The following is a 1,048,817-nucleotide window of genomic DNA, read 5'->3' on the forward strand; positions in this document are numbered from 1 at the left end:
ATCTTGGAAGGGGTTATGTGGGATTTAAGCAGCACATGGGCCACGTGCTGGCCCCTCCTCATGGGGCGGAATTTCAACCCAGGTGAGGTCAGATTTTTCTTTTTTTCCCCTTTGAGTGCAGTGGCACTTTCCCATCTATATTAATCACAGCAGGGCTCTGCTGCAATCACCAGTGCTGTGTGTGGGGAACTCTTGGGCCCTGGACTTCTGAACAAGCACTTGCATTTATAAATAAACCAAAGAATAATGAGCTGGGAGAGATTGTCTAGCACTGTGCCGGCTCTGCGTGCCCGCTCTTGTTTGTAGCCTGTATTAATGAGAAGAAGCCACTGGTGCTACAGGCAGTGTGAATTCTGAACTGTCTGGTAGCTGCTCAGCTGTCAGCCAGGATCAAAGCCAGGGGGTGCAAAAGGGAATGGAAGATTCAGATTTCCCTCCCTCTCCCCCCCGCTCATTCCAGCTTGAGGTAGACAGTTGAATAAGTAGCTACAGCCTCCATTGTAGAAGAGGATTGAGAGTAAGGATCCAGACAATTTTAGCTCGAGTCGAAGCACTTCTTTAAACCAACAATGCAATAGTGGAGCTGACTGGGAATTTGTCGACAAAACTTTTGTTGGAAAATGCCAATTAGTTGAAACCGAAACTTCCTGGGAGGGGGCCAATTTCGACAAATTTTGCACTTCGAACAGAATTTGATTTATTTTCTGAAGGGATGTGGATGTAATGAGCAGGGTGTGGTTCACAATTCAGCCTACTGCTATTCTTGAGACGGAGCCGGGGGTCACCAACGCCAAATGAACTTGGAGAAGATTTTATGGGTTCCACTCGGGTAGTCACAATGGCGTGGAATTAGAACAGAAATAAGATTCTGGAAGTAGGACCTTCAATTATTGTAGAAAACGGGCCCGATTCTGGAAAACGCTCCCTCTATATTTGCACCGATGGAGAGTTTTGGGCCCTTTATTGACGCCACTGTTGCCCTGACAGGTGAAGTGACTTTGTCAGAGGAGCCACGTGCCGGCTGTGGCCTGACTGCCCTGAGCTGAAAACACTGTGCGGTTGAACATCGCCCCTTGTATTCAAGCCTGATTCAGGAAACGCACACGTGGGTAATGTTGAGCACATGCTTAAATGGCTTCAATGTGACTTAAAAATATTAAGTGTTAGTAGTAGTATGGTAGTGCCGAGGAGCCCAGTCATGACTCCACTGTGTTAGGTGCTGTACAAACCGAACAAAAACACAGTCCCTGCCCCAAAGCTAGGCTCTGCTTTCTAAACTGGACCCTGGAGTTAAGCCCGGGTTTAAGTAAGTGCTTTCCTTGCCTGGAGCTACTTTCTTAAACTGGGTACTTTGGTCCTTTCCTCACCTACAGCCCATCTTGTCCTTGAGAAGATTTCCTCCCACCCTTCACAGAGCTTTTATCTTTAAACTCCCCCCCCTCCCCACAGGGGAGGCATCAGGAAATCAGACGTTATAAATATTAAGTTTTGGCTGCCGTCACAGAACAAACCTTATCAGGCCGCACACCCGCTGCTGCTACCATTCCACAGGTCCCTGCAGACTAAAGATTATAGATGTTTTAATCATACTTTGTATTAACTGGAGGCGAGATTGAAGTACGGGCAGAGAGGGGCATAAATCACTCCTGCTATTATTTGATTTTTATCGGGTGGGGGGAGGCTGTTCTAGCACAAAAGGCACCTTTATGAAAACCGCTTCAATCAAACTCCCCCCTCCTGCCCTGCTCCGGGAGTTGTGTTTGTGTGTCAATGTACTTACTGCCTTTGCTTTATTTTCCTAAACTCCCATTCATTTAAAGGCAATAAATATCAAAGCCTCCCAGGCTCCAGATAAGGGAGGGAGCAGTTCACCACAGTTGGATGAGCTTTTTCTATCTTGCTAGTTAAAATCCAAGTGACCGGGGGAAGTGGTGGGGGGGGTTGAATCTGCTTGGTTGGGTTTTTTGGTGGTTGGTTTTAAGATATTTATCATTTTTAATTAAGAACCACAGATAGAAATGTGCAAATACCAGCTGGAGCCATGGTGCCGGTTGAATTGTTTGCTAGATACACTGGCGAGGAAGGTAGGGGGAAATAAATCCATGCCCTGATCACATTCAAAACTGGGGGCCTGCCGAAGGTTTTGGTGCATTGGGAAGAGGGTCAGGGGGGTGGGGTTCTACTATTCTGATTAGCAACAGTTTCCCGACTGGGAAAAGCAGATGTGGCCCTGTTCCAAAACAGAGACGTTGGTGCTGGACCCATGTTGGTCCATCCAGAGACAAGTTAGCCGGCGACGAATGTAGTGGCACCACTCCCAGTGACTAGATGCATAGGTTACACACCTTTTGATAATACATAGTCCTGCCACGAGCGCAGGGGATTGGACTAGATGACCTCTCAAGGTCCCTTCCAGTCCTATGATTCTATGACTAGTGATTGTACATGCCTGACATTCAGAAATCAGGGTTTGTAAATAAGCAGTCAGCTACAGTGCCCAAGCGTAGCCCCGTGTTCTAAGTGCTCTATAAATAAGACCAGGAGAGAGCTGGATTGTAATTCATCAGCTGCCAATGGCTTACGACTTTTTCAGCACTGCCATCCCCGTGTTTTTGCCACTATGTCAAAAATGTACGTGAAGGCGAGGTTCCTGCCCGAAGTAATTTACAACCTAAACCAGACAAATTGGGAATATGGGACCCCCCTTTTCCAGCACTGTTATCCATATTCATGAACGGGAATCTGATGGACTTGAAGATTCACTGCGGTTAATAAGGCAGGTGTCCAGTTTGTGTGTAATTCACAAAGGGAGCCTTGGGTCTGTTTAAAAAAACAAAATCCAAACTTGCTTTTCTGCAGTGTTCCTGTAGACCCCTCGGCGGGGCAAACCTTGCAGCAGTGAAACATGCAAACTCTCTCAAGTGCTGAAGGAGGTCCCAGATTCCCCTGAGATTGACGGGGAAAGTGTGGATCAGTCCCGAATCTTCAAGTGGGACGGCTGGGTGTTTGCTGCCCACTGTGAAAGCCCACTTCACAGTAGACTGTTATTCACATCGTTAAAAATCTCCGCCAACATTAGCAGTAATTGGCATGTTCGTTGGCAACCTCTACTGCTGCTTAGCATATGTGCAACGTGCCTCAGGGGGCACATGGCCAGGATATTCATCACTGAATTTGGTCCACTGGTTGGTTCGTTAGCTTCCCCGGCCTGGGGAGTGCGAGATGAATGCTGATCTGTGCCCCCTAGTGTCTGCTGAGGCCAGAGATTGAAGTGACATACGCTGTACTCTCTGCCCTCTTGTGCTTAGGGCTGCTCCTTTCCATCACCCTGAGGCATGTGGTTGGTTGGGGCCATGGGGAAAAACCCCCAGTGTCACTATCCATGCTGAACGTGTCTCGTCTGCTGAGCCAACACCTTCCACAAGCATTAATTCCCCAGACATATAAAGCAATCTTTCCCTCTCTCACACACACACACGTAATAAACCCAACCAATTGGGCCACCAGTCACACCCAGTGGAATCCCATTTAAAGTGTGCACGGTGCGGACGCGAGCGTCTCGGACCCTCACAGCAAACGTCCCCCAATTGAGTTAAAATGGGAAGACTCCTTTTCTCCGCTGGCCGTTTTGTTTGATAAACGAACCGAGCAAACCTTATCACAGGGAGCAGGCTGCCGTTCTGCTAATGCAGCTTCACTTGGGCTACAGATAATTGATGCTTTAATAACATGGCATGTGAACCATGACAGCGGAGCTGAAGTGCTTATGCTGGGAGGAGCATAAATCACGGGCAGTTTTGTTTAATTTTTGTCAAATGTTGAGGCTGGTGGCGAGGGGGATTTCTGCACTGCAATTGAGAGGAATGAGCGTCAGGCTCCAAGCTAGTAAGCGATTGAGTGATCACCCCTCCTGTTGCCCAAATCAAGCAACAGGCTGCTAGGAGCGGCTTGTTTCCAGCTGTCATGTAACAAAAGCAAAATCAGCTCTGTCTTCTAATGCCAGGTCTCCCCGACAAACTTACAGCGGTCTGACTACGTCGCTCAGGGGTGTGAAAAATCCCTGGTGTAGACAGCGCTCTGTCGACAGGAGAGCTGCTCCCATTGACAGAGCTGCTGCCTCTCGGGGAGGTGGATTAACAACACTGGTGGGGGGAGAACGCAACAGCAGTGCAGTATGTGTAGCCAAGCCCTGAACGTTTAGGAAGAAGGATGAAGGTGTTATCGCAGCAAAGTGGCACCACAGCACTAGGTGCCATCCCCGTGCTGCACTGGCCCCCGTGAGCCAGCCCCTATAGTGTACAGGGAGGGAAGCGTTAACCATTTATGTTCAGCAGATCTCTCTGCTTAGGGGTATTTGCTACGCACCCAATGGGCAGCATGTGCCGCTGCAGGCGAATGTGTAGGCTAGCAAATAAATATTACTCCTACTAAATCCAATAAACCTAGACAGTGACTGAAGTCACCAAAAGCAGCACCCCCTGTTGAACAGCACAAAGCTACAGCAGACAACGTTTGAGGACAGTTCAGTTCTGGTTCCTCAAAGCCCTTATGTATGTGCTTAACCCTAAGTATGTGCCGAGGGGCTGGCGACATGCTTTGCTGAATTGGAGATGAGCTCTGGAGGCCTGATGGCTCATGCTGGAAACGCTTCTTCAACAGCAAAAATTCAGGTACGTGGAACTGCAAATATGCCACCATTTTTCACCAAACTCTTCTAGTGGCTTCCTGTTGAACGTGTACCTTGTGATTTGTGCAATGTGGTAGAGGCTGAATTGAACACTTGGGCCACAGAGCTCCCTCAGTCTGGGTCTGCACTGTTGAGTCCCATTGCTGCAAATGACATGCATAGGGCTTTGGTCCTAAGAGCCCAGACGCCTGGTGTGTCCTGGAGAGGACAAAACGCTTGCTACCTGCATTGGCCCTGATTCTGTACAGAGAGCCATGTGGGTACATGGGGCCAACCGTGTGCTTCCCTGTTTGATATGGGGGCCAGAGAGTGCAGCGCTGCCCTTTGAGAAAATTTTGCCCTTAATGTTTCCTGTATAAGATTTGGTATTGCAAACAATTGTTCTCCCTCGAGTTCATCCCGTGCCGGCCTCTTTAGCTCCTAATCTACTTGCCTGTGGCAAACCCGTGCTTTTGGAAGTAATCCGTGTTAACTGTTGTGGAGAATGAGAAAGAAAAAAACCCAGAAGACGTATCATGGGGAAAAGTGTCTGGGTTTACTCTTAACATGTTTCCATTTGTGCAGTATGGGGCAGAGAAATATATGATGATTAGTTTGCAGGGAACATTCTGATGCTTGGAGGGAGGGGGGAATAACCCACCATACGTTGGCAAGATATTGCTATAGGATGGCTGTGCTGTGTTATTCACTGTGGGTCTTACTGTGCAGCTCTCTAACCGATCAGTTACGTTCCAACCCAGCTGTGGGAATTGCAGTGTGATTACTTTTTGGTGTATTTTACTATTTATACTCTGGAGATGAGATCATGGTTAGTTTTTGGCAAATAAACATGCCATCGAGCCTGTCCTCCCCCAACCACTATTTAGTGGTTTCTTTCTGTGTTGTACCAGTCGGTTGCAGGTGGCACAGGGAGAACCCAGGGGAGATCTCAGCGATCCTGTGGCAGAGTAGGCGATTTGAACCATCTTTCAGTGTATCCCTGCCTAATTTCAAAGTGCTGGCCTTGTTGGCAGGGGGCAGTTACAGCCAAGTCCTGCTTCTTTGTGTTACTGCACATTTCCTTAGCAATCAGTGATGAGGCAAGTGAGGGGAACGAAACAGCTTTATTAACACATGCTGAGAGCGGGCCCCAGCCGTACATTTCTGAATGTAGGTCCCTGACCAGCCTAGGTCCCTCTTGAAACCTGGTCCTGTCTCTCCAGTTCCACTCCTCATAGTGCTGTTGACTAACCGGGAAGATACTTGTCTAAAGGTTATAGAAACATCGATGGGTGAGATTTTACTTTCTTCTCTCAGCCGTTTCCAGTTAAGTGTTTTGACTCACCGCAAAGCCAAAGGCCTTAACAACGATTAGCATAAGTTGCTACAAGAGTAAATCATGATCCTTCTTACAATCAGAGGGCACATCTTTGTGTGAAAATTGAAAGTGGGGAGCAAGGAGACGAGCAAAGTGGCTGTGTTGTCAGCAGCTTATTGTGTGGGTCTAAAGAAAAGCAAAGGCCATGTTACAGGCTGGCAGAGATCAGTTACATAAATGTGTGCAGGAACAGCTCAGCAAAGTGTGGTGCTGTGGGCAAGGTAGATGCTGTTCCATGGATGAGCCGCGGATGCAATGGGTCAATGAACATATGCGAGTCCTGCTGGCAGAAACAGATCATGGCGCTGAACCAAAGCTGGTCTGACTGTACCCATCTCAATGTGCCGTCCAATCCATCTCCAGCTACCTTCTGCCACCAGACGTGGTCGGTCTCAAAGAGGAGCTGGTGAGCAGGAGAAGTTGCTCACAGCAGCATGTTTGTCCTGCATGACAGAATGAGGCTTTTTAGATGGATTAATTAGCAGTTACTGCCACTAGAGGTCAGTAAAGACTAAGCATCAAGCTGGCCGCCCTGAGGCCAGTCCATCACAAGGAAGGCGTGAAGAGCGGCAAGGTGGTAGTTGTGAGAAAGGCTTATGTTGTGTTGGGTTCCCGGAGTAAATCGTTAAAAAGGTGAGGACAGAGGCAGTGTTGTTACCCATCAATATGGCCAACGCAATACAATTGTGCGGAAGCACTTGCTTACTAAGGAATGATGTCAGTGACATTTGATTTACTGTTTCTCCGAAATAACCGTTCGTTTCAGTTTGAAGGTTAAACAGCCAGACCACGCACGTCTGTTGAGAGAATGGGCCTGGAGTGGGCGCTGATAAATAGTCGTCATCTCACAGTGACCTTGGATCCTGGACTTTATTTTTTAAAGTCATTTGCAAATGGATTCAAATGAGGCCTCAGCCCCCTAATGCTTTCTTGGTGCTATAGAATTCGCAGAACCAGAACCTTTAATAGGTTAAATAATGAATCTTACAAATGGAGGAAGTGTTACCACATGAGAGGGCTACATAGCCAGAGGACAAATCAGCAAAGAGCGTGGTAGTTAAAGGGACAGGTTCAAGGTTGATGCACCTAAGAAACTGACCTACCATGAGGCAGTTGTATCCTATTAAAATATTTACCTTCAGGATTGCAGGCAGGCATTTCTTCCAGCCAGCTGAATCAGACATCGCTACTGCAGCCTGGGGAGGTGGAATTAAGAAAATCACAAGCGACCAGTAACGTCCCCCTGCTCTTTGGCTACTGCTGTAGCTCACGGTGTCAGCATGCAATGAGAATAAAATGCTTTTAACTGATGGTGCAGGCTTTTCTGCAAACAGCTGCCCTCCTGCAGCACCAGCATTGTGTTTATGGGCTGCGAAGCAGCAGCTTGTCATGCAGCACGGGCTCTTCTGTTCTAGCTGAGCTTTGTGTAGCAGATTTCAATTACAAAGCCCATTTGAGGTCGTTATTTGACTTTTGCTGCTGCTGTGTTTCTGGGAGGCCATGCACAAAATAAAATGACCAAGCCCCCTTGAGTGCTGGCACTTCCCCAGGTATCACACATGGGATTTTCTACCTCACTAGGCTTAAAGCTGGTCCCAAAGATGCCTCACTTTGGCCCTGATTCAGAGCAGCACTTAAGCACGTGCGGAAGTCTCACTGGGGTTAAGAGGGTGTAACCACATGCCTGATGCTAGACATGTGCTTAAGTGCTTTCCCTACTGTGGAAATGGACTTTGCAAAACATTTATCCAGCAATGTCTGAATAAAATAGCAACAGTGCAAAAAAATTTAACCCCAAATGAACGTTTGTCCTCAGCTGTATCCTTAACCCAAGAAACAATTTCATTTCAGATAACTTTAGAGCATGGCAAAGCCTACAGGGGTCACCAGAGAGAATACACCAAGGATCAGGTCCGAGAGATCATGGTGTAGAAAAATCAATATAAGTAGCTGAGTCACTGGTGCCTTGGCAAAGAGGTGAAGGACTGATTGGGCATTAGGCACTTTTCATTCCGATAGCTGCTCCCTCCAGCTCATAGGGAGGTATTGGAAATCTTGTACCTATTGGACAATCTTGCCTTTGTCCATGTTGAATCTACTCTGGATAAACAGGTACATCATCTGCCATTGCAGGGGCGGCCCTGCCTCTTCTTTGTCAGTGGCACATCATACTTCAAGTTCCTGAGGGTTGTAATACTTTGGTCTAATTCTGATTGTTGGGACTGGAGGTGGCTGGATGATATTAGTGGCCTCTGACATACAGGAGTTCAGACTGGATGATGTGGAGATCCCTTCTGGCCTTGAACTCTGACATTGAGTCTCCAACAATGTCAATCCAGCAGCAGTAAACTCTAAATTCACAGGAACATCCCCACTCAGTAAGTCGGGATCTAAATAAGATTCCAGGGATGTCAGTCTGTGTGTCACTTTGGATTCTAAAACATCTGTACCGTGAGTGTGAAGTGATGGAAGCAGCTACAAGCATGGCTGAGGTGGTGGTTCAGAATATTGCCAGGTTGAATCATGTTGGGTTCTGTGGTCTGTAACCTTCCAAATGTTACATTTCCAGCCATTTTGACTTTACGAATTACATCCGTGCGATCTGCAGCTACAGTAAGGCCTGTATCTGTGCCAGGCCAAGAGTCCTGGACCACTGTGATATCAGAGGTAGCTCAACCAATCACCAGCCTTAATCTACTGTTAATTTGCATGCAACCATTTCATTGGTCGTATGAGGGAGACTGCATGGATGGGGGATTACTTTGCCCAACTGCCAATGCACAAATCTCCCAGCACAACCCCTCTGATAAAAATCAACACCATCCTTTGCACAACAAGAGAACCAGCAAACACAATTACCCCAAACACACACACACTCTCACCACAGCGCAGACGCCTCCTTCATCACCTGCGCAAATCCACACAACTCCCCCAGCACAACACAACCACCCACAAATATCACTCTGAAGCCTAGAATACCTGTTGAGTCAGTGTGAAGCAATGGAAGCAGCTACAGGGAGTCCCAGAGCTCTTTTGTTTAGACTACAAGCAGGTCTCGGATTCGCAGTCTGTTACCATCCAGTTTTTAAGTTCTCAGCCATTTGGGGCTTTTTTTACACACACGACTTTGAGAACGACACTCATGCAACAGCCCGGGCTATGACCTACTAATTAATATAATCCTACTGCCAGTCGCTGGTTGAGAATGAAGGGTCCCTCCTGGACTCTGTGGTCGGTGGGTAGAATCATGGTGTTGGGACAGTGACTCAGGTAGTTTGGGCTGCTAGCTGAATCCGTACACATCTTTACCTACAGAAGCAGGGCGATAGATTAGCCAGCGTGGAGACACTGGCCTGTGTTATACAGGGGGTAAGACTAGAAGATCTAATGGTCCCTTCTGGACTTGCAATCTTTTAACCTTAAAAATCCATGAATGTATGATAATGGGTGCATTAGAAATACTCCTGGAGAGAAAGACTAAGGTGAGAAAGGGGAGCACCTCACTAAATGTTTAGCCCAGCCAACCAGGATTAATAACCCCTTTCTCACTCATAGAATCATAGAATGTCAGGGTTGGAAGAGACCTCAGGAGGTCATCTGGTCCAACCGCCTGCTCAAAGCAGGACCAATCCCCAACTAAATCAACTCCTATCTGACTGAATGCATTCTCCCAGCTGGCACTGAAGGGTTGCTACTGTATCAGAAGAAAATATATAAGCCTCCTATCTGGTCTATTTTAGGTGTTTCTAATGTATCCATCACTGTAGTATCTAGACACTATCTTGCTTCTCTTTAATCACTGCTTGTGGTAGAGTTATTAGAGTAAAATTAAAATAACTGCACAATAAAACTCCAAATTAAGTTAAAACTATGGTAAATTTGCCTTAACTGTAGTAAGATGATAGTGCAGCCGTGAGGGTTCTGTACTGCACTGAATTATGGTGATAAAATGTGTTGATCCACAGAATAGTTTTATGTAAGATCCTGCATAGTATCCATAATTTTACTACCGTTCAGCTAGTCTGATTTTAAAAAAAAGTTCCTTCAAATTGATAACATTTTTTGTACAGACTGTTCAGTTTTTATAATTTCTAAATTCAATATGGTGAAACGTTCCACTTTAGATAACAGGTGATGGGTCTGTCTAGTGACAGCTGCATTCCAAGGATTCTTAGGCATCATTGTAGCAAGGCATATGCCCACCATCATCGCAGAGTGGGAAATCTCTCTGGCTGAGGGTTTTCTGTTGTCTAGTCCATTGGAAAACGGGGTTTCAGAAGTGGGTGTCTAAAATTAGGCTCCTAAGTCCATATTTAGACACTTAAATAAGTGGCCTTATTTTCAGAAATGCTGGCCACCCAGCAACTCCCAATGGCTAGTGCTAGGAGTAACAGAGGTGGGGTCTGTGCAATCTAATGGGTAGAGCTGGAGACCATGTGTTTGACTGCAGGAGGCTTGAATCCTAGTTCCTTGTCTTAGCCACTAGATCACATGGCCCCCTCACCGCTGGACTCTCCCAGTAGGTTTGATTGTTCCTCACACTAGTGCTGCATTCGATTGATGCTGCTGTTTCCTCTTGCAAAAGGAGAAAATATTATTTTTCTCCCTCGATCCTGAAGTCTCCTTTTGTCTGTGATGCATTCCTCCTGCAAATTAAAGCAAGGGACGGCAGGGAGCAGGGGGAGGTGGGAATGGAGGGTAACAGGTGGCACTGTCTTGTTTACAAAATTATTTCCCCAGGTAATCAGTGCCTGAATCCTGGGTATAGATCAGTGGTTCTTAACCTGGGGTGCAAGATGCCCTTTCTGGGGGTGTGAGACATGCCAGATTTTTTAGAAGGTAAATCATCGAAAACACAAATTAAGCACAGGCCTATAAGTACAACTACTTTGTTTCATCAAACCTATGTATTTATTAACATTGTACATTTTTTAACGATTACTGTAATATACAAACAAAAAATATATCTAGGTTTAAAGAACTGACCTACTTTAATGAATTTTGATCAGGGGTGCGAGAACATATTTTGAGAACCAAAGGGGTGCAGGCTGCAGTAAAGGTTAAGAACCACTGGTATAGATGGTTTATTGTCATGCTTGAAATGTGGACCAAGGAAAGCTCTCAAGATCCTGCCACATCAAACATCACATGAACTTGAACATGCTGGTGCCATGGGACGAGCATCTCCTTTGTTTTTTGAATTCTTTGGATGTTTGCTGGAGGGAGAGGTACAAAGTACCTTTTAACAGCCAACAGCTGGCTGAAATCGTCTTCAGCGCTGACCTTGCCGGCTACCAGGTGGCTGGGGGGATGGTAAACAAGAAAGCGTGCAGATCCAGTTGGGTGTCCTTTAGAAAGCCTTTCGGCTCTCCTCTTGTGCAGAGCCTTCTTTCACTCCTTGCTTCTTTGTACTGGAGATGGCATTGCCATGACAGGTTATGGGTAGTCCCCACTGGCACATACATTCCCCTTCCAGTGCCACATAATTTGCACAATGGCATGAGTGTGCAGCCACTGCCTCCTACAGACACCAAGACGTTGCTTAGGACTTTTTGCCATGACAGTGCTCCACCAACATTAAACAAGTATGCCTCACAGGGGAAGGTGATATTAGTTGCGTTGTGCAGCTGGGGAAACTGAGGCAGAGAGGGCTAATGTTTCCAACACTGCACAGTCAATTGAAAACAGAACTTGCAAGGTCCTGTCTCCTGGCCTGGTGCTCAGCTCCTTTATCAGGATGTCTTCCAGGGAACCAACATAGGCCAATGCAGCGCAAGTATCACTATAGCTTACATGATAGCAGGCCAGGAAAGGTTGGTTTGCCTAGCGGGATGTGCGTTTTAATTGCTCATTCTCTTTCCTTCTTTATCTGATTGGATTGTGAATTATGTTGTGTTTTGCATTTGTAATTAGAGGGTATAACAGATGGCAAAGGCTTCATTGGAAGTGACGTAGCCGTTAAAATAACTTGTGCTCTTCACTGACAGTTCACAAGAAAAGACCTTTTGCTCCATGGAAACACTGAAAGAAAGTCACTACAGCAGGGTCCCACTCTATTACTTATTCCAAAAGACTTCCAATCAGATCCTCAGCTGATGCAAATCAGCATAGCTACACAGAAATCAGCATTAACTCCGAATTATACTCCCTGTGGATCTGGCCCTCCACCTACGACTTTAGAACGGAGAAGCTAATCAATTTCCTTACAGGCATAAATCTCCACTTTTTTCTGTTTACAATCAGTAATCCCGTATTTACATATAATATCGCCAGTCCCTCATATACTAGCTAGGCTTCTTCTTTGCTAGTTTGAAAGGGATCAGTCTGGGAATATTAAATCAGTAAATATTTTATGCTATACATCATCTAACAAACTGAGATGGATACAAATTGCAGGATCCTGCATTTGTGATGAGAACCAAGTGAATTTTTTGACACTAATAGTTTATTTGCTAACAAACCCTATTGGGTTGACAGAAGCTATTGGTAAATTTGAGTCTAATTTGGGGAAAATATTTTTTAGAAACAGTTGATGTGTTTTCTTCTAACATTTTTTAAATGAAACTTTTCACCTTTTTGTTTTGAAATGACATTTTGTTTCAGAATTTAGCTAACAAACAAAACAAAACAAAGACAAAAAACATCCAAATTCAAAACAAAGTGAAAAAATAAAACAAAGAAAATTCACTTGGGTTGAACAAAATAGTTTGTTTGACCCAAAACAAAATTTTTGTTGTCATTGTTTCGGTGACAAAATCCAAAAAACTCCATGGTGGGTTGACTCTCAATTAATTTTTTTCAGATTGGCCATCAAACCAAGAAACCTAGTTGCGAGATTTCTGTGACAGGGTAAGTCATATTTGGCATTACCTCCTCATGGCATCTTTGCCACATACTTACCACTATTAATATTTATTTGTATCACAGTAGTGCCTAGAGATTCCAGTTAAGATCAGGTCCCCTTTGTGCTAGGTGCTGTACATACACATAGTAGTGGACAGACCCTGCCTGAAGTGCTTACATCCTGAATAGATAAGACAGAGGAAGATTATCATTCTTGTAGTGCCTATGGGGAACTGAGATGCAGAGAGATTGAGATTCGCCCCAGGTCATACAGATCTGGGAACTGAATTCAGATCTTCTAAATTTTAGTCTAGTGTCTTAGCCACAAGACCAGCTTTCTTCCAGCTTACCTGACAGCTCCAAGGTGGGCGATGTGAGGCCTAATTAATGTTTATAAAGTGATCTGGGGGCATTGGATAAAAGGTGCTATATAAGAGCTACTGTATCACATCAATGTTATTCCCTAAGGGTGAAATCCTGACCCCGTTGGAGTCTTTGGCCAACTTGAGTGGGGCCAGGAGTTCACCCCAGTTATATAGCCTAGGTGGGGTGTGCCATGCTCCAAATTCTGCACTTCCCCTGCGATGGAGCCTCCTCAGATCCATGCCTCCCACCTAGTGCCTTGCTGCCGTCTATCTTATATCCGGGCCGCCACACGATGAAGCTAGCCATTAACAGCCAGGCTGTGTCACACCAGTTCAATAAAGCATTAAATGACTTGGCTTGTCTTTTCATCAGTGAGGCACTTGCACTTCCATTCAGCCACCTCCAGACTGGTTGATGTTTCTCAATGAGAATGTAGAAAGAGAATTTCAGCTCTATAACAGAACGAGATTCTGTTAGACATCCCACTAAGAAACTTGCCTACGTATATTTTAGATCTGGATTAATTTCTTCTTTCGCAAACCAGGGCCTTTTTGTTAGCAGCCACGTATGCCGAACAATCCTGTCCTGGCAGGGAGCTCATTAATGTCTGTGGCTCTGCAGTGTAGTTTTGACTGGACTGATCGGTAGCATTTCCCACATAGCATTGTGTGTCGGAGCGAATGATTGTAGCGACAGGCCCGACTATTCTTGGGGCATCATTTTCTAAAACTCGGCTTTATCTTTATTACTAGGTGTACAAGTGTAACCGTCAAGCTAGCGCTGAGATGAGGCAAAAGGTCTCTGCTTGGTCCTGGCCGCAGGCTGGCCGTGTTAGCCTGAAACACCTCAGCCTGTTAGTAAGTGTTACTCCTGCTAGGAAAGGATTAAAAGGGTGCTGGTGACCTCAGTGCCAGGTGGCTTGTTACTCCTGGATACCTGAGAGGCGGGAGCTTGCTGGGGAAGGAAGATGTAAGTTGCAGGCTGAGTGATGGAGGACGGCATAGATAGCTTGTGTGACACTGCCTCTGTTTTCCATCTCTAAAATGGGGATAATAGCATTGCCTTTGGCCGTTTTCCCTGATCTGCTTGTGTAAGCAATTTGGGCTGAGGCTGCCGCTTACTGTGGGCTAGATGGCAAAGAAGTTCTTGCCCAGATTGGGAAGCACAAATTGAAGTGTGTCTAACTACTCACCAGTGTCACTACGGCACTCACAATCTGGCCTGGTGCATGTGTACTTTGTATAAGGGGCCTCTGAGCTCCCTTGGTGCCTCTGGGTGCTACCGTATTGCAAAGCATCTGTAATGTGCAGCCTTGTTGGAGGAACTCGGGGAGCAGCCAGCCTCCAGGAGAAGGTTTGGGCTGAACTTTGTTTTCCCGTTTTTGTTTCCTGGGCTAGCAAAGGGAGTGGGTGAGTTTGGGCTCCACGCAGGGAGCGCACTGTATTTGCAGAGCAGGCTGAGGAAGACACTTGCTCACAGGCTTCATGGACGAGACCCTCAGCTGGTCTGAATCATCGCAGTGCCACTGAGCTCAGTAGATCTCTGCCAGTTCACACCAGCTGAGAACCTGATCCCTTGGGTTTAGCTGCTCAACCTCGCGCAACTGGGATTTTGTAGAACTGTTTCCATCAGGTTTTTAAAGGAACAGGTTCTCCTTTGGGACATGTGCACCCTATTCAGGGAATGTGAGCGAACAATCTTCAAAGAGAGAGAATTGTCCATTTCTAGCCCTGGAGAGTCAGAACGTAAACCTGTCACTGAAGCAGGACTGAATACTCCTCCCCCTTTGTACTTAGATACTTGTAATTGTTTGCAGAGGAGAAAAGTCCTCATTTCAGGCAAGAAGGAAACATTCCTATGGCAGCTTGATTTTTTTTTTTTTTAATAAATGGAGGCTGTTCAAAAAAGTTTGGAATGTTAGAAATAGTCTGCTGTTCACATTTACTTTACATGTTCGTACAGCGCCTCGCACAAAGGGGCCTCGATCCTAACTGGGACACTATTATGATGTAATTGTAATAATTATTAGTTGTTATAAATTAATAAAGAATGTTATTGCAATAATTCGAAATCCTGGAGGAGGTGGCTTAGCGGGCGAGAGGGATGAAAAAAACAACTTGTCACATGCCTATGTGTTTTGTGGTATGTGTATGGGTGTACAGATGCCCATACAAATATTTTAAAAACACTTTGCCAAATCAAAGTGATATATTTTTATCAATAAGCCTCTCAAACCAAATACAAAGCCCATTTTTTTAAAAAGCTCCGAGAAGGCCTTCCACAATATCAGTGTCAAACAAAATCAATACGCTGAGCTTGCCCTTGGTGAGGACTTGGGTTGCCTGCTGTGCTTCCTTGCTGCAGAGCTCCCTGCTGACTTCGCTTCTCCACGCTGATCGGCGCTTTTGGGCCTGTAGTTTTGTTTAACAGCTCACAAGGTTTGGCTCTCGACAACACAAGCTTGAATTATTTAGCGGCACAGAAACAAAGGTGGACGCGTACAATACAGAAACAAAAGAGGGTAACGTTGAAGTTCAAGGGAGGCCAAGTTGAAAAATGCATTGATGCAGGAGGGTATCTAGGTGAGCAACCCATGTTGTCTGTGAAACAAAGGAAAGAAAACAAGACTTGTTTGTAATGCTAACTTCTCTGTATGAGTGGATTCTATTCCCAAGGGGGCTCAATGTGTATGGATAGGCACAGTGCAGGCTGCTACTCCATTATACTGGGGATACATAGTCGTATGGGCATTTCCTAGCCGTGCTTGCTCAAAGAAAGGTATCTTTTCATTTCCTGGTGTTTAACCTTTGGTACCAGTTAGAATGGGGTCCTGGCTGCACTTCATTCTAATCTGAGCCAAGTCAAAAGCTCAGAGGTTTAACTCTACAACAGCACGCGTTGCAGCACAGTCACCCATCGGTGAGCATCATGGAGTGAGTTCCTCTTGGGCTCTTTCCTACTGGGGACTGATGTATTAGACAAATGCAACAATCATACGAGCCGAGTATGAAGGAAACACTTAGAAGAAGGCTCCATACAGCTACCCAAAGCCACTCAATCGTAAGCAAACTCACACCAGTCATTTTTTATTTTATGGGGGGAAATCCTGTACTCGGAACTGGTGCTACATTTTTGTAACTTTGTAAAACCATCCTGCCTTCAGTTGCTAGACATAGTAGAGAACAAAACTTAAAGGAGCAGAGTGGAAAGAGTATCCAAGATAATGGTTTTTCATTGTCACCCAGTTTGCTAAGAACCTGATCCAAATAGTCCATGGGATTCTTTTCATTGACTTCAGATAGGCTTTTGATCAAGTCCTATTTGCTAGTTTGAAAAATCCTGGCTGCCTCCTTTTGCCTCATCTGTAAAATGGGGATGATATTTGACCTCCATTGTAAGGCGCTTTGAGATCTACTGGTAAACAATGCTATACAAAAGTTAGGTATTGTTGTTACATGCATAAGGTTTGATGTGATGCCGACAGTCCTGTCCATAGCATTCTTTAGGCGTCTCTCTTCCTAACGAATTTGGAATATCTTCAGAGTGTGGCTAAAACAAATGACGAAGATGACGAAGTCCTAAGTACTTGCACAGGATGGTCAGAACTCAGTCGGTTTTGGTGTTCACCTGGAAGAAATGAAAGCCTACATTACACAGCAGGTGAGAGGCTTTGCTATTTAAGTGCTCAGATATAAACATTACATACTGGCCCAACTTCTCCCTTGCGGTGTGGCATGGTTACTTTGCCCCCACCTCACTCATGCTGAGTGGCCCTACGCCCAGGGGTATCAGTGGAGAGAAGGTATCCACACGCCACTCCCTGCTGCTAAACTAGGGGGTATAGGCTGAGGAAAGAGGTGGTGGCCAGGGCTTCCTTATCCCCCTCCAGTCCCTGGCTACTGTATTGGCCCGTGGGGACATTATTAGCCAGTGTCATTTAGAGTAACCTCTGCCAAGCCATGCTGCCACTGCCAGTGCTACCACGGCTAAACTGCTTTGTATGCCTGTGCTAGCGCTCGTCAAGCTATCACAAGTATGTGTAGCAAGCGGGGGAATTACACCCCCCGCTTGCTACACATACTTAGCCTAAGTGCAGCCATAGCCTAAGGAAGTCTGGACTTTCCCCTCCTACTCTCTTGTGGAAGCAGTGTTAAGCTGTACAGCAATTTCGTTAAATAGCTGCATTCGCCCATTGGTATTTTGTACACATTCGTTGAATATCGTTCTTCTTTAATATTGCACCTATCAGACATTTTTCACATGTAGACTGCTACTAAAAAGAATTAAAACCTATATTTACACACACACACACACAATCCTTTTGGACAACAAATAACCAGGCAGGGATAGACAGTAGTAATTCACTCATTTTCCCCTGACATTTATAAATGGCTCAAGTTTTCCTCTTATGGTTTATGATGTTATCATGGTCCTGTCTAAACTACTACCTCAAAATACATTCTTCAGGGTTATTTTCTCCATAAAACACTGACAATAATAATTTCTCCTGTAAAACCTTCAGCTCCTGCTTGCACTGTAATTTGAGAACTGCCAAGCCATCCACGTAAATGTGATGGCTAGCAAATTGCAGGCTCGCAGATATTTACTATCCCTGCTTACGACCACCAGGTCACGTTATGCCATTGTGATGACTTATTCACTGAGTTGGCGAATGCAGACTCAGATCACCGACAAGGTTGATAGGCCACCAAGAGGCAGATTTAATGGATCACGTCCTTTCAGCTGCCTAGACAGTTGTCCCAGGCCAGTAGATCCTGCTACTAAACACAGTTCCAGTGACATGGAACAGAGATGGATTAACAAAAGCAGAAGCAACATTTACACACATGCAGCCTTAGCTAATCTAATCCAAACTATCATTCTGTGTACTTAGATGGCCCTCGCCATCAAAGTATCTGAGCACGTCACTTCAAGGCAATATGCTGTGCCCAAAATTTCCAGCCAAACTGCTTTTCTGTCTGCTGCTTCTTCCAGGCACTGCTGTGTCTCTTTGTCCTCACCTCAGGCATGCTAGGAATCCCTTGGGGCAAGAGTGGCTCTCTGTTATTCCTGTTATCTGGGTGCTCATCAGAACCGACATCCCACAGCTGTAGGTTCTCCTGGAATTCTCTGGCTAGAGAGCACTCAGACTCCCACCCATCGCATATGGAAAGACCACTATCTGTAGACAGACAATATGTTTGACAAGGTATCACCAATATGGAAGTAACCGGCCCAGGTCCTTGTTAAGGGTGAGACACAGTAAATGTAGGCGCTGTGCCCATTTACATCAACAACAAATTTCACCCCCTAGCATTCTTGCATCCCTGTTTTTGCCACAGCAATATATGAATTTCTGGTTAAGCCTTCTCTCTCCATCTTAGGAGTCTCTCACCCACCAATATCTGTACCATTGCTGGGACTCACTGGATGGCCCTATTGCAAGTCGTGTTACAAGTTTTGGATAAGCAGCAAGCTCTTGGAAAAATACTTATTGTTAAATGTGAGGCCAGCTGCATTCGATGTGGAAGATCTCACCAGATAAAGTTTGTCCTGCTGGAATCTCTCAGCTAAGCACCATTCTAAGGGGATGTCTGCAATCAGGAGGAATGATTGCAGCACATATAAGCACACCCGAGCTAGCTTGCTAAAAATAGCAGTTTAGCACTGTGGCATAGGTGGCCACACGGGCCAGTTGGCTAAGTGCGATCCCATCGCATCCGAGACCATTGGGATGTACTTGGGTGCTTAGCCCATCTGCCACAGCTACATTGCTATTTGTAGTGAGGTAGCTTGATCAGAGCTAGCTAGGGTATGTCTGCACATGCTGCAATCACCTGTCCCGAGTGCGGTGTAAACATACCCTTAGACGTAGCTAGTGCCTACGGGTTTATATGTATCCAAACACAAGTATTGCATGGTGCCAAAACATGACAGCATCCTCTCTGTTGCACGGGACGGCCTCATAGTCCACACAGTGCTCTAGATTGTATGACTCAAACCGGTAACACCCAAAATATTTATTACTACCAGAGCACCTCGGTGCATTAGTCAGAGACCAAGCTCTCACTGTGCCAGGAGCTGTACAAACACATCCCAAAAGGCAGTCCCTGCCCCAAAGGGTTTACACTCTAGGTATAAAGCAAGAGACAAACAGAGAGGCAGGAAACAAGGGGACCGGATTGGTCAGCATGATCGGAAGTGGGCTCAGCCCACCAGTGGCCTAATTCTCAAGTTCTAGGTAGGCATCAGAGCAAAGGAGAGTTTTGAATGAGGACAGTGAGGCGTGTGTGAGGGCAGTATGGGAGGAAGGGCGGTGGTGGGGTTTTCAGCGTTGCACGGTCTTAGACTGGAAAATACTGCAAGTACAGTGGGCAATTTCACTGTAGATTGGGTGATGACGAAGTGTTCGGTTTTTAAAGACCCCCCCCTCACTGTAGCTGAGGCCAGGCAGTAGCCTGTGCTATGTTGATTCAGTGTGGTGAGAGTAAACTGTCAATAAACAGAGTAAGTGAAATCCTGGTCCCATTGATGACAATGGGAGTTTTGTCATTGCCTCCAGTGGGATCAGGAATTCCCCCAGTGTGTGTATTTGCTGTCTCTTTCACCCCTGCAGTCAGGCTCTGTTAGTCACATAGACCACACTCACTGAGAGCCATCTCCTCTTGGCAGAGCCAAGGGCTGGGGATGAGATAAGCGGCAATTAAGCGGATTTGTCTGGATTACAATGTGGAAAGGGTAGCTAGGGTTTTCTGCAGCTTGCACTCATCATCTGGCCTGCTCTACTGAACCTTCCCAGGGAGAGTGTTTTGACCAAAGTGGGTTTTTTTAAGCTCTGTGCAATGCACATACAGACTCTGCTGTCTGAAAAACTGGGAATGGTGGGAAAGTTCTCTGACTTTTCATGTGTCCTGATTTGCAGTGCGCACTCTGCTGGGCACTTTGTTCCTGGAAATGCATTGAGCCCAGCAGAGAGCTGGTGTCTTTTTTCAAATGAAAATTATGGTTGTGCCCACCATTAGAAAAAAACGCCCACTCATTCACAATGATTAGTATGCGTGACAATTTGGGGAATCTCTCTACACAGCTTATGAGATCTGTGTGAGCTTGTGAACTCACTGTATGCGTCTTTCTCAGACCCTGAGCTCTATTTTGAATGTGCAGGTGAGTTGCCTTTGCTTGCCTCTATGTTGGACTGAAATGCCAAGGCACAGTGATGCAGGGCTGGCGATAGGAGGGTCCTTGACTTGGGATGGCCCTGTATTCAAATACAAACATCCGCAACAATAGGCAGGCTCCCACTCAGAACTGGTCTGTCAAGAGAGGGGTTGCCAGGCAATGAAGTTACCTGGTCTGTGATCACCTGTTGAGGCTGATCAGGCAGTCACCTGACAGAGGGGCTGGAAGGTTATAAAGGTCTATTTGGGGCCTTTGGCCATTTTCACCAGCTCAAGATGAGGGAAGCTGTGGCAGGAGCCTGATGACACAGAGGAGATCCCTGCCTACCTGAACACAGATGTGATCCCCTAAGGACTCCTGAGGGAAGGGTGAGCTAGAGGGAGGGGCCTTCCATTCAGAACATTTGCTGTGTTCTGTGTGATCTGTGCTCTCTGGATATTTTTTGTGCTTAAGTAAAGAACAACGGTGCGTTAGAATCCAGTGTAAAGTGTTTCTGTGTGTTATGTGCTACACTTATGTGCCCTTTTGAGTGGAGTTCTGGGACAGGGTGTGTTTAAACTACGGGGAGAGTGTGAGGAGTCCATGCTGGGTCCAGGGGTTGGGCAGAGGACCAAGGGATCTAATCTCTCAGAAGGGGGGCTAGATTGATGACCTGCACCTCAAGCGTGTGCCTAGGGACTCCAAAACAAGGACAGTGCCTGGGCTCATCCAGACTCCTGAGGCTTAAAACACTCGAGATCCAGCATCTGGATCCCCTCACAGCAGTCTGATGCCTGGCCAAGAGAGGGTTGCTCAACTAGACCTTTGACAATACAGAATTCAGGGGTTGCTCAGAGTTCCTAAATGTCCTCCAGTTTTAAGGGCCTCCCTCTCTTCTCACATACACTAGTGTAAGTTAGGAGAAATTCCACTGATGTCAGTGGGTCTGGTTCTCCACTGCCTCCTGGTGTAGTCAGGTATAAAACCTTGCAAGGTATAAAACCCTTCTAAATCAGTATGATAACATTCTCCACTCTATTTGTGTCAGTGCTAGTGAGCACGTGAGATGCAAGGCAGTGGAGAATCAGGCCCCATGGAGTTCCAGCAGCATAAAAATGGTGTGCCCCATCTGTCTGTAGTCTGTTATTGTGAGTTGGTTTAGAAAATACAACTACTGCTTGTGTAGGATCTACAATGTTTTGTTTTCTGCAGAGCCAGCACAGGGGCACAAGTTAATTAATAATGAACCCTTTACCCTAGAGTTACGCTAACAGCGCTGTTGATGATAATGATGCAGACAATTAAAAACGAGCAGAAAGAGCTCCGTGTTAGTTTTGCGTTTTTAAAAACACACCCAGTGGGGTGGAGTGGAGGGGAACCAATGCCTGGCTAGTCTCAGGGGAGGGAAAAACTGTATGGGAAAGATTTAATTTTGGGGGCTGTAAACAAATGAGAGTAAAAATAATTTTAAAATGTTCTTGGCGTTATCCTTTAAAAAGTTGCTTATATTGGCTCTACCGACGATTTACATTTTAAGGGCACAGCTCCAGCCATAATCCCTCTGTACTTTGTATGAAATCCTCTCACCAGAGCCATGGGGTGGAGAGGAGCCACGCAGAAGTAATAACATGGGATGAATGAGGAGTCTTCAGAGCAGGAGGAGCTTGTAGTTAAAGGACTAGAATGGGACTCCGGAGTCCTGGCTGTGCCACAGTCAGCCTGGTTGATTTTGGGGACATCTTCACTGCAGACTGAATTTCACATTGTCACTCCTGGCCTCCAGTGAGAGGCTTGCTGCTTTTGTTTAACTGGGTGTCAGCTCCCCACCACTGGCTTGTCAGCCACCCAAACACTCTTCTCTGGGCTCTGCTAGCCCTCCCATAAGCACCCCTGTGCCCGAGCCCCTTATCCACTGAACAGTCACAGAAATACCAGGTCTGCTGTCCCCAAAGAAACAGTGTCTGAATGATTCAGCTCAGGATCAGTACCTTGTATAATACAGCACTGAGATATATTTATAGTGAAAACAACAATAAATTTATTATCAAAGATTTGGGATTCAAGAGAAAGTGAGAGAAGATAATGGAATCAACAGGGTTACACCTAAACTGAAATCATGACACTAGAGACTAAATGTAACAAGCTAACCTTCTGGCTATGGCAGTGGTTCTCAAAGCTGGTCCACTGCTTGTTCAGGGCGGCCAGCACATCCCTTGGCCTCCACCGCTTCCTGCAGCCCCTATTGGCCTGAAGCAGCGAATCATGGCCAGTGGGAGCCACAATTGGCCAAACCTGCGGACACGGCAGGTAAACAAACCGGCTCGGCCCACCAGGTGCTTTCCCTGAACAAGTGGCGGACAGGCTTTGAGAACCACTGGTCTATGGGACTAGATTTCACCCGAAATGGCCATTGAAGCATTTTCAACCAAGCCTGCTTGAGATCCTGTTTTCATGAATGTAAATGTACTGCCCAGTTGCTTGCTAGGTGCAGGGCCTTCTATTTATAGCCTCTAACTTGTACCCCCTGTACGGCCAGTTAGCCTGAGTTTAGAGCACCACCAAACTCAATAGATTCCAAGGTCAGAAGGAACCATTATGATCATCTAGTCTGATCTCCTGTTAACACAGGCCAGAGAGCTTCCCCAACATAATTCCTACAGCAGATCTTTTAGAAAAACATCCTATCTTGATTTAAAAAGTGTCAGTGATGGAGAATCCACCACCATCCTTGGTAAACTGTTCCAATGGTTAATTACCTTCACTGTTCAGAATGTGTCCCTTATTTCCGATCTGAGTTTGGCTAGCTTCAACTTCCAGCCATTTGCCTGTGTCCGACCTTTCCTTCCTAGATTGAATAGAATACTTCTTTTCTCTCACTCTTTGTCAGGCTTCTCTGTTTAGATTGCCTGCTTTTTAGGGCATTCTGGGTACGTCTACACTGCAGAAAAATGCCTCACGGCAAAGGGTCTTAAAGCCTAGGTCAACTGACTTGGGCTTGTGCTATGGAGCTAAAAATAGCAGTATAGACGTTCCTGTTCGGGAGGGAGCCAAGGCTCTGAGACCCATCCCCATCCCTGGGTTTCAGAGCCAGGCTCCAGCCCCAGTGGGAATATCTACCTTGCTATTTTGAGCCCCATAGCCTGAGCACCAGTCTGTTGAGTTGGGCTCTGAGCTTCACTGCCGTGGTGTTGTGTTTTTGCAGTATAGACGTACCCTCTAACACACACATGTAGAGTGCCTAGCACAAAGGAGTCCCAGTCTTGGCTGAGATCTAGTGGAACCACCATAATATGCATAATAGCTAGGAATGATATTCAGAGACTGAAAATGGGGATTTCAAACACCCTGCCCGCCACATGATGTTAATAACCCTAGTGGAGTTCTGACAATGGGCAATTTTGTGTGTGCAAGTTTTATTTCAGTGAGTCACAAGGCAAAAAGAAAAAGAAATCAGGTGTGTTAGTTCTAGAAATGCGCTTGCTGAACATTGACAAGGAATTGATCGCAATCCCGAAACAATGCAACAAATTGCTACAGTTGGGTCATACAGCATGAACTTGTAGGATCTATCAAAATGAATCAGAAAGGTGCAATTTTTGCTCACTTACCACAAATACAGATGCTATTATCTTTACATAAACCTCGGGTCAGGTGGAAAAATATTCTCCTTGGTTAGGTGAAGTAACTGAGGCACATTAACTGTCTCAGATGAGAAGATTCTAGGTGGGTGAATGGATACATGTACAATGAGCTAATGCAAAGGTCAGGAAGCAAACATTAGAAGTCCAGGACATTGGCTGGAGTAACCCCCTGGAGGGCATATCATCCCAGACCCCATGAAATTAGGCTGGCATAGCCTGAAAACTGTAATTCTGCTGCTATGGCTCATAAAACCATCGGACACTGGCTTCATGTTACTCACACCAAGACATGGAAATGACCAAAAGGCCCAGCTTTCAGACTGAAGAAAATTGACTCGCCATCATCTCTTACAAATGGATGCAGGTAGGAACATGTGTCTATGGAACACCATGAGGGGAGCCATTACATCCTCCTGGACGCCATCTGCAACCCAGTTTTCTAGCTGTACTTTGGACAACTGTGGCACATGAGGAATAGGACACAGCGAATTGAAGATTTTTCCATGCAGGCAACTGCTGCTGTTCCCATGCATGGCTGGCTGGCTGGCTGGCATATCGCACACCGATGATATGTGTGTCCCATTTGTTTTTTTGTTTCATTAACGTGCAGGCCAGAAAACTCTGCAGTCTCTTCCACTTTCCTCTGGGAGCTAAACGCCTGATGACAGTAAACCAGATTCGACAAAGGGTTCAGCAAAGGATCCCCCTGCCACCTGCTCTAAGGTGGGGTAAGTGGGTATACAGCACCCTGTGCAGTGAACTCAATGTCCAGGTAAATCACATAGTCGGGTTGCCAAACCTCCAGGATTGTCCTGGAGTCTCTAGGAATGAAAGATTAAAGATTTTGTCATGTGATGAAACCTCCAGGAATACATCCAACCCTATCCCATAGGGATGCATGGGGTATTCTCACTCCCCTTTACATCTCTGTGGAGAGACACTGTCCAAATTGAACTAAGCCTAAATGAACTGAAGTGACAATATTTTGGAAAACAGAGCAAATGACTTTAAAATGGTGGATTACTTCAGGTAGAAGAAAGCGGCAGGTAAGAGAGGACTGATGGTCCAGCGGTTAAGGAACATACCTGAGACTTGGGAAACTTATCTTCAGTTCCTCGCCGTGCCTCTGACTTCCTGCTTTGCTTCAGTTCCCCATCTGTAAAATGTGACTGATAATTGAGGCATTTCCTGAGACACGTGTAACGCTGACAGACCCTGGTTGTTGGTGGGTGGGATCGAACCTGGGTAGGATGACCAGATGTCCCAGTTTTACAAGACAGTCCTGATTTTTGGGTCTTTTTCTTATATAGGCTCCTATTACCCCTCCACCCCGTCCCGATTTTTCACACTTGCTGTCTGGTCACCCTAAACCTAGGACCTCTGGAGCTTAGTGAGTGAGCCAAAAGCCAACTGGCTGTTAGCTAAGGCTGGAGTGCAGACTCATTTAACTCTCTCTCTCTCTAAGTCGTCTTGGTGCCACTCAATGGGACAGAACAGCACACCCGGGAGGTGTGGGGGTTACACATGCAGAGGCATAGTTTGACGTCTATATTTGGGGGCGGGTCAGCTCCAGCTAGGCCAATGGGGCTGTGCAGGTGGGGCAGGTGGGGGAAATTCCACACATGCCTAAGTCTTGCAGTTTGGGGGGGCAATGAAATACCTTAGAGTTGCATTTTGACCCCCTAGTTTCTGTCCCTAAGTGGCCCAAACGGCCACCGTACCCTCTGAATAACCAACTGCATTTTCGGAGACATAACATCCACGTTTTATTGTACCTTATTCAGTGATAATTCGAGAGTAACTGCTTGCGTGGTAATAACCATTTAGAAAGTAACAATTTGTGCAAGGTCCCAAGAGAAATGTTAGAAGAGGGATTTTATCACTGACTTCCTATAGTGCAAATCACTTGGTAACTCTCCTCTCCAATGCAATTCAGTGATACATTCTGTGACTAAGAGCTGGCAGGCCCTGTTGGAGGAGGAGATGAACAGGGACATTCGCACTGTACTATGAATAAGAATATTATCCCTCTGCCCTCAGACTCACTTACACACGCACAAAATATGTTTCTAATACTTCCCTCCCACTTCAATATCGACAACATCTAAGCAGCCAGCTGTCTGTATAATACCGAATGGGTCTCTGGCCATCCGGTTCTCTTCCCTTCCATTAGTAAATGAAAAGTCTGATCAAAGTATTTCATGTCATTCCCTTTTCCATTCTCCACAAAGCTGCTTAGCTAATTGAGGAAATAGCTGTTTGGAATCCAAAGCTGCTTGTATTTCTGCAGCCTATTTGGAGCCGAAAAACAGTCTTTAGAGATAAAGGGACAGATCCTCCAATGGGGTGTGACTGTTTTGCGCCATTCCGTTGGTGCGCCATTGGTAACTGGCCCAGGGGAGATCTCCCCAGTGCAATGCAACAGAACCAGTGTAGAGGCTTTCCTGCTATTTTCCCCTCCCTTGGCAGCTGCAGTGGGTACTGGGGGCAAATATATGGTGCTTTATTACTAGTAGTAAAGGGTTACTGTGCCAAAGATGGAATCTACCCACCTAAAATTTACCTGCAAGGGTATTTTTAATGCTATCTGCCTGTCATCAAATCACATAGGGCAATGTCAGAAGAAAGAGAGACTTCCCATTTTAAAGGACAAGAGTTACCAGATAGTAAAGTGTGACTGTGTCAAATCCTGAAAACACATCTGTTCATGCAGAGACTTTCTAGCCCAGGGTTCAGTCTTGGGACCAATCTTATTTAACATTTTTATTACAGCCCTTGGCACAAAAAGTGGGAGTGCACCAATAAACTTGGCAGATTACACAAAGTTGGGAGGTATTGCCAATATGGAGGAGGACCAGAATATCATACATGAAGATCTGGATGACCTTGTAAACTGGAGTAATAGAAATGGGATGAATTTAATAGTGCAAGGACATGCATTTAGGGACTAACAACAAGAATTTTTGCTATAAGCTGGGGACTTATCAGTTGGAAGCGATAGGGGAGGAGAAAGACCCAAGTGTATTGGTTGAGCACAGGATGACTATGAGCCACCAATGTGATGCAGCTGTGAGTAAGGCGAATGCAGTCCTAGGATGCACCGGGTGAGATATTTCCAGTAGAGACAGGAACGTGTTAGTACCATTATACAAAGCACTGGGGATGCAGTTACCTTTCTCTATATCTGCATCTGTCTGATATTCTCAGTGTCGAATACAACACAGTGTTTATCATCTAGCCATGCAAATGTAGTTTGGAAAGAGGAATGTATTTAGGGTTAGCAGAATTCAATTTTTATTTTTTGATAATTTTGAAGGTTAGTATCAATGTTTTAAAGCATTTTTTCTATTTTTTATTTCAGTTTTCACAGTTGTGCAAAATTATGTTTTTTTATTTTTATCAACTGAAATTTTCACACCTGTGGGAAATTTTATGGTGGGGAGGTCAATCACTAATTATTTAATGACAGTAGATGTTGTGATTCAAAAAGTCAAAGCGCTGTAACTGCTAACACACAAATGGTCATCATCACATGTCAAAATATACAAAGAAAATACCCTTAAATCAAACTAATAAAACCTCAAGCAGCATTTTTTGATTTGATTTGATAAATTTTGATTATTATAGATGGAAATATTTTTTATCAGTTTGTGTACAAGGAAATTGACATTTATTGCCATTTACTGATAAAAATTCTAATCCTTCCACATGCAAATATATTGTAATTATGTGTGGTTAGGTATGGTTATTAGTTACACAAATTTAAGCCCCTTTAAATGCCATGATGCATGTGTTTTTCAGGAGCACATCTAGACTGTACAGTGCAAACCTCAAGCCAACTTCTGGCCGATGTGGGATAATGGCATAACCATCACCAAATGCGCACAAGCATCCATATTGCACAAGCAATGTTAATGTGCCCTTGGATTCCTCCTGACACCGGCCTTCCCATTACAAGCAGGTCCTGTTAGCTGAATGGGTGGGCTGTAGTAGTGGCCATTTTCTGGTCAGGAACTATTCATGCCTTTATGGGAGCCCCGTGGCAGCCAGGAACTGGCACGAAGCCCCAGCAACCGTGGACCAAGCTGCATGTGGAACAGGCACTTTGAACTGTAACCATTTAGGCTTCTGTACCAAGGGTACCTACCACCTGACCTTTCCCTTTCCTGACTGCTCTGGTAAAATACCTTTTCCCTCAGCTGTGTGTCTGAGTGGTTAGCGGGACTCACCAGGGCTGGTGCCGCCAAGGCCTAGCTGCTGAAGTGCCTTCAGTGCTTGCCGCCAACTCATGGTATCCTTGGCATGCTATTGGCATCCTATGGGTTTGGGGCAGCCATAATTATGTCGCTGGATTCTGTCTTCCAGCGATCGCACAGTAAATTACTGAGGGGCTGCGAGTACAGTTAGCTGCCTCACAGTATAAGCAGCTGCTTCTTGGAGTCTGAAAGCTGGGAACTGCTCTGGTGTCTCTCAAGATATTGCTTGCCTGCATATGTCACATATCATGTTCTGATTAGTTTTAATCTAAATTTTAATTAAATTTCCTAAACTCTTGTCGCCTTTTATTAGAACATTTTCACTCTTAATAGATTTTAACAGGCTCTGTCAAATCAAGCCCATACCTTTTCATAGACATATGCACATGTGGGTCAAATTCCTCCCTGGTGTAACACATCTGGGCAGGATCGTCAGGTGATGTAAGTCAGCCACAGCTGCGGAGCTAGCCCACTGTCCTCATTTGTGTTATCCCAAGGAATAATTTGGCCCATTTTCTTAAATTGAGCTTAATCCTCAGACTGACTAATTTTATATCTGTGCATTACCTGAGAGGTGCAAAACGGGGTTATTTCCCTTAGTAGGATTCATCGCAGCATTTCCTTTTGCGAGGGGAGGCGTATTTCTGTGTTTTGCTGTGAATGGAACTGAGAACTCAAAGCAAACGCTCACTCAAGGCAGCTGAATTTCCCTTGGTTCTGAATCACCATGACTATGTCCCAGCCTAACCTTGCCGACTTTTGGGCTGTCTGGAGGCATCAGGGCTGCACGTACCCTCCTGCACACTGATGGAAGCTTTTGGTGTTAGCCAGGGCAGAATAAAGCGCTCACTGTTATATGAGTATAGGGTTTGTGATTGGACAGCCCAAATAATTCTGTAATTCAGTTCATTATGAGAAGAGCTGACAGCTGTGTAATGGCCTGTGAATGCAGCCGTGGTTGTGCCGTTATCATACTGGGCATGTCAAGGTGTAATTAGGATTAATAGCTCTCTGTCTCCTTGTCTGGAGGTAAAAAATGATCTTTTCACAGCATGGAAATTCTTGGCATGACATTCTTATCTCACCCTTATCACAATATTTGCCCTCTGAATATTGCTGTGTTTAAAGTTTTGCTCATTGTTGGCCTTATGCTTGAAGTTCAAGCCACCTATAGTGAAGGTTATTAAAGAAGTGGTTTCAGACACCCCTGATGGCCTGGTGGTGCTCTCATTCTCAGGTGGCGTCATGTGAATCATTGTCTTGGCCGATTGTACACTTCGCCTGACTGATGAAAATTCAGGAGTCAGAGTTTTCAACTAGCAGAAATTCTTTTCAAAAAGTGCCTGGCACAGCCCAATTCAACCTTTGAACTGGTCCGTGCTTTGTTGAAACAAACCATTATGTGACAGACACGGAGCCCTGGGGAAAAAAAAAGAAACAAATACATTTTCCCAGGTGCTCCAGCAATCTTTTGGTGTTGTGTTATTCAGTAATGTGCTTAGCATAAGCTGCAGTCAGTTGAAGTTAGTGACAGTTTTGTCGGAGTAAAGAATGCAGGAATTTAGTTCCTGGGGACCAGTTAACTAGTTTAAGGGTCATTTTGGGCACACCCCATTTCTGAAGCACTCCCTCGCTTGACGAGAAGAGAAATGGCGACGGAACATGTCATTATGAGTGGAAGCTGGAAAAATTACACATTTTTGTTGCAAGAAAATATCATTTGCAGCTCACTTTCTGCTCTTAACATTTATCTTTATCACTGTTTTTTTTATAGAAGATGTATTTTGCAATAAAAATAAAATTAAAAAGAAAAAACCCATTACATTAATAACTATATATCCTATGCAAGTCCCAGTACAGTGTTATTTTCACAAGCTAATTGTATCATCTGCATTATACAGCAAAATGCCAACTGCCTTACATTCAGTAGATGACTATGATATTTAGATTTTGGAATAATTTTGAAAGAAACAGATCTACAAATATGGGGGGCATAGGACCTTAACATATGAAAATTAGTCTTCATGTTTACAGTGCTGTAGTAATAAGGCAGGCGTAAAAGTTTACATTCTTCAATCATTTTTAAGATAATTGTCATGTCGTAGAATTTCATTTCCTGTTTCTGTCGGTATTAACAATGGAGTCAGCATGCCACTTTCTGTTCTTATTTTTGTCTTGGGAATTTCAATTGCTGAGCTTGTAGCTACTGTTGACATGAAAATTAATTTAGGACATTTCATTTTCTCTTCTTTTTTAACAATCTTGGGGCATGAGTCTTCTCTCATTGTCAGTGGTGTAAATCAGGAGTAACTCCATCCAAAGTCTGAGTGGATGGAGAATCAGGTCCTTTGTCCTGAGCATCAGGAGAGAGCTCAACATCTGAACACCCACTAGAGCCTTTTGAAAGATAGCAATAAACTAGATTCTCTTGACCTTTTGAATATGATGTAATTTTATCACATTTTCATTCTGCCTCCACTTCATGTGGTGTGGAGCTATATAATTCAAACCCCGACGTGATTTGCCAGTGGTGTTACTGAACACTGTGAAAGGTCAGGGTACAGAATGCATACAACCTGTTCCTTGTAAGGAAAACTGTAATTAACAGGATAGTATTGTGCAACACGAATCTGCTCTCCAACGATTACAATGACTAGAATGGAAAATGTTACAAACGTGACTTATTCCCTCTACAAGCCTTAACAGTCTAACATCAATGTTAGCCTTACATATTGCAAGGAAAGTAACGATTGAACAAATAATCACTGTTGGTTGTGGAGGTTTATAAGAGGGGAAGAGAGATCCTGCCATTTGATTAACTACCTGCTGGCCACCAGCACAATGAAAGCAAAGGATTGCAAAAGCTGGGCCTGCTTAGTTAGAGGTTGTCATAAATATAAAGGGAAGGGTAACAACCTTTATGTATGCAGTAATATAAAATCCCGCTTGGCCAGAGATACAGAATCACTTACCTGTAAGGGGTTAATCAGTTTAATTAACCTAGTTGGCACCTGACCAGAAGGACCAATGGGGAAAGAAGATACTTTCAAATCTCGGGGGAGGGGGGGGCAAGGTTTTGTTTGTGCTCTCTGTGTGTTCCCTCTTGAGACAGAGAGAGAGACCAAGCAGGTAATCAGCTTCTACTGAAATGACTCATATAAAATTACAGAAATTGTAAGTAATAGCAAGGAAATGCATTAGCTTATCTTTTGTTTTAGCTTGTGTATTTTCCCTATGCCAAGAGGGAGGTTTATTCCTGTTTTGTAACTTTGAAGTTGAGCCTAGATGGGAATCCTCTGTGTTTTAAATCTTTTTATTAACCTGTGAACTTACCTTCCATCCTGCTTTTACAGAGGTGCTTCTTTTATTTTTTTTTATAATAAAGTTCTTCTTTTAAGAACCTGATTGGTTTTTAGTGTCCTAAAAACCCAAGGATCTGGTCTGTGCTCAACTATTTGGTTGGTATATTATTCTCAAGTCTCTCCAGGAAAGGGGTGAAGGGGTTTGGGGGGATATTTTGGGGGGGTATAGGGCTCCAAGTGGCCCCTCCCTAAATGTTTGTTTAAATCACTTGGTGGTGGCAGCAATACCGTCCAAGGACAGGGAAAAGAATTTGTGCCTTGGGGAAGTTTTTAACCTAAACTGGTGGAGTGTAAGCTTAGGGAGTCTTTCATGGGGGTGCCCACATCTGAACCCCAGAGTTCAGAGTGGGGAGAGAACCCTGACAGAAGACATGCTCTCTTTCTGCACAAGCTCATATAGACTCTGCATCAAACTCTTTTAGCGTATGTCTACACTGCACTCATGAGATGCCCTTGCACCACGTGTAGACATAGCTGAGCTAGCTTTGTTCTACCTCAAATAACAATAGCAGTGGAGGCTCAGCAGCGTGGATGACAGCTGTGGCCATGGCATATCCAAGGTCCTGGGACGGCAGCACTAGTCCATGCAGCTGCCTATGTTGCTGCAGCCTCACTGCTCTGTGTATGGTGCATGGGGGTCACCATTGTCATACTAACATTCTGTTTGAAAGGGTCCAGGAACCAGCAAGACAGTATGCTAGTCCACTGGGCATTAGGGAGCCAATCCAGCGAGTCAATTGATTTGAAGTCATACATAGACTCGTATACTACCTATACTTTGCTGGATCTGGGCCTACCAGCGTAATCCTCAGAGTGGTGGCTAGCCTGCCTTCCTTTCATCAGTTATCCTGAATGGCTATTGTAGCCCAAAACCTGTCTTCCCCCATGACACCCTGCCCATGTGGCGCAAAGTCATTTCTTCAAAGCCTAATATTTTTGCTTATGAAAATGATTATATTTCATTAACTATCGTCTGAGAAAACAAATGTTTTACCCTTTGTCCCACATGCTTGGCTCTGTGCACAGTGTAATGATTTAATGCTATTTCGCTATGCAAAAATTTTTTTAAAAAAAGGACGAACTCACGGCTAATGTAATACGTCTGGTTCCGTGCAACATTTGTTCAACGCTCTGTCATTCCATTTGGAAGCAATTCTTTAGGATATTCACTCTAGCTTCCTTTATTGATTTAAAGTATCAGCAAACAGGGGCTCAGAAGTATGGTCGTAATAGATTAGGGAGCTTTTTATCTCGAGGTCGCTGGTTCCAATTTGTCCCTGTCAGTAGTGGTTGAAGCATATTGCCATCTGGTGGCCTCTGCAAGAGGAGTTGGTCATCTCATGTACAAATGTCTCCAACACCAGAATTGCCCTTACAGTTAGCACTCTGGGTGACACTCATAGCAGTGAGGCCAAAGAGGGAGTGGGTCATGGAGATGGGTTTTCCTTTTTCTTATGGTGGTGATCCCACTGAGTCAGGTGTGAGCCCTGTTGGAGTGGCGGGGGGAGAACCTCTCTGCAAATGGAAGGTGGAGGGACACTGAGGGGAAGGATTGAGGTTTGGCTGGGGGGACAGAGGAGCAGTTGGGTTCTAGGCTGGGAAGGAAGGTCCGAGGGGTTCCAGACACTCTGTCTCCCACTCCCTGCTCCGTGACCCAATCCTTGGACCCGTGGAGGCCACTCAAGCCCCTCTGGTTCCTGCTCTTGCCTCTGACTGTCTCCCTCCTGGCATGCAAGAATTTACATGGGGGCGGAGCATCCCATATTTCCATTGCAGGGGGGACTAGTCTGATTCCCCGCCCCACACCCCAGTTCCACCACCTTGAGGCATAGTGCTGAGCAGTAAGCTTGCACTGGTGATGTTTATGCTGTATCTGCTTTATAACACAGGGCTTCATATTACACACAGACCTCACAGCCATGAGTGAGCTCAAACCTTGCAGCTTTTCAGTGCTGAAAACACAGGCCTTTACTATTTGAGCTAAAAGCATAACCCTTTAGCTGTGTGCAAATAGTCGGCTGGCCTGGAGTCATGAACATATATGCCAGGCCCGTGTATTCCATTAAGGCTTCCAGGCGGATGCCCTTCTCAAGCAATAAATGTCACTCCAAAAAACAACAAATGCCAGCGAGACTTTTTAATATTCCTCTCCGGCCCCCATGACCTCAATAATTGTTCTACCACTTCCTCCCCAATGGGTTCATTTTTCAAATGGTGACAGCGGAGGACTGGACCGGGTGTTAGAGCAGTACCTCAGCCAGACCCTGCTGCCGCTGGGACATCCGCCTCTTGTGGAAAGGTCAGGCTTGCAAAATTACCTTCAGTAACGATCCCACTTGAAAGTGCATCCCCGTCCATCGATACACGTGAAAAATAATAATGCACTTTGGCAAAGGTGCTTTTATCTCAGCTAGAAATTGCAAAGCTTTTTTCAAGACAGCAATTTGACTGGCCTCCAGCCTTTCACCGCGCCGCATGGCACAAGGTCAGCTGGTGACTACTGTACAGTCACTCTCCTTTGCCTTGATATTGACTGCTAAGTTGATTCTTTGACAGGAGACGGGGCTGCTACTGGAGCTATTATAGCAATGGGGAGGTTGTCATATTATGCTGCTGAGCTTCAAATACTGTTTTTATGCTTTTGACTTGCTGCTGTTTCTACTTATAATCGTGTGTGTGTGTGTGTGTGTGTGTGCGCGTGCGTGTGCGGCTTGGCTCAACACTGATTTAGATTTAATCCATCATCCAGTTGGAACAAGAATCCTCTGTAGGGTTTAGAATTTGCTCAGGCATTTATCTATCTATTGGCAGCCCGTACTCATTGGGGCTTGAGGCCTTCATTGTTTTATTTTATGTTTTATCTCGGAGGTCAGCTGATCAGATTCCAGGCCTGGGGCTATAACTAAGACCAGACCCCCTCCCTCTACAGCTCTGGAAGGCCCCAGATACAGCCAAACTGGGCTCTGAGGAGACCACCACCACAACAAAGCCCAGTTCTCACCTCCGGCCTTGTGCACTGAGGTTTGGGCCACAGAAAGGACCCTCAGAACAGGAGCAGGGCTACAGAAGCAGCAGAAACAGCTCCAGGCTGAATGGAGCAACTGCGTTGCCACTACCAAGCCTGGAGAGAGGATTCCTTTCCCATATAGTCCCGGCCCCCAGCCAACCCAAGCTACTTGGACCTAGTGTGTGTGCCGGGGGAATTGAGCTCCAAGTGTCTGAGCTCTTTGTGATGCTTACATGGGCTGCTGTCATCTTATGTTGAACAAGTCACTATGATGAGCATTGCCACAAAGTGGTGTATCAAAAGGGATTCCATCGATCAGGACATAGCATGAAGGCTGTACCCCTGGCATGGTAAATTTGAGAGAACATAAGTTAGACATGGGAAAAATAAAGGAATGGACTATGTAGAAAAAATAATTTATTTAGTGGCAATCCAACTAAACTTAAAATCACAGAAGTTAGAGGTGGGATCGCACAAAAACCTCCTGGTCATCAGCTACTTTATGGAACTCATCCACATGGGTTTCCCAGTCAGCAAGGACTGAACGTAGGCTCTTCTGCTTCAAAAACACAGGGACTTTCTATTTCTATTTCATCTGAAGGAGCCTTTCCACCAGAGTTTGGTGTATCTCCATTAACGAGAGGAGTATTGGGGCATACAGTCTCTGTGGGCCACTCAAGAGTGACAAAAGGTAATCAGCCTCTTGGGAGCAGGCCTGACTTTCCAGCCAGTAGGGAGGTGTGGTACTGCCAATACTGTCCATTATGAACACAAATCAAATTTCATAGGCAGCTCCTCCTTCTGGCCAGAGCAGCACTGAAATAGACCTTGAAAGCTTTGCCCAACTTAGTTTCAAATGAAGCATATAATGGGGCATCTCTCATTTCCCATAGGACGCTGTTCCACTGAATAGAATAAATCTCATTGTTCGGAAGCCATTCCTGATCAACTTTTCTTTGCTCATTTTTATCACATTGGTTCCAGAAATGCCTCCTTAAATGTAATTACTAGTTCCATTTAATTTTTTTTGTTATTACCTACACTGTAGAGCAACTGGGAAGAGTGCTGCTATTGAGGTTTTAATTGTGTCCATTTTTAGTGTGATGTACCAACTCCAAGCCCACCTGGTGTCATGTAACAATCGGGATGCAGCATCACATCATAATACAATTGAACAGTGACTCATTTCAGCTAGAATGCACCCAGAAGCCTGGACATTGATTGCAGAATACTGAGTTCAAAGGTCCTCTCTTTGGTCTTGTTTATGCTGGTGCGTTTCAGCAGTAACTCCAGTGGAGACAAAAGAAGTCCTGGGAGATAGTCCCACAGTGCAATGAACATCTCAGTGACCCTGGAATAAAGCTGTTAGCATATGCTAATAAACTAGCAGGAATAAAATAAAATAGCACTAAAATAATAAGGAAGTAGCAGAAGAGATATTTAATGGCCAGGGAAGAAAAGAGCTGATGTTCCTCTTCGCTGAACAGTTAATGCAATGTCTACCATACAGAAAGGGAATCAGCCCAGTAGAGCTAATTGATTTTACAGCATGGTTGGGATTATTAATAACTGTGGACGTTAGGACGTTATTTTCTTCTCTGGGCTATTTTGTTGGGGTTTTTTTGTTTGTTTGTTTTTTTGCCATTGTCATGGTAGCTACAGCAACTGACTGGTGTCCTAGGACCAGCATACTCAAGGGCCATATTTATTTTTATTGGATTTACTCATTTCATTGGCTTCCTTTATATGGGGCCACATCCTTGATCCTTCATCAATAAAGAGACTTTGTTCAGCAGTTCGCCATAGGGGACAAGGGGATGGAATCCTCCTCCCACAGATGCACGACTTAAGCAGGCTCAGGGCTGCAGTAAGTAGCATCATGTTGTGGAATGAGGGATTTTGGCCAGTAGATCCATCTAGTTGCAGCCCACTCTCCACCCGTCTCTTGGACCACCTGGCCAAGCCCCCTTCCATATTGCCATGGGGCTTGTTGCTGCAAAGTAGTTCTCCATGATCTGCAGAGTCCCCCCGTCCAGGCTCCCTGCACCTTGTCGGTCCATTCTTTTGCAAAGGCCCCATTTAGGGCCTGGTATGCCAATGGAAATTTGTGGGTGGATGAAAGGTTTGGATAAAATAAGAATTGACCTGAACCTTCATCCAACTCTCACTCTGAATCCAGATGTTTGAGGTTTACAAACTTTTCTTTGCATGCCTCTGTAATTCCTGATTTCAGCAGGGATAAAAGCAGAACGACAGTAATACCGGCGAGAAAAGGGCTATTAACATCACAGTTCTGGGCTTGTCAATACTGGGCTGGAAACCACATAATATTTCCAGCCTAGTTTTTGGGGCCTATCTGATTTGGAGAAGTTGGGAAAAGCGTTTGGCTTCCAAGCCAGGGTAATCAGGCTTTGAATCATTTGATCATTGCCAGTGAAGACTGTTGTATCCATTTGTTTGATGTGAGTACTAGGTACATTGGAAGCAGGCTACACTGTGATTAACTTCCATGTAGAGCTGTTAATAGATTTAAATCCAAATCTATGTGTTCTTTCAGGCTATTCTCTATAGCTTTGCGCTCGCTTAATGCAGCTGAACAATGAGTTAAAAACCTCATGCAAACCATAACCTTGAAGTACTGTACGTTAGGAATGATAAATTTCAATTTTCACACCCAGTCTAAAGATGTTCCTCAACTTAATTAAAATGAATTATTTTTGCAGAGATTAGATATCTGCTGGAGGGAGTGGGGGGTGGAAATTTCCTTGGTATCAGCATAAGGCTTTCTGATACAGGCTTTTCCCGGGCTGCTGAGGCTTATTCATGGAAAACAATAAAGTTTTGAATCAAGGTCTTAAATCTTGCTATCATGTCTAAAATGTCTAATAAAATCTCCTTTAAGCGCTCTGCATGTAAAGCCAATGCTTGTTCTTGGAAAAGTAGCTTTCTCATCTCCCCCGAAGTTGAAGAAGCTCATATCTAAAGGGCAATCCTACTGCGAAATTACACCTGGCTTGTAATTTTGGATGGAGAAACTCTAAAAATCCTAACAAAGGACTTGAAACTAATTTAATCATCCTTTGCATGGAGACAAGCGGGCTGACATGTGATAAGCAGTGATGGGAAGCTGTTGGCCCATTATACTCTGATTCAACCAACTGGCTGCTGGTGCCATCCGCAACAGATTGGTGTAAGCTGACACTAAATTCATCATGGGTCTGACCGTGGGGCTCAGGGAGCAGGGTGCGTGTGTGTACAAAACAGAATAGCCCCTGCGGAAAGCACCACTGAGAAGCTGAACCTGACACCTGTGGGTTTTGTGTGTGTTGTGTATACCCGAGAGAAAAACTGGCTTAATTGCAAAGCCATTTAGATGATGATTGTAACTGGAGACAATGTGGCATGTTTAAAAAAAAAACCCAACACAGAATGGGCGTTTGATTTCTGAGCACTTGGAAATACTGCCCTGCAAAAACCCCAACACAGCATGGGTGCTGCGTTGGGTGATTGATTTCTGAGAGCTTGGAAATACTGCCCTGCAACTCAGTATCAATATAGAGAACCAGATAGATCCTGGGCTTTGAAACCTTCCTCCTCCTGTGGGTTTCAGAGCCCAGGTTCCAGCCTGAACGGGAATGTCTATACCGCTATTTTTAGCCCCATAGCATGAACCTGATCTAGCTGATCTGGGCTCTGAAACTCGCTACTGTTTCCCCCTCCCCCACCACCACCAGTGTAGACAAAAGACTCCCCAGTTGCCATCCCAGAAGAAGCAAGCACTGACATCTTGTGATGGCTGTGTCAGAGGTGATCTCCATTTGAATGTTCCAACATCCTTGTCAGGATTATATCAGAGAACTTTCCAGGACATTGAAAGTTGACAAATCTCCATGCAATCAGCTCTTTTTCTCCTTGCATTGATCTATGCATTGCCCATTTTTTAGATCAGGAGAAACTACTGAATTCTTCAGATGATTAATTGTAGGCTAAACATCCAAGCTTCTGTCCAGAAACTTATCACCTCTACTTACTCTACTCTACCTTGAACACTGAGGCAAACTCTACAAGAGATCCAGAGAAAGGTGGATAAACAATATTATAGCCCAATCCCCAGCCTCATAACATTGACCACGTTGCATTTGCCCCTCACTGGTCCAGGTGGAAGTATATTGCTGTATCTTTACATGTTTGGGTTCTTGTTTCCTTGGGAGATACAAGTCAGGAGGCCCATGCTAAGTTGCTCAGTGAGTTGATTATGTGTCCTAAGAGTTCCTTTTCACTGATCTTGAGGGCTACAATCCTGCAAGATACTATCAGCTTTCAATTTCCAATGAAGTCTACAGGCATTGAAAGGACTCAGCACCCCACAGGATTGGGCCCCAATAATATGTATACATGAAGTGCCCAAAGCCCATTGAAGTCAATTGGCGTATTTCCAATGACCTTAAAGGGTTTTGAATCAGGCCCTGAATGCACAAAAGGTACACAAAAAACAAAGCAAGGAGGAGGAGGAACAGAAGTTTGTTGTTCTGAGACGGTTTAAAGGTACAGTAGTGGAGCTGACCCAGTGGTCCAACTGTAAGCAAGACACCCAACGTAGGTCGTGGCTTTCCCAGTTTTGGAGGCGATTGGACATATTTGTGGCAATTAATGTATATAACCATGCTGAGGATAACCTCAGAAAAAGTAAGAGAAGCAAATAAGAAAAGCCATTACTTTTTTCACCATTTTTTCAAGTAGTCTATGTAGGTTCTTATTCCACACACATCTCCACTTCCAGTAGTGCAGTAAGCAGCGTGCGTATCATCTGTTATGTTTGTGCCTAGATAGCATGTCCTTCAGGATGTGCCTTTTTCACCTCGTTATATCTTGTGCAAAGAAGCTACAGATCTCGTTCCTTGTTGCAGCTCACCTAAGGAATATCGCCATGGGAACACTAAGGATTATTGCATCTATTTTGCATGATCTGTGACAACTCTCCCTGACTGCTACAATGGCCTTTTTTTCTCCTTTGCAAACTTATCTTTCTTCCTTTGTTTTCAAAAACAAAAATGAACTTGCTGTTCATCTTCAATTTTCTTTCCATGCTCTGATGCAATGAATAATTAGACCTGAATCACATTGGAGGAGTTACAACAATGTGATATTTCTACAGCTAAATCTGCATAAATACAATATCTTGGAAAAATAACAAGATGCTGGAAGGCAAATGAATTATCCCATTGGGACATTCATTATGCGTTATCTAAATCTCTCCGTTTTCTTTGTCTGCTTTCATTTGGAGCAGTTATTTCATTTTATGTTTTGGTGACATTTTCAGCCCTTTTGTCAGCGACTGGAACATAAATGATATATTTAAAGGAACTTAAAGTCCATCCTGAAACCTTTTACAAATATCATGAGAATATTAAGATGCTTTAAAAATTAAGTGAAAATGCACTTTGCAGACCTTCCTTGGTGGCTACGTAGCATTACTTTTCATCCTGCCGACTAAAACTGTCATGTCTCATTTTCCTTTGCTGCTTTTCATGAGCTTGTTTTTGTTGGTATTTTTTCTCTTCTCAGGAATATGCCTCTACTTATCAGAATAAATATCTATTGTCGAGGCTCAGATTCATTCACCCCCCTCTCCCTCACAAATTAAGTCACCCTTTCCAGATGAGATATTGGAAAAAAAATAGCAGTATTGTACAGTTGCTCTAAATTCTATGGATAGGAGATGAATTTTCAGTCAGCATTTTCTGAGCTGTGCCAGTATCAAAGTAGCAAAATTTGTGCACAAAGACTACAGAAAAAGTCACATCTTGTCATCATTAAAAGATTCAAGGATCTGACCTCAATGGATTTTGGACCAGATTCACATTGTGAAACAACACATGATAGGTATTAGCTACATTGCTTAATGAACCACTGAAAGGTGCTCAAATACTACAGTATAAGAACCTACATGGAATAGAATAATAAGGGATGCACGTAACGACGAATTATGACTATTTAAATTGCAAGGGAAAACCCATTCAAGATAACTTTTATAACATTAATGATGGGATTGGAAGTGAAGTTATGGTCTGGATTGATATTTGAATCTGCACTACTCCAAAATTGACAAGTATTCAGATTTGATATTCCATTGCTAGCCCATTGTAAAGAAAATAATGATATAACAGACACAGTGTCATATCTTGTATGGTGGTTAGACACCGAGGTGAGAGGTGATTGACTGACTGATATGAATGTCCAGGAAGTTTGAAGAGGGGTTTGAAGTCATTGGTTCCAGTTTGGAGCCATGAGAATTGCTGTATGCAAATTAATTTACATCAACGGCATGAGTGGCTGAGTTACTTTCGCAATTTCAGCAGCCAATCATAAGCTATCTCTGAACTAACCAAGATCAATGACAAACAGGGACAGAGCCGAGCCACAAAGTTTGTGTGCTAGTCCCAAATGTCACAGTGAAGTTAAATACTGTAGCACGGTATATACCCATTTTGTAATAGTAGCCATGGGATTCTGAGCCACATCTTACTGTAAGGATACAATTAGATGCCGACAAATTGATGCCAATGTGTCAGCTTGATCCTGTTCCTATTCAAGTCAATAGGAATTTTGCCATTGGCTTTAATGACAGCAGCTATGCAGTGTACATGACCAGGTTCACGTTTTTTTAAAGTGGGACATGGCTTTCTGTGCTACCTGTGGACCAGTAGGTAGCTCTTTTTTGCTGTTACTTAAAATTACCATGAGATAGTTTGTCACGTCTGTATCAAAAGAGGAAACATCTTGATGTTGACCTCAGCGTCTCCGAGTTTAGAAGCCACCTGTGCCACGGTAGCGAAATGAAAGACTCTCAGGTCTGTGATGTGGTGTGAGAGCCATTCACATGGCAGGCAATGCATCACTGGGTGACCTTGTCAGTTACTTGCCTCTCTCATACTCATTTTGCTTTAACCGATCTTGATCTTTGATTAACTTTTGAAAGAGACGTTCATTTTCCAGCTAACTAACTTTGGTTGGGATCTTGCCTTTATGCATGATGCTCTACAATGCCCTGTACAAAATGCTTTGTATTTGTGCGGCTACATCTTTCCCCAGCACAATTTGGGCAAAGCAGAAAAACATGTTTGCAATCTTCACAATTTTGTAAAATCTTTTGTGGTCAAGGTGAATTACAAGGATTTTTTGAGGCATCGCTTCAAGAATACACACTGTTTGAAGGAGACAAATAAGTAGTTACCCTCTTCTCTTCAGGGGAACCTAATCGGAGGTACTGTTTACAAAAAGCCCATTGTCTTTTCACCGCAGAACAAGGACAGGATTCTCTGTGGTGATTTAATACTCATGACAGTTCAGCGTAATGATTTATGGCCATCTTGAGGTTGCAAACAGGCAATACCCAAGTTATTACTTTTAATTTGCTGCCTCTTTAAAAAAAAAAATGTAACCACAAGGCTAACTCCTGAAGTCCTTACTTAGCTTTAACTTAATGTTTACTCAGTAAAAACTCCCAGCAAAGTCAGTTGAGTAAAGATCTCAGGACTTAGCCTATACTGCAGTGGGGCAATTTATGCTACAGCTGCCCCACAGACATTTTTAGAACTGCAGCTGGAGTGGATCCGACTGATTCAAATGACCTGGTTCCGCTGGTGAGTGAATACTGGCACTGCATACAATGATCCGTGAATATTGAGAGCTCCCAGCGAGCTGCTGGTGCTCAGCACCTCTGAAAAACATGCCAGCAATGGTTCAGTGTGATGCTTATTTTGACAAATATCCAAATGTCCCGTGTCTTCAACACTGGGCTATAAAATTCCATGAGAAACATCCCTCCCATGAGATTGCCAGTGCTTCCTGCTCATAGACTCATAGAAATGTAGGTCTGGAACGGTCTTGGAGAGGTCATCTGGTGTAGCCCCCTGCACTGAGGTAGGACCATTAAACCTAGAGCACCCCCGAACAAGCATTTTTTATCCAACTTGTTCTTTAAAACCTCCAACTTGTAACCAGAAGGAAGCCCCTGGGTTGGAGGGGTTGCTGGATTGCTTCTGCTACAACCCATGTTACGGTGAACTCTGGTAAGCTTATTAGCAGCCATGTAAGTTCTTTTAAATGATTTTTTATATATTTTCTCTATAGTGCTTTTTACCTTAAGATGAAAGTAAACTTGCCTAGGAATTGCTGTGTGGTACTGTAGCTATTATACCTGTTAACTATCTCTAAAGAGAAAGCAAGCAGGTTCCCCTTGGGCAGCCTGTCTCTGCTGGGGATAACACAGTGTAGGCAGGGAACTGCGCAGCCTGGAAATATCCCAGACAGACCGGACAGGGACTACCCAGGAGAGGCAACAGCTGGGGAGCTGGAAGCCCGAGAGCAAGCATGCCCTGGCTGCACCACTTGCTAGAAATATGGCTATAAGGTTGCCCTGAACTGTGACAGACAGGAGTCTGCAGCCTCCCTTATACACCCCATTCCAGAGCTCAACTCTCCTTATAGGAAAGTTTTTCCTCATATCTAACCTAACTCTCCCCAGCTGCAGATAAAGCTTATCCTATTTTCACTGGATTATGGAGACCAATTAATCACCGTCCTCTTTATAACAACCCTTGACATATTTGAAGACTGTTACCACGCCCCCCTCCCAGTCTTCTTAAGACTAAACCTGTGTAATTGTTTAAACTTTTCTTCATAGGTCGGGTTTTCTAAACCTTGTATCGTTGTTGTCTGCAGTTCTGTCAGACTAGCCTCTCTCATAATATTTGGGCATCTGCTTGTCTTCGGGGAAACAGAAAGTACAGAGGTGGGTGACAACAAACAAGAGAAATGGGCATGGGGTGTGGGAAATAACCAACATTTGCAGAACCTCAACTCATGTTCAACTTGCTTTGGTTTGAGCTTTGGATGGCGGTTTCTGTCATTTTCTCTTTTGCTCATTTAGTGTTGTCATGATAACATTCCTGAACCAGGGAGAGTAGGAACATTTTCAACCCATTTAAACCTTTACACTAAAATGCAATTTCAGGTATTTTAATTTGATTTTCTTAGGGGCACTGGGCTGAGCGCCAGCGAGAGACAGAATCAACCAAGCTGATTTCCAGAGGAAGATCATGGCTGCACAAGTCAATGGGAAAACATCTGAACTCTACAGACGATTGATTATGGGGTGTGTGTGAACTTAACAAAAGCATATGACAAAGGAATTCCTGTCCTATTTGGACAGATGTAGATGGCTGGAATTGAATACCTGACTGGAATTATCACACGATTTTATGAAGACTGCAAGTGTTTTGTAAAAGCCAAGGGAAAATTGTTGGAGTGACTCTGTGTCAAAATAAGTCTTTGTCGGAGATATACTCTGTCTCACTGCTTATTTAACATCGCTCCAGAAGCTATAGAGAATTTGAATATGATAAGGTTGTCCTTTAACCAGCATTTTGAAAGAGCAAGTCTTCCAATGATGTAACCATTATTTATTAATCCAAAGCCCCAAAAAGAAAGGAAAATGAGAGAGATGGAAATTAGATAGCAGAAAAATCTGATCACATGTATGCAACTCAGTAAAGACGCAGACTCTGATTCTGGGTTCACACTGGTCATTCACGAGTAGCTCTGCTGAGGGCAATGGAGTTATAATAGGATCAAAAGCAGACCTGCCATTGCTAGACCTTCAAAGTGATATGAGAAGTAGATGGACCCGAGTTTATGGAATCCCTATTTTAACTATAGAAATGGGTGAGAGGGGAGGTAATACTGTATGACAATGCAATAGAGTAAAATGAAGCAACTCCATAATTAGGCATTTTAAAGACTGGTGAAAACAGAACTGCCGTAAGAATTATGAAAGCAAGAGATTCTAATATATGAGTCTCTGGAAGCCTGAGAAATGGGTGAATAAGAAAGAAAGGAATTAATAGGGAAAGACAAAAAAGCACTCGTTAGTGGATGTTGTAAGGCTAATCAGAGACAGCTTTCAGCTCTTCGTATCAAGTCACTCAAATAGGGACAGCACAAGGCCCAAAGCAAGGCAAAGAAAGACACAAATGAAATTTGTAGGGACTGAATCCACAAGAAGCGACACTGACAAAACCATATGTGAGTTGGCTCATTGACTGCAGTGGGGATTGGGCCCTGTGCTATGGGAAGGGATCAGATACTCAGCCCTGTTAAGCTGTTTTGTACTGCTTCCATGGTGCAAACCAGCTTTAAAGCTGGCTTAATTGGCCAGTGGAAGATTCTCCTTGCACTGGAATATCTTCTCAGTGGGTGGAGTCAGTGTAGTGGCTATATGCTATTCCCCCTGCAGCTCCCCAGCAAGTAGAGTGTGACTGAGACAATGTGGCTGTGACCAGAGCACTCCCACGCTATCACGCCAAGCCTGCTGGGACACTCTGGGGATGAGCCGCCTGGTTATTTTTGTTTAAAGCTTCAAGCCATCTTTGGCCTATCCACCCCCACAGCTGTGCTTACCATACCTCAGCAGCAGCTAAGAATCTACTAATCAGCCAGGCGCAGCACTGCTAGGTTCCCAGCTAACTATGATGGGCCAGATCCGTCCACTGATTTCAGCAAAGTTTCACCAGAGAGAAATTTGGCCCAACAAACATGAGATTATTGGAGGTTTGTAATATTGACGAGGGAGAGAAATGACAGGCCAAACCTGAAAGGCTACCCAGAATACACAGACTCTGTTAGTGGGATGCTCAGTTGTAAGCTCAGTTAAACAGAACTAACTAAAAAGTTGTGCGTTTTTTTTTGCAAGTAACGATTTATTTTTATGAAACAATTTTATTCAGGTTTCAGGGACTGTATCACAGTAAATAAGGCACCAAGATAAATGAGACAGCACAATTAACACATGCCATGATTCAGGCCTGCAAGCTTTTATCTAGTCATATGGAATCTTTATTCACAACGGTAAAGCTCTTACACTGCAGCGGTTCAGGGAAGCCACTTTAACTGGGTAGAGCACAGGCAGTCTGCATTGTTCCAATCTGCCAGTTGAAAAACAACGCCGAGCTGAATCGTTGTTTTTATCAACTTATACTGTAGAGGTCGAAATCTTGAGGCGGGCGGAGGACCTGAAATCCTTGGGAGTTTGTCACAGAACGAGAGCTGCAGGCTCCAAAGGATTCGTGCAGTTCCTGTGTGATGGATCAGGTAATAACATGCAAGAGTTTCTGTCAGCAGGGACTTGAAGGTTTCTCCGGCTGCATATGGTACCATGTGAGCATTCAGTCAGTGCCCCAGATTATCCGGCTGAGCACCATCAACGGCAAAAGCAAAGCTGAACGGGACAGTTGCCTCTTCCACAACAAACAGTCTGATAGCAGACAGGGTGATGGGAAAATGGATGTTGTTGCTTCTTAGGGATTCCGTTGTCATTAGACTTTGGCACAACATGGGATGCGTCTGCTTCTCAGGGACTCATGCAAATGTTTTTTTCAGGTCTGCTCTTGGAGGAGTCACAAGCCCTGACTTTCTCTTTGGGCACCAGGTTCAAATGAACCCCACATCTCAATCACAACCAGGGTTGTGGGTTCTCTGACTCATGTGAGTAAGCCCTGCTTTGCTCTCCTTCTTCCCTTTGCCTGCAGTGCTGAATGGTGCCTGCAGCACAGTGCCTTTGTTCTTAGAGAAGTCCACCAACATTAAGAACGAGGAGTACTTGTGGCACCTTAGAGACTAACAAGTGTATTTAAGGTGCCACAAGGACTCCTCGTTCTTTTTGCTGATACAGACTAACATGGCTACCACTCTGAAACCTGTAACTAACAACATTGTCATCATCAGGAGGGCCAGACTGCCCCATCACAGGAAAAACCTTTGTGAGAGGAGTGTCCCTAACCCCCAAGCAGACATGTCCTCCCTATCGTTCTGTCAGGGGCACAGAATTCGCCACCAAAACCCTGTGCAACCAGCTGCAGCTCACCTGACCTGCCAGACCCACCTGGGCTCTTCATGTACCCTAGCGGATCACAGAGAGAGGTAGGGGAATCATTCATTTGTGTGGAATAATGGTGTTTTCTCACCCCAGGTTCTCTTCTTCCATACACCAGTTTCTCCCCGCACCCAGGAGGGGAGGTGGACAATGCTAAAGCAGCAGCTGACCTTTCACTCCCTGTGGACAGGAACCAGAGGGGCATGCATGGATCTAAGGGTATGATCATGTCCATAATAACGAGCAATTCTAATAATAAAGCACCTGGTGCCCGAGGTATGGGAGGGTGATGCACCGACCCATAATTTAGTCCTTAGTGGCTACGCATTGTAATAATCATGGTGAAATGTATTTGCAAATGTAACATGGAACTCTAATGCGATTAACAGGCACACATTTCATGCTGGTTATAACATCTTTATGCTCCTGTGCACTCATATGCCATTTTTCACACATCCACCAATGGGGAAATCAGTTTGCCTTCATAGGAAGTGAGCTACAGATACATCACTTTGGAGACCAGCTAATGAGCTCCTGGGCACGGAGTGAGGTTTCCACCATTGTCAAAGGTGGCAGGATGTAAATAAAAGACATTATCATATGACGCTGCAGTGCCAGCTCCTGAAGCCCAGAGAAATGTTCCCGTCAGTTGAAAGACAAATGGGCGAAAACACAGACCTGACTCAATCGTTTCAATCAAGGTGCCGCAGGAGTCACTGATGGATTAGCTAAAGCACAGCTTTTAAGTAAGAAAAATTCTGTGGCAATCACCAGAAGCCCTCAGTTGCATCGGAAATCGCTGAGGCAGATAACTGGTATTACACAGCCATCCAGTAAGCAGAAGCTTTTTCTATTTACACTCAAATATAATTAGTTAGTTTCTGTGTAGTAACACAAATGGCTTTGTACAGTGAGCTGTGCTGTCAATTGATTCCGCTTTTAGTTTTGTCAACGATTATTCTTCAGCCTGCATTTCAGTTTAGGCCACTTAGAGGAATGTTATTATTACTTGTATCACTGTAGCACCTAGTCATAGATCCAGGACCCCAGAGCGCAAGGTGCTGTACATACACAGAACAAAAAGACAGTCTCTGCTGCAAAAAGTTTACAAGCTATGGAATACTGCCAGTGATTCTGCGTCTCATGGCATAGCAGCCTCTCTGTTTAAAAAACAATGTTGGAGCATAACCGTTCATGAGGTGAAGTGACTGAGAGAAAAAGAAACATTGTATTTGTTTTAAATCAGTCGTGCCTGATTAATACTCTCTACCTAGGGATTGATCCTGGTGCCATGAACTCAGTGGCAGAATTCCCACTGTCTTGAACAGATGTAAGGCGAGGCCAGTTGGAATCACAATGCCAGATTCTGATCAATGTACAACTGTTTAGTGGCACTTTCCTACACCACTGGCTTCATTGGCGTCAATGGGATGACCTGGGGCAGAAGGTGCTATTTAATGTGCGTAATCTATAGACTCATTTTGTCAGCTAGTGCACCGTGTTGCAAACGCACGTATTTTCCCTGTTGTGTATTTGTTTGTGTTTTAGTCTAAACACGGCTGCCCAGAGGATTCAGGGGGCCTGGGGCAAAGCAATTTTGGGGGCCCCGTTCCATAAAAAAAGTTGCAATACTATATTCTCGTGTGGGGCCCTGCGGGGCCTGGGGCAAATTGCCCCCCCTCCCCACCTCCCACCCCCCGGGCAGCCCTGAGTCTAAATGAGCCAAGCAATGGGTTGCCACCATTTTCTCTGGGAATCTCCACCATGGTCTAATAAATCATCCTGTCTAGCTACTTAGCCTACATTTTCTCTGTCCTAATTTCAGCTCATTGCTCCTTTTATTGCGCTAATTAATTTTTCTCCCTCTTTGGCGCTTACATCCTTTGGATTAGTTTTAGCCTGCCTTTCCGGTCATCCATAAGCAAATCTAAAACAGCTTAAACTATTAAATCTGACCTTTGCCATTCAAAAAACAATCTAACACCTTGTGTGTGGGCTGGACCCATATGCTGAAGTGTCTGACACATGAAGGGCAGCGTGCCTCTTAAAAGAGCAAAAGGCCACTCGTGTGGAAATTTAACAAGCTCTGTCTGTGCCAATGGAAGAAACACGTTTCTAGAGGACATTTTCCTAACCCTGAATAGGACTTAACCTCTCTTTGCCATCGCTTTATCTCCTTTGTTTTTAAGTACCCGTTACATTGGTGTTTTTATTTTATATTGACTGTGTATGTAGGGTGACCAGACAGCAAGTGTGAAAAGTCGGGACAGGGGGTGGGGGGCAATAGGAGCCTATATAAGAAAAGGACCCAAAAATCGGGACTGTCCCTATAAAATCGAGACATCTGGTCACCCTAGGTATACGTGAGTTTGGGCACCATTGCGCTATATCCAACGATTAGCCGCAGCAGGTCACAGGTTGCTGGTCCCTTCCCTTGTTGTTTCCAGTTGCTAAAGTGCCCTCACAAAAACTTTTCTGCTAGTTCTTTGTCATGTGAGCAATTGCTGTGGTTGCCGCAGGGATGTTCTGGAACCATGGCTAGGGCGCCAGAGCTGTCAGAGCATTCTTTTTTAAATAAAAAATCATAGAGCAATCAGGGCAGGTTTAGTAAAAGTTAGGGGTTTACTACATTTCCTCTGACTGCTCCCTGATTTTTGAAAAAAAAAATGCCTTCCATCTTGCCCCCGCACCAACTATGGCAGCAGCAGCACCTGCCCCATACCAACCCTAATCCCGGCCCTGTGTGGACGGGAGGCCTGGCAGTGGGGCTGCCCCATGCTCAGCCCGCAGCAGTGGCTCCTGTGTCCCACAGGGTTGGGCCCGGTGCCCTGCTCCAGGGGTTGGACGTGGGGGTCGCAGCACCACTCAGATTTGGTCTGCCAGATCTTCTGTCATGACAGAGTCACGTGAACCAAACCCAAGGGGTGCTGTGACTTGGTACTCAGGCTGCAATGCTCAGAGCTGGGCCCAGCACCCCTTCTCCCCACCCTGAGACAGGAGCTGCCTCTGTGGGATGAGTCACAGACAGGGGCAGCTCTAGCTTTTTTGCCACCCCAAGCCCGACAGGCAGGCTGCCTTCGGCGGCACGCCCGCAGTAAGTCTGCTGGTCCTGTGGATTCAGCGGTGTGCCTGTGGGAGGTCCCCAGACCTGTAGATTCGGTGGCACGCCTGTGGGAGGTCCCCGGTCCTGTGGATTCGGCGGCGTGCCTGCGGGAGGTCTGCCGGTCCTGTGGATTCGGCGGTGCACCTGTGGGAGGTCTGCCGGTCCTGTGGATTTGGCGGTGCGCCTGTGGGAGGTCCCCAGTCCCGCGGATTCGGCGTACCTGCCGCCAAATTGCTGCCAAAGCCGCGGGACCGGCGGATCTCCCGCAGGCAAGCCGCCGAAGGCGGCCTGACTGCCACCCTCACAGGGACCAGCAGGCTGCCCCCCGCGGCTTGCCACCCCAGGCACGCACTTGGTGCGCTGGTACCTGGAGCTGCCGCTGGTCAGACATAGAAAAAACAATTGTGGACAAATGGGAAAATCATGCTCTCTGTGACTTTTTTCACACTATGGCAAACCTGGAGCCTAACCATGACCATAAATGGAGAGGTGGGTCCTCAAGACAGCTGTTGTATTAAGAGGTGGGCCACACTGTTTGAAAACCTCTAATATAGTGTGTAGAAAAGAGCAAATCCCAAACCCGTTATACAGCCTGTGTAGCTGGGCTAGGCAGTGCATGCTGCTCTGTGGAGGACATGGAGCTAAAAAAAATCCTCCTGACCCTACTTCTTGGGAGTAGGACGGTAAAGTAGCCATGAGGCTGCAGATGCCTCCTCAGTTACGTGCCCCTGGGCGCAAGGGACAAAAATAACAGAGGATTCTTGTAGCAACACCAGCTCAAACCCCTTGCCTGTCTCCTGCATGTGAACATACTGGTTGCCACAGCGAAGCAAATGTCTGCCCCATATGGAGAATGTGCACCTGCCAAACCCTCCTCAGCTCCACTGCTTGGAGGTCTTTGATACTTGCAGGGGATGGGAGCAGGAGCTGTCTGCTATGCAGAAGAGTATATGTGAAGCATGCCCAGTGCAAATGAGTCCCTTGCCAAGGAGCAATCCCATGCGCTGAATGCAGCATGAAATGTGAATGCAGGGAATGCTTCCTGAGGGAGTTGCGGGGTGGGGGAGGAAAAGGGGAGACAAAGGATAGGCTGAGAGACAAGGTTTATTTGCCCTCTCAGCCTGGAAACAATGCTGGACTGTAGGATTCCCAGTTACCCCTATCAAGCTGCATTGCTTCTACAGTGCAGGGGCAAGGGATGAAATCATGCAGAGCGTGCATTCCCACAGAGGAAAGTTGAGTGATAGCACTGACTGTATCTGAGAGGTAAAGGGAAAAAATGTATCTTGACTTATGCTGTATCTTTCTGTCTGGAAATTTAGCTTTGAAAGCAACCTGTACCTATGATCTATTGAAGCCTCTCCCCCTATAATTCTACTGTGACCTTTTCTCCATCCTTTCAGGAAGGCTTTCAAGATGAGACTGAAAAGTTACTAGCAGCTGTTTTTTCCCTGCTATGCAGTCAGAAAGAGCTCCCTGTAGGTGAGCTGCTTTACAAAAGGTTTCAATCCCACACCCCCAAAAAACAAAAACAAAACAAGTGAAGTCATCATGGGCAAAGGACTTTGGACTGACACTACTCTAGTGGCCAGACAGGGGGGAGGGACCCTTCAAAGCAGTTTGCACCAATGAAATGAGAAAACAATGCTGTAGCGTGGGGAAGATACGAACCCCACCTGGGATTATGCTCACAGGTGTCACTTTTCAGGGCAAGGGCCAAACAGCCAGAGGGCAAAGAAGTCATTAAAAACAACCCAGAGGTTTGGCCAAAGTAAGAACTTACTTAGAGCTCCACCAGAGATGAAAATTGATCAGAACCCGGGTTTTAGTTGTGATGTGGGAAAGTTTGGTTAATGTTTGTGGGGGTGGTTTTAAGAACATTTTTTTCAGGTGCCAGTGCCCTCAGCCCATGCTGGTTTTGGGCAGGACTAGAAATGCCTTGGGAGAGGCTGGTTTCTTATGTTAGTTCTGCCTATTGATGAAAACTCAAAGTGGTAAAAGTCTCTTGAGACTACCTGAGCTCATGAGATTTTTCCAAACCGGATACGTTTTGTTCAACTTTGATAAACACCCTCTGAAATGTTGAGGTTCGTTCATCGTTAATTGAAACACCGGGACTGTGTCCTAATTACCCTTCAGTCTCCTAGATCCAGACAAAACACTTACCAAGTCGAAGCAGCTTCTCCAGTAGCTCAGCAAACAGAAAAACCACTATACATGAGCAAGTCCGTTCGATATATTTCAAAAGAGGTTACGGTCGCACATACAAGTCAGTTAATCACAATTCCCGTCCTTAAGAAAGAGGCCGCCATGAAACCCACTGAGGCATGAAATACGGTATTACTACTAGCTTGGTACGAGAAGCCTGATGCATGTTATTTAACATGAGTTGAGCCTTTTAACACAATTCTTCACTTACGCTGAATGCAATCAGGTTTAAACCACTGACCATGGCTGCAGCACGCTGATTGATGTCAGAGCTACTGACTCAACATTAAGACACAGCAGAGTGGGGGGGGTTTTTTGGACTAAACATAACTTGTTTCCCTCCCCCCGCCTTTGAGCTCTCATACACAAATTTTAAAGGTCATTTCAAAGGCAGTGAAAATAGAGTGCATGGCCATAAAAAAGAATGTTACCCCCACCCCCTTATGATGACTATGAGGCATTTTCTAAATGTGCTCAGTTTGATAGTTACAGCCCAAATCTTTTATGTGCCTCTAAGCCAGTTTCCAAGCTTCGGTGATGATACAGTCACCGGTATAGGAAATTTGGCTTCTAAATGTTTTCTTTAGTCTTTGGGGGGAAAAAGTCTTCAAGCAGTTTTAAAAGTGTCGATCCTCTCAGTACACAGTGCAGGCACTAACCAATAAAATTATTCACCTTGAAGAAACCATCTGCTGTCATTAAGGACACTGCCACGTTTTTTTCACTTTGAACGGTCCCCTGTGATGCTCTAAATGGCGTTAAAATACTGTGGTTCCCATTATCTTTATGCTAGGTTCACTTTGTACAGGAAAAACATGACAACAACAAAATAGGCAGGGATTTCACTGTGTCTGTTTGTGCGTGTGTGTATGTGTGTGTGCACATGCATAAATAAAGTTATTTAATTATTCTTTGCAGAAAATTTCCATCTTCAGAACACTGGTTTTTAAAATGATTTCTGCTGCTCCATGAGGGTGGTTTGACTTGGTGAGCTGTGACTGTTCAAGTAAGTTGGCTTGACTGATCACAAAGGGTTGCGTTGTAGGATCGGGGCTCTTGATGAGCATTGCTGGTGTGTGCGACAGCTGTGCTTAGCTGATGTGCTGTATTGCTAGGTGGCATGTGGCTACGTTCTGTGGAGGTTCTGCTTAGTCAGCGTGCTTGCAGAGAAGCCTCACTGTTATGCGGAACTGCAGGGAAGAAAGGTTGGCGTTAATCCCTGGCCATCGATCTCCTTTTGCCTAAGCTACTTGATCACTGAGGACAGAACAGTTCCCAATGAAACTGCACTTTTCACTCTGAATATTTGTCCCCTTCCTCTTTGCCTTGAGCCAGTCCTTTATAAAAATACGAGGCTTGACAACGGTGCAACACACTTTTGTACAGCGAGAGCTCCATCGTGGGTGAAGGGAAATGGTCTCTTGTTCCTCAGCTGAGACTATGCCAGTAGTACCATTCGAATGCCATCCAAAACTCACCTTCACCATGAGCAGCAGTGCAAGTAGGCCGGTATGCTCCGGTACACCATACCGGCAAGATATTTATAGCCGGTACGGCATACTGGAAAGACACAGGAGGAGCCGGTGGTCCCACACCTCCTCTTTGGCGTGGCTGTACCACTCCCAGCCCCGCCCTCTGCTCTTCCACAGAACTGCCTCCCCTCCAGTTCCATCTGTGCAGTAGCAGCCCTGCTGGAGGACAGGACTGGGGAGGCAGGTCTGGGAGAACTAGAGTCACCGGAGGAGCTGCTGGCGTGGGGCTGCCCAGCAGCTTTGCATTCTGCTCCTTTCCCAAAGTCTCCAATGCAGCAGGAGGAGGACAGAGCACCTCACCCCACAGGTAACGTTGGTGGATCATAGGGGGAGTGTGGAGGCCCTGGGCTGGGGCAGGGAGGAGTCACATGGGGAGGTCACGTGCTCCCCCATAGCTGGTGGCTCCTCCCTGCACCAGTAAGAAATGGATTTTATTTGACTCACTGACCAGGAGCCGCAGGAGAAGCCGAGACAAGCTGTTTCAGCTCCCACTAACTATACCTGGGATAATAGCTGATCTTTTTTTTTTACTGTCTCCTCCTCTATTGTGCCTTTTTGGGGGGGGGGTTCTTTTACTGCCCTTAAAAAAAAATCATCTCCTTGGCTCCTTTGTGAGAAAGGACATAGGACTGCAGCTTAAGAGATAAATGATGGGAAATGTTCCAGGAATGTATGTTTCAGGGTCACTTTTTGCTATCAAATCATCTCACAGGAAGTATGACAGGCCTGTGTATCCAGCTCAGTGATGAATACTCAGACACATCTGAAATCTAGGGCACTGTCACCTTGCCAGCACTCTGCACGTACAGGGCCAGAATCTGGAAGCACTGGCTGTGTGAAGGAAGAATTTGAATAAGGAACATCTTAGTTCATTTACTCAGTTCTCCCCCTTCTCTGCCATAGAGATCAAGGATAAAAGGGAAAAAATAAGAGGCTGGGGGAAAAAAGGGGGAGCAAAGGTTGAACATTGTTTTTTTAATGGGTTGACCCAAGTAATGGAGCCTTATTTTTTAAACCCATGGTTTTAAAATATTGTGGGTTTTTTTTGAAATACTTAGGTTCTTTCTGAGAGACAAGTAGTGTTTATTTCATGGAATCCATTCAGAAGAGCTGGGCCCTTTCTTAAAATAAGTCACATCGAACTAGGGTGACCAGATGTCCCGATTTTATAGGGACAGTCCCGATTTTTGGGTCTTTTTCTTATATAGGCTCCTATTACCCCCCCACCCCCGTCCTGATTTTTCACACTTGCTGTCTGGTCACCGTACATCGAACTGGTATTTGTCACGAGGGGGTTTATAGTATGATGTTCAGGGGATACAGCGGAACGGGGTGCAAGAAAAAGTGAACACAAAGGGAACCGAATAGGAGGAGCCTCCTTGTAAGTGAATCCATGCAAATCAAACTTCAGACCATTTTCTGAAGTGTGGCAGAAAAAGTTGCAGATGGGCCAATCCACTTCTGCAGACTAACAGGGCCCCAACACCCCATTGGGGTGTGACTGCTTTGCACTGCACTATCAGCAGCTTTTGGGCTTAAAGAAATTGGTTACAAATAATAATTTCTCACCCTAGATATTGTTGCAGGCAGATTATAGGAAGTCTTGAAAGGCAGCTGCACTGGTCTCGAGCTTGAGACCTCAGGTGTTATTACTCACAAGCTAGATGCCCTTCCAGCTTGGGCTTAACCCTTCTCCTGCAGATCAGGTCTTGCTTCCAGGTGTTTTTCAGTGTCTCTTTGGGTGGGGAGGCAGAGGAGAACCACGATAATGTCACTCCCCTGCCTTATATAGCGCTTGTGAATGGCGGGAACCCTTTGTCTCCCTATGGCAGAACACTGGCATTCCAAGGGGGTGGATCCAGTACCAGGTGACTCGGATCCCTGTCTCTGGAGGGTTGTGGCAGCCATTACTCGTAGGCTATCTGGAGCATCCACAGGAAGACTAAGCGCTTTCACAGTCGATTGTCTTTGCTAATGGGCCATTAGTCCTGTCTGGCTTTTCCACTGTTGTATCTGAAGAGCTAGTAGGGGGTGACACCCAAAGTAACACATTTGAAATACAGATACATAGTCAATATTCCTAACTTCAGATACAGAAATGATACAGGCATACAAATGGGCTAATCACATTCAGTGAATCATAACCTTTCTAATGATATCTTACTTGAGCCATCTTGCATAAAGTATATCTCAGTTATGTCATATCCATATCATAAGCATATTTTCATAAGGAATATGGAGTGAAATGTCTCAGAACCATTTTAAAATAGCACTTCAGTACCAAATGTGACCATGTAAGGTTTTTGAAGACGGATACCACCTGCCTTCCATTTCAACCATTTCTTAATCTGTTTACCTGGGATTTGTTTTTAAATCACTATGGGCAGTAGGAATGTCCTTTAAGGAAAGTCACAAATATTTTGGATTGGGCATTTGCCAGCCAGAGCCAACTTTGCATCCAGTCCTTTGCACCCAATACAGTCAACTACATACAGTAGGTGGTTCAAGTGGTGAAGGAGAGAGGAAGCCAAAGGCAAGTTAGAAAGGAAGCAGAGGGCCATCAGCCATCTGTCCAGACTGGTGAGATCAGGTGGTGCTGGTCTGGCGACAGCATGCCATGCCAGTCAACGCTTGCACTGCCTTAGGGGCAAAGACACCAAGAGAAGAGAGAAGTGCTGGAAGGACAAAGTGAAAAAGAATCTAGAGGCTGCAGAGTGAAAAATAATCCTGGAGTCTGCAGCAGGGGAAGAAAGAGGGGCAGAATCAGGCCTGGGTTGGAGAGAGATCTGAGGCCAGATAGAGTGAGGGAGCCAGTGCTAGTGAGTTAACAATTTAGGCATATGTTCCCTGGCATTTATGGCTTGAGCATAGCTGGCAGTGAGTCCTCCAGGTGCTCAGCATCCCACAAGTCAAAATTCACAAAGCCGCCACCTTATCTTCTCTGACATCCTGCCTTAAAACCCACCTCTGCTTTGACACCTACATATCACTCCTGTTTGGCAGTTGGTGAGCTGAGACTTCTACTTTCTGTCTCTGTTTGCTTTATTCTTACCTCAGTTTCCCAACTCGCCCTGACCCCTCCAATTCAGTTTGTCTTGTTCACCGGTTGTGTCCAGTCTGACACTGGGACAGGGCCTGTCTCCTTCGTTACATGCCTCTACAGCAACTACATTGCTTTGATTGGGATTCCCAAGTGCCACTGTAATGCTACTAATAATAGTAACAACAATACAACTGCACTGAGCAAAGCCACTGAGATGCAACGTTTGGACTGAATGGTAGAAAGGGAAGAGGGTTAAAAAAGCAAAGATCAAATTATGATAGCATTAGGAGCAGATCAAACTGTGGCGGGTGTCCTGCAGTGAGAGAGATTTATCAGTGAGAGGTATTTATTATGTAAATGTAGAACTACATTATTTCATTAACAATATATTATGTTTTGATTAATTTATCTTGGAAAAAATGTGAATTTGTTTCAAAGTTCTGAAAGGCTTTTCAATGCATCTAAAGACTTGTTGGAAATGTTCCAAAAGTGCTTTGGATTTCCTTCCAGCCAAAGTTATTAATTTTTTTTCCCCCACTACAAAAGCCCTCAAGCTTAATTTTATGAAGTGAGTGAGGAGCCGCTCCTGCTAATAACGCTTGTTTTGATTAATATTAATCACCCATTCTGAAACAGATGAAATGAAAAAAAAAAGTCCTTATTAAAATACAACACAAATCAATGTAAATGTGAGACGTGGAGCGAGATGAAGGAAGGTTACCTTTTTTATCAGCGAATGCTACAGGGAAAAGAAGCAAAGAAGAGAGACGCCATAGAAGTTAACAGAGGACAGAACATGTGCACGGACTATAAGTTTCAGGAGCAAACCGAACAAGAGTACTGAATTAAAAGCAATTGCATTGTGGGAGCTGTGATGTCATAAGAAGATGCCAATAATGAAGCTGTAAATGAGCTCACTCTAGTGTCATTATTGTTCTATGTATTTATAAGGTGTCCAACCCTGTAGTTTCTGGGTACACTTTCCACCAATTAGATTAGACCCAAGAATAATTGCAGCTATGCTTTTCTATCCATGGGGTTAGTGGTCCTGGCTGAGCTTCCTTCCAGAGACCAAATATGGCAGCTAGTAGTTGCTAGAATTAAACAGAGAATTTCAGAGCCTACTGCCGGTGGAAAGGCTGGACAAAGATGTGTCTGACTCCGAATACAGCTGGACTGTGGCTCAAATCTTTTCCCATCAAGATCACATTCCAGAGGCGAGGGTCCATACAGAGAATATCCTGCTCCTGTAGGAATGCTGAGCAAAGTGTTCTTCTGACAACATTTGTCATGGTGGAAGCAGTCTCTGAGGATTTGTCAAAATTAGAGATCAGGGTTTGCTAATACTTGCCCAGCTATGATCTTTCCCCTAGTGTCATGTGGAAATAGGTAAAACCTTTCATCCCAATTTAGCTGGTGGAAACAACTTTAGAAGGGCCTGTACACAATCATAACTATGGAGTTTTCCACAGAAGTTGCTGGGACTCAGTTTGCATTCGCACGGTCCTCAAAAGCCTGAGAGCAGTGGTTATATCCACGGACTTCCCATGGTCCGCAGAGGTCGTGCTTGTGAGCCACAAAGCCACCAGGACAGACAGAAAATACTCCAAGGTAGGTTGGGAGCTTACATGATCCATAAGAAAATTCCTCTCTTATAAAACAGTCTACCTCAGAAGCGATCCAGAAATCACTGTTTAAAGATTTGACGGTTCTCCATTTCTAGCTAATGGGAAGTGATGTTGATCAGTGCAATAACAATCATTATTGTGAGTGCCCGTGGAGTATTTTTAGCTGTGGAGATGACACGAGAAGAAGAAGTTTTTACTTTACGGTGGTAGTAGAAGAAAATGTAAAGCAGATGCTGCATGCAGTAGCTCAAGGATATATGCTGAAGCAAACACAACATTATTGTCTGAATAAATGACTTTGAAACCCTCACACACACCATATAACCCCTAGAGCTGTGTTGGAGATAAGTATGGAAGACAAGCCTGAAGTCCTTCAATAGCATTTAAACTCATCCGACGCTGGCTTATGCTGCAGTAGCTATAAAGGCTGCATGTTCTGCAAAGAAAGAGTGGTTGAACGGCTTGAAAACAGTCCCCTATCCCACAGTTATACATACATTAGGCTAGTCTTTTCCTAAATCCTGGGCCTGAGAAAGAGACCATTTGCAGTGGAGAGAAATTGTATGGCTCAAGTGACTGGTATTGGGATACGACAGATGCCTTTCACCTCAGGGGCCATAGAGATGCACCTGCTTACACCATGAGTTTGGTCAGAAGTGATCAATGGCTCACTTGTGAGCCTGGCTGTGTGCCTGCACAAGGGAGTTAGGGGCAACAGAGCATGCCCGGGGTGGAAGAAGAACAGCTGCTGCCAGGCATCTATCCCCTCTTCCCCCACCCACACAAGTGGGTGGTGACTGCTGGGTAGAGGGCCCTGAGGCTTAGCTTCATCCCCGCAATGTGCTTACCTGTGCATTGCCACCAGTGCAGAAGGCGAAGCAGCTTGTGACTCTCAGGGGTCCTGCCTTGCTCCTGGGCTGGTCACTGGGCTCTGAGGCTGCAATTTAGCTCACAGGGCCTGGAAGTTGTTATCGTCAGCTGGCTGTTCAAAGGCATCGTGACACGAGTAGAACTGAGTGAATTATTCATGGCAAATTATTTACTCAATGAATTTATCCGCTCGCTCTTCTCACGGAATGCCCGTGAACAAAATAATATGTCCCCAGATTGATTTTTTCATTTGAAGTTACTTGACAAACTTTTGCAAGGTTTCTTTTTAAAAAGCAAACAAAACAAAACAAACAAAGCTACTGAATCCTCAGTCCCACAGGAAAGCTGCACATCCACGTTAAAAGATGAGCCCAGGAGCTTAAATTCCTAACTTTGCTAGACACTAAAAATCATGGACTGAATAGAGACACTGGATTAATGGCTTATTTCAACAACCTGTAACCCACTGCCCCCTGACCCCAGCTTTTTGTCTCCTTTCCCCCTATGACTGGAGACGTGTTAACTGGCCACTTCACCTTGAAATGTCCCTTGAAATATGTGTTAACTACCTATGCTGAACAGTCTGTTCCACCTTGTATTTAGCTGTGACTCTCTGAGTACATCTCCCAGCCCCGAGGAAGAGCTCTGTGAAATTCAAAGGCTTGTCTCCAGTAAAAGATATTACCTCCCCCATCTTGTCTCTCTCAGGCCTGGTCTACACTAGGAAATTCGGTTGGTATAACTACATCACAGAGGTATGAAAAATCCACCACCATAAGCGACATGGTTATACTGACCTAATCCCCGGTGTGGCCAGCACTCGGTCGACGGGTGAATTCTCCCATCGACCTAGCTACTGCCTCTCGAGGAGGTGTACTACCTACGGCAGTGGGAGAGCCTCTCGCCGCAGCATAGGTAGTGTCTTCACTGAAGCGCTCTGGCTGCGCCACTGCAGCGTTTTAAGTGTAGACCAGCCCTGACCGTAAGCGTGGAGTAACGCCATGGAAGTCTCATCTGTTTACCTTGTAAGCTCACTCAGTCACAGATTGTTTTTTTTCCTATGTGTATGTACAGAACCTAGCACAATGGAGCCACAGTCCTGACTGGGAACCTGTGGGCTACTGTAATAACAATCATTAATAATAAGTGCTGAGTTGAATCAAGGTCAGAGTGCTCCGCACCTTGCAGGCCTGAGCCCTCAATCTCTAGGTATCTTTTTTGAGGGGTAAATTCATTTAACCCTGTCCCCCCCCACCCACACAAATCATAACAACCCGCCCCCAAATGTTATAGTACAAATCTAAATATGCCAAAGAACCTTGGGGGAGAGGAGAAAAACACTATTATTAGTCCAACTAGAGGATAAGGGTTTGCAAACCAAGGAATAATTTCATTCTTATATCCCCATGCCGGTTAAATCTTTCCACGCAGTCTGAAAAATAATTAAATAAAAACCCAAGCAAAAAAAAAAAAAGGCCAAACGTGATCTAACCAGCAATATAAGCAGCTCAAGGTTCAGGTGATATCAGCTTTGTGCTTGTGGTTTCCAATGTTGCCAGCAGCCTTTTGTGGGGTTATTTCCCTAGGTCTCATTACAGCCCATTCATTATTGTTCATGTATTATAGATTTCATGTTACAGTCAGGAAAAAAACCAAACCCACTCCTGGCAACCTCCATTACATTCTGCAGTTAATTTGTTTTCTCACAGAGTGCTTGTATTTACTATGAGTGATAATCATACATATGCATGAGACCTTAAGTGAGGGAGAATGTGCTTAGGAGCTAATACAACAGGAGTTTTGCCTAGAAGAGATGTCAAAATCCGTTCACTTTTGTTATATCTGAGTAATTTAATTTCTTCTACACTGTTATTAGGGCAAGTACGAAGTAACGTTCTTTGGCATAATTGAAGCAAATCCCAGCAAGACGAGAGGCTAACAAAACCTTGCGGTCTTGCCGTGTCAAATTCTTACCTACAGGACAGGGTAGGCAAGTACATTTTTCTTGTGTTGAATTAAATTATCCTGTTGAGCTTATTAACCTGTTATGAGCCATGACGTGTGTGTATTTACTGCTGGGTCTTTTAATGTTTTTGGTTTACTTCAATCCCTGCTCCCCTCCACCCAAACACCCACCCACACACACTCCCCTGTATCCGTTTTGACCTGTCACACCTCTTTCCTAGTCAGTCCTAAGCCACCAGACCATAGACAATTGGCTTCTGCCTTCAACATTCAGGAACGGATTATAACAGGGGTTCTCAAACTGGGGGTCGGGACCCCTCTGGGGGTTGTGAGGTTATTACATGGGGGGTTGCGAGCTGTCAACCTCCACCCCAAATCCTGCTTTGCCGCCAGCATTTATAGCGGTGTTAAATATATAAAAAAGTGTTTTTAATTTATAAGGGGCGTCGCACTCAGAGGCTTGCTATGTGAAAGGGATCACCAGTAAAAAAGTTTGAGAGCCACTGGATTATAGCATAGCCAAGGAATCCTGGAATTGACAAAGGGGTGAACTGTGGGAGTTCGGAGGATTTTTACCTGTCCTCCCACAATCCAAGGGGGCAGAACCGTTGACCCAAAAAGCATTGCAGTTTGCAGCCATGCCAGGAACCATGAGATACAACCCAGAAGTCACTGCAACTAATACAACTGAGTGTAGCACCCATGTAGGTGTCGGGCACGACAGCAAAGCTGCAGAGCATGGCTGAGCACTGCAAGCTAACTTATTAACGATAGGGTTAGTCAGTTTAAGTCTGCACAATAGATGTAAGCACTGCAGAAAACGTGATTTTTAAATCACTCGTGACTGCAGCTGTGCCCATCTTTTACAATGTAACATCCAAACAATATAAAGGTCAGCTAGCTGCAGGTTAAAACTCAGGCCATCAATAACAGTATTTGCAAAACTTTTTTGCCCCCCTATAATCTTTCAGTGAAGCTTAGATTTCAACTTTTTGACGACTCGGGAGAGGTGCAAATTTGTCCAGGCGGGTTTTGTAGCTTTGTAATGAAAATAGCACCAGGTGGGCACAGAGTAGGATTTCTGAAAGGAACAAACCCTTGCAGAGCTCATGACCACACAGAAGGCATGGAGCATAACATGACTCACTTATTTCATTCCGAGTTTTTGCTCTGCCATATTGGTCTAAATGGAAACCTGTGAACAGGAACTGACAAAAAATTAGTCAAACAGTATGTGAAGCAAGAGAGGCAAGTTTCCTATGTCTGAGAGGTGCACTTTGGTCATGAGAAATGGCTTGTGGCTTATCTGTACCACTTTGGTCTTGAAATGTCACAAGGCACAGCTTTCTCCTGAGACTTCCAGTTCTTCATAGTTTTGGCAGACTGAGAAATAGCCAGAACTTACGCAATATATAAAAGGAATCTTGGCATTTTATGGGATTGCTTACAAGTCAGTGAAGCATGTCGCACACCTACTCCTTAGGGGCAGCATGTCACCTAGGCTGTATCACAAGCTCTTAGGGGTGTGATACCTTGAAATGCTACTTTCAGACATCAGGTAAGTGACCAGCCAACACCTACCAACGTACATGAAATGTGCCAACATACCACACTAACCACTGCTTTCTTTATAGCCTACTTGCTTGGTAAGACTGAACATGATTTAGATAATGTGTATGTGTGTGGGGGGTGGCATCTCGGTTCATTTTGTCGTCCCCAGTTGCAAGCCATGTGCCTGGAAGTGGAGAATCCCATTTGCCTCTCATGAGATGTCAAACTGCTTGGCTCCCTTCCACAACCTTTGGGCAGGAAGGAATTAACCCTGGAAATAAATACTGCACTCAGATACCAAACCAATGGCATTATCTGGGCCAGGACAAAATCTCAGTTCATGCCAGGGATGCTTTGGGTGCTTATACAGGAGGTCACATTGCAATACACAACCCCAGAGATATTCTAATGTATCAAGTTCCCAAAACTTGATTACATAGGATAGGTTTATTCTGTATATTTAAGAGCCCAAACTGGCTCTGGTCCCAGTCTCTTGAGGGTCAGATTTTTAAAAGTCTTTAGGCACCTATTGGGATATTCAAAAGCATCTAGGCACCTAATGCACATTAGGATCCTAGTGAATTCAAATACCTTTACAAAGCTGGCCCTTTGTCCTTGAGCAATGATTGCTGATGATTGGGCAAAGTGTGAGCTTGGAGTGGTAAGATACAGTCTCTGATGCATTGTCTAGTGTGTGTCTCGATCACTGTGCTGGTCAGGGCTCCTCTGCTGGGTTGGGGCTTCTCCTTCAGCCTTGTTGCAGCTGCCCTGCTCCCTACACTGATCCCTCAGCCTTGGGTTCAGTTGTGACTGGGCTGGCTCCAGCCTCCTCCTCCGGATATTGCCACTACTGCTCTTGCCTCACCCTCTTTTCAACCCTGCCCGTCAGCGGACTGTCCAAGAGCCAATCAGGTGCTTTGCAACCAATCCTCTGACCCACTTGGGCAGGGTTGAGACCTCCCACTGTAGTGGCATCCCACACCTCCAACTTGTAACTGTGAGGGCGATCCACCATTGGAACAAACTTCCAAGGGACTCCTCCCCTCCTGCTGTCTTCCAAGCATGACTGGCTGCCTTTCTGGAAGACATACCTTATCGAAGCACAAATGAGTGGATTCAGTGCAGGGGTAAGTGGGTGAAATTTAATGGCCTGTACAGAAGATCAGACTAGATGATCTAATGATCCTGTCTGGCCTTCAGTGCTATAAATCTATGAAACAGGAGGTGGCCTGGCAGCAGGAAATTTAGGATGGGATTTCCTCCAAGTGCCCTAACCAACCAGGGTTCTGGGGACTTTGCTCTTCTCTGCCCATCCCCTAATCAGTTAGGGCCCAGGGAGATAGGGCTGGTTAGTCACACTGCTGCCATATGCATATAGCATTGGGGCTCCACACAAATGAGCCAACACAAGAATTATAAGAATTTTAGTCTTTGTTTGATTCTTACCACTATAGGAAAATATTGTCTGGCATAATGCATGGTGGTGAGAGGAGACCTAACCTACATTCCCAGCTCTGCTTGTGATGCCGCTGGACTCTGCTACACCTGACTCTGTTGGTAACAGTGGCAAGTCACTTCCATCCCTTTTCTACCTCAGTTTCTCCATTTGTAAAATGGGGGTAAATAATGGTTAACTACCTTTGTAAAGTGCTTTGAGGTCATCATACAAAGAGAATTGTGTAGGTGGAAAATATTATAAAGTATCAAATACAACAACATTCTATTTATCAGAAAGAAAAAAATATGTATATCAAATTATAGGACTTATGCAATATATGACATCTCGTTGTACTGTTTAGCCTGGGGAAGTCATTACATACAGTAGTTCCAGACAGCAAATCTTGCAATTCATCCAAGCAGAGCTTGCCGGAAGGAAGAATATTCCATAAAGCAAGTTCAGGGAAACCGCAGCTTGGAAATCTGCTTATGTTGGCCATGCACAAATGAGTCTTTCCCTTATGTGGTATTTAAATGCAATCCAATCTGTGGGTTCCTGAATCAGTGAAAGAATAACAATTCATTATTGGAACATACTGTAAATTTCTGTTCTCTAAGAGGAACTAAAATGACTACAAAACACAGAAGAAAAAAGGAGGGAGGTTTCCTAAGTGAATCAGCCAGAACTACAGCATTCTTGCATGAGCTGTATGTCTCTTTTATAAAATTCTGCCATTCTTTTATTTTTTTAATTGCTTCCCTCAAACACTATTGCAGCATATTTGAATGACAGGGCTGTTTAATTGTGTCTGACAGTAATAACACTTTCTAAAGGAAAGTAGTAAATAACTTTGCCTTTTTTTGCTGCAATTTAAAAAATCAGCGTGTGAATTTAGTTCTTATGAAAAATGCTGCATTGGCAGGTCGAGAGTGTGAAGGTCTCTTTATCGACAGAAGAGTAGCTCATGGGCAGCAACCGCAACTATGTGGCTATCTTACATAACCCTACCTATGAGCCTCCACCCTAACCTGGATGAACCATCTGTAGGGATCATTAGAGGATAGGTCAAATTTCCATGACCATTAAACTCTTTGGCCTCGCGATAGAGACCGCGAGCAAAGTTGCCAATCACTGCCAGCTGTGTTGGTAGTTTCGCTGCTAATAAAGGCATTTATGTACAAGATACTTGACTAAGACAGTCAGCCCATTTCACATATTCCAGAGGACAGCCAGGGGATGTTAACTGATGGTGACAGCCATCTGGGCTCATCACTAGAATCTTGCTTTGAAATATGTTACTTGGTACGTTAAAAAAAGACACAACCTGCCCACTCTGATGTGTCCATCAATCAATGGCCAAACACTCTGGGACAAACGAGCATACATGCGCACAACTCCACTGAAGTGAGTTGCAATAGCTTACATCAGGGCTGGACCTGGCCTTTTTGGTGGCCTTAACTCTAGTGTAATCACCGTATGAAACCAAACACCCATCAGTACAAAGAGTGTTATTTCACCAAACTTGAGCTTATGATACTGATATGACACACTACTAGTAATAACAAAATTGTGAGCCATCATGTTGCAATAAATACCCCTAGCAGCACCACACCCCTAATCCTGGTGCAGTGCGGCGGGAAAGCCCTGGGAAGTGTGTGTGTGGGGGGATAACTGGAGAGCAGGCCTGTTGTGCACTCTCCCTGCAGGGGCAGCTCCTGTTCTGAGGGCCGCCTGGTTCCCTGCTTCAGGCATTCCAGCCTGGTGCATGGGATCGCAGCGCCACTCAGGGGTTTGGCCCAGTGGGGCCAAATTTGAGTGAGGGGTGTTGTGACCTGGCACAGGGGGTTGCAGCAACCGCTCATGGCTGGCAGCCTTAGTTTCACGATTTCTGTGGGTGCAGCTAAGGCCACCCCTGAGCGAATGCTGGTTCCAACGGAGCCTGAGCAATGAAAGGCAACAGCATAGCAATGAGAAAAACAAGCCCTCTAGCTCTCCCAGCCCCTGTTCCATTCAATGAAGGCACAGTTAGATTATTCCAAGAATGACTGAAACATTCACACATTTATTTCCTCCTGCTCCCCGGGAGGTGGCGGGTGCTGTTCTGTTGGAGTGTGGCTGCAGAAACAGCTGGAGGATTTTCACAGCAGCCTTAGCAACACCAGGGAGGGAATGGGAGAGCAGTGGATGCCTTCAAGAGTTAACAGCAGACTTAATTAAAAATTCAATTTGCTGCATGCTATGCCCTGCATGCCGGAGAAGTAGGAAGTGCTCATTGAGGCGCAAGCAATTTCACATCCAGGCTTTCTCTGGTGTTAAGTTGATCAGACACTCAGACATTTCAGCTCAGTGTGTGGAACTTTTTGTCATTACGCTTCTACGGTGCCCAAGCTGAGTTTTCCTTTGCCTGTGGGATCAAAGATGTTTTAAAATCAGTTATAAGCTAACTTGCACTTTTTTTTTTATCAGCCAAAGCGCTTCTGATTTCTTTTGTAGGTGAACCGGGATACATGTCAGAATTCAGCAGGTAGCTGCTTTGTTTAGCCAGAGAGAGTGTATTAGATCTGTGAGCCTGGCATTGTGCAGGGCAAATCCCAGAAAACTACTGAAGCAACACACGGTAAATTGAAGACACGGGATGAAAAAAATTGAAGTGATACTTGAAATTACTTAAATAGTGCTTCATGGCTTGGGTGAAATGCTCTTGTTAGATCATATAGTGGGGGGAAAGATAGACATTTTCCATGCCATCTTGAAGGTTAAAGAAAGATGCTGCTGATAGGGGCACAGGGGCTGATAGAAAGACAGTTAAATTACCTGAAGCATTCTTCTGTTGCCATAGCAGCCTTTGTGATGCCTATAAGAACAAACTCGTCTAGAGAAGCTTAACACAGTTCCCACTGGCTCAGCCAGAAGGTGATTTCTCCATCACCTGACTGGCAGAGAGACACGTCAAGAGCCCCACTTTGAGTTTTGCCAGCAGTAGCCTGCAAGACTGTGAGGGCAGAAGCTATAAGAACATAAGAACGACCATACTGGGTCAGACCAAAGGTCCATCAAGCCCAGTATCCTGTCTTCCGACAGTGGCCAATGGCAGGTGCCCCAGAGGGAATGAACAGAACAGGTGATCATCAAGTGATGATCTCGCCCATTCCCTGGTAAACAGAGGCTAGGGACACCATTCCTGCCTATCCTGGCTAATAGCCATTGATGGACCTATCTTCCATGAATCTATCTAGCTCCCTTTTGAACCCCATTATAGTATTGGCCTTCACAACACCCTCTGGCAAGCAGTTCCAGAGGTTGACAGTGTGTTGTGTGAAAAAATACTTTATTGTGTTTGTTTTAAACCTTCTACCTATTAATTTAATTTGGTGGGCCCTAGTTCTTGTATTATGAGAAGGAGTAAATAACACTTCCTTATTTACCTTCTCTACACCACTCATGATTTTATAGACCTCAATCATATCCCCCCTTAGTTGCCTCTTTTCCAAGCTGAAAAGTCCCAGTCTTATTAATCTCTTCTCACATGGAAGCCATTCCATACCCCTAATAATTTTTGTGAACCTTTTCTGAACCTTTTCCAATTCCAATATATCTTTTTTGAGATGGGGCGACCACATCTGCAAGCAGTATTCAAGATGTGGGCGTACCATGGATTTATATAGAGGCAATATGATATTTTCTGTCTTATTATCTATCCCTTTCTTGATGATTCCCAACATTCTGTTAACTTCTTTGATTGCTGCTGCACATTGAGTGGATGATTTCAGAGAACTATCCACAATGACTCCAAGATCTCTCTCTTGAGTGGTAACAGCTAATTTAGACCCCATCATTGTATACGTATATGTTTTCCAATGTGCAATTTTGCATTTATCAACATTAAATTTCATCTGCCATTTGTTTGCCCAGTCACCCAGTTTTGTGAGATCCTTTTGTAGCTCTTTGCAGTCTGCCTGGGACTTAGCTATCTTGAGTAGTTTTGTAGCATCTGCAAATTTTGCCACCTCACTGTTTACCCCTTTTTCCGGATTGTTTATGAATATGTTGAATAGGACTGGGCCCAGTACAGATCCCTGAGGGACACCACTATTTACCTCTCTCCATTCTGAAAACTGACCATTTACCTTTAATTTCCTATCTTTTAACCAGTAACCAATGCTATAATAATAGGAGATATACCAATCTCCTAGAACTGGAAGGGACCAAAGGTCATTGAGTCCAGCCCCCTGCCTTCACTAGCAGGACCAATTTTTGCCCTAGATCCCTAAATGGCCCCCTCAATGATTGAACTCACAAAACCCCGGGTTTAGTAGGCCAATGCTCAAACCACTGAGCTATCCCTCCCCACAGTGCTATGTCCTTGCTATGTGTTTGCATGGTGCCTAGCCCAGTCAGGTTCCAGCCTCTAGGCATTATCTGTTATTAGGGTTACCAGATGTCCTGATTTTATAGGGACAGTCCCGATTTTGGGGGCTTTTTCTTATATAGGCTCCTATTACCCCCCACCCCCATCCCGATTTTTTACACTTGCTATCTGGTCACCCTATCTGTTATGCAGGAGGAGAGACTAGCTGATCATGATGTTCCCTTCTGCCTTTAAAAATCTCGAAATCTACTGCAATAGAGAGAGTAATCATACGCTCTTTGTATTTATGGTGTGTCTGGTTTCATATGGTGATGACACTCGAGGGCACCCACTAATCACAGGGCTACTGCCTTCCCTCTGCACTCCCTTGACCACAGTAATGGAAAAGGGGGGGAAGATGGGTAAAGAGCCTTTCCCCTGGCAGACACAGGAACTGTCAGGAGAAAATAGAGAGAAACTAACTGCTTCAGGATCAAAGTATTGACTAGTACCAAAGAGAGAAGTTAATAGATATTGACTGTCTCCAGCTATGCATAGGTCACGTACTACAGGAAGATGCTACATATTCCCTCAAAGACAGAATAAGACAAATGTCTTGCCACAATGGGCAAACTTTCAAATGCCCTGTATTGAACCAAGATGTCTCCTGCCCTCAGAAACTGTGTTCTTTTGTCATTCATTGAATTTTTATATACATGAGTTGCTGTAATCTGGTGATTACACTACTTGCCATGGAGGGTATTCAGCATCTCGCAGGAGGTGAGTGGCCCCTTGCCAGGATGGGCCTGAAATGTCTCAAACAATCCTATAATTTATGTTAATTAAAGCATAATGATAATCTATTGTTTATCTGAGGACACTGACTGAGGAACAGGCCTTTCCTACTAGGGTATACACTCAGCTGCCATGTAATTAAGTCATAGTTACATAGGCAATGAACAAATGTGTAATGAGATTCAGATAACACATTAAGGTGATAAGGAAAGATCAGGCATTTAATTGGCATTGAACAAATTAGCTGCAGCAAGTTAGGTATCAATGGACACATTTCCTACAATGTCAATTATTATTCTGAATGTTAATTGGAACCTAATCAATTGTTTTTGCAGAACTCAAATATACACCAATATCAATAATTGTAATAATTTTATAATGCCCACATATGAAGGCACTTAATGTACAGAAAAAGATATGATATCCCTGCTCCTGAGAACTTAAATTGGCATGGGCTGAGTGAAAGCAGAGGGAAAAAAATGTACATGCTACTGTTAGGGATGCAGTGGGGATCAGTTGATAAGGACTCAGGAGATCTACCTCCGCCCCAAGTCTGTTGGGTGACATTAGACAACTCATTTTGCTGCTCCGTGCCTCAGTTTCTCCAGCTGTCAATGGAGATAATGATACTCTCTTTGTCAGAAGCTTTGGAATGTGCTGATGAAAAGTTCTATATAATGGTTACATTTGTCCTTCGAGTTTGGTGCAATCCCATATTGTTAGTAATGGCTCAATTTCTAACTTGGTTCTCAATGTTTGCGAATTGAACAACTCTGAATATGCTACCTGAGAAAAGCAGTAGCAGATTCTGACTACTGTAATACCAGACCAGTAATGTAGAAAAAAGCTAATTGTACAAAGTTCTAGACTATTTAATCACCACATGCAATGCCGATAACGCATAAATTCAAATTCATGAATTTAAGGCGGAACAAAGTACTGAGTGATCTGATCAAGACACAAATAGAGTTTGAATATAATTTATGAATTCAATAAAGGAGACACATCAGCGTTAACGTCTGTCACAATTCATAAGGTGAGAATAAAAGCCCGGAGACCAAAGACTTATTGCACCTTTAGATATACCATCTCCCAGGGCTCAGAGTCAGAATAAAAAAGATTGGGTTGGTAGCGACTTCAGTTTGGCAAGCTCTGGAAATATGCTACCTTCAAAGGCAGCAATATCCCAAGGTGAATCCATTATGTATATAGAGAATACAGGCTGTGTACTGTAGGCAGTGTAAAGATGTTGGAAGCGTGAGCTTGAGGATTGTTGCTTTGGAGTTATGCAGGGCATTACAAATGACTACCAATAAAACCCCTATGCCCACCACACCGCCAGGTCGTCTGTATATATTATCTAATTCACTGCCTTCCACCATCTTCCAGTATTCTTAAACCTTCTCCAAGACAGCAGCTGGGGAAAACCCAACCTTCTCCTTCCTGGTTTCGCCTGATTAACACGTATTAGATACTTTTAGAGCATTCTCGTCTTCTTTTTTTAACTCAGTACCAGTTGCCATTAATTTGCATGTTAGGATTGTCACTTTCTTATAGGATCTGTCTAGCTTTCCTTTGACAACAAGAAACTTTGGCACAGGCTTTCAGCCTTATCTTTTAGAATGCTTAATGAAAAACATCAGTTAGGTACAGACTGCGAATTAGAGGAAACTGAACAGTCCTTACAAGCTGCCTTCAGTATTTTGCACAATATCACAAGGCTTTTTATGTCAATAATTAATACAAAAATAAATACTAATACTATTGCTTCCTACATCTGTAGCCATAAGGCACTCTAAAAGCAACAGCAAAGTTACTTTAATAGGCATTCATATTGTTTCTTTATTTTTGTATATTGCACAATCACATATCCCTGATTCCGTAGCACGTCGTATCTTTCTTTAGAGAAAAAGGCATTTGAACCGATTTTCTTCATCCTATTATGGTACATACCTGAAAGTGACTCTCGGTAGAGAAAAGCTTAGCACATCTCCTGGTGGCTCAAACCTGGTGACCTCTAAGCTTATAGAACAGCTACTCATAACATTCAGATCCCGTTGAGTTCATCAGCACGATGGCATGCTCTAAATCTGGTCCGAGTCTATTGCCAGCCATGGAATGGACTAGACTTTTAGTGATGCCTTGAGCAAACATTAGTATGTAGATGTCCTGCCACCGATTTGATGTCCAACAATTAGCTATCGATACAAAAGGGCAGGCACAATTATTTGCAGGTGCAAATTTGCTCGTAGATTAAAAGCTGGCCCATTTTGTTTAACTATGTATCTGGATTCTAGGCAAACATGACACTAGTAACCTGTGAGGATTCAGACCTAAGATTAAGTGATGGACCTGAGTGAGGGAATTCAGGTTCAGATGACAAGCTGAATTTCTGCAGTAGGGAGGCACTGATTCACATTTCTAATTCAGGGCTATTGAAGCAGTAGTATATGAACTTCCCTGACATTCAAGGAGGTTTGGATCTGATGTCCCAGGATAGGCCCATCTCTTATATTAAATGGAGGTAATTGTGGCAGATGTTTCCCTCCTACCGCGTGTACCAGCAGGAAAACAATTATGATGTGCAGTGGAATAATGGGCCAACAGTTACAAATAACCTGTTGCAAATAAAAAGCCACGTATTTTACAGCAAAGACACCAGACTAAGGAAAACTGCAGCCAAAATGTCAGGTCCACATAGCATGTAGTTCAGCTTCCAGAACCCCAGCAATCTCATGCAGAGGCCATTAAAAACCCACTAGTTGCACTGTGATTATTAGAGTACCATGATTAGGGCCCTACCAAATTCATGGCCGTGAAAAACGCGTCAGGGACCATGAAATCTGGTCTCTCCCCTGTGACGTCTGGTCATTTGTGTGTTTTTACCCTATACTATACAGATTTCATGGAGGAGGCCAGCAATTCTCAAATTGGGGGTCCTGGCCCAAAAGGGAGTTGCAGGAGGGGGTCACAAGGTTATTTTAGGGGGGGTTGTGGTATTGCCACTCTTACTTCTGCACTGCTTCCTTCAGAGCTGGGCAGCCGGGGAGCGGCAGCTGTTGGCACAGCATCAGCACAGAAGTAGGGGCAGAAGGACCGCACCCCCCTCTACAATAACCTTGTGACTCCCTCCAAACTCCTTTTTGGGTCAGGATCCCTACAATTACAGTACCATGAAAATTCAGATTTAAATAGCTGAAATCATGGAATGTATGATTTTAAAAATCCTATGACCGTGAAATTGACCAAAATGGCCCATGAATTTGGTAGGGCCCTAACAATACTAGCAAAAGGAGGTGCCTGAAGTTAACGCTGAATACCCTCCGGACAATGTGGACTTCAGTGAGATAATGATGGTGCTCAGTAATTTTGAAAATCAAGCCAGATTTATTAAGAGCCTAACTATGAATTTAAGAGCCTAATTTTTGACACCCTTTCCTTAAAATCTTGGTCTGTAAACATAGCTATTCTCTTATTCATTGGAAACCTTTCACAGACAGGTTCTCCGCAAGACAAGCCGCATAGCCAAGCCTGCAAAAGTTTGTCCCTGATTTTGATTTTAAAGCATTAGTTACCAACAACTTAGCTAATAACTCATTGCTCATGCAAATTCATTCTGCGGAGAGAAACAAGTCTTGATGATTATAAAATGCTGCAATCACAGCATTGCTTCCGGCCAGCTGAGTGGAAATTCATCAAGCATTTGATATTTAAAACGGCTTCGGTGATGAATGTGTGCCTCCGTTTATGACTGTACACCAAGACGGGAGGAAAATGGACTACAAGAAAATGACTACATGATTGGAATCCCAACTGAAATCACGGGCGGTAAAGACAGGGACATAGAATTTCACTCGGAGCTGGCTTACTGCATGGGGGAAACAGCAACCTGTCCATTGTAATTTTGCAAGGAACTATTTCAAAATTAAAAACGAGCTCATGAAAAATGGAAGTTGCACTTTATGTCACGGTTTGGGGCAGTGTACAGTGGTAGGTGTCTCTCCTGTCCTTTGGTACACATGCTGTTATTATTATGAACAGTGTTATGTGTGCCCAGAGTATAGCAAGAGGATAAGGGACTCTTCTGAGGCTCTCATACAGCCTACTGCTGCCTATATCTGTTCTGTGTAAGACATTAAAGTAAGAAATAAAAAGGGAAATTCATTCAGCAATAACTAGCCACGGTCACATGACACTAATTGTTTTCATGGAGTCATGCAGAGTTAACATTGTGGGAAATGCTGTGTAATAAGCTCCACATCACTATTAATTCCATTGGTATTCAGTGTAATGGTATTCATCATTATGTCATGAATTTGGTAATGACAGTGGAAGGAATATTGTAAACCATAGGCGTTTTAGTGTAACTTTTAATTTATTCAAGCCTGATGCTGCCAGGGGGCAAATGGGACATATCCTCCCCTCATATGAACTTCAAATCATTGCTAGACAAGCCAAAATCTGTAAGGGCTATCCAATATTAAACAGTGGAACAGAAGCAGACTGGAGAGTCATCATTGTTGATATAAATTATAAACCACAGCAAAATGCTGACACAGGAGCCAAATTATAGTTTTTTGAACTCTTAAAATCCAAGATTTTCCAGGGGTCTAAATAGCCCCTGGACGGTTGTTTATTTTTTGTATATTGTGACAGCCAAAATACCCATTTGTTCCCTCCAACAATGGACCCCGGCCCGGCAGTGATTGAAAGTGGGCCAATCGTATGTTGGACTGTGAATTCCTCTTTTGCATGTTGGCAGCAAGTGGCTGACTTGTTATAAAACCTTGGCCAAGTCACTTAGGCCCAGACACACAGTCATTCAGGCTCCTAACTTCCACTTAAATCAACTCAATTAATTCCCATTCGAAATAAAGACCTTTGTGGATCTGGGCCTTACGCAAAATGCTTCAATTGGAGCTGGGAGTGCTGGGCACCGTGGGACACTTCTCTAGGAGAGTAAAACATGGAATTAGGTAGCTAACTTTGGGCACCTCACTTAGCTGTATTGGCTTTGACCTGTCACTGTGGCTTGTTTACCTATGTATAAATTGGACATAATAATGAATATCCAGCTCACAGAGGTTCTGAGAGGCTTAATTAGAATTCGTAAAAGCTGTGAGATCCTAGGATGAAAAGTGCTACATAAGTATCATCAGAAGTGACATCTCAGCATTGGCCAATTGTGTGCTGACTGAGGCTGCGGTAACAGTCCCAGAATTATTTTTCCTGGCACTTGTAGAAAAGACTTTTATGGACAGAAATATTTACTGTACTTAAAAAAAACCTGTAACCTCCCCACCTCCATCTATAAATCCACAGCTCTTTTTTCCATAAATCAATGCAGCTAACTGAATTTTGTCAGGCTATATGATTTTCCAAAATGCGGAGCAGAGAGAGAGAAACTAACCATATAGCTGTAGGATGGAGGAAGAGATGCCTAGATGCAGAGTCATTGGATGACTTTTCCAAGCTGCTTGGAATTACAAGTTTGAGTCCCAGCATCAGAGTCGCATCAGCTCATCATTTTCCTAGGGTAGCTAAAACATAAACGTGGGGTTTTCAAAAGTACTCTGTTCCCATTGAAGTGTATGGGTGTTTTACTATTGCCATCAGTCTTGCCATTGACGTCAACGGGAGCAGACCCAGGTCAGCACTGTGTGCTTTTGAAAAACCTCCCCCAACGTTTCATGATGGGACACTTTGTGGGAGGCTGTCAAATGGAACTATAGACACTGATGTTCTTCTGCTCGGTGAGGACTTTAAAGATCCCAAACCAGATTCACTTTAGACTGCTTTGTAGGCCTGCTGTCTATCACCACACAGCGAAGACTATAAACTAGTCTAGCTTGGACTGTTGGAAGCTTTCCAAAGCTGGACCTGGCCTTAGAGCAGAGAGAGTGGACAGAGCTCTGGAGGAAAAAAGAGAAGGAAGAAGATCCTGGGACATAAGTATCTTGAACTTTTTGTGGCCACACTGATATTCCAATAAACTTGTAATAGTCATTTATTGGTGGATAAGAGCTTAGAAGAAGGGTGCTGAGTTCCCTTATATCATGCCATAAGAAAATTACAAAGCAGCTCTCTGTTTTTGCATTAAAATTAGGAATTGAATCTCTCCAGCTTCATGTACTTTTCTCCCACGAGATAGCCAAAAGAATTACGTTTCAATTGACTTTCCAGACCTTGGTTTTCAGAGGAAGCTTTTTGAAATTGGGACATCTGACAATTTGAAATTCAAATGGATTTCCATCAATATGTTTACTATTGCGAGGCAAGCCTCCTTGTCCCCTGGGTGTTTAATGCCGCAGTAAGTAATTGGTCCTTTCATCTCTTGTATGTGTGGAAGGAAGAGTATGTGGCTCATACAGTGAATTGTCAATATAAAGGATCCCTGCAGTGGTTTTAAATATCCCAGCTCTAAACTCCATTAAATCCCATTAAAAAGGCTGCTCTGCATACACCCCCACTATCCTTTGAAGGTTTTTTCCCCCTTTTGATTCTCAAGGGTATCCTTAAAAGTATTCATAAAATCTAGATGCACAGACAAAAGGGAGGCAAGCATGAGGAATAAGAGCTGCTAGAGATCTGAACTCTAGCCAACAGGTCACAAAAAACGTATTGCCCTTTTATCCATTAGACTTGAAATAAAAACTAACATTGAAAGTGCCCATGTCTGGAGATTCATATGCTTCAGAGATCAAATTACAAGAATGGTCTGGTTTTGTGCAGCATTGTTCATACGAAAATGCCTCCCGGCTTATAGGTTACCATTAAAATACAAGGGCAGTACTGAGCAGGAACTGGATTTTTTTTTGGTTTGTGAGAAATTCCATCATTTTGAAAATATTTCCACTCTGAAATGGAATGAAAAACAACAAAAACCACCCCAAATTTCCAGTGAACCAAAATTCTGAAAAAAAAATATTCATTTTAGGTTGATCAAAATGTTTAATTAACATCTAGATGTTTTGTTCCAAGTTCAACTTTTTAAAACTGTCTACACTATATATTATAGGACATTATATAACATTTACAAAATGAAATGAAGTGTTTCAAAACGGAAATGCTCCATTCAGTTTTTTTCTAAATGAAATTTTTGTCCAGCTCAGCACATGCCCTTGAAATATTTTGCTTTTGACAAATCAGCATTTTCCAATAAAAAAAGTATCAGAAAAAAAATCCCACCAGCTTTAACTCTCTGTTAAATTAAACACAAGCTGTGGGCATTGAGCCAAATCTGCTCACCTTACGCGCTAGCATAGTTTTACTGAAGGTAAGTTGTCCCATAGTGAAGTAAGGTAGAAACTAAGGATAATAATAGCACTGTACATTTTCATAGCAACTTCCATTTGAGGGTGTCCAGGCACCTCATCATTGGAACACAATTCTGAGGTACGTCAATGCCTCATTTTACAGGGCACAGAGAAGTTAATTTTGCTGTTCAAGGTCCCTGAGCAAGTGGCACCAGAGCCAGCCAGAGACTCAAATCTCTGACTCAGTCCTGTGCTGTCCGAGTAAGGGCATTGGTTCCTTGGAGGGCTGTGTGCCTTTGCATAAAACAAGAACTCACTTGAATCTTTGCCCAAGGCTGAGACTTGAAGAAGGTCCGTTAACCTTTCATATTTTTCTTTATATTTGTCTGTAGCTTTCTGGTTTAGGCTACAGACAAAGCTCAAGCCACAATATTTGGATCCCGATTTCAACCATGAAAGAGTTTAATAAGTTTGGGGAGGGTTCCATTTGCTATGAAGAGTGGGAATCTTTTATACATTTGGCTTCTGCTTCAGATTTTGACAAGCTGTTTCTGTAATATATACAGCCCAGCTAGAACTGCAAATTACCAGAAAGCTCGTTTTCTTGAGAAGTCCAGCCCAAAGAAGCTTGGATAAGCTTTTGAGTGTCCAAAACAATGAATATAAAGGCCAGGTTTCAGGGGAATGATTGAGAATAAAGAAGCCATGGAATCACCTTAAAAACCTTGTAAAACAGGCTATCTAGGAGTATTTCACAGAAAGAAATAGGGTCACTTACAAGCGAGGGTAATCTTTAAAATGATTTCCACTCTGGATCTCATGCACAAGTGTTCTTGCATGCCTTTAACACTCCCAGCTGGATTTATTTTTATTATTTCCTATAATTTAGAGAACACTAGTCTCAAACTCTGGGCGTTACCATGAGACAACTCCACTGCACAGATAAAAGGAGGTAGCCTGAGAGTTAACATTGTGGCCTTTCACTGTTATTTTTAGCCCTGGCATTTCTGTAAAGCATGATATAGCGAGGAAAAATCTTCTTTCCCCATCTCCCAAAGCTTGCCTTTCCACCTGCAGGATGGGTTGTTTAGTATCAGTTCACTGATCTGCAATATGGATCACATGAGACAAGGATCTGGCCACTTGTGGCTGTTATTAAAGGCTAGAGAATTTCCTTTAGACATTTATTTCAACTGCAGATTGTTCTTTGTGGGGGTTTTTGCATTTGGCATGGAATGGAGCGTGCTATTTGTGTGGGCATCAATATCTGGAGTTAACTGGGCAGAGAGGTCTATTATTTCTGATCTAGGCCATATGAGATCAGAGAGATAAATTAGAGAGAAAGAAAGACTTTGTAGATCCACCTCAGAATTCTACACTGCTGCTACACTATTATTTTTATTTATGTCTCCATTTCATTTAATTAAACTGGGCTCGCAAGCTGTGAATACATAAGTCAGCAATAATAAATACAGCTCTCTTGCATTCTTCATAGGAAAGATCCCCCAAATCCTTTGTAAACTACACGGTATGTAGAGAGGACTCCTTTTTACCTGCCAGTGAAACACAGCCACCTCTGAGGCTGTATGCAGCAAACATGTAGCAACTCTTCAATAGTGCAAAGCAGATTAGGCTAGAAAGGGACGAAGAATACCACGTACAATTAAAACTGCAAGGGAATTAGGCAAACATGATGTATTTACCCATACTAGAATTTGGCCGGGATGCTGAGGCCCACACCCCAACTCTTGCAAAAAGATCCACATCCCACAAATGGCAAGGACCTGCGTTTTACTCACCGTCTGAAATACCTGGGTCCCTTTTGGCAATGTTGGGATATTGGGCCGGTATTGACTCAGGCTGAGGGAGATTGCTGCCTACCGAACCAGCAGTATCACTTCCTGCAATACCATGGGTTTACTCTAGGGGATGCCCAGTCAAGAGTTGAGGAGGCTTCATCTTCAAAGTTTGCAAAGTCTGAGCTAATCACAGCCCAAAGGTGGCCGGGGTGAAAGAGAGACGTCTCATGTCAGCTTTACTCCCCATGTTCTCCTACCTCTAATAGGAACAACTGTAAATAGGCAGACTTCAAGTCACTAGATATATTGAAATCTTAAGGCATTGTTTAGCTGGAGGACACCTTTCCCTTGCGATAAGAAATAAATAATTAAAATGTATTGTTTGGCTTCCTTTGGGATGTGTATGAGAGCCAGAATTTAGATCACCGAGTCCTACTGGGGTTTGCTGATTGTTACTTTTATTCCCATCAGTTATGCCATTCATTCAGTTTACCTTTCTCTATTGTGAGCAGTTAATTAGCTCCTCACAGGTTCTTTCCATTTCCCATTTTGAATCTCCATCTGGATTTTTATTTTGCTTCTTCTCCGGTCCCCTGCTGCTCTAAGCAAAGGTTAGGCGAGCCTGTTAATCACTGTTAAAACTGACAGCAGTGCTGTTATGTGTGTGTGAGCTCTTGTGTGGCTGATGGGTGGCCGTTACTTGCCATGGACTTTTGACAGTGCAAGCTGTAGTGTGCTGATAATGGGAGACTTCCCCCCCTTTTGAAATGGGTGGCATGGGAGGCAGAATGCATGGAACACAAGCCCTGGAGAGGCATGTCGCTTTGTCACAGTCCTGTAAGCACCTCTCATAGACAGGTGGTGTAATTCTCCTAGCCCACAACCTACCAGGCCCAAGAGAAACTCAGAACTAGTCCTAGCTTTCCAGAGGAAGGGGAGGATGAGCTTCGGCTGGCTTGAGTCCACCTCCTCCCACAGTGATTTAGACACAATGGAGGAAATTTCCAAAGGCACAAATGACATTTAGGTGCCTAACTCCCATACACAGTAACTTTCCAGCTGCCAGCTATGTGCACTGGATCATTCACTGGTCAGCATATGATATCATGACATGACTTGAAAAGTTAACAGGTGGAAGGGCACCTTGTGACCAACGTGCCTTATCTGTTATCCTGGTTTCCGCTTGCTGGTTCCTTCGCCACAGCAGTTCTCTCTTCCTCTCAGGTCACAGCATGATCTGACTTGAGTGCTCAAGATTCCGGAGAAAAGGAGTGACATGCTTCTCATGGGTTCGAATTCTGCTCTCCTATTGCTACTCTTCTGTTCTGCTCTGACTCACTGCCAGCTTTGTGTCTGGCCGGACACTGGGATCCCACTGAACATGGACACTGAGCCTGGATCTCTTTGCCCACAGGCTTATCTTAGTGTTCACTCCCTGATTCCACTAATGGATGGCAAGGCTGTGCTGGCCAAGCCCTATTGCCATGTGGGGATCCTTTAGGATGTGCAGATGGGCAGTGCCCCCTCTACTGATGGAAAGAAGGCTTCCAAGTTCCTCCTCTCTCTCTCTCCAGTATCTGTGCCACAAAGGGACAGAAGGAAATGGTGCATCTTCTCTTCTTCCCCATATGTGGTGGTTGGGAAGAAGGAGGATGTTAGATTCATCTTGCCTTCTACTTCCCAGCTGTTCGTTGTGCTGGTGAACTTATTGGGAGGTAGGTCCCTTCCTTGGCCATAGAGGGAGCATTGCTCTGAAGCACACCGCAGAGCTGTTAATGTTATGCTAGCTAAGCATTTATTCTGGGCTCAGCACCATGGCATCTGGTGGCCTATGCTCAGATTCCACCCCCACTCTCCCATCTAGGAGGAAATGCATGCGGTCAGGATGGTTCAAAAATCACTGGCCTGCCTCCTCATTCTGATCTAACACTGAACAGCTCATAGAAAGAACACATGGAAAGGACGTTGCTTTCTCCCTTGAATGTGTCACAAAGAGTCAGTTCACCTCAGCCTTTCGATGGCAACCTAGTCACATTTGCTATTACTGCAATTTAGCATCAACGATTACACTGTACGTGGCTCAGCATGAAAATGTTTCCTAGTAGGATAAGGAGAGGAAAAGTAATTAATAGATAAGAGTGTTCCAGGTGAAAGCTGATTTGCTTTCTGATCACAAAGCATCACAGATTAAAAACCAGAACTGAACAATTCATAGGCAACAGCAGGGGCGGCTCTAGATATTTTGCCACCCCAAGCACGGCGGCATGCCGCGGGGGGTGCTCTGCCGGTCGCCGGTCCCGCGGCTCCGGTGGACCTCCCGCGGCATGCCGCCCCAAACACGTACTTGGCATGCTGGGGCCTGGAGCCGCCCCTGGGCAACAGATACTGCTGGGGAAGTGGGCCACTTTTTCTTTCATATGCATTTGACAGATCAAGGGGACTATATCAAACTTGTCTGTAACCAGGATTCTTGTCTAATTGCGACCCGCTTCGCCCTAGTCCAATATGGCCACTAATGGCTGCCTTTGCTTCATTAAAATGAGTGAGACCTGGAATTTACTAGTCTGATTAGAATCTCTGAGCATGCAATCACTGCTATTTGCATTCAACCAGATGTTTGTTCCCCCTTGATAGAGGAACATCAAGATTATTTAAAAAGCACAAAACAAGGGCACTGCCATTTCACTAATTAAGCCCACCCTTCTGCTCAAAAATTGATGAATAATGACTGAACTTGGCTCATAATCCTTTTCTCTTCTATTATTTACTCTTTTTGAACAGTGATTTATGGCAAGGTAGTGCTTTCATTATTCTTGTTAATTACCTCTGTTCTCCACTTCAGCTTGTAAAATGTAATTGCTTGAAACATAAATCTAGTCTTGCTACTTATGTTCACATATCATTAATAGTCTTCAGCCCGTTTTTATAAAATCTTTATAAAACATCATTATAAATGTGCCATTAAGTGCTGTGTTGTGTTAAGGAGGGACTCATCCTTTTCGGAGGACTACTTGGGTTTGTATATTAAACTTCTGCTTTGGTTTAACATAATCTTTTGATGGGAAATACACTATCTGGGCCCCGGAAGCATGCCAGGCCATTCATGTGCCCTCTTCAGATGTCATGCTAAGATGTCACTAGCATATCTGCAACAGTGAACTAGTAAATTATTTTCTTTTCAAATAGTAATTTGTTTAAACTGAACAATTATCACTAAGGAAAATTTCAGTAAACAAACACAGCAGACGACTCACTTGAATGATGATCCGTTTCCTTTCTATGTATAAATAATCTCAAACTAAACCATTTCCATGCTCATTGCCCCTGTTATTTCAGATGGAAAGAGATGCTTATCACAGGGGATATGCACCCTTCTGGCCTTTTATTTCCCCTGGAATTTTTTAGCACTGGCTATGATTATATGTAAAAAAAAATCTATTAGAGGGGGAAAGAAAATGTATTATGTCTGGCTGGTTGTAGACATGCTATTAGCTCAGCATTTGTCAGGCTTCTGGTAATGAACAGGTTGATAGCCTGTACTTCATCAGGCCAACAAAATACTTGGTTGTATGAACAGCAATGCTATTGAAACTGTGCCTGTGCCTGGTGACAGAGAAATATGTGTATTATTTCTTTGCACAAATCTTCATTCTTCTACAGTTCATCATACTATGTTATTATCGAAGGGCATGTTCTGAAATACTTGCCCAGTTAATGCAGGTCCTTCAGCCAGCAAGGGTTATCAAGCTTATTTCCATTAGCTCTACCATTCTCCACATTCTAGGAAGGCTGGGCTATAAAATTTTACAATTGCATTTACAATTGCTAATTACTGTAGATGTAATTTACTAGCTGAATGCAATTTCTTGAGCCCTATACATGAGGTATCCTATTTACTCTGAGCCTGAGTTTAATTTGCAGTGGTGTAACTCCAGTTTCTCACCAAGGTGTGAGATCAGAATCAGGCTTTTGAGGCAGTGCAGTTTTTTACTGATAGAACTTTGGTGACCAAGAGCTTTGGGTTCAGAAGAACCTTGGTAACATGTGGGGGTGTGAAAGTTGTAAACCAAGGGCCAGCTCACCCAGCCAGGATGTCAGATAATGGTCCCAGCTATGGCAACATTTCAGGCTCTTTCTTCAGAGATGGGTTCCTTTCTCAGCACCAGAACAGTCCAAAAGAAATTAACCAGATAAAAGAGTTGCTTGTTGGCCATTTATCTAAAGGCCAGGTGGCCTGCAGGCTATCACCTGATCTCTAGACTCAGACCCATTACTTGGGAGGCAGCCAGTTAGTCACTGATGGGGCTCCCTTAAAGGACCATCTCACCCTGTGCCAACTGTATAACAAGCATCAGTGGTCTAGGTGAAAGAAGTTTCTCTCTCTTCAGTTCCTACGGGGAGGATGTCCACATTAGAAATCCACCCATGCTCAAGAGTTCTCTGCTGGCAAGGTCATCAGAAAGCTTAACAATTTGATGGTTGTTTCCCTCAGATGCCACAAAGTGACCAACCCCTCCAGGTGAGGGTTGAGCCACATTTGTGGGACAGTATGGAGATGCTTATGTTCCACATCCCATGCTGTATCTGTTCTTTAGAGAGAGGTCCATCTCCACTCAGGAGCGGTGCCAGGGTTTCTGGCGCCCTAGGCAGAATTGGGGGCGGCATTTGGTGCGCACCCCATGGGGTGCGCGGGAGCTTCCGGTTCCACTCCCATCGTGCTGCCGAAGAAGGACCCTCCGCCAAAAGGCCGCAGGCTACAGCGGCAGTCATTGAGCTGCTCAATTGCCTGCTGCTGTTTTCCGCGGCACGTCGGCAGAAGGTCCTTCTTCAGCGGCGCAATGGGAGCAGAACCGGAAGTTCCCATGCACCCCATGGGGAGCGCACAAAATGCCGCCCCCCAAATCCTGGCGCCCTAGGCGACCGCCTAGGGTCGCCTAATAGAAGCGCCGGCCCTGTTTCCACTGTTGTCATTGTGACACCTTTCATCACCAGACTCTGCCTGTTGGTATGCATACTTCCACCTTTTCATGTTCTCTGTATGTATAAATATCCCCTGTCTGTGTGTTCCATTCTATGCATCCGAAGAAGTGAGCTGCAGCTCACGAAAGCTCATGCTAAAATAAATTTGTTAGTCTTTAAGGTGCCACAAGTACTCCTGGTTTTTTTTCATCACCATAAAGTTTCTCCAGGAGAACAGTAGGGAAAGGCATCCCATGGATTACAGTATTGGCAGTCCTCTGCAAATACAATTGTACTGTAATGGGATGATGGCAGGAAAAAATGGGGAGGAAATTGCAGAATAAGAGCCCCGAATTGATAGGGTTCAGAATAGGATTATCAAATTTGGGTATAACTGAAAAAAATAAATCAATTGAATGAACAAAACCATTCTGAGAAACTGTACAAATGACGTAATGGTAAATTTTTCTTGGAGCAACTGTGTTACCATCCCTCTCTCAATAGTGCTTGTATCGTTTTTTCCCACACTATGACAGGATTTATCTCATTCCCCCAGCTCCAAGTGCTATGTGCTAGCACTAGGATCAATCTGAAATATAGACAGCAGATGCAAGTGAACATCAGTTAAGGCTAAATTATTACAGAATTCCTATGGGTGAACATTTACAGTATCCACATTTGTGCCTAATGTTGTCCCCAGCAAATTATTTTAGTGAACTCTTATTAATAATGTACTGCTTACTGTACAAATAAAAATGTTCATCATTAAACCTACCTTCTTCTTTAAAAAGACCAAAACATACAAAAAGAAACAAGGCACTGTTAAAAAGAGTAACAGTATCAGAGTATCATCTTTGCTACTGTTGCTACATCAATATGTTAATTTACAGATTATTATGCAAACACTAAGGAAGGCGAGGAATTGCACAAAGGAGGTATAAGTTAAAAATAATGGGATACAATTCCAAAAAGGAAAATGTGAGCATGACCCAGAAAAACTTCCACCACCAAGACTGAGCTCTATTATGGTGGGTAAGTATCCCTTGAGATATTTAAAACTATATTGGACAAAATATTAGAAATTATATTGTAGTAACAATCCTGCACCCGTAGGGCAATGACCTAGACTACTCATAGAATTATCTCTGTCTTTCATTATTCTATGCAGAGATGGATATGAACCAAAACCCCAGGTATGAACATCCCTGAACTCAGGCTCATCGTTAATTCCGAATGTATCGCACACCATTAAATGCATTTTTCTTTTCTTAAAGTTTTGTCTTATGCGACAGTTTTTTCAAGTTTTACAATCTACCGGCTTGAAGCTCCCTAACACAATTGTAGCTCCAGCTCAGTTGGTGGTTCCCAAAACTAGTTTTCTAACGAAAATGTATTTTCCATTCACTGGTTCCATGTGCTTCCCTAGCGAGAATGGTATATGCTTAGCTACACTCAGGATATAATACATGCAAACCAAAAGAAGGTAAAGTAAAGGATTTAAGGTGTCATATCAAATTCTATCACTGGACAGTCTAGGCAAGAATCTGCTCATATTTTCTTCTCCTTAAGAGCATTCTGAAGACTTCATCTTTTTTTAAAAAAAGGATCTTTGAGGCATTTGATTTTTTAAATACATAAATGACTGAACTGGTCAAAGTCTAATTATGTCTGAGAGGCTACAGTTGACACATACAGGGGATTTAATTATGTATTCTGCAGCCCTGTCTGTCAGCTGCAATACCTTTTGTTAGCACAAGTTTGATTTCCATAGAAGATGGTGTGATGTACTCAATTTGCTGTCGCAAGGATAACTATTCTATGTGCATTTGAATGACTACTGGAAACTAGAACAAGATTTACATTCCCCATTTTTATGTCCAGATAAGTTAATTTGCAGTCAAGATTTCAAAAGGGGACTATGGATACGAGGCTGAAAACTACAAAAGGTTTTAAATATACAATCAAAAGGAAAGTAAGACTATGTGACATTGCCTCATAAGGATGCACTTTACTACATCTTTACTTAAGTTATTATGAAGAGTTTGCTTTCATTGCTGAGCGAGTGGTAGCGAATTTGCACCGAGGTACAAGTATGATACTACAGTTAAAGATTTTGCAGCCTTGTGTTAAAAATGTCCCCATTTTCTGAAGCAGGCATAAGTTTTCCTCTAGACTTATATCGATAGAATCAAGGCATACTGCTATTTTCCTTTGGGCCAGATCAATCCAGTGAATACCTGAAGGCCCTAAAATATGTCCTATCCTTGTATAGAAACCCTGGAGGCTCGAGGATTAGCTATGGAACTCTGAGCCACAAGAACTTGGTTCAGTTCCTGGCTCGGCCTCTAACTCACAGTGTGATGCTGCAGCAAGTCACTTAAGGCCGGATTCTTAAAAGATATTTAGGCACCTAAAGATGTAGATAGGTACCTAGTAGGATTTACAAAAGCACCCAGGTGCCTAACTCCCACTGATTTCTATCTGAATCTTCAAATGCCTAAATACCTTTAAAAGTCTGACCCTTAATCTCTCTAACCTCAGTTCCACAGTGCTTTGTAATCCTGTGGTGAAAAGTCCTATACAGTAAGTGCAAATTATATTGGTAACCTTTTTGCCTTAATGTGCTCCTAAAGTGGTATGTCCAAAGCAGCTCAGAGATCAAACTCAGAGCTCCCATCACTCTACAATATCTTTCCGCCACAAAAAGCCACATTTCCGTGGATGGTCTGCCTTTTGTCCTCCCTTCAGTTTCCTCTCTTTATTTCCCCTTCCTCCTCCAGCACCAGCTGTCAATGCTATGAACAGCTAACACACATCTGCAGCTCCTCCTCTAAGCCTGCCAGCACTAAGGCAGTTAATGAACATATATCAACCTGCCCCTCTCTTGGGGATCAGACTGCCTGGCTATCTCCTCTCATTGCTTCTGTGTCCCCATGTGCCAGTAACTGGCACTATTCCAGAGCAACACCCCTTCATTTGGGGCACATTAGGCTCCAAAATGTCTGAACATGCGAAGTGTCTGCCGGTAGGCAAATATGGCCCGCCAACCTGCCCATCACTGGTTCTTTCGCCAGTCGAATTATGTCCTATGATCTACAATCAAAATTATGATCAGGAGCAAAGATTTGGTGACCTCCAGAATATTAGAACCCCCCACCAAACACACACACACACACATACACACACATCTACTACAGTTGAGAAAGAGATTTGGATGCTGGGGTATGTAGATGGAATAACTGAAATAGCAGTTTTCATCATTTCCAACGTACATAAGGCTATATCAGAAAATAATGGATCAGGTATCCCCCAGGGCTGAGTCTTTGGGGCATGGCTTACAGAGTATGTCTACTTTGAAATAAAAGACCTGCAGTATGGCTCTGGCTGGCCTGGACTAGCTGACTCGTTGGGCTGCTGGGCTAAAAATTGCTGTGTAGATGTCTGGGCTTGGGCCAGAGTCCAAGCTCTGAAACCTGGAAAGCAGAGAACGTCTCCGAGCCCTGGTTCCAGCCTGAGCCCGAATGTCTCCACTGCTATTTATAGCCCCGCAGCCTAAGCTCGAGTCAAATGACCTAGGTGCTGATCCTCAGCGCTTGCAGCTTTTTTATTGCAGTGTAGATGTACCCACAGAGAACCGGAGAAAAAAGAGGAACCAGGGCTGACAGGAGATTGCCTCACCTACTCCAGTACCCTTCCCTGTCAAAATGAGCCACATGCCATGTGACACCTAGAGAGGCTGCCCGCACACCTCATTCGAGGCCACCAATGGCTCCTGCGTGCGGCATTCCAAACCCATCCAGCAGCGGAATTTAATCATCTTAAAGGGACACTATCAAATTTAAATCTAGTCAGTTTCACAAGATGAGTTAAAGGTAGTTCCAGCTACTAAACTTGTCCCCTGAATCTCTGTGATGGGTGGATAAACCCCGCTCTAGGGAGACAAGAACAACTCTAGGCCTGGGAAGCCCCACCTTGACAGGCCTGATAGGCCTGCTCCCTTTGGAGGAGGGGCTTACACGGGAGGCACTGGAGCACTGCTGGGATCGTTGGCGGATGGGGAAGACGGGCTGTTATTACTCACTTTTATTGAGGGGCTACACCAGGACGAGGACCGCCACACAAAACGAGGACTCCCCAGGCTGCAGAGTCCCACGGGTTGGGCTGCCAGGGACAACCACAAGCCATGATGCACCTTGGGGAGGGACAGAGTGATAGGAAGAGACCAAGGGGAGAGTGTTGGTTGGATCGCAGGTAGCAAATGCTGTCCTTTGGTGCGCAAGAGGGTTGGAACCCAGTGGAGCGGGAGGACCTGGGTTCCCCTATCTCTAGCCACTAGGCAGAGCTGCTGTGGCAGATTCTAATCACTTAGCAGGGCTGCTGCGGCAGATTAACCACTAGGCAGGGGTCCTCCCGACCACAATCTCCCTGCAAGTTCCTGTGATTTTACAATCATATTTTGTTACTTTTTGACAGGGCTGTGTCTCCCCTGGCAAAGCCCACACAAACACTAGGGGGCACTCACTACAGGGGAATGAGTGAAATGGGTAACACATAAAGTGCTGTCAAATACATGAAGGGAACAAGCAGAAGAGGAAAATAATATTGTGAGGTTTTTCAATGGGGCTTTCATAATTCATCTCATTTAAATGGGAAAAAAAACCCTTGCACACTTTACCACCCCCTGCCACATTTCAGTTGGTGAATGACACCATCACAGTTTCAGCAAGATATACCTTGTTCATCAATAAATGCATCTGGCAGTCTAACCTGTCATTATGGTGCTGAATACAGTACATTTTTGAAGAGCTCCATTTATTTATCAGCTTTTTTATTCAACAGTATTAACCAGGACCCTGCGTTCCCCAATTATGTTGAAAATTGTTATAATCTGTTGAGTTTTAGCTGAAAAGCTTTTATTTAAAACCTCCTTGTAATTTTCTATAAATGTTAGTCACAAACAGCATTGCTGCATCATAGACATATAACAGTTTGTGATTAATATGAAGAGAGATTTGTATGAACATATTCACTTCTTCAATGATCTCTGGGCCTGGCATCCTGTAAGTCCTGATAAATTGAATGAGCTTACTTAGCATGATGTTTAGTAGGAAGTAGCTAGAACTTGTAAACCCTTCCTGACAAGGGGAGAAAGAATCCAAACCCAGATCAGAATTTTGGAAATGGCTCCTATCCTTATAAAAGATCTCATCAGCGTTCCTTAGCCAAACATCCCTGAAATCCCCTCTAATATTTAATTGAAATCCAGTTCCTATGGGGTTTCCAGGTCCTAACATTCAAAATGGTTTGTGTTTGAACTAAGCCAGTTCCCCTCATGTTCAAAACTTATTGAAACCCTACAGGCAAGGTTTACATTGGATTGTTTCATGCCTGCTTGCATGGGTTTACACTGGTTTACTGATTCTCGGCGACTGGATGTTGGCCTACATGTGCTCAATACATAAGGGGACTTTTAAAGTATTGAGCTGCAATAACTAACATCTGATTAACAATGTCCAGGACCCTCCTTTAGCAGAAGTGTAGTGGTAAAAAAAGAAATGGGTAAACTAACCTAAACTCCATATTCCCCAAATAAGAAGTGGGCAAATTCAATTGACCTACATTTACCCTCAATTACGCTAATGCTTTTTATTGTCATATTGTCATTACTTACTGGCCCTGATGTGGCTGCCGGGCTGCTCAAAGTAATCCTTGCCTACAGCTTTAGAGTTCAATTGAGGAATACGTGCTCTATTCAGTCTAGGGCACTGGAACAACTGTCCCTGCATCGAGCTTCCACCTGGAAGAACCATTCCATTAACTTAACAACTTTGAATGGCGCATAGACCTGAAAGGAAAATACATTTATTTTCACTGATTTATTTTCTCATTTCTGAGTGGAGCAGTGTCCTAGGTGTCCCCATGGTAGACTCTTCAGTAGCTCTAATTTAAGTATAGCAGAGTCATGCAGAGGCAGCTCTAATTTGGGATCATATAGACACCCAGGCCTTGAGGGAAGAATGTGGAGGAAACTTCAGGAGGTGAACCTCATAGAGCTTTCGTCTCCACCTATCGCAGGAGTGTGCCATTTGGCACAGGATAGAGCAAGACGCTTAGAGAACACTGCGGGAGTTGAGAGCTGCCTGCTCAGTAGTTGATTCATTTTGCAGCTACACTGGGACCCCCATTACCTTTCACGTACATGAAAAGTCCCTCCCCCACCAAATACACAAATCAAGCAGAGAAAATCTCCAAGTGGCTCCATAAAACACCTTTCAGCTGACACCATGGAAGGCTTTTGACCAATACAGAAAGCCAAAATCTGTAGTTTTACTTCCATAAAATTAACAAATAGCCTCCAGAATGCAAAAGAAATATTGAAAACATGCGAAGTTTAAACCACTGCCTGGTATTAAATACTTGTAAAAGCCTTTTTCTCTGATTAATTCCCTTACATTTATCTGCTCCATACATTTTGGAAATACAGTGAAAATTGCTTATTTCTAATAAAATGTAGCAACTGTACCCGGAGGAAAAATTACCGTGTTATGAAATATTTCCCCCCTCTACTGCAGTCAATTTAGTTTTCATTTAAAATTCAATAAGTGCATCATATTTAGAATCTTCCAAGACGGCTGTAATGACTTTGAACAAAAAGTATGCCATAAACAAGGAGGATTAGAAAGCTATTATCCAGGTAATTCCCCTCCCTTCCCCTTGCCCCAACAAATTTTTCTCTCACACAGATGCAGAAAATGGATACAACAGTTACTATGAATATAATTTGGAAATAAATGGAATGAGAGGTGGTTTGTTCCTCACACATTTTTGGTAATAAAAGTATATTACTTTCCCTATCTATTTGATGTTTCCTTCAGCCTTTGGTCCTACCCATTATTGCTTCTTTGGTGAAAGATAAAATAGATTGCTTCTCCTGTGAAATGCAACACAACTGAAGAAAAAATACAACATAGCATTGACTAATATAGTACTGCATATTCACTGACAATTTTAGATGCTAGTTTAGAAGTTCAGATACCATGATGGACCTCAGATGCGGTGATGGAGCATGCTATGAATACTCAGATATGCAGCAGTCTTCCCAGGCAAAGCAAGTCTGCTACACTGGAGAAAGTAGGAACGTAGGAATTGCTATATGGGATCAGATTCAAGGTCCAGCTAGACCAATGTCCTATCTCTAACAGAGGCCAGTACCAGATACTTCAGAGGAAGGTACAAGATCCTTACAGCTGGATGTGGGATGATCTGAAACATAGAAACTAGAAATGTAGAGCTGGAAGGGACCTCAGGAGGTCATCTAGTCCATCCCTCTGCACTGAGGCAGGAACAAGCATACCTACCTCAACAGGTGTTTGTCTAACCTGTTCTTAAAAACCTCCAGAGATGGGACTCAGCCTGGTCTCTAATAGCTAGAGGATGGTTTAAACCTTGAGGAACAAGCCTTAATACACCATCTTCCATGCTTGGGAGGAAAGATGGTCAAGTGGATTGTGCCCAGGGCTAGGAGCCAGGCACTCAGTTTAGTCTTTGACTCTGATAACTGAGTTGCTGTGTGGCCATGAGTTTCCTCATCAGCAAAATGGAGGCAATTCTCACTATCTATGCCAGATTAATTAGCTAATGTTTGGGTAGCATTTTGTAAATATTACTGCTGGGCATTGTTTCTCAGGGGTATCTAGCTATGTAACTTATGCCACTGTTTTCTGTATCCTGCATGTTCACATTTCTAAGCATTTGTTCATTCTTCTTACTCTAAAATAAAAATAATTATAACTGCAATATGTGAATGGTCTAGCTGATGGGACTCCGTTAATCAGTGATGGTTTTTCTTTAGAATAGCTGAGGTTCCTGTTGGATAAGCAGGAAAGCAGAGATCTGCTTACTGATGTGCCAAGAGTATAAACCACCCTGTTTCGTGGAAAGGTCTCCATAGTCAGGAAATAACTGACTTGGAATAACTGTGCCTGATTCGTCACTGCTTGCACCTTGTGCCATCACACACCTGTGCAAAGTGCTTACAAAATATTACTACTAGTATAAAAGAGCAGAGCATTCAGATATCATAGTGCTAGGTTCCCACTTTGCACAGATATAAACACAAGGCGAAAGGCAGTGGAGGATCAGGCCTGTGCTCTCCGCATGCAGAGACAGTTAGGTGCTGAGGTTTGGACTATGGACAGAACTAGCCCCCATTGTGGGGGAACGCTTAACTCAGTTGAAGAGTGGCTAAAATCAATCTGGCTTAATTAGTTAAGAAATCAAATGAAGCCAGGTCAATTTTACACACTCGTGAAGCGATTTAAGGTGGGGCCACACAAGGGGACTGTACTAATTTAACTAATTTAATTTCACAACTGATTTAGTTACACTGGTACAATTTGTGCATAAATCAGCCCTCAGCTATAACAGCCAGTGGTGTAAAAACCAGCAATGCCGTTTCTCCTCTTGCTTATTGTTTTTTATACCAGCACAACGCCTTTGGCTTTAATGAAATGATGCCTGGTTTACACAGGTGCAAGTGAGTAGAGAATCAGGACCTGGTTTTTTAGAGGTCCTGAGCACCTACAATTGCCACTGACATACACTAGAGTGGTTGTGACCGAGGATTTCTGAGACCAGGCACCTAGAGAGCACAGAAAGCTGCAGTGAGAGCTGCATACCCAAACACCCTCAAACAAAGGGCATGGTCTGTAACCATTCCTTGTAATTCTTTGAGGGGCGTTACTATCTATTGTGTTGCTGACTGTCACTGTTCAGTCCTGTGTCTCATTCATTTTTTGATTTGGGCTCTAGACATGAGTTTTCAATATCTTTCTGTGAAAAATAGACGCGAGCCCTAAGGTCCAGGCATTCTTAGGTTTGATACCGGGTATCCGACGTGGAAGCATTTCCCACAAGCTTATTATAGATGTCAGCTGCATACCCTACAATAGCTGAAAATACCTGCAGATTTCAGCAGATGGCCGCATTGTTGGGATGAAGAATTCGGAAAGATGTATCAGAATTTTGAGCTCACAGAGGATTTGTTAAGATGGAATCAGAAAACGTCTGCCAAGTGTTCTGTGTACCTAAACCACATACATATAATGCACTATCTCATAGAATAGGGAGCTTTGACAGACTTAGTTGAATTTGAATTCCTTGCCTTTTGGTGAGATATACCAGTCTAATTTGCAGCTGTGTGACAGAAGCCCATATGAACAGACAGAGCTGTAGTGTTCAATGTCTACTTAGCTATCCTGGAGAGCGTTCAGAGGGGTAAGAATAGGCAGTATGTAATTGACATTTGCACATCCTCATTTCAATCCAGATTGCAGAGATAGGACTGAAGCCTGATGAAACAGAGCCTAGCCGTTTTCAGTGCATCCTCCTGTCTTTTCAGAACTTGTCATGGGAATTATTAATATATGGTATTTTGAAAGACACCAAATTATGAATATTTTCCTCCTTCCAGGAATTCATCGCACTTAGTGTGATATGAAGTCAAGGGTGTGTGTTGCTAAAGTCCAGTTCTGTGCTGCTTGAAGCCCCCGTCAGATTTATCGGTGACTGTAACGAATGAAGAGGGTTGACCAGTGAATTATTGCTTTTGAATGAAAGGGTACTTTAAAGAAACCTCTGCCTCTCTGATTGTACTGCCGTACAAGATGATTCAGGATTTGGCAGACCAATAGTCCGGCTAGTTCTGTATCCTGATCTCTGCAGTGGCCTAGGCCGGATGCTTAAGAGAAAGGCAAACCTCTCCCCTTCAAGCACAGCCATGACAAGTCTGGTCAGTGGTACTGCAGAGAAACCTGGGAGTGAGAAATTCCCTTTGACTCAGGTGGCAATCGGTTGATGCTCTGAAGCATTAATTCTGATCACACAAATCCACAGATAGTATTACAGATTAGAAGTAGGCACCAGCCACAAAGTTCAGATATAGATGTATATGTGCACAAAGATAAGGGATGTTCTGAGCATGGGTTTATAAAATTGTCCAGTTCCTTTAGTAAATCCACAGGTAAGTCCCAGGTTGGAAAGCCCCTTCTTCCTGGTTCCCCAATCTCCAAAATAGATTCTAGCTCACATTCCCAGCGAGGCTCCTTGTGTAACATTAATGTTTGTGTTGTGTTGTGTTAGAATCAAACGAAGACAAAGAAATTATAGAGGAAGAAGCCTGACTTTGTGGGGGTTAAATATTTCACATGCATTACATTTTCTACAAACTAGGTCCGATCTAGGTAACTCCCTTCTGGAGAAAGCGACAAAGAGTCCTGTGGCACCTTATAGACTAACAGAAGTATTGGAGCATGAGCTTTTGTGGGTGAATCCCCACTTCTGGAGAAGACTCCACAGAGGAAGAAAACACCATGAGGTTGCTAGGGCAGAGCCTCTGACAAATTCTTCCCTGGGGGCAGAAGGGCTTTGTGCTGTGAAAGAAGCAGCGACTCTAGCCCCCCAACCACACAGCTCATGGATCTGCTAGATGCATATGGCTGAGGGCAAAGGGGGCCTTTCCCTCTATATTACCTCCAGGGGCCCTTGCTGCTTTCCCCAGCTCGCTGGCAGTGCAGTCCAAATGGAGCCAGGCTCCCAGGAGTTTTGCAACCTGATGTTGCCTGGGCATCTCATTTAAAGGTGTGTGTGTGTGTGTGTGTGGAGAGAGTTCATGGTGCACAGGGGAGGTTCCATGTTGTCTTAGGAGCAGAGAGTATGCAGCCCCCTTCGCAATGTCAGTCCCGGAGCATCCCTTTCCCGCTTGCAAATCCCCAGCCTTGCAGGGCGAGGGGTGACTGGCCCACAGAGGGTACCCTCTGCCACAACGCGGTGACTGGGCTGGAGTCAGGATTCAGATTCAGAATTTCCTCTCTCAGTAACATGAAGCAGGCATAACTGGTATTGAATACGTGGAGGAGCTGGATTTGGATGCAAAGCTAATCAACAGCCTGTTGTGTAACAAGGTGCAACTGTTGCACATGTTCGCCAGTATAAGTGGACAACACCAAAGGTGAGCATTTACTAGCAGCTGTCACACACTGATACCTAACATAGCACCTTATTTTCCTATGTTGGGAAGAGGAGATAACTGCAGTCGCCCAGAATCTGTGGTGTCCTGGCTGCTAGTAAATATTGACCATAGATTGGTGACCTTCTGCAGCCCTGCCAATGCTCCACTATCTGGGGTAGTTCCTCATTACTTCTCTGGCAAAGGCAAGAAAGAAGAGGATGGCAGGATTCTGTTTTGCCTCTGTGTCTTGTGGATGCTTGATGTGAAAGAACTCTCTTAAAACCTGAGCACACCAGGCTGCATCTACAGGCAGTTAATATTATGAGATAAAAGGAGGCTGTACAGTTAGATTAATCAAACCCCCTTCGGCTTGACAAAGCCTAATTATCCTTTGATCCACATTAATGACTTCAGAAAGCACACTTCACCTGGTGGGAGTACTCAACAGGGAGCGGTTTAAAGTAAAAGGAAAACCCCTCTCCCCACCTCACAGAAACCCAGTTTGCTTACATCAGTCGAATCAATTGTTTTAGACAGAACTGCTGGTCTCCCACAGGTACAGTGGGCCGTATCGGAGGATAGAATGTGCATTTTTATCAGCATCAAAAGCCATTGTTTAACAAATGGCAAAATCCTTCTCAGGGTGACTTTAAAAGCCCATCACTATCACATCACATGAAAGAGCATATCACTTTTTAGTAGAACAACCTGGCTTGAATTCACATGAACACAGAAACACGGCGCTCATGGCTTTCCCTAGTTTTGTTAGCATACTGCTCGTGCCCTGACTTAAAATGACTCAAGAGATGGCTTTACCAGCCATGTCTGGGAACACTCATGCTGACAACAATCACGCAATATTTTTTAACAAAGGGACCTGGCTAAAATAATGAATTACCAGCATTACCTGAGCACAACATACAATTACAAAAAGAAATTAGACACTGGAAAATATGAGGCATGGGTTTGTGGAACTGGTAATGTATTATTTTGCCATTTTCAATGGTGCTTTTTGGTCACACAATGTGCGTGAAGAGAGAAAGGGGGATAAGCCGTGCAAACAGGACAGTGCAATACAATCAAGTAATTTCCAGCAATTCTTCTCTAATTGATCATTTGTTGGGCTATCCGATTTTCCACCATTTAAAGAGATGATGTTACTTTCTTTAACAAGGAATTTTAAGCCCAGGGTTCCATGGCTTAAAATTATTTAAACTTCATATATAATAGTATAACATGAAAAAAATTGGAGTAGATTTTCAGATGGACTGCCGCCTGCTCCTTCTTCATTTTTGGGAGGATGCAGTCTACAGATGCATTTTGCACCCTCACGTGACTTGCAGGTCCAATTCTGAGTATTTGCACCTGCAAAAAGGTAACAAAGACTGCCTGCCCTGCATCTTTCATTAAGACAATTTAAATAAAAACAAACCTCTTCTCTACGTTCGCTCCTCTTCTCTAAGTTCATTCCAGAGCGAAAGACACAATCGCCACAGCAGCTGTGGAGTTTGTTTCTGGCTTTCACTCTGTTACATTTACCATTAATTTAGACACTTTAATTCGAGTAGACAAAAGTACGGTGAGAATAAAAACAATAAGCTCACTAAAGAATTTTTTAGATAAATTTGTTTTATTCTGTTTTTATAAAGTCTGTGGGGATCTTAGTTGAGCTTTCTTCAGAACGTTGGTAATATAGTCTAAGAAAGAATATATCTTTCACTTAAAGAAGGGACTTCTGTTTAAATCCCAACACCACTAATATAACTTGTGCAGTTATAGATGATGCCAAGTAGACATCTCTCCAAATTTTGAAGAGGCAACGCAATTTACTTTTGTGCATTAAAAAAAAAAAGCTTTATATATGTGAGAACAGCAGCAGAACAGATATCTAACTTTAAACATGAAAAGAAATCTGTTTTGTGGGCATTTGGGTAAGAAATGGCAATGAATCCACATGCTATTTATTGAGAGGGGACATGATAAGAATCTTCAAATGTGTAGGGGCTGTTATAAAGAAGACGATGATCAATTCTTCTCCATGTCCACTGGAGGTAGGACAAGAAGTAATCAGCTTAACCGCCATGAGGGAGAGGTAGGTTAGACATTAGGAAACAATTTTTTCCAACTATAAGGATAGTTAAACCCTGGAATAGGCTTCCAAGGAAGGCTTTGAAATCCCCAGCACTGGAAGTTTTTAAGAACAGGTTTGACAAACAGCTGTCAGTGATGGTCTATGTGGTGTAGTTGTAGCTGTGTCCATCCCAGGATATTAGGGGGGAGGTAATATCTTTTACTGGACCCACTTCTGTTGGAGAGAGAGACAAATGTTTGCACCTGAATAGGAGCTCTGTGTGGTTCAAAAGCTTGTCTCACTCACCCACAGAGATGGTTCTGCCGCAGTGCGGGCAGATGTTCTACGTGATCTCTTGAAATTCCTTCCAGGCCTACATATCTACGATTCTCCAATTGCTCTTCAGATCATGGTGAAGTTCTCCAAAATTTCCGCTTTAGGTGCTTTGGGGTATTTGCTCCCTCAGTAGAGGGGCAGCTAGCACTTATGGGATCCACTGAATGAAGAATAGACATCTTTACTTTTAATTCTTATCATTTCTGAATTTTAATTACACAAATAATATTACATATCTACCAAACTAAACTGTTTGACACTCTCTAGACAAGTAGATTGCCAGAAACCCTAACTCAGCTCCTGGGGGATAGGCTTCTCTATAAATCAATTTGCACTGCGATATCTGGAGTCACAATCCTTCTGAAACAGGGAATAGTGGAACTATCAGCAGAGAAGTAGCAGCTACAGAGAGAGATGGTAGAAATTCCGCTACTTGGTGGATGAGGGAGTTGTCTCTTCTTGACAACCCCTTCATTGTAGCCGCAGGACTGATGCCGTTTCATTCTTGGTCTCCTAACTCTACCTTATGTATAGTGGAGTTGCATTTTGTGAGATGGGTGCGCGCATGTGTAAGCTGTCGGGACCTGGCTTTGTAAATTTGCATTTAAATGAGTGAGGATCAGTCTTGTGTGGTATCTTAGTTTGGCAAGAAATCAGCTTTTCCGCTTGATTCACCAGGAGGAGCAGGGCTTCCCAGAAACATTTCTGCAGACTACCCCCTAGGGAGGCTAGAAACTGCAGGAAGAAACAGCTACATCAACTTGTTGGCCAGCAGAGTTCATGGAACAATAGGAAAATGTATGTGTGCACGTGGTGACTAAATCTGATTTACTGTTTGATTCAGATATATTTGTGCCACATTCCTGTCAACTTGATGGCTAATCCTTATCTCTAGTAGGAGCCAGCCCACAGCTTTGTATCTGAAATAAACAATCGCCCCCATGCATCTCCTTAGTGTCCAGCCCACCTACTAAGACACTGGGATCTGGCTCCTAGCATTAGTGCACTAGTTAGCAATTGTCCACAACTAATACTTTAACAGCTCCAGACTATTTTAACCACAGATGATTAGACAGAAAGAGAGAAAAATCATAGCATGAAAGACAGGTGAATGCAACCACATCTGGACAAAGAGAGTGGCATGCATTACTAACTGAAACCTCAGAGTAGACTCTGAGAACCTCTCTCTCTTACTGTCATCTCCTGGTCTTGTTCCCTGTTGAAAGCACTGCTCTAGAGATATAGTCACATTCAGCTTTTGAAGTTATCATTCCGATCATCTGGGAAGCATCTCATCTCCCCAGGTACTGCGGGGCCAGATATGGTATCAGTCCTCAATGGAGCCTTGCTGATCTACCCCAGCTGATGAATTCGCCCTATTATGTTTGCTTTGCATGAACATTTCTTCTCATATGGAAACAAAGTCAGTGATGTTTTTTCCAGGTCCAGGCATTCTAATCAACAGGCAACTAACTCCCTCTGTAAGAGCAGCCATTTTAAACCTATCCCTTCCAGTACAGATCTCTCAAAAAAGAAGTGTTGGTTCTCTACCCCTCAAGATCTTTAACACGGTCATTAATTATCCTTCCAGCTCACATAACAAAAATAAAACCATCACCTCATGCTGACACTGAGCAAATTCTAATTAACATACTAATTGAGCAAGCCTTCCCAACTGATCCCAAAACCTCAGCAGTAAAATGTTATTTAGATAAAGGATATAAGATAAAAAATAGTTATATGAAAATCTTGGGTAGAATTAAAAAGCAGGTAAGTTGGATCACAATTTCTATAGGGCAACTTTTGCCTTCATGAAACAGAGCCTTGCACGGACAGAATTAAAATTCTCCACCTGACAGTCTGTTGCAGTGTTGCAGATCGTAAGATTACAAAAGAAAAATACCCATGCAAGGCTCAGAGCAAAAACATTTTCAAGATAATATATGAATGTAAGAAAGAAAGATGATCAAATAGGGGAAAGTGACATATTCAGAATAACAATGAAGTTTTTAAATAGATTAGTACAACTTTTGTAATCTCTCTCTAAATAAAGCTCTTATTATCTGACACCAAATATCCAAGTTGTTTCGCAAGCCCAGTAATGCTAGCCGCTCAGGTTCTTTGTATTCATGAGCAACTTCAAGATGGATAGTTCAATTCCTAATGGAATCAGTCCACTGGGGCTAGTATTCTGCTTATCTAGCGAGAGGTTCAATATAATCAAATTTTTGCACATTTGCTCTCTTCACAAAGCAGGACTCAATAATAATTTAAAGCCCCTGTTAAGCTAAAGTGAAAATATTGACAGATGCCATAAAAGTCATCGTTCTAAAGTTGTCTGTCATGTGCACCTAGCAGATGAAGGGAGAGCTTTGTTAATTAGAATTACTCATTTTTGCTGCTTATTAAACAAATGCTTCAAAGTCTCTCTATCTTTCGGTATCACTTGTACTCTCAGTGTATTTTTCTTTTGCCTTGACTGTTTTTTTAACACTGGCTTGGGCCGGTTTTACTGACACTCCCCCTATCTCAAATACAGTCCTTTACTACTGCTGCAGCACGTTCACCAGTCAGGCAGACTGTGGCATACTAGCTCTGTAAATCAGTCTGCCCACAAATGTCATCCCGCCAGCCAGCCTGCCGTCCTCCAAGCTCAGTGTTCTAGCAGGAAGTTCTACTTAAATAAAAGAGGGGGACGGGATCTACAAACACATCTGGCATCAGTTCCCACCATTGTGAAACATGTGCCGTGTCAGCAGAGCTGCAAATGCACCTCCATGTGCAAAAGAGATGAAGGAAGCAGTAAGTGGCACCTGCAGCAGCAGTAGATCAAAAACAATGAGCACAGCTGAGTGCCACTGAGCTCTGGGTGGCGTGGGCCTGTTTTTATCATGGCACATCCAGGCAAACTTCATCTTGCCTCTGTAAGGCATTTGGCAAATAAAGAATCTGCAGGTATCGTGGAGTCGTGTTTACTTTATCGGCCACTGAAATGTTGTCTGTGGCTTCAGACATTGTATCATAAGCACAATAAAGGCTTCGCTCCTGCTCTCATGGTGCTGGTTCAAGCCCTAAATGCCTTGGGTAACACAGTACTGCTAGAGTGCCCTCAAAATCAGGCAATACTTAGATGTATAGAATAACAAGAGGAGCCTGTCGGTCTAGGTGCGTGTGATACATGGTTTAAAACATAACCAATGAACACCGAAGAAACAGCAGTCCCATAACATATGACGCTAAAGAGCCAAACAGCACAAAAATAAATCAAGTCCCTCACTTTCCCTAACCTTGCCCCAAACAGTATTTGCTTCCTCTGCAGCCTGTTTAAAAAGATGTACCTTGCAAAGCACCCTGAAGGTCAGGCAGATATATAATATAGTAATATATTCCCACACATAATGGATGTTAAAATGGAGCTACGGCTGAGTAATTTAGGGTAAATTACTTCACAGGGATGTTGTAATTGTCTCAAACTCAAGTGTTATAAATCCAGGATATTCACAGTCAAGGTTAAATTTAAAAGAAATCCAAACATACCGCAGTGTGGAAATGCCCAGTTAAGGCACCCAAATAACCTTAACTCGGCTCTGATCTTTTCAAAGTGCCCATATATTAATAACTCACTGAAATGTCAATGTCATTCTTAGGCTACATTTAAATTTATTTTAAGGATTATGAGTCATTTTATCGCACTATTCTTCTTAACTGAAAATTTCTCCTTCAGCCGAAACCTTAACTGGATATAGATGCATCCGATGAAGTGGGCTGTAGCCCACGAAAGCTTATGCTCAAATAAATCTGTTAGTCTCTAAGGTGCCACAAGTACCCCTGTTCTTAACTGGATAGTGAGACCATGCAAAACAATACATATGATTTTTAGTGTTTGTAAAATCAGATTAGATTGAACTGATCTTTAAAGACACCACAGGGTTAAAGGGGTGGCAGCTTCCCATAGAGGGGGTGAGGGATTAGCTCCACCCCCCAAGAGGGAACTGGCTCCCCATCGAGAGGGCGGCCCCAGGGGGGGAGGGGTTAGCTCTGCCCCCAGTAGGGCCCTGCCGCTACATGAAAGGTTGGGTGGGCTTAGTCTCACCCTCAAAAAGACCCATGGGAGCGGCTTAGCCCCATGCCTGCCTATGGCCGACATCCAGCATGAAAAATATCAGCCCAAACGCTTAAAACTTGGCAAAATTATAAGCACCTGAACACAGGATCGCATAATGGAAAGAGTCAATCAACCGTAACTAAAAGCAGCACTATGAATCCTAGTTGGCCCTTGCCCTTGGACAAGTATGTTGCAGGGATGGTAGGTTGGGCAAAGAGTTTTCCTCCTTATTTTGGATCCTGTGCCTGGATCAGCTGCACCCCTCTGTGTGCCCCAGCCATTCAAATCATCCCAAGTGGGGCAGGGAGGATACAGAACCATGGACATCTCCCCAAGCACATGCGCACACACAGATCAACCCATGGAACTGGGTGAGGTGAAGGAGCATGCTGCACTGTGCATACAACCCCTGAACCCCAGAGAGCTGGGGAAAGGATTCTGCCTCCCTGAGTAAAAGCAACACGTGTCTAGAAAAGCCTCTGGATGGCCCATGGATCGGAATTGCGACATATTGGCTTAACTTTTAGTGTATGTCCAGTTCTTGTGGAGAATCCTTTTCTCCACAATCCTGACATAAGGATAATTATTCTTGAACACACAGTATTTCTTTATAATGCCATTAAAAAGCAGCTATTTAATGGGCACGTCATTGGTGAATGAAAGTTCTGCCAACTGGAGGAATCTTGGCTGGTATTTACAAATAATAATAATAATTCTTATCCCTGGGTGAATTCCAACCTATCCTTGTGGATTAAATTTACATGCAAGCCACCTCACAGATATGTCACATCCTGGTTCTTCAGTGAGACAGGAGTAAGGACACTAACAGCCTAGTTCTTTCCTTTAAAATTTCAACTTTCTGGGCCATTTACACTCAGGTCCCTTGGCACTGCTCTGGCACATTGTGTAAGGGAGAATCGGGCCCTCTATCCCAGTTGCAACATTGTGCTGCACAAGATCACACGTTACATTTGTAAAAATCCACAACTGAGAAACGTTTCCATTCAAGATGAAAGTTGACGTTTTCTTGGGGTTCGCATGTTCTCTGCATTGGTTCAGTCCCATCAGAGATTTGAGAGAAGGGATCTTGTTGTTGGCAAAATGTTAGCAGGTCAGATCTCTGCTACCAAAGCCTGTTGTTCTAACTGGACACACTTGGGGCTCTCCTGGGATCTCGGCTCTCATCTAGCAGTCTCTGTTTTAAACCTGCTCTCAGTTAGCAGAGTTACCCTGGGACGCCACTTGGTGAGAGGGCAAAATGCCATCTGACAGCTGGACATGGGCTAGACACACCAGAGAACTTGCCTGTGGATCGCTTTCAAGGAGGTGGAGGCCAGATTCCCATCTAGAAATGTCATAATGGCCATTTGGAGAGGGCCCATGAAATTGGTCTCTGATTCTGAAGCTATCCCCAAGCCACCATGATGGCTGGTAGTGGCCTTGTCTAATTGATACATGCTGGAGCCCAGCTATTATGCACCTCTCACACATATATTTGTAGTCCTCAGATTTATGACAGACGGTTCAAAAAGGCGATTTGCAGAATCCCTTCAAAGAAGTAGTTTATCCTTTACCTCAGACTCTGAAGCAAATACTTTTATCTCTGCAGCATCCTTCTGAGCTGGTGACAAGCCATACGCACTCATTGGCTTGCCTCTCATTATTTCTCTTTCCTGAGTTAGGTCCAAATGTCCTTGCAGCACGAGCTGTCCTGTAGGGAAGTAATGTCAATTTAATGGCACGGGTTTTGGTCCACGCTGAGTATTGGTGGCTCCGTGCCACTATTTGCCTAATGAATTTTGCAAACACATTTCATTACCAGGAATTCTTTTTAAATTGCATTTTGCTACTCAAACTGTATTGGAAGTGTATCATGCCATCATTCTGCAAAGGAGCCAACTCTAGTAAATGACTGAGACCACAAGCCAGACAGCTTCTGAATCCTTTAAAAGACTAATAACCATGTGTTATTGTTTCTCCCCCTCCCTCCCAGTTTCAAGTGAACTTTGTCTATAAAAGCACCTCTGCAGGAATACAAATGGGTGGCCCCTGATTGGACTGTAGGCAGCCTGATGGGCATTCTGGACAGACTGACTGGAGATTAAGGCAGACATGGGCAGCAGGTACCCAAGGCTTCACGTGAGCTTGTGGTTTGAAAGGGACATTGTAAATAGCTTTCTGTAGCCAGGTTTCACATCCTTTTAGGTCCCCTGTCCTGTGCTGTGTGAAAGAGAGAGATGATTATTTCTGTTTGGGCATTACTAATAACTCAGACAGGCCTACCCAGGGCACTTGTAGACCTCTCCATAACTAGGGTCAGAGTGTGGGGCTTAAGAAGTGGTGCGAGGCGACAGAACCCTCTAGGAGATGAGTAAGAGGAAGTGTCCCACTTTCAGAAGTTACCTGTGTGCTCCTTGTGCTAGGCCCTCAACTTTCCAACTTTTGTATGGAACGGGAGCCAGAAGACACTCTGATCAAAGATTTCAAGCTTCTGATCTGAAATGGGTCTCCCAATGATTACAGAACTTCTGGGGCAGGAGGAGCCTGATCCGCAACGGTTGCTTCAGCTGAAAATCTATGGGCCTAGGCATTTTCTGCGTGTGCATGAGAACAAGGGTGGATGGTGTTTTCTTTTGAAGATATGAATTTCGCCACAGAGTTTTTCTATTAGCTCCAAACTGTCTAGTTTCTCAAACCTTTGCAGGCGTATTCATGGCATGTGTGGTTGTCTACTGCCCTAGTAACCAAGTCAGCCAATGAGAAGTGATTTCATTCCTTTACCAAACCAATTATTCAGAAGCCAGGAAGAGTCACATTTGAGCAACTAACTTTGAGCAAGATCCAAGCACATTGTCCTTCCCCTCAGCATGCTTTGAGAGGGCATGGTTCTTGCCCAGTGACATCCTCCTGCTCGCTCACAGATATGGAGCTGGGAAGCACGGCGGACAGACAGCAATGGCATGCCTATAACAGCAGTTCTCTCAGAGAAGCTCAGAGTCCAGGGTATGTTGGTAATTTTTTCTGTGGTATAGTTACTACATGGCAATCCTTGTTGTGGTGGAATGGAGAGATTTTTCAGGATCAGGAGATATATACTCAAACAAACATGTGTGAACTTCATCCAGTAAGAATACGAATAAGCAGCAAGCTGCCTAAGCCAGGGTGATGAGAAAAGAGCTGGCAATTGGACTAAGGGGAGAGACAGGATGACTGAAGGGCTGTCTCTTGTTACACCTCTATGGCCCTGAAGAATTAGCAATCAGTAAATAAAATGCCCCTTGCTGCTTTACCCTGAAAAACAAACCCTTGCTTCAATGAAATCAGACAAACTAGGAATGCACTTCGGAGTTCATTACAGAAATCACCGCCCTCCCGCCCCCCCCCCCCCCCCCAGTGCGTAGACAATCAGCTGCTCAGTGCATTTTCAAATAAGCAATTTCTTTTTTGACGTTCTATAATTTTTGGCATAAAAATAGATTGTGCAAACATATGCGGTGTGTGTGACACCCAGAAAATGACGGCGTAATGCTTTTTAACATGGCGTTTCATTGGGGGAAAGTGTCGTCACTCCATATCCCGGGGGAAGATTGCTGGAGAAGCTCTCAGTACTTCCTCTCTATGCGGTAACTCATTTTATTAAGCTGAGTTGTTGTTTTCCTAACTTGCCTCCAGACTTTTAATTACTGTTGCTTCAAACACAAATGCTGGAGGAATTAAAAACAAACAAACAAACACGCATTCCTGATTTGCAGTTGGAGGAAAGAAACAGCCCATATAATACTATGCTAACCGATCACTAGACTTTAAACTAGAATAAGTTCAGTGAAAAAGCTCTTCTACAAACTTGGAGAGTCTGAAGAAAGTTTACTGCTCTGTGATTTTATGGGGCTCAATCATGCTTTGTAGTTTTTTCATTATTATAATGGAAAACAAGAAGGAAAGCTGGAAAAAGACACACAGCCGGGTATACCTTGCAGAATACATGAGATTAAAGAAGCCTTTTCCATAGGGGGAGAAGCTTTTACCAGATGATATTTTGATAAAGAACAAATGATTGAAGATCTAGAAGGGGTTTTGGTAAGGCTAATGCAAATATCAAAGCATCATCCACATTATATTTTCGAGCAATGGGGGCTATTTAACAGCTTTTTGGGACACTGGAGGCATTAGGCTGTTTGTTTTTAAATGCTCAGTAAATGTCTTTTTACAGAACTGCAATCATAAATATTCATAGTGTCCAGAGAACGCTATTTATGAATGAAAATGAAAGCTAGGTTTGCAGCTTTCTTGTGCGGTTTTTGCCTGTCTATGCTATCACTTTCGACCAAGCTTTTAAGCAATTAGTGACATGGCTGGCTCTAACTGTGGGTGAAATTCTGGCTTGTGGGGGGAGTTTTGCCATTGGCTTAACTGGGGCCAAGATTTCACCCTGTGCATCCACGCACAGTATGGTTAACACTGTAGTAGGTAACCATGTGGCATAGTCTGGTACATGATTGCTTTCCTGTACCCAAGTCTCAGTACTGTTATGTTACTATATAGATAGGCCTGGATAGCTGAGTTGGCCTGTCTTCTTTTCTTCCGACTCTGGCTGTGGCAGGACATCAAGAGCACATTGCCGCACATGTTGCTGGTTCCACTATCCCCAGCTGAGTCAGTATGGGACAGATGCCCAGTTTTTCCCAGGATACGCTGCTACATGCACAATAAGGCATCATGGGCTTGATCATGCGAGTTTTTTCCATTGTCTTTAAAATAGGCTTTCAATCAGGTCCCAGAATAGGGAAACTCAGATGACACGTGGCTCAGTTGTGAAAAGAAAAGAACTGCAGTGTGTAGACCTAAGTCAGTCCTATCCGTTGTGCCCAGGTCAGACAAATAGTGGCATGAGCTGGTTCCTAAACCACAACTGTACTCATGTCTAGATAGTGTTTGACTGCATGTCATCCTCCTCCTCAAAACTCCCTACTCCCTACTCAAAACTCCCCTTTGCGGTGATATTTACAAAAACTTGATGATGGTTATACCACTGGTGGGCTAAGACCAGGGCCTGTCATGCTGACAAATACTGTCTCATTGTTTCCTTGTATTTCCCAGACTCTCTGTCTGTATCCATCCGTTGTCGCTTGTCTGATATGTAGCTTGTCAGCTCTTCAGGACAGGGACTGCCTTTTCATTCTGCCTTTGTACAGCGCCTGGCACAGTAGGGACCTAGTCCACAAGTGGGGCTCTTAGCGCTACAGTAATACAAATAAATAATTGTAATAATTTGGAATTGGAACACCTTTATACCGTGATAGTCTTAACAGGAAAAACGAATTCTCTAAAATGCAGTGTTTTCCACAAGACAATTGATGTAGTGCCTGACCCTGCAACCTTATTTATTCAAATAATCATTAATCAAACAAGCAGTCCCATTAAAGTCATTGGGAAGTCATTGAGGCTCCTCGTGTGAGTAAGGATTACTCGCTACAGTAAAGTTTACAGGACTGGGTCCCCTTTATAGACCAAGATCTGGGGCTCTTGTACTCAGGCAAACATTAAGGTGCTCAAGTAGCAAGCCCTGTACCTCTCTCACCCTGTATCTACGTACAGACACAGAAGAAGGGAATTGGATTTGAACTCAGAAATATCAGCTCCAGCAACAATTCTTGTAGCCCTGCAAACAGAAAGAATTGTTAGACCGTAGGGAAGCAGCACTCCAGTAGAGGGCAGTGGTACCCCTGTCAAATAGAATAGAATTTGATTTCATATTCCAGAATCCCTTTACAAGGCAATGAGTTGCTGCAGACACTGATGTGACCCTGTAGGCAAATGAGTCGGCTGTTTTACTCACAGAAATAATCTACACATCCTTGGGCATCCCAGGGTACTATGAATCAGCCAGGGCATTGTTGGTCAAGACTCAAGGTTACCCCTTAGCATTGCTGAATACTGCGACGGATTATTTTACTGAAATCCAGAGGGCAGCCTTTTTAAAAAAAAACCCAAACTTGAAAATGAATTGTTTGTACTTTACTCTGAAGTTGTTAAGCTGCAGAACTCTAGTATAGTTAATGGATCAAATCCTAGAGTCCCCACTTCCTTTTTCCTTGGGCCTTGCTTAGGCAAAATGCCTATTGATTTCTGTGGAGCCTGGCCCGAGTAAGGAGTGAGAATAAAGAAGGATTTCAGGTTTTGGCCCAATAATATTATTGTTAATAGTAAATCATTTTCAGCTCCACTCACGTGCCAGGCACTGAATGAATGGTTCTGTATACTGTCTGCAGCAACCAATGGTTTTTCTTGTACTCTCTAAACTTATTTAAAGGGTTTGGGATGTCATTAACTCTTGCAGAAGAAACACTGATTTCCAAACCCAGGACTTGGCAGGTTTGTAACGGGAGAGATGAATTATTTTGTTAGAGCTGGCAATGGGCCCGAGTGGTGAATTCAGATACAAAAGACAGGTCTGAACCTCTGCATTGCTTGGGTAGTGCAGTGTCAATGGGTGTGGCTGCATCCCACAGGGTCTCTATTTCAGGGAAAGGTGAATTGATTTAGATATGGCCCTATACACAAAGCTCTTCTTCAGGTCTGGTCAGAGCGTCACCGCTAAATACAAAGTGGAACAGATTATTTAATTAACATGTATTTCAAGGACCATTCAAGGTCCCTTTTATGGGCCACTTCACTTTGAATGCTCCCTTGAAATACGTGTTAACTAAACAATCTGTTCCACCTTGTTTTGAGCTCTGATGCTCTGAGTACATTTACCAGATCTGAACAAGAGCTTTTTTTCAAAAGCATGTCTCTCTCACCAGCAGAAGTTGGTCCCACAAAATATATTACCTCATCCACTTTGTCTCTCTAATATCTGGGGACCAACACGGCCATAACAACACTGCATGCATCAGTATAATCCCCTATGCTTCCCTATACTGTGGGGCACAAAGGCGAGTAAACCCACAGACCAATGGTGGCAGCAGCATGGATAGGATAGGCAGCTAGATGGGTGGTCCACCCCACACGCTTTTCAAAAGAACAGACTATGGAGAAGACCACAGCATGGCCAAAGACAGAGCATCTGAAGGAGTTGTACCTAGGGTGACCAGAGAGCAAGTGTGAAAAAATCGGGATGGGGATGGGGGATAATAGGACCCTATATAAGAAAAACACCCAAAAATCGGGACTGTCCCTATAAAATTGGGACATCTGGTCACCCTAGTTGTACCAAGAGGCATGTTCCTCTGGGAGATGTATGGAACCTACACAGAAAAAGCTGCATAAAGTTAATGCTATTGTTCCTCGAGCAGCATTAACACCTGCTGTGAACTCTGAAACCCCCTTTTTTGCGGGGGGTGGTGGTGGTCCAGAGCACAGCTGAGTGTGCCATACAGGCTGCTCAGGTAGAGATGAGGAGTGGAACACTGATGGAAAATAATTGCTTGTGGTTGTTTGAGGGGGTTTGGGACTTAGTTTCTTGCTGATTCCAGGCCTCTGCGTCAAATGAAGCTAAATCAATTTTAGCTTCTCTTAAGCCAATTTTGGAGTAGCCACACAAGGGATTTGTAGTCTGATTTACAACTCAGTTTGGATAAATTGGTGAAATTGTGAGGGCAGCCCTAAATTACCATCTCCCGCCCAGAAATAGATATGTCCTTAGGAGGATCAGGCATTTTGTGGGAAGTTTGCACAACCAATGCACCCTCCTGTATGTCTGGAAAAATAGAGGGCCATAAGCCTCGAAGCTATCAGAGTCTGACACTTTTCACCAGGACTAAGTTCACTTCCAAGAAGAAGAAATCCCCACACTCAAATCTGTCTGCTTGATAAGGCTTTAACGAGACTGTGGAACATACTGATTCTGAAGTAGCTGCCGTGCTTGTCTTTGCGCATTAAAAGCATTGACACCTTTTTTCTTTTGAAAAATTCCTTCCTGGGCAATTTAATCCGTGACTCAGGGGCTCACGTCATGGTGCCTTTTAAAAAACAATGTTCTTCAGGAGGCTGAATTTAACATCAGGAATTTTTAGTTGCCAACTTTTTGCCAGTGAGCATTTTTTGCTGTCTGAGGAGTCTCACGCCTTTTTTTTAAAAAACAAAACAACAAACATTTTAGACTGTCCTTCTACATTAAATCTCTGGACCAAATCCTCAACTGGCACAAATTGAAATCAACAGAATTACTCTAGTTTAAACCAGCCAAAGATCTGGCTTTATGTATCTCCTTTTGGGGTTGACCTGTTATTTCTGCACAGAATTAAGCTACTGGTGGAATGTATCCGATCAGCAAGCTTTTGAAGATGCACTGAAGGGTAAGCGGAAAGGTGGCATTAAGGCTATGTCAGTGGAAATGTTTTTTTTCAAGGAATGAAATATGCAGATTTTTGAAGAGAAAATTGATCAACGGAAATGTATGCATAATAAAAATGTGTACATGCTTCATCTAAAATTCCTTTTCTCCAAAGGTTCATCAAATAATTGCTTAATCTTAAACAGATGCGTGCACAATAAAAGCTGCTGGTGCTGGGGCCAAAATGAATTAACATTTCTTTGGGAACTGGATCATAAACCAATAGTCCCAAAATATTTAGCGTGCTCCAATTCTACAAGAAAGCTGGACTAAAGCAGTGTGACTTTAAGGAGAATAGACTATATTTACATGAAGATGATGGTCTCTGAGCCTCCACTTGCTAATCTGAAGAGTGCCCTCCATCATCCAATAGCAAGAGCTGGCACGAATCGACAGTGTACCAAGTATCAGAGGGGTAGCCGTGTTAGTCTGGATCTGTAAAAGCAGCAAAGAGTCCTGTGGCACCTTATAGACTAACAGACGTTTTGGAGCATGAGCTTCCATGGGTGAATGTTTACAGTGGGTCATATTCAGCCCACTCACCTCTCCATTCCACAAATCAGAGGACCCTCGGGCACTAATTCATTCCTGCTGTCAGCTGCAGGATAGCACCACCCAATGAAGGGATTGGGAGGACCAAAGCTGTCTGCTGCAGACCTGTGCTCTTGGGCTTCCCTTTGTGCTGCCATGGAGGCAGAGTTTGAAGGCAGGCCAAAGGGAAGAGTGGTAAGGCAGGAGCGGGGGTTCCATCCTTCCATGTGGAAGGGAAGCGTAGGGCTGCTGGAGCAAAGCCTAGGGGCAGATTCCTTCCATCTCATCCTCAGGTATCCCCTCAGCACACGGGCTCTTTGAGCTTTGTATTGGGGACAGGATTTGGCCCCAAACATTTCATTTCTTAAAGTTCTTGGCCTACCGAGTAATTTCCTTGCACAACGTATATTATGGTGTCACCTGTGCTGAAATGGGAACGGCAGGCACCAGAATACACTGAAATGCTGCCCTGGGTCACTCTTGCTTCTGTAGCCTATGACCTCTCCAGCCTCACTGCAATGCTGCTGTGTAACATCTCACGGCAACACTCAGCAAATCGCAATATATATTCTATGTGTCCTATTGGTACAATAGATATGGAGGGAGATTTTTCTCTGTTGCAGGCCAATCCCATTCATGTCAGTGGAAAGGCTCAGTGGATCAGACCTTAGGTGTATGGACTGAAAATTAACAAAGCACCAGCTTGGAAGTTTTGAACAAATGCTAACATTTGCTCTATTCCGAGAGAGTCACTGAAGTTTAGACCTGATTCTGGGTGAAGGTTTGAGGGATGTTCTTAATTCACCCTGGATAAATATCCGTTCCCTTGCATTATCATGATTCTTGTTTCCATTAGCAAATGTTTAAGGCTGTTAGGCTGTATATGTGACTGAAAGTAGCCCCCAGAAAGTTGAGTGAGTTCAAAACAATGCATGAAACACCAGGCGACCTCTTGGTGAGATGGCTTAGTGGCTCATATTGTTTTGTAATTATGCATGCTGAGATTTCTACTTCAAGGAATAACACCAGTTTCTCTTGTGGTGGGAGACAAGACTGAATGAAAGCCACTCCCTTTATTCTGGCAGCTGAATTCCAACAACGATAAGCAATTGCTTTGTTTGTAATGTAAACAAACAGCAGTAGCTGCACTGATTGCTTGAGCTGTTGCTGATTTTTAGAGATGGTAACCCAACCCTTAGTATTCTGCACACATTTCAGTTGCAGAAATAACTCACTACAATCTTTGTCAATCTTGGCTTGACCAGGTCCAGGAGAAAATATTTCCACTTATTAGAGGGGAAAAGATGCCGGGAAAATACAGGGAAAAGATGACTTGTAAGGGAAATGGCCTGGGTAAGACACATTGTGTTTGCGGGGCTAATCTGAATGTATGTTTATTTGGATAGCTGTTGTTTTCTTTTAGCATTGCTCTTCTTTCTTTGCTGAGCCCTCTTTCCATTTTATAGTTCCCAAACAGAGGGACTGGAAGTCATAGTCGGAGGAAGAAGCCAAGCACGTGAAGTTGCCTGAATTGTGCAGCATTCCACTCCAGAGATGGGGTTGTGTGATCTCATGTCTGATTTGGAACAAGGTCACTGTTCCGCACAGCTGCATGTGGGAATCTAACGGCTGCAGCATTCCACGCTGGAAATTGGCTACACTTGAGCAGTGGGTGAAGTGAAGTCACCCCTATGAATATTTACAGTGGTTTCCACTCCGAGGGACCAATCTGCAAGGAAACAGAATGAAAGCCCCAGGCTGCCAATACTTTGCAAAATGCAAATTGCAACTCTAGTTACACTGAAGCTGTTCAGTGAAAGTGACATCACAAGGAGGCAAATGATGTCCCCTTCTCTATAGGATTGCCTGCAGTGGAGCTGATGGGGTTCCAGAGTGCACGGGGTTGGGCTGGCAGGGGCAGATTTGGGGAGCCCACACAGGGCACTGGCACCCCTTGCTCACTGCAAAAGCCAGTTCTACAAAGACGACCTCATGCCCAGAGAGATCTGGAGCATAGCATGAGTAGTAGGAGCTAAGGATAGGGCTGCTGTGTTGCTCTCCTGTCCATTGCCTCTTGCAGAACAGGGCCAGAGCAACAGCCACATCCCAGGACTGCAGCAGCCATCACGATGTGCATCCTGGGTTACATTTTCCACCCTCCTGCAGATCCTCTTCCCCAGTTTGGCGTAGAGGATGAATATGGCCCTGTCATAGAGCTCCCTGGCATTTTACAATTGCACAATCTGCTTTGAGGCTTTGTGAAAGGAGCTATAGAAATCAGCTACAATGGTGGCATTGCATGATGAATCCTCTCTCTTCTGTGTTTCACCCTCATTTCTCAGTTCCTTTCTCTCACAGAACACTTCCTACTTTCCATGCCGAACTCCCTCTGTCTTTCCTTCTCTTCTTATTCATCCTGCCCTTTCTCGTAAGTATTTGCATTTATTTCTGCTCCTTTCCCTGGGTTGACCTACTCTGCTCTTCCCTGGTGCTTCAGAAAGCAGTCCCGTGTCCCAGCCCTAGCGAGTAAATTTCATCCAGCTCAAGTGAAGAGTTGCTGGATGCTGAAGTACCAATTCTGTGCAATCTTAGCAGAGGTGGAGGCAGTCAGTTAGAAAGGCTGGAAGAGAGCAGAACTTACCAGAGGACAGAACAAAGCTGCGGAATCAGAGTCTGCAGTGTTATCATGTCTACAATTTTCAAGTGCCCTTGTGTGTAACTGCAGTCAGAATGGAGGTACCTTGAGAATCCTGTAACGGTCAATGGCAGGCCAGGGTCTAGCAGCTCATGCGGTTGCTGTCTGGCTTTGTGATAAGGCTTCAGTTTCCAGCACTAGCTTCATTTAAGCTTTCTAAGCAGGTGCCGTGTCCCCAAACCCCTGTACTTACACATAGCAAGGCCAGATTCTGAGCTGGTATAAATTGGCATAGCTACATTAAAATCAATGGAGCCGTAGTGAGCTGGAGCCAGTGTCACCAATAGATATGTCTGCCTGTGGGATTTTAGGAGTTAAAACAAGCATGAATTTGGCCAATTACAACTAAACTACGCTCCCATTCATTATTGCCTCTTTATAATATTTCCAATTTCTCTGTTTATTGAAAACCAGTGCTTCCAAAATACTGAATGATGGTATTTATTTCATTGACACCATTCCTAAATAACTGTCAAGCCAGTAGAATCCTGTGTTTAACAAGCTCTCGAGCACACCCCGTCCTTCCCAAATGATTTTCCATTTTGGGCAAATTTCGGTTCAGGAAAGCTGGCTCTCGGTATCTAGTTTTGTTGAGCTCAGTGCCGCGTAGGGATCAAGAATGAAGAGCTTTCAGCTGCATTCAGTTGTCAAACAGCTTTTTGGAGTATGAACAGATGCAAACAGTATGTATTTCAGTGTGATTAATACAGAGAAGGCAGATTAATGATGCGCAGATTAATGATGCACAGCTAAGCACAGGATTTTGAATTAAATGCCATTTTTATGGGCTCGACTAAGGTGTGCTTTATTGTAGACTGACACTCACCAGCACAGATAAACTTCGGCATCTGTCAGCATTTTCCAATCTAAATAAGCCCCGTTTTTCTGGGGGGAAGGGTTATAACTCAACTGGAAACAGTCACTCCTTATATTTTGGCAGACAAGGCCTTGGCCAAGGAGAGCAACATTTGTTCTGCTAAATTTGGTACCAATTGGTTTGACCTTTCTTAAATGAAAGACGGGGGGGGAAAAGTCAGAGTTATTGTGACTTCAAGTGGTTTATCGGGCTGGTTTAGCTTCAGATATTAAATTTTGCAGCTGATGAGTCCAGATCATGGATGAGATGTTGTGTTTTAAAAAGGAAGATACTGAGTGTTCAGAAGCAGCCACTTCAGTAGTACAATAATTTCCTTCTTAATCCATCCCCGGCAAAGGACCTTTAATGGTAGAGATAGGCCTGAGCTGCAAAGTCTGGATCTGGAGTTGAACTCCCTCAAAGTTTAAGGGTTTGTAGGTATGGAGATTTGGTTTTGGATTGATTCTCTATTTGAAGAGATACATACGTGGTGCAAGTCTGAGGATTAAGTTCGGAGAATTCCTTTTGCAGTCACAATAGGGAAATCCTGGAAGCAATGCAGGAAATATAAAGTTTAGAAATAGGTGTGGTAACTGGGACCTTGTAGAACTTGATGACTATAAATGAAAGAAATGGAATTAATCTGTGAGGAGAATGAAACAAAGGAAAAGAACAAGAATCCCAGTCATGGAATAAACAAGAAAAAGCATTTTTTTCTTTTGAAGGGTTTTTGTTGTTGTTGAAGATTTGGAGGGGAATGTCTGTATAACACAAAGAGAAAGAAAGAGAGGCAGTGTCTATATGTATGAGGAAAAAGGGACTGTGAAAATATCTGCAGTCAGCTGGAACTACATTTCCATCACCAGAAGACAGCCGAGTTTCATCCAACCATCTCTTTTAGAGCACAGGAGAAGACTACGTATAATTACCTTAGCTCTGGAATGGCAACTTCTGTTGACTGTGTGACTTGCACCTACATGGAATCTTGTGAGTGGTTTTGATGAATAACATCAGCTGGAACTATTAGACTCCTCAGAACTGCAGGCCCAATCTTACCAACTTTGCAAGTTTTGCCTGTTTAAGGACTGCAGCAGGATCACATCCAGAGACCAGGGTAAAAAGCAGCTGCTTTAGGGACATCAACAGCGCATCCTCATTACCTACATCACCATGTTGTAACAAAAGGACACTTCCATGTTTATATATTATTGAAAAGAAGGTAGAGCATCTAAAGACTATTTTTACCATTCATAAAATAAATTATCCTGTTTAATTTACAAGAGCTAATCCCTGGAATATATATATATATATATTTGAAAGCACAGTGGGTTGAATTGTGTGGAGCTCTTCTGAAAATCTGGCTCAGCCCCCCTGAAAATACGGCCCCTATTGTGCAGATTTAAACCTGAGTTCAGAGTCTATTTACGGCTGGGAAGGGAATGTCCTAACACACTCCACCTGAAGGGTGGCTTTGATGGGTGACCCCATGCCATGACTTTATTGCATGTTATTTGTTAGGCAGTGAAACAAATGAAGGGATTCTGCAGGGGTTGGCCCTGTGTCCGTGTGGTTCTCCTTGCAGGATTTTGGCTTAAGAACCCAAACTGCAGACAGTCAGGTACTGTATGTCCCTCATGAAATCTAGAGGCTCAAATTTTGTTCAACTATCCTATGTGGATTCTCTTCTTGTAAGGCCTTCAGTGCCCCATGGGGAAACCTAAATCCCACTTTCTCCTCCATACTGATATTGACTAGTACTTTACAACAAAATAGTCCCAATGAATGACACTCCCGGTGGTTGAAGGACCAATTCAGCCTGATGAAGGGTGTTGCAGTGGTACCACTAATGGGGGTGGGGAGCAAACCAGTCTCTTTTGGTGTTTGCTGTGGTTATTGCCACAGCTAGGAGCTTTCTGTGGTTGTAGCTGAGCTCCAGCTGTTTCCCTTGAAGTCTACAGAAGTCCAGCCATATTTGGTAGACCTGCCGCTGGATTTAGAACCCAATCCTGCTCCTGTTGAAGTCAATGGGCTTTTGTTATCCATCATCTTCAGTGCGAGCAGGATCAGACCACCAGGCACCTACTACTTCTAACTTTGGGATACTTGCCAGCCCAGCCTAAGAAGGGATATTCTGACACCTTCTTCTGGCTTCCATGGTGTTACTTGCTGAGGAGGAAGTGCAAAACCTCTCAATACAACGGCACCAGCCTTGGCCTACAGAATCTCTGCCAGCCCAGACATTGCCAACTGTACTGAACTATGGATTGAAGAATACACTGTTGGTTTCAGTGGGGCTGGAAGGGGTGTAAGTCAGGATCATGGTGATCTTAGGATGGATCCTGAGTAGCACCCACAAGCCATATTTTGCTCTCAGTGGGTTGTCAATCTGGAGTAGCTCCATTGACTTCACCAGAGTTACTGCGGATTGACACTGGTGCAGCTAGCACAGATTTTGGCCCTGAATCTTCAAAAGAGGTTGATTCCACTGTACTGCCAAAAACTTCCACTCAGAGACACTTTTCCTCCTCTTCCACTGACATCACTGGAGCGAAGACAATTTACACCAGCTAAAGATTTGGCTGCGAAAGTTGCCAGTGCTTTAGAAAGTGATTCCACATCTGTCCCCTGCAATGTACACCACCCCAAGAGGACAAGCTCTTGAATTCCATTATTTGCAAGCATACTGTTATCTCTGCTTTAGATATCAGACTTACCCTTTAGAGAAAAGATTAATTTAATGAGGTCATAGTCATACTGATTTAGCCATTTAGATAAAAAGTAAAAATTTATGTTTTCCAATGTATTTTATTTTTATGCAGTACTTTCAAGATTAATTCCAGCCAGGATACTGTGTGAAGATGGCACGGCTCCTCTGGATTCCTGGGTCAGTTTTAATTTTCTTCTTACTTAGCAGAATGATAAGACTTCATACTTTGCCTGGGTCTTTTTTACAAGGATCACAAAGTACTTTGCAAATATTAAATAATTAAACCTCTCAGCTGTCTTTCTAGGGTGCTAAGTATGTTAACCATTTAACAGATGGACAAACTGAGGCCCACAGGCACCCATTCAGCAAAACAGTTAAGCATATATGTAACTTTAAGCACACAAGTAGCCAGAAAGAAGGCATTATCCTCTGCCCAAAGGAGTTTGCAAACTAAATCAGACATGATGAAACGAGGGGGAAACAAAACTGCACTGTGGGAGCGGGGAAGGGAAGAGAGATAACATCAGTAGGATCATACACCTACTCATCCAGGCATAGGAGACAGCATGAGTGACAAAACTGCAGGCGCTAGAGAAACAAGAGGAGGTCCTGAGTTCTGATTCTGCCACTGACAAGTTCTTTTGTCTTTCTGTTCTGGGTGGAATGCTATGTCCTATCTTCTGCAGGGGGTCAATCGAGATGATCATACTGGTCTCTTATTGCCTTAAAGTCTTTGAATCTATGATGCAGCAAGGGGGCTGAGGCTGTGATTTTTCTAATGGTTAATTGCATGGGTTAGTTGATCTCTTTCTCTCTTATGTGCTATCCCTTGAGTCTCTAGACTCCCCCCCCCCCCCCTTTGTTTTGAACAAATCTTTAACAGCAGGAGCCTGGATGAGGTAACTGTTTGAGTCTGCCGCATTGCCCCAATGAGGACTCCCCTCCCTATTTAGTTTCCTGCAGGCATGCCACACTGTCACCAGGCCTGTCAAAGGTAAGCTGCTTGAGGTGCTGTCACCAAGCTAAGGCACAACGTTGCAGCTCTCCGCTCGCATTGACTAATTACAGCTTGCTCCTGAGATTTCCGCTGTGATTGTCTTTTCAGGTGCATCAGAACCAGCGCCAGGGTAATCACAATCTCCCCCTTTTAAATAAATAAAACAGGCGTCCCCGAACAAAGAAACCAAGTCATTTGGCCACAGCATCTTTTCATCCCTGCTCAGAAGGGAGCAGGCTACGTTTGCTTTACAGACAATTGTTTATTTATTATGTAAACACACAGGGTTGGGAGAAGGGGAAGTGTCACAAGTGGCTGCATTTTCATTTAGTCACTCTTCAATAAATAATGACAGAGCTCTGGCAGGGGTTGGCACTGAGGCTGTGCGGCTTTTCTCCTGCCAGGGTGCCTTAATATATTTCTGGCTGGCAGAGACGAGTCATCTTTGGAGATTGGACCAAGCCTCTTGGCCCTGAAAGGTTAATTCAGTCCTGTATTAAAAAGGTAGCACAATGATTTCAGGCCTTGATGTTTCCACGTTATATTCTGATTTCCAAAGCTCTGTGCTGGTGTGTTCACTGAAGTTATGTCCTACTACAGGAGTAGAAAAGGGACAATGAAAGCAGTAACTCCTGAGCCTGATCCATAGCTGACTGGTTTGTAAAAATTTTGGCAGGGGCCAAGAGTCCAGGGGAGAAGCCCCCAGTGGGAGTCTACAGGGCTGCGCCCCCTATACTTGGAAGTAAGAGAATAATAGCTGGCCTGCCCTTGCCATAGCTGGCACATGGGGCTGCAGTGCCATTCAAGTTTGGCGCGGCCACCTCTCCGTCATGCTGAGGGAGAGGCAGCTGGTCCACAGTCAAGTGGCATTGTAACTCTGTGTACCAGGTCAAAATGCCACTCAAATTTGGGGTGCCTGGGCCCCCTCGTCTGGTTGTGCCACTGGCTCAACCATTGGTGAGGCTGGGCCCACGTTCCAGAATATTGGTTGGACCTGAATCTCATGGGCCTCTATAACCTGACACCTAGAGCCTAATCCAAATCCTATGGGAGCCAATAGAAAGACTCCTATTGACATTAGTGGACTTTGCGGGCCAATCAGCAAAGCAGTTACACACATACTTAACTTTAGGCACGTGCTTCCATCTCACTGAAGTAAATGGTACTTTACCACCTCTGTAAAGGTAAGTACTTTGCAGAACAGGGACAGACTCTGCTGAATCGAGGTCTTGGGGACTCATGAGCTACTTTTGTTTTTCCTCACAAAAATTGCACCGCTAAACTGCTCAGAGTGCAGATGCAATGTGCAAAGGTGACTTAGATTAGTCAGGTGATGTGCTGCTGCACAGGTTCCGGGCTTCAGCCCAGAGGTGACTGTACTTCAGAGGCAGGCAGAGTGATTCAAAACATCTCTATTATCTCATTGGGATTCAACTGGATGAAAGCTGCTGGGTAACTGTGACATCAGTTCCATTCCAGTGAGTTCAGGGTTTATTTTATTGGCTTCTGCATGTGAATCTGGTGAATATTTCTGTTTCACCACAAAACAGTCCTGTCTGGTGTTAAGGTGGATTTGAGACCTAAAAAAAGACCAAGGGAGCAGGATGCTACACAGCATGGACTGGTTCTGGGAAGTTATCCACCTCACAGTTCATGCCAGCGATATCTACCTACTTATTTCCAAAACACTGGTGTACAATACACACTATTGTTTGCTTGCATGTTTTTCCAGGTTCCTTGCAGTACATAATAGATCATAGCTGTATGTGTAGGTCCTGGAGTGTCATATGATTTATCAGCCCTTATGAACTGTTCCTCGAACTGCCTGACACTGTAGCAAAGAGATTCACCTTGAATTTTGCTGAATATTCCCCCCAGATCAAAGACCTTCTAAAAACAACTTCCCATCACATGCAATATGATGCTAAACAGTGGGGACTGAGCTAAATCTGGTGATTCTTCTCCGCTGCTCCAAATCAGCCAGCGAGCTGCTCCTGGGGATTCCGGGCAAAGGCCTCTGCCCTCCTCTACAAGGGAAATTTTATGGGCTTGTTTTTAACTCAGTGAGCATCTGCTTACTTGACTCAGCTACAAACAGAAAAGATCTAGTATTACTTTAGATTTAGCCCTAACTTTAAGCCCCAGTACCAGCTAGAGATGTCCTAAGTGATTTCCCCCAAAGTGTTCACAATGTGCAACTAGATTTCAAGTTAAAACAAGTGCAAGGCCCATTTGCATCTCCACCAGTAGTAGCAATGGTGAGAGCGCTGGTGCAGATAGGGCACTCGCATTTCTACCGTGATCATGATGGTGTCTAGATCTGCTCAGGTGATTTGGCCCAGTGAGCTCTCAGTGATTCTTTAGCAAACTTTTTTTATTGACCTTTGAATTAGAAATACAAACATATCTAGCCATGATTAAAACAACCTTGCCTAAAGCCCTGATCTAACGCCAACAGAAGTCAATGGAAAGACTCCCATTGGCTTCAGGGTTTTTTGAATCAGAACCCAAATACACAAGAAAAAATTAAAAACAAATATTAAAGAAGTCAGCATGAGCTATTAGCATTTAAAGTGTGGTTCACCTCTGAAAAAGGAGTCTGTAAAAATGCCACTCCAAGTTTAATTCCCAGCCCTGCAATCTGAAGCTGGGATCTGAAAGTCAAGCTGGGTTCTTTCCTGTATACCACTCACTAGTAGGTAGTATTTTGTAGGGCTAATTACGCCTTCAGTGACCTCTGTGGAATTCCACTGCCTTCTGTGGGTTTGCATAGATGTGACTGACTGGAATTTAGCAAACAGTTTTGTTGAAGATGCCCCAGAAGAATGGAAGCCAGTCCCCCCTGACACATATATACAGGTCCTACCATGTTAACAGGCGAAAAAGCAGCGAAAGGTTATAATTGCCACAAAAATAAGCAGCTATCGCTCTGAATACATAAAGTGCAGATTTCTTCAGAAGAAGATGCCTGTTTCCCACAGTCATTTTTCAGGGTAGAATTACACTTTGATGAGCATAATATGTATATGTCAAAGTAAGAGCAGCCCCTTAAGTGTATAAAGTGATCCGTGTGTCGCCATCAGCCTCAAAAGAACAAGCCACCTTGCCATCTAAAAGTCAATCTAGAAGGACAGTTCCTTTCCCACCTCACCACTGTTCCTATTTTTAGAGTCCAAGTTCCTCCCTGCCAACATTTTAAGGGGAGTTTCCCTGTCTGTAAAACACGGATAACAGACTCATTCCCTTTATAATGGACTTTTGCCTCAGATGAAAGCAGCTATTTAGCATCATTATTATGTAATTAGTGTAATTGCTATTGGCATTGGAAATGCACAATTATGAAACTAAAGTTACAGAGAGTGATTTATATCCTAAAGCAGTGCAAAACATTAGACTTGAGCCACAAAAGGATTTGAGTTCAACCTTGATGCAGCTCCAACCCACTGAAGTCTATGAGTCTATGACAATTTACCCGCACTGTGGCTCTGCCCCAGTGTTTACTTGCTCTCCAAATCCTCCCCTCATCTAAAACAGGTTCTTCTTAGCTTTAAATAAAGGAGAAATGTAAGGCTTTTAACTCCTTTTTGCTAGAGGATTATGATGACAATCTTTGGAGGACTTGGAATGTGAGAACACAGCAGGCTGAAAGCTGAGATGTGTGTCTCTCAGCTCCGGGTGAGAAAGGATGAGATGTTGGGTATTTGTGTCAGATTGTCCATTAAAGTAATTTAAGAAGCCTTTGCTGCCAAGAAGCTGGATTTGGGTGAGTTTGCTGATAGTTCTTGTGGAAACCAAAATCTAAAACAATCTCAGACAGTGAAGAGCATTTTCAAAGGTAGATGACTAAAATTATAACCTTGGGTTGGAATAGTCTAAAAGGTCTCAAATTCAAATAGCCCATTCTGAGCAATTTAATCAAACTGACTTTGATAAGTTTCCAGCTAGCAGGTCCTTTCCACTACATTGCTAACAACCCTTTCTCCAATAAATCAGGACATTTATTCCCCACATCATCCATCATCTATTTGTAACTCACACGGTTTAAATATTTTAGCAAGGGCTTTAAAAATGTTTTCTCTTTAAAAATTTAGGCAAGGAATAAATATGTCAATTTTCAATTTCTTACGCTTCAGTGATGCCAGGGAACTGATCTTAATGAGAACATTTTATGCTCTGATCTCACCACTGATATTACACTTTCACATTGTTGTCAGAGGGCTTAGCATTGGATTGAGTCAGCTTCAGTGCTTCTAGGTCAGTGGTTTTCAACCTTTATTTGTGGACCCCTACAAAATTTCGAATGGAGGTGCAGACCCCTTTGGAAATCTTTGACATAGTCTACGGACCGCCAGCATCCACGGACCACAGGTTGAAAACCACTGTCCTAGAGCATAGCTACTTTAAAACATCTGTAAATGAATAAAGTGTGTTTGATGAAAATCTATCACAGGCTAGTCATCTGCGTTAGCTGACTGTGAAATTTTCATGAGAACTGTCTTAGACTTTAATAAAAGCTAGCTTTAAAGGAACATATTCAGGACACAGGGGTTGGCTTATGCAGATAGATTAAAAGAGTATATTAGGCTATGTCTACACTTAAAAGGCCACAGCAGCACAGCTGCTGCAGCACTTCAGTGTAGACACAGGAGGGGTTCTCTCATCACTGTAGTTAATCCACCTCCCTGTGAGGCAGTAACTAGGCTGACTGAAGAATCTTTCCGTCGACCTATCACTGTCTATGGTGGGGGCTAGGTCCGCTTAACTACGGCTCTCAGGGGTGTGGATTTTTCACACCCCTGAGAGACTTAGCTATGAAAATGTAACTTTTCAGGGTAGACCATCCCTGAGTGGAGGATCAGGCCCGTTGAATCCTTTCCCTCTATTTCCTGAGCTGTATTCTTGGTAGTTCAGGATCACTGGTTCCTTAGTGCTCCTGGAAAAGTGGCAGTTAAATCTGAAGGATCCTGAGGTAAATGACAAAAAATGAATTAAAGTCCTTGAGTAAAGATTGCCAATTTTTCTCCATAACCACCAAACTAACCAACATGATGGGCACAACCTCAAGCTTCCTCAAGAGATACCGTATCCAATGGGAAGTTTTGCTTTGTTTTCCCTTCTGTCTCACCCGTCCATTGAAACAGATCACAAAATTAAACAATCAACGGCTAGTTTTGAGGACGTGATGCCTGCTGTCTCAAGACTAGTTTGATAACATTACACAGCCCTAGAGTGGAAAAGCATTCCACAGGATAAGCTTCCACATTGCACATCTGAGCCATCTTGTTACCTCAAGCTTCCATGCACAGATTAGCCATATCAAACAGTTTGCTCCGTCACAGAGCAGGCAATGGACAAGTAATTTATGAACCTGTCGGGTTAAATAGGACCTGCTAGAAATGAAAAATGACATTCCTAATAAAATGAAATTACTGTAGTTCCAGCCATACAGTCAGGAACATGGTATAAAGGAATGCTTCCTGCACTTAATTTCCAACAAAATCACAGGTATTAATTAACTTGACTCTTCAGAAAGACAGTTCCTTTGACATTTGAAGCACTTGCAGGTTTTACTGAGGCTTGCAGCCATCTGGTTTGGGAAAACTTAGTCTGGCCTCATTGAACTGATTAAACAGCCACACTGTGCAGCACTTAAACACTGAGCTTTCTTGACCGGAAGGTGGAATATCTGCACTTTTCCTTCAGCCGACATTCTTAAAGACTATGCTAATGGAACAACCCATGGAGTGATACAATATGAAATCAGACAGGCACATTGACTGTCAAACACTAACGCCCGCAGGAAGGGGGTTTAGCTTGAAGAGATAGAAATGAGTACAGGATACACTAGGTCAAGAGGTGACGACGTGCTTGCCCTTCCCATATTGCTAGGTGGGAAGGGGGTTCTGGCCAGATGGGAGGTGTGTCCTGGTTGGGAGAAGGAGGTGCTAGTATGGAAAAGATTGAGATCCATTGCCATATGGGAAACGGACTGGATAGCCTCTAAACCTTTGCCCTAAATTCATATAAAGCCACAAGCCTCTTTTGTGGTTTGAAGGTTGTTGCTAATAAGGCTGGTCAAAAATTGTGTCAAGACCCAACCCCCTATGAGGGTAAACTGGGTTTCCTACTAAAACAAAATTTCCATGAAAAGTGTATGCTTTCTTCATTGTTTTTATTTATTTATTTATTTTATTTATTTATTGTTGGAAAAGAACCTGTAAACTGAAAGTTTGGGGCCAAAAATGATAATTTTTGGTGGTTTTTTAAAATGAAAAAGACAAAATTTTCCACAGTACATTTTTTTTCGACCAGCTCTAGTGGTTAATTATTTTATTTTCACTGCCTTCCTGGTTCTGACGGGGTACAGAAGAAATAGTACTAAACCACCCCAAGAGAGACTATCAGTATTTCAGCTCCTCCAAGAAGTCCTGAAAATCAGTTGAAAGAGTCTGATGTTGTTTGAGATGCTTTTAATCAGTTGCCTTTTCATCTGTGATACAGTTTAGATTCTGTAAATTAACCTGTTCTGCAGTGCTGCCATGCAATGTTAAACAACTGTCATGTTCCACCCCCTAAGTGGCTGCATTACAGAGAGGGGGGTGCACTTCCTGCTTACAGAGTTTGCAAAGTCTTTTCAGATTATTTGGGATGAAAAGTGCTGTATAATTATAATCATACTTACCACTCAACACAGTACTTTATGTCTTCAAAACTCTGTTTAAACCTTAAATGATTCATCCTACCAACATTCCTGTAAAATGGACAAATATCACTATCTCCATTTCAGAGATGAGGACACTGAGGTACAAAGGGTTGACGTACCTAATCCAGCACCATTAAGTCAATGGGAATCTTTCCATTGACTTCAATGGGCACTGGATCAGACCCTAAATGATTTGTTCAAGACCATACAGAAATTGTAGGATCTGATCAGGCAACACGGTGTCCCTGGGAAGATAGAAGAGCTCTATAACAGAACGGAAAGCTGGATTTGAGTCAATGGTAGATACATGATATGGTTTTCTACCTCCACAGGAGGTTAGCAAGGCTGTGTTCTGTCACCCTTGCTGTTCAATAGCAGCATTGATTGGTTGATTGATAAGTTGGAGGAGGCAGCTGTTGATGGTATTGAACTGAACACCATTCTGCTTTGAGGTCTCAAATACATCAATGACATTGTCTGGTTAGCTCAGTTTGGTGAATTGCTGAAGCTGATAGTTGATCTGGTCTGGCAAGAAGCAGCACACATTGGTCTGGTTATTAATCCAGTAGAATTAAGTCCCTGATTGCTATGGTCAAGTGGCCTCCAGCTGCAGATTACAGTCAGATCAGTATTAACCTGTCTGACAGGACATTGAGCACATGTCCGATAGCTGGACAGTGTCATAAACAGTGCTGGGGGATGCTCAGAAGAGGTGGATGCTTGTATAGCAGCAGCTGCTGCTACATTTCAGGCTGTTCAGTGGGTTCTAGATTGCTGTGACATCAACCTTGCTGCAAAGCTGCAGATCTATGATCCTCGTTTATACTAGCTCTATTGTATGGAAGTATAACGTGAGTGCCGAAGAGCACTGGACAGACGCTTTTCCATTCCTTCATCAGCTGCCTCACATCGAGTGGCAGGACAAGATCAGAAGTGAGGACATTCAAAGCCGAACTGGTTTGGTTTCATTTGCTCTCTCTGCAGGGACATGTTATTACAATGGAAGACCAACAAATTCCAAAGCATGTGTACCAAGGAATGCTGCTACATGGCTGGTGATTGCATGGGCGCCAAAAAGTGTGATATGATTCCTCATGATGGACAGAAAACCATGTTTCTCCCAAACATGTTATTTAGTATATTGTGATTGTAAAAAAGCAGTATGAACATTCCATTATTGCCTAAGTGACTGGGCCTTTGATCTTAGTCGGGTGATACATCCCTTCCCAACTCTCCACCCAGGAATTCTAGTATCCCACAACACACATATTGGCGTCCACTACTTTCACCAGCTGCTGCATATCTACTCACATCTTTGATTTTCTTTTCTTGAGCTGGGTAAATGTCTTTATGAGTATGGCCCTGAGCGTTCTTGGATGGGCAGGCAGGATTTAGAGTCTAAAGTGTAGTGTTCTCACAAGTCATTTGAATGCGGCCTTGACAAATGTTCTATGAGCTGATGGTAGTGGAATCTCTCTTGTTGGACACAGTAAATATCAGCTGACTGGGTACCATCGGGCTGTATGTGTACCCCAATGCTTTGCCTCTGGAGCTGTTATTTATGACCTTTCCTCTATACTTACAAGTGTCCAGTTGTTAATGGGTTCTGACAATCCCGTCATATGTTTCTAGATAAATATACAGCAGTAATTAACTGGGAATTACAATCTGATTTGAAAGATACTTCTGGTTTGCCTCTGCATTAAAAGGACTTGATTGTCACTACACGCGCAACCAGGCTTGGGTTATGCGTGCAGCACACCAGGGGAGTTTTACAGCAATCCCTCATCAGTAAAATTATATTCATTAGCCCGCAGTTTTGAAATGTAACTGGTAAACCAACTTTATCTGCTGTCAGTGAGGTGATAGTTGATAACAGCTTTTTAATTAGATGAGACTCTTGAACAGCATCTGTGCAGATAACAATGACTGTGTGCATTATCTGTATTTCACAGAGATAGATCCTTTGATACTGAGGGCAAGTCTACACTACAAAATTAAGTTGACCTAAGTTACTTCAATGTACAGCCACCACAGTAATTAAATCACTTTTACACGTCCACACTATGCTTCTTGTGTTAGCAGTTCACATCCTCACCAGGAGCGCTTGCACCGATTTAACTGTGTGGGGCATTGTGGGACGGCTTCTGAGAGGCAGGATGTCTAACATGTCAACGTAAGCAACAGTGTCACATCTTGGATGGAGGATATTTCTGTTTGTGCCTCTTCAGGTGTGAAAACAGTCCCTCTACTAGTCCTTTTACACTGATACAGAGCCCTGTTCTTCCTGCCATACTCACATAAAGTAGTAACGGAAGCTACAAGCAATCCCACTGATTTCGGTCACATGGAGTAAGTTACCGCGAGGGCTGCCATTCTGGCTGAACGATCGGCCTCCAGCGCTAAAGAGCCAGGCTCTCGAGCTGTGAACTGAAACAGACTCACATCTTGCATAGATAGGACACAGAGGAGGACATGTAACACACACTCACTAGTGGATTACATGACTGCTCAGTGGGAATGAGAGCGACAAAACTTGGAACATAGTGTTAGCCCTTTATGGCCTGAACAGTTAGCCAATATTCAGGACTTTGAGGGTGGTTTCCAGTAGGATAAGAAATTGATGATAGACTCAGGGTTGTTTTTTTTTAAATCAAATCCGCTTATTTTACACAAAGTCCTGTTGCCCCTGGACACAGTGGAATCAAACAGGAGGTTGTTTCCCTGCGCACAATTCCAAGCCTGCCTTTCCAACCAGCACTCTGGCCAAAAAGTTCTCTCTTGCTTTTCTCTCAGGGTCACTCCACCATAAACTGCATCTGGCTGGAGGGCCTGGTGGCAACGTGGTGGGCCAACTCCTACAAAATATCACAACGTTGCAACTTTCAGAGTAAGGCAACTATAGACTTTAGACCTTGTGGATATCCCTTGGTTGGAGTAAGGCTAAGGGACATCACCCTGATAGAGACGGACCCTTGCTGAGGTGTTAGGTAGTCAGCAGCAGCTCTAATCTGTTTCTCTGTGGCAAAAGGTAGAACAATTGAGGCACTGAACAGCTGGACTCAGTCTGGCCTTCAGAATCTGGCTCAAGGCCTAAAGGAGGGATGGTTGGTCTAGAGAAGTCTCCACTCCTCCATACTCTTGTCAAAGGTCTTGGTGTGATGGTTTCAGGATTCCGTAAGGGGCTTAAGGAATCTGAGGCCTTGTCTACACTAGGGGGTTAAGTCGATGTAAATTACTCAACTTAAGTTTACATCAGTGCAGTTTACATCGACTTAATGTAGTGCCTCCACTGCGCTATGTCGGCGAGAGACGCTCTCTGGTGGACATAGCGCTCTCCCATCAATTTATCATGTCTTCACCAGACTCGCTAAATCAACTCCGCTGCATCGATCACAGCAGTGCCGATTTAGCCCGTAGTGAAGACAAGCCCTGAGGCAGCTTCCCTGGCATCCAAGCAACCTATTCTGGGGTGGCCTGCATGCCTCTTTAGAAAGACCCTAGAAAAGGTGGGCCAAAAAAATCCATGCCCCAACCCAATGTATCCTGGCTGAAATGAAATAAAGTGACTCACAATAAATGGATTCATCAGGCACCCGGTTAGACCTCTTACGTATTTACCATGATCCAGTTTGGATTGACGGTTGCCAAGACACTACCAGCACTTTTCTTTTTCTCTCCTGCCTGCTTCTGACGGACACACACACCCCTCCACCAAGTAATCCTGAGGCTTTCTGTTTGCCATCTGTCCCCTGGGTGGTGTTTGCCTGTTATTTTGGCTATCACTAAATAAAAGGGCATTGAACAGTGTTTAGCATGACGTCCATCAGCTTCAACAAGGTCTGTGACTGCCCATAGATCAAAGACATACTTCCTGGGAGCCATCAAATCTCCAGCATAACATTAGTGTCTTTTATTCAGGGACTTCAAAGCACATGGCAAACAGGAAAGACTAGATTCTGATATCTTTTCTCATGCTGAATAGCCCCTTGATTCCACAGGTGATCCCATGACTCCAGTGAGTAACTATTCCCCATTAAGAGTAGGGGGCTTCACAAACCGTCCCTAATGAATTAAGCTTCTCAGCACTTCTGTGAGGTAGGTAAGTAGTATTACAACCCTTCTGCACATGAGTAATGATAGTGAGGCTGTGCCACCCACCAGGACACAGCAAGTTAGTAACAGAATCAGGAATCAGATCCTGGTCTCCCAGCCTCTTGTTTCAGCCACTAGATGACAGGGCCTCCCTATCCTGCTATTATTAAATGCAAGATTGTTGTCATTTTTCACATACACACTACAAGGCGTAAAGTTAAAACAATTAACAGTAGTGGTGATTAATTAACATTACTGCTAATTAGCCTACATTACAGCTAGAGTGCCTTCCAAGGAAGGGATGGGGTCGAGCAGAAAATAACCATAAACACCAAAGACATTTTTGAATGGAGAGGAAAAATGAATCAGGGACAAAGGAAGCAACGTCTGATCCATAAACTAATTTAGCCTAATAATAAAGGAATGCCCTGGAGCGGGGGTGGGGAGATGAGCTGTCTTATGAGTCCCCCACAGCTTTTCTCTCTTATTCTCTTTACCGTAGCTCTGTGCTCAGCCAGAGGCTTGTCACTTCCTCCTGAGCTCACTGATGCCACTCCCGAGCCAGCTGCAGTGGATCAATATGAATTCCCCCAGGCGTTGTCTGTTGTCTCTACAGGATTTCCCAGCTTGGGAAGCCAGAGACAGTCCAGGACCTGAAGTCAGATCCCAGTATAGCAGCACAGCTGCTGGGAGAGCTGGAGCTCCTGCATTCCAAGTATTATCTACTTGCAAACCATTCTGGTAGCTCTTTCACTAGCCGCAATGCATTAGGGTTACTCGGGACTTCTCAAGTTCTTTGTTGCAGCTGCTCCCTCCAAGGAACAAATGAATGACCTATGGGCCCGGGCCATAGCTGGAGCACATGGGGAAGGGCTGGGCTGGTTGTGTGTGATCTGCAACAGGGAAAAAGGGAGGAATTATGTCTGAGATTCCCTGTGGGGCAGGGGAGCTCATGCAGGCCTGGCTTGAATTAACCCTCAGGTAAAACAAACTGCTCTAGGAAGTTATTTTTAGAAGCCTCCATGAGGGAATCACCCTTAGGGAACAAAGTGTCCAAAGAAAAGCATCTCTATGGGCATAGTCTATATAGCAGCCGAGAAGGGGATTTCCGAATCCTTGTCAGGTGAGATGAGGTTCCAGTGCCGGCACATTTCAGAGCTGATTGTTGTATCTGTGTCTGGGCTATAAAGTAGGCATCTACTGGAGAATTCATGGGATGGAATTGAATAATAGTCCATACAGCCTGACAAAGGCAGGCTTTAGTGAAACAGCCACTCCCAGTGACTTCGCAGCTATGCACTGCGCCCTACTTTGAGGTTTGACGGGTGAAGAGGACTTTAATATAGGGCTTTGGTCCTATTTGACCACTGCAGTAGGGTTTTTTCGGGGCCAGGGGGGCAGGGAATTGTTCCTAAGCACTGATGTGGAGAACGGCACAAAGGAGGCCCTTTGTAGTGCACAGCAAGAAGTGTACTGGTCCTGCAAAGCCCAGGAACCATGCCACATATTCTTGAGTGACACATTTGGGCATCTATTTTATTAATTATTTACTTGATATATCAACACGGAGCGCTCCCATAACAACTGAAAGTCTTGGCATGTTTATGCCAGCGAACTCATGCATATGCATGATTGATGAATATGGATTTTTTTTGTATTCTCCCTCCCAGCCCAGTTATCAGTCTAGCCTTTGCCATCTCCCCCCACATCATCAAATCTTTCAGTTCCTCTCTCTCACAGGCTCCTCTTTCCCCCCTCCAGCTTCACATTTTCCCGTTTCTCTCCCTTAGCTGAGCTGTCTGCCCGAGGCAGTACCTTTCCACCTAAGCTCTATTACGGGTTCCTCTTTTGCCTCATCTGCCTGGGGTGTGTACTAGGAAGTGGGACACCCAGAATCCTGCTCCCTTCTTAGTCTGCTGCGGTGGCCTGGCTACCATCCTTCTGCTCTTGCCTGCAGCCTCTTTCTCCCGGTTCTGCCTGCAGAGCCTGCTATGTTCTGCTCAGCAGCCACTGCTGCTGAATGGCTTTCTGATAAAAGGAGGCCCTTGGACCAAACACAGAGCCAGATCCTCGGCAGGCTTGCTCCGCTAAGCTCCTGAGATGCTGTCTGGAAAGCAGCTGCTTGGAAGCCCAGGAGGCAGCGCCCAAAATCAGGAGTCCCTGGGAAGCAGGAGATTTATTATGGCTGTTCCCGCACCTGGAGTTTTAGACAGGCACATGCTCATTAGGCACTAAAATAAATACATCTACATGGAGCCAGGGAATGGATATTTCTTTTCCTTCGCCATTTAATGCCCAGATCTCAAGCTTGCCTTTAACCATCCCCCTCTGCAGCTCCACACGCTATAGGACAGAGAGATGACGCGCTTCTGGCACGTAGGCTCAGAAGAACGCTTATTTCCTCCCAGAGTGACTAAGGGCAGCATTCCTGTGTCACCGCAGTCGCCTCTGTCACACTCCACTAGCTGGGGTGAACTTGGTGCATGAAGAGCAATCGCCCCCTCCCGCCTCTCCAGTCTGAATGGTGATGTTTTGGAAATGGAATACAACACTGACGCTCTTGTTGCAAAGCTCAGGAACTAGAACCAGCAGTTACCATGTGCGCACATAGGGTGAAATGCCCCCCAAGCAAACGGACAACACAAGGCCTATGCACCATTTAAGCCTTGTTTTGAGGCCTTCTTCACAGGGGTGAACGTCACTCAGTCTGAGGAAAAAACAGAGGCATCTGGCTGTTGCTTGGGTGTCACTGATTGCTCAAGAGAGTCGAATAGATGCAGCAAAGGAGGCTCTTTTGCAAGATTTCCAAAAGGATATTATTAGCTATCAACCCTAAATACCTCTTACATTAATTAGCCCCTTTGAGCAGGGGGGCAGGACATCCTTTGGGAGGTTACTGGTATTGCATGGCCCATTTTTTCCTTTAGAGCTTTTAGAGCAGATGGAAAAATGCCAGCGTTGCCCGTAATTTGCTGCCTCTTTCTCACCTCTAGAACTGCAAAGAGACTGGATAAAGTAGGCCTAAATTTACTAGGGACCTAGAGCTTGATTCACGGCTGTGTGACTGCAGATTTACACTGCTGAGTAATGCAGTGGTGAATCAGGATCCCTAATAAGCAAAGTTGAGTTAAAAGACTTTATTAACATGCTTTTCCTGCCCTAAGATGCTTTTCAGGAAGCACATCCTTAAGTCTCCTCCGGAGGCTGGTAAATTTCTCTACCTCCCACATGGCTATTCACAGAAGCCATCCTCTCACTGCTATCAACTTCCTTTGAAATACTATAATACTCCCCTGCCGACTTAACATGGTATTTTATGAGAAAAGATCTCACCAGGGTACAAAATAATTGCAGGGCAAAAGGTTGCAACTGAATCTAGCAAATGTCTGTTTGAGAACAGGCAGTTATTTTACATACTACATCGTGGTAATTTAAATGACCTGGTGTCAAGTGTAGCTCTTAGGGTCCCTCTGCTACAAGCAATAAACTTCCAGACATTTTAATGCCATTCAATTGTCAAACAAGGTAGTATCACAGTGCTCTGGATTGCCCATGGAAAGCTTAATTCTTTCTTCCTTGGCATTACACTTCCATTGCCATGAATGTTTGTATTATTTTAGGTGGTGTTATATTATGTCAACAGAGCCCAGCACCAACATGGCCCTTTTGAATTCAATTATCCTCATGCTATATACATCATTGAAAGGAGGTCTTTAACGTCTGGGTTGCAAAGGGCTGATGTGTGGACACAAAGGACTTTAGAGTTGTCATGCTGCACCTACTGCCACTTGGTACTTCACAGGATCAGAGGGCATAAAATTCAGACCTCCTCCTTCCTCCAAATGCACAGGGGTTAAAGGAGAATTTTTATGAACTATTAGCACTATGGGACTTATGACACACAGCTGAGCAGATCTGATTCCATCCAGTAGAGGGCAGAGGTACACATATGCACCTGGAACTTACTACACTATCAGACAGTCTGGTTAAATGGCTGTATTCCAAACATCTTAAAACTATGCCCAACCTTCCTCTTCTCCAACAAGTTCCAAAGGAAGCAAAAACACAAGAAAGAAAATGTTTTTAAGGAGCTTTGGCCTGCCAGACACTCATTCATACCTTTAGATTTGGAGAGACAGGTGTAATGTTCGCATTATATGAATTTGCAGTCACTGTATTTGAAGAACAGGACCTCATTGTGGTAGGTGCTGTATATACACATTGTAACAGACAGTCCGTGTCCTAGAGAGCTTACAATTTACCTAGACGAGAGAAATATTATTTTCTTCCATTTTACAGCTGGGAAACTGAGGTACAGGGAGATTAAATAACTTGCTCAAGGTCACACAGGGAGTCTGTAGCAGAGATGAGAAATGAACCCAGGACTCCTGAGTACCAATCTAGTGCCTTAGCTACCAGACCATCCTTCTTCCAACATCCTAGCCTACATGTACCCTTTATAGCAATGTCTGCTGGGACATCCCCACCAACTAACACCTATAAATTTTCCAGCAAGTTTAAGTTCACCCTTTTTAAAAAAACAAACAAAGAATGAAATAGGCAAACTGCTCTGGTAAAAAACCAAAGAGAACCTTCCCCCAGCCCAACCACTTTTGAAACATTAAAAAGTTTTGTTTCCTTATTGAAAGTTATATTCCATTGGTGCATCTCTCCGCCATTCCTACTTCCACTCAGAAGTGGAAATGCTCCTGAGAGCCAAGCTTTCTGTGAAAGGCCTAATCTGATTTCTTGGAGTTTACTGAAAGCATCTTTACATTGGGGTAGTTGTGTGACCTTTGACCCTCTGGACTGTGCAGATCCTGTAATGCCAGCTAAATCTGAGCTCGAGAGGCTAGCTACTAGGTTTGTTATTTGTACAATGTATTGATTCAGGAAAAGCACAGCTCAGCTTACTGACCTTAGACCCCCTCCCTTTTTGATTCACCAATAGTAGACTTCAGAAAATTGCTTCTCCAATAGTAGACATGCAGAGCTGCTTTTAAACCCATCTGTTCAGTGCCATATACAAGCCAATAACCTCAGAGACTGACCCCTGGTCAGAAAAACAAACGTGCTTCCTTTTGCTGTAGGAGACCATCCTTAATGTAGAGAAGCTTTATGAAACATATTTGAGTATGTTTCCACAACAGAGGATTTCATGGCTAAGCTCCAGTTCTGGAAACCCTCTCTCACTTTACTCTCCCATGTCCTGATATGTAACACTGCATTTCTTTCCCCAAAACTGCACAGTGCTTGTTTCAATAATAATCTGCAAGGGATGCCCGAAGGCGACTAATGGGAGGGATCTGGAGTGGGTTACTGAAAAAACTCGGCAAAGCTTGGAGACTGAAGAGAACACAGAACCAGAAGATACTTCTGAAATTTCTTTCATCCCACCTGATCAATTTTACCTTAGCTAAAATGCAAACACGATGGTAAAGCCCAAAAGTTCTGCTGTGCTACTATTTTCATTTGAAATGTCCCTTTAGAAAAGCAGCAAATAAAAGAAAATAAGAAACTCATGTTTCAGCACAGGGAAAACATGTGCTGTTCAAAATCAAGCCACTAATAAAACCTATTATTGTATACGTGTGTGGGTACACAATCAAGAGCAGTTCTGTTGCAAAATAACAATGTAGCTATTTCAGAGCTTACTTCCATGAAGCTCTAAACCTTGTTCTCCTTTCAGTAGGGCTGAATTCCGGTACTGTACACCAATGACCTTGATCTCAATCCAAGCAGTTGCTGCTTACCACCTTCCACTGCGTATACTCGTTTGTTAGATCTACCCTGGGCATTTTAAAAAGCGCTGCAGTCATTAATGAACAGAATTTAAATCTGCTGTAATCTAGCCACATAAATCAGGGCACTTGTTATTGCTCCTCTTTTCCCTGCCCCCGCCTCAATTATTCCACTAACTTCAAAGTATGGTTATTACTCTGTACGTAGAACATTGTAAAGTGACACCTACCTCTTGCTTGAGTCAGTCTCCAATTAACTGAGCAGAGGTTAACGGGGTGCAGGGGAGGTAGCAAAAAGCTGACTTTAAAAGTAGCATTAAAGATAAAATTCCCGACTTGGGTAGCTAGTGAAAGCACCATCTATTCAAACAAGCAAGTAGAATATAGATTCACAGATTCCGAGGCTAGAAGAGACCATTGTGATCATCTGGTCAGACCTCTTATATAACACCAGCCATAGACCTTCCCCAAAATAACTCCTGTTTGAATAAAGCAGATCTTTTAGGGGAAAAATAAATCCAGTATTGATTTTAAAATGGCCAGCAATGGAGAATCCACCACAATCCTTGGTATGTTGTTCCAATGGTCAATTACCTTCATTGTAAAAAAAATGTACATCTTTTTTCCAGTCTGAATATGTTTAGCTTCAACTTCCAGCCATTGGATCTTGCTATGCCTTTGTCTACTAAACTGAAGAGCCCATTATCAAATATTTGTTCCCTACTTAGGTACTTCTAGCCTGTGATCAAGTCACAGATTGATTAGACTCAAGGAGCTCAGATTCCTAAATGTTTATGAATTCATTCCTGACTGACAAGTTCTAGTCTCTTTCTCCACACTTAGGAAGTGTTAAGAAATAGACTTTTCCATTACTTATACAGCTCTCACAATCTATATTATATGGTGTTTCTATTTATACTGTAGATATATTACTACTTCCATAGTGCTCACAGTTTGCTTGGCACTTTACAAACAAGCATGAAGGCAGGGTCCATATTCCAAAGCTGAATAAAGCCATCTATCCATCCTGTCATTTTTCCAGACAAAAACATAATTAAGATTGTTAGAGTGTATAAAGAACTCAAAAGGAACTATGTCTCTGATGCTGTAGGAATTGTTTTGGGGGAGGTTATGGCCCGTGTTATACAGGAGGTCAGACTAGATGATCACACTGGTCCTTTTGGCCTTGGAATCTATGAAATGAACTTTAGGAGTTTTACCAAAACAAACAGTAAAAAGCGAGGAGACTAAAAGTCAAGACACAACTTTAACATTTTCACTTTTTTTTTAAGTTGCCTCAAATGAACATAACTCTGCTTCCACTAGGCTGTATTTTTAGGAATATAATGACGTTTGTTATTTATGGCAGTGCCCAATGGCCCTGATCAGAGCCTCACGTTGCATAATAGTGCGCAAACACTGATGAAGAAATAGTCCTTGAAAGACAAGTGAACTCTAGTATCTTCAGCTTGTACTTTTGTGCTTCATCTATCCTAGTGCCAGTGCCATGCCAGTTTTGAATCCCAACACGTACTCAAAAAGCCTCCCGCTGTAGCTACAATCGTTGGAAGAGCTAGGGCTGAAATCCTGGCTCTCTTGAAGGCAATGGTAAAACTCCCATCAACTTCAATGGGGTCAGGATTTCATCCCTTTTCAGAAACTACTTCCTTAAGAGCTCGGGGTATCCCGGATGCACATTTGAAACCTGTCCAAATTAGCACCTTATTTTGCACCAGTTTGTATAATTTGGAAATGTAAATTCTGATTTAGTCTTCAGAGTAGTGTAGAATGTGTTTCACCTCAGGTCTATGCACGGGATTTGACAAGGGATGGAATGTTGGGGGTTATTCAAAGGTTCTTTACAGCTTCCGGAAGTGCTCAGATTACAAGCCACTTTCAATGGGAATAACCTAAGCTACAAAGAATTAATAACTTGATGTAGGGATTTCCCCCCCACACCCTCAATTGCCCACCAACTTTGTTCATTTTAGTTGCTTATTATTTGGTATGAGGGCAGAGGTGAAGTTAATGGATCTATTAAACAAAGACTGAGTTTAAATATTTCACAAAGTTACCGAGATCTCTTGGAGTAGTTGATGATTTTGTACAAAAGGAAAGAAATGAATCAACATGCCGTCATTTTTCAGGACATTCAACTACATATGGGTGATTAACCATTGAATCAAGCTACCAAGGGAAATGGTGGATTCTCTCGCTCCCTGTCTTCAGGTCAAGACTGGATGCCTTTCTGGAAGATATGCTTTAACCAAACAAGCTATTAGGCTCAATACAGCAGTAACGTGGGGAAAGCCTATGGCCTGTGTTAACTGGACAGCCTAATGATCCCTTCTGGCCTTGAAGTCTATGAATATGTGTGTAGAGTTCAAGTACTAATAGGAAGATATTTTAGTACTAGAATCAGCAGAGGTGACGTGTGGGGGGCATGTGGGGTTACGTGCTCCCCCAAATTTCTTGGGACGCTTCTCGCTGGGATGCCAAGCGGTGAGGAGGCAGCCAGTCCCCGTGGTGGCGGTACTCACTGTGTGTCCATACAGCATGGGGAGGGAGGGAGGAAGTAGCAGGGTGGCTGGCTGAGCTCCCCCCATCCTGCTACATGGGGCTGCTTCTCCTTCCCTGCTGCTGGGGTCCCAGCGCTTCCTGCTGCCTGATTTGCAGACCGCACACTGCGGTGAGTCAAGGGGTGGAGGCAAAGGCAATATGTGGGGTGGTCACATGCCCCCCCCAACCTTTCAATGGTGGCCCCCCACTATCCACAGTTACATGTTGCCTCTGCTAGAGTATCTCCCCCCACACAAAGCGTACAGACTTCTGTCTGAATTTCAAATCACAATGAGTATTTTTATTAATTTTTTAACATTTATATTGCACCAGCACAGGAAAACCACAACCAGGCTGGGGCCTGCCACAGGGCCCGGCTCTGCAGGCGCTCCCTGTCTATTTCCTTTCACCAGGTTCCCAGAAATATTCCACAAGGCACAAAGGCTTTCTGGCCCGTAACTGTCCTCCTTGGGGCCTGCATTTATTAACAAAACAATCCGCAAAGAAAATAAACCACTCCCAGTCCTGTCCCAGGCCTTGCTTTCTTTATCCCACTCTCCAGCTCCAAGAAATCAGCAGGGAACCTCCCCTATGCTACTGTCTTGGGCCTCCCCTGATTTCTCTAGGTGTGACTCCCAGGCTGCTTCCCTGGACTCATTCCCCTCTGAGCTACCTTTCCACCTTCCAAGCTTTGAAATACAGCTAGGGTGATCAAACAGCAAGTGTGAAAAACCGGGACAGGGGGTGGGGGGTAATAGGAGCCTATATTAGAAAAAGACCCCAAAATCAGGACTGTCCCTATAAGTCAGGACATCTGGTCACCCTAAATACTGCACACACTTCCAGGCTGCTTCTCCTGAAGCCCCTAGCTTCTTTCAGAGCCTGCCTTAGGAGCCAAGCTTGCTCCCTGTGGTTCCTGCCCTCCAAACTGAGTTCTCTGCCCTTTTACAAGGCCCAAGTGTTTCAGGTTGTCAAATGACCTCAATTAATCCTGCCTCCTCTGCGTTAAGATGCCAGGTTGGCTAGCCTGGGCCTCCTGGCCCTTAAAGGGGTAGGCTGCCTGTTACAGGCCCCAGTGTGTGAGGCACTGCACCGATAGAAGAAAATGTACCATTTCTACCTAACTCTCAAACTTTTCCAGGAATTTTCCTTAAATTTGGCAGAAAAATTCAACTCTGGCTGGGCGGGAAACATGCCGATTTGTAGACAAATAGAAGGTTTATTGACAAAGTCCCCAAGGGCTAATAATTAGGCTTCAAACAGAACACTGGTTGCGACTTGCAATGTTAAATATTGGCAGGAAGCGCTACAATGTAGGTCCATAATTGCAGAATTCATATTATTTCATGCAAGGTAACTTGACAATATTCCTCCTTGGTCTGTGTTTACTTTTGCTCTGTCCGCTCCTTATGGAAATAAAACAAAGAATCAGGACTTGTAATAAAGCCTGAGGGTATGTTCCTTTGTATCGTGAATTTTATAAGAGAGAAAAGTAATCATAATTTCAAAGCTGCGGCTACAAAAGGCTACAGAGGACGGCAAATTGTCAGAGCATTCTCAATTATTTTTGTTCACTGCTTCCAAGCCTCCTATAATGCTGGCTGTCGTAAGTCAAGCTCAGAGACTGTTCACGTCCTGTAAGCCATGTTTTCCAACCTTATCAAATGGCTTTGTTTCAAAGAAACTTGTTTGTGAGATGCAGCTCACTCGAAGAAAATATTTATTGGTCTTTTTAGGGATGGGCACCCTAAAGGATTTCTGCAGCTCTGGAGTATGGAAAGCAGGAGCGGGGATTTTCCTTCTGGAGAACATGCTTCTTTCGGATGGGTGTGTGTCACATAGAAGTTTCTTTCTGCTTTTGCTGACTACACAGAATTGAGAGGAGGGGATGGTACTCATGGGGGAGGGATGGAGCTTGGAGCGGAGGAATTTCTCACAGGTATTTGTTAGACAGAAGGAGGAAGTTTTTCCAACGTATACTGCCGTTACTTCTAGTAATCCTCAGAGAGAAGCCGGAACCACGAAATTCAGAAACAGAATCAGATCCAAATCTAAACTTCTTCGAAGTTAAGGCCATCTGGATCCAGTGTGAGTCCACCTCTAATAAATAATAAACCTCTAGAACCAGTTTAGTGCTGGAGATAGGAGATCTAAATACTCAGCCTTTCCTCCCCAGTTATGAGCTGTGGACAGTTTCACTCTTTATCCCTGAAGAGAAAGTTCTGTTACTGTGAGTTACACAGGGATAGTCACTGGGAGAAAATGCTTGGGGCAAGTTCTTTAGTTCTGGACTGGCTCTAGAATAGCTTTGCTTGGACTTTGAAAAGTTCGTCCAGTGGTAACATGGGGGTTGAAATAGCAGTGAGCTATTTAGTATATTACTGCTGGTTCTCCTGGGTACAGTGGCAGCATGTGGATATACTGCTTTAAGAGGGCATCTGAGTTACATAGCTGTGCCAATATGGATCTCCATCACTTTGCTGTGGCCCACTTTTAAAAATCACAAATACAGCAAGCAGCGTTGGCATAGATGCTATGTCAAGTTTGTTTTCTGGGACTGCAGCCAGGCTGAGTGATTGGTTTTCTATTTGACCTTGAAGAAGTCACTCGCCCTTTGAGTAACTCAGCTGGAGAACTAGGTTAAAGGAGGAACCTTAATGAGAACCAGATGCTGCATAGGAACTGCGCTTTCATGAGTTAATAAATTACAAAACCCAGAAATGCCAGCAGCAGAGGTGGTATCAAACTCCTATCACTCAGAGTTTGGTTAATATTTCAGAATCTTATTTCAGCATCTACTGAGCTAGTGGGAGTCTGATCAACTTTCATCTCTGATGAGTTCCTCTTTTCATTACTCCGGAGTCCCAGATCACCACTGCTTTGTTTTGCATCAGATCAATAACCTCAGGGCCTGATTCTCCTCTGCTTAGCCCCGGGGGTAGTCACTTATGCAAATAGCACCTTTCTGACTGAGTTGTATTTTACATCCACTTTGCATAGGGTATAAGTGCAATTAGGCTTTGTCTGAAACAACAAATAGGTCTGTGGCGCTCATTCCTTTCCCTCTTGGATGCTTCTTCAAAAGAGTAAAATATGAAACAGTGGTGGTTTGCAAGTCCCTACCACCTCCAACCTCTGTGTCACTCTGGGGGGAGATTTTCAAAGCCACACAACTCCCATGACTTTCAATAGGAGTTAGGTGCCTACCTGACCTGTGTGTCCTTGAAAGTGTCCCCCTGTACTGTGCAGCAATTGGGTAAAATGTCATTAAATAGCTCGAGAGCCCTCTAATGGCCCTCATTGTCTTCTAGGTATCAGAAGCCACCGGACCCCCTGTGCCAGTGTAGCAGTGTATATACGTAGCATGTTATATGGGGTTAGTAACACAGTGATTACATGAATCCCACTGTGCCTATCTGGTTCTGTATTTTGTATAAAGAGCAAAAGACAAGACTCTTCCCCCCTTTCATTCTGAAAAGTCACAAGAACCCCCTGAATAGTTCTGAAAATAATCAAAAGGTATTTCAGAGTGTATTTTGCTCTTCACATCCTATGCATCCACCCACTTCTCCCTTTGTGTGTGATGCATTTTTTTGGATGGCACAGGCAGGAACCTTTGTCTCTCCCTCCCTCGGCCTCTGACACAATCAATACCACTCTACATCCACACCTGAGAGATTCACCTGTAAATTGCTTGCAGAAGCAAGATCATATGGCAGTAATCCCAGTGTGAATGGTGCCAGATGTTTTGGCAGCTCTGGGCAAGTGTGAATTTTTAAAACAAGTTTCAAAGACATCATCAAGGATGAGAACCCCCCAAATTTCACTCCCCACATGAAGCAAATGGGTCTTTTAAATTATCTCAGGGAAAAAATAGCGCCTTGTCAATGGAATACCAGGCCAGATCTTCAACTTGTGTAAATCAGCATCACTCCACTGACATCAATGGAGTCCTGCTGCTGCTTTGCACCAGCTATGAATCTGGTCTATTGTCTTTTAAATTTTCCCTGATAAGGAAATGCGCTCAGCTCATCAACAACGGAGCTGCCCATCATTCTGTGTGGATGACCAGTGGATATTGAAAGTGGGGTGCACCTTGTTCACTGGCATATATGTAACATGTATGCTTGCCCAATCAGCTTATGAGCCAGGCTAGTACTGAAACATACCAGAACCCTGTGTTAGATCACACTGTACACTAGACTCTTGTGTTTCAGATTCTGCTAGCTCACACGACCAGCAGACAGAATGCAGCAGATGGCATGGTGTGCTCATGTCCGTCCGTGTCACATGCGCTGCTGAAACAAAGCTGCTAGGTCTCATTTCAGACTTAACAACCTCAATGAGGTTCCTTAAATTATCTATTCCTCAGATCAAGCCTGGTAGTGGGGGAAAAAGTTCTATAATAGAGCAAATAGTATGTTTGCAAGTTTCGAAGGGCTCATTCACCAGGGAAGGGAATGCTTTGCTTCAGCATTAATGGTTATGGCTAGTCAATTGTCAAGCACTAACCAGCTGTCCTGATTAAATCACTCCTGCTTTCCAGTCACATACAGTGCTATGGACAATAAGAAATGCCATCTCCTGGGCCAGTTAATACTAACACAAGATGTTGTAGATTGCTTCATTTTTATTTTGCTCAGGAATCGACGTTCTTGTTGTCTGGATCAACCCTAATGAAACACCTGCTAGGTTTTAATTAAAATAAAATGGAATGCAGTTGCCTGAACAGGTGGAAGGAGAAGATGATATACCATTCAGCTCGACTCTCTCCGTGTGTTTAGAGACTTGGTAAATTCCCAACTAACGCATCCATAAAACAGCAATGAGTGTATCAAGAACATTTCGATCATGCACACGAGCCTGGTTAAAGATGCAGCTACTGAGTTGGGAAACTGTGAAATGTTAATACCCAAGCAGCCTCACGTTATCGCCAGTTCATGACTGGTGTAATGGATTTTTTCTTCTGATGTACTGAACAGTGACGTTTTCCAGTTGCGATAAAAACTGTCAAAAATCACTTCCAATAAAATGAGATAAAATGTTAGTCCGACAGCAAAACAGCACACAGGGTTTGATGAGTCTGAATAATCAAAATGCTGGAAGAGTCCTGGTTAAGGTTGTCAGCCCTTCCTTAATTTACCCTTGCCCATAGACCATCCCCATCATTGTGAAGTCACAAGCTCACCCATCGTTTAGACCTATGCGTAGCCTGACAAAACAGGGAGAGTTGGGACCGGCTCGTCTGGCTTGACTGAATTTCTTAGGGCTAGATGTTCCACCCACATGCAGTGGAGAGGTGGGGCTGCAGGAAACTGGTTGTGGTTCCATCATCCTATGTTTCCTGGCCCTGGCTTGAGGTTGCTCAGTGACCTTACACCAGGGGAAGACTGGGGCAGCTAGCACAGGATCCAGCTTCAGAGCCTCTCCCCAGCTTTCTCTCCAGCTCCATAGGAATTGTGTGCTGGCCACTTTCAGACAGTGTAACTCCTTAGCCATGCTAAGTGGATTTAGTGGCCTGATAATTTGCCCCTTTGTGGTTTTTGCTTTAAATCAGACCTGTCATGTTAACATTGGGTTTTTATATGCTCATGCCCTTTTCTCCGTTTCATCCCGCTTGTAAATGTTCATCCTGTATTGCTTTGGTGGGTAGTTTCAGAAGAAGATGCAAAATCCAAACGCTCTCATTTCCCAAAGGACAAAAAAACCCCTCATTGTGAACTTTTCAAACTGCCTATGAGTTATTACAGAAGCTCTTACAGCCTATTATATTAATTAATAGATGGAGACTGTTTATTACATGGGTTATTTATCTTTAATAGCCTTTTCAGGTGGATACATTTCTGCACTATAAAATACTTATGAAAGAGGGTTCCTGTGTATAAACATCAGCCACTTTCTGAAAGGCAAGGTACTTGGCCTTTTTAATTTTTGCTTTCGATATTCAAAGGCCTTGAAGGACTAATGGCCTGCAAAGTTTCAGTTTCAAATCGAAGTATGGAAAGAGCACAAACCATGCTGCATTCCAATGAGTTCTTCCTTCAGAAAAACTCTAAGGATCACAGTTATGTGCAGTAATCTACAGCAGCTGGAGTCAGAAGTTTTGACCTTTCCACCACCTTGTGGTCTCGTTTCCATATTCTTTAGCCAGTAGGTTGATTACTGGTTATTTGCTGGAAAAAAACCCAAACCCAACTATCTGAAGAACTGGACTCTGGGGAAACCTTTGTAGTCTGTGTTTGGATTTTGAACATGAAAAAATAATGAAATATCACAGCCATTTTAAAGGACAGTGCTGTAATAGGATGAATGGAACTGAAGAAAAGAGATTAGGTTTCAGAAGGGACATATTTTGGAGTCACACTGGAGTTTCAGCTTATAAACTCAAGCGTATGGTAAAGGGAGGGTGGGCAGAAGCCCTCTGCAAATGGAGGGTGGAAGCATAGGTGGGGGAGTGAGGGGAAGTGCTGAGATTTGAGTTGGGGGAGGCAGCTGGCTCCAGCTTGGGAAGGAGGGTCCAGGTAGGGGTTTCTGCCTGCTCCCAGGCCTATTCCAGCCTCCCTGGGTCCCGCTCCCCGCTCTCCGTCCTGTCCTCAGGGTGGGAAGTGACCTAGGTAGTCTATTGAAACTGTCCGTCCTACTGTGGAGGTCTAATACTATAGGTGGACTTAGAAATGTGGGAAAGGGAGGTGACTATAAAACAAGAGGCTGAGACCCGCATCGGATCTCACTTATGATTAGTCTTGGAAGGATCAGATCTTTAACAGTAAGTGTTGATTTCACTGTACTCACGCAAACCAATGAAAAAAGATTTGCATTGACAATAATCAACTTTTATGGAGAGGCAAAGTAAGAAAAAATACTGTTTGAGAATTTATGAGAGTAAAAATCCAGGGATTTAGTCTTTTCAGATAGGGTTGTTACAAATGAATAGTGAAAACAGGTCTGAGCTGTTGATTTAAGGATATTTACATTGTATATTTTGACTTGTGATGGTGACATTTTGCCTTTTAACAGTTTATCAAGCTTTAACTTCTTCAATTGCAACATCTGCTGTCATTAAATAACTGCCTGACACCCCCCACCATAATCTCCCAACACTGTGAAAATTTAAGTTGATAAAAAGTGGGGAAAAAGCTTAAAAAAATACTGATATTATCCATCAAAATTATAAACACATAAAAGTCAAATTCTGCCAAGCTTACTTATACTGTTTACACTGTGGGATGTAACACTGTGGGAGGAGGAGGAGGACAGAAACCCGAGTCTATCCAAAGCAGCCAACACTATGGGAGCATTTGGATTTTATTACATTAGCACTGAAGTGCATGGGACGATTCAGTCTCCAAGACCCGGTCGTTTAGCTTTTGTTTAGGGACAGGAATAGTGATTGCCAAGTTGTATCAGACCAATGGTCCAGCTTATCTAGTCTGGTCTCTCACAGAGTGGCCAGACTAGTTGCTGCTAAGAAAGGTGCAAGAAACTCCATAGTGGATAGTTATATAATAGCCTAGTGCTAAGGGAAGTTTCTTCCTAACCCAATTAGTTAATGTCCCGAAGCATGAGAATTTATATCCTAGCTAATGTAACTGGATGTTCTCATAATTCAAATAAATGTCTAATCGTCTCTTGAGGGTGAAATATTGGACTTGTGGTTTCATTGCTGTCATGGATAATGTTTTGGAAGGATGAAAGGGTTATATGTTTGCACATTGCATTATCCCAAGGTTTGCAGGCTGTTAGCTGATAGAAAGAGTGCAGACACTACAGCTCTTAACACAAGAATAGGTTCCTCTATAGGTCAGCTGAGCATCTCTTTTTCTCTGAGATCCACACACAGCATATTTATAGCATCTGCAACCAGTTGCGTCTGGCTCCTTTGCCATCTGAACAATGTCAGGCCAATAACATTCCAAGTATTTTCCCAAAAAGATGAGTGTGCTCATTCAAACACCCTGCCCTAGTTGCATCTACACGTAGGGGTTTGCAAGGAACCAAGGAGCACCACTGTTTCCTGTGATAGAATCTCAAATACCACCAAGAATGGGTTAAAATAAAACCTAAATGTTTTCACACATGGAAAGGAGGCACGTTCTGCTGCAGACCTGTCTATGCTCAAAAGAGTAAGCAACAATGTGTAGCATAAGCTATGGAAACAGACTGCCTTATCCTGCACAGTTGAACAAAATCAAGAGCTTTGGATAGTTCCAAAAAGCTTATCCAAAGCTGCATGTCTGGTTTTTCAGATTTGCCCATGACTGAGGGGGAAGGGAAGCAAAACAAACAAAACAAAACAAAACAATGGACCAAACATTTTCCTCTTCTCCGACTTCTGTGGGCTTTCACAGAGTAACAGAGGTTGAAATTTTACTCTGTAATTTTACTATTTTCCTAATTTGTGAGATGGATTTTTGTAATTCAAACCCAAAGTGTTATTCTATAACATTCTAGTTCAGTCAAGGGTATGCTAGTAACCTCAGGGCTTGATTTGGGGGGGAGTGGGGCCGGAATAAAGGAGCGGTACTTTCTCCAGCTGTGCCTACAAGCCAGTCTCAATGAAAATCTCATAATTGGGTCTCTGAGTTAACATTCTAATGGTACGATTCGCACCCCTTGGAGCTACTGTCTGAGACTCTCAGCAGATATGGCAAACATCATTCATTTCACATTTTCTTTGCAATCATGACACAGACTTACTGTTTTTCTTTTATAAATAAAAATGGAAATTCTGGAGGACAATATGGCAGCCCGAACTGGCCCAATTCAAGACCAGACTGTGTCTGTATAAGAGATGCTTTACTTCTGATGTTATAGTTATGAGTAAAAATAGGTCAGGCCCTTATCATAGGGATGAAAACCTATTAATTTTTTACAGATTTCCTGCTGTACATTTATTCCACTATATTATACAATCAGTTTCCTGAGCATCCCTAACCCATGTTCTGACTTAGGAGAAAAAGGGATGGGGGCAGCGTGTACTGTATGAAACTTGTTATCTGTAATAAAAAGGTATCCACTTCCTGGTGGAGAAAAGGATTTTTGTGGACAGTGAAAGCTTTGGCTTGGGCGTAATTAAATCAACATCTGTTGAGGGGGAAAATCTTCTGTTTGTAGACCGGTAATGGGTTTTCTAGCTGGGGGAGATTGCTGCTTTCTAGAGATCAGAGAGTAAACTTAACTAGCAAAATTAAAGTGGGTTTGGCTATTTTGGCAGAGAAGACACCATTCCTTTCTCTCTCACACTTGAATTCTCTTCTCTTAGCCACGTTCATGACTGTAATGAAATGAGCCCCCAAAGTACATTGCTAGAAACTTATCAGACAAGTTTATAAGTATTCATCTTAAATATCATATTGCCTGGGACCTGGGGGCATCTCGTCCTATTTATAAACCAGCTCAATCCAAAAGAAATCCTGCAATATTTTTGGCCATGCTCCTCTCCCAGTCATATTATTCCCATCTTCCCAAAGATGCTTACTGACATGGAAGCTGGAAAACAGTGATCAAGCACAGCTTCTCTTTTCCCTGGCGAACTTCGTCTGAACTTTACTTACATCATCACCTCACACCTGCAAAAGAAAAACCCTTTCAACATTTGCAGTTCCCCAACCTCAACACTTCATTTAGATAAATCAGAACGGATTGCCCTACTTTTCACATCTTGGTAATTGTCCATTAATAAATTGTACTCCTGCCCAGCATTATCCTTCAGCCAGCCAAGGGACATGGCTGGCAGCAGTGAGAGGCAATCCAAAATTATTCCCAGGAGGGTGATGAGAAGCGAGTGGCGTTTGCCCTTGGCAGATATCAGTGGTAATGGTAAATGGCAATGTGTTGGCTCGCTTCTGCCTCAGTGGCACAGACAGTATGATGAACTGAACAAGCTCCTGAGCCCCGAAGTCCTGATCCGGTATTCAGACACCCCAAAGTCCAGCTCTGTTCACATCTGGGATTTGGTTTGGCCTGCTGTAGAATAGGGACAGTAGTATCGTCTCTTTGATGACTGGTTAACTGAGATTAGGATTTAAGTTAACCTGTGCGGCAACATTAGATGGTGCATGCTGTAGATGGAGGTAGATGGTCACAGAGATATAAAGCCCTCCCTTACTCCCATGCTCTTCCCTGCTCAGGACTGCAAACCTGGGGAACAGTCGTGATTATTCACTCAAAACTCCACCCTGGGAGCAAGCAGGCAGAGAGGTGCAGGGAACAGGAATGGCTGTGATTCCCCCAAGCCCACCCCAGGCCTGCCACTCACTAGCCAAGGAAGCTGGCTAAACACACAGGAAATAAGTTTCTCTGGAGGTCAAAGGTTATATCTCAGTGTTACTCCTTTGGGGTGAAAGGAGGTGCCTGGCTTACCTCATTCATTGTTCCCTGGGTGACAGCAGTGCAGTCCTGGGGTGTGCAGTATATCCCTCTGGCTTCCCTCTTAGCAGTGCCGCCCCCTTCCCAGGCAGGAGTGGGTAGCAAAACTGTCCAAACAAAAAAAAGGAAAATAGTTCCATGGTGCACAAGGGGCTCCCCCAGAGGAAGAGAATGAGTCTTTCAGCTCCTCCCACCCTCCTGCATGGCCAACGGCCAAGAGTTACTCCAGAGAGTTGTAACAACAGAACCACACCAGCCCATCGGCTTTCCTCAGAGGGCATGGGCTGGCGGTGCTCCCAAACCATTCCTCAGCAAGTAACCCAGTGCCCTGGTCTGGGAGCGCTAATGCTGCTGGTCTCTGAGTGCCACCCTACCTGGGCCCAGTTCCTCCCTTTTGAGGGCCCGTCCCCATGGCCTGACAAGCCACAAGGGAGCAGCAGGTCAGGGCTGATTGTGACCACAGGAGTTCTTTAACCCCTTCCTGAGCGGTGGGGGAGGGGAGAGCAGGGGAGGAGCAAGACTCTCTGAGCTGTGCTGGGAAAAAAAAAAAGTGCGTCCTTAACTTGGGTTGGCTAATCCGCATTAGCTAACTCCTGTTGAAATAGCAGTGAAGACACAGTAACTCCACATTTACCTCAGCTCAGCAGCTCGAGTTCAACGCCAGGCTCCCCCGTTGGCTCTAACCCGAGCTGCTAACCTCAGTTGCTGTGTCTTCACTGCTATTGTAACCTGAGTTAGCACATGTGGGCTTGCCTGACCCAAGTTAAAAGACATATCTTGAGTCACAGTTTGTTCTCTGGTCTGCTTCTGGGATGGTGCAGCTGTGTCCTGCCCCTTACATAGCTAGATGGTAAAGTTACAATCTAGCCCTCTGCATGCCAGACAGTTAGAGAGAAGTACTGTGTCTAGAGTCCTTGTTTGACAATCCCCATTATACTAATTACAATTCAGTCCTGTCCCTTCTGTACCAGGAAGGACACCAGAGGGGGTAGCTCGGGAATTTGGAAGTTGATCCCTGTTCACATTCCCTACCCACTGCCACCCCAATTCTGGGCATGTTCAGAGCTGGGGGTTCCATTCATAAAGTTTGAATACACAATTACACACCCTGCTGCTCTTCCAGATGAAACTGATGACAATCAATAGCAGAAACTAGCATTTAGAATGAAGCGCTCAGTGAACTGCAGACAGCGGTTGTTGTTTTTTATTCTAATGTGGCCAAAGTTGGTTTGCGTGTGTGGCTGGGGAATTTAAATGAAGTTTTAATGGTAGATGCACTTACTTAATGATGTAGCTATGATGGTTTTTTAACATTGCTCATACAGTAAACTTCATGGTGTTGCTTCAAAGGACTGCAGTAATTGCCCATTAACATTCGTATTCAGATTTCAGCCTGAAGAAAACGCTTAATGGGCAAGTTTTGAACCAGAAAGAGGGCCTATGATGCAAACACTGACAATCCTTAACTATAGCACGCATGCAGGGCAGAATTGTGAAATAAAGCCAGGATGTTAAAAAAAAAAAGCGGGGGGGGGCGGGGGTGAGTTAATTCAGCAAACAAAAAGCAATAAACTGGGCGAAATGAGAGAAATAGGAAATGGCATCTGTGAAATAAACACATTGCATAAAACTACAGGTACACGTTGACTTGGTGAAGGCCTAGCAGCTTTGAATGTGCACATAACATCATACAGGGGCGAATCCTAGGAGGCTCAAGAGGCCCTCATCGCGGGATGCTCAGCACCTGCCATGATATGGCCCATTATAGAAATACTGTATTAGTAATTGTTCTTATTATAATAGTTATAATTAGATTTATACATAAATTATAGAATTATTTATATTGATCATGTATTTTTATAATATAAAAGCCTTTGATACAGTGGACAGAACAGTTTTATGGACATTGCAGCAGAAATTTGTGAATAACATTCGGCGCTTCTATGAAAGTAAAGTAATAAACAACAGCAAATTGACTAACCCATATGAGAGGTTTCAGAGGTAGCCGTGTTAGTCGGTGTCAGCAAAAACAACGAGGAGTCCTTGTGGCACCTTGGAGACTAACAAATGTATTTGGGCATAAGCTTTCATAGCCCACGAGAGCTTATGCCCAAATAAATCTGTTAGTCTCTAAGGTGCCACAAGGACTCCTCATTGTTTTAACCCATTTGAGGTTACTACGGGTGTCAGACAAGGATGTCTTATGTCACCCATAATCTTTTTACTGGTAGTGGATTGGGTAATGAAAATGACCACCGACCAACCAAGGGGCATACAGTAGACTTTAACACAGGAAATCTTAGACTCAAAGGCATGGTGGTTTTCTCTGCTGTTTCAATAGGGAAGGAGAGTCTGTAAACAGAGCCACAGCCTTTCTGAACACATACAAGGGTACTCAAAGATCCATTCTCAATGCTCACTTCTTTTGATCTCTGCAGTAATTTGTGTAACTTTGCTCCTCAGCCTTAAAGGGTCATTGCTGCCTTTTGTTCATGCTCACCCCAATCTGAATGGCAGACAGCAAATGTGAAAAATCGGAATGGGGGTGGGGGGTAATAGGAGCCTATATAAGAAAAAGACCCAAAAAACGGGAGTGTCCCTATAAAATCAGGACATCTGGTCACCCTAATGACACCTCTTGAAAGAGGTGGCCTTTTCCTTCCATAGGACTATACTGATATGATTATGTGAATCCAGTGGCGCTCCAGACTGGTCGGATGTAATTGCCCAGCTGATTTAATTTTTCCTGACATTTTTCAAGATTTTTCCCCAAAGCATTTCCTATTGTTTTTCTTTAATACTGGTACCCAGAGAAGAGCTGAAGTGCCGATAAAAAATTAAAGTATCTGGAGCTCCCCAAGATAATCTTCCTAAGTCACGAAACATTCCCAGCAGAATTACTCTACTGACTTTTGCACAGAGGGTTAACAAGCGATGCGCGGGGAGCGTATTCGAATGTATTCTTTTAAACTAACAGTCAGACTAAACATAACAACAACAAAAAAGCAGAAAGGACAAGCAGTAGAAAAAAAGACTATGGAAAATAGTAAATCTCCTGCACACACACAGGCTGTTCTGCCACAGCCTGCTGTGTTTATACTCCTCTCTTTCCCCTGCTAGTGTATGTTACAGTATCCAAATTACGTGGCTTAGCGCCAAGCGTCAGTGGGACTGGAGCAGTTGCACTAAATACATTGTGCAATCTATAGCTGACACAACAGTTTGCACATTCCCCATGGTGTTCTCAGACACTCCATTTATGTAACAAGGGAGACATAGCCCTGCTTACCATTCGTGTTTACTTTTCCTAACTGTATTTGCCTTAAATGAGTCTTGGCAAGGCGGCCGTGGGATCAAAGAGTAATTAAGAGACAGGATTCAGGAAGCAGGTTTATGATTTATTAAACACCGCCCAGGCCTCTTCAGTTGGCTGCTCAAATGTCACTATCCAGAACATTTGACTCCCTGGGTCAATCCAGGTGCCATCACGGGGCTTTCAGAAGAAGAATGATCATTTTCATTTGAAAATGCTAAGTGGTGGTGGATAACAATACCCAATACCCAACTGTGATCAGACATCATTTCCAGCTCCCACTCATTAGCACTAGGTCTCAACTAGAGATCTCCTGCAGATTACTGTCATACTTCACTTCAAAAGTAATTTAGGAAAATGCTTCCAGTTCTGTGAGAGTCATTGCTTCTGTTTAGCCATACGTCGCAGTTTTATCAGGGGCAGCCTTCATTGAATCTGCAGTATCCAAACCCACTGTTGAAAGTCAGGCCTGGTATATGCTAGGAAATTAGGTCAGTATAACTATGTTGTTCAGGGGGTGTGAAAAATCCACACCCCTGAGCTCTGCAGTTAAACTGACCTAACCCCTGGTCTAGCTGGCACTAGGTCCATGGAAGAATTCTCTTGTTGCCCTAGGGGAGGTGGACAACCTACGCTAATGGGAGAACTCCCTCCCATTGGCGTAGGTAGAGTCTTCACTGAGGCACTACAGCAGCAGTGTCACCGCTGCAGCGTTTTAAGACAAGCCCTCAGGTTCAACAAACAGCTTTCATCAAGACTAGGCAAGGGGAAGAAGCTAGTCAAGCAAACCCATAGCTGAGACCGGATACCCTCCAGCCATGTGCCACAACCCAGCTACCCTGCCTTAATGAACCCTTTCAAAGACCTGAGTATATGCCCTTTGAGATTACAACTTTAGGGTTTATCTACATGTGAAAGTTTTATCAGTTATACATGTATAGTTAAACTGATATTGTTACACCAATATAACTCCCCTTATGGATGCTCTATAACTATATCAGTTTAAATTCGATCTTAGTTTACACCGATATAACTTTCCCATGTAGACAAGCCCTTAGGTTGTGTCCTATCACAGTATCGTGGGAACTGCCCCCAGGCATCTCAGGGTAGAATTGAATTCAGGATGTCCCAAAAGCATATTGGCACTGTAAGCAATGAATTAGGTCGCTGGGAGTGAGAAGATGGGTTTGAGGTTAGAGCACAGAATAGAGTCAGTTAAGGGTCAAAGTCCCATTTTTGACACAGACTTCTCATGGGACCTTATGCAAATAACTTAGGTCAACATTTTAAAGCTTGGGTGTCTAACACTAGGCCCAATTTTCAGAGATGTAGAGCACACACCAGTCTTACTTAAAATCTCTGGAAGACAAATCAGGCAGGCAAGTCAGGCAGGCAAACCAGGACTCTTATGTAGGCGTCTTGATGTGGATTTCGGCGCTTCAGTGCACCTACATTTTCAGATGTTGGCCCTTTACCTGTGTGCTTCAATTTCCCCATCTATAAAATGGGGATGGAGATAGTTTTCTATCTCATAGTGACACAGTGGGGTTCAATTCCTTAAATGCTTGCGAAATCTCTGTCAGGTCTTTGGAGGGAAGGCACTGTATAATACCGGTAAGTGCAAAACATTATTTCAGTGCAGTGACTGTGTAACAGTCGCACCATTAGGTTCTCTGCAATAGCTCATCCACTTTGCTATAGATCCTGTTTTACTGAGCGAGGAAATGTTGGCCAAGTGACTGTGTTATGTCATACTCTATTTGGGGAGCTATAAAACTCTGGGATCTTTTACTAGCACAGAAACGGCCCTCAATAGGCATGAATCCCTACATGGAATGGGTCAGGATGACAACGAAGCTGCTTTCCAGACGTGCCTGTGTAAATATTTCATGTGCTAAGAGTTTGGCCATTAATCTTTGCCAGCGAGGCCTTCATACACTTGTGCAGAAAGTTGTTGTTGTCCCTGGCCATTAGCTATGGACTCCAAGAAGTGCTGTTGTGGTGTAAGGGCCCGATTCAGGATTTACCGAAGTCACTGGAAAGATTTTGATTGACTTTTATTGGTGTTGGGACAGGCTCTTGCTGATAAATCTGCTCCTTCCGTACAGACAGAGCTGTCTAATTTTTTGAAGATTACTCATGAGAATAGCAATAATCACCTAGCATCAATAGTTCACAATACCACAATGGGTACAACCAGTACTCAACTCCTTTTTTAAAAAAGCCATTTGTGCCATTTAGTTCTTACAAAGGGAAAATTGGTTCTTTTCTGGCAGTGAAAGAAACATGAAAGAAAAATATTTTAGAGTCCTATAATCAAAAATACAAAATGCATCCTTTGAGGAGAGCTAGAGAGGAGACAGAGTTTTTCAAGCAATGAATATAACCACAAGTTCAAAATTCAAGCAGCTGCAGAAGATCAATGCAAGGCCTGAATGCTTCTCTTGACACTTTTCCTTTCCTGAATGACTCATATAAATTAGTTTTTTAGCTTCTTGGAGTGCTCTGCTTCAGGAAAGATTTACAAGTGTCTGGATCCACAATTCCAGCCACTCTCGGGCAGATAATATACTTTCCCATCTTGGGAAGAATTATGTAGAAAGCAAATTAAAAAATGCAAGATCGTATCAATCCAAGAGTGTGGGGCTAAAATATTGTTGTCTCGTGTCATAAATGCACAACATGGCAAATTCAGATAAAAACTCTCACTCTAGGCAACTTGAAAAAGCAGCAGCTTAGTAAAAAGTCATGGGCCTGTCTGATCCTTCGATCTGACTGAGCTGGGCTTAGCACGGGAGCAAGGTCCCAATTCAGCAAAATGCTTAAGCACAGGCTTAAATCTCACTGACTCCAAAAGGACACAAGCATATGTCTCAGCGTTCTGCTGAATCGAGGCCAAAGGGACGGGAACAAAGGTAGCTTTAGGTCACCTTTATGGTCCCCGAACCTAGGGCCGGCCAGGGGCTAGTTTGGCTCTCGAGCACATTCTAACAGGTGGTTTTAATATGTGCTCGGAAGCAACAGACCCAAGGGCTCTGGCGCAGTGCACATGATGCCTTCTATTTTCTTGGCACCAAGTCATTCACCCCTCCACAATTCCTCTGCACCACGCCCAAGTAACGGGAGCTGGTGCAGGAGGAGTTCCATATGGGAAGGAGGGGAGGAAGAAATTGTCCGCTCAAACCATGGAGCAGTGAAGGAGCCATTCCGTAGCCCCTGCTACTGCTACCCAATCCCCTTGCACAGGGGGCAGTGGTGGATCAATCCACAGTGGGGTGATTCTCATACTCTGTTCAATTAAAAAGAATGAGACTTTTCTCTTCTTGCCTCTGTCCACAGATCCCAGCAGTTTAAGAAACCCAGTCAAAGATGAGACTGACACATTTGTTCATCTAGGGGGGGCCATTAACTTTTTATGCTCACCCAGGTACACTTCATCTAGAGCCACGCTAGAACATTTTCATAATGACGGCCAGCAGCACCTGCTCCTTACTGATTTAAAATTAAATTTGTTCTCTTACTTCTGTCAATTCCCCCAGACAAGGCTATCCTGGGCTTGCTTGGCTATCCTGTGTTCAGCCACTCAATACAACCTGGGGATTTCATTTTCTACAATGCTGGGATTTTTCTTTTTAAATCATGATTAAAAAGTTCCTCTTGTGCAATTGGACATGTCATTAATTATTCTCCTCTGCTTTTACAGTAATCGTTAATTATAAATGCATATTTTGTTACTTCAGGCAAATTCATGATTAGCTTTTAAAAACAAACAAACAAACCCAGACACCACCGCCACCACAAACAGTGCTAGTCAATAGTGAAATTATGAGAAGTGTAATCTACTCTTCTAGCCTAATGAGCTGATGAGTAAATCACTGTCAACCCATTGGACTGAGGTATTGATTGTGGCTTTCCACAGAGCTGATGCACTGAATATGCACCTTTTGCTGAGAAGGGAAATCAGTAGGGGAATCTTCCTCTGAAAACAAGCTATAGAGTTGTTGGCTGTTTTTGAATGATATGTCCCATGCACTGAATCAGTTTTACCTCTAAAAGTTCACAGAATCTTATCTGCTTTATACTCGGGTGGTTTTTTCCCCCCCCTCTGACCATATTGATAAGGTTCATATTTGTGTCTTCACTTTTACAGCTGTGGAATAATCACATGTTGATGTTCCACCTTGCCCATTGTGTCTCACCTCCCAAAGGTGAATATCCCCTGCAGTTCCCTGGGATGGAAGATGCTGTGAAGGAAGGACATAGTTTGTTATTAATCTGAAAGAGATGACTGAGATTATGACAACTCCTCCACATGCCCATGGAAGAATTTTCTCAAAGGCTTGATACTCGCCTTCTCACACATACAAAGCACAATAACCAGATAGTCCTCACCATCATGTAACCACATGGGCTACCTATTCCATCCAGGAGCCAATTCAAAATAGCGCTCCTTTTTTTCTGAAAACCCTCCAGGAGCCTGTTCCAGTGCGTTTCATGGTATATGCCTCTCTCCGCTTTCCTCATCTTTTTTCATTCAGTGCCGGATTCCTCTCCGCCCTTACAATAGTACGACTCTTGGAGCAAGGCTCTTCTCTTCTGCAGTTTACGGCCTTTGGAGCAGCCTTCGTCTGTCTCTGTGGCTCATCAGTTCTCATTTCAAATCTCACTCTGAAAACTTAACTTTCCTCCTTTGCCTATATGTGTAATTTTGTCTGTTCCTCTATTATCGTCCATTATTTAATGCTGAGGGGCCAAGTTTTACAAGACTTCCCCTAGCCTCTGTTTTAGCACCCACATTTTAATCCTGCAAACATTTGCAGGAGCAGAGATCACCATCAGATGTCTTGCTGCCTGATTGTACTGGCAGAGTAGGTAATGAGATGCGACGATGTTAACATTTGCGCCTACAATAAATTACACCCTGCAAAATTGAAAATGCCAAAATATAGGCCCATTTCAAAGTATGACCCAGTAGCTGTATTACTTACAGTACCTCTGCAAACCGTTTTGGGACACAGTTTGCATGAGAGAGAATGAAAAGAGCTAGCTGAGAATTTTCTGCTGGAAAATCCCATTTTGTCAAAGTGAATTGTCTTGTGGAAACATCAGTTTTGATTAAATTTAGTTTCAGGAAGAGAAAAGTATTTTGATAAGGCATTTCCATTTTGACATTTTCAAAATGAAATGTTTCGATATTTTGTTTCAAAATGATTTTTCATTTTCAAGTCTTTAACTTCATTTTTTTCCCCTTAAAAATATCAAAATTGAAATAAAACACTTTGATTTTATAGTCATGAAATATTTGGGTTAATGACAAATTTCTGTCAGTGTTTTTTCAAAGGACATCTTGAAAGTTGTGTGTTCTTTTCATTCAGGAATGGGGGAAAAATTCAAAGTCACAACACCCTCTCCCGGTGACAAGAAATCTAGCTAGTATTTCATGTTTGAAGAACCTGCAAACAATTGTTGGAACACCTTGTAACTGCAGAACTGAACTAGAAACCTCAAACAGATGGCACTGAGCTGGTACTTGAAAGACCAGACTAAATACAGTGCCTGAAACAACACAGAAGGGTTGCTGTTCTCCTTCATTGCAGAGTCTATACACTCAAACCATAAGCCTGGTCTTACACTTCTACAGTGCCTCTCATCACAAGGATCTCAGAGCACTGAATAATCACCATGTTGCTTCTGATATGGATTCAGCAAGGTAAGCATTACGCGGGATCAAAGCTTTTCAGATTGGAAAATATTTTCCAATATCATTTTCCAGAAAACCAGGTTTGGTTGAAATCTACATTTTCTGCAGGAAAAGATTGATTTGGGTGGAATTTTCAATCATGGAAATTGAAGCTATGGGTCAACAAACTACAGGAAAACATTTTGATTTAGGAACATTGGAGACTTTTGTCTTGATCAAAAACACCCAAATAAAATGTTTCAACATTTCTAAATTAAATAATTTTGAACTTTTCAGCCTGCAAAAACTTCAATCTTTTGTCCTAATTTGGAACAAGATAAAATGTAAAAATGTTAGACTTTTCCTTGGAGAATGGAAATCCTGTTTTCTGATCAGCTCTGAGCAGCTCTATTAAGGGGGGAGGGATAGCTCAGTGGTTTGAGCACTGGCCTACTAAACCCAGGATTGTGAGTTTAATCCTTGAGGGGACCACCCAGGGATCTGGGGCAAAATCAGTACTTGGTCCTGCTAGTGAAGGCAGGGGGCTGGACTCAATGACCCTTCAGGGTCCCTTCCAGTTCTAGAAGATAGGTATATCTCCATTAAATTTTTAAAAAGCATGTGCCTAATTTTTAATACATGACAAATACCATTGGCTTCAATAAGACTACTTAAATGATCAAATACCATGCTGAATCAGGGCCTATCGTCTGAAAGTTATGCATTCATAGGAGTAACCTACTACTTATAAATGTGGCTGTCTCTTTAGCCTTCAAAAAAAAAAATTAGACATAGACCCCCTGTCCCATTCTCTAAAACTGCCAGAGTCAGTTTGTCACTGGGAAAATCTTTTGCGCAAATATGACATTTGTCTCCATTAAGACACGGTGGAAGAAGTTCTAAAAAATGATGAAGGAGCTATGAGGAGCTCTTCACGTTAAGCAAACAAAAGCAAAACAAGAGGGCTTGATGTATAATTCAGCAAACTGGGAACAACAAAAAAAGATATTTGAGACACAACATAAGGGAGCACATTATGTAGAGAATAAGTTATCAAACAGGGGACCTTGAAGCAAAGAGCACTTATTTGTTCCAATGAAAAAGTGATCAAATTCTATTCTACACAAGTAGAATATGGAGGGAGAGGATGCTAACTTTTCTCAGACATGTTCATGTTTGTATCCTTTTTTTAAATAATTGTGCTGCCATAATTTCCCCTCTCTTGCCCCCAACCATTAAATCTCAAGTCCCATAGGCTAATATACAATTGAAGTTACTTGGGCAGGAGATGCTGTTACTAAGTAGTTTGGCAAAAACAAAACAGGCAGATGAAAATGAGGACGCTGGAAAAGTGAAAGACATCTATAAATGAACCTTGGAGGACAAAGAATACACTGAAAACCATAATATATGATCTCATGATATTTGATATGGGTGACTGGGTCAGAAAAGAAAAATAATCTTTGTTTCTCAGAAATAGTGTATTTATTTACGGTGTGTGTGTGTGTGTGTGTGTATTTGAGTGTATATAATAATCTACTTCTCAGAAATAGTTGATTTCAGACTAGGAGCTAGTCCTACCATTCAAGGTCATGGGTCAGATAAGAAGCTTCATGATAAATCTGAGACCTTATCTGCACTCAGATCCCATGGAAATGGGCACATTATAGAGACTTGATATGTAGATTAAATAGATAGCTCCAGACATGAGAGACATGATCTTTAACAGCTAATATTCTAAAAGGAGCATGCCCATGTTTTGTCGAACAATAAGCAGATTCTATTATAAAATGTTATAGAGAATGGAAGAACAAGGGGAAAATGCACTTCATAGGCTCATTTATCTTCACTAGAGTCTCACTTTGTGTTTTGGTTTGAATTCAAGTGCACTGTACGCAGAATGACTTTTCCTCCAAACTTTATTTATCATCTAATAAAAAATCCAATTTTTTCTTTTAATCTGTTTTTGGAAGCACACTGCTGTATGCACTGTTGTTGTAACTGTGTTCGCCCCAGGATATTAGACAGACAACATGGGAGAGGTAATATCTTTTACTGGACCAACTTCTGTTGGGGAGAGAGACATGCTCTCGAGCCTACACAGAGCTCATCTTCAGGTCACAGAGCTCTGTGTAAGTTCGAAGGCTTGTCTCTCTCCGCAGTTGAAGTTGGTCCAATAAAAGATGTATCCCACTGATCTTGTCTCTTTGGAAACACAGACATTTCTGATTAGCATAATAGCACAACAGGTGCTATACCTTGTAATGAAACTGTATGAACACCTACAAAGATGATGGATAGACAGAATCAGACTCACTTACACTGCTCAGAACATACACTGACATTTTTCAATTTTCCTATCCAGCTCCTTGGAAATAATGAGCTTCAAGACTAAGACCTCACAAGTACAGAACTCATCGGCTGTTGCCATTACAGAGATAGCATTACAAATTCAGTTTAACTTACTGTATATAAGCAGCTAAATCTTGGAGAAATGTTTATTGTTAGTTGTGGTGCAATTCTTTTAGAAGCTGGGCATATCGGGCACTGTTCAGCAGTTTACTTAAGCCTGTGCCTAACTTCATACACGACTTCAAATGGGACTACTCACAGTTAGGTGTGTGTTAAGGCAGTTGCTTAATTGGGGCCTTTGTTTCTCTGAGTCATTTTTAGATACAGCTGCTGCCCAAAGAATATCTCAACACAAGGAAATAAACAATATGACATGAAAACAGGAACGGTTTTGTAGTTGATGCTGAGATGGCTGTCTGAATTCTGGATGAAATCCTGGATCTACTAAAGTCACTGGAAGTTTTGCCGTCGACTTCTGTAGGGCCAGGATTTCACCCTCTCTTTGTTTTGACTTATTGATGCACGTGGCTGCATATAGTTAAATTCATGATCCAACAGGGAATTTTGAGTCCAGACTGACAAGGTGCATATTTACTTCTTAAATTCTTGTTTGATTTCTGAAAAAAACAGGTGATGGTGATGAAAAACAAAGTTGTTCAAAAACAGAATCTTGCTCAAACTCAGAATTTGTTTTCCCCACATTTGCTAGCAAGGGTCACCTTGTGAGCAGGGCAGAACCTGGATGGAGCTGCTGCAAACTCTAATCAATAGCACTAGACAGAAAGATGAAAAAGAGGTGATATACAGCTCTCCCAGCTACCTTGGGACACAGGGCTGATGGACAAGTAAGAGCTATAATAATAGTCTACGATCACACAAGGATAATCTTCCTGTCAAACAGAATGTCAGTAATGCATCAGAATATTAATCAAGGAAATCTTTTCTGGTCTTCCTGGAAGTGATTTGTTTTCACACTATTTGTATGGAGGATAGCAGGGCAGTCCCAGAGGATGGTGCTGAGCTGTCAGAAATCCGGAGGCACCAATTTTTTTCTGCAGTTAGGATCCAAGATGAATTGGCATTTGCTTCTGAAGGCCCATTGCTAGTAACCTCAATCCTGCATTTTTAATTTAGATACGCAGGTGGGAGCAAACGAACAGGATGTAGGTACACATGCAACATGTCAAAGCCGCTGGTTGGGAAGGCACATTTCTTTGATTCCTTACAACACAAGGGCCATCCAGTGAAGCTGAATGGTGGCAGATTCAGAGCTGGTAAAAGGCAATCTGATATCATGCAACACATAATTAGACAGTGGAACTCACTGCCACAGGACATTGCTGAGGCCGTGAACCTTACCAAATTCAAAGAGAGATAGCAAGAGTTATAACTGTTAATGCGAATGAAAATTTGGGAAGGGATACTAAACCTCATGCCTCAGGGTTTAAGTCAATTTCTAACAATTAGGAGTTAGGATGAGACCTTCATGGAGTCACACTATCTCATTTCTGTCTACTCTGGGGTTTCATGCACTGTCCTCTGAAGCATCTTTTCTGGCCACCACCTTTTCTGGCCATCCAGCATGATGCTGGAATAGTCGGACCATGGATCTCATACCCTCCCATGTCCCTAAGTAATTCCCATAGATCCCTTGTTTCACCGTGTTATTATTTATGAAGTGTTCTCAGCTACTGCTTCAATGGGCAAAATGAGGTGGATGCTGGAAACTGTCTCTTCCTCCTTGCATGCCCCTGAGGAGCAATCAGGCACAATCAAGGTCTTTGCATTACCACAGGTATCTGATGGACCAGCAGGGCCCACTCTCTTCAACAGATTCCAGCGTGTTCTTCCTCCTGCTCCTGAGTGGAATCAGTTCTGTTGGCCAGTGCTGCAGTGGGTCTGGGAACAGGCTCTCCCTCTCCCCACACCAATAGGCAGGCCAGTACCTTTAGCACCAACCAGAAGCAGTCTCAGCTGCTGACATGGAATAGCAGTTGTGCCTCTTCACGGACACAGGCTCCTAGGGCCTTTTCCCCTCTCTATCTGGGCTGACCATGATCTAAGACTGAGTGCCTGTTATAGAGATCACTGTGGCTTTCTTAGTTCCAGAACTAGCTGGTAATTTTGACAGACAGACACACAAACTATCATGATTATCAATTCAATTAACTGGTAACAGGCAAGCCCATCATTGTTCATCACTCAGTGACAGCAGCACACGCTTTTATTCTGCACTGATACAAAACAGAGTGGGGAGAGAGAGAGAAAGAACACAAATCCCACAAGCCTCTTGATCAAACTGCACTTCTGTCTGCTTCCCCAGCATCACACCACTGCTAATCAGGCAAATGGGCTGAGGAGAGTGGGCCGCAGGCAGCTAGCAGCAGTCTCTATGCTTGATGTAGGACATGACTAGGAAGAGTGTGCAGAAAAGGTCATTTCCCATAAATCTTAGCTCTGCAAAATCAAAGGGCCAATTTACCTCAAAGTGGTGATTGGATTTAAAACGTTCATTTAGACGGTGGTAGCACTTAGGGGATGCAACCAGACTGGGGCTCCGTTTACGAACACGTAGTAAAGGAGAGGCGCTGAGCCAAAGAGCTTACAGTCTAAATAGAGAAGACATAACGGGAGAGGGGGGAGAGATAAAAATGAGCTGGTGGATGGGACAGAGGGGTAAAAAAACCCCAACCCAACAGGATGCTTTAGCATAGGCTGGCCACGTCCACAATTTGGAGCCAATCATCAGCAGTAATTGTAGCAACCACAATTTAATCTTTCTGAGCTACAGCCTGGGTGCCTGGCAACAGCAGTTTATGGACCATACCAAAAAATCCTCAGACAGGTGAGGAAATATAATGTGGGAAAAATAACGCAGACAACTTCATTTATGAGTCATAGGAACAATAGGAACAAAGTCAAGCAAATGGCTGAAGTAAACATTTTGTTTACATCGCCATTCTTGTCCCCTCCCCATCTCCCATTTCCTATATTTTCCTCTCTTGATCTTAGCAACTGTTTTTATTTATGGCAGTTATTTCAGTGTGGTGGGTTTTTTTGAAGGGGATGGGGGAATGCGTCATCTAGATGAGGTGCAAATCAAGTTCTTGATCAACTGGGGCCACTAGAGATGCAGTGGTGCTCCGGCCGCAAAAGGGGATCTAGCTCTGGTTTCCTGGTCTGTTCAGGGTTAGCAGCATTTTGCTTACCTAAAATCTGCAGCCTCAATTCCGTATGACATTTTTTGTCACTTCCAGTCCTGTTGGTAGTGCATCCATTAAGCCACTGCTGGGTTCCACCCTGGCGATGGCTGCATTTCAGTGATGGGTCCAAGGATCCTTGGAGCCAATGCACTTTCAAAACCCTTTGGAATTCTTCAAGATGAATCCTGAGAAGTAATTGAAATCAATGGGAGCAGAGGGGTCCTCACTGCCTCTTAAGGAAGTACCCAGCACCAGGAAGGACTAGAGTGTAAAAATAGCAGGGACTATGGAGCGCATCAGGGGCCCAGGTAATGCACTGCTGCTGCTGGGTTTGCTGAACTAGGCCCATGCATGGGATCCATACCTCATGACTGGTTGCATCACGTGGACAGTATCACATCAGAAACCTAACATTCAGCATCTGTATCTTCTCTTTTACTGTTAACATTTAATCACAATTTAAATCTAAACGAGACCAGCCTCTAATGATCTAATAATTTTATTTTAATGGGAGTGGAGAGCCCCTGGGGCTCTTTTTTTAAAACCATAAAATATCTTTATTGATTAGGTACTCTCCTTTGTCATCACAGCAACAGAATCCTCTGAGAAGAGCTTAACAAGGAGGTGGGAGTCCCTCACATGTGAATTCAAGGCAATTATTCTCATCAAATTCATTCATTAACCAAAAAAAGAGATGATGTGCCTAGAAGAACAGCAAATGTGTGGGCTCATCATAACAGCTCTACTCTGAGGTTTATGCTACTAGTATCATCTTACATTTATACGGCACCTTTCACACGAGAGAGGTGTCCTCTACCGAATAATCAGCATCACCTCTGATGGCATCTGCATGTTTCTTGGAAGGTCTTGCATCCAAAGGCTTGCTTTGCTTAGTGCTGGAGATTTGGTAAGATCGGAGCACAAGGTGGTAGGATTGCAAATGGTGGCGTTAAAGCTCCCTGAAATAAAATTCTCATCAGCTTTTTAGTACTTGTTTGTTTGAATGAAGCACGCATGAACTTTTCTCTGGAATGCAAGTGGCCTCTATTTCATGCAGTAATATGAATCATTGGTACTTTTTATGTCTGTGAAAGTCACTTTAATCCTTCTTGTTCCACATAAGACTATCCAAAGCACCCATGTGCAACAATAAACAGCGTGCACCCCCATCTCATACTAAAATAGGTCCTCTTTTTATTAGAGCACTAAGAGACTCTTGAGTTCTTCCACAGATGAGAGCAAATTGCTTTGTTAAAAACAAAACTTTTGCCCTGATGGTCTCAGTTGAGGTTTTGTAGCTGCATGCAGTTTCTAATGAATGTTGTGGAAGGAAAGTATGATTTGAATAACATGACAGAGAATGGACTAGTATTACTAGTTTCTTGCATTCTCTCGGTATCTCCTGTGTCCATTTTATTTAACTCATGTCAAAGTAGTAAACCTTTTTCCTCTAGTACAATTTCCCCTTATGCCACTTTATCCATCTGCAGCTTAATGGCTGTGTAACGTGAGTCCAGAAAGAATAATGCTGCATTTTAATTATGAGCACACCTAGCCTCAGTTATTTTGAATCTTTTATTATAAAAAGTGCAAAACCTGGATTTTTAACTGTTTGTGGATTAATCTAACGTTAACATTTGATTAATCAGAAGGTTTTACTACTTTTCATGGAAAAATGCATACAGACAGTCCTAAAGACTATGGGCATGTCTACACCGCAATAAAACACCTGCAGCTGGCCGTGTCCGCTGATTCAGGCTTGTGGGGCTCAGGCTGAGGGTCTATAAAATTATGGTGTAGAAGTTTGGGCTTGGGCTGGGGCCTGGGCTCTGAGGCCCTTCCACCATGTGGGGTCCCAGAAACTGGGCTCCAGCCCAAGCCTGAACGTCTACATTGTGGTTTTATAGCCCAAGCCCTGGGTGCCTGAGTCAGCTGACATGGGCCAGCCACGAGTGTTTTACTGCAGTGTAGACATACCCATTAAGCCTTTTGAACCTCAAACATATTCAGAGTGGGCAGTGGCAATGCAAACTTCTCAGCCCACCTCTGCCAATTGTTCTCAGTCCTAACCTCTCTATCAGTAACAGTGAAGTTTAATCCTCGTGGCCTATTCAGTATTTGGCATCTCTGAAAAATGAAGCTTCCTAAGAAAACACAAGACACTACTGTTGTGCTTAAAGGACACTGATGATTGGTTGGGGACTCATTTCTCCCTATAACAAAAGGAAATGTTGAGCAGGCTTCAACGTTTGCTGCTCTTTGGGGATGTGTTGTTGTCCTCCTTCCTCTTGAAATAAATTTTGAAAAGAGGACAGGTGAACTCTTTCTACAACTCCCTCTGTAGGCAATAAAGAATCTGATGGAATCATTGCACATCTGTGAATGAGATGACTAATCAAAATGCACCATCACCACTATGGCTGCTATTAAAATACCTCTTGGATTGTTTGTGATAACTTACTTTTTACTTTATTTTGCTATTCACACAGCGTCAAAAGTTTGTTCTGTCTTTTGTGGGTATTACACTGAGCGAAGAATTTTTATTTTGAGTGTTTGTCCCTAACCCATGCTCTGTAGAACAAAGGGATGGTTAGAACCAGGTTCACTTTCTCCATCGGTTATTGGTCACAGGAGGTGATGGCTAGAGCTGGGTTTTGTGACAAAAAGAGTTTTCATTGGAAAATATCAATTCGTCAAAACCAAAAATGTTTGTGGGAAAGAGGTCGCTTTTGATGAATCTCTCAATTGGAAAAAAGTTTGAAACAAAGTTTCAAAATTGTCAAAACATCACTTTTTGACTATTTCAAAATCCAAAATTTTAATAAGGTTAAAATCGAAATAAAATGTTTCAAAATTAGTATTGAAATGAAATGTTTTCATTGACCCAATCCATTTCCATCACCCCCACCCTGGATTTTCAGTTAGTGACAATTTTTGAGATTTTTTGACTTTTCATCCCAATTTGGGACAGGAAATTTTTTTGAAATTTTGAAAATCCTCATTGGATGGGGAAACCATTTCCCACCCAGTTCTAGTCAGTGCATTACTCGATCCAGTTATTCTATTAAGCAGAAGATATCAAGGTTGTGCTTTTCATTATTTCTAAGAGACTTGTTTGGATTCAGTGGTGAGCATGGGATGGATGGATGGATGGATAGCCAGAAACACAACGAAAATTTGTTTCACTGCTATTCTGGAGAACTTTGCAAATATTACGGAGGGCTCATAAAAAAATGGTGCCAGAAAAGGAACAGCAGCAGCAGCAGATCCTAGATTAATAACTGAGGTATCTGCATCATCCAGGTGACCTATCTTCAGCAATCAGCAGGATTTGGCTGATTTGGGGGGATATTTCCCATATAGCCATAAAATACTCTTTAAAAAAAAATCAAAACTTAAGCATAACATGATACTCTTGTGCCTCTGCTGAATAAAATTGAAGGCACAATGTGTTTTGCCAAGACATTGTACCAGCTGTATTTAATACAAGTCTAAAGACTTTCAGACTCTCAGAATTGAGGTCAAGTCTATTAACACTGTAACTGAGGACTTAATTACAGCAAATACCGGCTGCCAAAGGAAAGTGGAACTGAATGCTTGGCGTGGAAATGCTCTATACCCTTTCTTGTATCAGCATAAGCATTCCCAGGTGTAGTCAGACTAGCAGTATAAGCCCATATGGTGGAGCCTGGGTCTCACATGCTTTCACACATTAAATGGAATAGGATTTGACCCAACACAGTGCAGGACAAGAGGATGAGGGCTTCATAGAATCATATAAATAGAGATGGAAAAGCCCAATTGGCTCAGTTACTGCATCCCCATATTTACGTAGGTTGATACTCTATGAGTGTTTGTTTTTTCCCCCTCAAACATTTTTGACATGTATTGGTTTGATTTCTTATTTCACACTCTCACCTCAGAAAGGAGAACATCCCTGGTGGACGTTGGTTGACTCAGTTTTCATGAATCCCCTGGCTGTGGGGCTGTTCAAGGGAGCATGAAGAGGCTGATTGCATTTCTCTTCTTGTCCTTTGGTTACTTCATGTCAAGTTCAGTCTCATGCAATATTTCTGCCAAGCAACAAGATTAAAAAAAAACCCACAAGGAACTGTCCAGATGATGCCTTGTGTGTCAGTGATCTACTTAATATCATTTAGTGCGGAAAAGAGGCAAACACTGAGTGTTACGGTAATTGGACCAATGGTTTCCCCTCTATATTAGAGAATGAAGAAAAAGAACATCTGTCTTTTGGCTGCAGCCAAAAAATCAAAGGTCAGCAGCATTAATCCATTCAAATAATGAGAACTCTGTAGGGCTCCAAAGTGCCAGCATGACTTCCCAAATCTATCGCCTCCTAATGAATCTATCTCAATATTTCTTTCCTAACCATCTACATAACAAATGAATAGAGGAAAAGGAGATTTATGCCAGTTACTCCCTTGCACTGCAAAATTCATCTTTATCAGTTCCTCTCTATGGCTTGGGTACAGCTTGGTAAAGGTTGCTAGTAGGAAGTTCTTTGTGTTTTCAAAGAGATATTAACGCAATAATAGTCCATCTCTTACTTTCTTTGAATAGCTTTGCCAAGGCATTTTTTCTTTTCCATTAAGCCAGTTGAAAGAACAAAATGTTGAATTTAGGCAGGATGCAGAGTTTCTCTAGCTCAGAGTTCCAGTTATTCTTCTTACAGACTGGACCCCTGTCTCAGTCTGGACTCACCCCTGTCTTTCCCTTCAGGTTGGTTCCTTTGTCCCTTAATTGGAATTATGAGCTACAGAAACTCTGCATCCTGCCTAAATTCAACATTTAGGGTGAGAAATTACATTTTGTAACCGGTTTCTTTGGTGAATCAAACTTAGTTTGTGTGTTTTGTTTTATTTGCTTAGTCATCTACTTTGTTCGGTTTGCTAGCTCTTTAGCCACTTAAAATCTACTCTTCCTAGTTAATACGTTTGTTTTGTTTTATTAAACCCAGTCTCTGTAATTTATAAGTGGGGGTGGGGTGGGGCAGGAAGTTGTGCATATCTTCCTCCACATTGAGGGACCGGGCAAATTTAATAGCTTACGTTGTATGGGTTTCTCTACAGCGCAAGACAATATACCTTTGGGTCTGCACTCCAAGGGAGGTGGCCATGTCCCTTAAGCGGAGTCACCCCAGAGCTGATCTCAGTGTCTGTGTCTTTCTGCAGCGGGGTGGGGACCTGCCAGTCTGTGGGCTAGAGGAGGCTTAAGAGCCTGGCTCAGCAAGCCAGGTTAAAGGGCCTGCAGGCTGGCAGAACAGGCGGGCTCAGGGGCATCTCAGCACATCAGGTGGCATCTTGAAGGAGGTCAACCTGTCACCGTGTAGTTCCATTCAAATCAATGGGAAGATTAGGAATGACTCACTTAATGCAAGATTCCTGGAGTTTATTATTGTCTCAGAACAGTCTAGGGGGAATTAAAAAAGGTGTTAAGGGAGTCACTGGGCACATCTACGTAGCACCCACCCCTTCCCTGTGCAGCAGTGAGTCTCGGAGCCCAGGTCCACTGACATGAGCTCGCACTACAGGGCTAAAAATAGCTAGTAGATATTCCTGTTTGGGCTGGAGCCTGGGGTGTGAAACCCAGTGACGGGGGAAGGTCTCAGAGCCTGGATTCCAGCTCAGTGGGAATGTCAACACTGCTACTTTCAGCCCTGTAGTGCGAGCCCAAGTCAGTTGATCTAGGCTCTGAGACACATTGCCAGGGTGTTTTTTATTCTTCAGCATAGATGTATCCTACAAGGCCACAAGAAGCATGCTCTCTCCACCTTGGGGGTGGCCTACCATTACAGTGATAAATCACGCCTTTGTACCTGGCTTGTCAGCTACAGGATAAAGGAGGGGCTTCTTTATTAGGAACAATCCACTCTGATTAGGATTTTAAAGGAATGGCTCATTTAAAAGCATTACTTTTTATGGAATGGAATGTTTGAATCACAATGGCTTATTTTGACTGTATCTGCCTGCATGCATCGATATCTAATGTTGTGCTAGTAGCAGGCCCGTCCGTTATCTTAGAAAGGCAATTTTGCCTTCCAATGGGGGAATAAAGCTCTAATAAATATTTATGGAGCAACATAATTTACCCAACATGGGCATCATTAGGCCATACTCAACTTGCTCTTACTGTAACTAAGCAAAACATTTCCTAAAACAATTACAAAATTATTTTTCTAGATCTACAGGCACTTAAAGCAAAAACAATTTTTAGAAGTGAAAAATGATGATTATTTCTGCAAGTTTTTATTTCTCTCCATCAAAGAAGAGAACGAAGGGACCTGATTCTGTTGGTGTAAATCAGGAGTAACTGCACTGGCATGAATGAAATCTACCCTGTATAAGTGAGAGATGAATCAGGCTAAATAAGAATCCATTAGTGGAGAACAAAAGCTTTTAGCTTGTCTTTGACACAAGAAATACAATTAATTATTTTGCATTTTAGTAACAAAGTGGCGTCACTAGGTCTAGGCGCGACCTCTCACTCTCACTTTTCTATTACTTCCAGTCAGGGCTCTGGAGAAGAAAGAAATCAAATGAGGCCAGACCCAACACTTTGCTCCAAACTCCACCAAAATGTTGATACTTGAAAAACATTTAAATAGCTCTTTCCTGCCATCATTTTTCGTGCCACTCCTATGCTGCATAAGGAGAAGATACAGAATTGCCAAAAAAAAGGCAAGTAAAGCTGCTCTCATGGTATTTGTGGTAGATGTTGAGAATGGGCTTTACAAAGAGGGTTAAGGATCATTATCTTCATTTTACAGATGGGCAAACTGAGGCACAGAGGGGTGAAGGGCTGATTTTTAAAAGGGATTTAGGTGCCTAACGCTACAGTTTGGCTGCTAAGTCCACCATGTTGGCACCACTGACATTTTCAAAGGCATAGCTCAGGCACTGCTTAACCCTCCTCGGTGCCTAAGTCCCCAATGGCACCTAAGTTTCTGCCTGTTGGCATTTTCAAAGCCGTCTAATTTCTGTAGTCCCCCCAGCTCAAGCCAAAGCCCTGTAGGCCCCAAAGTGGGATTTTTAGACTAGGTGGGGGAACGCCCGTCTTGCCAGCAGAGCCTGACCCTGTAGGCATGCTCTGAGCAGGCCCAACATCTGTCAGACCCTGCAGCAGGAAGACAGATGTAGGCCAACAATAACTGGGGGCATCCTAGCACCTTCACAAAAGACAGCTGCAGGCACAGGAAACGTAGGGCAAGCGTGCGCGAGGTATCGAGCATTGAGCAGGAGAGAAAGTGAGGCAGGCGGTTTTGGCTGCTGGGACCTGGGCTAATGAGGCACCTAAGTCAGGTCAGCCGACTAACTCCAGGAGAGGGTACATAGCTGAGGATCCAGAGTACAGGGCGGCACCTCTCTCTGACCCATCAGTCATGCACACCAGGTCAAGGGCGCCCCCTGAACACACAACGCCCAGCCCCTCCGGGGCTTCCAGCCCAATGTTTCCCCTCCAACAAAACTCCCTCCTGGAGCGAGAAAACAAAATAGAGTCACCCACCGAGACCCATCACTGGGCCGTAGGCAAACCCCCTCGTGTCCAGTCCCCATCACCCTGTTCCCGTCCGACTCTCTTGTCTGGGCACTCACCGCAGCTCCCCTTACTTGTAGCAGGCCTTGAGGCTGTTGCTGATCAAGTCCTGCGGGCAGAGCAGAGGGAACGTGGGCTGCGGGAAGCAGGGCAGGCCAATCAGGCCTAGGCCAATCCAGCCCCTGGGTGCAGGAACCGGCCCTACAGCAGTGGCAAGGAGGAGCTGCAGTGGTTGCCCCACTGCCCACTCAGCCTAATGTACCTCTGGCTGCAGGTGCCATTGTACCAAATCAGCCATTTAGTCCCTCTCTCTGCCCCTCTCCTCAGCATTTCCATCCTGGCTAGCTTAGGCAGCTCCCTGTTTAGCTTCCTGCGCTTTTGAGAAACCCTTTCTTGTGAACTTAACTATTCCCACAACTCTATAGGGAGCTTAAATGTCATGGAGCCCCCCTAACTCAAGGCTGAACATTCCACTAAGTGGCAGGTCGCCGAGGGTTAGGCACTGCTCTGCTCACGCAAGCACTGGCTAAATCCCATTCAAAACCTAGCCCAGAGAGAATTGCCTGTTGTCACACAGAAGGTTAGTGGCAGGGCTGGGATAGCAGCCTGGTCCCCAACTCCCAGTTCAGAGCCTTAGCCACTGAATCACACTATAGGCATTACCAGGTATCCCCTAGGAGTTTCTTGTGAGATTTACAGCACAATTTTGCAGAACAAAGAGCTTTGGGGTGTGGGTAAGGCTGGTATAGCAGAATCATCTGGCGTTTTGGGAGCTGATCCAAAACGCCACACCTTTCGAGGTTTAATCTTTGCTAGAAATGAGATCCCTGCAGAGCACTGAAAGTGGAGACAATCTGAAAGAGAAAGGTCCTGTTTCCATGTTATATATCTGAAGTAATTGTGCTGAAATGGCTTGTACTGTACACTCCCATCACTTCTTACATTTGCTTTGTGTATTAGAGATGTTAAAAGAAAATCTTAATGTGGCAATTCAGAGAATGTGCAGTTTAAAAACGGTCAGGGGAAATAACAAAAACAGTGAAAATACGGCAAAGGGACTATTTGTCTCCCGCAAATGAACAGGTGGAGAAACTTAACCAGGATTACAAAACAGACAATGAGCAAACAAAGAACATATGGTCCAGAGCCACCACAGTACCATCTGGTCTCCATTTGCAATGGAAATGGCATAGTTGGGAATAAATCCAGCCTTAGGTCAGTGACTGGCCAGCTATCCTTACTAAATAAGTAACGTTGCTATTTGAAACAATTCATTATAGGAAGAAACCATCCTTGCTCACTTAAAAAAAAGAAATGTTTGCATTTCAGGTTGGCTGCTCTCTACTAATAGTTTCTTCTCTGTTCCCAGCTGAACTTTGTGTCAGTTTTAACATACTTCGGAAGCTTCCCACAATGCAGATCCAGCAGTCCAAAACCAGGGGAATATTGCTATGTTCTGCAGGATGAGTTTAGGGATGTCAGTCTAGTCCTTAGTGGACATTCATGCACATCACAAAAACAGCACGCAGTTCATCATGTTGCTGTGTAACTGCTCAAGTCTTGGAACAGCAAGGCTACTTCTGATTCACAGGGGCAAAATGATAAGAGCGCTAGGTAGGGAAATTTGTGCATCATCTGCCTGCACTATCCAGGACTTGGCTTTAATAAGTGCTATCAAGATACTACCTCACCCACCTGGTCTCTCTAGAAAACACACTGTACTCACTGGCAGAAAAATAAAGCCAGCTTTAACTCATGTTTGGATCTAAGCAACTAATTTACCCAGTTATTTTCGGAGTCTTCAAGTGGGAACAGCAGGTAGATTTTCATGGCAGTGAGATGCCCAACTCTTAGGCCCCTAGTTACCATTTGTACCTATAGACATCAACCCTAGCATGCCTCTGAAGTGCTCTCATTTACTTAACATCTCAGTGTAGATAGTTCCTGTGGTTGTAAAATTTTCTTTGTTGTCTTTAATATCCCAGAAGAGTATTATTTAGACAGTCACTGGGATAAATGTTCCTGTTTAAATCCTATGCCAAAGGTTATGCTGGTACCCAGAGTCAATGTAAGTTCAGCATTGGTGAACTGTTTCATTAGTGAGGGAGTCTCATATTTTCATTGGAGCTGGATAGAATTGTCATGTCACATTCTCTCTTGCAAATACTCAATGGCTCTAATTAAATATATCTTTGTGTTCTTGTGGCTGATCTTTGCACTGCTGTCAGTGCACTGGTACTCTAGCAAATGCATTGTTTAACTTACGCCAGGGCTTGCCAGAACTGAGCCCTGGCACCTCCTGGCTTGGCAGTTCAGAGCCCCGGCACCTCTGGGCTTGGCAGTTCAGTTCTGAATATAAAAAAAATTGCTTGAGCCCTGGTACCTCTTTCATTACAAATTAAGCACCGAGCAAATGCACCATTTCTATGGAAAGCATTATTATGGAGTAATGAGCATTGAGATAGCAGCTATGGACTTCTATGCAATGCAGTGGGACGTGAAGAGGATCCCCCATTCAGAAAAGAACCTTAGCTTTTTTTTACTTCCCATGAAGCATAAGACGATATAGGCAGGTTGTAGCCTGTTGAATACTGACCCCTCTGGAATCCAGGTTGTCCCTTTGCTTTACTAGTTACAATTGAGAGCGTGATATAAAATGGCCCAACTCCTCTGTGGAGAGAGAGCACTGGTGTCAACCTGCAGCAACTCTCAGCCAAAACCTCTGCTTTCTGGGAGCCATTTTTTCTTTGTTTTCTACGGTCACACGGTTACTTAGGGCAACAGAGATCATTCAGTAAGTTGCCGGGCTAGCTGCAATTATTCTTATTTAAATCAGAAGCATTAAAATTTGCCTTCTGGCAAGAGTCATCACCAATAGTTTCAGCTCACCTCGGACATCTAACAGTCAAGGATTTTACTGAGAAATCGTTGCACAACTCTTTTTGCTGCAACCCCCCCCCCCATCTCTTCACCTCAGCTTCACTTCACACCTGCCCTGTCCCTCTCAACTCCCTCCTTTCAATGCCTCCTCTCGCTTCACTTTTATTTCCATCTAAGTTTATCCCCTCCTAACTAAACCCCCACAAAAAACAGGGAACTAACATGACGTTTACTGCCATCCTATTGCTCACTCTGCTTGTGCGTACGACCCCTCTCCCCCACCCAGTTTCTGTCTTTAGAGCGCTTTGAGGCAGAGACCATCTATACGCTGTCTGTGTGAGGTACCTCACCATGAGGCTTCACGCCTGGCTGGTCCTTAGGCACTACCGTAAGTAACATACTACTGCTACTAAGATAAAAATAAGACTCCCTTTCCTGCCATGAACCTTCACCCTTTTACAACCCATTAGTAGCAAGGTAAAGAGCTACCAGCTTTGTTATACGCCCTGGGAATGAAGGCATACGCTAAGGTCTAAGGGCCTGATTGATTGCTGCATTACTCCTGCTTGATACCAGTGTAACTCTATTGAAATCAATGGAATGACACTTGCATTGACTCAGCTGCGAAGTGTCCTGCATTGACATGCAGCAGGCCTCTTATAATTAATAATTATTTGTATTACAGTAGCAACTAGAAGCTCCAGATATGATTGGGGCCCCATTGCGGTAGGAATTGGCCTGAAGGTCTTACCATCTAAATAGACAAGAGGGAAAAAAAGGGTGGGAGGGGAAACAGAGGCAATGTGGCAGACCCAAAGTCACACAGGTCAGTGGTAGAGACAGAAACAGAATCCAGGTCTCCTACCTCCCAGTCCAGTGCCCTATTCACTGCATCATGCTGCTTACTATAAGATTATGGGTGGACTGTTCAATTGTTCCAAGGACGTGGAGAGCTTTGTTTGGTCTGAATATGGATGAGCTGTGTCTTTTCCGGTTCACGACAAAGCAATATTAGCTGTACGATACAATGAGTCACATTATCACCTGATTAAACTCAGTGTTGCTTCACTTACTTCACTGGCGTTACACCGGTTTACATCAGCTGAGGATCTAGCATGCCGCGCTGGCACAAATGACTTATGCTGACATGTTTGGTTAATAGTTTGAGATGACAACTAGCTGAGTTATATTAACTGAATAATTTATTTTGTGAATTACACAATATTTTCTCATAAATTATTCAACTCATCTTTTCCCCTTATTGAGTTAGGTTAATGCTTCACAAATATTTGTGAATATACATTTAATGAAACTTTGAAAATATTAGCAAATAATTTTTCCCTCCCACCATTTGCCCCGCTCTTTGTGATACTTCTAAGGAAGATATTATAAATAGAGTTCTAGAAGAATGTGCATTATTATTATTTATTTATATTACCATTAATAAGAATTACAAGCATGTATCTACAGGAGATTATACCTCTTAATTTAATTGTCAAGAATTCTGTTCAGCAGAGCTCTGAACAACAGAGAACAATCCCTTCCGATATCCCAAGCAATATGTCATTAGCATGGTATATTGCTTTCCATCAAGAGCTCTCTAGAGCAGGTTTAAAATGGATAAAAATCCCGCCAGCATGCAGAGTTAGAGAAATTAAACTTCTCCAGGAATGGGACCCAACAGAGATTTTGGAAAGTATGGTTGCAATTGGAATGAGAATGATCTTGGAAATAAGGCCCTGAACTGGGAGTCTGGAAAGCTGAGTTCCATTCATGATTATGCAACAGACTTCCTGTGTGATGCTGGGCAAGACCCTTAGCGAAACATCTGCCTGTCAGATGTGCCCAGTTGTATGAGTAACCATTTCTGATCTGTCCTTGGATCAAGCCACATGCCAACTGCTTTGTGCAGAATGCTCTAAGTGGCATTAGAACATCCGTGCTCAGCCTGAGAGTCCTGGCTAGATCTTGTCAGATAGGAAGAAAGTCCCCGGATATGGAAAAAGGGCCCCAGTATGGAAAAGGTTGAGAGAACCACTGCATTAGAAAGCCCATGACCCAATTAAAGAACTTCAAGACTTGTACTTCAATGGTTGCCTTTATTTCTTTCATACTGAAGCTCTTTTTTAATCTCACACTACAATTTTCCAGCAGTTTTACATGAGCCTATTAAGAGGCCTCATTCCCTAGCAGGATGTTCAATGCCACCAAAGAGTATGTGTCTCTAAATCATCCCCACTAAGAATTTACACTCATCCAAGGCTCACCACCAACAGAAGCAGCTGTTAACAGCTCTATCGTCATGCATGATCACGAAGCATTGGAAATTCTGATGATTGGCTTAAGGATATTTGTAAGCATGGCTTTACCCCCGTTTCAGGACTCTGTCTTCTAATTATCACCTTGCAAGAATCCTTTAAGCAGTTTATTAAAAGGGAGCTGTTAAAAAAAATCTATACTGGAGTCTGAAGTTCTTTTTAGTCTGAGGGCAATATTCCTTAATGCTTGGTACTCTCTGAAGCCTGGGTAATGCTCCTAAATATGTCCTCAACCTGGAACTGCAACCTATCATCAGACCATACATGACTTCCTTAGGCTTAGAATCAGGACAGTAGATGACAGAAAACAGAGTGTCAAGTATCAGAGGGGTAGCCGTGTTAGTCTGGATCTGTAAAAGCAGCAAAGAGTCCCGTGGCACCTTATAGACTAACAGACGTTTTGGAGCATGAGCGTTCGTGGGAGCTTTTCTTTGCTGCTTTTACAGAAAACAGTGTTGATCCTTCGCAGTTTAAAAGAAAATTGTTCTGGAAGAGCCACTCATGGTCCTGCTTTAGTTGAGAACACTTTTTCTGGAGCATTTAATGTGCAGTCAATGAGATGTATCACTACAACGCTAGAACTCGGCTCTGTTGCTCACATAGTACATAGGTATCTTAGTCAGAACTTGGTTTGAAATGAAAGTCATTAACAATGCTTGTTCCCAAAGATTTATTTCAATCAGTATTTTTTCCAGCTGAGTATATCCACATGCTTCCCCTACTACTAGTTACTGTAGTTACAAAGTATGTAAAACATTGCACTGTAAGTGCACTCAAAAAGTTCCTTCTGGTTTTAGAGGTTATACATGTTTCAGGGATACTCTAGGACTGGAAGAAACTTTTAAAACTGTGGTCACTATATACATTTAAGATGGTGTTGAGTTAGACACCCAACCACCATTGATTGTCAATGGAAGTTAGGTATCAAACTCTCATAGGCACCTTTGAAAACCCCAATTATCATTTGAAATGTGAAACCTTGCAAAATGTGTGTCAGTTAAGAGGTGCTCTTTTCGAGGGTCAGGGAAGAGCTGTCACTACCGCGAGCAAATGAAAAAAGCAGCATGATCCAAGTTCTTCAGAATCTTTGGGATCTCTCACTGAAGTTGTTCCTCAGGCCACTACCAACAGGTGCGCAGGAAGGTGGTCACTACATAGCAGGAGAAAACCAGTCTTTGAAAGTTGTGAGAGGTGGGAGATGGCGGTGGAGAGAGTGGGATACTAGAGATGGAAGGGGAACTAAGAAAAGAAAGAATGAAAAGAGAAAAGGGAAGCAACAGGGAAAGGTGGGGTCAGCTGCCACTGCTCTTTCATCTCCTTTCCCCTCCCTCCCTCTCATCTTTCCCCTTCCCTGTTTCCAAACCCATCTCCTCTTTCCCACCAGGTTGTTTTTGCTTCCTTTCCCATTTCTTCCTGTCAATAGCCAGGCCTCTTGGACCTATTTTGTATGTTAAACCGTTGGCAAGTATTGCTTGGATTGGCTCTGCCGTTAAGTCAGAACAAGTTGTAAAGCAAGGTAGTGTGTGGTGTAGAGGTGTAGTGTGTGGAAGATACCAATATTCTTACAGCTTTCTGAAGAGCTGGACTTCATATTAAAACCACAAATGCCACCCAGCAGCCTCAGACTAAACCCAACAAACCAAGGAGATTATAGCCCTCAGGAGACTAAACTAGCATGTGCCACAAGCACAGAATAGGAAGGACTCAGGTGCACCAATCCCCAAGGCCTGCAATGGCAGGGTATTGATTGAGCGAGCTATATCCCAGATGATAACTTCTCAAGCAATTAATATTAGTCATTCTTATAAACACTCATTTGCTGCACATTGTCAGGCTTCATTATTCAAAGACGATACCACAAACCATGATCCCTTCTCCATGCAGACTTCCAGTTTTGTCTCATCTGTGTCAAAAGTCGTCTTCGGTGATTAGTGTTCCTTACCCAATCTTCCTGTCTCAACCAGTTACAAGTTTTGCAGTGCCTGAAGGATCTTGTGCCATGGGTCTCTCGTGGTCGGAACACTTCTAAAAGGCCTCAGCAAGAAGGGATTTTGCCATGCCTCAGGTGAATGAGTACGCGCTGCAGTCCGTGACTGATTGCTTTTCAGCAGCCTGAGAAGTACAAATGTAGAACAGTATGCCCATGTCTGCATGCGTGCACACAGGTGAGCCTCATTGCTATGATAAAATAGATCTTTCTTTTAAACTAAAATGTCATAGTTTTGGCTCAGATCTTCTACAAGAGAAGGGCACTAAGGACCAGCAGGTCTTTCCCAGGGACGCGGAAGGAGAGGCAGCTGTGGTTGTATGTGGCACAGTCCCTTCTGCTTGGGGCCCTGTGGAAGTCCCTCTACTGAGGCTGTACAGAGAACTGGCTCCATGATGTGTTAGGAGTGAAATGGGGTGAAAGTGGAGACCAGCCAGTCTCTGTGGCACCGTGTTTAGCTTATCCCATTGGGAGTGACTCCTGGTTGAAATAGTACGTAGAATTTCACTACGCTATTGTGCTGCCAGAGAGATTCAACCAATAGGTTTTAACCTGGGAGGGGGAGATCCGGTTTACCGTTATCTGGTGAATTATATATGGATCCAGAGAATAACTTTTCAGAGAATGAGGCATGTGTTTGGTTTCTGGTCTGAGGAATCCTCTTGGATTTGCCTGTTGAAGAAGAGGCAGATCGGATCAGTTTGTACCTGGTCCTCTTGCTTTATAACAGCCATTTTCTAGGGGTAGAATTTCCTGTCTGTTTTGAGTTCATTGTTCCTGATGGTGGTTTTGGAGATGTTCCATAATAAGGTAATTCTGTGGTTTACAAGTAAAATGTTATCTAGGCAAAACATTTTTCTACACATGTCTAGTATTATCCATGACAACACACAAACCTTACGCTCCATTGGTCAGGTTTGTGTTAAACGTAGATGTAATTTTCATGTTACCATTCCAGGAGCACTTAAATTTCAGTGATGCCCATTACACATGGAGCTGTGTCCTGTCTGGGCATTACAATCACACTGATGCCAATTAAGAACAAGATGATATCACGGTATCTCAAATCCCACAGCGCGGTAGCTCACATTTTAAATGGGGACTGTCAAGGAGAGCGTTAGAAGAAAAAAGAAGCAGGTTGACCCAGAGGCCGATATGAGTACGGGCCTCTTTATTGCGATACCCAATTGTCCAGTAAGCACTGAATTAGTTACAGCACATTCTTTTTGTTCGTTAGTATGTACACACCTACATCCGTTACAACACCCAAAACCCCTTATTAAGTACTAAAAACGCCCATTTTGTTAGTAAACCCACCCTATCTATTGTGCACAGCATTACACATATTACACAGGCATTTTTCCTTGAAAATATATTTCTTTGCAACAATTTGTTGCCACAAATCTCTCTGGTCAGCAAGTCTCAGAGGAGGGAGGAAGGGGCCATGAGCAATTCTCAGGGGAGGTAGGAAGAGGCCATGAGTCAGGGCTTGTTTATGTAGCTAGGAAAAGAAGGGAGAGGAGATTACACTGCTTTACCCAAAAGGTATCCTTTAGATCTGCACATTTCTTATGCAGCTGCAACACTTATCAATTCTTACAAGCAAAAGGGAAGGGCAAAATATGTCAACGTATTTCTTAAACAAAGAACTATAGCCTTCTTATGCCTCTGTCCCCTAATGCCATGTCAGCACATTAGCAGCTTCCCAGGTCTCTACTTAACTCATACATATCCCAACAGAGAGGTTCAAGAATGTGACCAACCAACCTCAGGGCAGACTGTTACAAACTTCGATTTCACCAACCAAGCATCAAGTGTGAACTCTTCAAGCACTACAACAGCCTTAACATGGAGTCACAGACAGTCCCCTTGGGTACTCCGGTCTATCTTGCCACATAGGCAAGCTTGTCTTTGAGATAGATGGTCCCTTACACCTTAAATCACAATAATATTCAGGTATCAGAAGGGTAGCCATGTTAGTCTGGATCTGTAAAAAGCGACAAAGAGTCCTGTGGCACCTTATAGACTAACAGAAGTATTGGAGCATAAGCTTTTGTGGGTGAATACCCACTTCGTCAGACGCATGTGGTGGAAATTTCCAGAGGCTTATGCTCCAATACTTCTGTTAGTCTATAAGGTGCCACAGGACTCTGTCGCTTTTTAATAATATTCAAGTTACTTCCAATCCCAAAGGACTAGTCACTTACCCCAGGTCAACTCCACTTTAGATTTTACACTAAATGCTGGCAGCCAATCCTATAATAAGCTAACTAAAGATTTACTAGCAAAGAAAAAGAAATGAGAGTTATCTGCAAGGTTAAAGCAGTTTAATATATACACACACACAAATGAGTTACAGTCTCAGGTTTCAAAAGGTAATAGATGCTTCTGTAATAAGTAAGCTCTGTATGTGCTTCAGGGCTAAGCCAGGCCAATCACTGGGGATCTTTGCTTATGCTTAGTAATCCTTGCCTCTCAGAGTTCAAGCAGGAAAAAGATACAGTTTCTTCTTGTCGGGGATTTTTATTCCCTTCCCCCAGAGTTCAAGATGATGGGACGAGTTTGTGTGCACGTCTCTTCTTCATAGGTAGGTGGAGGAAGAAATCAACGAAGTCTTTTGTCCTCTCATGTTTCACAATGGTTTGTCTGGTGTCTATGGGCTTCTTTTGTTGGAAGGAGATAACACTTGTGGCAAACTAGTCTTTCACACTTGGTAATGTTTCTCTCTTGACTGTGAGGATTTACAGTTACAGAGCAGATACATAAATATTACCTTATAACATGGGATAGACATTATAAGTGAGATTAATGCCTGCAGCAATTTATCAGCATTTCATAATGTCTAAACACTAAACACATTCTTACAAATTTAACATCTATTTTGAGGTGAGCCAGACTGGTTTCCAGCAGGTTAGTGTTCAGTTGTGGCCTAGAGGCCTTGGCATGAGCTGGCATCTGGTCTGCCAGAGTCACAGAGCCCAAGGTACATTTATTTCTCTTCTCCCCTTTTAATTAATCTCTGCTCTCATTAGAACTAGATTAATAGTTAGCTTTCCTTCAAGGTCTGCACGTTTGATCTTAATTATAATGTGATCAATAAATGACCTTTGGCTCCATGCAACCATCTTTGTCAATATTTCCTGTTCTGTAATCAATACACATATTTGTTAAGCCTTCTTGGACTCTTTCTGATGCGCTAAACAATGTAATTAACAGGTTGCTCATTGACAGTCAAACTTCTAGCAGCACTATCCCCAGAGCATCCCGATTTTCTCTGTGAAGATTTTTCTACAGCTTGAGAAATTCCTCTAAGGAGGAAGGAATTTCATTACCTGAAATGTTTGTGACTTTCATACACTCAAAAATGATTCCAAGAAGGAAAGTTTCTAGGTAATATATTTTCTATTCTTATTTATCTTGTTAAATATGCACAGTGATACATCACTACTTTAGGTCATTCAGTATCTCCCATTAAATATACAGAAGTTGTGCAATATGACCAAGTTTTAATGTGCCGCAGAAACCTGTTTTGCTTCCCAAAGCTTGATGCAAAGTGAAAAATACCCATGTTAAGGGTGAGATAGAAGGAAGCTTCCTTTGAACATAGGTATTTCTAAAGTGTGGTTCAGTCTGAACAGTGACTATATCAAAACAGCTCATTTATATTCTTACAGGAAGTGTAAGAGACAGCACTGCAGTCCCTGAAAATTTCCAATTCGTCATTATTTTTCTTCATATTTATACTTTGCTCCTTGTCTTAATTGTATTCAAATGAAATGAATCGTGTGCAGCTTTTCATCTTCCAATTTCTGTATTCTGCTTTTAGAACAATTTTACTTTGCCCCATTTCTTTAAAATTTAATTTCACTTCTAATTACCTCGCTCTCTTTTTCCATTTGATTTTCATTACGTTTTGTTTTACACAGAAAGATTAACTCCTCTTTATGAATTCTACTTTCTCTGTGTTGTTCCTCTCATCACCTTATAGATAAATTATAGTTCATACATATTAACCCCCATTCTGCAATGCTATTGCACAAACATTTCCTAGTTTGCTCATCCTATGAACGAGTTCATTCTCTTTGTGCTCAGATACGTCTGTGTTTAATTTCCATTTCATTTAAACTGAAGTGATTCAGAATTCTGTATCTCAGAGAATTAAATAGTAGCATGGGCCAAATTCAGTCCTGGTGTAAGTAGGGGAAACTCTATGGAAACCAGTTTGCAGAATCAAGCTGCTTTTTCAGGATAAAGTCAGAGAACATTAATTCAGGCTTTATAACAAGAATGATATTGAAACAAATTGAAATCAGGTTCAGTGTAGCCTGAAGACTGATATGTTCCTTGTAAACAGATCTGGCCTGAACTCCAAGGGCTAAATTTTGCTCTCCGATGAGTGTGCGCAATTCCCATGGACTTGCAGGGTATGTGCCCACATCGGAGGGCAGGATTAGACCCCTGGGATGTATTTATGGTTGTTCTAGTGATTGTCTCTGGGGCATCTTCAAGATTTGTTTCCCTCTTGTGTATTATATTTTAGTGCAAAGCAACAGCCTAGTGATATATTGTTGTGCTGTGAGACTGTCACTTTCCAAGACAAGAAATAAACTTTGTGCTGTTTGTATGATCACACCATTAAATCCAGTCACAGTGGCTGGTGCTGCTTCTACAGACAATTCCAGGGCCAGACTGTGGCCTAACATGGCCATGCAGCCCACGCTGCGGTTAGCAATGTGGAGAGGACAGCCTCACCAAGACACTACATCCAATGCCACGCCTGCAGGCAAGGAATAGGCAGGAACAAGGTGGAATCTTGTGTCGACCACCAAAACTTTAGCCAATGCAGCTGCGCCTGCACCGTCGGATCAGAATAGGGCTGGCACCGTGTATGTTCTGCTACTCACCACCCCAAAGATCAAGCACGAATGGGAGACTAGTTGTGAGTGTGTCAATGTGCGTCCCTCAGTCTGCTCCTGGGAAAATGCAGCTACCTACCACCCCATGCACAGGACTTGTGGCAAAGCCACAACCAACACCTACGACCAAGAGAATTGACAGACATGCCATATTTATAGTGATACCATTAGCTAAATCGGGCAATTTAGTAGATGAATTATATTAAACCAAAACTACAGTCAGAGACACTGGAGAAGTTCTCTCAGCCTGGACCCAATTAATAAAACATTAAAAGACGTTTATTAAAAAGATCTATTTGTTACATTCACATATCCGGCCTTAGTTAAGTTGTCGCTTTGTTCTGATCACTTCTTGGCTTATTATTTATTTTAAATTATAGATGTATGAACCTCCCGCTACTTGTGCTGCCCATTCAAGCTGCTGGAGAAAAGTCTGTGCCCATCCCCAACCTCTTTATTGCCATTGTTAAACCAGGAAAACCTGACTATAAATTGACCTAATGTCTCCTCGTTAAAAATAATTCCACCCTGTTTTATATTTACCACAAGTAGCATCGTTTAATTAGCCAGTGGCATGTATTCCTTTTCATTTAGGTGCGTTGCACCTCTAGTGTGCTGCAAGTGATGTGATCCAGCAAGGCATTTTACAGCAAATGGGGGTAAATGGCCTCAGCGTTTGTAAACCAGTTATCAACATCAGGTGCTTTTATCGAAATTACAGGGTGAAGTGTTGATTACAACTCCAATTCAGACCAACTCTAAATCCCAATACAGTGTAAATGGAACACCTCATGCCAGGCCATGGAATAATGCATTTGCCTGTCTGGCGTCAAGGTTCACCCTCATTAGAACTTGTTTTCTGAGGTTAGTGGCAATAATTCAGCTCCATAAAAATGACTCTGGCAACAGTAATTTTCTACTCTCTGTTTCAGCTCATCTTTACCTGTAATTATAGCTTCATCATAGTCCTTGAGGGAGAACATCTGTTTTCACAGATCATGCTAATGTTGGACTTAATACAACTGTCTTTAGCATTCCCTGAAACACATTTGGCAGATTCTAAACATGTCTTATGTTAGATCATTTTTAATGCTATGAAGTTTTCTTTTTACCCTTTCCATCCAAATCCCATGCATCAATTCCTTTAGTTAACTGACAAGGAAATATTGCCCTGCTTCCATTGCCTGGAAACAAAGCTACAGCATGATATCATCATCATTACTGTGTTATCATTACTCTCAATTACTCTTCAAGCTACCGCTACAAACAGTACGTGATAGCATCAACTGAGCAAAGTAAAGCATCTGGCAATTATGAAAGGGATATGAGGGGTCAGAACAAGCCTGTCTTTCTCAGTCTGAGATTCTCCAGTCTGCTGTTTTTGAAAGTGGCCATGATGAAGGCTGGGACAAATAAAAAGAGAAAGTGTAGTCGGAATTCAGGGGGTAGATTGTATAAGTTTGCTTATCTCGCTTCCAATTAACGCCTGCTAGTGAAGGAGGAGATGTGGTCAAAATGTACCTCCCTGTTCCAGCCCTGGGGGGATTCATCCAGGGGAAGACAGACAGCATTTCCATTCTAACCTGTCTTTAGATTTCAAGTTTCTGTCACCACTGGGCTCTCCATAAGTGCGCTCACTGGCTGAGATTGTAGCAAGGATTTTCTTAATTCACAGTTCCCCACACTGCTCTGGTGATGCCCCTTCCCAAGCCAGCTTCATACACCCTTTGAGAGACAATGGCTTTTGCCAGGCCTTCCAGCAAGGTTGCATCACAACCTCCACCTATTGTGGGTCACATCTATGGTGTGAACCAGGGAAACTTCCCCGGTTCACACTTGTATGCAGTGTACGGGCCACTTCACCTCGAATGGTCCCTTGAAATGTGTTAAATCATTATGCTAAACAATCTGTCCCACTTTGTATTTAGCTGTCACACGCTGAGTAAGTTTCCCAGACCTGAAGAAGAGCTCTGTGTAAGCTCCAAAGCTTGTCTCTCTCACAAACAGAAATTGGCCCAATAAAAAAATATGACCCCACCCACCTTGTCTCTGAGGTTCACGCTGGCAGAATTTGACTTGCAGGAGGTAGCTCCATGTATAGTCCTGTTGCCTAGTTTTTTAGTGGTTATTGATTATTATTGATTTCCAATTGATTCTAGTTGAAAGAGCGGAGGGATTGTACAGTTCTAGTCCCAGAATCAGGCACAACAAAATCAAGGTGATCAAGTTCAGTACCTGGTTGGGAACCCCGGTGTGCACAACAAAGACACACTGAAGGCAGAGAAAAGCTTTAACCACTTTTATTAGCACAGTTAGTAAAGGCAGAAAAGCTCTGAACCACATAAACATATAGCAATAATACAGAGTTAGGGTCATCTCTTGTACCATTCCTTGCCTATACTCATACTCCCCTTCCTTGGGGATCTGGTGGTAAGAGACAAAAGTTCAGCCCTGTCCCTGCCACGCCAGACAAGTCTGATGGTCCAGATCTAGATCAACTGACCCCACTCACATGGTGCTTCAGCCTATTTTAGGGGCTGTCATGATTATTCATTCAAATGCTCAGTCCCCCTAGTCCTCATCTAGCTCTCTCACCCTAATAATGTTGGGGTACATTTAGCCTACAGGTTAGTATATTCATGATTTTAGCTTATTACCATATACATCAATTCGTTGCCAATGCAAATTCGCAGTTAAGCATTTGCCATCATTTTATCCTAAAATAGCCAAGCCTAGTATCAGTTCAATGTTCTTGAGGTTACCTGGTATGAATTTCCCCTCTTTAAATGCTCCTTTTCCAATTCCCCAAAACTCAGGGTGACTGTCAGGCTAGCTATCCAGGCCAAAGTTCATAGGTCTCAAAGCCTTATGCCAACAGCTTAAGCTTATGACTCAGGTACGATACAGGCCTGTAGGTTCCTTGCATTACTGCTGAGTAAAACCGAATGCTAAAGCTAGCACTATGGGCTACAGTTCTTTGGTGAATTTAGCACTTGTGAAAGGTTCCAGGCTGATAGCTAGAAAGACTGAAGTCCTCTATCTACTGAAAGGGTTCAGCTTGGCTAATAGTGGTACAAACTTCCATCATCCTACCCTCAGCAAATGCTGAAGAGACCTACTCTGGAGGTGAGTTGGTACAGAGTCCATTTACACAGCCATTCTCCTGAGAGTGCCAGCAAGGGTGGCATCAGTTTTGATGGTGGTTTGCGTAACACTAAGTTAGTGCACACAAACCACTGAGCAGGCATCAGACAAGTGCAGCATGTTGTTAGTGACTGCCATATCTAAACTGGATTTGAACAGGTGACCTAGAAGCGTGTGTGAAGATCTAATGTAAAGAGTTGCACAAATGAAGCCATTTTCATTGCACAAAAAGTTGTATTGCTTCTACAAAATCCAGAAACTTGTTCTACCTAGAATCATAGAACATTAGGGTTGGAAGAGACGTCAGGAGGTCATTTAGTCCAATTCCCTGCTCAAAGCAGGACCAATTCCAACTAAATCATCCCAGCCAGGGCTTTGCCAAGCCGGGCCTCAAAAACCTCTAAGGATGGATATTCCACCACGTCCCTAGATAACCCATTCCAGTGCTTCTGGAGCACCATCTTCTGGCACCTTATCTATTAACTACTTACTTGTATTTGGAACATTTCTCATTTACTGAGCACTTCTGTAACAGTGTAAGGTTACCGGGCCCTTAATATATCTATTCCTGCAATCTTGTCTTTAGCTGACTCTGCCCATCAACGATACCTTACAGTCCTTCCATTCTCTTATGAAACTTTCCCTCCAGCTGTATTCTGGATACATCAGTGTCCTTGACAGTAGAGACTCTACAACATATCCCACTATTATCCCCCATTCAGACCCATCAGTTGTACACATACATGAGGAAAATAAGACAGTAACACTGAGACTTCATTCATTTTTAGGCTCTGATAACTCATTTAGAGATGAGAGTGATTTCATGTCAAATCTGATTTTAAAAATGACTGAACACCTCTGGTAATTTTCTTACAAATGAATGCCTTATGGGCACATTTTCAGTGAGATGAGCTAGGAGCGACACACTCAGACTTTCTACTAACAATCTGCACCCCCATCCGAGCCCTTTGCCCTTTCCATGTTAACACAAGTTCGGAAGCAGTGAAAGGACTCTGGATTTAGACCCAGCCTTTCTTCGCTATTCTTCCCTCTTGTCTTTGTCTCTCTGGAGAGGCCACTGGCGGAAATGGAGAGTTGCCTCATTCTCTTTCTCTCCTTACTTTCTTCTCTCTCCCCATCAGAAAACCCATTGTCCACTATTGTTACATCTACAATTAAAATACACAAAATCTCTGTATTGCAGAGGGACTGATCTTTCCAGCTGATACAGCTGTGTTGCAGTCTTGTCCTGCCCCCCTTCTCCCCCCCATTTTTTTGAAGGCATAAGAGTACTACAAGAAATGGAAGCAAATGATAAAATAAGAAAAAGAAGGTCACACTAGCGATCATCAAACACAGAGAAAAGTAACAATCCCTAAAGTCAAATAATCACATTATCGACAGGAACTATTTTAAAGAACATATAGAGAACAAGAGCTCGATAAATACTCTCTCATTAGTGAAAATTCAAAGAGTGACAGCATAGTGAGGACGGGGGCAGGGACGGACGGGGAGGGGGGGTCCTACTTGCAAATGAAACTCATGATTTGGAACGTAGAGAAAGCTGGGACTGAGAGATGCAGCTCAGGCACATCTATTATACTAACCAGGTGCCAGACATTCTCTCTACAGGAGCCTGCACAAAGACAGACTCCCCCCGCCCCCGCCCTTGCATACAATTGTCTAGTATTTTCAAGTAAAAGCTTTAATTGTTAGAATGTGGCAAGGGTAACAATGGGATGATTTGCACATCTGATGTTTCTTAAACAGGCAACAAGCCTTGCAATCCAATTAGCTGCCTTTGATGGTAACCTTAATTTCTAACCTTGGGTAAAACTGTTTCAAATAGGCTACCTCATGCTCTGAGCTCTAACTGCGGGTAACTTTTATTGGTCACTGTCGGAAATGCGAGCAACCACCTCAAAGTGCTAAGGGGAAAAGCTTTTGAAAGTTACGTTTAGTAAAGATGTGGTAGAAAAAGGCAGGACGGCCAAACACTCAAATTCCAAGCTTCAGTGTGACTAGCCCTGGTACCTCTCTCTTGGTTAGTTGGTGAACAGTTACGTGAAAGGGGTTTTTATTTGGGGGATGGCTGTATTGACTTGTGATCAAAGGTTCATGTGAGAGCAAGAGAAGTATGATTCGTTATTTGCTATTCTCCTGGCTAAGAAGTTTCAATCATCCAAACAAGGAGCAGAAAAAATACTGCATGATCTAAGAGACCAGTCATAGAAGATTAGGGTTGGAAGAGACCTCAGGAGGTCATCTAGTCCAACCTCCTACTCAAAGCAGGACCAACCCCAACATGCAGTCATGAACCTCAGCCAACAAGTTTGCCAACATCCCATAGGCTGAAACAGTTTTGTCCAAACCTCTCAGTAAGTGGTTACAGATTACGAGCATATTCACAAACAGAAAAACAGAAATGAACTGTTCATAAAAACAAAGGAGTAGCAGGTCTGGAATGAACATATTTGCAAGAAATAATTCTACCGTCTCAAATTAAATACAGTATCACAAATGAAATTAGCCTAGAGCATCTTGTCATAGAGATGCACTTTGGGAAGAAAAACAATTCATACACTTAGGACGTATCAAGTTCAATGAGCCCATTGCTATGGGAGGGCTTGAGAATATAATCTATGGTACCAGCACACATGGGGTACATTCTGTTTCCTACTGACTGGTAAAACTTATTGATTTCCATAGGAACCGAATTGCGGTCCTTATCTTGACTTTAGGGCAGTCAAACTAGTCTTAGACTGTGGAACAGCCACTCTCCTAATACTCTAGGGTAAGGAATGGGATGGGTGAACTGGACCAGGTGGTAGGAAAGCATCCAAAAATCTCTGCGCTTTCTTGGGATACTTAAGTAAAAGATTCTTTGAGCATGTTACATACCAGTGGACTCACACTGCCCAATTCCTTTTTTGAACAGCCTCTCTCACAGGAGTGTCTGTATAAGCAGGGAATGAAGGGGGAAAGCGAGAGGCACACAGACCCAGCGAAAGTCATGGAGAGAACACACCTTTGGTCTGACCCAGTATGGCTGTTCTTATGACATAGTTACTTTTCAGAAGCACCCAAATTAAATTCTATTTTATTTATTTGAAGGAGCTGGAGATTCAGAGGGCCTAATTCCCCTCTCACACCAAAGTCAGTCAAGAGCAACTCCACTTGAGTAGGTAGCATTATAAAATTGGTGTAAGTAACAGTAGAATCAGGAGCTGACTACTTATTTCTACCTCAACTGAAAATGTTTCCTTACAAACTCTAATTGTAATTACATCCAGAGACATTTCCTTTTAAATTCACACACACAGCATCACGACTAATGGTATCAGACTCCTAGAATATACCACAGTGCAGTGAATTCCCCAGTTTCCCTGGGTTTGCCTAGCTCAGCCCTAGAATTATGGCTTCTCATACTACTGCTGGCTTTAGAGATTGCTTCTGAATCAGGTAAAGCTACAGGAGCATCAAAGCTGTTTTGTCTTTGGTCCCTCATGCTAATCTGCAAAGCTCTCTCAAAGCCTTTTTAAGCAAGCTAGTCAGGGGTGCCCTGGTTTGTTGGATGAGTTATTCCTACATAGTCTTTAGTCCATGAGACCTTTTGCTATGGAGAGATAATGGGTAATTTGCAGCATAGGACTAGATTCTACTGAAGTGGATATGATCCTCTCCCATCCTACATTGCTCTTCTTTAACGTAGGTGATATGATAACCAGCTCATAACCCTCACCATTACTACAAGCCCTCCCATATTGGTATTACAATGCACTATTTTAACTAGTCAAGTTAGCCAGTTACCAGACGACTAAGGCATAGCTACAGAAAGGTTCTCTCAAAAAGAGCTGGCCAGCCCAAAGTTTCTTCACCATGAGAAATTCCCCATATCTCTTTCCTTCCCTAGCACAGAGCTCCTGGGCAAAATGAAAACAGAGCAGAAAAAAAAAATCCCCTTCCCAGAGCATTTCAACAGACTTTCTAATCAGCAACCTCCTGCTACTAACAACCCTGAAAGCAACACAGCAGTAGCAAGATGAACCTCCCACTCCTTCCTTATATAAGGCTCAGTGCACCTGTTTCCCAAATGCTAATTGAAGATAATTAGCCATCAGTTATCACCAGTTACATTTTCACCTGTTCCACTTGCAAATCCCCAGTATTTGTAGCTTCTCCAATTATCATGTTCTGATCAGAAGAGAGTAGAGGAGCTGCCATTTGGCTAAGGAGTTAACCCTTATCTTGCCAACCTTCCCTAGTTTCATGATATATACTACTATCATTGGAAATTACATTCCTTTAAATCAATCAAGCTCAAGCTTTATATTTACAGATTTAGGGCAGCTGGTTCCTGATATGGGGGACACACAACCATGGGCTAAGATTTTTAAATGTGACTAGTGACTTTGGGTACCTTATTTTTTGGGTGACTAACTTAAGATCCTTTATAGGGGCCTGATTTCCAAAAAGTGCTCAGCATCTAGCCTTTCAAAGCCAGGCTTCCTTAAAATGTCTCCGGTTAGGCATGCACAAATCACTAGTCATAGTTGATAATCTTTGTCATGGAACTTTCAAATTCCAGCTGGAGACCTGAGTGCTGATTGGGCAGTGCTGGAGTGGACCAGGAAGGAGAGAATACAGGTGCAATTACTCTGAAACTGTGATGGTTCTGAGCCACAGAACCTTTAGATTTGTTTGCTTCCTCTGCAAAGTATTCTGGGCCCAGTGGCTTTATCTGGCTTTTTCAGAAAACCTCCTTCCCTTCAAAAATAAAGAAGGAAAATAAAAAAGACAAAGTTTTGATTAACTTATGACCTCCGTGACAAAAATGCATCCAGTTCTGAAGTAATTGAAAAGTAGCATAATTATTATAAAGTTAATTATGTGTAAGTGAATAATGAACTGCAATCATTTACTCACTGAAGAAATATAAGCCCATCAATTTGTATTAGAATGGTTAAGCAATTTAATTCAATTTTGGAATTACTGTTGGGTTTAAAGACAAATAACAAATAAGGCTAGGCTCATTTTATTTATCCACTAGCTGTTAACTATGTGACTTACTGAGATTGGCAGTTTAATTAAACTGGGCCCTGGTGGGAATCTATCTCCTATTGATAAATGTAACAAAAGTGCACACAATATTCCCGTTGCAGGAGTTCACTCCCTATTACACTGGTTATTGCCTTTCAAGGAATATGTTTATATTGGAAAGTGAGATAGCCTACAGGCAAACCTCATTTTACAAGCGTCTTGAGACACTCACAAAACTTTCATAAGGTCGTGATTTTGTAAAATCAGGGGGAAAATAAAATTGCCTTCTCTTCAGCTGGGGGACACAAGGGCATTTTGTACAACACGGAGTGATGCAAAATCAGGGGCTATCTGGAATGGGTGGAGCAGGGGACTAGCACTCAGGATCCTGGGTTCTAATCCTAGTCCCGACTCACTGTGTGAGCTCATGCAAGATGAAGGCTCTGACTGAGAAAACCATTTAAGTGCATGTTTAAGCTGAAGTCAGAGCACAACAGCTAACCTTACATGTGTTCGGGATGGAGCACGCCCTTGGAAACGCCCTTTAAAAATGTCCACTGCCACTATCTTGCCCTCTTTCAAATCCTCGCTTAAAACTCTCCTCACTGTGTGAAGCACTTGACAATGGCCAGGAAGGAAGGTGAGCTGTGACCCCTGATTATCACCCCGCTCATAACTGGCTCACTGTTGTAGGAAGGACAAGGTGTTTGTTGGCTTCACCGGTTGCCTCTGCTCACACGCTTTGCAAGCCCTCTGGGACAGTGACTGTCTTTTTGTGCTATTGCTGTACAGTGCTTAGCACAATGGGACCTCAGTCCTTGAGTGGGGCCTCTGGTCAATCCGGCAGCACAAATAAGAAACAAATTAATAATAACAATAATTAATAAGCAGTCCCTACACAAGGGAAAGCGCCAGGGGAGTTTCTTATGACATCCAAAGCCGGGTATAATAATAATATTTGCCAGCAAATTACAATTTCTCTCTCCATTTGCTTTAGTTTTACTGATCTCTGTTATAATTTCCCTTGGACGCGTCCGGTTTAACATGCAGCACAGACCTTCCACGTCAGTGGACCGGCATTTTTAATTATAGCCGTATCACTGAATCTAACGGCAATAAGGTTCCCATAAATGTTCAGAATCGAAACTTCATTGCGCTTTGCAAAGTATAACCATCATTTCGCTGAAATGTGAGAATGCCTTTTATTCCCCCTCCTCTATTTCCCAGCAAGCATCCCAGGAGGACGATGAGTTTTAAATTAGCTTGTGCATGAAGAGATTGTGTTCCCCTTGAGTCTTTGTATTATGATAATGCATAGATAAAGGTAAGTTTTATTAATTGGAGCTGTATCCAGAGTGGTTACTATAGAGCAGGGGATGGGGGAACAGGGAGCCGCTCTATCATACGCTGATTCAAGGATCCAAAATTTGAAGCACAACACCCTTCTCCGTGAACCTGCCCTCTTCACCCGCACACTGATTTAATGTGAATTGTTCCAGGCAGCACTAATTCCAACAACTCATTCCAATTTATTGTCTAAAAAAAAAATCAATACTGCAAACTCTCCTCTGTACTTGTCTTAAAAATTGCTCTCAGGCAAGACTGGAATGCATTACTGTAGCCTTTGCATAAAAGTACTTCGGAGTCAAGCTCTGTGCTTTCCTAACAGCACAGAGCAGGGCGGTGATAGATTTTTCAGCTTTTCCTTGTTTCTCTAAAATTAAACCACATTTCACTGCTTCTTAGTTGGCCTCCTTTCATATCTTCTGTTCTCGCTATTATTGTTTTTCATTATCTTCTGCCCTGCCCCCCCCTTTCAATATTCAATAGAGGTGCAGGGATATTTCTTCCATCAGTAGTGCCAGCTTTCTTCTTCGAGTCTCACTTTGGAGGCTTGTCTACATGGAGACACTCAGGAAAATGAACCAGAATTAACTTTCAAAGTGGATCAGTTAAATCACATGAAACCCTTGTGTAGAATCTCTTGGGCTTGTCCACATTTGAAACTTTACCCCTGCAGTGCTACAAATATGTTGTCATAGTGCTTCAGTGTAGACATTTACGACAGTGATGGGGCAGGTGGGTGGGTTCTCCTGTTGGTGTAGTTAATCCATCTCTACAAGGGAGCAGCAGCAGTCGACTCACTGGAGTGCAGGCGTCGCGGTGAGTAGATCTAAGTACGTTGACTTCAGCTACGTTATTCACGTAGCTGAAGTAGCGTAACTTCGATCGATTCCCTCCCCCCAGTGTAGACCAGGCCATAGATTCAAAGGCCAGAAGGAACCATTATGCTCTGAGCTCCTGTATTATACAGGCCGTAGAACTTCCCCAGAATAATCCCTATAGCAGGGGTCAGCAACCTTTCAGAAGTGCTGTGCCAAGTCTTCATTTATTCACTCTAATTTAAGGTTTTGCGTGCCAGTCATACACGTTAACATTTTTAGAAGGTCTCTTTCTACAAGTCTGTAATATATAACTAAACTATTGTTGTATGTAAAGTAAATAAGGTTTTTAAAATGTTTAAGAAGCTTTATTTAAAATTAAATTAAAATGCAGAGCCCCCCGGACCGGTGGCCAGGACCCAGGCAGTGTGAGTGCCACTGAAAATCAGCTCGCGTGCTGCCTTCGGCACACGTGCCATAGGTTGCCTACCCCTGCTCTATAGTATATCTCTTAGAAAAACATCCAATCTTGATTTTAAAAATTGTGTTTGAGGCCACCAGGACCCTTGGTAAATTGTTCCAATCGTTAATTACTTTCATAGCTAAAAGTTTTTGCCTTATTTCCAGTCTGAATTTGTCTAGTTTCAACTTGCAGCCATTGGACCATGTTATACTTTTCTCTGCTAGATTGAACAGCCCGTTATTAAATATTTGATCCTCCTATACGTACTTATAGACTGTAATCAAGTCATCCCTTAATTAAATAGATTGAATCCACCACAACTCCCAAATCTTTTCCAGACTTGGTGCTTCCCAGGATAGAGTCCCCCATCCTGGAAGTATAGCCTACATTCTTTGTTCCTGGATGTTTGCCTATACATTTAGCCATATTAAAAAGCACATTGTTTTCTTGTGCCCAGATTACCATGCAATCCAGCTCACTCTGAATCAGTGACCTGTTCTCTTGATCATTTACCATTCCCCCAACATTTGCGTCATCTGCAAATTTTATCAGTGAAGATTTTTATGCTTTCTTACATGTCATTGATAAAAGTGTTAAATAGCATAGGGCCAAGAACCAGTCCCTGTGGGACCCCAGACCTACTTGCCAACGATTCCCCAGATACAGTTGCATTTTGAGACTTATGAGCTAGTCAGTTTTCAATCACTTTAATGTGTGCCGTGTTCATTTTATATTGTTCTAATTTTTTAATTAAAATGTTTTGTGGTACCAGGTCAAATGCCTTACAAAAGTCTAAGTATATTACATCAACACTACTACCTTTATCAACCAAACTCTGTAATCTCATTAAAAAAATCCAGTTTGTTTGACAGAATCTGTTTTCCATAAAGGCATGTTGAGTTGCATAATTACATTACCTGCCTTTAATTCTTTATGAATCAAGTCCCTTATCAGCTGCTCTATTATCTTGCCCAAGATCGATATGAGGCTGACAGGCCTATAATTACCTAGGTCACCCCATTTACCCTTTTCAAAAGTTGCCACAACATTAGCTTTCTTCCAATCTTCTGGCACTTTCCCAGTGCTCCTAGACTTATTTGGATGAAAGAGACATTGCTGAGGCATGTGCATCACCAGGGGATAGGGTGACCAGATGTCCCAATTTTATAGGGACAGTCCCGATTTTTGGGGTCTTTTTCTTATATAGGGTCCTATTGCCCCCCACCCCCATCCCAATTTTTCACACTTGCTGTCTGGTCACCTTACCAGGGGAACATCACAGGGTAATTCTCACTATTACTAGATGGGTCAACATTTTATAACATGTAACTACATGCTGTGTGGAGAGGCCCTTTAAAGCTTCCTGGGGTCAGGTGGTAGGGGGAATTTTGTACCCATGAAAGTCCTGATCCAAAGCCCATTAAGATCAGACTCCCAATGAGTGAACTTATTATGGTTTGCTTGGAAGGGAAACGTTAAAGGAACGGGGAGAGGAGAGGAAATACCAGCTTCTTCAACTCGGGTGCTGATCCCACCTGCCTTGCAGCTTGTGTAGTCTGTGACACCAATGCAGCATGTTAGTTAGCAGTCTTCTATTGTCCCCTGCAGCTGAAAGCAGGCGCACCTGTTCCTCTGTGCTTTTGTAATCTTAATCAGCCAGTCGTCTGTTTTCCCAAGGCTTCAGGATAAGGCCTTTTGGGGCACCTCTGCTCAGGCAGATAAAAGTCCAGGTGCCAAATTATTTCTAGAGTTTCCCTTATCAGCCTCACCATGTAATTAAGTTTGTAGGCCCCCCAAGATAAAAGGAAAGAAAGAAAGGAAGAGTGGTGGCTATCATTCCTTATGTTGTTTGCTCAGTGAGCCAGCAAACACAGGCTTTGAAGATGATTTGTAGGATCTGCTAAGCTGCCAATTTGTTAGTGGGAATTTCAGGGTGAAAGGGCTCCTCGTTCATAGCATTAGCAATTGGTGGATGAATTGCTAGGCATATGGAGGGACATATGGGGCCCAATTCTGCTCACAGCTGCTCCTGTTAAATGAGAGGCCTATGTGAACACATGGGGACAGAATTTGGCCTACAGATGCTGAATGCTAAACAGGGCTCAGTGTTTCTCCCTCCACATGCTGGCAAAGGAGAGGAAAATGGACTTGACTGGGGTGAGAGGAAGCAGTGGCTCTCTTCAGCCATACTATGGGGTGGGGGTAGGGGCTTCCCCGCACAGACAAAGGGGCAGAGCTGGCTGGAAAATGACTATTCCAGATCATGTCATCTTCCCAGGTTTCAGGATCTGTTTTTGTTCCACATTGGAGTTCACCCTCCCCCAGAGACTGAGATCCTTCTGTGCTCTCTCAGCTTAAGAATTGTCTCATACAAGACAAAGGGCATAATACAGGAACAGAGAGGAGAATAAACCTCTGAGGATTTACCACTTGGCAATTGAGGAGTGTAAGTGGAGTGGGGAGGGGAGAGCACATCATTGCTTTATTGTGAAATAAAAGCAAGCCCCTGCCACTCCTAAAACCACCACCCTTCCGCCATGTTCTGGGTGCCCCTAAGGCTGGCCCTCAGCAACAGAATGCTGAGGGGACACTGTTCTTAGCATTGCGCAAAACCTACTGAAAGGAGACTACTGCTTCTCAGAGCTTTCAACTGTGCAAAGTTGGGGGTTGGATCAGCCCTCACCTCCTTTCAATGTATTAGGGCAGCATAAATAAGACAGGAGTCTTAGAAAGAGACATCAGACTCTGACACAGGTGTGGGCTGCTAGGTGAGCTTGACAGCAGCAGGTGCTAAATCAGGGATGGCTGTCACATTCCTAGCTGTTTCTGGGAGAGGCGTCACTTTCCTATAGCACACTTGGATGCATCCATCTTAGGTACTTATAGACACCAGAATCATAGGATCTGAGCTCCTGGGTAGTAAGGGCGTGATGTTATGCCCATTTCATAGACAGGGAACTGAGGCCCAGAAAGATGAAGTAATGTGACCAACTCAACGGAACTCTGCTGATTTGCCCGAGCCGGATATCTGGATCTAAGAATTTAATGTGTACTAGCATATTACTGGAAATAAATGACACATTTAAAAATGGTTGGCAGGGCTGGCCTGACTTCATGAACCTCAGTACAGAAGTACGAGCTGGTAGCCCTTCTAGCTACCTCCTTTCATCAATAGAATGCAATAAACAAAATTCTACTTCCTAATCTGACAGCTAAGGAGAAATTGTCTTAGAGAGTTTAATTACTTTAAAAAAAAAAAACCACCAATGCAGTTGGTTGCCATGGCAATACATTCTAGCTAGATGGAATAGCATTGGCAATACTGAGGAAAGTGTCTGTCTGTTAATGAAAGACAATGATCAGCTATAAATGCATCCTGGTGTTTAAAGCTACAAATATAATTGCTAATATGATAGTCCAGGACTGCCTTGCTGTTATGAGAATCTCAGTGTCTTGCTTACAGGACTAACTGCACCTCAAACACCTCCTGGCCTCTCAAAGCTCTTTTCGCTCTAGGTCTCAGGCCTTGAGCCATCACAGCTTTCTTAGGGTGAAAACATACATTTCTCCTACTGTCAGACAGATGCTGAGCCGCAATACAGCAGTGATCACCTTAGCAGGTCTGCCCTGCGCTCAGACCCTGCAGGGCAATGACTGAGGTAGTTAGTGACCGAGTAGCTTCCTTAAAGGAAAACATAATTTATTTAGAACAAAAGACTTCCAGAGAAAACACAATAAAGCAAACTAGATGCAAACTAGGTCTTCCCTAAGGCTTTCCCTTGCCTGGATCTGGGAGGCTCAATTCCTTCAGACTCACCCATAGAGCCTGTCTGTTCCAGTCATCTGCCTGGACAGCTGCTCACAAGTGACCTCCTCCCTCCCTGTCTCCTTCTTCTGAGAGAGGTTGGTATAAATTAGGGGAGTCAATGAAGCCTATTGAAGTCAATGGATCTAAGTAACAGTATGAGACTGATTCAGAAAAACACTTCAGGATATGCTGAAAACCACCTTCATTCAATACAGGGCTTAATCATGTGCTTAAAGTTAAGTATATGCTTAAATCCCATTGACTTCATTGTGCTGTCCTAAATAAGGGTGTTTTCCTGAATAATAAATATTAAGACAAACTCAATTAGCGTACAGCTAATCTTCAACACTTTGGCATATGTTGGTATTCTTGTAAATTCTTGGTTAGCAGTTGATCTCTCTCTCTCACACACACACACACACACTTCAGTCATCACCAGGAATATGTGGCAAAGCTTTGCTTGCTTGATTTTAGTGTCATTAAATTAACTGCAGTAATTGATTATTTTTTTCCTGGAAAATATATTCTGCATTTCGCAATGAATTGTCTCTTGGCAACACCAAACACAGTCTTGTCTACATTATGTCTCCCCAGCATTTTTGGGGGGCACAATTGTTATATGTCCCATTGAATACCACAAAAACAACCAAGAAACCCATGACCTTCTTTAACTAAAATAGAGCAACTTATGCCCAAAAAAGGGTAGGGTGGAACAAAAGTCTACGAGAACTCTGAATTATTCCAGACAGAGCTTCAGAGTTTATAATATTATGAATTCGCTAATTAAAATGTAGCTGCATCATGAACTCCAGACCTTTGGAGAGAAAGGAAAGACTAACACAGGATGGAAATAAGAAATCAGTTCACCCCCAATAACACCTATGCAACTTAATTAAGACAAAAATGTAAAAAAAGAACTATGCAAAATGAGAGCTTCTTCTCATTTATACTATTGCAAAATGGTTTGAAATAAAACGATACCTTTCTTTGAGTGCAATGGAACTGGGGTTGTTTTTAAGCAGCTAGATTATATCTTTTTTCATGGCACGATGGGAAAGCACAATGTTTCAAGCATTCGACCTCACAACAAGATATAAAATTACACGAAATTAACATTACAATTGAAAAATACATTTGGAAACCTTCTCTCTCGTCCTTTTGCAAGATTTGATTCTGACAATTCAGCTGGACCCTCTGAGTGTTTGTTCAAGGTGAGATCAAGCAATGAACATGGATTCAGTGCAGCTCAAGACACCCAAAGATAACGACATGGGCTAATGTTTGTTTCCTGACTTCTGACAGAAGGAACATACTTTCAGTGAATATATGGAATAGATTTCCCTCTGAGTACACATGGAAATATATAAAACAATATTACTACTTAGTTTTTATTTAGGGTTTGTCCCTAGATCTCAAATTGCTTTACAAATTAATAAGCCCTGTGACTGCACAGTGGGTTTAAACACAAATCTGTCACTGCTCGGTTTATTTTCTACAGTTAGGGCTTTAAGGTGTTGAAATAATTGGAGCAGTTTTATTGTATCATGTCAGGGTATAAAATCTGGACTGTGTGTCCTGATCTGTGGGAAATGGGTGGGTTCTGGCAGACAGAAATGTATGGTTTAAGAATAAGTAGCTGGCCTGTGTTCTTTGAAAAATCTATAATTGCAATGATTTTGTTGGTGGAAATCATGAGGGCTCTTCTAAAGGAAAAAAAAATAGTTTGCTTGCAGCTAGAACCTGGGATTTGGAGGTTTGAATCTTGCCTTTGCTCTGTCAATACATTTCAAGATGGCATTATAAGGTCCTGTCTGCAGGTGGGGATTTTGCAGCTTTGCTTGCAAACTAGCAGGAAGGCAAAAATAAACATTTGCAAGGCTCCACGGCTGACAGTTTTTAGGACTTGACTCTGTGGAGCCTGGCGGGAGAGAATGTAAGATATTATTCTGTCCTGCAGGTAAGGATTTGGAAAGCTTCCCCTCTATCAAATTAAAAAGCAAATCAGCACAGTATATAAAGCACCCCTACATGAGGGATTTGCTACGGAAGGTATTACTCTTCTTTTTGTGACAGACTGTTCAAAATAAACCTCATTGGATTGTGCCTTATGAAGACTAGTAAAGAGCTTGTCAGCCTGGCAAAAAGCACAGGAAACTGAAATGGATATTGAATTGTTCCTTCAGTTCAAAAGACGAGCAGATAGTCATGCAATATTTATCACTGAAGGGCATGGGAAGCAATCAATGATGCTCTCTCACGTGGACCATATTTTATGGGACTCAAACGTGCACTTTGGATCAGATTCACCCTTCCGCAGAAAGCCAACACAAGCTCTATCCACCATCTATGTCCCATTGTGAAAGCATCAAGGGGCGTATAGGCTTGGGCTGGTCCTGCAGCACAGGGATGAATTTCACCCCATAGGAGTTAACTGCACCTAAGAGAGAGCAGAATTCTGCCCTTTACATTGCATACAAGTGGCTCCTTGTCACAGACTGGGCCATGGATGGTCAGGCCTTGTGGTCAGGGATGGTCAGAGCTGGAGTCAGGAACCAGGAGGGCTGGAACAAGGTGGAGGCGGGGCTAGAGCATGGCTGGGGACATGGCAGGAGCAGAGGTAGGGCGGGGCTGGAACAAAGCAGGAGCCAGGTTGGATCAGGGATGGGAGCAAGGCAGACCCAGGAGCGATCGCAGCTTCTGTGCACTGAGCCGCCACTGGTGAAGTGCTACTGCTTGGCTCAGCCAGTGAGGAAATCTGGCCAATTAGGGGTTCCAGCTACAGTCAGCTGCTCCCAGACCTGGCTGCAGGTCCCTCATTCCTGACACTGATCACCATGGAAAAGAAGACAGTACTTGATGGCAAGTGCAGGAAAACCAGACCATGCCGTATGAGTTAGAAAGATGGCTCTGTCCTGGATGCAGTATTAGGCTACCCTCTTTATTATGATTATTTCTATCATCATAGTGCCTAGGAACACAGTCATAGCCCAGGACTCCAGTATGCTAGGAATTGCACAAACACAGAACAAAAACCAGTCCTCCCCCAGCAGCTCTCTCTTTTCTCTGTCCCCCTCTTCTCTCTCAAATCCCACCATGCTTGCTCCGGGCTCTCCTAAAACTCCCACTGGTTTCAGGGGTTTGCTTGATTAAAATCCTCTAGGAAGAGGAGTCAAAAATGCAGAGAACGTAGCTATTATTATTAATGGCCCAGGAATCCTGAAACAGCCGGTAAGATATGGATTTAGCCCTCTACTTTCTCTTCAACTACTTTTGGCAAAAAAACAAAAGAAAGTGAAGATAAATGATAATTGACGAGAATAATAATTCATTAATGAGGAAGACATGCCATCAGCAGCTCATTTTTCTGGAAAGCACATGCTTACAGCCGGCTGCAGGAAAGAAGAAATATACCCAACCAGCATGCAGGAAATGGGGGAAAAAAGAAAAAGAGGGAAAAAAAAGATTAACAATGAGATTCAGAGCTGAGCAAAACCTTCGGGTTTCCCTTTGCGAAACTAGCAACATTTGGTGCAATGTCATGATCGTGCTTTCAGCAGTGCCTTCAGTTCAGTTTTATGCAATTGCTTTGTGGAATCAGCAAACAATGTATTTTTTTAAAGCAACCGTTTTATGAATTTCTCTGTGGTTTTCATGACATTTACCATTTTTGCCAGCAAACCCTGCCATGTGCTCATGGAAAAAACATGTAAACCTGCACAAAGGGAAAAGGGACTTTTTCTTCTATTTTCTCATTGCCTGCACAAAACACCCAACTACCATTTGCAAGTGTTAGTTCACTTTTCTTAGAGCTGCTAGAAGAAGAAGGGGCAGTTACTTCAGTGCACCACTGGTTTTTGAAAGGTGGCTAGAGTATTAACATATGCTAGTGCTATCATGGTGCATGGAGCACTGGATGACACTAATTATAGCTTGATCCCAGAGGCCTAACTTATGTACAATTCAGGTAAACTTTGGCCTCTCCACGTGGTGAAGCCTGTGTACTTACACAGAATCCCATTAATTTCACCTGTGAGAGTGCATGGGTCTGTCGGCACGGGGCAGCTTGTAGGACTGCAGCCTTTGTTGGGAATTCCATAGGTTGAAAGGCCTTTATAATGATATGCACCATATATGTAATGTAAGAGATAGCTGAACTGACTTGGAAAAGGAAGCTCATTGCTCAGGACTCTTCATTCATCTATAGAACTGCGTTCAAACTGATTTTTTAAAGGTTCTTAACTATTCACATCTAAGCTGGGCTCAGTTGTCTAATGCTTTTCTTTCCTGCTAGATGCCGTAAAAACCCTCATGAAAACCCCCCACCAAGTGCTGTTGTTGTATTGCCTTGAAATGTGCCACTCTGGTTTCTTACTTTCTTGGATGTCTTTGTGTTTCTCTTTCAATTTACTGCTGCCGATAAAAATGCGTGTATGTATTCGCACACACACATACACACTTTTTAAAAAAGGCCTTGATTTGCTGTAGCTTTGGAGTAAAATCAGCTATTCATCTCATTCTAAGGGCTAGGAATCAGAAGGACTCTGCATCCTTATATTGTAATGGAATAATGATCCTTTGCATAGCTCAGTGGAAGAAGCTGCCATAAAAAAGGGGTGGGTGGGATGGGAGAAATCAGGAAAGAAAGGAGAATGTGCTTTCAGATCCTCAGGAGCTTTTTGCAATCAAATCACAGGCTGACTTGAAGCTTGCTTTCCCCTTGTCATGAGAAGGGAATGATTGAAGTTTTAAATCTGAAAATGATGCTATTATTCCATTATTTAATCCAGCAATGAAAAGCTCCTTTGATATGTGGATACTTCATTTACTTCAGTTTGGAGAACATTATGGACTGATGTTGTAATGAGAAGCCTATATTGAAATGGAGGTAGATTAGTGCTCTTTGGTTTGTTCTTGTCACTAAAATGTGGACAGCTAACACTACACATTTGTGTGGCTGCTGGAATCTCTCAGCACTTTTTTACTCTTCCATAAACAGCTAAGAAAGGCTAAAAGCTAAAAGAAACTAGGAATGTCGTGCCGTCTACTCTGATGGAAAGCAAAGTCTTGAAGAGAATATACTCATAGGGAAAAAGGATGCTAGGTCATTCTTCCCCGAAACTCCAATACTTCAACAACACTGATGAAATCCTATATCAGCAGTGGCGTACTTGCTGCCAATGCATGTGTCGCAAGATACAACTTTGCCTTCAGCAGGCTAGCTTTGAAAATTTGCCATTTTTGAAAAACTGCACAGTACCGGATGCATGAAGTAGCTGTCGTAGCCATGAAAGGATGTCGGTGTAGGTGCAGAGGCCAAAAGTCATCCTCCATGTTGGAAAGTGGGGCTCTGGTCTGCAGGGAGCTGAAGGTTGCCCGCAACACTGGCTTTGCTTGCTGCTGTGTTAGAGGCAGATAATATTCAAATAAAACCAAGGTGAGCATTGAATAAAAGCTCTGGCTCCGTGCACAGGGAGTAGTTAGAATTAGAGAGAATACTAGCGATACTGTTTGATTTCATCCATATTGAGCCCATCAGTGTTGATGAGTGATGATGCTTCAGATGAGGTCCTATTGATTTGGATGAATATCCATGTTATATTACATCGTATAGCAATATTTGTTGTCTAAAAGATACAGTTGAACCACAGATGTTCTTTGGCCATCCAATCAGAACAGAAACAAAATCATGTGACTAATTTTGATGCTCTCATATAAGCTTTGGATACTGTGTAAATCCTCTCTAGACTGCCAGTTATTAGCTTGTAATATTCACCTGTAGAATATTTTTGAATACTAAATTTTGTTTGGCGGGGGAGGGGGAAGTTCAGATTCATGAATGCTTCGGGAGGCAATATCTGTCCCAATAGTTAGTATTTGTTTAACAGTACTCCGCTAATTCTAATGTTGAAAATGATACTTACCAGATATGGACTTTTGTTGGCTTTGAAGTTGAGGGAATTCAGTTAATGTGATCATAATGGGTCATGGAATCGCACATACTAATACCAATGCTAAATTTAATCCATTCAAGTCACAAATATCACCATGGAAGTAGATTCATCTAATTTAGAATTTTGAGGGTGTAAGTGACATGTACGTGGCACATCGAGGCTCATGCTTCACCCCTAGTGGATAAAAAGGAGTAATTTCGCTCACCACTTGGGTGGGAATCTGTTCAGCTGAACAAAAGTGGGAAAATTAGACTCCGGAAGTCCTTGGGTACAAATCACAGCTTGAGCCATTGGCTTTTAGTGATAGTCTGGTGATCTTTTTGTTCCTAAGGCAGCAGTTCTCAAACTTTAGGAACCTGAGGACCCCCATTTTGATTTAAAATTTTACCACAGACCCCCAAGCTCCCCTGCTCAGCCCGAGGCCCAGGCCCCAATCCACCCCATTTCCTCGAGGCCCCACCCCATCGCTTCCTGCCCCCACTCTACTCCGTCCCTCCTCTTTCCCACTTTTTTCTGCTCCTTCCCCCAAGTGCCCCCCCTCTTCCTTCTCCCTCCCAGCTCCTCCTGCACACCGGGGAATATCTGTTCCCTGGCATACAGGAGGTGCTGGGAGGGAGAGGGAGGAGCTGATCAGTGGGGTCTGCAGACCCCCTGGAGTATCCTTGTGGACTCCCAAGGGCCCGAGGACCCCAGTTTCAGAAACACTGTTCTAGGGGGAAGAGACCAGTATGGTTCACTCCAATAACAAAACACATACCTGCCTCCACTCTTTCTCCAAGCTATGTGTTGCTGTAAACAAGTTTCTATGGAAAACTACATAGAGAGAGAGCACCAAATTCATTGCACCTGGGACAGCTCAGTCATTTAACCAAGCTCATCTCTGGACATTCCAGTCATGGCTGAGCTTCAGGCTGCAGTCTCAGAGGAGAAAAAGCGATTACTAATGCAAACAAATCAATATCTAGATGCAACATGGCACCTAAAGTGTATTTATAAACAAGAAGGCATTATTAAAACATAAAGAGCTCCAGGGTTCTGAGGTGGAATATGCATTTAGATTTGATTATTAAACTCTCTGCCATTATCATGCCCTCATCAACAGAACTTTTCGATTTAGTATCACAAATTCAACCCCCCAGACCAATGGGGTTAACATTTATTTTCAACAAATGGGCAAGACTTGCTGGTAGAAAAGCGAGTAGAGTCAGAACGAATTTCATTTGCACACACACATCCTGTCTGGGGTTTAACCTCTGGCTTCCACATGTGAAAAATGTTAGCTAATGAGATCTGCTTCAGGATTAGACAGGGCAGGAGAAAGGAGTAGTTTAGCTTGTTAATGCAGCAGGAATAAATATGACAAGAATCTGAACTGAATTTCGGTGCCCTTCTTGTAGGAGCTCTAGTGGCCCTTCTGAAAAGGCGGCTCAGCTTCCTAGATATTAAGCATCAACCGTATTTAATTAAGATTATATAAGACCTAACTACAATAACCACAACAGCAGATTCACTACTATTATGAGGCTCCTTCCTACTCAGCTGGTGCCTTAAAACAAGATCTGTTTGATCTCATCTCTGATGAGCACTGATGTAAGGTATAGGCAGATGATAGCTCAAGTTGTCAGAGATGCTAGTACTGTGGGTAAGACAAAATTAAGCAAATCTCAAGCTATTTAAATAACATGGGATCAGAACTCCTGCTCCAGTATGGAAAAAAAACAACCCTCCTTTACATAAATTGTGGACGCAGCTGGAATTGCTGGATTTATTTCTTTGCAGTTCTCTCACCTGCTGATGTGATTCGAGGGTCAAATCAATCCATCTTGAAACACTCTCTAGAGTTGTTTTTCACCCATTCATATTAGCACGACTCAGTCTGTGGGTATAATATGCTAGACAGGGCCTGATGAAATACGTTACCCATGAACATGTTTTCAAAGCTTCTGCACCCAAAGGGGGGGGGGGTCTTGTTTTATCATTACCCAAGCTTGTTAAGCTGGGGGGGGGGAAAGGTGGGAGGGAGTCTGTTACATTTAAGTTCTATCCTATTCAGCTTCCTATGATTAACTGCAATAGAAATGAATGAAAAAGAATAGGAGAACTATTATGATTTAGGACAACATTAAGGAGGAACCTTCACACTGTGGGAAATGGATGTTGACATAGAGAGCTTGACTGTCTATTTCAGCCTTTCACTTTTCTGTGGTCACAAAAATATTGTTCTCCCTCAGAGCCCAGCTTCTTCTCTGGGATCCTATTGCTTTCAGTGGAGCTGCACCAGAACTTAATTTGCACACCCGCCCCCCACCACAGTGTTTGTGACATCACACTTTGTTGCTATGGAAATAACCAATGTGTCCCGGTTCAGTATTATGACATCTCCACAGGATCAAATAAGAGATGATCAGCTGAGAAGGAAGCTCCTACTTAAAGAAAGCTCTCTGTTTGTTTATTAGGGGAAGAGAAACTGGTGATATGTGAATGGGTTACTGTCTGACAGATCTGATGGTAGGAAAGAGGAAAGACACCTTTTAGGGTTTGACTTTAATGATATTTGCTGTTTAGTTTTTCACTCCATGAGACTGCAAAGTGTTGAAGTGAGGATTTACTCAGAGCAGTGACTTTATTAAAAAAACAGTACCTGCTTATTCAGCAGTTCCTCGGGCCCGATTTTCTGTCACTGTGGCCATTGTGCAGTCACTTACTTTAGTGGAAAGTAACTGTGAAATGCTACGAAATTAGAAGAGAAGCCTAATTCGTAACCACTTTGCACGGGTGTAAAGGAACACACAAGGTGCAGAGCAGTGCAGAATCTCATAAACCATAGAAATTTAGGATTCGCAGGGACCTCAAGAGGTCATCTGATGCACCCTCACCCCTGCGCTGAGGCAGGACCAAGTACAGTTGAACCATCCCTGACAAGTGTTTGTCCAACCTGTTCTTAAAAACCTCCAGTGATGGGGATTCCAACAATCTCCCTTGGAAGCTTGTTCCAGAACGTAACTAACCTTAGAGTTGGAATGTTTTTCCCTAATATCTAATCTAAATTTCCCTTTCTGCAGATTACGTTGATTGCTTCTTGTCTTAACTTCAATGGACAGGGAGAACAATTGATCACCGTCCTCTTTATAACAACCCTTAACGTATCTGAAGTCTCAAGTCCCTCATGAATATTCAGAATCATATCTGCTGACTTTGGAAGCAAAGGTAAGTTCTTAGGCCCAGATCTTCAAATTATTTAGGTGCCTAACTCCCATTGATTTTGAGGATTTGGGCCTTACTGTTTTCACTCCTGTTAACAGAGCCATCAGTGCCGAAAGTCGGCTGCAGGCGCTATTCCATTGGGTGTATCATCAACCGAATTGCTTGCTAAGTTCCCATCAACTGCTCCTGTGCAAACTTGTTGAAGATAATGGAGTTTCACAGGTGTCACGGGAGTGTCGTTGAAAGACAGTGGGGTGGCACAGGTGAAAATGAAGGCCAGCTGGACTATTCTTACTGGTGATGATATATGAGAAAGCAGCAACTCCGCGAGAGTCTCAATTGCCAGGCAGAATCTGCTGGGGCTAGCAGTTAAACCAGAGAGCAGCTGTTTGTTTATCAACAGAGCACACTTGATGGAGAATTCAAGAGAGACAATAAATATGGGTCCCCCAAGGTTGTTTTTACAGTTATTTCTCAGAGTAGAACCCCTAGTTTTTGGGTTCCCAATTTCAGACACCCTGGGCCTGATTTGTAGTGCCGTTGAGCACCCCGAGCTTCCTCTAACTTCAGTGGAGTGCTCAACATTTCTGGGAGTCAGGCTAAGACATCTCAGTTGTGCATTCAGGTATTGAGCCACCTCTGCTGAAACATTTAGACAAATGGCCAGATTTTTTAAAAATATCTCGTGGCCGAAAGTTACAGAGAGGCATTTTTAAAAGCTCCTAGCACCTCAGCCCTTTTGATTTCCATTGACTTTCAATGGCTCCTAAGGGCCTAAGTCACTTTTGAAAATAGGACTGAGCTGTCTAAGTCACTTAGGCCCAGCCCCACAAAGATATTTAACTGTCTAACTCCTATCGATTTCAATGGGAGCTAGGTGCCTAAATACCTTGAGGTTCTGGGCTGTAGGGAACAATGCCAAATACCTTTAAAAATCTGGCCCTAAGTGTGAGTTCATATAGGACAATCGATGGCAGAGCTCACAATAGACCTTTGATCTCCTGAGACCCAGTTCAGTGGCTTAGGAACAAGTGTCCCTACTTCCTGAAGCTGTGCAAGCTTCCCCAAATTGCTCTGCCCACACTCCTGCTAACCTGTGTAACTTCCTGACATTTCAGGTCTCCACCTCTCTTGAATGGCCATCTAGCTGCACAACATTGTGCAATGCTTTTGTGAACTGGGAAATAGTCAACTAGTCAAATAGCCCTTGCTGATGACTGCTCTGGGCTTTGACTCCAAATTTGCTGAGGTGAAGACCTCAAAGCCCACTGCCTTGCTTTCCTTGAACAAAAATATCCCCAATTATTGCATCCTGAACAAATGGTAGAAAGCTGCAGCCTGCAAACTTCTCACAACTGGAATTACCTTTAGCACAGTGAGATGAAGTCATTAGTTATTTATTCTCTGGCAATGTAGGTGGATAATTAAAGCATAATTTGAGGTTTTCTAGGTATGACAGCTTGTTCTGATAGCTGCCCCTGGTACTGATTAAATCTCTGCCTCAGATCTCACATCAGAGTCTCATGTGAGAAAATGCCAGGCTCTGCCAATATTAGGATACTATCTCTCAGTTTGAAATCATTGCAGATTATTTTATGGGGGGAAAAAAACCCTGAAAACTTGTCTCTTTTTCTGTTTTGATGAAACTTGAGCCTTCACATCTAACGCACATGTGAGAACATCAACCATCAAGTAGGGAAAAGATGGGATATTATAAATAAGGCATAATAGCATTAAGAGCTGGGGAGTGTAGTGTCTCCAGTGAGGCAACCATGCATATTTATTAGAATAAAAGGGAAAGTAAATTGCATTAAAACTGTGGTAGCCCGTACACAGAGGACAGGCATGGATGCACTGCTATGCTGAGTCCAACTGGTGGTCAATCCAGTCCAGTATCCTGTTTCCAATCACGGTCAGTACCTGGTGATTCAGAAGATGGCGTGAGAATGGCAATAATGGCCTACTAGACTATTCTAGAACTGAAGCCCAGATTTACATTGCCAGTACTTTGGTGGTAGACTCCAGTCTGCCAGGGAGAGGTTATGACAGTACAAGCCTCCTGGAACCTACCATCCATCCCTTTGAACTAAGAAATGGAGAAAAGACAACTGAGGGTGGACCTGATCATCTTCAAACATGTGACGGGCCATTATAAAGAGGATGGTGATTACTTCTTCTCCACGTCCAGTGATGGAAGGACAAGAAATAATTGGTTTAATCTGCAGCAAGGGAGATTTAGGTTAGATATTAGGAAGAACTTTCTAACTGTAAGAGTAGGGAAGTACTGGAACAGGCTTCCCAGGGAGATTGTGGAATCCCGGTCATTGGAAGATTTTAAGTACAGGTTGGACAAAGACCTGTCAGGGATAGTCTAGGTATATTTGGTCCTACCTCATTGAAGGAGGATGGACCTCTTGAGTCTCTTCCAGCCCTACATTTCTGCAATACTCTGATTCACCAAGGGGCCAGCAAGAAGCGATGGTTGTCCCAAAGATGCTGGCCATGAACAGGGTATGACTAGAATGGAAACCTCCTATAAAGTCTTGGTGGCGGCTAGTGCCTCCTCTCCCAGGTGGAACCATTGCTGAATGGTAGCTGAAATGCCACTTGCCTTCCTCCTAGGATGGCTTCTGACATCTCTGCATCTTTAGGAAATGTCCATTGCACATCCATGGTAGCTTGAGGCTGATTTTTAGAGGTGCAGAGCTCCTGCAGCTCCCCTGGACTACCACTGGAGATTTGGTTGCTCAGCCTGGACCATCCCTGTTTTGCAGCATCCCCCAGAATGCCAGTGAAACAGAAGGGTAGCAGCAGAGGTCAGGCTAATGAGATATTGATTTTACAGATGGTGGTGGCAGCAGGGTTCCTTGTTTCCACCTGCGGCTCTGAGATACAGTTACTCGTTGTAAGCAAGATCGGCAGATTTTCTCCTTTGTGCTTGGAAAGGTCACAGCTCTCTGAAGTATGCAAGCCTTATTGTCGTTTCCTTCCTCCGTCGATTCACTAAATGCCAGTTCTCTCAATTGCCTTGAGCAAGAAATTAACACCAAACAGCATAAAATGGACCGTAATCTCTGATGCACAGGTGGGGTTTGTGCATAGATTTTTTAAAGAGGGTTCTTTTCCCATAAAATACTTGAGTCATTGCCGCTTCTCTTCCTAGGTTGCTTCCTCTTTTGTTTTTGTTTCCTTAATGTCATTACTTTGTTAGACCAGAGCACAATGGGCTGATGGCAATTGCCCAGGAGTAACAGAGCAGACTTTGGCCTGGGGAGCACCCAGAATTCCACACCCTTGCTGCTCGCCAAGGTCTCACAACCCTTCCAGAGTATGCAATGCTGTACTATTTCTATTTTGATAGGTCTTGTGGGCTCTAACGGAGACTGCAATCCCATTGTGCCAGGCACCATGAAGACACATAGAGAAAGGTAGTCCCTGCCCCAGAGAGCTTACAATATAGTCGGAGAAGACCGAGAAAGGGACTATTTTACACATAGGCACCTAAATACCTTTGAGGATCTGGGCTTTAATCTCGCTGTACCTGACACCCGACTCCCATTGAAATCAATGAGAGCCAAGCACCTAAGTGCCTTTGAGAATCAGGACCTAAGTGACTTGCCAAAGGTCACATAGGAGATCTGCAGCAGAGACATCACTAGAAACTACATTTTCTGAGTTCCAGTTCAGCCCTTTAATCCCCAAACCATCCAGTGTGAACAAATATCAGATTCTTCCCAGCAGCCCTCCCAGAATTACCCTCCCCAGCACAATAACTGCCTCTGATTATCTTAAGGAACACCCCTCACTCTGACTCTGGGGTTCAACCTTTGTTGCCTCTCAAGTGTTAGCCAGTAAAGTACAGGTTCATTTGCTAATACATGAATCATTATTGCTCTGAGCTGGCATTTTTACGAGCGCGTTTCCAAATGTAGCTGATTGCTGTTAGAAATAATTTCGCTTCACACTTGGCAACCAGGCAAACTTAAGCCAATATGCTCTGCCTGGCACTGGGAGAGGGCGCTGCGAGAATTTAATTACTAACTGCAAGTCCCTGTGCATCTGGTGGATTTAAAAGTGTACAATTCCATTTTTTCCCCTCCAAGATAATAGCTGCAGTAGTTTAACTCCAGCGTATTAAGATTTTATCTAACATTTATGATAAAATTGTTTCAAAGCAGATACCCTACAGAGAGCAGAGTTCTGTATGACCCCTTCACAAACTGGTTATGGTGTGACACTTCTGCGGAGAACTCTCGGTTGTGTGGCATCTCTCCACTCCCTGTCCTTAGCATATGGGAGCCTTGTCTGTTCCGGCTATGGGTCAGCTCCCTGAAACCACCACTCTCTCTGTACAGGTCAGCGATAGGCATACACCAACCCAAGTCCTCCAGGCATCCCTGGGAATTCCTTAGCCCCTGTTCCACTGAACACTTTCAGAACTCTAGATCTGCTATTCCTAAAGGAATAGGCCACACCAGCTTGTAAGATTCAACTCAGGACCATCACTCTGCTTGAGACAAAGCACTTAGAGATTATATATGTAGTGAAGCAAGAATATGTGTATCATCAAAGCACAGAGATTCAAGTGATAGTGCATAAAAATACTGGAAACAGATGGTTACATATAAAACACAATCATAACACATTTTCTAGAGACTAAACTAACCAGGCATTCCCCTAGCTCCTACAAGATCGCTTACCCCAAGTTCTTGCCTCAGCAGTTTTAACCAGTTTGGTTGAGACCCCATCTCATAAGATCAAGCCCACTGGAAGCTTGTCCTCACAAACTGAAGGAACATCTGGGGGTTCAGCTGTACCTCAAATATAGTTTCAAAAGTTCATTAGATAAACTGGATACCTGCTGCCGGGATTTTTTCCTCCCGCACCTGCAATCTATTGTTTAGCTTTGTGCTCAGACAGTAAATGGGTGTTCATTGTGAATGTATACAACACTCAATTTGTATCTGATCAGCCAGAGCGATCTCTATCCCCCGCCCCCTGTCTGCCAGCAGGACGTGGATCACCTTTGGATGACCTGTCATAACTCACAGAGCTAGAGAACATGATTTTTAGTATATATACACACACAACTCCTCACATACATCTCACAATGGTTATGATGACCTGTGTGACTCAGACTTTCATTAGAGACCTTACATGACATTCTTTTGGTGAACCAGGAGACCCCTGTACCCTATGTACTCCTGCGCCTTCTGACAGTTGGTGTCAACAGGTCCTTGGGTGATAGTAAATATCATCCACGCCAGGAAGATCTCTCTCGCTCTGCTCTGCTGCAACACTAGGTTGGACAGCTGAGATTTGAGTTACTTAGTTGCTTGACTATTATGAAACTTTTGGCAAAATCGTCATTCAAAGTTAGGGAGTGCAAACAAACAGTCTCAAATGCAGATTTCTGGGAGTAGGGTGGCAGAACCACCACGTTATTCACGTTATTTTTAAGGTCATCTCCCAAATTAATATTGCAAAGGAGACACCGGGGGTGAAATTCAGCAGCATGGTCTGGAAACCTACATGCCTGCTATAGGATGGTTTGTTCTCTTCCTTTAATTCCAATGATAATCTGCTTTCCTTGTGTGTCTTTATCTGGTGCAATTCAGATCAGAAGGCTGGATACAAAGACGGCGATTTGAATTTATTGCAGAGGAGATAAGTGCTGTGGATGGTGAAAAGCGGGACTGGAAATCTGGAGTAATGATGCCAGAAATAGAATCATAAAAACTGATTTAGCACCCACATCCTGAGAAGCATCTGCTGACTTCCCTCTCATTATGAAATTGAATCTGCTACTGAAAAACCATTCTCCCTAGATAGTGCATCTCTGCGGAGGCTGATTTGAAGGAATTTGATAACGCACTATTCAAAAGAAAACCGCACCATCAATAGAGAAATCCACCAAAATAAATATTCTCAGCAAACATGGACTGGCTTTTTTAGGAGGCCAGAGAAAGTGGCCATTATACATAGGCACAGGCCTGAGTGGCACGCTCTCAGCTCTGGTGTCTGGAGTCACCTGCTCTTGCATCTCTACCAAACCGTACATTATACGCTGGAAAATTGTACCTGCTCTGCGCCAAATCCAGCAAACCAAATCCACTTTTATATGACCAGGTGACTAACAACGGAGAATGATGGTCTTTTGGTTAAGCCACTCACCTGGGACTCAGGAGACCTGTGTTTAACTCCTGGCTCTATCACCAACTTCCTCTGTGACCCTGAGCATGTCACTTAGTCTTTCTGTGCCTCACTTTCCCACCCAGAATGGGGGCAGAATATCTCACAAACCTGCTATGGGGATAAATTCACTATTGTCAGCATGGTGAGGGAGGTCATATGGGTTTAGAATCATCTGCAGACACTGCAGCAGGCTTCTGAGAGCTTGTCTTTCGTTCCTCTTACATTGGTTTAGTTTGTATTGTGCAGGAGGTCGGGTTTCAACAATAAAATGATTGTTATTACTGCCTAGATACTGTACCTGGCACTTCAGTAGTTCTTTGACTCCTGAGCTTGCAAAACACCTAGGATCCCCATTTTCCCGGTGCTTGTGACGTTTCAAGTTTTCTTAACGTTTGCTGTTCATTGTGAGCCTAAGACGCACACCCAGCTGCAGAGCAAGTGTGCAGTCTGCAGACCTTTCATAAACAAACTTACTAGGAGCCTGGGAGGTTGCTTGCTTCCTTAAGCCAGAAATAGTGTGTCACAGCTTTGTGGACAAATTCTCTGCTGGTTTAAGTGGGTGAAACTCAGTGAGAATTGCTGGAGCTCTGCACCCACACACCAGCAAAAACTCTGGTCCTAGCTTCTCAAAGCATTTCAAAGAGAGAGGCAAGTGGGTCCAGGGGGGGTCCCATTATCTGCCTCTTCTCAGCTCTGTAGGTTTTTGCTCCAAATATCCCACATAGCAAGGTTAACACCCTGAAAGCTGCCAATCCCTTCCAGTGAAAAGATGAGCCCCCTCAGGTCCCATTGAAGACATAAATTCCAGGGGAGCTGAGCTTGCTGATCATTGTGTGCGACTGGTCCCTTAAATACCAGATGCAGAAGTTATACAGCATCCTTTGGCACTGATAGTCTTGTCTGTTTTGAAGATGCTCAATAAATGGAGCATGGCTGGCTGGCAGGCAAGGATGATCTAGATCAATGCAATTGGCTCTTATTTGTCACAAGCACTAAAATTAACTGTGTTGAGAAAAATTAAGTTAGGCCTTGGCTACACCCAGAGGTGGCACCAATTCATCTAAAATTGGTGATTGTGTAGATACAATTTGTATAATTATACATGTAACCATTATATATATAGTACAGTCCATATTATATAATTGGCATATTTATATTTAGCCAGGCTCTCTAGGAAACACTGCTCCTCCAACCCCTTTTTTGATTCGGTGAGTCTATACTTTCTCCCCATCTGCCCGGCAGATTGCAACGAATAGTTTAGTATGAGAAGTGTGCTGGTTCCTTTAAAGTTTAAAGGGAAGGCTTTATTAGTGAAGCTTCTCTCTCTCTCTCCCTGCACCTGTCTTTGCCTGAAGCAAGCAGACAGGGTAGGAGAGAGCGGAGATCTAGTGCTTAGGGTCTGTGGGTAGGAGTAGTCATCAGCTCAAAGTACCAGTGGGTTGTTATAAAAATTAAATAGATGTCTTAGTGAGACCAGACTGCATGGCAGCTGGTCTGGAATGCTGAAAGCCCTGGGCCTGAAATGAATGAAGCAAAATACTTTGGTGTTAAGGTCTCTGCGCTGCAAACTCATGAAGCCTGGAGGGAGGAGAAAATAAACCTCCCTCCGGCCTTACAAGATTTCAGAGTGGTATGTGGAAGACTGTGGGCCTGATTCTCAGTTCCTTTACAATGGTCTGGTGGCATAAAGGACCTTCACCTGGGTGGAAGCAGCCCCTAAGAATGGCCATGAAAAATGTGTCACGGACCATGAAATCCAGTCTCCCCCCATGAAATCTGGTCTTTTGTGTGTTTTACCCCCATACTATACAGATTTCACGGGAAAACCAGCGTTTCTCAAATTGGGGGGTCCTGACCCAAAAGGGAGTTGCAAGGGGATCCCAAGTTATTTTAGGGGGGGGGTCGTATTGCCATCCTTACTTCTGGGCTGACTTCAGAGCTGGGCAGCCAGAGAGCAGCAGCTGTTGGGTGGGCACCCAGCTCTGAAGGCAGCACCCCGCCAATAGTAGCACAGAAATATGCATGGCAATAACATTCCATGCCACCCTTCCTTCTGCGTTGCTGCCTTCAGAGCTGGGTGGCCAGATAATGGTGGCTGCTGAGGGCCCTGCTCTGCAGGCAGCAGTGCAGAAGTAAGGGTGGCAATACCATACCAGGCAAGCCTTACTTCAGAGCTGTGCTCCAGCCAGCAGCCGCCGCTTTCCAGGTACCCAGCTCTGAAGGCAGCACTGCCACTAGCAGCAGCGCAGAAGTAAGGGGAGCAGTACCGCAACCCCCACCACATTAACCTTGCGACCACCCCCGCAACACCCTGAAATTTCAGATTTAAATAGTTGAAATCCTGAAATTTACGATTTTTAAAATCCTATAACTGTGCAATTGACCAAAATGGACGGTGAATTTGGTAGGGCCCTTATTATGGTAAGGAGGTCCATGCTTGAAGCTTTTCCCTGACAGAGCAGGCATTGAAAAGATGGGGGCATTGGCAGGTAAAGGACTTTATATAAACCAAAGTTCAGCTAAAGTTGCTTGTACTCAACACAAATGGAATTAGGAGGAGGAGTGATAATGAAACTAAGTTCCATTCCCACCTCCCCTATGGAGGTTAATTCCAGCATTCTTTCCCCCGTAACTCCCCCCCTCATACTCCCACTGCTAGGACCCCAAAATAATTTCAAATCGCCAAACTAAAATGTATCTTTCCTGATATAAAGACTAATACCAACAAAGCCCATGCTGCTTATATTGTCACTTTCCTTTTTTCAGTAAGATAAGGATCACTGTGAGGATCGACTGCTCCAATAGACTTTTCTCTGACAGATAATGGATTGGTATAATGAGTATTTATTGCTTAATGAATGCCATTTTACGTCAGTGACCTTACTTTCGCAAAGAAGCACTGTAGATTGCAATATGATCTTTGTTAATTAGAAATGCTCCCCTTTCCAACACAGACGCTTTCATAAAGTGCAGGTCATTCACACTATTAACCTGTCTGAAAATGAATCATCTTACACAGTTATTTTAAAGAAATACAAGGAAATATTAAGCGGAGATGGCCTAGAATGAAAGAATGAAAGAAAGAATATGGCTAATTACTAAAGCTGGGCTAATAATAAACAATTTGTAAAACTTTTGCAATAAAAGTGCTACGTTTGGCTTGCTGATTCCTAGACGCCTTTCATTTGTTATTCTCTGTGTGGAATATTGTGGTAGATTCATGAACATGTTTGCAAATCCTGAAAGTTTCACTACTTTTAGCACAAATATTTATTCACAATGGAAAATGCTTCATTCATTAGTCTCTTGTTTTCAAATTTCCACTTATCCAATCAGGATCCAAAACCAATACCAGCTGACACAGGTGACCAATCATAGGACATGAATAGTAAATAGACAAAGCAAATAATTCACGAACAACCCTGAAAATCATTATCTAAACTATGTGGTGTGTATTTACCAATGATAAACACACACAATAACTGATTTGTGAATGATTAATTGACTAAAGGAATAAGAAATGCTACATTCATATTATTCACCTGACCAGCTATGATAATTACTGTGATATAATGAATATCAGATTCAGAATTACTTGTAAGAACCTAGTTCTGCTTGATATAATTTGGAAGCTACTCATGGCAAAGAAGCTACTGGGTTTCTTGTACAAGAAAAATTTTGTTTGCTCCTGAAAGATGCCAGACTGGTGGGAAATTGAGTCCACAAATAGCACAGGTAGCAACACAGCGAGCCTTCTCCACTGTCTCATTAATGTGGATTTACAAAGAATTGCTGTCTACCAAAAAAGTCAATATCTGACACAAAGGAAAAGAGGAGACACTTCACTGTTGAGTCCAGATGATAAAAATAAAAGCTAAATAAATGAGCTGGGTCTGATCCCACAGTCCATGCTCCAGCAAAACTACTCATTCTGGATGCAAGAGTTTTCCCTGAGCCAGGGTGGTAGAGAGAGGCCCTTTTGCAGGGGTACTGTTTCCTGCACATGTAGGGAAATGATTGCCATATGCTATCTGATTCTTTCCAGCTGCTCTATGATCTTAACTCGGTCAGCTCATCACATCACATACTGTACTACAAACTTTGGGTGTTCATGAATGTTATAGAAACTGCCTAGCTTGGATCCAGAATCAATACAGTAAATGCAGGCTGTGTGTTTCATATTGATAAGTAATACAAAAACTTGCCTGTTATCATGATGCTCATTACCTGTTTCATTATACAGCATGGGGCTCAATTCTCCTCTGCTGTGCAGTCTGCGCAGTGGTATTTACAAAGCACTCAGTGCCCTCTATGCATGGACTTTGCACAGGTGTAAATGACTTCCTGAAGTGCTGCTTATTTATCACAACAAGCCAGGTCTCAGCTGATCTAAATTGGTTTCGCTCCATTGGGCTCATCTCCATTGACTCCAGTGGAACTATGTCAGTTTAAACCACCTGAGACTCTGGCCCAGAGCCTCTATGTATTTTGCCTTATAAGATGTAAGATCAATCCTTCACTTACTTCTCAGTTCTCTGCACTAACTGGGCAATAAAAGTAGTAAATAATTTTCTGTTTCACTGGCTTTCTGGGTTTCATTTACAACGATAACATAAGCAATGACAGAAGAATTGTGTTGCCATGCATTTGCATTACACCAATATGTTGTTTCTACCCAGATCTTTTAGGAAGAGAGCACTTTCAGCAACAGCTTCCCATACTGTTTTGTTGTTCAATTGCGTATCTCCCCTCAGTTCAATGCTTCCAGGAATGCTGATTACACTGTAAGAAATCCCTGATATGGAATTTTTTTTGTAACCTGTATTTTGACCACTGAAGCAGTTGTTAGTCCCAGAATGACTTGCGAGAACTTTAGCTGATATTTCTGCATGGATTGGTCACTGCATGTGCTGGACTCTTACATCTCTGCACTGGAATTGAAACGCCAAGACCAGACTTCCCCGTGATCTAATGGACACAGTGCAATCTTGAACTGCAGAATTATAAGGCTAGAATTGGCCTTTCACTTTAAAGGGCCAGATCCCCAGCTGGTGTAAATGGTGTAGCTCCTTTGACTTCAGCTGAAGATGTCACGCGAGGTATCAGTGCATACTACCAAAATGGGCTAATTAGCCTTTATAACATTTAATCTACATTTTATAATGAAGCATATCTTTTTCTTGCTGACTTTCCATTTTATTAGAAGATTTCAAAAGTTACAGTAATCAAGACTGCAACTCATGTCATTAGTAAAATGCATCGTGGTTATTAATTCTTCAGGTGCAAGTACAAATGGGCTTAGCATGACAAAAGGATGAAAAATGATTTGCAATTGCAACTTGCCTTGCAGCTGGCCCTGTTAGCGTCTTCTTTTTTAAATCAGATTGATTAGAAATAGTTCAACGCCTAGGTAATGCTCAGTGTTGGGCAGCAGCAAACTGTAGCCCTGTGAAAAAATAATAGACGCCTCTGCAAGTCCTGGCTTGAAGTAATATCTTGGTACAGAAATTCCATTCTTATCAGATTGACGTGCACTGCTTGAGCTGGATATTTATGATAAGTAAACGTTGTCTTGATTTATTAGAACAAGCCAAGAGCACTCTGTCTAAAATGTTGTATTAACACTTCTGTAACGAAGTTGTTAAACTCTGTCAAACCATACATGAAACCAGCAATTACATTCTAGACGTGGCATTGTGTAAACCCACCAATAATCAGGTGGTAGAACCTCAGCCAAAGCTGCCTGTGGACATAAAAGTTCAAGTGGTTTTATAAGGCCAAACCGTTATTTTAACAATCACCAGTTTTAAATGTCAGCTAAGATTCAAGAGGCGGCGAATACATTTCCCTTTTTAGAATATTCCTAGGTGATATAAACATAAGTGAACTTTACACTGTGTTCACTGAGAATTCTTAGTCCTATATGTACAATGTTTACTCCTTGAGTTTCTTTCAATTCATGAGCCATGCAGACTCCATTTCCAGATGGACATGAGGATGTTCCAAGAACATTTCATGGTTGTTTTTTGCTTAACACACAAGGGGCTATAAATGCATGATTCATGCACTCCATTAGATCATGGTGCCATTGAATATAATTTCCAGTAATTATGGCTCTTACCTTATTCCCACGGATGTCAATGGGAAATATGCTACTAACATCAAGGATGCAGGATCAGGACTTACAACAAGGCGATAAGTATATTCTGAACTCTTATTCATGAAGAAGCAATAGAATAGTTAGCACCTGTACAATTCAGGACTAATGCCAGAGAGGGCATAATATGGAGACCAGTGTGATGGTCTGAGGTTCTAAAAACGGGAGAAGACAACCCTCCTCCCCATCCCTCCATCCCACGAGCCATCCAGAATGCTAATTAATTCCTGTAGTTTGAATGATCCTGTCCTCTCCATACCCAGACTCCAGGAGGGGAGTTACTGTATAGCATTCAGCAGGAAGGAAGGAAGCAGGAAGTAGCAGTTAGCCAAAATGGCATGAGCCACATGGCCCTTCTTCATTGCTAGAAACTTGATCAAGGAAATTCTGACCATTGCTCTTCCTCTCAAGAGCCCCTGCACAAAGTGCAGGTACTTGTATCTTTTAACTCTGTATATTATATCCAATATTCCTGCTACAATCCTACTTCTGTTGAAATCCATAATCCATACAACCCTATTCAATGGGAGCAGAAGTAGGCAGGCTGCTTAGTATGGCTGTAAATAAGTCATTTCAGATGAATGCCATATATTGAAGGAATTACAAACTGTGTAATTAATCTAAGGAATTGGTGGGAGGTCAGTGTTATGTCACTGAATCTATTAGTCGAGGCTCTAGTATTTAAAATTTCAGCTGTCATGTGTCAGAAGGATTATGCCCTTGCTATACAGTGAGAGGAGATTCCATCTATGGGAACAATATGCAGCGAAGCATCTTTATAAATGAATGGGCCAGTGGGAAAAGGACAATGGTACCAAACAATAGGCAGTAGCAGACAACGATTCCCTGATTTTCGGAGGTGCTGAGCTCAGGAGCATCCACTGAAGTTCAGGATGCTGCCAGGGCTCAGCATTTCTACAAATCAGGCCCTGAATATCTTTTCATATCCCCTGCCTGTGGCTGTGCACACAACAGGATGTTGCATGCATGTAGCAGCATGAAGAGCCTCCTGCTGCACCACTGAAGGTGGGTGACAGCAGTGAAGCTGGAGCTGGCCTTAGATTTTAAGCTCTTTGAGGAAGGGATGATCCTGGTAAAGACGTATAGACACAGCTGTTGATACAAAAATGGATAATAATTTGGTTATGATCCTTAATAATCTTGTCGTTCTTGGTTGATTTCTACATCTGGGACATGAAACATAAGAACCGTACTGTGAATCACGCGTCAGCACAGCGATATAGCATCCCAGGGCCTGATCCTGAAAGATTCCATTGACTAATGGCACTAAGGGTAGGTCCATACTTACCGCGCGGGTCGATGCGGTGAGTTTGACTTCTCGGAGTTCGCGTCTAATCAAGACGTGATAGTTCGAACTCCCCATAAGCTCCGGTCGACTCCGGAACTCCACCACCGCGAACGGCGGTGGTGGAGTCGACCTTGGAGTTTGACCCCGCCGCGTCTGGACGGGTAAGTCAGTCGAACTAAGGTAGTTCGACTTCAGCTACGCTATTCGTGTAGCTGAAGTTGCGTACCTTAGTTCGACACCCCTCCCCCCCCCCGTAGTGTAGACCAGGCCTGAGAGTGGTTCATCTGCAGGCACGATGGGGCCTCTGCTAAGCAAGTTTGGGTTACGATGGCTTTCGAGGCCCAGTGCAAAGTCCATCTGGCATCTTTTCAGTCAGGGGTTTCCTGTAGCTGATACCCAGCCCTGAAAGGAGCAGAGGATCTTTGCTTCCTATTGAGGGGGGCTCAACACCCGTCCTCATGGAGTGAAGAACACTTTTGGGTGATGGATAGTGGTGACTGTTGGTGTGGATTAGTCCTTTAGTGCTGCTAGTGGACAGACTAGGGAAGCATGTGTGTCTGTTTTGCTTCTGAATTTGATAGACAATCCAGATAATATGGTGACAGGTGCCAAGCAAGTCTCTAAATAAATCCATCAATAGATAAAACAACTATTGCCATTTAGAAACTATGCTCTAGATGTTTGAAAGTAATGATGCTGGCACCAAATGGCTTAATTGACTGATGTAGGTGATAGTCGGGGCCTGTAGTGTAGCAGAGATCATGGGAAAGATTTTCCTTGACTCTAAATAACTCAGCAACAGAAGCTGTGTTGGGGCTTTACAACATGAGACCCTGCACCACACACCTAAGCTGCTAGCTAGAGGAGAATCAGCCCTGATTCTCCAGCCACATTCCCATCAGGCTGCAGTATAGACTGAGTCCCTAAATGGCTTTTTTTCAGGTCCATGCTTGGAAACTTCTCCATCCCCCGGCTTCATGGATCATCTACGGAGGCCACCAAGAGCTATGAAACCTGGGGGTGGAGAGTGTGTATGTATCAGGAAGGCAGATGTTAGAGTTCAAATGTCCTGGGTCCACAGAAGTGCAGAGACCTGTTCATATGTAGAGAGGCAGCTGGTTGAGCTCCCTGAGTGTTGCTTTCCACAGGAACCTGGAAAATCTGGATCTGGTTCATAGTGTCTCTGAGTGGGGCTTTGGAACCAGACCATGCAATCTTTCAGGAAGTGGATCTCAAGGACAATCCTTTCTGTTCATTAACATGTGTAGGTCTCTATAGTAATGAGGAGGTCTCTTTGCTCCTGTGAAACTCTTTGCTGGGAACTGCAGATCTGCCTTGGCTTCTCAGCCTCAGGGTCACCAAGCTGGAATGCAACATTCCCTTTTTGATGTCAGGTTAAGAATCCTGCATTCCCTCAAGTAGCTCTAGGAGATGTGTGTTCTTTCCTTGTATTCCTTCCAGGCCTGCAAGGGCTCAGGCAGGCTTGCTGTCCCACCCGAAACCCATAATTATGTGAGGATTCATGATCCCTCACAAGAGAAAAGAGTAGAAATAGTAAGTGCAATATGTAGGTAGGTGACAGTTAAGGTCAAGGTTACACTTGAATAGTTACATGGGAGTCTTTTCCTCAGCGTCAAACCACCCTCCCACAAACCATTACTGGGCATTTGTGAACTGGAAAGGCTGCTCGTTACAATGGCGGTGAGTGGGAATCAGTGTGCCTCTGTTACCCAGTAACTTACCTGTCGAATGATAACTTTCCTTTCCTTTGTCTTGTTTGTCCAGGCCAAATATTTCAAGGCATAAACTGCAGTCAGGGTTTGGGTAAATGACACAGAACAAGGCCTCCACACAACTTTACGCTGTATCAGGGGAGAAGATGAACTTTCATTCTTACAGAATAGAGGGCATTTTTCAAACTTATGTAGAAATCCTGTGCCAATCCCTGCACACACTACTTAAGACCTACTGTACAATATAGGGCTAGAGGATTTAAGTGGTGAGCTTCTGTGGATCTCCTGTACCGAATCTCACCCATAGTCTATGTATACTATTAAACTGTATATATTAATTAATACATAACCCCATCCACGTGACCCAGGAGTAAAGATCAGTGGTTTGTCAACAGAACCTCCAAGAGGAATAGCTTTATATCACATAGTCACATATTCAGCTCCAGAAATAAAATAAGGACAAATCATATTGATGAGCTCTCCACATTCCAACAAAGAGTTGACAGGAGCCGATGAAATGTACATGTTTACTTTTAATGTTTTATTTAGTATAATGCCCTGGATAGAAATTAACTTTCTTTGCTTCTATTTCATGTTGCTCCACTTGCCTTGAAATGGGAACTGCAAGCTCTTTGATAAACAGATCATCTAATTCACTCTACCATGGTGTCTGAAATTACCTATGACTCCTTAGTGAATTCTAACAGATATTCCCTTCCCCTCTTACCACTTTACACTGTGACTGACTCCTGTGCTGCAAAAAGCTATGCACCACGGGCCTGATCTAAAGCTCACTGAAGCCAATAGGAGTCTTTCCATTGACTTCAATGACCGTTGGATAATATCCCGTCCTTGTTCTAGCCCTTTGCACACGGACCCTGATGGGTCATGCAGTGAAGTGCAGGCCTACAAAGATGCCATCACTGCTAAGGATTATATAGGTCAACAAGAGTAAAACGTATCAATGGCACATTAATAGAAATGTTAGTTTTTATGTTTTCTGGTTCTTTCTTGTTCTAATCTTGGACAACTTTAGGGTTTATTCTTGTCTCTTTTCTCAAGTGATAAAGTGACATGGTTATGGCAAGAAACGTGCCCTTGTGATCACTGACATTCTGCAGGCCTATGGGATGTGTAGCAGGGGTGCAAGATCTTTAAAAATAAGAGCCTAACGTCAAGCTCCGAAGTGCGGATTAGTCACCTAAATAAGTCACCTAATTTTCTCAAGCGATGAGTATCCAGCAGCTCCCCCCGGTTTCAATGCAGAGCCTCGTGGGTGCAGTGTTATGCCTTACATTGTAACTGCAGTCAGAGGGTAGGCTCTCGATGGCTGTTCTATACATCCAAACTATAGTACATGCATTGTCCCTAAGGAGTTACATAAGGAAGTGCTGTATTGTGTTTCTTTTCTACTGGCAAGACCTAGAGGTGACAATAAAATGGACCGTGTTGATGTTTTAACTATTCAGAATTTACATGAGGACCCCCAGGATGCTGCTTTCGAGCAGGCTGAGGGTGCAAAACCACTTGTAAACATGTGTAGAACTGGCTCTTCCTATAAATACCGACGCTCAGGCAACCACCCTTGACATTTACAATATAGCATATTTTGCAGTGTTATTTATTCACAGTTTTTAGCTGTTTAGTACAATGAATCAGACATGCTGAAAAGATGGGATTTCCAAGTCCACTTGTATAGGAAGTACAGTAGAAAAGGCACATGATTATTCATCATAGGAGTTGTGCACCAGTCAATAACTTAAAGCTAAAAAGCTCTCCATCAGAGGATTATTTTTAATGAGGCAGTAGAGGAAACTCCCCTTTGAACTCATCACAGACACAGCTGTCTTTTAATTACTCTGGAAGAGTGGGAATGAGCCCACTTCTCTGTTCGGTTTGACCATCCCAAGATTTCCAGGGCATCCACTCATCTGAGGGAGAGTCAGGCAGGATGCTTATTTGCCTGTTTGTTAACCAGTGCCTAATAGTCCATGGCCCTGGGTAGTCAACTCCTTTTCATAGCAGTCTACTTTAACACAAATGCCTTGAAGGGGATCGCACACCGAGCAATGGACGATGGCTTCTCAGCCCCAGTAGTCAATGTCGACCATGTTTTATCCAGTTTCTAATCATCCATTTTTGCCCCGAGCACCTTTGTACCACAAGTCTGAGCCCAAAATTGGCATCCTTTGACATTTCCACTTCTAGACACCGTCCAGTGTTTCTGCTGATGATTGGACCATTCTGAATTGAAGAAAGAAAAACATTAGCACTGAGGATTTGTCCCACGCTACCCAATGGCTGAATTTTGCGTTACAGTCTTTCCAGTATTCAGGTATTTGAGTGAGGAATGAGCCTGCATTTGCGGTTGGTTGCTGACAGAGTTGTGCTAGAACCGAGATTTCTAAAGCAGAACAACTTAGCTGTGCTAAGGCTTCTTGGGATGAATCTCTGCTAAGAAAGGTGGGACGGGACTGTCTGTAAATATGCAGCATGATCACTTTCTACTGGGAAAAGTTTAGGGCCTAGTAAGTGGATTCATACAAGGCAAATCCTGCTCTGCCTGAAGTCTCCGGGAGTAGGTTTGGGTCCATACACAGACCTGGGGTGATGGCATAGGTGCATATGGCAGCTGTAACCAGTTGGAGACAGTGCAGGAGTCACAAAAGTCTATCCCTTGCTGTTTCAAAAGCCTCTCTGACAGTTGGCCACATGTTCCATTTGTAGATCAGTTCAGAGAAGCTGAAGACATCCTTAACTGAGCTCTGATGTCTTCACAGGGACATTGTAACTTTGAGAATCTTACGCAAAATGATTTTTTTCTCCCTGTCAATCCGTCAGCACAAAACAAAGAGGTCATAAAAGCTGGGGAGGCAGTGGGGTCTAGTGGATTTGGCACTGGAGTAACAGTCAGGATGCTTGGATTCTATTCCCAGTTCTGCGGCAAACTGGCTGCATGACCGTGGGCAAACCACTTCACCTTTGCCTCTTTTCGCCCTCCCGCTTTGAGTCTGTCATGTCTATTTGAGACCGTAAGCTGTCTGTGGCAGGGCCTGTCTCTGGTCTCTGCATTTGCACAGTGCCCAGCGCAAGGGGGAGCTCTGCTGATGGCATGACATAGCCCAGGGGATGCTGGCTTTCTTGGCTGAAGTTCTCTTACAGTAAGGACTCTACGCTTTGCCAGTATGCATTTGAAACGGTAACACCCTATGCCATTGTTTTTCTCTTAAACGGAGAATTTTAAAACAAGCCTTTGACTCCAAGGGCACATCTATGTTGCAGCCAAGCGTGCAATTTGTGGCTCAGTTAGACGTACCAACGCTAGCTGAACGCTAGCTAGCTCGCCAAAACAGAAATGGGGTAATGCAGGTTTGAGCATGGGCTGAACAATCCTTCCTGACCCACCTGGGCATGTACTTCTATTTTAATGAGATAGCTGGAGTATAGGAAGTGTGGGTCCTTCAACGCAAGCTGCCATTCCCACCCCCGGCTGCAATGTAAATGTATCCTCAGTGGAGGGGTAAGTGGAAGGGTTAAGTCTCATTTGTAGCTTGAGAGAAAAGTGTGTGTGTGTGTGTGTGTGTGTAAAAAAGAGTTGATGCAACCTCAATATCTTTCCACTGGTCTGGTGTCTTCTATTGTGAGCTCTGAGCTCTCTCCCTTTTCCTGAACTTTCCGAGGAACCTGCAGATATATAATCTGTGCGAATAATGTGCTTTGTTTTTGATTAGCAGCAAACAACTGCATGGATTCCCCATTACCTAGAGCAGACGCTCCTGTCTAATTCATAGGACCACAAACATCTCTGAAAGCTCTCTTCCATACCTGTGTAAAATCCCAGAGTCTTTGTGCTGGTCTCAGGACATCTTCACATTTCTTCAGAGTAGGGGTCCTGCCTTTCCCATCATCAATGAGACATTTGGAGTCAGGCAGAAAGGCCGTGGAGCCCAGAGGCCCTAACTGCAGGAGCCCTTCAGAACTATAGCGGACAAGCTGGAGAAAAGAAGGAAGAGAAAGACAACATACAGGTTAAGCCATATCAGCACCACTAGAGAATTCCAGTACCAACGGCTGGAGAATTATGCTCACCCACCACATTTTCGACTGTGGTTGCTTGTTTTGGGTGCCCTACTTTGGACAACTAGGGCCTGAGTTAAGGTGTGCCAACTTCAGAGGGAGCTGAGGCTGGACTAACTTACACCAGGGGATGGTTAGAATATAGGGAGCACCCAGATGGCTTAAGGCCACTCTGGCCCCACCATCCATTTCTGCCCCAAGCACAGGAATGGAGCAACTGAGAACAGGGCCCAGTAGCTCCATTGTGTTGTCCCTTGTGGCTGGAGTGCTCTATTCCAGCACATACTTTTTATGCAGAGAGAGAGAGTAAAACATATGTTACCACCATGGCATTGCTCATAAGACATATAGTTCTTCCTCCTTCTCCCCACCCTCCCAAAAGAAAAAAAAAACAACGTTGCAAAAGGGCAATCAAGAAAATGAAGTAATCAATATGTAAATCATAACCACTCTCGAATCCACTCGGTGGGAATTGATTTAACAAGGACACAATGGCAATTTGCCATGCAGTTTGTTCTTAAGAGCTCTGTCAGAGCCTATTGATAGCAACCACTCTAATTAGTTTTTGTAAATAAACATTATGGAAAAAAATCCATCAGCACAACTTGTACATCAGGTATCCAAAAATAAGAGAGGAGGAAAACAGTCAATTCATGAAAGAAATAGCAGATCTGCTAACGTATGCTTCAAGTCTGGACAACAATGAGCTAGACTTGGCTGAAATTTAGTGGTGTGGTAAATGCTATTGACTATAATTCAAGGGTTTAGTAAATGACATCTCTTATTTTTGAACTTTTTTAATAAAGAAAAAAGTTTAAGCAGCCTGCATGCAAACACTAATGGCTTAACACACACAACACATGATACACTCGTTAATATTTCCTGTAGAAGTGTAATGACCTTCAGAATTTACCCTTTCTTCAATATATATATATATATGTGTGTATGTGTGTATAAAATGACTATTTCACTTGTTTGAAGCAATTGTCCATAAAAGGGCCCAGTCCAGGATAAATAATGTGCAGCGGGAGATGTGAAAAATGGATCTTTTGGAGCTGTCAGTATGTGGAAGCAAGGATTCATTTTATTACATTAGGGCCTGGTTGGGGGAAAATATTAAAAAATCAAGAGGAGGGCCATTGCTGCTCATGACTAAGGGTTGCTTGTACATCACGCAGTACCAACATATCCATGATGATAATAGGTTCTCATTGCATTTCATAAACTGAATACGATAATAATTAATAGTACTTTCCACATAGTTATAAAACGGCCTTTCATCAGAAGACTCCAAAGCACTTTTAAAACATCTTAAATTTCATAACAACCTTCCCCCCTGCCCACTCAGGTGGAGAAATGTTTTGTCCATTTTACAACCGGATAAATTGAGCCACAGAGAGGTTAAGTGATTTGCCTTACTTGAAATGGGGAAGTATTTTTAGTCTCCTTTTATAGATTGGTCAGGTAACATGTTCACGATCACGAGTCACAGAGGTCAGGAACATGTTCAAGATTACACAGCAAGTCGAAGGTGAGCCAGGAATGGAACCCAGGAGTCCTAACTCCCAGTCCCTCTTTCCTAACCACTATCAAATGCTCTTTCTCATCTATAAACTGTTTTGAATTTTTTAGTTAAATAGTAAGGGCATATTCTGCCCTTCTCAGTTACATCAATGTAATTCTAGGATAACTTTGTTGTGTCAAATTCCGATCAATCGCTTGTTTAAATCCGGGATAACTCCACTGTTGTCTCGATTTACATGTAAATGAGATCAAATTTTGGTCCCTGGGCTCTCGATTTAACCATGAGCAGAATTCAGCTCTAAGGATATTGCTAACTGGTGGCTCACATTTAGTATGAGGCAGAGAGCAAAATCTTCAGCCATTGGAGAAATGCAATTATCACCCAGAAATTCACTGCCTGTCTGGTCTTATTGCTGTTATGAGACTGAAAATACTTAAAAAGGAATGGAAGGAAGGTTGCGAACCCTTGGCATTTACTGGATATTACCGACCAGGGCAAGTGATGATATCATTAAGGGCCAATCAAAAGGCTCTAATTAAAACCTAGCTTTCTAAAGATATTTCCTCATTCTTATTAGCCTCAGCAAGCACATACTGTGAATAATCATATCTTCCCAGTGGCAAAAGAGCTTTGTCTGCTCACTTTTAAACCAGAGGTCCTTTGACAGAGCATGTGTTCAATGTTACCACCTGCCACTTTTGTTCAGTGCAATCATGTGGAGCAAGGAGTTAGGCTGGAGACTGCATCAGAGAAAGCAGTAGAATAGCCTCATGAGGATTTCTCTTGTGGATGAGTAAATGACATCAGTCAGTGCACTGTCTGTACATGGTAAATCAAGGTATATAAGACACCTTTTCTTGCCTTTTTGGGGAAGTGTTTAAAGCAGGCAAACTAGTTCGACATCTGAATGGTCTATCAGCTCACACAAGTGAACTTCTTTTCCTTCTGTACAAGGGTAAAATCTGTTGGGTTTTTCAACGTTCTACATATTTCACACTTCCAACTCACCGGGAAGGATGAGCAGAGAGTGAGAACGAGATGCAGTTGTGGCTGTGAACGGCAGACGCAGCAATATGGTTGGCAATATTGTAGTTTTTATGTATCTGCCCCTCCCCCGCACAACTCTAAATCAAAATATTCACCGGTTAATTTGCCCTAGCTAGACAACTAAGTCCAGTGCTGATAATCAGCTACATCATCTATAGTCCAGGGTCAATTTCCCCTGTGTGTCAGAGCACTCTGTGGTTTAAATGACAAGAATTTGCCACTGCAAGCCCTAAAATAAACAGCTTTTCTGTGATAAGATATTTCATTTCCTCTGGAATACCTACAGCCTAGAATTGTGTGTGCTGAACATCACAAGAACCAGCATGTTCTGATGTTGTTATATTTATAGGGCAGACCCATCAAATACAGATAATCTGCTAAGTAATGGTATTTCTGCTTAGGTTTCATATAGGAAATATATATATATTCCATCACGGTAGCAGGTGCTTCTGTAGACTGACTGTATCTTTCACCCTATATATATATATATAGGGTGAAAGATACAGTCAGTCTACAGAAGCACCTGCTACCGTGATGGAGTGAAGGCTACAGCCAGAGAACAGATCAATGCTCTCCGTTATCTCAGTAGATGAAAATGGTCCCATTTGTGCCACTGTTGGAAAGGGCATGTCAAGGGTTTGGTCATCAAGGATTCATATTTTCATTTGAGTCACATTGGTCGTGAAGACTTCAGTCCACCATGCAAGACCTTAACACAATAATAAGAAGCACAGTTCTTAGCATCCACTCCTGTAGGGATTAGAGTTAAAAACTGATGCCCACAATCAGATGGTTGATAAAATGTAATAGCCCTCCAATTACTCCAAACTTGCATATGGCTAACAGATCCTAAAACACCCCAAGAATTAGTCATCAGTGCTAAAGTACTTTCATATTAAAGTAAGCGGCTTAATACCGTAGATCGGAAAAAAGGGGCAAAGACAATGCTTCAACTCCCCTGTGGCCTTCCTTAACAATATAAATAAGATCTGGAGCTTTGATGCCAAATTGTTGGCGTCTTATTGGATTTTGTCAGCTATTGTAAGTCAGACAGAGAAATCTCTCTGTAGAATCTGAATGGATGCAATAGAAAATGTTAGTTCTTTCTCTGACTAACATTATACTTTCTATCAAGGACAGAGAGGATGCAGAGTGGAGTTTAGAGAGCTAACTTCAACCCTGGTGATCATTCGCTGAGGTCACTTTAACTATACCAAGGATGAAATTAGTCCACACTGTCCTACCTGACTGTGTGGGATTCATTTTTCTCTTCTTCATTTGTATTGTGGTGGCACTTTGAGGCCCCAACAGAGATCAGGTCTGATTGTGCTAGGTACTGTACATACATATAATGAAGAAACAGTCCCTGCCATCAAGAGATTATAATCTAAACAAACAAGATAGAGTAAAGGTGGGGGAAAGGAAGTACTATTATCCCCATTGTATACTGGGGATCTTAGGCACAGAGGTTACCCAGGGAATGAGACCACATACTGAACACAAACCTCGTGAATTCCAGAGCCTGGCCTCATACTAATATTTTATAGAATGTTTCTTTTTTTTTTAATCACCTAACACACATTCATAAGGCTGTGTTAATTTATTTAGAGAAAAGCTGAAGGCTGAGCTGAAGCAGCAAGATATATACTGCACCTGTTGAATTACAAGTTCTATTCCGAGGGTTCAACCTTTGTGGGATATTCTTCCACTTTGACCCCTGCTGCCCAACCAGAAGAGCATCTGTACAGTCTCACTGCGGCACGGGTTGTAACATGTTGGGCCAAATTCTTCCCTGGTGTAACTCAACTAAAGTCAATGGCATTTAACCCTTTCATTTCTCTCTATAAAAACAAGTATAATGACGTCTCGATGCAGAGTATATCCCTGCTCATTTTACATGTTCATCTTCCGTAGTCCAGAATGAAAACAAAAATATGTTTTTGAGACTGGCATGAGGCTGAACCTTAGCCGAGCTTTTCCTTTTTATCAGAGAAGAACTAAGTGACCCATAAGTGAAACTGAAGCCAAGTGTTCTATTAAATACCTCAAGATAAAATCCTCTGATTATCTGTTGTACGTGTGACATTAGAGGATTTTTTCTTTCCACTATTCAGGAACCAGAGTGGAATGAGAACACCACCAGAGGTTATTTATCAAAGCAACCATCTCCAGTTTAAAAATAGCAAGCAGTGCTATCTCTGGAAGGTGTCACCCTTCTTACTTTCTGATAAGTAAAAGCTAGTTTTTAATTCAAGGTTGGAAGCTTAGAGTGTCTGCCCCACCTAATTTTCATTCCACAGAGACAAAGTGTGAAGATCTCCACATGCTCAGCTAACTGCTTTGGGAATTACCACACTGACGGACTTCGGCAGTTTTTTAAATTAAACTTTTTTTTTTAAACTTCCAATGCTGTTTTGTCTTCCTGGGTTAATTTTAAAGCAGGCTACCTCATCTGTAAACCTGTACTGTAAACAAGAGAGAAAGTCACCTTGGAGTCGGAAACTTCCAGCCTACCCGTGAGCATAAAGAAATGACGAATAAATATATAGATTTGTTCAGAACCAAACCAACATGCAGGTGTCAAGAAGACAAGCAATCACACTTTCATCCATCCACGGTTCCGAACAACTGACCACACCATCCAGTATGCAACTCCAGGACACCAGAGCACTGTCAAGTAAATTGTTAAATATCTTTCCTCAAGCAACAGTTTAAGCGAGGCCTTTCATCTACTCCTTTCCCCTCTGTTTCTGTTGCTACAGTGCTGCAGGAATCCAAATGTTGAGCTCTCCTCTTTCTGCTTGATCTATATGCCAAGAGAGTTCTCATTTCCCCATTGGCAGCGACTCATCTCTGTACCAGTGGGAGAGTGTGTATGCATGGCGGGGGGGAGGAAAGGGAGTTGCTGTAGGTTGTTCATCAACATTTTTATGTCCCTGGCTGCCATTTTTCCTCTTATTAAATCCCCTTCCTCTTTCACACACTGTATAATAATCAGGGCCACCTCACAGCATTCGAGATAGACACTGAATTCCTTTGAGACTGTGCCACCACTCGCAGATAGTGGATGCAGGATTGTATATAAACTCTGCACTATGCAGCGCTCCCAGCCCAAGTTAGGCAGGAATAGGAGAGCCTGGAAATGATTCTCCTACAAGACAGCTATCTTCCACTGACTGCCTCATCTTCTCGTTCAGAAGCGATTCTATAATAATGGTTCATTAGACAGCAATGCAAACCGATGAGCATTAGAGATGGGGGTGCAAGATGGCAAACTTGCAGACCCGTCTTAGCAGTTCAAGATTCCTGTCATGCTTATTCCTTCCCTAAAAACTCTTTGTAGTGAGGCGGCCTGGCTCCCGACGGCCCCTGAGAGAGAGGAACCAGAACAGCCACCTCAGTGGGCGGAGCCACCTCAGTGGGCGGAGCCACCGCCGCCTGTTCCCGCCCCCCGGAAGTCAAGGGGCGGGACAGGAAGTATAAAAGCCCGGCCTCAACACTCAGTTGGAGCCCAGCGGCCGGAGAGGACGGACGATCCTGTTCAGGCTCCTGCCGGACCGAGCCTGCCCAGAGCCAGGTACCCTGACGCAGACGGACTGAGCCTCCCTCGAGCCAGGTACCCTGACGCGGACGGACCGAGCCTCCCTTGAGCAAGGTACCCGGACGTGGACCGACCAAGCCTCCCTCGAGCCAGGTACCCCGAGGTGGACTGGCCGAGCCTGCCCCGAGCCCGGTACCCCGAGGAGCTGCCCGAGCGTTCCCGTGACCCGAGTCCGGAGGAGCAGCCCGACCTAGAGAGCCCTCAGCACGACGAGGAGCCCATGGTGTGGGACCCCGCTGCAGAGCCCAGCGAGGAGCAGGTACCCATGGAGGGGGAGATGGAGTGTAGCCCGGGGGTAGCTGACCCCTGTCCGGCTGAGGGCACTGACGTGCCCATGTCAGTGTGTTGCGGCCAGGATCCCCACTGACTGCAGTGGATCCACGCCGCTGTTAGGGCCCCGGGCTGGGACACAGTGGAGTGGGTGGGCCTGTGTCCCCCCTGCCACCCCACTCACGGGTGGCAGACTCCCCCTCCTACCAGCGGTCAGGCAGAGAAGCCTGCACTTACCTGCTGTGGCTCAGTGCCTAACACAAGGACCTGAGCCCCGGTATTGTTGTGACTGCTCGGCTCCTGCTACAAGGACCTGAGCCTTGAACTATAGTTTATTGCCCCACCCTGGGGCTTACTGACTATTGTTGCTCAGCTCCTGCTACAAGGACCTGAGCCTTGGACTATTGTTTATTGCCCCACCCTGGGGCTTACTGACTATTGTTGCTCAGCTCCTGATGCAAGGACCTGAGCCCTGAACTGTTATTGCTACTCAGCTCCTGATACAAGGACCTGAGCCCTGAACTATTATTGTTGCTCAGCTCCTGCTGTAAGGAGCTGAGCCTAGAACTGCTGTGTTTGGTGCCCCGCCCTGATTGAGGGCCTGGGCTTAGCTTGTTAACTTTCTTGCTGCTCAGCCTGCAGTGGGATCTGAGCTCCCTGGATTCTTGTGTGCTGCCCCGCCCTGAGCTAGGGCTTGGGGCTTACTGACTTTGTAACTGCTCAGCTCCGGCTGCCAGGACCGGAGCTTAGAACTGGTTCGCTGGCCCGCCCTGAATGAGGGTCGTGGCTTATTGACTTTGTGGGTGCTCAGCCTGCGGAAAGGGTCTGAGCCTAGACCTAGTGTCTGCTGTCCCGCCCTGACTGAGGGCTGGGACTCATTGCATTAACCGTGTGCCTTCTGTTCCGCCCCTGCTTGAGGGGCAGAACCCCAAAACCTTCAGAACCCGGAGACTGATTGGGACCGTGTAGTGAGGCGGCCTGGCTCCCGACGGCCCCTGAGAGGGCACGGCCCAAACCTCGGACTATTACACTCTTAAACCCTATGCCACATTTTGCATGTTCTTCAGTCATCTCTTGTCCAGCAATAACTCACTCTAGTTTAACTACAGGTGTGTCTTTAAATAGATTTGGTTAAACCAGTGCAAAACGCTGTGTCCACACGCTTCACTTGCTTTAAACCTGGCTTTTATTGATTTAGCTTGAGTCAATTCCTTGACAAGCTAAGCTAGTGGTAAGTCAGCGGTGACTGCTGTCAAATGTGTCCGCACAGGAGTTAAATCTATTTTTAGTTAAACTGGTGCAACTTATGCAGGAAGATAAGACCTTAGCTAGTGAAAAAATACACACACCAAGAGAAGTTTTGTAAACGGTGAGGATTAAAGAGTTAAAGGTGGAATGGTTGGGGTGTCTTTGGCTAGCTGTATGGTGAAGGCTATGGTTCTAGGATATGCAACACAGAAAGAGTCAAAAGGCCAGGTAGTGGAAAAGGAGGATAGAATGAATAATACAATCATAGCTGCTGATTCAGCATGTGCTTAATTTTAAGCATGCAATTCCTCACTGGCTTCAATGGGACTTCTCACATACTTACAGTTAAGCACATGCTCAAGTACCTGGCAGAATCAGGGCCACGAAATCTAACCGATCATGGGATGAGTACTGAGCTGCCTTCATGGCACTGAGAGGCACAAAGCAGAGGTGATAATCCAGCTGGTGAAAACAAGTGCCAGGTCTAGACGGGATATAGTCTCACATGCAGTAGGAGCACGAAAACAACCTAACCCAATACAATACAGACATCTTATGTCTAGTACATGAGACTTAAAATGAAAGGAATTCAAAGCTAAATATGACAGGCAACTATATTTATCCATGCTGATTACAGAGGGGTTTTAAAAATGATTTAACCTAGCAAAATGCTAGCTGTCAACAACTTTCATACTATCTACTTGAATATCCTTGACTAGGGTTTGCGCAGCTGCAGTCCTCACACTGAATTAATTTTGTAAATTGTGGTGAGCTGATATAACTTTTCCAGCTGTGTAATCATTAATTAACTTGGCTGCATGTGAGTGACTCCAATCCGTGCTTATCTGCAAAATGCTCAACTTAGATAACACGGCACCTCTCCATACAGCTTGGCATTTCTTACAGAATGTAACTAAACTGGAAAAAAAAAAAAAAGGAAATGGATAATAGTATTGGATGATCCGGTAGATTAACTCCTCCACTTTTCTGATTTACTTCCCCTAAATATAATTCTCAGGCACTGGAAAAAGGTACTTTGAAAGAGCGGTGCCATGGTGCTACCAGAAGAGGTGTGCAAACAGAAGAGGGAGGTAGTGTGGTATGGTAGAGAAGGTGTTGGACTGGGAGTAAGGAGAACTGGGACTGGTTCCGGGCTCTGCTGGCATGAAGGACAAGTCATTTCACTTTTCTGCGCGTCTGTTTCCCCTCCTGTCCTTTGTCTTGTCTATTCAGATTGCAAGCTTTTTGGAGCAGTGACTGTCTCTTCCTATTGTTTGTACAGTTCTGACCCCGCCATTCCCCAGTGCTACTGTAATATTAACAACAACAGAGTTTCAACCTTTCTCTCAAAATATAACTGCAGTAGGTATTGAGTATCTGAATGCAAGAGGTTTTAGACAGAAAACATCCGCAGCCTGATGTACTGAACAGAACCATCAGTAGCAAATTTTGGACAGGGCTATGAAACAATTCTTGTCCTGCCTCCAGCCCTAAGGGATTTAGGGGAGGGGTTAGTGTTACAGTCCAATGTTAACTGAATCCTTTTATAAAAGTGTGAATGAGGGGTAGGGTAGGGGAGTCTTTAGGTCTCCCTCAGTCTCCAGTTGCATACGAAGCATACGATGCTCTTGCTAAGGACTGGGCAGTGAAAGGGCTCGTAGGGACACTTCCTGAGCCTGCAGATTTGGGGGGCTGCCAGGCTTCCAGCTGGTCAAGGGAGTTTGTGTGCATTCTGGCATATTGACACCTATTAACTAATCAATAAACAAAATACTCCTATGACGCAGGTAAGTAAATATGATCCCCATTTTACACATCAAACACAGAGATGAAGTGGTTTGATTAAGTAAGAGCTGGTGTCAGAACTAGGATTAACCCCATGTGCTTAGTCTATGAGATGACAATACTTCTCCCACTATGGAGCTGCTCCTCCTTGTGCTCGGGATCACAACAGCTGTTCAGCAGATAAGCCAGCCCAGCTGCCAGCAGCTATCTGGGAGGGCACCCTCAGCAGCATTCCAGGCAGTACTGTCCATCAACCAGCTATGTGGAAACCAAATATCAATGCCATTTTGGTTCAAAAATATTCAGATCCATGCACCTCTTTCTCCCCGATGCTAATAAATGCCTGGTCCCTGCTTCCTCAGAACCCTTCCAAACAAACTTCTTGCTCACTTTCCCTCGCTATTGGGCTCCAGGGCTTTTCAGGACTTAATTGATCTTTGCCATGTTGGCTGTCTCTGCAAGATCAAGAATTCTGGGGCTCCCATGCTCACACCCGAGAGAAGCATAGTTTATTACCTTCTTTTGAGACATCAGTTCTCGTGAGAAAGAACGAGTCTGGTCCATCATACACTGAGCACTATAGCTGCATGATGGAGGCGCTAATTCAGTGGGAAGAATTCTCAACCCTCAGAAGAGAATCCATATCATTTACTGGGCAGTGCCATGTGATCCTGAAAGGCAAGGGGGACTTGTTACGTCCCACATGAAATGAACTAAGCGCCTGCTGGAAAGGCATGGGAGAACCTGGTCTCTGCTAGACATTAACTGAAGCTTAAGACCTATGCAGCTTGATAGCCAGTCAGTAGACGCTGGGGAAATGATTACTCTGCTTTTCATGGCTGTTGTTCAACCTTAGCAACTTTCTAAACCACAACTGATGCATCCCATCCCCGTTTCTTTCGAGAGTGAAGTGTATTGTATCAAATGAGAGAGTCAGGGTGACCCACTTCGAGGCTGAACCTGCAAAATAAATTACAGTCAGGACCATTTACCTCACTATCTCCATCACTACCGGCACTAGGCAGCGTATTAGAGATTGAAAAGAGACCTTCTACGAGGACTTTAAACTGGGACCTTCTGGGTAAAATAAAATTGTGCTAGAGACTGAACTCTTTGTATGAGCCATGGCAGCCTCTCACTGAAACGGACTCTTCCTGGAAATCTCATTTGCATCTAATTAAGAAATTCTATTTTGTTATCTTAACCAAAGGCTACTCCATCTAAATTTACTCTAAAGTGTCAGTCAAGTGTCCCATAATGAGACCACCAAGGGTGGATGCTTTGGCAGTGTGAATTGAGCATCTATCCACTTTGCTGTAACAAGGAATGACCTGTCACTGGCTTGCAATTAACCACAATAGGCAATATTTATATTTTTTAAAATCTTGTTATGCTTCCATGGTAATGTACAAGCTAAGATTCCAAGCCAATAATATGTATGGCTGAACTTCAGTTAATTGTTTAGTTGGGGATAAGGTCAGACTTTATTTATGCATGAATGACTGTTCATTAATGGAGGTCTGATTTAGACGGTGCTTCAACAGAAACTAAAATGACATCACAGAAAAAACCAAAGTCCTGGATTTAAATAATAACTATGTTCATTAAAAAAAGTAAAGTAACAGCAATACAAGTATGGGATGAAGAGATTTCCTTTTAAAACCTCAAAACATTTGTAAGGAAAAAAATTATATACATTGGACCCAATTCAGGAAATAAACCTTGATTAGGAAAGCACTGAAGCATACAAATTAAAAATAATGTTCATAACAATCTTAATTTAAAATGTGCTTAAACACCACTTACATCAACTTTAAGCACGCGCTTCACTCCATCCCTATTCAGCAATGCACATAAGCATCCGCTTAAAGTTAAGCTCATGCTTAAGTGCTTTCTTGAATAGGGCCTTACTGATCTACTCTAAAGCTCAATTAAGTCAATAGGACTACTCCTGTGAGCAAGTGATAACCAACATGTGTAAGGGTTGTACACTCTAACCTGAATTAGCTAAAGTTAGTATTTTGCAAAGGGTCTCTGAGTTATAAGAACAAATTAACAAGGTTCTACTATTTTCTTTGACATCTTCAGAACATAGATTCACATAGTAAATTATGTAGTTCTTTGATTACTAAGTGAGAACAAAATGGCTGGATTTTGTTCAATTAAATTCTTATGGTGTAGCCAGAGATTTTCATTTAGGATTTAGAGAAAATTTTGTGATATAATTATTATAGGTCAACATATTTGTGAAAATATCCCCTATACACTGGAAAAGCATGTGCCTAATACCCTTCTCTCTTTGTTTGGCTAATATTGTACCGGGATCAGTGCTGTTCAACATATTAATAAATGATCTGGAAAGAGAGGTCAACATTGAGGTAGCAATGTCTGCAGACAATACAAAATTACTCAAGATAAGTCCAAAACTGACTGCAAAGAGTTATAAAGGGATCTCACAAAACTGGGTGACTGGGTTACAAAACGGCAGATGAGATTTAATGTTGATAAATGTAATGCATGTTGGAAAACATAATCCCAACTACACATACGAAATGATAGGGTCTAAATTAGCTGTTATTACTCAAGAAAGAGATCTTGGAGTCACTGTGGATAGTTCTCCAAAGACATCTCCAAAGACAATGTGCAGTGACAGTCAAAAAAGCTAAAAATGTTAGGAACCATTAGGAAAGGGATAGATAATAAGACAGAAAATATCATAATGCCACTATATAAAACCATAGTACGCTCACACCTTGAATACCACATGCAATGATGGTCGCCCCATCTCAAAAAAGATAAATCAGAATTAGAAAAAGTACAGAGAAGGGCAACAAAAATGATTAGAGGTATAGAACAGCTTCCATATGAGGACAGAGTAAAAAGACTGGAACTGTTCAGCTTGTAAAATAGATGACTAAAAGGGGATATGATAGAGGTCTACAAAATCATGAATGCTGTGGAGAAAGTGAATAGGGAAGTGTTATTTACCCCTTCACTTAACACAAGACCAGGGGTCACCCAACGAAATTAATAGGCAACAGTTTAAAACAACTGAAGGAAGTAATCCTACATACAACGCACAGTCAACCTGTGGGATTTGTTGCCAGGGGATGCTGTGAAGGCCAAAAGTATATCTGGGTTCAAAAAAGAATTAGATACATTCATGGAGGATCGGTTCATCAATGGCTATTAGCTAAGATGATCAGGATGCAACCCATGCTCTGGGTGTCCCTAACTGCCTCTAACTGCCAGAAGCTGGGACTAGGTAACAGGGGATGTATCACTCGATAATTGTCCTGTTCTGTTCATTCCCTATGAAGTATCTGTCACCAATCACTGTCAGAAGACTGGATACTAGGCTAGATGGACCATTGGTCTGACCCAGTATGGCCGTTCTTATGTTCAAATGTTTATGTACTATTGTGAGATTGTACAGACCTTCTTTAGCAGGAACACACAATTAATACAATCTCTGGAAGGTATGAGGCAGTTCAAAGATCCTTCTGGAACAATGTGTGTGAAGTGGATTTCCTTATGAAATATCTTGAGGTGAGGGAAATGCAAATTCTCCCTCTCCAAACTAACTTTTGGAAGATACGCCTTGGGGAGATATGCTTATACTAGTTCAAACAGGATTCTCCAAAGAGTAACAGACAAAGAAAAGATTTTTGGATAAAAAGCCTGAGTTTAGGCTGACTCGGGGTCTTCTTTCTGACCCAGCAAATGGACATGTCCCCTGGTCTATGGAGGACCCCAAACCTTAGGAGAGGACTGGAAGGAGGCCTCATAAGATTACTGAGGCCTCATAAGATTGTGTGCTTTTTCTGAGCTGAAGCTCTGATGAACTTGTGACCTCAAGGAAGGCCCTAGGGAAAAGTGTTGAAAGATTGCTGTTGCCAGAACCCCTGAGAGAGTGGGGATGAACTCTGGTAAGCTTATTAGCATGCGTGTAGCTTCGTTCATTGTTTTTAATGTTTTTTCTGTGTTGTGCTTTTCCCCATAGGAATAAAGTAGGCTTGCCTAGAAAACTCTGTGGTAACTTATAACTGTAGGAATCACTCAGTTTCTAGTCTCTAAGGAGAAAGGAAGCAGGTCTGTTTAGGCAGACTCTCTTTGCTGGGAAATATACAGTGAAGGCAAGGAACTGTGCAGCCTTGGAAATACCCTGGTCAGAAAAGAGAGATGTGGGTCTCCATCCAAGAGAGGCATCAGCTGGACAGCTGGAAGCCTGGGAACACGTGCCCTCGCTGAACCACTGAGGGGATCTAGAGGTGCAGTGGCCCTGAACTGTGATGTTACAGGAATAGTGTAAAGTACAGCATAGTATAAAGTCTAGGCTAGACTAATAAAAAAATGTTTTTAAAGGACTCTCTGGGTCTCCTCACTCCCTAGATAGTTATGCTATGGATCTTTGCAATTGCAACACGATCCGTTTTTGATGATACACCAAATGCCCAATGACCACTGAGATTTATATCTATGGCAAACTTATACCACCCAAACCAGCTAGGGTTGCCACTGGATCTGGGAGAAGAATGGGGGAAAATGTTTTAAACATATTTTTGTCAAAGAAGGTCACGTCATTACAAACATTTGTGAATTATTCACCCAGCTTCTAATGAAAAGACATAACCTAAAATTATTCCATTCAAAAATATGATCTAGTGGTAAAGTCACTTACCTGAGATTCAGGATATCTGGGTTGAATTCCCAGCTCTGCCACAGACTCACTGTGCGACCTCTGAAAAGTCATTTAATCTGTCTGCGCCTCAGTTCCCCATGGGGATACTACTACTTCCTTTGTCTACCTTGGCTATTTGCATTGTAAACTATCCTGGGCATGGATATAGCTCACTATACGATTTTACAGCTAGCACAATGAAGTTCTGACTGAGGCCTCTAGGCATTATTGTAATGCAAATAATTAACAAACCACCACTGCCACAATTAATTGACTGAACTATTTAACTGGCTTGGACAGTTACCTGCATGATCCTTTTGAAGGACATATTCACACCAATGAGCGATACCGAGTTGGCATAGGAATGGAGGGAAAAAGCGCCGGGTTGCGATCCTGCTAGAATACTAGAGTATCACAGATGACCTGACACGTGATCAGGGGGATAGCTGAATTATACCCACCCAAGTGGGAAGCATGCCCAAAAAGCTTTTGAACTCATCCTGCAATGTTAATGCAGGCAAAATTCCCAGGGCTGTATTGTTTAATCAGGCTCCAGCTTTCATAGGAGAAGGAATGACAATTTTGTAAAGTGAAAAATAGTTTTCAGCCATGAAAAGAGCTTTCTGACTAAAGCTTGTTTCTTTGTGAAACTTGTTGGCATAGGAATAGCTGAAATGTTTTGACTGCTCATAAAAACGGCAAAACCATACATTCCATTAGCTTTACTTGATGTATGAAACGTGTCACACAGTTTGATTGTCTTCTTCTCCAGGGGAAAAAACCGATTTTAACAATCAACTGGGATTTTTGTGTGTGGGTGTGACATTTATTTACTACTCATTGCTAATCAAACCAAGGACCCAATCCTGCAAGCAAGTGCATGCTTAATTTAACCACTTGGGGCCTGATTCAAAGTCCACTGAAGTCAACTGAAAGTTTCCCAGTGACTTCAGGGGGGGTTGGATCAGGCCCCTGAGCGATCTTATTCAACGGGACTAATCATGCGCATAAAGTTAAACACACGCATAAGCACTTGCAAGATTCAGATCCAAATGAAACTTTTTGGTAACAACTACTTTATACATACAAGCTCCCCCTGCTACACACAAACCGGCACCCGTTTAACTAAAGGTAGGTTTTAAAAAATGATTTAGTTGAGCTGGTGCAAAGAGCTGGGTGGAAAATTTTATTATGGTTTAAACCAGGCTTATTTTGATGTAGTTTAAATCAATTACAAGCAGGTTTAAGCTAGCCTGAAATAAGATACACAAACCAAAATAAGACTGTCCGCACCAGGGTTTATATCAGTTTCACTAAACATGTGATGTATGTGCGGACAAGGCCTCAAAACCCTGCATGGACATTCTTAAACAAATTTAAAACTGGCTTACATCAATTTAGCTTGTCTGATGCAAGGATTTGCTCCAATTACTCTAAGAAATTGCTCCAAGTCCATTTTTAAACCACTTTTAATTAACCCAATGCGTGTTCTGTGTATAGACGTGGCTTTGCTCTTTCAGCTTTCATTTGATCAATGCTGCCCCGGAAAAAAGATCCTCAGTTACTCAAAGGATAAACTAGTAGGGACCAAAAGCCCAAATTTTGCCAATATCCATCAAATCACTTTTTGTTTCCTTTGAAAGTTTCTTTGTTTCGGTCTAAGGCTTTCCACCACTTAATGGTAACAAGAATTTTAGTTAATTTACCTGGGAGGACATTCCATGGCAGGGATAGAGGATCGCTTTGTCATCATCTTCTGCTCCCTGGTCTAAACAGTAGCCACTAGCTTTGCTGTTACGTACCTACAACGAGAGCAGAAAAACCAATTGCTTTAGGCACCGCTATCCATAATACAAGCCCAGTTGATTGAAACTTTGTTGCTTTCCAATTATCAAAGCAAACACGACGTGAAGATGTTCAACATTTCTTTGCGGAAGGAAAACACTCTCATTCACCAGCACTGACACTCCATTAATCCTTTCCTAGGACACTTGCAGAGACTTTGATAGTGAATTTCCTATATGACTAAACCCAGCTGCATTATCAAAATGTGCTACAACTGGGGTCGGCAACCTTTCAGAAGTGGTGTGCCGAGTGAGTCTTCATTTACTCACTCTAATTTAAGGTTTTGTGTGCCAGTAATACATTTTAATGTTTCTAGAAGGTCTCTTTCTCTAAGTCTGTAATATAACACTAAACTATTGTTCTATGTAAAGTAAATAAGTTTTTAAAAATGTTTAAGAAGCTTCATTTAAAATTAAATTAAAATGCAGAGCCCCTGGACCAGTGGCCAGGACCTGGGCAGTGTGAGTGCCACTGAAAATCAGCTTGTGTGCCGCCTTCGGCACACGTGCCATAGGTTGCCTACCTCCGTGCTACAATCTTGCCAAACTATCAACTTGGACCAGATCTGTATTTTCAAGTAATTGCACAAAGATCATAAACCACTAAAATACACTGTAAGAGCCACAGGCCAAATCTTGCTCCAAGTTATGCTTGTGTAAATCTAGATTAATTATGTTGACTTCAGTAGATTTACACTGGAGTAAATAAGGGGAGAATTTAGTTCTCTATGCTGAAAACACGACTAACTACACCGGGGTGTTTCTGATAGTAGAGCACTTGATATGTTATTGCAGGGTGTATATAAAGCAAAAGTATATATAATGAACCTTAGTTGAAGTAGGAACATATATAGTAAAGTATGGGAGTAATGTATTGTGTCTGGTGTATTGTCACGAGACAACACAACAATAATAAATAGTACTGGGAGAATTTCTAAAGATTCAAAGGTTAGGTGGAGGTCATCAACTAAACCAGAAGTTCAGACACTTTCCCAGACTATATGGGCTTTATCAGTTTGAAAAACCATGGTGAAAATCTGGTGGGATTTCAGGTGTTTCTTCCTTCCTAGTCAGGCTAGAAATATCACACAATCAGTTTCTCTTATATTTTGGAACTGCCTGGAACCAGGGAGTGCAGATGAACATGAATATGTGACAAACACCTATTCTGATTTTACAAAGGAGTCACCATCAACAGGTCAGGTTTAGTTCAGAGGGTGAGCAAATTTTCAGGCAACCATATGTTCTACAAATGACTGTGTAATTACTGCATAGGTATAATAAAACATCACACATAAAATATCAGAAACTCAATAAATACTGATTACTACATATACAACATGAAACATAACAAGCAATTTGGTAAGGGAATTAAGATATACCAACAGTTAACCTTCAGTAGGATTATTTTATGACTACGGTACTATACAGGCTAAAGAAGATGAAGACAGCTTTATGACTGGGCCTTAAAGATTGTGAATTGCGTCAATAAGAAATATATTTTTACTGTTGTGTCCATCTACTCAATACATTTATCTTCCCTAAACTCACTAAAGTCCAGAGATTACAGTGACCTCTCTTTGTCTAAGAAAATAACCAGAAGGGAAGATTTTTAATAACAAGTCATCACTTGCATCCGAAGAAGTGGGTGTTCACCCACGAAAGCTCATGCTGCAAAACGTCTGTTAGTCTATAAGGTGCCACAGGATTCTTTGCTGCTTTTACAAGTCATCCTTAGTGTCACTTCCAGTACATTTCAACACAGACACAAGACTCCAGAGGAACTATACCAATTTATATCTGCTAAATATCTGGCTTTGACTCTTTATCTCGATACATTTTAATAACTACTTACCAGCAAGCTTACTTGACCAGCAAGCTTCCTGTTTAACTCAAGGACCTTCTATCTGATCACTCAAGGGAAACAGACTTCGTTATAGTGAATGACTTGCTGAAAACCTGGTGTAATAGGTATCACTTGATAGTGCCAATACACTTCTCAGTTAACAACCTTCTTGGACCTGACGGTTACTAACAGCTTAGGTTGAATTTGCTAAATGTCTTTTCTCATTTAGTGCCAGGGACTGTTATATTAAGATGCAAAGTGATATTACCCAATAAAACGTGCACTTTGCATCAATATCTAAAGTGAATGACCTATTTATATATGAGCTCAATCAAATGGCACAGGAAAGAAGAATGACCATATGAAAACTCATTGCCTTAGGATTTGAATTTACCTTCAGGAGGCAATTTCAGATTTTTTTTATAAATTGCATGACAGTGAAGTTCTTAGAACTTTGCATAATTTCAAGGCATATCAGTCTTTTTTTTAAATAGGAGATTATGCTATTACAGGGGTCGGCAACTTCTGGCACACGGCTCGCCAGGGTAAGCACCCTGGTGGGCCGGGCCAGTTTGTTTATCTGCTGCATTGGCAGGTTCGGCTGATCATGGCTCCCATTGGCTGCAGTTCACCGTCCCAGGCCAATGGGGGTGGTGGGAAGCACCACAGGTCGAGGGATGTGCTGGCCGCTGCTTCCCGCCTCCCCCATTGGCCTGGGACGGTGAACTGCGGCCAATGGGAGCCACGATTGGCCGAACCTGCCAACGCGGCAGATAAACAAACTGGCCCGGCCCGCCAGGGTGCTTACCCTGGCGAGCCGTGTGCCAGAGGTTGCCGACCCCTGTGCTATTACCTATTTATATATTTATTAAAACAAACCACAACGAAAGCCCTACAGGTGATCCTGAGCCACAGATGCACATCCAAGCGTTCCTAATTATCAAGGAGTTTTGGATCTTGGTTTTTGGATTGGCCACTGTAAATCAAAGAAGTCAGCCACAAAGTATGCGCATGGATCAAAGCCTCTCTGAAGTTCTGATGTGTCTAGAGCCAGGAGTTTTGTTTGGGCTGATCTTTAAATATATCCATTGTGACAGACCCAGACCAGTGGGGTACAGGAGTCTGGTAGAGGGCAAATATACTGGTCACTGGATGAGTAGTTTTCTGTTCCCTAAGTGAGCAGAGCAGAGGCTGCACTAGAGTAATCAGGAACCTGCTAGAACCAATTAAGGCAGACAGGCAGATTAGATCCCCTGCAGCCAATCAAGGCAGGCTAATCAGGGTACCTGGGTTTAAAAAGGAGCTCACTTCAGTTTGTGGTGTGCGTGTGAGGAGCTGGGAGCAAGAGGCACAAGGAGCTGAGAGTGGGGGGGGGTGTGCTGCTGGAGGACTAAGGAGCACAAGCGTTATCAGACACCAGGAGGAAGGTCCTGTGGTGAGGCTAAAGAAGGTGTTGGGAGGAGGCCATGGGGAAGTAGCCCAGGGAGTTGTAGCTGTCATGCAGCTGTTACAGGAGGCACTATAGACAGCTGCGATCCACAGGGCCCTGGGCTGGAACCCAGAGTAGAGGGCGGGCCCGGGTTCCCCCCAAACCTCCCAACTCCTGATCAGACACAGGAGGAGCTGATCCAGACTGTGGGGAAGATCACTGAGGTGAGCAAATCTGCCAATAAGCGCGGGACCCACCAAGGTAGAGGAGGAACTTTGTCACACTGTCTATAAAAATTAGGTTAGATTTTGCAAGATCTTATTCAGCACTAGTCTGTGGGTGACAGTGGGAAGAGGAGGAAAAGCAGAAGCTAATTGCAAACTAACAGTGACATTTTTATCTACTTTGAGTCTCATGTGTTGAGCATAAGACACACCCAACCGTAGCCTCCACTCATGCTCTCACAAGGGTCTCAGTTTTCCTCCAGCCAGCAGGATTTTCAAAACGTAATGGCAAAGTCAATGTATTCCATCGCAAGATGTTAATGTGGTCCAAAGAGAGATCCCTTTCTTAGAGGATCCAGTGCCCACGCCACCCACACTTGCTCCAATTAACTTAGGGTACGTCTACACTACAGGACTATTCCGAATTTGCATAAACCGGTTTTGTAAAACAGATTTTATAAAATCGAGTGCGCGCGGCCACACTAAACACATTAATTCGGTGGTGTGCGTCCGCGGTCCGAGGCTAGCGTCGGATTCTGGAGCGTTGCACTGTGGGTAGCTATTCCCTAGCTATCCCATAGTTCCCGCAGCCTCCCCCGCCCCTTGGAACTTCCGGGTTGAGATCCCAGTGCCTGATGGGGCAAAAATCATTGTCGCGGGTGGTTCTGGGTAAATGTCGTTAGTCACTCCTTCCTCTGGGAAAGCAACGGCAGACAAGCATTTCGTGCCTTTTTCCCCTGGATTGCCCTGGCAGATGCCATAGCATGGCAATCATGGAGCTTGTTTTGCCTTTTGTGACTCTCACCGTATGTGTACTAGATGCCGCTCACAGAGGCGATTCAGCAGCGCTACACAGAAGCATGCTTTTGCTTTTGCATGACAGCAGAGATGGTTACCAGTCATACTGCACCATCCAAACCCTTCCATAAATTGGAACTGGTGAGGATGATTATGGCTACCAGTCCTGTTGTACCATTTGCTGCTGTCATAAGTGCCCCTGGCTGCTCTTAGCCAGGGGCGCAAAAGCCAAAATTGGGAATGACTCCCTGAGTCAATCCCTCCTTTTTGGTATCTAAAAATAGAATCAGTCCTGCCTAGAATATAGGCAAGTGTACTAGATAACCACTGTATCATAGAACCAGAGAGCACAGCTGCTCTGTGTCAGATCCTGCAGAAACTATGATCTGTATGCTATTCACAGGGGGTGCTCCTGTAACAACCCCACCTGTTGATTCCGTTCTTCCCCCAGCCTTTCTGGGCTACCGTGGCATTGTCCCCCCACTTGTGTGATGAAGTAATAAAGAATGCAGGAATAAAAGACATGGTGACTTGTTAGTGAGAAATGAGTGGAAGGCAGCCTCCAGCTGCTATGATAGTCCAGACAGGACATTAAGCAGTGTGTAGGAGAGAAGCCCAGCATCCCTCTGCTAGTCCAGGGGCAACTGAATCTGTTCTTTACACATGAAGGGTGGGGGCTGATGGAGCTCAGCCCCCTGTTGCTATGATGACGATGGTTACCAGCCATACTGCACCATCCACCATCCACCAGAAAAAATTAGGGCCAGGCGCCCACGGATGCTAATCAGCATGGTTACTGCCCCATGTGCCAATAGGCTGATGACGAGGACGGTTACCAGTCCTTTTGTACCATCAGCCACCCATGGCAGGGGGGGAGTGAGGATGTTGGTGTTGACGGCTGCAGCATCGTGTCTATCTGCAGCATTCAGTAAAGATAGGGTGACATGTAAAAGAGTCAGAGGATTGTTTTCCCTTTCGCTTCTGGGGTGGGTGTGGGGTGAGTAGATTGCCAAGCTATGCCCTGACCCACCGCGGACACTGTGTTTGACCCTAGAAGCATTTGGAGCTCAGCCAAGAATGCAAATACTTTTCGGAGGCTGCAGGAACTGTGGGATAGCTTCAGTCCTCCAGTCCATGAGTCCATTTGATTCTTTGGCTTTCCGTTACGCTTGTCACGCTGCAGTGCGCTGAGTCCCTGCTATGGCGTCTGTCTGGAGATTTTTAAAAAGGATTCTGAATTTCATCTTCTGTAACGGAGCGCTGATAGAACGGATTTGCCTGCCCTTACAGCGATCACATCCGCATGGTCCGTGCTGGAGCTCTTTCTTTATTTTGATTTCGGACTGCATCGCCACCCGTGCTGATCGGAGCTCCACGCTGGGCAAACAGGAAATATTCAAAAGTTCGCGGGGCTTTTCCTGTCTACCTGACCACTGCATCCGAGTTCAGATTGCGGTCCAGAGCGGTCACTGCTGCACTGTGGGATAGCTCCCGGAGGCCAATACCGTCGATCAGCGTCCACACTAACCCTAATCCGATATGTTAATACCGATACTAGCGTTACTCCTCTCATTAGGGAGGAGTACAGAAACCGGTTTAAAGAGCCATTAAAATCGATATATGGTGCCTCCTAGTGTGGACGGTTGTGGCGTTAAATCGGTTTTACGCTCCTAAAACCGGTTTAAACGCCTAGTGTAGACCAGGCTTTAGATTAACTGGCTCGGTTGCCTTGATCGCAGACTTTTTGGTTTTGTTGTTTATGAGGGGCTCATTTGGGACAAATTGCCTTGGATTTACATTATCGAGGCTGCTGAATACCAAAAGAAAAACCAGGAAGGTGCGTCTCATTGTTCATGACAGTGATTTAATCTGATGCACTCCAATGGGAAGGGTAACATTGCTTATAGCCTACACTTTATAGATTGGATTAAAGAGGTATGGGAAAGTTTGTGTTCCTGCTGTCAAGGCGATTTTAAATTGTACTGTGTCATCTGATGCCCACTAACTCAGATGAAAGGAAAGCGCTAAAGCAGTTATGATGTATTTTCAAAGTCATACAGCACCTCTCCATAAGTGATTGTATTGTTGTAAACCCTCATTTCAGGATAGACGTTCTCCAGGTACCACTTAAAACTCCGGCACTGCAGTCGCTGTCGTAGAGCTAATCTTTCTGAAACATCTCCGAAGTCAACTCCTGGGTTCTGCAAAGCAGGAATACAGCAGAGAAATCCCATCATATCGACTTTACAGTTGTTTTCTTTACTTGAAACCAACCTGGAGTTTATTTTGTTTGCAAGCTACATTTCCCCCTTTCCTTATTGTACAGCTGGCCTGGACAACAGACAATAAATATCAATGGAAAAAAAAAGAAAAATGAACAAAGAAACAAACACAAAACAAAGTAAAAATAACATTTAAAAAAACTGAGATTATTGGCACATAGAGCTGTGCTAAATGTTTGCAATGAAACTTTAATGTAATTGCCCTGGTTACAGATTTTGTTACAAACTCAGGGCCTAATTCTTATTTAAGAGTACGTCTACATTGCAGCTGAGAGTGTGAAATGCAGCTTGTGTAGACATACCCATGCTAACTCGCTGAAAATAGCAATGAAGATGTGGCAGTCCATGCCACCGCATTCTCACTTCTATATTAAAGCTAACCTGGGTACATCTACATGAGCTGCAAATCACACTCCTGGCAGCCGTGCAGACGCACCCTATGGGTACGTCTTCACTGCAATGTAAGCCCAGGGTTAGTAGAATCTGAGTTAGCAGACCCTGGGTTTGTTAAGCTAGGGTTTGAGTATCTACACTCATTTGTAACCACAGGTTAGGAATTGCAGAACCCTGGGTCCCAACGTGTGGCTCCAGCATCTACATTGCATTATGCAGGTCTGAGTGTGGTGGACTCCCAGAGCGTGAGTCCAGTGGTGCTGCAGCCACACTGTAAAGCAACAGGGCTTGAACCCTGGGTCCCAGTTTGACTCAGGCTCGGACCCTCCACCCCCCTGGCGTTCTGGGACCCTGGTTCCAAGCCCTAGGTTAGTGCAATTTGTGTATAGAAGAAAGGAGTGTTAGGCTTGAGCTTGAGTTCAAATCCTGGGCTTACACTGCAATGTAGACATAACCTAAATCAGTGGTTCTCAACCTGCGGCCTGCAGGCTGCTTGTGGCCCAATCAGCACAAAGCTGCGGCCCATGTGACATCCTCAGGTCCATACAGGTAGTATTGGATGAGGCCCACAGTCTTAAATAGGTTGAGAACCACTGCCCTAAATTATACCAGTTTTACACTGGTATAAATCCAGTAACTGATTTCTACAGAGTTAAATCAGTGGGATGGGATTAGGAATAAGCCCCCTCAAAATTCAGATCAGGCCTGGTGAAAGGTTCATAACATTTCACTAAACTTTTGAGTAGGCCTTTCTCCAGTTTCATATGAATCAGAGTTGATTTGTGGCGTTTTGACGTAATACGTGATGAAACTCAGCACCTGTGATGGAACTTTGCTTTGAGATTTTGCATACCTTTGAACACAACATTTAAAAAAAATATTTGGGTTGAAGCATCAACTCATGTGATCCAAAAAACAGAGCCAGATCTTCAGTTAGTGTAAATCAGCATAGCTCCATTGACAGCAAGCAGGTCTTCAACAGAGCTGCTCTGACTTACACCACCCAAGGATCTGTCCCAATGTTTGGATGAACCCGTGAACTGAAGCCGAGGAGTTTTGCATTGCTCTAATTGTATGCACCTTATATATTTCCTTCAAAAAGATCCCTATGTGCTTTACAGACACTATTGAATACTGGCTTACAATTCAGCAGCATATCTTAGCTTGAGCTTTATTAGAATCTCCACTAGACAGTTAGTTTTCTGGAGAGAATACAACTTTAGTAATGAACAGCCTTGTCTATTTGTCTCATAAAGAGTTTGCTGGGTGTACTGCTGCTTGCTGATGCAAAGTTCTGTACATGGCATCCATTCAAAGGAATGTGAAGACGAATCATGTATTATTTCTGGCTACACTGAAGGAGAGTATCTTTCATATGTAGTTGATATTGCACATCATTCAGCGTGAAGAAGGTTAATTGCTAGACATAGGATTTCTGGATCACTAAAGTTGGTAGGGAAAGGATTACAAGAAAGGGTATAACCAAATCTTTGGTGCACTGACACACTGTTTTCTTGACTTGTTAAAGAAGTTTGCGGGTTCATAGGAGCATTGTTTTGCTTTTGTGTATCAATCAACAATCCTCTAGCCAGAATGCAAGCCATTCATAGACTCTCAGTGGCTTGAAACAGCAATCAAGTACAGAAAGGATGGTGTGAATTACAATGGGATGCCGTAGGCTGAAAGGGTAGGTGTTAGCAATGCTACTATCTATTTTATTGGCAAAGAGCACTCACTATTCTACAATTAGGCGACCCATCATCTCATTCACTATGTCATTTCAATTGAAAGCGAAGCTTAGTATGACAAGCAGACATGCTTTGCAGCTCCCTGTACCTTTGTGTCTGTTCTACGTAAGCTATGGTCATATAGTGTATAGATTATTGGCTGGCGGTGTTAGTACAACACACTCAATGCTTAATATGGAGATGAATAGGGTAGATGGTTCTTGTTGATTGAGCGGGGAGGTTTTTACTCCTCTAACACCCATATGATCTAGTCCTATAGCTAATGGGAGCACAGTACGTTTTATTTCTCTGTTTAATGCCCCAGTGCAATAGAGCTATGAAACAGCAGCATCCTAACTTTTTTCAAGAACTAATGGGGTTATTTTTACGATCTATATTTTATCAATCATTTTCTTTAATGGAAAGTAAGTTTTAATGTACCATGCTTCTTGCTGGTTTTATGTCTTCCAATATAGATGTGTCTTTTTTTTCAAAGCACTGCTTTATGGTTTCAGTGCAGAAAGCTGCATCAAAAGGTAATCCCTGAGAAATTTAAGAAAATCATATTTTGGCATAAATGTTTATTTAAATGTCTTTTTTTCCCTCTCAGCATTCATTTGTGGAAACCATCAAGCAAACAAATTTAGCAGTTCCTTTTTTCTCTTCCCATCAGAAATCTAAGAGCCCTTTCAAAGGGATGCAAACCTGGCCACAGTGGGTTTAAGGGAAAATGTTTATTGATGCACATTTTTACGTCATTCCCATGCCAAGATTAGGACCCTGTTGTGCTAGGTGTAGGGTGACCAGATGTCCTGATTTTATAGGGACAGTCCCAATTTTGGGGGATTTTTCTTATATAGGCACCTATTACCCTCCATCCCCGTCCTGATTTTTTACACTTGCTATCTGGTCTCCCTAGCTAGGTGCTACATATACACATAGCAAGAGATAGAACGTGCCTACACTATCGTGACCAGACACCAGACTACAAAGCTAGACCATTTGGGCCTGATTCTCCCATCCATTACACCCGTTTTACGCTGGTGAGCTCCACTGAATCACCCCAGCATAAACTGGTGTAAACGGAGTGGAGAATCAGGCTCAGTGTGTTTATTTGTATCACACACCAGGACATTTGTAGACATTTCAGGGTGCTTCTCTGCATAATATCTGAGTATCTTAAAGATGAATGACCTCATAAATGAATGACTTCCTCCCAGGAATCAAATAAGCCCTGTTCACTGTGGTAGGATTAGGTCATAAAGGTGGGTCACTGCTCGTCAATGTGCAACTGAACTTATTCTGGGGAAACAAATTAAGACGGCTGAGTTCTTTTGAATATTTGCTGCTATGAAAGTGCTCTTCCTCCCACCCTCGATCAATAGGTGATGGATTTAGTAGTATCACCCAGCACAGACAGAGGTAACTTAGATCAGATATCCATCAGTTCTCCGCCTTCATTTACTCAGGTTATAGCGTGTTCTCCACTTACCGTCATTGGGATGTTCCATGCCATGTAAACATGTGACTTGAAGTCATCCATCCAGACCTCAGCAGCCCGCAGGGCATTGCGCTTTGCATAGTAATCGATGTCATTGTTGTAAGGTTTCTTTGTGCGCTCAATGTGGGCAACTCTCGAGCAAGGTAACACTTCCATGCTTCCTCCGCACTGCCAGACCTGGGAGAGAGTTGGAGGATAAAATCAACCATGGAACAAGAACTTTTTCCTGGAAAACAGGCTGATATGACTGTCTATGGCAAGGTATTGTACAGCGGGGGATACGTCAGCCTCTGATGACTTGAGATAGAGTCACTGCTCTTTGAGCCCTTAGGCAAAGCAGCAATTGCACGAGAAACCCTAACACCTGGATGTCAGGGACTGGATCCAGGTGGTGTAAACTGACACCGGTCCACTGAAGTTAGCTGAGGATCTAACTGTGGCTGTCATATTCCATTTCATGGGCTATGTGCTTGTGGGCTTATTTCCTGCACCAAATTTGCATATAAACTAATTAATTGCTAACAGCTCAGCTATGCCCATTTCTGAAAGAAGCCATGCGATGCCTGTGCAGTGGGCATGGAACATATCAGATGGGGCATTCAGCACTGGGGCCTGGAGGTGCTTGAAGATTGCCTCTCAGTTAGGAAAGGAATTATGTGTATGAGAAATGTAAACAGAAAGCAAGTGGCACAGCTCATTTAACGTCCCACTGTACAGATCACATGCTTTGATTTTGAAAGTCAGGATATTCTTCCTTTTTAAAATTTGCCCAAGAACAATCCTGCCCAACTCCCTGGGTATGTAAGGCTACCATGGCCACACGGTGCCTTTTAGGTTCTAGCTTGAGCAGAGCTAGCCCATGTATGTCTGCCTGTGCCAGAAATTACATCACGCAGCTGCTGTATAGACATACCCTTGGACTACAAGCCTGCACAAGGGAGTGAGGGTGAGACCTGCTCCCACACCACTTCTTGGACTGCATAGACTTTAGGTTTCCTTGTGTAAGTGAGCAGGTGCTCCAGCACATGGGCAAGAGAACTGGGGAATGGACAGAGCAATGACTCCAACTCCCTGGACAGTGCAATACACAAAGCGTCATAATCTGCTGCTAGTATAAACCAGCGGTAAATTCCCTCTGTCTCCTGACCAAGCTAGGGGGAAGCAGAGAGGGAGCTGTGTCAGAGGTGTCTCTCTAGTCACAGTGCCTCTAGTCCCAGAGGCCTCCCACAGTGCCTCTCAAGCAAGGCGGCACACCGCGGTCCCACGGCTCCGGCAGACCTCCCGCAGACGTGCCTGTGGAGGGTCCGCTTGGTCCCGCGGCTCTGGTGGACCTCCCGCTGGCGTGCCACCGGAGCCGCGGGACCAGCAGACCCTCCGCAGGCACGCCTGCGGGAGGTCCACCGGAGCCGCCTGCCGCCCTCCCGGCAACCGGCAGAGCGCCCCCTGCGGCACGCTGCCCCAAGCACGCGCTTGGCATGCTGGGGCCTGGAGCTGCCCCTGCCAGCGTTACCCCAGTGCTGCTGCAGCCTATGCAGCTCAGTCCAGCCCTAAGGAAACAAAAGAGATCTTAAAATATAAGCAAGAGTCCATAGCTTTCATATTGCTGAGAATAGCAGCTCATTTTCCATGCAAGTTGGACTCCATGAAAAGACAAGGGATTTGTACCCTACACATATTTAGAAAGAAGACAAATGACTTGGAGAATGGCAGATAAAATCCTGTTTCTTGACTCTTTTTTTTTTAAATACTTTGTTAGTTAATATTTATTTATTGCCCTCCTAGTTGTTGACTAGTAAATCACTGGCCACAGAAATTTGCATTTGATAAATGAAACACACTGAAAAACACACTGCTCATAAATTTGGACTGACATACGCCTAGAACTTCCACTGTGAACGGAAAGTTTCTGCCCCCACCAAAAAAGGGGAAATGCGCAATACTCTTCAGTGTATTGTTATTTGTCCTACCTGGCTTGGGATTCAGCCATGTAATAGACTGTACATTTTTTCTTGCTATGGTTAATGACCTTGTAATTTTTATTTATATATTTTGATACCAAGGATAAATACATTATGGCAGATTTATTTCCCTCTAACAGTGATGCTTAGGCAAAACGGAGAAACTAAAAGGTGCTGAAGCACGGCATTAAGAGAAACTGTTTAGCTCATCTATAAATTCAACACAAGTAGTTATTTCCTGGTGATGAATTCTCCCCAGATGAAATCCACAGGGGACCCGGACACCTCGCTTTGAAGAAAACAGCACCAGAAAAATATTGCCTCAGGGTACAGAATGCTTGCCCTGTCAAACATGCTGTCTGTTGCTTACAAGACAGTGCAAATTTGCACGATTAACCCATCTGCAAGCACTCAGCTTGCTTTACATTGCATTCCTGTCTCCTCTCTTCTGCCAGCCTCTAAACAGGAACGAGATATCTGTTGAAGATGAGGCACAAGAATCCTTTGTGAGCTGTGATCAACGATGCCAGAAAGTGGAACATTTCAGCGTATGAAACAGCCAAGATGGTTCTGAGATAATGCCATTCAGAGTCTCTGGTCAATTCTCTCTGGAGGGGTACACCCCTTAAAATGTCTTAGAGTACGAGGAATATCCCATATTCATGCCCACATCTTATAAGACTTGGCACTTACACAGCAGTTCTCACACAGAGCTCTCAAAGTGCCTTATTCAGGTGAGTAAGCATCAATATCCTCATTTCACAGATGGGGAAACAGAGATGCAGAGAGTTTAAGGTCCACACTATCCAGACTGGTCACTAATTCTGGATATTTCCATTTTTGGGTGCCCATTTTAAACACATGTAGGACCTGGTTTTCATAGGTGAAGAGAACCCACAGTACCAAGTGATGTTTCTAGCACCAGGAGCCTAGGTATGCTCTTTGCTCATTTAATGGGAAATGCCAAAGGGAGTATCTTCTTCAAGACTACTGACCACAAGACCCAACCTGGCTCTTTTTTCCCCTAATGTGATTTAACATGGCCCAGATGAGGCACAATGCTCTTTGCTGTTAAAAAAAAAAAAACCAGACAGACAAAAACAACAGGAAAGTATTCTGAAATGAGCCAGAATGGTTCACACATTGAGAGCTGCCCAGCTGTAGCACTGGAACAAGCAGGACAGGGAAGGTACAAGAGAGATGGGAACAAACTAAGGCATTTAGCCAACCATTTGTTCTTGTAACAATGCCTCGGATTGCCCCATACGTGAGAAACAGCTGTGTCTTTTATTCTGTTCTATAGAAGTTCTTGTACAGGCTCATCATTGTCATATCTACCAGCAGGGGAACCTCAGACTTTCCAGGTTGTTCTGTGGAGATGAGAGTGAGAGTGTTGTTATTCCACAGGAGGAGAGACAAGAGGCTCAGCCTTCTCAAGTCTGCCTGTCTCCAGAGATCTGCCAGAGGCCAGGGCCCACCAGACTAGTTCTGGGACTCTTGCCTCATCTGCCCGGCAGCATGTCTCCATCATCAGTCACCCTTCCCCTCTCACCGCCATAATAAATAAGTCCAGGAGGACACAGGCTGCATTTGGGCCTCGTGAGTATCACCTGGTGTGATGTTTTAAGACTTGATCAAGTAATTCCAAGAGGCGGTCAATTTATTTCCTAAGTGCAGTTGATTTGCAGTTTGAATATTGATCTTTAGGCAGCCATAAACGAAACTGAGCAAATTTTCTATTTGCAACTTAGACATATTAAGTAGTAAGAAGAACAAGTACTCACATCAGTGCCAAATTACTGTCTGAGTGAAACTGTGCTTTATGCTGAAAAACTTAATGGTGCTAATGACAAACTATACCTGTACATCTGAGATAGGCTGGGGTATAGGAAAATATTTACTGTACACTCACTGTAGTTAATTAACCCAGACATCATATGGCAGACACCAAAGAGATTTCAGAATTCAGACTTTGTTTCCATTTACTAAGCAAAACTCAAGCAATGTTGTGATTTCCTTGATCCTTAATTTATTTCTATGTATCAATGAAGTACTATGTAATCAAAATAAAGTACATAATGGGCAACTTGGAAAGGATATAAACCCTCATGCTTCATGGCATAAGGCAAACTTTAACTCTTGAAGGTTAGGAAGGAACTTGCTCTTAGGACAGGTTTTTCTATAATTGCTTGTTGCAGGGCTTCTTAAACCTTCCTCTGAAGCAGCTGGTAGTAGCTAGAGTTGGCCAAAAAAGGTCAATTATTATTATTATTAATTATTATTATTATTTTCATGACATCTCAAACACATTTCTTTTATTTTTCAAAATTTCCAGAGAAAATTCTTAAAATGTGTCAATAAAAAAAATGAAACTACAAAATGTTTGGTTTTCAAAAACCCTTTTTGATTTAAAAAATTGGTTTTAGACAAAAATTTCAGTTTTTGAAAGCCAAAACTTTTGACCGAAACCAAAATATTTTTGTTTTCTGTTTCTCATGGAAACATTGGAAAATGTTGTCTAAGCCAAAAAAACTGTCCATTTTGGTTCAAAAGCCATTTTTTTGTAAAAAAAAAAAATAGTTTGAAAAAAAAAATGTGACCAAATCTGCTATTGGCCAGTGCTGAAGAGAGGATGCTGAGCTAGATACATGTCCAATCCAGTATTCCTGTATTCCTATAGTGCCTAAAAAGGATAATGTCTAGATGCTCTCAAACACTGCAGCTCAGAGCTATTTCCAATACTGCCATGCCCTGCTGGGTGAGTGTTAATGTTCAAAAACATCCCAGGATTTAGAATGCAACTAAATAATTTGCAACCAAGGTGGTCTCAGTTTTGAAGAAACGTTTACAAAATTACAGGATTGCTCTATAGGGGCCTAATTCTCTTTAAATTGAAATTTGTCCTATGTTATTGTCAGCCATTTAGCCCTTGGAGACTCACTTTCTGAAAATATTTGTGCATTGCGTAGTATGTGGAATGATTTGTTTTACCTCAGAAAACTAGAGTGGAATCCAAATGCTTTATGACCACCCTTATGTGTGTGTTTAAAAGCACTAAGGGAAAGGAGTTCACTTGCATTTCAAAAGCAACTGAGGTTGGAGATTATTCCTACACCCACGCTCCAACAAGTGCTCTCAGGATATGGTTTTGTACTGCCAACACGGCTATACAGGAGTCATCAGTTTGGCAGGCGTGGTTATAGTAGAAGAGCCAGTCTGCCCTTGGATGTATATTTGCAACTTCTACTGACTTTCTGCAAGGCCCAGCAGGTCTCAACCCCAGATTTGCAGAGCTGCTAGGCAGGAAACACCTCAACACTGCTGTAACCAGCTCATGTTCCACTACCCCTGTCCCACTGTGGACACAGAAAGTCCCACTTCAAGGGGTCTGACAGGCAGTAGCCTCATTGGCTCCCTACTCTATATAACCCAAGGGGCATTTGAGGACATGTCCAGGCAACAGTGTAAGTCTCCTGCCACGACCATTCCTGATTTCTGCTCTTGAACTCGGTTTTGACAGAGGTTTAATTTGGACCTTGCCTCCTGACCCAGATCCTGAAACCTGACTCAGACTCTGAGCCCTGGTATTGTCCCCAGCCTGGAACTTGACTATGAACTTCTCCTCTATTCTTGGCCTCATGTTTCACCCTTGGTTCTGGCTGTCCTTGCCAGGATGCTGGCACTTTCATACGAGTTGTACCTGCACAGCCAGGGCTATAGTTGGCAGTACGAAAACCCAGTCTAGAAAGAAAGACTATAATAATAAAAAATAGAAATCTGTATCCTGCTTTGAAGTTCTGCAGCTCAGATGTGTCACTGTTCAGGAAGAAATTAAAATAAAAAGAAAACCCCTCCATTAATAAAACCTTTCACCCATGGCAACTGCAGAGGAAGAAGTATCCAGAACGCTTGGCATTAGAGCTGGTGTTCAACTTGGTGATGGATTTGCTTCCAAGTAATCACCCTTCACTGAGGATTTACGTTGCTTCTACAGAAGCACAGACATTTATTGGAAGCCGAGGCACAAATTTATTAAAACAAAGCTCCAACTGTTTTTGTTTCACCCAACCCATCAGGCTGAAAGTTTAAGGTTTCTCCAAGCACTTCACACCTAGAACCAAGCGGGAGATTCCTTTAAAAACAGAGGATTTAATTACACGCTGGTACTGCTGATTCTGCTGCTAGCAGCGGTCATTGTACTAAAGAAAGCACTCTATAGGCATTTGGGACACTGTCCTATGGGAACCTCAGCATGTGGGCCACACATTCAGTTGCATTTACTGAGATGATTTATGCCAGATTTACACTAGGGTCAAATATCAGTACACCGTACTGGGACTAATTAACCTCGGCGTCATATTGCGGATGCCAAAGAGACTTCGGCATGAAACAAGGTCAGGCCTTTTATGCATAGTAATTTCCAACCTGCTTTAAGACTAGTTTAACAAATACTGATTTAACTTTTCAACCTTCTTCCCGTTCGCTGAATTCCTCTCCCAGTGAGCATGGGAATTTCACATGAGCCCTGAGGAACGGATTTGATTTTCCATCTAATCTTTGTAGATATTAAAGATTCCTTGGTACTTTTGGTAAATCCTGATGTCGTTAGCCATAATTTTCCTTACACTCCATGGCTACATTGTACTGTGCTTATTATATACAGCGCCATCATAAAGATATTAGTATAGAAAATCCCAAGCAGTCACGTCAGCAAGCAGTGATGCTAGCAGTGCCTGGACAGAAACAGCCGTTCTATTCTGTCCCTTTCGGAATGCTGACCTAGATGTTTCACTGGTGGACTGCACACCAGTTTCACAGGCCCATGGATCCACCTCCTTGTGATTTCAGCCCATCAGCCCCAGGCTACTTACATGCATTGCCTTCCTGCCCACACACCTTGTGAATGTTTCCCCCACTCCCTTTAATTCCTAGTGAAAGAAGGTTTCTTTAACTCCCAGGGAGACTCAGACAAACTAAAACAGACCAAATATAAGATCATCCGAGACTTGCCGTTTCCCATTCATTTCAACTGTTACAAGTCTACATCCCGCCCTGAGGTGTGCCTGCTTGAGATAGTACAATTAAGAGCCCTTCCAGGCTCACTGCTAGCAGCTATTTCCAGCTTCTCCTGTGCCAGGGGATCCAGCGCACTGGAGGGGATTGCTTTTTAAAAGGGATAATGATTGTCCCAGTCACTATTTCTTTCATGCAGTAGGTAAGGGACTGGAGGAAGCCAGCTTTGCACTGCACACCCTGCAGCAGGTTCCTTCATCTCAGTCTAACCCTACTGATGATGACAATAATACTTTGCACTTTTATAGCTATTTCCATCTGAGTCAGCACTTCACTAAGGTGGATGATCAGCGTCTCTGAAAACTAGGCGTTTAAGCCATAATCTGCTAGAATTGGACTCGTTGATATTTAATTCAAATGGTTCTGAACTCCACTTAAACAATGCATACCACAGACAATAATGTAGGGAGCCTTTCACTGAATGCCAGACTTTCACTTTTCTACATGGCACATGAAACCAACAGATCAGATAGTGGAGTTTTTAGTAGTGCTCAGATATCACACGTTTTATGATATCCCAGCATGGGAATTCTTAAAAGCCAGTGATCTGAGTTTTACTTACATTTTCAAAGTAAAGCCTCTCAGAGATCTAATGTTTTCTACCTGTGATGTTCTGAATTCAATTTATCAAAGCCATTTCAAAAGAAATTCAGGAAGGCAATGGAAACATCACTCGCTAGGCACCAGAAGGAACCTATTTAACCATCAGCAGCACAACACAGCAGACAATAAATTGGCCCAGCCTTGCAAACAAGTGGAGGATGCTGAAAATCAAGTTAGTATTGCTCTGGAAGAATGTAATGTTTCCACTAACCTTATTCAGGCTCTAAAGGTGGTGGAATCTCTTCTTCGTAATGATTAAGATGACCTGGAAAATAGGAGCCAGCACTCTAGTCTATACTTTCTTGGTGTTTGTCAGCAGTGGACATCCCCTGGGCTGCAGCCCCTGCAACCCATCCAAGGAGGTCACCGACTATTGTTAGAGGTGCTAGTGGCATCAATCTATCTTATATGGCCCCTCTTACAGTCATGTCTGAGCACCTGTTCCCATTCTCTCTCCCTCTCTGGTCCCCCACGGAAGCAGGTCACTTGCAACTGTTCCTCTAGTCCCCAGAAACAACAGTTGCCTCCAAACCCCTGCACCAATTCCTGTGGAGCATCATGGGACCTGACACTTCCTTTAAAGCAGAGATGGAACAAGAATAGAGTGGGACTATTGTTAGTCTTTGGGGCTCATGGAGACCAGGAGGTCCTCTCAGAATGACTAATTGGGGGGTCCATGGTATGAAAGTCACAATGAGCTCTGCCTGGAAGAAGCTGGTAACACCTGAAGGCTAGGAAGGTAGGGACATAGTAGCCATGCAATCATGGGGTGCAGTTACAGCTCGCGTGGACATGCCTGAGCTAGCTTTAATCTAGCTGACTCGGTACCAGAGGCGCACGGGCTATAGAACTCCACCTGGAACCAGAGGTATTATTTCAGGCTGCCAGCCCGCGCTGAACCCTGGGATGCCATGGATTCATTGCTCTGGTAACCGAGCTAGCCAGGTTAAAACTAACTTGGGTCTGGTCTACACAAGCTGCGATCACACCCTATGACTGCAGTGTAGATGTACCCACAAGTAACTATTACCTTCCCATCAGATCCATTTGGGCCTTGTCCAACTCCCTTTAAAATGTTGTCTAAAATAAAAACCCAAGCACACAGCAAACCATATGCAACTGAAACAAAAGCCACAGGAATATTCCTAATCAGGACAAGGCAAAGTTTCACTGTTTGCAAAAGAAGAAGAAATCTTCAGGGTGGAAACATGCAGAAGAACCATATGACTCAACTCTGACTCTCGAATGACATGGGATGTGAAAGACTAACACAACGGGAATTCTCCCAAGGAAAGTGAAAACACGCCAGCACCGGCTCCTATTGCCATCCAAATGCAGAACAATTCTGATTTCCACTGTTCCCCAGTTCTTTAAGGATGTAGCCCAGCTATTGGTCATACTAGAAACATATTTTTAACAGGCATTAACATTGATGTTTACAGTAGGATTATATTTCTTGGTTTGTCAGTTACTTTCTAGGACCATAGGACTGGAAAGGACCTTTTGGGTCATCGAGTCTGGTCCCCAGCAATCACAGGCAACCCCACCAGATTATCCTGTTCATAGACTTGTCAAACTCCATCTTAGAATTTACACCCATTTGTCCTTGTGCTAACACTGTCCTTTAGCTTAAATAGCTCTTCTCCCTCCCTGGTGTTTATCCCTCTGATGTATTTAGAGAGAGCAATCACATCCTCGCTCAGATTTGGTGCTGCTAAATGGAACAAGCCAAATTCTTTTAATCTCCTCTCATAAATTAGGATCTCCAGTCCCCTGATCATCCTAGTAGCCTTTCTACCAAGGATTTAGGACTAACAATGTTTGCTGGTGTTAGAGGATGCCATAAAGTTAATTCGATGTAAATATTTCTTTTTCTCTTTGAACCTACTCATAGAATTAGACTTAAAAAAAGAGAGAAAGGGACAGCTAATATTCTGCAATGTAGTGCAGTATGGTATATGTCTGCTTTGGTCACTGGGATTATAACATACCGTGGCAATTATTTAATTGCAGTCGCCCTAAAACTGGTTGATTTTAATAGATTCTTTTCCTCCCTTTGCTGTCAGTCCTGACTTCAGCATTCTGTATTTAATTAGGTATGTTAGAAAAGGGCCCTCTTGCCTTTCATTTGTTCATATATGAAGCTATTTGTATTAAGGAAGCTTTTATAATAAAATATATTATGTGATCAGATTAATCGTATGATCTCATTTAAGTTCACACTTTTATGATTGTCTCTAATACCAACCATAATTATGGTTTAAAAAATGCCTCTTGAAAAAGCCTGTGCTATTTACACAGTGCACTCAAGAGGTAAAGATCTTTCCATATTGGCAAAACAGTTACATGGAAAAGATCACATTTACCTGCAGAAAATCATACTCAATTGAAAGAAGGAAAGAGACACTTCTCTGGGTCTAGAGATTCTAGCTAAGATTACAGGGCACAATTATTGCTGGTGCCTGAAAATGTGATATGATCCCAAAAAAGGACTGGAAAAACAACTTGAATTATCATCTGTATTTTGACTGACAAAGATTACACATGCACCCCTTCTAAGAGTACCTTGCTAAGAGAACTTTATATGTGTTTTATGAAATGGGGTATTTCCCTGGTCAGGGTGGTTACAAAGCTGTGTATCTATAAACATGTAGACCACGCCATTGTTATTTCCCTGTAAAATATTAGCCACGGAGAATATGCAGAAGCATTTCTCTGCCTCTTTTTACAGGAAGCCAATTTTATGTGATTGTCTTCCATTTCGAGTTCCTGCAGCTTTGCACTGTTTTTCTGGCATGGAGAATTTGTGCAGCTTAATTTGACCTTTACAATCTAGATCAGATGAGTAGGGCAGATTCAGTATTTTAAAACTCTTAATAGATGCCAGCACCTATTTTTTTTTCTCCTGCACACACCCCAAACAATTAATTCTTGGCAACAGGCTGAGTGTTCTGAACACAAAAGTAAGGGCTTTACCTGTATTTTGTTTTACACCCTCTCACAGAATCTTCTAACATGGGGCCTGATTCAAGGGTTATAGCTCATGCCGTTAGCAACCCACTGCTGGTAAGAGATGGAATGCTTCTTTCTTTAAATAAGCCTAGAATTCATTGCATATACTAGAATTTCCTTAAGCATTTGTTAGAGTTCTATTGGATTGGACCTGTTTGTAACCAAACTAATGTATCCTTAGGACCTTTCTCCAGAAAATATTTATTGCTGCATTGGTCCTTGAGAAAGAATCAATGAGGTAGATAATGGAATCACAATGGTAGTCTAATAAAAGGGGTCACACATTTTCTAACTTCTCCACTGGCTCTTCACCAGGAATTTTATGGGATGTCCTTCATATACTCATTCAGAGTTAGAGCAGGATCTCATAGTAACTAAAGATCCAGACATCATGGTATTGAGGAGGAGAAGGACTTCTGTTAACCCTCTTACAGAAGAAGAATATGTAAGTATGCTGAAATCGAAATATTTCCTGGAGAAACTTGCACTCAGCAATCGTCATCATACTGCAAAGCTAAGTTTTATAAGTGGAGAGATAAATCAGGTAAATTAATAGTCTGGCTGCTATGGGAGGGAGAAGATAAGGCATAAAATGACATTAAAAATGACCCATATACTTTAACTGCTAATCCAATCTCCATAAACTCATATTTTGCACAATTTTACAAAGGACATGATATCTTTGACCAGAGCAGTCTAGGGATGAAATTGATGTTTTATGAGTGGACTAGAATCCCTTCTGTAAAGAAAACCCCAGCCTCTTTCAGAAGGTGTGTGTGTGTAAAAATCATGAAATCTTCATGAAATGAGTATAGAATAATATTGCACAAACTAATCACATAAGATGCTAAGAACACATCCAAACCAAGATGGTTCATTAATTATTAGTAGCTTAGAGGGTAGCTCATGTATTACTGTAGTGGTAACTGGATATAAAGAATACCTTCTTTTATGAGGTCACTTCCTAATGAGCTGCTGAGGTTGTTTTGTGCTGGGACAGAACATAGCAGGCAGTGAGGAGGAGGTTGAAGTGGTGGTCAGGGCAACTGAGAACCATATTCAAAGACCGACTGCCGTCTGTTAGGAATATCAGAAGAGATTAAGCAGATCTATCATTGCCAATAGAAATTGGACCCTCTCTTTGCCGGAGGCATGGAAACATCAGGAGAAAGCCTGTAGCCCCTTCCCAACCTTGCAGCTGTAGGACGCAAGTGGCTCAAATGAACAACTGATCCTTGGGAACTCTACCACCTACCCCCATTGGATTAAGGTTTCCTAGATCCCTGTTCTACCTTTATGTGGTGAGTCAGTTCTGGGGAACAATAGCGGGGCCAAGCAGTGAGGTCTCCAAGTACCTGGCTGACATAAGGCCATGCACCTGCTGGGTTCTGCAGCTGTAGTGTTGAGGAAGATTTTGGGTACCTGGCGGACATCCTGGCACCATGTCCCATTAAAGAGGGAAGATGACCAGGCAGTCACCCCAAGAAGGCAATTAGGGGACCCTTCCAAATGATACCTAAAATGCAAGCAATAGGTGCAATCGGCGCATGGGCATAGAGAGAAAAGGATGGGTCTCCCAAGGGTGAGTTTTCAGTCTTCAAAGACTTGCTGTTCTTAGGGAATGAATACCAGCTACCAGCCCTGAAATGCTGTGGCAGAGTATAAACAGCTCCCACCATGCGTGGGTCACACAGTCAGCAACTCTTAGAGGCTTTTTTTTTTTGGCAAGGCCTTTTGGAAATTTGGGAAGAAAAATCTAGCACGGTAGAGTGGAAGTCTACACACGTGTAAAAATGAGCCCCATTTTGAGATACACCCTTAATAATTTGGTCTGGAAGTTCCTAATATCTCCCTCCTCCTAGCTGTACTGACGCCTGGAGAAAATTTCACTTACTCACTGCAGATGTCCTCATTCCGTCTAAACCAACTGTTGCTGGTTCTGATAATTCCCAAAGTTTTTCTCTTGCACACTATAAATGCGATTATCTCATATTTAAATGAGTAATTATGCTGACCAGTGTTACTTGTAACATAATCTTTGAGAACACATTTGCTGAGGATCATTTTACCTTTGCTATTAGTATAACTTTTTTCCAAATCAATAGAATCCCTGTCATTCATTTCTGCACATCTGCTGGCACATCATCTGTTGGTACATATGGCACATTGTATTGTAGCTGCTAAAATTCAATAAATGGACACTTAAAAAAAAACTCACATAGGGTCTGTGAAATGGCATTAAAGATCAACCAGTCATCCCTAGCTCCCTACTTCCCAATCAGATTATTGCTTTAGGTTGTTTCTTCTTGCTGATCCCAAAAGACCCCAGAGAAAATTTTCCTCTAAATTCAAGTCTCAGCAAGGGATAAAGATACGTACGTTAAGCTTAAACCAGAAAATCAACAGCTGAGCTCCTGCTGAATTTAAGTACTCAGGAAATAGCTGTTCTGTTATAGTCTAAGCTTTACTAACCTGCAGCTGAACCAACGGTGATGCTGACTAGTCAATCCGCAAGCTTTGTATGCAATGCGGAACAACCATTCAATCTGCCACAATCCTGTACAAATTGGCATCTGCTAAAAAGAGACCCAGAACTGGATCAGTAGTAGATTGAGCAGGATATGATGCAGGTGTTGTGAGCCCACAACAAGAGTAGCTGGGCTACTGCAAAGCAGACTGGAGATGCCTTCTCTGAGCTGCATAAGGAAGACTATGCAGAGCAGAGCCATGCTATAACTGGCTCTATCAGTCAGTGGTATTCCTAATGCATCCAAGCATGGCAGTGACTAGGCATTAACATTATTATTCCCTCATTTTCACAACTGCTAAATTCTCTCTTTAAAGACCAAAACAGATTAAAAAAAAAGACACCTATAGAATCTTTTTATTTACCACATTTGTGATTTCTGTCTACAGTGTCATTAATTTAAATAGAGATCAGCATGTTCCTCAGCCATTAACCAATCCAGCGTTGGCTGAACAGACCTTTTAAAGAGATGCTCAATCTGGCAAATCTGCTGATATTGGAAATGTGATGGCCTGAAACTTTGATTTCCAAAAGATAACCAATGTTGAACCACTGGGGTCTTTGGCTCCCTCTAGTGGTTACACCATTAAGACTCTGCTACTGGCTCCAATAATGGAACTGGTCTGTCAGCTCAGACAGTAGGGAAGGGGGCTCATACTTTTAGATCAAGAGGTCTGGTCCCATGTTCAGTCTGTGCAGATGACCTGGCCTGAGACACTGAGTTTTTCAGCTTTCTGTATGAAACCCACTTTTCCTCAATGGAAGTGCCGGCTACAGTGACAACAGCCAAATTTGGTTCAGTCCCGTCATGTGGCTGGTTTAAATATACTTTATACATTGATCTAAAGTAGACTTAAAACTGAATGTGATCATATTTAAACTGCACTTGGGTCAAGGAGGTGATGTTTGGCTGTGGATTGGGTTTAGGCTCTGGTTTGGGATTTGAGGCCAAAAAAGGGTTGGATTTTGGGTTTGGATCTAAAGGTGCAGAAAGCGTTTGAGCTCAAATCTCTCTTGAGGGATTTCTACCATTTTAGGTTCTCAGGTGAACTGTGGGATTTCACCTTCACAGGAGCCAGAAAATAGTCTCCTTCTGGACACAGCTCCTCTTGGAACCAGAATCAGAGGTCTGATTCGGAGCCAGTTATTTGAATTTGAATTATATTAGAAAGCATTCAGACTCCGGCTTCTGGTTTGGTCTGTTTTGAACACCAATATGTGTTTTGCACCCAGAAATAAAAGAGAGATAAGTGTCTTATGCTACAAGCTCAAGTCAGAGCCAGACATGTGGCTGCTGAATTCTATACCAATAGTTTGATTTGACTTTTCAAAATGGATTTAAAAATATTATTTGGAGAGCTTGGTCTGTGCAATAAACTATTTACATACTTTCCAAAAGAACAGGCAGTACCATATAATTTAAAGGTTGACAGTTAGTCGAATAGACAGCGTCAGCACATTGGCCTAGGACTAGCTAGCACCCCTATCATCATCTCACTGCAGCAGCTATTCCAGCTGGCCAGGTCGCAAAGAAAGGGGCAAGGAAATTTTCCAATAAGTGAGTTTTCAACTCTCTCCTGTAATAATATTAGCTCTTGGCTTAACTCTTTTGTTAGAGGGACAATATTTACTTCATATTCAACCTCCTGTAAGAAGTCTGTAAAAGCAACAAAGTCATGACTTGCATCCGAAGAAGTGGGCATTCACCCACGAAAGCTCATGCTGCAAAACGTCTGTTAGTCTATAAGGTGCCACAGGATTCTTTGTTGCTTTTACAGATCCAGACTAACACGGCTACCCCTCTGATACTTGATGTAAGAAGACTGACAGCTGATAAAATGCTTCCTGCCACTTTTTCCTCGATGTTGGCTACAGCTGAAACCAGAGGGAGGAAAAATGAGAGTGGAATATATTGATGCCTCCATTAGAGTCAAGTCATTCTTGAAACAAAAATTCAAAAAACAAAAATAGGCTGTCTAATGAAGTGAACTCTAAGGGTCCATTCAAAGGACCCAACGTGGAGTTGTCATCATTTGTTTTGTATTTCCCACAACAAGCCGTAAATGATCTTTGCATATTGTCTGCACTAAGTCCTGAAGGGTTTTTAATTTCATTTTATTATAAAGAAAAAAGCTTTTATGCTGCTAACGATTCATTCAGCGAGAGCCATTTCCAGTGTGGAGCCAAGGGATTTGCTATATGCTCATTAGATCCTGCTTTGTTCCAAAACACTCTTTTACAATGCAAATTTTAGCATGCTGATCTGCTTACAATAATACAGCCAAACAAAGGCTATTAAAGTAAAAGCATTCTATACTACAGAAATGCTACAAACTCAGATTAATTACTAATATTTTAGGTTATGAAAACATCTGGAGTCTCAGCTTGAATTCAGCCCCTGAACACGGTTACTAGAAGTCACTGTATTTCAGTATTTATAAAGGGTATAAAAATAATGCTGCTGGAAAGTCACTCAGTTGAGTTCCTGGTTGACTTAAGTCCACATCATAAAGCTATCATCCATTAGGCATGTTTTAGCATGAGTCTCCCTGATAGGATCTTCCCAAGGCATGAGTTAAAGGAACATATTCTGTGCATCATATCACTCAATAGATATGACTAATAGCAAGAGCTATAGTGCCATTACAAATGAGCTAGGGACATATGAAGTCCTAATACCTAATATGCCCAATACAGATAATAGCTAGCACTAATTGCACAGCCACAAGAGCCCTGTGAACTCATCCCCAAATAACCCTAGAAAAGAACAGACGGTCTCGTCCTGCCTTACAATGGTGTCCACTCCTTGCATCTTTACGAACAGAATTCAAATTGGGGGAGGAAGGCAGGAAACCCTCTGAAAACTGAAGGCATGAAGTACAGTTAATCAGCTATCAGTGTAGAGCAGTAAAATAAAAGAGCTCGCCCAACAGAGGCTGCAATAACTCATTCCAGCAGAGAGCTAACCCTTCCCGAATTATCTCGGCAGGGAGAACAAGCACATGTGTAGAGCTAAAACAACACAAACTCTGCCTAGACTGGGTGAGTGCCTATGATTTTAATAAGCACCTTGTTCTTCCTCAACTAATACAGGTTCAGTCAATCAAAATGAAATCCTATTGCAGCCACGTAGGGGCCCACACTCCCCAACCGATCTATTAATTTCAGCAGAGTTGTGTCCATTTACATCAGCGAAGGAGACCACCATTACGGATGCATTCCCCTGGATGTTGACTGGGGAGACGTGGAGACCATACATTGCTGAGGTGAGTGAGCTGGTGAGGAGGAAGTGAAAACTAACCCAAACTTTCAAGCCAACCTTGAAGCAAACCTCTGAGGTCTGAAACAATGTGAATAATTTACACACATACCCCCGCCCTCCGCCCATGGCCCCATCCTCCCACACCTGTTATTTCTCACATGTACCAGAAGTTCAAAGCTGCAGGTGGAACTGAAAAAGGAGTGTGACAAAAGGCCACAAGAATCTGTTCTCAATGATTTCTGTCCTGACTAGAAGTATCTTCCGGCAAGATTTCTAGCCTGGTGACGGCGCATGTCTGGAGTGATTACTAGACAGCTTGGACGATGCTCCACAGGACAAAGCCAGAGGCAGAGTGATTTTAGTGAATGAGAAATGCCACAATGCCCTCAACTTTCACTGTCCTTACTTTGGCTAAAGGCAGGAGACTAAGCAATTGCTTAGGTCCCTAAAGCAGCTCAAGGGGGCCCCATATTAATTATTAGTATGTGTTGGGGAGGACAGAGGGGGCAAAAATATTCCTGCTTTGGGCCCCCAGTGGGCTAGCACTGGCCTAAATACTGCTATTAAAAGTTTTGATAAAGAGCATTATTAATCTGGCTAGGACCTGATTGACAGCCAGAGAGAAACCACTTTTTGCATCTAATGTGCTAAAGCTAAAGAGGAAATTACAGTCTGTTTGACGGATGGGGTGAGGGATGGGGGTAGAGAAGAAACACAGGGTAAGGGACAAAAACGACTGCACATTGTTTTGGTGATCAACTCCCTAAAGCGTCTCCAATCTGAAGTCTGTAAACTAGTTTGTCACATTTGTGCAGATCCCAGAATAGTCTATTTTTTACTTTGCTCGCTGATTTGCTGCCTCTCCAGGGAAATTTAAACTGAGCTGGGCTGCTGGACAAAGGATCATGTTGTTTCTTATCATCTAACTTCTCCAGTGCAGAGTATCCCCAGCTGCAGAAACTTAGGTAAGGCCTGATTTAACGCGCAGGCTGGTTTTTTAGTTCTATTGTGAAAAACAAACAAATGAAAAAATTATCAATTGTGACACAGAAAAGAGTTTACATTATGTGGTATTTATTCCCTAGGCTAAATACATTCCACATTCCATTCAGCATATGAATGTGAAACCAGTTCTCAGGTGAAAATTAGACAATAGCTTTTTGCATATGGCAGTATTTCCCTCTCCCCTCCCCCACGAACCAAAAATACCCTCCCGATTGAACATTTGTAATTATTCACCTCTACTTATTGGGAGAATAAGCACTGCCTCATGATCCTACCCTTGAATATTTACCATGTACTCATTTTACATTTACTGGACCAAATTTATCCCTGGTATAACTCCATTTTCTCTCTCTCTCTCTCTCTCTCTCTCTCTCACACACACACACACACACACACACACACACACACACACACACACAAGCTTCTAAACCTTTTAGTGACTTCTTTAATTAGAGACAGGGATAAACTGGTTTGAACCTTTCATTTTTAATTCATTATTCCTAGGCTGAGAATTTATAAGCCAAGTTTCTTCCCGAAACGGATTTTGAAGACCCTCCTAGTAGAAACGGACCTGAACAAACTTGCTATATTGGAAAGTCCCTCAACTTTGAATTTTAATTTTGCAGTTTAGACCCATCTCTATTAGTTATCCCTAAAAAAAGGGTCATTGCAGCTGAAAGGCCTTCACCTTACCATAAAAGAACAAAATAATAAATAGTTACAATATCTCTCATAGGACTGACTCTCTGGGATGCCTGCATCTCTTCCTGGGGGCTAATCATTGGGCACATGTGGGAGGCCAATTCTCCACACTGCTTTAACTTACCAGACCCCTGTTTTTAGCCACACACAAGGCCTGAAGTTTAAGGAGGGTACTGGGGGAAGGGATTGGGAGACAGGACTCCTAGGGTATGTCTACACTAAACACTGAGCTCAGGTTCTGACTCAGGTTTGAGCCGAAGCCATGCTTCTGTTCACACACAAATCAGTCTGGCCTGCATCAGCAAGCACTCAGGACCCAGATCTCGGGACCCTGCCAAGAGGTGGGCCATAGCCCGAGTCCTGCTGTGACTTGGGTCCAAGCCAGGGGCGGCTCTAGCCATCTCGCCGCCCCAAGCACAGCGGCACGCCGTGGGGGACGCTCTGCCGGTCGCGTGGCTCCAGTGGACCTCCCAAGGCGTGCCTGCGGATGCTCCACCGAAGCTGCGGGACCAGCGGACCCTCTGCAGGCACGCCTGCGGGAGGTCCACCGGAGCCACCTGCCACCCTCCCAGCGACCGGCAGAGTGCCCCCCGCGGCATGCCGCCCCAAGCACGCGCTTGGCGTGCTGGGGCCTGGAGCCGCCCCTGGTCCAAGCCCTGTCATTTTGCAGTGTGGATGCAGCTCAAACCGCAGACCCAATCAGAAGGTCTGCACAGTGCAGTACAGACACATCAACATGACCATGAGGCTTGGGTCCAGCAACTTTAAACCCAGATTTGCAATGAAGAATGGAGCTCAGGTGCAGGCTTAGAAACATCAAGTCCATGAGCCAGTCCCCAATCAAGCCCAGTCCCCAATGCAGAGTAGACATACTCCTAGAAACTATTCCCAGCTCTTAATTGCTATGTGACATTAAGCAGCCAATTAAACCTCTCTGTGTCTCAATTCACCCACCCATAAAATGGGTATAAGCAACACTTCCCTATCTCACTGAGGTCCTATTCGTAAAGTGCTTTCAGATCTTCAGAAGAAAGGTGCTATATAGTATGGGCCAATTTCTTCGTCTGTTGGTGTAAATGGGCTGTTTCATTGACTTCAATGGAGTTTCACTCACTAACACCAGCAGAGAATTTAGCCCTGGATATTCAAAGTACTACTATTAATTAAAAAGACTTACTTGGCAAGCCATACAAATCAAAACCCACAAACAATGCTTTGTGTGGCCTTTATTGTCTTATGACCACAGAACGCCAGTGTCCATTTTCTAAATCTCAGTCACAATACATCAGTATCAATACAGGATTGAATTCTGGAGGATGTCAGATGTGACTAGAATAGTACTGTCGTTGGAATAAATTGCCTATAGTGTTTACTTAATGAACTATGGCATCTTATGTTCCTGGATAGTTGCTATAGTTTTACTCCAGTAAGTAGAGTTCAACCATAGCTTGATAAAAAATTGTATTAGCCTGGTAGTTTTTGTTATTTTGGAGAATAATGGAAGTCATTAAATGGTAATTCAGCTCATTAGAATCTGAATTTCAAACCTCCAGTAGATAATGTGCAGAGAGGATGAAGTAACACATCTGCTGGGTTTTATTTCTACTGGATCACAACTGCTCTTCTTTTACAGACCTCGGGTTTGTTTATTTATTTGTGTGTGCACTTTTTTTTAAATCTCCTCCGCTGTCAAAGAAACAATCAAAAGGCTTTTTTGGGGCAGCGTGGCTGGGGCGGGGGATAGTGGGAGGGATCTAAAGCCAGTTCACTATTAAAAAGGAAGTATTTTCCCGCAAAATGGATGTATAGTAAAAAAAACCCACAATTACCGGGGCTGCATTCCTTTGCCTATCATCTGTACAAGAATGTGAGAAAATATAGCTCTACATCATTTTTATGAAGGCACTTTTCTGGACTTTCAGTTCATTTAATTTTGCCTTGCAGCATCCTTGCTGTGAGTAACATGGAATACAATCCGCTTCTCTGTCCTGGTGCTTCTAAATAATCCCTTTCCATCTTCCATTACACCCGGCCTGTCACATGCAGGGTAATACCTCTACAGAGATTAAATAAGACAGAAGCAATAACCATAGCTCATGCCCTAGGGGATTTTTTCACTAGCTCTACCTACAAGATGTCCACTGTATCAAACGCCTGCCTTATAGCACTTGTGTCAACGTTTACATGCTTTTCTGCTATCGCCACTTGCACTTTCAAAGGAATTCCAACCCGTGTCATCTGCTTTGCCAGGGGACGGTAATTACTATTACCTTTTTCCTTTCTCACCTGTGAATGCCATCTACTGCCAACTAACTCCGGTCATCAGCTTTCGCAATGCAACTGAACTACGATGAGCAATCCCCTTAGTGCATGAAGTTGCACTTTAAAAGATTCAGGCATCCTTTACATTCTTGGAAGCAGGTTCCATGGGACAGATGTCTCATTGCCGAGAATCAGAATGACCTGAAAAAGTGTTTATTGTCCAGGGCCTGTTAAAGAATGAATTTCCCTTATACAATGTTGTTTGCAGTGTTGTTGTAACCAGGTTGGTCCCAAGATAGGAGAGAGACATAACAGGGGAGGTAATATCTTTTATTGGACCAACATCTGTTGGTGAAAGAGACAAGCTACAGGGAGCTCTTCTTCAGATCGGGGAAAGGTACTCAGTGTCACAGCTAAATACAAGGTGGAACAGATAAGGAGTTAACACATTTTGCAAGAGACCATTTAAGGTGAAGTGGGCAGTTAACACCTCTGCAGTCCTAGGACTCAGGAGAGTTAGTGGGTTACAGGTTGTTGTAATGAGCCATAAATGTAGGACTGAGTCCAGGATTTTTGGTGTCTAGCAGAGTTATGAATTCAAGGTCCATATAACGTTACTATTACTATTGTTAGTGACACTGCAGTAGCATCAAGAGGCTTCAGCCAAGATTTGGGCCCCATTGTGCAAGGCACCATACATAAACGTAATATACAACAGTCCCTGCCATGGAGATCTTGCAATCTAGATACACAAGATAGTGGGAGAAAGGAGCATTATCCCCATTTTGTAGATGGGGAACTGAGGCACAGGCTGACTAAATGATTCACTCAAGGATACAAAGAATGTCTGTGTCAGAACCTGGAACTGAACCCAGATTTCCCAAATTCCAGGCCAGTGCCTGCACAAAATGGATCTCTATTTGGCTTAGAGCTGGGCAGAGAATGTCAATTCTATTTTGTGGAGGATTTTGAGAATTTGAAATTTGTTTTCTAAGAACTTTCCATGAAACAAAAATAATAATAATAATTTGTTTTGAAAAATCAAGGTCATGTATTGTGTCTATGAAGTATTTTTGGAATTAAGCAACACTAGCGGAGTGTCTCAGAAGAAAGGGGCCCATTTGCAGTCAGCAAGGTCTTTTCCACAAGGGATAATGTGCATAACAAGAAACTAAAATCAGCTAACATAACTAGGAAAGCTCCCTGGCTTGGGGTTCGACCCAAGCATTTGCCATTTGGCTAGCACCTACCTTGCTGCTTCTCTGGTTCCCTAAATACCTATGACACCTCGGTGTGGAGTCTGACCTGCCCAAAGCCATATTCCTTCCATCTGTCTCCTAAGCAGCCATTCTTACAGTGCTTCTCCTGAACACCTGTGCAAGGGGTTTGGATATTGAGCTGAGGTTAACATCATCTTCACCAGGGACCTGTATGCAGCATTCCAAGACAACAGTGGCTTAATACTACTACTACTACTAATCTAAGATAGCGCAGTAGAACAAAAATCCTGATGTTTGTTAATTTTAGCTGCTTCCCTAACGCTAGGGGGGTGTTACCTACAGCCAATTGCTTGCTGCAGATAGAACAGAACTTAGTGTGCTTGGGAACAGCAGTATATTAATGGTTTTATGTTCAATAAACTTGATGTTTAGGCGGGAAGCAATTGCAACTCCTAGGCAGAAAACACAGCTACAAATGAGCACGACAGATGATCACAACATTTACCCCTTACCATCTCAGAAGGAAGTTAGTAGTAAATATTCCAGAAGCTCCTTTTTCCCTCAAAATGAAACTGGAACCTTATTTTTAAGCTATTACTTAAAAAAATGTAAGAACACATTGCTCTATCTATAAAACTTGACAAAAGAAATAGTCAATGTCCTTCTGGAGAGATCTACAGGCGCTATAGGTAGCTGGGTGGATAGAGAGATCACTCAGAAATGTGCAAACAGTGAAGCTGCTGATAGTATTATGCCAAGAAATAATCTCAGAGCACATATTAGAGAAAGTCCAGGTAAGGGAACAATTCCCATTGTCTCTCCAAGCACCATAAAAAGGGCATCTCCCAAGCCCAACTGCTACCAGTATGCACCAATCACAGGGACTCAAAGTACTAAAACATGGCTCTATATAAGGCCACTTTTATAGTCTCATGTTGACTCCATATCTAATTTGCTCAGTTTACAAGTAAAAGGATGGTTTCCCAACTGTCAGCACCTCCCACTCAACTTGGGACTTGAGAGTTAACCTGGGTTCTGTCTGTCTTGTGCATCATTGCCATTAATAAGGGTTCTGCAGGCCAAATTTGTAGATTTATATAGATTTCAAGGACTATTATGATAATCTAGTCTGACTTCCCGCATAGGATTTCACCCAGTGATTCCTGCATCCAGCCCATAACTTCTGACTGTCCTAGAGCATACCTATTAGAAAGACACCCTGTCTTGATTTAAAGCTTTCAAGTGAGGGAAAATCCACCACACCACACCACACCACACCCTGGGCAAGTTGTTGTAAAGGATAATTACCTTTAAACTTGAACCTTTTTTCAATCTAGCTTCAAGTTCCAGCCATGAGATCCTGTTATGCCTTTATCTGCTAGATTGAAGAGCCCTCTGCTATCAGAAATTCTCATCGTGTAGGCTCTTATGAATTGTTATCAAGTTACTTCTTCCCCTTATTGGTGTTGAAGAAGTGTAGTGAGGGTATAACTGGGACCTGAAATTGAAATTTAGGCCCAAAATCCAGGAATGCATTTAAATGCATGCTTAACTTTAAACATTTGTGCAATTCCACTGACTTCAGTGGGACCACTCACAGGATTAAAGTTAAGTACACGCTTAAGTGCTTTGTTGGATTTGACATTTAGTTAACAATTTGGCTGCTGATGCCCGAGCCAGGTTGGAATCCAGCTCACTCTCATTTACCGGGGCTTTGCAGTACTACCAGGAGTAAAGTAGTAGTACAAATACTTTATTCTAATTCAAATGAGCAAGTATGCTTCTGAATACATGCAAGCATGTATGTTGAGGAACCGGATGTCTTTCTTACCTATGCTTTTTTAATAGCACAACTTATTCTATTAGCAGTTATTGCCTCAGGCTGTATTTACAATGTGGGCTCATTTTCCTATGTCTGATGACTTTGCTGCCTCTAATTTTCTGTGATGCCCGTGAATAGCCACTGAAATCTTTATAGCTACTGTAGTCTGGAATGTAATGTTTTAAACCAATATAATATCCAATCAACCAATTTAATACCCAGTTCATGCAGTGGCACAGCACAAAACAGCCCTCTTGGTAATGGCAGGCCAAAAACCACCTATTAGTTGTGGGGGAGGATAAGTTCCATTTTCAGCAAGTATTGGCCTAGGGTATCTGACAGAGCTGCTGAAATCTCAGTGGCTTTCCAGACACCAGCAGTGTCTTGAATTCCTCCACTCCCATTTCTCGCTAGTTATTGGACAGCCTAGCAACAGCTACCATATTTGTTGCCCGGTGGAATTCAGAAGAGAATATCTAGGCCATCGAACACTGGATTTAACCCAATGAGGTGCCCCACTATGGATAATAGAAGTCTCTCAAGTAAAACTTTGTAAGTCATTGAGTTGAACAGCATGGGAAGAACTGCTAGCATCAGCAGAGCTGCCTGAGGGTCAGACCTGGAATGGTCTGGTGCCTTGGTTTGAATAAGCACCTGAAGACACAGACTGCGCTTCCGGCTAACAGTCACATCATGAATAGCACCAACGCGGTCTCTTATGTTATTTCAGCACTTCCATTTCCAGCCATGACTGTTGCCAGGACATGCAGATACGTGACAATGGAAGCCATTTTTAAAAGAACTTGCTGGAACATAGACTCAGGTGATATGGCTAGATGAGACAATTGTGATTATCTAGTGTGACTTCCAGTACTGACAGCATTTCCTTGAATTAATTCCTATTTGCATTGCAGCATATCTTTTAGGAAAACATCCAGTCTTGATTTTAAAATGTCCAGTGATGGAAAATCCACCCCAATCCTTGCTCAGTTGTTCCAGTGGTTAATTACCCTCGCTGTTAACATCAGAAAGTTCCTTTTTAGCTTCAGTCCAAGTTTCAGGAAAATGCCTGCGCTGAATCTCATTTGAACTGAGCTCTGGTGCCCATCCCTAATTGCAAGCTTGCATTTTCCAAACAAATAAGTCTTGTAATATTTACCTCTCGTGCCTTAAAATCCCATCACACACCATTCATAAATTCTACTAATCCCCAAATAACGCCATACCCTGGAGCCGAGGCTAAGCGTTTTATACAAGATCATGACCTCCCCTCTAGCTAAGACACTTCTTTCCATCTACCCACCCCAGTCAAGTGATGGTAATAGACTTCAGCCAGAAAGGTAAGGAGGAAAAGCTGCATATGCGAATAGGAGAGGATATTACAATGGCAGCAATGACTTATGAGGGTTATTTCTCATGTCTGAAAGCCTAATAACTCATGAGTGCCCAGCCATAAGTGAGTTATGGGAGTCTTTTGTGAAAGTAAAATTTTCCATTATGCACCTATTCTGATGCACTGAAACACTTTCTCTCGCCATAAAATGAAGGGGAATATTTCTGAGCAAATCCCAGTGCCACAAAGGGTAACAGGCTTCTTTGCCTTGGTGGGCAAATGTCCACGCTTAACTTGCCATGTTGAAGGCTGTGAATAGCCATTTACTCTCTCTCTTTCTGATGTTTTGTGGCAAACATGCTCTGGAAAACATTGTCTGGGACACAGCTTATGCTTCTGTCTCTCATGCTTTTAATACATTAAAGGGCTCACTTGTGCTTTTGGCTAAGCTGTTGTAAAACTGAAACAAAGCCATTGGCTTGAATGAAGTTAATTCAGAAATACACAGAAGTAACGGAGCAGAATTTGGCCCCCCAAACCAGTTTCTATGTGTTGTAAGTTAGCGTTCCTTTTCTCTCTCCTTTCCTCTCGCTATTCCTTGAACAATGGGAGCCAAAGACTGTCCTCATATTCACCCAGGCAACCACCTTGATTTCAGTGGGGTTGGACAGATATATAGACTCATAGACTTTAAGGTCAGAAGGGGCCATTATAATCATCTAGTCTGACCTCCTGCACAATTCAGGCCACAGAATCTCACCCACCCACTCCTGTAACAAACCCCTAACCTATGTCTGAGTTACTGAAGTCCTCAAATTGTGGTTTGAAGACGTCAAGCTGCAGAGAATCCTCCAGCAAGTGACCCGTGCCCCATGCTGCAGAGGAAGGCGAAAAACCTCCACGGCCTCTGCCAATCTGCCCTGGAGGAAAATTCCTTCCTGACCCCAAATATGGTGATCAGTTAAACCCTGAGCATGTCTCCGGACTCCATTCAGGGGCTTTCTTTCATATCACCTTCTGGTTAGGTGTGACAAATCCAAAATGTCTCCCACTAGCCCCCGGGGCTGCCAAAAGGACTCTAACTTCCACATATTCTCTTCCTGACAGTCCTAGAGGATATTTGCTACTCTGCTCCCCCCACAGTCTCATTTTGGGTTCTCCTCTACTTTAATAAATAAACCCAATGCTTCTGAAGTTACTTAGTTTAATTCTGTATATCTATGATCAGAACTGGACTCATTAACCAGCAGTGTTTTAGGCTTATTCTCCACATGCACACATACAGACCTGTTGGTCTCTACATCAACAGGCATATTATTCAGACTCCATTAAGGCCCTGTTAGAATACTTTGGACTCTCTCATCATTTATGTGGTATGATTCACATTTTTAAAGTTCTTCTCAAATAAAATACTGTAAAATGCATGTATAGAGTATTTGCTTCATATGCAGAGAATGTAATACAAGTACTACTAGTAATAGTGTAGGGACTGATCACACACTAGCAAGGGAATAGGCCTATTAGGTCTTCTCCAGTTTTTATTCTTATGGCTTGTTGGAAACCTACTTGACACCTTCAAGCTTGTGATGAAACATCAATCTCATAGGCAGACTGGCCAAGAGCTAACAAGCTCTACGTGTATTTGCATTTTCAGATACTAGCATAAGAGACAACTAATTTTAAGTAACAAATACCAGTGTATAGCTGAAAATTTGAAATGTGCCTAAACTCCCAACCTCTCATCAACTTGTCCCGCAAAAGCAAATATCCCAGACATATTGACACAAGATGCATATCTTATCAGATTTGAACTAAACCAATAGGGAAGATGGAGGTCCTCTTTTTGAGCTGTGCTCAGAAGTAGTGAAGAATGGCAGCTGCAAGGAGCTTGTGGTGTTTTCTTGATCCTCAACTCTCCAGCCCCAGCAGAAATTAAAGTATCAGGAGGCGGCTCTATGCTATAGCAGGTCTTTTCCATGCCTCACCACTGAAATGCTCTGATGTGCTCCCTCCCTTTCCTTATATGAGAAGGAGGTGGAGCAGGAGATGATGAAGCCTACTCCACCAGCTTTCTGACAGCAGAGAATTCCCCAATGCAAGCAGAATTTGCCTCTATCTCTGCTCATTTTGCACCACATAAGTAAATTAAATCCCCAATAAACCGAGGTAAGCAATGCAAAGTGACCTGAGCAGACTGGGCAGTCCAGGCTCATTATAACCGTACAGTGACAAGCTCTGATCCTCCAATTAGATCTGTGCGGGACAACCATTACACCTGTGCCATTGGTCCACTGACTGTAATGGAACAGTGTGTGAACACAAGGATCTGCCCGCATGGATTCAATGGCAAGACTGGGGAGAGTGTGGGCATTTTTATAAGCCTTGATTCAGAAAACCATCCCTATTCAACAAAGCACTTAAACACAAGCTTAACTTTAACCACATGCTTAAGCCCTATTGACTTTAATGGGGCTTAAGCATGTGCTTGAAGCTAAACGTGCTTAAGGGCTTTGCTGAATAGGGATGGTTTTCTGAATCAAGGCTTTGCTGAATAGGAATGGATTTAAGCATGTCCTTAAATTGCGGGCATAGCATCTTTACTGCAGTCACTGGATAATTGGATCCTTTATTTTGTTTGATCAAAAAAATCTCTGGAACCAAATAATAGCTATTGAGAACAACAGAACTTCCACCCTTTATTTTGATAAGTTCTGATTGTTATGGGCAGGTACTACACAGTTAATACAAGTATTACCTCTTCAAAACTGCCATTTAATCAATGAGGAAGGACAAATACTGAATGAGACACAAGACAGAATAACAAAGAAGAGTCAAAGATAAACCATGTGATAAAGGTGCTTGTTAATAAATGCTTCTGTCCAGAATAATTTTGGAGCTAAGCCAAGGAAGCCCAAGTTAGTAAAATCTGCTCTAATAGCAAAAAGAAAAAAAAAATATAGCTTGTGTCATTTCTATGATATTTCACAATTGCTACAAGCTACTATACAAGAAGCAGTTTTAAAAAAAATGTACAATTGTTTTGCATTCAGAATAAATTCAGTTGCTCAGCAAGAGGAATGACATTAAGGTGGAAACATAAAAAAATAAATAAAACGGAGAGCAGCTCTCAGATATGCATGCCTTCGACTGTGTCGAAACCACTGCAAACATTAATATCAAACCATGACTGCCTCTAATAGACACGGCGACAGCAGTCAAAATAAATGGTGTCTTCTAAAGCATGGAGCTTAAAAACACATCTCAAGATGATGAAGGGACCTTATAAAACTCAGGTATTGATTTCATGGGCATTAAACTATACCTAATATACATATATACATCGGGAGGAAGAGTGGATAAGGCACTGGAGCAGGACTCGAGATGCATGGGTTCAATTCTTGGCTCTGCCATTGTGTTCTGAGTGACCTTGGATAAGTCACTTCCCTCCCTGTGCCTCTGCTTTTCCATTTCTAAAAGGGAATAATGATACTGACCTCTTCTGTAAAGAGATCTAAAGATGAAAAAGGATATATAAGAGCTAGATATTATTATAACAGCCAAGACTTTCCAAAATAAATAGTGATTTGGAGAGCCTCAATTTTTGAGTGCCCAGCTTGGAACACCTTAAAGAGGCCTGATTTTCAGAGGGTGGGTGCTCAGCACTTTCTGAAAATCAGGCTCATTTAATGTCTCAGCCTGGGCACTCAAAATCACTACTTATGTTGGAAAAACTTTTGCCATGTTATACGTATATATAGAATACCAAAGTATATTGTTCAATTAGCAGTGCAGTTGGTCATATTTGCACTATTGCAAATATACCCACTTCATACAAATATCAGCTTCGCCGTGTAATTTATTGTCATCGCTGTCCTCTACTGTATGGGAGGTCAGATCCACTTTCACAGCCATGGGGGAGGGGTGCATGTAATTAAAGACTATTCTCCCTTAGCTTATGTGGTAGGGTCCAGAGGTTCCGGAACAGAAGATCTTGAGTTGTATCTCTGCAGACACCAATGATATGGTTACTGTTCCCAGCAATTTGAATCAAAACAAATATTGGGACAAATTTGTGCCGGATTTCAATGAACTTACACCAAGGATGATTTGGAAATTATTTTTTTAAGCCTACAATCAACTGGGACTGCAATTTCAACTGCTTCTCTACAGCAAGTGTTGCCGCATCTGTGATCATCATCATTTCTATACAAGGGGTAAAGAAGAGGTGAGGCCCTGCTGTACCCCCAGCGGTGCAGGACAATCAACGAACATCCCTCATGCAAACCTCGTGCAAATGAATGACCCTCTCACCTTGCACTGGGAAGTGTGGGCAGGGATCATGACATCATGGAGCACAATTCCTCCCTGCGCTTTCCCTGGGGCTCCCCTGCTGAGGCCTTTGTTTGAGAAAGCAACCAATTCTCTGTAGCTGGGGCCTCACTTACTCTTCCCTTCTGTACAACCCTGGGACAGGTCTAGAGCATGGTGAACGCCAGCTACTGGAGCGTCCCTGGGGGAACATTACCAGCTGAGATAGGTTACAGCAGCCCTTAGGGCTGCTCTAACTTACACTGGGGCTGGGTCACCACCCAGCATAGAAACGGGAAGCCATAACAATCTTCCTGATGCCCCCACCATGCTGCACCAAGGGTTTGCAGCAGAGAATCTGCCCATGGAGCTGGAAATGCTGGAAGTGCCTAGAGGGTCCATTAACTTGTGATGAACAGAAAGCTCTAAAGAAAGAGACTGCATCTATGAGTGTTAAGCATCTGCTTCTGGAGAGCAAGAAAAAGGAAAAACACCTTGGTTTTAAAATGATTAAATCCCTTCTAAGAACAATAAGCTGTTTTTGCCAAAAATGTGGACCTGCATCTTTCATCGGTTAGTGATGACTCTTTAAGTTGGGGATCAAAGGGTACTGAGGATGGAATGCCTATGTCAGTGCAGCATTTCTCATCTTCTGAAAACCTCATTGTGCTTTTAACAAAGGATAAATTCAGTGTGACATTCACTTTTCTGTGAAACAAATGCCTGCTGAGTGGAATTATCAGTTGCAGAGTAGACAGCATTGGACTTCTTGCCAATTGCTTTCTCCATGGAGTAACTGTATCAAGAAGAGGAGGTTACATGGCTCGATCATGTCAGGAGAATGGGAGGAGACCGTATCCCCAAGAGCATTTTGTACAGCGAGATTTGGGATGGCTCTAGAAACCAGGGTTGCTCTTTATGGGGGGTACCACAATGTGTGCAAAAATGTAGAAAGCTGGGAGGAGCGCACAGAATCCTGTCCAATCTGGAGGGAATATCTGGCACTGGATGCAGTTCAACACCAATGTAGGAAACTGGGAGGAGTGCGCAGAATCCTGTCCAATCTGGAGGGAATATCTGGCACTGGATGCAGTTCAACATGAAGCGGCTTTGTCCTGAGGATGGAAGCAAAGCAAGAAAGAAGAAAGCAGCATGCTGTAGTCTTGGACTCTAACTCAGACAACACATGGATCTGTAAAATTGGTGGCAAGCTCTGTTGCTTGGGCTTGTTAGTGACTTGGCTTCCTCTGCTGGCTTTCGTCTATCAATTGTATATGGATGTTTCCCAATCTACCACTCTACCATTATTTGTATTTCAGTAGCACCTAGGAGCGTGGTTGGGGAGCAGGACCGTGCTAAGTATTGTACAAACACAGAAGAAAGAGGTGTCAGACGTCTTCCCTTTCATCCAGTATCATATCTCACTGTAATAACAGGAAATTACCATGTGAGCATAAACGTCACTAACTGAGGCCAGTATATAGTCTCCCGGCTCTACCCACTGCAGAATGAAGAAAACTATAGTAGTTTAACAGAAATCATGCCTGAAAAGCCCAGGTGTGAGGCAAAACCTTAATACTCTGCCATAACTTCCAGCGCTGAAAGATTCCTGTGTAGAAGACGGGCAAATTCCACAAAGAGAGGACATGGAAATGTGAAAGAAATTGGGGAAAACACAAAGTACTGCGCATAGTACCCTGGAAAACAGCCTAATATACAAGAGAAAACACAGAGCAAGTTACCGCTGATTAGAGACAAATGCTAACAAATCTAACGGACAGGATTTTGCATGAATGAAACCAAACCACGTCCTTCTTCACCCATCTCTAGTAAAACAAGAATGCTGTAAGAAACATCCAGCTGTTGCACAGAGAAATCCTTCTGGGAATGAATGCCACTGGTACTAATTGGCTTGTCAGTGTCCTCATTACCATTTTGTGGTTTCGATTTCTGAAGATCTGAGACTGAAACTGTAGTGTTCGCATTTTTCGGATAAATGTTTCAAACCAAAGGGCCAGTTTCTGCAATCCTGACTCTTGGTGGTGATCACAAGCAACCCCAACGGAGCTCCTTAAGTAAGGAAGTACTACTCAGCTTTATCTGTTCAACTCCTTGTAGGATAGTCACATTGTCATTACTGTTTTTGGTACCACAACACAGGAAGCTCTACCCATAGGAACACTAACCCTAGCTCTAAGTGCCCTAGCCATAGGAACCCTAACCCTAGGGTAGGGTGCCCTACCTATAGGAACCCTAACCCTAGCTCCAAGTGGCCTACGCATAGGAACCCTAAGCATAGCTCCAAGTGCCCTACCCTTAGCGGCAGCCTTGGAATTTGAAGAATGGAAATGTTGTCAGTCAGTGTTTGTTGTTCCCTCTCAAGCAATTCCTTTCTATTCTTCGCTTGGTCACGATCCTGCTGCCGTACCCTTCACTGTCAATGGAAGACTGTATTGAGCAGTGTGCTTCCCTACTATTTTCTCTTATGCTGCCTCCTGGTGTGTTTATTTATAAAGAAAGTGCACCGCTTTTCCAATGCAGCATTATCTTATCTTTTTTTATTTTAAGTCCTTATTTTGAAAGCAAAGTTTCTAGTTCAGCGGGACACTTAACAGTGTGCCTAAAGGAATCCCTATTCAGGAAAGCACTTAAGCATGTGTTTCATGTCAACCACATGCTTAAATCCTATTGACATCAAGGGGACTTAAGCATATACATTAAGTTAAGCACATTCCTAAGGGCTTTGCTGAATTGTGGCCTAAATTACAACTGAAAGGTTTGGTGCTGAGAATTTTGAATTAGTTATTTTTGTTTTACAGTCTCTTTTCTCTCCCAAACGTGGTGATATCTGCCTGCTTCGTAGTCCCTGATATGAATACATCAGCTAAGTTACTGTCACAGTGGAATTCAAACATTCAAAATTCATCAGTCAGGCCCCCAGAAGCTTGAGACTTAAAAATATCACAAGATTTGTCAGCATAACATAACAATAAAAAGAAGATCACAGATTTGGGATTCTTTCTCTCTGCTTTCAGAGAATGTGCACGGGGAACATTTTCAGATGTTCTTTGCCACCACGAAGCTAGAAACTTACTTTAACCCATCCCCCAAACAAACGATCAAATACACACACACAAACAAAACAAACCCCACAAAGCTCAGCTTCTCATGAAATGACTAGACTCCATGAGCCGGAGGTCTAAGAAAAACTTCAAATATAGTGAGACTCGTGATAAATTTGGGAGAGTTACCAATATGGAGGATGTTGCCAGGAGAATCTCAGCACTGAAGAACTGTCAATCGAAAGGCACGAGTGGGCACAATGCTGAAAAAATACAAAGGCTTGCTTCTCCTCTCAAGGCAGTTCGCTACCATCATAACTTCATTGAGCTCAGTGGAATTACTCCTGCTTTACACCACAGCAAGTTAGAGGAGAATCAGACTCCAGGCCTTCCCTCTGTCGGATACTGAGCCTTACTACATTTTGCCTTTTGCAGGCTAGCAAGCTCATGAATCATAGAGTTATGCTAGAGTTGGATGAGAGCCAGGCCAAATCTGTCAGGGCTTCTCTTATCACTCTCAGGAGGCCAAGAGAACCTGAAAATCAGGTGATGAGGCTGAATGGTCACATGCTAAAAGACAATGTATGCTAGAGATTGCTCACCTACAGGAAACAGAACTGACAGCCTTGAGAACAAGCTCAGTCTGAAGAACAGTCATTTAGGAAAGGTTTCAATGGGCATGGAGATGGATGAGTTACAAGGTCTTGTTCTCTGAAGAAGCTGGGAACTCTGAATTTCAAGGGTGCAGAGTGTCTATAGCTCCTTTCTCACAACAGCCGGGGCACACCAGCCTTCTGAAATCAGGCTATTCATGCTCATCGATACATACTTGGAGCAGAGGATGCTGATCTGGCACCCACAGACCGTCAGCCTTGCTCCTCTGAAAAGAGACATGTACAGTACAATAGCAGCCACAGCTTTCAACACTGAGACACAATCATGGGGCATGGGCATTTTTAATGTGCATCAAAGACAACACATCACTCATATGTAGCAGAATACAAAGCTTGACCTAATGTGGAATTCCTGGCAGATATAAACTGGCATAGTTCTTGCCTCAGTGGAGCTACACTGATCTGTGCCAGCTGAGAATCTGGTCCCATTCTCTTGAAAAAGTATAACATTTTTTATAACCTGACCTTTAAGATTTCAAATCTCAGATATAAAAAGTGAGATAGCATCAAGTTAATGTGGGACAGATACATAAAAGTCTAAAGTGACTGATGTGTAGTATCTCATATTGAGGGATAGTTGAGACATACATAACAGAAACCCCAGATTGCCACACAAAGTCATGCAGTAACACCATTCAGTAAAATGGAGTTAGCTTGAGATGTCACACTAAATCTCATGATAAATGTGTTGATAACTTAGCACTTGGTTGTGTCCCACCACTGTAAATCAGAGGTCATTTTTCAACGTTTGAGGATGTTATTCTTCCCAGTTCACATCTGGGTCTTCTTCAGCATCATAGGGTTCCTGGCTTTTAAGGCAGGAATAACACTGACAGTCTAGCACTTTCTGTTGGTTCTCATGCTAGACAGAACCTTGTCTCTAGAGACCAGATTCACATATTTCTTACTCTGACGGTTATTGGAAAGTTTTTAACAAAGACTGAGATTGCCAAAACCCATAAAGAAGAACCAGAACCAATGGCTCAGGAGGACTTAATAGGAGACTTCATGAACCATATTTTCTAAGAAATCAACATGTAAAACCTGGATGCACATGCACATCTTGGGGTTGCACATGTTCACATAAGGATCTCACAAGTGCCTTGCTACTATGATTTTACTTTTTAAAGACATAAGGTAAGAGAGGGAGGCAGCCTAGTCTAGGTGCTCAGACACTGGACTGGGAGTGAGGAGACCACAGTTCTATTCCCAGGTTCTCTGCACCTCTCGTTTCCCTCCTACTCCCTGTATGTCTTGTCTGCTTAGACAAAAAGGGCCTAGGGGCAGGACTCCTCTCTTACAATGTGATTGTACAGCACCTAGCATCATGGGGCAACAATCTGAATAGCACAATTTAGGTACTACTGCAATATATATAAAAAAATCTGATCCATTAGTGCGCATGTTATATCACATTATCTATTGGTTGTATCTATTCTTTGTCCAAGTTTGAACAGAATCCTAAAATTTTAAGCATCATCACCCTCTATCACATTCACTGATAATGAAATGTCCCAAGATGTCTCCATGATGACTGGGACACACACACATATCAGTGCATGGCCCACAAGAGCAGAACATTCACCCAGGCAAGATCTCAGTGATGTAAGACACTGAGTATGAATCCCGGAAGAAAACCCAGTTATCTTTGTACCTGATCATTTGTCCCTTCTTGTTTCTTTTCTGTCTCTCAGCCAGTTTTCAGTAGTCAATACCAGAACTTTACATCTCAATCCAGGATTACTTAGCTTCTTCACAGCCTCTTCTGAAGGGCTGTGTGAAATTCTAGCAACACTTTGAAACCGAGCACCCACAGGAAAGTGAGGAAGATGATTTTTTTTTTCCGGGGTTGACATGAGTAAATGGTTTGCTGCGACCTGTTTGAAAGGCTGAAGTGAAGCATAACAACAATTTACACTGCTCACAAAAGAAATCTAAACTTTGAGTTTGTAAAAAGACAAAAAATGGAATACAGTTTCATAAAGTTCTTTCAAAGAATCTTGTCACTGTAAGCAGGTGCCAGAATTCCATCTTTCTCACTATGCCAGTGTATTGAACCTCATCCAGTATTTGTCAAAGGAATTCTGTGAATCTCACTGGAACACTTCTCACTGTTGCCTGTAAACTATCAACGGGCCTAAACTTCAGATCATCCCACTAACCATGCTGGCCATCTGACTGAAGTTAGAGACTGGAACACCTGCTAGTTAGGAAGGTTTTTAAAAGCTACTTATGGCTCACTCTAGAAAAACTAACTATGAACTAACATGCCCACAATGTTATGGCTTCTGAACCTAAGCACCTTATTAAAAAGCAAAGTCAGAGATCTATTTAATAAGCTTACCACCTGTGTAGCTGTCTTCTCCTATTTGTATATGATGAAGCAGTATGAGACACTTGGGATTAGCAGCTCTGCTCACACATTCATAGTATTCCTATTCCCCCCCCTATGTAAGAAGGAATTGGCTGGACACTGTGGCCCTTTCTTAGACAAAACTCCTACAGAGAGCTTATTGCACCAGCCAATGATGAAGGGGACCTGCAGGGAAGCCCAGTTCCACCAAGGGAGGAAGAGGAAGGGGAGCTCCATTTCTGCAATGCTTTCCCTTGCTTTAATCCCATGATTTCAGTTGCACTGTATGAGTGTAACTTTGGGACATCTGGGGACCGATCATTAATACTATGCAATTTACCATCCAGTTCTCTTTGTGAGGAGTAAAGAAATAAACAGAATCTTGGACCTTCAATACTCACTGTAACCCATGGGTCTTCAACCTGGCCTCTGTTCCTGATATTTTGCCTTTCTTGCTGCCTATCACACCAGCTGGGAGAGAAAAGAGCTGTGATGCCTAGTTAACTGAGGCATACAATAAACACTTATGACTGCTAACCAATCATGAGCTTGTTTATTACTTTGATTTACATGAATCTTTGCAATAGGGCCATACCACTTGTCTTACTTGACTGTTTTGTCCATGAGATCAGTAGTTTCCCTTGGAGACAACTGTATGTCATATTATTCTAGAACTAATAGACTTTAATGATCTGTGTTCACAACCTAGGGTACCATAGAAATATATGAACGAGGCTGCAAAGAGAGGAGACAAAACAGATATTTTGGTGTCCTACTGGCTCCTGAAGACTATCTTGCAGTAGAGGAAAGCTGAGTAAAACAAAAGATTTGGTGACTGACACTTGAACACATGCTGTGTTTTCAAACTGATGCCATTTCACAAGCAAACAAATAAAAATGTTAAATAGAAAATATTCTCCTTCCTCCTATCAAATCAGTTAGCACCATACCTAAATGACTAGTTAAAATATGCTAATTAGATTGTTTCTGGCTGGAAATCAGTGGTTAAAATGATAGTGGGAACCTACCGAGGGCCGGAGAAAAATCTTTTTGTAACAGCCTAATGGAAGGAATATAGAATGTGCTGCAGCTCAACTGAGACCAACAATTAACTTTCAACTGCAATCTGAGGTTTATGAAATGTTCATTTTTGATATTACAAATAATTAACATCTTGGATCACCAAGCATGATACAGTGGTCTGAAATGGGGAGAGGGGAGGGGATTTACTTCCTGATTTTGGCTGTGCCAGGAAACAGAAGTACTGAAACATGACCAGGCGGTTAGCAAGGTCTCTACAGAGCAAGAAGTGCAGCATGCTACATGCAATGGCAGGTGTGACATGTACGGTGAATTCAACCAACAGGTAAAAAAAGTTATAAGGACAATTCCTCAGTAACCACTAATCAGTGCTCACGTCCTTACATTTCCCATTACATAGCAATTCCAGATTTTAGATTAAATTCTGGTATTGCTGGGTTTAGCTATAAAAACTGATGCAAATTCATGCTGCAAGGTAGCTTTAGGGGTCTGATCCTGCCAAGTGCTGGACTCCCATTGTCAAGAAGTACTGAGAACCTACATGAATTAGACCCTTAACCTGCACCCATAGCAAAGCTAACAGCAATTCCCACACAGACTATTCCGCAGGAATAAACAGAGAGGTTTTGTTATTTGCATCGTGTAGGATGCAAACACAAGGGAAAGTTTGGTGGGATCTACTGAAGCCAAAACAAATCACAGACAACAGAAAATGGGGGAATACCAAGACCTGTGAGAAAGATTGGCCAAAACATGCAAGCAGGGAGAGTCCGCGTTCAAGTAACTGATAGAGCCAGGTTGTGGTCTAGCATCTCACTGTTGGCCTGGTTCAAAGCTCACAGCCCCTGAAAAGACTCCCCTTAATTTCAGTGGGCTTCTTGCTGCTTCAAAACATCCCTTGGTGGCAACTGTTGTGAAGGGTGTGCAACTCCCATAAATAATCCATACCCAGCAGGCAGCTGCAGCCTTTGGGCAGCATCCTGTAACGAATTCAGACATCAGCCACAATCACAATATAAATCCTACATGCTTACAGGAAGCCAGGATTAGAACCAACCACCTTCATTTCCCAAAAACACAGCAGCAGTGGCCTGTACCACTTGAGCTAAAGGAGAAGTTCTTCATCTTGTAGTTATAGTACACTAGATACCCTATTCTCTCTTTGGCAAAGCCACCGGAGGACAACCTCTCTCACTCACTCACACACACCTGTTAGCACATTACAAGTGGTTTTTCCCTGGGTTCTGCAGGGAACTTGAATCAGCTGAGATAGCCTCTGGGCAGAGAAGTTTTATGGCCAACAACGGGCACCTAGAATTTGACCCTTTGTGTTTCCTTTAATAATTTTTTTTATGCTCCAAACCTCAGGCAAACGTAAGAAAAGCAATAAAACTTAAATGTGATTCGTTCTTCCCAATTAATTAATTGATCCCCTCAGAAACCATTTAGTAAATTATTTGGATGATGAATAGAGCTTTGAAAAGGTTTTGCAGTTACTAATAGCATCATTTCATCTTCCTGTTCCACAGCCGGTTTTATTAATAGAATCTTTTCATAGATCAGGTTTGAGCTTGTGAGGAAAACACCCAGCCAGAAACAATATACATAAACTTTTTTTTAAACTCTAAACCCTTTAAAGGTACAGACTATCTTAGGAAACCATCAGGACATTGGTTAAAACAAAAGGAGATGGGAGTTTGACATTCTTTAATATAAAATCTATATGGGTTAGTACGTTCCACACAGCACTAGAGTTTTTAATAAGGACAAATTCATCTGCTTCATTTCTTATTGAACTTTATCAAGTCTAATGGGCACCACTGATTCATTTTCACTTAATTGGCTCCAAGACGTTACCCTCGCCTTGGCTGAGCTGCTGCCATTCATACAATCAGAGAAAGGTAAATTGGCTCTAAAACCAGAGAATTACTCCTTTAATTAGGTTGAATTGATCAGAAAGTCTATAAGGGACACTTTCAATAACTACAACTCAGACACCATCCAGTGTATCTAACCTGCTTAGAGTCTGTGAGTGACAAACTACCAAGCCTCTGTTAACCATGGAGGAATTGTCCTACAGTACTCACTAGTATGAGAAAAGCTTATGATATGCTCCATTGATTCTGTCTTTCCAAGATGTTAGCAAACACATCACAGCAGTAATCATGAATAGTTGGAATGTGTTATTGTTATGAGCTGAACCATCTCAAAGTAACAAAGGGCGTGAGGGTGGGATGTTAAATGGATTTCCAATATCAACCAAGCAGCCCAAAGCTCAGAGCCAACATTCTGTCATTCTGTTGTTTCATAATGTCTTGTTTACGGACTTCATTACTTCACCAGCTTTGTAAACCACTCATTCCAGAACTCCCAATGGTATCTACAACCTATCATCACTTGCTGTCAGCTGTTTTATATTACGTACGTTAGTGAGACTCCCCCTGGAAAAAATGCACAATAAAAACTGTTATTTTTCCTGGAGAAATCAAAATTTCTGCTGAAATAGGCTTCTAAATGTACAATTACTAGTAAGAAGGCACTTACATTTCCCAGTACTGACAAAATAGGACACCAAAAGCTATTAAATACATAGATGTTGCTAATAAACATATACATACGGGGTGGGATTTTCAAAATCACCTCAATGTCTTAGCAACATAAGTCCCATTTGCTTTCAGTGAGACTTCTGCTCTTAAGTGACTTAAGTGAGTTTGAAAATTCCCCCTTCTGGACATCCAAGCTATCCCAGCTGACAGCTTTCAAGCAGAGTCTATGGTAGTGTAGTTAGATGATAAGCAGCCATTTGGATGGTACTAAAATATATTTAAATGAGTTTCCTGCTACTTTATTCATTCTGTGTCCTGTTGAAAAACAGTCCTTAGTTAGACTATAGCTACTCCTGCCTGCAAAATCCCATAAAACAATCCTGCTTATATGCAAAACATCTGTACCCTGTACTCATGGAAGCAATAAATCAATATTATGCACGTTTGCACACCAGTGTTTATCAATGTTGGTTAATGCACCTGTACTTTCTGGAGAATTCATTAGCAGAATGACACAGTCATGCAGCACGGCTATAAATTAGAGTTCTGCCTGAAGGAATGCTATTGATTCTGTATGGCACGCCTGGGTTTGCATGCTTGCCAGTTAGTTTAATCATAATAGTATAACCTACATCAAAGAGCGTCTTAAGACTTAGTTGAGTTGGCAGCCTACAGCTGCCTTTTTGGCCGTGTGTTCAACCTTCACAGTGCACTGGTGAAAATCAACTAGACAGGCTGCTCAGATTTAGTTAAGCACAAGATCCTTAGGGGTTCACTTTGTACTCTGGTGTCTTTAACAGTTAATTATAACAATAGTGCAGAGCCAATCTTGCGAAGTCTTATGCTCAATGCGAGGGCATTTCTCTGTTTGGATGCTTCGATTTCTGCATGTAACACGATAACATTTGAAAGACGTGTCCGAGTAATTTCAAAATGTCAGGGAATGTTCCAGGTATCAGTGGGAAGAATCCAATTGATTTTGGCAAAAAGCAGAAAACCAAATGGTAGGAATGGAGTACACCTGGAACCCTGGCATCTTGGTGAGCAGAACTAGTGGCTTCAACTAGTGCCTCTGTGATTGTTTATAGATCAAAGAATCAGTTGATGGCAGCCCATTAACATGTTGCAGCATAACAATACTGCTCATTTTAGCTCTATGCCTCTGCCCATCCTCCCAGGACAGTTCTGAAATGACACACTGAAAGGAAAGGAGGAAGGAGAATAAGGGCAAGTCTACACTACAAAATTAAGTCAACCTAAATTACATTGATATATAGCCACTACGGTAATTAATTTGCTTTTGCATGTCTACATGACAGCCTGGGGCATTGTGGGGCGGCTTTTGAAAGGCAGCAAGAGTTGATGTAAGCAACGCAATGTCTACACTGACACTGCATTGACCTAACTACATTGACCTAAGCACTACACCTTTCATGGAGGCGTAGTGGGCGAGTGACATGGTGGGAGCTACATTTTAGCGTAGATGCTTACAGAGTTTGATTGACATGAGCTGCCCTTAATGCAACCTAACTCTGTAGTGTAGACAAGGCCTAAGAATGGTGGGGAAAAGAGGGAATAGGAAGGGCATGGGGGAAAGGGGGGACACAGAGCTCGTGCCATGAGGGGAGAATGCTGGACCCTGGCATGGGGGTGAATAAGGGACTTACATGGAACCCCAGGCAGGATGGGTAGAATGGGTGACCCTGGTATGGGGGAGAAGGAGCCCAATATTTGCATCAGGGAAACCAATGATCATGATTAATTAGTGTGAGGGAAATATTTCAGACTGTCTGGTGGGGATCTAGCTATATGATATGCAAGTCCCATTAATGTTAATGGGAATTTAACAGCTAAATTCCCCATGGATCACTTAGAAAAAATTACCCCTTTAGGTTAAAGGAGATTTCATTAATTATGTTCTCATGATGCTCTGATTAGAGGTACCATAGCAATTTAAGTCTTCAGTGTCATGTAGGAATCTAATCTGTGTCCTATTGTTTTTTTATGTTTCTTTTTACTGCACTCATGTTACCCCTCTCGAATGTAACCTCAGACTAGGGTACAGTTAATATAAGGCACATTAAGGGAAACAAATTTTTGTAAGTGATCCATGGAGATTTATCTGTTAAATTCCCATTAACGTTAATGGGAATTGCCTGGCTAAACTGCCATCAACAACCCAGAAATCTTATCCCAATAGCAATTGATGATGCACCTTAATTTTGGTGCCAACATAATGCAGAGCACACAAGGTCGTGTATATCTGAAATCTGCGCTGCAATTATGAATATTGTAAGGGCCACATAAATGCAAAGTTTGCCATTGTCAACAACAGTCAATCATGCATTACGATCAGAAACAGATATAATTTTACAATTGCTCGTGAATGTCTCATGAGTTCAGCTGTGGAATAATTAAAAAAGTCAGGGTTTTTAAATGAACATTAGCTTGTTCTCTGGGAGTGCTGTAAAATTATGGGACCAGGATTTTCAGAAGGGGTTAGTGATTTTGGGTGCCTACATTTTTGGGTGGCCAATTTGAGATACCTTAAAGAGGCTTGACTCCCAAAAAGTGCTGAGCTCCTACCCTCTGGAAAATCAAGCCTCTTTAGCGTGTCCGAAGTTGGGTCATTTTGAAATGGGTCAAATGACTTTTGAAAATCTTGGCATCGGAGACATCATGGCACATGGCAGCCCGAGACACCCATGGACCTTAGGTTTCCCCACTGACTGAATTTGTGAAGCTCAAGTTCAAACAATCAGGCTAGGGACAGTCAATCTCACCCACACCTCAGTGGCTCTTCCTGGCTGAGTCGGGAATCACTGCTGGAGTTCGCTTTGGCTTGTTATCTGCCCTGCTGACTAGAGGAAGGGGCAAGGCAATAGCAGCAGAGGAGAGAAAACAGGCATGGACCAAATGATAGTTACTTAGAACGAACAGGCGTCCTCAAGCCTTGAATTGGTTGAATGAATCACAGAGAATAAATTATTTAGCTTCTCTTTCAGATGGCCAATAACTCAGGAATGCACTACGATTTCCATGAGTTCCTGCACTGTTGATGATTGTTCTACTAGTTTGTGTAAACAAATGCCTGCCGTAGGAGTTCTGGCAAACAGAACTTTTACTAATCATTACCCAGTCTGCGACTGGCCACCCGAGTCACATGGAATTCCTTCTTTCCTTCGTTGTCTGAAACTTCCCACACAAGAGACTACAGGATAATGAATGGCAAATAGTGAAGAATTAACACACGGATTTGTGCGTGAACACACTCAGCCGCAAGCAAAACATCAGTAATTGTATAGCTACCAGCCGTTCCTGAAACATCTGCATGCTTTGACATCTCTTTGTGTGAATGCTCATAAAAGGCTTGAACCTACAGCATCAGCCATACAACACGCTCCTTAACTCAGTCTTTGAAGCATTTGATTGGCTCCAGTTGTTATAATTATAAAATAAGTGATTAACTAGTTGTTTTAAAGTGTGCCTACTACAGAAGCATATCATGCCAGCAACATTTCCTATACACCCTTATATTTGGTTTATTTAACAGAACCATTTGAGAAAATGTGGATGTTGCAGGAGAGGGTGCATTACCAGGTGAATGGCACACATGACTCCTGTTAACATGAAGAGGACTTGTGCATGTATTTTCTACAGCCCTTTGAGGCAAATGTTTAGCTATATCTCACACATTCATAGATTTTAAGGCCAGGAGGGACCATTATGATCATCTAGTCTGACCTCCTGTATAACACAGGCCAGAGAACTTCCCCCATAATAATTCCTAGAGCAGATATTCTAGAAAAACATCCAGTCTTTAAAAATGGTCATTTAAAAATGGTCAGTGATGGAGAATCCACCACAACACTGGGTAAATTGCTCCAATGATTAATTCCTCTAACTGTTAAAAATATATGCCTTATTTCCAGCCATAATTTCTCTTGCTTCAACTTCCAGCCATTTGATTGTGTTATACCTTTCTCCAGAGGTGAAAGTAAGCCGGTACGGGCCGGTACACAGCCAACATTAAAGCGCTGCCATGGCAGTGTTTAAGGACCATACCGGCAGGGCCACTGACGGTGGGGGCAAAAGGGACAGCTGCCCCGGGGCCCGGAGATTCAAAAGGGCCCAAGGCTCCCGGCTGCCGCCACTGCTACCACGGCAGCTGCCGGAGCCCCGGGCCCTTTATATCGCCACTGGGGCCCTGGACGCGGGCCAGGAAGTGCTGAAGGGCTGGCTGGGGGAGTCTGGCCTCAGCCCCATCCCTTCTGCCTGAGGTCCCACCTCTTCTGGGGGTCCAGAACCACCCCCCCCACCTTGCCCAGGAGCTCGGCTACCCTGCGTACCGGTAAATCCTTTAAGTTACTTTCACCCCTGCCTTTTTCTGCTAGATTGAAGAGCCCATTATTAAATATTTGTTCCCCACATACTCAGAGACTAATTAAGTAACCCCTAAACTTTCTTTTTTGTTAAGCTAAATAGATTGAGCTCCCTGAGTCTATCATTCAAAGGTATGTTTTTAATCCTTTAATCATTCTCCTGGCTCTTTTCTGAACCCTCTTGAATTTGTCAACATCCTTGAATCGTGGGCACAGAACTGGACACAGTATTCCAGCAGAAATTGTTTCTGGTTCAGATTCCCCCTTTTACAATATCTGACTTTTTAAAGATTAAAAATAGCTATTTGGCAGATTCTAAACATAAGATGTGCAGGGTATTTAACAAAACAGCCTTTTAAAAAAGCATCTTTGACCAGCTCTGCCTCTGTCCATTTACACTCTTCTGCCCCAGGCCATCAATCATCAGTACAGGCTGCCTACAGGTACAAGAAGAAAAATGCAAGGCTAGCCGATGATATTACTTCCATCCAAATAATCTGTTTACAAATCAGGCAGTGTGACTCTTAGAAGTTGTGACTGGAATGATTTTGTGATGAGCTTGCTTAACTCTGTTTTGCTCTCTTTAGAGATTTGGCCAAACAGTGCAAGGTTGAAGATGAAAAGGAACCGGAGAAACAGAATACAGATGAATCTATTCAAGCTGTTAAGAAACTTCTGCAGCACAGAAGTGACCAGGCCCATGATAAAATTGCAGGTTCTGTAATTTAATGCTGTTTTGCTTTGTGGAAACATGCAAAGCTGGTTTTCTGAAGGACCTAATCAACTCTGAGGCAGGGGAGCATCTCAGCATCAGTCAAAAAGGTATGAGAAGGGAAAAAGCGGCAGAACAAACAGAATGTGGCAGACAGATGGGAGAGCACAAAAGAGAGAGAGAATGGGGATTGAAGAGAAAGTAGACAGAGTGTGGAGTGAAGATAAGAGGACACAGAGAGCACAGTAGTAGGAAACAGTAGAAAGAGGAGTCCCTGTAGCACCTTAAAGACCAACAAATTTATTTGGGCATAAGCACCTGCTCCTGTATTTTCCACTCCATGCATCTGATGAAGTGGGTTCTAGCCCACCTTGATTGATTACTCTTGTTATAGTTAGTATGGCAACACCCATTTTTTCATGTTCTCGGTGTATATATATCTTCCTACTGTATTTTCCACTGCATGCATCTGATGAAGTGGGTTTTAGCCCACGAAAGCTTATGCCCAAATAAATTTGTTAGTCTCTAAGGTGCCACAAGGACTCCTCATTCTTTTTGCTGACACAGACTAACACGGCTACCCCTCTGAAACCAGCAGAAAGAGAGAGAAGGGAGATAAGATAGCAGATCAAGCCTAAGCCCAGAGCTGGTCCAGTTATTTAGATTCTGGCGACTTCCACCTGTACTTGCAGATTCTCATCAGAGACCTCCCCAGATGCTTCCAAAGCCCTCTCTCCTCCTGGCCTCCCCATCCAGCTTTATCTTGCTTCCTTCTCTCAGGTCCCTCCTGTAGATCACCATCACTGCTCCCCCACCCTCAAATTCACAGGCTGCACCTCAGATCGCCAAATACTCAAACATCCTTTTCCCTACCCAGTGGCAGTGTTTGTCCCATGGAGGACTGCTGCAGTGTTCAATTCTGGGGCCCCTACCTAGGATTGGGAGGAAGACGGGGACAGTGGAGGAGCTGGGAGAGCCTCCGGGGGGTGACTCCCCCCCAGAGCCTTTCCTATCTCTGCGCGGGGAACTGATAACAGTCTTCAAATATGCTAAGGGCTGTTATAAAGAGGACGGTGATCAACTGTTCTCCATGTCCACTGAATGTAGACAAGAAGTAATGGGCTTAATCTGCAACAAGGGAGATTTAGGTTAGATATTAGGAAAAAACTTCCTAACTATAAGAGTAGTTAAGCTCTGGAACAGGCTCCCAAGGGATGTTGTGGATTCCCCATCACTGGAGGTTTTTAAGAACAGGTTGGACACACACCTGTCAGGGATGGTCTAGGTTCACTTAGTGCTGCCTCAGGCTAGACTTGAAGACCTCCTGAGGTACCTTCTAGCCCTCCATTTCTATATTTCTATAATTCATAGATTACAAGCCCATAAGGGACCATTGTGATCATCGAACCTGACCTCCTTCATAACCCAGGCCTCTTTAGGACTTCCTTGTATTAATTTCTGTTTTAACTACAGACATCTTTTAGAAAAACATCCAGTTTCAATTAAAAAATTGCCAGTGATGGAGAATTCACCACAACCGTTGATAAGTTGTTCCTATGGTTAATTACCCCCAGCAATAAAAATGTATACCTTCCCACAAACTGCTAACTAGTTCTCGCCTTCCCATCTTCCGAGGCCTACCCCTCCCAAAGATGACTCCTCAAGCCTCTGCTGAGTGTACACTGTGAGATCCATTTGTGTGCATCGCTGGAGGCTGTTTCTGTTCTTGTGAACTCTGGTGTGCAAGGCTGCATGTTGCATAGCATTCAGTGGCACAAGGAAGAAATGAGCATGGAGGCTTTAGGGCCCAGCAGAGTTGAGGTTTAACCACAACGATTAAGAGGCAAGGGGTTCAAATGGAAAGAGGACAAGCCTAGTCAAAGAGCAGTGCAGGTGCATAGAGGGACACTGGCAGGGAGTTCAAGGCATGCTGGTCAGTCAGAGAGAAGAAAAGGTCTAAAGGCCTACCAGGCAGGCGTGGAAGAAAAGATGAACCAGAGCCATGGAATTAGGATCTAAATTTTAAGCCCTCCAAGGAGAAAGCAGAGAAACCAAGTCTATGCTTGGGTCAGGTACCAACTTTCACCCACTCCACCTCACAACTGGATGCTTCTTTTCCTCTGCCTTTCGTGCATGGGCATTGAAAGTATAATAAGCCCCACCTACAGCCACTCCTTAACTGCGCCTGGTTTGGTTCCATACCTCGGCAGAGCTAAGAGACAACGTGTTGTGGAACTTTGGTTACTTGGGGATGGGTGGGGCACTGTCAGGGTGCCTGGAGATAGAGTGACCCCTGGGTAACAGTTCAAATCTGATATCCGCACACACACATATCCACCTGCAACGTTTGGGGATATCTGGATCTGGGATTTTGGTTTGGGGCCCATTGCTAAAGAAAATGAAATGGATGGAGTGGGAGAGTGAATCTTCACTTCACTTTCTATTACAAGGCTTGGGGGAACCACTATCAATAATAAAAGGAAAGGGCACAACCAGGAGAGAAATGCTCTTCTATTAAAGAGTTAAAGCTAAGTCTGTTCACATGCTAAGGGGAAATCAGTGCATGAAGCCACCACAGGGAAGGAGGTAGAAACATCATAGAAATTAGAAGATTGAAGAGAGGAGTTCAGGAGGTCAGCGGAGACCTTTCTTAATGTAGTAAGAAGTGCCATACGACATCAGATTTACCAGAGGTGGTTTGAAAGCAAGTGCTATTCAGATCCATATTAAATTAAATCAATGGCTGCTTTGGCTCCATGCTCAAAGCTGAATTCCAACACCCACTGAGAGTAGGTCTAAAGGTCTCCCAGGCTGCAATTTGTTTTGTGTACTCCATTTGGTTGTGTGCCACAATTTAAGCAGGTCAACATGCCGTGTGTTGAAAGATTTACCATATCTTCTCTAATAAGCTCATGGATCCAACTTTGTTATTCAGCATTGTTCTGTTTTGCTAATTATAGCAATTTACTTCATTACATCTAAGGAGTGGGTTGAAATACCTCTTTAAGTAGTTCACAGTGCTGGAAAAGAGCTCTCTTTAGCTTTTCTTCATAAAAAGAAAAGCATTGACTCTAGATAGCCACAGTGCTCTCTCTTTTTCTTTCTCTCAGTTGCTTCATACTTTCTTCTGTTGTCTACACCTTTACACATTGCTAACATGTAAAGTTATAAAGAAGGATTCCACAGGTCTTTTTCTCCTTTCCTTATCTGCTTCCTTCGACATGCAACGGTTGGTGCCCAGAGAGTTATTCAGTCTGTGTAAGTCCGTGCAACATGTTAATAAGTTACAAGGAGTTGTTGTCTCTTCACATGGTAGTTACAACTGATGTTGAAATGACAGGAAGTATTGCTTCAAGAATTAAGGATAGCATGTTGTCCATATTAATTCAAATAGGTAGAAGAGGGGATTTTAAACCCAGATTCTTGTACTGTATTTGCATATTATTACCATTGCCATAAGTGCCTGAAAAGACACCGGATCTGCATTAATGGACAAAAAAAAGAGTAAATGCTATTATCTTTAGTAATCACTTAGTTTTGCTTCTAACTGAGGATGACTGAGTGAAACCTCAGACAGTGAATGCAGAAATGTACACAGCTACTGCTGAAAGTGGACTGCAAGACAGCCGTTTCTGAATTTGGCTTCCTAAAATTCACTTCTCTTTACTGGTCCTTTGATGTTGTGGTGCTGTAGGGGATTGGTGGGTATTAATTCCAAGTACTTTGGAAATCATTTTGCCTGCAACCTAATCTATATAAAGTGCAAGCAGATACTGTCTGATGGCAATAGTCAGATTAATGATAAATGAAAACTCTAATCTGAAACAAACCCCATGCAGAGTAAACCACAATATAATGGACACAGAGAGGATTGTAATGTTTGTATTGGCCCGCTCTTATAAAATAAGGACTACAAATCAATCTATCTTTTTATCTCCATCCCCCAATATCTACTTATGATTCTCTCCTTGCATTCCCCAAAAATCCAGATCCTCTCAAAATTATTTACATTTCTTGCAGTGTTTCTCTTGTTGACTATTAGTTTGTCCCATAGTCCAGCCACCCAGATTGTAAAACCCAGATTTCTTCTGTCCTCCAATCCATAATCTCTAGCATTTGTTTATTCCCTCAAATAGTTCATTTGCATCACTCCACTCCTGTCCCCCATGACTAGGATGACCGGATGTCCCGATTTTATAGGGACAGTCCCGATTTTTGGGTCTTTTTCTTATATAGGTTCCTATTACCCCCACACCCCGTCTCGATTTTTCACATTTGCTGTCTGGTCACCCTACCCATGACCTTGCATCCAACTTCTCTTTGAAATTCTCCTTCATTCATTTTCTTTCTCTCCCCCTTTTACAGGTCAAATTGAGATACTCTTCTTTTCATAATTCACACGCTTCATACCCCAAGGGAGGCAACACAAGGTGTTGTGTTCATAATGGATCGAATAATCAGCCTCTTGAGCAGGGGTGGCCAACATGTGGCTCCGGAGCCACGTGTGGCTCTTCAGAAGTTAATATGTGGCTCTTTGTATAGGCACCAACTCCGGGGCTGGAGCTACAGGCGCCAACTTTCCAATGAGCCGGGGGGGTTCTCATTGCTCAACTCCTGGCTCTGCCCCAGGCCCTGCCCCCACTCTACCCCTTCCCACTCCCTCCCCTGAGCCTGACATGCCTTCACTCCTCCCCCTCCCCACCCCGAGCCTCCTGCAGACCATGGAACAGCTGATCAGGAGGTGTGGGGAGGGAGGGGGAGGTGCTGATCGGCGGGGCTGCCGGTGGGTGGGAGGTGCTGGGAGCGGGGGTGGAGGAGAGCTGATGGGGGGCTGCTGACGTATTACTGTGGCTCTTTGGCAATGTACATTGGTAAATTCTGGCTCCTTCTCAGGCTCAGGTTGGCCACCCCTGCTCTTGGGCCTCACTGGGAGGAGGAGTGAGTTCAAATGATATTAGAATAATACAGTCAGATAAGAAAATCAATCAACTGTGTGTAAGGTGCTGGGCATCCAATGTTCCAGTGGCTTTCAAAGAGAGTTAAGAGGCACTAAGCACCATGCAATGCTCTGACAAGCAAGAGATGGACGAAGTTCCCCTCTCTTCCCTCCCCCAATGTGTGTGGCTTCAGCTCCAAATCTGGCAGCTCTGGTTTATCTTTAACAAAGACAATGGATGTGTTCAAACACGCAAGCATTTGTGCTCAGACATCACGTAATTATACCTCTAAGCAGGAGCAGCTAGGCATGAAATTACCTGATTTGCTCTGCGAATGCCCATTTCCATCTCCTGGTTTGCGGACACTGCAGATGCCAAGACATATTCTGCTTTGGGAATCTGGACCCCAATTGTCATTTCCAATTGATTACTCAGAATAGATTTGATGAGAATGACTAGCTGAAATAGATACTGTATGTATCTCTTATAAAACTGTCACCTGACAATATAAAGATGTTTAATAATTGATATTTAATATGATTGCAATTAATTGAATTAGTTACTGCATGTGACATTGTAAGGAATGCTTATTGAGGACTAGCACTATGTAATACAAATGCACGTATTAGTAATGACTACATTGTATGGGAAGACACATTACATATGGGAAGTTACATTACAAGACAGATAATACACAGCTAGAGGAAAGGAAAGTGGTTTGTAAACTGAGATGGTTTCATGTGTGAACGTTACTTTAGGCCAGTGTTTCTCAACCCTTCCAAGCTGGCAACCTCTTATCTGAAGTAAAAAAAATTTCACAACTGCCTTAATTTTAATTTTATTCACTATAAAAGTAAGAGTAAAAAATGTATCAATGATAAGCAAATACAGAGTGTGTGTGTGTGTGTGTGTGTGTGTGTGTGTGTTGAGAGTTTAACAGAAAATATTTCGCCCTGCCGGGTAAGGACATGCAGGACGTGGTGGAGTGACATTTTCATTGCTTTAGATTGAAATAAAGTTTTCAACATATCATGACCCCCTGTTGAGAAACGCTGCTTTAGAAGGTACCAGTTCAGTCAATGTTTGAGTTCACTCAGAAATGTGGAACGTTCGATGTGGAGACGGACTAGTGGGGAGAGTGCAGGGAAGGTAGCCAAAACTTGGTGATAAATGAAATTAACACCTACCTGAACTTTAACACATGGCTTTCACCACCACAGTATTGTATTTATATGGCAGAAAATAAAGCCTGTGGCTAACCCTGAAGCTTTAAAGGTTTACCCTGATGGGTTTAATGTTCACAAGATCTGAAAACAAGCGACATTATGAGTGAAAAAAATGAGGCACACTTTTCCAGGCAGGAGAAAGAAATCCTTAATAATCTGAGCAGTCAGTGTAGCCTCTCTGACCCATACGTATAAATCACTCCGGATTTCATTTGGCATGGGTTCAAGGAGCCATAAGTTGTAGAGTTATCTAGTTATTTTAACAACTTCTTAGTGTGATTCATAAGCTTAGCACAATGCTTCCCTGGGCCCTCAAAATATAATCTTCATCATCCTACAGACTGCTTTGTAAACATTTTCTCCATAATACCAGTAATCAGAAAAGTACATATTTTTAGGCTTGGAGTCACCTGCATACTTTGGTTAATCTTTCACAGAATTCTCAGTATCCTCCTTATTATTTAATTTACTTCATAGACATTAATTCTGGGATACTTCTTCTTACCTTCAACTAGAATCCCAGTTTAATTTAGAATATCATGGTTGGAAGGGACCGCCATGTAGTCCAACCCCTTGCTCAAAGCAGGACCAATCCCCAGATAGTTTTTTACCCCAGTTTCCCTAAATGGCCCCCTCTAGGATTGAACTCACAACCTGGGGTTTAGCAGGCCAATGCTCAAACCACTGAGCTATCCCTCCTCTCACTTCTCTTTTGGCATCCTGGACATCCTGACTGCAAACACACAGCCCACCTTAATTGATTACTCTTGTTATAATTAGTATGGCAACACCCATTTTTTTCATGTTCTCTGTGTATATATATCTTCCTACTGTATTTTCCACTCCATGCATCCGATGAAGTGGGTTTTAGCCCACAAAAGCTTATGCCCAAATAAATTTGTTAGTCTCTAAGGTGCCACAAGGACTCCTTGTTGTTTTTGCTGATACAGACTAACACGGCTACCCCTCTGAAACCTATAATCTTGTCTGTTCATCTGGTTAATTCCTCCCAGTTGGCCTTTTTTCTTTGCCAGCCATCTCTCTCCAGCCTCCTCTGTCTGTTTTGACCTCAGATTACATTACTCTATTATGGTGCATTTCAGCATAAATAAAAAATGCCTTTCTATAGCATTGAAATCTCTCACAAGATCACAGTCTTATTCCCTAGTGTACAATTAAAGTCCATCAATTTATTAGGGACACACAGACTGTCATTCTTAAATCTTTGGCTGTACTGTTGATTATGTATATGAATAGTGTCACCCATATAGTAAGCTGTTGATTAAATATTTACTGACTAAAATGATCGTAAGCTGAACAAATATTCACAATGAAAATTGAAAACTCTCCTAATTTAAGGTTTCTGCATTTTAAATTAAAAACATGGTCTAATCCTTCAAACTCCTGCCCACCACATTTTTGTCATTTGTTTTGCTTTAAAATAGGGTATTTCACTCAAATATGGTCCTATTGCTGAAAAAACCCAACCCTCTATAGGTTTGGAATTGTGATTTTTGAAAACAATACAGTGACATTGCAAAACGTGGCATATTGCAAAACTGCAGGGCTGAGAAATGGCCCAGAGGGAAATTGTGAACACTACTTCATGACATTTCACAAAAATATATTTGCAGTCTTCAGATAGCCCTAAAATATAATTTTTACAGAAAAAGAATATACAAGAATTATCTGAGTAACAATACATCATGTGGGAATTATACTAAATGCTTATAATGAAGAGATAGCCACCTTACTTAAAGATCTTCTTGGAGTATTGTGATATTGTAATATTTAGATTTTAGAGGATTTGGACTCAGAATCTAAGACTGTTTGAAACCTGGATATGGTTTTGATGGGGAGAACTAGAAAATAAGATGGCAATATGGGGAAAAAATCTCTCTCATTCTTTCCAGGTGCTCATTTAACCATCATCTGAACACAGTAATTATTTATGAAGCAATGATTTGCCCTGCTAGTGCTAATACTATGCATAGGGGGGAATTGAAGGAGATTAGCTGTACAATTCAGATAGCCATAGAAGACAGCTACACACTATAAATTATGCTGTGCAGGACAATCAGTGCTGGTTTCACTGTAAAATGTCCCTTCACAGCAATATCTGACTTGCAAAGTAATCGTCACTCGGAGCACGTGGTCTCATATAAGCAGTAAGATAAGATGCAAAGTGCTCCTTCCAAAGCTCAACTTCAGCCTTTTTCATACAGAAACTAAGCAGCCATGATCACTCTTCTGAACACTGCGATCTCAGAGTACGCTGTTCTCATATAGCCCTTTGGCAAGGGTAGTATAAATTCCCTTGCACTTCATAACACATGGCAAGCCACACCCAGTCAATACTTGTGAACAAGACACGCCCATCTTGGCACGGAATTGCAAATGAACAAAAGGAGTCCTCCCTTTTTTCCAACCATCACTCCTGACGGACAGAATCAAAATTCACCTCTCATTTAATATTAACGTCTGTGCAGAGCACTGTACCCCGCAATATCTCCCGTGCCCTTCTTTAACATTTACTGTTCAAACTCAGTAGTCTATATAATTTACGGCACCTGTCAAGGCTAAGTTATTCATAGGATCTGGCAGTAATCAAAAAGACTGAGATCAATGCTCCAGCAAACCCTGACATTTACTCATATTTTAAAGTCCCATTTGACCTTGAACTGCAGCTAACTGGAGCTGAACTTGTCAGCTGCTCTGTGAGGCTCAGTAGGTCTGGCATGTCATGTACCTCTGGGCCAAAGGCACAATGTCAGTGAAACCAGCACACAGCCCGCTGAAATAAAAAGGATGAACCACAGATGGAAGGGTGGGGAGAGGGGAGAAATGGCATTTGAAATGGTGACGGGCACTCTGATTGGTTATCCTCTTGCAAGAGACAGTCTGACAGTTGCCCCACTTCTTTGCACTATGCCAGGTACCAGCTCAGATATAAACCCACCAGGAAGCTAGAAGGTGCTTTTCTGTACACTAATAAAAGCACATGTATAACAGAGAAGAGAGGACGGCAAGAGAAACAACCTGGACAAAGGGACAGAATTTCTTCGGCTAAGATCCTCCAAAGACACCGATGGGATTTGGATAACCAATCCCCATTAGAAATTAATGGGAACTGGCTATCCAAATCCCCAAGGAATTTTTAAATCCCAGCCCAAAATGTGTTTACAAGTTATTGGGCTTGATGCAGGCAATAATGGTTGAAATTATGGCCTGTGTCTGACTGGAGGATTCTTAGAATCCAAGGCCAGAAGAGACTATTGTGTTAATCTATGCTCACCTGGGTAACACAGGCCACAGAACTCCCCCAAAATAATTCCCAGAGCAGATCCTGTAGAAAAACATCCAATCTTAAATTATAATTAAATAGATCCTTGGTAAATTGTTCCCATGATCAAAAGTGTTACCTTCTGGCTCCATGAAAGATGAACTTCTGGGACCAGTGGGACAGCAGGGAAACTACGACTACATTAATGAAGTTAAAGAGGTCATGGGGACAAAGTGAGAATGAATTAATCCGACTGCTCTACAGAAGGATGCGTGAACAGGATAGTAAATTGTTGGGGAAGGACGTCACCACAGCCCTTCACTAGGTGTATCGATGGGACCTGGGTGGACTGAACCTGTATGCTGCCACCACATCTCATACACATTGAAGAGGGGAGTCGCCACATTGGTTTTGTACAGTCCAGTAGGGAGGGAACATTGGAGATGAGCCAATGGAGGGGATCCAGTGGGCCGACATCTCCCTTTTCTCCAAGAAGCACAGAGTGGTAGTAACTGCTGTTTCAGCGTATACGATAGAATGGGCTGGGCAGCACAATACAAAAGTCAGCCAGAGGAATTAACACAGAAAACTGGGCTCTTAATAGAATTCCAAAAGTTTTTAAAATGTGTTTGCCATGCTCCCGATTCAGGAAACCATCCTTATTACGGACAGCACTTACGCACATGCTTAAATCCCACTGAAGTCATGCGTGTAAGTGCTTTCCTAAGTGAATCTGGCCCTAAAGCTGTGTGGGAAATGAAACTACAGTCCTTGCAATATGGGCAAACTGTGCATCCTGGCATAGGCATTTGACTGAAGCCCTGAATTCACAGAAGTCTGTAAATTGGGCAATTGGTGGGAAACCGCCCACCCCCTACCATGAAGATAATAGAAGTCACTGTTAGACGGTTCTAGTCATGGCTTTGTCACTGACTTGCTTTATTCCCTTGGGAAAGCCACTTAACAGCCCTACCTCGGTTTCTCCCATGGTTAAATGGAGATACACTTATTTATCTGCTTCTCCAGAGCGTCATGGGGAATTAATGGCCATACCATGCTTTGAAGGTATAAAATTGTTTGCTTTTCTGTTACCAATAAGATATTCAGGTAAATGGCATTATATTAGAGCTGCAGAGCCAAATCTAAATAGGTTTTTAGGTACAAAAAATGCAGCTTTGATTTTACTGAGGCATACCAATGTATCATTTTATTATAGCTCAAACACTTTAATATACATGATACGGTTGCACCTAACCCAGCATTCACAGATGTGTTTTGACTCATTTCTGAGTTCTTGTTGGCTACGGCTCTCACGCTATAAGCACAAATACCATATGTGGTACTAAATATGATTTTCAGTCAGATATGCATTTTCCAAGCCTAAATTAGAAATGGAGATAACAGACTTGCCAGATTTTGTTTTAAACAGCAAACACCTTCCTATTATCTTGGAAAAAAGTTACAACAGGAAAGCAAACAGGCCTTTATACTAATACTTTTGTGTGCGTCATGTTTTTAGCAATCCAAAGTACGTGGCTCATTATAGGGAATATACAATGGTTTGATGTGTGTAAAGTTTTTTTTTTTCCTGCCTGAGTTCTGTCTGGTTGCATTACTCACAAGTAGGGAAGCCACATGTGTTCTGAAGGTCATGCCAAACAAATGGCAGTAAAAGCTTTATACTGCACTATATCACCATGTACCTTGCCTAGAACACGTTACAGAACAAATATATTAGGAATGTTTTGGAAAGTTGTTAAACGTTTTATCGGGATTATTATTATTATTGTTTCCTGCCTGTAAAGCGGAGTGGTTTAGTTCCCAGAAGTTGACCTTTGTAGGGCACAAACTGAGCCTCCAAGAGGGGCAGCAAGGGGGAGAGAAGAAACAAGCAAACGATGCAAGAGAAACCTCGTGGCGTTCCCTGGCCCCTGCGCAGTTATTACCACATAACAATGCAACTGGACTCCATGTTACTGGCGTAATACATACACCCCAGGCTCACTGGAGACTGAAGTGCATGTTGTAAATATCTATGTATCATTATAAACATGTCTACAAAGGACAGGAATATATTTGGTTGCACTTGTTCACCCTTTACTAAGTTATCCCAACCAAACACCCACAGCTCGTGCTGCTGGGAAAGGGCAGTGTGAAGAATGGAAGACTGGGGGGGAGTGTGGAGGAGTATGATGGGATGTGCCTCTGGCAGAAGGAGCAGAGGGTTGGTGGCTTAATTTTTCACTGCCTTGCTTTTGTGGTTTTGAGTCAGGGGTCAAGTATGAGTGTAGCAACCGCAGCCCTTTCACAAAGGAGATTTTTAATACACTCCCACAGAGGGGTATTTTCTGCTTGTTGCTATAAAACAAACATTAAAAAAAAAAGACATGACTTTTCATCCTCAGCCGAAACGGGCTTTGTCCTCAGGAGATGATACCCTCAGTGTGGAAAATAGCACAGTTGGACTTTAAAAACACCCTCACACTCATGTTCACTGCAGCCGTTTGTGAAATGAAATCGTCAGTCCCCATAATGTATATGAGCTGGATGCAGCTGGAGCCACCACTGAGCTGGTACACTAAACTGAATGCAGCAGATCTGAAATTCATGTCTACATCCCATGAAGAAACCTGGTCTCTTATTCACAGCATATACATAGTCTGTTTCTCCCCTATGCGTACCTTTAATCTTCAGATTCCATTGCAGAACATAGCACAGGCACATATCCTAAGAAGCCAGCCTTCCCTCCACCTCGATTTCTCTACCTCACCCAGCCCACTCTCCAAGTTCCCCTCTACTTCCTGTTCCTGCCAATTATATAGCTTCCCCTCATTGAGCTAATCACCTTATTAGCACAACCATTGCCCCCAAATGTCAACAATCCCCACCAATTCAGGCTAACTGATTCCAGTTTAGCCCATGATTTTCTCTATTATGCAATTCCCTACGTGCAGGGCCAGTGCTACCATTAAGGCGAACTAGGCGGTTGCCTAGGGCACCAAGATTTGGGGGTGCCAAAAAGCAGTGCCCCCAATTTTTTTTTTACAGCGTTCCTCCCTGAGCGCGCGGTCAGCTGTTTTGTGCCGCAAGCCTGGGAGGAGAATTAGAGCGGGAGGGCGTGCTCGGAGAGGAGGCGGAGCAGAGGTGAGCTGGGGTGGGGAGCTGCCGCATGGCTCCCCGGGGGGGGGCGCTTCAGGGCAGGGGGGAGCTGCCACTGGGGGGCCTCAGGGCGGAGGGGAGGGGCGGGGAGCTGCTGCAGGGCGGGGGGGTGGGGTCGCAAGGACGCGAAACGTCTTTGCACCGGCCCTGCCTATGTGACCAACGGCTACAGTTAGCATTCTGTCACAGACCACAAATTCCCAACCAGCTCTTATGAAGTGACTGGCCCAGGCTCTCCCAAAAGGCCAGTGGCAGAACCAGGAACAGACCCCAGGTTTCCTGTGTCCACCTTCAATGCTTAAACCACTAGGCCACACTGCTTCCCTTCTTACCATTAGGCCATGCTGCTTCTCTGATGAATTTAGGCCAACCAACAATAATTTGCAAAGAAGTTAATAAATTAATTAAAAATCTCATTGGTGGCTAATATTTCTGGTACTTTAATATTTTGGTGCAGAAAAAATATTTTGGAAAAGGACTTTTTATTCCCAGAGATAAATGGCTTATTCCTCCAAGGGATTATATGCAGCATGGCTAATGGCATAGTTTTTGTATAATAAAGAGTGAAATCCAGAAAGCTTTTTTCAAGTGCACAGGTGTACAGTGTCAGAAGAAGTCACACTTTCCCTCATCCCTCTTCAGCTCAGGGCCACCCGAGGGGGGGGGGGAGGGGGGGCGATTTGCCCAGGGCCTCGCAGGGGCCCCCATGAGAATATAGTATTCTATAGTATTGCAACTTTTTTTTAATCGAAGGGGCCCCCCAAAATTGCTTTGCCCCAGCACCCCTGAATCTTCTGGGCAGCCCTGCTTCAGCTTGGAGGTAGTGTACAGGATAGGTCCGCACATCCTGTTTTGCTGTGTTCAGAGAACTTAATAACAAGGATGATTATTAGTCAGATTTTGACATTTCCTCACCTGATTGCAAAACCTGACTTTAAAGAAAAAAACCCAAATGATCCCAGGCAACCCTGAAGACAGAATAAATAAAAAGCACATAAGAAATACAGACCTGTTCCCCTCAGACTCACAACACAACAGTGCTCCAACTTGCCAGCACTTATTAATTACTCAGGCCTACACATGAACCTGAGGTGTGAAAATCTGAACCTTCCTACAGTTTCAGTGGCTTTGGGTCCAGAGTATCAGATTCTCAGGTGGTGTAAACTGATACACTAAAATCAATCACCAGCCAAGGTTACAGGCCAGACCTACAGAAGAGTTCATAGTAGAGCTGGTCAAAATTTGGAATTTCCTTTGAGCAGGAAACACCGAATTTTCTTTTAAAACAAACTGTTCCATTTCAGAACAAAAAGTAGAAATTCTGACATTGCCAATGAAAGAGAAATTGCAAAATTATTGGTTTGAAAAAATGGAGACCTTTTCATTTTGAGACGTTTGAAAGGAAATTCTGCCAAACCAGGCTGACAGAGAACCAGGAGCCTACAGATGTTCGGGACCCCAAAAGTTTGGAGCTAGGCCTTCCCAGACTGCAAGTCTCCTGGGACAGCTGGCTCCCAGGGCTGCCCAACTTCCAGGGCAGCTGGCTCCCCTCGAGAAGTTGGTGAGCTGAAAGACAATCACCCAGATATCTGAGGGAAACTGATTGAAACTGACGTGTTCCTGTGGAACATTTCAATTTTCATGAATCAGCATTTTGTAATGGAAAAACCTCCCACTGGAAAGTTTCCAACTAGCCTATCTGGACTCAGCTCTAGTTCATACCCAGAGTTTTGGTTCAATCACTAGTCAAGTGAAAACTATTTCAATCACAGAACAATTAACACACCCACCTTCCTCCCAGTTTTCCTGTCCCTCAGATTCAGTTCAGACTTGTCATTGTGGATTAAATTAAAGTTGCATGGAGGAGGATGAGAAGGAAGCAGCAAAGACTTATGAAGGGAATATTTTCCTTCCTCAGCTCCTTTGCTGTAGTTCTTTTTCTGAAATTTCCAGACTTGTGTTTTTATAATGTTCCGGTACATGAAAGAATTTGCAACAAACTCCATGGTGCATGACGTGATGTGGAAGCCAAATAGCCAGATGCTGCTTTCTAAGCTATTTACAATATTCCCCCTTTAGAGAGTGTTTTTAACATTATTCACAAGTTCCAGTACTGCCGTTTGCTGGCAATTTAATGCATAAAGTTTGTCACTAGGCTCTCTGATGAAAACATTGCTCCCCATTCAAAGTTACAGTTATCTTCAATTTAGTAAGAACCATCACAATCCAGCCCAGATAGATCAGACAGGTAGGTACGTGGATCCCACCCACAGAAACTAGAATGTGGAACTCATCTGGAGTTCATTTAAGACAGTGGTTCTCAAACTTTTGTACTGGTGACCCCTTTCACATAGCAAGCCTATGAGTGCGGCCCCCCCACCTCATATAAATTAAAAACACTTTTTAATATATTTAACATCATTATAAATGCTGGAGGCAAAGCGAGGTTTGGGGTGGAGGCTGACAGCTCGCGACCCCCCATATAATAACCTCACGACCCCCTGAGGGGTCCCGACCCCCAGTTTGAGAATCCCCAATTTAAGAGTTATATAAACTGTCCTTAAGTAAAGTGTTGAGTACTCTCTCTGAGTGGAGATAGCTCAAGAGGTATCTTCCATCTTCCAGGCTTTGCAATGTTTTATTTTAGTCTCTTTCAGGTGTTGGAATATCACACCAAAGAAAAACCCTTGGTTTCAAACATGGTTGATGTCAGGCATTTGAATCCTGGCATGGGAAGCTGGCCATCAGGTTGGAACGCAATCTGTCCTTTTCAGCGGCTTTTTCATGGTTTCTTCATTTGCTGACAACACTGAATCTCCTTGGCTTAGGGCAGCGATGCAAGAGTGACAGCTGCTGAGAGGAGAAGGTTGAGTCTACACAGCCAGAAGGAGATTGTTGAATTTGTTGAAGGGCTGCAGTTTCCACATTCCAGAACAGAAGCTTGCGAACATTGCCCTCCATAATGCTTTGCTGGATTGGACAATTTAAACTTTTGGGGATGGGGGCGAGTACGATTCATTTAATTAGTTTTCCAACACACTTTTGGCATAGAGTCATGACCAGAGTTATTTAGCATGAGACAAAACGCCAGGGAAATCTTCTCTACTTATGGCTGTTTGTCTCCGTTGTTTAACAACAACATTCTATGTAGCAAACATGCTGTCACTTCATCTGCACATTGGGCAAAATTCTCAGCTGGTGTAAATCTATGCAGCTCCACTGATGTCAATGGAGCTCTGCACATTTAGACCAGCTGCCAATCTGGCTCACTGTACGTATACGTGACCATGTAATTAAAGGCTGTGTCATAATTCATACGCACCGGGGGGGCAATTAAGGTTGCACGGCCAATGTTCATACTGGCATTTCATGACTTTTGAATGCTTGACTTTGCAACCTTATCATTATTTTCAAGTAGCTTTTTGTTGTAATTTACTAGGTTTTGAAAAAGCCAAACTGAAACCTCTCCTCCCCCTAGAAATCCCATCACGTGTTCCTTATTGGCACCCGCATCGCTCCTCAGCAGGTTGGAACTTTTAGATTCACAGCACAGACCTCAGCCATTTATGCAAATAGGGTACCTTATAGCAATAGTAGCTTGTTCTCCACTAGAAGGAAATTTGGCACACATTTGCCAGTAGGTTTCACAGCTATTTGCTGACAGTAGGGAAAGATTGAGACTAAGGAATCCTGGTTCCCTACCGCTCTGCATTCCAATTAGGTTCCTTCCCCCTTCTCCTCCACCACATTACAACGGCCCCAGCTGGGAAGCACTGAGAGCACAGGATAGAGACCATCTCCCTGTCTTGATTCTTGTGCCCAAAGCCACAGTGGCCCCTGTGGGAGGAGCAATTAGAAGCAACGTCCTGCTTAGCCTCTGCAACCCTAGGCAGGGGAATGCTCAGTGCACATAGAATCTTTAGAGAATTTAGCTGCCTAACTGAACCAGTCTCTACTGAGCATGTGCAAACTGAAGTTTTCTGAGGTGCATAACTCGGGCAGATTTTCATGGGACAGGCAAAAGGCATGCTCTTGAATCCAGGGCCACCCCACTACCAAATCTGAAGTTCCTGCTCCAAAAAAGCATGGAGATGACAGAGCTTCTCAGCAAAACAACTAAGAATTTTTAATAAAGGCAAAACAATGTATTTTCCCTTAATCTCATTCTGATACATGCCTGAACTATTCTAGCTGAAGCCTTCCAAAAAATTCAGCCTGAAGCAGACATCTGGCCTGGAAAATCTCATCCTGAACAGTTACATTTGGGGAATTTACTAGCACATGGAAACAGCCTTTTAATGGAACGTGTCAGGCAACCTTATAGCCAATGCTACCAGTGTGGCCTATATTTTGTTCTTCATGGCGCATTACTTCACAGAGCAGTGATCCTGCACCGAGCTCTGGCTGGGTGGGAGCCCCATTGAAATCAATAGGACTCAGCTCAGACGGTTCAGGCAGGATCAGGCCTGAGGCTCTGACGCATCACTTTAGCATCACAGGGTGGTTCAGAATTTAAAGTGATAAGTCACTCTGTAGATTTCATATCAGTGTATGTAATAAGCTAGGCCCTGAACTAAAAACACGGACCTTCGGACAATATCATGGCAGATGTGTGTGCAGCAATGCATTACATACCTCCGTTTTAGTCTCTGGGCGAGACCTTAATAAATCCGTGTCTTGATCCCTGCCCCCAAATCTAAATATACAACCAAGCATCGCTGGTCACTCAAGAGAACTGCATCATCAGTACAGTCTTGTTCTGTTTGCAGCTGGATGAATGTGTCATGGTGATACAAAAGGACGTGCCAGTTTGAATGGTAATTCGATAGGGCTTGCCTACTTCTGCAACTGCTTTAGGTCTGTTCTATTGCCTTTGTCTTAATCAGACATCAGACACTGCTTATATCCATTACATAATACATAAAGAGAGAGCTATTAACACAGAAACACAGGTTTTTGCCATACCAGATCGTATCATTGGTCTACCAACTCTAGGAACCTCACTCTGGTAATGACCTATACTAGATGCTTCTGATGAAACTCCTTCAGGATGCAAACAGCCAAATAACTAATGCTGTACATGGAGAAAATAAATATATTCTCTTAACCCTGGCAGCCCCCAGCTTATGCCCTTTATCATCCATAATTATAGACCATTTGCTGTTATTGGTCATAACATTAACCAGCCATGGTATTTGAAAATGTAATGGCCATCTCATCAGTACTCCCCAGGAATATTACAGTAACTCCTCACTTAAAGTCATCCCGGTTAACGTTGTTTCATTGTTACGTTGCTGATCAATTAGGGAACATGCTCGTTTAAAGTTGTGCAATGCTCCCTTCTAACGTCGTTTGGCAGCCGCCTGCTTTGTCCACTGCTTGCAGGAAGAGCAGCCTGTTGCAGCTAGCTGGTGGGGGCTTGGAACCAGGATGGACCAGCAGCCCCCCTATCAGCTCCCCACTCCCTTAAGTTCCCTGTGCGGCAGCCTCCCAGCAGGGTAGCAATTGCAGCTGTCCCTCCCCCCACTGCCATGTGCTGCTCCTGCCCTCTGCCTTGGAGCTGCTCCCCGAGACTCCTGCTTGCTGTGCGGGGGAGAGGGGAGGAAGAGAGGGGCTAATGTCAGGGTGTCCCCCTCCCCCATGCTCCTGCACCCCGCTTACCCTGTCTTCCATAGAACAGGGGGAACACACGACAGGGCTCAGGACAGAGGGAGCTTGCTGGCAGCAGCAGCTGCAGTCTCAGCAAGCTAATCTAATTAACAAGGTAGTGTACTTAAAGGGGAAATGTGCATCTCTCTCTCTCACACACACAGTGTGTCTCTGTGTCTCTGTCTGTGATGCTCTCTCTCCTCCTTCCATTCCTGCTGCCCTGCAGACTGTAAGAGTTAAACTTTGAGGGCTCAGCCATTTGCTGGTTCATCATTTAGCAGTAAGGCATTCCCTGGAAAATATCCCACCCTCTGACTCCTCCACCTCAACCAAGCTTCACAATCATCATCACTGTGTACCAGTATTAAATTGTTTGTTTAAAACTGTGTGTGTGTGTGTGTGTGTGTGTATGTGTGTGTGTGTGTGTGTGTAATATAGCCTTTTGTCTGGTGAAAAAAATTTCCCTGGAACCTAATCCCCTCATTTACATTATTCTTATGGGGAAATTGGATTCACTTAACATCGTTTCATTTAAAGTCGCATTTTTCAGGAACATAACTACAACATTAACTGTAGTTGCATGAAAACAAGCACACATCCTGTACCTGCTAAAGAGTTCAATGAAATCTTTTGATGTAAGTAGCATTCCCATTGAAAATATGTCCTACAGGATTTAGGCCCCAATTCAAAAACACTAATGCACCTGCTTAACTGTGGTGCACATGTGTTCACCGGGATTACTCGTGTGTATAATACCAGGTTCATTTCTGCAGGATCAGCCCCTTAAGGTGAAGTGGAAATTAGTGAGTTGTTTCTTTTCTCTCCTCCCATGTCAAGAAGGTTCAGCAGATCTCCTTAAAAGAACACACGTGCCACGGCTTAACGTCAATTTTTTCTCCATGCAATTAATGCCCAGCCCCCACTGTGCACTGGCTCACAGGGCAGGACTAATAAGCAGAGGCAAGCATGGTGCCGCCGATGTAGAAGTGGGCAACCTCTTACTGCCCCAGAAAACCACACCAGAGCTCTTTTTGAGGGCATGCAGCTCCTAATAGGCACATCAGAGACCTAGGCTTCTCAGTTCCCCTAAATTACACTGCATTCTTGGAATCGTATGACTGGACGGGACCTCAAGAGATCATCTAGTCCAATCCACTGAACTCATGGCAGGACTAAGTATCATCTAGACCAGGGGTCTCAAACTCAAATAACCACGAGGGCCACATGAGGACTGGTACATTGGCCTGAGGGCTGCATTACTGACACCTCCCCTCCGCCGCCCTCGGCCCCGCCCCCACTCCACCCCTTCCCACCCCTTCCCTGCCCCCATTCCAACCCCTTCCCTGAAATCTCCATTGATGGAGATTCCAAAACCCCGCTAGGCAATTTATTCCAGTGCTTAAAACCCCTGACAGTTAGGAAGTTTTTCCTAATGTCCAACCTAACCTCCCTTGCTGCAATTTAAGCCCACTGCTTCTTGTCCTATCTTCAGAGGTTAAGAAGAACAATTTTTCTCTCTCCTCGTTGTAACAACCTTTATGTACTTAACAACAGTTATCATGTCCCTTCTCAGTCTTCTCTTTTCCAGACTAAACAAACCCTATTTTTTCAATCTTCCCTCATAACTCATGTTTTCTAGACCTTCAATCATTTTTCTTGCTCTTCTCTGGACTTTCTCCAATTTGTCTGTATCTTTCCTGAAATGTGGTGCCCAGAACTGGACAAAATACTCCAGTTGAGGCCTAATCAGTGCAGAGTAGAGCGGAAGAATTACTTCTCGTGTCTTGCTTACAACTCTCCTGCTAATACACCCCAGAAGAACGTTTGCTTTTTTTGCAACAGTGTCACACTCTTGACTCATATTTAGCTTCTTGTTTCTGTCTGCTCAAGGCAGGGCAAGCCGAGGAATTCATGCTCTTGCCCTCTCCCCTATTGTCAGCTCCCAGCTGGGAGGTCAGGCAAGTATAAAAGCCTTAGTTACTTTGATTTGGGTTGCCTCCATCTTTGGGTGCACATTTTGAGACACCTTCTAGGGGTGGGTGTTCAGTATTTTCTAAACATCAGCTCCCTTTTTGGACATCTCAGATTGAAAAAGTTGGTAGCCAGTTTTGAAGATCTTGGGCACAGTATCTAAAAATCTATCTCCCAGTAATGGACCCTCCTTGATTAACACCAGAGTGCTACATATATATTAAAAGAGAGAGAGAGAGAAGAAAGAAGAAGAAAGAAGAAGAATCTGGCTGATTTAGGCTATAATCTAAAAAGACGGGAAGATCTGCCTCCAGCTGTCAACTTGACAATATATTATTGTTGTTGTTTTAATGGTGGTAACAGAGAATTTCTTTGAAACTATGGCATCCTTTACGATAAACACTCAGACTGCTCCCATCCTCCCTTGCTATATATGAGTATAAAATAGAAAGAGCAACAACTCATCCTCCTTATCAGTGGAGCCCCGGAGTAAGAGACAAGATCTTTACTGTGATGATTAACGGTTCTGTTATAAAAAGATGGATCATAAACTCCTTGTATTAGGTCAAATCATAAACTGGGCTTTTAAAGTTTATGTGATCCCTTTCTAAACAATCAAGGGTATGTGTAGCTCCCACTTATAAGGGAACTTATATGAGGCTTGTAAACCACTCAGTTCCTTAATGAGTTGGTAAGTCAATCTATTAGTCTGTTAGAACTATTTCTCTTCCCTAAACCATCGAAGGATCCCCTGGATAGTTTAATAATTTGGGACTATTACACCAAAGAGACTCCCATCTTCTTCTTCATAATTATTCCAAATGCATGTTTGAACAAGGGATGTGCACATCTCAGATCCCAGTGGGCCATTCAAGGCCAGATCATGCCTGAAATGCGTTGTACTGTACTGGGCTGACAAAGACTGGCACTGACCTGAGTGTGCGGACAGATTGTGACTCCTGGAGACAGGGTTGATAGCTCTGCACTGTACCATTCACAATCCCTGTCTCCATCATCCTCCCCTTCCTGTGCATCCAGCTAGCTCTGCTGCCTGGGGCAGAGGGCAGTTGGAGCCATGGCCCCATTTTCTCTTCATCCCTCCCCCATTCCTTAAGGGTGGCTAGAATCTCAGAGTGCTAGGAAGGAGAGCAGTACAGGGATTGTGGTTGTGCCTAGCTTTGTGCTGAGGACATGGGGTGGGGTTGGGGTAAGGCTCTCTCCTCCTAAATAAGAGACAGCTATAATCTGATCTAATATTATACATATATGGGCCAAATTCTGCTTTTAGGTGCTCATGGATCACTCCCATCAACTTCAGTGGCAGTCCCGTGAGCACACTAAGAGACAGAATTCAGCTTTAAATTTATTAGCTTTATGGTAAACATTGTACACCTGAAAAATAGGCTGTAGGAGAGGAGATTCTATAGCTGAACTACACAAATTTCCCCTTTGCTACATTTCACAGAACCATGCCATTCTGCTATTTCCAACCCTGCAAACATATGCTGGCTTCCCTGCAGACTCAACAGACTCTCCCGGCTCCAGCGCACCTCTGGGAAAAATCACAGGGATTTTTTACAAAGATGCTAGAGTGGATGTTGGTTAATTCCAGGCTTCCATATAGCTAGGGCAGGTGTGAAATTTACATAACCTCCATCAGCTGGCCAGGAGCATTACATATTATGCACCGGTAACTTAAAACGGAAAATCTCTTATGTTAACTATTTAATTGTCCCGGCCTACCAACTATTGATCAGGGAAAACCCATTAGCGAAATACCCAAGAAGATAATATTTGTAATAAATTATATATTTAAGGAGGATTAGTTGGATTACCATACAGTATCCTCACCAAATCAGGCTCATTAGTTGCACTGGCTTTTCCAATTTCACTTTATTAAAATAATTTAAATGAAGGTTCATTAGATGTAATATAATCTAGCTGGAGCGCTCCACAAATAATCCCTTTGCTTTTAGCGTGAACACAGCATTTGAAGATGTTTAAAGGATTGTTTTTTTTAAATTGATGCCCATTGTTTTTAACAGAACGTCTCCTTCCCCTCCCCCCTCAGTTTTCTATTTTTTCTCTCCGCTCCTTTATTTGTTCATTGTTTCTTCCTCTTTTTCGCTTCTGTCCCATCTCTCTGCTCCTTCTCTTGTCCCATATCCAAAAGTCTCTGTTAAACTGAACACAAACTCCAGTGTGGGGGTAGATTCTCCTCTTCCATTGTGCGGGTGCATGGAACAGGAGAAGCAGCCACCCCTTCCTACCTCTGCACAGACTGCGTAATTCAGAGGGCGATATGGAGTCAGTATGGCCAGATCTGACAGTATTTGGTGTTATTCTTAAAGCACCAGCTCGCATGTGATTTTGCACTAATCTCAGCTTTTTTTTTTTTTTTAAAGAAGGAAAATTTCTAGCCCTCATGGGGTCATGGAGAAAAACTTCAAAACATCAAAACCTTGGCCTAAATGACTGCCCAGGGTCAGACACGTGGGCAGCAGAAACAGGCACGGGACTCCAGATTTCATAATCCTATTAGAACCCTTTCCTCTATTTACTGGGAGTTCTCATCACACACTGCAAGTTCTTCTCATACAAGGAAGAACGACAATTTTCAGATTCCTTCCCAGGCTTATTCATCAGTTCCTATAGAGCGTTGCCAAGATGTTCAATTTATTCTTTAAGCAGCCATGTGGAAAAAGTTTCAAGCAGCTCAAAGCCCTGCTGAGTGAGAAAGGAAAACTGGGGAGCTCACACAGCCCTGATAATTTCCTGATCCTCTTACATCTCCTAAGGAAAACAGAATGAATTGTGGTAGTAGCCGATCTGCCCCAAACCTGCATTCAGCACCTCATCCAACTATGGGTACCCTACTCCGACAGTCCCATTATAAACTCCATTGCTGGAATAACAATTATGTGCAAACATACACCTCTCCCAGTGACCATCTCTCCTAGTCTGTCGGGTGAAGGTTTGCATTTATTTTATATAAATGAGCTGGCTGAACTAATTTGAGGGTTAATGTTCCAGCAGGAGCAGAATGCATGCTTTAATGAGCACACTCCATGCACTGGGGGCGTGCTAGTGTGAGAGAAAGGGGAAGTAATTAAGCACTCCGCTTTATAATGAGGAGACTCTTGTTCTAGCGACATTAAGTGGCCTAGTTTTCAGAAGTGCTGACCTCTGACAGGTCCTTTGGACTTGTGGGTGTGCAGCACCCTTGAACATCACGGCAAAGGATCACAATGTACTGAAGCTGCAATATGCCGGACAGCTCTGGCTTAATGCAGACAGACACTGTCCTTAACTAAGGGGTCCACATTTTGCAGTATATCTTTACCATTTCTTGCTGCTTCTGTGGTGCTGCTTTATGTGAGCATATTCTCCAATAAGGACCAGATCTCCTTAGCCCAGAAGGCAGCCCAAGTAACTGGGCTAAGAGCTGGGGAGATGCATGAAGGGAAATGAAGACTAAGCCATTGAGCCCTGAGGCTGCAGTGGTCTCTGTGGTAGCATCATGCTACTCCTTGGCTGGGGGAATGAGCAGAGAAGACAACAGGAGATTCCTCAAAGCACTGGATGCTACAGTCTCATCCCTAGTGCATGGGCAGATGGAGAGGTCCTGTACAGCTGAGCTCTCTGCGAGGCAGCGAGGTGGGCATGCGCCATTGTGCAACAGGGAACCATCCCTAAAGCCTATACAGTGGAATCACTCCTCCTTGTACAGTGGAGCCACCCTGAATTCACTCCTGGGGGAGCCTTCGTGGCGATGGGGATAAGCCACAATTTCCCCTTAAGTCCTTATTTTGCAAAGAATGCCTCTGGAGAGTTCAGAGATACATGGACCTTCTAGACAAAGAGGAATGGATCCCAGAACTAAAAAATTAACAATGGCTTAGATACAAGTGATCCTGACACTATCACATTGATAATGTGCAAACAGAATAAAGTCCAGACCAGTGATATAATGAAGAAGACAGGTCACTGATACAGGGCAATCTGGATTGCTTGGCAAACTGGGTACAAACAATATGCATTTAAACAGAGCTAAATGTAAATACATACTTCCAGGAACAAAGAACGTAGGCCACAGGACTCTATCCTGCGAAGCAGTGACTCTGAAAAAAATGTGTGGTTCATGGTGGATAATCTGTTGAACAGGAGCTCCTAGCAGTGACCAAAAGGGTTAATATGATTCTCGGATGCATAAACAGAGGAATCTCTAGTAGGAGTAGAGAGGGTAGTTTACCACTGTATTTGGAACTGATGTGGCCATTGCTGGAATACTCTGTCCAGTTCTGGCGTTCACTATTCAAGAAGGATGTTGATACATTGAAAAGGGTTCAGAGAAGAGACATGAGAATGATTAAAGGATTAGAAAAAATGCTTTATAATGATCGACTCAAGAAGCTCAATCTATTTAGCTTAACAAAGAGAAGATTAAAAGCCGACTTGATTACAGTCTGTAAGTCCCTACATGGGGAAATTTTTTTTGATAATGGACTCTTCAGTCTAGCAGAGAGAGGTATAACACAACAACATGGCTGGAAGTTGAAGCTAGACAAATTCAGGCTGGAAATAAGAGTTACATTTTTAACAGTGAGAGTAATTAACTATTGGAACAATTTACCCAGGGTCTAGTGGATTCTCCATCACTGGCAGTTTTTCAGTAAAGACAAGATGTTTTTCCAAATGATTTGCTCCAGGAATTATTTTGGGGGAGTTCTATGGCCTGTGTTGTACAGGAGGTCAGGCTAGATTATCACAATGGTTTGGCCTTAAAGTCTATGAATTTTTAGCGGATTGCGATCCCGCATACTATATAGAGAGTATACTCCCATTTATCCAAACCCCTATTAGCTGAACCCTTTGTCTTGTCCCCCAACATGAGATACATGCTGCAAAGGGCATATGTCTCATGCTGGGGGTGAAGGAAGGGACTTGGATAATGCAGGGAGGTTGGATAATGGAGTGGAGACCCCCAGCCAGGACTGAGAGGAGGAGGAGGAGTCTCCAGCTGCTGCTGAATGGTTCCTTTGGCAGTGCAGGGAGCCCTCTGCAGTTCGGCTGTCATGGTACGGAGTGAGCATGGCCATGACAGAGGAGCTGCAGAGGGCTCCCGGTGCTGCTGCAGGGCCGAGGACACGTGGTGGCTCCTGCAGGTGTAAGGTGCAGAAATGGGGGTGGGGAGGCTGCAGTCCTGGAAGGGCAGAGCAGTGACCCCAAGCCAGGACTGTGAGGAGGAGGAGGAAGGCGAGCCCCCGGCCACGGGGAAGACCACCCTGCTGCTGAATGAGTCCTGCCCTCTCCAATATCTGAATGCAATCTCTGTCCCCCATGCTATTTGGATAATTGGGAGCATTTTTGTTGTGTGCGCACATGCACACACGCAGGTCTGATATAAATGCTACAATGAGCAAATGGAGTAAATTAGCTTAACTCGGGGGGGATAAAAATAATTAAAAATAATAAACAGATTTAAAAAAAATAAATTGGAGGGTTTTTTATTCAAATTAAATAAAGGGGTTTTTAATATAAACTTATTTAAAATTAAAGTTGAAATTATGGCAATCCATGCTAAGGCCTAAAACCTGACTATAATGTATTAAACCAGTTTCAATTTATTAATAAAATATTAAGCAGTACATGCTTGTAGCAAAGTTTCTTTAAAATTCAAACTACTGAACTGAGGGAAGTTACTGGCCAAGCACCTGGAACCAGAGCTGTTGAAGTGCTAAACCAGCTTTTGACAGCAGTAGCCTCTTCTGAATGTTCAGAAAGAACATTCCCTTCATTTCAGCTAATTCAACTAGATCAGTTTATTTATTTCATTCAAAGTTAAGAAACCAATTGGGAGATGTAAAAGCAGGAAAGCTGCTATTCCTCTTCCAATTTATGAATAAATGCTAGGTGTGAGAGAATGAGATCTACTAGCTCTAAAATCTTGAAGGACATGGCGACCAGAAACAATCAGTTCAATTCACTAACTACAGATGATACTTCCTTTGTTTAATAAATGAAAAAATGTTTTGATAAACTTTTTGATAATTTTTGTCTCGTGTATCTAGCACATTTAAGGTCGTTTTATTTAACTAAAATACTCTTGTTGTGCATTTTAGCTGAATTTTAATTTCCATCCATGTAAAGCTTGAAACAAATTGATCATCTAGTAAATAAAAAGTTTTTTTCCTAATATAAACAAAAATGTAAAAATTAAGAATTTTAATAAATGCAAATTAAGCTATAGAACAGTTAAAAAATGTGCCTAGATATAGTGTATCCTCCTGGTTAGCAAAAGAAAGTAACAAATGTAGTGTAAAGGCTACACATAATTGTCAATCACCATGTTTTAATAGTTACCAGCCAATGATAATCAGTATTTCTTTAGGAAAATAAATAAAAACTACAAAGGCAAAACAAGATTAAAATTGATTATTTAAATCAAGGTTTCCTGCTTGCTGATTTAAACCATGATTAACACTGGTGATTTAAATCAAACCACCCTGGCATAGGCCCACTGAAGTCAATGCAGCTACGCTGATTTATTACAGCTGAGGATCTGGCCCTATGAGTTGAACCACAGACACAGAGTAAAAACCATACTGCTGAATTCTATGAATTTGCACAGTGTTAGCGGGACCATGATCAATCTCTTATTGTGTTTGTGTGTGGGTTTTGCTATTGTTCTGATTCTTCTGCAATACCTGCCACCTCTGTGTAGTAAACCGAAAGATAACGGACAGTTCTGTAAGGCCCAGCGTTCCTCTTGTGCTCTGTACATGGGTACTATATGAAATGTCTCATTTGCCACTCACCCTCATGCCCAGTTCAATATTTTCTCCCCCATAGACCTCCATGCCAGGGTCAAGCAGGCCAATCTCTCCGAAGTACTCTCGGTCCACCACAAACGAACATCCAATCATTGCTGGCGTCCTGCCCAGAAAAAGGGGGAGAAAAAACAAAGGTGTTTAAACAGTATATAACAGAACCTGATTATAACGAGTTCTGACATAAATAAACAAGCTACTGCAGAGATGCCCCAAATTCTTTTAGGGTTAAATTCACCCCTGTGCAGAGAGCCAGCAGAACCCAATTAAACCCTTTACAGGGGGGGATTAAGGCCCCATCCAGCAATGATCCTTAACTTGAAGGACGAGTATCCCCTGCTCAGGCAGAAGTCCTTTCAAGTAGAGCACATGCTAAAGGGCTTTTGATGGATCAAGGTGTTAAATGGTATGTAGACTTTTTGCTGGCACTCTGCACCTGAATGAATTTCACCCCTCAGAAAGTTGTTCACGGGGGTGGGGGGGAGCAATGCATCACTTCACTAAGGTGAATTTTTAGAAGAGGAAAACTCACCAGGAAAAGAGAAAACAATCCCAGTGCTGCACTTTGAAAAGATCAAAAGTTTACAAGCAACCCTGGAGCTAGGTCTGAAACCTTTAATGTAAAGTAGCTTAATTCTCCTTTTAAAGAGATGTTCCAAAGAAATCAAAGCGTCCAGAAACTGCTGTAAAAATCATGTGCTACTTAGAGCTCAGCAGAACTTCTCCTTGTCACAAAGAGTTCACGTCAAAACTGATAATAAAATTGTGGCATTACATTACTCATCTCTGTTGTTGTTTTTTCCAGCTGCACCGGAATGCAAGGAGTCATCATGGTTTTGTACAACTTGCAGCTTTCATAGCATCTCACTTATTTAAAACAAACCCCTACAACTTTTAATTTATATTATAAACATGAAAATTGTACCAGCAAATGGCAAGCAGGCAACAGTTGCTAATTACATTTTACAATACTTCCCATGCATTTCAGCTGCAGTAACTATACCTGCCCTTAGCTGAGAAGGCAGAAATTGCCTAGAGTTTCTGGGGGCATCTTTGCTTGTTGGGTACCTTGAGTAAAATGCTCCATTGCGATGTTGCATAACCACGCAATCCTCCCCTTCCATAACTTTACACAAGCACATGGGAGAATGGCGAGGTGCATTAGCAACTGTCTGACTGAGCAAAATGGTCTGGCAACTTTCTGGCCTTGTACATACATAAACACACACACTGATGACAAATCCATCAACAGTACAAAAATAACGGTAAAAAGCTATTACCCTTTTACTTGGAAGAAGATCCAATTTGCTCCTTCATTAGACCTTGACCCCAAACTTGCACTAATGAAATTTTAATACTGCCTTTGATGTTTAATAGCTTTTTTAATTACTGAAGTGATATTTCATTGATATGCAACAAGTATCTCCCTTCTCCTTTTGTTTTTAAAAAATACTACTAATGATGTGATGAACTGGAATGCCAAGTCCCCTGCCAAGTGTGTAATTACTTTATTATTGCTCAGAGTTCCAAAATAAACTTAACTAAATTACAAAAGAAAATGCCACAAGATCAGTTGGCACCACGTTTATTTGCATCTCAAATTCTTGCTGCCATGCTATGGGCCCTCATCCTGCAATGTGATCCACCGGGACAGACCCATGCAGCTGTGCAGAGTCCCACTGATTTCAGCAGGGCTCGATGTGACTCACAATGCAGGTTCAGGACCTTCAGCAGGAAAAGCCAGGGCTGTAAAAGCACAGACGTTTTAGGCTGCAGCAAAGATAAATGATTAGAATAATTGGTCATATCCCTGTTCCCATTAATATTAATGTGAGTTTGGCCATTCAATAGCTGCAGCATTGTTCCCAAAGGCCCAATCAAAAGCCCACTGAAGTCTACGGAAAGAGTTCATGGGCTTTGGATCAGGTCTAAAGTTTGCTAATAGTGATTTTCTAATAGAGTGGAGAAAATGCCATCTATGGCCTTGGTTTTAGAAACAGTCCATACACGGTGTCTCTGCAAAAAAAGAGGATGGAAAAGACCTGAAACATATTTTATTTACTGTGAAAATCCAGCAAAACCCCCTCCTTTCTTTAATGGCGTGTTGCTAAAATGTCAGCTCACCCTTACCAGGTAACCTAGCTTTCCCAGTGAGCATACAAAGCCACAAAACATAAACGAGAAGCAGGTGGCATCTGAGGATCATATTCATCAGCTGGTTTCATATGCAGATAAAATATTGCCAACGGTGGCAACATCAAAACATATAGATGAATCCACTGGTAGCAGCAGGTGGCCGCACTGATGGTGTCATCACATAAGCTTCCTTTTGTCATCAGGAGTTTGTTGCCTATTTGGCAGGCGGTTAAAAAACCTTAGACAAATGGCCAAGTAAATAGATATATATAACAATTCTTCCCTGCTGTGCTTGAAATGTAGCTAACATCTAAGAAGACAGCCCAACCTACGGAAGGAACTATCTGGTGCCCTTGAAAAGGTTCATTTGCTGAGGCACTGCTATTACTTATCTATAATGGACTCTATTGTAACACTCACATTGCTGGTACAGCTTCAGCTGTCTCCCTCTTTCTCTGCTGGCCATTTCAGCCTCTCACATCATTACCGGGCTATCCTGCACTGCACACCATTCCCCTGATGTTTTCTCTGCATAATTGAAAAAGGCAGCTGTTGATGGAAACACATTTGATCAGCGCTATTTTCTGACACGGAGACTGAAATGGCTTGATTAGCTCCTGGCTCTCCTCTCGCCCTCCTCCCCAAACATTACCCAATAAACTCCGCAGGTAGCAAGCTGAACTAGTTTAAGAAATGAATATAAAAACCACTGTGAGCATTTTGCTTCCACAAATGAATTTGGTTTGAGGGGGAGACATGATTAGAAAAAGGCGACAATTCTAAAAGAAAATGCCATTTTTACTGCGTGCGAACCATCTGCAGCCAGGGGCTCTGCAGCCAAGACTTTCAATAGTGACTAGTGATTTGGAGCGCCTCCGTGTTTATGTGGCCAACTTGAGACACTTCGGGGGGCTTGATTTTCACAGGGTGGGAGCTCAGCACCTTTTGCAACTCCAACGTCCAGCTGATAATCCAAAAAGAGAGGCCTCCCAAATCACTAGTCACCCTGGAGAAACTTGGCCATCAAAATCCATGAGCTAAGCAGGTCAGGACTTACCAGCATTTGGAGGGGTAACCACCAAGAAAACCCTGAGTGCTGCAGGAAGTTCTATGGGTAACACTCCTTCTCCTACACAAGCACCGAGCAAATGCCACAGGGCCCTGAGCTGTTGAAAGTGTTGGGCCAGATTCTCAACTGGTGTCAAGTGACTCCGTGCTGTTGATTTCAATGGAGTCTCACTGATTTACACCAGCTGAGGATCTGGCCTATTTTTGGCTGTGATATCAAACTAAGGCCCTAATCTCTAAGGTAATTAAAGAGCCCCGGACAATTGTACAATAGGAACATTTGTCCTGGTCAAATTCCAGTTTGGGTAAACACAACATGCTTTCCTAAATACCTGTTACAGGTTTAATGATACACGGTATCATTGTCCTTTTCACATTTTGATCTAACGGGTACACAGTGGTGATGTGCGTTTTTAACAGTTGTTGCATTCTGACACAAAGACAGAGTGTATGCGTATTTTGCCCGTGCTCTCACACACACTGCATGTAAAGAAATAACACCTCTTTGCAGGTCACAAGATGCTATGTGAATTTAGGATATTGTTGTAGTAGGTCCCTATCTCTGAATTTAACTAGCAGGTTACAGCATGCTGAAGAGAAGCATTAGTAAGAGGAAACTAGGTTCAGGAAATATGATAGGATTTGTCTTAGATCAGTGGTTCTCAAACTAGGGCCGCTGCTTGCTCAGGGAAAGCCCCTGGCGGGCTGGGTCGGTTTGTTTACCTGCCACGTCAGCAGGTTCGGCCGATCGCGGCTCCCACTGGCTGCGGTTCACCGCTCCAGACCAATAGGGGATGCAGGCAGGGGCACAGGCTGAGGGATGTGCTGGCCACCGCTTCCCGCAGCCCCCATTGGCCTGGAGCTGCGAACTGCGGCCAGTGGGAGCCGCAATCGGCCGAATCTGCAGACGCGGCAGGTAAACAAGCCGGCCCGGACCACCAGAGGCTTTCCCTGAACAAGTGGTGGCCCTAGTTTGAGAACCACTGTCTTAGATTCTACATTTCCAGTAGTAAAGTGTGTGCAGTTTCCTTTAGATTAATGACTGGTTGGAAGAGCTGGTGGCCTGAAACTTTGCCCTGGGCCATTAACCTCTCATGTCATTAATTCCTAAGGAAATGCCCCATGTTGAGGATGTTGCTACCATTATAATTTATATATACTGCTAATCTACTTCTCTCCTCTGAGGGAAAAAAATCCTTTCACTGTCTGAATACGCCTATTCTGAAACTATGTTCCTGCACAGGGTGTGCATTTAGTAGAAGTGTTTTGATAATTCCACAAGAATTAATTCAAAATAGTGCATATAAGGTGATTAACCAGCAATCAGAATTTTACTATCAACAGACTTGTAGTTCATGCTTCTCCATGCCAGAAAGGGGAAAAAATCTTGAGGATGAGAGAGAACAAAACCTGGAGATGTTCATTTCAATGGAAATTATAGAATCAAAGAATTAGATCAGACTGGAAGGGACCTTGAGAGGTCATCTAGTCCAGTCCCCTGCACTCATGGCAGGACTAAGTATTATCCAGACCATCCCTGACAGGTGTTTGTCTAACCTGCTTTTTAAAATCTCCAGTGATGGAGATTCCACAAACTCACTAGGCAATTTATTCCAATGGTTAACGACCCTTAAAGTTAGGAAGTTTTTCCTAATGTCCAACCTAAACCTCCCTTGAAGCAATTTAAGCCCATTGCTTCTTGTCCTATCCTCAGAGGTTAAGAAGAACAATTCTTCTCCCTCCTCCGTGTAACAACCTTTTATGTACTTGAAAACTGTTATCACATCCCCTCTTGGTCTTCTCTTTTCCAGACTAAATAACCCTAATTTTTTCAATCTTCCCTCATTGGTCATGTTTTCTAGATGTATTCAGTGTCTGAAATTTGAGGAGCATTGGTTAGTTTTGATTGCACGTGTCCATCAATCTGGTAGCATTTTTGTTCCCTGACTGGATGAGAGTGACTCTCCAAACCAGCTTTCTGGTAAGTCAAGTCATGTTTACAAGTTCAAAAGGTGCTGTCCACAAATATACTCGCTTGTTTCTGCAGACACTCCTGGTGATAAACCTGTTTTCCAGAATATTCACGGAGGATGAGATTCGTCCCTTTATAGACAGCCTGTGCAAAGCACATGCATCAAACATGTCCCATTGTGAGGTCATAAGTGTGACTTACATAATTTATAAGTCTTTTGTTGGCCAACTGCAGAGGAGTGAATTTGATTTAGAAACTGGAATAAAAAAGGGGATGCGAATAAAGCTGAAGCAAATTCAATAGTTTTGAAAAGGAGCAAGTATCTGAGCAAGCCATTAGTTGTTTACCAAGCTCTAATGATGATGAGTAGAAAAATCAACTCGTCACGTGCTTAAATAAAAGCACATGCTTAAGTGCTTTTCTGGACCTGGGCCAGAGTTTTCAGCATCTTGCAAGAGGAAGCCTTTAGTTTGGAATCAGCGTGATTCCCTTTTGCATTCCCCAAAAAGATTAACAGGAAGCAGCTTCTTCCAGCAATAAAATGCTTCCCCTTGGGGACTCATTTCTTTTTCCTCCCTAATGAGGAACAATATCTTCAGGCACTCAGACTTCTCCCAGATGCTGAGTCCTCTCTCGCAGGAAAATGGATTTTGCAGCTGTTGACGCTGTACAATAAAGCAGTGACTCTTTAATTAAATAAGGCTGAGTATAAATTTTCTGGATGTGACTGTGTGCTCATCTTTTTCTCTATGGGCAACAGAGACATACTTTGTTTGTTTCACTCTCTCTCTCTCCTACCAATTTATTTATTTTGATTTAAAATAAACAAACCCACACAAATCCCAGAACCCCCAACAAAATGTTAAAAATACAAACCATGACCACAAAAGAGAAGTAACAAGAGAGACAGAAGCAGATACAACACAATGCAGCCCTTTGTGTAGGAAGGTAAAACAAAAATTCCCATCATCCCCCTCTTCATTTCCATATGGCAGTATGGAGCCCACAGTCACCAAATAGTAGCTTCAGAAATTGTACAGAAAATCATTCTTGTACAAGACTGTGATCTACAGAGCAGGGAGCCAGAAGTCAGGAATCCTGGGCTTTCTTCTCAGATTTGTCGTGACTCATTGCAAGACCTTGGCTAAGTCACTCAGGGCTTGAGCACCTGCAGATTTCATTATTTTCAGCTGGAGTTTTGGGGGTTCAGCCCTTAACCTCTCCACACTTTGGTTCACTGAAATGTTAACTAGCTATAATGCTACTGCACAGTACGGTGGATTGGTAACGGGACTGTGAGTCAGGAGACCTGGCTTCTGTTCCCAGCTCCGTCACTCATCTGCTCTTCAATCAAAGGAGGACAGTAATACTGGGTGATATTTTCAAAAGTGCCTCGGAAGCTCAGAGGCCCAAGTCCCATTTTCAAAAGCAACTTAGGCACTTCGGATCCTGCACCTTATTGAAAGTCACGGGGACTTAAGCTCCTCAGTCACTTTTTAAAACGGCAACTTTTGGTTCCTAAGTTACTGATGCACTTCTGAAAACGTGACCCCTGCCTCGCCTTGGAAAAGCACTCAGAGCTCGTCAGATGGAAAGCACCACCAAGAACTGCAGTGCACGTGTGCTATTATTGCCTGCCTACTTCCCAGGGGTGTTGAGAGATAGTCTTTGCAAAATGTTTCGAGACAATCCAGTGGCAGGTAATATAAGCACCAAGTATTAGTGACAGCAATGGCAAAACGATAAGGTTAGAAACATAGAATACAATGGCTTTTTGTTCTGGCATGGCTCAAGCTTTGAAATGCTGACTGAGGAATCGATAGTATTGGCCGGGGAAGGATACTGTGCAGTCAATTTGTGTAAATTACTTTAAGATATTCTTCGATGAACACAACTTGAAATCCTTTCTGTGTCACGGGGAATATCGATGTCAAAGTCAGAGCTCAGCAAGGACAGAGGAGCTGAACTAGTTTTGACCTCACGTCTCTGTGACCTTAGGTGTGAATAAGAAAAGACCATCTGGTACACTGCTCCTCCAGGCTGGTGTTTGGGAGTAATGCCCCTGCACCCCGCTTTCCTAAACAAACTGGAGGATACTACTTGGTGGATTCATCAAGAACAAAACAGATCAAATGACAGAGAAAATGAAGAGCATTAGATTGATATATAAATATTGCTTGAAATAACATTATTTTTCCCCCAAAAAGTCATTTGATCTGCAGACAAGCTGCACTTGAAATACTTCAGGGGACGCGCGCACACACACCCCCTCCCCCCAATATATCTGACCGAAAAGAGTGCAGTTCAAAAAATGCATCACACCCAAAAGATTTCAGCTTTCTACTGCCTGGCTGCATTGCCAATTTTTCCTTTTGATTTAGATGCATAAGCAGCACCTTGACTCCTGATGATGGATCAGTGGGAAAACTGCATGGCACCTGTGTAAGCATTTATTTTTCCTACAAATCATGTCCTGTGTAATAAACAGTCACATGGGCTCTGAGATATGAACTCAAGGACAGATTCTGTGTTCAGGAGCTGCACAAGCTGGCAAGCTTAACAATGACAAGGTTTGAAAATCCCATTGGAGAGAGGCTACAAAAACAGTTAGCTTTATAAACGGGGGAACTGGGGATGAGGAATGGAGTCCTGATGACACATGGCAGTAAAGGTGGGTGTTTTTCTTTTTTTGGAATAGTAATAATTGGAGGTCAGAATCTTAAAGAATAAACCAGGAATGGTTCTGTTCTATGCTTTTGTAAACCGGCAGCCAAAAAAGATGTCTGCCAATGAACTGATTAGTACAGCACAGCACTTTCCTTCCCAAAGGACTTTACAGATGAGCCTTACTCTGATTTCAGTTACACTGGTGTAAATCCAGAGTAGCTCCACTACAGTCAGTAGAATTCACCAGTGTAAAAGAGATCAGAATTAGGCCCAGTACCTGTCTAAGCCAGGCTCTCTCTCACCATGGAAACACAAAGGAGACCACACTCCCATGGCATTTTGGAAGCTCATTTTTATACATCAGTGTGTCACAACACACTTGCTGGAGTTTGCTGACTGTGGGGACTCCTGACAACACTCCAGTGGTACAAAGCTATGGCATATTAAGCAATCAGTGAGAACATATGCAATGCTGTAATACACCGCTGCTGCGGTAGGAAGATAAAATGAAAAGCGAGGCCATGCTTGGCTGGGTGCAGCTGACTAATGACCCCAGTGTTCGTGGCTGCTGATAATGAAGTCAAACACAGAGCAGTCCATCAAAAGACAGGGCAGGTGAGGAAAACAGGCCCCCCCAGATAAAGCTCAATACATCAGGTGCTTTCCTTACTGTTCTATACATTGCTGCAGAAAGAAAACCCTCAAGGAGTCAGTATGGTCCAGTGCATGGCCATTTAAAGTCCTCTGAAATAGGGTTCTGTATTATACATTTTCTTGCAATGTCATAGGGTTTAGGGAGTGTTTTCTAAGAAACATAAATGCAAAATGACATGATGAACGTAGTGCATCAAAATAGCGATTTGCACGTTAATCTTTACTTTAGAGGTGACTCACATCTGAAAAGGCAAACACAGAAAATAAGACTGCCCAAGAATCCTTTCTGGGGAACATCAACTGTCCGAAATATCAGGATATTAGCATGGGATGAAATAAGATCCAGATTTAACCTTATCCTTTAGCCAAGGTTTTTAAAGCTTTATCTCAAACTCAACCTTTCCCAAGGTTTGAAAACATTTGACTAAACTTTAGTGTCCCTATTTTTCATGTTTGTTGCATTCTGCACATCCAGATTTCATCTGCTACTGGAACTGGAACACCTATGAGGACGTCACATTGCATGTACTGGACCTGATTGCCCATATGGTACCTCAGTGATTTCAAAGACGCTCTACACTGGCAAATCCCTGGACCTGCATGAAGCACCTCTGAAGTCAGTGGGGTTCTGTGTGGATGCAGGGGCCCATCCACCCCCAACAAGCTGCAGAATTGTACCTTAAGAGCCAAAACGCCACAAGCAAGCATATTCTGTGTGTGATACGAATCCGGGAAGAAATAAATCAATCTCATGGGGCAGCCTGTTCTTACAAAATGTCATACCCGATTTTGCAGATTCAAGATGTTTGGATTGTATGAGTAAGTACCAAAAGTTCTGAGTGCTTAACCGCATCTGCACCCGTGAGCAGCTGCTGGTTTAATCACCACTAACAGCAACGTTTTGTGAAAAAAGAGAAATATTTGCCCTGCACAATTCTGGAGGACAGGGAAGAGGAATATTAGCTGTTAGCTAGGACTAAGTGATCTCAGGATTTCCTTCATGACAAGCAGCATCAAAACCTTACAAACGTTAAGACTCTAACGTCCTTTATCTAGGCCAAAACCTCCTTCTAGAGTAACTGACACAGGAATCATGACAGCTGCCTACAACTTGAGAACAACCTGTTCTCCATCACTCGAACTATCTGCCACGTCATCGGAGTCCAGGATTGCCAATTTCGGTTGGAGGCATTCCTGGCGATGTCACCACATGACATAATCTGTAATTCCTGGAGACTCCAGGCCAATCCTGGAGGCTTGGCAACCCTACTTTAAAAGGCCACGCAGCACATCAGGGTGTGAGACGCACAAGAGATCAGCTGGACACCAGGCCAATTTTCAAAAAGAAATCGGCCCAGAACTTTTTGCCATAGAAATGCAAGGGGATGTCTACCCTGAAGTGAGGCACAAGCCTACCAGCCCACGTAAGCAGATGTGTGATAGCGGGGCTCACGCTAGGGCGCCAGAAATAGCTGTGTGGATGCTCAGCACTGGCAGAGGCTCAGGCTAGTCACCTGGGCGTGGACCTAGGAAGTAAGGTGGGCTTGAGCCTGGGTGGTTGGCCTGGACGCCCGCCACTGCTGCAACGCCCAGGCAGTTATTTTTAGCATGCTGGTGTAAGCCCTGCTACTGTGAGTCCTGCTAGCATGGCAGGCTCGCTACCACCTGCAGAGCAGACGTACTCTAAGGGTATGTCTACACTGCAATTAAAAACCTGCAGCTGACCTGTGCCAGCTGACATGGGCTCGCAGGGCTCAGGCTGCAGGGCTGTTTAACGTGGTGTAGACATTCAGGCTGTGGGTGTCTAAATGCAGTGTAGACATAACCTAAGAGACATGCAGTAAAAAAAAACCCAACCACAATGAATTGGGAGCAATACTGAGTCAGTAACTAAAGATGAAATCTTCCTCATGAGTTTCAGACAAAAAAATCTCTACAAATTGTGAGAGAATTTAATGATGCTTTTCCGTCATCATAATGTCTGGGCTCCAGCAATACAGACAGAAGCATAATAACCTAATTCAGCAAAACTCAGATTTAAGCACCAACCATTTCTTCCTATAAGCCTATGTGGTGTGGCTTTCCTTTGTTTGTATTCTGATATGCAAGGTCTACTTCCTCCCAATTTCCTTGCATAATCCTCTAGCTATCTATTGAAAAAGGCAAAACCAACCGTTGTGGTAGATGAAAAGCAAGCTGTTTCCTAGGAAATGTATTAGACCATCTAAATACAGGGATATCTGGAGGAGAGGATCAAACTCATGGAAAGCGCTATTAAAAAAATGGAAATTAATTTTTAAAAAGTATATTCTCCCCTCTGGATATCCCAGGATCCTAACATTATTAGCTTGGAAGATTATCAAGAATCTCTCTCTTTTGATGGAGAAAGGCATTATACTTAATACAAGCACTGGGAAAGAGCTACTTTTTCCACTCCATCAATTTGTTTCCCCAATTAATCCTGCCTTCTGCCTCTGAGTTCTTAACAGGCAAAGGGTGAAATCCTGGCCCTGTTAAAGTTGGTGGGAATTTTGGCATTTACTTCAATGGGGCAAGGATTTCCCTTTAAGGAATCAGTTCAGATGTCTCAAAATAGGGTTCAAGACCTGCACAGTCAGCAAAGAGAGCTTTCAATGACGTAGGAGGTATGGGAATGGATTTAGAAGAGAGAACTCTTCTATCGGCAGACATACTGCTATCTGAGCTAAGGTTCTCATTTTTATTCTTTTGTTTACATTTTGAAGACTTTTTTATCCTTTTGTCTCCTAAAAAAAGGAAATATTTGTTTTTTTCTTTTCTTCCTTTCCATCTGCTGTTTTGAAGAATGGAATTGCATGATCAGAGTTGGGTGGGAAACAGTTTTCCCGACCCACAAGAATTTTTGAGATTTCCAAAAAAAATTCCCACCCCTAATCGCGATGAAAGGTTGAAATCTCACAAATTTCTGCACACATCTGAAACAACCAACCAACCAAACCAAACAAACAAACCTGGATATGGTTAATTGAAACATTTAATTTAAAATCTGACCTTTTTATTTTTTAAAAACCATTTCCCTCCTATAAATTAACTGAAATTTCTCAACAAAAAGTCCTTTCAAACCAATAACGGAGCTTTTTCATTTAAAAAGTGTTGAAATAGGGCATTCCGAAAATTCTGAAACTCTGTTTCCAAAACATTTCAAAATGGGGAATCCATTGAAACCAACCCTTTCCCACGAAATGTTTTCATTTTGACAAATCGGCATTTTTCCAATGAAAAATGTTTTGTTGAAAAATTCCTGATCAAGTCTTTAAATGACGTTTGACAGAGTGAAATTTAAACACACACGCGCACAAATATCGGCCTGACTTTCAAGACTGCTGAGCAGCTACAATTGGGACTAGGTTCTCAGAAGGTTTTCAACATACAGCAGCTCCCTTGGTTCTGAAGGAGATGTGGGAGAATTCTCCACAGTCCTCAATAGGAGCTGAATCTCCACCGGCTCCATTGAGACCAATGGGAGCTTCTGGGTACTGAGCTCTTTTGAAAATCTGGCTTTACATAAATACTCAGTCTGCAACTCCTAAAATAGGCTTGCGGTTAACTTTTAAAGTGTAGCTACCATATGTCTATGGAAGTGTTTCATTTTCGTGGGGGGATTAACGACACTAATGGGACAGGACGAGGCCTGCCAATCTCTTCGCAGGTTCATTTGTTTTATCCATGAAAGTCTGCAGGGTTCTCACTAATTGGAAAATAGCAGGGATGTCTTCGACAGTTTAATAAACGCTTTTAGTTGAAGGCAGAGCTTTTCTTAATTAGAGCTAAAACTATTCCCACGTTTTCCTAGCTATACGCTGTACATCTGAAAGTTTGGGAGATGCCGGGCATGAGTCTGCTATGCCATCAGATCAGGATGACAGTGTTTGACACTCACATTGCACTTACTTGGCATGGAGATGGGGGTCAAGGTGGAAAGGAAGGATGGCCTAGTGCTAAGGGCACTTGCCTGGGCACCTGTAGACCTGTGTGACTGCGGGCAAGTCACTTGGGGCCAGATTTTCAAAGTATTTAGATGCCTAAAGAAACAGATAGACCTCTAATGGGATTTGAAAAAGGCCTAGGCATCTAACTCCCTTGGGAGCTAGGTATTTTAAAAACGCTGCTAGGCAACAATCTGCATCTTGAAATACCTAAATACCTTTGAAAATCTGGCTCTTAGTCTCTCTGTGCCTCTCATCTATAAAATGGGCATAATGGTATTTCCTTACTTCACAGAGGTGCTGTGAGGATAAATCTGTTAACGATTGTGAGGTCTAAGCCTTGGTTCGCTTTACCTGATGCTTCATCAGCATGGTATTTTAAAGAGTGTGAAAACAGAACTGAGAGGCAAACTTGGCTGCTTTGAAATATACGAATAAATATGTGATTGTTGTGACTAATGCCCTGAATGCCAGTGCTGTGATAGCAACTCCTTGCTGACCCCAGAGAACTGGGGAAAAGTATGCTTTCCTCCCTGATTCCCCTTTCCCTCTAACAAAGCCGCTCAGAACTGGTATATATTGTCTAGTTAGCAAGCCTCCTCTACTGGGAGCTGTAAAAGCCAGCTCTAAAAAGGACTTCCTGTTCCTCTTCATCAGTTTCACACCAAAAAAATGATAAAAGACAAAAACACCATATCACCCAGGGGTGAACACTTTGAACAAAATGATCACTCCCTATTGGACTTCTTAGTCCTAATCCTCAAAGGAAACCTGCACAATGCTTTCAAAAGATGAGTCTAAATTCATAACTCTGATAGACACTAAAAATCATGGTCTTATAAAGACACTGGCTATATGGTTGATTACAACAATTTGTAACCCACCAACCCTCCTCTGTCTTCTGACTGCAGAGGTACTGACTGCCCACTTTACCAGGAATGATTTCTTGTAACATCTGTTAACTCCTTACGCTTAATAGTCTGTTCCACCTCGTATTGAGCTGTGACATTCTGATTAGCTTCCCCAGACCTGAAGAAGAGCTCTGCGTAAGCTCAAAAGCTTGTCTCTTTCACCAACAGAAGGTGGTCTAATAAAAGCTATTACCTCTCCCACCTTGTCTCGCTTCATCAGTGGCACCTTCATACATGCCTTTTCCATTACTGTTACTACTAGTGTGCATGGTGCAGATACTTATATGATTGAAATGCTATAACGCTGGATTGCATTTAAACTGCATAGCAGGCTCGCTTGGTGGCTTGGTTGGATGCTTGATATTTGGAGAATAAATGTTACGGCTGGCAAGAAAACAAGAATTCTGTTTTGTGAAAAAATTCAAAATTTGTTTTCATTTTTTTATCAGAACCAAACCGATTAGTGAGAACGAGAACTTTTAAAATTTTCCATGAAAAAAAAAAAGCCGTGTTTAGGGCACTCATCTGGGACGTGGGAGGCCCAAGTTCAAATCCTTGTTCTGCCTGATTTAGAGCTGGAACTTTAATCTGGGTCTCCCCTATCCCAAACGCGTGCCCTAACAACCAGGCTATTGGCTATTCCGGATCAGTGTCTGTCTATTTGTCTCTCTCTGCCCCCAATACCTTAGACCTGGGAAACCTGCCCAACTAAAGGTTCATCAAAACTGATACATTTCCACATAACGTTTCCGTTTTGAGGAACTGGCATTTTCCAATGAAAAAACCTTTCACTGAAAAATTCCCTCTAATAAAAAGGACATTTCTGGACATGCACTGACTGCCCATCAGCAATCCAAGCTACGTTGATTTAGTGTCGATATCAGATGGATGTCTAACCCCCTTACGCTCCCTTGAAAATCTCAACCTAAAACTTTTTGGAGGCACTTGCTCCCAGCGAGATTTGTCAGCATTCACGGCTTGACACTGATGCCTGCATTTCAGCGCATACAATTCATCATTTTACAAGAGACACTTATGTAATCAGAACATCTCTGTGTCCCAGGTATTTGGTAATCAGGGTCAGGCACCCAATCCTAGCACTGCTGTCTCATCTCTCTCTGGGCAGCTTATGCATTGTTCAGCTGGAGAGTTTCTTCAGTTAGGTTCTGCACAGAATAAAATTGCTGCTCTTGGGAACGAGACACTTAAATGCATCAGATTTCAACAACACTACTCCTGTGTTTGTGGGCCTGGTTTTCCACTGCATAATTCAGTCTGAGGCCACTTTAACCCTACTGAGATCACCAGCATAAAACTGGAGTAAAGCAGTGGTGAATCAGACCCTGTATATTTAAAGTGAAATTGACTCTTCCAGTATTTCAAGAAACAAACATGATCCCGTCCTTCTTTTTCCTCTGCCAAAGGATCTTGAGGCTGATTTTCAGAGATGCTAAGTAAGTATAGCTTGCACTGACATCAGGTGGCATGCTGGATGCTCAGCACAGCAACAAATCAGGTCCACAATGACAAAAGGAACTTCCTAAAGTGAGATTTCATGGTTCAGCCTCTTTTGATGCACAATAATTGTCCCCAGTATGGTAGATGTTCAAGACACTGGAACAATGTATATGAAAATTAATATTGTGATTTTATTTATATCCCAGAGGCAATGAGGCATGTACTGTCCCTTGGGAACAGAGAACAAATACTGATTTCAGAAACTAAAGCCTTCGTTGATGTATTTTCTCCATTAATAAACTATTTCCAAGAGCTGAATGGAAGCATAAAACAACAACTGCACTTTAAAAACAACATGAGAAAAGCAGGCAAGTTATCCAGGAAAACTGATTTCCTAAGTAATTACTTTCTAGTTTATTGAGGCGTCACACAGTGCAAAGGGTCAGTGATGAAGGACTCTGCTGCTCTGTAATAAATAAGGTTAATGTTACGGTACAGTTCCGTGCTGTGGTCACGAGGCAAAGGTAGGAATCTAAGAGCAATTTCAAGGTTTGCTCTGAAGCAGAATGACACTTCCCTGTATGTGAGCTTGACTCTGCGCTTTGGCTCCAACCAGCAAAGCATTCAGACTTGGCTGAAAGCAGTGGGACTACTTAGGTGCTTAAAGTTAAGCACATGCTTAAGTGCTATTCTGGATCAGGGCCAGCACACTCAACATCTTGCAGGATCGAGCCCTGAAAAGGAAAGTAGATCTCCATGTTACTCAGAGACTGCACTGGGGCAGTATGTCTGAGTAGAAGTGCTAAAGGGCCCAGACCCAGGCTAGATTCTCCCATCAACCTAGCACTGCCTACTCCAGGGGTTAAGTCGGCTTAACTACGTCACTCAGGGGTGTGGATTTTTCACACCCTGAGCAAAGTAGCTGGGTTGACCTAACTTTTTTAGTGTGGACCTGGCTTTGGGCTACTCACACATTGTCATGGTTGCTCACTACTTTACCAAACCTCAGCAAAACCCTGTCTTGTTCGTGATGAGCTCTGCAATGCTTGCTCAGGTCTGGAGTGAAAGGACACTTTCCAGTATGAGAGCTCAGTCCTTCAAGGGGTAGAGAAGAATAAGGTGCATGCCAGGAATAAAAGCTTCCACCCCGTTTTTAATATATTTCCAGCCCAATGTGTGCCGGAAGGGATTCATTTAGCATTGCGTGCAGAGCCTTTAACATGATACATTAATTTTGGCGAGATATTTTTAGCTAACACACACATTCTCACTAGCCACAGCTGGTGCAACTGGCCAACCTTTCCGTTCACCTTGAAAGCTTCAAGGTATTGGGTGAAACTCCACAAGATCTGAAATGTGAACAGGGTCCTGGTTAGCAAATTGTACCAATAGACTACACATTGCCTGAAAGCCACAGCTTACCCAGGATCTCCTGAAGGACCTAAGCCATCATATATACCAGCACCGTTAACACGGTAGGTGCAGTTAGATGGCAACAAATGGTGCCAGGATACAAACATTTTGTTTGCGATCATAAGGCATCAAAAACTATATGAAAAAGCCAATCGAATATTAGTCCTTGGATATCAAGGTGATTGGTGCCTGGGGAATACGATCAACATAGATAGATAGATAGATATACAAGTTTGGGTAGGCAGATGGGGTAGGGATTGTGCCTTCTTTTCCTTGGAAAACACTTTGATTATGTGAATAAGTAACAATAGCTAGAGGAGCTATGGCATGTACCTGGCTAGAGCTGTGACCTTTACACACCGAGGGCCCTATTTCAAACCTCCGCACATCCATTATGCCCTCAAAACCCTGTGTTTGCACATGGCAATATGGTAATTGCACACATAATTACATACCTCTTTGGCATATGCACTTGTAGATTTTGAAGAGCCCCACAAGCAAGTACGTGTGTTTGTGGGCCATGCTTGTTCTGCCTACCTTTACTAGTCCTGTAGAGAGCCTGCAGCACATCCTCCCTTACCTTGCACAGCAGCAGGCAGCAGCTGAAACGGAAACAATGTTAGCGACAAAGCAATTGCACTGTAGATTCACCTGATAGGAGCAGACTCGTCCCCTTTATCGAGCCAGTCCTGGGGCGGGATTATATACATGCACCAGAGTCCCCAGTTGTAGCCATGGGCAGCATTGGCGTATTGCTGCACTTCGAAAGTGTTGTACTTGATGTTGTCAATAGCTGGCAGGATGATTCGCTTTCGATCTTCTTTGATCCGGGTAAGCGCCGGTTCCACCCTGGAGACAATAAAAGTAGCAAAAAAGTGTTTTCTGGCCATTCAATAATCCAAACCCCTTTAGCAATCTGATAAAGTGAACAATGAAGTTCTGTAATGCTGCAAGCAATGACACAGAGAGGCAGCCCTCCGGTGCAGCTTAGAGTGATTTAATGCGGGTTAGTGTCACACACAACAGAGACAGGGGGCTTGGTGCAGATAATTTGTGCAGCAACAGCTCCTCAATTGCATGGAATTGATGGATCAGAGGAATTAAATGTCGTCATTTTATCTTCAAGGTCCCTAGTTTGGATCCAGCCTGGTCAGTGGTGACTAGGGATTTAGCAACCAAAAGTTTCCCCTGATGCCTTTTCAGTGGCCATTGTGAAATGAGTTGGGGTTCCCATTCCTCTTTCTCATGGGATAGGGTATATATAATTTGTAAAAACACCATCAGAATTAGCACTAATTGATGTCCTGGTTGGCTGTCTCTGGAAGGAGCCTGACGGGATGAGGGGACGATTTGGTCTTGATGGTGCTTGAAGATCAGAACTCACCAAGGGCTGAATGAGTCTGAAGACACTATTAATTGTTTTTGAAGAACTGGTCCCTCCAGCTCAGGGGTCGACTGGCAAGCCTACTCTGTACCTTCTATACCACGTGCATTGAGAGAGGACTTCAACCCCCCAGGTTTTTCAGTCGAGCAGCTTTCACAAATACTATAATCATTACAAAATACTTACATTGGTGAAGAGCATTGCAAAGGGAACTATGTTCCAGCGGGTTTCAGAACATGCTAAAAATACTGCACGTTATCCCTCAATGAAGTGCTAGGTAAATATTAACTTACAGATAGGGAAATGGAGGCAAGGAGGGTCACCGGCTGGTGCAAGGCCACAAAGCAAATCAGTGGTAGGTCTGGGAGAAGAACTCAGCAATTCCCAGCTCCTACTGCCTTTCTAGTCCCTTAGATAACGCTCCCTTTTGCAGAAAACATAAACGATTAAGGATGAACCTAAACACTGAAGATTTTACAAAACTCTCAAACATCTTTATTTTTTTGTGTGTGTGGAAGCGGCGGTTTGTTGGATTCACAAAACTCATCAGAGGTTAAACACTCCTTTTCCATGATTTAAAAAGTCATGCTTTGTTTTGTTTTTAAGTGAAATTATTTTTTCTTCTTGTTGACTTTAGGATTGTTCCCACATATCTTGCCTATTAGGTATAAAAGTTGTACAGACGGACACCAGATCCGTCGAGAAACCATCCCCAAGTCTCATGGTGAAACGCGTCCTCTCTGGTTTTCTGCTTCCTTCCATTTGCTGAAACATCAAGGGTCCACTCCTGCAAGGTGCGAAGCATGCCAAGCAACCTTAGCTCGCAGCAGCAGTAAAGGGGTGATCAGCTCCTCTGAAGAACTGCTCAGCACCTTGCAGAATCAGGTTCCATATGCACCTGAGCTGTGATTGTTCCTTAGGCATTCGTACCAATGGGTTTTTTTTATTGCATGTCGTTTAAATAGGCAATACACCCAAAGCACAAAGCAGCATATTCTTCTGCTGGAGGGACAAGTAACATTGGCTTGGATTGCTGGACTGCAGTACATTAGTTAGGATGCCAACTTGCAGGATCTTTGGACCAGACTCATGCACACTCACACAGTGTCAATGTGACCTAACAAATCAGGATAAATAGCAGCTTTGCCATTTATACAAGATTATAGTTACGAGATTACCTGTCTTTGAAGGACAGCGGGTGTCCAAAGGAAAAGCTCCTGATAGTCTAAGAAAGCAGTGTGGAATTCAAAAAGATGGATCTGCACAGCATTCTGAAATTATATCTGTGCTTGTCAGGCTACAGGCATCAGGAGACACACAGAAAAAGCTCACCAAAGTGACTGAGGTGTCAGCCAGCCACGCTTCCCCTAGCACAGAGCGTGTGCCTCCACTCACTCCAATAATAATTGCTGTGAATAACCTCAGCGGGAGCATCTCCCACTCTGGTTCTGCCTGAAAAATGAAGGATTTGAAAATACCAAACAGGTGCGGGTGTCACTAATGACACATGACTAATTGTTTATCTGCAAGAGGAGCCCTCCTCTTGTTGTGACATATGTTACGGAAGAAGTCACCTTGGTGCATGTTATTGTCAAATAAGAGCCATCTCAGGAAAGAGCCCTAAGGGATTTATGGGCTTTCCAGAAAAGAGAGAGGGATTTTTTCCCCTCTTTCTTCTCAGAGTTGATAAATGGGTTGGAGTGTCCTGCTGTTAATGGTGTTATTCATCTTATGTGCATTTATCTGCAATAACTATGGAGCTGCGGTCTGCAGTGGATAGGAATGTGCCACTGACCTCCAGTGTAATCTTGGGTAAGACACTTCATGGGTCTGTGTCTCAGGCTATGTCTATTCTGCCCCGCAGCTCGGACTATGGGGGGGCGGGTCTGAATAGCAGCGCGCACCGAAGTGCTGCGCTGTAACTCCTCCCTGTAGATGTGGCAGAGGTGAACTAAAAGGTTCCTAGTTCACATCAATGTAGCCGTCTTCAAACTGGACTATGTTCACGTGAACTAGGAACCTTTTCAGTTTGTGGCCGCACGGATATTTTTTTTTCCTTTTGACTTATTTTGTTTCGGGTCATTTTTGGATGTTTTCTGACACCCCCACCTTTTTTTAATGTTATTTTTTTAATGAGACACCATTTCCAAACAAAAAAAAATCAAAATCTTTCTTTTTGAGCCATTTCAATTTTTTCCCTCAATTTTTTTCCAGCTGAAACTATTTGGCTGAATTTGACCCATTTACAATTTGCAAAAAAAAAATAAAAAATAAAAAAAAGCTATAATATCGATCCAGTCAAATACCCACTGAGTAGATACAGAGCAAAGATCTCAAAAGATATGGCCCATTGGTCTGAAAGAAGAAATGCCCGCACTAAGCAACAGTACTTTACAACTAATGATGACTATTCAATAAGTCTGGAGGTAAAAGCTCTAATACTGTAGGTAGATACCAAAGTGTGTTTGACATTTCAGATTTCAGATTTCCCTTCTCTTTCAAGCTACTGGTATCTGGCATCACACTGTTCTCCTTCCTTCAACCTAAGCTCCTCTGACCACCAAGAGATCTCTCAATGCATTTCATGAGTCCAAAGAAAGCCACTGGCCGTCTACATGTTCTCTGAACTAGTCTAGTATCTTCAGCAGTAACACATGGTGAAGGACCTCTAGGTGACTGGTATTACAGCAGGATGAAATTGGTGACAAACTTTCACAAACAATTTTACAAGCTATTTTGATCTTTTGTGAAATTTGGGGAGTCGGAAAGTTATTCACAGTGAAAGATGGAACCTCTCAAAAAGCCACTTTCCTGTGAAAATTTGCACATGGGAATTTTGAACAAGCTAAAAGAGGAGGGGCGGGAGCCTCCATACCCCCAAAAACACATAGTCTAAACTCTAGAGCAATTAGCAGAGTGCTGGAGGCTGGAAAGCCCTGAGTTCTATTCCTGCTTAGTAGACTTCATACGGGTGCTGTGTAAACGCAAGGTATTACTATGTCTGTAAACATTCCTGCTCCCATTTTACAAAGGGAGAATCTGAGGATAAGTGAAGTGTCGTGTTAAGTTCACACAAGTCAGTATCTGAACCAGGACTGGAATTCAGGTCCCCTAACTCCCCAATGCATCCCCAGGCAAGTAACTTTACCTCTGAGTACCTGTGTCCTCATGAAAAGAAATCATTCGCGTTCAAGGATTCTGAACCACAAAGATCTGATTTTGAAAACAATGTATTCCTTATATATCCCACCATCCGTTTAGCCACAACCTTAGCAAATGGGACATTAGAGTCTGTGGCACATGACAAAGGGAATTAGAAAACATTTCAAATGCAGAGAAGCTGCCTGAGACTATTTCTCAGCAAAACCCCAAACAGAGTGATTTTTCCGCTAAGCACTACGCACCTGTGAAATTTCACAGCTTGACGTGCCAGATCAGTGGGAATAGGAATGCAGAGAGGAGATATTCAGGCACCATGCTACAGCTCATCCTGATGTTGCTCAGGACAGTTATTATCACAGATTCTGTCAACACCTTTTTTACTGCAGAACCTAATTGTGCTCTGTTTTGCCGCAGAGCTGCCAAGACCCGTATGAAATATTTAGCCAGCTGATCTAATGGAAAGTTACTGTAACAGGACTGGCATACTGTGGCATGAGTGGCATTCTGCATTTACATTACTTGTTTTAGGTAATCCATGAAATATAAGTCATCTATTGTTGGGTCTTGCCAGCTAAATTCAGGCTTGGTGTAACTCCAGTGCCTTCGATGGAATTATGCCAGATTTGAGATTGTCTCCATGTGCTGACCTGCACTGACAGCAAATCTTTTGTCAATTTGGCTAGTAATTCTGGCTTTGTTTACCTAATCACTTATGGTTTTTAAGGGATTAAGATTAAATCGTTTACAGTAATTTATGTTTTATTCTCATTTTAAGACACTACACTATGTGGATGTACTTACCCTCCTTATGGAGGCTACTGTTCTACCCTGCCTTTTTCCTGTACCACCTCCTCCAGCACACAAGGAAGTCAGGAGTTCTGGGTAGCTCCCAGTACAGAGAGGGCTGAAGCTTAAGTTGCTTATAGATAAACTCCAAAAGTTAAATGCTCCAGAATGATCAACTGCAATACAGTATTTGAACGTTTCCTCTCCGCACGTCTGTTCCCACTTCCTCGGCAGCTTGAGCTGTGAAATTTCACAGGTATGAAACAGAGAAATCCCTGTGGTTTGCAGAGAAATACAAGCATGTAGCTACTATGCCTAGCTCTGAAGAGTGGGATTAAGCAACAGCCCTGTGTTATGGGCTAGACCAGGGGTCGGCAACCTTTCAGAAGTGCTGGGCCGAGTCTTCATTTATTCACTCGGATTTAAGGTCTCGCGTGCCAGTAACACATTTTAACGTTTTTTAGAAGGTCGCTTTCTATCAGTCTATAATATATAACTAAACTATTGTAAATAAGGTTTTTAAAATGATTAAGAAGCTTCATTTACAATTAAATTAAAATGCAGAGCCCCCCAGAGTGGTGGCCAAGACCCGGGCAGTGTGAGTGCCACTGCAAATCAGCTTGCGTGCCGCCTTCGGCACGTGTGCCATAGGTTGCCTACCCCTGGGCTAGACAGAGCTGTGCCACTCCAGGTGCAGCTCTGAGAGGCGTGGTGAAGCCAGGAAACAGGCTGCTGCTCCAGATTTAAAGCAGGCACAGCACAGCGTTCCCCTCCAAGCCATGTCTCCGGCCCAACCTGCCCATTTTGCTCAAGCTGTTGCTGACAGTAGAACTAGGGTGACGGGACAGCAAGTGTGAAAAATCGGGACAGGAGTGAGGGGTAACAGACACCTAGATAAGAAAAAGCCCCGAATATGGGACTGCCCCTATAAAATCAGGACATCTGGTCACCCTGAGTAGAACCAGCTTTGCCGACTCTTGGTACTCCCCGACCATAAGAACGCCCTTTGGGCCAAGCTCCTGAATTGGGGCGCATTAGCTCAGGAGAGAGGCCCCTTCCCTCAAGTAGCTGCACAGCAGCCAAGCAAAACTGACCCCTTTAGACTGCATTTTAGGTGTCCCAGATGGAGGCTGCCCTCAATGTGCATTTACTGGGAGATTACTGCCTCCCTTCCTGCCACCGGCCTGAGCTCCTATGCCAATGGTCTTACTTACTTTCTATCCCACCTACAGATACGCCCCTTCCCCATCAAACAATACCATAACAAAAAACAAACCAACCAAAAACATCACAAAGAACACAGATGCACTAGCTCTGTAAGCAGGTGAAGCACTAGCGGAGCACTGATAATGCCTCTTATAGTCATAGGCCACAAAGGGTGAATCTTGGCTAGTTTTAGAGAAACTGGGATCAGCAATTGTGAATTGGCAATTTCAATTTTCCAAGGGTTATCTATATATTTAGATGCCATGTAAGGCTCATTAGAACAGGTATCAGAGCTGCCACCTCTAGGCTTGAGTTGCTGTGCTTTTGTTCTTACCTGACTTGGTTTGAAAGCTTTGTTTCAGCTTCTAGAGTTCTGTATAACACACACAGGGGAGGGGGGGAAATATAATATTCAGCTTGTCTGAGGATGAACCTTTGTTCCTGAGGGTATAATTTGTGCTCACAGTTGTGTGTTGACAGAATGAATTGTGGGCAGAGATATGAGCATTTGCACCTCTAATTACCTGCACTGCAATTAAGTAGCTAGATGTGCCTAAATTCTGATTTGTTCACATAGTTCAACTGTGGGCACAAAAATGGATGCATCCATTTTGTAGGTGTCGCTTGCACCTGTAAAAATGATGCCACCCTTCTTAGAACTGACTAGATGTGTTTAACAATTGTGTGTCATTTTCTACTAAACACAAAGCAAACAGACAGTAGCCCTGCTACATCACTGCAATTTGCAACTGCAAACGCTCTTTTGACAAGCATCCACATGTGTCTGGATATTTTTTCATGTGAGCGATATGAAGTTTTGCAGATATTTCCAAGCCCTAAATACTTCATCAGCATTGTAGCTCTACGTGGAAACCAAAGGGAGGCCTGCAGTGCTCCTCAACTGGCTCTCCCTTTGGCACCTTACATTCAGGCTCTGCTACGCGGACGCTAGAAATGGGCTCATGGGGTTCAATCCTGCAGCAACTGAAGCCAGTGGCAAAACTCCCACTAACTTCCAGGGGGCAGGATCAGGCTTATAATGATGCATTCCAAACACCAGAACTGCATTTTGAAGTTTGGGCCCATTTTTCATGGCTACTGGGTTGCTGGCCTCTGTATAAATTAACATGCTTTACGGGTGCAGAACTGCATCTATTGTTGACAATTAACTGAGCCAAAGGAACAATTTTTTTCTCACACACATTTTATAGATACCATGGATTCTGTGAACTAAACAGAATCAGAATATTCAGCTTTGAATTTAGTGCTTCTTCCAAGGCCTGCTTCAGTTTTTAGCTAATACACACACAGCAGAGACTACTGGCTGGAAATGTAGATGGAAGAAAAGGTCTCCCTTTCTCTCTGCTAATGAGTAATGTTACCTAGGAATTTCTTAGGCTTCTTCTCTCTCTTTGAGTGCCTACTGGTGGATTGTTAAGGTTGAAAGAGAGAGAGAACATTCAACCTGATTCTCACATATTCTTTATCAGGTGAATGGTGTATTTTGATGGTGATTTATTTCTCCAGAACAGCGTCAGAAATACTTTTTATTCTAAGGCCCCGATTCTGTAACTGGCCGTGCATAGGGCGTAGTTCTGCAACTGCATGGATTCCCATTGACTTCAGCAGCTCTCCTGGCAGACATAAGGATGCCCTGGTGTGCAGTCAACTGCAGAAGAAGAGGCTTCAGTAAGCATCTCTTACTTTCATAAATCATCAACAGGAATGTGCAAGTCCAGACTGTGGACATGATCAACAGCCCCCAAGAAGCTGCTTGTTTTCCCCAAAGTCAAAAGCTTGCGATTGACCTGACTATAGATGTGCATGTGCCTTTACTCCTTTTGTCTTCTTCAAAATTATGGGCCTGATTTCAAAGGGTGATGAGCACTCACACTGACATCAACGGGTGCTACAGGTGCTGGGCTCTTCTGAAGAGCTGGCCCTCAAATTTAAAGACTTCTATGGAAAACAAGGAGAGTTAATGCAAGAATCAGGAGGCAGAATTTGGCCCAAAGTATCGCAGAAGTCTGTAACGTGGTCCAGAACATCAGGGGTGGGGTTGGAGCATGTATTGCGATCAGATTGGCTCCTCTAAAAATCACTTTAATCCTATTGTAAAAGTCTGTCTATCACTGAATAGGTTAGCAAGCTATGTTTGATAGTGGCCAATTCACAGCACATCAAATGAAAAAGGAAAATCGGTGGGAACAGGAATTATATGCTTTATATTCTTCCACGTTTGTCAGATTGTCAAGGAGTTGGTGCCAAAAGGTAACTATTGGAAAGCCTGATTTTTCACAAAGCTACATCACTAAAAACAATAGCTTCTACCCAAAACACTGATAAAGCAAGTTCGGAGTGAGGTCTTCAATGTGCTGCAAGACTATAATATAGCCTGTAAGACAGTCAGGCCACCCGCAGACATCAAGCAGTTGTGTTTAAAGGCGTAACATAGAAATAAAAACATGTGATCCAAGAAAAATCAGAAATACGATACAGGCCAGATCCTGAGCTGTTGTGAACTGATGTAGCTCCATGGACTTCAATGGAGCGAGGCCAATTTACACCATCTGACTATTCATTCAGTACATTTCCAGCTCCTCTCACGTCTCAAATAGTTCTGAGCTGATATAGTCTAGAACAGTGGTACCCAAACTTTAACAGCCTGTGAACCCCTTTCACTAACACATCAAGTCTCGCGAACCCCATGTTAAAAATGAATATTTCCAGGGTTTTTCTCCTTTACCTGAGTATAAATTATAAAAGCAGTGATCTTGGAAATATAAAATTTGTTTTTATGACATGCTTATTACACACTATTTAGTATTAATTATTATTTATCATAACAGTATTTTTATTATATTATGAAAACGGCAACATTCTTCCAAGATCTCCCTTTCATAGCTTGTATCACTTGGAATAAGCCTGTTATAAGACAAGGCTCCTATGTTTCATCAAGGAGTATCCGATGTGAAACAGCAGGAAGGGATTTAAGAAGCCAACTCAAAGAGTTCCTCCTACACAAGCATTCAGGTCTTGAGTAGTCCAGGGAAATAGTGCATGTTACAACAAAGCTTAAACTTGTTCTTCATAATAATATAAAAAACAATACTAGCTGCCTATTTAATTTTAAAAACAGCAAAAAATATTCACCTCCCTTTCCGTTTCTTATACGGAGTCTTGAAGTTTAAATCGCGTCAGTGTGATAGATATGTTTGCTTTGATCTGCTTAGCTCTTGGAAGTCCAGGGGCTCCAGGCTGCTGGCCCCGTGCCGCCCGGAGTCCCTAGGGACAGCTCTGTCCGTCATTAGGGATTTTTTTCCCCAAGAACCCCCTGTAGCATTTTGCGAACCCCCAGGGGTTCATGAACCCCAGTTTGGGAACCACTGGTCTAGAAGTAGTTTCAGCATATTCTCAGATTAGAGACATCATGGTCCAGCAGACAGGGCAGTGAACTGGAACTCAGTGGATGTAGGTGCTATTCTTGGCTCTGCCACTGACCTGCTCTGTGACCTTGAGCAAGTCACTTCACCTGTTTGTGCCTGTTTGCCCTCCCACGCTTTTCTGTCTTAGATTTTAAGCTCACTGGGACAGGGACTGTATTTCTGATGGTTGTTCAGTGCCTGGCATAATGGGGTGTTAATGTCATTCAAATATTTTTAGAAAAACAATCTGTGTAAACAGAAAGCTTGTTTTCCCCTTGATTTTATATGCAGTCTTAAATTTCACTGGCAATATATTTTATTGTACATAGAACAATAAATCTATTGAGACATATTTCTCCATTTAAGATAGTCAAATAAATATTACCCTAGGTATGTCTGTGCAGTAACTAAGTGCTCAGAGAGTTCAAAAAAATCATTTCCTCGCCTTGCAAGAGAAGAGAGGAAATTCCCCATCTGTTCTACCTGACATCTTTATCAGCTTTTCTGACCTGCCCTTCGAGATTTCAGACCTGCAGCCCACCAGCCAGAATAGAGTGAACACTGCAGAACACGCCTGCTTCAGAGTTAAAGATCAACTGTTTGGCTGCCAAATCTGAATAGCTCTTGTCTGCATTACTGAAAAGCAATGAGGATGCTTCAGTAAGTATTCTACGTTGTTTAGGTAGATGAATAGTTGGAGCTGCTTTTCTGGCTTGTCCTCCATATGGATGCTGGCACTGCCACATAAATCTCAAAAGCCCACATGGCATACGCTATATGCTTCTCTCTTTATTCAACTAAGTAATTTTAGTACACTTCTGCTGTCTGAAACATGTACTCCATTAAGCTACAAAATTGATCCTAAATGACTGATAAATGCTTTGGAAAAAGAAGTTTTCTAGATGCCGCGCAATCATGGAGGACTCAATTTGAGTGACAGTGTTGGAGGGTCTCATGCTGCCAGAATGAAAGCATCCTTGGAATTTCTAAACATTTTAAATGATAATTTCCTCATTCAAAAAGTGCTGCAGCCAACATGGGGGAAACTTTATCAGACCTTGTCCTAACAGATAAAGAAGAACTGATCACAGAACTAATAACTAACAGTAGTGTCGGTAATGTGCATGCAAAATAAAGGGCCAATTTCACAAAGCTAAAAAAAAAATCTAAATCAGCTGGGAGGAAGAATTTAATCAGGAAAGTATGAGTGATAATTGGAAATCATTTAAAAATACTTTTAATAGATGCCCCCAAAGCCAGAATCTTACAACTGATGAGGAAGGCTGTGTTTGTTAAAAAGCTGGTCTAGTTTAGAGGGGAAGTGAAGGCAGTTGTAAAAAAATATTAAAAAGAATATAGACTGAATAGAAAAAAGGGGAAGTTGATAGTGATGACTATAAATCAGAAGTTAGGAATTGTAGAAAGTTGATAAGGGAAGCAAAGGGACATAAGGAGAAATCTACGGCCAGCAGAGTTAAGGACAATATGAAGGTGACTTTTAAATATATCAGGAAGAAAAAGAATTGGTCCATTACTAGATATAAATGAAATGGTAGAATTATCAAAAATAATGCAGAAAAGGCAGAAGTGTTTAATGAATATTCTGTATTTGGGGAAAAACAAATGATATAGTCTCATGCAGGGGACTAGTCTAGATGACCTCTCGAGATTCCTTACAGTCTTACACTTCTATGATTCTATGATATGAAGATAATAACTCTATTTCCATTCCACTATTATTTCTGGAAGATGTTAAACAGAAGTTACTATAATCAGACATTTTTAAATTAGCAGTTCCAGATAACTTGCATCGAAGAGTGTTTATAGAGCTGGCTGAGGAGCTTGCTGGACCACTAATGTTGATTTTCAATATGCTTGAAGTACTGAGGAAGTTCCGAAGACTGGAAGAAAGTCTTATAGTGATAGACTCTACAAGCTTCATTTATTTAGCTTAACAAATAGAAGGTTAAAGGGTGACATGATTACAGTCTGTAAGTACCTACAAATATTTGATAATGGGCTCTTCAGTCTAGCAGAGAAAGGTGCAATGTGATCCAATAGCTGGAAGTTGAAGCTACACAAATTCAGAGAAGAAATAAAGTGTAAATTTTTAACAGTGACGGTAATTAACCGTTGGAAAATTTACCAGGGTTGTGATGGATTCTCCATCATTGACCATTTTAAAATCCAGATTAGATTTTCTTTTCTAAAAGATGTGCTCTAGGAATTACTTTGGAGAAGTTCCCAATTGTCCCTTATGGAATAAGTGCATTGCAAAGCACATACTTACTGTGAACTCTCTATTTGCAATCTTAGAGTTATAGAGGGATGATGCTATAAGCAAAGGGTGATCATAAAGGGGCTTTTCACAACTGGGAACCAAAGAGCCATAGGTTTTACATCTGTCCCTAGACATGCCATATCACCTCATTGATTTCATTCTGGTGATGCAGGTTTCAAATGATGGTGGAATTTGGTCCATAGCTTTTTGCCCAAGATTGTTAAGAAGCAGAATTTTATAGCAGGGTGAAAAACATCTCTATAACATCCTGCAGATCCCCACAAAAGGGTGAAAAACATCTCTATAACATCCTGCAGATCCCCACAAAAGCAGACCTGGAATAATAAAAGTGGCTGAGTAAAACAGCCTCAGCATTGTCTCCAGGTCAGTTATTGATTACTAGGAAATCAGCCTTTTCCTTCCTTTAAAGTACATTTTGAGAATCCCCGCACAACATCATGCACTACACATTCATGTATAAAACAGCAGGTCTCGAATCGTATCCCTAGACCTGGGGCCCCACAAAGCTATACCGAAAGCTTGGTTCCCTCTAACTTCATTAAGATCCATATTTTCTACACTGTAGAAGAACACCTGCTTCTGGGGATAATCTCCAAAGATGGGCTGCGCTAGTCACAGATCAACAGGATACGTAGCTCATGTCCCGGATCCTTTCTACTGTGCTAAGCTCTCTTGGTCTCTTTTGCATATTGAAATCTCTTGATGAACTCCTTTTACCCCTCTGCTTTTTATGGCAACACTCCATTCTCTAGCACTTTAATTACTACAGTACTACATAACTCCATTTAGGACTTAGACACAACTATGATGGAAAGCAAGCCATTATGTCTCCTTTTATGGATCCCAGCACTCTTTATGGACCCCCCCCACCCAATAACTTAATTCAAGTTCTTTCCTCTCTGTCGTCCTACTCTCTCCTGCTCCATCTCAAAGATGGGATGCTATGTTATGCTCCACGTCTTCTGTAATACAGTTAACTGTGCAGTGGTTGTAACCTAAAGCCAGGAGTGTGTTGCTTAATTGGAAAACGGGGTGCATCTAAATAAAAAGCACAGAAGGTGTGGAAAGAAAGTTGGCATATACAGAGTGAATGCAGAACTCCAGTAAGCTGCAGGGAGACACAACTGAACGATGTGGGCCTAATTCTGCTCTCACATATGATTGCACAACTCCCCTGGGCCGGAGCGCGAGCGGCACGATGCATCTGAGGGCCTTTCGTGCATGGCTCATCACAATGTTACATTGTTAAAACACTGACATCATCCTGTAACTTCTGTGCATTGTATTCTTTTGCAGCCCTCTCCCAGTATCTCACCCTTGACCTTCCCTCCTTATCTCACCAGAACTCTCTGTTCCCAGTTACTCTTCCCAAGTCAACTTCTTTCAAAGCCTATTGTACTCCTGTGTCTTCCTGCTATGTGTGTGTTCCCTATAAAAAGAGAGGGAGATGGAAAATGAGAAATAGCTGTGAAATTTTAAAAAGACATAAGCAGAGAAAAAAATATCAAACACAGATAGGCTGATTCCCTGCCACATACCCCTAGGGCATCCAGAAATTGATTGGGATCTGAGACCACAGAACACCTCTGCAGGACTTATGCGGGGGACTTCCAAATGTACAGAAAGGTAAAGAAGTCTCCGCATCTTATACAAGCTTGTGAGGCCCAGATCCTCAAGCTACACTGATGCTGAAACTGGTGCAGCTGGGAGTGAGGAGCATCATTGGCTTTATGTTTCCACCCACCCTGGTATATGGCTCCTTTGAGTTGCACCCAGCTGCCACAGTGCTCAATGGGCTGTACCAGCAGCCAAGAAAATTTTGAGTGCAAGTACTCCAGCCATGCCCCTTTTACCTGGGCCATGCCCCCAGCACCTCCCTCCCCCTATACACGAAGCTCTGAGTAGCAGGTAGCTTTGGGTCAGTATATCCACCTCTATGCCATCTGGGGATTCCCCTTTAGCAGAATGCCCAAGTAACTGGCTTTCTGGCTATTGATCAGAGCAGCCAGAGGGGATGGGGGCAAGGATCTGGCCCTGGGTATCCACATACGTATTTGCAGTCTTGGACCTAACAGTTCCATCTGTTTTGCAGAGATTTTCAGCTCTGCGGGCTGACTTCCGTTGATTAACGTTGAGTTCCTGTAAAAAAGAAGAACATTTACTGCAGGGCAGGTGGAATTTTACAGAAGAACTGTTTGGTGAAATTATTGCAGGATTCTAACTGAAAGCTCCACCTGAGAATTAATGGTAATGGCCTCCCTCTTAGCCAGTCCTCTCCACTTATTCCTGCCACAGAAGTAGTATCACCTCACACTAAAGAAACCCTTATGGGGAATGGGTCAATAGAAAATCTCTGGCCTGCACTAATACATTTCAGCACCAAAGAGGCAAAAAAAGTAGCAATTAAGCACAGCACAATTTGAATAATTCAATAGTTAATTTGACCTGCCAGCTTTCAGCCTATTTTTTACCTCCTACAAGACTGTACTCAGTCTCCTGGGAGAGTTATGCTGCAAAAGCCTACACCATGGTGCAGTGCAATATAATGGAAAACACCATGCACAAAGGGAATAAATACTATTTAAAGGGAAATATTTTTATTTTCTGAAAGTGATGGGCCACCTATGCTTAATAAATGTGATTTTCTATGAATCAACCTGCCGAGTCACTGTGCAGAAGGTAAACCAGCCCTGTGCTGGCGAGATCACGATAAGCGATTAAAGATGGTCTATGCTGAGTTTTTCAGTCATGAGTTCGCATGGAATGTTCACCTTTATCAGTCAGTGACTCAATCCACTGGGACTCTTTGGTTCCATTCAAAACCAGTCATTAGAACAACAACCCATCATTAATGGTGTTTGATTTACTCCACAGTACAGCAACACTGATTCACCACAACCCAGTAGTTCGATGCAGCCCTGAGCAATAATGATACAGAGACGGAGGGATGGGCTTGTAGTTAAGCCACTGGATTGGGATTCAAGAGGTGTGGGTCCAATTCCCAGCTCTGCCACAGACTTTCTGTGCGAATCTGAGTTAGTCACAATTTCCCAGTTCTCCTATTGGAACTTACTGGGATGCTGTGTGGATATATTCACGGATATCTGTGAGGAGCTTAGACACTGGAGTGGTGATCAGAATGGAAAAGTCCATAAGCAACAACTGACTGTGAAGAGCTGAAGGTTTTCAGATCTTCCAGCTGACTCTGTAGCTGGAAACATGGATATTACTGCTGTGACCCAGGAATGCATCAACCTGCACTGCTCTCTCAGAGAAGCTTAGTGGTCACTCAACAGCCTCAGAGAGAAACTGAACCTTCTGTTGTTTCAGGTTGGCTCAACCCTAATAACAATAATAACCTATCAACTCAAGGATAACTTGAATAAGTAATTATTTTCAGTTCCTCCAGAAAGACTGTAGATTCAAAAAGTAGTTGTCAATGGTTCACTGTCAAACTGGGAGGACCTACCGAGTGGAGTACCACAGGGGTCAGTCCTGGGTCCGATACGATTCAAGACTTTCATTAATGACCTGGATAACAGAGTGGAGAGCATACTTCTAAAATCTGCAAGTGATACCAAGCTGGGAGGTACTGCAAGCATTTTTGGAGAACAGGATTAGAATTCAAAAGGATCTTGACAAATTGGAGAATTGGTCTGAATTCAATAAGATTAAATTCAGTAAAGACAAGCAAAGTACATTTAGGAAGAAAAAAGCAAATGCATAATTACAATATGGAGAATAACTGGCTAGGTGTTCATGCTGCTAAAAGGGAACTGGGGGTGTAACGGATCACAAATTGAAAATGAATCTACAATGTTGTGAAAAAGGCTAATATCATTCTGGGGTGTAAGACACGGGAGGTAATTGTCCCACTCTACTCGGCACTTGTGAGGCCTCGGCTGGAATAATGTGTCCAATTGTGGGCACCACATTTTCGGAAGGATGTGGATAAAATTGGAAAGAGTTTAGAGGAGAGCAACAAAAATGATAAAAGGTTTAGAAAACCAGATCTATAAAGAAAGGTTAAAAAAAACTGGGAATGTTTAGTCTTTAGAAAAGAAGATTGAGGGGGAACCTGATAACAGTTTTCAAATATGTTAAGGGCTGTTATAAAGAGAACAGTGATCTGATCAATTGTTCTCTATGTCCACTGAAGGTAGGACAAGAAGTAATCAGATTTAGGTTAGATATTAGGAAAAGCTTTCTAACTATAAGGGTAGTTAAGCTCTGGACAGGGCCAGCTCCAGACCCCACCGTGCCAAGCACGCGCTTGGGGCAGCATGCCGCGGGGGGCGCTTTGCCTGTCGCCGGGAGGGCGGCAGGCGGCTCCGGTGGACCTCCCGTAGGCGTGTCTGCGGAGGGTCCGCTGGTCCCGCAGCTCCAGTGGACCTTCCGCAGGCGTGCCTGCGGATGCTCCACCGGAGCCGCGGGACCAGCGGCCCCTCCGCAGGCACGTCTGCAAGAGGTCCCCCGGAGCTGTGGGACCGGCGACCACCAGCGCGCCCCCCACGGCGTGCCACCGTGCTTGGGGCAGCGAAATTCCTAGAGCCGCCCCTGGCTCTGGAACAGGCTTCCATGGGAAGTTGTAGAATCCGCATCACTGGAGGTTTTGAAGAACAGGTTGGACAAACACCTGTCAGGATGTCTAAGCTTACTTGGTCCTGCCTCAGCACAGGGGGCTTGATCAGATGACCTTTCAAGGTCCCTACATTTCCATAATTCTATGATGTTTGCAAATGCAGTAACCACATACTGTATAGACCCAATAGTGAGAATGAAGATGTAAAAAAGGCCCAGAGGCAAATAACACTGCTCTGTTTTAAGGCCAAATATTCATTTCACGCACTAATATCATCAATGACTTGCTTTCCTTTAAAATACACACCTCCACTTCATTTTCATTTTGTTTGATTAGGGAAAGTGTTTAAACATATGAGATCATTTATGTTCAATATCCAAGTCACCGTCTCATCATCTCTCTCCTGATTAATATAAAAGACTTGCCTTCCAAATCACTGGCTACCTCGGCTGAATCAAACTGTGACTCTCACCTCTGCTCTATTTTGATGATATTCAGGGACCAACCTGGGGTGATTAAGTCCTAGTGTACATTTACTATCTCAGTCTTGCATCCTCAGAGTGTCAACAGAAGAGACTGCAATTTACTTAAACCTCGCCAAAAAGGTTGACGTTCCCTCAAAAAAAAAATCTGTCCACATAACTTCAGTCTCTTTTCCTTTCAGTGCTATTCTGTTAATGTTATGCTGGACCATTTAGCAGCCAGTTGCCATGTCCTTGTGTCTACTGAGGACATGATGGACTGTCTCATAACATGTACTGTAGCACGGCTTGATTAATAAGCCAGAGAAACACACAAGGGGTCAGTTCCTCAGCTGGAGTAAATCACTGTTGCTCCACTGAAGCTATTTACATCTACTGAAGACTGAGCCAGACTGGGGACAATAACACTGGGTAAAGTTGGGAAGGGAAAAGAAGTCCAACTGAGAATAAATTAAAAGAAACCTTAGTTTCCTCAAATGGAAAGCAGCAATATGTCTCCAACAACCAGATGAAGAGAGATTCGGGAGGATCATCAGACTTCTAAATATTTGCCCCAGATTGTTCTCCACAATTCTGAAACCTCTGGCCATATTCACCTTGATTTATGCTGGCAGGGCTGCCCGGGGGAGAATGGGGGGGGAGTGAGGCAATTTACCCCGGGCCCCACAGGGGCCCCCACGAGAATATAGTATTCTATAGTATTGCAACTTTTTTTTATGGAAGGGGCCCCCGAAATTGCTTTGCCCCAGGCCCCCTGAATCCTCTGGGCGGCCCTGTATGCTGGTGCAATTTCACTGAAGTCAAGAGACCTGCACCCACTTCCACCAAGGCTGAACTTGGCCCTTCATCACTATGGGGCAATTCTGTACTCTTTTCCCCCTTTATGTTCTCACTGTGGTGGGTTTCTTTACATTTGTGCACCAGTCTATCTCCCAAAGTGATACTTGGAAGACTCTCCTTTGCCAGTCACAAGCAGACTGCATTACAGCCACACCACTCGCTGGTTACACCACAAACTGAGCACAAAGCCAGAGCTTTTTTCCACAGGAAAAGCCACGTTTTCTGTTCAGTCACCTCAAAAAGACAAGGTATGCAGGTCTCAATGGAAACAACTCACGTGCCATCTGAGCATATTATTATAGATTTGCAATCTGGAAACAGTAGTTCCTACAGGACCAGAACCTTAATGAGAGAATGTAGATGGAGTAGTGCCTTGCTCTGAGATTTAGGATTGAATCCCAGGGCTGGAATCTTCCATTCCTTGTCCTGATAAGGGGTGGGAGTAACACACCAAGTACTTAACAGTAACTCCATTTGAAAAATGAAGCAGGAAGATAGACCGACAGAAGCTCCTTTAAGTCCATATCGGCTGGAATGGGAAAAGCAAGGGGAGTGGCTACTACATCAGTGGTGGAGATGGTTGTAGACACGCCCATGATTTGAAGGGGAGTGGGAATAGGAGTAAGATAAAGTGGCAGTGTTGTTGCCCTCCACTTGTGCCTCTGAAGCAAAGGGATACATTATCCTTTTGATGTGTGTTTGCTACTCTGATTGCTTTCGACTCTGCAGCGACTGCCTGAGCAGAGCTCTCACAAAAGGGGGCAATGATCTCAAAGTAGCTGCAGATTCAGGCTGAGTGGTAATAATGGGAGTTAAGCACGTGCTGAGAGGAGCGCATACCAGAATGGGGACGCTGGTCCATAGAGGCTTTTAAATAGTATACGCACAGGAGGGTGACCAGATCACAACACTAAAATATCGGGACACACTGGGGTGCCGTCAGCCCCGCACATAGTCCCGCTCCTCCCAGGCTCCGCTCCCACTCTGCCCCAGGTTCTGCCCCCTCCCCATTCAGCCCCCTCCCCCACGCCCTACCTCATCCCCTGCTGGCTTGCTGCGTCCCTCCTCAGTCCCCCACCCACCGCTCGCCTCCTCAGCCCGCCCGCCCGCCGCTCACTCGCCTTTTCACCCTCCCCAACCTCCACTCACCCCGACGGCGCCAACTTCCCCTCTGCTGGGTAGGTGCTTGCCCACCTCCCGCCTCTTCCCACCCAAGCAGCCGCCCTCGCTCCGCCCCCATTCCACCCCTTTCCCCCAAGTCCTTGCCCCTGCCCTGCCTCTTCTCCACTTCCTCCCCTGAGCGCACAGCATCCCCGCTCCTCCCCCCTCCCTCCCGGAAAGCACTAAGTGCCACCAAACAGCTGTTAGGCGGCGGGAAGCGCTGGGAGGGGGGGAGGAGCAGGGATGCAGCGTGCTGGTGGGAGCTGGTGGGAGCGGGGAGAAGGAGGCATGGAGGGGGGAGCTTGGCTGCAATTTTTCCCTCCCCTCCCCTTTGGCTGCCTCCCTCCCACTCGCCTCCTTAGCTGAATATCGGGACAAATGGCATCCCGATCGTACATTGATCGGGATGCGGAACAAAGGATTAAATATCGGGACATCTGGTCACCTTAACACAGTCTCATTTACTGTATTAGGTTCTGCCCATGCATGACCTTGGTCCTCCATGACATTGCTACAAAACAACAAGCTTTAAGAAAACAACAACAACCCCCTCTTACCGGGTAGTTACATCACCTAGCTTTTACACAGCCATTTACAGCAGTAGATCTCAAAGTCCTCACAAAGGAGATCAGCACCATTTTCCTCACTGTATGGAAAGGGAAACGGAGGCTGAGACAGGCTAAGTGCCAGGACCAGAACCCAGGCCTCTGCCCTGTTCAGCAGCCAACATGGCCTCCCACTAACAACCAAGATCACTTGAGGTGACACTGTGTATCTGCTGGTTAAAAAACAAAGCATGAGCTAGTCTAACGTTGTTACCACAGGCACAGGAATTGCTCTCCGTGTAATTGTAGTGCCTGGTGTGAAATAGTCCAAGAAAAGTCCCATCAGCTGCAGTGCGACAGAGCTTATTTTATCACAGCTTTTATTTTATAAAGACTTGCGAGACGCAAACGTATCAACAAAAATAACTGCCCCCCAAAATCTACAGGGTGATTGCAGTCAAGCGTCTCCCAGAGGATACTCCTTGGCTATACCTAGAGCTACTTTTTGGGTATTGTTTTTTTTTAAACTTCCTCCCAGACCCTCAAAACACAAACACTTAACCGCACAGTGGTGTTTCCTAATCAACAATTAGTTCCTTGTTGTTGTTGTTTTTTTGGAAAGACATTCACTCTATATATCCCAGCTGTCCTTTCTCAGCTGAGTCCATTCATAACCTACTTCCAGCAGTGCTACCTATTGGGAAATTCATTAACATATGGATTATTTTCTTAATAAACTCATTCCTGTTGCCAATTTGTGTTCTTTTAAAAGAAATACACTGTAAGGTTCAGCGCAACTTATGCCAAAATAGTGTTTTCTGCTCTTGTGCTCTCTCTGTTGGTTCTTCAGGAGTTATACCACAACAGATATTGGTGTAATCTGGCTTGATCCCACTGAAGTGCATGGAGCTTCAAAGATTTACCCCACCTGAGAATCTAGCCCATTAAACTCAGAGCTATGCTCACATCATCAGAGTTGCTGGTTTGGAAAACAAACAAAAAGAGGCATACTGATTTCAAGATGCATTAGAAACACAGGAAATAATTCAATTTTCCCCCAAAATGTAAATGCAAGAAAATATATAGAAAAAAAATCATGTTTATATTCAAGCTTCTAGAAGGAAATTACAAACAATGGAGAGTAAACAAAACACAATGAAATGAAAGCACTCGACAATCTATTTTTAAAATGTCCTTGAGCACAGAACTTGCTTAATGGTTTTTCGCCATTTGCTCACTTCAGGGATCTCAGATTGATTTCCATGCAAATTGTTTCCCTGTACGTTGAACTGCATAGGAGCTAGAATGACAGTCCTTAATGGATCTGGCAGCCATTGCAGGAGACTTCAACACTCTGTAACGTTGCAACAACCAAGAACGTTATTCAAATTAAACTGCTAATGCTCTCAAGCCTAGAGCGAGCTCATCACTGGAATTCTTTGGCTCCCGTCACTGAGAAAATCTCATTTACAAGCTTTGGGAAGTAGCGTGCAGTGTAATAGCGCTGCTGTTTGCACTGCAGCATACTCTCCCTGTGGAAAATCCCACATGTAAAGACATCCATGTTGCCATCAAAATGCCTTACCAGCCAGTGTTGAACTCAACATGAGCATCGAAGAAACCAACGATGGGAGAAGTTGCTGCTTTCCAGCCTTGGATTCTGGCTCGAATCAGTCCTTCCCGTTTGTTATTGCGTACTATCTTCACCAGGCCTGGGTATCTCTTATTGACATACTGGTCCAGATTAAACTTCAGCTCAACTGTAAAAAAGACACACACATGCTCTCAGAAGAGGTTTCCACTGAGAATATATAGTCACCACATAATATTTTATTTAAATATGATTTACCCTGGAACAAACATTTTTAAGCCCATGGACACAAAAATAATTCTGAGGCTGAGACTTTCCCGAACAATTGGCCTTATTCGAGGGGTGCTAGGCACGTGCAGCTTCCCCTGATGTACACGGGCCCAATTCTAAGGTCTTGGCTTGGCCCAAATTCTGTTCTGAGTTACAGTGATGTAAACCCAGAGGAATCCCATGCAAATCAATGGTGTTACTCTGGACTAAGATCAGATTTTATACACTGACTTTTACAGGCATTTTTCCTAAATAAGACCCTCAGCATTGGGCCACTTGGGAATTTGCAGATGACTCAGCACTGCTCAGGATTTTGTCCAATGTTTAGAGAACATCAAGTTTCAATTAGGTTCAAAATAACGATTACTGTGCAAGTCCCCTAACAACTTCTGACAGTCTCTGTGAGCCTGATTCCGATCACCCACCGGCGCAACTCAATTGTCATCAGTGGAGTTACTCTTGATTTACACCAGTCAACAAGAGTCTGTCCATTGACTTCAATGGGCTTTAGACTGGGCCTTAAGAAAGATCAGAAGCAGGCCCCGAGTTTAAGGGTTTGCACTTAAATGTAATTCAGAAGCCCTCTCCTCCCAAACCATCCTCTTAAAATGGAATCGGATACTGTATATCTAAACAGACCCCTTCCCATCTGTGTCACTTTCCACTCATTCACCTACATGTGATTCAGAACTCATCAGCCATGCTACTCGCCTTCACTTCAATACATTTATAAATGGATTAATTATGAATAAAGAGCTTTGTACTTTAAAAAGTTCAGCCTGGTCTATTATTATTACTACACTACATTTTATTTACCATACTTTCTTTTTTTAAATGCTAGATAAACTTGTAGTGGCTTATGTGATATTAGAGTCCTCCATTCTCATGGCTTATGTTAGAGATAGGAACAATTTCCAGACAGATCAAAGGATCTGGTTAATCTTCAGCAGTGGAGACTAGCTACAAAAGCTGCCTCAGCGACACTGGGTCAGATTCTGCTCTGTTACATTCATGTAAATCCTGAGTAACTCCACTAAATGATTCTATACCTACATTGGTATAACTGAGAGCAGAATCTGATCAAGTATTTCCAGGTCTTTTTTTTTTTTTTTTTTTTGGTTTCTCTTTTGAGGTTCCTGAGAAAGAGAAGTATCCAAATACAGGAAGGTTCAAATTGCTGGGCTTTCAAGAAAATGCGACACTTGAGATCTTATTCTAAGTGGAGCTGTCTTAAGATGTGATATGCATCCTAGAGCTTGAAATAAGCAGAAAATACCTAAAACATAACAGAAAAATGCACTGTTTGCTGATTTAAACTCTTCTAATCTATTAAGAGAGCTACTAACCTACTTAAGCCATAATGACTGTTAACACCTCAAATATCATGCTGACTTACATTCTGAGTTCTAAGAAATTATATTAGTTAACACACATGCTATTTTTGTATTAGTTAATTATATTACTTTACCGTTAGACTGGCTTTGTGCGTATTTTTGTAGTACGATTCTTGCACTCTAATTACTAGCTGTTGAGTACCAAAAAAAATAAAAGTTTCAGAACTGGAATCAGATCTCAGTTACACCAAGGTAAACTGGGAACAATTCCATTCATTTCACCGGAATTGTGTCCAATTTATCCCAGTGTAAATGAAAACAGAATATAACCTTAAAGAGAGTCAGCAACTCTGAATTCCTTTGTAAGTATAATTGCTTTATTTAATCTTCTGAGCTAATAATCGACACATTGTCCTGAATCTGGAAGTTTGGGGGATCAAATAAACTGTCTGATCCTTTTTTTTTTTAAATAGACAACTTTGGTGAAGGTTTATTTTCTATCAAGAATTTTATGCAAGAGACTAAAATATATTAAGTTCTACTGTACGACCTTACTCATGTTAGTTAAGTTGTTACACATGTGAGTCAATGGGACTTTGCACATGAGTAGCTTCTTGCCAGCGTGACTGAGTTTTGTATGCCTGGAGTCGCTGGGCCAGATCCACCACTGACGCAAACTGGATCATAGCTAAGGGATTTACATCCTCTGAGGATTTGGGCCATTATTTATAAAACTGTAGTTAGGTTTCTGACGTTCCTCCTCTCAGCTATTTCAGATGTGTTCAGATTAGGCTTGTTCCATTCAAACTTTGGAAAAGTACATTTAAATGAGAAGTAACTAAATTATTTCAATTTACAATTTAATCTCATTACAAAACACAGGATAAAACACTTAAGAGAAAAAAAGCAGGTGTTAATGACATTCACCGTTATCACTGTTGTCATCCACCAGAATGATCTCCTTGAGCAAATGGGATGGGGTATGGTTCACAACACTGTGCACTGAGCGCAAGATGACAGACAGAGCCTCGTTTACAAAAATAAAGACCACCGAGATCTGGGGCAGGTCATCGGAATAGGTCATCTGTTTGCACCTGGAGAGAACAAGGTGAGAACTAGAACCCAGTAAGAGACAGATATTAAACATGCAGAAGATTGGATTTCATCTCTCTCCTCCCCAGCATTTGAACACAAAGTACCTGTTCATTCTGATCTATTGTAATGAACGGCATTCCCCAGGTACACACCATTTGGGTACGAATGAAGACCATTTTAGCCCTGAAGAAAAATCACCTAGTTAAGTGCTGCTAACATTTAATCACCTTAATGACAACAGAACCATATATTTGCATATGCCTGCACGTAGGCAGAAGTTGTAGAGGATTTTAGCTGCAGCAAGGTTAAAATTATCTCATACAAAATGAAATGCTGTACAATTTATATGTTTTACTCAGACTCCAGAAATAGGTGAAAACAAGACATTAAGGACCATGGCTCACTTCTGCTTATGAAGTCAATTGACTTAAAAGAAATTTGGCTCAAGCCCCATATTTTACTGGCCTAAAAGTAGATCTCAAAATTATACCCAATATTTTTCATGTGAACCCCATTTATACCCAAGCTAGCACCGTATTTTCCCATGCAAACAAGAATTTGCACCCACAAATGTTATTTGTGCAGCTGTCCAGCTTGCAAACAAATGGATGTATTTACAAAACTTATCTCCTCAATTTGTGAGACCATATTTACAAATCAGTCCCTAAATGAAGTTTTGGCTAAAGCAAAGAAAACCTGGAATAAATACTGGTTCATTCCTGCCCTCCACAGACCATTCTCTCATTTCCTCTGCAGTTGCTATGCTCATTTTTATAGACTACTGAGACCTACGTTGTGGATTAATTGTCTACACCAGCACAGTGAATTCAATGCAAGACAAGGTTATTGCTGTGAATTAAACTCGTTGCTTCTGTTGAAAATACAGAAATAAAGTACTTTGGTGGGATCGGAAAACGTGAATTTTTGCAAAAGGTGCGAAACCTCTCCCACGCCTACTTGAAAATACGTGCTAGCTCAGCTGCTCTGCTGCATGAGTTCCCTAAGGCACACTCTTCGGAGCATTGTGAGCTCCCTTTTTGTGCACTGGTCTCAGCGATGAGGTCAGTCAGAGAAGAAAACAAAAGTGCATCTAATACAGTGCAAGAAATGCAACAAAATACAATGCTTCCAAAGCCTTAAAGTCAAAAGGACTCATTCATATGCCCACCCTATGCAAACAGGCGGGTTTGACAGTGATTATTGGGAGTTATCAGGTGGCAGCATTGCAAATGGCCTTTAGGTCTCTTTATCTGAATGGATCGGTATTGGAACTTGGAAAAATAATTATCATCAGCTGTGATAGAGTGTTGGGTTTTTTTAAACAGCTGAGCAACATATCACTAATGAAGTCTGTCCTCCCTGCCTGCATCTGTTCTGCCCTGGTACCTCTCTCGCTCTCTAAGATGTGGGTGCTTCACACAGCAGGTGAGCGGCGCAGCCAGGAAGAGCGTCTATGTCTCCCAGTCAGCGCCCCTTCTGCAGTACCATTCTGCCTCATTTTACTGAAAATCTCTCCCGCTAACATAGACATGAACTTAAAAAATGACCTACATGTTCTCACAGCCAAAATTCACTCGCAATTATCACAGCAATTACGGAGCCTATCCTCTAAAATACGGCTAATGATACTATAGGAAATGACTTTTCCTGCTCTTGTCAAACTTTTTGACCTCTTTACTCATCACTTCAGCATAATGATGACTTCTTTCCCCACCATTAGCAGTTAGTTTTTTGGGGATGACAATGGTTTGACTGCTGGGTAACCTCTGGAAATCTGTTATGAATTTAAAAAACGAGCCGTTACTCATAATTTCTACTCATCCCAACTCTATTTTCTGTGAGACTGGGCGGCCGGGTCAACGATTACAGTGTTACCACAGGTTTCAGAGTAGCACCCGTGTTAGTCTGTATCCGTAAAAAGAACAGGAGTACTTGTGGCACCTTAGAGACTAACAAATTTATATGCTGAAATAAATTTGTTAGTCTCTAAGGTGCCACAAGTACTGTTAGTGTTACCACAGCTACTTATAGCCCACATGCCAGTGATCTGTGCTATACAGACCACTGAGCATAGCTTTTGTATAAGCAGCAATCTGGTGTTGTCTAAAAGTAACTTGGACAAGAGCAGAGTATTGCAAGAGCTTTGAAAGTTCTACTAGTTAAAGCCGCCTTTCTTTGGGCCCAGTTCTCCTTTCACTCATACCAACATGTATCAGAAGTCAATCAGGATCATTATTTTAAAATGCAGCAGCACGCAGGGTCGCCAGATGAAAAGTATGGAATATGCTGGATTTCCCACTATGGGGCATGGGATCCTGCACACACCTTGAAGGGTTTCACGGGGTATTCAGTGAAAGCATGCAATAGAATAGCAGGACCTGTAAATAAAGGTATCATGGGTCTGATTCTGATCTTGTTTACACTGCTCCCAAATCAAGAGCAACTCCAGAATCAACTGGGTTATACAGGTGTCATGCTCATGCGAGATCCGAATTAGGTCAAAAGTTCCTGATACAGGAGTAACTATGCCAGTGAGATGATGTAATGCTAGCTTGAGAGTGATTATATGTTAATACCTGTGTTAAGCCTCTGAGCAGATTCAATGAGACCTAGGTGTTTCATAAACCTTAAGTAGAGTAGGACTGAGCTGAGTGGCTTAGAGAGAAAAGATGGTGCAGTGGTTAGGGCATTAACTTAGTATGTGGGAGAGCTGGATTTAATTCTTTGCTCCGCCACTGGGTTCCTGTGTGTCTTTAGGCAAATCACTTAGCCTCTCTGTGCCTCAGTTCTGTAAAATGGGGATAATAGCACTTATGAGGTGCTCAGATACCACAGAAACAGGGCCATAAAAGTACAGTAAATAGAGTGCTCATGAAAGTAAACTAAAAAGAGTTGTTTCTTCCCTCTGTGCCAGGCCCAAAGGTTTACTGAAGATTACACAGCATCCGAAGTTATACTGGCCCTGAAATGGAGCAATTACTTCCCCAAAGCCCAGTGGGTAAGGAAGGTCAGCTCAAAAAAAAGAGGTGCCACCAGTCTGAGATTTCCCTCCTCGCTTTGAGCTACTGTCAGAGAAAGGATCGGAAGAGCAGGCAAAGCTGTGATGGGCTGCCTTGCCAACCTGGGATGGCTTGCCATGGAAGGAGGGACATAAAGAGGATTTGGAGAGATGACGGCTAAATTGGAGATGTGTTGTAAAATCTACAGCTAGCCCAGAAAAAGAGAGACGCCAATGAAGACGTAACATCTTTACATGCACGCCACTCGCATGGAGGGGAATCCCAAACAGAAGAGCTGCCCCTTGTTCTTCACCGTGCACCCTCGCCACAACTTTGGCTTGAAACCGATTTCTGTTTACTTTACAGTCCCACTTATGACCGTGGCTCACAGCAAATGATAGACGCATAAAATCTAGTGCAAGGCTCAGACGACCTTAGCCTGGGATATTCAAATAATCTTCCTTCACCTTCTGGTCCTGATCATTTGCTGAGTTTTTCAATAGCTGGTTTACTGATTGGCCTGAAAAACCATAAGCACCAAGCTGTTTTTATACCCTAGCTGTCAAGTTCAGTGCCAGCTAACATACCACATTAAAAAACAAGCAAACACAATCCTAAAACAAAACCTCTCCATTTGATCCCTCTGCTTCTCACTGGACTGGGTGCTTAAATTAATGCATTATTATCTGACAGCAATTTCTTTTGCTCACTTTTACGAGGATGTTTTCTTGTCTCAGTGCTTACTTTGTGGTGTGCAGTGGGACACTATTAAAAAACACTCTGTTAAGATAAAATTGGTTTCTGTTGGAGTGAGTCATTGATGTCAATTGAAATACTAACTTTCCTTCAATGAATTCTTTTACCTCTATTAACGGAACATTTCTGGAAAGCAGTGTTTTGCCTCTAAATGAAAAGACTGATCTAACACTAGAAAATCTTCTCACTTTATGATGGTTCTTGCACTGCATGTTCTTCAGGAGTGGCTAGACAAAGTGGAAATATTTGTTGTTACTGTGGCTAAGCACTGCTCTGAAGTGTCTAGAAATGGCTAAAAGCCAGTATATGAATTATTTCTCCTTGCACCTGTCATAGACCCAATATTCCCCAAATCCCAATATGGCATGCTTTTGTAAAACTGAGGATGAATGCTAGGGGATATTCTCTGGGTTGGTTATTTCAAAGCCCAGGTTAGAAACCCGTAGGGGACTTCCTCTTACTGTTACTTTGAGCTCAACACCAGAATATTTTCTCCACCCCAAAAATAATTTTCATGCAGTTTCCCCCTCACGTTATGCCAGTTTCCCAATATACCAACTTTCTTCCAATAGCTAGAGCAATGGTGCCCAAACTTTACCTCTTGCTCCCTCCTTACCGCGAAAGGAATGTGTCCGTGCCCACCCCCTGGATTGGGGACCCGAGCCGCGGCCCAGGGGCCAGAGCTGAGGGACGGAGCCAGGGCTAGGGACCTGCAGCCGGGAACGGAGCAAGGGTCAGGGCCGGAGTGGAGCTGGGGGAAGAGCAGGGCAGGATGGCACTCCCACACCAACCCCCATGGGGGTGGCCTAGGCCCCACCATGCCCCCCCCAAATGTTCCTCTGTGCCCCCTGACAGAGGCATGCCCCATAGTTTGGGGACCACTGTTCTAGAGTCTAAATTCAGCTGCAGAAACATATGCAGGCTCTTTGCTTTACAGACCAACCTCAATACCTCATGGCAGTAACAGAAACTTTAACCAAAAACTAGTACACATTAAAAATCAAGCCAATCAGAAAGCAAATGATCATTGGTACTCCAAAGCAAAAAAGGAGAAGGAAAGCTTCCTTTATCTGGACCTCCTTTCCCTGCTCTCTTTGGCTCCAGCTGCATTTGATCCAGTCTTTTATTTTCTGTCTTCCAAATCATTTTCAGCTACTCCATTTTCTGAGGGGCTAACACCACTGGGAATTACCAGAGAAAGAAAACCTTTCCTAGTCTCTTTCCCCCTCTTTCTGTATATCTGCTAGCATCAGAATGAGTTTTGCTTGCAGACATTAATACGTTGAGTTTCAGAATGGATTAGGCAATATACTTAGAGTTTTCTGACAGCTTTACCCTCCAGAAAGAAATGCAAATGGAATTAAAGTTGCTTCATGAATCTTTAAAGTATTTAATAGAGAATGTGCTCTTTCCAACGAACCAGTAGGATGGGTACTACTGTGGGTTTATCTCTTGCTTTTCAGCTGCAGATGGATCTAATGTACATGCAGAAACTTGGCTCCTAATTCCAGCAACAAAAGGAAAAAACATCACCACTCCTTGCAGAACTTCTGAAGGGATTAGATTTCATCCTTTCAAGACATGGCAGGGCGGGGGCCAGAGGGATAGAGAATCACTATCAAATGGCAAATGAAAAAGACAAGAAATGGAACAAGAGAACTAGCATCAATAAAGATGACTTTTAATGATTGGATATGTGCATATTTTGCCCCCAGTCTAATCCCAAAAAAGTTAAACAGGTCCTTATGTTTCAACACACAAATGCTCTCCATTACTTCAAGTGAATTACTCATGTGCATAAACTTAAGCATGTGTTAAGTGCTTTGCTAGCCTCTGGCCATAGGGGGGATGTCAGAAATGCTGAGAAAAAGGGGGGAAGAGGGAAGAAAAAGAGGGAGGGAAAACAAGTGAGAAAGTTCTGCATATAGAATCAGGGAAACAGAGAAATGTAGGGCTGGAATGGAGCTTGAGAAGTTATCAAGTCCAGCCCCCTGTTCTGGGGGAGATTACCTCCTCCCCCGCCACTCTCCCCCTTCCCCCCCAAATAAAACCTTCTCTCAGACAAGCCTGCCAACAATATGATTCTCCATCTTCAGTCCCTTCGGAACACACCCCCGTACCACATCGTTCGGAATGTGTGTTTTTACATTCCCCCTTCAGGTTTTTCTTTTAGGGAGGATGTTAAAAAAAGGGTCTCAGCTAGTTTAGATGTAGTGATTTTTTTGTGCATGTATGATGTGGACCCTCATCCAACAGGAAATGGACTAAGAGCACCTACTCATTCAATATAGGCACAATAAACAGAGACACTTTTCAGATGCTAACACCTCTGAACTGATGAGCTTTGGTTTAGGAGTTAGCTCTAACTCTATTCAGCAACAAGGCTAATTATCGACTGTAGAACTGACTGCCTTTATGAATGCTGGATCTTTCCGACAAAGAATTCCAGTCCCATCCTAATTTTTCTAATAACCCTAATCAAAAATTATTATTCCTTCTGGTGGAAAGTACTGAATGCAGGGGACTGGACTAGATGATTTCTTGAGGTCCCTTCCAGTCCTATGATTGACTGCAGTATTCTACGACCATCTCTTCCTGTAGAATAATGAATTATTTTTTTCCTCTCCTGCTGAATTAGAATAAAGGGACAAAAATAATAAGCTAGTGAGTTCAAGATATGCTTCCGTTTTTTCCCACTGGATTGATAATATAATATCAGAAGAGTTCCCATCAGTGTGAAGAAAGAGGTCCGATAACAAATCTCCTCTTAAAGGAGGAGATGATTACATTTGACTTGGGGGAAGAAAGGGAAATCAGAGCCTCTTCAAGACTTTTGTTTTTAAAAACTAGAAATATTATGTCTGGAGGATTTTTTCCATATGGATAATCTTTTCCAAATCAGTATTGCCTGATAGGCCTCCTCTGTCTCAAACCCCCTTTATCACTACAGAAGAAAATCAACACATTCTTCTTTCTCCACATTTCAATTTAGTTGGAGATGAGCAGATACAAGATAAGGAGCAATTCAGATCAATAACAGTAAGATGACTTGTTATTCTAGACAGGTCCTCAGAGCCATTAGCTCAGCACTAATGATCCAAGTTCTTCCAAAATGGCAGGTGAAAATACTTTGTGCTTTTCCTACTCTGCAAACATCATTACATTCCTATCTGCTTTTTTACACTGAAGTATTTGACAACTCCATGTTGGCATTGACTGCTATGTCCAGCCAGTTTTTGGATCACTGAACGACAATAGCATTTGTCCAATTAACTGAAGCTGACCCTTGTATCCTATCTCCTGATTCTTCCCTAAGAGCAAAGTCAATTACAGTGCTGAAAGAACTCAGTGTGATGCCAAAGGGATAAGGGTCTTTTGCTTCCCTTCCTGGATGCGGGAGATCATTGTTCATTGTGTGCATTATTCAAAGGAATCACCTATACAGTGGTTCTCAAACTTTTTGTGTTGGTCACCTCTTTCACATAGCAAGTCTCTGAGTGCGACCCCCCTAGGCACGGTGGGGCTGAGGCTGTCAGCCCTGGGCATGGCCATGCGTGGGGCTGACAGCTTCAGCTCTGCTGCCGGGGGCTGACAGCTCACAACCTCCACGGAACCACCTCGTGACCCCCTAAGTGGTCAGAGCCCCCAGTTTGGGAACCCCTATCAGGACTTCACGCTGACTAACACTGAGGATCTTGAAGTCATACCAATCATTTTCCAATACTAGACTTTCTGCTCTCTTTTGAACTCTCTGGTTTTCTCAAGTACTAGTTTGCAGCCCTGTTACTCAACCAGGAACAAACCCTGCAGGCAAACGTTCAACACCCATGACCCTTCTCGCTCTTCAGTGAAATCTCTCCTTCTTGAAGCCTTTCAATGTTAATCCAGTACGGAAAGAAACATGTTCTAAAAAACTAACATCTCTAACAATGACTGCATATATGAAGTGCCTGTTCCCTTTCTCTAACTCAAACCCCAGTCCTGCAAGGTGTGCCATACAGGCAGACTTCTCTTTCCCACCAAGAGCCCCGATGGGGCTCTGAATAGCTGAAAGGGTCTGCACCCACGTTGCACTTTGTAGGATTTGGTTATTGGATTGTGAGCTCTTCAAACGGAGCTGTTGCTTCCTCTCCGTTTACTTCATCACCCAGCACAATATGTCAGTGCTTAGTAAATAAATACCAAAAGCCAGTCGGATAAACTAATATAATCCCTTTTCCAGTATCCCTGGTGCACATCTAACTTCACACACCAATTCCATGGTCATCTCCAGAGTTCTCATTAACTGTGATGGAAAGGTCAATTGTTGCACCTGTTGGAATTTCCCCCTTTTCCATTTCATACTTCCTTCTTTCACACTCAGAAAGCAAATGAGAAAACACACACATTCGTCAGCAGAACCTGAGCCAAATCTTTGTCCCTGTGCTAATCTCAAATAAAGGCTATTAAGTGAGAGGTGTCATTATTATTGATAATCATCAAACCATGAATCACATTCTAACAGATACACTGTCAGTTTCTATGCCATTTCTATCTGAATCCATTGATTTAATGCCAGTTTTCACTCTTTCCCCGCAGCAGCTCCTTCTGTCCTGATCACTTTTATTCTCAATGGTGGAAATGAACTTTTGGAGCCCAATCCCAACTGATCCGTGCTCTGCTATAGACACCTTCTGCAAAGGGAGTTTTGACAGACTTCTACTGGTGATAATCTGACCGAGAGAGACTGATATGTTCAGGCTGGCTTACGGGCTGCCACATTGTACCCACCAACAAAAATAACTATTATGTCCTAAGAATCAAACTCAGACACCTCTGTCACAGGGTCACTCACCACACTGATGCCTCCTGCTGGGCATTTCGGGAATTAGCTCAGCCCCAGTGGGTGCACCCTCGGGTGGTGGTGGCTGTCCCGTCCTCAACTCTGCCTGCAGACTTGTTATGGCTCCTTCCTCTCGGCCTCTGCTTCGTGGGACAGCCCTTCCGGCCATGTCACCATCCGGTTTCTCCCCCTGCAGGGGGACTCTTCCAACAAGAATCCAGCCACTCCTCACAATGGCTTGGCAGTCCACAGCTGGGCCACTCCTTCAGTGGCTAGTGGGAGGGGGGCAGGCCCACCCACTAAATCGGGCCCTGCAAACAGCTGCCTCCTCCTTCCAGCTCACTGTCTCTATTCCCTGGGTCACTTCCCCGCAGCCTCAGTTCCTTCTGCTCCTGCCTCTGGCTCCAGCTTCTTTGCCCTCTTCCGAAGGCCTCAAGCTTGGAAGTCCTGGCAGCCCAACAAGAGCCCTCTAGGAAGCCAGTCTTCTCCCTAGAGCTCCCTGGAGCAGACTCACTCATTCTGGTCTGCAGCTTCTTTTTATATGGGCCGGCTGGGCCCTGATTGGCGGCTCCAGCCGCTGCTCTAATTGTCTGCAGCCACCCCCCTAACTGGCTGTTTCCCCTACAACCACTCCTTTGGCTGCCTCCCTAGGCTGGTTTTAACCCTCTCAGGGCCAGTGCAGGGGAGGTGCCCCGTCACATCCTCACTTTAGATGTCCAAGGTTCCCAAAATGTATTCTCTTGGGTGCTTGCCACATTCCCACAGAGGGGGACTGGACCTGAAGATGGCAGGACCTGTAGGATGGTTAGAGCTCACTGCTAGTGATGCAGAATCAGCAGAAGTGCCTGCCTCAACGTCTCACCACTGGCGAATGCATGGTACGAGGCTGCAGCTGCAGAATGGCAGGGTAAACCTGTGTCACTTACAAAGCAATGGTCACTCCTAGAGATCAATGTCCTCCAGTGCTGGTTCTTGTTGCGGGACAGCATGCCCTGGTACATACCCCTGTGACACTCCAGGAAGCGGAGGCAGGGTGCATATGTACCTCGCTGCTTTCATCTCTTAGATCCCCTTCCTTCCTCAGAGTATGGACCATCCTTCCTGAGTGTTTGAAAAATGCTTGGCACATAGTGGGCACTATCAGAAATATAATAATAAATACTAATAACTCCTTCCTGACATACTCTGTGTAATATGAACGTACGACTGTCTACACTATGGTCTTGTCTGTCACTTCCTTCCCATTTTCTACACTCAAGCCGCATTTTCCAGAGATTTCTGTCCTGCGGTGCTTCTCTGCAAAATTTCAGGCATGACACGTCAAGCTACAGCAGAGGTGGATTGCACAATACGGGGGCAGAGCCTCAGGTGCTGTAAACTGCCCATGGCTCTTCTTTAAACTCTAAACGAACACAGCCATAAATAATGTAAATGATACACTACATATGGATAGTTTCATGCTGAAAAGATACAGGAAAACTTATTCTGATCTCACACTGGTTGCACACCACTGTAGTTCCATTAGGCCTGATTCTTCTCTCACTTTTTTAATTAAATGTATTAATTGTATTTCAGGAGCACCTAGAGGCTGCAATCAGGGATTGGCACTCCATTGTACTAGACACTATTCATACATAATAAAAAGCGGTCCCTGCCTCAAAAGGGCTTGCAGTCTGAGTTTAAGACCTTTACACGGGAGTAGCTGCTCCTCTGAAGTCAACGGTGTTTAAAACTGGTAGAAGTAAGAGGCCCATTAGGCTTCAACTGAGTTACTTCTGGCTTACGTCAAGCAAGTAATAGCAGAATCAGGCCTGTTAGGTCTAGTAGTCACATATTTTAATTATAAGTTTTTAACAATGCTTCATTTAAAGTAGCTCCAGTCACTTTCACAGCAAACCTTTCTTAACATGTGAAAAATGGATGAAAACTACATCATTCACTCTCATACCCTTCTGGGAGGAAAGGTATTTAACTTGTGCAGTAACTTATCCTGACTTACTAATACATTTAGAAACACCATCTGGAGGAAATTTTCACCCTCTCCCCTAGTGTGTCCAACATGATCTGCCTTTGCCTGTAGGCACGCTGCATCACCAAGTAATTACCTGATTGGAAATTAGTGCAGAAGCTGACAGATGCTTTCAAAAACCCTAAAACAATCCAAAAAATCCAATCCCCCACATGCCTTTAATTTTGTTTTAGTGCTGCAGTTAGATATAGAGCTGTGCAGAATATTCAAACCAATTCTCCAAATGATGAGGAATCCTGCCTGATTTCAGGTCTCTCATTAATAACTAAAAACTCACACAAAGTTTATCAAGTAGTGCACAAATCCTTCAACAAGATCCTGATTCCAATCTTGAGTGAACTGTGGACTCCCAGCTTCCGAGCAAAATCAGACCAAACTTGACACTAACTAAGTCTACCTTTGACATCTGGGGATTCTTTGAACCTGAAACTCAAAACAGCAGGGCCGGCGCAACCTATTAGCCGACCTAGGCGGTCGCCTAGGGCACTAACATTTGGGGGGCGGTGACCGCGGCAGCCGGACCTTCCACCGCCTCTGTCGGGGGCGGCATTTCGGGGGTGGGACCTTCCGCCGCCTCTGTTGGGGGCGGCATTTCGGGGGCGGGACCTTCTGCCGCCTAGGGCGGCAAAAAAGCTGGCGGCGCTCCTGCAAAACAGAAATCAGGTGGATGTGAAAATCAAGTGAAGGGATACCAAAAAAAGGGCCATATTCACTGGAGCTGCACCAACTAACAGCAGCAGTGAATTTGATCCAAAGTATTTACTAGCCAAAATAGTCACAAAAAACAGCACGTTTTATACACGTGTTGTCAGAAAGATAGTTCTGAATTATGTTGAAACCCAATTCTAATAGCTACAGTGGGTAAGTAAAGAACAGAAAGAATACCATGTGACCTGTATAGCCAATAAAAACTAAGACCTTCCACATTTCAAATAATGAATGCTCGCAATGAACTGCTCATGACCGAGCTACAGACGACAAGGAATTATTCAGCTAAGTGACGAACTAAATACATTTCTAATAGCGAATACATTCACACAAATTGCTGCTGCACTCTGACAGACACAAACACTTCCTGCCAGAGGTCGCTGGCCTTCACCTGGCAATTCAAAGTCAACATAATCATCTTTCCTGCTGCATCACCAGTACTGAACTCCAACATGCCCTCCTGCTGGGAGGTCCTCTTCCTCTCCACGGGGATGTGACAAGCTCCCAAGAAGGGAACTTTACAGAAAACTATGAGTGAACCTCAACAAGTTTGGCTTAGTTCACATAAGTACCTAAGGGTCTGGATTTTTCCATAGGTCTTTTAGAGCTGCAAAACTGGACTGAGGATTTCAAGAAAACACCTTCTCTGGCAGTGTATCAGCCCTTCCACTTCAAGTTCTAGGCAGTACTAAGAGGTACAGAGCATAAAATCAAATTAATATTAATAATTTATTCAAGGAATGTAACCACTTTTCCCAGCTGCATAATGAGCAGGTTGCTGCATCCTCTAATTTATTAATTATGTAAACTTATAGGGTTTTCTTTGGATTTTGTTGCAAGTGTTAAAAATTCAAAATTCAATGTGTTTTGCTTAATTTTGACTGACGAGACATACTCCATATTGATTGGAGCATACAGGGGATGCTGTAATGTTACTAAGATCTGCAAGTATCAGAGGGGTAGCCGTGTTAGTCTGGATCTGTAAAAGCAGCAAAGAGTCCTGTGGCACCTTATAGACTAATAGACGTACTGGAACAAGAGCTTTCGTGGGTGAATACCCACTTCGTCGGATGCATTCATCATCCAACGAAGTGGGTATTCATTCACCCACGAAGGCTCATGCTCCAATACGTCTGATAGTCTATAAGGTGCCACAGGACTCTTTGCTGCTTTTAAGATCTGCAAGATAAGAGAAAAGTGTTTAAAGACAACTACTGTAAAGTTCTTCATGGATTTCATTAGGGTTTTACTGTCACATTGCAGTATGAGGACGATGGTTGAATGCAATTATTCATTGCTATTACTTCACCTAATAAGCTTCTTATAGTCTCTGGAGGAAACACAATGTTTGGCAACATGGGCTATTTCCTATTTTGTAGGACACCTACTTTCATCTCTGGTCAAATGGTTAAACAGCAAGATGTACCTTTTTAACCGTGTACCAATACAGGGCTACTGGAGGAGTGAATAGTCAAACAAGAGGCCATTCATAGACTGAGTAATCTGTCTCATTGTAGAGTTTGCTCTGCTGGTACTACAGTGAGAAGTCATTAATATATCAGGATCCTAGTAGGACAATGCTATTCATAATTTACTCTGCAGGTATTTCCCTCTTGGCACTGAGTTACCAAGAGGGTGGGGGGGCAGAGGAGGTGAAGCTGCAACTTATATAAAGGAACACAAACAATTGAACTGTAGACTTGTATTAATTCCGCAAGGTTTTTCTTTTACTTTAAATAGCACAGTTTATGTCAGACTGAAAATGAACCAAGTTTATTGTATCTGGGAAGAGTTATGGTGTAGCATGAACCTATGTTCCAAGAACAAATGCATAAAGAACACGGATTTAGCACTGAGAATGGAAGCATTAAATCCTCGATGTTTAGATGCTTTATATTAGGTTGAGCACAGGAACTGGGAGTAGTAAATGTATGCTTGTGGAAGGATGTCTCACAGAGTCAGGCAGAGAGGACAAAGTGAAGGTGTGCGCATCACATGGAATTAGTCTGGTTAATGGGGACAGAAAAATGTCCTAATTAACTAAGCCTCATCAACAACAGATGATGGCCATCAAAAAAGTTAAATAGGCTTTGGATCAGGTCCATAAAGCATATGATTTCAGATGAACAGGTTCACCACGCAGGCACAAATAACCTTGTAGGGACTTTAAAGATGTACTTAAATTACAGCATAAAGCCCCCAATCCAGAGAAGTGCTTAAGCAGGTCCTCAGTTCCACTGGGGCCACTCACCTACTGAAAGCTAGGGACATGCTTTAGAGCTTTGCTGGATTGGGGCCTCACGGCATTTTTACAGCATTTGTATAAATGAAAGGAGAGTTAAAACTGGTACAGCATGGAACAATCACATACATTTAGGCACTTTAAAGCTAACAGTAAAGAGCAATTTCCTAGCAGCTAATTATAACAGGCTCTTTAAAAACCTCACAGTTTAATTTAAATTAAAAAATCATTTTCTAGCTATCTCTGTTGTCTAGCATAGTCCAAATGCATACCCAGAAATTGGTTTTCATGCCTTTTAAAAAGATACTGGGAGGAAATTGTTCCCAGCCATTCTTCTTAAGCAAATGTCCTTATTAAACATCTCCCTGTTAGAGGCATTGACTGTATCATGACAGTCTTGAGGTCTATGGAATCCACTATTTTTTCTAGATTCTTCAATATTTATTCTTACTGGATTTCCAGCAGTTACATATTTGTAACGAAACCAAGGGAGACTTTCTCCCTGTGCAGGCAACCAAGCTCCATATTAGATACTTTATCTCATAAAACCGTAATAAGTTACCTCATCTTGAAACATCAAGACCACAATTCAATGCAATAACTGTATTCCCCGGCAGGAAGCAAAATGTTTCACACCATTTTGTTGGGAATTATTAGTGTATTAACTAACATGCCCCCTGATTCAGGAAAACACTTAAGCACATGGTTAAAATTAAGAATGCACCCAAGTACTTTTCCCCAAATAGGGATGGACTCAGGGATGTGTTTAGGTGCTCTCCTGAATCAGGCACCTAAGGAACAAAAGTTTGTATTGTACAGGGAAGAAGACATCTCATAAGCACATAACTATTCACACATGTAACACATGCATTAATCTTTCTGGTTAAAATTAATTTCCTCATTTATTGTCCACATGTTTTTCTTTGATCTGATCTTTTCAAGCCAGTGATTTACAAACTTTATTCCATGGATAACCAGTGGCCTGTGAAATCTTTTTCTAGTGATTCACAGAACATAATTTATTGACAACCATGCCCTGAGGTTTTGGAGGTGGAGAAGCAGTGGTCTATGGAGGGCCCTTTCCACTTGAAAATGCTCAGCAAATGCAAAGAACTCTAGAACAAAGTACACTACACCACTGACTGTAGATTATTTCTGATACCATCTGCCCAATTATTTGAAGCTGCATTAGCAATGGCACTGTCTCTATTCCTCTTCCCCAGGGGCGGCTCTAGCTTTTTTGCCTCCCCAAGCATGGCAGGCAGGCTGCCTTCGACGGCATGCCTGAGGGAGGTCCACCGGTCCCGCGGATTCGGCAGCGCGCCTGTAGGAGGTCTGCCGGTCCCGTGGATTCGGGGGTGTGCCTGCAGGAGGTCCGCTGGTGCCGCGGATTTGGTGGCGCACCTGCGGGAGGTCCACCGGTCCCGTGGATTCAGGGGTGTGCCTGTGGGAGGTCCGCCGGTGCCGCGGATTCGGTGGTGCACCTGTGGGAGGTCCACTGGTCCTGAGGATTCAGGGATGTACCTGCAGGAGGTCCGCCGGTGCCGCGGATTCGGTGGCGCACCTGTGGGAGGTCCACCGGGCCCGCGGCTTCGGCATACCCGCCACCGAATTGCTGCCAAATCCGTAGGACCGGCAGACCTCCCGCAGGCAAGCCGCTGAAGGCAGCCTGACTGCCACCCTCACAGGGACTGGCAGGACGCCCTCCACGGCTTGCCGCCCCAGGCACACGCTTGGAACGCTGGTGCCTGGAGCCGCCCCTGCTCTTCCCCTCTACCTGTAGATGTGTAGGTGAAAATGTTTATCCCTATTTCACTTAGAACCTTTGCCTCAAACATTAAAACACTTAAAAGATTTCCTTCCCCCAACTTCCAGAGAAAACTCTCCCCAGATCTGTCATGCAAAGCAGTTGAATACGCTGCGATGAGTAAACAGAATACAAATTCCCCACCTCTGGGTGTACTTGGGTTAATAACACTAAGACAATAAACCAGTATACTAGCTTTAGGTCATATATTTATTTTCAGGCAGTGAAGAAAAGGCAGGAGCAAAGCTTCAGTATCATTTTTATCTTGAGTTTAAACTGCATTGTGACCCTCTGGGGGAACAGTATCCTAATGAGACATCCACAAAGTGAATGAAATCTTACTTCAGTTTCTGACTGAGACAAGTCTGAGCTTTTTGGCTGGAGATAACTGAAGTATGTGACTTTCCTTCTGGAATTCCCTTTCTGAGTTTTTAGGGGTAGAGTATGACTTAGCAGCAGAACCCAAAAGGTGTTTTTTTAAAAAATATTATTAATGTTGCGGTCTTTAGTCAGATCTGAACTACTGTCTATGCCACGGAGATATATTTTGTACAGTTCAGGCTAGCCCATCTTTACATCATTTTAAAGGCAAATTACATGCATACACATTAATAAAGACAGAGAATGCAAACATTAAGTCCTATAACTGGCCATTAAAGCAAAGGAGAGAAAAAATTAAGTGGCTATTTGACAATCTAAAGCCACTTTTAACAGGTAGTGTGCCCCTCCATCAGTTCCTGAAAGCCAAGAAGCAGCCAGCCAGCCACACATGAAACAGACACTTAGCTGGCTTCCAATTCCATAATGTACTACAGACATTAAATAAAACAGTGGGTGCCCTTATGCCTACCTTCATCTATTTTCTCTGGTGTGTGCATGACAGTTGTCCTTGCCTTTTGTGCATACCTCAGCTACGTAAGTTAGTTTTTAGTTGGGTAGCAAGTGCTGAGGTCTACCCCATTGCCTGACTTCACTTCAGTTGTGACATGATCCTTCACACAATGTCTCCACTTCACTGCAGCTCTCAACAGAAAAGGAATAACAGCGCCCCGTCTTCTGACATCAGCATCCACCCTCTGTGTGTGTGTGTGTGTGTACACATATTTACACAACCAGTCCTGGGGCAAACCCTTCTTTCAGCAGTCTTACCTCACATCAATGCCTGGTTCAAAGACAGCAACTTTGCCTCAAAAATTGACTCAAAGATTAAAGCAGCGAGCAAACTGTCCAGCTGCTCACCCAGCTTCATCTCCATGGACCACTATCTCCACATAGAACTTGGGAGCACTAATACCACCACAGCATGTCTTCCCAAGACTGAACATTTGATCACACTCTAAGAAAAAAGACCTTAGACTATGTGTAACAGTGCCACTTGGTGATGTCTGCCCTAAGAATATTATCATTAGTTGAAACTGCACGGAAATTTTTGTATGCAGAATTTAATTACCCAGTTGGACTTTGGCCAGAACATCTGGGCTAACAGTCCTATTCTTGCAGAAGTCATAGGATCTTTAATAACCACCATGATTAGGACCCTGGTTTTAACATCTGCTCCAAAGGACAATGGCCTCAATTTTGAGCTGCATCTCCCAGTGCGGGAGTATACATGGGAAAGGAAGGCGGTTGTACATCACCTTTGTACTGTTAGGGGCTGGTGCAGCTCACTAAGACCCTCCTGACCCCCCCAAACTATGCCCATGCTGATCGTACCCTTATACTGGGGGCTGTGAGGTGGAGAGATGGTGCTGCTTTTCTGAGGAACCCCTCTCCATTCCAGGGGAATTCCCAGGTGTGGGATATTCAGCTGCTTTCTGACTCCCTTTATCCACAAGCACACAGCCCAGAATTCGAGACAGGACATTCAATTTCCCAGTGGCCCTTGCCCCACGATGGAGAACCTGGCTCAGTACCAAACTAGAGAAAAGAATGTCCCCCTAATGCATCACTAACATCACTTCCCAGAATGCCTAGGTTTTCCTTTGCGTTCTCCCATCAAAGTGATGACCCAGCCTGACTGTTTAGCCTGCGAAATCTCAGAGGAAGGTGGTAATATGGAAGCCAAGAATATTTCACACCTACTGGAAAAACATAAAAAAAAGGCTCCATATTTCCACACCACAAAACCACCATCACACAGCTTAACCGGCAGGCACTGTTCAGGAGCTGGGAAAGCACGCAGATCAAACTGAAGTGAACTGGCAAAGCTATGCTGTGGACATACCATGGTGGGGAGCTTATATCTTGCCAGCTGGCACTAGTACCATATCTGTGGCTCTATTAATGTTAGGAGTCCCTCACTTTTATGAGCACTAAATTCACACAAAACAAGAGGCACAGGCAAAGCAAACAAGCACTGACACTACTAAAATGAAACACTGCACTGACTTCGAGTCCACAACTCATTTTTATTTCAGGCAGAACTGTAAAACGGCCTGATGCGTTTATAAAAAACACCTCTTGTGTGGTTAGCCCCAAACCTTGATTTTCTCATTGCTGAACTGCTGTGAGAGGCATCCACTAAGATGGATTTTCTCTGCATAAGTACCAGAATCGAGAGATGTATATTTTTAAAAGTGTATTAAGGGATGTATTTGGAAATCGTATGCACTTCAGAATTGAACTGAACTAATTCAAGTGCAAATTTTAAGCAAAAGGAGGAAAACCCCTAATCCCAGGGCACTTAAAGTAACTAACCCTCTACCCCGATATAATGCTGTCCTCGGGAGCCAAAAAATCTTACCGTGTTATAGGTGAAACCACGTTCTATCGAACTTGCTTTGATCCACCAGAGTGCGCAGCCCCGCCCCCCTGGAGCACTGCTTTACCATGTTATATCCGAATTCGTGTTATATCGGGTCGTGTTATATCAGGGTAGAGGTGTACTTTAAAGCTTTACATGGACTAGGAGATTCCGCTTCATGGGGATGCACTTAACAAAACTTCCAAAGGGATCATCTGAATTCATGGCTGGATTTGTCCCATTACCCCCCTCGCCTTCATCTTCTGATGTGATACAGTGGAGTGTAACATGACATGACAGTTCAGAAATGTACAGGAATTCCTCTCTCTCCCTGGAACTGACAGGAGGCAACAGCCAGCAATATACCCCGGGGACAGAAATAAAACGAGCTTTAAAATGCCATTGCACAGGTGAATCTGTGTTAACTGTAAAAACAACGAGGAGTACGTGTGGCACCTTAGAGACTAACAACTTTATTTGGGCATAAGCTTTCGTGGGCTAAAACCCACTTCATCTGATGAATGAAGTGGAAAATACAGTAGGAAGATATATATATATATATATACACACACAGTACATGAAAAGGTGGGAGTTGCCTTAATAAGTGCCTTTGTAGTGGTAATCAGGGTGTTCCATTTCAAAGAGTTGACAAGAAGGTGTGAGTAACAGTAGGGGGAAATTAGCATGGGGAAATTATTATTTTTTAACTAATTTTTTTAACTAATTTCCCCCTACTGTTACTCACACCTTCTTGTCAACTGTTTGAAATGGGACACCCTGATTACCACTACAAAAGTGATTTTTCTTCTGTTGATAATAGCCCACTTTAATTGAATTGTCTCATTAGAACTGACCCCCCACTTGGTAAGGCAACTCCCATCTTTTCATGTACTGTGTATATATATCTTCCTACTGTATTTTCCACTCCATGCATCCGATGTCGCCCAGGCGCGGGGGGCAGGCATTGGGGGGGCATTTATTTGGGGCTCATTTGCTGGGTGGCCGGCCCGGCGCATGCCTGGGGGGTGACGCGGAGCGGCCCGACCTGGAGCGCCTGTGGCAGGGGCGGCGCGCGCGGGTCCGCCCCCCCCCCCTCCCGGTTGTGCTCCGCCCAGGCGGCAGGCGCGTCGTCCCCGGCTCCGGTGGACCTGCGATGGCCGCGGGCATGCCAGAGCTCCCCCAGCAGAAGGGGGGAGGGGACGGACCCGGGAGGAAGGCGGGCGCGCGCGCGCTCGCGCTTGGGGCAGCCCGATTTCTAGAGCCGCCCCTGATCCGATGAAGTGGGTTTTAGCCCACAAAAGCTTATGCCCAAATAAATTTGTTAGTCTCTAAGGTGCCAGAAGTACTCCTCATTGTTTTTGCTGATACAGACTAACACGGCTACCACTCTGAAACCTGTGTTAACTTGAGTCACTGATGGAGAGGAAATATTTTTGGATGGTCCTTCCACAGCTCTTGATTGATTTGGTCAGATTGTACAAGACTTACACATATGAAAGACCAACAAATGCAATTTGAAGAGGTCACCCCAGAAAGATTTTCAGATTGTGGAAAAAATTCTGCAGATCCCAATTGATTATTCTGCAGTTGGTTACCACTTAAAACTCCCACACGCACCATCAGGAATTCTGCATAGGGAACAAAGGGTGGAGTATACAATGCAAGTCTTCTTCAGTGTTAAAAGAAAGACAACTCTTTGGTGTAGATCCAAATTCAGAATTTTGCTGTGTGTCTATAATACAGACACAATATTAGTTTACCATTAAATGCAACACTGATTTATACCAGCTGTGGATTTTCTCACTGTTAATTCACATTTGATAAAAGAGCAATTAACAGAAAAATGGGCTTTTTTTTACCCAATTTTCATCTACAGCTTCAAGTATAAATGCTGAAGTTGTGCCATTTCTCTCTCAGTGGTAGATATCCTTACTGGTGCACGGTCTCACATTTCCTCAATGTCATCACTTTAATAATATTTAATGTTCCTCTACAATTGATGAAGCTTTGGAATTCAAGAATTTCCATGCTGGGTTTCTAGCACAACTGGAAATTTCCCGTGAGAAGCTGTCAGTTCTGTCTAACAGATTTTGTTTAGAAAGGCCTTTGTATAGATGAAGAATATGCCAAGGCTGTTTTCTCATTTCTTTCTTCAGTCTAATGGTAGCAAATGATTTCAAAGCAGTAATGAATGCATATATGCTATATAGATCTCACCATGTGATTGTGAATAAGCCACCTGCTAGTAATAGCATGTGGTCCGCCAAAAGTGCTGGTTATATCTAAGTGGCTGTTAAAAACAAGTAAATCCATATGCATAGTCTTCATCAGAAGGAGGAGGATGCATAGATTCCTGAATATTGTAAGAAAGACAAACTATTTAGTTCAGATAAATTATTTTTTTCTTCCTGAATCTTAACACAAGAACCAAGCTCAAAAACCAAATATCTTGGAGATTCTTCACTTCCAGCCCAACCTACAGATGGAAATGACAAATCTAGGGAGAAAAGGTGTTTCCAGGAGATTTCCAGGCCACTTTTTCATATCTAAGAGGTTCAGATAGATTACATACATTTTTGAGTACTTATCTCAGAGCTACTAATCATGGGTAACCTGTGCTTTGGAGTTTAATCACTCCGTATGCTGTCTGTGCCCATGTAGTGTTCGTCCAAGTGGAAATCAGTGGTGCTCAATTTGGTGGCACTAACGGGTGCTCAGAACACAGCTGGGTAAGCAGCTGCACAGATTTGCTGCATTGCCTTTTCATCAAAGCCTGTCAAATGCTAAAGGTGCACTAATTGTTCAGGTTACACAGTCCTTGCGTCCTTTAATGTACGAGTGATCCTGTGCATCTGCCAGTTTAAAGCAAGAGTTGGCTCAGAAAGGAGATGGACAGGTAAACTAGGAGCAACGTGTGGAGATACACAAACCTCTCCCTGCTCTCCTATTCGGAGGAGTCCTCTGCCCTTACGTTGAAGAAGCAGGTGTACACATTACACTTTGCAGTGTCCCAAACACACTAAAACTTGAGCTCTCTTCCTGCTTCCTTCCCTCCAGGTTTTAGTAACATTCTATATTGTTTAAATGAAATACAAACTCACTCTCTATCCCGGCATAAAGGATCAGGATTTCAAACCACTACCAAGAAAACAGTGTCACTTTCACCAGAATTATGCAAAACCATTTCAGAAAGTTCTGCTACCACCCACAAGCCCATAATGTTCAGCTACAACAGGACACGAGAAAATTGCTTACAGAGACTACAGCAAAAGTGGGCTGACAGTTCTGCAGTATCTGGCACATGGGGAACTCTCTTGGAGCCACATGTACTGTACGAACACTGGCCCATGGAGAAGTGTGCCTTGTTTAGCTTGACAGGCTGCAGTTCCTATGGAGGAAAAACTCCTTTTGTTTTAAAACAGTAATAGTTCTCTTTTTCCAACTCCAAGAAACTACCGTGACTCTCAAAAATGAACTTGCATTCATTAGAAAGAGCAATTGTGTCTTTAAGACACTCATGCAGAAGCAGGTCACACTCAAAATATAGCGCATGAGAGTGAATAAGGGCAATTAAGGATGCAAAAGGCCTGCTCGGTCAACTGATTCATACGATCCATTAAAAATTGTCAGTGTAGTATATTTTCTAGTGCTGAGTCCAGTTTTCTATAGTGCAAGTCTCTTCCCCAATTTCTCCAGGGAGGCAATTCCATTCTTTAATAGATCTTGTTAGTAAGAAACTTCCCTTAGGTTTTCTTTCATACTTTTGTCAACACTTCTTAACTCAACAGTTTGGGTAGCAGCTACTGTTTACTCCCAGGACTGGGCATACTGAGGTCTCATCACGCAAACTTTCTGGAGCGGGCAGAGCACAGGGAAGAAGATCTAACTGTAATGTGTTTAAACACAATGTTGAAATCAACTAAGAATGCGATCCCAGGTTTCCTGCCTACTCAAATGCAGCAACTACTTCATCTACACTTATTAGAGCTAATAGTCATGCAGAATTTGGCTTTGACAATTAATATACAATAAGACACTGCAAACACGTAACAAGGGGGAAATTGTTGCATAGGAATGTAGAATGGGTTTTTGGAGAAGTGCATTCAGTTTTATGATTCTGTTTAAGTTGGATTTGCCAGTTATCCTGTCATTATCCCATAGGCCAGTGTTAATAATCAAGATCTATATTATATGCTTTGTGGTATAATTAAAGTCACTACTTAATTAGAAAACCTAGCTAGTGCTAAACAACGGGGAATCAATAATATATCTAATGGGAAAAGCCAGAAAGAACTTTTGTTTTATATCAGAAACAGCTGAGAGCTAATAAGTGTACCCAATATTGCTTATGGATTAGCATTTCTGTGATGTGCAGCCCTACCACATGGGAGCTCTGATCCCATCATATCTTATAAGCCAAGCAGCATCAAGCCTGGTAATGACCTGTATGGAACATCTCCCTATCTCATCCAAGAAGCTTGGGATTCCCTATGCATAAGCTAGAGGGCAGCCTGTCCCGTTACCTTCTAGGGCAGTGGGGTAGGAAACAGCATGGGAAGTGTTCCATATTATTACCCTGGCGAAGACTGAGGTATCTCATGGTCCCAGGCAGAGCGTCCACATTAAGGAGAGCAAGACTGATACCTGACTCATTGCCAACGGATAAGGAAGAACGATCTGAGCAACCAGAGGAGACTTCCTATGCACTGGCCTCCTTATTACCCTGCCGGGAAGATGGGAAAAGTGGACGAGCTGGTCTTCAGGGTACAAGCGGGGGTAGTAGAGTTGCAGGACCCTAAAGATATCTAAATGTAAGTGGGGGTAGAGGGAGAGGCTTCCCATGGGTTTGCTTAGAGCTTATAGTTGCAAGGAGGGAAGGTCTCATGTCCTAATGGTGCATAGGACAGTTGTGTGTACATGAGACTCCTGGACCAGCAGCCCAAGTCTTCTCCCAGGTCCACGCAAACCTTGGTTAGAAATGTGTGTGAGAATCATGGAGAGTTTCATGTTCAGAACAAAATGTGAAATGAGGTGAATTTTGCTCCTGTTTGGTTTTGCCCTGCTCCAGCTAGGACTCCCTTGCAAGTCAAATAAGAAATGCTTTTCAAAACGCAGCGCTAACCCTTTGGGATGCACAGATAGCAGAATAAGTCCAGTTGGCCCAGAGGCAGCAGCATGAGCAAATGTATGTTGTCAACTGACATCCCAAATGAGCTGAGTGAGAATTACGAAGCTAAGCACTCTGCGCAGTAGTTGTCCAGAACCTTAGATCCCTGAGGAGGGAACTAGCAGAGGACCTTACTTAACTCAGTGGCTCTGTTCTCTTCTACTCTCAGGCAAGATGGAAAGACAGATGAAAGTTGGGCAAGATGTACCTATTCAAAAGCCTTGGCATCAGCTATGTACACACAATACAATGGGTGTGCAAGCATCCCTGCACTAATGTATCTGGTCTGTATTTTGAGCCAGATCCTCAGCTGGGGTAAATTGGAGTCAATAGACCTATGGGGACCCACACCTACTGAGGATTTGGGCCTTTCTATGTAAATTAGAAAGAGAACAGTCCCACCTACCACAGCTTTTAAAAACAGCCCCATCGGAAAAGCCTTGTTTTAATTCGGACACTAACCAAACTACAGATAAGGATGATTCATCCCCCAACTCCTCCTTCGGGGTTTTAAAAATTTTCCAAAAGCAAAAGTTCCCTGGACCATCCTAGCATTAGGGGGTATTAAAAATCTCTGTCGGGGCATGGATTTTGAATCTGGTTGAAACACTTTAACCATGTCACTTCTCACTCATCTTTCCTCAAACAGAAATCATCCCAATTTGTCATGATCCTCCTATGTAATTCTGTCTATTCCACTTTTAATCTTGGACACTCTATGCTATATACTCTCTGTTTTAACAAGGTCATATCTGAAGTTGAATAGGTTGGCCAGCATGGGACATCATACTCCAAATGTGGTCTAAGCAATGCTTCATAAAGAGCTAGCCAATTATCCTTGGATTTATGTAGAGCTAGTTGAAAACTTTGACAGAACAGTTTTCCATCAAAAAATGCAGTTGAGTCAAAATTGAAAAGTTGTGCAGGTACATGTTCATTCTAATGACTTTTTTTTAAATTGGAAAAAGTCAAAATGTTTCATTTTGACGTTTTTGATTTTTTTTACTTTTATATTACATTAAAACATTAATTATATATATATATATATATATATATATATATATAATTTAACATTATTGTATTTAATACATACTATTTCATATTCATACATACTAAACATTTTGATGGTCCCAAATCTAAACTTTTTGGAATTTTCGTTTTGAGGGAAATTTCAAAATGTCAGCGTTTTGTTCAGAATCACAATGATTTTTTTTTTTAATTTCAGAATTTCCATTCCATGGGAAATTCTGGTCCTGACCAGATCTAGATTTGTGCCAGATTAAAAGTTGTTTCACACTGGGGGATTGTTAATCCTGTACTTCAATCTATACTGCCCAATCTGCATAAAATTTTTAAATTATGCATTTTAACGTGAACTATCTTAATCACCTTTCCCCAACCTATGGGATGGAGACCTGGGGTCACCAGACTACTCCAGAAGTGAGGCATGAGAACAGTGCAGGTGAAGAAAACTTTATAACATTGGATCTGCCTCTCCCCAATAATTGATCTTACAATAGTGGGTAATCTACTCAATGCTCTCTGAAAGCAAATAATCTTCCATCCCTGCTCCAATACATCTTCTAATGCAGATGGCCACAAGAACAGCTTCCTTGTACAGGCCTTCAGGCAGAAACCCATAGACCAAAACTTCTCTTCTTGTCTTCCATGGCACTCAGATAAACTGAAAGTGTGATTTGCCCCAGTAAAACTATCAATGGACACCCACCACGCTAATACCATGCAGCTATCTTCTTGGTGGGGAACAAGTTCATCATAATCTGTAGGAAAGAGAAAAATGTCTAAAGTAAATGTGTGCTCTTGCAGCCATGAAACTGGTAAGTCTTGAAGGCCTGCAGCACTGAAGGACAATCCCTGATGGAATGGCTGGTTTCTAACAATAGGCCTTAGCGATGGTTGATGTTATTAAACCCCTGAATGAAGAAACCAGAGGTCTATTTACTAAGTCTTTCCCCTTGATAGCCCCATTTGATTAATTCCAGAATCCTTTTGATAGGTAATTAAAAAAGCTTTTCCTAAGGTACAGTGTGCAGTGAACCATTAATTACTTTTCAGAACCTCAGAGATGCAATTCCTTTGCTATTGTGAAGCATTAACAGCAAACAACTAAAATGTCTGCCTCTATAAAAGGGCTGAATAAATTAAAGTAATTTCTCCAAGACCTGGTGTTCTCTGCTCTTTGTGGCTGAAAATTTCAGTTCTTTCAGCATTAATAAGTTTGCTCTTTAAGGCTACATTTTCTCAATGCAAATATCCATGACCATAACACAACGGAATATCTTCCTTGGCTGATATAGCCGCTAGACTGAATCCATCTATTACAGTGTTTCTCAAACTGGGGTTGCCGCTTGTGTAGGGAAAGCCCCTGGCAGGCTGGGACGGTTTCTTTACCTGCCCCATCTGCAGGTTCGGCCGATCGCGGCTCCCACTGGCCGCAGGTTGCCGCTGCAGGCCCATGGGAGCTGCTGGAAGCGGCGGCCAGTATGTCCCTCGGCCCGTGCCGCTTCCAGCAGCCCCCATTGGCCTGGAGCAGTGAACCGCGGCCAGTGGGAGCCACAATCGGCCGGACCTGCGGACAGGGCACTTAAACAAACCGGTCCGGCCCACCAGGGGCTTTCTCCACACAAGCGGCAACCCCAGTTTGAGAAACACTGATCTATTAGTATTATGGCTGTCACTCAGCTACCACAATGTGCTAGGCATGCAGTTGCACAAAAGAGATCAGTTAAATTAAGGATCCTCACCTAGTGGCCATAATTTCTTATAAAAGCCAATTTAGCTCTTATGGAGCTCTAGGATCATATTAACTTTGCTCAAGTGTGTGCATAATGCATCACAGCAAGTGTTTTTGACAAGAGGGAATATGTGTGGGTGTGGCTAGGTCAGTGGTTCCCAAACTTTAACAAACCTGTGAACTCTTTTCACTAAAATGTCAAGTCTCACAAACCCTCTCCTAAAAATGAATATTTCCAGGGATTTTCTTCTTTACCTGAGTATAAATTATAAAAGCAGTGATCTTGGAAATAATCAATTTGTTTTTATGACATGCTTATTACACACTATTTATTATTAATTATTATTTATCATAACAGTATTTTTATTACATTATGAAAACAGCAACACTCTTCCAAGATCTCACTTTCATAGCTTGTATCACTTGGAATAAGCCTGTTATAAGACAAGACTCCTATGTTTCATGAAGGAGTATCAGATGTGAAACAGCAGGAAGGGGTTTAAGAAGCTAACTCAAAGAGTTCATCCTACACAAGCATTCAGGTCTTGAGAAGTCCAGGCAAACAGTGCACGTTACAACAAAGCTTAAACTTGTTCTTCATAATAATTCTAAAAACAATACTAGCTGCCTATTTAATTTTTAAAAAAGCAAAAAATGTCCACCTCCCTTTCCATTTCTTATAAGGAGTCTTGAAGTTTAAATCTCCTCAGCCTGATAGATATGCTTGCTTTGATCTGCTTAGATCTTGGAAGTCCAGGGGCTCCAGGTTGCTGGCCCCGTGCTGCCCAGGGTCCCTAGGGACCGCTCTGTCCGCCATTAGGGAATTTTTTCCTGTAACATTTTGGGAACCCCAGTTTGAGAACCACTGGGCTAGGTCTACACTAGCAGCTGTGGGGGGTGTGGGGGGTGATTCCCAGCTTGAGAAGACATATTCATGCTAGTTCTCATCACGGTAGCAGTATCGAGCAGCGGCATGGGCTAGCTACCCCAAGTATGCACTCACAGGGTCCAGGTGGGTTTGCAGCTAGCCCCTGCTACCCCAGCTATTTTTAGTCAGTAAGCTCAATGAGAGCTAGCACGAGTAAGCTCACGGGAGCTGGGCATTGCACACCCATCTCTTAGTGTAGACGCAGCCTCTGTGTATTACATAAAAACACCTAGGTTATTTATGTTGCAAAGTCAAGCCCTGAGAAGTTAGGAAATGCTGGATTGCCTGGGCTACCTTAATTTGGACCCTGTGCATCCAATCTGTGCACTGAATGAGGCAAGAGATGTGTGGGAAAATATAGTATGTGATCATGCAATTGAAGAATGCATCATAATGCATATGCACAAGCAGGAAGTATTAAGATTACCTGAGCAACCGTAAAACTGGCATTTGCTAACTTTTCCAGGGCTTAACTTGGAACATAAATAACTTTCTTTTTACATGTTTTTTTGTATGCAGTTTCCTATGTGTGGTTCATTTGGTTGGGTTGGGTTTTGGTTTTGTGTTTTAGGAAAAAGGTAAAACCAAATTCTGCTGTGCACAACTGTAAACCCACTAGCAGCCGTGTTAGTCAGTACCCGCAAAAAGAACAGGAGTACTTGTGGCACCTTAGAGACTAACAAATTTATTTGAGCATAGTATTTCCAAACGTGATTTCTCTATTAAACAACATTTTCCCCAGAGAGATATCCACACTGTCAGTACTGGCTCAGCTAGGTTCTGCCATAGAAGACTGAAGTTTGCCTCCTGTCCATGAGTAGGAATTACAACAAACGAACAGAATATTTAAGCATGGCATAGGAAGTTTTGCTAATGCTTTACTGCAGGTGCCCTCTGGAAGGAGCAGGAGGTTTAGCATCCCTGCATCACTACTGAGCTGACCACCTATATGCTGAGACACTTGTCTGTATTATGCTTTTCATGGCAGCAACAAACCTGACAGCTTCCACAATAAGTGCTTTTTTGTGCACTGCAACAACACTGAGAAACTAAAATGCGTTAGTCAATAGCGCCCACAGATTAGCCTAGCCGGTGAACAACCTACATATATTAATAATATACTCAGCAGCAGCTTGTGGGAGAGCTACATAAACCCTTACTTCCTTCGATATTCCCTCTTCTTTTGGCTTGTGCCTAACGTGATGAATAGTGAACATTTCTGAAGTTTCCGTCTGTTTTGTATGAAGGGGGATCAAAATAGTTCAGCCAAAAGTGTTCATTCCTTAGCTGTTCACTGCAACAAAGATAATCCTGTGCAACCCACTTGGCATTAATGTGGATTTTATAACTACTTTTACAGGATTTCCACTGGAATGTAGATAGCTAATTGGGACCATTATTAACTAACTGAACCATAAATTTTAAAGCATTGCCATGTATTTTCACAAATCTAAAAGACCTAGAGAACATTACGCTGACAACACCAAGCTGCAAAATGAAATCCCAATTTAGTCCCATGCAAAATGTTTCAGCTGAAAATGTGTGGAAAAATCACCCTGAGTCATAATTAATCCAGATGATTACACACCATTTTGCACTCGAAAGTAATATGTAAGTATCACTTCTGATATTCAATTCTTGCATCATCCCAGAGCATTAACAGTTCAAAATTGCTAGAACATAGAAATTGACTATGAAATTTTCTAAGCGATGGTCAGTAGTCCAACACCATGTTCATCAGATTTGGTGCAGGTGAAATGCAGTGTGAAATCAGACTTCTCAAAATGCTGTTCAAGATCAAATCTAATTAGCTTATCTAAAAGTCCATTTAAAAAAACAACCCCGCCTCTGGGATACGTGGGATGCCAAGAGAAGACAAGAGTTGAGATCTGCTTCCTACACCATGCTTAGGTCAAAAGGTGATTTTTATTGCAATCAAGGGAAATGTAATTTCAAGTGAACTATTTACTGTAATTAATTCCATTTGGCACATGAAAATAAAATGCCGGAAAAACTCCTGCCTGCTTCTGTGCTGAGTTCGTGTTTCCCCATTTATGGGGAAGGGTTGTTTGTCCTTTGAGTTTGAAGGTCTCGGTGACAACAGCAGGCGGACAAGCAGAGAAATGCAAACATACAGGAAAAGCAGCTTGCTGGCAGGATTACACAGGTTTGCAGATTTCTTTGCAGTCGAATGACACTGGGAGTTGCTACAATTTAGTACCCGGCATTGGTTCCATCTGGCTGTGTGTCCCCTTTGCGAGACATGCCTGTCCTGTTTATTGCATGGATGAAAATGCACCAAGAAAAGCCATTATATTGCTGGACATTTATTTAAGGTGTGCTAGGAAGAGTCACAATTAGAATGCTTATCCTAGCTCTATACAGAAGCTGGACAAAAGGGGTGAAATTTACAACCGTTAAAATATAATGAAAGTCAATATTTAAAGCCACATTTTTTCCCAAAGGAGCAGTAATATGTGGGAGTTTATCTATTTGCATATTCCAAGCTCCACATTTGCATGGCTGAACTGTATTCGCATTCATAAATTGGGTATAACAATCCATGCAAACAGCCAGCTGATCAAAAATATTCCCAGTTTGCATCCACAATACCTACCTGTGTGTGCAAATGTGGGAGTTTGAGTGGGCAAAATGGAGGTTAGACTGGGACGGAGGATGGTTAGAAGGACAGGGCACTGATGTGGGACTCAGGAGTTCTGGGTCCGGTTCTGAGATCAGCCACAGACTTGCTGTGTGATTTGTGGACCTTAATTCTACCCTGTAAAATGGAGATATTTCCCTATAAGTCACGGCAACATTCTGAGGATAAAATCTGTTAATGACTGAGACGCTCACTGATGAGATCCACATGAGTACCAAGGAAGACAGAGAGATAAGGAGTCCTTTGGAGTACAAGGGTTTTACCTAAGAATTTAGGGTGCAATTTTCAAACCCTCACTTATCACTAATTTCTAATGAGAGCTGGGCATCCAACCCCCTTAGTCAGCTTTGAAAATTTCAGCCTTAGTGTATGGATGAAACTGCACATCGGTCCCACCATAGTAGATTTGTTAGGATGCAACATTCAGGTATAACACTGAACAATGGATAAACCAGAAAAGTAGCTCTTGATAGTGTTTGCTCTTGTCCCTGTCTTTGTGTTAGTACATGGCTCATGTGGGACACCGTACTTTTGAACGCTTCATGTCAGTGGGTGTTCAAGTGAGAGTTCCCAAGTGTGTCTGGTGTTTAAGTGCTTGTATGTCTGTAGTTGCCAGAATCAAAACAAGGCTGCTTGTGAGAATCGTAGTGGAAAAGTGAAATCTAATCAAATTCGCCAATTGAATGGAGGTAGACTCTCCCTCTGATACACACAGATTAAACTCAGCCCTACCGCTGAACTTTCAGTCATTTTTCAAAGCAAATTCAAACTAAAGGTTTCTTGAGGCTTGGACATGTCTCAATATACATGTTTCCAGGCCTAACTAGAACCACCCCAAGAGTGTCCAAATATCACACAGAAAGCAGCTCTCACAGTATTTCAGACATTTAATGAGACAGTATAATCTTATGGGAGTCCCAGCCAAAATGGGAGCACCCAAAGGGTCTGAATAACCACAGATGCTTATCTGAACCAATGGCCAAAGCTTCTAAGTAGAGCTGAGTCAGAGCCAAACTCCATCACCAACTCGAAACCCCCCCAAGTTTGGAAGAGTATAGCAGCTAGATCCAAACTTTGCAGCTTTGGCTTCTTGTCACCTTTTTAGTGCTTCACCCCCCCATATTTACTAACTACTTGAGTTTATTAGCTAACAAGAGGCATGACTCAAACCCCACTGAAGTCAAATGAAAGATTCCCATTGACCTCAATGGTGTTTGAATTAGGCTTAATATATAATTTTAGTGGTCACAGGATAATCCCATACTGGAGGGTTTACCCTTTCTCCAGGTGAATCCCATGCTGGATTTTCACCACATGTTGAGTCAGGTGCAACATCTAAAGCAATATTCTTCTCTCTCTCTCTCTCTCTCTCTCTCTCCTATCTAATGTAAGATTACTTGTCCACACCAAGCATCTGAGTATGTGAATGCTGAGTCAATGGTTCTGAGACTAGATTGGCATGTAACATCTAAGGGACTCTGTGGGTAGGCTGAAGTTCTGTTTTGCTAAATTTAGTTTCTGGCTTCTTGAATTGTCTAAAATCTTTTTTAAAATTGTAATCTGCTCATAGAGCACAACGGTTGTGCTTGACTAAACTTTTCTCCCCCCTTAATACGGTACTTTTATTTAACTTTCACTTCTGCCTGGGAACCCCAATGGGGATTTTTAAACAGAAAATTATTATTACAAATTAATTAACTATTCTTTTCAGTTTTGTCTACTGAGAGCAGCTAAGCATTGCTGCCGATCTTCACTGCATTAAGACATTACTGATTGTCATTCTCAGAATGACTGCGAGAATGACTTTTCTGGAGAATACATAACGATATAAATATGAAAGATTTGAAAGGCACTTAACACAACCTATAATAAATCAGTAAAAATATTAAACATATAATTGCAATGTCAAATGCAGTTTAGACATGTGAAGAATGTGATATTATAGTGTAAATATGCACATTCCACAGACAGTAAAAAATCTTAAGTGCATCTCTGACTGTAATTAAAGGCCCCTGCTGTGATAGTCTTACTACTTGTTTCATCACAATATAGACATGAGTAAATACCCTGCCTCTAGAGTTCTTTCATAAGAACACCCCAAGTGCAATTAAACACAAAGCATTTGATGTTTTCAATCTTAAACAATCAGTGTCTACAAAACAGCGCTGCATCTATTTGTTGGTGCTACCTCATCTTTCATAGTATGTGAATCCAACAGGCAGAGAGAAAGGCTCCTGCTGCTAATATCTGAACTCATCTGGCTGTGGCTAAGGTTTTACTGAACAATGCTCAGCAGAGCTTCCACTTTCAAGTCGTTACTGATCCAAAGGCATGGACATGCATATTGTGGCATTACTTGTAAAGTTAGCTACAGATGCTGACATGATATCCATGCTTGAGATCACAATTGGTCTTTATAGTTTTCATTACACTCAGGAACGTATATCTGGCTAACCTTTCAGTATACTCTGAACATAAGGCATGCATACAGAGCTGCTACCATGGTCAGAGGAACAACAATCACTTGCACTAATAAAAATGTAGGATTCAACTTACTTTTTTGGTCTGTAGTCAGGAATGGACCTATCCAGTGATATCCTGTCACTGAGCTGGGCATTGTAACCATATTCTTCGTACTTAGTCTCAGATTCATGACTGTCATCTCTCAAGGTAGCAGCCATTCCTCCCTGGCCCAAGCCTCCTGGACCTTCAACTAGTCCCATGGGCTTGGCTAGACCTAGAAAGAAAAAAAATGCAATTGAAAGGACAGTACAGAGGCGGTAGCAATAGGGTTGTGTCGATGCGTTTGGGTTTTTTAAAACATTTAAGCAAATAATAATCTGTTCTGGAATTTGTATTACGTAAGCATACAATGACTGGATGAAGAAGGTGAGGATCAAAGCAAATGTTCTCTCTGGGAATACTGGGTTAGATCCTCAGCTGAGGTCATTTAGCATAGGCTCAATTGTTTTCACTCAAACGAAATGCTGAAAAGACCATCCCCACTTGAGATGTTAGCCAATGAATAGTGCACCTGGTATGTTTTATCCACTAATGTATTAATGCTAATTTCAGGAAATCAATTTAAAAACAATTATAAACACAGAGAAAAAAACCCATCTACAGCTACATTGTCAAATGCATCTTCCATGGCAAAAGAAACTAATAAATAATCTCATTACATATCACAAACCTTAATGGTACGGTTCCATTTTCTGAAGAGCTGCCTATCCATAAGTCATTAAAAGTTATGAACTTATTTATATAATCTTCTGGATCCTGTACAGCAGCTTGCAAATATCTTTCAAATAATTCACAACACAGAGGAAAACAATTATAGCTAGAGCTGGTTGACATGTGCCAAATTAAGATGGTCTGAGAAAAAATAGTCAACATGTTGTCTCTCTCTCTCTCACACACACACACGACAAAACTTTTAGTAAGAGGCTGAAGCTTATTTCTCCTTCTCCCTTGCACGGCAGTGTAAGGTCTTTGACAATCTTGCCTTTACTATGTAAGAGATGGAACTCTTGGGTATCTCCTCTGTACCTCATTGGTAAGCTCTGCCCTCGTTGTTTATCCTCGCACCATCACTGGCACCGCAAATCCCTAGTTAGAGATCTAAGGTGCACTTACCCAACTTGGTAGATGACAATAAGTTTGAGAGCTAAAATATTAAGGCCAACATTTTTAAGTTCAGGAGCCTATAGTGAGACACATAACGCATACTTAGGCATCTAAATAGAAATGGCCTGCTTTAACACAGGTACTGAGCACTTGCAGCTCAGGTATTCAATGCCTCTAAAAATCAAGCCACTGTTAGTTAGACGCCTAAATGTGGATTTAACTGTTGGCATTCACATCTGAAAATATTTGTTTTAACACTGCAGGGAGCAATCTCAATGCAATTTGGCCACTTGACAGCCACTTGAGCCTTTGAAAATCTTCCCTGGTAACTCACAAGTTCATTGCCAAGTATCTAGTTAAGTTCCTCTTTATCATGCCCCTGAAATGCTTGATAGTCTCAGTGTGAATCATGGGCCTTAGGGTACCAGGGACAGGGGCGGGGGACAAAGAAAACACTACAGCAAATCTTTCTTGGCATGGCCAAGCCATTGAAAAATTCAAACAGCTCTAGGCAAAGAAGCCAGCTGAGTTGTCAAAATGAAGGAAAAACATGAGGATCACACTGGCAGGATCTCATTATGGTTATGCAGTATGCGTGGGAGGTGAGCCCAAGGTCTGATGGGTGACTGACTTAGAGGAAGAGAAAGAATAGGTGAGCAGGAACAGAACTCCCCGAGGCCATGTAAGCATGGGAGGGGAAGAGGGAAAGGCTGGAGCTTTAAAACAGAATGTTTAAAAAGTGTCTTGTTTACTGAGGCAGAGAGAGGAAGGGCACAGAACAGTGATGTCTGGCTTGAGGTAGAAGCTAACTTGCATAAAAGTTCTCTAAAGCTGCAAGTAAAACAGAACTCAGAAATACACAACATATGAACAACACACGTGCAGTTTGGGATGGAGAAACTCACCCCAGCACTCTGCCAGGGAAACCCCCAGCCCACCCATTTAACCCACTTTATGGGCCCTCTGTGATACCAGAGCAGAGACCTGGCCCATGGTGTCCTCACAAATCCCCTTGCACTTGCACATCTGCATAATCTGTGGATATGGCGGGTGCTGGCGTCACTGGGATAATGTAAATGATAGCAATGGATGGAGTCCATGTTTAAAGCCTCATTTATTAAATGTATTGTTCCTCTCTCTAAATAAGCCTCTTAGCTATTTGCAAGAAATGAACAGGAGGGTCCATATCAGTAATTGATACACTTGCCTCACCCTCCACTTCTCAAAATCCAATTTTTCCCCTTAAAAGTAAAATCTGGGAATCAAATGAGTGTGCCTTAAAGTGGGAGTCTTGCAACAAGAGTGAGGGATCAAAAAACACAAGGGGAAATTCAAGAAGTTAGCTCAGCTGGACTGGAGAAAAACATTCAGCATCAGGCAGTTTTGGCAGGCAGGCACAGAACCTTTTCCAGCTCTGACAAACGTTGCAGCTAGTCGTCTTGGTGCTAGTCCAGCATGCAAATGCTGAATGCACCTTTCCACGTTATGCTGCGCTGCCAAATGCAGGGGCAGAAAACCCAGAGAATGTGCTTCTATACAGCATTCTGCAGCAATATGAGCAAAACTAAACAAACGACTTGACGATCCAGAACATTTCCGGTGATTTCACTGAAGCTGGCTGTGTTTTGAAGCTATCCTTTAATTCATGGAATTGTTCAAAGTAAAGCTCCCACAAGCTACAAAGCACCTGGGACTCCTTTGTTCCTTTCTTCTGCTGAAACATTTATAAACCTGTCTGGTTGACACTGGCCATCCTCCTACTCTGTGGGCTAGACTACAACTTGGACTGCATCCCCCCAGTGAGGGACTCCCACATCTGCCCTTAACCAAGCTACCTGAGCCTTGGGTCTGGGGGTGTAGTACCCAGTTACTCCCTCTCCAGATCAAGTGGGAGGGGAAGGATGGGGAACCGACACAGCTCTGGCTCCACTATCCTTCCCACTACTGGCCAGCGTAGCTCTGTTGGTGTGGAGGGTGTCAAAATTTGCTGCAGGTGTAGGCCAGTGGCAAATCACTCTTGCCTTGCCCGTGGATTTAGAGGGCAACAGGGCAGGCACTGTGTCTCAGAGGAGAGACACTGGGACGTCTCTTCCGTGAGAACTGCGGCTTACCCCACCCTGTGCTCAAAGTCACAGCTGAGCTTCAGTCAGTGCAGTACCCAGCATCATGGGGCACAATGCTGATTGGTGCCTCTAGGTGCTCGGCTAATAGTGATAAATACTAGAAGCTGTGGAGCACCAGTTAAAGTGTGGCAAGGGCACAGATTTGCCTTGTCCCCCTGGCTGGACTCTCCTCTTCCTCGGAGGCACCCATCTCTACCCGCAGCCTGACCCTGTGGGCACGTGTTCCTACACCTATCCCCACCAAAGCTGAGTGAGTGGCGCTGAGACCTGGAGAGCAGGGATGCAGCACCCCTCAGGTTTGGCCTTGCCAAAAAGTGGCCAGACGGTGGCCCGGGTGGACCTCCTCTCAACGGGCGCTGCAGCCTGAATACCGTAGCCCCTGAAGCATGCTACCTGCTTTGCAAACAAACACACTGACAAAGACAGTTCCTGCCCGTAAGAAGTTAATGTTCCCCCATGTAATTTACCGTTTTGCTCTGTGAAAAAACAGCATTACCCCATCCATCATGAGCTGCTATTCTTTATTACTCATCCCATTTATAGGAAATGCCCATTAAGCACCCCCTTTTTCACTGAAACTGCACCAAAATGATTTAGGAATCTTTTTCTAGAGTACATTAACCTGCTTGTAGTTATCCCAATAAAACAGCTGGGATTCTATTATTGACCAATATACAACAGTATTACAGTTTTGCATTCTGCAAGTATAATGAGAAACTATAACCAACTATGTCTAAATACAATTGAGAATTGATTTTATCATGCCTATGATTCAGTACATGCAAATGGAGCAACTGTAACCAATAATGCTATGCCTTAGATTTTTGCTGTTGACAATTTTCCAACAGACCAGCTTTCTGTGGGAAAATGCCAATTTGACAAAATCAAAACATTTCACAGGACCGTATACATTTTGTTGAAATTTTCAATGGAAACGTATTGAAGCGCTTTAACAAATGGAATATTATATCATATGTATAAAGTTATAACATACTATAGACATCAAACCAAATCTCTTGGACCTGATTGAAATGAAGTGCTTCAATCAGGTCATTACGTGTTTCTCAAAAGAAAAATAATCAGAAATTCCATATTGTGGGAAATTTTGGCATTTCTACTTTTCGTTCTGATTTGGGACCAAAGGAAATTTTGAAGGGTCTGATTCCCCCAGGAAATGGAAATTCTGAGTTTTGATGCAAGTATTTAATATGATGCAACACTTTCAAATAGACTACAATGTAAAGCACTGATCCTGCATGCCCATACTCACACAAGTATCCCTTCAGAAAGCAATGGAACTACTCCCCCGAGATGCTACTTTATTAAGAATAACTATACGCAGGCTTAGACTTCTTCCAAAGCACATGATTTCCAGTAGTGACTAGTGATTTTGAGCACCTCCATTTTTGTATGCCAACTTTAAAGGGGCCTGATTTTTCAGAAGGAGGGTACTCAGCACTTTCTAACCAAAATCAAACCCCTTTAACGTGTCTTAAGTCAGGCACACACGAATTTGAAGAGCTCATAGTCATTGGCAGTCACTTTATAAATGCTTGGCTGCAATGTTTAAGTAACTGAAAGATGCTGGAGTATGAAGGTTTCTTCTTTAGGCTTACTGGCTCACATTCTGATGTCAAAAACAACAGGGAGTCTGGTGGCACCTTAAAGACTAACAGATTTATTTGGGCACAAGCTTTCATGGATAAAAAACCCACTTCTTGAGATGTATGGAGTCAGTTACACCAATGTATGGAGGGGGTAACTCCAGCAAAGCCAATGAATTTGGACATAAGGACATAAGGGACATAAAGGACATAAGTTCTGGCCCACTCACTTTAGTGGTAATGATGGTTTTCTTACAATAGAAGGTAACTGTATTTACTTCTTCTAGTTCAGGTTCTGCTTGTTTATGAGCAAAATCGTTGCATCCTGAAAGGCCCAAGGACAAGAGGAATCAAGCGTACGGCATGTAGAGAGTCTCAAGCAGTCTGTTTGCTATTGTTCTCGCTAGAAAGATGGCCAGGTAACCCTGCCCAACCATGTATAATTGTAATACTTTAGTAGGCTTTATTCCCAAATCTAGGATTTTAACTGTTCATGCTGCTAATCTGATCTCGTTCTAGAAAACCACCAGAGTTGCACTTAAAAGATACTGCTGGGTTAGGTTTTTTTGCTCTCGTTACCCCATGCTACTGTAGCCTGCTTGCAATTATCATAATAATGCAGCAGCAAAATAAATGATACCACATTGCTTCATTCTGCAAATACAATGTAAAAGTGGTTCTAGTAGCTTTAAAAAAAATTTACTATTACTTGTCCTACAGTCTCCATCCATATACTCTCTGCAAATGCAGTAATTACAGGCAATATGTTTCATTTTTATATTTTGCTAGTCAGCAGTTAGATGTAATAATCTTGTGTCCCATATAAGAGAGCATCTATGTAGCATCTTTTGTCTCAGGTGATGCCAAATGCTTTACAAATTGCTTTCTGTACAGAAATAACTGCATAAGCCAGTAGCATTTGGCCAGGTCATGGCCCCTGATCCATGCATGGACAATTCCCTCAGCACGTGGCCCTCCAGCATGAAAGAGAAGGGTGGGCTTGCCATCTCTGCAGCATGATTCTGCTTGGAGATGGGGTCAGGATATGAGGGCTGAGGAGCACCATATTAGGTGGAGGTGGAACCAGGGCTGTAGAGATGTATTTTGCTCATTCTTGTGTCCGGTGGTGCTTGCCTGGAAACGGCAATACAGTTCAGGACTGTATTATCTGTTCTGCATAGCTCCCCTTCATGGTGAGGAACAAGTAGGAGAGTGGGTCAGCCATTGCTAGGGAGAGTCTTAGGAAACAGTGCTCCAAGGGAATATGGGAGACAGAGACCCAGTATAAGGCACAGGTTCTCCTATGTGTCCCAGAAGATGGCTCCAGGTTTGGGGCAGGTCCCACAGCTCTTTCCAATGGAGGAAAACCCTCACACCCCTGACAGTATGATTGAGGGGGATCCTCATGCAGATGTCTTCCTCCTTATTCACAGATGATCCAGGCCACCATGTGGACCCTTGGTTCAGTACTGCCTTCAAAGAGATACATTCACAGAATCTGCAGTGTCATGTCCCACAGCACCTAGGGTTTCCCCATAGAAGTCTCCCATCCAGTAGTAAGCCAACCTACTCCTGCTTAGCTTATGAGATCTGATGAGATCACACCACGCTGTAATACAGTTGAGAGAATCCACAAAGCACCAAGTACTCAAACAAATAGATATCTCAAACTACTTGGAGCTCAGATAATAAGACTGCAGTGCTGAAAAGCCTTTCAAAGACTGGTTTTGTTAAATCCAACATAATTTGCTTTATAAGTTACAGAAAGCTTATTCACTATGAATAATAATCATTTTTCACAGATCTCAAGATGAAGATAGAAAGAACCCACATACATTTCTTTGTTATTTCAGATGCTGAACTCCTCTCTGTCACAAACCCAAGAGACTAGCAAAAAACAAATGAACAAACATTAACACCATATTGTACAGCAGCCACTTAGGAACTGTACAATTCTAAAGCTCACCCAGATTCAGAAAATCTATGGTAAAGGTGTAAAATCAACTGAAAATCAGAATCAGCCAAAAAAAGAAAAAAAAGAATGGTAAGAAAATGCAGATCGTCAGAATACACACATGCCCTATCCAATTTCATAGTCAATAACAGATGCCAAATCTTCGCAGTATATACACATTACTGCATCAGTGCAATTGCAGGTATTTAGTAAGTGAAAGCAAGGTGTCACTTCCGAAATATAATGAAGGTTTTACTAGTTAGAGAAAAAGAATGCAGTGTAAGAAACTTCGCTTTTATTAGCAAAATAGACGACTCGTCAGTCCTGTGCGGTGGAGTGTGAGCAAGGATTTCAGCCTAAATAATATTGTCAGCTCCTTTAAAGGTCTGATATGAAACAGAAAGTGGTTAAGTTAAAATAGCATTTTATACTCTATAAGTCTTATTAATAGATTAGATAGAGCAATAAGAAGTGTATTACTGCAGCAAGCCCACCACAATCAATGGAGAGAATGAAGCACCGGTTCTAGGCCATGCTAGCCTAGTGATTCAGGGCTGAGCCAACACAGGTGGAGGGACTCTAAGAACTTCACTTCGCTCTGAAGCCTGGATCTTTTCTCTACAATGTTGTGTCAGAGCAGCATCCGTGGAAAGAAATAAGCTACTGGAAATATTGGTACTGGGCAGAGGTGCAATTGCTATTTATTATATGTGGAAGGTGCTCAGATAGTACAGGCTGGATAGCAGTATACAACCCTAAGATGAAAGAAAGACAGAAAAGCTCCCACCACTGAATGCTGGCGTGCATCTGGGTTTTAACCCTTTTTATCATGTTCGTTTTCTTTCTTTTTTTTTAAGTTACATTTTCTTCAAAATCTATTTGCATTTTGAACGTTTCATTGCACATCAGTAAGTCACTGTGGCACGATGGTGGTGTGGTCAAGGAGGCGCCGTTCGGCAGCGCAGTTGCGCACTGCAGGTGTAGTTTCAGAAACTGCTCCTGGCTGGCAGGGGGGCACCAGTTGTGGGGGCGGCCACATTTCTCCCTCCTTCCTCCCGGTGGAGGAACATGGGAGCAGAAGCAAGTGGTGACACACAGATACTGCTCAGCCCCCACACACACACACCCATGGGGGCTGTGAAGAGGGAGCAAGGAGCAACACCAAGCACTCTGTGCACGGAGGGATGAGCAGCAATGCCAGCTGCTCCATGCATTCAGGTCAGTTTCATGTGGCACAGGTGGGGGCAGGGGTTAGGGACAACGGGGGCACCGTGAAGGGGTTGGGGTGAAGAGGGATGGAGAGCCAGGCTTCTTGCAATTTTCTTTTCCAAGGGTTGCATCTTCCTAAATGTTTTTTTTAACTAGGGGGGAAAATGGCACTTTATCTCTTTAAAAGCTTCCCCCTTTCCACCCCCTCTAGATTTTTCAATTGAAAACCTGTCTGCAATATCTTCTGAGGGAATCAATACTCTTAGCCGTTAGCTTAATCGTAGAATAAAGGAGGAATTCTGGGGCAATGAGAAATTCACATAATTTGGAGCAGCTGACTTTTGGTAGCCTAATCAGTTTTTTAAATTACAAGAAAAAGCTTTTGCAGGCTATACGATAGCTATGTTAACACAGTTCAAACAAGCATTGGCTCAGAAGTTCTTCTTATCCAAAGTAGCTCTATACAGAATTTGTTAACATGGTGGACAGGAGTACAAGGCAAAATGAAGGAACAGCATCAGTTCTCAAAGAAAGCACAAGATTTGTTGTGCCTAGGAAACACTGCAAGTCTCAATTCTCCCACCTTTATGTTTTATTATTATTTGTACTGAAGTGGCACTCAGAGACTCTAAACCAGAATCAGGCTCCCACTGTGCTAGCTGATGCATGGGCTCAAATATAGCTACAGATGATTGTTTGACAGATGACACAATAAAAGACAGACTCTTCCACAAAGTGTTAACAATGTAGGTTAGGACAAAACACTGCTGATGTCCAAGACAAACACCTGGGTTGGGGAGGGTGAAGCAATAGCAAACCCAGCAAGATGTCACATAATAAATAAAGGTCTCAGTACTGAAGTCCTCAATGCTTTTTTTGCTTCAGTTTTCACAGACAAGGTCAGCTCCCAGACTGCTGCACTGGGCAGCACAGTATGGGGAGGAGGTGAGCAGCCCTCAGTGGTGACAGAACAAATTAAGGACTATTTAGAAAAGCTGGACATTCACAAGTCTATGGGTCCAGATCTAATGCATCCGAGGGTGCTGAGGGAGTTGGCTTATGTCATTGCAGAGCCATTGACCATTATCTTTGAAAACTCGTGGCAATCAGGGGAGATCCCGGATGTTTGGATAAAGGCAAATATAGTGCCTATCTTTTCAAAAAGAAAGAAGGAGAACCTGGGGAACTACAGTCCGGTCAGCCTCACATCAGTCCCTGGAAAAATCATGGAGTAGGTCCTCAAGGAATCCATTCTGAAGCACTTGGGGGAGAGGAAAGTGATCAGGAACAATCAGCATGGATTCACCAAGAGCAAGTCATGCCTGATAAACCTGATTGCCTTCTATGGTGAGATAACGGACTCTGTGGATATGGGGAAAGCAGTGGATGTGATATACCTTGACTTTAGCAAAGCTTTTGATACAGTCTCCCACAGTATTCTTGCCATCAAGTTAAAGTAGTATGGATTGGATGAATGGACTATAAATTGGATAGAAAGCTAGCTAGATCATTGGGCTCAACAGGTGGTGATCAATGGCTCGATGTCTAGTTGGCAGCCAGTATCAAGCAGAGTGCCCCAGGGGTCGGTCCTGAGGCCAGTTTTATTCAACGTCTTAATTAATTATCTGGATGATGGATTGCACCCTCAGCAAGTTTGTGGATGACGCTAAGCTGGGGGAGAGGTAGATACGCTGGAGGGTAGGGACAGGGTCCGGCATGACCTAGACAAATTGGAGGATTGGGCCAAAAGAAATCTGATGAGGTTCAACAAGGACCAGTGCAGAGTCCTGCACTTAGGATGGAAGAATCCCTTACACTGCTACAGGCTGGGGACCCCAACTGGCTAAGCGGCAGTTCTGCAGAAAAGGACTTGGAGATTACAGTGGACGAAAAGCTGGATATGAGTCAACAGTGTGCCCTTGTTGGCAAGAAGGCTAATGGCATATTGGGCTGCATTAGTAGAAGCATTGCCAGCAGATCGAGAGAAGTGATTATTCTCCTCTATTCGGCACTGGTGAGGCCATATCTGGAATACTGCATCCAGTTTTGTGCCCTTCACTACAGAAAGGATATGGACAAATTGGAGAGAGTCCAGCGGAGGGCAACGAAAATGATTAGGGGCCTGGGTACATGACTTATGAGGAGAGGCTGAGGGAACTGGGTTCATTTAGTCTGCAGAAGAGAAGAGTGAAGGGGGATTTGATAGCAGCCTTCAATTACCTGAAGGGGGGTTCCAAAGAAGATGGAGCTAGGCTGTTCTCAGTGCTGGCAGATGATAGAACAAGGAACAATGGTCTCAAATTGCAGTGGGGGATGTCTAGGTTGGATATTAGGAAAAACTATTTCACTCCAGTGAAGCACCGGAATGGGTTACCTAGGGAGATGGTGGAATCTCCATCCTTAGAAGTTTTTAAGGCCTAGCTTGACAAAGCCTTAGGACACACACACTAATACTAAAAGTGGGGGCTGCAATGCAAATTCAGCTACGTGAGTAGCGCTGAATGAATGAAAACCCAGAACGAACTACTCACCCCATCAGGCGCGCGGCGAAATCAGTCCGCTGCTCCTCGACTCCGCACCCGCCGCAGTGGTGTGAGTGGAGTCGTCATCCGACCCGGCTGGTAAGTGTAGACTAGCCCTTAGTCAACCAACTTCAGTTGGTGTTGGTCCTGCTTTGAGCAGGGGGTTGGACTAGATGACCTCCTGAGGTCTCTTCCAACCTTTATCGTCTATGATTCTCAGCTCACCTTTTGCCTAACCATTTATAGAGCTATTTTTATAATCCCTAAAAAATAAGTAAGAGGAAAGAGTCTTAGAAAATCTCATCAGCTTATATGAGAGAAGGGCACAACCAGATCCAGATCACAAACATCCTAACATTCCAATCTGGTGATTTGGTTTAGTCCAAACTTAGGGTGACCAGATGTCCTGATTTTATAGGAACAGTCCTGATTTTTGGGTCTTTTTCTTATACAGGCTCCTACTACCCCCCACCCCCTGTCCTGATTTTCCACACTTGCTGTCTGGTCACCCTATCCAAACTCCAGACTGAATTAATATATATTTTGGCATAGAGACACAGAATAGATTTAATAATGAGGAGGGTGGGATGGTGCAGTAGTCATTTCAGGGAAAGGGCGTCAGAATGCCTGGGTTCTATTTCACATTTTGCCGCTGATTTGCTCTGCGGGGCAAGTCACTTAATCTATATGTGTTTCAGTTTCCTCATCTGTGAAAAGGAAATAATACGTATCCATCTTTACAAAATGCTCTGAGTATTTTGGATAAAAGGTACTTTATAAATGCACTGAGTTAATTACTATAATCCATCAAATGTAGTTCAGTAGTTTGGAATTTGGGTGACAGATAAGAAGGCAAAAATCAGAACCAGAAATCTGGGGGGGGGTTGGGGTTGGTTTTTTGTTTTTTTTAGACCCTCTCATTTCCTGGAGTTTTACATTTTGAACATTGAGCTGAACCAATATGGCATTTTCGTATTGGGTTTTATCAGCTCTTTTACCCCTGAATTGTGCTATGGTACACAAAGTGACTAGCCATCCAATGGAAAACAGCCACTTGTAGCTACATTTGGGCCAATCGCTACAGTATCTGAGCACTGAAAACACCAATGAGGATAAATTCACAACACACCTCTGAGGTATAAAAATGTTATTGTTAAACCAGGTCACAAATTTTCCGGATGTTTTTCCATCAGAAAATGCCAAGTTGACTAAACCACCACATTCTCTGGGAATGTGTCCAATTTTATCAAACCTTACCACAGAAAACCTGCTTGGTTTCCTGCCAGCAATCTGGGATGCTGCAGAGCTGAAAGTCTGGAAATGTTACCTTTAGCTGAGGCTCTCGGGGCTTCTGAGGTCCTTCTCTGAGGAAGAGAGCCTGGAAGAGGACTGCCAAGTCTCTGGACAGCACCGAGAGCATCATTTTCATTTGAAGACATCAAAACAAAATGTCATTTCATTTTTGGAATTCCCATTCCATAGGAAATTTAAACATTTCAAGGTTTAGTTCCAATGGAAAACAATTTTGTTTGAATTTCCCCTGGAATACATTCTAGATTCAGACCAGACCTAACTATCATCCCTAACGTACAGGGGGAGAACTGAGGGAGAACAGAAATAATTAACCAACTTGCCCAAGGTCACACAGAAAGTCTGTGGCAGAGCCAGGAACTGAAAGCAGCTTAACTGAGTCCCAGTCCAATGTGGTTAAGTGACTTCAACCACTAGACCATCTTTTCCAAAATGATATATTTATTTTATTATAGGTCCACTCTAGCAAGGGATGGTGTTCCTCCCATGAGATGCTAAATACTACTGACTTCAGACACCCCAGGGACCTGGAGTCTAGGGTGCACAGAAACTTGTGTAAGCCCTGAATGATGTCTCAGCTCCAGTAGATGTGTTCTTCTATGGAAAGGAACAACTCTCTTCTCTCTTTCTCCTTCTGTGCCACCCTAGTGGATTTCATTCTGCCAAAATGCTGAACATCCTTCACAGGCTGTGCCTCATTTTTTGCTCATCTTTGGATGCCTGGTTTTTGTCGAAGGACTGCATGTTGCCAAGAAAAGGAATCTGCCTCTTTCACGATCATAAATCCCATACAAAGTATGCTTAATGAAAAGATGGCCACCACTAAGGAATGGCTCCCTGACATTATTGCCTTGGAGAGCATCCAAAAAAACGTCCTGTCCAGAAATGTAAAGAGGTCACTGAATGCATTATCAGCTCAGTACATCAAAATTAGGACTGGGAAAATGGATGCGCTTTGCAGAAGCATAGCCAGACTCAACAATATCCAGAAGAAAGTGTTATTTAAAACTTAGATTTCAGCCAGTTTCGCAGAAGAGTAATGTGGAGTATGTTGAGATGGAAACATGTCTGCTTTATGACTCAATCTAAATGTTAAACAGACACATGCCCTCAACTCCTGCATATCTGAACTTTGCATATCCCAGGTTCTGTTCCCTCTAATGCATGAAGCCTATACAATACATGAGGGACAGGTGAATTGGTCAGCAAGCTAAACTGAATCATGACTCTTTTCTGAGCTGGAGAGAAACTCTGTATAGGGATGAGGTTTAGATTCATGTATGGAAACATTCACCAAGTCACACACCACAGGGACCTGAACTTTCCCACCTTCTGCAAAGGAAGGAAGCAAAGAACAAAAAAGAAGCAAAGGCCTGGCCAATTCAATGTACACTACACTACTTTCATTTATCTGAAATCCAGACTGGGTTCTATCGCATTGTTTATTATAGCCCAGTTTCCTGAATCCTCTCCTGAAAGACTTATGTCTCTGAGTACCCTTGTTTCTCTGAAGACATTTCTGGCTCATCCATGGGAAAGATGAGCAGGAAACCAGGGTTGATGGATTAAAAAAAGAAACAAACTGAAATGACTTTACAAAAAGTCAGAGCATTTCCTCCTTTGTAAGTTGTGGGCACTTACCTATGACACAGCAGTATTCTGAGGTAGAGCTGACCAAATAAGATTTTCATTTCACCAATATTTTTGCAGTTTAGGCATTTGGTTTCATTCTGATGTAGAACAAAACCAAGACCTTTTGAAGTCTTTTATGAAAAAATGACAGAGACAGAAAGAGAGAACTCCAGAGTAGCCAATAGCTTTGTGGTTAGGGCCAATTCATAGCAGGGCTTTGAATCTGGTCTCCCACATCCCAGGTGAGTGCCCTAGCCAACGGGCTATTGGCTTTGCTGTAGTCTCTCTCTCTCTCTCTCTCCTGGACTGAGAAATCTTTCCAACAAAAGTTTTTGTTGAAAACTATATGTTTCTGTGATGTTTCAGTTTCAATGCATTGGCATTTTCCAATTTCCCAGTCAGCTCTACTCTGAGGTGTAGTTTATCAAGGATTGTAAAGTACTTTGAGATGCTTAGCTGGAAAGTGCTATAGGAGTGCCAAGAATTAAGAACAATTATTTGTTATAAATGACACAATCCCCGGTATAATCGCATAAAACAACCAGATACTCAGCATGTACTTTGGGCAAAATTCATTCAGGGGATGGAGGTCTACCCCTCATTTAAGCTTCACATAGGGGTTTGTGTAGCAGGCCCAGGTCAGAGCAACCTCACAAGGGATGCCAATGAATCCTTGCGGTGCGGAAGAAATGGTGTGCAAACTGTGCATGCTGGCCTCACACAGGCCACAGAGGAGGAGGACAAGGTTGGGGCCAAAGGCTCTGGGATTATGAGGATCCAGTGGATCCAACATGTGTCTCATTCCATCTGACGGGCTGGGACAGCCATTGTGGGAGGCAGGGGCTACACCGCAGCCCTGGGCTCCAATTCTAGGCTGGCAAGGTGTATTTCATCTCAGTTGCTCTGCACTGCACCTGATTTTATAAAGCTGGAGTGGGTTTCACCCATAACATTCACAGCAAGATATCAGAAAGGTTCACTCTCTACTGAAGAGCTTTCTATGACTTTATTTCACCCACAAATTTTCTCCTCTTGTGCTTCAGGAGGGCCACCATCTGCACGGACGTCTTCTTGGGAACAAAAAGCAAAAAGCTCCTGCTGGGAAGTGCCCTGGGTTTTGTTTTCCAGACTTTTCTCAAAAATAACCCCAGCCAAGAAGATGCGGAAAGGATTCCTTTGCTGAAACATTGTGAGAAAAGCTCTCTATGTCCTCATGCTGGTTTGATAAGATGAAAGATGGCAGTTCTGATGTATGTAAGGATGACTTCCAGCTGAAAAAGCCTTAGCACCACTCCTCCAATGTCAGCCAGAGGAAAGATTCCATGTAGTTCAATACACAGTTTGTCTGCCTTGCAAAACACGAGGGTTCTGGTACAACCCTGGGCTAAGCTGGTAAGCAGGCCGCACACAAAGAGCAGACAGCATTCATTGCTTAACATTACAAGGATCTCTCATAATGGCTTGGGTTCAGATTGGGACTCATTTGCCTTTGAGTTATGTTGGTGTAAATCAGGATTAGCTCCACTGCAGTCTATGGAGGAGGAGGAGAATCAGGCAATGAGGAGAAAAGTTATGAAAAAACATGTAATGGAGAGCCAGTCATTGGGTATGAGCACAAAATAGCAGATTTTATTGCACTATGATTTGTGACCAAGTCCTCATTTTCAAATAAGACAGGAAACCCTGGGAGAGGGGGAAATCACATGGGTCTATTGTGCCACCACAGAAGTCCTCTCCTATGTGATGACCCAAATGTGCAAAGCAGGTGTAGCTATCCATTTTATAAGCACCAAGTCACAGCTGCCCCTCCTGCACAGACGTTTCTGTGGGTGCCCATTGCACCCCCATAGACTTAGCAGACAGAACAACATTGTATAGACCACTCCCTCTCTGGACGCAGAAGTCTTTTTTTTTTTTTAATTGGAAAAGATATTAAGTTTACATGTGCAGATATCCAATATCAAAAGTAATTGCTTTTACGGAATACTCATTTGAAGCCTGTTTCCCCTCGAGATGAGAAAATGTGCTCTAATTACAGCAGGTAATTTGGTAGGAGATAAACAGATTCCTGAGAGACAAGGACTGGGAGATGCAGATGCTGTAGGAGGTAAAGGTCCCATTTATGAAGAAGATGCCGATCCCATTCCTACCGACCATAAACCATATCCTGCTCCCACCAAGTTTTACCATTTACTTTGGTGGGAGCAGAATTGAGCCCCATCAGAGAAAGATTCTTGGGGGGAAAACAACACATTGGGGAGCTACACGGAGCATTTTTAGTACATAAAGGAAAAGACAACCCACTACCATCAGCACACTTCTAAATTACACATCAGCTGTCCTGATTATTAGTTTTTCATTTTTATGATCAAACAATGAAAAAAGAAAGACCTGTGTGTTTTCTTTTAATTTGAGTAACTGATGTCAAGACTTGTCTCCTAGCTTTAAAATCCCAGCAGACATGTGGCTTACAAGGCTGAAATATGTTTAATTGAGTGTTCTATGCAGAAGGATGGAATAGGGTAGGAAAACTTCCAAAGGTCCCCTTGATGATGATGGCATGCATATGGAGGAAGGCCAGTGGGGCTGAAACTCTGGTCTATGTAGCTGCTTTTAAAGGAAGCCAAAATCTCAGAGTGTCATCAGTTTGGTATTTGGCTTCTGGCAGTGGATGATACCTGAGGCTTCAGGGAAAACCAAACACAAATCATAAAGTCCTTAGCCAATTAAGCAATGCTGTACAGTGCATGGAGGAAAAATTCCTTCTCAAACCCCACTGGTAAGCATCTTAAGAGCTGAAGCATAATATCTGATTACCCTCATCATTATCTTAACATGGTCAGCTAGAAATATTCTTAGTAGTCTAAAAATTACCCAGCTCCTTGAAGAATCTGAATCCTTCCTGCATCAGACATCACTTAGGGCATGAACAAGGGTTCACCAACACGGTCTATCATGCTGTTTGCTGGAATGGCTACTGTGTCATGTTTATAATTTAACTTTTTTATGAGGATAGATTGTTGGCCTACTGCTTAACCCCTGACCTGGAGTGCCAGCAACTGCTTATCATCTGGTCCCTACCCTTTGACCTGTCCAGCTTGGGTGGCCCTAACAGCAGTTAAAACTACCACTAGCATAATACTTGGAGTCACATGGAACCCATGAACTTTATCATCAAGGTGCATGGGTCAAGGTGCAGTCCCCAGGGAAGGGACTAAAAACCAACCACTAATATTTAACTGGACAGCCTCCCGTAGCAGTGAATTTCACATTGCTGTAATGATCGGTGTCCCACTGAGCAACATTAATTGGATCAGCTATATCTACACACTGGATTTTCTGCAAGCCTTAATTTTCCAAAGGAAACAAAGAAGTCCTGTGGTGAAGTGCTCATTAACATGACAGGAGAACGGCTCCAAGGAGGAGACGCGCTCAGACACAGAGAGGTGGGCTCTCCCTGAAAAGCTCCAACATGTTAGACTTAAAACTTCTGGGATATTTAATTAGCTTCAGGCACAAGCTTTTCATAGCCAAGTTAAAGGACTTTTTTTTTTTTAATAGGTAAAATCTTTTGAATGGCAAGGAGTTCATTAATGCAAATTACAGGAAGGCAATGGAAAGGCTGTGTATTTGGAGGAAAAGAATTCTGAATCAGATATGACTAAAGAATTAGATAAATCCCAACATGCTAATGGAGAGCCAAAGGCTGGAGGTTTCTAATCCAGCAAAATTCCTATTGACATCAATGGGCATTTTGTTACAGAGACAGGGCAGCTGTGCCTCTGATCCCTTCTCTGGCCTCTCTGAGTGCACTCCCTTGGTCTCAGGCCTCATTACCTTCCCTCATGTGGAATCCCATGATTCTCCCATTCTTAGGCCAGGTGCTTGTTTACAGTCCCCTATGGATGAACCGTGCTTACACCAACAATCGGGACTGGGCTTGGATTCCTGTGGTTCTTTTTTTCCATGAGCTTGTGACCAGTGGTGAATACAATGACACAACCCAACCTTATAAGAACCCCATAATGTTTAATCTTAACAGTAGGAACCACACATAAGAGAAAAAGGATTTTAAACACAACAAAAGGTCTATGCACATGCCTCTCTTACCTAAGCTGTATGCAGGCCCATCTTACTCCAGACTCCTCAACACTGTGCGGGGTCTGAGTCTACTACCATTAAGACTCCCTGGCCCGGCCTTGAGGGACTGCTTTCAAACACAACCAAAGTTCTTTGTTCTCTCAGCACACACTTTGGGTGAGCTCCACCGAGCCGAGCCAACTTCCACCAGCCAATTCCCCTTCCATTGTCTTGTAACAATGCCAGAAGTATTTACTTGCAGGCATATTATCTGGAGCCATTGTCTTACCTGTTTTTCCAACAGCCTGCTATTAAACTAAACCAACACATTCATACAGCAAACAAATCCAACAACAGGTCACAGTATTCAGAAAATATTACAGAGCAGCTCCATGTTCTCCGCCCATTTTACTTGATTAGACTCCAGCATTAAGCTCAATGACATTTGACTCCTGGCCTTAAAGCCATACAGGACTACAAAGGAGAGCCCCCAACTTTTTCCACTGAACCATTCCTAGTAGCAGAACTACACTGAAAGGAGCATTAGCCATTTATGTCTGCTGGATTCCTCCCCAAGCAGGAATACAAGGAAGATGGCTGAGATTAACAAGGGTACAAAGAGAACTAAACAATCTGAGAGGGTGCCGGTCTTGGTTAAAGTTGTGTAGAGCAACATTAAGAACCACGGTGCTGCCCTTATCAGGTGATTGTTCTCACGAACAACCAGGAAGAACTGATCAGCTGCCATTCTGGACTGTGCAGTGTTGTCATAGCTGTGTTGTCCCAGGCTTTAGAGAGACAAGCTGGGTGAGGTAGTGAAAGAGACATGCTTTTGAGCTTACGCAGAGCTTTCCTTCGGGTCTGGGGAAGGAGTACCTGCACAGGAGCTCTGTGTAAGCTCTAAAGCTTGTCTCCTTCATCAACAGAAGTTGGTCCAATAAAAGATACTCCCTCACCCACCATTCTGAACTTTTCGAGTACCTCTGTTAAGACCCCTCCATAAAGGACACAGTTTCGATCCCACTGAAATCAGTACAAGTTTGGCCATTGATTTTGACAGATGCTGGATAGGGCCCCGTCACTTCCATTTTCTTTCCATTGTGACATTGTTTTCTACTCTGTTTATGGATGACATACTCTCCTTTCATATTGCTACAGAGCAACACTGACAGCTAGCTTCCTAGCCTTCTCATTTCCTTGACAGACCGTATATTTTACATCTGTAGGTACATGTACTTTTCTTGAACTACATTCTGTGCCTTTTTGTCAGGTGCATCTATGTCGCCTCACAGGGAGTTTTCTTTTGAAGCCTGGGTTTACCTAGAACTTTTATCTTTTCTTTTTTTTCCCCCTCCCCTCTTCTTTTGCTCTCATTCTCCTATTCTGCTACGGCATGTATTTGGATTTCTCCCTCTCTGCCACTGCCTGTCATGCCTCTTCCTCTTAGTCTTTTTTTTTTTAAATAATTGTTTATGATTTAGTTTGCTACAGGAAGTGTGTGATACTAGCTAATGGGTCAGTTTGCAAATGAACACAGCAACATCTACACCCTTCTTTGTAGCAGAAAAAGTAGCTCAGATTCCAGAATCTAAAAGGAAAGGCTTAGAAATCAACCTTGTGTGGTAATTTTGAGGATTACAGGGGATGAGGAAAGTTAAATTTCTACTCAAAGGCACATGCATCAAGTAGATCAGCTCCGGCGGCCGGGCTGGGGCTGGGATTTAAAGGGCTCAGAGCTCCCATGGCTGCGGGGAGCCCAGAGCCCTTTAAATCCCATCCGCGGCTCCGGTGGCCGGGCTGGGGCTGGATTTAAAGGGCTCAGAGCTCCCGCGGCTGTGGGCAGCCCAGAGCCCTTTCAATCCCGCCCACGGCTCCGGCAGCCAGAGCTGCAGTGGGGATTTAAAGGGCCCGGAGCTCCGTGGCGGCCCGAGCCCCGGGCCCTTTAATTTGCCCCTGAGCCCCAGGGGCTCCCAGCCACCTCTGCAGCTGGGAGCCCCGGGTTGATTTAAAGGCCCTGGGGCTCCCAGCCACAGCCGGCACCCCAGGGCCTTTAAATCTTGAGAGGCACCGCCTCTTCTGGTTGAGGCCACGCCTCTTCTGGTTGAGGCCACGCCCCCCTCAGGACTCCGGCAGTACTGGTAAGTCCTGTAAGTTACTTTCACCCCTGTGAGCAACCCTCAACTCCCATTGCTTTCAACAGGAGTTGAGGGGGCTGGATCAGGGGCTGAGGGCAGAAATTGGTTCTTACATTAGAAAAATGCCCTTGCATAGTTTCCCTAGCAGAAGGGAAAAAAGACACCCCTCAGCCTAGATTTGGAGGGCTGTGCCTATTGCTTAAGCAATCATGGAGCCATCCGTTTTCAGAGCAGCACTCCCTACTGAAATCAATGAAGAGGTCTGCTTACAACTAAAGGTACGCTATGCCCATGGGCAATTTACATCTCAGAAGGATTAATAGGGGAATAATAGAAAGAGAATTAAATGCCATAGCCTCCTTCACAGTGAAATAAAACAACTGGGATGGGGTAGACTGGGAAGAAAGAGAAGAGGACAAACAGTTACTGCAGATACATTTGAGAACAAATATGGTACATATTAGAAAACTGGCATGATGCTTTATTTAAAATCTGGACAATTTGATTTCTGTCCTCTTGTTTAGTGTTGATAGGAGGATTAATTAATTTTTCTTCTGCAGGTAGGGAAGCTATGATCCATGGTAATGGGCACTTTACAATACAGCTCACCTGTAGCACCTGGCACATCATTAAAGAGTTGGTTTGGTTCCTTGAAAACCTGACTGCAGCCAGTGCTAAGCTGCTGTCCTGGCAAGTTCACACGTAGTTTGATCTTCCTGGCTCATCATAGTTGCTCTGTTTGGCTGAGAGGGTGTCTCTGGCAACCAAAAGTAAGTCTGATCTGCATGGAGGAGATTTTTTTTTTAACGTCATTTAACCATCGTGTGTATGTAGCATTCCAATAGGGCAGAGTGCAACGTCCTGGCTGAGGCTCAGCATTAGAAACTGAAGGGTCAGTCTGCTCTCCGTTAGCTCCCTGCAACTCCATTGACTTCAGGGGAAACTATCCCGACCTGCACCAGTGTAAATTAGGAAGAGATTCAACTCCTCTTCCCCTCCCCCTGCTTTTTTTGCTGTTATTAAGCAGCAACAGACTCTGCACGAGCGCACACATCTGACCTGATTTCCTCTCCTGCCTCAGGTTATATACTTCCTGCTACATCATTAGCCACTATCTCTAAACACTAATCATAGAGAAGTGCAAGTAGTGATGCAGGGTTACTTTATATTAGGTCACAAGATGTTGCAGCCGGGCTCAGAGCAGGAATGCTTATCAGGGATACAGATGGTCTGAATCAAAATTACATCTCTGAACTTTCGGGCTTGGGCCCATCCGTGCTCAAGAGGTATCAGATAGATTTGGAAATCCAGCCTCCCACTTTCAGAGTAGACTCTGCACCGAATACTGAATATACCCTGAACTGGCCATAAAGGGCCCAGTCTTGCTCTCATCAAAGTCAATGAGGATTTTTACCATTTTAACTTCAGTGGTGCACTCAGGCACACAAAGTTGTCATAGAAGAGACTGCGTCAGCACTGGAGCATTCTTTTCTCACGTTACTGTTTCCTCTGAGGGTTTGGTCACCACTGAATGACAAGTGAGAGAAGCTGTGGAACTGTGATCTCCTATTTTAAGAACTTGAAAAGAAAGAGGAGACTCTGACTATGTTTGTGTGGCCTGGCTGAGAACTCAAACAATGACACCAAGCCATTCTCAATAGCTAGGCAGCAGTTCTCAAACTGTGGGTTGGGACCCCAAAGTGGGTTGCAACCCCATTTGAATGGGGTAGCCAGGGCGGGCTTAGACTTGCTGGGGTCCAGGGCTGAAGCCCTAGCCCCACTGTCGAGGGCTGAAGCCGAAGCCCTGGGTGGCAGGGCTCAGGTTGCAGGCCCCCTACCTGGGGCTGAAGCCCTTGATCTTCAGCTTTGGCCCCCTATGCCTGGGGTGGCGGAGCTCAGGTGGGATCAGGCTTCAGTCCCCGCCCTCCTGGGGTCATGAAGCAATTTTTGTTGTCAGAAGGGGGTCATGGTGGAATGAAGTTTGAGAACCCCTGAGCTAGAGTAACTTGCGGCTTGATCTTGGTTTAAAAGTTGACTTGTGTCACTAAAGACAAGGAACGAACCTGAAGATCCGAGTTAGATTTCTCCAAGAGCTAGATTTTTATTGTCACTTTAAGTCTAGGGGTATATGGCCTCACAGCAAAAAAACCAAAACCAAACCCAAAAAAACCAAACCCCAAACCTGCGACAGCGAGTCTCAGATCCTGGGTCTACACACTCAATTTGCACTGTGGTATTAAAACAGCTGTGTAGCTGTTCCAGCTCAGGCTCTGAAACCCGCCATCCTCCCTGAGCTACAGAGCCTGTGCTCCAGCCGGAGCCTGAACATCTCCATGGCTGTTTTTAGGGCCAGAGCATGAGCCCAAGTCTGTAGACGTGGGTTCTCCAACTTGCTGCCACAGGTTTCTTTTGCCATGTAGACACACCCGGAATGAGTAGAGGACATTCCTATTTGGTACTGATCTAGTTTTGAATGGAAGGTTAGTGTTAATTAAAGCCATTATTACTGAACTTCCATGTTTAGAATATTTATTTATTGCTATTACGGTAGATTAGGGCCCTGTTGAGCTAAGCACTGAATAGACAGTACCTGTCCCAGAGAGTTTATATCTAAGTGGCTGGGAGGGTAAGGATTGGCGCAGAGGGAACACACAGCAGATGAGTGGCTGAGCTGGGAATAGAACTCTATGCAAGTCCAATGTACAATCCAATAGACAATGTTACCTTAGAAAATTGGGGCTTCATTAATATGGAACTGCAGTGTAATCTACATGTGTATCTTTATACATTATGTGTCCTTGTCAAGTTATTTTGGACAGAGATAAGGGCTGGATCCAGGTGATGCAGCGATATTCCTTCTGCTCACACTTTAGGGCATACTTCTGAATGAAATAACAATGTAGCTCTAATGATTGAGAGCAGGGATCTCAAACTCAAATCACCACGAGGGCCACATGAGGAGTAGTTCATTGGCCCAAGGGCCGCACTACTGACACCTTTTCATATAAAGGCACAAAAGCCCCCTCCCACGCCCCCACTCCACCCCTTTCATGAGGCCCCGTCCCTTCCCCACCCCCATTCCAACCCCTTCCCCAAAGTCTCCACCCAACTCCGCCCCCTTCCTGCCCCTATTCCTACCCCTTCCCCAAATCCCTGCCCCTGCCCTGCCTCTTCTCCACCTCCTCCCCAAAGGGCACGGCTCCCTGCTTCTCCCCCCTCCCTCCTGGAAAGCACTAAGCGCTGCCAAACAGCTGTTTGGTGGCGGGAAGCCGCTGGAGGTAGGCAGAGGAGTGAGGACATGGCAGGCTGGGTGGGGAAGGGGGTGAGGGGAGCTTGGGGCCACAGGAAATAACGCCGGGGGGGCGCATGGGGAGCTTGGCGGGCCACAGCAAATAACTCCGCAGGCCGGCCACGTGTTTGAGACCCCTGAGCTAGAGACACTTCCTCACACAAGCTCCGTGCCCCTGGAAATTAACATAGAACTGCCTGGCTTGATAAACTGGCTCTTCCCACCTCAGAAGTGATAGACACAAACTTGGTGTGCAACAGAAGTGGTGGGTGACATCTCTCTGAATACACTGAGCAAGCAAAAGAAAAAAGCAGGATGCTTACCCACAGCAGTAACAAGGGATAAAAATTAATGATGCACAGAGACTACAGAATAATGAGCTGCCCAATAAGCCCAGTCTAAACCAAGCACACTGTGCAAAGTCTACTCCCTGACATAAGGTAAAGTGAAAGTCACAGCATTAGAGGGCTCCATGATACAAATTCCAGAATTCACAGGGAAATGCCTTTGCCTTTCAGAGTCACATGCTGTCACATAAATATCACACAAAGGGAAGGGAGACTAATAACTTTGACCTGCAGCTGAAGAACCACAGACCTCTACCATTTGTGTTCGAGGACAATTCCCTTTCATGGCAGCAGTAGTAAGTCCTTTACCCATTCTATGGGGGCAATGCCACCCATCCACAAAAAGCCAGTATGCAATCACTGGCTATTAACAAGACAAATACGCCTTCCCAGAGCACAGGCAGGTTCAACAACTGGTGCTGGGGAACAACAAGGGAGAAGCCCTGATGCAAGCAACGGAGATGACTGCACTAGTGGGTGGCCCAGCAGAGGACAGTTTCTTCACCACAGCAGGGAGAGGTGGTTTGACTGTCCTCCAACCCACCTCGTGGCTGTGCAGTGCAATGGAGGCACCACGCTGCCCTGTGTTAAGGTAAAGGATTCTGTCCCTCGGTGAAAACTGGGATGGCTGTAGCTCTTCCAGGAAAAAAACTACATTGTGGAGTAGGAAGCCTCCTCCACTAACCAGCTTCCAGTATCAGTGCTTTTTCTCAGCTTGGTCCCGAATACAAGCAGGCTCACCTCAGCCAGAGGTAGCCAAAACAAAGGGAAAACCGTCTTAACTCTAAGCCTCTAGTGCAGTGGTGGGCAACCCGCAGGGTAATCCGCTGGCGGGCCGCGAGACATTGACCTTCCGCAGACAAAGCCGCCTGCAGCTCCTAGTGGCCGCGGTTCACCGTTTCTGGCCAATGGGGCCGCAGGCTGCTCACCACTGCTCTAGTGAGTTGTACATTCCTCCAGTGTGAGGAAGGTGATCCTTCTCCAGGGGCTCATCTCACCTGGTCAGGGATGGTCTGGGAGTCTCCTGGCCTTAGTACCGCCCTGCGCTGAGAGGGGAGAGGGAACAACACATCCCACTCCTGTGATTAAGCAACAAGGCTTCATCATCTCCATGTTTCCTGGGCCTATTACCTCCATGGGATAGAAGGACACCACCTTTCTTTCCCTCACAAATGCTTCAGGCAACCCCCCCTTCCTGTTTATATACCCATTTTAATGAGCCCAGCTGGGGGATCCTCCCTTTCCAACAGTTGGGCCAGACCCTTTTCCTGCTTCCCCTGGAAGATAATTACCCCCTTCTCTGTTATACTTACTTATACCCCCCGCATCCTCCTCACACAGTCTGCATGCAGAACTCCAGCATGCATCCACATTTCTACATCCATCAGCAGCTCAGGAAGTAAAATCAAGGAACTTGTCAACGAGTCAACTCAGAGTATCCAGAACTGCTTTTGAAAACTGTCTGCCTCTTTTTCTACCAGCTTCCCAACTGCAGGCCCTAGGCGCTTTTAATTAGCATATAAAGGCCACAGTGTAGTACTGTCACAACAAAAAGGACTAGAGGGATTTTCTGCTAGTATAATGACAAAGATTAAATAATAAATGCCCAAATGATAGCACTTTTCCCCCTGACATTTAATTTTCAACATTACTATACAGTTAGGTCATACATCAGAGTACAATGGGACGAATTATGTTCTACAATACAGCAACATAATCTGGATGAGCCAGATTCTGTTCTCAGATACTCAGGCACAGAAGTGGCGTAACCTAATCTATGCCCATCTATGAGAGCAGAATCCATCCCTTTACATCTAATTAGCCTGTTCTGGGAAGACCAGCACTAAAATGACTTAATATTCCTTTATGCTCTTTGTCTATTATTAAAGTAATTACACAAAATATTTCCCTTCTCTCATTCTTCCATGACCTCCAGTATGTCTTCACATTAGCACAATTTGTTTTGCAACTCCCTCTCAGTAGGATTTAAGGGGAAAGATGCCTAAATACTAATAGTGTAACATATGCAGAAATGCCCACTGGAATGAAGGAATAGCTCCTAATCACACCCTCTTTGCCAGTCCCATTGTTTTCCTTCTGACGCAGTGTATGCCTGTAGGATGTTGGCATTGCAATGGGTGGCACTGTCCCAGCTTCAAAACTAGTCTGGTATCTTTGTTCGCTGATGGAAGCTTTTCTTCAATCTTTGCTTACCTTCTGTTTGCTCTTCTAATTACATGAACAGCAGTTTTAAACCCTATTTTATGTACTTCTGAATGCATTGATAGAAAAAAGGGAGACAGGGAATCAGATTAATAAGCAGCTCAGATTCAGTGCGATCAAATGAAAAAAAATAACCTTATGTCTTCAAACATGCCCATAAATCGTTAATGGTGATGTGGGCTTTAAAGAAAAAAGTAGCAATGAGGAGGGAACAAAGTCTCATCCCCAATGACAGCAAGAGTGACTTGGTTATACATGGTGAGATACCGTGAGATTTCACATGGTAACTCTATTGACTAACAACACCTGCTAGGACTCACTGAAGCCACCTCACTTTGGGAATCAGTTCTCTGTTGGATGAAAACTAATTCAGGTAGATGGAGCTACTGTAGTGTTGGAGATCAGCTACAAAATAACTCCACTGAAGACAACAGTTACCCCAGTATAAAACTGGAGGGACTTAGATCATAAGAACATAAGAAAGGCCGTACCGTGTCAGACCAAAGGTCCATCCCATCTCATCCAGTATCCTGTCACCCGACAGTGCCAGGTGCCCCAGAGAGAGTGAACCTAACAGGCAATGATCAAGTGATCTCTCTCCTGCCATCCATCTCCATCCTCTGACGAACAGAGGCTAGGGACACCATTCTTACCCATCCTGGCTAATAGCCATTTATGGACTTAGCCACCATGAATTTAGGCCCTGTGCATTCCAAGTTTTTCATTGCCTAACTTTTGTATAAATGAGGATTCCATGCAATACGCTCCCATGGGTGGGAGTATCAGGTACGCAGCTCCTGCTCTTGCCTGTGTGAACAGCCTCAATCCAGGGAGTCCTAATGCAGTCACACATGAGGTGGAAGGTCTTACTATTCCCTTCTCTACTCTTCAAAGACAGATTAGGGTTTTGTGGGGCCCTGAGCCAGAGCAAGTGGGGGCCCCTTCCCACCCCTTCTGCCTGCAGTCCAACCCCCTCCCAGCACTCGTTCCGGGGAAATTAGGTTGGGGCGCAGGGACTTGCCCTGCCCCCCCACCACCTGGCACTCCTTCGGGGTAGTGGGGTCAGGGTATGGGAGCTTCCCCACTCCCCGACAGGAGCACCAGGTGGGTGGAGCGGGTCGGGGCATGGGGGTGCCCCACTTGGCCAGGGCCCCTGGGCATGGGCCGCATTGGCCCAGTGGCTAATCCACCACTGCTACTCTTCTGCACAGCTGTTTTAGATCTAACCCAGCCTTAAGTAAACACTAAGGGAGAATGAAAGGTTTAAAAAAATGCTATGCTTACAGCGACACATATCTTAAAGGAAATTGAACTTATAATTGCACTGACGTTGTCAGATGTATTTATTTTTTATGCTAAACAAGCCTTTTGTAATGATGAAAAGCTCTAGCAGGCTATGTCACAAATGCACACTGGAGATATTTCTTTTTAGTTCCAAAGATCACTTAAAACTAACTCCTACCTATAGGCTAAACAGTCACCAAAACTGAATGATGGCACTATGCTCCCTGACCAAGGTTTGGAAGGGGCTACACTCTCTGACTTGTTCTTTACAACTTTGGATTCATTTATATGATGGTAGCACCTACAGAACCTTAGAGAGGGATCAAGGACCCATTGCAGTAGGCATTCTGCGCAGATGTAGTCAAATGAAAGACATTTGACTATAACCGGGTTCAAAAAAGAACTAGATAAGTTCATGGCGGATAAGTCCATCAGTGGCTATTAGCCAGAATGGGCAGGGATGGTGTCCCTAGCCTCCGTTTGCCAAAAGGTGGGAATGGGCAATGGGATGGATCATTTGATGATTACCTGTTCTGTTCATTCCTTCTGGGGCACCTGCATTGGCCACCGTCAGAAGACAGGATACTGAGCTAGATGGATCTTTGGTCTGACCCAGTATGGCTGTTCTTATGTTCTTACATTCTGTGCCCCAAAGAGCTTACAAACTTAGCATAGGATGGGAAACAATAGGAGAATACCTCAACCCCTTCCCCATTTGTTTTGTAACGGTAACAGCAGCTAATAAGGTAAGGGACTCTGCGTATTTTTCTCTTATCTTAGGTATTTCTATAGATGTTACTACTGTAGTATCTGAGCACCTAACAATCATTTACGATATCTATCCTCCTAACACCTCCAGGAAATAAAGACGTGCTGTCGTCCTCATTTTACATCTGGGGAACTGAAGCACAGAGACACTACGTGACTTGTCCAAAGTGACACAGGAAGTTCGTGGCAGAGCTGAGAAATAAAAGATCCAAGCTAGCACCCGAACCACTGGACCAGCCTTCCTTTCTCATCTAACCTACTCATTGTTGAGTGTTTTGTAGGCATCAAATAATTCAATGGCTAAGCAGTTGTGTGTCATGACTGCTGCTTGTTATATTAAACATCCTATATTACCTCATGCTCCATTCCCATCTGCTTGTTGTACCCACCTACACCTAATCACGTGCTAGGACTGTCAGGATTATTACACATGTGTATAGGGCCTACCTCCCTGATCAGGGTTTCCATGTGCTATTATAATAAAAACAATTTTATAGAAACATGTAAACCCAGTCTGTTGGCCAACATCAACACATCGAGCGTCAAACTCTTTTTACTCAACTGGCTTCTGTTGGTAGTAAAGTAGCCGCTAATAGCATTGAATTTCTCTGGAGATGCAAAACTGCGTAGCTATCAATAGCCTCATTCTTCATTTGGCTAGCTGGCTAGGAATCTCCAACAAGAAACCTATATGTGACAAGTATCAGAGGGGGTGTTGTCTGTCTCTGGTTTAGAAGCAGCAAAGAAGACCCACCTTATACTTATAGAACAGTTTTTTTTTGCATGAGCTTTCGTGGGTGAATACCCACTTCTTCGGATGCAAGCAGTCAGAAGCAGCAAAGAATCCTGTGGCACCTTATAGACTAACAGAAGTTTTGCAGCATGAGCTTTCGTGGGTGAATACCCACTTCTTCGGATGCAAGCAGTCAACAAATGTGTGACAACAAATTTTAATCCCAAGGAAAACTAACCTTTGGGTTATACAATTCTATTTCAATCAAGGAATATGTTTAGTCTTATCACTGCTTTCAGTTTGGTATGCATGGGGGAAAAAACACTGCCAATCTTTTCTACAACACAAAGCCAGTTGGAAAATGAGTTAATATAATAAAAAAAAATGTGTATTTATTAAAGCATTTCCTAGAGGCATCTGGGAGCTGTAGAAAAATTAATTCAATTTATAAAAGGGCAACAAGGCCTCCCTGCCAAATAAAATACAAAAAAACTGCATAAAAGAATCCAGATAAAAACAACCAATTAACCCTTATCACCCTACCAAAAAAAAAGCCCACAAAAACTAAACAAAACACAAACTTTTTTATCCTTGCTGAGAATGCAGGGGAGATTTCCTGCTTTCTGGGTGGATACCACTGAAGAAAATTAAGCTCCTCTGCAAAGAGCACCTATTTCCTGCATGAAAATAAGGATGGTCTGGTAGTTAGAGCACTAACCTAGGACACAAGGGATCTGGATTCAAGTCCCTGCTCCACCACAGACTTAGGGCTAGTCTACACTTACCTGCCGGGTCGACGCAGTGAGTTCGACTTCTCGGAGTTCGAACTATCGCGTCTAATCTAGACGCGATAGTTCGAACTACCCGCGCGCTCCGGTCGACTCTGGTACTTCACCAATGCAAACGGCGGTGGCGGAGTCGACCTTGGAGCCGCGGACTTCGATCCCGCGGCGTCTGGACGGGTAAGTAGTTCGAACTAGGGTACTTCGAGTTCAACTTGCGTACCCTAGTTCGACCCCCGCCCTTAGTGTAGACCTGCCCTTACTGTGTAACCTTGGGCAAGTTACTTTGTTTCTCTGGGCCTCAATTCCCATTTGAAAAATGGAGATAATACCACAGTCCACTGCACCGCGGTGTTGTGAGCATATTAAAGATTGTGAGGAGTTCAGATACTACAGTAATAAGGGAAATGTGAGTGCAATATGTGGATAGAATTCTAGGGTTCTATATTAAGGGGGCGATCATTCAAAGGTCATGGACCCTCAAATGAAATGATCCTGTTCCCCATCTTACTGTAACTAATGCATGGGAAGATCAGAAGGTACAACTCCTCCATGTTGTTCATACAACAGTGTAGCTGGCCATATCCTGATCACCCTATTGCTGGAAACAGTTTCATTTGGCCAAATTCATCACTGGAAAGCACTGCAATGACACCAGGGATGAATTTGGGCCATTGGCTTCAATAGTACGAGAGAGGTGAGAATTTGGGACATTTCCCCAGACACAAAAACAACCAATAAACAAAACAACTGTTAAAGCTGATCTGAAAAAAGCCATCAAGCAATACTGCACAAACGATAATACCTCTATATCAGAGTAGGCAACCTATGGCACGTGTGCCGAAGGCGGCACGCGAGCTGATTCTCAGTGGCACTCACACTGCCCAGGTCCTGGCCACCGGTCCGGGGGGGGGGGGGGCTCTGCATTTTAATTTAATTTTAAATTAAGCTTCTTAAACATTTTTAAAATCTTATTTATTCTACATACAACAATAGTTTAGTTCTATATTATAGACTTGTAGAAAGAGCCCTTCTAAGAACGTTAAAATGTATTACTGGCACGCAACACCTTAAATTAGAAGGAATAAATGAAGACTCGGCACATCACTTCCGAAAGGCTGCTGACCCCTGCTCTATATTGTCCATGCAATTAGTGTTGATGACAACAATACTGAGGCAGGGAATTGGGGAAAGAGGGGGCAGAATGTGGTTTGCTTTCTAAAGTTCTCTCTTCGCACTTCACTTTTATTCACTCTGTCCAAACACAACGGCTAATTCATTACAGACAAGTCTTTTCGCAACCCCCCTCGGGGAAACAAACTAATAACATATTGTCAATACCACAGAGACTGACTACCCTCCCGGAACTATGGAGCTGGGAATATTTTGCACGGCATGGCAATACCTTATATATATATATAAGGTATATATATATATATGTAGGCAATACCTGATATATATATATATATGTGTCCTTATGGAGACTAATAGAGCATTTGATAAATCTCCATACATAATACGTGTGCTCACATTATATGAATATTTATGGGAGCCTATGCAAGATAGATAAGGAAGAGCTGAAAAATACCTGCTAGGATCTATTTTCATCCATGATCCACTTATCACATGCTAAAGCATAGTTGGGGCGGGTGACATAAACTACTGCATCACTTGTAGTCAAACAGTGATAAGGTGCCAATCTGCAGCAATCTGGGTTTTAATTACCCCCTTGTACGCTGTGGGCTAGATTGGTGCCCTTATAATAGTGAACACATAGTCCCTTTGAAGCCAGTTAGATTATTTATATAAGCCCTCCACAATTCTGCTCTATAGCTTTTTCTTGTGCATAGAGGCCCAGATTTTTTTCTCTTGGTACTGGCCACTTTTTGTTACTCAAGTGGTAGAATCTGGCCCAAACTGTCCAGCTAAGATTTCTCCCAGCGAAGGGAAGCTCAGCCGAGGTGAAGGGATATAGATGGCTCTGACACCAACTACCCTCTTCCACATACAAATCTTGGCCTAGGGGGTGGGTTGAGTGGTGTTATGGCTGTGCTGGGGGTAGGATGGAGTGTACCTTCACTGTACCAATTTACAAATGGTATAAGGTCCCATAAGAACCATAGCCAGTTCACATAAGCCTCTGAGAGGCTGCTCTAATTTATGCAGATGGGGCTGAAGCAAATGCAGCAGGAGGCAAGACTGGCTCCCTGATACCCCAAGCATATCTCAAGTGCAGGAGAGAATCCAGGACAGTGACTTTCTGGCTATATAGGTGTGATTACTTGTGCTGACGATTTCTAACTGACAGAACAGAGAGACTAACAGTAGTTGGGACCCTTCTCCCCGGAGAATGGCCAGCCACCAGTCCTCACAAGTTCAGCCCTAACATCTGGCAGCAAGAGTGCCTCTCAGCTAGCTCAATTAGGGTGACCAGAGGTCCCGATTTTATAGGGACAGTCCCGATATTTGGGTCTCTTTCTTATACAGGCTCCTATTACCCTCCACCCCTGTCCTGATTTTTCACACTTGCTATCTAGTCACCCTAATCTCAATCATCCTGATGAAGTAGAGATAGAAGCTGTCTCCCTCACCCACATCATCCAAGGCACAATACCAGTAGCAAGGATGGACAAGCAAGACACTTGGGTAGCTTAATCCGGTGGCAGTCAGTGAGCAGGTGTACCTTTTCCTGAGGCAATTCATTAATTTCATCCTCTTACTTCCAGAATCTGAACGACAAATCTACAATGATCAGATCGAGTTCTGCAACCAGCCTCACTCAATATGCTTCTCAGCTAAAGGATGCACAAATTACAAAAAGAAAAACCAAACCAATCATTTGGAACTGAAATGAGGCTGGGGGATCTAATGTAAGGAACAGAACCACTGCAAAGGTTTTTCTGAATTCTGAGTCAACTAAATCAGCTGCAATACGGTACTAATGCAATCACCAGGGGAAAAAAAGAGGACAAAACAATAAGCACAAGTTCCCTAAACACTTAAATTGTGTGCCAAATGGGGAAAGAAAGTTTTGCCCTCAAATACCACCCGCCATCTTCCACTAAAGTCTGTGGGATTTGTACACACACATATTCGGGCTGAATTTAGCCCTAAGTAAGGATCACAGACTTTGAAATACATTGTTTTAGAACATAATAAACCAAATGACATAGATCAACGTAAGAAAGTCCCTGTGTGATTTATAAATTAGCCTGTAATGGCAACATTATCCTTGATCTCCTCTGTTTCAGAGGACCATTAACCCTCTGTGCCACTGCTCCAGAGTAAAAACCAAGGTAAGAGGAAGTTTTTTTAAATTATTTAGGATTATCCATGAGTTTGCTAGGTTCTTGAAAGATCCAACTGCCTACATGAGTTAATGGGGGTAAGGAAATGAAATTGAAAAAAAAAAAAAAAGGATCGTTAAGCTGGTATAAAAATCATTTCCTAAAAATGAAGTCTGCCCGACTGGGGAACGGTCTCCCAAGAAAAGCCGCACAAACCCCCACATTGCTTGATTTATATTAGATCCTGAAAGAGCTGTAGCAGATACTTCGGCACAAGTAAGGGAATGGACAAGATGGACTAACAGGTCAACTAATTTTTATGAGGCCAGATGTTCAGCCCATTTCACTCCCTTAGTGCTGTCTGAGTGGTGCACAGCGGATGCAGACTGATCAGTTGAGAAATTCTCGTGGTGGGAAAGCCTGCTCCAGTTTCCCCTCCCTTGGCACAGGGGCTGTATCAGGAGAGGAAGAGTGGTAGAGGTGGAGTAGATCTCCCCTAAAGCAATCACAGTGGGGCTCCCTAAGGTCCCTAGCCCCCTTCAGTCGGGGAAGCCAGGGCAGCTTGAGAACTAGGGAACCTACTCCCAGATGACACCTTCCTCACCCCTGAGCCAAGTGACTCGTGGTTCAGGAGCGAACCTGGCCTATGGGCTGTACATTACCAGTTTAAAGGATGCTGACCGGCTGGAATACGAGGTTGCATTGTAACAGATCACTGAATCCCCTCTGAAATCTGAGCATCAGAGGGAGCACTAGGAATAGTCAAAAATGTACCACATGACGGCCACGAAAACCCAAACCATCACATGACAGAAATGGCCACACATCTGTTTACAACGAAATCACATTTCCACCTACTGCAGTATCACATACATGCATGGTCATTTCCATGGCACCTTGGCTGTGGACTGAGAAAAGATGACAAGAGTCATCAATATATGAGTAGGACTCTGCTCCTGTTGAGCTACAAGCCTCCAGGAGCTGTGCATACTTGGACTGGGCTATCCACTAACAGCCATTACATTTAAGTTACTGTCTGTAACCCACGACAACTTTAATTTTCAATGCTTTTGATGTAGCTTCATAAGCTATTTTTCCAAAGGATGTCATGGGTTAAATTGGTGTTTTCACCTGTCCCTTCGTCACCGGCCCTGGGTAGATCTGGATATATCACCCTTCCCCACTTTGTCACATACCCCTGTGGGGACATACCACGGTGACTGTATGAGGTAATCCAGTTCAAGGTTTTAAATTTATAAGACTTACCAAACACATAGGCAGGATTTTTTTGTGGCGCCCACTGTGACAATCTGATTCACAGTACCTGGGAGCATATTGCCAGATGATTCTGTGATCTCCTGCAAAGTGAGATAAATGTTTTGGAAGTACAGTGAAGATCCTTGCCTTCCCTACTGTCTGAACAAAGTTACTAAATTATGTTTTCTCCTCTTTAATTCATGTTAAGAGCTTAATCTACAGTATGAAAGCTCTGAAAGGACCATTCAAACCAGTAGCTGTCCCATTCTCCAACAGACAGAAGCTGCACTCACATGCTCCTTATGAGCGGAACTGATAGCTTACTTAGGGGCCCATCCTCTGTAATCAATGAGAGGCCTTCCACTGACCTCAATGGTCTTTGGGTGAGACCTCACTGATTTTTACTACTATTCAGCTAGGCCCCAATTCAGGAAAGCCTTTAAACACATGCTTAACTTTAAGGCAATGGGACTTAAGCATGCACCTAAGTGTTTTGCTGAATGGGGGATGGACTTAAAAACATGTGTTTTAAAGTAAGCATGTGCTTACATGCATTGCTAAATTCAGGGCCTGAAAAACAACAGACTGTAAAGATATGCACATGTTAAAGGGCTCTGATGAACTGGAGCCTTAAAGACCTAGTGTTATAGACCGATTTTTAAAAAGTATATTGTTAACATATTTCATTGACTTTGCCGAAATATCCTGAACCTCTTACGAGCGGGATACCTAGACATGGGAAGGATCTTCATGTCTGATCTTCCACTCTCAGGAGCTAAAATGTCCTGTGTTTCAGAGGACCATTTCAGTCAATGGGGCTAAAACTTTCTTAGCGCAGTGCCTCTGCTCCCAATGGCTCCCTTACTTCCTGTGACCCAGAGCACCCTAAATTATTTTCTTTTTTTGTGTGTCCAGTTTACTAGTATTAAAAGAAATGATGGAAGGGACCAACAAGTGCAAATCCACAAACAAAAGTATGCCACATATAGTAAGAGAGCATGTGCACTAGAGGGGTTAGAGAAGAGCATTAATAAAAGGGAGATTTGTTAAAAATGACTCATTTCTGTTCATTAGATTCATAAATCTTCTAATTTCCTTGGAGAACAGCCATGTGCTCAGTGCCTGAAACTGCATTTTTTAAATGATACTCTTGATTTTTCACTTCCTTTATTTACTTAAAAACAAACTAACAAAACAAGAAAGCAACAACAATCCAATGGTTTAAATCACAGCCATGTTTTATGGTCAGCATAAACCCTTAAATCTGCCAGTCAGTTGACACAGATGAAAAAAACAAATTGTATTAGCTCTCCACTAGAAAAATGACGGTCCTTTATGTACTATCCAAACTCTAAACAGATTCACAAAGAAATAGAACAGAACAGGGAACATCTTTTCAAAGGCAGTGAAATAACATCAGTCAAATAACTATTTTTTCTTTGGCACCATTGTAAATGTTAATTTTAATATTACACAGTACAAATGATTCCATTTCTATATGTTAGACAGAAAAGTCATAAACAAATGAGTCAGCCATAAAACATTATTTATGTCAGAGTATGTTTGCTTACCAGCTACAAAGCAAAAAAGAACATAATATAGAAAACCACTGTTAGTATATCAGATGCCCAATGCAGTAAGATACTTTAAATACTTTAATCAAACTAGGATGATCCCAGTTTTTCATAATTTTTATGAGTATAAATGACATGCGTCAACATGCTATTATAACAACTGGAGACTTTAATAAAAGTCTAGACCCAATTCTTGATAACATCATTTGTTAACTCCAGCCAGCCAGAGTTAGGATTTTTTTAAAAACGCCCCCCACCACTTCATCAGCTCCCACACTTTGGGAAGTCATCTCTTATACCACCTTTAAAAAGAAATGGAGGAAACACAGAATTGATACCCTTGCAAAGGAAATTAAGGCCTTGGACGTACACTAGACCCAGAGAAACTCAGAACCCTTATCAATCTAAGATATGAAATCAACAATCTTCTGCCCAAATAGGCTGAGTTTGTTTTATTCTGTTTGAAGCAAAACTACTGGGAATCTGGCAAGAGAACTGGCAAGCTGTTGGCACACTGACTTAAGAAAAAGGCTAACAGACCTGAGACTACAGCTTTTTCACATAGGCTAATGGTAATGGGTCTCACTAATGCTGACCACAGTTGGTAACTCCCTTGGGGCTACATTAGCTCATATGTTTTGGAAGTGCCCCTGTATCAAGAATTTCTGGTATGAGGTGGATCGAAGGACCAATTTGATATTGAAGTTGGAGTCAGAGGTGAAAGTAAGCTGGTCTGGTCTGGTACAGCATACCGGCAAGATCCAGTATGCCATGCCGGACTGGACTGGCTTCCGCGGCGGTGATTTAAAGGGCCCGGTGCTCCTGCCGCTGCGGGGAGCCCTAGGCCCTTTAAATCCCTGTCGGAGCTCCGGCAGCCGGGCTCCCACAGTGATTTAAAGGACCCGGAGCTCCGCGGCGGCCGGAGCCCCAGGCCCTTTAATTCGCCCCTGAACCCTAGGGCTCCCGGCCACCTCTGCAGCTGGTAGCTCCAGGGTGATTTAAATATTGAAAGGCCCAGCCTCTTCCGGTTGAGGCCCCGCCTCTTCCAGTTGAGGCCACGCTGCCGCTCAGAACTCCGGCATACCGGTAAGTCCTTTAAGTTACTTTCACCCCTGGTTGGAGCCTCGCTCTCCCCCTTTAAGTTTCATTCTTGGATATATTCCTGATACCTGGAGATTACTTGGTAACAAGGCAGCATGGTTCCAACATGCAGCTTTGGTCACTAAAACAATTAATCCTGCAAAAATGGAAAGAAATCCCCACCAACGACTGATGTGTGGCTCAGTGATACAACTGACCTTGAAGCTAATGAATGACTGGCATTCCGCAGAAAGGGAATGCCCCAAAAATTCAAAGCAATTTGGGCTGCCTTTTTAGAGGTCTAGGATTAATGTAGACCCTGTAGACAGATATGTCGCTTCCCCTCCCCTCCCTTTACTCTAACCCCCTTGATTTACTTTGTGTATGATGATCAATCTGGTATTTTGGTATATTTGTTGTATTTGGAAAAAATAATAAATAAATAAAAAGAAATATGTTGAATTTTTATGGAGCCAACCCATAAATCCACTCTTCATGTTTTTCCCCCTCATCTTGGCCCAGTTGAAATCATTGGGAGCTTTATCCTTGACTTCAATGGAGCCAGAATTTCACCCTGGGACTTTAAGAGTCCAATTCCCCACTGTGTTGTCATTTAAAACCATGCAAAGTGGGTGCAAATGCTACCGTTCTGATTGGGTTGTGTTTTGCACGCAGCTTTGTGCAGGTAAATGACTACGCAAGGGCCAAAGCAGTGGAGATTTGAGCTCTAAAACTCTAGAAAAACCATGATTCATTGTCTGGTCTCAATTCTCCGCTCATCAACCTAATCAAGAGTAACTCAGCTGAAGTCAGTGGAGTTATACTGTGGTAAAACTGACATGAGATCAGAACGGAGCCTCTACAATTATTTTGCAACATGAAGGCCAGATCTGGAGCAATGCTGATTTCTACCAGCTTGAGGAACTGGCTTGAAATATGTAAATATTTATCCTAAGCCATTTGACTAACGGATGAACTCAGCACAGCTTTTTAAATAAATCTACTTTGATACTTTCTCCTCCTGCCTCCACATCACCCAATCCTGCAGTCCTGAAAAGCTCCCAGGGGCACTGCAAGAATGAGCCCTAAATATTATGAGACAAATGCACGGCTGAGAGCAGTGCCCCAAACTGAGTAGCTGCTTCTTGAAAATAATTAAGTGCTAATGTTATCAGATGTGTGTTAGCATCATGGGATAATCAAATTAAATAGTTACAATGGAAGACTCTCTCTCTCTGGTCTCCGAAAGGAGCAGTTTCATTAATGCAAAGCTAGCAGTCACACTTAATCCTCCCTCTTGTACACATGGCTTTGCCTCTACTTTCTGCAAAGGAATTACCCTTCATCTGAAAGACTCTAGCTGTAAAAGCTTCTTTTTGACAAATCTGATGTGAACATTTAAAATGATTCATTTGCAGCCTGTTTCCAACCCTTATCACCCATATGGAAATTTGAAAAGGCTCATTTTCAGCCAGTTCCTAACCTGCACAGGATAAACTGTCCTTTTAAAAATACTGCTGTACCTCTTAAGTATGCAGATTGCCCAACTGAATTTTAAATGCAATCACTTTGCTTCCAGTACACTCTAAAATCAGGAATCAGAGCCTGCATGAATCAGTCGTCTGTGTCCAGGACTTGCTATTTACATAATTTTAAGTCTGCGTGCTGCAATTATGTGAAATGTCCACTTCTTCCCTCCGTGCAATACATATGCAATTTGAGATCCATTTATCACACTGAAAATTGCTGTTGTATTTAATCTTCCCAAAGAGAACAAAATCAAATTATTATGTGTAAAGAATGATAATCTGCTGAATTAAAGAGAATATTCAAAAGTTATCCCTCTATGTCTGCAACCTAAGGACAAAGAGGTCTAATAAGGAAACCATGGGTAGGAAGGCATGATGTGAGCATACATAATGAGAAGATGAAAACTCTCTTAATCTTTTCAGATTGAATGAAATCTAATTACATGCTGTATTGATTGTTGTGTATTTCTGGAAAGAGATAGTGAAAAGGGAAAAAGGCTATTACAGTAAAATTGCAGTCTGACCCTTCAATTGCTTTTGGCACGAAAGGTTATGCACTAGTTAGGGATATTAAACATTTTTCACTCTCTATGGTAAATTATTAGCAACAGAGTCAGATGCAGAACTAATTAGGGAAAACCTAGTCAATTAAATCTTGCTGCAAGATAAAAAAACAGAATGATCAGAAATTATTATTCTACTTCATAAATTGCTGTCTGTTATTCCTGCCATAATATCAATGTTGACTTTTAGATAAGTAATATTCACTGAAAAGAAACATTAGAACAAATTTAGGATAATACATAGATTGATGAACTGTATCTAGAATAGTTCAGTGTTCATTACAGATGATATTTTGAAAGCCATGAATTTAAGAGATTTATATAAACCCTATCAAGTAAATTCTATAGTCACATGATTCCCCCTTGCTGCCTTACTTCTGCAGCAAGCAGCAGCCGGGTATGCTGGAAGCTTTCAGAAATACGTATTTTCTAAGACGATGGGAATTCAGAGGATCAGTATATTGAAAACAATTGTACGTTTGCATATTTATACAGAGATGTGTGGCAATTTTTATTCATACAATTTTAAAAATTCTTCCCGTTTCACGAGATATAATTCTTAGGATTATACTTACTTGCAGTGGCTTTCACATATGAACTTTAGTATAGGCATTTTTGTGGGCGTTGCATGGATGAAGGGATATTGGTACATTTTATTCAGAATTGAAAGTTAATATGGTTGTTGCCTGTGGACTTCAGCTGAACAGTTTTGAGCTGGCACATGATACACATGTAACTCTTTCCCTCTCCCGTCCCCCCCTGCCCTTTTTTTTTTCTTTCTAGAGAAGGTGAGTTCTAAGTAGTATGATATCATTTTCTTGGTTGAATGGAAGCAAATAGGGGAGACAGCTTTTTTGACCAGCATGTTTCAAACTATGAAGCTAGTCTCCCTGCGGAAGGTCCTTTCTCTATGACTGGTGCTTCAGGCAGGTCCATGGAAAATATAAATGAGGTCTTCTTTGTTTAGGACTAAGCATAATCAGAGCCCAGTATGGAATACTGGGGTATTCCTTACCAAATACTAAGTACTCAGTAGATGGTTCTTCATTTGCTGAGACCAACGTGGAAATGACTCAACAATAAGGGGAAAAATGAATGAGCTGGCCAGACCCCAGTCCCCATCCTGCATTGCCATTACTCACTGACGGCTCTGAGATTTAATGTGTACAAGGAATGCAGGATCAGAGTCCTTATGATTACAGTCTGCATCCCCAATGGATCACTGGTCCCAATAAAAGATAACATTAGAGAAGGCCTGGGAACTCTCTCTCACCTAAGAGGACAAATATTATGACAAAGTTTAGGAAACCCAGATGTAGAGCAATAGTGTTGTGGGTACTAGGATGAAACTGCACAGCTCTAGAGCAATTTGAACCTGTATCGAATATCATGGGCTTTCCCTAAGACAGTACATAACACTTTCATAAACAGACTTGCAATTACAGTGTAAGAGCAAAGTGTTTCCTGCTGAATAATGAGTCATGATGTTAAAAGAGAAAACACATGAGCCTAACCCAACATAGGTGGCCTGATTCTGAATGCACTTATACCAAGGCAACTCGACTGATTTCAGTGGAGCTTGTCCCGAGTATTCACTTATGTAACTTAGCAAAGGCCCAGAGACTTTTTGTTGGCCAAATGGCATATAATACAAATGGATCCCCCATACCCGGCAAATTGCCAACAAAAACAATCGAAATTACAAAGAACTTCCTGTTTAATGCAAGCCCACAGCAACCACATGCCGTGGTGCCTGCCTGGCTCTTTATGCCTGGCACACTGAGAGCTCCCATTGACTTCCAGAGAAGTTATCAAGCAGGACTGATCTCACTGGTATTAAGATTCCACCTAGAATCACACCTTATGCATGCAGTCACCTAAAACTCAATGCGCTAGGGGCAAAATCCTATCCCCAGTACACAGTGTAATTAACTGGGCTGTTGGGGATTTGGGCTTGGAAAGAAGGAATCTGCCCCACCACCTGTGGATCAGCAGCAGAACTGCTCTGCAACCACTACAGCATCCCTATGGCACCTGCACCCACACTTCCCTGGGTGAAATATTCAGAGGAACAAGCTCTGCTCTTTCCCATCCTTCCTCAAAACAACTCTGAGGACTGGAGCCCAGAGAGCCTCACACAGCCCACTCTGCTGGGCACAGGGTGTGGACTGATCCACTGCAGTCCAGTCCCCCTATTGCTGGGGTTCAGCTGGGGGCAGGATTTATCCCTAAATTTGCTTATTCTTGACATCTCCTTTGAGCTGTTAGTAAAACACCCAACTGTAGACACAACTCTCTCATGCTCATTTGTGTGTATTTGTATGTGATACACACACACACACTTGCATATGTGAGGGAGCTGAGGAGGGAACAGTCTGTGCTATGTTATTACTTGTCTGCGTACACTACTTATTACCATAATAGTCTAACTGTTTAGATTTATACCATCATTCAGAAAATAGGGGGAGGAGAAGGCAGCAATACACATTAACACTAACCTTAGAGTTTTTCTGCATTTTGGGGCTGCAGCAGCCTTTGTTAAATCAATGTTATGATTAAGAAGATTCTTACAATCCAATTGCAAGCACATTTGCTATAATTTAAAAATATGTATAAGTTTTATCGGGCACTAAATTTAAGACATATGTTACATTATATTGTAACTGTAACATTTATTCCTTCGCTCTCTTCTTGTCCAAAGCACTCATGTATTTAATTCTATACTTAATCCCCCAGTATTTCACATTCAGCAGTTTATGAATCTTTGCAAATTTCAATGCACTTGTCATTCCAGCACCAGTTTCTGTATGAAAGACTAGTAGTCCTGTGGTAACTTTGATCAATTAGCATGTTCTACCCAACATGAAACATGATCTCATTTGTATATCTAATGAGACTTTTCAAGGCTGGTGAATCAGAATTGAGTCCAGTAAAAAAACAAAAAAGGTGCATGCTTTGTTATTTCCTCCCCCCAAGATTTTATCAGATTTACGTGCCAGTGTCTTTAAAGAACCACATGGTACTATCAACAACGGCACAAATGTAACAGACGTGGGTTTGAAAGTAAATGTTGAAACCAAACATGGCAATGTGATTCCAGGTGATGCACTGATTGCTAATAAATCCGATATTTAAGTCTGTGCACGTGTGTTTACACGCGCGCACACACACACACAAAGTTCCCATCCACCCCTTACTTCAAAATTATTATTATTTTCAGACATCTGACCAACAAACTTTGGGGCAAACGGTAGACCTGAAAGCGAGGTAATTCACAACTACTGGTGGACACGCACCTCCCTTTCCCCCTCTGTTCACTTCCACCTCCCTGGCAACAGGGGATACTGACCATAAGCACCGGTGGGAGTCCTCCCTTCCCCCTCCCCCGCGGGCACCCAGGGACCACCGCCCACGTGCTTCCCCGCTCTGCCGGAGGCGACCGGCCGTGCCCCCGGCGGGCAGGGACCGAGCTCCAGGCGGGCTCGGAGCCGGCGGCCGCTCACCATTGAGCTGGTTGTACACCACTTCCTCCAGGTGGTCCAGGCGCTGCAGGATGGCCTCCCGCTCGCTCAGCCCGCCCAGCCCCTTGGCGTGGCGGCTCCGGAGCCGGCGGTCGGCGCTGCGCACGATCTGCACCAGCTCCGGGGAGCGCTCCTGCAGCCGGCAGTACACGGAGAAGAGGATGATCCCCACGAAGACCAAGATGTTCACCGTCAACAAAGTTTTGATTCTCCGTGCCGCCGCCATGGGAGCCGCCGGGCGCGGGGAGCCTCAAGGCATGGCAGCCGGGGCGGCCCGGGCAGCGGCGGCATGGGCGGCGCGGCCCCTCGGCCGGAGCGGAGCGGAGCGGAGCTGTCCTTCAGCACCACGCGGGCGCTCCCCGGGCGGGCAGGCGGCTCCCCCCTGCGGCCAGCGCGGAGCTGCGGGGCGGGAGCCGGCCCCAGGGCGCCTCCGCGGAGCCGCTGCCCCCGCCCCGCCCCCCGCCAGCCCCCGGGCTCCGCGCAGGCCGCGGCGCGACAGGAGCGGGCGGCCCCGCTGGCTCCGGCGGGCAGCGAGAGTGCGGCGGGCTGGCCCCGCCCCGCCCCGCCCCCAGCGCGCGGCGCCGCTGCCAAGTGACGCGCCCGGGAGCCGCGCCGCGCCGGGCCCGGCCGCCCCGCCTCGCTGCCGCTGGGGGGCGCTGCGCCGCTCCAGCCAGAGCCGGGTGGGGGGGGGGCTCAGCTGCCTGCCTCGGGCACCCCGCTCGCCCCCTGCGCCCCGGGGTGCCGCCCCGCGCCTCAGCCCGGCCAGCGCGCCTGGCGCCGCTCCCCCTGCCACCGCCCCGGCTGCTCGGGGGACCAGGTGGCCCCATGGTATAGGGACAGGCCCGCTTTGGGGGCGCTCTCTGCTCCAGGCTCCTATTACCCCCCACCCCCAGCCCGATGTTTCACACCGGCTGGCTGGTGACCCTATACCTGCTGGCACAGAGCCGGTCCTCGGGGGAAGGGGACTGAAGAGGAGTAGAAGCATAGCGCCCTAGGGGTTACAAAGGACCACAAGGCTCATCTAGACTAAGCTCTTGCCAAGAGGCAGGATTCCTTGTGTCTTAACCATCCAAGACAGGTGTGCCTGCGATTGCACCTGACGATGTCTAAGATAGTCAAGCACCAAAAGCACAGGGGATCCCTCCTTCCCCCGCAAGAGGTTAGCGAAAGCTGCTTAGTTCGAGATGACTGGATTTCTAAAACACCAAGGGATTTTGTGATTTCTTGTATTTAAACCAAAAATCCTAAAACCATTATTTTTATTCACTACCAAGAATGTCCTGCCCCAGCCAAAAAGAACGCTTAGGACCCAGCCGCCTTGAGCATCCCACAAACGCAAGGAGAAAGACAAGACAGTCTTCTAAAGTACTCAGGGCTGAAACTGTTTTATAGACGTCACGCCTTGAATTGCACCTGGAAATGAACTGTGTGATATGCTCCCAGCAAGAGGTAGCCCTAAGCAGAAGGCAGCTATATTCAGCACCAGCTGAGTTTCCTAATGATCTTCAGTCATAGCGAGGGTGACCAGATGTTCCGATTTTTTAGGGTCAGTCCCGATATTTGGGGCTTTTTCTTATATAGGCGCCTACTACCTCGCACCCCGTCCTGATTTTTCCACACTTGCTCTCTGGAGCTATCCCAAGTGGAGCACATTGACTAGTGATCCAAGCTAAAGGAGAGAATAACTGGGAACAGGGCCGGCTTCAGACCCCAGCATGCCAAGCGTGCGCTTGGGGCGGCATTTTGCCGGGAGGGTGGCAGGCGGCTCCAGCGGACCTTCCGCAGTCATGCCTGCGGATGCTCCACCAGAACCGCGGGACCAGTGAACCCTCCGCAGGCACGTCTGTGGGAGGTCCCCCAGAGCCGCGGGACCGGCGACCACCAGCGCACCCCCCGCGGCGTGCCGCCATGCTTGGGGCGGCCAAATTTCTAGAGCCGCCCCTGACTGGGAACATTCAGAAGTTTCAGCCTTCTTGCCCAACACAGGGAGAAAAGTACTCTAGGCCAGTGCTGCTATTTGAACATCCAGCAGTTGCTAAAGATCCCACAAGATCTCCAAGCCGTAAGCCTCATTAACAAAAGACGGACAAACCCTTCAGTTAGTAGCTTCTGACTGACTTAAGGACTAAAAATAACAACATCCTTCTGTGCCAATAACAGTGCAGTCTAGCAGCTAAGTAGTGCTCTGCCTCCAAGTCAACAGAAACCCCACTGGCTCTATCCATCTTTGCAGGCAGACTAGTAAGGTAGCATAATTGTGCAAGGTTGCTAGAATGCAGATCCACACCAAAACGCCAGTTCTGAACATCCATAAACTTTGAGCTGTTCAATAACTAGAACATCCATAGATTCTCAGGGCCACCTTCTGTGCTGTGTAACCTAAGAGAGACAGTAGAGAAGACACTGCTCTGGGAGAGGGGAGGGAGGTTGGCATTATCCCACATTGCACTGCTGCAGGGGTCACAACCCCAGTGTAAGTTAGAGCACCCTTGGGGCTGTTCTAATTTACTGCAGCCTCCCCAAGGCTGCCTCTGGGCTGTACTGCAGCACAGAATCTGCACAGCATTCCATGGTACACACCCTCCTACACCCAGCATGCCCCTTATGTTGGAGTTTGCAATGTGTGCAGGACCACTTACAATCAGCCCTGTGCTACTGCTGCGTTGGGGGAAGTCTCTCCTGGTCATTTGTGGCTCATTTAGGTTTCCTATATAGTGAAGCAGAGGGGCAGAATTGGCTTGATAGATTAAAGCTATTATGATAATAGTGCATTATGATAATCTACTGTGACCTCCTGCATAACATGGACCACAGAACTTTGCAGCTTTACCACTCTCAAAGAGGTGTCTAACTGTATAGATCAGGATAGGACTGGGCTATTTTGAATAGACTAATGATGCTTATACAACACAAAAATTAAAACCCCTAAGAATATATAATGTAGGGGCTGATCCTGATCTCACTGAGGGCAAAAGCAAAACTCGGATTGACTTCAAGGAACTGAGTTTTGTAACTTTCCAGTGACCGACTTATGTTTTCATTATTTTAGTACTATTTTTGTTACAAGTCTGTCATAGCAGTTATATTTTCCTGGAAACTACCAATTTGATGTAGGAAAATACACAACTAATACTCAAACGTAATTTATTAGATGCCTTTATGTGATTTAATATATTATAGCAAGACCTGCTGGTGCTGATATAGTTAAGAGTCTGTCAGCATAGGTATTTCTGTTATAAACTCCAAGTTTACAAGCTGGCTGCAAGAATTCACTTTGGATTCAGACTTGCTAGCAGGCAATTGGTCCCAGGAGTGAATAAAAAACACCTCCTCCACCACAGAAGTTTACCAAGCATGCTTTCTTTTTTCCTTTTGTGTTCCACACTAATGTAGCTTTAAATAGGTTCTTTGAAAGGCATAATTTCATCTATTATGTGGTTTAGGCTATAACAGTATTTTCTTTTGTTAAGTAAACATTTTTACCTGGTTAGCTTTTTGTGCATATGCAGTAGTACAATAGAAATACACTTACGTGGCTTTGCTCGCTTGTCTCTGGCTAACCCCAGAGTGCTAAATAAATAAATATCATCTAATTCTTACATAGACCTTTTCATCTGCAGATCTCAAAGCGCTTTGCAAAGGAGGTCAGTTTCATTAGTAGAGCTGACCATTCCATTTTCTGACAACATTTCAGATTTCAATGTTTGTTTTCATTTCATATTGGAATGAAACAAAACCTTTCAAATGTTTTCATGAAATGGAACTGTCCAAACGGCTGTTTTCCTCTCGAGAGGGTCAGATTTTCCGTTCTGCACTCTCTCGCTCTCTCTCTAGTCAGAAGAGCCAGGATAGCTCTGGACTGAGAAACAGTCCAGATGAATATCTGGTTGAAACTGACATGTCTCTGCACAAGATTTTGGTTTCAATGAAACAGCATATTTTGATGAAAATACATTTAGAAAAAAAAATTCCAATCACCTCTGATCCTCATTTTACAAATGGGGAAACCAAGGCACAGAGCAAGAAGCACGCCCTAGGTCACCTATCTGCCCAGTGGCCAGTCCCACTCCAGTGCCCTATCCACTAAGTCACACTGCCTCTTGTTGTGTTGGGTAATACTTCTCTACCTCCACAAGTCCCCCAGGGCTCAGTCGTCTCACCCATATTAATATCTATCTGAAGCTGCTGGGAGATGTCACAAGACACTATGTTGTGTAATGCTACCCCATCTATGGATGCCTCCTAGTTCAACATCTCCTCCTCCATCTTCCAGGTATCCCAGTGCCTTGCTAAGATGAGCACCCAAGTGAAGAACAGCAGGCTGAAGATGGAGATAACAGTAGGCAGAGGAAAAGACAACCTGTCATAGGTGTCACTGCTAATGCAGTGAAGATGGTTCATAGCCTCATGGCTTTCCCAGAAACTGAATCCAGGCCTCTCGTATGCTGACCTGGCCACAGTGATCCATGCTTTTGTGACCTCCAGGCTTCATTACTGCAACACACAAAAACACTGATGCTGAAAAAGCTTCAGTTGATTCTACCTGCAGCAACCCACCTTCTTAGGTAGCCAGGGTTCAGAGCACTTGTCACTCCAACTCTCTTCACAAACTCCCTATTTAATGCTGAGTCTAAATTTAAAGTTTGGGGGAACAGATCCTCAGCGGGTGTGAGTTGAGCTCCATTATCATCTTCAAAGCCCTGCATGGGACAAGTCATAGCTGAAGGCTTAATCTTCCACAATCTCCTCCTGATCTCTCTTCTTCAGGGATTATGGAACTATTGACCCCAAGAGTGATATGGGAGCAGAGCCCTTACTAGGCTCCTTCCTGCAGGAGCTCAGAATGACCAGGAAACTCACCACCTTCTGGACAGAATGTAACACTTCCTCAGCTCTGCTTTCCCACACAATAATCCAGGGGATTTGGAGGGTCAGGGGTTGGGGCCATGAGCCTGTGCTAACCCTCCTCAGAACACTATCTGTTGTAGCTACTGCTGATGGCATTTCCAGCCCCTACCACCAGCCCAGCACACCTCTTCGGGGGGGATTGGGTTTTGGGGTAGATTTTAGCACGTATTATTTTCCTTTGTGTGTGACATCGAAACATACCATCTAAAAACTAACAATACCACTTCCTCCAACATGCAGACAAGCAAAAAATGTTGCTGTAAGGTTGCAATCATGTGATATCACCAGAAGGTAAAGGTGCTCCGTACCTCACAGAACTGAATCATAACTTAGCACTATCCTCAGCATCCATCCTGGGTTAGGTCTCATCTTTTCCAACCCACTAAGTGGTAAGCTACTCCTCAGAAGAGCATCCACGTATCTTGTTTTGTACAGCACCAGGCACTCTGCTAGGGCTTACAAAACGATAAGTAAACAGAGTTGAAATTTTTTGAATTTTAATTTTTCATCTAGAATTTCCCTACCCCCCAAAAAGAATTGGTGTTTATTTCACCTGTGGGAGGGCGGGGGGAGTTGGTACCCCAAAGATCTAGATGGAATTTTTATTTTTACTAGAAAAACTGTAAAAAAAAGTGACATGATTTTTTTCCCATTATTTCCCAGCTGAGTTCTATAAATAACAGCAATAGGAAGACTGATCTATCACATCTGAAAAGGTTTACCATGATGGCACATAATCTTTGAAAAAGAGTGGGCATGAAGAGAGATGACAGAAAATTATGATGTGAAAAATATTTGAAAACTAGCATTTTCTTTAAAGTAAAACAAGCAGATTTTCTGACAAAGGAAATTTTGCAAATGTAGCTCCTAGCAGTAGCTATTTTTTTCATATATGCTATAATATCTACCACTTTATAATGAAGCAGCAAAGAATCCTGTGGCACCTTATAGACTAACTTTATAATGAAATCTTAACCGCATTTACCAGTATATAAGTTAGACTGAATTTAATATTCTGTAATACTTTATGTAACCCTTCTGCCAGTTGGAGTGGGCAGCAAGAAGGGCCAGGTTCAATATCTGGGGGGGGGTTCTATTCAACAATATAACCAAAACTAGCTCGAGCCTCCACCCAAATTTCACACTACCCTCTGGGCACCTTTAAGAGGCAATTCTTCCCCTCTTGCAAGCACAGAGTCTGAGGTAGAAAGAGTTTCTTTAATAAAAGCAACCTAGCATTAACTTGAGAAAATAGCACAAGTGGTATTCACAAACACAAAAGCATGAGCAAGACACCCTCCCCAGAATACGTTGGGCAGTGTCCTTTGCTTCAGGTTCTTGAGTCCAACACCCAAGTTCTTGTGGTGTGTCCCCATACCCCCGCAACATCCCACTCACAATTGTTGTGCCTGGTCAGTGCAGACCCAGAGTTCATAGGTACATCTGCGTGAATTCTCCTCCCGCCATGAGTGAGGGGGGGAGGTAAGTACCACCATGCTTGCTCCACTGTCTGAGCTTCCTCCAGCCACCCCTGACAGCAAGCCACCCCTGCCAGCTGCCTGCTTCCTGCTCCCACCGGCTGCCCCTGCTAGCCAGTCTCTTAGTGATTTCAGCTCTGTGCAGGAAACACAGTCCTGCCACAAGTGATTTTTGCTCTCAGTGATTTCCAGCTCTGGGCAGGCAGATCAGAAACACAGCCCGATCACAACTGGTTTCAGCTCTAGTTGAACAAGTAAAATAACAAAAAAGGCTTCTAATGAAGCCTACTTAGTTCTAGTCTTTGAACAGTAGGGAAAAACACATTAAATCAGTATAGGAAGAACACTTGACAGTGTGCAGTACTTCACCTGTTATAGCCACTTCTCTTACTTTCAGAAGGATCTGACATTCGAGCCCCTGCTTAATGAGGTTGTTTCAACTGAGGGTGACCCCTCCCTCATTTGGGACAGGTTAAGCACAGTCCTGCTTTCCTGTATTCCTACAATAATTATAACATTGGTAACCATATTTCACTACCCCCGCATTCAGTACTAAGGTCATTTGTACCCGGCACCAGCCAAAGTTGATCACTTTGACAAAGCTGTATCTGATGAATATGTAAACAGAACAGGGGCAAACTGTATTTGCATAAACAAACCCATTGTTTCTTCCCCTCCCAGCTGTCAGGGAAGCATTCATTCAGACCCTGCTTACATTTATACTTGACTATTAAAAGGTAAACATCCTAAATTCTATGTTAAATTACCAAGTCATACAGTGCTGATGCCCTCATCTTGTTGTGAAGTGGTACTGCAGCACATACAAAATTACAATCTTACATTTATATAGCATCTTTCATCCTAAAGAATCCCAGGGTCTCTTTTCCACAGGGATTGTTCTAGCCATCCCTAGGCCAAAATGCAGCAACTATTTGCTATATTAAACAATAATTTGGGAGAGAAAATGGAAGAATAAGGCAATACTTTTTACAGTTGACACTTGCAGGGGGAATTTAAGTGACTATAATATAACTGCCTCAACTGGATTCTGGAATTACCCTGACTCTTATGAAGAACATCATGGGATCTTTAATGAACAAAGGTAGTTTGAAACGCCTCCTCTTTAACCTATTTAACATATATGGCCTCTATTACCATAGTATCTGAGTGCTACACAATCTTGTTATCCTCCACACCCGACTAAGGTAGGATAGTGCTATTATCCCCATTTTACAGATAGGGAACTGAGGCATAGGAAGACTAAGTGACTTGCCCAAGGTCACACAAGAAGTCTGTCATGGAGAATGGAATTGAATCCGGGTCTCCCAAGTCCTAGACTAGTGTCCTAACCATGCCTCATCCAAAAGATAACTGGGGGCACTGTCTTAGTGCTAACTCAGTAGGGAAAGTGGTACTATAGCGCATCATGAACACCTGCACTTCCTGCAGCACCCTTGCTGTTCCCTGGAGGTCTCCCATTCAAGCAGTGATCTAGCCCAACTCTGCTATGCTTTCAACATAGTGCAATATGGATGAGGGCATGATGTTCTACTGAACCCCCCCGTCGTTGCCATGCTAATTATGGAGCTGATCCTGCAGACACACACAAACTGGGAATGGTGCTTGCTACTGACATCAATGGACCTACGAATCACATTAATTAATACAATGCCAGGTAGTAAAGGATTGCAAGGCAAGTCCTAATGGTAACTAACTCTTGGCTTTTTCCAATTCCAATGTGACCACTTAATATTATTCTTACTGTAGATTTTAACAGTTAGTACAAATGTTTTAGCAAGATGTCTGTATATCACTATTTTCCCTCTCTTACTGTAATGTATTAATAAGTTCCCAACACAACGGCCTGTATCATAGTTCCAAACAGTAACATGGGGCCCTTCCTCCTGAAACCGCAAGCTGATCTTCAAGCTGGTAGAAATGCATTAAAGCAGTCCCAGCTATCAAGGCTGCAATATAGAGATGCATGACCAGCAGATGCCACATATTACAAGTACAGGTTTGATCTGCAGATGGGATTTGCAACTGCTGGTCTACAGCAATGTGATATTCCTGAGCATGAAGGCTTCAGTACTTAAGAAACTCCACCTAGTACAGAATGCTGAAGCGGGTCTCCTCCGCAACACACAGTGCTGTGAGTACATCAAACCCAGTCTCTGCTCTCTACATTGGCTTCCCCTAGATTATTAAATCAGGATCAATCTCATCAGTCCTTATCTTCAAGGGAGTCCATGGCTCAGATCCAGGAGATCTAAGCGAGCCTGATGCTCCAGGATGAAGACCATGGTCAACAACTCTGCTCCTCGGGCACAATGGAGCTCTCTACAATAAGGATAAAGTGCATCAGCATGGGACACAGAACTTTGTTGAGACATGGTCTCAGACTGCAGGATGAAATCCCCAAGAACTAAGGACCATCACCAATCTCATCACAGTCCATGCCAAGTGCAAGGTGCAATTCTTTGACCCGCCTTCTCGAACATCAATACACAGCAACAGATATATTTGAGGAGGAAAAAACCCTACCAAAAGAAGACACTCCACTGCACATGCTTCTTACCCTGGAGAGAGGATGAGAGAACAAACAATACGTGGCAGAAAGGTATTCACATTACTTAATGCACTACTAGAAGGAGCTCAGATACTACAGTGAGGAGTGCTGAATAAAAACCTACACAGAACAGAACAATACACATAGCACAGTGTCACACTCAGATCTAATGCTGTCATGTTCATAATAATACACTGCTGATGAGCAGTGTACAGACAGTGCAGTAAATAACACATAGATAAAACTCAGCAATAATCTAAGTACACATTTTAAAAGACAATAATCCAGCCACTGCCAGGGCTAAAATACTCAACCCAGAAGCTTACACTTTACAAGGCTCTCAATTCATTTATATGACTGCTATAACTCATGTCAATTTTTAATATAGCTCACATCTTTTTAGACAAATTCAAACCCGTGTTAATTTCCCCTCTGTTATTGACTCCCATCAAGGTAGTACATGTTAATATGCTAAAATAGATTATTCGCCATTAAAGACTTTCCAGTTGCCTTAATCATTAGATCTTGCCCTTTGCCATATCATGAGCCCAATGTCACAACAGAAGAAAGTTTTAGCCTTCACCTAACACAAGTTTTAAGAAACCCCCCTCCACCACTCAAGCCATAAAGAAAGAGAAGGAGGTCATGACTCCCCTAAAGATTGCTGGCTTGTAAGCCGCAGGTTGCAAACCAAAATATTAGTAACTAAAAACGTTACCTCCGAATCTCCTATAGCGTTCCCTAGGAAATCCTTACAGGAAATGGAAGATCAGGTAACATTATCTAGCTACCAAGAGTGAAACTGGAAAGCCTGCAGGGGCAGCTGCTATATTTATAAAATTTCTGGTAATGAAAATACATAAAAGGGAGCCACATAAACATAATTAGATATTGAGTTAATTCAGATACAGAAGCTACCCCAACATCTTCCTTCAAATCCTTCTTTAAAACTCTCCTTTGCCATGATGTCTACACAAAATTTGATAAGGGTTAAGCAGCTGGTGTGCTGACACCTGCGGCTATCACGCTGACCAATACTTTCTTATTGTTTCCTTGTGCTGCCCATCTGTCTGTATCCACCTGCTGTCTCCTGTCTTACCCTTAGATTATAAGTTCTCTGGGGCCAACACCATGGTTTTTTTCTGTTTGTTCGTTCAGCTCCTGGCACGCTGGGGGGCCTGGTCCATGACTGGACCTCCTAAGCATAACCATAGTACAAATAAACAATAATAAATCGCCACTCAATTCATCATTTCAGACTGAGTCCTCCAATGGACACCTATGGATGGGCAGCAATAGCGATACACCAAGGTGCAGGTTGGCACAGTGAGGCTCCAAGCTTCCTTGATAAAACCCATCTGTTCTTGTCCTTTTTTTGAAATGGAGCTAAATGAAGTAGCAAAGTCGGGATGAGGGGAACACAGTGCAAGGCAATCATGAACCAGGCACGGAGGCTTTTTTATTTTTTAAACTGTTCATCACGGACTTTGTTGCAACATAGAATTTTCACAGTTGGCCTCCCCAGTGGAATTTTATCCCAGGCGCCTTGATAATCATGGTACTTCAGGAAGTACCATCTGGGTCAAGTTCCATATTAATGTCAGCTCTTGTATGTCTGTTCTTTTACCTAGATGCCTTTTTTTTTTAAACAGAAGAAAGCAGTGCCAAGAAGTGGGGAAAGTAGATTTTACCAGGCTAGTCTTGAACATGGGAGCTCTCCACTGTAACCAGCAGAATAGCCAATAAGCTACACTGGACCCTTCATAGGTATGTGGATGGCGAATATGACTGGGAAGGATGAGATCATACACACACCCAATTTAAAGGCCATGAGGGTGAAAATTAACAAGAGGCTAAAAGAGTAGACAACGCAAGTTACTAGAAGCAGGGATAATTGTAGACTCTGTATAAATGCAATGAATTGAAACACGGAATAAAAATTATTCAGGTTTTCTGCCTTTCATGCTTTTCCTCCCTTATTTTCAGCAGGAGATGTATTAGTGCTGGGGTCAGAAATTAGTCTGACTCTAAATTAGGTGATTAGAAGGTCCATGGGCCTAGATCTTCAGTTGGTGTGTACCAGTGTAGCTCCACTTACGTCAGTGGAGCTGCGCCAATATGCACCATTGTGAAGGTATGGCCAATGGCTGGCAATTGTCCCATTTTCATGCCTAGGCTTTGAGGTACCCAAACATTTTGGAAGCGTTTTTGTCTATTTCCATTAGATTGTGTGCATGTATGTCTACAATATAGATTCTATTCTAGTCTCTTCAGGTTCTTATACCACCCTCCTCACTGTGGTACCTCAGGTCAAACCCTGCTTGGCTTGCCCACACGAGCGTGCCCAATAAATTGAGTAGGACCAGTTGCATGCCTAAATCCAGCAAGATTTAGCCCATAATGTCTTGTATCCTGATCTCAAAATGAACTCGGTGCTGGGAGACCCTTATGCATACATGGACACCTACAGGCTTCAATGGGAATCTGTCGATGCAGACCCATTTTCAGGATTAGAGCCTAATGCAGTATTTATTTACTTGTCTATATATCAATGCACATTATTAAGAGATGTGAAGCCCTCTAGCAAAAGCTCCAGAACAAAATTAAGGCAAGCAGCCAGTTGTTATGTCAAAGTCATAGGAAATTAAATATTCTAAGTGCAGCAGCAAAGGGGCAATGGCATTATTACCTTCCGACCTGCAGAGCTGGACCCACTGCTGGCTTGAAACAATAAAAATAATGAGATTTTTAGATTCCATTTATTTTGAAGCAACAACTGGCAGCTTGAAAGGAGGAGACATGTTTCAGCAAATAGACTTGACATTGACATTTTTAGCAAAGACTAGCTGTGCTGTGCCTTGTTGTTGGGCAAGTCTGAAGCCAACTCTGATGTGGTTACGATATTATTTTCAGGGGCACCGTGCATGTGCGAGAAACAAAGAACATTTTGTGCATTCTGCATCCGCTTTTAAAGGAGCAGTTCCACATTTTTAAACAACGCAAACCAAATCCTTCCTAGCAGCAAAGACTTTCTAATATTTTAAATTATTATTAACTATGTAAAAAGAGAATTATATGTAGGGTGAAATTCCACCCTGGAAATTTAGCCAGTGAAAAGCTTTGACAGATGTGAATGGGATGACAAATCCACTTATCGATCTATCGGAGGTGAATTTTAAAATGCGCCAAATAAAAGGCAATGATTCCCGATGCAAAAGGTTTTCTTTTTGAAAAGAATTTGAAAATGAGCCAGTTGGTAGGCAATGAACAGTTCAAATTAAATTAGGATTTGCACATTTTAAAGCAAAAATAGACCTATTTCTGGCCAAAAGCAGTTCTGGTTTTAGCACTGAACACAAGCAAAATGCCCATCTTCTATGAATCTTAGATCCCTGATGGCCCCCCATCATCTCACAATCTTTAATGAATTTAGCCTCACCTCTGTGAGGTAGGTGAGGTGCTATTGTCCCTATTATACAAAGGGGAACAGAGAAACAGAGAGGCCAAATGACTCGCTGAAGATCACAGAGGGAAGGGACAGGGAACTGAACCAGGCTCTCTCAAATCTGGTGCTAGTGCTCTCTCTCTTTCAGTTGTGTATTGATTTATTATTCGTGAATTTGAAATGGCTGCAGTACCAATGACGTAGACCCTGATCCTGCAAACACTTATATTTAACATTAAGCATGCAATTAGTCCCTCTGACTTCAAAAGCACTACTTGCACAGTAAAGGTGGAGCACGTATGAAAGTGTTGGCAGAACTCAGAAATAAATCACCAGGCACTACATCATCTCTGACACAGTTGACCTGCAAAACACAGTGGGCACACTGAAAAAGTTCATCCCACTTGTAGAAGTAGTACAGTTTCCAGCAATATTACCAAACTAAAATGAGGAATTACTACTTGAACCAATAACCTCTATGCAGGTGGAAGAAACCATTAAAGCGTGTAAGGCACATGCCGAAGACATGATACTTGGGAGCACTCTAAAGGTTTTATGGGCAGTTGTTTGGGATGACATGAATGTCCCACTCCTGACGAATGTGATCAAATCAACTTCATACCAGTAAAACCTATCACACTACACTCTCATGCAATCTCTTATTTCAGTGCTAATGCTATTCCTGGTAATAGTATATAGACACATACTGAACAGGGTACATTGCATCTTCAACACAATTAACAGAGTATGGTTCAGGGAGGCCTAAGGCATAAGACTGGGATTCAGAAGTCTTGCTATCTAAACTTTTGCACTTGCCACTGATATACTGTGTCACTTGCTGCAAGTCGTTTAACTTCCCTGGTCCTCAGTATCTCCATCAGCAAAATGGGGAGAGTTGTATGTACACATTGTGGTCATGGAAGAAGAGGCAGGATTTGCACCTAGGTCATTTAGGAGAGAGGTAAGCAAGGAGCATGTGTATCTTAAAAATCATTAAGGATGAAAAATTAACCAAGCCGTGAGCTGACAACACAAGGAAGACAAAGTGAGTAAATTGTGCCTATATAGTGAGCATATGTAGGCATACGGTACACAAATATTTTAAAACCCCTTTAGCTTTAGTGGTTAGGAAAGCTGTCTCTTATTTATTAATCCTCTGGTGAACACATAGATTGAGCCTCTTTCATTAATATTGCTCTGGGCTAGAAAGTTGAGAAGTTTGTTTATTTATTTTAAGAGACAAATATTTCTTACCTACTGAGTTTTTCCAAAGCTCTCACTGCTCTCCTGGGAAAAACACAATGGGTGAAACACTGGTCCCATTGACTTCTATGGGGCCAAGGTTTTACCTAATATACAAGTAATTTTCATTCACATGATACTGTGTATTGCATGTACGAGATGTTTAAAGGTGATGAGATGAACAGTCATTTCAACCAGGGGGGCTAACGTTTTATGCCAACTGTGCAATGGTGTCAGTGACTACATGAGGCACAGTGTCACCATGCGGGACTCACCCCTGCTGCGCCTCCTGCTGGTTGTCTCAGGGAATTAGTGTTTCCAGCCTCTGGAGCGCCCTCTGCAGGCCAGTGTCCTGCTGCCGCTAACCCCCATGTCCCCTTGTCTTTGAGGGGGTGCTGCCCCCTCAAAATACCCCCACAGACTCAGGGTCTTCCCACCCAGGGGAACCCTCAACCCTCTAGCCCCACCTTGCCTCAGTCATGGGCTACAGCCAGTCACTATCTAGCTCCCGCTCACGGGGCAGACTGCAGTGTAAAAGTCACTCATCATAGGCAAGGGGGCTTTTGGACCTGCTGCCTCTGCCTACCCGTGGGCTGCCCCCTGCAACACCCATACCTAATTGGCCTTCCACTAGGCTGCAGCCTGGGGAGTTTCCAGGCCGGAGCTCCCAGCTCCCTTAGCCTTCCCCCAGCCCTGCTCCACTCCAGGTACCTTCTCTCAGCTCTCTGCAGCCAGGTCCCCCCCTCTCAAAGTTAGAGTCTCTCTGTCTCTGGCTTCTGGCCCCAGCCCTCTTAAAGGGCCAGCTGTGCCCTGATTGGGACGTGGCCCAGCTGCGGCTGCTTCCCCAATCAGCTTAGTAGCTGCTTTCTCCCAGCCACAGCCCTCCCCAGGGCTGCTTTTAACTCTTTCAGGGCAGGAGCAGGGTACCCACCCCGCCACACGCAGGCAATGAAGAGTCAGGCCTATATTTCCCACCTAATAGTGAGAGTTTCTTATCAAACATGTTTTATGCAGAATGTGTGCCTGACAGTACTCTTACACATTTTACAGCAACAGAACTCTATTAACTTCAGTTGAGTTATTCCTGATTTACACAGGCCAGAGATCAGCCTCTGGCCCTGGGTGTTTTACATCTGGCAGGTTGCAAGTGATGAGTTATGGGGGTTTTAGTGCTGGTCAGACCACTTTAGCCTTTGGATTGGTGGTAGAGTGTCCTCTTCAAAGATGTCCCTGTTAACAGGTGGCCTACGTGGAACAAGGTGGTAGTCTCAGTCCCGAGTCACAGTGGGGGCTGATGTGAGCAGTCTCAGAACAGAAGTCAAGGACTGAATGGCCATGGAATCTGAACTGAACTTTCCATTCTTAGACTGGCCCCTCCATGTCAGGAAGCTAGAATGGCAGCTGCTCTACTTGTGTGTCTGAATCTGCTCTCTCACTCACATTTAAACTGGTTTACCTCCGCTGAATTCAGTGGAGTTACTTCTGATTGACCCCAGCGTAGGACTGCACAGAATCAGGCCCCACGCCTGTTTCACGGGTTAACAGGTTTTCAAGACTGTCACTGTAAGTCTTTTGACCAACTCTACATTTATTTAAAACAGGGGTTTCAACTGCTATTTAACAAATGGAACACTACATGTGGCAAGCATTACTGCTTGTTAGTATGCATTGCTCAATGCAATTAATAAGGTACCTTGCCAGAATAAATGCTAAAGGAAAACTTGGGTGATAGACTAAGGTTACTCAACTTTTGACGAAAGGTTAGGGGAATTTTCTTGAAACAGTAATTGTCTGTCACATGAAATAGCATGATTCTTTGTATATAAGTAAGAGAAACCAGAGCATGAATTGGAATAGGGCAGGGTAGAGCTAGAGGTGGCCGGCTTAATACAGAAGAATCTAATGGACTCTGCAATAGAGTCTAAAGTAGATTGGATATAGAGTAGTTGGTACCAGATAAAAGTAAGTGAATACAATAAATTCAAGTCAATCTTTGATTTGTCTGCAGACATAACATCTGGGGCTGTCATCTTGTCAGATCTTAACAACTAAGCAGGACTGGGTCTAGTCTGTACTTGCATGGGAAAGCTCTTAGGTGTTACAAAAGAGTGAAGTGGATAATTCACCCTTGTGAGCCAGTACTGAACCAGTGTGATGCAAGAAGCACCATGCTGCTGGAGGCACCCTCTTTCAGGTGTGTTATAAAAACATGGTCATGATCAATTGGGCCCATTTAAGATCCTGTGGCACATTATACAAAATAGGGGGGGTTAGTCCTGGTTCCCAAGCCAATTTCCAATATGGGTAATTAGCTTCTGCTTATCCCCATGTGCTTTGCAGTGTCAGATGTGGTAGTCTTCACTTGTCCTAAACCCTTGCACACTGTTGCTGTGATCTCTGTTCTGCACCAGAGGTGGCTACATTTTAGCAATGAGTGAATTGATTGCTGTGTTTAGAAAAGTGATTTGTGAGCCTTAAGGTTCTAGCTATTGCTGAACTAAGATGCTACATATATAGTTATGTACACTGGATTACTAAACGAGATGAAAAATGCTTCCAGTAGCAAACTGAAACTTAAATTGTACTGTAGGAGCCTGATCCAACACCCACTGAAGTGAATAGGAGTCTTACCATTGCCCTCCATAGGAGTTGGATTGGGCCACAGATTGCTACAGGGTTGGTGCTGGCTGATTCTAAACTCCATTTCACCCTATTTCTTTTTCTCCCCACCAACAATTTTCTTAACATCTTATCAGCAAGATGTGCACAGCACCTAGCACAACAACGCTCTGATCTTGGCCCGGGCCCTCTACCATAATACAAATACTAGCAATAATATATTAGCGATAAGAAAGAAGATGACAATTTTCACAATAGTATTTACCCGGTGGCAGGCTTAAAACAATACAATAGACTACTTTTAAACATCCTACTCTAAAAATAAGTGAACTGAAGATTGCCATTAAACATTACAATGCTACCATAATTGGAAAAGCTAGAGAGAAGGAAGAGATTTAGTGCTGCAACAATCCTCTGCAGTGGAAGTGTGAATTCAGTTAATTGCCATTAATTGTACACAACATCAATGTAAATTTATGCATGAAAACTGAATAAACAGTACTGAGTCTGATCTTCCTGAGTACATTTCATTTTAGGGAAGCACCTTTCAAAGCATGCACAAGATGGGTCGGATCCTCAGCTGATGTATATACATTTACATCAGTGGCAGTATGCCAATTTACACTGGCCCACTGGTAGCTCAAAAGAGTTTACAAAGCATTGAGTTAGATACTGTTATGCAGGAATGATAATGATGATGAGACTACCCAGATAAACATGTGCCACGGACATTGCAAGTAGAGAAATTATTTTACAATATTACACAACAGATTCTTTCTGAGTAATACGCCTATTTCAACAGCTCCTTTTCCTCCTTTGTGCAGCTGGTCACGTATCCATCTAAATGTGCTGTAAAGAGTTAGGATGGATGAATAGATATTTTTGTAAAGTTGTTCTATGTTATCAGATTAAGCGGGCATATGTGCACACACAACTACCATTGAGTAGAAGCAGTGGGCTTGGGCCAGGGGTTGGCTTTACATGGACAGTGATACAAGCCAGGTGAAGGTTTGGGAAAGCACAATGCAGACAAGCAGCTCACATTACTGTGACTCATTATTGAAACGGCTTTTCAAAGCCTCACGGATATGCAGCACCCCTTGCTGTGCTCTTCTTATTGCCCTGGTGTCTGGCTGCTCCAAAATGGCAGCCATGTGATCTGTTTCAACTGCCCACCCCTGTAGAAAATTTCCCTCCTTTTTTCTCCACAGATATTATGGAGCACAAAGCAGGCACCTATAACCATGGGGACATTCTCCTCACTAAGGTCCAACATTGTTAGTAGACTTCTCCAGCACCCTTTAAAATGACCAAAGGCACATTCAACCACCATTCTGCACTTGCTGAGCCTATAGTTGAACCGTTCCTTACTGCTGTCCAGACGGCTGGTGTATGGTTTCATGAGCCATGGGAGCAAGGGGTAGGCTGGCTCCAACCAGATAACTATAGGCATCTCAACATCGTCACTGTTAATTTTGTGGTCTGGAAAAAAAAGTCTGTGAGTGCAGCTTTTTGAACAGACCTGAGTTCCTAAAGATGTGTGCGTCATGAACCTTTCCCGACCACTCTACGGTGATGTCAGTGAAATGCCCCCTGTGATTCACCAGCACTTGCAACACTATTGAAAAGTATCCCTTTCGGTTTATGTACTCTTTGGCAAGGTGGTCTGGTGCCAAGATGGGGATATGTGTGCCATCTATCGCCCCACCACAATTAGGGAACCCTATTGCAGCAAAACTATCCATTATGTCTTTCACATTTCCCAGACTCACTACCCTTCGTAGCCGGAGTCAATTAATGGCCCTGCACACTTTGAGCATAGCAACTCCAACAGTGATTTATCTACTCCAAACTGATTCCCCACTGACCGGTAACTGTCTGGCATTGCAAGCTTCCAAACAGCAATTGCCACTCGCTTCTCCACAGTCAGAGCAGCTCTCATTTTTGTGTTGCTGAACTCCAGGGTAGGGGAAAGCGCAGCACCAAGTTACTGGAAGGTGGCCTTCCACATTCAAAAGTTCTGCAGCCACTGCTTGTCATCTCATGCCTGCAAAATGATGCGGTCCCACCAGTCAGTACTTGTTTCACGGAACCAGAAACGGTGCTCAACAGAGTGCAGCTGCTCTGTGACTTCCATCAGCAACTGTGAATTGTTTTGTTAATGGCTTGCAGGAGGGTTGCTTGCGGGACATTGCTATATTCCACGTGGCAGACCCTACTTTAGCTCTGAAAATACTGGAGGAGAAGGTGCGAGTTGTTTGAGATGCTCATAGCAAGAGTGCACAACTGAGAAGGCTCCATGCTTCTAGGGGTATGGCGTACGCATGGCGGCTTTAAGGCATGAAAACCACTGGGTTGTTTGCTGTTGATGTGAGGGAGGGAGCACAGTGCATCATGGGATGCCAACGCAATGTTCCCATTCTCCCCTGCAACAATGTTTTGGTCCCATGACGTATTGCACAAACTTCCCAAAACACACTGCGGCAAGTTGTACTTTGGGATAGCTACCCACGATGCACTGCTTTGTGCATCGATCAGGCGCTGCTAGCGAGGATGCACTCCATCGAGACAATGAGCATGGGGTGGCCAGGAAGGGAACACAGTGCATCATGGGATGCCGACACAATGTTCCCATTCTCCTCTGCGACGATATTTTGGTCCCATGAGGCATTGCACAAACTTCCCAAAACACACTGCGGCAAGTTGTACTTTGGGATAGCTACCCACAATGCACTGCTTTGTGCATCGATGCAGGCGCTGCTAGCGAGGACACGCTCCATCGAGACAATGAGCATGGGGTGGCCACGCACTATCGACTTCATTAATTCAGGGGCTCGAGGTCAAATTAGATAAAGTCGACTTAATTTTGTAGTGTAGACAAGCCCTTAAAGTTACAAGAGAAATGAGAGAAGAAAAGGACAGCCTGCCTCTCCTCCCGCCCACACGAAAACCTACAATAGGCTAGGGTACATTACAATCCAGGCTTAGGGGCCTGAGCCAAAAGCCCACTGACATTAATGGGAATCTTTACATTGATGTCAGCGAGCTTTGCATTGAGTCCTAAGGCAGCAGGAAGAACTAGTTGTTCCACAAGAATCCTTCCTCACCTACTAGCCATGGTCTAACTGATAATTAGCCAGGACGGCGGCGAATGACTGTCAGACAGATAGACCCAGGTATGTTAAGGGAAAGCTGCTGATTCTCGAGAAGACATTATACACACCCGTTGCTCTATTTATGGTGAATTAGGAAATTATTACAGACAAAATGCACAGCCCAATTAAAAAGCAATTTTTTTTCCTTTCATCGAGTTCTTTTTATTTCTTTTCCTCGGTTTTAAAAATTTTTTGCTCCATCTTTTTTCGGTCAGTTTGATATGAATATTGATAGTTATGAATAGCTCCCCGAACGCACGTCTTTAAAATGCCTCCAGCACTTGTTTTCACACCCAGGGTCCAATTCTGCCACCACTGAAGCAAAGGAGACCTGCCAATTTCCAGCAGCTAAGGATCTGGCCCTCGGAGATTAGCTCCTGAGGTGAACTTTCCCAGTCTTCATACCAAAACGGAGAGATGGCCCAATCATTTCACACAAGGAAGAACCAATTAAGTTAGCCCTTGATTAAGTTTACACAGATGGATAGAAAATAAACTGGAAGAACTGATCTAGATTGTAAGCAACTCAGGGCAAGGACCATCCATTTGTTACATGCTTACACAGGGCCTAGTACAGTCTGTGATTGGGGTCCCTAGGCATTACCACATTACTAATACTACTAATAAAGAAATTGCTGTAGCCTTCTGGGGGCCATGGGAACACATTCAAGCCACTGAAGGCAATATTAAGAGAAAGAGCACTGAAAAGATGGAGAGCAATTCGTGACATCCCGAAGTATTTTGCATTCAGATTACATTATAAAACACCAGTCTCTAACTTTCCAAATGTGAGGGTAAGTTCTAGCTTGCCATAAGAGAAAAAACAGACCAAAAAAGTGCTCCCCAAAAATATCATCACACAGGAGTGACACAATTCTATGGACAGATACCTCCGACCTTTTTCCAGTTTCAGAAATAAGGAAGTTTAAGTTTAGTCACTTCTCAACTGGAGAGAGCAAAGAAATATAGTCTGTTATTTACTAGGTTCCTTTAACAAGTATGAAAAATGTCCAGACAAAAAGCTTGTGGCACTCCATTATTTTTGCTTTCAGGGAAGCAACTCACACGATTAGAAGAGGAACAAACTTTCCATACCTGCTGAAAATGAAGAATACAACAGCAAAAGAAAAAAAATATGTGAAAAAGAAACCTCACTATAGCTTTGTCTAATGGAATATCAATATGCTCAGTTTACACGAGTATAAGTAGCTATGGCACATGTATGTATGATGCCTAAACTGTTCCAGGCCCAGCCATTTCTCATTTTGATAAATAAGAGCTGGAAACACCAAAGAACAGTATAACATTTATGAATTTGTAAGATCATTTTTTCATTCATTTTCTGCTCAGACGTCGTCTCTTCCAGCTAACACAGTAGCATCAGTCAGCTGATTCTGCTAACTCCCTTGACAAAAAACTGGTTCTTGCACACAAATGTATTAGGCATTTACACACAGGACCCTGAACATCCAAAGCCCCTGGTAAACATATTGACTGCCATGTATTTGAATTTTAGATTGCAGAATACTTCCATTTTTCAAGTGGCTCTTGTTTGATGTTCAAGGTCAAGAAAGTCAATTGAAACTTAATTCTCCACTTCTATGATTTATGACCGCTCTGGATTAAGTACCTGATTCAGACTGAATTCAATTGTTTCCCGCTAAAAACAAATGAAGAGTTTTTCTCGGGTTTTCACCTTGAATAATAGCTCTGTGTTTTATACCATATTACACCACTATATTTTAATAGAAAGTATTCCTCACTCGTGTTTCCTGGCATTTCACCAGTGACACATTCATATGTCACCATAACACGCCAATGGCTCAACAGTACGTCATGGTCAAAGGGGAACAGCAAGGGTCCTATTACTAAAGCTTTTTCTTTCTTGGTCATTTTGTTGACCTCTAAAATCCAATATACTCCAATATAAACCACACTGCTGTCCTACTTTTGTTTTACAGGGCCAGATCCACTGAGGCAAAGCAGCATAGCTCCCTTCAAGGTAATGGCGTGTGCCCATGAGGAGCTAGTCAATCTTTTTTATTTTTCCTGTGTAATGTGCTTAATTATTCCCTCAAAAGATTTAGAAAAGTGTATATGAATCTAAAAAAAGTGGGGGACATCATCCCATATAGAAATAGGAACCCTGGACAAAAGGAGACTGCTTCAAAAAGATAAAGGGAAGAATGATGTATTTCATCTTTATAGACCTTCATCAAGTATTCTCATGTAGTCTCAAATTATAGCCTAACAAAGGGTCTCGGTGCCATAAAATGCATAGTAGATACTTCTTTATGTTCCTGGATAACTCGTCATTTACTCAGCTTGAAATCCCAAAGGGCTTGTTTCATACCTGTTTTACTCCCTTTTCAGCGTGGTTCTCAACTAACCAAAGTACCCACATTCTGCTTCCCAGTTTTAACACAGATCGCTTCCTCTGTTCAGTTGCCTCCCTGAGTAGCTGTCTATATGTATTTCTGATAATGAGCTGAGTGGAAAGTTAGGAGAAGAATAAAGCAATCTGTCTGGCTAATGTACCCGGTACTCATTTCTCTAGCTGTACATATACGACTCACTCACAGTCAAACGGCAAGTCAGTGGAACAGCAGAAAACAGAATCCAAGGAGATCGAGTCTCAGTCCCCTATTCAAACCACCTCACCCTATGGGCCAACATTTCAAAAGCGGCCTCCAATTCTGGGTGCTTAACTTTTGGGAGCCCAACCTGAGATACCGTGAGCCCCGTTTTCCAAAGGGGCTGAACGTTCACAGCTGTAGTTGAATTCAGCGGGAGCCGCAGAGGTTTGACCCACCTGTGCAATCAAACCCAAGCTGTCTGAGTGGTATAACCAAAAATGGAGGTACTCAAATATTGAGGTCACACTTGAAAATGTGCTACCTACCAGGCATTGTCATTGAAACTCATGCAAAGGGAATGCAAAATGCTACTATTCTGATTGGGTGGTGTTTTACAGCCACTTTGCACAGATATAAATAACGGCATGAGTTGTCTCTATAGAGATAGGTGATGACTTTGTATTCTCCCCCAATTATCTTTTTTATTTTAAATGTACTTAATTGCAAAAAGTGGGACGAGTTGGAAAAAAGACCTTCTCACAGAACAAAATATCAAATAAGATCCAATGGCTCAAAATATTATAGTAGGTGAAAAAAGGAGGTAGGGAGGTATATGTTTCCATTATGCCCCAATAAACTCCTCCACCCATCTGTAAAATGAGGGTAACGATGCTTACCCCACCTTTGTAACATACTAAAGAAATGATAATACTTAGCTGTGACACAGCATAACTCAGAAATGTATTGATATTTTTCTATAGATGGCCCCTTGTCAGAAAGCATTAATTATACAACTTGCTAAGGAAGGGGGTATGATGCACAGGAAGAAAAGAGAGGTGAGACTGGTTCCTAACTAAGGATCAAACCAAAACCAGGTGCTTCTATCAGGCCCTGGAAGAAGTGGCAGCATGATCTCCAGAAATGGGCTGAAAGAAACAATTAACCTCAACATTTCAAAATCAGAAACGAACAAAAGGGCCTCAAAGCTGCAGCTATTCATACACCTGCATTTTCCTGAGATGCACACAAATGTAAGCGGAGAGGTAGTGAGGTTCCTAAATGTAACCTGCATTAGCCCTGCCAAAGTGCAGTCAGTATGTAATGTGTCAATCCATGTGTGTGTTGCAGTGCCTGCAGCACAGTGCTATTTGAGCTGTTATTCACGCAGTCAGCTACATTCAGCTCTGCGTAAGCTGGTGTAACTCCACTGAAGTCAATGGGACTGCACACCTACCTCCACCAGAGCTGAATCTGGCCCAGCTCAGGGACGAATGATGCCATGTTTACCAAAGTATGAGTGTTCATTACAGCCACTGTGTTAACAAACCAAAATTTCCTAAGCTATTGCCTTATCCAAACAAATTAATGTAATTAGGGAGCCCTGCTTACCAATACAATGGATAAAGGGAGAAATACACATTGTTTCATTGTCATTCTGATCAGGCAGCAATGTTCTGCTCTTCCTGCTTCTTGCAGTCTGAGCACACTGGTGTAATTGATGGAAACATTTATCATAATAACAGCACAAAAGCATCAATCGCTTGATAAATGTATTTGCCCCCTCCTGGAAGTGAAGCTATGATTGGGGTACCTTATAAATATCAAACAATGTAGCGCTTGTTTCTTGTTGTTGACTAGAAAAAGCATCATCAGGGGGCTGCAGGTTTATTCAACAGACGTGCTCTTTGATTAGGGGATGGTGATTGTTATTTATTAAAAGAAAAATTCAGATGGCTGAATCCCTTGCTCATCAGCTGCGAAATTGTCTCTTACTTTCGCCTTTTGTTCAGCAGTCTTTCGTTCCATGAAACGTTCTGCAACCACAGTTCTCCTGTAGGCAGGGAGCTATAAAGAAAGCATCAATCTCCCAATGGAAAATGACAAATACATGACTCACATTAAGCTTCTATTTTGTGAGGCACACATCCATGCATGGTCCCCACAGAAAAACAGGGACATGTTCTCCACTGCCTTCCTTGTATCTTGCAAAGTTCATTCACTACTGGGCCAAGTGCTTCTGTGCTGACTGGGTTGCATTTTGCACCCACTTGGCACAGGGGTAAGAGACAAAGGGCAAAGCAGAAGAGAACCCGACCAACGGGCTCGAATTCTGATATGCTTCCAGGCCTATGCTAGCTCAGGCTTACAGTGAAAACCATTACCAGGGATAGAAAATGAGCTGCCACGCGAAATCTGGATCACAGTAAGACTGGATGAAATTTTTCAAATCTTTGGAATTTGGAAAACCACCAGGGAAATGACAAAATTTTCATGGCATTTCCCCTCTGGGTTTGGGCCAGCCATAGAGTTGGCCAATGTGCCTGCAGCTGCTTAAAGCCTGATCCTGCAAACACTTACTACTCAGAGTAGTACCTGAAACCAAAAGCAGCACCAATGGGAGCAAGCACTACATCTGGAGGTATGATGGGGTCAGGATCAGGCCTTTAGATTATAAGGGATCATCTCTATAAGTAGGGCTCATGACTCTTGTTTGTTCTGTACAGCACTCAGCACACACTGTTTGTGCTGAATAAAGAACAACAAAACAATCATAGGAGTACAATGCTACTCTACCATATTAACCTGTGGCCAGTTAAATTCCAGAAAAGCCAGCTCCCAACAGCAGTGACAGGAGGCCTGAGCCAAGGGCAGATCAGACGGAGGTGCAGTATCAGAAGATAACCTACTGTGTCCTGCTGCACCCAGCTACTAATCTCACATACAAAACAGAAATCAGAGGACGACAGCAGCAAGAACAGTTTACTCGTTTATGGCACAATTTCTATGCTCCGTTCTTCAGGCTGCTGAGCACAGGCATTAAACACGTCAACAATAATTAGCCCAACAGCCCAACCAGCATGAGGGATGGACAACAACTTAAAATACGTGTCTCTCAAATTTAGAGCAAGCAATTTTTGTCAGCACTGCCACCGTTCAATGCGTAACTCAGCTGCACCTTTCCCCCTTTCCCACAGTCCCTTAAGAATTATTTCCCAGTGGCTGCAAAATGCCTTTTATAGAAAGAAACGACCCATTTCTCCTCCTGCAGCTCTGTTGTCTGAAGCAATGGTACATGCTTTCCATTTAGCGCAAAACATTCCACTTGGCCACAATATTCATGCCGGGTATCAGTGCAGCCCACAGGTAGCCTGACATGAGCATGAACTTAACCAAGTCCTTTCAACAGAGGCTGCATTCACTTCAGTGGTGGTGCAGCCTCCACATTGCCACCGTTAGGATTAGTACCCAAATCCGTAAGGTCCCTGGACAGCCACTCTGCAAGGTGAGTCCAAAGGGAGCCCCCATTCATCCACACTGCATGCTCATCTGCGCTATGCTTGTGTCTGCTGGACGTTACTCTTTATTTCTCTTACACAAGGGCTTCTTTGGCTGGGGGAACTGACCTTGGAACCAGCAGGCCATTGTGGAGGTGTCTGGTGTTATGAAAATCTGGTTCCTCCTTCAAAAACTGCCACCAGCAGAGAGGACCAAAATATTTCTTTGAATTTTGATGAAGAAATGGGGGAGGGGAACAAAAGAAATCCCACCAATTCCTCCCTCTTCCCCCCTCCCCTTATTTTTTTAACCTCTAGGGCCAGGTCCTCAGCTGGTGTAAATCGGCATCGTTCCAGTGACTTCAAAATAATTACATCAGTTGACACCAGCTGAGGATCTGGCTCCCCTCACCCAATATCAGCTCTACCGTCTTCTCTGCTTTGCCTTCATCTGACACTTACAGCCTGACAACAGAAAACAAAGGAGACGGCAGAAGCTTTTCAGTGCTGTTTCTTGCTCTGGACATGAGAGCTGATGGAAAGACCATCGAAAGAGTTACGCGTTTACGGATGTTTGGGCTGCTCTTAAAGCACCAGCGGAAGCTGGTCTCACAGGGAGACCTGAGCGTACAAGAGCAGAAGCCTGCAGATGGAAGCATGCAGCTGGCCAGCCATGCACAATACGAAGGGCGGAACGGATGAGTGACATTTTATAAAGGGGAAGAGAACGGCTTGATTAAGTCACTGGTGATATTTAAGTCAATTTCATGGGACCACAAGTACAAGACCAGCTGTGAGCCTTTCATCTTATATGCACGTTGTAGCAAACCAACCAAAAGTACATGTACCAAGGCTCGCAGGAAAGGCCCCTAAATACATCAAAGTGAATGCTTGCTTATTACTCGAGCACACATTTGCAAATATTCTAATAAAATAGTCAGCCAGCTCTAATAAATATTATTTACCTGGTTCATAGGCATGTTGCTATGCCTAAATAGGGCCAATTCGGCAAACCTATTAATCACAGGAGCACCCCTCATTTCTGCTCTTTCTGCTCACTTCAGTGAGACTCCTCACATGAGTGAACTTGCAGAATCGGGCCCAATCTCTGTACAGCACAACGTATCTTTAGAGCTGGTCGGTAGTAGAGGTGTAAAAGAACCCAGGATTTCTGGTCGCAGCCCTTTAGACTGTCTGCTCAAGAGAGGCAGAGCAGGGCTACGCATAAAGAAAGATGCCGCAGACGGGGCTGGGCAGCTTGGTGATGGCAAACAGCCTCTCTGAGTTTTCCCTGGGGCAGTGAGCAACAATGAGCTGACCACAATGCCAGGGTCTAAACGCTACAGTCTGGCTGTTTATTTTCCATAGTGTTTCGGCTTATTGTATTTCTTTGTATCAGAGGGGTAGCCATGTTAGTCTGGTTCTGTAGAAGCAGCAAAGAATCCTGTGGCACCTTATAGACTAACAGACGTTTTGCAGCATGAGCTTTCGTGGGTGAACACCCACTTCTTCGGATGCAAGCAGTGGAAATTTCCAGGGGCAGGTGTGTATATATATGCAAGCAAGAAGCAAGCTAGAGATAACGAGGTTAGATCAATCAGGGAGGATGAGGCCCTGTTCCAGCAGCTGAGGTGTGAAAACCAAGGGAGGAGAAACTGGTTCTGTAATTGGCAAGCCATTCACAGTCTTTGTTTAGTCCTAATCTGATGGTGTCAAATTTGCAGATGAACTGGAGCTCAGCAGTTTCTCTTTGAAGTCTGGTCCTAAAGTTTTTTTGCTGTAGGATGGCCACCTTAAAATCTGCTATTGTGTGGCCAGGGAGGTTGAAGTGTTCTCCTACAGGTTTTTGTATATTGCCATTCCTAATGTCTGATTTGTGTCCATTTATCCTTTTCCTTATAGACTGTCCAGTTTGGCCGATGTACATAGCAGAGGGGCATTGCTGGCATATGATGGCATATATTACATTGGTGGACGTGCAGGTGAATGAACCGGTGATGTTGTGGCTGATCTGGTTAGGTCCTGTGATGGTGTTGCTGGTGTTTTCTTTCTTAACTTGTGCCAGATGCAACATGATTGGCTTGTGCACACCTTTTAATTCCCCTTCTTCTGTAGAGCTAGGCATGCATTTGTCAAAACTGAGTCAGTTTCATCCAGTCTGGGCTGTTAATTGAATTCACTTATATCCGCAGCATTGTCTAGATTTTGGTGATTTTTTTCCCCATCCCGATTAGCAGACCAAGTACGTTCTACATGAATTGCATAATTACATCTGCAAATCCATTTTCTTTTCCTTTCTTGCCGTTCTCCTGAATTGTAGGGTTAGTTTTTTTCCCCTGTGGGATTCCCCTAAGACATGCCACAAAGCAAAGCAATCACGCAAAAAGATTTATGACAGTCATTTGTATACATGAGTATGCTCATACACATTTGAGTTCCCTCTTCTGTCTTCTCATTTTATTTAGTGTGAAAGCACAAGCTGTTCCCAAATCACATTTATACATTTTTCATAAATCAGATGCTACTGATATCATTTTAAAGATGGGCTTTTATTCTGGGCCCACAGCATATTTCCTGCCTTGTTTGGAGTTTCTGGCAAACATCAGGTTTAATGGAAAGGGACGCTCAACTCGGGGTTAATCCTGGCCTGGAATGAGCTTTTGCTCAGTGCCCTCCCTAAGAGTTAGCACATAGTTGAGCTGACTGGGAAAGGAACTGAGACTCAGTCACAGCTCTTCCTTCCATGCCACCCCATTGCGCCTTACAGCCGCCCTTTAGCCGGTTGCTGGTTGCTTCCCCACTGAGGCTGGCTCGGCTCCAATCATGGCCTGAACCCTCTTTGGCCCCTGTACTCATCCAGCTCCTCTCCCACACGATCCGGTGCAAAGTGGGGAGCACCAGTGCAGATACTCAGCGGAACAGGGCTTACCAGTGCTGCCCTGCAATAGGCTGAGTCCCACTCTGACTCATTACTGTTACTGGAACTTAGTGGTAGAATGGGGGGGGATTTGTGGTTAATGCACTGGACTTGGGACTCAAGAGAATTGAGTCCAATTGCCATGAACCTGTGTGTGATCTTGGGCAAGTCACTTAGTCTCCATGCTGCAATTTGCAATCTGTAAAATGAGGATTATATTCCCCTCCAACCTCATTCCTCTATGTTATCCTACATCGCTACAGCAGCTATTAAATGAAATGCCATTATTAAAAATACACCCTCCCTCCATCACTATCCCTGCCCTCACCTCCATGCCATCCCCTTCTCTTGCGGAGCAATTCAGGGCACCCAAGCAGGCGACAAAGTTACACTGTTCCCTTAAAACAAGGTCACACCAGAAAAGTAACATTCACTCAAACTCTGACTTTCTCCTGCTAAGGGTCTGCGGCTGTCGCAAATCAGCTCCACCAACTTTATCCGTTTACACCGGTGGATCTGATGACCCTATTCTCACCTGCCTTGCACCAGCCTGTGCCCAAAATTGGATGCGAAATGCAGACTGGCAGGCTCAGGCAACGTGCTGCACTTCCAGAAGGTGCAGCACAGAAGGGTACCCCGGGGCAGGGGAACAAAGGGAGCGGTAAAGCCCTCTTTGCCCCCTCCCACTTCAGCTGCTGCAGGAGCTGAAGTGCCTAAGAAGCAACTTAGGCAGCTGGGACGGGGGCTGTTTTAAGTTACAACAGCCTCCCCAGTGCCAATTGCTCCTAGTGTAAGGCAGGCCAGGCCAGGCTGACCCCTGACACACCCCTTATGCTGTGGTTTGCATAGGGCCATGTCTGCCCTGGGGGCGGACATTCTCCCCAGCCGCTTGAGAAGCAGCATGCAGGGAACAGGGGCTAAGAGCAGAATCCCTCCCATGTTGTTGTACATCTACTTTGCACAGGTGTAACTGACTGCCCGACGTGCAAGTCAGGGGAGAACCAAGTCCTTAAACTGTCTTGCATTATTTTTTCCTGAGCACATGGCCAATCATTCATTACATTCCTGTATGAACTAGAAACACAAGAGCTGAATAAATGAGTTCCTAAGTAGAGCATCTATCCTATTAGTGAGGCAAATGCTTCCAAGTCGTTAGCAGGAAACATTTGTCTTCCCCATTCCTGGAAGCATGCCCACGCAGCGCACAGGATACAGGGGCAGAGGGAGGTTTCAAAGTCTCACAAGAGCATTCCAGCCAGTCAAGAGCTGGAATCAGACAGTGCATCATGTAATCTATGTAACTCCTTTTTTCTTCTACTGTATCCAAAGATGAAGGATGGACTCATGTTTAAAGCAGACGAGTTGAGCTCAGAGCTCTGGGTTTTATTCTGAATTCTGCACTACTTTAAGCAAGGTACCTAACTGCCCCATGCCCCAGTTTCCTCATGTGCACTAAACTCAAAATTAGAACTGGTTGGAAAACGGGTTTGTTTCTCTCGCATGGAAATTGTCAAAGTTTTCCAGCAAAAATTCAAGGCTTCAGCAAAAAAACAAAAACAAAAAAGCTTTGGCCCCAAACTAAAATGTTTGCTTTTCAGCTGAAAATGTTTGTTTTTTTCCAATAAAAAAAGAAAAACATATCAGAGAACAAGTAGTCAATTTCTGTGGACATATTTGGTTTAATCAAAAACCCAGTATTTGACCAGCCCTAGCTAAATAATACTTACCAATCACACATGGGACTTGATTAATTAGCATCTGCACAGAGCTTTGAGATCCACTGATGACATTTAAGTGCAAAGGCAGCATTATAAATTGTTCCAAATTCCAACAGGTCAGAATACCAAGATCCGCAGCTGGTATAGACTGGTGAAAGTAAATAGAGCTATAACTGATTTACTCCAGCAAAGGCTGTGCCTCTGAATATTCAGACTTCATAGTATAAATATCTTCCCCAGTCAAATACTGTGTTGTTCAAACCTCCTTAGCATGAGCGCATTATGCTGAAATTGCTGATATATGTGTTAAAAAATAAACACAGGTGTCTACTACAATGCGGGAAAAACAACCAATATATTAGAGAGAGGAGATTCAAACAGCTGGAGAATAAAACAAACCACGGTACTGAGCTACATCTCCGGAGGTGATTTCATTTCTAATCACTGTAAAAGTTCATATGCTGTGTTGTAAGCCTCATCGAAATGCATTTCTTTCTGGATCTATAGGATGAACAGGAGGTGGAATATTTCATTACCGGAATGTTAGTTAGCTAGCACTGCCACTGCTAGTTTAAATAATCCCATCAAAATAACATGCAGCGTCCCCATTACAAACATTTTCCTGGCAAGTAAATCATTTTAAAAGGTATCTGGTGCTGATACTGTGGACGTAACAAAAGCCAATAGCTCCATTTGGGGTCTTGCATCCTAGTATATCAGTTAATCTGCTTGACCCATTAAATTAAAATAATCCTTTAAAGAAGCCATGATAAGAGTTGTATAATTTCAGTGCTATATATAATTTTCCCTACAACTCTATCTCACTACAATGTTCTTTAAGGTCCTAGCTGAGAAATGAAATGGCAGCCTGAGGGCTTCGTGCATGAAAAGCAGTTGAGCTACAGCCGAGCAATTGCATTAACTGGAATGTCTCCCACTGAGAGGGAAGACACTCCATTTCTTTACAACAAATATTGATCCAGATCCTTGGGTAAGCCCCAACTCTGCAAACACGTCTGCGGGTGCTTAACTTGAAACACATGCTTAGCCCCATTGACTTCAATAGTTAAGGCAGAGATATTTGAAAGATTGGGGCCTGAAACTCCTTGGGGCAGGGACTGTTTCCTTGCTATGTGCACACAGTGCCTAGTACAATGGGGCTTTGATATCAGTGTGAGACCTCTACATCAGCGGTTCTCAACCAGGGCCCCGGGGGGCCGCGAGCAGGTTTCCAGGGGTCCACCAAGCAGGGCCAGCGTTAGACTTTCTGGGGCCCAGGGCAGCAAGCTGAAGTCCCACCACATGGGGATGAAGCCAAAGCCTGAACAGCTTAGCTTCACGGGGGCTCCTGTGGCATGGGGCCCCAGGCAATTGCCCTGCTTGCTATCCCCTAACGCTGGCCCTGGTTTTATATGCAGAAAAACAGTTGTTGTGGCACAGCTGGGCTGTGCAGTTTTTATAGCATGTTGCGGGGTGGGGGGGTGGCTCAGAAAGAAAAAGGTTGAGACCCCCCTGCTCTATGTGCTACCACCATACAAGTGTTAAACCTCACCTGGTGTAAATCAGTGTAACTCCACTGGAGTCTATGGAACTACCTGGCTTTTTATACCAGTTCAGGATCTGGTCCATCATCTCAAATCGCCGGTTTGGGATTTACTCTGTGCTAGGAGACTGAGCGCAAGGATAAACGGTTATTGCTGCAAAATAAGTGACCTTTTATAACTAAGTTAATCAACAGCTGAAACAGTGAACATCAAGGTGCTTGTACTGAAATGTGCGGCACTTCAATCTTCAAATGAATCAGTGGTTCCATGACACTGCAGAGTGCCCCCCGTGGGGCCCCCTTTCCCAAGGACTGTGTCTCTTTACAGAGCGTCACTCAGGCATCCTGAAATGTTTTACTCTGGGTTCTCAGTGCAGACCTGGAAGAATGATCATGCCATACATTCCACCCAGCAACTTTCATCCCAAAGAGCTGAGAAATAATTGAAAACTAATTCCATTTTACTAGGGAGTCTGTGGGCTGGATCGTGAGCTGCAGCTGAGGAACATGCTGGGCACAGCTTAGGAAGAAGGGATAGAAAAAAAGGTTCTCCTAAACCAACTACCAATCCTGGATCAATCTGCACCAATCCAGTCCCCCAGCACAATCTGACAAACCAAAATGCTGATCTAAGTTGCCCCAGCTGCCAGTGGCCCAAGGAACCGTTCCAGCCAGTAAGCGTCACTACAGGACATCGAAGGATGCCTTGGCCATAACCTCTTTCCCCACTCATGCCACTGTGACAGTCATGATGGGCAGGGAAGAGTGGCACTTCTACTCCACCCTTTTCCCTTGCATAAGGAAAATCCTCCTCCATAGGCCTGCTGTCCCATATCTAGGGCAGCTTTACTCAGGTGGCTGTGCAAAACTGCCCTGAGCACCACAGGATCTGGCCTCGTCTTTCTTGGGCTGTAGCCGACATCACTAACACCCACAGAAGCACAGGGAGGCACAGTGCTTTAGAAGTGAGAGCAGGGAGTGGGGGAGTGTAGAGACCTGGGTTGTATTCCCAACTCTGCTGATTCCCATGCGACCTGGAGACAGTAACATTTGGTCGACCTCTGTGTGTTTCCGCTTCTCCCAAAAAATGGTAGAGATAAAGCTTCCTTCTGTAGCTCTCTGACAACTGCTGATGAAAACTGCTGTGAAAGTATTGTTGTTATCCACTCCGGCAGGCGAAATAGACCCCTGAGCTTCTGCAGCGTTTCCATCACTTGTAAAATAGACTTGTAAGGTTAGAATCTGCATGGCTAGGGCCCAGTGCTCCTCTCAGTCACACTTGTGTAGCTCCATTGAGTCCAGTGGAGTTGCTGTAGGGTCGGGGGGGGTCTCAAACTGTGGGTCGGGACCCCAAAGTGGGTCACAAGCCCATTTTAATGGGGTCGCCAAGGCTAGTGTTGGCCCTGGGCCCCAGCAAGTCTGAAGCCCAAGCCCAAGCCCCACTGCCCAGGGCTAAGGTTACCTGCCCCCGCACCCAGGGAAGAAGCCCTTGGGTGTCAGCTTTGCCTCCTCCTGCCCCCACCCCTGTGGGGGGCTTGGTTGGGCTCGGTCTTCGGTCCCCCCTCCTGGGAGCATGTAGTAATTTTTGTTGTCAGAAGGGGGTCCTGATGCAATGAAGTTTGACAACCGCTGCTCTAATTTTACATGGGTATAACCGAGAACCATTTGGCCCGTGTGCTTTTCATAATTTGGGATTATCATTTTCGAAATGAAAGAATTCTGTTTCCTCTTTAAGGGAGTAAAAGGGTACATTTTATTTTTCCCTAGTGTGACGCATGCTCTCCCCCGCCACTCCCATTAAACCGTTATTTTCCCTTAATTCTCTTTGCAATAACATTTTCCAGTCTACAGGTTTATCCGATTAATTGTCATCTGCAGGAAAGTAAGTGGAGGATACCCCAAATGAAACTCACAACCCAGGAAACCAACTGCTTAGCTGCACAAACCTCACTAAGTTTCTGTGCTAATAGATGGTGTGCACAAAGATGGCATCATTAACTGAAAGTACAGGAGAGTCTTGCCTGAATGACCATAAGGACTGAACTACTGCTGGATTTGCTAATCAGTCGGGGCACAATCTTGCAAGCTGCAGCATGCTCTGGCCCAGATCCAACAAAGCATTTAAGCACATGCATAACTTTCATTAGAAGCTCCATTGTGACTGTTCACATGCTTAAACTGAAGCATGAGCTGCTTAAGGGCTATGGGATGGTGGAGCAATTTTTATAGTGAGGGTGCTGAGAGCCATTGAACCAAACTTTAAACCCTGTATATGATGGAAACCACTTCAAGCCAGAGGGTGCGGCAGCACCCTCAGCACTCCTAGATCCAGCAGCCATGTAAGGGCTTTTCTGCTCAAACACTTGGGATCTTGCAGGATTGAGCCCTTGTAGGTATTTTGGGAAAGATGTCAGAACGGGGGTTAGGACAGGACAGCCAAACTCAGAAAAAACCCAGCAGCCAATAGCCCTAAGGAACTTTCCAGAGGCCACGAACAGCCAGAGCACAGAAATGGCCCTTGCAATACCCTTATGCAAGTGGATTCCCCAGGCTGCCATTTAAGGTGACTTTCTAGCAGCACTGGAAGAGCACAAAGTACCCAGAATAAGGACCAGAATCTGGCCCTGGAAGCTTTAAGAGGAATAGAACAAATGAAAGTAAATAAAAAGTGCGATAAGCCAAGTACACTCTCCTTGGGAGATGGTCTTTGCTCTGTTCAACAAGGAAGGAGCACTAGGGATTTTACGATCATTTTCCTAAGCTGCTAAAGGAGAAGCAGCAGCTGCCTCACTGACTCTAAAAAGCCTGTCTAGTTCAGCCAATCGTTGGAAGAGTGATGCTCTCCTTGCCAACACATGACAGTAGTTATTACAGCCTTGCCTGGAATGCTGACCTGAGGTGGGAGCAACTGACTGCACCTTTCACAATCTGGTCTCCCCTCCCAGTACGCAAAGACCAAATCTATTTGCTTGCACAGACATTTTGTTTTAACCACTCGTGATCAATTTTCAGCCCAGTGGCCAGTAAAAAGATTCAGGAATTAGCAAAGAAAAAACCCTTTTTAATGAAGTTTTGTACTGCCAGTCTCCATCTGCATCAAGAAAGTCTTTAGTCATGGTGTGAAATTCATTCAGACATTATAACCAGCTAGCCTTACTCTGACATTGGGACTTCACCGGTCTCCTCTTGTTAATATCACTGAGCAACAGCTCTGTTATATTAGCTGTCTAAAATTATTAATCCTATTCTGTTTTCATGTATATTTATCATTTCAATGCCAACCCCAGTCAACCAATTTTGTTAGACATATTGATTTCCTGAAGAAATTAAATGAAAGTGTCTGTCACACGTTTTACAGACAATACCGTGATTTCAGACACTTTGCATTCTGGGCCACTTTTGTTCTCAATAATCTGCTGATGATATTGCGGGATAGATACGTAACAGCTCCCTTTTTTGGTTAATGTTCGTTTTGTTTTACTCACTAATTAGAAGTGAGTCATTGGGCCAAATCTGTTTAGACCCCTTCGCTACAGTGGGATTTCTTTTGTGGAATACCATTTCAGTGGAACCACCCACAAGTGAGGGGTGCGTCTTATGCATCTTTTAAAAACAAAGGCCTTTACATGCTATCACTGCATCCAAATTGTGAGACTAAAACATAATACTAAATACGTTGCTTCTATAGGACCTGATCAATCTCCCATCCAAATCAATAGAAGAGCTCCCAGGGACTTCAATGAGACGATTTGAACTCAAAGCACATTTTTCATCAAAGGACATCGAAGTGCTTTGCAGACAATGATCAGGTAAGACTCGTACTATCCCTGTCAGGTAGAAAGTACGTACTATTAACATCCCTTCCCCCGAAGAGAAATCTGATGCATCGAGAGGTAACCAGTGGCTTGTCGAATGTCAGCAGCTGGAAAATTCAGGTATAGAACCCAGGAGTCCTGAGAAAACAATCCACCTGCCAATCTACTTTAAATAGAAGGACAATATTAAAGTTCACCAAGCTTGCAGCATGAACTGAAGTCTCTGGAGAATTTCAAAGTGACATTAGGACAAGAGCTACATTAATACAAAGAGCCCTTCTTGAATCCAATCCAAGAGGCCAGAGGATGTGGTGCTAATCAACCTTGATATGACAGAGAACCAAGGAGAGGGAATGTCAGGTGGGGACTGCACTAAGGTAAAACAGAAGGGAACGGGGCCTATCTATAGTCTCACAGCACAGTATAATGGAGATGTAGAGCAGATATGATCAATTTGTTTGATATTGTTCCCAAAACCAGCCAAAGTCTCTCTCATCTTTCTATCATAACACCTCCATCCTGCTCTCTTGCAATGCAAGTTCACCCATCATCGTTACTAGTTGGTTATAAATCTTTCCAATATTTCAAAAGGCCAGAGATGCAAAATGAAGCTTGTTTTCAAAGATCATGCTGCCAGTAACTAAGACAGATGCTTCATGGAACAATACCAAATGAGCTGTGGAACAGAAGCCAGCAAGGGCTGGCCCTCGCATGCCATGTATCAAGTTTTTAGTAGGTCATAGACAATGCTTTGCAGGTGCAGCTGATTGTGTGGACTGCAGAACATATGTGAGACGTTGCTGAGCCGTGTTACAACTGCCGCTGAGCACAAAAAATATTGCAGTATATAACAAGGTCCCTGACCCGGCAATGAAGTCAATGCCAGAAGAACCCTGCACTTACACAGAGCACCTTGCAGGACGGGACGAATGATGGAACACTCCCCAAATACATGTTTCAACCATTATTCACCTGGCTTTCCCACAAATATATTTGTCTAGCAGCGTACATGATGAATTTTTTCCATTTACAATATTTGATGAGTATTTTTCTCCCATTAGTCACCCGCTGCTACAATCAGGAATAAATAAGAAGATGAAAATGAATAAAAAGTGCAAACTACCCCCACCTGCTGTTCAATCTAGACACCATAAAACAGGTCGTTTCTTGTAGGCCCTGGGGAAGACAGGGGTCCCGAGGAGGGATTTGAAGGAGAAGGGCAGCAGCCTCACACATCGGTTCAGAGTGGGTGTTCCAGGCATAAGGGAGGAAGGCACAAAAATGTTTTTGCGAGAAGGTGACAAACATAAAGGCCTTTGGAGGAGAGGGACAGAAGCTGGAACTTGAGAGCAGAAGCGAATGGAGGGATTCCATGGGAGAAATGATCTGGTCAGACTGAGCCAGACGTGAGATGATCTTCACAGCTGTGGTTTATACAGTACAGTGGACCAGCGAGAATAAGGTGCCTGTTACAGAGGTCGGAAAGGAAGAGATTACAGTAGTTCTGATGAAAGATGACAAGGGTCTGAACAAGATGTTTGGCGATGGACAGAATGGAAACGACATATCTTAGAAATGTTATGGAGGACAAAGCACCTAGATTTGGAGACAGCCGGGATGCGAGGGTCTGAGAGAGAGTGGAGATGACCCCTAGTTTTTGCATCTAAGGAGAGTCTTTCCCGTGCACCTGTGCTGATGATTCATTCCATTACATAGGGATATTTTGGTAAAATGCAGGGGTTTCATGACTTTCTTTTTCAGGGGGGCAGCTCTGCCATTTCTGTCAGATAGTCTTGATTTTCTTCTCCTTTTCAACCTCCGTCCCTGAGCATTTGACATTTCCTCAGCAGATTTTTCTGTAGCCACTTAGTGTAATAACTGCAATGCTATTTCTTCTCTTGATATTCCCCACTCTGCCCCTGCTATCTGCTCTGGACCCAGTGCTCTGTCCATCTTGATTAAGGGCTAACACAGCCAAAGACTGGACATGCACATGGTTTTGTAAAACTAAATAGTGTGATACTGGAATGCTTTGCAACCGTAAGTTTTCACACACATGGAGCATTTTCAGCCTGCTCCTAATCAAGTGAATGGAAAAGATCTTCAATGCGAATAGGACTGGCCCATTCTTCTCCCTGTTTGGTATCTGTACAAGGGAACATCATAAATCCCTGAGTACCCAGGACAGTGGCAGTGTTTAGGTTCCATTCAGGGCATATGAAAGCTGTCCTCTCCTTTCCACAACTGCTCCACGGGGAAAAACATTAAGATCTTACAAGTGCTAATGAAATAGTATCAGCAACACCTCTGGCACTGCCTGGGCTTTAGGCTGTTTAGGTCTGAATTCCTTTTCCGTGCGATATTTAAAAACATGTGATTTTCCCCCACACACATGAAAAAAATCTTCTCAGTATTAGTGCAAGGATACTGGCGGTTGGTTGTTTTGGGGAAAGCTCCGTCAATGGTCTTCAGTGAGCTAATATCTAAGGGCTAGGTCTTGACATGGACTAAATGCGCACGCAGTGGTTTAAAAGAAGCCTGCCACCCAGATCGTGGGTCCAGGCATCATTGCGTAATTTGAAACCGTGCCCTTGGAGCAACTCAGTGGGGAGTGCACATGGATGCTGGGCCCTTTGCCTCAACCTCTCTTCCAGGGTGCCAGCCTGGGCCGCGCAGCTGGCACGGGGAAGTGCCTTAACGTGGTCCAGGGCAGCCGCAAATTACTACCCCCCGCTTTCACCAGAAAAGAAGCAGGGGGGGAACTGCACGTCACAGGGTATCTCTGAGTCACAGCGCCTCCTGGGGCTACTTCTGGGTGGTGCGGCTCACACACTTCCCTATGCTCAGGGCTGTACCCAAAAGCCCTAAATGGCTGTCCGTGGAGCGCCTCTCTAGCAAGCTGATCACCCTTCTTGTCCAAAAATAATTATCTGTAGCTTCAGCCATAAGAGAAAACAGCGCAGAAAGAGTACATATTAAAACAGCAACAACCTTTCATTAATTTTCCATAAGTGGATTACACCAAGCAGAGTGTAAACAGTCCCACAGGCACCAATTACCAGGTTTATTCTATAACTGAATTGTCCTAAACAAGCACCATTTTAATTTCAACATCAAATACTTCACGCAGCAGGAATAGAAAAACCACCCAAACCTAACAACGCATTTGTTACAGACTTCTGAACAATCCCTTTGGCCAACCCAGTGCCCCCAGTGGATCGGGTGCGAATTCCCTCTGCACACACACATTCTGTACACGCTGCCCAGTGCAGACAGGGGCCAACGGATACTTTACCGTTAACCAAATCCTCTGCAGAATTTGAGGCAGGGCAGGCAAATTTACAAAGCGAGTAAGATGCCTATCTCCCCAGTCGATGGCTTTCAATGGGAGTTAGCACCTAAACCTGCTCAGGTACCTTGGTGAATAACACTAGATGCTTCTCTGCATCTTTAGGCACCTAAGTGCCTTGGTAAATCTGTCCCTTGAGGATTGTTCTTTAACATATCCGAGAAATAAATGCTTCTCCTTCAGCAATGCGACAGGAGACTGATGCTGAAGAGCATCCTATCCAGCATTATTCTGGACAGCTGAGTGGCACAATTTAAATCACAGGGGATTGCTAGGGAGATGTCTGGCATACTGCTCTTCCTCATTCCTAACCCGTTGTGTCAGTCTCTGACCCAAACATGAAAGAATACATCAAGGGGGATAAACAGTGTGGTCATTTGTTAGACATAAAAAATGCCCACTGGTGACTCGGATGAAGCCACCTACCTCAGTCATTTCTGCCACAAACCAGATTTGAACCTGGGTCACAGAATGTTAGGGACCAGATTGTGAATGTCCATAAGCGGGGCACCGCTCACTAGCAAAGGGGATCACAATCTGATCCCTATATCCAGCACGTGAACACAGGTGTTCCACCCATTTGTGAAGTTGTCATCCTCAATAAGGCCTGAGCCACAAAACCTGAAATGATCTTTTTCTTGACGTTAAGAATCATTTATTTTTTTGGCGGCCTCTGTGAAGTGAGTTGGTGACCTCAGGGGTGTCATTAGCAGTCTCAGCAGAAGGGCCAATGTTTGAATGAAAAGAGGGATTGAACTATTGAACTCGCTAACCCCATCCAAACAAGGAGGCAGCGCTAGTGAGGAAAGCTTGCGAACTTTTGCCCCTTGTAGAAGATAGAGCTCTCTGTTCATCAACACATGCTAGTGAAGTTGTGATTATTATTAATTTGTATCACGAGAGCATCCTGAGGACACAAAGATCCCTGCATTCAAAAGCTTGCAATCTAAAGGCAGGAGCAAGGAAGAATTAATATCCCTATTTTACAAATAGAGAACTGACTGTAGGTACAGACGAAGGCCCAGATCCACAAACATATTTAGGCTCCTAACTTGAAATCAGGGAAAGGTCAGAGCCTAAATATCTTTGTGGATCTTGGCCTAAGTGATTTACCCGAGGTCACATGGGAAGACTGTGGCAGAGCCAGCACTTGAACCCATGTCTCCTGTTTCCCAGTCCAGTGCCTTAATCACAGAATCATAGAATACCAGGGTTCAAAGGGACCTTAGGAGGTCATCTAGTCCAACCTTCTGCTCAAAGCAGGACCAACCCCCAACAAAATCATCCAACAGATTTTTGCCCCATATCCTTCCTCTCCTAATATTCAGCTTTTCCAGCTAGCAAAAAAGTATCAATGAGGACCCCTTACAGTCCTATAACTCCAACCCTTCAACTGACAAGGTAGATTCATTTGAGTACATTCAGCGCTTTTATTGGTATAGATTCAGCATTCCTCCCACAAGATTCTTACCATTGAAATACGTACTGACAGATCATGCTGTAAATTGAAAGCCAAGTGTTTGCTGTACAACTCTTGGAGAAATAATTTGGTTTCTAGGTGAAGACAATGCTGTTAATGTACCAGGAGCTCTGCATACTAAACAGGCTTTTTTCTGTTTTATTTTATACAGCCCACAGATGAATGGGCAGGAAAGATCAGCCTTCTGGAAACTCAGTTTGGTCTTTGCCCAAAGCCATTATTCATTACTAGTGGCATTGGCAAGTGCTGCAATATTCTCAACTTATAGCTACAATATTAAAAGTAAAGACCCCTAGAACTGCGGGTAAAAAAAAAACATTACACAAAGTGGAACCTGAGAAAATCTGCCTCTTCATCAGAGCAAGAAGAGGGAGAAAAGAGAGAAAGGGGAGAAGGGAGAAATTTAGGAACAGAGGAATTGCCAAACTGGATATATAACTATTAGAGATCAGGATGTGACCTAAAATAGAGGGCAGATTGTCCCACATTGCTCACTGAATGGTTCTTACACCTTCCTCTGATGATGCTGGCAACTGTTGGAGCCCAGCTACTGGACTACATAGATCTTGGGTCTGATCCAGTCTGTTTCTCTGTCTTGTTGCAATGAGTTCCAAAGACTAATTATGAGCTGTGTGAAACAGCATTTGTTTTATTCAGTTTTGAACTTGATGCCTTTAATTTCAGTGAGTGTCTCTTGGTTTTTGTTTGATAAGGAAGGGCGAACAGAGCCTCCATTCAATCCCAAATGTGGGGAACAGCTCACAGCACAGTGGGTTCAGTGCTTTTACCCTCAGGCTCTGAATTGAAGTTCTGCCAGGGGTTCAAAAATGAAAATGAAATTGAGTGATGCCCTCACTTATGTGTATCCTGCCAGCTATCACCTCATTTGACACGAATGGCAATCTGTGCCCAGGGAAGAGCCAAGGCTAACCACCAAGGTCGAGATTGGATCACTTTGCCGAGGCACGTGGAAGAACTCTGCACAGCAATTCCCTGCTGTGTGCCAGAACGCACCCCTCCGCTCTTAGACTCTCCCTTTGATGAGCAGCAAATTCATGCAGACACCTTAAAAAAAAACCACATTTGAAAACTCCTGCATGGGGCTGAACTTCTTCACTTAAATAGAGAGACTAACTGGAATCCTTAATGGCAGCTTCAGCAGAGCTGAAATGACGGGAAAATTGAACTACTCCCCCCCTGAGGTGGCCCTTCTAGGACAGCACGAAAGCAGGAAACTATGGCGTAATTTTGCATTGCTATTGCTATTGCTGTACCTGCTGTGTGGGCTAATAGAAGATTTCAGTATGCAGGGCCGTCCACCTGGTGCCTATAACAGCAAAGCCCCAGTCCAGGAAAACACTTTAGCATGTGCATAGCTCTAGGTGCTCGAGTCGTTCCACTGACATCCATAGGACGGCTCAGATGTTCCAAGTTAAGTTACGCACTTGGCAGGGTCGGGCCCTATATTCACTTTAGTGACCTGCCTCTCCCCCCACCATTTCACCTGCCTTCAGCTTTTAAAATCCCACCACAGTTTAGCCATGAGCATTTAAAATCAAGGCACATACGCAGCAAATGTTGCTTTATGCTCACTGTTTAAAAACGAGCATGGTGCTATGGATCAGTGCAGTCCTAATTCACCCATATGCAGGACCACTCTGCACTGAGACCAAAACAGGGTCCTAACTATAAAGGTCTAGATGCTGGCTGACTGAGGCAGATGCAGTTGGTAGGGGGGAAGAGGGAGCAGGGGAACCTCCCTCGGCCCCAATTTGCACCTGCACAAGAGGTTTTAGAACTCGAGGGCTCGTTTGGGAGGGAGGGAGGAGTGCTCCAGGTGAAGGAGAAGCGATTACGTGACCTCTGGGGTAAGTTTGTTCTCTGTAGTGTGTGTTCGTGGTGTGCTTGCTGCTTGACTGAAATATATTGTGTGGTCTGTTTGTTTGGAGGACCGTGTGCTGAGCCGAGTGACCTGCTGGCCAAGGCTGAGAGCTTCTTAATGAGGCTTTGATCCCCGCCCATCAACCCTTAACCAGGGAGCAGGGTTACTCAGGAAGGCCAGTGCTTGAAAAAGCCCCTCCTAAGCGACCAGAGGAGTTAGCAAACAGGAGAGTTTTGTAAGGGAGTTTAGAGGGAGGGCGTGAGGGGGGCTAGATACACTTAACATTCTTTAAACTTAAGGCCAAAAACACCCCTTGATAAAAACAAAACAACGACAAAGGAATAAGCTGCAGGAGTAAAAAGGGAATGCAGGCAGAAGTCCACCCAAACCAAAACAGAATCACTTAAAATTAAAAAAGGTCATGGAGCAGTTTTTAAACTAAAGGCTGGGGGAAAGCTGACAAGTGTCCCTAAGCCTTGGAGGGAAGAAGGGGGAGCCCAACCCATAGGAATCCTAACCCTAGCCCCAAGTCCTTTGCCAATAGGAACCACAACCCTAGAGCAAGGAACCCTACCGATCAGAACCCTAACCACGGGGTGGGGAGCCCTAGCCATAGGAACCCTAACCATAGCCTCAAGTACCCTACCCACAGGAAACTTAACTCTAGGGTGGGGAGTCTCATACATAGGAACCCTCACGCTAGGGTGGAGAGCCCTACTCATAAGATAGTAACAAAACACGCAAATGCAATTATCCCCTGCCAGGAGTGATCACAAACAAATTTGCTGCTGGTTATGTTGAATGGGAAATTGTGTTATAATCTATAATTCTATAATCCTGGTGGTAAGGCAAGTTACTCATCCCCTTCCACTCCAGGGCAGCAGCTTCCCCTGCGCCCCAGAGAGGGTATGTCCCCCTGGGAAGGTGTGCTTCTACCATGCTTCCCATTCAGCATGCCTCCTGACAGACCTCAACCTTGTCGTGGTGGAGAGGCTTGCGTGGACTAACCATCCTCAGAGCTACATTGTCCAGAGCTTTCATACTCCTGGTAGGGTCCCTCTTGGCGATCAGGTCTGAGGCAAGGTTCCTGACTAACCGCAGTCCAAACTTCACAAGACTCCAACGGTGGATAAGGCACGTATAAAGGACCTTTTAATACTCTGCAGCTGTGAAGGTGGATGAGGGCTGCAGCAGGAGGGAGGCCCCTGGTTGTCTTGGATCTCCTTGCCACTGGGTCAGGGTTTTCCTCCTGCCAAGTCTCGTGTGGTCACCACCACCTCTGCACCGGTTTCCCCACGTTAAAAGATTTCACGCATGGGCCTCTGCCAAAGCAAAGGAGGAAAGAAAGGGCACAACAGCCATGTCTCCTCCAAGATTACACCTGTCACTTCTGTGGGGAAATCTTCAGGGCACGAACTGGGTTCCTCAGACACTTAAAAACCCACCAATAAATCCCGTTGGCAGACATCATCCTCGCATCAAGAGATAGCCGAAGAAGACGACATTCAGCTCAATGCCCAAATGGCACAATGGAGCGCATGCCTGAAACTTTATATATGGGTTTGGGCAACCCCTTCTGGAGTGGAAGGAAGATCTAATGGGTAGGGCACTAGCCTAGGACTTGGGACATAGAATCATAGAATATCAGGGACCTCAGGAGGTCATCTAGTCCAACCCCCTGCATCTGGGCTCAAGCCCCTGCCATGCCACAGATATCCTGTGGGACTTTGGGCATGTCACTCAGATTCACTATGCTCAGATCTACAACAACAGGGAGCCTATCAATACCTCAGCAAATCTGCCAACCCCCAGAAGCATCATTCTAGGATAGACCCTTTTCCTCTCATTTGTCAGCTGCCTGGTTATGCATATCACATTTTGCTCTATAATCTATCCACGTTATGTATACAGCCCTCTGCCAATCACCGCCCTATCCGAGCACACAGTACATTATGTTCTATGCTGTATCCTCAAGTTCCTGGCTCAGCCGATGTGATGAGACACACTGGATAAAAAATACCAAACACTTTTCTCAGCCCGAGCAGAGGGGGACTTCTGTATATTTATGATCTAGTGTCCAACTTTTAAAGATACTCTTTTCCCAGCTGAGTTTCGCTCAGCAGGAAGTGGCGGGTAGAATACCATTAAAAATGAACCTGCTTGTAATGAAGTGGTCAGCAGAAGGAATGGGTTTGGGTTTTTTCACAGCACTAGTTGCAATGGGAAATGGCAAACAGCTACAATACCTTATTTACTAGTCTTCATTGTTTCACATTTGGCTGTTTGCCACCTCCAAATAAGATCCTGTGGGTTTCATTAAGGTCCAAAAGAATGCAGGAGACAAGATTTACTCACTGGATGTCATTTATTCTCTATCTGCTACAGATGTTTATAGGGGAAAAAAAGCACTTTGCACAGTAAATCTGAAATGGTGCTGGTTTGTCAGCCAGGGCAAAATCCTCACCTTGCTGCTCTGTCTAGGCTGAACCTGTGAGAGGGCAGGAGCCATCCCACTGGTATTGCACAGGGTAGCTAACAGGGGCCAACGGGCTTCGTAGCATTCTTTATTTCTGCTCCAAAATGGAGCATATACCTCACCCCACTCCTGTGCCTGCCATTCAGGATGACTGGGGCCCTCGCTGTGAAGTGGAATAATCTCTGCACACATTATTCAGCACACCTGCATATGTCCCACAAGCTCACAGCTGAGTGGGTTGAATCTTTCCCAGCTGGAGCTTGGGTACACTAAGGGAAAACTGTGTATACTGAGTATGGGAAGAAGGAAAATCCAGTGGTTAGGGTGCTAGGCTGGGACTCAGGTGACCCTGAGGTGCCACTTGGAACTGGGGTATCACTGAGCCCACCTGACCCACCAGCCTGGGCTCCCTGTCACACTGTGGTGCTGTGATAAATTGCCAGGCTCCCAAAGCTTGCTCTTTCACCAGCCTACATACAGATAGGGACACACCCAGCTACAGCGTCACACACACGTGCTGAGATCAGCTCTGCATGGGAAGGCTCAGCTAAGGCACCTCCCAGTTGCCAAGGCACGCACCCCCCTCTTGAATGTAAACCCAAAATTATAGCATCTTGCGCTGCACAGGGAACTGTACAGGATAAGCTCATAAAATTCACCCCCTCCCTCAATGTGGAGAGAGGAATGAAAGAGTTTTCTGCCTCAACTGATAATGTCCACACGTCACTGGTGCTCAGCCCTGCTAGTTCCAATCTCTTGTCTGCTACACAGTGAATTCTTTCCATCTCAGTGATCCGAGTGTTAAACCAGAACTTATTTCATGAGCCAGCATTTTTATTTCAGCTGCAATCTACTGTCTGACGCCTGGATTTAAAGATGCAGGTTGTTTTAGGGCCAGATTGTACCTACCAGTATTACACTCAGGGTCAGATTAGAGGCAGGGGAGGCATCACATTACCCAACAAAACTCTCCAGGAAACAATGCCTGCTAGAAATGTGCGGTGCAGCTATTTTGCAGCTCCTCAGAAGGATTCACAACTGGTCAAGCTATGCCGACTGTTGAGAGGATAGGCCTGCCTCCTCTAGGGGCAGTGTGTACTCACGAGTTGCTAGCAGAGACGTCTGCACTTAGAAGAGCAAAGGGACTGCAGTTTTGGCCGTAGCCTGCCTGGGGCGCATGAGGAAATGAGGTTCTTTGCACCATCTTGACCATACATGTGCTAGTCAATTCCGGCCCTAGATGTACCTATACCCTAGTCCCTCAGCATGTGCCCTAGATCCTGACACAGAATTCTGTTACCCTTTTGTCCGCGCGTCAGTAACGTTTTCTTTGTTTACTGTACTGCTGCTCCTTCAACTGACACCAGTGTCACCCCTCTGCTGAGCAGCAGCAGATCGGCATGACTTTGCAGGTCTGCTTGCCAACAGGGGAGAAATCAGAATAGAGCAGATTCCACTTACTAGCAATCCTGATCATAGCAACTTCTGGTTAATGACAACACATTGCCAGGAACTCTGAATGGGATCCAGATGTGAGCAACAGGCATGCCGCTTACTAGAAACATTTTTTTAGAGTGGAGCTCCTACCTGTAATCAATTTCCTGCCTCTGAGCAAGTGCAGCTGAGTGTTCCCACTTCCAAACGCGTGGCTGTATCTCTTGCTGAGAAAGTTTAGGTCCTGGAGGCCCTACTGCAAGCTCAGTGCTAAGCGAGAGTAGCTGAGAGGTTTGGTGTCTCCGAGTCTGTTGTCTCGTGCATTTGGAAAAATGGACGTAACATTTTACAGGAGGACTGGAACAGCACAAACCAAGGTGGCAAGGTGGCAACCTGAGGGAAAGGAGCCAGATGCTGATGCAACCCTCTGGCTCTGGTTTCAGCATAACCTTGGCCAAGGTGCCAGTGAAAGGAGCATGGTAAGAAACAAGACTCTGACCATCTGGCGGCTACTGATGGGGGCAGCTCTAAAGCACCCCCAGACTCCTGAGCCACAAGAGGAGACTGCGGCTGGTGAACCCACAGAGTTTCCCCTCACAGAGCAGCTCCATGCCAGAGTCACGGCTTTGACAATGGTTACAAGGTTGCACACAAAACGAGAAGGATTTCCAGGGGGAGTTAGCGACATGTAGAAAGCAGACAGCATGGACAAATTCCGCACTTAAAAACGGTTTTGTTTTATTTGTTGTGAAACCTTGCGCTGCTTTAATTTGTGAGACATAAGGATCACCAAGTATAGTACTGTTCAGCACACAGAGACATGATACTATGCGTGTTTTGTAAGTTTTCTTTGGGTGGGGGTTAAAGATTTTTCTTCAGACAGCACTGTAAAGTTATGTCCCCCTTTACAGTATTTCTTGTGACACACAGCAAGCTGAAATGTCCTAAGTTTGCTGTAAGCATTGCGGTACACTATACAATGTATCCATTACCACCTGCCATGTATGGTTGTCTTTAGTTCTTCTGAAAGGTAATACACAGTTTCACAACTACTGTTCTGTACTCTGCATCATCGTTCTATGCTCATTTTTTCTATGTATCCCACTGAAAATGGTGCCTTCCACTTACTGGCAACTTCCAGATAATGGCAACGTTTAGCTGGGAACGAAAAGGTTGTTATTAAGTGGAATGTACTCCCGACTCCACATCACTAACGTAACTACTTTTATTTACACACATACACGAGTCCTGGAAAAAAGAAGAAACAGAAGAAAAAAGAAGAAACAAATAGCATGCGGCACAAGCCCGTTTTTCAGGAATCTCAGCCCAACACCAATACCCAATTTCCAGAGACCGACTCTGCCTCAACAATTAACTCTAATCAGAGCACAAGGCAGAGAGCAAGTTCTCCTGTTGCTTGTACAGCTCCCCTTACCCAGAAACTGTCTTTACAAAAAGCTTCGTATAACTCAGAACTAACCAGCAGCCAGCAGAAGCAGAGCTCCATGTGGCTCAAAAGCTTGTCTCTCTCACCAGCAGAAGTTAGTCCAATAAAAGATATTACCACATCCACCTCGTCTCTCTAACCACCCAGCTTGTCTTCCCAAGAATCAAAACGTGCTCTCACAGTAAGGGCAGGTCTATACTGTCGGGTTAAGTCAACCTAAGTTGCACAACTCCAGCTACTTGAATAACATAGCTGGAGTCGACATAGCTTATGGTGTCTACACCACGCCGGGTCAATGGGAGAAACTCGCCCGTTCGACTTACCTTATGCTTCTCATTCTGGTGGAGAACCGGAGTCAACGGGAGAGTGATCTGCAGTCAGTTTAGCAGGTCTTCACTAGACCCGCTAAATCGACCCCCAGTGGCTCGATCGCTGCAGCGTTGATTCACGGTAAGTGCAGTAGCATAGCTGGGGGGGGGAGTGGTCACTCCCCCACTAAGCACAAGTGGCGCCTTGTCAATTTCCTGGCGCCTTTGTACTCACCTGGGGGAGCAATACAAATAAATAAATAAATAAATAAAAAGGTGCCACCCACAGTGGCGCTTTTATTTTACTCACCTGGCAGCGCTCCAGGTCTTTGGCGGTGGGACCTTCACTCGCTCCGGGTCTTCGGCGGCACTTCAGCAGCGGGACCTTCACTCGCTCTGGGTCTTCGGCGGCGGGACCTTCAGTGCTGCTGAAGACACTCGGAGCGAGTGAAGGGCCCGCCGCCTAAGACCCAGAGCGCCGTCGGGTGAGTAAAAGCACCGCAGTGGGTGGCGCCTTTTTTTTTTTTTTATTGCTCCTCCTGTTCCCTCCACCTGGCTATGCCACTGGGTAAGTGTAGACCTGCCTAAGAAAAAGAACTTGGAAGACTGTGTGTAAATGCACCACCTGGGGATGCCTGCCATAAGAGGACACTCCTAGAAATGATACCATAACAAGAAGCCCTCAGTTGCTCAGGTCAGTACATTTAAAGTGACTCTAGTGTCATGCTTCATTACAAATTAAGGTACATACATACCTCAGAAACAGTTTGGCGATGGGAGCTCCAGAATAACAACGGAATACAACACTCATCCCAAGGGCTCTCCCCTTGCTTTTGCAGGCAGCAAATCATTTAAGTTAGCAGGCCATCGTCAAGGTATTTTTCACGATTAAAAAAAAAAGTCTGGCTTCATTTGTACTCTGTTGTTCTTAAACCAGGCCCTAGGAAGCCTGAAACTAAAATTTATTTCTTTATCAATTTCTCTCTTTCCTACCATCACCCAAGCACAGTTGTTTGCTTATTGAGGGTCATTCATGTGTGCTGGGCTGCTGGCATTGATGTATTTGGTTTTGTTTTTAAGTATGCTGAGGCATTTCTTTTAGGAAGGCGGAGGGAGCAGATGAAGAATGACATGCATTTTGCAAACAGAAGTGAGTGGTTCTATAGGTTACATTTGGAGCTTAATAGTCTGGACAGTGTCCAATTATATCAGCATTACAGAGACTAAAACAAAATTCTGTGGGCTACAGTCACAGCAGTGGGGCAAACCCACTGACTGCAGGGTTTGTCCCTGTATGTTCTGTTTCACATAGCAGGCATATGCTTAGAAAGTACAGAAAATCTGGCACAATCTGGGATAAATGGAAAGGACAGACAAGGCTTTCTCTTATGTGCCCACTGCAGTCACTATTGGCCTCCCATATTAGAGCCGGTTGGAAAAATTCAGATGAAACCGTTTTTGATCGATTAATCAAAATTGAAATGAAATGAAAAATTCAGATGAAACCGTTTTTGATCGATTAATCAAAATTGAAATGTTCCATGGAGATGGTTCAATTCTGACCAAGTTTCTCTGGAAACCAGACAGGGTCTCCTGCTGGTTCAGGGGCAGCTTCCTTGCTGCGGAGCCAGGGCTTTCAGAGGTCAGCCTGCCGGATGGATACCTCTGAGTCAGGAACCCCAGGGTTCACAGCTCTAGGGCTCTACCCCCTTTTGTGGAGAATTTTGAAAACGTTGGTTTTCATTTCAACTCAGAAGAAACCAAAATTTTGAAATAGCAAAATGTTCCACCAAATGGAATTATCCATCTCCACCCATCTCTATTCTCAAGCAATCCTACAGGCCTTGGATACCTACTGACTAGATATGATGAGATGCAGTACCTCACATCTATGTCTCCTTACGGAGAAAGGGAATTTACTGAATGCCACATTGTGGAATCCCTCAGACAGACAGGGACAATAATATTGTAGGGGAGCCCCCTTCACAGCAGCATGGAAGACTGCTGGCAAATCTAATCAGATCAGTACAGACAGCTTTTCTTCATCCATGGCTAAGAATAAGTCATCCACTGAAGTTCAGGACCTAATTTTGTTCTAAATGTCACCACACTTTACATTGATGGAACTCTACTGATTTCAACAGAGTTTCTACACAGGTGCAAAGGAGATCAGAATCAGGCCCCACTATCTCCAGGCCAAACCCATGTCTAAAATTTGTCAGTAAAGATCAAAAAAGTTTATGGACTCTAAATGTGGCTGAAGATGACGCCGGATGTCCCCATCTTCCTAGGAAGGGAAAATTTGGAACAGGGTGATAATTAGTGAGCATGTCAGCATCTAAACATAGCTCCTTGGTCAGGGGCCTAGCAGTTGTGGGAGCTGACACAGAACTGATAGATGTCCTTCAGACGACATCTAACAAACGACATTTTTTCTGGAAGTATCCAGCTTTACTACATCCCCCTTACAACCTATCTTGGCCCTCCCTAGAATGTGGAGAACCAAGAACTCTATGAGTTTAGCTTAACTCCACACTACCCAGGCAGTGACTAAGGGTCACTGGCATCCTGCCTTCCTAAAAAGAAGCGCTAAGAATCTCCTTCAATAGTGACTGTGATACTGCCCCCCATCGCTTCCCCGCAGGTTTTCACCAGCCTAGAGGGTCATGGATCCAGACTGCAGCTGGCTGAATGCAGCTTCTTTGCTAGAGCATCCAACTCACTGAATGGTACCGGACCAAGCTGCACCTAAAGCCAACAAGCCATTTGCCACCTGATTGCCCACTCTGCTGCTGCACTCACCATACCAGCCACACCGCCCCCGAGGTGACACATAGCTGTGGCTAGTGGGGGGAGGAACAAATGAAAGGTTCTGTGGAGGTCATGTACCCCCCACTAGATTTCCTGGGACGCCGCTAGCGGGGACGCCCAGAAGTGAGGAGGCAGCGCTCTCCCTTGTGTCCATGCAGTGTGGGGAGGGTGTCACTGCCAGAGGCGTGCGCAGAAATCTGGGGGGACACATGACCCTGCATGCTCCCCCCCGTTACCTCAGTTAATAGCTCTGAGTTTGTTTGTTTTTTCTGGAAAGTAGACAAAGCTCTACACAACATGGACAAATGGGACTCATCTCTGGTGGATGACTTATCCATCTGTGCCACATCCTGCTGGTTGAGGCCTCTCAGACAAAAAGTAGAGTAGTAAAGATCATGAATCCCTCACATCATTGGTGATTTTTCATCAGGTCACGTGTCCACCAGGCAGCACCTAAAGAAAATCCAGAGTTTTCTGGATGGTCACTAAGAGGTACAATTTCCTAGGAGTAATGTCCCAGGGTCACAGAGTCCCCAGGCGGCAGCAGAGTAAATATTCAGTCTGCTTGAAAACATTTTTTACAGACTTTAATATTTGGTGCAAAGAACTACTTGAATGAGCATCTTTGCTCCTAACTGGAAAGATGTGAAGGAATAAGCCAAGCAGAGGAACATGATGCCTTAGCTTGTCCTTTCTACTAGATACAATCCTGGTGAAATAAGAGTCACTTCATTATCTAAGCCAGTGGTCCCCAACCTTTTTGTCTGGCGGGTGACAGATGAAGGACCATGGTGGTGGTCGAGCATCCGCCAAAATGCCGTCGAAGCCTCTCGATGACGTCGCTTGTCGGCAATTTCGGCGGCATTTCGGCGGATGCTCGACCGCCGGACAGGACGTGGGCGCATTTAGATGCCCCCGCAGGCACCGCGTTGGGGACCCCTGGTCTAAGCATCTAGACACTTTTCCGTTTGGCCCTGTGATGCATTAATTTGATAGCCATCCTGCCATTCTTGAGACTCTCAACTGGTGTATATCACCATAGTTCTATTTGCTTCCCTGAAGCTACGCTGCTTTATTCCAGCTGAGGATCTGGCTCAACATTCTGATTGAGGTTTTTCTCCCTGAATTTCTCCTGGAAGCTGGACATGTACCAGTTCACCTGCTCCCTTTTCAGCCATTTATCAATTCATTACCACCACTTAGTGCCTCATTCTAAGCACTTTTCATAGAGATGAGTAGTAATTTGTTTATAAATGCTCCTGCCTTGGCACCATTTCACAAAAGCAATCTAACCTCCAAGTGAACTGGCAGTACTTGAGCAAGCTGTAGTTACATGCATTTGAAATGTACCTGCAGGCAAATATACCACATGTAAATTAACTCTTGAATAAAACTCACCCTTGGGCTCCCTTAACAGGTAACAAGGTAACAGCTTCTTCTAAGCTTTTTGGCTAAGATCATAGGTAATGTCAGTTTCATGCAGGACACTTCCATCTGGGGGTTGTATCCTGCTTTTGGAAGGAAATTAACGTAATGATCTAATAGGCCTTTTCCATCCCTAACATTTACGACTGGGATTTAAATAATTCAGCAAAAAAATCAATTGTGGTCATAACCAGTCCATTTACTTTAATTAGATGCAAGCACTTGGGAGTGGAGAGTGAGGTGCAGATTAAGAACCCTTCAATAAATAAGGACGGAGAGGCCCATTAACTTCAGTGGGTTTAGGATCAGGTCCTTATTGTGAGCTGGATGTGTGCTCCCACTACTGCTGTCTTCCTCATTGTTATTTGTATTACATTAGGGATCCCATTGCCTTAGGCGCTGTACAAAATTTGTGCTAGAGCTGAGCCTCCGCACCCTTCGGCCTGGCACTTTATAGCTCCAGCACCTCTGGGCTTGCCGCATCAGTAATGAAAGTAAAAAGAATTGCTTGAGTCCCGGCACCTTTCATTACAAATTAAGCACTCGTACAAGCTCACCAAAATAGACTGTTGCAGCTCTGAAGAGTTTACAGTCTAAACAGATTAAGGATGGAAGGAGAAACAGAGGCACAATGACTTAATCATAGAATCATAGAATATAGACTTTAAGGTCAGAAGGGACCATTATGATCGTCTAGTCCGACCTCCTGCACAACACAGGCCACAGACTCTCACCCACCCACTTGTTCAAGGTCACAGGCAGAACCAGAACCCAGGTCTCTGGAATCCCAGGTCTGAGCTATTCACTGGAACACACTGCCTCTCGAGGTTCCCTGGGGCAGCCATCTTGGATTTCTTGGCAGTGCCCATTATTCAGATTCTTATGAATTCAAAAGGTAATTTGAACAGTGTAATGATTTCAAGACCTTGTCCAATAAGACTGCCCCTTAAAAATCAATTCTCTTCAGGATTGGTGTTTCCCCCTACAGCCATCTCACTGTGGACCTGCTGAAGAGGCCTGGAAAACCAAGAACATCACCACTTTCTCTCATCTCTCTTCAGTGCTGCTACCCAGCCGCTATCATGGCAGATGCATGCAAAGTTGGTGTCTTTAACTTTAATTTAAATCCATCCTTTAATTATAATGTCTTTCAGGGCTCTATCTGTTAATGCACACACACACTCCCCTTTGTGAGCATGTTTGCTCGTGCACCGAATCATTCTGGACTGCTCCTGTTTATATATAAAAATGGAAAGTAGCCTTGTTACCCCCACTTGCACACGGATGAGTTTGCATGTGTAATTTCAACCATATGCATGCACAAGGTATAGCATGCAAAACAATACGCAAGGCCCCAAATGGAGGCTGCCTTGAAAAATCCACCTGCAGCAGATACAGACTCGCTCAGACTAGCATTTCCACTGAACAAAAAGCACATGCCCTGTAAGAAGAAACCTGAGAACACAGTGAATCTCAGGCATTGCTTAAAGTCTCTTGTAATATCACAGATTATTATCCCTTCATATTTGTTAGACGAATTTGGGAGAAAGAGAAAGGATTGCTGAAAATTGGGTTTTGAATCTGGCTTCCCCTGAGAAAGATGGTCATGCTCTGAGGTTTGTGGTATTACTTGATAAGCGATGATTAAAACAGTAATCCTGAATTGTAATCAAACAGCAGTCAAGGCTCTGAAATTACTTTTCACTAAGCTTTTTCCCCTCTCAGAGACAGCCCTGGACAGTAAAAGATAATACAAACATGGACACTATTCCAATTTCATTTAGAAATATTTGATCCATTAATTTATTGTTTGGGAAGGCATTTTCTTTTCTCTTTGTCTTTAAATCCTCATAGAAAATGGGCCCCCTCATCTAGCAAGATGGAGGAAATTCTTTCTGATACTGCTGCTGTCTCTGGAAACCTACCTGACATTTTTATGGCAGCAATATCTGAAGTGGTTCAAAGGTCTCTTTTTTACTCAGTGAAATGATGTCTCAAACCAACTTTAGACATGCTTTCTGACCAATATCATTCTGGCCCATGTCAGAGCTAGCAAGATAAAGCCTTTCCTAATTGAAATGGTTTCATTCTGAGAAGTGGGCTAATCTTGAATTGATTTCATGAGTAAAGTTTCCAGCTCTGATTTCAAGATGCTCTTAGTTGTATCACTGAGTGAGGATGAAACAGAGGTTGAATTTAATAACTTTGACTTCAGTTCTGCTGGGAAGACCTGCACATGCTCATTACACTCCCTGTGTCAAAAAAGTCTATTGCAATTTCCAGCAGCTGATTGAGTTCTTGACTGGATGACCCATCCTCTGTTGTCCACTGCTTGGGGGATGGTTTTTCATCCCAAGATGGGTGGATTCAGGTCAGTGCAAATGGTAAAATTGCTGCCCGAGTTATTCTTAACAGAGCTTTATCTGAAAATGCCCCCTAGTTACAACAGGGGGGATTTCACAAGTGCATGGTGGTGTTTGAACTCTGTGCAAAATCTGAGAATTCAGCCTTGTGCTGGTTTTGCAGGGAATTGGAGAAAAAAAATTATTATTCACTATTATTCACTATTACACTTTGGTGAGTTCTTTTGCCCCTCACAATAGAAAACTTCAGAATCATGTCAAGCATGGCAGCACAGTTCACAAAATAATGGTATGCTGGACAAAAATCTGGAACATTTTTGTCGCTTTTTAAAAAAATGCATAACCCTGCTCCAATTCAAGCATAAAAATATCATGAAGTTGGAATCAAGTTATGCCACAACTCATCTCATTGCTCCTCTCTGTTGGGTAAAAAGCAGTCTTCTCAAGTGTCATCATCATTGACCTGATGATTGCTAGTCACTCAGCTGGGTTTAGGTACAAAACCTCATTTTTGGCTTGGAATCATTCTGATTCTTGGAGGTCTCACAGCCCAGGACTCACAGACATCCAGATTAATGTTGACTACTTTGTTTCTTGAAAGTTGCAAACCAGTCTCCAACTCTATCTCCAATTCTTATTAGCAGATTCCAGATCTCCCAACTAATAGCACTACACAGAGGGACTGTGCAGTGCTGCTGTTACGCCCCATCCATTCTATTAGCCACAGAAACTTTGCTTGTTTAGATCAGAAATAATTCGAGATCCCAGGTCAGTGGTTCCTGGATTGTGGTTCATAGAACACTGATGGTCTCCAAAGCACATGCTGGAGGTCTGCAGTAAGGAGGTTGGTCACAGGTTGCATTCTTACTGACAGCTGTTACATTGCATTAAAAGATAAATGAAATACTTTTCTAGTTTTACTTTTCCTTGTAAGCCACTGCTGTAGATGCCATGAGGTTGTTACATGGCAGCAGGCAGGGGAGTGCAGAGCAGATGGAGCCTGGTGACTATGAATGGGATAGAAGGTGTCCATGAGGCATCTCATTAAGATATGGTCCACACTATGAAAAAGTGTGAGAACTCCCCTCCCAGGAATAAAGATTGAAAGAGAGGCTCTAAAGATTTTTAGGTATGTTGATAAAACAGGCGTACTAGTCGAAAAGCCCAGTAATAAATTCCCTTACCTTTGATTTAACAGAGAGTTTGATGGAAGCCCTAGCTATAAAATAAATTGCTCTAAAACAGAAATTCTCTCAATTAATAAAGGTTTCCCTTCTGCTCCACTAAAATCTGGAAAAATAACAGAAAGACGAAGAACTTCGCTTGCCTGCGGATTAAGTTAAACCCTAGATTACAGAACATAATTAAGGATAATTAATCCAGGAGTTCAAAAAATTAAGGTTGCTTCCACAAGGTGGAATTTGCTGAACCTCATCCAATGGGGTAGAGTTATCATCATTGAAATGGTTATATACTACTAATGCACATTCTGGTACTGTGTTTTCCAGCAACTAGAAAACATCTTCAATTTCTTATGGAGTAATAAATGCATCTTGAGATTTTTGTGTTTTATTCTAGTCTATAAAACTAGCAAACTGTGAACTCTATAAAATGCCTTTTAATCTAGCAGCTATTACCTTTATATAACATGACATGAGCATCCAAAACAAACGTCATGGGTTAAAGCTGGAAACCAGAGGAGGGATACAATAGTCTCCAATGGATGCACTCTGGAACCCCACTTAAATTCTCCACACTTAACGGCCTGGAGCAAATGGCATAGATTATTAGAACTGGCTAGGGTGACCAGATGTCCCAATTTTATAGGGACAGTCCTGATTTTTGGGTCTTTTTCTTATATAGGCTCCTATTACTCCCCACCCCCTGCCCCAATTTTTCACACTTGCTGTCTGGTCAGCCTAGAACTGCCTAACATTCCTCTACTTATGGGGCAAACCCTTGCTCCCTTTGTTCACGTAGGACATGCCACTGAAGGCATTGGGACTATGTGTGTATGAGAGGGCCCCACTGGACACTCATCTGGCTGCTGTGTTAGGACCCATACACTGGGCCTGTGTGCTTTTAAGCTTCCCTGTCTCTGGGCAGGCTTCACTGATTGCTCTTTCTTTGGCCACTCTGGGATATTTCCTTGGCACAGACTGTCTGGTACCTATTCTGGAAGTGGGACCCAAGCCCCTATCTGGACCAGTGCTGCAGACCCTCCAAGACACCCCAGTAGCTTATCCACACCCTTTCCCAGAGCCCCACTTTGTTACAGTTTAACCCTCAGGGACACCTTAGACGAAGCAAACGGACACAGACTTAGTAAAGATTTCTAAAAAACAACCACTCTACTTTAGACAGCACAAGAGATATAAAGACCCATGCAAAACACACACATGCATGCAGTTCCCTGCCTCAGTTTCCTCACCGCTCTGGAGCAGTTCTGGGATCTGGTCAGAGCTCCCAATCCTGGATTTCACTCCTCTAGCATATGTTTCACCTCCTGTTCTAGTCTGTAATATAGCTGACCTGATCATTTTATAGATTTCCAGTCCTTTTGTCCGGTGACCCCCTGGTCAGCCTCACATGGCCAGCGGATGATCAGTTACCGGGTTACCAGCCCAGCTGGCAGACTGGTTCTTCTGGGCATTAGTTATCTTACTGATGTTGAGTGCAACCATTTGAATAGAAGACTATCAAGGTTTAATGACCTTCCATTGTTAGGCTCAGCGTTTATGTCCAACTGGCTCAGGTGTGCAAGTTATCGATGTCCACACCTCCTACTTGTAATTGTGATCATGCTCACCTATCATCTCATCTGCAGCCCCAACTAGCACACCTGCTAGGTCATTTGGGCTATAACATAACAGACACGTGGGAGCATGAGTTCCTCATCCACGGAAGGTAATTGGCACAACATTTTATAAGGCTACAAGCTTAAATCTGACACATTTAACATTTTTGAATGAGATATACTGGATACCCAAGAGGATGAACTAGCTGGGGCTTATACCATCCAATTTATGGGGGGTGTTGTTGTATATGTCCCAGAACATTTAATCACACTTTTCTGGAGTTGGGCAGAAATAAGCAATTTTGAGTAGCAACTGATACAAACAAGGAGTGGATTTTTAGATAAAAGTATGACACACATCCAAGTTCCAATGTGTTGAAGCTGAAATAATGAAGATGAAACATTTTCAAAAGGAGAAACTGACTAGATTAAATTTAACATACCATGTTGTTATAGCCATGTTGGTCCCAGAGTATTAGAGGGACAAGGTGGGTGAGGTGATCTCTTTTATTGGACCAACTTCTGTTGGGGAGAGAGACCAGCTTTCAAGTCACACAGACGGGGGGGCTCTATGTATTTTGCACCCCAAGCACGGCAGTCAGGCAGCTTTTGGCGGCATGCCTGTGGGACGTCCGCTGGTAATGTGGATTCGGCGGCACGCCTGCGGGAGGTCCGCCGGTCCCGTGCCTTCGGCGTACCTGCCGCCAAATTGTCGCCGAAACTGCGGGACTGGCAGACCTCCCACAGAAACGGCACGGAAGGCAGCCTGACTGCCGCCCTCATGGCAACCGGCAGGCCGCCCCCCGCGGCTTGCTGCCCCAGGCACGCGCTTGGTGCGTTGGTGCCTGGAGCCGCCCCTGCACACAGAGATCTTCTAACAGGTCAGATGAAATGTCACTCATTGATAGCAAAAACAAAAACAAGTGGGTTCAAAATTCCCTGCACTGTTTTAAGCAGCCCCTTTTCCACTCCTATGTTATGTAAGGTTTTGCATTTAATTCCTACAAAACTACAGTTCCTCCCAGATGATCTCACACCCCTGAGCAAAGAGGACAAGATAAACACCTCTGGCTAGGACCAAGAAATCCATAGTGATGGACAACAGTCAGATCATCCAGCTAATCTTAGCCTGTCCCATTTTAATCAAGCTTTTCACCACGATCGATTCATTGTCCCAGAGTCACAAATCCTCAACTAATTCTCTGAGAAAAAGCACATTTGGTGGGGAGGGAAGTTTCCCTTTTAAACCAGAGCAGAGCTCACCCCCCTCCCACTACTTATCGGAAGCCCTAAACTAAAGCTTCTCCCTGATAAAACTTGCCTTTTGCTTGCATTTTCCTGTTATCCTTCTGCCTCTAAACAGGATTTTTATATAGACAACCTTGCTCTTGGGTACCTAATGCCATTTCACGTTGTGTATAGCTGTGGTGACGGGGACTCAGCTTACTTGGTTCTCCTGGTTCACATGAGTGCCTTTTCCCTGGGACTTCTCTATAAAGGTTTTGTGACGTCCCTTCACTCCTGTAGAATAGTCTTCTCTTTAGGTGTCAAAATCAAGCAGCCAGTGTGGATGACTCCATTTGAGTTGTCAGACTCTTATTTTTGCAAGTCCCAACGTGCAGGCACATGCAGCAGTGGCTGGCCAGTGTTTAAAGGACGATTCATTGTTGTTTAGGAAAATAAATAGGCTTTGCTTTTCAGAAACAAGAAAGAGCACCAGCTTTGATGAAAGGGGGAAAAAATCCAACCAAGCTGTAGTATTTGTAAGTAAAATATTTCTTTTATGGTGTACAACTGTTTTGTTTTGTTTCTTCACCACTCCAGTCACAGCACTGTTCCTATTAGTACCAGCACATCACAGCATGTCTTGGTAGATGTTATTTGAACATCGGTTGCTGAATTCTAAAAAAGCTGTTTAAAAATAGCAAGTGTTTGGGGATGACAATTTGAGATAGCATCACAGACTGATGGGAACCCTTAGAGATCTGTCATCAGGTATAAACTGGAGCAATATTAGGAAGAAACAGAATGTATCCAGGCAAACAATCCTTGGTGATGGAAAAACAAATCAAGAAAATAATAGAGGGCCTGATTCAGCTATTCAGGTATTTTGGCATGCAAGCAACCTCAATCTATTGTGTATTCCTTCCCCCCAACTGCCTGCTGATATTTACTTATTTCCTCCATCCCTGCTGCCTATCTCCCAAATGGCCTATTTTGGGTGCTCTATAAATCATCATCGATATATCAACTATGTACCCAGACAGAATGAATGACCTCCAGGGTTTATCCTGGCTTCACAAGTGAGATGAAAGCTAGATGGGAGAAAGCTAGTTGGAATTGCCTGTGGTACAGCCTTCCTAAAAGGAAATGAACCCAAATGCTTTTTACGGCTGAAGGACAGAATTTGACTTCAGCAAGAGACACTTTCTGTAATTCATACACAGCTTGCTTTGGAACTGAAATGTTATTGACTGTCTGGTCCCTGTTGGCAAAGGCTGAGAAGGTATCTGGCTCCCTTTGAAGTTTTACTTAGCAATATATAAATACAGCACGCCTTCAAGATCAGATCGCCCAGGAGAGCATAACCGTACTATCAGCCTTACAATTAGATACTGGAGCTTCCAGGATCACATATCAAAATTAGAAATGGAAAATAATGAGTAGCTCAGCTCATCTGTCCCTCCAACAGTCCAGCCACCTCTGACTGGGGGGAGCCTCCCCACAACAGTTTAGAGGTGGGGCTTTCACTCCCTCTCTTAGGGGTAAGTCCTGGGGCTAGATCAGAGTAAGGGACAGCCAGTAGCGGAGCTGATCCAGGATGGGGAGGGTTAGAATTCTCACTGAACATCAGCTATTTACCTGGCATACCTTCCTTCCACCCTGTGCTGGCTGGCAAATTGTGTGTGTGGGCATGCAGGTGCCAGGCTCTGCCCACTCCTCACCTTACACTAGAGTGGATGATCCCCCTGCAGCCATCTGAGCCAGCATCGCATCAGTGGAGTGAAGCAAAGGGAACCTCACAGAAAGGAGAACCTGGCCCGTAATTTAATTTTGTGTTTTCTACCTCATTAGTGACAACGAGCCAGTCTCTGACACCCGCAGCACTAGTATGTACCTGGAGTAGCTACACTGACTTCAGGAGAGTTCCTCCAGAACCACACCGTGTCACTGAGAGCAGAATCTGCCCCAAAGTTTTATCAACAATATCAGGGGCGGCTCTAGACATTTCGCCGCCCCAAGCAGGGCGGCATGCCGTGGGAGGCGCTCTGCCGGTCGCTGGTCCCGCGGCTCCGGTGGACCTCCCGCAGGCGTGCCTGCGGAGGGTGCGCTGATGCCGCATGAGACCAGCGAACCCTCCGCAGGCACGCCTGCGGGAGGTCCACCGGAGCCACCTGCCGCCCTCCCAGCGACCGGCAGAGTGCCCCCCACAGCATGCTGGGGTCTGGAGCCGCCCCTGAACAATATAATATATAAAATCCTGGCCTTCCCTAGTGTTTCATTTTTAAATATATGCCAATCCCCTTTGACTGATGTAGGTACATACCTAACATTAAGCTGTATTCTGGTAACGTTAACAATATGCTATCACGGTGGTACCCTAAGAACTACAAATGCCAATTCCATTTCTGCAGAGGGACATTCTCAAGCATTCTCTGCAAGAGCTAATGAGATTTCCAGGCTTCCTTCTAGGGCAAATTTCAGAGGACTGTGTCCTGGCCAGACATCTGGCAGTTTTGCATCATTGGCATCAGGCACTTTGCATCCTCCAGTTCCCATTCTGACTCAGCTGACTGGGCACAAAGTGTACAATGGGAAATTCAGAAGCAGCCTGCTGCATTTTAACTATATTATCAACTGTTCAACTTGCTCAGCGCTGCCCATCTGACATGACTACTGATTCATTTTGTAAGCCTGACTCTTAAAAGCAGATGCACAACTCAAAACCTGCTGAACCAATGCATAAGGAGATTTGCCATGTGATTTGTAGTTGATCCAATATGATCAAGTCTTCTGCTCCTGCCTCCAAAGTTTACTGAGTGTTAGGGTAAAAGGAATGTCTTGCCGGGGGTTCAGAGTTGCTCTTCACCCTGACATAAACAGGACGAAAGAGTAGAAGGACGCATGCTCTGAAGCACTACATAACTTTGTGAGAAGCAGGCGACGCCAGACAGTATTTGGCTTTGAAAGAAGATGAGTGCAGCCGCATGGATGACTCATTCACAGAGCTGCAGCCCAGTGTGTTCCTTTATTTTTCAGTAATAAGCTTGAAGTGCCCACTCCTTCCTGTGGCCATCTGTGTACAGCAGACACTTGTTGGAGACAAGCATGCCTGCCCACCAATAGGGTTACTTTCCCCTGATTCATTCTGCATCAGAATTGGGCAAATTTCTAAAAGCCGCTGCAATATTCTAACCATTACATTATCTTGCCTTCTAAATAAATGACTTGAACTTTAGAGCCAGCATCCAGTTATGCAGCTGGAATATTGCACACATACCTTAATTATTGCAGGTGCAATCTTGCAAGCATAATTAATCATTAGTGCAAATAACAAGATGTTCAACTAACTGCTCTCCTTTTGTACCCAGAATACATCTGGAAAAATCCTATATAAATTAGCAGGGAATCATATTACTGCAATAGATTTTCCACAGGTTGATTAAAAAATTCTGTACTAAAGCTATTATTGAATTCTACAGACTTTGGAGAAATTTCTATAGTTTCATCCCAATTCAGTTCTATACAACTACTCCATGAGGACAGATTGTGTCGGCAGGTGTTTGCAGGCATAAAAATTGTAGGCCCAAAAAGGGAGGCTTCTTTTAAAAAACAGGCCCCAAAAGTCAGCGATGAGAAATTACCATCGGTCATGGTGAGTATGTTTCTTTAACCTACCTACAGACTCTAGCACTGTCCAACATTGGTGGAGAATAACCAGAAACAAGTCAAAAGAAGTATCTGTCTCAGAGCAGAGAGGAAGGATGGTCTTGTGGTTAAGATGGTAAATTCAGACTCACAAGATGGGAGTTCATTTCTCAACTCTGTCACAGACTTCCTCTGTGACCCTGGGCAAGCCGCTTAGTCTCTGTCATTCCGTTTCCCATTTGTAAACCAGAACCGATAACTTCCTTTCTCCCCGCTATATCTATCTTGTCTATTTAGACTAAACTTTTTGGGACAGGAATTATATTACTATGCATCTGTACAGTGTCTACAGACTAAGTGCTGTTGTGATACTCAGAAGAACAAAATGAATGAGCAGACTCATAAGACAAAATAATATCGGTCAGGTCCGTTAGAGCTATTGCTCTAAAATTCATGTACGTTGAAAGAATAGGTTTAAAATTAATGAAGACCTTTGCGCTAGCAAATCTTTACCCTTGCTAAAGATTTTAAACTCAGAGTGATACGTTTTGGCCTTGATGCATCTGTTAGGATACATGCTGAGTTGCAGCCTTGATAACGTAATGTGCAGAGTCTCCAGAAAATAATCCAACCTAGATAAGAATAAGAGCATTTGTCACTAGCTGGAAGTCATTCATACTGAGCGAATGGTCATAACCTGGCACGGCTTCCCAGATAGTGAAATGAGGTCTTAATGAATTTAAGATGTAAGTCAACTGATAAACCCATGGATAACAAACCTCAGACTCTAAATACATAGTAATGAAGTGAAAACAGCCCTTGCTAAATGAAACTGCCAATGCTAAGCATATCATAGCAACCCGCATACAATGTCCAATGTTATCCAGACTTCAGTAAAATGAAACATCCATTAAGCACTGTCCTGCCAACACTTCATGCACAGAACTTCCGCTGATTTCAACGGGAGTCCCACATATGCAGCGCTGCAAGGGTATGTTTGATATCAGAGGTTCATAGAATTCAAGGCCAGATGAGGCCATTACATCATTTATCCGTCCCCCCGGTATAACCCACAACATTTTCACCCACTTACCCCCACACTGTGCCCAATAACTTGCATTTGACTAAAGCACAGCTTACAGAGAAGCGTGCAGTCTTGATTCAAAGACTTCAGGAGATGGAGAAGCCACCACTTCCTCGGTAGTTTGTTCCCATGAGTAATCATCCTCTTTGGTAAAAAACTGTTCCTTATTTCAGGCTTGAATGTATCTGGCTTTAACATAGCAGAGGAAGGCATAACAAGAACCAGTGGCAGGAAGCTAGCAAGACCCTTAGTACATGGTATTTTTTTCCCAGGAAGGTACATATAAGATGTAAGAAGGTAAGCACCTAAGATGTAAGTTACTTATACAGCCACACAGCCCTAGAAAAAAATGACTTCAGAGTAGGAAGCTTATTGGGACATTTATATGGAACAAATTAGAGATCCCTGACTGCCATCTACATGGCATTAGCTTCCTTGTAATGAGAGCCAATAGACTGAATACAAAGCCTAAGATAGATATCTCCCTTAGGCGCCCACTGTAAAATGAAACCGATCCAGGGACAAACCAATGCCCACTGAAGGGCCTATTAATGGGTGCGGGATTGGTGCCTTAAACTCTGGTTCAGCAAAACTTTTAAGGCAGAACTTAATGGTAAGTACGTGGATAAATCCCATTAAAGTCAATGGGACTTGTGCAGCAAGATACTTCTCAGCCTGGGGAAGGGTATCAGAACCTGGCCCTGATTGTCTATGTTAATAATATTCTAGAAAAATTACATATATAAAAATATCACACATTTGTTCCCTTGCCATACCCATATCAAAATCATTAGTCACATGGTTCGGGTCAAAGGTCACTGCAAAATCTACGGAAGATACTTTGCACATGACTTAACTACTAGCAGGGAACTAGAATGGCCAGACTGCACACAGTCGATGCCACTTAAAAGTATTAATGATAATCCCTGTAAGGAATCCACAGACTCCAAGGGAAACTGTCTTGATTGCCTGGTAATTCCTGCAAAACGCAAACACACACGCAAATCCCAGCAGGTAGGAACGTGTTACGATGACATACAAAAAAACCTCAATTGTCCAGAGTCTCATATAGTACAACTCCATCAACAAATATTCCAAAAAGAGCTGGTCAGAAATTTCCCAATGAAACACTTTCCTTTGGAAAAGACAGCTGGATCACCAACAAAACATTCAGTGGGAATGGGTCAATATCAGCTGATCTTTAGACAGAAATGGGAACCTGCCTAGTCATCTGCCAGTTCACCAGCCTGCTTGACTCACTTGACTCCCAGACTCCAGGCTTTCGGTATTTCCGAAACAAAATATTGCAGAATTTCACTTCCGTGACTGTTTTCAATGTTTTGAAAAATCCCAACCCCCTCCCTACCCGAACCCCCAAAAAAACGCTTTTTTTTTCGGTGGAAGTGAAAGGCAGCTTCCCAGCCAGTTCTAATTACCACTGTGGTCCAACATACTCAGAGGCAGAATGCCTGGGTAATAGACCAAAAAGTTATTAGCGAGTAGACAGGCGAAGACTATCAGCTGAACGATGTGCTTTAGTCTTTTGCATGTCCATTCTGTCCTGTGCTTGTAGAACAGCACTTTGGCCTACGATCCAGGCAGCCCCCAAGACCATCACTGCTAGACATGGATGCTACGCGTAAGTTGTAGATCCCTGTTGGTTTGCAAGGTAGCATGCTTTGAAATGGTCACTGGTCCCTTACACAAGCACTGTTGCCAACTCTTGAGATTTTCTCATGTGGCTTGTAATATTGAGAGTTCTTCTTAAAATCCCAGATCCTGGAGACAAGTAATGATGCAGGAATCTCAGCTTTCATTTTATAATAAGAGTTCCATTCTAGCCATCACATTTGTAAGAAAAAAAAAAAGCCTGAAAACATGACCCCAGTGGATCCTGGCTCAAAACCAGACGCCAAATAAAACTCAGAAAAAGGTTTTTAACGCAATCTCATGATTTTGGGGATGGGGCCTAATTCATGATTTTTTTTTTAAACACGTGGGGTTGGCAATGCTGAACCAGGGAAAACTGCAGGCCATTTACACCACAGGCCAGCATGCCTTCAGAAACCTAAGCAACATGCATATTTGCAGGCTTCCATTACTATCCCACATATTAACACCACTTCATGATGTCAATTTAGAAAAATTCCAGCTAGGAGGAGGACAGAAGCAAATCCTTTCTTTGGCTCGGATTCAGCAAGACTATTAAGCATGTGCCTTATTTAGCTATGGTACTTACATGACCCCTGTTACTGTAGTATATGAGCATCTCACACTAATGTATTTATCCTCAACACCTTTGGGAGGTCAGGCAGCGCTATTATCCCATTTTACCTATGGGACATGAGTTATTGAGAGCCTAAGTGATGTGCCAAACTAGAAGCCCCTCGTGGAACCCAGGTCTGATGAGCGGCAGATTAGCATCCTTCCCCCAGAATCATCCTTCCTCCCCTTTTAGTCCATCCTTATTCACCACAACACTTAAGCACATGCTAAGTGCTTTCCTGAATCAGAGCTTAGGTCAGTATTACTCCACCTTTACACAGTATTTGCCCTCCACACGGAATTCTTCAGCATACAGACCTTCCCCACCCCAACTAACCAGCACAGCAAAAAGATGACAAAGGTGCCTAGTAGAAGTTTCTCTGTAGAAACAGTGCGACAGTAAAAGTTGCAGTGAAGCCGTGTTTGATATTTTCAGCAGGGGCGACTCCAAGCCCCAGCATGCCAACTGCGTGCTTGGGGCGGCATGCCACGGGGGGAGCTTTGCTGGTCGCCAGGAGGGTGGCAGGCAGCTCTGGTGGACCTCCCGCAGACGTGCCTGTGGAGGGTCCGCTGGTCCCGCGGCTTCGGTGGAGCATCCGCAGGCACATCTGCGGGAGGTCCACCGGAGCCGCGGGACTGGCTACCAGCAGAGCACCCCCGCAGCATGCCGCCGTGCTTGGGGCGGCGAAATGGCTGGAGCTGCTCCTGATTTTCAGGCTTTGATTGACCAAAATGCGTATCTTGTTCTGTAACATGCAGTAATATGCAATAATGCATGTCCTGTTGGACTTTATTACCTCATTATCGTGACAAAGAAAAGTGGTTACTCGTGATTTTTCAAGGAAAACAGGACCTGTACTCTGTGTATAGTTAGCAGTAGCAATAACATTCATGCTTAACCACAAGCTAGGACATTAAGGGGGAGGCCAGTCTCATTTGTAAACTGAGGGAAACTCTGCGAAAAGGATTTGCTCTGTGCAGTGAACCCCAACTGTAATTCTGCCTCATGAAAAATTACTTATTTAAATAGACAAAGCCATTACTTTTTGTTGTCCTCTGAACACACAGGAACCATTTTTGTTCACTGTTATGTCGGCATCAGGAACAAGTCCACCGAAGTCAGTTTATACTAATATAAAACCTGAGAGACAGTCACAGCTTCTTCTATATTCTCATTGCAACAAGGTGAAGGATGAAATATTCTACAACAAACAAAAAGACTAACTTGTAGCAGGCACAAAGTTAGCTGCCGACAATGAGTTGGCAGATGGTTAAATCTGACATCCATAGACATATCAAAGCCTTGACAAGGAAATCTAATTATAGCGTGATTAATACCAATCATTCATTCTTTTCCAGTCCCCACACACATCCTTCCAAGAATGGCATCTTGCCACACTGGCATTCGCACGCTAGTTAACACGGTGTGGCTAGCCGACAGGCGTGAAAATGAAAGAACGCACGTGGGATGCCAGACTGAAATCCAGGACCTCAGAGGGCAATTATCAATCTGTGTGTCTGTGCCACCGTGGCTGCCTGGGTCAGATCTCACCAGCCACATTTCCTTCTTCAAATCTGCAATAGTCTTGTGAAATAGAAAAAGAAATACTCACTTAAAATGAATGGTGTTTCTTGCTGGCTGATTTGTCTTTTTAAAGAAAGATATTATTTCCCATGCTAGACCCAGAAGTTTGGTTTTCTGGCATTCTACCCAAAACCGTCTTTTTGTTCGGTGGTTGTACAGCACCTAACACAATCAGGTCCCAGTCCATGACTGAGGCTCTAACTTCCTGCTGCAATATAGAAAAACATTCTTCCACACCTGTATCAAGTATATATCTTCTCTCCATCAGAGTTAACACTGGAGGAATACTGAATTAGTTTGTAATGACAAGTTACTCTTGGTGTAACTCAGTTAACTTGAACTGAAATCTCTGGATTTACACCAGGGGCCCACATGGCACATTGGGCCTGATTCTCTTCTCAGTTAGGGCCAGATTCTACCATTTTACTCATCTACAGTAGCTCCGCTCCACAAGTGGTCCCATTGAAGACAATGAAGCAGACTCTGCCACCCTTACTCATACTGAGTAATAGAATCACAGAAGTGTAGGACTGGAAGGGACCTCAGTAGGTCCTCTAGTCCTGTCCCCTGCACTCAAGGCAGGACTAAGTAATAACGAGACCATTCCTAACAGGTGTTTGTCTAACTTGTTCTTAGAAACCTCCAGTGACAGAGATTCCACAACCTCACAGAGCTTAACTCCTTGACAGTTTGGCTTTAGTTTCAGTTTGGGCTGGGTGGTGCAACACACAACCCCTAAGCTAGGCTCCTGCTCCCCTACCCCTAGAAGGAGACTGAGGAGTAGGGTTCTGTATGTACCTACACTGCTGCTTGGGACGGTGTCTGTGTGTCTCTAAAACCTTCTGTTACTGCTTGGCTGCTGGAGAGTCATCATGAAGAATCTCAGGAAGAGGGGCCTGACGACTCCACACTCACTGTGACACACACAACCACAAAAAATGTCTTGCGGCCCATCAGTGGATTACCTGACGGGCCGCATGCAGCCCGGAGGCTGCAGGATGCCCATCACTGCTCCAGCCTCTCCACAAATGCATGAAATTATCTCCCCAGGGTGGGGAGATGTCTATGCCTGCATTTATAGAAATATAAGAAAATTTACTCAAATTTGCAGTCTATCACTTGGGGGTTGGGTGGCAGGCCATGCAGGAGGGTGATCTATACATCTTTCATAGAGTTTGATTCTACTGGATGCTGAATGCTCTGGCCCCAATCCAGCAAAGCACTTAAGCACATGTTTAATTTAGGCAAGCAAGTAGTACCACTGATATCAGCGTGACTACTCAACTGGGTAGTTAGAGTGTTTGGCACCTCATGTGATTGGATACAACTTAAAAACATAAGAACGGCCATACTGAGTCGGACGAAAGGTCCATCTAGCTCAGTATCCTGTCTTCCGACAGTGGCCAATGCCAGGTGCTCCAGCAGGAATGAACAGTCAAAACAGGTAATCATCAAGTGATCCATCCCCTGTCGCTCATTCTCAGCTTCTGGCAAACAGGCTAGGGACACCATCCCTGCCCATCCTGGCTAATAGCCACTGATGGACCATTGTACCTCCAACTTCCCAGCCAGAATCCAAACAGGTCATGCGCTACAACCAGGACCTGCTTACACATTCTCTAAGCAGGTTGCATGTTGTTGCCATTTTCAACACTGTTTTGTCAAAAGAGCCTAGGAATACCAGGTGTGACAAAGTTCCTCCTCTACCTTGGTGGGTCCTGCGCTTATTGGCAGATTTGCTCACCTCAGAGATCTTCCCCTCTGGTGGAACCCACAGTCTGGGTCAACTCCTCCTGTGTCTGATCAGGAGCTGGGAGGTTTGGGGGGAACCCAGACCCACCCTCTACTCCGGGTTCCAGCCCAGGGCCCTGTGGATCGCAGCTGTCTATAGTGCCTCCTGTAACAGCTGCATGACAACTACAACTCCTTGGGCTACTTCCCCATGGCCTCCTCCAAACTCCTCAATCCTCCAGCAGCTCACCCTCTCCCTCTCAGCTCCTTGTGCCTCTTGCTCCCAGCTCCTCACACGCACACCACAAACTGAAGTGAGCTCCTTTTTAAACCCAGGTGCCCTGATTAGCCTGCCTTGATTGGCTGCAGGTGATCTAATCAGCCTGTCTGCCTGAATTGGTTCTAGCAGGTTCCTGATTACTCTAGTGCAGCCTCTGCTCTGGTCACTTAGGGAACAGAAAACTACTCATCCAGTGACCAGTATATTTGCCCTCTACCAGACTCCTGTACCCCACTGGTCTGGGTCTGGCACACAGGCCAAATTCTGACAATGTAAGCTTGTGTAACTGTTGAATACAGGGGAGTTGCACCCTCTTATACCAGATCAGAATTTGTCCATTACTGTTAATGTTATAATACAGTTAGGGCAGGAGTCAGCAGCCTACACTGCTTACACCTTGTTACACAGACCGTTACAAGTTCTTTGTTTTAGTGTGCAAGCAAGTTTCAGCCTTTCAAGAAATGCTATATTGGCAGTTTTGTTAAGAGGTTGTCCTTGGAGAAAAGCTGAGGCCATTAGAGTTTGCTTTCTGCTTTTGTGTCTCTTGGGAGGCAATTCTTAGGACAGAGGTGTTTACTGGGAACTAGCATTGGTTTGTGGACTGACATTTCTGGAAGAAGGGATGTCTGTGTGCTGTTTTGAGACTGTCTGCTCCAACAGTGGCATGTGTGTGCAAGTTACATTTAGAATACCACCAACTCTGAGTCACTGATTGCTCCTCCACTGGGAACCCAACCCACATGGCCCTGGACAGCTGCTACTGCTCAGCAGAGGGGCAACATTGGCATCAGAAAAGGGGAAACAATATACTCTGGATGATTATGCTTTGTTTCTTTTAAAGGGAAAAATAACACACTGCAAAACGAGACCCCGCTAAAGCAAATGCATAAATCGTTGCATAACTTCACACTGGTAATTCCATTTCCTTTAGTAAGACTACACACAGCATGAAAGTTAAGTGTGTGTGTGAATCTTTGCAGGATTGAGGTCCTACTATGCTGTTTTTAAGTGATCCTGGAGAAGTGGGGAAAATAATATTGATAAGCCTTGGGTTAAAGTCATAGGTAGGGAGCCTGGGAGAGAAAGAGACTTCACTCACTCCAGAACTTTCATCCCATTCGGATGTTACCTAGTCTGCAAATACAGCTCACATCTGACTTACCATGGAACTCCATCGATTCTAATTAAACAAAACCCACAGCCCAGAAAATACCATTTTTTAAAAATCATGTTACAAGAAAGAAGCTAATTTATGTTTCTAATTAATTTTCTAAAACTCCAATTGTAATGACATTTCTGAATAACTACCGTAGTGGCCGCGCCTGCAGACAGTCAATGTAAACAAACTGTCTCGTAGCCCACCAGCGGGTTACCCTCACGGGCCGGGTGAGGCCTGTGGGCCACAGGCTGCCCACCACTGGAGTAAATTCTAGTGCACACCAGCTGGGTACTGATGTCCGGCCAAGTCCTGCCAAGCCTGAAGTCAATGCACACTGGGAACTTTTAGCGCATGCCAGCAGGGTCCACACGGCCAGTTAGTGTCTGACATGCTGTGTGTACTAGGAGTGCGCTAACACGCCATGCAGACAAGCCCTAAGATCTTACCTTGTAAAAACTGGTTTTGAGCTATAGTTAGAGATGCAGGGACTGATCTGCTGGGTATCCTCAGAGAGGCACATTATTGTGCCTTTGATCTCTATCTCATTATGCTTTTCATTAAACCAGCATCAATGCAGAGTAACTCCATTGTCTGGAGTGGAGTTATTCTGCATCTATCCCAGGATGCCCAACATCAAAATCTGAACTCATCTTTGTTGGTCACTTAGGTTTCATTCTATGATAATACTCTCAATACCAATGTTTTAAAATGTCTATTACTATGTTACTCAGTAGACTATACTGATTACCATGTGTGTGGGGGGTCAATGGAGATCAATACCAGACTGCCGGAATTTCTGCCTCAGGACCAACTTCTAATATGGAATAGGCATCATCAAAATGTTAATACACATTGAGAGGGAGCATAGTCTAGTGAACTTGGCACTATACGGATAGTCAGGAGACTTGGGTTCTCTCCTTGCCCTGCCCTGCTAGCAAAACATTTCATCTCTCTGTGCCTGTTTCCACTCCCACCATTTAGCTGTTTGGGACTGTCTCTTATTGTGTCTTTGTAGAGTTGAGCACAATGGGACCCTGTTATATGTTGGGGTGAGTAGGCGCTATTGTAATATGCTCAAATGCATTGTTAAATAATGACTGTACACACAAATATTTGCAAATGCTAATATCAACACATGCTCCCACTAACTTGGATCCTTGAATGGAATTCCCATTGTGGTTTCAGAAAACCTGTTGCTACTTCAGAAACAGAATCTAATGCAGATGAATGGCTACCAAATTTAGAATCCTGTATTAACCATTTGCAATCACCCTAGAATTCCCTCTGCTTTCCATTCAGGCCTTTTGTCTACACACACATTTTGTATATTCCTTGTCAAGTAGGAACAGTGTCTAAAATAACTCACACACACATTGATTAGCCCAGCAAGAGAAGATCTGAGGATGTGACTGATGAACAGCTAGATTCATTAAAAATAGGACTGAGGCAGCAGTGACATTACCTGGACAGACAGACAGAGACAATCCCTGGGCTATGCAAGCAGGTTTTGAGCAGTCTGGTCCTTGCAGTTCCCTGAGTGAAAGGACTCCCGGATGCTAATGCAGCCCCCTCATTTGCTTCTACACAAGACCACAGAGTTGGTCCAGCACTCTGCAAAGGATGGCACAGAGCCCACGCTCAGCCTGCTCTCCCTGGTGATATCAGAGGCTGGGCACAAGGCCTCCCAGGGTTCCCACTGGAACAATGTGCTTCCACCCTTCTCCCAATGGAGACAGGCGATGTACTATACAGCCCATAATGTTACTTCCAGCAGCACTACTTCCAGAAGGCGATTGTACCCTGAATGATGTTACAGCGCTGGTGGAAAACCAAACGCCAGGCTCCTATGACAGCATTATGAGATGGATAGCTTTAGGGCGTATTTGCCAATAGCTCATTGTTTGCAAGAAACAATGTGAACACTGGCAAAATCAGTGGCACTGCCTCTCACAATAGCAAAGGGAATTTCAGGGTTGGTGACTTCGGCAGACTGACGTCGTCTTCCCTCCGCAGAGCAGGGACATTCCCCCACGCTGCCCTGACCAAAGAGGCCACCTCTGAGGGGGACATGGTAGTTCAGATCCTATGTCCATTTAGTCCTTTGCTTCTCTGATGAAACTGTCCACAGCAGGGCTAACAGAACTACCCAAACACGACACGTTTGGATGTTATGCTGCAATACGGGCACTTCTCCGCTCAGCCAGACACACAGCATCAATTCAATTCAAGAGGCTGCTCAAGAGATGGCAATTACTTCTGATCAGTCAGGGCCAACATTTAAATCCCTTCCCATATAGGCAGAAGGCTGTGTGCCTCCCACTGCCACTCCCTACAAGGGTTTGTCTACACTGCGGCTGGGCACACAGGAGCTCGGCTTGTGCTAGCGCACTACGAATAGGGCTTGCACAGGTGGTGGCTCAAGCTATGCCGTCTCAATACAACCCCACCAGGACCCCTTGGATACACACTCAGGCAGCTAGCCGAAACCACCAATCGTGCTCCCTCTCCCCTCACCTCACCCAGCTACGCAGCTATTTTTAGTGCACTAGCTCAACTGGAGCTACCCCAGGTCTGTTTACACGAGCTGGGAAACAGGCTCCCACTTGCAGTGTGAACATACGCTCAAGGTTCAGCCCATATAACTAGATGCCCTTGTGACTATTTCACATTAAAAAAGACTGAGTAACAGTCAGACAAGAACGCTCTGCAGTGGGTCAGACGTCTGTCATAGAGGAAGAACAACTGCCTGTTATGGAAGGAGAAAACTGCCCTCTTAAGCAAAACCAGTTTGCTGTGGTTCTGGGGCTTAGCTGCTCCTCTGTCTCCCTTCTGGTTTCTAAGTGCACCCGCCTCAGGTGTTCAGCTTGCCCCTACCTGGTTCAGGATGGAATCTCGCAATTTTTCCAGTCTTAGACCAGCACCGGGACACACCCCTGTATACAACCCATTTACCCCCCTGCAGATCCGCCTGGCTTTTTGGTCCCTTTGGGACCCCGTGCTTAGTGATTATAGTGACCAACAGCCACCTTCAATGGAAGCATTTTTTAGCAGTTGGAACAAAGCTTTAAAGAAAAAAGGGATTTTAACATACAAACAGCCTACAGGCATCTTTAGTCTCATTTAATCTTGTGCTTCACGACAAGGTAGTTAAATAGGCTTTTCTCCTGTCACAAGAACAGAACAGAACCAACTTGCATTCTCCTAGAAAGCGCAGATCCACCTGTGTCTGAGGGCCTCCATCTCGCTCTTGCAATCGGAGCCGCCCGGTGCAAACTGGTTTCTGTGCTTCCCCAGGAGAGCCAAGAAGAGCATGTCTACACTGCAATTAAACACCTGCAGCTGGCCTGTCTCAGCTGACTTGGGCTGTTTAATTGCAATGTAGACATATGGGCTCGGACTGGAGCCCGAGCTCTGGGATCTTCCCACCTCATGGTGTCCTACAGCAAAGGCTCCAGCCCAAGCCTGAATGTCTAAACTGCAATTAAACAGCCCCACAGGCCGAGCCTCGCAAGCCCAGATCAGCCGACAAGGCCAGCAGCGGGTGTTTAATTGCACTGTAGACGTACCTTAATGCTATTCATTTTGGCATTGTCTCCCCATGACCCTGGAACTGTGAGGTGACTCTAAGGGCCTCCTTCCTCTTTTCCTGAGGTGGGTAGACTCTGTTCCCCAAGCGGATATCCATTTCCACTTATGGGACAGACCCACCATGCCAGTGACAGATTCAGATACAATATTAATAATCATTAAAGAGCACCCCCACATTTATCACACAGTTATTTATTTTTTGGGTTACCATAGCTCCTAGGAGTCCTAGTCACGGACCAGGGCCTCATTGGTCCAGGCATGGTCCCTGCCCCAATGAGCTTACAATCTAGAGGCTGGTCTACACTATAAAATTTTGCCAGTACAGTAATGTTGCTTAGGTATGTTATTTTATGACATTTTTATACCAACAACAATCCTAGTGTAGACGCAGTTGTAGCAGCAAGAGTGCTTTTGCTAACGTAGCTTATTGCATTCAGGGAAGTGATATAAGCTACACCAGCAAAAGTCCTCTTGCAGAATAAACCCTGTCCTCACAAAGAGGGTTTATTTGTATAGCTAGACCAGCAAACCCTTACTTGCATAGACGAGGCCTACCTGTAAGACAATAGGCAACAGGTGGATACAATCAGATGGGGGGGAGAATAAGGAAACAAGTTAGCATGGTCTAGTCTCTGTATACAATGAAGCGATGGGACACCTTCTAAAGAGCCAAAAAATTACAGTGCCGTGAAGACAAAGCAGCCAACTTCTCTGCACACTGCCCTCAGCCAACAACATGCCTTTCACACTGCACGGGGGAGTTTTCCAGCACACAGCACTCTGTCTGTCTGTCATCAACCGCACTTTCCTGCAAAGTGTTTAGTCAATGAGAATCAACTGCGTTCGGCAGCGCCATGGGGCGGTTCAGCACCATGTAGGATTGAGCTCAGTGCCACAAACGCAGGAGTCTCAGGGGCAGACAGGAACTTAATAAAGGAAGCTGGCAGTTCTGTAATAATAAATAACTCTAAGCAGAGTTAAGGAACAAATGGAAGGGATTCATTATTGAGGTTCTTGGCAAGGTTATGGCAGGGTGGCAGGCCACGTATCATGCAAGTTGTTTTCTGTCGAGGGCTATAAATATGAAAGAGTAAAGAGGTTAATATAATTAAGTGAGAATATTTAGACAATTTGTTACTGCAGGAGGCTGGGTGTCACAGTGAACTCTAGTCTTTCAGTTCTGGACAGCTGGATTGTGTAACTGATTAACTTGGGTCTAAAGTGAAAAGGGGCTCAGATACAAGGATATAGAAACCTAGACACACAAGATATGTCTTCACTGCTGTTAGCCTCGGTGTCTGGCCTGCAGGTTAGCTTAGCCCAAGTGTGAACAACCACAATGCAAAGCCATTCACAAATTACTGTGTCCTCACTGGTGCTGCATTCACCCGGGTGTGTAAATAGAAGGTCTGGGGGCAGGGCCGGCTTTAGGCCAATTCCCCCGATACCCCGGAATTGGGCCTCGCACCTAAGAGGACCCTGTGCCTGCGCCTAAGAGGGCCCCACGCCTTTTTCATTTTTTAATTTTTTTTACTCACCCGGTGGCGGTCTGGGTCTTTGGTGGCATGGGGTCCTTCACTCGCTCCGGGTCTTCGGCAGCATTTCAGCAGCGCAGGGTCCGCGGAAGACCCGTAGTGAGGGAATGACCCCCTGCCGCCGAAGTGCTGCCAAAGACCCAGACCGCTGCCGGGTATTTGAATCAGGCCCTGCAGTTCCTAAAGCCGGCCCTGTCTGGGGGCACATCCAATTGTTCTCTGCGCTGCAGTACATTGAGCCACTCTGAGGCCCTTTCCCAGTGAATTGTGGGAGAATCTGTCTGTCCTGCTGGGCACATGGGGGGAATTGATGTGGGAAGGCATTGATGGACTATCAGTACTGGAGTGATTCATCTTGTGTCCTCATGGCAAGACAGTTATCAGCCTGAGCGAAAGTGGCACCTGGGCTCTAACCCACCCCCTCAACCCTGGCCAGCTAAGGTGGGCTGAATGCACCACCCAACACAGGTGAGACGGTTGTGTGTGTGGACAAGAGGGGTTTAGGAGAAACACCTAGGTAATACCCCTAACACTGCACTGAAGATATACCCCATAGTCTTTACCTCCTCACTAGTGATTCAGATGCCTTGGCCAGGTTGGACAGGAAACACTTGTGTAACCTTTTGGGTTACAAACTATACCTACATGTGTTTTCCCACATAGGAAAACTCCATGAGCTTCAACTCACTCAATTCCTGTTAACAGTCTTGTTATCAGAATGGAACTGGCCCCTATGTGAAATGAGGGTTGGCCTGCTAACACCAACAGATTGCCTGAGATCCCCATACTAAGTTGGGATACCTGCAAAGGGCAGAAGCACCCATACTGAAACCCAGGACTTCTGCACAGTCCCTCTGTGGGGCATCTCTTCACTCATGGCAGGAACTACGCTACCATATCCTTCCTTCAGAGGCAGCTAAACCAAAACCCATCTTACCATTACATTAAACAACTACAAATTGGCTTGGAATGAAGAGTTTGATCTTATAAGCATGGCACTGCTCCAGCAGTAATCATTTTCAGGTGGGCCTTAAATGCAGGGTAAACATACCCCAAAGGGTGGAGTTACAGAATGTTCTAGGATAGAGTCTCCATTCCATTGATGGAGTTTCACCAGTACAAGACAGGCTCCTTTGAAAATCTCACATACCTAAGAGTTAGATGCCCAACTCCTATTAAATTTCACTGGGATTTAGGCATCTAATTCCTTTCGATTCCTTCAAAAATCCCAGCCTACCTGTGTTGCAGTTTGCAATGTACAGTATTTATTTCTGTATACCACAGCTATGATGTGGTTAAAATATGCAATGTATAGAGTTTAGAATATGACAGATGCATTCTGCTAGGCGATATAACATATTGTTGAATAGAAGGCTTTTAATCATGTCACCAATTGCTCTTCCTGCTGCCCTGATCCAGAAAAATGGCATCAGGATGCATAAAGAATGGAATGGAGAATAATACAGAAAATATAATTCCATTATATAAATCATTGGTGCAGCCTCATCTGGAATACTAAATTCACCCCACCTCAAAAAGGATACAGCAAAAATAGAGCCAGATCATGACCAGGATAATCATGAGCACAGAAGTAAAACTCTTATAGGAAGAGATTGTAAAATATGAGGATTGTCCTTGGAGAGGAGAGGAGTTAGAGGGGATATGTTAAAAGAACAGAAATAACGAATGCCAGGGTGAAGGTAAATTGGGGATTTCCATTCTCTCCCCTTCATAATTTAAGAACAAGTGGACACTGAATGAAACTGAAGGGTTGCAGATTCAAAGCTGGTAAGAGAAAATACAGTGCACAGTGAGTTTGTGGAACTCATTGCCGCAAGAGAGCATTGAGGCCAAGCACTTAGCAGGTTGCCAAAAAAGATTAGACACGTACATAGATAACAAGAATATCAGAGTTATAATAGTAAATGTTGAACAAAAATATTTAGAAGAGTTTGGAAAGGATACAAATCCTCGTGCTTCAGGGCTGGATGGGAATTTTCTGACCATACTTTTCACAGCAACATACCAGTTTTGACAGGAAAGGTTTCTTGGGTCCAGAACAGAATTTCTGGTTAGAGAGAGGACTACCTCAGAAATAGCCAATAGCCCACTGGCCACGTATTCACCTGGGCTGTGAGAGACCCAGATTCAAGGACATATTCTGCCTGACTGAGAGCAAAGAGGTGAACACAGGTCTCCCACCACGTAGATGGGTGCCTTGACCTCTAGGCTATTGAGTTCGTTTCCCACTCGGTGGCCCAATGAGTAATTATTTATACTAATTTGAACAGCTCCAACAGGAGAGGCTGAGAGAGAAACTCTAGAGCTCAGTGATTATGACATTCACCTGGGATGTGGGAGAATGGCAGAGCAAGAACTTGAACCCTGTCGCCCACCTCACTGCCCTAACCACTTCGCTATTTTGGGGTGGGGGTTGGGAACAGACAGACACAGCCTGAGTTTCATCCCAGTGCAAAACAGGAAAACCATTTCCCACCCAGTTCAAATCAGGAGGAAATTTCCCTGGAGGCAGCTTAGTCCACAACTGCCAGAATTTTTTGCACCTTCCTCTGAAGCATCCGGTGCTGGCCAGTGTTAAAGACAGGATACCAGGCTAGACAGACACTGGGTCTAGTCTAACGAAGCAAATTTTAAGCTCCTAAAAAGCTAGCATGTCTTGGGAATAAAAAGAAGTATTTATAAATTGTGCATTATTTATCTGCTTTCCTATCATCTGTCACTTGTGCTCATTGTCTCCCAAATCATAAGCAAGCAGCTTGGCAGACTTCTAGAATACTTAAATTGCCAAACTAGAGACAAAGCACATCATATTTCTTTGTCTGTCTTTTTAATCTTTCAGCATAGCTAATGTGTTTGCTGTTTACACAGCAGTAACAAAGCCTAACAAAGAGATGAGGGATGCACCTTCGGAAGAGTGTGGGAGCAGAGTGGAGCAGATACTCTCAAGATCAGATAATTGGCCTGAAATATGTTTCATCCCTACAGATCAAATGTAATAGTTCCCCCCCCCACACACACACACACTACGTGTGTGTGGCACCAATTTCCTGGCAGTATAAGCCAGGCACCAAGGAGTTCTTAGAATTCCTGATCACTCTAGCAGGAAAATCACAGTAGAAAGAGGAACAAACGATACCCATTAAAAAAACAGAGCCTTCAGTATAAACAAATATAAGTTGCTTTTTGCCAGTTTTCTTGCTGTAGGCTGATACTTTGGTGTTCAGTCAAACCACTGAAGTCTCTTATCAGGGACAGCCCAGCAGAGAACTAGAAATGGAAAAAAACCAGCGAATCTGAGTTTCCTTTGAGTGCACCCGTTCAGCAACTCATACAAAACTTTGAAATCTCTTAATTTTAAACATCCTTCCCTCCACAATTATCTTTTCCTTAAGGCACAGAAAGGCCAAGAGTGGATAAAAAATATGGAGAGGAAGAAAACATGCTTTAGAAAAAGCTTGAAACAAATATTCCTCCTCCTGTCTCCCCATCTCCAGCATTTCCCCAAATACCATTGGAAAATGGTTGTGTCTTAATCCTATTCAACTCCAAAATTCTACTCAAGTATTTTTATATTTACCTCCACTGCCCAGTGGAGGCCCCGCAAAAGAGACATATTTCAAAAAGGTAGCAACCATCTGCTGTTTAGACTCACCCGCCTCCCCTGACTACAGAATGCCTAACGCGTTGACCCAACCCCCAGTGGAGACAATAGAAGTCTTGGGTTGAATCAGGCTCCAGATCACTCCTAGACAAACCTAGTCTGGGAGACTGGTGGAAGAAAGCAAGAATAATATTCTAATCTCCAAGCTTCTGCTCCTCAATTTTAAGCTGCATTATCATTTGTGTTACAGTTAAGAGTCCATTGGGGATTGGAGCCCATTGTGGTGAGTGCTGTGTCAAAGATCCCGTACCCCAAAGAGCTGACTACATTCTACACAGACTGACAAAGGGTGGGAGGGGTAAGAGAGGCACGGAGAGAAGTGACGCAGCTAGTTAGGGGCAGATCAGGGAATAAACTCCAGGTCTCCTGAGTTCCAATCCATTATACAGCTCTTTGGGGTTTTAAAGGAAATGCTGTCAGAGTCATTCCGCATTTTGTTCATGTTCAAAGATGAGACAGTGGTGTCTCTAAGGCTGGAGACAAAAAGGAAACATCTCCAGCCAGTAATTCAGCAATTCACACACTGTGATAATGGCCAGGGCTTTCTTACCCACCCTTTGTCTCTCACCACCTCTTCAAATATTAACATAAGAAGAAAATCTCTACAAGTTACCTATCGTCTCTTCTGTTTTGCCTCATGTCTGTACGACCACAATGTGACCCGGGTGTGTAGCCATTGGCCCAAGAAGTATAGAACACTGCAGTGTCTCCCCTCAGCAACATAGGCTACCATAAGCACATCAAACCTGTCCTCCGTTCTCTCCACTGGCTGCCTCACAGAATATCAAGCCAAGTGCAAATCTTCAAGGCCTGGGCCCAGGATATCTCAAGAGTCTAAAGCTCCGGGCTTAGGCCCATGGCCAACAAGGCCACTTTGCAGGCACAATGGAACGATCTACAATAAGAGCCAAGCTTACCTGTGTCGGGGCTGGTCCCAGACTGTAACGAACTCACACCGGAACTAAGGACCATCAAAAACCTCATCACCTTCCCCTTCAAGGGCAACATGTATATCTTCAACTTGTCTTCTCCAATATAAATGAAACACAACATGTACATTTAAAAACAAAACCCTGCCAAACTAAAACTCTTCCCTGCACACGCATTCTCCCCCTGGGGAAAGAATGAGAGAAAGAGCTACACCTACCATAGTCATGTTGCTTAATATACTAACAGTTAGTAACGTTGCTTAAATGTATTAATGGAAGGTGTTCAGATACTACAGGGATGAAGACAGTATACGAAACTACAGAATAGAATTTCGTTTTATTTCCAACACAAACTATTCACATGCCATAAATTATGATTTACTGATTGTGTTTTATTGCTCAGGGCAACCAAGTATGTGATAGGCACCTCTTGTTGTTTCATGAATCCAGATAAATACATGACAGCATAAGAAAATTATTAAAAGAAGATATCAAGTCATAGCTATCCAGGGCAGATGACTGAAGAAAATGCACATTAACAGTCAGGGTAATTAACTTCTGGAACAAATTCTGAAGGGATATGATAAATTCTCCATCATTTGGTGTCTTTAATTGAAGAATCGATGCCACTCGAAAAGATATGCATTAGTTCAGCCATAAGGTTGTTGAGCTACATGCAGGAAATATTGGGGGGAATTTAATGGACTATTTTATACAAACTTTCAATGGGACTTAGGCACCTAAATCACTACGTTATTTGTGAATATTTTTCCCCTCCTCCTGGCCTTAAAATCGACGATCATACATCCTTAAATGAATCACACTCTTCATTTTGAGCACAGTGACACTGCCTCTCAATTTGGTAGTTCGCTCAGATCATTATTTCAGTGTGTAGCTTTTAAATCTTTGTATTCTCTCCATTTGCAAAGGATCAATCTTTAGCCCATCTAACCATCTCTGAACAGAAGATTTCCCTTTGGTTTACTAACACTCTGCATTCATTACATTCTCTAGCGGACACATGCTAAGGGGATGCTGCTGTTCGGGATTGCATTGGTTCCGTGAAGTTCATCATCTCAGTGTGTGTATAAATGGACATTCTCAACACAGAAGACCTTTTACCCTCCTCTGCTAGTGAGAGAGGAGGGAAGCAAAACCTGCCCTATCCCCCCGACTGTAGGAGCTAAGTTAGAGGAACACCAGCTCTCTGCCACTGCAGTACTGTGGGATGTAGGTTCTGCAGATGCACAGGAGCCTGGCCAGGAGGTGAGGGGGAGGAACAGCAGATCTCTGCAGCAAGAGCTCCCTGTAGGGTCTTGCAGATATCCCGATTGAGTATTCCTGCAGTGATCACCACACAGGTGGTGCACTTCCTCTCCTCCCCACTGGACTGGGACTCAGGAGACCTGGGTTCTATTTCCAGATCTACCACCAGCCTTCTGGTTGACTGTGGGTAAGTCATGTCCCCCCTCCAGGCCTCAGTTTCCCCATCTGTAAAATGAGGATAATGATACTGACCTCCTCTGTAAAGCACTTTGAAATTTACTGATAAAAAAGCCGTGTACAAGAGTTAGGTATTATTAATGCAGCTCATTCTCTTAAGTATCATAATTGAGCCCTTAATCCTTTCCAGCAAATATCCGGCAGTAATAATCTATATGCTGAAGGAACCCTCCATTTACCCTTGGCTAAATTTTGTATACTTGTTTAAAAAAAATCAGGGATTGTTTGGGACATCGTATATTTTCCAGTGCACAGGGCGAGTAATGCTTTCCTTGTATCTGTACTTCACCTGGCATGTTGGGCTTTTAATGGCACCCTATCCACGATGGCTGGGAGTGAGGGAAAATGAAAAATGATCCATTGCTGATAAGGGATGTCCACGTTAGAGGCAGCTGAACCAGTGCAGAACATGAATTTGGTTGCCAGTGTAGACAAGAGCAAAGAGCATTCAGTACCATTTTTGAAACTGTGAGGGGTAACTTATTTGGTGCCTAACTATGGATTTACAGGGCCTAACTCTAGGCCACTGGCCTATTGGAAGACCTGGGCAAGTCACTTCCCTCTTTGTCCCTCAGTTTCTCTGTGTGTAGAATGGGGATAATGATATTGACCTACTTTGTAAAGTGCTTTGAAATGATGGATGAAAAGGGCTGTGTAAGAGCTAGGGAGCATTACTATAAAGCCAAAATAAATACAATGTAGTACATGCCCCCAGGATAGCTAAGATAGTTCTCAATTACTCACTCTGAGTCATACTGTAGCTCGGTGTGGAGTAATTTCTACTTCCTTGCATTACTTAACAGCCTTTGAAGTAGAACATTATTGGATCAACACATCAAAAGAATCTCAGATCTTTTAAAGTTTTAAATTCTCATTCTGAACCCATTTGGATTTTCAGTTAACCAAGAAACTCATCCTTAATCTGTGGCAGTTTCTTTTACAGCCTCCTGTACTCGCCCAGCTTCCAGGCTGAAAAATCATTTAAAAACAAACGAGCTTTCTCCAGATAAAACTCAGAATCTCTCTCGGCTTTCAAGATAATAAAACTAAAAGGCAATATTAATTTGAAAGAGGGAGATGAGAAATAAAGACATCCAGCAATGAACCTCCCAGAAAAGTCCCATAAAGCTCCTTTTTTAACCTTAAAGCAAGGAGAAAAGGGCAGAGAGTAAATTCCTAATTGGCATTTCCAGTTTTATGGGCACGGAATGAGTAGAGTAGTAGCACAGCATAGCTCCACCTTGTTAGTACTTGTGACGGAGCAGGGAGTGGGGAGGATTGACCTGGGAATGTTGTGGGGGAATTCTACTGGTGCTGTCTGCATTGGTGATGGGATATTGGGGTGTGACTTCACCTGAGGGATGATATCTGAGTATGTAACCCGAGCCAGGAGGAGGTTGGGGCCAGCTGTCACCTTCTGCCCGGGAACCTGGACAAAGGCTGGAGGAGGTGCTGGGGGTGTGGCTGGAGGAGACTGCTGGAGGGGTTTTTTAGTTTGGAGCTGGCTGGGAAAATGGATGGAGCCCCAGGGCTGGGGGATCTAAGCTCCCTGCCCACCCTGCCCAGATGGACCTGACTGAGGGGGTCCTGTTGTCTGTACCTACAAGCTCTGTTTTGGACTGTGTTCCTGTCATCTAATAAACATTCTGTTTTGCTGGCTGGCTGAGAGTCATGGTGAATCGCAGGAAGTGCGGGGTGCAGGGCCCTGACTCCCCCACACTCCGTAACAGCACTGTTCACAGTCGCACACGAGAGAGTGTCTGTGTCTGTATTATCGTGGGGCTGGTATGTTATGCACCTATACAAAAATAATCAGTGTGTGCAACACTAGAGCCTAGACACCTCCACCGCTTTGGGCCTCATCATGCTAGAGACTGGATGGATGTGGTAAAAAAAACATTCCTAACCCTCCGACTTCACAGCCACTAGCAACTAGTAATATGAGATGCCTCCCAAAAGGCCTGATCTTCAGACGGGTGCACAGGACTTTCTGAAAATCAGGCCAAGCTGCACATTCCAAAATGGACGTCACCCAAATAAATCAGTGGTAATGGGTGAAAATCGTAGCATGGGGCAACAGCAACGGAACCATCTTTCTGCATAGACTAGCCGTGTGCAGAGGTCGTAGGCAAAGAGGTGGTTTTGATTTGGTATCAGAATCCAGGATGCACCTGTATCTGAATTCCAAAATCAATGTCTCTATGAGGGGTTATTCCTGTGCAATAAAAGTATCAGACCAAGATTCTACGACATCCCTTTTCTCCAGTATTTTAGTGTTTTCAATGCATTGCTTTAAAAGAACCCCCAGTGTGAATAGCTAGTCACTCATTAAACTGATTTTATATAGCTCTAATTTTTGATTGGTAATTCAGAGGCCCTCTTAGTTCATATTGGACAAATGTCCCCTAAGACTTGATTGCAGAAGGATATTCCTTAGGTACCAATTATACCTCAAAACTTCTCTTCACACATAGATATAATACAAGTCCATGTGAGAAACATGATACAGGAGGCTGGATTGGGGCAAAATACAAGGGGACAACAACAAATATAGCCAGTCTGATGGCAGCAGCACGAGCAGTGAGACCTAGAGACCATGGGCTAACTGCAGCTGTGCCATAAACCCCCAGTAGGGGGCAGCGCTTAGCTGTGCTGCTCCTGCAGCAGAGCAAGAACCAGACTGTGACTCCACAATCAATCCAATCCTCGGTTCCCACTGAATTCCAGCAGCAGAACATTCACCAGCCCTATACCTGGTGCAAATTATTTCTCCCTCTATGCCAGTTCAGCTGCACTGGCCAACACCTTGGGGAAGGAAAGGGTAGCAGTGGCCTTCTGGAGGCTACTCTGCCGTGATGGGTACCCCACATAAGAGAGGACCTTGTGCCTCTTATCCTGTCCAGGTGCAGGCACTGGGTCACAGAGGCCACAGGGGTTGCTTACGAGACCTACTGCCCATGCTGTGGAGAAACAGCCAAGATAAAATGGAGGGTGACCTTGTTGTAACAGGCAGGGAGGAGAGGACACAAGAAGATCCTCAGGTTAGCAAACAAAAAGGGCTTGTCCAAGAAGCAGAGTTATTTGTAAGCCTCTCCAGGCTTGTTTTACTGCTTGATGAACACGCAAACCCCCCACCCACGTATTTCTCTAAGAACAATGTGAAAGGTGTTATGGATCTTGCACACACACAAAAATGAAGCCCAACAAAGGGGTTATTGTACATGCAAGCTGCTTGGAAGAAAACTAAAGACGAAACGGCAGAAAGATAAGCCAGGCAGTGCAATAATTCATGTGGAGTGACTGCTGATCTCACCCCCAGGCGTGTCACATGGGAGGGCCAGGGAACTCAGCTGCATAACAAAGCAGCCGGAGATTGATATCACTTTTGTTCAAGGAGTGCTTGGGACGGCAGAGAGGTGCCCTTACCGTACGCCAAGTCCTCTGACGCTATACAGAGCCTCTCCCTCTCTCCCTGCTCCCCCCACCACAGCGTTGGAAGAGAAAGAGAAAAAACAAAGGACAACCCCAAGGCCAGCAAGAAATACGCTCCCACATAAGCATCTCGGTGTCTTGTGCAAGGAGCTGGGTAGAGACTAGGTGGCTGATTCAGGGCCGGTTCTAGGTTTTTTGCCACCCACAGCACACAAAAAAAACAACACCTCCGACCAGGCCCATAAAGGAAAGCCTGAAATCAGCCACGACGTGAACCAGCAAAGCAGCCTTTGAATGCCGTAACCTTCATCCTCGGCACTTTAGCCAGACCCTAAGACTAGGATTGCCCACTTTCTAATGGCTGAAAACTGGACCCTGAGGCCCCACCTCTGCTCCGCCTCTTCCTCAAGGGCCTGTCCCACACTTTCTCCTGTCTCCCCCTCTCCCACTGCTCTCCTCCCTGCCCCTTCCAGCTGGGCTCCCTCTGCTCCGGGGCTGGGACAGCAGCTGCTGCCTGACTCAGAGCCTGCCTGCTCGTAGGAGGCAGCCCCGGCTGGGTAGAAGGTGGCACCAGTCCCGCGCCTCCCCCTTCGCCCGCAGTAACGGGACTTTTGGTGTCGAGTCAGTACACCTGACCGGACACTGCCAGGTCCCCTTTTCGACCAGAAAGTCTGACCGAAAACCAGGCATCTGGCAACCCCACTCAGGACAGACATGGCCTGCTGCTAGTTTTTACTGGTCTCGCTCTGTAAGCAAGTTGCGGGGAGATGCAGCCGATGCCGGGTAGCAGTCACAGATGTAAGAGAGCTGTGGCTCACCAGCACAGTCCATCAGCCCGGGACCACAGGGAAGCTGTAGGTTTTGACGGCAGAGCTGGGGAACATGGTGCCACAGTTATCCCAGCAGCTAGCCATTCATGAGGCGATGCTGCTTGCTGCAACAATAACACAGTGAATCTCTGTCGAAGGCGGCTATGCAGCACAACTCTGGGAGGAGCCTTGGTGCCAGGTGAGAGGGCAGGCAGCTGCACTGAGGGGAAGGCCGCCATGAAGCTACTTCTGCTTCCAGCACTTTGGGGCTCCCCTTTATGGCACAGTGCCGTCTCGTGGACCCTGCACCTATCTACAGGAAACGAGCTAGAGAGAGACATGGAGCTAGGCTGAGTTTATGGGCTGTCTGAGTCAGACACCGAATCAAATTTCATCCATGGCGTTGATGTAAATGTCAACAGTCTTCCACAGAAATCTGACACACTCCCTGCGCTTCCGCATTCCCTCCAGAACCCTATGAACTCGGGAGGTCCCACACTCTGCCCCTTCACAACTCCCCCGATGCTCTCTCACCTGAGGGGAGAGTTGTCTGAAAATGCCCTAAGGTGCAACTCTTGGGACCTCTGCCCAAAGTGGGGATAATTCAGCCTCTGATAAATAACCCACTAAGGGCTTTATAATAGTCATTAAAACACAAAGGGTATCTGGGATATAAAAGAGCAGTCAAGAGGCAAATTTATTTGTACGTACCGGCAGGCAAATACATTCTGCTGTTCTTAAGTCACTGCGCATGTGACAGATTCATGCCAGATATTTTTTGTGCTCCAAGAACTGAACAATGGTTTCAGAGTCACGCATTGCAAGGGTATTAAAGGCACATGGACCTTGAGGCAGTTTGAGATACAAGATTGTTAACATTGCTTTTATGTTTTCTTTTCAAAAGACGGGGGACGAATGTTAACCAACATTCTAACAGAAGCTCCTGCCCACATTTACACAGTCATAAGATTGAAAAAAAATATACTCCAAAAAGAAAGAAAAGATCCAGGTCTAGAAACCTGAAAGTCACCCATTGGTTGTAGAGAAGTGGACACCTCTACACGTTCCATTACATTGGCACATAATCCTATTTGCAAAACCAACGCGATCGTAAAGCTTCACCAAAACACTTGTAATTGAGTTATCCTCCAGTGGAACCTCACTAAGGGCCTGATCCAGTGCCCATGGAAGTCAATGAGAGTATTTTCACTGATGGCAATCGGCTTTGCATCAGGTCCTACTCTTGGGCTGAAATAGTTTTGGCAAGGCAACAAATTTGGACCAACTGATCTGGCTCCTGGGAAGGGCTGAGAAGTGAGAGCCAGGGAATATTCTGCTGAGGGATTTGCTAATGCCAGCAGGAGATGGCTGCAAAATTTTGATACAAATTTACTGAATGCTGCACAACTGTTAGCCTCAGTTAAAAGTTTTGTCATGGAAGTTCGAAAATGACTACAGCTCGGTGGAAGCAAAGGTACTAACATTAACAGAAAATATAGGTTCCTCTGATATATCCGAAGAGAAGCATAAAAAAAGCAGGAAGTTATTTTTCGATGAAACTAGAGACAATTGAAAGGGGAAAGTGAAGATCATCATTGAGACTGTCAATGTTATTTGTGACACAATAATAGTGGAATTGCAGAGTAGAGGTGAATCTCTAAAGAAAATTGTTGATTTATTTTGTGTGTTTTTTGACAGAAGCATGAATGAAAATGCTAAAAGCCACCACAGAAAGAAATTAAGTGAATTCTACCAAGAGGATATAGACACAAATCTTTTTGAAGATGAAGTGAAACATTTCATTCATTTGATTAAAAATGATGAGGTCTGTGCTTCAAGATCACCAGTTGATTTGTAGAGAATTGTAAGTGACGGTTTGCAGGCAACCTTTCCAAATGTAGAAACCATTCTGAAAATATTTTTTAACAATACCTGTCACAAATGCTTCTGGTGAATGTTCTTTTTCTGTATTGAAACGAGTTAAAAATTATTTGCGAAATACAGTGAGTCAGGAACATTTGACAAGTTTGGCAATATTGACAACTGAAAGTGCCTCTTTACAAAATTTTACTTAGGAAGACTTATTTGATGATTTTGTAAAGAAAAAGTGTAGGAAAAAAAAGCTACCTGAATAATTATTTTTTCCAAATTGAATAAGTTTCTTCAGAGGAAGTTAACTTTTATTTTTCTATTCATGTATCATCTAATGGTTTTTATTTTTTACACATTTTTCACATTAGAGTAATGCAAATACAAGCTTTCATCTAGACCAGAAATTCTCAAACTGTGGTCTGAGAACTCCATTCAGGTCAACCACAGAAAGGCTATTAAGTTTTATATATAAAGCGCTCTTATCCAAAGCACTTTACAATAGTTAGCTAACAGTACAGACAACATTTGGAAAGATCATTAAGTGGTCCACCGAGACCCTCAGCAATTTTCAAGTGGTCTGTGAAAAAAAAGTTAGACTACCAAAAACAATCAAGGTACTTTATTTTCATTTCCTTCTATTACTTATAATATAGGAGGATGGTGAATAAAAAAAGAATGAAAAATGTTCTTTTTCTTGGGTGGGTCCCAAGGGGGGGCCCCCCCAAAACGAAGCTGTGCACAGGGCCCCACTAACTCTAAATCCGCCACTGCCCGTCTGTACATTTAATCGCTATCAAGATGCCTAGATCTCATGCACAGACTTCTAGTTTTACATTTTGAACTAAAAGAATGAATAAATAAAATAAAATGATCTCCAGTTCACAGCTCAAGACAAACTAACGGTTGGCTCTCCTTTGCCCCAGTCAGCAAGATTAATAGCCGGATGCCATCCTGCATGTCTCCTGTTGTTAACGCTTGGTTGGTTGATTACAAAATACACTGCTTTGCATTTACTGATATATTATGAAGTATTATAAATAGTTACAACTAAATTTAAAGTTTCAACATAAATGAAGGATGCACATTTTGTAATGAATCATCCTTGGTTTCTTTATTGTGTTCACTTACTTGGTAGTATCCAAAATGCAGTAATTCCCAACTTCCAATCTGGCAAGGTAGTCCTGGATTTTACTTTGATGCAGGTTATTTTATTAAAGCAGCCAAGTTCCCAGTGTGGGACTAAATGTTGGTGTCAGAGCAGGCATTACTATATTGTGTTTCAACGTCATTTGCGGGATTTACTGGTCTTGACAGCTTTCAGAATGAGCTGAGATGGCCACAGAACTGAACCAATGTGCCTCAACCTCTCTGACATGATCCAGAAAGCCAGTCACTCTAGGGAAGCTCTCGGTAGGGTTTTTTCCCCATTCCTGCTGGAGATTAAGCTGAACCTTAATCAATGAGGCATGAAATTGAGATCACACACAAGGCATGCTGGGAAAGGACAAGCTTATCTAAATTTGCCAAGCCTGGTGAGTCTCACAGCAGTTCTGAACGAGCAGAAGTATCACAAGTCGCATTTGATATTTGTTAGTTTCATCCATTGGAGTAGTAGGGCACGGTCTGCTCCTGCCTTCTTGCGCTACAAAAACCTGCTCAGACTGCACTGGTTGATTACCCACTCTGTGCTGGTTAGTTCAGATCCCTCCATGTGGTGTTTAGATGGAGAGGAAACGGGAAGGAGCGGGGAGGAGTTGAGGAGGCAGAGTGAGAGTTACAGAGGGTGCAGCAGCAGCTTGGTAAAGAGGTTTCCGCTGTAAAAATAAAGTCCTGTTGAAGTTTGTTAGTACCTTGCCTGGTTGATACAACACTCCACCAACACCTTTACAGTTTTGTGCAGCAATACAACGTACAATATCCCTCTTATCCTCTTTCGAGGGCCCAAGAGGAGAAAAGGTCTCCCTTGCAGGAAACCACTTGGATTCTGGGCTCAGCTCCTCCCCTTTGCACTTCCTTCCTGTGCCTTTCTAACAGTTCTCAGCTCACAGGCTAATTGGCTCTTTAGATAATTAACCTCAGTTACCCCAGTCAGCCTTCTTCAGGGAACTAACGGGTGTCAGAGCCATCGGAATGCAGGCTCACCTGTTCCCTCCCTGCACTCTGTCACAACTGGATTTAAATTTTCAAATCTGATTTGAAAACAAATCCCCTAAAATAAAAAAGTGATGCTGTGTGGTGGATTCTAACATTATCTAATTTAACTTAAAAAAAGACACACCACTGGTAGGATAAAATTCAGTCGTGTCATCTGGGGTCTAATTTCTCTCTCCCCTGTGGAGTTCAAGGGCTTTTTTGAGGCTTTTTGGCATTAACAAGCAGGGCCAAAACAGCTGAATTTATAGCACAACTTTGCATCTCTGTTCATCTTTGTACAGGCAATTATGCTGTCAATTTGATCAGGAAGATCAAAAAGAATAAAAGATAAGGTTTCTGATAAGGTTATTTCCCTTAACACGTATAGCACCTCAAGCGCAGAGGCCTTCTTGGAGGCCATTAAGCAGCGGAAGTCGGGTTTTGCATGAAATAGCTCATCTTTAGGGGTCCGTGCTATGCAACCATTAAACTCTGCCCTTGAATATTTTACCTATTCTCAAAGCTAAGGGCATGTTATTGATCAGGCATCCAAGGGCCCGAGCAATATTAATTGGGTTTCCTCCTCTGGGCAGAGATCAGACAAAGAGCAACATTTTTAACGCTTAGGATTCAAGTTGAAGGAATCCAGCAATACACACGCAGCTTCCTCTGGGGCTGTAATACAGCAAAGCACAAACGCATGTGCTTGAGTTGATTTAAAGTGAAGTATGTGCTTAAGCACGTTGCAGGATCAGGGATAGAGGAGAAGAATGTATATGCTGCTAGAGCCGCTCAGAGCCCAGACTGAACTAACCACAAGCCACTGGTTTCAGCCTTAAGCAAAAAGTTGTAGACCAGGAAACAGGGAGCTAAGCACCTGTTGGTGGAGCGACAGGGAAGGAGATCAGTCCAGACGGAGGATCATAGTTAGCAGCGGGGCTAAAATCCCCAGCAGTCTCAGCCTGTACTCCAGACCCTCAGGAAATCAAAGAAGGGGTGTAGGATAATCAAACCAACATAAGGTGGCGTGAGCCCTAGTATGAACATCAAAAGTGAAAAGGCCTCTTGCATTCTGAGATCGACAAATAAAAGCACAGGGGACTCTTGAGGGCACAGCTTCTCCTTTGTTGTAGGGCGAGTCTGGACACCACTGACAGGGGGAACCCTAGCACGGATTCACGCGTTCAATTGCACCCACAGAAACCATGAAACCAAGGGTGCAAAACCAGGCGAACATGCACTTCTCTCTCTCGGAGTTCCAGTTGTCTATGGCCAGGGCCAGCTGTAGCCACCCGATTCAATGGGTGTGCTATATTAAGCCACTGGTGGGGCACCAACCACCCTCAGCAGCACCTTCTACCCCAGCACTGCAACCTTATTTCCAGCCCAGTGCACAGGAGAGCCGGGGAGGCCCCAGAGTGTCTGTGGGGAGGGGGACTGAGGGGGTTTGAAGAACAAGTCCACCCACAGCACTCACCCCACAGCAGTGGCTCCTGTCCTGTGGGGCTGGGCCCAGCTCCCCAACTCCATGCCTTGCAAGCTGGTGCCCAGGATAGCAGCATCACTCAGGATTTATGGAGGGGCGGCTGGGCCAAACCCGAGTGGCGCAGTGGATCCTGCATGCCAGGTCGCAGCCCCACTCACACAGGTTTGGTCTGGCCACTCCTCCATCAAACCTGAATGGTGGTGTGATCCTATGTGCCAGGTCACAACGTCCCAGAGAGGGGAGCTGAGCCCAGCCCCACAGGACAGGAGCCAACGCTGCGGGGTGAGTGTGGGGCAAGCAGCCCACATGCCACCACCCCGCATGACCCCCTCATTGGGTCAGGATTAGGACTGCACTGGGGTAGAGGTTGCTGCTGAGGATGGTCGCCCACTGCATTGAGGGGCTACATCCAACCCCGACCGCAGCGAGAGAGAGAGAGAGAGAGACTCTCTCTCTTTCTATATTACCTTTTTAATTTATTAACAGGGCAATTTGTTCCTGTCGAAGATAATCTGCTCCCTCATCAGCCCCTTGGCTGACTTTCTCCATGCATTCCTCTTAGGCTCCTGTCAGGACTTCCCCCTGGTATTCTCCACAAACAGGTTGTGTAGTGTTGTATTCTTCCTTAAGCACATCTCTCAAGTATAACAAACAAGTTGTTAATAATAGATACACAGGGAAAAATCCTAGCCCTACTGAAGTCAACAGCAAAACTCCCATTGCGTTTAATAGGGTCAGGATCTCCCCCAGAGATTTTTAAAACCATTTTGATAATCTACTCTGACCTCGTGCATACCACAAGCTAGAGAATTTTAAGCAGTAATTCCTGCATCTTGCCCATCTCTTATAAACAAAGTCTGGAACATTCATCTTGGTTTATAAAGCCCTTTGGAGCCCTCCTCCAAGGAAAGGCTTCAGATAAATGCAGTATTTAAAAAAAAATCCCCTTTACATTAAAAAAAATAGAAGCTAATTACAGATATTGGTTGAGCCCCAGGAATTCTAGATTAAAGTTAAAGTTAATAATACCACCAGGGCTTCTTCCCTCTGTCCCCCATCTTAGAACACTGAATTATAAGAATGCCCTCAATCCAATCTGAATTTTCCTGCACTTTAAAAATGTAGTAATCCTAGTGCGGTTGAGGTTTTTGTTTGGGAGTGGGTGGGGGAGTTGGTATTAAGAAAATGTAAATTTCGTTCACTTTTGAGTCAATGTAAATTTCAGTCATTATTTTATTTCTCCAAGCGCGGAGGGAATTACAGCACCATGCTCCCTTGAAGTGTATAGATTGTGCTTCCTCAGCACACCAGCTCTCTCCTCTGATTGTTGCTAATTAGTACAAAGAGCCGGGAGAAGAAAAAAGAAGAAGCTAAAGGAAAGAATGGAAGGCCAGGCAGGCATTTGCAGTTGTGAAAAACACCAGATGTTCAAAGAATGGTGGCATAAACCCTCTAATGCAAATCATGCTGCTAATCTAGATTTAGCATGATTATCAGAGGCAATTGCAAATGAAGGCAAAGAAATAAAATCATTTGCTAAATCCATACCACCTAATGAGGGGGCAGCCACTTAGAAGAGTTTCCACAGCTGGTTCCATCCGGAAGAAGCAACGATCATTCCACTGAAAAACTGCACATTAAAACAAGCGACCCTAAAACATACGTTATGATCTAAGTTATTTTATATCTCAAAGTTAAAGACAGTTTGTGGAGTCGTGACCACGTGAAGTATATGAACCCTCTTACAAAGAAACAGTAAAGATTCATCCAACATATAGAGCACATCTGAATAGAGGCAGAAGCATCATGTGAAACAAATGCTATTGTTCTTTAAAAAAATATGAGAGAGAGTTAATTGCTTCATAATGGAGAGGGTATTGAAGTATGAAAACAATCTGCAATTCTGGTAATGGTTCTATGTCCACATGATGAGATTTGATTACATTCTTTTTATCACTAAATTAAATCCCCACTATTGCCTGTCTGCTTGCATTAGATCTCTTTAAATCTTAATAGACTGCAGCTCCATTCTGGAAGTGTCGGAGGCAGAGCACTCAAAATGACCGTTCACGTGGGGGACGGGGGCGCACGAGGGGGCTGGAATTGAGTACGGTAAAAAGCTTGACAGTATAAGAAAAAGGGATTGTGTCAGGGACTGGAGCTGGAATACAAGGAGCAGAGAACAATTTTTCAATTACAAAAAAGGAGGATTACAAGGAGCTTAGTTTTAGAATGGGAAACATCTCGCAAATAACTATTATGAGCGGTCATAGCAATCCTTAAAGTCAGTGGCAAAACAGTTATTGGACTATTATTGAATTATACGGCAACTGGGATTCCGTTGTCCTAGACACTATATGAGTGCTTATTAAGAGACAGCCCACACCCCAAAGATTTACACTCTAAATAGACAAGACTGGCAAAGGAAATGTTATTATTCCTGTTTTACACTGAGAGATTAAGTGATTTGACCAAGATTACACAGGGAGCCTGTAACAAGGTGGGGATTTGAACCCAGAGCTCTGCAATCCTAGGCCAGGGCCCTACCACAAGTGCACCCAGAGGAACAGGATGGAGAGCCTCAGTTATTCAACAGAAAAAGCAGCACACCATTGAAAGGCTTGCCACAGACGCCAGAAAAGTCACATTTAAAAGTAGTGACGAATGAACACCTGAAGGTTCAGAATCCAGGTTCAATTAAGCCAAGCGTTCCAAAGCTAAGCTGAGGGTGGATCAGAATTATCTGACGTTCTTGATCTTGCAAAGTTGGGTTGGAAATGTCACAGAATAGACGATATGTGGGATGCAGCCTATCCACGTATCATACAAGCTCTATACTGTCTTCTTTCCAGTAATATAACCTTAAAATGGAGCGCCATGATGAACTCTAGCACAGAGAACATCCGATAGGCCTGACTCAAGCCCTCTGAACTCAATGGAAAGACACTCACTGATGTCAAGGGGCTTTGCCTCAGGCCTTGTAGGGAGAACTTTGGGAGTACACGTGTTCTACTAGCCCAGAGATCTGATTGTGACAATTCTCTATCGTTATCTGTTCTAGAATAGATTTTAAACGTATGCAGGGAGCATCTTCTGATATATTACAAATAAATTCCACCTGTGAGTTTTCCACCTGGGATATTCTAGACTTATCCCCAGCCAAATTTCTTTCTGATATGAAATAATGATACTGTGTTAATCAAGCACAAAACAGCAACTTTTAAACACTAATGTCTGTGGTGATATGACACTTTTAGCTTTTCAGGAAAATATTAGTCAGATCCCATGTTCCCTGTTTAGAAAAAGAAAAGGACCTAGTTAGCATCTGAAACAACTGAAAATTGTTATGAGGCGGTAGGTATTTTAGGCTTCAGTCCTGCCAGATGCTGAGCCCTCTGGCTCAGAGTTTAATTTTATTAGTGACAAATTTTGAAAAGCAGAAACATATTTTTCCATTTACAGATGGAATTTTTTTTCTTTTAATCAAAATTTTTCATCACAGATTCTTTTTTTTTAATCAAAAACTTTTGCCCTCATTTTTTTCTCTTCTTTCCTGCCTTCTTCCTACCTTTTGCCACTGAAAAAGGTGAGGAAAAAGACAATATACGAAAATGAAAAAAAATCAGTTTGGGGTTTTGTAAAACACAAAATGAAACCCCCCCAACAAAAAACAAAAAACAGAAAAAAAAATTTCTACAAAATGAAAAATGTTCACTAACATTTCCAGTTTTGAAAAAAAATGTTTTATTTAAAATGTTCCTTTGAAAAAAATTGACCACTTCTAGTGCCTAACTTTAAGCACATGAATGGGACTAAGCACATTAGGTTTAGTTACCTGGCTGAATTGGGGTCAGAGTACTCAGTTCACTCTGCTACTGATTATTATGGGGAGCGGGGTCAGATCATTGCCTTCTGCAATAAAAACCATGGGAGGGAGCTAAGGGGAAAATCTCTGTGTGGATCCCCTTGTGTGTTTCCCCAATCATGAAGGCAGAGTTTGTTCCTCCCTATGGGAAAGGCCATGGAATCACCTTTAAACCTAGTTGACCTCCAAGGATCCATGCAGAAGCCCCCAGCTGTTCCCATTCCCCACAGCTCCGTCTGCATAGCTCCATTTGTAACGTATGTCTTGAACACCTTCACGATCAGCCAGAATAAGGTATGATCACATCTAAAATAGGATGGAGAACTGATCAACAACCCTGCTGTGTTTTTATAACCTTTGCTATTTCCGTGCTAGGTCCTTTAGAAATGATACATTAGATACATTGCACAAATAAATATCATAAAACATTCTATGAAGAATATTCTGAAGAAGAGCTCTGTGGAGCTTGAAAGCTTTTCTCTTTCACCAAAAGTTTGTCCAGTAAACGATATTACCTCACTCACCTTTTCTCTCTCTCAAAATAGTCTAGTCTTTTCTTAATACAGTTTACCCATCTACTTGCTTATTGAACCACTGCTCTGCTTATTGAGCTGACTCCCATGGAAATCACAACTAATTTGGAACCCATCACTACACAAAAATAGTTTACATGTGCCATTATCTTGCCCTATATTAATTTCATCTGCCACCATGTTGCACATTCCTGAGTTTTATTAGGTCCTGAAGCTCTTCACACAATGTCCCTAGTGTTGATTCAGCTTGATCATTCCATGGGCATTGAAATACTAACCTAAAGTTTACTTAAAGAGCTTAGTAAATAAACCTCAGTCACTTTATTTATTCACCAGAGCAAATTGTATGTTGTCTCATCTTTTCCCTAAAATAAATGTACTTAGGATTGTAGAGTTGGATTAAATATTGCCTGCCTATGGCTGCCTGCTGTGGGCAGTGAATGACTGGGTGCTGCACAGCAACACAACCATTAATAATGCTTAAAGGTTGCCATATTATCTCCCATAATAGGTAGATCCCAACAGCAAAATATATTCTCGTTGTAGAGACGGCACTGGCCTTAGAGACCTCAATCACTGAAAAATTCAGCTAAACCTAATGGAAAATGACCGGTCTGCCAAAACATGAGCCAATGTCCATGTAAACACCATGTAACATAATGTTTTGTTACTTCAGCCCTGACTTGCCTTGATAAGCTGCTAGGAGAGTCCAAATAATGAAATATATAGCCTAGGGTTCTCAAACGATTAAAAAAAATCATCACAATTAATCACTAGATAAAAAAATTAGTTGCAATTAATTAAGTTTTAATCACACTGTTAAACAATAATAGAATACCAGTTTAAATGTATTATAAATGTTTTGGGAGGTTTTTCTACATTTTCAAATATTTTGATTTCAATTACAACACAACACAACACAACACAAAGTACAATGGATTACAATGGTCACTTTATATTATTATTTTTATTACAAATATTTGCACTGTAAAAAGATAAACAAAAGAAATAGTATTTTTCAATTCACATGATACAAGTACTGTAGTGCAATCTCTTTATCATGAAAGGGCAACTTACAAATATAGATTTTTTTCTTTTTACGTAACTGCACTAAAAAACAAAACAATTGTAAAATTTTAGAGCCTACAAATCGAAGCATGAAGGGGTATGTGAATGTTTAGCATATCTGACATGTAAATACCTTGCAATGCCAGCTACAAAAGTGCCATGCAAATGCCTGTTCTCACTTTCAGGTGACATTGTAAATAAGAAGCGGGCAGCATTATCTTCCATAAATGTAAACAAATTTGCTTGTTTTAGCAATTGGCTGAACAAGAAGTAGGACTGAGTGGCCTTGTATGAGGTGAACTGAACAATACTATTTGTTGGGTGGTGGTGTTTTTTTTACAGTGCAAATATTTGTAATAAAAATAATATTAAGTGAGCACTGAACACTTTGTATTCTATGTTGTAATTGAAATAAATATATTCGGTGTTCACCAGGAACTTGGTGAAAAAGCCTCTCAAGGCCACCCAGGGAGGGGAAGGTTTTGGGAGGAAAGGGGGTGTTCCACACTGAGGAATCTGGATGGTGGCAGCAAACCCAGATCTAAGCTGGTCGTTAAGCTTAGAAGTGTTTATGCAGGTCCCCACATCTGTACCCTAAAGTTCAGAGTGGGGGAGGAACCTTGACAACCTCTTAAGCGCCTTCTGAGCTACATAAAGTCATTAAACACCAACAAGCAAAAAAACTTCCAAAGAGCATCCTCCATTGTTGGAGGGACCTGATGGGACCCATTGTGAGCGAGAGTAACATCATTTAATGAATATTCATTACATTAACATTCTCCCCCGCAGCCTTCATTCTCATCAGCAGCGAGTGCCGCAGTAAAAGATGTAAGCAGAATAGCTTTAAATGGCTTTTAATGTTCTCAGGGCTCCTGGTGTCTCATTTGGTTCAGGCAGCCTGGATTCTCTTGAAAATGGAGCGGGCCGTAAAGTGGTGGTGTAAGCGTCACAATTCTTTACCTCCAGCGTAAATACATTCCAGAAATAAAAGCCAGGGGACATGTTTGCGTGGAATGTAGATAATGCTGAGATTGAAACGAGCGATCATCCTTGAAATGGGGGACAGCAGGGCCCCAGTGTGGCAACCAGCACATCCCTTGTGCAATGGGATGCTCAGGGAGGGATTCTAGCTCTCCCCAATCATTCCTTGGGCTGCTCCAGTTCATCCAATGGTCCCAGTGTAGGGCCGTGCAGACATGGCACAATCCAGACTTTTGTGAGTTTTAAAATAAGGTGTCTCCGAGCTACTAGAACGATCCTCAATAACCATTTTTATCCTACAATTTAACTGCAAGTAAAGAAAAGCTTCTTCCTAGATTCAAGCTAAAAGTAATTTTGGGGTGAGGAAAGAAATTAGAGGCTGTGTCATGTGCACCACCCCAGGGAGCTATTATTAGCTTATGAAAAGAGCCGATAGTAGAAAGCTATATAGGGCATGTAGATTTAGTTTAATCTTACATTGTTTCAAGTCCTTTCTTAGTACTTGTCCACTTGTTCCTGCTGTTTTGGCCAATTTAGCTTTACTATTGATACCCATGCTAGCAAACAACCGTGTCTGAGTATTTTGCTGGAATACTTAAATGAACATTAAAAAAATAGTCCTAGTTTGGATTTAATGCTGATTCATGTACTCTGGCTCCCATGAAGATGTTTTGTTTTGATTCTCAAAATGGCTTCATTTTTTATTTTTTTAAAAAGCCTGCCAAACCAGTTACTGATTGGATAATGCATCTGGTTCACGATGCATTTAAGTGCACTAGACACTGTGGAAAGGAAAATAACTGATACATTTTTAATACTAATGTATTGTGAAGCATTTAAATATGCACTCGGGTTCATGGCCTGAGCAGAATGTGCAAGGGAAAAGGTGACATTATAGGAAAGCTAAATCAGAACCCATCACTACATTAAAGACAATGATTTCTGAGAGAAGAGTTGTCTCATAAAACCCCCCACTAATAATTTATCTGAGCTGCAGGCTTCAGTGCCAGGTATAAGCATAATTTATTCATGTTCGTAATGTTTTGTTTCCGACCCGCTGAAATGTTTGAAGGAACTATAGATGCCAAGGATAACTATAGAAAACAGCTCTATGGGGCAAGCTAAAGGAGAATAAAGCTGATTGATAGAGGGGTGAAAAAAGGTCACCCGATAAATTCTAAAGAGCCTCTTGACCTTTTGTGACCACAATTTTGTCAGGTGGACTTCTTGATTTGTCCCCAGGCTTGAATGCTCCAATTGTTTAATGTCTTGATGGGGTGGTTATTAATAGTAGTAGTATAGTGACGCCCAAATACTTCAAAAATCAGTCCTATTGTGTTAGGCACTGTGCATTATTGAAGCCTTTTCTCCTGAATCCCAGCCCAGAACCTAAGCCACAAGACCTGAATGTTCAATTTGCACCAGCTCAGAAGCATACCCAAATGTGGAAACAGCGTGCCATCAACCTGTCAGGGTCGGCGTGCCAGGAGAAAATATACTGGTTGCACAAGAGTCATCTGCCCTCAAACAAGCTTCTCTCAGGGCCAGATTCTGCTGCCCTTACTCAAACTCCTCCTCACTACTTTCGGTAGAACTATTCATGGAATCACATGCTAGTCAGCCTCTAAGGACAGTATGCTTGGGCCTATAACTAGGAGGTCCTTTTAAATACTCGTAAGGACAGTTGTGACAGCGCAAGTTGCCACTAGAAACAGAGAAAGCTAAGAAATAAAGCCCTGGAAGGGTTAATTCAAAGAGACATTAAAAAGCCTTCCTGAGATATACATAAAGTCTCCAAGGGAAGAGGAACAAGAGACAAGCTGCAGAGCTACCATCTTCCATTTGGTCTAAAGAACAGAGACTTTAGGGCATTCTTACCTTAGGGCAGTGTTTAGGGCATTCTTACCTTAGGGCAGTGTTTTTTGATAGTTTTCTCTGGAAGCAGGAGAAGACACAGCATCTGCTTGACTCCAGGTTAGAGCCCTGAAAGGAAGGGGTGTGGTAAGTGGCACTATTTATACTTTTATACAGCACCACCTGGAGCTAGAATGCAGGACTGCAAGGAAAACAGCCCTGGAACTTCCCAGTGAAGAGTGGAAAACTGTCAAATATTAGTTAGCTTGACTCATTCTGATTGTATTTGTTTGCCCTTGGATGGTTTGTTATTGGTGGCCTCTTCTTCCAATCCAGAGCAAATAAGGTGGAATATTTTGGCTTTTTGCCCCTTTTTTTAAAAAAAATTTTTTTACACACACACACACACACACAAAATTGAGGGGGAGGGGAAGAACACTGAGGTGGAGGGAAATGACTGGATGGAACGAAGAGGGGGTGGAGCTGAGGAACTATAAAGCTGCTCTCCTGGGCACAGCAACTCAACACTTAATGAAGCTTGCATCTCACCACAAGGATTTTTTACCTGATTCTGTCTGGCCTTTAGAAGTAGATTTTATGTAGTAGAGATGATTTCCCACCATTATTGTTAGTGGAATTTTGTGAGTCAAATTAATGGATTCCTTGGGGGATCTTGTATTAAAGCACTTTATTTTTGATATTTACAATGGACTCGGTTTCTTTCTGCCCCCTCTCGCTCTCCCCTGATTCTGTGAGGCTGTGACCCATCTCGCTCATCCTGCAATTTTGCTATGATAATGAAACTAACTTCTGTTCTTGAAGTAAACTGCTGGGAGCAATGTGACAGCACAGGGATCAGTGAGGAAAAACAACTAATGTGTTTTTCTATGGAGAGAGAGGGGGAGAGAGAGAGAGAGAAAGAGTTTATCCCAAGTAAATTGTCTGAGGCACTGTATGATGAGGAGTGCCAGAGTTATTCTTGTAGATGGAGTAGGATTCCATGCACTGCTCTCACTATCTCATACATGGATGAATTTAGCAGATTTCCCTGCTGTCTCTGGAAAACAGATAGGCTAGGTTCTGATTTTGATCACATCTGCTGTCTCTCCAGTGGATTGGAGATTATCATCAGCCCAATTGACCACACTGTTCAAGTGGTGTTAAACCAATGATGCAGTGAACTGTTTCTTTAGGATAGTGGTGCAAAATCAAGTCTCTGTGATTGTCAAATCTGCCTTTAACACCAGGCCTACAATGTGGTGGAGTGGCACTCTACCCCATTGCCTGGATGGACTGTTGTTAATCAGCAAGTTACTTTAGGGTTATATTGTGCCTCCAGACATAGCCTACAGCAAAGAGCAACGTGTAAATTGCACTGCCTCACGAGAAGCTCTAGTTGGCACTGTGATGCTAAGGTGCCCCTCTGAGACACAATGTGTCCCATCATTCCCTTGAACTCCATCAGATGTAACTACCACAGCCCTTGAAAGAGTGCCATTTATTTTTGCTTTTTCACATCTGGCTGGCTAAGCTACCCAAAGGTTCCCCTCTTCCTCACACTTCTATGGCTGCCTACCTGCTTGCAGTGAGACTGGGTTATGTTCCAGACCTGGACACAATATCTTACTGAGACAAGCAAATGGAAACAGGTGGTAAAGAAATCCTACTCCCCTGTTTGGGTAAGACAAGGGACAAACGTAACCCTGGTGGCGTAATATTAATTCTTTGTTTTGGTGCCTCTCTTCATTTCCAGGGACTTCAGATACACAGAAGAGTTAGTTGCAGTTGCTAGCACCGATAGAATATAAACGGCTTGCAAAACAAGAGAAAAAGGGGGGTCGGGGAATAGTAGGGAAGCGTCTGGCTCTGTAACGGCATTTCCATTCAGTTGTTGAATCGGGCAACATCCTCAGATTAGTTCTGCCACTATTTGGAACCCACGGCCTCTATGCTATTGATTTTTAAGATGATGAGCTAATTTGTGCAGTCCTTTGCCATTTATGATCTATTAGCTGAAGCCATTATCAGCTATTCTGTGATGTTTGGAAATCCATAAACTATAGAAACAAGCTGTCATAAAAAAACCCGAGAAAGCTGGAGCTGCCTTTGTTGTGCTGGCCATTGTTAGTTACTATTAAACCATTCAAGAGTGAGTTTTCCCATGAACTCACGTATCAAGTGGCTTTTACTCAGTTGTCCATTTAAATACATTCTCATACTTAAACACGGCTATGAAGTAAAGATTAATCTTTGACAAAATAATACTGAGGATTTTTCAGCTGTAGATTTCACTTAAAGCACTTGCTTTACAAAGAGGATAAATTTCCTTCCGCTTTCCCCCAACCCGCATTTTAAAGGTGGGGAAACTGAGGCACAGGTGCCCACAGTCACCCTGGAATATAGACAGGAAAAGAACCTACATCTTCTGAGTCCCAGTACAATACCCGCTCCACGGGGCCACACTACTCAAAAGGCCACAATATCCTGGAAATGCACACTTTGGATAAGTTTTTCAGTTACGGCCTATTTCATACTGAGTAGTTCAAATCCACACTCTTAGAATGCCAACTCTTTGGGGCTGTGACTGTGTCTTTTGTACGGATCTGGTGCCCAGTATACTTTTGAATCCTCAATGAATATATAGCAAAGGTAATATTCCTGTGGATACTGAATGTCAGGAAAATTCTGTTAAACATATTCACTAAAGAATGTGCTGACTCACACTTAGAAGGGAAAGTGAAAATGAAATCAATCACTGATGCTCCACAAAGCAATGACAATCAGTCACCTTCTGTGTCTCCGCACCACTGAAAGAGATTGCAGAGGTCCACCTCCGATCCAGATGCTGCAAAGGCTTCTGATGTTGCTTAATTTTCTGCCCTGTGGGTTGGTCCTTTTGAAATCGATTGGACACCATGCAGTGTGTAAAGTTAAACACATTCATAAGTCTTTGCAAAGTGAGGTTGTATAGTGGAAATTGCATCATCACAACTCTGCATCACCACACACAGATGCAGTATCATGATACAAATATCACAATGCAATGTTGGGACATCACCCTAGCACCCTCCCCAAATGTAGCCTTTTGACTAGGGTGCAGTGTGAGAAAACTTGACTGCCCACCTGCACGTGACAGGACATTTGAACAGCCCACTAACACATTCTGCCGAATAGTCATTTTGGTTTGTGCGCTCCCAGCGACCAAAGCCAGCAATATGGAGAAGGCACCTTTTAAAGAACTTCTCTTGCTTGTGCTTTCACTCCTGTGTCAGAAAACAGGCAGAGCTTCCATAAGACACTAGTGGACATTTCAGCAGCATCTTCTGACCCACCAAAGGCACTTGACAAAACTTATGATGGAGCAGGAAGAGGCAGAAGACACAGACATGACAGATTCAAACTGATTGATGCTGCTCATGACACTGGGTATAGCTGCTGATGCCCGCTACATAGGAGCAGGACCACAAGTGCAGTCTGGTGGGATCACGGCATCATGCAGACCTGGGATGACCAGCAGTGGTTCCAGAACTTTCTCATGAAGAAATCTAAATTTCTGAAGCTTTCCCTTGCTTCCATCTTTGCCATGCACTTGGCACTGAGGGAGAGGGGTGGAGGCATTTATGGGGGAAGGGGTCATTATGGAGGACTACAAGGGGCAATGTTGTCCAGCCCAGTTGTTCATAGAGCCTGATTCCATGGGCCACCCAATCAGGGAATTTTCCAAGCTGTTTCTGGACTGCATCACATGGTACGACACAGAGAATTCAGGCTGTGGTGTGGATGATGCAGCAGGAGCCAGTTCTGTTATGGCCATTAGTGATAGCAGCCATTCAAATAGTTCTTGCTGCTAGTGGCATACTATCCACCATTAGCGGCTACAAGCTGCTACCCAGGGCTTTTAATAACATTTGTATTGGTTCACAGAATGGAAATCCCTCCCATTCCTATATTAATAAACATTAAAAGTGAGCCAGAAGGTTACCAGGTGCTAGAGCAGCTTCTGTCCCTTCGGTGTCTGCAGCAAGCTGCTCCTCAGGATGGGCATCCACAAGCTCCTCCAATTATGGCTCCAAGATGTGCTGCTGCTGCTGCTTCTTCTGTGGCAAAGCCTCCTCTGGGACCGGTTTAAGCAACAGAGTCACTTTGCTGGCCTCCCTCGGGGCCTGCTGCTGGCTCCCATCAGTCCCCTTGCTCGATTCTGGGGCCAGCAGGACACTATCTTGGCTAAGCATGTCATCATGCACCACCATTGGCTCTGTGCTCGGCGCAGTACCCTGCACCTGGTCAAACGTCTCATAAAATAAGCATGATGTCAGCAAGTTGCCTGAGATCCGGGTCTGGTCTCTGGTTCTCTTGTACTTTGTCTTGAGCTGCTTAATTTGCTCCCTGCATTGGTCACTGGTCTGGTAAATTTGAAATGTTGTCAACTTCTATGCTATTTGCTGGTGTGCATGATCACTCCTGGTACTCTTACTAAAGTCCACTGTTTTGCTGGCCTCACACCAGAGAGTCACCAAAATCTGGCTGTGCTCCCATGACCAGGAAGCAGCGTGCTTTGCAAATGACTTCTTCTGCTTAGTCTCCATTGCAAACACGGAAGGGTCTCTGATGGGGCGTTTACAGCTCATCACTCAGAAAGCAATGGAAAGGTTAAATGCTGACTCTGCGAGCTGCTGCACTACAACAGGAGGGGTGGCTTCAATTTTCCTGGAGTTAATTGGTGATTCTTGGGAAAGAGGACAGAGGAGGTTGGCCCAGAAAGATTGTGGGATACTTTTGACAAACTCCCTGGACCCAGGTCAGGGGCTCTGCATCTACACTGCAATGCAAACGGACTTGAACCCCAGGTCCTGGCTTGACTGGCTTGACCAGGTCCACAGTCCACGGCTCCTGTGGGGGTGGCTCCTCCACCCCCACAGGAGCCGTGGACTGTGGACCTGAGCCAGCGACTTCAAGATTGTGTGTGTAGACAGAAGTGGGGGTTGGGTTCATGCTGCAGTGTAAACATGCCCTGGTGGTGTGGGATGTAGAACCCCCAAAAGCTGTATGCACCTCAAGAGCTTCTGGCTGAGAAATCGCTGCTATAAAGGGACCAAATAAAATAAGATTCAACAACAAAGATACTGACAACCTTGACAGCAGAGCTTCTTCAAAAGCTGTATGGAAACAGCTTCGTAACTCAAGCTGTTTCTGCTCAGTGCTCTTGAGATGATCATCTTTCCAACAGTATAAAACCGAGGCAGTCACCCCACAGCATATGCTTCTCAAATAATCAAGACAAGTGGGGGGCACTAAGGGTGTTGTTTGTAAGTTCACTTAAGATTTAACTCGGCACATAGTGAACAGCACTGAGCTCATTTTTCTTTTTAATTAGCCACCATATGCACCTCGATGGGCCCAGACTAACAGAGCTGCTGCTGTCAGCACTTGTCGGGAGAATGGGTTATTTTAAGCTGCTCAGACAGGTGACGGAGTGGGCATTGAGGCTGACATGGGACAGCATCTACAGAGGATTTACTCATGTGAGGCAGTTAACTTCACTGGGGTCTGGATTTGGAAATAGTCTGGGCTGGGGAAGTTTGTTAAGGAGAAAACAATTCTCAGTGAATTGTAATGAAAGCGTGATTCATTTCAGGCCCAAGCTGCTGACAGAGTGTACAGGCACTCTGCAATTAGAATAAGGACATTCTGGAGAGGTAGCACAAAGGACCATAGAATGCAGGGCATTACACAACCTGTGCAAGGCTGGATTTTTGTATAATTGGCGTGGAAACATGTTGAGATTCATCTTTCCCTCTTAATCCATGCAAAATCAACATACACCCACACGTAAACAGTCCCCCCACAACTAATCATCGTACAGATTTGATCAGAAATATTCAAATGTAAAAAGATCCATCTCAGAGCCTAGCTGGGCAGATCTGTTCAGTCATGCCTTAGTACAACTGGAGTACTTGTGGCACCTTAGAGACTAACAAATTTATTTGAGCATAAGCTTTCGTGGGCTACAGCCCACTTCATCGGATGCATAGAATGGAACATATAATAAGAGTATATATATACATACAGAGAAGATGCCATACAACATCAGTCTCCACACATCTCCTTTGTAAATCTGCCTATCACCACATGCGGGACTCTTGTTTACCATGATCCTGTAGCTGTTGAAATCCTGACTCAGAAATTACTCCCTTTTTCAACTGTGATCAATCAGACCTTCTCCACTTTATATACCGTCACTCAATCCTTACCAAATGCCCCGGAGAAGAGATAGGCAGTGCAGCAGGCCCTCAGGCTAACAGATCCAGGCACTGGCAGAACTAGCAGGGGAATGAATTCCAAATCAAAGGAGCCCTAATGCAGAACATTCTGCCAGCAGCGCTCTCCCCCTCACAAGGAGGGAGCTTCTCTATTGATCTCAACTGTGCTGGTATGGCACAGGGAAAGAGATGGTCAATCTAGTAACCAGGGCCCAGATCCTCTAAGGTATTTAGGCACCTACATACCTTTGAGAATTTGGGCCTGGATCCCATGCCATTTAGGGCTTTTTAGGAAAGCAGCAGCCCCAAGCATCAGTTCCTGAGTGGCCTTGACAGGTAGCCTCCCACACGGGAGGGGACAATGGCAGGGTTAACTGTACCATGTTCCCAAAGACAAAAGATCACACACTCTTGCCAGGCACAAAGGAAAGACATCTCTCATGGGCACAGTTGCCCCATATGCGCATGCAAGGAGCAGCCCAGAATGTAACATTCGGAAGTCACGTCTATCTGTGTTACCAATGGCAGTTGTACTCTCTGACTCAGGCTGGTAGCTATAAATCCCATTGATTTTTCCAGCTGCTGCTGCCTTCAAACCAGCAATATTATCTCTGCCCTGTCTGGATGGAGTCACTGATCCAGTGGTGAGATGTGTGAGGTCTCACATCACGCCACTGACGACAGTTTGGTGAGCAATTTGGTAGAGACGTTCTAGTGCTCATTTTGCCGCTGACCTCAGTTTCTCCACCATAAAATAGGTACAATAATTATCTACTTCAGAGGGGAGGGTTGAGGGTTAAAGGTCCCAATTCAGGAAGGCATTTAAGCACACAGCCAATTTAAGAGCTGTGTGTGTAGTCTCACTCATGTCAGTGGGCTTGCTCATGAGCTTAACTTTATTCACATGCTTAAGTACCATGCTGAATTAGGGCCTATATGAATTATTCTTTCAGATAAACATAAGTGCCACGTAGAAATACTGGCCTAAATTCTGCACCAGTGCAGTCAATGGGGGCTGGTAGTGATGTAAATATGAGCGTAATTTGGCCAGAATCTGATGGAATTTGGAGTTCTTAGGAGGTTTGCACTAAGTCTCCTAACTCCTTGTCACAACATCTATGATAACTTTGACTGGTGTCACTGCTGTAGACATTTGTTGGTGTTATTTTCCCTAGTGTTTTATTTCTCATAGCAAGTGTACCTGGTCAACAAGAATAGGCCACTGATCAGTGCTGATCAACCTCAGGTTCTGTCAGAAATCAGGCCCTTCTGAAACAGTGTCATCTTCAGTCAGGAAGATTAAATGAAACCTGCTTTCCAATAGGCTTAATCTTGTTACTTTGAATGGAGTATTGATTCCAGCTAATTTCATTAGTACATTTTGAGAGGCACGCTGGCTGGCTGTCATTTTGATAAATGGGAGTCAGTGCATGACTGAAGGGGGAATATGACTGATATTCATATCTGAGAAGCACCACCTGTCAATTCACCAAGAGAAATAGCACATCTTCTTAATTGAATAAGCAGGGCTGATTAGATAACATTAATATGGTCTGTGAGTTAGATGAATCATAATCACATTGCACTTTAAAGCAGAGATGGGCCAAATCATTTTAGGAAAATCTGGATACTTCAGTCCCCGTTTTCTTGTGAGCACTGGAGCTTATTGGTTTGGCCTCCAGCTGAGTAGCATCCACCATTTTGATTTTCAGAAGTACTCTGTACCTGAGAGCCCAATAGCCAGGGCCGGCTCCAGCTTTTTTGCCACCCCAAGTGGCGGGGGAAAAAAAAAAACCCAAAACCCCCGAGCTCCTGCCTAATTGCCGCCGAAGAAGAAGAGACGGCATGAAGGACCTGCCGCCGAATTGCCACCAAAGACTAACGCGGAGTGCTTGATCAGCCACCAAAGTGCCACCGAAGACCCGGACGTGCCGCCCCAATACCGGACGGAGTGCCACACCTTTCTATTGGCTTCCTTCGCTGGTGCTTGGAGCCGGCCCTGCCGATCACCTCATCACTGATCACCTCACACCACCACTGAGTCAAAATGCTGAGATGTGGATAACATATAACTTTGGTTTCAAGAAGCAAATTATGGATCTGGATCTTGGACATCAAGTATTTGCATTTCCCATCCATTTAGTAGCTATCTGCAAAATTTGGAGCCAGTTGCAGCTTCAGATTCTGAGCTCCACTGGGGCTCAGATGGGTCTTTTAGCCTAGGCTCACTTCTCCTATTACAACAGCTACCTGCTGAAGTTAGTACTACTGGGGATGGTCTAAGCACATGGCATCCCCACGGCACTAGATTAGATTACGGTGTGGGGACAAAGAGTGAGTATGTGAATACACAGGAGGCTCAGGCAAGGCAGTCCATGCTCCTTTCCACTTTTAAATCCTGTTCCTATCAAATCACCTATTGCCCTCTAAGCTTTATCATTAGAACATACTCACAAATTATTAGTTTTTCCCTTTTCCCAGTTAATTACTGCTTTGTTTCAATAGTAGACTATAAAATGGATGAGACACCACAAAATTTCTCTTGCATGTACTGAGTGATAATATATTATGGTATTTAAATCAGAAGTTACATAGCCTTTTCTCATTCAAAGAATAGCCTCCGCTCATTTTATGTATCATGGACTTACAATATAAAGATCTCTCTTTATCTGGTTTGCTGATATGATAGTTTGAAAGGTATTAAAAGAGCTGATCTGCAAATACTATGTTATTATTAGACAACTGCCCTACAATTAGAATATTTTTAAAATAAAATTAAAGAGAAAGGAGCTTATCAAGTATTTTTAACCAAAGCCCAGTCTCATCAAAAGATTTGTCATTCTGGGTTATAGAATTATTCTATTGTCTAGTTGGATGAGTGACTCTGAAATATTAAACATAATCAGATCCTTCTTTGGGGATATGGAAATGAGAGTAAAAAAACTAGCATGTATGGATTATAAATCTGCCATCTACAGTTCTGAGCATGTAGCAAATTGCAGCACATCTAGATGCAAAAATTTGTTTACAAAATGTGACCTTGATCATTCCTGGGATGTGTCTCAGATACACTGTACCTGATGATAATATCTGGTGTTCTATTACAGTGTCTTTTTCAAACCCATTTACAGTACTGCAGTTCCCTTCTGAAGTATCCATCTCATTCCTCATTAAAGCATGGTCTTATCTTCACAAGTTCAAAGGAATGAATCCTTCATTCTTTTTTTCTCCTGCTCTGCGTTTTTCTTAATGCACAGCAGAAACCCTAACAAGATCTTATTTAGTTTTGGGAAACCAAATGGAAAGAATATAATCCTTTCAACTTGACTGATCTCAGTCCCAGAGAACAGGCCGTTTTGTGCAGCTGTTAAACATGAGGCTATTTAATGTGCAGTGTCCATGATGCAGGGGAGGGGGGACTATTAGATACGTCCTGCAAAAGGTTTTGGCTGTCCCAACATGACAAATCTTCCTTGCCATCCAAAATTCACCCTCTTTTCTATCTGAATTCTAAAGTACAATGAATTGCACTTCTCCTCCAGTAATAACTGAAGTCGTTTCTTTGGTCCTGTCTTCTCTGTAGAAGAGAATGCATTGACAAAAAGGATTTTTGTTTGTTTTTACAGCCTATCACTTTAACCGTATGCAGAAGTCTCAGGATGGCTCATTAGAATCCAGACTTCAAGTCGAATGGAATTTATGAACTTTAAGATGAGGCAGGTAGCTATTACTTTAGCCATTCCAGAGATGGGCAAATGGAAGCACAGACGTCTTGTTTCAGGGAAGCTCTGAAACACAGACTTAAAGCACAGCATATGCTGAAGTCATATGGATGTAAGCACGTGCTTGAGTACTTTCCTAAATAGTGAGTTATTCTTTTATCTGCAGGCACACAGCAAGTCAATAGGAAAACTAAGAATAGAAACCTGGAGGTTTGGGTCCTACACTTGATGATCACCACCTGGACCCACTCCTGATTCAGTCTCTTATTATACCTGACACTTCTGGCAAGTGAGAGTTGGGCCCACTAGGATAATCTAGTCTGACCTCCCACATAACACAAGCCAGAGAATGTCATCCACTCTTTGCTTTCACTGGGTACTGGAAAGAAACATACTGCCAGTCCGTCATTTCTTGTTCGAAGGAAGGGCTTGATGAGCTCCCCGGGAAGAAATGTAATGTTTCTGTTTTGGCCCATATGTTGTGTTGTCAGTGTAAAATCCAAAGGCAATAAACAAATGTAGTAATCACATCATCATAGCAACACATTTTTTATGTTGTCTGTTGGTTTTAAAATGTTACAGTTGTAAATATTAAGATCCAAATTTGAGCACATCATTTGCTCAAGACGCCACTTGTACTCCACTATGGAAAGCAAAGAAAAACTAAGGGACAAACAAAAGGACACACAGTCTGTCAATAGGGGGAAGCAGGATGGTTTTGTGGTCAAGGCTGGACTAGCACTCAAGGGATCCAAGTTCAATTCTTGGTTCTGGCACAGACTTCTGATGGGAACTTGGACAAGTCACTTAATTTCTCTGGGTCTGATTCAATGTTCATTGAGGTTTATGAAAAGATTCTTATTGTCTTAAATAGGTGTTGGATCAGGTCCTCTGCCTTTCTTGGCCATTTAGGTCATCATAGGCTACTGTTGGCAGGCACTTACAGGTGTTCTGATGATACAAATATTTACTACTAATAATGTAGCTTTGAGAACATTCGTCAAATGTGGTACCCATCATCATTACAAATATTGCAGCATTTATCACTCCACTGGTGAGTTTATGTTTTATTCACAATACATGCTTTAATAGGCAGAATGCCCATTCTAGGACCTGATAGTGACTGCCTTCCTCTTATCATTTTAGGTATTTACCCAGTGCTCTAATAGCAAGTAAAGGTGCTCAGCACCACTCATGAGGTACTCAGCACCTTGCAGGAAAGGGAATTTAGATTTGGATAGGCTTTTGTCAGCTCTTGTCAATTGACCAGTATATATATATATATATATACATATATATATATATATATATATACACACACACACACACACACACACACACACACACACAAATTTAGATTGAATTGCACTCAAAGGCTCCTTTTTGCCTCTCCTTAGTCTCATCCTCCTTCATGATCCTAGCCGAACACTCATCATTTTTATTTTTCAGTAGAAAAATAAAGTTAAAAAATGCTCTCAGTCAGTAGGTGTCACTTGCATGCAAAGTAAGCACCAGACCATCATCCTGCAGCCTAAACCCGCTGTTCTCTAGTCTAATGAACAAGCTGTATGTTCTTTCCTCGCTAACGCCTCCTTCACAGCCACTCATTAATACAGATAGAGATGTCAAAGATGACTCTTTGAATTAACTTTTTCTTTCCTAGGCAAGAATAAAAGGATAGTTGTGCTACTACTAATAAAGCACAAAATAGTTGCCAGTTGAATTTGGTTTCTTTCTAGCTTATTTATTAGCTGACACGTTGGGACTGCATACCTACTTCAAAAGAATCTATTTTCTCCTCAGTGCAGTCTAAATGCTTTGGATAATATCGTGGGGCTGTATTTGTAATCAGCTAGATAATCCTGCAGAAAGTACAGAAGTAAATTCCCTGGCCTTCTGTAATAGGCAGCACTGCAGTGGCCATGTGATCAAGAAACAGAAATACAGAAGAAGAAAAGCATAACGGATGCAGAGAAAATGAAGTAAACTCAGACCTTTACCGAGAGAGAGAGAAAGAGAGAATGATAATATTACATGAATGAGGATGGAAAAAAAGAGAATTAAATGAAAAACACTGAGCTGCAGAAAAAAGAAAGTAAAAGAAATGACTCAAGGAAAGGGTAAAGGAAAACTGAGTGAGAGAAGTAGGTTAGACAGACAAAACAAAGAACACCACAAGTGACAGAAAGTACCAGAGGTAAGAGGAGCATTAAGGGGCTAGATCAGGGTAAAGTATCTTTATTTTTATATGAAAGCCCACTATTCAATTTAGCATTAATAAGAAGATCAAATGGATTTCTTTCATGCTCAGTATATTTACAGATACGTTTCTCATTATTGTATATTGCTATGGGCTTTGATTTCTCTAAAAAGTGACCAGAACAAGGGAAGATTCCCGCACGGGATTAAATCTGGGAACTAAAGTCTGCAGTAGGCCCTCAGATAACACAGTGACGAACAAGGTATAAGGGCATCTCAGGAGCCTTCCATGGATGTTTGAGTCACGTCCGAAATCCCTCAATGGAAGAAGAACTCTTTTCCAATACAAGTGCATATAACGGGTCCAAACCCTGCTCCCACTAAAGTCAAAGGAAATTTTTCCATTGGCTTAAATGGGAGCAGAATCTGACTAATACCTGGTTAAGGATGCTGTGGGGGCAAGTATCAGTTTGTTGGTTAGAGTATCTTTGGGTGGAGGTGCAGTCATAGGATTGACATAACCTAACCGGGCCCACGTTTTCAAACTCGTGTGTCTAAAGTTAAGCACCTAAATCCAGAACAGGCTGATAGAGGGTGCCGATCGCCCATGACTCCAAATGAAGGCAGTGGAAGCTGTAGCGGTGGGAGACCCCTAGGCATGATAGCTGTGAATTAAGCCTGTAATGTCTGTAAAGATAAGCATGCGTGTGAAGGAGACGACATTACCAAAGGCAAAGTTGAACTGGGATTCCCTCTGCTGCGTGACTCGCAGCATCACCTGCTCCAATTCATTTCCCGAGGCTTACCTTGAAAGGTAACAGTTATCTCACCAAATTCTAGCAAGTAAGGAGAAAGTACCACCTCCCAAGCTCCCACATGGCAAATATACACACTGCAAAGGCAGCCTCAGTTTACGTCTGTCTTCTGTCAAAGAACAGGGCACAGCTGCCCCGTGCTGTTACTAGGGTTAAGGGTAATCGGAGCAGCTCAGACACTGCTATGTCAGGGAGCATGTGCAGAGCCCTCCAGACTCCTAGGCCATGTCTCATTAGGTGCTGTGTGGCTCTTGCTGTGCAATGGCATCTCTATGGTGCTCTAAAAGGGCCAGGATCAGGCTGGCTAACTTCACCCCACATTCCTAGCACTGGCTGTGCGCTTGTGGCATGCACCTGTACACACCAACAGCCAGAAGCGGGCCAACAGTTCAAGTGATCGCAGCATTTTGGAAAACTTTACTTTCCATTAGACTCGCTTTACAATGTGAAAGAGGCTTGTGCTTGTCAAACCCACACATTCCGTTGCTAGTCTCTTCATTCATTTCATTAAGTTTCTGGGTCGCTACTCAAGTCAAATATAGTTTATTGCGCAACGCGAGGGAGTCAGTATGGCTCAGCAAGAAGAGCGCTGTTTTCTGAACGAGGGTGCAGTGCGTAGGCGCCACTCAATAGTGTGCCATGCAATGGGCTGGGCTGCTGTCACTGCGGGTGGGTTTGCTATCCATCTTTCTGAAACGCCACTCTGATCTTGCGTGGTATTAAACGACAAGCCGGGAGATCAAAGGGCCATGAGTTCAGATACTTATTTTAAAGCTTCCCTCTGAACTTGCCTTTGCAGTAAATTAGTTAAGTTCTTTGTCTAAGCAATAATGCTCCAGTCTAGGACCATCACGGGGTTCAGACAGTTGTAAGGTCTCTCCAGATGTGATGTATAGTAAAGAAAGAAGAAAAAAGAAGGGGACTGTACTTGATTACACAGAGGATTTTCTTTTAGGCTGCCCTAAAATACAAACAGGAAGCTGCAAAACTCAATGACCTTGGGCGGTGGGGGGTTAAGTTAGGCAACGAGACACAGTGGACGGTGCAGTTCAGAGGAATTGTTTAATCTCTCAAATGCATTGTTAAGCCACTCAGGGTACACCTAACACACAAGCATGATCCTGCAGCAGCAGATCTCAGAGTCTGGGTCTATAGACTCAGGCTCAAGCTATAGCGCTACAAATAGCTGTGTAGACATTTTGGCTCAGGCTCTGAAGCCTAGGGAAGGGGGTGGGCTTCAGCGCCCGACCTCCAGCCCAAGCCCAGCCATTCACACAGCTATTTTTAATGCCAGAGAGTGAGCCCTGTGAGCCTGAGTCTACAGACCCAGCCTCTGAGATTCGCTGCTGCGGGATCCTGCTTGCCATGTAGACATACTCTCAAAGAGTTGAAGAATCCACTAGGAATGCATAGGCCAGTGTTCACTGCCATTAGGGGCGTCATTTCAGAACAATCCTGAATTGTGTCAGCCTAGGGAACAGTGAATGTGATTATCTCCTGCCAAGTCTGGGGGAGGAGCAAAACATGGAGTACATAATGGAGCGCACAGACCTCTGAAAAGTCACGGGGGTCGGCAATGGAAATGGAAGGGGGAAAGGATGACTCAGAACACGTAGAAAGATGAGGCAGTCACGGTAAAACTCCCATTCTCTTTCTGGCACAATGACTATTTAAGTATTTATCCACAGTGGGACAGCCATTGGGCACAGGCAGGGAGAAAGACTCTGTAGTCGAGCGGTTTGGGTACCCATGTGGGAGATCCCAGGTCCAGTTCCTCTGCTCTGATCACTCATGATTTACCTGTAGCAGAACAGCTTCAACAAGAGAGACTGAAGGAGCCCCACCTCAGAATATCCCATAGTTCAGTGGTTACAGTGCTGTCCTGAAATGTAGGAGATGCCCATTCAAATCCTTTCCCCCGTCTGCTGGCTGAGAGGGTGCGTCTCTAAGGTGACCAGACAGCAAGTATGAAAAATCGGGACGGGGGTGGGGGGCAATAGGTGCCTATATAACACTAAGCCCCAAATATCGGGACTGTCCCTATAAAATCGGGACATCTGGTCACCCTATGTGTCTCTCACATCCCAGCTGAGTTCTCTAACCATGGGACTAAAAGTTAGATGATGGGCATCACCACCACCACCTTCTCTTCCTCTTCTTCCCACAAGAAACATCTTAGGTGCCGACAGCGCCTGGCTTCAGGAGATAGAAATCCATCAGCGGGAACTAAGCTGAGAAAGGTGCCTCGCTGCAGCCGGGACTTTAGGGAGGCCAAACTCCAGGCGAAGGGCAGGGCTTAGTACACCTCCCTCGTCAGCATCTTCCAGTGGCTTCCCGCCTACAGTGGATGGCATTCTAAGGAGCCTCTCCCCTCTTCATTGGGTAGGAAGCCTAGGCACCTCACTCAAGCTTTGTGGATCACAGTGTTGTTCCTGCGATTTTCTAGGCACCCAGAGGTTAGGCGGCGTGATGCTCAGCCCTGGGGCCTTCCAGCACCAAACAGAGCGACATCGAAATACCTTTAGGAATCTGGGCCTCAGCCACTCTGCACCTCAGCTCCCTGCTCTATAAAATGGTGCTCATAGCACTGCCCTACCTCAGAGGGTGTTGTGAGGATAAATGCATTAACGATCGTGAGGTGCTCAGCACTGTGGTGGTAAATCCCTAAGACAGATAGAAGCATGTTGTGTGCATGCAAACTGCACACTAGGTTTCCCTTAAAGGTATCCTCTGAGATGACTGGGGTTACCTGCTGGTAGCAAAGACAAGCTACAAAAGGACATGTTCCTTATTTTTACTGACTGAAAAGATTTTGTGGCTCCCTGATAACTCCTGTCTTCTATCAATCATTTTGGGGATGGGGGTGGGAGGGGAAGTGAAAAGACAAGAGACCTGAGTTGGTTTCACTCCAATGGTTTCACTCCACTTCTTTACACCAGCAGATTAGCACGGGCACAGACTCTGAGAACTCTACTCTGTGCCTAACTTCTCCTCCCCTCAAGTCCCTACTCCCAACTGAGTGTTTAAAACGGAAGTTGAGGCAGGTGCTGCAGTGTACTACACAGACAAGCCGAGAGCCATTTTTAAAAAAAGGCATTAAAAATGTATTTTTTTTTATTACGATGCTGCCGAGCACTCCTTGGAAGCTAACACCTCACTGTTAATAAAACAGGAGCTGGCTTCTGATGATTTGCTGATGGCAATGTTTTAAAGAAATCTCTAATACCGCATTCTGAATAATTCTCATTGATTTGGCTATATACGACTGGAAATTCATGCATGTTTAATCCTCAGCTTCTTCCTTAAGAGACTGTCTCTCTCCAGATGTTTGATTTTCCTTCTCTTTTAGAAGTTTTCATGCACAGCGATTGTTGTTTTTTTGTTTTTGTTTTGTCCTGGATTGTCAATAGCAGCTGGTGATGATTATGCTACACATTGAATCATGAATTGCACTTCTGGCTTCAGTAACAATCTAATGATGTTCTATTGACAGATGTGTTGCATTAGTTTACATGAGAGAGCATGTGCTTCTCAATGTACGGCTGAATAGAAACTACGGCACTCGCTGCAAAACGTGAACATGTGTCCTGCAATTTAGCCCTTATTCAGTGTGATAGCTGGTCATACTCTATAAAGAGAATAGCTCAGGTGATAAATTTCACTGGAGCAATGAAAAACACATCTGTGACCTAGCTGCTATTTTCCTGAACAATTTCAATTTTTCAGCTGAGGCGATAGAGCAGTTCTATTAAAAAAAAATTAAAAAAATAAGTAAGGTTGTACATTTTTTTCCTCATTAGAAAAATCTTGATTCTTCCACCTCTCACACTCCTTTTATGCTTAAAAATAGCTCAATCATTTTTTGTTAAACTTACACACACACACACACGGCTCCCTGACTAACTTTTTCATCTAAGAAGGTAAAACTCTCAAACAACAGAAAATGACTTGCAGTAATGGAAATGCTTAGGCTACCTTAGTGAGAGACCATCGCTATTCTGACCACCTATATTATTGTATGGATATGACTAAACACCACATTTCCTGTTTGCAAGCAAATAAGCCAACTGTTACACTTATGTCATTGGACATGTATTTTACTAGAGCAGGTGATACAGATCTGTGAAATATGGCTTGTAACAGCTACGCATCAGTATTTTTACAGGCTGAGATTTTAAGAGCTAGTCAGGAGATTTGAAAATCCCACCCAGTGTGAAAAAGTACCTCAATGATTTAGGAACACAAGTCCAATTGAAAGTCAATGGAATTTGTGCTTCCAAGTAATTTAGGAGCATTTGAAAATCCCATCCACAATACTCCATGTAACAGATAGCAGTTCTATGCTTAAATCCCCTAGTAGCTTTTGGAAATCTCAACCACAGCTCCTAATAATAAGGCCAATGCTGTGAGATGCCGAGCACTGTGGACCTCTATGAGAGTTCAGGGTGCTTATAATCTTGCAGGATCAGACCATACGGTGTCACTCATGAGAAGCAAGTATCTGACAGTCCCCTGCCCCCAATTTTCTCCATGCTACTTTATAGGGGACAGATGTTTGTAATGGTGTCCACTGTGCCCTTCCTGTATCAATAATCCAACAAAGGGCATGTAAGGACTATCGCTTGCAATCACTAGTTTGGTTCTCCTCAGCCTATGCACCAATGGTAAAAAGGGGAATATTGAATTTTAAACACAACGGCCACTTATCTTGCAAATGTACGTAAATTAGTAACATTATCCAATGAGTAGTTCCATGAGATTGTTCACATCACTAAGGGTCTGTGGAATTGTGTGGCTAAGGGCTTGTCTATACAGGGGTATTGACCAAAGTAGCTCCCCACACAGACCCTATTCTGGAATAAGAAGGACTCTGTTCCTGAATAAATTCTCCTTTGGAAGCACTAATTATTCTAGAATAAAATAACTTTTACAGGGAATCATGAGGAACTTCCCGTCAGTTTCCCCGTGTAGGTAAACCATAAGCAGCTATTGCTTAATTGGCCAATAAATGGTTTGTTTATAATCTATTTTAAAAAGCAACACAAAGAACTCACGTGCTCATCACCTGAATGTGTTAAAATTAATTAGTAGAAAACTGGCTGATTCCCTAAGGTACATCCTGGAGTAATACAACAAACACAATCATACTGACAGTCATTGGTAAAAGGCTAATCCATCCCTCAGTGCTCCTTAATTAGCAACTATAGAAGACCCTCTTAATTGGCATCTGATAGTTGATTAGAACAGACAAATTAACTGTCACTCAACCTTTGATTGGCAGTCAACTTTGTTTCCTGTTAACTCCAACAGACCCTCTGAAGATCATGTCTGAAGACCAGGCTAAATTACCAGCTGCTTGTCTCAGTTTAGTTTGGCACCCTAAAGAATTTTATCATGATTTTAGTGCTGATGTTGCATTGCAATGCTGCATATGCTCTACTGATTGCTCAATGTGGTTTATATTAATACAAGTAGCAGGCTGTCACTGTTCAGAGAGTAGGTAGTTGCAAGGAGTGCGCTGGTTATTTTATAACGGGAATCATTTATTATTGAACAAGAGTGTTCACCAAGCGCTATAAAATCAATGTATTTTTTTTTTGCACTTTATTTGGGCTGAAAAATGATTTTGCTTGGCATTGTTTTCTGAGGAGAACTCTTAGAAAGAAATGCGGGGGGTGGGGTGGGTGCTTATGTCATGATTAAGTTGCTTTACGGACCCAAAGCCAGTGTAGGGTCAGGCATTCCGGCCCGAAAGAAAAGCATCAAAAGGTTAATGAAGAAATGTGCTCTGATGGGGGTCTAAGCCGACCATGAATATGTTTAGATTGAAAATTAGAAAAAAGTTGCTAACCATCAGAGGAGCGAGATTCTGGAGCAGCCTCCCAATAGGAGCAGTGGGGACAAAGAGCCTAACTCATTTTAAGGCGAAGCTTGATCAGGTTACAAGTGAGATTATATAACAGGGTTGTCTGCAATGTCAAGGGACCCAGGAGGTCCCTTCCAGTCCTGTCTCTAAAGCCCTGTGTTTTTCACCAATACAACAAAAAACTGTTAACAGAAAATAAAATGAAAAATCTAACCCCACATGACGCTGGAGGCATGGCTGAGCCAAACCTGAATGGTGCTGGGATCCCATGCACCAGGGTCGCAATGCCTGGAGTAGGGAGCTGGTCCAGCCCTGTGGGACAAGAGCTACCGCTGCAGGGGGAGGGTGGAGCAGGCTTGCACCCCTCCCACTGCAGGTGCAGGACCCCCCCCCAGGACCATGGTTTGATGGGGTTGCCTACAATAGCATCTAGCCCATCCATGACTGCTATTAGCAAATATCTCCAACAGCTGGAGATGGGACACTAGAGGGGGAGTTACTACAGAGAATTATTTCCCAGGTGTCTGGCTAGTGGGTCTCACCCACATGCTCTAACTGAGTCCCAAATTTGGAGTCTGGAAGGAATTCCCACCCCCGGTCAGATCGTCAGAGACCCTGTGGGCTTTCTCCAGCTTCCTCTGCAGCATGTGGCACGGGTCTCTGGCTGGTTTGAACTAGGGTAACTGGTGAATTCTCTGTAACTGGAAATCCTTAAATCAAGGTTTTGGACTTCAATAACTCAGCCAGAGGCTGTGGGCCTGTTACAGGAGCAGGTGGGTGAGATTCTGTGACCTACAATGTGCAGGTAGTCAACTAGATGATCATGATGGTCCCTTCTGGCCTTAAACTCTAAGAGACTCAGTGGTCTTGTTTTGATGAGGTTTTAAAGGTATGACAACAGATCACATTAGGTAGCTTGTTCTGACTAGTGTCTCTATAGCTGTAGTTATGACATGGTAAACTGTACTTTAGCATGTGCTCAGCTGGTCAAGTTAAAACCAAGGCTTTTTTTCAGGATGACGAGCCCTACACGGCTCTGGCTTTGGTTCTGTAAAACAACCTGAGCATCTACAAACTGTCAACTTTGCTCTTGGTTTCCAAAGTGTCATGCTGATCAAAACACAATTTTAACAGCTCCCCCAAAGTCCCAGGGTTTAACTCAACCAACGGAGCACCCACTAAAGTTGTCTTGTCTTGACTAGGGTTGATAAAAGTGTTAGTTAGAGCAAGCTAGTTAAGGCCACAACTTTAACTCCTATATCACAGAGCTCCTACCGGTGCCCACAGAGTGATGAGTCAATCAGCCTGAATAAAATCAAACCAACTTGAACCTTCACCTGAATCTTGACCCTAAGCTTTTTGGATGTAAGGAAAAAAGTTCTGTTGATTTTGTTTTCCATTTCCATGTATTCCTCCCTGTACCTTCAGATTCCACCCAAAAGCAGAAGTACGCCAACGTATTTCCAGCTCAGCAGGAAGTACAAGAGATCTTGCTAGATGTTTGGTAGGGAATTGCCCATTCTGGTGTGATTAACAGACCAGTGTTACAGACCCAAGAGTTCCAAAGAGGTAACCTGAATCTTTACAGAACAGAATCTCTAGACCTTGTGTCTGTGTCTGATTTGGTGCTGAGCATGTTCATATATCAACAGATCACCAGACTTTTATATTTGAAGATTGGACAATGGATCAATTGTTTCTTTCTCTTTGTCATTTCCTCTGTACTGAATTTTACAAGCAAATTGTTGTCTCTCTCAAAGAAGATACTTTAGAATTCTCATGCCCCGCCTGATGCACAGATCTCCTCAAGCCCTCACACAACTTTCCTCCTCCCACAACACACATACACTCATACATTATTCAAGGGTACTGTAAATTATCAAAAGGTTAAAAGCAATGCACGGCTCCACAAAGCAAAGAGACAATGTTATATTGCCAGGACCCAGAAACATTCTTGTTGGTTACAGGCTAGAGAGCAAGCATAAAGCATTAACTTAGAATTCATTGGGAGTAAGTGAAACAGACTAGTGTTCACAGCCAGTTGTTTTCAAGGATTTGCAATTCATCTCTTAAAACATGTTCCTCAAGGTACATTTCCTTGGGCTAACAGAGTTTGCTAATAGGTACGGAACTTAAAGTACGGAGCAGCTGAACTACAGCAATTGTTTTAATCCAGCTGATAATTATAGGGGACTTACTCCAAACTCAGGATGTTTGGTAGGGAATTGAGCACGTATACAGAGTCTGGTATTTGTAAGATGTGTAGTGTGTATAATTTGATAGGCCTGAAGAATGCTTCGTACTTATGTAGCATTATGAGAGTTATGCTTTGCACACCCCAGGGGGCAGAGGAGTAAACATCATTCATTCCATGAGAGGCTCTGTGAGACTTTCCCAAGTTCGCACTCCAAGCCAGTGTGAGAACCAGGATCAAAACCCAGATCTCCCGGTCCCATTATAATCCACGTGACTGTTTCTCAACCTTTCCCAATTGGCAACCCCTTGGGCAAAGTCAAAAATATTCATAACCCCATTAAATGTATCACTTGTAACAATGATAAACCCATATCATTTTTTCTTCAAGAGGTTGAGAGAAAATGCTTGACTTTGAAGCTTAAGCGTGTTGGGAGTGGGGGGAGAAAATTTTTTTGCTTTATACTGTAATAATTTTCAATGCCTCACAAACCCTGATTGCCTTTTTGGGGGCACCCCCCTGGAGGTCATGCCCCATTGGCTGAGAAATACTGCGCTAGGCCAACAGAGGACATGAGACAGGATAAAAACTCTCTGGCTCTCAGTTTCCACATATCAGTTATTATCCCCATTTAACTCTGAAGTGAGAAAAATTAACACACTGTTTCCTAAACAACTAATAAACTCTATGAATTTTACAATAGTCAAATCATTTAAGGCAAGTGTCGAACTGGGTTGTAACATCAGCTTCCCAACTGGCTACATTTTAGATGATGATGAAAAATAATGCAGCTCTTCCTCTTGTGTAAAGGCATAACTATATTTTAACACTCATTCCACTTCAGCTGATCAGAAGCAATTAGCTTTGTCACTGTGTTGGACAGAAGGGATCTATCTGACATCTGTGGCCACTAAACCAGAAGAAAGTCGGGAAACTGCTTGGAAGTTAATAATCTAGAACTGCAGCGAAATCTACTTCAACTGAAGTTTGGTTGGTGGAGGAAAAGACCTAGATATTGAGGAAACCTTCATCCCAGGATGTGGCCACAGACAATATTTTTATACAAGAATGTAAGTTTTGCAGATCATTTATCACCCAGGACAGTGGCTGCCAAGGGAAGGCTGAGATTTCTTATGAAGAATCAGCACCATAGGGCCATTTGTTTCCTCCTGCATAGTAGAATAGAAACAATTGTTGGAATAATGTCAGTGCCTGATACTTTGAATGCCCTATGTGGCATGCAATTTTTTCAGATTCTCTATAAACACACACACAAAAGGTTTGTGAGTGGTAATGGATGAGAGGGCTGGAAGTTGATATTGATTTAGATAAGTCCAACAGCCCTTTTCCCCCTTCTCCAGTCCTGAGAGGCCCCGTCTGGCAGTCTCTGAGCAAGTTCCAACGTGCTGTTCAAGTCAAACCTGGCATGCCTCTAGGCTTCTCTGATGGGAAGTATCTTAAATGGATTATATTCCTCGGGTAAGAATCTAACAAGCATTCAGTAGAGTTTGATGCACCAATAGTGGGATTGCCAAAGGTACAAGGGCCCTCTGGAGGGTCAGGAAAAGAGGTTTGGCTCACAGAGGGGGCAGGGGGCAGGGCAGACTTTCTTATTTTAAGCAGCAGCTTTAACTTCCTTGCTCAGGCCCATAGCAGACTATATATCTGCTGCCTGGGAAAGGACCCATAGCACAGGAAGGTGGATTGGGCATTGGTCTTTGCCAATAGGTATCAGGAGAATCCATGGGGAGGGGACTGACTGACTATTGCTATTTTCTGCTTTAATCGTGGGAGTCCCTGGGAGACAGTTCGGCCAGTGAGCCCAGCCCATAGAGGAGGACGAGCATGAGTCAGCTGAACTACATCTCCCATGAGGCACTGTGGCAGCATATTCATATACAATATTTTAGTTTTCAGGCACTCATTTTCTTCTATGGGGAAAAATATATCAACGTTTTCCCACAGAAAGCAAACACTTTGTGAAAGCGTTCATGTAATCGAATACCTCCATTTTGTGACAAGAAACAGTTTTGATCATGAATGGGGAAAAACAAATATTTCCCACAGCTGATGATCTCGAGCTAATATGTACCTGGTTGCTGTTGCGATTATTGCAATTCAGGACACCTGGGAAGGAAGCCACACACCTGAAAAAGCTGTGTTTGACACGGAGTGCAGCAAGCCTGTCTGCTGAACCGCACGTGTTTTTCCCTGTGAGCACATCCAGCCAGGGTGCTGCTCTTTGCATGGCTTCACTGAATACAGAGTCCAGTGCAATTGTAATCGCCACCACTCAACGGGCCACGGACAAAGGCTGATCAGCCTAGTATGACCTTCACTTGCTGAGGTCTGTCTTTCACACCGGGGAATAGAGGTTCATGCTTTATAGATGCAGAGATCCCAACTCTGAACCCTGCTGCTGAAGACCTACCCAGGGCTGCTGCATTACACAAAGCCTCTCTCCTGATACTCAAAGTCTTCCATGGGTCTGGACCAAACTAGCTGAGACATTTGCTTCTCTCCTCCACGATCTCTATGTAACACCAGAACAAGGGAACCATCAACCTTTATGGGGAGGCTTGTACGTTCAGGAGATGGGATTATTTCAGCAACTAGACCACAGCCCAGACAGCTACTGCAAGAGCCTGGGCTCCACCAGATCCAAGTGTAAAAGTCATTTCCCCAACATGGCTTTCCCACAGTCATGGCATATGACATGATAATGAAACATTACAATTAAACAAACCATTCTTCAAAGCTGGGGCTGTGGGAGTGTTGGGAAACAAAGACACAGATAATGCTAGTTCCTTGGTTCACATTTGTAAGGCTCTCAGATACTACACTGATGGGTGAAGGGTACCTATATGCATAGCTAGAACCATGTGCAATTTATACATGTATTCAGCACACAGGTAACTGTACTAGGAACCTGCCAAATCAATGTTTATCAATACTGTATCTGTAATAAGACTGATTAATCAACATTTACATATAATGATCCTTAGTAAAGATCTCTCAAAGGCTGTGTAGATGCTCAGAATGCTTCTAAGCTGAAGACAATGGTGAAATTCTGAGGGACCACAGTAGGCCAATGATGACCTCATTAGAGATTCCCAGCTTCCAATTTTACTTTCTTGGCCTCCATACATTCAATTTTTTTCACCTTTTTTTGGGGTGGGCCTGGGGGAGAGGAGAGGAAAATAGGATTTGGATGGTATGTACAGTGGGTCCCAGTCTGACCCTAGAAAAGTAATCCTGGGATTGGAGCAAACAGAATTTACCTTTTATATTTTTGGTGTCTGGTATTTGTATTAGTGTTTATTTTTTCTACAGGCTTTTAAAATGCCTCAGAGAACCATTTATGAGTCAAAATGACCCACAATCTTGCCTTCTCGTGATATTTCAATATGAATGCGTTGAAGATTAACCATGGGAAGACCAGAAATAATTCCCTAAATAGTCCTTAAGAATCTAAAAATAAAACCCATTGAAAAGACAAATACAAATAGTGGGGTATTATTCAGATGAGACTGACTATTGCTATTTTCTGCTTTAATCAGGCTCCGCAGGGACCAGAATGCACAGCCGTAACATTAATTAACAATAAACAATCACAGCCCTTGCATGGTACTACACAACTTCAAAGCATTATACAAATATTCATTTCTGAATCCACCAGAGACCCTGTGTAGTAGGTGGCATTTGCAATTATTACTAACCCCATCTCTAGCTCCAGAACTGGTCAAAATTCAGAATTTCCATCTCATGAGGAACACCAATATTTCTTCCCTCCCTCAAATCAAAACCAAAAATAAATAAATTAAACCATTTTAAAATTAAAATTTCCTGAGAAATAAAACTTTTGAACAAATTTTATTTCAAGTCAATTGAAGTTTGGATGAAATTGAAACATTTTGTTATAATGTTAAAATTATACAATCAATCTTTTTAGACGTCGTTACATAAAATTTTGAAATCAAAAGTACTTTCTAGATGAAAATTCAAAAATATTCCATTTCAACCTTATCAAAAGGCTTCTTATCAGTTTTTTCTTCAAAATGAAATTTCATCACAATCACATTCCCATGGAAACGTCTGATTTGGCCAAACTGTTTCCCCACCCCCCCAGTGGAAAAATGTTCAGTATGAAAAATTTTGACTAATTCGACCCATTTTCAAAGGAGCTAGAAGACAAAGAGGCTAGGTGGGCTGCCCGAGATCACTCAGTGAATCCATGCCAGAGCTGAGGTTAGAACACAATAGTGCTTATTCCAAAGACCAGGCTGTGGATCACATCAGGGTGCTAAGGACAATTCATTTAAAGTCCAGTAAAGTGAATTCAAATATCGTTTCCCTAGCTTCAGTACCAGAAATGCAAAGTTCAGACAGACTGCAGTAATTAGCAATTCTGCTTCCACAGCACAGAGACATGAAATTGTCAATAAATATAATTGTCACAAAAAGAAGTTTAATTGGAACTATCCAGCTACACTGAGAGATTCTTCCTTTCCTAGGGAATTCCTTTTCTCTAAGCCATTTTCCTAGGTATGGTTGTTTTGCTGTGATTAGCATCAGGCTCCATTCAGGTCTCAGATGTAGATTCATTATACTATATGGATCAGCTAGAGAACAAAAGCAGAAAACTGCAGTGCAGCAGTGGCACAACGTTGTGCACAATACTTTTCACAGATGCTGTGCTCCCCTTTAATTGGCCACTTTTCCTCAGCTGTGCTATCATTGATTGTGTCATATTAAAGGGGATGCTGTGTCATATTAAAGGGGATGCTGTGCTGTGCTGTGTCATATTAAAGGGGATGCTGTGCTCCCCTTTAATTGGCCACTTTTCCTCAGCTGTGCTATCATTGATTGTGTCATATTTTATTACTGTGGAGACAGCGCTCAGAAAATATGGTGTCACAAGAGAATGGCCAGTTTTCTCTGGCCTTGTTACATTTCTATTGAAAATCTTTACACATTTCTCTAGGGGGAGAAAGCTCAGTTTAATTATGGATTTTTTAAAATTGTTTTGTCTCGATATGAACACGGGGAACAAAGAGCAGCACATTTTTACAGTAAGGTTGCAGGGTAAAATGACACTAACATACAGAGGATAGTAGGCAAACACTTGACGATTGTTTCAGTGAAGGAAAAAAAAAGAAAAGGCTATTACTATTTACCTCCTTCAGAGGCTTCCACCCAGAACTGCAGTGAGCTAGATGGCAGTACAAAAGAAAGATTTGGGCAATTGGTCATGGCACTTATCTACCTAAAAAACTAGGTTATCGTTATAGACTGTAGGTCCACAGGGTTTCTAACACTCTTGTTCTGATTTCCATAGCCATGGATTTTGTGATTACAGCTCTGTTCTGGAGAGGTGCATTTAGCTGGCAAATGGAGACAGCTTTTCTGGTCAGTTGAGACACAGCGGGAATTCCAGTGAGAACGCCTATTGTGTTTTCAACTCTGATCTTCCATTTATGACTTTGCCATTGGGTAAACATAGTATACAGACACAGTATAATCCTGCACAGGCAGCTCTTCAATATATCTGCCAGTCTAAGCAGTGAGGCTTTGACTCCCGGCTCAAGGTGGAAGAGGGAGCTCCCAGAGTTGATGAACCTCACCACACAGGCTCAGTGCTTCTGCGGGAGCTTGCTTGACAGCTGCTGATACACCTTTTATTAGGTGCAACATGATCTCCCTCTCCGTGGTGGTGCCCCAGAGAGTCTAGTGCTGCTGTCATGCCTGGTTACAAAGAGGAGAAAGTTTCTTTATCCCCTCTGTGGGAAAGGACGGGGCACAATGAGCTCCCAGAGTTTTACCATGTGCCAAATTGGTATCCACTGTAATGAGATAGATTTAATAGCTGGGTGGTATTGAGAGATGAGTCGTCTCAGCACAGGGTGCTCTCAGCTCTGATCCTGCCTCTGATCGAGTCCCTACCTTACACAGTTTCCCCATCTGCAAATTCAGAAATCACCATGCCCTCCCAGGGCTAGTGCCTGGATTACACAGCCAATGGGCCAAATTCAGACCTGACCCCTGGTTTTGTCCCAGCGTCTGTGAAATGCTGCGGCGGGGAAGAGCATCATGTTAGTACCGAGAGTTCTAATCTACTCAAAAGAAAATGGACTTCCTCAAAACCAGCGAGCGCCAGTCTCACGTACATCATACGGTGCAGTGTTTCCATAAAACGTGGCAGGGTGATACGGGGGAAGAATGAAAATGATCTGGGTGGGAATTTTCAAAGGAGCCTACAGGACAGAGGAACCCCAGTTCCATTTACTTTAGATGCGAGTTGGGCGCCTGCACACTCCTTTGAAAATCCAGGCCTTGGCTTTGACTGGACTCCAAATGGGCTCACAAGCAGTGACGGTCACTCCGTAGGAACTGGCGCTGATGTCAGGTCAGACATTCAGAAGAAGCCACAACTACAGCGGATTTCCCAAGGATGCTCCCTTCAGTCAGGTAATCCTCTGCCTCCCCCACTAATGGTACCTCTTTGTTGCCCTGTTTATCTGCGTCTCCCACCACAATTTCCAGGCCTTTCTCAATGTCAATCCCTGTGCGTGGATCTCCTTCCCAGCACCGATCCGCCAGGACAATCCAGATCACCTTTCTGCTGGGACGCAGTGAGAAGTGAGTCAATAATTACATATGTCAATTGCGCAGACAAAACAAACTTGATCTACCATGAAATAGATCCAACACAGACTGAAGTCAATAAAAAGCCTATCTAACTAGCACACTTATGTGGTCCCCATCACTGTACTATGTGAGCACCTCACAACATTTAATGTACTGATTCTCACAACCTTCTGTGAGGTGGGGAAGTATTATCTCCAGGGGGAACTGAGATACAGAGAGACTAAGTGACTTGCCCAGGTTCACACAGGAAGTTTGTGGGACAGCAGGAATTGAATCCAGATTTCCCAGAGCCCAGGCTAATTACTCTAACCACTGAACCATCCTTCCTCCTTCCATTCACTTCAATGGGTTGTTTCAAACCCAAAGTGAATAATCCCCATGAGCTGGTTGCTATCAGCGGCTAGAGAAAGTTGTTCCCTATTTGTTGCTTCATGTCTGAAATGATAGTGCAAGTCCTTCAAGGCAGGGAACATCTCTTTATCTGTACTGTAAAAGGCATCCAACACACCTTTGGGCACTATCAAACAACAATAATAATTCATGTCCACGTTTACAGATTTACATAGTCTGCGAGTGCAATGGGCAGAATTTAAAGAAACAGTGAGAATGCACCCTCAGAAATCCAGTATTTGTCATAAGCAGTTGGAAGTAAGTGTTGATTGCTTCCTTTTTTAGAGAATCTTTTCACGGTTTCCCTAACATGGATTTTTAAAACCATTTCTCCACCACATAACACCCCCCCCCCCGCCCTCCAATTTTGTAAATCCGGGGTTCTCATCTGGAATGCTAATTGATTTTAAAATACTGGAAAATTATCACATCTTATTGCTGTAAGATCCACTTCTCTGGGATGTTATAGTACCCACCGTATAGATAGCCTGGGTATATTGGAATGAGATCAGTTTGCTTTGCAATGTGTTCAGGGCACAGATATTTTTGTTTATCAAAAATTTAGGGGCAAAGTGGCTTCTGGAAAGGACTGCACAACCTGATCGTTAGACCGACAATGCAACTACCCCCTGTTGTATTCATGTTCTTATGATATGCCCCCATTGTGGAATCTGAGCACCAATCAAGCCCTTAGCTTTGGGGCCTTACACAAGCCAAGTTTAGTTTCATAGATGTTAGTACAATTCAGTGTGTCAAAGAAGTCCCTGCCTGGCATTGTCAGGGCAGTTCTGATATTAGTTTTCACCTGAACACCTGCCGGAGCTGCTGTTTTGTTAATGCCATTCTCAGCAGCACAGCCTCTTGAAATCACACTTCCTTCCAGATGTGATGCTGCAGCAATAGAAATACTGATTAGCTCCCTCTGTCATCTCATCCATAGGAGGGAGCGCCTGTGGGTACTGCTGTGGTACCAGGGAATAACGAGTAAGGGCCAATCGAAAGACTTTCACTGACTTCAGTGAGAGCAGGACTGAGACTCAGCTGCTCATTTTTAATCTCTTTATCTCTACTGTCCAGTATTCTGAAGGCCCTGTGAAGCAGGAGACTGCATTCTGATGTCCAGTCTCCAGTTCCATGTGACTGCAGGAGTATGCACAATGACTCTGGTAACAAAGGAATTGCTTTTCTACGGTGTAGTCTGTTTGGAGAATAAATTCCCTTGCCTAAGCTCTAAAGCCTTGGCAGGCTAATATATTGACCTGTGTTGTGGCTGCTTCCTGTAGTAATTTCGGTTCTGTGTCTTACAGGGTATTTGCACTTGCTCATATCAAAAACCATAAACTGAAATTGAATTTTCCTGAAAGTCAAGGAGATCAATGGCAACCTCTGAAGCCTTGTCCCTCCCCCACCCCCGCCAGCCAATCTGCACTGAAGGGTTTCCAAGCTTTGTAGTTAAGAGGCTTTCATTATTGCTAATTCCAGGCCTGTACCGGAGACCACACTCTGCTCACGGGTGTATTTCACCCTTACGCCAGTGTAATCTAGAACTAACCACATTCAAGTCACAGGGTAGGTGTATACCATGGAGGCGATAGGGGCATAACCCTCTAGTGCAGATGCAGCCTGCATTGACGAAAGGGTTAGTGTAGGAACACCACCTCCCTGAATGACAGTAGCTATATTGACGGAAGCATTTTCCTATCAGCATAGCTGCATCTGCACTGGGGAATAGGTCAGCATAGCTGTTTCAGCCAGCAGTGTGTGGTTTTCACACCTCTGATGGACACAGCAATGCCAACCAAGCCAAAGGGTGGATGTAAAACTAAGACAGGAGAGACGGGCTGTTAAATATGACTGTTTCCTTAGCAGAATTCCATTCCGCACCTAATTTAGGGTGGGATTTTCTAAAAGTACTTGCGCTTGGCCTAACGCTGCTCCTGTTGACCTCCATGGGAGCAGGGCGAGGCCAGCACCCAGTGCTTCTGAAAAGTCCACCATTCCTTCATAAGAAACCAATTATATATCTTTACTTAGGAAGTTGACGTTAAGGCGTGGTGGTAGAAGAGGTGCTGTCACTAGGGAGGGCTTAACAATGGAAATTGTTTCTTTTCTTATTTCTAGAGCACAGCGGGAATGCTTTTTCAGCAGAGACAATTGTCTTCAAGCAGACAGTGAATTTGGAAACGTGTGTGTTTAATACAATAACTTTTGTCAAGCCGAAGGTAATATTTCTCCACTCCCGGGGCAATTAACTGTCGCCAAGAGTTGTGTTCAAAGTGCTAGCTCCTAATGCCACAGACTTATACTGCTGCTTCACACTTGGAACTGCCTGTAAGCCTATAATCTGCAGTCTCTGTTCTATAGCTTAGCATAGCAAAAGCTAAATTGCTTCTCGGAGAGAAATAAAATGGTTGACGCACAGATGGCTTTAATGAAGCCATTTCTCTTAATTTACCAGCATAGCTGAGCCAAGCATCACGAGCACTCCTGACATACCTGCTTTGTAGAAGGGATCTCTGCTCAGATTCCCCTTAGCTATGCTCTTATGACAACTTCCTGGACTGAACGGTTGAGGGGAGCTGCTTGGAACAAAGTTTAGACCATTCTTTCAAAAAGTTAAATCAGTTTTTCCATAAAACCTCTGATTAAAAGAAAGAAACTGGGGAAAACTGGAGCCATGTTTTACCAGTGCTCAGTCCTACTGGATGCCGAACATCCTGGCCCCATTTGCTATATTGGGTAGCAATGCTCATCATCATTGAGCCGAGGGTGAGAAAGCAATGAGTGAACTGTTAATCAAGTGGAACTGGTGATTACACAGTGAACATAAAGGGAAGGGATAAGCAAACCCACTATACTTCCCTTGAAATAAGCCTGGGGTTACTGCAAAGGCACTGTAATGCTATGGTTCATTTATTAGTTACACAAAACATTCCCCTGTAACTGGTGTGACCGACTGCACCACTGTAGTCACACCTTACACATATCGTAATAATCTCTATACAAAATATGCCTTGAGGTATCATTTGAAAACTGATAACTCACTGGTCAATATCATGGTGAATGTATGTAGCAGCACTGTGTGTAACGTTATGAAGTCCACCTGTATGATGTTAAAGGCACATGTTCAAACTCACGTAGCCCCAGTGAAGCAGAACTGGTCAAGCAAGCCCGTCTTAAAGGGATCTATTTACCTCAATTTACATGTAAGCTGCAAACAGAGTCCTTAGACCAGTGGGCGCCAGACGAAGGACCGTGGCGGCGGTGGAGCACCCGCCGAAATTCGGCGGCATTTCGGCGGCGACACCTCTCGATGATGTCGCTTGTCGGCAGCAAGTGGCGTCATCAAGAGGCATCGCCGCCGAAACATCGCAGAAATTTGGCGGCATTTCGGCGGATGCTCTACCGCCGGCCAGGACACAGGCACTGCGTTGGGGACCCCTGCCTTAGACAGCAAGCAGGGAAGAAAGAAGACAAAGAAAAACTGCATTTCAGTATACACAGGTTAAAAGAAACAGAGTAACACCTCCATGTCTCCTTTCTCTCAGCTGGAAAGAACTTTATCTACAGGTCTCTTTCAGGAAAATGCAGTTCAAAGGGTGACTGAACTCTAGAAGTGAAGGGCAAAAACACCCTAAGTTCTCTCTCTGTCCCTCTTTCTCTTTTCACCTAAGAAAAAGGAAACAGGCGTTGGACTTAGAGAGCAAATCCTTGCCTGAGGGTTTGGTCAGCAATGTACTGAAAACATGTGGCAGGATTTCAGCTTGAACCAAGTCTGATTTGTTAAGTTTAGAAAGAGTTTTCTCTTTATTTTTCTTGTAACCATTTCTGACTTTAATGCCTTAATGCTTGTACTCTCTGACAATCCTATCTTCTTTCATTAAATAAACTTGTTTTATTCTTTAAATCAAAACTAATCCAGTGTTGTGGTTAAACTGGGCTGTGTGGTAACTCCATTTAAAAGGAGCAAGTTGTTGTATATTGTTCTCTTACAGGAACAACAGACCTTTTTGTTATCTGAATTGTCCAGGAGAGGGCTGGACAGTGCAGCATAAAATGCATTTTGCGGGGGAAATCTGGGACTAGGGGTATTGAGGCCACCCTGAGGCAACCAAGGCTGGTGGAAGCCAGAGTGTGATTGGAGTGTTGCTGGCAGGAGCTATACGCAGACACTTAGGGTGTGCACTGCATGCTGCTTTCCTGTTTGTGAGCGGCCCACGTGGGAGCTATAACAACAAAGCATTGTGAGGCACCCCAGGCATCCCTCACTGGTCTGGATTGCACCCCGTAATGTCATAATTGAATACCAAGGACTCCACTGCAAGTCACATTATTACTAATCATGTCTATAACACCCTAAATGTACAATGGAAGATTATTGCCAAAGCAGGACCAGGTCCTTCCCATGCAGGCTTCCACTATCGAATGACAAGCGAACACAACACCAGACAAGGCAAATAGTGAGGCGTGGTCATTAGAACATGGACATTTCCTGGAAAAGGAGGAATTACTTACATTACTCACATGTGCCCAGATAGCCATGAGTGTAAAGGTCTTTCCTTCTTGTTCTATTTTATATCGACTTCAGGATTTGGGTCTGAGGCTCTTAGGTCTTGGATAAACAATCAATATATGCCAATTTACACCAGCTGGTGATCCAGCCCAGTGACTTCAGTTCAGTGAGCAAAGGATAATGGGTCCCAGAGACTGAAACTCCTATATGGAACCCTCTCCAGATGTGCTAGACTCCTACATAATCCAAGCGTAGGAGTGCAGCATGTATTATCCAAGACTTTGGGGGGATTATTTACATGCACAAAATAAAGCCTGGGCATAAGGGTTTGTAGAATTGGGGTTAAAGCAGCAATATGTAAGGCTGTTAGAAAAATAAACCCCATTGCCACAATACAGCACCTCATTCATGAGCATCTAGAAGCAACGTTAAGCAGGTGTTGAGCTCGGCTTCCCTACTGGATATGAAACTCACTAATTATCAGACCTGTCTCAAGGACTATTAGCACTAATTAGCATTGCAGACCAATTAGACAGAAATTTTAAATTCCACTGAACAACTTTCACTCCGGCTTTTCCCCTGTGCACAGTGTAATTTTTTAAGTCAGTAGCAAGATGGATAGCATGGATTATGGTAGGATTTGATTGCTTTAAAATAACTGTTTTACTTGCACAATCCTTCACCCACCTTTCCTTTAACCTTACTTTTAATAAGCACAGTTTTTTCCAATATTTAATATCCTTGTGGTTACTCCCTCTAGATCACAAGCCCTGTGACCCTTTGCTTGAGCTAGCAGCGCCAGCCATCCTCAAGGGGACAGGTATGGAGTAGAACCATGCTGCCATTCCCTTAGAGTAGTAGCTGCTGTCCCCTAGCACAGCACCTTTGCTGAGCCCCGCCCACATGTATACTCTTAATGACTTCTGGGCTTTGTTGTGGCTTATGGGCACTGGTCCAGGGATCCTGGCTCAGTCTCTGCCAACAACGAGGAGAGCATGCCCACCAGTACAGCTTTTAAAAGGAAACAGCACGTGCTCCTCTACATGGAACCAAATGACCTCTTAGGGGTCACCAAATAAAATAGGCAGCGGGTTTAAAACAAACAGAAGGAAGTACTTCTTCACACAACACACTGTCAACCTGTGGAACTCTTTGCCAGAGGATGTTGTGAAGACCAAGACCATAACAGGGCGAAAAAAAGAACTACATAAATTCATGGAGGATAGGTCCATCAATGGCATTAGTCAGGATGGGCAGGGATGGTATTCCTAGCCTCTGATTGCCAGAAGCTGGGAATAGGCGACAGGGAATGGATCACTTGATGGTTACCTGTTTTGTTCATTCCCTCTGGGGCACCTGGCATTGGCCATTGTCAGAAGACAGGATACTGGGCTAGATGGACCTTTGGTCTGACCCAGGATGGCCATTCTTATGTTCTTATGGCATGACCTCACCTCCTACCTGCCCCCTTTGTGATGACTGGCATTAGCTGACTAGCTATTAGCCATCTGCAGGCCTTGCACTTAGGAGAATGCAATTAAGATCACTGTATCCTTCATTCCCTCCCCCGGTGGATGGGGACAAAGGAAAGAAGATCCTTTTCACACAACCAAAGGTTAGGCATTATGACTCTTGGATCACATCCACAGATATAAATATTCTCCAATATAGTCCTGCTGTTGCTGAGGCAGGGGAAACAGCTCCACCTCAGGCAGGCAGATGAAAAGACATGGAGCTGGGTTTCAGGAAGGCAGCAGTTGGTCAGATTCAGCTCAATTGTGGAGCCTGATTTTCAGAGGTGCTGAACACCCACAATTCCTACCAAAGTCAGGGGGAGCTGCAGGTACTCAATGTCTCTGGAAACCAGGCTTATCTCACCTTTCGGCGCACTGTCGTGTAATTGAAATTTACCTGCTTCAAGTCCTTTTTTTCCTCCTTTATTCTTAATAAAGCAGAAGTGAAGAGTCCCACCGTGGAGTTGTCTGGTGAGCATTTGCCCCTTCCAGCACTGAAACATTCAGAACTCTGTTTTACATCCCCAGCAGAGCCTCTTCTTCGTAGAGGATAAAACTGGAGGCTTTAGGAGGGTGTTTTGCCCTCTGCATCATGATCTCGCACAGCTTGCTGTAGAGCAATTAAACAGAAGGGGAAGCATCACTTTCAGACAGCCCAAAAATCACTCTCATGGTGACACTCATTACATCTGAGTGAAAGGAGGGTAGGATTGGTTCTATTACCCATAGAAATTTTATTTTACCTCCACCAGGGATTTATTGATTGGCAAATATGAATAAACAGAAGTTCTAGCTGTTTTAACTAAAGGAAACTGTAACACCCAGCAGAACGTAAATGTCACCTGCGTTTAAATAACCTTCCTCCCAGACTGACCCTTTTTTGCCAGTCCTTGCAGAATCCCCATAATCCTTAGCAGGCAATCTATTATTCAGGTGCTTTGTTAGCTGTGTGTGTTTGGCACTCCTTAAAATTACTCAAATCAAGGCAACTAGGGCATTGCACTGACCTGCACCACAGAGGTTTACAAGCAAGTACAACTTGAAGTGATTTCAACATGATTCAATCAGACAATATTTTGTCAGTTTGGTGCAGCTTGCACGTCCTTCTACGCTGGAATCGCAAGCCACTGGGAAGGCACCCTACCAGATGTCATTTGCTGAAGTAGGGGGAATAGGACAAACACCCTTTTCCCCTTGAGATGGTGCTGAACTGGAATGCTAAATTCCCATTGACTTCAACTGAAGTTGAAGGTCTTCAGCACTTCTGAAACCCACCTACAGATTCCATAACTACTCTGTGGCCCAGATTCTGCCCTGAACTACCCTAGCATAAATCTAGATTAGCCCCACTGAAGACTCCATCCAAACACCCTCAAATGTGGAAGACCCTCAACTTCAGTTGAAGTCAATGGAAGGTGCAGATGCTCTGAAAATCAGATCCCACAGGTAGTTAGAACAAAGAACCGGAAACCAGCGGGAACATGGATTTTAATCCTGTTATTGATTCAATCTGATCTCAGGCTAAACACAAGTGAGCCCATTCTGTGCTGCCTATTGTACCAGGTTCCTTATTATGTATAAAATGTATTTTTATTTACAGCAGCACGTATGGCCCCAGCTGAGAGCAGGGTATCATTGTCCTAGGTGTTGTACGTACACATCGTAAGAGGCAGTCCCTGGCCCAAGATCTTACACTCTAACTGGACAAAAAGAGGCAAAGCGTGGGAGAAAAGCAGCATTGTTTATCCCTACTTTCCAGATGAGGAACTGAGGCACAGAGAGATTGGGTGGCAGAGCTGGAGATCACTTGGTTCCCAGTCCCATGCCTTAGTACGAGATCTGTATAAGACAAACCATGTCGTTCTCTTTCCTGTACATAGCAGAGTCCAGAAGTGAAGATAGTTGTTACTCCCAAACGAGGCTTTACTGGCAGGTGAGGTGAACGGGCTACATGCTGCTTAGCATATGTCTACACTGCAATCGGGAGATGTGACTGCAGCACGCATAGATACACCCAAACTAAACTGATGAGAACTAGCTCAAGTAACAATAGCAGTGAAGCTGAGGCAGCATAGGACGATGCACAGGTGAAATCCACCCACCCAAGCTGCTGGCTGCTGCCCAGGCTCAGGGTTGCAAGTCCCTCCTGCCACTTGTGCAGTTGTGGTTACAACCTATTTTAGCCCAATTGCTCAATCAGCACTAGCACGAATAAGTCTCCTCGAGCTGGGAATCATACCCCACCTCAAAGTGTAGCCGGACCTTTTGTCCTAGATCTGTACAGCACCCTGCACAGCAATGGGGCAACCGAAGCTGGTGATCATCAAGTTAGCCAGTGCCATACAGAACCACTCCAAATAGCCGGCACCCAGAGACTCAGCCTCTCTACCGTCACTCCCACCAGCATGCCTGTAACCCCTGAATGAGCCCACTTGGAAACGCCAGCTCCAGACACAAGTGGCAGCAGTTGGGCATGGGCCGTTTGCTTCCCAGTGCACATTAGCCAGGTGCTTTCAAGCTGATGCCATGGGAACACGAAGCAGTGCTTGATTCCCTAGGAAGCTAGGGCACATTTTCAAAGACACTCATTGTACCTCCATGTACCAGCGCACTCATCCTCCCCGCCCCACCCCAGGCCCCATGTACAGGAGCACATGGGATTTTGGACTCTGAAATTGCCCTGGTGATTACACCTACAGCTGGCAAAATCAGGGACAGCCAGATGGTGCCTTGCCATTGGCTGCTGGCCATACAGAAGGCAGCTGGGAGAGGTAAACACTCCCACCACAATCGTTACAGAGGGAAAGAGTGAAGAAATGCATTTCACACTTGTAAAACTCCAATTTATTGCTAGAAGAAATATAGTAGCTCACAACTTCCAAAAGAAAAAATATATATATAAAAAAGTTTATCAGCAGTATGCGATCAATTATGTGTGACTGGAAATAAGAATCTATTTCAACAACTGGAAGATGGATTAAATACCCTTTGATACCCATTCGCCATTGGAAATGGCTGCTACCAGAGCAAGAGGCTCCTACTGCATTTTGGGAAAACATGGCAAACCCATCTGGGGTTCTAAGATTGCTCAGGGGCTGAATCCAGTGAGGTGCAGAGTGACCTCAGTATCCATAACCTAACCAAGTATTTGGAGATATTCTCCATACCCTATGAATGGGTATGGAGAAGCAGGGGGCAGGAGAAAACTGCCTTTTAGAGTTTTTCAGACCACTCTGGGCACCCCTCTGTTTTTAATTGAAAAGCTGCCTGCAGAATGCTCTTGCCAGCCGCATGGTCATTTCCAAACTCATTAGCATGCATCATGATAATGACTTTGGCAGAGAGAAATGTGTCTTTACAGCAGCCCTTTCACCTCTGTAAGGCATTTTCCTTATGGTGTTAACTGTCTATTTGCAGTTTCCAAATAAAACTGTCAGCTGTGTAAATACTGCCAGCCCCAAGAGGACACTGGCACCAGCCCCCGTTCTAAATGGCACCTCGATTTGGAAATCAGAAGGACAAAACTTAATTCTTTGTAAACTTAAAAGCCTTTCTGCAGCTGGCTTCGCCATCTCTTCCCAGGCTTTGGCTCCTCCCTCCCATCTGCCTCTACACATGCTCAGCAGTTGCTCTCCTACCTTCTTATTGCTGCCAGCTATTGGCCTCAGAAGACATCAAGCCCTGGAAGCAGAAGTCTGAACTCTTAGAGACAGGCAAAATATCCCCAAACTGTGGGGAGATTTCCTGAGTTTTGGTTTAGTCGCAAGTTTGAAAGTTGGATCGTGCTTGTGGAAAGGGCACCTGAGTTTACAGAAGCCATTCAGGTGAGGCTGGACAGATAGATTGCTTTGCCTCTGATTGTTTGTCATGGATAGAACATGAAACCAGAAGGAAAAAAAAAAAGGCTGGCCATTTAGTTGTGAATTAACAGGAAACAAAGCCCAGGAAGGGTTGAGAGTACATACGGATGCAGGGGCGGCTCCAGTCCCCAGCACGCCAAGCGCGTGCTTGGGGCTGCAAGCCGCGGGGGGCGCTCTGCTGGCGCCGTGAGGGCGGCAGGCAGTTCTTCCCTCGGCAGCTTGCCTGTGGAGAGTCTGCTGGTCCCGCAGCTTTGGTGGACCTCCCGCAGGCGTGCCTGTGGAGGGTCCGCTGGTCCTGCGGCTTCGGTGGACCGTCCCCAGGCAAGCCGCGGAAGGCAGCCTGCCTGCCATGCTTGGGGCGGCAGAATTCCTAGAGCCGCCCCTGTACGGATGAAACTGAAGACAGTGTTTGCATCATTCCCTGAGAAGCAGAACTGTGGAGTTTTCACTCATCCAGCAGACACACACACTGGTGGGTCGGGGAAGAGGCTCCCTGAGCAAAAGACTGGGATAGCCACATTATCCATCCATGGCAAAGCCAAAAATGGATTTGTGTTCATGAACTTTGCCCTGAGAAACGGGCAGGGAAGCTTCAGACTTTAAGACCATTAGATCATCTAGTGTGACTTCCTGTAGAACACAGGCCATGGTGTTTCGTCCAGTAACTCTTGTATTGAGCCCCAGAAATTATGTTTGACTAAGGATATGTCTACACTGCAACTGGGAGGTGTGATTGTAGCACATGTAGACCTACCTGAGCTAGCTTTGAGATAGCAGTGAAGCCACGACAACAAGGGCGGCAGCTACAACTTCATTACTATTGTTACTCGAGCTAGATCAAAGCTAGTCCCGGTATGTCTATTTGTGCTGCAATCATGCTTCCCAATTAGAGTGTAGACACATCCTACTGCAGATCTTCCAGAAAGACATTTAGTCTTGTTCTGAAGATATCAACAGGTGAAGAACCCACCAGTTCCTGCGGTAGTTTGTTCCAGTGATTAATCATCCTCACTGTTAAAAAACTGAGCCTAATTTCTAATTTGAAGGTGTCTGGCGTGCAGGATTTGATTAGGCCATATAGCTGAGGCTCTGTGCTATAAAGGAATGTAGAATCAGAATTTCCCCCCAAATACAGCTGATCTTTTCCCCACAAGAGTTCTAATATTTAATGAGCATTTTCCGCCATCAAAATTAGAAAGGTACTTACTGAAGCTGGTCAAAAGTATTCAGAATTAAGTTGTCTGGTTTGAAAACAATATTTTTTTGAGAAGAAAAATCTCTTGAAATTTCCCAGTTTTGGGGTCAACCCTCCCCCCCCAAAAAAAAAACAAAAAAAAAACCCCAACAACCTTGGTTTTCAAAAACTAGATGTTTGTCCAAAAAAGTGGAAACTTTCTGCAAAATATTGAACAGACAGACAATACAGTCCAACCAAGGAAGTAGTTACTTGCACTGCACTGCCACACATTCATTATCCATTTTCTTCCCCCTTTGGGCTCTTAGGCCTTTCTTAGTTTCAATTCTTTCTAACCTGCTTCTGCATTCACACATTTTCCATTCTATCCTACTTGCCTTCAGCATTTGATATCTCAAACATGTCCTCTCTTAATCTTCTGCTTCCTAATGAATTCAAGTCTAATTTTCCTAACCTCTCCACACAGCTATAAACCTCCCGAGACCTTTTATCATACTAGTTACCCTCTTCTGCACCTTTTCTAATTCCTCAACATGCTTTCTGTAATAAGAACAAACCACTACAGGCAAAAGCCACTTTCCTGGCAAGTGGAGCGAGATTAATAGAAAGCACAGAAGAATGCTAATACCTACCCCATATCCTTCACCTTTTGTTATGGGCACCAGCTGATGCCCACTTGCAGCATGGATGGCTCCTTAAGATCCTCTTCTGTCAGGATGACATTGCCACACTGTGGAATAGAAGCAGCTGATCTGTCGGGGATTGTGTCTTTATCCTTGATCTTTTCACACTGTGTAGAAGTCCTGAAGCTAAATCCTATCCTCATGGGATACCTAGGAGGTCTTTTTCAAGCGACTTTAGAGCTTGTGGAAGGTGTCATATTGGCAGCCTTTGAGACTAAATATATTTTTCCACAGTAAAGATATGGCATGGGCAGTGGCAGAACATGCTTCCTTAAACTATTTCACCAGCTAGTCTCCACCTTGGTCTAGACAGACCAGGTCTAGGGGATAAAGGTAAAACTCACCCTCTAGCACTTTCGCGGCACATAGGCCTCGTGCTGACTTTCAGCACAATATGAATTTCATTCTGAGTATAGTTGTGTCTCCAAGGCTGTTAGGTCATTGACCTCTCTGCTGAGATGGCCAGCAAGGGGGCCAGGTGTAGCTGTTGTGGATGTGTATCCTCTAGAAACTGGATACTTCCCCCCTTCCCCCCCAATACATAGACCATAAAAATTGCTGCTGCAGGAAGTTGAGGCCAAGAACTTAACAGGATTGAAAAAGAGCTGGCTGTATTTTAAAAACGTCTTATTGAGGGCGCAGAAACAAACCATTCCGATGTGCAGAAATAATAGCAAATATGGCAGGCGACCAGCTTGGCTTAACAGAGAAATCTTTGGTGAGCTTACACAAAAAGGAAGTTTACAAGAAGTGGAAACTTGGACAGATAACTAGGGAGGAGTATAAAAATATTGCTTGAGAATGCAGGGCTGTAACCAGGAAGGCCAAAGCACAATTGGAGTTGCAGCTAGCGAGGGATGTGAAGGATAACAAAAGGGTTTCTACAGGTATGTTAGCAACAAGAAGGTGGTCTGGGAAAGTGTGGGCCCTTTACTGAATGGGGGAGGCAACCTAGTGACAAATGATGTGGAAAAAGCTGAAATACTCAATGCTTTTTTTCCCTCGGTCTTCACAGACAAGGTCAGCTACCAGAGGAGGAGGTGAGCAGCCCTCAGTGGTGAAAGAACAGGTTAAGGACTATTTAGAAAAGCTGGACATGCACAAGTCCATGGGTGCGGACTATAATGCATCCGAGGGTGCTGAGGGAGTTTGCTGATGTGATTGCAGAGCCATTGACCATTACTTCTGAAAACTCGTGGTGATCGGGGGAGGTCCCGGATGATTAGGAAAAGGCAAATACAGCGCCCACCTTTCAAAAAGGGGAAAAGAATCATCTGTGGAACTACAGACCAGTCAGCCTCACCTCCGGCCCTGGGAAAATCATGCAGCATGTGCTCAGCCACATTCAAGGGTAAGGACAGCAGGGGACTGGGGCGGAGATGTCCTGTGCAGATCTCAGAGGAGAATTTAGCTGTGAAAAGGCAGCTCTGCAGAGTACTTGCCTCTAGTCTCCAAACCTCAGCCTTGCCCTTTCCATACAGCAAGCAATCCCAACACTGCTTTCAGCAGCTTTCTTTGCTGAAGTCCCGTCTCCAGGTGCACGAGAGGACGTGAAATAAAACATCATGGAACCCTTACAGAGGAATCGATTACATTTCATGAGATTTCTAGATTTCATTTCACTTGACAGAGGATAAAACAAAGATGCTGCCTCTTTGCAAATCTATGGAATCAAAAACCAAATGCCCCTTTAACAGAACAGCAGAAATTAGTCTCTTCTTATTAAAAATCATATTTAAATTATGGTGGTGACACAAATTAATTGCAGAGTTATCTGGTGGATGATAGAGTTATTGTGTAATCAGCACTGGAGCTCTATTTTTCAGAGTTACCAGTTACCTATAATAAATACTGTTATTACATGGCAAATATGCATTATCTGACTGTTCGCTCAAGAGCCCAGTGATGCCATTATTAATTATTATTTTGTACTCTGGTCTTGTCTAGAGGCCCCAGTCGGGGCCCCACTGTGCTTGGTACTGTACACAATGTACATATTGAACACAATGAAAAGATGGGCCCTGCCCCAAAGCATTTATAATCTAACTACGTAATAGAAAATGGGTGGCTCCATCAAACAGACAGGGGAGCACCAGGTCACAGCGAGGCAGTTGTGATTAAGCAACAGTCCCAGGAGATACTACGCTACTTAAACCTGTGTAAGCCTTTAACTCAGGAGAGCATTCGTGTTTATCTGCGGCTCCACCTCATGTGCTCGGTGCTGCCCTGACATGCAAGGAAGAATTAGCCCTGCCCGGAGAAACTCCCAGCATGAGGATGGGCAGAGAGAGGGCAGGAAAGGGAAGCAATCTATCAGATTTTCTATACAAAATGACAAGTTTCACTCTAGGCAGAAACTGAAGGGGGAAGAGGGAGGGGCCTTGTGGATGAGCTCAGGAAGGTGGAGTCGCTGCAGCAGGGCGGAGGGGATTGCTTAAGGGACTGACAAAAGGGGGGAATCAATGAGGGGTGGGAGAGGCTTGGCAAGAGGAGCAGATTTATACAGACCCATGAAGGAGGTGACCAGTATAAGGAAGTAGGGGTGAAAAAAGGGAACTTGTATAAGAAGAGGTGAGCAAGTGACAAGCTAAACATCCAAGCCCTTTAAGAGAGCCCCTTTCCATCCAGCTGAGCCATGTGCATTGCATGCGAATGCTCTGTGGGAGAGAGAAGAATTTCTAATGTCCTAAACCTATTGATTCCAGTTTCCTTTGCTCTCCCATTTGCCAGGTGCTTTAAAGGTCACGGACATTTGCTGATCCCTATGCACTGTACACATCCAAAACATACAAGCCCATTTACCCATCTTCTTCCTTTCTCTCCTCCCACCTCCACTGTGTCCCCTGCCCGTTACCTTCCTCTTAACCCTGAGACCTTCTCAATTAGCCGTGGACCCTTCTCACTGCCCATTCCAAGTCCAAGTCCCCACTGCAGCACCATTACACCCCCAACAGGGTACAGATCTCTATCTGGTGTCCATTGGACTATGACGGAAGATACTTAGGATCAGCACATCCCTTGACTTCACCAATTCAGTCCTTGTTTAACTCTTCCCTGGTTAGAAGTGATAGATAAAAAGGTTAGAACCCCACCATGAATCAACAGCATTCCAGACACACACATACACCCCTCTCTGTTCGGGTAAATTTCTCCTGATGTGAGAGATGTATTATAAGATATGGTGGACAGAAAGGAGGCAGGATTCTATGTTGCCAAGAGGACCAAAAAATAAAATAAAATAAAATAAAAAGTATAACTGATCAGTTTTGAAGTCTAAGACAGAGGCAGGGACCAGCAGCTAGAGCAGCCAGCACTGGGACTGCGGGATTGCCATGGATATAATAGAGTTGTGGATGTAGGGAGAGGAATGACAATGGGTTGAAATGGGAAGAGAACCAAATACTTCAGTGACTCTCAAGCAAGAGATGCTCAGCTGGGTGAGTGGGAGCATATGGGATTGTGCCATAGCCTGAGAACTTTGGAGGCAAGGTGGCAAGTAAAGACCTAGATTCAAAACAAAGTTGGGATAGTTTGGGACAAGGATTCAAACTCCTTGGGGGCGTCTCTGAATTTGTCCCCTCTTTCAGAGGAGAAGGAGAAATGCCCCAGTGCACCTAACCCTTAAGAAATATATTAGTCTACCAAAGGATCTTACATTTATAGCATCTTTCTCCCCAAACAACCCTGAAGCACTTTACATTGGTCTACATTCACTTTCACCTCTGTGGTGGAGAGCAGCAACCAACTAGCATGTAACACAATGGGAAGCAGGAAAATTTTAGCCAAGGTTACCTGGGCAAACTTCTGTTCTGACTAGCTGTGCCATAGGATGTCGAACACCTGTTCAGAACAGTCTTAAGGTTTTCATCCTTGCGCTTTTTGCCTGCATTTCTTGTTGGTCAGAGAATTCCTGCTGATCATAGGCCTGCACCAGCCCAGGAGCATTAGCCATCACTGGAAGATTTATTTCTGCCTGTTTTGTTGTGTCTCTTGGTAACAGCCGAGAAAGTGTTTTGTGGTGTTTCTTTGTTAAGATGCTTTCCAGTAGATCAGTGTTAAACTGTAATTGTAATTTGCTCTTCTAGAACACCCATTTCTCAGAAGTCTGTGAAGGCCCAGGCCAAATCTTAGCCAAGCCAAATTTTGCTCGTCAGCCCTTTTGCCTCTCAGCTTTGATCTATCCTCAAGTACCTTATCAGGGGAATATAAGGTTATTTACCAGCTATTTAGCCAACGTATTCCATGCCTGTTGGCAAGAACACTGCATTATTCAAGGTGCCGGCACCACTTCCTGTGATAACTCAGAGGGAGCTGAAAGCCATAGAGAAAAACAATGCATTTTCTCTGTACTGTATTTGGTATACTCTGCGGGGCTGGAACTATTTGGATCGTGTGGGCACTGAACCAAACTGTAAATCCGGTATATGATGGAAACCACTTCAAGCCTGCACCCCCAGCACCCCCCCCAGTTCCAGCACCTGCGGTTACACAGCACATGAAAGGTGTTCCACAGACATTTAAAGGGGATTGTCACTTGCTTTGAGAGACAAGGTTTCCATTTGAAGTTTTACACGACAGTGTGTGCAGGATCCTCTTGAAAATGGAGGTGGGGGAACCCTGTTATTTCCAGACTGATTCTGTCATTCCCCATTTGGAAAAACAGATCTCTTTCCCCCTGGTGTTTCAGAGATGAATCCGGGCGGTACTTCTCATTAATTGTCTTCACAAGTGTCAGAGGTGATGAGTGGCACACAGAGACAGATTTTTATTTTAGGAGGCAAGTGGCAATTTTGTTTTTGGAAGAGATGTGGGACTTGCATATGATGGAAAGCTAAGGGTTTCACATACACTTTCTGCATAAACCTCACTGTGCTGGGCCAGAACACAGTGGTAGACTCCCTGGCAATGGGAAGTCAGCCCAGTGTCTTGCAATGGGGCAAGGTACCTACAACTTCTCTCTCACCTGGCAGGCAACCAACATAGACCCTGTAGGTGGTGGCATTGGCCAGGAAGTACATATGCCCAGAGGCTACGCTGATTCCCCCTCTGGTTAAAGGGCTCCTGTTGAGCCACTAGATGAGATTCAGAACTTGTCTACACTGAGGACTAGTTCCAGTTCCAGGCATCAGTAGCCAGCCAGAGTGTAGCAGTATCCATGCAAACCCCTAGCATAAAGAGACAAAGCTGCGATTTGCACCCACTCAGTTTACCCAGCTTGAAACCCAAGAAAGCTGCACTAGTGGAAAAATGCTGCGTTCTATGAATCTCAACAGCGCAGCTACACAGGTGGATGCAAAACAATAGCTGGAACTGGCGCAGATCACCTTTTAGACAAACTCCCTGGGGAAGGCTGCAACGGTTAGTCATCCTGGTACTTGGAGCCAGTGTTACGGTTCCTATGGATAGGACTCCCCGCCCTAGGGTTAAGGTTCCTAAGGGTAGGGCACTTGGATAGGGAAGTTGGAGCTAGGGTTCGGGTTCCTATGGGTAGGGCTTCCCGGCCTAGGGTTAGGGTTCCTAAGGTTAGAGCACTTGGAGCTAGGGTTAGGGTTACTAAGGGTAGGGTCCCCCTCCCTAGGGTTATGGTTCCTATGGGTAGGGCACCTGGAGGTACGGTTAGGGCTCCTATGGGTAGAACGCTCCGCCCTAGGGTTTAGGATTCCTAAGGGTAGGAAACTTGGAGCTAGGGTTAGGGTTCCTATGGGTAGAGCTTCCCGCCCTATGGTTAGGGTTACTATTGGTAGGGCACTTGAAGCTAGAGTTAGGGTTCCTATGGGTAGGGCTTCCCGCCCTATGGGTTATGGTTCGTAAGGGTAGGGTACTTGTAAAGCTAGGGTTAGGGTTCCTATAGGTAGGGTTTCCCGCCCTAGGGAAACCCTTGCTCCAAGTGCCCTACCCTTAGGAACCTTAACCCTAGGGCGGGGAGTCCTACCCATAGGAACCCAAACCCTAGCTCCAAGTGCCCTACCCATAGGAACCCAAACCCTAGCTCCAAGTGCCCTACCCAAGCAACAGCATTCCACTAGAAGAATATCGGAATCAGAAAGTTTTGGTTTCCAAAGGATAACATGTCTAGATGCTTAAAACGCCACATGGTCTTTATAACAGTAACCATTTCAGTCCTGGATACTGACTGCTGCCATGAGAGTTTGGAAACCTGCCAGGTGACTGGGACCAGGCAATAAACTTTCGTTCCCTGCTGGCAGTCTGGTGTTGCATCCTGTAGGTGATTTCTTACACTGCAGTGTGAATATACCATCCTTTCCTGGAGGATAAGCTATAAAGACTCGAGAGCCAGAACAATTTCGAATAATATTTTTTTAAAAGATTGCATTTTGAATCTTAAATTATTTGACTATGTCCCTTTAAAAATTGCTGACATTTAAAAAATGGATATTCGTAATTTGTCATCTTATACCAGAGATACAAATACATCAAGTCATATGACTTGAACCTTACATCTTTTTTTTACATCCCTGATCTATTTTGTCTACCTTGACTGCAGTTTCTTCGTAACAGGAAACAGTCTGTTTTCACATTGGTAAAGTTTGTTTTCAACTTGTGCTCTGAAACAAAACTCTAGGAAAAGGGCCTAAAGATCCTTTAAGCTTATTCACACTATTCATGCAAATCATTTTTTCTGCCGTTATCTACTGATTAAATGTACATTCCATATTTTATCAATTTGCCTGCAAATAATACTTGAAGCATTAGCAAAAATATGAGTCCCATGTTTGCAGAAAAATGGATTATTAGTTGTTACACTGAAGGCAAGTCAGTCAACCAGCCAGCCATTTAAACAAAATGATCAAAATCAAGCATAATTAGTTTTACCTGTTTGTAGAAGTAAAAACCAGTTAATTCAACTTCTGTACTAGTGAGTGCTATATAAGTAAATAAATAGCATGATCCAGGCCTTGCTGACTACTTTAATGTCATGGGTATCCTCTAATTTGTACTGTCAGCAATTCTGTTTATCTTTAAGAGGTTGGTAACTAAATTACATGGTAAGATATGGAAGGGTTAGCCATCACAAAGGAGTTTAAGAGCCGCTTTGGTTTCACTTACCACAGTGGAACAGCATTTTTCACTCTGATTCAATTTATGTCATCCATTAAATCTGCTTAAAAGGGGAGTCCAGCAGTTCCTGCATACTCCAGATGCTTTCTACAGAATGCTGTGTTCCTTGGTGACCAGTAAAGCCCAGGGAACTGAACAACCAATGGACTGTGTTGCCTCAAGTAGTGCAGAAACACTACTAATTAATGCTAAATTACATCCCTTTAGCTGACACTCTGCAAAGCAATGGAAAGTAGGAAGAAGGGGGGGTTGCAATGCTGGAACTGAAGTGTTACATTTGCAGTCCTTTTCCTGTAACAGCTCAAAGATACTTTACTGTTGCATTTAAAGAGGTATTAGAATACCCTTAAGAATCACGCAGTGCAGTTCATTGAGAATTCTCTCTCAGCACCTGGCCCTGTATTCAGCAGGATGATGCAAACCAAGCAAAGCTGGGGAAGGGTGTAATGAGTTGGCTGTACCGTACTGGAACACAGAGCAAGGTACTTTGACAAAACGATGGCAGACTGCATTAATGGCATGTTAGATGGAAGCCTGTCTTGTTAAATGAAGTGTCTTTGCGTACAGTGAAAATAATGAGATCCCTAGTGTAGGCCAAGCTATTTTTAAGAAGCCATTTTGGTTCTACACCAAGGATATCAACCAAACCACAAGAATGTTTTCAAATGTGACTTGGGGTGACATGACTAGATGGCAGTGCATGGTCTGTTCCAGCATTCGGAACAATTTAACATGATACGTTTCAGAAAGTTCGGGTGTTGAATTGCTGCTAACTCTTATTTGTTTATTTCATTATTAGATCTGTAAACCTGTAATTATCAGTGCAGGGCTGTTTCCTCCCTTCTGTACGGTCAGACACACCATGTAGTTAAAGTGCAAACAAACCATCTCTCCAGTATTCCCACTGGAAACTCTCCCATCCTGAACCCTCGCGTCAGGCTTGGGTTAACCTCGGGGAGCCTTCAGCTAGTTTGTTACATTTTACAGCTTTCCTCTCAGACTTCCAAAACCCTCCCAGCAGGTCAGTCCTGCACACCTGTATCCAAATTCCCAACATTTCCTTCTCCTCTCTGTCTACAGACACCTCCCTCCCCCTCTCAGGCTGCCCCCGGCCTGCTCACTAATTCCTGGCCTAGGCCCTCTTAACCTCCTTCTAACGGCCCTTGCAAGGAAGGGCCTAGCAGCCATTCGCCTTCAGCAATTTCTGCTTCCCCAGAGACTTCCCCCAGTCTGAGCAACGGGCCTTGCCTTTATTTCCTGCCTTGCACTCAGGGTCACATGACACCCTCCTCCACTACATCCGCACCAATCCCAACATTAAAAATGTGACGCTTTCTGGCACACTGGGGTGCACCTCCGCTTAAACAGCCACACAGCACTGCAGGCCCAATTACAATTCACAAAAACAGAGCACTAGCCCCCACAGGGGAAAAAAATCAAATAAACTCCTCTGAAAGTCAAAGTTCCCCCAAGCCCATCAGGCAGATGCAGTTCAGGCACATCAGTTTCATAGCCAACAGCACAAAAGGGAGCAATGTGGCTAGCTTCGTGTCCTGACTGCCTTAACCTGATGGATCACGTACCCATTTTGAAGCTGGCCTTTCAGGGAGACTAAGCAAGACTCAAACCCAAGCCCTTTGGCATTGTAGGTCCCTTAGCCACCACACCTCCCTCTGAAAGTCTAGGAGGAGAAATAACCACAATAACCCGCTAGACTAGAGAAATGTTTAAATACATTGGTAGAGCAAAGAGTAATTAAAAACAGTCTTATAAAGCTATAAGAAAAAAGTTTCCAGACATAACACATCCCTCATCACTCAACATAACTAATGAATGCTACTAAATTAAAGGCTAAAGCAAAAATTAGAAATCTGACACTAAATAATTTTCTCACTGGATTTCACAGAGAGAATCCGCTGGCTTTGTTCCTCATATTATACCTCTACATACTTACACAAAAACAGAACGAACGCCAAAATAAGTTAGGGCCTGATCCTCACCAAGTGTGCATCAGCTTAGCTCCATTAACTCATTAGCTTCAATGCAGCTATGCTAGAGCCGAGGATACGACCTTGGCTTGTCAACATGGTGCTGGCAAAGTGCACTGGAGGAGCATGACCCATAGAGCTCTCTAACGTGCTGTGCAGTTGCCCCATGTAGACTCTGCTGGCGCAAATTAAAATGTACCTAATTCACACTGATGTAGTTTTATTTCAAACAGGACTTGGTATGTTAACACAAACTTAACATTAATTTGCACCAGCAGGGTCTACACAGGGCCATTGGAAAGATCTGGGTCTACACAGGGCCATTATTAGATCTGTAAACCTGTAATTTAAAATCAAGGGCCGGTCTACATGGTGTGGTCAAGCCTATTAGAGGGAATGGTTTGTAGGGTGCTCTACCAGTAATAGATAATACTTAGTCCTGCCCTGAGTGCACGGGACTCTCGAGGTCCCTTCCAATTCTATGATTCTATGTCTACAAAATCACTCCCCTCTAATGTGCTCACCGCACTGTGTAAACAAGCCGTTGGATTTAAGAGGGAAATGGGCTTTTCCTTTGGTCCTGACTTCTGCCAATGTATTCACCAAATAGTCTGGAAATGATACATCCAACCAATGTTGACTAACCTGAACATTAAAGCCATTTGCAATTCAAGGGTTTAAATAGGTCACAAATTGTTGCTTCGATTGGATATTGGAAATTCTTGAATGGAAGAATAAGAAGTAACAAATACACAACAAATGTATGTCTGGTATGAATATCAAACTATGGGGATTGCCCAATCAGGGCCGGCTCCAGCTTTTTTGCCGCCCCAAGCGCTGAAGAAAAAAAGAAAGAAAAACCCGACTGAGCTGCTGCCGAAGTGGAAGAGATGGAGTGAAGGACCCATCGCCGAATTGCCGCTGAAGACTAAAGCGGAGCACTTGAGCTGCTACCAAAGTGCTGTGGAAGACCCGGACGTCCCGCCCCTTTCTATTGGCCGCCCCAGGCACCTGCTTCCTTCACTGGTGCCTGGAGCTGGCCCTGTGCCCAATTTTATTCAGGAATAATAAATGCTGTCCAAATAATCTAAAAAAAATAGCAGCACAACCTTGCAAATAAGTCAAATTTGAGACATTTGTGAATATACTTGAACAGGGATGTAGGGGAGTCAATCACATTTTTAAATCAAAATAGGTCTAATTCAATCAGAAACTCTAGACTCACTGCAGAAGTTATTGGGTGAGGTTATTTGGCCTGTGTTATGTAATAGGTCACACTAGATGATCACAAATGGACCCTTCTAGACTTATTGATGAAACTATTAATCTTTTGTTTTCCATTATCTGGCTAGCTCTAAAGAACACAAGATCTGGCGGCACAGAGTTACAGTCACTTTTGCACCAATTTAGGAAAGGTCATTCTTCAAAGACTTAAGCCTCTATGTGCAGAATTGCGTGTGTAAGAAATCGGTCCAAATTCACCCTTGGCGCAGCTCTGCTGACATCATTAGAACTAATACCCCAGTGGTGACTTTCACCCACTCACCTCCAGACGAGGGAGCTAAGTTTAAATAAAAGCATTCGTGGAATAGGCACAGAAGGCTCAAATCACATGCATCACAGCGGAGTGGTTTATAGATCCCTGGGCCAATGGTGGGTAAAAAGCTCCTCTTGTTTTCCTGCTGACTATTTAGCACTCAACCAGAAGTGAGTTAGAGTCAGATAAGGGACTGATCCTTGTTGCAATTGGCTAGCAATAATTTCATCCTAGACAAACATTTTTTAAACGGAATGGAAGGTTGGTTTATAGTCTGGTCTTACTTTGAAATCTGCAGTAGAATAAAAGAGCCTGACCAGTAAAAACTGGTCTCTAGGGAAAAAGAACAACAACATGTAATCTGTCATTCTGATATCTGATAAAAAGTTTTGATAAGAGGGAGGCTGAGAGAAGAGAATGATTTCCCCCTATATATTGTCTCCTTTGGAGTTTCTCTGGAGATCTCAGGAGGGATGGAAAGGCCGATAGGTCCAAAAGCTCTGAGTTTATCCATCTCTCATGGATTCGATTCTGATTAAGAGTGTTTTCTTTCTCCCTTTTCTGAGAGACTTGCTGAGTTCCAAAACCTTTTCATGTAGCACTCTGAAGATGTTTGTTCCCTTTGTTGTTTGGAAGATTAATTCTCATTTCGACCCTATAAAGAGCTGAGAGAGATGACCTAATTGGCTGTCTCTTTTCATTTCGGACTGCAAACTTACTCACAGGGTTTTCACAGGACCCCTTTGTCCAGTTCTTGCACCCCAGCTTTATTACTTCTTCTCTCATCAGTAACACGCAGGCATAAATCATACTGTATCCCCTTCTTCAGATGCCATTGTTCCCTTCTGACCGATAGCAGCGTCCAGTGCCTTGCAAGTTGGCTTCCCAGTGGAAGAGAAATCAATGACATGGAGTCTGGATATACTCCAATTATAACTTTTATTTTACATGCATATGCCAGTCCTGGAACAGAATTGGTCAAACAGCATGCAAGGCAACCACTTCTTCCAGGAATCTTAGACCAATACCAATACCTGGGTTCCCAGAGAGCAGCTGTGCGTAAAGAACTGACTCTAATCGGAGCCCAAGGCAGAGAGCAGCAAGCGTTTGTTCACACAGCTCCCTGTCCCCAGGAACTGCGTTCACATAGAACCTTGGATAATGTAAAAGGCATGAAAACACATGATGACTTCCTAAGAGGCAAAACATGCTCAAATACACATACTAAGAAAAAAAAATTGTAACAGTGCCATCTGGTGACACTTGTCCAAACAATTTTTTAGGGATTCCCTATTTAACCTTTGGTTTCAGAGTAGCGGCCGTGTTAGTCTGTATCCGCAAAAAGAACAGGAGTACTTGTGGCACCTCAGAGACTAACAAATCATCAGTACAGATCCACCTGTAGAATGCATCTCAGTAACTGCTGAACAGTTTTGGCTGAATCATACCAGCAAAATTCAGCTGGAGACAGAGACCCAGCATGGAATATTTCAGTCCAAACAGTTAAAGTCTGGCAAAGTTATGAGTAAATAAAAAACAGTACTTCCAATGAAAGTATTAGGCAATCTTCACTCTAGGTACCGGTGTCAGGCCTACCTCGAATTGTTAAAGAGCCACAAAAGGAACTTTATTTCTTTAAATCACAGAGGCTGCAAATCCATTCAAGCCCCATCCATTGCCAGTGTACCTCAGCACCCTTGCAGAATCCTGGATGTGCCACTGACTGTCTTGCTGGTTAAGTGCTGGAGCAGTTCTAGTCTGGAGAGAGAGAAGCAGGCAGTTCTACTTGGAAAACCAACAGGGCCCCCTATGCAGACCAGCTGGGGATCTAGCCTGTGGAGTCTTGTTCACCTGCATCTCTTTAATAGCCCTTGCCAAGCTAGGCTATTTGTTCCCCACACCTACCTGGTTCTTTTTATTCAGATAAATTCCCCACACACAAATCATTCAGGCTTGACAGATCACAGTCCACATAGTGGGCAGAGTGAGATTTACCAAAAGTGCAACAGTAACTCGAGCATGTCAAAGACTATCCACTGGATGTTAAACAACATGGACGGTTGAAGGTTTCTGTGCCTGTCATTTCAGACTCTTTGCACAGACAGCTCCTGGAATGTGGAAATCCTTGACAGATAGAGAACAACAAAAGACTGTGAATATCCCAGACCTGCAAATTAGAGGTTTTGACAAGTCACTCAGCACTGACTTGGATTCCAGTGGACAGACTTTCTTGCTCTATGATCCTTCAAAATGTCTTGTAGTGTCATTGCTGTATTTCCTGAAATACAACTGGAAATAAGCATGAAAGATTCCCTGGGGACTGGATAATGGGACTCCCAGCTTTTCTCCAATAGGTCATCAGTTGCAAATGATCCCCAAGCTGTTGTTCCTTTGATTGCTGAACCACAGCCCGTTTATTGAAAGCTAATGACTCACTGGGCTTTGGGTCAGACCCCAGGTGCTCACAGTAAAGAACATAAGAACGGCTGTACTGTGTCAGACCAAAGGTCCATCCAGCCCAGTATTCTGTCTTCTGACAGTGACCAATGCCAGGTGCCCCAGAGGGCGTGAACCTAATAGGTAATGATCAAGTGATTTCTCTCCTGCCATCCATCTCCATCCTCTGACAAACAGAGGCTAGGGACACCATTCCTTACCCATCCTGGCTAATAGCCATTAATGGACTTAACCTCCATGAATTTATCTAGTTCTCTTCTAAACCCTGTTATAGTCCTAGTTTTCACAACCTCCTCAGGCAAGGAGTTCCACAGGTTGACTGTGCGCTGTGTGAAGAAATGAACTGGTGAATTCACAGAAGTTCATCAATCTCACAAGCCGCCCTGACAGCTGACAAGTTCATCCCTTGTGGGCAGTCTCAGCACAGAACCCACCGCCTCATTATACGTGGAACTGAACTATCCACTCACTCCTTGATGAGGTTCCTTTGGGTTAGTGTTCAGCTGCCTTGTGGGTGCCATAGGGAAGCTTGCCCTACCCTTTCCTGCGCTGTTCCTTTTCTGTGAATAGAAGCCATTCGCCAGGGCTGCCAGTCCAGCATTTTTCACCAGCGCTAAGTTCACAGACAGCATTTTTTTCTTTAAAGAGAGATGTGATGATTAATGTGATCAGGAAACAACCGCCACTCTGATATTCAAGTAAACACAGACTAATTCTATAGACTACTGTCAACATCAAGAACTACTCACACCACGGATTTATTTTAAGAAGATATTTTTGGAGATTAAACATCTCTAGAATTGGATGGACTGAAGGATGTGGACATGGGTAGCACATGCTTTAAACATAACTTTGCACCTCATAGCACCTTCCAGCTAGAGCAGTGGTTCTCAGCCTGTGGTCTGCGGCCCCATGGGAGTCCACAGATTATGTCTAAAACCTCCAAAGAGGTCCTCACCTCCATTTGAAATTGTTTAGGGGTCCGCAAGTGAAAAAAGACTGAGAACCACTGAGCTAGAGATCTCAAATGCTTTTCAAATGTTGCGCCTAGTCCTGTGCTGGTGTTCAGGAGGTGGAGGAGAGAAGGCGTTCCTGTGTGGACCTTGCACTCTGTGTTCAAGAACCAAGGGACTCTAGCACCATCAGTGGCACAAAAAGACAGAGGAGTGGGGGGGATGGGAGGGGATGACAGTAAGAGAATAAACTTTAATACAACTGGTTTCCATTTGATAGGCTTTTTCTTTATGGCATTGTTCTGATGTCCAGTATTGCAGTGAGCTTCCACAGAGCTTTTGCAGTGCCAGGCAACGTGAGAATTAAAAATCAAAATGTCATCTGCTCTTAGGTTTCAGTATTGCTTCTTTCCACTTTGTTAAAGCAACTACTTGAAGCAATTACAAAGCTTCAGTGTTGCAGGAGTTTTGTTTTTTTTTAAACCAACTAGATTGAAGGGAGGAAAAATGTGCTACATGAAAGAATGGCTTTTTCATGATAAAATATTACTTTAGGTGAAGAGCTATACTAATCAAAACGTAGGATGCATGATTCATGGCAGCGCTGATGCTAATGCTGGCCAGCATGAACGTTAGAAAGACAATAGTGTCATTAAGTATCAGCTTTATCGTCTGATGTATGTACATTTTAGGCCTTGGCAAATGAATCCTAATGTTCCATAGACTATGAAAATGAATGAGGAACAGCACAGGTTGGAGGTTTGTGAAGTGCAGGGAGTTATTTTCAATGGTGTATTATCTAGACTAAATAAAACCTGAACAGAAGAGCACAGACACTGCGGGGCTAGGAGAGTCTGCCTTTTAAGGGTAAAATAAAATTTGGGGGGTACAGTCCGCAGGAGTTCAGGGAGAAACATAGTAGGGTCTGTCTAATGCAACTGTAGCCTCCACACTAGCGTCATGCTTGCTGTACAATGCATTACTATGTATTATTTACATTATAGCAGCACACCGAGGCTATCGCACTAGGTGCTGTACATATCCAGTAAGAGACAGTCCCTGCCCCAAAGAGCTTACAATCTAAGAAGGCCGAGTGTGAGAAAGGAAGTTTTGTTACCCCGACTTTACAGATGAGGAAACACAGTGGCAGAGAGATTGAGTTACCGCCCCAAGGTCACAAAAAGAGGCAATAATTGATCAGTAGATAAAACAATAATACAAACCCCAGGATGTAATACAATTTTGTAGGGAAACATTTTGATTAAATGCCTCTTTATTGAGCTAACAGGGGAGAGGAGAACAAATTAGGAATGAATAAGACAGCTCCATTCCAACCCCAAAACTTTGCTCATTTTGTCCGTTGGTTGGGCTGAGAGGTACTCTGGCCAGGGAGCCTCCCATAGGGGAGAATGGGAGCACGAGGCACCTAAACTACAACTCCCATGTGGCACTGTCGAAGCTCAGGCAGACATAATTTGAAGCCAAGCTGCCTCAAAATGAAACATTTCTACTTGGGAAAATGGAAGTTAAATATTTCTGGGTCCAGTTGAGTTGACCCAACAGAAACTTTTGGGTTTTGGCCAAAAATATTTGGGGGTTTTTTGAGGAAAACTCAAAGTTTTCTGTAGAGGGGGAAAAAAAATTCAGACCAGCTCTAGTCCCTAGCTACGGCTTTAACTAACAGCCAGCCGCAGCATGAAGGAAACAACAGAAGTCTTTTAAATTATTGCTACTTACTTTTTAGCCAGTTTAAGGGTGTCTTTAAAGGCAACAGATCAATTGCCTTTATTATATCCTCCAACACTGTGTGAGTCCAACACTGCATGACAGATGAATGCTGGAGACATTTGGCTTTTAGGTGGGGAAATGCATAATTAGTCTTGATGCAGAGCGTTTCATGTGTACCATTTCTCACAGAAATTGGGCCGTTTGAGTTACTTCTGATGCCTTGAGAGAGAAAACAATGGGTCTAACTTCTCCTGTCTTACACTGTATCATTGTTTACACCTGTGCAAAGTGTGGCCATGCAGACTTGCACTGAGAGAAATAACAAAATAGGCAAGGCAGGAGAGAATCAGGCTCAGTGGCTTAACTTCCTTCCTACTATCTATACATTGGCCTGAACCTGCTCTCACTGAAGCCAATGGCAAAACTCCCACTGATGTCAGCAGTGCAGGATCAATCCCTATGTGATCGTATCACTATCAATCCCTATGTAAAGTCGTGACCCGCTCCTCCAAGCTGCAGGGCTTCCTCCAATCCCACTGAAATCAGTAACCTAGGATTGGGCCTTGTTTCCTGGTTGGTGTCACGACACAAGTGCCCAGTCCATACCTAGCTCTGTTCCCCCATTTGTGCCCATCTAAAGCTGAACCCTTTAAAAGTTATGGGTCATTGACTGCACATTTCCGAGCATGGGACTGGATCACATACCCCCAGCAATAAAGCAGCCAACGTCAATATCCCCAGCAGGCAGACTGCCTTGCTACAGATAAATACCTACATGAGCTGGTGAAAACATTTTCACCCTGCTACAGTAGTGTGGGATGTGCCATTGTGAGGAGGTGGAAGGTCAACCTCTCACACTCTCCTTCACTGGATACATCTCAATGCCAAGTAATATCTAATGGAGGTAATGAATATCGACACGTACGTTTCTCCAACCCAGTTCTCCTCTGGCAGTAATGACTGACCAAGATTGATGAGTCTAATATCAAAGCAGGTGGTTTGTTTGTTTCTTCCACAGGAATCATTTTTCAAATTAGATTCAGATTTTTCTCCCCAGGGAAGGGTTACAGGACAGAGAGAAAGGTTCTGATGATTAAGGAGTTACCTACAGCTGTCCAGGATAATTTCACAGCTGCCGCCTCCCCAAGCCATTGAAGACAGGGGCTTGATTCACTGCTGTGTTAGCCCAATAGAATTACATCAGAGTAAAACTGGACCAAAGCAGTGATGAACAAGGGGAGTGATTTTGTGCTGATTGGCACCTTGCACACTCGTTTGGGCAACTGAGCTCAAAGTACATGCAAATTATACAAAATTCAAGGCAGAGCTTGATAATAAGAATCATACCTAGGAACAAAAGGATGAAATCAGTCCCAGTGATTATCTGTAGGGTCCTACCAAATCCATGGCCATGAAAAACACACCACAGATTGTGAAATGTGGTCTGGTGTGTACTTTTACCCTATAGTAAAAGACCTACTGCTTAATATTAAATTGTGCTGGTTGAATTTAATCCCTGTGTTGTAAGAAAGGCATTTCGGTGTTTCTTTCCACAATGAAGAAATGGCACTTGTTTCTCCACTGCCTCACAGGGTCCCTACAGAGAGGGTAAGAGGCTAAGCACAGTGTCATCTGCCTTCCCAGTAGCAACGTTTACCTCTGCACAAAACATGCCCTGTGGAAGATGTAAGTGGAGGGTGAGGGGAGCCCCAGCAGGTCCCTCCCCTACACAGATGACCCACACGGGAAGTTAGAGACCAGGGGTCAGCAACCTTTCAGAAGTGGCGTGCCCAGTCTTCATTTATTCACTCTGATTTAAGGTTTTGCAGGCCAGTCATACATTTTATCGTTTTTAGAAGGTCTCTTTCTATAAGTCTATAATAGGTAACTAAACTATTGTTGTATGTAAAGTAAATAAGGTTTTTAAAAGGTTTAAGAAGCTTCATTTAAAATTAAGTTAAAATGCAGAGCTCCCCAGACCAGTGGCCAGAACCTGGGCAGTGTGAGTGCCACTGAAAATCAGCTCGAGTGCCGTGTGCCATAGGTTGCCTACCCTGGTTATAGACAGTTAACGCTTCCTGAATTATCTTCCACAGAGATGCAGCCCACAACAGCTGGGTATTGGGCACTGCTAAGCAGCCAGCCCTATGGAAAATGCACAATAAGGAGTTCCTTCCCCCAGCTTTTCAGGGTCAACAAGATGGGGGGGCCTGAATCCCTGACCTGTGCTGCTCTTGAAAGCCATGCCCGCAGTGCCCCCGGTCAATCCTTTTGCCTAGCAGCGGAACATATGGGCTTATAGGACTGTGGGAAATTACCAGGAATGGGAAAAGAGCAGCAATTCTCTGCCATCCAAACTCAGCCGGACGCATTGATTGCCTGGACTCTGGCAGCAGCAGCTGACACTTTCCTGTACTACCCCTGTTATATCCTCTGACCTAAATGACCAACTTAAGCTGAGACAGAGCTAAGCGGATATGTTTCTATCCTGAGCCTTAACATGTTACACTCGAGGACCAGTTATACTGTTTTTCAGCATCAGTGATACAAATGGCATAAGCTCCAGTGCAAACAGAGCCCAAGCATCTTTAACCACAAGCTGGGTGAGGCGACAGATGTTTACACTAGACCTTGCAGTGTCAGTAGCACTGGCAGAGCTGCACCAAGACTGAAGACGAGTAGCAATTTCCCTAGTGTAGATGAGACCTTCGAGGGATCTTGGCACTTCTTTAGGCTAGAGAATATTTTACTAATCTATTATACTGTTCCTAATTTGAAACAATGTGTGATGGATAGGAAAGGTTAAATAGGTTTGATCAGCAATATAAAGTGCACTTTATATGAAGTTAGTTAGCGGTAAAATGCAAACAAGCATCTGCATTATAATCTCTCTATTATGGTGGTCTTATATTCTACATTCAGATTGCATACTGTATAAATGCAGCCCACCTAATAATTCCAGAACACAAAATATCACTGTCCAAAGTGCTCGAAATCAAGCTCCATTTTAGTTTGAAAATAAGACCAGGAATCTTTACTGTTCAGTCACGACTGTCCTTTGGCATGAATCTCAGTCATCTGTTCTAGGTGTCATTGACACCTTTTGTTCAGTCCATTGATTCTCTCCTTCCTTCTGTGCGGTGCTTCAGTTTCCCCTTGAGCTCCCCCGGCGCTTATTGAAAAGGCCTTTGAGCAGCTCCCCATCCGGTAATCAAAGATTATAGATTAGATAAAGACAAATTAGAATGTCTGGTGTTGAGCAGCAAGGACATTTGATGAATGTCACAGACATGCGCACACGGCTGAATCACGCATTGTTTGTTGTCATGAAATGTCCTTTGCCTTCGGGTTAGCTCTCACTCTCCTGCATCTTATTAACTTCTCACTAACCAGGATACTTCACTCGCAGGAGTGTTGCTTTGGATCTGACTGGGGTCAAATCCAGGTCAAAAATGGAATCAGCTGGGGTCAAATCTGAAAGGAGGCTGTAGCAAGAGAATGTTTTGTTCTGGCTGAGCTGAGCCATGGAAGTATAATCGAGTGCACACAGAATAGGATGAGAGAGAGAGCAAACCGCACAACAGATGTTAGTCATGTCGTGTAAGGCACTACCGGAAGGTGCTCAGTTACTATGGTGATGACGGTAGTATAAGAACCTATATAGAACACATATACACACACACACAAATGAACATAGGTATGTGATTTAAGGCTGATTTTCATCCATTATAATTAATACCAAATGAATTTAGAGGGGGCCCTGCCCAAATCCCTGATCTTAACCACAAAACTTCTGGATGTTCAAATTCTGCACCCAGAATTAATTCAGAATTTCACAGCTTGCCTCTATCTTTATAAGTATCAGGGGTTAGCCTTGTTAGTCTGTAACCACAAAAACAACAAGGAGTCCAGTGGCATCTTAAAGATTAACAGATTTATTTGGGCATAAGCTTGTTGTTTCTACCTTTATAACTGGCTGAATCAAAATCTTGGCTCCAAACACTTCAAATCTCAGAATTTGGGTCTTTCAAATGTTGGATCCAAATACTGTGGCTTGAGCCCTTCTCTAGGAATAATATTGCAAGTATTTTTTCTGTATTATATCACAGGAGCTTTTTCAGATGGAGCCAATCTCATGATTTTGGGTGATAGACTAGCAATGCAAATACAGCATAATATCCCCGCTAAAGGAACAGCATGTCTAACACTTCAGCTTTTCAACATTTAAAGAAATGAAAATGTCAGCTGTCTTTGGACATCTCATTGGGACTGGACTTTCTGGAGCTTTTTTACTTTAACTGTTTGGAACTTGATTATTATTTTTCAGTTTTCCAGCACTCCTGTGTGTGAAGTTGACAAGGAGTGAAAATCTGAAGCAGATTGACTCAGGAGAGAGATTTGGACACGTTTCCCTTTTCTTTCTTATGCTGAAAGATAATGCTGGCACAAGGTCACGCAGGGAGTCTGTATCAGAGCAAGGAATTGAATGTTGACCTCATGCCTTAACCACAAGGCCCACCTTCCTCCCTAGGGTAAGCAAGACTTAGGACTTTAAAACAAGTCAAACGAGGCAGATAAGAATCTATAATCTTCCAGATTTTATTTTGTCTTTCTTGGCATCCCTTATACCTGTGAGATTTGCTTTTCCTCTTTGTTTCCTTGGGATTGCAAAATTGGGAGGTGGAGAGGGGAGACTGCGTCGTGGTATTTTTAAAGCAAGAAAAATCCACTGCCCTGAATGTGCCAGGGGAATGGGAGAAGACAGAGCTTTTCAGAAGAAAAAGAAATAGCTTTGGTTGAAGTTGAGAACTCGAAGTCCCTGCTTAAAGTCTGGAATAGGCGACAAATAAAATTAATGATATATTTCATATGGCAATGCATTGAAAGATGTGGACTTGAAATGTGAGGATTCCTATGCAGTTTCATATGGCATCCACATTATTACTAGTTAGTTCATAATTATTCATGGGTACAATGAATGTCAAGGGCAGAAGAGGGATTAGCCACTTTAATAGTGCCTTCTTAATTTGTAACCAGTATCAGACAGAACTTTGCCTTCAAGCAGACTTTTCTCCAACCCAGCTAGACTAGAGATGTGTTGGAAGCCAAGTGCAGTCCTGCTTCCTTCTCCAATAGGAGCTGCTCAGATTTCCCATGGCCTGATCCATCAGAATGCAAGTAGATTGGCACCTAAATTATTACTTGGCAAAAACTGTCCTGACAACAGGGCAACAACAATTCCATGTGTCAAACAGGGACTTCAGGTCAGGTGTCATGGTACTGAGGTGTATTGACCTTGTGTGAGTGAGATTGGAATGAGATGGTGGAGGGACCTTGTCATTGATGTGTAGAAGCTGGGAAGCAAAGGGGCTGGAAGGAAGGAGTGTCCTACATATAAAATTAGAAAGAAGTAAAAGCAAGCAGGGAACAAACCCAAGCCCCCGTACTGAGGTTCAGCCACCATTAATATTGAACAGTGATTGTACTGCTTCTAACATTTGCTGAGCTGCTTATTAAGAAGGTCCTAATAGAGATAGTTTGAGCAATCAGCATGCTGAGGAGGTATTTAGGAATGCTGCTGTCTACAGAATGCTCTTCTTCAGCTTCATTGCTTCACAAAGGCTCCGCTCAGGTGTAAGAAATGCATTTCTCGAAGCAGTTGGAATGTTTATCATGTGCTTTTGGTGCTGTACCAGGGAACTTTGCACACGCAGTCTCCTATATATTGTAGGTGTGCAACGTTCTCTGTCATGAGGGTGATTATTAATTTTACTGTGGTGTAGAGCCCAACGGATCCCTTGAGCTGGGCACTGTGCAGAGAGATAGGCAGAGAAGATTCCCGCCCCGGACAGCTCACAGTCTAATTTCAACCAAGTGGTAACAAACACTAAGTGGGAAGAGGCCTGGGGAAGGGACACCAAGGGAACCACAACCATAGGATCATGCAGTTCCATAGTAGCTGTGTGCACCACTTGATGGGTCTGGATCATTTGAATTCTCTTTTCTTTTATAAACTCCAGCTAAAGCCAACAACTGCTCAGTCCAACGAAGTCCTTATTAATTGGCCCAAGCCTTATAGGTATGTAATATGGAGCCTTTCTTAGCGCCCCTTGTGGCAAGATGGGGAGTTACACCAACCTGGCTCCATCCCCCCGACTCCCCTTATGTCACCACACCCAACTCACCATTTGTCAAGTCCTTATTATGACTCAAGTCCCCTGGCCAGCTCCTCAGTGATCTCTGTCCCCTTGAGGATGGTGGAGAGTCAGACATTCCAGGGCATTAGGAGGAGCTAATCAACCCTACGTCTCCTGGGTTTAAGGCCTTCTCCAAAAGCACCTGGCTAGAGTAGGTAGGGAACCCAGACCCACCCACTCCTCTGGGTTCCAGCTCAGGGCTCTCATTTGGAACTGCCAGAGGCTGCCCCCCGAGCTACCGCCTACCTCTTCTCCTCTGTAGGCTTCCCCCAGCCTCTTGTCCTGCTTCTCCCTGTTTGGAGTGCCAGTTTGTCCAGCAACTTCTCACCAGTCTGCTGGAGAGATCCCCCGTGGCACCCACTCCACCCTCCTCCCTTGCAGCCCTCATATTCTCACAGCTGCTGTGGGGCTGCCCGTCAGCTCTGGCTGAGCAGGCAGGCAGGCACTTTGTTAACCCTTTGGCTGCTGAACCAGCACAGGGAACACACCCCATGACAAGCGGTCAGAGTGGATGCAGAACTTGAGCAGAATACTTTAATGAAAAAGCTGCTTTAGATTTAAAGTGGCCAAGCAGTGCAGGGGATATTTCTGAACTGCTAGGTTACCTTGTCCTATATCATCAGATCCTATAAGCCAGTGGTTCTCAAACTAGGGCTGCCGCTTGTTCAGGGAAAGCCCCTGGTGGGCCGAGCCAGTTTGTTTACCTGCCACGTCCACAGGTTCGGCTGCTCCAGGATCTACTGGCCGCGGTTCGCTGCTCCAGGCCAATGGGGGCTGCAGGAAACAACGCGGGCAGAGGGACATGCTGGCCGCCCTTCCTGCAGCCCCCATTGGCTTGGAGCGGTGAACCGCGGCCAGTGGGAGCCGCGATTGGCCAAACCTGTGGACGTGGCAGGTAAACAAACCAGCTCAGCCCTGCAGGGGCTTTCCCTGGAAAAGCAGCGTCCCCAGTTTGAGAACCACTGATCTAAGCTATCTCACAGTTAGCTTGGCAAAATAATCCTATGCTCTATTCTGAGCTATCCCAATTTTACTCAGTAGACTCATGATATGACAGCTGGTGATATATCACTGGGAACCGTAACTCGCAGTCTTACTGATGTCACCGCAGCCCTTTGAAATGATGTTACTATTCTTGGGACATATTCTAAAAGCCCTTGTTACATGATCCATAACCTCCACTGCAGCTAAACAAGAACTGGTCTCTCTGGTCTTTCTAAGCACTGTCCCATTGCCAACATGTATTTCTTATTTAAGTTCATGGAGCATTTTGTTGCCTCTCCAGCTGAATCTTGACTTTCCATAAACTTATTTTACAAGCCTTCCCATCTGTTTCTGAGCTCTGGGTATGAATGTTGTAGCTGTATAAATCTGTAGACAGGAGAGAGAGAGAGAGAAATGTGCGTACGTGTCTCTGTTCATCTCCTCCACAGCACCTAGATGCAGCATGCCAAGATGTGCCGTGACAATGTAGTAAAATACAATTCTGAATCTCCGTCACTGTTGAGCCTGCTCAGTATTATGGATGCATTTAATATTTATGACCATGATGAATTATATTGATGGCTCGGCTTCCCATTGTTGAATCACAGCCAGCAATACGTCTCTTGCTCTGGGGCTTTACACAGACTGTTTTGGGTTATGAGCTCTTTGTGTGCATTAAGACTCCGTCTTGGGCCCATTACTATTCTGGCTTTTTATGTTAATAGTAAAGTAGACTATTAGCATCACATTCCTTGTCATCTGTTTGCCAGTGACATGTAACCATAGTACTCTGTGCATCTGAATATTGCTGAATGGGGACTCTCAATCTGCTGTCTAACCCTCCTGGTTAACTTTAGTACATGAGGGAGACGCACCGTGCACAGTTAAATATCAGTAAACCAAAGGTGAATCCTAATTTGGTTTTGGCTGGGGGCAAAACAAGCCCCGCTGAGATCACTAAATAACAAAAAGCCATCTACTTTCTCATTACTGCTAGTCTGCAGTGTCCTTGCAGCTGGCTGTAGCCAGAGCCTGGAGTTCGGAAGCCATGATCCTGCTCATCACAGGCATGAGCACATCATTTGAATTTAAATAGACAGAAGTCTAACAAGCTGAGACTTAAAATCTAGCCTAGAGACCACCCAGGTGTGCACTGATATAACCAATATGTGGGATGGGAGAATATGGGCTATTCTTAGACCCTTTCAGTGCCTCGGCACAATAGGGTTAGTTAAGAAGCTCAACCACCAGATGTTTTCTGCTCAAGGCAGTGCTTCCGGACCTTGACAAACCTGCTTCCTGGCTGACCCCATGCTCATGAGGCTGGCCCCTGCCTGCCTTTTGCTGAGGGTTTGGAGATGGTGATAACGAGAATCTTTCCTAGAAGTTAGAGGACTCCTGTTCAGGCAGATGTCTGAAAACAGGGATCCTCCCAGTGTGAGGTCTGGAACCAAACGAATCAGAGGTTGCTCACAAACACTGATAAGTGCCACCCATATTTGAGAACAAAGAGGCACAGCGACACAACAGAATCCACACTCTCCAGAACAGGCCAGAGTTCCTAGCCCCTCTTTGGTGACATGAAGATTGGAGCAACACTGACGTTAGTGCTAATAAACAACGTAGGCTGCACCCTAACACTGCTTCCGAGAAGAATGTTTCTCAAAGATCTTTTACTTCTAGGCATGCTACTCAAGGGGCTGAGCATTCATTTGGGCTCAGATCCTGTGTGCTCACACATGCTACACTGGACTGGCCTATAGCGTAAGAGAGCCAGGCTGTTTGTAGGACAATGACGCATCAGTCTGAATCAGAGGAAGTCAAAGCACCTCTGGACCTTTTCGTACTCACTAATAGTTTGGTAAAGAACTGTCACTGCAAGGAGACCCAGGGAAAAGGGCACTGGAGGAAAAAAAAACCCACTTCTTACAACTGCTCCTCTCAGCTGAGTCGCCTCATGCTCTGCTCCTCCAGACGATACCCGTCTGGTGGCTGCTGAGCCCAGGTGACTGTCGGTGACAGTCTGCTCATGTGCAACCCTATCAGCTAGGCCGTGGTGTTCCCTGCAGGTCAGAGTAGGCTGTCTGGATGCAGTCGGAAGAGCAGAGCTGACAGGAAAAGCATGATAAAGGGAGCAATTCATTTAGTGACATCATCCTGAATGTAAAAGCCAGGACACACCTGAGGAAAAAGGGGAGAGGGAAAGGAGAAGGGAAGATGGAGGGACTTTTTTTCCCCCTTTAACAAATTAAATAAAGAAATCTAAAAAGACTACAGTTTGCATAATTTAACACTTCCCTAAACATGGGACATGCATAATTAATACCAAACAACATGCTAATCACCTCGTAATGTGAATAGAGAGGTAACCAATCCTCAGTTTATGTATAAGTAACAAGATGGAAGCCCGCTGAGTGCTGTATAGGAGGTTTTTTTCTTCTTACATTTGTGTGTCTCAGCATGATGGCTTATGCAGGAAATGTAATGTTTTATTTATGTTAAGCCTTGAACTGAAATATTTTGTTTCCTTTGCACTTTAGTAGAAATATGTAAAACACACACACACAAAACCATGACATGTTCTGTCAGGGTATTGTAAAGACAAGTGCCTTGCTATTGGTCTGGGAGGGACTGGGTAGATGACATGGTGTAACACGAAAGCTCATGCTGAAATAAATTTGTTAGTCTCTAAGGTGCCACAAGTACTCCTGTTCTTTTTGCGGATACAGACTAACACAGCTGCTACTCTGAAACCTATTAATTCTTGTGGACTCAGTGGATACCAGGTTTTTCATTTCATATGATATTCTGCAATCTTGCATATTTTTTAACTTTCTGAAATGGAACACAACCAAGAAATTTTGAAATTTCCCACAAAATGAAATTCTAGCTTTCTTTTATTTAACTTTTTTTCTTTATGTGGATCAATTTAAATGGTTCATTTTGATTTAAAAAGTTTCCAGTTTTGACTAGTTTAAACTTAAAATTTTGTTCCGATTTTGACTATTTTAAACTTCCAAAAATGTATTAAAACAAATAACTTTTTGGAAAGAAATTTGTTTCAAAATGAAAAATCAAAACATTCTATTCCACAAAGTGTCAAAACAGAAGATGTCAATATTAGTAAACACTTGATATAGGTTTTTTATCTGAAGACTATTTTGTCAAAAATATCATGTTTCCATGAAAATTTCCAGCCAGCTCTACTAAACGTTTGGGCCCAATTCTCCTCTCACTCGCATGGGTGTAAATCAGGAGCACCACCACGGAAATCCATGGAGTTACTCAAGGGTAAAAGCAAAGGGAGTGAGAGAAAACTCAAGCTCTCGCTGGTTGCAGAAGCCCGAGCCGTGTCAGTCTGAGTAGAGTGCTTGTGTAGTCTATAGGCATGCTGTGCCCCCTCTCTCTCCCACCTGGCACCTCAGTGCTTCACATGACTGATCTATACCCCAGGTAGAGTTGAAGGTCTTGGTTTTGAATTACAAATCCCTAAATACCCCAGAAACCTTTGAGACTCTCTCTCCGCTCAGGCCATAATGCTGCTGCTGAGCTCAGCAGGGATACTCAATATTGATACCCCAGTATAAAAAGAGAGACGGATGCAGCAGGGCATACTCCACCAGGGTCCCTCTTTGGAATATTCTTCCCTCATTCTCAGTCCTTAACAGCCCATGATTCTCCAGACATGTGTCATAGCCCCTCTTTTTGGGTGGGCATTGGCTGAGGCCTGAGGCAGTGAAGGATGTGATATGAGAGTTTTAAGCTGCTGATTAGATAAGTGTGGCAGGGCAGGGGAAGTGCTGCTGCTTCGGATGACTGGTATGACCGTGTTTTTAAATGCATGCCAAAGGGGCCACTGGTGTGAGGTTGGGTGCCTTAGGATGGCAAGCCAAAGAAACCAACAGATCATCCCATTTATTTCAAAGCTATAAGGTGTCAAAGGATTGCTAACATCCACTTGCACACATGGCAAATCAAAGTATCTGAAGGAAAGGTGCTCGCTGGAATAGGTTGTTGGACCATCACCCCGGAATACAACACCCTGCACCTCACAACATTGTTATCAGAAGAATGGCTGCACGATTAGTACTGTGAGCCCAGCATGGCAAGGGATGGGCTCCTGATTCTGATCCTGGCATTGCCAATGACTCCTACTGTCAGCTATTGTGGGTGTTTCAAGGATGCACTGCTGTAAAATGGGGATAATATTCACAATATAACAGTGTGCCCCTATATACCTGTCATCAGTGGCCAGAAGCCATGGTGAGTGGTGCCTTAGCAATGCCTCAATAGCTGGCATGTATCTAGGTATCTCCACCAACTTTAAGATGCCACCTGTGGCCATGACAATGGACGTGAAAAAGCTGCAAAGAGGATAAGCATCTGGTATTGTCACAGACCCAAACCCTGAGGTCTTCTTTTCTCAGTCACTCAGGACCTTGCAAGGGAGTTTGTCTGAATGAAATAGGAGTAAGGACTTCAGGATTAGACCCACAGGATACAATGATCTGTTGGCAGAACTCTGCTGACATCAGTGGAGCTACACTAGTAACGAATGTGCTTTGGACCACAAGTGTAGAAAACTCCTGCAGTGATTTAAGACTACTGCCCCAAATCCAGATATTTTGCCTCTGGATATTGGGGTGGGGTGGCAGCTGTTGAACCTCCCAAAATAGTGCCTTGCTGCTTGATGGAAGGAAAAGGGAGCTGAGCTGGGCGGGTACAGAAAAGAAAGACTGTGCCAAGAGGAGAAAGAAAATTGGGTGAGAGATGTTGAGAGAGTAATGCAGTGTGATAAAGAATCAGGGAAAGCAAAGCAGGAAAGGAATGGTAGAGGCAGAGAAACAGAGACATTTACTGTGTCCTTCTGAGCAGGCAGCGTATTGGAATTTACAGGGATCCTAACAAAGGCCATGATCATGCGTCCATTGAAATCAGTGGCAAAATTCCCTTTGACTTCAGTGAGAGCAAGGCCAGGCTTGAAAAGAGCTGAAGTCCTGTGATTTTCATTATGCCACCTGCCCCCAACGCAAAGCAGATGGGCTGACAAGTAGGTAGTAGGTGTGGTAGGAAGGTGTGCTGGTGAATCCATAAGCAGCTTGCTGTGTGCACATATTTGCAGTCCAGACTTTAGCTAGCACTGTAAGTCCAACTTTTGCCTATCAGCCTTGTCAGAGATGCCTGCTTTAATTAAAAAGTCGCTCCTAAATGATTTGTTTGGCATTTTATTACCGCATGTCGTGCCAGACCAGGGCACTACTGAATCATAGAATCATAGAATCTCAGGACTGGAAGGGACCTCAGGAGGTCATCTAGTCCAACCCCCAGCTCAAAGCAGGACCAAACCCAACTAAATCATCCCAGCCAGGGCTTTGTCAAGCCTGACCTTAAAAACCTCTAAGGAAGGAGATTCCACCACCTCCCTAGGTAACCCATTCCAGTGCTTCACCACCCTACTAGTGAAAAAGTTTTTCCTAATGTCCAACCTAAACCTCCCCCTCTGCAACTTGAGACCATTACTCCTTGTTTTGTCATCTTCTACCACTGAGAACAGTCTAGATCCATCCTCTTTGGAACCCCCTTTCAGGTAATTGAAAGCAGCTATCAAATCCCCCCTCATTCTTCTCTTCTGCAGGCTAAACAATCTCAGTTCCCTCACCCTCTCCTCATAAGTCATGTGCTCCAGCCCCCTAATCATTTTTGTTGCCCTCCGCTGGACTCTCTCCAATATATCCATATCCCTCTTGTAGTGTGGGGCCCAAAACTGGACACAGTACTCCAAATGAGGCCTCACCAGTGCTGAATAGAGGGGAATGATCACATCCCTCGATCTGCTGGAAATGCCCCTACTTATACAGCCCAAAATGCCATTAGCCTTCTTGGCAACAAGGGCACACTGTTGACTCATATTCAGCTTTTCGTCCACTTTCTAGGTCCCTTTCTGCAGAACTGCTGCCCAGCCATTCGGTCCCTAGTCTATAGCAGTGCATGGGATTCTTCCGTCCTAAATGCAGGACTCTGCACTTGTCCTTGTTGAACCTCATCATATTTCTTTTGGCCCAATCCTCTAATTTGTCTAGGTCCCTCTGTATCCTATCCCTACCCTCCGGCGTATCAACCACTCCTCCCAGTTTAGTGTCATCTGCAAACTTGCTAAGGGTGCAGTCCACACCATCCTCCAGATCGTTAATGAAGATATTGAAGAAAACCGGCCCCAGCACCGACCCTTGGGGCACTCCACTTGATACCGGCTGCGAACTAGACATGGAACCATTGATCACTACCCGTTGAGCCCGACCATCTAGCCAGTTTTCTATCCACCTTACCGTCCATTCATCCAGCCCAGACTTCTTTAACTTGCTGGCAAGAATACTGTGGGAGACTGTATCAAAAGCTTTGCTAAAGTCCAGAAATAGCACATCCACTGCTTTCCCCTCATCCACAGAGCCGGTTATCTCATCATAGAAGGCAATTAGGTTAATCAGGCATGACTTGCCCTTGGTGAATCCATGCTGACTGTTCCTGATCACTTTCCCCTCCTTTAAGTGGTTCAGAATTGATTCCTTGAGGACCTGTTCCATGATTTTTCCAGGGACTGAGGTGAGACTGACTGGCCTGTAGTTCCCTGGATCTTCCTTCTTCCCTTTTTTAAAGATGGGCACTACATTAGCTTTTTTCCAGTCATCTGGGACCTCCCCCGATCGCCATGATTTTTCAAAGAATGGCCAATGGCTCTGCAATCTCATCGGTCAACTCCTTTAGCACCCTCGGATGCAGTGCATCCGGCCCCATGGACTTGTGCTTGTCCAGCTTTTCTAAATAGTCCCAAACTACTTCTTTCTCCACAGAGAGCTGGTCACCTCCTCCCCATACCGTGCTGATGTGGTTTGATGTATACTGGGGAACAAACATGATTCTAAGGTCACAAAAGAAGATTTGTTTTTTTTCCTTCCAAAAACTGTTGTTCAAAAATAAAAAAACAAATATTTTTAACCTTACGCTGGTTAGGCCAGCTATGTCCAATAGTGTATGCTGGCCAGGTAATTAAGACATAGAAATACCCAATATAAATAGCAAAGAGTCCTGTGCTGCTTTTACAGCCGTGACTAACACGGCTACCCCTCTGATATTTGACACCAATATAAATAGGCATGAGTCATTCTGCATAATCTTGAACCTACTCCGACAATGTGGGCTTGATAGTTTGACATGAACTTCAGTGTTACTGGGTTTACATTCCACTTGTGGGAGAAACTGTGGGGAAAACTACAGAATCCCAAAGAGGGAGAAATATTGAACAGAAAAAAGAAAAATAATTGAACAGAGTGAAAAACAAGCCTGTGAAACAAAGGAATAGGGATGAGACTTCATTGCTATTGTTACTCATCTAGCTAGATCAAAGTTAGTTTGGGTGTGTCTACACATGTTCTGATTTTATAGGAACAATCCCGATTTTGGGGTCTTTTTCTTATATAGGCTCCTATTACCCCCCACCCCCATCCCGATTTTTCCAGCTTGCTGTCTGGTCACCCAACTACATATGCCTCAATCACACCTCCCAACTGCAGTGTAGCCATCCCCTAATACGGCACATTGTAGTCTAGGAAAATATACATAACGAACCAGACTCAGCTCTGCTAATGTCCCTTTACCCAGCTCTGGTGATACAAGGGGCTGTAAAGCCAGGTTAATGCACTACCTGGAGAGTCTTCTTGTGTACACAGAATCCCTGGCTGGTGTAGAACAGGTGCAGTGGGTCTAACAACCCAGGGAAAAAAATGGGTATGTAACTGAAAAGCTTCTTTGTACCCTTGCAGTCCCTGGCTCCTATAGAAGCCCTTCTAAGTAGCACAGAGAGATGAAACAACTCCAGACAAAGACATTGCTTTCCTTTCTACTGTCTCTTCCAATCCTGCACTCAGTGCAGTCTGGCTGTTTCCAAGTCTGGGGCAGCATGTTTAGATTGAAAACATATTTGTTTTGTTTGAACTGAATCATCTCGAGACAAAATATGGGTTTACAAGACCAGGAAAAACAGGATCGCAAACTAGTTTTGCAAAAGTCAAATTAGAGAGTTTTGGAAAACCTTTGACCAGAATAGGGTTTGCACATCCTCAGTTATACTGGATCACGCCTCTACAGTAAGGCACTCAAATAAAAAAAGAGAACAGTGGACTGGTTTGAACTCCAACTTCCTGCTTAGACGATGCTATTTCCAAGTGTCAGCGTTCTCTACCTGCAGGCAACAGGGAAGCATGAAAGGGAGAGCAGAAGGCTGCAGGAAAAGCCCAGTTTTCTAGCAACCTTTTTCTGTTTATGAATAAATGAAAGAATAACTGACTCTATGTGTGTGAGTGAGAGAGAGAGATGGATTATATAGAGTGAAATCGGAGCAGGTTATTATGTTTCTGGACAGTGAAATTCATCTTTAAGCCAGATAAAGTACAGTTTGGCTACAAGTCTGAGCTGTGATATCCAGTAAGTCTATCTGGCCAATGCTAAAAGGAAATCCTTTGACCAGATAACTTGGAAGCACCCTTGTGCCTGTGCTTGCATTTCATCATTCCACGCTAATCAGGATGTTATTTAGACTAGTGGCAAAAGTACCATGTAGAGAAAACATTCAGCCTTGAATTTCAGCACTTGCCTGCTAATCAATACTAAAAATCTATTCAGCAAAGCCTGCCAATTTCTGCACAGGGATCTCTAGAAACTAAGGTTTTGATTCTCATCTACACAAAAGGATACTCTGGCATTGAGGTAGTGCCTCAGAGTGAGCATAAACTACATTTACGTTCATGTTACGGCCCGTGGACATAATGCAAAGCATACAGGAGAGTATTAATCTCAGCTCTATTCCTCTCCCTGTAGAATGCCCAACACATCCTACCTTTCAAGTGTACCAGAGTACAAAAGCATAGCAGGGCAGACACAGGGCCACAAAATACCATAATTCTTTGAGAAACCATACTCATCAAACCCACCGCACTGGCCACTCAGCTCTGCAGAGGCAGCGGAGGAGAAGCTAGTTGATTATTAGACTTCTCAAAACATTGCAGAAGGTTTTTTTGATAGATTTCCTACTGTTTCTTTTTACCCATTTTTGTGCCCCTGCTGGGTTTCTGCAAAACATTGCGAATGCTGCAATCCATCTGGCAAAAAAATATGCAATGCTGCCCGATTTCACAGCAGAATAAATTTAGCTCTGAACTGTCCCATTTTCCCCAGGGCTGGTTCTGGCCTATTGGAAAAGTGGGATCAATTTTAAATTCACAAAGTGAAAAGTGTTCACAATTCAAATTGCACTGGATGAACAGAACAAAGCCTGTGCATTGCCTATGTATATATAGTCTCAGACCTGGTCTGCAAACCACTAGTTAGCTACCTATAGGATCTGGGGTGCAGGCATTTAACCTTACATCTCTTTAGGAACTGGGAAAGATTGATCCCTTCCAATTAAATGTAGGATGAATAATTAAAAATCAGCAGTCTCTAGTTTAATATCTACCATGAAAACTGTTACTGTTTGCAGAGGCAGAGAAGAAATATAGAGTTTAAATATGGGTTTAATAGGAAAGACTCACAATTTCAAACCACAACTGCTGTGATGCAGGCTATGAATGTCTGTGTGACAGCACCAACATCTAGTGGAGAGATGCAGCAACTGCACATTTTGTTTAAATGTCTTGGCTCTTTGCTGTGGCTCTGGATTAGCTGGAGCACTGCTGTGATCTGGTCATGGGAAATCCTAGGTGAAAGTGGGATCTGATGGGTTAATCTCTGCAATTCTAACAAGTCGAGGAATGTGTATCAAAGGGTCATTTGATCAGAGTCCTTTCATGTCACACCAAATAGCTCACCTTGACCTGAGTACTCTTGTTAGTAGGTTGTACACACACTCAAGAAGTAAAGAGCCATAAAAAATGTGTTTCTAACATTATTATTCTGCAGATAACTTCATAGGAGAGATCCTGTGCTGAACCAACTCCCCTCTTCATCCACTACTGCTTGGTATTCAAAACAATTCATTCTGTGGTATTCTGGAGATCCATGGACTATACGTGACCACACTGCCAGATATAGAGCGACTCCTCCAGACCACCTCTTCTCCCACACCCTCCAGTCCTTGTTGGCCTGGGTCTCAAAGTGTCTCTTTCCACCAGCCAGCAGCAAGGGTTCTGCAGAATAAGGGCGGTGCATGGAGACACCACTTGAAATTAAAGGACCTGGTAGAGAATCCCAGGGATCCGTAGTCCTAGATACAGCATTTGTTTAATTAAAAAAAGACAGATTTTTAAGGACTAGTCTACACAAGTGGGGTACTGCGCTGTACGGGGGTGTGGTTTCTAAAGCGCACTAATGTGTCACACATCAATAGGTCTGCATAGACCCCGCTGGTGTGCACTAAAAGTCAGGGCCAGCTCCAGGCACCAGCAAAGGCAGGAGGTGCTTGGGGTGGCCAATGGAAAGGGGCGGCACGTCTGGGTCTTCGGCAGCAGGTCCCTCACTCCCTCTCAGAGGGAAGGACCCACCACTGAATTACCGCCAAAGAATGAAGCAGCTCCCCGAGCTGCCACCGAAGTGCCACCGATTGCAGCTTTATCTTTTTTGTTTTGTTTTGTTTTTTGGCTTCGCCGCTTGGGGCGGCAAAAAGCTGGAGCCGGCCCTGCCTCTAGTGCTCTTTAATGTAGCACTGTTTCAAACTGTACGACATTAAAGTGCAGCAGCAGGGTCTACACAGACCAATTAATGTGCAACACATTTGTGCGCTTCAGAAATCACACCCCCGTATAGCGCATTGCCCCACCATATAGACAGGCCCTAAGTAATCTTGGATTTCCCCTTTTTGCCCTCTTCAAGAACAAGCTTCCTAAGGGAGGGCTATGAAGAAACATTTCCTAATGGTTGGAGCATTCCACTGTGCAGTCATTTCCCAACAGAAGAGGTGAAAGCCTCATCCTTCCTGGCATTTAAAACTATGAGGACCTCACTCTTGGGGCAGGGTCCCAACCAGAACCCTAAATCCAAATACCCCCTGAACTAGTGGAAGGCTGAGTCTCAGTCTGGAATCCAGATTTAACTGCATGACTTGGACTCATCTCTAACAAAGGGATGTCAAAAAACTGGGTGACTGGGCAACAAAATGGCGATGATCTCTAACAAAGGGATGTCAAAAAACTGGGTGACTGGGCAACAAAATGGCCGATGAAATTCAATGTTGATATATGCAAAGTGATGCACCTTGGAAAACATAATCTCAGTGATACCTACAATATTGATGGGGTCTAAATTAGCTGCTGCCACTGAAGAAAAAGATCTTGGAGTCATCGTGGACAGTTCTCTGAAAACATCTGCTCAATGTGCAGCAGCAGTCTAAAAAGCGAACAGAATGTTCAGAATCATTAGGAAAGAGGCAGATAATAACAAAGAAAATATCATACTGCCATCGTTTAAACCATGGTACGTCCACGCCTTGAATACTGCGTCCAGTTTAGGTGGCCCCATCTCAAAAAGAATATATCAGAACTGGAAAAAAGTACAGAGAAGAGCAACAAAAATGATTGGGGTATGGAACAGCTTTCACACGAGGAGAGATTAAAAAGACTGGGAAAAGAGACGACTAAATGGGGAGATGATAGAGGTCTATAAAATCATGAATAGTGTGGAGAAAGTGAATAAGGAAATGTTGTTTACCCCTTCATATAACACAAGAACCAAGAGTCACCCAATGAAATCAATAGGCAGCAGATTTAAAACAAAGAAAAAGGAAATACTCCTTCACAGAACACACAGTCAACCTGTGGAACTTATTGTTAGGGGAAGTTGTGAAGGCCAAAAGTACAATTGGGTTAAAAAAAACCAAACAATTAGATACACTCATGGAGGATTGGTTCATCAATGGCTATTAACCAAGATGGTCAGGGATGCACCCCATGCTGGGTGTCCCTAAGCCCCTAACTGGGAGTGATGGATAACTGGATAATTGCCCTGTTCTGTACATTCTGCCTGGGATTCTGCATTGTGCCACTTGGCATTTGTTTACTGTCATTTGTATAGACTATTTTATCCCTCGGGTGTTACACATTGGTTAGGACCTGCCTGAACTGTGATTAAAATCCCTTTGTAACTAAGATCATCTTTCTGAAGATTTTACCCTTGTTTCATGTACATGAAGGGACTCCAAGCCTATAAAATTAAACTGGCTTTTTATGAAGAGAACTATTTATAGAGACACTATGCAACTGCAGCTAGCATTCTAGCCATGTGTACACAGACTGACTTCCCGGTGCCTTCTCCAAACTCTTCCCTCTTGCAACCTGTGCTCTTCCTTGTAAGTTGCTATAATGCCAAGCGCTTTCCTTGTCTGAAAGAGGGATATGAACTCCTGAGGTTCTGGTCCCAGCTGTCCTACTCACTCACTGCATGACTCTGGACAAGTCACATGGGTGAAAAATTTTCAAACTTGTGTTCCTGAAGAAAGACATGTAGAACCATATCCAGGCACAATAGCACTGTATCAGATTCTAGGACCCTTCAGATGGAGCAGAGGTGGATGTTGCAACCCCCCTGTACACAGGCTATTTCAGGTGCCTATCAAGTCTCAGTAGAAACTACTTACAAAAATGCTTTCCCTTGAAGAATCCATCTGCCTCTAAAATATCCCAGCCTCTTAGCTGGGATGAATCTGTTAGCGCTTTCATTCTCACCAGACTTTCACTGCCACTGTTCACAGCTACCTACCCAACTCCCAGTTCCTGCAAACTAGCACCTTTCAAACTTCCTGGATAGCCTGGCTTCGTCGTGAAGACACCTTCTCTATCAAAGGGAACTTCTCTCTGCATTGCTACACCCACAGTATTGTCTCCTTATTGCAGATGCAAGTTAAAAGTCAGGAAATATAACTGGTGACTACAGTCTACAAGGGCCTGTCTACATGGCAAGTTATTGCACAGCAAGGCCGGCTAGACAAGCACTAAGAAAAGCTAAAGGCTGCATAATGGTCACACATTTAGACTATTGCCTCTGGGACAAACATCTCCTGACTGACACTACGGCTGGAGAGAAGGAGAACTTCTCTGTCCAGTTTAAGTGGGTCATGAGACACCCCAAATAAATAGACTCTTTCACTTCAACCACATAGTGAAGCATCTGGCATTCCACGTGATACCAAATGACTGATTATTCTTGATCAGAATACCCTGGGCCTGATCCTCCATTGCCCTGGCAACTTTGCGTAGTCATTAACATTAGCACAAAGTGGGTGTACAGGTCTACCTTTCTGATTTGTAAATGACTACACAAGAAACAGAGCAACAGAAAGTCAGGCCCCCCTAAGTACAAATAGGACATTCTCCCCAACTGATCACACGTCTTTTGTCTCCTTCCTTATGTGGCTTCAACTAAAGAAATCAGTGCTGAAAAATATTGTTGACTCAAGATAGACACTTGTCCACTCCTAAAGAAAGAAAGAAAGAAAGAAAGAAAGAAAGAAAGAAAAAGCCCAGACCTTAGTCTGGGCTTATGTTATTTCAAGATTTGATGTTCATTAATTTACAGCCTGAAAGTTGGTTCTAAACATCTGTGAAACTTACTGAAACCACACTGAAGTTGCTCAGATTTGCCCTGTCACCAACACTAACAATTAACTGGATGAGAGCAAACTCTAAACTATAGGTTCTGAACCTGGGGCCATGACTGTCCACCCTCTCTTGCTAGATGGGAGGTACCCTGACCCTCACAAGAGTTGGGGTCCTGATGCTTATACAATGTAAAAGATTTAGAACCCCTTTTCTAAAAGGTTCTCGGGAGAGAGCCTCCTGATTGTCTTGCTTGAAACCACTAGATGTCAGACTTGGTCTTTCATTTGAGTTTATTTTTTTATCTGTTGTGTCAGTTGCTGCAAAGAATGAAAAACTAAAGCCCTCATTTTAACTGAAGTCCAGTATCTTAGTTTAACAGTGCAGTTCTGCATGAATATCATGGGTGTGATGTTTTGGGGGAAAATGCAAGACAAGCTCTCTCACTATCTGAATGGGAACCATTCTGCTCACAATTCGGCCGAGTATTTTATCTTCTTAAACGGAACAAAGTCGAGAAGTTTTTGTTTAAATATTGATTTTATAAGCTGCATTGTTAAATGCCTCTGGAAATGCTAGAAAATGACACCTCCCTTCTTACTGATCTTTTTTGTCCTTCTCCATTGGCCAAACACAAGGTTGTTGGGCTAAGACCATTTGAGCGAGAGAGGTTTTTTAGGAAGCTCACAAGGGACATTGTAAATGTCTACTTGAAACACATTGAAAAATCCTTCACCACCAGGAGTGGATTTTTTCACGACCTGCTAGAGATGGGATAAAACCACAAACCCTGGATGCAGATCTTGAACCCCCTATTGTGTGAATTGCTTTGGGTCTTAGGTTATGGTGTGGTTCTGGAGGCCAACTGCAAAGTTTACATTTCAAACACTCTTCCTCATCCATTCTTCCAAAAATCTCAGGCGATCTGTCTCTGGGGAGTATGGCTGGTTTTGTGGAAAGGACACTGCGATTGCGAACCAGGAGATTTGGGTCTAATCCCTAGCTCTGCCACTAATGTGCAGTATGGTCTTGGGCAAATCACTTAATCTCTGTATTCTACATTGACTCTGTAGGCTGGTGGTTAAAGCACTCAGTGAGCTGAGAAGAAGGATTTGAACCTACATCCCAGGTAATTACTCTAACCACCAGGCTATTGGCTATCATGGTACAGGGTCATCAAAAACTATTCAACCAGTTCTCACTGTGAGATTAAATACTTGGGAGGCACTCTGCTGTGGTAATGGGAGCCATTTAAGTAGATAGATACAAAACGCTTTTGCTGTAATCCCAGAGGGGGACATCTCACCCCAGATGACCAAATCTTAGCAGAACTACAAGCACTTCATATTTTCCTATCTCTTTGATGGGATTTGAAAGTAACACATGCACATATCAGGTCAGATGTAAGTTCTCATCCCTTCCCACCTAAAATGTCAAAGTTCCCGGTTTCCACTAACATGGACATGGAGAGAAACATTCACTGAGCTCTCCTGAATGCTAATACGCAGTATGCTTTGAAGATCGGCAAAGCCTGACTTGTCTGTCATACTGGCCATTCATTCCAAGCAGATAGATAGCGGGAAGCCTTCTCTGGTGAGTGAAACAACAAAAGCGTGAGCTGGCAATGGGATACATCAGAGAGCAGAGCCTGGGGGAAGTGAAAAAGCAGAGGGCCATAATGGATTAAAGGAACAACAGGGATCATTTCACCTATGAAGAGGGAAGAAGCAAGTGGACTCAGAAGGTGCAGTGTAATTCTGGGCATGCCAGGGAGCTGACCATCAGGACATGGAACCTGTGAGGATGGAGAAAGCATCGTAAGGCAAATTAGCTATCGGGGAGAGCACCAGAAAGAGGAATGTGTGAGAAGATAAAATATCAAGGAACATTTTGGCAGGGGAACCTTCGAATATGGATATTTTTCAGATGGCCAGTTCCAGTGTGTGAATCCATAGGAGGATGTATATTTAGGTCCACAACAAATGCAGTGATGGCACAAGGCTGTCTTGGAAAACTGGGTTTAGTCCAGATTGTGACACCATAAAAATCTATCAGAGCAGATAACGTTATTCTCACCTCAGGGCCACACAAAGCCTATTTAAAAATCCACAAAAATTGGAGCACTGACTCATTTATTCTCTGTATAGGCAACTCAGAGGAGCCCTTAAACTGAGATCCTCTCCTCTCTAGCTGGGGAGTAAGAGGAAGTCAGAGGCTTGTTCCCCTCAGCCCCTCGCATAGCCAAGTAAGACCTGTGACAATCTATCCCACAGTGAAGCCTTCACTGTTTCTCTCCACATAAGTATCAAGTGGTGGTGACAGCTGCCATGCGTGAGACATGCCATCCTCTTCTTCTCATGAACGTGCCTAGGAGAGACTACTCTTACTGTAGAAGAAGAATGAGGTAGGCATCTACTACAAGTAAACACATATATGCATGTTCCATGGATATTCATCTGAATATGAGCTGTAGTCATGCAGCTTTAGGTTTACAGCTGGAAAGTTTGTGGTAGCCATGATGTTTTTTTAAAGGGACTATTCATGAGGAAACATTGGGGGTTTGCAAACAAGGGAATTCATGAAGTAGGTTTTAGCCCACAAAAGCTTATGCGCAAATAAATTTGTTAGTCTCTACGATGCCACAAGTACTCCTTGTTCTTTTTGCTTGATTCTAAGAGTTACACTCATCCAGCCAGGAGACAGAAACATACCACACTGCGTGACCCATGCATCCTATCACAAGAGCCTGGCTACTGAATACTTTCAAGGAACAAGCTACAGCCAAGATTTCTTCCTAGAAATATGAGGAATAACATAGACATTTGAGAAAACCACAATCTATTCACAAACATTGAAACAGAACACAAAGGGTGACATTCATTAGTTATTCACCCAGCTATACTGATAAATTCTATTTCTATAAACACCTTTCATCCTGAAGCATCTCAAAGCACTTCAAAAACTTTTATATGTGATGGAATTGCTCCATTCACTGTTAAATTGCAGCCACCATAGCTATGAAGCACGGTGGCTATTCAACAGCAGCACTATACAACAGCTTAGGACAGAAGGTAAAGAAGGGCATTAATTTAACACAGGAGAATGTTATTACCACAGTTAGAATGTGTCAGAACACTCCATTCCCCTGCGAAATTATGTGTTGCTGTAAATATGGCTCACTAAGAAGTCGCTGTTGGTAATCTTCATTCAACCATGTCTTATGTATTCAGCTTCTCCTTACACAATCATGGATCTTTTCAAACAAATAATAAGACTGTTCTTTCTTTTACTGCAGTGGCTAAGCAACAAATACAGAAATTCTTATGCTTCAGCATGATCCAGGTTAGAACTAAGTTGTCTGCTCCAGACTTGAGAGCAATGTACATTCAGATGGAGTACTTGGTCTCGGCTTTGTTGGTATGTGTCCAAAAGAGAGAGGAGCCACCTTTATCGAGATTCATTGTGCAAACGAGTCGTGTACTCTGCTTAGAATAAGGCAAGGTTTCCTGAGGCAGAAAAGTCAGGCCCCCGGGAGTGTACCATTGCAACACAGACCTCACATCTGAAGAATGACAAGACCCAAGAGAGACCTGTTGTGTTCAAATAAAATATATAGCCAATAAGTGCAAAGTCTCTGACAACTTTTCTACATAAGAAATAGGACAATCCCTCCCTGGAATTCAGGACACTATGTTACACACATTTCATAAGGTTGTTAAAGTGTCCCAGTTCTACTCCTGCTCCTCTGCCCTGGTATTATACATGGCTGACGCACTGGCAGTATGACAGACTGATTACAGGAGTTTTGATTTGTGTCAACAGTAAATTGTAGCTACAATAACTGGGTCCACAACAGGATAATCCTGCGTAACGAGAGGCATTTGGGGAACGAGTGTTGGGCAGGTGCGCCTCAGGATTTATAGTCCAAATTTGTATCCTGAGGTAACCCTACAGCTGATTTTAAAAGGGCAATCAATAAACACCACCAGGAGTGGGGCTGGCCCCCATTTAATAGCAAGTCCTCTAAAAATGTCCATTCCCACTAAACACCAAGCTTCTAACATGCTTAACATGGGGAGGGGAATCTTAGGGGAGTTTGAAGTGGTAATGGGCCATGAAGCATATGGCAGTGTTCTGGCATCTCGAGAGCCATATGCACAGGCCTACAAACTGTTGGGATGTGATACAATACAGATAATATCCATGATAAATTATTCACTTAACCAAAAATTGTACATCAACCCTCAACAGCTGGTAAAAGCTGGATTCTTGCCCAGTACATTAAGGAAGTTTGCTTCCTCAAAGCTGTACTGTTCTTTGGGGGATTTGAATTATGCATGTTACCATGAAAGCTAATGCTGTACATATGCATTCGAAGTTATTATTAACCTCATCAGGCAGAGAAGGAGTAGAGAAGGCAGCTGTTTTTTCAGCTAGTGTGCTTAGGATGAGCTACGGACTGGCTGAAATAAAGGATACAAGTGAGGATTTCTTCCCTGGTGGCCAGGCCAGTCCTGCAGGGTGTGGGCTGCAGGCTGATGCTAGTGGTTATGAGTCATCTTTATTTTTCAATGCTAAAAGAATAAAAACACCCTCTAGTTGTTTATTAATATGTTGCACTTCTCTAGTGCCTTGCAGCTGAGATTTTTACAGTGCTTTGCAGACATTGATGAATTAAGCCCGACCCCACCCCTGAGCAATAGGTTTGTTATAGGAAGAGGCATTGAGCCAGATCCTGCTCTAATTTGCCCCATTACAGACTGCAGTATGGTTGCACAGGGTGCAGGTCACTGCAGAATTTGGCCTCTTCTGCCACATTCGTGTCTGGTATCACTTCTCTGGTGACACTGGAGTAATGCCAAGAGGGAGCATGAATGAATGCCTCTGCTAGATACGATGTTAAGGACAAGGAAGTGTTGTATAATGTGTGTCACTTAGAAAGCTGGAATGACGTTCTGGGCAGCTTCAGCAGATGACTACCGTGTTCAACAGATCTTAACTATGGCCCTGATTCAGTAAGGTATTTAATGCTTCAGTGGGATTACTCACATGCTTAAAGTTAGGCACGTAGTTAGGTACCTTGCTGAATCAGAGCCTGCCAGGGGATGTCCATCTCAGGATGGATGAAAACTCGGCTTAGCTACAAACACCATCAAGTCATGTCACCCACCATTCAAGACAAGGGCCAGCCATACAGAGAACTGGAAGGCCACCATCTAAAGTTGAAGGTTCTTAGTGGCTGGCGGTAAACCATCAGGCCCTCTCCACAGCCAGCTTTCACCTGCCTGCTATACTCTGTTGATGGTTTCCCAGACCATAAGCTTTCCTAGAATAACATCATGGCATGAATGTCATGCCACCTTTTTCCCCAGAGTTCAAGCCTGCCAGGCTGCAAACCATGATATTCAAATTTCATTTGGCCAAGCCTCTTTTGGGCCAAACAATTCTCCTGGCTTTAGTGGGAAGTCCTGAAGTTTTAAAACTCCATCCTTCTGGCAGGCTGAATGCCACTGAAGAATACTCAAAAAGCACTGCCTTTCTACAGGGTACTTGAAATTGTAAGGCTCCAAGCCTGCAGATACACTATCTGAAATAAACACACCTTGCTCCAGCACAGTACACCAAGGGAGGGACTGGGAGGTTAAGGGTAAGTTAATTATCTCATTCTGGGTACACATCTTAGAGCATTACATCAGTTTTCCCTAACATCACTGGATACTCCCCTTTACCCTCAATATTTTGGTTCTGCCAATATACTTAGGGATTCACTTCACACTGGGATATCTTGGATATGTGACCAACTGGTACCTGTCACAGTTCAGGACAAATGCATCTGTATTCCCTTTCCATGGTCCAGCAAGAGCACTTATTTTTAGGCTTCTGGCTCCCAGCTGTCAGTTTTCTTAGGCGGAGACTATGTCTCTCTCCCTCGGGACCAGGGTTTTTCCAGTTCCCTGCTTAAATTGTGATATTTCCAGCAAGCCAGACTGCCTAATCAGGCCACTGTCTGCACTTTGCTCTCTTTTCAGAGGATATAACTGCCCACAGTTATAAATGACCACACAGCCTTTCCTAAGCAAGCACATTTATTCTTAAAGTACAAAGCATCACAAAGAAAACTCATTAAAAACAATAAAAACCTACAGACATGCTAATAAGCTTACCAGAGATCACTCCTGCAACTCCAGCAGGGGTTTGGGTAGGAGTCCATCCTTCAAACCCCAGCGAGAGTTTTTTCTGTGGTTATAAATTCGTAACAGCTTTTGCTCAGCTCAAGCACCCACGTGCATAGGTTAGTCTTTTCTTTATACAGCTGGGGCCTTTGATAATCAGATGCTGGGAATACATTGTCTGTAGACAATGGTTCCTTCTTCAGAGTGTAGCTTCAAAGCCTGGGTTTGTGCATAACTGGAGGTGTGATTCACTGCTCCCTGGAGATTCCCCAGGCAAACCTCTTGCCACGGTTTATTCAAAACTCCATTTTTGTCTGGCCTTTTGGTCAATACCATCCTTTGAAGTTCATAACACTTCCCTGGGCTCACAACAACGCAAACTCTTTGCATTTAATACAATGGACTCCAGAGAAACAAACTCCATCCAATAAGGGTTTTCAAGGATATTGCAGGAAATTGCCAAATCTGTCACAGTAGCAGCTCAGACCCAATTCTAGAATTAACTCGTCTGTCCTGCCAGCTGTTCGACAGACCAACGATCTTTGAACATGTTGAACTATTTGATTTCTTGGTCTCTCCTTCCAGAATGACAAGCTAATTAAAAGGAGGTTGGAAAGAGATTATGCAGACTAAGGGGAGATTTCGAAAGGCACAGTGGACGGCTAGGTGGGCAGCTCTCATTGGAAGTCAATGGGCAGCTAGCTCTCTTGTGTGTTGTGGTGCTGCTCCACGAGTCAAAAAAAATGTGGTGGTGGGGGAGTCTGGAGATGCAGGTTTTAGTCCTCCAGCAGATTCTGGAGGAACAGCTGATTCAGTGGGCCAAATGCCTGCCCTTTAGGGAGCAGTGTGCTGTCAGCACTCAGCACTAGAAAAGAACACAACAGCATGGTGCTTGGCCCATGGTATTTACAATATAATGGCTGCGTTGTGGGTGCACATGGCTGGTGATAGAGCAAAGAGCCTCATCCTTTCCCCTCATGGCCCTGAGAGCGGCGGGGGAGACACAGACACTAACTACACCCTGGCAGTATCAGCCAGGGCGCTAGTCACCTGAAAGGGAGTGAGAAGAGGCAAGCTAAGTGTAAAGTTATGGCCTCCCCCGCTCTACCCCGGACAGCAGCACTGGTGTGGGGTTGTATGGAAGGGTGCACCTCCTGCAACAGCTGCACACCCCCGGAGCCCCAGCAGGAATTAGCAAGCCGCTGCGGAAGCCAGAATCTCATCCGAAATGTCAGTGTCATTTGCACAGTAAATGCTGCTGGAAAGCTAATGCCAGAGGCAGCTTGCTGGTGGGATTCAGCAGCAAATGGCAAGCGACGCCTAGCAGATATGTCTGTGTCTACATTATTTTTAAATGAATATAGCCTCTGAAAGGTGTTGTGTTGACAGCCCAGCCAGCATACTGCACCCCAGCCATACAGAGCCTACTGCTAAGAGCGTGGACAGTTTACTCACAACCATTATGCTTATCCTTGACCTCTTTGCTCTGACACGGGAGCCAGCTCTGTTTGTATTTTTCATCATTTAGACAAACGTACCCATCAGGAACTGAACTGAGTTTCACTGACTCATTCCACACCAGCCACCAAAGCCCATCCCAGTTGTAATGATTGTCGGTCACTGCGTGCCTGGTCAGGATTTGAATGGGGACTGCTAACGAGAAGCAGAGTTTCTTCCTGTCAATCCTTCTGCTCCCTGATCCTTACCTATATACCTTAAAAGGTTATATAAAAAAAAAAAAAGCCCAGTAAGTGAGCCTCAGGGTAACAAATGCGGTCTGCACTCCTGCTTGGATTTTGGTTCACGCGAACAGAGCGAAGGCGATGGGGGATCCGTGGGCTGGGCGACAGAAGATTGCTGGGGTGGGGTATAGGCTACGACGTGTGCGTGTTAGATCTACATCCCTCATGGCCGACAAGAGTCAAAGGGAAGCCAACGCTGACATTGTTGACCTGTTCAGAGGGGTGCCAGCTTCTCTAAAGGAAGCTATTTTACACCCTTGCTCAATTAGGCATTTTTTGACATACAGTCCCTCCAGTTGCTGCCCTTTCTCCAAATCTCCCAAATGTGGGGAAGATTATTGAGACAGTTTTGGGGAAGCAACTTCAGTAAGGCTTGGAGCCTTCAGATCTCCAACTACCTCTAGGTAGAGAATGGAGATTGCACTTGGCTAAAGATGGCATTTTAAAAGAGGGACACTCGGGTTTGGAATTCCCTTCCTCCCTGGCCTGCCGGATCAGCAGTAAGGTGTTTTTTTGGGACATGCTGCAAGCTCCCTGTGTTCCCCCAGGTTTTTTCAGGTGAGTTAGCTGGGAAGGATAGGGCTGATGCTGCAGTTGGGAAGGCATTTTAAAAGAACTGTTAGTTTCTAACATCTATGTGATATGTTTAGTTAATTGTTTGCGTATTCACTTATTGTAACGTGCCCAGAGAAGAGACTGATAGACACAAACCAAATGTCTATCAAATGGTATTAGCGACAGTAATATGAAGTATATTGTAATAATGTAAAACACAGATCGGAGTCTTCATTTTCTCCTTTCTTGATCTAATGCAGCTGCCTGGAATTGAGATGTAATGCGGGGGCCTAATGAATCCCGAGCCGAGCGGCAAGAGAACAGGAGCAAATAAATATTTCACAAAGTGTTAGCGCAAGACACGACAGCGTAAATAAAAGAGAAGTGGGAGGATAACTGCTCCAAATGCAATTTGGCTTAAGTCATCTAGGCTTTCAGAAATAGGAAGATGATGGGAGATTTATTTCAAAAACAGAAGCATCTGGGGGAAGCTGCCTTTTTTTTTTATCATCATCTTTGACCTATATGCAAGAGGGAAAAGGGGGAGCCAGGCAGTTGCAAGAGGAAGCTGAGGGGGTTGGTCACCTTTGATTGATACAGCATGTAGGTGATGATGAAAATCAGGAGTGTTGCAGAAATTATTTCTCAGTCTCTTACACTGGGATCTGACATAAATTCTACTTCCCCACATCCCCGAGAGTGGAGGAGAACTCGGAAGTCCAAAACTCAGAGAGTGACTGCAGCACAGATAACCACTATACTGGCGCACTGGCAGTGTCCCAGGAAAGTCAGGCCCTGGGGAGTGTCCAATAAAGGGAAAAACGAATATTTTCCATATATTATATATTACACAAGTCAGTGGCATAAACCAAACTGGCCTGTTTTCCTGTAATGATGAATGCAGCAGCTGGTAGGAAACCGGAATGTCTGAAATAGATCATGTAGACCTGGGCCAAAGCAACAGGCTACGACCCCAACATTTTTTGTGGGGGGGGGCGGGCTCAGAATCAGAATCCAGATTATGTAGCTGGGGCCCAGCTTTTCCCTTGACTTCCCAATGGTCCAGTGCACGCTCCCAAAATGAAGGAAGGAGGAGAGACTGGGGGACATGGCGGGGAAAGGGCTCCTCACTATGTCCCATATTTCAGGGCTCACTCTGTTCCCTTCACTCCCCCACCCCAATATTCACCCCTTTCCTAATGCCCACAATCTTCCTATTCTCTCTGTTACCAGGGCCGGATTAACTCTCCTGTGGGCCTTGGGCTATTAGATTTTGGGGGGCCCCTGTTTACAAGTCTTTTTCCTGGGAAGGAGTTTGGTGCAGGAAGGGGCTGGGACAGGGGGTTGGGGCCCAGGAGGGTGTGTGGGGGCTGGGAGGGGGTTTGGGTGCAGGTGGGGGCTGGGACAGGGGGTTGGGGTGCAGGAGGGGGCTGGGACAGGGGTTGGGGCAGGAGGGTGTGGGGGCTGGGAGGAGTTTGGTGCAGGTCGGGGCTGGGACAGGGGTTGGGGCACAGGAGGGTGTGTGGGGCTGGGAGGAGTTTGGTGCAGGAGGGGGCTGGGACAGGGGGTTGGGGCACAGGAGGGTGTGGGGGCTGGGACGGGGGTTGGGGCGCAGGAAGGGGCTGGGACAGGGGGTTGGGGCACAGGAGGGTGTGTGGGGGCTGAGAGGGAGTTTGGTGCAGGAGGGGGCTGGGACAGGGGGTTGGGGCACAGGAGGGTGTGTGGGGACTGGGACAGGGGGTTGGGGTGCAGGAGGGGGATTCTGATCTAGGGCAGGGAGTTGGGGTGGAGGAGGGGTGCGGGGTGCAGTCTCCAGCTGGAAAGCTCTTACCACAGGTGGCTCCCGGCCGGTGGCGCACCAGGGCTCAGGCTGCCTGCCGTAGCCCCACGCTGCTTGCGGAAGCGGCTGTCTGCTAGCACGTCTCAGCAACCCCTGGCGGGAGGGGGGCAGTGGGTCTCCATGCACTGCCCATGCCCACAAGCACTGCTCCCATAGCTCCCATTGGGCAGGAGCTGCAGGGACGGTGCTGTGGGTGGGGGCAGCGTGTGGAGCTGCCCCACCCCCCCAGCAGGGACCACAGAGATGTGCCAGCAGCCAGCTGCTTCCAGGAGCGGCATGGGGCCACAGCATGCAGGCAGCCTGTCTAAATGCCCCCTTTAGCAGCCTAGAGATCACTGCCTGTGATTTATTTTTGCAGGGCCCCCCTTGTGCCGGGGCTCTGGGCTGCAGCCCCTGCCTTAATCTGACCCTGTCTGTTACCCTAAACTGAGAGTGTCTGGATATCCAAGCAGACCGCCATGAAATGGGAAAAGGCTCTCTTGCACTACTCACTGAAGTCAATGAACGTACACTGATTGACATCTGCTGAGGATTTGCCCTCTGCTTTACTCACATTCCTCCCCTCCCTGGGCTCCACTCTCCTACATCCCTAGGAGGCAAGCTACTAATCATGCAATCAGGCAGAGTTCTTCTCTCTTTCGTCATCCTGCCTTCAGTGACTATCTGTAACATGCCTGGAGCCTCACTAAATGAACTTATAAAGAAAACAGGATCAGTAATAGTGTTCCCTTGCTGCAGATAGAATATGAAACTCCAGAGACAACAGGGTTGTCACTCCTTGGGCATATGCTATATTTAAATTCTCTGTCCTACATCCAGCCATGAACGCTAGGCTGCTGGAGTTAGACATTCGCGCTGACACAACCATGAAACATCAAAGGGTAGCTGAGAACCTGTGGGCGTCTTCTGGCCCCATAGTACTAATTCCTTCAGAAGCTGGCATCAGGCAATAAAACCCATAAAAACCAGGGTGCTGGGGTTTTTTTTGGAAATAAGATGTTGCCTCAAAAGTGAAAGTGACACTTCTGTGACGCGTTTTCTTTCTGACTACAGCAATATGCGCACCATGGACCAGATGCTCAGCATTGCTCCACTGACATTAGTGGAGCGGGATGGATTTACTCCAGCTGAGGAACGGACCCTTGGTATTAAAACAGGCATTTAATTAAATCCAAGCCTTCTGGCTCTATGTCTGTGTGGAGTCATGGGGTAAAACACCCATGTAGAGTGTAGCTAGAGTCAGAAAAGTAACTCATTAAAAATGATGGATCAGGTCCTCGGTTGGTGTAAATGAGCCTGTCTGCAGTCATTTCAATGAAGCAATGCCAATGTACACCAGCTGAGGAGCTGGCCTGATTACTTAAATTATTACTGTTGAGATAGTGCCTGCAGGTCCCAATCAGATCAAGGCCACATTGTACTAGGTGTTGTACGCACATGTATACAATAAAAAAAGGGAGAGAGTCTCTGTCCCAAAGAATTTATAATCTAATTACCAAAGATCTTACAATCTAATTTACAGTGTCTCATTAAATTGTAGGTTAAAGCTGCATTTCTTGAGCTATGACTCATACCTGCCAAGTAGCCTGCTTCGAGCAATAATTTTCCACATTTGCTCCCACCCACGAAAGCCTGTCCTTGTCTCCTGCCAGATGTGTCCTATTTAGTCTCCCTCAACTGGTTGGATATCACATTAAGACTGGCCTACAAGTAAAGACAGTGGCCTCGATTTTCATATGCATTTAGGGTGCATTGATTTTTGGGTGTGCAACTTGAGACCCGTTAAAGGGATTTTATTTTCAGAAGGTAGGTACCCGGTATTTTCTGAAAATTGGAGCTTTTCAAGGTGTCTTAAGCAGGGCACTTAAAAATGGCACCCAAAATTGCCAGCTACTTTTCAAAATTCACACCACTGTTATCCTAAGTATTGGGATTGAATGCTTCTCAATCTACCTGAATGTTAATCTGTGTTCTTTCCAAGTGCTATGCTATCACTAAGTATAAAGAATCTGGACTCCACACTCAGTAATGTATTTTGTTGATGATTTAGGATACAGAATAAGGATACAGCTCCACATTTTCAAAGAGAGAAGCAGAGAAGGGCTATATAATCCTCCTCATCATCATTTTATTGCGTCTCTGTAGTACTAACAGTGTTGCAAATTAAACTAACAAGACGACGCCTTGAAACTGGACACTAGAAAGTTCAGACTTGAAATTAGATGAAGGTTTCTAACCATTAGAGGAGTGAAGTTCTGGAACAGCCTTCCAAGGGGAGTAGTGTGGGCAAAAGACATATCTGGCTTTAAGACTAAGCTTGATAAGTTTATGGAGGGGATGGTATGATAGGATAGCCTAATTTTGGCAATTAATTTGGCAACTGATCTTTGATTATCAGCAGGTAAGTATGCCCAGTGGTCTGTGATGGGATGGGATCTGAGTTACTACAGAGAATTCTTTCCTGGGTGCTGGTTGGTGAGTCTTGCCCACATGCTCAGAGTTTAACTGATTGCCATATTTGGGGTCGGGAAGGAATTTTCCTCCAGGGCAGATTGGCAGAGGCCCTGGAGGTTTTTCGCCTTCCTCTGCAGCATAGGGCACGGGTCACTTGCTGGGGGATTCTCTGCAGCTTGAGGTTTTCAAACCACGATTTGAGGACTTCAGTAATTCAGACACAGGTTAGGGGTTTGTTACAGGAGTGGGTGGGTGAGATTCTGTGGCCTGCGTTGTGCAGGAGGTCAGACTAGATGATCATAATGGTCCTTTCTGACCTTAAAGTCTATGAGTCTATAAATCAGCTCTGCAGTAAAAAGCCAATCCTAAACCTTTGCTCACACAAATACTTCCATAGTTTCATGGGGACTAAGGCTCCTTTGCAGGTTGCGAACTCTTTGAGGCAGGGGCCATCTTTTTATTCTGTGTTTGTACAATGCCTAGCACAACAGGGTCTTGGTCCATGACTGATGCTACTACTCCTAGACCAGTAATATCCTGCTTTCATTGAAGTCAGTCTCAAAAGTCCTATGGGCTTCAATGGGACCAAGCCCAAGCCCCATAATGTGTAAGGATTTGGAAGACGATGTCTGAAAAATGACATTTCCTCATGCTGCAAAATGTCTGTTAGTCTATAAGGTGCCACAGGATTCTTTGCTGCTTTTACATTTCCTCATAGTCACTCACTTCACTATAGTACGATTTAACATGGTACAATGACCTACCTGGCAAACCCACCAGTCTTATTAACATCACATCTTTGTTATTTAGTCTAGAGCAAACAAGATCCAATAACCAAACTCAACTGTGATACAAATATTGTTTTATTCAGTGTCATGATTTATTGGCCACCTCCCTCCTGAGGGCTTATATCGACCTCAGATTCAGCTCAGTGGATCTTAATTTTTTTTTTTTTACTGAAAAAACAGCAGTCAATAATATCTACTTCCTGTTGACTTCATCCTTAACACCACAAGGAAAGGACTGAACTATTATTGACCTCCTAATCACAGCAGTCCATCAAAGAGCCCATGAGTCATCTCTGTAGGTCACTGGGAAAAGTAACGTGCAGCAGCAATCTCGCCAGAAAGGTGACAAGCCCGCCACACTTTCAATAACTCTTTATTTATAGAGATGAATGATGAATTGCTGGAAGGCTTCCTAAGATCTTATAAGCACCTCTTCATGACAGAAAGGACTTTGCTCGAAGAGCGCTGCTCCTGTTCCAATTCCCCACCCCTCTGCAGAACCCATCAGCAAGGGTCCTAATGGATGCCAGCTGTGATATGGTGACTTGCCACCAGGAACTGGATTGAGCCCACCAATTCTTTGATAGTAAGCCACGGCTAGCAAAGGGCATTGCTGTTTGTTTATTCCTATCCTGGCCTCCATTTGTACCAGTAACTTTAGGGTGAAAAGCTCCATGTCCCATTACCAATCAACTAATCCTTCCAGTCCCTGAGCAGCAGCAGGTTTTCAGTGGAAGCCATCATTCCCATTCCTTGAACCAAAGCCAGTGACAGCCATGGTTTAGGACAGTGGAGAACACAGATTCTCAATGAGAGATATTTAAGATGTGCAGCTGATAATAAGGGACAGAATGGAGGGGGGGATCCTCAGGCCTAATTCAAGGCTCATAGGTCCCTTATTATTGCAGACTTGTCCCTTGCTTGTATGTTAATTTGTTTTTATTTATAGGGCGTTCTAGGGCCCTCATCACCAGAGTACTATGCAAGTGGCATTCCTCGTCTGCCATTACTGGGATGTCAGTGGCTGGCAGTGTTCCAACCCCTGGGTTCCTTCCTTCAAACTCCCCAGCACAGCAAAGCTGGCTTTCCACCTTGATCTCTTTCCTGAGCCAGGCTCTTGTTGATGCAGCAGCTTTCACTTATCTTTCAATCCAGTGCCCAGTCCCTGGGTCCCCCCCAGTAGACTTTAGCCACTCTCCCTAGCCACCGTGCAAAGCCTTTCTCTCTGCAAGAGAACAGGTAGCCCAGATTCACCCTATACCTATGTCTCAGACGCTGGATCACGACCATACCACATATCAACCTCTCCAACTCTGAAGTCCTTCGTACAGGCCATATGAGCCCCAGACCTCATGACAGCTTTGCTCAGCTGTCCTCTCAGTCTGCTCTGAACTGCCTGCTTGGGTGTTCTCTTCTGCCTAATCTCCCTTTCACAGTCGACACGGAGAAAACTCTGTATTGGCTTGCTTTATACCAACACACCACACAAGGCCCACTCCCTACCGGAAGCTTTATAGTACTCAGCAACAGTGTCCCATGTGCTCTAGGCCAGTCCTGGGCAGTAGGTAGAATAGGCCAGGGGAGGCTAAGCCTCCCCAAATGGCCAGGCCATACCCCTGCCCATGCTCCACCCTGAAGCCCCACTCCAGCATCCCACTCTTCCCCTGTGCCCCCACCCTCGCTGCTCCTCTTCCTGCCCTCATTCTGCCCCTCCCCTGAAGCTGGCGTGCCGGGGTTCAGCCCAGGGTGGCCAGTGGCCTTGGAGCCACTGGGGTGCATTGGCTCAGGCAGGCTGGGTTCAGGGCAGCTCAGCTGGGCTCCTCTGGTCACAGTGGGGGGCTCAGGACTCCTCTGGCTCCAGCAGGCGAGGGGAGGGCATAAGGGGCAGGAAGAGAGCAGGGCCTTGGGCAAAAGGGGAGGTGCAGGGACTAGCCTCCCTGAACGGGGGGTTCACATGCCACCCATGAGGGCAGTGTTTCTAAACGCCTGGTCCGTGACGCGGCGTCGGTCCCGGAGATCTCCCTGACACACTTTAAGAAGGCAGCAAGCCAATCCCTGATATCAAAAAGGTTGAGAAAAATTGCTGTAGGCACAGTGGAAAGCCCTCACATTAGGGAACTTGGGAAAGGTCACATGTTCCTAACCGTACAGCAGAGCTGTGAGGCCCTAGCTGAAATAGCTCAGTTGCTCCAGATACATTTTTTCCTGGTCCACATAGGCTCAGAGAAGTCGTACCAGGTTACCCCTCATTGGGCAGATTTCTTTAGATGATTTATGCTTCTGTCAAGCTTGATATCCCCACAGAAGATTGTTAGTGAAAAGCCCTGTGTAATCATTTATCGCTGGGATTTACGAGGTTTAATTTAGCAACTCTCTGCAGGCGTTCTAACAGGATGCAAGTGGGCCGTGGGCAGTAACAGGTCAGTCCCAGAGGAAGTCAAATGCTGTACTAAGAGGAAGCTAGAATATGGCTCTAAAGGGCTTTGTTCATAGAAAAGGGGAAGCAGCAGAGACTTTAATCATCTCTGGCAAAGGTATTCACGTGCCAGACAAGAGGAACCATGCAGGAGTTGGCTGATCCGATAGCAATGGCTTATTTTAGAGGAAGCGGTTATGGGCTGAAGTTGGTGCAGTTCCTCCTTCATTCCTTTATGCTGCCTATCAGATTAGTGTTGTTTCAGTCAGGGTGACCAGACAGCAAGTGTGAAAAATCGGGACGGGGGTGAGGGGTAATAGGAGCCTATATAAGAAAAAGACCCAAAAATCGGGACTGTCCCTATAAAATCAGGACATCTGGTCACCCTAGTCTCAATGGACCCAGCCCAAGTATTAAGCAAAGTGCTGGTCAGGGAAATGGCTTTTACCAACAAGACTAGATAGTTAATTTGTTCTCAGGCTGAAAGAGGAGTGACCACCAGCATGAAGAGTAAGTGGTGAGTAACCAATTGCACCAGACCTCAGTTCCTTCTGACAGGATTTGGACAATCCAAGGTAACAACTGTAGAAGACATTTCAGGGCTGTGTGTGAACTGTTGGGAGTTCTGGCATTAAATTTACTGTTTCTATGCACTTCTGTGCTTTATTTCATCCAGGATTGGAAGCCGATGTACTGAAATCCACCAAAAGAAAGCTTGTGTTGGTGCATCTGGCTTGGCCTGACTAGAAGCAGGAAATTCTGGAAACCTCATGAGAATGTCTGGTCTCGCAAATTTACCAGCTTGATTGTGCAGACCCTCAATGGCTGGATAATTCAGAAGTTTGGATGATTAACTAACCAAAACAAACAGAACCATTATTGCTACTAACTCAGGAAGTCCAAGTTTGTCAGGGTTTTATTAATTAATTATTATTATTGTTCCTTGTCCTGTCAAAAATTTTGACAATTCTCTCTCTAGGTCTAGTCTGATGCACAGCTAAGCCAGCACCTTACTGTCACATGTACACTATTACCTGTTGTTGGAACAAGTTCTGAAGAAAAGCGAGTTACGGCCCTTTAAGGGAAATAGCACGGTCCCGTGGAATTAACATAGGGATGGGACTAAGAACTCCTGGAAGGCAAGGATGAAACAAAAACACAAAAGTGCTAATCCCAGCTCAACCTCTAATATCATGTGTTGTTTTGGCCAAATTATTTAACCACTGCTTTGTGCCTCAGTGTCCTCCTCTGTAAAATGGGGTTTAATCTAAGCCTTTGCCTTCTAGGAGTGCTGTGAGCACTGTAGGATACCTTTCAAGATGAAAAAGATCACAATATAATTATTATACTTATCTGTATTACAGTCATGCCTAGAGGCTCCAACTGAGATCAGGGCTTGTTGTACATGCGCATAGTAAGCGATAGCCCTGGCCCTGAAGAGCTTAGAGTCTAAATAGACGAGGCAGACAAAGGGTGGGAGAAAGGAAATAGTACGCGAATTACAGCTCCAAATGACAAACAGTTTGCTCAGCCTCTTTCGAAAATAGCCCACCCAACAGGTGCACTCGCAGTACCCTAATAAAAAATCCAGAGACCCAGTTCCTTCATGAAGGGAAGGAAACAACTTGCTGAAACACACAGCCCCAACTCTGCTGGGACTGTCCATCCTTCTTCCTAGATAGCCCAGACCAGAGTTTTTAACAGTTAGTGGTTAAAATGTTTCCTTCCAGCACTTGAACCCACAGGGCTGGAGGTCTGTTGTGGTACCAGATGGCTCGAGGTCTGTTTTTCAACAAGTGCTGCCTCCTGCGCTTGCTGACACAAAGCCCTTTGAGCTACAAGCCAAATCTCTGCTCTGTAATATCTTTTTTCATCCCTCTTTTCTTTTTAAGCTGACAAGTGTATCTTTTCTTTTTTTAAAAAAATGAAAGATTCTATTATTCTTCAAAGGCCCAGTTGTGTCCTTCATTTAGTGAAGTAGGCAGAGAATATTATGGGTCATTTTGTAACCATGGAAACCACAAATAGGCCTTCAAGGTTTTGGAGAGGTGCTATTAGGCCATGTAGGGTTCTCCGACAGAAAATAATAGGGACGGCAAATCAATGAGACCTTTTATATGGACTGTGTGAAATGCAGAGGGTATCAAACATCATTTCTCAGCCACCGTGCACTACTCCAGGCAGCAGTTTAATATGGCATCCTTCTGACAGCTGAGCCCAAATGGAAAATTAATGAGGCAGCATGATATATGGGTCTTTTTAAATCTCATAACCAGCATCCTTTGGAGAATAAAAATGGCCAAATCAGTTTAATATGAGCAGAGATGTTCTCTGTGTATCTGTTTGCCAGGCCTTGCCAGTGGACCAAGGAGACTGCTTTGTTTTAGAGTCAGAGAGTCCAGCCCTTTTCGAGCCTCGGCTTCTTTAAACCACAATAATGCCGAGTTTTATTTCAGGTTCATCAAAATACTGCAATGAGCTGAAAGCCTAAGAAACCAGGTGGGCCCTAAAATATGTTGTGCATTTTGAGCATTAACAATTATGATAGCAACCCACTGCAAAGGCAGGTTTATAAGCCCTAAACGATCTACCCATGGCCGCAGTATGCTGGTGTCCTGATAAAATATCCTGGGAGCGCACCTCACTTGGTCCTTCCACTCTGGTGCTGCTGGAGCCCAGCCACCAAGAATATGGGCACTCCCTTGCTTCAGCCACCCCAAATTCGACCCAGCGAGGGCGATTTTAGCGCTAAACTCCTCGCTGGGGGCGGAGTACAGAAATCAATTTTAAGAGCCCTTTAAGTCGAGAAAACAGGCTCGGTCGTGTGGACGGGTGCAGGGGTAAATCAACTTATCGTTGCTAAATTCGACCTAAACCTGTAGCGTAGACCAGGGCTAAGGCATATATTCCAACGGGGACCCCCCGCAAAGCGGTGATACTTTGTGGGCCAGCTCAGCATGAGCAATTGGCTAATGCACTGGACTGGGAGACAGGAGAGCTGGGTTCTATACCTGGTTCAACCGCTGACCTTTTATATGAGCTTGGGTGGGTCATTTCCCCTCTCTGTGCCTCTGTCCATCCCCCCCTCCCCCCCACATACATTTTTGTCTGTCTAATCTATTTAGAATATAAGCTCTCTGGGGCAGGGACTGTCTCTGACTCTGTGTGCACGCTTGCCGTGCGCAGCGCAATGGATCCCATCTAGATCAGAGTTTCTAGGCACTACTGAAAACTGTATATTGGTTTAGTTATGGGGAATGACTGCAGTATGAATGCACGGAGTTTGAAACTGTGAGAGGTGATCATAAATTCTCCATCCAAGAGGCAGGGGCCAGAACGACTCTCGGTGACTTGAGGTCTTTAGGAGGGCAGATATGTGGAGAATGAAAGTCATGTTATTTGAAAACAATAGATAATAGCCTATGCACATCAGTTTACCTAGCTGGGATTATTCTGCCTGGCTGCATAGAGTTAAATCAAAGGAGGCTGTTAGGGGGAAACCAACAGGAAATAGAGCAATGGGGGAGGAGAGGGAGGAAAGGGACAGTCCAAGAAAATGCCAAGGGTGCTTGATGAAACAATGGGGATGCTACCAGTTGGGGAATACCCTGTCAGGGAGGGTAGCCGGTCAGCTGCAGCAGGGTCAGTGTCCTAGCAACACACTGCACATAGCTGATCCTAGCCAGGACATCCTTATTGCCTGCACTTCCTGATTGGTGGAAGGCAAGAGTGAAGCTCCTACTTGACCCAGCAGCAACCAGTGCTTGCTTGCTTGCTTGCTGCTTAATGCCTTCCACATCTGCCCTCCTCCATCCTCGACACCCCTGGCTTGGACCCCCAGGTCCGCTTCCTGACCACATCTCCAGTTCACCCATTGTCTCTGGCATTCGGCTTCTGATCCCTGGCTCTGACCCTCAGCTCTACTCTCAAATCATACCGCTAGGCATCCCATGGCCCTAATCTTTGACTCGAGCTTGTCTCCGCTCTACCTTCGAGACCTGGTCACCACCATGGCTGTGACCACTAGTCCTGACTGCCCACATCCCAATTGTGATTCTGACAGTTTGTGCAGCTCAGAAAGGAGGAGGACAGAAGATCAGGCTCAGATACCAGGCTTTGAGGGGGATCCCCAATGGAATATATGCCTTAGCCCTGGTTTACACTACGAGCTCGGGCACTATGAGCACGGGCAGAGCCACCATCCAAACTAAATGGTCTGATCAGGCTGAGCATCAGCATCAGAAATCACCTGGCTGAATGCTGAGTAGAAGGGGACTCCAGTTTTCACCCCCACAAGCCGTACAGATTGATCCCTGCCTTGCTGATGGGGGGGGGGGAAAAGAGACAGCAACAAACCTTAGACTTACGCTTATATCGCTGGGAACCTGGCCACTACATCCAAGGGTGCCCCAGTAAGTTGTGTGTCCTGGCCCGATCAGGGAAGCCCCTTTTGTCAATCAGTACCCTGGCCACTACCCTCCAACTCCCTCTTTGGCTACTACATCCTGCTATGGCTGAGGTCGAGCTGAGGGCGCTGGTGGACTCCAGGGCCTCTGACCTAGATTTTGCTCAGACCCATAACATTCTGCCTGCCCCAAAGATGGAGGTAATTAGACTGAATGGAAGTCACCAACGTTTGCAAGGAAAGATTACGCTATAGGTAAGACCCAGCGGGTGGGCCTGTTTGTTTTTAGCCTTTGCTCCGCATGCCATGGACCTCTGGGTGAACGCCCTTTTAAAACACTTTGTTTTGAAGCAGCTGTTTTTGAGTTGCTTTAATCAGCTGCAGTCAAAGGCTCCTGGAGGAAGAGGGCATACCAATGCCAATCACAGCTGGGCCTGTTGGGTTAACACAAAGAGTAAACGGGGGGTGGGAGGGGCTGTAGCCCAGAGATCTAGCGGTAGGACCATGGGTTCCATCCTTGAGAGGGGCGGGAAGCCAAGCCTGTGACCTGAGGGATGCATGTCAGAGGCACTAAAACGGGATCCAGAGCGCAGCTCCCCCAGTACCCCTCACACACAGTCTGACTGTGGTCACATGACGTGTGGCCAGCCTCCCCAGCAGTCTCAGGGTACGTCCATACTACCCACCTGGATCGGCGGGTAGCAATCGACTTCTCGGAGTTCGATATATCGCGTCTCATCTAGACGCGATATATCAAACTCCGAACGCGCTCCCGTCGATCCCGTTCCATGAGGACGGGTAAGTAGTTCGAACTAAGCTATTTGCGTAGCTGAAGTTGCGTACCTTAGTTCGACAACCCCCGACCCCCAGTGTAGACCAGGCCTCAGAAGCACTGCAGTTACAGTGTACGGATTTACCTTGCATTCAGCGTTTCCTAAAATGGCTGCCTCTGCCCCTGTTTTATCAGGCTTGTATCACCCGAGCAGTGCAAACCAGCCAGAACATAGTGGTGAATCTAGTCTTCTCTCATATAGCTACATATTTATATCCAACTCAGTCTGGCTATGCGGTATCTATAACTTCCTATCGTTCGAGCAGAGGGAACAATGGAAGCTTGCTGGAGAGAGCTCTTGTCAAAATTAAATCCTCTATAATAGGAATTAGAATTCAACATGCAGCAAGTGAAGGAAATTGCTTTGGGCTCCCTTTATTTCTATCTTCCTCACATTGTGCAAGCTCCTCTTTAAAATATTAAATTGCCCTCTGATTCTGGTGAGCCTGGACATGGTACATTACATATCTTCTTGCCCAGTCTATGGTGATGTCGGGAGTCTCTTGCGATGAGATGCATTGTGAAAGGACGCGAGGGACTTGGGTTCTTACTGCCCGGAGAGCAGGAACACCTGCCTCCTGTAATCCATTCCAGTGTCAGCCCGGCTTTCCAGCTGCTTTTCTGATGTCTGCCCCACTGAATTCTATAATCAGAAGGGCCCAGGTAATTGTGTGTTGAGTCAGCACTGTGCAGCAACAGAATTCAGAGAGAGTGAAAGGCAGCGAATCTCCTAATTGGCTGTCGGGCGGTAGGAGGAATTTGATGAAGCTATGAGAAGGGGGGAGGGAGCGGAAGATTGGTCAGGCCTGGAGATATTTCAATGAAGGCCCAATGATTAAAAAAAAAAAATCCGCTCCCCCCCAATAGTAGAGATTTTTCCATCTTAAATAAAGGCATAAGGACAAAAGCACTTTACTGAAATTCATGCTATCCCAAGAGAGCCCCGGACCCTGATCCTCCACTGCTTTGTATTTTGTGTTGCCATTTACATCTGCGCAAAGCAAGTGTAAACTCTACCCTTCAGATTCAGTTGCATTTTATACACACTTCACACTCAGACTCAGGTCCCTGGTGTGTATGTTTCTCTCTGACCTGAAGCTGATGGATACCAGGCTGGGGTGTGGAAAGGCTACACAAGTGTAGGGAAAGAGAAAGATAGGCTGTTGGTGGATGGGTGGAGAAAAATACCAGGTATCAGAGAGATCAACGGCACCATATGCTTGAATTCTGCATCTTGACCATAGGGACCATTGCTTGTCAGTTTCACTTCTGTAAGGAGGTGATTGAAAGGGTCAGCATGCTGCTCCTGAGCATCATCTACCTGCTTGGTAACATTCTCCACTGCATGGCTACTCCACTGGATGGCTACTCCACTGGATGGCTACTCCACTGGACGGCTCTCAAGAGGCAGGGGATGGGAGATCATTTAGAGTTTCATGGAACGCTCCCTTTTTGTGAAACTAAAGTTAATTATGTAACACGAATGGTAAACATTCAATCACACCCAACTGCCTCTCACTTGTTGATGATGTTCCTTTTATAAATGGATCCCTTTTATTTAATCTACTATTATTTTGCCTGGCTGAGAGATTTTGCTCAAAACTAGAACTGCAAAATTGGGATCCAAGATCTTTCGCCCTGTTAAAATTTGGTATCTGCGCCTGCAGTTTTGCTTCATCTCATTGCAGAAATAGCGAGGGGTCTTTCCAATTCAGATCTGAAGGCAGGTTTTGATTCGGACTCTTCCTCTCTCTGTCAAAGTCCAACACATGATAGGACGTAGGGTTTTGGTTCTGAAGCATCTCTGCAAGACCCTCAAATCAAATTGATTAGGGTATGAGGACAAACCAGATACATCCAGTAGCAGTAAACCGGTGCACTTACCATGCATACCTGATGCATTGATATGGGCACTGTGGAGGCACCTAATGGCTACATTTTGCTAACCTTACTCACGCTATGTAGTACCATACTCTAAGAGTGGTCCCACTGACTTTAATGGGACTATTCATAGGGTAACGTACTACTCAGCATCAATAAGATATCGGACTCTGGCCCTAAGTTATTAGTGCCCTAAGTACTTGACGTACTGTTTTCCCTAGGCTCCCTAAATGCTTTATAAACAGGCAGTGTGAAAAAAAAATCAATACAGAGATACTGGGGCGGGGAGGCAGAGAAGGGAAGAGAAAATCCCAGTGAAAAACTGAGTGCAGTGTATACACCAACTTTTGCCATCTTCGCTATTGCAGGGTTTTCCATCCCTATTTGTATCACAAGCTTCCTTTAATCTAAAAAAATATTTTTGATTGATTCCCCTATGGGAAAAAAACACAATTTTAACTCTGGGTCCCCCTTTCTGCCTTCGCCCCTTCCCACCCCTACAAATAACCGAGGGTGAGATTTGGAAACTCTAAGCCTCAGGCTCCGTGAGTCCTGACTATTTTTAATTGTAACATGGCAACATCCCAGCACAGTAGGACACTTTTGGTACCATAATGTAGCAACACAGTGTCACAATGGATTTATAATGAAAAGTCATCTCTGTACATGCAGCAATTGGTCCCTTTGATTTTGCCTGTACACCAGGGACAATCTCAGATGATTGGTACATCCTGAGAGATTAAGCCAAGTGGACATTTATGAGAAAACAAATGCCAAGATTTGGTAGTAAAGAGGCCACCTGATTCAAGATCAGGGTGGCTTCTAAGAAGGTGCATGGAAAAAGAACCTGACCCCTTCCAATACCTAGACAGACTGTTTTACTAACTGGCTTAGCTTTGTTTATTTGCAAGAGGGAATCTGACACATACACAGAAGCTGGGCAAAACTTTTTAGCTAAAAGTTTTTGTGTGTTTTCCCCCCCAAAATGTGCAGATTCATGTCAACCGAAATATTTCACAAATGTGTGTCAATTTTGACAAAGCATTTCAGTTGAAACACAAAAAGAAAACATTCCAGAAATGTCAAAATCAACATTACCAAAACAAAACATTTTGATTTTTTTTTTTGGTAGGCTAGATTCACCAGGGGATTTAAGCATTATTTGCCAAATGGGAGGAGGCAGTGGTCACAGACTCAGAGACTATGGCCAGAAAGGACCAGTATGATCATCTAGTCTTACCTCCTGTATAACACAAGCCAGAGAACTTCCCTACAAATAATTTGCAGAGCATAACTCTTTAGAAAAACATCCAAGCTTGATTTAAAAATTGTCAGTGATGGAGAATCCATCATAACCCTTGGGAAATTATTCCCATGGGTAATTACGCTCACCCATTAAAAATGTGTCTTATTTCCAGTCCGAATTGGTCTAGCTTCAACTTCCAGCCATTGGTCATCCCCTTATACCCCTGTGGTTAGGGCCCTCAGCTGGGATGTGGGGACCTGGTTTGAATCCACACTCTGGACCAGGGAATTGAATCCAGGTGTCCATTCGCAGGTGAGTGACTCTGTAGGCTGGTGCTTGGGGTATTCTCCCTTACCCTCTCTCTCGCTGTCCCAGTGACAATCCAGAGCCCTCAGGGAGTGGGTTAGGGTTAGAGTCCTGGGTTCAAGTTTCTACTCCAGAATCGGGATTCAAACCTGGTCTCCCACCTCTGTGCCCTGCCCACTAGAAGGCATATGGGGGCCACCAGCACCACTTCCTCCTCCTCCGTTTTGTGAATCTAGCCCTTCATTTTCCTTTGCCTTTTTTTAAAAAAAAAAGGTTAAAAACGCTCAGAACAAAAATGTTTCATTTCAAGTCAAAAAACGTTGTGCTTGACCCAAACCAACATTTTTCTAACTTTTTCAATTCAGCAAAAATTCAGACACATTTGGATTTTGATGTGACCCAAACAGAATTTTTTAGAACTGCCCATGAACCAAAAAAACAGCATCTTTAGAATTGAACAAAAAAACGTGACATTTCCCTTCTCCATCACTGAAGATGCTGAGTGCCTTTCCCACTCGGTAACGGAAGGGGGCAGTGTGCACCTTTGGATTCCATCCGATAAGTCCCTGCAATAGGCATAATGAAGGGAAAAGAAAGAAAAAAAGCAAAATAAATCTGTTCTGCACAGATTGTTTGCTTCCTGTGTGTCTAAAGCTGCACTTGTAAGTCAGTGCCCCTGCCCTCTGAGGAATTCAGGTTAAAGAGAAAAATCTGCCAGCTGCTTTGCACGGGCTATTCAAGGACTTCAGTTTCTTTCTTTGATCAATAAGTACCAACATATTGTGAACTGAGCAATAAAGATGAGCTGTGCCATTTTGGAAAGGTTTCAGTATCTCCAAATGGGGCAGTTACTCCACTAGCCCATAGTGCAGAGAACTCCTACCTAACGCCAATCACTCGGAGTGAACTAGCCACTTAAATCTATACTATAGTCAATTAGCAAAAAAGGGAGCCCATAGAATGACACTTGGCTAAAGAAGCAACTGGCTGCATGATGCGATCTGTCATAGATCACACGATGTCAGTTCTGCATTATTATCCCCATTGTACACAGGGGATAATGGAGGCACAGAGCAGCGGAGTGATTTGTTCAAGGTCATGCTGCGAATCAGCGACTGACATGGGAATGGAATCTAAGGGCCTCCATCGGATCTCACTTAAGCCAGTGAAAAACTGGAATAAGCTCCCATGGAACCAGTACAGTTACACAGATGTAAGACTGGTGTGAGATCAGAGTCAGGTGCCCAACCTCCTGCCTCGCAAGCCTGTGCTCGGTCCACTATCACAGACACCCCTTCTGCAGTTCCTTTGCACAGTGGAGCTAAACGAAGGGTAATGTGGGACCTTCTCCCCAAAGCGCCCTTAACCCTAATACCACAACAGTATTATGGCCAACTCTCTATCTAGTCTGTACAACAAACCAGGACTCATTCCTGCTCCTATTTAAGCCAATGGGAGTTTTTTTTATTGACTTCAATAGGATCAGGATCAAAGAGCATAACAGGGCAGGCAAGTCATCTGGTGCTTGTGCACCTTGCCCTGGTTGATGTGTCCTGCGACGCTTAGTGCAAACACTTATCTCCCTGCCACTGGCAGAATACTAATAACGAGTTTGTGCAGTTCATCGTAAACAAATATTGGGCAAGCCAGTCCATATGAAGTCTACAAAATCGATGGCACAGTGTTGAATTACACAGAGGAAAAGGTAAATGCCAGTAAGACTATCCCTCAGCTCTGAGTGCTTGAAGGACTCATTTGACACTGCCAACTTGGAAGTTGGAACACATGCACTGTGTAAAGCTCAGCTGTTCTATCACAGGTCCCTGATTTGCCTCTAAGAGCCATTCCCATTTCTTTCCCTCCCACCCCTATTCTTATATATACACCCAGCGTTTAGGAATTTAATAGAGAAAAATATTACGGTGAGATAATCGTCTATGCAAGTAATAAAAGGTAGACATTCATGCCTTATGCTCTGTTTAATTCTGTTTCCTAAGCAACAAATGCATGGGAGATAGTTGGTGCCAAACCTTAAGTGCGTGAAAATCATTAAGTTAGCCCCTCCAGGAGTGCTGTAACTGTATTATTAGGAAGTTTTAGATAAATTACACTGCCCATACAGTTAAGCCTCACCTGGGTCTGTCTATTAGCTGCTAATTAAGACTGAAATAGTACATTAGTTCCCTGTCTTACTTCTGTTACAGTTGATAAAATAGATAGTAGTGACTACGTACATTATATAGATTTCTCACTGGTCAATAATGGCTTATATGAACATTAAGGAACCACCATTCCCAGGAGCAGAAATCCTTGGTTGTATATTTGGTCAGCCGGTATAGTAGAGTTAAGGGTGAAAACACATTCACTCACACTGCTCTTCCAATGAAATAACTTTTAGACCATGATTCCACTAGGACTGATAGGCAAAAGGCCTGCCACTGACTGGATCACCACCTTACTTCGGCTCTAGCTCTCTCCTTTTAGTAGGTGATGTGGGAGTTTTAAGATGCCTACTTGAGAGAATGCCAAGTATTCTCCCCCACCACACATGCCTTTGAAATCCACTCCAGTTCTTCTCTGCGCTTTTCACCTACGTGGAATGCAAGCACCTACTGTAAGACATACCACCTCAGTACACTATGGAGCACAGCATAGCAAGTGTTCCCTGAGGACTAAGGGTATGTCTACACTGCAATTAGACACCCATGACTGACCCATGCAAGCTGACTCTTGCTTGTGGGGCTTGGGCTATGGGGCTGCTTAATTGTAGCATAGACCTTTGGGATGAGGCTGCAGCCTGAGCCTGAACATGCACTCTGCAATTAAACAGCCCCTTAGCCCGAGCCCCACTAGCCTGGGTCAGCTGACATGGGCCAGCCCCAGGTTTTTAATTGTAGTGTAGACATACCCAGGGCTGAAAGTCACTCAAATGGCTCTGCTACTGCAGATGAAATGACTGAATTCAACCACATAGTCCTCATCGTGAGATCTCAAGCTATAAGCACTCATGCTCCTGATGAGCTTCCGAATGTAACGTGTTGTTACAATGTAATTATGCAACATCACTTCCTGTGTCATTACAAACGGATATTCCACTGAAGACGGGCATGGTGCTAACACCAGATAAGCTAACTGAATGCATGTTACCCCACAATGTTATGGCTATAAGAAGCTATTGCTAATGAAAATATTGGCTTATACTCATTCCTTTGACTCCGTGTGAAATCTTGCATTTGGAGGACATGAGACTTGAAGCACCTGTCCCAACTGATCATCATCAGTTTATCCCATTCCCAGACCACCAGCTTTCTTTCACTATTGACATCTACTTTTATGACATCCATGGGCACAGTCTGGTTGCCCATGTGTTAAGTGCTCTAGAGGAGGGAACCTCTTCACCTCTCTGCCCAAGTGCACGCGTGCACCAAGCTGCCATGGCGCTGCAGGCAGTGTTTCCTGGGTATAAGTTGGGGCTGGCGGGGGCATCCTGTGGTGCAGTAACATCCCTCGACTAGTGTGTCGGGGACATGGCCACCAAACAAACACCTCTCTTGTAAGCCAGCTACTCCTCGGGGGCCAGCACTTGGATAACACAATGCACCTTTTTAAAGGTGTAGCAAGTACTGCAGAGTTGTTACTTCTCTCCTCCAGCCATTGGGCCAGATTCTGATCTCATTTCCATGAGGTCAAATCAGGAGAAACCTCATTATTTAAACAACAACATGTAAACCCAAAGTCAGTGAGATTAGAGTCATGTCTATTATGTTTCTGCCCTATGTAGACATAATTTCTTCAGCCACTACCCTTTCCTCTCCTATTCCACCTGTCCCCTGTGCTTTTATGGCTCTAAGAGACATACTTCAGCCCTTCACACAGTCAATAGTAAGTCATTTATTTTAATGCCATCAGAAATATAAATGGGCAGCTACTAGGATTAATGGAAGTTAGAGAACTGGTACCATCATCAGTACAATGGCTCAGCTCCTCAGCTGGAGCAAATCTGCAAAATTCCATTGAAGTCCATTCACACCAGCTAAGGAGCTGGCTCAGTGGCATCACCTCTTTTTAAATACTTTGAACACAGGCCTTAAGCACATTACAGAAAGCTCCAGTTTCTCATTTCAAAGGCTGTTGATCTCACAGGTAAATTGGACATGGGGCACATGGAAGTATTAGCTGTAACTACAGGTGTTTGTAATGTCAGAGTCAGGAAGAGCATGCTGGGACAAGAACTAGCTGATTGCTGATTTCTTATCTAGATTGTTTTTGCTTAAAGTGAGAGGGGGATATCATTTGTATTGAAGGAAGATGAAGCGAATGACCAATGGAGCTGATAGGTCACTGACTCACTGGAATTACTCCAAGATACTTCAGTAAACAAGTCTTATCCTTCATTTGTGCATTTCAAGTTGAAAACATGTTTGTCTGAGTGATTGCCTTGAATCAAGGCACTAGCTGGGAGGACACGTGAGCAAACAAAGCCAGAAAAAGAGCAAACTTATAACTAATATGGTTTTGTTCTAGCTGTAAAAATGAAAGAGAAAACCACTTACCAAACGATTTATTGAAAAGCTACGGTACATCTCCTGCTACTCGCATAACGGAATGTGCTTTGAAAATGGGTTTCCAAATTTCTCATTTACTGTGTTATGAGCACATGTGAATTTAATATCATGGGTTAAATGGTTAATTAGACAAGGAAAAAAATGTGCCTAGAGTTTGTAATATCTTGTGATCTGGTATGCTTTCCTCTTGCTCTCACGGTCTGTACAAATGCTTGTGGCATCTCTGGATACAAAGGGAGAAGGGTCCAAATGCCTCTCCTTCTGACTCATCAGATAGGTGCTTTCTAGCCCCAGGAAAGTAGCTTAGTACACTGCTTGGGAGTCAAATTAGTGATGGATGAGCCTGAAAAGATTAGGAATTAGCATTTAGACTCATAACTTCTGATCTAAGCCTCCTGAGTCCACAACTCTTGGTTTCACTTTTCAAGAGACCAGGCTTCTTGTGAGACATACAGAAGGTCCTGAATCTGGCTGGGATGGAAATACTGTCAGAACAGCCTTCCCCCCAGTATCTCAGTCCAGGCCTTAACCCAAAGGTTCATGCAACTGAAAAATAGGGGAGTTCGATCTTGTTTTACCCAAAGCGGTGGGCTCAATCCTAGTGCAGGATGGAAGCAGCCCTTTGACTGGTATTTTGGTCCCCCTCTTCTTGTTTTGCAAGTGTATCAGACCTGGAACAAAGGGGGTAGATATGCTGGAGGGTAGGGACAGGATACAGAGGGAGGACTGGGCCAAAAGAAATCCGATGAGGTTCAACAAGGACAAGTGCAGAGTCCTGCACTTAGGATGGAAGAATCCCATGCACTGCTACAGACTAGGGACAGAGTGGCTAGGCCGCAGTTCTGCAGAAAAGGATCTAGGGGTTACGGTAGACGAGAAGCTGGATAGGAGTCAACAGTGTGCCCTTGTTGCCAAGAAGGCTAACGGCATTTTGGGCTGTATAAGTAGGAGCATTGTCAGCAGATCGAGGGACGCGATCAGCCCCCTCTATTCAGCATTGGTGAGGCCTCAACCTGAGTACTGTGTCCAGTTTTGGGCCCCACACTACAAGAAGGATGTGGAAACATTGGAAGGAGTCCAGCGGGAGGGCAGCAAGAATGATTAGGGGGCTGGAGCACATGATTTATGAGGAGAGGCTGAGGGAACTGGGATTATTTAGTCTGCAGAAGAGAAGCATGAGGGGGGATCTGATAGCTCCTTTCAACTACCTGAAAGGGAGTTTCAAAGAGGATGGATATAGACTGTTCTCAGTGGTATCAGATGACAGAACAAGGAGTAATGGTCTCAAGTTGCAGTGGGGGCAGTTTAGGTTGGATATTAGGGAAAAAAACTTTTTCACTAGTAGGGTGGTGAAGCACTGGAATGGGTTACCTAGGGAGGTGGTGGAATCTCCTTCCTTAGAGGTTTTTAAGGTCAGGCTTGACAAAGCCCTGGCTGGGATGATTCAGTTGGGGATTGGTCCTGCTTTGAGCAGGGGGTTGGACTAGATGACCTCCTGAGGTCCCTTCCAACCCTGATACTCTATGCTTCTATTCCGGGAGCAGGGGGGTTGTTTAATGGAGATTGAGGGTCCCTTCATCAGCATATCAAAGTGCAGATTTTGCCCTCCAGTGTGGAATGGGGGTGGAAGGTAGCAGGGCTGGGAAATGGGGGGATGCATTGAGCCACCACAGGTGCTGGATCTAAGGGCGTGGGGGGGGGGGGTGCTGCAGCACCCCCTGACTTGAAGTGGTTTCCATTATATACAAGGTTTACAGTTTGATTCAATAGCTCTCAGCACCCACGCCACCTTTCTCCAAACATTCAGCAGGAATTCAACAACAACAAGTCATGCATCCAGACACTGCTGTTTTCATGGCCCCTTCCAATGCAGAAAACCTGGTTCTGAAGCCAGCATCCGTGGAAGAAACCCCCAATACCATAGCTCCAATGGAAGAATGTTGCCAAGGCCCCTGGCGTAGCTAGAGGGAGGGAGTTGCTGCACAAGTCCCTGACTTCCAGTGGAACTCCCTAGGATCTGGGCATCCAGCCCCCACTGCTTCTTCTGTAAGGAGGAAAATCTTTGACCACGTGAGAGCATGACCTGACCCAGCAGGAGTCTTCCACGGGCGACAATATAAACGTAAGCAATAGCAAAGGGTAACAATTCACAAGGGTTTAACTCTTGTGATTAGCTCTCAGGCACCTTAGTCTGGGGCTTGGCTCTGGGTTCACGAATTGGGATAGACCCAAGGTGGACCAATGTGAACACTGGCACTGCATGCAGGCACTCAGAGGGACCTTACACCGTAAACGTACAGTCTCTTTATTTTAAAGGCATGTGCTGTCAGCGCTAGTTGCTCGGCTCACACGCTAGCTTCCGCTGCCAAGCCAGATCAACTTGGCTTTGATGCTGGCTTGGCTCTGCCTTCAAATAGCTCTTGCTGTATCAGGTTCAGGCATTATGAAACAGGAGCTCTTGCCTGATTTCACACGAGATGTCTCAAAACCCTAACAACAGGGCTGTGATGCAGCCTGCGCTGATTGCTAGTGAGTAGAACAATGTTGTACCTGTTGGTGGCCAGTGACTGTTTAAGAAGCCCTTGCCTCTTATTCTGCAGTCTCTACTTACAGCATTAGGGACTTACGGAGAGGAAACAAGGTTTGAATGGTGTGTGACTCAGCCCTGATTGGCCTTACAGGATATTAGACTTTGGCTTTGTTTTTAAATTTCTTTGGGAGGTGAATTTTGGGAGCTGCTGTATGTGCATCTCCTCTCATACACTCACTGTGTCTGGGTGTGTTGCATCAAACACCTGCCCTGCCACTCTAAGCAGGAGCCTCTGCTGTGTGTGCTGGCTTTGTGGTCTCCCACCACAGCTGTGTTGTTCTATGAAACCAAAGCATGGCAGAATAGTGGGAGGCTTGTGAGGGCAGGACACACTTGGAAGAGAAGTCAAACTAATGGTCCTCCCTCTTGAGCGGGGAGCAGTTCTAGGGTCAGTGTGTGTGTAATCTGCACGATTTCAACTACATTCCATCCATTGACATAGAAATGGAGGAGTATCTCAGCTTTCACCGGAGCTGGACATAGTCTATCGAATTCACCCCCACTAGACAAAATGACCACTGGCCTCAGCCCTTTTCTTCCACGGGGAAAAAAATCCTGCTATAGGCCAGGCATGCGATTTCTCCTAAAGATGGGTAAGGAAGGGATTATTTCTCTTTTTAACTACTTGAGAGCAGCTCCTGTGCTACACAGAGCAGGGCCCTGCAAGTACTTAGATAAAGGCAGAATCGTTTGAATGCTCATCCAAACTTTAACCAGCTCAGCTGCAGGCCTTGCATTCTTCCAGGACATGCAAATGGTTCTTCTTTCTCCCTTATCACAGGGATGTGTGACCTTGCTCCCATTTACTTCAATTCAAACTTCTGCTCAGCCAAAGCGACAGCATGGGCTAGTGCACCGTGTACTAGCCTACGAGCCCAAAGAGCCGGGGTCTCTTCCTAGACCTGTCACCGAACCTGTTGTGCATCAGTTCACCTCTCTACATGCAATACGGCGCTATGAGCTCTGTTGCCCTTTTCTATCTGGACCGTAAGCTACTTGCGGGAGGGATTTACATGAGAATGGAATCCTAGGCTGGCTGCAATGTCAGAACTACCGTGTGGCCAAGGTAAAACATGCTAGACCTCTGCCTAATAGGGGTGTCAGAGGACAGAGTCACACTGAGCCTGATCCACAGGGGTATTTAGGCTCCTAACTAACTTCCATTGAAAGGATCTGAGCCATTATTCTTCTGCGCATAAGGGGGCTTGTTCACTGGCATTCAAACGTGAAATCCTGGGCCTACTGAAGTTAATGGGAGTTTTGCCATTGACTTCAATGGATCTAGGATTTCATCCCAAGTCTCTGGCAAAACTTAACACAGCTTTATTTAACATCTCAAAGCAACTTTCCGGCATCATATTCCGGGATTTATACAGACTTGGAAGCTAAAAATAATTAGCACTGAGTTATGGATTCATCAAAATGAATGACAGTGTGAAAAAATGAAGTAATTATACAGATGCTTATATAAAGCATGTGAGAGGCTTCAAACAGGATGCCATAGTAATATTACAGTTTAAGACGTACAGTACTCATTACAGCTTTAATATAATAAATGGTAGTGGCACAGAGCGCAGTATTCTTTATTTGTGCATCGCATCTATCAAATGCAGGAGAACGAAATCAGTGCACAAAGGAGATGGTTAGCCTGTGGAACTCCCCTTATAGAGCAGAACAGGCCATGCAGGATTTAAGGCTCTAACAACTATTTAAACTACTGCTGAACCCAAGGCTGGTACTGCCTTGTTTAGCACCATTCAGAAGTACAACCCCAAAAAGAGTACTTCCATGCAGTCATATCACTCCACAGAGACAATTGCTGTCTAGTTGTGACCTGTGAATGTTCCCAATGGGGACTTTGGTTTGGCCTACAATACATGTAGTTATTTCAGTATTTGAGAGGAACCAGCAAGACGAACCCAGATGTGAGTGGCTTTTCATCCCCAGCCAATGTGGCACAGTAAGAATCCACTCAAAACGTATGGCTTTTGAAGCTCAAAACTCTGGAGCTTCCAGTTCCATTTAGCTCTCAGAATGCTAGAATCTGGGGGGCTGCATTTCCCCCCTCCATTTTATTTTCTCCTTGTCAGACTAGAAACAGGGCAAGACCCACTTGCAAAGAACTGTTTGCATAGCATAGTATTCCACTTGCTAGAAAAAACTATTTTACACTAAGTCTTCCTGGGAAAAGTGTGGTTTAAATTAAGGAAGAAAAAAATGCTTTTTTTTGCAAAACTGAAAAAAAAGTTTAACGAAACCCAGGGAACGTGTGGGGGAGAGGGAGGGAGAAAGTTTCAAGAAACCCCAAAGCACTAACAACCCTTAATGCAATATATGTAAGTTGTATATTAAAACACATGCTCCCTTAGAACAGAGAAAAGACCAAACATCATGAATATTTAAATTACCACCTTTTTTTTTGTACGCAATGGAATTTAAAACAAAAAATCATTCTATACTAACCAGTATTTGATCTCCATACTCTCAATCCCAATAAACTCGGCCCACAAATAATGAAATCTATACCATATTTACGCCAAAGCCATCCTGGGGTCAGTGCAGCTGGCTGCTTTACAAGGAGAGAAAAGGTTGATGGCCATCACTAATAGCATTTTGAGAGTAATGTTTGCACAAACCATAACAATAGCAATAATGTCTATTGTCTCTAGGCTTCAGAGCAACTAATGAGCTCATTTATAGCCCTGATGGAAGTAATTAAATCTGAAAAATCAAAGCACAACATTCTTGTTTAGTGCTCTTTGAAACTAATATTCTAATGGAATGCCATCAACAGCTAATTGAAGCACTAATCTTGCCCAGGGTTGGGCCCCTTGCCCAGATGGCTAATACATCATTTTCTTGTCTGGCGAGCAACATATTGCACTGACTGGATAGAGCCTAGATTAGATATATCTGTGTGATACAAAGGAAGCGTAATAACCTTTTCAATCAATATTTTGATAGCACAGACATTAACTGTCAATCATACTGCAAAATGTTTTGCTGAGGTACAAGGACATGTCCCTATCTTTATAAAATGATAAATCTGCTGCCATGTGCAAATAAAGGCTCCTACCAACTGGATATAAATGGTGATACAGTAACATTAGTAAGACAGATGCCCACTGACTGCAACAAGAAAAACTGGGAGGTTAAACAGCTTGCTTTTCCTTACCTAGTTAAATCACTTTATGCATAAAGGTCACAATTCTGCAGGAAAATTTCCTTTTAGGAGGATTTTACATACTGTGTGCGCTGTCAGTGGGAGGGGTGTAATTATATGGAAGATTCATTTGACAGGGATTTATGATCAATTTCACAGATAGGAGGATTCCACCTTATTAAAGTTGATTATAAGGCGGTTTCATTATTCTCAGTATTTGGAAAAGCAATCTTCTGTTAGCCAGACCTGGAAGTTAAAAGTGTTACCAAATTTTACATGCCAGCAACATGTCTAATTGGATTTTAAACTGATAGATTGAATTTTAAATGGAATTTTCTGGCATCTTGTTTATTCTTTTTTAGCTAAATAAGAGGGAGGATACGGGCATCCATCTTAGCCTCTTAGTAACTTTGGTCTCCAGAGTTTATCTACTGTTACCCTTTTTCCACCTTGTGTGCTTAGATATTTTCATCCAATCTCATGCAGACTCATTGTGCCAGATCCTGAGCTGGTGTAAATCCACCCAACTCTGTTGACATCGGTGGCGCTGTGCTGATTTGCACCAGTTGCAGATCTGTTTCTAACCGTCGAGATGTCCTTAGCAAGCACATGGAAGCAGGGAGGCAACGAAGCAGGATTCTTGGAAGAACATTCTTAGGGCATCCTATGATCTATATCCATGCTCCCTGAAAATGCATTTTGAATTTCACCCTTGGACCATGAATTAAGCAATGCTTGCAGCACACATTGCCTCTTGTCAAACACTGCCTCAATCGTGGAGTCTGGACAGCATAAAAGCCGATGGGTGGTTGGTTTGTTTTTACTCATGCAAGCAACTGTGCAGTGCTCCTATCTATGCAAGCATCTAGAGGGTATAAATAGACTCATGAATTACCTGTTCAGCTGCTATCTAGCCCTGTAGGAGCTGGTTAGATGATGCATGCTGTCTCAGTCGTCCTACGGGAGTTGTATAAGGTTCAGCGCAGCTTGGTGAGAAACCAAAAAGGATAGTTTAAAAAGATAATCCCCCCCAACTGAAACTCTCTCGAAGGGCAGAAACTCAGCCTAGTTTCTCTCCAGCTGGGCATGTGCAACTTCAGTGGCCAGCCTCTTTAGCAGAATCTTTTTAGTCAGCATTTTGCTGCTTAACAGCGATACCAAATGGGTATGATGGTGAACAACAAACCCAGAGGAACACGTGAGGCAGCAGGGGAAAGCTTGCAAGTGTCCAGCTTGCTCCTATCCCCTGGAAGGACACCACATTCAACAAGATACAAGGCAGGATTCACTTTTCCAGGGGGCAGCACTGATCTCTACTGTATACTCTGCCCTCTTCCCAGGTGCAGGCTTTCCATTCACATCACATTAAGAGAGCCACGGATGCAAAGAGTGTGTGCGATGCAATGCAGACCTGAGCTGGAAGGTCATGGCAGGAGTATGCCGGCCCAGACAGGCCAGAAAAGAAGCAGCACATTGGAACGTGTCCATAGTACAATATCTTCACATGGAGTAAAACAGAGTGCCGTGTTGCAGGCTTCTGGAAGGGACCTGTTAAATTATATTATTTGCTATTACATTAACCTACAGTACTCTTCAGCAGGTTGACCGCACCATTCTATAGGGTGGTTTGAACATTTTTTGGAAAGAATCCATTAAATTCTATAGATTTTTAAGAGCAATTTCAAAAGAACCTGATTGCTTTGGTCCATATTAAATTAGATGGGACATTTTTTCCCCATAAATTCCTAGAAAATGTCACAAATCCCATCACCGGTTGTCAATAAATTTGCCTTTAAGAGCAGTGAATGCCTCCATTTCCAGTCTACCCTTAAGAATATTTGACCAACATGCCTTGGTGTTATTTTCCTGGTACCACCCCATCTAAATGTTTATCCGGCGCAAACATTTAATGCAAACAGAAAAGAAATCATACTTGCTGATAATTATCTGCAACAAAGAAACAAGTAACAACTGGAGGAAGCAAACCCAAGTGGGGGTGGGGAACAGAACTAGAGCATGCCTTATATTTATGCTTTACCGAATTCAAGTTTTTTTATTTTATTTTGACGGATAATAGCAATGTTTAGTTTTAAGCATTTTTTAAAGATTTCTGTTGATTTAAATTCTCACAGTTGGGGGAAATTATGGGGTGTGTGTCACTATTTAATGACGCTAGATGCTGAGATTGAAAAGGTTAAAGCTTTTAACTGTTAAAAACACAAACTGTCAACATCTACAAAGTAAACAGCCTTAAATCAAACTCTAATCATTTCTCAAGCAGCGTTTTTCTGATTTGTCCCATCTGTAAATTTCTGTTATCAATGGAAATATTTTTCATCAATTAGTGAAATAAGAGTTTATCGACAGTTATAGATAAAAACCGAATCATTCCAAGCCTATTTATATTCCCCCAATGGGCTGTGCCGCCCAATGGGATATTTGCAATTACAGTGTTAGAACCCAGGATATGGAGGAAGGCTGGGAAGACCTGTTAATGTGAGAGCTATGCTCAGTGCTTTAGAGGAGTTTGGCTCTTAAGAATAATGAAATTGACCTTGTCAAAGTCCATCATTATTGATAATAACAAAGTTCAACAGCATTATTATAGGATTTCACAACTGTTAACCTTTATTGCTGGATGGCTAATTGTGACCCTCTGTGTCTCCTTCATGCCTAATTAGGTTTCGTTGTAAAGAGATAAAAAGACTGTTTGTAGCAGAAGGCCATCTTTTTCTGCAGCTGAGTGAATTCATGAAAGAATGAGATTGTTGAGAGAGAGAAGACAGGAAAAGGCAGGAGGCATTAATAGACTTTAGAATAAAATCCTGACAGATTCAAATTGATTCTGCTGCCTGAGAAAATTGAGTGCAGAGGGAATTAGATTTATGCACTGTTAAATGTAACTGCCTGGCAGTATCCATACAGAAAGCTGTTAAAATGGTAATCTTTAGAGATGTACGAAAATTGTGTGTGAACAGACCAATGAACCATCACTGGGAGCATGCTTCTTATATCTGAATAATACAAGACAGTATTATTATTATTAATAATGTATTACAAACACTATGCATTATGTATGTAATTTAATCACAGCATCTAAATGTATAAACAACGGCCAAGGCTCTTGGTAACTTTTTTTGTGCATGTAGTTATACATTAACTTTTTCTCTTTCGGATCCTAAAGGAAATGAAGTATGTTGTTGGCAATACTCTTTAGCTTGTTAACAGCATGTGTTTGACTAGTACTTGTCTGAATTGGCATGCAAGAGACTGAGGCTGGATTTCTGTTCTTTCTGTGATCTTCAGGAACTGGGATGCTTTGGAGGCAGTGCACGTAGGCAACGCAAGGAGGAAGCATCTTGCAGGATTCCTGAGCAGGAACCCCATGTAGAGCAACAACGACAGGCTCTCAAAAGGAGTCCAGTTCATTCGAGGTCAGCCAGAACGTATGGTGTACACATGCAGAGTGTTAGAGGGATGAAAGACCCCCAGGCTTGCAGCAGGAACATAGAAGGTCTCCCATGTTTAAGAAGGATGAATTCAAACTGGAACAGGTTCAGAGACGGGCTACTAGGATGATCTGAGGAATGGAAAACCTGTCATATGAAAGGAGACTCAAAGAGCTTGGCTTGTTTAGCCTAACCAAAAGAAGGTTGAGGGGGGATATGATTGCTCTTTATAAATAGATCAGACGGATTAATATCAGGGAGGGAGAGGAATTACTTAAGCTTAGTACCAATGTGGACACAAGAACAAATGGATATAAACTGGACACTAGGAAGTTTAGACTTGAAATTAGACGATGGTTTCTAACCATTAGAGGAGTGAAGTTCTGGAACAGCCTTCCAAGGGGAGTAGTGGGGGCAAAAGACATATCTGGCTTTAAGACTAAGTTTGATAAGTTTATGGAGGGGATGGTATGATGGGATAGCCTAATTTTGGCAATTAATTTGGCAATTGATCTTTGATTATCAGCAGGTAAGTATGCCCAGTGGTCTGTGATGGGATGTTAGATGGAGTGGGATCTGAGTTACTACAGAGAATTCTTTCCTGGTGTCTGGCTGGTGAGTCTTGCCCACATGCTCAGGGTTTAGCTGATCTCCATATTTGGGGTTGGGAAGGAATTTTCCTCCAGGGCAGATTGGCAGAGGCCCTGGCAGTTTTTCGCCTTCCTCTGCAGCCTAGGGCACGGGTCACTTGCTGGAGGATTCTCTGCAGATTGAGGTCTTCAAAACACAATTTGAGGACTTCAATAACTCAGACATAGGTTAGGGGTTTGTTACGGGAGTGGGTAGGTGAGATTCTGTGGCCTGCACTGTGCAGGAGGTCAGACTAGATGATCATAATGGTCCCTTCTGACCTTAAAGTCTATGAGAAGATTCCCATTCCCCAGAATCCATTTTTTCAAATATCAGTACCTAGCCATTATCCCTTAGGATGGTGAATTTCCAGTTAGGTTTGCTCCAAAGCTCACTTAAAGTCAACTACAGTCTTTGCATAGACTTCAATGGGCTTTAGGTCAGGTCCATAGTTAATGTTTCCTCAAGCCCGGATCCCCTTCAGTGTGAGAGACTCAGACCAGCCCACCCCAGCCCAACCCACCCTTTCACCTCCCATATTGGTGGTGTTTGGATTCAGATTCTAATTCAGAGCTGTAAATCTCATCTCAGGCTCCTCTCTGACTCCACAGCAGCTCAGCAGAGTGACACTCTGTTACAGTCAATGTATAAGTCCTCTGAGCACTCACTTGACGAGGTTATTTGGATTAGATGCTGTAAACGATCAGGGATTTTTTTTTTAAAACTTTAATGGCTGGAACTTTTATATTGCACTTCCCACGGTATCGGTGCTCCAACGATTACAAGAGGCAGATTTCGCCTTGGCTCTCACCCCGTTCCACTTGCATTCGTTAAGTGCCTTAACCTTTTGGAAGCAGCAGACCTGTACTCTAAACACGGCAATATCGCTCGAGTCTCCTGTTTTCCTCTCTTGGTTACAAATGCAGAAGTGTGATATAATTCACTAATGCAGGATCACAGCTGTATGTTAAATAAAGCTGACATGCATGTGTAGTGTGCGTTATTCCATATAGGCAGAATGGGCCTGGAACAGATGCACAGAGGCAGGGGCGGCTCTAGACATTTCACCGCCCCAAGCAGGGTGGCATGCCGCGGGGGGCGCTCTGCCGGTCGCTGGTCCCGCGGCTCCGGTGGACTTCTTGCAGGCGTGCCTGCGGACGGTCCGCTGGTCCCGCAGCTCCACCGAAGCCGCGCGGGACCAGCGGACCCTCCGCAGGCATGCCTGCGGGAGGTCCACCGGAGCCGCCTGCCGCCCTCCCGGCGACCGGCAGAGCGCCCCCCGCGGCATGCCGCCCCAAGCACGCGCTTGGCGTACTGGGGTCTGGAGCCGCCCCTGCACAGAAGGCTGGCTTATGCCCTTAGTACAACTGTGTAGCCCAAGGAAGCACTGTGATTCAGACACACCTCCCAGTCATAATTACTCTCCGGCTACCAGGAAAGGATAACCAGGAAAGGATAACACATGCTGCTGGTGACACTGCACTGACCAATACGTCGCATGGTAGAGTCAAGGTCCACCTATTCCCCAGCCACCCACCAGGGAGGGAACATGCAGCCACGCAGTACCTGGCAAAGGGAGGTTTCACAGCATATAGGCTACGCTAATCATCGGAAGATTCTTCTGTACTTCCATGCATTTCATTTGGACACCAATGCCCCGACTGCACCAATGTATGGGAGTCAGCTCATCGAAACGGGACCATCCTGTTGTGTTTAAAGAACCATAAGGCAACTCGTTTACAAGGCAGCGCTGAAAGTGGCAATTCTCCACAAAGCGGGTTAAGTCGGACCGGTTACACACACACAGGATTCCTAGAGAAGGAATGGATCTAAAATAAGGTATAAAACTTAAGGTAAATAATGAAAAAAAATTCCTTTGCATTAGGGTGGGGATAAGGAAGGACGGAGTAGTGAATTTAATCATCTTCAGCTGTTAACTTAACCACGTTTGGTTTTCAGCTGGTGTTTCAAAATGCTGCACTGAACCTAACCCAATAGCTCTCAATATCAGCAGAACACTAGGACCAGAGCACGTTCCCTGAGACCAGTGAAGTAGACGGGTCTGCATTGGAGTCCAAAGCACACCTTGGAGATGGAGCCAAAAAAGTCCCTAGCAATAGAACCCTTTGCACAACACAATGTCCTGCCTGTAATGAATAGTGCTTGGAAAATAGCTTCATCAATAAGTGTCAAATCAATGCAGTCTTTTTCAAGCACTGGTGGGGTGGATTGAGGGTTGGGGACACCAGGCACTGTAGGATGATGGCAGAAAATGAAGGGCCTTCATATTTAGCTGAATAGAAACAGTTTTTATAAGCAGCGGCATGCCTTGCTGTACTGAGGAATAGTCAAGGGTTTAATTCAGGAGCTATTTATTTCCACCATCTATGGCCTCCATTAGTGTAGTACCCAAGTCCCTTACAATCTTTATGTGTTTATCGCCACACCGCTGCTGTGCAGCTGGGCAATGCTATTAGCTCCATTTTACAGCTAGGGAACTGAGGCACAAGGAGACTAAAGGTCTGTCTATCCAGCAATTACACACCTGCGGCTGGCCCACGCCAGCTGACTCAGGCTCGTCGGCTGTTTCATTGCTATGTAGACTTCCTGGCTTGGACTGGAGCCCAGACTCTAGGACCCTTGGAGGTCAGAGAGCCCCAGAGCTCAGGCTCCAGACCAAGCCTGGAAGTCTACACAGCAATGAAACAGCCCTGCAGCCTGATCTCCGCGAGCCTGAGTTGGCTGGCACAGGCCAGCAGTGGGTTTTTCTTTGCTGTTTACACAGACCCTAAGTGCCTCACCCAAGGTCGCACAGGAAGTCTGTGACACAGAAGGGAACTGAACCCAGTTCTCTTGAGTTACAGGCGAGCACCTTAACCACTGCACTAGCCTTCCTCTCCAGTTCCGCTTGCCTTTTAACAACAAAAACCAGGAGGGAAAAATCTGTATCATATTCTCTCTCCTCTTTATAGCATGGCACCCAATAACAAAATCTGTGGGGAAGTAGAGATCTGCACAAGAGGTTTCTTTCTACCACTTACTAACACCTCCCAGAAAGGGATTGACACCTCTCCTGAGTATTGAGAGAAGAACTGATTTTTGAACATTGACCACGGATGTGTCCCAGTCTTCAGTTTTGTGGGGCAAAAATGCGAGCATGTTTCCATTCCTACAACAGATTGGCTGGTGGATAGTCAGTGAGGTACAGGATGGACCAGCTTTGCAGACATTAGGAGCACACAGCTGAGAGTGTCCCTGTGTGCATCTACTTTCCAATTCCACTGCTGGATGCCCACAAGTTGGGGAGGTCTTAACCCTGTCCATGCCACAACTTGGACTTGTGATTGTTTAACTTACGATAGAGGCATGGTCACCTGAACCAGTTACACGTAACAACTCCCCCAGCAGAGATTTTTGGTACCACAGCTACATTTGTGTCTGTGCTTACCATGCCATGTCACATCTTCTCTATCAGCACCTTGGGAGAAAATCAGGACAGCTAGTGGGACAGAGTCCCCAGAGGGCATCTATGATAAGCAGCATGTGGGGCAAAGTATTCTGTGATGTCCCTAGTGAGCTAGGAAGACTGGCCAAATCAGCGACAGGTGCTTATGGTGTCTTTTCCACATGGGGGCGGAAGCACCTAATTACAGGCAAACAACCGCGTCATGGCTTACGGCTCCGAGATCAGTGCCCCATTGTGCCAGGCAATGTACAAACACATGGCAAGAGACAGTCTGTGCCCCAAGGAGCTCACACGCGAAATAGATCGGACAGGCAAAGAGTGGGAGGGGAAACAAGAGGCACAGAAAGACCCCGTGTCATAATCCAGGCCACACAGAAAGTCAGAACTGGGAACACAAGGCAACTTCCCTGCCTCCCAGTCATTTGCCCTGCCCACGCGGTCTCTCAAGAGATCCAGTTACGCCAGCATCTGGTTACAGGCTCAGATGAAAGTGCCAATGTGGACGCAGCCTTCATCAGAGTGAGACAACTCTACCTACTACTCTTCTGTCTGTTTCTTATTTGTCTCTGCTCTTTATGAGACACCACTGGGAATAACTTACTCAACCTGTAACTGAGACTACAGATCCTGTAGCTTTGAAGTAAACGGGGCCAGCCTATGCATTTAGCTGGCAATATAATTCATGTGTGTCTTTACAGCCGAGCAAAAAGATGATTAATCTGTGTCTAAGTTCACACAAGGCAGTAGAAGCTTTAATCCCCAGCAGTTGGGTTTTTCACTTTACTGTATTTTAAGGGAGGACATTTCTGTCCAGGTGCAGAGTAGTTGTAAATGCTGGAAATTCCATTTACGGGGGTTTTTGGATGAGCAAATATAAAAACAACAGGCGAGGTCTGTAGGTAGCGGATGTCGGAGGAGTTCGATTGACATCAAAGGAAGGTCCCTGTTTTACACCACTTGAGAATCTGGCCCAATCTGTGTTTATAATGCAGGGAGATAAAGGCATCAGAGCAGTGAGCTAGCCTGAATTTCTCAAAACAATCTTCCCTTAGACCTGGATCGCTGCCTATCTACAAGGGTGAGGGTGCAAATGGATGAACAGGTTTTCCTTTCCTCAATACTTTTCCATGTTCCCAAATGTGTCTGCCATGTATAATTTAAAATTTTAAGCATATCTGGTCATACTCCCACATCTGCCCACCCCTCTAAGTTCTCCAGGCATAGGAGCAGATTCTCCCCTTGCTTGCACAAGTGAAAATCAGGGATAACACGAGAGGAAGCCAGCAGCATAAACTTGTGTAAGTGAGATTAGTTCAATAGTCTCCAAAGCTACTAACAGCACATTATAAACAATGGAAAGTCTCAAAAACTGTCGTTGGTAGAATGCACCAAAGGCACCCACGACACTTAACTCAGACATCAAAGGACAAGCTGATGCAACACTGCCCCTTTTACAGGCACAGGTTTTAAGTGGAGGCACATTTGTGCACACAATTGGGGATGAATTTTCTACAGAGTACACGGGGAAACAGGCTGATACGTAATCACTGTTATTACTGGGATTTGTACATGTACAGTAATTTCCCCTACAAAGGGCTGAAAAACGTTCTCCATTGTGGTCTTGATTGCACCTCTATAGAAGCATCTTCCATGCAAAGAATGAGCCCCACAAACTGCAAGAGGATTGGGTGGTTTGGGTTTTTAAGGTTTTGTATCAGGCTATCGTGAGTGATGTTTGTTAACAACATTGCAGTACGGCAATCTGTCCAGGGGGACAATCATCTGTTCAAACAGCTTTGCAGGAGCAGATGAATTTCCGAACTTTTGAGTGCTTGACTTTGCAACCTTAATAATGTTCTTTCAATGTAGTTTGTGTGTGTAAATAAATATCTCCAAACTAGGCCAGTTCTTTATTTTATCTGAACTGCTGCACCCAGTCCTACATAGCATTTTCCATAAACATGTGGCAGTCACAGCCTTGGGAACACCAGATGCTTCTTGAGAAAGGAAACTCGACGGTTGTTCTTTTGTATTAATCAGCTGGGGATGCCATTATTGGGCTTTTGCTTCAGACCTATTCACAGGATAAACAGCAGCATGGACTTGGAGACGTGGGCAAAGTTTTCAAAACGATGGCCGCTCTTTTGTGTGATCCCCCTCTCTTTTTTCCCCTCCCTCCCCCCCAAATTTGAGGTGGCACTCTAACTAATTACACCTCTGCTTACAATATTAAGTATTCAGGTTTGCACCCTTGATTCATTTGCAGATAAAGGGGGTGCAAGTGTTGGGGTACTAGCTGCATCCACACACGGGAATGTCAACCTCCACTCTTATTATGAGGCAACAGCAGTGGCATTTCAGAAGCACCCAGAGACCCCAACTGAGATCAACAGGCTGATGTGCTGGGTGCTGTACAAACACACAGTGAGAGATAGTGCCTGCACCAAAGAACTTACAGCCTAAACAGACAAGACAAACAGAGGGTGGGATAGGAAACGAAGGTACAAGGGGAAAGTGACTTGCTGAAGGTCAGACCACTAGGCCATGCTGCCCCCATTTTTTAAAATACCCCAATAATTAAACTACAGAGATGAATGACTTAAAAAAAATGAAACAGAAAGTGGTGTATTGCTCTCACAGTGTCCAGCACTCATTTGTTCTCACAGGAGGTGCAAATGCCAGTCTTTGCGATGGCCTTGAAGAGGTGGGCGGGGAGGGGGGGAGAAATCAAGATCAAGAAACGTGCCCATAAGGTCAGTGTATGATTGCACCAGCAGTCACTTTACAATCTCCGGCGCGCACGCTCTCTTGGCCTCAAGCAGGGTTGCACATGTGTACAAAGTGGTGGCTCACTGTGTAGGAATCTAGCACGAGACCTGTCTCACTAGGGACTGGTTAGCAGAGGCCTAGAGGTTACCCACCAAACTCCTTCTCAATTTAAAGAAAAAGGGTAACTGCCGCCCATCATTCCTGTACAGTCGAGCACAGCTGGATGAAAATGAGCCACAGAGGGAATTCCGTTTTGTTTGGCATTTCATTTTTGTCGGGCAGATGTTTTCCGGGCACCACAGACTCTTGCTTTAATTTGCCTCGTTAATAATATGGAGCAGAAAACCTTGATTAACAAAATAATTAGCAAGCATTTTAAGTCCTTCTACTGTAGGTTGAATCCTTGAAGCAGGGAAATACAACAGTGATACTGTGAGAGTGATAAGGGCCCTTAAACAGCAAAGGGACACAGGGACTTCAATGCAGCCCCCCTGAAGCCCCTGCCCAGCCTTTCTGGGCTGTGAGATCAGGAGCCTGTTACTCCTCCCTACCCCCAGCACAGTCCTGACAAGTCAGTGCTATGAACACAATTGGCATACCAGGGATGTAGGCATATATAATCATGTGTTGACACAAATATATGGAAAATACATACTCAGTATAGTTCTCTGTGGCGCTAAGTATGGTAGAAAAAGCAAGTGCATGTTTTATTTACCAGGGCGACTCATTTTCAGGCTAGCTTTCTGTAGTAAAAGAGCTTAATAATGTTGTTGAAGGCAGTAAGATAGATATCTATAAATAGGACTCAGGAGCAGTCTATGGTACTTTTACATGAAATTTTAATGGCAAGAGAAACAGCGTTCATGCACTGTACTTGGCAACTTTTTGAAGACATTCCTACCTACACAGGCTCATCATGGAAATATCATTGTGGTAGCTTAGACAGATAACATGAAAGGGTTTATACGGATTCATGCTGTAGCTTTTTTAAGGAACCCTCCCCCCTACCCCTTCACAGAACCCAGCCAGCATCCCTAGCTGTTAGAAATGGGTGTGTACGAGCGCCGCTTACCTGCTCCAGCATCAGGATGTTTCTGCTGCCTCAGTTTCCACTCCAACTTGGTGCCTCAGTTTCCCCTTGATCTTGGGTGGTTGGGCCCTCTGGGGAAAGCAATGAAGCTCTGACCTTCCAGGGTCAGCAGAACTCCTTAACAACATACATTTGTCTCTAGCTTGTTCTGGGCCACAGCTTTCACTCCTCAGTGCAGAAGGCTGCCAGTCAAGATACACCCTCCCCAGGCTAAACAGTAAAATAACGCTTTGCCTGTTGGTGTAGGGCTCACAAAAGTTCCTTCACCCTTGGGCCACAGGTGTTTCCACACCATCTCATCTAGGTGGAATTGTAGGAGGGCCCAGCCCCAGGACTGAAAGCCATGAAAGAGCTGGCTGCCCTTTCCCTACAAGTTACACTCTGCTTTACAGCTCCTAGCACCACTTCCAGTATCACCAATCTCTTTTGCAGGCACCCCGCAATGCGTTAGTACAGCCCACTTGGGCTCCTTCTCACAGTTCTTGTGGCTCAGGCATCTTCCCTGGGCTTACACGAACCGTTGCTGGGCCCCTCACATGGAGAGATTCCCAACAGCTGCTGCAGTTCTCCCCCCACATCAAGTCCTGCCTCAACAATGGTCTCTTCAGATTTAGCACAGAGCTTCCTTATATAAACCTGCCCCAATCTCCCAGCAAGGTTTGCGGCTAGCTTGCAGTCACATGATCCTGACCGGGCTCTACGGGTCCCACAATGCCTGTCCATAAAGGGCCAGACCTTGGAGCTGGGATGGGCTGACCCAAGCCTGCTCTTAAAGGGACAGGGCACCCATTTAAAGAAAGTAATAAGTGACTCAAATCTTCATTATCATTATTATTATTATTGCAGTAGCACCTGTTACTTAGCTAGTCACTGCTGAGAATTACTTTCAATCCAGGGTAGAAGAATCGCTGCATTCAGATCCTGGTTTTACAAATAGGGAACTAAGGCACAGAGAGATTAAGCAATTTGACCAAGACTGCAGGTTTATGGCAGGACTAAGAATTGAACCCACATCCCCTAAAGCACAGTTCAGCGCTGTAACCACAAGGCCATCCTTCTCCAGAATCAGGCTTGATCTCCCAGAGGCTACTGAAGCCAAATTGGGAGATTTTAGACTACTAAAAGACCAGCGGCACAGCAGGGCTAAGGCAGGCTCCCTACCTGCCCTGGCCCTGCACCACTCCTGGAAGCAGCCAGCACATCCCTGCAGCCCCTGAGGGGTGGGGGCAGAGGGTCTCTGTGCGCTACCCCCCCCCCCAAGTGCCAACTCCATAGCTCCTATTGGCCGGGAACCCCAGCCAATGGGAGCTGTGGGGGCGGTGCCTGCAGGTAGGGGCAGACCATGGAGCCACTTGTCCACTTCTGAGCCTAGGAGCCGGACGTGCCAGCTGCTCCCCGGTAATCACCTGAGATAAGTGCTGCCTGGCCGGAGGCCACACCCCCTCCGACACACACCCCAACCCCCTGCCTGAGCCCCCTCTTGTACCCACACTCCCTCCCAGAGCCTGCACCCACTGCCCCAGCCCTGAGCCCCTCTGGATCCAAACTCCCTCCCAGAGCCCGCACCCCCTCCCACACCCCAACCCCCTGCCCCAGCCCTGAGCCTCCTCCCACATCCAAGCCCCCTTCCACACCCAAACTCCCTCCCAGTGCCCGCACCCTGCACCCCCTTCTGCACCCCAACCTCCTGCCCAAGGCTCAGCCCGGAGCCCCCTCCCACACTCGGAACCCCTCAGTCCCACCCCCCAACCCAGAGCCCGCATCCCCTCCCGCATCCCAACCCCCTGCCCCAGACCAATGAAAGTGAGTGAGGGTGGGGGAGAGCAAGCAACGAAGGAAGGGGGTATGGAGAGAGTGGGGGCAGGGCCTCAGAGAAGGGGCAGGGCAGGGGGCGGAGCAAGGCTGTTTGGCTTTTTGTGATTAGACAGTTGGCAACCCTAGCATGAGATTATTTTTAAAGTGATAAATATTGGGTGCTTTTTATTTGCTTTCTGTTTTTTGAGCCTTTAGGGTAGAATTGGGTCACATTTTCAAGCTATTCTCTGCAACCATTAAACTTACTTTAAAAAAAATGAAAGCTGACATTTTCACGTAATCACATGAACCAGGGAGCTGGGACCACCAAATATTATGCGATTCACAAGAACATTGTTAGCCTTGGCAACACTGGAGGTAATGGGAACATTAGCCTATTGTTCTGGGTTATTTCTGAATTTGCAAGTTTAGTTTTCCAGGAAAATTAAAACCATGTGGGGGTAGGAGTAGGGGAATGTAAAGAAATCAGTTCTAAGTTAATTTTAGTGCTTGTGCAGGAAGTCAGGTTGACAGTCCTGCACACACCAAATCTTCTCTTTCCCCACAGGCCGGGTACAGTACAGACAATGACAGTACCGATTCCTTCACTTGCTTTGCCATTTACAAACTGCAGCATAGAATGCAGATCGTGTTAAAAATTGTACAGTCTGGATGCCATTTGCCTTGCACAACAACAACTTTATTGGTCCCACAATTTACCAATAGTGTTGCATATTCTGATTCATCAGCAGAAAATAGCTTTATATTAACTATCTATGTAACCTTGTGTCTATATAGCTGTATCTCTTCTCTGTAAGTCCCATAATAGATAGTAAAACCAGTCCTTATATTTTACATCTGTGCTCCAGCCCTTTTAATGAGGCTTTTGTGTTCTAGATGAATAATTAAAACTATTACTAGCCTATGACATCACACCACATGAACAATACAGCTGAAGGTGTTGGCTGTCATGCTGATAATTACTTCTAACGTTCTTTATTGACTTTTTCTAACTGAAAGGATCTTTACGAGTGAACAGCCTCAATCAGCCACTTCTTATTCTTAGCTAAATATGTCCACATACTGCAGCTCTTGAAAATCTTACCATTCATCTCCCTATCTCTGTTTCCTGTGGCCTTTGCTATATCTAATATTAATTGGGTCTCCAGTTTATCCTAAATGCAATCCATCTTCCATGGCTTCTTTAAAGATTTTATCTTCCTGGTCCTCATATAATGCTACTTCAAAACCAAAAGGGATTACCTTTTTATTTGCTTTTGTGCATTTCAAATAATGCATAAAATCCACTTGGAATTCAAGGTGACAAATTATTTTTATAAGCAATGATAATTTGCAGTGATATCTGCTAATTTCCATCATAATAAGTTTATTTATGTACATTGCATATCAATTTCCAAATATGTATAGCTGGTACAGTGAGTAGCAAAGCCGCCTAAATCCCTCTTTTATCATTCTCCTCCCACTGCTTTAATTACTTATAATTAATAATTATTTATAAGTATGATGTTGTGTATTGCAACACCCCATTGTTTTTCTCCCCTCACCCACTTCAAACACTATGCACTGCACATGTAATAAAAGAACAATCAATGTGCCTATCTTGAAATTGCTCAAAAAGCTTCCAACACTGCATTTCTATTACTGGTTGCTGTGTGTGTTTATTCAAATGCCGGAGAAAGATAATAAATGCCTCTGCCTTTAGTCATTTGGTTTCTTAGCATAATGCAAGAATATTCTGCTGCCACAGCTCATTTGTCAAGCATCTAGATGTCTTTATGATGTGCATGTCCGTAATTGTCTTCCAAGTGTTTTTTTTTTAAACCATTCTTATGAGACTGGAAGTGTAATAATCTGACACATCTCATCTTTGTTTTACAGCTTTACAAAGTTATACAGGGCTGGGATTGTTAAAAGAAGTCTAAGGGAGTAAGCTTCCCAAGTCCCATTGCTCTAAAATGTGTTTGGGACCACGAATCTCCCAGTCCAAAGCAAGACAAGTTTGTTTTGTGCAGTATCTTTCATACCAACTCTATCATAAAATTTTTCACAGAGTTTGAATAATATAATGATGGAGTTAAATAATAAATTGCAAGAAGAGAGGTGGGACAAAAACCAATGTTTTCCTCTGAGATTTGAAACAAGGTGGAAAGTCATTTGTAGTGGAGCGATGAGGCTGTTCCGGATGGGAAAAAGGTGCCACACTAACAGTGGCTAGACTGAATGGGGGAGTCAGGAGACACAGAGTGAGAAAATGTCCTTGGGGAACTAACAGCCAGTGTAAGAGAAGATGATGATGACATGAATGAGGACTTCATTTTCCCCATTCCTTATTCATGATACTATTCCAAGATCATAATTGTAGACACATGATGCTACAGTGCTCAAGAAATGAATCATGCTTCATGGAAAATCACCTCTACAGCAAACTCACTAATAGACCATTGCAAATTCAGGTAGGCAGAGACCAGGCAGTTGGAGCTGGTGAAGCTTAGGTTTGATTGTGCTTTTGATGTCCTATAGCTGTGGTTAGAAACAGAGATTTGTTCTTTGAATGCCTTCCAGTTGTGGCTACCATTGCTTTGTAAGATGTGCCCTGCAGTGCCTGTGGTAAAAGGAGTATATCCTCCATTACTTTTAAAAGATAAGTGTACATTAAGCAGAGAGACTAACAGCTAGACAAAGAGGAAGGCAGATTTCATCACAGGGCTCTGGCAAGGCCCTGCAAGCATGACCTAGAACATCTTACGACCCTGCCGGGCCAGTTTTGAACAGAGACTGCAATATCACATGTTGGTTTTATGCCAAGGACAAATGTCTACAAGTGCCTAGTGTGAATACAAAATTCACTAAAATGTGTCTCCTCAGTCAGCACCTGAGTTTATCTCTTCACCAATGAAAAGCCAGTAAACCGATGTATTGAGCCACCTACACACTCACGCTACATAAAACTTAGCACAATAGGTGATATTAGCATAATTTGACTGTGGTTTCCCCGATCCCCCAAATGCAGCACGAGTAAAGGAAATGTTTACAGTACTGCTACCAAAAATCCTATCACTCTCTGAACACACACACACCTCTCGTTGTCCTAATCAGGGAGTAGCTTCCAGGGACTAGATTGTAACTGTTCCACTACAGGCCAAAGCCAGAACACATCTGCAGCCTTTCCTGTGTAATCCCATTGGCTGCCTGTCTGTTACCTTGACACCCTCCCACTTCCACAGCCTGACAGAAAACGTCTCGCTGGAAATCAGCCGCCATCGCTACACACCGGGCGAGGCGGCGTTTACCTAATCTGCAGACCAGGCACATCCACTCAGGGAGAAAAAAAGAAAAATCACAGGCAATTTGTCAGCGCATTAGCTGGTAATTCAGACAGAAATGTTAGATCTTGAGGCAAAGCTCCTGGCTGACAGCGGAATGTTATTGACTTTGACAGATCACTGATGACATATCCACTCCCTCTATCAGGAGCAAGGCTACATTTAGACACACTTAAATTTTCATTCAGATCCAAGATTAACCCACCGAGGGGGCAATGGGGAAAAGACAGAGGTTTTTTGACATGTATTTATTTTTTTATCCATTTGTTTAGCTCTTGCACCTCAGAGCTCATGGCCCTGATTAGTTCCTGTAAAACCCAGTGGGGCTCACAAAATTAATTGTTACGCAGGCTTAGAAATAACCATCCCTTTTTGCTTCCAGGCTGCCGTGCCTGCCTCGTTAATGCTGCTTATTCTTCTGCCCTAGCTCCGGAGTTGATTTAGAAAGCATGGAATCTGTACAGATTTGACCAAATACATCTCACCATCATCTTGTGCACCCCACTCAGCGACGTTCACTTGATATCTCTCATACTTTGATAGTAAGCTCTTTGGAGTAGGAATCATTTGTTCATTTTGAGTGTGTACGGTACCTAACACAAAAGGTCTCCGAACCTTGATTGGCGGCCTACAAATAATGATACTGTTATAGGCACGGTTAAACCTCGCTGGGGAGTCTAACAGCATTCAGGATAAATGTAAAGACATATATGGGCCTCAAACCAAAACACAGGCACATGTGAGTCCACTCAGGAATTAGAACTAGGTCGGTGGAGGCAAAAGTCAGAAAGAGAAGATTACTCATTCATTAAGAACGTGGCTTTGAACAAGGCCCGAAGTTTTATTCCAGGGCTCCTTTAATGAAACATGCCACGGCCACTCTTGTTTAGCTCTGATGAGCAGCCTCAACACAAGGGAGCAATCGTTCTTCAGGAGATATATGCAGCTGTGACAAGTTTTTGTGGAGCATTGCTTGGTGGAGTTGTGTGTGACTATGGGTGGAGGGAGGGAGAGAAAGACCAGTGAAGCAGGCAGAGATATCTAGGACAGTCCCCGGTCTGAACATGAAGAGGGAGCATGGGCCTGAGTAAAGCCTAGAGAGACAGAGCTTTGGGGACTGAGTGCTGGCTGAAAGAGGCTCAGAACCGTGAGCAGAGAAACTATCTCCTGTGGTTTGACTCCTGCTGTGTTCAGGGAAACGGGACTTTGTATGGTCTTTGTGAACAAACAGGACTGCAACAAAGATACATGACTCCATCATCAATTTCTGACCCTAACAGAAACAACCTGCAGGCTCCTGAACTTTGGCTAACTATTCAGCCCATAAAGAGGAAACAAACAACAAACATAATTGGACTAACTGGCTACAGTTTTCAAAACTGGGTGTCTAAAAGGAGTCACTCTTTTCTTGAGCTCCTAATTGAAAATCCCACACTTTAATCCACATTTAAGCACCTAACTAAGTAGTTTGATTTTCAGAGACGCTGAGCACTGACTTCAGACCAAGCTTCAGATAACATTTGAACGGCCATACAGGGTCAGCCCAATGGTCCAGCTAGTCCAGTATCTTGTCTCTGTCAGTGGCCAGGACTAGTTGCTTCAGAGGTAATGAACATAACAGGGTGATTTTAAGTGATCCATCCCCTGTCGTCCAGTCCCGGTTTCAGGCAGTCAGAGGTGTTGGGACACCAAAGCACATGGGGTTGCATCCCTGACCATCTTGGCTAAAAGCCATCAATGGACCTATCCTCCATGTATTTACCTAATGCTTTTTTGAACCTCATTATACTTTTGGCCTTCACAACATCTCCTGGCAATGAGTTCCACAAGTTGACTGTGCATTGTGTGAAGTACTTCCTTATATTTGTCTGAAACCTACTGCCTCTTAATTTTATTGGGTGACCCCGATTCTTGTATTATGTGAAGGGGTAAATAACACTTCCCTGGTCACTTTCTTAATGCCAGTCATGATTTTATAGACCTCTATCATATCCCCCCTTAATAGTCTCTTTTCAAAGCTGAAAAGTCCCAGTGTTATTAATCTCTCTTCGTATGGAAGCTGTTCCATACCCTTAATAATTTTCGTTGCACTTCCCTGCTCCTTTTCCAATTCTAATATATCTTTTTTTGAGATGTGGTGACCAGAGTGCAGTATTCAAGGTGTGGGTGTACCGTGGATTTATACACTGACATTATGACATTTTCTGTTGCTCAACAACTCTGAAAATCAGAAGCACTTAATGGAGGTATCTAAATTTGGATTTAAGTGTCTAGCTTTAGACCCTCATGTTTGAAAATTTTGGCCATTATTCATTGGAGATAATATTCATTTTGCGTTTAGCACTTTTCCCCCTGCTTACAAAACATTCACAAACAAACCCAATTGCTGGGGATGTGTTTGTTATTTTTAAGTATTTGCTGAATGATGAGTTAGTTTAATTTAGAGAGACAATTTTCAGAGGTTCTCATGTGAATGAGCAAAGGTGATCCAGGATTCAGCTCCTCATACCTCCAGAAGAGAGTCCTGAATTTTCAGCATGTTACAGAAAGACAGCCAACAGTGAAAACAGAACCAGACAAATCTGCAGTACTTGGCTCATGACGCTGTGTGCAAATGCAACCCTGTGGTTCATTTTATATGAAGTAGGCTGCAAAATCAACACCCTGCAGGTCTGAATTCAATAAGCACAAACCTCCAAGACAGCATTTCCCCCGCTTCTGCACCAGGACCGGGGACAATTATATAATCTCTAGGTCTCTTGCAGTCAGATCCCTGATTGGTGTTTTCAAGAGGGACGTGGTAGCATCCATTCCCCTCCCACTGCCTCTTGGATGGTTTCTTCCCCAGACATTCAGGGCAAAGAGACTATTTTATTTCTTTCTTGGGAAACATTTCTTTGCTTTAATCTGTCTTGTGAATGTTAGGAACTGTTAGGGAAAGGACTGATAATAAGACAGTAAATACCATAATGCTGCTATATAAATCCATAGTACGTCCACACCTTCAATACTACCGTGCAGTTCTGGTTGCCCCGCCTCAAAAGAGAGATATTAGAATTGGAAAAAGTACAGAAAAGGTCAACAAAAATGATTAGGGGTATGGAACAGCTTCCATATGAGGAAAGATTTAAAAGACTGGGCTGTTCATCTTGGGAAAGTGACAACTAAGGAGGCAACTGATAGATGTCTATAAAATCATGACTGGTGTAGAGTAAGTGCATAAAGAAGTGTTATTTACCCCTTCACATAACACAAGAACCAGGGGTCACCCAATGAAATTAATAGGCAGCAGATTTAAAACAAACAAAAGGAAGTACTTCTTCACACAAAGCACAGTCAACCTGTGGAACTCATTGCCAGGGGATGTTGTGAAGGCCAAAAGTATAACAGGGTTCAAAAAAGAACGAGGCAAGTTCGTGTAGGACACGTCCATGAATGGCTAACAGCCAAGATGGTCAGGGATGCAACCGCAGGCTCTGACTGACTGCCAGAAGCTGGGACTGGATAAAAGAAGATGGATCAGTCAATAATTGCCCTGTTCTGTTCATTTTCTCAGAAACATCTGGTACTGGACACTGTCTGAAGACAGGATACTGGGCTAGATGGACCACTGGTCTGACCCAGTATGACCATTCTTATGTGATGAGTTTTTGGTTCAAACCAACCTAAAATCTCAATGAAAACAAGTAAGTTTCACCTGATTTCATATCAAAATTGTGCAAAATAGAATATTTTGCTTGATTTTTGATGCAAAACCAGGAATTGCCCTAATATGGTCAAAAAATTGTGCCCAGGTTTGCGAGCTTTAGCATGGCCTTTAACCAGGCCAGATACTAGTTGTTTGGTTATTTGAGAACATTTCATAGAAATGTAGGGCTGAATGGACCTTGAGAGGTCATCTAGACCATCCCTGAGTGCTGAGGCGAGAGCAAGTATACCTGGACCATCACTGACAGGTGATTTGTGCTCACAACCCCTCCCAGATTGGCGTCATCAGCAAATTTTATAAGCATGCTCTCCACTCCATTATCCAAATCATTAATAAGAATATTGGTTGACAGACTCATGCAGGACCCTTCTGGCTCCATCCTCCCCAGTTCAACAGCGAACCAGTGAGAACTACGTTTGAGTCGGCTTTTTTCAAACAGTTGTGTGCCCATTTTATACTAATTTCATCCAGACCACATTTCCCTAGTTGGCTTATGAGAGCGTTGTGGGGAACTGTGTCAAAAGCCTTACTAAAATAATGATATATCATGTCTACTGCTTCCCCCTATCCACTAGGCCAGTAACCCTGTCAAAGAAAGCTATCATCTCTTCCCAGTGGCCCGACTGTAATGTGGCACTAAGCAGGGCTGGGAAAGAAATCTAGGGCCTTTTCCCTACCTCCACCCCCCACCTATGCCAGAGTACTTCCATTGGTCTTGAGAGTTACTCCTGATTGAGGGTCTCATTCAGCAAGTGCTTACTGTAGGCACACGAGAAGTGCCACTGAAGCCAATGGGACTGTGACGTTAGACACATGCTTCAGCACCTCAATAAGCTGTAGTGAGCAAGAAGGTTTCATTTAACCCATGACGCATGCACGCATTTAAAGAGACCCCTCTCCCACATCAGCTAGCGTCCAGAAAGCAGCTGTTAACTTTCAACACACTAAAGACACCAAAGACAATTAAAGATCAAGCCACCACAGAGGTTAAATCAGTGCATCATTTGCCAGGGAGCCGTGAGTCGTTAACCTTTCCACTGGCATGCAGAACTAAGAGCTGGAAGATAAACACATTGGGCAGGAAACAAATTGGTTCATTCAAACGCTATTAATGTGTGCGCCCTTGGAGGCCACGTTTATGCTTTTGGAAAATTACAGATTCATACATAATGAAGTGGGATATAACTCACAGATTACCGCCAGGGTGCAGAGCCCAAGATTAGGACTTATGGCAGGCACCTAATTCCCTAAACCTTTGCCAGTTAAGCTTTTACAAATGTAACTCTGCATAGTTCGTTGCTGTCTTTGGTTTCTGTCATTTGAGTTTTCATTTTGTATTGAAACCGAGCGTCCATGAATGTGGTGTATGATTTATTGAGGTTATTATTTACATCACCATAAAACCCAGCAGCCCTATTGTGCTAGGTGCTGCTCATAGATATAGACAGCCCCTACGTTGAGGAGCCTGCATTCTATATGGACAAGACAGACAAGGGTTGTTATTTCCATTTTACAGATGAGGAACTGAGGCACAGAGATTAAGTGGCTTGCCTGGGATCACAGAGAGAATATGTGGCAGAGCTAGGAACTGAATCCAGATCTCCTGAGACCAATCCAGTGCCTCAGCCACCAAGCCATCCTTCCTCTATTCCGCTTTGCTTCTCGTTTAGTAGAAATTCCGCTCTCAACAGAGAAGGTCAAGTTCCCACTTAATAGTATTGAAGACTTCCAGCAGCAAGAACAACGAAAATAGTTGCTTTCAGGGCACAGCTAGTACTTGCTGCTACTGCCAGCCCCCAGAGTGACCCCGGAGCTAACAGAAACCAGCCATGCTGTTGAGGTGATTAAAAAATAAAATAAGATAAGTTTAAGCACGTGCGGTCACAAAATTGTTACATACCTTTAGGGCATAAAAGCCTTCACTGCTCAGATTCCTTTACTCAACTCCTCCTCATAGTTATTAATAATGAATGAATTAGCTTACCCTCTTAGCCTGCAGAGACTGGCCTTCCATGAAACAAAGTGCAGAGTGTAACCTCCCTCTCCCCCCAAAAGAGGCCACAGGCCAGAAGTGAGTAAATATCCAGATTGCATAGAAAGCCTCCCAGCAAGAGAGAATGTGGCTGCAGAGAGAAAAATGCAGCCAGGAAACTGATATGCCACCAAATATTCCTACTGTAGCTATGAACAGAGACAAGAAAAATGCAGGGTGCTACCATTGGATTGTAAAAATCCAAGTAACTGGTTTCATTTTTGTTAGTTTATAGGTACAGTATTTCCTTTGCTACAAAGCAGGTTTTGAAGTTCTAACGTTTTGCATGGAACATATTGTAAGGACATGGACAGATCCGCAGCTGGCGTTAATTGGGGTAGCTCCAATGACTTTAATTGAAGCTACAGAATTGACATGTGTTGCAGATCTGCTTCAAAGAACTAACAGTCCTTTCTGAACTGGGAGACAGACTGCAGTAGCCTTATGCCAGGAAAATGGTTACAGACACTCTTTTAGAAGGATGGCCAGCCTAGATGATGTAGGGTGATCAGGGCCGGCTCCAGGCACCAGCGAAGGAAGCAGGTGCCTGGGGCGGCCAATAGAAAGGGGCGGCAGACCGTCCGTTGTTGGGGCGACACGTCTGGGGCGGCAGCGGCGGCAGTTCGGCGGTCGCTCAATCGGTCCGCTTCAGTCTTCGGCGGCAATTCGGCAGCAGGTCCTTCACTCCCTGTCTTCCTCTTCGGTGGCACTTTGGCAGCAGCTCAATTGGGTATTTTTTTTCCTCCCTTTTTTTTTCTGCCCCCCCCCCCCCACTGCTTGGGGTGGCAAAAAAGCTGGAGCCGGCCTTGAGGGTGATATTTTTACTCAGTGCATTAATTTATTCCCCGTATAGAAACTTGTGGGCCTGTGTGGGAATTGTTTTGGTTTGGGTTTGTTTTTGTTTTTTTTTACCATTTCCTGTTTATATTGCTGTATACACAATCAATGAGTCTACTTGAAAGCCCTTCAGGTACCAAAGTCCCCATGTCCCCAGAGAGCAACAGCCAGCATAAAAACAAACACTGTGCCTTTAACATTCCCCCTCCCAAGTCTTCAGCTGCAGCTGCCGCAGCTTGGTCAGCTCACGGAGAATGGCCTGTTTGTTTTGGAAGGCGCTCAATTCCCTCAGCTACTCTGTCTACAATGGTGAAGACGGAGGAAGGTTTCGAGTTTCATCTGTAGAACAGTTTTAAAACGCGACATAAACGGTTCCCCGGAGGAGGAATGAATGAAATGATTTACACTGGTATTCTCCCTGCAGGTGCAGAGAGCACGTCTGCTTTCCTAGAGGAGCAGGAGCGTGCCTTCCTTTTTGGGCCCCGGTGGCCAGCAAGTTATGCAGTCTGTCACCTCATGGTCAGGATCCCTTGTTAATCCCTCAGGCTGAAAGGTCAATAATTCCCCCTTCTCCTTCCCTCTGTGTTGTGTAAAGTTCCTTGATGGAGGCAAAAGTCAGAAAGAGAAGATCACTCATTCATTAAAAACGTGGCTTTGAACAAGGCCCGAAGTGTTATTCCAGGGCTCCTGTAATGAAACACACCACGGCCACTCTTGTGTAGCTCTGATGAGCAGCCTCAATGCAAAGGAGCAATCGTTCTTCAGGAAATATATGCAGCTATGACAAGTACTGCTGCACTTCCAGAGCACTCTTCTTCTCTGTGGAATCCAGTTCCCATCCTCCCTCTATGTGATTTAGATGGAATTACGGCCCCATCAGGTACTCAGAGGAGACTAATGCACTCTGCTTCTTGGACTCAGGTTAAATACTGGGGCAAGAATTATACTATTGTTTTCTATAGCTGCTTCTCCACTCTCCCCTGTCGGTTTCTCCCCATATGTTAATAGAATGAGGGCCGAGGGGTGTAAATAAGCAGTTAATCCTGCTGTGAAGCACAGGCTGACCGGAAAGCTCCCAGAGCAGGTGAGCTTAATTCTCCTGTTAGAGTCTTGCTCTCTAGGGAAGCTTCACGAGGCCCAGAGGACTTTCCTTGGAAGTAGAATGATTTAAGAGATCAATAATGGGCTATGAAGCCTCTCTCTCTTTATGTCTTATTCTGTCGAGTCCCAGATGTCTTACAGTCTTCCCAAGTGGGCTCACATAAGTTTGAGAAATAGGCTGAAGACCTGCAGACATGATTTTGAAAGGCCAGTCATTTAATGAAGACATGAGAATTCCCAAACATAAAACATGCCCTCCCATTACATTTCAGCTAACTTAGTTGATTAGAGAAAAAAAATTCAAGTCTTGCATCTCGATAGGGTTGAAAAATTAAAGTTCACACCCAGTCTGATGAACAGAAACACCAGAGTTAGACTTTTTCCCATCTATAGGTTTTCCTACATCTTCCCATTATTTCCAAGCAGGTCCTTCTTCTGAAGCTGCATAGAGCCAAGAAGTGCAAGACTGATGCTACTGTGAAAATGAAACAGGAAAAAAAATCCCCTACTTCATGTATGTTGGAAAGCTAATACAACATTAGCATCGTGGGGAAAACTGCTTTGTATTCTAATTCATGGGAGGGGAGGGAGAAAAGACAGGTTTTCCAAGAATGACAGTCAAGTACTTAAGCTGTCCTCCAGCCAACGTTTATTCAGAATGTGTTTCCTAGTGTAGTGGAGGATGTGGTTAATAATCGGTGAATAAACCTGGACCCTAAGTGCGGTATATAGGTTTAGAACAACTGGCACTTGTGCAGGTTAATGTGGGACTCTTCATTCAGAAGAAGCAGCTTCTGCTTTTCCCAGAGATGCAGATATTCCTATCGAGAATATTCTGCTAGATTCTCGGTGCTACTATCATGAATCATGAAGACCTTCTGTTATTTGATTGTTTGGGGCCCTCTTACTTGCCTGCCTTACTTGCCTTTCTGGTGGAAGAGAGCTATGAGCTGGCCTGCAGTCTCTAGCTCACCCCAGTAACCAAACGTAGAAGTTACAGAAATTGTTTGGGAAGGGAAGTCTCTGTGAGACTGTCACACAGTAGCACTGTTTTGCCACGTCCCAAAAGCAACACTGAAAAACCAAGGTGTGTCGTTTCCACCAGGAACCCACGTTTTCATGGAACCCACACAGGAATTTGTGAAAGTAAATTGAATAAAGAAACCTGACAGCTTGGAAAAACTCCAAGGCCAAAGGGTTGGTTTTCCCTCCGTCCTCTATGTGGGTGATGTTGGTGCAATTCCCAGTGACAAGCCTAGTTCAGATCTGACAATAATGCCGTATCACAGCCCATGTCAGAAATTCCTTGGAAGTGCCCAGGCTCGGATTTGCTAAAACTCCAGCTAGCTTGCAGCTAATCTCTGATTTCCATGCAGTGTCATTATGGGGCTGCTCAGTGCCAGAATACACCAAACCCACAGGGTGGCAGGAGCTTGCCAGGTGTACCGCAACTTGGAGGCAAGCATTGCAGGCACTTCAGCAGCTAGCCATGGTGGGTCCCACTAACCCCTCAGGCATGTGGCTAAGGGAAAGGGAATTTTCGTAAGACCATCAGGAAAAGGAAAGGGTTCAAATACCCTAGGTATAAAGGCTTACATTGTTACAGGTCACAATGAGCAACAGCGGTAAATGTTTGGGTCCCTGGGGCAGTCCAATCGCGAGTCAAGGATCTTCAGGCCTAATGCTTGGGGTGCCCTCTTTGGTCCAGTCTCTATTCCAAGCCAGGTTTAGTTAGGGTCTCTCATTGGGGCCCCTCTGCACTGGCTCCCTGCCCAGCTGCTTCTGCTTCTCCATAAGTCCCACCCGGACCTGCACCTGCTGGAATGTCTGGCGCTCGCAGCCTGTGCCACACACGTGTCTCTGCATAGGGTTCCTGGGGAATGCTTTCTGCCTCCGCTTCTCTGCAGCTCCCGCTCGCCACATGGCCACCACTTTCAAATGGACCCCAGCCACTCCTTGATTCTGGATCTTTTCTCTCACCTAGCCAGGAGGACGGGGAAGTGCAGTGGGGAGGGGGCTGACAGGAAATTGTAGCATCTGCTTTGCAGATCCATTACAGTATTCCTTTTACTCTGGTGTTCTAGGTTTGTTGTTTAAGGCCTGCTCAGGATTCCTCTGGCTGTAAGGACTCTGCTGAAAAAAGTGCATTTTCTGCATTATTTCAAACAAGCTTTATTTGTTTTAGCAAAGCTGTAGATTCTGTTTCAGGGATGGGTATAAGCCAAATTTTTCGGGAGCGACTAATGAATTGGGGTGCCTCCAGTTTTAGAAGCCCAACCCGTGGCACCTTAAAGGGGTTTTATTTTCAGAGGATGGGTGCTCAGCACTTCTGAAAGTCAGACCCTTGTAGTGTGTGTCAAGAATCGAGGCACTCACAATCACTGATCGCTTTTGGAAGGTTTAGCCACACTACACAGCAAGAGGAGTAATGGGTAGAGGGAGAAGGAATGCTCCTCAGTCAATGTTGCAAATATTGAAAATTGTGCGGTAGATTGATTATTACAATTAGACATTTTTATTACAGCTCTGTTCCTTTCAAATACACAAATGTCAGGTCATGACTTACGGGCTATATAAATCTCATTTTTAAATGTCGTTATCTCTACCAAATGCACTGAAACAACTGAGAAATGAGCCTGGGCTCAGGAGTAACCAGTGATTTGTCAAACATGCCTGAGATGTGTTTATTGGGCATCAATATGCTCAGTAAAGGGCATGAGCAGGCATGTGATTTTGGAAGGAAGCAGTCGAAAAGTTCTTGCCCTATATCCATACAGATCATATCAGAGACACAATCTATAAAGCTGGTTTGGGGAAGGTGATGTAATGGAGAACCTAGGTATAAGGGGATGGGCTTTGGGGAGAGACCAAAGAAAGCGCGTTTCCTATAAAATACAGAAACCCACCCTTACCCTTGAAATACTTCATAGAGACGTGTTGGCATTCTAAATTGACAGGCTGAGAGAAAGACAGACACGCTGTTCTCTATGAAATATTTTCATTCTTTGCAACACAAGCTTTTTTTGCCCACTAAGAGATGCCTTTTCTGGTGCTGGACTAGATGGATTTATTTCCAATAATCTTTTATTTTGTGATTTTTCTCTTTATTTTATTAACTTACCTCAGAAATCTGCTTGTATTTTAATTTAAAATCAACCAGAATTCGATGCTGAGATTGTTAAATTGGGTTATTGAGTGTTGAGGCGCCAGAGAGGGAAAGAGAAGCTGGGACAAGAGAAAGGTAATGTCTGGGGTACCTGGAGTAAGGCTACGGGTTTACAATACCTCCCTGCGGAGTGCCAGAAAGGGGTTGGATGAAGACCAATATATGGGCAGATGGGGATTATTTAAAAGATCCAATGTAAAGGAGCTGTTCCTTTAGCCCGAATAGTAAAAAAACATCACTCTTCTCACTGAAGGTCCTAAATTCTACCCCTACTGATGGCCCCTAGTGAAGACTGTTACAATGCAGTGGCCTTTATGAAGAAGTCAAATTCCTGTGGCCCTCAGATGCTAAAAAACAAGCTTCTCTGAAGAGTGTGTTTGGGGGGAGAGGGTGTGTAAGTAATGCACTGGCCAAACAAGTCTCTCTATTCATATAGTGGATGTCAGCCTACTGCTGCTACCACGTAATGGAGTCAGTCCTTTAGCACACCTGACAGAGACCAGTGCTTCAGGCCCCATCTTCAAACCTTGCTGATGACTTACGCTAGGGATCATGATGCCAGGCTTCGTTAGAATTGAAAAAAAGAACTTTGTTGTCATCGAACCGTAGGAAACAGGAGATTTGTTTGGATTTAATGTCTTAGATTCTGTCGTGTGGCATTTCCCATAGTGCTGCTTTGCTTCCCCCCTCCCCCATAGCAAAGCTTCATCTAGGATGGGTTAAAAAAAATAAAAGCAGCAGAAGCAGAAAATAAAGAAATTGAGTCAAGCTTCCTTCTGCATTTGCAAGTAAACACTGGGATGAACTAAAAGAGCATAAGCAGATCTCCAGTAACTCATTTGAAATGCTTCAGCTGTACGGTCTAGAGAACCGCACTGCACTGAAACACATACCAGTCAGGAAACAAGACACAGCCCATTCGAATGGTGAAAGACCTTACTGACAAGTGGGTTTGTTTCCCCCTTTTCCCCCCACCCCTTCTTCGGCTTAAAAACAACGGAGGAAACCTGTACAAGTCAGGACACAAAACAACCCCACATCTCTGCCAAACACAGACAGTTGTCAGTACGAGCCAGGCTCCCCACGACAAGAATTACATCTCTTAATTATTAGCAGCCTGGCTCCTGGAATGTGCACATTTTTTCACAGTTACTAAATAAGTTAATCACTTCATGAACAAGGAAATCTGCAGATGCCTTTGAGGCTTTGTTAACATAGTCCCTAAACCAGCTTTACACTCCCTTCTAATCCTCTTTAAGACAGTATGAGGCAGTGAAGTAGCCTATAATCAGTTTTTAAGGTTATAGACAATATCCCCACTCAAGCTGGTTGCCTAGAGCAACAGTGCAAGAACTGAATACTAGCAATGAGATTGGATTACTTGCCTTGTTTATTCATCCATATATATTTATCCTCTGCTCTGCCTACAGCAGAAGCAGGGATTTCATAGCCTGTGCCATACACGCACAGATGCAGAGTAGAGTTTATGTAAAAAAATGCAGACAGCCTTCAGAAATTAATCTCCTTCCTTTTCTGATTCTTTTTCCTCCCAGCTCCACATATCTGAGTTCAAAATGGTCCAGGAACCGCCTATCTGAGCAGTGTGTTTCACAGAAGACCTGTAGTATGTCAGTGTTAAAGTATACACCATGCTTTGACAGGTGCCTGAATCACAAACACTGCTCACAGACGTTGGACCAGATCCTCTGCCAGTATAAACTGGTGTAACTCGACTGTAGCCAATGGAGACATGATACTTTACACCTGTTGAGACTCTGACCCATTAAGTCCAGAAGGTCCGAGGTACCACATACACAGTAAATTGCACTTTAGCGGAAATCCATGGACTAGAATTCAGCCTATTTCCATCCCATTCCCAAATATGGGTATTTTAGCCCCATTCTTCTCTATACTTGCAAAAAGGGGGGAATTTGGGTGAATTTGCTAAGTGATTTAACCCCCTTTCTTGTTATTCCCTAGATTTGGGCACAATTTCAGCAGAGCTCTAGAACAAGTGTGCAACCCACTGCCACTCAAGATGGCTCCACGGCCTGACCTGGTGGAACTGGCGAGTCATCAATTCGTTGTAGATAGTAGTTGGAGATAATGAGCTCCCACAAGGAGCTGATCATGGACATAAAATACTTCAGCTATAGCACTTATAAATAATGCAATCAGTATCTAGCATGACACTGCGAGCAACACTCTAACAGCAGAGGACCCAGTGGAAATGCGAGAGAGAGAGAGAGAGAGCGCGAGTGTGTGTGTGTGTGTGTACATACATACATGTACCCACAAAGGTTTTGGATCCACAAACCTAAACGTCCTCAATGTTCAGGGAAGCTCAGATAGGTGCATCTCCTTTCCGACAGTTTACAGACAAATTAGAAAGTGAGAGTCGGCATTTATTTTTGAACTCTGGTATAATTTTAAGCAACTTTTATGACTGTACAATGCAAACAAACCTCACGCCATGACAATGATTAGTGATGGGTGAATCTCAAGAGTGTGGGGACTTTGGATGTATTTGAATAAGCAATCGAGAGTTTTGATTCTTTACTGAAGCTTAGCCACAACTGTTAAGTCTATGAAACCAGTCTGGAAATTTTCTGAGAAGAAATTTCCTCATGAGATTTCCCCTTTCCAGTCAGGCCACAATAGCTTACCTTCAGGGGCGGCTCCAGGCCCCAGCACGCCAAACACCTAGGTAACCAAGCAACCAATCAGTCCAATAGTTCTATACACAGGGCTGATCCACACACACTTAGAGCTACGCTGAGTTCCTCCTGAAGCCACTTTGCTGACTCACAAAATGGAGTGCTGCAAAACTCAGCAGTTTCACTGTGTGAGAACTGATGCCATGGCCATTCCATGGGAGTTCTCACTCCCGGATTTTGTTTTAGGTTTGGAGTTTAAACTCCCTCAAACTCATAAGGTGAAACAATCAAATATGCCCACTTTCATTTGGTTTGCCTCCAATTCATACTTAAAAAGTTGCAAATATTGCAAAACCATATTTCAGCTTTCATTCCCTTGAATGGTTTGTGAACCTCTCAGTGAAAATGGTCTTAATTTTGAAAGCCAATCCCAGCAGGCCACATTCTATCTTCAGTCTGGTGCCAATCCAGAAGAATTTTGGCCGTGCTAGTGTTTCCACCTTCTCTGTTTTTAAAGCAGCATAAAAGATCTTTAAAATCTGCCTGCCTATCTGTATTGCTCATTACTTGCTCAGTCATATAGGTAGCTGCAAAACTCCCTTACCTGTAACCTGAAGTCTTTAACTCTGGTGTCCTTGTGAGTATTTCACTGAAGCAGTAAACATGGGATCTGACTTTTAGGGTTTGTCTACATTGGAGCTGGGAGGTTTGATTCCCAGTTAAGAGTAGGCATACCCCATGCTAGCTCTGCTCACAGAAGTACCCGCTCCCTTCAGAAGCCTGGCCCTTTGTTTCTCCGATAAATTCTTTTAAAACTCTGGCTTCCTCACCTCTATCCCTTTTGTTCTGCCGCTGAAGATTTTCCATTCTCCAAACCCCAACTCCCATCAGCTTCTCTGCAGGATCTGTTTCTCCTAGCTTTCACCAATCCCTTGTCGCAAGTGTTTCCACCTAAACAGGAGACCAATAAGGTTTAATGACAGGCCAGTGTTCCTGATCTGACAAGTATCTGACACAGCCCCGATTCCTGGCTGACTCACTACACACTGAGACAAGGTAATTAATATCCTTTGTTGGACCAACTTCTGTTGGTGAGAGAGACGAGCTCTCTAATATCCTGGGACTGACATGGCTACAACAACATTCATTATACACTGAGGCATTCTATGATACAGCAATTTCATAACAGCAACCAGACTTGGTAAATTGTATACAGATTCCCCAAACCATGCATGCAGGCTGGCTGGCTGGCTGGCTGGCTAGCTAGCTGGGGGGAGGGATAGCTCAGTGGTTTGAGCATCAGCCTGCTAAACCCAGGGTTGGGAGTTCAATCTTTGAGGGGGCCATTTAGGGATCTGGGGCAAAAATCTGTCTGGGGGTTGGACTTAGATGAGGTCCCTTCTATCCCTGATATTCTGTGATTCTAAAGAGGCAGTACTAGAAATCTCACAATATTGCCAACCTCAGTATCCAGAACAAGCAGTTAGTTTGATTCATGTGAAAGTCTGATAAGCACCCAATCTTCTGGGTGCTTATCCAAGCTGCCCTTTGAGCCACATTCATCAATGGCAATTAACATGTTGACACACCAAAGTAGTAGGTGATTTTACAATAGTTATAAGTGGTAGCAGTTACTGGATCTCTGCCTGCATATTTCCTCTCTTATGCACCTCTAACAAAAGCTACGTAAACCTTCAAAGGGTGGGGCAATGGTATAGAACAATCTGCAAGATGCTAAATGCTATGAGATGGTGACCCATTCCTGCATTAAGGATGATTTTCAATGGGAGTTTGAGCCCCTTTGGAAGTCCCAGACAGAATGCACAGGGATTCACACTTGAAAGTGAAAAGCAAACCCTTTTTCTTTCTGCTTCAAAGCTATGTGCATCTCATTGGGGGTCACATCTTATGTATGAACCCCATACTTGCAAACACACCCAAACCTTGTGTGCTATCTCCAGTCACAGCTACAAACTGGGCTGCCAGCTTTTTAAAAATGTAAAGCAAGAAGTTTCTTGCGTAGCCCTCCATAAAGGACCTCATATGCTCTGACACACATTCCGAGTAATTTCCTTGATTTTTTACTGCCCAGGGTCAATCATTTACTAAAACATCCTTTTAAAACAAAAACTCTTAATGCTTCCCCTGGCACAATCAAAATACACTGGATCCCTGTATACAATCTTCGAGTTACACATATGCTTTACTAGTTATCGCTTCACTGAGGTATTGTAGAAATTTTGAACTATTGAGAAGGGTGGTCTTGTGAATAAGGCACTGGACTGGGACTCAGAACATCTGCCAGAGATTCCTTGTGGGACCTTTGGCAAATCACAATCTATGTCAAAGATCTCTACCTGTAAAATGGAGATACTAATACTTCCTTTCTCCCAGTTGGTGTGACTCCTTCGTTGATACTGTAAGCTCTTTGGGATAAGGACTCTCTTATGCCATATTTGTACGGTGGGGCCTCAATATTGGTGAAAGCCTCTAGGCATTGCGGAACCACTACTAATAATATTGATTAGTCTCACTGTTTGCCTTCTGGACTCTGTGTCGACAAATCAGGACCATCCTGATGCATCTGTAGCTCTGGGCCCAATTTTACATCCCTTGCTCCCTTGTTTAGTACTTACTCATGCAAGTGGTTTCAATGGAATCCAGGAGGCAACTGGGTATGAGAAAGGATTGCAGAGCTGGGCCTCCGGCAGTGAGCTTCTTATGTCACCGACAATGCACTTCAGAACAGCTAGCCAGCCAAGTCCTCAGCTGAGTGTGTTACTCTTTTCAGCTCGCCCGTAGATGGCACTGTGGTAACATCTTACCGACGACACGATGCTTTCTTAAAAGACAACATGAAAAAGAAGCCTTCAGTGTCCTATGCTTCCTGCATTATCTCCTCTACTAAAATCATTTCCTTGGCCTACTTTCTTCTTGATTTTTTTTTCCTCCCAGAGAAATTATTTATCATAGGGGATTGCCAGCACTTAATAAACATCCCTCCAAGAATAAATTTGTTTATCTAAGGTATTTTATTATGCTGCCTCAGATAAAAGGAAAAAAACCTCCCCAGAACATTTTTGACTGAGCAAACAGTAAAGAGCAGCGTCCTTGAGCAGAGTTTTCAGAGGGGAGGTTTGTCAGAAGCCATCTCTCAGCCGTTAGGGAATGAATTATCTTCCAAATGAACAAAAGTAGCAGAAGGGTAGCGCTGGCAACTGATTCATTATGACTTAGGCAGATTTAGGAACCTCAAAGTATTTTGTTCCAGGCTCTGAGTCAAATTCTCTAGTGCTTTGCACCTTGCATTGCCATTTATACCTGGGCAAGACAGTAGGAATTTACACCCAGTTTTGCACAGATTTATACACACACAAGATGCCATTCGGTACAGAATTAGGATGTGTGCTTGATCCTGACTTTGTTACCTGTGTCAGCCTATACCTTGCCTTTCTTTGTATTGATTTAAGAGCCCATCTGTCAGCACTGGTGACTGATGTGCACAGTGGTGGCTTTGCTATATCAGAAAGACTTTTTATGCCACAAAGTCATCAAGTAACACCAGCTGGGTCCCTGGCAAGAGCAGCCCTGGGCTTTGGGAGACAATTTAGCTAGAGGAATGATTATTAGAAGCAGGAAGCCCGGCGGTAGGATTTCTCATCCCAAATAAAAGATTTGCGGCAGCATAAATAATACATGTCAATTTCCAGCACCCATAAATAAAGTAGGTTAAACCCACCCTCCTTCCTCTCTAGTCAAGCCTAGTTAGCTGCTCAGAGCAGGGACAGTGCAGAGAGAACAGAGACACAGAGCCATGCTCTACAGAAACATTCAATCCCTAGCTTCTCTCAAAGGATAGTGCCAACCAGGGACAGGGAAACCTCCCAAAGTTAGGCTGCTTAACTGACTCAACCAAACCCTTCTGGTCCCTCCCCATGATGCTGCCCACCTGCGACCCACACAACCAAGTGGGCTCTAGGGTTCAAAGCAGGCCACCTGGGAAATAGGGGGCTGTCACCTGCTACCTCACTCCAACTCCAACTCCCTCTCTGGGGCCCCGCCAGGTGGCCGACTCCTCCCCACTGGGTTTTCAGGGACCAAGTAGAATTAGTTGCACAGCAGTGGCTAGTCCCTGCCCCAAGAGGAATGGCCAGTAGTCCCACTCCTTCTAAAGCCCCACATCGCCATTGCCGTGTGCTAGGTTGCCCATTCTTCTGCAGGAGAGTCTTCACCTCTGTGTCCCCCGCCCAGGGGCAGCAGCACCCTCGCTCTTCAACAGTGGAAGAGCAGCCGGGTGGAGATGCTCCAGAGCCACGGTCTCCGGTCCCCACTCTCACACAAGAACAGGATGAGCTTGTGGGCTAACTCACCAGCACGGCCAAAGAACAGTCTTCAGCCACAAGATTCCAGCCCCCTTTTCTTCAGGGACTCAAATTTTATTTCTTCAGAGTTACCCAAGTTCAATATTTCAAACACGCCCTTTTCCCCTTGACCCAGTATCTTCTGCAGGATCCTATCTACTGCAGGTCATCCAACAGAGAATCATATATAAATTGGGTTCTTTCTCCTCACCCAGGGTCTCCTGCAGGCACGTATCTACCTACTTGGTGGTTTTTATGAGGGCCAGGCAATCTTCAAGCTATTCACCTGATCCCTGGCCTTATAGAATCAGCTTCCTCCCAGCAGATGCATCGCAGGTAGCACTAGGCCCAACTCCCCTTAAAGTGCCAGCTTGCCTGCAAGAAACAGGGATTTCAGACTTGTGCCCATTGCATGCCTATGCCTTTCATCCCTAGGGCTCTTTCATTGTTAAAGCAGCCCCAGAGACACCCACAGGAGAGGCTGCAGGAAAACAGAGGGGCACCTGCTCTCCAGAAGACTTGGATGGGATGCGGTGGGCCTATTGGCAATACAAGGAAGAGAAGACTGAAGCAGAAGGGACAGAAAGCACTGAGCCTCCCCATCCCACCTAGAGCAGACCTGCAGGCAAGGTAAGAAGAGGGGAAGAGGCTGAAAGGATACAGGAGCCATTTAATGACCTACCCCATCTCCCGCTCAGAAAAAAAAAAAAGCAAGGGTCATTTATCCAAACATTTCAGAACTTCAACAAAGCTTTTGTTCTATTCCAAGTTGGATGGGAGCTGAGGGCACAGAGAGTGGCAGGGGAGCTGGTTCACTCTTCCTTGACAATCTCCATCAGCCAGTACAGACACTGCCTGGGCCAGAGGCAACTTTCCTCTTAGCTGAACTGTGGAGAATGGGCCTCCTCAAATGAGACGCAATTGCCTTGTAATTCTGCATTGGTTCCTGCATCTCAACTTGCTTTTCTGTTGTCCAGTGGTTAGTGGAATCAGTCAACAGTCTGATGGCCCAGTGCTAAGCAGGAAAGCTAGGGAGAGGGGGGAAGACTGGGCAAAATGGCACCTTTAAGGCAGAGCATGCACGGACCAGAAAGGAAGATTAAGGAAGAACAGCATCCCAGAAAGCAGCTCCCAGAGGTGTTGGGATAAACTTAAGTTCATACTTCAGGGAGCACATGGCCCACGGCAGTACGTGCTGCACACATTTATAAGGTGCATCAAGTGCTCTTTTCACATGCTTCCCTCAGCTCACGGCAGGGGGAAAGGTAGGGCTTTGTTTGTATCTACGGTGTCCAGATGTCCCGATTTTATAGGGACAGTCCCAATTTTAGGGACTTTTTCTTATATAGGCACCTATTACCCTCCACCCCCATTCCGATTTTTTACATTTGCTATCTGGTCACCATATTTGTATCTGGTTGATCGCAGGATGACTATGAGTCGGCAATGTGATGTGGCCATTAAAAAAGCTAATGCGGTCTTGGGATGCATTAGGCGAGGTATTTCTTGTAGAGATAAGGAGGTGCTAGTCCCGTTATACAAGGCGTTGGTGAGACCTCATTTGGAGTAGTGTGTGCAGTTTTGGCTCCCATGTTTAAGACGGATGAATTCAAACTGGAACGGGTACAAAGAAGGGCCACTAGAATGATCCGAGGAATGGAAAGCCTGTCGTATGAAAGGAGACTTGAGGAGCTCGGTTTGTTTTCCTTAACCAAAAGAAGGTTGAGAGGAGATATGATTGCTCTCTTTAAATATATCAGAGGGATAAATACCAGGGAGGGAGAGGAATTATTTCAGCTCAGTACTAATGTGGACACGAGAACAAATGGATATAAATTGGCAGTCGGGAAGTTTAGGCTTGAAATTAGACAAAGGTTTCTAACCATCAGGGGAGTGAAATTCTGGAACAGCCTACTGAGGGAAACAGTGGGGGCGAAGGACCTCTCTGGCTTTAAGATTAAGCTTGATAAGTTTATGGAGGGAATGGTTTGATAGGATAACGCGATTTAGTCAATAGGTCAATAACGTGCCGCCACTGGTAATTAGTACCGAGGGTCAATGTTGGGATATTGAAAGTCTTTTTCCCGAGTGTCTGGCTGGAAAGTCTTGCCCGCATGCTCAGGGTTCAGCTGATCGCCATATTGGGGTCGGGAAGGAATTTTCCTCCAGGATAGATTGGCAGTGGCCCTGGAGGTTTTTCGCCTTCCTCCGCAGCATGGGGTAGGGGTTGCTTGCTGGAGGATTATCTGCTACTTGAAGTCTTTAAATCAGGATTTGGGGACTTCAACAGCTGAGTCAAGGGAGAGAATTATTTCAGGAGTGGGTGGGTCAGCTTTTGTGGCCTGCATTTTGCGGGAGGTCAGACTAGATGATCATAATGGTCCCTTCTGATCTTAAGTTCTATGATTCTATGATCTGGCCCTGTCTCCTGCCCCGGCCCCTTTTTGGAAGGCAAGTTCTGCAGTCAGCTCTAACCTCACACCGGCCTTGCACTTAGGATTGCGCCTAGTGCCTTCTCCGCTGCCAGCCCCTGGCACTGTCTGTGACCACGGGAAGGATGTGTGTTGTGGCATGACAACTATTGACATTTACGCAGCACTCCAAAGGACTACAGACTCCTATAGGTTCCAGTTCTAGGTCAATCCACTAATTACAACTTGCAATTAAACGTTTTGCCTTGGATGTTAAAGCTGACCCTTTTTGGGGCCTTCTGAATTCTGATTCTCCTGTGAGTCAGGCGATAGGGGACCAGAAATTGGGACTCTGATCTGCTTGGCTGGATGTGCTCTCTTAGGTCCAGGACAGCAGATAATCTTTCCAGAAACTGTTTCCCCAGAACAGCAGGGCTAAGATCTCCTGCAGTTCAACCTGACCTCCTCATTCCTTGTCTTGGGAAAAAGTCATCCAGTACCCTTGCCTGTGGAGGGCTTCATTCCTCAGCCTGTCCCTCTTATCTTCCAATACACGTCTTCTGACTTTGGACAGAGGGCCAGCATAAGAGCTAGGTATCACTTAAGCCCTAGGAAAGGAGATGGTGCATAAGCTTTGTACTGGCCCTCTGCATAGGGGTGGATCACCCAGGAAGATTATTTCCTACGATATCGTGGGAAGCTGTAGCTGAATACACCCAGCCATGCTTGGCAGTTTCTTTCACAGCACCTTCTTTCTGCTAATAAGAAAGTATTTAAGCAGCTCTGGTGGAGCCATTGATCACCAAGCAGATGATGATGTAGAGCAGTTCACTTTCCTCTGTTCCTTAGTGCTTAGGGCATGATCTTGCAAAGCTCCTAGACTTAATTGGATTAGCACTGTAAGACTCCCAAATCCTGAATTTCTGCCAGAATCACCCACTTGACCAATGTACTAGTCACTATATCTAAGCCTCAAGAAAGCAGGGAGGACACAACTTGGAGTAGTTTGCTGGAAAATTGCCCCTCCCGCTCCAGAACCCAGCTGATAAGCAACTTAATAGTAGCAGCTATCTAGAGGCAGGGTGAATTACAGAATGGATGTGATGCATTCAGCAGTTAGAAATGCAGAGGAAATTCCAAGGACAGACACAAAACACATCACATCACACCATCTGCAGTTTCTGCTCTTAAACATTGCTGCAATAACCTTAGCCTCACAGGCAAATTCTCCACCACCTGAATTGCTAAATCCAAGCAATGTCACTGCTTGGAACATACTCTCTCTAACAGATGACACTCCTTGGGTATAACCAACCTTCTGCCTGAGCCAAACAACTAAAATGCAGATAAGAGTTTATTGATTTTAGAATTCTCTGCCTTTGCCCAATAGCAACCTAAGCAATGCAGTTATAATCAGTGTTACAGAGGGCAGCACGCTCTCTCTAACTAGACAAAGGCAATCTCATTACCAGCAGCAATCCAAGTAATGAGGCCTCCCATTCAGACCCATCCAAATTCCATCTCCCTATGAAATCCCATCACACTCTTCCCCTCCAGCTCCAATCATCTCGCTAATCCCACTAGCCATGAAAACAGGGCAACGCTGGTGGAATGCTCCTTTCTCAAAATGCCTCTGTGCACATCAGCTATGATCTCCACAATGTTGTTACAATAAAAATGTTGTTCTCTCTCACACACACTCACACACACTCACACACACCTGCTGTCTTCCGCATTTAATTCTGATCACCATGGCTGACTTCCAGCTCCCCTGTCTAAGTGCAGAGGCCTTTTGAAAACACTAAGATATCATGAAAAATGGTCCCTAAGGGAAGTTAAATATGAAGCCAATGATGGTCTCAAATGATCACTGTATGCATGAAAGGGCACGTTTTTCTATGTATGGCACCATAACTTTAACTGCTGCTGGACCATGCATAGTCTTGGTAGAAGGTTTAATGGAACAAGTGCCCATTCTGTTGTACTAGTTTTCCACTAGGTCTGCTACAAAGATCATGTCTTCAGTGTACTAGCTGGCACATCTGTCAGCACTGAAGGAATTAAAATCTAAATTCCATCACAGCTGAGGTTATCCCAAGAGTAAAGACCCTTATAAGCATGTGGAGCAATTTGACATGAGATCCTGAGACTCCCCCTATCCAGCTTCCAGTCTACACTGACTCAAATTTTGGATGGGAGTCAAAAACACAACACATTCTCTACAGAAAAGGATAAATGGACACAAATCAGATATTAGGAATGGCAATATACAAAAACCTGTAGGAGAACACTTCAACCTCCTTGGCCACACAATAGCAGATCTTAAGGTGGCCATCCTGCAGCAAAAAAACTTCAGGACCAGACTTCAAAGAGAAACTGCTGAGCTTCAGTTCATCTGCAAATTTGACACCATCAGCTCAGGATTAAACAAAGACTGTGAATGGCTTGCCAACTACAACGCCAGTTTCTCCTCACTTGGTTTTCACACCTCAGCTGCTAGAAGAGGGCCTTATCCGCCCTGATTGAACTAACCTCGCTATCTCTAGCCTGCCTCTTGCTTGCATATATATACCTGCCCCTGGAAATTTCCAGTACATGCATCTGACGAAGTGGGTATTCACCCACGAAAGCTCATGCTCCAAAACATCTGTTAGTCTATAAGGTGCCACAGGACTCTTTGCTGCTTTTACAGATCCAGACTAACACAGCTACCCCTCTGATATATAAAAACACATCAGGGATCCAGAAAAACCTTCTTGGAGCTGCCTCTTTCACATAGAAACAAAGCATCCATTTAAAAAATTCTTCTATCGCTTTTCCAGGATGGGTTCTTATGGAGAAAAGCACTTTCTAATTTACTTCTCACTGAAAAAGTTCCATAAGAAACAAATGGAACCAATAGAGCATTTTACACAGACATGAGTCCCCAAGATCCCCTCTTGCTTTTTCCTAACTCAGTTTTAAGGTCAGAAGGCTCAGCATTAAAAAGGATAGGAGGTGTGCCACACTTTCCCTGGTATTTTTGTGACCCTACAAACTAGGGATGGACAAACCTGTTCTAATGCAAAACACAAATATTATTATTTAGCAAAAGATTTGGACAATGTTTTCAGGTTTCTCTAGAATGCACCATCTTGTTTTCAGCTGGCGCAGAAAGTGGAAATGCTGCAGGGGAAGCTGTTTTCAGTGGGTCACATTCTCAAATGGACCAAATCCATTCAGGCTATACTCTGCTTAAAGCCTATGGGAGTGTCAAGGGAAGACTGAGGAAAATCTTCAGGATTTGACGCTATATTTCCAGCTAGAACTGAGATAATATCCCATAGCTGAAATATGCCCTCAACTGCATGACCATGCATGGGCATGAGGGATTGGCAGACGGGATTAAGCACGCACCAAGGGGATGCAGCTGTGAGCAACCCTCCCAGCCTTGGCAGACAGAATTATGCAAGCAGAGTTCAAGCTAGTGTGCTGAAAATAACAATGTGGAAGTTCCAGCTCAGGCTGGAGCTCAGGCTCTGAAGCCTACATGGGTGAGGGTCCAAGATTCCGCCCAAGCCGGAGCATCCACACAGTGCGCTAATGCGAACCCCACTAGCACGAGTCTGTCTTCCTGGGCTAGGAGGCTTGCTCCCAGCTACAATGCAGATAAACCCCAAGTGGGCACCACTTCCTTACTAGGACAAGGTGGGCAGAGTCCCCCAATTCACCAGCCAAGGCAACTGACCCAGTGTAGGAGAACTGTCATGATCTGCTGCAGATACAGGGCAGCAGCAAATTATTAATCCATTAAATTCCAGGAGAACAATGCCCAGGATTAAAATTAAGCACATGCTTGAGCAGTTAGCTAAATCAAGAATGATGTGAATAGCAGAGGTCGATTTATTCATTAGGGGGGTGGGGAGATGTATCTGACACTAGAGTCTGAATATTTAGATTTGTTCAGAATATATTTGTAATATGTCTGCTCGAATTCAGATATCACTTCAAATGGCTTTCACTGTACAGCTGTTTTCCTGCGCCAAAACCACACACACACAGTTCTAAAAGCAACCAGTTGGTCAGCTTGTTTCTATCTAAGTAGGGCGACCATATTTCCCTATGCTGAATATGGGACACCTGGTAAAATTACTCACATTCAAGTGAGTTCAATGGCAATTAATCAGAACTATGCAGTGCAAATGTTCAAATTAACATCAAGTTGACTGAGCCCCTGTTAAAAAGAAATACTGTGTAGTTGGATTCTTTTTATTTACCTTCTTATCTTTAAGGCTTTAGGGTTCACACAGGGAGGGGTGACACACCCATCCCTCCCCACACACACACAGGGAGAGGTGACACACACACACACACTCTCATACACCTCTCTCACACAGGGGGGTGACCAACCGACCCAACCCTCCCTGCCCAGTGCTCTCTACCCTCCATGCCTGGCTGGGCCCCCAGAATGGACCCGCCTCTCCTGGTACCTGGCGCCACATCTTCCCGAGGCAACATGTGGGTGGGGGGGCATGCAGGGTCACATACCACCCACCCCAGATTTCTAACAGGGTTCACACCAGAATGTGGCCAGCAGCAGCTTTTTGGCACTGTGCAGGAGGGAAGGGATGGGAGCTGCTTCCAGCTGCAGGGGAAGAGGTGGTGGAGGGAAGGGATGACCAAGCCTGTGTCTTTGCAGAGGTCATGTCTACCCCACTCTCCCTCCTCCCCCACCCCCTGCCCATAGCTGGAAGCAGCTCCCATCCCTTCCTGCCCGCACAGTTTCGAAAGGCAGCTAACACCCCCAGGCTGCTGCTGGCCACAGACATAACCTAGCTGCCTTCAGTCCCCTGGCTACCGCGTGCACAGGAATGGGTTAAACCTGACGTGGAAAAAAATCAATCCACGCGTTGTGTTTTCAATCAGATCAGCCCGAGGCCCTTTATTGATTACAAGTGCGCAGGGGGTGACAGCTGTTGGAGCTGCCCCCCACCGACTCCAGGAACACGCAAGCTTTTTAAAGCTTAAAACCAAAGACAAATTACACATACGTCCGTGTTAATTACCTTATTTGGAATACATTGCAAAATTAATACACGTCAAAAGCAAAAAAGAACAATCACCCGTCTTGTTATTCACAGTCTGGTTCGTTTGCGGTTGGACTTTTCTAACAGTGCTATTGCGGTTATATATTTCCTTAGCATGGGCTATTACAAATTGTTCTGTTTGGGGATTTTTTCCACTCTGACTCCTTCTGCCCCATGTACACAGAAACAAGCAGGATCTCAGTTCAAGGGCTGTAAGCAAGCTTGACCAAACTCAGGGCCTTGACTAAAATTTAAGGCCTGCTAAATTTTCCCTCACAAACCCTAAGAATGGCTTGTGCACCAGGGCCCAGGGAACCTGACTGCAGGGACTTCAGCAAACCTGGCCAGAGAGGTGACTCAGCAGGGGCGGGTGCCTAGGGGATGGAGCAGCCCCAGGCTCCCTGGGGGCAAGACCCGGGGAGGGGGTGCCTAGGGGATGGAGCAGCCCCGGGCTCCCTGGGGCCAAGACCCGGGAAGTGGGGGAAGAGGGTACTGTGGAGCCTGCAGGGTCGGCGCGCAAATAGGCTAGAAATCACTTCCCTCCTCCCCACGCCTCCGGAGCTTAGCTGAGAAGCGGAGAGGCTTCTCCGTGCCAGTGCTGCGTGGGGTTTTAGCACATGCAGGGCTTGGTTCCTCCTAGCCAGTGCCCGGGCTTTCCCGGGACGCTGGCCCAGCCAGAGGCAGTGGAGGGAGGAAGGAGCCTGCCAGCCAGGCTGTTGGTAAGCTGAGCACTCCGACCAGGGGCTGGTTCTCTGCACAGCACTGGGAGTAGGATGCACCCCGCCGGCGGGGGATACATAGGAGCAGCGGGGTGAGGGGAAGAGGGCGGGTGAAGAGGCAAAGCAGGGAGAGGACAGCGGCGGGGGAGCATGTAAAAGGCTGATGGGTGGGCAGCAGAGACAACACGTAACAGGACGCTGCCTGGTGCCTGCCCACACTCACCAGTCACTACAGCACGCAGGCAGCGCCAGCCAAAACCAGGACCGGGGGGGAAGTGGGGGCGGCAGGGCCCTGCACCGACAGACTAGCAGAGGGAGTGGCTGGCCCCATGCACTTCAGCTTTGCCCCGCCACAAGCCTTGCACACCCACCCCCATCATCAGCCACTGAACCCCCCCTTACTCACCGCTGGTGAGCGGGTGGTTGGTGAGCAGGGATCTGGCCAGCAGCAGGGCCCACCAGCACTGATGGGGGAGACAGAAAATATGCGACAATTTGCCCGATTTAAAGAAAAAGTTGGGACACCTGCAGGAGGGCTTAAATTACACATACTTCCCTTTAAAAACGGGACATCTGGTCACCCTACATCTATGGATTTTGCATACTGTGGGCAGGGACCATCTCTTTGTATATGTTTTCTACAGTGCTTAGCACAACAGGGCCCTGGTCCTGACTGGAACTTCTAGGTGCTACTGTAGTATCAATATTAGGGAAAGAGGATAATCTTGTAATTAAGGGACTCTCCTGGATCCCAGGAGACCTGGGTTTAATTCCTGGCTTTGTCACAGATTTCCACAGTGGCTTTGGATAGGACAATAAATCTACAAAATGGAGCCAATACTGTTTTTCCCCCACCCTCTGTCTTGTCTATTTACTGCTGTGAGCTATTTGTGACAAGACTGTCTCTTACAATAGGAAGGTACCGTGCCTAGCACAATGCCTATCACTTATACATTAACTATGCTGTTGTTGCAATGTTCAGGGAAATACATATCACAAGAAACATTAAAATACAAGATCAGTATAGTATCTAAGCAATAGCTCAGAAGCGTAACTTGTAGTGTCAGGCTTGAATGTATTTCATTGTGCAGATCTAAATGTGACAGTGTAAAGATCATATCATATTGCAATTTGATATCCAATGAAGATTCCACAATAAAAATGCCATGGGATTTGGAGTGAGAAATGGTCTCTCTCTGCCATTGGGAAGAAAACAAAACTTTCTCAGACTGTAAAATTCACCACTGTCGAACAGACTAGGTATATATTTATTCCTGGTTGCTGAGGGAGCCTGGCTTTAATTTTTAATTTACGGTGGTCAAATGCCGATTTTTTTGCATTTAGCAGAACAAATAAAGCACTAATATGACAATTGGCTAGTTAGTAGGGTCCTGCATTCAGTGGTGCTGTGGTGTGCCGCCTGGCTCATTACAGACCGGTTGCCTTACATGCCCTCCAGGGCTCTGTATTGAGTGCAGTAATTACACCACTTCCTTCCCATCTGGGATTCAGTCCAAAGACGTTTTACAAAGTAACAATGCGTTCTCTGTTCTCCCCCTTCAGAACAGAATCACATTGTTTAGGCTACAATAGCTTAAGTGCGCTTCCATCCAGAAGAAGGTCAATCATAACAAAGCACTGACATTAAGATAAAGGCTAAAACCATGATTTATGAATAGTATCCAACCCTTGACAGTTGGCACTTGAGTGACAAGTTTGTACCAGAAGCATTTTATGTTCTGAGCGTTTTGTAATTTGGGTAGTTCTCTACTTCACATTGGTATTTTTTTTTTATATTTGTCAATTCTCAAATCATGCTGTAGGTCTTAATTTTCTATTAAAGAAAATATAATGTTCTACTGCAATGAAGAAAACAAAGTTGATTTTAACCTATACTTTAAAGAAAGATTCATTTATAAGGGTGCCAAAGGCTCCGCTTGTTTACAATTTGTGGTCTAAGGTAGTTTCCCTGTGGCTCTATATATGGGAATCTTGCTGTAAGAAATAGTTGGCATTGACTGCTGTCCTTTTTTGGGAGTTCGGGGGGGCACAGCTCCCTCTCTGCAGGCTGTCGGGGTCCCGGAGGGGCATAGGGGGTTCCGGGGAGGCACAGCTCCCTCTCTGCAGGCTGTCAAAGAAAGATGTATGTTTATCAAAGCCATAGGGGTGCAATAAGCCCTAACATCAGACACACAAATACTGGCATTTCTCCTTTTACTTCCCTTCCTCCTTTCTATAGCAACCTTCTATCTTGACATCCAAACTCCCTTCTTTGCTGTGGTTCTGCTTCTCTCTCAGAGCTTCTGTCCCCATCTAGTCTCCTCTGTTCAGCACCCAGCTGAGGCCAGGATGATTCTCATCTTTCCATTCAGTTTCCTCCCCATAGCTCTGATCTGGTGTATTTTGTACCACCTCTCAGCACCACCTCTCAGCTGTAGGCTTAGGGTACCCTGGTTTGTCTAATTTTCAGTCCATTCTAATATCATGGATTTGACATTCAGCTCCACGGGAAAAATGTTCACATGTTAAAGGCACTGCACTGGATCACATTAAAATATTCATGTAAAGAGAGTCTGAGGATAACTTCTTTATTGCGGTTTTAAATCCCATTCTGCCTGATGGCGACCATTCAACTGTATGATACAAATTTGGTGGTCTTGATTTAGCTTCACAGAGGCAAATATCCCCATCCCAATTGTCACCCTTGTTGACAACATCTGGAGGGAAGAGACCAGAGATGCTCAGCTATCCTCCAGTGTCTGTAGATGGCCCCTCCAGATTCAGAGTAGAGGCCCATTGATGGAGTAATATGCAGGATCCTCAAGAACTGCAGCCTGTGACCCACTGCACTTGGGAAAAGAGGTGGCTTTAATCTCAGGCCTGGCTAATTTTATTGCTGACAGAAGATACCAGTTTAACACACACACACACACACTCCACAGTATCTTCATTTGCTCAGATATACCGTTCAACCTAGATCATTCAAACTTCAATTACCCCAAAACTCCCTGGTATCAAAATAGGATCAAATCTCCGGACACTCATTCACTACACTGAAAATTCCCTCCATTCTCAGAAAGCTCATTTATGTGAACTTACTCAGTGTCCCTGTGGCTTTCCGATAATTGAGGCTGGTAAGGTCTTGATTTCAGGATATTTTGACCAATAATTGAAATGTTAGGAGATATGAATAATTTCAGTATACATATATATATATTATATATATATATATTTTATCTGTCTTAAGGAATTTTCTGTTTTCCAAACATTCAAATTTTGGCTAAAGATTCCTATCTCAGCCTCACAAGGTAGGTTTTCTAGCCAGATGTTCACACTAGTGAAACGAGTATAAATCCAAGGGGACATTACAGTATTTCCTAGAGCCCTCATGTGAGATTGGAGCTGTGTGGTGCCAATGTGGTATATACACACAGAAGACAGTCCCTTCCCTGAAGAGTTTATAGTCTAAATCAGGGGTAGGCAACCTATGGCACGCGTGCCAAAGGCAGCACGTGAGCTGATTTTCAGTGGCACTCACACTGCCTGGGTCCTGGCCACCAGTCCGGGGGCCTCTGCATTTTAATTTAATTTTAAATGAAGCTTCTTAAACATTTTAAAAACCTTATTTACTTTATATACAACAATAGTTTAGTTATATATTATAGACTTATAGAAAGAGACTTTCTAAAAATGTTAGAATGTATTACTGGCATGTGAAACCTTAAATTAGGGTGAATAAATGAAGACTTGGCACACCACGTCTGAAAGGTTGCCGACCCCGGTCTAAATAGACAAGTCAGAATGGGAGAGAGGCAAGATTATTACAAGAACGGAGGTACAGAGAGATTAAGGCCCTGGTCCTGCAAATGCATGTGCTTTATTTTACTATCATGAATAGCCCATTGAAGTCAATGGGATTACTTCAGCAGTAAAATTAAGCACATGCATAAGAGTTTGCAGGATCAAGGCCTAAGTGACTCACCCAAGGAATACAAGAAGTCTCTGGCACAGCTGGGAATTGAACCCAGATCACCTGAATCCCAATCTAGTGCCTTGTACAAGGCCATTCTTACTCTTCTTTGATGGAGTTTATACAGCAGCACACTGGCATAAACTGAGGGCAAAATCTGGCTCCTTTACAACATATTTGGTATGAAGATAATCCATTGGCATGAAGGGAAGTTTTGTGCAGTTCAGGGATAATAAAATGTGGCTCAGAGCCACCACACAGATGGGGGGGGGGGGAGAGAGAGAGAATTCACCTGAAATATATCAAAATATTTCCAAAGTGGAAATCAATGGCAACAATTCAGTGAATATGAAATTTAATTACCTATGGAGTATCAGGCCTCCATAAATATTTCAAGTTGACTATCTGCTATTGCAACTCATTAAAATTTAGATTCCACACTTTTTAATTAAAACAGATACATTAACAATCAGTATATGTAATGCAACGTGTACATTTTGCTCAAGCTCCAAATGTTCTCGCCTGTTTTAGTGCTTCACTGTTACAAACATGCTGAATAATGTATGAGCTGCTGCTATTGATGCAGAGAACACTTGACTTGCAGTACATATCCAAGAGTGTAAAATCCATGGAGCCACTTGCAAGGAATACAGCATACACGATGCAGGCAGCTGTCTGCTCCCCTCTGTATATGGATGATATTGTCAATGCTGAGAATAGACCTACATGGTCCATGTGCAGGAACAAATCTGATGCTGGGAGTTACCTGCTGGCTTGTTGGCCACCTATGCTCAGATCTATTACTCTAGTGTCCAGTGACCTTCATCACTGGGATGAATATCCAGAGCTATCTACAAACCAATTCACAATCACTCACAGCAGATGGGAAATTAGTTCTACCAGCAATAGCTTTTTTTAGGCAAATACGGTGTTTATACCCTTTAGCTCTCTGAAGCACTCTGCCTCCTTCTTCTGTTCACAGATCAAGCACGTAATCTAACTTTTGATATAATGGATTTAGTACTAAGACTAGCACATTTTGGCTCCCATTTCAAATAAAGAATATCACATTTGACAAGACACTACTCTGTAAACATTCAAAAGTCTGGGCTGTATCTCTTTTGATCATCCTCACAGTGAGCTGGTGTGTGCAAAACAATGCATGAAGTGGAGGCTGGTGTGCACCAGGAACACAGCGTCAGACCCTAAATGAACTACTTAGGCTTGGAAGGATGAGAATTTTTAAACTGGTTAACGCTGATTTCACACACAAACTGACAAAAAATATTTCCATCCATGAAAATAGAAATTTACAGATGGGCAAAGAAAGAAAAATGCTGCTTGAGAACCATTAGAGTTTTATTTAAGGATATTTACTTTGTATATTTTGTCATGTGATGGTTGCAATTTGTGTTTTAATAGTTATAAAGCTCTAAGTTTTTGAATCTCAACATCTACTGTCATTAAATAAGTACTGTCTAACCACCCTCCCATCAATTTTCACAATTGCAGGACATTAAATGGGTAAAAATTGACAAAAATGCTTAAACCCATAATTTTGTGCAACTGTGAAAATTTAAATCAATAAAAATAAAAACACACGGTGGTGGGCCCCACACAGGCAGATGGAGGGTTAAAGCAGCCCTCAGGGAGGCTGTGCAAAATGGGAGAAGGGCTTGTAGAGAGCCAATCAGGAGAAGGTTTGTAGGAGCAGCCAATCAGGACCAGGGAGGGCCATATAAGAAGGGCTGCTCAACAGAGCAGGGGCAGTCTCTCCCTGAAGTGCAAGGGAGAAGGACTGGTGGCCTTAGAGGAGTACCTTAGATAGAGCAGTGCTGGGCAGGGGCAGGGAAGCAATAGGGAGCTCCAGCCTGAGGACTTCCAGACTGAGGCCCCTGATACTAAGGGCCAGGAAGGTGGTAGGACTATGGGGAAGTGGCCCAGGGAAATAGGCAGTGGGAGTTGGAGGAGTGGCAGCATGTGGCTGCCAGCTGTGGGGCTCCCTGGGTCGGGGCCTGGAGTAGTGGGCAGGCCTGCCCCCTCCGTGTTTCCCACTTGCCACAGAGGGGGTGGCCAGTATTCAGACTGCAGTATCCCCTGAGGTGAGGGGCTAGACTGAAGGCTGCAGTAGGCCACAGTGGCAAGTGGATGGACTAGAGAAAGCCGGTTCCCCCAGAAGGGGGGAGAAAGCGGAGTGAAGAGACTGCCACGGTCCAGGAACTGACACGTTCTTAGAGGTGGAGCAGAAGTGACGGCGGTGAGACACTACTAGAAGAAGGTGCACCGGCAACCAAGAGCTAATTCCCAGCACGGCCAGCAGGAGGTGCCGTGTTGGTGAGTCCCGTCCTGTCACAATGCCTAAAAATAAACATTGATATTATCTGACAAAGTTATGCAAAAATAAAAATCTAATGCTGCCGAGCTTAGTTATAGGCTACATGTACTGGCCACACCATTGGCAGCAGCATGTAGGGTGGGTGTAGCTATATGTCACAACGAAAAGCACACTGAGTCCACACTGCAGTAGGCAGCTGGCAACATGTGTCAGTGAAAAGCTCTGGCAGTGTGGAGGCAGCAGGGGAAAGGCTTCAGAGAAAGTAGACTGGAACAAGGTCAATGAAGAGTTTCACATAGGAATAAGTCTTTCTTCCCTTAAAGTTCTAGGAAGGGGTGGTTAAAAAAAGTCCATCTCCTTTTTTTTTTCCTATTGTTGAAACCCCAACTTTTCAAATGAAAATTGTGTCTACTTTCCTTAGGAAGTTTTCATTGGAACCCCAAAGCTTGTCAGCTGAAAACCAAACCTGTGACCAAGGCGGGTGGGAGGGATAAGGGGAAGCCAGCATGGCAGCAGCAGTTTGAGAGAAAATGTTAACCTTGCAAACAAAACTGAAAATTTCCACTAGGAACTTTGATAAAAAACAAAAATATTTATTTAGTTGATGATGTTTTCTGTGAGGGGTGGAAAAAAAATTCCAACCCGCTCAGTTTCTGGTCAACAACAGAAGAGAATAGGTGATAAATGTCACTGAAATCATAGGCACCGTCTTCATGTGTTGCCAGGGGGTGCTTGGCTCCCCACTCTGCCCGAGGGGGAGGGAGAGGCAGATCCGCAGAGCTGCCGGTGAGTGCAGAGCACCCACTATGTTTTTTCCATGGGTGTCCCAGCCCTGGAGCACCCACGGAGTAGGTGCCTATGATTGAAATAAATATAACCGTTTATTAGTAGTGGTTACTATTATGCTGCTCCCTGGTACTTTGGAGAAAGATGCTGATTAACGGATGATAGCTAATGCTCCATGATACCATGCCGGCAAGTACCAAGTGCCAGAATTGGCAACTTTGAGGAATAACTTGAGGAAGTTTGCCTTGGTTCAGAGGTTAGAAGTTGGTGGTGTTGGGGAAATACTCTCAGGTAGCCATAAAAACTGATGGATTCCTGATCAGCTGCCCCAGAAAGCAAATCAAAGAGTTAAGAAACAATCCAGCCAGTCCTCTGGCAATGTAATTTGACATAGTTCCATTGAAATTACACCAGCTGAGAATCTGGACATCTGCACTGACTGTATCCAAAACCATCCATCCTTCCTATTTCTTATGGACCCCTCAGCAAAGAAGATAACAAAGCACAGAGCTTTTCTAAAGCACTAGGCTTGTCCATTTAGAGCCAGATGGGCTATTCCTTACTCACAATGAATAAAAGCCATTGCCAACAGGACTATTGGTACAGTTAGATCTAAGTGCAAGTACAGGAATCACAATCTGGCCCTCTGTCACTGGGATAGCTCCCCTAAGAAAGGGCTACTTTATGAGTAAGAGTTGTGGAAACAGCCCCTCTGTAAGATTAAGTATAGTGAGGTCGGATCTATGTTTAAAAAGAAATAATAAATCAGGATTCCACACTGTCTTAGTACCAATGTTCAATAAGCTGCCACTTATGAAGTCCATGAAAACAAACAATTAAAGGTATTTTAGCTTTATCAGGCAAACTTATTTTCTACCCCACTGATACAGCTGTGGAAGGAAGTCAGCAGCTCAAACTCTCTGGCCCCATGTGCATGCCTATGGTAACCACATTAACCGCAAAGCCTGTTTTTATCTTGTTAAGCTGCTAAGCTCTGAAGTGTTCCGTTTAGCATGGTAATAACAAGGCTGAGTGATAAAGCTTTTAGTGGGTAGAGAAATAGAAGCAGAGATTTCCTCTGAAGGGGGCACATGCAGTCTGTTTCCTTTACACAGATTCATCGGGATATGCCAACACAGAAATAAATCAAATTCCATAAGCTGGATAACGCCAAGGGTATGAGACAGACCAACAAAAGCCAGGAGTTCAGAGTTAAAAGGACTTGTGTAATTTAGGTCCTGCAGTTGACCTGTCAAACCTGATAAGGAATATCTGCCAGATACTAAACAACTAATGAAATAAACCACACCATTTAGCTGCTGAGAAATTCTAAATAAAAGAAAGAATGACTGATTGCCCCTGCCTCAGCAGGAGGCCAAAAATCTTGTCACTGGGAGTTGTCTGTCTGCAGTGTGCCCCTTACTGTGCTATCTGTTTTTTATGGGTTTACAAGTCAGCTGCGCTCTTGCAACATTTATCTTCAACCCCATTAGGAATCTTGTCCAGCTGGCACGTGTTCCACTTCTTTAGTGTTATACCCTGATGTGTGAGGCATCTTTCTGGGCCCCATTATCTTGTCACAACAAGCCAGTGGAGACAGAGTAAATTGGTTCATTTTTATCCATCAGTCAGGTGAACTTGATGAAAATTGGGAGTTATCAGGCCTCTTCCTAAGGCGACATAAGACACTTTGCAAGTTCTTTATGGGCATTTTTAGGTTTTGATAACAGTTTAATGCAACTATGTTCTCCCTCTGTCTCCTTCCATTCATACTCCCTGGCCATGCACTCTCGCCCCAATTCAGAGCAGCACTTCAGCATGTGTTTCTCTTTCAGCCTGTGAGTAATCCCTATTCAGGAGTCACATGGTTAAGTGGCTAAAATTAGATTTGTCAAAGGAAAGAATATTCACAAAACATTGACTTCTGACCTGGGCTATCATTCATTTTCTGATGCAGATACTCTAACAGTCCATGGCTGCAAACAATAGACATCATGATCATTAGCTAGTTTGCAGATTACAGCTCTGTAGACAGAATCCAGGGCCTTCCATCTCCAGTAGCACTGGCCTCTTCCTTTTCAGATAGACTTCATTCGCTGCGGTGCTATTAGAGCATATATTCTGTATGAGTCACCCTCTAGAGGGTGACAGTCACATATATTTGAGCTCCCAACATTCAGTTTCATAGACAGTAATGCAGAACAATACATACTTATCCTCCACTCAGGCACCATTCAGGAGGAGAGATCCAAATGACTGAAGATATGGGGAAGGAAATGGTGGAGCTATCTTTAGTTGATCAGTTTGTTGACATTAATGAAACTCCTGATTTACATCAGCTGAGTATCTGGCCTGGTATGTTTTGCAGTTGCTTCCTTTGTGCACTTTTTTTCCTGGTAAGCAAAGATCTGGGGCACCAGAGAGTTGAGTGAAAAGTGTCCCCACCAGTCCTTCCCCTTAGAGATTGGAGAACTTGCTGGTCTATGGATAGAATGACTGGAACCTTGCTGGTGGTAGTATAAAGATATAGATACATACTTTCAGTCTTTTATACAGCTATTCAGGGTACGTTTACACATGTACACACGTGCATACATGTGGTTGCTATAACTCCATCGCCCGCATCCAGACCCCAGAAGTAAGCTAGCACACCTGAAGGGTGTGGGTAAATACACACATCATGCTATGGTTCCCAGTGTGCAGGGTGGATGGAGGTAAAGGGCATGGACTGGTCTCAAGCTTTGGTAGTCCTCCATCCCCAGACCCACAATGCACTGAACCCTTTTCATCCTGAGCCTTACCCAATCGATGAAGGTCCCCGTCCCACATTTTCACTAGTAGGAGCGAGCTACACTGACTGCATCAGAACGGCTTTCCCCAGCACTTTTTTGATCAATACAAGTGAACATGGATCCTACTCCAAGACCAGCTGTGTGGCTTGCCAACCACACCCAGGTGCTGATCAACGTGTGCTCCAAGACCACCGTTCTTCACTTGCTTCACCTGGAGCAGTGGGAACATTCACCTGTACTGGGAAATTTCATACAGGGTGGAGCAGGTGGGCAGACTGCAGCCCAGTGCCAGGAACACATCAAGCACTGTCCTTCCCTGTACAGGAGGACAAGAGACTCAAACAGTCATTCCAGGAAGGCTCATCATACATGCCCCTTCTACAGCAAGCTGGACCAGGAGCTGTCAAGGAGTGTGAAGGTGACCCTTGGCATAGGTAGATGTCATCCTCTGCCTCCCTGCTGTGCCAAGATGTGTGAGCATATGGCATCCCTAATTCCCCTTGCCAATGGGAACCAGGAAGGACCAGTGTGTACATGGGTGGGATCTGACTGCCTGTGCAGAGTTTGTAAACCAGTCTTGTCCTGAGCCCACTCAGGATGGGAGCACTCCCCTTTACCCTCAAACATATGGAGTACACCGCAGGTGACGATTATACCAGCGGCATTTGCCATTGCTCCATTCTTACACCCAGTTTGGCAGGGGAAGACACAAGCAAGAACTGCCACCAGCAAATATGTGAAGCAGGGAACAGTACCAATTCGCAGCAAAAACAGTTCCTACAGACAGTGTGTCCCTGTGATTCACAGAACCTGGGGATACCACCCCTGAAATAGTAGCATTAACCTTGTGGAACAACAGGGGCAGTGTGGATGGGGGGTATATACATGTACACAGCATTATACCCATGTCCCACACCATATATGGGGACACTGGGAACGGTTATGAAAGCACCCACAAGCATGCACATGGCCCAGTAACCAGCTATACATGCCAGTATAGACATAGCCTAAATGTCAGGGACTTTAAAAAGTACAAAGGGTGTGATCCTTGGTAAACGTCATCGCAGACAGCTGGAACAAGTGATGTGGAAGCCTGTTCGGCTGTCGCTGTTTACGAAAAAGGAAGTAGGTGTTTTTTTGAGCTCACAGTCTGGTTTTTGATTTACTTATGGAAGTTCTGCTCTCTTATTTTCTTTGAGACCTAACTGGTTCTGGAAGTTTGCTTCACACTGATAAATGGTTGCCCGGGTTGTAGACTACATTAAAATTTTGAATGAATAACTTGCAGATTTTATGTATTTATTTAGAGCGATGCCTGTTTTTCTTTTGTTTTATTTCATTATGTCTTTAGGGTTTGGTATTTTTTAGCTTTTTCTGGAAGGCTTTTTTTGTGCAGGAGCAGGTTACATTTTTCTCTGAAAACTGTATTTGTTTAGCAACTGAGAGAGTAACTAGATTATCTAGGACTCTTCTGATTGCTGACTGTGACTATTTCTGTTTTTTGAAGGTTGCTTCAAAGTACTTCAACTAGCAGTTGTGGCTGTAACTGTCAGGAAGTATCAAAAGCAGACGACCTCCAAGTTTTAATGTGCTTGCCAGTAAAGCTGGATTAAGTTTGTATTTCCAAGTCACAATGGTACTAAGCCAATGCACGCCGTCATTTAAATCCTGAGAAATCAGATTAGAAGGTCCTGCTTCATGATGGCCATTATGAGCCACTGGATGGGTTGTGAATCCTTGACAATTATTTCTGCACCAATTAATGGATCTCTATGAATCTCCTCTGAGGGACACGCACCAGCCCAGCTTTTCTCTTGACCTCTCTGTTGGGAAGAGACGTCAGAGGAAAGTTGACATTTTGGCATTTCACATTGATCAGCTAAGTGTAGGAATCCAGATGGGCAAGAGACCATGGATCAGACCCTATGCTGATGTCAATTGGCATAGCTCCTCACACACGCACCATGTGAACAGCAGCATTATGTTGGCTTATGACAAAGCTTTTCCACCCCTGCAGAAGTACTTCAGACTGTCACGTCTATTAATTGTTATAATTGTTCTGCACACACTCTTCAGACAAAAATCTAGACATGCAGTCAGTGTCGTGGACAACATACAATTGAACCAAGGTCACTGGGTATTCTCCCAGTGATCAGCTCCCAAGGAACTGCAGTGACATTTCTCTCAATGGCATTTGGGAAGAACCTGAAGGGGGTTGTGCTAGGGAGTTCACGGTGCCACTGACAGAGACAGGAAAACAAAAGAGACACACACACAAAATCAGGGAGAGTGACCCATTCTGAAATAAGAAGTGAGCCATCAGTTGTTGTGAGCAGAAGATAGAAATATGCAGCCCAAGCAGAACTGCTTAGGATTAAGAAAAGCCTGGTTTTATCTCCTCCCTGCCACACTGCTACTGCATTACCAATTTTCTTTGCGCATTTTTACCTCCATTGTTCATTCTGCTGAAATGAGCTTGGGCCACAAAAGACTCCTCCAGGCTGAGCTATTTCATTAGCAGGATGCATATTCGACTGAAATTGAAGGGAATTTTGATGAGGCCTCTCAGGACTTCACAGTGAGTGGGGAGCACACTGGCTGTTATTTATTAGAGGCTTCCTTCAATCTGTTTTCTGTCATGAATCCCAGGCCAGAAGAAGGGGGAGACATTGACTGATAAGATATTGTAGCTTAAATTAGCCAAAGTGTTAGAGAGAGAGGCTGTGCAGGTGATACAGTGCTAGGCAACTAAATATTCATACTGTTGCCGTCCATCAGATGCTGACACACTGTGTTAGAGCTCTCTATTGAGCCAAAGCCAATCAGACTGCCCCACTGCCTTCCATGCACTTTGTATCAAAGTCCTTAGCACTGAGGAGCTCAGGTATTTATGCCATCTAGCCATGCCTCGCAAGCCTGAGAAATTAAACTGAGCTTCTGGTGATAAGAAGCTTTGGTCGATTTCCGGTACCTCTGCCTGGAAATGCCACGAGAACAGCCTCTCTCAGACACAGAACTTAAATGGAGAAAAAGGTTATTCAGATCTTTTAGAACTTCAAAAAGAATGTTCCTATCAAGTTTGGGGTAAAAATTCAGATTGGTTCTTATCCAATTCAAACTGCTTCACCCCTGGGTAGGACTATGCTGACGGGCTGACACTAGAGACTCAAAAGGGATGCTTTTCTGTTTCCTACGTTTGTTCTGGTAAGTGGCTTTTCTTCTCCCCCTCCCGTATTAAGACAGCTATTCCATGAGGATGATGTAAAATTTACAGTTGCCATCCCAACAGTGTTTTGGATTGCATAGTACCAGCTTCTGTGATCACTGTTATCTGGAACTTCTGGTATAGTCATCACCATGGTGAATGATGTACATTATTTCTGATTGTATGACTCAATAGCAATAGCATAGGCATATTGCCTGGTGTGGTGCTCTCATAAGCTAAACAGCAATTGACCTGCCTAGTACTTTCATGGGAAATGTTTACGGAAACACCCAGCTATTGCTGAAAGTGGCATTAATAGATCAGCAGACAACACTCTTCTATGCATGTCAGTGTTGCACTACTGAAGATCCCATCCTTCAAATGAGGTGGAATTCTATGGCTTGGCCACTCATGGTGATTAAAAAAAAATCCCTTTTCATAATGCTTGGGGACGTTAAATGCTAATCCTAATGTCTTGGCTAAATACCAGCTTGGGGAGTTAGTCTGCCTATCTTCCTCCTGTTTCAACTGGAGGATTTACTTCCAAAAATAAAATAAAATAAGCCTGTAGTGCTAATGAAAAATAGTCACTGCATTCCTCATCCCAGAGATGGGCAAGTGATCCCTGTGGATGACTGACATTCTTCAGCGTGGAAAGTGTTGTATAAATATAAACGATCACTGGGGCTCCATGTTTTCTGCAATTCCTTCCTTTAGCATCCTCCACCTGAATGGAATTCTTCCCTCCTGGCCCAGGTGTGCCGTCTTATTGCTTCCCAGCTCAGATGTCTAATAGGTTCACCCTTTCTCTGTGGTAATGCAAGGCCAGAAGTTCCAGGGAGAGGTGCTGCAGAGATGTGCTTTGAACAAGGGAATTCAATAAGCAGGAGAGCAGCTGGGAACTACAGGAAATTGTTCCCCGCAGGTTGAAGTGTGTCATTGGTGAGGGCGAGATGCCAGAAGACATGACAAAAGGGTTACACAGTGGGTCACAAATTAGTCTCCTCCTGCAGAGATGTGCCTTAAACTCATGGAGCTTTACAAGCTCTAGTGACTATGGTATATATGCATGCCAGTACACACAGCATGTGCTGCACACAGATTGCTCCCTACAGTTGAGTGAGAGCTCTGAATTATCTTTGCCTTCTACCATGCCTGAATCCAGAGTGGGGATTTGGCTGCTTTGCAAATCTCCAGGATGAAAGCGCTAAGAGGGGTCAAGTGTCTGCATTTTGTTTGTCAAACACAGTAGGATGTTTGGCTGTCAGGGAAGTGGGGGAAGCAATGAACCGAAGAGAAAAAGAATAGCCTGAGACTTTGGGAAGGTTGGTATCAACTACAAAGTAACTGCAGTGACCCGCATCCCCCCTTTGGAAAGGGATCAGTACCTGAATCCCTAAAACTTCAGGGAATTGTTGAAGAAGGTGGCAGCTGGTGTCAAATTTACTAAGCTTGAATTATCACAGTCTGATCAGCAGATTATGCTAGATAACAGCTTGAAGCCTATTTGACTTTTAATGCTCACAAGTGGATGTATATCTATAAATGGCTCCTTCTCTGGTTGGTACCTCTGCTACAGACAGACACCAATAAAACCCTGCAGAGTCCACTCTGCTAGTGAGGAGGCGTTTTAATCGCCATGAAAACCAAGGGCTTGGACTTAAAATGGAACAATTGTAGATATATAGCATGAGCTTACAAATGTCTAAGGGTAACTTTCTACACAATAGAAAGTCCTGCACCTTACATAATCCAGAAGGGACCACCTCAAACAAGAAGTTATCACATAATCCTGCACACTGGGAGGAGGAAAAAAAAATCAGTAAACCAAAACTGATGACATCATCGAACACAAAAATAAAAAAAGGGAAACAACTCCAACTCACAGAATCCTCCAGGAGAAACCGTGGCCCGAGGACCCACCACACGGACACTACGTGATACCCCAGCATCAGCAATTTACCAACACTACTCCTAACTGGATCTGAAATATCTGTACTCTCCAACGGACTGAGCTTCTGCCCATCACAGAACCTGATACCATACCAATGTGAGGAGAACTAGAAGAATACTCTTGCCAACTCCACGTTAAAGAATTCTTTCACAACAATGATGGCACCACCCACAACTACCGCAATCCCAACGGCATTCATATCATAACTACCACATCTGACTGGACACCCAACAGTGGATGAAACCACATACTTCATCATTACATTGATTGCGTCATGAAAAAATACTGACTGTGTAATCCTTAAACATCACATCAAATCTCTAGAACAAGACAAGCTAAGAGTGCCATTGATCAGAACAGCACCTGAAGAATTCTCGCTTTCTGAAGAATTCTGTTTAAAGAGTGAGAGCTTCATTAGTGAAGTTGGACCATTCCCCGTCTCCACGCTCAACAACTTTTCCACTGTCATTCCGGTCTGACTCTATGGACCAAACTGGGCCACCACAGAGGTGGGTGTAAGTCCCAGAGTTGTAATTTGGTGGCTGAAGAGATTGTCTGTGTCTAATCTTTCAGCCTGTCCCCGTGGTCCCAGTTGTCCCAAGTGTCTGACATCTCTTGCATCTTTATTCTCCAGTTCTCTCCCTTATCCAGTTCCTTTCCTTCAGGCCCTGTAAATACTCTTGTTTCTGCTACCTTGCAAAGCCTCCTCAGGGACTCTGTGGACAACCTAGGTCTGTCTTCCTTTCCCACACGCCTTGAGCATGCCATCTATTACCCAGACCTCTCTTCTCACCCTCTTCTGGATCCTCTGCATTCTATTTAACCGAGATGGCTCTTCTCAAGGCCCCTCATGCTGGCCCAATCTCTGTGCTCATTCTCCTCAGTCTATCGACTGCTTTGTTCACCTCAGATCTTCGCTACTGCATCCTCTTCCTCCTCTCTGGCCTCCCCACTTCGCACCGTGTCTCTTCCCATCCCAACCCATCCAAAATACTGCAGCTAACATCATTTTCTGATTCTATCATTCTGGTGATGGTAATTCCCCCTTCAGATCAATTCACTAATAAATCAGCAACAAGGCTGCTGAGGTGAGCTTTGATACTTTGGGCCACACTTTCCAAAAATGCTCAGGACCAAGTTTTCAGATGCCCTCAGGTCCAAAACTACTGGGCTATTTTGAAAGTCAAGCCATTTATTGAGTTGCCTGCATAGGAGTTGATCCCTTTTGAAAAGCTGACCCTTTGTGGATATTTCTTACACACATGTACTCTCTCTCTCACACACACACACACACATACACACACACACACACACACAGTAAACTCTTCAGGGCAAGGACCATCTTCATGTTCTGTGTTTGTACGGCACTTTCCATAATGGAGTAATGGTCCATGACTAAGGCTCATAGTCACTATGGTAATATAAATAATTAGTTCAGGATTCTCCAATAGCAATGAAGAAAAATTAAAGATGCACCTAATGGCTGAAGCCATGGTGCACTTTGAACTCTGAAGTCAGGGAGTGGTTCAGGTATGAAGTTTTGGGTTGGCCTGTGATAGAGAGCGCAACTGCAAAAAAAAATCAGCCCAAATATGGTTTGGGATTACAGAAATACTCTACAGAGCTCAGTAATGGGCCAGAAGCAAGCAAAACAAGGTCAATGAATGAACTTTCACTCACACATGGCTTGTCAGTGACCACTAAAGACATGTGTAGCAAGGAGAGACCCATGGTTATCCAAGATTTCACATGTGTCCCACAGGTCTGAGCAGGGCATATGGTATTGACTGAAAGCCAAGGTTCAACAGGAGTTAATTGAAATTACCTGACAAATGGCTTGCCCCACATGGAGGATTACAGAGGAATCCTTGAGGGTTTCCAACCCAGCAATGATGCTGAACTCTCCTTGCCTAGCCAGAATTAAAGAGTGTTAGCTAGAGGCAACCGTTACTGATCTGAAGGAAAAAATATGGAAGCCCAAGTTATTAGCTGCAGACAGTGCCTGCTCAGTAGACTCAACTGTAGCAATCAGTCACCACTCTACAGAAGTCAACAAACACTCTGGCAGGGTTCACGTTGCTTTGACAAACACGGACAAATCACTGTATTACATTAGAGGCATATTCTCCATGGCCAGCAGGGCTCACCCAGCCATGAAGATGCTGCAAGTATTATTTGCTTATTATGCACAACCTGATGCAGTCAATGGATGGTACACAGTTAGTTCCAGGAAGATTTTCAAAGTGTCTCATCATATTGCTTTCAATGTCTCAGTCAGGCCTTAGATGAAAAAAAAAACTGCAAGAAATTATCCTCTTCTTCTGTAGAATTGGCTGGCAAGTTTATTTAGCTACTAAAACACTTCCAACAGTAGACCCTACTATATAGACTCTCACCGGGGCATTGCTGAATAGAAATAAGAGAGCCTATGTCCTATGAAGCACAGACAGCCAACAGTAGAAATACTATAATCTTTAACAAATATTGACTTTAGTTGCAAAGGATGCATTAGAAGAAGTATTACAGTTGCACCTACAAGCTGAAATTGGGGACCCACCTTTTTAGGCATTATATCGATACACAGGAACAGAGAGCCTCAAAATGCTTTTAAAAAATCAAAATAGACAGAGTGGGAGAGGTGCTGGTTTGCTAACCTCAGTAGAACAGAAGCAAAGAGATTAAGTGGCTTTGCAATTAGGGTCATTCAAGAGATCTGAAGAACTGCAAATTGAACCCAGATCTTTGACAGGCCAATCCATTGCCTTAACCACAAAGCTAGCCTCTCTCTCCACCTAATGGCAATAATGGTAAAGAATAAAGCGATGTCATTTGGAACATGACTCCAGCAAATTCACAAGAATAACCGTGCTTTGAACTTCCATAGTGCCTTCCATCCAAGGATCTGAAAACGCTTTACAAACAAGAAGCAAGCCTCGCAATGCCCTTTTGAGGTAAATATTGTTGTACCTTGTCTGAAGATAGGTGAATAGAGACACTGAGGCTAAAGGTCACACAGCAAGTTTGTGGTAGAGTCTAAGAAGGAACCCAGGAGTCCTGGTTCCCAGTCATCATTTACTATAGCCACCTGAAGAAGCGAATTAGAGAGTAAAGGATTATGTTAGTGAGTTTGCACAAATGTCAGCAAAGCATATTCATATCTCAAATTCTCCAGCGGCGATTCTTCATCATGACATTTTGAAGGTTTCTGATCCGATTGCTCAGTGCCAGAGTTTAACAACTGATCCAAAGATCGCTTAAGTCAATGGAAGGACTTCTGCTGACTTCCAGGGGCTTTAGATCAGGCCTTTAGCATAGAGCTTAAGAATTGACCCCACACTGCTTTGCATCTTCTAACTATTTTTAAATAAACAGATGTTTGGAAAAGACTTTTCCTTCCAGAAAGGAAATTCCCACACAGAAGCAGAAATTAATGTTATCAGTGTTCTCTGTGCCACCTGGGTTCCATGAAATGGTCTCTAAACACTACAGGTAAAATCCTAATGTATGACAAAGTCTTATACAAACAAACCCAGCTACTAGAATGTCTTCATGACTTGTATATTTTGATGTAATGTAGGTATTTTATGATGCAGCTAGTCTAGCAAACTCTATACAGTATTATATTTCCCCCACGCACACATCACACACACAAAAACAAACAAACAAGCGCAGAGTTCAGTTTGCTAGACTGCATATCCCACCAACACACACTGTGTAAAGAAAGGAAATGAGCCATTAAGTCAGTCAATGCCCCAACTACACTACACATCAGTTCTATTTCTTAACCTCAGTTACCTCCCTTTCACCACCCACAGCCCACATATCTCCACCCTCGAACTGAACAATCAGCATGCAGCCTTAACTCCCATCGTGTTCAGTGGTGATTATATATGTTTGCATGACATAGGGTTGGTGTGGCTTTCTTAAATTACACTGTAGATAAATGGCTTGTAAAGTGTGTTGGGATCCTGCTGTTCCATAGATGCAATAAACACAAGTCATTATTATAACAAGTCTCTAGAACAAGGGTGCCAGATGGGGTTACAACACTGTACCAGCAAAGCACTTAAGCATAAGCTTAAATTTAAGCATGTGAATAGTTCCATCTAATTCAACAAGACCCTGATTCAACAAGGTAGTTATGCCGGTGCACAATTTGAAGCCTGTGACTTTGGCTGCAATTTCCAAAGGAGCCTAAGGGAGTTAGGCACCCAGATTCCAGTGACATTCAATAGGATTTGACCTCTAACTTCCTTCTACTTCTTTGAAAATCCTAGCCTACAATGAGAGTTACTCGCATGCTTTGAGTTATGCACTCACGCAAGTGCTTTGCTAACGGTTAGGGGGCTTGCAACCTGCAAGATGTGACAAGATAAGCAACAGACAGCAATGAATTGGAGAGAGAAGAGGGAAAAGATAATCCAGGCCTCAGGCATTAAGATTGAGCAGGGCTAGATTAGAGATCAGAGATAAAGAAAATTACAATTCCCCACCCCCCGCCATTAATATTTAAATGAAAACCCCGAGTGACTGAAATAGCCATGGTCGCGGCCTCGTGTCCTCCTCCACAGTTACTACCATGATGCATTGTCATCTGCAAACAGCTCCTTCATGAGCCACCAAAGGGCTCTTAATAATGGATATTACACTTCAGCAATGATCGCAGTGGAAAGCGCCCAAAATTACCAGCTTTCTTTTCAGAGTAATTTGTTATTTTAATGCTGTCAACCTGCAGGAATAGATTTATTGTTATTAATAATAGTGATTTGCCACATTTTGCTAGTTAAATTACAGTGCTGTGTAGTTAGTTCCACAATAAAGGACTGGAAGAATGCCAGCAGATTGCTCATAGCTGAGTGTAACAGCAGTTGGCACCATTCCCATTAAGGCATTAAAATTTGAGTCAGAAACATAACAGATGCAAAACAAAACATGAGGTCGCTCGCGGGGATTATATAAAAACAATTAAAACAAATTAATTACCAGTTATGTTAATGTTGCTTCGTGTACATGTAGAATGATTACAAATCCACGCAGAGGTCTTTTAAAGACCATAAAAGTCAATAAGGATCCCTGAGGGACGAAGGAAAGTTTTGGATTCCAGCACACCAATGTGTTTAAGGAAAAGAGATAAGGATAAACACACACCATGCAGGCAGGCAGAGCTTCACAGCAACCGGCACTGGTATCTGGAGACTGCCAGTGAATTCCAGAGAGCAGGTGGCAAGGTAGTGCGGAAAGGGAAAGGCCGTTCGCTTATGGAAGGGAAGGAGTTTAATGGTCAGGGGGGCTGATCCTGAGCACTCTGGTGTGAACCTGCAGAGAGCACTTAGGCACTGAGTCAGGACAGTACTTAAGCATATGCTTAAATTCCATTGAAGTGCTCTCCTTAATCAGGGTCTTAACCATATGCTTCATTGAAGCATGAGAGTTATTCCAAGGGAGGTCATGAAATTCCTATCAGTCCTTCTCTGAGCAAAACTGTGAATTTCTGGCCATTTTGTCCAGGGGAAAGTCACCATTTTCCATGACACCATTCCCCACCCCCGCCATCCCACATACACACAACAGGGACCATCTGCCATGAGTTGTTTCCCTACTTGTGAAAACTGTCCTTTATTTTCAAAAAAATGGCTGAGAACCAAGGGTGAGATTTTCAGAAGCACGCAGCATGGGCCTAACTTTGTTCAGTTGTAAGACTCCCAATGACTTCAGTGGGAGCAGAGTTTGACCACCACTGAATGTCTTTGACAATCTTTCCAAGAGTATTTTGCTCTTCTACAAAGCTTGTGTGGGCCTGGAGGGAGCTATGTGTTCACAGTGTGCCAACCGCTATAGAGTCCTTATTTTGAATGAGGTCTTAGAGAGCTTCTACAATATACATAGTTTGTGATAATCTCAGATTACACAGTCAAAAAAAAAAAACACCACTGTGGACATATTCTGGCCTGCGTCACCAGCTGGTGCTATTGCACATAGTCTTCCAAGCTATTTTTCATAGTACGAGAGCAAAACCTCCGTCCTGGGAAGACCTGCTGTGTTTTAGCTTTTATTATGCAAAGTTCTGGGTAGGGAGAGCTGTGTGAGTGGCAGGAGAGGTTATTCTCTTCCTTGGTCTCTGATCAGAGTCAATACATGAAGCAGGGTTGCTCTGGGAAGTGGAACTGAGCATTGGTGCTGGGCTGAGATTCCTGAAAGAAGGGATCTCCCAGCATGTTGTTTGACCATCTCTATTACAGGTCTGATGTACGTGTATAAATAATACAATGAGAATATATACAGACTCCCCGTCACTGATTTCCTCTCTACAGGGAAGCTGACCTGCAAGGCCCTGGCCATCTACTAGCATCTGGCAGAGGGGTAACAATGACTTGTTATGGGCCAAATGCTATGCTCTTTTGCATGATGCCACCTTATTAACTTCAATAGCGTTGCACTGATATAATCGAAGGCAGAATTTGGTCCATATATTTAATACATTGCATACAGAGCAAGACGTATTTCAAAGTTGGTTTGGATATGAGCAATCACTTTTCAATAAAAACATATTGCTCCCCCCACTTGAAAGAATGTCAGTTAAAGATGCAGCCCGTGGCTGGCTGATTTTCATAGGTTTGAGCCAGACAGTCACAGACACACAGTGGAGTCCTTTGAAATGCTGAGGAAATGATTCCAGCTAAAGAAATAAACTTAACCATCAGTGCATCAAAAAAGCAAAAAGGAAATAGAATATTGATCTGCTAAATGAATGCACTTTCTGCTCTAAGTTAACATAGTTGTGCAAGGAGGTATTTTGCTTTAAATCTATATGCATTTCCATTCTGCAAGGTTCATTTAACAGCTCCCTCCTCCACCACCACCAACCTTAACACCACCCCCCACCACCACCACACACAATAGCCCTGCTGCTTAAGCTTTCCAACTCTGTTGTGTTATATATTGTTAGCTATTCCAAAAGTGAATTGTTATCTGAATACATTTTGTGCATTAATCCAGGGCCAGTTACATACAAAATAGTCTTCCCACAAAGTACTCTGAAAAATATAAGAAAAAGATACAATTCCCCAGATTCAGCACTTTGAGGTCTTTAGGTCACACAAGCTCATTTGTTTCAGTCTATCCCCTCTTGTCTCTTATACAAAATCCAGAACCTCAGTCAATCCAACCAGTTTATATTGTACACTGGGGGCGGCGGGGCGCGGATCCACAAATGAGCAAACAGGAAAGATTTTCCTGCTGACTTCACAGCTAGTTCAGACCAACAAAGGGAGAAGCCTATGAGAAGAGGGGTCATAGCAAGTAATTCTGCCCCCAAGGCTTGTGTCGCAGCATTTTGCCCCACAGCGTAGCAGAAACGAGCACTGGTGCTGAGATAAATTTACCGGGGTGAGGGGGGTGAAAAAAGAGGGAAGCCGTTGAAATGCAGTATTCATTGGTCTTTGATTTCTGAAAAACATAGATCACACAAACGAGCTAGGGCAACTTATTTCCAGAGTGCGCTTGAAACAGGAGACACAATCAATATTAACACATTTACTGTCAGAAATCATGTTGGGAAACAGTTTGCTATCTTTGACAGCTACCTTTGCACTGTATATACGGTAACAGCATTAAGTGCACGTGTGGTTAGATTTAAATCAATTATAGTTAATACTCAATTATTAACCATTACCTACTATGCTAATAAGTGGTCTACTTAGATAAGTAACACACTGCACATTTCAGCTTCTAAGGGTGTCAGTCTGTTATAGAATTCTTGTCCTCCCTGCCTGAGATTGGATAATGAGGGTGCTAATTATTGCTAAAATTTGGTGTTGGTTTTGTCTTATGACCTGCCTGCTATTTGTATTACAGTAGCACTAAGAGGCCTCAATGGAGAATGGAGCCCCACAGTGCTAGGTGATGTACAGTCACATGAGAGAGTCCCTGCTTCAAAAAGCTTGCAATTTAAGACAGGCAAAAGGTGCGAGGGAAAAGAGGTGTGCTTGAGGTGTCACAGTAAGTCAGTGGCAGAACTGGGAATAGATCCACGTTCCAGCTCCCAGCCCAGCATCCTATCCACTCCACCATGCTGCTGCTTCTTGCTCCAAACTGGACGGCAACCAGTTAAACTCAGATAGGCCTTTAAAACACACACACACACACACACACACACACACCAGATGATTAACACTTTTCAGATGTGTTGGATTGAGGTGAACATCCTCAGTATCCCATATACCAATACCCTGAGCCAGCCAGTATCCCTAGAGTCATGATTTATACAGCATTAAAACATCTTACTCCAATTCCACAAGCCAGAGGTTAGTGGTTTGCATTTTATACAGGGAATCGTTTATTACTGTACCATTTTCCAAACTGGCTTGAATATAAGTACTGTCAGTTGGATTAAACACTGGCTGAAGGACCATAAACAAAGGGTAACGATAAACAGCAATGTATCAAATTGAAGGGATGTGTTCATTGGTGCGCTACGGGGTTCAGTTTTTGGCCTGGTTTTATTTAACATTGTTATTAATGATCTGGCCATGGAAGACGGAGCTAACGGCACATGAATTAAATTCACCGAGGATTCTAAATGGGGAGGTGCTGCAGACAGTGAGGAGAGAAATAACAGCGACCTAGGCAAGTTAGAAACGAGGGTAGGAAATAGCCAAATGAAATTCCAGCCATCAAAATGCAAAGCTAACACTCGTCGTGGGAGCTAGGGAAGGAAGAATTCAAAACACAGCTATTCACTGGGAGGGAGATACTTGTGGACAAAGGTTGTGCTGGGAGTGATGGTGGCCACCACAAGACTTTGGAGTGATGGTGGCCACCACAAGCTACCAATACCACACAGCTGCTAATCAAACAAGTATGCAGTGTTGCTGTAGCCATGTCGGTCCCAGGATATTAGAGAGACGAAGTGAATATTACCTCAACCACCTTGTCTCATGAACAAACAAGTGTGACTTAGAGCGATATGTACAGACTCACCATATCTAGACTATAGCAAGGTTTTAAAAATCACCAAGTGTTTTGGAAGGATGTGAACTCTTGTTTCAAGGTATAAACCAAGGGTCTCAAACACATGCGGCCCGTGGAGTTATTTCCTGCGGCCTGCTATAGGCGCCTACTCCACGGGCAGCCAAGCTTCCCTCCTCCCCCGCCCCCGAGTGCACCGCATCCCCACTCCTCCGCCTACCTCCCAGCGCTTCCTGCCACCAAACAGCTGTTTGGCAGCACTTAGGACTTTCCAGGAGGGAGGGGGGAGGAGCGGAGACACGGCGCACTCAGGGAGGAGGCGGAGAAGACGGGCTGGGGCTAGGATTTGGGGAAGGGGTTGGAATGGGAGCAGGGAAGGGGTGGAGGCGGGGCCAGGGGCAGGGTTGGGGGCTTTAACCAAAGTAATTCTAAAAGTAAATGCTTGTTTGGTCATTGGAGTGAGGTGCATTACTGAGCCCTGGTCTACACTACTAGTTTAGGTCGAATTTAGCAGCGTTAGATCGATTTAACCCTGCACCCGTCCGCACGATGAAGGCATTTTTGTCGACTTAAAGGGCTCTTAAAATCAATTTCTGTACTCCTCCCCAACGAGGGGATTAGCGCTGAAATCGACATTGCCGGATCGAATTTGGAGTAGTGTGGACGCAATTCGACGGTATTGGCCTCTAGGAGCTATCCCAGAGTGCTCCATTGTGACCACTCTGGACAGCACTTTGAACTCAGATGCACTAGCCAGGTACACAGGAAAACCCCTGGGAACTTTTGAATTTCATTTCCTGTTTGGCCAGCATGGTGAACTCAGAAGCACAGGTGACCATGCAGTCCCCCCAGAATGTTTCTACGCTCCCCCTATCATCTCCATCCCTGAGGTTATTGCAGATTAGAAGACGAAAAAAACCCACTCATGATGACATGTTTTCTGAGCTCATGCAGTCCTCCCACACTGATAGGGCACAACGTAATGCATGGAGGCATTCGGCGGCAGAGGCCAGGAAAGAATTGCTGTGTTTGCTTAATGGCAAAAGTATCATGCCTCGCTAGTGATCCTGCCTGAGCTAGGCCGCTGTGTCACATGCACTCCGCGCTGTGTCAGCCTTGGGCGGGGGCACGACCGCTTTGTGAGCAGGAAGGCCGTAGATATAGACATTGCATTAGGTAGCTTCTGTAGCTAGAGTATTGTCACCCCAATTTTACTGATGGGACAGAAGGGTGAAGTGATTGGCCCAAGGCCACACAGGAAGTCTGTGTCAGAGCCAGGAACTGAACCCATCTCTCCCAGGCCCGGACCAGCACCTGCTAAGGCCACCTGGCTTCTTGAAACTTCTGGGCTGAGTTTCAGATTTGTAAAGATCCCCACAGTGGGCAAGTTGTGCTTGGTTTAAGTTTTTGCTGAGAGCGTTTCATGTAGCAGTACCTTTCATTCCCACTCCTCCCCCAATACTGTAACCCACATGCGCCATTTGTGAAGCTAGAGCTTCCAGGGAGATTAGCAGGCCAGCTGGCTGCTGGATTCCAGGGCGGAGAGAGAGAAGTGGATTATTACTGTAGCACTTTCCCTCCACTGAGCAGCAAAGAACCACACAAGCTTTTCAGCTGCTGTCCAGGGAAAATTATGACTCTTACTATTAATCAGCACAGTGGTAGCCTCAGAACAATGCTGGAGAGCAGGATCCAGAAACCAATCTGCAGGAGGAACCTACTGAATGAGTCTCACACCAGCTGCCTTCCACCCCTCTCTGCCTCACAACTGTGTCACTGCCAGGCCCAGCAGGAGAGACACCAGTGAGCCAGAAAGAAAACCGCACAACAGCAGAACTGGGCACACAGTCCAGCCCGCAGAAATGAAGGAGGCCTCTGTATTTGTTTTTGTGGGAACTGCAAGTACAAAACACCCCAAAGGCCCAGATACTCATTTTTACAACGGCCTCTTTAGACCCTTATATACTGCGGCTAGTCACCTGACTGCCACACCCATGAGTCACATTCCCATCACCTGGGAGCAACTCCCTTAAAGGGCCATCCTTGGAATAGACCCACAGGGCCGTGAATGCCTCCTGAGATCAGCACAGTGTCGGAGTAGCAGAAAGCATTTTCTTTCTCCATTGGATTGCAAATTCTCTCCTCAACTCCATGGGTGAAGAGGTTCTGAGAAAAGAACCTGTGCTGTTCTGATGGCAAATTTGGGTGGAAGGGGTAAGTTGGAGCGACCGAACGGGGTGAGGTGCAATCCACCTGAGGACTCCCTGAATGTCAGCACTAGAAGGGATGGTGCAGGGCTGAAGGAGCCAGCTCTCCACAGATCCTCCAGCCTTAGCCTTCGCATACGGGTGATGATGTGGTGGGGCACTAGGCTTGTGGAGTCTAATGTGGCTGGACCCACTCCTGAGCCTCCTGTCATTCTGCAGCCTGAAGAGGCTTGCTCCCTACGATGCAGCCTTATTGCCTTGTTGCTCGGAAAGATCAGACAAGTGCTGTGGAACGGCCCAAGCACTGACACTGGCTAAATGCTGTCACCAAGCCAACAGCAGAGTCAGCAGGGGCTAAAGAAAAGAGCAAATGTTTGTAATCGGAGCTGTAGCAAACTCACTGGTTCCTTGCTAAGCCCTAAGAAAAACACAGAGATGAAAATTGGCTCCTGCTCTTTTTAGTGGGCACTGGAAATGCCTTGGCTCTGTGCAAACCAATCATGTTTACATAGCCTCCAGAGTCCTCACTGCATTCATTCTGTAAGCGGCTTCTATTGACAAGCAGCAGGGAATGAGATCTCCATCCATGAAAACCTATGATGTCAGGGTTAATTAATCCCACCCAAGGTGACATGGCTGGTAGCAGCCACTGCCTCTCCCCATAGGGAGAAGCTATATATAGATCCATGACATGATGAGACGTATCAATCATGGCGCAAAGAAAATAAAAAGGCACTTTGATTTTTCAGCAAATTCTACTTTGAGATCCCAGGAAGGCTGGCCAGCTGAAATGGTGCATGAAAGTCGACTACTGTGCAAAATGTATTTTCAGACACAGCATTTACAAGCAATTTCAACCTTGAAAGAGGGGACTGTTAGAAGATCTGTGTCTTTAAACGGGGAGATTTCCTTATTTGTAGAGATTGCAGCTGTGCACAAATGCCAGTGGTTCTGTCTCCCGAGGAGGTGCATGAACTTTTTCGTCTGTTTCAGTCCTCATAAGTCATCTACCCCTGATTTAACTTGCAAATCTGTCTAAACCCCAAACTCAAAGCAAAACTAAGCCAAACTTTCCGCCAAAGTCACACAAAGCTGCAAGTTTCCCATCATTTATGACAGGAAACTGTAAATCAACTCTGGTTTGCCCCAAAATGTCCTCAAACCCGAGTGAACTTTTTAGCTATTCATCCGAGTTTCAAATACAGAACAGCCCTGAGCTAAGTCAGTCTCCTGTGGTATCATGCTCGATGATGAACGCTTTCGACAGCTCTGGTGGAAATGGCCTGGGGGTCTCAGAAAGTTTGGGTCTTCTTCCTCACTAGTCACCGGACCATAAGCGCAATGCACACTGCCCAGGAACGTTGTCCAGTACCTTCTAGTGGTACTGCCAGGAATGAATGGATGGGGTTGGACAATACAACAGCATCCATTTTATGTAACACAGTATTATTGTTATTTAATTTTTGTACTCTAGTGGCACCTAGAGGCCCCAGTGTGCTAGGGGCTGTATACAGACATCAGGAAAAGGCAGCCCCTGCCCCCAAATGCTTCCAATCCAAGTATAAGACAAGAGACAACAGATAGTTACAGGAAGAAGACAAGGGGCACAACAGGTAGTAACATGATGATTATATAATAAGCAGGGGTCCCAGTGTAACCCCTTGAGGAATGTGTGTTTCAGGTCCTCCTCTGTGCCTGATCTACAGCGGATAGGAGGAGTCTGTAACAGCCCTCTCTAGAGAGGGTTGGCTCTTTAGCGCCACCTATTGCAACAGGTACCGTTAACTCTGGAGGTTCCAGATTCAATCCCAGATATAGCAGCCAATCGCTTCAGTGGGGATTTGACTCCGGTGGGCCTCAGGGCCTTGAGACTCACCTCCCATGAAGGGGTGGGATCTATAACACCAATTTACCAGTGGGCTCCATCTGCCTAACCATTCTCCTTAGACATCATGGCAGAGGAGAGATTCGAAGGAAGATGATGATGTTAATAGACCCTGTTAGGAGTCTTAGACCCAAAGGCAATGGCAACTCTTGTTAAAATGGAGGTGTGAGCTACTGCACATTCTTCTGTGCCCAACAGTCGGAGCAGCTGAGGCCTGTAAAGAGAGGCACTCACAGGAGCAGCCTGGTCAGACCATGCAGTCCATAAGGAGAGTGTAGCGTTGAAGGGGTCTCCTAGGAGCTGAGAGCTGGACCAAAGCTGTGTGTGAAGCACTCAGGACATGGGGCTTGGCATGGTCTCTGGAAGGAAGCGGTCTGTGGTTGGCTGAGAGTTGGGGTGAATCTCTAGACAGAGGCAGAAGCTCAGAATAGCATCTCCTTCAGACAGGTTGGTTGTTTCTCTCCTATGAGCTTCCTGTGAAAGGGAACTGCCTGTATGCAACTTGTCACCATCTCTGTTCAAGGAAGCGAGGTCGTGGCCATTTTGTAACTAAACAAATTCCACTACGAAAATACCCAACTCTGCCTCACCGATCTCTGCTCCAATCAGGTAACTGACCTGCTGCAAAGCACCAATTTTGGCCAAGGGGGAAACAGCGTAAAATTGATTCATCAGCCCTGACAACTGAAGTCCTCGATTTATCCACAGAACAGCTAAAGGGTTGGCAGAATAAGTTCCCTAGCACTGTCCTGCCATATGGGCCTCATCCTTGGCCTGCGGGTGAGAATAACAACAACTAGCACTTTTCATCAGGAGCTGAAAGAGCTTTACAAGGGAGCCAGTGTCATTATCCTCATTTTACACAAAGAAGTGAAGCAGCTTGCCCAAGGTCACTTACCAGGGGCTAGAACCCGGGTCTCCTAGCCTAATATTCTATCCACTAGTCCATACTGCTGCTCATCCTGTGCATAGCATTTATACGGTCTTCAAACCCATCTGCTGAGCTTGCCAGCTAAATGCTAATCCTGCCAGTGCTTTTCATCTCCAATTTTTCAGCCAATTTGTGTGCTCCTGTAGGTGGCACAAAAACATAGCTGTGACATTGGGAATTGCTCTCTCCCCTCCTTGCCCCTCAGCAGATGCTCTTATAAAAAAAAAGTCTAGGGAAAGGCCCAAATGGCTGAGTTCAGTAATGACATAGTGCAGGTGCCGCAGGGATCTGTCAGTGACAAACATAGGCGAGGAGATTGTATGTTTATGCCGAACATACGCTGTGAGAAAATACAGACCCCCATTGGTACAGTGCTTGGCTGAAGTCACGCTAAGACAGCCCATGTATCAGTACAGTTTGACAGCTGTGTATTATTTAAGGCAGGTTTTCCAACCAGGTAGACATTTACAAATCAAAATAACTGTCATCGGTGTTGTCTGAATGCAATTTTTGGCGTGTTTTCTCCTCTGCTTTTCCCTATTATTAACAACCCCCCAGCCTCTCCTTGTCAATCTCCAGCTCCAAGGATATTCCTGCCACTAAATTACAGCCTTCTGAGTGGGGAAAGGCTGCCCAGTAGATGGCACCTTTATCAAGCTATTATTGGATCACGGAAAACCAACACATTCGATAAACCCAAGCCATGAGTGCACAAGACAGGGTAATTGAGATTCTGCTCTAGCCAACACCATCTTCAGGACACAAAACCAGAGAGGCCCAGGGCTGCTGCTGCTAGCAGGTCTCTTTGGGGAGGCCCGGCAGCATAAGTGGCCTTTTGCTGAAAGCTGATAATGTGACTGCATGAGCGGGAACAGGCAGAAGTTCAAATGGCAGCCCCACGCGTAGGGGGCTGGGAATTTCTGTGACTCCATTCACACGCAGGCTAAGCTGCATCTGGAACTTAGCATTTGTCTTGGTTTTGCACCATTTTTCTGAAGCAAAGTCTGAGATTTTAGTCTGGTGTCTTTCAAGCTACTTAGTTTTTGTGTTCGAGTGGCACTTACAGGCCCTGACTGATATTGGGGCCCCACTGCCCAGACACACAGTAAGACGCAATCCCCGCCCCAACCAGACTGCAGTCTAAGTAGACATGACCAGCAAAGGGGAGAGGGAAAATGACATGACCGGGGTCTGTGGCAGTGGCAGGAAGAGAACTCAGGTTTCCTAAGCCCCAACCCAGTTCCCCGTCCCCTAAAATGCACCATGCCCCCCTACACAGGCCCATTAGGGTTATTTCAACAATTGTGGTTGTCTCTTATGTGGCCACACTGGGTGGGGCAAGGGAGCAGAGGCCGCAAAAGGGCCAGTCAGAATTGTAGTCTCTGTGCTTGAAGGAAAAGCAGGGCCTGCTGCCAGGCTCCAATCAGCCACAAGGAGACAGGGAAGAACAGGCAGCAGGTGTGACCCCACCTGCCGCTGGCCAACTGAGCACCTGCAGGGAGGGGAGTGGACCACACATTTTAGAGGATGTTGACATCTACCCTCCCCGCAGCACAACCGGGGAGTTCAGCTGGTCCTGTGCCCCTCTGAAACAGAGCACCTCGCCGTGCTCCCTTTGGGGCAGCGGGCACTGCACTGCCTCTGTGACTCAATAGCACATCCTAGCCCTTTAGGAGTGTCTCTCAGAATATGAGGTTGATTCTGTGTCTAATTTGCTGCTGAGGGAAGGCGAGATCACAGGCCTGGCCTTTGCTTTAGGTGCAGTGTGCTGTGAAGACCATCGCCCAGTTTTACTTCACCTTTAAGTGATCGAAAGCCCTAGAGACAGACGTCCTCTGTGTGACTACAGAATAGGTATGAGACAGGCGGGACAAACCTTCCCACACTGTACATTATCCCTGACCTAGAAGGTAGAGTGTTTAGTTCAGTTTCCAAGCACATCCAGGCCCTGGCTTTTCTACTATGGCACCCAACAAGGATGCTGGTTAATACCACCTGAGCGCTAGCAGCCAGACTGAAGCTATCAACTCATTGTACAAAGGCCAACAAACAGGCCTCCAGCTTTTCAATCACAACAGAGCTGGGCTGGACTTGACCCAACAAACTAACACTGAAAAGCATCACCTAGCCCCAGAACTACCTTTACTTTTAAATTGGGCTGTGATGCTGAAGAGGAATGGCAATAGGAAGTCCTTAGATAGTAGATAAGGCCCACAGACAGCTGCTTAGATATTGCGGCGGGGAAGGCTACAGAAAAACACTTTAGATAGATAGAAGCAGGACAGTGCTAGATATTGAAACTTCTCTATCTCATCTATTACATCACTAATCACCCCCTCCAGGCTTCTTCACTGATCAAGTGTGTCACGCCAGCTTGTTTTTAAGAGGTGAGACATAAAAAGCTAAACTAGGTTAAGAGATAAGGTGGGTGCAATAATATCTTTTATTACCAACTTCTGTTGAGGAGAGAGACAAGCTTTTGAGCCACACAAAGCTCTTCTTCTCTACCAACAGGGGAAGTTGGTCCAACAAAAGATATTACCTCACCCACCTTGTCTCTTTAATAACCTGGGACCTATACAGCTACAACTATACTACATACAAATTAGGGTAAGGGCATGTAAACGTGATGGGCCCAGTACAAGAACCCTAGGTAGCTCAGAAGCCAAAGGTGGCATGGAGAGAGATGGGATGAGATCTGAAATTGCAGCCATTGAGTCATGAAACATTTTCAAGGTTGGGTTATCTTTAAGAAAAATGCCTAACATTAAACAGACAGTATAATTTTCCCTTTAAGTCTGATTCATTTTTAGTGCTCCAGACACACAGAAAAATGAGGCCTGGTGGGATTGTGGTTCACAGCCAGCTTCTCATGTGGTGAAAATGAAGGCAAATGAAATAAGCACCTGAGATTTAAAAATAGAGGACCAGACCCACAGGTATGGGAGCAAGCTTCGCACATCCAGGGAAGAGGGTACAGGAGGCTTTCCACCACCTTTTGGCTTTCTCTTACTCCTTCAATCCTGGAGCAGCAGGGGCCTGGTTTAAGTCCACAGCACTAAGGGTTGATAAGGGGCTGTTGTGAAATTAGAGGATCATCTACAGGAGGGAAACAACAAATTAAGCCACTCCAGTGCCACAAAGGGGATGGGGTGGGACCAAGCACCTGGCCCTGGAATGTTGGCGTATGATTCAGTGATCTGTATCCATGGTGCATTCCTTCCACATCCTTGGATAATACTGCCCCGGGCTGAACATTTTCCAACATAATCTCGTGCTTTAGGATTTGAGCTGATCTGGGGGTCAGGAGGAAACTTCTCCTATGGGCAGATTGCCCCATAACTGCCTGCTGGGGGTCTCTGGCACTTTAGACTGAAGCAGCTAGTACTAGCACTGTTGGAGCATACTGGACTAGATGGACCCTGGATGTTGTCCAGTCCAGCAATTCATATGGAAATCTATTAAAGAGCAAATGAAGCTGAATGCTCTGTTCTACCATAGTGGTCTTTTTCCCAGCTGTTGGGTGTCTTTTGGTCAAAACTACAAGTGTGTTTCTGCTGGGTGTCAAATGCAGCCAGCATACGACACCACACTCGGCCTCCTTTACTCTGGGCTGGGCTCACAAAGAAAACAGAAAGAAGAGTTTTGCCTCTAAATATGAGAGGCATGCCTATGCCAAGAGACTGAGGTGTTAGGGGCTGTGCATCCCTCTGCCTGCTCACTCAGGTGTTGCTAACCCAATTGGAAAGCACAGCAGAGTGCAAAACATAATTTCTTCTTCCGTTGGCGTATTTCTCGGGAGGCTGACATGAAGTGTCATGACAGCTCCATGTGCTCAGTCAGATAACTTTATAGCACACACAGACTATGGGGGCGAAAAGTCAGGAGCCCTGCCAGCATACCTGCTTCCTAAGCCCAGACTGACTAAGCGCTCCACACACAAGCATGGTCCCTATCTCCTTTACTACCAGTGGTACTGATAACACTTTGCATGTACATAGCTCCAGTCACCTGAAGATCTCAAAGCCTTCTAAATAAATATTAAAAGCATTCTTAGCACCCTGGGGAAGAAGCGAATGAGCATGGTGGGATCACTTCAGCCACCACTGACATGCAGCAGTTCAGCATCATGACTCAATACTTTAAGACAGGAGGAATCTCACAAAGGGAGTTTAGGAGTTGATCCTGAGCAGGCTGGCCCCGATCCAGCAAAGCACGTGTTTCACTGTAAGCACACACATGGTCTCATTGATGTCAAATGTAATAAGTGGGATCTAATTACAGTTCGGGCGAATACTCCAGTTCTGTGTGCCCCTCAAGACAGCCACCGCACTGTCTCAGCACAGAGCCACCAGCAACCCCTGGCCAACCCCAAACATTCAAAAATCATGAGTCAGGTCTCCCCCCAAAAATCATAGATTAAAATAAACCAGGCAAATTAATGGTGACGCGGAGTGTGTGGGGGGGTGTCTCTCTGTGTGCCTTCTGGACTCTGAGCCTTCACACCAGGCTCCCCTTTTCAAGCTTTTCTCCACAACCATGAAAGCTAGAAATTTGCTTTTAAATCTAGATCAGTGAAAGCTGAGATTTTCAAACACGCGACTCTAGGAGCTGGAGCATTAAGAAGGATACCAATATTGAGAGACTCAAAGTTACAAGAGTTGGCTACGCTGCATCCGAATGTTTTTTGCTGGTTTCTCAACCCCGCACTAGCCAGATCCAGCCCTGCTTAGGACAGGAAAGTGCATAGGGTCAGAGCACATAATGTGGCTTCTGGTTCATGGAAGCATGAAAATCAACAGTGCTTTAAGCTGGAGAACCACCTTGGGTACAAAGCATGGAGCTGAACCCACCAGACTTCCCTTTCAGCCAGATCTGATCTCCTGTCCTGTCAGAAGAGGGTGGGGGAGGGAGGAGATGATTCTGCCCTCAGAATTCTGTGAGGGTGAGGGACTTGTAACTGAGGCAGAATTTGGCCTGTAGCTTTTTAAAATGGAGGCCAGCTTTCACAGGCCAGGCCAACTGTGCGTTTGAACCTCTCAGGGCTCATCAGCATGCTGCAGCCAGCAGTTGGAGTTTATTTTGGAATCAGTAGTGTGTACAGAGGCTCTCCCCTGTGTTTTGCTGCATAGCTGCACAAGAGCAAAACCTTGTGATAATAAGGCTGGGTTTTGCCTGGAGTCCCTTTTTCTCCCAATGTATTTCCAACAGAGGAATAACAACAACAAAAAATTCCTCCTAAGCCAGTGATCACCAGAAGAACATGCAGTACTGTAGAAGCATTATACCAACCCCTTCACTGATGTTGGGACATGCCTGTGTCCTGAAATCAGTTACCCATTAGACAGCTCTTCCAAGGAATACAGTATGTTGGGATCAGACCAGTTTGGTAGAGATAGAGGCAGGTGCAGGGTATAGGAAATATGTGGTACATCAAAATGCACCAGCTGAGAAGTTAATGGGTACAATGAAGCCTTTGGTGTGAAATTCACGTCTGTGCAGAAGACCAACACAAGGCCTATGTGCCATTTAAGCTCTTACAATAGGGCTTAAGTGGAATTTAAGTGGTACACTGGCCTTCTGGTCTCCCTCGGCAAGAGATGAGTATTCCCCCAGCTATCACTTTAAAAAGTACATGAGATCAAGGGAGTTTTAAAAGTATAAAGAATGTTCCTTAGTGAACTTTTTGGTATTTAAGTAACACAAACAGCTAGGAAAGTCACAGCGAGAGCTGGTGCAGTACACCCTCAACTCACACAACCATGGGGAAAAACCAGGCAGTAGGTTAAGTGCAGAGTGCCAGTCCTATTATTATCATCATCATCATCATCATCTATATTACAGTCGTACCTAGAAGGCCTCACTGAACCACACTGGCCACAGCTGAGGCACAGCCAATCCAGGTTTCTGGTTTAAATTCAGTTCAGTAGCTGGATTCGGCTTCAAACCCCTGTTCCCCAAATTGCGTGTGTGTGTTTAGATCTGGGGACTTGAGTCCAGGCTTAGCTCTAATTGGGGGAGATGGAGAGAGACACAGACATATTTTAAGGCAAGAAGGGATGACTGCAATCATCTCATCTGACCTCCTGCCTAGCCCAGGGTGGAGAATTTCAATCCCATTATTCTGGCATCAAGTCTGTAACTTTTGGTTCAGCTAGCGCATATTTTTAAGACAGCCTTCCAATCTTGATTAAAGACAGCAAATAATAGAGGATCCATGACATCCCAAGGTTAATTGTTCCAATGTTATCTCTCTCTCTCTCTCTCTCTCTCTCTCACACACACACACACACACACACACTTGTATCTGCCTTTTCATATGTTTCATATGTTTTCTTTTCTGTTCAAAATGCTTTGTCATTTATTTTTAAAATAAAAAAGATTAGACTTTGTTACACCATGAATAAGATTACCACCTACAGCTGCACGAGCAAGGATAAAAATTGATAAGGGCTACTCACTGTCATGATTCAGGGCATAAGTTGATCACCAGCTGGAATCAGGAAGAAATCTCTCCCCATAGTCTATAGTACTATGCAGTTCAGTGCACCATGTCTTTTTTCTCAGGCATCTGTTACTGGACGCTATCAGAAATGGATGGACCCTTCGTCTGTCCCAGTCTGGAAATTCTCAGATTCACAATAATACCTAACTCTGTAGTTAAAGGGCTGATCATTACCAGACAGGAAAAGACTGGAATAATTTCATATTTGCTATCTGAGAAGCTGATTCAAACCCTAGTGAAGTCAATTACATTTATTAAATCATGTTTATTACAGTAGTGCCTTGGACTAACCAAGAATGGACCCCCGTTGTACTAAGCACTGTTCAAACAGAGTAGTAGACAGCCCTACCCTGATGAGCTTATAATCGAAATAGATAAGACAGACACAGGGACAGAACATGACTTCCATCGACTTCAGCAGGTTTTGGCTCAAGCCCTAAAAAGCTAAGATTTTTCAGAAGCAACTTGGTGATTTTAGATGTTCACCCTGATGCTTTTTTAAAGGGCTTGGTTTTCAGTTGGTGATGAGCTCCCATATCCTGAACATCAGGCCCCTTTTTGAGCATCTCCAGTTGGGCATCCAAAAAGGAGGCACCCCAAAATCACCAGTGACTTATGAAAATCATGCCTTGAATGTTAAGCCCCGACTATCATGTATCCCAGCCCTGATCCCCTGCTATTAATCATTAAAGAGAAAGCATGAGAGAAAACATCAAACCTTTCCAGAGAGTCTTTCAACCAATTCCCACAAGGCCACTGCTGCCTCCATTTTATCAGTTATAGTTGTTATAATCATTAATAATTATCAGATTAAGCTCCACGTGGAAGTACTTCTAAAGAGGAAGGATAAAGTCATTGCCAGATTTGGATCAAACTCCTAAATGACTTTGTGAACTTGTGTTACACCAGCGTACCTCTGACAGCAAGGGAAAAAACCCTGCTTGACTTTGTCGAAGTAATTTTATTAACTTCAACTGGCTCTGTGCGCTGACAAAGTGACAGAATACTGGGGAATATTCCTGTGTGTGTTTAGTACATCTTTGGCAGGTGTCAAGGTACATTCTCTGCCTTGTCACTCACCGCGGTGCCCTTTAGATAGTTATTATTTCATGTAATTATGATTATTACATGCTGATACACCACCCTTATGAATCGCCTCTGGTTGCTGTCACTCACTGGAATTTGATGCGTAAGGCTGAGTTGTCAGGAAGGAACTGCAGGGTATGAAATTGGCGCATTTCATTATTTAAAAAAATTAAATATACCCAGCCATTTGGGGTTGTTTTTTTTTGCTGGTCATCCCATTACGTTCCCTGAATGTGCTCAGTGAAACAGAAACTCTCCGGGAGTATGGAGAGAATAATTTGCTATGAAGCTTCCACTCTAGCCCCACCAGACATAAAACAGTGTAAAAATAAACAGCAACATGAAGTCACCACGATAAAGAAAGAGAAAATAACAGGTATGTCCTGTAACTAGTTCTGCATTATATCTCCTGTATTGCATTCTTTTCTAGAAACATTTGCTCTCCTCCTGTGCTTTTGGCTTAGTTTGCTTCTAAATTACTCCATGGCTACATTGTTACTCCCAGCATATGGTAGTTGGTGGCAATACGCATGAAGTGACCCCAGAAAGTGCACCATGGATGCAGAAGGCAAATGAAAGTTTCAGAGCATGCACAAGCACTTTGCAGAAAATTGCATTGTGAATTAGAACATAAGAATGGCCATACAGAGTCAGAGCAATGGTCCATCTAGCCCACTATCCTGCCTTTTGACAGTGGCTGCTTCCAGATGCTTCAGAGGGAATGAACAAAACAGGGTAATTTCAAATGAGCCATCCCCAGCTTCTGGCAGTCGAAGGTTTAGGGACACCCTGAGCATGGGATTGTGTCCTTGACAATCTTGGCTAATAGTTCACTGTGGCTAGGTCCATCAAGGTTTATCTAATTCTTTTTGAACCCAGTTATACTTTTGGCCTTCACAACACCCCGTGGCAATGAGTTTCACAGATGGATTGCGTGTTGCGTGAAGAAGGAATTCCTTTTGATTGTTTTAAACCTGCTGCCTATTCATTTCATCACGTGACCCCCTAGTTCTTGTGTTACGTGAAGGGGTAAATAACAATTCCTTATCCACTTTCTCCACACCAGTCATGATTTTATAGGCCTCTATCACATCCCCCCGCAACAGAAGTCTTTTCTATGCTAAACAGTCCCAGTCTTTTTAAGCTTTTCCTGTACAGAAGCTGTGCCAAATCCCTCACAATTTTTGTTACCCTTCTCTATACCTTTTCCAATTTTAATATATCTTTTTTTGAGATGGGGCGACCAGAACTGCACCCAATATTCAAGGTGTGGGAGTACCATGGATTTATACAGTGGCTTGTACTGGATCTCGCTGTCTCCTTAAAAATCTAGACTCCAGCTGCCTGGATTCCAGTAGGCCTCCAGAGAGCCAAATAAAGAATTTCAGATTTGCAATATACTGAAACCAGCCAGGTCCATCCATAAGGAAACCCCTTTCTTTCCAGCCATGCACAGTGAGGCTCCTTTAGTGGGCATGCACAGTATATTAACTGCCAATCATTCCGGCTCCGCAATCTTTCACCCAAACAAAGAAAGGATGACCTTGAGGTTAAGACACTGGATTAGGATTGGGTTCTATTCCGACCTCTGCAGCAGACTCTGTGACTTTCAGGCAAGCCACTTAGACCCAGAGCCTCAGAAGGTATTTATGCTCTTAACTTCCATTGAGATCAGATGGATGGATTTGATTTAACACACACACACAATGGAAGTTAACAGCCTAAATACCTTGGAGGATCTTCTAGGCCTTAATCCATCACTGCCCCACCTGTAAAATGGAGATGAAAATCCATAAAGCTTCCTTTTGTTTGTCTTGTCTATTTAGATTGTGAACTCTTTGGAGCAATGACTAGATTATTTGTGTGCAACGTGTGTAACCCAATGGGGCTATGATCTCGGTTGAGGCCACCAGGTGCAATACAAATAACACATTCACATGTTCAATTGATCACAGGTGCCTAACACTTAGGGTGACCAGACAGGAAGTGTGAAAATTCAGGACAGGGGGTGGGGGGTAATAGGTGCCTATATAAGACACAGCCTCAAATATCAGGACTGTCCCTATAAAATTGGGACATCTGGTCAGCCTACTAACACTCCACATGGCATTCAATTTCCATAAAGAGACATTCAAAATTAGAAACAGATCAATATCCACAATCTTTCCATGACAGCTGAGCAAATAATCTGTCATGATTCATTTCTTTGACAAATTTCACTTTTTCTGTTGGCAAGTTGTGTATTAACAGATAGAGATTCTCTCAAACGGAATTGTTTTTCCAACACTTTTTGCCAAGGGATTCTGAAAATAACTCTCAGGCCCATTCCTGAAGACAGCCTCTTGCAACAGCACCCATCCACCTATCTGGAGCTCATAACAGGATCAGGATCTTTATCTGTTGATGGCTCAAGACCAACTCTTTGTGATTATTCAATATGCAAAATATGAGCTGTTTTTATTGGACACGTGACATAGTTCTGTTCTCTGATTGGATTAACTCTTAGAATCAGGTTTCCAGTGTGAACACCCATAATTCTACAGTCATAATTCACTTTGGGTGGATATTCTACAGTATTTGCTCTTCCAATTAATATTCCTGCCCAGGAACTCAGTAGAATGTACGCAGAATATTAGCAAATGGGACAAAGTGAATTTGTTTCAAAATTCACATAAATTTTAAGGAAACTTTCTTGCAGCATTTGCCCATCTCTACGCCAGCCCACCCCCAATAAAATTCTTCCCCTTCAGCTCATTCATCCCATTCCTCGGGCAAAGCTTGGAGAATAGCTAGGTCATGTGTTATATAACATAAGTGAAAAGATTCACTTGTTGAAATTCACATAAGTCGTCTTTTGTAACATGATTGCCATAAAGTCTATTTTCATCTGGAAGGATGCTGAAGTGCACTATTACTATGCCAGAGATAGAAAACACAGAGAGATAAATCATTTCACCCGTCACTGAAATATGGGATGGCAACTAGCTAGCAACACGACACAGACTCAAAGGGCTGAAGTGGGAATACAGATGCCATATGAAATTGCAGGAAGAATTTAAGCAAGCAAAAAATCCAGACTCGAATACTGCCAGGACACAGCTCCTCTTGCAGAAAGAGCCTTAGGATTTTCAATGACCACAAACGGGGAGGGACTTTAGCTTTAAGCAGGTTCCACTTGCTGTGAGGGCCAGATCCTCACAGATGTAAATCACTGAAGTCAGTGGAGCTGTATTTATTTACACCAGCTGATGATCTGGCCTGAAACAGGTTGGCAGGAGATGGGGGGATAAGGTAGTAGGGGGAATGATCTACTCAAAAGGGTCCTGTGCTGGGACTTGGGAACGGACTTAAGGGTTTTGCTAAGCATGTTGACCTCAGACAGATTTGGGATGTCTGGCCACATCTGGTGGGCAAATACTGGCTCATTTTCTGAGATGAAACTCATCTGGCTGCATCATCCACAAAGAATAAGACCCTGGTTGAGATCATGGTGGCCCGTTTCCATTCACTGAGCTGTAGCCCATGGAGCAGGCCTGGCCTACAGCTCTCTCTATATTTTCTGCCAGTGCTGTTCTTTTGAAAGCCCCACAAAGGAAGCACAATGGAGAGATGGCAAGATACGCACACTAAGGGGACAAGACATCCTGGTGGTGGCAGAGATGGCCTGCAATGGAAAGAGTTTCCATAGATAGCCTGTGGGATAGTCCAAAGGGGAAGTAGTCTTCTCACCCCAGTAAGCACACTCGCATGCTTACAGAGAGATCCCACTTCGGTGTGTATGCCAGAGATTGGCTGGCCCAGAAGAAATTTTCTGGAGGTGACTAGGGTGACCAGATGTCCCACTTTTATAGGGACAGTCCCAATTTTGGGTCTTTTTCTTATATAGGCTCCTATTACCCCCCACCCCCGTCCTGATTTTTCACACTTGCTGTCCGGTCACCCTAGAGGTGACTGACCCAGTGAACTCATGGATCCCCTACCACAGATAAGTCAATGGGTCACCCGGGAGTTTGAACCAGAAGACAAAAGGAGCCTAACGTGTTACCTTGCCTGCTTGGTTTTACATTTCACCTCCCTAGATCATATTCAGCTTCCACAGCACGTGCTTTTAATATTAAAAGGTCTCTCCCACTGCTGTTGTTGACACTCCCTGAATCGACCCATTCGTCTTTGTTCCACAGACATCCATAGCCACCCCGAGCCCTAGCAAACACTGACAAAGATTACAGGTTTCCACTGCAGTTAAAGGTTTCCATTAAGTCTAATGTTTTCAGCTTCAGGAAGCTTTCTGGCCTAAGAAATAAGTCAGACTGAACCTGTGTAAACACATGTGAGCATGCCTGGGGCTGGTCAGTCCAAGGCATGTGCCCTGTGTGTGGCTACATAGGGCCTGGACCTTTTGAGGAACCCATTTTATTAGCACCTCCTCCCACATGAGCCCTGAATATACCCAACACTTTGCGTCAAACCATGGACTGATGCAACCTTGAAAGATGATCTGTGAGAGAGCAGACCCCTCCCACTTGACCCTACTGCCAGCTGGTAACTCTTACGCCAGCTATGCCCTGCCGCCACCACCCCTCCGTCCCCTTAACAACAAGTATCCTTGAAACACTGTTCCTAAGCCCTCCCAACCTCCAGATGTGGTGCAAGGGTTACTGAAGTCTACCTGCGGCTCAGCACGTCTCACTGCTTACCTGGCTCCCAGCTCCTAGGGCCAGCCTCGTGCCTGTATGTTTATTTCACGGAGACGCAGGAGAATTCCAGCTCCGCTTCAGCGGCGGTGAGGTCAGCTCAGCTCTGTAAGGGCAAGACGGATTGATAATTAAATCCACTATTGAGATATTCACATGCTGCTCCCCTGCCATTTAAGCATACATAAAACATTTTATTATTCCGCTGATTTAGGAACCTGATTTAAATATTAGAGTATTAAAGTGATACTTAATTAGTTGTCTGAATGTTCTGTCTTTTATCAGTGTTGACAGATCTTAATTATAGCAGGGCCTGTGAAAGCTGATAGAACAGCTGATGGCAGCAGTACCACCAGGAATACTAAAGTGTCTCAGAGTTACTTGTCTATTTTCCCTCATCTCTCTCTTGCTCCAGTCTTCAGGCATGTTCTGGAGTCCTTGTGATGACTTGGCAAGTGGTGACATTGTCTCAGCCAAGTCTGAACACTCTCAAGGACATTAGGAACTGGGAGCCTTGAAAGGGTGGAAACCATAATAATCCACAGGCCCAGATTTTAAAATAGAGGCTGAGCTAATGACAGAGAGGATTTCCCCCTTAATTATTTTCCCATCTGGTTAATAAATTAGACAGACAGACGGGGCAGCATTTTCAGAAGTCTCTTAAGTCACTTAGGCACTTTTAAGTCCCATTATCAAAAGTGACTTAGGCTCAATGGCTCCTAAGTGACTAGGCACTTTTGAAAATGCATTTTTGAAATTTTTACCCAAGGAGCGGCTCTATGTATTTTACCGCCCTAAGCACAGCAGTCAGGCAGCTTTCGGCGGCACACCTGTGGGAGGTCCGCTGGTCACTCAGACTCGGCGGCACGCCTGTGGGAGGTCCGCCGGTCACGCGGACTCGGCGGCATGCCTGCGGGAGGTCCGCCGGTAATGCGGATTTGGCAGCATGACTGCGGGAGGTCCGCCAGTCCCGCGCCTTTGGTGTACCCACCGCCGAATTGCTGCCAAAGCCGTGGGACCGACGGACCTCCCGCAGGCAAGCTGCCGAAGGCAGCCTGACTGCCACCTTCATGGCGACCGGCAGGCCGCCCCCCGTGGCTTGCTGCCCCAGGCATGCGCTTGGAGCGCTGGTGCCTGGAGCCACCCTTGGGTCGAGCTATGGCTACTAACTTGCTGCATGGAGGGAATACTATCTCTTGCAACAGACCTACAGGGCCGTGAGAGGAACAATGTACCTTAATCTCCCACTTATGCTAGGCCACGATCCAGTCCTTAATAGGTAGGATGATATTGGCTTAGGTTAACAAATTTGTACACGTTACATGGAGTTTGCATATGACATTTTTATTTTTTTTTAAATGGAGAGTATACAAGATGGAAGCAAAATGCTTTAGCCATGACTTAAAAGAAAAATTGCCTAAAGTTATTCTCCCAAATCCATATTTAGGCACTGAAAAAATATGGCCTGATTCTCAGAAGTGCTGAGCACGCAGTTGTTCCCTGCGACATAAAATATAGACTTAGACTAACTTTAGAAAGCCAATTTTGAAAATCTTCTGTTAGTTAGGTTAAATTGTCCATATTGAATTTTATTATATGAAAAAAATGTTTAAAAAATAAAATCAGTAATATTCAGCTGTGTCTGTATGCTGCCTTCAACTTCTTCCTTTTAGGGTTTTTTTTTCCTCTCACTCACACACAGTTTTAAATCCCTGTGGTGCATCATTAATGCTTTTTCGGTTATTCCGGCGTGAATGAGATCAGTCTCAGGAATGATGTGTGCAAGCCCTTACCAAACAGGAGAAGACAGGCACGGAAGAAGAAACCCTTTGTTGTCATGGCTTGAACATATTATGGGTTGCGACACTTTTTCTTCTGAGCACCATCCATAGCTAGCAGATGTTCAGCAAAGAGATGCTCTAGTTCCTTGCCAAAGACGTACTTGATTCCCACTGCCAATCACTGTTGGAAACATACCCTCTTTCTTCGTATTACTGAATGAGGTAAGGCATCATCTCACTGTAAACGTGCACTGGACCTGTTGGAAAGGCAGAGGTTTTCCATATGTGCCAGAGGCCCTATTGTCCCCCGCTTAGTCACAATGAGGAGTCCTGCAACTGACCCCACGCAGGGCATCACTCTGAGGGTTGTGGATCTGTCCCCGCTAGATGGCTGGTAACTTGCTGTGTGTAGCACAGACTCGAAGGCAAAGGCTATAGATGCTCCAGGCTCCCTGGGCACTAGCGTTCAGGGAGTCCCCATAAATGCTGCATATTACAAACCGGATTATTTTACTTAGCCTGGCAAAAATAAAAAAGGTGCAGCTAGGCTAGGTACAGTTGCTATTCGCAGTTCCAGCTACCCAACCTGCAATGCAGATCACATCCAGGAGAGCAGCAACTGACTGGGAAATTATGACACAAAAATGGAAAGAAATCTTTGGCACCCCCCCAAAAAAATGTTTTCCCATTTTCCGACCAGCTCTAATAGGAACCTCAGGTTCTTCCTCTAATTAGATGCTACAGACCCACAATCCCTGCAAACCCAACAAATGCTGAGATTTTAATGAGGGTTTTTTTAAAGTCTGCCCAACTGGGCTGTCACTTTTGCAAGACTAGATTTTTCTCACACCGGATTTCTTGGGGCTCTCTGCTTTTGGTCGTGCTGGAAACAGCCTTTTCCTTGTGATATTTTCAACATTTCTGCTTCTGGCTGGAACCCAGACAGGCAGCAAAATAATTGGCGAGTGTGGGAGGGAGAAGTTAACCAAACTTTTTCTTGTACTTCCCAAGGGTTCAAAGGGCAAGTTTGATTCAAAGCCAAGGCATTGATCCAGCCTGGTTTGGCCTATCTCCGTGGAGCAGGCGTAGCCAACAGCTGAATGTTTTCCGCCCTGCACCCATTGCTAATTCTAACCTAGGAGGAGATGGAATCAGATGCGCACAGAATAGTAAGAGGCCATGTGGAATGATTAGTAGGCATGTGTTTTTTGCATTCAGAGTACCAAAAAAAAAAATCTCCTTTGGCTCCTTTGGAAAATAGAGTGGGAGGAGGAAGGGAAAAGGTTTTGTTTTGCTGAGGTTTTTCTTTTCTTCAGCCATTGTCACATCTAATCATTCTGGCCTTTGTGTGGGATGAAGGGACATTGAAACTGAAACAAGTTCATGAACTTCTTTAAGCAGGTGCTGGCTCCCTTTAGAGTTTTTCCACCCAGCTGAACTTCGCCGGGAGTCTATTGTGAGGCAGGCAGCGTTACCGCTAGGCGCATTGTTAGTGTCAGCAATAGCAGATGTCAGTAGCGGCGGGATAGCAGCTTGCAGACTGACGACTGTGCCTGTTTGCAGCTTCATGGAGCCCTTGTCGTGGAATGCAGGGACGCTCATCATCTTTCATTGCCGCCATGGGCCACTGCTGGCGGCCCACAGAAGGAACTCTGAACTGCAGCCTGTGTTACTCATCCCAGTCTCACGCTGTGTTAAATGGGCATTTAAGACCTTGTGCAACTTCAGAGCCTCCAGCATGTTATGGGACAGAGGAAAGAGAGCCCTGGAAGCCGGCTGCAGCCATTTGGAGATGGGACCTCCTGGGGATAAATCCAAGAGAGTGTCCTCTGGCTGTGGGACCCCTTCCCTTCTTCTCCCCTACCATCACATGCCAAGCTATTGGATCAACCAGACCCTCCACATCAGGCGGACGTCTATCAGCTTTGTGCACGAGAGCTGCAGTTTGTTAAGAGCACAACAGCAGAAAAAGCCCCACTCCTCCCGTCGAACCCTGCCCCAGCAGCAGAGCACGGCTACTCAGCTTCCAGTGCTGGACAGTGCAGTGTTCAGGGGCAAGGACATTATGGGGCAAAAGGGAGTCTCCTGGAGAGCTGGAAAGACCGGACCCCCTCCCCATTTCTGTTGTCTTGCCACCACCCCCCCTCAAAGTCCCGTGCTCTTGGATTAGCATGAAACTGCATTTGGCAGAGCTCTAGCCAATCCTTGGACCTACCTGGGGCAGGTTTTTCATTTTAGCAGTTCATCTAGTTGGGAGCTGAATTGTGGCTGCCACCTCCCCTTGCCCATGGACCAGCTTTAACCGCGGGATAGAGAAGATCATTAGGGCCTTTCTGGCTTGGACTCTTGCTTAATGATCATCAATGAGGTCTTGGCGGCCTCACTGACCTGCACTAACAGCCATGTGTGAGGAGGGCATCCTGCCAGCTCACAAGCCAGCCAACTCAGTTAGACAGGGCAGAGATTTTGAGGGGCAGCAGCCGGCATAACACTGCTGAGTGCCAGCTCTTCTGCAGGCAGCCCCCTTCCAACAGCGCTGCCTGACACGGGTGCCACTTGCTTCTTGACTGAAAGAACCTGCTGATGTTCATGTGCCCAAAGGAACTCGATGCAGGGGGGAGGAAAACAAAGACAAGGAGGGGTCTGCGAGTTTTTCCGGTGACTCACAAAAGCCCGTTCTGCAGCAGTGATTAGGAAGTAATGGCTGCAGTAATGTTTGTGACACAAGCACACTGCCAGGAGCTGCAGCCAGGGTGTAAAATGACACGAGGAGACAAGCTCCACCACAAAATGAGCCAAACGGCAGGAGCAGAAGATCTAAATTGTACATTTGGCAGGAGAACTGGGAAACAGACACTCGTGTACTATGGTGAAAGGGGACATAGAAGGAGATCGATGAGGCAAAAGGCCATAACTCTGACTGGTCAAATCTCAGGGTGGGTCACAGTGCTTTGCTGAAGCACTATTCCACTCTAAGTGCTTGGTGAGAAGGGGTCTGTGAGCCAGACTGCCATGCCATGTCGGGTAGGTGGCCCATCGGAAACAGAAGGCTGGTCCTGTGGGTCGAGTGCTACCTTTAGACTTCGGAGATCCAGGTTCAAGTTCTTGCTCCGCTACAGGCTTCCTGTGTGAGCTTGGGCAAGGCACTTAACCTTTCTGTGCCTGGGTTCCTCAACTGGAGAACAAGGATACTAGCACTGCACAAGCTCACAGGGGTGTGGGAGGATCAATACCCTGAACGCTGCGAGATGCTCCCATGATAACGGGAGCCATCTCCCCACCGAAAGAGAGTTACAATGTACCAGTCTCTGGGGATCCTCAGTTCCTAGGCTCACAACAGAAGCTCACACTCGCACCCAATGCCACTGCCACTTCATGACTAAAAAAAGCCCTTATGGGGCTTGATTCGGAGCCCTCTGAAGTCAGTGGGAGACTTTCCATTGATCCGTGGCACACAGCATCCAAGCGACAAGGAAACATGTATGGGAACTAATTCCACCTGAGGGTCTGATTCCCTGATGAGCCAATGAGGAACCACCAGGTTAAACTCCCTCACTGTGGTTGGGGCACCTAACCCCTTTAGGCCCTGTTAAAATCTGAGCCACACAGGAGCTAGGAGAGCCTCACCATTTCAAGGCTAAAGCTGCGGAGTCTGATCTCTGGTACGTGGGTGTATTCAGCATGGGAGGTATTTCTGTTCCATGCCAGCACTCTCACTGTAGCCTCCAGGTTCCACTTGAATGAAAACATTGTCTGGCCACCTGCATGGAGCTTCAGGGATGAGCAACTAATAGCAGCTGTTATTCAAGAGCTTCCCTAGGCAGTAGCAACATGGCTTTGCATGAGCCAAAGAACAATGCCATTTTGATCCAGGGCAGCCCAGTACACAGTCATCCAAAACAGATCCACGCACTTGGAAATATTCCCATGGCCAGAAAGAATTGTTTCCAAAATGGAATAATTGCCTGGCTGACAGGCAACGTCTTGTCACTGGCCTCAGAAAGCACAGACTAACTGCAGAAAAGTGTCTGTGCTGAATGATCTGCAGCTTCTTCCGACTGTATATTGCCTCTCTTTGGCCTCCAGCCAGGGTTTGCCCGACTCGCTCCCTTTCTGTCTCCAAGACGCAGTCACAAATTGAGCCACAGTAAGTAATAGACAGACCAAAGCCTTCCAGAGATCTGGCAGATACAGTAACTGAACAATAAACCCCCTCAACAATCCATTTAAAGTGTTGTTTTAAATGCTCACTATACCATGAGCTTCCAAACTTTGAGTGCAGGTCATGTGGTTTTTATTATTAAACTTTTTACTGTGGTAACACTGAGAGGCCCTGTACAAACCCTGCCAGTAAAGTCCCTGCCCCAAAGAGTTTACAGTCAAAACAGAGAAGACAAACAAGCCATAGTGGTAGGAGAGGGTAGTGGGCAGGGAGTAACAAAACCAACTGTGTGGCACAATTCTTAGCCAATCCGGAAGCAGTGATCATGACTTGCTACCTGACTAGCCCTTATCAGTTTACTGAGGAAGAGTGAAATTCACCCCAGCACAAGGTCGACGCGACATCTAAACACCGCACACACCCTAATGCAAGATTTTAGTGGTGTACGGCTAGGTGAATTATGCCCCCAAAATGCATTGTGAAGTCTAGCCAAGCTGTATTACTTCCCTAGGTCTGAAATCTGCAGTGTTCAAGAGTGCGGAAATGTACCAACCACCAAGGCTTATTTCTACTGTATTTTGGCCTCAGGATATATGAAGAATGACCAGTTCCCAGCCTAGGGGTCTCTTGTCTTCCTCCTCCCTCTTACTAGCTGACTATGCCACCTCTAGCACTGCACCCGTCAGCCAGAAGGACAGAGCCTTGGTGACTTTTCCAGGACCATGAACTGGCCGGTAAGGAGTTCTCACACAGCTGCGCAGTGGTTGCTGTTCCTCACCCCCAGAGACCTAAACATCACACCCTGCTGGGAATTGCAGTGTGAAGCCCTCAGCTTTCCTCCTCCCGCACATCATCATGGGGCAGACACTGACTGGCCACTGTGCCATGGCTTTCTGCAGACTTCGCACACTCCAGGGAGCTCTGTTGTAGTCATGGGATGCAGTTCTATTCTGAATGGAAATCCCCAGGGAAGGAGAGAAGTGTGAATACTGCTGGTTCCAGCCGTTTTTGGTCCATTGCTTGTTGGAATAGTATTTTTGGTTACTTTCAGTCAACAAAAACAAACAGCACCCCATTTTCTCAGCACACTCACCTGGCAGCTTAGATAGTGAAAAGGACTTCCCGCCATGCTGGAGAACAACAGGCCAGCTCTTCCGAGGGGCAAGTCTCCATCAGGGGGTCTCAATCTTTTTCTTTCTGAGGTCCCCTAACATGCTATAAAAACTCCATGGCCCACCTGTGCCACAACAACTGTTTTTCTGCATATAAAAACCAGGGCCTGCATTGGGGTAGCAAGCAAGGCAACTGCACGGGGCCCCATGCCACGGGGGGGGCCCCCATGAAGCTAAGATGCTCAGGCTTCAGGCCCAGGTGGCAGGGCTCAGGGCAACATGGTTTTGACTTCCTTCCCTGGGCCCCGATGATTCTAATGCCGGCCCTGTGTGGCGGACCCCCTGAAACCTGCTCGTGGCCCCTCAGGGGCCTCGCACCCCTGGTCTACATGGCTCCTGCATGGCTGAATGCTGCCTGCAGTGGAGCTACATGGAATTACTTCAGCTGAGGATCTGGCCTATTTTCAATTGCTGTTGGCATGTCTGAGACAACTCCTAGCATTGACATTACTGCTCAGTAAAAGCACTTGGGACGCTGGCAGTCTGGGAGCCCTCACCAGAGAATGGAAATCAGATTCCCTCCTGCTGTAATATCACTTCAGCAAACGGCACAATGAATTCATAATCACAAATTAGGTATTATGTTTACACTGTACACAGAAAACCTCTCCCATGGTTGCTAAGCCAGCATGAAAGCGGGATGCAAATTGACTTTTATAGCCTCTGGGCTTAATTTTGCCTGTAGGCACAGCCTTGAGCACAGGGTGGTAAGTAAGTTGCACCAGCCCAGGAGGTATTGTGCCTCAGAGACCCCCAGCAGAGGTACAATTCCCTCCCTGCTTCACCCTTGCTCTAGGGGATAGTGCCTGCTGATGTACACCAGCAGCAATGTACAAAACCACTCCAATGTGTTACCCATCAGTGCAAAGGTTCCGCTCATTTTTCACTCTCACCTAAGTCTTCAGCTGCTCCATCAAGTAGTATGAAAACCAGCAGTGCCCACTTCCTCCTGGGTTGTGTAGGGGCACAAAGGCGGGGGGGTCTCATTCCCCATTCCAGGCCTGAAGACCAACACAATCTGTTCCACACTAATCAGGAGAGTAATACATTTCAGCGACCAATGTCCATAAATGGACTCTGAGGTATCTAACAAATTAATCTGTTGCAACAAATCCATGGTCATTTAGATCTTCACAGTCAACTCTTTGCTGGATAACATGGCCACAGAAGTAACCAAGTCTCAACAGTAGCGTCATAGGGCTTATGACACAAAGTAGAGCAGTTCTGATTCCATCCAGTAGACGGCAGTAGGGCATAGACACTAGCCAGCCCACTAAAATAACTTTAGAACTTAAATGAATATATTTTTTCCTGAAACAAACAACTCATTTCAGAATCATTGTGTTTCAAGTTTCCTGGGCATTCCATACGAAAATTGGCTTGTTTATAACTAAACTCACCAGAAAGGAATTGTTTTTGAATGACTGAATATTTTTGCTACAATCTGGCAAATAATGGGCCAGATTTCCAAAAGACATCAAGCCCAGATTTTCAAGTGCTCAGCATCTCAAAATTGGGACTGGATCTTCAAACAAAAAAAGCCCAGGTGCCATTTTAGCATTTCAATAAGGTAACGCTTGAAGTATTCAGTAACTAAAAGCCCCAATTAGCTACAGAGTGGGTAATGTTTTGGAGAAGAGAGACCTCAGACAAATTGGAGATCTGGTCTGACTTTTTAGAAAACTGATTAATTCCTAGTGAATGGAAACCAAGATGTTGCTTTCCTTTCCCCTCCTTCGTTCCCTTTCCAGTCCTTTACTTTTTGGGTTTTTGTCTTTTTTTCCTCCCCCTGTGTTTTTGGGGGAAGGAAGTGAAATCCATTTATATAAATCAGTGATTCTCAAACTTTTGCACTGGTGACCCCTTTCACGTAACAAGCCTCTGAGTGCGACCCCGCCCCCCCTTATAAATGAAAAACACTTTTTTATATATTTAACACCATTATAAATGCTGGAGGCAAAACGGGGTTTGGGGTGGAGGCTGACAGCTCATGACCCCCCCACATACTCACCTCCCAACCCCCTGGGGGGTCCCGACCCCCAGTTTGAGAACCCCTGATATAAATAATATAAAAGTTTCCATCATGACACTTATGGCCAGATTGTCAAATGAGCTAAACACGCATCATGCACCTAATATGCTGAGTGCTTTTGAAAATCTAGCCCAGTGTGTCTCATTCTGCTCTCACTTACTCCACGCTTACACCAATGTATCCGCATTGATTTCACTGTAGTTACTCCCAGAGGAGAATCGGGTCCAAATTCTGCATCGGTTAACATGTGCCATCTTTTTCCCTGCCCCCAGCCCCAAAATCTCTCCTGCTGTTTCACCCCACGATGTAATGAGTTCTCTCTCTCCACTCCTCCCCCCAACCACATGAATGGGTGAGCTCTTACCTGACACTTTTTATGATTCCCTAGCGACATATATACACCTCCCTACTGGCATTTTATTGCTGATTTGGGGCTTCGGGTGCCATAAACACCAAGAAACTGAAAGGGCCCCTCTCTCCGCGTAAATTGCACAGAGTAAATGTGCCAGTGATTCATTGGCACGCTCAGCACTTTCAGGGGTTCCATCCCTCCTCCGCCCTCACTTTCTTCCTGTCACCCTCTCAACCCCCAACCACTCCTGTCTCTCTTTTGTCAGGGCTTTTTGTGCCATCTGTGGCCTGCACAGACAGGGACTGGATTACGAGCAAACGTGTCGGGAGATTTGCTGCTATTGTTCTTCCAACCGTCTGCCTTGACGCGAGCGCCTCCGCTCTAATCCCTGCACCCAGTGCTTCCGCGTGGAACCAGCCACAAGAGAGACAGATCTGCAAGAGCTTAGACAGCTGCCCTAAAACCTGATTTGGGGCATTTAATAAGGTAGCACCCGGAGATCTCCCCCACTTAGGATCAGAGCCCTGTTGTGCCAGGTGCTGTATAAACAGCATCTAGAATAACAGGGCTCCGTGGTGTTACTGTACTACGAATAATAAATAAGAGACTGCCAGCACCCCAAAGCTACACAGACTAAGTCGAGCAGGCAGATGGCAGATGTCAAGGCATAGCAAGGGGAGCGACTTGCACAGCAGGAAGCAGTGGGATCAGAGAGAAGGGTCACAGCATTCATTTTATTTCATATTCTGTTTAGATTAAGAACAATCCTCAACACCCAATACCGGAGTCACCAGGAGACAGAGCCTTCACCACTCCCTGCATCTAGGGCCCCACAGCCTGTGTGAGAACCAGCAGGTGAAAGCGCATCTGTGTGATGAAGGATGTACTCTATAGCCAGAACAGGTGGTTGCCTAGGGCAGCAAAATGCCGACTATCCTGTGAGTGACTGCAGGGTTGTAGGAGGCAGATGTTTTCCACTTTGCCGGAGGCAACGGAGGACTGACATCACGTATGGCAGTGGAACCACACTGAGAAAGACTCAATAAAAGGAGCCAAGAGGCAGGTCCTTTTAGGATACTGGCAGGGACTAGGGTGACCAGACAGCAAGTGTGAAAAATCGGGACAGGGTGTGTGTGTGGGGGGGGTGGGGCGGGGGTAATAGGAGCCCATATAAAAAAAAAGCCCCAAATATCAGGACTGTCCCTATAAAATCAGGACATCTGGTCACCCTAGCAGGGACGCCTTTGTGAAAGCAGGCACCAGCACACTGGCAACATAAAGCTCAGCAACACCCTGCTTCATGCCAGAAACAGAGGGAAATTGGAAAGGGCAGAGTGCATTTGGCAGGAGTGCAATAAAAACTGAAGCCACGTGGCCTTTCATCCCTTGATCTGGGGGTGAGGCTGGGTCGCAGTAGAAGCCTTTGTTAGATAAGCTAAGGCAGGAACTATATTTTAACACATATTTCAATTGAAACCCCTTCTCCCAATATTAGGCTCTTATTGCTGAGGACATGCGTGTGTGGCCGTTTTGTTCTGATCCCGCGAACAGACTTCTCCATGCTTTAATGCTTATTTTGGACAGCAAAGGTTGTGTTGCTGGCTTTTGCCAACACCCATCAATCCCCGGGCAAGCCAGGTAGGAGCCTTCCTCTCGTGTCCTTCCATCGTCTGCATCTCTGGGCACCTAAATACTTTTGAAAACCTGGCCCTTAAAGCAACACGACAGGTTCCTAAATCCTTTGGGCACTTTTGAACATTTTAACCTAGCTCTAGTTTACCCAGAACCCCTGCCTGACACTTACAGTGAGTTGCTAGAGTTCTGGAAATCCACTTCAGAGAAACGAAAAGCTCATGTGTGTTATCTCTGCTTCTGACTGACAAACAGGCCATATATGACAGAAGCACACTCCCACTCAGCCAGCTACGGTCCAGTTTTCGTACTCTTTCAAGGCTGCATAGATCTTGAACTAGCCGTAAAGTCCTGATTTCTCCTAGCACAGTTTAGGAGACATAAATAACTGCTCGGTTCCCATCTGCTGATCTCAAAGTGCTTTGTGATACTGAAGTACTAAGCTTGCTTTCCACTCTCTGCAAGCACATCCACCAGTCCTGGACACGATACTGACACCCCTCTTGCACCGCACGGAGCCCAACCCACTTACCTGACACAGCAGGAGAGTCCAGGGACAGGAAGATGTCTGGGCTCGGATTAGTGTAAGGCACCAAATGTTGGGCCTTGAAATTCTGGAGCTCTAACAGCTTTGCAGGGGGGCTCAGCCATACTTGAACTGGCCCTGCCTTTTAGCAAGTCTGCATGTTGAACTGCATTGCCTAAGTCACGTAACTAACTCCCTTGCAACGGAACATCAAAGGATGTGATGGAGGGACACCTGCCATCCTCATCTGCACTCTGAGGATGATTTTGTCAATGCACAGTAGAGAATTCTGTTGGGTGGCCAGATTATCCATTATTTCCATGTCTTGAGATGAAAAGGCCATTGCATTCCTCTTTCATCTAACCACTCTCTTCTCAATGATTGATTTGCCCAGGAGCTCTCCCACTCTGACCTTTATCTTTTCTCTTGGGTAGAACAGCGATCAAATGAGTTTCACCGGGAAGGTACTCAGATACTACAGCATCTGGGCAGCAAGATAAAAATGCTAAAACAAATAGATTATCCCCATTTTACAGAAGAAAAAGGAGGCACATGGTAGATTAACTGACTTGCCTAAGGTCACACAGGAAGTGTATGTGTCAGCTCGGAATTGAACCTAAGTGTCCTGTGCACCAGCCAGGGCCAGCTCTGCTAGCACTATAAAGGTTCCAAAAGAACTAGTTCAATAATTCACTGGTAATTATGTTTTTTTGTGACTTGTTAACATTTGGTTGCTAAATAATTATTTCTGAAGACATTTTTCCCCACTACTCTACCAGCCCCAGCTTCCAGAAGGAGAGAAACATATGTTTGTTCTATTTAAAGAGCTTAATTCTCACCAGATTTTATAGGGAACTAGTCCCAAAGAACTTCCAGGATAGGCTATATTGACCGGAGGGCCTTTGAATTCCCAAACCACTACAGAGTATTATCCATCGTGTGGATCCTAGCCCAGGGACAGGATGGGGCTATGCCTGTTTACACTAGCCTCTAGTCCAGAGCCTTTAAGCTCTCACAGATATCTTCAATGAGGCCTTCATTTCAGAGTGAGGGGAGGACAGGTGCCCTGGGATGAATTCCATTGTAAATACTCAGTGATTCATAGTTTAGCTTTTCATGCCACTCTAAATAGTGGGAGCTGTCAAAATTGATCTGAGTCTTCATGCTACAGTACTTCAGCATGTGAACAAACTGTAGATTAAATTTGTTGTTGCTGCCCAAAATAGCTTTGAAATATCAATCTAGGTAAGATACTCGTGGAGAAGACAGTGAAGGTTGGGAATCAGGGCAAATCTTCACATCTACACTTAACCCCTATTCTCCCTAGAGGTGTGATATGAATACATGAGCCTCCTTCACACCCCGCTCTCCGTCACACTCTGGTAAACCGGGAACCGCAGGGAAACCTTCTCTGCAGCTGCCATTTTGTGGGATTGGGAAAGTTCTCAGAACAAGAAGGGATTTTCCTGGCTTTATTTAAAAGCCATTAAGCAGCCTGCTGGTATCACAGGTTAACCTTCTTCACCCCTTTCAAAGGAATCTAAAGAAGTTAGGTACCCAAATCCATACCTAGCTACCTCCTCTGTAGGGAGTAAGCATTGGATCTAAGGTCCCGGTAGCCCATGCAGCAGTGACAGTGGGAAGCTTATTCCCCTGCATAAGCATGTAGGCCAAGTTATAACCTAGCCCTAAAGTGATCTAGACATTTTCTCCTTTCCCTCCCCTCCCCTTGATCCCGGTCCCTTTCCAGCGCAGCAGAGCAGGCTGCAGACAGAAGAGATGGATAGCAGATTAAAGCAGAGTATCTATAACAAGGAAAAAAAATGGCAGTTTATGAAAATAAAGCACTGAAAATCTTATCTGATCACACCCTCAGGGGCATGGGAGTTAAGTGACATGCAGTCTCTAAATAACTTCCTTCTGCGGCTGCCACGGCACATCCAATGGGTGAATAACGTCTATAGGCGTGTGTGTAATCAGACTGCCTGTCCTATCCCAAAGGGATGTGCCACTCAGCTCTAGGTTTATTCCCTGGGAACTACATGTAGCCATCCCAATGACTTGGATAAACAGGCTTCTACTTGCTTTTCTTTGATACGTGAGTTCTCTCTTCAGTGTAACCCTTCTTCCTACTAAAAATGACTATTAAAGCATTAGTACAATTCTTCTTATGGCTTTGTCACTGACGTAGGTAGCAGATACACACCCTGTGATACCTAACTTTACAGAGAAAGGTCACCAATAGTTACAATAAGGGGAAGAGTGGTTGGTAAATGTACATTGAAGAGTATGTACATTTCAGCACATGAGCACTGCAAAAAATTACAAAATTACAAATCAAGCCACTGTGAGGCGGTATGATATTGCACAAAAACAGCCACTCTTTCCAGGTGAAATTTCATAAAGGAGAAATTGTGAATTTCACAGCCAGTTTTAGCACCAGCATTCGCACGGAGTTGTTGGAGGCGAAAGTGAAAAACAAACTTGGACAAAGATTGCAAGAACAATATGCCTGTGAATCTCCATTAGAATTCTCACATCAGTTTGGTCTAGTGGAGTTTGCTTTCTGGGAATGTTCCAGCAAAGGTATTACACCTCTACCCCGATACAACGCTGTCCTCGGGAGCCAAAAAATCTTACCCACCGCATTATATCGAACTTGCTTTGATCCACGGGAGTGCACAGCCCCCACCCCCCTGGAGCACTGCTTTACCCCGTTATATCCGAATTCGTGTTATATCGGGTCGCGTTATATCGGGGTAGAGGTGTATGTTCCGGAATGTTTGTTTACCATCTAATTTAGAGCAAACATTGCAGAATATTCACAGAAAGGGAATTTTGAATTCATAATTGCAAGTATTTGCATTGGAACCCCAATTACAATCAGAAACTATACCACGTGTCCAGACAAAACAGCCCGACGAGGTTCAATTCAGGGATACGTTATTTCCCAGCTCTGCTCTAGTTAAAAACACCAGCCAAGGAGGCAGTGAAGCTGGGCTCAGCTACAGCTAGTTTACCAGCTGTGATCCCGTCAAGTTGCTCAGCATTTCCTGTAAGGCGCTGAGTGCCCCAAACTCCCAAAGCCATCACGCAGCACCCCTCCCCACAGGGGGTGTGGAACACTTAGCCAGATCAGGATTTTAGTGAGGGCTTAAGCACATGCCTAACTTAAAGCACTGAAGTCCACAGGGCTACTCGTATCTATGTTTGCAGTTAGGCATGCGCTTATGTACCTTGCTGAACTGGGGCTTTAATCAGCAGGAAGCTATACAAGCAGGAGGAGGATATGGGCATGTCTTGCTCCAGGACTTGATTTGGAGGGTGGGGTAAACTCTCCCTGAGATGAAAGCACTGGATGATGCTGGCTGCTTGAATCCTGGTTGGGATCCTTAGAGGAGTCCTGGCTTTAGCCTGGGGCAGACAGACAGCATCAGCCAGTCAATTCTCAATGGCCCATGGCTAGCAAGTGTTCTGGCTACATTATGACAGCATCTTTGGGTAGGTCCATACTTACCGCGCGGGTCGACGCGGTGAGTTCGACTTCTCGGAGTTCGAACTATCGCGTCTAATCAAGACGCGATAGTTCGAACTCCCCGCGCGCTCCGGTCGACTCCGGAACTCCACCACCGCGAACGGCGGTGGCGGAGTCGACCTTGGAGCCGCGGAGTTCGACCCCGCCGCGTCTGGATGGGTAAGTCAGTCGAACTAAGGTAGTTCAACTTCAGCTACGCTATTCGCGTAGCTGAAGTCGCGTACCTTAGTTTGACACCGCCCCCCCATAGTGTAGACCAGACCTTTGAGACTTGCAGCTTTTGGGAGGAGTTAATCCACCTTCCTAAACAAAAAAAATAACAGATACAAAAGGCTGTACAATCAGATTTCTAGGCATAGCACAAGATGTGTTACTCCCACATAGTCCTCACCCTGAAGAACTGAACCCAGACCCACTGAATTAAATGGAAAGACTCCCATTGACTTCAATGGGCTTTATCCTAGGGCTGTAATCTCCCTGTGCCTCATCTGCCCATGGGCACCAAGAGAATCTAACGGTGTAATCCCGGCTTCACAGAGCTCGCCCCTTACTATCTGTATCATGACTAGCAGAATTGTGGGTGGGGCCGCTAGATGCTACTGTAAAGCAAAGAATAATAATGAACTCCTGACCCCCAGGTGATGGTGCTACCAACTTGAGCCACGGTGAAGCTGCTATAGAAAGAGGAATATCAAGGTGAAGTGGAGCCATTTGCTGGAAATAAACATCAAGGCAAAAGGAAGATGTTACTTCCCCAGGTGTTCGGCCATTATCCTGAGCCCACACTCTGTCCCCTTGACTTTAAAGCCACTCTACAGGAGCAGGTGATTAATAATGCAGTGGCTGTCTGCTTGAGTGAGGGATCTGGGGGAGGTGGCCCGACAGATGCTTGCTCTTCCATTATTGAAGAGATTTGGGAACAGACAACCTGCTTTTCCATTCAGTTTTCAATGATTATTTATACACCATCTACCTTTGTTAGATGCTGCCCTCACTTAGCAAGCAGTCACATAATACTTGTGTATTCTTGCCTAGCCTGAGGCTTCGGGAGGATTGCCCAGGCGCTCATGATCACCTTCAGCATCTCAGGACGTATGGGGATGTCAGAATGTTGGCCAGAGAGCCAGGAGTCTCCCAATTTGAGGGCAGCGGGGTTGTTCCATAGGTTTACAAAAAAACTTGCTTCAGAGCTGCCACTCTCCATGAAGTGCTGCTGGAGTAGGGAGAGATGGGCAGACTCATTTCTTCCTCTGCCCAAGGCGCTAAAGCTCTCTCAACATAACCCTTCCTAAATCCCCCAACAAGAAACTCTCCCCTCATGCACTGATCCATACCATCACCTCTCTGCTGCCCATGTCCCAGGTAGGAAGTCTGGTCGCACTCCATAGTTGACTCAGGTCTGACCAGGAAAGGAATGTTGGATGGAATGGAGAGATGGGGACAGTCTGCATGGGCCATAAAGAAGACAGTTCTTGTCTTGATTCCCCATTCTCCAGATTCACTTAGACCCTTTATATTCTTGATTTAACAACCTACAAAGCTGTGCAAGCGTAACTGTCTCCTCCTGTGCACAAAGAGACATGCATGGGGGGAGACAGAGACGGACAGGAGAGATCAGCTGAAAGGAAGATCTCAGGGTTTTCATTTATGTGACAATGTTCTGGATGGGTCATCTTGGAGCAGTGAACCCCAGGACCTCTGAATCTAAAGGCACGAACCTCTACCACTGGAGCAACAGGATCAGGTCCATCAGTCTGGAGGTAGTAGCTGACTCAAAGCTCTTATGTGATCCAGCCATTAGAGCAGACAGAGACACTCTCTGCCTCCGTGTTGCACTGATCTTAAGACGGAATTAAGTGCCTGTACCGTGGAAGCCACCAGGACCGTGGGGAAAGCAATTAAGGGAATATAATTATGTCTGGTCCATTAAAAGTTGGTCCAATAAGAGATATTACCTCACCCACCTTGTCTCTTTAAAATCCTGGGACCAACATGGCTACAACAACACTGCAAACAATATTGAGCTGTCGGCTCCTGGAGGCCGGAGCATTTTTTAATTGTGTGACAGGGCGACTGACTCTCAATCACCACCTTCGGGCCTTGGGATGGTGCTGCAAATGTCCCCTGCTTTGATTTCTCTCTTCCGGAGTCCCCAATAACTCCATGGAAGCTTTCTGAATAGAAATAGCTTTTTGCGGGGTTGTACACCTCCGGCATCTCTCGTCCAGCTCAGGTACAGCTTCGGCACATGTTTACATGAGGGCACACAGGCCTGCGCTCAATCTCTGCTCTCAACTCTGTTATTGCAGTAAAACCAAAAAAAACCCCACAATGGTGGGGGTGACCAATCCCCACCCAAATCCACATGGTTCTTCAGCAACAACTGGAACAGGAAAGTGAATTTTTCATGCCCTGTGCTACTGATCCAACAGCTCTCCCATCAGCTGGAGGGAGGTGACCTCTGTGCCTGCTATCTAAATGCAGAGGGGCAGTCAGTAAAACCAGCAACTTCTAACTGTGATATTCAGATCTATTTTAATTCCAGGATTGGTCTGATCCTTCCCCAACAGCAAAAACATCATGTTATCATCAGTCCCAGCGCACACTCAACTCTTTAAATATACATGGAGAAATCATTAAGCAGAACCTACCCTAAAAACCAGATTGAAAAACCTTGCTAATGGAACAGGAAAGATATTTCTAACGAACAACAACAACAGGGTGTGTTGTTTCTTTGTGTCTAGATAGGGAGGTGATGTTTGCAGAAAACCCAAAGCCCCAGGAGACTCCAGCAAAATAAGAAGTACTACAATATTCTGCTTATACAGAAAGCTGAATTATGCTCTAATGGTATCTCATAACCCAGTATACATGTCTGCTTCATTGAGGTTTTTACCCAGGAGACCACATACAGGTGGTTTTTTAAATAAATACTTTGCCTGCTACAACCTCCTTCTATAATGCAAAAGCCTATTTTATGTCCATGTATCATGTATTCAGCCACCATGTGCTCAGATGTCAGAATATTAAAAGACCAGCGTTTGTGAAGCCCAACACTTCTAACAGTAGTAGAGCAGCTCCAAGATGGTAGCAGTTTGCTCCTATATCATGTGTGCATCCGAAGACCTCAAAGATTGACAAGGACCCTGCAGGGTGTGTTATTAAACTCGTTTTGCTGGTGGGTAGACTGAGCCTTTGGCAGGTTAAATGATCCACTCAAGAGCCCAGAGCTAATCAGTGGCAGAGACAGGAAAAGAACCAGAACTCCTGACTCACATTCTCCTCTCTAATCATTGCCAAGCATTTCCTTCCATAGCTAAGGCAGGTGGAGATCACAGAGGTGTACAGGTGGAAAGAACCTCTAGTCCACACATCCCTCCCCCCGCAGGATTAAGTATACCGAGACCATCAGCAGTTATCAGAACAGGTCTGAGACATTCTTTCACTTAGATCTTCATGCACTAAATTGCCTATTAACTCCCACACTGGCAGGATCCATGTGCTCACATTTAAGATCCTAGCTAGCACTAATCCCTAGGGCAAGAGTCTTAGTTTGTGAAAATCAGTGTATGCCCATTAATCTGCCCCTCAATTTTTTTGCCTAGTGTGATTCCATTGTTCATACAGGAGCACCTAGAAATCTCTTCTCTGCTAATCCAATCTGCTGGCCTCTTCCAGGCCCATCTCCAATATGGAGGTGGTGTAATTTTTTTGTCCCTCCTGCCCGCCCCCCCGCTCCACTCTTTTTCTCTCTCAGTCCCATTTGTCCATGCAATTATGGTAAAAGCATGCAGAGCGGTACATGTTTCTGTAAGTTGGTTTGCACAGGCAAGAGACAGAAAATCTGGCCTGTAACAAGAAAGCAAGCAAGCAAACTAAACCAGCTGCAAATCTCAAAAGTCTTCATCGCCAAGTATACACATACAAGGAAATAGACTGAGAAGCAGGCTTCATTGCTCACTTTCATGCTCTCCAGCGATGGATGTATTAGATGGAGCAAGCATGATCTCAGCCTCTGTTTTGAAATTATGTGTAGGGTTGCAGGTGCCTCTTATCTGAGGGGAGATCTCCTGGGTGTGATGTAAGGCTGAGCAGTTCTGTCAACAAGACTGCTGCTCTTATCAAAAGCTAGTACATAAGTAAAGGGAACTGATACACAGGAACAGCGGAGCGGCAGGGCAGGCGGGGGAAGAGCTGGAGGGATGAGATTCATGTGGCATGATATGACAGCCTTGAGCCGGCTCAGCGCCCTGGTAATGCAGCTCGCTGCCATGCAGCGATCCAACCTCAAATTCCATTTGCAGGCTCTTTTTCCCTATGCCAACACTATGGAAATGAAGGGGTGGGGGTGTTGCCTGCTGTTTCCATAATGACCATGTAACAACAAGCTGATTTGGATCAAAAGCAGAGCTCCAAAAAGGGCGCTAGTAAGCCGTGATGATCCCTGTTGGGAGGATAAATATAGCTAGTCATCATGCCGCATGGCTTCCAGCTTCCTAAGCTGTGGGTACCGGACGAGCCCCATGGGAAGGTGAATCTACAGGAGAATTCAGACAGCGGGTGTGTCGGAGGTAGGAGTTGAGGAGAGTGCTTACAGAGAATGAAGCACCTGACATGCAAGCATCAGCTGAGTTCTGTGGAAGTCATAATTTGATCAACTCAGATTAAACCAAGCAAGATCATTACAGTTAGTGGGATTGCAAGGCAGAATATCAACCAGGCTTCCCATGGGAGTTAGGCACCCAACTGCCATTTGTGCCTTTGACAATCAACCCCTAATCTTAATCACTCAGGAGCTATGTTTCAGCAGCTTCAAAAATACCAAACAATACCCCTCTGATACTAAACAAAACAAAGTTACAGACAGATAGATAGTGGGAAAAGAAAAGGTTCTATCACACATAAACCTGGCCTGGAATTAGATTTCTGAGGCTCTCCTGAACCCCAGATAAATGAAGCAAAAAGCAGCATGCATGTTGAACAGGTGAGAGGAAAGCACCTCAAGTCATCCTGCATAAACAAGCGATTAAGGCCTTGGTCCCGCCACAAGCTCCTGGTGGGAAGATACCTGCACTCAGCCCCTTAAAAGCCAATGTTCCATTCAGGCAGGCCCCTATTGATCTCAGTAGGGCTCCACATGGGCTCAGGAGTCTGCTGACTTGGAAATCAGTGCAGAACTGGGGCCGAATGCTAAGCTATAGGGGACCCCTCTCTGTACATAGCTCAGCACAAATCAGCATCACTGACTGGGACATGGGTGGTAGCATCTGGTGGTTAGAGCAGACATCAACAGGCAGGAGGCAGAAACCAGAGCCCGGGGTCAGACCGAGGCCAGGCAGGAGCAGGGCTGGGTCCAAGACTGGAATAAGCAAGCATAGGTACTGTCTCAGCTTTGAACACCAACAAACTGGTTCTGCTGGGCTTAAGATCCGGTCTGCTGACTCTTCCAACCAATCAGGTGGTGTAGCCAATTAGGCAGCCTACTACAGCCAGCTGTGCTCGCCTGCCTCTGCTTCAGGTCCTGTTTCCTGATGCTCTCCAAATGAATCTGTCTCAGGCCGGTCCTGCTCGGAAATCCGACTGTGGCTGAACTGCCGTCAGCCCTTCACTTTGGCATCATTCTTTGCTCTGCCTTCCTGCTCTTCTTGATCGTCAATAAACTTCCCCGGCCATAAACGGCACAGGACTCCAAATACAGCTTCCTGCCTCCACCCCTGCTTTATTAACCCCCCGAGGCGTTTGCAGGCTTTTTAGGAGTAAAGAGAGAAGTAATAAAAGCATGTGACTTACTCCCAGCCAAAACTGTTCCCCCCCCACCCCCTCAACACACACACTGCTCTTTGCTCCCCACAAAGGCATGTTGGGTCAAGTACTTGAAACCTTTATTAGATACACCACTCAGATGTCTGCGTGACTCATCTGCTCACCAGCTCTGCAGGAGAAATTGCACTTCGTTACCAGTGGTTGATGGGCCTCTAGGGACTCATGACGCAGCTGTGGGTAAACAAGCAAAGATATACCATGTTGTCTGCAGCACAGCTTTCTGGACTTTTCTGTTTTGAGTTACTGGGTCAGATAAGGGCTTTCATTATTACTCACTTTGGGTTAGATTGGCCTAGCTGTCACTTAGCCACCTAGGGGAGTCAGGGCCCCTCTCTACTCTTGGTCATGCTCAGGATGGAGAGAAGGGACTCTTCACGCAAGAGAGCAAGGAGGTGAGGGGATGGGTGGGAGGCGGCCTGGTTCTCAGTGCCCTCAGCTAGCGCAGCTGGCCAGGCTTCCATGGGGGAACAAGCTGCTCCAGGAAAAGGGGTTGAGGTAATTTAGTGTTATTCTCTGGTTCTCTGCTCGCTGTTGGGGTGGTGCCGCGACTCGCACACCTCCCCTTCGCCCAGTTTGTCCTTAGAGGCCGTTAGTTCTAAATAAAAACCAGCAAAGTGACACTTCTGTGGCACCTTTTAATCCCCAAAAGCGGAGTCACGGCTCATGACATCCCTGCCCTGTCCGTCAGCACCAGCCCCTTTTGGGGCTGTCTGAAATAGGCCCTGCTCCGGCCAATGGCATCCTCCCTGGCTGATTCCCAGGGCGCGCTGAAGCCGATTGCCATCTCACAGCGACCGCTGAGGTGACCCATGGAGACTGAGAAGCAGAGCAGATTCACCAACATTGCGAAAGGGGAAGCAGGGAAAGAGAGAGGAACAACATCAAGAGGAAGAGCAGGCTGGGAGAGGCTACATCAGCCAGGGAAGCTAACCGAGTAGTAAAGCTGGGGGTCACTGAGACATCCAAAGGGAATCAGAGTCATGAATGGTTCTAGTAGCCCAGTATATTTGCCTAGAACAACAAGGGCCTGTCCAAACTCAAGTCAACGGAAGTGCTCCCAGTGACTGTAATCTGCTTGGGCTCAGACCCTTAATGCAGTATTAAAAGTTTAACAACTATCCGAGCCAAAGAGAGCTGAACGTGTCCCTGTCTCCTAGGTGTTCCCATACCCCTTGTACAAATTTCAGACCAGTTCTTGTCTCGGTCATTGTACGGTTCCTGCTCCTGCATTGTCCAACTGGAATTTCTCAGTGAGTTGGATTTGAGGCTGAGGTTTCTGCCTTCCCACTCATTCTTTGGGACAAAGCTGTCTTGAGGCCTTCAATAAAGAATGGGGTTTACCTGACAAATGGGAGTGAACTCCTAAGTGCTGGGGCAGAAGCAGCTTTTTCCACCAGCAGAATTTGCATGTCTGTTGGCGTTCTCCATCCCGGACATACATCCTGACTCTGTTTCAGACACACATAGAAACTAATTCCATCTCCAACCTGCACCTTTCACAGGTGGGGAGGCTATGGGTAAAATCCTGACCCCTGGGGAATCAAGAGCAAGACTTCCATTGACTTCAAAGGGGCCAAGCTTCCACCTTATGTCAAGTACAGTACACACAAGATTCCCTCCGCCTTCCAGGTTCCTTAACAAAAAGAGGAAAGCAACTTGCATGGGAATCTGGTGGCACCTGGATGTCTAGCCAGGTGCAGCCTCTAGGCAGAGAAGAGCCTGCTGACACTCAGAATGGTGCCATCGCTATTGTGAGTGCCTGAATCTGGTTGGCATGACAGTGACAAGGGATGATGCGTTGGTCTATATTGCTAATAAGGTGTAAGGGTTCTGCATTCTTCACCTAGTGATTGGCATGAGCATTAATCAGCTTATTTCATCTAGTATCTGCCTGAAGTTTCCTGCCTAGGAGAAAATCTGTGTATTCGACACGCTTCTGATCACGGCCTTGAAACCCTGCGTTTCCACCCCACTCCCGAGAGGCCACGCCCGCATTCAAAGGAAAGGATGTTGTGTTTTCCAGTCCCGTGCCCCAATCCCTTCAGACAGATTTCACAGTAATTGTAAAGGCAAGTTGCCTGGATTGTGTGTGGCAGCTTCGTTTCAGTGTTTATCCAAGGTGCTGCACAGCTCCAGCTGTGATCTGTCAGTGGTTATTTCCATACCCTTCACTTCACCCTTGTACGCGAGCATGTACCAAGGAGCGAGCAGTAATTAAAAGAATTGGGGTCTATTTAATTACCTTCTGACATGATAGCGCAACGGCTGCTTTCAAAGCAGTGTGACTCTCTGGCAAATCGAATCTAATGGCAGTCAAACAGCGGCTTGGGATCTGCATCCCATTAGTGCAGGTTGTCTCCATTAGCAAAAAAGCAGGTTTCTTGTTTCCAATTAACAGGGGAACATGCCCGTTTAAGGCCAAAACCCCCAGCAGAAGTGGAATTTAAAGGGGAAAATTTCAGTACCTAGCACTGACAGCCTCAGCCGAGTAAATGCCTCTGTTACTGGCTGAAAAATGGGGTTGAATTAAAAAGGGTTGTTATTATTATGTATCATTAGTAACATGTAGCCGGCCCACCCAGGGAACTCTTTGTGCTATGGACTGTGTACACACACACACACACACACTCGGGAACAGAAGAATTCCAGAACTAAAGCTTCATTTCTGTATGTGCTTGTCTTTGTGTCAGGATTTAATGGATTCTAATTGTCACTCTCTCTCTCTGTATCCCTCAGACTGGTTATATTTTGATGCTTGATTGTATTTTTTGAAGGTCCCAGCAGTGCTGAAACCAGAATGGTTGTATTTTATCTCCAGATCAGATAGAGGGCACAGAGCCATCAGGACGACTGCCCTCCGGCCTCCATTTGCTGCCTCATCACTAATGACCTCAACCTTCCTACTGGTTTTTAGCAACTCTTCCCTTCCATAAGAACCAGGACACCCTTCCATGACCTCGGCAGCTCTCCTCTGATCCCCCACCAGCCTCCCGCCCATGAGAGGTCATAATTATCTTTAGAGGGATCCCTCTGGGAACTCAGGGAGGCCTTGACAAGTGTGACAAACACACACAACCATCAGGGCTCCTGAGGGCAGTGCATGTGTAGTTCGAGTCTATCTCATTGCCTTCAGTGAGGCTGGCTGCACCGATAATCTATAGCTGTGGTTTTTAACCTGTGGTCCACAGACCCCTGGGGGTCTGCAGATTGTCTCCAATTTTCAAAGGGGTCTGCACCACCATTTGAACTTTTTTAGAGATCTGCAAATAAAAAAGGTTGAAAACCACCGATCTATTGCAAACATTTGGAAGAAGGGGAAGTTGTATGAAATGGGACCCAGATATGAACTGTCCAATTATCAAACAAATCCCAGCCTGCAGTTCTCTAAAACTACCCTGTTTATCTCATCTCTACAAAGAGACAGAAAATAGGGACTGGGGGTGGGGGTGAGGAATACCCTTAAGAGTAAAGAATTAACAAATGGTCTGATCTGAATTGACTTCAATGGGAGCTCTAGGTGTTGAGCACGTTTGAAGATCAGACCACTTCAGTTCTGAAGGTCATAAGAGAAGTTAGCAACCAAAACAAGGTAGGTATTTCTGGAATGATGCCCTCATCTCACCTCTCACCTCTTCCCCCATCAGGAAAACTGAAACTGGTCAACATTTTCTGAATAAAAATAAAAAGTGCGTCAAAAATTGTCTTGCCGCAATGAAAAATGTGTTGACCAAAAATTTGTGATTTTTTAAGTTCAATTTTTTTTATGAAATCTGAAAAATTATAGGGTTATTTTTTCTATTTGGGGGGGGTCTTTAAGTATTTTATTTTGTTTTGTTTTTATTCTTTTTCCTTCCCTCCTGCATTTCACACCATCCCATCTTTGTTCAGCAGCAAAATGAAAAAAACACAAAAAGAGAAAAGTCTCTATCTCTTAATGTTGGATGAAATGGACTCTTCCACTCAATGGGTGGCAACATTAGTTAAGCTGGTAGCTCAAATTCTGCCCAAGGTTATTTCAGCCCCAGACACTAGGCTACTGATCGTAGGTCTTTGTGGAAAAAAGGGAATGTCAGAAGAGCTATTGTGTGTTTGCACGCAGAGAGACAGGGCCACCTAGAAGTGGGGGCAAGTGGGGCAATTTGCCCCAGGTCCCCTGAATCCTCTGGGCGGCCCTGCAGTGAGAAGGAACACTCAAGTATTTTCATTCCTTGTAGGTATTATTCTTCTCTATAGTCTTCTCTACCCTGCCAAGGCAGCCTGTTCCCCCAGCAACCCTCAGATTCTGCCATGCAGTTTCCTTTCACAGATGGTATGTCACTCCCATATCTGACCTCAAGCGTAGAGTGGCTGGAGGTTAAGCTGAATGGGCATGAAGAGAATGGCCTGACAAAATCACCAAGTTTCCCCAGTAGCCCAGTGGAACGCACATGCATTGCAAACCTTGGCTGTCGTGTATTACGCCAACCACGTTCAGGGTACAAACTTTGCAAAGCAGCTTATGCTGTCCACTAGGGACAGAGCTGAGCTGATCAGAGTCGTTTAACTGGAAAGCTTAGGCTGAATTTGAACTGCATGCACAGACATAAAAGGTTTATCCATTAAGCCTTCCCTCCCTCCCTTTATGTTTCTGCCTCAAGCTTTGGTTCTCAGCTATTCTTATGCCCTGGGTGGAGTTGGATGAATAATTTGTACCCCATAAATCATTCAGAGAATTCTGCCTCTTTTGTCTGTTTCAGAACAGTTAGCAAGAACATCACAATTTTCTCCTAATGTGTTCAACTCTGTCAGCAGATAAGTTCTGGGCCTGGGGATTGTTCTTCAGCAGTTCACTATAAATATTCAAAATAGGATCTGTATTGGCTAGTTTTGATTGGACACATGGATCACATGTTGCATTTCAGTTCTCTGATTCAGGTTTCCGGTTTATAACTTCAGAATTCACTCTGTGAATCATAGAAATGTAGAACTGGAAAGAACCTCAGCAGGCCATCTGCACTGAGGCAGGACAAAGTATTATCTTCTAGACCATGCTTGATAGGTGTTTTTCTAAACCGTCCTTAAAAACCTCCAGTGATGGAGATTCCACATCCTCCCTATGCAATTTGTTCCAGTGCGTAACTACTCTTACCATTAGGAGGTTTTCCCCAATGTCTAACCTAAATCTCCCTTGGTGCAATTTAAGCCCAGTACTTCTTGCTGAGGCCTTATCAGTGTTGAGTACAGTGGAAGAATTACCTCTCGTGTCTTGATTACAACACTCCTGGTAATACACCCCAGAATGATGTTTGCTTTGCCTTTTTTTTTTTTTTTGCAATAGTATTATATTGTTGACTCATATTAAGTCTGTGATCCACTGTGGCCCCCAGATCTTTTTCAGCAGTACTCCTTTCTAAGCAGGCATTTCCCATGTTGTATTTGAGCAATTGATTATTCCTTCCTAAGTGCCGTACTTTGCATTTGTCCATATTGAATTTTATCTTATTTATTTCAGACCATTTCTCCAGTTTGTCAAGATCATTTTGAATCCTAACCGTGTTCTCCAAAGTACTTACAACCCCTCCCATTTGGTATCATCTGCAAACTATATAAGTGTACTCTGTCATTATCCAAATCATTTATGATGATACTGAACAGAACTGGACCCAGGACCGATCCCTGTGGGACACCACTCGATATGCCCTTCTTGCTTGACTGAACCAATCATAATACAGTCTTCCACACTCTGCTTAAATTCTTTTTTTTTCCACAAAACATTCCTATAAGCTCATTCACTAGAATATTAACAAAAAGAAATATATATATTGAATAAACACAATCTGGTAAAAGATTCAAACCAACGTTCAGAGGACTTATCAATTTCCCAGGTCTAAGCCAGCAGCGTAACTGCATAGTTTTCAATACACTAGTATTGAACCAGGCCTGAATTCTAATACTGTTTTGGAAACTAAAGGCAAGATGAATGTAATGACTGGGGGACTGTGGATTTTTTTCTTAGCTTGCTCTGGAGTTGTGATTGAAAATGCAAGAGACAGCATGAAAAAGGAATGGAGACTCAGGACAGAATGTTATGCTGGAGGAAAGAATGTTGGCACATACATTAGGAGAGTCAAAAAACGGGTGCTACTGTTAATGCCGACTGTGATTACTTTGTGGTTTAGACACAGCAAGTCCCAATCCTGCACAGGCCGACCCCCCCTGTGAATAGTGCTCTACGCCTGCATGGAACAGCTTTTCAGGATCAAGGCCTTAGAAAGAACTGGTCCTAAACCATTAACCCATTTCTCGTAGCAGTGATTCTCCACCATTTCCCAAATAGCAACATGGGAAGGGCAGAGTGTTTTGTGACCTCTAGACACCTGTTCACAACCCCCAGATGGAAAACCTATGACAAAGTCCATCAGCCAGCCATCAGGTGGGGTTGGGTTTTACTCACAGCTGACTGGGACTGGATTTGAGTTGGTATTCTAGAGGTGAGAGTCTGTATCATCCCCATTACTAATCTATTAAGACATTCAAGTCCCCCTCCCTCTAACACATGATTGATCTGCTAATGTTGTACATACACCCATTAGAGGCTATGAATATTTATGTTCTGCAGATTATGCAGTAAAATCATTTTTGGTGCTAGAATCAAACAGGGAGTATTGCTAAAATAGTTATTAATGAGGAACTATCCTGTAATTACACAAATTGCATGCCTCCTGTCAAAAGGCAGCGATGCCTTGGACTTCCATATTGAATTAGCACACAAACGCAAACAATAGGCACCCGCAATATTTTACAGTTGATTCTTTCCCCAGCACAGAGCGTCCATGCATGCACAAAAGCACTGGGAGTAGCAGAAGACTTGGCCTCACAGATGGCATCTGTGCTCTCTCCACCCACTGTTTCTCTCCAGCCGTAATTGAGAAAATCACCAGCAATCAGAGGAAGTCAGCTGCTTGGAGCCCATAATGAAACAGGGCTGGAACAGCTGTGCCACATCTTTTTACAATTATCCTTCCCTCCACCTCTTTAATAACAGTTCCAAGAAGAATAAACCTCACTGTGCTTGAAATACCTCCAAAAAGGGTGCCCGGCTTTGGCTGTGTCTATAGCAGGGAGAGGATAGCAATGGAGTAAGCTGCCTTACTGGACACATTCAATCGCCGTTATGGGTGTCAAAATGCTATATTGATAATGAGCATGGCTGGAGAGTGGATAGGGGAGCTGAGTCCACTCACGCAGAGGGGAAGTCTAACTTACCTATAGAGCCAGTAAGTCAAAGATGCATAGGCACAAAAGGGAGAAGAAGGGGTAAAATGGGTAGAGAGATATTTGCTAGCCATCTACTTCTGTACAGCTGAGACTCCAATTCAGGAAGTCATCCCTAATCAGGGCCATGTGCTTAAGTGCTTGCCTGAACCATGGCCTGAATAAGGGAGGAAATAGAATGGATACTTTTAAAGAAATGAGTAAGGATCTAAGCAAAATCCTAGAATGTTGGAGTCAGAGAAATGCAGGGCTGGAAGGGACCTTGAGAGGTCATCAAGTCCAGTCCCCTGCATTGAGACAGGAGCAAGTAAACCTACACCATCCCTGATGGGTGTTTGTCCAACCAGTTCTTAAAAACTTCCAGTTGTGGGAATTCCACAGCCTCCCTTGGAAACCTGTTCCAGACATTAATTACCCTGATAGTTAGAAAGGTTTTCCTAATATCTAACCCAGCGGTTCTCAAACTATGGCTCGGGACCCCAAAGTGAGTCGCGGCCCCATTTTACCAGGGTTGCCAGGGCTGGCTTAGACTTGCTGAGGCCCGGGGCCAAAGCTCAAAGCCTAAGTCCCACTGCCTGAGGCTAAAGCTCTAGGATGTGGGTGTCCCTGCCTGGGCCCTTATCCTCAGCCAGGAGGATGGACAAGAACACAGCTTGCACCCCTGACTCCTTCACCTTCATTCCCAGAGCATCACTGTGCAGCAACATTGACGATGAGCGACATTTTAGATCAGGGATCGGCAAACTCTGGCACGTGGCTCACCAGGGTAAGCCCCCTGGTGGGCCGGGCTGGTTTGTTTACCTGCCACGTCTGCAGGTTCGGCCGATCGCGGCTCCCATTGGCTGCAGTTCGCCGCTCCAGGCCAATGGGGGCTGCGGGAATTAGCGGCCAGCATATCCCTCGGCCTGCGCCACTTCCCGCAGCCCCCATTGGCCTGGAGAGGCAAACCGTGGCCAATGGGAGCCGCAATCGGCCAAACCTGCGGACATGGCAGGTAAACAAATCATCCCGGCCTGCCAAGGGGCTTATCCTGGAAGGTCGTGTGCCAAAGGTTACTGATCCCTGTTTTAGATTATTTCAGGATAACTTTAAATGGTGGAAAGGTAAAGTGTGGGAAGATAGTCACCAAGGGCAGGAGGAAATGACAGAGTTAAAGTAACTAAAGAGGTTTATGGTAACTGAAAAACATTGAATTCAAAACAAAAAAGTGTGTTTGTGGTGGAGCTGCTGCATAGTTGTGTCCCACTCAGATCCATGAACTTAGAGGCTCGAAATTCCTCTGTTTTACACAGGACCAAGGCGGAAGATGGGGGTGGAAGGTCTGAAAGAGAAGGAAATATAGGAAGATACGAAAAGATTCATATCTTAGGAAATGGATGATAGATAGGAAAGAATAAAGTCATATTTTGCACTGATATAAGCTCCTTTCATGCAAGGAACTCTAAGCAGTTAAACAAGGATCCCTTCACTCCCCACTGAAATGCAGCTGCCTCTGGGTTGGAACACACACCCACAACACAGCAGCTCCAGACAATAGTTTAGGCTAACGGTAAAGTACTCAACTGAAATCACAGTGAAATAATTAGGTGGGCAGAATGTAATTAGCCAAGTTGGAGTTGAGCTATGACAGATGGATCTCCAAACTCGATGTTCTAACGTCTGCAAACTACCAACTCACTTTCTGTCCAGGAGCTGCTATGATGATCATGAACCACCCCAGCTAGTCCATTCCTGGGGTTATCTTGAATGGGAGACACCATTCCCAAGGAATTGCACATTGGCTTTGTGATGGAGAGGCCAGACTCTGTGCTGCACAAACACAGAGGATACAGCCTGGTGAGGAAGGAAATGGTCTAAAGGTACCAGTCACCCAGTTTCTGGGCTGCTCTGGAGGTTGGTACATTCCCCCCCCTCCTCCCCCAGTGAAATAATAATTTTGAAAAGCCATGAGAGCAACCAAGCAGTAGCCATAGCTGGCTGCGGACCGGCCCAGAACTGCTGGAGCACTCTGTGCTCATGCCATTCCCTCTCCTGCCCACAGCCACAGCTTTATTCGGGGTGGTGTAAGGAGGGACAGCATGGGGCCACATACCCCAGCCTCACACTGCCCCTACAGAGAGGAGGGGAATTCCCCAGGGTGTCATCTGCCCCTTTTACAGCCTCCAGGCACCGGTGAATGGTATAAAAAGGAAGCAGTAGAGGTGCAAAAAACTGACCCTAAGGGTATGTCTACACTGCAATGAGACACCCATGGCTGGCCCACGGCAGCTTACTTGGGCTCACAGGGGTCAGGCTGTGGAGCTCTAAAATTGTAGTGTAGCCATTCTGGCTTGGGATGGAGCCTGAGCTCTGGGGACTCCGTGACGGGGAGGGTCCCAGGGCTCAGGCAGGACATGGACCAGCTGGGGGTGTCTCATTGCAGTGTAGACATACCCTTAATGTCCATATGGAACTAGGAGGCGGTCAGACAACTCCCCAGCACATGTGACCTAAGCTAGGATTTCAGACAGTGGCAGGCAAGACCAGAATTAGTAAACACAACAGCTCCTGGGCTAATTCCTCAAGGGAGGATCCTCCTCCAGCTTTCAAAAACTGATGGGTTTGTGGAAGCAACCAAGTGAGCCGTCAACACAAACCCTTAGCTATAGTCCTGGGCATTGCAACAGACTATAGGAAACCTTTGGCTGTGCAGAATATGACACAGCTTAATGAAATGTTGTGATTTAACGGCTGTTATTAAGGCAGCATTCCAACATCCTCCACAATCGCCCTCGCCTGCCACACTCACAGTTCCTCCCCACACTGGTTTTACAGCAGTGTTGCTGCTTGGACGTCAATGAAATTCCACCTGCGTAAGGGAGGTGTGACTCAGACCCACCTCCAGGCCCTTTCCCCCAGATGGTGAGATGTTCTTGAAGGAATAGGCATGTGGGGGGCAGGCGTTCCTCTGCATTGAGAAGTGTTTACAGAACGGCTTCCTCAAGATACATTTTTTAAACCATCAGCAATTTCAGACACCTCCCCAACAACTGCCACAAGCCCTTGTTGTCAAGCATGGGGGGTTGCCAAGCTGAGCACAGACAGGAGGAAGGTCCCCTTGTTGTATGTCTGTAGCAGCATAGTGAAGTCTGTATGAATCACAGAGCTATTATCAGGGGTAAAATTAGCTCCTGTTACTGACAGCATCTATCACTCATTCGTACTCTAATCTCTACCAGGGGAAGGTTTTACAAGCAACAGTGATGAAAGAGAAGGGGGGGGGGATCAAAGCGATATAGAGAGGAGAGGGAAAAAAAATCAAAGAAAAGATAATAAAAGCATTTGTGAAGCTGAAAGAAACAAACTACATTATATTACCAGGACCAAGGGATCCTTATCATGCCCTGATAAAATTTTCATTCATCTTGTTAGGATTTGCTTAACCTCTTGAGAAGATTCAACATATTTCCAAACATCCACAGCCCCATGCTGTCTTTTTCAGCCACACATTGCAGTAGCTTGTCTAGGTGGAAATCCTGATGCAAATATATTCATGGGAAATGCAACATATGACAGAATAAGAACCTTAACGAATGAGGCAAAAGCTAAAAGTTAGAAATATAGGATGGTTCAGACTTTATATTAGGGGGGACATTTATTAATAGTTTATTAAGAGTCAATCAAGGATTAATAGATGCTTTAATAAATGGGTAATCAACTGTGACTATTAGAGTTCATTACAATTAATTAACTATCAGTGGCTCATAACTAACAATAGTCCACATTAATAATATCTATTAATCATTTGTTAACCTGTTATAAATCCTCTATGAGAGTATCCTTAATGTAAAGCATGACCAAGACAGGAAAGCAATTTACTGGTGACTATAGGTTCCTAGAGAATCACTGCTTTACCTGTCCTTAATAAACCCTTTCACGACTGGAAAGACTTGTTCTCTCCAAGACACTATTTTAAATGGACATTCCACAGAAATGGCTGGAACTTCTGGATTCACTTAACCATCTGGAATATGCACTCCTGCCATACCGGCTACAACAAGCAACAGCGAATGCTGAATTTCACTAGTCATGTAGAAATACTTCAGTCATTCACATTACCATGAAGAACAACAGTATGTTAAAAAGTGCCTTTCATCCAAAGATCTCATATATCGATCTATACTTATTAAGCCTCGCAGCAATCCATTCAGATAGGTACCAGTAAATATTATGTTCGTTTCACAAATAATTGAGTCCAGGAAAGTAAGGCCAAAATTTCCAGACATGAACTAATTTTGAGTACTCAGCTGAAGACTGGAAATATCTGGCCTGGTTGTCAAGAGGTGCTGAATTCCCTCTCAAAGTCAATAGGAGTTGTGTCTGTTCAGCACCTCTCAAAGTCAGGCCATTGGTGTCCAAGGTTGCCCATCTAAAATGGAGCAACATCCACTCAGGTCAGACCCCATCATAACTCTTGCGAGAAGTAGCCAAAAATCGCTAATCTTCTGCCATTCACTGTGTGTGGTTATGTACCCATGATTAATTGTTCTATAAACACAATATGGATGCAGACCTAAACAAAGTGATGATGTTTCTTACCAACAGGATAAGCAGGTTTTGATTCCCAAGAATGCCTATTTGGTGACTCTTTAGCGAGGTACATTATATAGGGGAGAATAAAAAAAACCCCTCTCTTTCTTGGGAGCTGTATCTTTTTGGCTTTTTGCCACAGTGGAAGGAGATATTCCCCTAGAGGATTCTTTAGCATTATTGTTAATGTCCACTAGTTTCTGCTTCTTAAGACGATTTTTGTGAATTATTGGATGATAATACACATCTCCTCAAACGCACAAGTTCCTCACACACAGTCCAGAGTAGCCTCCCACCCCCCATCCGCTTTCTGAAGATGATGAGCATAAGTTACAAAACCTGGCCCGTCTCTGATTGCTAATTGGAGAGTCTCGCATACCAATGTCCCTTAATGTAATTTTCAGAAGAAGATTGTCTATTAATGTAATTTTCATGTGCAGATTGTCATCTCAGCATTTCTTCTAATACGATTACATGCAGCCACTTCTTCCCAGGACAAAGGGCAAACCTCAACAATTCTTTGACACCAATACCAAGATAAATGTGGGGAAACTATCCTATCAGCCGGCAAACACATGTGTCTGTCTTGGGATATCTAATTTGCATTCTGGCCCTCAAAATGCCCCAAACAGAATTTACGGAGGGTTGTAAAGATTGCCATCGCAGTTAATCAAATATAACAAATAGCTCTGATTGTTCAGAAGACTCTCCTACGGCACTGCAGTTATCAGAGGGATCGGTCTTAATCTGAGAGTCCATTCATCAGCCGCGCAAACCGGATCGTGCAGAGAGTGATATTTGACAGAAGTGCTTTTGAAATTTCTAAATGGAGAGCATGCATTGGGGGAGACAAGATGGATGTTTCCATTACTGAGATTGTATAGGATGCTTCATTCTCCAGGCCTCCGCCCCTGTAATGGGTGACTGATGGACATATGCTATCCCAGTGAATATCAGGATCACAGGTCATGGTTCCCATTTGCTTTGTTTACTTAAGGAAAATAATAAATTCAGTGCTCAAGAGACCAGGAATGGAAGGTCCTTACCAATAGCTCATGCAACTGACCTCTGAGAGTTGCTGCAGAATGAGTAGGCTGGAGTATGGGCGCCCGTCTAGTGTTAAAAAAAATGTATTGTCTGTCACACACCTTGGGACTCTTTCTCTGGAGGCAAGTGGGGAAGGCAGAGCTGCTGCTGGAGGATGGCTATGCCTCTCTCAACCACTCATCTATGTTCACTGAAGGTGTGCAGCTATGTATGTTCCTAGTGACCCCAGACTGCAGGAATGCATGGATGGCATAAAACCACCTTTGATCTCCCTCCCTTCCAAGACACGCAACTTAACCAGCCCCCAGGCTCCAGGCTGGTGTTTCTAGTAGTTAGAGTAAAGGAATGCGGATCAGGATTCCAGAGTTCCATCTGCAGCTCTGCCACTAATCTATTGTGCGACCCTTGGCCGATCGCCTTACATGGCTGGCTCAGTTTACCCATTAGCAAAATAGTTATAACATCAACCTCAGGCAGATGTGATGAGGATTAATTCATGTTTGTAAAGAGCTTTGCAGCCCTGGGAGGAAACGTGCAATGTAATGGCAAAGGGTGATTATTACTGAAGTAGAACTGGCAGGTAACAGAGCAGGAGGGCAGCCCGCCATGTTTTCCAGAAGCTTGCCTGCAGCACAGCACGTCTGCAGTGGGGAATATCCGGAAGATGTATTAAAGAAACACAAAATCAAACAGCCTCTTTTCAAAGGTGGTTGAGAACAGCATCACTTCCAGTGGTACAGCATTTCCTTCCCGGTGCCATTTACTGGGAGGGAGTCAATGCAGAACCATTTTCTCCTCCTAATACCATTTCGGCCTTTGGCAGCAAATGGCTGATTTGGCACTAGCTCAATCCATGCTTCCTGGTCAGCGCTGTGTGGCAAGCAGGTTCCCAATTCCAAGCAGGGAACTCTGAGCCATTTCTAGAAATCAACACATTCTTCCTTACCCCACTGCACGTTCTCTGCTTGCATTAGAATCAGCCTGGGGTACATGAACTTTGCGGGGTGGGAAAGACCAAGAGAGGCGGGAGAAGGTGGGAAGGAGAACATAAGAACATAAGAAAGGCCGTACCGGGTCAGACCAAAGGTCCATCTAGCCCAGTATCTGTCTACCGACAGTGGCCAATGCCAGGTGCCCCTGAGGGAGTGAACCTAACAGGCAATGATCAAGTGATCTCTCTCCTGCCATCCATCTCCATCCTCTGACGAACAGAGGATAGGGACACCATTCTTACCCATCCTGGCTAATAGCCATTTATGGACTTAGCCACCATGAATTTATCCAGTCCCCTTTTAAACATTGTTATAGTCCTAGCCTTCACAACCTCCTCAGGTAAGGAGTTCCACAAGTTGACTGTGCGCTGTGTGAAGAAGAACTTCCTTTTATTAGTTTTAAACCTGCTGCCTATTAATTTCATTTGGTGACCCCTAGTTCTTGTAGGAGGAGACAAGAAAGATAGGGAAGGAAGAATGAGAGAGAAAGTGACCTCAACCTCCACTCAGGTCAGAACCCATCCATCCTGCAGAGACCTGGCTGTGATGGGTTCAGTCACAGAGACCCCCTTGGGACTGTCTCCTGATGTGCTGAGACTACCTCTGAGCCCATTTTCTCTGCCAGTTTGGGCCTCCAGAACCCTGCCTTGTTGCGCCACACACACCAGTCTTCTCCAATACAGACCCAACGTCTGAACCACACGCCCCAAAGCTGCAGACTTAACTGAAAACAGCTTAGCAAGTGCTCCTATCTCTAGCACCCAGACACCCGGCTCCCAATGGGATCCAAACCCCAAAGGAATCCATTTTACTCTGTATAAAACTTATACAGGGTAAACGCATACATTGTCTGACCTCATAGCACTGATCAAGAGATATACACAGCTCTGTGCTCCCTCAGGTATTAATTACTTCCTCTGCGTTAATTAATAAGCAAAAGTGATTTTATTAAGTATAAAAAGTAGGATTTAAGTGGTTCCAAGTAGCAACAGACAGAACAAAGTAAGTTACCAAGCAAAATAAAACAAAACACGCAAGCCTAAGCCTAATACATTTAAGAAACTGAATACAGGTAAATCTCACCCTCAGAGATGTTCCAATAAGCTTCTTTCACAGACTAGACTCCTTTCTAGTCTGGGCCCAATCCTTTCCCCTGGTACAGTCTTTGTTCCAGCTCAGGTGGTAGCTAGATTTCTCATGACTACAGCCTCCTATAGCTTTGGCACAAGGCGGGAAACTTTTGTCTCTCTGGGTGCCCACCCCTCCTTCTAAAGGGAAAAGCACCAGGTTTAAGATGGATTCCAGTACCAGGTGACATGGTCACAAGTCCTGTGAGACCCCAACCTTCATTCTTCCTGGCCTGAGTCACAGAAAGGCTTGCAAGTAAACAGAGCCGTTTACAACCAATTGTCCTACTTGATGGGAGCCACACTTTGCATAATTACAATAGGACCTAAGAGTTATATTTCATATTTCTAGTTTCAGATACAAGAATGATACATTTATACAAATAGGATGAGCACGCTCAGTAGATTATAAGCTTTGTAACAATGGCTCACAAGAGACCTTTTGCATGAAGCATATTCCAGTTACATTATATTCACACTCATTAGCATATTTTCATAAAAGCATATGGAGCGCAACGTCACAGTGACATCACCCTTGTTATCAACCATTGTAAATGAAATGCTGACAGAGAGTGTTCAAAGTTAAAAAGATTCCCTCTTCTGCCGTTTTCATGGTCCACTTCCTGAGGGGGTGAACCCTGTTTGTCCCTACTGATGTTCTGCGGAGTCTGGGTGGCTACTATCAATGTTCCTTGGAAATTCCCTTACAACAGGCTTCTTTGGAGTTTGAAGGATCTGGGTGGCTTGAGGAATATCTAGGGTGTCTCTCTCTCACACACACATCCCTGAGAACAAGCCACAACACTGGAAACTCCAGCAGAGGTGCCCATTATCTGCAGGACTGACGGTGGTAGGTCTGGTCTGGAAAGCAAACTGCGTTACACACACACACACACACACACACAGAGGCAGGTGGGAGGAGGGAGAGGAACACGCTTACTCTTTAAGTCAACAACAGTTCGGCGTCTCCAAGTTAAATACAAGCGAAGCCCCTGCCCGCAATGCTTCCTTGTAACACTGTTGCTCCAAATCCCTTTTCATCCCTTTAATTATGCATGAAAAAACCCGGCGCCCTCCCTTCTCCATACGCTCAGCCGAGCTGCAGCTCTCAGCAGCGCAGAAGGCTCATTATGCAGCTTTAGCGGGGCTGAGTGCTCTGAATTATTTAAATCTCCATTAAGCCTCCGCTATGGCATATCTGTGTGATAAATGAATCAGGTGCTGCTGGAGTCTCCCCCCACAACCAGCTCTCCCTCTGCCTTCCTCCCCCCACCCTGCAACCCAGTAGGAAGAGAGAGGACTTGCCAGACCCCTTCCCGGCGATGAAGGAGTTGGCGCTGTTGCCTGTGAATATTTCGTTGTCATTTCTAAAGGCCCACTGAGCCGAGTAATAAAGACACTTAATCAGCATTAGCACTAGAGGGCATAGTAAGGTGGTCAATGCATAACTCGTTTAATGGCCCTTTTACTGGTTCAATTAAATAAAACTTCAATCATTCTGTTTTACGTAAGCAGCGCCCATGTCTGTCCCTTTTCTTGGCGTCTGGCGGCTGCAGCCCAGTTGTAAATGCCCACGAAGAAGCAGCTCTACTTTTGACAAGCCTAATCAAGCGACTGCTCCTAGGGGGCGTCCTGCAAATAGAAGGGGGGTCTGTTCCCCTCGCACGCTGTAAGTGCTTGACATTAGTATTAACAGGGGAGTCCACCAAGTGATCCCAGGAGAATAGGGAGAGGATGGAGGAGGTTGCATAAATCTGAAAGGCACAATTCAATTCATCCCAGGAACCTACCGGTGGGAGGCACTGAGAAATAATGCAGGCCAGGCCACAGAGCAGGGCCCCACAGTTGGTTTCCCAATGGGAGAGGAAGTTGTGCAGCAATGTTGGCAATGCAACCTCAACAGCGTGCCTTGCTTTCTGCCAGCCTGGGAAGCAAGGAATGAATTCATGGCCTGGGGCCACCTCATTGTCGTAGAGATCCACACACTGAGGAGACTGCCAGAAGCTGGGAAAGGGTGACCGGGGATGGATCACTTGATGATTCCCTGTTCTGTTCATTCCCTCTGGGTCACCTGGCATTGGCCATTGTCGGAAGACAGGATACTGAGCTAGATGGACCTTTGGCCTGACCCAGTATGGCCGTTCTTATGAGACGCTCGCCCCCGGAGCACCTTGGCCCAGAGATCCCCACTGAGGGGACACTCGCCCCAGGAGCACCTTGTCCCTGAGATCCACACACTGAGGAGCTACACACTGAGCTACTCCTGCCCTTCCGTTATCTCCACAGCAAAATCCGCCCCATCTCTGGGCCTACGGAGCCCTCTGCCCCAGGGGAGGGGAACTCTCTTCACAGTGTCATCCTCTCCCCGCCCCCCTCCACATCATGAAATGTCACTTGAGGGGAAGTCCAGGGGCAGTAACAGGTGAGGGGCACCCTGGCAGCATGGCTTCATTGGTGCTGCTCTGCCAGGGAGCTGGAGGGGCCAAGTTCAGCATAGCACCACCATTGAATGCCACTGAGTCTCCAGAGCCTTCAGGAGCCACATGCTTGAGCCCTGCCTCCCACCCCCTCCCTGGGGAAAATCCACCATCTTGAGTGTTCCTCTCCCCCAAGCCTTTCCAAGAGGTTAGAAGACTCTAGCCCAGGGGTCAGCAAACTATGGCACGTGTGCCAAAGGCAGCACGCGAGCTGATTTTCAGTGGCGCTCTGCTGCTGGCCTGGGGTTCTGTTCACCAGCCCCCTGCCAGCTGGGATCCTGGCCGCTGGCCCCACTCAGCCCACTGCCAGGCCGGCCGCCAGAACCCCAGACTGGCAGCGGGCTGAGTGGGGCAGGCAGCCGGGACCCCGGCTGGCAGTGGCTGGTGGACAGAATCCCAGACCGGCAGCAGGCTGAGCCGCTCAGCCCACTGCCGGTCTGGGGTCCCAGTCTGGGGTCCCGGCCGCCAGCCCCGCTTAGCCCGGTGCCGGTCTGGGGTCCCGTTCGCCAGCCCCTTGCCAGCCGGGGTCCCGGCCGCCGGCCCCGCTCAACCCGCTGCCAGCTTGGGGACATTGGAAAACTCAGTAAGGAAAAGCAAAGGCAAGGATCACACTAAACGGATATGATCTGCATTTTAATTTAATTTTAAATGAAGCTTCTTAAATATTTTAAAAACCTTATTTACTTTACATACACCTCTACCCCGATATAACACGACCCGATATAACACGGGTTCACATATAGCACAGTAACCCCGGGGCTCCGGCAGCAGGACTCGGGTGGCGATTTAAAGGGCCCTCGGCTCCGGCTCCTGCAGGGAACCCTGGGCCCTTTAAATCACCGCTGGAGCCCTGCCGCCGTTACCCCCATATAACGGGGTTTCACTTATAACGCGGTAGGGATTTTTGGCTCCCGAGGACCGGGTTATTCCGGGGTAGAGGTGTAAAACAATAGTTTAGTTACATAATATAGATTTATAGAGAGAGACCTTCTAAAAAATGTTAAAATGTATTACTGGCAAGCGAAACCTTAAATTACAGTGCATAAAGGAAGACTTGGCACACCACTTCGGAAAGGCTGCCGACCCCTGATCTAGCCTGTGGAGTTGAATCTGCCCAGGGGCAGCACAACACACCAACCCCCCCCCCCTTACCTAGCTGTCCTCTTTTGTCATCTTTTGCCCCACCCCCGCCCTAAGCATTTCCGTTTTCTCCTGCTCAGACCCAGCTTGAGTGAAATGTAGCACTACCAAACTGCAGAGAACAGGCAGGCTCGATGGCCAGGCAAAGAGCCTTCCACCTCCAGGCCACTAGTCTCATAAATAACCCTGCCTGATGGGTTTGCCCTTTGCACGTCACTGCAGCACTCTGTCCATGATCATTTAAAGAGGAAGCAACACTATGGTAGACCCAGTGCTGACTTTGATCTTGGTTACTGCCTGTTCAGAATGTCGAACAAGGGTTCTCAGCCTGGGGGTCACGACCTTCTGACGGGGGACCAGGAGTCATCGCTGTAGCTGATCAGGAAATGGTTTTGTTCCTCTGGAAAATATCAATGAAAATGATTTTTTCCCCTCCATTTTCAGTTAAATGTTGCATGGAATTTTTCAATTTTTCCATCATAAAACTAAAACTCAAAGATGAGGGGGAGAAACGTGATTTTTCAGTTGCTGAAAACCACAAACCATTCTGGTTTTCCAACAAAACAAGTTAAAAAATATTATAAGAAAAGAGGCACTTCTAGTGAAAATTCAGCTTGCTGAAACGTACTTGATCTATTGAGAGCAGAGGTTCAAATTTAATGTCCAGCCCAGATTCTGCTTTGTGCGTAATTCCCTGAATTATTTCAAAGGCTAAATTTCCCTCCTTTGTACCTAATATAGGTACATTTCTGTTCTCCCCTTGATTGCCAGTTTGCACTGTAATACCTCAATTTCCTTCATCATTATGGCATCCCTTGCAGTTTTTACGGAATGCTACTGAGCATTTTTTGAATCTATGCAGCCAACGCTGCCAAGCCTCAATAGACTCAAGGAGACTCATGCTGCAGAATCTGGTGGACAAGATGGCTCCAGTAAAGCCATGATGACATTTAGTGGCCATGCTCCAGGGCAATATACAGATGTGCTGACTTAGAGCTCTCTGGGGATAGGTTGGTGTCTCGCACTTTAACACAGCCATGCCAGTAGGGCATCACAGGTCCCCCATCCTGTTCCACTATAACAGAAAATCCACATTCACTTACACATGCACAGGAGGCTCCTTCCGCAAACACACTCTGTGCACCAGTTATTACCTCAATCAATACCACCACCCTCAGACACAGATCCTCCCTGCCCTCTGGCTGCCATGGCACAGCAGAGGTCACACCCTGATGGTAACTAGTGAGTGACTTGGTAGGCGGCCCCAGCTTTGCTTGAACTAGCCTTGTCTCCCATGCCCTGTTCTACATCAGAAAGCCGACCAATAGTGCTTCCCAACCAGCCCCAAATATAACTTCCCTCGGCTTGATAGCCTGGTGAAACAACGTGCCCAGAAACAGAGGGATAGATTTGGAACCCTGGCTTTACCTCAGCAGCACAAAGCAGCCATAGAGATGCCCAAAAGCAGCCAAGGATTTACCCAAATGGAAGGGAATCCGCTCATGGTGTTAAGCCCCCTGTTCCATGCCGGTGGAGTGTAAGGGAGGGTACTGGGCAGGGGGGAATACATGGCCGCCCACCTGACCTGTGGCTGGCACGACAGGCCTTGTGAGAAGCTGTGGCAGTCAGTGTCATTTAGAGAGGCCTTTAGGCTGCTGTAAGTTATGGTAGGGGCTATTTCTGCCACCCCAATTCGCCCACGTTCAGGGCAGCTGGGAGCGGCAGTTTACACCCTGCTGCTCCGCTCCTTCCTCCCCACCCCCATTCTCCTCACCTGAGCCAAAGTCCAGCCTTGGTGCAGCTGAGCACGTGGCCCAAATTCCTTATCACCACAGCACCAAGGGAGCTCAGAAGGGAAAACCCTCCTAACAGCTTCCCCCCACCTCCCACCAACCAGGCCTGTTGTGAAGGACACAGATACTTCTCCAGTGATGTGCTTTGCAGCCCAATCTTCTGCTGGGCCTTGAAAAGGGCAGAGAGCCCCCAACAGCTGACGCCCTCTATTAAGGCTTTGCATGGAATTTAATGCCTCATGAGGGTCCTCTGCAATTGTGTGGATTTTACCCCTGGGAGATAAAAGAAACACATCTCACACTGGTGAGAGTCAGGACTAATTCCTCTGAAGTTCAAGCTGTAAAACCAGTGTAAGTGAGAGGAGAAAAAGATCTAATGATTCCGCAATGAATCTAACTCAGCAACACAGCCCAGCCTCTGAGGGTGGAGAGGTCCTGATTCTCATTGCATGTTTTCCCGTGTAACACAAATGTCTTCAGTGGAATTACTCCTGATAGATCAGAGTCAGGCCCCCTCTTGTCAGTCACTCATAGAGTTCAAGTTCTCTGTGGCAGGGACTGTCTTTTCACTGTCTGTGTGTGCAGCACCTAACACCCTGACTGCGGCCTCCCGGTCTTACTGCAATAAAAATAATTTCAATAATATGATGACTAACTTCACACTAACAACCCTCCTCAATCTCCTGGCTGCCTTAGTTTCCAGCTACCATAGCAAACACTCCCCAAAAGACCTATGCTTTGATCGCTCCTAGCCAGCAACAGCCAGCTAGAATTTCAGCAGGGCACAGCTCTAACAACTTCAATGGAGCTACCCCCACTTACACCAGCCGAGGATCCAGCCCTTTGGCTTCAAAGCCAAACGGTGGAGTCTGGATCCAGGCCAGAACAGTGATTCTCTGGGTGGGAGAAAGACTGGTTCAGGGTCTAGGCACTAACCTAGGCCTCAGAAGATGTGAGTTCTGAAGACCTGCTCCTGCCACCACTGTCTTCCTGTAGGACCATGGGTGTGTCCTTAGCCTCTCTGGGCCTCCACTCCCCATCTGTAAAATGGAGATAAAAAGTCCTTCCCCTAACCCACATGGGTGTCCAAATCCCTTTAGGTACGTCTACACTACCCGCCGGATCAGTGGGTAGCGATCGATCTATTGGGGATCGATTTATCGCATGTAGTGTAGATGTAATAAATCGATCCCCGATCGCTCTCCCATCGACTGCTGAACTCCAGCTCGGCGAGAGGCGGAAGCAAAGTTGACGAAGTAAGTGATTCTAAGTCGATCTAAGATACTCTCGGAGCTATTCTCGGAGCTGAAGTTGCATATCTTAGATTGCAAACCCCCACCCCAGTGTAGACCAGGCCTTAGAGAGCACAGCAGGCAGTGCTTGCTGAGCCAGAGGTAGAATGACAATGCTAGATGCAGACAGCCAAGACTTGATATTTTTTAAGTAATTGGCAAATGTGCTGAGGAAGGGAAAAAAGTCTTTGGTGTCAAAAAAATAACCTCTGTCAGAAAAGAGGCCTTTGTTATTTTAAGCTTTGTCTCCATATTTACTTAAGATAAATGGAGACAGCTCGATGGCAACATTTCCCTAAGACTTGAGAAATAGACGGCTAGGCTCTGGAGACAGGTTTCTCTCATATATAATTTCTTTCCTCCGGTGTCTGGGGAACACGTGTTGCAGTGACATCTTTTACCAAGATTTAAACAGCAGTCACTCTGTCAGGAAGGTGAAAGCAGCCTTGCTGCCACAAAACTGCTGTCAAGCCAGCAACGTGCTCAGGAAGCATCTGTTAACCTTGTGTCTTTTAGCCACAGGTCATATTTAAAAGAAGAGGAGAAAAATTAAAGAAAGATCTGTCCCACATCACCAAGTTCCCACTGCACTCAGCCTTACTTGCAGTCTGATTATCTCAGCTGTGGTTATTTCTCGCTTTAGTGATGCTCATTTATTTGGGGTTTAGGACATTTCAGTGTTTAGAGAAAGCGACCAGCACTCAGATCTGCTCAGTTTTGTTCCTGTTTCTTGCAGTGTTACCTTGGGAAATGTCACACTGTGAAATCCTGGTCCCACTGAAATCAGTGACAAAACTCCCACTTACTTTAATGAGATTTCACCCACAAATCCCTCTGTGCCTCAGTTTACCACGCCATTACCAATCAAAAAATCATGAAGTTGGCTTTAAAATCGTGTGATTTTTTTTTCAAAAAGCTAGAAACCTAGTTTTTCTTTTTCAATTTGAAAGCTGAGATTCTCAAGTAATCCCTGGACTCCAGCAGCTGGGGCTTTAAGAAAACAAACATCAAATCCTGTTAGTCTCGTGATAAAATCATGAAAGTTGGCAACACTGTTACTTACCTGCAAAAGGGTTATTAAGCCATTTAGCTTCTGTTGTATACAACAGAGTGTACCAATATCACATAACTTACCTGCCATACAGGAGGCTTTACTGGAAGCACCGTAGTCCATAGGCCAGGATGTGGGACTCAGGAGATCTGGGTTATTAATATTGACTCCACTGGGAACTTTGCTTTCCTTATATTTACTTCAGTGGGAGTTTTGCTTGAGTCAGAAGTAAGGGAAGAGAGCTCAAGAAGGCCCAAACAGAGCATGGCAATGTGATGTGTCTTTGTTCTCAACACACCTACATTAATACATGTAAAACGCATGCACACAGCTTGTCCCAAACTACAGCGTTTACTAACGATATACAAATATACATACGTACACTGCTGCTCTGGCAGGATTCTGGTACCTACTGCAGTAGAAGCCGGGAGGTCCACTAGAGTGTTCCCAACTATGTATAGGGACACTATCCAATTCCTGTACAATGCACAAATGCAACACCAAGTCACATGTTTCTTGTAGTACCATTGTGCCCAGCAGCCCAAGTTGTGGAGCAGTACCCCTTTGTGCTAGGCACTGTACAACCACTTCAGAAAGTCCCAGACTGATTTAGCTGGGGTGTTTATACATCAGAAACAGAATCCATTCCAGAGCTGTGTCCGAAGAACCCTACGCATTCTCTGCCTCTGCTCTAGCCAGTGGTTAGAGTCTCCCAATATTGTGAACACCAACTCCACAAAGATTACTGCCTTGAGGCAAATCCTTCCCCCTCCGCTGTGGAGGGACCAGACATTGGTCAGTGTGGTTCTACTGTGCAGCGAGGGTGAGGAGGGCAGGATTTGAAAAGTGTAAGCAATGGATGTGCAGCTCCTGCGTGCAATAGAGGGACCTCCTGCAGTACCTTAGGCAACAGGGCTTGTGAGTAGCATGCCATGTTGCAGCCCAGCAGTAGAATGCTGAGAGCTTTGCCCTTAGTGAGAAGGAAGGATAGCACAATAAATAGGTTAATGAGAGAGAACTGCAAAAGTGACAAATATAGTCCTAATTACACAATTGTTTTGTTATGTTCCTGCAACACTGAAACAGCAGAGCTGCTGAGAAGCTGGTAGCAAAACACTTATTTAGTAAGATGACTCCCAACAGCAATGTGTCTTCATAAATCAGCTCTCGTTCATTCACCATGTGGTAAGCGGGGGAAAGGCGCCTGGTAGCATTCCTGTAACCTAGAATGGCCCAAAACAGTAGGAGAATGCACACAGTTCAGGGGTGTTGCCCTGAATACAACCAAAGGGACGTATCAGAACAGCTAGAGCTGGGTGGGAAATGGTTTTCCCATCCCATGAACATTTCTGAGATAATGAAAAGTGTCCCTGTCCCATTTCAGAACGAAGAGTTAAAGTCTCAAAAATGTCCATGAACTAAAAATCCAAAAGAATTTGTTTGGGTTTTTTGATCATTTTAAAATGTTCCATTTCAGTTAGTTTAAATTTCTCAAGAAAAAGTCATCTCAAACCAGAAAACTGGAACTTTTTGTTTAAAAAAGGTCAAAACAAAACATTTTTGAAACTTTTTCCCCCAGAATTTTTTTTTAACTCTAAAAAATTAATCAAAACCAATCCGTTCCCACAGAAAGTTTCAGCTCTGACCAATCAGCACTTTCTGGTGAAAAAACACTTCCTCAAAAAACTCCCAACCAGCTCAATAGCCTTGTTCATTTATCTCGCTGTCTCTTATTCACTGTAAAAAGCAACAAAGAGTCCTGTGGCACCCTGTCGCTTTTTACAGATCCCGACTAACACGGCGACCTCTCTGATACCTTATTCACTGTGTCACTCACTTTCCTCAGTGGAGGCACAAACAGGTTACATGACTTTTGTTGCATAGGATGCCAGCGTCAGACCCAGGAACACTGCATATTCCATAGCTCCAAGAAGGGTGACTAGACAGCAAGTGTGAAAAATTGGGACAGGAGGTGGGGGGTAATAGGCTCCTGTATAAGAAAAGGGCCCAAATATCGGGACTGTCCCTATAAAATCAGGACATCTGGTCACCCTAGCTCCAAGGCTGCCTTTCCAGTCTTTAACAATCAGGGCTGCCTTTGCCACCGAATTCTGCCCCTCTATCCTCATTTGGCCCTTTTAGGAAGGCGAGCATCACTTCCCGCCTCCCTAAGTTTTAGCTGCTGATTTTCATATGGAGAACACTAGAACCTTAGGTATTAAAAGAAAGCTGCTATCAGTTTCTAATGCAATTAACAAACCCCTGCCAAGTGAGCCAATAAGAGCACTTCATCAGACCATAATAACCCTGGAGGGTATAGAGAGGCTGCCACGGTAACGCCTTTAATTGCCCATAATGTTTCATTAAACACAATTACATTTAAACTTAAACTGTGCCATTTGTTGTGGTTTTAATTTGACAAAGGGCAAGATAAAATGACTCGATTAACCCTCTTTTTTTGCCCTCCCTTTTCCCACCTCCCATCGGAGGAGCCACCCACGTCAGGAATTGGACCCTTTGAAACAGTGGAGAGAGCAACAACAAAACGTGCCTGGCAAACAGGCACACACAGGAAAACAACTGTCACACAGATGGCTTCAAGTAAGGGGAAAGGGCCAGGGGTAGAAACCTCCCGCCCCCTCACTGCTTTGGTAAGCAGCTCCCTCTCATCTCCCCATCCTCCTGGCTGGTGTAGTGAGAGATCCTCTCCTGCTTTTACCACTGGCTGTGCCCTGCAAGGGAGAGGCGAGGTTGTAAAACTACTGCTCCACCATGCATCCTTAGCACCCTTTTCCTTTCAGGGAAAATCTTAATTTGAAAGCACAGGATTGCTTTCGGCTCTGCCGTATTTGTATAAGCGGGGGAATGGTCCCGCTCTTATGGGGAACTTTCCTGGCTTATACACTACCCCAGCGAAATGGGCTAGCGAAAGGATCTGAGTCCTCGCTCCCACTTCCCTTACCCAGACGCCTGCCCGACCTCAAGGGCTCCCCTTCCACTCTCCTGTGTGGCAGTGTCCTCGTAACCCCCATGAGGGTGGGCTCAGGATTCCTGGGGGACTCGACTCCCAACCTTGTCGTAGTCACTTAGGGCAGGGGCTAGGGTGTCCCCACTCCGGGGGGGTCTCTCTGCACTGGATGCTTCCCTGACCCACTGATCATTACATACAGTTCAAAGCAAATACAATTTATTTAACCGCAATCAATTTTAAAAAATAAGGGGAAAATGGGAAAGGTTCAAGGAAAACCCATCACCTGCTCTGTGGCACGGGGACGCCACAACCAGCGTCTCTGGAATGTAAGGGACGTTGAGTCTGTTCCTCACAAGTCCCAGTCCCCTTCTCAGCCCTGGCTGTGTTGCAGGGATGCTGCGAGTCAGACACTAGCTCTGGCAGTGGCCACACGCCCTCAGGCTTTAGGTGGCAGGACCCTTCTTCTCAGAGTCACCACCACCCCGTCAGGGTTACAATCCCCCTCCAAGTCTGGCCTGCAGAGCCTCTTGGCTGGGGGCATCTCCCTGCACTGGGTCCCCTGCCCAGGGTCCCCCTCGCTCTCCCCAGCTGCTCACCACACTCGGCTCTGGACAGCTCCAGCCCCAGCTCCGGCTCCACTCCGCCTCAGCTCCAGCTCCACTCTGCCTCAGCACGGCTGCTGCTCTGCCTCCAGCTCCCTGGGCTGCTTCTCTGGCCCCTTTGGCTCTGGTTGCTACAGCCAGGGCTGACGAGAGTGGGGGGAAGCTGGTACAAATTACCAGGGCCCGGCGGTCCGGAAGGGGGCCCGGGGCCCAGCTTCCCCGGCTTCGTTGGCCTTGTTTAGGCAGTCCATCCTTGCTGAGGGGCCCGAAAAATTTTTTTCACTGGGGCCCAAACCTGCTCTCGGCGGCCCTGACTACAGCTCTGCTCTCAGCACGGGTCTGCTCTGTGGGCTGCTTCTGTGACTCTGCTCCCAGCACTGACCTGCTTCCTGGGCTGCTTTTCTGGCCCCTCTGGATCTGGCCCAGCTCTGCTCCCCAGCTCGGCTTAGGCCCCTGCTTTCTCCTTAGCTTGGCCCCATACTGTCTGACCCAGGCAATTCCAGCTCACAGCGAGGACGGGACCCCCCCTGGCCTCCTGACTGCCAGATTAGCCTGCCCGCCCTGTCAATCAGGCCTCTCCCCATTATTCCTTAGGACTGTCAGTCTCAGGATCCTAATTTCCCATCGAACCTTCCCCTTTCATTTGGTACTGGGAGCTAGCCAAACACCCCCACTGAGTTTTAGTAAGGGGACAACAGGCCCCTTACATTTGCGCTGGCCTCCCTTAAATCTCCTATATGTCTCTTTTCTGCGCTTCACCACAAGTTAGATGGGAAAGAAAGAGGAGATTTATCTGCAGGGGAACATATGTGAGTCAGTGCAAACTGCCACAATGGCATTCTCTTAGCGATTTACAATGCAATTAATGTTTTTGTTGCTTTCTGACAGCTTCTTTCCTTGACTGTGGGTGGCTGGCAAGTGAGTGGGAATAGCCCTTTGGCACCCCCAGCGCAGCTGCAGGTACGCCAGGCAGAAGTGATCTGATGTGAAGTAGATCAAGAGAGGACTCTCGAGGTACCACAAAATCTGTGGATTAGATGTTGGTACTATCTCAAAGTATTATCAACGGAAGGCACTTAGCCCCAGATCCTCTCAAGTATTTAGGCTCCACTTTCATTGATTTCATAGATGCCTTGGCAGTGGGCTTGGTATAAGGACTTGAACAGAAGCGAAGGGATAAAGAAAGAAATAACAGAGGGGAGGAGGTGCAGGAAGATTCATAGATTCCAAGGTCAAAAGGGACCATTATGACTCTCTAGTCTGACCTATTGTATGATACAATCATAGAACTTCCCCAGAATAATTCCTACAGCAGATCTTTTAGAAAAACATCCAGTCTTGACTTTAAAATGGTCAGTGACGGAGAATCCATCAGAACCCTTGGTAAATTGTTCCAATGGGTAATTACTCTCACTGTTAAAAATGTACACCTTATTTCCAGTCTGATTTTGTCTAACTAACTTCCAGCCATTGGATCAGGTTATATCTTTCTCTGCTGGATTGAAGAGCCCATTATTAAATATTTGTTCCCCCAGTAGATCCCTACAGACAGTAACCAATTCACCTCTTAACCTTTTTTGTGTTAAGATAAATAAATTGAGCTCATTGAGTCCATCACTATAAGGCATGTTTTCTAATCCTCTAATCATTCTCGTGGCTCTTCTCTGAACCCTCTCCAATTTGCCAACATCCTTCTTGAATTGTGGGCACCAGAAATGGACCAGTATTCCAGAATTGGTCACACCAGTTCCAAATACAGATGTAAAATAATCTCTCTACTTCTACTCAAGATTCCCCTGTTTATACATCCCAGGATCACATTAGCTCTTTTGGCCACAGATTCACACTGGGAGATCATATTCAGCTGATTATGAACCCCAACCCCCAAATCTTTTTTGGATTCACTGCTTCCCAGGATAGAGTCCCCCATCCTGTAAGTATGGATTACTTTCTATGTTCCTAGATGTATACATTTACATTTAACTATATTAAAATACACATATTCTTGTGCCTAGTTACCAAGCGATCCAGATCGCTCTGAATCAGTGACCTGTCTTCTTCATTATTTACCACTCACCCAATTTTTGTGTCATCTAAAAACTTAATCAGGGGTGATTTTATGTTTTCTTCCAAGTCATCGATAAAAAATGTTAGGTAGGATAGGACTAAGAACTGACCCTTGTGGGACCCACTAGAAACACACCCACTTGATAATGATTCCCCTTTTACAATTACATTTTGAGACCTAACAGTTAACCAGCATTTTGTCCATTTAATGTGTGCCATGTTAATTTTATATTGTTCTCAAAATGTTGTGCGGTACCAAGTCAAACACCTTACAGAAGTCTACGTCTGTTATGTCAATATTAGTACCTCTATCAGCCAAACTTGTAATCGCATCAAAAAAAATATTAACTTAGCTTGACAGGATCTATTTTCCATGAACCCACATTGATTTGCGTTAATTACATTACCCTCCTTTAATACTTTAGTAATCGAGTCCCGTATCAGCTGCCCCATTACCTTGCCAGGGACTGATGTCAGGCTGACAGGCCTATAGTTACTTGAGTCATCCCATTTACCCTTTTTTAAAATTGGCAAAACATGGGCTGTCACTATTTGTACATGAGGACTTCTCTCCAAGGATCTATACGTGCTCTGAGTGGAAGCTGGTTGCTCTGGGAGAACCTTACATAGTAAATGCTACCATCCTTTAACAAAGAAGTGAAGAGCCAAGCTTGAAATATGATGGTCTCCTTTCGTCCCACTTCTCAGAAGATCTAATTGAGTCTTCTTATTAACTGTAAGTGCTACACCAGTGCCTAGTAGGGTAGGCTCCTGAAGCCTTTGGGGAAGGGGTGGGGCAAGGGTGTTTGGGTTTGTGTGATTAGACAGTTGGTAACCCTAGTGCCAAGAGGTCCTAGTTCAGATCCAGAGAAAGAAAGCATGCTCAGCCCCACTTTACAAGTGAGAACTGAGGTGCAGCGAGATTAAGTGGCTTCTTCAAGCTTACTGGGAGCAGGGATTATCATTTTGTAATGTGTTCATAGAGTGCCTAGCACAGGGGGGCTCTGATTCTGGACTGGGGCCTCCAGGTGCTACAGCAATACAAGTAATAAATAATAAATCCATGGCAGGAACGGGAATTGAACCTGCATCTCCAAGTCCCACTGCAGTGACTTAACCTCAAATCTCATCCCTGAGAATAAAATGACTTGGAACTTCATACAGCCCACGGATTGCCAAACTGAGATCCTCTTGTTGTCTTCTTTATATCCTTCTACAAGCATTTGAATGTCTTTTTGCCTGCTCTGTGCATGTCTAGAGGTAGTAAAATTTGCATCTGTACTTAGAGCTGATGATTGCCTGGGGCATTTCTGAGTTTTATATCTATAAGATCTATCATTTATCCCCTCCGAGAACGCTCTTTTTGCAGAATTTACTCTGTGCAGCAATATTAGTCATTGGTGATGGTGTGTAATTGATGTCTTTGACAGCAACAGAAATAAGTATATGGTTGTGCACAAATTGAGGAGAATGGGAGGTGGGTGGGCATACATGGTACTATTCCATTCCATAACCCAAACTCCCACTATTGCCAGTGGAAAATGTGAGATAGAGTATAAAAAAAAGTGGCAAGAGGGGAGATTAGAAAGCAGCACAATATTTCATTCACCTGTCAGAAATGGTCTAGATAATACTTAGTCCTGCCATGAGTGCAGGGGACTGGACTAGATGACCTCTCAATGTCCCTTCCAGTCCTACGATTCTATTTCCCCAAACTCAAGCATTATTCTTGTATTTTTACTCCCTATTGAGTCTTGCATCTATAAAATGGCAACTGTTTAAACAACACAATGACAGTGCAGCCCAGCATAAGCCTATTCCAGAGTCGGAGCATCCCGGCCTACTTCAAAAGATGGCAGCTTTCAGAAAAACTAACCCGGTAGAAAGAAAACTTTAGGCCACAGCCCTGCTCCACACGTGGTATAAATCACCGTAACTGCATTGAAATGAATGGAACTATGCCCATTTACACCACTGAGGATCTGGCCCAAGGTGTTTAGGACCCTGAACCCTCTCACACCAGGGGGCAAGTGTGGTGGATGCGGCTAAGAAATTGTGACGCTTTCATGTTCCTTGAACTGAGCCTTTGAAAGTCTAGGAATTCTGCCATTTTGTTCTCAGAGCTTCTGCAGTCTGGTACACAGAAGGCCTGTACGCTGTGTGCTTGCTGCCAATTTACTTTTCTTCCTCCTACGCTTGGAAGGTTGCAGCTGCCCCAGAAGTGGGCTGGACTGACCCAGGAAAGGCCCAGGGCAGATGGGAGATGTGTCATTTCAGTGCCTCTCCCAGACAGCTCCCTACCATGGTTCTCCAATGCCATTTTTAAATGCTGTCATTTTCCCATGGGGAACCTCTCCCCGGTGCAGGATATTTGTGGTCACAGAGGATGTAACCTGTAGCCCCGGGGTAGGCAACCTATGGCACGTGTGCCGAAGGCAGCATACGAGCTGATTTTCAGTGGCACTCATGCTGCCTGGGTCCTGGCCACCTGTCCAGGGGGCTCTGTATTTTAAATTAATTTTAAATGAAGCTTCTTAAACATTTTAAACATCTTTTTTACTTTACATACAACAATAGTTTAGTTATATATTATAGACTTATAGAAAGAGACCTTCTAAAAAATGTATTACTGGCACGCAAAACTCTAAATTACAGTGAATAAATGAAGACTTGGCACACCACGTCTGAAAGGCTGCCGACCCCTGCTGTAGCCCGTGCATCAACAAGGGGGAATATAGTCTGGAGAATTGTGGGGATAGGGCAGAGGAAGTCAGTGAAGAGAGAGAGAATCGGAGCAGAAGAACATGATAGGGCTTTTGCTCCAATGTCTTGGAGATTGAAGCATGTAGGGCGAGGGGAGTGGAGAATCGTGGAGGCAGGAACCAGAGTGGTCTTTGTTGCTGGATGAAAAACAGAAGGACTTCAATGCAGCTCAGAATGACAGAGCCGGTTGCACAAGCTGGGAACTCCATATGATTAGATGTGTAGTTCAGGGCTATTAAGAAAACTCACAGGGGAAATGTATCTTAATTTGTCTCTTTTCCAATTCCCCCATCATTCTTTTAATTTTCAATTTGCCTAGAGATAAAGCTATAAATCATCCTATTAAAACAGTGGGGCTTTGCCCCCCTCCCCTCAGTGACTCTTGCTTTGTATTCCTGAGGACAGCTCCCTCCTCTCTATTGATTTGCAATGAGAGAAATGTTTCTTCTGACTATTAGCATAACCAGGGCAGGAAGTGCTACATTGTTATAGCATTATAAAAGTAAAGACTCAGGGGTGGCGGTTCTCACACAATTCCCAGAAGACCTATGGCAAAGCCTCCTGTAACAAAGTGGTGAGTTACCCCCATACCTATTTTAATTATTCTACCTGTTGTATTAAGGGGTCATGGGGGGGGGTATGGATGGGGAACAGCAGTACACTCTTCGATATAATAAACTGAATAGCTCTGAAATTGGACCCACAAGGATAAAAATGTTTTTAGTGCCTCTAAGACTGACTATAAACTCAATCTGTCAGCCAGTGGCAGCTGTTAGAGATAATGCTCCTGGTAAATTTAACTTGTGAACTGCCACAAAGGGACTAGGACGATGGTAAGATCCCCCCGTTCTGAAAAAATGCAATAATCTTTCCCAGGCATCTTTGAGTCAGCTAATCAAAATCCACTTTGCAGAACAGGGACAGCCTGCTCCCCGCGGGGCGCAGCCGCGGTGCCTCCGGGCTGCTTGGATAGGATTCCATAAATGATACCCAAAGATCTGGAAATTGGCTGAGGTCACCAGGGAGAGGAAGAGGTTTCCACTTGGAAGCCAAGCGTTTTGGGGACTGTTTAGGGCTAAATCACAAGGGCAGGCGGCCTGCCGCAGAACAGACTGTGATTCGCTAGGTCATACTTTGCTGTCCCCGCTTCTCCCTTGCTCTGGGGTTGAAAGGGAGCAGTAATCAAATAATCTGCAACTGCCCCAGACCTTCCTCAGTTTCACCAGCTTGTGGAGGGGGGAGCCCTGGCTCCCACACCCACCCACTGGTGTGCGGGGCAGCTGCAGCCCCACAGAAGCTGCTTTCTTGGGTTGCTGCTTGCAATACATGTAGCTAGTGCAGGGCAGTATGGGGACAGTGCAGATGCTGTAGCCAGGTCACACCCTGTCCCCTCCTGGCTAATATCTCACGGCAAACCTCTGGTAGGGCCAAGTTTTAGTCCCACTGAAAGTAAATTTTGTCACTGAGTTAGATGGAGTCAGGCTTCGTCCCACAGAGATTCACTTTTTTTTAAATCTCTAAATTAAAGTTGCAGTGAATAATCTCCCAAGGTACGTTTTCCTTGGGAATGGCTGAGTAGCGCCATGATTTTGAAGATCATGTCTTACCCAGAGCGTGTTTCCAGATAGGTTATTCACAGCCAACGGTATTTTTATTTAATCAACCTGGGCATTATTTTCAAGCCACTCAGACTATTTCTGTGGATTTCAGAGAAGAGGCAAAATTTCAGCTTGAAACAGAAAAGCGGGCGGCAACTTTACGTATGGAGCAGCTGTGGCCACCCCATTGTTTGCCTCATTGTTCTTGTATAGGATTAACGTTGGAAGGGAGATTCCCCGCTGTACTGGCTAGAAGCAAGGCTAGTGCAGAGATACTGTGCAGGCTTTCCCCATCCCCTCCCTCAGCCCTTTGTTACGAGAGCACCCCTCAGTTATGCTTCGCAGTACCTGTGCTATTTCATTCCTACTCTCTCCTGTACACTTTTTCTGCAGTTGCTGAAGTGATATGGACAAACTTCGCCCTTTCTCCACTGTGCATTCTTGTTTCAGGGCTCCATGTTACAGAAGACAAAAGCCATCCCATTGCTTTGAAGGCCTGTTTTTCAGATGCCCAAAAAATAATCATTCGTTATTGGGGCAAATATGTAAGTGACCTTTAAAAAAGCAAGAAAATACAAGCTGCAGCTGAGGAAGCAATATCTGTGGAAGTATTTAGGCCCCACTGGGACTAAATGCTTTAAGGTACCTACCTGCTCAGATGCTTTGGTGGATACAAGGGTGCCGAACAGTGCAGGATAAAGAGCAAACAGCTCAGGCCCACCTACATTAAAATGAGGGATACCAGGAAAAACTCCAGCACAGATGTGTAACCTGTTCATTTCTTGAGCTGGACAGGAATTTACAGAACACAACCCACACAACCCAGGCAGCTTGTGGATCCTGCTGGCTGCTTTCATCCTCCTCCCCTGCCCCCCCCCCCCGAGGATCAGCAGCTGCAGCCTCTACTCCACCCCCTTCCATGCCATATTCCAACAAGGAAAACATCCTTCTGTGCAAAATACAAGAGTTTTGAGACAGTGGTTGCAGGAAAAGACGTTTGGGTTTTGTTCTCTTTCCTAGAGGTAGCCACGGACACAGCATGCTTGTAAAGGTACAAGGTGTACAGCTGCCCTGGAAATGCCCTGCAATGTGCATTCTTACAGCCTGGTAACAGAGAATGCTTCAGGCAATCCATTTTTCTCGGTACTTTCAACATGTTCTTACTTCACCTCTCGGGGGTGTAGTGAAGTTAATTAGTTTTAAGCTTCTCTGAAGATCAAAAGTGCTAATTATGTTGTACCCTATAAACAAGTGTAAGGGAGGAAATGGAAATATCCAAAAATATATTTAACTGAGATAAGCCTGACTCCAAACCCTAGATTCACAGATCCCTCAATGCCTTGGGAAAGTCCAGATCCAAAACAAGTTTTCCCAGACTATCTTGAATCAATATAAAGTAAACAAGGAGTGTGTGTAAGGGATGTGGGAGCATTCCCTGTGAAAGTGTTCAGTCCATCACTGAACCAATCCATCGTACAGCTGCTTTCCCAGTTCCAAGCAATCAACTTTGGAACTTTATTCCTGGGAACAATTGCACTTGAAACTAAAACTACCTTAAGGAGACTCGACCTATTATTAACCTTGCCCTAATACATTTATTTAAACTGGAAAAAGAAAAAATGCTACAAGCCTCTGGGTTAAATTTTGACCTACTTTCAATCCACAATGGTGGCCATTGTTTCCAATCCAATTATTCCAGAGAGGTTAACTCAGCTTTAGTTTATTTCAATTACTCTTTTTTATTGAAGGTGATCGGCCTTTCGTTTGAATGATTTATTAATATTTGGTCAGCATCTTTGTGAAGGTGGCAGGTGAAGTTTAAGCTCAAGGTCAAGAATGGCCTAGTGTTGGAAGTTCCTCCCAGGGTTTACAAGCTTTCCAGATGGCCTTTTTCTGTATTATAATTAGATCCCTTACACAAGGGCTCAGTGAAAGCAAATGGTGCTCTCATTGCAAATCTGTTTCATTTGGAGAAAGGGGCACTTAAATGAAAAGTATTTCCTTGTCACGCAAAAACCAAACCCAAAAGCAGTGTCTTTAAAGAAAAACCAATTAGGGGTGGCGATTGTCAAAGGCAGAAAGGGGAGTTAGTTAGGTGAACATCAGTGGGAAGCTGGGAATCTAACTCCCCTCTGTGTCGTTGTAGGGGGAATATCTTCATTTAAAACACAACAGCTGCGTCCCTGTGGTACTTCAGTGTAGACGCTACCTATGCCAACGAGAGGTGCATTCTGAAAACTCATGATGATCTAGGTCCTCAAGGACCATTCGACCTAGACAAATTGGACCTGCATTAGTAGGAGCATTGCCAGCAGACTGAGGGCAGTGATTATTCCCCTCTATTCAGCACTGGTGAGGCCACACCCTGGAGTATTGCATCCAGTTTTGGGCACCCCCTCACTACAGAAGGGATGTGGACAAATTGGAGAGAGTCCAGCCAAGGGCAAGGAAAATGATTACGGGGCTGGAGCACATGACTTACAAGGAGAGGCTGAGGGAACTGGGGTTATTTAGTCTGCAGAAGAGAAGAGTGTGATAGCAGCCTTCAACTACCTGAAGGGTGGGGGGTGGGGGTGGGGTTCCAAACAGGATAGAGCTAGGCTGTTCTCAGTGATGGCAGATGATAGAATAAGGAGCAATGGTCTCAAGTTGCAGTGGGAGAGGTCTAGGTTGGATATTAGGAAAAACTATTTCACTAGGAGGGTGGTGAAGCACTGGCATGGGTTACCTAGGGAGGTGGTGGAATCTTCATCCTTACAGGTTTTTAAGGCCCAGCTTGACAAAGCCCTGGCTGGGATGATTTAGTTGGGGATTAGTCCTGCTTTGAGCAGGGGGTTGGACTAGATGACCTCCTGAGGTCTCTTCCAACCCTAATCTTCTATGATTCTATGTCATCAGCATGTTAATGATACCTCAGCCCAAGTCATCTCAATATCTCCCCCAACGTTAGCGCCTGCCCATGAAAGAGAAGGGCAATACATTACAACAGGATGCCCAGAGGCAAGAACCCCCCAGGCCAATGAGCAACAGCCTCAAACTATCCTCTGGGACCTCTCTCAAAGAACAGAATCACTCCAGAATGATATCATTCATATAGGGGATTGCATGAGAAAAGTCTGCGTAAGCTTTTTGCCTAGCTCTTTCCTCAAGCTTGACCTCCTGCCTCTTCATTCTTGTTTTTAACATTAGCTTTGAGAACCTTGCAGCATCGGTCCCCTCCAATAGCTTCAGAATTTTATCCGTCCCCTCCGACTCTCCTCCAAACACAGATCTAGTATGTCTAACCTAACCAGGATAATTAACATCCTTGTGTCTGTGTATCACTCCAGTTGTCACTGGCTTTATATTGCTGTCGGGGCATACTTGTAATTAGGTAGCACAAACAGCTCACTGGTTCCCACCACGGCTTCACTGTCAGTTACACCGTGCACACCTAGAATTATTCCTCAGAATTACCAAATTCATCAGTGAGACCGAAGTATCTCTATTCTTCAGTTAAAGACCAGCTCTATGGGGTTCTGAGGTACAGCCCAGCCCTCTCCCCCAGCTTTACAGACAAGAGGTCTTTATTCACCCAGTGAAGATCATCCCCTATTTCACACGGGCTGAAAAAGTAAATTAGTCTGTTTGTGGATATATGTTGACTTTGATGCAGAAGCGGAAGCAGAATTTTGCTAACAAGTGAGCCCACGTTACTTACGCAAAGTGTATATAAAAAAAAAAAAGAGGAGTTTGAAACGGCTAGCCAAAAACTCCAAAGGTAATAACAAAATGTTTAAAAAATACAAAAGGATAAAGATAAAGAAATAGAAACTAAAAACTAACTTGCTTCTTTGCCTCAGTCTTCATGGCTGAGGATGTGTTAGATTCCCCCCCTGCTGGCGTTTGGGTGTGACAAATGAGGAACTGTGAACTGTCACAGATTGAAGTATCAGTAGAGGAGGTTTTGAATTAAACTCAAAAAACATTAACAAGTCACGGACCAGATGGCATTCACCCAAGAGTTCTGAAAGAACTCAAATGAATGACTGGAAGTTAGTAAATGTAACGCCATATTTAAAAAGGGCTCTAGGGGTGATCCAAATTAGTTGAAACAATAGTAAAGAATAAAATTGTCAGACACATAGAAAAACATAAACTCTTGAGCAATAGTCAACATGGTTTCTGTAAAGGGAAATCGTGTCTTACTAATCTATAGAGTTTTTCTGGGGGGTCAAAACATGTGTGGAAGGGGGATCCGTGGACATAGTGTACTTAGATTTGCTGTCATGGGAAAAAAAGAAAAAGTCCTTTCATGGATTGAACTGGAAGGACAGGGAGGAACAAAAAAGGAAATAAATGGTAAATTCTCAGAGAATGGAGGGGGTAACTAGTGGTGTTCTCAGTCCTAGGACCAATCCTATTCAATTTATTCATAAATGATCTGGAGAAAGGGGTAAACAGTGAGGTGGCAAAGTTTGCAGATGATACTAAACTGCTCAAGATAGTTAAGACCAAAGCAGATTGTGAAGAACTTAAAGATCTCAAAAAAAAACTAAGTGATTGGGCAACAAAAAAAAAAAAAAAAATAAATGTGGAATAAAAAGTAATGTGCGTTGGAAAAAAATAACCCCAACTATACATACAACATGATGGGGGCTAATTAAAAGATCTTGGAGTTATCGTGGATAGTTCTCTGAAGAGCAAACAGGATGTTAGGAATCATTAAAGGGGATAGAGAATAAGACTGAGAATATATATATATTATATATATCCATGATGTGGCCCACATCTGAAATATACTGTACAGATGTGGTCTCTCACACTCAAAAAAGATATTCTAGCACTAGAAAGGTTCAGAAAAGAGCAACTAAAATGATTAGGGGTTTAGAGAAGGTCCCATATGAGGAAAGATTAAAGAGGCTAGGACTCTTCAGTTTGGAAAAGAGAAGACTAAGGGGACATGATAGAGGTATATAAAATCATGAGTGATGTTGAGAAAGTGGATAAGGAAAAGTTATTTACTTATTCATAATATAAGAACTAGGGATCACCAAATGAAATTAATAGGCAGCAGGTTTAAAACAAATAAAGGAAGTTCTTCTTCGAACTCCTTACCTGAGGAGGTTGTGAAGGCTAGGACTATAACAATGTTTAAAAGGGGACTGGATAAATTCATGGTGGCTAAGTCCATAAATGGCTATTAGCCAGGATGGGTAAGAATGGTGTCCCTAGCCTCTGTTCGTCAGAGGATGGAGATGGATGGCAGGAGAGAGATCACTTGATCATTGCCTGTTAGGTTCACTCCCTCAGGGGCACCTGGCATTGGCCACTGTCGGTAGACAGATACTGGGCTAGATGGACCTTTGGTCTGACCCGGTACGGCCTTTCTTATGTTCTTATGTTCTTACCCAGTTGCCCCAAATTTGAGTGGTATTGCAACCCCATGCAATACTTACTCAGATTTGACCAAGCCAGCCTTCCATTGTCCGGTCAGGGGCCAAGGGGGAGTCTACCCTCCTCCCCCTGTTATGCCCCTGCTTCTGTGGGATTACTCATGCACTTAAATTTAAGCATGTGCTTAAGCACTTTGCTGGGGGAGGCACAGGGACAAAAGCCTCTGGTAGAAAGGTCTCTCACTGGCCTGTGCGCCCCCTCATGGCTGGGCATGATGTGGTAGACTCTTCAACACTGGCGCCCCCTCAGATAGCCTCTTCAAGCCTGGGGTGGCTTACCCCATCTCACAGCTCAGTCCTCTCACCAGGGCTTTAACATGACCCTTCCGGGGTTATAAAGAATCCAAATTCTAATGACTTTATCCCAGGCCCTCATCCCCAGAGCCATCCCTAGGGTATGGCGAATTGGGAGACCGCCCCAGGCCCTGGGCTTTGGGGGACCCCAGGCTTCACGAGGAGGTGGGCAGGGAGATGAGGTGGGAGGTGGGTGGGCAAAGTGGCACTGGGGGTGGGGTGGGGGGAGGAGCAAGGGCGCAGCTCGCTTGGGGGAGGGGGCAGAACTGGGCGGGGAAGAGATGGGGTGGGAAGAGGTGGAGCAGGGGTGGGGCCTTGGGAGAAGGGGTGGAGTGGGGGTGGGGCCTGGGAGGAGCACCCCCCTGGCAGATAGAAACTCAGCGCCTATGTCCCAGGCCCCGCACGCCCCTAGGGACAGCCCTGCTCAGCCCCATTTTGGATTCAACAGTCCTTGTCCCCTTCCTCTTCATTGACTGTGTAGCTTATGTCACCCAAGGCCATTCATGTGTGTCATCAGGGTATGTTATAATGGATGTCCTTCAAGCAACACGTGTACTGCTCTGTGGGATGGGACGGCTAAAGCGAGGGTCGTGGGACAATGGCTGCATAGTCACAGGGGGCTGTAAAGGCAACACAAGAAAAAACAAAAGCTCTTGGGAACACACAAGAGGTTTTATTATTAGTTAATTTATTAATTATTATTTTTATTATTAATTACAGGAAACTGATTCCTAAAGCCAAGTAATTAAGGCTGAGGTTGTCAGTACAACTCGAGGGGATTTGAACACCTGATTCCCAGTCCCGTTAACGGGAACTGGAAGTCCAAGTCTATCAGGCAGCTTTGATATTTTAATTCAATAAAATGTGTTTTAGTCATAATTTAAAAGCAGTGAGAAAATTCATTTTAAGCAACAGGGTTTAAAATTAGCATTTAACAGTGTGTGAAATATAAAAATGTGTTTTTCATTTCTAAGGGGGGGGTCGCACTCAGAGGCTTGCTGAGTGAAAGGGGTCACCAGTACAAAAAGTCTGGGAACCACTGGTCTACTAGCTCCTATTGTTGAAAAGTTGTCCTTTAGTTAACCTAGCGTGAACATGGGGGTTACCAATGATCAGCAAACACAAAGGCAGTGAATATTTTCTGCAGCAGCAGAAGGTACGTGGCTGGAGTAGGGAGTCTGTCAGGCCCCCCTCTGTCCTTGATTTCCAAACCAGTCCCTGAGAAGGTGCTAAGCCTGCATATATTTTCATCTCCTTCATGACATGAGCCAGGGTTCTCTCCCCCACCCCCCTTCAAAACAACAACAACAAAACCAACCGCAAAAAAATGATGCCGTTCTCAAGAAACAGCGCTGTAGACAGCCTCCACTACATCAGTAATGACAGTCAGTAGTGCCTCCAAGGACCTGCTTTCTTCAAGTCAATACGGAATTCTGACAGCCAGTTTATTCTAGGGCTCCATGAACCTCTCTTCCAGATTCAATCTTGCTCAGACAATCCTTCCTCTGAGGCTTTTATCCAGCTTACAGATAGTATGATGATAGAAGAGCCAAACAGTGAGGAAAAGCTCACAGTTGCTCTGCAGAGAGGTGGTGCTTTGCTAAGTGGCTTTTCTTACCCGGTTGGGTTACCTGCAGTGGCGTGGAAGTCGGAAGGCATCACGCATTCACTAGAGACCGCGAAAATGAATCTCTTATCCCAGCTTCAACAAACCTTAATAAAAGAGCCACAGGCAATTCTTCTCCTTCATGAAAAGATTTACCCTGCTATAGTCACTTGCGTATATGTGGGGGAAAGGGGGAATTAGCGGTAGGAGTGTTTCTAGCAAAGAGCCAGGATTGAAGCTTTGCCAAGTTCATTGAACTGGCTTGGCAGCCTTAACCAGGGTGGGGTGATATATTTTTAAGTGCTAATACCAATCTTGATACCTCAGACATTAAGGCTTCTTTTTAGGGAAAGAATATTACCATCCATAAAGGGGGGAAAGAAGTGGCTTTCAAATGTTTTAAAGGTATCGCTGGTCCCAGGGGTGAAAGTAAGGCGGCACGGTGTACCGGTAGGCCCGTACCGCTGACTAAAGCACTGCCAAGGCAGTGCTTTAATGTCGGTGCCTCATTCCCCCTCCCCTCCCCAGGCCATGATTTAAAAGAAGTAACTGCCCCAGGGCCATGATTTAAAAGGGCCCGGGGCTCCGGCCGCCGCGGTAAATCACCGCTGGACCCCGAGCAGCACAGGCCAGGCAGCGCAGATGGGCTGGCTGGGGCACGCTGACCCCAGCCCCACCCCTTCCAGGGGGACCAGAGCTGGCCCCGTACCGGTAAGAGCTCCATTTTACTTTCAGACGTCTTGTCCCCTTTTTAATTTTACTTGTGTAACAGATACTAGGGCCCAAATCAGTAATACCTAGCTCTTATATAGCCCTTTTCAGCCATAGTACCCAAAGACTTTATGAAGATGTTAAGCATCATCATGCCAATTTACAGATGGGGAAACTGAGGCACTGAGCAATGAATGGACTTGCCCAAGGTCACAGAGCCAGCACTAGAACCCAGTGCCCTATTCACTGGGCCACACAGATTTCGAGAGATTTACATCCGGGATCAATTCAACCATCGATGTTCACTTACCCTGTTAATGGTATGCTTTGCGAGCGTGAGGCTGTTGTTAGAAAAAGAAAGGTGCAGTTGCAATAGGGCTCCTGGGCTTTATTTACAGTGATACTGAAATAATTGCAGTGTTAGAAGACTTTAAGTGAAAGGCTTACAGAACAGCGGCTACGTTTTGTCAGGCTGTCCGACTGGCCCAGCCGCTGATGTACCTAGCTGGCAGGCCAGAGCGTTTTAAATATGCAGCAGTCAGCGCTGTTGTTAGCGTTAGCGTGAACAGGGCAGAGAGACGGTGTTAATCTCCATTGCTCTCCTACCTCACGTCTATGCTCCTGTACTTCAGGAAGTAACATCGTTGCAACAGGGACATGAGCCATTTGAATTTTTAAAGAAAGCTGTGGATGGAGACATGGAGACGGACAGTGAAATATTTGCACTGTTACGACAAAAGAGCATCACTCTAACGTAGCATTTACCACACTCAGGGGCAAACTGAAGCCAGGAGTTGCCAGCAGGTAGTCCGTGGGGAGGGAGGGGGAGACAAGGCAGGGGGCACTATCATAGTCGGTTTCAACAAACCATCTCTTGTTTTTGGAAAGGCACACGAGGAACGTCAAGTTACAGAGTTACAGTCTCCCCCCTTCCCCCCACCCCAGCCTTGCAATTACCGTATCCCTTGGCTACACTGGGCTTTTTCTCATCATCAGTCAATCATGGCAGGTTGCCTAGACCTTGTAATTCGATCACAGAGCACTTACTCCATCTACTAAACTAGGCCTTTTCTATGAGCAATCAAGATACCGTCCCTGACAGATGCCTATAGTGAAGGAGTTAATATGAGACTCATTCGGGCTGCTGCAAACTCACACAGTTATTGCTGGTCGGTGATGAGGTGAGGGTGAGTTTGGGGAACCATGAATCAGATTTCTTCAATAAAACAGGCACTTCTATGTGCATTTAGCATTAAGAACTGAGCTTAATACTCCAGAGGGTAAAACTTTCCTTGGAAGCAAGAGTGTCACACAAAGTTCACCCTCTCACTTTGATAATTTTAGACATGGCTGATGACTAATGAGGCCCAACTAGGCACAGATTACTGATGTTTATACAGCTTTATAGAGGAAGCTGTAAAAGTGCTCTTTGGATGACTTCAGTACATATTTGCACATTACTGGCATTTAATCATAACACTCACTTTATCATTTAAAAATCTCTGGGGTCATGGTGGGAGATACCCATTAGCAAAAGAATTCCGCTTCTCGTTTAGGAGAGATTAGATGACATCCCCCTTGTTTACTACTCCAAAATCTGTAGTAGGCAGGCAGGAGTAATAGGAGAGAGCAAGAGAGACGCCAGCTAAGAACTTCCTCCAGCATTTTTATAGCATAGCAGAGAGGAAATTTATTTCCTTCTTCCTTTCTTCTCTGGGTGTCAAGACCTGCCCTTTCCCTTCTGAGTTATTTAATGTAAAACCCTCTGTATGGGTACTGGAGATAACATAGTCCCAAGCCCCAGAGTCTTAGACCTTATCTGCCATTGTTCCTGCTATCTAGCAAAACCCCTGCACCTTCTCTTTTGATACTCCACTCGCGAGGGGCCCTGGAGGTTAATGGAGGAACACCTATGGGTACTATACCAGGCACTGTTTATCGCAACCCCAGTAAAAGAGAGCATTTCTTCTTCCCAGTAGAAAAGGATTTCACAGCAGGTACTGGCCTCTGGAATTCTAGTGCTAGCTGGCCCAGCCTCCCGTCTTAGAAGGAATTACTTTGCTTCCAAAATAAGCAGTTCGTATGACCTCCCTCCCCAAACAATTCCTTAAAGCCACTGAAGTCCGCAGCTACCTCCATAGACAGCAAGCTGCCTGTTGTGATCAGTTTATATACCACAGCTGCTCCACTTCCTGGAGGCTGCAAATGACTCCGCTGTGCAGATTTTCCCCAGTGATAGTTCTTCTGTGATTGGGAGGACACTCACTTACAGAAGATGCCTTTAAGAAATAAGGGAAAGCAGGCACAGCTTGTCTAAGCCGGCTCATTGGAGCCTAATAATTATGGAAATAGAGACTGGTGGCAGGGTGGGAGGTGCAGTGGGAATAATGACATCTTAAGAAACTGAGTCCACTCCACAGTAGCCAGTGATTAGGGTTGAACTGGATTCAATGAACTCTTGTACATAGTAATGTGCACTCAGGAGTGAGATACTTTCCTGAACAGCTCTGTTTATTGTGATATCACAGAAAAGAGAGAGAAATGATTGTGAGATCATTGTTGCAAAGTGAAGCACTCAGAAGTTAGTAAATACCATCCATAAGGTTGCATGAGCTCCATTCTGCCAAGCACCAGGAGGTGGTGGGGCCATGGTTCCCCCCCCCCCGCCCCGCCTTCAGGCAGTATTGCATCCTGCAACTGACCAAGCCCTTAGACAGTGGAGCTCTTTGCATGCACACACACACCCCTGCAGGCGAGGGATAGTGTCGCAGTCTTTACAGGACTGAGCAAAGCCCCTGAAGTCAATGAAGTCAATGAAGAGACGCCCCATCAACTCCAGTGAGCTTTGGGTCAGTCCATAACTGCACAGTCCCATCCTATTTTTTTTTAGCCAATACAGTATAATATCCTAACACTCACCTTCAATATCCAGGTGCACCAATACCATGAGGGTGAGTGCAGTATAGATACTGAGAAACAGGCAAGTGCCACGTTGGGACTGAAGGGTGGAGCATATAGCCAGGAGGACACAAAACGTTTAGATCTATGGGTGCTCATTAGCCTCAGGTAGCCCTGATGTCACCCGTGCACCGTTCCTTTAACAGGCCTTTCCCGACCCAAAGGTTCAGAGGTCTGCCTGGCACCACACTCCAGTGCGATCGACGCAAGCCGGGCAAACTAATCAGCACAGTTACAGAGCGGGTGCCGGGGGAAGAGAGCTTAGTTGTGTTGCATGTCGTGATAAGAATTAATCACCTTCCAACCATGCATTTATTTTACCAAGCAAATCTGCTCATCAGCTTGCGACCAGACAGGATTCCTCCCCCTCTTCCACCTCCCCGCCAGAACCATCACTACAAGGCCAGAGCTGCATTTGAAAAATCATCTAATTGTCCATCTGGTGAATAGGTACTTTATTAAAATAACATATTGGCGGTGCATTCTCTCTTGGGCAAAAACTGTCTATGTGCTACTTGCTGCCTGCCAGAGTGGAGAATAATAGATAAGAACAAGCTGCAGTCTGCACAGTACAACAGCATTTAGAACCAGAGTCTATGGTCATTTGTGTAATCAGCATTTGGTACCTGTACTCCTGCTGTGTGCAATTTGAAATGACACAGGCCGCAGGTTTTTACTGAGCAGCTAACACAATGGATGTCTCCTAAAATATGTAAAGTAGGTTTTGCTGAACCTGAAGACAGATGACTAGACAGTGCTACAACAAAATACTATGGGGGCTCTTAGCTGCAGAGTAACATGCTTTGGCAGAAGGATAGTTTTCAGGAAAAGATTTGAAAAGTAACTTTAAATGAACGAGCCAGCTGGTATCGCGCACGACTCGTCTATAGGAACATGTAGTTTGCGGCAAGCGGGGGTGCACGTCTACCCTACAGTAGCCTGCTTTGCACTAAGTGGACTCTGCTGCCATCCACTAGGAGTTCCCCAGTGTGCTTTTATCTACCCCACTTTGAAACAGGAATAGATTAAAACGCACTAGGGGACTTTTAGCGCATGGCAGCGGGATCCACATGGACACCTAGCACGTGGTGTAGGGTAGATTTACACCACAGCATGCTGGAAACTATGTGGCTGTATCGATAAGCCCTCAGAAGACACAGGAAGGAATCCTGCCCATCAACGAACAACCTTCAACGAATGCTGTACTAGGAGTGGACCAATCCATTTGGGGCTGTGATCTTGCCGGTTTTTGTAAGTTAAGCAACATTGGGTCTAGTCAGCATTTGGACTGCTAAAGATGGCTATGAAGTAAGAGGTTCTGAGGTTAACGTAGGTGTCTTTCTGCCCTATGTCAGTACCAACCAAGGGGCCCAAGTAGTGATGGGGGAGGAGGGGCTCTGTGCTCTTGTCTTTCAGATAAGACAAAACCCAGAAGTTCAATGGGCTTGTGGACATGGTAAGGAATGGAGAACTTCCTAGAGCCAACAGGGGCATTCTGACTTATGCAGAAAATTCAGCAGACAAGGATGGGTTTTTACAGGCCAACGTGTTCTTCCTTTTAAAAAGAACTGAGGAAAATTTTTTCCTGGAGATCAGGAGCTCCTTGTTCAAATGCCTACAGAGCAAACACTTTGCTTCTGAGAAAGATCAAGACTTTGAGTACGTTTATGCTGCAGCTGGGAGGTGCCATTGCCAACTTGGGTAGATGTACATGCACTAGCACTACTTGCGCTAATGCTTGCGGCACTGGAGTACAGGAGTTGATGGGAGAGCACTCGGGGATTGATTTATCGCGTCTAGACTAGATGCGATAATCGCGCTGCCTGCCGATCCGGTGGGTAGTGTAGACATACCCTGAGTGTCAAGAACCAGCAGTCTGTTACCCAGTCTGCAGTTTTAGGCAGATATTTCCTCTCTTACCCCAAGCCCAATACCCCAGCCCCCAACAAAGGAGGCGTTCCCTCCCCACAAAGAGCTGAGAAACCAAGTCAGAATAGCTTCTGCTGACAGTACATGGATAGACTCAGCCAATCAGGAACCTAAGGAAATCCCATGCGACTTCTCACAAATGCTGAGCCTAGCTCAAAATGCACCACAAAACTGCCTTGAAGTTTTCATGGGCCTATGGTAGTGCTTGAGTAGGTAGCACTGGACTTCGGAGAGTTCTGTGCTAAACAGATGGGTATTTTCCATTTCACTTTTCTGGGCTCAGTAAAGTCTCTTTTAGGAAAAGAGAGTCTCTCCATGGAAGCAAGCCTCACAGATGGAAAAAAACACTGCCTCCTTCAAGGACATAGACACCCACGGTGCTACTACAAATTCTGCTTCTCTATTGAAGATAGTGAGACCACCTACAAAAACTGGCCCTGAGAATGCGCAGAAATGTACCAAGATTATGGAAGTGGTACAAAGCCCATATAGAATAAAACCATGAGGTGCGAGGGGTTAACTTAGTTTCCATTAAAAAATAGTCACTAGTTTTAATAACTTCTTGCAGAAGACAGAAGGAAAAAATAATCTACCATGGTCCATAGCAAACCTAACAACTAATTTATCACTCCTACAGCTCAAAGGCTGTTTCTAATACAATTCCAAATTTAGCAACATCCATGCACTGATAAATACAGAGTAACATGCCATTTAAATATAATTAGATAAGCTTGCATCATCCTTGGGTACTGTTCAGTTATCATGCTGGGTAGTGCTATGCAGACCCAAGTGAATAATCCATTAGATTCCATGCACACAACTAACGTCAGAGAAGTCAAGAGTACGCTGTAGTTAGACCACGCCTCATTCTGCAGTTGGTTCTGGCGTTCTTTCTTAACCCAAGGTACCAGGCTGGAAGGGAATGCAATTCAGAGCAGCAAGTTTGAATCAGGGGCTGGAGGGATTGATTTGTGAAAGAAATAATTTTAAAGTGAATTACATATGCATAGTCTGGCAAAATAGTGACTCCAAGCATGAAGGGATCAAAAGTTATAAACAACCAGGGATCCACACAGCAAGACTGCCACATGCACCCATGATGAACCTGGTTGATTTCACTGGGGCTTCTTACAGGCATAGAAGTCCATCCAACCATCCAGAAATCAAGATCAGTGCCCTTGCCTCTTCTTTCTACAGCCCTACCCATAGACTCCCATGAAAAAGGAGGGGGTGGGTTGCATAACGAAGCACAGAACAGTTACATTTCCTTAGCAGAGTTTCTTCTGAGTTCCTCCAGCAGGCCACAGGGTTTGCCCCTTTTCAGCTCCCTCTCCCAGCCACGTAGAAGCAACAAGAGAGGCAGCCCCCATATGCAGCAGATCCATTGAGACCCATGTGAATGTTGCAGGGGAAGGGCAAATCAGCTTTAGGCTCTGAGACATCCATGCCGAGCTCTGGGCTCCTTGTAGTTTTCCTTAGCTGTGTAGGAGGGCAGCACCATTGGTTTTAGTGAGGGATTGCATCTGCATACACCGGGGATGAGCTTGATACTGAGTTTCCAAACCTATATTTGCACGCAGCACAGAAGATAGTGGCCTTGCGGAATCTGCCTCCCAACCAGCATGTAACTTCATGCTGCCTAGCCAGATACCTGTTCATCTAGCCAATCTAGGAGTTACAATGCAAGAAATAGCAGCAATCAAGGCTATATAGCTGCCAGGGCTTCCTGCTCAGAGGAGTCCAGTTTATTTAAGTACAACATCCACCCTGCAAGCTTCAGTTATCAGAATTTTGTTTTAGTCTAATCCAGTGAACTCCACATGAAAGTTAATAGATAACCTACAAATCCCAGTACGATCAGAGGCTGAACATTCAAGGGGGAATCCCAAAAGACAGTCCAAACATGCTGTTGAATGGGATTCATTTTCACAGTACTGTAACTGACAAGGTGAGATTCTAGGAAGCGAATTGTCAGCAAGGTGTTAAAAGTTTAGCAAGCTGCTTTTATTCGTGTTAATGGGAGCATCTGAACCACAAATACACACTGCACTACTGATTAAATAATCCAGGACCCAATCCAAAGCATAAGTGAAACAACTTGTTTACAACAGCCTCACACGCCAGGGCAAATCCTCCCGCCATCCATCGGTCGAAGTCAACTCGACCCAACCCTGCTTTGGTTGAAGTCGCCGAGCCGAGCCGTCCTGGCATGAGAAGATCAAGCAAGGGCTGTGGCTGGAGCAAAGCTCCATTGATAGGGAAGTAGAATCAGTCGCTGAGAGTCCTGAGGAGCAGGGTTATGGGACAATTTTTCTATAGGGTGGAGGGATAGCTCAGTGGTTTGAGCATTGGCCTACTAAACCCAGGGTTGAGTTCAATCCTTGAGGGGGCCATTTGGGGATTGGTCCTGCTTTGAGCAGGGGGTTGGACTAGATGATCTCTTCAGGTCCCTTCCAACCCTAATAATCTATGATTCTATGAACTCACATGCTTGTATGTAGAGTTGTGCTTAAATACCTTGCTGAATGGAGGCTCCAAGTTAAAATGGAGTACGGTCCTCAGAATCTGGCCCATTATTACTGAATATAGAACACCTATGACTTATTCTAGCCACTCTTTGGGTAAAATGGTTATTCTGTTTAAATACAAAGCAGACTTTTTTTTTTTTTTGGTTCTTTTTTAAAAGTTCACCTCCCTTGGGGTAGGAGAAAAAAAAGTATGTTTAAATTACAGAAGGAGGAGAGATTCCTCAAGTCTGGCTTTGTAAACCCTGCCAAACTAGCCAGACACATCCTAGAGTTCTCGTATTTGCCAAATGATCCCACCTTCAAATTGTGTTTCTCGTGATTACTATGTAAAAACAAACAACACAACTAGATAACATTTAGGCTGCTGGTGTGGTGACCAGTATTGTCTCACTGGTTATTTGTACCGTCTGTCTATAGCCATCTGCTGTCTCTTGTCCTTTCTAGAATCAGGAACCTGGTCTACAGTCTACATAGCCACTCAACTTCATCCAAAATGAAAATATTCCAGAAAACAGAGAGACAGTAACTAGCACAGTAACTCACGCTGGCTTCCACACAAGACACCACAGTAACTTATGCTCCTGTTCACACACAATTACTGAGGCTCTTGCTGTACGCGACAGCTGATCAAAACAGCTTTGGAGCTGCTGCTGAGCAGCAGTCATACAATGCCCTCATACGTCTCATTACTCATTTCAAGAAACATGTCCAGGCTTGGGTTTCAAAAACACATTTTATTGATTTTGTTTCTCAGAATGTGAAAAACAAAACCAGATAAAAATAAACACGCAGACCTGTTTTGCTCAACAGTACAGTATGCAGGCACATGGCCCTTATTGCAGAGGATAGAGCCACTGAGCATGGAAACTGGGTGCTCACCCGAAAGCTATCCCTAAGGAGGCTGGAGGAGGCAGTGCCGACCAGCTTTAAGGGATGTAGAAGCAGCCACGCTTCCCAGAACTTGCTGGCAACCAGGGGAGCTTCCTCCAGCTCTTGCTGGGTTGTATGGGTCCACACCTTTCTCCTTGCAATACAGACTTGGGCCTATAAAGGCAAAAGAGAGCCCTAAATTATTTACAGTGGTGCCCGACTGATATTGGAGGCCAATTATGTTAAGTTCCGAACATACACACAATATGCAACAGTCCTGCCCCAAAGAGCTTACGATCAAAGTAGACAAGACAAAGAACAGAAGAATGGAAGTCTTACTTTTTGCCATGTTACTTATGGAGAAACAGAGGCCCAGAGAGATTCATGGACTTGCCTGAGACTACACAAGAACTCTGTGCCAGGAAGAGAACCTAGATTTTCCCCAACTCTCAGTCCAGGACCTTCATCACAAATCCATCCTTCTCTTCAGTGTCAGATGGAAGAGAGGTGTGTTAGTTCTGCAAACTGCACACTATCTTCAAGACAGCAGGCAAGTCCAGATCAGGAGAAGTTAGTCACACACGTTTTTGGCAATGTTCATTCAACTTCTGGTCTGTCTGGGCTCCTGGTTAGAGCTCGTTCATGGTATGGACCAAGAACTCTAAATTGATCCCTAACTTGTTAGGTCACTGAACTGCCATTAGATGGTAACAATCCTGGCTATTTCTGAACTGGTCCATATTTAAAATCAGTGACCTATGGGGGACAGTATATCAACATTGGAGTTGACAGGTTTTTTTGTTCCAAGTTGTTTCGGGCAACTTACCAATATCCCAGGCACACGTAATATGCTCTAGTCTACAGCGTCTAGAACATATAATGCTTCCTGCCCAGTCAGACACAAAGATTGACAAATATACAAAGATGTAAATCACCCCACATCACTTTTCCAAGTAATCCCCCATCTTGTCGCAAGTTCTAATGCTTACTGTGTGCATTCCAACATGAGCAATGCTCTACAAGTACAAACTATCTACATAAGAGATTGGTTGCATTGACAGTCTTCGAGGCTTCTTGCTCATTGGTGAGCAAAGTGATCTTACTGTCTTCCCCAAAGAAGGGCCTGCCTTCCCTCCATGGTACTTTTCTCATCTCATTTACTATTTCATGCTCATTAAACCAAGGGATTATGGCCTGATCCAAAAGGTCATTAAAATCAATGGGAGTTTTCGCAATGATTTTCATGGGCTTTGGATCAGGCTATTGAACCAGGCATTGTTCAGGCATTCTCCGTAAGCATTCCAACGTATCTCTACAAATGCATGTCAGTTATAACCTGAGCTGCCCACTGCTATCTCCGATTTCCTAGGACTTTCATGTGTAGGGGATATTTTGGTTCAAAATGGATATTAGGATCCAGCACCCCATATTAATTATGGCAGGATATGTTCAGACAAATCAATGGAGTAGGGATGGGGAGGGAGTGTGAGGGAAGTTTAGATGTTACTAATAATGTGGAGGATCTTGCAGATAAGAATGCTGTTCCCATCCTCTGCTATTAGAAACCAAGCCCTTGTGATGCTTTCTGGGGTGCCCAGGACTGAGTCGCCTTGTTACCCCCTCCCTCCAGCAAAAGGAAGATTTGCTTGCTGACATGACCGGCCTGTGAGCCAACCAACCACTCTCCTCAGGGCTCTGCAAGCCTTTACTTTGCTTTTCAGGTTAACAATAGGTGTACCCCAGTCCCCAAGCCTCCTCGAAGCACTCCCCTGCAGCGTCCAGCCCTTAGCTACTGGACACTTTCAGAAATGACCAGGCAAGCTGCCCCAAAGGATCAGTGCACACACCTGCTTATTTGATTCAACTGAAGATCGGCTCCAACATAACATCACAGCACAGAAAGATATTTATAGTGAAAACAATCAGCAGTTCATTATTAAAGACTAAGATTTGAGAGCTAATGCGTAGGGATAACAAATGGAAAAAGAACGGGTTACACAGAAATTGAAAAGCAGAACATGCTTCGTAGAGCCTAAACCTAACTTCACAGGCTAAGTCCTTGTCTAAAGTAGTTCCTTTCACCTAAAGCAATTTCCCTGTGTCTCCAACCAACATGCTGGGGCCCCTCTTTCACAAATGCAAAAAGTGCTGTCCCTTTGGTTTCCTCAGGGAAGGACTAAGAAGTGTCCTTTCACCTTCTCATATCCTCCAAGTTCCCAGACTCAAAATAACCCCCGAGGTGTGCTGGCTCCAAATTGCCTTCACATCCTCATGTTGACATTGCCACGGTGTTGGCTTCCAATGCCTATGTTACACGTGAGCCAAGGCAGAGAGGTGAACATACATCTTTTGTCTGGTCAAAGCATGCTTGACAACCCTGCTTTGATTCAGGCTTTTATAAGCACTCCTTAAATATCATATGTACATGCGTCCAGCTAGCAATGTTTATGAGTATCAGTATGATATCAGCTTTTATTAAAGACCTCACTTGACCCTCTTTGGATAAATACTATGAAAGCAATGTGTTGGGTGTAGTGAGTTTGCCAGGCCTGTCAGGAATTACTGTTACCCAACAGTGAACCCTTTGCCAATTGGCACTGAGGAGTTCTCTAGGGTCACAGGCCTATTCCATATGGTTCAAAATAGGGAGAGAGACACATTCCTGTTTCCCCTTCTAACTTGACCAAAAAGGAGAGAGAGGAACTATGTCACATTTTCCAGCTCATAACTCTCCTTACGGATTCCACACCCACCAGCCTGAGGTACACCAGGATTCCTTTAAAAGCTAATGTGACCATCACAAGGAAAAGAAACAAACCCCAAACAATCTGGCTACATGCCATCCTTTGGTAAGAATGAATTAAGTTGCTGTGTTCTAAATTTGTCAGCTTTTAAAGCCAAACACTTTTCTTTTTTAGTGTGTGTGTGGGGGGGAATAAAATACTAACTGCTTTAATCTTTCAAGAGGTTGGAAACAGAGTTCACTCTTTGATGCATCTAGTTCCATAAATCTCAAAAGCACCAGGACAGAAAATCAATGGAAAAAGAGAGATGGATCGTCCACCTGAGCCAAAAGGAATGGCTTGAGTTAGGTCTGTCAATAATGCCCAGACAATCTGTCAAAGGGTGTTTTTCGGGGGAGGTGGGGAGAGGAATAATCTCTTTAATGAGGAAAAATCCAAAGAAACTGGAAGCTTGAAGTGGGGAAGTGAGGATTCCCTCAGATATTTCAGCTGAATTTCATTCCAAGTGATTTGTGTCCCTAACTTCTGTTCCATTCCAATGATTCACAGCACAGTCATGGTGCCTAGGACTTCATGAATATATGGCCACAAACCTATTAAATCTTATGACTAAATGCTGTTTTAAAAGTCCCTTATTTCAGCTATGAAAATAGAACACGCGTGAACAGTTGGCTAAAGATAGATATCAGAGATCCAGCTAGTGTGCAGCAAGGACTTAATCTTAAAAACTACAAAGGTCTCACAATCAAAGTCTTACAGTGGGATTTTGAAAGACACTTCAAGTTTACCTAGCTTTTTCTCCCAACAAAATGAATGGGAGTTTTATTCATTTCCTTTAAAACACACACAAACACACCAACAAGTGCCTATCCAATCCTCTGCGTGACCTTGACAGTCTTTTAAAAATGCACTAACAAACCCAGCAATTGCCTCTGATCAAATTAAAAAACCAGCAACATGAACATGACAACAAGAATTCCCTACACAGCAACTCTGTCTTGGACAAAAGAGGAAAGAGTAGATCTCACATTCGACCCTGAAAGTGCAGCAATTCAGGCAGCAGAGGAAGAGAGAGTTCCAAGATATTTTTCCTTAAAATATAGGACCAGTTTATTTGGATGAGAATTTGTTTCTCTACGTTCCTTTTTGGCAACTCTGAATGTCAGGGTTGGAGATGCCAACCATCCCCTGAGAAGTTAGAGTAAAAAGGCCAGGACTTTCAGTTGTTCTCCCCTTGCATAGCATTCTCCAAAGGAATCTTTATTTTCTTTCTAGATGATGTATTTTGTCAGTAGTTGTTTTATTTGCTGTATGTTGGGGGTGGAGAGGGGTTAGAGATTCCTTTCCCTTGTCCTGTTTCTTTGCTGTCCCACATTATTGGAATGCCAGAGCAAAGTCACATGGACTGAAAGAGCTCCAATGGGGACAAAAAGCACCAGCCCATCTGCTTAGCAAAGTAGGTTGTAAGGCACCAGCAGAAGTGGTTTAATATGCCTTGGGCCAAGGTTTGCAGACCTAGTCTCTTAAAGTTCAGCTCCTAAACCCAACTTTAGGCACCTGAACAGACGTGGCTTGATTTGCAGAGGTGCGGAGTTCTTGCAGTTGCTATTCCCATATAGGTTCCTATACTGCATTCATTGTCATAATATCTGAACACCTTCCAGTTGTTCATTAAGCAGTGTGACTAACACCTGTCGTGTTCTCTCATCTTCTCCCCAGGGGGAGAAAGGTGGACGGTAGAGTGTTTTGTTTTGGATTTTTTAATACTGTCACCTCTTTAGACTCCAGCAGTTAACCTATATTGGGGATCTTGCAGATTATTTCCGCTAGGGGGAGAAAGTGACGGAGGCAAGTATTTCTTTGATGCAATCCTGTTTATTTACATAGAATAATATGTATAAAGTCCTATTTCTCTGAACACAATAGGAGACAGTCTATTAGGTCACATTTCTCCACCCAAAAGCTCTTAGCTAGAGAAGAACTTGTAGTATGACCCTGAGAATAAGCTGTCTATCCAGCTTCCTTCTCGGTGTGATTTGTACTGTTTCTGCTACTTCTCACATATACAGCTGCAATCAAATTAATCCCCTGCATATTATCAGACACCCAAGAAACCCCTTGGACTAGATGGTCCAGTCACTGCCCAGGCTTGCAGGTCATCTAGTCCGTGGGTGGTGATTTTCCATTGTTACAGCTATCACTAAAAAGCATTTATTTGTTTTAGCCTCAATGAACTATATATATATATATATATATATATATATATATATATATATATATATATACACACACACACACACACACACACACACACACACACACACTGCTATCTTTATGTTAAAGAAGATGAGAACAAAGAAATGCACCTTGCACTGACAGTGGAAGATGGGGAGATTTGGGATGATCCTTAGTCACTGGGAAAGTTCATTGCACAGTTTTGGGATGGCTCCAAGAAAGCCATCTCCTGCACAGTGGGATTTCAGAAGCATGAAGCACACAGGAAAATCGGGCCACATAGATAGAAGAGCCCAGCTTAGGCTCTCTGGTTTGAAAATTTTGCTCTAAAATTTCTCAATAAGAATCATTTTCTAAAGCCTACAGTTTACCCACAAACAGGAACCTTTGACTGTTGACATGTAAAACAATGGGTAAAGTGTGCTGACCAAAAAGGGTTCTGCTCCAAACAGCTTGTCAGCCAAGGAAGCACAATAAAGTGCTACAATGCACAGGAGATACACAGGGCCAGATCCAAAACTGGTGTAAGGAAAAGCAACTGAAATCAGTGGAGTTAAAGCCAGTTTATGCCACTCCTACTCTGGCTGAGGCTAGGGCAGAGTCTTTACGCTTGGAATGCTTCACAGGTCAGATGGAGCTTGGGAAAGGTTTCTGAAAGAAGAGAGCGAGAAGGTTAGTGGATCATTAATTGAGAGCCTGTTCTAAAACATCAGAAGTTGGCATGAAAGAAGGCAGAGAGTCAGGAATGAGCAGTAGAGACAACAGCAACAGCTAGGAGAGATGCTTGGGTGGATCATAGGGAAGTGATGTTTTGTTAAGTGATCCAAGACGCTCTGGCATGGGTGCCATATAAATAATTATGTCGATCTGCACGAGCAGGCTCCAACAGAAGATTTTGCAAGTTTTGAAGAGCTGGGTAGTCATTCTGCCAAAAGCAACTCATTATCAGCTTTTCTCCTGTGCTAAAAAATAGTTTGCAGCGTGGGTGGGGTTTTTTTCTCACCCGAGGATAATTAATATGCATTGTAGATATTTCTATTTTTAAAAAAACTTCTGTTTGCAGTCCCCCAGTGTGTTGATTTTCCCCTAATGACTATGCCCAATTAGTTGAAATCTAGAGCTCAACTTTGTAAGCAGCAGGGTTCCTCTTCAGAGGACCGGCCCCTGTGGGAAGGAGAAATCCAAAGGCTGAGCATTAAAGCAGCTTTATTTCACTGAGCATGTTCATCATATTGCAGGGTGGTTGGCATAGGAACCTTCCTGTGGAGACACCTGTGTAGTGCACAGTAAGCAACCTCCATAAGAATGGAGAATAACGGGAGGCTAGAAGCCACACCCTTCACCTCTCAATTGAGAAAAGTGCCTGGCAGATGGAGGTGGAGCAAGTGCACTTTAGAATCAGTTCATCGTCTCCCCACTCTGACAGATACTCCAGCTGCTTCCAGAATGTGCTATTTCTTCCTATATCTGAACGGGATGATCACAGCCTGCTGAGATCCTTTTGTCTTCAGGTGTGGCTGTCTTGATTCAAGTTCCACTTTGTCCACTGTCATTATTTACTGTATCGAACGGCATTGTCTTTCAGCTGTTGGTAATCCCAGTGAAGGATTTGAAGGGAAGAGAGAAGAGCTGGGTTTAAGGGACAGGATTAAAGAAACAACATTACACAGATTTCTTGGAGATACCAGTCAGCAAACCCATAAAGTGACTTGCTGGGAGCATTTAGGATCTAAAGCAGTGAAGCTCTGACCCATGTGAGTAGTTCTATTGATTTCAGTGGGACTACTCATGTGTTTAAGGCCTCAAGCCAGCAAAGCCTTTATAAACATGCATAATGTGCTGACAAAAATGCATCACTAAGGATGGGCAAACCTGGAAACATTTGAGATCCACTCTGGAAACTGGCCTGCTCTCTGTGATTCAGCCCTCCCATGCAGCAGAGCTTTTTAGGGCCAGGCACAGATGCAGACAGCCTTTTCTGCCTCCCTGCAGCCTGAGGAGGAGGAGGTTCCCAGAACCAGGGCCATCCATGGCCCAGGACAAATCAGCCCCTGCCAGCTTGAGGGCCTCGCTCTGCATCGGCGGCTGGGCCAGTGGGACGGATCTGGGCTGGTGCCGGGCCCCCTGCTGCTGCTGGCAGTTGCCGGTACCTACCACGGGGCTATTGTTGGCCACAGTGCCACAGCAGCTCAGAGCTCCGCCCGGGATGGGACACTCACTACACCGAAACGTGGGCGGTTAGCTGGGTGCTGTCTCCACTAACTGCCCACAAGCTGGTGGGCCTTGCGGAAGTGACGGAATTGTCTTCCGGGACTGACCAAGCCAACCAATAGCACCGGCCCGCAGGACCCCTCAAAGCATGGAGCCCGGAGCAGTACCCCTATTGGCCCTACTCAAAGGACAGCTCTGCCCGGAACACAACTCCCTTTGCTTCGGGAGATGGTGGGCACCCAGCTGATGAACCCAAGCTTGCCAGAGAGAACCTGAACGCTGCAGCCTGGAGTGATGCTGGTTTACATTTTCAGCTAAACCTTTTCTAACTAGGCATTAGCACCTTATTGCCTATGGCTGGAGAAAGGCACCACTGAAAACTGCATTGACAATCACTGGAGAAATCTTCCCCCGCTAACCAAATGCTAATCCCCATTTCCACTTGAACCCCAACCTACCGCAATCCACCCCCAAACACTGCTGCCATGGCCCATCTAGAATACAGCTGTATATTAACACAACATATTAATACAGTCAGTGAACCTTCCTCTCTCACAGCAAACAGTTCTCTATCCATTGATTGTTTTGCTATAGCTAGTTTTAATCACTTTTTAAATATTAATTCAATATTGACCTGATAATTGGTACCCGGGTGAATTCTGCAGTGAACTGGGGATGAGCACCATTGTCCCCAAGTGCCTTCCTACCACAGGGCTGATCACTCCCCTTTGCTCTTTCTGGAGATCTCTAGAAAACTCAGATCTCTGGGAGAAATTAGAGTGAATGCCTTCTGCAGCAACCACTTTGGAAAAAGCGAGGTCTCAGGAGAGACACTCTCATCCATGTAATTGGATCCCAATGTCATTGAATCACTCTTGCCAGGAAGCCTATTCGTTTTTAGGGAATTAAATTTGCTAACTTCACTGCTTCAAAAAGAGGGGGCCGAAAAAAGCAGGAAAGAGAAATGATCAAACTTTGAAATCAGCAGCCTCTCTGCAAACAGCACAGGCTGCCTCTTCACACTTACACGAACTGTGGATGAAACGCTACTAGTGTCTTCTGGAAGTTCTTTTTCTGATCTCATCCAGGGCTGTTGTTCCAGCATGCTCGCCTTTCATATGGAATAAAATTCCTCTTCCTGACTGAAGCACTAGATGTATGTTATGAAACTGAAAACCTGGGAATTTGCCCATGAGACCCGAGTGTAGAAATTCAAATAGACAAGAAATTCAATTGACGAGCTCCTGCCTAACTGGCTGGCTGCAGGACAGACGTACTGGTATTCTATGAGGGAATCAGGGAATCAGCATAAATAAGAAGAGTGAATCTGAAAGGGCTGACTGTAGACCAAATCTTGGGATTTCCTGTCTAAAGCCAACCTCTAATTACCATGAATCTTCCCCTCCAGGGGAAACTGATAAGCCAGAAGGGCTGGGCTAGTTCATAATAACGTCTGTGATGCAGCTTTGGGTAGGATTTAGATGTGTGCAATTAGGAACAGGCCTATTTTGAGGCCCAGAGGGGAGAGGGAAGAGGATACTCTCTTTTCAGCGTGGAAGGCCCATGTTGAGATTACAATTGGGGCTTTGCAGCTTTAAAAAGGAGCACTCTGGACACTGACTCGAGAGAGCTGCTTCACTCAGCCAGGCCATCATTAGCTTTATTAAACCTGACTCACAGTCCCATATGTTCTCCCTTTCATTTTAAGGAGGTCAGTCCAGAGCTCCCAAACAGGCTTTGGGCTGCCAGCCAAATCAGAGAAGTCTTGCTTTTTTCCATTGTACTATTCTTCGGTGGCTTTTCATGGAGAGCAGTGTTCTGCCTCCCAAGGTCAGGACACAGCTCCCTAATGGGTCCCCATACATAATGAATGAACTTATTAATGAATTGATTTGCAGTCGAGTTCACTGCAGGGGGCAGCAGCTTATCCTCAGATTCCTAACAAGGCTATGATTGAGGAGCCAGTGGGGAAGTCGGGATCTTTTCTGGGACTATTCCACTGTGTGCCCTATATTCAGAGCATTTGACTCACACCACATTAAGCCATTCTCTACGTCCCTGGTACATTGCTTTTCCAATTATCATAGATACTGGCGTTTAAGCAGATACTTCCTCCATAACAACATGTAGTTCTGCTACCTAGAGGCCTGCTCCAGTTCCCAAAGTGCCATTGACCTCCATAATCAGTCCAAGGTCAGTGCAAAAGTTAAGGGTGCTTGTTATTTTATCCAGATTACTTTGCCTATCCCTAATTTCCACGTTGTGGGGGCAGATTCCCTGCCCTGCTCAGATGACACAAAGGGGAGGAGACTGACTGCATGCCGATGGTTAGGTATTCCTTCAGCAGGCATAGGACTAGCTCCTACTCCACCCCATCGGCAGCTCCGAGCACAGGGGGAGTGTCGGGAACAGGTAGAAGGAGTCGATAGAGAATTATGCACAGTCTCGTCTCAGCTGGTAGATGGTCTCTTGCAAGCTGTTGCAGTTGGGCTGCTCTAACTTGCATCAAGCCAGGGACGAGGCAGAGAATCAACAACCTTCCCTCTCAACACTTATCCACCACGCTGAATGTTTGTCGATATTCTAATCCATCATCTCAAAAGCAGACTGAAAATCAGGGCATGGTACCAGATATTTCCTTGTTATTACTGGCCATCAAGTAATAGGAATTCAACTCTGAAATAACCACACAGAACTGCTACCTGAATAGCTCCAAATGAATCAAGGAACATAAGTCTATTTTTTTTTCCTATAGTGAGCAATGCCTTGTAAATGAAGCAAACAACCCTCTGATATAGGTCTGTGTGGGCAAAGTTAATTATCTCCAAATAGCTTCCAGAAGCCTCAGATCAATTTATGAAAACAAAAATTAACTTTCCATATAAACATAATTACAATGAAACAACACTATCCAGGCTGGTGAGAGCGCTGCTTTGGAAGCTGGGCATAGAGCCAAATGAGTTCATTAGGCAAGGTAATTAATAATGGTTTTTCCCTTGCTTTAGGAAGCCGTTTATGGCCCTTGAAGTGGAAGGTAGCAAACAAACAATTTACAGGTTTAAAAGGTGCTTCAGGGCTGGCTCGTTTTAGAGCCACCTTACAAGGGAATGGCATTTAATAAAACCACCAAGAGGGACAGCAAGAGCATTGCTGCTGGGTCAGTCTTCTCTGCTTAAGGAGTTGCTCCGAGGTTCTCTTCCCTGGGAGAAGCCATTGGGTTGAGGCAAAGGGGTGAGGGCAGAAAGCACAGAAAGAGGGAGAGCAGAGCAGAGCAAAGTTAGTACCGTCTGTTTGAAAAGGGGAAGCCATTTTGTCTGTCAAAGTCCTCCATGTCCATCACCACCCACCATAAGCACATAAGAATGGCCATACTGGGTCAGACCAAAGGTCCATCTAGCCCAGTATCCTGTCTTCCAACTGGCCAATGCCAGGTGCCCCAGAGGGAATGAACAGAACAGGTCATCATCAAGTGATCCATCACCTCTCGCCCCTTCCCAGCTTCTGGCAAACAGAGGCTGGGGACACCATCCCTGCCCATCCTGGCTAATAGCCATTGATGGACCTGTCCTCCATGAACTTATCTAGTTCTTTTTTGAACCCTGTTTTAGTCTTTATCAGCCTAATGCAAGTTAAAACCCTCAGCAAGGGGAAAAGAAACTGCCGAGCACATAAAGTCGCTTGGTACTGCTGCAACACCGAGCATGAAACGGCTTTTTCAAACTGTGACCCTTTGCTACCCGCTCTGGGCTTCAGTCGTATTGCCTCCTTTTTTCAGTCCCTTGCTTTGTTTTAAACACAAAGCAGTTGGATCCATTCTCACAAGGAAGAGTGAGCCCAGATGGCAAACACGAACTGGGCAAGCTGTAAGGGACACAGCTCAGGTTCACAACACAGCAACTCTAGTTTTAAAATTAATCTCAACCACATTATTGCTTTTACTATGGGCTCTTCCCGGGTATTTGTTATATCCGCCCATTTCCTCATATGCATGGATGGTAAGCTCTTCGGGAGAGTGATCATCTTCCTGTTTTCTATACACACACACCCCCCTAACACAATCCCCAATTGGGTGCTCCAATCATTACTGCTATACAAATAATAGCAAGCCAAGGGGTCCTGGTTTCATAGAGGAAACCCATCTGGCAGTAATCTGGTTAATGATCATGTGCTGCAGTGAAAGAACCACCTGTAAGATCACCAAATCAGTGATGCATGCTGCTGCACAAAAATACCATCAATCTTGTTGACAGATGTTTAATACCAAGAGTGGTTTTGTTTTTGCAGCATCATGTTGGTCAGGTTTGGGTTGTATGAAACCATAACTATGGGGCAAGGGGTCACAGTGGGGAGGTGGTAAGTCTTATTTTGTAAGATACATGCCCATCTCTCCTGAAGTTCAGAGGACTTGGGGTGGAGCAAAACTGGAACCATTCACTAGCAAACCTGGAGGGGGGGACATCATTGATGTTTGTTTTGCAAAAATAAAATTGTGACCAGTGAGGGCACAGACTGGCTCGGGAAAGTTATTCAGATTTCTTCTTCTTAAAATAGAGTATTCAATAGAAATATTGAAATTTTCCACTTTGTGAAAAATGCCAGATTGACAGTTCTGGAGAGCAAACCTGATCACTGTTTTTCTACAGTGGAGGAACAACGTGGGCAAAACCGGTGCAAGCTTCTCCATTTACCCCTCACTGGATTGGGGACCTCTAAGGCTGGGAATGTAGTTCACTCTCCCTTCCACTAAGGGATTGCCAAGGAGGGTGCCAATAAGTGCTGAATGTGGCAGTGGGTTTTGTGATATGGATACCCAACAAACCCCCAACTTGAGCAGTCATTGCAGCAGCCGAGATCAGTAAGGCATAAGTCATTGAGCAGTAATACTTTTGGCTACTGGGGTGAATTTGCAAAGGTAAAAGCCTCTGTGTCCCATTATTAATTGTCTGCATCCGCCAGCACCTGCCAATGACAGATGTGTTAAAGCTCCACGTGAAGAACAGCCTACCTTTCCACTGCACTGTTCTAAATTAATTTCCAACATCACCACAGCACCATTTGCCTAAAATGACTCCCTACAACACATGCAGGGAACAAATATAAAGTACCCCATGATGGAATTCAAGCCCACAGTTCAATCAAAGAGCTTGTCTAGTGGTACACCGCAGCACAGGAACCTAATCTATTTATGAATGTCAGCAGAACCCCAAGACTGAATTACGAGGCACGTATTAAATTATGCAGGATGCGTAGCTGCTTTCTTTAACACAGACTGGAGGGTTAGGAGCGTGATAGGATGCTTGATTTCCTTCCACATGACTGCATGCCCTCCCTCCCAAGGAGCTAGAAGGGGCTATGCTTGAGGAGAAGATTACAGTGCTCTGGATGCAGGAGGAGGATTATAGAAAGATTTCAGAGCACGTGCATAAAAGGACGACACTGCATCCTACCCAACAGTAGGACTCTAGTGGCAGGCTCTGGAGAACATCGTGTGTGCAAAATAGAATAGCTGAAATTCCAGGAGGAAACTGGTGTGCAGCTGGGACAACTGGCATCCATAAAGCAGTGCCATCAACAATGTACAGAGCGTCTAATGCAGGAAGATTGGGGCACCTATTCTGGAAGGGACTATAGGGTTTAAAGAGACATCGCAAGGTGTTTGAGACTGGTCTTTGGTGTTGAAAGACTGTGCTATGAACAGGGGCTGAGGAAAGCATTCAAGGTGATGGAGAAGAGCTACAGTTAGTAGAAGTTGTAGTCAATAATTAAAGTACGGGAGTGCCCAGTTTTGCTGGGTGCTACACAGAAACAGAAAAGAGACAATTCCAACCTTGAAGGGCATAGTGCATGTAATGTAGGAAAACTGATTTATCTAGGTCTTATATTGCACCTATCATTGTGGTATCTGGGCACCTGTATCCGTTACAGCAAAGTGTCAGTGTATGTGATGGAAGGTGAGGAGATTATAGCATTTGGAGGTCAAAGACCTACAGTGCCTGTAGTAGGAAGACATCTAGCCAATGGTGGGAAAGGATTGCAGCATCTGATGGAGGATAAGGAGTCAGAGAAGGACAATAGTGCATGTGATGTAGGGAGATGATTCTCTATCTAATGCAGCAGGATTACAACATGTCTGATGGAGGAGGCCTATTGTGTTTTTGCTTGTAAAGGAGGATTACTGCGTATCAGATCTAGGGGAAGGATTAGTGTCTTTGAAGCAGGAGTTGAATTACAGTACACTGCAGGGAGATAATGCACGTAATGTAGGTGGAAAGTTAAAATGGACCTATTACTAAGGAGATGTGAGACCGGATTTCACACAGAAGTCAGTCTGTATTGGTGGAAATTCTACATGGAACCCACAGGCTCTGTAGGTGTGTATATCAGCACATGACACGGGACTTGTACCAACACACAAGATACACCAGCAACTCCTGATTTGCTGTTGGCCAGTTACTGATTACACCCATCTCCACTGCCAATCACACTAGTCCTGCACACTTCTCCTTCCTGCAGAAGAACTAGCCTAACCCTTCCTTCATACCGATTTGAATTTGCCCCAATTCCCCCTCCCCTCACTCCCAAACGTGGTCTTCTGGAGCCCATACTCACCTCTGCCTATTCTGAACCATCTCCCACTGTGGACACTTTCTTGTGCCTCAATAGCCAACTCTCCTCCTGCTGTTCCATTTATAATTAAAGTCATCATTGGATTTGACAATGATCAACATGCAAAATATGTGCTAACATCTTCCAATGTATTAAGCCTGGTGCATGTATCTGTTGCACTCTCCAGTATGGACACGTCAATACACTTCCAATTAAACCTGGTTACAAGACAATTGAGTTTTCATTGAAATCTACAGGACCAGTCTATTAGTGCAGGCATCATACTGGGGAAGGCATCACAGCCACCTTAACAGAACACAAACCAGACAGCACATAACACACCAGATGGTGCTTATCCAGATATTGATCATAAATCTTTGCAATGGAAACTGCAAAAAGAGAAAGGAAGGCACAATTGATTATTAGTATCATACAGGCCCTACTTTGGTGTTTAGAGATTAGCCTAGCATAAATAGATACCAATCTTCATTAACGTCTTTTAGGCCCCAATAGTCAGCTCATTGCTCTGTGGCATCCCTACTCATTGCACCCCAGAATAAAACTGTGGGATTCTGGGAAGATGGGCCTGATTCTGATCTCATTTGCACTGCTGTAAATCTGAAGTAACTGTTGCAGTTATCAAAGTTGCCCTGATGTAAGGCATAAATGAGATCAGAATCAAGCACTAAGCCTCAGGTCACATGAACCAAATTCATCCTTGGTGTAACTAAATCAGTGGAGTTACACAGGGATGAACAGAACGGGCCTTCCAGCCTGAGGCCAGCTTGGCATTCAAGGGTGCATGCACAGGAAAGCCAGAGGGCTGGAAGGTTTCTCCAACTGAGAGACCACCAGATTTGCTGAGCCCCAAATCCTGATGAGTACCATGAGGAAAAGAGAAGCAAGGAGCTTGAGGGATTGGAACAGGGTAGGAAGGCCGAGGACAGAGGGGCACAGAGTGTGTACAGGAATACTCAGAAAGACAAAAGAGGAAAAAACTTGTCCCTGCCAAAGTAGCTGTCTGGTGTGGTCAAAAGGTGTGGATATTTTAGTGTGGCCCCATTCTTCCAGTCAATAATTTCCAACGATTGATACAAACTCATAAGAAGTCTGGAGTGCTACAGGAAGGTGATGTTTTCCCCACACACGTAGTTGGGAGGAAAATAGCTTTCTTTGTAGTTCATTTCCTGCATGTCAGTGTCACTGCGTGGCTAGCTTTGGCCCATAAGTACACAATGTGTTTACCCACATTAGCTGCTTTAAAAAGTTCAGCCTGTTAAACACAATGGTAAGAAAATATTGACAAATAGATATTTGACAGGGTGATCTGACTCTTATTGATCCAGGCTCCTGGCAGGTCTGAGCACACTGCATAAAGAGGCTTAAGGTCTGCTGACTCATTGTGGCAGGTGCAACAGGTTAATTCCACCCTGGATGCAAGGGAGATGGGAGCAGTTTTCTAAATACAGGGAACTAGGACAGAGGAGGTTCTGGAAAAAAAACTGAAGGAACATCCAAGATCAGGCAGGAAGTGGGATCCAGAGCATCTCACCTCTAGGCTTCTGGTTCAAGTCTAGCCCAGATCCACATAGCACCTGGCCATCACCCTTATCATCTGATGACTGTTCACGGTCTCAGTTCAGTGCCTACCAGACAGAGAGACACATCATGGGATGTGAAAAATTAATTTCTGTCATGCCCACAAAAAGTCTTCTTCAGAACAGTTTTGTAGCACACTGGCGAGGTGATGTGAGGAAGCAGTATTGCTGCCTCTGCGTGACTACAGAACTAGCATCTCTTTTCAGTCTAGCAGTTGCCAGGAGGATACACTAAACAGAAAAAAACCACTCACCACTGTCCAATGCCATAAGAGCTGGGAATAAAAACCAAACAACCCCACCTTATTTTGTGCTACTCTAACAGCTTTCCTTCCTGGAAGGTACCGACTCCTGACGGAGGTACTCCTGGGAACAGATATTGCGGTATCCAGCACTGCATCCTCATTCCCAGAACGACCACTTCCCATATAGCACATTCAGAGATTAAAACAAATTAGGTCTTTTATCCTAATCCTCTGCTAATACAAGAATATTCCATATTGTGCATTTCCTTGTACTCTGTCTCACAACTTGATAGTGTATGGCCTGGTGATACAGATGTGCTTTAAATTATGAACTATGGGATAGTTATTAAGTCAGAGTTGGGCCACTTTATTGCCACTGAGGATGTGGCCCGTAGACCCAAACCAACCCCCCCAGACGCAAACACTCTGCTCTAGGAAAGTCCAAGTCCAGATTCAACGTTGGAGCATCAAGTCACTCCCCGCTGGAATGTTTTTAAATGTTATTTTCCTGCCAAATCCTCCCGCCCAAAGCTGTCCCTTTGAGAAGAGGAGCAGTGCAATGAGTAAGAAAGCAGATATAACGCCCACTGAAGTTTTACCAGAGGGCGAACAGAGTGGGACTCCATAAAAAGTGAATCATTATCATTAGCAGCAGCAGCAAATAGTTTGAAGTGATCTTTGTTTCATCACCACCCACCCAACTTTTCCTCTGGCTTCAGACTGCAGCAAGAGCACACTTCAAAAAGAGATGACAAAAAAAGCAAGATCTAGGAAGGCACTCCCTCCTTTCCTTCGAGATTTATGGGTCCAGCAAGGGGTCAATGGGCTAGATCAGGGGGTTTCCAGCTGGGGGTTGGGACCCCTCAAGGGGTCGCAAGGTTATTACATGGGGGGGGGGGGTCACGAGCTGTTGGAGAACTCCTGGGCTAGACTGGCCCATGGTGTACCCAAGGCTAATGACAGATCAAGGCCGAATTCCAGTTCCTCTTTTTAAACTAGTAACTCATTTGTTGAAAGGTCCCCTGCAAAATTACAGCCACGCCCCATGATAAACTCTGTGCAGGCAGACAGACCCCTGTGCTCATGCAGGGCACCAGCGTGTGCAAGACCGACCCCCACGGAGTAATGTATTGGGTGGGGCCTTATTGTAGGACCAGTGCCTGATTGTGAGGTGCGGCATGCTCTCAACCCATGAGTGGGAATTAAGGACACTCGGCACCTTGCAGGATTGGCCCTGGAAAATAGAAAAATCCCACAGCTTGAGTGGGACACACCAAATGCCCATGGAGAGCTGGGTGACGATGGGCACTAAACACAGAAATAGGCTCCTCCTCACGCTCACACAGAACCAAGCAGCATTTTTTGGTCTCCTATGGGTGAGTGTTGATTTGGGAGAAGCCATGGGACCCACAGCTACTGTATAGAGAAGACATTTGTCTCACCAACCTACGTAGAATTGGCCCTGTTCCCCTCTGGTGACCCAGCTATACAGGGGCTTCAGGGCTTCTTTACGGAGCAGTTGTTGGTAAGGCCGCTATTAGCCCCACCCTTTCATTATGGTAACAGAAGTTTGTTTTTAGTTCTGGAACGGCCACCAAAGCAGGCTCCCTCCAAGCGGGAGTCCCTACCACAGAGTTGTTTCCAACAGAGCCACGCTCCCTGTTGGGCAATAAGGCACACAGGGAGTGCTGTTATCACGAGATAATAACATCCTTGGGGTGTTACACAGCACAAAATGCAGCTGTGCTTCTGATCCTCGGGCCGTAATTATCTCCTCACAGTCCATGCTGCTGCCTTTACTGCTATTATGAAATTTCCTGAACTTCCCCATCTCCATAAATTAATGAAAGCTATTTATCTGGAGCCCTTCTAACCACCACTTAGCATCTGAAAACTTTCCACTGCAAGAAGCACTTGGACCTGGATAATTCAATTGCACTTGTGATGCTGATTTTTTTTTTATCTATATAAAAGATTTGCGATCAGGATTTTTTAAAAGTCTCATTGTAACATTAAACCCAGGTCTGCACAGAGCAGGATGGATGATGACTCATCGTTCGGATACACAGATAAACCGAGAGAGACTTCATCTCAACCTATTAAGCCTATTGAGTTGTTCCAGGCTTTGGTATAAAAAGAGCATCTTGCTATTTGCTGCTTTTTCCTCTTCATTTCTTAAGGGGTGCCCAGAACTCCTGGCCTGCACTCCTAATCTGGAGCAGGGTTTCTTGTACTTAAGACCACACATCCATTCACTGGCTCCTTTTTTGCTGGAAAGGCTTCACCATCTAAGAGGTATCCCATGCCAAATTGTCTACTTAGTGGTGACCCAAAGCAGAAGTATTCTTCGAGTGGCTTTGAGCAGCCAGGCTAGCTCACCCAGTGCATGCACATCTCTGCTGGTCATGGCGTTCTTGCTCCTAAAGCACACCAGAATGCAGGGGGCATTTAGGAGGCAAAGGGCCCCACCTGCACCACCATGTTGTGTGAAGTGCGTGCTATAAACGAATGAGACCCCGAAGATCATCCTTCATTTTGGAAGGTGGGACTCTGGACTGCAGGGGGCAGCACAGCTGGAAGACGCTATCATAGCTGTGTAATGTTTGACTAAAAACACAGTTTAATACAAGCCCTCTGTGCCTTCAGAAGGACACTCCTAGCAGAGGCCTCTTGTGTGGGTGACCTCCCATGTGCACTAGCAGCTACTGGAGTGGCATTGGATAGACCTCTGTCATGTCTCTATATACACCAACATAAAGGTTTAACCTTATCTGGATGACTCAGTATTTGTCTGGCTTCAGTGAAACCCGTCCAATAGGGGCTATATGAGCAGGCCTATTCAGTGCCCTCCTGGTGGATGCTGCTTCTCCTGTATCTTCCTTTTCCAGCCCCTCTGTGTGCACTGATTTTACACTGAACTATATCATGCCATTGATTATTAAGGCAAATTCCCCATCGATTTCAAGGGCCCACCCTCCTGCAAGCAAGTTACATCACTTTTGCTTTACAACCATTTTCTGAGCCACCTTTTAGGTCACCACTGAACGTGGCCTATTGACGCTACATTTGCTGATCCAAAATCATCCTTGGAACGCCATTGACTTCAGCAGAGCGGCAACCGATTGACATTAGCTCTATCTGTTTTTTCAACCCATTAGTTCCAAAGATTGTGTGTAGCAGAGAGGAGTTAGGAACCCCACCTATACTGTGTGACACAGAGCAGACTATATATCTTTCATTTTCTGTGACATTTATTTTATTGCTAAACACCCAGAGTTCAGATCTTTGCATTTGAACAAGATCTTGCATTTGTCCTCCAAAATAAATGCACTTTTAAAAAAAAACAAAAACAACTTTGCCTGGAGAAAAGGGTTCTTTGTTTTGCATTAATTGAACACCCATTCATTTTATAACAGAAAACAAAATAAAAGTTGGTCAGGAGGAAGGATTGGCATCTCCCCTAGATTTATGGCCATTTTATGCAGACTGGGAAGGGAATTCTCACGTTAATGTAGCATTGGACTTCTCCCACCAAGCTCACGTTCACAGAAGAATTTAATGTTCCCTGAGGGTGTCTGGAGTCTGAATCTGATGAGATGGTGATTTGTTATTTATGTTGCAACAGTGCCTGAGATTTTCTAGGCATTACACATGTGCATAGCATGACACAGCCCCGCCCTGAAGAGCTCACAGTGTAACTAAATTAGAAAGACAAAAGCATAAAAGCAAAATGTTCAGGATGATGTTAGAGGTTTTCCTCCTCTCCCATCTCTTTTCATGGAAATAACCATGAATTTTCCATATTTGTCTGTGTGCACCGCTATCCTGGGAGACAACCCAATAGTTCTCTCAGGCTAATAGGCAAAATAGATTGTCCATGTCTAGCCTCTTGAGCAATCAGAATGTCTGAACAAGAAATCGCAGTCATTGACATGCTTTAAGTCACCTAATGGGGGCAGTGTTTAGCAACAAATATCAACCAAACAGGAAGCAACACACTGAGCCAGGCATAGCAATCTAGTGTGGAGTAACTCCATTGACTTCCATGACCCGAGTCAAGCCCAAGGAAGCCTTCCAACCCCCACACCCCAAACCCGAACCCAAGCCCAGGGAGCCGATCCCAGCAGAATCCTGCACCTAGACATAGGTACCCTACCTGCCCCAACTCTAACCCAACCCCAGGAACTCTACCCTCCACAGCCCTACCCAAGGTGGGGCTGTGCCACCCACCCCAATCCTAACCTCAGCCCAGGGATATCTAGCTGTTCCAATCCTCACTGGAGCTCCAGGAGCCCTCAAGAGCAGGACCCCAACCCCTAACCCAGGGAGACCTACCCCTCCCAGCCCCTAACCCTAGGGGTCGGTGCCTTACCCACCCTTGCCCAGCCATCTCCACACACCCAAACTCTAACTCCAGCCCACAGAGACCTACCCTGAGCCCACCACCCCTACCCCAGTTGGAGCAACCCTTCCCTGCAAAACCCTAGGCTGGGGACGCCTCCCATAAAACACCAACCCTAGCCCGGGGTGCCAGCCCACCAGTGCCAACCCACCCCCTAACTTGGGGAGCTCTTCCCTGCAAAGCCTTAACCCTCACCCCAGGAGCCCTCCCCTTTAGGACTCTAACCATAGCCCATGGGAGCCCTACCCACCCTCATCCTCACCTGGGAGCCCTTGCTGCTCCCACCCTAACCCTCACCTGGGAGCTCTTCCCATCCCCTCCCTCCTGGGAGACAGCCCCCAGAACCCTACCCCAGGCAGCCCAACTTCTCCCCACGCTAATGCTGTCCTGGGGAGCCCTCCCATGCACACCCCTCACCTGAACCCCACTCACCTGGGCCCAGATCTGAGCTGGGAAACCTGGGCCCTATCTTAAAACAAACAGTGCTATTTGCAGAATGTGCCCACATGTGCTCCTATTCCACCCTGACATAGGTCTCACCCCCACTTGGAGCTGTTGGGTTCCAATGTGGGGACCTGACTTGGTTTCCCTCTAAACTAAAATTCTAGTTTAGATCTAGTAAGCTGCCACCACTCAATCAGGAAATGTGGATTGAGACACAGTCCTTCCCCAAAATCCTAGGGGATTCCAAGAGCCCCAAATCCATGGAGTTCTTACACCCAGGAGAAATAAACCATTCCCCCTGCTTCCTCCCCCCTCCCTTTTCCCAGGAGAGATACCGGGATTTAACTACAGAGGGATACCTCCCCCTTCTCTTTCCCTGAGAATCCACCCAAGGAAAGACCAAACAAGTCCTTAATAGAAAAGAATTTATTAAAGAATAAAAAGAAAGTAACTTGTCTCTGTAATCCAAGATAGAACAATACAGGGTCTAAACTTATCAATCTCTGGAGAGAATCCCCCCTCCTTTCTTTCTCAGTAAAAGCAATATCAGCAATAGAAATAAAGAATTTCTTCAGCAAACACACAATTGCAAATATAGAAAGCAACTCAAAAGACTAATCCGCCTTTCTAATTAATACTCACTATTAAATAGTAGAAACTACTCCAGGAGAACTTGGAGACATGACTGACCTCTCTTAGATCCAAAGAGAGCTCTCACAAAGAACACAGACAAAGGCTTCCCTCCACAGAGATTTGAAAAAAATCTTGTCTCTGATTGGTCCTCTGGTCAGGTGGTTATCAGGTACTGCATGTTAACCCTTTACAGGTAAAAGAGACCTTAACCCTGATCTATTTATTTATGACACACACCCCTCCCCAAATCCCATACAACTCACGTTTTCCTACATGGGAATATGAACAGCCCTATGCTTAGGGGCGCAGATCAGTACTTCAGCTACTTTTCCATGTTAGTTTTAACTTCCGAGAGGAAGCAGGAAGAAGTGCAGTTTGTTGTTAGAGTTTTTAAGTGATGGAACATTTGTCTTTTTTTTTCCTACTACAGAAAGCTGCCAAACCAAAAAGCTCTGTCCTGCTTGTAAAGCAAACCCTGGAGTATTATTTTTCCAAGAGCCAATGTCATCACAGAAATACTACTTGAAAACAATCTAAAATTACACTGCTGAGTGCAACGTGTCCTGGAGTTTTTGTTGGCATCACTAAGCTTATCTTGCTGTCCTTTTCCAGAGCTGATCTTGGCGCTACAATTCTGGAGAAGGGAAACACCGAATGCAACCAGCATATGCTCAATAATTTATTAGGAAACCATCTCCCAAGCTTATGGGCTGGATCCTTTGACTAAAAAGTGTTGTGTGGAGCTTCATAAACAGGTCCAGACATGGTCTTGAACACCTTAAAGATCTTTCCACATTCCAAATTCATTAGGTTATATAATATTTCTTGCCCGGTATCATTCCACTGAAATTAAGCATGTCAGTGCCAAGAGAGTGAGCCCATGAAGCCAGTATGAAGAGTACAGACACTTCCTGCATGGAAGTCAGACAAGGGCAGCCAAATTGATGAGGGTCACGCTGTCTGGAGTGGCTCTTGACGGAGAGTGACAACCTCAGGGCAGACTGTCAAAAAGCAGAGCAGACACCCCAAACTGGTTGTACGGTAGAGAATTAGATTTCACCAACCCAGTACCGAATGTGAACTCCCAAAGTACTACAATAGTTTTCTAATGGAGGCACAGACAGTCCCCTTCGACACTCTGGTCTATCTCGCCACCTAGGCAAGCTGGACTATGTGATAACCGGTCTTTTACACCAGACAAAATATTCAGGTTGCTTCCAGTCTCAAGAGACCAGTCACTTACCCCAGATCAATCTGTACCTTAAATATACTAATGACAAATCTGGCAGCCAATTCTGCAATAAATTAACTAAAGGTTTATTAACTAGCAAAAAGAAATAAGAGTTATTTACGGATTTAAAGCAAGCAAGTATATCTACACAAATGAGTTTCAGTCTGTGATTCAAAAGATGACAGTAGTAGTAATCTGTCAATTCAATGTGTCTTTCAGGGCTAACCCAAGCCATGCAGCAGGGAGATCTCTTTACTTATGTTTCAAGAATCTTTTCCCCTCATAGTCCAGACAGCATAAGAGATTCAGTTTCTCCTTGTCAGGGATTTTTATCCTCTCCACTCCAGAGCTCAACAGATGGGATGAGTTCATGCATAGGTCTCTCTTTCCCGGAGGGAGTTAGGAATGCTGTCAACAGGGCCTCTGTTCTTTGATGCTACACAGTATCACATTTGCCTTCAGTGGGCTGTCTTTTCCGTGGGACGAGCTCTTTACCTTAATTAGGTATTTCCTGTTTGGTGAATTACGCAATTGCAGAGGTTTACAACGCAGACATTTATACCGTAGGCTAAAGAGGTTATAAATTAGATCAATACATGCAGCATCCTACAAGCATTTTATAAAGTCTAAACACATTTTTATCATTTTAAGAGCTAATATCTATTTTGATAATGCTAACACATAGGTGAGCCAGACTGGTTTCCAGCTCTGCCCTTGTCAGTGTTCAGTGAGACCTGGGGCCTTGGCATGAGCTGGCACCTGGTCTGCCAGCATCACAATGAACATGCACATAAACACCACTGATTTAATGAGATAGGCTCCTTGCCTGGCCTAGCAGATACAGCACTGGAGTGGTGCTCAGGAGACTTGGGTATTATTACTGGCTTCGCTGTTGGGTGACCTCAGAGAGGAAGCAACTTGCCCGTCTCGATTTTAGAGATGTGCGTGGCAAGGAGAAAGATTCCTTTGTGAAGCCCTTTGAGACCCACACTGAAGAGTGCTATAAGAGCTAAGTATTATGTGCAACAGACCGGGGGGTGGGAGGAGATATTCTCACTGAATTTGTAAAAGGTCTTCAAAGGTTAGACCATCCAGGCAAGATCTAAGCGTGACACTACAGCTTGGTGACGTTTTTCAGTTGAATATTTTATTCACTAAAGCGATCACAGTTTGGGGTCAGCTGAAACTATTCACAGTTCAGCAAATAATTTTGGCCATTATTTTTGGAACTGTGAAAAAGTTGAAATGTTTTGTTTTCAGAGTGAGGGTTTCAGAATTTGCCTAATTCTAAAGCGGATTTCTAAAATGCCAAAACAAAAATGTTTTGTTTTGGGTCAAAAACAACAACATTTTGGTCAAACTAAAACTAATATTTAAGAGGTGGTGGTGGGAGGTGTTTTGGTGCACTGGCCAAAACTAGCAAAAAACCCCAAACAATTAATTATTCAGACATCTCTATTTGAGACCATTTTGACTATCTGCCAGTATGCGTGAAGCTCCAACAACACTAGACTAGGCTCTGTATAGAGAGAAATAAGAATCAAAAGAGCATAAAAAGAACCTGAAGAAAAACCAAACCAAGACACTGAGGATAAACGCATTAAAGCCTGTAAAGTGCTCAGATACCATAGGAATAGGGGCCATAAGTCCCTACCATAGAAAAATTAGAATCCATTCTCAGTGTAAGATCTAGTGATTCTACAAAAGCTAAACATGCTAGAAAGTGGGGGCTGAGATATGGGTTTTGGGAGAGGAAATTGCCGCTCGGTATAATGAGGGGAAACATCCTCTTTGCTGTACCTGACAAAGTACAAGCTCAAAAAGTAAGCAAGCGTTTTTCTGGACCTGGAGGAGGCCAAGACCCTACAGAAAAGAAACAGTTGTAGGACACTAACGTGCTTCCCCTTTCCATCCTCCCCGCCATACGGGCACATGAACACACTTCTAAATTACAGTACGGGATAACATTAAATGCAAAGAAGAAACTTAAGTCACTGATCTACTGCATATATATTCCTCATGCATTTCAGTGGCATTGTCCTATCTTCAGAGCAGAGCTCTTGTAAGGGTTAGGGTGCTACAAAATTTAGATCTGGGTCCAGGTCTGGAACCTGAAGACAGAGTTTGCATTTGAAATTCCATTTTAGCCTATGATGGAAATAGAAGCAGTTGCAAAATTTGGATCCAGTTTTTGAAGTCTTGGAAAGTTTGGATGCAAGGTCCCATCATTCTGACAGAACCCACATTACAGCCTCTTCTTTTGCAAAGGAGAGGGAGAGAACAACACTTTTAACCAGACATAGGAAGGACATAAGTCATAAGAAAGACTCATTCGAGATGAGGCCCATTCTTATTTTATCCAAACCAGTTTGCTTATTTATGACCTCTAGGCATTGCCTTGTTATCTTTAGCAATTGGAGGGAAACGAGAATTGAGTGCTCAGCTAGATCTCAGTGAATCGTTCCATCAAAGGGAATTTATACAACAAACCTGCCCTCCCACCAGAGCACGGTTTGGATAATGCTCCTTGAGGCAAAACCTGTGGAAATGAAATGCACTTAGGACTCAAGAGAAAGCCAGTGAAAGAACTGAAACTCCCTTTCAGCTCCTAGCTTTGGCCCTTTTAGATTTGCCTGCCAGCCAATTCTAATGAATGATACTATGATTAAACAATAACATTTCCCTATGTAAATATTCTGCTGGGATTTTTAAAGCACGTTGTTTGTTTTTTAAAATAGGCTCTAAGACGTCACTAGTAATGCAGAGGACACAGCTGCTATACTGAAGTCAATGGGTGTTTCTCAGAGGCAGCGGCTGCATAAATTGGGTCGCTTTTATATTTGGAATGAAGAAAGGAGAGCCAAAGAGAGCTCCTCACATTAGTATGGGTCAGCATTACTATAAGCATGGAGAGCCTTCTGAAAGCAAGATGGCTCCCCCGTCAATTTCAGCTCCTCTCGAGAAAACCCCCGTTCTTATTGTGTGCTTTCCCTTCTCTCTTATGTCAGGAGCCCAATGTCTACCCAAAAGCTGGGAGGTGTAATTCTCAGCGCAGGTACATCTATCCTCACTAGCTCTGCTCAAGCTAGAAGCTAATAATAGCAGTGCGCCACAGCAGCACAGGCAGCGGATTGGGCTAGCCACCCAAGTATGTAGCCAGGGGATGCGGAAGGATCATAGTACAGCAACCAGCCCAAGCTTTTGCAGCCACACTGCTACAGATTAATCTCTGACTTGCGGTGCGTGTCCCAGTCAAAGGCTATAATACACCAAGGTGTCTTAAAAGTGTCCCAAAAGACTACCAGGAAAGTTTCCACGCTCCAATCTCGCCCCTTAAATTTTTCCAAATCAGTTCGTTAGAAAGCAACTGATTGTTAAACTCTGAAGCAAGCAAACATTCCACTGAACAGCTGGCCTTCTCACAAGATTCATTTTGCGGTCAGAGTTGGACTAGAACAAAATCGCCACTCCCACATTTTGCACGTATGCTATTGGTCGCAGCCGGAACCAGCAAGCAGTAGAGAGACGCAGAAAAATTACACACACACATACAAAGAAGTTGAACCACGCTTTGTCAAATGCAGGTCTTGCCAGCTACACGCCATACATGATGCAATGCGTGTAAAAGACCCAATAAAGAACTATGAACTCCAGGTCTGTGTCCTGGATTACCGCTAGATGGGTTAAATCCTATCCAGTGGTGTCTGATTGAATTAGATGGTAGCACCTGGGAAGGTGGTAAATAAAGGTCACTCTGCAGTTGCCTTTCTGGGAGCTGTCTGTCGAAGAGTCAGGGCCCAGATCCTGGGCTGGTTTACTTTATCATAGCTCCAGCAAAGTCAGTGGAACTACATCTGGCGTCTAGTGTTTGCTGGACTGAACCAATGTTCCGCCTACTCCTTTTGGTTAGGACATTTCTTTTCAATAGCTACGGACTCAGTGTCACTTCTTTAGCGCAGATTAATACAGGGTGTAGCACTTTAAGATTAGCCGCCCTGTGGTGCAGTGACACTTCTGAAGATAGTGTAGAAAATCCATCCCAAGCACAATGCTCAGGGGCTACGAGTTACAGCACTGGGAGTTCCACGCTCAGTTCCCAGAGGATTGAGAGATACGGGAGGGAAACACTGGGTGTCTGAAAGCTGGATCCCAAGTTCCAGCAACACAAGGTTGGTTTCCTCTTTGCTGGCATGGACCGAGCTGCCCTGCCAATAGTAGAAAGAAAGTCAAAGCAAACACCAATCTATGACTAGAGATGCCAATGCAGTCTCCCTCTCTGTATGTCCCATCCCCACCTCCCCGCTCTGCCATTCACAGTGCCAGGTCGGCGCAGGTGTCATTTGCAGTTGCATTGTGCCTTGTCTGTTTCAGAGAATGAAGGGGGAGGGAGGTGGGTTATAAACCAAAGGGGCCGGGGGGGCGTTATAAACCACACCTATAGGAAATCATTTATCCCAATTAACAGGACACCACAGCAAGGCCGGCTTATTAGAGAGTGACTTCAAAGCCAGGAAAGGCCAGAGGCAGGAATTCTCAGAGCTCAGACAGTCCTTTCCCAGGGGAGCTTCCTCATCTGCATATCATTGTGCCTCTTGCAGTTTTGTTTCCCTCCCACATTTCAAGGAATGTTCCTGCAGGCGAGAATGATGCTTTCAGAGAGGGCTGTGTGGGAAGGCAGCGTGAGTGAAAGGGTGGCTCTGCCAGAAGCAGGTCTCACTGGCTGTATCCCGAAGCCATCCTCTCCTATAAGGCAGCCCGTAACACAGTCGCAACTTTCAGATGAGACCCTTTAAAGCCCCATTTTCCACCCAAACCTGCTAATCAAGGCTGCCACGGTAGCAGCTCAGTTTACCCTTCATGGGATTGAGAGCACTCAGCTCACTGCGAATACTTGCTCTTGATGCAGGGCTTTTCATCCATAGAAATCGGTGCTTTACAAAAAGGACCCTCTGGACCATTATCCCCATTTTGCAGATGGGAAAACGGAGATCTAGAGAGAGATGAAATGAGTTGTGCTAGGTCTCTTAGCAGGTCAAAGACAGGAATAGAACCCAGCCCTCATGTCCTGTCCATGGGGCCACACTGCTTTTTACGATGCTGTGGCCTGTAATCCACCACTGAGTCTTCAAACAGAGCTCTAGCTCCGTGTTTTGACTACTCGTGTCTCACCCTCTGTGTGTTCAGTGGCTGGGATGTAACAAATAGGCCAGATGAGATTGCACTTTCCTGATACAGATACCTCAGAGCTAGAGCACTCAACAGAATTGCCTCACTCAGTCCCCAGGGAGATCGGCCACAATCAAGTTATACAGCCCTATTTATAAAACAGGCTTATTTTTGAAGCTGAGGTGGGGTGAGTAGCTGAGATGATCAAATCCAATGATTGTTTATATTGTAATAGCACCTGGGAGCTCCAGCCCCCAAGTCATCAATCAGGACCCCCTTACTCAAGGTGCTGTGCAAATACATAAAATGCAGACCCTGTCCTGGTAAACTTATAATTTAAGAGCAAAATAAGAGACCATGTGGATGCAGCAAACAGGAATAGCACAAGGTAATGAGACAAGACTGGTCAGGAAGTAGCCTCAGCACACCAGCGACTGCCTAACCATTGTCAGTTTGATTTTGGGATTGTTTTGTATTTTGTTTTTGTTTTAAGTCAAAATCATGGCAGAGAAAAGTGTTAAGGAAGGATTTAGAGGAGGAAAACAATGCGGCCGTGCAGATGTTTACATCTGAGGCTCCCCCCATCCATGAAGGGTAGCATGGAAGAAAACATGAAGATGCTCATTTGAAAAGTTTCAACAAATGGACGGTGAAGGCTGAAGGGAGAAGTTACCTCGACCTCCATAGTGTGCAGGAGATGTTGGATAGGGCAGGGATAAGCTATACAGGGGCTTACATGCAAAGACAAGTAGCTTGGGTTTGATCTTGGGGAGGACTGAGAGGAGAGCTGGTGCAGTCACAGCATCAAGCTGGGAAAAGTGATCTTTGCAGCAACATCTGAAATGGCTATAAGGGAAAGATTTGGTCTGTCAACACCGGAGAAGGTGAAGGCTGCATTTGTCAATGCTGAAGATGGTGTTCTGGAGGTGAGATTTAGCGCATGGACAGAGAAAAGCCAGGATCATAGAGTAAGCAGGAAGTAGTGGCAAGATTTAGACATGGCCAGAATGGGGAGATCTAGACTGTTGCATTGAAAGTAACATCTAGATAACTGCCTGGAGTGAGAAGGAGGATTGTGTCATCCACAGTGATTCGGAAAGGAGGGAGAAAGATGCAGAGCTTTGTTTTGGACATGCTGTTCTTAAACCCAAGGCGAAAGCCATTTCGATGGAGTGTCGGGGCAGAAGCTGGATTGCAGAGGGGCTAGGCTAGAATTGGAGGAGAGAACTCTAGACAGTACCTTCAATGAGCTTTGAGACGAAGGACAGAAAGGGCAGTAACTGAGGAAAGGAGTGGTCAAGAGAGGGATTAAGATCAAAGAGACTAAGGCACTGGGAGTGGAAAGATCCTGAGGCTAAGCAGTGTAAGGGAGGAGATGAAGCCAGACAGGTCAGGAGATTGCGATAAGTTAACAGCTCTCCCTGCTGAGGGAGTCTTTGTTTGCAATGAAATTACTGACACTTATAGAAAACCACCTGAAGTCCCTTGGCATGCTCTGGTGCAGAATACAGCCCACATCCTACCCACCTTTGTGGGTTATTCCACTATATCCCCCACTTCCTGCCTGAAGCACCTGAAGATTGCAAATTAGTAGAGAACATACCAAGATATCATCTACAGGAATTACAGCCGATATAATGGCCTCACCACATTCACGTGAAACAATCTGCAGATGAGGGACTCTCAGGGTACTTCCAGCTGCCCATGCATATGAAACGGGGGGGATGCTAGTTCCATAGTAACTCCCAACCCCACCATTGCAGAGGCTCATGGTGGGCTCCAGGAAGAATAGCAGGTTCCTTGCCATCATTCATGTTAATGATGCAATGCTTTCTTAATTAGAGTTTTCCCGAACAGCATGTGTAGCATTGGTGACACTCGTAATTAAAACAGCCAGGCAGCACTTTTTAAGCTAGCAGAGAGTTAATTGAATTCTGCAATCCCTATGATCAGCCGTGAAATTTATACCTGCAATTTGTGCAGGCTGCAAGAAATGGAGCCTTTGGGGCCTTGTTATTCATCAAAAAAAATAGGTTGATTTATTTGTGCCAAGTATCTCTGTAGGAGGCTCTTGGGCCTGATGTACAGTCACTTTCCTCCAATTAACCTCCCTGGCCTAGAGGGAGAGGAGAATTAGACATCCGTTAAAAGCACAAATCCAGTCTGAGAAAGGAAGAATATTTCAAATGAACCTAGCCCTTGTCTGAGTCAAGCCCCGGCCACCAGTACTTGGGAGTTCCCAGCACGGGACATGTCAAAAACAGCATTGACAAACTATGGAGTTAAACTTAATCACAGATGATAGAGGTGGGAGGGACCTTGCATAAGTCATCTCGCCCAGCCTCATTCACACAGGGAAGACTGCATTCATCTTTCCCGTAAGTGTATCTGACCCCAGTTTGGACACTCGTACTGTGATTTAAGTTAATACATCAACAACTGTTCCTCAAGGACTGATTTTACTTCCTATCAGAAGGTTCCTTCCCCCTCCCCCACATCCCTCTAAGTATCCAATACTAAGTTTGAGACATTGCATTAGTCCTCATTTACTAAACTGGAATCCATTGCTTCTTGCTTTACTACTAGAGTGGTAGAAATTGTGAGTAATGCGGCATCAGGGAAACGTAGTTTATGTAGATTATTAGGCCATGGTTAGTATTTGGAGAATCTCTGGCACTTCTAACAGTGGGAAAACTTTAGGTGTGACCTGCAGAACCGCAGCACAGCAGCAGAGGAGGTAGCGTCTTTTTCCCAACAACCGCTAAAACCTCATGGGAAGAATTCTTTCTCCCACTATCTTTTGCATTGCTGTGGCAGGCTCTCTTCTGGGGCAGTCTCCATAATCCCCACGGAGGAGCACATAGTGAGTTGGGAGCATAAATCGACACCTCTACTGTGATTCTGGGCAGCACTGCTGCTCAGGACCAGCTTGGCTTGGGCTACATGGGCCACTGAAGCACCAGCAGCCCAGAATCAGGAGTGCGCACAATGGATCTTAGACATAATTTGCCCCCCCTTCCTCTTTACTGTGAGTTTTGCACTACACCTCTAAGAAATGCAGCAAAAATTCTCTTCCCATCACTCAGAAGGCTGGATTCTGATATGAGGTACACCAGTATCAATCCGGAGTAACTTCACTGGCTTCACACCAGTGTAATTACACCAGAAACTGGCCCAGAGCCTCCCAGTTCTTCCAAAGTACAAATAGAATGAGTCATTCTGGTGGATCTGAGGGGCCAATCTGAAGAAGACACATTGTTTGACTCCTTAGCAGGAGATGGCCTACACAAGTATAGTATCACGAGAGCTAGTCGATAACATAGGATGTATCAGAGGGGCTTGTTTACCATACCCAGCACTTCAGCTTCATGGGAGAGGTCAGCTGTCAGCAGCCTCTCATTGGGAGTCTGTGTTAAAGTTGCAGTGAGAATTCTTCCATAGAAGGATCTTTTCAAACATGTGGACTGATCTCAGCTGCTACAGCTGGGACCAGTTTGGTTCCAAGTCGTCTTGATTTCACTACTGACCACTTTTCCAGAGCTCTCAATGAGCCCAAGAATATAGATGGGGCCAGAATCCTACCAACCAGCCAGGGCCAGGAAGCATCGGCACTTGAGTCAGGCTTTATTAGAGGCCTTGTTTTACTTAAGACTTAAATGATGCATGACAATTATTTTTCTGCCCCCGACCCCCTTCCTAATCCACTCTGTGCAAGCTCCAGTTCCTGGAGGACAACAAGGCTTTGGTCAGCTGCTTTTCATGCTACATTTATTTCAGTTGCTGAGAGATGGATGGGCTATTTGCATGCACACAGCACCTGATTGCTTTGAAGACCCCCACCCTCCTTTACACACACTGAACCCTCTCTTGCAGGGCTGCCTTTCCTCATACAATGAGCACCGATGAAGTGAATGACAGCTTGTGCTGTGCGCCACCTTTTATGCCAGGCTATCAATCACAACAGGAAGTGATGGTATCTTATTGCAGTAACACCCAGAGGTCCCACCCCACATCAGGGCCCCATTATACTAAGTGCTGTTCGAACACAGAGTAAGACACCATCCCTGTCCTAAAGAGTTTATAATCTAAACAGACAGCCCAAGTACTATCATCAGCATTTAACAGCTAGGAAACTGAGGCACAGCGAGATCAAGAGACTTGCCTCAAGTCACACAGGAAATCTGCGGCAGAGCCAGGAGCTGACGGGGACCCTGTCCCACCGAGTTTACAATCCAAGGGCCTGATTCTGCCAACATTATGATCACATTACTCACTACCACTGAACTCACTGATCTAGCAGTAAGCGCTCTGCCCTGTAGGGTTTGCAGGATCCACTCCCATAGCTTTGATGATCGTAATACCCAGCGCTTCCATAAAGCATTACGCCTTCCCAGCATTGTACCAGCATGGACTAATTAATCTCCATTTCAGTAGTGGGAAATATTTCATATGACTGAGTTCACAGAACTATAATTCAGCAAAGAGCTGCAAGGTACAGGAAATGTCTGTCACACAAACATATTACATTAGCCCTGTGAGTTGGATCACAGAAACCTCCTTGGGGCTGCCAACTGATGTGCCAAGACTACTTCTGCCCCTGTTCTCCTGCCCCAGAAGCTTGGGACTCCCGCACCCTGTCTTGTTGAGCCAGACACACCAGTCTGCTCCAAAACAGACCCAGAGTCTGAACCATGTCCCCCAAAGCTGAAGACTTAACTGAAAGCAACTAAAGAAGTGTTCCTGTCTTTAACACTCAGATGCCCAACTCCCAGTGGTGTCCAAACCCCAAATAAATCTGTTTTACCCTGTAAACTCAGAAATTGTTTGCTCTCTAACACTGATAGAGAGGTATGCACAGCTGTTTCCCTCGCGCCCCCCCCAGGCATTAATACATACTCTGTGTTAATTAATAAGTAAAAAAGTTATTTTATTAAATACAGAAAGTAGGATTTAAGTGGTTCCAAGTTATAGCAGACAGAACAAAGTGAATTACCAAGCAAAATAAAATAGAACACACAAGTCTAAGCCTAATACAGTAATAAAACTGAATACAGATAAAATCTCACCCTCAGTGATGTTTCAGTAAGTTTCTTTCACAGACTGGATGCCTTCCTAGTCTGGGCACAATCCTTTCCCCTGGTACAGCCCTTGTTCCAGCTCAGGTGGTAGCTAAGGGATTTCTCATCATGGCCGCCCCCTTTGTTCTGTTCCACCCACTTATATATCTTTTGCATAAGGCGGGAATCCTTCATCCCTCTCTGGGTCCCGTCCCCCCGCCCCCCGCTCCTTCTCAATAGAAAAGCACCAGGTTAAAAATGGATTCCAGTTCAGGCGACATGATCACATGTCACTATAAGACTTCATTACCCACTTGCCAGCACACACGTATACAGGAAGACTTACAAGTAAAACAGAGCCATCTACAGTCAATTGTCCTGGTTGATGGGAGCCATCAAGATTCCAAACCACCATTAATGGCCCACACTTTGCATAACCACAATAGGCCCTCAGAGTTATATTTCATATTTCTAGTTTCAGATACAAGAGTGGTACATTTATACAAATAGGATGACCACACTCAGTAGATAAGCTTTGTAATGATACCTTACAAGAGACCTTTTGCATGAAGCATATTCCAGTTACATTACATTCATTAGCATATTTTTATAAAATTATATAGAGGGCAACATCACAAGCCCCATCAGACTAGTAGAACAAATGATGTCCTAGGACAGGGAAACAGTGTAGAACTGCTTGATAGTACGTGGCTCAAGTTATGCAGGAGGTCAAAGTAGATCATCATAATGGCACCTCATGTATTTTTAAAGCCATAATCTGTAAGTGAATACATAGGAAAACCTCTGGCTTTCCATTTGCCCTAGGTCAATAAAGACTAGGAGCTGGTCAAAACTTGGAGTTTCTGTTCCACAGGAAACAGACATTTTGAAATTTGTTTTTGTTCCAATGTGAAACGACAAAATATTGAAAATTCCCAGAAAATGAATTTCCAAACAAGTCATTTGGGATGGATCAGAGTGTTTTCTTCCCATTTAGATTTTTAAAATAACGTGCCCCCCCACTGGAAAATTTTCAACCAGATTTCTCAGAGAGCCTGGAGCCAGCTTTGTGCATGAATGCAATGAATTTTATCAGTTTTCCCTACGTCTACCACATCTAGTTTATAGGTTTGATTTGGACTTCAGTCCCAAGGGGTGAATCAATTCATCTGCGACAGGGTTTCCCTTTAAAATAAATGGCCAAGATTTTTAAAGAGTGACTAAGAATCTGAGGTGCCCAACTTGAGACACTTTAGAGGGACCGGAGGTTTTAGAAAGAGTGGGTACCTACTCTGAACATTTCAGGCCCTTTTAAGGTGTCCCAGTTGGGCACCCAAAATTACTGGTCATCTTTGGAATCTTAAGCCAACTTTTTGTTGTTTTTTTTTTTAAAGCATGAACCATGAAACACCCAATTAGCAGCTTAAAACAATCTGTCCTCTTGGCTAAGTGCAGCAATTTAACAAGTGCTGACTGTTAGTTTTAATGGTTCTTTAAGAGATCTTTTACGATGCCCAAAGATAATCTGACAAGAGCTTCCTGTTTAAAAATGAAGCATTTTTACGCAAACTGGGTTTACAGGCAAACAATTTGAGTCACTGCTAGAAAATCTTTGTTTATTTCAACTGCTTTTTTATCGGTGGAACGGTTACAAGAGTCAAATGCAGCTTTGTCATTGGGCAACCAAGTAGCTTAAATGGCCATTTATGGATGAAAATTATTATGACAGTCACTTAAAGGGGTTTTACTAATAGCCTTATAAATTATCTTTATTTTCCTAAAAAAATCATTCTTGTGCAGAGGCCCAGCCCAAATATAATGGGGTTTTGTGTTGCTTTGTGTTGGCCCTGCTGTAGGGGTGAACTTCATCCCTGTGCAGAGATCAGGTCTGATGTTCCCTGGCTCCTCTGCCAACATAAGCAGGCACGCTGCAGAACCAGCAGTGTGCACCTTGCAGGAGAGCAGGAGCTTGTATAGCTCAGCAGTGCCCCTAATCGTCAGTTAGAGAACAGCAGTGTCAGGCTCCATAGGACGCATGGTCCTGGTGCTCAGCTATTGTTGCAGCCACTGTCTTAGCAAGTCCCACTGGTGTAGTTGAGGGTAAACTCATTGAGGGAATATGGATTTTTTGCCCACGTCTAAACTAAACTCTATATCCCCCAAATGAGTTTACCCACTTCCCTTCCCCCAATCACTGCACCACTGGCAAGTCCCTCCAGAGACCCGCAGTGTTTGTTCACAGCAAAGCTGATTTTTAGCTAATGTTAGAAGATATGAATTTCAGAGATTTAAATTGTAAATGGACAGTATTTGCACCAGAATCTGAACTCTAAGGCTGGTCGGGTGAGTGGTGAGTTCGATCGAGTTAGTTCTAATCTAATCAATAAATCGATAGTTCCGAGTCGAAGCTCGCGCCGGGCGCGACTCCGCACACCACCACAAAGGCGGTGGGCGGTGGCGACTTGGAGCCACGGACCGGATTTTTCCGCACGGCTGGACGGTGAGTAGTTCAAACTAGGGTACAATTCATTCAGCAGCGCTTTTCACTGCTGAACTTTTGCGTACCCTAGTTCGACCCCCGCTCTTAGTGTAGACCTGCCCTAAGTGTTAAGCTCTACCAATCAGGGAAGAGAAATTTACCACATGACCCTCTGCACCCAATCAAAGCCAACCAACCCAGCTTGACTACCAAGCACTGGCAACTCACTATAAAAGGCTCACAAATGAGCTAGACATCAGAATTTGGCAGACAGTATTCTGAAAGAAATCTCAAAAAGCAAACAAATTATAGGAAATCTTGAGCTGCTCATGGACCACACATGAATTAAAGCTAGGCTAAATTTACTGGTTACATTATTCACTTAGAGAGCTGCCACATAGCAGTTAGGGGCAAGCGTGTACATAGGAGAAAGAGGGATTTCCAGGATTCTCTTCGTGACAGAGGATTCCAGAAAAGATGGGTTCACACTGAAACCAATACCTCAAATTTACTGTGAAGTTATTTGTGCAACCTCCAAAGGTTTAGTCAGAGACAGGAATTTAGCATGTGTCATACCACATCACATCACTGGTTCATCAAGTCTGGTATCCTGCCTCAGGGAAGAGTGGAGGGGAACCATAATGCACCTCACCAGGTGGGCCTTCCTCACCCAAGCACAGGCTGCACAAGGACATAGGCCCACAATTTCCATTAGTAGAGAAGCCTTATTTTATGAGCTAAGCCCTGTGTGCTAGGCTATATTAGTCCTTTAAGCATGATCGTTTTTTAAAAAGAATGAGAGTGTCGCACCTTACGTGGGGGGAGGGAAAATCTTTGGGATAAGGCCTGAGGGGGAGAAGACTGCCTGAGATTCCCCTTGCTAATTTTTTCCAGAATCATTCTGCTGTAAAGGCAGGGGTCTGGCCCTACAACTGATGCCCTTATCTCAAGTAGGGGGTGTATCATTTTCTCAGTTCCCCTCTGGAGCAATGCCTCATGCTGTAGAAAGTTTAGCCCTTTAGTCAAACATAAAAACTCTTCCAGATGGTCCAACGGCCTAAACAGGCCAACAGACTGTCCATAAGCTTTCATTACACACACTGCCTCAATGGGTTCCTTCTCTCAGGTTTCTATAAGGTCTCTTTCATCCCAAAAAGTGTCCCTTGCCAGAGCCTCATAGGCCCTAGCTCATCACAGGCCCTCCCACCTGGGAGCTAACATACTTCCCTCTACAACTGCTGTAGGGAGTAGGGGCTTCCTGTTTCCCTTGACTAGAAGGCACAGTCCTGGGCCTCTGAAAGGAAAGAAACATGTTTGCTGCAGATGTGATAGCAGCCATCCTGGCCAACACCAGAGTCCTCCAGAGCTGAAGGTGTTTACAACTTGAGCAAAAGAACCAGGCTCTCAAAACTAAGGGATTGTAACATGCTCTATGGACCAGGGACTGGGTGCCATGGGGACACATTATAACACAACCAGACTGCTTCAAATGTCCAGTTATTTCCATCAGCCAGGGAAAGGAAAATTCCAAACAGAGCCCAAATTCACAGCCTGGCCTTCCATCACATACATACCTTTACCCCATCGCCAGGCTCCTGTGCAGATTTACCCTGAAGAGACCCACCAGCAGCAGCTACCATGTCTTTCAAAATCTCCTCCAACATACCTAGGAAAAGGATTTATATAACACTCATTCCCAGCATGCATCTATGCCCAGCTCAGAGTAGCACGGGACCAGAGGGCCTTTCTTAAAGGGTCCATGCAATCCTAGTGGAACTGGCAAGAAGTCAAGCCTCCCGATCCCAATAGAACTTCTAAAGGCACATGTGTCTTCCAGCCAGCCCGGTGTCTTTGCAGCAGTTCTGGTGCCCTCTCAGGTTCTTTATGAATGCTTTCCCCATCCCAGTTTGCCAAGACACCATTTTAACCTTCCTTCAGGCCCCCCTGAAAGACCCACTTCTGTGAATCCCATGTGGCCCTTCTGCCAGCCATTGTCAGAAGCAAAAAAGTCCAAGTTCAGTATTCTAAGGGGTTCTTCTGAAAACTTAGATAACAGCAGCTCAAGTCTCCAGCCAGAAACCTGGGGAACTATAAGTAATACTTCCCCACTTGCAAGCTCTGAGCCTGGGATTTAAGACAAAGAACTTTTTTGTGGGGAGGGGGGAACACCACAATACATTTGGGAAAGCCAGCAATCAAATGCACACTCCCTCCGAGTGTCCCAACAATAACCCTCCTCTTTCAGGTGTGAACAGCGAATACATTCTAGCCACTTGCCTTGTCCCCAGCTTGCCATTCACAGATTGTCATTCAGGGCTGGTGGGGTCCAGGAATTCTGACAGCTCAGTCTCCAGGCCCTAAGGGAAGTGCTACCAGGCTGCACTAAGAGATCTACCACCTCACCCAGCTAAAGTGATTGCCAGCTCGGATGGCCTGCCCGATCCGGGCACCACCACCCAACTCTGCCAGACCTTGGTCTCCGTCAGGATGCACCAAACCTGCTGAGCTCTCCTGAAACTCTAGCTCTTACAATTTAAGCACTTCAGGGCAGCAGCTGACTTTCCTCTTGTTCATCATGAAGCACTGTGCATGTTATCAGCGCTTATAATAATGGCCAGGTGATGATGGAAGGATAGGGATTTTAATTACTAAGGTGCTCGGTGCAAATGGAAGACAGCGGGGACATTTTACAGTGAGACTTCAGTGTCTGAGCGTGTAACCAGCCAGCTAGAACAGTGTTCCTATGTCAAGATAAGAGGAGAGAGCAGCCTTTATTCTTGTTACAGAGCCATAATGACCTGTGGTGTTCGCATGTCAGGACTGCATTCTGGGCATGCACTCTTGATTTGAAGGAGGAGGTTAGAAACAGACTAAAGAAGGCAAAAAGCTCAGTGCTAAGAGGACCGAAGATGAATAGGAAGAACACATCTATGCCACGATCTGTTAGTCTTTCAGGTGCCACCAGACTCCTCGTTGTTTTTGTGGATACAGACTAACACAGCTACCCCTGATACTTGACATCTATGCCACACACACCCCCTGGGCTGTGAGCAGTGGGGACTGAATCTGGGACTGACATCTGAAACAATGAGCCACAGAGCTGGGGATGTAGGAAGAGTTCACTCCACTAAAAGGAAGAGTCCCTCAGCATGCTAACATTTCCTACATGAATCCTATATTTTGGTGCCCCTCATTTTGGGGCACCGTCTCGCCTGGCCTCCCACATTAGTCCTTTGGCGGGTTGAAAGGTTCTGGCTCCGAGCTGCCTGAACTGTGCGTGTGGAACCACTGTGCAGATGACATCCACGGATGCCCCAAATGGCTCACTGTGACTGCTGCACCACAGCACACCGCTGCGCCACATTTCCGTCTGACATATACCCAAAATAAAGTTGTTTATTTAAAAGATATTTGGAGCAGCACTTTACAATAAGTGGCAAATCATTATTTAATTCCTTTGGTACTCATCGAAATAACATCAATCAAAACTAATGCATCTGCTAGCTAAATATGAATGTAATCATCCATTAAAATGTTAACAGTCATGAAAACTGTTTATTAAAATAAAGAGATAAGCATCTCCTTATGATTTGGCAATCAGCCTATGTCCCCTTAAGGCACAGTTGGTACACTGGCTGTTTGGAACTGGATTATGTTTGAAATGTCCCATCCGTTTATATCTCCCTTTATTCAAAAAACACAATTTAGCTTTTGCACGAAGCCCTGGAAGCTACATCCTTTTTGTCCTTGAACACATACATTGCAATGAAGACTCCACCTGCACTGCCCTGTCATTGATTCAATGACACGGCAGGGCAGCTGTGATGCTCGATTCTAATTTGGAAATGCTGCCCAAAGGGGTAAGGAATGGGCTGACCCACCCAACCCAAGCTATAGCGGTTGGGCTGCAAAAACAAAGGCTCTAGAGGTAAGAAAGCAGCACTGCGGTGCTTAAATTTGTGCCAGGGCTTGCCAGGGCTGAGCGCTGGCACCTTTAGGCTTGGCAGTTCATAGCCCTGGCACCTCCAGGCTTGCTGTGTCAGTTATGAAAGTAAAAAAATTGCTTGCGCCCCAGCACCTCTTTCGTTACAAATTAAGCGCTGCAGCTCTGCTCCGTGGTAGCTCCCGCTGTAGTGTTGGGAGCCTGAGGGCAGGAGGGAAGAAGGGCCTGGTAGCCTGATCTGTGCCTGTGCATACGGGAGCCACACAAGTGGCATCTATTAGAAGCTAGGACCAGCGGTAGAATGCCGGCACAGCTATCCTTGATGGAGAGGGACTTATTGCCTCCCTGCCCTGAATTATGCACATGTCCTTTGTGCAAGGACCACTTTGCTCCTGTAGCAGTACAGGATTTAGCCACAGGGACCATATTCCACTACTGGATATGTGTACGTGGATCCAGTTGAAACCAAGGGAAGCTGTACACACACCCCAGAGCCCTCATTTATATTTCTGATGGGGGGCAGGGGAGTTCTCGTGACTAGCGGGCGCCGTGCAATAAGAATGACTGGCCACTTTTGACAAGTTTCTTTCTCCTTGTACTTACGCTGTGTGAGCAGTAGGATTGTTTCTATGTTACAAGTGCCCTTAAATTCCTAAGGACTCTGCCATCTGCCAAGCCTGATGACAGTTCAGCACAGCCTGTTAAAAAGGAGCCTCACACAGTGCACCTTCTGCTGGAGATTTTTCTGTTATCCCTTCCTGTTCTGATATTGCGCTTATGCCTTAACTATCATAGTATTTGAGCACCTCACCGTCTTTAATGTATTTATACTCCCTGCGTTCCTCTGTGAGAGGGAAGTGCAGTTATCCACCTTTGACAGATGAGGAACCAAGGCCCAGGTTTTTAAAGGTGTTTCACTGTTGCTGCACTCAGCACTGCAAAAATCTCACTGATTTAGGAGCCTAAATAACATTTTTCAAACGGGATTTAGGCACTTAAAAGCCAAAATCCTATTGGCTGTCAATAGGATTTTGGCTCCTAAATCAGTTAGGTATTGCGACCTTTTACAATCTGGGCATGAGGTGCATGAAGGCTAAGTGACTTGCCCAAGGCCACATGGGAAGTCTGTGGCAGAACAAGGACTTCAAACAAGTTTCCCCAATTCCTAACCTACTGCCCTAACCACTGAACCAAAATCAGAACACAGTAAAATAAACATCATTCAGCCTCGAAGTACATTTTGCTTTTCATGTATGAAGGAAAACAACCCACAATCCTATTTTCTATTCCTTTTACGCCTCCATACTTTGACTGGTACATGTTTCCCCAAAGATCCTGAAAATGTAACCATTTTTGTAATGAACAACAAACCACACTGAATATATCTTGTAACAAAATGTATATGAAACGTCACAACTAGCTGCCTGTTTTACAAACATGTTTTGGAGTCCAGGGGCCAGATTTTCAAAGATGTTCAGGCTCCTGAAATGAATGGAAATTAGGCAACTAGTAGGGCTTACAAAAGTGCTTAAGTGAGTTAGGTGCCTATCTGCATCTTTAGGCACCTAAATTAAGGTGACCAGATGTCCTGATTTTATAAGGACAGTCAAATATTTGGGGCTTTTTCTTATATAAAAGTCTCTATTACCCCCCACCCTCTGTCCCGATTTTTTACACTTTCTAGCTGGTCACCCTAACCTAAATGCATTTGTAAATGTGGCCTGAAGGTCCTAAATTGCAATGTTAAATTGTTCCAAAAAGAAACAAACCTAAATGCTGTGTTTGGGGGAGAAGATGCATTGCCCATTTGAATATATTTTTCAGATCCATTTGTTCAAAAACCTGTGTTCAGCACTTAGCAAGACTGTTAAAAAAATATCAGTGTTTGGTCTGCCGACTACCAGGTTTCAGCCATTTCAGCTGAATGGACGAATGCAGCCACAACTGCTTCATATTTTCCAAGCAAGCAAGCAATTGTCTGTTGTGTTTAACTTTAAGCCTCTCATCATCATCGTCAGATTTAAAAGAATTGATCCAAATCCCTTTGATAATCATGTGGGAATCATGTGAACTATCTTTATGTTGTACCATTTCCATTATCATTCAGAATTAGTCAATGGACATTAAAAAATAAAGAATTGCCAGGACTGTATAAAACACATCATTTCTAGTTTCCTGTGCGACTAAGGGCTTGTCGACATGGGGAAATTGACCGGTGTAGCCTTAGCAGTCAAAAGTAGTTACAGTAGAACCTCAAAGTTACAAACACCTTGGGAATGGAGACTGTTCGTATCTCTGAACAAAACGTTATGGTTATTCTTTCAAAAGTTTACAACTGAACATTGACTTAATACAGATTTGAAACTTTACTATGGAGAAGAAAAATGCTGCTTTTCCTTTATTTATTTAGTAATTTACATTTAACATAGTACTGTTCTATGTTTGCCTTTTGGGGGGGGGGGGGCGTGGCGGGCTCTGCTGCTGCCTGATTGCGTACTTCCAGTTCCAAATGAGGTGTGTGGTTGACTGGGTCAGTTCGTAACTGAGGTTCTACTGTAAATGAATTATTCTGCTTCAGTAATTATTCCAGAATAAAGTCACTTTTATTCCAGAATAGTGTCCACATGGGGGAGTTGTATCAACATAGCTATAGCAGCATAATTATTCCACTATAGCTATGCCACTTAATTTCCCCAATACAGAGGCTTGAGAGAGTTCATAAGAAGCATTAGATGGCATTTCTGATTTTTTCATGCCTGCAAGTTGAAGTTATTGTACAGCACAGAGCACAGCACATTGTTTGTCTTATAGCCATGTACAAGCAGGATGTTTGTGTCATACTGATATGTTCTGCTGATGAACCTTAGCTTAAAGGGGAGAAGAGACTGAAATGATGTGCCTGTAGAAAAAGGAACTGGATTGACAGACAGCATAAAATTTTCAAAGGTGCCTATTCCCATTTTCAAAAACTGTTACTGTACTGACATTCCACCTTACCAATCTTTAGCCTAGATTTTTAGGTCAAATTATATATGTCCATTACTAGGAATGGGTGACAGGGAATGGATCACTTGATGGTTACCTGTTCTGTTCATTCCCTCTGGGGCAGCTGGCATTAGCCACTGTTAGAAGACAGGACACTGGGCTAGATGGACCTTTGGTCTGACTCAGTGTGGCTATTCTTATGTTCATTTTCATTATTAGTATTGCATTAATGCTTTTTTTAAGGCATGCATAATTTATTTTTAAATTGTTGGATTTGGGTTTTTTTAATGGTGTGTTCTCAATAGTGCATTTTACACACACACACACACACACACTTATCTCCTTATATTATCAAAGTGGCAGTCTTTCTGTATCTTTTTTGCAGCTGAGGCTGGCAGTCTGTTCTTGGCTGGAGAATCCAGGTCACACACAATTCATTAAAATTACTGAGGATCATCATCCCAAGCAGTATTCTGGAAGCACATAATTAAACTTCAAGCCTTTGCAGAATTCAAAGTATAATCGAACTTTCCCCCAGTATGCTTAGCAGTGCACAATTGAATAGCTACTTTATGATGGGGTTATGCCTTCTTTTGAAGCAGTAGGCATTAGCCAGTGCTGAAGGCCAGATACCAGACTCGAGGAAGGGAGGCTACACAAGCATATGGGAAGTGGTGTAATGAAAGCCCAAAGCCCCTGGACTTTGAGTCAGGAGACCTGGGTTCAATTCCATAGACTTCCTACATGACACTGTGACTGGAGCTCCCTTGTGCCTCAGTTCCCCCATCTGTAAAATGGGGGAAAGATTTCCCTCTCTCAGAGGAGTATTGAGAGGTTAAAAATCATGCATAATTGTGAAGCATTTGGGTGGGATGAGGATCATCTAAGTATCTAAAGAGAGATATGATTCGGTTGACATTCAGAGGCTGATGATGATGGTAGCCATAAAAGTACCTAGGAGGTAGGAAGTAAAGGAAATACTCTAACTTTTTTGCTTCATTTATGAGAGGAGGAGAGAGAAGTAGTGGAGGGAAATACATGTCTGCCGTGTTCTACTGAACAACCAGAACTTTATAAAAGTTCTAGAAGAATATTTGAACCCCTGTATATTGCTGGGTTTTCCATTTCCTGCCTGAAAATGCCATGACCCTCCAGATTAAATGTGTTTATTGCCATATAAGGAAAGATTTAGCACTGATTATATGTGGAGGAGGGCGGGAAGGGAGGTCTTTTAACAAAAGATGGATAAATTAACCGAAAAGAACTTTGCGCGAGCCTTTCCGTGTTCTGAAACTGGAGTTTAAAAATATGTGCAGGTAACTATGTTTATTCATTTATATTTCATTTCATGCAATTTCTTTGTTCCCTCCAGAGCCAGAAACAGATGCCAAAATGTTCCATGGTTTACCGAAAGCTATGCTCTGGAATCGGTCTCTTCTAAATCTGTTTACTAGAACTGGTCAAGAGTTTTCCCTCTGAGCTATTTTCAGAATTAAGCATTTTTATGGAACACCACATTTTTCAGGGTTTTTCTTGGGGGCAGGGGGAGGTAACAAATTAAAAATTCTGCAAAATAAAAAGGTCGAAAAAATGTCTGGGACTCAGTCAGTTGAAGAGGTTAACAGGCCCATTGTTACAATGTACTTACAGCCTTATCAAATCTAATGTAAATAGTGCTGGCCCCCCTGGCTGAATGAATTATATGGCAGTCCAGCTGTTTAAAAATAGCACACCAGAAGTCCCCTTGGACTCTTGATTGCCATTGCAAATATTCCTAAGTGCTGAGGTCGAGGCATTGACTCCACCTGTGAAGCAGAAAACTGAATGAGGACACCAAAGGGAAAGAAGCACAGTGCAGTGAAATCTAGTTCCAAGACATTCTCAGCTTGTGAAATAAAAACAAAGCAAACTAGGAATGTTAAAAGGCTGCCAAAGAAAGCATTGTCTTCACAATGAACAAAAGTCTGATTAATAATTAATTGCTTGCCAGCTAATTAGCATTCCCTTGGGCAGCTGTCTATAGAATGCCTTCCATTTCCAAACATCACCCAAGGCCGGCCAACGTCAAGTGCACAAATGGTGTGTTCGCAACTGATTTGTTCCCTGAAATAAGTGGTTTCCCCATCTTCTACTGTCATCCCTTCTCTTCACCCCTGGGTTTTAGTTTATTACAATGTCAGCCAAGCAGAAAATGTTAGTCATAGCGGAGTTGTCTCCTCTCTGTTCCTGGGCAGTGTCTTGTGAATCTTTTCATGAGACCCTGATGCTTTCCCTGTCAACTGTTCCTTTGCAAAGCACTCTCGGCCTGTGTAATCTGAGAACCGCTGTAGTGGCACAGTGGCTGACGGAAGCCTTGTTTGGCTGCTACTTCACAGGGGAAAAAAAAAAAACGTTACAGTCTGCAAGGAGCAGATTAGCAACAGAGGCGGGGACCGAATCTTGGCTTTAGAAGCAAAGGCAGCATTTAGGGAACTGTTCTCCAGCTAATGCTTGAATTCAGTTCCTATTAACGCTAATGAGACTTACACACTTGCAGACACCTTAAGAGAGAGAAAACAGAAATGACAGCTAAGTGCAGCCAGAAAAAGCAATCCTTTACTCTCAGATTTGTGCCAGCCTTAGAAAAATGCACTTTCCATTTAAAGAATTTAGCATCTTTACAGCTGTGTTTTTTAAATGAGCTCCTGCAGTTGCTGAAGTACCATTGCAGAGAAGGGAAATCTCTCAACAAATTGCCACCACATGGCCGAGCCAAAGAACGTTGGAAAGCTCACCCAAATGGAACCTCCAGGAACAAAGAGGCTAGCCCATCACTGCTACATACTCAGATCTGTGCCAGGAGCGTGTCTCATACCAGCCCTGCTGCGTGAATTGAAGAAAAGATGCTGCTGTCCCTCAGGCCCTGGCCCAGCAAAGCACTTACACATGTACTTAACTTCAAGTATGTAAATAGTCCCATTCACTTCAATGGGATTACTTGCAGGCTTGAAATGAGGACACGCTTAAATGTTTGGTGGATCAGAGCCTTAGAATGTTTAAAATCAGGAGTCAGTCCAATGAAGTCAGGGGGGAAGAATTCTGAGCTCCATTAACCTGGTGTAAATGCAGAGTAGGGTGACCAGATGTCCCGATTTTATAGGGACAGTCCTGATATTTGGGGCTTTTTTTTTTGTTTTTTAAATATGGGCTCCTATTACCCCCAACCCCCATCCCGATTTTTCACACTTGCTGTCTGGTCACCCTAAAGCAAAGTAACTCTTCCCTGAGCTGGCCCAGAGGCAGCTGCTCTCAGAGTACAGGGGTACTGACAGTCTATGGGAGAGTCTGAAAGTTATTCCACTTAGGAACAATTCTGCTGTTGTAGCAAAATATGGCCAGATTCATGTGTGACTTATGCCACTGTTGCCACCCTTTCCTGGTACACCCCGGAAGAGAGATGGCAGTGAAACATCATCTCTACACACACACACACACACACACAGAGCGAGGTCCTTTTAGTTATGGGATAAAAGATACAGGAAGTTTCATAAGGTCTTGTTATGTGCAAATATCTTACTTGTGTGTATGTGCATGCCCACACATACACACATTGTTAGATTGTAAAGATGTTTCTGTGACAATTTCCTGGAAGGGGAGGGTAGCCTTTTGTTACTTTCCTCATATGTATAGAAATATTACTAGACATTTGTTTTTAATTAAAGGAGAAGGAAGAAGATGGAGACTGCCTGGAGATGTGGACTCTATACGGAATGTGACACATCAGACATCTACTTTCCCAAGAGGCTTCAGCAGTGCTAAACACAGAGAGGAGAAGAATCTGCAGCATTGTGTTCAGCCAGAGCTAGCATGTGTCCTTGGCACAGGGTGTACTGGGAGAATAATTTGGCAAGCAGTGATTGTTGGGGCTCCGAGGATTACACCAACCCGCCTATCACACGGGCAGCCAGTAATAACGGTGTGAAAGCGATCGTGGGGAAGAAATAAGTCAAAATTAGATAATAAAACGTGTAAAATAATTTGAAAAAGCAACTAAACTAGGGAGTGACCTAAGAAATCACACTCCTTGGCCCAACAGAGACCAGGGCTTGAAGTCTATTGAAGACAATGAGAGTCTTTCAATTGACTTCACTGGGGCTTGGATCAGACCCTTCAACTCCAGACAGCTGGGAACAGATCATGCTGTTTCACACACGCGCTCACAACTCAGATCAGCTTATGAAGTGCCAGTAACGGCAGCCTGAGAGAACATCACATTACTTGGGATGTAATCTCCTCGGGGCAGAGAGCATCCTTTTCTTCTGCATTCATACAGCGCCTAGCACAGCGGGGTCCTGGTCTATGATTGAGGCCTGTAGGCAGTATGGAAAGACTAATAAATAATATTTCCTTTCAGACCCAGCAAAGCACTGATGCAGCAAGAGCCGAGACAGGGAAAGAAGCAACATCTTCAGAGTGAAGGGATCAATAGACTTGGTTAAGTACAGATGCCTTGGGCGAGGGAGCTTATTGGCCAAGTAGACTGAGAAAAAAACAAACGGGTACATATCTTTTATTCTGTCATCACCACAGTTAAGTTATTATTGACATTCTAAACACTTGCTGGTAGTTTCTGACCAGCTTCCTTCCAGGTGAAGGGCTCCACTATCCCCAAACCCTTCTCAGAATTCAGTCATCTCACTGGGTACGCTACAGAACAGCATACCCAGTGCCCAACCACTCCCATCAGTTACCGCAAGCATAAGTCTGGAGCATCTGCATTAACGTCCAGGGAGCTAACTCCAGACACCAGGGTACTAAGGCTAGGATTTGGCCTGTCAAGTTGCCCTCTATGCCTCATATCCAGTCATGAGCAGCTGACCCATAAAACAGAGAATAAATGGATACTAACTGAGTAGCTGTAAGGGGTTTAGGAATCAATCTCTTAAAGGTGCCTTTAAGATCCTGCCTTTACTAGTCCGTGTTTCCTCATATACGGATATGTGAATGATTAATTTAAATTATATAAATTCATGGGGCCCAACTCCCCTGTCACACCAATATAAGTCAGGGGTCACTCCACTGAAGCCAATAGAGCTACACTGGAGTAAAACTGGCGTAAGTGAGAGGAGAATTAAACGCATGTTTCCTTTAAAGTAGACAGGCCATTAAGAGACTTATAATCCAGACCGCATTGCAACACTATAACATAAATAAGATTCACAGTGTACTGTATCTGATGTATTACAGATTGTAATATGAAACAAATGGCCGTTTTTCCTTGAGGATCTCCCAGCTGAGAGCTTTGGGACCAAAAGTAATGGGAAATATTCTCTTGTATTCATGTGTGATGCGTCGCTCTCATTAGTATTAATGGGAGCTATGTGCCCAAATATAAAATGTGTACATCATTGACCTGAACTGTGTATTACTGAGTCCCTAGACGAAAATTCCAGTTACACTATAACCCCATGCAATGGTTCTGCTGAACAGTAGGCCTGGTTCTTCTGTCAACTTTGCAAAGCATTTGGGGAATAAAACCACTTGCACACTAAGGGTACACAGTGTGGAGCTGTCCTAAACGTGACAGTTTTACTTCTTGGAGTATCTTGTGAATGTTTTCTCTCCTATACTTGTTGCATGTGGCTTCACACCACCTGAGTTTTGTTCTGAATGTCTGGTATTCATAGATTCCAAGGCCAGGAGGGATATTCCAATCAGCTAGTCACCAGTCTGACTACCTGTATAACACAGGTCACAGAACTTCCCCAAAACAACTCCTAGAGCACATCTTTTGGAAACACAGCCTATCTTGATTTAAAAATTGTCAGTGATGAGAATCCACCATGACCTTTGGTAAATTGTTCCAATGGTTAATTACCCTCCCTGTTAAAAATGTATTCCTCATTTCCAGTCTGGATTTGTCTAGCTTCAACTTTCAGCCATTGGATCGTGTTGTACCTTTCTCTGCCCATTGTTAAATATTTGTTCCCCAAGTAGGGACTTATAGACTCTGATCAAGTCATCCCTTAACCTTTCCTTGTTAAGCTAAATAGACTGAAAGAGCTCCATCACTAAGGCATATTTTCCAATCCTTTAATCATTCCCGTGGCTTTTCTCTGAACCCTCTCCACTTTATCAAAGCATCCTTCTTGAATTGGTGACACCAGAACTGGACACAGTATTCCAGCCACGGTCACACCTCTGCCAAGTAGAAGTTAAAATCTGTTACTCAAAATTTCCTTGCTTATGCAACCCCGGATCACATTAGCCCTTTTGGCCGCAGTGTCACACTAGGAGCTCCAGATCAGCTAGTTATCCACCAAGACCCCTGAATCTTTTTCAGAGCAATTGAGTCCCAGGATAGAGTCCCCCAACCTCAAAGTATGGGCTACATTCTTTGTTCCTAAATGTATGCATTTACAGTTAGCCACATTAACCAGAGGTCTGCTCAGGCCTAATTTTACAGCTCAACACACACCTCAACCCAACCCAAGAGCATCGAGTCCTTTTCAGATCCAACAATTCCCCCAACCTGCATCAGCACTGCTGCCTTGTCTTCTGGGGATCGGCCTGGTAGGGGTTTCCTGCTCCCTGTGTCTGAGAACCATCTCTGGCCACCATCTGCCAGTGGAGTTGAGGCATCAGCTGCTGTGTGTTCCACTCCTGCCAGCCTCCACTGCCTTGCGTGCTGTGTACATTACAGAGCAAGAGGTGCTGCGACTCGTTGGCACACTCACTCTGTGGCACACACAGCACAGCGAGGTGGTAGTGTCCAGTGGGAGCAGGACACGCAGCCTCCATATCAAATTCATAGGCAGGAGAAGGGCCTATCCTACCCAAGCTTGAGAGGGCTGGGTTGTTTTCAGACCTAACCTGGACACTCGTAGTCAGGTCCTATTGGGTTCAGGCCAGCTTGCTTGGTCTGATTATTAAAATGCATATTGTTTGCATGAGCCCAGTTTACCAAGCAATACAGATTGCTCTGTACCCATGACTTGCCAACTTCATTATTTACCACTCACCCAATTTCTGTCTCATCTGCAAACTTTATCAGTAATGATTTTATGTTTTCCTCTAGGTCACTGATAAAAAAAAAAGTTAAATATCATAGAGCCAATAACTTAACCACTAAAAACACACCCACTTGATGATGATTCCCCATTTACAATTACATTTTGAGATCTATCAGTTAGCCAGTTTTTAATCCATGTAAGGTGTAATATTACATTTATATCATTCTGGTTTTCTAATAAAAATATCATGAAGTACCAAGTTAAACGCCTTACAGAAGTCAAAGTATTAGTACTTCAAAACTATTACCTGTGTCAACCAAACTTGTAATCTCATTTTAAAAAAAATGAAGTTAGTTTGACAGGATCTATTTTACATAACACCATGTTGATTAGTATTCATTATATTACCCTCCTTTAATTCTTTATTAATCAAGTCCCATAACAGCTACTCTGTTGTAATGCCCGGGACAAGCACAGGGTGAGACCCTAAGAGAAGTCTAGAGAGGGGGCTTCTGGAGCTGGGGCTTGCTAAAAAGACTTGGGGCTGTAAGCAAAGAAACTATCAGGACCTTGTACATTCTTAGTCCATAGAGAAGACAGCATCAGAGAAAATACCTGACCTTACTGTCAATTCCTCCTCCTAAGTGGAACAATGAGAAACACCCCGAATTTGGCTAACTGCTCATGTCAAAAGGGGTAGCAGCTTACATTCCATTAGAAATAGTATGTGATTCTGAACGCACTCATGCCAGCGTAACTCTGCTGACTGCACTGGAGTTATTCCTGGTTCGCACCAACTTCGTAGTCAGGGCCTGTAATGTGTGGGTACGATGAGGAAGAGTTGGGTTTGCCTGTGCAACTAAACTGTAACATTTCACATTTTTGGGGTGGTTAATTGTAGAACCTTAATGTCGTTTTTGAACAGAATTTCACTGAGCTTATTCCAGGCATAAAACACCAAATCCTTTCAACCCTCCGTAGCTAAAGTAATGCAGAAAACGTGCAGCTATAATGTAAAAGCTTAAACCTAGAGTTACTGTCCAACTAAAATAAATATCCACATAATTTTGTGTATACCTTTGACAAAGTTGTAATTAGTGCAATGGAAAACTGCAAACATGTCCATGCTGACTCTAAATAAAGATGTCTGCCAATGATACAAGGGTCAGTGGGAGGCTATTCCAGAAATTCAGAATGTACTCCCTTGAGCAAGGAATAAAAGTGTATCTGTAAAAATAGAAGGTGAGACTATCTCTGACAGCAAAATTGCCAGTGGTAGCTTAACAGGGACTTGGTTACATTGCTCAGCAAGCCTCGATGAATTAAATAAATTGAAATGCTAATGACAGAGTGAATCCCCAGTGCAGTGATAGGATAAAGCAGTTAGATTAGGTTTCAAACAGAGTGAGTTCAAAGCCATCATGGAGACCAGGGCTCGTCTAGTCAACAGTAAAGGGTGCTTTTAAAAAAAAAAAATAGCAAGCACATTTTAATTAACGTTTTAAAACCCAACTGTAGACAGGGCTAGCTATATCATGCTCATTGGTCAAGGTGACCTCTGTCTACACTATGTTCCATTCTATGCATCCGAAGAAGTGGGCTGTAGCTCACGAAAGCTCATGCTGAAATAAATTTGTTAGTCTCTAAGGTGCCACAAGTACTCCTGTTCTTTCTGTCTACACTAGAATTTTTTCAAATGATAACTAAAATATATTAAACATTTTTAAGAAAACCTACCTTTTCTGATAGTCTAAACACACCCTTAGTGTCACGTTCTCTTGTTTCCCTGACTAGTTAAATTTCACTGCACGGATGTGTGGCATTGGCCAATCAGACAGTTCCCTAGGGGTGTTATTCAATTTTTTCTGACCGCTTCCAACTTTACAGTAAGATTTGTCACAAATTTCTGCAAAACTAGATGTTTAAATTTTAAAAAGGATGTATCAACATATGCTTAGAGTAACCAGGGGTGAAAGTAATATTAAATTCTTACTGGTATGGGGGCCAGCTCCAGCCCCTGGAAGGGGCAGGGCCTCAGGAAGAAGGGGCGGGGTCAACCTCCCTCAGCCAGCCCATCCACACTACCTGGCCCCCGCCGCCTGGAGCCCCGGCGGCGATTTAAAAGGGCCTGGGGCTCCAGCCACTGCCACGGTAGCAGTGGCGGCAGCCGGGAACCCCAGAACCTTTTAAATCGCCAGTCCTGGGGCAGCTGCCCCTTTTGCCCTCCCCTCCCGCCCCTCCCCATCAGCGGCCAGGAGGGGCAAAAAGGGCAACGGCATTAAAGTGCTACCACGGCAGCGCTTTAAGGAGGGCTGCATATGGGCCAGTACCGGCTTCTTACCAGTACACTGTACCGGACCACTTTCACCCCTGAGAATAACGCACCTAGGTTTTTGTAATCTCTCTCTGTACTTCCAAGATCCTTATCACCATAGCAATGAGTGCCTCTGTGACCGGAATCCCAGGGAGCCAGCTGAGGTCACTCAATGAGGGTGAACTGCAAAGAATGGAGCAGGCAAGCCCCAAAGCTGGTGGATATTCCAATACTTAGATTTACCAAGCCAGCACAAAGCAACTTCTATTATACCTCACTGGTTACTCAGAAGCCAACAACACAGTTCCCTTAAAGTAACCCAGCCTCAGGCCTCCACCCAGACACCCAAGTCAGGTATGATGAGGATTTCTGAAAATCTTATTTCATCATATAAAAAAGGTTCTACCAATCTCAAAGGATTGGACACATTACCTCCCAGGTAAATGAATATCCCAGACCTTTCCCAAATATATGCTTACAGCCAATTCTTATTAACTAAACTAAAATTTATTAAAAAAAGAAAAGGGAGAGAGCATTGGTTAAAAGATCAGCATTCATACAGACATGAGTCAACCTTGAGATTCAGATCTATAGCAGAGATGGAGAGCTTTGTAGATGCAAAGAGTTCTTTCAGAAACAGTTCAAAGGTTATAGTCCAATGTTTGTATTCAGGGTAGTTCAGTCAGGACTGGGATCTCAGTCCTTATGGCTTAGGCTTCCCCTGCATGAAGCCTCAAGCAGATCTGAGACGACAGGATCAGGAACCAAGCCATTTTTAATACAGTTTCAGGCCTTCTTTGTCAGCTCGAAGTCCATCGACGAACAATAGGCACTCATTTCCTAAGCATTGCCTCATAATTATTCATACAGATTAACATAAGGCCACTTGCAGATGATTGACTATACATGTCAAAGAGAGCTGAATACAGAGATATCTTATGTTTACAGTTCATTTAAATGGTAAGATGTTCTTTTGATCTCTGAATTAACAGAATACAGCATAGACAGGGACTGTGATGACATGGTTGACCTCTACCAATATATATGTAAATACACAAAAACACAAACATTATCTCCCCATATGTTTTTAAGGGTTGAATTTGAGTCATTTATCCTCCAGGATGCTTAACCCTTTCTGGTCATACATCACAGCCTCACAGTCATGAATGGATTTTATCCTCCCTACACCTCTAGGAGGTATTATCCTCCTTTGGCAAATGGGAGTTTGAGGCACAGTGTAAATTAAATGACTTCCCTATGGTCACATACAAAATCTATGACTAAGCTAGAACTTGAACCCAGGCCACTCAAGTCCCAGGCCAGGGTCTTAACCACACAGCCAGCCTTCTTGCTGATTGTAACACTCTTAAAGGAGAGTGACATACACACACAAAATGTAACTGCAGACTTCAGGCTGAAACTCCACCCCTTTAAGATTAGGCATGGTGAAATACGCTGAGTGGTTCTATCACCCAGTAAATACCAACAAGCGCTGATCCATTCCTCTCTTACCCAAGGTCACCCAACAAGTCAAAGGCAGAGCTGTCCGATTGCTTGGATGTTGTCATAGAATCATAGGACTGGAGGGGACCTCAAGAGGTCATCTAGTCCAGTCCCTACACTCAAGGCAGGACTACGTATTGTCTAGACCATCCCTGACAGGTTTATCTAACCTGCACTTTAAAATCTCCAATGATGGAGAATCCACAACTTCCCTAGGCAATTAAATCCAGTGCTTAACCACCCCGACAGTTAAGAAGTTTTTCTTAATGTCCAAACTAAACTACCCATTCTGCAATTTAAGCCCATTGCTTCTTGTCTTATCTTCAGAAGTTAAAGAGTCACCTGCACTGAGATGGAAATTTCTGTTCTCTGGCTCATTCCAGCTCACGACAGGAAGTAAAACTCTTATCTCTAGACCACATAGTTTTGCAAGCAATTCAGTTCAAAGTCCCTTCCAGTCTACGATTCTATGACAGAAAGAGTTAATCTAGCAAAGTTTCAGTCTTGTTTTTCAGGCATTTCAGAGCACTGTCCAATAGTGTTCACAATCTGTGCATGCAAAGCAGGTGCTGGATAAACTCAAAGAGGCTTGTAATTTGGGTTCAGTCCAACAGCTGAGATAGATGCCAAAAAAAAAATCAATCTGAAATTCCCATTATCGCACTCCAGTTTGGAAACTGGAGAAGCAAAAGGTATTAGAGAAACACAGTGGGTGAGGTAATATTGGACCAACTTCTATTGGCGAGAGAGAGATGCTTTCCAGCTTACACTGAGCTCTTCTTCATATCTGAGAAACATACGCATGCAAAAGTATGTTATTTATTATTGCCTTAAACTAGTGTCTTGAAGCCCTTGTCTGGCTCCGGGCCCCCTTGTGCTAGGCACTGTACATTCATATGTAGTTTTCTCACCATTTCAACAAAGCTAGAGTTGGAGTTTGGTCCTAAAAGCAGGCAAAGGTTCTAGGGCCAGTTTTGTTCAACATCTTCATTAATGAGCTGGATGATGGGATGAATTGCACCCTCAGCAAGTTCGCAGATGACACTAAGCTGCGGGGAGAGGTAGATACACTGGAGGGTAGGGATAGGGTCCAGAGTGACATAGACAAATTGGAGGATTGGGCCAAAAGAAATCTGATGAGGTTCAATCTGAAGAATCCATGCACCGCTACAGGCTGGGGACCAACTGGCTAAGCAGCAGTTTTGCAGAAAAGGACATGGGGACCACAGTGGATGAAAAGCTGGACATGAGTCAGCAGTGTGCCCTTGTTGCCAAGAAGGCCAATGGCATATTGGACTATATTAGTAGGAGCACTGCCAACAGATCGAGGGAAGTGATTATTCCCCTCTATTCGGCACTGGTGAGGCCACACCTGGAGTATTGGGTCCAGTTTTGGTCCCCCCACACTACAGGAAGGATGTGGACAAATTGGAACGAGTCCAGCGGAGGGCAACGAAAATGATTAGGGGGCTGGGGCACATGACTTACGAGGAGAGGCTGAGGGAACTGGATTATTTAGTCTGCAGAAGAAAAGAGTGAGGGGAGATTTAATAGCAGCCTTCAACTACCTGAAGGGGGGTTCCAAAGAGGATAGAGCTAGGCTCTTCTCAGTGGTGGCAGATGACAGAACAAGCAGCAATGGTCTCAAGTTGCAGTGAGGGAGGTCTAGGTTGGATATTAGGAAACACTATTTCAGTAGGAGGGTGGTGAAGCAGTGGAATGTGTTACCTACAGAGGTGGTGAAATCTCCATCCTTAGAGGTTTTTAAGACCCGGCTTGACAAAGCCCTGGATGGGATGATTTAGTTGGGGTTGGTCCTGCTTTGAGCAGGGGATTGGACTAGATGACCTCCTAAGGTCTCTTCCAACCCTAATATTGTATTAAAGGTTTAGAAGCCTCTTCAATCATCCTACCCTTCTCCTGCCCTTGGTGCCATCTACCAGCAAGTCTCTCTTGCTGCATTTTACTTCTGTCTTTCATGTTGCTGATTATATCATCTTATTTGAAATTGGGTACTGCATGGTCTGATATGGTGATGAAACTGGGTCTTATTTGTGTGATTATTTGCCTCTGCTCTCCTAGAGCTAGTGTCACTCTGAATATTGAAGGGATTTACGCATGAGGAAAGGAGAATTGATCACGATTGACATTTGTGGCTTTAGGAAGTTACAGCTCCAACTTGACCTTGGCAAATCCTGGAAAATGTGATGTGCTGCTCAGAAAAAGGGGGTTGGGGTGCAGGACTTCAAGGATGGGATTTCAGAAATACTCAGCATTGCCCTAACTCTGCTTCCATTGATGCCAATATTGAGTTAGGACAACACTAAGTGCATTTGAAAATCCCAGCTCTAGACTGTATTCCCAATTCCATATACACCTCTTGATGAACTGGTCTTCCCAACAGCCTGTGAGGTAGGTGGGTAACTGTTATCCCCCTTTTCCAGACAGGAAAGATGAGGTAGAAAGGTGAAGTGCCCAAGGCCACATGGAAGATGAGTGGCCAACCGTAGAATTGAGTCCCATTCTGATGCTTTAATACAAGTGACTCCTTCCCCTCATGTCAGATTAGAGCCACCCCAACTGAAAACATCCCGGTACTTCACTTTCACCTAATCACCTCCTGCTAGTCCTCACTGTCACAGCAAACCCGTAAGCAGTACCTGGTTTACAATGGCACCGGTGGTGCTGTGTCCATGCTCAAAAGGGGCCTCATCCTGCTCCTCTTGTGCTGCGCCCCAAGCCACTGGCTCCTCTCTGCCCCCCCAGCACCTCCCCCTCCACTGCTCGCTCCTCTTGGCCCGGGGCTTCTCTCCTTGGTCCCACCCACCGGCTCCTCCCAACCCCGGTCCGTCCCCCTCATCAACTGCTTACTCCTCTTGGTCAGTGGCCGGCAGGTTGAGGGCTCCTCTCCACCCACATCACTGGCAGGCCCACCCCTCCCTGCCGCTCTGTAGAAGCCACAGGCTGGGGAAGTCAGTGGCTCCCCCCACCCCTGCTACTGGAAGGAAATGGCTCCTCCCCACCACAGGCACCACCAGCGCCAGGCAGGCAGGGCTGGGTGGAGCACCAGGGCCACGGCCACTCTGTACTCCTGAGCTTCAGCTGTCCTGTCCCCTAGCACGGTGCTGGGATGGGGGATCCCTGCTCTGTGCTGGCTTAGCAGGGCCAGTGAGTGCAGCCAGGGGGCAGGGCATTGGAGAGTGGGTCTTTAGGGGGTATGTGGGGGGGTGCTGGGCTGTGAGGGAGTGGGGGCACTGGGGGAGGTTTGTGTGTTTTGAGGTGCTAGGCAGTGGGGTGGATCTGTTGGGGGGTGCTGGGCAGTGGGGGAGGTCTGTGTGTTAGGGTGCTGGGCAGCGGGGGTGTGATGTGTAGTTGTGGTGGTGGGGATGTGGGGAAGAGCACTGGATAGTGGGGGTGGGGGAGATCTGTGTGTTGGGGTGCTAGTGGGGGGTCTGTGGGGACTGCTGTGTAGTTGGGGGGTACTGGGCAGTTATGGTGGGGCAGTGGGGTGCTGGGCAGGTGTGGTGGTATACAGAGTGCTGTGTATTTGAGGGGGGCGTACTGGGAGTGGCAGGTCCAGGGGGCACTGGGCATACGGAATTGGAGGGGAGTTGGGGGCGGGGCGCAGCAGGGGCACGCTGGCAGCACAGCACCAGGCAGGCCAGCATGCGTCTGGCAACTGCCAGTTTGTAAACAGTGCCCTAGCGCTGAGCTGGGCAGAGCGATGGCCCATGCCCCTGGCCTGCCCCTCGCTCCAGGAACCCACCGCCCCATGCCATGCTCCATTGCCCCCAGGGGGCAATATGTTTGGTGCCAGGCCCACAAAAGGTTACGCCGGTGCTGCCTGTAAGGCAGGTAGGGAATTAGCATTCTCATTCCTTTCTTCACAAATGGGAAGACAAGAAAAGCAGCAAGTGACTTGGCTGAATGGGGAGTAGCGCTCCCGACTGCCTGCTCATTGTGCCGGAACAGTCTCCCTGAGCCAGCCACATTCCCCAGTCATTCCTCCTATTTTTCATTTTCTCGGTCAGCCATCACCTGCTCTGCCAGGATCCACATGTAGCTCAACGCAGTCTCTTTCCCTGGAGCCAACATGGATCACATCCATCCCCTCACCAAGGACAACACAGAGAGGGAACGATTTCCTAGGAAGCACTAGGCCATTTTGCTTACAGCTGCCATGGCTCATTTAAGAGCCATGGCTGCTGCACAAACAAAGCCTAGAAGTCAAAACTGGCAAAGAAGGGAATTGTATTGGCACTATTGACTCCAACTGCATTTCTAGTCACCTTTATTAATTTATTTTCCTATTCCACCTAAAAGAATCTGCTCCTCACTTGACAAGGGGAGAGAGGAAAAAAAAAGACCTGTGAAATGTTTTGTCATAGTTCACTGGCAGCCCTTCACTGTGACAGCTCTCAGCCTGTCTTGTCATACCCAACTGCGCAATTTCATCCATCTCTCTGGCATAAATTATCAGCCAGGGCTTCTTGTGGCCAGTGTGTGGCCCAACGTTGCTCCAGAGATCCATATCGCAGCATGTTTTATCATGCTCCCCTGCTGGGGAAGGTGACTGCAAGCTCTCGGGATTCAACACACACAATTGGCTGCAATCGTATAATCCCCTAGGTCCTCATGCTAAGAGGTGGAGTGTGTTCCTTCTCCTCCTCCCACCCTCCCTGTCATGGCTGTCAGATGCCTCACAGGCCACACTTCAGCCCTATGGAAAGAGGGGAATGGGTCACAGGTGAAGTCCTCCCATCCCACACAGAGTAGTCAGAGGGCAGCTAACAGGCATTGTTAGCCAAACATAAGGCACCCAAATAGTGCAGTGATAGCTGCAGAGTGAAAGTTTAAGGCTTTGTCTACATGCAAAAGTTGCACCAGTTTAACTAAAGGTATAAATTTAGACCAATTTAATCAACAGGTTCAGACTCCTGTAGCTTTGTTCTCACTAGGAAAATGTGCATTCTTAACTTAACTACTTTGACATAAAATCCTGTGGAAGACCAGGCAGTTTGTAGTTTTCACATGAGTTTGCCAGACAAGTCGCACCAGCTGTAGGCACTGAGGTGCTAATTCAGCCACACTTTTAAACATATGCTTATGAGTGTGACTTATCCAAGTCAAAGGAAGATAAGCACATGCTTTGGTGAATTGGGGCTTCGGCTCCATTTAGACTGCACGCTGCTGATTTTGGGGGAAGGGATCTTGTATCTAATTTTGTTTTTAATACTATGCCTCAGAGACAGTTATCTGAGCACCTACACAGACCTTGCCTTCATAGCTGCCTGAAAAGCCTCACAGAACTGCTGGCCCTGTGGAAATAAGTCAATCCTAAATTGAAGGTTCAGAGCAGAATGCTCAGGACTATGTTGTTCCCTGAAAGGTCTAATTTAGCCCTCTGCAGCAGGGAGCAGCACCAGAGCTTTCTGCTTCTCTGTAAGCTGTTGCACCAGCAGATTCCAGCTGTGTGCGCCAAGAGCCATTGCTCATACATGTCAGAGCACTTGTGAAACAGCTACATGCCTTTGGAAAGCAATTCTAAGCTGAAGCGAGGATGTCTGCTAACTTCAGGTGGGGACAGAGTCACTGTTGGAGTAGGTCTTGGGACCACTGGTGCCTTTCTGAGTGGGCCCGTCTAGACTGCAGCAGGCTTAGAGCAAAGAAGGCCAATGCTGGTGCTGCCTCCCACCCTCAGCAGGAGAGTGTCACTTGGACCGACATGGGGCCTGATCCACAGCCCACTAAAGTCAACTGGAGACTTTTCACTGGATCAGGCCCCACAGCGCTATGTGATTCCAAGCTGAGCAGCATGAGAACAATGGAAAAGAGCAGGAAACCAGTGACCCTGAGACAGCTGGCAGAGCAAGAAGCAGAAGTGCCTGGCTCTGTGCCACTTGCCTTAGGAAGGGGGAGGGCAGGGTTAGATAGAAGGAGGAGAAGAAACAAGCAGCAAAAAAGGGAGGAGGAAAGGAAGACACAGAGACCACAGGGGAAAGGAGGGTGGCAATCAGGAAAGGGAGACACAATAGAGTTGTAGCCATGTCATTCCCAGGCGATTAGAGAAACAAGTTGGGTGAGGTAATATCTTTTATTGGATTGACTTCTGAAGAAGAGCTCTGAGTGGCTCAAAAGCTTGTCTCTCTCCCCAGCAGAAGCTGGTCCAATATAAGATATTGCCTCATCCATCTTCTCTCTCTAATCTGGAAAGAAAAAAGACAATGGTGGGGGGAAGGCAGGAAGTCTCCACTCAGTGAGGTTAGAGTGGGAGATGGAGAGAAGCTGGTCATCACTCAGGAAGGTGGCACATCTTGCTCCAAGCTCTGTAAAAACTCCCTCAGGCTCGGCCACGCCCCAGGTTGGTGTGACCGAGATATGCTTTGAGTTCTAGGGAATGACTTCCCCTTCCTTGTCTCACCTGAGCTGGTTTCCAGTCTCTCGCAGGGCTGCAAGACCCAGCGGAGTGTGTGGCTGGGCCCCTCACCCCAGTGCTTCCCCGGCTGAACTTTCACAAGCTCCAAGATTTGTGAGGCCTCGAATTCCTTCGCATGTGAAGACTGAATTTCAAGGTGCCAGAGCCTAGCAGTACCAGGTCAGCAGGAGAAGGAGGCCCTGGTGGCTTGGAAGGAAACCTATCCCTTTAGTATCTGAGCAACTGCCATACATTGGCTGATTTATCCTCACAACATTCCTGTGTGGGAGTGAAATACAGCTGCTGCTTCCTGAGTGCCCACTCATAGCCTGGAATAGCTCTGCAGCACCCTGCCTCAGTTTCCACTCTCACCGGGCTCCTCAAAACTCGACCTAGTCCATATAATTCTAAACCAATATTCCCCTTCTGGAGGGGTTCCAGTTATTTAGTCCACACAGTGACCCTCCAGGTCCCAACCCTTCCCCTCACCCCCACACCCCAGTCATGGGAACCCACAGTCCTCTGTCATTTCTATGTAGTACATCATGCCAACTACACCCAGCTGGCCCCTCCACCCACCACTTCCACAGTTCAAGTAGCTCCCTCCTCGAATCAGGAGTGCTCAGCCCTTCTTCCCAGAGCCAGGCTGTCATCCTACCCATCTCTCTGGGAACCAGACCTCAGCCCTCCTTCCCAGAGCGAGGCTGTCATCCTACCCGTATCTCTGGGAACCAGACCTCAGCCCTCCTTCCCAGAGCAAGGCTGTCATCCTACCCGTATCTCTGGGAACCAGACCTCAGCCCTCCTTCCCAGAGCGAGGCTGTCATCCTACCCGTCTCTCTGGGAACCAGACCTCAGCCCTCCTTCCCGGAGCGAGGCTGTCATCCTACCCGTCTCTCTGGGAACCAGACCTCAGCCCTCCTTCCTGGAGCTATGTCATAGTTCAGTCTCTCTCTTCTTCAGTCTGGGGTCTCCAGCTCCCCTCCCTGGAGCTGGGTTAACCGAACAGCCCCTGTACTCCCCACAGGAGCCAGCCTTGATCCCTGCAACACTCACTTGCTGCTACTTCCCAGGCTTCCAGCCTGCCTGGCACCCCCAGCCCTGCCTACTTAGACTGTCACTGGCTCCCCCTCAACCGTCTCCTTTACATCCCTAGGCCTGGCCTGCATAGTCACCTAGCCAAAGGCATTTCCCACCTGGGGAGGTGTGTTGATTTTGTCACAGGTGGGGCTGAGGCCCCTGTCCACTTTAGGGACCAGCCACCCTGTGTCGGGCAGGTAGGCAGCATCCCCCTTTTACACTGGGGAAACCAAGGCACCGAAAGGTCACATGACTTGCCCGCAGTCACACAGGAAGTCAGTGGCGGAGCTGGGAAGAGAACCCAGATCTGCAGCAGCAGCCCAGGCCTAGTCCCTTACTCACAAGCCCATCTTTCCTCTTTCTTCCGAGTCCCATGAAGACAGCACTACGGGTGAGGGCTGGGAGAAGGAGGGCCTCCCCCAAACACAGCGAGTGCCATGCTCCAGGTACCAACTCTCCAAGCACGTGCCTGGGGCGGCAAGCCACGGGGGGCACTCTGCAGGCGCCGCGAGGGCGGCAGGCAGGGTGCCTTTGGCGGCTTGCCTGCAGAGGGTCTGCTGGTCCCGTGGGAGGTCTGCCGAAGCCGTGGGACCAGCAGACCCTCCGTGCTTGGGGCGGCAAAATGTCTAGAGCCACCCCCGGCCATGGTTATGGGGAAAGCGGTTCCCCTTAAGTGAACCTTTTCAACTTGGCCCCTCTCTGGTCGTAACCAAAAGTAAACAGGTCCTTTAGTCTGAAAGGCTTCACCTGAGTACCTGACATAGGGGCATTAGGGACAGCCCTGAGCCTGGGGAGCGGTAGAAGCTGCACAACCTCAGGAAAACTGACATCTCAGACAATGCTCTGTGCTGTGGCGGATGCAGTAGTTTGCCGCTAGCCTATACCAGCAACAAAGGACAACATCCCCCATGCTGGGTCAGCTGTGCTTGCCAGCATGTCATGGGGAAATGGACCAAAGCCTCCACCCAGTCTCTGTTCTGCCCCACCTACCAGCTCCAGCCTGGGATGTACTCAGAGCCGGTTAGCCCTTAAAGGAGTTACCCCGATGCCCCTGCAGAGTCTTACACAATCTAGTCCATCGAATGCCTGATGATGGCTGCTCAACCTTAAATGGTGACAGCTCTGTACGGCACTTATGTAACCCTGTAAGCGTAACTTCCTGCGGATGCACTTTCAGGCAGCTTCAATATTTTACAAATACTTGCATAAATACAAATCTGCTGCGTTAAGTCCTGTGTGGCATGTACTTAAGTGCAGGTAGGTGGCTGAGATTCCTAGGAGTATAATTTACCATGCAATGTGACAGAGCTGGGGCCAGACAATGCTATTTTTCTGAGAAATGAATAAGTGTGTTTAAACCATTCCTCGCAGAATGTGCATTTCTACAGGGATGTTAATTCTTTACAGCAATACTTTGTGAGAGCTAGAGAGAGAAATAGCCCCTTAAATATCTTGAAAACAAATTGTCCAGGAGGACTCAGCTATATTTGTTCCCATCTGCAGACTGGATTATGTAAGTGAAAGCTTGACACAACAGGTTTTTCTTCTTAATACTTTATTTGTAAGAACGTGCAACCACAAACAAACCAAAATGCCATCCATTCTTTATAACAGAGCAGCCATATTCTGCAGTACAGAGACAGCCCTCTTGTTTCTTACACAGAGCTTATCACTTCTTACCCTTAACATCATAGCCTATGGACTAGAACCTGCTTATACCAACTCTGAATTTTGGCTCAAAAGATTTTGGTAAACAGAGCAACAAATTGATGGATGGGTCACCTGACGCAGTAACAAATAAGGAGATGTTTGACTATTCAATAAATATGGACTATGTGCTTAATGCACAACAGACAATCCACGCCTCAAAGAGGTTATAGTACAATCTAGTATCAAAGGCTTGCAATCTGGCCAAGCTGGGGTTTTTCTCCAAGGCTTATTCTTGTCTTAATGTGCAGAGGTTATGTGATTTTATATAATATTTTATATTATTTTATTCTTATTTTAAAATCATTAAGGACAGCTGCTACTTAGTACTAATAGAAACATCTTATTTTCGGATACAGACTAACACGGCTGCTATTCTGAAGCCGGAATCACAGAGTCTCCCGTTTGCATTGCAATGAGTAAGTTTGATGCTTGGACCAAGAAGAGATAAGCACACAGTATACTAAGTAGAGGAGCAATTGTTTTCAATATTCTTGTGTTAGCCTGGAATCTTTTTCTAGGATAATATGACATGTCAGTAGTAAGTAGCACATGTCATATTATGCACTACTTACTGCTGACATAAAATATAAAAAATAGCAAAAGTATTTTCCCCTTTTTATATGAATATATTTTGAAACAAAGATTTCATTTCAAAATAAAATATCCATTTTTCCAAATGTGAAACTGCCAACAAATGCGTGATGGTCTTTGTCCAGTTGGCGCTAGATGTCTCAGAAATCACCAAGAACTTGTTTGACCTGCTGAGCAGTCAGCAGACGGTATTGACTTTCAGCCACAGCCATCTGGAGCTAGATTCAGGCACAGATTTTGATATTCTAAAGGGCCTTGCACATCAGAGGAATGAGGAGGAGGGAAGGGTGTCTAGGGGGATACCTGCAGTGAAATGGGCTCAGGGGAATGGTCAGACTGGAGAACTACCAAAGTGGTGACATGAATCTCAAGTGTACAGGATGACAGGACTGAAATATATCTTTGACTCAGACAGAATGAATGGAAGCTGGAAATAATTATGGATCTTGTGGATGAACTTGAAAACCAGGGGTACTGAAAAACCATGAGAATCTCCAAGGAATTCAAACCATATAATTCACAAGGTTTTATGCCTTGGCTTCTGTTTCAGTATTGCATCTGAAGAGGGGCTTTCTTGAAAATTTAGAAGATACATAAATCTCTCAGGCACAGAGAGCCTGTGCACAGATCCAGACTTATGCTTTGGATATTTATATGTTTCCAGATGCATGAGCCTCTCTTAGGGAGGGTCAGCTAACACAACAAAGATCATCAATCAACAAGAGAAAAAACAGGTTAATTCTTTTTGCTCAGACCTATAATGAGATGCCTACATTGTCCTTCTATCTGTATGGAAGATAAACAGTATGACAAAAGAGTGAAACATACATGGTGATGGGTAGAAGAAAGTGGTACAAATGTGGTGATCCATTAGGTATGAAAAACCCCTTGAAGACAGAGCTTTGTATTGGATATGCTGATGGGAGCTGAGTGAAGTGTTGTATATGAAATCCAGACTTAGTAGAGAGATTTGAGAGGTTCCCTCCTCACCCTCCCCCACCCCATGATGTGATGTTGTGGATAAGAAAAAATAAATACTCTTCTTCCCTCTTCCCCCAGCCCTGCCACTCCTAAATTACTGAAAACAACAGAAATTGACCTGAAAACAAAACCAAAGTTTCACTAAAAACTTTCCAACTTCTGCAACAAATGAAACAGTGAAACCACAAACAACAGCTTCCTTTAGTACACAACTCTGATCCATCCCCTTGCTGGAGAACTAATGCTACACAATGAAGCCAGCAACACTTGGGATTGAAAATGTTTTCAAAATTGGCAGGAAGAGATTAGCCCAACTAAAGTCCTTTGGTACGGAGACAAACTAAGACAAGCCCAAAACTCCATAGTCAATCTGGAACCTGGGTAAAGTTATTATTTCTGCAGTGTTGCAGGGAAGTATGAGGTTAAAGAAAGATCTGCAGTGGATATTTATTTAACCTCTTCCTGAAAGTGGGGGGAAAGGCTGGTGGCGAGTTTGCGCTCAGTTTCATCCGGTGATTATATGTTTTTCCTCGGATGCTGTACAAGTTGAAGCTGGTGGGTCACAATGCTGTAGTTCAGGATGAAACAGCTAAAATGCCTGGTCTTACATAAGCAGGAAACTTTAGTGAAAAAAAGGTCAGTGTTGCGCTCGTGCACATCATATCCTGTTGTCAAAGGTGCAAGGGTTATGCATAGCTCATCATTTATGAAATCTCAAATGCAAGACATGTAAAAGGAACCTACTTAGGAGCCCTCCTGTATATTTCATGCAATGTTCTTACACAGCACTTGCATGATTCCCTGCATTTTTGCTAGCTTGGGTTGGCTCATAATGTCAAACTTGAATCTACCCTGGATGGTGGTTTCTGCAGGGCCGGTGCATGGATGTTTCGCGTCCTAGGCGAAACTTCCACCTTGCACCCTCCCCCGCCCCGCACCCCTGCCCTGAGGCGCTCCCCTTGCGGCAGCTCCCCACCTCCCCACCTTCTGCCCTGAGGCACCCTCCCGTCCCAGCTCACCCCTGCCCTGCCTCCTCCCCGAGCACGCCAATCAGCTTAGGCGCCGCAAGCCTGGGAGGCGGGAGAAACGAAGCAGCCACAGCGTGCTCGGGGAGGAGGCAGGGCAGGGGTGAGCTGGGGCAGGGAGTTCCCCTGCGTGCCGCCTCCCCCCCCTTACTTGCTGCAGGCGGCCCTCCCCGCGGTCCCCTGCCCAGCTCCCGCCGCCTAAATGCCAGCAGCGACTGGGGAGGCCGAAGATCCGGCCGCCGCTGTTGCTGCTGAAGAAAATGGCGCCCCCCAAATCCTAGCACCCATGGCGACCTCCTAGGTCGCCTAAATGGTTGCACCGGCCCAGGGTCTCTGGACACCATTTTAAATGCTCTTGCTCCTACCAGGTTTGTTCCTTGATAAAACTTCTGACAACCAGCTAATAATATAAGGGGCATTAGTAATTCCTACTGGATGTGAGTGGTAAAACATCACTGGTTTCTCTCCCATCCTGCGAAACTGACTGATTAAAAAAATGGACATTTCCTATTGGGCACAATTGGAGGTAGTTTTGAACACTATCCTGGTTCATGTTGAAGCTCCCCAAAGACTGAGGGAAAGGGTGGGCACTTGCTCCCTATGAAGCCTGACCTAAACACTCATTAAATTGAAATGACATATAGCAAGAAGAGAATAAAAAACCCATATACACTAGCTAGGATACTTCCTGCTCTACCCTCAGACTCTTTTATCTCACTAAATTGCTTCAAGGGGTAGTTTTAAAGAAATAGATTGATGGCATCATAATCTGAATGTCAGTAATGGCAGTGCATAATAGAACGTCATGTCATGACACATATGGTGCACTACTATGACTAATGACATGTAAAAATTATAAAGAACTTGAAATAAATTTCAAAATGAAATGAAATTTTGAAAATTTTCCAAAATGAAATCTTCTGAAATGATTTTTTTCCCCATTTCGGAAATGGGATTTTTCTCCCCAGGAAATTGCGTCAAAATTTATACAAATTTGGGGGGGGGGAATTGGTTTAGTTGAAATGGCATTTTCCAACAGAAAACTGTTTTGACAAGAGTTTTCCCACCAGCTCCAGGTGCATGGCTGTTAGTACACATGATGCAAGGAATAAGCATTTGCACTACACACACAAACACATGTAATTATAGGGGAAGTGCACAATAATGAGGAACCAAATATTTTTAAAGTGCAAAGTGTATTTAAAAAGAGAAGGTTCTTAATGCTTTTGAAGTTCAAAGTTGTTAAACAGCCAGAGGCTGGAAATTTAAAATTTCTTCACAACAGGGCTCTCAAATCTGTGATCAACAGGGATTAGGTCAGCGGGGACTTTTTCAAAGCCTCCAGCAGTATTAACAAATAGGAAACTGAAAGATGGATGCAGTTTCCAAGACACCAGTGAGATCTCAGAGTGCGGGGAGAGACTGCTTCTTGTTTAGTGACCACGCATAAAAAGAACCAAAACAGGGCAACACTAAGGCTTTATTCCTTCCTCCACATAGACTTTGCACTCTCATCAATGCAGAGATCTCTATATTCCTAGACATTACCCTATACATAGCATCCTATCATAATACAATGTCCCCTACTGTTGGAGAGTATTTGCCTTCTATTTCTAAACTTTAGGCCTGGGCTCAACTCTTCTTTTCGTCAGGTGCAAAGCACAATCCCCTACTGCACCTTTAGTCACATCACAACGCAAGTGGATGCACTTAAGAACTCAGCAGGGTGGCTGCAAATTGGCTGCTCAGCTCCTTCTGAAAATCTGAGCCTGTTTGTGTGGACCTTAATGGCCTAAAATGTTAGGCAACTATGCAAAATGCCTGAAGAGGATTTACATTTGCATATACGTTAGTGTGTGCATGTGCCGCACTCAGCATTAGGCATTTCGCATCATTTGGGAGCAATTTGGCATCCACACTTCTTAACGAGTGCTACTGGGCAAAGGACTGGAAGATTTAGGACTGAGTGTGGAGAAGTTCGCGTAGTAGCTACAATTCTGATGGTTGGTGCTAGCCAGGGCTATACACTGTGGGCTGGAATCTTCACTGCATCTAGCTTCTACTCAGCACAACAGTGGGAGAGCAGCTTTGATTCTCTGCCTGGCCAAAGCCCCAGGCCCAGATTAGAGCAACCCGAGGGTTGCTATCACCAGTGTCAGCTGGCAGAGATTCCTACGGGATCATTCAACAGCTGGAGATGCTCAAGCACAGCGCATTCTGGCCACACTCACCCCCTATGGCTCCAAGCTTTGACGCTTGCTTTCTCCCTGCACTGGGGAACTACATGGAGAGTGGCAAAGGAGCCAGCTGCACCATCTCTATGCCTTCTGAGGGGTCCCTCAGACCAGCTAGTGGGTTGCATGCAGTCTCTACTCCCTTTGTGCCACCCAAAGAGCAGAATATCTGTGCTTCTGCTATTTAGAAGAGAGAGAAAACGTGTACTAATAAAATTTCTTTCTTGACTAATCATAGCGACATCAATGCCAGCCTGAGGAAAGACAGCAGAACTCAGTTCACACAGATTCAATGTCTGAAGAATGATTCCATAGAAGATGATCAAAGGGCAAGTTCTGCCTCTCATCAGATGCAGAAATTGTTACTCTTCTGATTTATCTTCCATTTATTTATTACATTTTTGGGGTCTTATTAGATATTTAAATATCCTGTTTTGGAGGAAAATAGCCTTCTGCTAATATTAAGAAATTCAGTCCCTTTAATCTTCTCTTTCTGCCTAGTAGGTGCATTCTAGTAAAAAAAAAGATTTCCTCCTCAAGATACTGAATCTGAGCAATCTGGTTTCATTTACAATAGTTCCTGCATGAATGAACCGAAGCCTGTGACTGCCACGTCTTTGGATTTACAACGTGGTCAACAAATTTGTTATTTTCCTCCTCTCCCTTCCAATTGCCTTTGTCTCGCTCGGGTGATGAGAGAGGCTGAGGTGAGTCATCTGGCCAGTGGAAATTGCTGTGCATCTTAGCCAAGTGGCAGCTCGAAGCTCTGGAAACCTCACTAGTGCGTCTTAGTGAGAGATGCGTTTTAATGACAAATCGCTGAAATGCCAGCCACTCGGAGCCCAAGCCTGTTGTCCCCAGCAAAACATTATTGCACAGACTAGCGAAGCAAAATGTTTTATGTTGCTGTGAAAGGAACCGACACGGCTGGAGATTTAATCATTTCAAATTCATCTTGGCATGACGCCACTAGTGCGTATAAATGGAGCATTTAATGTTTAATGTGCTGTTCTGACTGAGCTGTGACCTTCTTGCAGCAATTGCATGTTGGGGATTTCCGTTGCTATGTCACTACAAGTAGCATCGCCTGTTACAATACTTGCATGGGTTTCAATAGAAATCGACTCTGTCTTGACATAGCAGCCTGCAGACCTGGGGGCTTGGCACTTCCTGATGGCCTCGGTTCTTATCTGGGATACTGAGACTCGGGGACTATAATTCACTGTATATTGGGAAGCAGCCCAGGGTATTTATTTTGACCTTATGGTTTGGCATCTCATTTTGCGGTAGTTCCTCAGCTCAGCAGTTGCTGCCATGGTACAGAACAATCCTTTAAGCAATCTGATCTGTCTCACGAGTTCAGTCTGTGACTCTCAGTTGCAGGTGGAAGTTTGAGAAAGGCATCCTAATGAGGTGTCACTTCTCCATGGGAAAGGTGGCAATTTAAAAACAAAAGACATATCCCTGTGCACAGCCCATGGGCGGGAGACAGCACTAGCAACAGAATCCAGGCTAGTCAAAATGAGCGAGGCTTTTGCTGATGCAGCTCCAGCTGTTCCCTTTCTAGCTGTTATGGTGAAGGTACGGCAGAGAGAGGAGTCCATGCCACAGAGTTCGGATCTAGGATCTGACCTGTCCAGAAGTTCAGGGCTGTCTGGGTCTAAGGGTCCTATTCTCCCCTGTCAAAGTCAGCGGCAGCTTCCTGTATCAGAACTGGGCCCTGTGGTTTATATCTGGGCCCATCTCTAGTGGGCCATTATACATTGGTCCCGTATCTTTTTGTGTCACAAATGCATTTGGTTCTTATGTAGCTGCCTGTGACTCCATTTGATGATGGAGAGCCACTTGGCTTGCTGACGGCTGAACGGCCACTTATACAACTGCATGCACGTCTTACTCCGAGCCCACTCTGCCAAGGGAGGCAGCTTTGGATTACAGCCAGGGCTTCGTAACGTTCTGACAGCAGGAGTGGGGGGGGGGCAGCCAATTCAGCCTGACATGCAATCTCTCCAGCTAGCATCAACTGCTGGGAGAGAGCAGGAGCCTGACACCCCTACCAGAGTTTCCATTAGTGGGGACCACGGGTTACACTGGCTGTAGAATGAAGCCCATAAATCCTATGTGGTTATATGGCATGGGATGCCCTTTTTCAATCCTCAGGGCCTAATTTAGAGAACCCAATTCTGCCAATAACTAGAGATGGGCCTAAACCTAAAATCCAAATCCAGACATCCCCAAACTGTGGAAATTCAGGTGCAGGAGCAAAGTTTGTGTCTTGGACCCATCTCTAACAACAACGTCCAATGTACAGTTTCCTGATTGCCTCCTTGATTTGCTCTGTGCCGTGTCTAGCAGCGTTGCCATGCCTTGCCAAGGGAGGGGACGCTGCCATGGAACTTTAAAGTGACAGGAAAGCAGGTGCGCATTACCACATTACTGCAAATGGCAAGAAAGGGATCCCAGCCTATTAACATCAAGAGCTTCCTTTCATGCATGTTATACCCCACTAGGAGGATGGGCAAGTTCAGGGCAAGCTCTGTTATAAGCCCTTTGAACTGCAGTAGCAGCTTACACGACTTCAGAGAAAGCTGCTAGACGTCTCCCTTTCTCATCAAAGCGCCTCACTGCAGTGCAGATCTTTGACTCCACACAAACCTTTAAACCCTTTGGAGAACACATGTGCTGTACATTTGAGGTTAAACGCAGAGCTGTGTTGTGGCAATATAAGTAATCTTTGACACCTAAAGGACCAGTATTTTAAGTAATTGTATTTAGCAGGTCTCCAGGTACTTACTATTTAAAAGATCTTCCTGATTGGGAAGTAATCAGCGAAAACATTTTAAGACGCAGGGTTTGAGGGGGTACCCAGCTGGAGAGTAAGGATGCTCACAATTTCTGTCAACTATTCCCTGCATTCAGGGTAAACAAGCTGTGTGCATTTTCTCAGCACGTAGGCATGGGCTGTTGCTCATCTCTTCCTTACTGTATCCTCAGATCTCCTCTCAATTCTTTGTTTGATCTGGCTACCGTCACAACATAATCTACACCTGACTGGGAAGATAAAGTAGCCTCTGGCTATTGTTAAAGGATTAGTTTAGCACAGGTAGAAGTGCAAACCTGGAGTAGCAGGTCAGAACTGAGGTGTATTGTCAGAGATTTGCTTGTGATGAAAACCCTGTCTGTCCGTAGCATTTGTACAGTATTTTATACCTTCAAAGCCCTCTACTGACATTAACTCATTAACCTTTACAACACCGCTGCCAGGGAAGTGGGAGGGTACTAAAGCAGCTTGGGGGGGGGAAGAAGTAATTATGTTTCACAATAGTTTAAAAAAAAACAAAAACAAATTATGGCTTTGTCTATACACAAAAGCTGTATCTATACCACTATAGTTAAAGCAGACCAACGCCCCCTAGTGGAGACACTGTTATATCATATAAAGATAGGTACAGCAATTCTGATACTAGAAAGGGAATAAGCTAAATTAATATAAGCCACCTTTATACTTGCATAACTACATCCACACCAGGAGTTGCACTGGTATAACTATTTCAGTTAAGAAAAATCACACCCGACGAGGCCTACGGTTTCTTTTATGTGCTTCCATTTTTTTCCACAAAACTTTTCAGATTCTGATGAAAAAATTTTGAAACAAAATGTTCCAATTTGAGTAATGTTTCAAAATTTGATTTCATTTTAATGGGGACAGACCTACTATTTTTTATTTTATTTTTTTAAATATTCCCTGAAAAAGGGAGGGAAAGTTAAAGAGAGTGAGAAAAGCTGCATTTTGCATTTCCATTCTCCAGAAATAAAACCTTTTTTTTAAAAAAAATGAATTTTCCCTAGAATTTAAAAAAGAAAATTTCATTTCAAAATTTCAGCAAAAAAAATAAGCTGAGAAAAATAAAGTTTTCCCACACAATTTTTTGTTGTAATCAAAACCCCATTTCTCATCAAAAAAGTTTCAACCAGGTCTGGTAAGTATTACCTTCCTCATTTTATAGAGCTAAAAACAGCACAGAAAGGCACAGTGTTTGCTTAAAGCCACCCAGTGAGTCATTGGCAGCATGAAGATTTGAACTCAAACTCCTGACTCTGTACTTATTCCACATTATCTTTGTGCTGGTTTGGGGTATTCATAGCCTGAGCCAAAGCCAATCCCATCAGGATCTTGCCCTAACTTTATGAAAGGAACCACCTCATTGACCTTTCCTCATTTCCCTGGCTCTCATTGCCTGTAGTACTTCTGTTTCATGTAACCATACATGCCAAACTCACCTGCTCCAAACTGATACTGAAACCAAGAAAGCAGAACGTTTATAGACAGTGAAGGAGGATATGAGAGTGTTTAAAAGGGGCACGTCTGCCATCCAGAACAGCTGCTAACCTTTACAAGCAGTTCAACTTCAATGAAATCTTTATGACTGCCATCAGTCTAATTCCAAGCATTATCGTTTGCGCTCTCAATTGGGTATACTACTCTGCTTCACTTCCTGTCCCAAACTGTCATTGTTAAAAAGCTGCTGCAGTCCACCTCACCATTCACTGCATTTCTGCAGCAGTAACTATAGCATATATGTATATAATTACTATTCATATTCAGACCCCAACTGAACTGAGTGCCCCAGTCTGTTAGCTGCTGTACAGACACACAGTGAGCTTCCCCAAAATATTATCTAAATCAGCGTTTTTCAAAGTTCGGGCACGTAAGGCCTTGCTCAGCGACCCAGCAGCTCTGGTCAGCACCGCTGACCAGGATGTTAAAAGTCCCGTCAGCGGTGCTGCCTGGCTGAGGCAGGCTAGTGCCTAGCTGCTCCGACACCACGCTGTGCCCCGGAAGGGACCAGCAGTGGGTCTGGCTTCCGGGCAGGAAGGCCTGGGGGGCAGGGGGTGCGTGCCAGCAAGCGAGAGCTGTGTGCGCCTCTGCCTAGGAGCCAGACCTGCTGCTGGCCGCTTCCAGGGCACAGAGCGGTCTGTGGTGCCAGGACAATCTCGGCTGCACCACTGACCAGGATCTGCCAGAGGTAAGTCCCCACCCGAATCCCCTTCCTCAGCCCTGAGCCCCCCCCCCCAATCCAGAATCCCTTACTGCACCCCAAACCCCTCATCCCTAGCCCCACATCCGAGCCTGCACCCCCCAGGCCAGAGCCCTGACACCCTCCCGCACCCCAACCCCCTGCACCAGCCCTGAGCCCCCCCAAAACCTGGAGCCCCTCCTGCACCACAAGCCCCTCATCCCCAGCTCTGCTGGGTCGCAGGCATCAATTTTCTTCAACAAAAAGTTTGAAAACCACTGGTATAAATAACCCAAACAGACAAAGTGGGAAATGACTCATGCATGGCCAGACAACAGCTCAGTGGCAGAGTTGAGAACAGAACCCAGATTTCCCCAACTCCCAGGTCTAGTCACTAGACCACGCTGCCTCTCTTGGATAGTAGACAATGGGATCGAGAATATGGGGTACATTTTCAAAAGCACCTGAGCGAGCGATTAAGGCAATAGCCTGGCGGGACTTGGGAGAGGAGCTCAGACTTCCAGTGTGACCTGTTACAATTGTGACAACAGCACTTCCTGCCTCACAGGGACCACTGTGAAGATTAATACATTAAAAAGATGGTACTCCGATACTGCAATAGATGGATGGATACAGTGTCTTTTGTGCATAGACTCTTCCTTTCCTCGCTCCATCATTGACCCTGACCCGTGAAATGGCAGGCTATTGAAACATACATGTTTCCTGAAGCAGGCTTTATCAGCCAAACCAGTGATTGTTTGTAGCCTTATCCTTTTCCCCTGGGTCACATCATTTTCACTGGCTTGCTCAGTTTCTGCTGCATGTGTGCGTCTTGCCGATGCGCTAGAGGAAATGAACTACACACAGGCAAGGCATAAAAACAATGTTAAAGAGTTAGAACTGAAAACCACTTAGGCAAATTAAACCAGGACCGCATTTTGTTTAGATCAGCAGTTTTCAATCTTTTTTCATTCGTGGACCCCTAAAAATTTTCAAATGGAGGTGCGTACCCCTTTGGAAATCTTAGTTATAGTCTGCAGACCAGAGGTTGAAAACAACCTTTCACTGACCCCTTAGACATAGTGTACGGGCCCCAAGGAGTCCAGGGGCCACAAGTTGAAAGCCACTGGCCTAGACCCTGCAACTCATGGGATATTATTTTTTGTGTATTTTGTGCTCGGCTGCAAAGAAAATAAAATATTAGGAAACTTTCTCATTGTTATTTATACATTGCTTAACTCGGTGCTAGGTGCTGTACATAACACATGCGAAAACATGATCCCTGTCCCAAAGAGCCAACACTCTTTAGGCCTCGTCTATACTGCGAATTAGCCCCAATTTCAGGCATCAGTGGCTAGTCATTGATGTGGCTGCACCATTGTAAATCCCTATCATAAACTGGCAAAGCTATGATTAGTACTAGGCGAGTGAATGCCTTTTTGACATCAGTGTAAGCTGAGCATCCAGCTCATAGAGTGAGTGACATTGCACACTTCGAACAATTTACAATCTAGGGGTTAATCCTACTCACCTCACAGCATTCATCTGAGGTGTACCATTGACTTTGTCATTCATTCTTCCCAGGCTCTCCTGGTAGAGGATCACACAAACAAAATACTTGGCAATATCGCTTCAGAGGTGGCCATACCAAGGCCTTGATTCTGAGTTTCTTTACACAGGTAGGTTAAGTTCAGCTTCTTTAGCAATAGTTTAAATGGTTTTCATTTTGCTCCCTTCATCTTTCCTTGGCAGCGATGGGACCTCTTTAAACACCAATAGTTCTGCGAACTAAGCAGGGTGCCAGGAGTCTGACAAGGGCATTCAGAACCGAGGGTGAGAGCAGCAGAGGAGTTCATAGTCAAGTCCCAGACTGGGCTCAATACCAAGGTTTGGAGTCTGGGTCAGGAGGTGAGGTCAAAGCCAGGAGTTGAAAAGCAGGGAACAAAAAATGATCACAGCAGCTGCAGGACATTCTCACTGTTGTCCGGATACTTCCTGGAATGTCCCTTGGGTTTATATAGGCTGGGGAGCCAATCAGGAGCCATGAAACTGCTGTCTGTCAAACCCCTTGAGGCAAGACTGCCCCATGGTCTATGTCCACAACAGTAATAGAGCGCAAACAAGCTCTGCTGGGTGGTAGCATAATGGTGTCTATTGCTTAGCAACCCAGTAGGCTAAGGTTCAAAACCTCCTAGGCCTAAGGTGGGGATTGCCCTGATAAAAGGGGACTGGGAAGGCAGCTGTGACCCTGTCATAAGGTTTTGCACACAGTGTTAGGCAATATCATCCAGTGTCATTCTCATACACGGAACTCCAGCTTCTCCAAAACTTTACCCGGGTTTTGTACTATTTTAATTCAACTTACTTCAGTGGAGTCACTCCTGCTTTGCACTGGTGTTCATGAAAGGAGAATGAGACCCAAAGCCCTTCAGCAGCTGGTGGGACAGTGTTTTTCCATTCGTTTCAACAGAACTCGGTAATTTTAAAATAACAGGCTGAATATGGAGCACTAGGAAGAATACCGGATCGTCCAACTCAAAACATTTCTTACTACTACAAAGCCACAATCAACATCCCTTAGAGTGGCAGTGCTGACCACCAGACAGGGCACTGGAGGGGCAGCTTCTAGTCCCAGCTCTGCCACAAAACTGATGTGTGACCTTGGATACGTCATTTAACTGCTCTGTGGCTCAGTTTTCCCACCGGTAAATTGGTGATAATGGCACTTGCCTTTCTTTGTACAGTGCTTTGAGAGTCATGGGTGAAAATCATTGTATAAGAGTTAAGCGTTATTATTAGCAGATAAGCAACAGCCAAAACCCTGAATGTTGTACAGTTTAGCTGGTGTATACACCCAAACATCTGTAGACTGAAACAAAACGTTTGGTGACTTTAAAAAAAGCAAAACTCTTGCACTGATTCAACCTGCCAATTAGTTAACCAGCCTTGAGTGTGATGTCATATTAAACATTTCACCCTAAACAAAACAGGGGTCCTCACTGCATAGCAAAATAAAGCGATTAAAAAATAAATGGAAACCCAAATATGAAATCTTACTGAACAAGAGCTGCCTCCTGCACAGGCTCCATGCGGTAGGGCTCAGATCTTCAGCTGGTGTAAATCAACATAACTGTGCTGATTTACACCAGGTGTAGATCTGAGCAGATATTCATTGAGAGTCAGCTGGACAGTTGATGTGCATTTTTACATACTGCATAGACTGTCGGTCTTCCATCAGTTAAGACTGAGCCGATCACAACACGTCTTCCAGTCGTCTCTCACTCTGGCCATTCTTCGCCATGCTTGTCCATATCACCTTGTTGGGAAATCATCCCACCTCTTTGGAGGCCGACCGCATGGCCGCTTCAGTTCTCGCGGATACCACTCAGATATAGCTGCAGTCCATCTGTTGTCACTGAGTCGGGGCACATGTCCCGCCCACCGCATTTTACATACTCATGTAACATTCAAATACAGAATCCGCTCTTGTTGGTATTATTTAGTTCTGGGCATGTTGGGCCATGACGTTTTACAACATTGACCTGTTGTATTGTTTCATAACAAAGAAATGACTTCTTGTTAATGACAAGGCAACTAGTCCGCCCACACACTCTTACTGTCACCAAGGGGAGGTGAGAGCACTCAGCCCCCAGCAGGAGGCGCTGGAGTTCAACCTGGCTACCCAAAAGTGATTGGTTGAACGCGGTGCAGCACAATGTCCCTTTGCTAGGAACAACATGTCTCTGGTTTTGCAGCGATCACAAGAGCTTGGTATTCTAGGGTAAGTCTGCGCAGCAGCTGAGAGTGAGCCTCGCAGCCTGGGGAGACAGACCCAGGCTAGCAGGGCTTGAGGTAAGGCACTAAAAATAGCCTTGTGGAGTTTGTGGTTTAGACTGGAGCTCAGGATTCAAGCCTGGGGGTGGGGTTGTCTTCAGCACAAGCCACCAACATCCACAAGGTTATTTTTAGCGCAATAGCTCAAGTCCTGCTAGTGCACGTCTGTCTCCCTGCGCACGGAGGCCCGCTCGCAGCTGCACTGTAAACATATACCGAAAGGCTTTGGGGCCTGCCTCTAAAACATCATGCACCCCAGGGGAGATGGAGCTGGTCCCATCATGCCAGCAGGTCTCTGATTCACAATAGATGATTAATATAATGCGCCATTTATGGCACTTGCTTCACAGGACAAGCCAAGCAGGCGGGAGAGAATGCACTAATTGCGAATGAGAAGCTGACTATCCGCCCGGATAGCTGCTCTGCATTTCAAACCACACAGGCAGCATGCACAGAGAAGGGAAGATTTTTTCCTCCCCGCACTGCTTAAGCATCTCACAACCACCCAGTCCTGGCAACAAAAATACCGAGGCCCTGAGGAGCTCCCATGCCACAAAGATCCAGCAGGAGAGATGGGTTTTCTTGCCTCACTGACAGGCTCCCTTAGCAACTTCTTAGCCCTTATTCCCTCCTTCCTTGTGGCCACTCTGCCCCTTCTGCTGCTGTGTTGTTTTATTCCTAATGCAGTTTGCCAGACTGTAACAGTCATTGTAGACATATGTTCCAGTCCTTTTCCGGCTTCTGCGGCTTCTGCGAGTGATAAAGTCAGCCAAGGAATGAAAGAGAGCCACTCGGGGGTCACCGTAAGGTCAGACTGCAAGAATTTCGCAGGCATCAGTTGCGAATGTCTGGATCTCAGTGCTTCGGGCAAGGGAGCTGTTCTTTAGGAAGCCAGAATCAGTTGTAGTCTCTTCCCAGGAGTGAAAGTAACAGCCAGAGTCCTGAGGGGGGGTGTGGCCTCACCCAGAAGAGGTGAGGCTGTGGCTGGGAGCCCCAGGGCCTTTAAATCACCCCAGGGCTCACAGCTGCAGAGGTGGCTGGGAGCCTCCGGGGTGACTTAAAGGGCCCAGGGCTCCGTCCGCCATGGAGCCCCAAGCCCTTTAAATTGCCCCCGCAGCTCTGGCAGCTGGGCTTGGGAAGCCACAAGCCCTTTAAATCCCGGCCCCAGCCCGGCTGCTGGAGCTGCGTCGGAGATTTAAAGGGCTCGGGGCTCCCCGCAGCCACAGGAGCTCCGGGCCCTTTGAATCCCGGCCCGAGCCCGGCTGCCAGACCTGCAAGGGGTGGGGGTTAAAGGGCCCAGGGCTCCCCACAGTGGCCGGAGCACCGGGCCCTTTAAATCCCCGCCGCATAAGCCGGTGCAGTCCAACATGGCGTACTGGCTCTTGCCGGTACGCTGGACCGGACCGGACCCACCACTTTCACCTCTGTCTCTTCCTCTGGGACAGCAGAACTGCCATGTTCTCTGGTGGGCACTGTACCTTAGAGACGAGTGGGAAGGGGACAGAGGTGAAGAACTCAAACCATGCTGCAAATCTTCATCTTCCCCACTTCATCACCACTCATTGCCAGGGCTCTGGTCAGCCCTCCTGACAAACACTGCCCGCGGCGGCTACCCAGGCTGACAAAACAGAGCTCCCCCCAGAGAATATGGTCTCAGCTTTGGGAACTGCCCTGAGAGACCAGGCCTCAGGAGGGTACAGACGATAGCTTCCCTGGGCCTACTGGTCTTGCTCTATGGACAGGCAGGAGGACTGTGGTCCAAGCTCTGCCCACCCCTGCCTTCTTTATGGTGCTCTGCTCCCCAGCGAGAGCAGTGGTGAACAATCCCTGTGCTCCCCAGGAGTGAAGGGAATGGCACTACGAGCCCTTCCACGGTGCCGTGGGAGAGGGGATGTCTCACTTGCCCCCTGTGCCTGGGGAGCACAGTGTAACCCCACTCGGAGCATGTCATTTCCACACACTGACTAACAGCGCCAGAAAAATAAACCCTGTATGGGAAACACCCGAATTCACAGCAAACAGACACGAGCCGCCGTCTCCTTAGCCTCTTCTCACACTCAGGGACTCGGGGAGCAACGAGGAGCCTGGCTGCCTTCAGAGGGTCAGATTCTGTCCTTCCTTCAATGGTGTAGTGAGTGAAGGCAGAATTTGGCTCCCAGCATGTGTTGATCTCTAATGAGATTGGGCCTCTTCCCCTGCCTGTACCTCAGCTTTCTCGTGCGCATGACTGGACCTGCTCAAGCTATGCCAAATTCCTGATTCCAGCCTGGAGCCTACCCCCAGATTTCCCCTCTACTCTGCAAGAGGCACCCTACCCACCTCTATTAGGCTGGTCTTTCCCCTCTGGCAGCCCCCTGACTGCTGACTCCTCTTATCAGCAGGAAATAAAAGGGCTTGCCCAGGCCTCTGCTGTGTCAGGAGGCACCTTCTTTGATATCCTCAATAAAATGCTTGAGAGAACACAACAAAGAGATTCCAAAAGCAGCAAGATCTAAGGCACAATTTCATCAGCACAGGCACCAATACATTCCTCACTAGCTGCTCTCCAGCTGCTCTGACCAGATCCTCCCCTCCTTTGTGTGATGTGGCGCTGAAGGGAAACAGATCCAATGCATCCTAGAGCTCGAGCGTGGGGAAGACGCCCCTCCTTGCAAGCACCAGCAAGCATGGTGGGGGCTGTCAGGTAGGCAGACAGAGTTGCTCTATGTGACATATTCTCCTCCCAATTCAGCCGAATGTCACGCAGTACCACTGCTCAGCAGAGCATTATAAATTCCATTGCACACTCCGTGAACCCCACACAACACAAGTGTGGCATGGGGACCAACGGCAACACAGCTACTGGACCAGCCATGCCGACAGCGCATGGGAATCTGGGATTAGCAGAAAATGATGGTTTGGTATTAGCTTTCCTCATGCACCCTTAGCTCCATGCATGTGTGAGTCCACCTCTGCCTTACAAACTCATTCCCTGACAAGAGAATGAATCCTGAACTCAGATTTGATTTGCATTTCCCTTTTCCATGTGGCTGTGCATGAAAGGTGATCATCAAACTCTAATCAATTAGACACTGGTGCAGGGTAGAACAATAGATACAACAATGTATCTCCTTTTCCTGTGTTCACTTCTGTTCCAATAGGACCCCCATTGACTCACAGGATAGTTAATCTTTTAGTCTGTGGTTTTAACACAAACAGAACCATTGACACAAAAGCTCCTGTTTCTTTTCTCTAGTATGGCTTTGAAGCAGAGCTTGTTTTCAGCATAGCTAGCAGGTTGGTCCCTGTTTGAGCATCATGTAACTTGTTTTTTGGACATGCCTGGTTAGCTCATGCTGTGTCTCTGCCTCTCTTTGCAATTCCTTTTGCTCCTCTCTAGCTTTGCCCCGTTCAAGATTAATATGTGATGAAGTGTCATTTTGCCCCATTCCTGTAGCTTCCACCAGACTTACTCCAGGTACGATTCTGCCCAACTGTCAGAAGCATTTGCCCTTTCTCCCTTCTGAATGTTGTCAGACTGGATTCACCTTTATCCTGCAGTTATTTAAGCCTAGTTCTGTGCCCATGGCTTTTTCCTTATGCCGATGCCTATCTCTTCTTTCCTCTCTCTTGCAGAACACTACAGGGGACCCACTGTTCTTGCAGCCAGCTACACGGCTTACCTAGTCCTTCTTACATAAGTCTTTTGCAAATGTTGCAAGAGATTCATCCTTGTAGTCTCTCCACCAGCACTGTCTGTTCCATTGTGCTAAGTATTTTCTTAGCCTGCTGGTAGGTGGCCATAGACCCTTGCTAAAGAGAAAGCATAGGTCATAGATTCCTGCCTTTTTCCATCTCTTCTCATTATCCTTTGGAGCTTGGCTTAGTAACACCTGAGAGTATTGTGGAACTCAGAATCTAAGCCCCTTGAGCCCCCAGGGTGTTGGGCGTTGGAAGAGCCAGAGATGAACTTGGCTTTCAGCCAAATGCAGAAGGAAAGAAGAGATGGAAATTCTGCAAGGTGATTTTGCTTCCAGCAACTTAGCGCTATTAAAGGAACAAAAGAAAAAACAACCCACCAACCACCACCACCACTGTGGGCTGATCCAAGGCCCTATAAATGTGATGTTATTTTAACAAGACAGGTGCCATGTCAGTGATCTGGGGGGAAAAAGAGACTATTTATTTATAAACCGCGCTGCCAGAAGAAAGAGAAAAACGAGGAATACAGACAAAATTTTTGCCACGGGCATTTTCTCAGGCTTTAGGTGAGAGGAAAAAAGGAAACCCCTCAGAACATCACGATCAGCCCCTTAGACAAGTTAACCAAACAACGTTTTATTTCTCAGCAGCCCTAGGTAGGCCCTCGGGCCCCAATGCAACTCTGACCCTATTCTTTTCTCAGACCGTGTTTTATTACAAAGACATTCTGTGGGTGGCTTCTCCCTTAGGGAAGCCCGTCCTGCTTTCCAACGCGGACAAGCAGCTTCTTGGTGCGCACACTGGGGAAGGAGCAGAAGGGAGAGGGGCCTGTCTAAAATCTCTGGGGAGCCTGAAGAAAAGTCCCTCGAAGTCAATGAGAAGGACGTGAACATGGAAGGGCGCAGAGGTGTGGAAGGGCTTCTGAGCGGTGTGAGGAGCTTTGGGAGGAAATAATTTTTCTCCCCTCAGAGACGTGAGCCTCAGTGAAGGATAAAGGTTGTCGGGCAGCAAGCGGCTCACTCAGAGTGTGGAACAGCTGGGACTCGGAGCCGTTGAATTAGATACAACCACCTTTGTGAGCAGCGTGGCAGCTATGCCAGATGAGTTTCTGACTGCTTGAGTAAGTATCACAGCTGAACTCTCTACTGGAGAAAGGGAATTATACATTATATATTCCTGAAAAGCAGGGATGGCAGGCAAGTGCATGCACTTGCTAGGGATGAAGGCTGATGAAACACACAGACTGAAACCACAGTGGGCTTCCTTCTGGTGTGAATGGTTTTCCCAATAGTAAATTCCTCACTGTGGCAGCCTGGCTTTGTATTGTGCTCTGTAAAGCATCACGCCTGCTTGTCGTGGGGTATAAATAACAACTTCGTAGCCGGGTGTTCTCCTGTATAACCGCTCCTCTGTCACGACTATCAGGTGGGAGCCAGCCCAGGGACTAAATGACTCAGAGGAGCTTCCTCAGCTAAATCCTGGGCATCAATTCATCCCACATTAATAGGGACTGAACCTTGTTACCGGCTGACGGCTGTTGGGTCTGAGATGTGGAATGAGTCAGCGTTCCTGTCCAGTTCTTAGTGGGCAGGTGTTCACATCATGAAAAGATCTTAGTTGGCAGGCTTATCAGAAGGACCCAGGATTGACTGGATGTGGAGATTGTCAGCTGCTCAGCCCTCGAGGTGGATTCTCTGAGTCAGTGCTGATGCACATTGTTAAGGGGCGGGCAACTCTTGTCTTACCTGTTTCTGCACCCACTTCCCACTCTTCTGCCTGCCCGAGCATCTCTCCTGATGTCCCCTTTCTCCATCTTACCTCTGTGCCCTTTTTTCACGCTGTACTGTGTGTCTGGAACAGACTTGCAGCTAATGTTTAGCAACCCCCTCATCTCCTCTCCTGGAAACTCACCCGATCCATGAAGTAGTTCTGTTGCAAAGACACATGCCACTTTGGGTTTTTTTGTGTGTGTTCTGCTGTGCAGCATTCATTGCATTGCATAACAACGTATTACTCTCTCTTGATAATAAACATTATTAGCCATTGTAATTGAGGGTGAAGTGGGATTTTGACTGACAGGGAGGAGCCCCCAAGTAAGAAACAAAGAAAGTGTCTCCCACTTCCAAAGATAAAAATAGCTTGTCCTACTCATAGTGGCTATATTTTCAACAGAGCTCAGCTGCCATTTAGCTACCTAAATAAGAGCCAGATTTTCCAAAGAACGTAGCACATTGGGCACAGACAGGGAGATGGAGTCTTTTGAAAATCTGGGAGATGTTGGGTGCTGAGCCCTTTTGAAAACCTAGCCTTGACTTAGGTGCCTCAATGGAAGTTAAACTCTTTTTTCCCCAGGGATAAACTATCTACAGGGTTTCTCCATCATAGATTTTTTTTTCATAGACTTTAAGGCCAGAAGGGACCATTATGGTTACCTCGTCTTCCTACCTCGGAAGCATCAAGTGTTGGCCATTGCCATAGGCAGATGATAACACTAGAGGAACTTTTACACCACCTATTAATGTGTGCTTACAGCATGGGTAGGCTAGCTTTCCTCTATGCGGGTAGCTCTAGCTGTGTAGATGTGATGGCACAGGCTAGGGAACCTGCATACACACTTGAGTGGCTAGCCCAGGCTGAAGCCTGTGTCACTACATCTTCACGATTACTGCTACCCTCACTGGCTAGATTAAAGCTAGCAGGGGTATGCCTACCTGCACTACAATGACACCTTAATTTGCAGAGTAGACACCCCAGATGGATCATTGGTCTGATCCAACAAGGCATATCCTCCGTTTTTCTACCTCTGTGTTAAATGGGATTTCTAATTGGAAACCTGAACCCTCTTTGTTCTGCTGAATTACACATCACTCTGCTGGAAACCTGGGGCCTTTGTCTCCCAGGTTTTTTCAGGTTAGCTGGGTGGGATCTGAACAAGACTGAATAAAAGGCAATACATGACTTACAAGGGAAGGTGATGTGTATTGCTCCCCAAAACTACTTATTCAAGCAAAGGGAGGCCAGTAGCTGGTGTCAAGATAAATGGCCATCAGATCCCCAGCTGTCTCAAAAGCTTTAGAGCAAATCGCTGTTGGTCTGAACTGGAAGGGAACTAGGGCAGAGTTTTTCCCCCACTGTTAACTTATAACTACAAGGGACCTGACTCTCCAGCACCTTGCATAGTCACTTATGCCAGAAGTAAATTTTACACCTGTTTTGCACACGCAGCTAAATGGCAATAGAAGGTGCCAGACATTGGAGGATTGGGCCCAAGACATGAAACTACAGGGTACAATTGTCAATAGTCTTAACTCAGTGTTTTTCAACTAATTTCTCTTTTGTACAGAACTTCAATAAAGTAGAACTAGAGCGGCCTGATTTTCAGTTCACTTAGGCCTGATTTAGGAGCGGTATAACTATTTCTGTGAGGGGTGTGACTTTTTATTGAAATACTTATACCCGTACAACCTCTAGTGTAGACACAATTATACCGGTATAAAGGTTTCTTATTCCCATAGGGGAATAAGCTATACAGGTAGAAGCACATTTCTACTGGTATAACTGTGTGCACCCTGCGGGAGGTTGCATTGTTTAACTATGCCAGTTTAGGTAAAGTGGTACCGCTTTTGTGTTTAGACAGGGCCTTACCCTGTGGAAATCAAGCAAGGCAGTGGGCCAGATCCTTAGCTGGTGCAAATCAGTTTGAAGCTCCATTGGCATTATGCCAATTAACTACTGTGCCAGCTGCAGCTCTGGCCCAATGGAGTTACATCACTATAAAAGTGGCATGAGGACAGAATCCCGCCCACAGTCCACAACTCTCCAGGTCCAGCATATCCTTAATGATGTCTTCCCCACACTTCCAGGCATGCATCACTCATTGATGTAGAAACATACACAAAGTGCTGGTTTCTCAACACCTCAGACCAGGGAACTAATTATACAACAATCTGCAGCTTTGCCGTGCTGTCAAAGTGGTGTGCAGTTTGCACGCCAGCAAGTGACTGATCTGTGCGCATGTGTTTACAACAGCAGCTTTTAATGCTTTCTTACATACTGTTTTGCTGATTGATGGCTTACCACGGAGCTGTTAACACTGCAATAGCCCAGCACTCTGTACAGACATCTCTGCACATTTACTTTGTCATAAGTAAACTCCGCACACAGCAATAAAGCTTAAGGTAATGACTTCTTCAGCACAAAGCCAACAATTTCCTGTCAGCTGGGTTTACAAATGGCTAACTCTCGGGTTAATTTTCAACTGCCGCTTGGCTGAGGAGGCTATGCAAAGGGGGGGGGGAGGGAATCTCCAGGCTATGCTGCTCTGGTGATAGTCCTCTTCCAAAGGAATAAAAGCCAAGATCTCAGTGCTGTAGGGCAGAATTGAGCCCTGGACTCATGTCTTCACACATACTGTTTTCAGCCAGTGCAAGCAAGCAAATTAACTCCTGCACATCTGCTCTGCTCTTTAGATAAACCCCTTGCTCACTAATGTTTTCAAGCTCAGCTTTGGAATTCTAGCTCGCTAAACATTCTGTTGCTGAGAAGGCAGCTACAGTAATAGGAAATCTGAATGGAATGGATTTCTTGTGAAGAATCCCTGTGCTGGTTGCGGGGTATGGTGATTGACTCTCTCTGCAACTCTGGTGTACAATCTACTCCAGGGATCGGCAACCTTTGGCATGCGACCCATCAGTGATCACCACTTTCACAAAACTATGATAAATGTTATACAAAGTATGCCTTGTGAGGAATCATTTGAAAACTCATAATCTACTGAACATTATTGTCCTGGTAAAATGTGTGCAGCAATATTGTATGTAAAATTATAAGATTTTGCTGTATGACATTGCTGAGACAAGCTCTAAGTTTAGAAAAGCAGCCCAAACCAGTTCCTCACAAACAAAAGGTTGGCCAGCAGCTCAGCCAGGTGTCAACATAATCAGATGTGCTACCACCTGGGTAAGCAGCCATTCTTTAGCAGAAAGGATGATGGGAGTGAGAAATTGACATTTTGGCAATGGAACAGCTGAGAGGTTCTGTGTAAACAGACTGGCTGCCACCTGAATCCCAGCTGAATCCCTCAAAGAAGAGGAAAAGATATCAACATGAGGAATGGAAGACACAAATCACCTCTCTCCCCTCATCTCTACTCATCATTGCATCAACAAAGTTTGAAAGACAAAGGAAGCATCAGTGAACTGAGAGAGTGGTCCTGACTGAAGGAGTTCAGCCAGTAAAAGCATGTGGGGAGAAAAACCTTTGCTTTGAATTCAATTAGCTTGTTAAGTTAGGTACTAGTCTGCATTTTTACCCTTTATTTCTTTGTAACCAATTCCGACTTTTATGCCTCATTACTTGTAATCACTTAAAAGCTATCTTTCTGTAGTTATTAAACTTGTTCTATTGTTTTGTCTAAACCAGTGTGTATTCGGATTGAAGCATTTGAAACCTCAAGTCCTGATAATAGGGTGTGTGCATATTATTTTCTATTAATGAAATGACAGACTTTCCATGAGCTTGTACTGTGCAGAAGGAAAGACCTGGCCTGGGCAGCAGTGTGCCTTCTAATTTTTCCCACTCATGTGCTGAATGAATGTTGTTATGTGCACCAATATGGAGATGATGTGTGACGCCTCTCCCCCGGCCACGGCAGATCCGGGGCTAGGCTGGGGCTGGTGGAGAGAGGCGTCTCTCCCCGTCGCGGCAGGTTCAGGGCTGGGAGAGAGGCATCTCTCCGCGCCGCAGCCCTGAGCATCTGTGCGGCACTTAATAGGCTGCTGCATGGCTTAGAGGGAACTTAGCTGGGCAGTACAAGCTGCCCACATCTGGTGACAAGCCTGGGACTGAGAATTCGCTGGTGTCACTCTGCAACATAATTCCGGAGTGGCTGGCAAGAAGCACTCATATCATTCAGCTGGGAATGATTTTGCATGGTGGAGGCTGTATGTGAACAGGCCAGGAGTGGTTGTTCTCACAGCGCAGCAGTGGGAAAGGGACCACAGGTTGGAGGATTGAGAGGACACAGCTGTTCCACTGTCCAAATTGTATCCTGGGGAATATCACAGGCATGTCGCTAGTTTGTCAATCCCCTCTCTGATCTCCCGTGTGCCTCACAGAACTATAACCTCTGAGCCATTCATCACCAACACAATGGGGTCCTGGTCCATGACTGGGGCTCCTGGGTGCTACCACAATACATATAAATCATAATAGTAATGCCGGGTGTCTGATAAATCTGGCTACCCCTTGCCTGCACAACATAGCCCCCATCCTTGAATGACTTTGGCACTCACTCTGAGGTAGTAGACACTCACTCCTGTGATTATCTCGGCACACCTGGATTCCTAAAGCTCCCATGTATGCATCCCTCACCCATATATGCAAACACAATCACATCCTCCCCTCCCTACGTTTTTTCCACTGGCCTGTCATTCATTTCTGTATCCACTAGAAAATCTCTCTACTCATCTGCAGCCGCCTTCATGACAACACACCCATCAAATTCCACCAGTTTCTCTCTCTCCATATGTCTCCCATTGATTCTTTCTCACATGCCAATTCTGGCCCTGTCTCTGAGGCCTGTCCTTTGCTACCCCTTCCTTCACAAGCCATATGGGACACTTTGCCTGCCTCAAACCCCCTCCAAATGCCTTGTTAAAAACACAGTTCAAAGCCCACACCTCCTACCATATATTACCTACACATAGCAAGTTATTACCTGGAAGTCCTCACATAGACACTGACTTCACAACATAGCTACTAATCCTCTGCTTATGTTCCCCATCTACTCTCACACTCATAAAGCTACATTGCCCTGGGTAGGGTGAGTGCAAATGGACCCTTACTCAGTAGGCGGGAAAGGAACATGCAGAGCAACTCCTGGACGTCCCTTTGAACTGGGCATGTGACCAGGCTTGGCCTGCTGGCCCAATCAGTTCCCAGCAACCATTTTCATTCATGTTGATTTCAGCCTGAATTGTTTTGCTATGACCACAGCAAGCTTCCCAGCCATGGAAAGCAACGTCAGCGTAGCTAAGGAGCGGGGGAGAGGGGAAGTACAAAGCAAAGGGTTCCAATATCATTTTGGCTCAGTCGCCAATGCGCCTTGTCAAAGGCACTGGTTTTATACTCCCTACCCCCGCTTCCAGAGGACACCTGTATGATGTACATACAGCTCCCCTTTTTGACCAAGGGGTTAGCCAATACTTGGGCCCTGGTGGGTTGTTTCCATTAGTAGGAGAAATCGATTATTATTATTTATTTGCCTACCGTAGCACCTAGCAGCCTTAGTCATGGACCGGGATCCCATGATACTAAACACTGCACAAACAAGAATGGTGTCAGAGTTGTTGGGGTTTTTTAATGCGATCTTATTTATTTACTACGAATGTACAGAAATTCCTGTTTCCCTGACCACAGAAAGGATCAGTCAGCAGGAGATTTCCAACTCTTTCCAGCCAGTACTTCGCCCAACCGTTCTCGCTTTCTCTCAGGGTCATGGTCCAAGTGCTCCCCTGGCTGTGTCGGGGGCTCTCCAGGCTGTGTGCTTCTCTGATGGATCTGTTGCTTCTCTCTCTCATTCATCTGCTCACTCCCCCACACACAGACAGCTCCATCAAAACAATACTCACCCCCCCCCCCGCCCACCCATAAATCCCTCTGCTTGCATGGCTCAGATTCCAGAAGGAACTTACACGGCCCGTGGTTTGGGCGGTAGCTCCAACTGTTTCAGCTATCTAGTCCCCCTCGGAGCTTCATTGCTTTTCACCCAGAATCCTGAATGAAGGACAGCAGTTATGCCCGCCAACCACAAGCGCCGGCTTCCTCCTTTTCCCGGGGGTGCTCAATCCCCACCTCGCCTCCTCCCACCCCCCTCCTCCCCTGCCCCTTCCTGCCCAGTCTCGCCCTTTCCCCCCAAGCACGCCCTGTCCCCGCTTCTCCCGTTCCCCCCACAAAGCCTCCTGCACGCACTGAAAAGCTGATCGCTGCGGGCAGGAAGTGTTGGGAGGGAGCGGGAGGAGTTGATCGGCAGGGCCGCTGGCAGGCAGGAGGTGCTGCAGGGGGGAGCTGGCTGCCAGTGGGTGCTGAGCTGCCACTAATTTTTTTCCGTGGGTGCTCCAGCCCTATGTCGGCACCTATGCCCACCAGCTTCACTGAGGTTTAACCCCGCATAACAATAGCAAAGCTGTAGGGAATGACAGCGCTTTGGCACCCCATGCTCCGAAAGCGCTTGCCGAATGCGCTTCCTGTTATTTTTAAGAATGTGTGAGAATGAAACCCCAGTAAAATGCCTGCCACTATTCTGAGGGCTAGCACATTAATCAAAGGCACAGGCCTCTCCCCAGTTGTCTGTGCCAGGCCCAGCCTGGAATTGATAAATTGCACCTGCAGGTAACTAATAAATCTGAGAAGTCATTTGCCTTTTATGAACAGCAGCAGCCAGGGCTCCAGCTGTTGAAGGAATTTGGCTGGCAGGAGTAAGGCCTGGATCTCCTGACACATTTCCCTCACCTCCTTTTACACCTAATGGTCCCTCTTAAATAAGCTGAGTTCTGAGACTTTTGAAACATTCCAGGGACTGAAACATTCCAATGGAAAATACTGAGAGCAGCCAGCAGCGTTTTATTGTATGGCCAGAGCAGGTGCTTAGGGTTGCCAATTGTGGTCAGACATAGTCCTGGAGGTTTCATCACATCATATAATCTCAAATTAAAGATTAATATTTAATGTCTGGAGACTCCAGGCCAAGCCTGGAGGGTTGGCAACCCTACAGGTGCTTAGCTAGCATAGCACCCTAGCAGCAGCACAATACTTATTGGCTGTTGTGTGACTGTGACTGCGACTGCAGGCATTGTGGGGCAAGTTTATCACCAGCAACAAACGCCAGGGAGGCCAGCAATGGCTGGTGCACCCCAGAGGAGGACCATGAGCCTATCAAGAGGGAGATATGTTGTGGTTAAAGCACTGGCCTGGGACCTGGGAAAACTGGGTTCATTTCATGGTTCTGCTTCAGACTTTGTAACATCAGGCAAGCCCCTTAATCCCTCCGTGCCATCACGCTCCATCTGTTAAATGAGGGAAACAATCCTTTTTCTCTGCATTTGCTGTTGTCTATTTAGCATGTGAGCTTTCTGAGGGACAGAGTGTTGCTCATTAGCACCTAGCACCATGGGGCCTTGATCTCAGTTGGCACGCTAGTGATACAAGTAATTAATTATAATCCTCTGTACGCTTGCATTGACTGCGATCAAAGTTAACACTGAATGTGAGCTTCAAAAGGTATGTGAGGCTCTGTTCCTTAACTTCTTTGGTTTGAAAATTTTGCAAAACGTCCAATATGGTCAGGTGATAAAAAGCAGCAAGTTCGCAATACTTTCTCAGTTTTGCTTCTTGTCCTGGACAAAACTACAAACTACCTCTACTCAAAAGTGCAGGGATGTGTGAAAACATCTGCTGTAGTCCAGCCCAAAATACTGTTGCCTGTCTTCTCTGTGCATATCAGAAACTTTTCTTGGTAGGCAATTTCTTTATTTTTCTGTATTGTACCATGCAGACAAAATGGCTGGCAGCAAACAAATAATGAATAAATAGTAAACAGCAAACAGTATTGATCTCAGCATTAAATTGGTTTAAAGTGATAGCACAGTAGAGGAGAGATCTAGCAACATGAAAATCAAGAGAAAGAATTTGGCTTGAAGGAGTGTAAAGCCTGGTTCTCCTGACACATTTTGCATCCGTATTCCCTCACTCCCTTTTGCACCTGATGTCTGGAAATGCTTTTCAAATGCAAGCAGCGATTTCACAAGAGCCCTAATAACATGTATGAGCAACACCTCTTAGCCTCTTAGGACACAGAGGTGCAATCTGCCAGCACTCATCTGAGCAAGAATAGAAAAGCTGTAGGGCTGTTCCCTATTGCAGGATGTTAAATGAAACCTTCAGGAAACAATGTAGACAGATATATGTACTCTGATCACAAGGCTCACATTTACTCAGGACATGTCTACACTACAAAATTAAGTTGACCTGACTTATGTTGGCATAACCGATTATGTCATGTGATTAAACCTCCAAGAACACGTCCAAACAATATTGGCAACTCTCATCCAGCCGCCGCAGTAATTACATCACTTGTGCGTGTCTACACTTTGCTCCTTGAGTCAGCAGTGAGCATCCTCCCCTGGAGCGCTTGCACCAATTGAACTGTCAGCGTGGGGCATTGTGGGATGGCGTTTGAAAGACGCCAATAATTGATATAAGCAACGCAGTGTCTATACTGACACTGTGTAGATCTAACTACATTGACTTAAGTGCTATGCCTCTCACAGAGGTGGAGTTATTACGTCGGTGTAGGGAGCAAGTTACATTGGTGGGAGTGAAAATTTAGGGGAGACACTTACAAAGTTAGGTCGACATAAGCTGCCTTACGTGGACCTAACTCTGTAGTGTAGACCAGGGTTTGGTGAGGTGAGTTCCTCCCTAAACACCAGGCATGCTTCAAACAGGAGTAGTCCTAAGACAGAGATAGAAGCTTGTTGTACGGTGGCGCATTCATGTTGTACGGTGTGCAATCAGTTTCTTTTCACCAGGAGGAAAGCAGTGCAAAGTCTATATCTATACATGAACTCCTAAAAAGGAGCTACAAGGTACATCAAGTAGCATTAACCCGTATGTAAATTAAGGCACTGGCTGACCGAACGGATGAATTGCATGAGTGATATGTGCCGCTTTTCATCCTGGTTATTTCAGGAAGCCTTGCACAAGCATTTGCAGCCCTGAGACAGAATAAGGAGTAATGGTCTCAAGTTGCAGTGGGGGAGGTTTAAGTTGGGTATTAGGAAAAACTTTTTCACTCAGAGAGTGGTGAAGCACTGGAATGGGTTACCTAGGGAGGTGGTGGAATCTCCTTCCTTAGAGGTTTTTAAGGTCCGGCTTGACAAAGCCCTGGCTGGGATGATTTAGTTGGGAATTGGTCCTGCTTTGAGCAGGGGGTTGGACTAGATGACCTCCTGAGGTCCCTTCCAACCCTGATATTCTATGATTCTATGACAGGTAAGAAGCAATGTTCAATGAGAAATACAGCAGTGATCATCTGATGGAGTCAGATGTCTATCTTGATCCAAGTTTTTATGCCATCTTCATCACTGTAGAGTGTTTGTACCAAAATCCATCTGATGGGATTTAAACAACAGCAATAACGTTTTGTGCATTCACCGTGGGCCCCAATAATTGTTCCTGACATAGGCTGTGTAGAGAGTCAGAGCAGAATGGCTTCCTGCAAATTACTAAATTCAAGTTCAAGTCTAATGCTGCTCTAATTGCCTTGTTATACCTATTAAAACTATATTATGCAAGTGAGGCACTCTTAAGAATATCTGCATGCTATAATATGCTACATAAGGTATAACATCACCTGGTAAGAACTGATGCATTCATAACCCACTTTAATAACATAAATTACAGAGCGAGAACAGAGCCTTTCATACTCAGCGTTTGCCTCTGAGAACTAATGAGAGAGCTACTGATAATGGAGTGCCTACACTCCAAACTAAGAGGCATTACACATTTTTGCCTAGCTTTGGATCTTGTTTTAATTGCAGGAAAGGCTGTCAGCTAGGAAACGGGGGTTCTTTCTTCTACTCAGTCTCGGTCAGAGTCTCCTCTCAGTGATAGTAGTGCAGGCCCATTTAAATCAATGGAATTGGACAGCATGGGTGTGTGGTAAAGGTACTGCACTGAGAGTCAAGAGAATTGAGTTTTGTTTCTGCCTCTTCCCTAGACTGCCTGGGTGACCTTGGACAAGTGTCTCTGTTTCAATTCCCCATCTGTAAAGGGGGGAGGGAGGAATGTTACCTCTCAGGGATGCAGCAAGAGAAATGGTCTTATAATGCTTGTGAGCCACTCTAAAAAAAACAGCCGTGAGGAAAAGCCCTCTGGCGCCTCTAAAAGAAGACACTGTATGCCGAGGAATAGTGGGAGTTCTCTAGTCTAGCCTATGAAGTAATCCCAGAGAGAGAGAGAGTTTAATATCTGGAACAGAAACCATTAGGTTCCAGAACTGAGAGCATCTGTAAGTACAGGGAGCACCAAATATGGTGAGAAATTCCACTCTTACAGGGAGTTGGAGGGGAAGGAGGGGAATGGCTTTCATCTCCTCCTGCTGACATTTGAGCCGAGGAGCCTTTATCCTGCCTTGGGAGCCAGCCAAAGCCGGCATTTAAACTCCCTGCCTTTCATTAAAGAGCTTGTTCAATGCCTTTTTTTTTTAAGCTAACTGAAGTGTTTTAGAGCATACACGTGAGTTAATGAGGGCGAGAAGGCCCACAGCAAAGCTCCAGTGTGATTTCATGCAACTCGCTCACATCGCTACAAAGAACTAATTCACTGGTCTCTGAGCAGCTTTATGTGCTGGGACAAACCCAAGAGCCTCTAGTGGGATTTCCCACCCTGAGGGCGGGCTGGGGACACTTGACATCACAGCCATTATGCAGACGAGATGAGGAAACAGCCCACAGCCTCTCTCTGGAGTTCAATTAGACGCATCTGAAATATCAAGATCTGGGTGGCCTCGTGGGTGATCGTCAGACTTTTTATTATTGAGCTGCTTTCCTGGGTCCTGGCAGATCATGATGTCAAAATATTAATGGGATAAAAAGGCATAATGTATGAAAAGGGAAAGGTTAGGACAGACAGAAAGAAGAAGGGAGGAGGGGGTTGGATGAAATAAAGTGGATCTCTAGGGGAAATGGCAGAGCTTGATTCTCCACCAGCTCCCACTAGTGCTATGGACTCCAGTGGAGAATGAGACCTCTATAACATTGCTCCCTGCAGTTCGAGCCACACACCCACCTCATTTAGGCATTTGGGTAGAGCATAAATGAGATGTCCTCGGGCACAGCTTGGAAGCGGCACACAGGTATGTCGCACCAGGGAAATGTAATCCAGAGCTCTGAACGGATGGGGACTTGAGCCCCGACTGGGCTTTGTCTGAGCATCAAGAAGCCTCCCCAAACCGGAAGTCACTATCAATGAGAAGTGGCCTTAAGCGAAACCAAGATGGAGTCTAGGGGAAAGATGTTGGGCTACTCCTCTTAAGAGACCCAGCCCAGAGGGAAGGGGTGGCTATGATTGCTTTAAACCGCCTGTGTGCCCTTGCCAGTACTGGGCCGTTTGCAGCCAGTAGCATAGCATGGCCAGCCCTGGGGGCCTCTCTCATTACAGGAGCCACAACGCTACCTGGACTTTCCGCAGCCCTATGGGCTGCACACACCTCCTGGGGAAGGCCAGGAGAATTCTCCCCTTCCTGGGATTGGAGCTTTTAGAGCCCTTTTCTGCCACTTGTGCAGTGTAAAGGGACCAGAGTGTGTGTGTCGGGGCTGGGGGGATCTCACTCTAGGTCTTGTCTTACTGTATCCCTCTTGCTCACACAGGTGAAGACTCCTTCCTCGCCACAGCTGAGGGCATCAGCAGAGCAAGAAGCTAAGGCCAATGGGTTTAATAGTGGATGGTTCAAATTTCTGCAGGTGAAAGGAATGGACCTGGAAAATGAATCCTCTTCCTGTGCTGAAGTACACGCCCATGAAAGCTTTTTACTGTAGCAAAAAGGAGGAAGGGTCTATGGGCCTGATCCAACACCTACTAAAGGCCATGAAAGTATCTTTACTGGTTTCAGTGGGCACTTCTTCAGGTCTGAGCTTAGCAGAGATAGCTCTGGAGAGATGTTTCTTAAGGACTAGCTGTTGAGAGCTGACCTTGCCAGATTCTCTCTCTCTTGTTTATTTGTGTGTGTGTTTTGTTGGTGTTGTTTGTTCCTTCATTTGTTTAAATATAGTCACTTTCTTCCCATCTATTTGAAACAAGCTGTAACCTAAATAAAAGAGTCAGAAAACCAGACTGGTACAGTGGTGGCACCAGCTAGCATTGCAAGTGCTGGTAGAACTCAAAACAGAGTGCAAATGATACTGTGATCCATTATTTGAGTCTATGAGTCTATTTCTAGTTTATATTGAATTGCATTTCAAAAGGATAACAGAGCAATTAACCCACTTTGACATTATATAAAAGTTTAATGGGTCCTTTGGGAGGAGAAGAGAAAGCCATAAAAGGACCTGAAAGTTGCAATGGGAATGGGCAATGATATACAGGTCTGACTGAGAACTCACCCAAAGTGCTATGGTTAGATTCCTGTTTGGATCAATTTTATGGAGCTGGTCCCTGTTGTGATCTATAGACTCAAACACTCTTAAAGAGGAGGCTTTTATTAAAGAAAAAGCGACAGCCACAAGTGAACAGGCTTCCTCATAACTCGAGCTCCAGCTTTGTCTCCCTTGATTACCAGGGATCAGACCCTATCTGGAACTGTATTCAGCACACAGAGACATCTAGTGGTTAAATAATATACTTCAAATAAGCATATCATTACCAGGCCTAAGCTGCCACGTTCAGGTCTGTATCTGAATTTCCCCAGAGTCTGAGCTGGCTCAGAGCAGGTGTTCCAGCTCACTGGAAGTGGAAAATTTAAAAGAAAAGAAGTATGCATGTAGTCAGCATGACCAGCTCTAATACCTCTGCAGGTCAAGAGAATAAACCAGCATGCCAGCAGGCCTTTTATAACACATCAGTGTGCCTTTTAAAGCCCCACAGGGGCACGGTAACTCAATTACCACATGATGTGGCCCCTTCACCTACCCACCCCCTACTTAACGAAAGGACTAACAGGTTCCAAAGCTTGAAGGGAAAGGAAAATAACACTGAATAGATTAGCTCAGCAGTCGTGCTGTTAATTATGGGTCATTTAGTTCAGTTAATCAATAGGCAGACTTCTTTAACCGGCTAATTATGCCAAACGGCTTCCACAATGAGCAGGTTCGCAGTTAGTTGTTAACCATGAAGGGATAATATTTCACTGTAAATATAAGTGCAGCCCCACTGCTCAGACAAATGCTTTGCAGCTTAGCCAACTTGCGTCAGAACTGGCTGTGATTTAACCCAATCTATATGGCTGCAGGGGCTGGGAGTAAGACACAGGTACCGGTGTCACGAGTTTCACAATTGTCAGCTGCAGTGGTAAGATCTGGTCTCCTCCCTCGGTTAATCACTCAGACAGCTTATCTTCTTCAAACACTTCCCCACCTGCGGTAAAGAGGTACTGAAAAGGATCCCTACATAGCCAATCAACCAATTAAACTGTCAGCTTCCGCAGGTCCTTTGTTCAGGGCAGGTCTGTAATTCTCTCCTTTGCTTGGGGTGCCAGTTATTTGAAGCTATGTTGCTTCAGAAAACAATGAATCCAGGCAGCCAATCCAGACCCTGTAAGTGACCTGTTCTTATGCATTCCTATGGATCCCTTTGGACAGCAGATTCATGTTCACAGTAGAGGAGAGAGTTATGACAAAGGCCCAGCCTCTCAGTTGTCCAAAGTGGGAGAAACGTGACAAGAGGCTGTCTTGACCTGTTCTATGAAGTTGTTTATAAAAACAAGTTAAGTTACAGACAAAAAGATTCAAAGGACTGATTTTTCAAGGCTCCCGGTGAGGTCACAAAATCGCTATTGAAACAGACCAAGATAGAAATTACTGGATGTGATTGGTTAACTTCAATGGCATGAGGTTGCCAGCACTTTTTGGGGGAATTGCTTTTCTGGGGGTTGCTTGGCAAGTTTCCTAAGCTGGCTAAAGACAGCTTGCAGACAGAGTACCACAATGGAGTGATATCCCAGCTCCTGGGATACTTATTGCCCTGTGGGACCCTGGAATCTCCCATCATACCACTGGGCTTTCATTTTTCTGAACCACGCAGGAAGGAGAATAAGCTACATCAGTATTTAGGCCCATTTAGACTGGTGTAACTGTGTCCACATTAGGGGTTGTAACGGTATAGCTATTTTGGTAGAAAAATCACTCCCCAAACTGACATATTGGCATAAAAACTGTGTGCAGACCTATGTCTCAGAGTGGCTAATTACACCATGGCTTCTTTCTGTGATTTTTCAGTAGTTAGCTGCAAGTCAAAAAAGCCTCAGTGACCGAAAATGCATTTTCTATCTTTGATATTCCTTCTGCTCCCCGTAGTTGTATCCATGCTCTTTTGTTTTAAAAAGAAACAGAACTGAATTTCTACAGCAACTTAAGACCACCTACAATGTAATCTTTTTTTTGTTAAACTGAAAGTCTTACTTAAGTTTTTAAGGTTTGAATGCTGTTTTCTAACCCCTGCCCCGTCATTGTTTAATAAAAGGTTAAAAGGTTTGCAGTGATGATTGTTACAATGGGACATAGGCTTAACAGTAAACACATGCTTAAGTGCTTTGCGGAATCCAAAGGCTTGGGAAAGTAATGGGCTTTATGTTTTGTGGTGAACTGTTAACCAGCTGCTGCAATTTCTTGTCAGGAAAAGTGATTCTTATAGAAAAGATGCCAGCTTGACTTCAAAATGGGTTTTGTAAGGACTATAACATTGGACCCAGGGCTTATATAGCCCTTCTGGGGAGAAACTGCAATAGAGATGTAAGAGCATGTCATTATTGTTCTCTAAAATATGGCAAATTTCCACAAGCAATTACTTTGCAAAACTTGATTTTTGCCAGGAGCTAGAATTTCACCATAGCCACTGGGAAACAGAAACCTCACGGTTAGTGGCAGGAATGAAATATTTTTACCCTGGACCACTAGAAAACAGCAGGATGAGCAGTGTTCCTTCAGGACGCGTGGGACTGCATTGTGAATGTGCTTCACAGAGGCACTCAATCTGAGGATACATCAGCAGCACTGGGAAATGACTCACGTCTTCAGTAAACCTGCCAGTACGCCAGAGATACTAGGGCACAGACTAAAATGATTTGACTCGAGCTTTATTTGTTAAACAGCAGGCAACAGGTACCTAGTGAACTTTTTGCAATAACAGCCATGCATGGCATCCGTTCTGCAGAGAATACATCCGCCATTCGGGGGAAAACAACTGACAGCCCCATTTATTACCTTACATGCTTCAAAACAACAGTTCAATTTACATGTTGGCACCAGGACTCACAGCTCCATAAAATGCAACAGCCAAGCTGACGGTGTGGATTTAAACAGCGGTTGACTTTATGCTGTTTTATTGAAACTTCTATGAACACTCACTCTAGTTCAGCCTCCGGTTACTGAGAAATAGATTCTTTTGGAGCGGCCACAGCATCCCCGTCCAGGTTCTAAAAACCAAAGGGGAGCAGAAAGCTCTGTATATCTGCCAATATAGGAAGCAAAGTTCTAGCCGTTACAATGAGCCTAGGCCTGGGAGCTGCCTCTGGGAATTAAAGGCACTCAGTTCCCTTTCAGAAGTTTTCCACATCTTGTCCATCACGAGCAATTAAATCATCTTCTAATGCAGGAAGATAAAATCTCAACTCTATTTTATATACAGTGGGCCAATCCCTCAGCTGCTGTAAACTGAAAACACTGGCACTAAACCATTTACACCAGGCAAATATCTGTCCCACAAGAGCTAAGAAAAACATTTTCTTTCATAATAATAATTAAAAAACCCTAAAGAATACTACAGTTTAAGCTCTAAAACTGTGCAGCTGACAATAGCATTGCCGCAGTCTTAACTGTTTTTCCAGCATTTGTAATAAGGTTAATTGGTGTCTGTGATGAGGTTCCCGGGGTGCAATCTGGACTGTGGGACTGCTGAGCCCTCTGTCCCATCAGCCTGGGGGATCCCTCTCACTCTGTGATGCTGTGTCAAGCCACAAACCTCTGGCAGATCCTGCACTTACAGACATCCACAGGCAGGGACACACTGAATGCTTTCTCAGGCTAGGTCTACACTGCGCACCTTACAACAGAGCGTCCGTGCCGCTGCAGCCACACCATTGTAAGGTGCACTGTGTAGCCGCTCTTTATCACCAGGAGAGAGCTCTCCCAGCGACAAAATAAAACCACCTCCAATGAGGGGTGGTAGCTTCGGCGGCGGGAGCGCATCTCCCACCGACGAAGCGCCGTCCACACTGGCGCTTTTTGTCGTTAAAACTTCTGTCATTCGGGGGGGGGGTGTCTTTTCACACCCCTGAGGGAGAAAAGTTTTAACGAGAAAAGTGCCAGCGTAGACATAGCTTTAGTTACTCATGAACCAACAATAAGAGAGGCTCCAGCCAATTCCTGCCAGGTCCCCAGCCTTGCACCCAAGAACCGTACCTTCTTGCACTGGTCAGAAACCTGGGCAGTGTAAGTTCATTACCCAGTCTGCCACTCCCTCAATGTGGAAAGTACACACACTACTAGCCTTTGTAAACTGAGCTGAGCTTGCCCAAGCACTCCAAACAAAACACACTGTTTTACGTCATATAGAAAACAGATTTATTAACTACAGAAAGATCATAAGTAGCAGGCATAGAAATCAGAGTTGGTTACCTAAGAAACAAAATTCGCAGTCTGAGTTCTACAAACTAAACTGGATTTGAATTTGGATCTGTCTCCCTGTGACAGATGGTACAAACAGGCCACAGATCCTCAATACACAGGCTGCCTTCCAACATGGGACCACTCTCCTCCAGTTCCTAGTCTTTGTCCTCCAGACGTTTCTTCCAGGTGTTGAGTTGGGGGTGAGGTAGAGGCCCAGTGATGATGTCACTTCCTCTCTCTTATCATTTCTTCCAGCTTGCTGGAAAGATTGTTCGACGTGGGGTATCAGGCAGTCCCCACTGGCCAAACAGTCTCCACTGTCTACGTGTTCTCTCTCAGAAGTCTCCACTGTATACAGTTCCTGGGATAGTGGATTCTTTGGGTACTGATGAGCCATTAACTGATGTCTGGCTACTCCATTATTGTACCTGAAAGGCTGGTTATGGGTGTTCCCAACCTCACAATGTATTTCAGTAACACACACATAGAAAAACTTCGTAACTTCGCATACAATGATAGCACATACAATCCAACAGGATATTAATGTTCAACAGATCAAGACATTTAAAATGATACCTCACAAGTCATACTTTATTAAACATATCATAATTCTATGATAGCGGAGAATATGGGGTTTCCAGGTGCTCCTTTGCGGTACAGAGTGTCACAGTGTCCTTCAGGACTGGGTTAATATGATGTGGGCCTGATGGATTTGGGGCCACTTACAATGGATGCTTATTGAATCAAGTAGAAATGGTCAAGAGCTGATGTAAAGTGCTGTCAGTAACATCCATGCACTTAGAAGGCAAAAAAGAAGTAGCTGCCTGGAATGGGCCAGGCAAAAGAATACCCTATTTTTACATTCATTCTATCAGACACATAGTGAATATACAGTGCCAAACTTGTATCAACTTCAAACCATCTGTATTAGGAAGAGGCCCTGAAACATAAGCCCGTGTATCAGAGGCCTGGCATGAGGCCTGGGCTAAAATAGTCAAAAACTGCTGATATAAAGCAAAGTTAAGTTGTGAGGAAGAGGCAGGCCCTGCTCACAAAATTTGGCAAGCATAGGCTGATATTGCAAAAACGCATATTCCGAAGAGATGCTAGGCATAAAGCACTCACGCAAGCACATTCCAGAAGGATGGTACCAGAACACCCCAATAAACACATTCCCCAAAGATAACAGAAACATGCTGACCCATCTTAAGGATAAGGTCAGGATGACAGCATGATAAATAGAATTTTTTTAATCGAACCTCCAGGAACAAGGCAATGGGTGGCACCCTAATACGTTAGAGGGTGGCACCCGGATACGTCGGGGCAATATGTAATTTGTTTGTATTTGTGTATAAAGATGTATCTCAGAGGGAGTGTCTTTGTCCAACCGAGGGAGCAGTAGAAAGTCCCGCCATGACTGAGCTGGTCCATTGTCACAGGCATGTGTGTGTTAGTTTACCTGTAACCATTGAGCCGGGGCATTAGCACCATGCTTCATCGGCAATAAACTTGGCTGCACACCTTCGCTAGAAAACAAAGCCTGTGGATTTATTGAGCAGTTCAATACGGGCTGTCTGGCCAGAGTCAGTACAGCATGCAGAGAGAACACACGCACACAGCCCAGCATCTGACACCACCATCTTTGGCCCCCAGAACAAGGGCTGTCTTTACTTACCTATGTCCATTCCCCTGGCTTAAGTGAGAGCAGCCTGAAGGCTGCTCCAATGTAACTAGCTTCCAATGGCCCCAAAGAGATGTTACAACCATCAGGGAAGACGTTCACCTTTCTCCACAACCACGCCCACTACAGTGGCTGTGGAGAGGCCACTTCTCCAGCCCTCTGCCCCGACGATCCTCTTACACTGGGTTGATCTTCCCAGAACCAGCTACAACAGCTTCATAGATACCTTATGCTAGCAACCACACTCAAAAGCAATTCAGATGGAACAGAGAATCCACTCCGTTATGTATATTATATTTGTTTCCCTTGCAGACATTGCCCTGTGTATCCACTGAAGAAAAAAGTCATAGTTCTCTCCATTTCATTATGCTGTAAAGTCAGAGGGGTGGGGGCTTTTATGTTTATTTTAATTTATCCTGCAATTGGATTGCACACCTTCATGTCTAAAAACTAGCCATTTATGAAGCCGCTCTATTATTTCCAAAGCACTAGGATACATGTTGCAACTCCCCAGTTACGTCAGTAATAGTTCACACATTTCTCTTTAAAGCTTCTTTTGCTCTTCCGCCCCCTCACTCCAATCTTTACGGTGCTGTGAAGAACCTGCACTCGGAAACATCTTATTCCTAGCACTGGGACATACTCACAACATAAGAAGCGTTCTCTTGTCCAGTGTTTCTTAATAGAAGACTTTAGCCCTTTGCCACTAGGGAATGTTTGCAAAACTCCAGGCTGTACCCATTTTTCTAGCCTGTTTTTTTAATCCTTGGCAATGCTAACATATAATCAACATGTCATTATTTTTTTTTAAGAAATGAGTTGTCACCAATCTGCAGTTATGTTGTCAAATAAACTGCTGATTCAGGTGTATCATTTAGGCTAATTTCTACCAATGCTGAGATTCACATGTCATTATTTTCACACGACAGCAAGAAGATGCCACTTGATTCATGTGTCTGGTGAGTGCTGGAGAAAGTTGCCAGATTGACAGCCCTGGGCAGCGCGTAGCCATCTGCGGCGCCACGTCATTGGTACAGCACTGGCAGAGTAGCCGTGTGTACTTCCCCAGTGATGATCCTCAACACTGATCAACCCAAGTTACAAATGATGGGCCAGATTCTCAGTGGGCTTAAATTGGTATTGCTCCATTGAAGTCAACGTAAAAGAGAGCAGAATCTGGCCAAAAGTTAGCTCAGTGGCTTGCTCTGGTCATTCAGTCCCTAGGCCTCCTTCACAGAAGAGACACAGCAAAATTCTGTGAAGAGGCTTCATTTTGACTTTGGTCTTCTTAGAATATGTATAATGAGCATCTATCAATCTCAGTCCCCTTTGGAACCCTACCTTGGATAAGGAGCGTGAGCCGGAACATGCATGGAGGGCAGGCCAGCTGATAGAAAGAACACCCACAGGGAAGAAGGGGATGTTCCTTTCCCACAAATCTTGACCTACCCTATGGCCCACCCTCAAGAGTATATTGTGGTTGAAATCCAGAGGCCCTGCTATTGCCCTAAGGTTTTTATGTATCCATGTACAACAGCCAAGCAGAATTTAGCACCCTATTCCAGGAATAGCAAAGCAGCTCATTAAAACATTTGGAAGTCCCATTGATGGCATGTTAATTTCTTTCATCTCCCCAAGGCAAGAAAATTTGATGGATTCTCATGTATTTCCCCTCATGTCATCCCACTCGTCTGCACACAGGGATCATAGAGAGGGAACCCTAGAATCTACGCAAAAAGTCCGTCACGTGGGATAGGAGGTTACATCTTTCAATATTTTATTTGGAACTAACACAGCATCTTTTTACTTCCTAAGCCCTAAAAATCCTCTTCCCAGCCTTTTCCTCCTCCCTTCCTCCCCGCCTCTAACCCCAATTAACAAACAATCAAAAGACATAATTAGTTAACAACATGGTGTCAATTCTTCACCACATCCACTTCCTTCTATTCTGTATCCACATTGCCTCCCTTTGGTCTGTTGATGTCTTTGGATCGTAAATTCAGGGCAGGTATGGGTCTCTTTCTGCACAGTGCCCTGCCCAATGGAGCCCAAGCCCACTTGGACACTACCATGGGATAAATCTTTATTATTACTACTTTGCCTGTAAGCTCCTTGGGGCTCAGACCGATTTGTTTTTGTTGTCTGTGTTTATATAGGGCCTAGCACAATGGGATACTAGTCCATAACTAGAGCTCCTTGGTGCTACGGTAACAGAAATAAACAAACACACATGAATAAATAATAGGTCTGTCTGAGTGTTTTCCAGTTAGATATCCAATAGCTTCTTTAATACCTGGTTGCCACCACAACAGTAGTCTGTAAGCTTTATGGTGACTAACTGTATTATTGATTCCTTATTGGACTATCAACAATGCCCGCTGCTGGAATCTCGCCCAATTTGCCTTTTGATAGCAGTTAGCTCGGAGTCACGGATTAGAGCTGACATACCTTGGAGCCTCGCGATAAGGCTGAAACATTCGGCATGCAGAGAATGAAAAAAAGAACAAATAAACGTGATTCTTGCATAAACACTGGAGGGATATTTTTAAATAAATTGGACACCTGCCTGGTGATCTCTCTCAGTCAAGTCTTCTTCGCCTACAGCCCTTCTCCTCTTGCTCCTCTATGTTATCTGCAAAGTCAGAATGGGGGAGGATCAATGAAGTGCGACTGCAATCCAAAGTGCTTTCTTGCAGTGAGAGCCAAATAGCTGCTTGCCTTACTCAAACAGGTAATAATAATAGTAATAACTAGCTCTTCTACAGTGCTTTTCATCTCAAAGTGCTTTACAAGGAGGTCATCACTATCCCCATTTTACAGATGGGGAAACTGAGGCGCGGAGAGATGAAAGGAGTTGCCCACGGTCACGCAGCAGGGCAGTGGCAAAGCTGGGAAGAGAATCCAGGTCTCCTGAGACCTTGTCCAGTGATCTATGCACTAGGACCTCCTGCTCTCTAAGCTGGAGTAGTCTCAAGAAACCTCAGACAACCTTCCCTCTAATTTAAGGGCCTGGTTTTCTATTGCCCTGTAACTTGTGTAGACACCTATGCAAAGTGAGGGTAAAGGGCTGCTATTCTATTCCGATAGCATTTTACACACATTTTGCACTACTGTCAATGGCAATACAAAGTGCAGGGCACCAAGAGATCAGGACCCAGTGTTGATTATAATTCTTTCCAGCCTCCTTTGCCAACCAGATTGTTTTACTGGAACCACGGTGGTTTCTGATTTACTGTGTGTATTTTAGGAGCATATTTACTGATTTTAGGGCCCAGTGTTTGCTTACACAGACAAACCTGGCTGTCAGACCTCTCCTGGAGGTTGTCCCTGTTCTAAACTGGTCTGGAAGAAAGTGAAAGATGTTTTGTCCTGGAATAAAAGTTAACAAGATTCCTGCATTTGGGCCCTGATCCAAAGCCCAATAAAGTCAGTGGGAGAGTTTCTATTGAATTCAGTAGGGTTTGGATCACTCCCGTCACGTGACCTTGGGTCAGGCCACTGCTTAGTACAGTACGTTAAGGAACCTTGCCTTTTTCTTTAATAGTCTCTCTCAGAGTCTTCTTTTTCCCGTTTCAGTTCCACCCCCTTCAGCTTCATTCCTGACAGTCAGACACTACAGGGTTGGTTCCCACTTGTCAGGGCTGAATGGGATGTGCTTCTGAGGGGGTGGCAACCAGTAGGACTCAGTAACATTTAGTGACCTTCCGAACCATTAGTTTAGTTGCTTGGATGCCAGGCTTCCACTCCCTGCTGTTTGCAGACTCAGATTGTGATAGTTTAATCCCTGGCCTTGTGCACTGCCCCCTTTTATGAACAGCACTAACAAGGGAAGGAAACACAGAAACGTCACTTTCAGTAGCCAAAGCAGCAGCTGACGTCAAACAGAGCCTAGTAGCAGGGCTGGATTGAGACAGTTCTCTTACTATGTATCTAATGCCACTGTGTTAAGCATGGTACACACTGTACACAAAGAGATGGCCCCTGCCGCAATGAGCTTTTATTATTAACATGAATAAAAATGGCAGACGTCCCACCTCAATGAGTGAAGCAGAGGGCACACTAAAGCTGGCTGAAATTCACCATGTTTGCAGTTTCATTTTATTGTTATTAAAATGTGCCACTTTGGGTGCAAACAAATATTATAATAATTTGTATTATAATAAAAATTATTTTGGTTTGGATCCAAAATGATTTTTTTTTCAAATGTTTTAGCACCCCCACCCCAAAAATCAATTCATTTCTGCTTGAACTGAACATTTCTTTTGACACCCCGCCCCCCCACACACACACCCCTTTCCTTTCAATTTTGGATTTTTATTTCCATTTTAATTTTTTAAATAAAGTTTAATTATTTTTTTAAACAAAAAGTCATTTCGACTTGAAAAAAATCAGAATATTTCATTTAGCAAATGTCAAAATGAAACATTTTGGGTTTTTTGGGAGGGGGTTGTTGGTCGGTTGTTTTTTTTTTTGACAAACAAGTCTGCAAACTCAACATGAATTCACAAAAAGTTTTAGCCAAATTGAATCTGCATTTTTCAGCAATTAAAAAAAAAAGTTTAACTGAAAAACATTTCCCAATGGCAGCTTTCACATCACAATCACACCAAAACACACATTTTAACATGTTTTTAATTCATGGCAATTTTTTGCCCCAAAATTTTTTGTCCACTTTCACTATAAAATGATCCTATTTAGCTGAAAATTCCCAACTGCAGGAGACTTTTCATGGGAATAGTCCCAAATTTCAAATTCATCATGAAGTGAGAAAACTACTTGTAGTTCAAGTAGCTTTGCATGTTGGTATCACCTCCTGTAGCATGCAATGCCAATCCTGGCATAGCTTTCCTCCCTCATTAGTTCAGATTAATAATACAGGATCCAAAATGAAAGAGAGTTTGCCCTCTATTCTCTGCAGGACAGGCTAAGTAATCCAGCTCCCATAGAAACCCATGGGAGTCTTATCTATTGGTTTAATCAGAGACTAGATTGAGCCCTAGATTCCATCAAGAGGGTGGGACAATCCTGACTGATAAAGAAGTGAGTGATTTCATGAAATGCCAATAAATGCTTGGGATGGGCAGGACACCAAAAATGGGCAAGAACAGTCAACCCTTCACAATGCCAGAAATAAACGATTCCTGCGCCAGAACACTCGCAAGTCACTTGTGGCCAGAGTACTGTTAAAAGGCTTGTATAAGGGAGTAAGTGTCTATGAAAGACCTGGGGTTTCACAGAAGTTTGTTATTGTTACTTATTTTAACTGCCCCTAGGGGCTGATGGATAAACAAATACAAAACGGTGGATGTAATGTATTGATCATATGTGCACTGCATCTTTTAGGGTAGCCAGAGTTAGCACTAAACAAGTATCTGTTTCCCCAAACGCCCCCGCCCCCACACACACTCTCTCTCTCTCTCTCTCTCTCTCTCTCTCCCTCCAATATGTAGAGGACTGTGCATGATGCCGATTAGGAAATCATTCCATGGCTGTGTGTTCTTCTGAGCTTCATACCTGGCTGCATAGACACTTTTTGGATAGATTATTAAAGGCAACATACAGTGGAGGGGGAGCAAGCCTACCTGAATATATGTATAAATCAGAGAAATTAGAGCAGCTAGTCACCTATTAGGTCACCTTGTCCAACCCCCTCCAGAGCACAATTGCACCCTATGCTCCCTCAAGTGCTTTCTCTGTCTGGTTTTAAATTACTGAAACAAAGGGGAGTTGTCAGCGGATACGCTACATAGGCTTTTTAACAAAATAAGCCTTCAAGCATTTCCATCCTCCACGCCAGACTCTTGAATCATGAGCTCATAAAAGTGGGGCTGATAGAATCATAACTAACATGCATGACAGCTCCCCCAGCACATTCCCCTTTCTGTTGTCTAGCAGGGAGACGCAAACAAATGAACAGATAGACCAAGTCCAGCAATACTTTATGACACCCACAGAAGGAGTAGGCAGAAAGGGCTAGAGCCCTCCTTGTACTGCATAAAACAGGCAGAAACCGTTTGAGTCCACACAGTAACACTCACTCTGAGACAGAGCACAGTGAGGGATGGTGACCAACCATGAGGGGCGTGGCATGGGGGAACTACAAAAATCACACTCTCTCTCTCTGTTGTGCAGGAGCCTTCTTAGTTTCTGGTTGTATGAAGGACTTTTTTTTCTCCCTTGCAGTGTGCTTGCTGTTTTAATGTCAAGGGCCAAATTCTGACCTCATTCACACTGGTGTGAATGATTAGGTGTGAGTGCGCTGTAGCCAATGGGATTACACTTCTGCAGATCCAACATAACTGAGGTCAGAGAAGGAAGGATAATAGCCTTGTGAATAAAGCATTGGACTGGGATGCAGGAGAGCGAAATCCAGTTCCCAGCTCCTCCACAGGCTTCCTTTGTGACCTTGGGCAAGTCACTTAATCACTCTGTGCCTCAGTTTCCCCACTGTAAAAATATTTTCCTACCTCACATGGGGGTTAGGAAGATGAGCCCATTTGTGTTTTTGAAGCACTTTGACACTTGAGGCAATAAGTACTATATATACGTATCAAGGATGGTTAGGCAGCTAAGGTGCTGTGAATGCTGCTTATTACACCTATCATAATCATATGCAAAGGTGTTGTAGGTGTGTTGGTGCCAGGCTATTAGACACTATCACCATCATCTTTCTCTTACCCGGCACTCTCCCCGTCTGTTGTGTGTGCCTGTTGTCTTGTTTTACTTTTAGATTGTAAGTTCTCTGGAGCAGGAACCATGCTTTTGTTCTGTATTTGTACAGCACCCAGCACAATAGGACCCTGATCCCTAACTTGGGACGTCTGGCTGCTACTGTAAGGCTGTACCGGTCTCATGAGCCTATGTACAGTCTAGCCACTACAGGGAGACAGAGCCACAATGCATAAGTGTGGGCTACAATAATATAGGTAGATTCAAACCCTAAGTGTGGTCAGAGTTGATAGGCCAGCTGAGAGAGGCAAGTCTTGCAGAGTGATATGAAGAAGAACAAGAATAAGGTGCATGGCACACTGCATCAGGAAGTATATTATGGGCAAAGAGATGGTGTAGAAAAGGTGCAGCGTCCCGCATAGGAGGAGATACGGGGATTTGGAGTTTGGCTCAAAGAGGCACTGGGAGAACTCATTAATAACCACTGTATCCTCGGGCTCAGTCCAGCTTCAGAAACTTACAGCTTAAATAAACATGAGTGAATTTACTATTCCTCTGTGTGTCAGATCTTCCTCACCTTCTGTCCAGCTCATTTAGTGCAGCTAAATGCTTATAAATAGATTACATCCTGAAAAGACGTCTCTTCCTGGCAGGGGGTCACCCAGTACTTCTCAGCTTCTGCCACCGCAGATCACTCCAATAACTGCCCAATGGGACAGAAAGGACGGCTGGGCCATTTAGTTCAACAAACCCACCTCCAGGGTCTGAAAGAAGAATGTGTTTGTGCTTTGCAAAGTTTAGCTAAGCTACATGTTGTGTGACCAGCAGTTGTGGGAAAAAATGGATACAATAACTGGATGGAGCATTACTCATGCTGCCATATGTTAACTTTGTAAGTGTAATAATGAGCTCCACATTTATCTGGTTTGGCCTGCCCCATCAGTTATCACACGTACACACTGTGAAACTAACAATTTGGAGTTTACTCCACTCTGGCCCGGTACCAAGATGTTCTGGTAATTCAGATACATTCCCCCAAGCTATTCTCATCACTGGGGTTTCTTTATCTTGTTTTTAACTCAGTCCCTGCTGAGCTACAGCATAACCCACATCAGGGGGAAGAACAGCTAAAGGAACTATTAACAAGATTGACTTTTGCGATACTTTGTTTTTAGTAGCAAGAGCTAAACTGAGATAACACAGACAAGGACAGAGGTTATGATGGTTTCACAAATAGGGGCCAGATGCTCCGCTGGTGTAAAGACTATTGCCCTGTATTTCTGATCCCTCGCTTACTGCCTTTTAAGGGGATGTCCCAGTGATGATCTCACTGTCAACAAAAAAAACAACATTCAAGAATAAAAATTTCTTCCACACATGGCTGAGGGGACCTTGGTCTCTTTTAAATTGGGTTGAGCCCTTATGTTCCTTGTTTGCTGCCTCCGAAGGACCAGCCAAAGCAAGCTCCGGAGTCTGATCTGGCTTCCAGATGCAGAGTCAGGGGTGCGGAATGAAAAAATAAGGTCTTCCTTCGGTGTGAGGGGAGAATGGAACATTTTGTCTGAAATGAGCCCTTAGAATGATTGTGCAAAATCGCTGTGGACACCACAAATAACTAGTGCGTCCCCGCTTGGTCGTTTCTAAGAGTCTCCTCTAGAAAACTAGTTTCTAGGCATTTAAAATTAACAGCATCACTGTGTGACGACTGTTACCCAGCAAACAATGTTTGCATTGATCACAAAATCTCCAATAACCAGAAAGGGAAAGGGCGGTAATTGAATGGCTTTTCCTCATGAAGCAAGCAGTCTATTTTTAAATGAGGATCCCTGCCCTGAGCTTTATAACAAGTGTATCGGAGCCAGAGAATGGAAACTCCTGGTGACAATGCAACCAAAACTCAGAGATGCACTACAGTCTTTAGCAGTGTTTACCTGCTCCAATAATTCACATCCCAGGGTAGAGCTCTGTAGATTAGTTCCAGCCCTCATTAGGCAGGATAGAATTACGTGGCTTAACAAAATAATACTCGTGGTTTTCTTATTCATTCTAAAAGTGGCTGGAGACCTATAAAATCCCTCTGAATCCTATTAAAAAAAACTCCTGCGATAATTTTTCATCCTGCAGCCCAGTTGAGCTGAACTAATAAATTAACATGTTATCTGCATGGGCATCCATTAGAGGATCAAATGCACATGATTCGAGTGAGTAACTAACAATGCCAGTCCCAAATGGTGGGGAGAAAAACAGAGCTAGGTACCCTATTCAGAGGCCAATGGATTAGGGTGTCAGCCACACCACTACCTGCCCCAGGTCAAATCTGGCAGGCACCCTAAGAGAGAGTGGCTGTTGCTGCCAAAGGACTGGAGCCGGATACCCAGAACAAAAGGCGGGGGACAGGGACGGTTGTCAGACAGGGAGCCATTCAAATCAGATTTGCATGAGAGCCCAAATGGAAGCTCAGAGGTATTGCCCCTAATCAGAGTCCCATCTTCACACAAAAACCTCTGCCCCTGCTGGGGTGCTGCTTTTCACTCACACTGTCTGCTGGCCCAAGAGTGCTGCAAACGCAGCCAGCTGCAGCGTGGATGCAGGCATTACGGCTCGGCTGGCACGGACCACTGCTGGTCCACACAAGTTAACAGTGACTATGGCTTTGGCATGGAATAAGTAACCATGTTTGCTATCAGCACCCCTCCCTTAATGTCCTGCTCCTGAATTGTGCTAGGGCAGAGCTGTGGTGCTGATGGGGAATTTGGCAACTTCTCATTCTGTTCACCCCTAGTACATTTTCCCCCTCCAGAGCTTAGAACGAAGAGAATTTAAACATCCACAGCTAGAGGGGAAGGTTAAGAAGACCTTACCCAAACATGACCCAATGTGAACAGGCCTGGCCAGAGTCTGAAATAGACTTTGAGGGGGCAATACGAAGCAGGTCCGTATTCCACTCCTCTCCCCGTAAAGGCATACTGGTGAGAATGCTCCCGGCTTCTCCAGTTTGGGCTCCTTTCATTGTTCTGCCCCCTAGCTGGTTTCCTACATTTCCCCACAAGCGTTTTCAGTGTCTGGCCGCCTCGGAGTGAAGTCCCATGCCTCACATTACAGCCCCACCCCTCTAAGGCTGGACACCTGGGCTCCCCGGGTGCCTCCCATAAGAGAGGCGGCAAGCAGTCTCCCTTGGCCCCACAGAATCAGCTTCGGCCATATAAGTCAAAGCTCCCTGCAGAGCAAGCTGCTCACATGGTAAGCTTCAGAAGGTGGAGAAAATATTGCCAAGCTCTCCCTGGCCTGCGGAGCCCTCGAGCCCTCTCCCAGACTGCCAGGCATCCACTCACTCATGTAAACACTGAGCCTCAATAGCGTAAGTGCTTAATTTATTAGGACTGGGCTTATACTAGGGTTTCTCAAACTGGGGGTCGGGACCCCTCAGGGGGTCGCGAGGTTATTACATGGGGGGGGTCGCGAGCTGTCAGCCTCCACCCCGAACCCCGCTTTGCCTCCAGCATTTATAATGGTGTTAAATATATTAAAAAGTGTTTTTAATTTATAAGGGGTGTCACACTCAGAGGCTTGCTGGGTGAAAGGGGTCACCAGCGCAAAAGTTTCGAGCCAGTGGCTTAGACATTGTGCAGCCCAAGGTGAACTTCAATATGTATCTCCTTCTTGCTAGTCTAACAATGACAATACCTAGCTCTTACATAGCACTTTTCAACAGCTGATCTCCAAGTGCTTTACCAAGAAGGTCAGTATCCTCATCCCAGTTTTACACATGGGGAAACTGAGGCACGAGGTGGGAAACACAAGTTGAAGTCTCTATTTTTCCCCAAACTAACCAACAAAAAATAAATTGCACTAAGCTAATGTAAATGTTTTGTTTCACTTTTTATTTCTAATTTTTAATTTATTTCAGCTTAAATTTTGAAATGAAAGGTGATCAGAAAACCAGAATTTTCCATATTGAAAATGTCAAAATAGGATGTTTCAACAATTTTGAAAACATTTTTTTTCCAAAATGTTTTCAAGTCAAAAATGTCATCAACACCGACCCTATCTTGAGAACAGTTTCACTTTTGGTGCATCAGTATTTTTCAATGTGAAAACAGTTTGAAAAATTCCCAACCAGCGGTAGTCACAACTGGCCTATGTGCACTCTCAAGAGGTGTGCAATGACTGTTAATTGCATGCACAAAATTAGAAGTCGGTTTGTGGCTAACTGAAAAAATCCAGCTCTAGTAAATCTGGTGTTTCCCTCATGAAGGAAAAAAACCCGGCATTGTTTGACAGTAATGGTCTGAAACATTACACGTTTACAATACTATTACAACAGTGTTTAGAGTCATTACATGGGGATAATATAGCATTTTTTTTAATACAGCAATTGGGAACCAGAAGCCTAGTGAACCTTTGTGAACCCTTTTTAAATAAGCTAATTACTAGTTTTAATTCCATTGAAACATAAATTGCCGTGCCTAATATCAGAAGAGCTGAGTCTTTTGAAAATGAAACTGGCTCGTATGCTTTACAGTATGTGTTGAATAAATATATATATGTGTTTTTACTGTATACCTATCTCCTGGCAAAACTGGCAGGTGATGCAATGCAATAAACCTGGGTATGAAAAATCTCTCATGTACACAGTTTCAGGGATCCAGACAAAATTGGAGCAACCAAACTCTGCACTAGGGTGACCAGATAGCAAGGGTGAAAAATCAGGACAGGGGTTAGGGGCCAACAGGCACCTATGTAAGACAAAGCCCCAAATATTGGGACTGTCCCTAAAAAATCAGGACATCTGGTCACCCTATTCTGCACTCAGATACATGGTTACAACTTGTAATGATCTGAATTGGAGATGTACTTGTGTATTGAGGGTAGAATGTGTCCCATAAGCTGGAGTGCCATGGGTTGTGGAGGAGAATGACAGATTTCTCATGGTGAGATAGTGGTTCCCATAAGGAAGAGTTAATCTTACTGTGGTGTTGTAGGCTGGTATAAGTACGTAGACAGATACCATTGCTTAAGAAGCCACATCAATATAACATCGCTATGTTAGAAAATGGCTTTTGACCTGGCCGTAACAGGTAATTTTTGACTCAGCACCAGCCAAGAACCTCAGTCTCTTGAACTCGGTAAGCATGCGCTGCATGCACACTGAACTCCTAGCCTGAAGGCCAAATATAGTCCTATTTGGTGAAAATTGATTACATTTGTCAGGTGAATAAAAATCCTTTATTAAATTTGCCTGGTTGAATGTATGCCTGTGTATCTTAGTTTTCCATTAGAGCATCGCTGAATTTGTCTGAAGTAGTTAAGAATATCACAAATGAAACATCAGAAACAATTGGACCAAGCCACGATAGAAACCCTCCAGGAGAACACGCTTCGCCTGTGCAACTGAAGTCTAAATGCTGCTGGTTTAAATTTCTCCCCACCAGAGGGGAGCAGAAGAGAAATTAGGCTGGAAAATGGAAAAATACACAGAGAAGCACTGCCAAGAGGAACCACATAAATATTTCAGAAATAGTCACAAAGTTCCGAAACAAATGTTTGCACCCACAAGTTCTAATCATTACATTTAGAGGAGCTATTTTTTTTCTCTCTCTCTCGCCTTTCCCCATTTCCCCACCATCCTCTCATCACTGAATGCATTTGATATGCTACGCCTGGGGAATTCATTTCAGTTGCCCGGGTCTGATTTCTAATTATGATGCAGGATGCAAGGTTATAAATTTCCTATGGGATGCTCATTATATAGAGCATATGAATGTGCTGTAATCAGGCGTATTTGTTGCTATGGAAAAACACAGCAAGCATGCAGCGCCTTCTGTGTGGCATCTTTAGTGTCCATGCACTTTGAGTACTTAGATTCCTTGGCAGCTCGTGGCATAGCAACATGTTGTCTGGCATGAAACCCAAGGACGGTACAAGTTTCAGCTGAAAATTTATGGAGCGTTTTAGTCTGCTGTATTTTCAAGAGGTGTGTTAAATTTAACAATCTTGTGTTGTTCCTTTATAAAGGAAAAAGACCAAAGCAAAGTATTGTGGGCAGCTAGGGGTTGAAAATATAGCCCCTCTGTCTTTCCCAAAGACTGAAGATGTTGTCTTCCTCTAATGTAGATTAACCACTGCCATTTAAAAAAGGGAAAACAGTTACATAACAGAATTGTTTGACCATTTATTCCAACTCTCATTTATCTGCCATCACAAAACAGCCCTGGGATTTGATTTCCATGTGCCTAAACCAGGAACTTTAAGCCTGAATATCATAAAGGACAATGTCCAGGTAGCATATGCTGGGCTCGGAAATAATCACAATGCCTATTAACTCCCTTACTAACCCAGTTTTTGAGCAGCTGGCTGAGTTGAGGGGGATGTTGAACTGTAATTCTTGCCATGCTGCCCAATTAATGGATCTCACCAGCACACTGAAATATGCTGACCGTTCGTTTTACGCCTCCTTTATTTTAAAACACTTAACCTGAGCCCTAGGCCTGTGGAGCCAGAGTGCATTCTTGAGGGGATATACTCAGTTGCCATAGAGAGAGACTCAGGGTGGCAGCCATATTACTTTGTAATGTGTCCTGCCTGCTAATTGGCAGTGCTGTGTTGGCACTGGAGGCAGAGGGCAACACAGCTTTCCACACAATGGCTACCATGGGAGTGGGAATAAAACTGGGGGGAAATGGTGGAGGTGATACAAAGTAATGGCTCTTTCATGTAGCTAATACTCATGAAGGGCATGATCCACAGCCAACTGAAGCTGATAGAAAGACTCCATTGATGTCTATGGGCTTTGGGCCATAGAATATCAGGGTTGGAAGGGACCTCAGGAGGTATCTAGTCCAACCCCCTGCTCAGGGCAGGGCAGGACCAATCCCCAGACAGATTTTTTGCCCCAGATCCCTAAATGCCGCCCCTGGATTGATCTCACAACCCTGGGTTTAGCAGGCCAATGCTCAAACCACTGAGCTATCCCTCCCCCCTAGAGCCCCACAATTCTTTATTTTTACAGCCTTTGACCCAAAGCTGTTTTTATACCAGACTCTTGCACTGAGATGTTGGAGGTGAACTACTTGAACCCATAAGTGAGACGTGGTAGAAAAGAGCTGCTTCTATATTTATGCTGCTTATATCCCCTAGCTGAAAAATTATCCGAACTATTGAGCACGCCAAATGCAATACCCCCTGGTGTGAATCAGGTTCATTATTTGTGTACTCCTTATTCCAGAATAAATTAGCTGAAACGCTTGAAAATCCTTGTGTGTCCATTTGTGGCAAGCAAATTAGAATATATTGTTTGGAAATAAACAAGCGTGCTTATGCGGCCATAATAAAGCCCTTGCTTACATTTCTGCTAAAGACAAAAGTCTTCAAGACTGGAGTGTTTTTCCTCTAAATCATGGGTTTACCCCTGACAAAACAGCTCTGAGAGGTCTGTTCAGAGTGCATGGGGGAAAAGGTATAATATATGCTGGCTTAGTTCAAATGTCTCTTTATAATGGAAGACAATGGAGCAAATTCATTTTTTTTTAAATGGACACATTTCTGTATGATTTGATGGAGTTAAAGTAAAGCTTGCTTTGGTCCACTCTGCTATTTTGAATGGTTCTGAGAGGCGAGGTTCCTGGAACATGCACTTTCCCTAAAGACTAATAACTCAGCCCACCAGGAGAATTTTTGGAGAAAAAGAAGGGTGGGGGCACACCTGTGTGTTCCTGCTTCAGAAATAAAGCATGTTTCATCCTGGTCTCTCTCTTTCCTCCACCACTCCATTTCCTCCTTAGGGTTCTCTTTTTGCCACTGCCTGTGTACGTCCAGGGCATTCAGAGCCAAGTTGACGAGAGCAGCGATGATCAGAAAGTCCAAAGTAGCAGCATTTGAATGACAGCACAAGCAGGCTCTGGCTGGATTAATGCAGGTTCCCACCCTGTCTCTCTTGAATTTAATCCATTCCTGTCTGCTTTGTGTGTTGCTATCCGAAGCTCCTGTCTTTACAGATGAATTAAATGTGAAATGGACATTTGACTCTGAAATTTACACTATTAGCTGATACAATCGAGGGCATGGAGGGAGGGAACTGCCACTGTTCACCTCTAAAACATAGTCAGTGTCTCCTCTTACAGTAAAGGAGTATAGGTGCACCTACATGTAGCAACTACCACACTTTTTAATTTCTTGCTGATGAACTTGCTGATAGAGTTGAAGTGTCTGATGAAAGAGGAGATAAAAGAGAAAATATGACTGGACCACGCACAGATTAGCCAGAAGTGACTGCAAGCTTCCCCTCATGGGCTGCATGACTTAGAGGGGGTGGTAATCCTGTCAGCTGCAGGTCAAGGACAGCTGATATTGCTGCCAGCCACTGCTGTGTGATCGGTCTTTTGGGGCTTATGTGAAATAAGCTGATGGCATGTCAGTCCTAGTGGACAATACCAAAGAAGTTTAAGTTCTCTCACAATTGGCATCTCTATTAACAAGCTCTGCAGAGAGGCTAAGTTTTGCACACAGAAAGAATTCACCTCTTGTCCCTGCAAAGAGCAGGCAGGGCAGATCTGGGCTGAGACAGCTCAATGGGACAGCAGTTCAGAGAAGTTTACACCATAGCTGCCTTCGCTGTGCTTGTTCCAACCCTATCTTGTTCTTACTGTGCTTTAACTCTAAGGATCTCCAAGCACTTTACAATCATTGCAGAGGGTGGCAGTCGCCCAGTTTTACAGAGGGGAAAACAGAGGAAGAAAGGAAAAATAACTTGTCTAACATCACAAAACGAATTAGTAACAGAGCTAGGAATAGGGGTTCTGAATTCCACCCCACTGTCACTTAGATGACTCTCCTTCTAGTACAGGAAACTGGAGGCGGCGGTACATGGCTGCTGAGTATAGGGTCCCTGCTTTGGGACCCAAAGTAGTAGACGGGCTCAGGTTCCACCACCAGCCACTAGCGAAGTGACCTAAGCCCTGGGAAGGGAATAAGGCTCACTTAGGAGCCCCAGTAAAGCATGGGATTTAAAGGGCCCAGGGACAGGGTTGAAGACCCTGGTAAGGGGAGATGGTTGGGTTGGACTTTTGCTACCCTGGAAGCATTTTTGATTGTGCAACTTGGCTGATTTAATGTGTCGACAGACACAGACCGCTAAAACTTCCCGTAATGAACTGTGGTTTTCAGCGGTGGTCAGAAACCTCAAACATAACAGGAAATGAAGCCGGGGTTTTGTTCCCCTCTCACCACCACTGCCAATTTCTTATAGGGGGTGAAGTCACTATCATTTAATGCTTAGAGACAAGATTTAATCTTCTCACATTTGGCCCAAAAGGAGCCATCTTCTGCTCTCTCTGACGCGCACATCAATCTGCAGTGACTCCATTAAAGTCAACGGAGTTATTCCAGATTTACCCTGCTGTAAATGAAATCCGAATCTGGGCCACTGATTCTAGCTATTTTTCAGTTGCTGTTTTGGAAAATGATAAAATATTTTTTTCTCTTTGTGTCAATTGCAACTTCCCAGCCTTGCTGCTAGGTTACCGTTTTGTTTTATCTCCTTTTTTTTTTTTTTTAATAAAACTGTGCAGAAATGTCATCTCCATTTGATACCAGTATCAGGCTTTTATCTCCTCACACATAAAGCTCTTGCCTATGAAATTTTAGGGGTGATTATTTTTTTTTTGTTCATATACAGCTTCATCTTATCTTTTCTCTCTCCCCACTATCCCTCTGTACACCTTTATATTCACTGATACTGTGTAAAGATCAATTAATAGAATCAAAGAAGGTGACAAATGATCCCTCTGTCTCCCCCCGCAAAAGAGGTCCATTTGTTTTCTCAAAAAATAGGTTGCTGGGGAAATATCTGCCTCTTGGAGAGAGGTAACCCATTGCTGTGTGTGTTGTGGGTCCCCCTGTGCTGAACTGCAGAGGCTGAGTCAATTAAAGTCTCTGCCTACCGAGCCTTCTTTCTTTAGTTTAAGTTGTAGCTGCTCATTCTTTTAGTTCTGGTGATCCCATTTCAATCCACGGTGTGTCAGCCGAGATGGCAGCCAGCACATGACTATGAGAACTCTTTCAGTCTCTAATGTACAGTTCGGTGGTCAAAATGTGTGAGTAGATACCAAGGATCTTGTGTTCTGTTCTGAGCTTCGCTACTGATTTGTGCCACCCTGGGTCAAGTCACTTAATCTCTTCACGGTATCTTTAACATGGGTCTAATGCTTATTATACTTACTGAGCTTGTGTGTGCAAAGGCCAAATACAATGCACAGAACAGAAAGTACAAAAATCCTCATCCTTTCCCTCCACCAACCCTAGTGTCCCCGCCCAGGAGCTAAGCAGGAGTGCAGTCCTTGCAATTACCACCCCCAAGAGCATGGGAGCAGATGGGGCAATGGTCCCCATGCTTCGCTCCACCTGGGCCGTCTCTGCTTGCAAGGCTCAGAAGCAGCACACACTGCACCCATTAAGCAGCTTGTGCAGAAGCTGTGCCCTTAGGAAGCTGCGGGAGGCACTGTGCCCGTCTGAGGCTCTGGGACTACAGCAACACGATCCCACTCCACCTCTCCATGGAAGGCTGCACTTCCTATGCAGGGCCAAGCCATGAATGTTTGATAAGGGGTTTTGGAGCCCAGAACATCATGCCAATGTGCAAAGCCTTGTCAATAATTGTTTTCAGTGCTGTGGACCATGGGGGTAGTAAGGAGTCAGATTGTTTAGCTTCACCGGCAGGCTTTTTCAGACTTCTCAATCTCAACCAGGAAAACAAATTTTGAAAGTAAAATTTAAAAAAAAATCTACACGCTGATAAAGAATGAACCCTTTGAGATGAGAGAGACAGCCAGCCCTTGGAACTCATCAGTAGTGGACGAGTTACCCAGAACCAGCACAGTTACAGAATTTGATTTGCTTTTACTTTGAAAAAGAAACAAACAGATCCCGAGAGAATGCAAAGTGAGTTCCTGGAGATCCGGCCTCCATTACCCTCCGTTAATGCACTAGCAGCTAAACTTGGGAAATCTGTTCCTGTTTCCAACCCAGGGGTGTTGGAACAACTGTTATAGTGGGGGTGCTGAAAGCCATTGACCCCCAGCTGTAAACCCTGAATCTGATAGAAACCACTTCAATGGAAACCACTTCTGCACCCCCAGCACCTGTAGTGCCAGCACCTGTTCTAAACTGTCTGCTGCTCATAGGAATGAACGCTCCAGGACTATGCCTGACAGCAGTTCCCAGCTCAGTTTCCTGTACACCATGTAGTTACGAGAGGAAGGGCTGTACAGCTAAAAAGGCCAACAACAAAAAAAATATCACAGGGAACTGATTCTGGTCCCTGATTGGACCACGGCACAACCTTCTAGTGCCAATACTTCAGGCCAAATTTAAAACCGGTGGCCTGAAAACTACAGCTGCATGAAAGCGAGCACAAGAAGCATATAAGCAAATTCTTTTAAAACTTCATGGGCATATTTGCAGACAGTGATTTTTTTCCTAGTATTTTTAACTGCAGTCAATTAGCTATCAATATTGCTTATTAATTGATGTGGTATTAGCAGTCATATAGCATAGCACCTAATGGCATTAATATTAGCCATCTGTGCTCTATTGCTAATGTTCTCACAGGACTTTATATACACAGGAGCACATCCTGCTCCCTTTGAAGCGAATGGGAGTTATACCATTAGGGGAACGGAGAGACGAATCCAATGAGGTTTCAGGCAGCGTAGGGAAAAATGAACTTGTTTTCAAGGATAGGTTCCAAAGAAAGAGCATGAAAAAGCCTGGGGCTATATCAGTTTGGTAATTCAGCCAGGAGCTGCCATAAATAAGGTCCACGGGCCAGGATGCATTAAGGAGGCATGAAGATAGCTTTCCAAAGGATAAAGATGGTAATCTCTGCTCAGCTGCAAAGGGTAACAGCTGCTGAATAATTGTTGCAATAGCACTGGCTCCAGAGGCAGCTTATCACCCTGCCCGGTTCTCTTGGTGGGAGATTAAGGTTGTGGGACTGACTGCTGAGAGAGACTGAAAGAAGAATGTTTAAAGGGGGCAAAGAAATTGCTCCTTTATTCTAATTTCTGGCTGTCATCTCCACGCACCCCCAGATTCCCTCTACACCCTTCTGCTTTAAGAAAATAGCAAGGGCTTTGTTGTTGTTGTTTTAAAGAGAAGGTTTTCTCCTAGCACATATCCCAAGTGTCAGAATAAAGAAGCGCCTAGGACAGGGGTGGGCAAACTATGTCCCGGGGGCCACATCCAGCCCTCCAGACGTTTTAATCTGGCCCTCGAGCTCCCACCAGGAAGTGGGGTCTGGGGCTTGTCCTGCTCCGGTGCTGCAGCCAGGGAGAAGAGTCAGGGTCTTTCCCCACTCCGCACGGCTCCCAGAAGCAGCGGCATGTCCCCTCCTCTAGCTCCTACACATAGGGGCAGCCAGGGGGTTCCGCACGCTGCCCTTGCCCCAAGCACTGCCCCCGTTGGCTGGGAACAGCAGCCAATGGGAGCTGCAGGGGTGGCACCTGTGGACAAGGCAGCACGCAAAGCCGCCTGGCCTCACTTCTGCGTAGAAGCCAACGGGTGGGGGGCATGCCGCTGTTTCTGGGAGCTGCTTGAGGTAAGCGCAGCCCAGAGCCTGCCCCCATGACTCTCTCCCGTGCCCCAGCCCTGATCCCCCTCCTGCCCTCTGAACCCCTTGATCCCAGCCCAGAGCACTCTCCTGCACTCCCAACCCCTCATCCCCAGACCCACTCCAGAGCCCGCATCCCCAGCTGAAGCCCTCCTGCACCCCAACCCCCAATTTCGTGAGCATTCATTGCCCACCATACAATTTCCATGCCAGATGTGGCCCTTAGGCCAAAAAGTTTGCCCACCCCTGGCCTAGGATTTAAAAAAAAAAAAGCCCTGAGGGAGTTAGATGCAATTGGATTTGGGACTGTTTACACTGGGCATTTGCCCTATTTTCAGCCATTGGTGTCTGGCTGCCACTAGAGCTGCAAATGCAAACCCCTACTGTAGACTGGCAAAGCTGCCATACACCATGATTTGCCTCAATGCAGTTTCCTCCAGGCTTGTCTACCCTGGAGAGCTGCACCCCAGTGCAGACTATGGCTTAGGAAACAGAAATGAAATATGATGAAAATGAAGAGAACTCACAAGGCTTCTTTAGCCACAGGCACAGTGGCTGCAGAACGAGGGGCAGGGAGATGAAGTGAGAGATCCCCAAAGGCTCTGACAGAAATATGCAGCACTGCCCCCCACCTTCTCCTAGTGAGAGAGAAAAAAGATATTTGCACAAACCTGAAGGAGGAAGTATAACAGGGTCCTGTGCTTTTTAGTGTTCAGCTGAGCCTCCAGTAAGGCAGCAGCACCACATCCAGGCAGGGGCAGAGTTCTGGAGTGACCACAAGTCTCCTGCCTGCAGGTAGTTGGAGCACTGCCAGACAATCCATTGAGCAGTGCACAGCTCCCAACAGCTCGGGAAACCTCCCGCCCCCCTCACCGCCTCCAGCCTCTCATCCAGAGGATGAAGCAGACATCTCACATTGAAGAGTATTAAGGGCCACTCATTGCTAAGACCAACTTTTTCCTCAAACACTAGAAGATGGTGCTGTTAGGCCCCAGTTTAGCAGAACATGTAGGTACATGCATGACTCACATTGAACTCACTAGGAATTAAACCAGGGGTCGGGAGATTATTATAAATCAGATTATTACATGGGGGGTGGGTCATGAGCTGTCAGCCTCCACCCCAAGCCCCGCTTTGCCTCCATCATTTATAATGGTGTTATAAATTAAAAACACTCTTTTATATTTTATATATATTATATTTAAGAGGGGGTTGCACTCAGCGGCTTGCTACGTGAAAGGGGTCACCAGTACACAAGTTTGAGAACCACCGAATTAAACAAATGAATAAAGTTAAGCACATGCATGAGGGCTTTGCTGACCTTGCCCTGTGCCAGCAGCCACTAAGAAATGACACATTTATACTTTACTAGCCAATGATTTTCATTATCAACAAAATCAGAGGGAAAACTATACATGAACACCACAGATGTCACAATTCAATCAATGCTACATAGGTAACACGACTAATACTTTCAAATGTATTTGCCTGTCCTCCGTGGACCTCAGAACAATTTACAAAGACAAGTTAGTGAAGACTCACAAGTCCCTGATGGAAGGTCCCGTAGCATTTTACAGATGGGTAAACGGAGGCATCAAATTTAAGGGTGAGATTCTGAGCTCCATGCCCTATGGAATATTACTTCATCCCATAAGGAGTCCCATTGAAACCAAATGGGACCAGCTATGGATTATGGGACTACGCCACAAGCTAGCCATAGCAATTTGCACCAGGTTAAACAGCAAGAGAGTAGAAGACACAGGAATCCTAACTCTCAGCCCCCTGGTGTAACTACAAGCTACATATCTCTCACACACGGCACACAAAGGATCACTGTCTATATACTCCTCCTGGTAATTCCTCCCTGTATTGTAGCGTTGACTTATTGGTCCTCTGAAGTGAGGGAGGGGTGATGGATTCACATTGACGTGCATCCCGGGAAGCTGGCAAATCCCTGGGAGAGCAGCATGATTCATTTTTAATGATACGGCAATTCTTCACCGACTCTGTGAGCCCCATAAGCCACGAATTACAAGCCTCGAAAGTCATCATCACTGACTGAGCAGTTGTTGGTGTAGGAGTCTTTCCAGCCCAAGAGGGAGTCGTTAAAGCAGAGGGATCATTTCAAACTAAGTGACAAGAATACATTAGGGGAGGGAAAATTATACTTTTCAACAACAACAGCAACAACCAGCAAAGAAAAAGAATTGCTTCCTGCCAGAAATTCTGATTCAGAGACACGACTCGAGTGCAAATCACTCCCCTCTATCGAGGCTGCATGGAGGAAACCTGTACACGTAGGTCAGAGGCCTAGCAAGAGCCTGAGGCTAAACTAATTATTGTGATTTGCTCGTCTTTTGTAATTAATCTAGGAAAGGCTTAAGGCTGTTAGCAGCTTTAAAGAAGTAAATCTGAAGGACCAATTAATTAAAAACAGCAGTGCTTAATGAGGACCTTTTGGTTCTCTCATGTTGATTGTTATATTGGTTGAAAGTTTCGTTTCCGCTGTCTGTCAGATCTTGTCTGGTCTTGTAAAATAGATCTTCTCACTTGGTGCTTAAGCCACTTGACACTGGAACAAAAGCTTTCGATTACAAAGCAATTTGTGGGGATTATAATGGAATGATCTACACCCACGCTTCCTGATTTAACAATCAATTTGAGTCAGTGTTAAGTTCAAGTGGGAAACATTAGGCTCATGATACTACAGGTTGGAATCTGCTTGATTTCAGCTTCTTCTCCTTCTGTCTGTGTCCTGGAGATACTGACCAGGCTCCAGAATGACAAACAATCAAAATCTCTTCTGGAAAATAGGAGGCAATTTTTCTTTTCCCTTCGCCTTATCTATGTTTGCCCTGGAAATATCCATCCGTCATGCAGCTATGCAGGTGCAAAACCCGCATGCAGACAAGCAAAACCACAGCCTGCACCGGAGGATCAGCTTTAAACTGGGGGCAGGGCCAAGGGGAGGGGAGGAACTCCACCGATGCAAAATTGTAGGCTTCCTTGTTTAAAACGGAGGTTTGCCCTGGTGCAGCTATGCCAGTAGCTGGCCATAGAGACAAGGCCTGAGCTCTACACTGAATGGGAGCGTGTAGTGGTTTCCATACATTTCTATACAGCTTAAAGCCCTTGTAGACATTGTTGTACCAGCAAAGACTAAAAATTTTGCTCGTATTACTTATTTTGTTTGGCAAGAAGGTATAAGCTATAGCAGCAAAAGCACTATGCCACACTGAAGTGCAGGGAATTTGGTTTCTATTCCCAGCTCTGCCACCGATCTACTAGATGACCTTGGCCAAGTCATGTCGCTGCTCTGTGCCTCAGTTTTCCCATCTGTAAAATGAGGAAAGTGCTACTATCCTCTTTGGAAAGTGCTGTAAGATCAAGGGATGAAAAACACTGCTTAAGAGCAAGGAATGTTACCATAATCATCATCAACCTCAGTAGCGAGACTAAGTATTGAACGGAAATAAAGACCATTCTACCATCCTAGGGTTCATCTACATAGCAAGCAGCAGTCCACAGCATCCAGTTTCAGAGCCCTGTTCTACAGACTCGGGCTCGCACTGCGGGGCTAAAAATAGCAGTGTAATCATTTGGGCTCTGAGCCCCACCCCTGTCCCTCAGCTTCAGAACCTGAGCCCAAATGTCTACCCAGCTATTTTTAGTGCCATAGCAAAACCCCAAATCTGTTGAGCCGGGCTCTGAGACCCACTGAGGCAGGCTGCCACTCGTTGTGGAGACGCATCCTTAGTCCCAGAGCTAGCCCTTCCCAAACAGAAATGAGGTATTTTGCAGGGCCGGATGAGAAAGAGCGAATACAGCCACTCCCCATCCTGTACTTGAACTATCGTCACTTTCTACATCTATCATTTTTCACACGAAGCACATTCATTTTAAATTCCCTAAAGGCAAAATATATTGTAGGCATCACTTTAAAAACAACCAGCCAACTTTCTGATATTTTATATTCTTTTTATATTGTTAGATTTATTTTAAACAAGCAACGTGTTTGACAAAACACAAGCGCCAGTAACTCACAGGAAGAATGTGACATTTCTCTCTCCAGGATATTTTGACTGACACATGAAAGAGTCTATAATCTTTCATAGGCGCAAACTGTCCATGTTAACACCCACACGTCTGGTGAATAAGATCTTGACTGCATTCTACGCAAGGTGTAGGCTGCCCCTGCCAGTGTCCCTAGCCCAGGGAACATTAACACCTCGCCTAATCTGGTTTAAGATGTTTTTCATGACTTCAGCATTGTTTCTTCCAAACACCACAAATTCAGCACATCTGTTGTTCCCTCCCTTCAATCCAGTGTCTTCTGGAACCATCTATCTATATTCCCTGCAGGTTCCCACTCGACCAGCCGCTTGCCTAAGAATCACCCTGCTACCTCATCCTCGCTTCCAATCAGAACCTCCTGATTCCAGGTACCTCTCTCTCCCCATTCTCCAACTGGCCCACTTGATGGCTTTTATAACCACCTGGCCCCTGGCTGACCAGTCTCAGCTGGTAGGTAGCTCATCCAGCACAGCTGAGGCTGAGTACAATGTCTTTGAAAGGGCCAGCCACCTTGCGGCGCAAGGAAACATCTGACGCTCTTCAACGAAAAGGGTCCCTGAGCCCACATAATCACTTATGCTGCATCATATGATCTTTACTCAGTTTGAAAACCCTCCCAAATCAATAACATCTGTTTGGAACTGCCACTGTAGACCAGGTCACTCTACTGTCCCTATATAATAAAGCCAGAAATTGGCATAACTAATCTCTGGTGTCTTATTTGCTATATGTGTAGATAGGAACATTTGAATGCTTACAGTAAACACTTAGGACAAATTTGTCCCCTATAGGCGGGTTTTCGTAGGCAGGGGAGTGCAAACTCCATGAGTTTTTACCCATTGTTTCTGACTGATTGCTCCATTGGGGGTTGGGAGAGGGAGAAATGGGGCCGAGTGGGAATTCAGCCTACGGCTCCTGCAGACTTTGGAGATGACTGCACTAGGGCCTTGCCATGCTAAGAAACACTCAGGGACTATCATGATGGGCCCTATACAAAACCCTCAAATTGATTATATGGAAAGAAATCCAGTACTTCAGGCAGCACAGACATGTTTTGCTTCAGTCCTGAACCAAATTCATGTCTTTCCCTGTCCTTTCATCCCCGATGTGAGGAATCTTGGTGAATATCCCTTCCCATTTGCAGGCAGATGACACAGGCCCACAATTACAGCCCCACACCCACTCAGAGTTTCCCAGCTAAACTCTGTCAGTGACCGGCATTGCACAAGACTGCCATCTAAACCTAATATTGACCCATTCCCATGCGGTGAACTAGCAGAATTCCAAGAAGCTACTTCCCAGCACAGCACTCCGAGACTGCAAGTGGGACTTAATTGCATGCACACCCCCCATCCCATACCAGGGTCTCCAATTCAGAGAGGATGAGTTCAGCCTCCAGAGTCCGCTGATGTTCTAATCCAGATTATTTAGCCTCTCTCGGGTCCAAATTGAAAACACAAATAATGATGCAATTTATTCAGTCCTTCCAAGCAATAAGAAAAAAACCTGCCACAGAACAGATAAACCCAGAGAGAGAGAGCCAGAGATTTTCATCTGTCATGATTAAATACAGTAACAAGGCAGCCTGAATGCCTCTTTACCACAAAAACAAACAAGAGCCCGCCCCTCAATTTTATCCTCACTTTCAAAGAGAGAGCTGAGAGGTTGGTTGGGTTTCCTTCTGTCTCTTCTTTGGGTACAGTCAGTCCATTATTAAACATTAAAGTCACTTGTAGACAGTTTCCCACAGCCGAAGGTTTCCAAGATTCTAATATCCAGCAGATCCCAGCTTGACGCTGCCAGGAAGCTCCACGGGCACATACACACAAAATCACCACCTCAAAAGCCTGGAGATAGACATTTTAGAGCCAAACGAAGCTCTTAGTGGGAAGCGACAATGAAATGTTTTCTGCATGCAGTGCCTGTCTTGGCATTAGAGCCCTTGTTGCTGCCAACCATTAGCCACTTCAGTCAGCCACTGGCAGGTCTGGATGCTACTGCAAGCCTTCCTGAGGAGCAGGGCTTCAAAGGGAATACACAGAGCGTAAGCAATGCAGCGCCTTCCTTCCATCAGCCCTCTTCACCGTTAAAAACATCATTCCATCCATCAAAGAATTAATCCACTTTCCAAGCGGAGGAGCCTTCAACAGCCTCATCTCTCAGATGTAACGGCTACAGCACAACATGCTGCTGGACTGAAGGTTTTTTGCTTTTGTTTTGTTTTGCCAAACCCTTAGAGACCATAAGATGAGGGGTAACATTTTTTCCAAGAGTGCCTAAGAACCAGATCCTCAAAAATATTCAAAAAATTTGATGATTTTGGCCCATGTGATTTAGGAGCCTAAGGCCACCTGACTTTCAATAAGGCTCCTCAGTGCCTAAAACTACATTTGAAAATGCGATTTAGGTGCTTCTGAAAATGTTGCCTGAGATCTACATCACATTTGAGCCTTCTCAAAATGCACTAAATCTGTTTATATGTGATGGGCCAAATTCGGCCTTTTAAATCTGTGCAACTGCATGGGCTTTACCTGGGTGGCATTGGTTAAATGAGAGCAGAATTTTGGGCCCAGGATACAAAAAAGGCCTGATGCTCCGTTATGCCAATCAGCCAGAAGCTAATAAATGACTCAATGTGGGAACGTGAGATACACAATCCAGAACATGCTGAAGCTACCAATCCCAGGCCTCAAATTGAGATTCATAGATTACGAAGCCAGAAGGAACCATTGTGATAATCTAGTCTGAACCCTCCTGTAGTTCTATGATCCCCATTTTACAGATAGGGAATGGAGGCACAAAGACACAGGGTGCGCCTACACAGTGAGCAGCAGAGAGTCTCAGAGCCCGGGCTGACGCAGGCTCATGTTGTGGCACTGAAAATAGCTGTGTGGAAGTTTCAGCTCGGGCTGGAGCTTGGGCTCTGAAGCCTTGGGAGGGCAATGGGTTTCAGAGCCGGAGCCACGTCTACACAGCTATTTTTAGTGCCATAGCACCAGCTCCAAGATTTACTGCCACGGGCTGCTGCTAGTTGTAGGCACACCCTAAGTGAGTTGCCCAAAGTCACACAGGAAGTCTGTGGCAGAGCAGGGAATTGAGGCCAGGTTCGAGTTCCAGTTTAACACCCCCTGATCCCTGCACCATCCTTCATCTACCCTGTTCTCTTCCATCCTTTGGAGCCTCAGTTTCTGGCCAGAAGGGTTTGAGTATGTCTGCTTCTTGCACCAATAGCCCCCATATAAACTCATGTTGGCATCCTGCAGACAGCTTTGCATGTGTCTAAAATGTACTTTGGTGAAGGAGGGTGGCATGGCAGAGTGAAAGGACACTCCTGTTGGATGGCTGAAATGGCAACACCTCGCACCGCGTCAGTGAGTAAAGTGAGAAGATGGCTTCCTGGGGCACAATCCGTTTGTTTCTATCTAATCTTGATAGGGTCCTAGCTGGAGGTTTGCCCCTACATCGATAGAGGGGTCAGAAATGCATTGATTAGAGCTGATCAATGAGAACCATTCCTCAAAGTCTGAAATTGAAGGTTGCTGCTGCTCCATGATCCAGACGTCAGCAGAAGCTCGGAGGACAGCACTGAAGAAGAGCTCTGTGTAAGTTGTGTCTCTCACCAACAAAAGTTGGTCTGATAAAAGATACTACCTCACCCACTTTGCCTCTCTCTTTTAGTACATGCTTCTCTACTTTAACAAAGGTACTGATTTCTTCAAAGCCAATCAAAGCTGATCAGGTGCTTTATCCTGCTAAACCTTACTTGTGCACAGGAATGCAGTCCAAGCCACAGTCTAGCCCAGGGGTCCCCAACGCGGTGCCCCTGGGCTAGACTGGCGCCCGCGGGGGCAAGTGACGTCATCAAGAGGCATTGCCACCAAAATGCCGCAGAAATTCGGCGGCATTTCGGCAGGTGCTCCACCGCTGCCACGGTCCTTCGTCTGGCAGGTGCCAGACGAAAAGATTGGGGACCACTGGTCTAGCCCATCAGAAGGATATCATCCTTACTTAATGATTGGATCTGAAAGGGTATTATATGATGAACCTCTTCCCCCCGGCCCCAAGAGCTGCCCTGAGAAATGGTCCTAGAGAGTTTTGTGGTTGCTGTCCATTAGCTTATGTGTTCTCATTTCTAGTTTATGAGATCTTGGAGACTCATTTCAGATTAGACTAAAGGATAAAGATTAGGTGTTCTGTAATTTAGTATTTCCTTTGCCTGCTCCACATTTAACAGTGCTTGGCAGAGAGAAGGAAAGGGTGTAGCCAAGAGATCTTTTTCTGAATCCACGGGACCTAAGGAGAAACCAGACTGACTGTGTCACTTGATTCTGGTTAAGAACTTTTGGCCATGTGCCCCTTCCAAACTCTATGCCTGCATTCACTTTGCCATCAAACCATGTGTCTGTTTGAACAATCCCATGAAAAACACTTTAAAAAATAAACAGAGGAGCTATTCCAGATGTTCTGAAATGCTAAACTTAGTGCCTCACACTCTATCCTCCTGATCTAGCTAAAAAAAAACCCAGAAAACTCTAAAGCATTCCTGAGCTGGCTTGTAATGGGCCATTACTTCATTCTAAAAGAGTATATTCTAACACTGGCTTGAACAATCAATCTCTCTGACAATAAACAAGATCACACAAACTCTTTGAAAGTTTGGATCTGCTGCATGAAAACAAAATTCTTTGTTCGTTTTTTTTTTTAAATGAGATTCTTGTGTCTTTTTGGACTCAGATAAAAATTGGTTCTCTGTAAATAAATGCACATATGTAGAGCTAAGATCAGGACCAGCTCCAAGCAGGAGAGGACACAGAGTGCAGGGATTGATTTTCCATGATTCTTGCATGGGCATTCAGGGAGGAGGTAAAGGCTTCTAGCACCCTGTTCCCTCGGTGCATCCATGCACAAGCCAGGGACAACCTAGCCTTTAGGATTTGCTGCCCCCTATAATTTTGCATAGAACTATCGTCCTCATGCACCAGGGGTCATGCAGCTTCAGAAAACTGGTTCCACCATAACCAAAACAATATTCAAAGCACCGGAGAGCCCTTTTCTTGACTTGAATGGGACTGGTCGGGAGCTTAAAATAAGCATGCGCTTAACTGCTTTGCTGGATCCGGGTCAGAGTGCCCAGGCAGGATCAAGCCCTAACCTGATTTTATGCTAACAGTGTTATAAGAAGAAATTCCAGCCAGCTAAGATTTATAATCTCCTTTGCCTAGTGGCACATGAGGCAACCCCTTTCCCCACTGCTGTCTGTCCAGACCAAGATGTTTGGCTCCTTAGTACATTGTCTCCATGATAGCAGCATCCCTTTTTGATCAGCATGTGATAGGTCATTCTATGTCCTCCAGGCCTTCTCTTCCGGACGGGCGCAATCCAGTCTAGGATGCATCCTGTGCTTCTGCCACAGGTTAGCCTGATGACATGACCAAACCACTGCAGCCATCTCAGTCTAATTATAGAGTTTGCAGTCTGTTGACTCATGTGGTGCAGCACTTCCACATTGGTTGCATGACCTCTCCATTAAATTCCCGAGATTCTTCTTAAACAATACTGGGGGGATGCATTCAGCTTCCTATTGCGTATTTGCACCATCTGCTACGTTTCTGAGGCACACAATAGCATTGGAAGAACCACAGCATTGTCCAATCTCATTTTAGTGTGTAGATGTATCTTCTTACTCTTCCAGGTATTTGACAAATGGAGACTGTTCCACTGACTTTACCAATGCCTTCACCTCTTTAGTGTGTTGGCTATTAGCAGATATTGTACTTCCAACATGAAGTCATCAACTCTTTCATACTCTTCTCCACCGGCGGCACAGCCACCAGGGTTGACAGCATTCTCTCCTGTCTCCATAATCTTGGTCTTCTGTGCACTGATGCAAAGCCTCACTTTGGCCGCTTCTGCTTTTAGCCTTTTTTCAAACATGATCATTTTAAACTAAAAGTTAACAGTGTGAACACTTCATTTTTTTTGAAAAACAGTTTCTGCCTTTTCTGACATTTTCTTTCATTTTTTTAAATCAAAAACTCTTTCAAAATGGTTACAAAAATATTTCCATTTTTGAAATTCTGACATCTGTCTCTCCCTCTTCTCCGACCCATTAGCAAAAATCCCATGCCACTGAATTCAGACTTAGTAAGCGTTTACAATGTAAATCTAGCATTATGTACATTCCATCAGTGAAAATTTCCTTGATAGTCTTCTACCAAAAAGAAATAGCATGTCCCAGCCCACACACAGAAGTCATTTTTTTCAGGAATCTAGATCTTTGGGGCTTATCATAAATGAATGTTGCAGACCTCTTTTAAAAGCAATTCCAGAACATTTGGAAATTATTATAGCCCACTAGCACTGTAATTCTAGAAACGTGAAATTACTCTGAAGCGTCAACTATGCAAGGCTCATGCTACAATTCTGCTACAGAACCGTTTGCAGCCTAAATATCGACAAGTGTCATAGTTATATTTGTGCATAAACATGAACTATTTAAGGACAAGCAACTACTGAACACATACCTTTTCGGTGAATATGCTGCCCCCATAAACAATCTTCAGTAAACTAAGAAAATAATAACACATTACACGCTGGTTTAATTGTTAGTTATAGTTTTCCTTGTAAAGCAGCACATATAAGAGGGCACTGTGAAGAGGTGGTATGTTTTATTGAAGAGGCCAGAGAATTACAGCTTAACAGTATGGAAGTGATTAGCACCTGCGTATCAGTGCCAAGAAACAAAGTCAAGAACCATGATCTCAACTCCTGGCAAAATAAAGAGCCTGAAAAGTCTTGGTTTTCCCAGGCATGAAGTGCAATGACAACTGAGATGGTATTAATATAAAATTAACTTCCATCGTTTATGTACTGCAGTGTATAAAACCTTCTGCAGGTCTCAATGGCATGACTTTTAAAGGCAATATTTCTCCATGAGCAGGTGAGAGGGAGTAAATTACTCGCCTAAAGCCTGATCTTACAACTCTTACTTAGTCCTTATTTATGCATCTGGTCCCATGAGTTTATCAGCACTAGAACTGGTCAACAAATTTTCATGGAAAAGTAATTTTGATGGGAAGCCAGATTTTTGTCAAAAATGAAGCTTTTCGCACAACAAAATTTCATTTACTGACAATTTTTGTTTTTTAATTAAAATCTGGAAACCAATTTATTTCTGTAAGCTTTTTAAGTTAATGAAAACTAAACTAAGTGATCTTCAAAAAACAAAACAAAAAATTAGCTTTCAATATTATGTTGAGAAACAAGTATTTGTGGGAAATTTCATTCAAAATGAAAAAAAAAATTTTTTTTAATTTCCTTTGAAAAATACTTGCCATTTTCTGACCAGCTCTAATCAGCTCCACTTACATGACTGAGGCCTACCCATCAGAGCAAAGGCTACAGAATCAGACTATGTGGGTGTAGCTGGTAGAAAAATCAATAGAACAGTTGTTTCCTGATGGAGGTATTATGGGGAATTGTCAAGAGCTACTGCAAAGCTGTCTCAGAGCTCAGTTCAGTAGGACAAATCTATTGCCTTCTATACCACATGTATGTACAAACCTGAGACACTCACAAAGCCCAATTTACATGCCAGTCAAGCTATTCACTAGCAAGCTTGCTAAAACACAATACTCACTTATTTCCAGTGAATCTGGTCTTTAAATTAGAAAAGCAGCAGCAGCTGTGATGAAAAGTTTGGCAGGGAGAGGACACAAGCGTGGGCTGTAAAAAGAAGCAAAAATCACCAGGCTTTCTGCTGCTGAAGAAGGGAAGCAACCTTCCTCTGCACATTCAAGGGCACGCACCCGGCTCTCAATTACATTTGCACTTCTTCTGAGCGTTGTGCCAAGTTGTGCCTTCAGTTTACATTCATACCATCCCCTTTGTTCCAGTCAGGTTGCACAGGGGTAAGAGGACAGGAATTAGCCCTTCGACTCCATACAGAATCTCTTTCAAGATTGCGGTGGTGGAGGAGCTAATGTCAGTCAACATGGGGAGAAGAAAGACATCTCTCTAGGGGGACCATATGTCCCATTTTTAAGTCCCTTTTTTAAGCCCTGCCCCAGCCATCCGGACTATTTTGGGCAGCAGCAAATGGAACAAATGCCCACTTTTGTCAAAAAAGTAGGGTGTGGAAGAACGTGCAGGGGGCGAGTGGTGATGCCAACCCCGCACGGGGGTAGAAGGCAGGACTCATCTGAGCGTCTTGGGCCAGCCCTGTGCAGTGTCCCGTTTTCCCTTTGGAAAAAAAAGGACTTCTCTCCTACCTAACGATGCCTAGGGGCTGGCAAGCTCACTAGAGACCCACAGATCTTCACAGAACAGCAGCAGCCCAGGTGGGATCTGGAGAATGAAGTCAAGCTTCCTGCCTGGATTCATTAAGGGCCCAGGGTTGACTCCCCTGCTCACCTTGACTAGTGTGCTTGTATCTTAGGAACTACTCATTTAGTAAGGGCATCAGAATCAGGCCACAAACCACCAAGTGCCTCTCAGCATCACTTCAAGGCAGTGGTGTTCTGGATACCACCTGTGACCTGTAAACCTTAATAACCTAAGTATCTCCCTGCTATAAAGCAGCATCTTGTGCACCCAATATCCATATAGAAGCCCGTTGTAAACACCCTTGAGCAACAGAGCTCCTTGTTGAGTTCCATGGGTTTCCAGAGAGAGATTTCTGGACAGGGTGTTCTGCATTTCTTTGACTATACGCCACTTGAGTAAAAATAAAATATAGTAATTGCTCCCTGGATGATACTACTGGTTTTACTTAATTAAAACTCTTTAGTAGATTTGCCTCCCATCCCTCCCTGTTGGAGGATATATCTTATTCAGAGTTGGAAAATTAAAACATATTTTTAGAAGTACTTTCATGTGACCCAGAACAAATTAAAAATTAAAGGAATCCAGTTACTCACTTATAAACTATAATGCCTTTTGTGTTTCTATGCTATTCATTATTTTTCTTTTAGCTTGTCAGCTGATACTTGTGTTTTAAGGCATATCAAGGCTTCTATTAAAAGAATATCCCTGTCTTAAATAACCCTCAAATCAAAATAATAGTGTTACAGGTATTTGAAAGGGGATGAATGTTCCCCATTCAGCATTGTTATGCAAAATTGTAGAGATGTCTGGTTGGTTTACAGATCTGTTTATCCCAGAGGCTTATTCGAAAGCCATGTCCTGTTGTGTGATAGTCTGACTTTGAACCAGAATTGATATAGCATCACAGCAAATATTAGCTAAGCCTGTCAGGATTAGGAGAACCACTTTGACATGCCCCTAAAACAGAATGCTGCATTAATAGAGGTTTGAAAAATTAGCTCTAACAAAAACTAAGCATGTGGGAGTGGATTGTAAAAACAGGCAGAAAAATGTTTGGTTGTGTTTGTTTTTTTTAAACCCAACTACAAAAATTCTTTTGATGATTCACAGTAGGAGTTCAGTATCATTCCCCATCTCCCCAGGTATTCATGTGGCACTGATTACTGTAGCACCTGAGTTGACCCACAAACACTAATATATTTATCCTCACAACACCCCTGTGAAGAAAGGAAGTGCTGTAAAACAGGGATAATAGATCAGGAATGACTGTCTTATAGGACTGATCCAAAGAAAGTCTGTTCTCATCAATGGGCATAGGATCTGGCCCTAAATGACTTACCAAGTGTATAGGAACACAGCTACTACCAGAGTGGATCAGACCCAAGGTGCCTCTAGTCCCATGATCTGTCTCCAACAGTGGCCAGCACTAGATGCTTCAGTGGAAGGTGTAAGAATCCTTCAGTAGCAGATGTGGGATAATCTGCCCACGCATTAGGTCTCATCCTGGTCTCTAATAGTTAAAACGTGGCTTAATCCTGAAGCACTTGGTTTAATATCCCTTTCAAAACGGTTACCATTAACAATGACAATTCAGGATATTCTTAATGTTGATAAAATTGTCCAATTCCTCTTTGACTCTTGCTAAATTCTTGGCCTCAACTTCTTGTGCCAGTGAGTTCCACAGCCTAACTATGGGTTGTGTGTAAAAGTATTAAACCAGGAAGTCTGTGGCAGACCTAGGCTATGAAGAAATATCTGCAGTGTCTGGAGTGAGTGGCTTATCCACAAGACCATCCTTTTTTTACTTCACCATCTCACTCCCCCAGAGCTTCTATTTTGCTGTGACATTCCAGGCGACAAGTGTAAATCCATTGGTTCAGCTGAGTTATTCCTGATTCACACCAATATAAAACCAGTGCACCTGCGAGGAAAATCAGGTCTTCTGCCTCCTCTTTTATTTCCCTTCCTCCATTTTCCTTCAACCCTCCCCCACAATAGTGATGAAGTTGCCAGGCACTTAGCAAAGGAGAGTCAGGAAGAGCTAGCTGCTCAAAAAATCATCAAGGGCAGTAAATAGATATGATTTTTAATAGTTATCACTTGCATACTATAAATAAGCAATGCTGTGATGTGAAACACAGTTCAGTCCCCTCAGCAGCTACCACTCAGAGTAAATATGTTTGTGTGAGAGAGAAAGACAGAAGGGAGCTATTTGAAGAACATCCGCTCTTTGGCTGTTGGGGAGTTGGGTCTATTTCTCTCCCTTCCCAAGGAGACAAGCTGCCGTTTCACTCCTCTGATAAAACTCCTGGCTTGGTAAATCAAGCATCAGGATATAAAGATTTCAGTGGGGTTCTAATTCCCCATTGCTCCAGCTGTGAAGTATGCCCATCAGCAATCTCTCATAGACGGATGCTATGTGTAAATAGCCAATGCTCAGCAAGTTCCAGCAAGATAAACTCACCACAGTTGCTCCCTCTCTGAGCATTTATTTTGGACACAACATTTCTCATCAGAAGGAAATATTCCTCCTGCCCTCTAGCTTAGAACAAAAGGGGAAAGGTATTAAGCAGGGACTTGAGATGCTCCCCTGTGGAGAGGCTTCTTATGAAACGCTGAACCACTTGATCCCTCTCCAAATGTTATGTCCTGTTCCTACAGGAGAACACAATTCACTTCCTATTTTTTTTCTCCCCATCTGAAGTGTAATTCCACGCCACTCACCACAAAAGAACCTACTTTAGTGGGGAGCTGTATGGACCCAGTAAGGCCACCTTTATTCTTTCAGACCCTGCTGTTTCATTATTTTTCTATTGAGTGATACGAAGACCAGACATTTGGTTGGATGAAGGGATATTAAGCAAAATAGTGATCAAAGGGGCATGATCTTTGCAATTCTTTATAAAGCACTCCTTAGGTAAAATTCGCAGTGGAGAGGACTGGTGTGATGGTGGCCGCACTGCGGATTAAACCGAGAACCTTGAAAGTTAGCAACATGAGCTCCCACAGCTTGAGCTCAATCTCCCTCACTAAGGCTACAACAGACTCACATTCCCAGTTTGGGCACAAAAGGTGACATGCAACACACAAGTGGGTTACGCAAGCACAAGGTCTATGCACAACCTAAGCTTTCAGGGCCCCATTGAACAGGGCCCTGCAGCATAATATGAAAAAAAGCAAATAAACACAGAAGACAGATCCTGCTCCCATTGAAGTGAATGGAAAAACTCCCAAAGACTTCAATAGCCCAAAACCAGGCCCATATTTCTTTAGGGGAGTTGTGATCGATGGTTAGGTTACATAGGTTATGCAATAATTGTAATGACCCTTTGCTGATATACTGTCAGACTAGATTAAGTGGCTGTAGGGGACATTCCCTCAATAAATAATCCTCTGATTCGGGGACCAGAAGAGTAATTAGACACATTGGGGATCAGAGCATTTTGAGCTGAACATCCTTCAGTCTCTTCCCAGGAACTTCTCTTCCCCCATGGAACTCCAGAGCAGCCTCAGTGTTCCCCTTTACCAGCAGATTCCTGCCTCTCTCTTTACGTTTGATGTCACTATAGACAGGGGCGGCTCTAGGTATTTTGCCGCCCCAAGCACAGCAGGCAGGCTGCCTTCAGCGACTTGCCTGCGGGAGGTCCCTGGTCCCGCGGATTCGGCAGCTTGCCTGCGGGATGTCCGCCGAAGCCACGGGACCAGCGGACCCTCTGCAGGCAAGTCACTGAAGGCAGCCTGGCTGCCGCCCTCGCAACAACCGGCAGAGCGCCCCCCGTGGCTTGCCGCCCCAGGCACACGCTTGGCGTGCTGGTGCCTGGAGCTGCCCCGACTATAGATAGGGCAGCCCCTTACTTCCTGCCCCTTGCTGACATCAGCAGTTCTCCACTGGCCCAGATGCAACTACATATTGTGATGACATGTGGAAGCTGTAAGTGAGATCAAGATCCCGTTGTGCTGGGCATTGTCCAAACACATAGTGAGAGACAGCGCCTACCCCAAAGAGCTTACAGCCTAAATAGACAACATGGAAGAAAGGAAGTATTGTCACCGGCATTTTACAGATGAGGAACTGAGGCACAGATATTAAGCAGGGCTTTGGATCGGAGCCCGGAGCAGCTCCGGAGCAGTGGAGCTGCAGGTTTTTGCCTGGAGCTGGAGCAGAGCTGGAACACAGCTCCAAAGCCTTGATATTAACGGCGTCTTCCTTGCAGAGTTAACTGAGGTAATCGGCACCCAGGTCTGAGCACCAAGGTCATTCTAGCTCAGGTGTGAACAGCCACACTGAGTTACTGTGTCCTCACTGGGGCTCCATTCACCCACCCATGTGTGTCACAGGCCTTCTGGGAGCATATCCTATGGTCCTTTGTGCTGCAGTAAGCAGAGCTGCTCGATGATTCTTTCCCAGTCAGTTGTGGGAGAACTTGTCTCCTCTTCTGGGCTAATGGGAGTAAATGAGGGAAGGCATTGGAGGACTAGCAGCACACCAGTGATCTAGCCTGCATCCTCCCAGCAGTGTAGGCAGGTTACCAGCCTGAGGGAAAGCAGCACACATCTGTGCTCTAGCTGGGCCAGCTAGCCTAGGGTTAAAGCGCCACCAAACTCGAATGAGAGGATTTTGTGTATGGACAGCAGGAGAGTCAGGAGCAACTCCCAAGTAAGAGACATACTCTAAGCAACTTGCCCAAGGTCACAGAAGAAGTCTGTGGCCGAGGCAGGAAATATACCCAGATCTCATGAGTCCCTAGCCCAGTGTCCTAAATGCAAGAGCATCCTTTCCCTCAAGTGCAAGATGGATTTGACAGACAGCTAGAGTGAACCTGATTAGACATTTTAGTACTGCAGCAAAATAGCAGCTACTGATGATGCATGAGGTTCTCTCCAGATTCTAAGGATGAGAATGCCAAGCCTTAAATTAGACAAAGAGCTACTTCTCACAAGCCTTTACTGGACGTTGCATGTATCTCTGCCCTTCCCCAAACCTCCCCCTCAAGCCACACTCATCCTCCACTCCTTTCCTTCAAGGGTTTTTTTAAATAAGACCTGGTTATATTTAATGCTGGATTTGTAATCTGCATTCTGGAAGGAAAGACTGTGCTCTGCAACACGCTGACCTGTCCACAATATTGTCTTGTTAGCTGCCATATCAGATGGGAATGGAGGAGTCTTTTGAGGGAGTGAGGGTGCAAAGCTTTGGAGGCATTGCTCAGGAAACACACCCTAACCTCTTCAGTGAAGAGAGAGGAGTGCTTCCTGAACGTAACCAGCCCTCCTTCTGTGGGAATTTATTCTCAAAGCACAGTTCTCCAAGCTTTATTCTTATCATGGATTTATACTAATCCATCTAGCATATAAATTACACAGGAAATCCTTGAAACACCTGTGTAGTTAATATCTGATGAGCCGTGTCTTCCATACCTGACATCTATATCATTTTAATCAGTGGCAAGACATCATTATCTTGGCTTCATCTGGAGGGGGGGTAGAAATCTATAAAGGAAAAAAGTTAACTAATACCTTTCAGAAGTAGAAGAGAAGCAGCACTGACTGAGGATGAGGCTGAAAACTAAAACGCGTAAGCTCTAAAACTGGTTCAAAAATTAAAATCAAAATTCACGCCCCTCCTCACAAAATATCAACATTTTAAAAAGAGTTTTGCAGGATTTGAAAAGGACCCAGGGAGAGGGATTCAACATTTTTCAGTTTTAAAAAGACTTTATCAAAATTGTTATCTAAACTATTATCCATTTGTATGTGCTGCACTGATACATCTCTACAAGTCTATCTGTGCTATTTATATGATCCTTAGCACCTTAGTATCCGGGCACCTTGTAATCATTAATGTGTTTACCTCTTTGAGGTCAGGAATAGATGTGTGTAAAGAACACATTTTCAGTTCATTGGCAATTCAAAAACAAAATACCAGGTTGACCCAAAAATGAAATTTTTCAATTTTTTCAGTTAACTGAAAAGTAAAAACAGAGGAGGGAGGCTTGAATGGAACATTTCATTTTGATTGCTTAATGTCTTTGATTTTTTTCTAAATAAAACTGATTGAAATTTCAAAACAAAAAGCTGCTTTGAACCAGGGTTTTCTTTTCTTTTCTTTTTTAAATAAACACAACCCATTCCGTTAACCGGACACAAAGTCATGAAATGTGTCAGTGTTGCCAAATCTGCATTTTTTGCTGAAAAATAAATAGTTTGGAACCCCCTCCCCCCCATAAAAAAATCACCCAGCTCTAGTAGGGAATTGCTATGTTTGCCATATTACAGATGAGGAACTGAGGCATGGAGATATTAAGTGACTCTCAGAGGATGGTTGTGGCAAAGGAGGAATTGAATCCAGGTCTCCCATGACCCAGACTAGCACTCCAACCACTAGACTAGACCATGGACTAGACTAGACAATCCTTCCTCTCTGGTGGCTGTCATTTTTTGTAGGCAGCCTAGTTATCTTTAGTCTATAAGGAAAATCATTCAGACTGAAAGTACATGCTTGCCTTTTATAAATGGAAGCTCTGGGCAGATCTTCAGGTGATGTACATTGACAGAGCTCCAGTGCAGTCAACAGAGCCATGACAATTTGCACCAGCTGGGGATCTGCCTTCTGGATCTAGATTTCCTCATCTATGATTAGGGATAATACCTGCCTCCCTCCCTGGGCAGCTGTAAGGTTAAGTTAAGGCTTTGAAATATAAAGCCCTATAAAAGTCATAATAATAATTAAGATGCATTTACATTCTATTTTAATTCTGCTGCACAGGTGAGGAAACAGTGTGTGTTTTAACTCTACCACAACGGTTTGTGCATTGTGTTGTAAAACTTTTCAGTGCCATTTATTTCACTGTGAAATACTTTGGAGAATGCTTACTTGTAAATGGCCCATGAAGCTGGAGAGGAACTAAATCTACCACTGCTTTTGTCTGTCTGTCTGTCTGAGAGAGAGAGAGAGAGAGAGAGAGAGAGAGAAAAGGGCACCAACATATTTGGCAACCTTCATTCATGTTTTATGGGAAAAGGAGTGCTGTCTAGAAAACGCAAGTTCCTGGATAGGCTAAGTTTAGTCCTGTAAACATCTTTTGTGGCCCTTTATGAGGGAAAACTTTCCCTATAAAGTTCTGGCTTTACCACAAATTCACTTCCCCCTGAACTCATCCATTTATAAGCACTTTTATTAAAATTCCACTTTCACAAAGAAAGAGCCAGGCTAATTTCATAGGAAACTGACTTTCTTTTTCACCTTGACATCTTCGACTACAGCGACGCAGTTGCTGTTAAAATGGACCCTGCCAACAGGCTAGCTATGGGTAAAATCCTTGTGCTTTTTTACACGTGTTGAGGGAATGGGAGCAAGGGTGATCCCACCGTAAACATGCTACAGATACAGTTACTTTTAAAAATGTAAAAGGGCCAGGAGTGCCGTCTGCACACGCAATCCTATAATAACAAACCTGTGTACACAGAGAAATGCTGGAATATACAAGCCTCCCCTTTAGACTGGTTCCAAGGCAGGGGCATAAGGGCCAGCTACTGCAGAGACACCCAGGAGGGTCTCCGTCCACAGGCCCATCCGGTGGCAGTAACATGAAAGCATTGGGAGGTTGTCGGTGTCAAGTAGTTTGCGCTTTCTAGCTGAGAAGGAAACAAGGAGCCTTGGGGGCAAGAGGCTGGGTTTGATCCCAGCTGAGGAGAAATTACTGCCTTTGAGGGGAGGGAGATTCCCCAGACACGTGAGTTCTGCAGCGAAAAGGACAGGCAACACCAAGGCACCTTCAGGGCCAATGTGCAGAGTGAGGACACAGTAGAGCAGGGGTGGGCAAACTACGGCCTGGATCTGGCCCGCGAGCTCCCATTGGGGCCCTGGGTCAGGGGCCGCACCACACAGCTCAGCCCCACTCCAGCACTCCAGCCGGGGCACAGGGTTGGGGGCCGCACCATGGGGCTCCTGGAAGCCGCAGCATGAACCGTGGCATGGTCCCGCTCCAGTTCCTAAGCCCTCCAATGGGAGCTGCAGGGGTGGTGCCTGCAGATGAGGCAGCATGCAGAGCCACCTGGCCACGCTTCCGCATAGGAGCTGGAGTCGGGACATGCCGCTGCTTCCAGGAGCCACTCGAGGTAAGCGCCACTTGGAGCCTGCACCCCTGAGCCACTCCCCATGCCCCAGCCCTGATCCCCCTCCCACTCTCCAAACCTTCGATCCCAGCCCGGAGCACCCTCCTGCATCCCAAACCTCTCATCCCCAGCCCCACCCCAGAGCCCACACCTCCAATCACAGCACTCACCCCCTCCCGCACCCCAGTCCCAATTTTGTGAGCACTCATGGCCCATCATACAATTTCTATTCCCCAATGTGGCCCTCAAGCCAAAAAGTTTGCCCACCCCTGCAATAGAGAGAAGGAAAAAGTGACCTGACCCAAAGAAGAGCCATTTTATTTAGACCAGTCATACTGGCTTCTCTGTGAGTCAGCTCTTTCCTTTCTTCCTCTGTTCTTTATGTCTCCTCCTGCAAGCTAGTGAAAAAACTAAGGAGCCTGCATCTACTGTATCTGCCGAGGACCTGCCAGCTCTGGTCTATACCATCTATAGCTGTTTGATTGCCTCTGTGTAGTGAAATGGGAACCTCGGTCCAGATACTGTATATCCACTTGGTGATACAGAGAGGCCTAGGATCTTGATCATTCTCTCAGTGGCAACTCCAGCACAGTGGCAAGGCACATCTATGTGCATACTGAAGCCGTATCTACACTAAGGAGATCTTGCAAGACTTTCCCACCATTGCTAACACTGTTTAAGATGCCTTGGTGGTAAGAACACCCAAAGCCCTAATGGAGAATCACACCTGCTGCCACCACAGTTTTTTAGCACCATGTCAATTAGACCTGCTCTCACTAGGGCTGGATGACAAAGAGTACATCTACAGTGGGGAGGTGGCGGGGGAGACCCACAGCATAGCTGCAGCTGGCCTTGGCCAGCTGACTGGGCCTGGCAGGGCTCAGGCTGTACATCTGTAAAATTGTAGTGTAGCCATTTGGGCTCAGGCTGGACCCCAGGCTCTGAGACCCCATGATGAGGGAGGGTCTCAGAGCCCAAGCTCCAGTCTGAGCAGCTACATTGACATCGTTAGCCCCACAGCCAGAGCCCCGTGAGCCTGAGTCAGGTGACCTGGGCTCTGAGACTCAGTGCCAGGGTTTTTTTTTATCACAATGTGTGTAGATGTACCCAAAGTATCCTTAGTGCATAGACCAGGGGTTCTCAAGCTGGGGGTCGTGACCCCTCAGGGGGTCGTGATGTTATTACTTGGGGGATTGCAAGCTGTCAGCCTCCACCCCGAACCCCGCTTTGCCTCCCACATTTATAATACTGTTAAATATAAAAAATGTGTTTTTAATGTATAAGGGGAGTCACACCCACAGGCTTGCTGTGTGAAAGGGGCCACCAATAGTCTTTGCTACACACAGAGGTGACAGATCTTCAGAGGAACATTTCATACCCACTAAAAATGCACAAGAATGTATGTGACAGGTGAGAAAATACATGGTAAATAAGTGGAAGGCAGCATGCCCTTGTGGATAGAGGTGGGAGTCAGGAGACTTGGGTTCTGGTCCCTGTTCCAAAGATTTTATAATCTAAATAGACATGACAGATAAAGGGTGGAAGAAAGAGAGTACTATTATCCCCATTGCACAGCTGGGGAGATCAAGTGATTTGCACAAATTCACGGGAGTCTGTGTCAGAGCAGTATATTGAGCCCTGATCATCTGATTCCCAGTCCATTACAGTAGCAGACCATACACTTAGAGCTACAGCTGAGTAATTAAAAATGATAAAAAGAATGAATTCAAGGAAACTAGTCAACATGCAAATATTCTATGAGCTGAGAGGGACTGAGTACAACAGAGACAGTTGGCAGAATTAGCAGATAACATATTACCAAATGTACACGAATTAGGAGTTTTCTGATATCAGGCTTTGTATTGCAGAAATCATAAAGTTTTTAGTTTAGCATCCAAGAATAGCCTTCAGGGGGCAAGCTTTGGAGAATAGCACAGGGGCCCTCAGCAATACTGGTGCTGGGTTGAGGCAGTGTGAAAAACCAAGGAAGACAGTTTCTCCATCTGTCCCTATAAAAATATAGTATAAAAAATTCCATCTGAATTTATTTTGCATTCAAGTGATACATCTTTCTGCATTTCACCAGGAAAACGTCCAAGGGATGTGACAGGTTTATTTTTAGCCTCTCTAATCTTTACAGACCATGGCGGCAGATTGCGGCCCATCCTGAGCTTCCTAAACCTGGCCAAGTTACGCTGCTAAAAAAGAATGGATTTGGATCAATTGATACGTTGCAAGGATATGGAGATGTTCTTAACAGCTAACCCACTGCAGCTATAGGAAATTTGATCATATGCATTTCATTCTCAGAGTCACATATGAGTGGAAGATACATTTGTCATAGGGTAATACATTCAGAATTAACAAGAAGAACTTGTCAGGTTTTGGCTGCAACCACTAAAGCTAAAGCCTAGAGCGAAATAAACTGTCAGATCAGAGCTTTGTTAAAAGGATTAAACTCATTCTTGAGGGTGGAGCTGTGGAAAAGCTTTTAAGCTCTGTATTTACACCTGAAAGGTTTTAAACTGGGATTCTAACAGCTGATGTTAAACAACATTTTTAAAAACAACTCTCCCAAGCCTGCTAGCGGGATAGTTCTAGAACCAGCTATATTGTGAATTGTGCACTGAGAAATTCCACAAATGCTGGATGTTGAAGATTATCACTAATTATTGGCTAGGTTTTGGCATCTACTCAAATTGCTGTAGAATCAGTAACTGTTGTGTAAGTTACTCTTATTACAAAGTTAATATAGTAATTGCTTTGCACAGTGGCAATATAGTGACTCAAAGCTTTGTATTCAGGCTCCGCATATACATCTGCATATGTTTTACTTTAAGCATACAAACCATCCCATTGATGGTAATGAGTCTACCTGGATGTTTTAAGTAGAGTGTGTGAGTGTTAGCAAGATCGGGATATTACATAGCAGCTTTCATGTAGGGATCTCAAAAAGCTCTTCTCAAATTAAATTATATAATTAAGAACCACCATCAGAGGTGGAAGTAAGCCGGTACGGTGTACTGGCAAGAGCTGGTACATCATGCCGAACTGAACCAGCTTCCCCGGCAGTGATTTAAAGGGCCCAGGGCTCCAGCCACTGCGGGGAGCCCTGGACCCTTTAAAGCAGCACTGCTGGAGCTCCGGCAGCAAGGCTTGGGCAGTGCTTTAAAGGTCCCAGGGCTCCCCACAGTGGCCGGAGCCTCTGGCCCTTTAAATCACCACCAGAGCCCGGCTGCCGGGCTCGGGCGGGAATGTAAAAGGCCTGGTGCTGCGGCCGCAGCGGGGAGCCCCAGGCCCTTTAAATCACTGCCGGAGCTCCGGCAGCGGGGCTTGGGCAGCACCATAAAGGGCCCAGGGCTCCATGGCGGCTGGAGCCCCGTGACCTTTATTTCACCCCACAGCCCCGGGGCTCCCAGCCACCTCTGCAGCTGGTAGCTCCGGGGTGATTTAAAGGCCCTGAGTTAACTACCTCTTCCGGTTGAGGCCCCGCCTCTTCCGGTTGAGGCCACACCCCCACTCAGGACTCCGGCGTACCGGTAAGTCCTTTCAGTGACTTTCACCCCTGCCCACCATACACTTGTGGGTCAAGTAAGCACTGGAATACTCATTGTGTAGATGGGGAAGCTGCGACATGACAGAGGTGAAGCAAGCTGCTCAAGGCCACTGAGACAGACATTGGTAGCGGAGCCATAAATAGAACCCAAGAGCCCTGACACCACCTTGCCAATTGGCTGGAAACCTGCCTTCGTCGCTAGGGATGCCTTGGCCTCAGTCGGTCCCTGGCCTGTCTGAGGAGACAACCAACAAGAGCTTTGCCACACTAGTAACAAATGTGGCAACTGTTTGTGCAGTGTGGACAATGGGCCAAGCCAAACAACCTCCTCTCAAATAGGCCACCAAATTGGTTGTCAAATGGTTAGAGCTCTTGGTCCCAACTGACCTGGAACCTGGAAATGAAAACTCCATGGTCTTTCATTGCTAGCCCCTGGAGTCATCCATAGCCCCACTCTCTATGATAATATTTTATCTATTATTTTATTTATCCAAATGTCCCACGAGACCCTGATGCTTTCAGATGAAGAAAGTTTCCAGCTAACAGAGGAAGTCAGTTAGGGTAGGTCTATACTCACCGTCCGGGTCGACGCGGTGAGTTTGACTTCTCGGAGTTCGAACTATCGCGTCTAATCAAGACGCAATAGTTCGAACTCCCCGTGCGCTCCGGTCGATTCCGGAACTCCACCACCGCGAACAGCGGTGGCGGAGTCGACCTTGGAGCCGCGGAGTTCGACCCCGCCGCGTCTGGACGGGTAAGTCAGTCGAACTAGGGTACTTCGAGTTCAGCTACGCTATTCGCGTAGCTGAACTTGCGTACCCTAGTTCGACCCCCCCGCCTTACTGTAGACCAGGCCTTAGTGAAGGCTGCATGGGCCCCAATTCTGTAGGAGTGAGCTGAGGGCTCTCAACTGCCCCTAAAGTCAATGGAAGTTGAGGGCACTCAGTACCTTGCAGGACTGGGTCCCAATTGCCTTAGCAGTGTGTAGTGAAGAAGAGAGAGCCGGCTAACTTGGCAGACTAGATGACTTTTCTGAGGAAAACGTATTAATGCATGAGACTTAGCAGGTCTGATAGGCACAAGGTGGCACCACTGGATTGGGAGCAGGACACTTGGAGTCCAATCACAACTCTGCCACTAAATTGCCGTGTGACCTTGGGTAAGTCCCTTACCCTCTTTATGCCTTTGTTTCCTTCCATACTTAGCCTGTGTTGGCTATTTTGATTGTTAGCTCTTCAGGGCATGGACTTGTTTTCACTGTTCGTCTAGTCAGTGCCTAGGACAGTGGAGGCCCCAAACTTGGTGTGAGCCTTTAGGCATTACTATGATAAAATATTCATATTGCTAAATAATCAGAAAAATAGTAAACTGGTGCAATGGCAATAGAAAAAAAAAACAAGATTTGGGTTGCTTTGTTTTTTGGTTTCTTTCTGAAGCCAATCTTGGTTGACAGAAATTAGTTTGTCCCTGCTGTTAGAAAAGACGCCACATCGCATCATCCTTTCTGATGATCAGTCCCTGGCTGTCGAGAATCAATCAGGTCTCCTCCCTACTTTAATGACAACGTACTGGATGTTACACAGTGTCACTTCTTCTCCCAGCCCATACAATTACCCCTCCTGCCATTTCCGCTGTGCCTTTTCGAAACAAAAAACAAAACACTGACTTAATCATGAGGAGTGCGGTGCCCACGCTGAAATATCAACACGCCTCTAGTGACCGCCCCAGCCATGTAATTAGGTTTGTTGCTTTCATAAAGAAGAAGTGTAATTATGGTTTGGAGAGCCTGGGTTTCAAACCCTGCCATTCTCGAAAGTCCTCTGGGGAAACAAAGAAGGAGAACTACTTATTGATTTCATCCTTCTGATGATGACATGCAGGAATGTTGCTTGAAAACAGGACCCGGTTGCTTGAATTCACTAGGGCTCTCAGCAGTGGAAGACAGAGAGAGAGAGAGAAGCTGTTTCTTGTGTTTAAAGAAAAAAATAGAGGAAAAGAAAAGAGAAAGAGGGCAACAGTCTCGGCTTTCATTACAAGCACTGTTATATCAACAATGGCGAGGGAACAAAGGAAGCCATTTCCACTAGTTCCTGCTTCAATTAGTTATTTGAACTAGTGAAGATTGTGCCACTTTATCTCCCCCTTGTAACATGATCATTGTATTTTACATCTCATGAGAAAACAGGCAGGCCAGAGGCCATTATCTGGCTCGGTGTCATACATCACAGGAGATAACATCGTTATTCATGTCAAGAGGAATGATCAAGGTCTTCCTGTTTTATCAGCGATTAGCCAGGAAAGAAAGGCTGCTGCTGCTGCTGCTTTTGGCAGGTAGCCAGGCGCTGTATGAGTATTACCATATCAGTGCAGTTAGGGGAGAAACCAGCTAGCATTACTCATGGTGCAACTGTGCTGTGCTTTACAGCCAAACCTAAATGGCTCTTTAAAAACATTAAAACCCTGGCTGATAGGGAGGATGCTGCATTTTCATTAGCTGACAGCAGCATCAGGTGCCCTCTTGGACCTGAAGGCCAGAGTCTGCTCTGACTTGTACCGCTGGAGTATATATCACCATTGACTGAAGCAGAGTTCAACCTGATTTACACCAGTCAGAGTGAATGGACTCCTGGAATGGGTTTGGGGCACCCAGGTCACTTACGCACCTTTAAAAATCTCAGGCAGAATCATTATGCTGTTCCCTCCACCCATCTCAAACTAATGCCAAAATGGCGATCATAGGGCCCAGTTCTGCCCTCTCTCACACAAGGTGACACCCCATTTTCTTCTGGGGGGTTGCACCAGCTTTTTAAGCCAGGGTGGAATTTAGCGTCTCCCTGTGCTAGTTACTTATTGATTTTGTTTTGTTTTCTCAACACCTACCCCAGACTCAAAGCCCTTCACTAGTGAAAATGCAGCATTAAATACCAGATTAAAATATTACAGTTCCTTTGCTAACTGGACTAACCAAGAGTAGAACTAACCCAGCCAAAAACCCTCTGGAAGTTTGGGCTTTCAGCCTACCAACCAACCATGCCTCAAAACGTTTTCAGAAAGAAAACAGTTCAGACAACGTCTTTGGTCTAAAAGAAATAGGAAATGAACCCGAAGACAGCTATTCTACAATTTCTTCTAAAAGTAACCCCAGTGCTAACCTGCGACTCCTTGAATCAAGGAATCCTTTCCACCAACTTCAATGGACTTTGGATAGCAACAAGACCTCGCACAAAATCAGAGCCTCAAACTGTTTGGGGAGAAGAACCTGGTGAGGCATTTCCTTCCCCCTCCCATTCAGTCCTTTGAGGAGGAAATCAGTAGAGCACTACTGCAGAGTCAGTACTAGACTCAGGGGCCCTAAGCAGTCCCTTGCGTTTCTTACACAATTCTGGAGAGCCAGTTTAAAATTGTTAATAGAGCACCACCAGCCTTTTAAAAATATGCACATATTAGCCAGAGTAACTCATTGACACAAGACATTATAAAAGTAAAGTTCTTAGCAGGATTCCCATAATATGAACCAGAAAACATGCAGTTACAGTATAGAAAATAAAAGTGTATAAAGAGATATAATCTCTTGTGATTTGGGGCATAAAATAACTGCCTGGAGTTGGGAAGAAATTGCCCCATGGACACATTAGCACATAATTTTCCACTCAGTGGGTTTTATGTCTGCCTTTGAATCAGCTATTATTGGCCACAGAAATGGAAACATAGGAATTACCATATCAAATAAGACCAATGGTCCATCTAACCCACTATCCTTGGTATTACGAATATGCTAATAATAATAAAAAAAAATCATGAACAAAAAAATTGTTAAACTTAGGGATATGTAGAATGAAAAAAAATACTGAACCACAGTTTCCCTTAAAAAGGAGATAAAAAATTGAAAGTGACTCAGCAAAGATGAGTCAGAAAATTAGACTGTCACAGAGTTAGTTCAACGGAACTTCATATGAAGAGCCTGAACTGGTAACACCAGACTATTCATCATTATCATAGCTGAGCCCAGACACATCTGAATCATCATCAGGAGGTGGCGTGGGACAGACACTTCGGCGAGTTCATCATGAGGAACTTAAGAATATCAGATGTTCCTCCAGCTGGGTCATGAAAGAGAAGCATTTCTATTGTCAGTTTGAGCTGATGAAGGCACTGTAAGAACATGCAGCTGGGGTCCTCCTTAAAGGCCATGCAGACACTGAGTACTTTTTTCGGTAAGTTGTTAGAGTGCAGGACTGCAAGTCATGTGCAGCAGGTTCTATGCCTGGCTCCAACACTGACCTTGGACAGCTCTGACCATGGACAACTGATTTCAAATGTTTGACACTCATTTTTCCCATCTGTAAGGCACTTAGCTACCTCACTGGAGTGCGCCGAGGGTTAATTAAGGTTGTGTATGGGGCACAAGCCCAGTAGAAACTATGTTCCAAAGACCTCAGAATGTCGTTATAGAAAGGAGAAGCTCTTCCCTGCATGATGAAGCCTACCATGCACTGAATCTCCATGTGGAAGAGCTCAGCAGACCCTGAACAGCCCACAGTGACAGAAAGATGAAGCTCTACAGAGACAGGGACATGTTACAAAATCCATATTTGGGTCTGAGTTTTCATCTGTCGTGTTAAAAAAAAAGGGGGCAGATGTCCCCCTACAGCAGAAAGTCCTTCACTCACATCTCTGCAAAGGTCTCCTTACAGAGTTCCTTTTGAATTTTTACCATTCCAAAGGGAGGGGTTTGCATCTTTGCAAAGATGGGAAGGGGGTGGCTTGCAGACTCCATACATCCCATATATCCACAGGGAAAGAAGCCGCCAACTTTGCAGATCCTGGAAAGCACTACAGTAGCAGTACAGCTTTCCTGCCCCAGCACAGCAAGGACATAGATTTTTCAGTAGTGGGCTGACATTTGCAAGCCTCAGGGACAATGCAAGTTGAAGAGGATGGGTGCCACAGCTACTCTGGGATGAGGAGGGAGATCCAGGGAGAGAGGTTGAGGGGTGGGGTTGGAAGAAGGTACAGTGACAGTGCTGTAAGCTGTAGCAGTCAGGACCATTACGGTGTAGTATCACTGGGTAGAAGTAATTCTTGGGAATAGTGTGGTAGAACTCCAGTACAAGGGAGATTAAATACATTTTCAGGACAGCAATAGAATAATATTGCACTGTAGAAATTGCACAAACCATTTCTAACCAAATGTACTTTTTTGCGTGGGTTTGCAGTGAAAATTAGCAGCACCAGTTGGGTTTTTTATCTCTATGCTAGGATTGCTAAAGTTTCCATGAAGATACTGTTTTAAGTACCACCACCAACACAAAGCCTGCTCCAAAAGTTATGAAGTAACTCCTGGACATGTATATGGAGGAAGTAAAGTAACATCTCTGTATCTGAAAGCAATGTCTTTGCAAATGCCACAGATTTGAGAGCTAAGAGGTGTGACAGCACCCTTCAATGCCACTATCAGCATTCTGCTCTCTCTCTTCCACAGCAAGAGTGGTCTCATCAGCTTGACCAGTTTATAAGCTTCCTTTTCTTGGATCTCGCCATCTGCAGTAACTCAGTTTCCCTGATAGGGTTCAGATCATTTCCTGCAAACAAGACCCTTCTCTCTACTTCCATTCCTTTCTAACTTTCAGCAGTTTCCTTATTTTTCTTTCCCCCCTTGGCTCCCCACCCCACACCGACCCAGCACTGATATGATCAGTGAATCTGTTTGCCATCTCTGTCCAGGAATGTGAGGTGTGATCCTGTGACATGCTGGGCACCTGCTACCATGCACTGAGCATCTTAGCTGTCACAAGCATCAAGGGTCAGGCTCCTAGAAAAAGCTTAGTGAAGATTCTGCTGTTTCACACAATCAGCTTCATCACCTAGTATCCAATCTAGTGTCACCACAGATTTACTTTGTCTGGCATCTTTCATGCAAACCATATCCACTTTACAGAGATAAATAACACTATTACAGAGCAAAATTACCAATAATGGTGAGGGAGAGAGAAATTAAGGAGGTGTAAGTGAAGAAAGAAAGGTATGTTGTGTGCCAGGATTTGAAATGAGCTGGAAAGTTGATGAGGCAGTGAGATATGGGAAGGCTGTTTCAAAAAACAGAAGTAATAAAAAATAGATCCCTGGTGCTCACTGACGCTCATTGCCAAACAATTCATTTTCTATGCATTGAAAAAGCTTCTGAGCTCGATGTCAGGAATTATCCAGGCTGGAAGAGGACGCCAGAGAAAGAAAACAATGACATGGACCTTACCTTCAATAAGAACTCAAGACGAGGGACAATAAATTGCCAAACTAATAAGCAACTTCTGCTCTCTCCTTGGAGGGTGTAGAGGGCTTGCTGGCAGTGGACGTGGTGTTGCACAACTCCAGGAGCCCACACAAAAAATCTATACTCATGGAGCTATTCTCATTCTACAGTGCCATAGAAATGGGGTTAGGGAGAGGACAGGGGGTGGCAGATGCAGGAGTTGGACAGTGGATCTTCCCATTGAAAGGGAGCGTACTGGCCATAGAGCAGAGATTGAGGAACTGTTGCAACAGCAACTACAGAGTGGCCTGGAGGGAGGGTGTTCTTGGCAGGCTTCCCCTGAACTGAGCGCTAGGCCTGGGGAAATCTGACTCAGCCTCTGAGTATCTGAGGACAATTTCCTTCATCAGCCATCACACATCATGACATCAACCCATTTTGCTCACACTTGCCTGGATACTTGATGGCTGGAACATTTCAAAAGTTAGCAGAGCAACTGGCTTAAATTGCTCAGCCTTCACTTCGTTGTGGACTTGAGCTCTGAAGGACCCATTCCAGAATAAAGGTGTTTCGCACTTCAGAGACAAAACAGACCATGTGTACTGCTGGTGGGGTTTCCTGTTCTGAATAGTTTACGTCGAAAAGAAACTTTAATACACTGTCTACAAAGCTCAACTCTCCCTTCTATTTGTATGCATAGAGTATTTTTTTAAGTAGATCTACATCACACACAGACCGGTCTATGGGCCTTTAGCCCCTGCATCTTGTATTGCCAACTCGTCGACTCACAAGCTAAGCAAAGTTGGCCCTTGGATGGAAGCCCTCCAAAGCACACAGGTGTTGCAGAAAGGTGGCAGTTTTCCTTCGGAGTCCACACTAACGCCAGCAGGATGTTAGAGGCCCCTGTGCTGTTGGAGGCATCATCAACTAGATGAGACGTAACCACACCTTTGACCACTTTAGGTGATTACGGATTCCCTAGAACTTTATCCAAGAGTTAAGATATTAACCTTGATGTCTGAGCCAAATTCCATTGTGGATGGTTACCCCTTAAAATCCCCTTTAACCTCAAGTGGACATGGTATTCTTCACTTCCTGTTCTGCAGTGGTTGTATTTCAGCCATGGGTACACGATCCCTGTGAGCTAGGCCAGATTGTGAACCTCTTACACACATTGACGTCAGCAGGTCTGTTCCTATGATTAACTGCTCGCCAATATGAGTGAGGGATTTCATATTCTAGCCCTATGTTCTCCAAAATATCGAGCTCCAACACACAGAATTCCCCTTCATTGTTCTTGATTCTGCATTCAAAGCATTATCCTATCTATTCCATACTTACACTACATAGGTCAACATCAGTAACTCATACTATCACTTTGGCTCAGCTAATAGCAGAGAATCTACACTAACAAAAGCCAGGTGTTAAACCACTGCAGAGTTAGCAAGGGTTTGCTTATATATAGACTGCAATGACAGTATTTGAGAGCAGCTGAACAAAATAAAGTCTGGTGAAAAATGTTTTAAGTGGAGATTGTTTATACAGAATTTTTAGTGCCGATAATAAAGTTGGCATTTGTTAGCATGATACATAAGAGTTCTGAAAAATAAATTCAAGGCAGCTGTTATTTTGTGACAAGACGGAATAACTCAATGACACTTAAAAACATACTTAATCGGATATATTAATGAAGACTTCTAAATTAACTATATTGATTAGATCTATGTAATGAGGAAGGATGAGATTTCAATTTGCGTGTTAACCTGATTGCTCAAATAATTTAATGCAGATGAAAACATTTCCTAAAGTCAATTACATTCTGGTCCTTTCAAAATGTTGACTTTGAAGTACTTTAAGATTATTTTGAAGTCCTCCCCAGCTTGCAATCTACAGGGAGATATTTGCTTAAGGATTTATTCTGGAAATTTTACTACAGGTATCCCATATATACCGATATGTGGACCCAAATCTGATCTCACTGAAGTCAATGGCAAAAACCTCTGACTGTAAAAGTTCCCTACTTCATAGGTTATACTTGAGATTTCTGAGAGAAGTCAGCAGCATCTCTCATTCTTTTCACACAGATTGGCAAAAGATTCTGTATTGTAATTTCTTAGCAATAAAGCAAGACAGCCAAGAATGGGAAGAGTCCAAGTGAAAAACCCTGTTATTTTAGCAATGAAGAATGAGACCTGCAAAATCCTTCTCCTAGTCTGTTATTAAGTAATTATTTTAATCTCTAAAACATCATAAAATAAATTACTTCATTCCCTCACAAACTTGAATATGGACACTGGGAGAGAAAAGTCTTGTCTTTAAAATTGTACATAACGGGGGAGGGGAAAGAGTGCTGCTTAATCCACATCTGTGAAGCAGGAATACAAGTTTACCAAATCTCCTAAACCTGTGTTTGCTGAGGAGAGTCATAATGCCCTGAGATTAATTAGCTTGAATAAAAATTATGGAGAATGACAACAAGGATCCTTGTTTCCCTGTTTGTTGTTTTCTCACCCTTCTCTGTGTTAGTTCTCCTTCAGTTTAATTTGGAGTTAGTTCATGAAATAGAAGATCCTACAAATAATTACAATCTAACTTCCTGTTTTATCTGACTTGCCCATAATAAAGTATTTGAAAATAGTGCAATCCAGAATCAGGTGTTGTTTTAATGCACCTAACCAAGAAGGCTTCTAATCGATATGTTAGCAATGCATGCTTGCACCCTTAAAATTCCTTACTCTTACATCACTGACAGAACTATTCCTCTGGACTAGGCGATACAATGTGGTAATACACCATGACCAAATTTTGATCTCTGCTACGCTGCTGTAGACCTGGAATAACTCTACTGATTTGCACTGGTATAAATGAGATGGGAATCTACCCCCTAGGGCTTGTCTATACAGCAACTGGAGTGTGTGACATGCTGGGATGTGAATCTACAGCTCTCCAATCACTCCACCTTAATGACTGGGTGGACTCTGCTACTGCGCACTAGAAGTTCCACCGTGCACTTTGATCTACTGCAGAATGAGATCAAAGATCACTACAGAACGTCCAGTGCACAGCAGCAAGGTCCACATACATGGCCATTTAGTAGGCAGCAAACTAGAGCATTGTAGACTCACGCCAAGCTTGCTGCACACTAAGTCACCGTATAGACAAGACCCGGTCTCTCACCTTGAGACACTGGCATTTAAATCTTGCTAGTGTTTAGCAAGGGGAAAAAGAAGTCGGTGATCATCCTCTTCGCCGTTTGAGCACATCGTGAAACCAGTGCTCAGCACTTGATGCACAGGGCAGCATAATTGGACATCCTTGCCCAGGAAAGACATGGGACTGGAATACCAGGGTGTTTCAAGCCAGCACTGAGCAGAATTGGCAGAGCCAGCTAGAGAAGTTTGCATGGTGCTTGTTTGTATTAAGGCAAATTTTCCTGTTCGTTACCGCGATGCAAATTTATTCACTGCAATGGGCCACGTGACCAGTTATAGCTGGGTTCAGCTAACAGGCCAGATTCTGCTTTTTCACCTCCTTGCTTCTTTGTGCTTGTCTGCTGACGCAAACCAGCCACAAAGCCAGTTTAATGGTAGCGAAACGAAGGACTTTGCCCAGGATGTGGGGAATTCCCAGATAGTGAAGGATTAGCTTAGCAGCTTCTACACCTTTTTTCTAAATCCCACCCCATTCACCCGCAGTGTAGGGGGCATGGATACAGAGCCAACCCTCTGCTATTAGACAGCCTCTTGGGGCTGTTTCCAGATGGTGCAATTTAGATAGGGTGACCAGACAGCAAGTGTGAAAAATTGGGACAGGGGTGGGGGGACGTAATAGACGCCTATATATGAGAGAGACCCAAAAGTCAGGATTGTCCCTATAAAATCGGGACATCTGGTCACCCTAAATTTAGAGCAACTGGGAAGCTACAATCAAAACTGTAGCTTGTGTTCCATTATATGTATAAACCCTAGATCTAGGAAGCCAGCAGATAACATAAGCTCTCTAGCTCTCCTCATAGTTGAAAAGCTCCGGTCAATGTGGTATACATGATATTGATACTCTTCAAAAAAATCTCACTAACTTTTTTGGGAGGGAGAGAGAGAGATGGAGTCTTTTTTGTTGAGATCTCAAAATATGTGGTCTGTAGTCAGAGGAAAATGTATTGGCAAAATTTGTGGCACTTCAGACAACGTGCTCGTGAGACATGGGACTTTGAAAAATTCCTCTAATGATTTGTTGTAGAGCCATGTCTCAGAACCTGCTAGGCCTAGAAACTTCAAAATTTGTTTTATTCATGAGTCCTTGGCTAGAATCAGTGCACAGGATTACATTGGATAAGGTCAGATCCTTATTTACGACTTTTTTTAAAACATTCACACACTTCATCAGGTCACAACAGACAAACTTTGCCTAAGGTCTGTCACAGTTTAGTAGCTGTGCAGGTGTGGGGACATGCTAGTAGCATTTCTAAGCTCAATTAGCTGAACAGCTCTGTTTCAAGGAGATTAATACCTAGTCTTCCTGAGTAGCCAGTGGAATTTGCATTTGATCCACTTGGATTTAAAGAAAGCACAGACACCACTGGCATAGATAGTGCCTGTAAGCTCCATCAGCCAAATCACTCATGTACAGAAAGGTTACAAACATCTGTATAGGTGGCAGAGTTTGTAAACTGACAGCTGAATGGCTTAGATCCTTCTGTTGGTACAGGCTGCAGAGTCTGAACTGTCAGCCAAAGCACCTGAATTCAAGTTGTTTACAAACTCCACTGGTTTAGGCAGCAGAGTTGGTAACTTTCACCAGCAGCAGCACAGATTCAAGAAGCTTACAGACACCACCAGGGCAATATTGGTGAATACTATGATGTCTCATATTTCATTCAATAGTGTGAGTCACCTCTACACCACATCTATAACTACAGCAACATATTGTGACAGATATGGACATTTCCTACAACATCCTGGAACAAACCTTGTTGAATTAAGTTTAAGTAACTTTGGAATCCATTGTACTAAATACAAAGGTTATATATTATTGTGGGCCAGGACTGTATGTCACCTCTCTAGGGGGGATATGTGATGTGAGCCCTAGGAAGTGTTAGGAACTTGAAAGGACTGTATTGAACGATGTGCCAAACAAGAATGGATTTTGGGGACAAACAGAGTCAAGTGGTTTGCCTGGGGAATCTCTAGAGGGAGGTGAACATAAATGTCCCCCCCTCCGGTTATGCAAAAGCCCAGCCTTTGGAAACAATGCCCTGAGGAGGGGGTCACCAAAAAAGAATTAGATAAATTCATGGAGGTTAGGTTCATCAATGGCTATTTGCCAAGATAGTGAGGGACGCAACCCCAGGCTCTTGGTGTTCCTAGAACTCTGACTACCAGAAGCTGGGATTAGACAACAGGGATCACTCAATTGCTCCATTCAGCATCTGGCACCAGCCATTGTTGGATACTGTACTAAATGAACCACTGGTTTAACTGTATGACCATTCTTATGAAGGGCCGACTCCTACCAGAGCCTGAGATTGGAACTGGGGGGTGGTTTCTGATAAGCGTACAGGTTCTTTTAGTGTTTTGAACGTTTTCTCTGTAATGCTTTCACCAGTGCTTAATTCGTGCAAGGGCTTGCCAGGACTGAGCCCTGGCACCTCTGGGCTTGCTGCATTAGTTATGAATGTAAAAACATTGCCTGAGTTCTGGCACCTCTTTCATTACAAATTAAGCACTGGCTTTCACCTTAAGAATAATTGTGCTTGCTTAGAAAGGGCTGTATGGTAACTTTTAACTGCTGGCATTTTCAGGTGTTCATAGCCCCCAAATAGAAAGCAAAGGGCAGATGCTGGTCTTATAGGCAGACTGGCTTGCGGGGAATATTGTAGACAGAATTATGCAGCTTGAAAATAACCCAGCCAGGAACAAGAGAGATGTGGGTCTCTACCCACCAGAGGTGAAGGCTGAGGAGCTGAGAACCTAGCTGAACCGCAGAGTACAAATCCAGGTGCAGATGCCCTGAACTCTGACACATACATTTCCTTCTGATGAAGAAAAAACAGAAAAACCTGCTTAGATGGAACTCTGTTGTGAAACTCCAAAATAGACTGGAAGTTCCATGCATTTCAGTGGGCGTTCACGCTCCCCATAATGAAAACTTCACTTTGCTTCTTGTACTCCATGATAACTGGATTTCATGGTTTGTCTCCTTCAAATACAGCAGTTATTAGTGGGCCCCAGAAACCCCATGACACAAATTCCATGGTAAGCACCCCTGATTTCAGCCCTGCTGCACTTCCAGCTCCCCTGCCTCCCTTGCTGCAAATTGCACTTTAGCTCTGGCTCCCTGACCTCTTCCCTGGCCGGTTCTACAGAACAAAGAAGGGAGCAAACATTGTAATCCAATGGATTCCCCCTTATAGGGAAAGGTGCAAAGCAAGGGGCAGCAGCAGGGAGATGGAAGATGAAATGCTGGGTGCCTGATTCTGCAGCAAAAATGTTGAATTCTGTGGGAAACTCAGAAAAGTGCCAACTTCCAGGGCCACACAATGACAGGGTCCGTGAGGCAGTTTACACCTCAAGGAGTCATCGCTTGGGACATTTTGCAGACTCAAACCAGTATTGGTTACACTCAGGGCTTGTCTATATGGGGACATCTACCAGCATAAATTATCCCAGTATCATTACACCGTTCTAGTTCTGAGACAGACTCCACGCGAGCAGAAGAGGAAGGAGGTATAAGAGAAGTTGCCAAGAATCCCCACGTCTTGGTCTGGTTACAGCTGCTGTCAGCAGAGAATGAAAATATGGAGCCTGGTCCCCTGCCACCACTAGTGTAAATCTAGACCAGCTCCTCTGAAGTTAATTGAGTTTATGAATTATGTTTCTTTAACAAACAGAAGTCAGCCAAATCCTGGCCATTTTCCTTTTATGGAATCTTACCTGCCAGTTTCTAACTTCTCTCTGAACCTTTTGCAGCTCCCCTTTATTATGCCAGCTCTTGTCTCTTCCCCACTGCCCAGTCTCAGATTCCACACTGGAATTCAGCTGGCAGAAGCCGAGGGAAACTTTCATTACGTTTGATATTCTATCACAGGACCCATTTAGCTCTCCCTCCAAGACAAGACGCCGTATACATTTCAGAGGCAGAACTGCTGCATGTTCTGGGATCTTCATGCATCATTTAAACCGGGTCCCTCCCATCGCATCTTTGCTCCATGCCCAAAGTACTTGAACAGATACAGCGAAGCCTAGACAGGCCCTGGCATAATTCCAACACCATTCCAGGACCACACAGAGATCTGACCCATTTTACACCTTATCCCTGCCCCAAGCCCTGGCAGGTCTGTACCACAGTTGTTATGCTTCCAAGGAAACCCATGGGAAGTTCCCTTCATTAACCAGTCTCTGGCAGTCCATCAACTGATGAGTGATGTGAGGCCATGAATTTCCCCGGGGACTGAATAAAAGATCTCCCTGACTGAGAGCCAGAAGCAGGAAATCTAGATTCTCTCTTCTGCATTGCAGAGTCACGGCTACCGCACCAATCTAGGGTTCTGCCAGACACCCTGTGATTTAGGCACCCTCTATGTTTAGTTCACGTTGCCCAGTTTAACTCACTGGTTAATCTTTCACATAAATGAGTTGCCTGAAAACATCAGCCAGCCAACCACCTGATTTCCCTGATCTTTTTTTGCATTGTAATGGTGTGCAAGGTAAATTGCCACCACACCAGATGGGTTAAATTTTTCCTGACCTTGCAATTTCAGTGATCAGGTAGGCTCTCCACTTTGCAGCTGTCAGCTTCCTTGACAAGCAAATTGACGCTGCAAATAGGAAAAACAACAAACAGGAGAGGGGGAGGTAATGACAAGCCTTTTCCTGTCTCGCCCCAGGTGAGCATTGTAAATTGGCAGCCGCATTCAAGGAGTCTCCCAGGGTTGTCATGCAGCTATATGATTATTATACAAGCATCCTAGCACTGTTTTCACCCATACTGTATAATTAACCCCTTGGAGCCTTTGAGGCTGGCACTTTCGCTCTTAGGCCCAATGTCAAAAAGCCAGCGGCATGTTGCACTGCGAAATCCTAACCACCGCCATCAAAGGTTTAATTGTATGCAATTTAGGTTTTCATGGTTTATTACATATTGGAGCTTGCTGCAGCCTTCCCTGTTATCATGCTGCAACATGCAACAAACCAGTGTAATCTCCAAAACAGCACATTGTCTCACAAGAGTCCTTTCCCCATAGCACAGATATTTTTAAACAGTCTAGACTAGAAACTGAATAGGAAGAGGTGGAGACTAGGTGCGAGGGATACACGGGTAGCTCCTTAAGTGGCCAGCACTGATACATTCTTGTTTTAAACTCCTGTAGCTGTTTGGAGCACCCAAAGAGGGCAGCTGACAGCTAAGATTTTTAGCTGTTCTTGGCTCTAAATGTTTTTAAACTTTTATAAAAATGCAGATCGTTTTCCCCACAATCCACTTGGTGGCACCTGATATTTCTGTTGTGTCAGCAGATAAATGGACCCACCAGGGATCCAAGGTTAGGTAACAAAAGGTAAATGTTTATTCCTGTACACGCTCACAGAGCAGGTGTCTCGTAGCCTCGCTCATGACTGGCCAGACGAAATCACCTATATTATTATTTATTTGTAAGCTGGTAGCTTCCAGAACCACGGAGTGCAGGCCCCATTGGGCTAGGTGGTGTATGTCAGTGTTAACTCTCACACTTATTTCATGACATTTGGTGCTTTCTTAAAGCCCCACCTCCTGAAGTCAGATGACAACATGAAACTCGCAGCTTTCGTTTACAAAGAAAAATTAGATTTCTTCATGTTTGTAACACTGCCAGCACCAATCATTAAAATAAAATAAATAAATAAAAATGAGTTGAGCCGCTGAAAAAACACATGAGCTTGGCTTTAAAAAAAAATGAGGTATTTAAAAAATACATGTTGGATACCTTTACTTGTCATCTGGTTTTTGAGCCATTAGGGAGTCACGTTTTCAAGCTTCCCTCCACAGCCATGAGGACTAGAAACTTACATTAAAAAAAAATTTGAGATGAGGTTCTCCTGTCATCAGTTCACTCAAGAAACTGGGAGAAAAACAAAGTACCACAAAACTCACAGTAGTCACAAGAATTGTCAACATTAAACTGCACTAGGCAGAGCTATTCTGACATAGGCTCCATAGTGTAGGCCAGGGGTAGGCAACCCATGGCACATGTGCCAAAAGCGGCACACAAGCTAATTTTCAGTGGTCCTTGCACTGCCCAGGTCCTCACCTCCAGTCTGGGGGGGGCTCTGCATTTTAATTTAATTTTAAATGAAGTTTCTTAAACATTTTAAAAACCTTATTTACTTTATAATATATAATTAAACTATTGTTGTATGTAGACTTATAGAAAGATCTTCTAAAAACATTAAAATGTATTACTGGCATGTGAAACCATTAAATCAGAGTGAATAAATGAAGACTCGGCACACAACTTCTGAAAGGTTGCCGACCCCCGGTGTAGACAAACCCTTGTCTTGTCTCTTTAGATTGCAAACAAAAGGTGGGAGAAATGAAGCATTATTGTCTCTATGTTACAGATGGGAACTGAGGCACAAGGAGATTAAGTGAAAACCTTCCCAAGGTCACACAAGCAATCTACGGCAGAGCCAGAAATTGAATTCAGACCTGCACCTGAGTCCTCGCTCAGGACCTTAAGCAGAAGGCTAGCCTCTCTCCAAACTTTTACACTGACAATGCCAGAAGGAAGCACACAGCAAGGTCACTGAGGGGTCAGGCTGTCAACAGACTTTCACCACAACTTGTAACGGAACATTTTTCATTATGCAAAAGCAACCGCCCAAAACCAAGAGGCTCATGCAGAACAGAGTGCCTGGTGCTGCAGTGAGCTTTGCTGAGCCAGCAACCAATATTGTGTCAAATGTCAAACACTGAGGTTAGTTACCTAGCTTTGCTTGGGCCCCATGTGAAATGGGTCCACATTATCTTTCCATAGGACTCCCGTCATGCAGTATTGCCTCAAGTGACAATACAGCGATGGCAACATCACATGGCACATATCTCGTGATGCGACATTTGGTTTGGGACATTTCAGCCCAGAAGTTGACTCCACCCTTCAAGCCTTCCAAGTTGGACCCATTGAACAGCGTGCGGCATGCAGAGGGCTAGGGAAGGGTATTCCAGACGGCACTGCCGAAGGAGACTTATTTGCAGGAGTATTAATACACCAGAGAATTTTTCTTATGAAAAGCGCCTGTCCTGACGCTCCAGCCAAACATTTCCCTTCCCCAAATGACCCCATTCCATGGAGATCCATCAATAAGCCATGTATTAAATGAAAGAGCCTTCTAGGCTGTCATAGGGTTAGGTATTAACTCCTGTGTTTTCACAGCCCTTATGGGACCTCTTTCACAAGATACTCACTACAAGTAAGCGCTGCAGGGTGAGATGCTTTAACATCTCCATTAACAGTATGGCCGAGTGGGCAAACAGCACTCTGATGCAGTTTATACACCACATGCAGCCAGGCAGTAAGGGAGGGATTAATGTGGGAGTTAGCACTAAGGAGCCAGAAGGACATCAGCTGGAACCAAATACAGCTCTTCTAAGCACTTGCCTGTCAGAACAGAGATTTCTTCTGGAAACCCAGGAAGAGGGAGGAAGAATGGGGGGGGGAGAGGATTCTTTGGGAAAGTGGTCACCTAATTAATGTCTGGACAAGCCAGAATGAGTGGCTAATACAGGCAGGCGGGCTTAGGAATCGGTAATTATGTTGGGCTGGAAAGAGTGACACTTTTTGTGGGGCCTAAACTGATTTTAAAGTCTTAGTTTTGGGATGTACAGACAGCCCTGCTAAGATGCAAACTGCTTATCCACTTCCTCAAAACTGTGACTTGAAAATGAATCCCCTTTGGCCCCATTCTACCAGCAGGGCTGTCAGCTCCTGCACCAATCTATGGAGCTCTGAATGGCTTCTTGGTTTTGTTAAATACTGAAAAAAGACCCAGCTGATGAGTTTTGCCACCAGCTGGATTTTCAGTTACAATGCTGTAGCATCTTGAGACTGTCAGTAAGTTTCAACAGAGTCAAAGGCTCAAGAAATTTGTCAAAAATAAGTTTTAAAAAACTCAACATGCAGATTTCTCAGTCCCCACTGCAAATTTGTCTCACATTTACCACCCCCAGGACTGTTATATAAGATAACAACCTCCTTTTTCGCTGCCATATTGTTGTAGATATATGCTCTGCGCAACTACTGCGCTCTCCCTCATGAGTGGGAATGAATAATACATTCATTACTATACAATGCAAATTCAAACAGCAGAGGAAGCAGGCGGGAGACCCCAGAGGTCACAGAGAAATAATTTGCTTCACTGCTGCTAACCCTCAACTCCTTTATTACCTTTGCAGGTGTGGCTGTCTGCTAGATAGAATATCCTTTGCTTCTCCACTCCACCTCCCTCAGCCTACATTTTGGCTTTATACCAAAAAGCCTATACAATATGCTAGGTGATTAATATAATTAAACAGTTGTAACCGGGAAAGTAGTGATAGGCTGCTGATACAAGCTGGAACCCTCTTCATCTCACTCATGGCTTTAAGTGAAGGCAGCTGTTGCTTAAAAGTGATCTTGAGCTTTTGGCGGAGGAGGGGAGAAGGGGAGTCTACCTGCCACTGTGGAGTTTTATGAATCACAGATTGGATTCCAACCTCAGCAATGGTCTGCCACTCAACACCCCACCTAAAGCCCACCCTGGCAACTCCAGTGCTGCCTGGAATCAGTGGGGCATTTCTGCTGAGTTCCAACTCATCCGTTTTCCACACTTCACAGCCAATGACTGCTCCATTCATTCTGCAGAAAGCATCCTCTCTAGATCCCACTGAGAGCACAACATGCTTCATTATTGCTAGGGCTGGCAGATGACTAATCTGGTTAAGTGGAACGATGCTGTTATAGGAGAGAGGGCTGTTTGACAGGACTGACCACCCCCAAAAGCCCCCAGAAGCCAGGCGAGATGTATTAAGAGCTGTATAACTAGGGATGAGGCAAGGAAATTGGCCAAAAGGAAAATTTAGGTTAAATATTGAGACGATCTTGCTGCTAGAAGTTTTATTAGATTATGGAACAGTCTCCACAGAAAGTTTTGCTAGCACTAGTAAATGTATGAGGAATGGACCCAGAACAGAACCCTTGATCCAAACTCTCCTTCTCCCTTTAAACCTTGAGAAAAAGTTAGGTGTGGGTCCAATCTTCACTGCTCAAGCCTATCCTAGTAAGAAGCCCAAACCAGATGTCCCCCAAGCTTGTTGTTTGAGCTCATCTGTAATACGACACAATCTTTCATCAGCAGGTTATATGACCTAAAAAAGCTCTATTTTTGAAGATGCAAAATTTCTCAGCCCTTTAGGTGCACCCCGCTCCCCACCCCTCTAAATTACTGCTGCCACATGGTATGAAAATCAATGCCAATTAGCCCTCCAAACAGGCACTCACAATTCATGTGCCACATAACCTGGAAGTAATTTTGGTTTTGTTTTACCTCTCAGTCCTGGGATCATTGTAAAAAATCGCTTTTGTCACACAACCTTTCAGTTAACATGGCAGGCACCACGGCTGCCATCTATTTTTAAAAATCTCAAAAGGAAATAATCAATTAAACTCACAAAATTACAATGTTGTAATTCCAAAAATATATTCAGCATATAACAACCAAAGTAGTCATGATTGCTCTGTTTTCTGTTGCCAGCACTATAAATATACACGCACGTGCACACACTGTGAAATCCAATGTTTCTCTCTAGTTCAGAAAAGGAAGTGTGACTGAGTAGACTAGTGTTTTGTGGGTATGTTTCACTTTCTCCCTGATTCGTCATAAAACTGTATTACTAACGGCTCTTGGGAAATCACTGCACGCCATTAAAATACCTCTTGATTAAAATTAGCTTCATCATACCTTTCTCATCAACGGTGAATAGATACTTTTATAGTTGCATAATGCCAGTAAGTGTCTTATGAGATGACCCTAAAACCCAGATACATTCATTTTAGAAGGAAAAAAGTGTAACATTAATATAAAAAAATGGGTTATGCAGAAGAAAGTTTGATACAGAGAGAGAAAGAGAATGCACTTTTCTATCATCTTCTATCTCAGATGAGCTCATCTCCTCCCTAAACCTGAGTGCAATCCCCAGGCCTTTGGTTGAACAAAGCACTTCTTAGGAAGATGGTAAGAAGCTATTAAAGTTTAAAATGCAATCAAGTGCATGAAAGAGAGGTCATTTCTTCACATAAGTTCAAGCTCAGGCTAAAGTGTGTAGGAAATGGGAGGGGAAAAATACATCTCAGGAGATCAAAATACGTCAATGGAAAAAAATTGAGTGACCTGTTAATGGAGGGATAGGGAAAGCTAAAATATCTGAGTTCAGATCATAACGAATGTCACTTTAAGACAGTACTGTGCCCATGACAGATGAAACTTGGCTTCTAACTTTCCTTGTGCCACTGACACACACACTCAGTGACCTTCGGTACCTCGCTTGTCCTCCTTGGGCACCATCTCTTGACCTCAGTGGGCCCGTGTTCCCAGCTGGAGAATCGGGTAAAGGGAAGGAATTGTTGAAAACCAGATGGTGCCTGGGGGCTAAACCCTCCTTCGTTATCATTAATCTTCCAGAATCAAATTCACATCAGTGCAGAGGGCCCACGTGCAAAATGAACATCCTGCATTAAGAGGCAAATCTACCTCACCCCACCAGTGCTACATTTCACTGGCTGAGCACTGGGAAAATGCCTAGAGGAGGGAAGGAAATTTGGAGGAATTAGAGTGTGCCCTACAGAAACCCTCTAGCCCCGCACATCTCCACGCTCACCCCACCCCGTGTGCACTGCAAAGTACGAATCCTCCAAGGAAACTGGCTCTGGGCTGCACAGCATCCACTTCTTCCCTTGCACGGAGGAACTACACCAGGACCATTGGAGTGGGGCTGATTTGTGCTTGGGGTTTCAGACATGCCCAGAGCTTTGCAGGGGGTCATTGCACTGGGGTGAATTTCATTCCAAATTAACAGCATGGTGGTGATACTAACACAGCAGTTTCCAGTGAACCAGTGGAGGAAGAATATGCAAGAGCATATGGAGGGGACAGTCATTGCTGCATGTCCTTACCCCCAGAACAGGGGTACTGGAAAAATTTAGATAGTGGGGGTGCTGAGAGCCATTGAACCAAACTGTAAACCCTGTATATAATGGGAACCACTTCAAATCAGGGGGTGCTACAGCATCCACCGCACCACTAGTTCCAGCAGCTATGCCCCTGAAGTCTAATTTCTGAATCCAGTCTGAACATTAAAATTGGGCCAGATTTGCAAAGGATTTTAGCCCCAAATGTGCTAAGCTCTACTGAAAATCTAACCCTAAACCCACACAAATATCCCTTACCCTTTCATCTGGGCACCTCCTTGGTTCTTTGTAGCCAGGAACATTTTCAGACGGAAGCAGTACTCAGGAAATGCTTTCCCTTCTCCTTTCCATCCTCTAATAGTTTATGCAGTCAGCCCCAGCTGTTAGCTGATCTCAAGCATGCTTGTCACAGGTTAACCATGCAAAATCTTGGGCAAGTTTTTTTTTAAGTTCTGCCATGGATCCAACTGAATCTTGCACTTCCCTGCATGAAGCAGAGTGAATCAAAGCAAACAACTGGTTCTTCCATGGGTGGAAGGCCGGTAAATTGGACCAGAAAAGGCTGAAGCTCAGATGCGAAGAGTATTAAACTGGCACATTTATACAAGTCAGGTGAACAGTAATAGAACTTGCAGATAGACAACTACTCTACCCAGGGCTCCCTTTTGCAATAAGGTGTATTTACAAGCAAGTCCTAGGGCTTGTGTTATTCAAGAGGCCAGACTGGATGATCAAGTGGTCTCTTTTGGCCTTATCTAGGACACTATAAATAGTGGACTAACTATTATGTGCAACAACAAAGAAGTTGCTCATTTGCAAGTGATCACATTCTCACAAGGTTTTGGGCCACATTCTCTGCCCTAGTTCCAATGTTGTCAACTCTCACAACTGTATTGCCAGTTTTGCAACATTTGGAGATCTTCTTAAAGCCACAGCTGCTGGAGTCAAGAGATTGCATTAAAAAAATTCTAGCCCTCACAGCTGCACCTTGTGGAGGTGAAGTGAGTGCAGCCTAAATGCTCAGAAACCAGTAGGCAAAGAACAATAACTCAACATTTTTTTAATCTCTTATTTTTGGGACCAGACTGATGATTTCTGATCATTTGAGGTTGGCACTACTGCATTTCTGTCCTCTAGGTGCTGTTCAGGTGACAAGGGGAAGTCATCTGGATACAGATTACCCTTTGAGAATTCCTCGCATGGAAAGGAGCGCTAAACTGGCATCAAATCAGCAGACCGGGCTCCTACGCCAACATTCCCCCAGCTCCTGTGGCATGACAGGATCAGGGAAGGGGCAGAGCAGAGCTCCTCTATGTTACAAGAGTGCAGTACAAAAGCTATGTCTGTACAGATATAGATCATTAATAGATCAAGTGCCAGTAGAGGAGGCTTAACAGCATGAAGCACTGTTCATAGGTTTTCTAGGACCAATCAGCGTTGTTACTGTGCACTGCCAATGGCTTCTGGCATGCAGCTCTTTAGCCCTGATCTGCACTTAACAACTTAGGTGGCCATAGCTACATTGCTCAGGAGTATGAAAAATCCATCCCTTGAGCACTGTAGCTATGCTGACCTAACCTCCAGTGTAGACACAGCTAGGGGGGATGAAGAATGCTAGTTACCACTCAGGGAGTTGGAATTCCCATGGTAACGGAAACACCCCTTCCGTCACTGTAGTCTGCATCTACACAACGGGGCCGTAGTGGCATAGCTACAGCACATAGCTATGCCGCTATAGCATCTGTAGCATAGATATCGCCTCACATTGAGCCTTTCTATGGCAACTCTCAGCTTGACAGTCTCTGGGCTGCTGCAACTTCCATCAGGGCTGCTCGGGTGGGCTGAAAATCAGGGAGCCATAACTAGTAGTAATTGTAACTGGAAGATTCTGCATCCCCGCACAGACAAACCGTCTCAAGCAGCAGGACTGCCGATTGCTTTAGAAACTCAGGCGAAACAGTGAACGGAGATATTATTTCACTCAGTTGGAATGGGTGGGGGCTTTTTACATTTGAAGATGGTTAGCAAGATGGCTCCATCTGCTTGCGAGAGAGTTCGGTGACTCATGTGCCTATGGTAAATTCAGTTTTTAACACATCTGCTGCCTGTTTCTATGTCTATTCCGCACCTCGCACAGCAGGGCCGTCATCTTGGTTGGGGGCTCTAGAAGCTGCTTTAGAACAAAATAACAGCATTGACCCCACCAGCTTTTCCAAACCTGCTGTTGCTGGTGAGTGGAATTCATGCCGGTGCAAAGCCCCAGGAACCACTAACTCTCCAAGTATGCACAACGGAAACCTGATTCTACACCTTATGCTCATCCAGGCAGGGAAAGTGACCCGCCTGCATGTGTGATCAAAACTCAACCCCGCTCAAAATTTCAGCTATCAAAGGCTCACAACAAGCTGCTCTCACAAACAATCTATAAATCAAGCCCCGTTTGCCAAGCATTTTCAGTGAATAACAATACAGGGGGAAACTGCAAAGAGACTGAGGCTCAAAGACATTATTCATCACAAAAGTATTTGCTTCATCAACCTTTCCTTCAGTGACGGTTTTGCTCCAGCCAGGTCTGGGAAACCAGTTGCTATTCATTTAAACTTGTTCTATTTCCACTTTTAGACATTAAAAGTGTACGTGGGATAGAAGTTGTGGGGGAACAAAGCACCATCCGCATGGAGACGGAAAATAAGCCATTGGGATGTAGTTAGCTATCCGGCCTGAGGACAGAGATAACCCTTGTGGCTCAGTTTAATTCAATCAATAAGGTCTATCATGAGAAGAAACGTACTGGAAAACAACATTAAATCTGTTAAAACCCCAGCCGCAGATTTCATCGCTGGCTGGAAATATGAGTCTTCAGGGTTTCGGTAGGTGAAAAGCCGGGTGCAGCAGTGGCTAGCAAGGAAGGCATCTTGGTCTCAGCTCCTCCCCTTTTCCCCAGTTAATTTTAGGCTCCCTCTCCCCTCTTTGAGAAATGTGCTGAGCCGCTCAGCAGGCTGTCTGGAGAGCTTCCTCCAGGCACAAAAAGAGAAAGTGAGAGGAAGAATTTGCAGTGGGTGGAAGGAAAGCTCGCTCTATAAACTGTTAACAGACTGGAACTGGCAGCCAGCTATTGTGCACAGCAGGGAGCCCACTGTCTTACAACATCAGAGGAGAGGTGCCTGACAAACCCAGACAGAAGCTCTATTAGTTATGCAGCTTCAGCACAGTCTCGCATTATCTTCTGTGCAAGAGAGGGGAAGGTAACTGACAGTTCAAAGGTTAAAGGCACAATGTCCCCATCTTTGTGAGCCTCAGTTTAAGGACTGTATTCAAATAGCTGGGGAGAGGACAAAAAGAATACCCCTGTAGCTTCCCAACTCAGTGAAAGAACCACAGTTGAGAAGTCTCCCTTCCTCATTCCAGGAGAAGATCTGTTCAGTATATTTCTTTATTGTAATTAATGTTTAAGGTTCCATGAGTGTTATTCAGTGTGCATAAAAGTATCAGAATTCAGCCCTAAGCCAGTGGATCTAATAAAGAGATTTCTGATGGGCTGGATTTAAGAGCAGATGGATGTATATATTGTTATTCTACTTAACATTTAGAATAGACAATTGGATATAGGATCAGGAGTCCAGAGACTTGGGTACTTTTGTCAACTTTGACTCCAACTTGTGTAACCATGGGCAAGCCATTTATCCTACGTTTGCCTTGGTTTCCCCTTATGTTAAAGCTGGGATAATCATGCTCACCTCCCTTTCTAAAGTACCAGAGAAGTCATTGGAAGTATCTCCAATGTGTGCTGAATCAAGCCTTTGAGATCTATGGAAGGTAAGGGCTATGTGAGAATAAGTAAGATTACATAGTTTATTTCCACCAGTGTAAAAAGGTAACCATTTTTTGCTCTGTGGTATATCTGATCACCACTGCCTCTCCTGGAGCTTTTAAAGCAAAGGCACCCTGTGGAGAAACAACAGTGGCGTGAAGGAAGTAGACTTTTCCCATGGCCGGTCAGACATATTGGGCCTGTTCTTTAAGACAAGCTCACAACTGTCCACACAGAATACACGTGCACTTGAACACAAATCAAGTAACTGCATGTGCAGACTACCAGAACTGGCTGCTACATGCACAGTTATCCAATTTTCACTCACAGTAACTGCACGTGCAATCAGACATGCAATCAGGTTCCTAGTGCTTTTAACAATCAGGCCCATTATGTCCCACCACTAGAAAAGTCAGTCCTTATATATTCCTATTTTGCAGTTTTTCCATTTCATTGATTAAATCACGTGAGTGGATATTGCACTAATGAAAGTCCAGGAGTCTCTGGCTAGAGCTGGAACTAGTTCAGGCAGCGCTCTGCAAACTTTCCACACTTAGCCACGTCCACACAGCACAGTCCTGACTTGCAGAATTCCCAGCTCTTTGAGCTCTGGTGCAGCACAAGCGGTCAGTCGTGCTGAACTGCAATACGTTATGGGGTGATTTTTGTGCAGTGCGCAAATGGGACCTAAAATGAGCTCAGTCACGGCTACCAAAGGCAACATTCAGGTGTGGCTTAGGGCATGATTGCACAAGGGAAAAAGAAGGTCTCAATGGCTAAGACAGAGGAGCAGGCGTCTGGACTCCTGCTGTCTATTCCTGGCTCCGGTTCACACTACTGATTTGAGATGCCCACCGGATTTTTAGGGGCCCACCTTTAGACCACTGGGGCCTGAATTTCAGAGGTTCTGAATACCAGCATGTGCTGTGGATTTCAACGCAATAATCGGTGTTCAGCTCTTCCGCAAATCAGGCCCCTTTCACATAGCTAAAGTTGGGTATAAACAACCAAGGATCCCAAAGTCAGAGCCACATTATGAAAAAATAGTCACTTTCTATCTATCCAGGTACTTCTAGTGCCCACATTACCAAAGTCTCAAAGCCCTTTAATCACTACCCCTGATCTGTAAAATAAGACTGCAATGTTCAGGTGGGGCTTAGGGCATGACTAGTAACAGTAGTAGTTAGTAACTAATAGTAATAGTTCTGTTCTGTACCTTGTAGGAAAGCTAAATTAATTCCCATCTGTTAAATGCATTGGAAAGGCAGTGCTATAAGTGCAAAGCATTATTGTTAGTCCAACTGAGAGGAGACTCGGGGCACTCGAGTTTTGGTATTCTAGAAGAATGTTAAAATTAGCTGGATAACCAAAACTGTGAACGAAGAGGTGATGATAAAATGGGTGAATTTAAAAAAAAGAGCACAATTATTTGAAATCCTAAGAATAGAATCCTTTTGTGCACACATAGCAACTTGCTTCCTGCACTCGTGCTATCAGGCACGGTCGCAGGCAAAGCACGAAGAGAAAGGAGGAGAGCCAGTTACCATCAGAGACATCGTCAGATGGACTGGTATCCAAAGGAGAGGGGAAGTTTTAGAACTTTGTGGCAACTGCAAAAGGTGGTGGTCGACAACCTCTGCATCAGACATGGATACCTTCCTCTTCTTCAAGTTACAACGCCACTCAAGCACTAACTTACCGCAACCCCCCAGCATATGCCATGTGGCTTCTCCCACCTTTTCAACGTAGCACGATATTAATCTACACTCTATGCCTTTTTGCAGCAGCTGGGAAACTAGACTATAGCTGACATGGCATCGTTCTCCTCTCAGGAAAGGATGTTTTAGCTTTTCCAGCATGATGGGAAGCAATAGTGAGAAACACAAGCCCCGGCAATCAATCAATTCCCCAATTAACAGAGACATGTTAATAGGAAGATGACATAACAGAGTTGCTGCTGCCATGAAGTTTTGGCTAGAAGATGAAGAGGTCTATCTTGTTGATTCAAATAGATGCTGGAGAGGAAATGGCCCACTTGTTACAGCTGGCTGTGCTCTTACCGGTAGGTTTCCCAGAGCCTGTTCCAGAAGGCAATTCAATTTCCTGTGTTCTGGGTCACCCCCTCCCATCAAATGCAGTTCATAAATAAGTCCTTGTAAGCTCCAGGCTTTGGGGCTTTGCACTCTCCTCTTTAAAAAAAAAATGATGATGTCTAAGTGTGTTCAGCCAAATGTAAAAAGGTCTGTCTAGAAATCAAGCAAAGCAATGAATGTGCTACTGTTACATGACCAGCTCCAGGCAATTTGGAGTCAGGACTCCTGGGGTTCTCTTCCCATTTCTACCATTGACTCATTTTTCCCATTGAGGGCAAGTCCCATTGGACTTTCCGTGGTTCAGTCACTCCTCTGTACACAATCCCTACTGCATGGGCTGCTGGGAAGCTCTTAATTTAGGTTTGCCAAGTGCTCGGAGATTATTATTTATTTATATACCCTACCCGATTAATCATATGGCCCCTGCCCTGAAGAGATGATGGTTTCAGGGTTAAACTGTGCCATTCCAGGCATGTCTTCACTGCAGAGTTAACTCAAGTTATCCACACTCAACTTACTCCTCTCAAGTTGGCCTGGCTCAAGTGAGAGTGGCCTCTCTGTAAAATACCAGTTGAGCTGCTATGTCCACACTGGCACTGCACTCACTCGTGTGTGATGTTAAGGCTCCTGGGGGTACAGCCAACGGCTCCATGCACGGCAGTGAGCTGAGCCACTTTATGAATTCTTCCCCAGTGAATTGCAGGAGACATTGTCTGCTCTTTCCGAGCATCGAAGCACTAGCAATGCTCAAGTGGCACTAACCTGTGTCCACACAACAGAATGGTCATGGTAGCAGTTGATGAATTGTTCTCACTTGAGTTTTAGGCTATACCCAGTTGAGCCACCCAACTTGAGTTAAAACACCACCGCACTCGAGTGAAGGGACTTTGTGTGTGGACCGGACTCAAGTTAAGGGCAACAGGCAAGTTATAATTCGAATGAACTTTGCAGGTAAGACGAATGCTGCGGCACAGTCCTGTTTCAGCAACAATGCAGAGCTGACCCAACTCAAGTGAAAAGGGGTGTGTTTGGGAGGGACTAGGCCTTAGGGAAGAGCAGGCAGACTGTATGAGTTGGTGCTGCTGACAACCCTGTAAATCTAACCCTAGCGTTCAGTGGGCCACTGAGAAGGAGTCAAGAGAAGGGACATAATGCCTCCTCCTCACTCCTTTGGAGAACACAGAGGGAGTTGGTCCTACACACTCAAAGGCCTGGGGTACCCTAAGATCTTCAAATGAAAAGAGAGACCGGAGAACATGACAGTGATCATACATTGTTTGAACAGAAATTAGTGTCGAGATGGGGCCTCCTCTGCTAAAAGAGAAGAACTGTCTCTGGCCTGTGGGGAGTGCTACTGGGTTTGGAAATACCAGCTAGTGATAATATCGGCCGATCAGGATCTCTATAAAAGCTGAGTCCAAAGGCAGCCCTGGTTTCACACATTGGTCTGACTCTAGGTCTTTCTACCACTGCTGCTCATTGCCAGCAAACTCTTCCTTCCAAGCCCTGCAGAAGACTTAGCAGGTGATAATGGTCCTGGAACAAGCTTCAGTTAGCCCAGCCACATTTTACTACTCAGACCCACTATACAGACAGAGACCCTGCCAAAACAATCATTGGGCAAACAGCACTTACACACAGCTAGGTCCCTGAATGGCTCCTTCAGAGACTCTTTGTTCACCTCACATATGTTAAGACGGCTGTAGTCTTTATTCCTGCCCAGAGGTCGGAATAAACTTTAAACTCCTGCTCTTTTTTTCTAGGATGCAGCTAGCTCCCCGTATCTGTCACCTACATGGCAATTATTTTCCTTTCTCCCCCATGTAATTCTATTTTAGGAAATTCCCAGAACCCAAGTGCCATGGCCTTCCTGTCCCTCAGTCCTTCTTCTGTTCTTGAAGCAGGTCATCAGAGTTCAGGTTAACCAGCATCAGGAGAAGGAGGAGATAAGAGAGCAGAACTTCGCTAACTCACCATAGGTTGATTAACAAAAAAGTTTCCATAAACAGCTCCTAATCACTTTGCAATCTGGGTTCCTGACTCTCCTACCAGAAGCAGAAAGTTCCTGCCAAAGCCACCTCTCCGGACAAAGAACATTTATTTTCTTTTAGTTCCTCTACCAGCCTCTCCATTTGAGTTTAGACTGTCATCGGCTACCAGAGTTAGTGACAAGATGCAGCATTCAATCATTGCTCTTTTTGGGAGGAGGTTAATTTCGGAGTACCCTTGGGTAGGTACCTGGAAGGGTTAACAACTGATCTGGAAGCCTTCTGCTTCATACACATGAAAAAAAAGAAAGGAAACAGTCTCTCTCAGTAACCTTGAATACTCTGCACACACCACTAATTCAAACAATCCCAAGGAGGCTGCCAGGGAGGAGGAGGTACTAGCAAGGTCTGATTTCTAACAGGGAAATGTATTATACATCTAATACTTTAGGGAATCTACCGAGAAGGCTGAGAAAGGCTGGCAGTGGGAAGCTATTAAATATATTGCAACTATTACTATTATTGCTGTTGAGAAGATAGGCATTGGGATACCATTGAGAGAGATGGAGGAGAGGGTATACAAGCAGCATACAAGCAGACACATAGGAAATTAAGCCACATTCAGGAACCAGCTCAGGGAAATCCATAGGCAAGGTACAACCAGCTATAGCAAGCAGGCAATTTTTGTTCAAATGCCACCCAATTCATCATACACTCCTCTCCTCACTAAATCTCAGCAACGGCTAGTTCCACGTTCCACATGGAAATAAAGTGCTTTAAAGCTAGTAAAACCCTAGTGCAATAAGGAATACATGTCAAACATGGGCCTCGGTGGCCAAAAGAGCTCACTGACTCATGGGCCCACTGGGCCAGGATCATCCCTGATGTAACTTCATTGACTTGGATTGAGTTACTCCACAGATGACTGGATCTGATCAGAGTAGTGTTGCCATAGAATCATAGAAGTTTAGGACTAGAAGAGACCTCAGCAGGTCATCTGGTCCAGTCCCCTGCGTTCAAGGCAGGACGAAGTAATAACTAGACCACTCCTGACAGGTGTTAGTCTAACCTGTTCTTAAAAGCCTCCAATGATGGAGATTTCACTGCCTCCCTAGGCAATTTGTTCCAGTGCTTAACTACCCTGACAATTAGGCAGTTTTTCCTAAATGTCCAACCTAAACCTCCTTTGCTGCAGTTTAAGCCCATTGCATCTTCTCCTATCCTCAGAGGTTAACAAGAACAATTTTTCACCCTCCTCCTTGTGACAATCTTTGATGTACTTGAAAACTGTTATGTCCCCGCTCAGTCTTCCCTTCTCCAAACTAAACAAACCTAATTTTTTCAATCTTTCCGTGGGGGGGGGGAATCTGGGAGTACATTCAAACCTCAGGCTCAAGGATGCATCTCCACAGAGATCAAAACTCCATTGTCAACCTTAAGTAATAACGGCACATGACAGACTAAGGGTATGGCTACACTTGCAGCTGTACAGTGCTGCCGTGAGAGCTCTCCCAGCACTGCAAGTACTCCACCTCCCCGTGGGGATTAGCTTACAGCGCTGGGGCACTGTTTACACTGGCACTTTGCAGCAAGTTACAGCGCTGTACTCAGGGGGGTGTTTTTTCACACCCCTGAGCGAGAAAGTTGCAGCGCTGTAAAGCACCAGTGTAGCCAAGGCTCCCATAATGCTGCAGTGGAATATGCTCCCTGGAGTCAAAGCGCTCGATCCAATGGAAAGATTGCCATAGACTTTAACGGGGACCAACCCAGGCCCAAAGTGCACATCATCCCCTTAGTTCTCAGGAGACAAAGACCAACTCATCCAAGAAAATGCTAAGGAAAGAACACGTTGGATTAAAGCTGCTACCTTTTGAAAACTGAATACAAAACAAATAGCTACTGCAAAGGACTGTGTTTGTACAGCACCTAGCACGATGGAGTCCTGGTCCATGACTACCGATCCTAGGTGCTACAGTGATACTAGTAGTCAAAGGGCTCCAGACCCTCTTGACTCCTGCATAAACTTCTAGGTTTGAGATTCCCCGAGTAATGATTCCCTTTGATCTTTTGCTGCCCTGGATAAATCATTCCCTAGAAGATAATCCTTATAACCCCCAAGTCCCCTAAAATTTACCATAAAATACAACTATCAAGCAGGAGGGGTATGAGGAAAAGTTGGCACCACTGGACTCAAAAGGCCGTACTTGGTACCTGAGATTTGTTGTTAATTACATGTCTGATGGTAGCACCTAGGGGCTCCAATTGAGAGTAGCTAGCTATTGTACAGATTCTTATTAAAGATGGCCCCGTCCCAAAAGGCATAGAATAAAATAACCCAGGCCTGTTAAGGAAAGGAAAGAACTTTGGGGGCCTGTTCGTACTCCTTTCTTTCACTGCATTCACTAGGAATGTCATCAGCAGCTTCAATAGAAGCAGGATTGGGCCTTTATAAGGCATCCATCAGCAAAGAAAATGAAAACCACTTCCGCTTTCCTTTGAACCTTCCACATTCTCTGCCTGCTTAAACAGCTGTCATCCGCATCACATGTCAGGAAACAGCAATAAAAAACATGCTGCGAAAACAGAAGGCAGTGATCACAAAATACTATGTACTTCCTTCCACCAGCCGTCTCCAAACTCACTCTTCACCCGTTACTGACAGAACGCTGACGTACTCCGGCAGCTTCAAGCCCCCCTCTCTCCCTGCTCTCCTGAAGCATAGAAATCAGGGCAGCTGCTCAAAACGTGGATCGCTCCTACAGTCTATGTGACAGGCAGATGTGCGGGAGGCAGTGGCTTTTTCCATGACTGCTTCGTGCAGGCCCCGACATCAGGAACTGTGTGGTAATATTAGACATCAGCTGTGTTTAGTCAGGATGAGATCTATTAATTATATCTATTTTAGGCACTTTTCTGGTCCTCTTTACTGTAGCATCTGAGCACCTCACCATAACCCAGTGAGGGAGGGAAATCCAAGGCCAATCATCTGAGGCCTGAACACAGCAGGTCAAACCATGAAGTCTCTGATGCCCTGATCTCTCCATCCTCTAACAGGCAATGATCAAATGATCTCTCTCCTACCATCCATCCTCTCTAAGATCTCCTTACTCCCCACACCACCTAACCATACAGTCACCTTATCAACATTATTTATAGTCCCCACCAATTACCCTTCCCACCCTTAACATATAGTCCTAGCCTCCACAAGTCACAACCTCCTCTATTTTCAGCCTTCAAAGTTTTGCTTTTAAGCCTGAAGAAGAACTTCCTTTTATTTGTTTGAAACCTGCTGCCTATTTTGTTTTAAACCTTTTCCCTAATCATTCAGTGTGACACTTTAAATTTATTTCTCTATCATCTTTCTTTACTTTCATCATTTTTTTATATCTCTCTATCCACCCTTTTAATCTTTTCTTTTACCTGTCCCTCTCCTCAACCCCTTAATCTTTTTAATATTCTCTTTTCTGCTCTTTTTCTTTTAATCATTTCTTTTTTTTTTTCTTTTTCTTGCATTTTTCTAGTTTTTTTCGAGATTTTGAGACCACATCTGTACACAGAGGGCAATAATATATTCATCAGTCTTATTATCTAAGGCAATAATATATTTCTTAATGATCTCTCTATCCCTTTGATTCCCTCCATCCTGTTCATGTTCATCTTCACTCCACACTGCACACATAACTCAGAGAACTATCATTAACTAACAAAAGATTTTTCCTACTCTGTAGTTGTTTCCTAATTTTTTATGTATGTCATGTGTACATTAGTTTTCATTATTTTTTCCAATGTTTTTTTTTACATTTTTTTACATTAAATTTCATTTGCCATTTTGTTTGTTTAATCTTTTTTTTGTTGAGATCACTTGGTATTCTTCACAATCTTTTTTTAGTTTAACTATCTATCCCTCTGCTAGTTCTTAATCTTACTTACTTTCTCTCAATCATTTTTGATAGATCATTTCTGTAGGTTTTGAATAAATGACCTCTCATGACACCACTTGTTCCCCCCCTCCTACCTGAGAATTTCCCATTAATTCTCCATTAATTTAATCCCTTCCCTTTACACCTTTAATCCATGAAGTTCTCAATCTTTGAAAGGACCTTTGATTTATCCATGTAAAGCCTTAATTTACGCCCTTCCTGAAAATAGCTTTCTCAAAAAAGCTTCTTGTGTCCACACACTGTTTCCTGGATCCTGGATCCCCCTGTCCCACTTGAAAGACACAGATTTCCCTTTAGACCACGATTTCCCTTTACAGAAACCATGTAGACTTTTGATTTTGTTTATGTGTTTATTTGTTTTCTATGCTCACTATTTTTATTTTCTTTTATATATCTTTTTGTTTTGTTTACTTATTAGACTTACGGTTTAATGCCTGTAACGTTAGACTTACCCTCTGCCCTTTTTTAAATACCCTTATATAATTTATTTATTTTGGATTTACGTTAGGCTTAAACCTTTGTTTTTAAGGGAACTTTTAAGGACAGGTTACAAACACATTTGAGTTCTTTCCTGTTCTTCATGTGGTCTTATCATCTGGTCATTAAAGATTATTGTTGTAATTCATTCTTAATGTTAACTTGTTAATGATCTGTACATTCTCCAAAGATTTCTTCTCTGTCACACTCTCACCTTCACAGTTCTCTAGATTTGTCAGCTGGGAATCTCATCTCCTCCTCTGAATCCAGTGAACACTGCAGTTTGAATCCCATTTTTTTTTCTCCGCTTTTTCTTTTTCATCTCTTTCCTTTTTTTTTTTTTTCATCTGCAATTTACTGTCACTGATGCTTTGCAGCTTTCTGCTTCTGATGTACTTAAAAACATTTTTTTATTTACCTTTGTTTTTTTTCTAGCCCTTCTTCAAACCTCTTTTTTTTTTTCTTATTCTTCTTTGTCTTGCTCCTTTGTGCTGCTTGCTTCTTTCTTTTTACTCACTCTTTTTATCTCTCACACTTTTTTACTCTCTCTTTTTTATCTCTCTTCTGCTCTTTTTTGGTTTGGCTTAAGTTTTTTTTTTTCTTTTTTATTTTTTTTCTTTTTTGGGGGTTTGGGGTGATGTTGTCTTTAAATTGTATTATTGTGCAGTCTTTACTTTTGCACTGTAGGATTTCACTTTTTTCAATGTACTTTTTAACTTTTTTGTTAAAACCCCTCATTTTTTTATAGTTCCCCCCCAGTTTAAGGCACAAGGGATAGTGTTGGGCAGTTGGGATGTTCTTCCCACCACATATGAATGCTATTATATATTTATTTATATCTACTATTTCCAACCTGCGGTCCTCCCTCCCTGCACTCAGGCACTCCACTCAGGATTAATCGCCTAGAGCCTTGTAGTTCCATTACCAGCTGCTCCAGCTCCAGCTGCAAGTCATTTAAAAATTTTAAAATTTCATTTATTTTCTCTCTTTTTAGTCCTGAAGTGAAATGTTCCCCAGTAAATAAAGGATAATTGAAATCCCCACTATTATTGGTCTAATTTTATTTAGCCTCTCTATTTTTTCATCATCATCATCACTACTGTCCTGGTCAGGTGGTCATAATAGATCCTAATGTGTTATTTTTTATTTAGCATATGAAATTTCTCATAGAGACTCTATAGAGGAACTGGGGAACCTTAATTTTACTTTTTTTGAATCTACACTTTCTTTAACTTATAGTGCCATAGTGCTCCTCCTCCCCTGCACTGTCTGTCCTTTCGATATATATTTTGTACCCCGGAATGATTGTGTCCCATTGATTGCTCTCAGTCCACCAGGTTTCTGTGATGCCTATTATATCAATATCCTCCTTTATCACAAGGCACTCTAGTTCACCCATCTTATTATTTAGACTTCTGGTATTACCTTCCACATTTTACAGACATGGAACAGAGACACAGAGCGATTAAGCAACATAACCAAAGTCACTCAGGAAGTCTGTGGCAGAGCAGGGAATTGAATCAAGCTCTCAAAAAAGTCTCAGGTTAATGTCGTAGCCACTGGATTATCCTTCCTCTCTAAGTAAGTGACCCGGGAATAACGACCAGGTCCTGTCTGTGACCAGCTACCCCAATAAAAGAAGCAGTCTTGCTTTCCAAGAGCTCAGTTTGTTCAATGCACATTGGGTGCTCAGCTCTTTTGAAAATCTGGCCATTAAGTCTTACAGTGGGAGTTGAGTTAATTGGGTACTGAGCACCTGGAAATCTGGCCCTGAGTTTGCTTCAAAGTCTTGTGTCGCTTTTATTCCACAAGGGGCACCACATTGGCAGTCCTGTATCTGCTGCCTGCTGTCATTTTTGTGGGCTTCTCATGATGGACTCACTGTCTGCTCTCCGAGAAGGGGATTCACATGCTACTTAGAAGTAGTTCAGGAAGGCAAAACCCCTCAGTCATCCTGGCACAGCTTTAGGCTTTTAAGAGCTATGATGTCATTTCATTATACTGAAGTATGACACTGGCAGCAGAAAATGTGGTTGTGAAAATGAAGTAGTGGGTGGATAGCGCAAGCAATGAAAAGCAAAAGAGCTCTCTCAGTGTGACATTCAGAAGTACCTTCTCCATGGTATAATCTGCAAATGCTATTTTTTAATGAAGCATGCAATTAAAATAGGCATCTCCAAACTGCTGGCTGAAGGTGACACTGCTAGAGAGAAACATCATGTCCACACCGGTAGCATGGGGGCCTGGGCACGGGTAATTGTACACCAGCTTTCTTTCTATTTCTTCTAGCCAAGGGAGTCCTTTCCCATGTAATATTCATGCTCTTTTCATCAAAGCGAGATGGGAAGAGGCGTATGATCTCTGACACTGGGCTCCTCCCTTGCATTACCCGTGTCACAAATGATAATGTCTCACTTTTTATGGAGCCTGGAAGCTGCCAGCGGGAGGCTCCTTAATGCAGATTCCCATAAAAAAAATCCCTCATTTCAAATACAATTTGTAGTTTCAATATGGAGGGAAATGCTGCTCACTAGGGGCCATATTCTGAATGGTGCTGGCACCCATGAGCCCCATTCATTGAGAGTTGTAAGTGCCCAATGACCATTACAGCCTGCACCTTCCCTGATCAGACTTTATAGGAGCATTCAGCATGCTGATCAAGATGAATGAAACTTCCTATTAACAGCCTGGTCAGGCCAGGGCCAGGGCTGGGTTTGTAGGTAGGTCAGGTCTTCTGACAGACATATCCTAATTGACTTCAGCATAATCTGTACCACTATTTCAGGCAACCAACTCCCTGACTTCCTCAGCATCCTTCGAAAATCCCAGCCCTAAGGTTTAGCTTTTCCTGTTTCAGATGGAAGTAGATTTTGCAAAAGGATTTGAATCAGACAAATCTGTCTGCATTTGGTTTTATGGAGCTACCCAATCCGCACTGCGGAAGCACAGCTTCATTCTCTCTATGGCATGAGTGTAGTGGTGTTCCACTTGATCAGATGCTGCTCCCTTTTTATCTTTTAATTTTCAGCCCTGCAAACAAATACATCTGCCAGACTGAATGTAAATAGAATAATGGGCTCTCTGGCCAGCAGGAGCATATGACTCATTAATTGCTTTACACCACAGAACAGAAGCCCATCAGCTCCACTACAGCCAATCTCCTCCGAGAAGCGACTTGCATTAGCACTGCATTTTTCAAAAGGAGCTTCTGTGTGCTTTGCCACTGTTTGCTATGCAAATTTTGGTGTTAATTGCACCAAAATGAGAAGCATATTACTTAAGTCAGCACACTCTTCAGATGGGCATCAGTGCGTGTGCGTATGATATTCCACCAGATGTTATTTTATTGCTGCAGTTTAATACCTAACCATCTGCTTCCTTCTTATTTTGTCATGGTTTGTATTATTCCTGGGACCCTTTTTCCTGTTACACTGGCTTTTATCGTCTGCATTATGTATTTGTGTGACCAAGGCTAAAAGCTGGCAAGATCCTGAGCACAAGATATGCCTGGCAAAGCAAAGCATGAGCAGGTCGTAAAACCAAAAAAGTGACTTGATACCTGTCACAGTTCAAGGCAACTGCATCTGTATTCTCCATCTGTGGTCCACCAAGAGCACCCACTGAAAGGTTTTCAGCGCTCAGCTGTCACCTCTCTTGGGCAGCAACTCCTGTCTTTTCCCACCCCCCGACCAGGGTTTTTCCAAGCTGCCTAGGTCCCTGCCTATACTGTGATATCCCTAGCAAGCCAGACTGCCAAACAGGCCAGCACCTGCGTTCTGTTTTCTCTCCGAAGGCTATGAACAGCTGAAATTGCCATCAGTTACAAGTTACCTACCACACAGCTCTTTCTAAGCAAATACATTTATTCCTAAGGTGAAAACATTATAGAGAAAATATATTAAAGCAATCAAAGAGCCCACACACAGGCTAAAAAGCTTACCAGATCTAAATCTAAAATCTAAAAGGTCACCTCAACTCCAACCTCAAATTCCGGTGGGTGTCAGTCCTTCAAAACCCACAACTGGGTTTTCCCCAGGGTTACAAGTTCATAACAGTCTGGTTCTGAATCTAAGACAGTTGTGGCCTTTGATGGCCAGTCTTCAGGAACAGGTAAGTCAGCAAAGACCCTCTCCCTCAGGCCATTACTTCAAAAGGAAGGGTATTTGCATAACCAGAGGTGGGAATTTCCATTAACCTCTCCATAGGTCTTCCCCAGGAAATCCACTTCACAAGTATTGTCCCAAAAGTCTATTCTCATCTGGCACATTGTTCAGTATTGATTATCCAGGCCTTAGATCCCATCTCCCCCTTCGAGAGGTTACATACAATCCTGGCCCCCAGTAATACATGAACCATTCATTAATATAATGACCCCAAAGATACTTAAACTTAATTCAATAAGATCTCCCAAAGATATTGTTGGCATTTGCTGTATCTGTCACCAGAGCCATCCCTAGGGTCTGGTGAATCGAGGCGCCGCCCTGGGCCCCATGCTCTGGGGTGCCCCGCAGCAGCCACCCCAAATCGCCATACCCTAGGGATGGCTCTGTATGCGTGTTGTGCAGGGGGGGCACTAAGCCAGCCCAGGGAGGGTGGGGTTAGGGTGCGGGGGGCCAGGCTGGCTCGGGGGACTAGCAGGGGGCCTGGCACTGGCAACAGGGATCGGGCCTGCACTCACTGGCGGGAAGCGGCAGCAGCGACCCCAGCCCGCTCCGCCCTGCTCTGCCGACTCCTGGCATTGCTTGGGGGAGAAGCAGAAGCCAGAAAGAGAGTCAGGGCAGGAGTGGGAAGAGGTGGGCAGGGGCGGAGCCTATGGTGGAGGGGGGGGCGAGTCCCTGGCCCCGCACCCTTCTAGGGACAGCCCTGTTTGTCACAGTACCACAGAGAAGACAGAGTTTAGTTTGTTGGGATTATTCTTGGTGCAGAGATAATGCCAACTGGCCCCAGTTGGGAGTGGAGTCTCATTGTGCTAGGTGCTGTACACAGAAAGACACAACGCCCTTATGATCTAAGTCTAATAAACAACTCTCTCTATTTTTTTTTAAATCTGTGACATGTGGTGGTATAAGGTGCTTCTGTGTGGACCACCCTCCAGCAGCAGCAGGCTGTAGAACAGAGATGCCGGCCTCAGTTTCCCTATTTCAGAGTCCCTAGTAACTCAACAACCGCTCTCTTGCCTAATATCATCCCTCCCTGGTGCCAGTTTAGTACAAAAATATAAGGCATATAGTCCATAACAAAGTCCATAAAGAACAGTCCATTTATTACCCCCAGTGCATATAGACCTTAAAGATCCCATGACCTAACACCCTGCATACCACACCCCAGCAATTTCTGCCACACCCAGACTTTTCTTCAGTCCTTGCCTGCCCTTTTACCAGGACAGCTGGAGTGTAACCATGCTCTTCCCAGCAGGCCCTCCCCACACCCTCTCTGCTAGTAGTTCATCCTCCCCTCCCCACCTATGGGAGCATCCCTCACTTCCCCTACTCCATTAGCCCTCTCCAGGCGTCTGGCTTCAGCTCTCCAGCATGGAGATGTCAGCAGATATCCATTAGCTCTCTGCTGCTCCCCTGCCTTCAGCTCTCTCCACACTTGGCTGCAGATCGCAGGCCTTCAGCTCTCTGGCCCTGCTTGTCTTGTTTGGGGAGGTCAGCCAGAGAACCCCTCTTTTTGCTTTCCTGCCTTCAGCCTTTCCCCCAGGAACAGCCTATAGATCCCTTCGGGGTCCTCCTGCAGTCCCCTGCTCTCCAGGAACTCTCACCGGCTCACTCTCAAGCTGCTCTCACCTGTTCTTTTCCTGACTGACCCATTATAGGGCCAGGTCCCTTGCCTTAAATGCAATTAGGAGGCAGCTGATGAGTCCCAGGTGCATCAGCTTCTTCCTCCTGAAAGGGTCCATGCCACCGTATGAAAGGTGGACTGGATCAAATGCATTTTGTTATTTACTTTGCTTGAAGAGAATGAATTTTCTCCTCTCTCTCCAGACTGTATTGCTCAGCCATGCAAGCGGCTAGACACAGACAATAGTAGGGACAAAGAAATAGAACTGGCTACCATAGGCCTGATTCTCCCATGCCCAGCAACATTTAGTCTTTTATACCCACACAATGAGAGCGCCCCGTGGGTGTAAAATACAAACATTTGGATTATTACCACTCTTTTTGGACAACGTAAATAATGACACAAGGTGTAAGGCAATGGAGAGCCAGGCAGAAAAGAATTATGGGGCTCTCTTATATTCACTGATCAAGGCAGTGTTGGGGATTCCATGTTCCAGCAAGAATGATTCTGCTACCACCTCTTGGGGAAAAGTATCATCCATTCCTTCCATAGCTGAGGTCTATGTTAGTGAGACTCCCCATGATGCTAGTGAGCAGGACATACCCAAATTCAATATGTGACTGTGGGCCTGCTCCTGTCTCCTAGTCTTAAAGCCTTTCCACTATAAGGGTGACATTCACAAGAACCTCCCTTCTACTCAATATACCTCTACTACCCCAAGAGAGAAAAAATACTACAAGTTAAAGATAAAATCCTAAATATCGAAAATAAAAGCCCTACCCCAAAACTAGTATCTGAGCATCTTCCCCTTAAAACTGACAGTTTTAGAGAAGTCCCTAATGGACTTCATGGAGTCTCTGACACTTCTCCATTTTGGGTGGTAAAAACTCTGCTTGGGGAAGGGCTTTTGTCTTTGTTCACTAAAGATATCCCAGAATGCACCATCACTGTCATGATATATGGAATCACAGACCTTCTTAAAACAGAAGACTTTTGTAAGGAGAACCACACATAGACAAACTTCCACAGAATTTCAGGCCCAGCTTTGTCTCTTTTGTTTACCAGTGACCACACCTTCTCTGGAATTCTGTACAGCATACAGATACATCTGCTGGCTGAATAATATACTTCAGGTGAACATATCATTATAATCATAAATGTCAGAAGTCTCATTGCTACCCATGGCTTTTGGGATGTCACAGAGATGCATTCTGGGATACATTCTATCCCAAAGCAGTACAAAGAAAAAAAAATTTAAAAGATTAGTTAACATTTGTGCCCTATGCTGGATGCTCCTCAACAGCACGGTGGGAAGTTGACGCCACTGAAATCCGTACTAAGACCATTTTTCATCTTATCGATCTCTCTTGGGATTTTATAGTAGTTTTCTTTCACAAAAAGCCTCCTGTTTAGGAAAGTCTGTGAGTCCAACTGAGACTTACCTGGATTTTCATGTTTGTTTTGCAGTTCACCTTTATGAGGAAAAGAGAGAAAAGAATGGATGGGACTGAGTTTAGGGAATTCTAGGGGGAAAGGCAGGCTGGCTTTAGGAATCATGACAGTGGTATTCACAACCTGAGTTCAGTGGCCATTGCTGCCACAAACCACCTGTGTGATCTTGGGCAAGTTACATAGGGCTTGTCTCCACAGGCCGTTATTCCAGAATACCCTGTTCCTGATTAATTCCCTGTCTGGATGCTCTTAGGCTATGTCTACAGTAGCGCTTTTGCTTTGCATAAATGTTGTCACTCAGGGGTATGAAAAAACACCTTCCCTGAGTGACATAAATTACACCAACAGAAGCACCTGTGTGGGCAGCTGCTCATTGTGGGTGGTTCAATTATGTCAACGGAAGAGCTCTCTCCCATCAGCATAGAGCAGCTACACGGGAGATCTTACAGCAGCACAGCTGCATCAGTACAGCTGTGCCACTGTAAGGTCTCTAGTGTAGACAGAGCCTTAGTTTGGAATAAGAGTCCCTTGTTCCAGATTAAATCATTCTACTTTCTTCTCTATTCTCATCTTCTCTGGAAATGGATTAGGGTTAATTAATTAAAGTTTATTCCAGAATACAAGCATCACATGGAGCACAAATGGAGTTAGTTGGTAAGAATAAATCCGCTTTAAATTCAAAACTTATCTTATTCCAGATCAATTTTCATGTGTAGACAAGCTCTTACTTTCCCTGCCTGACATCTCCATCTGCCAAATGAGAATAATTTTCTCTCTTTCCTCCCACTCTCTGGCCATCTTATCTATTTAGAATATAAACGCTTTGGAGCAAGGACTGTCTCTTAATATGTACAGCGCCCAGCACAATGTGTTGTGACCTCAGCTGGGGCCTTTAGACATGACTGTAATGAGACACAAATAAATCAGAAGAAAAAGGAGAAGCTGAAGAGATAGAACAGTCTCACTACGGCCTCCCAAAATTCCTAGCTCCAGCCCTGACTTCTTGTTCAGTCTGTGGAAAATAGATTTTTGGTTTCCTCACTAAAAGCACAAATATAATTTGATTCCCACAAGCCCATATCGACACATGTGGTTTTAAAAATCACCACATCATAGAAGCAGATGTTTCTCAGGATAAAGCTCCCTACAGTTGATTCCCGGGCTCACATAGATGAGTATTTTATTAATAGGATTGGAAGGGTTAGATTTATATTGGTAAATGCCAGTAAATATCTATCTCACTGTATGCCACAAACTGATGAAAAAGTATTTCCATTGATGATCATTAAAATGTACAGATAGGCAAAGTAAGACAAATGCTACATGAGAACTTAGAGTCAAAATCTCAAGAATGAGGATCTGCAGCTGGGCCTGGGATCAGCGAGCTAACCGCAGCTGAAACCCCTAATCGGCCAGATTGCCTCATTAGCTGAGCAGCATTGCCAGGACTACTCCAGACCCTAAGCCCAGCAGTAGCACTTGGCCAGTGGCTGCTCAATGCTTATGCTTGCAGCTGCGATAGCTCCTGTGCCTGTCTCGTTCCCAGCCTTGCTCAAGCCCCGTTCCTGCCTAACTCCTGCCCTGCTCAGTTTCTGATCCCAGCTCTGACCCTGGGCTCTGACTCCAAGATCTTGACTCTGGCTCCACCCACTAGGCTTGGCCACCCATGCCCCAGTCCTTGATGCAAAATCCAGTGATTTAGACTTTGGTACAAATCTAAAATAAAAAAAAAAAATGCTTAAACTCAGACTTTGATATTATCCATCAAAATCATAAAAATTGAATTCTGCCAAGCCTATTTATTAAGCATAAATGGTCACTGTCAAATTAGTGACGTTTTCTGGGAATAGGCATTCCCCAAGTATCCGCTCAGCCTGCACCATTTCTTCACATGGGGTGGAAAGGGAAAAAAAAATAGGGATGAGATAATATCGTATTCATTTACACCTGCACTGCTCTACAAGGATGGTATTGTGTACTAATCTCTAAGGCTCCAGTCCTGCAAAACTAAGCCTATGCTTGAAAGATTATGGCATTAGGGCTCATTGAATTCAGTGGAAAGACTCCCACAGATATCATTAGTCTTTGGATCAGGACCGTAGAGTGTAACTTCTTTGGGGAACGGATGGATATTCCTGCGTGTTTGTAGAGCACCTCACACAAGGGAGTCCCAGTCCTGCATGTGTTCTTCTCTAGGTACTATAATAATATTTGTTCTAGGAAGGCTACTGTATTCTACTGGGCTGACTCCATGATATCCTCAATGTATTCTATTGTATGTAAGTTCTTATCCCACCCTCATCACTGTAGTATCTGAGTATCTTCCAGCAAGGCAGTAAGCAACTTGACTAACATCTGTCAGTGTGATTCATTCTCCATTTCACCATCTCCCCAGAGAGTGAATTGGGTGTGCAGTGGACAGTTGTGTGTGGATCTGGCGCCAGCGGTCCAGGAATAAACTCTCATAAAATTATCACATTTACACTGGAATAATAAATTTCCTAGTCTCTGAAGTACTTGACTTGCACTATTAACAAACCTTCCACCTTATAAACTAGGTCTTTCAGTTGTCATCTACCCATTAAGTGTGGTGTGTAGCAGGGGCGGCTCCAGGCACCAGCACGCCAAGCGCGTGCTTGGAGCGGCAAGCCGCGGGACCGGGGACTTCCCGCAGGCAAGCCACCAAAGGCAGCCTGCCTGCCGTGCTTGGGGCAGCAAAACACCTAGAGCTGCCCCTGATGTGTAGAGTCTAATGTCTCCAATCTGTCAATGTATTTTTAATTAAACTTATGAATTTCATTGTTTATCATGGGCTGCACTGATAGTTTGGAATGCTCTCTCTTTCAAGATTTTAGAAACAGTCAAAGATCTTACCACAAGAGTCAAACAAATGAAAGTGCTGAAGGTGACAGAGGCAGCCAAAGGGACATGGAAATCAAAGCAGATTTAAAATAAAATAAACAAGTCACTTTAATTTTTTCAAGTCAGTTTCATGGGGGAAATTTTCAAAGGCTTAATGGCTTATCAGAAAGCAGGAGCCCTAATTGTTATAGTTATTTGGCCATTTTTAGAGAGCCTCAGAGTGTTCTTTTGAGGTATTTTAGCTTTCAGATTCCCATGAGTCAGTTAGGTTGTTCAGATGGCTCATTCATCAACACATGAAACATTATTTTCAACAACTGCCTGGTCTTTTGCAATTGTATTGTCTAATAAAAGCTAATGGACAAAAAACACCTTTCCTTTTGTTAGTAAACTGCCATTAGGCTACACATAATATTACTTAGCACTTTACATCTTCAAAGCGCTGTACAAATATTCAGTAACAGGACCACATGGTAATTGTCAGCTACAATAACGAGCAAACAACATGTCATTTACAGTAACCGTACTGAGCAGCAAGTTTTAGGGCGTATCTACACAGGACCGGAGCAAGGAAGTTTTGCGCCCTAGGCGAAACTTCCACCTTGTGCCCCCCCCCAGCCCTGTGACAGCTCCTCTCCCGCCTCTGCACTGAGGCGCCCCCCTCCCCACAGCAGCTCCCCCCCCGGGGAGCCGTGCGGCACCTCCCCACCCCAGCTCACCTCTGCTCCGTGTCCTCTCCGAGCACGCTGCCTCCGCTCTAGTTCTTCTCCCAGGCTTGCGGCACCAAACAGCTGATTGGCGCCGCAAGCCTGGGAGGCTGGAGAGGTGGAGAAGCAACCACGCGCTCGGGGAGGAACCACTGTAAAAAAAATAATAATTGGGGGCACGGCTTTTTGGCGCCCCCAAATCTTGGCACCCTCGGCAACCGCCTAGTTCGCCTTAATGGTAGCACCGGCCCTGTAGCTACACTGTAAGTCTTTGTCTCAAGGGATTTTGTTATAACAGAATTGTACCCTGACCGTTCTAGAACAGATTGGACCTTACCATGCTGCAAAAATACATTATAGCCCTGTAAAGACCCAGGACAATAACAGTTGTTCAGCATAGATGGTTCTTAGCTAAATTCTAGGTTAAGAACCAAACTAACTTACAACTGATTAGGAATTAAAAGCACAATGGGGAATCTAACCCGAACGTCCTGTGGAATGGACACCAGCCCTGAATAGTGGGAACTCTTGCCTCCAAACTTTAAAGCTAACAACAGCTTTTAACCCCAGCATGATTTTTTATTTAGAGTTAATTAAGGGACTGGCAGCAAAAAATCAATTAATTAATTATATGCATAGCCACTGTAATGCACACAACTGAAATCAAAGGCCGTCAGATTATCCTGCATCCATGGAGGAAAAGCTGTTGCAAGAAAACTGGACAATGGCATTCCATTTCTTTACAGATGTCAAAAAAGAAAAAAGCGTAGTCAGGCAAATAGGAGGCAAACAAAGACTCTTCCTGGCCTCTGGTGAAGGTCATTCTCCTGTCTAGACACCCCAAAATTATGCCCATCATGGATGATAGTTATCCCTGGTTCCTGTGCTTATTTTTGCCTTTGGAATATACCAGATTGCAGGGATTTTCAAGATACTATCCTGGGGATGCAACACCCCTAGATATGCCACGTTGCTCTGTAATGCTTGCAATTGAAACAGCGCCCAAAGAGCGAGGTAAGGCCCTAGCGTTCCCCTCTAAGGGCTATCAGTTCCCATTCACCAAGTTTCATCCTGGTTCAGCAATTGTTCTGTTTCCACCTACATGGAAGTAGCAAGGGTTCTGCTTCCAATACCCCTGGATTCCCAAAACTGCATGAATGGTCCTATGCCACTGTGCTCACATCTCCCACTCAGCATTCTGCCACTGGGTGGATGAACAGCACACAGGAGATACCACGGACCACCCCCATAGGGGAGCAGGAGGGTGGACAATGGGTCAGATAATGAGCCCTTTGGGGCTGGCAGGGTGAGAGAGATCTTTTGTGTGGCTCGAGGGGAGGGGGAAAATGATGCCACAAGGGCAGCACCCCCTCTTCCATGTCTCCCCAGCCCCAATCCACTCCAGGGGGATACAAACATTCTGATATTTCACCTACTTGAGTAAAGTAGGTGTGTGTAATAAGTTTGTTAAAAATGCCCAAGATATGATTAGCTAAATAATATTAGAGACAGTGATCAGTGGGTGTTAATCAGTACTAATTGTAACAGAGTTCCTGTCAAATTACATAAATATGGCCTGACAAACTCATTCAATAAAAAGAGAGAAAAAGAGAGAGCACACGCAAGTATATATGCTGCTGGGAATCATCAACTGGCAGACATCTCACTCATACACAGAGATGTGTGATAAAACAGTCAATTCCTGCTAGCACTAACCACACGTGCAAGCAATATAAAAGACCTAAGCTAAAGTCCATTTGTGAGGCAAAATGATCTGCCTATGTCATTAGTGTCTGGATTGCAGTAGCCTTAATAGACCCCAACTGAAATCAGGTCTCCATTGTGCAAGGAGATGTACAAATACATTATAAGAGACAGTCCTTCTCCCGCCCCGCCCTCCCCCAAGAGCTTACAATCAAAGTGGACAAGAAAGAGGAAAAAGGTTTTATGCCCATGTTTCAGATGGGGAACTGAGCTCCAGCAATCTAATGCAATTTACCTAAGGTCACACAGTGAGTCTGAGAGCAAGGACCTGAACCCATATCTCATGGCCACTAGTCCTGTGCTTTAACCACAAGGTCATCCTTCCTCTTAGTTCAGCTGTGTGATTTTCACAATGCAATTTGTATCCAGGAAAGGGCAGGGAGAAAGTAGGGAGAGTTAGAGCTTTTGGAGTTGAAGATGTGAAAGCAAGAGGCTTAAAGACATGTGTGTGTACATGCATTAGGGTGACCAGATGTCCCAATTTTACAGGGACACTCCTGATTTTTGGGTCTTTTTCTTATATAGGCTCCTATTACCCCTCACCCCCGTCCCGATTTTTCACACTTGCTGTCTGGTCACCCTAAACAAAGCCCCGGATCATTTTCTGATATTTTGTTTTGCTTTGACTATATCTTTTGTGCTTTAGAGAACTTCAGAGTTCATTGCTTGGTATGATTTCAAAACAGCCAGTTAACATGGCCCTGCACATCCTAATTTTGAGTATTTTGATAGTTAATCAACATCCTAATTGTATTTCCAGTCTGCCCAGTGTTTGCCAACAACAAACCCACATTTTGGAAGAGACAAATGGAAGTGCTACTGAGCCTTTCTCCATGCCCTTATAGGCTCAACCAATTTATCAGTGCCATGAAGAAGAATAAATATTTATAAATGGATGTGTCAGCTGTAATGTGATAAACTATCTCCAGTTGTCACATGGCTGGATCAAATTGCATTAAAATACTTCTAAACATTAAGAAAACGTCTGAGGCCAGTGCATGCAAGGGAGAAGGAAAGAGTGTATATATATATCAGAAAGGTCCTACAGCGGTAAAGGACAAACCAACCATTTAGTGTTTTAACTTTGCACTATTCTTTTTGCTCTTGGTTTGCGAAGTGTAAGTAACCTGCTGATGTGTATTAAAACTCTCTTGACTAACCCCAGTTTATTGTAAATATTACAGCAAATCCATTGTAAACAGCAGCAAGAGGCTTTTGGGAACCCATTAATCAAAATAAACTGCTCTGGAAATACCTTTGCTCAGCTTGTTTAACTAGGGCTGCGGCTCCACACTGCATAGCTGATTTCAAAATATACAATTTATTGCCTTGGATGGCTTTGCTCAGGGCTGGATCTAAATTCCTCTGGGTACTTTAACAAACAGTTAATCAAAACACAATGCCACCTCTATCATATTTACAATCTGGCAGGCAATTAGTCAATAATAAATAAAATGCATTGGAAAGACAAATGATATTGCTATGTCTGTATCAATGTGCTTATAGGCTCAAAAGATTTATCAGTACCACTGGAGAGAATAAATATTTATAAATGGATGTGTCACTCATAATATGATAAACTATCTCCAGTCATCACATAAAGCATGCATATTTTCAAGTTGACATACTTTATTAACTACCTAATCATTTTTCAAAAGGTGTTTTTCAACTTTATTAGCCACACTTAACTGGAGGAACCTATTCTTATTTTGAATATATGTGAAGCAGTAGCACCAGGAGCCCCAGTCAGGGTTTGGATCCCATTGTGCCAGGAGATGGACAAACAGAATAAAAAGGGATTTGGGGCGTTGAGGGGTTTTTTTGGCAAGAGGTGGGAGGAGTTTGTTTTGTTTTTTAAACCACAACTGAGCACTTTGGCCCCAGACCTGCAAATACTAATGACATGTGCCTAAGATTACTCCTGTATGTAGAGCTGCCTAAAAATGGGGAGGGTGGAACTATTTCTCTCTCTTACACACACACAGCCATAAACCCTCCTCCTATTTTCTTAAATTTTCAAAATTACCTATGTCAACACCATTTTGAGATTTGACATTGCAAATATTTGGACTAATTCTACAGCTGATTAAAAAATGGGAGGTGAAGTTGCTGAAAGAGTTACATCAAAAGTTTTCCTGCAAATTTTTTTCCCCAAAAATATGAAACTTCAAAACCCATGAACTTTGTCTGTAAGTAATCCTGTTGATTTAAGTGGCGTGACTCCGGGTAATTAAATTAAGTGTGGGCATTAGGCCTGATCTACACTAGAAAGGTTTATTAGTATAGTTATTTCTGCTAGGGGTGTTTCCAAAATAGTTATGCCAGTAAAAGCCACAGTGTGGACACAGTTTTACTTGTTTAAAGGTGTCTTATTCCTCCATGCAAGAGGAATAACTATACCAGTATATCTCCATCTATAAAAGTGCAATATAAAGCTCTTTTATACCAATATAACTGTGTCACACTGCAGGACAAGTACTTCTGTAACTAGACTAGCCTATAGTTAAAACCATACAACTGTCTAGTATAGACTGGCATAACTCTTTGCAAGATGAACTCTCTGACTGTTTCCTTATAGACAGACAATTATCCACTGATTAGCCTGGCTGTTATTTACAAGAGAGTTTTATTTTATGGTCAGCATCTGATTGAAAAGATAAAAATCGTCTGCTCTAAAATACCTTTCCACCGTTTTACAAACATTAATGGCCCAATAATTGTGCTTCAGCTTAAAGGGAAAACGAGAGAGAAATCCTTGAACTTGTTCAATAAGGTACCATAATACTCATAGGACAGATGTTTCTTTGTTTACATATGCACTCAGACACTGTTCCTCTGGGTTTTTCCTGCCTCAGGGGACTCTGCTGTACTCGACTTGCGCATTGAAGCTTGTGGGTAAGTAGTGGAAATTGGATACTTTCCACATTTGCAAATAACAGTCATACCAGTTAGACCTGATAAAATTTTAAATACTCCCTTGAATGAAGTTTCTAAAATGCTGCTGTTGTTATCCCACTCATTTTACATTCAAGTTTGGCAACTGATGCCCTTAGTTAAACGTTCCGTGTCAACAATGTCATGCTGTTGCTCTTAGAAATGTGTCAAAGTACTGTAGCATGATCTTGTTGCATTTAAAATTAACCACAGGAGTAGTGCTGTGCCAATTTGTTGCATTAACTAGGGGACCAAGCCAATGTTTTTGTCACATACATAGAGAGAACATGAACAGCAAACATTCAGAAGGAAAAATTTCCATTTTCTCCTGTTCTTTGCTCATAGCCTGTATTTTCAATTAATTGTAAAGTTTGCTTTTCCTTTGCCCATCGTCGGTTCATACCCTGACTTAGTAGAGGCAAAAAGGAGATAAGATGATGTTGTAAGCTAAATAGATGGTACAAGCTTATTGGGGTAATGGGATGAAGTACCTGAGTTTACATCTCCTGCACTGATTTTCAGCTTGTTTCTTATTCCGTTCCATATCCCTCAAAGGAATTTACATTGAAGTTAGGGGGTAATCTTAGACTTTGTGTTGGCTAGGGGAAAAAGTGTATTTTTAAGACGTGTTATTTAGCCCACATTATTTAACACTTCTTAAAAATGCACACACACACACACCCCCGAATATGGACACAGCATTGCGCTGATGTCTGCAAATTACAGCTCTGTATAAATCTTCAGTTTCTTAGAAGCCACATGAATGATGGTCCTCAGTATTATAGTACTGGATAGTCTATTTCACTTTAGTTGCAGCACTGTCCACTCAGTGTTATACCTCTATCTAGTTTGCACCACTTGTGTTTGAGTTATCATCATCCTCTGTAGAGCCTCCTGACAATTTTTTTCTGTGATTCACACCCCAAAAATAGCCAAAGCCCTCAAGGCCCCAAATCCCTCTTTATTCTGTTTGTCCATCTCCTGGCACAATGGGACTCCCAAATGCAGTCCTCCCCCGCAAGTACCTGTTACAGGTTAATGAAACAGCTTAGTTGGAATTATCCCCTTGTACAGTAGGGGCAAGGTAATATCTCTGGACCATATCAGAGTCAGACTCTGGGGACCTTTGGCAGACATAAAGACCATAAACTTCATTACAAGTTTCCCTGCATGACTGGGCACGAGTGGGACAGGGTGTGATCGTAGGACAGCTAAGTACAGTAGAACCTCAGATTTACAAACCCCTCGGGAATTGAGGTTGTTCATAAATCTGAAATGTTCATAACTCTGAACAAAACGTTATGGTTGTGTTGTCAAAAGTTTACAACTGAAAATTGACTTAGTACAGCTTTGAAACTTTACTGTGCAGAAGAAAAATGCTGCTTTTAACCATCTTAATTTAAATGAAACAAGCACAGACAGTTTCTTTACCTTGTCAATTTTTTTTTTTAATTTCCTGGGGTTTTTTTTAGAAGTTTACATTTAACACAGAACTGTACTGTATTTGCTTTGCATGCGTGTCTCTGTTGCTGCCCGATTACATACTTTCAGCTCTAAATGAGGTGTGTGGTTGACCAGTCATTTTGTAACTGGTGTTCATAACTCTGAGGCCCTACCGTAAAGGGAAGTTCAACAGCAATCCACCTGTGCCAATAAGCTGATGTTTGCTGAGCTTGTATAAATTTGGGATGAGGCTCAGACTGTCTGACCATGAACCCCAATTTCAGTGAAAGTGGACGCCACAGAGGGCATCCCAAATTTGGTTACATCCCATTCCCAAATAGGATTTGAATAGGATATGGAATCCTGCAGCCACAGTGAACTACCGGTAAACTGCCAGAGGCAAAACGACCGATCAGGAATCAAAGCTTTGCCTGTGGTTCGTTTGCTTTACAAGGGATTATCTGCAGTGGCTGTATTTGTCCCAACTTCATCTCACCCAAACATTCATATAAGAAATACCCAGTGACCTGCAACAAATAGCTCCAGAGCTTAAGATAGAGCTCTGGTACTGGGAAGTCTAAGTAGCAGGGATAGATAATGCCTGAGCTCATACACAGAACAGGAGAATGCTCTGATTGTGAAAGGTTATTAGGGTGTTTAGTAACAGATGGGGGCCCAGATGTAGAAATCCTTGTTCAGCTAAAGATTTTTCAGCAGAAGATGATTGGTTTATTCAACAATGTCAAGATTCAGAAGGACATTTGAAGGAGCAAAATTCCTTACGGCAGTGTATTATACATCATTTCATTTCTAGTAGTTGAACAAAATTGCAAACAGCTGGTGGATTGTTGGAAGATTTTAAAACACTTCTTTCAAAGGTATTTTATTACTGTTATAACACATACACTCACCACACATTCCTCCCTCCCCCTTGCAATAGTGAACTTTTATACCACTTATCAATTTTTACTTTTAAAAAGTTTCTGATTCATTGACACTGCAGCTCAGGAGGATTTCTGCCCCAGTTTCTGCACAAGAGTGGGTCGCAACGTTTTCCACAGTGACACCTCCACCCCTTACAACAGAAAAGAGTTCCAGGACCCCTCCCATCTAGTGATGAAGAAACAGGATGGCGCTCACAACCTCCTTGGGGTCATGAGCTGCAGGCTGAGAACCAAAGGTTTGCAGGAAACTGTTAGGTAGTTTCTAAAATGAGACTGAGAAATTTTACATTCTGGGTAAGTGACTTGCTTCCCATCATGCTGTGAGGTTTCCCCAAGCATCAGGGCCACCCGGGGGGGGGGGAAGTGGGGCAACTTGCCCCAGGCCCCGCAGGGGCCCCCACGAGAATATAATATTCTATAATATTGCAACTTTTTTTTACGGAAGGGGCCCCCAAAATTGCTTTGCCCCAGGCCCCCTGCATCCTCTGGGCGGCCCTGCCAAGCATCACAACAACTAGGGCTCGATTTTCAATATTACGCCATTTCACATGTTGGGATGTGCTCATGAGTGTTCACTTTCGTGCCCCATAACCTTTGCTAAGCTTGAAAAGGCAAAAACGAACTGCTCAGCTTGCCGCTTATCCCCCACATGTTCTTTGTGGCTGTCTTACCATCAGTTAACTCCTGACACGGCCAGTCCTTCCTTCTCCCTCAAGCTCTTCACTTTCCCTGTATTCTGTCCCCATCGGCACTATTACCGTGCTCCCAGGTAACTCACACACCTTTTGAGTCTGTCCTCTGAACACGCCCATCCTATATCCAAATCCTGCTGCTCTTCCTCTCTTTTGTATGCCTAAGACTTGGTCCTTCCTCTCTTTCTCTCCCTCTACACAACTAAAATACCTCTACTTCCCTCGTCACCTTCTCTCCTAAGTACACTAACCTCCTCTTCTCTGGTCTTCCCAACACACACATCGCTCCCTTTAGGTCCTTTAAGAACACTGCTGCTAAAATCCTCTTCCGAGCCTATCCTGACAAGGTCACCTGCTCCCTGAGTCCCTCCACAGACTCCCCCTCCACACCATACCAAATACAAGCATCTTGTCCTTCTCTCCAATGCCCTCCTTTCTCTTGTATCCTAAGCAGGGAGAGGCTCTCAATTTACCTCCCCAACCCTCTGCCTCACCCACCAGTGAGACCAGCCTTGATCCACATATCCCAGAAGCACCACTGTTCCATGCAGCCTCTTGTGCATGGAAGCCCTCCCTGAAGTCGGTCAAGCCACTTTCTTGCAAATTCCCCCCTCAAGATCCCAGTCCTGTGGTCTCTCTTCTAGTAAATTGCCAACTGGTAATAAACAAGCAGGAGGCCAGCCAGGATTACTGACACCCACGATATCTTTTGTCTGCCTACTGTGGGATTCTTACACCTCCCTCTGAAGCATCTGGTACTGGCCACTGGGGGAGAGAGGATACTGGACTACATGAACTTGGATGTGATCCAGTGGGCCACCTTCCATGTTCATTTATAGCCTGAGAAAGCTTTGAAACCTGCAACGTGTGTTAAGAGCCAGTCTCTACGGCCATGTGTTCCCATCACTGTTCCCCTTGTCTCGCCTTCCCCAGTCCCTCCATTTATTTGCGAAGCTCACTTGTTAGGTCTTGTCCTAATTTAGTTTATAGGCTCTGCAGGGTGGGGACTCTTATGGCTGCATAGCAGCCAGCACAATAGAGCCCTAGCTTGAGTGGGGCCACTGGGCACTATTATAAAAGCAATCAACACAAAAACCGTCACCCCACCGCTGCACATGCACACAGTGCTGTGCACAGACTTGTGGTGATATCAACACTCAGCATTTATACACGGCAGCACTTTTCATCCAGAGATCCCACAGCACTTTACCACCAGGAGGCAACGCAATATTATGGAGGGGAAAACTGAAATAAGGTGACATGAAAACCCAAGGTCATCCAGCTAGTCAATGGCAGCCAGGTGCCTGTCATTCTGTGACTGGTGGGCCGATACTGTGCTTTGTCGCATGAATTAAACTGTGAGTTCAAAGGCAATTCATTATGAGAACACCGCCACCACATTACTAATAGCATAATAATGGTATGCTGCAGCCAGAGTCATAACTGAACTTCATCAAAACCCTTTAGAAGAAGTTGAGACTGAACAACAGCAATGAAATGTGCCCTCTACAAAGAACACAGTACAGTGTTTAGCTACAGGCAAGTACAGTCAAAGTCAAGAATAAAGCAGGGGGCTCAGATTGCCTTAATTTTAATGGCTATTTTAACCAATCTGGTGGAGGCTTTCTCCAATCCTGACAGTGACTCCCTTAACTGGGAATTAAATTTATACATATAATATCAAGGCAAATCAGGGTGCCTAGAATTACAAGGTGAACTCCAAGACATCTATGGAAGATTCCATATACCACAGTCAAGACTCTGCCCCTCCAATGAGCTTATACCCAGCCCCATTAAAATCAGAGGCTGTATCTGATGTGCAGAACTCATTTCAGGATCAGAACCCAACTTAGCAACTCCCTCTTTTCTTCCTCTTCTGTAAAACTAATGTGAGCACAGAGACTACAGGATGAGCAGAGTCAGTGCACTCCAAGTGCCTTAACACAGAACTGGCCAATGACTTGTCAAAGAGTCCTGCCATCCCTTACTTACATTCCTCCCACAACATAATCCGGTCCTTTCTGCTAACTGAACTACCAACAACTCTACAAGTTCAATCAGAGTGGCACAGCTACAATGATGGAAGGTGTTTTTCCATAGTTGTACAAACACCATCTCTCCAAACAACCGTTGTTAGGTTGATAGAAGCATTTTCTGTCAACCTAGCTCCATCTATACTGGGGATGGGGGAAGAGATTTGTCACAGCCCTGAGCACCATAGGTATGTCAACCTAAATTTTAAGTGTAGACCAGGCCTCATTGGAGGTGACATTCTCTGGAAGTGAATGCTTTGATTCTTCTAAATTAGAGATTGGCCGAAGCTATGGAGTCCAGCAGTTCAGCAGAGTTTAGGATCCAAGGGTTTGGTTTGTCTCTCTCTAAACCAGTGGTGGGCAACCCGCAGGTTGTCCACCACTGATCTAAACACTGAAACAATTGAAAAATGGAAGTTTCATAGGGTGGATGCTCCACAAAAACAATAACATTAAATCTGTAACTAATGAGTCTAATTTTGCAATGGATTTGTTTCAGCCACATTCTCAGCTTTTGCTTTGAGATGAATGTTCATGGAAAGCAAATGTCAGTTGATACTCATAAGTGTTTATGGAAACTAAGTGTTGGCTCCATGCACATGAGGACTAGTACCAGAGATGTTTGCATAAAGACCCTCAGATCCCATGACCTTCAGCGTTGAAAGCATGAGCCTCTACCACTTGAGTGTAAAAGTAGCAACTTCAGCTTACAGCTGTAGTACACTTTTCTACTCTTATGTGAACCAGCTATTAGAGGGGAACACTCTTGTTGTACAGGTTGCACTTAGCCATTCATGCAGCGGCAGAACAGAAACGTTACTGTGTGACTTATCCAACACAACAGGAAGTGACAGTATGCAAAGAACTGCTCAGAATCAATCGTGTGTCTAGGGGAATGGATTGAGGCTCAGAAGAGCTGGGCTCTATTCCCATTTCTGCCATTGACCAACTGGATGATACTTGGGCAACACGCTGTTGTTATCTGTGTCTTTGTTTCCCTTTGTTTATCATGCCTACTTACAGAGCTCTTCAGAATACAGACTCTCTCTCACCAGGTGAATGTACAGTGCCGAGCACAATGGAGCCCTAATATCCGTTGGGGCCCTTAAACACTACTGTAATATAAATAGTATGCTAGTAATAAAGTTTGAAAAAATTCATCAGATACCATCCTTCCAGAACAAATAAACTCAAGGAAATCACTGCCTACATGTGGATATTCCATGAGCAGAGAGAGATATTCTAGTTTCATCAGATAAATTATTCATAACAAATTATGCACTCAGCTTTAGCAGTTTAAAATTTTGCAACAACCATTTGTTTTACAATCTCACAGCCTGGATGCAAAGTAATCCTATATGGTTATCGTTTTCAATGCATAAATGCTCAGTGCTAAACTAAAATTGTCTTCTGCTGGCATCTCCCAGCCAGCATAAACGGTGAGTCAAGCTTTGGAAATACAAATTCCAGTGCAGTCTAACTATAAAATTGTCTATACCTAGGCAGATTCTGGCCTGGCTTGATAAAGCCCTGGCTGGGATGATTTAGTTGGGAATTGGTCCTGCTTTGAGCAGGGGGTTGGACTAGATGACCTCCTGAGGTCCCTTCCAACCCTGACATTCTATGATTCTATGATTCTTAATCCCTAGACCACAGACATCCATCTTAAAATGTTTCATTTACATGGTTGTAAAAATCTCGCAACAACACAAATCCTGACGCCCAAAGAAAGCTTTCAAGAGGAAGCCTGTTTAATTTGCAGGTTCAGCATGTCAGGATGACTGGCAATACACTTGACTCCTAAATTCCCCCTGAAACTTCCTTTAATAACATCATACCTCTCAGTGTGTTATGCACATGTTCTTACTCATCGTGACAGTAAGGGAAAATCTGTTCCATAGCTCTTTTCTGCATCATAGTAGCACTAAGACGCAGTCAAAACAGAGGCCCCATCATGCTAAACACTGTACATACACACAAGTTAAGATACCCTGCCTCAAAGAGCTTACAATCCACACAAACAAGACAGCCCAAGGGGAGGAGAAGGGAAGTATTAATGCGCACACGTTACAGAGAGATTAAATGATTTGCCCAAAGCACACAGGGAGTCTGTAGCAGAGCTGGAAACTGAATCCACAGCCTGCGAGTTTCAGTCCCCAGCTCAACTGCAAGACCAGCCTTTCTCTTCCCCACATGCTCAATAGGGGGGCCCAGTTTTCAAACTCTGGTGCCTCATCATCTGATCATGAGAAGTACAGAGACATCATCAACTTCCACAAGTGCCACAAAGGTGTTTAGGTCCTAAGACAGGAGACCTCATTCCATTTTTGGGCACTGACACACTAAAATATCCCTTTCAAGCTCCTAAAACCATCTTCAGCAGGCAGGTGTGGAATTTGGGGGCCTAATTTAGGTCCTCAGGTTAACTGGGCTCACAAACCTATTGTACTCATTTTATGACCTTCCATTTATCTTTTTCCTTCCCTCATAGACTCTATGAGCCTACATGCATTTCTGTAGACATTTGTAATGCACAAGGTAAGAAGAGTTTTGGCGATGCTGCTGCTTTTCTGAGAGTTCACAAATTTGTGAAACTTCAGTGTAAATTGGATGACTACACCCTAAACCTTTCTTTAGTTAAGTAGGGCAATCCACACATGTTTTTATGCATGCACCTGCCTGTTCAGCTAGTCATTACTCATATAACAGCTCATTCTGATTGCTGTAATCTTCAGGTTTTATTTTTTTAATTGGGCAAACACTACACACCTTGACTTTGCTCATGAAGTCCAGAGCCAGCTTGTGTCACACCTCTATTAATTGTGTATATATAAAGTCAACTCTTAGTAATGAGTTACATTCTGTACATTTAATCTGAAACATCTCCTTTTTGCAAGCTCCTGATCTGCAATGCAAATGTGCAGATTTCTGATGAAGCTTGGATTCCATTTGAAGCTAATCTTCAAGGGCCCAATTCAATGCCCACTGAAGTTAGCAAGAAGACTCATCGACTTCAATTGGTTTTGGATGGGGGACCCAGCTGCACTGAAAGAACAGCGCTTCTGCGTTTCACAAAATGCGTTTCACCATCGTTTGTGAAATGAGGAATCCAAAGAACAAATTAGCAGCAGCAGGAATATCAGTTAGTCCCCAAATTTCTTGTTTCTGAAAGATCACTGGTATATTAAACATGGAAGAGCTCATTCCTTATGGTCTATTGACATTGGAGATGGAAGCTAAGACACTCCCTAGGAGTCAATGGAGCTATGGGAATTTATGGTAGCTGAGTCTCTAGTCCAGCTGCTCTCAATTTATCCTCAGAAGCAGTGACAAGCAGACAGTGACCGCATTCCTTTCCTCACACTGTTCTGTCTCATCTCTGAGCTAGTGAGGACCTTTCTTGGCGTGAGAGGATTGGACTTCTGTTACTGTTCAGACATTGGTCTCTCTGCTGAATCTGGATGCCAACCTGTGCCGACTCAGATGGTACTTTTGTGACATTGACACAGGTCACAAGGAAGTAGACCTAACCAACTGTTATTATTTTCCAAGAGTATGGCTGAACTGGAGAAATCTGCCTTAGATATGTGCATGCTGCCTTAGACTATTAATAAGGTGAATCGCTAAGAAAGGTTCGAAAAAAGGATCAGACATTTGTATGAATAAGAGTAGTGGATGCACATACACTAGTTGGGGAAAGACAGATCATTTCTCATGCTTAAAATACAGGTCTTGACCCCCTCCAACAGGTTGTATTTAACTACATAGTACAATGCCCTTTTTTCCCCGCAAGTATTGCATCTTTAAGTCTCCAGTCCTGCAAACCCTTATGCATGTGCTCAGAAATAAGCATATACATAAGGGCTTGCAGGACCAGTGCCTAAAAACTAAGCACTCTGCAGAGAGAAGCATCCATTTTGTGATGAGCTCAGTGTAGACTCTCAAAGGGGGACACACACACACACACACACACACACACACACATTGCTCTCTCATTGAGACTTCACTTTTGTTTTTATGGTTCTCTTAATCTAAAATAAGGCACATTCTAACTGAATGGATATATTCTCTTTGAGCATGGACTAGTATAGCAAGGAGCACATTTCACTTCATACTATAATATTGCAAAATCAAGTGCACCATGGGGTTTTACAATGATGTAATACCTAGTTCATTTCAAAGACAGAATTCCAGCCTAGATGGTCCATTGGTCTGTCCCTGCATGGCATGTCTTACATGCATGTTTACTCTCTTGTAACTGAAGTCTATTTCCATGTTTAATTGATGGACAATAGCCACAACAGCTATTTCCTTCACTCATCATTTTCCAAATTATTATGGAGAATCTGGTATACTCTAGCTAGCCATCCTATGCTATGGGAGACAGAGTGTGGCTAATGCAATTGGAGCACAGACACTGGGGGTCCCAGGCAATGAGAGCACGGACTATGCTTATAGACACTCTACCATCAGTTATGCATCCCAGAGGCAGAGGAATGTGAGACAACAGACCCTGACCCTTCTCAAGCGCTCCTCTGGCCAGGGAGCTGGCTCTGTGCAGAGGGGAGCACACTACACCACCCTCTCCCAGGGTGGTGGAGCTACTACTTCAGGGGTCGGCAACCTTCCAGAAGTGGTGTGCCGAGTCTTCATTTATTCACTCTGATTTAAGGTTTTGCATGCCAGTAATGCATTTTAATGTTTTTAGAAGATCTTTCGATATGTCTATGTACAACAGTAGTTTAATTATATACTATAAAGTAAATAAGGTTTTTAAAATGTTTAAGAAACTTCATTTAAAATTAAATTAAAATGCAGAGCCCCCAGGACTGGTGGTCAGGACCCGGGCAATGCAAGTGCCACTGAAAATCAGCTCCCGTGCCATGGGTTGCCTATCCCTGTACTACTTCAACACACACCTATGGGAGGCACTCAAGAGCAAGTCTAAGACACACACTGTGCACAGGCTTTGCCTAATATTTCCAAAAGCAGCCTCTGATTTTGGATGTTCAACATGAGATGCCTTGGATCTAACTCTCAGAATTGCTGAATATTCACTGCTCCAGCTGAAGTTAATCGGAGCTCTAGGTCTGCCAGTGCCCTAGCTGGGGGTGGGGGCAAATGAAACATGAGTCGGGCACCCAAAAATCTGAGACCACTTTTGAAAACACTGGCTTAATTCTTTTAGTACCCATCCGGCCCTACAGAACTGGAGAAAGTAGCTCAAGATAAATAGACACACACACACACACACAACGAGCTTTTGACTAAGGCACACTGAATTAAGAAAAAAAAACTGTTGTCTTCATTCTCGGATGCAAATAAGCATCTTTTTTAGAAGCCGAGAAAGAGAGCGCCTCAACTAACTAAAATGGCATATTGACTGAAATAAACGAGGCTGTTTTTCAGATGTATACTTCAGACAGAAAATGAAACGTATCAAAAAGTGTCTGATTTGACGTGGCTTGCAGCTGTAAGGCAAAGTGACTGTCCCATTTTTCCCCCCTAAGGCAAACACACAAGATTTTCTTGATGTTATCTTTGTCTTTCTAGAAGTCTTTGAAACCCATCTGTAGAGATTCATAAAGGGTATTTGTGTTTTAAGTAAAACTGCAAAAAGGGATCTATACTGAACAGATGGAAACAAATCAAAAAGCTTACCAGGATGCAGAAAAACAGCAACACTTGGAAACCACCAGATATGAATGAGTAGGCAGGTTGTCTGCCATTTTTATTACACTGAGCTGATGCAGCCATTTCCCCCCACTTCTTGCAGTGGATGGTGTGGTGTGATCATGCCAATATTTTGTTTCTCTCTTTCACTCTTCCAAAGGCTATAAAAATATTTCCCCCCAGGTGCCCTCCCTATTTTGGACCAGCTCTCCCTCTGCATGTCATTTCGATAGGAATTGTTCTGCTTATTGTCAGTGACTGTTCACCAATCCAAAGTGGCTAAATGCAGCTACTTCTGAAGTGTATTGTATGTGACAGCAAAAGAGCTTCAATTTTTCATGGAATGCCAAAACATTTATGAACAGATAAGTTGGGGAGAGATGTGCTAGACAGTACAAATCAATCCAACAGACTACAGATTTTGTGTTTGTTTTGGGTGGTGTTTTCTGACACATTTCAAAGAAGAGCAGGATTGTTTACTCAGTAACATTCTTTCATAGGAGGCATAATAAAGCACGAAATGATGTGTGTTACTGGATTGCGTGGGTATTAATGGGACTTCCTGAATGTACCAGCAAAACCCAAAAAAAGAAAAACCTAAAAAAAAGTCCCCAGTGTTTAAAACGTTTACCTTGATTTTCAGATCTAGGCTGCTTGTTCTTTTATCAGTGGGCTGTTATTAGTCACAGTTTGCATGTGCACATGCAAGAGAGGCTTCGTGCTACTGGCGAAAAGCGTTTGTCCTATTTTAGATCAGTCATGCAACACTCAGCACAAACTGTACCCTGGCTATGTCTTCGCTGCCAAAAACGTGTGTTTTTACAGCGAGAGAGCTCTCTCCATGTAAAGTCAGCGGTGCAAATACAGTGGTCCGGTCCAGTATGCCGTACCAGTACCATATTTATAGCTGGTAGGGCACACCGGAAAGTCACAGGAGGAGCCCGTCCCCAGCCCCACCCCCAGCCCTTCCATGCAGCTGCGTCTCCTGAGTCCTCCTGCCTGGGGTCTGCACAGCAGAAGTCTCTGGGGCAGCAGGACGACAGAGCCCTCCCTCCCCCCCTCCCAGCTAATGTGGGACGGATGTGGATCATGGGGAGGGGAGGGGATGGGCACGAGGGCCCCGGAAGAAGTCACATGGGGAGATCACGTGCCCCCCCTTGGGTCCCTCCCATGAGTGCGGCATACCAGCAAGAAATGATTTCTACTTGCACCACTGTGTAAAGTCCTAGTGCAGACCAGGCCCAGGTGGAGATAAACCCAAGGAAGTAAAAACTACCAGTGCTCTGTCTTCATTCAGAGCTTTCTCAACCCCTCCCCCGCCCCTCAAAATGAAGACCTAGCCTCTTTCTCAAGGACTACTAGGAAGAATAGGCAGGTTTTACTCTGTGACTCTTTTTCTGCAGACCTTTTGCTTCTGAATCGGTTTCTCACACTACTTAAGAACAGGGCCACTAAAAGTAGATTTGTCTATTTAGCCTGTCAGCTCTTTGGGACAAGGACTGTCTCTTCCGATGTGTTTGTAGAGCTGCTAGCACAACAGGGCACCAATCTTGGTTGGCATCTCCAGGTCCTACTGCAATATAAAAGGACAAGAAGGGGCCAGTTCAGAAAAAGAAGAGACCTGGGCCCTGCCAAGACCTCCTACTGCTCTTTAACCCATGCACATCAACCCCATATCCCAGAGGTATGGATTTTTCAGAAGTGTTCAGCATTGACCAAGTCTGGTATTACTGACTTCAATGGGAGTTTCACCTTTGACTTCAGTGACAGCAGAATTAGGCCAGTGCTGAGAACCTTTGAAAAATCAACCCCACTCTGAATTCTTGGAGATGCAATTTCTTGATGTCTTTTCTTCCCAGAGTATTTTAACCCTATAATAATACCTAGCTCTTATACAGTGTTTTTCAGTAGATCTCAAAGTGCTTTACAAAGTACATCAGTATCGTTATCCCCATGTTACAAATAAGGCATATAGAAGGGAAGTGACTTGCCCAAAGTCATCCAGCAGTCAGTGGCAGAGTCAAGAATAGAACTTTTGTCTCCTGAGTCCATGTCCAGTGCACTCATCTCTAGCCCATACAGGCCCTGTCCACCCAGCTTGACGAGACCTGACAGCAACTGATGGAAAAATAACCTTCAGCTGATGATGCCCGTTCACCAATCTCCAGCCAAATTGCTGTGGTCTTCCATGCAACATTTCTTACCACCTTTCTCAGCCACATTACTGAGGAAACCAAATAAAGCCTGTGAATTTTCTGTCCTTTCCAATAATGGACTCACTGACTTTCATTCAGCATCATTCTGTTCCAGAAGCACTATACTTCAAGAGCAACATTCACTTCATGTGCATCAAACCGGAGTCATAGCACTTTGTGTAGGTGAAGTGTAGTGGTTTTGGTGAAGCACAATACCTCCTCCTACCCACCCGACATATGGAGCTGCGTCACCTGCCTGCAAAGCCACTGCATGATCTTTACTCCAGCCTAAAACTCATGCATGTAAGGAACCGGGGCATTTGGATCCATCTAACTGCAAATCAGCTGAGCCCGGTCCAACTTAGGCTGGCGCAGACACTTCCTGGTTGCACCACAGTGGGGCACATTTCACTCCCAAAATCAAGAGGGACCACAAACCCTGTAGGCTGCTGCTTCTCCTCCTCCCCATGCCATTTGCCTGCAACAATTAAGCTCTAGGCCACATGGCCTAGTGCTCAGCGATGCCCCACTGTCTTGGGCTATCCTGTGACCAGAGGACCCGGATTCCAAGGATCTCCCTTTAATCTCCCCTCAAGTAAATGATGTGTTTTAACATCTTTCAGGAAGTCATTCTACCAAACAATATGCACAGCAAGCTGCTGCAAAGTGAGACATGCATTCAATCTTCCGTGTCTTTAAAGACCTAAGACAAGAAGTTTTCCACCTCAGTCTAGGGTGCTCAGAAGCCCACTGATGCTCCCACCACATTCATATATTCATATACGGTAAGTAGAGCTGACTGAGTTCCTCACCTTTCTAGGTCCCAAGCTTCCTGCCTTATGCTTCTTGCTGGTACTGAAGAGGAAATGTTCAAAAGTCTGGCGGGCCCGTCCAGTTTAAGCACCCCCAAATTCTTATCTGGCATGAGTCTGCAAAAGCGATTTCTTTCACAGCTTTTATGGGACACAAGGGACCATTATGATAATCTAGTCTGGCCTCCTGCATAACAAAGGCAATAGTATTTCCGGTTGGCCATGTAAGCATAGGCCTTACCCCCTGCATCTTCAGCATGTCTTGCTTCCAGATGGACCAGAAATACCACTTGTGTGGGTGAGTGCTTCTCAAGGTGTGAAAAGACTACAAATAATCAGACCCATCTAAAGGAACACAGGAACTTTGAATGCCTGGGAACCTATGGGTGGGCTGAATTTTAATGCTGCCTTCCTCCCCCTCTGCTATGCACTCTGGTAACATGCCTGATGTAAAACTCCACATCTTCTGGAAGCTGTTTAGCAAATAAAGCAGGGCTCTGAAACATCAGCAGGCATCCTACTAACGCCTTCCACTTTGAGAAGTAAACAGTAGAGTTCCCGCCATTATGTTCGATCACTGTCCAGAAGTTATTAGGAAGCTAATTAAAACGAATAGATCGCGTTAGCATTCAGAGTTCATAGCACATTAATTGAACAGCACAAAATACAGAAGGAAGACAAAGGCTAAAGAAAAGGCCAAGGACAGTGCAGAAACATTCCCTAGTGTGGTTTTTTTTTTCCTTGTTGTACAAAAGACAAGCGTGTCTCCTGGCTTATCTAGGTACACTTGTAAATATTTTTTTAAAACCTCACTCTTTTCTCTTTGCATTTTGCTGTAAATTATTAGCCTATGATACAATTAAATGCAAATACAAATGCTAAACTAGCTTTAAAGGTTCCAATTTTAAGAAGCACAAAAGGAAGGAAATTCAGCACTGACACTGTGACTCTCTTTGCTGGACTGGCCATGCTCCCAGGTGCTGCAGCTCATCTGCCCTTCTCAAGCACCTCAGATAGTCGCCCAGGGCGAGACTGAAGAAAGAGACAGGCTCTGCTCCAGGAGAAAAACTAGGCCCAGTTCTTGCACTGGCACAAAATGGGGGAGTACATATGAAACATCCCTGCCTGATGTCTCCTCTCAGGGACCAAGCACAAGGGCACCCATTGAAGTCAAGTTGCACAAAGCTAGGGTGACCAGATGTCCCAATTTTATAGGGACAGTCCCCATTTCTGGTTTTTTTTCTTATACAGGCTCCTATGCCCCCCACCCCCATCCCGATTTTTCACATTTGCTGTCTGGTCACCCTACACAGAGCTGCAGTTGAAGGGAATGGGTGGCCCCAACTGAACTTGCTATTAGGCATCGAGAGGAGGTGGTGGCACTACACCCTCTTTCTATAGGATCTGCCAGACAATTCTGATGGGGGTGTTTTTACGTGGACATTTGCACACTAGGAACTGGATGGGTCCACACATGTAGCAGACAGATACCCAGACAGGGAGACTTAAGAGATCTGAATATGCAATAGACACCACATGGAGGGATCCTGCATCCTCATGGAGCCCCACTGCCTGTAATGGGTATCCATCTGAACGGAAACAATTGCAGGACCGGGAGCTGGATCATTTGGGCTGGAGTCAAACAGGTTTCCTAATATTGAAAATATGGGAGGGCTAAATCCTGCCCTGACTTGCACCCTGTGATAAATGAAGGGGGGAGGGAGGGCAGCTCCCTTTTATGGACACCTAGCCAGCCAGTAGCTATAAAATCCCTCTTAGTAGCTTTTCTCTAATTGCTCTACCTGTAGAGGGTTAAAAAGTCTCACTGCTCTGCACAGGTAAAAGGAAGTGATTGAGCACCTGGCCAAAAGAGACAATGGGAAGCTAGAACCTTTTAAAATTGAAACAAGACTCCCCTTTTGTCTGTCTGTTGTTGTTCTCCCAGAGAGAAGGGACAGAGCAGTTATGCTTTGAGAAGCTTGGGCCAGGTATGAAAAAATCATCAGTATCATACCTAGAAACTACTCATTTAAAACCCAGATATGTAAGTAGATCAGGAAATGTCTAGGACGATGCAATTAGGTTTATTCCTTTTATTTCTTTATTGCTTGTGGATTCCTCTGTGCTAACCCCAGGTGCTTTTGTTTTGCTTGTAACCTTTAAACTGGACCTCAGGCAGGGACGGCTCCAGCTTTTCTGTCGCCCCAAGCGGGGAAAAAAAAAAAAGAAGGAGACAATCAGCGGCACTTCGGCAGCAGCTCAAAGAGGAAGAGAGGGAATGAGGGACCTGCCACCGAATTCCCGAAGACCCGAACGTGCCGCCCCGATACCGGATGGAGTGCCGCCCCTTTGAATTGGCCACCCCAAGCACCAGCTTCCTACACTGGAGCCGGCCCTGACCTCAGGAAAACTATTCTTGATGCTCAATCCTTGTAGTTGCTTTTTTAAAATCTAACAATAGCCTGAGATCCCAGATGTATTTTCTTTTTTAAATTTTATTAATAAAATTTACCTTTTTTAAGAACAGAATTGGATTGTTGTGTCTGAAGAGGTTTGTGCACATGTTGTTTAATTAGCTGGTGGCAACAGCTGATTTCTTCCCCCCCTCTCTCTCACTTCCCCAGAGAGGGGAGGTGAAACGGCTTGAGGGTCCCCACAGGAAGGAATTCCCAAGTGCGCCTTCCTGGGTTCTCAAAGAGGTTCTGCACTTGGGTGGTGGCAGCATCTACCCATTGAAGGTCAGAGAGAAGCTGTAACCGTGGGAGTTTAACAACAAGCCTGGGAGTGGCCAGTATTAATTTTTAGAATCCTTGCAGGCCCCCCCACTTCCTGCACCCGAAGTGCCAGAGTGGGGAATCAGCCTTGACACCCTGACAAACCTCACAGGCTCCAAGCGGGATGCACAGGATACAAGTGAGGGCAGCATTTAGGTCAAATACAAGATAAGACAATACACAGTTTTAAAGACTCATGAAAAATAGCTGCTGCACAACCTTGGATCCTGCAACTAGATCCACACAGATACCTGCTCGAGTCAGTGGAGTTCCCTCTGAGCATAACAGTCCATCTGCCTTCATCTGATTTCAGGGACTTAGAGTGGGAGTCTGAAAAGCACTTAGGTGACTGTCTGCGGGTTTTATACTGCCACCCCCTCACTGTAGTGTGGGGGCACCTTCCAGGTAAAAAAATCACACCTAGTCACTTTGGAAAATACTACGCTTTGTGTCTATTTTTTTTTAATTACATCAAAGTTGCTTCTAACTGTTTTCTCCCCCAGTTTTACCACAGTGTTATAGGCCACATTTATAGACCTTTCACTGAAAAAGGTAAAGCTCGTGCTATGCAAAATCATATCTTCACTCATTTTTTCAGGTCACTAACTAAAAATAATAACTATAGAAACAGAGATATAGTCAGATATAATCTAAGGAAGTTTGCTTGTTTTAAAAATACCAGTGACCTGATTTCTTTGCCATATTCCAGTCCAATGCAAATTAATACATCTGAATTAAGAGAACATGAAAAACAGCGTTAATTATAGAAATGTCAACCCTGCTGTATAGCAGCTCAGCCACATGCTGCTATAATACATCCTAAAATTGAGAGGACTCCTAGTAGTGACACACAGCAGGAATAAATAAATAAATAAATCCAGCTACCTACATTGAACCTTGTGCAATATACTGTTGACATTTGTTGACAATGCTAATCCATTATTTGTTAATCCTGGATCACCCGAGCAATGTATATATATACTACAACTATGAAATCAGAGCTTATATTTAAAGCCACACTGACTTTAAAAAAGAAAATTGTTCAACTATTAAATTGGCTAACAGATAAAAATATATCAGCTGGAAAGTACTGATTAGATTCTATTGATTATTAAACTTGGCTTCTTCATGTAGAAAATTAAACTCAGATTCAACCTCCATTCCTTTTTGTTATGCTACAGATAGTCAAAAATGGTGCCACCTTCAGACTGGAGGTAGTATTACAACTTCGAATACCATATTTAAGAGAATGCTAATAAAAAAGTATGGAATTTAATTGAAGACTCAGAGGTGTGCAGAGAAGGAGCAGTTCCTGATGGGACGAAGTTAGCAAGAGATTCAGAAACATCCCTTCCTCCACCTTTGCGCTCCAAATTTCCATATTTCATAAATATTCCCAACTAGGGATCAGAAAGCACTAAATGACTGACATTTTCAACGTGGGGGGGAGGGGTAAACAGAGAGATGCCAAGCAATGCACAGCTCTTGAATAACAGTCCTAATGGCTATGGTGAAAGTCCTGCTCCTTGGGGCTAAGTGAGGTAATCAGATGTTTATTACAGTACATGTATGCTTGCAATAAAGATACCAAACTCTGATGCCTCATTCTCATTAAATTTTAAATATCTCAGTCCATTACATGATGATCCTCAGACCCTTTACCCACAAAGGCGGGTTGGGGTAGGAAAGGCAAAAAGAGGTATATGTTTACCCTTATAAAAATAAATATCCTCACTAGATGTAACCTTACCTGGCAAGCCATAAAGAAAAGAAATTAAATATAATAGCAGGTACCCCTTGCTGAGAAGCTGCTTTGGATTTAAAGCTTCAGGGGGAAATAATTAAGTTTAAAAGAGAGGCTGCCGCTTCTAAATGAAGAGACATGGTACAGTACCAGAGCATTCTGTACTAATGAAGTAACACAGTTGCAGTGTCTGGGGCTATTGCTTCAGCATACCGTTTTAGAATGGCATCCAATTATCTCTTCTAGTTAGGAAGGGTCAGAGTTTTTTCTATTATTGTTATTACAGTCAGTATTTTTCTCATGCTATTAACACCCGAATTAGTTTGCAGTGATCTGCGCATTCTGACTAAAGCTATGGCTACACTACAGAACTTGCAGCCGCGCTGCTGTTGCACTGCTAGGGCAGACTCTCCAAGCCAATGGGAGACAGCTCTGCCATCGACTTAATTACTCCAGCCCCTGCGAGTGATGGTAGCTATGTCAGCATGAGAAGCTCTCCCACTGACTTAGAGCTGTTCACATTGGCACTTAGGTCGGTGTAATTTACATCACTTGGGAGGGGGGTGGCTTATTCACATCCCTGGGTGATGTAGCTTATACCGACATAAGCTGTAGTGTGTACATAGCCTTAGTAGATAGCTTTCCCTCTCCTCCAAGCAATCAGATGGCTTCAGACATCAATCCGACATGCAAGGATGAGTTTACATTGTACAATTTTCTCTATCACAGAAGTGGTATAATCGCCCCAATCAGCAGCTCCATGGTCTCCTGGTGTGGCAGTTTAAGTTCAGAAGGCAAGAACTTGAAGGACATGCTGTCTCAGCTGGAGGGGATCTCTCTAAATCATGGCTGTGCAACACTGGGGAGGCACGGCAGGGGAACTGTCCTGCAACTGTCTGACCATCTTGGCTAATAGCCATTGATGGACCTCTCCTTTATCTCGTTCTTCACTGAACCCAGTTATACTTTTGGCCATCAACATCCCATGGCAATGAGTCCCACAGTTTAACTTGCCATTGTGTGGAAAAAGTACTTTCCCTTTGTTTGTATTAAACCTGATGCCTATTTAAAAAAAACAAACAAAAAACAACCTGTCTGTAATGTACCAGCCCTATGGATAAACAGAGGTTTTCACTCTCCATCTCACTCCCCTTTCATGAACATTAATTCTTTCTACAGTTAAATAATCCTGCCATCTTCCAAAACTAGTGTGATTCTGGCAGACCAGGTGCCAGCTCATGACAAAGCCCCTAGGTCTCACTGAACACTGGCAATGCATAGCTGGAAACCAGTCTGGGTCACCTGTGTGTTAGTATTGTTGAAACCGGGTTTAGATTTAGAGAGAGTTGTTTAGCATTTGGACTTTAATACATGCAGTAACTCGCAAACATTTCATAATCTCACTTATAATATCTGTATCCCATGTTATAAGGCAGGGGTCCTCAACGCAGTTCCCATGAGTGCCATGACGCCCGCCAGGGCATCTAAGTGCGCCCACATACCGGCCAGCGGACAAGCATCTGCCAAAATGCCACCGACAAGCTGCGTCATCCAGAGGCATCGCCGCTGATTTTCGGTGGTATTTCGGCGGCGACACCACTGGATGACGCTGCTTGTTGGTGGCGACGTCTATTGACGTTGCTGCTTGTTGGCAGAATTTTGGGGGATGCTCGTCCACCACCACGGTCCTCCGTGGCTCATGATCTGGCTCCTGCCAGACAAAAAAGGTTGGGGACCACTGTTATAAGGTAATAGTCAAGAGTTTGCTTTTAAGCTATAAAAGTATTCGCTATGAAACTGGAAACATACCCCCCCAGCCCGGTCAGGAGAGAAGCATTACCAAGTTGAAATACTAGTTTACCGCAAGAGGAGTCATCTGCTGACCAACAAAAGAAGGCCCATAAACACCAGATGAACCATTGTGGAATATCAATGGACAAAAGACCTTGTTGATTGTCATCCCCACCCCCCCGCCACTCCCTGCACCCAAAATTTTAGCAACATACATCCAAGAATCATCAGCAACATCTTAGGCTGCTCAGACAAATGGGAGGTAGGGGTCAATCTAGCACAAAGCTTCTGGAAAGTTGGCCAGCTGTAGCCCTATAATGGTATTGTTGTAAAGAAAGAAGTGCTAATTTGCCTAGTATAACTGTCATTTCTCATCTCCAGACAACACAGATTATATCCACTCCAATCCAGAGTCAAGATGTTTTCTTCCTTTTATTGATAACTCACATGGGGTAGTCCAGTCAGATTCAGTGGCACTCCTCACATAGTGTTTGCATGTCTCTGCCCATCAATTATTGCCACTTTGACACTATATTTTACATTTTTCCGATATATGTTAAGATGACAATGACATAATTGAAGACAAAAATGTCATTTACAACACTTCATGAAAACACATTACAGTTTTCTTCAAGACTTAAAAATGAAGCCAGAATGAAGGATTTAGTCACAAGTCAGCAAGACTTGCTAGGTCTGCAAACAAAGATTGCCCTCGAGAAACCAGAATCACTCCTGTGTGAGTGGCATACATTAGGGATCCAATTATTCCTTCAGATAGAAAAACTCAATATTGCCAACCCGAAATGTTCAAAAATCATGAGTCAGGCTCACCAAAAATCATGAGATTGGCTTTAAAATCATGAGATTATGTAAAGATAATAGATTTGGTGTTTTTTTTATTTGCCTACTGCTTTTTGAGCCTTTAGGGTGCACGGGGTGGGGGTGCCGTCACATTTTGAAACTTCCTCCATAGTCACAAAGGCTAGAAACTTACTTTTTTCTTTATGAATGAAGGCTGAAATCATCACACATCCACTTGACTCCAGGAGCTGGGGCTTTAAAGAAAACAATGATCATGAGACTCATAACAAAACCAGGAGAGTTGGCAACACTGAAAACCTTATAATTAAGATAAGTTCAATGGCTCTCAGTCCTGTTGCCTATGAACACCTCACAAATATGAATGGCTAGGGAAGAATTATTAACCCAATTTTAAAAATGGGAAAACAAGGCACAGAGATTAAAAGACTTGCCCAAATAAGAAGTCACTGAAGCCGTCCAGAATTGAACCCAGCTCGCCCGTATCCCAGTCCAGTGCCTTTACCACTGCCCTAAAATCAGCAGCCCCAATACTTTTGGTAACAGTTTGTGAGGGAGTTAAGCAGGCCTCTTATTCCTGCCTGACAATAAAGTCATTTCCCCTTCCCACAGTATCCCCCAGCCCATAGCACTTGCTTTTAACCATAGGAACAGCGATTCTGTGTGGCTTCTGTATGTACCTAATGCACTGGGTCTGTTTTGTGTTTAAATAGCTGTGAAAAGCACTGTGTGTGTTTTACCCAGAGATATATTACACTTGATTAGGCGGTGCGCTGGAGCGCGAATGCTACAACAGGAGACGGACGTGCTTAACTAGCGGTTTCAGCCTGCGCTCCAGTATCAGGAGGTCAAGGGAAAAATAACTGTATCTGACTGCTGTGTCAAGACACTCAATTGGAGCATTTATAAACCCACAGAACTAGTTGCTTCAGATGGCATAGCAGATTTATTTTCCTCAGTTTAACTCCCTCAAAATAACATGGCAGTTGGCAGGGCCTTGTTTGCTTTATGCTCCTTCCAAAGGGCAGAGGGACCTGAATCTTCCAGATGAATGTCTGTGGGTAACTTAGCAAAAAATTGTTTCTAAATCTGGCTTTTGTCTTTCAACAACACAATGTTTGGGGAAGGGAAGCAGTTCTGAGCTACCTATGCAGTTGCCTTATGGTAGATCATAAAGCAACACATTTTGACTTCAATTGCAGAATATTTAGCAAATATGATGGAGAAATCCAACATTCCTCTTTTTTAATTCTTGAATTATGAGGTGTGTCTTAGTCATAAGAACAACAGTTATTTTATGGGCAATCCTGCTTTAAGAAAAAAAAAGGGGCGGGGGAGTCCTAATCTTTCTATCGGATAGGTTATTTTAAAAAAAAAAGGGGGGGCTATAGAATTTTATGTGTGTACCCCTCCTATGATATTCCATGAGATAATTAAAAAAAAAACCCTATAGAAAGGATCTTCTTCACTGTCAAATTCTGTAGTGTTACTACAGAAGGCTATTGAATTTGGGGTTGTATTTTATTTTCAGGTATAGCTGAACTGTGAAGGCCCAATTACAATTACATTCACACCATTTAACCTCCATTGATTTCAATATTGTTATGCCTGGATTGCCCTGATGCAAGTATTATCAGATTTAGACCCCATATTTTAATAGGCACACTGGTCTAGCTGTATCACTTGTACAAGGAATGGGTTTTGATTTCTTATTGCCACAAAATTCATGAATGTGCCTCCAAATCCAAACTTGCTAAATTTCATCCAAGTCTAAACTTGTCATCTGATATCCAGCTTAGCTCTAGCTCCAACCCTGCCCATCTCAGTTGCTGTTACAAGACATGTAACAAAGGCTAATCCCTCCCTGTATGCTACTGCTACGTTAAGGCTTTTGTACCAATAGTAAGACTGAGATGCTTACCAGCAACCAGCACAGATCACAAAGAAGGGGGCAGAGGGTGTATCTGATATGCCTATTGGTAAATGCCCACAAAATTAATATTTCAAGGAAGCTCCTTGTGATAGTAACATTGTCTTCCTCTCTTCTGTTCAGCACCAAGCACATTATTGGCTCTTTAAAGAACAGAATAACTACCATCGACCTACCAATTTGTTTTAAACCTGTACTACTCCATTAACTTCACGTGAGAGGCAGATACTAGTGATTTCCAGGTTGCCAACCCTTCAGGATTGTCCTGGAGTCTCCAGGAATTAAAGATTAATCTTTAATTGAAGATTATATCATGTGATGAAACCTCCAGGAATATGTCCCACCACTGGCAACCCTATTTACACCAGAGTAAGAAAAGTCACAATCAGGCACTGTGAGAGGTTTCTGAAGGTAGCCTCAAGTAAAATACATTATGGTAAAACAGAGCCAGGGTTCCAAAGGAAGAGAAATAACTTCCCTGGGTCTCAAGACATGACACCTACTTTCTATCACTGCTGAAACCAGAGCTCCCCTCCCAAGTGGCAATGCCTTGGCACAAAGTTTACAGGAAAGGATCCCCTTATCAGGTCCCCAAAGACTCTCTACATGTAATGGGATGTGATAGGCAGGCCCCACTGGAAGAGTGGATGCATTGACATCCTTATGATCTGTCTGGTGCAACAGACACTGGCTCCAATACAGTGGGTTTTCTCAGAGAAAAATCAATTCCTCTGGGCCCATCTCCGATTTTACTTACGCAGGAGTTAGGGTGCAATCAAAATTCCACTGAAGTCAATGGAAAGTGTCCTACTGACTTCAGTGAGCTTTGGATCAGGAGCAACTGCACCAAAGTCAACATCATTACAGGGGCATGAGAGCATAAGCAGGCCCACAGCATTCCTGTCACGAGAACGCTTATGGGCAGAGACAGTCTGGATGAACTCCATCCTGCTGGACAGAACTTCAGGGAGGCGACTGTGTTTTTAAACTGCATTTAGCAGAGTTCTAACTTGCAGGTTTCACTTTTTACAGGTAACCACAATCTGTAGGTGCCAGTGACTGTTTCAAAAGCATTTCAATGAAACATTTTAACCTTCACGGCTTTAGACCACATAAGCTGAAATCCAGTTACTGTGGAAAAGTCTCAAGTGCATTTCCATAGGTAATTGGTTAGACGGTTGGAACACGCAAAGTGATTTTTCTTTAGACTATGTCTACACTTTTGTCGTTAGAACTTTTGACACTCTGAGGGTATGTCCATACTACCCGCCGGATCGGCGGGTAGCAATCGACTTCTCGGAGTTCGATATATCGCATCTCATCTAGACGCGATATATCGAACTCAACGCCTCCGTCGACTTGAACTCCACCACCGCGAACGGCGGTGGCGGAGTCGACGGGGGAGCCGCGGACTTCGATCCCGCGCCGTGAGGACGGGTAAGTAGTTCGAACTAAGGTAGTTCGACTTCAGCTATGCTATTCGCGTAGCTGAAGTTACGTACCTTAGTTCGACCCCCGCCCCCCAGTGTAGACCAGGCCTTAGTGTGAATAAAACACCTCACCTAATGACAAATGTTTTAATGACAAAAAGCTCTCCTAGGACACTTTCCATTGACTTCAGTGGAATTTTGATTGCACCCTCGTTGAGGGTGGTTTCGTCAGGAGAGCTCTCTACTGGCGACAAAGAGCGGCTACACTGTGTACAATACAATGGCGCCATTGCAGTGTCACAACCGCGCCGCTGTAAGGGGTTCAGTGTAGACATAGCCTTAGTTCTCTTTCTTGCTACTGTTTCCCAAGCCCCATGATAGAGAGCTTGTATTCAAACTACCATTCAAAAGGAATTCACATGACACTCGTCTTCCTTGGAAATGTGAAATGCCATTGAAAACAAAGCATGAGACCTCAGAGATTTGGGTCTCCCACATATCTCTGATTTGACAAAAAGTAACTAGTTGTCCTGATATTCTTGTTATCATCCAAACTTCTCCTTATTGTCCAAGCCAGCCTGACATGAAGTACAAAGACATAAACAGCCTAAAAGTATTTTCTCCTTCAACATCCTGTTTATTGATTTAACAAAAACCTAACACAGATATACACAGGTTGTAGAGACAAGCGGTAATGTAATTCTTTGATCTGCTGTCACTCAAAATTACGCAAGCTGAATGCTGCTGCCAGACGGGGAGGAGGGAAACAAACAGTCCAATCGCTTGGGGCAAGTCTACACTGCCCCACAGTTTGGACTACCGGGGTGTGAATACCAGTGCCCTCCAACATGCTGCGACATAACTCCCCTGTGTGGATGCTGTGAGCATGAATGAAAAGGTTCCACTTAGCATTAATGTAATCCTGTTTGAAGAGAACTACATTAATGCGAAGTAGGAACCTTTCCGTTGATGCTCTTAGCCTGCCCTCATTAAGAGGGTTGCCCCACGGTTTAAAACCCATGTACACAGCCATGCCGCACCTGGCATTATGAGACATACTGCTGTCAATAGGCAACATACATATGCTATGCGCACGCACACGCACACACACACACACACAAGGGAGAAAGAGAGAGATTCCCACACCATTTATGCATCTTATACCTAGCTTTTTTACAGAGTTTCTCATTGGTAGGTCTCGAAGTACTTTACAAAGGAGGTCAGTATCATTCTACTCCTTTTACAAACGGGGAAACTAAGGCATGGAGAGGGGAAGTGATTTGCCCAAGGTCACCCAGCCAGGACATAGGCAGAGCCAGGACTAGAGACCTCAGATCTTCTGAGTCCCAGTGCAGTGCTTTACTAGGCCACATTGCTTCTAGTCCGTTTTCAAGTATACCAGGAACCAGACCACCACCTGGTTCCAGCCACAGAGTCAAAGAGACAGAAAGAGAACCCCTTTGCATAACCCCTCTCCAAACTTGCACCAAGCACTCCTTGGCTTGGCTGGAGAATCGAGGCCTGTGGCTTTATAATAAAGTCTTGGGCGATGGGTCTTTTGCTATTCAAGCAACTCTAATGACCCAGGTTTCTTCTACAATAAGGAACCAGAGCTCAGAATGGCAGGAAGGCTGCCAGCTAGCGATAATGCGAACATTGCCATCTCATAAGAACCTGTACAGCTACACGTTTCAGTTTGAGGGGATAACGTATCAGCAGGAGGTGTCTTTCTTCACAGCAATTTTCCCCTCAAACAGAAAACCATACAAGCCCATGCTCCCACCAGGACTTCAAGCCAATAAAATATTAGCAGTCTAGAGCATATCACATGCCAGATAACAGAAGGGCCTGAAATAATTCACTCAGTGTATTGACAAGTCATACTCATTAGCTCAGGCCCCATCATGGGAAGTGGGACTGTATAAAGAAAAAAACTGAAGAAACTTAGAACTGGTCTACACATAAAACTTAGGTCAACCTAGCTACATCGGTGTGTGAAAAACTCACACCCAAGAGACATAGTTAAGCCTACTTATGCCATAGACACCATTAGGTTGATGGAAGAATTCTTCCCTCCACCTCGCTAATACCACTTGGGGGAGTGGATTAACCCCTTTGTAGCAAGTAATCTACACTACAGCAGCACAGCGGCAGGGCCACAGCTGTAGGATTTGGAGGGGCAGGGGGCACAACCAACAAAAACATAAATCTGCAAATTTCACAAATAATTTACGGCAAATTAAAGCTTCTGACTTTCTCCTGAGAGCCGCTGCTTTTGAATGATGGAGTTAATGTTGAACAATAATTCCCTACATATGGGCATCTCAGAAAGGATGGGTTAAAGACATGTTATTATGGATTGTCTACATTTGCCACTGACAGTTCAAAGGGTGAGCAAACCCCAGAGTTGGGACTTTGTTCTAGTGAAGTGCTACTATGTCCTGCATGGCAAACCTTCTAACCCACAAGGAAGTATTTGAACATTATCCATTTTATAATCAATTCACATGCACACAGCCAGGGAAAGGTAAATGGAGAACATGCTGCTCTCCAGCACACACACACACTTCGCCATGGTTCACTTCCCAGCATAATCACTTAGGTTCAAATCTGCAGCTGTGATGATTGGCAAGTTTCCAAGTCTTAATGCACCAGAAAGAGGAACTATGGTTTGAAGTGGTTATCTCCTGGTGGGAGGGGAAAAGCAGAGGGTGAGTAACCTTAAACCATGAAGTCACCATTTGGGGTCAGCATTGTGACATCTGCTGAAAAGCTAACTGCTCAAGCACTGGATGAGAACGAGCATGGCCGCCACTTTGTAAACAACTGACAGAGTGGCTAGTGGAGAGGCGCAAGTCCGATCAAGTCCTTTTCTATAGTCGGGTTTGTGTTTTAGGAAGCGGTGGCTGGTCTTTTTGGCTACAGCACTAGACTGGGAGTCAGGAGACCCGAGTTCTATCCCTGGTTCTGCTGCTGACCTGCTAGGTTACCTTGGGCATATGTCTGTACCTCAGATCCCCTGTCCATAAAGTGAGGGTGTCACAGTTACAGGGCTAGCTGCACCTCTGTCTCCTTTGTGGTCTCTGAGTGCACCTCCTCGGTGTCAACTCTCATGCCTGTACCTGTCCTGGGGTGGAATTTCACAATTCTCCCACTCCTGGACAACAGTAGCCTGTGGATCAACCATGCTTATCCTGCAGATCTGACTGAGTTCAGACACCTGTGGTTTTTCCCTACGGGATTCTGTGAGCATTGGTGTACAGGGATCAGACAACTTCCGAAAACCAAAGTGCTGTTCATTTTACCAGTAGGAACAAAGCCATTAGAGAAACAGGATTTTAGAACACTCTATGTGGGTGTCTTTCTTACCTAAAGTTTTAACCCCAACAAGCCTAACTTCTTCAGATACCCCGCAGGGAGTACCTGCGTCTCAGTCTAGCTCTCCTGAACAACTACCACTTCTCAAGCGAGAGGGTCCCTTTTCAGCTCTGCTATAGTTCTTTTGTTCTTCTTCGTTCCCAGGCTTTAACTCCTCTGGTCAAAACCAGTCTTGTAGACTCAGCACATCAAGCCAGAACTTTCTGAACCATTGGCCCTGCCATTGCCCCTTAACAACCCACAAATATTTGCTCAGGGGTGGCTTATCAAGAGCCTTTTTTTTTCTGCCTGACTGTTTTTCCAGACAAACTCCTCGTGAAAGGGTAGATTCACCTCAGGAGCACCTCCTTGTGCCCAGGCAAGGTGTAGCAGTTCTCTCCCTGTCTGATGCCCCCCAGCTGATGCCCACTCTGGTCCTCTGCCTCTTCCTGGGCCATGACTTAAGTCCACCCCTTCCAGGGTAACAAAAGTCCAACAAATCAATGTCCAAGACTTTGATCAGGTCTTCAGCCCCCACTCTGGGCCCTGTGGTTCTCACTCCCTTTTCTCAGGGCTCTCTGTTGTCCTGGTCTCCTTCTCCAGCCTTACACCACCATGCCAGAGGCTCGTAGGCGAACCCAGGCCCTCCGACTACACCAGGTTCCAGCCCGGGATCCTATGAGGAACAGCCAAGGGCTGCTCAGTCCAACTCCTTGCTACAGCTTCCCTGGGCTTCGCCCCACAGTCCTCTAGGGCCTTCTTTCCCCTCCCCCACTCACAACCTCTCTAGGGTCACCCTTGTCTGGAGGCCAGGTCCTCCCCTGGAATCCCCCCAAAAATTCCAAACTAAAAGTATAAACAAAAACCCACTTGGGCCTGACCTTACTCCCTTCTCAATTCAATGCTTTGCAGGGCTCCCCCCCGCAAGTCCGCTTTCTGCACTTTTGTCAGGGCCTTCCGCCACAGCCTGCTCCATTCCAGTGGCTGCAATACATCATTCCTGACTGCTTGCCAGCCTCCTCTACTCAGGGGAAGATTCCAGGACTTAATCTCCCCCTTGCTTGGCCCTCTTGGTCTCTCTATTCTCTCATTCCACAGAGTGACTTCAGAGTTTCTCCTTCCAACCCTCTTTTGCTCTAAGCTTCCTGCAACCATCCCTAAAGCCAGCCTTGCTTACTCCACAAACAGTCCTGTTGTTTTCAGTGGAACTACTCACAGCATAAGATACTACTCGGCCTGAGTGAGGATGGCAGAATCCAGTCCTTAGGATCTCCGAAGCATGCGGACAAGGGAGCTATTCCTCCAGCCTTGTGTTTAGAGGCAGGCCAGGATGCTACTGTTACATAACAGCCTGGTAAAATTCTAGCAATTGAGGGCAAGGAATAGGTTTACAAGCACTGAGAATATTAGCATTTTCTGCATTGCTTGTATTACAGTAGCTCCTGAAGATCCCAACTGGAAGCAATCAGGACTCTATTATGCTAAGTGCTGTGCAAACACATAGCAAGAGACAGGTCCTGCCTCAAAGAGTGTATAATCTAATTAGAACTAGACAGGCAAAGGTTGGGAGGGGAAACAGGCACAGAGATTGGGCTAGGGTCATTCAGCAAGATCAGTGATGGTGTGGAAATAGAAGCAAGTTCTCCCAAGGACCAGTCTAGTGCTCTAGCCACTGGACTTCATTGTCATTTTTTGTACCAGGGCTGGTGCATTTGTATGGCCTGCTTGCAAGGCCATACAAATGGAAATGACTAAGCCATTGACTTAAAAAAAAAAAACCTGTTAGATTGAGCCTCTTTCTTTCCGTTATTCTTAATTGGGCTTTATTTCTTGTTTGGTGTTTTCTGCACAGTTAAACAAGCTGACAGACCTTTTTCTTCTTGAATGAAAATGAGATTTTGCATGAGACATGCATGGTAATGAAAGATATGTGCAAGAGCAGCTTTATTGTACAGAATGTTTCAGGGAGAAGATTAGGGAGGGGGAACAAAATCTGCCAAAAACCAGGATGAAATCAAATTCTCATGCAAAGGTGGCTCTGTTCCGTGTACATTACAATGGGGACACTTGAATTTCTCCTGCTGAAGGAGGCTGTAAAAAGCAAGAGGGGTATTAAGTGACACCTAGGCTAGCCTCTTTGTGCAAGCCCATTAGGAACCATTGATCAGCAGCTATGCACTACATGCCTAGCGACAATAGAGAAACAGGGAAGCATTGTTAGGCTAATGGAGTAAGTAGGCTGCTGCTTTGCACTGCTCAGGAGGCCAGACTTGCAAGGGAATCAATACAAAGCTCTGATGACTAGCCACGGATCCATAATTGATGTTAGCTGTTATAATAAATAAAATTTAGTGGCTAAACTCAGATGGTTATAATAATAGTGCACTGAACTAAGCTGTTCAGGGCAAAGGGAAAGTACTTCTCATAACACAACATATGAGAAGGCGACACATTCCGTTAGCAGCTAAATACTGGTTACAGTGAGGTCAAAGGCAAAATTCTCATTGGCTTCAATTTTACCAAGATAGAGCCCTAATGAGTGGAAGTGGCAGCCTGCTCTCATTTGTGAATCTCTGCATGAACCTTATTCATGGTGGGCACAACGAAAGAGGCTGCTCCAATCTCTCACGCATTCAGTCCAGATGCTACAGATCTCTTTTGACAGGGAGTTTATAAATTCTGCCATGCAAAAATGATGCCAGGATCTAACTTAGGTACTTCTATGGTTCCCCATTATGGTAGGATTTAGAACTTCACAATCTTTTAAGGTAGGGAAGTATTTTACAGATGGTTACTGGAGGCTAAGTGACCTGTCCAAGGTCATACAGGAAGTCAGTGGCAGAGGAGGGATACTCATGTCCCAGGTTTCCTAAGTCATAGGCTAGTCAGTGCCTTAATGACTACCACCCTTCCTACCAATCCTTTGGATGATCTATCCAAGGTTCCCTCTGTGAGGATCTGGGGGAACGTTAAAGGTAATTAAAATTGAGATCCTTATTCCAAACAGCCCAAAGTTTAGGTTGATTTAGAATTGTAGATAGTAAATGAAAGGGACATCAAGAAGCCAAAAAAGGGTATATACTCAGTCTTTTCACTCCCTCTGCAAGTCACTTATGAAAACTTTTCTGTGGCCCAGTCAATACACAGAAATGGCACCAATTTAACTGCAATGATTTTGCTTACTTCAGTAACAAACCAAATTAAGTTAAAATCAATATCAGACACTCTTAAACTGATTTAAGAGTGTCCATACAAGGAATTTGCACCAATTTAAATAGATCAATTTAGGGATTGTCTATACAGTGCTTGCAGAGTGTGCGATTTATAAAGCCTCCGATGGTGTTGCTCTCTAACTGCCCCTTGTGGCAGTTCAACCTTTCTTGGCTCAGGACCCACTTGTAAATGTTTATGGCCTGTCACGACCCAGTAAATAGTCTGAGGGTGGAGGCCTTGGGGTGGTTTCAGTTGGCTCCTGCCACCACAGGGGGGTTGGGTCCTGCCCAGCACTTACCCCACAGTGGCAGCTCCTGTGCTGTGGGGCTGGTGGGGCTTGGCTCTCCGCACCGGGTATTGCAACCTCCAGGGTTGCAATGCCACTCGGGTCTGGAACCACGCGCTAAATGGACCAAATGCGTGTGAGTGGAGTTGTGACCTGGTTCATAGGGTTGTAGTGCCACTCACTCAAATTTGGCCCACCTGGACTCCCGTCAGCATGATGGCTGGGCCAAACCTGAGTGGCACTGGGAGTGGACCCCAGAGGTTGCAGTGCCTGGAGCAGGGAGGCGAGCCCAGCCAGTCCCACGGGACGGGCGCTGCTACACAACCCTTTGAAACTTTCTGGTGACCCAATTTTGGGTCCCGACCCACAGGTTAAGAAACCCTTCTCTAAAAAGGTACCTAGTTCATGTTAATGTAGGGCTATGTCTCAATTCTATCTCTCACTCGCCATCAAAAAAGTGTAAAGTTCAAGATACTAAAGACAAACTGCTTGGAAAGCCGAGTTTTATGGTATAAATATTCCAGGGGAAAAAATACAAGATATATGTATTGCAGATAGTTAGACATTCTATAAATCTGCCTCAGTGGCACTACATAGTTCATTTTGTCACAGCATCCAAGTGACCAAGGTTAGGAAACATAGCACAGGAGAGAGTTTCTAGCAGTGTATATCATTGTAGCTGAGTTGTGTTTTGACACCTTTTGTTGGTTTAATATCTCGAGGTCTCTTTGCGTGCAAGAGTGGGCTGAAGGACAACATTCAAGAATAGAGCTCTGATTTCATCATATAGCATTACATCATTGTATCGTAGATTATCCTTTCAAACAGGCTATCAATCTCAATATAACGAAGGAATGAGCCTAAGAAGAAAAAGGATTCTCTTACTCCAAAGGAGACAACATTATAATATTTAATCAAGTGATGCTTTAGGGGCCATGCTTGACACAAGCACTAACTGCAAAGCTGAAGGACAAAGGCCACAACTAACTCATTGTCTGAAGGTTATTTTCTCAGGATGAAGTAGCATGTCCACGTACACTACAGAGTTAACATAACATAAATTATATTGTTTTCTGAGGTACTCAGAGTTCCTGCCTGGTCCTTAAAGGTGACCTACTAAGGGTTGGAGGAGGGGTGGGGGAGGGAGAACCATAGGCTTCTGCCCTTTTTGGATTCTTTGTAATAGAGAAGGCCAGAAAAGTTTTTGTCCAAAAGTGATTTTTTTCCTCATGCTTTCGTTTGTCTACATTAGACCATTGGAAACACACATCTTGTCTAGCTTGGAAGTCTCTCTGGTGACTGAAGAGCTAAAGGCTTTGTGACATGACAAAAAAAATAAAAAAGAACAAGACCAAAAAAACCCAAAAACCTATGTTCTTAATTTGAGGTAAAATCCTAGACAACACTGAACAGGTTGTAGTTTCCACATGAGTTAGCACATCAAGTCAGAGACTAATCTTCAGTGAGCTAACACAAGTTAAGAGCACACTTTTTTCCTCCTTGTGAAGACCAGGCCTGTAAAAGGAGCAATGGGGAACGGAAGCAATTTTTAGTCTGATACACATATGTATCCCCAAAACCTGATTACCAATGAGAGACAGGATAGCCAGAGTGCAGGAGCTCACAGCACATGTGGCTGGAGAATCTCAGGGCTTATCTACACTCAGTGAAGATGCTACCTACTCTGACAGGAGGGGTTCTGCAGCTGGCATCGGTACTCCACCTTCCCAAGAAGTGGTAGGTAGGTAGGTTGAAGGAGTCATTGTCTACACTGGAGGTTAGGTTGGTTTAACAGCATCGTTCAGGGGTATGGATTGATACCCAACATAAATTTTTTAAAAGAATCAAAAAAAGTGAGAAAACCTAAAACAAAACTTCTTTCAGACCTTCTTTATATATTGTAGAGAAGCTAAAAATGGCACAATGCCAATAGTTTAATAACTCCATTGCAGGTCATCTTTAAGGATTCATCACCATGTATCTGAATCCCCAAACCCCTGTTCCCACTATCCTTCATGCAGAGAAGAACCAAATACCACTGCATTAAAGGGCTCTTCAATCCCTTTCCTTAGTCAGCTAGAGAGGTGGCTGTTGATCAGTGTGAGATGCTCTTTTCACCTAGCCCTCTGTAATGAGGTGTCCCCTACCTCCAGCACCCGCTTCCTGAGCGTCCAGCTCCAGTCTGTCCCAGATTCTTTCTGCTATTGCTACAGGACTCCATTCTCTAAGCCAGCTGCCCGAGAGCTCCCTCATTCACTTTTTTCTCCCATGACTTTTCTCCAGTAGCCCCAAGTCAGGTTTCCTCCCCTGAGGGTTCCATTCACCCAGACCTCCATGCCTGTGAATCCTACTTCAGCTCCTGGATTCTCCCTTCCAACATCAACCCTCTCTTTTTTTGGGCTTGGGTTTCCCCAGCGAGGCAGGTTCTTCCCCTTGTTCATAGGGGCCTCTGCATGTGCTGTCTCATAACTCGGCAAGGGTCCCCCAGCTCCAGCCAGTCCTCACCAACAACTATACTTTACCGTTTGTCCTTCCCACTGGTTCTCAGCAGTGGCTCTCCTCTGCTCTTGTTTCTCCCCAAGTCTCTCCTTGCCTCATCAGGCAGTTCTCACCTGCCCCTTTCCTGACTGATATCCCTGGGGAGAGACTGAGATGGGAGGTCTGGTCCAGGTGCCCTCTCAAGGGATATCAAGCAAAACACTTTCTTATAGATGACAGAGATGGCAAATCTATTCGCAATATGCTTTCTTAATGCTTTGCCAATTCAGCTTATAAGCATCTCAAGCCACTTCTCTTGAAATGGTTTTCAGTTACCTAATAGATCTCTATTCTTTTTAGTACTAGAACCTACACTGCTGCCCTGTTGTGCTAGGTGCTGTACACAGCCACAGAGATAGCCTCTGCCCTAATCTAAATAGACAAGACAAAGGAAGACGTGTCTTCCCTATTGTACAGATGGGAAGTGGAGGTACAAAGGAAGATAAGGGAACTAGGCACCCAGCTCCCATTGAATATCACTGGGATTTGGGCACTTAACTGACAAAAATTCTTTTGGAAATACCAGCCTAAGTGACTTCCCCGAGGTAACAAAGGAAATCTGTGGCAGCATTGCTAATTTAGTGTTCTACCTGATCCCGTCTCCTGATCATTGCTGAGAGCCAAAGTAGATCTTTACAGCTGGATACAGCACCATTAAAAAGGTTTTCTGAAGAGTATGTTGGGAATTTTTTATTAGCAGACAAAATATGAATGTTCACATTCCTGCTCACTCCGGAGACCTCAATGGAGCTGCAAGAGCTGGCGTCTGTTGTCAGCTTTAATACTCCAGCTGAAAGACAGAGTCAACATTTTCTGAACCGTAATGCACTATGACAAATTTCAGATCAAGGACACGGACCATGTGACTGTGATTATCATCATCCTGCTGATTTTATGGGCAAGGAAAGCTAGCCTGTTTTTTGCATCGGCATTTTAGGACCTGTCTATGGGGGTGGGGTGAGGAGCATCAGTTAGCTGAACTGATTCAGGCTGATGTGGGTTAAGGAGCTCTCTCTAGTCAGCTTAGACCAGGCCAAAAAGCCACATTTTTGTGAGAAGTAATTGCATCCATGTTAATCAGAGTGCAGGATATGCTGGCTACTCAGAACTTCACGGCAAGTCAAGATAGAATTCACCATTTTCAGCTCCAAAGCCACAGCCCCTACTGCATGTGCTGAAAGAAAATCTCTCTTAGAACTAGAGGGACAATGATGCACAGCTGAGCAGTTCTGATTTACATATTGGGGAGCAAGAGTACACACTAACTGGTTTACAGCGTTAAACCAGAGATGTGGCTATAATTCCTGGCTCTGCTAGTATTCCTGTGTGACTACAGGCAAGTGACGTAGGTTAACATTTTCAAACTTGTGTAGCTATAACCAGGGTTTGAAATCCAGCTATCAGCTCTTAATGAAAAGTTGCCTGATTTTCACAAGTGCTGAGTACCCATAAATGCTACAGAAGTCAGTAGAAGTGGTGTTCAGTATCCTGAATAGCCAGGCTACTGCTATTTGGATGCTAACAATGAATGTAGGAGTCTATCTTTAGGCCCCCAGGTTTAAAAATTCTCTGTGTCTCAGTTTCCATCTATAAAATAGGAATAGTCATATTTCCCTAACTCCCATAGGTGTTACGAGGATAAATATGTGACTATTGGCAGGATGTTCAGATACTATGGGTTGTCACAGTTCAGGGCTACTGCGCCTGTATTCCCCCTCTACGCTCCAAGGTCCCCAGCTTCTCAGCCATCCCCCCTCTTGGGCAGAGACATGATGGGTAGTTCCAGGCTACACAGCTCCCTGCCTACACTGTGGATTCCCCAGCAAAGACAGGCTGCCTAAGCGAACAGTCCTTCAATCCCCACACAGGAGTTTTCCTGTCCTTATCTGTGTATCACTCCTTTTGCTCAAAAAGAGAATGTCGGTCTGTGAGGCCTTTCTCCTAACAGGTAATCAGCAGACAAAAGGTCACCGCCTCTGGCTCAAAAGGAAGCTTCAAAAGGCTGAGTTCTTGCATAACCAGAGTAGGTGTATTTGCATACACCTCCCCCTAGATTTCCTGCAAAACCAATTTAACTTTAAAAGTTCATTCTTGTCTTGGCCCATTGTTTCAAATGGTCTTCTGAAGCTCACAAGACTTCTGAAGCTCCCAAGGTTTAAATAAATCATGTCTTCTAGACAAGTTACACACAATACCACAATGACCCATAAACATTTGCATTTTTAATCCAATGAGCTCATAAGATTCCTAAAATTATTTCAGGGAGGTTTGTCCAGGATATTGCACGTGGATGATGGGGGATATTTATAAGAATGGCCATACTGGGTCATACTAGCCCAGTATCCTATTTTCCGACAGTGTCCAATGCCAGGTGCTTCAGAGGGAAATGAACAGAACAGGTAATCAAGTGATCCATCCTCTGTTGCCCATTCCCAGCTTCTGGCAAACAGAAGCTAAAGACGCCATCTCCACCCATCCTGGCTAATAGCCACTGATGGGCGTATCCTCCATGAATTAATCTAATTCTTTTATGAACCCCGTTATAGTCTTTATGTTCCTAGATAGATAGGTTCATCCTTGCCAATGGCCAAGCACAGATTATTATTATTATTATTTGCATTGCAGTAGCATGTCCAAGAAAATCAGGGGCCTATTGTGCTCGGCACTATTTGTACACATCATAAGGACAGCCCCTGACCCAACAAGCTTATAATGTAGATAGACGAGACAGACCGAGGGTGGGAGAAAAATGTCATCCTCAATTTGCTGGTGGGAAATTGAGGCGCAGAAACACTGTCTGTGGCAGAAGAGGGTATTGAACTCAGGACTCCTGGGTCCCAACCCTATGTCCTAACCTCTCTTAGGGTATGTCTACACTGTGATTGGAGCGTGCTTCCCAGCTCGAGTAGACAGAAACACTCAAGCTAGCGTGCTAAAAATAGCAAAGTGTGGACAGGGGTAGCAGGGTGGCAGCTCAGGCTAGCCACCTGAGTACAAACCCACCCATACTCCCTGGGTAGATACTTAGGCAGCTAGCCCAAGCCACCACCCATCCTATCCTGAGCTACGCTGGTATCTTTACCACACAAGCTCATCCAAAGCTAGCATGTGTCTGGCCACTCATGCTGGGAAGCACACTCCCAGCTGCAGTGTAGATGGACTCTGAGTGACAATCTTGAATATGTAGGAGTTTTTCTAATGATGGGTAAAATTGAGTAAGAAAGGTGATTGTTTCTATTTTATTTGCTTAGTTGTCTTTTCTTTTTTTGAAAAAAAATCATGGATACACACAAATGGCACATTCAGTGGAGACATCTCAGCTGTTGAGAGCACACTCAGTTTTTGGTACTTAACATGGTGTGGCTTTAGCATTCAAAAGCTAATTGGTAGGAAGAGTCAGACATTTAGTACAATCCCTTCCATTTGAGTATGTGTATTAACATACATTTTTTCCCCTCCATGCTGAATACATTTTTCACTGGGAAGACTTAAAATGCAATTGTCAAATAACCCATGTGCAATGATAAGAAATTCACCCTACTTCTACCGCCTAATCTCATTTATTCAATAAGGATCCTGCTATCCTGTTGCACTCACTGTGGGCTAATCTATAACAACATGTTATATTGCATGCAAATTGGTCTGCATTTTTTCCCTTCCCTCCGGCTCCCTCCCATATTCACACAATCACGCCTTGCAAGACACTGTGAGAGAAGAATAAATGGAAGAAACACACAGCACTCTGCAATGACTCCCTTGAGCCAGGCATCAGAATCCACCCTTTATCTTTAAGGTATTTACAGCCAGTCCTTAATTCTATTTGATTCTTGGGAAATGCCACAAACTACTATTTGCAGGGATAATGCGATATGACTTAAAGGGAAAAAAAAAAGAAAGAAAGAAATCAGCATTTGTGGTTTCAAAGGAAGAGCTTAAATGCACATCAACGGCATCATCCCAATCCTTGTTTCTATCCATTTCTGATACAAGTTAAATACACTTAAGCCTTTCTGTTTCCTGCAGCCCATCTTGCAGTGCACAGTTCAGTCAAATAGGGTGCATTTCAAGCCTGAAGCAAGAAGTACAGAAAGAGAGAAAGCTAAACCCTGCTGCTTTAAAATAATAATGTTTTGCACTTCAGTAGCACCTTGCATTCACAGATCTCAAAGTACTCACTGATGAATGGAGCCTCACAAGCCTTGGTAATCAGATAAAGTCAACCAGTCAGTCCTATGCCTTAACCGGAAGGCTATTAGTCTTCCCCGTGGCCTAGCCCCTGCCTACACTAGGGAAATGTTCTAAATATTTCCCACTATTGCTAACATTGGCTCCCCACCAATGGTGTTAGTCATGTTGGGAGCCCTACTGCAGATGGTTTCATTAGTAATAGTGAAGCTGAATACAGGGTAAGCTGAACAAGTGTAATATGCGGGTGAGTTGCTCCCAGCCTAACTCCCACCTGTTCCCTCAATAAGAGGCTCTCTGGGGAACATGGCCCTCTGACTCCAGTTTCACAGATACATCTTCCCTATTTTACAAAAACACTCTAATATAAATATTAAAAACAAACAAAAAAAATTATGTTCAGATCCCTACCAAGTGTCCCTTTGGCCAGAGGTTGCTGGCACATAGATGAGTTATACAGTATGATATAGCTTGATCTCCTCTACAGGTGACCACACCAGGAATGAACTCTCCCTCCACTCCCCCACCCCCAATCACTTGTCTCTGTGTCTAGCTAACTCTCCCTCTCTGGAGTCTCCCTGTGTGTTTGGCCTCCTTATGGCTCTCTGCCTCTCCATTCCGTGATGATCTTTGTCGGCTCCCTGTGGATGATGTGTCTGCTGGCTCCTAAGCATCTCCTCTTTCTTCGGATCACTTGTCCCTTTTGTGTACTCACCTCATATGACTTGGGTGCCACTGCACGCTCACAACTCCTTCTGGTGTCTTTCTAATGGCTGGATCCCTCACACCCAAGGCCCTTGGCTCACCTGTTGTACTCTAGCGCCTGCTTTCTCTGATGGTTGGCACTCTCCTCTCAGTGGCGTCCCCATCCCCATCCCTCATTGGTAACAGGGTTTTGGACCTTTCTCCCACCAGTGCTTGTGCTGGACTGGTTTGGCACCCCTGTGATGCGGTATTCCTGTGTGTATGGGGTCTGAACCATAAGAAACAGCCTTGTGTAATGGTCCCTTAGCTGTTTTCACAGCTGACTCCACCTTCTTAATTCTACGGGTATGGTGAGGAGGAGGTGTGGTGGTCAAATGCCCATCTGCATGCAAATTCTTTGAATTCTTCCGAAGCAGACTGGGGTCTGTTGTCGGTGAACACAATGTCCATCTCTTGCAAAGTGGGCTTTCAGTTTTCCCATCACAGTTCTTGGCTCACAGCACCAGCTACTTTACTTCAATGAACTCACAGCTCTGATGCTGCCATTGTTTCATTAGCAATGAATGAAGCTGGATGTCCACTGCTCTGTCCATGTGTCTGAGTTACTCCACCCATTCCCTGTTCCCCTACTATCCCCTCAATAACAGTCCCTCCAGGGCACATGGGCCCTGTTGTGATAACTGGGCTGACAAATTCACCCTAACTGCGAGCCTAATTGTAAAAAGCATATAAGAAGATAAATAACAAATGTTGATGGAAAATAGGTCAAGCTGCTTTCAATAATGAATGTTATAAACAGGTGCAAGAGAACCAGACAGAGGAACTAAATTAGTCCAAACCAAAAAGGCCATATTGATGTAATTTAAGGATTATGTTGAAAGCATGCTTGGAAAAAACAGAGCATGTAAAACTGGAAATTAACGAACCAAAATTGGTGTGTTGGATATTTGGCCTAGCTAGTGGACAAAATAATGAGGGGATGGGCTATTTCACCCATCACTCCCTTTGTGGGTCCTTAAAGAAAGAGACATTGGGAGGAGAATATAGAAGAACAGACAGGCTACTGACACAAGCTTCACTATCATAGATGCCACACCCATCTCCTCGGACCCCGGACCTTCATCTTCCTATTCCTAAGGGATGGCCTGACCAGACCAGGCCAGCTCTACTGGCTCCAACTGAATCCCAGTCACCAGCTGGGATGAAATTGGATCGGACTTTAACAGCAGCAACAGCTACAGCTCATCTCAACTAATTTCATCTCTTTTATCCAAAAGGACAGGGATTACCAGCTTTGATACCATCTAAGAGACTGTCAAACGGGGATTTTTCCTTTGTAAACTCTCTCCAGCTAAAAAGAAATGTTATTAAAATGAAGGCCTTACTTAATACTTCAGATTTCAAATGCTTTAACTATTTTCCCTTCTTTTGGGTATATTTAATAAAGGGTTAAAATATTTTTAATAGTGTGCTTCCCATGGTCATAAGTAGGCTGAGGTCTCTCTGTACCAAACCCCAGATCTTGTTTAACACTGTTTAATGTTGGACAGTGACTGGGTTATGTTAACACCTTTGCCGATTTAGTGCATCTAAATTAATACAACTGCCCTCTGACTCCCGTTCCATTGATCATGATTACGGCTACGTTTTAATCACAGGTATTTTTAGTAAAAGTCATGGAGAGGTCACAGGCAGTAAAAAATTCATGGCCCATGACCCGTCCATGACTTGTACTATACCCCTGACTAAATCTTGGAAGTGCTGCGGGTGCTCAAGGGGGGGCTGCAGGGGCTGCAAGGGTGAACCTGGGGATGCTGGGGGGGCACGGGTGAACCTGGGGAATGGCCCAGGAGGCACCACAGGTGCTCGGGTGGGAGTAGCCCAGGACTTCCGCTAGTGCTGGGGGGTGAGAGGGAGGGTTGGCAGGACTGGCAGGCTCCCTACCCAGCTTCTTGGAAGCGATGACACGTCCCTCCCTCAGCTCCTAGCTCCATGCACTGCCAGCTCTGCAGCTCCCATTGACTAGGAACCACTGAGCTAGGAGCTGAGGGAGGGACATGTCACCACTTCCATGGAGACCCCCAAAGTAAGCGCCGCATAGAGCCCTCACACCCTCCTGCGCCCCACCCCGCAGCCCTGAGCCCCCAATCCAAATTCCTTCTGCTGCTGAGGGGTGGGGGGGGGGGCAGTGGCCCAAGACTGCCCCAGCAGCAGCCATTGTGACTAGCCCAGAGGCTCCCTGAGCTGCTCGGGCAGCCCCGGAGCCAGCCACACTGGCCGCTGCAGAAGTCACAGAGGTCACGGAATCCATGACTTCCGTGACAAACGCGCAGCCTTAATCATGATATACAGAGGGGCCACCAGCTGTTTTAGCCACCATGGCATTTAGCCCTGTTCTCAGCAGGTCTAATTGACAACGTTAAAAATGCCTATAGAAGCTGGCATGCCATCCAGACCAGGGCTCCCAACATTGCTAGCGCCAAAGAATCTACAGATGGGAAATATTTACAAGACATCCCTAGGGAATATATGGCCCATGATGCTATTTCAGGGGCTGATGAATCAGCCCTCAGGGCTACTGGCCAAGTTTTATTATTAATTATTATTATTATTATTTATATTGTGGTAGTGGCTAGGGACCCAAACCAACATCCATGCCCCATTCCATTAGGGACTGTCCAAACAGAATTAGAGACAGTCCCTGCCCCAAAGAGCTCACTATCTAACTAGACAAAACACACAGAGGTGTGTGGTGCAGAGGGGGAAGGGATATCAGATAGAGCCTTTGTGAACAATGTGATCATTTGCAAATGTTACGTTGGGGGCATGATTTTTTTTAAATCGTGTGGGGTGTTGATTCAATACTGACATAAAATTAAGAGCACCACCTACTGTCTGACCAATTCCAATTCTAGAAATCTGAATAGCAATTATAATACCATTTATTATTCTTTTTTTTTAAAGTAAGAAGATCTGAAACCTTTTCTGATAAATGATTATTTCTTACTTATTGCTAGACTGAGATATTGGCCATCGACACATGGACAAAGCGGAGGATAGTTGCATATATTCCCCCAAGCTTACCAGACCTTTCCATGAGTAATCAGAGCTAGAGGAGAACAGGTTCCAGAATGGATGATCTGAGAACAACAATAGGTTGTCAGCAAACCAGGGCAGAGGGCTGTTTCCCTCAAGCACTTTCCCCCACTAGTTCTCCATTTTCCCCCTTCATTCTTCTCTTCCTCACTCCCTGTTGCTCCACAAAAAGATTCTGCTGCCCTGGCTAGTAAGGAGCCACCTGGACCCAGAGGCAGATTAAAATGAATTGGGGCGCTGGACATTTGGGCCCCCCACACCCGAGGAGCACCAGAACTGGGAGGGCCAGGGGCATCATGCCCCCCCACACACACACACTTTTAAAAGTGGGAGGGCCGTGCCTGCTGATGGGTGATCAGCTCCCCCATCATGAAGCCACAGAGCCCTGCCCCCTGCACCTCCTCTCCCCCGCAGGCCCTACCCCCTGGTTAGGCCAGAAACTGGAGCCAGGCTGTGGTAAGCCCAGGCTACTGTGGACCTGACATGAGCAGCATGCCCCAGTGGCAGGGACATGGGCCAGGGGCTGCTCTTGGGCACCACAGCCCCCTGCTCAAGGCAGGTAAAGGATCCAGGGATCCCCACAGTGGCTCCCTGGGCGGCTCTTACCACGGTCCGGCTCTGGCTTCCAGCCTGGTCAGGGGAGGTGGCCCTGGGGGAAAGAGGAGGAGCAGCGGACGTGACCCCAGAGGGAAGAGGAGCAGGGGGTGTGCCCCCTGCACACACACACTTCTACACAGGTTCTGGTGCTCCTGTGGAGGCCCCCAAAATGGCTGGGGCCCCTGAGCACGGCTCCTGTGGGCCCATGCATTAATCCGCCACCACCTGGACCCCACCACAGGAACTGAATAGTAGTGACGATGCCATTGCACGGGCTAGCAATGCTAATACACGCCCAGGGTCCCGGCAGGCTTATACAGACAGCACCGCTGCTATTTCTGCTTCAGTAACTAGATTAAAACGAGTGCGATTACACCTCCCAAAGCTGCAATCACACCTCTGATGGCAGCGTGCTCACAGGCTGAGCCATTCCAATGCTTCCCCTGTCCATGGCTCCGTCAGTCTGGGATGAGCACGTGCTGGGTGTGACCGGGTGGACAGTGCACAGGACGGCTAATTAGGGCGTCTCCCACTAATCGGAGCAACCGTCTTTGGATACTGCAACCCTAACCCAGCTCATTTGGCACGACAGTGCTTTTCCTGGCAGTACCATTTCCAGTAAAGGGAAAGGCAACATGCAACCGCCCACTGTTTTGGAGGCAGAGTGGGCCCTTTGGGGGCTTTGTGAGTTAGTGTATTAGCCTCTTACCTCCAGGTTCAAACCCAGGCTGCCATCACAAGTGCAGTGAGCTTGGTGGTCCCATCCTACTTCCCATTTGTGCATACCACAACAGTACCACAGAGACAACAGGCTTGCTGAAGGTCAGCATTTAGTGGGCATTAGTCAGGGCTGTGTGGTTTTGCACTACTCCTCATTAAAGCCAGTAATTTAAGTCATGAAGGAAAGAGTGCGGTTTAGGGTTAGAGATGGGACTCCTGAATCCTATTTGCAATTCTGCCACTGATTTACTATGCAAGATTAAGCATGTAGCTTAACCCCATCCTGGCAAAATGGGATAAAAAGCATTTACCAATTCCAAAGGGATACCACAAAGCTTATTTAATCAGGAGTTACAAAGCATTCTGAGGTATTCAGCTACCATTAAGTGCAGAGTAATTTTATAACAAGAAGCAAATTTAGGCACCTAGTATGATTTACAAAAACACTTAAGTAGTTTAGGTGCCTAATACATAAATCCCTCTAGGCACCTAGCTGCATCTTTTGGCATCTAAATACATTTGTAACTCTATCCCTAGGACCCAATCCAGCTTCCATGGAAATCAGTTGAAAGAATCACATTGGGTGTCAGCTCTAACCCTCAATTCACAATTAGGATCAAAATCCTAAGCCTCTAGTCATGCCCATGTTCCCAGGGCAGTTTGTCAAACCGCATTGGCTCCTGTTTAAAATTGAGTACCTTGCATCTGAGAATGAAGACTCGAAGGGGAGCAGACCGAGTTTCTGAAGCATTTCTACCTTCCAGACTAAAACATGTCTTTAAAAAAAAACAAAAAACCACACACCTTCGAAGCAATGAAAGGGAGAGCGATAGGATTTATTACTTTTTAACGAGTGCCATAGAACATCCATTTCGTTAATTTACAAGGGAGGCATGGGGGGTTGTCAGTTCGATAAATTTTCCCAGATTATTCCTTTGAAACAAACAACTTTGTGCATTTGGGCTCCGGATGTCACTGCGGAGGCTTTTATCCAAATGAGCTATGTGTTCTCGAAGGAATGACTAAAATGCCTCAAGAAAAGAACAAGAATAAAAAAAGAGAGAAGCTGCTCTCTGCAAAAGACAGCCTATCACGCAGACACATTGTTTGAACTCCCAGCAGAAGATACAAAAAATAAAATAAATAAAAGCCTCTGAACCACAGCTGTATCTTCAGCTTGCGCTGCTCGGTGTTATTTTCGTTCTGAGGGAAGACAACATTTGCTAATGTCTTTTTTTTCTCCCCCTCCCAGAAAAAAAAAAGTTTGTTTTTCTGATACTCAGCGTTTACCATGCTGATGTCATGACTCTGCTGTGTGGGGACTGGAGAGAACAGTGACTCTGCTGTCTTGGGACACTTTGCAGAGGGGTAACTCGAGAGAGGAATTATTAGCATCCTGATTTATTGGGTAGGCTGGAACAAATAAAAGAAATAGTCTTTTTCCCCCAGCACAGCAGGATTGCAGATGTGAACCGTGAATATAAAAATTCCCTATTAAACCTCAGCACTTCTATAACCATCGCAAGTAAATAGCTCCATATTTGTTTACTTAGTCATTTAACTTTTGAAAAATTCATTTTGTGCTACTGAAAAAAAAAAGAGAGAGAGAGAGAGAGAATAAGTCTGGTCTATATTACAGACTTCTGCCGGCATAACTATGTTGGTCAGAGGTGTGAAAAAGTCATCTTCTCATCAGTCTGCCTCAGTTTCCCCTCCCACCTTTTGAGAGTTTTGTCTATTTAGCAGGTGAAATCGGACCATGTCTTTGTACTTGTGCAGCACCTAACACAACATGGTCCCAATTATTGTTGAGGCCTATAGGAGATACTGTGATACAAATTAATAGTGATTATATTCATATCTATTTGGCTGAGTTGCATAAATTCGGCACCAAATGCTGTGAAATCCACTTACAGCTATTTCCGCTCTCAAAACCAAAGGGTTACAATGTATACGGTCATTGCCCAATCTAAGATGCAATAGAAATCTGAGCCCTGATGAAAAAAATTCGACACCCTCCCCGCTCGTAGTAGTAACACGTGTAGTGCAAAGTACCCTGAATAGTCCAATGGAAATCAGTGACGTTACCCATCCCAGTCAGCACCAGGCCTGACAGTGACCACAGGCTGCTTGAGACATGGATCAGGTCTCCTGATATTTCTGTGCCTTCATGCACCATTACCAGCTATTTGGGACTAGGAGAAACCCTTGTCCTGTGAATAAGTGCTGCAGCACAGGCACCCAATGTCATGGCTTTACATTAGTAACCTACCCAAAGGTTGTGGTGGAGCAAGGAACATAGGCTCTAATTCAGCAACCTTAAGCTTGAGAGTAGTGCCGTAGAAGTCAGACTGCTCACACACTTAAAGTTTCAGCACCTAGCTAAAGCAGGGCAGGAGCTCAGATCTACTGATTTATTATAAAATATTTTACCCCTAAAGGCCCCAACCAGCCCTACGGTCTCATTATGCTAGACACCATCCAAACTCATAGTAAGAGGTCGCCCTTACACTGAACATCTTAACAAAAAGAGAAACAGACTCATTCTCTTTGCCCTCCCACCCTTCGTCCATCTAAGTGACTTGACCAAGGTCTCACAGCAGGTCAGTGGCAGAGTCAAGAATTGAAGCCACAGCTGCTAAGTCACAGTGGGGTGTTCACCCCCCTAGACTACAATGCCTTTCTGGTATCTAGTCTTGTGGTTTAAATATATAATCAGCCTCTTTCTCCACTTCTGTCTCTCTTTTCAACTTTCAGAGCTGTTTCTTCTCACACAAAACAAACCAGGATGAAAAAAAAAACACAAACATGTACAAACATGCCCTTATTTTTGCCATACAAAGGCAAGAATATGCCAAACAATTCCAACATCAGTAGCAAAAACATACTATAATATTGCTCCCTCTCCCTATGCTCTCTTTGTATTTTGTCAGAAGCAAACCTTTCAATCACAGTGAGTACTTAGCAGTAATCAGTCAGTCAGTCACAGACTGCATTTTTCCTTTCACTACAAACAGACTATTGTAAAAAAGTGACTGATAAAACTTTTTAAAATAAGCAAAGCCCTGATCCTTTAATGAGCTCAGCGGGCAGCCCCATGTATCACTGTGAAGCCTTGACGGCAGCAGGATTCTATGCAGGCCCAAGAGGACCAGGACTTGTGTTTCAGATCCCTAGTCAGTACAGGCCAGATTTTCAAAGAATCCCTAAAGATTCACATGGGGACCCAGTGGAATTTTCAAAAGCATCTAAGGAGGATAGGCACCTACTTCATGGAATTTAAGGCACCTAACCTGCTAACACACCTTTGAAAATCCCATTAAGCACTATGAAAGCTGGCCCTTACTCATGCTCTTTTGAAAAGATTTCCTGTAATCTAACATGCCCGTATTTTAGGCTTGTATCTTCCTAAATGAAGATGAAAGACAATAAACACCTGCAGTCAGATGCTTTCCCCACTATAAGTGACTTTGTTCCTTGTTCTGGTCATACATGGTTGTCTCATTTGATATCACAGAAGACAAAGATAAACATTTAAGTAAAGCTGGTTGAAATTTTTTCCATCAAGACATTAGACAACAGATGGCCTTTCGATTAAAATGAATATTTTCACAACGTTTTCATTTTGGTCCAATTTTTCCAGTTGAAAAACCAAAAACCATAAGCATTTTTTTTTGTTTCTTTGCTTGTTTGCTGCAAAATGAAAACATTACACAAGAAAACATGTTCAGGATTTCTAATCAGAAACTGAATTTTTTTTTTTTTACCAAAAATCTGAATATTTTAATCAAAAACTACTTTCTAAAAGAACAATTTTTTCCCTTCTCTATTAATTATTTCTTCCCATTTTTTTTTAAATTTCCCATGAAAACTTACATTTTTTGACCAGCTCTAATTTAAAGGGATTTCTACAATCATTTTCACGGCTGTATCTGAGCACCTCACAAATCTTAATGAAGCCTTAGTCACCCCGATTGATAGAGAAATATTACTACCCCCGACTCACAGATGGGCAGACTGAGGCACTCTGAGACTAAGGCCTACATGTTCATACCTGATGGCCTAAAGTGAGCCCCCTAATGACATGGCCTGATTTTCAGAGTGCTGAAGTCAATGGGAGTCACAGGTGCTGAGCGCATCAGTCAATAAAATGTGTCAGAAATATAACACACTGTAAGGTGACTCTGGGAGCCTGTGACAAAGCTAATTTAATTGGGATATCAGAGCTAATTACAACTGTTCTTACTCTCCCTTTTCAGGGCTTCTGCTTAACTATTTGGAAAGCACGAGCTAGGGCTGTGGCTTTTCAGAGCAAACCCAGCACTGTTTAAACCCTGAAATTAGTTCTTAGTATTAGTACCACCTATCACCTTCTACTTATTTAAGATATTACCACAGGGTCTGTGCACCTCACAGTCTTTACTGTACTTATATTCAGAATGCCCTTGGGAGGTAGGGCAATATTAACCCACATTTCACAAATGCGGAATACAGAGACCTAAGTGACTTGGCCAGGATCATAAGCATGCAGCAGAGCAGAGACTTTTTACCAAATCTGTGAGGGACTAGCTAAGATTTGAACCTGTGACCACTTAAACACAAAGCAGGAAGCCACAGCACTGCCTTCAGAGAAAGAATACTGCACAACTGCTTAGTATACTCTTTGTCAGACAGACAAACGGATTTTACATAGTGCTATAAATGCTTTTTTGAAACCAATGTATTTCTCCCACATAGCATTTCAGGTACTCTTTACTGTACATGCAGTGTCTGTCAGTTTACAGCTCTCAGCAGAATAGTCACTTGCCTTTATTATAGAATATGTAAGTGTGTGTGTGCGTGCTTACTCCTCTGACCTTCTTAAAAGGCAATTGCCTAGCTTATACGATAGCCTCCCATGTAACGTGTGCCACCTGACGTCTTCAGCTGTAACCAGCATGAAAAGTGCAGTGTCAGGTCATAGCCAAACATTTCTGTCTTGCCAGCAAACTCTGAATCCTTTTAGCTAGCAGCACTCAGTCCCCAGCAAATGGATATCTCACTCTTCACAGTTTGGTCAGACAAAAAGTCTTGCCTATTGCTAAAATGTCACAGATAGGAGACATAGACACATAAAATATCCAGCCCCTCGATTTCTACCAGGCTCCAGTCCCACTCTAAAGGGCACTACCCCTCCTCCCTATAATCCCAGGTAAATCAGATAAGAGATTTACAGACCTCTTCTGATTGAGCTTTGCCTCTGTTCTGGGCCTCATTAGTTAGAAGAGAATCCCAATTTAAACAACTAGCTAATAACTAAATCTAACATCCATAGCCTCAGCAGCCTCTAAGGCAGCAGTTCCCAAACTTTTAATAGCTGAGTCAACATTAAAAAACCCCAAAAAGACCATTTGCACAACCCTGTTAGCAAGGCAGCACAGAGGAAACTTTCACTGCCACCATTCCATGCCTCCATTCTCAGCTGGTCTTTCACACACACTCCCATGCGGTGGGGTAGGAGGTCATACCTCCAACTTTGGGAAACACTTCTCTAAATGATGACAAAAATCCCCATTCAGTGCTCCCTCTAGGTCTATAAAATGCACCCAGTGCATCATGTGTTATTTTTACAGGGACTTCCCTATGAAATAGAAACTGGAATGAGACTCACCTGGAGCCAAGATGTAATAGGCTTAGGGCCCTAACAGGACTCATGTTCATGTTACCATCCCCCCTCTGGCTAAACCCACTATGAACCTTTCTCCAATCCCTAGCCCCACCTCTCGAGTGCTGACTGGCTCCCCTTAATGGTGGTGTCTATACCAGCTTCAAGCAGCTACCAAGCCTGCTCAGTAGCTACTAACAATGCTTCTGCCCAGTCCCTGTAGTTTCTCTGTTCCCACCAGATCTCTTTTATTGCTCTCCCTTCATTTCTACTTTAAAAAAAAACAGTAAGATGCTGAAGCATAAAAACAGCTGAATTACACTAGGAATAGGACCTAGGCACCCAGTCATAGGCCAAGATGCCATCTGTCTGAACCCTGCACTGACTCCCAGGGACCTTCCTTTGCCCTCCAGACCATGGTGCCATTGTACCTTTCACAAGATCCCTGAGCCTTACTCCATTTCATCTGCTGCCTTCCATTGCAGACAGGTGTGGCAGGTTTGAATAATTCTTGGTGGTGCCCAGAACGGGTCCAAGTCCTGCCCCGTAAGCTGATATATATTTTTTAAAATAATGTAAGAATGGACTGAAAACAGTAAGTGTTTAACAGTTTTCATATATTGAACAATGTGGGGGTATGCGGGGGGGATGAGGGCTCTGACTTGGGGTGGGGCTGTGGATGAGGTGTTTGGGGTGTAGGAGGGGGCTCAGGACTAGGGCAGAGGGATGATGTGTTGGGGAGGTGAGGGCTCTGGCTGGGGCTGTGGGCTCTGGGGTGGGCAGGACCAGCCCAAGCAAAAAATAAAAAATAAAAAAAAAAACCTCTGAGAGCGCAACTGCCGAAGGAAAAAAAAAACCAAAACCAACAACCCGCAATGCCGCCCCTGGAATTCTGCTGCCCCAAGCACGTGCTTGGTTTGCTGGTGCCTAGAGCCGGCCCTGGGGGTGGGGCTGGGGATGAGGGGTGTGGGAGGGGCTCAGGGCTAGGACAGAGGGTTGGGGTGTGGGGGTGAGGGCTGTGGGGTGGGGCCAGGGATGAGGGGTTCACAGTGCAGGAGGGGGCTCAGAGTGGGGCAGAGGGTTGGGGTTAGGGATCTGGCTGGAGGTGTGGGTTCTGAGGTGAGGCAGGGCTGAGGAGTTTGGGGTGCAGGCAGGATGCCCCAGGGCTAGGGCCAGAGAGGACGACTCCACAGTCCCCCAGCTCTCTTCCCACTGGCAGCAGTGAGCTCAGGGGGAGGGGGTCCCCCTCTCCCCCCCGCCCCGGCAGCACACTCACCCAGCACCGTCACTGCACATGCTCCTAGGGGCCGGGCCGGGCCCCTCTCAGGTCCAGGAAGGCCCCTCACCTCCCCTGTGGTGGGTGCCAGGGGGGAAGGGGGCTGCCATCACATGTGGCCTTCTCACCTGCTGCCCCTGACCATAGCCTCACAGGGGATGGGGCTGCCCCTTGCCCAGTGTGGGGCAGGAATGGTGGCTGCAGGCGAGGGGGGTGGATCGCGCGGTCGGACACTCACCCAAGCCCCAGCAGCTGCTCAGGTGAGCTCCAGACTCCATCTCCCGGAAGCCCCTCGGCGTCGCCTCCCGTTAAGTGCCGGGGTAGGGGAGGGCTGCCAATCATGTGTGCGCCTCCTCCCTCCCCTCCTCAAGTGAAGCAGCCGCCTCAGCCTGCCGCTCTTGTGTTGTAGGCAGCAGCGGCCAGCGGCGAGGGAGTGCAGCACGGAGCGGCAGGGCAGTCCCCTGCTCGAGGCAGGGCCACTCCGGGGCCGGAGGAGGTGCACGGGTGTGGCAGACAGGGGCTGGGGCACACTCCGGAGAAGGCAAGGCCAGGGGAGAGAGCTGGCTCCAAACATTGGTGGAGTCGGGCCACCGGGTCCTGAATATTCCTGGAGCCTGGGCACCATACACCTCGCCACCCCTGATTGCAGATGGATCTACTCTTGCACTTTGCATGGTTTCGCCTCACCTAGCTGACGTGCTCTAAGCACTCTGCTTGCTAGGGGCAGACCTTATTTCACCATGCAGAAAACCATGCAAGACTTCTAGTGAGACCTGCACTGACACATATTAAAAGTGATAGCATTTAAGGAGACTGAATAGCTGCCCAAATTGGTAACCGGACACAGAGAGCCTTAAACTGGCAGTGGCTAACCGCTGTTACCATTTGCTTGCTGTTGTGTGAAACCAGTTTGGTGAACTGTCCATTGCCTAGTTGGAAAGGTCCACGCAAGAAAGAAAACACTATCACAACAGCCACCCTTGGCCTGAGAATCCTAAAAGAAATTCCTTCAGGGCGGGTTTGAGGAACGAAGCTTGAACTTATTTCCTGTGCTGTCTCTCTTCTGTGGATATTTGTTTTTATTTCTACCATCAGAGCAAGGGCTATCCTCCGACATGCCCATACAAAGGAGTAATAACCCCCTTGCACCTCTTCACAGGCTACCCAGACCATGGGTGGGAAAGCAGTGGAGTAAGCATGACTAATCACTTGTCTTCTCCCTCATCAGAGCAGACCTTGGCTTCACACACACACACACACACACACACACACCCACTCACTGGCCAAGGGAGCTGAGTCAGTAGGGGAGGAAGTGGTATTGCATAGTAATTCACGGTAGGTATTGGTCAGCAGTACTTTACTACCCATCTCCAAAGGAACAAGCAGAAGGTTTGTGACTCTTGAGACATATGAGTCATGTTGCTCCCTGGGCTATTCATGGGTTGTTGCATCTTACACACCACCCTTTGCTCAGGGACATTCCTGAGGTCAGAATCTAGCCCTACACCAGCACAGCTGAGAACAGAACAAAGCCTCTGTCATGTCTGCTCAGCAGAGCTAAAGATGATTTCTGAGCCAAAGCTATGGAAAAATGTGTGGAATACTTAAGATGAACATAATAGAGACAGACAGCAAAAGATACACGTGAAATATTTAATAACTATGGCTCCCTAAACAGCAGTATATGAATATCTCTAACTAAATATTGAAAAGTTATTTATTTATACTGTTTGGGAGATTAATAACCCTAAAGTGTTCTACAAGTGCTTTTCTCTCACCTGTCTGTTCTATCTCCTATCTAGCTCCTATCTGTGTTTTTGGATGACATGCTCAATACTTCAGATACTAATGCTACTATTTTAATTGTCCCAACTAGTCTTTGATGTTAACAGCATGTTTAAGTGCATTGTGGGAGTTCTTGTGTTAATCTCTCATTACTGCAAACCCAGTCAACAGGTGCATTGATTTACACATTATCATATATCTTGGCAACAGAAAGAGTTAGAGACGTCTGCCATGTGTGTGTTTGTCTAGTTATTTAAACAAATGTTTAGGGTGTGGGGAATACAGAAAAGAACTTATTTTCAAGGACTCCAGGGCAGGGGTGGCTCTATGTTTTTTGCCACCCCAAGCATGGCAGACAGGCAGCTTTCGGCAGCGTCCCTGCGGGAGGTCCACTGGGGACACAGATTTGGCGGCATTTCCATTCATGCTGCCAAAAGCTGCCTGACTGCTGCCCTCACGGCGACCAGCATGCTGCCCGCTGTGGCATGCCACCCCAGGTACGCCTTTGCTGCGCTGGTGCCTGGAGTCGCCCCTGCTCCAGATCTCTCTCATACCCTCAGAAATGTTTTCTTTAGCTGTGTAGAGAGAACTAGCCCCTGAGCAAAAAGCATTAATTAGATAGTTAGGAAAGGTAGTGTGACTAGTGGTTAGATCTAATTGCTGTGAGCCTGGACTTCTGGGTTCCATTTCTAATTATTATTTATATTGTGGTAGTGCTCCAGTCCCATTGTGCTCAGCACTGTACACACACATAATGAAGACAGTCCCTGCCCCAAGGAATTTAGAATCTAAATATTAGACAACAGATGCATGCAACAAACTGAGGGTGGGATCACAAGGTAGCAATGAGACCATTATGAACAATGTGATAAGGAGCAGTCACAGCCCACCAGCTGCCTAACCACTAATGCAAATCTCCCACCGACTTTATTTGTGACCCTGGATAAGTCACTTGACAGATTTCTCTCGCTCTGTTCCTCAGTTTACCCTTTTGTTAAATATTGTTAGTAATGTCTCCCTCTCAGGAGGGTTGTGAGACTTATTAAATAAATGCTTGCAAAATGCACTAAGCTCCAGCCAGAAGGCACTATAGAAGTGGGACTAATAAAACAATTAACACAGAAATCTCTGTTAATGTAAATTCTCACTGGGGTGCACATAGGGAAAGAATGGGGATTGTATTAGTTATTCAGGCTTTATGGCCAGTTTCTCTCTGGAAAGTCCCCACCCCAATTCCAGATCTCCTACGGCACTTCCAGGCTGGGTGCCATCTTCATTGTGAAGTAATAGGCTCCTTTATGACCCAGCCAATGTTCGTTGTAGGGATGTATGGTCAGTGATACTATACAAACACTGAATCTGCTGTCCCTTACCCCTCTGCTTTCTTCACTGAGAGCAATGGCTGATGTCACCAAAACTGATTCCTGTGGCCAGAAAGAAACTTCTTACAATAATATGAGTGTAACAGGGATGAGGATGACTCAGACAGCACTGAGAGTGTCAGTACAGTAAAGGCTTGTCTAGACACATCATTTGTGCATGGCCAGCCTGTGTGTAAATCTACAGAATACTACTATACTGCACACTAACTGTCAACCATGTGGACCCTGTTACCATGCACTGAGAGTTCCCTACTGCTCATGGACATACTCCCATTTCAAAGCAGAGTAGATCAAATCACACTAGGGAACTTTTAATGTGTGGTAGTGTAAACTTTGGGTGGGCTGGCATTTACTTCACTTTCCTTCATAGAATATTAGGGTTGGAAGGGACCTCAGGAGGTCATCTAGTCCAACTCCCTGCTCAAAGCAGGACCAATCCCCAGATTTTTACCTCAGTTCCCCAAATGGCCCCCTCAAGGATTGAATTCACAACCCCAGGTTTAGCAGGCCAATGCTGAAACCACCGAGCTATCCGTCCCCGCCATGCCTAAAAAATCCCAACTCCCACAGAAAAGCACCTGGAGACTCAGATTTCAGTCACTTAGGCTTTTCAGCAAGGATTGCACAGGGTCAACCTCCCCCCCGTTCAAGTCTGAAAAGAACACAATGAATGAACTTAACTCTGAAGTATCAACTTTATAAAGATAAAGAAATAACTACTTAATTTCTACAACCTAACATGGCTACTTTATAAGCCGCACACATTATCTTCACAGTTATGTCTAAAGAAAAGAAATTAAATCTAATACAGAGTCCACACACAAACCCAGTGAGAAAAAAACTCAAGAGTTCCCAAAAGCTTAGGTTGAGTTTGACTCTCGGTTATAGTCTTTGATCACCAAAATCTATACAGTCTGCTGCGTCAAAAAGCACTGCAACAACATCTTCCCACCACTTGCTTGTAGAAATCTTCAGCTGGAATCCAGGCAGACTCTTCCTTCTCCTCTGCTGAAATCACTCAGTTAGCTAATCAATTAACCAACAACTCAGTTTAAGTATATAGATTAAAAAAAAAACCTGTTACAAGAAAAATACAAACTAAGAATAGCAAAATATAAGTGACTCTTTCCCCATCATCACATTCAAATCAGAGCAAAGTTGGTGAATCATACTCATTGAGACAATTTAAATAAAACAGTCCATTCCAAGCATACAATTAAAATGAAAGAAATTAGTTTTTCCTCCCAATTTCCCCTTTTTACAGTTAATACTGCCAGGGCTTCCCTGCTTGAGGGTTAACAACATCACTAATCTACCACAAAATGCTTCAGAGTTAGAGGAAACAGCCTGCTTTCTGCTCCTACAGCACAGCATCTTCACATGGCCTTTTCTAAAGCAACTGCCCTCACTACTTGCCCTTGTGGAATCTGAACCCAGCAACAGGGAATCTATTGCACATACCCAAAATTTCCACACCCAGTTCCAGAAACTTCTGAGTGTGAAGTCCTAATTGTGCATTTGCCTAGCAACATTAACCCAGATGCAACACATTTCTACCCACCCCTAATAGATCTCTTAAAGAGAGAATTCCCTGTTAGGGCAAAATTAAGTCAACTTAAGTTATGTTGACTTACAGCCACTACAGAAATTAAACTGCTTTTGTATGTCCACACTACACACCTTGTGTGAGTGGTGCACATCCTCACCAGGCACTCTTGCACCGATTTAACTGTCAGAGTGGGGCATTGTGGGACGGCTTCTGAAAGGCAGCAACAGTTGATGTAAGTCTACACCAGAGGCAGGCAAACTACGGCCTGCAGGCCAAATCCAGCCTGCGGGACCATCCTGCCCGGCCACTGAGCTTCTGGCCAGGCAGGTAGCCCCCAACTCCTACCCTGCTGTCCCCTGTCCCCACAGCCACGCCACCTCGCGGGCAGCGCTCTGGGTGGCGAGGCTGCGCACTCATGCAAGACAGAGCAGCAGTGTGTCTGGCTCTGGCCGGGAAGCGCGGCTCCAGACATGCTGCTCTGAGCGGCATGGTAAGGGGGCCGGGGCCGAGGGGTTGGATATGGGGAAGGGAGTCCTGGGGGACAGTCAAGGGATAGGGAGCAGGGGGTGGTTGGATGGGAAACAGGGGGGATTGGATAGGGGGTGGGATTCCGGGGTACCTGTCAGGGGGCAAAGGTGTGGATAGGGGTCGAGGCAGCCAGGGGACAGGGAACAGGGGGGGTTAGATGGGGGGGTAGAGTCCTGGGGGGTGGTTAGGGGCCGGGATCCTGGGAGGGGGCGGTCAAGGGACAAGGTGCAGGGGGAGTTGGATGGGTGGGAGGTTCTGACGGGGGGCAGTCAGAGGGTGGAAAGTGGGAGGGGGCGGACGGGGGCAGGGGCCAGGCTGTTTGGGCGGCACAGCATTCCCTACCTGGCCCTCCATACAGTTTCGCACCCCAATGTGGCCCTTGGGCCAAAAAGTTTGCCCACCCCTGTTCTATTCGCTGTGGGGAAAACAGTCACAGTTCTACTGAGATAAGAAGGTGAAGAGGTTCAAAGAAATTAGAACCTCCCCTTTCTGTCGTTTCCCGTCCCAGCTGCCTTAACCTTTGTCCATTATTAGAACTAAAATTGAAACAACTCTTTTCTGTTTGAGGTTCTGAAATATTCAGCTCTGAGTCAAATTCGTGAAAGAAAGGAACTGATTCAGACAGCCACAAGCTATTGTTTCAGTTCCGCCTTAGAGCAGTTACAGCTCTCAGCTGATCTTTCTTTGCTTCTTCTAAAATCCATTTAAGTACTCATGATAGCTGCCAGATTGCCAGCTCTGGAGACTGAGGCCTTCATTTTCAAAGGAGACTATGGGAGTTAGGCACCCAACTCACTGAGGTTCCTTTGAAAACCCCAGTCTGAGTTCATTATGTAGCCACAAAATGGATACATCATGGGGAGAAGCAGTGCAGATTTCCCCACATCACCCCATCTTTAGAAGGATCCCCTTGAATGGAGATAGAGCAGGCCAGTCTCCATTGACTTACCGTCCTGCTAAGAAAACAGTGCTGTGTTGTGGGACAATACTTGGGACTAGACAGAGACCACCTCCCAGTTTCACATGTAGCACAAAAAAGCCAGCAGCTGGTAATAATTTCAGTCACTTCCCACCAGTGTGGACAGCCTGCTCTTTCAATCACAGTGCAGGCAAAATGGCTAGTCAGTGGAGGGGTGCATCAGCCCCAGGCATTGCACTACAGTCAGAGATTTGTCAACCCTAGGTACTTTTGCACCATTGTATGTGCACCGATATGGCTTCAACAGTGCAAATCCCTAGTGTACACACATTGCACTGGTGTAAAAAGTGGCTTACACTAAATCATATTATTCTGTTTTCAGAAAAAGGTAAGCTGCACTGGTGTAAACACTTTGTGTATCGGTGCCACATTTCTGCACCAGAGGTTTGTTCTGGTGCTGCTACATTGGTATAACAACACCAGTGCAAAATTTCCCAGTACAGACAAGTCCTTAGGGGAGAAAAGCTATTATGAGTTATCTGAGTCATCATGTGCCCTCTCCAGTTGTTCTTAAATCTGATACTGATCCATACTTTTGTTACGTGCTACTGTAAAGTAGTCGAATGAGGTCCTTGTGATGCATTTAAAATGCTATTTTTATCTAAGGCGATTTCTCTACATTATTAAACATAAATATGCCATACAAGTTTCAAAGAGCCTTTGGAGTAAAAAGATTCCTTTTGTAAGGAAGTGTCTGAGCTGCCAAAGTCTGATATTTGAGGAGTACCTACTGCAAAATAACACGGACACCTGTTGTTTGTTTTGGCATTTATTAAATCGCAGTGTTCCCATAGAATACATACACACACGCACGCGCTCACACGGTATCTGGGAGTGCTGTCACGCGTTATACAGGAAAGGATGTCAAGTTACTTTTTAAAAGATCCTTAGGGTTTTGTGGGATTTAGAAAAGATTGAGTGGAAAAGCTACTCTGTTGCAGTCAAGTAAAGAGCTGGAATCAGTATCTTCAAGCAGAGATGTAATTTCTTGTCTGCAACAGAATCAGAATGGCGGTACTGCAGCCATGTTTAAGAACAGTTGTAGCTAGCAAGGTTCTAGTGTAGAATTCCCTGACCAGCAGGGATGGGAATTGCTTTCTGAGAACCATGCTTGCTAAGCAGCACTACAGAGATCAATCAGTCCTGGCTTCTCCCAGCCAACACTGAACTCAGGTGTCCCAGTTTTGCAAGCACCTATGACCAGGTTCCACACCTATTCCAACTAGTGATGGGCCCAAGATGCAAAGTTAGGATCCAGATTCCAAGATCCACAAGAGTCAGGGGTGACTGGATCCAGGGGATTGGCTTGGTCTTCTCTCTAATTTTAACGAAGAGTGAGAAATCCATCTTAAAGAACTGCTGACTGAATTTGCTTTGTTCCGTGAGATCAATCCATCTACACCAGTGGGACAACAGGGTCACCAACTTTCGAAGGGGAAGAACCTTGTCTGACATGTGTCAAACATAGTTGAAAATCCTAAATAGTATATAGCCCAGGACATGGGTCTAATATTTCTCATTTCTTTGGAATTCTGCCGGGGGTGGTAGTTTGGATTAAAGGAATGGGAGACACAACACTACAAACCCAGGGCAGAATCCACATGAGACAAACTGAGCTAGAATACTTCTAACAACAAACGTGTTTAAATATGACTGGCACTAGTTCTGATAAGAACATAAGAACAGCCATGCTAGGTCAGACCAGCAGTCCATCTAGCCCAGTATCCTGTGTTCTGACAGTGGCCAATGCCAGGTGCCCCAGAGGGAATGTACATAATAGGTAATCACCAAGTGATCCATTCCCTGTCGCCCATTCCCAGCTTCTGGCAAACAGAGGCTAGGGACACCAT

The 1,048,817-nt window shown here is 44.3% G+C and overlaps 1 protein-coding gene and 4 long non-coding RNA genes across 15 annotated transcripts; 2 read left to right on the forward strand and 3 right to left on the reverse strand.

Annotated features, from left to right (window-relative positions):
* Positions 1-145,145: 145,145 nt before the first annotated feature.
* Positions 145,146-146,668, reverse strand: LOC120386303. Its single transcript, XR_005589640.1, has 3 exons — positions 146,586-146,668; positions 146,206-146,318; positions 145,146-145,412 (listed from the first exon to the last, which is right to left on the reverse strand). It is a non-coding gene; the product is annotated as an uncharacterized LOC120386303 (long non-coding RNA).
* Positions 146,669-174,522: 27,854 nt separating this feature from the next.
* On the reverse strand, positions 174,523-873,628 carry GALNT9 (polypeptide N-acetylgalactosaminyltransferase 9). 11 transcript variants are annotated; one of them, XM_039505453.1, is made up of 14 exons: positions 873,203-873,628; positions 729,744-729,846; positions 678,503-678,708; positions 676,697-676,817; positions 393,354-393,534; positions 361,012-361,178; positions 358,475-358,649; positions 337,666-337,863; positions 320,759-320,876; positions 249,850-250,035; positions 246,019-246,156; positions 239,521-239,616; positions 223,406-223,573; positions 221,195-221,824 (listed from the first exon to the last, which is right to left on the reverse strand). In XM_039505453.1, the coding sequence occupies exons 4-14, from the start codon at positions 676,752-676,754 to the stop codon at positions 221,678-221,680; spliced, it is 1,632 nt and encodes a 543-aa protein (XP_039361387.1). In that variant the 5' UTR covers positions 676,755-676,817; positions 678,503-678,708; positions 729,744-729,846; positions 873,203-873,628; the 3' UTR covers positions 221,195-221,677. The 11 variants fall into 11 exon arrangements, with proteins under 11 accessions (XP_039361386.1, XP_039361387.1, XP_039361389.1 ...); XM_039505452.1 differs by lacking the exons at positions 221,195-221,824; positions 676,697-676,817; positions 678,503-678,708; positions 729,744-729,846; positions 873,203-873,628 and adding exons at positions 174,523-174,750; positions 223,186-223,264; positions 435,214-435,589; XM_039505455.1 differs by lacking the exons at positions 676,697-676,817; positions 678,503-678,708; positions 729,744-729,846; positions 873,203-873,628 and adding exons at positions 534,559-534,635; positions 657,209-657,788.
* LOC120386302 lies at positions 203,367-210,122 on the forward strand. The gene is made up of 3 exons (XR_005589639.1): positions 203,367-203,490; positions 207,032-207,271; positions 209,805-210,122. It is a non-coding gene; the product is annotated as an uncharacterized LOC120386302 (long non-coding RNA).
* Positions 450,299-458,064, forward strand: LOC120386304. The gene is made up of 3 exons (XR_005589641.1): positions 450,299-450,436; positions 456,609-456,649; positions 457,985-458,064. It is a non-coding gene; the product is annotated as an uncharacterized LOC120386304 (long non-coding RNA).
* A 28,164-nt stretch (positions 873,629-901,792) lies between the features above and the next one.
* Positions 901,793-930,319, reverse strand: LOC120386305. The gene is made up of 3 exons (XR_005589642.1): positions 930,234-930,319; positions 929,119-929,161; positions 901,793-901,879 (listed from the first exon to the last, which is right to left on the reverse strand). It is a non-coding gene; the product is annotated as an uncharacterized LOC120386305 (long non-coding RNA).
* Positions 930,320-1,048,817: the final 118,498 nt, after the last annotated feature.

This window comes from Mauremys reevesii, linkage group 18, assembly GCF_016161935.1.
Source record: "Mauremys reevesii isolate NIE-2019 linkage group 18, ASM1616193v1, whole genome shotgun sequence".
NCBI lineage: Eukaryota > Metazoa > Chordata > Testudines > Geoemydidae > Mauremys > Mauremys reevesii.

Excerpts from the sequence above, each read along its gene's own strand:
- GALNT9 (XM_039505450.1), bottom strand. The coding sequence starts at position 435,457 with ATGGCGGCGGCACGGAGAATCAAAACTTTGTTGACGGTGAACATCTTG. Across the intron at positions 320,877-337,665 it reads GACGAGTCTGCTCCTATCAG|GACGCCAGCAATGATTGGAT; the intron begins GTGAATCTACAG and ends TTTTCTGGGCAG. Across the intron at positions 250,036-320,758 it reads ATATTGAACTGGGCATGAGG|GTCTGGCAGTGCGGAGGAAG; the intron begins GTGAGTGGCAAA and ends ACTCTCTCCCAG.